At 43.8% G+C, this 1,153,433-nt stretch overlaps 16 protein-coding genes across 52 annotated transcripts in view; 8 read left to right on the top strand and 8 right to left on the bottom strand.

Annotated features, from left to right (window-relative positions):
• Nucleotides 1-8,011, top strand: part of PDE6H (phosphodiesterase 6H) — a 9,133-nt gene extending 1,122 nt beyond the window's left edge. Inside the window, exons 2-4 of the mRNA XM_075934549.2 lie at nucleotides 3,929-4,110; nucleotides 5,814-5,854; nucleotides 7,282-8,011. Of these exons, the coding sequence (XP_075790664.1) occupies nucleotides 3,977-4,110; nucleotides 5,814-5,854; nucleotides 7,282-7,358 (252 nt within the window). The 5' untranslated portion in view covers nucleotides 3,929-3,976 and the 3' untranslated portion in view covers nucleotides 7,359-8,011. The remainder of the gene's footprint in view (nucleotides 1-3,928; nucleotides 4,111-5,813; nucleotides 5,855-7,281) is intronic.
• Nucleotides 8,012-45,293: 37,282 nt separating this feature from the next.
• Nucleotides 45,294-112,514, top strand: AGBL3 (AGBL carboxypeptidase 3). Of its 3 annotated transcripts, XM_075934333.2 has the most exons (23): nucleotides 49,036-50,004; nucleotides 50,087-50,163; nucleotides 50,275-50,370; nucleotides 56,549-56,609; nucleotides 60,144-60,326; nucleotides 69,042-69,149; nucleotides 73,573-73,711; nucleotides 74,400-75,182; nucleotides 78,684-78,846; nucleotides 79,643-79,769; nucleotides 83,306-83,406; nucleotides 83,872-83,993; nucleotides 85,757-85,823; nucleotides 90,971-91,069; nucleotides 92,829-92,897; nucleotides 99,335-99,388; nucleotides 100,576-100,633; nucleotides 101,165-101,236; nucleotides 104,872-105,060; nucleotides 105,708-105,756; nucleotides 106,948-107,111; nucleotides 108,996-109,248; nucleotides 110,217-112,514. In XM_075934333.2, exons 3-23 carry the CDS (start codon nucleotides 50,284-50,286, stop codon nucleotides 110,605-110,607), a joined length of 3,339 nt encoding a protein of 1,112 aa, XP_075790448.2. In that variant the 5' UTR covers nucleotides 49,036-50,004; nucleotides 50,087-50,163; nucleotides 50,275-50,283; the 3' UTR covers nucleotides 110,608-112,514. The 3 variants fall into 3 exon arrangements, with proteins under 3 accessions (XP_006125981.5, XP_075790448.2, XP_075790455.2); XM_006125919.5 differs by lacking the exons at nucleotides 49,036-50,004; nucleotides 50,087-50,163 and adding an exon at nucleotides 45,294-45,671; XM_075934340.2 differs by lacking the exon at nucleotides 50,087-50,163.
• A 2,150-nt stretch (nucleotides 112,515-114,664) lies between these two features.
• On the top strand, nucleotides 114,665-129,673 carry TMEM140 (transmembrane protein 140). 2 transcript variants are annotated; one of them, XM_025186053.3, is made up of 4 exons: nucleotides 114,665-114,919; nucleotides 120,991-121,076; nucleotides 121,786-121,906; nucleotides 125,048-129,673. In XM_025186053.3, the coding sequence occupies exon 4, from the start codon at nucleotides 125,090-125,092 to the stop codon at nucleotides 125,678-125,680; it is 591 nt and encodes a 196-aa protein (XP_025041838.1). In that variant the 5' UTR covers nucleotides 114,665-114,919; nucleotides 120,991-121,076; nucleotides 121,786-121,906; nucleotides 125,048-125,089; the 3' UTR covers nucleotides 125,681-129,673. The 2 variants fall into 2 exon arrangements, with proteins under 2 accessions (XP_025041838.1, XP_006125935.1); XM_006125873.5 differs by having other exon boundaries at nucleotides 114,666-114,919; nucleotides 125,045-129,673.
• Nucleotides 126,887-133,630, bottom strand: CYREN (cell cycle regulator of NHEJ). 4 transcript variants are annotated; one of them, XM_006125871.5, is made up of 5 exons: nucleotides 132,932-133,630; nucleotides 131,383-131,489; nucleotides 130,360-130,489; nucleotides 128,923-128,989; nucleotides 126,887-127,670 (listed from the first exon to the last, which is right to left on the bottom strand). In XM_006125871.5, the coding sequence occupies exons 1-5, from the start codon at nucleotides 133,099-133,101 to the stop codon at nucleotides 127,443-127,445; spliced, it is 702 nt and encodes a 233-aa protein (XP_006125933.3). In that variant the 5' UTR covers nucleotides 133,102-133,630; the 3' UTR covers nucleotides 126,887-127,442. The 4 variants fall into 4 exon arrangements, with proteins under 4 accessions (XP_006125933.3, XP_089636719.1, XP_089636721.1 ...); XM_089780593.1 differs by having other exon boundaries at nucleotides 130,360-130,594; nucleotides 132,932-133,625; XM_089780595.1 differs by lacking the exon at nucleotides 131,383-131,489.
• A 728-nt stretch (nucleotides 133,631-134,358) lies between these two features.
• Nucleotides 134,359-161,706, bottom strand: WDR91 (WD repeat domain 91). Of its 2 annotated transcripts, none has more exons than XM_089780599.1 (15): nucleotides 161,487-161,706; nucleotides 156,464-156,643; nucleotides 154,986-155,193; nucleotides 153,454-153,545; nucleotides 151,794-151,933; nucleotides 147,450-147,627; nucleotides 147,005-147,163; nucleotides 144,874-145,067; nucleotides 144,345-144,495; nucleotides 141,694-141,788; nucleotides 139,853-140,021; nucleotides 138,895-139,003; nucleotides 137,161-137,273; nucleotides 135,688-135,885; nucleotides 134,359-134,937 (listed from the first exon to the last, which is right to left on the bottom strand). In XM_089780599.1, the coding sequence occupies exons 1-15, from the start codon at nucleotides 161,607-161,609 to the stop codon at nucleotides 134,773-134,775; spliced, it is 2,274 nt and encodes a 757-aa protein (XP_089636725.1). In that variant the 5' UTR covers nucleotides 161,610-161,706; the 3' UTR covers nucleotides 134,359-134,772. The 2 variants fall into 2 exon arrangements, with proteins under 2 accessions (XP_089636725.1, XP_075790533.2); XM_075934418.2 differs by having other exon boundaries at nucleotides 153,463-153,545.
• A 1,093-nt stretch (nucleotides 161,707-162,799) lies between these two features.
• STRA8 (stimulated by retinoic acid 8) lies at nucleotides 162,800-188,344 on the top strand. 13 transcript variants are annotated; one of them, XM_025186039.3, is made up of 10 exons: nucleotides 162,811-162,933; nucleotides 164,825-164,899; nucleotides 165,458-165,655; nucleotides 168,489-168,564; nucleotides 170,252-170,336; nucleotides 170,830-170,982; nucleotides 173,822-174,107; nucleotides 176,607-176,686; nucleotides 178,991-179,102; nucleotides 188,199-188,344. In XM_025186039.3, the coding sequence occupies exons 3-10, from the start codon at nucleotides 165,464-165,466 to the stop codon at nucleotides 188,271-188,273; spliced, it is 1,059 nt and encodes a 352-aa protein (XP_025041824.2). In that variant the 5' UTR covers nucleotides 162,811-162,933; nucleotides 164,825-164,899; nucleotides 165,458-165,463; the 3' UTR covers nucleotides 188,274-188,344. The 13 variants fall into 13 exon arrangements, with proteins under 13 accessions (XP_075790536.2, XP_014430461.2, XP_025041833.3 ...); XM_025186035.3 differs by having other exon boundaries at nucleotides 162,873-162,929; XM_075934421.2 differs by lacking the exon at nucleotides 164,825-164,899 and having other exon boundaries at nucleotides 162,800-162,929; nucleotides 168,489-168,543.
• A 14,804-nt stretch (nucleotides 188,345-203,148) lies between these two features.
• On the bottom strand, nucleotides 203,149-237,988 carry LOC102453261 (solute carrier family 23 member 1-like). Of its 4 annotated transcripts, XM_089780556.1 has the most exons (13): nucleotides 237,851-237,988; nucleotides 235,930-236,009; nucleotides 232,904-233,056; nucleotides 230,656-230,813; nucleotides 223,694-223,862; nucleotides 222,365-222,546; nucleotides 218,134-218,254; nucleotides 214,172-214,328; nucleotides 213,662-213,915; nucleotides 208,958-209,122; nucleotides 206,632-206,740; nucleotides 206,283-206,378; nucleotides 203,151-205,394 (listed from the first exon to the last, which is right to left on the bottom strand). In XM_089780556.1, the coding sequence occupies exons 2-13, from the start codon at nucleotides 235,981-235,983 to the stop codon at nucleotides 205,129-205,131; spliced, it is 1,884 nt and encodes a 627-aa protein (XP_089636682.1). In that variant the 5' UTR covers nucleotides 235,984-236,009; nucleotides 237,851-237,988; the 3' UTR covers nucleotides 203,151-205,128. The 4 variants fall into 4 exon arrangements, with proteins under 4 accessions (XP_075790522.2, XP_089636682.1, XP_075790510.2 ...); XM_075934407.2 differs by lacking the exons at nucleotides 213,662-213,915; nucleotides 237,851-237,988 and adding an exon at nucleotides 207,961-208,133 and having other exon boundaries at nucleotides 203,149-205,394; nucleotides 235,930-236,376; XM_075934395.2 differs by lacking the exon at nucleotides 237,851-237,988 and having other exon boundaries at nucleotides 235,930-236,365.
• Nucleotides 237,989-274,566: 36,578 nt separating this feature from the next.
• On the top strand, nucleotides 274,567-293,566 carry LOC149525597 (sushi domain-containing protein 3-like). Its single transcript, XM_089780544.1, has 5 exons — nucleotides 274,567-274,782; nucleotides 279,714-279,902; nucleotides 282,003-282,156; nucleotides 292,343-292,528; nucleotides 293,262-293,566. The coding sequence occupies exons 1-5, from the start codon at nucleotides 274,605-274,607 to the stop codon at nucleotides 293,515-293,517; spliced, it is 963 nt and encodes a 320-aa protein (XP_089636670.1). The 5' UTR covers nucleotides 274,567-274,604; the 3' UTR covers nucleotides 293,518-293,566.
• A 10,668-nt stretch (nucleotides 293,567-304,234) lies between these two features.
• CNOT4 (CCR4-NOT transcription complex subunit 4) lies at nucleotides 304,235-392,812 on the bottom strand. 4 transcript variants are annotated; one of them, XM_075934354.2, is made up of 13 exons: nucleotides 392,581-392,812; nucleotides 361,241-361,508; nucleotides 348,929-349,126; nucleotides 344,207-344,293; nucleotides 343,539-343,640; nucleotides 342,868-342,993; nucleotides 340,380-340,504; nucleotides 336,236-336,391; nucleotides 332,482-332,539; nucleotides 331,896-332,145; nucleotides 329,027-329,524; nucleotides 306,349-306,561; nucleotides 304,235-305,579 (listed from the first exon to the last, which is right to left on the bottom strand). In XM_075934354.2, exons 2-13 carry the CDS (start codon nucleotides 361,412-361,414, stop codon nucleotides 305,278-305,280), a joined length of 2,289 nt encoding a protein of 762 aa, XP_075790469.1. In that variant the 5' UTR covers nucleotides 361,415-361,508; nucleotides 392,581-392,812; the 3' UTR covers nucleotides 304,235-305,277. The 4 variants fall into 4 exon arrangements, with proteins under 4 accessions (XP_075790469.1, XP_075790481.1, XP_075790474.1 ...); XM_075934366.2 differs by lacking the exon at nucleotides 306,349-306,561; XM_075934359.2 differs by lacking the exon at nucleotides 336,236-336,391.
• Nucleotides 392,813-433,042: 40,230 nt separating this feature from the next.
• NUP205 (nucleoporin 205) lies at nucleotides 433,043-520,689 on the top strand. Its single transcript, XM_006125865.5, has 43 exons — nucleotides 433,043-433,204; nucleotides 439,773-439,915; nucleotides 441,672-441,843; nucleotides 443,615-443,759; nucleotides 445,970-446,129; nucleotides 449,211-449,439; nucleotides 450,739-450,903; nucleotides 452,578-452,753; nucleotides 457,323-457,439; nucleotides 461,879-462,016; nucleotides 463,769-463,919; nucleotides 465,250-465,455; nucleotides 467,569-467,751; nucleotides 469,434-469,484; nucleotides 473,432-473,641; nucleotides 474,809-474,908; nucleotides 476,108-476,245; nucleotides 476,533-476,722; nucleotides 479,684-479,804; nucleotides 480,531-480,612; nucleotides 481,068-481,232; nucleotides 483,806-483,930; nucleotides 484,880-484,994; nucleotides 486,658-486,807; nucleotides 487,920-487,994; nucleotides 490,684-490,841; nucleotides 497,683-497,763; nucleotides 498,231-498,422; nucleotides 500,270-500,537; nucleotides 501,537-501,635; nucleotides 503,708-503,856; nucleotides 505,600-505,791; nucleotides 506,088-506,209; nucleotides 508,061-508,199; nucleotides 508,663-508,789; nucleotides 511,257-511,333; nucleotides 512,989-513,117; nucleotides 513,311-513,437; nucleotides 514,927-515,093; nucleotides 515,405-515,528; nucleotides 516,245-516,373; nucleotides 517,125-517,198; nucleotides 520,330-520,689. Exons 1-43 carry the CDS (start codon nucleotides 433,177-433,179, stop codon nucleotides 520,480-520,482), a joined length of 6,042 nt encoding a protein of 2,013 aa, XP_006125927.3. The 5' UTR covers nucleotides 433,043-433,176; the 3' UTR covers nucleotides 520,483-520,689.
• Nucleotides 520,690-531,404: 10,715 nt separating this feature from the next.
• On the top strand, nucleotides 531,405-539,353 carry ARL1 (ARF like GTPase 1). Its single transcript, XM_075934312.2, has 6 exons — nucleotides 531,405-531,556; nucleotides 536,426-536,563; nucleotides 537,016-537,097; nucleotides 537,870-537,981; nucleotides 538,595-538,773; nucleotides 538,979-539,353. Exons 1-6 carry the CDS (start codon nucleotides 531,553-531,555, stop codon nucleotides 539,007-539,009), a joined length of 546 nt encoding a protein of 181 aa, XP_075790427.1. The 5' UTR covers nucleotides 531,405-531,552; the 3' UTR covers nucleotides 539,010-539,353.
• A 333-nt stretch (nucleotides 539,354-539,686) lies between these two features.
• UTP20 (UTP20 small subunit processome component) lies at nucleotides 539,687-624,419 on the bottom strand. Its single transcript, XM_075934286.2, has 62 exons — nucleotides 624,201-624,419; nucleotides 617,445-617,525; nucleotides 616,079-616,145; nucleotides 615,316-615,448; nucleotides 614,240-614,428; nucleotides 614,006-614,087; nucleotides 611,942-612,079; nucleotides 611,326-611,481; nucleotides 610,239-610,385; nucleotides 609,313-609,447; nucleotides 608,143-608,220; nucleotides 606,377-606,555; nucleotides 604,218-604,373; nucleotides 603,630-603,718; nucleotides 602,670-602,775; nucleotides 600,078-600,228; nucleotides 599,754-599,816; nucleotides 599,277-599,435; nucleotides 597,249-597,325; nucleotides 596,102-596,181; nucleotides 595,488-595,731; nucleotides 594,269-594,457; nucleotides 593,226-593,316; nucleotides 590,938-591,023; nucleotides 590,124-590,249; nucleotides 589,255-589,421; nucleotides 588,356-588,564; nucleotides 586,892-587,035; nucleotides 583,413-583,492; nucleotides 581,536-581,768; nucleotides 580,410-580,554; nucleotides 577,711-577,798; nucleotides 576,372-576,515; nucleotides 575,629-575,679; nucleotides 575,382-575,534; nucleotides 574,626-574,781; nucleotides 571,632-571,772; nucleotides 570,235-570,372; nucleotides 568,903-569,042; nucleotides 568,320-568,399; nucleotides 567,544-567,854; nucleotides 566,024-566,163; nucleotides 564,680-564,836; nucleotides 563,642-563,740; nucleotides 562,883-563,050; nucleotides 562,022-562,188; nucleotides 560,162-560,303; nucleotides 559,729-559,845; nucleotides 557,904-558,074; nucleotides 556,827-556,955; nucleotides 555,573-555,683; nucleotides 553,119-553,198; nucleotides 552,042-552,111; nucleotides 551,332-551,514; nucleotides 550,203-550,334; nucleotides 548,250-548,382; nucleotides 546,845-547,041; nucleotides 546,407-546,478; nucleotides 545,415-545,678; nucleotides 543,975-544,101; nucleotides 540,390-540,535; nucleotides 539,687-540,220 (listed from the first exon to the last, which is right to left on the bottom strand). The coding sequence occupies exons 1-62, from the start codon at nucleotides 624,243-624,245 to the stop codon at nucleotides 540,065-540,067; spliced, it is 8,388 nt and encodes a 2,795-aa protein (XP_075790401.2). The 5' UTR covers nucleotides 624,246-624,419; the 3' UTR covers nucleotides 539,687-540,064.
• Nucleotides 624,420-657,572: 33,153 nt separating this feature from the next.
• SLC5A8 (solute carrier family 5 member 8) lies at nucleotides 657,573-701,696 on the top strand. 2 transcript variants are annotated; one of them, XM_006125861.5, is made up of 15 exons: nucleotides 657,573-658,488; nucleotides 666,136-666,201; nucleotides 668,777-668,828; nucleotides 669,396-669,463; nucleotides 669,990-670,144; nucleotides 670,261-670,401; nucleotides 675,509-675,638; nucleotides 676,266-676,354; nucleotides 678,741-678,853; nucleotides 680,559-680,626; nucleotides 680,961-681,047; nucleotides 682,181-682,377; nucleotides 686,485-686,588; nucleotides 689,720-689,805; nucleotides 696,889-701,696. In XM_006125861.5, the coding sequence occupies exons 1-15, from the start codon at nucleotides 658,150-658,152 to the stop codon at nucleotides 697,015-697,017; spliced, it is 1,824 nt and encodes a 607-aa protein (XP_006125923.2). In that variant the 5' UTR covers nucleotides 657,573-658,149; the 3' UTR covers nucleotides 697,018-701,696. The 2 variants fall into 2 exon arrangements, with proteins under 2 accessions (XP_006125923.2, XP_006125924.2); XM_006125862.5 differs by lacking the exon at nucleotides 657,573-658,488 and adding an exon at nucleotides 659,751-660,057.
• A 1,971-nt stretch (nucleotides 701,697-703,667) lies between these two features.
• On the bottom strand, nucleotides 703,668-1,028,492 carry ANO4 (anoctamin 4). Of its 3 annotated transcripts, XM_075934238.2 has the most exons (31): nucleotides 1,027,888-1,028,492; nucleotides 1,005,039-1,005,119; nucleotides 1,003,019-1,003,261; nucleotides 889,781-889,987; nucleotides 851,102-851,212; nucleotides 836,224-836,360; nucleotides 831,751-831,909; nucleotides 809,912-810,012; nucleotides 809,562-809,663; nucleotides 806,217-806,261; nucleotides 795,954-796,085; nucleotides 780,518-780,624; nucleotides 777,590-777,645; nucleotides 775,246-775,367; nucleotides 770,915-771,049; nucleotides 769,872-769,968; nucleotides 769,221-769,281; nucleotides 758,809-758,891; nucleotides 755,490-755,630; nucleotides 747,646-747,810; nucleotides 741,680-741,716; nucleotides 740,068-740,179; nucleotides 738,968-739,025; nucleotides 737,699-737,796; nucleotides 734,535-734,677; nucleotides 731,389-731,541; nucleotides 725,888-726,035; nucleotides 720,460-720,579; nucleotides 711,784-711,889; nucleotides 709,631-709,826; nucleotides 703,668-704,346 (listed from the first exon to the last, which is right to left on the bottom strand). In XM_075934238.2, the coding sequence occupies exons 1-30, from the start codon at nucleotides 1,028,021-1,028,023 to the stop codon at nucleotides 709,635-709,637; spliced, it is 3,588 nt and encodes a 1,195-aa protein (XP_075790353.2). In that variant the 5' UTR covers nucleotides 1,028,024-1,028,492; the 3' UTR covers nucleotides 703,668-704,346; nucleotides 709,631-709,634. The 3 variants fall into 3 exon arrangements, with proteins under 3 accessions (XP_075790353.2, XP_075790359.2, XP_075790365.2); XM_075934244.2 differs by lacking the exon at nucleotides 809,562-809,663; XM_075934250.2 differs by lacking the exon at nucleotides 851,102-851,212.
• Nucleotides 1,028,493-1,040,131: 11,639 nt separating this feature from the next.
• On the bottom strand, nucleotides 1,040,132-1,076,420 carry GAS2L3 (growth arrest specific 2 like 3). Of its 5 annotated transcripts, none has more exons than XM_075934225.2 (10): nucleotides 1,076,273-1,076,420; nucleotides 1,064,279-1,064,326; nucleotides 1,062,012-1,062,180; nucleotides 1,061,170-1,061,288; nucleotides 1,058,220-1,058,361; nucleotides 1,052,950-1,053,013; nucleotides 1,052,060-1,052,198; nucleotides 1,050,448-1,050,555; nucleotides 1,043,046-1,044,402; nucleotides 1,040,132-1,042,344 (listed from the first exon to the last, which is right to left on the bottom strand). In XM_075934225.2, the coding sequence occupies exons 2-10, from the start codon at nucleotides 1,064,300-1,064,302 to the stop codon at nucleotides 1,042,331-1,042,333; spliced, it is 2,136 nt and encodes a 711-aa protein (XP_075790340.2). In that variant the 5' UTR covers nucleotides 1,064,303-1,064,326; nucleotides 1,076,273-1,076,420; the 3' UTR covers nucleotides 1,040,132-1,042,330. The 5 variants fall into 5 exon arrangements, with proteins under 5 accessions (XP_075790340.2, XP_075790347.2, XP_075790327.2 ...); XM_075934232.2 differs by having other exon boundaries at nucleotides 1,040,132-1,042,341; XM_075934212.2 differs by adding an exon at nucleotides 1,073,076-1,073,145 and having other exon boundaries at nucleotides 1,040,132-1,044,402; nucleotides 1,076,273-1,076,399.
• A 3,565-nt stretch (nucleotides 1,076,421-1,079,985) lies between these two features.
• On the bottom strand, nucleotides 1,079,986-1,152,832 carry NR1H4 (nuclear receptor subfamily 1 group H member 4). Of its 5 annotated transcripts, none has more exons than XM_006125854.4 (10): nucleotides 1,152,557-1,152,832; nucleotides 1,147,513-1,147,652; nucleotides 1,127,385-1,127,747; nucleotides 1,119,627-1,119,779; nucleotides 1,116,036-1,116,169; nucleotides 1,113,768-1,113,866; nucleotides 1,111,749-1,111,848; nucleotides 1,104,603-1,104,749; nucleotides 1,083,614-1,083,727; nucleotides 1,079,986-1,080,610 (listed from the first exon to the last, which is right to left on the bottom strand). In XM_006125854.4, exons 2-10 carry the CDS (start codon nucleotides 1,147,595-1,147,597, stop codon nucleotides 1,080,372-1,080,374), a joined length of 1,434 nt encoding a protein of 477 aa, XP_006125916.3. In that variant the 5' UTR covers nucleotides 1,147,598-1,147,652; nucleotides 1,152,557-1,152,832; the 3' UTR covers nucleotides 1,079,986-1,080,371. The 5 variants fall into 5 exon arrangements, with proteins under 5 accessions (XP_006125916.3, XP_006125917.3, XP_089636632.1 ...); XM_006125855.4 differs by having other exon boundaries at nucleotides 1,119,639-1,119,779; nucleotides 1,152,557-1,152,830; XM_089780506.1 differs by lacking the exon at nucleotides 1,152,557-1,152,832 and adding an exon at nucleotides 1,146,111-1,147,056 and having other exon boundaries at nucleotides 1,147,513-1,147,637.
• Nucleotides 1,152,833-1,153,433: the final 601 nt, after the last annotated feature.

The raw sequence follows: 1,153,433 nt of genomic DNA, 5'->3' as shown, positions 1-1,153,433 counted from the left end.
CTGTCATGGTAGATCAAAGCTGGTTAGAGATGTTCTTTGGGTTTTATTTGCACCTTTACATTGCCCTGCCTTTCTAGTGTTCCAGGAGGGAGTCACATCACTGTAACTGTACCCAATTGATTTTTATGGCTTTTGAGAATAGTGCACAATGCAAACCATGCAAACCAGAATACTTAATTTTAATGCTTAAAGTTCTACATTTCTTAGAGCAAAGTGGCAGAGTTTATTTTTTTGTTAATTCTTTAACTAATACGTCATCAAGAAGGAAAGATGATCTTGTAGCTAAGAAAACTCCCTGCTCATCTAAATTAACTTAATTCCATTTACGTCAGCAGATAATTTTGCCCTAAACTGGGATTCAAGAGATCTAGGTATAATTCTTGGCTCAGATACAGATTTACTCTGCGACCTTGGACAAATCACTTAATCTCTGTTTTAGCTTCTCTTCAGTAAAATGTATTGTTACCCCCACTCTACAGGTTGTTGTGAGAATAAATCCATACATTCCTCGGAGATGCTCAGATACTATGTTGACAGGAATCATATAGGTAACAAGACAGATACATAACTAGATTTACTATGACTGTGTTTGTGATCAAACTGAGTGTTTAGCAGGTGTGCCTTGGGAGATTATGGATATACTGCAGGCAAGAGGTCTAGTGTAAATACACTTCAAACTGTTTCTGGCCATAACTACAAACTCTGCTGTCTGTTGTTTCACTTAGAATGACTTTAACCCTACAATCTCTAGTGTACTGAGCTTCTCCTATAGAACACCTTTATTACAAAGCATGTGGTATAGCCACATACATGCACATGTAAAATGGAATTGCTAGGAATAAATTCTCTGCTCCTCAGGCTTTCCCCCCGACCTTTCTAGATTTTGTTTAAAGGAAAGAATTATGGCAACTACAGGCACTGATGGGGCCCAAAGAGCTCTCTCATTCCCTAATTGTCAATGATCTAAAAATAGTTTCAGCTCTTTGGTGGCTTTTATAGGTTGGTGATTAGAAAGATCTCATCTCTGCTGTCTGTAACATCACAGAGGGGGAGGGGAGGGAATGGGGGATTATACAAGAATTACTGTGGTGACATAAAGGGATTTGACATCAGTACTAAGACATGAAGCTAATCCCAGCACTTGTTAGCATGAATGTTGAATAAATGAACCAACAGAAATGCTTTAGGAGAGGAGATTCATAATGCAGTGCAGATAAGGGAAGCATTTGATTTCATGAAAGGTGCACACAGGAGTGGAGTGGAGGGGAGGGTAAAATGAATAAATGAAGTTTCCTCACTTCTGCTTTGGAAAATATGGAATGTATTATACGATTGTTTACCCACTCCTTTTTTAACTACTGTACCACTAAGTGCTCTTGAATAGGGTGCACTAAGCTACATCGGAGTTGATGAAGGGACAGATGATCCCATGGGACACAGGTGTCAGGGATCCATGTGTTGCAAGGTTTAGAATAGGGGTGGGCAATAATTTTTGATGGGGGCCCACTCCAAGATTTTGGAAAGTGGTCAAGGGCCACACTTGCCTGTGGAGGAGATGCAGGGTCTAGAATGGAGGTTGGCTGCAGAAGAGCACATGGAGTAAGGTACTGGGGTGCAGGAGATGGTGTGATGTCTGAGAGGGAGTCTGGGTGAAGGAGGGGGTTGTGACCAGTGCTCCCTCTAATCTGCATGGCAGCACAGCTTCACAGGTGATTAATCAGCCCCGCCCAATCAGAGGCTCAGGGCTCTATGTACTGTGCTGACTGACTGGGCAGCGCTGATTAATCACCTGTGAAGCTGTGCTCCTGCACAGCTTAGAGCATGGGGTTCACAAATTGGGGGGCATGAAGAAATTCCAGGGGAGGCGTGAGGCAATCCAGCCTCTCCTTCTCCCTCCATCAAGTTTTGTTGCCCTGTTCAGTTTCCTTTTTTTTTGCTCAACAAGTTTTGCTACTATTTGGGGGCGGGGCATGAGGGTTTTTCAAAAATCAAAAAGGGAGGCATGATGCTAAAACGTTTGGTAATCACTGGCTTAGAGAGAACACTGGTTGTGACTTGGGGCAGGGGATAGGGGTGTAGGATCGTGGAGGGAGTAGGGGTGCAAGAGAGGATTCTGGCCTGGGAGTGGGGTTCTAGGAGGAGGTACAAAAGGAATTCCTGGAGGGAATTTTGACCTGGGAGAAGAAAAGGGGATGCAGAGGGTTTGGGTGGTGATCTGGGGCAGGGGAATGGGGTGTAGAGTCTTGGAGGGGGTATGAGTGCAGGAGAGGATTCTGGCCTGGGGGAGGAGTAAAGGAGAGGGTTCAGGATCTGGGAGGGAGCTGTGACCTGGGTCGGGGGTGCAAAGGGTTTGGTTGGTGTCCTGGGGCAGGGAGTTGGGGTGCAGGAGGAACAGGGGTGCCAGAGGCAGGCTCTGAGTGGGAGGTGCTTACCTAAGTGTCTCCTGGTCAGCAGCCCTGCAGGACCCCCAAGGCAGGCTACAGCCACAGATGCTTGAAACTGCAGGCTGTTCCCTCCTCTTGGCTCCAGGAGGAGGAAGAGGCTTGTGCTGACCCCATCTCCCAGGCCAATCTCTCAGCTCCTATTGGCTGGCTGTTTCCAGCCAATAGGAGCTGAGGATTGGGCTGGGGGTGAGGAGATCACACAAAGCCTCCCCTTTCCTGCAGAGCAGAGAGTCATGGGGACTGAGCTTTAAACTGCGGCTGCTGTGTGTCTGAAGGACACTGTATTTTGCCCAACTTTAGAACCACAAAACTCGCAGCTAACAATGCAGCAGCTCTACCACTTGAGATAAACTCTCTTTTATGTCCTCTACATGCTAGCAACAGAATTTACATCCTTTTCAGGCTTCCATCCATTAGGGGGGTGACAATGCCCACATGGTTTCTTGGTCACTTTTACAATCTGCTGAGCAGATGTACAGATTTGATGGTGCCCATTTATATTGAGAACCACCTAGTGTTAGTTAGTTAGCTTTGTTCCCAGATTTCCCTTTTTTTACAGTATGGAATTGTGACCTGATCCATATGCAGCAATGGAGTATGCAAAGCCATTGCCCATGACACTTACAATCATCAAAATTGGAGATGGACAATGGCTATTGGGTCAGCTCACCCACTCATGCTCTCCCATATCTTAATTAACGAAGGATTGTTTTCTAAAATATATTCTCCACTGCTTTGCCTTGGTCCCATTTAAAACCTCTTGGGAAAATCTATTTCCCTAGGAGGCTAATATTCCATATTGCCAAAATATTCTGTAATGTTTATAAATATTTTCTTAGAGTGATGTGACACTCAATAGGTATATACTAAATCTGTAATAAAAAATATAGGCTTTACCAGACTAGGACAAATCAGTTATCTAGCTCCATTGGAACTAGACCTTCTGCTTCACTAGAACTGATTATTGGGCCATCTGGTCTAGCAACATTGACCAATAATACATGCTTCAGAAGCAGGTGTGACTATCTTTTTGCAGGTCACAATGCAATATCCTACTAAGGTAGATAAATGCCTGCTTGCCCCCCAGCTGGTGTCCCCATAGCTTAGAACTTGCCATTTTTATCCTACCAAGTGTGACTGCAGATGTAATTCTGTTTCTTATTCTGTATATAAGAACATATGAATATCCATACTGGGTTAGAGCAACAGTCCATGTAGCCCAGTATACTGTCTTCCAACAATGGCCAATGTCAGGTGCTGTCAGAGGCAATGAACAGAAGAGGTAATCATTGAGTGATCCCTCCCCTGACGCCCATTCTCAGCTTCTAGTAGAGATACCATCCCTGCCCATCCTGTCTGTTTAATCCCCTTCTATAGGCTCTGGTCAAAGGTATAGGTTTTTTCTCCCTCCTTTGGCTGATGCTATCTAGAAGTCATAAATTCAGCATGTTCCTTCCATTTCATTATCTGCATTTGTCTTACAGATAGGAAGATTTGAAAGAGGAGTACCTCGTGCGTACAGCAACCCGAGAATGAGCGACACCAACACTCTCAACACCACAGAAACAGCAACTGGTCCCACCACACCACGCAAGGGACCTCCCAAGTTCAAGCAAAGGCAGACAAGACAGTTCAAAAGCAAGCCCCCAAAGAAAGGAGTAAAAGGGTAAGAGCGCGAATGAGAGCTCCATGAAGTGGTACATGTATAAAGTGTGGCGGTGAGGTGATGTGATATACCTTCTCACATCTGGGATCTTTCAGATGATCTTTGCGTAAATAGAACTTCAGAAGGCAGGATACATTCCCATAAGGAAGATATCACGACACATCCCCCCCATGAGTCCCACAAGAGAGTTGCACCAACATCTCCATGGAGCCCATTAGGCCAAACCAGAAAAAAATGAGTATTATACGCTTGTGTCACTCCAGGGTTGGCTTGGAGTCTCCAGGAATTAAAGATTAATCTTCAATTAAAAATTGTCATGTGATGGAAGCTCCAGGAGTCCGTCCAACCTACTCCCCGTGGCAATGAGAAATTCCTTGTTAGCTCTTTCCCTCCTCTGCTGTTGACCTTATGTACTATGTCCCTGTAATACAGGCAGTCCCCGGGTTACGTACAAGATAGGGACTGTAGGTTTGTTCTTAAGTTGAATCTGTATGTAAGTCGGAACTGGCGTCCAGATTCAGACACTGCTGAAACTGACCGCCAGTTCTGACTTACATACAGAATCAACTTAAGAACCCCAGGCGTCCCCAAGTCAGCTGCTGCTGAAACTGATCAGCAGCTGATTCCAGGAAGCCCGGGCCAGAGCAACTCTGCCTGGGGCTTCCTGTACTCAGCGCTGGTCAGTTTCAGCAGAAGCTGACTTGGGGACGCCTGGGGCAGAGCAGCTGGGGTGCTGCTGGGTTGCTCCAGTAGCGCCGCTCCTGGGTGCTACTGGACCAACCTAGCAGTACCCCATCTGCTCTGCCCCAGGCATCCTGATTCAGCCGCTGCTGAAACTGACCAGCAGCGGCTGAATCAGGACCTGGGGCAGAGCAGCTGGGGTGCGGCCGGGTTGGTCCAGTAGTGCCCAGAGCGGGCGCTGCAGGACCAATCGGCAGCGCCCCAGCTGCTCTGCCCCAGAGTCCAAAACAAAAGTCTGGTCTGCTGGGGGGGGGAGGGAGCACACTAGCTGCGCCCCCCCCCCCTCCCCAGCAGACCAGGGACACGGGGAGCAGAGCCTCTGAGGCTTTGCTCTGGCAAAGCCTCAGAGGGAGGGACCCTGCCGCGGCTGCGGCTTCAGTCCGGGAGCCTGTGGTCTGCTGGGGACCGTCCCCAGCAGACCACAGGCTCCCGGACTGAAGCCGCAGCCGCGGGGGGGTCCTGCGCCTCTGAGGCTTTGCCAGAGCAAAGCCTCAGAGGCGCGGGGAACCGCCGCTGCTGCCGCTTCAATCTGGGTGCCTGTGGTCTGCTGGGGACCGTCCCCAGCAGACCACAGGCACCCAGATTGAAGCGGCAGCAGCGGCGGTTCCCCGCGCCTCTGAGGCTTTGCTCTGGCAAAGCCTCAGAAGCGCGGGAACCCGCCCGGTGCCCCTGGTCTGCTGGAGACGGTCTCCAGCAGACCAGGGGCACCGGAGCAGCTTACGAACGGGGCTTTCTCGCCCCGACTTCCGGGGCGAGAAAGCCCCGTTCGTAAGTGCGGATCCGACGTAAGTCGGATCCGCGTAAGTCGGGGACTGCCTGTATAGCAAAATCCTCATTGAGCGATTCCCTTTTGTCAAGTGCTGACCCAATCTCCCTTCCGTTGGGAAAGACCCTGTGTGAAGTGATCCTTCTCTTTTGGTTCTGTTCCAATCTCACCTCTCCTCTGTTGTCCTTTCTCACAGGTTTGGAGATGACATTCCAGGAATGGAAGGACTTGGAACAGGTAAGTCATATGTAATACTGTTCTTGTATTTCTGTTACAAATGCATAGAATCATAGAATTAGGAGGGACAGTAAGGGTGTGTCTACACTGCACCGTTATTTCGAGATAACTAGCGTTATTTTGAAATAACAATGTGAGCGCTACACAGCCATTCCATTATTTTGAAATAATGTCAAAATAATGGATGGCTTATTCCAAAATCTATAAACCTCATTCTACAAGGAATAACGGCTATTCCAAAATGCCTATTTCGAAATAAGGCATGTGTATATGCTCTACTGCTGCTATTTCAAAATAGCCCCTCACCAGGGCCATTTCGAACTGATTTTGAGGCTTCCCTGTAGTGTAGCTGTGCTATTTTGAAATAAGCTATTTCAGAGTATTTCTTCCAGAATAGCTTATTTCAAAATAAGTATGCAGTGTAGACATACCACAAAGGTCATTTAGTCTAACCCCCTGACAAGATGCAAGATTTGTTGTGTCTAAACCATCCAAGACAGCAGAAAAATCAACCTTCATGCTTTGAGGCTTAAGATGATTGCCTGCTATGGTCAGGTATAAGTTTCTTTTTGCCCCCTCCATAATGTAGCACTGCACAAGTGGCAAAGGTGCCTTGTGGGTGTTCTGGCCTCCCTTCCTTGCAATCTTCTATCAGCTGTGGAATTAGGCAAATACTATGATAAAAGGCTATTCATGTCTGTTTGAATTTGTAAAGGGATTCACTTGGGTCTGACAGGGCTCACTTGTGCTTGATTTCTGCAACTATTCTAGCAAATGACTTCATCATCAGGAAGGATCACAGAAACAGTCACTTTAACACCAAGAACACAGGAAAAAACACAGAAAGTTAATTTCAAATTGCTAATTGTTAGCACGTTCACCAGAATCCTGGTTCCAAGAGTTACACATATCCAACCAGTGACCAGAAATGCACCAAATGATCTCTGTCCAAAAGAGCTCAGATTTTAAAAATAAGATACACCTCAATAATCTACACAACAAGAACTGTGTGCCAGGATAACAAAAGTATTCAAGAAAATCACAATCTGGCTATAAAAACAAGTTAATGGGAAGGCAAAAATAATCAAACATTTTTAAATGAGCATAGCTCTAGTTATCAGGTGCTGGAGATGAGATACAAAACTACATGGACTATATGATGCAGCAAAAGGTGAGATGTCACATGAGAACCATTGATCTAGTTCAGTGTAGCAAGGTGCATGAGTTTGCCAACTCTTACACTGACAGGGTGAGAAAATACTGTCCTTCACTTCTCTGCCTAATCTTTTAATAGAGGCCCATTTTCCTTTCCTTTTCACCTAACAGTATTTCTTTAATCAATCAGCCTGCCCATTCCTAAAGAAGATTCAATGGGGCATACTGAACTTGTACAGCACTTATCCAGTTTCTCTTTCTCTCTCTTGCAGATATCACAGTGATCTGTCCATGGGAGGCTTTCAGCCATCTGGAACTGCATGAGCTGGCACAGTTTGGCATCATCTAAGTCACCAGCCTCAGTCCTGGCATCCCTGATATCGTCCAAGGTTCCAGAATGGTCTTCTTCACCATTGACACTTATTTTTGGTCCTTCCATCCAGCTGCTGACATTCTGTTGACCATGTACCAGGTGGCTTCATGAGATTCACCTAGTTCAAAGCAATTCCTTCTCAGATGAACTTGGCAAGAAGCTGTCAGGGACCCTGAATATTCACCTTGCCTCATCTGATGAAACTAATAGAAATGTTTAAACATCTCTGTAAAATGTCCCATATTCTCCCTGGAGTATTCATGTGTGTGAAATCTCACCTATATCTTTTAATGCCTGGGTGATGTATGTATGATTTTTCACCCTCTACCTCCCACTTCCAGTTACTTGAGACATAGTCTGTATGTGCCTATTTGAAGTCTTATCCTGTATTTCTGCCCTCAACCCCATGACATTAACTCTGGATTAAATTCATCCCCCACTCTCAGAACATTTTCCTGCCTTGGCTTTCCATCTATATATGAAGTCCAACAGGTGTGGATAATATTCCCATGATATCTGAGCCAGTAGTCAATTGCTCTGTGCATATTCATAGGAAAAAGTGTCCTGAGAAGCTTCAGGGGGTAGCTGAGTTAGTCTGTACAGGATAAACTTAAAAAACAACAAATAGTCTGGCAGCACTTTATAGACTAACAAAACATGTAGATGGTATTATGAGCTTTCGTGCATGAAAGCTCATGATACCATCTACATGTTTTGTTAGTCTATAAAGTGCTGCCAGACTATTTGTTGTTTTTTAAGTGGCCTGAGAGTCACCTATACAGCCACCATGCCACCGTTCATTAGGAAGGTTATCCTGGAGTCTCATATGAGCTCGAATCTGTCACTAAAATTCACCCTCATAGACCAGAAGGGTTTGGGAATACTATGTGTTCCCTGTATTATCCACTGGTCAGTGGAGCAGTCATTAGATTTCTGTTGCTCCAATAAAGACAGGTGACAGTCTGAATGTGCAATATCACTAGCTAAACCTATCACAGCCCTTACTCCCCTCTGCTTTCCTGAGGGGCTGCCATGCTAATCAAATGACTCTCAGGGTGAGATAAACTTTCATGGTCTACATCTAGAAATCCCTTCCTAGCCCTGCCACCATATGAGCATGAGGAATTGCTTGTCTATGTCAGTGAAGAAAACAGGGAAGCATCGCCATTGTCACCTAGCAGTGACACACAGCACATTAAGGGGATGTTTACAGGACAACGTAGGCCTGTGCTTGAGCCTGGGCTCAAGCCTAACCACCACTTGTGTCTACACTGCTATTACACTAACTCAGGGTATGTCTACACTACCCCGCTAGTTCGAACTAGCGGGGTAATGTAGGCATACCGCACTTGCAAATGAAGCCCGGGATTTGAATTTCCTGGGCTTCATTTGCATAAGCGGGGAGCCGCCATTTTTAAAACCCCGCTGGTTCGAACCCCGTGCAGCGTGGCTACACGGGGCACGAACTAGATAGTTCGAACTAGGCTTCCTAGTTCGAACTACCGTTACTCCTCGTGAAATGAGGAGTAACGGTAGTTCGAACTAGGAAGCCTAGTTCGAACTATCTAGTTCATGCCCTGTGTAGCCGCGCGGCACAGGGTTCGAACCAGCGGGGTTTTAAAAATGGCGGCTCCCCGCTTATGCAAATGAAGCCCGGGAAATTCAAATCCCGGGCTTCATTTGCAAGTGCGGTATGCCTACATTACCCTCCTAGTTCGAACTAGGAGGGTAGTGTAGACATACCCCCAGGGATCAACCCCATGATTCCAGGACCCTGCAGGGCTGGAGGGGTTCTGCTCAAATTAAGAGGAGACCCAAGGTGCCAGTCCTTCGGTTTGCAATGTAGAGACAGCTTCACTTGACTCAGTTCCTGGGAATCAGCTGGAAGTATCCCACAATTCCATGGGGCAACTTTCTTAGTCTTCTCCATACCAACAACCTACTGCCGATTCTAGCGAAAATGGCAAGTGGCCAGTGTCAGGTCAATGTTAATCCTTCCCTTTCTGTTTACTGATCTACAAGTCCACTGCCCTGGGTGTGCAATGGAGAGCTTGGTGATCAGCCTTTTGCAAAGTGACTGGCTTCCTGGTGACATGCAGGACACACAGTAAAGTTTTCCCACCATGCACCATGGTCCTGGGGCTTCAGCAGCTGCCTTTGGGGAAGGGGCATTCCCAGGGATACTGCAATATGCTTACTAAGACTTGGGACAGCACAAGTATGGACACCAGAGCCCTAGGTTCAAGCACGAATGAACTGTAGGTCAGGACCCCAAAGTGGGTCACAACCCTGTTTTAATGGGAGTCATCAGGGCTGGCTTTAGATTTGTTGGGACTCAGGGCCAAAGCCAATGCCTGAGCCCCCACCACTGAGGAGTTGAAGCCCCAGGGCTTCCGCCTTGGGTGATGAGGCTCAGACTACAGGCCTCCACCTGGGCTGAAGCTCTTGGGATTTGGCGGTGCTTAGGAAGGCTTAAGCGTTGGTCCCCCCTCCTAGGGTAGGATGACCAGATGTTCTGCTTTTATAGAGACAGTCCTGATATTTGGGGCTTTTTCTTATATAGGTGTTCATCTGCCACCCTCATCCCAATTGATCACACTTGCTGTCTAGTCAACTTATCCCAGGGTCAAGTAGTAATTTTTGTTGTCAGAAAGGAGTCATGGTGCAATGAAGTTTGATAACTTCCGGTGTAGATGCTCAAGTTCAGGGTTTCCTAGCACAGGCAGCTGACTCAAGTCCCACAAATACTGGGCTAACATCGAGGGTAGACACATCCGAAAGTACTGACTCTGTACCGGCCAGCTTTAAATGGGTCCTTCTAACTCAATGTTGGTTTAGCACAAGTTGGAGTCCTATCTACTTCCTTCTTCCTTGTATTTAGCATACAGTAGCTCTCCCATAGGCACTGACTTCAAGTGATTTTTATTATCAGATACTCATAAAAGATGGGGTCAGTCTTCTAATCATGGTGAGATTCACAGGTTTTTCTATGCTGAAATTTACCTTTCCCTGGTTTACACTGTGTGTCAAATCAATGATTTATATGTCTCCATTTTTACTTTGAAATGTTTAGAAAAAGTGTAAGCCAAAATTTTAATATCACCCTTCACAAAGCCCTGTTACAAATATGTAGCTGCATCATGGTCTCTCTCCAGCTATTCCGATTTAAGGATCTTTAATCTAAACACCCACAATACTCACCACTTTAAGATAAAGGGATATTAGCAGTTGGTAGTACTCCTTTTATTTTCTATAGGCCAGTCACTAGTAGTAGTACACAAACAGGGAATACTATAGAGCAATGTAATCATGACAAGTACAAGTTATGTGGCACCTGGCAAACTACACCATTGGACTACTTGTTAGGCAGATACTTTCTATAACCTTTTTTTTTTTCTATGCACTGTTGTTCCTCATTTCTTGCACCTTTTTTTCTTTTCACAGCTCTTCCTCTTTCTTGACATCTTCTCTGTATAGGTGAGATTTTTATTTAGCTTTTAAATATGAGTGACTTACGCCATTTATCTTGAGTCTTATGTAATAGCCTTTGAAGGTTTTTTTTTTAAATTAAATAAGGATATCTGTTTTCTTGTGCTTCCTTTCACCTTAAATTGCTCTATTTACATGACCCTTATCTCTCCTTCTCACATTCTGTCTCTATTTATTTGGGAAAAGGCCTATTGGTTCCAGTTTCTGGATCACACAAAGAAGTGTGATCATTGCCTCTCTTGCCAGTATACTTAATTAGGAATATATCAAGAGCATTAGAATAGCCCTTGAAGCTGCCATTTTCATCCCATGTTGAGACATAAACCTGTGGCATTGGTACCATTCTCTGCCAGCAAATACTGGAACATTCACACATTTCCCTCTTTCTAAAGGAGTCCAGAGATTGGGACATTCTAGTGAACATCAGAGTTCTTCCTTTGAACACTCTGTTGGTGCATTCCCTACTACCACAAGAGTACTGAAAAATTTCCCCTTCAAAGGAGTTTAAAATCAGTTCATTCCCTGCCAGCTCTCATCTTTGATTGAAAACCTGTTTTGCAAGAGTTTGGAGGCACTTGCTTTTGATCTTAGGTTTTGGGTGATTCTTTTAAGAGGACAGTCGCTCCCTTTCATTTTAAGGAGTTTTAATGTTTATGAAAGGAATTTTAAAATAAGCTCTCTTTTGGTCTTTGACAGAAAGAGAAAAAGAGAGCCCCTACAATGTTAATTGTCAGGAGCAGTGAGAGTTGGCAATGTTGCAAGGAAAAAAGTGTATTTAAAAGCACTATGAAACACTGCAGCATGTACACACGGTGACAGGTTATTCTGTGTTCTTTTACTATTAAAAATAAAAATAAAGAAACAAATATTTTAAAAATCCTGAAGAGAGAGTCTGAAATTACTTTGTGTCTATAGTTAAATGTATTGTTTCATTTTAAGCTTTTTATACTATTTCAAGCTTTTTATACTATTTCTTTCACCTCTGGTCAGATCGAACTGGGAAAGAAGGAGCCTTTTAGAACTACTTCATTGCCTCCCTTGGAAGAAGGCTATTTGTTTTCTGAGCCATTGTTGTCATGTGGCCAATAGGTAAAGCCCTAAAAATCTGAGGATATCCACTTTATATCCGTGAATGCAGATGCAGATATTCACAGCTCATTTTTGCATATATAGATGTGGAAATAAATGTTGTATCTAAAACCCTACAAATCTGCAGATATCCACTTTATGTTATAGACGGCCATATCTGCAGATGTGGATGCAGATACAAACTTTGTATCTGCGCAGAGCTCTACCAATAAGTGACAGAATTCAAATATGACATCATTTGAGAAGCAAATCTACATTCTCCCCTGTTTGTGCTGCTACCAGGGAGATAGTGGTTAGTCATTGACTTCTGCGACAAGCTACTGTCAGTGAAAGGGAAAACTGGCAGGGGTGGAATTTAACCTACATTTTCTGGAATGTAATAGTTTGCGTTTTTTGAAATTTGTGGGACAGGTCTCCAGGTGGAGTAGTTCCATGGATACAGCCTTGAAGCTGTTCACAAACTCTGTTTCCCAATTCACTAACCCCAAATATATTTCAATAGCCCTTTTCCTTCTAAATTCAAGAACTCTGAAAGCCCAGATCTAAGCAATTCCACTATAACAAGTGAGTGTATGAACAACCTAGTGCATATTTAGTCACCCAGCAATGTGGATAGGCCATCTCTCATGCTTGACCCTACAATAATCAGCTTGTGGGGAAGAACATTTGAATAAATAAGCAGAGTTCAGTATTACCAGACCAACTATTCTAAATCATGAGCCAGACCCTCCCCCCAAAAATCACAAAGTTTGCTTAAAAATTAATTTAAAAAACCAATAAATGTTGGATTCTTTTCTTTCTGGTTTGTGCACCTGTAGGGTGCCTTTGCTACATACTTTACACTTTTTTGCCCCAGCCACGAGGGTTGGAAAGTTATCCACACGCATAATTAAATGAAACTGAAATTCTCTAGTAAGCACATGACTCCTGCAGCTTCAAGAAAAATCAGCAAAGGTCACAAAAATTGGCAACACTGATATTTTTCAGACTTTTAATAGTTTAAGCAACAGTAAAAAAAAGGTTTTGAAAATATGAAATATAGTGCCCTCTTTCTGAAGACTGCCTCCTTTCCCAGCTTTGCACCTGCAACTAGGTTCCTGATACACTGATCAGTCACCATCCTCTCAGAACATACTCTCCTCTCCCCACAGTGTCCCTGCTCTAAGCAATAATTGAAAGCTTTCCTCTTAATGGATCTGAGCACACAGATGATGTTATTATTGCCATCCAAGTCCACGCTTCCCCTGCTAAAGGTAAATGAGGTATTTGGTTCTTTGTGTAGGTTAAGGGATACGGCCTATAGCGAATCCCACACAAGCCAGACCAAATCAATAAAGTTGTATCTCACAACAATTTTTCTCAAGAGCAAAGGTTTGTTCACAGGAAATAATTAGAATATGGAAACTGAAGCAAGAAGATTTAGTGACACATCTTAAACACCACTCCCTTGATTAAAAAAACCCAACTGCAAAGCTGTTTTATTAATTATTATTATTATTATTATTATATGAAGGTAGCAGATGTGCTGTAGTGGGGCCGGATGGTGCCAGGACAGCATAACAGCACTTCTGCTCAAAGGAGGGTGCCATTTTGTTCTCAAAATGGTGTCCATTGCACAGCGTGATCTCTCATTCACTGCATGTGTGAGGCCATACCACTGGGAGGACATTCTATGATATCCAAACAAAGCGGTGTCTTCCATGCAGCTGAATGGATGTCTCCATCACAAAGAATAAAACAGCATCCTCTGGGACAGCATGAGCTTGCACCCCAAGTAGGGGGCACAGTATTTATACTATAAATAGCAGGACTTCACCACTGAGTAGCAGCCAGAGGCCCCAACTGAGATGGGCATCTATTGAATTGCTAGGTGCAATTCTGAGCAAGAGGAGGAGATTTTCAATGGACATTCACTATCCTCGTTTACTTTGAACCACTGTTTTTCCCTCCAGTATTTTTCTCGCTGCTCCTTTCTCCTTCACATTCCTGAGGCTGTTGGAGGTGGAGTGGGTGCACATTAAGCTTATCATCCCTCAGAAGACAGCAATCACTGTCAGATGGGAGGAGCAGGTGGAAAAGGCCTTCACTCTCCCGTGGTGCCCAGAGTGCTTTGTTAGGATGGTGGAGAGGATATACACACAAGAGATGCAAATCAGGATGCAGGAGCTCGCCCAAGTCATCCCACTCTGAGGGCAAGAATCAGGACATTATTCAGGAAAGCATCACCACAAGTCAGCTCCAAGAGCAGCTGGTTGTCACAGTAAAAATGGTGAATGACAATGGTGCCGCAGAAAGGCAACCAGGACATTGGGAGAGCGTGTAACAAGGATCTTGTGAAGCCACCTTTCCATGAGCTGGCTATGAAGGCAATGCACACTGCTCTGCTTGTGATGACTGTGTTGAGTGGGGCCTGGCAGAGTGCCCCATAGCAGTCATATACTATGGCTACAGCAGCAAGAGCTCAGTGCATGCCATGGTGATAAAAAATAATCTGCACAGTGCAGCCACTGAAGGAGACTTTTCTCCAACAAGAGGTTTACCAGCAGCTTGGGATGGTGAGATGAAGGCAGAACATCTGTCTGAGAAGGAAAGGTGGATGAACAAATAGCACATGGGGTGTGCAGGTGATGGTCCAGCCAGATCATCATCATTCTGGTCATGTTCCCCAAAGAGTGACAACCAGGAAGACAACTAGGAATATTCCAAACAGTAAAATCTGCAGCTCACAAAGGCCAGAAAAGCCCAATAAGTAGAACTCTGGAAACTAAACTCAGGTCTCTTTCTGCAAAGCATTGAAAACCGCAAAGGATCAAGCTGGAAATCCCCATGTGTGTTAATACAAGATCAAACACATGCAGTTATGACAAGCATTCATATAACACTGTTATCTATTGCGTGCCAGAGAGATGTTTAATGGCTTACAGAGAGCCAACAGACACAGGGTCTCTATAGCTGCTTTGCAGACCTCCTGCAATAAGACACTACAAATATTATTCAAAAATTGATTCAAATTGATTTGATAGTCTCATTGGCTGATGGTCTGTAAATGAAGGAGAATGAATAAAATCAAGGTATCAGGATAGGACAAGGTGTCTAGTGGGGTCCCCCCAAGAATCAGTGTCAGGTCAGGGCTTATTTAACAAGTATCACTGCAGGATCAGTGTCCCAGTTGTGCTAAGCACGGTGTCAAGGTAAACAGCAGTGGCCCGACTTTCAGAAGTGCCTATCATCCAGCAACTCCCATTTTTCTCATTGGGAGCTGTTGAGTTAGGAACACTTATACAAAACAAGTCATTTGTTAATTAAATTTGTGGATGATACTAAGCTAGGAAGTTTTGTGAAAGCCACTGAAAACAGAGATGTAACACCCACGGGTCTGGAGATGTCAGATAAGGGACAGGATATACATAGATATTCAGCATGGAACAAATGCAAGCCGAAACATCTGGAGGTCTCTCTCTCTCTCTCTCTCTCAATGTAATCGTTCTTACGTAAAGCTTGTTTTTGAAGAAATTTGATAGGAACTGGTCCCAGGAGAGTCCCTGGGATGAGAAGGTGCAGGACATTAGCTATGAGATTGCAATGAAATATGGGAACAAAAAAATCCAATGTGATTTTGGGCTGCATATATAGAGGCATTAGTCACCACACAGAATCCTAATACAATATGGCTATGTCTAGACTGCAAGCCTCTTTCGAAAGAGAGCGTCTAGACTGCACGTTGAACTTTCGAAAAAGCGGCTTGCTTTTTCGAAAGAAAGCATCCAGTGAGTCTGGATGCTCTCTTTCGAAGAAGCCCTATTTACATTGAAGAACGCCTTCTTTCGAAAGAGGAACTTTCGAAAGAAGGCGTTCTTCCTCGTGAAATGAGGTTTACCACCATCGAAAGAAAAGCCGCGTTCTTTCAATTTAATTTCGAAAGAACGCGGCTTGAGTCTGGACACAGGGGAAGTTTTTTCGGAAAAAGGCTACTTTTCCCGAAAAAACCCCTGAGTCTGGACACAGCCTATGAGGAGACTAAAAGGAGCCTAACTCTGTTCTTTCCACCTCAAGAAATCTGCACTCATGGGAAAGCATGAATGGAAGAACATGTTACAGAATATAATGAATAACACTAGGAAGCTATGGTATTGAAGTGGTCTGTGGTATTTGAGACACTATTTCAGGAGGCAGGTGTGGGATGAAGAGAGACTAGCATCAGGGTTCTTGTTTGGTGAGGAGGGGCATACTGGTTGGGGTTTTTTTTTCTATTGTGGTTGGTTATTTTTTGATTCGAGGTTAGGAGCAGCTCCTGGCTCGATTTTTGTATTTTTAACTTTTGGCAAAGGTAACAAGGGCTTTGGATAGATGCCTTTAATATTAGAAGAATAAACAAGATAAAGAAAAAGAAGCTATTTGTATCTGTGCTGTGTGAGGGCTCTAAACAAGCCCATTAATGAGATTTCACTGGCCTAAATAGGACCAAAATATACCCTGTGTGTCACCTTGTTGTTTGTTTATAATAGTTGAGATCTCAGAGTCAATACATTAAGAGAGTTAATGTTATAATGTAGGGTACGTCTAGACTACAGGCTTCTGTCGACAGAAGTTTTGTCGACAGATACTGTCGACAAAACTTCTGTCGACAAAGAGCGTCTAGACTACATTGAGTTCTGTCGACAAAGCAAGCTGCTTTGTCGACATGGTAGTGTAGACGCAAAGGACAGTTTACATTCAATAACACCTTCTGTCGACAGAAGGCGTTATGCCTCGTAAAATGAGGTTTACCAGCGTCGACAAAAGTGCTGAGTTCTGTCGACGTTATGTCGACAGAACTCAGCGGTAGTGTAGACGCAGGTATAGTTTTGTCGACAAAAGTCCACTTTTGTCGACAAAACTCTGTAGTCTAGACACACCCGTAGTCTCCAAAGGTCCCCTCCAGTTCAGGCTCCAGCAAGGGAAAGTAACATTTGAAGTCTGAACAGCATAAACAAATAGGGCCTTATACAAATTATGCCATTGGAGTAGGCCTTCATGGAGATAAGACACCATAGAAGAGGATGCCTTCAGGTTTTGAAAACTGTGATTTTGACCTTTTGTTGTCCATGAAGCTGCCTTCTGACTATACCTAATTGCACCTCTCTCAGGCTAGGTCTACACTACAGAGTTTTTGCACAAATACAAGTGTTTTTGCACAAAAACTCACAGAGCATCCACACCTCAAGTGCATTTTTGCACAAGTAAATTGACAGAACAGAGGGGTTTTCCCAGTGTAAGTATTCCTCCTTCTATGAGGAATAATTCCTTTTAACGCAAGAGTTCTTGTGGAAAAAGGTGTATGTGGATGGGCAACAGGGGTTTTTTGTGCAAAAACAGGAAAGAGGAAAAAGCACAGATGCCCTGGTGGCCATTCTGTGGCTAGCTATCAGCACTTTCTTTCAAGAGAGTGTCCATGCAGTGTGGATGGGCTCTTGTGCAAGAAGTTTTTGTGGAAGATCTCTTCTGCAAAAAGCTCCTTGTGTAAGAAGCCTGTAGTGTAGACATAGCCTCAGAAATAAGAGCCACTGTTTCCTCAGAAGGTCTATAGAGAAGTTTACCAAAATTCCAAGAGAATTAGTGGAAAGATGTGTCTGTAAACCAAAACTGAAAGGGAAACTTCACAGAAAGACAAACTCCTAAACTCTGCTTAAATTCACTTATGTGAAGGGAAAATGTAAAACTTGAAGATGACAAACCTGCCTGATGCTTGTTAAACTTTGTCAAGGTTCTGAGTATGTCTTACTGTTTTGTATTAAGGATGAATGCTCCTCTTGATGGCTGTGTTTCTGATCTTTCAGTCACCATAGTTTCATAGAGATGGCTTAATATGCCACCCTTACGTTCTTCTGTTGCATATGTAATGTCATTCTAGCCCAGTGTTTATCCATCTCTTCCTAACTCTTTTTAAATGTCCCACCCAGCTGGACTTATGTTATGTGAGGGTAGTTTACAGACCATTCATTTACTTACTGGCCTTTAACTAACTCAGGGGCTATATCATCCTCTCCATTTTTGCAACTGTAAAACTGAAAGAAAATCTTACATTTTACTAATACTGTGTGAGAAAAGGGAGTTAATTAACATGACACATTTCTCTTTATCTCTCTGGGTATGTCTACACTACAATGTTAGTTCGAACTAACGGATGTTAGTTCGAACTAACATTCATAGCCGCTACACTAGCGCTCCGCTAGTTCGAATTTGAATCGAACTAGCGGAGCGCTTAGTTCGAACTAGGAAAACCTCATTTTACGAGGATTAAGCCTAGTTCGAACTAGCTAGCTCGAATTAAGGGGTGTGTAGCCCCTTAATTCGAACTAGTGGGAGGCTAGCCCTCCCCAGGTTTCCCTGGTGGCCACTCTGGCCAACACCAGGGAAACTCTATGCCCCCCTCCCGGCCCCAGACCGCTTAAAGGGGCACGGGCTGGCTACGGTGCCCGTGCCAGGTGCAAGCCTGCCAGCACCCAGCCAGCAGACCCTGCACCTGGCACGGACCAGAGCCACCCACCCGATGTCCCCCAGCCCACCCCCTCTTCCCGGGACCAGGCTGGCGGCTCCTGGGAGCTTGCCCTGGACCGCAAGAGGCGGGCACCTTCCTGGGCTAGTGCGGACATCGTGGACCTCGTCCACGATCTCCGCACTAGGCACAGGAAAGTGGCCGTCTAGGGCAGGAGAGCTGCCAGCCTGGCCACCCAGGAGCAGATGTGCATGAAAATCAAGGGGGTCCACTGAGACCCCCGACCCTGAGCCCTGAGCTTACAATGGCCGTCCTGGGTCAGACCAAAGGTCCATCTAGCTCAGTAGCCTGTCTGCCGACAGCGGCCAACCCTAGGGACCCTGGAGGGGATGGACCGAAGACAGTGACCAAGCCATTTGTCTCATGCCATCCCTCTCCAGCCTTCCACAAACTTTGGGCAGGGACACCACTCCTACCCCCTGGCTAAGACTACTCCATGGACCCAACCTCCATGACTTGATCTCGCTTCCCTTTAAACTCTGTTCTAGTTCCAGCCTTCACAGCCTCCTGCAGCAAGGAGTTCCACAGGTTAACTCTTTGCTTTGTCAAGAACAACTTTCTCTTACTAGTTTGAAGCCTGCTACCCATTCCTTTCCTTTGGTGTCCTCTAGTCCTTCTTTATGGGAACTCATGAAGAACTTTTCTGAATGCACCCTCTCCACCCAACCCCTGCTTTTAGACACCTCTATCCTGTCCCCGCTCCATCTCCTCTTTTCTAAGCTGAACAGTCCCAGTCTCTGTAGCCTCTCTTCATCTGGGACCTGTTCCCAACCCCTGATCATGTTAGTTGCCCTCCCCTCTCCCAGCCTTTCTCTTCCCCTCTCCCACCTCCTTTTCCCAGTCTCCCCCAGTTTTGTTCAATAAAGACAGAGTCAATGTTGGAAGAAACGTTATCTTTATTTTGTACATCAATAAGAAGGGGGGCTAGGGAAGGGTAAGTGGAAGTAGGTGAGGGAGGAATGGGGTACGAGCCCCCGATGGGGAGGACTGGGCTGGCTCTGCGGGCTTCTGGGGGTGGAAGCGTTCCTGCAGCCCCCCGATTGCCCCCTCTCCCCAGATGGCAGCCTGCGGCAAGTGCAGCCGGGTTGATGGCCGAGTGCTGTGATGCGCCCAGTGTGGGCACTCTGGGCACTCCAAGCCAGGACTGGTTTGCAAGCGGGGCACCCCTGAGAACTGTCTGTCCGGGGTGGGGGTCGGGTCCCTTTAAGCGCAGCCCTCGGCTAGCCTGAGACAGCAGCTCCACGCTCTAAGTCCTCCTCTGATGCCCTGCCGGCACTGCTTCTGGCCATCCTTAAGCCCGGTTCAGGGTCCACTTAATGTGGACTTGCTAGTTTGAATTAGCAAAACGCTAATTCAAACTAGGTTTTAGTTCTAGATTAGTTCGCGTTAGTTCGAATTAGCGCTGTAGTGTAGACGTACCCTCTCTCTTCATTTTACCAAAGCCACTATGAATTTTGGTTTCCATGGGTTCAAGTTAGATGTTATGTGCTGATCAGATCCTTCAACCTCATTCCCTCTCTGCAAACCCATTATGATTTCCCTATGGAAACGTCCTCATCTGCATTATCCACGTTTCACTCTCAATGCTGTAGGCAGGGCCCATAGAACTGTGGTTCCTGGTGCAGGACAAGGATTTTGAATATTGAATGATATAGTCATGCCCTGTGACCATTCTTGGAGGAAGAAACATTTTCTCAAGGTATTCTGTATAGAGAGAGTTTTGGTCTTTTAACTGTTAGTTCTAACACGGATTATTTAATTATAATTTCCTTCCACCTTCTCCAGGACACTTTTCAATTTTCCTTGTCAGCCCCCAACCACAGGGAGCATGTCTTCGAGTCAGCCTGTCTTCTGTAGCCTGTGCTTTGGGGGCGCATTTGCAGAGCTCAGGGACTCTTATGGACTCATTAGGGGGCATTTGTCTGAAAGAAGTAAAGTCATGAGGGGGGCCCTTATTCCCCAAGAGTGTACTCTATGCAATCATTTATCAAACATGTGCCTAAAATCACTCCTGTACAGAATGAAACATTAGGGAAAACAATGGCACCAACAACGGTGAGGGGACAAAGTCTGTTGTGTCCTCCCATCACTACATAGACCTTGTTCTAGTCTCCACTCATGTACCCTTTCCCTCCCATCCCACATGGACCCAGGTGTCCCTCAGCCCGGGAATTTCCACTCTCTCTTAGCCACATAAGCCATTTGCTGGTACTGCTGCAACTCAAATTTTCAGAAGATTCCCCTGATCCCAGGCATACAGGAACAAACTTCCTGTGTGCCAGGTCGCAGCACCAATGGAATAGGTAGAAGGCCCCACTTAGAAGGTCCCCAACTTTGGATGGTTGGGCAAGAAAGGGGGGAGGGGAGGAACAAGATAGGAGGGATGGCAGGCAAGCCAGGGCAGAAGCTCTGGGGCAGAAAAGGGCAAGCCCCAACTCTGCTCCCTGGCTGGCTCACCAGGCACAGCAGGGTAAGCCCCCATGCTCTGATCCCGCTCCCCAACTGGAGCATTGGGTGGGTTCATGGGGCTGGGCCTGGATGCAAAGTGAGTGGTCCATAGCCCACTCAGGCCCAACCACGACCGTGCCTCTGTGCAACATGGTTTTGACCTCATTGCCTCTCCATCTGAAAGAGAACAAATGTCAGTAGCATTGTGACCACACAGCTAGAGCAACCCTTTGGATTGCTCCAGCAGAAACTGTATTAATTTGTTATGGAAATGGGACCTCTGATGGCAAGTGGTCAGGACATACTGCCCAGCTCCATGACCTATGGAACTTTGAGCAAGTGCAAAAATCAAGAGGGAGAGGGGCATATTCATCTTCCCTCCAGTCCTCTTAATTGGTGCTACGGGAACAAAGGTTTTATTTCTTTAAAAGAATGCACTAAAGGCAAAGCAATTTGGATAATAGAAGTAGCCCTCACTGTTCACTAAAACAGTCTTGAAGGTGTTTATGGGATGGCCAGCAATATCCATTCAGGAGTATGTGTGAGAGGGAAGGTGGAGAAACACCTATTTCTTGTGAAATTTCATATGCTGGACCTGTTTGGCTAATCATAGGCACTTCTTGAACTGAGTGGGGATTAAAAAAAAAAAAAAAGACTGCCTGAGATCTGGGAAAGGAATTTTGCCTAATACTGATGTCAATAGTAAAGGATGGCTGAACTGACAGACCGTGTTCCAAAAGATTTGCTGCTTAGATGTCAAGATGTTTGTGCACGCAGCTGAGAAAAAGCCATTAGAGCCCCTGTTTACATACACATCCACACACAAAATTAGACAGAGGGAGACAGAGAGACTATAGTTTGTTCTGAAATTAGCTTTTCAACCCTGTCTGTATTACAGCTGTGACTGAGGTTCCAATGGCTATAACCAGGCTCAAGCCTTGGACTGCTTGTCCAGGGTTCCTTGCATGAAGGCAAGGTTTAGGCCTCCGTATCACCATAACATTTGACACCCCCCTGCTCCTCCCTCCCCCCGACTTGATTATAGATATTGCAGTGAATTTGTAAAAATAAGTTAATCCCAGAAATCAGTTCACACCAATACTATCATCATGGCAATGACAGGGATATCCATTGATAAAAGCAGTTGGATACTGAGTATGCAAGCAAAGCTTGTGGAAATGCATCTCATTTCAACAAGAGTCACAGCAGCCATTGGTCAAATAGACACAATTATTATTTGTATTTCAGCAGCACTCAAAGGCACTAATCAGGGATCAAAGCCCCATTGTACTAGGCACTGTACAGACACTGAACAGAAAGATAGCCTCTGACCCAATTAATTTATAATCCAAATGGTAATGGAATCAGCCAGAGCCGTACAAAACGGTAACAGTTTACAAAGTTTTTCCTTCCATTTCAAATTGTACTGGTCCACTCCACATCTCATTCCTCTCTGAGTTTTGTGCTGGAACAATTCCAAACTTATGACTTTGGAAAGAAACCTTAAAACACCCCGGGTCATCTCAAAACTGGAACAATGCTTATGGACCTTTTGACAAACCCAAGCCAAGCTTACAGTATTAAAAAACAATTTCCCCTTTGTGTTGTTGCAAGTTATTGCTAAAATGTCACACAGCTGTATCCAAGACTTAAAAACAGGAGGCAGCAGAAAAGAAAGCAGCCAAGAATAAAGAAAATTCCTTGAGGTGCTGAGGGAGATTTTTTTTTACATAAGTCAAAGAGTTAGTGGGAAAATATGAACAAAGTACATTCCCATCCCACTAATGATGATATTTATAGAATTCTTTATCCCACAGTAAATATGGGAAGGGGTTTATACAATCATCAAAAGAATGAATGTAATGATAATAGAGATCTTTAAACATTCACTTATTTTGTTACAGGGCTATAGAAATGATATTGGGTATTTTTAGATACCGATCTCCATACAGTCTGAGAATTTCATTATTAAGCTCTTAAAATAAAATTGAAAAAAAGTCTCACTATATTCTTGATCCAAAGATAAAATCCAAAAAATGATTTGTTTTCCTTTTGACTGTACCTTTCAAACAAAGATCAAGAGACTAATTAAAATTGCAAGAAGGACAAAAAATATATAAAAACAAAATTAATAGTGGTTGTTCACGGTATGAATCTTAATAGACTAGCTGAGGAAAGCAAAGTGGCTAAAAAGATCAGGAGTGGAAAACAAAGAAAAATAACTAGATTTAAACAAATGCGTATGACCGAGAACTTCATGAATACTGTAAAGATCCAAAATGATCTGCTGAACTCTTTCAGTGAGATGGTTTTAGTAGCATTTAGGAAAATTATTGATTTTAAGGGCAAGGTAACAAATTAATGAAAAATAATTAGCTAGAATATAAATGCTCAAACAGTTAATTAGTAGGTTAAGTGAAATAATGTACATTTGAAAGGTTTGGGGAAAAAGAAGTTGTATATTTTGGTATCTGTTTTATATTATATATAAATTAAGTCACATGGGACAAAAAAAATATTGGGAGATGAGCATAGGGCATAATGGCTAGACAGTTGTCTTCATTTTGCTGTTTTATCTCCTAGAGCAGGAGTTCCCAACCTTTTTCAGTCCCCATACCTCCTTGGCTTTTAGCAATCCTTCCCGTACCCCCTATTCAATATGAAAGGAAATAAATTCTAGACTCTAGAATCCACAACTTTTTTCACTAACACTACTACTTTTGAAATATTTCAATTAGGATAATCTAGTTATTTACCAAATATTCCCCATGCCCCCTTGACAAGCTTCTCGTACCCCCTGGGGATACGCGTACCGCAGGTTGGGAACCCTGTCCTAGAGATACCTGATTATCCTTAAATCTTTAGTGGGAGGTGAGGGAGTAGTAAAGAGATGTAAGTTAATTTGAGGCATACTGAAATGTCCGTTTAATTTAAGTCCAAATCCTGAGAACATTTGCATTCATGCTTAGCTTTACTACTGTCAGTAGTTTTGTTGAAATCTTTGGGAAAGTTAACCATGTGCTAAAGTTAGCCATGTGCTCTACTGAACCACTGCACATATGTACTTGCCACAATGGAATGACCCAAGCAGTGGGAAATTTCCACTGCCCCCTAGGTCATACAAAGACCATCCCTCCAAGACACCACTTTATATACAGGTACAAACAAATCACACCTCACTTCTGACGTTTCAGGTTGCCACCCTCTGACGTTATCAGGTTACCACCCTCTGACGCTACTTAGTGTGTCGACAAAACTATACCTGCATCTACACTACCGCTGTGTTCCGTCGACGGTAAGTCGACAGCGATTGTCAAGTATGGGTTCTCTTGGCCAGGCCTCGCGCGTATAGCCAAGATCTACCTCAGCAATCTCACCACGTCACATGGATAGCAACAAGGCTTATCTACCAATAAAATGGAGCTTGTCAGAGTCCAGCACTCAACACCATATATGGGCCTCACACCACACCCAGACCATACCCAGACCACTCCCATGCCACTCCCAGAGCACAAACAACACCAAATATGGTAATAGGCAAGAACATAAAAACCTCTTTGCCCTTAGCTCAGAGAGGACTCCGGGATATTGGAAGACAGAACCTGAGTCTGGCTTAGGACTGATCACCCAAAGGCCGCCTCCCACCCACCGAATCTAAAAAGTCTAAAAAGGGGTGTACGAATCTTGAGCGTGCTCCGTTTCCTTGTGTGTTTTTGTGTTGTTGTTGCTGAGTTTGTAAGTATTTAATTTACCTCCACTGTTGTTAAGTTGTTTAAAAGAGACAGGTTAGAAAAAATATTGCTCTGTGGTAACTTTTACCCTTGCTATTGTCAGTGTTAAAGAAACAGGGTTTTTTTTAAGTTTGTATATATTTGACTTAGCTGCAACTTAGGTAGGGTTTAAAAGTTGTTGTATGGTAAATATTAGGTAGTTGTTCATTATATTAGGTAAATGTTAGGTAAATATTAGGAAGTTGTTCAGCTTAATAAATCACTCCTTCTTTAGCAAAATTTGTTGTCTTGCCATCATTCTGCATTTTCACTGGGTATTTGGCCTAAAGCCTCTGGGACTCATGCCATTTTATCGAACCAAGCACCAACATGGCATCATGAATAGGATGTGGTGAGTGTCCCTGGGCAAGCAGGCCCCCGAGTGAAAATCCAGAAGATGTGGTTTGCCATTTAACATATCATAAATTGGAAAGTAATGAAAATAACAATCCCTCGATGATCTTTAATATAAAAGTAGGAAATGGGCAAGCCTCTAAAACATGGGCAGCCCCTCTAACAATGCCATCTTTGAGGTGTTTGCTACAGACACACCATTCTATCATGTTTTATCCAGAGGATGAAACTAAAAGCCCCACCTGTGTAACAACAGGATCAAAAGGAGACGAAACAGACCCGGCGAAACTTTTGACTGCTGCGGAAAAAATCTTGAAGAAATCCGGTGGCCACATGTCAGCCACCCTCCCAACTACCCCCGTTACCCGCGGTAGTCCAGGACACACCCTCTTAACAGAATTAGTCCAAAGATTAGAAGAAACTCAAGAACAAAGGAAATTACAGCCTGATAAATTTAAACCCGAAAGAGTAGCAGAAGTTTTGTGGATCATGTTTAAAAAGACCCTCCGGAAATTAGATTCAAGCCACGCGTGCTTAAGTTTTGCTGCGTGCAGCACTCTGCAGAGGGCCGAGGCTAACAATCCCAGCCCAGATGTAGATGTGACTCTAGAAAAAGAAACTGAACCTCCAGAAAAGGAAGCTGAGCCCCCCCCTTACCCATGGGAAGCTCTTGAAAAATTAAAAGCACCAAGCGCCCCACCCTCAGTGAAAGAACCCGAGGTGGAGGCACTCCCAGTAGCCGTCACAAAAACGACTTATGACGCAGCGACCGGACTTACTAACCAGGTCACGGTCCTACGCACCCGGTCTAAGACCGAATTAAAAGCCCTTTTAGACAAGACGCAGCGTAATACAGGAGAGCCTTCGGTGGTGTGGTTGGGACGTGTAGCCTTAAATAACGGGTCAGAGTTAGTAGATAAAGAAGAAGCACAACACCTAGTGAGAGCCCTGAGTTGGAGTAAAGGAGCAGGCAGTAACTCACTAGTAGCAGGCAATGCGGTATACCCATTGACGGTCCCCGGACTAGTGAGTTTGGTGTTAGGCGGATCACTTCAGTCCATGGCCGCCCCGCAAGGGACCATTATCACCAGGAAAGATTTAATGTATACCTGTGCCAGCTTTAGTATTATGCTTTGGGATGCTCGAGTCATCCCATTAGGACTCACACCTGCACAACAAGCACTACCAAATCCCTTTAGGTTTCTCACAGACCCCAGCCAAATCCCTCTGTTAGGACAGGCCATCCAGGCAGCAGTGGATGGAATGACAAAAAGGGACCCTGGAATTTTGATGTGGCTTCGTACGGTAGAAGGTTATAACCTCCCTCACATATATCAAGTGGCAAGTCAAATAGAAATGCCTGGACCCCAAAAAAGGAAAGCATTTCCAGATGACACAAAACCAAAAAATCAACCACCCATGCGATCCAAATATGAAAGAGCACTGTTTGGCTTTCTATTGGGCCAAGGACTCACAAAAGAAAAGGTTAGAACCATGTCTAAAGAAGAACAAGAAAACATAGCAGTAACATTGGGTTGGAAAACCTGGGCCCCCAGTGATCGCCTTCTAAAAAACGAGTAGAGGCCGAATGTCATCCGGCCAACCAACAATAGAGGACAGGCGCCCATATGTATGTTTAAATATAGTAGGATCACCCCAACCAAAAAGATTTTTAATAGATACAGGTGCCCAGGTCACCATTATTCACCCCTCACTTCCCCATGAGAAAACAAATAAAAAACTTTAGGTTCAGGGCCTACATCATGCCCAACAATTAGAAGTGGTCATTGTAAAAGTACGCAGGGCTGGCAAGGAGCATAAGATCAAGGCACTTTTGGGAAACAAAAACTTATTGGGCATTGACGAAATTAGAAAACTGAGGCTAAAACAGCAGCTAGTAGAAAGTCTCCCAGTAACCGTTACTGTTCCCGTACACGAACCAAAATTAAAAGCCCGTACTAATTGGCCATTTAAACCTATACCCACCTCAGAAGAGGGAACGAAATGTATAACCAACCTTATAGCTCAATTGTTAGACGAAAAGAAAATAGTATGTGCTGGCCCTGGACCATTTTTATCTCCCGGATGGGGAATAAAGAAACCAAAATCCTCCCCTGTTAAACCAGAATATCGCTTGGTTAACGATTATAGGCAAGCCAATGAACGTGTAGAAAAAATCCCTTTTACCGCCCCACTTAGCTTGCCCGAGATTGAAAACTGTCTATAAGACAAGCGTCTTTGTTGGGGCACAACTTTAGACTTAAAGGATATGTTCTATCAGGTGCCAATGCGAGATACTGAAGGCATCCTTAATTTCTCATTTAATGGCCAAATATATTGATGGTGTGTGTGCCCACAAGGCTATTGTAACTCGCCAAGTGTTAGTACTGCCGCTTTAACGACTACCCTGAGCCAAGTTATAGTTCCAACTACTTGTAGACTTCTGTCTTATGTAGATGATATTTGTGTAATAGGAAGTAACCGAGAAGATGTAGCTCAAGTTACACAGCAAGTAGTGAAAGCTTTAAGGGATGATCAGTGGAAAATTAACGAAAAGAAAAGCCAACTGGTCCCAAGTACTACCTTTTCCTTTTTGGGCCTAAAAATAACCCCCAACCAGGCCATCATTGAAAGCCCAGACATCTCAGATCTTGAGAAATGGGTCGCAAAAACAGCAACCTTAAAAAAGGAAGTCCAAAGCATTTTAGGGATTTGAAACTATCAGCGACGATTGTTTCCTCCAGAGGCTGCACACATTTTAGCTGTAATTCAAAAAACCATAAGGGGGAAACGAACAACAGTAAGCTGGGGGAACCTGCAGCATACAGTGTTAAAACAGTTAATAGTTTACATTAAAACCCCCCCGGCCACTGTCCCGTTTTAATCCAACTTTAGATGTTAAGGTAAAACTTAATTGGTCCCCCACATACCTCACAATGGAAGTCCTTCAGGATGACCAATTAGTACACCAAGCCTTAAAATCACTTCAGGGACCTGAAAAGAATTATGGACTATATAGCACCCTATTATTAGCATTACAGTTTGCTGCAATATGGGGGAAAAATCATTGTGGAATCTTAGAAGCCCCACGAGTGGACAGTCTTAAGTGGCTTACCACAACACCCCCTCCATGTTTTAACGGAACGCAGTCCATGTGGGAAAAACTCCTTATTACAGCCACCACCGTATGGTTCCAGTGGGATAAAAAAACATTACCAGCACCTGAACACACTTATCAAAAGAGGCCTAAATTCATAGAATCAAAATTAGAATCCTGGATTTTTACAGATGGCAGTACCAAATTGGGCCACAAGGCAGGCTACTATTGTACAAAATGTGAACAGTTAGCAATAATAAACCTGCCCCCTGATACTGGAGTCCAAAAAGCCGAAGCCATCGCAGCCAGTGAAGGCATCTTACAGGTAGTCACCAGTCATCCTAAAGGCGTAACACCCATTTTGGGAACTGACTCCATGTATAATGTTAAAATCTTAACAGGGACTGGAACGCCTTCAAAACACCCCGAAATTTGGGAACCCACCATAGCTAAGGCAGCCGCGCATATGAAAACATGGTTCGTTACCCATTGTCCATCCCACAAACCCGATACTCATTGGGCACACACGTGGCTAGATCAATGCCTCCAAAGTGAAAACCCCGAAACATGGGAAGCACCCACACCAATAAAATCAGCACAAGTAGATGAGAATATAATACAGTTAGTGACTAGCCCAGCAGTCCCAGCAAATACATCAGCTTTAGCTCAATGGCTACATGCTGAATGGGGACATTGGGGTCCACAAATCAATTATAATGAGTGTAAGCATTATGCCCTAAGTAAAAAGCCCGAGATTTCTCAAAAAACATGGCAACAAGTAAGTCACGACTGTTTACGTTGTCATCAATATAAAGCCGTGAACCGAGCTACACATAATGCAGAGACCTTTCAGGCAGAATACTTTAAACCAGGTCTGACATGGCAGGTTGATCTCCTCGGTCCCCTCCCGGGGGCAAAACAATACCCCAAAGCACTTGTAGTGGTCGATCTTGGTACACGACAGTTGTGGTGCCTACCTATGAGGCGAACCGATGCCTCTGCAGTTGGGTTAGCAATTATTAAATGTATAAGCCATTGGGGAATTCCACACGAAATCCAAACCGATGGAGGCCCACCATTTAATGCAAAGCAGCTAGAACAACTATTTGCAAAATTCAACATCTGTCACCATATTCACTTAAAATACCACCCTGAAAGTAACGGAGTCGTAGAAAGAAAAATTGGTACTTTAAAACAAGGACTCCGATTAGCCAATACAAATCCAGACTTTAAAGGATGGCATCAAGTCCTAGATGAGGTTGTGTTGTGTATTAACCGATCTTTTTCCAGATGGCCTGATATCCAAACGGCCACACCACCTCAGTGGACTCCAAAATACCACCCGAGTGACAAGGTGTGGGTCACGGAGCCCAACGCCAGTGGTACAAAAGACCCCATATCTACTGTCATCAAGCAGGTTGGCCAGTACCCCAACACCTATTGGGTCCAAAACCAAAACAATGGAAATCTAGTTTTAGTTCATCATAACTGGTTAAGTGAACGATCCTAACAGCGACAAAGTCGCATACGTTTTATTTTTCAGGATAACTCATCAACCATCGAGGAATGGATGAAGGTGTACGCAGTCCAAGGAAACGTAACAGACTGTTTAATTTGTTCCCTTCCAGTTCGCCATGCTGGTGAACTCCCATTTTTTGTTACACCCATTTATCTTAATTTTTTAAGCTCATATCCGAATTTGTATGCAAATATGACCCTATTTTCTTTTCCCACTCGAGCAGCCACCCTAAGTTCTCTTTTGTTAACATTACCCTATACCACTAATCTACCACATGCTCAGTTTTGCGTAGATTTGTCAGGGGTACCCCGCGATGTACAGCAAAATGCAAGGTTCCAAATTGGTCCACCTATCGATGTCAGTTTTCAGCACAATTGTGCCTTTTATATGAATATTTCAGGCATTTTTAACTCAACCAATCACAATGTCACTAAGGATAGCACAAATAATGTCTTTGGCTGGAATCTAACTAGCTTTTTGTATTATGATGAGGACCGGGAAATTGATTTAGATGTTACTCCTACCCCTGTCCTCTATCCTCTTTTGTTTATAAATCGAAACTTTCTGTGCCAGGTAGAAACCAATCGCCATAAAAATGGTACCCTACGTATAACCCCCTTTTACTCGCTGCATGGAACTAACATAGCCCTCGTAGATGCCAACGAAGGATCTGATCCCTGGTGCGGTGACTATCCTTACCTCCAGTTGTTATATCCGGGACACTTTTGGCTATGCGGGAATCGAGCCCACTCTCGACTACCCACCAACGCAAAAGGACGTTGTACTTTTGGTTATATAACCATCCAAGCAGGAGGCATTTATGTACAAGGCTCTACTCAACCTCGGTTTGTTGGTCACGATAAGCGCGACGTGAATTCGTTTTGGTCCCCGATAAAAACTTGGTTTGGAAAACTGACAATGGCGACCTTCACCTTTAATCCCATTGATAATCTCTTACTGCATGAACGTTTGGAACTGCAATCCCAGGCCATTGAGCGCCTTGGAAATCAAACAAATAGAGGACTTAAGTTGTTATCAGACAAGGTTGAAGAAATGCGTATATATGTTATGCAAAATAGATTAGCTCTTGATTATCTGTTAGCTAAAGAAAATGGATTTTGTAAATGGTTAGATGAATTACAGTATGGGTCGATGTTCACAGATAAATGCTGTATGGAAATTAAGTCGATAAAGCAAAATGTGAGTGATGTAATCGAAAATATTGAGGAAATTGTGACGGATGTTCAAGAATCACGCACCTTTTTCGGGTTGGGACAGCTAGCCTCTTGGCTTGGTCTTGGAAAGTATAAAGAGATATTTGTGTCCTTCCTCTTCAGCCTAGTTGTAGGTTTGGTTTTGTTGTGCATTTCATGTATGGTGATAAAAGCGTGTATTAACAAAATCATACAACACGCCATGATTGTAGACAGCTCCAAACCATTGCTATCGACAACCGGTGATGATGATGAAGAAGATGAATGTGGTGTCTAGGCTGCTCGGCCATGGCCACGGGGGCATGTCAAGTATGGGTTCTCTTGGCCAGGCCTCGCGCGTATTGCCGAAATCTACCTCAGCAATCTCACCACGTCACATGGATAGCAACAAAGCTTATCTACCAATAAAATGGAGCTTGTCAGAGTCCAGCACTCAACACCATATATGGGCCTCACACCACACCCAGACCACTCCCATGCCACTCCCAGAGCACAAACAACACCAAATATGGTAATAGGCAAGGACATAAAAACCTCTTTGCCCTTAGCTCAGAGAGGACTCCCGGATATTGGAAGACAGAACCTGAGTCTGGCTTAGGACTGATCACCCAAAGGCCGCCTCCCACACACCGAATCTAAAAAGTCTAAAAAGGGGTGTACGAATCTCGAGCGTGCTCCGTTTCCTTGTGTGTTTTTGTGTTGTTGTTGCTGAGTTTGTAAGTATTTAATTTACCCCCACTGTTGTTAAATTGTTTAAAAGAGACAGGTTAGAAAAATATTGCTCTGTGGTAACTTTTACCCTTGCTATTGTCAGTGTTAAAGAAACAGGTTTTTTTAAAGTTTGCATATATTTGACTTAGCTGTAACTTAGGTAGGGTTTAAAAGTTGTTGTATGGTAAATATTAGGTAGTTGTTCATTATATTAGGTAAATGTTAGGTAAATATTAGGAAGTTGTTCAGCTTAATAAATCACTCCTTTAGCAAAATTTGTTGTCTTGCCATCATTCTGCATTTTCACTGGGTATTTGGCCTAAAGCCTCTGGGACTCCTGCCATTTTATTGAACCAAGCACCAACAGCGGTAAACCTCGTTTTACGAGGAATAACTCCTTTGTCAACAGAGTTCTGTCAACAAAAGGTAAGTGTGGAAGCGGGGAAGAATTTATGTCAACAATAAAGGCTTCCAGGAAGAAGCCCTGGTGGACTCTCCTGCCACAGCTTTCAACTCTATTGTTCCTGCCTGTAGCCATCTTTAAAAGGCACAGGGACCCAGGATTAGCATTCTGGCAGCAAGCCATCTCCAGCCAGGACCCTGACTGCACAGCTCTTCCTGGTAGGGGCACTCAGCGCCATGTTCCAGGGACAAGCCCCCCAAGACTCTCTGGCCCTTCTCGGGACACATCCCCACAGGAAACCGGGGCACCAAATGCCGGGCACCCTTCTGGTCTGGGCTCGAGATAAAAGCCCTCTTGGAGCTCTGGTCCGGGGAGGAGGCTCTTCAGGCCGCACAGTCCACACGGAGGAACTCTGACATCTACGCCAGAACACACACAGAGCAGGGCAGGCAGGAGCAAAGTGGATGGTGCAGTGCTGTGACATGTCATGCTGATCACAGCCTGGGGGGGGCACACACATGGCTGACCTCAGGGAGGGCCGTTCTACCCCTGCGCCCGCATGGCTGAGAGGCACCACCTGCTCCTGCAGTCAGTGATGCTAGGTGCAGGCATGGGTTGGGGATGTTGGGAATGCCACACAGCTTCAGGTCTCTCAGCAACCTGCGGGAACCTCAACTGTGGCCTGAGACTTGTCTGTGCTGCTTGGCCATGGGGTGTGTGTGAGGGGGGGCAGGATAGTGGCCTGCACATCTTCTGGGCTCCAGGAAGGCCGTGGCTGCTGGCCAGGCCACACCATGCCTTACTGAGATGCACATGAGCATTCTCTGACCCTAGGACAGGCACTGCCTGCTGAGAAGAAGGAGGGCATGCCCTCTCAGGGAAAGTGTGGGCATGCATGACTGACGACTTTTCCCTCTTGTCCTCCACAGCTGGACCAGCTGACCAGGAGGGGAGCGCCACACCTGCCCCACCACCCAGACGGCTGCAGGGAACCCGTCAGCACTGGCGCATGTATTTTGACCTCGTGCGTCAGCACATCTTGGTCCTACAAGGGATGCAGGATGTAATGAACCAGAGAATGGAGGCAGAGGCAGAGTGGCGCAGGTGCTTGCTGGACGAGTTTGTCCAGCAGCGCACTGAGATTTGCACTGCTATCCGGGAGGCCATGGCCTTCCCCGGTCCTGTGCCTGGTCCTGCTCCTCCTGCTCAGCCTGCCCCCCCCAACCCCTACCATCCCAAACCCAGGTACAGCCCCACTTCCTGCCCAGTCCCCTACTGTCCCAGCCCACATGAGCGGCAGTCTGCAAGAAGGCCTCCGGAGCCAAAGTGCCAGGGGCTCTTCATCAAGGCAGCACCCTCAGCCTTGAGCCTCCCTCCCCGCTTCCAGGTTGACATTCCCCCTTCCCACCTGTGACAGTCACTGAGGGAAACACTTGACTTTGTTTACAAACACTTTATTCTTCTGAATAAAAGAGTATTTTATTTTTTTCAAAAAACAAACAGTGAAATAAACTGTAAACATTTTTTCACCAACACCTGTCTCTGTTGTCAGTGTGTGATGAATGTGTACAATGTGTGAATGTGGGGCCGGGAAGGGTTCTGGGGAGGAATCCACAATTGGAAGGCCCTAGGGAAAATCATTGGGCTCCTTGGGAGAATTGCTCCCTCAGGGCTTCTCGAATGCGCAGTCCTAGCTGGTGGGCTTGCTGGATGGCAGCTGTCAGGGGCTGCTGAAAGTGCCTCCCCTTCACATCAGCCCGTGTCCCCCACTCAGGGAGGAAGGCCTCCTTTTTCCTCTCCACTAGGTTGTGTAGCACACAGCATTCAGCAACCAAATCGGGGAGGTTGTGTTCCCCTATGTCCAGCCAAAGGCACACTCCACCTGGAAGCGAGCCCGATTCAGGCAGGAGTTAAAGAGTTCCCTGCTCCCATCCAGGTGTCCCGTGAATGGCTTCATGAGCCAAGGCATATGGGGGTACGCCATGTCGGCCACGATGCACGTAGGCATCTGCACATCCCCAACTGCATAGTTCCTCTCTGGAAATAATGCCCCAGCCTGCAGCCTGCAGTACAGGTAGGAGTTCCAGAATATGCGGGCATCGTGTGCCTAGCCTGACCACCTGACACAAATGTCTGTGAATTGTCCCTGGTGGTCGACCAGGTCCTGCAGCACTATTGAAAAGTAGCTCTTTCTATTAATATACTGGGCTGCTCGATGAGGTGGTGCGCAGACCAGGATATGAATCCCGTCGAGTGCTCCACTGCAGTTTGGAAAACCCAGCCCCGCAAATCCGGCCAAGATGGTATCCAGGTCTCTGAGGAGGACAGTCCTGTGAAGCAGCTCTGAGTTGATGGCCATCACCACCTGCAGAAAGGGACAAATACAAACACGCATAACAGGACATTAGAGGAGTTGCGTGAGCTGATGAGAGTGCTCCCCCACCCCTCCCCTCCCAGACCCCAAGAACCCCCCCTCCGGTAACCCCCCCATACTATCCACACCACCGCAGGATGAGGCCAGGCAGGCTTCTACCACTCCCACCCTATCCCCCATTCTCTGTGCCCGGTCCTTATCCGCCCACCACAAACCCCATGGACTGTCCCCCAAGAGTGACTTACCTCCATCAAGACGGCCCTGACAGTAGACCTCCCCACTCCAAACTGATGTCCCACAGAGCAGTAGCTGTCGGGGGTGGCCAGCTTCCACAGAGCAATAGCGATGTGTTTCTTCAGGGGGATGGCAGGCTGCAAGTGGGTGTCCTGGTGTTGCAGGGCGGGGGAGAGCCAAGCACAGAGCTCCTGCAAGGTGGACTTCCGCATCCAGAAGTTTCGGAGCCATTGGTCATCATCCCACTGCTGCATAACAAGCTGGTCCTACTAGTCAGAACTGGTGTTCAGCCTCCAAACTCGCCTCTCCAGGAATAAGTTCAGGGACAAGGGCAGTAGGGCTGCAGCCTGAGTGAGGGGCTCAGAGCTGGACTCTGAATCCTGCTCTGCCACAAACGTAATGATGCTCTCATGCAGATGCAGCAGAACATCCAGCATCACAGTGTGGGGCCATCACCTGCCCAGGGGCAGCTCAGGCTCCATGGCCAAAAACACAGTGCAAAGCACAAAACCAAACCTGAAAATAAACTGCTGTGGTGTCCGAGGAAGCAGGGCAACCAGAGCAAAAACTGCAGCAGCTTTGCTTTCCTTCTAGGAGGTAGGCAAGCCAGAAGCAGGAGCAGAGCAATGGCTGTCCAGGAGTATCCCTTTAAGCACGTGTCTCTGCAAAGAGCATGCAGCAGCGCCTGGAATTTAAGGCTGCCCCTGTGACCTCTCAGAAGCACTTCCAGGTGCCTTCTTCTGTCAACAAAGCATCCGACAGTCTGGACGCTCTTTTTTGACAAAGCAGATCGCTTTTTCGATCTGTATTATGCTGTCTAGACGCTCTTTTTTGACAGAGGCTTTGTCGACAGTATCTGTCGACAAAGCCTGTCGAAAAAAGCCTGTAGTCTAGACGTACCCCTAGATACCACCCATCACCCTGTAACTCGTGGTTTGATTAGATCATCTCTATCCATCATGCTGTCATTTTAGACCCTTTCCTGAACCTGGGTCTGTATCTGTGCGGAGTGGGTACCAAGGTCTTTTTTAATGAGCTGATGGTACCATGTGATTTCAACTCATGACCAGTATCAATTATTGTTCTGCGTCTGGGCCTATTACCAATTAGTGTTTTTCACTCTCAGCCCTATTCATGCCAAGTACTGTGAGCTGGGGCCTGCCTCTTGTGCAGAGCTTAGCTTTGCTTTATGTTAGCCATGTTTTGTCCATTGTTAGCTAGGCCTCAGACCAGGCCTGTGCTGCATGGTCTTATGTTTTAGGTCTTCATCTTACTACACATATGAAAAATGAAAATGGGCTATATAAGCCATTTCCAGACTAAGGGTCATGACTACTACTGAGTCATAGAGTGTCAGGCACTAGGTCTCATTGCTGCAGGGTGATCAGTGGGGATGCTAAGGCAGCTTCCTGCCCATCCAGATACCACAGACTATGTTGTGCCCTGAAGCAGCCAGCAGCAGGCCCGGCTCCTGCAGAAGGGGGGAAGAGTACATATGGCTCTGAGTCCTGTCCCTGCCCTGAGCACTAGCTCTGCACTCCCATTGGCTGGTACCTGCTGCTGCCTGCTTCTGGGGTACAGCATGAACTGTGGTGGCAGGAGAGGCAGGAAGCCTGCTTTAGCACCCCCATTGCACCACTGACCAGGAGCCTCTCGAGGTAAGCCCCTCCTACCCCAGCCCTGATCCCCCCCCCCTACACCTCAAAGCTCTCATCCTCAGCCCCATACCAGAGCCTTACACTTCAGTCAAATTATGCTGCATCACAGGCATCAACTATTGTCTTCAACTGGGTCACAAGAAAAAAAGTTTGAAAACCACTGGTCTATATGAAGGGAGCAAGAGTGGAACTAGTGTATTATGAGCCCCATTCAGCAAAATATTTAACCATGAGGGTAGATCCTACTGAATGGAAGTACTTAATGCTTTGCTGAGGCCTACATTAGCACCAAACATCCTTGTTGGCTTTACAGAGGTTTAAGATAAAAAAGGCATTCTGTAAGTTGTATGAGCATGATATGAAATCACCCAATAAAATGTTGCTGTTATTCCCCAGAGGGCTAACACTTAAAGCTATGAAGCAGCAATATTCTACCTTCTTGCAGTCTACAACTTGTCTTCAGTACAAAGTAAATTCCAGTTCTAATTCATATTGCCCCTTACTTTAGTTTCATCCACTCACACAAAAAGGCTTATTATGAGTTCAAAGGCATCTTTACCCCTAGCTAGCTGGCCCAAACAGTCAAAAGCCCAAAGGTAGCTACTACTCACATTTTTAATGACCTTTCTTTTAGCATGCATGCAGGCTAGTGCTACTCAAGTAGCACCATTACTCTAATATCTTCCCATAGTTCCTCCCATGTGCCCAGAAAGAACAGATAAGTTCTCTCAGGAAAAATTTAGAGAGCAGCTCAACTTACAACAGTGCTAAGAACCTTGGCATGAACCCCAGAAGTCCTAGAATAACAAAGTGAGCCCAGTGCCAGCATGGAGGCAGCCAGCAATTTAAGTGTGGCATTCTCACGCAAGAAACATCAGGAAGAGCAACTCAAGTGTAATTAACTGAATTAATTACAGTTAATTAATTTATAGACAGACTGAACACTGCATGCTTTCCCCATGCTCTCCTATATTATTTAACTGAACCCTATTGGACTGCATGGGTTAATGAAAAGCTGAAGACTGAGTCATTATTCTACATTCCTTATCAATTACCACCCCCATGTGGCCATGATGTTTCAAAACTTACAACTGCAAATGCTATTTTTAAAGAAGTTACTCTTTATGTCCTGTTCATTATTTAGTCTCTTTCCCCCCTGGTGTGAGTTGTATTTGTGACATGGTCAGTGAATTATGTCTCCTTTATGAAGAGAAGAAACAACCATAGCACCCTCTGAGATAGTTATACCAGGCTAGAAATATTAACAGAAGAGAAAATATATTGGACACATTTTTCTCAAAGTGTATACAAGAGTCTTAAATAAAGTAACATAATATTCACAATTCTTTACTCATGTGGCAGTGACAAATATAGGTGCTGAAGAGAAAGACCTAAAAGCTAGTGCTTCAACCAGCCCTCTTGTTACTTTTAATCTACTGCAGAAGGCCTAACCAGACAGAGATGTAGCTGATTACTAGTCCAAATTACAAACACAGGAAGGCTAAGAAAGTCTGATAAAGTAAGATCTCATTTCTTCTTTCCTTTCTGGAGATGAGATTACAAACCCAAGATTCAGGATAAAGCAAGGGTACTGGGTGTGCAGTAGTAGCATCCCTACATATGAAGTGATTACCATCATATACATGATCATCTCAACTGAGGGAGTGGGTTTTGCCCATGAAAGCTCATCATATTATATATATAATTTTGTTAGTCTCTAAAGGCATGTCTACACAACAGGCCTAAAGTTGAAATAAGCTGAGCAACCTGAGCTATGTCAATTGCATAGCTTAACTGAAATATCTTATTTTGGCTTTTGGCACTGTCTACATAGCAGGAAGTCTGAGTTAGAGCACTCTTCCTCCAACTTCCCTTACTCCTCATAAAAGGAGGGTTACAGGAGTCAGAGTAAGAAGTCCTCCAGCTCAACATTATTGTGAAAAAACTGCTTGTAGTGTACACACGGACTACATTATTTTGCAATAACATCAGTTATTCCAAAATAACACTGCTGTGCAGATATACTCTAAGGTGCCACATAGGACTACTTGTCATACTATACATCAGGGGTGGCCAACCTGTTACAGATGAAGCCAAAATAGTGGTGGATACAGCGCAATGAGCCGAGGGGGGGAAAAAAAAGGTGGCTATTTTGAAGTCTGCACAGAACACCGCAACTCCGGCTTTGTCTCTTTCAGACAGAAACACGCTGCCCCTTTCAGAGCTGCGAGTGCAGGCGCAGGAGCTGCAATTTTTCCTTTGAAGAGCCGCATGCGGCTAGACCACTTCTGCCATACATGGTTTACAGTTCAATGACTATCAGCACACCCACTATAAAAGTTGTTCAGGGGTGGAGACACCTGTATGTATTGATAGGTTAAAACACTGTACATAAACTACAGTGGGTGCTTATAAGCAAGAAAGCCTCAGTGTTGTGGGGCTGCAGAAGAGAGAGAGGTGCGCTTAGGGTTGCCAGATGGTTTCAGCAAAAGTACCGGACACATTTGACATTACATCACAATCTACATTTCATCTGATTTAGAAAATGCCGGACATTTATATTTTCTCAATTTGTTTCCCAAACAGAAAGCTTAAATACTGGACTGTCCAGTTCAAAACCGGACACCTGGCAACCATAGGCGTGCGCATGGGGTGTGCTGGGTGTGCCCAGGCACACCCTAATGTCTCGGGCTGGCTAGCCCGAGCCATTTTTGTGCCCTGGGCCCTACCCGGCCCAGCAGCACTACGCGGCCCAGCAGCATGGCGCGGCGCCCCTGAGGCAACCTGGGAACATCCCTGCCCAGCATGGCAGCACGGTGTGCTGCCCTTGAGGCACCTGGCAGCGCCCCCACCCAGCACGGCAGTACGGCGTGGTGCCCCTGAGGCACCCCAGGCTAGGGCCCGACCGGTCTGCAGCTTGGGCTGGCTCTGGCTCCAGCCCCGCAAATAGGAAGGCAGAAGCCGAAGGTAAGGTAACGGAGGGGCTGAGAGGGGAAGGGGGAAAAATAAGAGGAAGGGGTGGGAGAGGAAGAGGCTTGTGCTGAGGGGAGGGGGCAGGTCAGGAGAAGAAAGGGGAAGGCACCAAGGGACAGGGTAGAGGAGAGACAAATGCCAGGGGGCCAAGTGGAGACAATGAGGTAAAGGGCAGGAGGGGAGGTGTCAGTGGGAGGGGGGACAGGGTGATGCTGGGAGAGGAGAGGCTAAGGGCATGGGGGCTAGAAGGGAAAGGGAGAGGTGCTGAGAGAAGGCTTGAAAGAAGAGGTGGGCATGAGGAAGGCAGGGATGGAGCAAGGCATGTGTGAGGGCACAGGCATTAGGGGAATGGGGGCAGAGGGTGGTGAGGGGGTGGGCACCAGGGAAAAAGGGGGCAGGGATAGTGAGGGAAGGGGGAGGCACCAGGAGGACTCAGGGCTAAGGGAAGGTGCAGGTGCCAGGGGATTTTGGGGGTGAAGCAGAAGGGCAGACACCTGCAGGGGAGGGACCAGCACCAGAGGAGAGAGGCAGGGCAGGTGTGTAGAGGGAGGTGTTAGGAGAGGGAATGAGGGGGGTATCTCACATGATCAGAGTGGGGCTACTGGAAGAGTGGGCACAGGGGGCAGAGAAGGGCTGATGAAGGGGGCAGGTCTCAGGAGGGCTGAGGGCAGTGAGAAAGGCAGGAGTCAGGACAGCAGAGGCGCGTGAGCGGTTGGGGGGCAGCAGGCACCAGGGGAGCTGATGGAGCAAGCGGAGGAGACATGGCAGCAGAGGGAAAAGGTAGAGGTTTATAAGATATTTATTAATAACTTGGGTGCCACAGTGGCACATGCAAACAAGCCACATGAACTCAGTACTGGTGCACAACACAAAATTCATTCTGCTCATGGGAGGAAACTCTGAGAGAACACTCCCCCCAGCCTCTCTGCCCCCGAGTTAATGTCACACACATTGGGTTAATGCAACTGCAGGATAGTTGCATGAGGGGGGCTTGGTGAGGGCCAAATTAATCCCTGTTGGTAGGAGGATGGTGGGAAAAGTCCTTAGAGGAGGGTCACATGACACCTTTTACTTCTGGTTATGTGCCCATCTTGCCCCCAGAGTGTTACCTCCAGAGGTGTGGCCAATGGGGGTCAGGGGCATGGTTAACAGGGTTTAGGTGGTGTGGCTAATGGGGGTCAAAGTACATTTAAAAAAAATTCTTTGGGTGCACACCCTAATGAAATGTGCTGCGCACGCCTATGCTGGCAACCCTAGGTGTGCTATGCTACCTAGTCCCAACTCATAAGCTCGACTGGGAGTTGTCTGTATCTGTATGAAAGTAAAAACTACTAAAAAGGTCAGGCAGTCTGGTGTTGGCGGAAATACTATAATGACTGGTAGAGCAGTGAAGGGAGATACAGAAGACTCTGCAGACCTGAGAGTCCATTATTGTAGAGAAACAGTTCCTGCTTACTTTGTAGGCAGAGCAACAATAGTGCCTGCAAGAATGTATGAGAGAGTAAGCCCAGCTCCTGCAAAGTTTGGGGAAGCTTGCAGTGAGAGGCAAAAAACCAGAGTCCTCTTCTAGCCTTCTCTCAGTGCTTAATTTGTGCCAGGGCTGATCCCCTAGTATCTCTGGGCTTGCTGTGTCTGTTATGAATATAAAAAAAAAATTGCTTGAGTAGTAACACCTCTTTCAAAACGAATTAATCACTGCCTTATATGTCTCGCCTTCTCTTTACCCCTTCCCAAATTCCCTGCCTTTCTGTTCAGTTTCCCCATTAATGGGCTATTTGGCTTATAAAGGCTGACGATCAGGTACAATTCTGTCCATTTAGGCCAGTGGTTCCCAAACTTTTCAGCATCACGCCCCCTTTTTGATTGTTGAGAAACCCTCACGCCCCGCCCCCCCCCCCCCCTCCCCATAGCAGCAAAATTTGTTGAGCAAAAAAATGGAACTGACCGGGGCCGAAAAACAAAAATAGCAGCGAAACTTAGGGCGGGAGATTGACGGGGGAGGAGGGGCTGGATCGCCTTATGCCCCCCCTGGAATTTCTTCATGCCCCCCAGTTTGGGAACCCATGATTTAGGCCTTCTCTTGGAGAAGCTAGTTACTACTAATGAGCAGACTGCTAGCTCTCAGTGCACTCACTGTTTTTAAACTAATAGTTTCAAATATTTCAAGAATACATACAAATTCTAGAGATCATAGGATTAAACAGTAACATTAGGTATATACTCTGAAATCCATAGTTAATTTAGTCTTAGCATACAGTCTGATGTTTCCTAATCCAAAGCAGAAAGAACATGTAAAACTGGTGAATAACAGTGGCCAAAACATTTTTTTCCAAGCAAGAAAACAACTTACCATGTAACATCTCACAAAAACTCCACCGGTAGGGCCAGTGTAAGTCAGTGGTTAGGACACTGAATGGATTCTATCTGCAGCTCTGCTATTGTGTGAATGTAGGAAAGCCACTTCACCTCTGCATTTCTCCTCCCATATGTTGCCTGGAATTAGCTTTCCAAACCAGCATTTTTCTCAGGTTAAGTGTTTGTACAGCACTCATTAAAGTGGGGTCCTGATCTTGATAATGGCTTCTAAGTACTATAGTAATACAAATAATTAATATTAATAACCATAAAAGCAGCTGTTCCCAACCAGGGTTATAGAGGCCCTGGGTTATGTAGAAGTCTCCCAGGGAGTGCATTAGTTCATCTAGATATTTGCCTCGGTTTACAATTGGCCAGGGGCATGTGTATGGATTTAAATGTGACTGCTTTTGGAGAGGCACTTTAAACATTACCACCTTCCAATCTGCTGCCTCCCCAGGCTCCTCTCAACACTCCCAGTGGGCTCTACTGCCTCCTTCAGCCAGCTTTATCCCAAGTTCCATTCTATACACCCTCAGGCAAGCTCCAAGCACTTATTGGAGGCTGCCGGACCAGTGTGAGATGGGAATCAGCTGGCTTCCTGCTCTCTGGCAGAGCTGAGCTGATAGATGAGCTTCCCTATTCTGGGCACCATTCAGCGGGGCTCAGCAGGAGTGCTTGTTGCAGTGCCTTTCCCAGGCATGTCCCTGCATATGAGCTCAGCCATAGTCCCACCCTGGCTAAAAGGGGAAGGAAGGGCTCAAGGCAGGGAATGCCAGAGTGGGGAACCAGGGCAGAAGCTGGGTGTGGTAACAGAGGTGTTTATAGGGGGCATGTTCTTTTGCCCCCCCTTGCACACATTCCTACAACAGGCTACATAAAAAGTACTTCTAAAGTCAGTACAAATTAACATTTCATACAATTACAAGTTCATTCTACTCTATACTATACACTGAAATGTAAGTACAATATTTATATTCCAATATATTTATTTTATAATTTTATTATCAAATTAGAAAATGAGCAATTTTTCAGTAATAATGTGGCTATGACACTTTTGTATTTTTATGTCTTATTTTGTACGCCAATAATTTTAAGTGAGGTGAAACTTAGGGGTACACAAGACAAATCAGACTCCTGAAAAGGGTACAGTATCTGGAAAAGCAGAGAGCCACTTCATAGAGTTTATGGTTATTTTTTAATCTTTTGCTCCAGGATTAGTTGCTAGTACATATATTGGAAACAACTCTTAATATTAAGAGCTAAATTCTTATAACGTGCTTTTCTTTAGCCGCTCTCAAAGCACTGTATATAGGACAGTCGGTATCATTATCCCAGTGTTATAGATAGGGAAGTTGAGGCACAGAGAGGGCTATGACTTAGCCAGTGTTTCACAGCAGACGAGGGATAAAAGGCAGGCCTCCTGAACCTTGGTTCAGGATACTTTGCATTGGACCACATAGCTGCTAGCCTGAGCCCTCACTTGCATTTGGGACATGACAAGTGATTTTTCTTGAGTGGAGCAGCTGTTCCATATCTGCAGTCACATCTCAGGAGCAGACTTCCTATAGAGAAATAGAAACATTCCCTTCTACAGATGACACTAGAGGGTGTCATATAACTATGGGACATGATTTACAGAAGGGAGAGAAAGAGAGACACTGTGAGGTTCCTGGTTTCATCTCCAGCAGAAAACACTGTAAGGCTAGCATAGTCAATCACCAAACTTATTACTGTCCATTATATATATAGGTAGAGGCCCAGTGTTCCTCCCTGTGAAGCAAACACCAAAGTGCTCATCAATTTTTGGAGAACATTTCAGTCTATTTTCATTACAGCAAACAGTTTTTCAACAGTTAGACCAGCTACTACCATATTTTTCCAAGCCTTTACTGCCAGAGACAAGTTCAGATATAACTAGTGCTCACTATTGAAGCCAATTTCTCTGAATAAGGGTCTGCTGAGCGGGGTCAGCTTGCTGTGCCCCCTCCCAAATGAGAGAGCCCCCAAACCAAGTGACTTTGTGACCTTCTGCATGTGGTGGCAACACTAGTGTTATGACCAAATCACAACAATTAGGCTATGTCTAGACTATGGAGTTTTATTGGAAAAAGGTACACAAATTGCGGAGCACAATTTGCGTACCTTTTTCCAGGAGTTTTGTCGTAAGAGGCTTTTCCAAAATTTGGCCCGTCTACACTGGGCCAAATTTCGGAAAAACCTCCTCTTTTGGAAGATCCCAGGGTATGTCTACACTGCCACCCTAGTTTGAACTAGGGTGGCTAATGTAGGCATTCGAACTTGCAAAGGATGCCCGGGATTTAAATATCTCGGGCTTTATTTGCATATTCCCGGGCACTGACATTTTTAAATGCCCCGTAGTTCGAACTCCTTGCCTGCGGCTACACGCGGCATGGACCAGGTAGTTCGAATTAAAGCTCCTAATTCGAACTACCGTTAAACCTCCTTGCAGGAGGAATCATTTGCAAGTTCGAATGCCTACATTAGCCACCCTAGTTCGAACTAGGGTGGCAGTGTAGACATACCCCTAGAAATAGGATCCAATAAAATGAGGAAGACAGGACTTCCAAAAGAGCACGTCTGCTCTTCCACAAAAAATATTGGAAGAGCAGACGCATTCCCTGGACGCAGCAGAGTTTTTTTGGGATACTGGAGGTATCCTGGAAAAACTCCATAGTCTAGACATAGCCCTAGAGTGGGGAGCTGGTGTCAGCCCAACAGAACAGCAGCTGTAGCTCAGCACAGGGTGACCTGTGGTTGGTTTTTTTTAATTCCTCTCTGACCCTCTGTCTGCATCCTTGTGGGTGTTATATTTTTGGAAGAGCAGAGTGCCTCAGTTTCAGATTTTGTCCCAGGCCTTCAAAATCCTTTAGGTGGCCCTGCTGGGAGTTACTGTTCAGAAGAAAGAGACTGCTTAACCCATTAAACCCCCTTTAGCATTAGCTAGTCCTTGGCAAGTCCTTTGGGTAAGGTTCTGTATTTAACCTTTTCCAGGAAGTGTCATAGCAGTAACTCATAAAAACCATTTCATTACAACTTATGCCATTACAGTAATTTGCTGTGTCCAGTCTAAATTTTCTTTTATTCTGTATACCTCTGCAGACATACCACTGACCTCACTAGTCACTGAAGAGACTATGAATGAGTATTTTTGATCCCTGAGTGCCACTATTGCTGTTCTTTGTATGCAATTTGATCTGACATTAGGCAAGTACAGAAAAATCATAAACTACAAATTTCTGTTCTTATGGTGCATCCTTTGTAGGGCCTCCTCTTCTAAATCCTTTGTCCTAAGAAAGGAAGAGGTCTGACATATTATCTGTGTCTAAATTACCATGTATCTCCACTCAGCAAGTCAAGTTATATGACACTTTGCTGGTACAATGACTCAGCCATGAGAAATAGGATCCTTTGGAAGTCACAAAATAAGTATATTTAAAAGGAATGTAAACTTCCCCTCCGTGATAATTTACATGGCAAGTGTTGTGTTAGACAATTGCTACAGAATAAAAATTAATATCCAGTGCAAACCACACACAGCATCTTTCTGTCTCTCTATAACTTCATCTCTTAGGCTGTTCCATTTCATTAACTTGAAACAATTATTGCTGCATGATATTGCGTCATTTTTCCTGCACTTCTATGTACTTTTCCTAGGGGGGGAGGAGCGAGGTCTCGGTGGACTTCTTCCACTCTTAGTTTATTTGTTTATCTCATTCTTACACCTTCTTTGCTATGATTCTTGACAGTTGCCTGCAATAGCAGACTGCGGATCTCTTTCATGATGTTGCCTTCTTGTTTGCAAGGCAAGAAAACCCACAGAATTCATTATTTATCAAGGTCTCGAAAGTTTACAAAGCACACAGCATAAAAGGAAGGCTACTGTTTTAAGAACATGATTTCTCAGTCTTCCACATACTCAATTTCATACTTCTGTTCTCTAGTCCCTAATTATTAATTCTTCAATAACATCAACATTTCAATGTCATTGTTTAAAAAAACCTCAAGTTTAAGGGAATACTCCAGAGGGAAATCTGCATGTAAGGTAAGTTACTTTTAACCCACTTTAACTGCATGCAAAGCTAAAAAGTGGTGGTGGTGGTGGTGGTGATGGTTAATTAAGATTTATTTGCATGATTTAGGGGCCAGCGTTACTTGATTGTATTTACTTTGAGAGCAATATGTGTTACTCCTTTTATTATACTGTGAACATGAGCTCTTGTGAAGTGTTGGATTTAAAGCCCTTGGAAACTGCTGTCTTTCATATACAACACAGAAGCAGCATAAATAACACTGAAACAAATAAAGTGGTGGACCGCAATTTTGTTGTGGAAACTGCAACTTTCCATTCTCTCTGCAACTTTTTTGCAACATCTCTTGTTTCAATTTGGCCCAGACACCTCCGTCATGTATAGGGGCAGATAGGCCAACTCTGAGTGAGTGACATTCTAGCTTGGCGCTTGTGGGAGAGGCAGACAAGGAGAATGGGACCAGGAATATGTGCAGGTTGAAGAATGGCTCCCTGAAGGACTTGCCATTAGTAATGGAAGCTAAGGGGAAAGGTGGCCCAGACTAGGGCCTCTCAAGTCTGAGCCACCCTGCCACTCACACACAGCTCATCTTAGCAAAACTCTACCTCTGGCTTGGTGGTAGGCCCTCTGGCTACCCAAGAGTAGAATGAGCAGAGATAGTCCCCAGAGCCCAGCAGCAAATGGGGAAGGGAGTCAGAGAGGCCCAGCATGTGTTGTAGGTCAGGGCTACTCAACATGCAGCCCGCAGCCTGTTTGTTTGCGGCCCACCATGCAGTTTGGGTTTACATGGATCTCAACATGCAGCCTGTGGATAGGATCCAAAATAAAAAAGTAGTCACTATAATGGTCTTCTGTTGATGTGCATTTAAGTAGTTAAATTCCTGGACTGTCGTTGCTCATTAAAAGTGCTGTCATATGGATGAAATCTGGTAAATATTACATTTTATTAATATCAGCAGAACTGATTTAAATGGGGCCTGCGTGTTGCGTAGTCTTGAGTTAATCTTTGTATTCATGCCTGTCAGTGTGGAAGAAGCTATTTACATATATTTTCATATATATTTGCATATATATGCAACCACACCTAAGTTGCAGCCCTTGGCATGTGCCATATCAGTGTGGCCCCTGGGGCTTCCAAAGTTGAGTAGCCCTGCTGTAGGCAGTCTGACACTACATCCAGCATGCCAACCCCACCACTGGGCAGCAGTGGTAAGTTTGTCCTTTATTGGTTTGACCAACCCACTTCTTTGGATGACCAGAGTGTGAAGTAGTGGGCTGTGCCCACCCGCAAAAGCTCATGATATCATCTACATCTTTTGTTAGTCTTTAAAGTGCTACCAGACTATTTGTTGTTTTTTAAGTTTATCCTGTAAAGACTAACTCGGCTACCTCTTGAGGCTTTTTAACTCACAGACTGTACAGAGTCTACCAGAACATTTCATAAGGTCCACTGCTTACTTCAACACAATATGCTAACAGACAACTCATTGGATTTTTGGTTGTCATGTTTACATCTTTTTAGTTCTTTCAACTGTGTGAACAGCCAATACTGTACATAGAAACAAGCTATCTACATAGGAAACAAAATGTAAATCAATACAGGTGATTTTATATCTTATGAAAATATGCAGATTCTGTTTGGCCCATGCAAGATTGAGGTTAGGTTTATGTAACCCTACTGTGTGCGTAATAAGGTTGGGCATCACTGAGCTTGGTAAGGTTTGTCCCATCTGGGACTGAGACAAAATTGGATGTGGTTTTGTCTGTTATGTTGGGGGGACGGAGTGACATTCTGAAGAGTCTGTTGATCCACCAGCTTGAGCCCTGTGTGCTGGAATACATCAATAGATGCGGAGCAATATCCTCTTGAAAACTGCATCCCCCATGTGGCAGGACATCACATACATCAGGCAGGCAAAGTCATGTCAACCAAAGGTAGGAATGTAAAATCCCATGTAATTAGTTAGCCAGTTAAATGTGAAGTTTAGCCCTCTCACCCCCCTCTGGCTGGACTAGAACAGGCCACCACCATAAGCAGGGGTTCTACCAGCCTGGAGCAGCCTCTGCCACCCGCTTACCCCGGCCCATGGTGGACAGAGGCTGCTCTGGACACCCGGAACAGCCTCTGTCTGCAATGTACAGAACCCACTGTGAACAGGGACTGATACAGATGCCTTGAATAGGCCACCTGCGGTGGACCCAACAGGGCTGGAACAGCCCCTTGCCCATAGAGGGCTGTTCAAAATCCCTAACGGAGGTTGGACCCACACCATTCTCGGCAGTATCAGGACATCCACCCCAGCTTTGTATCAGTATCCCCACTTCACAGATTAGAAACCTGAGGCTCAGGCAGGCCAAGGGACTTTTTCAGTTACTTGGCAAGCCAGAAGCAAAACCAGAAATAGAGCCCAAGTCTTCTCAATCCCTGTCCAGTGCTCTAGCCATTAGGTAATGCTACAATGCTACTTCCTGCACTGCCTCATCTATATGATCTCAAGTCCTCCTGACCCTACAACTCAAGCTCTGGAGAAAGAAAGAGGAAGTCTCAACAAGCTGATTGTCCAAATGGAAACCCCTAGTGGAAAGAACGTGGTTGATTTTTCTTGGGTTCTATTTCAGTGCCAGTTTTTTCCAAATGCTCAGTAACCCGCTTGGAGCCACGTGAAAATGCTGACCAAGGGCGATGAGCCCCCCCCCGAGGCTATGTCTGCCTGGCCCTGTCGTTTTGTAGTAGACGCGCTGTTTGCAACTCCGCTTTTCCCCGCGGGCGCTGCCGTGCAGCCTGCAGGGATCTCTCAGCATTGCAGGCAGAGCGGCAGCACGCTGGAGCGCTGGCCCGGGTTCCTGAGACGCGGGGGCGGGGATTCTGCGGAAGAGGGCGGGGCCAGGCGCCCTACAGAACGGGAACTCTTCACCCCGCCCACCCGAAAGGTGGACTCTTGCCGCGAGCCTTCGCCGGCGGGGGCGGGGCCGGCGGAGAACGGGCAAAATTCTCGCGAGACTTGCGGGGAACGCGGTAGCCGGGGCAACGGGGCGGGTTCGTGGTTGGGCCTCGGGCGCGCCCAGAGGGGGCGGGGCCCAGGTAGGGCAAGGGCAGTTAGGGGCGTCTGGGAGCTGTATTAGCATAGAGGGGGCGGGGCAAGTGAGAGGGAGGGATACGTGCGTCAGAGAGGATGAGGGATGGTGTGGCGGGGTAGGGGTGTAGGACAGGGTGGGGGTGGGGGCGGGGGGGGCAGAGGGCAGGGGCAGGGGTAGGGGTGTAGGGCAGGGTGTAGGTGTGGCAGGGGTGTGTGGGGGCAGGGGTGTATGGGGGACTTGACTGGGTAAATTGGGGGTGGTATAGAATGGGGTGGGACCTGGACAGGAAGAGGTGGGAATGGGATTTTCAGGAGAAAGGCCCCAGTCCCTGAGAGGGGGTCAGACTTGTCACATGGGACAAGCCAGCCAGCATGTGCCCAGCTGCTGAAGAAAGCCTGTGCCAGGGGCATCTGAGGTGGAAAGACTCAGAGGCACACATTAAGCCTGTTCTCCATTAATGCCGTCCTCCCTGTTAACTTGCTGAGTTTTGTAGGGAGAGTCTGAAAAGCACTCACCCTAGATGCCCCTGGTATCACTGGGGAATCAACTATTAATTTGTTGTGCCTAATTTATTATTTCACTTTGAAAAGTTGAAACTTTTAGCAAAAAGGAAAAAAATCTTATCAAATGTAAACCATAAGCTGCCTTACAGCAGACATATTGCTCCAGGGCCTTCTCTTCTGCTGGTAGCTTTGCCAAACAGCAACCAAGTAAAATAGGGGGGGAAAAAGCCCTTCAGTTTCATACTGCAACAGTGAAAATAACAAGAATTAAGCCAGTTTAAATCTACTGCTGCTTTACAAAATCTGATTTTTTTTCCACAAAGAAAGAGAATCAAATTAAACCGAGGCCTTGATTCAGAGCAACAACCAAGCTGAGTTCTGTACAGTGGGGAGGCAAAAATGGCTCTGTGTCACCAGTTTCTGGAAGCAATCAGGGACTGCTTGAATTTCTCCAGAAAGTCAGAGCAGCCTAGGTCTACTTTGTTGCAGTACTCCCCATTAGGCCAGTAGAATAGTTAGGACACAGTATACTCTGGCATATCTCCCTTTTATAACCATACACTTTCTTTCCCTTTATCAAGGGGTCTGTGAGTTAAAGGCCATAGAGAATACTCTGGTATGGAAATCTGTTGATGCCTATATTCCAGTTTCATCCTCTATTTTTATGTCCCTTGCTATCACACAGATGTTGTACTGGTATTTGTAATATTGGGACATTTTTAGAGAAAAGGCTAATGTAAACACCATTACAAAGATCTTCCAGGAGGTATAGTTATCTGTTCTTTTCCAAAGGATTTCCTTTTATGGCTCTCTAGTATTTGTTTTAATCTTTCTTTGCTTGCACCTAGTGATAGCATTTTTACCATCTCTCTTGGTGGCATAATGCCTGATTGCTTGTCAGTATAAAGAAATATTTTCATAGAAGGTAAAGATTTAAGGAAGAATCCCATCCTTGCTTCCCTTTTCTTTGTGTAGAAATCAATTGTAGAAAGAGCAGTGTAAAATAGGCATTTTTAAATTGTAACATATTTCACAGAGCAATTTAATGTGCACAGTTCTGAAGATTATGTCAGAAGATTCAGACAAGGATAAGCAGCTGATAAATCGCATAATAAGTGAGGAATACAATTCGGTATGTCTCTCTTTGGCCTCCATCTTTTTGTATGTATCTGTTTATTTATTTATAATGTACCCATCAATACAATAACATTATTTGCTTTCAGTACAAACTTTATGACATCTGTTTCTAGGTCCCCATTTTTAAGAAAGCCCTATGATCGTGAAACCTAGCCACTTTGTTAAAAAAAAAAGAGTTAAACATCATTTCAAGTACTACATCTTCCTCTGAGTTTTCCTGTCAACTTGTGTGGGTTTATGACCACATTTCCCATTTTTTAAATATTTTTCTTTCCGCTATTCTGTTAAAAACAGCATTCTGTGTATACTCATTTTCACTATCAAATGCACAAATTTAAAATATAGTTCCCAATGCTACAGCAAATTTTATGCAGGGATTGAGGTATGCACAAGGTTCTGATTGATTTCTGAACTCTGTTCCAATACAGCATTCTTTTGTATTACTTCCATATTGCAAAAATGAAATGATGTCATGGCTAATCAATAATGCCAAGAGATGTATGTGATCATGCTAGTGGTGTTTGCTTCCTCTTCATCTCTGAGGGTGTCTACACAGCAGTGTTATTTCGGAATAACTGACTGGCAAGACAACACCATGTAACTAGCCAGCTTTCCACAGTTATCAATGAGTGCCTTGTGGAACTAAATTGCCAGATACATAGATGAACATAAATTATTAGGAAAGGGTCAATATGTTTTTTGTAAAGGAAAATCATGCCTCACCAGTCCACTAAAATTCTTTGAGGAAGTCAAAAAATGTATGAGCAAGGGGGATCCAGTGGATATAGTATACTTTGATTTCCAGAAAGCCTTTGACAAGGTCCCTCACCAAAGGCTCTTAAGCAAAGTAAGCTGTCATGGTAACTGGTTAAAAGATAGGAAGCAAAGAGTAGTAATAAATGATGGCTGTGTCTACAGAAAAGGGATGCAAATTAGACACATCGCAATTGCAAATGAAGCGGGGATTTAAAATAAAATAAAATAAAGCCTTTTCCGAAAGATCCCTTATTCCTAGACTGGCACTTTTTTCTGGCAAAGCCCCGAGCCGGAAAAAAGCGGCAGCCATGTTTATGCAAATGAAGCGGGGGGATTTAAATCCCCGCTTCATTTGAAATTGCGATGTGTCTAATTTGCATCCCTTTTACGGAAAAGGGATGCAGTCTAGACACAGCCAATCAGTTTTCAGAATAGAAAGAGGTGAATAATGGTATTTCCAGAGGTCTATGTTGGGATCAGTCTTATTCAACATATTCATACATGATCTGGAAAAGGGGCTGAACAGTGAGGAGGCAAAATTTGCAGATAATATAAAACTACTCAAAATAGTTAAGTCCCAAGTAGATTGTAAAGAGTTACAAAAGGATGTCACAAAATTGGGTGACTGGACAACCAAATGGCAGGTGAAATTCAGTGTTGATAAATGCAAAGTACTGTAATGCACATTGGAAAACATAATCCCAACTATACGTATAAAATGATGGGATCTAAATTAGCCCTTACAATTTAAAAAAAAGATATCTTGGAATCAATGTGCAGCAGCTGACATAAAAACAAACAATGTTGGGAATCATTAAGAAAAGGATAGATAATAAGACAGAAAATATCAAATTGCCTCTATATAAATCCAGGCCTTGGAGAAGGGATGGAATGGGGATGGGGCAGGAAGAGGCAGGGTGGGACATGGCCTGGAGCTGAGCCTGGAGTTGTCCTGAGCCTCACACTCCCGTAGGGGATATGATAGAGATCTGTAAAATCATGACTGTTATGAAGAAAATAAATAAAGAAGTGTTATTTACTCCTCATAACATAAGAACTAAATGTCACCAAATGAGATGAATAAGCAGAAGGTTTAAAAGAACCAAAAGGATGTATTTTTTTAGCCAGAATGAAAGTGAGCCACTGCAGCATACTTGGTAAGAACTGACTGCCACACTGGTCCACACACAGTGAACTTTTTGCTCCCCCTTGCCGTTGGTGGCACTGCCCCTGCTGGTAGGGTCTGGCACCCCAGGATAAAAAAGGGGCAGTGAAGTTAAAGTACTACCTTGGCAGAGTTTCTAGACCCTACAACAGGACTGTTAACAGAATTGGAGCAAAAGAGACTGTTGCTCTGAGGCTTGGTGATTTAAAAGGACACAGGGTTCCTGGCTGCTGCAACCCCAGAGCTCCCGGTTGCTGGCCATGAAGAACTGCATAGGAGGAGTCTGCCCCCAGTCTGACACCTTCCTCCTGAGACTCCACCTCTTCTGGGGGCCAGCGCCACACATACCCCATCCATGAAGGATGCTGGGCCCTATGTAGGGTGCACCAGTAAGTCCAAGCATCTATTTTCATCTCTGCACAATGCACAGTAAACCTGTGAAACGCCTTGTCAGAGGATGTTGTGAAGGCCAAGACTATACCAGGGTTCAAAAAAGAACTAGATAAGCACAGAGGATAGGTCTATCAATGGCTATTAGCCAGGATGGGCAGGGATGATGTCCTTAGCCTCTGTTTGCCAGAAGCTGGGAATGGGTGATGGAATAGATCACTTGATAATTCCCTGTTCTGTTCATTCTCTCTGGGACATCTGGGATTGGTCACTATTGGAAGGCAAGATCCTGGGCAAAATGGACCTATGTTCTGAACCAGTATGGCCATTCTTATGCTTGGCTTTCTTGCTCTGCCTTTGAGTCTTGGGGTATGTCTAGACTACAGGTTTGGGTTTTTTTAAAGTGCTCTTTTTTCAAAAAAAACTTCCCCTGCATCTAGACTGCCGCCACGTTCTTTCAAAATTAAATCGAAAGAACGCGGTAGTTTTTTCGACCGTGGTAAACCTCATTTTATGAGGAAGAATGCCTTTTATTGAAAGTGATCTTTTGAAAAAAGGCGTTATTGAATGCAAACAGGGCTTTTTTGAAAGAGAGTATCCAGACAGCCTGGGTGCTCTCTTTCAAAAAAGCGATTTGGTTTTTTGAAAGTACTGGTTGTAGTCTAGGCACTCCTTTTTCAAAATAGGCTTTTTTGAAGGTATCTTTCGAAAAAGCCTCTTTCAAAAGAGGCTTGCATCCTAGATGTAGCCTCAGTTTCTTGTCTGCACTCTGACTTCTTTTTTTCACCAGAGTCACATAAATGCAATAGCTACTGGAATCCTCTGCCCATATGGTGCTGGTTTCTCTGTAAACTCCATTTTGCCTTGTTTTCGCTGAGGTCCCTTATCTGTCCCATACAGATATCTTAAATGAAAGGCATATTCACACTTATTTATTTCAGTGAGGTTTTAACTCAGCCCATAACAATATTTAACTTAGCTCATAACAATATTTAAAATAAATAAATCAGAGGTTTTTGCTGCATTTGTGAAACATTTTGGGAGTTAGAAATGTTCCATCGTATTTCAGAAAGGAAGATGAGGTTTTAATGAATGTGATATTAATAGGAGGGTTGTCATTCACTGTTTCCTGTAAGCAGTGTGCTCGTGAGGCCACTCAGCGGAGATTTCAGTGATGCTCAGCTGATTTGCAGAATAAGCACAGCTAAGTTTGTGTTTCTCCTAATGGTGCACATTCACAAATGCCTAAGTGAATATAACAAAATTTATTCTGCATATGGATGTAAAATATTAGAGGGAACACTGGCCATTCCAGCAGCCCAAAAGACTAAGTAATGTATTAAGTGAAAATGTACAGGACAGGAAACAGCAGCATATACTCCTTCATATTTCAGGAAGGCGGATTTTGATAAGCTCAGAGAGCTGATAGGTAAGGTCCCATGGGAATCAAGCCTGAGGGGAAAAACAACTGAGAAGAGTTGGCAGTTTTTCAAGGGACATTGTTAAGGGCCCAAAAGCAAGCTATTCCACTGTGTCAGAAAGATAGAAAATAGGGCAAAAGACTGCCTTGGCTTAACCACAAGATCTTGCATGATCTAAAAATAAAAAAGGAGTCATATAAAAAATGGAAAGTAGGACAAATTACAAAGGATTAATATAGGCAAACAACACAGGAATGCAGAAGCAAGATAAGAAAGGCAAAGGCACAAAATGAGCTCAAACTAGCTACGGGAATAAAGGGAAACAAGAAGACTTTTTATAAATACATTAGAAGCAAGAGGAAGGCCAAGGACGGGATAGGCCCACTGGTCAGTGAGGAGGGAGAAACGGTAACAAGAAACTTGGAAAAGGCAGAGATGCTTAACGACTTCTTTAAGTCCAGAGAAGAGCAACAAGAATGATTAAATGTCTAGAGAACATGACCTATGAAGGAAGGCTAAAAGAATTGGGTTTGTTTAGTTTAGAAAAGAGAAGATTGAGGGGGGACATGATAGCCATTTTCAGGTATCTAAAAGGGTGTCATAAGGAGGAGGGAGAAAACTTGTTCATCTTGGCCTCTGAGGATAGAACGAAAAGCAATGGGCTTAAACTGCAGCAAGGGAGATTTAGATTGGACATTAGGAAAAAGTTCCTGTCAGGGTAGTCAAACACTGGAATAAATTGCCCAGGGAGGTTGTGGAATCCCCATCTCTGGAGATATTTAAGAATAGGTTAGATAACTGTCTATCAGGGATGGTCTAGACAGTATTTGGTCCTGCCATGAGGGCAGGGGACTGGACTCGATGACCTCTCGAGGTCCCTTCCCATCCTAGTATTCTATGATTCTATGATATTGTCTTGCCAGCGTGTTCCAAACTTGACCTAGCAAAATCATCTTTAAGGTTGTGACAATAATTTGCTTTCCCTGGCTCTTTAAAGCATTGGCCTCTCTACCGAAATTTGCAACAAAGTGCCAAGCATAGAATTGGGAATTTTTGTGATATAGACACTTGTCCAACTTGTTTTGCACAGACCTCTAAATAGCCACTAATAACACCTTTCAGTTACTTCTTCTGTAACTAACTTCAGATTGGCCAACATACAGAGAAGACTAAATATCTCTTTACTGGTCCTCTGAGCCTTTTAGTCTCCCATAGTTTATCTAGCCAGTTAGGCTACGTCTACATTGGCCCCATTTCCGGAAGGGGCATGCTAATTTTTCAGATCGTAATAGGGAAATCCGCGGGGGATTTAAATATCCCCCGCGGCATTTAAATAAAAATGTCCGCCGCTTTTTTCCGGCTTTTAGAAAAGCCGGAAAAGAGCGTCTACACTGGCCCCGATCCGGCCCGATCCTCCGGAAAAAAGCCCTTTTCCGGAGGATCTCTTATTCCTACTTCAAAGTACTTTGAAGTAGGAATAAGAGATCCTCCGGAAAAGGGCTTTTTTCCGGAGGATCGGGCCGGATCGGGGCCAGTGTAGACGCTCTTTTCCGGCTTTTCTAAAAGCCGGAAAAAAGCGGCGGACATTTTTATTTAAATGCCGCGGGGGATATTTAAATCCCCCGCGGATTTCCCTATTACGATCTGAAAAATTAGCATGCCCCTTCCGGAAATGGGGCCAATGTAGACGAGCCCTTAGAGATGGCATCTGCTCTGTTCAAATCTCCTACAAAATATTTCAGTCATACTAATTTGTCAAGGTAATTGGCCAAATGGAAACAAATCAGTTATACAGAGAAATAGTCAGTCCTTCATGTTTACAATGTTTATTGAAACTCATTCCATGAGTGACATGCCCTCTTCTCCCTACCATTATTATGATATGGTGTCATCTTAATAATAATGAACAAGTGAATAACCTCACTGTTCAAAAACATTTATCCTTCTAGAACAGTGGTCCCCAGCGCGGTGCCCGCCGGGGGATTTCTGGGCGCCCGCTAAAGCATCTGGGCTGGCCCCGCCCCCGGCGCGTGGCACATGCATGGTGCCGGCTCCAGGCGCGGGACGCATGGGCGGCCCCTCCCCTGGGCGCGCGGCACATGCACAGGGCCGGCCCAGGGCGCGTGGGCGGCCCCAGCCCCAGGGCACATGTGCGGTGCCGGCCTGGGGCGCGTGGCTTGTGGGCGGCCCCGGGCGCGCGGCCCATGCGCGGTGCCGACCCCAGGCGCATGGCTCGTGGGTGGCCCCACCCCCGGGTGCGCGGCGCATGCGTGGCCCCGCCCCCGTCTGCCCGGCACGGGAGTGGCTCTGCCCCCGGGCACCCGGCAGCCACGCAATGTTGGGGACCACTGTTCTAGAATGTTTACCAGAACAGATGCTTGTTGCTGCTTCTTTTTGGTTCAATAGAAACAAGAGGAGCTATCCTGTTGTCTTATTTTTAGGATGAAGATCCCTTTAACCCATTTGTGGCAGAAGATCTTGAGCAGTGTGCATTTTTCACAGGTTAGAACCTTTCCATTTATTCCTGTACACTTTCATTGCAAGGTCACAAGGGAGGATGAGAAGGGATGTTAGTGCTGATATGAATGAAAGGAGAGCCAATTGCTATATGAGCAAAAGCTTCATACGCTTTCTCACACAGTGAGGAAGGTAGCTCTGTGGTTCTCAACTGGTGGTTTATGGTAACTTTTTCAGTGGTCCACAGGAATATTGTCCAAAGTCACACGGTGTGAGCAGGCACTGCTGTTAGGCTGTTTTATGCCATGTTCACAAGCACACGGCACGTCATTCATAGGGCCACCTAGGACACAACCACGTTGTGTTGCCAGTAACTTCTGTCTGAGGCTCTGAGCGTCAGTGTAGCTGCCGCCATCATGCTGAGTGGTTGCTGTATCGTTTGTTCTGTGCTACATGTGCTGTTTTACAGGTGTGGTGTAGTTTGTTTATAATGGCATCGACAGGAAAAAAGTATTTGGAGGACTAAATCAAATTCAGCTTCACTTGTCAAGAAAAAGAAGGCATGGATTTGCCACAGTGTTATTTGTTTCAAAGTCTTGGGGAATGACTCAGTGAAGCCGGCTAAGCTGAAACTCCATCTTGAAAAGTATCATCCCAACTTGTTGCAAAAGAATGAAGATTATTTTAACTGCCTCAACTCAACAAGTGCATTCTACAATAAGACAAGCAATGCAGTGCGTGCTTCCTACATTGTTGCATACAAAGTTGCACAGGCCAAGAAGCCTCATACCATTGTAGAGCAACTTGTGCTCCCCTGTGCAAAAGAGATGGTGTGGCTTGTTCTTGGCAAGGAAGCAGCAAGGAAGCTGAATGATGTATCTGTCTCTAACAATACAGTATTGAGACGGATAAATGAGATATCACAGAACATCAGTGAACAAGTTGTGGATGAAATAAAGAAGTCTCCATTGTTTGCCATACAATTGGATGAATCGACCGACGTCGCATTATGCTCTCAGCTATTAGTGTTCGCATGGTACATGGTTGAGGGAGACTTCAAAGATGAGTTTCTTTTTTGTAATACTCTTGAAACCACTGCAAAGGCTCAGGATGTGATGGAAATTGTTAACAATTTCTTTGAAGGACATGGTCTGGATTGTGTAAATCTTGTGGGTGTCACCACTGATGGTGCACCTGCCATGCTGGGCTCAAGATCGGGCTTCGAAACGCTGGTGAAACAGCACTCTTCAATGATAACTGGAATTAATTGCTTCATTCATAGGGAAGCTTTGATGTAAAAAACATTTCCTGAGCAACTGAACGCCGTTTTCAAAGGGTTGGTGAAAGTGGTGAATCACATCAAATCATCGGCTCCGAACACCAGGCTGTTCAAAAGATTTTGCCTGGACATGGGTTCTGACTTTGATGTGTTGCTGTTCTGCACTTCTGTACGGTGGTTGTCAGCAGGGAATGTACTCAACAGAGTTTTTCAATTGAGAGAGGAGTTGGATTTATTTCTCCAAGCTCAAGGGAAAGAGGAATTCCGAAATGTGCTGACGCAGTCAGATTTAGAATTTGCGTATCTTGTCGATATTTTTGGAATCTTGAACAAACTGAATCTTCAGCTGCAAGGGAAAGATGCAAATCTGTTCTCTCACCAAAGTATCATCAAGGCTTTTCTTGACAAATTGGAACTTTGGATCGTAAGAATCGAAGGCAATAATTTGGTTCAATTTCCATATGTGGATGCCGTGCTTGGGGAAAAGGAAGCCATTCAGATGCAAATTCTCGATCATTTACGGAAGCTACAAGACGAATTCCAACAATACTTTCTGGAGGTGGACAGGACAAAGGATGGATTATCTTTCATTGGGAATCCATTTACAACAGATGTTAATAGTGTTCCAGAGGAATTCTTGGATCTGAAAAATGATTTTGTGGCTCAAGATGTGTACCAGTAGTCTACCATAGAGAAATTTTGGGCCAGCATGACTGGGAGTTACCCAAATCTGTCTGCATACGCAGTCAGATTTCTTTTGCCATTTGCATCAACTTATATGTGTGAGACTGGATTTTCATGTTTGTTGCACGTTCAGTCCAAACAGAGGAATCGGCTTGAAGTGGAAAGCAATATTCGTTGTGCATTATCAAGTACACCCAAACATTGAAAAGCTTGTCAGTCAGAAGAGAATCCAAAAGTCTGTTAGTAAGAAATACATTTCAAACCAAAATGTTGGTTGCTCTTTTTTATCATGTCTCAAAAAGGAGGTGGTCCATGAAAATTTTTTGATTGGCTTGGTGGTCCATGGACTGAAACAAGTTGAGAACCACTGGTTTAGCTAATGCACCTCAGTCATAATTTGCTGAATTCCTTTGATCAGAAACTACGGATCTTGTCAAATTATGTGCTGGCTTCAAGATGTGAACATTTAGCCACTGTGAATGAAAATGAGCCAGCTAAACTAAGTTTTTTCCACATGCTCTAGACATAATCTAGATTTGAACACAGGTTGCCAGAGATTAACAATTAAGGCATTGCTCCAGTGTCTGTTTGTTGTGCTAAGAAAAAGCAGATCTGGAGAAAGTAGTCATCAAGGACAAATTGAACACTTTGAATAGGTAAAATTCCCTTTTTATGAGAGAGGGACCCATGAGCCCAGGCCCCAACTCACCCTTGACCACAGATGCTACTACAAATTCTTGGAAAAGTTCTTGCCAAACTGCCATTTCTCTTTATAAAGAGGGCCCAGAAATGGAAGGGATGAAGGAGGCAGCATGAGGGCATGGTGGCTTTGTTTTCTGTGTCTGGGGCTTTCTGAAGGTGCTCCCACCTCTGCTCCAGCTAGGTGTGAGAACTTCACTCATTGGTTTTTTCCTGGGTCCTAGACCTGGACCTGGGTGAGTGAGAATAGCTAGAACTCCTCACCTCTCCTCCCCCCACACACACTTTCCCACGCACCCTTCAGCTCCCCATTTCTTAGTATCTTCAACTGCCATCTCCTCATACTACCTCCTTCACCTCTTCTGGGCCCACTCTGTAAGGAGAGATGGCATCTTAGCAAGGACATATATGTGCCTTGCAGCAATATGAAGGTGAGGAATCCTGTACAGAGATGCATGCTTCTCAGAAAATTACCTCTGTTACTTGGCGGGTAACCTTAACCTGGGCTCCCTTCCTTAGAAGAATTCTGACTGTGCCCCTGTTTCCTCTTCATTCAACAAACTAAGATTTGATTCAGTTTACATGAAACAAATCCTTTCTAGCTCTACTAAAAGCTGCTAATTCGTATCTACAAAGACTCAAATGAAATGTCTTGGCTTGAAATAATTTATGCTGTTTATTACTTATAGCAGAGTGCTTCATGTATATTGTGACATATGATCCTTTGTACATTTAGCTCAGTTTTTTAATTCGGTGATTTATAGCTTGCATCCTTGATTTTTTTTTCAGTGAGATAACAGTAATTTCATGAAACCATTCTGGGGTACTGGTATCTATTGGTTTCAGACAAAATGGCTTTGCATGCTATCACTCAAAAGAACAGAAGAGACAAGTGTATTTTTTTCATTTCCCTATAGATTCTATTTGTGATCAGCTTTTCCCACAGACAAAACAGATTGTCTTGGCATATAACTCTGGGAGATGGGTCCCCCGGCTCCGCGAGCCTCGCAGTCTTTATGGTATATCCCCTGCAGGTCACCTGTGCTTAACACGTTGGCCACATCAATGTGAGGTCATCAGGGACAGAATTGAGCACATAGGTAAGTCCTAAATATTGATAATTAATAATATTAATGTTTAACTCTTATAAAATGCTTTTTTCATAATTTTTACAAATGAATCTTTATCAAAGCTATTGGGATACTATTAAAAACTTTCTTTGCCAGTCCCTGTGCTTTACTGATAAAATTTACTGTGATTTGGGAACAATCAGTGAAGATCAGGTGCTTTTCTGAGATGAAATCTCTATGGAATTCTTTAAGGGTCTGAGGAAAGAGTCAACATAACCAGATAATTCTGCTGTAAGTGTGCCAGTGCCTGAGATGATGGGATATCCAGAATTTCCAAGTTTGGGAATCTTGAGTAGCAGATAGAAAACTCCTGATTGGGGATTTTGGGGTGTAAGGGCTTGTATAGATTTGGTCCCAAGTTGTAGCAGGGAGTTTCATGAGCAGATGGTGTTGTTTCTTTTGGTATTCTTTAGTGAGATCAGAGGAAAGACCCCTGTAGGCCTCGCTCCTAAAATACTTTTCCTGCAGAGCTGCAGTGAAGGTACATCCTGGGACTTGGTGCAAGCTGGGACTGAGCCAGGCTGCTGGCCAGCCCCCTAAAAAAGTTATTGGCAGAGGGAGGAGGGGGATGCATATAACCAGTAGCATTTACTGATTAGCATCCGCTTATCGGTTAATCGTTTAATTGGCTATACTATTACATCCCTAGTTCTCACTTGACCCCAAGCTGCTGCAGACACAGAGGGATGGGATAGTCCACTCCCCCTGGGGCAGCCTGCATACTGAACACCTCGCTCCCACCCCAGAACAATGATTCAAACGAAGCATGTTCATTTTCATTTTATTTTCCAAAAACTAATTGAGTTAAGGAGCTGATCAACACGGTATGTATATCATAAAGAAAGAATAAAAGGTGCAAGGCCACTTTTTTCCCTCTCACAGATCACTTTTTAAGGCATGCTAGTAAGGCAGTGTGCCAAAGGTGACACTGTAAATAGGGATTTCCAGTGTCTGTGTAATGCCTCTCACTATACCTATATTAATATGTTAAAAATAAACCTTCTTCATCATGATAATAATATAGCACCATGCCACACAAGTAGAGATGAGGTCATAACATCTTTCAACCTGGTTTTCATTTGACAAGATCAGATTAATGATGATGGCATTCGGCCGTGAGTCACAGGATAGATCTCTGTACTTTTTATTCCCTGCAACCAGTACTGATTAATAATAGCCTGAATTAGAGTGCATTTTAATTTCAGTTACACCATTGTAAATCAAGAGTAATTCCCCTAAAGTCAATTAGGAATGTAAAATCCTGTTTAATTGGCCGACTGGTTAAATATATTTTTTAACCGGTTAACCAATTAAAGGGGAATGAGCGCGAGGGGCTGGAACCACCACCCTCTCTCCTCCTCACACTGCCATAGGCCAGGGGCTGCTACAGCCCAGTCATAGCAGCCCCTGCCTGTGGGGCACCTGGGCCTGTCACAGACAGGGGCTCCACTGGAGCAGACCCTGTCCATGGTGGGTTCCTCGAAGGGCTGGAGCAGCCGGTTAACCTTAACTGGTAAGCCTCACCCTTAATGGGTGAGGCTTACCAATTAATTGGTTAAATCTTTATATCCCTAAAGTCAATAGATTTATAAGGATGAGGAAAATCAGGCCCAAAAAGTTATTTTGCAAGCAGTAGTTTCAATTTATTGTAATTCAGCTGCAGCAAAGAGTTTGTTTAGTGCATCTGAGTCACAGTTGTGCATACTGATGGGAAGAATGGTTGATTATACTCAAAAGGCATTTGAAAATAATATCTATATTGATTTTCACATGAAGAGCTTCTCTTTTAATAGTCATTCAGTATACCCTCTGCTTGTTCTCTCTCGCCTTCATATCCTACCAACCACTTTTTTAATGTACATTACCTGCAGAGAAGGAAAAGGAATTAAATCTAAATCACATTCTTTTTGGAAATTTTTAAAGGGACTGGATCACTCAGAAGATTATTGGTAATATTGGGAATAATGTAGACTTTCACTTCTTGATTACTGGTTAAAGGTGAACTTTTCAGCAAAACATGATTAATGGCCTTTATTGTTTTTGTAATGCTAGTTTACATGCCTTTATTTGTCTTCTCCATAGCAAATAATTTCCTGCTCCCCCTTTCTTGCTATAGCCCCGTATTTGAAATATTAGGAAAATCTGATCATCAGTTTTCTTTGTTTTCCAGAAAAAGCCTGGGCAAAATTTGGAGTCTGTGAATAGTCTCCCACGTGAAGCAGCAAATTGATATAGTCTGTAAACATTAGGAGGGAAAATGTAATGACACTGTAAAATCAGCAGTTCTCAGCCATCCCTTAGGGGAAAGAAAAATATGCAGCTCATATTACAGATATGTAAAATCCCATATAACTCCTGTTTTTGACTTTGTCCTTGACAGAAGAAAATGTGAGAACCTAATATTTAAAATATATAAACACTCTAGCCATTTGCGTATATATAAGCCTCTAGCTATTGCCTTACAAGCTGATTTATGGGCTGAGAACTCTAGTCATGTAATAAGCAAAGAGTGTCAACAACAGTGACATGTATCAATTGGTAAACTTCTGTTTACTAGCATTACCAGGAGTAGTATATGATTATAGAAAAGATTTATCCGAGAATAGCACCCTCTCCAATGTTTGTTTTTTATTTTAAATTGTGAATGAGAATTGTTCCTATGTACTTAAAATACGGTCTAAATTATTGCCATTTAATTTAATCAATTGACTGCCCTGTTCTTTTGTCATAATGTAGGATAAAAAGGAAGGACAGTTACACTTTCAATGTGTCTTTCCTAATTTGAAAACAGGCAGTCCCCGAGTTACGCGGATCCGACTTATGTCAGATCCACAGTTACGAACGGGGTTTGCTGCCCGTCTCCCTGGTCTGCTGGAGACCAGGAGACCAGGGAGACGGGAAGCAAAGCCTCTGAGGACGCCGGCAGCGGGACAGCCGTGGCGCGTCTGGGCTGTCCGCTGCCCGCGTGCTCCGTGGCTTTGCTCCACGTCTCCCCAGACCAGGGAGCCGGGGAGCAAAGCCGGGGAGCACGCAGGCAGCGGACAGCCCGGGCGCGCCGGGGCTGTCCCGCTGCCGGCGTCCTCAGAGGCTTTGCTCTCCGTCTCCCTGGTCTGCTGGTCTCCAGCAGACCAGGGAGACGGGGAGCAAAGATGGGGAGCACGCGGGCAGCGGACAGCCCAGACGCGCCGCAGCTGTCTCGCTGCCAGCGTGTTCTGCGGCTTTGTTCCCCGTCTCCCTGGTCTGCTGGTCTCCAGCAGACCAGGGAGACGCGGAGCAAAGCCGCGGAGGACCCGGGCACCGGGACCGCGGTGCGTCTCCCTGGTCTCCCTGGTCTGTTGGTCTGCTGGTCAGTTTCAGCAGCGGCTGAATCCGGACGCCTGGGACAGAGCAGTTGGGGTGCTGGTGGATTGCTCCAGTAGCGCCGAGGAGCGGCGCTACTGGAGCAACCCAGCAGCACCCCAGCTGCTCTGCCCCAGGCGTCCTGATTTAGCCGCTGCTGAAACTGACCAGCGCTGACTACAGGAAGCCCGAGGCAGAGTTGCTCTGCCCCGGGCTTCCTGGAATCAGCCGCTGATCAGTTTCAGCAGCGGCTGACTTGGGGACGCCTGGGGTTCTTAAGTTGAATCTGTATGTAAGTCAGAACTGGCGTCCAGATTCAGCCTGTTGAAACTGATCAGAGGCTGATTCCAGGAAGCCCGGGGCAGAGCAACTCTGCCTCGGGCTTCCTGTAGTCAGCCGCTGGTCAGTTTCAGCAGCGGCTGAATCTGGACGCCAGTTCCGACTTACATACAGATTCAACTTAAGAACTAACCTACAGTCCCTATCTTGTATGTAACCCGGGGACTGCCTGTACTCCAGTAAAGTCTTGCTGACTTTTTCTTTACAAGTTAAATAATCCTAGCAAATGGTCATCATGTAAATATTTCTCCATACTTCTAATAAGTTGTATGTTTCTCTGGGATAAATTGAATTTCCATTTCTCTTTCTGCAGTACTCCGGTCCTTTGAGTTACAATAGTCACTTTCCTGTTGGTTTTGGTCAGACAGCAATTATGGCCAGTAGAGCTCCCACACTTACGTTTCTTACTCCTTGTCATGACCATGAGGGTTAGCTAGAATCTTGGGGACTAAGATGTTAACTATGTCCCTTACCTAACCAGGTAGCCAGCAGCCAATATAAATGCAGGTAGGATTTTCAAACCGGGACAAAGGAATTTTGGGGTTTTCCCTTCTTTGTCTCTGGGCAGTTTTCTCTCCAGCTACTGAGGGGGACAGACATCATGTCTGTCTCCAAGAAAAGACTCTTCACTATCTGTACGTGGGGTAAAGTTTAGATAAATCCATTCGGTTTTATTGTTTTATGGTTTGGGAGTGGGAATCTGATGTCTGTGCGTATAAAAATGGGTTTTTCTCTCTTTTGTAACTAAGTTTTGGCCCATGGTGAAATTCCCCGTGAGTTTATTAATTGGTGACTTTTCCATCTAGTCACTATGCTTATAAAAGAAGCACTGTGGTGATAATAAAAGTTCTCTCTCGCTCCTTTTTTTTTTTAATTAACCTGGTATTAGTTAATTTTTGTGTTCTGGTTTTTACTTTAGGGCTGAGATTTCGCAAGTGATCTCTTCCCTGGTTTCTAATTATTACTTCGGTGGTGGTGGTGGATTTTTATCCCAAAATCTAGGTTTTAAAGATTTTGGGGGTAAGTTTTATACCAAAGCCTGGAAATATAAGGTTTTGGAGTACTTTTGCGGGACCCCACTTATGCATTTATTGTGCGAGAGTGGGGAAAAAGCCTTGACACTCCTCTTTCCCTGTCCACTCATCTTTAAAAAAAATAACTCACTGTGACACAGATGCCATTTGTGGTTTGTTCTTTGCATCAGCATCTTTTGTCAAACATGACATAAGCTATACCTAACATACTCTTGTCAGAATCTAAAAGGGTCATAGAATCCTAGGGCTGGAAGAGACCTCAGGAAGACATTGAGTCCAGCCCCCTGCCCAAAGCAGGACCAACCCCAACTAAATCATCCCAGCCAGGGCTTTGTCAAGACGAGACTTAAAAACCTCTAGGGATGGAGATTGCACCACCTCCCTAGGTAAACCCTTCCAGTACTACCCCATCCTCCTAGTGAAATGGTTTTTCCTAATATCCAACCTAGACCTCCCCCACTGTAACCACTGCTCCTTGTTCTGCCATCTGTCACTACTGAGAACAGACTCTCTCCACCCTTTTTGGAACCTCCATTTAGGAAGTTGAAGGCTGCTATCAAATCCCCCCTCACTCTTCTCTTCTGCCAACTAAGTACGCTCAGATCCCTCAGCCTCTTCTTGTAGGTTATGTGCTCCAGCTCCAGCCCCTTAATCATATTGGTTGCCCTCCGCTGGACCTGCTCCAATGCATCCACATCCTTTCTGTAGTGAGGAGCCCAGAATTGGATGCAATACTCCAGATGTGGCCTCACCAGTGCCAAATAAAGGGGAATAATAACTTCTCTAGATCTGCTGGCAATGCTTCTCCTCAGGGGCGGCCCGTGGCTATAGGCAGACTTGGCCACTGCCTAGGGCGTCGCCGCCCAGGGCACCCAATGATGATGTCATGGGGTGCCAGGGGTGCCCGCTGATGACGTCAGTCCATTGACGGCCCTGCAGGCGGGGGCGCTGATCGCGCGTTCCGCCTGGGGTGCCAGCTGCCGCAGCCAGCCTCAGGCCACTCCTGCTCCTCCTAATGCACCCTAATATGCCATTAGCCTTCTTGGCTACAAGGGCACACTGTTGACTCATATCCAGCTTCTCATCCACTGTAATCCCCAGGTCCTTTTCTGATGAATTGCTACTTAGCCATTCAGTCCCCAGCCTCTAGCAATGCTTGGAATTCTTCCGTCCCAAGTGCAGGACTCTGTACTTGTCCTTGTTGAACTTCGTCAGATTTCTTTTGGCCCAATCCTCCAATTTGTCTAGGTCACTCTGAACGCTATTCCTGCCCTCCAACATATCTACGTCTCCCCCTAGGTTAGTGTCATCAGCAAACTTGCTGAAGGTGCAATCCATCCCCTCATCCAGATCATTAATAAAGATGTTGAACAAAACCGGCCCTTGAACCTATCCTTGGGGCACATCTTGAATCTGACCATCAGCCAGACATTGAGCTGTTGATTACTACCCATTGGGCCCGACAATCTATCCACCTTACAGTCCATTTATACAATCCATATTTCCTTAACTTGCTGGCAAGAATATCAAAAGCTTTGCTAAAGTCAAGGTATATCACATCCACTGATTTCTCCATATCCACACACCTAGTTACCTCATCATAGAAGCTAATCAGGTTGATTAGGCAAGACTTGCCCTTGGTGAATCCATGTTGACTATTCTGATCACTTTCCCCTCTTCCAAGTGCTTCAAAATGGATTCCTTGGTTTTTCAGGGGACTGAGGTAAGGCTGACCGGTCTGTAGTTCTGTGGGTTGTCCTTCTTCCTTTTTTAAAGATGGGCTCTATATTTGCCTTTTTCCAGTCATCTGGGACCTCTCCCAATCTCCATGAGTTTTCAAAGATAATGGCCAAAGGCTCTGCATTGACAGCTGCCAACTCCCTCAGTACTCTCGGATGTATTAAATCTGGACCCATGGATTTGTGTGTGTCTAGCTTTTCTAAATAGTTCTTAACACGTTCTTTCTCCACTGAGGGCTGCCCACCTCCTTCCCATACTGCATTGCCTAGTGCGGTAGTCTGGGAGCTGACGTTGTTTGTGAAGACAGAGGTAAAAAAAAGCATTGAGTACTTCAGCTTTTCCCACATCATCTATCACTAAGTTACCTCTCTCATCCAGTATGGGTCCCACACCCTCTCTGATCACCCTCTTATTGCTAACATGCCTGTAGAAATCTTGCTTGTTATCCTTCATATCCCTTGCTAGCTGCAATACCAGTTGTGCTTTCGCCTTCCTGATTACTCCCCTGCATTCTTGAGCAATATATTTATACTCCTCTCTAGTCATCTGTCCAAGTTTCCACTTCTTGTAAAGTCTCATTGGAAAACAAATAACTCATTCATCATTCATATTTTTGTGACGTATTTACAAGGTATTTAAAAAGAGTTATGAATATGTGCTAGAATTATGTTCTTAAAATTAGGTTGACAAGCAGTGCATAATCACAATCTGCCTTGGGCAAATGAATACGTATGAGCTGATGATTTGGGAGAAATTTGGAACTGGGAGTGTATTGCTATCACTCTGTAAGTAGTAATCAAGGCTGGTGAAGACAAACTGTTGCTTTGTAGGCCAGCTACTGAGGTCAGAGTGCTGAACCAGAGCTGCCCAGCCCACAGACACTTATGATACTGCATGCTTATCTGCTGGCTATTGGTGTCTGGGGTCTCAGTTGCAACAGCAGAGCATTTAACGCATCTCTAGTTCCAGTTAGGAAGTTACACAACCTTTTACTGATCTAAATTCCCCCAAAACATGACATCCACTAAGGTGATGTTGGTAAAGGCATATTATCCAGGTAAAGAATGAGCTGATAAAACACTTGTATAAACCAATAATATTCCCTCTACTTTTTTCCATCCATGTGCAGAATAAATTGTGTTATGTGTGCTGAAGAATGTGCACCTCCAGTAGCAACTAAGGATGTGAAGGTTTAACCAGTTAACCAGTGGGGCTGGAACAGTTCCCCACTTGCCCTGAGCAGGGGGCTGCTCCAGTTTCATGAGGGATCCACCATGGACACAGGCTGCTCCAGTGCAGCCCCACCCTATGATGTGGCTACTCCAGCATCCCAGCCAATGCAGCCCCTGCCTACAGCAGGGGAAGGGGCATTCCAGCTCCACTTGTCCCACCTTTATTTGGTTAACTTGTTAAATAATATGTTTAACCAATTAGCCAGATAAACGGGATTTTACATCCCTAGTAGAAACACATGCTACCATCTGTGGGCTGCTGTGAGCATGCCGTTAATCAGCTGGGTGACACCTGAATCTTTGCTGGGTGGCCACCCAAGCACTTAACTTACAGGGAACACTAGTGTAAACCTACAAACTCAGATCTTCCAAAAGGCCTGATTCACTTCTTCCTACTACAAACAATTTTGAAGTTGCTACCAGACAAGCAGGAGAAGATTCAAAAAACAGTTTTCAGAGCCTTCATTAGTTATGGACACCCCCTGTCATGGGCAGTTGGTGAAGGGAGGGCTGGTGAAGGCAAACCTCCAACCCCACCTCCAGCCCTGCCCCTTCTGCTGAGGCTTTGCTCTTCCTTGCCCTTCACGGGGAGGCAGGGTAGTGCGCCGCACACACACCTTCCCAACCACACGCACTCGCCCCAGCCTCTCCAGCCCTGGAGTACTGGGGGAGGGAGAAGGGCACACGTCATGGCCCCAGCCTTCCCAGCTCCAGAGCTTTGTGGGAGGGAGGAGAGTGTTCTTCATGACCCACCTTCTCCAGCCCCGGAGCACCAAAGGACAAAGGAGGTCGCACCGCAGAGCCCCAGCCCCAGAGCATGGGGAGGGCGGGCGCTGGAGGCAGCAACACTCCACCCACAGAACTCCTAAAGCAGGCGTTCTGGAATAGAGTGTGGGCAGACCATACCTGGCAGTTTGGAAAGGCAAAGCCTTCCCCCGCTTAGGCTACCAGACGCCCATGCCCTCTGTAATCTGTAGCGCATTCTTTCTCTTCTTTTTCAGACTGGATCCCCCGTAAGCCTGAGCCACTGTACCAACCAACAGGTCTGGAGCTTGAGCCACTGTACCAAGACTCCAGAGAGGGCACAGTGGTTTATTTAGCAGATGAAGGTGGGAGCACATTATGAAATGTTATTACAAAGTGCATATAATTTTGGCACACACTTTCATTGACTAGGTTTCTTTTATTTTTTTATGGGCCTGATTCATAGCCAGTTGAAGTCAATAGGAGTCTCTCCCATGATTTTCATGAGTTTTGCGTAAGCTCCTGTTTCTGAATATACAGAAATAAATTAGAGCTCTGTCTTCTCCATAGGCTCTGCTTATGTTAAGAGGGATGCAATTTAGTCACAGAGGTCAGGGAACGCACGGATTCTGTGACTGTAATGGACAGGAGGCATGCTCACCACCACAGGTGACAAAGGAGTTAAACTCAGGTAGCCAGAAGAACCAATGGGCATTTGGTGCTGATATTTGCCTACTTTTTTTGGCTATGTCTAAATTGCACCCCTCTGTCGGCAGAGGGATGTAAATGAAGCACTTTGAAAGTGCAGATGAAGCAGGGATTTAAAAATCTCATGCTTCATTTGCATAATCACATCATGGCGCTCTCTCGAACAAGCGCCAGTTCGAAACTGAAACCACAGTTTAGATGCTTTTTTTTTTATACTACTGGTCACCTTTTCAACAGGATTTTTCAAAAAGGTGCCCCATTGTCGAAAAAAAACCGCGTCTAAACTGTGGTTTCAGTTTCAAAATGGCACTTGTTAGAAACAGCGCCATGACGTGATTATGCAAATGAAGCATGGGATATTTAAATCCCTGCTTCATTTGCCCTTTCAAAGTGCTTCATTTACATCCCTCTGCCAACAAAGGGGTGTAGTTTAGATGTAGCCTTTGTGTGGGAGAGTTAAACCAGGAGTTGAGAGAGACAGAATGATTTACATCCAGGTAGGACTATCATGCCTCAAAGGAATTTGGAGCATGGAAGTGGACTGAACCAAGAAAAGATTTGGGAGTAAGTAAAGGGAAAGAGAGAATCTAGTTGCAATCAGGGTATTTTCTTTATTTTGTGGTTTGGTTTGAACTGTTCTAGGTGAATCTATGCCTTCCCTCCCTATTTACCACCTAAGCATTGCTCCCAGAGATTTTCTCTGTGTTTTTAATTTGTTTTTCTTAGTTTCTCTGTAGCATCTAGTAACCAAGTATTCTTTATCAAGTTTATCTTTTGTTTTGTAATAAAAATCACTTTTTTTAAGGTGATGATTTGATTCTTATGTCCTGGAAGATATAGGAGGTCTGTCTATGTGTGTCTGCATGCCTCAGACTGAGAGGTCAGCTACAAGAGGCTACGTCTAGACTGCATCCCTCTGTCGACAGAGGGATGTAAATCAAACATTAGAAATTGCTAATAAAGCAGAGATTTAAATATCTCGTGCTTCATTAGTATAAACATGGCTGCCACTTTTTTCTAAACGGAGCTTTTTTGAAAAAAAAAAAAACCAAAATAGGGCAGTCTAGACACAGATCTGTCTAAAATAAACCCTTTTTCAACAGATCCTGTAAACCTCAATTTTTGAGGAATACAGGATCTGTCCAAAAAGGGTTTATTTTCAACAGATACGCGTCTAGTCTGCCGGGTTGTTGGGTTTTTTTCGAAAAAGCTCCGTTTCATAAAAAAGCAGTGGCCATGTTTATGCTAATGAAGTGTGGGATATTTAAATCCCTGCTTCATTAGCAATTTCGATGTGCCTAATCTACATCTCTCTGTCGACAGAGAGGTGTAGTCTAAACACACTCAGAAACTGCAGCTTGTTTTTCTCTTTTTTTTTTCAAGCTCTTTTAGGGAAAAAGAACTTGGGATACCCCTGGGTGTGGGTTCAAGTGTTCACCCCCGGTTTTAGGGATAAAATCACTTGAGGGTGGCAGCAAGCCCACAAAATCTATGTATTGTGATTCTGGGGGAAGTTTTTGTAACCAGTATCTGTAAGGGCAAGGTATATTTTAAAGTCTTTGAGAACCCAGCCTTCTGCACTCGGAATGCCAGAGTAGGGTCAGCCTTGACAGTGACTTTACTAGACTTGCATGACTTTGGATTCTGGTGTCAGCAGTGAAGGGCTTTGCCATGATTTTAGCTAGAGCTGAGGCTATGCACCGCCCTCAGAGCTGCAGAAAGATCCATGACTGTTCTCTTCCAACCTGTGGCTTAATTCGGGGCTGTGTATCCCTTTATCCCCCTTACACCTTTGGCTGAAGCTGGAGTTGTGTGCCTACTTTTGTCTTCTGTTACCTCCTGTGACTTTGGCTGGGGCCAGAGTCACTGCTGTGTTTTCATAATATTTGAGCAAAAAGAGTGTGAAAGTTCGACATTTATTTTCTTCTACAATTGCAAGGATAAAACTGGAGATACGTGTTGGCAGGAGACTTTCAGTATCTTGTTTGCAACTTATGACTTTATACTATGATGGCCTTGTCAACTCGCTTAAGTTAAATGGAGTGATTACTTAATTATAGATAGCTAATTGCTGCTGACTGTGGTAGTTTAGATTCATTTTGGGGTTTTCTGTTTTCTGACTCTCTTCTCAGCCACAATAGTATTAGGGGAACTCTGATGCTGAAAGTACCTGAAACCAGGATCTCAACCAATTATAATCTTTTACCTTTGAATTTTTTATTGTCACATACAAACATGTTACAAAGAGTGTTATTGGTCCTGGGAATTAAGATCTTAAAAACCCATGGCACTTTTCACGAGATATGGGATTTTAACCCCGCTGTCCTGGCCAGATACCCCTTGGATAATTACATTCTGCTTAACTAAAATTCCACATACAGTTTGGAAATTGCATTTATTATTTCCCACCCCACTGACCTAATGTTCTATATGCTATTCAATGTTTTCTGCTTTTTGGTCTGGTCAGAGTTGTGAATGAAGTGATATTGTTTATATATTTTGTATATCAGTACGTGTCTGCAATGTGGTTTGGGTTGACAGGCCATATTTAAATATAAGGCCTTTTCATGATTAATGGATTTTGGTGCATAGCTTTCAATAATAATAAAAGAAGGAGGTAGATGGAATAAAACTTTTAGTGTGTGTAGTGCTTTCCATCAAGGGAAATCAAGCTTGTCATTTGTAAACAGTATACAGGCAGTCCCCGGGTTACGTACAAGATAGGGACTGTAGGTTTGTTCTTAAGTTGAATCTGTATGTAAGTCGGAACTGGTACATATTATAGGGGAAACTCTAGCCAAACATTTCTCCAGAGCTCAGTTTTATTCTCCCACACCTCACTTCCCTCAGTCCTTTACTCTCAAGCTGAGGTGTCTGCTGAGAAAAGCCGCTCCGCGTCTCCCTGGTCTGCTGGGGGGGGGGGGGGCGCTAGCTTCGCGTCTCCATGGTCTGCTGGGGGGAAGCAGCTAGTGCGGGGTTGCCTCACCCCGTTTGTAAGTAGGGATCCAATGTAAGTCGGATCCATGTAACCCGGGGACTGCCTGTACAGTGCTTTATACTGTTTAGCAGGGGTGGGCAACCTCTTTTGGGTCAGAGTCCACTGACCCACAGAAAAATCAGTTGGGAGCCGAACAGAAGTGAGATTTTGTGTGCTCTAGCCCCACAGTATAATGGCAGGGGGAGACCCTGAGCTTTGGGGGACTGGATCCAGGCAAGCCAAGGACTGCATCCAACCCCCAGAACTGAGGGTCCCCCTCCTTCCTCCGCTGTATAGGAATCATTTAATTTGGGCTCCAGTTCAGAGCACTTCAGCATGTGTTATCCATAAAGGTCAATGGGCATTAAGCACATGTTTAAGAACTTTGTTTAATCAGGATTTTAGGACTGAAATATACCCAGCCACCTCTTGGCTGGATATGGTAACTATTATTTTGCCACAAACAGTGCACAATAGGTTTTAGGAGGATAACCAAAGAATAAGTAGTGAGATGAGTTAATGCAGGGTGTTAAAATAGTATAGCATAGATCCTATCTTAATAGAGAAGTTGTCTCATAGACATCATCCCTTATAGCATAGGCCATCTCCTTTCTAGTTCATGATTGTATAACATCCCTTTGTCAACTACAGCAATTGCGTACATACTGAATAATATAAAAAAATGGTTTTTTTTAAATATGATTTAGCAGCTGCAATAAAGGAAGCAAATAAAAACTATGTGAACAGTAAATTCTCCCATGGGTCCCTACAGTTCAGGAACTGGTGGGTTAATGTTTTAAGCTTGTCATTTGTAAACAAGATAAATTTAATGCAGAGACTATTTATAAATAAAAAGGAGATTTACAATAACAGCTACAAATACTAGCTATATAAGTTTTCAAAGCATAACAGTCATTTATCTCTTGAGCAGATTGAAAATCATTGGGAAGAAATAGAAGTGTCTAAAACATTGCACAACTCCTTTGAAAATTTCCCTTAGATATGCCCTGAAAATCAGATTTGTAGTTCCTGTAAAAGGTTTAGGCATTGCTGAAACTTACTCACAATTGAGTAATATGTATGTTCTGCTCCTTTCACTGCAGGTAACAAGGAACCCTGTTTTGTGTATTCTCGAGTAGGGGGTAGCTATCCCTCTAAGCAGATCATCCCTCAAGAGTGGGGCAACACTTTAATCTTTGAAGCACGTTTTGAGAGTGGGAATCTGCAAAAGGTGGTCAAAGTGTAGGTTTATAATCTTTTCTTCTTTGATGAGGTAGCATAGACACCAGTTTCAGTTAAATACACCTTTGTAAGGATCTTGGGTGGTACTGGGGCCTACATCCATAGTTACACTAATAGAATAAGCCCTTAGAATATTTTCATGTGGACTTCAAATGGAACAATCTCATAACCATTCCATGGCATTAAATATTCTCTACGTGTGAAATTCACTTCTGTACAAAGGGCAAGGACTGTGTACCACTAGTGTCATGATGAAGCCTCAAAATGGTGATATATGCCCTCTGCACAACTAATTTCACCCTACATGCACAAATTCACATGCATACCCTCACTTTTTTTTAAGAGTTGACAATGTTTTATTTAGTTTAGTGCAAGAAAATTCACTAGATTTTTTTTTAAATGAGCCTTGATTCTGTCACGCATTTTAATTATTTTAAATAAGCACTAAAAGAATGTGGTGGCTATATTATGGAAGCTTTCCATCCTGTCCCTAGGAGCAACCTATACTTTTGATTGTTTATGTGAAAGTGGAAATCACCTCCAACTTGCATGTAGGTTATTATACAGTACTTTATCATGATGTTGAAGGAATTCCTTCCCCATCTATAGTCACCAACATGATATGAATCTCTAATACTTTTCTGTGGTAACCAGTGCTAAAAACGCTTGTCTTCTTTCTAAACACCAGTAGTGAATTCGAGTACCAGCTGACTCTGCGCACTGATCTCTACACAAATAGACATACCCAATGGTACTACTTTCAAGTAACCAACACTCAAGCAGGAATGCCTTATCGTTTCACCATTGTCAATTTTACCAAGCCCACCAGCCTCTACAACAATGGTATGCGTCCACTCTTGTACTCAGAAGTGGATGCAAAGTTCCATCGAGTTGGCTGGCAAAGGACAGGAGATGAAATCAAGTATTACAAAAACAACCTTGGCCAAGATGGACATCAGTATTTTTCACTCACTTGGACATTCCAGTTTCCATATGATCAAGACACCTGCTACTTTGCCCATTGCTATCCTTATACCTATTCCAACCTTCAGGAGTACCTGGCAGCCATCTCTAGAGATCCAGTAAGGTCAAAGTTTTGCAAGATCCGCATCCTGTGCCATTCCCTAGCAAGAAACATAGTGTATGTTTTAACCATCACTAGTCCCTCTGAAAGTGGCAAGGAGACAAAGCGTAAGGCAGCTGTGATTTTGACTGCGAGGGTACACCCAGGAGAAACAAACAGCTCATGGATAATGAAGGGCTTTCTGGATTACATTCTGGGCAACACACGTGATGCTCGGTTGCTTCGGGACACTTTTGTCTTCAAAGTAGTACCAATGTTGAACCCAGATGGTGTGATCGTGGGAAATTATCGCTGCTCCTTAGCAGGTCAGGACTTAAATCGTAATTACACATCAGACCTGAAGGAATCTTTTCCTTCTGTTTGGTACACTCGGAACATGATCAGAAGGTAACATCATCTCTCCTATTCTTTAACAAAAATCCTTTCTATTCTTAGTGTCTGTTATTTAGTATACAGGCAGTCCCCGACTTACACGGATCCAACTTATGTCGGATCCGCAGTTACAAATGGGGCTGCCCCAGAGTACACGGACTGCAGGACCTCGCGGTCAGGCCGCCCATGTACTCTGGGGCTTTCTCTGCGTCTCCCTGGTCTGCAGACCAGGAAGACACAGAGCAAAGCTGCGTTGGGCTCAGGCAGCGAGGCAGCCCAGGCGCGCCTGGACTGCTCCGCTGCCGGCTTCCCCGCGGCTTTGCAAAGCTGCGGGGGGGCTCGGGCAGCGGGGCACCCCAGGCACGCCTGGGCTGCTCCGCTGCCGGCTTCCCCGAGGCTTTGCAAAGCCGCGGGGGAAGCCGGCAGCGGGATAGCCCAGATGCCCCGCGGCTGTCCCGCTGCCGGCGTCCTCAGAGGCTTTGCTCCCCGTCTCCCTGGTCTGCTGGTCTCCAGCAGACCAGGGAGACGGGGAGCAAAGCCGCGGAGGACCCAGGCGGCGGGACCGCGGTGCGTCTCGGTCCGCCGCCCGTGTCTTCCTGGTCTGCTGGGGGGGGGGGGGGGGGGGCGCAGCTAGTAGCCCCCCCCCCAGCAGATTAGGCTTTTCTCCGGACGCCTGTGGCAGAGCAGCTGGGGTGCTGCCGGTTGGTCCTGCAGCGCCGCTCTGGGCGCTACTGGTCCAACCCAGCAGCACCCCAGCTGCTCTGGTCCCGATTCAGCTGCTGCTGGTCAGTTTCAGCAGCGGCTGAATCAGGACGCCTGGGGCAGAGCAGATGGGGTGCTGCTGGGTTGGTCCAGTAGTGCCGAGGAGCGGCGCTACTGGAGCAACCCAGCAGCGCCCCAGCTGCTCTGCCCCAGGCGTCCTGCTTTAGCCGCTGCTGAAACTGACCAGCGCTGACTACAGGAAGCCCGAGGCAGAGTTGCTCTGCCCCGGCCTTCCTGGAATCAGCTGCTGATCAGTTTCAGCAGCAGCTGACTTGGGGACACTTGGGGTTCTTAAGTTGATTCTGTATGTAAGTCAGAACTGGCGGTCAGTTTCAGCAGCGGCTGAATCTGGATGCCAGTTCCGACTTACGTACAGATTCAACTTAAGAACAAACCTACAGTCCCTATCTTGTACGTAACCCGGGGACTGCCTGTAATCAGTGTTTGCAGTATATTGGCCTCATATGTATTTTATCTAATCTCATATTTATTCCATTTGGTTTGTATTATTTGTTTAAATTCTAAGAGGCTTGAGTTTTCATTGCAGTTTACAGTGCTTTTCTTGTGTTGTACAGCACCCTGTAAAATAGCTTTAATACCGGAAATAGAAAAGATAGCTTGGACAGCAAAGGACAGAACAGAAGGGGATTTTTGTCATAGTCCTTCTTCTCACTGCCCACTATCAAAATTTACAACTTAAGTTCCCAATTCTGCTCCCACTGTAATCAGTGGCAAAATGTCTGCCAACTACATTGGTGCAGGACAAAGCCATAAAGTAGGCCAAGTCCAGAGTGAATCCCAACCTTGTATTTGACCACTAGTTCTGTCACTTTAATTTATATTAGGGATGTGAACAGATAACTGGCTATCTGGTAAGCATCACCTGTGATACTTACCAGGTACCAGTTAACAGGTATGCAGGCCTGACGGCTGCTCCAGCCCCACATGGGGGTCAGCAGCAGCAGCCCCTGCGTGGCCAGAAGGGGGGTCAGCTGGGCAGCAGCAACCCCCATGCAGCTAGGGGTGCAGTGGTAACCCCCACTGGAACCCTGGCTTAATCAGTTAACTTATTAAACCTAGTGTTTAACCAGTTAACTAACTGGGATTTTACCTCCCTACTGTATATTTATATGTAAATGTGTTTAATTTATAATGCTTTACTTCCTTATGCAGTACATGTAATTTCATACTCAGAGTCGCCATTCAGATTTGGCTTATGTAACTGGGTTCTTCTAAAGGCTTTAGCTTTGAAAGGACTCTATCAGTGCTGGTAAAGCTAACGTTTAACATACATTGTCATTTACAGTATGTTTTGATTTTCCAGTACACGTTTGCTGAGAAGCACTTTCCCTTTATGCCTCTCCATTCTTTAAGCAAGAATCCTTCTGTCTAACGTCAGTCTAACCTTTCCACTAGGAAAATATTCAAAGATGTTCAAACAGTGATTCTTTTACTTTTCATTTCCTTTTTGGCCTGTCTACTGACCCTTTCAAGAGTTTTTGTTGACTCTGGGAAAGAACTTTGAAGCCTGCTGGAGAATAAAATAGACTGTTCTCCCATGGGAGATAACTTGTATAGATTTGAGAGAGGAAAGATGTTTTAATGATGATGCAGGCTAGTCTTTTGCAAAGTTTTCTTAACAGAAAAACCCTCTCTTTACCCTGCATCCCAGTTTTCCAATTTAAAGGAAACTGGTATAGACAATATAAAAATAAATGTAATTAGAAAAATGTGCTGAAATTCCCCATTATCCAGACTCACATTTAGCACATTATCAACTAAAAAGGCTATTCTTTCTTTTTTCCCCCTTTCCTTCTTGATCCATCATGAATTGTTAACTACCACACAGAATAATGATCCAGCATGAAGGATTCTGATTGAATCACATTTCCCCCATGAAATCCTGTTGGAACTGGCTTTTTGGAAATGTGCTAAATCCCAGGGTTTTTTTTCAAACTCATTCAGTTTTGCAAAAAAATTAAAAATATTATAGATAAAATACAGCATATTCCACAACTTGCAATATAGCAAAAAATGGTACTTGAAATTGATAGCTCTTTCTCCATTGAGGGCAAAAGAAGTATCTGCTGCATAGTACTATGCTTTATATTTGTGGTTTGTTATACGTCCCAAGATTGTGACACAAGAAGGAACATAAAAGTAGCATTTTGGTGCAATGTCTTATAGTTCTACAAAATGTAATATCCTAAAGTGGCTGAAGATCATTCCTAGACCTGAGGATTGATTGGACTTCAGGGGAAATTGGCAAAGTGAATATATTTGTGGAGATAAATATGGAAATGGAAGGGAAAACCCAGGTAATAATAGTTGAAGAAGGGAAGATCAAGGACAGGAGATCCAAAAAGGAATTCAGTTCAGTTATACACATTTTTTTAAAAAGTGACTCCAGCTTTTTTCATTTATGAAGAATGATTGACTCATTATAACTGTTTTGATAAAATGGATGCACAGTTCTGATGCATAGCCTTGGATCTTGTTACTAAGCCATGGCACACTCTTTTGGTTTGATCCTGCAAGGTGCTGAGCTATTCGCATTGATTTAGCAAAGCATGCAGGTGCATCTTAATTTTAAGCACAAGTCATCCTGTTGAAATCAGTGGGATTACTCATATTCTTAAATATTTAAACACATGCTTAACTTTATTCCTATGAAGATAGCTGCAACCCAGCAGCCTTAATTGATGCAAAAAAAAAAGCATTTATAGTAAAATAGAGTTTTTTCTCTTATCACAGAGTGATGGAGGAACGTGACATTCTCCTGTATTGTGATCTTCATGGTCATAGCGGAAAAGAGAATGTCTTCATGTATGGCTGTGATAATGGGGAGCAAGCAGAGGTGCCATGCTTGCGCCATCGTATCTTTCCTCTCATGATGAGCAAGAACTGCCCAAATAAAGTAAGCAAGTCACTAACATGAAATTGTCCTTTAGTATACCAAATGAAATTTGTGTCAGCCAGTGAGATTTGCTAAAATGTCAGTCATTTGGAAACAAGCTTATTTATAAATATGTTAGGTATCACATGATTGTGCTTTTATTGTTAAAAAATACTTCTGATTGTCTAAAACACACAACAGATCCATTCTCGAAGCCAATCAAATTAAATACAGGTAATAATATAACACACAAACTCTCATCCTACCATTTTTATTATTATAGCATTTGAATTTAATTCTGTTGTCTTCAGAAACCAGTGATGAGGTGATCCAGAGTTCTATGTGGTATATCCATGACAGAAGAGTTATTCATACTTTCACTAAACATGCATATTCCAACACTTTAGTATTAAAAACAGAAATGGATGGCTTGGGGGTTGGCCCAGAAGCCTGATGCTAGTTCACCAATTGAAAAAGGCTCCTTTGGGACTGTATTAAAAGAGGTTACGAGTGTAATGATAACAAGTCCTTGTTAAAATAAAACAAACTTCTGCAATTAACGGGACTTTCATTCCACACACTGCTCTGTTGTGTCAAAATGTTGAAAGATTATTACATACCAAGTATGGCACAATACCTATGCTCTACACAGGGTGAAAGAAGAATGTAGTTAACCTTTAACTATTTTCCTAAATGGGAAGTTTGAAAGTTTTACACACCAGTGACGTTACGATGAAATTGTATTGTCTTCATCACTAACCTAGGGGATAGATGTTCCTTACAAGACAGGGAGCTGACTCTACATCTTTCTTTTAAGTTTTCATTCCCAGACTGCAATTTCAAAGTACAAAAAAGCAAAGAAGGGACAGGTCGCGTAGTGATGTGGAAGATGGGCATCCGCAACAGCTATACTTTGGAAGCTACTTTTTGTGGATCTAAATTAGGTAAGGCCTTTTTACTCTGGGGAGATTGTAGGATGTCAAACAAAATCTGGTTTTGAGTGTTTGTTTTTACAGATGCAATAGGGATCTGTGATGATTTTAGCTACTATGCTCAAAGAATCCTGTGTTACAGAGATAAACAACAAATTGAGTGAAGTGGGGGTGAGCATTTTTAACACAAAGTATGCGTAAGTTAACTTTTAGGCCACACTTATTACTGATGTACTGGAAACTAATACATGATAAATTAGTGGGCCTGCCTACCAAATTAAATCGAATTGATAGAAATAGATATACCAGTAACAATTGTACAAATGAGAGTAGATATTGCTTATTGATGGTACATGGTGAAAGGTGAAGAAAAATGTCATTAGACCCAAGCTAGTTTTGTTCACTTCAGAATAATGTCATATAAAACTCCATTCCTCCAAAACACCCAGACCAGGGACACTGTCTACACTGGCAACACATGGATTTAGAATTTTCTGTTGTTGATGCTCCATCAGTCGCAAAAATAGAGAATCTTTAATGTGGACAAGTCTGAAACATTTTTACCTGTCTGAAGAAGAACTTCCATCAGTGTTGCACCAGTGGAGAAGCACAGGTCCAGTTTTTCTTACTGTAGAAAACGCCATAGTGGCTACAAAGAAGGAGGGTGTTTGCTTTCCCATAGAAAGGAGGCAAGGAGTCCTGTGGCACCTTAGGGTACGCCTACACTACAGCGCTAATTCGAACTAATTTAGTTCAAATTAGTTAATTCGAACTAAGCTAATTCGAACTAACGCGTCTAGAACTAAAAACTAGTTCGAATTAGCGTTTTGCTAATTCGAACTAGCATGTCCACATTAAGTAGACCCTGAACCGGGCTTAAGGATGGCTGGAAGCAGTGCCGGCAGGGCATCAGAGGAGCACTTAGAGCGTGGAGCTGCTGTCTCAGGCTAGCCGAGGGCTGCGCTTAAAGGGTCCCGACCCCCACCCCGGACAGACAGTTCTCAGGGGTGCCCCGCTTGCAAAGCAGTCCTGGCTTGGAATGCCCGGAATACCCACACTGGGCACATCACACCACTCGGCCATCAGCCTGGCTGTACTTGCCGCAGGCTGCCATCTGGGGAAAGGGGGCAATTGGGGGGCTGCAGGAGAGCTTCCACACCCAGAAGCCCGCAGAGCCAGCCCAGTCCTCCCCGTCAGGGGATCATGCCCCATTCCTCCCTCACCTCCTTCCACTTACCCTTCCCTAGCCCCTTTTCTTGATGTACAAAATAAAGGACAATTGTGTTCAAAAATGGAATCTGTCTTTATTGAACAAAACTGGGGGAGACTGGGAAAAGGAGGTGGGAGAGGGGAAAAGAGAGGGTGGGACAGGGGAGGGCAACTACAATGATCAGGGGTTGGGAACAGGTCCCAGATGAAGAGAGGCTAAAGAAACTGGGACTTTTCAGCTTAGAAAAGAGGAGACGGAGGGGGGACAGGATAGAGGTCTCTAAAAGCAGGAGTTGGGTGGAGAGGGTGCATCCAGAAAAGTTCTTCATTAGTTCCCATAAAGAAGGACTAGAGGACACCAAAGGAAAGGAATGGGTAGCAGGCTTCAAACTAGTCACAGAAAGTTGTTCTTCACAAAGCAAAGAGTCAACCTGTGGAACTCCTTGCTGCAGGAGGCTGTGAAGACTAGAACTAGAACAGAGATTAAAGGGACGTGAGATCAAGTCATGGAGGTTGGGTCCATAGAGTGCTATTAGCCAGGGGGTAGGAGAGGTGTCCCTGCCCAAGGTTTGTGGAAGGCTGGAGAGGGATGGCATGAGACAAATGGCTTGGTCACTGTCTTCGGTCCATCCCCCCCAGGGTCCCTAGGGTTGGCCGCTGTTGGCAGACAGGCTACTGGGCTAGATGGACCTTTGGTCTGACCCAGTATGGCCATTGTAAGCTCAGGGCTCAGGGTCGGGGGTCTCAGTGGACCCCCTTGATTTTCATGCACACCTGCTCCTGGGTGGCCAGGCTGGCAGCTCTCGTGCCCTAGCTGGCCACTTTCCTGTGCCTAGTGCGGAGATCGTGGACAAGGTCCACGATGTCCGCACTAGCCCAGGCGGGTGCCCACCTCTTGCGGTCCCGGGCAAGCTGGCGGATCCCGGGAGCCGCCAGCCTGGTCCCGGGAAGAGGGGGAGGGCTGGTGGGCATCGGGTGGGTGGCTCGAGCCGTGCCAGGTGCAGGGTCTGCTGGCTGGGTGCTGGCAGGCTTGCACCTGGCACAGGCACCGTAGCCAGCCCGTGCCCCTTTAAGGGGGCCGGGGCCGGGAGGGGGGCAGACGAGTTTCCCTGGTGTTGGCCAGAGTGGCCACCAGGGAAAGCTGGGGAGGGCTAGCCTCCCACTAGTTCGAATTAAGGGGCTACACAGCCCTTAATTCGAACTAGTAAGTTCGAACTAGGCTTAATCCTCGTGGAATGAGGATTACCTAGTTCGAACTAAGCGCTCCGTTAGTTCGAATTAAGTTCGAACTAACGGAGCGCTAGTGTAGCGCCTATGAAAGTTAGTTCGAACTAACGTCCGTTAGTTCGAACTAACTTTGTAGTGTAGACATACCCTTATAGACTAACTGCAATGTAGGAGCATAAGCTTTCGTGGGCAAAGACCCACTTCATCAGATGCATGTCACGAAATGGGTCTTTGCCCACGAAAGCTTATGCTCCTACACTGTAGTTAGTCTATAAGGTGCCACAGGACTCCTTGCCGCTTTTGCAGATTCAGACTAACACGGCTACCCCTCTGATAAAAAGGAGGAAATCCCACACAGACCAAGTTAGGGTGCTAACTAGACACATAGTTTTGCCAAGTCCAGAATGTCAGAGCTTTGATATAGAAATTATTCACTGACTATTATCCCAACACTTTAGTCTGTCTGACCTAGGTTTTTGTGCATTTGTAGAATGAGTAAGTGTATTCAGTTTAATTTGTAGTTGCATGATTTTTCTTTCTGTTTTCTGTTTTTTGTGCTAAATAAATTGTCCGGGTATGTCTACACTACCCCCCTAGTTCGAACTAGGGGGGTAGTGTAGACATACCCTCCTTTATTTGAGATCATTTGTTTTTATTGACTGTCAGTGTGGAAAATTACTGTGAGTCACTCCTGAAAGGAAGAAAGGAAGCTCTGACCTCTAAGAAGCACTAACTTTCTTATTTGATCAAAGACATGAGAATCAACTGATGCATTCCAAGAGGTTTTGTTCATACTCTAGCTTCAGTCAGATTGGAGCACAAGAAAAATAAGAAAATGTCATAATCATATCATTTGAACTATTATATTGAGATTGTAGAATACTGTTCCAAGATGCCTTGGATAACCAAAGCCTTCAGCAATCACTTTATGTAGGATGACTTTCTGGGAGCTATATTATAAAATTGTGTGGCAGCAACTAGAAATTAGATTTTTCCAGGTTTGAACTAAAGAAATTTGAATTTCCTTTCAACCACCATGCTGAAAATATCACTGCAAGGGGTGAGCAGGACAGTTAGGTTTTCATTTGTGAGTATCCCTGTTGATGTTTCAGGGAATAGACGGGGCACTCACTTCAACACAGAAGACCTAGAGTCAATAGGATACCATTTCTGTGATGCCCTCTTGGATTACTGTGATCCAGACAAAAGTAAGGTAAGGAAAGCCCTTCTTAGAACTCTTGAAATAAAAATATTTCTGTGATTGAAATGTAGTCCTCTTTAAAGGTAATACAGTGAAAAATTGGTTAGCTAGCACTCTGTTAACCAGAAAACTTTGTTAATCAGCATTGCCCTCAGCCATAATATTGTCGTGTCTTCAGGCGCGTGCACCTGATTCCTGCCTCTCCAGCCAGCTATTATGGGCTTCTGACAGTTGGCAGTGATGGCTTATGTCACCAGCAGGTGCCTCCTTTTCCTGCATCAAGCTATCGGGAACTGATTATGCTGGTAGGGGACAGTAAGCTTTATTGTCTGTCATATTCAGTTAACCAGCAACCTTCATTCCATGAGTGCCAAAACAAAACTTTCACTGTAATAACATACACTATATTGGTTTTGATAAATGACTTTTAATAAGGCAGTGGACTTCATTATTAACTAAGTGTATGATCTTCCCTAGTATTATCTGTGTCTGAAAGAATTAGAGGAAATGGTGAAACAGCAAGCTAAGACAAACTCAGAGAATCTTAATTATGACTCAGATGCTTCTGTCACAGGTGCCATGTTAGACAAAGAGTCCAGGTAAATCAAATTATTAAACTATTGAGATTTATCTTATCTCATTATACACTTTGGTAAAGAGAACTGCAATAGGAATTATAATAGTGTGTGTATATAATAATTAGAAATGAAAAGTCTGTCTGCCTCTGTTGGTTTGTGCAAGAACTCCTAAATGATAAGAACTAGTGCCACCAAATTTGGTAAGACGCTTCCTCTTACCCTAACTTAAAGCAAGGTCAGGGTTTGGTTGTGCTAGGAACACAGCAAGGAGGACCATAGATGATTCTGGCCCACAGAGTCCAGGTATAGGGATGATGGGCTGTGAGTCAGGAGTGTAGCTGGTGGTGTCAGCAACTCATCTGGGAGCCCTGTCGGGGGAGGTGGGGGGGTGCTGCAGTGAAGAGATCTTGCCCCAGCAGCTAGGCAGTATCAGGAGGCTGGCAGCAGCCGTGCAACTCCAATCCAGGCAGCAGCAAGAGAGCTCTGGCTGTGGCCGCACAGCTCTGACCCCAGCTACACAGTTCCGGCCCTGTTGTGGTGAGGCAGCGTGCTTCTCCTCTGACTTATCCACCCCTACATGTCAATGGAGAATTAAGTCTCCAAGGCCTAATCAGCCTTTGACCTCACTGCTGAAACTGACAAGTTTTCAAGTGATTAATGAAATCAGTTCGTAGATCTCCAAACTCATTTTGCAAGGAGTAATCTTTTATAACTTTTTCAAAATCTTGATGCTTCTAATTAATACAGGAAATTAAATATCTCTTAGCCCTTTGAGTACATTATTTTCAAAATGCCTATTCAAAATACTGTTTCCATTATGAATTACTAAGAGGCAGTTGCCCCAAAGCTAAAGTCTTCACTTCTCTTGGGGTATGTCTACACTACCCCACTAGTTCGAACTAGCGGGGGTAATGTAGTCATCCGCAGTTGCAAATGAAGCCCGGGATTTGAATTTCCCGAGCTTCATTTGCATGAAGCCGGCCGGCGCTATTTTTTTAAATGCCGGCTAGTTTGAACCCCGTGCCGCGTGGCTACACGCGGCACGGAGTAGCAAGTTCGGATTAGGCTTCTCGCCTAGCTGTACTTCTCGCTTCCTAATCCGAACTAGCTACTCCATGCCGCGTGTAGCCGTGCGTCACGGGGTTCGAACTAGCCGGCATTTAAAAATGGCGCCGCCCGGCTTCATGCAAATGAAACCCGGGAAATTCAAATCCCGGGCTTCATTTGCAACTGAGGATGACTACATTACCCCCGCTAGTTCGAACTAGCGGGGTAGTGTAGACATACCCTTGGTGAATAATAAGCAAATGAAGAGATAAAGTTTTGTTTTTAATACAAACAGTATTAATGACTGCAATACAGTGCAGCTTGTGAGAGAACTAATAAAAAGAAAATAAGATGAAATGTTATTAGATGAAAAGACATAAAATAGAGTGAAAATGCAACATAAAATTATAGTATAGCTTGTCAGTAATAGGAAATGTCATCTGCACACATCAGATTGTACTGAAGAACCAAGGTTCTTTAGAAACCCCATAACTTTCATGATCAAGGTCCCTGCTGTTACATTGCTTAACTTCAGACCTTGCAGCCAATACACTGGAATTATGTTCTTTAGATGAGGGAAGTGTGAAAACCAGAATCTATACAGCATTTCCAGTTGGGCTACTGTGTGTAGGAGGGTGCAGGGCACAGCAATGGCTTCTTACATGGAACAACTCAAAAATATATTTCCAGTCCAAAAATTAGGAAATAAACCAGAACAATGTTCAATTTTTTCACAGTACGCAAGCTTCTGACAGCTCAGACTCCAATGATACAGCTACACACTGCCTAAAACCAGATACTCAGGTACAATATAAACTTCTCTCAGATGCTTTAAACTCTTTATTGAGTGTAGCAAAAGAAATTGTTCCACTGAAAGAACAAGTTTTATGTGCTTAAGCTAAACAGGAGGTGAATGCGTATCATATAATGCTAGTTAATCAAGTATGCCTTTGGAATCACTTCCCTATTAGTGGGTGGAGTACAGTAAATGGACTGTGTTGGTCTACCACGTTTCTGAGCTGTACTGTATTTCCATGAGCAGAACAGATCTGTAATACAGAACAGTAAACAAAATTGAGGTCTTCTCATAATCTTTTGCAACTGCTTTGAGCGGGGGGCTGGACTCGATGACCTCCTAAGGTCTCTTCCAGCCCTATGATTCTATGTTTCTAAATGCGTCATAATCTTCTGTACTAAGTTCTTCAGAGTTTAGTTTTCATTTCGAAAGAAAAACAATTTCTGGCTCTTCTGATTACAAAGAAATATTTTTACTGTTTAAAAGAATAAGCAGGTCTAGGATTATAGTGTGCATAACTGGAATGCATCAGATTCAGCTTTTTATTACAGAAAGTAGATAAAGTGACTAGAGGAGAGGCAATTCTAGGTTTGACTCAGACAAACATGGAAGAATTGATTGAGAAGTTGACGGTGGAAAGCAGCTTAGATGAAAGTGATCATCAAAAGAGCTCTTGAATCTAAGAAATGGTAGGAAGGAAGACAGCAGAATAAATACAGTGGACTTCAAGAAGGCAGATGCTAGCAAACCCAGAATTATTAATTAAGATCCTGTGGGAAGCAAGGCAAAGGGAAAAGAGAGTTCAGGAGAATTGGCAATTTTTGGAGAGATGTTATTAAAGACACAAAAGTAAACTATCCCAAAGCGCAAGAAAGATAGGAAGTATAGTGAGTGACCATTCTGACGTAAACAGGAGATCTTTAATGATTTGAAACTCAAAAAAAGAGTCATACAAAAGTGAAAACTAAGTCAAAATATAAAGGATAACTATAAAAATAATACAAACACGTAGAGACAAAATTAAATGGTCAAGGAAAAATGTTTAAACTAGCTAGGGACATAAAGGACAATAAGAAAACTTTTTACAAATATATGAGAAGCAAAAGTCAACATGAGGACAGGGTAGACTTATTACTGAGTTTGGAGGGAAAGACAAAAAAAATGCAGCAATGGCTGAAGTGTTAAATGTCTTTTTGTGTCACTTTTTTAAACAAAAGTTAGCAGTGATTGGACAACTATCAGTGTAAATGGGATAGGATCTGAGACTAAAATGGGAAAAGAACAAGGTAAGAATTATTTGTACAGGTTAGATGTCTTCAAGTCAGCAGGGCCTCATCAGATACATCGTAGAATACTTAAGGAATTGGCTGAAGAGATTTTTGAGCCATTAGCTATTATGTGTGAGAACCTGTGGAGGATGGGAGATCCCAAAAGTCTTGAAAAGGGCAAATACAATACTCATGAAAAGGAGAATAAGGACAACCCAAGGATTTATAGATCAGACAACTTAACTTTGGTACCCAGAAAGATAATGGTGCAAATAATCAAACAATCGATACAATTTTAGAAAGAAAAGAAAGTGAAAAATAGCAGTCAAAATGGATTTGGCAAGAACAAATCATGTCAAACCAGCCCAGGATCCTTTTTTGACAGTGTAACAAGCTTTGTGGGTGGGGAGAAACTGTGGATGTGATATAGCTCAAATTTTAGTAAGCATTTGAAAGTTTAGTTTTAGTTAGTTAATTAGCTAGTTGGAAGTATAGTCAGTAACAAAGCCTTTCCCTGGCACCAGGAGGTGCCTCAGTCCTCGTGGTTCTTGAACCATGGGTGTCATGCCATAAACCCATGCCAATTAATGACCACACACCAGCTGTCTGAAGTGTCTAGGGTAGGCCCACATGCAGGAGTATTGTAGGGTCTGCAGAGGCTTCAAACCCAGAACAAAAAAGTACAGAGACATAGACATGAGTTCCTCCTCATACAGGCAGTGTTTTGTCCCCCTTCAGAGCCAAGTAATGAGACTTGGCACTGAGCACTTTGACTTTTGTGAGAAGCGCCATTCCATCTGTCTAGTAATGAATAATTACTCTGCACCTATGACCCGGGGTTCCCAACACTGACATGCATCCCTGCTGCCAACAAAGTCTACTACAGCATGGGATCCTAAGCACCACTCTCCATTTCCACAGCTGAGAAAGAATCAGAGAAAGATTTACCAGGAGTGTTCTCCAAACCCAAGGTCTATGGGCCATAGAGACGCCAATAGAATGCAACCCATGCCAGGCCACTCAGAGATTCCAGCAGGGCTTGTGGTACTGTTGATTCCAGCCCAGGGAAGAGCACTGTTGATACGGAAACATTGGGCTCTCCCAGGATTCGACAGCCCTGATACTATCATCTTCACTAGAGAGCAATGGAGTTGTGTCCCTCTTGGTGCTGCCATCCCCAGCCATTGGGAATTGAGAACAGTAGCACTGGAAAGGAAGACCACTGTGACACTGAGGCAGGTGCCATCAAAGGGCAAGCCAGACTTATTGGCATAGCACCACTCTTCTCTCTCCCAGCACCATGCTTTGACATCAGTCAATGTCATTCCACCATGGTTGCAGAGAAGTGGCTCCTCGGACTCCAGTCCCAAAGAGGAGTTCTCCACCTCAAGCGGGAGCAGACACAGCTCTGGTTGGCAATACCCTACAGCTGACATGACCCAGGGTAGGCTGTCAACAGCCTGGCCACCAGTACAATGGCAAATGCCACTACAGTGTAACTAGAGCTATAGTGCCTTCCCATAACTATTATAGGATGCACCTCAGGAGGGCAGCCCAAACGTGGCTATTCAGGTGGAGGAGATCTCTGAATTCTTTCATGCCCTACTGGATATTTTAGCAGCCTCAGGGTCATTGCAGGTAGCCCTGCTATTGAATGATACCATCCTGGGCTACGTCTACACTGGCCCCTTTTCCGGAAGGGGCATGTAAATTTCACGAGTCGTCGTAGGGAAATCCGCGGGGGATTTAAATCTCCCCTGCGGCATTTAAATAAAAATGTCCGCCGCTTTTTTCCGGCTTTTAAAAAAGCCGGAAAAGAGCGTCTAGACTGGCCCTGATCCTCTGGAAAAAGTGCCCTTTTCCGGAGGCTCTTATTCTTACTTTGAAGTAAGAATAAGAGCCTCCGGAAAAGGGCACTTTTTCCGGAGGATCGGGGCCAGTCTAGACGCTCTTTTCCGGCTTTTTTAAAAGCCGGAAAAAAGCGGCGGACATTTTTATTTAAATGCCGCGGGGGATATTTAAATCCCCCGCGGATTTCCCTACGACGACTCGTGAAATTTACATGCCCCTTCCGGAAAAGGGGCCAGTGTAGACGTAGCCCTGGAGTCTTTAAAAGCTCTATGACAGACTCCTGCATGAGAAGTACTTTATATCTCTTAGAAGGCATGAATTTTTGTATACCTGTCTCCCACTGGGCTCGCTGGTTATTTCAGCAACAAATGAAAGAAGAGACAGAAGTCAACAGGGGTTGGCACCTCAGGATGAAGATGCCAAAAACCTCAATCTTTTTGGCAAAAAGGTCACTCAATAGGCAGCTTTCAGCTTAGGATCGCTAAACATCAGTTGTTCCTGGGCTGGTATGATTTCAACTCTGGAGGGCAATAGTGATATTCAGGACGCTTTGGCCAGTGAAGTTCAGGGATAAGTTCTCAGTCCTACTCAAGGAGGAGAAATCAGTGGCTAATGCATAGCTCCGGGCAGATTCTGCAGCTTGTTCCATGGTTTCAGCTGTGATCATGAGGTTAAGCTCATGGCTTCAGTCTTTGGGGTGGCCCTGTAAAGTTCAGCAGATGAACCTGGATCTTCCATTCAAAGGCAAATCGTTCTTCTTGGAGCAGAAAGAGTCGAAGCTGCATAGCTTAAAAGACTGTGAGGCCACCCTTACTTCCCTGGAGCTGCATATACAATACACTGTCAGGAAGCATTACACACCCCCAGGCCCAATAAATGATCTGCTTCTAACTGCCACAAGGGAGACAGGAGTACAGCAGGAGAATGAACAGAGACTATAAAAGGAAGCCTGTATCCCAAACTTCATCTGCCCTAGTGCCTGCTTCCACAAGAGACTCTCAGTGATCTTCAAACAGTATGTTCTGTGTACCGTAAGTTACACCACTAATGCATAAAGAACAAATAGTCTAGTAGCACCTTAAAGACTAACAAACATGTAGATGATATCATGAGCATCTTCTTGGATACCTGGGGGTGCTCCACAGTGGGTGTTGGTGCGTTCCAGCGTCCCCAGGGATACTCATCTTAAAGAACATCAGTTACAAGAAGGTGAGTAATCTCCTCTTTCTTGGGCACAACCCATTTCTTCAGATGACCACTAATGCTGTGTAATTACCATGATTATTTTCTCTCTCATTTTATTAGATTTATTTCTTATCAGAGATTGATCCACCATTTCTCTTATATGGGAATTTATTTGCCATTTCTTCCATGTGTCTCCTGCAGGCCTCCTCAAAGAATTGCCTTCTAACCTCAGTCCAAGAATTATCCATTTATGTATTATAAATCCAGATGTCCAAATATTTAGGACAAACATTTCCAGTTCTGAAGAATTAATATTTACCTGCTAAAACCAGCTGAATAAAAATTTAAAACAGATTCTAGACTTACTAGCAAATACTTTTTATTCATACAAGAATAAAGTGGATTTTTTTTTCTGACATTGTCAAACTCTGCATTCACTCTACCCCACCTCCAACCATCAGGTACATTGTGTATGTGTATCCTAAAGAGTGACACAAGACTAGTAACTGTGGGAAGTAGTAGCCCCCAAGTAGCGTAAGAAATCTTCCTCAAAACCTAAGGTTTTCACTTGATTTACCAAAAACCACTCCTACCTTCCTCCAGCCAGCTGGAACATGCTTACTTAGAGGGGTGGGAGGTGCGTTCGCACCCTTTGTAACCCCCAACCTCCATGTACGGGCCTCTTGAATAACTCTGATTTCAGATAAAAGGGAATTTGCAGTGAAAATAATAGATGTTAGGGGACATGACTCTATTTTTTTCTGGACCCCAGTTACCCAACATGGTAGAACTTCATAGAAATGTAAGGTGTGACTGTTTCTCATCCATATAAATTCTGATTTGTTCACTAGGTAAAATCCAAGAAGAAGTGCATGAAAACAAAGAAAGAGAGGAATTCCTTTCTAGAAACACTGGGAAAGAACCATAGAAAACATACACAAGAGCAAGTGGTAGGACATGAATATTTCAGGAGTTATATATGTGTTAGTGAATTATAGTAGCATTTGTCCATCAGGACTAGGATGATCACTAGAGCTTTACTATTTTGCATTAATAACTTAATTGTGAATGATTGCACTTTACATATTAGTCAGTAAGCAACAAACAGTAAAAAAGTAAGGACATTGCAATACATATTCTGCAAGAAACAGAGTATTTTCTGTGAAAGACTAAAGTCATTGAGTATTCAGGATGCTCAGCTTTTCACAAAATCAGCCTTCTGTTTGGTCAATTTCAGTTCTAATTAGGGATGTTAATAATTATGTATTTGTGTAAATGTGTAACCACTGAAATTTACACGCCATTTACATGAAGGAGGGCAGGCAGGAGTACCCGCAAGCACTAGCTCCTACCTCCCCCCTCTCCCCTCCCCCCACCTCTGATAGAGAGGCAGTGGCACAGGGGGCAGGTAGCTCTATGGGAGCTGCTATGCATGGGACCTAGCTTGAAAGCCAGCTTTCTGCCTGTACTGGCTCCCACCTGTCCCTCTACCTCTCAGTGCTGCAGATGGCTCCATGGGAGCCGGCAAGCCAGAAGAGCCAGATTAAAAGCCGGCTTCCTGTGTATACCGGCTTCTGCCTGACCCCTCCTCCCCCCCGCATTCCCCACACTGCTGCCTCTGATAGAGAGGCAGTAGTGTGGAGCAAGGGGAGGAGAAGGCAGTTCTGTAAGCTCCCAGCTCCCCTCCCTCCCTTGCTACCTCTGATATAGATGCAGCAGGGGCAGGGTGCATGTAACTGTTAGGATTAACAGCCTGGGTTTATTGGTTAATCATGTAAACGATTACACAGAACCATCTTTAGTTTTAACTGCTTACAACCTCACCTCACATTCTGCTAACACATATTTTGTAGTATATATTGATAAAAAATACAATCCTATTCTATTCATGTGAAATTTCACTGTGTTTTTTGCTATTAAATCTTTGCTGAGATGGGGAAAGAAATTAAAATTGTGTTGTGCACATTGTAGATTGTGTAGGATATCATTTCTACCATATGAATAATAGCACGAAGAAATAGTAAACTGTTATGTAAACTATTACTTGGGGAAGATTAATAACTTTTACCAAATCGGTTTGAAAGCATAGTAAATTACCATTTCTGAGGGAAAATATAGCATAATTTGAGTAATTATGCAATATGTTATGCAATGTTCTTCTTCCTCTGAGGATCTGGGTTCTAAAGTTGCTAATTTAAGTGAAGAGATCAGTGATTTTTATCAATATCTGCTCTTGTAGCCTTGAAGAAATGGCAACAGAATTTTATATAATTTATTAAAGCTGTCTGAAGAGAGTTAGGATTTGAATTGCGTGCAATATCCTGAGTCACAATTTAAGTACATTGTCCAGCCCCCCTCCCCTTGGGGAAAGCTTGCATGCAGCCCTCACCCACATTTTGCCTGACCCAGTCTAGAATACTAAAATAGCTCACAAATTTAAAATAAAATATAGTAATAAGTTAACAGTTTTCTATGTGCCTTTGGAGGATGTATGTATACTATGGTGCTGAGCACATTATTGATAGTTCAGATCAGAAATCCCCAATTTATGGAGCATGCTCCATTAGAAGGGCTTGAAAGAACATCAAGAGGACTGAGGCCTGGGTCACCCCCTACGGGGGGGGGGGGGGGGGGAAGAATCACTACCCAGGTGTAATAATTTTCTTTATGTGTATGTGTAAAGATGGTTATTTATTGTTTTCCATTTAGAAAAAAAACAAAACTTCAGAAGAGAATTTTCACAGCATCCCTAGGAACAGAGGAAATGGAAGAAAAAATGTGAGGGCTTTTCAGTACTCTAAACCAGTGTTTCTCAACCAATGGTATGAGTACCCTTCGCAATACTTGAGAGAAGTCTGGGGGGTACATCAACACAGCTGAAATTTGGAGAAAACTGAATTTGTGTTTTAAGTTTTACAGCGCTTTATTATTTTTTTACTTTTTACACCCAAAAATTTCATCACCCACCCAGCTACAATTAAGTTGTTTAAACAAATGTGTTGCAATGGTAGGAAAAAATTGTGTTCCTGAAAACTGTAGGTACTGGGACTACACAGTTAAATAAATAAATAAATAAATATTTTAAAGGGGGACTTTACAAAGAAAGGTTGAGAAAGACAGCTCTAAACTATGGAGGTACCTTCTTTCAGTTTAGGAAGTTGTTCTTTATCTAACCAGAGAATAATATATGGGCAACTTAATTCAGAAGCAGTGAATTTGGACACATTATCGTGATAAAGTAATAATAATTAATCTAAAAAAGATCACTTCTCTTTATTGTTAAATGTGTTTATCTTAGGGCACAGGTTTCCAGCAAAAGGAAGGTATCAGTATCCAGTCTGGGATAGGATGTGAATGACTAGTCGACTATCCAATAAGCAAATGCTTATTGGATAGTGGACATGCCAGTCGACTAGTCGCTAGTTCCCCTTAAAGCCCATAATAATTTTATCATTTTATGGTATAAGTGGCATAGAATTGGACTTCTGGCATATCAATTACAATACCATTACAGTACTAAATGCCCTGATAGCTCTCATCACCGTATTGTTTTGACAGGTGCCCCACCTCTAGCCTCACCACCTCCCATGGCCCGCCCCATGAGCCCTGCCTCTCAGCCCTCCTCTCCCGTGGCCTCTCCCATGACCCAACTAACCCCCTGCCCCTAGCCCTGCCCCAGCCCTCTCCCCAACCTGCACATGACATCCAAGATGACATCCAAGATGGCATTCCAACCAGTGGCAAGAGGGGCATGCTAGCAAGAACATAGACTTTAAAGTCAGAAGGGACCACCATGATCATCTAATCTGACCCCTAATCTAATCTAATCAATGCAGGCCACAGAATCTCACTCACCCACTCCCAGAATAATCCTCTCACCTATATCTCAGATATTGAAGTCCTCAAACGATGGTTTAAAGACCCCAAGATACAGAGAATCCTCCAGCAAGTGATCCGTGCCCCATGCTACAGAGGAAGGCGAAAAACCTCCAGGGCCTCTGCCAATGTGCCCTGGAGGAAAATTCCTTCGTGACCCCAAATATGGCGATCAGCTGAACCCTGAGCATGTAGGCAAGACTCACCAGCTAGACACCCAAGAAAAAGTTCTCGATAGTAACTCCTATCATCCCACCATTGGCCTATTTATCACTGATAGTGAAAGGTCAATTAGTTGCCAAGATCATGTTATCCCATCAAACCATCCCCTTCATAAACCCATCTAACTTAATCTTGAAGCCAGATAGGTATTTTGCCTCCACTACTTCCCTTGGAAGGCTGTTCCAGAACTTCACTCCTCTAATGGTTAGAAACCTTTGTCTAATTTTGAGTCTAAACTTCCTGGTAGCTAGTTTATATCCATTTGTTCTTGTGTCCACATTGATATTGAACTTAAATAATTCTTTTCCCTCCCTGGTATTTATCCCTCTAATATATTTAAAGAGAGCAATCATGTCTCCCCTCAGCCTTCTTTTGGTTAAGGTAAACAAGCCAAGCTCCTTGAGTCTCCTTTCATAAGACAGGTTTTCCATTCCTCGGATCATCCTAGTGGCCCTTCTTTGTACCTGTTCCAGTTTGAATTCATCCTTCTTAAACATGGGAGACCAGAACTGCACACAGTATTCCAAATGAGGTGTCACCAATGCCTTGTATAACGGCACTAACACCTCCTTATCTCTACTGGAAATACCTCGCCTAATGCATCTCAAGACCGTATTAGCGTTTTTCACAGCCATGTCACATTGGCGGCTCATAGTCATCCTGTGATCAACCAGGACTCCTAGGTTCTTCTCCTTTACCATCACTTCCAACTGATGTGTCGCCAGCTTATAACTAAAATTCTTGTTATTAATCCCTAAATGCATAATCTTACACTTCTCACTGTTAAATTTCATCCTATTGATATTACTCCAATTTACAAGATCATCCAGATCTTCCTGTATGCTATCCCAATCCTTTACTGAATTGGCAATACCTCCCAACTTTGTGTCATCCGCAAACTTTATTAGCACACTCCCACTTTTGGTGCCGAGGTCAGTAATAAAAAGATTAAATAAGATTGGTCCCAAAACTGATCCCTGAGGAACCTCCCTCCAATCTGACAGTTCACCTTTCAGTATGACCTGCTGTAGTCTCCCCTTTAACCAGTTGCATATCCACCTCTCAATTTTCATATTGATCTCCATCTTTTCCAATTTAACCAATAATTCCCCATGTGGTACTGTATCAAATGCCTTACTGAAATCAAGGTAGATTAGATCTACTGCATTTCCTTTATGTAAAAAATCTGTTACTTTCTCAAAGAAGGAGATCAGGTTGGTATGGCACGATCTACCTTTTCTAAAACCATGTTGTAATTTGTCAATGTCCCTAACTACTTTCTCCTTCAAAATTTTTTCAAAGACCTTGCATACTACAGATGTCAAACTAACAGGCCTGTAATTACTCGGGTCACTTTTTTTCCCTTTCTTAAAAATAGGAACTATATTAGCAATTCTCCAGTCAAATGGTACAACCCCTGAGTTTAGAGATTCATTAAAAATGTTTGCTAATGGACTTTCAATTTCATGTGCCAGTTCCTTTAATATTCTTGGATGAAGATTATCTGGGCCCCCCGATTTACTCCCATTAAGTTTGGCTTTTACCTTGGATATGGTAATATCTACCTCCATATCCTTATTCCCATTTGTTTTGTTGCCATTATCCCTAAGCTTTTCATTAGCCTCATTAAAGACTGAAGCAAAGTATTTGTTTAGATATTGGGCCATGCCTAGATTATCCTTAACCTCCACTCCATCCTCAGTGATTAGCGGTCCCACTTCTTCATTTTTTGTTTTTTTCCTATTTATATGGCTATAAAACCTTTTACTATTGGTTTTAATTCCCTTTGTAAGGTCCAATTCTACATGCCTTTTAGCCTTTCTCACTTTGTCCCTACATGCTATAGCCTCAATAAGGTAGCTTTCTTTGCTGGTCCCTCCCATCTTTCACTCCTTATATGCTTTCTGCTTTTTCTTAATCACCTCATCCCATGGCCCGCCCGATGGGCCCCGCCCCTCAGCCCTGCCTTTCCTATGGCCCCTCTCATGGCCTGCCCCTCAGCCCTCCCCTCCTATTTCCCCTTCCATGGCCCAACTAACCTCCTCCCCCCAACCTGCACATGGCATCCAAAATGGCATCCAACTGGTGGCAAGAGGGGGCGCACTAGCAAGCATACAAAGACGAAACATCTGACAGTGCAACTGGCTCAGGCAGCAATGTTGATTACAACACAGACAAAGAGTTGAGTGAGGTAAAACGATAACATTTTTTGTGGTGGTAAATGATTTCAACAAAAAATGAAAAAATTCTGTGTCGTAACCAACATTGCCACCAGAGTCAGTTGTGATGTCTGTGACCTGTTATTAAGCACAAGGTTTAACTCCAGTCTTCTATACACATATTTAATTTCTTTCAAATAAATAAAGTTGCTTTTACCTCCTGTTGTTCTTCTGCCTCTGCAACGGGCGCCAGTATACTATGCCCCAGCATTGTGCCCCGCTCAGCCTTGGTGTGGTTATTTGCCCCTCACCCTCCACCAGCTGATTTTCCTTATCACTCGCATTGGCCTGCATCCCAGGGGTCATGTCCTCGTATACATTCTCTTCTTCTTCTTCTTTCTCGGGACCCGCAGCCTCATAAGCGTTCTCTTATTCTACCTCAATTACTTGTAAAAACATAATATCTGTATAACACGCGTGCAATTTTCCACATTTTGCTATAAAATAATACAATCCGCCTTACCGCCATCTTCAGTTCTTCACCCGCCATAGGTGACGTCGGGTTTTTCTGCCCGCTGCTCTTCTTCTCTTTCAGGGGCGGCAGTGCTCCCCACTTTTTCAGTTCTGTCTCTCTAGCATACAATTTATGTCTTGAATAATGGATATGAGACAGCGGGATGACCCTCAGAATGCCGCAGCAGTGTTCAGTTTCCTTGGTGTCTGTACAGGTCTTGAGGCCAGCCATAGAGCTGTATTGCCCAACCTTAAAACCACCCATTGCGAAAAATCAAGCTTTTATACATGAGGACAAACGACCATTGGGTAGCTTTTTTCAAATAAGTCTGTTTCTGAAACAGAAAATTCCGCTCTGTGTCTAATTGGTCCCCACTGGGGTTTGCCCCACTAAATTCTGTTGGTCCTGTCTAAACGGTATAGCTGAAAATCTATTGGATGAGTGTAAAGGGAGGACCGGTTCCCAGGGCTCTCCGCCTCGCCTCCTGTCATTTCTGCTTCCGGCCACTGCTGGGGAAGGATGTTTTGCTCTTTGTGTGCTTGCTAGCACGACCCCTCTTGCCACCGGTTGGATGCCATCTTGGACACCATGTGCAGGTTGGCGGGAGGGCTAGGGGCAGGGCTGGGAGAAGGAAGTTAGTTGGGCCATGGAAAGGGCCATGGAAGGGGCTGTGGGAGGGGTGGGGCCCATGGGGAGGTGCCGTGGGCAGGGCCACAGGAGGAGTGGGATTAGGGGCGATGCACCTTTCAAAACAATATGGTGATGAGAGCTATTGAGGCATTTACTACTCACTACTGAATGATCATAAAATAAACCTTATGTGTAGTCAGTAAATTGAAATTTACAATAATCCTGGTCTTTTAACTACACTACTCACTAATAGAAAAGAAACAATATTCTACTCATGGCTGGAGCAGGCAAACATATCACAATCAGACACAGTTGGTAGCAGGCAGCCCAAAAATGTGACCTAACTTTTGTCACCATAAGTTGTTTCATAACCCAAATGCTGTTGGGCAGAAACAGAGTCAAGTTTAAAAGGGATCCATGTACTCAGGACTTTGTTGTAAATGCAGTGACCTCAGGAGAGGTAGGTATTACTATTATTTATTTATGTCATAAGTAGAAGTGTATAACTGATTATTCTCTTTCAACTTATTCTACCTTGCAAGTCCCATGTGTAAAATTATACCTGTATATGACTGCTTGCAGGACTGGACCATTAGATTGGAAGCCGTAAGGTTTCAGGGGAAGTATTGTGTCTTTCTTTAGGAGTCGTGGGGGAGCAGCAGCTAGTATACTTTAGGCTCTTTCGGAATACAGAAAATAGTAATTAATAATGCACTGTATATCTAAAATTTAATACACTTTTGGTATTGATCAACTGTTATCTCAGGCTTCTCATTTCTAACCATATTGCAGCTTCCATCCTGCCTGTTGATATAAAGGGTGCCTGATGTATCTTCCTGGTTTTTTCCCAGATACATCTTACTCAGAAAGTAAAACTGATGTAGCTACACAGTGAGTGCAGGAAACATGGGAATGAAGTTCTAAAGCAAGAAAGAGAGTCTTGGGTCTCTTGTTACTAGAATAAGGCATAGGCAACAAAATCAGAGTGCTCTCAATGTCTGCCATTTTATTTACACTGCTCTGTTGGTGATCAGTGGGGTTCTGTGCCAACACAAGGGATCATCAGCATAGAATCTCTTACAAGTTCAGGACCTAAGTCTGATATTGAAGTTCAATATGGTATCTCATATGTATGTTTTCTCCCATCCCACTTTAACTTCCTTTTGATACTCTTATGGAGCACACCTCCCCATTCTAGCCCCTTAATTGGGGTCAGATTATCACAAAAATTAAGTATGTATCTTTATTTCCTAGGAGCCAAACTGTTATGAAAATGTGACTCTTATTGTGGGTCTTGGTTGCTGAAAATCTGGCCCTGCAGACAAGATTTTTTTAAAAAAAAATCTTTAAATCGGCCTCTTAAATCTGTGTGTAAATATCTAAATAAAGTGGCCATTTTTTCAAGTGTGCTGAGTGCCAACAGCTTCCATACAGGTCAATAGGAAATTGAATATTCAGCATTTTAAAACTCAGGCCATTTTATTTAGATGCCTAACTCTATGTTCCTAATTAAAAAAAAATCTCATCCCATCTGTGTTCAGAATTGGTTTAGCAAAACCATGTTTAGATTCTGTTTAGAAACTGTTTTCAAACATAATGCTTTTTCTAGTGCAGGTGAATAAAAGCCTGCTTGCCATTTTCCCTTTGTTGGGTCCCATTTATATATAAAATTGTAAAAGATGATTGGAACTATTTAATATCTTTAGTCTACAGAAATGGTAACAATGGTAACATGAAATAGGTTATTGGTTTTCTTGTTTGTGGTGCTGATGGCATCTTTCTGTCATATGATTCATACATTTCTCTTTTCAAAGGATTCAGTCTGTTTCCCCATTAGTTCCAGAAGCAATGATGTCACCAAAGTCCAGGTACTTGTATTTGAACAGAAAGAATTTTGTTCTCTAGGACAGTGGCTGCCCCAGCTGCACCAGACAATCATGGTAACAGAGATTGTATAAAGTATTTGTAAATTTCAGTGTACTGGGGAGCCAAAATAATGTTACAAGTCTTGACAACCCAGCTTGAAGAGACTAGTAGGAAAGATTCTGGTTGACATAGCAGACAGAACTCTTCAGGCAGACTGCTAAATCCTGAGGAATCTAGGAAGTAAAAAAAAAAAGAAAAGAAAAAGCAAATCTCACTGCCACTCAGGCCAATATCTACAGGAAGCCTTGTCAGGGTCCCACAGATGGCCCAGGAACACTAAATATTGTATTTTAAAAGTACTGTGAAATATCGCCTGCTTTAGTAAGCACTGCCACTTGTCAAATACTATACTAGTTGTACAAATGAAGTGATGTGCACAAAGAGACAGATTCTCCACTAGCATAAACCAGCATAACTCCATTGACTTCAATGAAGCAATGGCATTTTACACCAGCTGAGTGTTTGGCTCAAAATCCATTTAAAAGATGCTGGACTGGAATAGTGAGTTTCATCATAAAGATTCTTATAGTCGTGCCTCTCACTGTTGCGCAGTGCTAGAGATATAATTGGACAGAACATAAATAAAATATGTCTCTACTGCCATCGATTAATTTATTTTGTTAGTTCACGGACCTGGTAAAGAGACCCAATCATATTTGTATCTCATGTATTAGCTTTGCTGCCAAAAATTAAGAAACATACAACTGAATTTCTTTGCAAATAAAATTTATATTCCATGAGTCTTCCTACCTGATTTTTTTCTCAGTTTCTATCAGCCCCAAATTAAGAATTCCAGGAGCAAGTTTTATCATGTAACCCAGTGTTTTTAACCAGTCTGCATGTCCCCCATACCTACATCCTGCTCGTTCTCCTGGTCTGTCAATTCCATCCATCCCAACAGCAGCTAACCAGCCAGTTCAGCTTTCTTGAAATCTTTCACCTGTGACCAAATACTCCTCCCCCATTTGAACAAATCACCCAACTCCTACTCATGTTTTCACTCTCTAAGGAAATCATTTAACCAAATTTGCACTCCTTTGAGAGACCAGCAGCAAAATTTCTTTTTCTGTCTCTCTCATGGTTTCATTTAAAGAAGACTAAAAATGCATGTCTCTATCCTCTCTTACAGACTAGCAGCATGGCAACATTACATAAAATACTTAAGGAAATTGACCCCATGATGAAAGGTAAGTCTCATTTTGGAGGAAGAGCAGAGGAATATGAAGATCCTATAATCCAAATATTGTCTCTTAGCACTGTTGAATGATGGGATTTGTAGGACACAGCATTAGACTGCTGCTTCATTGATTAACAATTGTGCAGAAAGACATGACACCCCCCAACTAGCTTCTCACAGAGTCAGGAATCTACAAGTTAGACTATAAGGAAAGTAAAAATACAATTCAGAGTATGAGCCTTCCTTGCTCCCATCTCACTCTGCTCTTAATTTTTGTTTGTACTTGGACATTAGTTATTTATGCTGTTGATAATTAATTATTCCAGAAAGATTCTCCACAGACACAAAATCAGTATTTTTACCTTTACAAAATGTTATAAAATTTCCCTTGCAAAATGTTGCAAAGCCCAAAATATATCTTTGCCCAGCTCTGCCCTTTGGCCTATTTCTGACATGGCTAAGCCACCATGGTGAAATGCTATGCAGATGGAAAGCCTGAAGCTTGTTTTTCTTTAACTGCGGTCTTTATAATATTTTCCAGAAGCTGTGCCAGCCATGCAAGAAAATTATACAGAACAGTATCTCAGTTCTTACTTTCCCGAGCAGGGATCAGGTGAGTAATTGTAACAATGGACATATGTGTATCTGTATTGTTAAGTACAGATATGTGATTGCATATTTTTTCCACCTATAGTTATAGTGAGGATACTGAAAGTTGCCCTTCTGACCTGAACAGCCTCAGTGGGGAGCCTCAGGCTCCCAGCCTCCACGGGCACTGGGAGACACCTGCAATGTCAGGCAGCAGGGACACCTAGCAGTCCCCAGCTGCTCTAGGCAGCTCCTCATCTCTGCAGCTGCCCCCTTGCTCCTCAGGTCCCCATTTTGTCAGGGATAATTTTAGTGAAAGTCAGGGACAGGTCAAGGCTTCCGTGAATGTTTCTGTTTGCCCGTGACCTGTCCATGATTTTTACTAAAAATATCCCTGGCAAAATCTTAGCCTTACTCATGGAGATAAATTTTAGATGGTAGTTTTCCTTTTTTATATGTAAAAATCTTGTATGGTGTGAAGACTTATCGTTTTTTAAAAAAAAATGATATAATTCTGAGGGATAATATTGATGTTGTTTTGTAACAATTTGTTTGAATAGTGATTTTATGCTTTTCATTCATGCTGCTTAAAAACAGGTCTCAGAATCTCTGTTTTTCCTGATATCAATTCAGAGCTGCTATACCTTCTGTTAACATGGGAGCTATCTACTTTTGGTGACTTTTCTCTTGTAGAACTTAATAGGAACAAATATATTTGAAAATATTAGATAAATCATTTTACCTTTCCTTACATTTTATCTCCCTCTCCTTCTTTGGGTTAGGGAATCAAAGATAACAGTTAAGACTTTCAAAAATTCCATACAAAGTTTTGTTGCTGGTTTCCAATTTGCCCATTTTTTAATTAAACAACAATGGAACAGTTTTTATTGTTGAAATATTTTGTATTTCAATAGTAAAGAAACCCACCTATTTATTTAAAGTAAAAGTAGCTTCAGAGAGGTATATGTGTATGTATAATATCTCTATATAGACATAGATAAATTTCACACCTACACACATACTGCGTCAATACATATATCAGATCAGCTATTTTGGAAGGACAGATTTTAAAAAATCGGACCTTTTATTTTTTCCCCTCAGCCTCTAATTGTGGGACCAAATAATTCCAGGTATAATTTACTTCAGTGGGACTGTTCATGTGTTTGAAGTTAGGCACACGCTTAAATGCTTTTCTTCTTCAAGATCTTTCTGCAGAAGAAGAGTTTAACAAGGAACTTGAATATTCCAGGCCTGTATGCAGGAATTTCTGTGGGGAAGCGTTGCTTTTTTTGTAAATGTGGACCACATTTTTTTTAAATATAAAGACATTCAAAATAGACATGCAATGAATTCCATACAAAGGTTAATGAAAAATTTGAGCGGGGAAAAATCAGAGAGTGTGTGTGGGGGGGAAATGTTCTAAATTCTTTGCTCTTTCCCACCCACGTCCAGGATTTTTAACAGGAGATTGAAGATTGATTTACAAATATCTCTTTCCGCCCTGCACTAAAAAGTCCTCATTAATATAGCACTAAGACGTACTGTATATGGGTATGTCTACACTACCCTCCTAATTCGAACTAGGAAGGTAATGTAGGCGTACCGCACTTGCAAATGAAGCCCGGGATTTGAATTTCCCGGGCTTCATTTGCATAAACCGGGTGCCGCCATTTTTAAATCCCGGCTAGTTTGAACCTCGTGCCGCACGGCTACACGCGGCATGGAGTAGCTAGTTCGGATTAGGCTTCCTAATCCGAACTAGCTGTACTCATTCCACGAGGAGTACAGCCAGTTCGGATTAGAAGCCTAATCCGAACTAGCTACTCCATGCCGCGTGTAGCCGCGCGGCACGGGGTTCAAACTAGCCGGGATTTTAAAATGGCAGCGCCCGGTTTATGCAAATGAAGCCCGGGAAATTCAAATCCCGGGCTTCATTTGCAAGTGCGGTATGCCTACATTACACCGCTAGTTCGAACTAGCGGGGTAGTGTAGACATACTCTATGGCAGTGGTCCCCAACCTTTTCAGGTTGTCGGGCGCCAGGGGGCGTGGCCGTTCGCCCGCCGGGCGCCAGGGGGCGGGGACACTTGCCCGCCCGGGGGCAGCCCCTCCCAGCCGCATGCCCGGGGGCGGGGGGGCGGGGGGGCCCCCCCCCCGCCACGCGCCCGGGGCCGGCGCTCCCCCCGTAAGCGCCGCGCGCCCGGGGGCGGGGCCAAGGCCGGGGCCGGCACCGGGGCCAGGGCATGCACGGCGCCACCTGGGGCGGGGCGAAGGCCAGTGCCGGAGCCGGGTAGGGCACGCGCAGTGCCCCCGGGGGTGGGGCCGGGGCCAGGGCATGTACGGCGCCCCCGGGGGCGGGGCCAAGGCCGGCGCCGGGGCCAGGGCACGCACGGCGCCCCCGGGTTGGGGACCACGGCTCCACGGGCGCATGTAAAGAGCCCGGCGGGCGCCATGGTGCCCACGGGCACCAGGTTGGGGACCACGGCTCTATGGGATTTCTCTCCTTAGCACAAATGGTCAGATCATGGCCAGAATATTACATAATGGGACTGTAGAACTGGAATGCCTAACATTTCAGAGAGATCTAAAATATCACAACACAATCCACTGCCATATGAACCATGCACTAAAAAAACAGACTAAACTAACCAACTAAAACAGCCCCTGCAGATAACTGATATTAGGTTATCAGTGAATGTGAAAGTTAAAATCCACATTAAGGTTGAATGTTGCTGCTCCGCTGTTGAACATAAAATTTCCAAACAACAGATATCCAAAGTAGAGGGATTATGGGACAGCTCTTGGACAATGGGACAAAACCCTCCACAAGCTTAAACCTAAAAGGAGCCAGTTCTGGGGCACCTAGTCTCCACCCCTGGAGAGAGGGAGACACACAGCTAGGCCACTCAGCCTGCACACCCCACACATGAAATGGGCAGAGCAGCTCCAACCCCATCCCTGGAGAAGGCAGGAGTAACTGCAGCATGAGAAAGCAGGGTGTTCCCATCCACATCCAGGACTGGGGGATGCACATGGGGAAGGCAGGGATGTCTCACATCTCCACAGGGGGCCTCTGTCAGCAGCCAGGACCCCCTGGCGGTCTCTCCATGGCTCCCCTGGCAGCAGTTGGGTCTGTTCTGCCCTGGCCGCACCACTGCTCTGTACCAGGGGAGAGGAGGTAGAGTAATCCCTTGGTTGCACGGGTGGAGCCGTGGCAGCTAGTGCTCCACTGGACAAACAAGGCACTGCAAGCTGTCCTCCTGCTCACTCCTCCCCCCTCGCTGAGATGGGCAAAGGGAGGAAGGCGTCCAAGAACCTGGCACCCCCAAAAGTCCACAGGAGAGACCAGGACAGGAAACATGGGGGTGGGGGGGTGATCTCACCCTTCACATCCCCCTTCCTCCCTCGCCTCACATATGGGCCTGCATTCATTAGTGCAATAAGATTTCTGAGATTTGGCCTGCAGCCTTTAGAGGAATTATGCACTTTCTCTTTCACATTCCTTAGACGTTGTATCCCAAATTAAAAAATAAACAACTTTATGGAAACATGTAGATTATATTCTGCCAGGGTTTCCTGGAAATGGCACTAGTTAAAGGAAAGAATATAATGCTGCATGACTAAATGCATTTATCTTTGACCTTGATTGTTGTTTTCTTAGACTTCGACTGGACCAATGTGTCCCAACCTCTAAAACATTTCATATCCCAGAGACTTTTTCTCCCTCCTGCCATCCTCAAACAAATGTGCTATGTAGGTGCAACAGCAGAGAATGGGACAATCACAGGGTGTCAGCTTCCCAAGGTGGTGAATAGACCAAAAGTGAAAGAAAAAAAGGTTCAGCGAACAGGTGAGGAGTAGTAGAAACTAGGAGGTAAATCAAAAGGTAAAACATATCTAGAAAATTGAATGCCGTGTTAACATTAGAGCTCATCAGGCAGCTGAGAATTCCCAGAGTAAGACTGTGGGACTTTGGTGGTTTATGTGCTCTCTGTGTACATAGTCTTTAAGGGTATGTCTACACTAGCCACCCTAGTTCGAACTAGGGTGGCTAATGTAGTCATTCGAACTTGCAAATGAAGCCCGGGATTAAAATATCCTGGGCTTTATTTGCATGTTCCCGGGCACCGCCATTTTTAAATGCCCGGTAGTTTGAACTCCGTGCCCACGGCTACACACATCATGGGCTAGGCAGTTCGAATTAAAGCTCCTAATTCGAACTACCATTACTCCTCATTCCAGTTATAGACTAATACAGCTACCCCTCTGAAACTGCCTAAAATTAAGTTACTAAATCAGTACTTAAGCACCTAAATAAATGGCTTGATTTTCTGAGGTCCTCATCACCCACAACTCACAATGACTTAAATTAGTCACCAAAAATGAGAGTAAACTGGTTAAGACAAAAATCAGGCTATTGTACTATGTGATTAACTATTTCCTCTAAATCTGACATGCACATTCATTACAGAATGTTTTCTTTCCCCATTTTTACAGTAAAGCTGCCTATTACAGCCTCCGTCAAGCAGGTGGGAAAGTGCTTCAGGTAAGACAACATTATATTTGACTTCCAGAATTTCTCCTGGAGGATCTGACTTTCTGTTTTTCTGTCATTTTGTCTTGCCATTGTAGATCCCAGGTCTGCAATTTGCTTAACTTTAAACATGTGATTTGCCCCACTGAAGTCAGTGGAACTACTCACATGCTTACAGGTAAGACATAGATACCTGCACTTCCAGGTTTCGGTTGTCTTGACAGTGAATTCTAATGGCTATATTTTCTTATGGATGTGCAGGACTTTTATACCAGTAACACTGATGCTCAGTGTGTTAATATGTACATAAATACCTACACATTGATATGCTGTTAGATCCCTTTGCTTGTTCATTATGCACTGTTCCTGGGTTGACAGTGCCTGGAGGTGGTTATTCAAAAGCAGAATCAGTACTATTATAGCTAGTCAAATTGTAGGATGTAAATAAATACCGCATTTTAAAAAAAAATATTTTATGCTCAAGTTGGCTTGCATGAGTGGCTAATGATAGGGTTGTTGTCTGATTCTTTCAGTGTGCAGCAGAGAAAAAACCTTCACAAGAGCCATACCACAACATGAGAACTCTTGGCTTATATATTACTATTAATATTGTTGTAACACCCAGGAACACCAGTCATGGACTGGAATCCCGGTGTGCTAGGCACTATACAAAGACAGAACCAAAAGCTGGTCCCTGCCCTAAAAAACTTATGAAATAAGGATTACTTTTTTTTTTTTTTTACATTCAGAGTTAATGTAAAACCCACCTCTTCATTCAAGCTTTCCCACAGTAGGACCTTCTTTCTCATACTTTTGTATTAAAAAAAAAAAAGAACGCAGGCCTATCTTTTGGTGGCAGGAAGGGAAAAAATGTCATTGTTCTTGTTTTTTATTCTTGTCATACTCTGCTGACTCTCCAATTCTACTGGGATGGGCACTGATATAAGATCCTGGATGGATGGTGGTACAGTGGCCAAATGTCATTGTCATCAGAATGCATCAATGATCGAGCCTCCATAATTTGTTTCATACTGCTGAAATATGTGGGGAAATGCCTTAGTTTAATTTAACATGAATGTAACAGCAGGAGATCCACCACCTATAACCGTGTCCTTTTCTGTGCAGTTATCTTTTATATATGTCTATATATTGTTGTGAATTCATCTGGAAATAAATTACTGGTGTGAACCCCATTTCTTTCAGCTCTGAGAGACTGACTCAGGGTGAAGAAGATAATATTCTTGAAAAGAACTGTTTGCCCCTGGGGTTAGGAGGAAGAATGTCTCAAGCTACAACCCTACCTAAAAGAGCAAATCTCTCTTCACCGTTCTTCAAGGTGACATCCAGAAGTGTAGAGAAGCACCAAGGTACAAGTGTCACCAGCTGCACAGAAAAGATAGTTTCCTATATGAAAGGTTTTTTATATTTTTTAATTAGAGTGTTTTAAGTGCCAAAAGAGAACAGGATTTGCTTTTGTTTTGTGCATTCCCTAGTCCAGATATCTAAAAACAATGAGATAGAAGATGGAAGTGAAGTTATTATGCTGAAAAATGCAGCAGCCCTTAGGTTTTCAGCAATAGCTTACATGCCACAGAGGATATCAGAACTGATTTCATTGAGTACATCAATGAGGGCACAGGAGATGAATCTGTGTCTTTTCTACTGGACGTTATCTTCTGCCTTAATACTCGGCAGAGATGGGTATTAAGAACCTCTATATAATGTATCCAAATGATGACAAATCTAACATGTCATTATTCCCATCCTGTTACTGGTGGCAAATAGTCCATTCACCATTTCATAGTCTGACATGCCATAAAGAGATGTCTGACATGGCTGTTTGTTCATTGTCAAGAAAATCTTTTAATAAGAGTCAACAAAATAGCCTAGTACTTAAAATAGGTGAAAAAAATTCAATCCCCCCCAACCACTGATTCATGCACTATAGTATAGTCAGGTTGCACCTCGCTGGTTCAGCTCCTTCTGGACCCGAGTGGTCCCGAACAAGGGAATTTGCTAGGCCAGGAGCAGTCAGGCATCTGGGCTCTCCCAAGGTTCCCCCTGGCTGCTACTCCCAGAGAACCCAGAGGCCTGACCTTCTCTGGCCTCCCTGCCTGGCTCTGCTGTCCCCAGCCTGTTCGCAGGGGTGTGCTCCCCGGCGCCGCGAAGGGTGGCAGCTACTCCCAGGATTCTCCGCCCCTGTCCCCGCATTGGGCAGCAGCTGCTCTCAGGGCTCCCTGCTCCCACTTCCTGGCTCTGCATGGGGTGGTATTTGCTCCACGGTTCCCCACCTCTAGCTGCTCCCAGGGCTCCCTGACCCCAGTCTCTTGGAGAGCAACCTCTCTTGGGGCTCCCTGCCTCCATCCCCTATGAGATGGCAGTCTCTCCCAGGATTCTTCTACCTTTAGGTCACTGGCCCTGCAGGGTGCTGCTGACAAAACTGGCTCCGCTCCCAGCTGCTCTCAACCTCTGAGACCCAGGCTCTCTCGTCTAGTAACATCTGTGGTCCTACCAGACCACAGATGTTGCCAGACCAGAGAGTCATGGACGAGAGAGGTTCAACCTGTAATAGGCTCTAAAGCAAGGCTACTCAACTGTAGAACCCCAGGGGTCACAATGATACTCACAATACATGCCAAGGGCCACAATTTAAGTGTGGTTGCATGTACATGCAAATATAAGTGCAAATATATGCAAATAGCTTCTTTCACATTGACAGGCATGAATACAAAGATTAAGGCAAGACTACGCAACACGCAGGCCCCATTTAAGTCAGTTCTGCTTATATTAATAAAATGCAATATTTACCCAATTTCCACCCATATGACAGCACTTTTAATGAGTAATGACAGTCGAAGAATTTAACTACTAAAATGCATATGAACAGAAGTGTATTATATTGACTTGCCATTGTGGAGCGTCTTCCCAGTGGAGGCCATATTCAAAGGATCCCACCTGTGGGCCACATATTGAGCCCCATGTAAACCCAAACCGGACCATGGGCCGCAAACAAATGTGCCGCAGGCCGCATGTGGCCCACGGGCCGCATGTTGAGTAGCCCTGCTGTAAAGCATGCTGTAGATCACTTTGCAAACTGAACATACCCACTGCTACTAGACTTTGAATTTCTTTTAAGTTTACTTTAACTACCAGAGTAGGTTTCCATTTCATTGAAATCACGTATCATCTTAGCTAATAAAGAATTCCCACATGGCTGATGTGGTATAACTTTTTTTTCCTTTTTGGCTCAGATCTGGATCACAATACAAAGAGCAGTGCAAGCGGGGAAGAAGGAAAAGTGAAGGACAGGCCACCACTGAAAAGTCAAAGGTCCTGCCGAAACAGGGCAACAAACCAAGAAGTGAATGTTAGGATGATCAAGCCCTGCCAGCCTCAGGAATCATTGCCACTTTCTTTCCCTATAGTGCCTGGTGCAAAGGGCAGGCAATCCAATGAAAAGTGTCATGAGGGTGAATCACAGCCAAAATCCTTTGGCCAGCACCGGTAGGTATTGAACTTGCCTCTCCAGCCAGTAGTACACTGAATGTCCATTATGGCATGAACAATGAGGGTGTCAGCACTAATAGAAGCAAAAGTTCTTGCTTCATTTCTAAGCTAACTGAGCAACTGAAATTTGGGGGGTCTCACTGCAATCAGCTTACTTCTGAATCTCTCCTGAGTAGACATTTGTATTTGTGCTCTATCAACACTTGTCAGGGATGGTCTAGATGGTGCTTGGTCCTGCCATGAGTGCAGGGGATTGGACTTGATGACCTCTTGAAGTTCCTTCCTGTTCTATGATTGTATATGCTTTTTTTTTTTAACTTTGGCCCAGTGGGAAATGAGCTAAGAACATAGCCCTTATTTTTGTTTAACATCTCAAGATGATCTTGACTCTTGTCCCAGATATATACACTGAGCCACTCAACCTCTCTTTTGGAAGTGACATGTATATCTCTTGATTAGTAATGGGTAAACTGAAAGGTTGTAAGCCTTGTAGAGCTAATTATTATCACCTGTCATCCAGGAGAATCCCAAAGCACTTTATAATCATACAAAAGTATACAACCCAGCATTGAGCAGTTTGACTGAATGTGCCCAGCACTGGATTTAGCCAATAGTAAAATAAATCTTCTTTGGTTGTGTTTCTATACTGCTAGAAAGATTTATTAATATATAGAATTTGTAAAATACCTAAAATGATAGATTGATTAGCTAGATGGAATTAGAGAACCTCTCCATTAGATCAGGGGTCTCAAACTCATGGCCTATGGGTCATCTACGGTCAGAGCATTTTCACAATCTGTCCCAGTGACCTGAGAGAGTGGTATGTCTGTAGCTGTCTCCCAAGCCATGAGTTTGAGACCCCTGAACTAAATGGTATTTTATAGACACATCTATAATACAAGTTAAATAAAATGGACTGAAATACATGTAAGGCACCAATTGACATGTTTTGTTTTCCTGTACAGAGCAGACCTGCCAGCATGTTCAAATATGAAAGGGAATGTACCCAGGCCCAGAGTATCAAGCACAATGATTTTACTTCCTCAACATAACAATAGAGAAACATTCCATCAAGCATCTTTGCTGCGTGCCATGAAGAAGACATCCCCAAAAGGCTTATTGTACAATACTGAGACCAAGGCTTTGGCTAAGAGAAAAACTTCTGGGTCACAGACTCTGTGTACAAAACCTTGCAATCACAACTGGGTGAATTTCCTGTCAGGTCTAGAAATTGATGCAAATGTTGTGAAAAACGGTACCTTACAAGCTAAAATATGCAGCCAACCAGGGTCCATTCAGACAGGACACCAGCACTGGGAAATGAGTGGCTTCACATCAAATACCCTGAGGGATTAAGATTCCAGTCCTGGAGAAAACCTTTGGAAGAGGTGCTCTGAAAATGCAGCAGAAGTATATGGAGTACAAGAAAGTTTAGCCTCACACTGTCCTGAAAGACAGATTCTAGATTTCTGGGACCTGTGAGTGACAGCTAAAGGAGGTGCTGATTTGTTTCTTTTTTAATGTTTTCATTTTTTAATTGTCAGCAAATTTCAGACAAAAAAAGCCAGTTGAATTATCTGAATTCTTCAGAATTAAAGTGATATCTGAACAGAATGGAAAACTAAAGAGGAAGGATTTGTCTTACTCAATTCAGACCTTCCCAGACACTTTAAAAAACAATGCTGATGAAGTCCCAAGGGAATCCCAATCAGTTCTGTACTGAAGGTTGTTAGTCAAAGAGGTATTTTAGGGAAATATAGGATATACACTACAGATCAGGGAGTGGCTATGATGGAGAGTCCTGTGAGGAATTAGAGGGGGATATCGTTCCACTAGGGGGCAAAAGCAAAAATGTAGAAGTTTATTCTAAAATTAAAAAGCTAAAAGTAAGTCAAATGACTAAAAAAAATCACATCTTGCTATGGTTCTGGATCCTAGGTGGGACTAGTATTGCTGTCTTTGTGGATGTCCATCTAATTCGCTTTACTTATGCCAACTGAATATTTGTTCCTTCCCCAAAATGATCTGGGATTAATCCCCAGGACACTAGCTCAGGGTCCGAGAATCTCAGGAGATTTGGCTAAATAGTGAGAAGTGCAGAGATGCTTTTTTCAATACTCAATACCTGTCTCCCCCTCATGTTACCCCAGAAACTCTCTGTGCTCTTAGGGTTTGTTTTGACTAGAATAAAGGTGTGTTGTTCAAATGTGTACCCCTGTGAAGAGCTCAGCGTGTGATACAATGAAGTGATATTTGTTTCTAGTATTATTCCTTGAATGGACATGCAGTGTTCCCCACAAAATAGAAATTATTAGACAGTCTTATTAGTCTGAACAGGAAGTTTACTGGGAACTCCAGGACTAGATTTCCATATCATTCCTAATTGTTTCAGCTGATGATAGGCACCTTAGATAACCGTCAAGTAGAAGGACAGATCTGAGCTGTGACCAAAGTGGTTCGGGATAGCTCCAGAGCAGATTGCAAAGGTGCCGTTTGCACTCTCCTGATCATTGAGCAGCTCAACACCAGGCCAGTGCATCCCATGCAGACTAGATCAGCTTACTTTAATCTGCACTAACTCCAGAGCCTATTCTAGCAGCTGGTGCTCTGAGGCAGGGGGCAACTACCACCTGTGCAGCAGCCAAACACTATCACAAAAGATTCCTGTCTGCAAAGGGAACCTTCAAGCAGCCAAGGAAAATTCCCACACAGCTGACTAAGCTGGTTTGAGGGCAGTTTTTCAGGAAGGTTCAGTGGGAGCACAGAAAGTTTGTGATAAATCCTAGAAATGTGTATCGACTGCCATTGTGAAAAATATCCACACTTGCATGACATGTCGGTCAAGGACTGCAAATAGGGAGGGCAGAGGGGGCAATTGCCTCAGGGCCTGGGGCTCCTAGCTGCTGCTACTGTGGCTGTGGCAGTGGCAGTGTCCGGAGCCCAGGCCCTTTAAATCGCTGCTGGAGCTGCGCGGCACGCTCTGCACAGCTCTAAAGGCTTGAGCAGGGGAACCAGCATGGTAGACTCCAGGTTGCACTTGAGGGGCAAGCTGCTCCCAGCCCTGCCCTTTTCGGGAGCTCAGGGCCCCATCATCACCTTGCCCAGGGGTCTGGCGTGGTCATTCTTTGCCCTGTGGTGTTTTAAAAGCCACAGTAACAAGCAGCATTTAAAGTATATTGAGCTGACTCCGTCCCCTTGTGTACTTTCTCTTATTACTACTTAAATCCTACTGCTTCGACTTAATAAAACCATTTTTATTTTCTATCAAACCCAGTGTAAGCGACTGTTACCTGGGGGGGGGGGGGCAACCAGTGTGCACATTCCTCCTTTCATTGCTTAAAGGGGGCTTATCTAATTCTTTGAGGTTTGATCCCATCTGAGAGTGCTCTCTCAGGAGGCTAGGCCCTAAACTGCACTCTCCTTGGACCTGAAATGGTTCAGTGTCTGTACTGCTTCTCAGTGGAGGCAGGGATTTCAGCTGGGGGCCTTGGCTGGGGGAGACCAGCAGAGCTGGCCCAGCAAGACCGGGCGCTGAGGAGCCCCAGAGAGCAGGAAGGTGAGTGGCAATGGCCGGGTCAGCACCCCGGGAGGCACCCCTGGGAGGTCATCTGTGACTGCACCCTGTCACATAGTCGACTAGTCAATTAACCACATTTTAACATCCTTAGTTCCTGGTGGAGGCCATGTGCAAAGGATCGCACCCAGGGTCCGCATGTTGAGCCCCACATAAACTGAAACCACACCATGGGGCACAAACAAATGGGCCACGTGTTGAGTAGCCCTGTACTAAATACACAATGCTGTGCTTATAAAACCTGATCACACAGGTGGACTCTTCTGAGTTTTGGTGCTTTGTGTCACCACCTTGCAGAGGTTTTTTAACAGCTCTGTTCTTGGGCTGTCTTGAGGGGTGGGGAAGGTAGTTCTTTCAGGTCTTTCCTTATTTTTTCCTTTCTTTTTCCTCCTCCTCTGGTTTCCTTCTAGGACCACAGTTTATATAGGGAAACTTGAGTCCTGCTTAACTATATTTTAACCAATCATTTTACTAATATTTCAAGTAATTATTTGACCAATCCTAACATACTGTGAAATAATTCTTTACACAATCATACCCCACTTTAGTTTATTTAAATCTTGTAAAATTAATTATGCACCAAACAGAAACAAAGAACCAGACAGAACCCATAGAGATAAACAATATAGATTTCACACCCACAATTGTTGAGACATACAGAATGCCATTGAAGTTTTTCTTTAAATATCTTAAAATATTCCTTGCATATCTGGTGAGGGTGGGTGCTATTGGGGGAGCCTTCTTAACAGCCTGATATTGCATTGGTTTGATATAATTTAGAAAGAATGTGAGGATGTGACTTCCTGCTTCTTGGCTTATGGCTGCTGCTCTCCTATGGCTGCAAAAAAAGGCCTCAGAACCTAGAAGGCAAGGTGTCTGGGGACTTCTGCCTCCTGTGATAGAAACAGAAGCCATCCTCCTTAGAATACAAATAATGAACCAAAGCAGGCAGTAAAAGCTACATCCAACAAAAAAATAAGAAAAATGTAATATTTGTAAGTCACCTCCTCTGCTGATCCCATTTGGTTTCTGTGGCTTTTACTGAGCCAAGACCTGCTTTGCTGATGCACCTCAAACCTTACTGCACTGACCAAAAGGGATGTGAATTTGGTAGGGCCCTAAACATTTCCTCCACACAGCACTACAAAAGTTGCCTTCCTAGCAACATAGCTTATACATAGAATTTTTCTGAGAGGTAGTTGGCAGATAGCCATTGGACACAGCCCCTTAGAGCCCTAGAACTTCATAGATAAAAGCTGTGTTTGGAGTGAAGAGCAGTGGCCTCTCATATCCACTATAGCATCAGAAGCTATACTGAAAAATGGGATCTGAAGTGCAGGAGGAAAAGGCAGCTCAATGTGAGTCAGAAAACAGGAATTAGGCCAGGATCTATACTGGAAAAGCTGATATAGTATAGCTATATGTTCAAACCCTCCTACTGTGAACGCAGCTTCTACCCGCAAAAAAGTGGTTTCACTTGTATAGCTTGTATCTGTTCTTCAAGCAAAATAAGGTTCCTCAGCAAAAGCACTTGTAGGCCAGCATAGCTATCTAAACTGGGGCTTTTGCAAGTATAGAAAAGTTGCAAAGGAATCACACCCATAGCTGACAACGCTACTGGCAAAAGTTTATAGCAAAGCCTCACTTCAGTAACGCTCTCCCTGCCCCTTTTTAGAAGCAACTGAAGAAATAAATGCAAATCTGTCTCAGAACTCCAGCTATGTGCCAAATTTGTCATGCTAACCAGTGAAACAACAGGGTGCGGAAACAATAATTTTTTGGCCATTCATGTGACCTAGGATCATGATTGTGTGGTGGGAAGTCCCAGTCAAAATGAAAGTGAAATCTGCTGAGTGACTAGCAAAATATAACCAAGGGACAAAGAGCAGCAGCAGAAGTAAATAACTTTAGAAGGGAGAGCACGGGCACAAGATTTTTCCCGTAACATTATCCTAGAGCTTCTTACTTAAATCAAAAAGACAGGTCTCTTTCCCCCACCCCTTTTCTCCTTCAGTGCATCAGCTGAAGGAGACTTCCAGTGCTGACTCTCCTTGGTGTTTTGAGTTCCGCACACAGCACCATGGTGCTCCTCACGTAAGTACCCTGCTGGTGGGCTACGGGCAATGATGTTTTTTTCTGTGAGATTATACTGTGCATGCAAGCCTGGGGAGTCAAATTCCCTCCTGAGTCTCTTAAAGGGACAGTCAACTAAAAATCTCATTTCTGTCTTAATAGTTTATCTATTGCTGTAATACAAAGTACACCTTAGATCAGTCTAATAGAATGAGATCCAGGAGAACTGTATTTTTTTTCAGTTTGGTGACTTAGTGTGTTTGAGAGCACTGTGGCTATAGTTAGTTTCAGCATAGTTTCCCCTGTTGTTTACTCTGTGAATTTGGCAGTGTTCTCTGTCGCTAGCTTTCATTATTGTTTGCATAGGATTTTAACACAGCAAGGTTGGGGGGAGGAGAGAGAGAGAAAAGCAAACATTTTAAATGAGAAAAAGTGTGACCGAAAAGAATTACTGAAATAGACAATTGGGCACAAGAGTAGGTGAAATCTGAAACAGTTTTCCACTCTATTTACTTGAGGGGGTCAGTTGAATTGATTGAAAAAATAAAAATCAGGTTATATGTGTTTCTGTATTCTATCTACCTGACTTCTGTGTTTGCACACAGTCAGATGTGCCAGGCACTGTTTACATCTCCTGGCCTGATTTTTCTCTTGAGCAACACCAGTGATTTTAGTGGAGTAATATAACCTTAAAAAGACAGAGTAACTGCAAGCAGAATCAGCTCTCATTTTTTAGTTTTCATGTTACAGCTGATCATTAAGATCCAGATCCACAAAGAAGGTTGATTCTGAGGTTTGAGCATCTAAGTCCTACTGTTGGCTTCACTGTGACACAGAAAACCCCACTCAATCCTTTAGGCTTCTAATCTCACACCACATCTATAATTTCAGAGTGATAGTTCTCTCACCTTTATGGTTCTGCTTCTGAACTCAAGAGCTGCTTGCTGCCTCTCTGAATGCTGGGCCTAGGTTCAGAACTTCCCTTATTGCCAGAACGGGAGAAAGGCTTTTAACAGGGGATCTCCCACTGTGGAGAAGTCATTGTGCTGGAGCCAGAGAGAGACTGACTCTAGTCCAGCGCTTCAAGAGCCCACCCCAGAGGCAAGGGACCCCAGCTCCAATAATTTATTCATTATTTCTCCACAGTGAAGCAGCTTCCACAGGAGAGTTTGATGGAGCCCCGACTCCATTGTTCTGTGTTTACAGCCCTCTTCTAAGAGCTGGGGATCAAATCCTTTTTGGCTGTTGACAGAGGAGGGAATTGACCCTGGGATTTCTGCCTCCTAAGCAATTCATTTGGCTGTTTTGCATGGACCTATTGGAGTCTGGGAAGTGGGCTTGCTGCAAGTAGTGGCTTAGGGTGTCCAGGCAGCAGGTTCTTGGCCATGGGTGGCTGGCAGCATTAGGCCTGGATTTAGATGCCTGTCTCAGAGAGCGGGGTTCTTAGCACACCCTTCTCATTAACATCTCACATTGGTGAGCTTTGGTGGCTCCCTCTTTAGCACATTGCCTTTTTGGGGGGCTAATGTTAGGGCACCCATCTCTCCCCCTTCAGTGCATCAGGAGCTGAGGCCCCAATTCAGGCTTTATGGGTTGCAGTATTGTTCCTGAGATTTTCTAGGCAGGTAAAAGATAGGGGCTGTGACATTCAGTGTTACAATGCTTGAGTCCTACCCTTGGATTTAAAGGCTGAGGTTTTCTTCTCTGGTAAAAATGGAACCTCTTTTAATTACCAAGACGATGAATCAATTTATATGAAATTAGCTCGTAGTATGTGGAGTTACGCTGCATCATGTTCTGGAAAATCTTGTGTGATAGCAAAGGAAGTGGAGAAACTAGATTCTGCCTTGTTGTGAAAGGAGAGGCTGATACAGTTTGACATCAGTGGGTTTGGGATCTGGCCCTGTGTGATTGCTATTCCCAATGAAATCAATGGGACAATGTGTGAGAGAAGGAAATACTCACCTCAGCCCCTTTATTTTTATGGTTAGCATTCAGAGACCATGCAGCTGCTGATGCGCAGATCATAGGTAGCTCCCTTCCAGCTGCAGACAAAATCTTCCCCAGATTATATGTGGAATCTCCCTAGGGCATCAGAGATGGAACTGAGCCAGAAAGAACTCAGCTTGCGTTTCAGATCCCAGGATGAGTTCACAGATCTGGCAGCAAGAAAAGAGCAGCTTTCTACTTGTAAACGGTGCACATTTCATTTGAAAATCATTAAGGAGGAAAATCAGATTGCATAATTACAGAGCCCCAAAATGGCCATATGAGAGAGAACTGCACTTTAATGGGATGCTACTATCTAAGTCTAGCTGGAGTACTGATAAAGAGCTTCTAAATCTCAGCTAAGTACTGTAGAAAAATTCTCATCTCCAGTTACAAATTCCCAAGTATCAGCAGTTGACCTTAACACCTATCCATTCCCTTTCCCTGCAGCCATTAAGTATATGACATTTATTTAAACCCACGTTCTTATATGACTGCATACCAGTGCACCCATTGTTACAGATTATCTTCACACTGAAGAAGACACACCTATGCAAGCAGTAAACATACTAGTTGTATTCTAGGTCAGTGGTTCTCAACTAAGGGTACAGGTATCCCTAGGGGTAGGCAGAGGGATACATCGGGGGTACATCTTCCAGGGGGAACATCAACACAACTAGATATGTGCCTAGTTTTACTTGCCAAAGCTATATAAGAAGCACTAGCAACGTCAGTACAAGCTAAAATTTCCTACTAGCCACAATTACTTGTTTATACTGCTTTATGTACTAATCACTGAAACGTACATGCAATATTTATATTCCAATTGAGTTACTTTATAATTATGTGGTAAACCTGAGAAAGTAACCAATTTGTCAGTAATAGTGTGGCTGTGGCAAGTTTGTATTTTTATTTCCCATTTGGTAAGCAAGTAGTTTTTAAGAGAGGTAAAACTGGAGGGTATGCAAGACAAATCTGACTCCTGAAAGGGTTACCTTAGTCTGGAGAGGCTGGGAGACATGGCTCTAGTTATGAGGCCCCCATACAGATTTGTAATTTGAGGATGGGGTTGTAACAAAAGTTATCACCAGTTAGTCCAGGATTCACATCTGTTTGGACCCAAAATGGTTTGGAAAAGTCTAGCAGGGATCAGTAGGTAGGAAATAACACGACAGCTGCCAAGAATGGAATAGGGCCAAAGAGGAAAACAGATGTCAAGGGGTCAAGTTTGAACTCCTGAATGTTTTCAATTTCAAATGGTGGGGGAGGGGACAGTTGTTCTAGTTCATATCTTCCAGAATGACCTGTGCAATATAGAAGCATTTTAGGGTGTGCTCTAGAGATGTTCAAGACAGTGGCAATTACTCTGGAATGCCAAAGGAAACCGGAAACCTTTCCCCTTCCTTCTCCCCCTCTGCTTGTTTGTTTTCATTGTACTTGAGTTCCTCAGAGTACTTATTTTGGGTCAGATGACTTAGTCATTCTGCTATTTCTGCCAAGTCCTGAAGCGGAGAGCAGGCCTTCCCTCTGGGACTGGCAGGGCTGCTGTTCCTCATGGCCTGGATCTTCTTCAGGTTTTTCCCCTCTCATATTTTTATCTTTTCTCTGACGTCTCTTCTGCTCTGATTTTTGTTTCTCCTTCCCCTGTTCCTTTGGTTACCCACCCTCTCTCTGGCTGTCCTTGTCTAAGCCAGAACCAGTGCATAGTTTCAGGTGGGAAAGGGCTGGGCAACCAGTCTTGTTTTTAAGAGCTGCCTGATTTCCTCAGATCCTACTCTCTGAAGTGGGACACCCTCCATGCAAATCAGAGGAATGAAGGAACAAGCAGGTGCAGTAGAAAACAACAAGACCGCCAGGCTCTCCCCATACTGGTGCAAGCAGCAGGGCTGTGGCCTTGGTGATATGTAGGAATGGTCTTTTACCAGGGACAGAGTCTTTTGACGAATTATCACATGGGATCAGGAGAGGAAGAGCTCATCCCTGATAACCGGTCCCAGCAGCAACCCCCTAAAACAGCTGCCAGTGCCATGTATTGACTTAGGTCACTGAAGTGTCTTTGTTGATGTGTCTGTTCCTTTTAACTATCTACTGCCTGCAGGGACAGGCAGCCATTTGGAGAGGCGGAGTCATGACAGACTGTGGGAATGGATGGACGGGTGGGGACATGCTCACATGCAAACCCAGTTCCTTCCTGTGTTTGTTTTTCCCCTGGACATAAGCCTAAATGCCTTTGGCTTGGAAGAACATGTGCACTCTTGGCATGAGAAAGAGAGGTGTCAGTCATAGGCAGGTTTAAATCCCAGTGGGGTCATCTCAGCCTTTTCTCTTCCCAGGAGAGGTACTTTGGGGAGATTTCTGTGCTGCTCGGACTCACTTTGGTTCACCTTTGCTGTCACAATGGGACGTCAAAGCAGTTGTAAGGCTCACCCCCCAGAATGCCCCTGTTCAGGGGGGGCCTGCCAGGCACTGGGCTGGCTGTACACATACCAGTCCATGGGCAGCTGGAGATGGAAATGGTGACTTCACCTAGCCTATGCCTATGCCCAGAGCTGGGCCCTGTGTCAGCACCAATGGGGCTGAATCAGGGCCACTGAATGCCATGGAATTTAGGGGCTGGAGTGCCTCTGTGCTGTGGCATAGCAAAGACCCCGTGGGCTCCACGTGGCAGGGTAGGGCTTTACCCCACTGCCTTGGCCTTCTCTCCATAGTACTGGAGTGCAGGGTGCTGGCTGATGCCCCACCAGCTGCATTTCAGTGCTGCTACCAGAAGGGACTAGCGTGGATTAATGTGGGTCCAGTCTGGGCCAGGGCAGGGCTTTGGGCCATCACATCATGGGTGGGGCCTGGTGGAATCCCAGTCTTATTTTGTGTTCATTTTGACCGTTAACAGCGATTTTTACTTTTAATTTTTTTCTATTTTAATTGATTTTTATTTTTACACTTGTTGGAAACTGGGGAGTGGGGTCCCGGCTGGGGCTAGGCCAGCCCTGACAGCAGGATTCCAGGGGGCTCCTTTGGTGGGGCACAAGGCGCAGGGCAGGCTGTAGGGCGGGGACGAGCTAGTGTGGTCTCCTACTCATTCCCAGAACACCACAATGTTTGCTCCTGCTGGGAAAACTGTGGCCTGGCCCCTGCAGGGTATGTGAGGCACACTGGGGATGGGGGCGCATCTGCCCCCGACAAAAGCAGGTGTGGGTTTATCTCCTTACAGGAGGCGGGGGCGGGGAGGACATTAGCAAAGCATATGTGTCCAGTTTAAAACCAGAGGAATGGCCTGCCTATGACAAGCCTCCAGCCCCTGGAGGCCATCCTGCTGCGGAGCAGTGTCAGCTTGGGGAGAGCTCCTGGCTGGCATGCCAGGAACCAAGGCAGCGACAGCAGAGCTGTAGAGGGCTCTCTGAATGGCCCCCAGGCCAGGGACACCACAGCCCTGCTGGGGTCCTGGCAGGGCTGAGCTGAGCCAGACAAGTCTCCAGCCACAAAAAAAGGTCACCCCACTCCTGATTGGCTCTGTCCTGGGCATGGGTTGTTCAGCACAGAGGTGGCCTCCCCCCAACGCCAGGGGGCTTGTCCTCCTTCTTGTAGTCCTGGCCAAGAGCTGGTGCCACTGGATTACTGCAGGCACAAGCGGCAGGGGGGGGCGGAGCACCTCCCAGCTGATACCAATTTCTGGACTTTGCTTTCAGTGTACCAGGTGAAATCAATGTTACTGTCATCTAGCCTTTTAGTCACAGCCAAGCCTAAGTATTATTTCATAGCTAAACACACACCCTCTTCTGGTCCCATGCTGGCCCTCCCCAGGGCACTAGCCCTGTGCTCTTCCCAGGCCCCACCCCACGACCAGGCCCAGCACCCTGAGTCAGCCAACTAGTTTGGGGTTTTATTTGTTGCTGTGACATCCTCCCCCTGGTCTCATCCCCCTTCGGATGGGGCAGGCTGCCACCAGAAACCAGGCTCTTTTGAGGAAGGCAGGGCATCTTGGGTAGAAATCAATGGGGATTATTCATCTTGTCACTTCTGTACCTGCCCTGTAGTTCTCCCCATGGCTCCAGCTCTGCCATTAAGCCACCTCTGAGCTGTCTGTGTGGTTGTGTTTCTTACAGTGCACTGGACCTCGCTGGCAAGCGCAGGAGCACATTCAGACCTCGCCAGGCCATCACCAAGAAAAACCTTCGGAAGTTGAAGTGAGGTATTGATGGTGAGGGGTGATGCTGGGCTTGTGGGGGTGGGAGACACCCTATGTAGTAAGGGCCAAGCCTTTGTCAAACCACAGGAAGAATCCTGTTAGTTCGCACAGAGACTGGCTCGCTGCCAGGGAGTCACGGGTTCAGATCCCTGTCCGGGGCTCTTGGCACAGAGGCTGGAAGCACTGAAGTTTCCAGGACCCCCCTGTGCTGCTGCACGCCCAGGGCCCTGAGTACAGCACAGGGGTCCGACCCACAGAGCATGGTGTGAGCTTGTGGCTTAGCAGCTTTACCTATATCCGCTCCCCACTCAATGCTGCCTGGCACGTGTCGTGGGTTGCACAGTGGCGACAGCCAGTGGGGTGAGGTTGGCGGGATCCAAATACAGTTCAGTGGAGTCCTTGGCAGAACCGTGGTAACGCCGAAGCAAACGCCTGGGGGGGCTGTTAAATGGAGTGGAAGGGAAGGCTGCCCCACCACTGGGAATACAGGACACACACGGGACTAGGCTTGAGGCAGCCAGTTCCCTCTCTGAAGTGTTCAAAGCCAAGCCTGCGTGGGCGGCCCTCGCTCACTCTCTGACGCTGCTTGATGTCTATATTCAGACCCAACCAGCAAATCACTCTTGAGCATCTGAGGCAGCTGTTTTTGCTGATCCCATTCCCTGTGCAGTCCTGCTGGGACTCTCCTTTTACCTCTGATTTTGTTTTTTAGCCTAACCCGCAAGCCCTAGAATCAGGTGAAAAGAAGCCAAGGAGCAGAGAGAGAAGTGGCCAGGCAAGGCTGCCAAGAAGTCAGGCTGAACTGAGAGAGAACGAGGAAATCACCACTGGAGGTCTGTTCCCACAGCAACTGTCTCCTGGGGGGCTAGGGCTAGATTGTTTGGGTCCCTCCATTGGGATTTACAAGAGGGACTTAAATAGCTAATTGCCACTTTGGGTGACTACTCCAACAATAGAAATCCCGCTCATTGTGTTTGTTTTCCCATGATTCATGCTTCTTTTCACCAGGACCAAAAGCGAAAATGCTTTCCCAGGAAGGTTCTAATCTAGGCATTTCCAATAAATGACATCAAGGTTCTTACCCTATCAAACTTGGCAACTGGGCCCTAACAAACACCTGACTCACAATCCAGCTGAGAAAAAATTTTCTGGAAGGTCCAGTGTTTTCTGTAAGCTGTGCCCTTGTGCAATACTCAGGAGAGAGTCCAGTGCTGCCCAGCTGATTAGCGCAGTGCCCATAGCTAGTTTTTTTGTAGTTCTATTGGTGGTGCACATTCACACATGCCTTGGTGCACATAAAAATGTATTCTGCATATGGGTGGGAAAATTCCACACATGGATGGAAAAGATGAGAGGGAACACTGGGAAGGCCCCACCCTGAGGAGCCCACTTGTGTACATTACTGCTCAAAAAATGACAGATCTTTACACCGAAGCTAGACACATGGATGGGCAAGTGAGGGTGGAACTGGCAGCAAACATCTTGGCAATGCTCATCCCTTTCTTCTCTCCCAAACAGTGCACAGCACCACTTGGCTTCCATGTTACTTCAGTTAGGCTATGTCTAGACTGCCCCCTCTTGCTCAAGAGAATAAGCAAATGAGGCAAAACAGTGAATATCACTGCACCTCATTTGCATACTTAATGAGCAAGGGGCTTTTGCGCAAAAAGGAGCCATCTACACGACTCCTTTTTGCACAAAAGCCCCTTGCACAAAATGGCGGCTCATTAAGTATGCAAATATTCACCACTTTGCCTCATTTGCATAGTCTCCTGCGCAAGAGGGAGCAGTCTAAACAACTTTAGGCTGCGTCTAGACTGGCAAGTTTTTCCGCAAAAGCAGTTGCTTTTGCACAAAAACTTGCCAGCTGTCCACACTGGCCGCTTGATTTTGCGCAAAAGCACTGACGTTCTACTGTCCAAAATCAGTGCTTCTTGCGCAAATGCTTTGATGTTCCCGTTTGGGCAAAAGCCCTTTTCCAGAAATGTTTTTGCGCAAGAGGGCCAGTGTAGACAGCTAAAAACTGTTTTGTGCAAAAAAGCCCCGATGGCAAAAATGTCGATCGGGGCTTTCTTGCGCAAAACCGCATCTAGATTGGCACGGATGCTTTTCCGCAAAAAGTGCTTTTGCAGAAAAGCATCCATGCCAATCTAGACGCTCTTTTCCGCAAATGCTTTTAACGGAAAAACTTTTCCGTTAAAAGCATTTGCGGAAAATCATGCCAGTCTAGACGTAGCCTTAGTGTTTGTTTTCAGATTAAAGCCAGAATAATGTGTCATGGTCATAAGTACCACCCTGTATCAGCTGAAGCATGTAGGTGTGTTTGCCCAGTGAGGCACTTTCACGTTCCCTCTTGGTGAAATTGATTACCTGGCTGCTAAGGCATGAGCTAAGCAGTTATAGACAGGCCATGTTCTTCCTTCTGTGCTCTGCCCCTTCCTTTGCCTGAGTGTCCCACATGCAAAAAGGCAAAACTTGGCCCATTTGCCTTTACTTATCTTGGCAGTGGCTGGAGGAAGCTTGTTCATTATCCCGAGAGCTTCTCTGCTAATGGTAGGTGGTTCTGCTAATTCCCTATGGTCTCCCCTCCCCCCAAATACTGAAGGGGAAGATGAGACACAATTAAATGGGTGTCAGGTTCTAGTGTGGCATCTCCTCCCTGCCCCATAAGGTCCCATATCACTGCCTCTCAGTTCTTTGCACTGGGAAAACTGCAAACTCCCTAAAGAAGCTGAACTGTGCTGTCTCCTCATTACCACCTGCCTTTGTCCCTAAAATGCCAGCCCCCGCAGGGCTAGACAGACAAGTGCCAGGGTCCTCACTTCACAGATTTGTGTGTCTGCCCCTCCTGCTACAGCCCTGTTTGGCCACCAGTGAGCATTGCCCAGCCAGCAGAGCTATGGGAGGGAGCCAGAGCCGCTGATCCCTCTCATGCTTGGTCAACCAAACTCCAGCTGCAGAGTTGTCACTCCTGGCACTGACATGAGAGGAAGGCAGAGCACAGGTGCCATGCGCGGGGATGGCTGGTAGAATGACCATCTCCTGGCATGTCAGCGGCACAAAGTGGTTGTGGGATTGCTGAGGAACCAAAACCCCTCAAGGGCATTTCTAGTCACATTTCAAACCAGAGCCCCACTTCACAGGCAGCTGCAATGCTAACCTTTGTCCCTGCCCAGTGCTGGGGTCAGGAAACCTTGTTTGCTTCTAGTTTAATGTTTAAATGGTCCCCTTGTTAATTTACAGAATTTGTTCATTTCTTTCCTGGCTCATTCCCAGAGGAAGCAAAGTCCCCATTTTCCACATGTAGGAAACTAACAGTGCATGTATCAGCCCCTCATGTGGGCAGGCAGCAGCTCTTTGAACCTGGGCCCTTCAGCCCCATGCTACAGACCTTACCAACAGGAGCAATGGTATGGTAAGATTGCCTGCAATGGCAGGTGGGCCACTGGCAACAATCCCCAAATGGGACACTCGCTGGGCATGGCCCTGAATCACTACAGACTTCTTTACTGGGTGTCAGTCTGGCAGGTCTTGCCACTGCTCACAGTCTAACTGGTCGCCAGATTTGAGGTCGCAAAGGAATTGCCCCCTGGGTTAAGTTCCTAGTGACTCTGGGGAGATTTCGGGCACTGGTCACTTGCAGGTTCAAACTAGTGTAAATGGTGGATGCTCTGTAACTTGGTCTTTAAACCATGATTTGAGGACTACAGTAACTCAGATGGAGGTTGGGGTCTATAACAGGACAGGGTGGGTGAGATTCTGCAATGTGCAGGTCAGACAAGCTGATCGCGATGGTCCTTACTGGCCTTGAGCTCTATGAGCAATAGTAACCTGTTATCCTCTAGTGGACCAGCCATGAGAAGGGGCTGCACCACTCCTGCTGTGCGGGTGTTACCTGGGCCTGGGGGAAAGCAGCGGGATCACTGGTGTGAACATTGAAACTGAGGGCTCTTCCCATTCATATCTTACAGCAGGTCTCGCCAAGGAGGGCGCTACCGTGGGCTTGAGGAGCTACTATGGAAACGAGAATGAGAACTAGGGCAGGCCTGCTGTCCTGGAGTATCCTCTTCCTGGCTGCAGGGTCCATTGTCTTGATGCTGTATGCCCTGATGTGGGAAGCAGGGAACATTATCAACCTTCCCAAAAAAATAATCGGCTTCTACAACTTCTGCCTGTGGAACCAGACAGCTGGAGAGCTCCAGTGCCTGCAATTCAAGGACCTGAAGGAGCTGGGGATTGGCCAGGTTGAGCTAGTGCTGGCAAGGCTCTGTGTATACATGGCCCAGGTCCTCTGTCTCTTCTCCCCCTTTTTTACCCTCCAGACCCAATGTGCCAACAAGAGAGAGAGGGAGGCGTGGGAGGTGACCCTTGTGGTGCTAGGCCTCTCGGCTACATTTCTGGCGGGCGGCCTCAGCTTGTTTCTGTTGCAGACCTGGAGTTGGATCCAACTCTCTGAACTCAGTGGGGGTTTCATGGCTCTTGCAGGGGCTCAGGCCCTGCAGGTGCTCCAGTTTTTTGCTGCTGCTGCATGCCTCCAGTGGCTCCAGGGGGATCCTGCAAAGGACAGCCCATCCCCTGAGAAGCAGCTCCCACCCTTGAAGGTCTGAAGGCAGAGAAGGAGGGAGACACAGCGCTAGCTTGTGGCACTGAAATTCAGTGCCGTGTAGGATCTTACCAATCCAGTTGTTTTAATCATCTGATAGCCTATATAGCCTGCTCTTGTGTATTGATCTCCGGCTAGTCACTGCAAGAAAGATGGGCTGTCATGGTACAGGAAAGGCAAGCTGCAGAGGGTTCTAAGGCCTGGCTAACAGATGTAAGGCAAATCAGGATTAGCTACTAGAGCCAACCCAGCAGAGAAGGGTGACTGCATCTTTGTGGGGGTGCTGGCACATCTGAGCTGAGGTCCATGTTCAAAGCTAACAATTTGGGCATGAGCAGCTCAACTACAGTATCAGTGCCTGGCACAAAGGAATACCAGGAAAGATTCCCAGATCTTTTCTAGCTCTACTAGGCAATTTCAGCTGCTGTGTGCATAATCTGTCCCGTTGTAAAGGAAGTGTTACTAGGTTTGAACTCAAAGAAGAGGCCAAACTATGATGGTTGGAACCCTTTCCCAGCCCAGAAGTGTGCATTCAAGCTTGTCTGCAAAATATTTCAAATGAGCCTAAAATTAGAAGTATTTAACATGGCAGAAAATGCAATTCAAAAGGTTTGGAACCAGGTGCTGAGCCTTCCCCATTGTGCGTATTTAGTCTCTGCAAGTGTGGAATGGCAGTGTCACCACCCTATTGTTCCTGGCTAAAGAGATGCTGGTGACAAAGTTGTCCCCGGGAGAGAAACCATCAATTGGCCTCTCCCCACTACGTGGTAGGCTCAGGACAGGGACTGAGCAGGGCAGAGCTGGAGCACAGAGGTGGAACGTTGGAGGACAACATGCTTGGCTGCTGCCATACTGACTAATGTGTGTGACTCAAAGCATCGTGTATACACACTACTGCAATAATCTTTATACACAATGTGCCTCATGAGCGATCATTTGAAAATGAGTAACTCACTGCCATTCCTGCCCAGCGGAGGCACACAGTGAGTAGTCAGAGTTGTGGGCAGATGCAGAAATTATAACTAAAGTGCATTTAAACCAGGCACAGCATGGGGAGCTAGTGACCCCATCTGCCCTAAACAATGGAACCTGTTTGTTTCTCTGGCCCGCCTGCTATCATGCAAGGCCCATTGCCATATCAGGTAAATAAAGCCATCATGCCAACAAGCAGGGGAGGAGACAGCATAGGTGGAGACGGAGCACATGGATGCTTGGTTAAGAGACATAATTTAATAACCTTTTGAAGTTTACATAACTGATAAAAGGTGCCTCACTGGCTGGCCTGCAGATCAAGGGTTACAAAGCAACTCCTTTGCCTCCTTCCCCCCTCCCTCCTGTGTGCCCTGCCCAGGGAGCTCAGTCCCCAATCTCGCTGCAGAGACTGACAATCAGGAGACCTCTTGGCACCATCGGGTTGGGGCATGGGGAGGAGAGGACAGGTGGCCCACAAGGAACGGGTGGGGAGCCTTAGGGTGGGTGAGAGGCTGTTCCCCCAGATTCAGACATCCTGAGCAAGGCTCTATTTGAACCAGACACAGGCTATTCAGCAGGGGCAGGGTGAGCTCCTCTCAGACTTTCTCTCAGGCCCTGCCCACACCTCTGCTCTGGGCTCACTTTGAATTGGGAGGGCGTTTGGGGCACCTGGACAGCCCCCATGGCTGTATTCTCACCCCCTGGAGCCAGCGCCTGGGTCTGCCCCGCACCCTGCCCACCACCACAGTTCCCTTTGCCATTATTTTTGCACTGGTTTAAAAATCCATAAGACTTCAGCTAAAAAAGATCTCCCTGACGTATTTCAAAGCATCATCCTCTTCGTCCTCCGTGTCCGTCCTGCTAGCACAGCCCAAATCGTCTGGCTGAGCATCAGGTCGGGGGGCGCTGGCCCCGCTGTTGCTTGCTGGGCTCTTCTGAGGCTCGGTTGGCATTTGCTGGCCTTCCTGCTTCCCTTCGGTTTCCGATGGAACACTCCCCTCGGTTTCCTTGTATTTACGATTCTGGCACAGAAACAAACCAGACGTGTCCAGAAAGCGTTTTGTCCCAAGCAAGAGGGAGAAACACCCGTCCCCCCTGGCACCAGGCTCCAATCTGTTTAAATGCAATGGGAGGCTTAACAGCATCTGTATCCCACCCCGCTTCACAGCACACACATGCTGGCTTAGGCCAGGCAGGGAAGACCCCCGCTCTTTGCCACTGAAGCTGCAGGGGAGTTCTGGACAGTCACCTCCACTACAGTTTGGGGAGAGTACTAAAGTTAACATCTGTGCACCTTCAAAGAGCATCACAGGATCATTAATGCTCATGGGGAAGGGGAGACTAAAGGGTGCCCCAAAAGTGAACGGGGGAGCTTTAACAGTTAGGAACAACTAAGGACCTCAGTCCTGCCATCAGAGCTGGATGGACCCATGTGAAGTTCCACCAAGGGCTGGCGGTGTCTCCGAGCTCCCACAGGGCTGGGAAGGAAAGCCCACTGCTTTACCCTCCACACCCACATGTGCACCCACCCTCCCCAGCACAAGAAGCAGGACTGACTGGCTGGAGACTCCCTCAGCCCCAGCAAGGGTCACTGTGATGCAGATGTGGGAAGAGTCAAACATGCTTAGGGGGGCAAGGAGCATAACTGTATTCCAGACAAAAACTTCTCCCCTCTAAATAAATAATTGCTGGGAATCGTGTTACTAAACCCTGTTAACCACGTGTCCTCTTTCTGCACCACCTTCCTGATGGTCAGAAGGGCTTGTGTGTGTGAAAACTTCTCTCCGTGCATTTATTCATGGGCATTCCTCCTCACCACAATCTGCACCTCTCAAATGGTAACCTTCCCAATGCCCTGGCAAAGCTGAGCTGCAGCAGTCTCCGCACTTACTGAGGGGTAAACAAGCAATGTGAGTGGTCATGCAGGAGGTGCGAGACAGAGCATGAAACAGCATGCAGACTTCCCAAGTCTGTGCTTCAACCAAGTCACCCATTCCCTCCTCCTGCCTGACCCACTTGCTGTTGTGGTTTCCACAAGGCTTCTGGGGGACATGTTATAATGTTACACGTGCTGGACCCTGGCATCACTGAAATGGAGGCAGCTGGCTACAAAGGAGAATGCTTCTATTTAGCCTCCCTGCAATGGAATGTCCCCAAGGGAAGTGGTGGAAGCCAGACATTTTAGACTAGACTGGGAAAAAAGCATCAGGACAGGGACATGTTAGGAACCTGCTACATTGGCAGGAAGATGGACTAGCAGGCCTGGGCGCTCACCTCAGCCAGGATGCTCAGGGCCACATCCACCAGCTCCGCTTCATTCATACAATAGACAGTCACAGTCCTGGACAGGCCAAGAGATTAGAAGAGAAAATAAAATCAGGAATTAGCTGGGGAACACTGTCACAGGCAGAAATGAGAATGCTTCCCCCCACAGACACACAATCAGCAGAGGAATGTATTCATGGGGGAATACTGCATCACGGCGCAATGCAGAACTTGTGCGGAAATTAATGGGTTTTGTGCAGAATTTCCTTCCTTCCCTTCTACACTGAAATGGGCTGCATATCTGATGGCCACAACCAGCACTGGAGAGGGCAGAGCCTAGCTTGTAAATAAAAGACATTACAGAGGGGGGGGGGGGGTTCCTGCAGCTGTAGTTCCCAGCATGTCCTGAAGGAAGGAGGCAGCATGCAGAAAATGTCATACAAGCCCAGAACCCAGAAAGAGGCTGTTTCTTTGGGTGCTTAGGCATTGTGGGGAAGGGGATGTGTGTGTCCGGGCTGGGTGGTACTCACAGCTGGGCTCTGGGGGAGTGACTATGGGCTCTGGGGAGAGAAGGCAGAGAGTCAGAAACTGGGTTATTGTAGGGGGTTCCTTAACTCCTTACTCCTGGAGGAATTTGTGTGTATCTTTAATGATATAGACATGGGTATTGTGAAATAAATTACCAAAATAATTGAAACTGGCATGCTTGTGTAGTGCTAGTTTAACAAATAAAAATACAGACTATTGTAGAACTTTAAAAGATTGTGTGCAGAATTTTTAATGTGTTAAATTCCCCCAAGAGCAGGGCATGCTTTTGTTTCTGGAAAGTCCCTGTTTTTCAATAACAGGAAGTCAGAAGCTGGAGTCTGACTGTCTTCCCACACCACTATTACTTTCGTGGAAGTCAGATGATTTGGGCGGAGTTATGTACATCAGCTTAGAGCAGAAATCAGAACCTTTTTGGAACATTCCTGTGTATTTCCATAAGCATCCAGTCCCTTACGATACAAAGTACAACAGTTAGCCCTATCGCCTTTTTAAGGGATCTCAAAGCATTGCACAGGCTGGGGGACCACAGCTCAGGGACAAATGCAGCAGAAGGGATCAAGCACAAGAGGGAGCATAGGGAGGGAAGTGAAGAATAGCATAGCTCTGAGAGAGAGTAAATACCCAAGGGATTTGACCACGATGAGCACCTTAAGCTCTAAACAAACAGCTCTGTGTTTTCCTTCTCTCCTGAGCAAGCAGCTCCACCAGCATAGCACTCTCTGCAGCTCTGACCCAGGGAAGAACACCCTGGCTGAGCCTCCAACCCCACTTTCAGGTGATACTCTTGCTTCTCCTTGGGGGTTTCCTAGCCAAGTATTGACCAGACCCCACAGTGCTTTGCACACAGAAGCCAATGCGATTGCAGCCCCAGCTAGCCCGGTTGCACAATGTGCTTACCTTGCCATGGCTGTCTTCTTCGCTCTCTTGGGTCTTACTGCTGACACAGTCTCTCTTGGCTCCACGTCCCTCGCTACCATCCATGGCGGAAGGACCCTCTTTTTTGCTTTGCACACGGCGGTTTCCATCACTTTGCATTTAAAAAAGGAACTGGCACACAGTCAAGGCTCAGCCGTTTATACGGTTCAGAATTCACCACTGTGCATGACTGTCTGGTGCTGTCCTATGCATCCCCCTTCCCAAAGAGAAGCTTTCATTAATCCACAGCTAATGCATCAGGGAATGTGCTACAAATCCCCATTAACATCTTAAAGGAACACTGCCAAAAATCTTACTATATGTTTTAGAAATGTGTGTCTGTCTGTCCACAAGTCCGTTTGTTCAAGAACTGCTCCAAAGCGGTAAATGCTAGGATCACATTTAGTATGCAGCTTCCCCTTATCAAAACTTAAACATTAAAGCCAGCTTTGGGTTTGGTTGGGCCAGGATAATGAGATATGCCTGGAATCTGATTGTTTTTCATAAAACAGAAAGGGAAGGGTCTGGCAGGAAGGAGTTATACTATAGAACAGTGTTTCCCAGTTTTAGCCACGGAACCCTTTAAAAAGAAAATGCTGGGGGAAACTGGTCGACCCTCCCCTCCCCCCCAAAAAAATGGAAAAACAAAAAACCCTTGAAAATGGGTTACACCGGGCCCCTAAGACCTGCTCGGCGGGTGGGAGGGATTGATCGAGTTCTTGCGGAACCCTTACTTTCACTTTGCAGAACCCTGGGGTTCTGCAGAGCACTATTTGGGAAACACTGCTATAGAATGACCACAGGGGGACAAGCAAGGGGCCAGAGATGAGGACTTGGGCAGCTATAACCCCAGTAAGGGGCAGGGGTGGAGAAATGTAAAGCTATCTACTATACATTTCAGACAGTTTGAGTGTCTCTTCCTGTATCTTTCTGTCCCCCAGCTGGGGACATTCACCCTTCACCCAGCATTGGCTGCTGCAGTAGCCATGGACAGGCACTTCTCACCTGGCCCCACCAGAGCAGGAACTGGCTCCTGCTCCCTGCTCCTGATTTCTGTCTTGTCGCTGGTTCTGTAAGCAGGCCCAGGATTCCTTGTTCTATGGTCATGGGGCCTGGAAATGCGGGACAGAAGAGCAGTGGGCTCTGAGGCTATGTCTACACTTGTGGCTTCTTGCGCAAGTATGGCAGCTCTTGCGCAAGAATCCGCAGAGCGTCCACACGGCCCACCCGCTCTTGCGCAAGGAAATTTACAGTACGGCGTGGTAAGAGGGGGCTTCTTGCGCAAGAGCTACACTTTTAACAAGTTTAAGCCCTCTTGCGCAGGAGCTCTTGCGCAAGAGGGCAGTGTGGACGCTCGGCCAGGGTTTCTTGTGCAAGAAAGCCCTATGGCTAAAATGGCCATCAGAGCTTTCTTGCGCAAGAGAGCGTCCACACTGCCATGGATGCTCTTGCACAAAAGCACAGCTGGCACATGGCAGTGTGGATGTTTTCTTGAGCAAGAGTTCTTGCGCAAGAAGCCGCTAGTGTAGACATAGCCTGAGAGTTTCCTTCCACCTTCTCAGACCCTTATTCTGCTGCTACTGCCTCAGCAGTGGGGTGCTACCGCGTAGTCCCCCGTGATCACTTCACACCCCCAGCAGCCGCGGTAGGGAAAGGAGCATAAAACGCTGGAATCTGGGTAACAGCTTTGTTCCAAGTGGGCCAGGGAGCCTGGCACCAACCCCCACTGGTTTGTGCCCGGCTCTCACGGAGACCTGCCGGCAGAGCTATTGAGCATGCTCAGTGCCCCATAATTCTTCCCAAATTACACAATCTCATAGGTGGCACCTTTCCACATGACGCCGGGCCAGACGGGCGGTGGCGGCCTGTCCAGAGCACGACCAGGACTAAGCGCTGCCAGCATCGAGCCGCGCGCGGAAATGTGTCTGCAGAAAACACGCAGCATCGGAGAGAGACGGGGGAGCTGGCAAAGCTGCAACACCACAACGGCTGCCCCGTCCGACCCCCGGCCCTGGGAGATCAACTGCTGCCTGGCGGCTCAGCCAGTCACCGCCCACAACGTCCTGCCTCCTCCCGCCTGCTTATCCCCAGGAAGCGCCCTAGGCCAGCGGCTGGGCGTGGGGGCGCCCCCGGCTCTCCTGCTCTCCGCAGCGAGGCTGCTTGTGCAGCTGCCCAGCCGCGCGGGGAGCGATCCCGGCCTGGCCCGCTCCCCAGGGGAGGCAGCTGGAAAGAGAAAGCGCCCGAGGCCGGGGGCAATGGCAGCGGCCCCGCCCCAGCGCGCTGCACGGGAAAGCCAGGGGCGAAGCGGCACCCCGCCAGCAGAGCCGCGCCGGGCGGCCAGGGGGCCCCGGCTCGCCTTCCGCACACCCTGCCCCGGGGCTGGCCGGGCCTGCGGAGCCAGGCTCCTCGGGGCAGGCTCGCAAGCCACACGGACCCCAAACTGCCCGGGGCTGCTCCCTAGGCCCGGGAGACACGAGCCCCTGCGGGTGGCGCTCATGGAGGCAACTCCCAAAACTGATACTTCGAAGGAACAAGGTGACGTTTCTGGCCCTACCTCCCCCCTTTCAGCCAGGAAACTGCAGGGTTTGCGCCCTCCTGCTCTGGGAAATGGTGCTCGCTTCTGCTCCCGGGTTTCTCGGAAATCACCATAGGCGGGCACTTGTTTGCTAGTTGGGTCTCCCTCTGCCGGCAGAAGGCCCAGCAGCAGCGGCAACAGTGAGTCATTTAGGAGCCGCTCGTGAGTGCTTTAAACTCGTGACTCTAGGATGGGGATTTGATGCCAGAAAGACCTTTCCTCGTCCCTGGAGTCAAGCGGTTTTGAAAGGTCCCACTGTAGCCGTGGATTGCATAGCAGGGCTCACATAACCTCTTAATATTCATGCTCACTCTCCTAAGAAAAAATGGATGCTTTCTGATTTCCACCCCATACATTTCATAGTATGTTCTTGCTGTCACATAAAAATGTCTTGTGGACATTTTAATTTGGGTGAAATATTTGTGTTACAGATAAAAAGGAACTTTGCTTTTCCTCAGGGGTTAGAGAATAAATTTGAAAAGACCAGTGCTCTTTTTTGCTTCATTTTGAGCAATTTAACAAATAATTGACTTTTCCTTCCTCCCTTACCCCCATCTTGCCTGAGCTTTTTTCTCACTGCCCTTTTAAGGGAACACATTGATCAGAGGTCAGACTGAGACTAACACAGGGACTTTGAATCTTTGTTCTGGTTCAGTGATCTTCCCACAGCTGCACTGGATAAGTGGATTTTCTGCAACATTTCACTTCTGCACTATTTCTCCCTCCCCCCCCCCCCTCCCCCCAAACTTCCAGAGGCTGGGGTGAAGTACATTCTCTGGTCTGGAGATCTGCAAGACTAGATAAGGGAAACTGTTCCCTCTCATCTTTTCCATCCATGTGGAGATAGATTGTATGTGCATTTAGGACTGTGTATGTGCACTGCACACAGAAACACAAACCTACCTGTGGGTGCTCTGCTAATCAGCTGGACAGTAATCCCTCCTGAACTTCCAAAGGTCATTCTGACATCAAAGCCACACCCAGAAAATGTACCCTATCCCTGAGATAAAGGCTGCTCCGGCCAGGCAGGCAGCCTGGCTCTTAGTACACTTAAACTGCAGAGCTGCAAGTGGGGGTAGGTCCCAGACACAGCGCAAGCTGGGACTGGCCTGGGCTGCCTTTCCTAATCAACTAATTAAGTAGTCGATAAAAATTCTATCAACTTCTCAATTAGCCAGTTAACTGCATCTTATCATCCCTAATGCAAGCCTGGGTTTCCTTTTAGAAGATATGCTTTAGTTTCAACCACACATGACTGACCTAAATGCAGGAATCACTGGTTTATTGAATAGCCCATTATGTAGAAAAGGAACCAGACTGATCATGATTTTCCCTTCTGGATTTAAAAAAAAAAAAAAAAAAGAGAGAGAGATGAATCTACTACACCAATAAGTACACAAGTCAAATGCAATGGAACAGTTTCTTTTAAGAAAAAAAATTACATATAGAATACTATGAGTTGCACGCAGGCATTTTCAGTTGGAGCCATTGTGATAAAATGCAATTCAGCATTCAGCTTCTATTTGCATGTAACCTCCCCCTACCACTTAGAGACATGTGGTGCTTGAGGCTCCACAGCTGCCAAAACAGGTAATCTTAGAGTGTTGGTTCTTCAGTGTTGCCACTGTTCCCTGTAACTAAACAGGCTCCTAAACTGCAGCACTTTGCTGTGTGTAAAAAAGGTTTGGTCCTGAAGATAAAAGCTAAAATGAGGGAAGAGTGATTGTAATTTGCCTTCTTCTCTTCCATGTACTTTGTTCTTTTATGGTTAACACTGATTTCATAACACATCTGGCTCTTTCCTATCAGTGCTGCTCAGTTTAAGATTTCTGAGCAAGTAAGGTTGTTAGTTTAATCTTCCCATCCATTGAGGCAGTGAGGCAGGTTCCACAATCCATGGCTGTGCACCAGTCCACAGTGACCACTGGGGCTCTGTGTCCTCCCAGAGAGAGGCAGCTTTCCAGGATCTTCTCATTGCTGTTCAGCTGCAGCAGCGGTGGGGAAGACAGAACACAAGAACTTATTAAAAGCAGGTTTCTGCAGCAGAAGCAGCTTGTTCCAATGAGAATCTAAAGCCTGACATAAGCTCGGAACCCCAACAGGCATGTCGTTCAGTGGTGTGGGCTTTGGGCAGCTGCCAAATGGAGCCCCATGCAGATACAAATTTTGTATCTGCATCTCTACATCCATATTGGCAAAAATGAGCCACGGATATATCCACATCTGTGGATGCAGACACCCGCAGATATAGAACGGATATCTGCAGAGCTCTATAGATACGTAGAGCAGGGAAATGGTCATTTTTCTTCCTTATTTCACTTTAAACAGTAAAAGGAAATCCTTCTACATCCAGTAAACATGTGTACAGCAAAGAGGCAAAATTAGCAGTCAAAATGCAGCTTAGTCTGTGAGTTTGGCACTAAGATATTCTGAGCCTGTAGAAGTCTGTATCCCATCCAACACAGATCAGATTCTTCAAGAAAGGAAAACTATTTAAAATGGGGCTTTTGTAACCCAACAGCTCACCTGCGGTGTATCATTGCTGCTGCATATGCACCTGCAATGTCAGACTTATCAGTAAGCCCAGACTACACAGACAACCTGAACTAGAAGTTGGTGGTGGCCCTTATTAGCTCAAAGTACTAACAAATTCTTTCAGAAGGCTGGAATTTCAGCTCCTGGATAAGGAAGCTGGTTTGTTTCAGCCCAACCTCCCCCATGTCTCTCACACTTACCTTGTAGATGATGCCCCCAGTGGAGGAACAGGTCAGCATGTAGTTTCCCTCAGAGTCAAAAGCAAAAAGCCTTCCTCGCGGAAACTGGACTTGCTTATACCCGCTGTACCCCGAGAGCACGAAGGGGCCTGTGGCATCAGTGGGAAGGGCGTACTCAGACACTTTCATGCCACTTTTGTGAATATTCCACTGAATAAACTAGGACAGCAAAAGAAGGGATAAAAGTCTCCAGTGAAAGAAATTCAGGCTATAGGTTATCTCAGAGCTAAGTACAGTTCAGAGAGTTTAAGACCAGAAGGAACCGTTATGATCTATTCTGATCTGCATGACACAGGACACAGAATCTGAGCCAGTCATCCCTGTATCGAGTCCCTCACTTTTGGCTGAGCTGGAGCAGATCTTGTAAATGATACCCCAGTAAACTGTTCCAACAGGTAATGACCATGACTGGACCCTGCCTGTCTCCTGGGGCTGTGCCACCACAACAGGTGCACTCAGCATTACACAACAGAGGGAGCTGCTAGCAGGGTGCTCTCGGCTCTGGAACTTGCTGTCCCATCGCTCAGACACCCCCCTAATGTGCTGACCCTCAGGGCGTGTTACAAGGCATAGTTTGGGCGGGGGAGTGCTGCTTCGGGCAGGAGTTTGAGGCAGGGTCCATTTTCTCTTTGTTTTAGGTTAAACTAGCCATGGCTATTTCATGGTCCAGGCTACTGCTGGCCTCTTTGCTTATTGGTGGCTTTAAATAACTGGCACACTTAGTTCACGAGGGGCACCTTAGGCCTGGGCAGCCAATATCTTTAGTCTCATAGGGTACGTCTAGACTACATGGCTCTGTCGACGGAGCCATGTAGTCTAGATGTATCCATAAAGCCAAATACAGCAACTAAGTCACTTCCCAGCTTGGGGTCTCCCCTGGGTTAGCCTCCCCTAGGTTAGCCAGGCCATCACTGACCCAATCTCAATGAAAGGAATATTTGGGGAATAGGGGGAGAAGGCGGAAGCGCTCCTCACTGTGGAAGACATTGTGGTTTAGTGTGTGAAGATATCAGAACCAGACTAAGCTCCTCGGGACCGGGACTCTGTGATACCTTGTTACAGCGCTTGGCCCCTTCCATGTCTTCAACAAACTGGGATGAACAACTCTTCACCCACCCCTTCTCTCCAGCTGATCAGCTACTCCCTCTGCATCATGCCATTTATAACCCACCAGGAATTGCTCCCAGTGGGCATCAGAAGTAAGTGCGCCCCTTCCCCTCTCCCCGAACCTCCTTCTCCCTTGTGGACTGGCCTGCCTGCCAAGACAGGGAAAGGGCCCCAGGTGTGGAACTGTCCATGCACAATGGAAGAGCCCATCCACTCTTGCTGCGCAGGAAAGAACAGCGCTCCGTGCAAAGCCAACACAGCTGATGAGCAGGGAGAACAGTCTAGGCTCTGGCCACTGTCTTCCCACTGTGAGAATGCAGAACCTACCTTCCCATCTTCTCCTATGCTGTAAACTGTGTTTTCATCATAGCTGAATTCAACAGAGTAGACCTCCCCATCATGGGCCTTCCAGCTCAGAGCACACTCATGCTGCTGCATATCTGAGGGGAGAGCAATCACTGAACACACACAGGTGGGAATTGGAGAAGAGGCTCGTAAAATTGAAGACAGGGTGTCTCATGCCTTCCCTGTGCCCACCATGCAGCCTCCTAGTCTCCAGCCAGGCCAATTTTCCTTCCAGCCACTCTACCCCCAGTCTTCCAAACATGGATTGTTCTCCTGCTATGCTCTGTCTCCAAACATACTTCCTCTGCCTTCACAGAGTCCATCCGTTGCTCAGAGCCCCACAAGATGAGGGAAGAGGCAGTCAATGGCAGCCCAATGGCTGCTCAAGGCAATCCCCTGTCCAGCAGTACAACATGCCAGGACAGCCTACCCACCAGTGTGTTATTTATGAAGCCAACGCTGCATTTTTCCTGGCAATCTTCTTATATGGGAAGACAGTTTCTAGCACAGAACATAGAGATCTTAAATGACTCCCCTTCAACTAGAACAAGGTCCTACCCTGGAGAACACTGTGGAGAGTGGAGGGGAAGTGGAACATGTAAAAAGCTAGAACTACCTCCTGTGGTGGGGGAGGCACAATGAGGAAAGCTGCAGAGAAGGCTACAACCTACCCCAACAGCCCACCTGGCTGTCTACACAAATGTATCACTAGATTAAAGACACTTGAGAGCATCAGATACAATTTTGCTTTCCTCTTTGAGTCCAGACTCATTAAGAGAGGGAAGCACATACGTCCTGCTTGTTTTAAACCTGCTACTTATTAATTTCATTTTGTGATCCCTGGTTCTTGTGCTACGGGAACAAGTAAATAACTTTTCCTTATTTACTTTCTCCACATCAGTCCTGATTTTATAGACCTCTATCTCCCCTGAGTCTCCTCTTTTCTAAACTGTAATAGAACTGGGACTTTTATCTCCCCTCATAGGGCAGCTGTTCCAAATCCCTAATCTTTTTTTTTTTTTTGCCCTTTTCTGAACTTTTCCCACTGTCAAGATAAAATAGAAGATCGTGTGTGCCAATGGCATGATGAAGAGCCACACTGAGCCAGAGAACAAGTGACCCATCAGAGATAGTAGAGAGCATTCAAAAGACTGGCACTTGCTCCTTTTAAACTGTCATTTTTGTTCTAGGATCCCCACTTCTGCTTAGAACAAGTGATGGCACTTCTCTCAGCATGCTAGTCTGCAGGCTTAGTTAGGCAAGTGCAAGTCCTATGCTTACACAGGAGAGAACTCTGAGCGGGGGGGAAGCGAGCTTCCATTTACAAGTACAGACCAAAGAGTTCAGACAGAGTGAGCAGCAAACAGCCAGCCGGAAGGGGAGAGAACAGCTCAGTTGGCCATATTCAACTTTGGCCCTGCTCCAGAGCCTGGGCTCACACCAGTGTTACCTTGGTGCTGTGTCTGGGGTAACTGCACTGCTGAAAGCGCCGCTCTCCAGATGGGCTATGCTGCGCTTTCGCCTGCTCTAAGGGGGGCAGGAGGGAAAGGAGGATTCCACAGCATTTCAAGGAACAGCCAACTTCTCTCCACTAAATGCTGGTCATCGCACTGCCTTTGTGTCTCTCGTCATGCTGAGGAGCACTCTGGGAACTGTTCAGCTAGGAAAGGTGACACGGGAGCCAACGTGTCATCTGAGAACCCAAAGAATTCTTACCAAAGAGACGAATGATTCCATCTGCTGCTCCAGTGACTAACAGGTTGCCATTGTGGTTAAAGGCCGTGCAGTTTGTGGCAATGGGCTCTGGTTCAAGAGAAAACTGGAGCTAAAAGGTAAAGTCACCATTAGTGGATTTCACTCAGGGCACGTCCCTACAAACCTCTTCCATGGAGTAGGTACCCCCAAGGTCTCCAGTTTGTTCAGCCAGACTTCAGAGTGACCCCCCTATCTGGAATCCCACCCCCTCACTCTCACCCTACAGGTATTCCTGGGACCACCTCTGACTGCATCCCAGCACAACGGCTGCATTCATTAGGATGCTTTAGTTAACAGAGCCAACTGTCCAGCTTGGCTGACTCAGAGCTTTCTAGGTCAAGGCACCAATATCTGCCAGTTGCTAGCTGGGGAATCACCTCTGTCGGAGCATGGGCATAGCCTGCTCCGACTGGTCACAGGGACAGGACATCAGGGCCCATGAAACCCCTCTGAGTCGAAGCCTTCTAATTAGAAGCTAGGAAGCAGATAAGCCAGGAGAGCTATAATCCCTCTGGGAGGCTTCCCTTACCCAAATACATCGATAAAGGCACCCACATGCTACTGTGACAGGCACGCAGAAATAAAAGGAACACCACATGGTACAGTGATCCCTTTGTGTCCAGTGTGACGACTGACCCAGCTGGCCAAGGCTGAGCATTCACAAGACTGGTTTGCTGAGCTCTCTCAGTCTCGATGCTAAGTGGAGAACATGAACCCTGAGCAGGTCCCTCACACCCTACCCACGGGCATAGTGATAGTGGAGCAACCCGCCACCGCTAAATATACCTCAGATTGGGACAACGGAGGCTGGAAAAAGCTACATTCAACCATGTAAGCCCACCCGAGGACTGGGGCGAGGAGAAAAACACTTCCCTGTTCCGAGTGAGCAGATTCAAGGAGTGAAGACATGAGACAATACCTGCTGCTTCATGGTTTTAGTGTCCCACAGAAGCAGCTTCCCTGGAACTTGGCTCACACCTCTGCCTCCAGTCTCAGGGGCTGCGAGGTCCAGCTGGCTGAGCAGGTTTGGCGCTGCAGCTGAGCAGACGAAGGAGGCACCACTTGGGCTGCATGCAAGGGATAGGATCCTGAAATATACAGCACCAGGAGTCAGCTTAGTCCCTCTGGGTAAGAAACCCGCAGAGGGAGACCAGAGTAGCCACCATTCCTAAGTTCTCCCCCTCACCCAGGTAAAAGTCGCTCCTGGAGAAGCCGCTCTGCAAGGCCTTCAGAGCAGCAGCAGCAGGGTTGGGGCCTGTGTCTCTCATGGCAATCTGACATGGCAGCCATACCATTCCCCCAAGCCAAGGCAATTCTTGCTGCTGGCAAAAGCAACCCATGCTGAGGGGGGTTGGTACGGCTAACCAGCATGCACACACCTTCACACGCCTTCCGATTCTGCTCACCCACATTTCAGTGTGGGGCAGAACTCGATACTGTGCATGAAGACCGTGCATTAGAATGCTGTGCACTGGTCACAGCAGAATGGGGTGGCCCTCAGGGATCTGTGCTAGTTAAAGCCTAGAATGAGCTGCCTTATTGGGAGTAGAACAAAAGATGTCTGGATTACACTGACCACTGATGCTCTAGATTACAATAGGCATTCTTGCTCATCTGCTGCTAGATTAGACCACACACAGAATTGACTTGTCACTTCAATTCTGTGTCCATCTTCCCGACAAACATCTATGTGACGGCTCTTAGACAGGCCTGAGCAAAATATGGTTTGTGGGCTGCATCTGGCCCACAAAGCTACCGAATCCAGCCAGCGGAGAGCCCCAAGTAGGCTCTCCAGCTTGCCCCGCGCCCTATGCAGAAATGCGACTGCAGGGCTCTGTTTCTGTTTTAAAACTGGAGGGGAGGGGAGACGTTTTAGGAGCCACTCTGCCCCCAGCACATTCCCATTGGCCGGTATCTGACAGAAACCAGCCAATGGGAGCTGCATGCTAGAATAACAGGCAGCTAAGAAGAATCACGCCCCCTCTCCTGGGCTCAGTTATTCACAAAGCACATAGCCAGGCAAGCAGGCAGGCAGGCAAACATTTTAAGCTCTGTAGGCAGGCAGGCTAGTTTGGCAGCTACTAAGTAAGTCCTGTGGCTGCAGCCTGCTTCTGGCACCCCAGCCCTTTTCTGCCCCAACTCTCTAAACTCCACCCCACTCAACATAACCAAACCCTCTGACCCCCTCTTACACCCATACCTCCTCCCAGATCTGGCACCCCAATCTCCTGCCCCAAATCACAATCCCCTCCTACCCCAGTTCACATCTCAAACCCCTGCACTCCAGTCCCCTGCCCTAGATCACTACCACCTGCTTTATCCCAACTCCCTCCCAGATTCCAGTCTCCCTTCTGCACCCCAGTCCCTTACCCTAAGCTCCCTTCTGCACCCAACCTCCATTCCAGACCCCGCACCTCCTCCATTACTAGCACACAAGAGTGCGGCCCTCAACCACTTTCCAGAAATCTTGGAGTGTCCCCCCTATCAAAAATTATTTCCCACCTCTGCTCTGAAACTTAATAAGCATCCTGAAAAAAAGACACTAGAGAATGAGAAGCAACTTGCTAGAAAAAAATAGCATGTAATAAATTAATCATCAGCATCAACCATTCCTGTTACACAGGGCAGTCGTTCACTCGGGACTGGACACTCCCTTCTGAAATCGGGGTTGGATAACAGAGTCATACGAATGCAGGAGAAACTATGAAAGCCCTTCTATTCTTCTATAGGCAGAGGAATGCATGAGCTTTTCACAGTTACCTGGGCATGTCTTCATCAATGTTAATTTCACAGAGATTCTTCTTGGCTTCGGTATCATAGAGACGAACTGTCCCAACCCCGCTGCCCAGCAATAGCTTGAAAGCAAGCAGAAGAGAAAGAAGCAGAAGGTAAGGAACGGAGAATGAGTGCAGTAGCTCTGTCCCTGAATCACCACATCCCGTGGGAAGCATTCTTTTTAGAACACCCACATCTGACTACATATCAGTCCATCAGAAAGTATCCTATCCCCTTGCGAATGTTCCCAGGGGACTGGCTCTATTCCAAGGCAGTTTACTCTCAGAAAGCCCCTACAGGGTGGCATTTGTGGCCACTTGGAAACAGGACTAGGTCAGGATTCCGAAATGGAACAGGTCATCTTTCAGAAGCAGGACATACACTGCAAGGTGGGGTGTAGGGAAGATGACAAAATGGTATCAGATTAAGAGTAGAGATTTGGTGTTGGGCAAAAGCTGGCATGGAGACAAGCAGCATGAGTAGTCAAGCTTGCTGGATAAGAGCTAGGGAGATAAGGATACCTCTTTTTGTCCTGGGAAAGGAGATGTATCGGTTAAAATGGACCAAGTATATATACACATCAGCAGCATTAAAGGTTCTAGTAAGAAAATAGAACAATCATTTAGCTTTGGACTTTGTCTTTTCATACTGAATCCCACTGGATGCCAACTCATTGCTTAAATTAATTCTCGTAAGACCATAAGAACGGCCATACTGGGTCAGTCCAAAGGTCCATCTAGTCCAGTATCTTTCTCATCCTATTACCCAGCAGAATAAGGAGAACACTATTGCACAAGCCTGTGAAAAAGCTATTAGGCCCAGCCAATGGGGAAAGGGGATATCTGAATTAGCCAAAGCTATACAGCAATTCAGGAAACAGAAGCCAGCACCCAAATTTCCAGTCCTTTGGTCCCCCTACTGATGCAGGCAGTGTTGAACTTCTGCTCAGTTGCTCAGGATGTACACTCCCACTCTGCTCTCTGGCTCAGCTCTTAGAGGTTTCTCACCATCAGCCCCTAAATGGACAACTCCCTTCCACTGCCATAGATTTCAAGACCAGAAGGGATGTTTGTGATTTTCTCTTCTTACCTCCAATATAACTCAGCCAGAGAACTGTCCCCAAGGCAATTCGTAGAGCAGAGCTTTCAGGAGAACATCCAATCTTGATTTAAAAGTTGCCAATGATGGAGACTCCACCATGGAAAATTGCTCCAATGGTTAGTTACTCTCATCATTAAAACTGTACACCATATTGCCAATCTGAATTTGTTTAGCTTCAGTTTCCAGCCATTGGATCATATTATACTTCCCACTGCTATATTGAAGAGCCTATTTTTAAATATTTTTCCCCTGACTAGAGTCCATAATTACAGTAGACTTCTGATAATCTGGCCTTTGGGACCTAGGTGGTGCCGGATTATCAGATATGCCAGAGCATCGGGAGGTTCTCTGGCGGGGGGCTGTGATGGGTCTGCCGGGACCCGCACTGCATCCAGGAGGGTGGGCGTGGAAGAGCACGGCGAGGGGCAAACCCTCCGCCGTTTTGCAGGAAGGCGGAGGAAGCCCCGCACCGCCACTGAGAGTTTCCGGGAGGGGAGCGGGCTCCCCACCCCGCAGACTGCAGTAGTTATCGCCGAGCAGAGGGGTGAGGGGCGGCGCTGCAGGACCAACCCGGCAGCACCCCAGCTGCTCTACTCCTCGCTTGTCCGCTGCTCATCAGTTTCAGCAGCAGCAGCGGACTTGGGGAAGTGTCTGAAACTGACAAGCAGCGGAAAAGCGGTGGAGCAGAGCAGCTGGGGTGCTGCCGGGTTGGTTCTGCAGTGCCACCCCTCACCCCCCTGCTCGGTGATAATTACTGCAATGTGGGGGGTGGGGAGCCCACTCCCCTCCCAGAAACTCTCAGCAGCGGTGCAGGGCTTCCCCCGCCTTCCTGCAAAACGGTGGAGGGTTCGCCCCTCGCCAAGCCATTCCCTGCCAGCAGCTCCAATTGTCCAGCTGGCCGGAGCACTTCCGGGTTCCAGTTGGTGCCGGACTATCGGGACTGCCGGACCACTGGATGCCGGACAGTTGGAGTTTTACTGTACCTACAAGTTACCCTTTAACCTTCTCTTTGTTAAGCTAAATAAACTCAAATTGCACAATCACTTTCACAGCCTCTAATCATTCTTATGGCCCTTCTCTGAACCATCTCCAATTTATCAATAACCTTCTTGAATTGTCGGCATCAGAACTGGACACAGTATTCCAGCTGTGGTCACACCACTGCCACATACAGGGGTGACATAATCTCTTCACTCCTACTTGAGAGTCCCCTGTTTATGCATCCCAGGATCGCATTAGCCTTTTTGGTCACAGTGTCACACTAGGAACTCTCATTCAGCTGATTATTCCACAGCTCCCAAATCTTTTCCAGAGCCACTGCTCCCCAGCATAGAGTCACCAGTCCTATAAGCACGGTCTACATTCCCTGTTCCGACACATCTACATTGACATGTGACATTAGCTGGCTTTAGTTTCAAATTCAGATAGCACAGTGACCATATGATATATAGCAAAACCATTGGCAGGGATGCGTACTCCCTATGTGTTAGGGATCAGTAGCAACTCAATAGTACACAAGTAAATATGCTACTCACCAGCCTGTCCCGTTTGGTTGCCCATTCTAAAGAAAGCAGCGGAGATTTGGAAATGGACGACGCTTTGGTCTGCATCATGGGATTAAAAGACCACACCTTGATGACCCCGTCTACGTCCAAGCTGGCCACCCTCCGCCCAGAGCAATCCACCCTATGCACAGAAGAAAACATCAACGAGCATTCTCCTTACGCTCACGGTTAGAAACGCCTCCCTCCAAACTCAGCTCAGCAGTCTTCCTTCGCTGGTGCAACATGCACCATTTTACTGCAGGTGCTCAGATGCTGGGATATCAGGCGCAGTACAAGGATCTGTACAGAGTTTGGCAGCATGATGCCCGTTTGTGATACTAGCCTGCTTTCCCATAGATTTAATTCTCCTGGGCATCACCGGTATCCCCCTTCCCCCCGTAGCAAAGGCACTGACACTTCACCAGTCACCATGGAATGCTACCTTTGGAGTAGCTTCTGCACCCCTCCCCAGGAGGAAATGACTCATCATATCTCCACCACACAAAAAGCACCCCCCTACCTGCAGTGCATGATGGAGGAATGGTGCTCTCCATACTCCTCTTGGCTCAGGACAATGAACGGCTGCTCCTGTCCTCCAGCCTCGGTGCTGAATGCAGAAGTTTTGGTGAGGCTTTCTGACTGCTCAGTCTGCAGCTCGGGGGAAGGTTCTGCTTCAGTAGCACCCTTCTCCATCTTTTTCTCAACACTCTGGCCCTACAGAGAGGAAAGAAGCCTCAGAAGTACCACTAGGCAGCAGCATTAGGTTAAGTGACTCTCAGCCAACCTGACAAAGGAGAGACCCAAGGAGCTGCACGACGAGAGGCAGAGTGGCTAAAACCCTTTGGCAAAAACGAGGTGGCTCTTTTGGAGAGCACAACATTATCACAGTCACATGCACCCCTTTCCACGACTGCCCTGGGAAACGAGCCCGGCGCGCGTCAGGCAGCTGTTCTAAAAGGTGCTGGAGTCGTAGTTTTAAACAGATTTTTTTCTAGCGAAAGCCTGTCAAAGTTGCAGATTAAGTGAAGTTTAAAATACCACTGCAGATATGTCCCCTCATGTTCCTCTTCGTGTCCAATTCTGTCCTGCTCCATGTTTATTAGTTATCCAGATCACTGGTCTATTATTGTATGCAGGTTTGAATCAAGATTGCAGCCCCATTGTGGGAATGCATAAGCACAATAGCAGCCTATACAGTAAACTGACAGACAGAGGGTAGGAGAAGGAGCATTACACCCATTTTACAGACAGGGAATGGCAGCATGGTGATTAACTGATCCACCTATATTCACACAGAAGGTCTGTGGCAGAGTCAGGAACTGAACAAAGGTATCATCCCACAAGACCATCCTTCCTCTCAGGACAAGAGCTTTAAGCACAAGAAATGGAAAGCAGCAGAGCTGGAGATACCTGGAGACAGCACCGTGGCACTGCATTATCTGGAGAAGTCAAGAGATACAAAAGCAAGAGATACTATTGGCCTGCTTTGTGCAATGGGAGAGAATCAAATCCCATCTGCAGTCACAGGGTTGCAAAGAGCTTGTGAAACCGAAGCCTGAGAACTTTGCCTTACTCATATTAGTTGTTATCCTGGAAGGAAACACAGCTGAATGCCTGTGAAAAGGACGGCATCACCTTTTCTCTCTGCCCAGGCATATCCAGAACACGTTACACCTAAAGCAACAAGCTTCCCGAGAGCTAAACAAAGTCGGGGAAAATAGGAAGGCCAAAGAAAACTTGTTGAGAAGCCAGGGGAGGTCAGTTCTGCCAGCTTCACACTGGGGGCTGGATAATCTGGCCATGCCACTTCACACACCAAAACGATGCCTGGGAGGACTGATAAGCACGGCTGTTCCTACCACATCTTTATAAGGGGCCCTCAAGCCAAAGTCTCTGAGATAAACAAATACAAGAAGCAGCTGCTGTGATGAATGGGAGGGATATTACATCCCAGCCATTTAGCTAACTAAATTGCCTGTAAGGGTTAAAACCATAGACGGTGGGTTCCAGAAAGTCTCAGGGAATGCTAGGGAAGCAGGAGGTGTTGGCAGGAAGCCAGGAGAGCCACTGAAAACAGAGTGTAGGCAACCTGCCCACTCACTGCAAATCCACTCTTCTGGACAACTAACTCTTACATGTGAGGGCGTCAAGCCTCTGCCTTTCTTCCCAGGAAAACCTGTCAAACTGTTCTCCATGGCCCAGGCTGTTACAGTGAAGAAAGAAATGGCACTTGAATTAGAGCTGTTGGCATCTCTGGGACAGCACCACTTTTTAAAGATAGGGATTTTACTTCTGGCTGACAGCTCATACTAAGGTCTTGTCACTAGGTATCACTGTTGATAAAGTGAGATCAAAATGAAACATCATGTAGTTGTAGCTGAAGGGTTGAGGGCCACTGATGATGGCAGAGACAGAGGAAGGGGGAAGAGAGAAGTGACAGACTTCTAACTCCTGCTTAACACCCAGATCCCTCCTCGCTTCTGCAGAAATACTCTAAGAATGAGATTAGCACAATAACTGACCTTTCATACAATGATGGGGCATTAAAATATCAGGTTAGGGATTTTACAGAAACCTGTATCTGCCTTACTAAATTCTACTGCCCAGTGCAACTGAACAATTCCAAGACTATCTGTGATTCTTCCGAATACCTGGGAAGTTACTTTTGATAGAAGCTCCTTTCTTTCTTTCCCATGATCTTGCAGACGCCTCTGACGGTGCTGTACTAAGACAGGCTCATTTGCTGTCAGCCCAGTAAAGTGACTCTTTCCATCTTTGCAGCCTGTTGCTACCTCCTTTCCTTTGGTGCTCTGGAAGGAAATGAGAAAAAAATCTGTAAATCCTGAGTCCTGTTCATACCGGTGTCAAACCTTTGAACAAAGACCAAAATGGGAGGCACAATCCCAGCCACACACAGAGCAATGCAGCTCTGGACTGACTGACTGCCATTCAGTCCCAGGATCCGGATGAGAACAAGATGGTAGTTCCAAGGAGGGCTTTTCTAGGTTCAAGGATAAGCCAAAATAGAGGAGTTGGCACAGGTTAACTCCCTGGCTGTTCAAGCACTGCCTTACAAAAAACCCACTGGGGAACTACCTGATGGTTTGATGGTTCCTTTTTCCCTAGCAGTATTCCGCCAGTCTGTGTTGGGGAGACTCCAGTTGTCATGGTTGGTCTAGAAGGACCCTTCTTACTCTGAGAGAGCAGAGAGGATAGGAAGCCCCCTCGAGACTGAAGAGAGTGTGTGGTGCTCCTCTGGCTGCGTGTCATATCACTGGTTTAAAAAATAAAAATAGTTACTTGGATGGGGTGAAACCAGTGCATCAAACTGGACAGAGATCTAATAACCAACACACATTGACTACACTGCTTCTAGTTTCCAAGACTGAGAGATCTGTTCCCAGGTGGCGGAAGCACCAGGCATTAATATTTGGTTTTTAAAAAACCTTCCATGGAAACATTCTCGACCCATGGGATTTCATTCAGAATTTTGCCAACAAACTAAAGCTGCAATTCAAAGACCCTGGGCCCATGTCAGGCTTCCATGGAAGCGGTCCTAGGGTGGGGGAAAACCTTTCAGAAGATTCCAATCAGGTAGTTAAGAGAGACTCTTGGAAATACTGAAGCTCAAGTTTTCAGAAGTGTCCACTAATCTTGGAACTCCAGACTACATTAGCTCTGTCTGATGTTCAGTAGCTGTGAAACGTAGGCCTCAAATCGGGCACGGAAGGATAAGTGTTCAGGCCTAGTGTTCCAAAGGCCTCCACTCGCACACACCCTTGCCAGAGTCACAGCATTAAAAAGAGGAAGCCCACAATGCTGCTGCACCATTTACAAGTGTCTGACTTCAGAACCTTTGTAACCATAGCAGTGCTTCTAGTTAATCACACAACACTTCCATTCCGGCCATTCAACTCATTGAGCTTGCAGGCAGCAATTTCTGCATTTGGTCTCAACTCATAGTCTGTGTATTTGTTCTCAAGGAAAGACTGACCGTCATTTGAGCAGCGCAGTTAACAACGGCCACAGCTGCTGCCAGTTTTTCCCCATTTAGACACATAAAAGCAACACTGGGAAAATAGAAATGCATCTGACGAAGTGGGTCTTTGCCCACGAAAGCTTATGCTCCTACACTTCAGTTAGTCTATAAGGTGCCACAGGACTCCTCACTGCTTTTGCAGATTCAGACTTTCCCCTTTGATACTGGGAAAATAGTGAAAATGTTTGCCCTTCTCTTTTCTTCAAATACAACTGAACTTTAAAACTTCCCATGTGGATCAGTACTCAATCCTCGGATAAAATTCTCTGGCCTGCATTATGCAGGATGACAGACTATGTGATCGTAATGGTCTCCTATTGTGGTCTCAAAATCTATCAACTTGATAAGCTCCAAAAGGAAGATCTAAGCAGTTGAAAGCTCCTTTTCTGGACATGGACTCAAACCTATACAGGCTTTGTTTAGATCAATGCCAGCAGCATTAGAGATTTGCTCAACGCTGCAGTGCCTCAACTCAAATAAAGTTGTTAGGGAAAGTTCAAGTCCCAATAGTAGTAATAAATAGGTCGCCTGCCTAAATGCATGTTCCTATGACAATCTTTGTAAAATGCAAATCAAGTTTGAAGGCTCCACCTCACAAAAAATAAGAATTTAATTGAATACCCTTCAGTCCACTAGACAATGTTTTGTCATCACTTGCATAGCCATCTTCTCCACTAGGTCTTACTGGTTTCAGATTGGGCAACAGGAACACATTTTAAAATGGGGTTTCTGGAGTCAGCTCATTAATCTGGTGGCTTTGAGTGCCACACAGCACCATGGAAGAGAGCCTTTTGCTCCTGTTAGCAAACACTGGGAGAACTGCAAGGCAGTGAAGTCACCCCCTTGCAACAGTGAAGTGTCTTAAGAACCGCCATACTGAATCACACTAAAAGGTCATCTAGCCCAGTATCCTGTCTTCCAACTGTGGCCAATGCCAGGTGCCCCAGAGGCAATTAACAGAACAGAGAATCATCAAGTGTTCCATCACTGGTTTCCCAGCCCCAGCTTCTGACAAACATATCTGCCCAACCTGGCTAATAACCATCAATGGACTTATCCTCAATGAATGTATCTGGCTTTTTTGAACTATGTTATAGTCTTGTCCTTCGTAACATCCTCTGGCAAGGAGTTCCACAGGTCAACTGTGTGTTGTGCAAAGAAATACTTCCTTTTCTTTGTTTTAAACCTGCTGCCTATTAATTTCATTGGGTGATCACTAGTTCTTGAGTTATGAGAAGGAGAAAATATTACACTTCTTACTCAACAGCAACCTGAGTCTCTCAGGAACAGCATTTTTAGGCAGGTGCCAAAGCTCTCCCCAGCTAATAAGATAGGTAGATGTGAGGCAGGAACTCTACCCCTTAGAGACTGCAGTCATGGTCCAACTAGGGATGTTACATTTAAATTAATAAGCTAATCGAATAGTCAATGCAATTTGCATCAACTATTCAATTAATCTATAAAGGAGCCTCGCCTTGGAGGAATAGCAACAGCAAAAGCAGAGGCAAAAGCAATACAGGGATCAATGGGCCAGTGAGGGACTGATTGAATCCCCCCACTGGCCCCTTGCTCCCCACCGCATTTCAAAGTACCAGCACCACATGGAGCCGGAGGCCAGCTGGGGACACCCCCGCTGACCCCAACTCAATGCGGTGTTGCCACTTTGAAACACCGAGTGGGGCTCCCCACGGCGTTTCAAAGCGGCAGCCGTGTGGAGCCGGAGTCAACGGGGAGTCTCCAGCTGACCCCGGCTCCATGCAGCGCTGCCGCTCTGAAGCCTCCCTTCCTATTCCTCCTTCCCCCCCCCCATTTCTGCCTCTTTCTGATAGAGGCAACAAGGAGGGGGAAGTGACTAGTCGACTAGAGTATCGACTATCCGATAAGCTTTTGCTTATTGAATAGTCAATTACAGGCAGTCCCCGGGTTACGTACAAGATAGGGACTGTAGGTTTGTTCTTAAGTTGAATCTGTATGTAAGTCGGAACTGGCGTCCAGATTCAGCCGCTGCTGAAACTGACGGCCAGTTCCGACTTACATACAGAATCAACTTAAGAATCCCAAGCGTCCCCAAGTCAGCTGCTGCTGAAACTGATCAGCAGCTGATTCCAGGAAGCCCGGGGCAGAGCAACTCTGCCTCGGGCTTCCTGTAGTCAGCGCTGGTCAGTTTCAGCAGTGGCTAAATCAGGACGCCTGGGGCAGAGCAGCTGGGGTGCTGCTGGGTTGCTCCAGTAGCGCGGCTCCTCGGCGCTACTGGAGCAACCCAGCAGCACCCCATCTGCTCTGCCCCAGGCGTCCTGATTCAGCCGCTGCTGAAACTGACCAGCAGCGGCTGAATCAGGACGCCTGGGGCAGAGCAGCTGGGGTGCTGCCGGGGTGGTCCAGTAGCGCCCAGAGCGGCGCTGCGGGACCAACCGGCAGCGCCCCAGCTGCTCTGCCACAGGCGTCCGGAGAAAAGCCTAGTCTGCGGGGGGGGGGGGGGGGGGGGGCGTACTAGCTGCGCCCCACCCCCCCACCCCAGCAGACCAGGAAGACACGGGCAGCGGACCGAGACACACCGCGGTCCCGCCGCCTGGGTCCTCCGCGGCTTTGCTCCCCGTCTCCCTGGTCTGCCAGAGACCAGCAGACCAGGGAGACGGGGAGCAAAGCCTCTGAGGACGCCAGCAGCGGGACAGCCGCGGGGCGTCTGGGCTGTCCCGCTGCCGGCTTCCCCCGAGGCTTTGCAAAGCCGCGGAAAGCCGGCAGCGGAGCAGCCCAGGCGCGCCTGGGCTGCCTCGCTGCCCTAGCCCCCCCGTGGCTTTGCAAAGCCTCGGAGAAGCCGGCAGCGGAGCAGCCCAGGCACGCCTGGGCTGCCTCGCTGCCCGAGCCCCTCCGCGGCTTTGCTCCGCGTCTTCCTGGTCTGCAGACCAGGGAGACGCAGAGAAAGCCCCGGAGTACACGGGCGGCAGGACCGCGAGGTCCCGCAGTCCGTGTCCTCCGGGGCAGCCCCGTTCGTAACTGCGGATCCGACGTAAGTCGGGGACTGCCTGTAGTTGACTAGTCTTTCACATCCCTAGGTCCAACACAGCACAGTACCACTGATGTAAGATATGGTTTTGGACCACTACTATACAAGAGAGTCATTTTTATAATCTATGGGCAGCATGGCTGCTCGAGTGGAAATGTCAAAGCTCTGACAGAGGATAATGAGCTCCCTCCAAAAGGGAAGAACAGCAGAAACAATCCATTGTGTCATACAATTCATTTCTGAGAGATGAAAACCAAACTACAAGGATTTCTATAAAAAAAAAAGTCATCACTCCACACGGTAGGTGCTGAAAGGAGGGAAAGGGGCTCTCATCACAGCACCAAAGCACTAACAGAAGCCATCCTCTGCAGCTGTCTGACCCTACTGAGACACTCACAGCTCAGAGTCCCCCAGTCGGTCCATGTTGGCCACGTAAGCAGGCAATTTGTGGTGGACAACTGACTCTTCCTCCTGCTGCTGCTGCTGCAGCAGCTCCTCTTTCTTCATTCGGTAGGTCTCAGCTTGCAAGGCAAAAAGCTACAACAAGGGAACAGAGTGAGTTAGCTGAGGTTTCACTGGTTCCCCTCTGTGTCAGTGTCACATGACATCAACACCACACGCCACTTCTTAATCCAGCAGCAACACCAGTAGGTTATGGAAAAAAGAGCTGTTCTGACTGGCTCAATGTTGAATTATTCAGCGTGACAGAGAACAATCAGTGGTCTGTGCACATGAAATCACAGTCTGCTAAAACTCCTCACTCTTCTCCACAAGCAGTTGTTCTAGTGCCTTTTATCCCTCTGCGTGCACAAACTTAAAGCAGACTAGCTAGAGTGAAGCTGTACTTCAAGAGGTTTCTGTTTTTTCAGATAGAAGAGGGTCAGATAAAAATCATATTTAATTTCTCACCCATTACTAACATCCTAAGTGCCTGAAAATAAAGGGATTTTAGGAGTCAATTTTTCCTATCATGCTTTCTTATCAAGCACTTCACTCAGCATGGACAGTGAAAACAGTGACCCAGATTCACGGGAGATTTCAAAGAAAAGCTACCATTTACTCAGACCCTGCAAATCAATTCTTAAAAACATGATTTCACAACACATTTCATAGGTAACTGTCTCTTTCTTAATGTGAACTAATACCCCAAACCTGAAAGAAAAGGGTGAAAAGCAGAATATGATTTTACCCGGTACAATTTGAAAGTTGACATTACTTCAAGCTGCAAACCCAATTAACGTGACAAAGATAAGACAGCTTAAGTTTGACTGAAAATAAAATCAAGATTGATATTTTTAAAAATTCATACTAATTGAAAAAGAACATCGTTATCACTCTCCACACATCCTCTTCATAGATTTCTAACAGCAAAGGTTTCCAGCTCTTGTACTGTACTTGCATTTGCCACTGTATATGGCAGATAATTTTTGACACTGCAGTTTAAGATGTTTGGCATCCTGAAAAATCTTAGGCAAACAAACACTGTATATCAGCTTTCAGAAAAAACAGGATAAGCATATCAGGAAGTGAAACATCTGATCATAAAGCTCTTGTGCAGCAGAGGATAAAGTTGGAGTTTAAACTCCTATCTAGTGTTCCTTTAAAAAAAATTATTTACTACATTTGGGGAACCAGATTACACTAAAATCTTGTGACACAAGAAAGGTTCACTGGTTTAACTCAAGATGTGATTTTATATCAATTTTGTTACACTGGTGCAAAAAGCCATGTGGACTCTTATTTCAGTTTAAACTGGGCTTCTTTCAGTTTCACTTAAATAGGCTGCAAATAGGTTTCGGTTAATCCAAAAGAAGGCATTCTTAAACCAACATAACAGTATTTAGATAAGGGCTAGTAATGGATTAACAAAGCACAAAAAATATGTGCAACTTTCTCAGACAAAGCCAAAGTAAATTTTTTGAAAGAGAAAACATTGTCAACAAGAAGCAAAGTTAAACTGAAGTGATGATAAAACGGGAGCAACAAGAGTCCATTATCCCACCTCAAAATAATGCATTCACATATCTGATTTTGACATTTTATTAAATTCAACACACCCCACAGACCTTTTGACGCAAAATTTCATTTTCTTCCTGTATGACAGCACTCCTCTGACATTCGGCATCAAAGTTCAAGATTACTGGGACAGGTGAGGAAGGTTAAAGAGAAACCCAAGACAACAGTATTTGCACATCCTGTTTAGCCAAGCTATTTCCACATAAGTTAATGCATAGAACTCATGTGGCTTTTTTGCCTTTCAGGGCAAGTGGTAGACAGAGCAAATCAGTCTAGTCCTTGGAAGAAGCCATGGGTAGCTAGGAACATAGGTAAAGTCATGACTTGTTAGTGGGCTTGTGGCCTACTGAACTAAACCTACTTCATAGTTATCACTTTGGGGATCTACAAGTGTTTTAACAGACATTAAATTAATCCTCACAAACTCTATGCAAGGTAGAAGTATGATTCCTATTTTTAGGTGAGAAACAGAGACCCACAGAGGGTAAGTGACTTTCACTGGCTCAGACCAGTGTATGACAGCTAGAAACAGAAGCCAGCTCTCCCAACACTGGCACAAGGCAAATCTTGCCATCATCCTGTGAAGGTGGACTGGGAATTAGTAACTTGTGAACTGTATCTACCTTCTCCTCCCTGATGCTTAGCTTTTCTTGACAATATAGAGATGCCAGGCCAAGATCTATCCCAAAAGGCATTTCTAGCTGGGTTATGAGCAAAGAATTAATCTTTGTCCACCTACTCTTTTGTTCAGAGTCTTAATTCTATACCCATGGGCCCCAACATGTTATAAGAATTTCAGTGATCTCTTTCCAGACTCAGGCTGTCTCCTGGAACAATTTAAAGGTAGATATTTGCTTGGAATAGTCTTAAAATGATAGTCAAGAGTGGTTTCTAATTAAACTCCTCAGTCCTGCAGCCTGTTCTCTATCCCTCTACAGAAGTGTTATGAAAAAGACATACTGTTAATGTATAAACTGAAAGGTGACTTACAAGAACAAGTATTTAATATCTCAACTATCATTTTTTATTTCTGTGTTCAACTGCCCTCAGCCTGACCGTGACACAGTCTTCTTCACAAGGAAAAGGAGCAGATGAAATTTTCAAAGAAAACCAAAGTCACATGGGCACTGGGCTGCACCCTTTCCAGTGAGCCATCATGCGTCACCTTGCAGCAGCGTCAGGTGCCGGTGGTCCAGAAAGCAAGGAAAAGGGCTCAAGAACAAAACGTGCATATTACAGTAATTCTGGGGTCACTACACTCCAGATACTAAAACTGGACTCATCTCTGCCCTGACTCAGTTTGGCCCTGTAAGCATAACATCTTCTCATATAAAATCATTTTGGTTATTAAACAATCAATTATCTCACCGACATCCACTGATCACCAAAGATCCAGATTTATTATTGAGCCTCAAGTCTTAGCAACAGTCTTAAGGCAGCACTTAATCTTATTTGATACCATTAGATTCTTGGCAGTGTTGCTGCAGTAAGTAGAACATCACGTGTACCCATTTGAAGGGGTACATGAGACTTAGCTCTATAATGGCAAGTATTCTTTTGAAACAAAGGATATGCATGCACTGAAATAAGACGCTAAGAAAGTTGTGCAGAGACACGATGAACGTGTCTGCCCACTGTCGTGAGAAATACGTGGCAAAGGTGGGGTTTGAATCTGCGTTGGTGAGGAATGGCAGAACAAACCAATCCTTCCACTCCACTTGGTTCTGGAGTTCTGATGCTTGCTTGAGAAAGAACTCCTGAGCCTTGTCATTCCGGCCTGTCTGAAACATACAAAGCAAAGTGTGACCTGAGTTTTACCACTTTCTGTTACAAGAAATCCAAAATATAGTTACCCTGAGTTCAGAATAGAGAGCAAAACAATATACCCAACCCGCCCCATCAAACGGAGTAGCAGAAAAGTGACTTAACACAAATCAAAATGGAAACTGTCATACCTAAAGAATCCCAAATCCATTCACTAAAAAATGCAACATAATGCACTGAATCAAATGTCCTTTGCACAATCCCTAAGGCCTTTCCTACATGTGGCTGGGTTCACACCTGTTTAATTAAATTGCCAATGCAGCTTGTGTGTTTACACACGGTCTAATGCTTTCAGCTCTTGAGGCAAGGAAGAGCATGCCACAAGTTTCTCAGTACCTACAGCTAATGGACTGGAAAGTGACTCCCATTCAGGGCTCCTTCACCTATAGTGAAGGGTGGTGCTATAACATGTATCCAGAGCAAGAGGTTGGAATATGAGAGAAGAGGTCTTCCAAAGAGTTTGCTGATGGTTCTGACATTGCAGCCACCATCCATTTAGCATAATGACAAGGCTCCTCATGCTCAAGTGACAAAGTTCTTGGTGGTGTCGGGTGGAGTCACAGGGGAAGTGTGAAAAAAGCACCCAGATATTATACTGATGGGTGCCACAGAGATGCTTGCAATGAATAAAACCAAACCGTCTACATACTTACTGTCTCATTACTAACTCACTCAACCCCTCCACAATTAGAGCCAAAACACAAAGGCCTCTATGGGTGTGTCTACACAGCGAAGTTATTTTGGAATAACAGCCGTTATTCCAAAATAACGATACTAGAGTCTACACAGCAATTCCATTATTTAGAAATAATTTCGAAATAACAGATGGCTTATTCCGACTTCTGTAGACCTCATTCTACGAAGACTAACGCCTATTCCAAAATAGTTATTTCGGAACAGGGGCTGTATAGATGCTCCACTTCTGCTATTTTGAAATAGAATGACCCTGGTGAAGGGCTAAGTTATTCCTCCTGGGGCTCTAAATTGAGATAGCACATCTCCATTAGGGAAGCCTGCCTCAGCTTAATTTTGAGGCTTCCCTGCAGTGTACATGTGCTATTTCAAAATAAGCTATTTTGGAATAACTATTCCAGAATAGTTTATTCCGAAATAACTGGGCAGTGTAAATGTAGCCTAAATGATGAGGCCAACTATGGTAATTATCCCTTTTATTTGACATGAACACCACGTAAGCAGAGTTTTAAAAACAAACGGAATAATATGTACCTGAACAGTGTAGACGAGGTAGTAGCGGAACAAACTGGTTTTCAGCTTATTCACCGTAGGCCGATACACATCCTCCAAACGACTGAAAAGGCGCCGGTCAAGATAATTCCAGTAATCCCGAAGGGCAGGCAGATCATAACTCTGAATGAACTGCTGCAGCTGTTCCACTATTTTATCCACCTGATAAGGAAATGGGGAACCAAAAAAGTCCAGTTGTTAGTTTCGGTCACATGACAGTTTCACTTACACAAGAATATCCAGAGCTTGATGCTGGAGAGTTAACCACAAAAGTAAAGTTAGAATATTTTCCATATCTATTTAAGTCAGTAAATAAATAAATGGTTTAAATTCTATAGTAATATTTTCCAATCAAGAGAACCTTTCCATTGGCAGTCTCCCTTTTTTTTAAACTCTTCTTCAATCTAAGTTTGGGTCAAACTGACATTTTGTAAACACACGCTTTTCTAAAACCTATGGACCAGCAGAAATGTTCCTACTTTTTTAAAATGTAATTAATAATGTTTTTAAATAAAAATATTACCCTATAGTTTGAAACCCAAACTTGAAAATGAAACTAACTTTATTTAACCAAGATAAGAAAAATGGAAAAGGTTAGCAAAGAGCATCATATCAAGTACAGGCAGTCCCCGACTTACGCGGATCCGACTTATGTCGGATCCGCACTTACGAACGGAGCTTTCTCGCCCCGGAAGTCGGGGCGAGAAAGCCCCATTCGTAAGCTGCTCCGGTGCCCCTGGTCTGCTGGAGACTGTCTCCAGCAGACCAGGGGCACCGGGCGGGTTCCCGCGCTTCTGAGGCTTTGCCAGAGCAAAGCCTCAGAAGCGCGGGAACCGCTGCTGCTGCCCCTTGAGACCCGGTGCCTGTGGTCTGCTGGGGACGGTCCCCAGCAGACCACAGGCACCCGGACTGAAGCCGCAGCCGCGGGGGGGTCCCGCGCCTCTGAGGCTTTGCCAGAGCAAAGCCTCAGAGGCGCGGGGAACCGCCGCTGCTGCCGCTTTGACCCAGACTGGAGCGGTAGCAGCGGCGGTTCCCAGCACGGCTGCGGCTTCAGTCCGGGTGCCTGTGGTCTGCTGGGGGCCATCCCCAGCAGACCACAGGCACCCAGACTGAAGCCGCAGCCGTGGCGGGGTCCCTGCCTCTGAGGCTTTGCCAGAGCAAAGCCTCAGAGGCGCGGCACCCCGCTGCCGCTGCGGCTCTGCTCCCCGTGTCCCTGGTCTGCTGGGGGGGGGGGGGGCGCAGCTAGTGTGCTCCCCCCCCCCCAGCAGACCAGGCTTTTGTTTTGGACTCTGGGGCAGAGCAGCTGGGGCGCTGCCGATTGGTCCTGCAGCGCCCGTGGGCACTACTGGACCAACCCGGCAGCACCCCAGCTGCTCTGCCCCAGGTCCTGATTCAGCCGCTGCTGGTCAGTTTCAGCAGCGGCTGAATCAGGACGTCTGGGGCAGAGCAGATGGGGTGCTGCTGGGTTGGTCCAGTAGCACCCCAGCTGCTCTGCCCCAGGCGTCCCCAAGTCAGCTTCTGCTGAAATTGACCAGCGCTGACTACAGGAAGCCCGAGGCAGAGTTGCTCTGCCCCGGGCTTCCTGGAATCAGCTGCTGATCAGTTTCAGCAGCAGCTGACTTGGGGACGCCTGGGGTTCTTAAGTTGATTCTGTATGTAAGTCAGAACTGGCGGTCAGTTTCAGCAGTGTCTGAATCTGGACGCCAGTTCCGACTTACATACAGATTCAACTTAAGAACAAACCTACAGTCCCTATCTTGTACGTAACCCGGGGACTGCCTGTAAGCCATATTATAACCTTCTTTCACTTTCAAATAATCTAACAGAGGTCTCCAAACTGTGGGGCACACAGCCTGAGGGCAGCCAGTAGGAATGTTCATGGGCTCACAGAAGGAGCACCACCCAGCCCCACTCTATCCCGTTTTGGGTCTTGATCATGGTTCAGCCTCCAGCTCCTGACCCTAGCTCTGCTCCTGGCCCCATTCTAGCTCCTGAACATGACTCCTGGGGAGAGGGAAGGAAGGGCATGGACAGATTCATCCTTTCTTGCCTGTAAGACAAACAGAAAACATTTGTGGACCACTAACTTAGCATATTAGCAACAGATGCACAGAAGCTTATTTGTTTACAGCGCAGGAGCCTTATGTTGACTGTCCCTTTTAAATCGTTTTTGACACTTGAATGGCATGGAACAATGATGTAGAAGCAGGATTTCAGTGTGCCAATTTCTGATGGCCAACATGAGACTCAGAAAAAAAAAAAAGAGATTCTATGCTGGTTACAAAAACAATAAATTGAAACTGCTTAAAATCTTGTTTACTTTTCACCATCAGATATTATCACTTTATTTTTTGCACCTTTTTTGCAAATCAGTGACTTTCTGGGCCTTATGCTTGGATTTCAGATATACTGCAGGAGGTTTTCATTTTATTCAATAAGATTATTATACATGGCTGTGCAGTTGGTGGCAGAGAAAGTTTGCCATCTATAAAATATCTAGATATAGGCTCCGAACAAGGTTACAGTATCATTTATTCCTTGGGCAAACAAAGATGCGCTCACTGGAATTCACAGAAAATGAATCCTGTGGATCATAGTGAGACTGAATCCAATATTTTGTTTTCAGAGATCATAAGTTCTGTATAATTCTATATAAGTATATATAGTGTCTATCTAATGCTTAAAGCTTCCAAATTGTTCATATAAAATAATCTGTTAAAAGCTCATGAACAAGAGTGGCTTAAGTCAAAGTTGTTGATTCCCCTCCAGATCTTTCTGCCCTTACATGATGAGGTTGCCTACAATAGGGACTGGACTCACTGATCCAGGAAGTCCATTCCAATGCTATATCCTTTGTCATATTAATACCATATTCAACTACAGCTCACTTTGAAGCTATGAGCTAGCTAGCAGTTAGTTCATAAACAGATGATAAAGTGACGGGTGGAAGGGGGGCATATATGTACTACCTGCATGCAAATTAAATTATGTAGATTACAAAGCATTTATTAGGAACTGCAGATTTTCTTTCAATTGCAATATAAGGATCATAATAACAACTGCATTTCTTATAGCTGCTTTCACAGAATATTGCATTCTGCATAGGGTTCATGCTCTGCAATACAGACAGACGTCCACAGCTTTCTAGGAAACTCTGCCCTATGTTCATGACAAATGGCAACGGCAATCCATAAATCTTACACCTCTAGTCTAGGTTACTGTAAATTATTGTGTCTCAGAATTAATGTGTCAATAATGAAGAAGCCACAGGAGGGACAAAATGTGGCTGCCCACCTCCTCAGCGAGACAGACAACCACTAGCTTGTAAGTTTCATCCTCTGATCCCACCTCTGGCTCCCAATTCACTCCTGTTGCCGTTCAAAGCCTTGGTCTTTAAAGCTCTGCAAAGGTCGGACCTCGGCACATAAACAACCTTATTTCCTCCACTGACCTGCTAACAGTTGCTCCTCTCTAGAACAAGAGAGTTTACACAACCCCAATTGACACACATGGTAGCTGGAGATAGCATTATCAGATGAGAGAAATAAGCTATGTAGGAATAAGCTTCCAGAGGAAGTAAGGCTAAACTAGAATCCAGCAACTTTCAGGGTACATTGCAATTGCAATACCCTCCTTTTTTAGGGGACTAGAGAGATGGTGTGGGTGATGTACTGTCTGTTACTGGACTAACATATATTGCTTTGTCCACACTTTCAGTGCTGTGTTGCCTCTGTAGTGCTTACAGAAGATGCCAATGGAAGTGCTTCTCCTATCAGCATATGACCTCCACCTCCCTAGAGTAGCTTGTTCACATAGTGCTGTCTACACCGGGATTAGTTTGGTATAATTATGCCACTGAGTGACACAGTTATACCAACATAAATTGGTAGTGAAGACCAAACCAAACAAAAGCTTTTGAGCTTACACAGAGCTCTTCTTCGCCTCTGGGAAACATACTCAGGCTATGTCTGCACTAGCAACCCTGGCAGCACCGCTGTACCAATGCAGCTGCACTCCTGTAAGGTCTCCCATGTAGCCAGTCTATGCCAATGGGAGAGAGCTCTCCCCACAACCTCCAACGAGTGGTGCTAGCTAAGTTGGCAGGAGAGCATCTCTGGCTGACACAGCACTGTCCACACCAGCACTTCTGTTAGTGTAACATGTCATTCAGGGGGTTGTTTTTATCACAACCCTGAGCAACATAAGTTACAGCAACAGAAGTGCTAGTGTACACATACTCAAGAGTGTCACTACTAAATGCATAGCTGGAACAGAATTTAGCATAAGTAATTAACACATATTAATTAACACCGTTAAAGGTGAAGTGGCCTGTTTTGGTCACCCCTCTTTAAGGAAACATTTCCACTACAATCAGCAACACAGTTACAGAAGTTACTCCTTAAACAGAGAGTCTCTCCTACCAAGGAGTAAAGAAAAGTAGAAGACTCCACTAAGTCCACTAGGGATCTCATTAGGCAGCTGTAGCATCTCAGGGAAGCACAAAGATACAGGAACAGATGCTGGAAACTCTAAACAGAGATAATGCCCTCCCAACACTAAAATCCCCAGGTACCTCAATCCCACAACAGCACCAAACAGTCAATAGCCTGGCCCGACTGTTACACAAGGAACTCAGCTGTGCCCATCCCCTCGTCCCTCACATGCCCGCACCCCACACCCATCTCATGTGCTCATTACAGAGCACAAATGACTAAGCCTACAACACTTATTTATTACAAAGCAACTAACCCCACACCAAACCCAGAGGGTCCAGCACAGAGTGTGTTGGGTGTCCCGCATTCAGGAGCTAGGGGCTCTCCCCCTGCCCCCCAGCACATTCCTCCCCCCACTCCATCCCACCCCACTCCCAAGTACCAACACCTTTCCCGTCCCCCACTTCACCCCCCGCCAGCAACCTCATTCCCTCCCTTCCAGCCCCCCACCAGCACCGCACCCCCAGGCACCGGCTTCAGCCTTCCCACCCCGGCCCGCCAGGCGGCCTCACCCGGAAGCCCTTCTCCCTGTCCGCCTTGATCTCCGCATCCAGCTGCTTCAAGGCGCCGGTGAAGCCGCGGAAGAGCAGATACTCCCGCACCAGCTCGTCCGTGCGCTCAGTCGCCGCCGCCATCGGCCCGCGCCCCGGCAGCCAGGCCCGGCGCCCAGGAGCCAGCCCCGCTGCAGCGAGCCGGCGGCCTCGGCCTACGCGGCCCCGCCCCCCCCCCCCGAGAGTGGCCCCGCCCCCGCCCGCTGCGCCCCGCCCCCTAACTCACCCCTGGCTGCCTCCCCCCGCAGGGGGCGCGGGGCGGGACCGGTCCCCTGCCCGCTGCCCTGCGTGGTTGATTCCTGCTGAAATCCGGCCCCGGACACAACCGCGCGCTACATCGGCCCTTGCTCTGCGCCCGTCTCGCCGGGCCGAATTCACACGGTGCTCGGAGCCACTTCGCTGCCTCCAGCAGCGCGGCTCCTGCCTCGTTGACGATAGGAGGATGCCGCTCACTAAAGCGCACCCGCCCCGTGTTCATCGACTCCAGTATCCAAAGCGCAAAGCCAGGCGGGTGCGCTTAGAAACTCGGCACCTGCCGGGCCTTGCGGAACAGAGGATGCAAAATGACAGGAGCTGAGCGGCCTCCTTTTCCAAACTCCTCCCGGCCCTGTCACTAGCAGAGACTACAGCGCCCGGCGTGCCGTGCTCCCCATGGCTCACCGCGGGCTCCCACGCTGCATGCCGGGCTTTGCAGGGCTGTGTTCGCAGACCGCACTGTCTTAAAACACGCTACTCCCTGCTGCGCTCATTGCGAGTTCCGCACCCCGCTCCGGAGCCCAGCAAGATCGCAGTGTGACTGTCAGTGGGAGGGAGCCTGGGCTTCCCCTGGCATCGGCCACACACTTCGGCGGAACACCGGGTCCCTCAGAAAGAAGGGATAAGGCACCAGCCCTTTAATTCTTGGGATGCCCGTGAAAGGCAGAAGGGGGCTTTTGATACCGCACATAGGAGCACGTGGGTGTTCAATCTCCTCGCCCAGTTCACACTCGTACAGCCCTGAGTGCACAAGTGCAGCGATGTGCACCGCCGCATGGAGGGAGGCGCCCCCAGCCCTACAGGGTCACCCCACCGCTCCTCGCTGCCCTGCCCCCGCCCTGCACCTCTTCCTCCTACCACCACCCGGCCCTTTCCCGCGCTTTTGTTGCCTTCTCAGGCAGTGGCTACAGCGCCAACGTTCTCCCGCCCGTCCCCGGCGCTCTCCTATTGGCCTTTGGAGGCTCCCCCTGAGCTGTGATTGGCTCCCTGCCACGTGCGGCGATGTTGCTGGGCGGTGGCGGCAGCACACGCGAGCTGTTTTGGGGGAGCTGCGGCAGGGGCTGGGCCGTGGGAACGGGCGGGCTAGAGCCAGTCGGGCCGGAGGGATGCTCCGCAGAGACGCCAGAGGCCTCCAGCCCCTCGAGGACTGTCTGTAATTGAAGAGAGCTGGATAGAAATGGGGAGCAGAGTTAACAGGGAAGGGGTAGAGCTCCCCAAAAGGGGGCAGCGCCTGTAGCAAGGGGGGCAGAGCTCAAAGGGAAGGGATCGAGCTCCTAGAAAGGGGAGCTACAGAAAAGGGGAACAGAGCTCATCCTGACGGGGTAGCGAGCCCCATAGGAAAGGACTGAGCCACGGGGAAAGGGGGGCAGGTTCATGGAAAGGACCAGAGCCACAGAAATGGGGGGAAAGCCAAAATCTATATACGCAGTGGGGCAGGACTCAGAAAGGAAGGACAAAGGTCATAGAGGAGGGGAGCCAGGGCTCTGAAGGTGCAGAAGTTGCTGCTGATGCCTAACGGGTCTCTTAATCTGTGTTTATATGATTTTAAATAATATGAAAGTCAGACTTTAATGAATTCTTCTATGATTCTTTACAATGTCTCTTTCTGTAGTGATCTGAAGGACGAATTCAGGCTTTTAAAAGTGATAACTCTGTTTGATCTTTTTTTTTTCTCGTTCCATTATAGAACTTCTGGGACCATTAATAATAATAAATAAATATTAATAATCTCTCTCATTTGAGCGATAATAACAAAAATGTCAGCAACATTCTAATTAGTATCTTCATCCAAACATTTCAGTGAAATGTGAGGGCAAGCCAGTTTCCCCTGAATCAATGGAAATTTTAAAATTACAATATACATAATTTGTTTTGCTAGTATTTTAAATTATTGTGAAAGATGGAAGGAGTTTTTTTTAGGAACAGAACATGTAGGGATATGAAAATGTGATGCAGTTGATACTTGACAGTCTGCTCAGAAAGGATGCTATTTATACAGTCTGGCAGTATTTTGAGAGGGAAATCTTCCAGTGACTTCCAATAGTATAGTAGCTTTGCATGTGTAGATTGTGGGATTGAGCCATATGAAATTACCTACTTCATGCTTCTGGGGTATTTTCAGCAAGCTTTTTCAGACTTTTTCTGGAGATAGTGTTATGCCCTCAGTATGCTTATTTGAAGCAAAATACAGGACTATGTAGCACTTTAAAGACTAACAAGATGGTTTATTAGGTGATGAGCTTTGGTGGGCCAGACCCACTTCCTCAGATCAAATAGTGGAAGAAAATAGTCACAACCATATATACCAAAGAATACAATTAAAAAAAATGAACACATATGAAAAGGACAAATCACATTTCAGAACAGGAGGGCGATGCGGGGGGGGGGGGGGGGGGGGAAGGAAGGTAGGTAAGTGTCTGTGAATTACCTTAATTAATTAATTCACAGACACTTACCTTCCTTCCTTCCCCCCCCCCCCCCCCCGCATCGCCCTCCTGTTCTGAAATGTGATTTGTCCTTTTCATATGTGTTCATTTTTTTTAATTGTATCCTTTGGTATATATGGTTGTGACTATTTTCTTCCACTATTTGATCTGAGGAAGTGGGTCTGGCCCACGAAAGCTCATCATCTAATAAACCATCTTGTTAGTCTTTAAAGTGCTACATAGTCCTGTATTTTGCTTCAGCTACACCAGACTAACACGGCTACATTTCTATTACTATGCTTATTTCTGTGTCTAAATCCTCGTGTAAAGGCCATCAATAATGTATGGAAAAGAAATTGTGAAGTTTTAATATTTATTACACGTTCAAATTTTATTTCTCTGGCATTTGCCATTATTGAGAAAGTCATACAGATTTTTACACCACAAATAGTAAATTGATACAGTAAATCATGGATACCGTTCTATAGTACAGTACAAAATCAATATATCTGATATTTATGCCATAGGGAAACCAACAATTACCTTAAAATATAATTTCCTAGGTGTCAGTACTATTTTGACCACCCTAATTCAATTTTAACTATACTATTTTACCAGCATCTGATCTGTTCCAACTCACAATGGGTGTTTTCCCAGTGTATTCAATGGCAGTTTGGGCCCTTAAAAAAGCAGGTAACACTATAAAAAAGTAATTTCTGTTTCTGTTAAATGTAATTTCTGTAAGTATTTTCCTTTTTTCTTCACTACTAGCATTTAACTGAAAAGGGAATTTAGGTGACTTTAGAAGGTCTGCTTCTATTGCTTATTCACCTATCCCCATCTAACATAATTTACTGTGAATTCCCACTTGGCTGAAAATGTCACAAAGAACAGTGCCATCTAGTGATTTCAGTGGGAATTTGGAGCACTCAGCACATTGATTAACCACATCATTGCGCAAGAAATAACTGCCCCATCTGCTTTAATTTCGTGTGTTTCAAACTGCAGTGCACATCTAGCCCACCACTAATAGTAGATCAAGTTATAGTACATATTGTTAGTTTGCTTTCATAGGGAAAACAGAAAGTGATTTAACATTTCCTTCATAACCTGCTGGAAATGAGCTGGATTGTTCTGCTTCAACAGTTGTCTCAATTTTACTTGTTCATCTGCCCATCACGCATACTGTAGACTCACTCTATTTTGAAATGCTATTTATTTGTTTAGTAAAATGTAACCATTCCATTGCAGCTTTTGATGGAGACATCTGGTGACTGTAGCAGCCCATGTGTCAGGGTAACTCCTGGGTTCCTTACACATCTGCAAGATTTGGAGCCCCAGGTGGCAAGAAGACGCTTATCTCAGGCACGACACCGGGCTACACTGGCAGGACTCTTCAACAACCTGCGGGAAACTGTTTATTCTCAGTCCAACAATTCAGCATCAAAGGTATGGAAGAAAAACTGTATTTGTTTTTGGGATATGTGTTTGCAAAGGCAAAGTGTACCTAACCAGATTCATAGTTCTGATCACAATATCTTTTGGAGTTCAAATATGTAATATGTAAGTAATGTAATTTTATCATGTGCAGCTTTCAATGAGTGTCTTTTATTTGCACAAATATTGCCACCAGAACAAGAAGGCTTACGTGCCTTACAGCCATGAGTTTATCATATGACTTTCCTCCAATTTGTAGATTTTGAGCTTCTACAAAATTGCAGAATTTTGGACGCTTGTCAAGGAATGCCTTGTTTAAATTGCATCCTTGACATAAAGCTGTGAAATCAGAACTAGTGGGTTCTTCTAGGGTGGAAGTAATTCATTCAACCTCATGAGTTGACTTATAAAGAGGAGGGGAAGAAAACGGGGAAAGTAAGTAAAAATAAAAAAAAATCAAACAGTAACATTTCCTGAGTTTTAGAAAATGTGTAAGCAAAAGATACTATATAAAAAAGTGAAAAGGGCGCTAATTTGGTATTAAAGTGCTACCAAGGAGAAAGAGTGTTACCTTGGTCCAGAACCAGTAAAGGGTGTCAAGAGTCTTGGGTTCTGTACGTAACTCTGCCACTGATTCCCTCTGATAAATCATGTAGGTTATGTGTGCTTCAGTTTCCTTCTTTGCAAAATGGGGGTGGTAATGCATATCTCACTGAGGTATGTCATTCCAGAGAGCTTTACAATTCTTAGATGGAAGGTGTGCTTAAGAGGTGAAAACATTGTCATTTAAGGATAGTGATAGAGATGTAGCCGTGTTAGTCTGGTGTAGCTGAAACAAAATACAGGACTATGTAGCACTTTAAAGACTAACAAGATCATCTAATAAACCATCTTGTTAGTCTTTAAAGTGCTACATAGTCCTGTATTTTGTTTCATTTAAGGATGTCATCTAATTGGATCCTTTAACTGTAAAATAGCATGAGGCAACAGCTCTGCTTGTTAAGTTCTAACAGAGACACAGCTCAAGCTAAAAATCATGGTGGTCTCAGAAGCCAAATCCCAAACATGACTGTGTGTTTTGTCGAACAAGACTTTAACTTTCATTTACTATTGCTTGGAATGAAGGACTTCTGACACCCTGTTAGAACTTTGGTGAGTCCCATTGAGTTTTCCCAGCTTTACACTGCTATCGTTGGAAGAATCACATCACAGCTATGATCCCTTTGCGTCAAGAAGAACTGGATTTCTTCAAAGGCCTGTGAACTGAGGAAGATCTTTCCTAATTTTTGTCAGTCAGTGATTGACGTATGCCCTGAAGTACTGAATGTACATCTTCTACAAAAAATATCTCTAAAGTAATTATGGATGTTCTCTTTAACAATATAAACATTTAAGCCTTTTGTGTAGCTTCAGTGTGTGTAGTCACAGGTGGACAAATTCTGCTCTCATTTATACTGGTCTAAGCCTGGACTAATTGCATTGGAAACAGTTAAGTTACTCCAGCTTTACATCAATATAACAGATCCAAATTTGGCTAACGAGGTCTTCTCCACAGTTCCCACTGGAAATGATCAGGAAAAAAATGCACCTACAGTCAGAAAATACCAAAAACAGAAAACATCTAATAAGAAGCCATATAGCTTTTAAAATAGTATCAATGGGTATGTCTACCCTACCCCGCTAGTTCGAACTAGCGGGGGTAATGTAGTCATCTGCACTTGCAAATGAAGCCCGGGATTTGAATTTCCCGGGCTTCATTTGCATGAAGCCGGCCGGCGCCATTTTTAAATGCCGGCTAGTTCGGACCCCGTGCCGCGCGGCTACACGCGGCACGGACTAGCTAGTTCGGATTAGGCTTCCTAATCCGAACTTGCTAGTCCGTGCCGCGTGTAGCCGCGCGGCACGGGGTCCGAACTAGCCGGCATTTAAAAATGGCGCCGGCCGGCTTCATGCAAATGAAGCCCGGGAAATTCAAATCCCGGGCTTCATTTGCAAGTGCGGATGACTACATTACCCCCGCTAGTTCGAACTAGCGGGGTAGTGTAGACATACCCAATTATAGTGTATTGTTCATTATTAATTTAGTTATTAATAATAATAATAATACTAATAATATCACATAATTGTTGTACATGATATTTTATAGATTTGTGTCAAAGAGCAAACAATCCCAAAAGGAAGGAATTCCAAAAAGTAATTGCTGACTGTAGAGAATGATCAGAATAAACCCCAAATCTGTATGTGAATAGGTACAGCATGTAAATTAAAATATTCATTTGTATTTGCCCTGATCTCTGGTTTCTTCCCTTTTTTCACAGTCATCAGTGTAGTGGGCCTCTTAGAGGGACATGGAGATAGCTATTTAGCCAAAAGGAAACAATGTAAAAAACACTTTGGCCATGTTAAAATGTCAATCCCATCAGAACTAGGGTTGTAAACTACTAGTCGAGTCACTACTCAACTACTCACTCCCCTCCTTCCCCGCTGCCCCTGTATCAGAGGCAGGAAGGTGGGGGAACAGGAGCCGGTACTGATGGGGAACCGTCTTAAATGCTGGTTCCTCCCAGCACCATCTCCGCTGGCAGGAGTAGGGGAGGCAGAGGCTCAGCAGGGGACCGGCACAAGCAGGGTTCCCTTTCGGCTCTGCCTTTTAAATGTAGTAAGAGGCAGGCTCCTACTACATTTAAACTACAGCGCTGCAGCGGGGGTAGCAAGTGTCACCACTTACTGACTAATCGAGTAGTTGATGGAAATTCCATGGACTACCGGATTAGCTAATTAAACACTACTTAACATTCCTAATCAGAACACAAGGGGATTGGTTCTGTTTTCTCTTTGTTTTTAGTGTCAGGTTTTGCGTAAGGCTAAAAATTATATCCAGGAGCTGGAGCAGACTTTGGGTACGTTGCTGAAGATGAAAGGTACTGTATGGAAATATATACCTGAAATCGTTTTCCTGGGCCTGCCTTTAATGTACTTGTTAAGTAGGGACAGCTAGCCAGGTGACTGAGCCATTATTCAAGGGAAGATGGTGCCTTTAGGCTAAGCAAGAGATAGCGTATATCACCCAGGAATAGCCCAAGGAAGCATTATGCTTCAAAGATACCCCTCTGAATCTCACCAGTTTCCTCCCTGCTTCCTCTTTGATCTGATGGGTTAGAGAGGACAGATTCAAACGTTGCTGGCCTACATCAGCAGCAAATTAAGGCTTTTCCTTCCTTTCCCTCCCATCCCACTCAATTTCTTGCTGGATCATCTGCACTGGTCAGTGTATTGAAGAGCTGTGCCCACTCCTCACCCACATTTTCAGGGACTAGTAGCAACATAGAGACCCTTCTTACTTCTGTGCACCTAAAATACAGGCAGTCCCTGAATTACGAACAGGTTACGTTCCGAACACCTGGTTTTAACTCGATTTGGTCGTAAGTCAGAAATGCCCTTAGACGCACTGCCCGCGCTGTTCGAAAAGCTTGATGTACATGATTCTCAACTCGAAAATATTATAATGGGGTTAATGGGAGGTTGGTCATAAGTACGGATGGTCATACGATGGTGTATTTGTAAGTCGGGGAGTGTCTGTATAGCTTATTAATGAAAGAGTCAAAGGGAGGTTCTTCCCTTATCTCCTCTGCATAGGTGCACAGTTCAACATACAACCTGGTCTTGAGCATACAACTTCTTGATTCACAAACATAGTTGAGCTCCAGGTTTGGACTGGAGGGCACTGAGAGAATTTAGTCTGGGGTAAAAGATAAGGCAAGAGGGGGACAGAAATCCCATTCAGAATTTTCCTACAAACCTGTAGGAAGTGAGAAATTTTAGCTAAGAAGTTACTTCGAAGGAAATGTATGAGACAGTGGTGGATTTATTTGGGTTTTTGTTCTGTTTTCTGTTGGATCCTGCATATGTATTTTTCCATTAGCCTACCCTAACACTTTAAAACAAATACATTCTTTTCTTCTGGATGAAGACAGTGTGATGTGACTCCCTTCAGTACCTGTCACATACCCTTTAATCAGCTGGAGCAGTTGCTATTGAGCAGTGGAGGTACTTCCTCTACTGGGGCAGAACATGCTGCTTCTGCAGTCTCCCCGTCCTATTTCCTTGCCTTTTCACCTGACTGAGGATCTGGGAATCAGAACTAAAAATAAAACACATTCACTGTTTTCAGTGGTAGAGATTTAAACTCCATGATGATGATTTAAAGCCAGTGAACATATTTTTAATGTGTTAAACGGTGTCAGAGAGACTCCCCAAAGCCTGAAATATCAAAACTTCAAAGAAAGAAAATAACTGCAGCATTTTGTATTGACTAGTAGTCATATGGACTTTGGTTCCCTAGCTGTTATTACGGAAAATCAAAGTTACCAGTTCACTGACCCAAGGCCAGCGTTTTGCAGATATCAGTGACTTTGTGTCCTGCACAACCAGTGCCCATAAACTGTTGATATAGTTGGTCATGTTATGGGATGGGAAGAATGTCTATTTTGTCTAATCAAAAACTCTACAAGTCAGTTGTCATCCTTACTCTGTTTGACTGGGACTGACGGTGGTAAATGGGATGCCAAATGCCCCAGTCTCTGATAGTTATCTTTCTGCTGACTACAGAGTCCTTCAATCTGGAGGATGGAAACCCATCCAGCTTGGAGGAAGTCAGGGAGGAATATGTCAAGATGTACTTCAGCGATCACAGGTAAGGACTCAGAGCAAGAAATTATAGTACTTTGCATTTGCATCTGAAGTGACAGTAGTAACTGGAGGTCCCATCAAGGCCTAATTATGCTAGGCACTGTCACCATACGTGTGTATGCATCCACTCCCCCAGCGAGACTGTCTTTCCATCAAAAACACTAGTCTAAATAGAATGGCATTTGTCTATCAAAATACTGCAAATATTACAGCACAGTGACTGTCTGTCCCTGTGAGGGAAGGAAATACACAGATTGAGATGAAGAAGTTTTACCTGGCACTTTCAGACTGAAAAAAATAATTGAAATAAAAAAATTAAACCCTTACATCTTCACTGAGGCACTTTCATTAGCCCCAGCAAAGCAAAACAAAAAACAACAACAACAAAAACACTTGTTCTAAAAGAATCGCTGGGCCTCCAGAATGGTCCTGGCAAGGACAGTTTTAACTTGGTTGGGAAGTCATGCGTTTGGCTTTGTTCCATGTTTTCCTGCCAGTACTGCATCCCCTTCAGATGCCTTGAATGAGAGTAGCTCCACAGTCTGGTATGTGATTCAAGAATTTGAAAAAAACTCAATGGAAGAGGATGGGAAGCCAAGACTTATCCAGTCCCCAGCCACTTCGTCTCCTGAAATGATGGAGTTTGAACGGTAGGAGTATTAAGTGTGTAGTATTGTCATAGTCTTCATGTGTGACAACCCATACAGTTGTTGCATATCATGTAGCTTTCCTGGAGTCTGACGTTGGGTCCCTGGATGCCCAGACCAGCAGAGGCATCAATTTCAGCTCCCACTAGTGGGGGACTGAGTATCTTCCATGACTCTTCAGTAATTCCCTTATGCCTGGCTGTAACTGTGAGCCTGAATACTGGCCATAGAGCAGCTCTCTGCTTCACAGAACTTTGAAAATCTCTGAGGGTTCCCCATCCTCAGGAAAGAGATGTAATGTTCTTTCAGGTATGTCAGTGTGCTAGTGTGAAGCAGGAGGGTTAGGGTCTCTTCAAAGATGTTAACTTTACTTACGATCATTCTTATTATCCGTATAAGTGTCAGCTCCTCTTTGATTCTCTAGCCTTCTGCAATCCTCCCTGCTGTCATGATGTTTTGGGGTCTTTTTGTAAGATTTTCTATTGTTGCTGATAATCTATATGTTTGAGAGAGTCTGTCTATCTGTTCAAGATCTCCTCCTAAACCAGGGGTGTCCAAACTTTTTTCAAAGAGGGCCAGATTTGAAGAAGTGAACATGCGTGAGGGCCGTCCCCGCACTCTCAGCCCCAAGGCGGGGGGTCCGCGGGGTCGGAGGCGGGCGGAGAGCGCAGGGCACGCCGGCCTCACGGGGCTCTAGGACCGCGGAGGCCATGGGCGGCGGCGGCGCGGCCGGAAGCGGCGCGCTGGGCGCGCCAGTTCAAAAGAGCGCCTGGGAGCCAGGAGAGGGGGAGGAAGCGGGGGCCGTATTAAACCGGAACACGGGCCGCAATTGGCCCGCGGGCTGGACTTTGGACATGCCTGTCCTAAATAGTCACCCTCCCCCAGTCTGTGACTACCCCAGCTTCAAGCCTCCCACTGCCTAGGTGACCTTTAGCGAGGGTGAGAGGAGGCTGAAGCACCATTGCTAATTATTCTCTTCGACAGGAAGCGAGGGAATAGTGCAATTTGCTGCACTCCTTGTTCTGGCTGAGATGCAGGAGGGATTTGATAGACAAAGTGCTCACTTTGCTCTCACTCCCTGACAGGTACAAGAAGGGGGAAAGCAAGCAGCCCTGGTACAGATTTTGGGTGGGGTGGTGGGATGGCTTTGCCTCCCCACACCCTCCCCATTCACTTCCATACACACACACACACACCCAATCCCCTGCCCAGAGCCCCTCCTCATCTCCAAACCCTGACTTCTTCAGCCCCTGCACCCTGAGCCTACTGCCCTGACACCATGCTTAAGGACCTGAGCAACACTGGATAAATGTGCTAGTCTGTCTCTATATTTTAGAAAGGTCTGTGAGTCTGTTCAAGAGCTTCTCCAAAACAATAAGAGTTAGGACCACCAAATTTGACATGCAGTTTCCACTTATCGTACATTTAAATCAAAGTCTGGGTTTGTCTGCACCAGAAAAACGGGAAGTGCCAGGAATGAGACTGTTTTCTAGAACATGAAAAAGGAGGGGGCACAGAGAAGGAATGCAAAAGGGAGGGGCATAGAGAGGAGAGACGTGATACCTAGAATGGCCACTGGGGGCAGCGCGCCCACAGGCAAGGGCTATATGCAGAGTGACCACTGGGGGTAGCCTCATCAGCAAGAGAGATGGGCTTACCAGCTTGCCTGCCTTCAGACCAGGTACGTAGCCCCCCCACCCCCAACCTTGGCTGCAACTGGATGGGCCTGAGCCCCTTCTCAGCCCCCCCGTGCTCACTCTCGTGCCCCCCACATACCCAGCCCCCGCCCCAGTCCTTCCTCAATCTCCCTCCTTGAGTCCTGTGCCCAGCCTGCTGCCCTGCCCCCTCCCACATCCCCAAGGCCCTTCCCTGACTCCTGCACACACACACACACACACACCCTAAAGGAGCTGGATGGTGCAGGATAAGTCTTCTAGTAGTTTCCTAAAAATGGGAATGCAGTTGAGCCAGCAGGTGGCAGACTTTTGCCGCTTTCATTCTACAGGCTAAACCTCTCTACTCTGGCACTCTCTCTCGTCCGGCAACATCCGTGGTCTGGCATGATTTTAGTTAGCCAGATGGCCACATCCATGATAAGTGGCTAAGTTACTTTTGGTCCCATAAAGTTTGTTTACAGCCAACAGTCCTGGCTCTCAGTGTTCTGTGCTGCTATTTAGCTCTAATTTACCCTGAGGCTTTGTCTACACTGCCGGTTTTTGCTGGCAGAGAGTATGCAAATGTTGATTAGCATTTTGTCATGCTTCATTTGCACAAGGGGTTTTTGCTCAAAAACAAGCAGTGTGGATATTTCCTTTTTGCGCAAAAACCCCTTTTAGCGTAAGATCCATATTTCTTTCCAGATAGCCACGTTTGGACTTATTTTCACAGATATGGCAAAGGCCAGACCTTGCCAAATTTCACATCCCTGCTGCAAAGCACAGGGGCACTAGAGTTAAGAAGAAAAGAGTTGCTAGCATTTTTTTAATATGGGCCAAACAGCATTGATCTTGGAAACAGATACATTGTTTTGGCTGAAATTTTCCAAAACAATTCAGCTTGGGGCACACACTCAGGATGAAAAATTTCAGTCCAAACTGTTAAAGTTTTGCAAAGCAAGCAGCAACTGAATAAAGAGTCTTATACTAGTGAATGTTGGGCAGGCTTAATAACAAGTGGCACTTCCAGCGCCCCCTGTATTAACTATAGTCTTTGTGCAAGGTCCCACTGTGAGTCAGCAGCATTGGTCAAAGTAGAACCTATTCCCCAGTCGTTCACTGGTCTAACACGAGGCTACTCCACCATGAGCTGTTTGTAAAAGTTGCCTCCCTTCCTCTTGTTACAGGTACCTGTATTTTTATAAACAGACCGTGGACCTGCTGGTTGAGAATGGAATTGTGTGCACTGAAGAGGTCACTCTGCCTGTGGTCTCCACAGCTGTTTCTCACCTGTGGCAGGATCTACCAGAGGAAAGGAGAGACAGCGTCTTGCAGTACTGCAGTCAGAGGCAAAATTTACTCCCTGATCCCAAGGCAGCCTGCCCTGAACCCGCTTGCACTGAAGGCAGCGTGAGGAACAGCAGAGCTAATAGTCAGGAAGCCAGTGGCTCATTGGTATCCACGCCAGAGGAGGTAGGTGACAATTACTATTAGGTTCCTAGTTCAGAAATTCCAAACCTCACAAAAGTTGCTAGCTACATTGAGTGTGCGGCTCTTAAAGGGGAGCACAATACTTTAATTAAACCTTTCCATAAGCAGCAAAAGTGAACATCATTAACAGCATGGCAGTACATTGAATTCTCTTTACTCCTTAGCAGATCCCTAACATTGCTCTCCTGTGGCTGCTAGTCTTTCCTTTTTGCTAAGACTAAGATGTAAGTGCACTGGACTTTCAATGGCAGCAGCACTGCTAATCTGCCGTGAAGAGAGGAGTCTGTTTATAGGAAATGATGAAAGGGAGAGAGGTATCACAGTTCAGGGCAACTGCACCTGTATTCACCCTCTGTCATTTAACAAGAATGCACACTCATGGGCAGTGCATGAACCAACCATTGGGAGAGGCTAGTCCCCTGCTCCACTCCTCCTGCCTGAGGTCCCTCCCCTCTCTTACCAGAGCGCCAGGCTGCCCAAGCATCCCTAGCCCCAGAGTGCCTATTGAGTGGTGCAGCACTAGCACTGAAGCACCAGGCGTGCAGCACTGCCCCACCCCCCAACCCTAGAGTGCTAGGTGGTGTGGGCACAGGCCCCAGCAGCTCCAAGTCCCAGCAGCAGGCCACCCTAGCTCCAGGCAGCAGGAAAAGCAGGAAGCCAGAGCAGATCTGGGGGTGGAGCCACACTGGGCTGTTTGGGGAGGGTTAGCCCTGGCCTGTGGCTTAATGGATAAGGCACCAGCCTCAGGATGGTGGGTTTGAGCCCCACCCACCCACGCACTGTAGCATCCCTGATCCTGAGCCACTTACCTCTCTTGGGTGGAGAGCCACATCTCTCTCCTCCTGGCTGGGGGTGTCCCATGCTGCACAGCTCCCTCCCTGCTCTGTGTTATTCCCACAAAGCCAGACAAACCAAAACCAGGCCAGCATCAGGGCTCAGGTTTCTCTTCAGAGGCTGTAAACAGCGTAATGCCCCATTGCTACGCGTTACCACATGCATCTTTTTCCCGCAAAAACATTGACTCTTAAGTGGAAAGAATTAAAGCAAAATTAATATGAAAACAGTAAACATTTCTATATGCATACTTCAAGCTTTTCTTGTCCTGTAGTGCCTCAGTAGGCCAAAGTCCTTCCAGCCTTCCCAGAAAGAACTGGGGACACACTTGGACCGAAAGTGCTGTGCATTTGCTGGATCGGAGTCAGTTTAAACTTGGCCTGTATATCCAAAAGTCCATTCTTTGGCTGCCTCTGGAGAATCCCCTTAGAACAAGTGTGGGGGGGGGTCTCTGAGTGGTGGTACTTCTCCGGAGGCCTGAGAGAATTTGCCTTATCACCCACACCATTCCTAGTTGGAAAGGCTATGGTCAACCACCCCCATAAAATTATATACAGTCCCTAGCCCACAAAGATACAAAAAATGAATCCCAAAGATCCTGCAGAAAATGTTCATGTCTTTCATAGGGGCATAAAGATAATTGTGACTTTCCCCGCACAAAGTCCTTTTTGGAATACATCTATGCTGAACCTTAAGAGCAGCTCCCAAATCTTCAGGTTTTTCATAGGCCAGCTTCCCCACTCCAGTAATAATCAATTGTGCATCTGAAACTGCTAGTTCAGCGCATGAGAGGTGGGGAGGGGGCTCAGCTGAGATGGGAAGTCAGTGACCATGTGATGGCTGGAATGCCTTTTAGAGAGAGTAAGCAGAAGGTAATTGATTCTAAACATTTGTTGAATTGCTGTTTGAGTGCTGAGCTGCTCACAAAAAGTTTGAGTAAATTTTAGTGGTGGTTTAGAAGTGTTTACCCTTAAAGCATAAGTGCATTACAGCAATAAATCCCGCATTTATTAGGAAGGTAGGCTATTCATGTGACTGGCCTATTTACAAAATTGTATTGAAGGGTTACATGTACCAGGAGTAACAGTGAACATAGCAGGGTGGTTGAATGAACTAACGGGATTCAACAATGCAGTGTTGGAATGTGGAGCAATTCAGGCTTCACGGCAAGCTGGAGCACACAGTTAAATGAGATCGTGTGGGCATTGGCCGATACAACTGAGATCTTTGTCTGAACACATCAGTAACCGTTAGCAAAATAGACTGGGAAGTACTTGTATAATCCTTCCTTTTCACTGAGGTATTTGGAAACCATTGGCCTAAATCCAGTTCAAGGAAACTTAACAGTCCAGATGGAACTGATGGCCACAATGTGTATCAATTAACACTACAACTGGAAGGGACCTCGAGAGGTCATTTTGAGTCCAGTCCCCTGCCCTCATGGCAGGACCCTCTGTGTGTAAATAAAAGTAATTTATTTCTACTTTTACAATATATTAATGGTCCAATGTAACACATAAGCACACCTCTGAAAGGGGAAAAAGGACTTCCTAGATTATAAAGACTTAATCATTGAGAACTATTATAGACTCAGTAACAGTGTTCAGTGGCTGACAGTTTTGAGTTCTAAAATATTTTCTTTGATAGATACTATTTGAAGATGCATTTGATGTTGCTGCTGGTTTCCTTGATGGAAATGAGACTCAACAAACGATGTCCAGTCCAAGGTAATTATAAACACCAGTCTGGTAGCCAGCATCCTCATCTTTTGGTGTACGTTAATAAGGCAGCTTCCATATTTTTGTCCTCATCCCTTAAGCCTGTTGAACACACATATTTGCAGCAATTTTCTCATGATCATACCATTTGTTAAGGTGTAAGAATTGGTAAGCTTGCGATTAAAAGACATTTTACAATGGACTGGAAAGTACCCTCTCTGATAATTTCAACAATGTCCCATTAGTACCATAGTGATAGAAATGTAGCCGTGTTAGTCTGGTAGCTGAAACAAAAAACAGGACTATGTAGCACTTTAAAGACTAACAAGATGGTTTATTAGGTGATGAGCTTTCGTGGGCCAGACCCACTTCCTCAGATCAAATAGTGGAAGAAAATTGTCACAACCATATATACCAAAGGATACAATTTAAAAAAATGAACACATACGAAAAGGACAAATCAAATTTCAGAACAGAAGGGGATGGGGGGAGGTAAATGTCTGTGAGCTAATGATATTAGAGGTGATAATTGGGGAAGCTATCTTTGTAATGGGTAAGATAATTAGCGTCTTTATTCAAACTTGAGTGTAAAGTGTCGAATTTAAGCATGAATGACAGTTCAGAGGATTCTCTTTCAAGTGAAGTCTTAAAAGGCCTTTGAAGCAGGATGCAGGTAATCAAGTCGTTGAGACAACAAACGTCTCAGACACTTCGCCAAAGGATCAATGCCCACAAAGCAGATATCAGACAGGATCACAAAGAAAAAACAGTTTCTTGCCATTTCAACCAGAAAGGACATTGTCTCAATGTCTCAAGCATCCTGCTTCAAAGGCCTTTTAAGACTTCACTTGATCTGAGGAAGTGGGTCTAGCCCATGAAAGCTCATCACCCATTAAACCATCTTGTTAGTCTTTAAAGTGCTACATAGTCCTGTTTTTTGTTCCATTAGTACCAGACATAGAATGTTTTGGCTTTTCTTCATCAGCATTTGTAGTCTTCCTGGCTATCATAACATTGGATTCCTGTTGTTCCCCCTCACAAGGTTTAGAAAGATCAGGTGTTCTCTGGATAAGTTAGCTAATTTTGAACTGTGTTCTCTTTCAGTGGAACAAAAATAGTCTTCTAAGACATACTCTCCTTCACTCTTTTAATTATGTGGGTGACATAACAAATAGCTTACAGAGCAGAAATGTAGTTTCACCTAAATAGCAACATCAGAGACAGGAAAGGCCTATTACATCAAGTTTTTCCTGTGCAAGAGCTGTTTGTAGTCCATCAAGAGAGGACATGTCAGATACAAGAGTGGTCCCAGCCTTAATATTAGCCAGGAGCCCTAGCAAGGACTGTGTTTCTTAATAGGAAATACATGTGAGGACTCAGCTCTAAGTACTCTTCTTGCAGGTTATGTCTTGGGTGGGATTTTCTCTCCTTGCAAGTTAGTAAAGCAATTATCCAAGTTAGAAGGTCCTTTAACATGTGAGGCATGATTCTCATGAAAACTAAAATTGCATTTCACATTGCTTGAACAGTGTAAATAAGAATAGGTCCCTTTAGATTGTTAACCAAAACACACTCGGATATATAATAAAATTGAATTAAGTATGTACCAGTTGAACAAGTAATTGATTTTTTAAAAATTAGGAGACGCATTTAGACACAATGAATTAGTGTCCCATCTACACATGTTGCCTAGCCTGCTCCTATATTAGGGCAATGGACTCTTTATTGCCAGACTATGTCTTCAAGCACCTCTGATCCAGAATAAAAAAGCTATGCTGTGTGCCTTTGCAGAGCTCTGTGGGAGCCCAGAAGAAAGTGAAGGCCTGGAAGCCAGTCCAAGACTGGCAGAACCTGTCAGGGAAGTTGCCTAACACTTGCCCACAGTGTGGCTGCTGATAGTTGATATTCTCGGTCAAGTTTTAGGACCATAGAAAGGTGTCTCATTCACTCAGAAACCTAATATAAGAAATAAAAGGGTTTATTTGGGCAAGGTAATGTTATAAAACTTTCAGGCTGCCAGTTAAATAGAACAATCGCTTTGTATTATAATTGGCATATGTTTTTCTCCTGGAACACTATGATTACATCCACCACATATCTCTTGAGTTTCTTTGCTTTGATCATTGTTTCTTGCATCATGTTTCCCTATTGGTATCATTTATTGTGTAAAGTCTCCCCACCCCCCATTGCTGAGTTATTTTATTCATCTTGAAAATAATGATTAAGGTTTGTAAATAAATCAAAAGGAGAAGAAGTGAGCAGGAGGAGATTCGGGACGGGAAATGTATTTTAACTTCTGTTTCTGTTTTTCAGCTCCGTGTTCACCGGCTGCATCTCAGAAAATGCAGAGGATAACCACCGGCTCTACTTGCAGATCACTGGTTTCCTAAAGGGCCTTTTCTTTGCTAACACACAGGTTCCCCAGGTAGGCCTTGCCAAAGTGCTTGTTATATGTGAGGCAGCATATTCCTCTGAATACCAGATTGGGATTTCCGTTTGATGTACCTTTGCTCATGTTTCCCAGGATCATCCAAACTGGAATCTTAGGCTTCATTATTTTTTTAATTCCATCCATTCCAGAGATTAATGGACTCACCATTTAGCAGGCAAGGTTCAGTTGTTTTATTTTACATACTATAAAAGCCATGGGGGCCAAATTTAACTCTGGAAAACATCACTGTTATAATTGGAGCTGTCTAGCAGGTGGACAGAAAGTCATTCAGGTTGCAGGTTGTTTCTTCCCCCTCGCATTCCAGTAGTAGATAGAAAATTGGGTCAACCCCTGAGCTGTAGAACTTGCATGGGATGTGGAGGCCCAAGGAAATCCAAAGCTAATCCTGTTTGCTTGTGATCAACCTTCGCTGTGCCTCTCTGATAGTAGTTGCTGCAACTTCTGCTTCTTGCTTTCTGTCACTTGTTCATCCATGATCTAAAAGATGAGGAAGGAGGGGACAGAAGAAATAGGTGTGACCAAAATAGGTATTTTCTTTGTTGCATGTAGCTTGTGGGAGAATAAAGAAGCACAGTATTTGTCGTCTTGCATCAGGTGATCACACTGTGCTCTCCCTTGCTATTCCTCAACACAGTGCTATTAGAGCGTGAATGATTTTTGACACAATTCTGTCTCACTGCACCCAGACTGTGGAGGGTGGGAAGAGGTAGTAAAACATTTAGGTCATGAAGAACAAGCAAAATGAGAGAGGCAAAAAGTTTTGTGGCATCAGAGGACGCTATGGATTAACTTGCATGAGGTTGGCTGAAATTTCATAATCCAGCTGGCATACATCTCAAGATAATGCTGGGCAGTTTCATTCCTCAAGAATACCAGGTTGTCAGCTGGCAGATAATTAGAAGGGAAACCAAGGAGAAATCTCAACAGGCAAATTTCCCATGGTATCTGATTTAATGTAGATAATTGCAGCACCGCACCCCTAGGGAATAATTCTACATGGTAAAATACAACCTGCAGGATTCTTGCTTTGAGAGCAGAGATGCAGGTTCACATCCCAGCAGACACAGACACAGACACTCTACCCTGTCCCAAGCATTTGTAGCTCCTGCAAACTCTCCCTTAGCTCAGGAAATTGGACAGTGCTGATGTCACAAAACACCCAGGACAGATGACTAGTGTCCTTAAGGCTCATGGCATGCAACAAAGGCGGGGTGGCAGATATGACTGTAATCAGGAGGCGCAACGTGTAGCTGTCCAAAAAATACAGCCTATGGTCACCTTTACATCTGACTGCGGGACAAGAACTGTACTGTTCAGCTGACTGGTTTTATTGCTGGCCAGTGTAAATGAATTAGTGCTGCTTCCACTCTTCTCTCAAGGGATATACAAATCAAATAATGTATGACTGTGACTATATACACACATCAAATGCAGCTGCTCTTGGCAAGTTTCTGGTCTGGTTCTCCGTCTTGCTCTGCAGTATTCCCTCTAAGCGGCAGCCAGCTCCACAGGCGATTAATCAGCCCCACCCAGTCAGTCAAAGCCCTGCAGGGAGCCCTGAGCCTCTGGGTGGGGCTGATTAATCACCTGTGAAGCTGTGCTGCCACCCTATTTGGAGGGAACCCTGCTGCTATGGCACCTCACCTGAAAAAATGCTTGTGAGAGAAGCAGGCAGAAGAATGGAAAGACCTATGCACACAGTGCAGAAGGGGAGGCCTAAAATGGAGAATGGGAAGGTTTAGATTATGTGGGAGGAAAATATTTCTAACAGGGAGATCAGTTATGCAATTACATAATTTCTCCAGGGGTGCTGGTTTGAGAGTTATAATCAGCAACCCTTATAAGAGTTGCTTAACTGCAGATAAGATAAAACATTATTTTAGATTTTCAAAACTGTGTTAATTGACAGACACCCAATGACTGACCTGCTTAGATACATTTGTAAATTCATTAGAATGCCATGTAAGTGCCTAAATATCTTTCAGCATTTATCCCTTAAGACAAGGTTTCTCAAACTTTGTGATACCACGACCCCCAGTGGGGTCGGGACCCACAGTTTGAGAAACGCGGCCATTAGAGCTTAAGTCACATTGAAAGTAAATGGGATGTAGGAACATAAATGTTTAAGTTACTTTGAAAAATAGGACTTGGGCTCCTAGATATCACTAAGTCAGCTTTAAACATGTTTCCCCTCTCCCAACCCTCTCCCCTCCAGTCCACAGAATCTTGCACTGGTGTGGTAGGAGGAACTAGATCTTCTATGGCTATGTCTCCACCATAGTAGGAGCTGAAGCTCAAGCCGTACCTCCCATCTATCTGCACAGAAATGTGTCTGTTTCAGGCCAGCAAGCCCTCGGGATCCATGGCCTAAGATCTGTGAAGAGGGGTGGGCCCAAGACCTAGCCAGACTGCACCATTGTGTAGCATGGATGCATTTAGGGCCCCAATCCGCCAAACTCACATCCTGGGAATCCGCCAATCCCATGTGCCTAGCCTTTCTATCCCAAGACTAGCCAGTCAACTCCCAGGGAATGGAAGCATTTCCCTGGTTCAGGGTCAGCTGCTCAGCATTTAATCCTTCCATTTTATTCTGATTACTGAAGTACAAAGAGAATGAACCATCTCCTGCATAACTTGTGGCCAGTGAACCAGAAGTACTTTGTCAAGTTGTAACGCTTCCGCCCCTTTTCTTGGGGAGGGGACCATTCTGCTACATTATCTCACGCTTTAATAGTCCTCCGGTACCCTGCCGGGGCGGAGGGGGACCCGGGCCCGCCCTCTCTCCAGGTCCCAGCCCAAGACCCTAAGGGAGTGCGTCTGAGATGCGCTGCCCGACCGGGGGGACTACGGCTGCAACTCACCGGTCCCCGGGGTTTCCGACCCCATCCTGGGCTGCTTTCTCCATATGTCTCAGTCTGGTTCGGCAGGGTGGCCGGGGGGAGGGGGAACTCACCCACTCTGGCTGCGGGGGTTCTCGGTTGCCCATCCTGGGTCTGCTGTCGGTCCGGTCACCTCGTCGCAGTTCCTGTCGGGTGCCTGTTGGTCGTCCCCCCGGAGCTTCCTCTCCCCCCCTTTTTTGTGTCCTGCCCGCCCGGCTTTTAAACCTGGCGCCCTTGATCCGGGACACCGGCGCATGCCCCTGGGGGGGGGGAGTCGCCTGCATCGGCAGCCGCCGCTGGGCTAGTGCCGTAGCGCCATTCGGGCGTCCCGGCGGCCGTTTTCTACGGTGCCCCTGGTACGGGGAGCGGGACTGGGGCTTGCACTCACGGCCACCCGGCCCCCGCCTGCGTCAGCAGCCGCTGCGGAGCAGGCGCAGCAAAGCTGCTCAGGTGTCTCGGCGCCCTAGTGCGGGGTGTGGGGTTGGGGCTCGCTATCCCCGCTGCCCCGTCACACAAGTGCACTGCTATCTGGTCATAGGACCACAGTCAGCTTCTGGTAGCTTTGTGGTATGAGGCCAGCAGGATGTCCCTCCTCAATAAGAACACCAGAAATGATCATATGTACCAAGAAATAAGCAGACAGTGTTGGGATTCAGTGGACTTCAGATGGAAGTGTGGGGAGTGGATCAAATGGCTGACGAGTGACTACCAGAAAGCCAGGGATTCCTGGGAACTCCCCATCATCCTGTCTCTTTAGCGAGGACTTTGACGGGGTACTTGATGGAAGCCTTGACCCCCACATCTCATGTAGCACTGGAGGGGACCAGCAAGTGTCAGATCAAGCTAGCAAAATTACTGGTGGTTGCATCAATCCCTGAGGAGGTTTTGCCTCCAGAGCAGACAGTGCATGTCCTGAGTCCATACTCAGAGAAGCTGTTTGATGACCCTCCCAGAGGAGCAGCAGCCTGCTGCAGAACTGGCAGAAGAGGCAGAATGTAGCCCCAGATCCTGGTAAGTGTTTGGCTGCATGTCTGTTGTTGCTAATATGCCATTAGGAGGGATTTCTGGCTTATAATTCAGTGCAATTTTTATTACAAGCTGTGGGCAACAGTTTCTGCCCACTAATGGTGGAATGCACCCCCACATCTAGGGTATGTCTACACTACCACCCTAGTTCGAACTAGAGTGGTAATGTAGGCAACCGGAGTTGCAAATGAAGCCCGGGATTTGACTTTCCCGGGCTTCATTTGCATCTCGCCGGGCGCCGCCATTTTTAAATGTCTGCTAGTGCGGACCCGCGTTTCACGAGGAGTAACGGTAGTTCGGAATAGGAAGCTAGAAAGGCTTCCTATTCCGAACTACCTGTACTCCTTGTTCCACTAGGGTGGTAGTGTAGACATACCCCTTCAGCTTAACCCCCTCTCCCAGGCTACAGTGGCCTGCATTTTTTTAAATGTACATTACACCTTGCCATTGGGTGTGTGCTCTTTTCACTCTGTGACTGAGGTGTGGCCATGGAACTTCGGGGACCCAAAGCGTGACACCGAGAATGTTTTGGAGCTGAGTTTTACAGTGGGATTAATTGTGGCCTTGATACACGCCACAGGCACTTTTTCTGTGGATACTCTGAATCTTTTCAGAAGTACTGAGGTAAGTGCGCTGTGTGTGGTGGCTGATTTCAGGCCCTTCCACCTCTACCACCCAGCCGCTGTCTAGTAGGCGCCTGGGATTTCGAACAGTCACAAGTGGGAACAGAGGAAGCATTTCCATGAAGAGCTTACAGTGAACATCCTGGATGGGACCAGCAAGCAGCAGCGCTGCCAAAGGGGAAAGAATCCCCGGCAGATGGAAAGGCAGCAACAGATTGCAGAGCACAAGGAGAGGCTTGCAGCACAGTGTGTGGAGCAGGAACAGCGCTTGAGGGAGGAGGAGTGCAGCAGAAAGACCTATGTGAGAAGTTGCTTACACTAATGGCCACAAGACTTCAGGCTCCAATCCTGCCCCACCCACACTGCGTCCTGAGTTCCCTCCCGGGTACCATGTCCTGCAGACCAGGAATGCATTGGATAATACCAGAGTTGGGTGGCCCATGAAGCCAGGACTGAATGCTAGTTGGGCAGGGCAGATGTACCTCCAGCAGTCCTCCACTTCCCTACAGTCCTCCAGCCCAGTGCGGTGGCACCAAGTGCAACTATTCAAGCTAGAAAGAGAAAGGAGAATGGGCAGCCAGAGACAAACAGGAGTAGGGGTTTTATTTCTTTGCACTCGTTTCATTTGTTTGCACTCTTTTCACTGTTCTGCAGTATTCAGTGTGGGTACGTCTACACTACAGCACTAGTTCGAACTAACTTAGTTCGAATTAGTTAATTCGAACTAAGCTAGTTCGAACTACCGCATCTAGAACTAAAAACTAGTTCGAACTAGCGTTTTGCTAGTTCGAACTAGCAAGTCCACATTGAGTGGACTCTGAACAGGGCTTAAGGATGGCCGGAAGCAGTGCCGGCAGGGCATAAAAGGAGGACTTAGAGCATGGAGATGCTGTCTCAGGCTAGCCGAGGGCTGCGCTTAAAGGGTCTCGACCCCCACCCCGGACACACAGTTCTAAGGGGTGCCCCGCTTGCAAAGAAGTTCTGGCTTGGAGTGCCCTGAGTGCCCACACTGGGCACATCACACCACTCGGCCATCAGCCCGGCTGCACTTGCCGCAGGCTGCCCCAGAAGCCCGCAGAGCCAGCCCAGTCCTCCCCATCGGGGGCTCGTACCCCATTCCTCCCTCACCTCCTTCCACTTACCCTTCCTTAGCCCCCCTTCTTATTGATGTACAAAATAAAGATAACGTTTCTTCCAACATTGACTCTGTCTTTATTGAAAAAAAACTGGGGGAGACTGGGAAAAGGAGGTGGGAGAGGGGAAGAGAAAGGCTGGGAGAGGGGAGGGCAACTAACATGATCAGGGGTTGGGAACAGGTCCCAGATGAAGAAAGGCTACAGAGACTGGGACTGTTCAGCTTAGAAAAGAGGAGACGGAGGGGGGACAGGATAGAGGTCTCTAAAAGCAGGGGTTGGGTGGAGAGGGTGCATTCAGAAAAGTTCTTCCTGAGTTCCCATAAAGAAGGACTAGAGGACACCAAAGGAAAGGAATGGGTAGCAGGCTTGAAACTAGTAAGAGAAAGTTGTTCTTGACAAAGCAAATAGTTAACCTGTGGAACTCCTTGCTGCAGGAGGCTGTGAAGGCTACAACTAGAACAGAGTTGAAAGGGAAGTGAGATAAAGTGATGGAGGTTGGGTCCATGGAGTCCTATTAGCCAGAGGGTAGGAGTGGTGTCCATGCCCAAAGTTTGTGGAAGGCTGGAGAGGGATGGCACGAGACAAATGGCTTGGTCATTGTCTTCGGTCCATCCCCTCCAGGGTCCCTAGGGTTGGCCGCTGTTGGCAGACAGGCTACTGGGCTAGATGGACCTTTGGTCTGACCCAGGACGGCCATTGTAAGCTCAGGGCTCAGTGTCGGGGGTCTCAGTGGACCCCCTTGATTTTCATGCACACCTGGTCCTGGGTGGCCAGGCTGGCAGCTCTCCTGCCCTAGACGGCCACTTTCCTGTGCCTAGTGCGGAGATCGTGGACGAGGTCCACGATGTCCGCACTAGCCCAGGAAGGTGCCCGCCTCTTGCGGTCCAGGGCAAGCTCCCGGGAGCCGCCAGCCTGGTCCCGGCAAGAGGGGGTGGGCTGGGGGGCATCGGGTGGGTGGCTCTGTGCCGTGCCAGGTACAGGGTCTGCTAGCTGGGTGCTGGCAGGCTTGCACCTGGCACGGGCACCGTAGCCAGCCCGTGCCCCTTTAAGGGGTCCGGGGCCGGGAGGGGGGCATAGAGTTTCCCTGGTGTTGGCCAGAGTGGCCACCAGGGAAACCTGGGGAGGGCTAGCCTCCCACTAGTTCGAACTAAAGGGCTACACAGCCCTTAGTTCGAACTAGCTAGTTCGAACTAGGCGTTAGTCCTCGTAAAATGAGGTTTACCTAGTTCGAACTAAGCGCTCCGCTAGTTCGATTCAAATTCGAACTAGCGGAGCGCTAGTGTAGCACCTATTAAAGTTAGTTCGAACTAACGTCCGTTAGTTCGAACTAACTTTGTAGTGTAGACATACCCTGTTTGTGTTATGCATTTTTTTATCATCGGATTTGGTGTTGGGTTGTTACAGTGTTGTAATGGTAGCTGGCCTGCCTGACAATAGCTTGCTTTTTTTTAAAAAATACTGCCGTTTTAATGAACACTTTTTATTTTATTTTAAGGTGTATTTTCATCACATCACATATTATGTATTTCAGAGAATAAAGACAAGACATGATATGGTACAACTGAGAAGTTGTGTTCAAACACAATTTCTCACTGCCTTTAGTCAGATCATAATAAAAATCCATAGTTCATGCCACACAAACTGCAGTCGCCTGTCCGCATTATATAAGCAGTTATCTCATCCACAAGTAACAATTCATGACAATCACCCATACGTCCATCCAGAGCATACAGCAACCATACTTTATTTATGGACAGATGGCAGTTCAGAGACAGCAATTTGTACTGTTCTCCCCTTTCCATTGGTCATGCAACCCCACCTTTAGCACTGGCTACTGCCTGAGCACCACTGCCTCACCATGGAGTCTGGACATACAGGCTCCAGAGGAATCCACAAACTGGGAAAAATGGACTTTTGGCTGCCTAAGGCGCCGGCAGGGAGCCGATCTGGAACACAGTTTCTGAGCAAACCTACCAGATAGGCGCCTCAGGCGAGTTCACAGAAAACAGGCAGGGGGAGCACATTGACCATCCTGATGGCAGGGTACTTAATCAGGCTCTGGGAGTCATCTCCGCCCTTTCCACACTCACACTACAGTGAATTTGAATGGGAATTGCCACCTTGCCTGGGATTGCCATAACCACTGCATTTAAACAAAGTGCAACAACTCCAGCAGAAAAGCTTGAGGGAGACCCTCCTCAGACTGTTCCATAGGCTAGCGGCCAATCCCTGTGTAAATCCCTTCTCCCCTCAGGCAGAGCTGGGGTGTGCAGTGGGGCTCTCCCACATCCCTGGTGAGAACCCTAGCCACTAAAAGCTGAAGTCTAGAAGGGAGCAGTTCCTCCTTCCACCCCACTGGGTCCTGCACTGAGGCTGTGTCTACACTGGCGCATTCTTGCGCAAAAGCGGCCACTCTTGCGCAAAAACATGCCACCTGTCTACACTGGCCGCGCATTCTTGCGCAAGTAAACTGACGTTGTACTGTAGAAAATCAGGGCTTCTTGCGCGAGAACTCTGATGCTCCCTCTCAGGAAGAAGCCCTCTTGTGCAAGAGCTCTTCCACAAGAGGCCAGTGTAGACAGGCAACATGAATTTATTGCACAAGAAGCCCCTATGGTTAAAATGGCCATCAGAGTTTTCTTGCACAAGAGAGCGTCTACACTGGCATGGATGCTCTTGCACAAAAGCACATGCCAGTGTAGACGCTCTCTTGTGGAAGAGTTTTTGCACAAGAACTCTTCCGCAAAAGAGTTCTTGCGCAAGAAGCTGCCAGTGTAGACGTAGCCTGAGTGTCTATCTTCCCCCAGTGTAGGGATCACTAGCAGAGCTCCATGGAGCCCAGACTTAGCATCTGTCTTTGAAAGAGGGCCAGGGCTTAGAACTGGTTGGTATCTCCCATTGGCTAGCTTAGGTAGCTTGCATGCTAGCTCTGTCAGTCTCATTCTTAGGTGCCTGTCTCTCCCCATTCAGTGTTTATGAGCCTAGGCACCTAACAGGCATTTGCGGATCACAATGTTGTTCCAGTGATTGCGTAGGCATCTAAACACTAGGCAGGGAGACCGCAAGCGTCACAACACCTAAGTCCCTTTGTGAATCCTGCCCACAGTATCTTGTGGATGTACTCAGCCCCCTACAGATTAAGGATCTAAGAGGTGACCATGCACCCATTGCACTCAGTGACAAATGTCTACATGACATCAGCTGGAACTGGACTAACTCACACTTTCACAGGGAGACTGTCTTAGTTCAGACAGCACACTGACTTCAGCTGACATGTCAATGGCTGCCTCAGAGGGAGGGAGTGTTCACTGTCCCTTTGCCGGGGTATGTAAGGACCAGATCACCAGGTTGCTAATAACCACAATCAGCTTCTGTCTCTCCCGTTACCTTGCTTATGTTTTCCAGGAAGAAGCTCTTCAGTTTGACTATGAGACTGTGATGCTGCGGTGCACGGAGACTTTTGATGATGAAGATTTGTAAATACAGGTGTCTCCTTTAACTAAAGCAATACAGAGCTCTGCTTAACATGCATGGCCCGTGACGAGATGCTGCCCCCGACTCAGTGAGCTGCTTCAGGGGACGGCTGGAGAATCTGTGTTGATGTGATTTGTTACTGGTTTACTGTATATTCCCTCATCAGTGTTTTTGTGCATCAGTTAAGTAATTTATATGTTAAAATGTTTTTAGGTTGCAGATATTTATAAAGTTTTAAAGAAAAGAGATTGTGTTTTGCAGCTGTTTTTATTTGATTGGTTTTGTTTAGGGTTTTGTTTTGTTTTTGTAAAGTGGGTTGTGCGTTTCGTCAGCAATAAGGTTTTTGTCAGAGCGCTCATTTTAACAAACAGAGGATCAACTCCAAAATCAAAAAAGTATTACATGTGTAGAAAAACAGTCATGTTGTGTACAAAAGGAGAGGATTAATTTGTACTGACCTATACTGAATATCAACTTGACCGCTAGTCATTGTCTCTCATATTCATTAATGTTTATGGCAAGAAGGGATTACTCCACTAGATAATCTTGATCTACTGTGTATCACAGACCATTAAATAGCACCCACTTGCCCCTCTTATCACATTTGACTAAAGTATAATTTGTGTTTGGTTGCAAGGCATAAGTTCTAGAAATGCATCCAGTCTTAATATGACAACATCAAGTAATGGAGGAACCACTGGTTCCCATGGTAGTTTGTTCCACTGTTACTTACCCTCGCTTAAAAAAATTGTGCCTCATTTCTAACTTGAATTTTTCTGGCTTCAGCTTCCAGCCCTTAGTTTGAGTTATGTCTTTATAAGATTAAAGAACCATTTAGTACCTGGTACTTTCTTCCTTTGCTTATACTCTATAATCAAGTCATCTCTCAAGCTTCTTTAAAAAAAAAAAACATTGAGCTCTAAGTCTCTCAGAGTAAGGTATTTTCGCCAGCCCTCTTTTTCATTTTTGTGGCTATTTTCTGTACTCTCTGGTTACATCTACGCTGCAGGCTTTTTGCGCAAGAACATTCGTTCTTGTGCAAAAACTTGCAGAGTATCTACACTGCAAGCACGTTCTTGCGCAAGTAAATTTGCAGTACAGAGTCAGAAAACAGGGCTTCTTCCGGAAGAGTTTTTCCTCTCCCCACATGGAATAAGCCCTCTTGCGCAAGAGCTCTTCCACAAGAAGGCAGGGTAGACATACATTTCTTGTGCAAGAAAGCCCAATGGCTAAAATGGCCATCAGAGCTTTTTTGCGCAAGAGAGCATCCACATGGCTTTGGACGCTCTTGCACAAAAGGCCATCTCCTGCGCAAAAGCACATGGCAGTGTGGACGCACTCTTGTGGAAGACCTTTTGCACAAGAACTCTTCCGCAAAACAGTTCTTGTGCAAGAAGCCTACAGTGTAGATGTAGCCCTGATTTTTCAACCCCCTTTTTAAAATGTGAAAACATCTTTTTTTGGAGGGGCAGGGAATGAAGCAGTAAAAATCACTGTAACGAGTGACGATTGGGATAGTGAGCACACACTGCCTTACAGATGAGCTAAAAACAAACAAAAACAAAACACAAAAAAGAGGATTGGCCAGATATGTTCAAAACATCTCCACTGCTCAGTGTATCATTGACAGCCTGTTGCAGGAGGAGGAGGAAAAATAGGGAAGAAGTCATTCTCTTTTGCACTTGCAAAGAGTTATTCAGTCAGAGATCTCAAAGTGCTTTGTGCATATGTGAATTAATCACCATCCATTTCAAACGTAACCGAAGGCCCAGAACAGGTAGGTGACCTTGTGCACAGTAAGTCTATGGCAGAATTGGACATAAAGCACTGTGCACAGCATTGCCCTCTCCTAAGCCCCTGCTCTAACCAAGTGATTATTAGTTCCCAAACTGCAGCCAGTGAACACAAGGCACATCATAACATGGAGACAACCCCCCCACCTTGGCTCCACATATATGTCTCTGTGCCCAGCCACACAACTTGGAGTGGCAGTGGGCCCTGCCCCTTTCTAGAGAAGTAGCAGCACAGGGCCCTTCTTCAAAAGGGACAGTAGCTGTGGTCCGCATCTTTCCTTGATGAGGCCGCAGTAGTAACATGGGGGTACCCCAATACCTTATTAACCAAAGTGCACAGCTGGAGGGAGGGGATGAGCCCGGCCCATTACACATATCTACCACACATCGTCCTGTTGGCAGGAGCACTCCAGAATAGAGGTGTGTTGGAGTTAACATCCTGTTAAGCTAAACTGGGCCAGTCACAGCTCTCAAGCAATTGCTTAAGGCTCTATACAAATTCAGGCAGCTGTCACATAGTTCACATATTTGTATTTTGCTTTGCCACCATGAAGGCTAAAAATTATTTTTTAAAAATACACAAGTTGATAAAGTTTACTCCTGGGGGAGGCTCTGTGTCACTGCAGAAGTGCAGAATTAATGTTCTTCGGGGATGTCCCTGCGGGTGCTCCACTTTGGGTCGCTGGGCTTGCCCCGGCGCCGCAGACGGAAGCTTGTCATGAGCAGTGTTCTGCCGGACCACGCATGTGCTGCTGGCTCGCGGCTTTCGCACTCTTTTTTGTCTCGCGCAGTCCGGCCCCCTGCCAGTTCATCTTCACCGCCTCAGGCTGCAGACGCTTGGACCCACGCTCCTTACCTCACTCACGGAACAAGACTGCTTCTAGTTTCCCCTTGTACATAAAATCCCTTTTTCCTTCCCTTTCCCTTGTTTTTTCTCTTATTAAAAATTTAAAAAAAAAGAGAAGAAAGACAAAAAGAACTATCGGGAGTAAGAACAGAAACCACATACCGGTCTTACCTCCTGCCTCTCAGCTGTTCTCCTGTCAACTCCATTGCATATAGTTGCATTCACCTTAAAAAAAAAAACTGAAAAAAGAGAAAAGGAACAAAGACAGCAGGACAGTCATTACCACCAGGCTATCAACATTGAACAAGTAGCTGTCTCTCTGCAATTTAAAAACAAAAAAAACAGGCTTCTGGCAAAATGTCAGCGACCAGTTTTAAAAAATGCGGCTCCTGCCAGGAGGCAATGCCAGCCTCCGACGGCCATTCAGAGTGCATCCATTGCCTGGGGGAGTCTCTCATCCCCCAGACGTGTCCTCATTGTTCAAGACTCACCTCCAAGGCCAGAAAAGATAGGGAGAGGCGCCTTTGCATGCTCCTCTTTGACACAGCCCTGCAACCACAGCAAGCTGATTCTAATCAGCAGCCACACAAACGCCGGGCTTCCTCCCCCACTACGGGACTTCAAAAGAAGGCAAGTCTGTCCCCAGCAAGATCCCTGCCAGCTGCCTTTAATGTCAGGGAGAACCAGGCAGACACACCTGGGACGTCTGGCAATGTAAAGCCACGTCCCCGTGCCTCAACGGCTTTGAAATCTAAGTGGGCACGGGAGGCTTCCCAAACGCCGGCTCCCCAGGCAGCACCAGCTCAGACGCTTCTCTTTACTCCGGCGCAAAGCACTGAGCTGGCTCCAAGAGCAGCCTCGGACCTGACCATCACGGCACCGGCCCTGGCACAGCCTCTGAGTCACCGCACAGTGCCGGACTACACGGCACCGACCCGTTCTGCTGCCGGCGTAGTACCGATTGCTCCTGCCCTTGTGCACCTGAAGCAGAGCAATCCAGTGGCTAGCGCTTCAGCGCATGCCACCACACAACCACCCCAGAGCCCTGCTGCTCTCCGATCTCCACACCGCAGCTGCTCTCGCTCCCGCTTCCTCTCCCAGACACCGTCCTCTCCTCTGCTGGCACTCCGATCTCCACGCCGGTCCTCTCACCAGTATGGGTCTCCTCATGCCTCTTCAAGACTGCCTTCCCCGTTTCTGGCTGCTGCATCTCCTCATCGCAGGCACCACTACAGGCAACTCTCTGCCTCTCCTACTTCCTCCAGGGCATCACACCTCCGCTCCTGTTCGCCCTGCTCCCCGTACCACTATCGACTGTTCACCGCGACATGGCACATACCATCGCGACGACCACTACTCCCGACATTCTCGTAGCAGGTATTCATGCCGATCACGATCCGCCTTTGACTACGCTTCATGCAGGTGCTCTCCAACTCCGGCTCCCCTTACTCCTCCGCACCATTCACCATCACCATCTCACCACCCATCAGAGCCGGAACATACTCCCTTCGTGCACCAAACTTTGGGGTCTTCCATCCCAGATTCATCCCCTCCAGATGAGGCAGTCACGCCCGGTGACAGCTCTCCACCAGATGACCTCCAAGAATTGTTTAAGCGAGTAGCTATCACACAAGAGATCCCACTGCAGGAACTCAAAGACAAGCAACACAAGCTTTTCAGGAATCTCCAACCGCAGCATAGGTCACTCCTGGCCATTCCTCTGGACGAAGGCATCCTGGAACTGGCTGACGAAGTGTGGCGTGCTCCAGCATCAGCTCTCCCCACCAACAAAAGAGCCAACAAGAAATATTTCGTACCACCAAAGGGCATGGAATTCCTCTTTGCCCATCCACAGGCTAACTCCTTAGTAGTTGACTCAGCTCAACAGAGGTCTACAGCCCCCCACCTCAAACAACAGGGTTCCGATAGGGACGTAAAGAGACTTGACCTCCTGGGCAGGAAGGTATACATTTCAGCAACTCTACTCCTCAGAATTGCCAATTACTCGGCTTATCTCACCAATCATACCTTTGATACGTTTTCACGCCTCACTCCCCTCATGGATCATCTCCCTGATTCAAAAAAATCGATCCTGAGATCAGTAATCCAAGAGGGCTACATATCAGCGAGAAAGTCCCTCCAAATAGCCATGGACGTCGCTGATACCACTGCTAGCTCCACTGCTACTACCATCGTTATGCACAGAGCTTCTTTCCTTCAAGTGGCAGGAGTTCCAAAGGAACTACAGGCCAAAGTCGAGGACTTACCCTTTGACAAGGGGAAGCTCTTTGCAGAGACCACAGACTCAATCTTACAGTCCTCTAAAGACTCCCAAACAACCTTACGAACTCTGGGGATGTATACACCCCCCTTTAAGGGACGCCGGTACTCACCATATCAGCGCAGATATGACTACTCCTACATCAGACATCAGTGGCAGCAACAGCACCAGCAACAGAGGCCCTTTGACAACCAACGCTCTTGCCAGAGGCCTCTGCGATGCCGAAACCCAACTGGCAGAACGAACATGCCTCCCAACAACAAGCAACAGGTTTGATGCGTTGGTCAAGGGCAAGCAGACAGTCACAGGGAGCATCACGAATCGTACGATCCAGCTCTTTCACCACCGGCTGAGGCCCTTTCTACATCAATGGGCAAAAATCACCACGGACAGATGGGTCCTCGAGATTGTTCAGTCTGGCTACCCTATCCCTTTCATAGCCATCCCACCAACCACCCCTCCTATCCCATCCCTCTTCAGGGACCCCTCTCATGAGACCGTCCTCCGACTAGAGGTCGACCGCCTTCTCTCTCTGGGTGCCATAGAGCCAGTCCCAAAGGATTTCAGGAACAGGAGCTTTTACTCACATTATTTCCTCACCCAGAAAAGGTCCGAAGGTTGCCGCCCTATCCTAGACCTCCGCTGTTTGAACAAATATCTCAGGAAACAACGATTCAAAATGACGACTTTAGCTGCCATAATTCCTGCCTTAAATCCACAGGACTGGTTTGCCGCCCTCGACCTCCAGGACGCCTATTTCCACGTCCCTATCTATCCAGCTCACAGGAGGTTCTTGCGCTTTGTCGTGGCAAAGACTACTTTCAATACAAGGTCCTCCCCTTCGGGCTATCCTCAGCCCCCAAGATGTTTTCAAAGGTTCTATCCGTGGTCACGGCCTTCCTCCGACGCCAAGGGGTACTCATCTTCCCTTACCTGGACGACTGCCTACTCAAGGGCCCTTCTGCACACAAGGTCTCCCACATGGTTCACCTCACGAGGCAAGTCTTTCAATCGCTTGGACTCCTCCTCAACGAGCAAAAGTCCATTTTGCACCCCACTCAGGACATCGAGTTCATTGGAGCCCGCCTGGACTCACTTGCCGGCAGAGCATTCCTGCCCTTACAGAGGTTTCAAGCCATCCAAGACCTCATTTGCACCATCACTGGTCAGCCCTACCGTTCCACTCATCACATGCCTCAGACTCATGGGCCATATGGCCGCCACAACGTACGTGGTGAAATACGCCAGACTACATCTGCGTGCCCTTCACTACTGGCTGACTCTCGTATACCACCACACCAGATACGATCTCCACAGGCCGATAACACCGCCACCTGGCGTTCTCCAATCACTCCTATGGTGGACCAGTCACACAAACCTACTGTCAGGTGTACCATTCCATCCGCAGGAGCCACTCCATCAAATCACAACAGATGCCTCCCTACTAGGCTGGGGGGCCCACGGGCTCCCTCTCAGTCCAAGGCCAATGGTCCCCACAAGAAGCAAGGCTACACATAAACCTCTTAGAGCTACGTGCCATTTTCAATGCATGCAAATCCTTCCTCATCTACATTCGGAACACCACGGTGAGGATACTTACGGACAACATCACAGCCATGTATTACGTAAATCGCCAGGGCGGCGCTCGCTCCCGTTCCCTATGCACAGAAGCCATCTGCTTTTGGAACTGGTGCATTCGCCACGGGGTAACTCCTATGGCATCTTACTTACCTGGCACCACAAATGTGATGGCAGATTTCCTGAGCAGACATTTCCATGTGAAACACGAATGGGAAATGCACGACGGCGTTTTACGTGACATCTTCCAATGTTGGGGTACTCCCCGAGTGGACCTCCCGCCAATACAAAATGCCGCAAGTACTGCACCAGGGCAGGCCTGGGCCACGCATCCCTGGAAGACGCCTTCCTTATGACTTGGCGCGGACCCCTCCTTTATGCATTCCCCCCATACCTCTGATTCCCAAAGTCCTTCAGAAGCTGAAGGCGGACAGGGCTACGCTAATCCTCATAGCTCCGGAGTGGCCTAGCCAGCACTGGTTTCCCTTCCTGCACCGTCTCTCTGCGCGGACACTGATCCACCTTCCACGTCTCCACGATCTCCTCACACAAGACCGAGGACGCCTGAAACACCCCAGATACAAATGCTGAACCTAACAGCATGGTTCCTAACTGGCTGACTCCATTCGAATCTCTCTGCTCTGTTCCAGTCCAACACATCCTAGTACACAGTAGGCGACAAACCACAAGAAAAACTTACCTTCACAAGTGGCGCAGATACTTCTCCTGGTGTACCTTGAACCACCACGATCCGATACATCCGTCGATTCCTTCTGTACTGGACTATGCACTGCATCTAACGATCAAGGGTCTTGCGTTAGCCTCCATCATGGTGCACGTTGCAGCAATATCAGCATTCACATCACCGATAGATGGCGTTTCTATCTTCGCCCATCCTACTGCTAAAAGATTTCTCAAGGGCCTTCTCAACATGGCTTCACCGCACGACCCAGTTCCACCTGTGTGGAGCCTGGATGTAGTACACGACGCCCTAATGAGGCCGCCGTTTGAGCCTCTGACAACTGTATCCTTACATTTCCTCACTCTGAAAACCATTTTCCTGCTCTCCATAACATCGGCACGCAGAGTTAGCGAGCTTTCCGCCATGATGGTCACACCACCATATACAGTTTTCCGTAAGGATGGAGTAGTCTTGAGCTTACATCCGAGATTCATACCCAAAATTGTCTCCCATTTCCATGTTAACAAACCAGTCATCCTGCTAACCTTTTTCCCGAAGCCCCATGCCTCACCACGAGAAGTGGCCCTACACTCCTTGGACACCCGCAGGGCCTTAGCATTCTACAGAGATCGCACTAAACCTTTCAGGCTTACGGACCACTTATTCATCTCCTTGGCACACAGGTCAAAGGGTCAACGCCTATCTTCCCAGAGGATTTCCAATCTCGTAACCTCATGCATAGTGCAATCGTATGCAACGAAAGGCTTACTCCTTCCGTCCCAACCACGCGCTCACTCCACTAGAGCCATGGCCACATCTACAGCGTTTCATAGAGGGGTATCTCTCAAGGACATTGGCAGAACGGCGACTTGGTCCTCACATGAGACCTTTGCCAAACACTATTCTATTTCTCTACTCACTCACTCAGATGGGGCAGTGGCAACTGCAGTACTCTCCACAGCAGATAAATAGGGACTCCTTGCCCTCCTTCCGTTTTGGCGACTACTGCTATGCAGTCACCCATAGTGGAGCACCCGAGAGGACATCCCCGAAGGAGAACGTGACGTTACTCACCTCCGGTGCAGTAACTGTCGTTCTTCGAGGTGGTGTCCCCACGGGTGCTCCACTATCCGCCCTCCTCCCCGTTTCGGAGTCCTCTCTCTCTCTGCTCTTGTCTCTTACAGACTCTGAGGCGGTCTCGAGGAACTGGCGGAGGGGCCGGACCCCACGAGACAGAAAAAAGCGCGAAAGCCGCGAGCCCACGGCACATGCGTGGTCCGGCCGAACACTGCTCATGACAAGCTTCTGTCTGCAGCGCCGGGGCAAGCCCAGTGACCCATAGTAGAGCACCCACAGGGACACCACCTCGAAGAACGACAGTTACTGCACTGGAGGTGAGTAACTTCGCTTTCTCCGCTGATTTCTCCTTTCTCTCTCCCTTCAGAATAATTGATTCCGAGGGGGAGGGCAAGGGAAGCTGCACTTACACCTTTTGCCCACTAGGAGCTGTTGTAGTGCCAGAAGAGAGGACAGCTGGCTATGGGCCCAGTCATAGCAATGGAGGGAGCAGGGGCTGCCTTCTTCAGCAGTTTTGTGGCTCATAGCAGAGCCAAAACTGGGACTTAGGCAACTAAACCCCAACTTAAGCACCTCAACGCCTTTGCGAAGCCAGGCCATGATGCCTGTATGTGAATCCCGCACTAGCACTCAGACACGAAACACACGGCATGCGGCTGAATTCTAAGCAAAGCAGCACGAATGAGAACTGCTAGCGTTCTAGTAGCAAGTGGAGACGTTCTGTACCATTTATTTATTACAGAGCAGCTGGCATACATAGCACCACACACTGCTTCACAGGGACAGTACCCATTGTAACACAGGCCTATTGGTAAAGTTTAAACCAAGAATGGGCCTGGGGGAGAGTTGTCAACTTTGAGGAAGGAGACTGGAAACTATAATGGACCCCCAGAGAAAAAGGAAGTGAGTATTTTGTTTCTCCAACGGAATGATTAGCAACTGAGCACCAGTAGTGTGTGGTCTGTATCTAACAAGCAGGCGAGACGGTCCATATCACAGCGCCTACAGGTCAATTCACCACTGTAGCCCCGGGCCCTTTAAATCACCACCAGGCTGCCGTGGTGCAAGGGGCTGGAGCGTGTGCCATGTTCCTGGTAGCACTGAAGGCTACCTAGGGGCTGGTATAGTGCACAGCGGGCGGCACTGAGGGCCCATCCCATGGACCAGCGATCCTGCCCCTTCCAGGAGCACACAGCTGCTCCCCCACATATATACACCTTGCCCAGGGGCCCACGGAGGCTGTTGGCTCCCTTGATGAATAGTTAGGAAAACAAACACTCATATCTGCAGTCTCCAAAGATGACATGGAGCTTATAGAAGCAGTAAATCCTTACAGTACAGTCCTCATGTTTTGCTTCCTGTGTACAGTATTCCAGCAGCAGTGCCATATGTATAACCTCCCTACTTCCTCATGGAGCGTCCCTTGTTTATCTACCCAGTGACATTAGCCCTTTGGGCCACACAGTCTTACATTGGGAACTCATGTTCAGCTGATTCTTTTCCATGAACCCAAGGCTTTTCCAGAGTAACAGCTTCCCAGGATACAAGCCCCCATTTATGGCCTGCATTCCTCACTCCTAAACTAGCCCTGGGTCCCAGTTCTGCAAAGACTTATTCACTTGTTCAACTATATGCTCTGTGAGAAGTCCTAGCGTATATTGCAGTGGTTCTCAACCAGTGGTACGAGGACCCTTAGGGGAACTCGAGAGAAGTCCAGGTGGTACATCAACAAAACTGACATTTGTAGAAATCTGAATTTTTGGTTCACGTTTTACAGCGCTTTATTATTTTTGTACTTTTTACACCCAAAAATGTCATCACCCACCCAGCTACGATTAAGTTGTTTAAACAAATTTGTTTCAATGGTAGCAAAAACTGTAGGTACTAGGCAGGTACATTTTTTTTTAAAGGGGGTACTTTAATAAAAGATTGAGAACCACTGTTATATTGGGACTACTCACAATGTTAGACACTTACGTGCATGTCTTTAGGATCAGGGACTTAGCTAGTCAGGGCCAGGTTTGCCTTCACTTTGCATTTTGTGTAGAGCTGAGTATATAACACTTAAATCTACCATATATTTGAAAGTGTTTGTTTGTGTGTCTGTCTGTTTGTTCATGAACTCCTTCTAAATGGTAATAGCTGGGACCACCAAATTCCTCTTATCATAATTTAAGCCAAGGGAAGGGTTTGGTTGTGCTAGGAAAATCGGATGTGCCTAGAATGGGATTGCTTCTCATAAAACCATGCAGAAAATAGACAGAACCACCAGGCCGGTGAAAGGGGCTGGCTAGGGGCATGCCCCACTGTCCAGGAGCCCTTTGCGGAGGGTGGGGTGGTTAAAGTTCCTATCGCCTGCCCAGATTCCTAAGGGAATATTACTGGCTGTTCCCCCTTTGTCAGGGAGCCAAGGGGAAAAGTGCACAGTTTGCTGCATTCCTCACTCTGGCTGCTGAGCACCGGGGGCAGATGAACCTGGACCTCCCCCAGCCAAGGGACATGTACCCCTCCCCTGGCTGTGCTCATAGGAGCTGCAGCAGCCATGGAGAGGTACTTTTCACCTGGCTCCACACTCTCCATTGAGAGACCTTTGATAGTCCTCTCTCCTGGGCCAGCTTGCAACTGAATACCTCATCCCCAGCCCCGCCCAGAGCAATGATTCAACTGAAGCATGTACATTTTCATTTTATTTTCCAGAAAACAAAATGTAATTGTGTTAAGCACCCAAGTAACACCAGGTAAATCTCTAGTAATGAATAATGACGATATGTATGTGATCCATACCACGGGGCTATGTCTACACTGCAGGCTTCTTGCGCAAGAACGGCCATTCTTGCGCAAAAACTTGCAGCGTGTCTACACTGCATGCACGTTCTTGCGCAAGTAAATTTACAGTAAGACATTGGAACAGAGGGCTTCTTGCACAAGAGTTATTCCTCTCCCCACAAGGAATAAGCCCTCTTGCGCAAGAAGGCAGTGTGGGTGGGCAACACAGGTTTATTGCGCAAGAGAGCGTCCATGCTGCCATGGATGCTCTTGCGCAAAAGCACATGGCAGTGCTCTTGCACAAGAATTTTTGCACAAGAACTCTTGCGCAAAACAGTTCTTGCACAAGAAGCCTGCCTTGTAGATGTAGCCTGGGATTTTCATCAGAACGTGTTCAGAAATCTTTCCCATTCACAGTTTGATCTTTGTATGCTGCTATTAGGCCCTTAATTTATTATTGTCTCTTTTGTCGGCCCACTCTTTTGGATCACCAATTCCAGTACCTCCATAAATTCCCCTAAGTCTTGAGAGTACAAGCACATGTTTAAGTCTTTGCAGGATGGGGGGAGGCAAGATTGGACTCCTAAAAGCACCAACATTTCTCCTCTAAGCAGACCCAAGAGGCAGCTTAAATAATCTGGGTTGCAAAACAAAACCCCTTGTGAGCAGGTAACAAACACTGCCTGAGCAGTGATGGGTGATTTTTTGTTTGTTTATTTTTGTTTTTGCAGATAGCTTTCAAATGTACAACGTAACATACCAGGTGATTCTGTCTCATTGTGTTACCAATGAAATATGAGAGCATCATTGCTTACTGGCAGGCTGTTGTTTATGTACAATGTTGGTTTGAATAGCTATTCTTAATCTCTTGAATTGTGTCATGGAAGTACAGCAGCAGCTGAGTATGCATATTATGGTAAATAATACCTAAAAGCCCCAACTGAGCTGCATTCTGCTAGGCAAGCGTGTGCGTGCACATGCTCACACACACGCTCACACACACACACACACACACACACGATCTCACGGTCTGAAAGGGCACACGTGGTGGTGTGCCCCTGGGGAGGATGAGGAACTGAAGCACTGAGAAATTATGGCTCAGATTTTTAAAGGTATTTAGAAATTGCTCCCATCATTTCTGCAGTGTAAACTGAATAATTAAAATTGACCTAGCTCTGTTGTTTGGGGTGTGGAAACGCACACATACTCCCTGGTGATGCTGCTAGGGAGACAGAACAGTTCTTTTGTTGAACTAGTTGTCTTTTGGAAGGTTGGAAAACCCCTTCTGTCACTGCAGGAAGTGTCTACACAATAGCATTATAGAAGCACAACCGCAGCTGCTATAATATAGACACGTGCACAGGCTCCTGAGAGCCTCTGTCACTTTTGAAAGTGAGACATAGGCAGGTCCGCTGACAAGGGAGGCAAAAGAGGGAGTTGCATTGGGGCTCTGGCTGCTGCTGCCACTGCTGCAGCTGTGAGGGCTGAGGGTTAGAGAAGTGGGTCACAGCCCAGTCTGGGTGGTACTGAGGGCTCACTGCTCCCAGCCCCACCCCTTTTACCTGAGGCTCCACCCCTTCTAGGGGCACAGCGCTGGGCCTCCCACACCCTGCCCCGCTGGACAGAGTCTGTGTACACTGCAATCAGATGTGTGACTGCAGCACAGACAGACGTACTCCAGCTAATTTTGATCTAGCTAGTGTCAACAAAAATAGGAAGCCAGATCACCATGGGGCAGTTCAAAACTTCCCTTGTGACCTAAGTGGCTGGTCCATGCTGTCGTGGCTTCACTGCTATTGTTACTGGCACTAGCTAGATTCATTGCCATTCAGAGTGGCAAGTCATAGTCATTCATAGTTTAGTCCATCACTGGAGCGTGGAAAGAGTAAGAATGGTTCTATCTTGGGAGTTGGGGCATGCACCTGGGAGATGGAGACCCACATTAAAGTCCCAGCTCCAATGATAGGCCCGTGGCTAGAGCCAGCTCCTACAGTACAGGAGACCTTTGTTCAAATTCTACTGCCACCCTCAGGCAAAGGAGAGGAATTGAACTTGAGTCTCCCACAAGCCAAGTGAGGAGTCTCACCACAGGGTTAAAGCTTATAGGGGAGCTGGCGGTAGAACTGGGGTGAGCAAACTTTTGGCCTGAGGACCACATCTGAGTAGTCAAATTGCATGGCAGGCCATAAACACTCATTAGCCTGACCTCTCCCCAGTAGCAGATTAGGCACTGAGCCAAACGAGCACGCCCGGGGTCCCAGCCAATTGGGCCTGTCAATTGGGGAGCCTCAGAAAAAAGGGGCATCCTCGCACCGTCATCTGCCGGGTGTTCCAGACAGGGAAGAGAAGAGAGGCAAACAGAGGGAGTTTCCTTGGGAACCATCCAAGAAGGGCTACAGTGAGTGCTGTATTAGGGGGGCTGTGTTGTGAGCTGGTAGGGTGAATATCCGAGTATCTGTCTGCTGTGACTGTTAGTTTGACTGGAGTTAGTTGCAGGAACAGAGAGAGAGAGAGAGAGAGAACATCTATGTGTGTGTTTGAAAAGTGTGAATTGGAAGAGCTTTGTTCCAGCTGGCCCTTCCGTAGTTTACAGGAGAGAGGGCTTTGAGTTGGGCCAACTGCTTTGAGCAAGCAGCCATATAAAAAAGTAACCAGTTGCTAACTGAGTGAGCAGCAAATGGAGAACAGGCAAACAGAGGGCATCTGCCTGGGGAAGTTCCCACAAAGTTTTTGTGCCTCTCAGGATTCTGTGAGCAGGAAATATAACACCTAAAGAGGCTCCTAGCAGGAAGTCAGTGTGGATAGGGAGCTGTTGTGACCTGCATGGGCTGTGCCTTGTTTGGCTGTGTATACACTACAACGAAAAGTCAGAAAAAGATAGCAAAGCACAATTTGTGTATCTTTTTCCGCTTTTCTTCCGAAAGAGGCTTTTCTGACAATTGGCCCATCTACGTGAGGCCAAATGTTGCAAAAAAAACCTCTTTCAGAACATCCCTTCTTTCTTGTAAAACGATATTTACAGGGATGCCAAAAAACCACATCTGCTTTTCCAAAAATTTTTTGGAAAAGCAAACGTGTTCCTTGCACACAGCAGAACTTTTCCAATACAGGCAGTCCCCGAGTTACGCGGATCCGGCTTATGTTACTTATGCAGTTACTTATGTCGGATCCGCAGTTACGAACAGGCCGTTCCTCTCTCTGGTCTCCAGCAGACCAGGGAGAGGAAGCAAAGCGGCGGAACACGTGGGCAGCGGAAAGGGCTGTCCGCTGCCCACGCGCTCCGAGGCGTGGCTCTGCTTTGCTCTGCTTTCCCCCCCCCTCCCCGTCCCCCTGGTCTGCAGACCAGGGGGACGCAGGGGGGGGGGGCAAAGCAGAGCCAAGCCGCGGAGCACGCTGACAGCTGACAGCCCAGACCGGCGGGGGGGGGGCAAAGCAGAGCCAAGCTGCGGAGCGCGCTGCCAGCTGACAGCCCAGACGTGTCTGGGCTGTCAGCTGACCGCGCGCTCCACGGCTTGGCTCTGCTTGGCTCTGCTTTGCCTCCCCCCCGCCGTCCCCCTGGTCTGCAGACCAGGGGGACGGGGGGGGGGCAAAGCAGAGCCAAGCAGAGCCAAGCCGCGGAGCGCGCGATCAGCTGACAGCCCAGAGCCTGGGCTGTCAGCTGGCCGGGCGCTCCGCGGCTTGGCTCTGCTTTGCCCCCCCACCCCCGTCCCCCTGGTCTGCAGACCAGGGGGACGGGGGGGGGGGGGGGCAAAGCAGAGCCAAGCAGAGCCAAGCCGCGGAGCGCGCGGTCAGCTGACAGCCCAGACGCGTCTGGGCTGTCAGCTGGCAGCGTGCTCCGCGGCTTGACTCTGCTTTGCCCCCCCCTCCTCCTGGTCTGCAGACCAGGGGGGCGGGGGGGGGGGCAAAGCTGCGGAGCAGGTTTATTGTCGAGCAGGTTTATTGTCAAATGCGAAGCTCTACCAGTTGGTAACAGAGATCAGTACAATGTTACACCACTGGGCACTATGGCCCGCGTTGACAAGGTACCAACACCGGGCAGGCCTATTGCCATATATCAGATATGAACAGCAGTTAGTCAAAGTTAAGCTACTGTGCATTCTGTAAGTTTAGGCAATGACACCTGCCGTTCAGGCACCTAGTGCGCCCCCCTCCCCAAGGTTGGCCGGAGAGCACCTTTTGTGGTGTCCTTTTATAGACAGATACAAACAACTTACATCATTTCTTTACGTACCAGGTTACCACCCTCTGTTGCCTAGTTACCACCCCTCACCTTACGGAAGGGGGGGGGCTTACTTATTATCCTTCATGCTGTCAATTCCGACCTGGTCCTGAACCTAGGTCAGTATGTGCATTCGTGTTTAGGGAGTTTTTGTACCAGGACATTCCTTAAGATATTCCGTCACTCCCTTTTGGCTTACAGTCTGTTCTCTGTGCCTCCCTGTGTCCTAACTTACACAATTACACAGTTATGAGTATCTGAGTTACTGAACCAAAGTCTTGCTCACTAGATTGCAGGCCCGTTGCTGTTTTCATGTTACAGGCCTTAGGCCTGCTGACTCCATGTTACTGACCCTCAACTTACTACACTCCTCTATGATTTTATGAGCAGGGTAAGTCCCCAACTACACATCTGATGAAAAGATCCGACAGGTCAGCTGTGGCTGACAGGCCGTAGTTTGCCCAGCCCTGAAGTAGGACCTCCACAGGCCATTTTATGACTCTTTTGCTTTTGTAAAAATGCCTAAAAGTCAAAATGAAAGGTTTCATTTTAGTATCATCCAAACGGTCCACTTATCCACTTGACTTCTCAGTTCACCCCCAAAATTTTGAAAACTGTCCGTTTTGGTTCAACCAAAACAATTCTCTCCTTCTGCCCCAATTTTTTCAAAACTGCTCAAAAATTGAAATGTCTTTTCTTTGGCCAGATCAATTCCAAGGCCAACTTCCTCTGAGCAGTGATTCAGAACGTTTCTGATACCAGAGACCAACCTGCTACCTTCCTAAACTGTGTCAGGGAGATGTCAAGACCTGTGCTGGTTCACAGACTGTTGTTGGCAAACACTGTTCTAAATCACACACACACAAACATACATAAGTGGAGCAAACTGCTTTTTGCTGTTCCTCTCTCCCTTCTTTCATTTCATACAGGAATGTTCTTTCCCATTTCCTTTCTTCTCTTGTTTCTTCCCCATACACAGATACAGCACAGAACAGAGCTCTCCTTCTCCAGGGAGCCCAAGTTAACACCTGACAATCCTGGTTAGGACCCTGGTTAGTATATGCCCTTTTCATGTTGCTCCCAGTAATCTTAACGGTGGTAGAATAGCTGTCATGGGAGAGAGAAAACTGCCATGCATATGCTATTCAGACTCTGATCAAAGCTGTCATGGCTCACAGCGAGAAGGGAAGGAAAACAAAAAACAAAAAGACTTCATAAGTGCTTATGGCTCCTGGCCAGGCTGTCCCTCAATCAGTTTGTTGTTGCTTCATCTGGATAAATGGAGGCAGATGAGGTTAAAAAAAATATATAATGGAGATTGCCTATCTCCTAGGGACCTTGAAAGGTCAGCCTTCTCAGCAGGATGAAGTACCATCCCTGATGAATTTTTGCCCCAAATCCCTAAATGGCCTCCACAAGGATTGAACTTACAACCCTGGGTTTAATCAGGCTAATGCTCAAACCACTGAGCTATCCCTCCCCCCTAAAGTGACTTGCTCAAGGTCACACAAGGAGTCAGTGGCAGAGCTAGGAAAAGCACTCCTCTATCAGGATGTCTGTAAACATGGTTTTTATGGTATGTGCTTTGCAAATGAGAGTCCATCTCCTAACCATGGACTTACATCCTTGTATCAATGTCTATCTCAGGTTCTCTTTCTGAATTTATTTGGAAACTGTTTTCCTGTTTGAGGTTCTTTGGTTCTTCCTTTCTCTTGGTCCCAGAAAGCCTTTGGGGGCAAGTTGGAAGATATTGAGCCCAAGAGAAAGTGCAGAATTTGGTGCCTATCCCAAATGGAAGATTGTAGACTTCCAAAACACGTGCCTCATCACACTCCTCCTGGCTGGTCTCTTTCCATGCTAAGAGTCCTCGCTCTTCTTGGCTTCCTACCAAAGGAAATGAGAGGAAAGTTACTGAGGAACCATTAACCCTGACGTAAGCAAACATACAGTGCAGTTACCTAATGACACACAGTTCTGGTACCATACTACTCCCAGCATAGTCTCTTAGTGCCACATGATAGATACACTTCTGTAGCATTCAAAGCACTCAGCAAACATCAATGAACACGATTAGAAGATACTTTTCTTCCTGATATAACAGCATTGTAAGCAGGGTTCTCCAGTGATTACCATGTGGAGCTATCACACTCCATGGATGTTGACTATAGTTAAAATGATTCTTTTTAAAACTAGCTCGAGTGCACATTTGCTCCCGTCCATCCCAGTTCCTCCCTTTAGATTGCTCAGAACAGAAGCCTTTCTGCTATCTGTAGACACTTGACTACAGCCTACCTTTCCAGAGCTTTGCCAGGGCTTTGTGTACAGTAAGTATGTTCCTAATATCTCCCACTATTCCCGATGTAAACCTCTAGTAGGTGTATGTTACAGGTTCCCCCTCTGCATCAGTGCACAGAGACAAGGAGTTGCTATGGCCTCCTGGCTGTAGAAGCTTAACTCAGCTCATGCTGTAGCAGCTCATGCTTTTAACTCTGTAGTTCTCAAGTGCATGAAGCAAGATGGCAGCCATGATCACACCACCCCAGCTCAATCTCCATGGGAGTGCACACGACATTCCAGGGGCCTGTTGGCACTTTGGCCACCTCTAAATAGTTTTAGAGGACACGGCACTTAAATGCCAGTGGCAATTGGGGCCCTGTCTCTGCTAGCTCTCTCTTATCACCCCCATTGCTCCAACCAGCAGAGTTTACTGGTCAGGAGCTCTGGTTGGAGATTTTAGGGAGTAGAGGACTAAACCGTTACAGCTGACCATACCTGGAATCGTGTTATCAAGGACAAATGCCAGGAATCCACCCACAAACATGCCGGTAGTGAGGAGCACTCGGATCACTTGGTCTAGCTGGAGAATTCCTAAAAGAAAAACAAAGCCTCTGACAGTGACCCAAAGACACATTTGACCAAAAACAGAGCCAATGACTATGGGCCACAAGTGACACGATTGCCAAGGAGACACATGCAGCTCAACAACAGAAATTGCTGCACTTCGTCTTCCAAACCAGGGCATGAGATTTTTCTATTTTACCATTGAAAACAGCTTCATCTGGCAGACTTCCATTTCATACTTGGGAGGATGATTGCAATAAATGAGGATATTCATGTTTACCTGTTTCTAGCACTTGAGAATTTTTGGTTACCCAGCTGGGAATTGCCAGACCCGCATATATAGAAAATCCAAAGATAAACAGGTTTCTTGAGGAGTTCATGTCCACATACTATACAGAGAGATTACACATGTTAATACATACCGCTCAAAACAATGAAAAGCTATAAACTGCCTGGTCCTGCTGGTGAATTCTTGTACCCACTCACACATATGCAGTGACAGTTTCTAGAGGCAAAATTTCATAAGCTTTTGCAGAAACAGCTGTTTAAAGTAGAATTGAAACTAACAACTATGTGCAGAAATACACTGGTACAGGAAACCCTCACCATTCGTGATGGATGCTTTCCTGGCACCTCTGCAAATGGCAAAATTTGCAAATACTGGAAGCTGTGATTTCTGGTCCCCACAATAAGCTCCCCACAGTTCCCAAACTCACTGCTGGGGCTGAGAGCCATGGGGAATGTACCATGGGGGCCAGGAGCTGTGGTGAGTTCCCCATGGCTCCCGGTCTCCACAACCCTCTCCAGGCTGGGACAGGAGACTTCCATGAATATGCAGAACCACAAACAGAAATTCCATAAATCACAAGGATCTCCTGTATACAGAGCCACATTATCAGCTGGCATTCCTTCGTACAGAATCAGAAAGCCAGAAGGGACCTTGGAAAGTCATCAAGTGCAGCCCCCTGTGCTAAGGCAGGACCATGTAAACCTAGAAGATCTCTGACAGGCATTTGTACAACATCTTAAAAACCTTCAGTGATGGTATTCTCTACAATCCATTGGTAACCTATTCCAGTCCTTAACTAACTAGAGTTAGAAAGTTTTTCCTAACACATAACCTGAATGTCTCTTGCAGCAGATTAAGTCCATTACTTCTCCTTCCTTCAGTGGACATGGAGAACAGTTCATAACTATTCTCTTTATAATGACCCTTAATTTATTTGAAGACTGTTATCAGGGCCCCTCAATCTTTCTTCCGCAAAACTAAAGATGTTCACGGTTTTTGTGGGGGGAGGAGTTTGGAGAGGGGGGGAGGAGTTTAGCCCTTCTTAATAAGTAAAGTTTTAAAAATCTTTTAGCATTTTTGGTGCTCTCCTCTAGACTCTCTCCAGTTGGTCTACATCTTTCCTAAAGTGTGGCACTCAGAACTGGATGCAGTGCTCCAACTAAGATCTTGCCTGTGCTGAATAGGGCAGCACAGTTATCTCCCAAGTCTTACTGCTGTGCAGACTATTAGACCTTTTACCAACTACATCTCATTGTTGACTCATAGGATAGTTGTAATATATTGTGATCCCCGATTGTTCTCAGCAGGACCAACACCTACCCAGTTAGTCTTCATTTGGTAGCTGTCCATTTCATTTCTCTTTCCTACGAGAAGTACTTTGCATTTGCCTTTATTTAATTTCACCTTGTTGATTTCAGACCAATTCTCCAATTTGTCTAGGCTGTTTTGAATTCTAATCCTGTCCACCAAAGAGCTTGCCACCCCATTGTCACCTGCAAGTTTTATAAGCACAATCACCATGCCATTATCCAAGTCATTAATGAAAGCACTAACTAATATCGGACACAGGTCTGACCCTTGTGGGACTCCACTGGATACATCCTCCCAATTCAACCATTGATAGCTATTGTTTAAGTATGGTCTTTCAATTGGTGGTGCACCCACTTTATACTAGTTTCATCCATAGTGTATTTCCCTAGTTTGTTTATGAGGATGTCATGTGGGACTGTACCAAAAGCCTTGCTAACATCAGAATATACAGTTCAAGTGGAATTTATGGAGCTACCCTGAAAATAAATACTTAATGACAGGTACAGTCTGGGCTTCCACCTGCACCAATGTGCATCAAATCAGCCAGTCAGGAAAGACTGTCTCGGGTGACAGTAGGGATCACCAGGTAATGTGACCAACCCATTGTAACTCTGATGTCATTGACCTACTAGCAATGCTGCAATCCCACGAGAAGTTAACCAGTAGAGATGTTAAAACAGTTAACTGTTTTAACTCAGGACCTGCCACCCAGTCCCAGTAAAGCTGTTCGGTCCCATCACCTGGCCTGCCGGCCCCTCCATGACCAGAGCTGTTCTGGCCTGGCGCAACTAGCTGCCGCTGGAATTCACTGGCAAGGCTAGTTATCCGATAAGTTGTACTGGTAACCCGGGGACTCAGTTTCTGGTGATCCCACTGCAACTGAGCCTGTCTGGTCCATTCACTGGCCTCGGAGGAAATTGCCAACATGACTGCTACTTAGTGTGAATTACGGTGGTGGAGGATTTGGTCTAGTAAATTAAATCCTTATATCTAAGGAGCCCATTACCTGCAAATTGGAAACCCCTACAGCAGTGATGATTCCAAACATCACAAGGAGCAATCCTCCAATCAGGGGTGTGGGTATGCTGGCGAACACAGCACCGATCTTCCCAAACATGCCTATTACAAGCAACACGCAGCCACCAGCAACGATCACTGTTCGACTCCCTACCTGTGTCAAAAGGGACAGGACAAGATCACTGTACAGAGTACGCAGAATTGGAGGATGGAAGGCTGTAAATATTGCAAGGTCTGGTGGTATCCAGATTTACTAGATTGTTCCATACCATGTTAAATTCTAGACTCAGACCAAGCAGCTTGAGAGCTCTTTACTGACATAACCTCACGGGGACTGGTTGATGAATAACCAACTGTATAATCAACACCTCACCTGGTTGAAGACAATTGTAGATTTATCTTATTGCATGAAATCCTTTCCTCTGGAAATACCTTACCATTGTCAGCCAATTTATCATGTAATATTAATGAACCATTACTGTGCACAAAATGTGTATTAATTAGCTACAGTATTAATTACTTCTGCTAAGGGCTTTGCTATGACACCATTCTAAAAACTCCTGAAGACAGCTGGAAATTATGAGTGACTGTTTATTTGATTATTCTGAGTTTAGTGTCACACAAACTCAGAGCATTGCTTAAGACTTCCTTCCAAACTCGGTGGCCAACTCTCCTCACATTGAAGTTGACGACCAAGTTTGCACTGATTTCCAGACTAGGATCAAGCCTTTTCACAGTCATGTTTGGAAGCTGGAGAGACTCTGTTTCGATCTATCTCTTTCAATGACAGATCGAGCATTTGTTAAAAAATAACTGGCTAGGCACTTTAGTTTGCCTTTACACATCATAACTCAGGTATATGAAGTGAAGCAGCAAGATTTCTCTTACTTTTCACAGGATCAAACAAGGGAACTTTTTTAGTCAGGCAATGCACCAAACACAAGGATCAAGCATAAGAACTTCTCCTTTCACACAAATCTTGCAAAGTATCCGAATAAAAAAGAAACAAACTGCGGAACAAGCTTTTAAGTTGTTCAGGAGAAGTTAACAGCGATGTAAATTAAGGGGGAAAGACAACCAAAACACTTGTTTTGGACCTTCAATTAAAAGCAGTATGTTCCTGCATGGGAAAATGCAGTATATTGCTGCATGTTAAAGAACCCCACTAAGGGATGCAATGTTCATGTTTTAGGAAGATGAATTGTATAATTCTTGTTGACATTTTAAAATTAAATTAATTATTTTAATCCTCCCTTGGTAATATGTGAAACATTTCATCTTTCAGACAAGGGGTTTTGTTTCAGCAAAACCAATTTCATAAGCTATTACTGTTTCTTTTTAAACATCTCTTGGCTTGTGAGATATTAGTGAATCAGCTCTGAGGAGGCAGTGGCACTGTGTTCCAAAATAAAGCAATCCATATGTGTCTGTTAGTTTTTACATCTGCTTTTTCTGTCCCCTGGGTGTAAGGTCTCAGTGTTCTTTCCATTTAACAAATCTGTCTTAGTAAAGACCAAAATAATTATTTATACTAGATTTAACACTGATAGATCATCCATGCCTACCTGTGTATTACCGATTACAACTTAACAGGAGGCATTACAACTGTAATCATGATAATCCATCTACGTATGGGTATCCAAGAAATGTCAGGCTAGCGAGCCCCAGCTTATTCACTTTCTATTGATAAGAACCCAAGGGTAGATGCTAAATGTATTTGTCTGTGTTTACCTAGGTCTGTAGCCTTAAGATCAAAGATGTTCAATACTGCAGGAAACTAATACAGGTTGAAACTCTCTAGTGTGGAACTCTCTCAGCTACATCCATGGTCCAGCATCCTCGGGACCCCATGGATGCTCCAAGGGAAAAATTGTGGCAGTAGGCCCATGAATGTTGCTGGACCAGAGAGCCCTGGTGGGAGCCCTGAGTCCAGCAGGGGAGCTGGCTGAGAGCCTGGCAAGCAGAGGTGCTGGCATCCAGAAGTGGAGGCAAGTCAGTGGCTGAGAGTCTGGTGGCTGGGAGGGGATCCCAGAGGCACAGGGACTGGACACTATGCAGGAATGGAGCCCAGAAGCCAACAACAGAAAGGCCTTCATTGACCTCCACTGGTCTGGGAAACTCTGTTATGATGCTGTGGCCAGATGGGGGCTTGGCCCCAATTGGAGGTTTGTTGACCAGGCTTCATTTTTAAATAAAATACTATTTTAATCACAAAAAGTTTCTGCATTGTCTTTACTTCTGAGAAGGGCAGGGAACCTGTTTTGAGTCATGGGTCACTGACCCACAGAATAGTCAGTTGGGGGAAGGGTGCTAGTGGGTGCTTCGGCAGGGGACAGGGTCCCAGTGGGGACAGAGTTCTGCAGCTGGCTACAGGGGAGAGGGAACAGGGTGCCAGGAGGGCAGGGGATAGGGTGCCAGTGGGGACAGGTTTCTGAGGCTGGGGAGTGGGGAGAGGGAACAGGGGGCCAGTGGGGGCAGGGAGTCCCCTACACCCGCCTCCTCCCAGGATTCTCCCCCCTCCCTGAGTGAAGCTGGCGCGTGCCTCCTCCGGGGCCGACCCCCCCCTCCCGCGGCACAGCCAAACCCCCAAGCGCGCCTGCCCCAGGGCCAAACCTCCCTCCCGCAATGCAGCCAAACCGCCGCGTGCACCTGCCCCAGAGCCAAACCCCAGGGCTGACCCCCACTCCCGCAACGCAGGGAAACCCCTGCTCTCGACTCACCCCTCCTGTGGCACAGGGAAGCCGCCGAGCTCCTCCTCCAGGGCTGATGCCCCCTACCACAGCGCGCCTGGCATGCCACAGAGCTGTGGGAGGGGAGCAGCTAGTGCACTTTCAGAACCCCCAGAAGTGGCGCGAAGATGCAGGCAGGACTTCCGTCCACCCCGCGGGAAGCCAGCACTGCGCTGGGGGTAGGTAGTGGGGCTTCTCAGAGTTGGGGGGAAAATGGGGGGTGGGGGAGCCCGAACACCTCGCGATTGACTGGTCGAGGCCTCGCGATCGACTGGTCGATCGCAATCGACCGGTTGGTGACCACGGCTCTACAAGAATTGCAATATAATAATTCAGAAAATAGTTTAACTGTATAATGATTAAAACTATTAAAATTGCTTAACCTTATGGCTTGACTTTTGTAGTTACCAAAAAGTGTGCCACTTTAGTATCCCTGCCATTGCTTAGTTCCAAGTATCATAAAACATGAGCAGTTTTTAAAGACTATATATTTCTTTTTTTCATTTTTTCTCAATATTTTGTGGAAGTTGGCTCTCAGGGAAGGTCCCAGAGTGAAGGGCTCTCTTTATCTCCAGAAGAGCTGCAGAGCAAATAATCACCATGAATGTGTCTCACGTGCCACCCTAACAACATGCCTTCCCCACACTGGAGCAACCCCTCCCCATAGAAATGGAATGACAGTTCAGGTCACATGGCCCATTTGATCCTGGGTCTCCCTACGAGCCAACTAGAAACCAATGTGGTAATTTTTTTTGTGATGAGGACACGTACTTTTGAGGTGGACTGTGATCACTTCATAGACCCAGCAATATGACATATGGTAAGAGTGTGTAATCTATCTATATATTTTAGAAATGTGCATCTGTCTGTTTGTCTGTGAGTCCATTTGTTCAAGAATTCCTCCTAAATGATAAGAGCTAGGGTCACCACATTTTGTTATACAGCTTCCTCTTAGCCTAATTTAAAGCACGGTCAGGGTTTGGTTGTACTAGGAAAATGGAAAGTCCCTGGAATGGGACTATTTTCCATAATATGGAAAGGGAGAGGCTGCTTGGAGGAGTGTAATATGCAGAGACACCACTGGGGGGCAGTGTATGCAGGGGAGAGCTATACTTCAAAGTGACCACTTGGGGGCAGCTGCACGACCAAGAGAATGAGCAGCTGGGGCTGAGGTTCACTATCTTGCCTGCCACCAGACCAGGTAAGTAGCCCCCTGCCCTACCCCCCAGCTCCCCCCAACGCTTGGACGCAGTGCTAGGCGGGGAGGGAGAAAGCCCTGCTGGATGGGTAGGGGAAAGACCCTGCTGAACGAGGGGGAGGGGGGAAATGCCCCAAGGCCCTGCCCTGACTCCCGCACCCCCCACATCGCCAGCCCCATGCCCTGAAGGACCTGGGCAATGTCGGGTAAGTCTTCTAGTATATTTATAAAAACCCCACGGCTGCGTCTAGACTGGCATGATTTTCCGGAAATGCTTTTAATGGAAAAGTTTTCCGTTAAAAACATTTTCGGAACAGAGCGTCTAGATTGACACGGACGCTTTTCCGCAAAAGCACTTTTTGTGGAAAAGCGTCCGTGGCCAATCTAGACGCGTTTTTCCGCAAAAAAGCCCCGATCGCCATTTTCACGATCGGGGCTTTTTTGCAGAAAACAAATCTGAGCTGTCTACACTGGCCCTTTTGCGCAAAAGGGATTTTTGCTTGAACGGGAGCAGAATAGTATTTCCGCAAGAAGCACTGATTTCAGACAGTAGGAAGTCAGTGCTTTTGCGGAAATTCAAGCGGCCAGTGTAGACAGCTGGCAAGTTTTTCTGGAAAAGCAGCTGATTTTCCGGAAAAACTGGCCAGTCTAGACACAGCTCACAAGTATAGCCAGTCTTTAAAAACTATTGCTCTTTTCCATAGTGGGCAGGGACCTAGCTCAGTAATCCATTGCTGTGGGCTGGTGGCAGTGCAGTAAACCTTACCCGGGTGATTCCCAGTGCTCCAACATTCTCGCTGTAAGAGGTAGTGCCATTCCCTGTTCCCCATGCCCCAGCCAGAAGGCAGCCAATTCCCTCAACTCCAATTCCACGGTTGATAGCATGCTTTGGCGGGGGCGGGGCACCAGACAATCGGGCACAGGCAAAGTAATCGCCTACTGACTCCACCATGGAGGAAATCACTCCAGCTATGATGCCAAATACCCCGGCCAAGCTGATTGTCGGAATTCCCCATTGGCCTGCAAATTAAAAACAAGAGTCAGATCATTGGGGCTAGTTTTGCTGTAAAATCCATTTAAGTAAATCACTAGTGACTTTTCCAAGCATTGGCCCGTGCTTGAAGGCCAGCCCCACCTGAACTTTACCATTTGGGTCCCTCAGTATCTTCTCATTTTCCACTACCATTTTAGACCCATAAAAGCAAAAATCCTACACACAAAACCACAATGGGAGTATGAACAGTAAATAATTTTCAAAACATTCCTACAACTATACCTGGATATGGGAACCGGAACCAAGGTGCTTGGGACAAAACATCACCTTTGATGTCCGTCCGAGCTGGATAGCCATAAACTGCGGGGTCCGAAGGAAAGGCACTGGTAACAGTGAGTACAAAGCATATCAGCCAAGTAATGGCAAGGCCGAGAAGAACCTAGACAGTCACATAAAATGAATTCTGATTAATGCCCATCCTCAGTTCCATTATGGAAGTATGCTGCCTTCTGCAGTACAAACAAACAAAGCCCTCATTGCATTCTGAAAGTGCATTCTCTTTTTTTGTGCCTCCATTTGCTTGTGCATTCAATAAAATGGAGACATACTGTCTGCTTTAGAAGCTTTCCTGAAGCAGTGGCTCATAATCTTTGCAGCCTACTGTACCCCTTTCAGGAATCTGATTTGTATTTTTTTGGCTTCATATTTCACTGCACTTAAAAACTACTTGCTTACAGAATCAGACCTAAAAATATAAAAGCATCACAGCACACTATTACTGTCACATTGCCTACTTTTTATCAGAAAATTATACAATAAATCAACTGGAATACAAACATTGCACTTACATTTCAGTTTATAGTATATAGAGCCGTATAAATAAGGCATTGTATGAAATTTTAGTTTGCATTGAGTTAGCTAGTGCTTTTTATGTAGCCTGTTGTAAAACTAGGCAAATATCTAGATGAGATGATGCCCTCCCTAGAAGACCTTCCCATGCCACAAGGGGTACGTATACCTCTGGTTGAGAACGACTTCACCAGATAACCTGATTTTCCATGTTATCCAGAAAGTTTTGTTGGAAGCAGCTGTGAATACTGACAAGCAATTAATAGCCCTACTTACCATCATCACTTTGGAATAGAGTCCAGACTCTTTAGCTACACTGCAGTGCATTACGGCATTACTCAGTGGTGGTAAGAACATCAGTATTGTGAGCTCAGTCATGGCAATGACCTGCTGCTATTGTTGTAGGAAGAAATAGACGTGCCTTTGGTTTGTAGTACATACTGCCAGGTTCAGTTACTGGAAAGGGCCAGTGTCCTAAGTGGGGTGACCAGATGTCCTGAATCAAGCAGTAGGAAGAACTTATTTTCACTATGCATGGTTGCAAAGTTGGCCTTTTCTGTGTATACTTAAATAGCCAGGATAAAACCACTTGTGTTTTGGAGGATTTCTTCCACAATAATGAGTTTCTGACAGACTAAACTGAATGCAAAACATAGTAGGAACCAAACTGTGAAGCTCTTACTCTCAGGCTGTGTCCAGACTCAGGGTTTTTTTCGAAAAAAGTAGCCTTTTTTCGAAAAAACTTCACCTGCGTCTAGACTGCAGCCGCGTTCTTTCGAAATTAAATCGAAAGAATGCGGCTTTTCTTTCGACGGTGGTAAACCTAATTCCACGAGGAAGAACGCCTTCTTTCGAAAGTGCTCTTTCGAAAGAAGGCGTTCTTGAAAGCAAACAGGCTTTTTAGAAAGAGAGCATCCAGACTCACTAGGTGCTTTCTTTCGAAAAAGCGGCTTGCTTTTTTGAAATTCCGCGTGCAGTCTAGACGCTCTCTTTCGAAAGAGGTTCTTTCGAAAGTATCTTTCGAAAGAGCCTCTTTCGAAAGAGGCTTGCAGTCTAGACATAGCCTCAGTGGGGAACATCTCACTGACTCCAGTGGAAATGAATGGAGGTAGGATTATTTGAGTGTGTATATGTAACCCACACACCTAGGGCGTGTCTAGACTACATGGCTCCATCAACGGAGCCATGTAAACTAGTTTACCCGACATAGTCAATGAAGCGGGGATTTAAATAATCCCTGCTTCATTAAAATAAAAATGGCCACCGCACTGTGCTGACAATCAGCTGATCCGGCACAGCATGGCAGTCTAGACATGGATTGGTCAACAGGGGAACCCTTTGTCGACCACTCCCTTATGCCTCGTGAAACAAGGTTTACAGGAGTGGTCGACAAAGGCATCCCTTGTCGACCAATCCGCGTCTAGACTGGAGCCATGTACAGGCAGTCCCCGGGTTACGTACAAGATAGGGACTGTAGGTTTGTTCTTAAGTTGAATCTGTATGTAAGTCGGAACTGGCGTCCAGATTCAGACACTGCTGAACCTGACCGCCAGTTCTGACTTACATACAGAATCAACTTAAGAACCCCAGGCGTCCCCAAGTCAGCTGCTGCTGAAACTGATCAGCAGCTGATTCCAGGAAGCCCGGGGCAGAGCAACTCTGCCTGGGGCTTCCTGTAGTCAGCGCTGGTCAGTTTCAGCAGAAGCTGACTTGGGGACGCCTGGGGCAGAGCAGCTGGGGTGCTACTGGACCAACCCAGCAGCACCCCATCTGCTCTGCCCCAGACGTCCTGATTCAGCCGCTGCTGAAACTGACCAGCAGCGGCTGAATCAGGACCTGGGGCAGAGCAGCTGGGGTGCTGCCGGGTTGGTCCAGTAGTGCCCACGGGCGCTGCAGGACCAATCGGCAGCGCCCCAGCTGCTCTGCCCCAGAGTCCAAAACAAAAGCCTGGTCTGCTGGGGGGGGGGGAGCACACTAGCTGCGCCCCCTCCCCCCAGCAGACCAGGGACACGGGGAGCAGAGCCGCAGCGGCAGCGGGGTGCCGCGCCTCTGAGGCTTTGCTCTGGCAAAGCCTCTGAGGCGCGGGACCCCCCGCGGCTGCGGCTTCAGTCAGGGTGCCTGTGGTCTGCTGGGGACCATCCCCAGCAGACCACAGGCACCGGGACCCAAGCGGCAGCAGCGGGCGGGTTCCTGCGCTTCTGAGGCTTTGCCAGCAAAGCCTCAGAGGCGCGGGACCCCCCCGCGGCTGCGGCTTCAGTCCGGGTGCCTGTGGTCTGCTGGGGACCGTCCCCAGCAGACCACAGGCACCGGGTCTCATGCGGCAGCAGCGGGGGTTCCCGCGCTTCTGAGGCTTTGCTCTGGCAAAGCCTCAGAAGCGCAGGGCCCCGCCCGCTGCTGCCGCTTGGGTCCCGGTGCCTGTGGTCTGCTGGGGACGGTCCCCAGCAGACCACAGGCACCGGCACCCAAGTGGCAGCAGCAGCGGTTCCCGCGCTTCCGAGGCTTTGCTCTGGCAAAGCCTCAGAAGCGCGGGAACCCGCCCGGTGCCCCTGGTCTGCTGGAGACGGTCTCCAGCAGACCAGGGGCACCGGAGCAGCTTACGAACGGGGCTTTCTCGCCCCGACTTCCGGGGCGAGAAAGCTCCGTTCGTAAGTGCGGATCCGACGTATGTCGGATCCGCGTAAGTCGGGGACTGCCTGTAGTCTAGACACACCCCTAGTGTGGTTATTGAGCAATGCAAGTGGTACCTAGACCACAGTAACAGTTAAGATCAAGAGACCTGTACAGCATGGCCTGGGCACCAACTGGCTTTTAGCTCAGAGGGTAGAGGCTCCTATACTCTGCTTCAGAGGTCCCAGGTTCAAATCTGCCCAATGATGGTTACATAAACAGAACAGCTGCATCTAGAGTGGCATGATTTTGTGCAAATACTTTTAACGGAAAAGTTTTTCCGTTAAAAGTATTTGTGCAAGAGAGCGTCTATACTGGCATGTGCCTTTGCACAAAAGATTTGCTTTTGCGCAAAAGCATCCGTGCCAGTGTAGACGCTCTCTTGCGCAAGAAAGCTCCGATGGCCATTTTAGCCATCAGGCTTTCTTGCGCAACAAATTAACGCTGCTGTCTACACTGGCCCTCTTGCGCAAGAATTCTTGCGCGAGAGGGCTTATCCCTGAGTGGGAGCATCAGAATATTTGCGCAAGAACCACTGATTTTGTACATTACAAAGTCAGTGTTCTTGCGCAAATACTCGCGGCCAGTGTAGACAGGCAGCAAGATTTTGCACAAAAGCAACTGCTTTTGCGCAAAATCATGCCAGTCTAGATGCAGCCAACATGACTAAGTCTAGTTCTAGTAAAAGTGGACATGTGGTCACCTAAGGGGGGGGGGGGTTAACTCACTGGAAAGATCTGGAAGAGGTACACCTTAGAGAAATGGCACTTCCTGGATCCTTGGTAAGATGGAAGTGGCACAGGTACATTTTTCAGGTACTGAGAGAACAGAACTATGAAGAAAATGGCCCTGGAATGAGACAAAAAAGAAAGAAACTGGGCAAAAGAACAACTGCCTTGTTAGCTTTATCACATTTGGAGGACCCGACTGTCAGAAATTCTGAACATCTTCAGCCCCATCTGATTTCAAAGCACTTCCGACAATAAGACCCGAAGTGTATGTCTTCCCTGGAGCTGGAAAGAGTAAATCCCAGTTCAAGGAGACACAGAACCAACTGAGCTAGTGCACTAAAAATGAACGTGTAGCGCTACAGTGGTGTGAGTAGTGGGAGGGGCTAGCTGTCTGAATACATGCGTAGGGTCTAAGACAGAATTGTATGGGAGGTGGCCGGCCTCTCCCACTACCGTAACCCTGGCTACACTTCTTTTTTTGGCATGTGTAGGGCACCTTGAGACGTAATTTGCACCTTCCAGGCCTAGTGTAGATATACTACTAGTGTCATGGAATACCTGTTACTACCAAAATTGAGGTTAAAACAAGCCTCCCATTATAGTTTAAATATAGTTTTGTTGAGGGATTTTTAAATTAGATTTTTTTTTGCCTCAAAACCCAGCCAAACTAGTCATCCTTATCTCTCTCAGAGAGAGAGAGAGAGAGAGAGAGAAAATGCATTTGATTTTTGAAATGCCACATCAATAATAAAAAAATTGCCATTTTTGTGTGATATCTTCAATGTACGCATCCTCTAACAGGCTCACAATATAGCACACACACACAGACAAACTACATGGAAAGAGCATTATTAAGGTTGTAACATCAAACAGTCAGAAGTCAGGAAATGCTAAAATTAAGGTTACTTTAACTCAGCTCCCTTGTTCATATACATTATGAGAGTCTCTAATTATATGATCCTTGTGCATGTGTTGAAATACCAAAGATACTTAGCACAATAGCTTTTAACTTCAAAAAACAGGAGCTACACAAAAATGAGGAAGCTATTTAAAAAGAACTTGGAAAGAGCAGTCATGAATGAAATGGCTGCAAGCTGCATGAAAACTAATTAAACCCACTGTAATAGAGACTCATGCTAAATCAAATAAAAAATTAGTAAGAGCACTATGAAGTGCCATGTCTAAACAGAGTAAAAAAGGCATTTAAAGATTAAAAGACATTATTTAGAATGGGAAGTGAAATCCTAGTGAGGAAAACAGAAAGGTGCAAAAACTGTGGCGAATCTAATAAAAAGTATAATGAGGCAAAACAATAAGTTGAAGAGCAACTAGCAAAAGACAAAAACTAACAACAAAAACTTTTAAGTACATTAGAAGCAGGAAGCCTGCCAAATAATCAATGGGGTTACTGGACAATAGAGTTGTTAAATGAGCATGCAAACAAAACAAAACTGTTGTAAAGAAGCTATATGAATTCTTTGCATCAGTCTTCATTGCAGAGGATGTGAAGAAAAGTCTCATCCTTAAGCCATTCCTTTTAGGTGACAAATCTGAGGACCTGTCTCAGACTGAGGTGTCAAAATAGGAGGTTTTGGACTAAAATTGATAAATGAAATAGCAATAAGTCACCAGGGCTGGATTACATTCATCCAAAAGTTCTGATGGAACTCAAATACAGAACTCCTAGCTGTGGTGTGTAAATACATTGTTTAAATCAGTCACTGTAACTGGAGGGTAGCCAAGGACATGCTGATTTAAAAAAAAATAGAGTTCCAGAGGCAGCCCTGGCAATTATAGCCTGGTAAGTAACTTCCGTACTAGGCAAACTAGTTGAAACTATAGTAAAGAACAGAATTATCAGACACATGGATGAACATAATTTGTTGGGGAAGTCTCAGCACAATCTTTGTAAAGGGAAATCATGCCTCATTAGTCTACTAGAATTCTGTGAAGGTGTCAATAAGTATGTGTGTGGATAATGGTGATCCCATGGAAACAGTGTACTTGAACTTTTCAGAAAATGACAAGTTCCCAAACCAAAGGGGCAAAAGCAAAGTAGGAAATCATGGGATAAGAAGGAAGATCCTTTTTTGATCAGTAACTAGTTAAAAACAGGAAACAAAGGGTAGGAATAAATGGTTAGTTTTCACAGTGGGGAAAGGTAAATTGTGGGGTCCTCCAGGGTTCTGTATAGAACCAGTATTGTTTCACATATTCATAAATGATCTGGAAAAGGTAGTCAACAGGGAGGTTGCAGATTATTAAAAACTGCAGAATCAAGTTCGCAGATGATTCAAAACTGCTCAAGATAGTTAAGTTCAAAGCTGAGTACAAAGAGTTACAAAGGGATTTCAGAAAATTGGGTGACTGGGTTACAAATTGGCAGATGAAATTCAATATTAAATGCAAAGAAATGCACACTGGAAAGCACAACGCTTAATGTACATCAGCAGCCAAAAAAGTTAACAGAGTGTTAGGAAACATTAGGAAAGGGTTAGATAATAAGACCAAACATATCATAATGCTACTGTATTATATATATACTCACTTATATATATTATATTCGAATTGGAAAAAGGAGAGAGAAGGGCAATAGGAATGGTGAGTAACAGCTTTTATATAAGGCAAGATTAGAAAGGCAGAAGCTTCTCATCCTAAAAAAGAGAGAACTAAAGGGGGGAACGTGGTAGAGATCTATTAAAATTATGAATGGTCTTAAGAAAGTGAATATGGAAGTGTTATTTATTCCTTCATATAACACAAAAACCATGGTTCAACTTTTGAAATTAATCATCAGAAGGAAGTACGAGTTGAACCTCTCTAGTCTGGCACCATCCTTGGTCTGGCAAGATTTTAGTTAGCCAGATGTCCACTTATCATGGGTGTGGCCAAGTTTTTCATGGTCCCACAAAGTGGCTACGTCTAGACTGGCATGTTTTTCCGGAAAAGGGACTTTTGCCCGAACGGAAGCAGAATAGTATTTCCGCAAAAAGCACTGATTTCTTACAGTAGGAAGTCAGTGCTTTTGCGGAAATTCAAGCGGCCAGTGTAGACAGCTGGCAAGTTTTTCCAGAAAAGCAGCTGATTTTCCGGAAAAACTGGCCAGTCTAGACACAGCCAGTATGTTTACAGCCGCCAGTCCTGGCTCTCAGTGTTCTGGGCTGTTATTTAGCTCTAATTTACCCCTGAATGTCTTCTCAGAGCCCAGTGAGCAGTGAAAGTGTTGGTAATGCTGCTAGACAATATTGATCTCCCGTGGTTTGTCAAATTCTCTGGTTCAGCACCGGTCAGGATTAGAGAGGTTCAACTTGTAGTTCACACAACGCGGTCAGACTGTGGAACTCGTTGCCAGGGATGTTGTGAAGGCCAAAAGTACAGCTGGGTTAAAAAAAGAATTAGATAAGTTCCTGGAGGACAGGTCCAACCATGGCTATTAGCTAAGATGGATGCAACCTCAATGTCTGCTCTCATTAAACCTCTGACTAACAAAAGCTGGGAGTGGATGTAGGCTCACTCTATAATTGCCCTGTTCTGTTCATTCCCTCTGAAGCCTCTGACACCAGTAACTGTGGTAAGACAATATATTGGGCTAGATGGACCATTGATCTAACTTGGTATGCATGCTCTTATGATCATATAATATTTTTCCCCACATGACCTTGCCTCATTCATTGTATAGGATGAAGTTCATTTAACCAGCAGCTCTTCAATTTTTTGCCATCTTCTCATTGGTCAAAAGTGTAACTCTAGTCTTTCTTTTCTGAACGTTATTCAAGCCCGAATGCAGAAAGACATTTCCGTGGTGCTCATCGCTATAATACCTAAGTGTTTCACAGATACAAATGGGTTTATTTTCACCACACTCCAGGTGGGATGAAGAATTGTTATCCCCATTGAATGGCCAGAGAAATAAGGCCCAGAGAGATCAAATTAAAAAAAAATTACTAAGTCTGGGCTCCCAATTTGAGATACCTTGGATCTGATTTTTCAAAGCATTTGGCATTCTATAGCACAGCAGCCAGAGACTTCATTTGGGGTGGGATTTGTGTTACCATTTGGGTCTTGTGCAACACACAGAACCCTGTCCGCACTGAACTAACAGGGCATTTAGAATCCAGAGGTCATTTTCCCCACCAACTTGTAATACTTGATCTAAGTTACGAGATTTTGAGTATTTATCCCATTAATCTGCCCAGGGCCAAAGTTGCGATGGTAAAGTGTTACTTACATGGCTGATATGCCCCAGTGTGAGCCAGCCTCATCTCCTGCAGAGTTGAAGAGAGGAAGTGCAACCAAGGTTATGGTGGGAGCAATAGTCAAAGGACCGATGAATCGCATCATAAGTCCAATCAGGCCAGAGAATCCAACAAAGATTTGGAAACAAGAAGCAACCATGATGGCTCCCTGCAGCTGACAAATAGAGGGAAAGAGAGCAGAGACTTAAAGGGTTTCATTCTGAATCAGTCCGTTTTAATTGGATGGGATCAAAAACACTTTACAGGCCTGATTCAACTCCCACTGAAGTCAGGGGGAGTCTTCCCATTGATTTCAATGTGAGGTGGCTTCAGCTTTATATGATGGCAATGCTCCCACAGGAATGAAGGCCCATTAACTTGCCACCCTGGCTTACCTCCGATGATTCATCATCACCCACAACCATGGGCTCAACGCCCGTTGCTGTCCAATGCCTCCCTCACTATTTCATTCCGTCTTTCCCTGTCCAAAGTGTGGAGTGGCTTCGTTTTTGTAGACTAGTTCCGCACCAATCTACTATATCATCTACCCATTCTCTGGGGGGTCTGCCTCTCCTATTTGGACCATCCATTGTGCCAAATACCAGGGTCTTAACTTTTCGCTCATCATTAATTCTGCAGATATGCCTGAATAGCTGTAACTTCCATTGTATAACCTTCTGCAGTAGGTTCTCTTTTGGCTGTATCTTCCTATATAATTCCTCGTTGGTTACCTTCTATGTCCCTAATTGCCAGCTGCCCAAGGAGACCTGGTCTGTGAGAAGACCAAGAGCTCTAAACATAATCAAGTCAACCTGGCATCACCCCATCCTTTATTAAAGACTTTGAGTACAGATTAGTGTTCTTTAAAAAAAGGGAAATAAGTGAGATTACACAGAAAGCATAATTCAGTTCTAGGCTGTATAGTCTTTTCTATGCTGAAGAACCCCTTTTACGGAGGGATGGTGTGCAACAAAGCCACATCAGGGGAGGAGCACAGCTATCTTGGAACTCCACTGGGGGGAGGTCCCAAGCATTGATGGCTCTGGGATGGTCACCTGTTACCACAGAAAGAGTTGTGACATGGAATATGTTTTCCCAGGAAATAAAATACTATTACGGCATTTCCTCAGCCTTCAGGATACATTTATGGACAAAGTCTATAAACCATGGAAGTCTGCAGCAGTGCACATTAGAATGAAGCCTCATACTTGCCAGAAAACAGAGCTCTCTCCTCGTTCCTGATGTTCCCTCTCTAATGTGTCACGGCCAATGCGTATAACACTCCTCATGTGTTTATAGCTACTCTTCTAGCAGGAGCTCACCAGATTTACCTCTCGTATCCTTGACTGCCAGACCTCAATGAACTCTGGAGAAGTGGCATTCACCTGACTGGCATTCTGTGTCCACGCAGGGCATTTCCAGTTAGGGAGGGAGAGCATGGCAAGGGAAGGAGTCAGGAATGCAAAAGTCCCTCCTTGGAGAATGGGCAACCTGGAAACAAGCCAGAGAGTAGAATGTTAAGTTAGTTGAACTCTGGGAGTCCCCCACTCCCAGCCCCATGTCAGGATAGGGCAGGAGGAAGATTGTGGTTAGTAGTATTGACATTCTGCAGTGAGCTACACAAAGGCTATTTCAGAGCAATTGACTCGGGTGAACAGAGTGGATCAGTAGCACCTCAGCATGTAGAGTGTCAGTGGAAACCTGGAGGCCTCAGCAGAGACATAACAACAAAAAAGTGTCTTTAAGCCACACAGTTATACTAACATTTCATTTCAAAAGAGGGATTTGGGATTTCTCATGTTTGCCTCTAGTAAGTTCCTTTTCCACACACTGATGATTCTGTGAACCCAGGCACCAACAATATCCAAGAGCAGGTATGTATTTTGACACCATTGTAGTGCCCCACTCATTGGGAAATGCTACTTCTGCATTCAAACTTGGAGTCCCTCATCCCTATTTGTGGCAGTGAGGTAAAATAGTCATCTTAAAGCATGTGTCTTTTGGGTCAGGGCTTTGTGCTACAAGATTGTAAAAGAACAAGAGAAGAAGGAAGAAACCAATGCAAAGGAAGAGTAAAAGTCAGAAGTTTGTGGCTAAGTCTATGTCTACACTACAAGGTTTTTGCGCAAAACCAGCCATTTTTGCACAAAAAACGGTGGAGCGTCCACACCTCAAGCACATTTTTGCACACACAAAAAATACAGTAAATCGACAGGACAGAGAGCTTTTGCTGGTAGAGTTATTCCCCACGAGGAATAACTCCTTTTTGGGCTACAGCTCTTGCACAAAAAGGCATGTGTAGATGCTCCACAGGGGTTTCTTGCGCAAGAAGAGCCTATCCGAAAAAGCACGGGTGCTCTGATGGCCGTGCAGTGTGGACGCGCTCTTGCACAAAAGCACATCGCTTTTGCGATGCACTTTTGAGGTCTGAATGCGTTTTTGCACAAGAAGATTTTGCGGAAGATCTCTTCTGCGAAAAGCTTCCTGCGCAAAAACCCTGCCGTGTAGACAAAGCCTAAGTGAGAGAGAGGGAACAGCAAAAGAGAGGGGAAAGAGACAAAGTCAGAAAATTAAATAAGAGGCCCGATTCGCCCCAAACATGGTAGAAGTAACTCACAGTGAAGCAGTGATAAACCCAAGGGGGTAGGCTAAAGCTTCCTGGTTAAAATTCTGCCACCAAACTGAAGGAATGCCGGGACAATTGCCCCAATGGAGTCATCCCCTCTGAACGGTGTTCGCCACATCTTCAAAGTGCAGACTTCCCCAAGTCCACAATTCTTTGAAAAGGTTTCCAGTGTTGCAACTTCCACCATTGTATTGCAATTCTTGTAATAGCTAGGTTTGTTCTTAAAAGCCCCCTCTCTCGGATCAAAAGACTGCCTGAAATACAGCTTTCATTAAGTTTCTGACCCTCCGAGTTGCAGAGAAGATCATGGAAATGTGCAGCAAGTGAACCATAAAGGCTCTGAAAGCCAGAGGGTAAGTAAATGAACCTTAATTTCGTACTTTTATTAAAAAAAAAACCTTATGATTTTGGCAGGACTGACATGATTGTTGAGTGTGTGGAGCTGGCAATATTGGGTTTCCTAGTGGAAGATACCACTGCTTCACCCAAGAACTCACTACAAAGTCTTCACTGCCACCTAGCATCTAATTAATTCTTCAGCCCTGCAAATCTTCTTCTCTGTAACTCCCATACTACTGTCCCTTTAAGGTTCTCATGTGGCCCCCACTACTGTATTCATCTTCACAACACCCCCACGAGGTAGGGAAGTGCTATCGTTGCAAGGGGAACGGAGACACAGAAAAAAACAAACAGATCATCTTGGATCTCGGAGTCCTAGACTGGAAACTGGACCATTCTCCTTCTCTGTATATGTCTGGACCACAAAGCTTATCAGTAGTTAGAAGTGGAACAGTATTGTGGTATTTGCATATGATCACACAAAAGTCAATGGAAATTATTTGTACCCTGAAGCGGGAGGGGAAGACCCTTTGGCAACTGGCACTAGTTAATTTCAGTAGAAATCATGTGTCATTCCTCTAGTCTTCTCTGAAAATCTCAGCCTCTATGAGGGATGTTATAAGCATACCAATAGCCCAGAAATCGTTTTGAGATTAAATATGCTATATAAATATATAGAACTGCCTCCTTCTCATATAAATCATGTATTTCTGCCTCTGTGGTTACTTGCACACCGTGCAATTAGGTTTATTGAGGGTTTTTTTCCAAACATCGCTAGCAGAAAATCACCAGCTAGCTTTTGTTTAAAGTAAGCCATCCAAGCAGTCATTTATTGTTACCGTACTGAATTGATTTCAGACCTCAGAGGGTTTTCCAGGGAGTGGTTTGGTATTTGTTTAAAGAAGGCCCAATGACAGCTCTGTGGAATAAATACTAGATTTGTTGCTCCTTGGTGTGGGTGATTGCATGGTATTAAAGCTATTTTCATAGCTAGCCCTAGTTTAAGAGGGCTGAGAACAAACTACTGCTGAGGCTATACATGATAATTCACTGAGTTCTTGCCATGTCGCTTGCAAGACAATTGTCTGAAGTTTACAGAGAAGAATTGTTACAACTTGTTTTTCATTAATTATAGAGCATCCAAGCTAGGCTAGATATAACAGGGATAGGCAGGGTCTCTGCCTTTGATCTTGTCTCTTCCATGAGTAATTTTATATATCTTGTACAAAGGTGACAGATCATTTATTTGTGAGCAAACTCCAATTTTGCTAGTTGGAAGAGAGCTAACAGCAGTGGATCCAGCTGGGAAACTGAAGGGGAAGGATGAGTGTTTTCTCTACAGCCTCCTTAGCCCATCCATTCAACCTGATCTCATGGAAACCCATCTGTGGATGCCCTTCCTGGCTTATGTTCTGCATCCCAGGAATATTCCTAGAATACATGGTCTCAACAAGCCACAGTAATGGACAGGCCACTCTCAACCTGCATGGCCCCTACAATCCTTTGCTCATAGAGGAATTATTGGAGAAGAATAGGACTGGGAATCCTGTGGTACTATGAACCTCCTAAGATCAAGGCCTGACACCTTTGATGAGACCATGTGTTTCTTCATTGTCAGGCTTCTGGAAGGGTCAAGGTGTGGGTATATTGATTTGGTATGTTCTTTACATGCAGAGAACGAATGAAGGCTGAGCTGTGGGCCTCCCTGTGGAGTCTGGGTGATTGTCCTGGTAAATCCACATCTCCCCACAAGTTACAGTCCATCAAAGACCTGAAAGTGCACACCATGCTCTCCGCAAGCACCCACGCCACAGGAAGGGAAGCACCCTTTCCAACTCCCGCAAGGCCCTTTCGTTTTCTTCCTGACTGTTCCTTGGTCTGTCCCACAGTTCATCCTTTGAACCTGGGCTGAAGCCATTGCTACAGGGCACTGGTTCTCAACACAGGGGCTGCTTGTGGCGCAGTCAGTGCACAGCTGAGGCTTATGAGGCATCTTGAGGGCCATACAGGCAGTGCCTGTATTTATGTGGGCCATATAACACAGAGAGCTGCATATGCAGCCCACAATGGTTATCAGGTTGAGAATCAGTTCTATAGGGTCTCTGCCATCTCAGGCTCCACACGGCCTTCTGTGTCCCACGCAGCCCCTGCCAGCAAGGATGACTGGCATCCCCGACTCTGCACCCTCCCTGTCAGGCTGTCTAAAAACTTTTGAGCACCACCACCACCACCACCAGATCGGAGCCACTAACACTCCACCAGCTAACTTCTGGGTAAATGAATGGCAACATCTCCAGGGAAGAGGGTTGCCCCACACAGGTGATTCTACCACCTTTATATCCAGGAGGGATAATAATAACCCACCTGCCTCCGTGAGTAACCAGAACCCACTGAACAGTCTCCAGCAGGATCGGTTCCCGGACACTCGCTAACAGAGGGGCTGTTTTTGCAGACAGCCACTACTAGCCAGGTATCTCCAGCTAGTCTGGTACCCTCTCTCTGACAAGGACCAGTGCTTGATACGTCTGACGAAGCAGTAGAAAACTCTGTAGTAGGCAGTAATGGAAGAACCAGTTCACCCACAAGGCATGTTGTCTTCCAAACCTGTGCCTTTTTGTGATCACTATATGCCCTAAAGCACAAGGGATTATACCACAGCTAAATACATTTTTTCTCAGGCTTTGTCTACACTTAAAAGTTCAAAGCACAGCAGCAGCAGCTCCGAGCCAGAAAGTTACAGGGCTGTAAAAGTGCCAGTGTAGATTTAGCCACACTCATGTGAACTATGGGTGATTTTCTCTTCCCCTTAAAAGCCACAAAAAATATAATGGAGATTGCCTATCTCTTAGAACTGGAAGGGACCTTGAAAGGTCATTGAGTCCCAGTCCCCTGCCTTCACAGCAGGACTAAGCACCATCCCTGATGAATTTTTGCCCCAAATGGCCTCCACAAGGATTGAACTCACAACCCTGGGTTTAGCAGGCCCATACTCAAACCACTGAGCTATCCCTCCACCCTTTTCTGTGACAGTGTTTTCTGATGGGGATGGGGACCTGTGGCTGATCTCCGACTCCTTCCTGGCAAAAGAAGAGCCACAGCTAAAGAGCACTGAGCTCTCATTCTCCCCTCTCCTATCAGCTCCTGATATCTTTGCCCTTCAGCTGCACCGGCAGCCACTACAACAATGCTGGGAGCACATCAAAACTTCCACCAAAGTGTTTATCTTTCAGATTAAACAAACGAGGAAGTGGCCACTTGGTACATGAAGACCGATTAACAGATTTCTCTTGGAATCAAAAGGGCCTTTGTGCTGTTGAAAAGCAGCTAAACAAATCCGCTTAAGTAGATCAGGGAGCCTTGCCTGAAACTGAACAAAGGGGATCTCTGTGCCTCTTGGAGTTTCACTTTGATGCTTCAATGCTTTTCAGAATATGATCTGAAGAAGTGGGTCTGCCCCATGACAGTTCATCATCTAATAAACCATCTTGTTAGTCTTTAAAGTGCTACATGACTGCTTTTTTTTTTTATGCTACAGTGTAAGACAAACATTGTCATTTCCTGATACCTGGTGTTTTCCCATACTCCCCTGTGAGACGGGGTGATGCACTGTCCCTGTCTTCTTATGCCTCAGAAACTGCTCAGACTCACTGCCCTTCAAGGTTCAGTGTGCCTCTACCCTTTGCCACCGACACACAAAACCCTCTCATCCGAGTTTAGTGGCACTTTTGGCCCGGGCTAACCACCCTTTCTGTGGCTATCGGCTAAAATACAAACAAGGTTTTCAGCTGGGTGAGTTGCCTGCCCATTTTGCAGTGAGGATGCAGGCTAAATTACCCAACTGCAGCTAATCTTCCAGCTCCTTCCCACAATTCTCCAGAATCTCCATGTTTGCCCAACACCACAGACAAGTTCTGCCACAATTCACTGGGAACTCCCATAGGATTTGGGTGCCTACCTCCTGTTGAGAATGTGGGTCACTGTAACTTGGATTTAGATTTATGGTGTGGCTGCGCAGACCCAAACGAGGCTCAGATTTGGGTGCTAGTCACTTGAGATAACCCCGCAGTGAAAACATACCTAAGGCTGCACTAACCCTTTCCTTTGGTGAAACTCCTGCTGCTCCTCAAAGTGCCTCTGAAGGGATATTTTCCAAGCTGTGACACTGAAGTAGTCACACAAGTGGTGGCCATTAACCAGCCCATTGACCGTGTCTACCCTAGGAAAATTTACTGCTAACAATGAGTGCTGCTAACCCAGCACTGAAAATAGATGGGATAACACAGCACCCAGCGCCATTTTAGCAACTAGTTGGGGCAAGTCTTCTTGAGGCAATGTTGACAATGGTTTTATCTTGTCTACACCATCACCTAAATGTGTGCAGCAATGTCAATTGCTGATAAGCCAGACAGAAGGACAGTTCCTCAGCTGGTGGAAACTGGTGCACTTCCTAGTCAGTGAAACTACACTGACTTATGTCAGTTTACAGTTTGGCCCACAACGGTAATTTGAGTGAAAATTCTCCCCCTCCCACTTCTTCAGGCCTCATTCATCCCCTTGGCCAGCTGCTGTAATTGTGGCATGATTTCCATCCTCCCCTTCCAACCTGCCCAGCATTAGCTTAAGAGGAAGCTGTCGGGGCTTTTAGATGGAGCAAGACGCTTGGATTTGGCAAAGGGCATATCATACCATCCCTCTGCTCTACTCCACTGCCCCTGGTCTTCTGACAAAGCTTTTTGCAGGTGTATCACATAATCACAGGCAGTTCTTTTTTTTTTCTTTCTTTCCTGGGTGCATAGAATGTTTTTCTCTTAATGATTTAATCCTAGAGCTGCTCCTGAATGAAAGTAAATATTCCCAGGTATCATTCCACAACTCAGAGCAGAAAGCATAGTAGCAGGGTTTATCTTTCCACCTGCCACTCGAGACACCATTTTATGAATTGTTGCCCCTTTGGTCTGTGGCAAAAGTATGTCCTTACAGTTCTACATGCTCAGGAAGGCACCCTAAAAGCCATGACTAGCAAATCACTCTTGTTCATTAATATACGTCACAATTAACTAACTGCAACCAGGGGCGGCCCTAGACTAGCTGTCAGCAACTGGCACCCTAGGTGAACCATGCAATCGGCACCCCCACCTCCAAACCCCTCAATGATATTGTGCCACCATTTGGCGCCCCATTTAACTTGGCGCCCAAGACGACCGCCTAGTTCACCTATATGGACGGGCCACCCCTGACTGCAACTGCCCTCTTGTAATTACAGTCTCCACATCACTTTTACCGCTTTTGGATAGGTTATATTGCAAGCATTTTGCCTACCTGACTCCAAAAAAGACTTGAAGGAGTGTACAAATTCCCGAGACAAAGAAGATGGTGCTGATCAGGTGACCCTGGGTCAGGGGGTCGTGCTGCAGGCAAAGCTCTTTGGAGAGGATCAGAGGGATGGCTACAAGCCCGCCCAGAGCTGTGAGGTAGTGCTAAGAACCACAGAGAAAAGAGAGGTGTGAAAAAGGGCTCAGTACCTGGCCTGTCCAGTATAACGATTCTACCATTGTGGGTCCGTGAAAAGCCATTTGTAGCTCAGGGCCCAAATGATGCTAATAACACTAACCCTTGACAATCTTAATTTTCTCTTACAAGTTTTATTTTCTGGTGTGCGTTGTTCTTGGATTTGGGCCTGTCAGAGCTTTAACAACCTGTCCCAACCTTACTTATTTTGTACACCATACCACCACTTGGCATTCTGTAGAAACAACAGTACCTACTTCCCAAGGGGCTGTCCAATGGGAACTAGCACATTTCCAGGATTGGGAGAAAGTTATTTGGGGGGCTCTCTACAGGAAAGGAGGACAGGTTACTGGAGGGAAGTACCAGGTTGGGTTTATGTCAAATGTACTTTTCAAGACACTCCACATCGCTCTAAGGAACCCTCAATCTTCCCAACTTACAATATCCCTAAGGACATTTCTCATGCTTCCTTATGCCAGAAATCCATATTGGGGAAATCAGCAAAATGGGTGCAAAACATCTATCAAATTAGAATGATCCGCTCATTCCCCCTGGTTTTATACTCTGCATAAGTATAAATAGCTACATAAGATGCAAAGAAAAATTAGGGACCTGTTTTTAAATAAACCCAGCATACAGATGTGTGTAAGATCTTCAATTAGTCATCAACACTAAACAAATCTTTAGAATCCTATTGTCTTTTCACTATTAATTCTGATTGTGCAGTTCACCCAGGTTGGACAAAAAAATAGACTAGTGAACATAGCTTTTGTTCCTTGTCAACATCACTGTCTGCTTCCTATGCACTAGAATGGTGCTGCAACGTTTGGGATGCTAACACTTCAGGAAATGTTTACATTCTCCCAAACTAACTGTTGCTTTCATTAGAATCTTTTTAATTTTAAAAAAATGGAAATATTTCCAGTGATCCTTGGTCCCATACAACCTTGTTTTTATAGAGCCCTAAGTCTGAGTATAAACTAAACTGATAAGATCACATTGAGAAATTAACAAACTACAAACTATCTATCAGCGGCCAAAGTCATCACTACTTTAGCTTAATCATTGGTAAGCATATTACCATGTAGATACTGTACTCTAGTAGCTTGCACTGTGTCAACCACATTAGGTTTATTTTTCTCACACAGTCATATAAACTGATGGGCTGTACAGTCTCTTTTCCATGCTATTTCTGCTTTGCTTTTATTGACGTGTAGTCAGAGAGACCCTGGAACCTTGAGATATTTTCCATCACTCTGTAACACAGGTGTTATTCAATGGGCTGTCTATTACTATTTGTACATAGAGCATGAACTCACTGCAACTGGGACTATGTCTGCCAGGCCCACCAACAGCAATTCTGGGCCCCAGGGCAGAACAGGCAGTGGGCCCCCATGCACGTACAAGTTGCACTCGTGCAGATGCAGCCCGCCTGACAGCTGGGTAGGGCTGGCTCTGGGTGGGAGTTTGGGTGCAGGGTGTGGGCTCAGGGGTGGGGCAGAAGGCTCGAGTGCAGGAGGGGTTGAGGGGAGCAGGGCTCACCTTGAGCGGCTCTTGAAAACAAGCAGCACACCCTTCTGGCAGCAGCTCCTATATGTGGAAGTCAGGGGGTTTCCGTGCACTGCTGTCCACAGACTCCACTCCTGCAGCTCTCATTGGTCACAGTTCCTGACCAATGGGAGCTGTGGAATTGGTGCTCTGGGTGGGGGCAGTGCACGAGACAGCCCGCATGGGCAGCCACTTCTGTGAGTGGTGTGGATGGTGGATAGGAAGCCTGCCTTAGCCCTAGTACACTGTAGGTGGCAGCCAGGGTCCCCCCAGAGCCTTGTAAATCATCTAGACCTCTGGACAATTGCCCCTTTTACTCCCCTCTGTCGGTGGGTCTGGTGTCTGCCTTAACAGGGATGAATTGACCTCACCAACAGCCAATCAGAAGATTTCAGGCATGGCCATTAAACATGAGCTATTGCCCAATTCACATTTCATTTCTTAAGTGGGGCTATGAACATCCGAATGAACCTCCACCCATTCGCTTCCACCATGGTCTTGCTAGTCTCACCTGAATCCCTAGCAGGATGCAGAGGTACCATGGTGGAATGTCCGTGACTGAGTACACCAGTGTGCTGTAGCTCTTGCCCTCGTCTTTCTTCTTCTCTTCTGGGCCCTTAGCATCGAGTTCAGACAAGGCTCTGTATGGGTCTCCATCTTCAACCTGTAGGGACCAGGACAGAACATTCCTCAAGCAGAGCCTCATTCAGAGAGGTTCATCACCTGCAACTCTCATTGACTTCAGTGGGATCTGTGCACATCTCTCAGGTTCTTGTCAATGTGTAGGAAGGAGAGTAATTTAATTCACACTAACTCGACAGGGCTGGTGGGGGTGGTGGAGAAGAGGTGCATTTAAAAACAATGTGAAAACCGTGAGTGTGTGTGTGTGAGAGAAAGAGAGAGGATCCAATGAAACCTTCCTCATTTTGGGAGATGCAGTCCTCTGAGTTACCCCGCTTTTCTTCTTTTTGTCCTTCCCCTTCTTCCCAGGCTGCACTGTGTGCTTTTACCCTACACTGTGCAGATTTTCATCAGGGAGAGCAGCATTTCTCAAACTGGGGGGTCCTGAGGGCTTACAAGGTTATTTAAGGGCAGGTCATGGTATTGCCACCCTTACTTCTGTGCTGCCCACAGAGCTGGGTGGCCAGAGAGACACGCTGTTGGCTGGGCACCCAGTTCTGAAGGCAGCAATCCACCAGCAGCAATGCAGAAATAAGGGTGGCAATACCATGCCATGCCACCCTTATTTCTGCACTGCTGCCTTCAAACTGGGTGGTTGGAGAACAACAGCTACTGACTGAGGGCCCTGCTCTGCAGGCAGCAGTGCAGAGGAAAGGGCAGCAATGCCATACTACGCCATTCTTACCTCTTTGTTGCTGCTGCTAGAGACATTTTCTTCACAGCTGGGCTCCCAGCCAGCAGCTGCTGCTCTCCAGCTGCCCCGCTCTGAAGGCAGCACCACTTCTAGCAGCAGTGCAGAAGTATGGGTATCAGTACTGCAAGCCCTCTTCCAATAACCTTGAAACCCACCCATAACTCCTTTTTGGGTCAAGACCCTAGTTACAACATCATGAGATTTCAGATTTAAATAGCTGAAATCATGAAATTTTACAAATTTTTAAATCCTATGACTGTAAAATGGGACCAAAATGGACCATGAATTTGGTAGAGCCCTAGTAATAGCAAAGTAACTAGTACAGTGCATGTATCATTGCAATACTAGCCTCTATCCTGGGAGTTCCAACTGTCAGGTCGACCCCTGTGATTGCCTGGTTCTCAGCATACACTCTGAGCCACCATCATTATTCTGAACACAAATCTTCTTGATAGAATAAAAACAGAACTGCTTGAAACAGAAAGAACGCAGACGATCCGGGTAAGGGAGGAATCAGACTTTAGGGAAGTTAAAAGCTTAAATTGAGCTGGGGCTGGGAGCATTTTAATAATGAAAATAACCCTTTGCATTTCTACAGCACCTTCCACATGAGGATTTCAAAGCACCTTATGTAAGAGGGAGCAAAGTTTTCTTTTCCCTATTTAACAGATGGGGAAACTGAGGCTATGTCTAGAATGCAGAGTTTTTCCAGGATACCAGGTATCTCGGAAAAACTCTGCCACGTCCAGGGAATGCATCCACTTTTTCAGAACAGTTTCTGAAAAAGTGGGAACGTTCTTTCGGCATCCCTATATTCCTCATTTTATGAAGAATAAGGGATCTTCTGAAAGAGGAGATTTTTCCCACATTTGGCCCTGTGTAGATGGGCCAAATGTTGGAAAAGCCTCTTCTGAAAAAGGTACTCAAATTGCATATCTTTTTCCAAAAAAAAAATCCCCTGCTGTGTAGACATAGCCTGAGGCACAGAGCAGTAACTGAGCTGCCCATGGTTTAACACTGTTCAGCTCGGTTGAGCAAACCAATCCTCCTCCCGAGGATCTCAAAGTGCCTGCCTGGGAGGGGGTGAAGTTTTATTTTTCCTACTTAACAGATGGAGAAACTGAGGCACAGAGCAGTAACTGAGTTGCCCATGGTTGAACAAACCAATCTGTGGCAGAGCAGAGCACAGACTAATTCTCAGTCCTCCCACAGGGTCTGAGCAACTCTTCTTGATTGTAATGAAAGTTACTTGTATCCTGAAGGAAAGAACAAAACTCCCCATCTCCTTAGTCCCATCTGCCCAGTCCTGTGCTTTATCCACAAGACCATCGTTCCCCTATCCTTCCTTCTGTGGATTTCCAGCACAGTTACACACTTGCTAGGACCACCACATATAATTTGCTCGTGAATTTGCTACTGTACTGTAAATCCACAGGGCACTGTCTTAGTTCACCTCAAATTCTCTCTATTGACTTCTCCACGAAATTACCCTTCTTAAAATAGACTCATTTAAAAAATAAAGAAAAAACAAATCCTTTGACATTTTTCATTTTCCCTGCCCTTGTCATCCCATAAAGCCCCCAACCCAGGGACACAGCAACAAGCGGCAGGTTTAATCCCTTCCAAAACAGCTAAGTAAACTATAGTAAAATCAGGGTCAGTTCAGCTCCTCTCCTCTTTTCTCTCTTATTTATAGAATACAAGAAAGGGACTCAGGAGACGCAAAACAGCCTGCAAAGTGCTGTTGTACAAGAAGTAGGATTTACTGCAGAAGACACCTGGTCATGTCAGCCTCATCTTTACAAAGTACTCTGGAAAGACCCTTCACTCTGCCTCTTTTTCGCTTCCCTCTTCCTTTCATTCACTCTTTCAAACAAACCCCTTCTCTCTGATGCTGCTGCAGCTTCTCTTTCCCCTTTCCTCTCTTGTTTCTCTTAGCTTTCCTGCTCAGAACTCATATAAATTGTACAGCAGTGCAAGTAACTTAAAATTTCTTACGGGTACTGTCCTATTGCAACCCAGGTCCCTGCCACCTCTTTCAATAGCTCCCTGCTGGCTTTTGCTTCTGCTCAGCCAGCTCTTACCGGAGCTGTGTACCAGAGAGCACCCACTTACTTTCACCTCTGATGCAAGCTATACTTTTCTTAAAACAATAAACTCACCATGAAACTGGGGTTCTCCAGCCCATTGACCCCTTTGACTGCTGAGTGTGTCATTGCTTCCAAGTTTCTTCAGTGTCTCACTTTAAAAGGAAAGAATAGAGGAAGGGAATCTTCGAAAATCTCTTCATGCTCCAATAAATAAAATCCCAAACAAACAACCATTCAGTAGCAGAGGAAACTGAATTCTAGGAGCTCAGACTCAGTCCCAACTATTCATATAAGACATACAGTAATTTTCTTTTACTTGCCCTGTATAAATCATTAATTTTCTTTTATTTGCCCTGTATAAATCATTCACTATCTCCTGTTGATTAGAAATTAAGTGCTTGGCCCATGCGGAGAGACTACTCTTCCCTGAACATATTGCATCAGTAAATGATGACAGAAAATTGTTCCTTGTTAGGTAAAGGATCAGAGTCAGGCAAAACATTTCCTTGTTGGCACAATTGTTAATTCATCTTAGATTTGCATCTTCTCCCGTGGTTGGGTAATCTAAAAAAGCTTTTATTGCTTTTTAATAAATATAGTTTGCAACCGGCTTCTCTTATTCTGCACGATGAACAAGGTGGAACGCATTATTGTATTTTTCAGCTCAGCAACAGCTCAGTCATGCTGTATGTGAATCTTCTTGCAACATGAAGAGAATGTAGAACATAGCTCTACCGAATCTGAGACCACAACCAAAACCTGAGACATCAGAGGAAGATGAAAAAAACTCATAATGCCCTTGATCAATAGTGTATCTTTTTACATGGATGTGGACGCCTGACCACTGACATAGTGGATGCCTTGAAGGATGAGATTTTTTATCTTCTTCTTTATAAGTGAAGCTGATACATATGTTTGTTCATAAATTCTCTCAGCCCCTTAGGAAGCCAGTGAGTTAAATACAGATTTTTAAAGGCTGTAACTACATAGATTGACTGTCCTCTGTAAGAAGCAGAACTCCACCTAAATATACTGGTCACTGGTTTGGAATGTCTCTTTGCTTTTATATTATGAAATTGTGTTTAAAAATGAGGTTTTATCTGACGTTGACTCTAAACCCTTCATAATCATACATTTTCAATCATGTCTCCTCTAACTTGTTTCCTACCTAGGTTAAATAATCCTAGAGCAACATTTTCAACGTTAGCCATTGATTTTGGGTGCCCACCTGAGACACCTTTGGTCTGAATTCCAAAGCTGCTGAGTAACCACACTCTCTACTGACTTCAGACAGAGCTCTGGCTTCTCAGAACCTTTGAAAACCCCGGCCTCTGCACCTTGAGGCACCTGACCTCAGGGGACACTTGTGAAAGAGTCGGTTTTCGTCTTTTCACTCTTATCAAACAAGACTCTCCTCATACCTCTAACCATATGTGCTGCCATTTTCTAAAACTTTTCAGTTTGCAGTTAGAGCATCTATCGTCTGAGACCACCAAAACTGGACCTGACACCCCAGGTCAGCTCCATTTCCTTGTGCACCAAGTCCAAGATCCTGAGAGGTGCCACCATCATTCAAATCCCTCAAAAACACATCCTCTGTGAAGCCAAGCAATGCTAAGCCATCCTAAGAGAGGAGTACACATATGGAGGTGTGGGGGCGGGGAGGCCATGGAAATGACACTGGTTTTGAGAATGGATCATCTCCTATCTATCCAGTGCTCTGAAATATGTTGCCTACTTCTTTTTTCATGCAACATCAGGCACAATAATAGTGCTTAATAAAATAATACCCGTGAGGTTGTATCATTGGTAAGTTATGAGACTCTGATTCATATTTTCCTTTTCTAAAATGCATTCACCCCTCCCTATGTGCTCTTTCATATGTTCTCACGCCCTCAGAAGGTGCCCTCATTATTCTTCTGTGTTGACTCCCTAATATTAACCTCTTTCCATTCAAAGAAGCAACCCTTTGCTGTGATTCAATGTTTCTTACCTCTCTGTATTTTTTTCAGTCCAACACAAGACTTTACTCCTCCAGCAAGTATTAAGTCTCCTTAACATTATTATGAGAAGGCCCTTGTCAAAAATCTTTGGTCTTCTTGGCATCACTCCAGCAGACAGTTGGCTATCTGAACTGAAGAAATCAAAGTCTTGTCACAATAACTTCTCCAACTGACATTTGAACTCTGATCTGCCAAAGTTCTTTTTTAATCCCTTTGCTAATATAACCTTGCTAATATTTTCTTTGATAATAGAACAACACTTAACTCTCCATATACGATTATTACGCAAATTACAGGAACGGGAGCGGGAGAAGACATTTTTAAACTTTTACCATTAGTTACATTTTCAGTCAGAGCAGATTTAAAATGGAGCTGTTCCTGATCACTCCTCCTCATTAAAGACCCCAAATGATATCCTGGTCAAATTGCACCCCGGATAATTCCATATTGTTGAAGTAAATGTCCCCCACAATTCAGAATGGATACAGCAGTTGTCTTCACTGCATGCTCCAAAACGGTTCTGAGCACGCTTCCGTGTTGTGTAGGAGCCAAGACAGAAAAGACTTTGCCACCATGTCCTTCAGCGGAGAGTGAGGAATGTGTAAACTTTGTTATGCACTTTGGAGTGAAAGTGAAGTTATCAATACAGACATTTATGGTTCTCTAAGGGCACACTGGCAAGGCACAAATCCACGACGTATTTAAAGAAACGAGTCCTCACACAACATTTGAGATGAACAGAAATATATTCATAATGGTTCCAATTCAATTAAACCAGTTCAAAAACTGTACACGTAAACCTCACACCTCATCATGGGAAACCAAGCAACACAAGAGTATTGTGCTGATCCCGTGGAACCAAGTGACTGACTATAAACTGACAGTAAAGTCAACTGAGTTAGTATCGGGAACAACTGGGGTTTTTTTAAGTGATACATTCACAAAAATATAGCAGATGTGACAGCAGAGGCTGGTGCTCCTTATGAGATACATGCTCCCCAGTTGTGAAAAAAAATGAATTATAGGGCAGTCAGAGATGAGAAATAAAAGTAATCTGACTTGGAAGTAGAGCTAGTTGGAAAATATGCAACAAAAAATAGGAATAGTTTCATGGAAAATGTTCCCTTAGCTAAGCAATAGACCTGAGTAAATAATTCACAACAAAAAAGTGCCCAAAAATGTAGCCCTGTTTTTTTTACTTACAGAACTTCTGCAATCCGAATTCACCCAGACATACTTCGAGTTAGTACATAATTTATTATTTTATTTATTTTTAAACTATTGCTTGTTCAGAAGTATTTCCAAACAAAGAGGCATTGATCACTTGTGATTTGTCAGTAAACCACATGCTATGTACCTTGACCGGATAAGCACGCACACATTTGCAGTGTGCATAGTTTGTCATGGATATTTTAATTTTTATTTCTGAAAACGTCCATTTGTGAAGCTTTGAAAATAGCTCTCAGTAAACAGAATTGTCACAGAAAGCAAACATGACAAGGAAGGGGCCTGGCCAAAGCAAATCCAGTTAAATGGTCAAGATTCAGAACCTTTGTAATGTTTGACCATTATTACCAATTTTAAAACCACAACGCTGTAGTAAGAGACAGTTCCTCTCCGAAGAGATTTACATAAAAAACACACATGTTCAGATGGGGGACTGAGGGAACAAAGGTGTCTTGGCCAAAAATATGAGGCATAGCAGGGAATCAAACCCAGCCCTCCTTTGGCCCAATCTAGAACTTTCCTCACAAGGGCAACTAGCATGACACCCATTACATGAAATACACAACATCTTCCGCCCTATTAATTTTTCATGTAGGCAACTGCCATAGTTGACATTGCGAGATTGCATGGACTCAAAGAGGAGGTTCACATAACTGGCTAGGTCCAGATGCAACTCAGTGGGCACTGTGCAGGCAGCCTGAGCACAAGCCTATAATTAACCTCACTCTTGATCAGCGGTCAGGGCCAGCCTGAGGTACGTGCAGTTGGTTCCCCGCCCATGGCTCTGCGCTTTATTATTTGCCCCACCAGGCTCTATTCTCAGGTACTGGAGATTTAGACAATTAATTTTATTACATACTAAAATAATAATGATTAAAAGTTCAAATTATATTATATTAAATTATGTAAAAAATACCTATGTACATACATTTGTTTTGCAGAAGTAAAATGTTCCTTATGACATATACAAATGAGGACGAAACAAGTACGTCCATTTTAAACCAAGTGCCATAATGAAGTCCGTAATGCACGCGCTGCAGTGTAAACTATAGAGATATGAGCATGCATCATATGCAGCGGGCTAATAGCCATTTTGACAATTTTGAGTGTGTTAATATCATTAATGTGGTGGAATGAGGTTTTAAAGTTTTATAACGAATCTGTGTTTTGCTTGGTTTTTTTTGCACCACCCAGTGTGTGTGTGTGTGTGTATGTGTATATTTTTATATACCCACACACAAAATTTGGTAGAAGGTAGTCATTGGGTACACAGTTGCGTAGTTTCCTGTTCCCTGAGTGAGCAGGGCAGGCCTGCTGTAGAGCAATTAAGTCAGGCAGGCACCTGAATCCAATTAAGAGTAGCCTGAAGCAAGTGAGAGAGATAGGCTAATCATACACCTGCAGCCCATTAAGGACCAGCAGCAGCTGGTTTAAAAGGCTTCCCTTCAGAAAAGGTGGGGGGAAGCTAAGGGCTGGGAGTGAAGAAGTGCACTGTGGAGAAGCAGGAAGGACTTACTGCTGTACCAGGAATTAGGAGAAGAGATGGAGAAATAGCTCAGGGAAAAGTTGAAGCTCTGGTGGTGGAAGATTTACTATCTGCTGCTACTGATTAGGGTTCCTGGGCTGAAACCCAGAGCAGAGGGTGGGCTGGGGTTCCTCCCAACCATCCCTGCACTGCTATGGAAACCATTCCAGAAGGTGGAATTTCTGCTGCATATATTTGAATTGGGCCCAGCAAGTAATCATGCTGGCCCTGGTTCCAGACCACAAATCTTCTATTGTATTTCCTCCTTCCAGAGTTTCAGGATCACCTCTTCACCATCCCAGAACAGGGATGTCCCCCACTTGTGTGCACACATCTGTCAGTGTACCTCCAGCCTCCTTTGCACCACCACCACCACCAGCTAGTCTGATCATCAGTATCTCACACATTATTGCTACGGATGTTGCTCTGGATCTTCTCATCCAGTGCTTAGCATCTCACCTCATCTGCTGCTCCTCATTCTCCCATGCCTGTTCTTTAAGTCTCCTCTCTGGGCCTCTCTCCTGTCCATTCCCAGGCCTGTTTCAAGTCATGGTTTCCAGAGCATTAAAATTCAAACGCAGGTGGCTGGCGGACAGCAAAGAACTGGGTGGCTTTTTATCCTTATTAATGATGTTTACATACCTGAACACCTCAGTCACTCCTCCTTTTGAAGTTCTTGTTTTTGTGGTGTGGGAGAGAGGTGTTTGATTCCCTTCAACATTGTGCTTTTTGGTACCATAAGAACTGTTTTGCACTGGCACACAAGAACAAATTATAGTTTCTCAAGCCTAGTAACTCTATGTCAAAAACTGATGTGGGAATGGGTGATGTTGGGCATTAAAGCTTTTATCAGATTAAAGAGGCCTCTGATTTGTTGTATGTGGGATGGGCAGATGGAGATAACTCTCTGGTTACCCCATCTGTCTCAAAAAGGAAGCAGGTTGCCCTACTTTCCCAGAAAAGGTATGACTTTGTCCGTCAAGTGTAAACTGCATTTTTGGCTGCAGGAGGAAATTTCAGCTACTAGAGAGGGGGAGCAACATCTATGAGAGAGCATGACCTGGAGGAACATTAGTGTGGGGTGTTAAACAGACATTAGGCTCATGAGAGGAGCAGTAACTGCAGTCTCACCACAGGCTCCAAACTGGATTGCTTACTGTGGAGCAGAGACTGTTGATCGTGTATTTGGAAGACCATGGTGGAGCATTTCTAAGGAGGGGCCATTTGAGAAAGGGCTACAGGCAGTGCCAAATACCCAGGGCTGGATTAAGGGGGGGGCTAGCCGGGCAGCTGCCCGGGGCATCAACCTATGGGGGGTGCCTGATGGCAGTTGTAAGGGGCGCTGTGCAGCTGGCTGCGCGGCGCTCCTTAGAGCTGCCATCAGGCACCTCGTACCCGCTTGCAGCTGTAAGGTGTGCAGCGCACCGGGGGCAGGGCCACGCATGCGCCGTGTGCCTGGGGGCAGAGCCGCACATGAGTCGCGCACCCGCTGCCTGGGGCACAGGAATGGCTCGAGCCGGCCCTGCAAATACACTCACCTGAATCTGAGGAAAAATGAAGAATCTCCCCCAGAGGGGATCCACCCTCTGTTCTCATACACATTCTGAATGCTGGGACTGGAGTATCAATCTCCCCCACCTTAAGCTCATGCAATACTTCCTGCCTCAACCTTATGCTCCAGGTGACTCTTCCCATCCCCACTTTTGCATCATTAGCATGATCTCGCCGGTGCGTTACTCCACTCAACAGCTGCTTCGAAAATGAAAGTGCGCGCCGGGATGCATTAGTTCGAACCAAGGGGTTTGGTTCGAACTAATGCATCCCGGTGTGCACTTTCACTTTTGAAACAGCTGTTCGGCAGAGTAATGCGCCGGCGAGATCATGCTAATGAAGTGCAGGATATTTAAATCCCCGCTTCATTAGCAATTTCAGTCATCTACATTTGCATCCCTAGTTCGAACTAGAGAGCAAGTGTAGACGTACCCTTAGAGACTAACCAAAAAATATACAGATAGTATCATGAGCTTTCATGGGCGCAATCTACTTCTTCAGATGAACTTTTTTCAACCCAGCAGCTCACCATCTCTACTATGAAACTGACCCAAGAACTTTATTCATATCTGTATGTATAGTGATCTTTTATCCACAATACTCTCTCTTCTTTTTTAATACATTTTATTTGGGTAAGGTCCAAAATATTCATTGACCTGCTGGGTAATGTGTCCAAACACTTGGGATTGGTAGAACTTTATAGGCGTTGAACAAGATTTTCAGTATTCCTGATTATAATGGACTGGCTGGCTGGGAGCCCAAGGCTGAGTTGCTATAGGGAGTTGTGTTTTGGTTTTTGGGTAACAGGTAAGGTATTGTAGAAGCTATTTTGTTGCTGGCTTGGTGAATCTAATTATTAGAATAACTACCACAATTTTGCTCCATTGGTTGCAGTTTATGCTCACTGAGCAGTCTCCACATGCCACTCCTTCCTTACAGCAAACAAAAGTCACATCACCCTTTACCTTGTACCTACTGGTTCTATCAAAATATCTCTTTCCATCCTGGCCTTATCTTTACGAAGAGCCACTATGTCCTTGTATCATCTTCAAGGAATGTTATCAAAGTACTACCTATCTGGAATGTGGTTATGTGAAGTCCTGTGTCATGCACTTCTTAGGAGTTGTTTTCTTTCCATTTCTGTGAACTTTCAAGTAAGGCATGTTTTGTAACAGATCTTGACTTTTGTTAACTTTGCTTTGTATCAGCAGGGCCTGATTTTAGTTCAGGCCTTAGACCTTACACCAGGCCTCATGTCACAGGTGCTCTCTTTCCATTACAAGACTCAGAGGGGTAGTTGTATTGTTAGTCTGAATCTGCAAAAGCAATGGGGAGCCCTATGGCACCTTTGGGTGTGTCTATGCCACAGTGTTATTTTGGAATAACAGACATTATTCCGAAATAACAGTGTGCATCTACAGAGCAAATCATTATTTCAAAATAATGTCAAGCTGGAGGAATTCTTACTCCAACTCCTGTAACCCTCATTTCATGAGGAGTAAGGGAAGTTGGAGGAAGCGTGTTCTTCCTTTGACTTCCTGTTGTGTAGTCAGCGCCAAAAGCCGAATTAAATTATTTCCACTTCAGCTACTCAACTGACGTAGCTGAAGTTGCATACTTTAATATTGTGGAAATGTGCCCTTTAAGACTAACAGATTAATTAGGGCATAAGATTTCATGGGTAAAACCCACTTCATCAGATGAATTGGAGTGGAAATTAGAGGCAGGGATACAGTGCTTTTTGTAAGTAAAAAGGTGCTGGTACTCCAGGGCAAAGTTGTTGAGCAATATATATATATATATATATATATATATAGGGAAACTTGTTGAGTAAAAAAAAAAAAAAAAGCCATGTGCTGGGGGATGAAATGCAGTCACGGCCCCTTTAAGAGCCAAAACGCCACGCTGGGAGCCAGGGGGGAAAATAAGCTGCACGTCCCGAGGAGGCTTCCATCAGGAGCCGAGCCACCCCAGGAAAACAGGTGCCAGTATGCACAGGGGAAATGCCATTCCTTTTCTATGTGCTGGGAAAATAGGTGACGGTACGCCGTTCCAGGCCGTACCATCACAAAAAAAGCACTGCAGGGATATACGTATGTACAAATATATCAAAAGAAGGAAATGTAGGATCAATGTTAATGAGGCCAATTCAGTCAGGGTTTATATGGATCACTCCCAGCAGCTGATGGGGAAGTGTGAGCACCAAGAGAGGGAAAATTGCCTTTGTAGTGAGATGTGCCTAGAGCAGTTATCTCACTACAAAGGCAATTTTCCTTCTCTTGGTATTCACCAACCTTGGCCTCAAGCTCATCTCATCTGAAGAACTGGGTTTTGCCCACGAAAGCTCATGATACTATCCATATATTTTTGTTAGTCTCTAAGGATATGTCTACACTACCACCCTAGTTCGAACTAGGGTGGTAATGTAGGCAACCGGAGTTGCAAATGAAGCCCGGGATTTGAATTTCCTGAGCTTCATTTGCATCTTGCCGGGCGCCGCCATTTTTAAGTGTCCGCTAGTGCGGACTCCGTGCCGCGCGGCTACACACAGCACGGACTAGGTAGTTCAGACTAGGCTTCCTATTCCGAACTACCATTACTCCTCATGAAACGGAGTAACGGTAGTTTCACGAGGAGTAACGGTAGTTCGGAATAGGAAGCCTAGTCCGAACTACCTAGTCCGTGCCGCGTGTAGCCGCGCAGCACGGAGTCCGAACTAGCGGACATTTAAAAATGGCAACGCCCGGCAAGATGCAAATGAAGCCCAGGAAATTCAAATCCCAGGCTTCATTTGCAACTCCGGTTGCCTACATTACCACCCTAGTTCGAACTAGGGTGGTAGTGTAGACATACCCTAAGGTGCCACGGGATTTGCTTTCTATTATGGTTACACAAGACCATTTGGTTTCTTTCTCAGAGCGAACATGATCATGACTAAAACCCTGCAGTTATGAAATGGGGGGTCAGAATGGCTGGTATCTGATTGCTGCTAAGCCAGCAGATCCTGTTCTCTATACAGGCCCCTTTCTTTCTGCTTCTCCCAATGGGGGTGGGGGACCAGAAGCAAGGGTCTTTACCCACTCTCCACCCTGTTCTCCATTTGGACTGTGATTGGGTCCTCTTTGTTGGGATACTCCACTCCCACCTTTTACACAGCGCTGCGCCTGGCTGTTAGTATTGGGTCAGGAGACAGCAGCTGGAAGTGGGAGGAGGTCCAGCTTTAAAGTACTGCATTGCACCATATTAAATCTGGGATTTATAAATGAACCCTTTTTCTCTCTTGGGCCCAGAAATAGCTTGTAAGGACTTCAATGAAAGAAAAATCCATGTCATTCTCTAATCGGCATTTTGAACACAAGGTCAATAGGGCTCATTGTGTCTACAGGCTTTAGATGGGTTGACTCACTCTTGGCACATGTGATAAGGCTTATCCCTGCCTGTGCAATGCAGGGCAGATTTGTGACGTGCTTGCTGATCCCGCTACTTAGTGTCAGAAGAGCTCAAATGGGGGAGAGAAGAGACCTTTGAATTGCAGCCAACTTGTGCCAACTGAGGAGCTAGCCTTAATCCTTCCCACGGAGCCACCCGTTCATGCCGGATAATCAGTAACAGGGGGCTGAGTGTTCCCTTGGACTATTCTGACTGGATTGGGTGAGGTGAAGTGACTCATGGAAATCAGGGATTGGTAGCACTAGCTACTACAGAGAAGAGCACAAGTGTGGGGTGAACAAAAGTTTCCCCAGGCTGCCACACCTTCCTGCAGCTCTTCCTCTTCTGCCTTGCTGTCATTCCTGAGCAGAGCTCACCAGGCATGTGGAACTGTGGCATGCATCTGTGATGTGGAGTAGGGACAACAGATGGAGATGCTTCCCAGACTCATTCTCAGGTGTGACCTGGGGCCACCTGAACTCAGATCTCCAGATGGGTGAAAGGCCAGCAAGCTGAACTTTAGGTCATTACTGCTGACATTGGAGTCATGCCCAGCAGCCTCGGTCAGGCTCCATAGTAGGAGACAGTGAGCCCACATATGACCACTAGGGAGCATATAGTGAGAGACAACAGGCAAATTGCCTACAGTAGGAGCATATAATGAGAGACAACAGGCAGAGAAAAACAGTGGGACCATGGGAAGGAGACAAAGACAAAGTAACAGTGAAACGGTCCTAGCTGGTGGAGCAAGCAGCAGTCGCTCCATGCCTGCTGTCGAGCCACATGTCGAGTTGCAGGCTTGGAATGAAGCAAAGTCCCAGGTGGAGTGGAAGAGTATCACACCATGCAGGGGTTGCACGTGCACCTGGCAAGTGTACACACTGAAGGCATGAGCCAGAAGCTGTATTTTTACAATGTCCAGCATCATGGATCATCATCGTGGGCCCTACATTAACTCTGATGATTACTAAGCCTTCACAGTAATGTCCATGCTGCTCCAGGCACTTTCCAGCCATAGAGAGAGAGAGTCCTTCTGTGAGCCACTCAGGCTGTGTCTACAAGGGCCACTTATTCCGGAAAATCAGCCGCTTTTCCGGAATAAGTTGCGAGCTGTCTACACTGGCCCTTGAATTTCCGGAAAAGCAACGATGCTCTACTGTACAAAATCAGCTGTTATCCCGGAAAAAATATTCTGCTCCCGCTCGGGCATAAGTCCTTATTCCGGAACACTGTTCCAGAAAAGGGCCAGTGTAGACAGCCCAGTAGTCTTTTCCGGAAAAAAGCCCCAATCGCGAAAATGACGCTCGGGGCTCTTTTCCGGAAAAGCGCGTCTACATTGGCCATGGACGCTTTTCCGGAAAAAGGGCTTTCCTGGAAAAGCAGCCTGCCAATGTAGACGCTCCTTTTCCGGAAATACTTATAACGAAAACTATTCTGTTTTAAGCATTTCCGGAAATTCATGCCAGTGTAGACACAGCCTCACAGTCTAAGGACCGGCACAGAAAGGAGAGGAGAGGAAAATAGAAACAAAGCTTTTCTATACAGATGATCAAGATTTGTTGCAGGCACAACAAGTGTGTTTTCAAGGGGTGCTAAAAATTAATGGTCAGAGTCAGGGGGTCCTGCATGTGAGCTCAGGGGGTTGGACAGAAAGGGGCATAAAGGGGCTGGAGCTACTGACAAGTGGGCAAAGGCAGGTGATATGCGGGCAGAGCCAAGAGGACAAGGGACAATGGGGAGACTAGCAAGCAATAATAAGTAAAGAAGGGCGGACTTATGCAGCACCATTATAGCATTGTGTAGAATGTAACTACTGCTATACTTAAAATGGAGGAAGTAAGCATACATGGTGGACGCAGGGGGCCCAACAGTCTTGCCAGCCCCTGAGCAAGGTGGCGGGGGGTTGCTCCCTACTCCCAGAAGGAGTGGGGCCTCAGACAGATGGGACGGGGCCTCAGACAGAAGGGCCTCCCATCACCAGTTCTTTAGCACTACCCAAAGGGACTCTGGCAGCGATTTAAAGTGCTGCCCTTTTGAACTCTTCAGGCCTGGGGAAGTTGTCTTCTTTGCCCCCATCGGTGGGCCTGGGCAGACATATATAAAGGAGTGAGGGTACGTCTACACTACAGTGCTAATTCGAACTAACTTAGTTCGAATTAGTTAATTCGAACTAAGCTCATTCGAACTAGCGCATCTAGAACTAAAAACTAGTTCGAATTAGCGTTTTGCTAATTCGAACTAGCGCGTCCACACTGATTGGACGCAGGGGCACATTTAAGGGCAGCTGAAACCGGTTCCGGCAGGGCATCAGGTCAGTAGTTGCTTTGTGTGGCTGCTGTCTGAGGCTATCTGAGGCTCGTGCTTAAAGGGACCCCCCTGGACAGCCGGTTCTCAGTTTTTCCACTTGCTTGCCTACCTCGCCGAGGGACAGCAAAGTGTTTTTCTCTGCACCCGTCTGTGTCGGTGCTTCCCTTCAGGGACGCCGCCGTAGGTGGCAACATGGAGCCAGAGCTCGCCCTGCTCTTTCTGGTGCAGTTTATGGACTTGCTGCTGTAAGCCTGCCAGCAATGGCTGTTGGCTGCCTGGTTCCATCTGGTGCACGTCAGCCCCCTGCCTCTCCGCCTGGCCACCCTGGGGGCCATGGAGCAGCTGCGGTGGTGCCCGGGCGCCGGCGTGCCCCGCCGCATCTGGCGTCTGGACACCAGCAGCGACTGGTGGGACCGCATCGTCCTGGAGCGCTGGGGAGACCAACAGTGGACCCAGAACTTCAGGATGAAGAGGGACACCTTTCTGGAGCTCTGCAAGTGGCTCGCCCCTGCTCTGCGCAGAAGGGACACTCGCATGAGGCCCGCCATCCCCCTTCAGAAGCGTGTGGCCATCGCTCTCTGGAAGCTCTCCACGCTGGACAGCTACCGATCCGTCGGGAACCAGTTCGGTGTGGGGAGATCCACCATCGGAGCGGTGTTCATGCAGGTACGGCACTCGCCGGCCACTGGGCCGGGGGCGAGGGGGGCTGCAAGGAGGGGATGGGCCGCCCCAGGGAAAACAGGGGGTCGGGGGGGGAGGAGGCAAAAGTGCCCCGCACCGGAGGGGCCAGTCTCTCCTGGCCGTACTACACGCCGCCCGGGGGGGTTGCTCCCGGGAGTGGGGCGCGGGGCACTGCCAGGGCACGAGCACTCCCAGCCACCCGGGTGCCCCACTGATTTGCGCTTTGCTGTGTCTCTCCGCAGGTGGTCAAGGCCATCAACTGGGTGCTGCTCTGCAGGGTGGTCCGCCTCGCCGACCCAGACGCCGTTATCCGGGGGTTCGGCGCCCTCGGCTTCCCCAACTGCGGGGGGGCCATCGACGGGACGCACATCCCCATCCATGCCCCGGAACACCAGGCCTCCCAGTACGTGAACCGCAAGGGGTACTTCTCCGTCCTCCTGCAGGCCGTGTGTGACCACTGGGGACAGTTCATGGACATTAATGTGGGCTGGTCTGGCAAGGCACACGACGCCAGGGTGTACCGGAACTCCTCCGTGTGCCAGAGGCTGCACGCCGGGACCTTCTTTCCCGACCGCCACATCAGGGTTGGGGACGTGGACATGCCAGTCTGCCTGGTGGGGGATGCGGCCTACCCCCTACAGCCCTGGCTCATGAAGCCCTACACGGGGCACCTCAACCCCTCCCGCCAGGCCTTCAAGGCGAGGCTGACCAGGGCCCGCATCATCATTGAGGGGGCCTTCGGGTGACTGAAAGCCCGATTTAGGTGCCTCCTCACCCGCCTCGACCTCGCCGAGCACAACATCCCTCCAGTGGTGGCAGCATGTTCTGTGCTGCACAATTTGTGCAAGAGGAAGGGGGAGGCTTTCCTCCCAGCCTGGATGGCTGAGGCAGACCGCATGGCTGGCCAGTATGCTCAGCCCCGCACTGCCGCCATCCGGGAAGTCCAGCGGGGGGCCGTCCGGATCCGGGAAGCCCTGCAGGAGAGCTTCCAGGTGGAGGAGGAGGACTGAACTCTCCCTGCATGCCCCACTGGGGCCTTCTTCCACCCTCCCCCCCTTCCCCTTTCCCCTCCCTAACCTCCCTTCCTAATGTCAAATAAAGACACCTGTTTTGGCAAAAAAAACCTCTCTTTATTTTACATAACTGGGATGGGGGAGGGAGGAGTGAGGGTGGGAGAGGGGAGGAGGAAACCTGGGAGGAGGGAGCTGGAAGGGGGTAGAAGGGGAGGAAGGGAAGGGAAAGCTCAGGCTTGGGGGTCCGGCTGGCTCTCCCGTCTCGCAACACTGCGGGTGCGGGGACCTCGGGGGGAAGCAGGTATGGAGGGTGGGGCAGGAGGGACGGGGGGTGCGGAGGAAGTGGGAGAGGGAGCAGGGGCAGCAGAGGGAGCAGAGGGAGCAGGGGTGGAAGGAGGGGCGAGAGCTGCAGCAGCCGCAGGAGCCGGAGCAGAAGGAGGCAGGAACCGGTCCACCATGGTCTGGAGGTGGCCTCTGAGACCACGGCCCTGCTCCTCCAGCGCATCCACACTCTGCTGGCGCAGCTGAAGGTCCTCCCAGACCCAGTGCTCCTGGTTGCGGAGCAGCTGCTCCATGAACCGGAGGTGCCGCCGCTGGTAGTCCTCCTGGTTTCTGGCACGCCGGCTGGCCTGGGCGCGGGTGGCTGTTGCAGGCGGGGTGGTGCGCCCTGCAGTCCCAGGTGCTGTGGCTGTGGTGAAACAAGAGCAGTGGTCAGTTCTCCCTGGGGACAAGGTGAGTGAAACCCAGCCCCCCTCTGCAAGGCCAAGGCCCCTGCATGACGCCCAGCTGCTGCTCCATGGTGGGCAAGGCCCAGGCGCACGGTCCCTGGGCTCCCTCTCCCCCCCACTCCCCCGTACATATAAGGGGAGCACGATGGTACTCACAGGTGGAGGCCTCCCCGGCCTCGGACGACACAGGAGATGTTGTCTGTGGGGTTCCTTGGGGGTCCTGGATCCTGGGCAGGCTCCTGGCTCATGGCATCCTCCAGCTCCTCCTCCTCGGTGTCCAGGACCGGTCCCTCTGCCCCGGGGTCGATGACCACCTGGGGGCATGGACGGCGTGAGCCCCCAGGATGCAGTCCAGGGACTGAAAGTGGGGGCAGGCCTCCGGGTCGGACCCTGGCAGGCAGGCCCAGGAGTAGGACTGCCACAGGTCCTTTATTTTGCAGCGGACCTGCTCCCGGGTCCACTGGTGGCCTCTGGCGGCCAGGCTGTCAGCCATGCGGCCGTAGACAGCCGCGTTCCTGTGTCTAGTGCGGAGATCATGGACATTGGAAGCTTCCCCCCAAACCTCGATGAGGTCCACGATCTCCGCACTAGACCAAGCGGGCGCCCGCCTCTTGCAGACCCGGGCAGGCTCCTGGGAGCCGCCAGGCTCGTCCCGGGAAGAGGGGGAGGGCTGGGTGGCATCGGGTGGCTGGCTCATCTTGTGGCAGGTGCAGGGTCTGCTGGCTGGGTGCTGGCAGCCTTGCAACTGGCACAAACTGTGTAGCCAGCCCGTGGCCCTTTAAGGGCTCCAGGGCCGGGAGGGGGGCATACGAGTTTCCCTGGTGTTGGCCAGAGTGGCCACCAGGGCAAGCTGGGGAGGGCTAGCCTCCCACTAGTTTGAATTAAGTGGCTACACAGCCCTTAATTCGAACTAGCTAATTCGAACTAGGCAGTCCTCGTACAATGAGGTTTACCTAGTTCGAATTAACTTTGTAGTATAGACATACCCTGAGAGAAAAGAGCTCTCAAGCTAATCCCAGGACTGAAATGGAATCACAGCATGGCCTCGGGCAAGTCCTTAATCTCTGGGCCATCATTTCCACATCAGCAAAATGGAAATGGCATCAACCCTCTTCACTGAGGAGCTGTGAGGCTTAGCTTGTGAAGTGCTCTGAGGACAGAAATGCTAAGTTTTACCTGCATGCTAGAATCATAGCCACATAGGCCTGGAAGGTGCCTCTAGAGGTCTCCTAGTCCAGTCTCCTCCACTCATGGCAGGACCAAACCCCATCTCTAGACCAGGGGTCTCTAACCTTTTTAAACACAAGATCAGGTTTTCAATTTAAGTGCAATGTAAGATCTACCTCAAACCCAAATACTCTTGCCCCGTTTCCTTCCTGCCCCTTCTCTGAGGCCTCACCCTGCTCATTCCATCCCCCTTCCTCTCCAAACCTCTTTCATTTTCACCAGGCTGGGTAGGGGGTTGGTGTGCAGGCTCTGGTCTTGAGCCAAGGGGTTTGGAGTGTGGGAGGGGCTCCGAGCTTAGCCCAGGGTGGGAGATTGGGGTCCAGGAGTAGTTTCAGGGTACAAGCTCTGGGCAGGAGTTTGGGCAGGAGGATTCACATCTGGTGCAGGAGGGGGTTCAGGGCTGGGACAAGGGTTCGGGAAGCAGGCTCTGACTGGGCACCATTTAACTGAAACGGCTTCCAGGTGGTGTAGCAGTGGGGTTAAGACAGGCTTACTGCTGTCCTGGCCCTGCACCACTCCTCAAAGCAGCTGGCATGTACAGCAATGGCTCCATGGCACCATGTGCTGCCCCTCACTGAGGCACTGAGCCTACAGCTTCTACTGGCCACAGTTCCCCATTATTGATCAATGGGAGCTGCACAAGTGGTGTCTACAGACAAGGACGGTATGTGGAGACCCCCTGCTCTGCCTTTCTTTCCACGAGGAGTAACGGTAGTTCGGAATAGGAAGCCTAATCCAAACTACCTAGTTCGTGCCGCGTGTAGCCGCGGGCACGGAGTCCGAACTAGCGGACATTTAAAAATGGCGGCGCCCGGCAATATGCAAATGAAGCCCGGGATATTCAAATCCCAGGCTTCATTTGCAACTCCGGTTGCCTACATTAACCACCCTAGTTCGAACTAGGGTGGTAGTGTAGACATACCCATATAGATTTAAACTGCACAGGGTTAAATTACTGATGGAGCATAGGAAATGGGTACTATTTTTGTGCACCCATTATAGATTTATGTTTTACTGAAAAGAGATTTACTTCTCTTGAGGAAGGTTTTTGTGTTAAAACCCAGTTTTCAAGAAATCCGTACTTTAATAAATATGTTACGGCAAAATATATTGCAACATTACACAGCTCGGTACAGTGTTATTAAAAGTGAGTCAGTGCCATCTGGACAGATAATGTATCTCCATTATCTTGCACAGATTCAGATTCGGACTGAACTTTTGTTATCGTTGGGTCTCTAATCCCAGAGTGATTTCAGTGGGTATCCTTTGGACTCTCACTTCCGTCAAAGGAAGGACGGAGATGTTTCAAAAGCCATCAGGTTTCAGAAAAAAATGGGCCAGTGCCTCCAATATCAAGACTCTCTGTCTATGCTCTGCATCTGAAGCAGGGCTGATGACTATACAATTCAAGGTAGTTGCAAACTGTTAGCCATCCAATCTTTCTCTTAAATTGGTAGCTAAAAAATTTATTTTCAGTCTTTTGGAGCACTTTTAGAAAGATTGTCTTTTAAAAAAAATAATTTTTATATTTTCCATGTGAGAGAGGCCCCAAAACCCGCAATGTCCACAGCTCACATTTATGACGGTGTCATCCACACGTCATCACAAAACAGTAAATGCACAAGCAGGAAATGCAACTGAGGGCATTTTGCTTTTCACCATGTCTGAGAAAAGGAAAAGTGATGCAGAGAGTGGAACATCAACCAAGCAGCCCAGGAAAGCCAAATTTACTTTGGAAATTAAACATGACATTTTGAAGCTTCACGAATTGGGCATGAAAGCGTGCGAACTAAGTAATACATTTAAGCTGTCTCATTCAACTGTGAGTACAATTTTAAAGGACAAGGCTAAATATCTAAAAGAAGTGAAGAGTGCAAGGTCAATGCAAACAGCACTGATTAGAAAACATGATGGGCTCATTCCCGAGATGGAAAAACTTTTAATTCTGTGGATAACTGATCAGATTCAGCGCCTCCATATGCATCTCAATCAAGCAACAATTTCGGCTAAGGCTAAAAGTCTCTTTGAGGTGCTTAAGAATAAGCATGTTGAAACGTCCAAGGACGATTCTTTCAATGCAAGCAAGGGTTGGTTTGACCACTTTAGGAACAGAGCTGGTTGGCATAACATTTGAGTCCAGGGAGAAGCAGCCAGTGCAGACATGAAAGCAGCGAAGGATTTTCCACAGAAGTTAGCCAATATCATTGAAGAGGAAGGCTATTATTCTCGACAGGCGTTCAACGTCAATGAAACCGGACTTTATTGGAAGAAAATGCCATTGAGGACTTACATCGCAAAGGAAAAAAAGTCAACGCCCAGATTCAAAGCAGCTAAAGATCGACTGACTTTGTATTGGGGGCTAATGCTGCATGGGACTGCAAATTGAAACCGATGCTTGTCTACTGTGCTGAGACCCAAGGGCTCTTAAGGGTTTAGTGAAGGGAACCTCTCCAGTCATTTGGAAGTCAAACTCCAAAGCTTGGGTGACTGCATCTCTTTTTGAAGATTGGTTCAACTACAATTTTGTTCTTGAGGTCCAAAAATATGGTGCTGAAAATGCTTCCATTTAAAGCATTGCTCATTTTGGACAATGCTCTAGGCCATCCTAGAATTCATCAACATGCGAATCCAAACATCAAGATTGTTTTCTTGCCCCCTAACACAACTGGATTGCTTCAACCAATGGACAAGGGGGTCATCAGTTCATTCAAGGCTTATTAAGTCATCAGTTCATTCAAGGCGGTTTTCAAATATCTAAAAAGGTGTCACAAGGAGGAAGGAGAAAATTTGTTCCTCTTGGTTTCTGAGGACAGGACAAGGAGTAATGGGCTTAAAGTGCAGCAGGGGAGGTTTAGATTGGACATTAGGAAAAAATTCCTAACTGTCAGGGTGGTCAAATATTGGAATAAATTGCCAAGGGAGGTGGTGGAATCTCCCTCTCTGGAGATATTTAAGAACAGGTTAGATAGACATCTGTCAGGGATGGTGTAGACGGAGCGTGGTCCTGCCTAGAGGGCGGAGGGCTGGACTCGATGACCTCTTGAGGTCCCTTCCAGTCCTATTATTCTATGATTCTATGATTATTTTGGAGGGACTTTCAAGAGGCTGGTAGAAACTGTTGACAAAGAAGGTGGACCAACAATCAAAGAATTCTGGAAGTCTTTCAATGTTTTGGACACTGTGAAAATCATTAAAGAAGCCTGGAATGCAGTCACTGAATCCATCCTCAGGGGAGTTTGGAAGAAACTCTGCCCTGAATTTGTTCAGGATTTTGAGGACTTTCAAGATCCTTTAGCAGAAGTCACTGGAACTGTGGTCGAGATGGCAAATCGCCTAGATCTTGAAGTCTCTCCTGAAGACACGACTGAGTTGTTGGATTCTCATGCTCAGGAGCTCACCAATGAAGATCTTTTGGAAATCGAAGAACAAAGGGTTCTTGAAGAAGAGGTTACCGTCGAGACACCCCCTCCCCTGGCCATTCAAAGGCCTTGAGTCAGCACTGAAAATTTTCAAGACAGATGATCCTAATTTCAAACGCAGTTTGAAGGTCATTTCAACAATTAAGAATGCCTACTCTTGCTACAGGGAGATTCTCTATGAAAAGAAGAAGGCGTCTTCAGTACAAACCTCATTGGATTCCTATTTTAAGAAGCCTCAGGCAATCCAGTCCACTGAAAAAAACCCCCCAGAAACTAACTTTGTCAACCAAGCTCCCCCAATCTAACCCTCCTCCTCTTGCAAGAAGATGAGATTGTGACGATCCAGATGACCCAGATGCCGTCTCAGTCCCCTCCCCTTCTGCTTTTCTCCAATAACCATCTGCCTTCCCAAGTTAAGAAGATGAAGATATTTTCTGTGCTTTATTTTCATATTGAATGTTTGTTTTAAATTAATACATGTTTGTAAAAGCATATATTATTGTTTTATTTACTTTTCCTCCACTTCCATAGTCAATTCTGGCACTTTTAGGGCATGACATGGGGTTCCGGGAACAGAACCCCCATTTTTATCATTGCACCTATGGGAAAAAAGGGTTTGACTTACAATGGTTCTCCAGGAACGGTTCTTAGGTTGTAAGTGCGGGGGTCGCCTGTAGTGGTACTGATCTGTATTTACAACAGAATTCATCAGAGCATGTTGCTACAAAGTAATCATACGCAAAGGGGATCAAATCCTTCCCTCTTCCCCTCACTCTCCTGACATTCCAGGCATCTTCCAGGACCACAGCAGTACCCAAGTGATAGAGATGTAGCCGTGTTAGTCTGGGGTAGTTGAAGCAAAATGCAGGACAATGTAGCACTTTAAAGACTAACAAGATGGTTTATTAGATGATGAGCTTTCGTGGGCCAGACCCACTTCCTCAGATCAAAAAAAGTACCCAAGGCACTCCATCTCGCAGACAGCAGACACGGTGATTGCCACACAAACACACAGCTGCCAGAGCCTTTTTGGTGTACTTCCCTGTTCCCAACCCATTAAAGATCCTTCCCCTGCATGAATGAATGAAGTGTACCTCAGTATTATATCGGAATGTTTGCATGGGTGTGGCATTAAATGTACTTACGGGAAACTCATTTTATCTTGATCATTCATCAACACACGGTAGGTGGCTGTTAACAAAAGCAGTAGGAGCCTGAGAACTGTTCTGGTTAGGCACACACAGCTTTTCTATTATATCTTTTTTGAGACAGAGTGTTCAGAATTGCACACAGTCTTCAAGGTGTGGGTGAACCATGGATTTATATAGTGGCATTTTGATATTTGCACTCTTATTCTCTATGCCTTTCCTAATGGTTCCTAACATTGTCGGCTTTTTTGACAAGTGCTACATATTGAGCAAATGTTTTCAGAGAACTATCCACTGTGACTCCAAGGTCTCATTCTTAAGTGGTAATAGCTAATTTAGACCCTATCATTTTTTATGTATTACCTGGGATTATGTTTTCCAATGCACATTATGTACATTTATCAACACTGAATTTTATCTACAATATTGCTGCCCAGTCACCCAGTTTTCTGAGATCCCTTTGTAACGCTTTGGAGACAGCTTTGGACTTAACTATCCTGAGTAATTTTGTACCATCTGCAAATCTTGTCACTTCAATGTTTACCCCTTTCCCCAGTTTGTTTATGAAATGGTGGTAACGCTCTGACCGTGCCCCGTGGGTCCCACGCTTCTGGTTGATAGTATTTGCCTCAGAGGCTCACTATGACCCTCCACACAGCCTCTTTCTCTTTACTAGAGGCAGTGGGCACAGCCTACTGAGCCATACTCATCACAGGCTAATTCATAGTTTGGGGTAAAAATCCCTTCATAGTCCTGGTCTTCCCTCTCGGGGGGAGACTCTGTAGTGGTATGTGGAGAGCTGGAGGAGGACTCATGCCCACCCATTACTCTGGGTTCTAGCCCAGGGACCTGAGGTAGCAGCAACTGCCAGGGGGGTTTCCCCTAACCCCAATATTGCAACCTTCTCCCTGGGCCACATCGCCAAATGCTTCCCTGGTACCTTCTCCCAGGTACCTGAGTGCATCTTTCCAGCTTCAGCACAAATACTCTTTCCTTTTTGAAGTTATCAGCTCTCCAGTACTGCACTTTCCTCCTCCCAGTCCATCACTCTTCTCCTTCCCCCTCCCCCCTTACCTGGAGGGAAACCTTTTAAAGTAGCCCCACAGGCCTTAATTGGCTGCAGGTTCCTGATTAGGAGCTTCAGGAAAGCTCTTAACCAGCCTGAGATGCCTTCCTGCCTTAATTACATGGCAGCAGTCTCTGGCGGTTTATTCAGGAAAGAGAAAACTATTTACCCAGATCCCTGCATACCTGCCCTCTATAAGGGTATGTCTACACTACAGCACTAATTCAAACTAAGCTAATTCAAACTAATGGATCCAGACTAAAAAACTAGTTTGAATTAGCGTTTTGCTAATTCAAACTAGCATGTCCACATTAAGTGGACCGTGAACCGGGGTTAAGGATGGCCGGAAGCAGTGCCGGCAGGGCATCAGAGGAGGACTTAGAGCGTGGAGCTGATGCCTCAGGCTAGCCGAGGGCTGTGCTTAAAAGGACTCGACCCCCACCCCGGACAGACAGTTCTCAGAGGTTCCCCTCTTGCAAAGCAGTCCTGGCTTGGAGTGCCCTGAGTGCCCACACTGGGCACAGCACAGCACTCGGCCATCAGACCGGCTGCACTTGCAGCAGGCTGCCATCTGGGGAGAGGGGCTAATTGGGGGGCTGCAGGAGAGCTTCCACCCCCAGATGCCCGCAGAGCCAGCCCAGTCCTCCCCATCGGGGGCTCGTACCCCATTCCTCCCTCACCTCCTTCCACTTACCCTTCCCTAGCCCACCTTCCTGATGTACAAAATAAAGAAAACGTGTGGTCAAAAATAGAATCTCTCTTTATTGAACAAAACTCGGGGAGACTGGGAAAAGGAGGTGGGAGAGGGGAAGAGAGAGGGTGGGAGAGGGGAGGGCAACTAAAATGATCAGAGGTTTGGAACAGGTCCCATATTAAGAGAGGCTAAAGAGACTGGGACTTTTCAGTTTAGAAAAGAGGAGACTGAAGGGGGATAGGATAGAGGTCTATAAAAGCATGAGTGGGGTGGAGAGGGTGCATCAAGAAAAGTTCTTCATTAGTTCCCATAATAGAAGCACTAGAGGACACCAAAGGAAAGGAATGGGTAGCAGGCTTCAAACTAGTAACAGAAAGTTGTTCTTCACAAAGCAAATAGTCAACCTGTGGAACTCCTTGCTGCAGGAGGCTGTGAAGGCTACAACTAGAACAGAGTTTAAAGAGAAGTGAGATAAAGTCATGGAGGTTGGGTCCATGGAGTGGTATTAGCCAGGGGGTAGGAGTGGTGTCCCTGCCCGAAGTTTGTGGAAGGCTGGAGACAAATGGCACGAGACAAATGGCTTGGTCACTGTCTTTGGTCCATCCCCTCCAGGGTCCCTAGGCTTGGCTGCTGTTGGCAGACAGGCTATTGGGCTAGATGGACCTTTGGTCTGACCCAGTACGGCCATTGTAAGCTCAGGGCTCAGGGTCGGGGGTCTCAGTGGACCACCTTGATTTTCATGCACACCTGCTCCTGGGTGGCCAGGCTGGCAGCTCTCCTGCCTTAGACGGCCACTTTGCTGTGCCTAGTGTGGAGGTCGTGGACGAGGTCCATGATGTCCGCACTAGACCAGGCGGGTGCCCGCCTCTTGCGGTCCCAGGCAAGCTCCCGGGAGCCGCCAGCCTGGTCTCAGGAAGAGGGGGAGGGCTGGGGGGCATCGGGTGGCTGGCTCGAGCCGTGCCAGGTGCAGGGTCTGCTAGCTGGGTGCTGGCAGGCTTGCACCTGGCACGGGCACCGTAGCCAGCCCGTGCCCCTTTAAGGGCTCCGGGGCTGGGAGGGGGGCAGAAGAGTTTCCCTGGTGGTGCCCAGAGTGGCCACCAGGGAAAGCTGGGGAGGGCTAGCCTCCCACTAGTTCGAATTAAGTGGCTACAGAGCCCTTAATTCGAACTAGCTAATTCGAACTAGGCTTAGTCCTCGTAGAATGAGGTTTACCTAGTTCAAACTAAGCGCTCCGCTAGTTCGAATTAAGTAAACGTCTGTTAGTTCGAATTAACTTTGTAGTGTAGACATACCCTTAGAGTGCAGCAGCCAGCTGGTCTGGGTTTGTGACAATATGTTGAAAAGCACTGGAGACAGAAGCACAGAACCTACAGGGCACCACTGTTTATCTCCCTCCATTCTGAAAACTGGCCATTCATTCCTACTCTTCGTTTCCTGTCTTTTTTTACAGTTACTGCTCCATGAGAGGACCTGTTCTCTTCTCCCAGGACTGCCAGTTTTGCTTTAAAGCCTTTAGTGAGGGACCTTTCAAAGACTTTCTGAAAGTGCAAGTACACTGGATCATGCTTCCCTTCAAAGAGTTCAAACAGATTGGTGAGGTTCATTTATGTGGCTGATCATTCAGTCTTTTACTATATCTTCAACCAATTTGCCTAGTACTGAAGTTAGGCTTACTGGCCTGTAATTGGTGACACATTACTTAGCCCCCAGTTATCGGATATAGAAGCTGATTTAAGCAATAAGTTACAAAGCCCAGTCCTGAAAATCATATTTGAGTTCCTTCAGAACTCTTTGGTGAATCCCATCAGGTGACTTAGTGCTGGTTTAATTCATCAGTTTGTTCCCACACATCCTCTGCACCAATTCAAAGAAGCAATTACATTGCTTTGCAATGGCCTTGCATTCCTTAAGAGTGCTGATAGCACCACAATCACCCAGTGGCTCTTACCCTTATGATAGTGATAGTGACAGATAGCTGCATGGAAGATAGCTTAGCTATTGTGTGTTACATTTCCAGTTCCGTACTTCAGGCAAGATCCAAATGATGTCAATGGAGCTTTGACAGTTTTACACCACTACAGAGCTATCCAAAGTTCTGTTAATCATGGCAGCTTAGAATTTTGTAATGATCTATTTTTTTCATAGTTGATTTATAGCGTTCCTATCAACAGAAAGTTGCTTCATTACTAGGAGCTATTACTTCTGTTGCAGTAATACATAAGGAAGTCAATCAGGGCCCCACTGTACTAGACACTATATGAACAAATAACACAAAGGTAGCTCCTGCCCCAGAGACCTCACAATCCCTGTTACGAGCTGGGTGAAATCTTGTTATGGGTAGTTGAAATCCCATTGATCTTAGCAAATGTGAACTCAGCCTGCAATTAACATAACTGTAAACATAAGCTCCACTTGAGACAGAAGATGCCTGTCAACCTGCTAAGGAATTTTTGCAGAGTATTGCTTTGGGTAGGCACAGGAAGCGAGATCATACAGAAATAAACTAGAACAGTCAGAGTGGAGAGACAGCCAAAGGAACATGGGATTGACCCTGCAAAAAGTCTGGCTTGAAACTCAGGCTGAAAAGTTGGAGCTAAGTGCTGAGAGCAAAAGAAGCTGTTTCCTGCTATTTGAGTCCTTTTGTATTCAGTGACACAAAACTTTGTCTATCTTCTTACTATATATTTTAGAAATGTACATCTAGCTGTCTGTGTGTCTAGTTGTTCAAGAACTCTCCTAAACAGTAAGAGCTAGGACCACCAAATTTGGCATGCAGCTTCCTTTTATCATAACTTAAAAGCAAGGTCAGGGTTTGGCTATGCCAAGACAAAGGGATGTGCCTGGCATTCTATTGTTTCTCATACGTGGAAAGGAATGGTCTAGTAGGAGGAACAGTTATACTGTAGAATAACCTTGGGAGGGCAGCAAGGGGCCAGAGATGGGGCCAGAGACTGCTATAACCCCAGCAAGGGGGTAGGGATGGAGAAAGGGACAGATATATATTATGTATTTCAGAGAGTTTATCTGTTTGTGTGTCTGTTTGTCAGTGTGTCTGTCTGTTCCCCAGCCAGAGGATATGCACCCCTCCCCAGGCCATGGACAGGTGCTTCTCATCTGCTCCAAACTGCTACAATGAGAGAGGGCTGAGATTGGCTTCTCTCCCCGAGGCAGCCTAAATACTGAACCCGTCATCCCAGCCCCACCCCAAAACAATGGTTTAAATACAAATACACACATTTATATTTATATACAAATGCAAGAAGTATGGGGAATAAGCAGGAAGAACTTGAAGTGCTAATAAATGAACACAACTATGACATTGCTGGTATCACAGAGACATGGTGGGATAATACACATGATTGGAATATTGGTATAGATGGGTACAGCTTGCTCAGGAAGAACAGGCAGGGAAAAAAGGGAGGAGGTGTTGCCTTTTATATTAAAAATGTATACACTTGGACTGAGGTGGAGATGGACGTAGAAGACAGACCTCTTGAGAGTCTCTGGTTTAGGTTAAAAGGGATAGAAAACAAGGGTGATGTCATGCTAGGGGTCTACTACAGACAACGTACCCAGGCAGAAGGGGTAGATGAGGCTTTTTTTAAACAACTAACAAAATCATCCAAAGCTCAGGATTTGGTGGTGATGGGGGATTTCAACTATCCAGATATATGTTGGGAAACTAACACTGCAGGGCACAAATTATCCAACAAGCTATTGGACTGCATTGGAGATAATTTTTTATTTCAAAAGGTTGAGAAAGCTACTAGGGGAGGAGCTGTTCTTGATCTTAATAGAGAGGAACTGGTTGAAAATTTGAAAGTGGAAGGCAGCTTAGATGAAAGTGATCAAGAAATCATAGAGTTCATGATTCTAAGGAATGGTAGAAGGGAGAACAGCAAAATAGAGACAATGGATTTCAGGAAGACAGATTTTAGTAAATCTGGAGAGCTGGAAAGTAAGGTCCCATGGGAAGCAAGACAAAGAGGAAAAACAACTGAAAAGAATTGGCAGTTGGATATTATAAAGGTCCCAAAAGCAAACTATTCCACTGCATAGGAAAGATAGAAAGCATAGCAGAAGAACACTTTGGATCAACCAGGATATCTTATATGATCTAAAAATCAAAAGGGAGTCGTATAAAGTGGAAAGAAGAAGTTACTCATCTTGTGCAGTAACGATGGTTCTTCAAGATGCGTGTACTGTGGGTGCGCCACTATTGGTGTCGGGGTTGTCCCAGCGCCGCAGATCGGAGATCTTTTCCAGCCGTAGTCCGTTGGACCGCGCATGCACGAAGTGCAGCTCGTGGCTTTTCGCGCCGTTTGAGTGCACACAATCCAGCCCCCGCCAGTTCCTCCTGCATCTTGATCTGAAAGACATAAAATAGAGAAAACTCCGAAGAGGGGAGGAGGGTGGGTCGTGGAGCACCCATGGGACACGCATCTCGAAGAACCATCATTACTGCACAAGGTGAGTAACTTCTTCTTCAAGCAGTGTCCCGTGGGTGCTCTATTATTGGTGAATGTACAGCAGTAGCTCACAAATGGAAGAGGGTTTGGAGCTAATGTGCCATAACCGTGGATAACACCGCTGACACCACCGCTGAATCTGGTATTAGGAGATTAGGGATGGCGTAATGTGTAGCGAAGGTAAAGTTCAAAGACCATGTGGCGGCCCTACAAATATCTCTTAATGGGACTCCCTTGAGGAAAGCACTGAATGTTGCAACAGCCCGAGTCAAGTGGGCTCTCAATGCCGACGGTAGTGGTTTGTTTCGCAGGTTATAGCAACTCCTTATACATTGCACAATAATGGAGGAGATGCGTTGTGCGGATAATAGACTGCCCTTAGAACATTCCTCTATTGATACTAGTAGTGAGTCCGCCTTTTGGAAAGGTCTAGTTCTTTCGATATAAAAGGCCAGCGCTCATCTCATGTCCAAAGTGTGTAGGCGCGCATGTTCGGGCAAAGGGTGAGGCTTGGGGTAGAAGATAGGCAAGACTATAGGCTCATTGATGTGAAAACGGGAGTTCACCTTGGGAAGAAAACGTGGTTGCGGTCTCAATATCACCCCTTGGTGGGTGAATATCATATAGGGAGGTGAGGCTGATAGAGCAGCTAGCTCGCCAACTCTCTTCGTGGAGGTAATCGCCAGCAAGAAAACGACCTTCATGGATAGGTTATGAAGGTTGCATGTTGCTAAGGGTTTGAAAGGCTTACCCATCAAATCATTGAGGACCATTTCAAGATCTCAAGGGTCCACAGGTTGAGTATGGTGTGGATACAAGTTGGTCATTCCTTTCAAGAATGTTTTCATTAGTGGATGGGAGAATATCGAGTATCCCTCAACAGGTTGGTGAAAGGCAGTTATTGCAGCGATATGTTCTTTAATGGAGGTGCAGGCAATTCCAGAGGCGCTGGAATATTTGAGATGCACCAGGTAGTCTAGGATGCTCTGTATGGGTGCAGAAGTCAGATCCAGACCCATTTGGAAGCACCAGGATGAGAAGCAAGACCACTTTGAAAGTTAAGTAGTTCGCGTGGATGATTTTCTACTGTTTAGCAATATGTGTTTGATGGATTGTGAGCATGCTATTTCTGACTGCTGGAACCAACTAGGTACCAAGCTGTCAGGGCAAGATGACTAATTTGTGGATGAAGCAGGGAGCGGTGATTCTGCGAAAGCAGATCGTGTCGTATCGGTAAAGGATATGGAGGACATATCGACATAGGATGGAGGTAAGGATACCACGTTTGCTGTGGCCAAGAAGGGGCTATTAGGATCACTGTGGCTCCATCCCAAATAATTTCTCCATGACCCTGGATATTAGAGGTGGGGGGGGGGGGGAACGTGTATAATAGGTGACGACTCCAGTTGTAGAGGAAAGCGTTCCCTTTCAAATCTCATCCAATTCCCGCTCTCGAGCAATATTGAGGACACTTCGCATTGCGGTGAGTAACAAATACTGACAGAAATCCCCAGCGGTGAAATATTGCAGAAAGCACATTGGGATTTGCAGAAAGCACGTTGAGAGAAAAATGTCTGCTCAGGGCATCGGCTGTGATGTTGTGCTGGTCCGGGAGATATTCTGCGATTAGAAAAACATTGTGATGGTTGTACCATCTCTGCGCACAAGGAATGGGATCTGGCTCCACCCTGTTTGTTTATATAATAAACGGTCATCATATTGTCCATGAGGATTCGTGTGATTTGTCCTCGAATAATGGGAAGGAAATGTTGGCAGGCATTGTACACTGCCCTGAGTTCCAGAAAGTTGATGTGCCTCAATGATTCGTTGGGAGTCCATAGGCCTTGTACTTGCTCGTGCCCAAGGTGAGCGCCCCATCTGATGAGTGACGCATCGGTTGAAAGCTGTACTGATGGCTGTGGGCAATGAAAAGGTATGCCCGACATTAGATTGTCCGGAACGGTCCACCAAGCTAGTGACGCTTTGACGTGGGTGGGAATTGTTACTGCCGTGTGTACGTCGCGGATGTTTGAGGGGCATACCGTTGCCATCCAGTGTTGAAGGGAGGGAAAACGTAACCTTGCGTATTTGATGATGTACGTCATGGAAGCCATATGTCCCATAAGTTGTAGACACCGTAGTAAGGGAACCATTGGGCTGATTAGCAAAATCTGAATCAAATCCTGTATCGTCTGGAACCTTGCTGTCATCAAAAAAGCTCACTCGCGTGTAGAGTTGAGATGAGCTCCGATGAATTGTATTGATTGGTGCGGTTCCAAGGACGACTTGGGGATATTGAGAATAAGACCCAGCGCTTCGAAGACTATGCGTGTGGTGTCTGTGGCGTGGTGTGCTTCCTCCAATGATTGAGCTTTGATTAGGCAGTCGTTGAGGTACGGAAAAATCATTTCGTGCAGACGATGAAGATAGGCAGTCACTACGGCAAGGGTATTGGAGAAAACCCGTGGAGCCGACGAGAGACCGAACGGCAGGACCTTGTACTGGAAATGGTCTGCGCTGATTTGAAAGCATAAGAATCTCCTGTGTGTCGGATGAATAGCAATGTGAAAATATGCGTCCTGGAGATCGAGGGATGTGAACCAGTCCCCATTATAAAGTGCTGGGATGATTGTAGCCAGGGTAACCATTCGAAATCGTTGTTTTCGAAGGTAACAATTGAGAGCGCAGAGATCCAATATTGGTCTCCATCCCCCTGATTTATTTTCCGTTATGAAATACCGGGAATAAAACCCACTGTTCCTGAATTCATTCAGTACAGGTTCTATCGCCCTGATGGTGAGTAGATGAGTAACCTCTTGCCTGAACAAGGACTCGTGAGATGAGTCCCTGAAAAGGGACAGGGCAGAGGGAGAGGAAGGAGGCAACAATGTGAAAGGAATGGTATAACCGAGCTGAATTGTTTGAAGGACCCATTTGTCATTGGTGATGTAGGCCCATCGATGGAGATATGGTCTCAAGCAATGGTGGAAGATTGCCTTTGTAGCACTCAGACTGGTAATAGTGGGAATGGTTCTCAGTCCCTCGACGGGAGTGTCAAACCTGCTGTCTATTACCCTATTGGGTAGACGCTTTAGGTGGAGGGCGCCTTCATTTTTGGCGTTGTCTACCCCTTTGTTGCTCGTGTGGCCTGTATGGAGGAGGCTGCCGAAGAAGGGGTCTTTGCCTTTGATAAGGATTGTATCATTTGCGGTGGTACAGTGGCATGTACATGCCCAACGTTTTTAAAGTAGTCCTAGAATCTTCTCCCAAGTGGAGGAGTTGATCCGTCTTATTGGAAAAAAAGATTCTGCCTGTTGAACGGTAGATCCTCGACTTTTGACAAAAGATCCTTCGGGGCAGACGACTGTTACAGCCAGGATGCCCTGTGCATCACTACCGATGTTGCTGTCGTGCGCGCTGCAGTGTCAGCCATATCCAGAGCAATATGTAAAGCCGTTCTGGAAATTGTGTATCCTTCCTGTATTACTGCCTTTAAGATGTCCTGTTTGGTGTCTGGTAGGTGTTCAAGTAGTGGCACTAATTTGGCATAATTGTCAAAATTGTGATTCGCCGACAATGCTGAACAGTTGATCATGCGAAGAGTAAGTGTTGCCAAGGAATATATTTTGCGGCCAAATGAGTCAAGGTGCTTATGTTGGGGCATCTTCGCTTTTTGTTGTACAGCATCCACAACCAATGAATTGGGCTGTGGGTAAGTAAAAAGAAACTCCATCCCTTTGGCGAGAACGAAGTACTTTTTAACTGCCTTTTTATTTGTGGGTGGGGCAGAAGCGGGCAGCTGCCAAATATCATCAGCTATCTCCAGAATACCTTCATCCAATGGCAGGGAGATTTTGGCCTGGTGAGACTGCTTGATGTTACGGAGAAGGTGGTGGTGTTTTTGCTGAACATCCCCCACCTGCATCTTTTGGCTCTCTGCCACTCTTTTAAAAAGCTCCTGAAATTGATGGAGATTGTCCGAGGGTGAAGTGTCCCCTTGAAAAACTGTGTCGTCTGGGGACGAGAAGGATTGGTCCGTAGGCGACCTATCGGGTTCAGGCTCTCGAGTGGAAAGAGATTGCTGTATAACCTGGGTGTGCGATGGAGACCCTGAGGGAGTTGGTGGTCTTGAAGATAGGGAAGGGTTAGGGTATTCCCTCATGATAGAGGAGTGGGAGCGTGTATGAGGCGACCGGCAATGTTGTGATGGTGACCTCTGGTGGTGGTATGGTGATGAAGAATGTCGGTATCGTCTGTAATAATCAGCGTGGGTTGAGAGCGTGGGTGATCTTGGAGACCGTGACCTTTCTCTATAGTAGGTGGTATAGCTGGATGACCGGTGATCATGACGGTAGTGAAGTCTTGGTTGTGGAGAAGTATGGCGGTTACTCGAGTATCTGGAGTATGCTGGAGATGGTGATCGTAGCTCAGGCGAGAATTCTGGGCTTGGTGATAGTGATGGCAGTTTCCTGGTCTTATGTTGAGTAGGTAATGCCAACAGCTGCTCCGGTGGAGAGGAAGTTGGAGTGGAGAGTGCTGTATGGGGAAAGAGCTGCACTGGCACTGAGGAGGTCGGTGCCGCGGTGTCCTCTGGTCCCGAGGGGCGTGCCGAAGGGACGACTATTACTGGGGAACGTCTCGGTGCCAGCGTGCATTTAAAGAGAGAGGATCGTCTCAAAGGCAAGGGACGCCTCGGTGCCGGAGAGCATGTTGATGATGAGGAGTGCCTGTGTGTTGGCAATCGGCCTGATGCAGAAGGGCGACTCGGTGCTGGTGAGCTCCTCGACGGGGAGAAGCGTCTCGGTGCCGGTGAATGCCTCGCCAGTGATTGATGCCTCAGTGCCGAGGAATACGAAGGAAGCAAAAGACTCCTTGGTGTGGACGACAGACTCGGCACCGGGAAGGTTTTGGGAGACGAAGGGTGCTCAGACATCTCAGAGTGCTTCTGCGCCGGTGATCTTGGTGCCGGTTGTCTCGGTGCCGGCGATCGTTGAGACTCCAGAGAGTGTCTTAAAAGCGAGGGATGCCTCGGTGCCGCACGTGCTTGGGTTGGAGAGCGACTCTGAGCTGGCGATCATGCTCGTGCCAGCACAGCTGTGAACTGTGCTGAGGAGCGACTCGGTGCCGGGGCCCGTGCCAGGGAATGAGTCGGTGCCGGGGAGCATCTAGCACCGGGAGAGGGTCTCGGGGCCACGGAAGTCCCTGGGAGTGGTTTGAAGACCGAGGGAACGGCTGAGGCTGTCAAGCCGGATATAGAGGGGCTTGGAGCTGACTTACTCCGGCTGATCTTTGGTTCTCCAGCGCCCCGTGTGGCAGGCGCCCCTGAGGTCCCTGGCTTATTCCCAACGCTCACCTGTGAAGGTAGAAGGGATCATGATGGAGACAGTTTCCTCTTCACTTTCTTGGGTTGTTCTGCATGCCCCTTAGGTTGTTGAGTTTGGGGCTGCAGGGCTTTGTCAAATAGCAAGATTTTCAAACGCATGTCCGTATCCCTTCTTGCTCTAGCTGTGAGCTTTGAGCAATGGGAACATTTTGAAGGTATGTGGCCTTCCCCTAGACACCTAATACACAGGGAATGGCCACTGGAGGCAGGCATTGCCTCGCGGCATTCACCGCATTTCTTAAAACCAGACATTGAAACTATTTACAGTAACTATAGAAGGAAAAATGGTTTTGTGGGTTTTTTTTTAAACGACTGGAACTAAATTGGTTAGGAACAGTAACTATAACTATACTATAACTATATACAACTAAATGTAAACTATCTCTCTCTTTCTGACAGGAGTTAAGGAGAGAGCGTTGAGTCTGTCCACGGCCGAGGACGGTCAGGAAGAACTGGCAAGGGCCGGATCGCGTGCACTCAAACGGCGTGAAAAGCCACGAGCCACACTTCGCGCATGCTCAGTCCAGCGAACTACGGCTGGAAAAGATCTCCGATCTGCGGTGCTGGGACCAGCCCGACATCAGTAGTGGAGCACCCACGGGACATTGCTCGAAGGAGAACTAGGTCAAATTACGAAGGAAGAATATAAGGAAACAATACAGGAATGCAGGGGCAAGATTAGAAAGGTGAAGGCACAAAACAAGCTAAATCTAGCTAGAGACATAAAGGGAAACAAGAAGACATTCTATAAATATATTAAATGCAAAAGGAAGACTAAGGGCAGGGTAGGCCCATTGCTCAGTCAAGAGGGAGAAACAATAACAGGAAATTTGGAAATGGCAGAGGTGCTTAATGACTTCTTTGTTTTGTTCTTCAAGTTTGATGATGAAGGGATGCCTAACATAGTGAATGCTAGTGGAAATGGGGTGGGTTTAGAAGTTAAAATAAAAAAACCACGTTAAAAATTACCAAGAAAAAAGTTAAATGTCTTCAAGTCATCAGGGCCTGATGAAATGCATCATAGAATACTAAAGGAGATGATAAAGGAGGTATCCGAACCTTTAGCTATCATCTTTGAAAAATCATGAAAGTTGGGAGAGATTCCAGAAGACGAAAAGGGCAAATAGAGGTCCCACCTATAAAAAGGGAAATGAGAACAACACAGAAAACTACAGACCAGTCAGTTTAACTTCAGAGCCAGGGAAGATAATGGAACAAGCAATTAAGGAATTCATCTGCAAACATCTGGAAGATAATAAAGTGATAGGTAACAGCCAGCATGGATTTGTAAAGAACAAATCATGTCAACCCAATCTGATAGCTTTCTTTGATAGGACATCAAGCCTTGTGGTTAAGGGAGAAGTGGTGGACGTGGTATACCTTGATTTTAGTAAGGCATTTGACACGGTCTTGCATGACCTTCTTATCAATAAACTAGAGAAATACAACTTAGATGGGGCTTGTCATAATGAGGAGTGCTGACCAGCACCTGGTGAGTAAGGGGTTAACTCATGTACCTAGCCAAGGTGTCGGGCAGTCAGCCATTAACAATGCAGGTAGGAATTTCAAACTGGAAAAGGGGGTTTTCTCTCTCTCTTTGTTTGAGATCAGATCAGTTTCTCTCAGATATTGAGGGAGATGGGAGATGCTTCCCTCTCCAAGAATGGACTTCTTAAAATGTGTAAGTAGGAAAAAGTTTAGATAGTCCATCAGGATTTATTGGTTTCCTTGTTTGAGGGGGTTGGAAATTGTTTTTCTTGTCTTTTGTAACTAAGCCTTTAGCCCAGTGGCTTTTCCTGAGTATCTGTATCAAATGGTGGCTCTTTCCATCTAGCCAATTTACTATGCTTGCAACTGTAGTTTTGTTTTGATAATAAAAGATTGTTCCTTTTTTCTAACTAACAGGTAGTGGTTGATTCTTGTGTCCTGGAAGGTCTGTCTGGCTGCGTCTAGACTGGCATGATTTTCCGCAAATGCTTTTAACGGAAAACTTTTCCGTTAAAAGCATTTGCAGAAAAGAGCGTCTAGATTGGCACAGGTGCTTTTGCGCAAAAAATGCTTTTGCGAAAAAACATCCATGGCCAATATAGACGCGATTTTGCACAAGAAAACCCCGATAGCCATTTTTGCCATCGGGGCTTTTTTGCGCAAAACAGTTCTTACCTGTCTACACTGGCCCTCTTGCGCAAAAGCATTTGTGCAAGAAGGTTTTTTCCCGAGTGGGAAAGTCAGCGCAAGAACACTGACAATCATACATTAGATCGTCAGTATTCTTGCACAAATTCAAGCGGCCAGTGTAGACAGCTGGCAAGTTTTTGCGCAAAAGCGGGTCAGGTACCAGAGATTGAGGGGTCAGGAACCAGAGACTGCTTCTTGTTTTTCTCTTCTTTTTCAAGCTCTTTTGGGGAAAAAGAGCTTGGGGTACCCCTGGGGTTGGTTTCAAGAGTCCACCCCTGTTGGTTTTATTTTGGGGTTCAAAGCACTTGATGGTGGCAGCGGGTCCCTCAAAATCTGGGTATTAGGATTTTGTGGGGAGAAGTTTTTGTACCAGAGCCTGTAGAGGCAAGGTTTTGGAGTGCTCTTGCAGGCCCCCAACATCTGCATTCATTGTGCCAGAGTGGGGAACAGCCTTGACAGGGCTACTATAAGGTGGGTGCATAACTGGCTGGATAACGGTTCACAATCATGCTGGAAGGGGTTCCACCAGGGGCTGTTTTGGGACCAACTCTGTTCAATATCTTCATCAACAATGTAGATGATGGCATAGAGAATACAATTATTAAATTTGCAGATGATACCAAGCTAGAGGGGTTGCAAGTGTTTTGGAGGACAAGGGTCATAATTCAAAATGATCTGGACAAACTGAAGAAATGGTCTGAGGTAAATAGGATGAAGTTTAATAAGGACAAATGCAAAGTTCTCCGTTTAGAAAGGAACAATCCATTTCATTCATATAGAATGGGAAGCAATTGTCTAGGAAGGAGTACGGCTGAAAGGGATTTAGAGGTCACAGCGGACCATAGGTTAAACATGAGTCAACAGTGTGACACTGTTGCAAAAAAAGCAAACATGATACTGGGATGTATTAACAGGAGTGTTATGAACAAGACACAAGAAGTCATTCTTTCATTCTATTCTGTGCTGATTGGGTCTCAATTGGAGTGAAACGAGGCTTACAGGATCTGCCGACAAAGGGTTCTAGGGTCGGCAGATCCCCATCTAGACTGCTGTGCTGTGCTGACAAACAGCTGATTGGCACAGTGCGGCGGCCATTTTGATTGAAATTAAGCGGCGATTACTTAAATCGCCCTTCATTTCCCTTTTTTGAGTAAACTAATCAACATGGCTTCGTCAGCGGAGCCATGTAGTTTAGACGTACTCTTACTGTGCTTGCAACAGTAGTTTTGTTCTGATCATAAAAGTGTTTTACTTTTTGTTTTGATTAACCAGTATTGGTTGATTGTTGTGACCTTCAGCCTACGTGCCTAAATTACCCAGGAGGAGCAGAGCCCCATTGTTCTCTGCAGATTCCCTCTGTTTTCCCAGCTCCAAGTAAAGCGGAGGTTGGGGCAGAGGGGAGAGCTTGACCTTAGGGAAGGGATTCCCACGTGATCTCATCCCTAGAAAAAGGTTTATATTGTATATTTTTTAACTCACTTGGGTGGTGGCAGTGACAGATCATCTTCCTTTTGGGTCTCCGGGTAACTAAGACCGGACAAGTTTGTCTCTGGGGAGTTAGAGACAGGTTCTTACAGAGTTTATTCTGCTAGCCAGTCCCCATATCTACTCTCGAAGTGCCAGGTTGGGGCACTGAGCTGTGATAAACCCCCACTCTCCTCAGGACAGACTCAGCAGTGAGGCTGCACACAGCCCTGGCACAGCTCAAGGGCTAGATCTGTACCTGAAACACCTTGTAGCCCTGCCCCTCCATGCCTAGTGCACTAAGATAGAAAGTGTGAGGGCATCTCCAGCCCTGCCCCCTTATCCAGATATGAGGCAAGCAGGCTCAGACTAGCAGGATCCAAGTACAGAGGGGCTTAGTGTAGGGGGGAACTAGCTGTGGGGTGAGAGGTTCTATCTGGGCAATCTGATTGCAGAGATCTTGGAGAGGATTCCAGATGCCGGGGTGGGGGAGGAGAGGGAGATCTGGATGCATTGGAGCTTGTTGGGGGACTGGCATTCTACAGAGTGGCCCAGGTCAAGGTGATTTATGTTTACCAGAAGGGGTCAGAGTATGGAAGCAAGGGGCTCAGTCAGGGAGTCCAGGTGTGGGGGGCTCCCAACACATGGGGGGGTAGACAGGGGAGCAGCTCCCCATATAGTTGCTAAGGTGTGAGGGTGGCAGGAAATTGGGGCGGAAAGTCTGCCAAAGAAGATTTCTGGCGGTGGGTCTGACACGCCACTAGCCAATGTTCCCTCTAATTTTTTCCACCCATGTGCAGAATAAATGTATGTGCACCAAGGCATTTGTGGATGTGCACTACCAGTAGAAAGACATGCTACTCGCTGTAGGTGCTCTGCTAATCAGCTGGGAAGCTTCTGAATCTCTCCTGGACAGTTGCCCAAGAACATAGCTTACAGGGAACACTGATCCTATCTACTCCTTGCAGGGGAAGAAGTCCTGTCTTCTCCTGAGCCCAGCCCATCCAGGACTGGCAGCTGAGCCCAGCACAGTGTATGAGCCACATGCCGGAACCTTCCCATCCCCACTCATCTGTCTAACACATTGATTCACCTCTCCATTGGCTGCTCCCAGCGCACAAAACAATGCGCCTGCCTGCTGAGTAGGGGCACAGGACCGCCCTTGCAGCTTCCCTTTGCTTCCTCCTCAAATTCATTTTTCTGCAGGGAAGCAAAGAAACTTACAGGGAAAATGAATTCTGTACCCACACAATGGTGCAGAATTCCCCAGGAATAAATAAAAGGTGTTACTGTCTCTCTAATAACAATAAGTGGTCCTGTGGCACTTTAGAGACTAACCAAAATATGTAGTGTCATGAGAGTTCATGAGTAAAACCCACTTTATCAGATGATGAGCTGGAATGGAAATAACAGAACCAAGATATTTATAACAGGAGGGGGGGGAGTACTTATCAATTGTAGGACTGTTGCTAATGAGGTTAATTAAATGGGCTGGAAGTGCCCCATTTTTAGCTTTTGATGTAAAAAATGCAGTTGTTAGAGGCAGGGGAGACTGGCTTTATAATGTGACATCCAGTTAATGACTTTGTTCAAGCCCAGGGAAACAGTGTCAGTTTTGTAGATGAATACCAAATGTTCACTCTCGCTCTGTAACTGGCTGGTGAAATTCCTGTAGAAGAATGGCTACTTTAAAATCCATGATTGCGTGCCCAGGCATGTTAAAATATTTCCCTACAGGTTTATATGTGTTACCAATTCTGATGTCTGATTTGTGTCCATTTATCCTTTGTCATAGAGACAGTCTAGACTGGCTAATATACATGGCAGAGGAGCATTGCTGGCACATATCACATTAGAAGATGTGCAATTGTATGAGCCCCTGATGTTATGGCTTATGTTCTTAGGTTCTGTGATGGTGTTGCTTATATAGACATGTGGAGGGAGTTGGCAATGGGGTTTGTTGCAGGGATAGGTTCCTGGGTGAGTTTCTCTCTAATATTCACCGAAATCTTGATGATCTCCAATCTAGTCTATACTATTTATAAAGCATTCAACAGCTGCTAGACTGATTTATAAAAGATGGGGGATGGGAAGGGAGGGGAAGACCTGAGGAGAAAAAGGAAATACACTATGTGAGTCCCCTGTTGGTGATGTTAAATGAAGTATCATTATAAAAACCCCTTGTGATTCAGAGACAGTGCACCCAGCTTTACTGAATTTACAGACAATTAACCCCAAGCTTCAGTGGACAGGGAGGAAAGGGACTTAGGAAAGGAGTCACGGGGAGAAAGGACACCAGGGTACTCCATTCAGTGCACAGGATCAGAACAATTTGATGCAGATTTTTGGAGTGGTTTTTTTTTTCACTTCAGTTCACAGCAGGATGGAGAACCTAAGGCCTGGATGCGCCCCCAGCTTGCCTGGATCCATCCCCCAAGGTTCAGGGCTACCCCCCAGCATTGGGGGAACTCCAGCTTCCCTGCTGCCCCACCGCAGGGCTCTAGCACACACAATTTTCTAGGCTGAGCCCCTCAGGCTCTGGTGTGCAAGGGGAATGTGGGGAGTGTCTTTCTCCTCAGTTGGGGACCTGAGGGCCATGTCAGTGGGGGAGGGAGGTTGTTTTTGCTTCTTACTTGTATGCAGCCCCCAACTGATTTTTCTGTGGGTCAGTGGCCCCCGACCCAAAAAGGGCTCCTCACCCCTGGTTCATGGCCACTGATTTTGGCAGGCCATGGCACGGTGCTGCTAGAAGAGCCAGCAAGGTCACAAGGACTAAATGGGAAGAGCCAGTCATTACAAGAAAAGGCTGGAAATTACACTTCCAACCACTTCTTACTTTTCTCACTGTTCACACAGCTGCTGATTGGCCTGCAGTGGAGACACTGAAGTGGGAAGGGGGAGGCAAAAACCCTGGCTGTTTGGAAGTCTGGTGGAGCAAAGGGCTGCTGGGGAGGAAAGAAATGGACGCATAGCATGATGACTGTGCAGCATTCCCAGTTGTTAGCAAGGAGGGAAGAGGGGCTCAGCACAAGGCTGGTGGCAGAGTAAGTGAGGCAGAGACAATCCTCTGGAGAACAAGCCCCCGCTCGCTCCTGGAGGGAGGCTTAACAAAGTCTTAAGAACCCAGCTGATTCCTCATGAGCCTGCCCTGGAGCGAAGGAAAGACCAGACACAGGCAGTTGGGGTTCTGGGCCGTGTCCAGGATAGTGCCCAGGATGTTGTGTTTCCTGGCAGCATGAAGGGGGACAGGGCTGGGAAATGCCTAGCTCTGTGCATGCTGGCATGGAACTGCCTCCCCTTCGCCTGGAGCGATGCCGTTAATTCTGTGGCCGCCTTCGCTGGAGCTGCAAGCATGGGGAAGGGCTTCCAACGAGACTTTGCCAATAGGACCGACATCCATAGCAACCTGTCAGGTACGGTAGCAAGCCAGCGCCCTGCGGCAGGACAAATGTTGGCAACATGGTGAAGGGATGGTGGGTGAGGGTCTCCTATGCCCCATCGCTGGTTTGCACGAGGGGTTGGTAGGAAAGTGCAGAATATTAGCGCTGTCCTGCACAAGTGCTGGTAGACCTGGTATCGATAAGCGGAGAGTCACTCTGCTTGTACATGCATGTTTATTGCTTAGAGTCATAGCCGCCAACACCACAGCAACGGCCCCGCAGTGTGAGAGCTTTGTAACTGTACAGGTAAAATCTTCAAGGGAGGTGAAAGCTCTGAACCTTTTATTTATAGGGGAGATTCCCCTGTGCCGTCCTCACTTCCCCCTCCACCCTATGCAGACCATCTCCTTAGTCACAGAGGTCTGAATGGCGTATCCTGTAGGGTTTGTTAACTGGGCTACAAGCATCCAGTCACACATGAGCACCAGAAGGTGCTCTGAACTTGAAGGGGAGGTGCATGCTCTCTCCCCAGTGCTCCCAGCCTCTGTCACACTGATAGACTCATCTATTCTTGTCCTACACTTAACCTTTGTTATCAAGGGCTGAAGCTGGACAGTTTTCCCTGTAGGCTGTGTGTTTGGACACCCCCACAGGAGAGATTCACTTGCCTCCCAGTGGATTAGGAGAGCACCCGCAACTGGCAGCATGTGTTGCTGTTGATGCACATTCACACATGCTTTGGTGCACATAACAAAATTTATTCTGCACATGGATGAAAATAATTAGAAGGAACATTGACAGACGCTATGAAAATGAAGTCATGTGTAAAGGGGAACAAGTCAAAGACAATTAAGACTGAGCTGCAAAAAATGGAACACAGATTTTTCTTATCCTTCCCCCACTGCCATACCTTAAATGGGTCAATTTGTCCAGGTGCATTCTGATATGGACTTTAATTACATGACCATAAACTCTGCCCCCCTGCCGCATCCTAGATCCTGGTCTCACAAAGAGGCTGAACTCCGGATGCACAAGCATTCTGGGCAGGAATGTTCAGAGCCGCAGCCCGTAAGCTCCCAGAGGCCCTGGGCTCAGAAGGCTGGTACCTTTGAAGTATATCATCCATGGGAGGGGATGCAGACACTTTGCATGCCAGCAAAGGAATGCTGAGCCTCGGGAATAAAGTGTTCAATGCCAGCCCACGTGCAGGAGAATGTCTGCTGGTCTCAGACCCCTCCACCCCGGTGTTGTGCTCCTGCCTTACGCCTACCCTCTTTTTACTGCTCCCCATCCAGCTTCTGGAAACCCACCGCCCTGCCAGATCACCGCTATCTTCAGTGGCTCCTGCCCCTCCCCCTTGTTCCTGCTTTGTCTCCCCCTCCCTCACTCCTTGCTCCTGTATTCCAGTGTTTCTCAACCTTTTTTTTTATAAAGTACCCCTTTTTCAAAAAAAAATTATAAGTACCCCCAGTACCTATAGTTTTCAGACACACACACATTTTTTCTACCATTGCAACACGTTTGTGTAAATAACTTAATCGTAGCCGGGTAGGCGATTACATTTTTGGGTGTAAAAAGTACAAAAATAATAAAGTGCTCTAAAACCTTAAACACAAATTCAGTTTTTTCCAAATTTCAGTTGTGTTGCTGTACTCCCCAGACTTCTCTCAAGTACCCCTAAGGGTACTCGTACCACTGGTAGAGAAACATTGCTGTACAGTAATTCCTCATTTAACACTATAGATGCATTTCTGAAAATGTTCGTGCTAAGCGAAAACATGTTATGCGGGGTCAATTTTCCCATTAAAAATAATGGAAAAGGTGGGGGTTGTGTTTCAGGTGGTGGTGGCAAAATCAATTTTTTGTTGGTGCTGGGTCATCAACATCAACATTAGATATCTAGCAATGCAAGTCACTGCGGTTTGTCAAAATGCAAAGATAAACATGTGAGTGAGTGGAGAAGCGCTGTGACCACGTGTTTTCATCTACTCATGTGTATTACCACTGTTTTCACCAACTTATACTGCCGCATGAAGCAGTCTGCCTCTTGATTATTTTCATGTTATTTTGGGGACAGTTGTGTTATTCAAAAAACGTTCCCTAAAAAAAAATCGTGCTATTGCAAAAACATGTTAAGCGGGTATGTGTTAAACGAATAATTACTGTATTCCATTCAGGTTGCTTCCTTCTTTGCCTCCTTCATAATACCTGGTCACCAGCAGGGGAAGCACATCACAGTTCCCCCACCCCTGCACTCAGTCCCTGGGCCCAGGGCCACAGTCGCGTTGCCAGGTGTCCGGTTTTCTACCAGACAGTCCAGTTTTGGGCCCTCTGCCCGGTAAAAAAATCCAGAAAATACTGGACATGTGCAATGTCCAGTATTTCCTGGTTTTCCAGCTGGGCGCCGGACGGAAGCCTGGCGGGGGTGGGGGGAGTGACTGGGAGGCGGGGCGCAATTGGCACTGGGAACCCTGGTTGCGTGTGAGGAGGAGGAGGGGCAGCCCAGTCCATGCGTCTGCGCGCTGGTCAAGCGCATGGTGGAGCCACAGCCAGACCAACTCGCGTGGAACGGGAGCACCCTGAGATCTGCACAGCCCGGGTCAGTCCTGCTCCCTGCCGGCTGATTTGCTCCCCTGCCCCCTCCTAGCCATCCGGGTGGTTGATTCTCCCCAACTTCTCCTCCCGGTCTTCCCTGGCCAGTCCCTCCCTGCCGCCAGCTCTGCCTCCGGCTAGTTGGTTCCTGCTCCAGATGCTCCCCGGCTGGCTCCGCTGCACCCCCCTCCAGCCCTGCTTCTGGCAGCCAGTTCTCCCCTCCTCCTCCTCCTGAGCTCCCCCAGCCAGCTCCACCCCCACTGGCTGCTCCCCCCCAATATCCTGCAGCCAGCCCCATTCCGCCTGATCCCCCTCCACCAACCAGCCCTGCTTTCCGTTGCCTCCCCCACATCCCCCGGCCAGCCTCATTGCCCCCCCCCCCCCGTTAGCTCTGTTTCCTGCCCCCCTCCTGGCCAGCCCCGTTGCCCCCCCCTTCCTGGCCAGCACCGCTCCCCTCCTGGCCGGTCCCTCTCCCCCATCCCCCCATGAAGCGTGTCCGGTATTTTTTTTATGACTACCTGGTAACCCTACCCTGGTAAGCAGCCACCAGCAGCTTTTGCAATAAAACCCTGCTTGGCCAGCCCCTATGTCCCTGGGGTAAAGCATGCTCCTTGATCAGCGGACATGGTGTCTATGCAGTCCCAGCTGCACATGGCCGCTGCGAGGGGCTGGTGCATATCGACTGCATCTTCACAGAGATCACTTGTCACATTTTAAACAGACCTCTGCTGAGCATGGGCAGATTTTTCTTGGGTGGCTTATAAACATACATAGCCACATGGGTGACTCAGGGGGAGGGACACAAAGGGGGCATCAGCCCCACCTCCATTTGACTCCTCCCCACACCACCCTAAGCCCCGGACTCACACATTTTCCCCATCCCGTTCTATATTCCCAGGGGCAGGGGGGGTCCTGTCCTGCTGCACTGGACCAGGTGATATCTCCTGTCCCAGGCAGTGTTGCAGAGGCTGCCTGAGAGAGTGCAGCAGCCATGCAGCTTGGCTGGAAGAGCCCTTTGCCCCTGCCCCCACCACAGAATTGGGAGGGGGGGCATATGACCCTTCTTCCACCCTTGCCCCTCCCCATGCATTGCCCTGTTTAGCCAAATGTTCACAGGAACACCAAACGCTGTATTTGACAGCAGGCGGATCCCTGCCCAATGCCCTGTTCCAAACCTGGAGCATCTCAACTAAATGGTTTTAATATTTTTTTTAATAGGGGTAAAACAAATCTGATTTCAGGAAACAGCTGAAGTGATGTAGCTGAAACTTCCCCCTCCTTTGTCCCGCCAAAGCATCAGCCTCTTGCAGATACTTCAGGGGAGGAGGGGGAGAGGGAGTGGGAATTTCAGCCCAAACCATTTAGTTTTTCAAAAGCTTTTATGAACAGCTAAAAGTGTGGTGGTATAATGGAATGTGGGAGGCTACCTGAACTACGGGCAGCAGCAGTAATACGCAGGCAAACCCACACGCATGAAATTCAGATCTCCGTGACTTGGCCTTAAGTACTGTGGCCCTGATTCAAATATCAGGGAAGCCAATGCTTAGCTACTTTCCTCCATCAAGGGCACTATTGCTTCAGGCCAGCTGGTGAAACGACTTCACTGGAAGCAGCACATGGAGCAACTGAGTTGGGAAGAGACTCACTGAATCCATTTTATTGATTCTTTTAAACTCATGTGACTCCAGTGGCTAATTACCATATTGATGAAAGGGAGTTAAAGAGCCATCTCTTTCATTAAAGTTGGAGAGCTCATAATATACATTCCTGAAGCCCCCAATCAGGATCCTCCAGTGAAACACTAATTCTGTTGATTTCTAGGATAAAAACAGGAAAAAAAGGGGGGCGGCGTTTCAGGCCTTTTTAAAAAAATATATCAGAAATAAACTAAAACTTTTTAAAAAAAATGTTGGCAGGTCCCCTTTGACTGTTTCCCCTTCAGTCTAAATGCTTTATGTATTTTTCATGTAAAGCAAACTTCCTTCCTTGGCTCTCCTGCCACATTTTGCCCTCTAAGCATAATGAGAAGCCCTTTCTATTTGGAGTTCTGCTCAAAGTGGTCAGCCCTAAGTTCAGGGGGTGGGGCCAGCTAGAGGTTCAGTGATGACACACTAGTTTTCCCAGAGAAAGTCATTAAAACTGGCTGGCTTCCTTGAGACACTCATCAGAGGGGATAGCCAGAAGCTGGGAAAAGATTGATTAGGACCAACCCAGTTAGTCCAAGCCCAGGCATTTCTTGATTGATCTATGCCTCGTGTCAAGCAGCCTGCTGGAAACACATTGATGACAATTTTGACAGGCAGCTGCAGTTGGATGGGTGGAAACTGCTTGTGCACAATTATCAGCATCGATTTGCTTTTTCTCTCTCCAAGTTCAGTGCCTGACGCTCCTCCCTCCACCTTACGGTTCCTATTACATTGAGAAGGGCACCGGCATCTCTCTGGGCTCAGTCATTGTGTACTGGTGCAGAGAGGGGTATCAACTGGTGGGCAGCGGGAAGCTGGCCTGCCTCCTCCAAGACAGCATCTCCTACTGGAGTCACCCCGCACCTCACTGCGAAGGTAAGGCGAGGCCAGGTGAATCAGTGGCATTACTTCAGCTGGCACGGACTTAACAGCTTCATGGGGTAGCCGAGTTAGTCTGTACAGAAAAAACAACAAATGGTCGGGTAGCACTGAAGCAGTGGGCTGTGCCCAGAAAAGCTCATGATACCATCTACATGTTTCGTTAGTCAATAAAGTGCTACCAGACCATTTGTTGTTATTGACTTAACTGATTGTTAACACTATAACAACTCCTCAAGCCTTAGGCAATCTCAGTCCACTTCCCCATGGACAGGTCACTCCGGCCCTCAACTCACTAGTGGGAGGCTGTAATGCCTACTCCTTGGATAGGTTAGTAGGAATTTCAATAAAAAACAAGCCCAGGGAATTTGAACGGTCTCATCCCTCTCAGAGGTGGGCCCTCTGATATTGGGGAAAGACAAGGGGGGAATAGAGCAACACATGAAAATGACACCAGACTACCCCATCCCTGCCCGCCCCCCCCCGTCCCTCCCCACCTATGCCAGTTTGGTGGCGAGAGCAAGAGGACTTTACATTGCAAGACTAGCAATTGGCTCCACCCCCAAAGTGCTACATTTGTTGAAAGAAAAAAAATGGGGGGGGGGGGGAGAGAAGAGACTCTTAAACACTTCAGGCTCCAGGATACTCAGAACTAAGCACCAACAAGGCTGTGAAAATTATAGCCTTACTCGGTGATTAGGCGGACAAAGGCAACATGTCATGAATCCAACACTATTCCCTTTCTTCCACCAGAGCTGTGTCTACACTGCACCCCTTTTCTGGAAAAGGGATGCAGATTAGACACTTCGGAATTGCAAATCCGTGGGGGATTTAAATATCCCCCGTGGCATTTGCATTTACAGGGCTGCCGCTTTTTTCTGGCTCGGGGTTTTTGCCGGAGAAAAGCACCAGTGTAGACGCGATTTTCCGGAAAATAAGCCCTTTTCCGGAGGATCCCTTATTCCTACTTTCAAGTAGGAATAAGGGATCCTCCGGAAAAGGGCTTATTTTCCGGAAAATTGCATCTAGACCGGCGCTTTTCTCCGGCAAAAACCCCAAGCCGGAAAAAAGCGGCAGCCATGTAAATGCAAATGCCACGGGGGATATTTAAATCCCCCGCGGATTTGCAATTCCGAAGTGTCTAATCTGCATCCCTTTTCTGGAAAAGGGGTGCAGTGTAGACACAGCCCAGGAGTTTATCTTGTCTGTTGAGATGGTGAACTCTTTGGGGCCGGGCCTGTCTCTCTCACACTGTCCATCCAGGCCCCAATACACATGTGCTCCTGTAACTCAGATAAGAAATGGCAGCTAGCTGGAGGCACAAATGGCCAGATGTATGAACTGGTGGGGAGAAGTGCAGCTGCAGGACTGACTGGGTAGAAAGAGTCAATGTATTGCTAACAGGGTAGTTTCATCTCAGGAATGTAGAGCTGTGTCTGCTTCCAGGTGCTCATGTGGATGGGCCAGTGCGGAGGCGCAGCTGCTGGGGACTCAAGTCCCTGCCCCCCATTACAGCCACCATTCTTCCAAGTCTGACACTTTGGTGGAGTTGTTTGCCTGGACAGTAATCCCAGAGGAGGAAGGAAGTGATAGGAACGCAGATGCCAGTCAAACTCATTTCACAGAAGTGTGGCTCAGCCAAATCTCACAGAGGGCCCAGAAAAGCTGCAAGCTCTCACAGCAGGCAGAGAGCTGCAGCAGTAAAGAAGTGGTGTGATAAAGCAGCAGGCGGCTGGGGGAAGATTGCAATGGGGGAGGTTTGAAGAAACAGCCTTCCCTCTGGCTGGGATTGTGGTTCAGTGACCTCACTGGGTTGCCACAACTGGAAACCCAACCCATGGAAGGGTAGCAGGAGAGAAAGGGTTGCTACCCCACATGCTAGAGCCGGACGGCAGTGGTGTGAGGCCTTGGAGATCAGGCCCTGGAGAGAATGGATAGTTTCAGACCCTGGAATGAGAGCTAGTGCCAACCTGACAGCCACTCCCTACAAAGTGCTCTGAGCAGTGGGCTAATTCCCAGCAATTATCCTCAATCTGTCAGAACTAATGTGGCCAGCCCCGAACTCCTTACAGGCATGGTTCATGTTTCTCTCTCCAGCCATCCCAAAGCCTCTTGACCAAGGCTTCCGGGTAGCCGTCATAGCTTCGCTCATCAGCGGTGTGATCATTTTGAGCATGTCTATCTCCTTCGCTGCATGCTGCCTGCGTGACCGGCTGCTGAGAAACCGTGCACGGCTGGAGCGCAGGGAGGAGTAAGTACCTCTGGATTTCAGATAGGATCCCGTCACCTATCATCTTGCCACCATTGCTCATTCTTAATGCACAAAGGCTGATAAGGTGTGATTGGGAGCAGTGAGGCAGGTAGGTTTTTGAATGAAAAAAATGTAGGAGTCTTGGTGGATAGTAGACTGAACGTGAGCCCCTACTGTGATGCTGAGGCAAAAAGCGCTAATTGGATCCTGGGATGAATAAATAGGAGAATCCTGAGCAGGAATAAAGAGGCTATTTTGGCATGAGTACAACCCTGCTACAATAGCATGTCCAGTTTGGTGCCTATAATTCTAGAAGGATGTTGATACATTGGAGAGGGTACAGAGAAGAGCCACAATTATTAAAGGGTTAAAAACCATGCTTTATAGTCATTGAATTCCTTGAGTCTATTCAGCTTAACAAAGAGAGGGGTCGGGGTATTTTGATTAACAGTCTATAAATAGCCACATGGGGAATAAATATTTAATAATTGGATTTTCCATCTAGCAGAGGAAGCTACAACACCGTCCCTTAGCTGAAAGCTGAAAAAGAGATAAAATCAGTCTAAAAATAAGGTGTCAATGTTTAACAGACAATGTAACTCTGGGACAATTTACCGATAGCCCTGGGGATACAGAGGACTTCCAGGGGGCACATCATCTTATATACGTGTTTGTCTAGTTTTCCAACAGATTACATGAAAAGCTCTTGCAAAGTCAGTACAAACTAAAATTTCATACAGACGACTTGTTTGTACTAGGGATGTAAAATCCCATTTAAAATGTTAACCAGTTAAACTACATTTAACCAGGTAACTGGCCCATCGCGTCACACCACAGGCAGAGGGTCAGCCACTAATACTCACTGAAGTGGTGGGAAGCAGAGCTCCCCGGCCCCAATCGACAGCCTTCAGCCCTGAATCATTCAGGGGAGGGGAGCAGGTTGGGGCTGGAACATTCTGCTTCCCACTATCATGAAGCTGAGCAACCCAGCTGGGAGATGGTAGTGGAGCAAAGCAGGTTGCTGGGTTGCTCCATTGTCACTGTACTTCTGGCAGTTTCTGATGCTGCAGTCAGTGTAGGGAGTCCAAGCCCTGCTGCCACCCCATGCCAGGCCCTCAGGAGAGGGCGGTTGGGCACGAGATGAAAGGGAAGTGAGAAGGGGTGGATTACGAGCATGGTGGGGTTGGGATCTGGATGTTGCCCTGAATTCCATGCCTGGACATGGTTTAGTTCTAGTGGTGGGTGGTCTGGGGGTGGGGGTGAGCTTTAGATGCAGAAGCTGAAGTTCTGTAAGGTTCGGCGAGGGACGACTGGGGGTTCTGGATGTACCAGGTAAGGCTTGGCAGGAGTGTCTGGGTCTTGACAGTCCAGCTGCACAGAGAGGATGGGGAGAAGTTTTCCATACAATGACCTCTCCACCCAAAACTGAGGAGCAAATAGAGGAGGAAACAGGGGAGGATGCTGAACTTCACACAGCTGAGGGAGATTGCTGGGGCTGACAGCCTCAGCCACACATTGCAGGGGAAAAGGAAGTCCTGTCCCCTCCTCCCTACAATGCATAAGGGACGAGCAGCTGATTCTGACTCAGGGTAGGAGTCACGGTGATTCATCTCTGCCAGTTGCTCTGGGTGCTTTAAATAACGCGTCCACACTGTTGGGAAATGGTATATAAATGCTCTTGCAGCTCCCCTATCAGTCATTTTCCTGCAGGGAAGCAAAGAAACCTACATGGGACATGAATTCTGTACACATGCATTGACACAAAATTCCCTGAAGTATTTTCCATATTTGTGGAAGTCTCTACTAAATACTGGACTGCTTTGCTGCTTCCAAATGAGTAATCCAGTATTTCAAGCTCATGCACTTCTCTACAGCAGAGAAACATGCCCCAGGACCACTGGGCTCTAGGCAGCTAATCCAGTTGTGCCACTTGGTGAGAAAGCTGAACTGCTCTTAACTGAGGCAAGATGATTATAGGTTTGCAGGTTCCCTCCTGACACACTTCCGTCTGGTCTATATTGCAAAATTAGATCAACTTAGCAACTCCACTCAGATGTGAATACTTTAGCACTCAGAGCATCCAAGTTAGGGCCACCTAACGCCCAATTTAGATATGTCAGCAGCAAAATCCATCAACTGGTAGATTAGCTACATTGATAGAGAAGCCCCTTCCAATGAGATAGGAATACGCTCCACTGCACAGGAGTAGCTGAAGCTGTAATTTTGTAGCACTTGCCATGTAGATGTGGCCTCCAAAAGCTTTCCTTTAGATTGCCAGTTTTATTCTTAAATTTAAATCTCTCCAATAGCAGCAAATCTGAAGGTTCTCAAAAGAGAAGTGTTCATTAAATTGTGGTTTCATTGCTAGGAAACATCTTGGTAAGCATTAGCTCATCAGTGGTGGCTTGGATAATCCTTGGCCCCTCTTTGCTTTTTTCTTACAGCACAAACTCTGGTTTACTGTATGTGCTGCAGAAGTACTGGGTCAACTAGGTGGAAAACAACTCCACACCAAGCTTGTTCCTGAGCCAATTGAAAAGCTAGTAATGCCACCTGCTGGACAAAGAGCTCCACTACTTGGAAATTCACAGATGCTACAATAGTTCCATATGCTCCAGGGCCGCTTGTGCAGAGAGTTTGTGTTTTCCACTGAAACAGTGTGGGAGTTCTAGGTCTGTGTCATGCAGTTCTACCAAACGATTTGCAGGAACTGCTTTGGCTAAGCATGAAAAAAGGGCATTCAGTGTATTATAATAAAACTTAAACCCATTTTTCAAACAAGTCATGCTGGAGAAGTTCCTCTACAGCTGTATTGCTATTAAGAGTGCTAGAACTTTAACAAAGGACTCTTGCAAGCATATCAGTTTTAGCCCAAGCTAAAGCCAATGCCACAGATGTAGAGCTGCACAGGGAGGGGAGCTACGGTATTGAAGGAATCTATTTGTTGTGCTACTTAATGTTCTCTCATAACCAAGGAAGGAGGTAACAGCACAAGGATGCTGAACATACGGAATGCAATTGCTGGAAATGTTTAAATTTTCTGTGTGTTAGACTGAGTTCAGGGAACAGAGCACACTGCTCAACTTCTACAGGCACACGCGACGTTCGGGGTGAAGGGAAGCAAAATATCCTTCTCCAGATTACTGTAATGCGATGTACTGTATTCCAAACAGTTGCTCTTCCAAAATGGTTATGAACTCCAGCAATCAGTCACTCCTGGGAAAGCCAGGAAAAGGGTGATGCAAAAACAGGGAAGTCACTACATGCTCCATTACAGCATGATGGCTGGATTTTAACAAGAGACTTCCCCGAACTCACCTGGCAGACCTCAAAAGCTAAACAGAATTAGAATAAGATGATGGCGTGGGCTAGGATGGGTGTTGGTGATTCAGCAGATGACACTCTTCTCAGGCTGTAAGTCAGGACTGCACTAGTGCCCTCTACAGGGGGCTGGCCATGTTGTGCACATGTCCGATGATCGATTGCCCAAGAAGATGCTCTATGGTGAATTACAACACGGCAAGCGATATCTTGGAGGTCAAAAGAAGAGATTCAAAGACACTCTTAAAGCCTCCCTTAAGAACTGTAACATAGATCTCGGAAATTGGGAGAGTATTGCTGATGATCGTTCCGCCTGGTGCAGATGAATACATGATGGTGCAATAGCCCACGAACAAAAGAGACTGCGTTATGCTGCAGAGAAACGTCTTCTTCGCAAGTCCAGGGCTGGTATCTTCTCTTCCTCCGGTCGGCAGTCCGATCTTTCATGTCCCCACTGTAACCGTCAATTTCGGGCTCGGATTGGACTAATCAGCCATCTCCAAACCCACCCCCAACTAAACTGATGACACTAGGTGGTCCTCATTGACCTTGATGGATGAACAGCAGTGCCCTCTACAAGGTCATGGACACCATGCTCCTGGAAGTGCTCTTCCAAGGGGGATGCAACACTGAGTTCTTGAGCGCTTGTCGTCATTAATCATGTGGCAAAGCAGGTGATTAGATATATTCATTGGTCCTCAAATTCCAGGCTGTGTAATCACATTTTTCTGACATACGTTCCCATTGCAGTTTGTTAGATACCATATTTAACTCTTCTCTCTTTAAAATTGGGATGTGACTGTTTCTAGAGCGCAACAGCTGTTTAACAGCAAAGTGGAAGGCGTGTAGAGAGTCTAAAATTCCTTTCAGGAAGGCAGGGAAAGCCAGAGGTTCGCTACATGATTTGCCTCAGATTGAGAAAGAAAAAGTGAAGCAGCGATGTCTGAAAAATAGTCCAAAGCAGGTGAAAGCACAAACTTAGTCCACCTATGCAAAGGGCTAATTACAAGATTGGGGGTGAGGGCCAATGAGTGTTGAGACTGAGGGTGAAGGTAGGCTGTATGCCACTAGAGTAAAAACTGAAAAAATGTTTCATGGCCTTTACATTTAACTTGTGTTTTAAAATCACAAATTACAGTTAGCTACTCAAACTATGAAGCACAACATCTACATTCTTCTTGGTTTCTTGTCATTTTGCACTACTCTTTGGTGTCTTCTTGGAGTTTCATTATTTCCAGTCCTTCATGATATGCTCATGATTAGGTAGAAGGTGACTTCAGAACACAGATCTCTATTCAATGAGGAAAAAGAATGTTCTACTGTAGCTGTTGTGACTTTCATCACAAGGAAACATAGCACAAAGATTGGGTCGAATCTCTAGGGATTAAAAAGTTGAAGTAAAATCTTCATTTGTTCATCACATGACATTCCAAGTTCTGTTCAAAATTCGCTATTCTGTCCTGATCACATAGCAGCCCCTTTGCTGGTAACGTCTTTGCTTCTTCGAGTACGCTTTCAATGGATCGCTCTGATCGATCCAAGTATAGCTTCTACTGCTGGACACAGATCTCCTAGTGTTGTAGCAGAAGCCTGGGTAACATTGTTTAATGAGCCAGGTGGTTTCAACAGTAGCTCCACAAGAGAGAATGGCAATAGTCCTCTCTGATCTTAGTGACAAAAAATAGTCCACCAGTCTCCCTACTTAGATACTTTCCAAAGCCAGTAATTACAACCAAGAATTGCTCATGAGAAAGCCAGCAGGTTTTCCCATGTTGAACTAATTTGAACTTCAGTCCCAATGTACCTTCTATTTATTTCCAAGATGTTCAGTTCTTTTGGATTCTTGCTGGAATACAAGGCTCTCTCTACACTGGTGGCTTCTTACGCAAGAACATCTTGCAAGGGTTCTTGTGCAAGAAGTCTTGCGTGAGAAAACATCCACACTGCCATGTGTCAGCTGTGCTTTTGTGCAAGAGCACCCATGGCAGTGTGGACGCTCTCTTGCACAAGAAAGCTCTGACGGCCATTTTAGCCATAGGGCTTTCTTGCGCAAAAAATCCCTGCCGAGCATCCACAGTGCCTTCTTGCGCAAGAGCTCCTGCGCAAGGCTTACACCTGATTAAAAAAAGAGCGTAGCGCTTGTGCTAGAAGCCATGTCTTACCATGCTGTACTGTAAATTTCCTTGCGCAAGAGCGGGAGGGCTGTGAAGGCTCTGCAGATTCTTGTGCAAGAGTGGCTGTACTTGTGCAAGAAGCTGAGAGTGTAGACATAGCCCATGAGTATAACAAAACCATTACCTTTATGACTTTTGGTTGTCTTGTGAAGATGCTGCAGCCCATACTAGCTAGCACTAGCTGAAGTAGATGGCCTCTGCAGAGATTAGGGTTACGCTTTTCATTGAGCAAAGCTTGTTCTCCACTATGTCATCCCGAGAAGTTTGTGACTATCAAATGCATCTTCTATAACCTGAACAACTAGAATGCATCTACTGGCTTGCCACACACATCAAGATAATCTACACCATGACTTAATACTTGATGTCTATTTGCATTGGCATATTCATCAGCTATGTATGCACCTTTTTTGAATATGGTGAGAGAGTTCTTCACTTTTTCAACTGCTTAGTCTTCCACTGTTGTCTTGCATGCTTCTAGAGAGAATCAGCTGAGTTTTTAGAAAAACAGCAGGCATTTGCCAGACTTGTTCAGAACCAGTGTTCAGTTTCAGGATTAACAGTCACAATGCATTTAACATTAGCCTCCAGTTTGTAGTGTGTGGTCTCCCCTGCTTAAATAGAAAGTATGATGTAACAGCTACATTGCTTCACAAACTGAATTGTGTCTCCAGCATTCTTAAAAGCCTCATTGAGTTGTTCTAAATTCAGCTTTGACAATGACTGGCTTATAAAGCTTTCCGCTTGTTGATGCAGTCCAGAGGCATGGTGTTTTGCAGCCTTTTCAGATAGGCTGTCAGTACTGGCTTGAATGATGAGCCTGGCAAATCAAGCGCCTCCACTTTTTCTATATAAATCCATGATATGCCCACATCTTGCACCCCATCTCAAAAAAAAATACATTGAAGTTGGAAAAGGTACAGCAAAGGGCAACAAAAATGATTAGGGGTATGGAACAGATTTCATATGAGGCAGGATTAAAAAGAATTGGGCTTTTCAGCTCAGGAAAGAGAGGACTAAGAGGGGCTACGACAAAATCTTGACTGTTGTGGAGGAAATAAATAGGGAAGTGTTATTTACTCTTCACTTAACACAAAAACTAAGCATCACCCAATGAAATTCAGAGGCATTAAGTTTAATACAAAAGGAAGTACTTGTTCACACAATGCACAGTCACTTGTGGAACTTTTTGCCAGGGGTGTTGTTTAGGTCAAAATTAGAACAGAGCAATATTCCCTATAAGCTGTGCACTTGTGCAGTTACTGAGGAAAGATTCGGATGCCACCCATCCAATTAGAAGAGCTCCCACAGCGCTCTGCTGGTGCATATTCATACATGCCTCTGCACAAAATTTTATTGCACAAATAGATGAAAAAAGGTTGCACACGGATAGAAAAGATTAGAGCAGTGTTTCTTAAACTTTAAGACCGAGGAACACCAAATAATTATATATTTAATGGGGAACACCGAAGACTTTTTTGTTGAGCAAAAAAAGGGGGGGAGGCCGGGTAAAAGGTCACCTCCCCCTTTAAGCGTGGCCATTTTTAACTCTGTTCTCCCAGCACACCTCCAACTGCCTCGTGGCACACCGGTGTGCCACAGAACACAGTTTAAGAAACACTGGATTAGAGGGAACATTGGAACTCAAAAAAGGGCTCAAAAAAGAACTAGATATGTTCTTGGAGTTTATGTTCATCAATGGCTATTAGCCAGGATAGTTAGGTCTGGGAGTCCCTAGCCTCCAATCTCCAGAAGATGGGAATAGACAACAGGGGATGGATCACTAAATGATTCCTTGTTTATTCTTTCTGAAGCACCTGGAATAGCCACTGTTGGAAGACCAGATACTGGGGTAGATGGATCATTGGCCTGACCCAGTATGACCATTCTTACATTAAAAATTATAACAAACACTTAGTAGAAAAATTCCCCAAGATAATGACTTCTCAAGATAGCAATGAGGTGAGAACGAACGTTCTTGTTAAATAGTGCATTTTAAAAATCTTGGCCTCCTAGGAAACATTATATACATTTCCCACTCACAATCTAGCACTCCGGAGCAAAGTCAGTAAAACATGGTCCAAGAAACAAATGCTCTGGCGCTGTTGTTTGTCATGCCACCATTCACTCCACTGCTCCATCCCTAATGGCTCTGCGCCATCGCCTTCTGCTACACCCTGCCACTGTGAGCTCTGAGTTAGTCTCTGAAGGTTCCATCCTGCTCTCAGTGATTTCAGGCTGGGGTGTGGCTTACACAGGTGCACTCTCTCATAGCAGATCTAAGCACGTGGACCCAATTATCAGCAATTTGTAAGTCAATCCCAGCCAAAACTGATCATTTGGGCAGCACAACTTTGTCTGCTGCAGGGCCATTCCTAGAAGGGCACAGGGCCTAAGGCAAATCCCCCTGCCCCTGCACTGCCCCCTTATCCCATCCCCCCAGCAATGTGAGCCAGGGATTACTAGGGCGGCCTGGCACGGGGCAGCAGCAAGTCACCTCCCACCCTTGCACTCTTCATGATGGCAGGAAGCAAAGCACCTGCCAAGTTGCTCCAGTTCCCATCACCGTGGGACATATGGCTCTGGTCTGCTGGATACCTAAGCAGAGTAGATGTGCTCCTGTTAATACACTTTGGTCCTGAAGCATTTCCACCCACCACCTGCTCATCACTAGCTGTCGGGGGGGAGGGAGAGGAGGAGAGGGGAAACTCATTCAGACCCTGCTTACAAATCATTTGAAATTATTAGGTTGGCCAAGATAGCTGAAAAGGGCACCAACATTGTCATAAATAACAGCTGTATGAGGAAGCAAGTCTTTGTTTATACTTCTTAAACCCATTATGCTCTCTCGGGTACCAAGTATTTTCTCATATACTGCATATGCTTTTAGAGTATTAATGTTTCAATTTCAACTCCATTTTCCAACCAATGACTAAACTGGCAGCACTGCATGTAACTGGGGTTAGAAGGTTGTGTGGGAAATTCAGGAGGAGGGAGGGTGTAGGGAATTCCCTACTTCATCAAGCCAAAGCGACCAGTCCACACAGAGGGCACTGCTGCTCATAGCAAGGAGTTTTCATTCTATACAGCTGAGAATGTCACATGTATCCAGCAGGCCTCCTAGGTCGTCTGGGACCAGACACCATATGTATACCCAATATCTGGCAGATTCTCTTTGATCAACTTTGTTCCATTCACACAACAGAAAACTCTAGGTGTCCTGGAAGAGCTGGAGTCTTCCCCTTTGTGTCTCAAATCCTTGCACTTATTGACTAGTGAAGAACAGCCAGAAGTAACTAGAACCCTTTTGAATAGGTCAGCTCCTTGTTCTAAGAAACACTGAACAAGGATAAACTGAACTGGCAACAGGAAATACATATTTACATCATGCTTAGTTAAACTTGCGGAACTCACTGCTACAAGAAAGCATTATGGACAAGTGCTTCGTACGATAGAGCAATAGACATAAATGTGCACTATGGGAACATCTACCGTTACATTAGAGAGGATATTTTTAAAGAGCTCTAAAGATCTCATGTTCAAGCTTCAAGCCACCCACTGAGTGATGGGGGTTAGGACACTTTTCCTTGGAGGCAGCTTATTCCATAATTGTGAATGGGATTATTTTTAACCCTCCTTTGAAGCATCTGTTACTGGTCACTATCGGAGATGGGACATTGCACTAAGTAGCACAGTCTAATGTAGTTTAAGAGTTAAACAGAATAAATTTGAGTTGAAATATCTAGTTAATGACCTGTATATAAATATAAAGCCTTGGGAAACAACAGGGGGGAGCACAGCAAGAGTTAACCCATTCACATCTTGCTCTCTCTCACGTTGCAGTGAAAGTCTGAGTAAGTAGGGCTCGATGCCACACACAGACTCCTGCATGTGCAGACTGCCTGGACGAAGGGAGAGTAACTGAAGTCAGCCCCCTTCCCCAGTCACCTTATGCACTGTCTATGCAGCATTTGTATCTCAGGCCATTGCTCCCTGGCATGGTAAAAGGTAGACCTGGTTAATAGTTTTCAAATGAAATTGGGAATTTTTGTTGAGAAATGTTCTATCAAAACCACCATCATTCTCCGTAAATAATCAACTTTGCCAATGTGTTAGTCTGCAAAATGTCTCAGGTGTAGCAAAGAACATAAGAATGGCCATACTGAGTCAGACAAATGGTCCATCTAGCCCAGTATCCTGTCTGCTGATAGTGGCCAATACCAGATGTCCTAGAGAGAGGGAACACAACAGGTAATTCTCATGTGATCCCTCCCGTCACTCATTTCCAGACAAACAGTGGCTAGGGACACCATTCCTACCCATCCTGGCTAATAGCCATTGATGGACCTAACCTCCAATTTATCTAGCTCTTTTTTGAACCCTTTTCAAGTCCTAGCCTTTACCACATCCTCTGGTAAGGAGTTCCAGAGGTTGACTGTGCGCTGAGTGAAGAAAAACTTCCTTTTATTTGTTTTAAACCTACTGCCTATTAAGTCAGCCTGTCTTCTCTTTGAGACACATTTTTCTGCATTCTGATGAAGTGGCTCTGAAAAATACAACTAACTGAGACTGCAACTTATTCTTCAAACCAGCACCCCGGAAAAATCTTTATGCCTTTGATTCTCACCAAAACGTGAGCCCAATGCAACTTTTCTGCTGCACATCTAATTGTTTCTCACTTCACTTTCCAGGCAACAGCTCAGCAGGACGGGCTGGGGGGGAAGGCAAGCCGATACCCCAAACAAGGAAATGGAGAAGCAACAAGGAGCTTTGGGGAAACTGAAGCACCACTGCAGGCTTGATTACCGCATCTCCACCCTCCGTAGTTCTGTGTACCCTGGGGCACTGGCAGGGTGCAGTAACCAGGGATTCCAAAGGTACTGCTGTTGCCATTACAATAGAGACTGCTCACCCACAGAGGTTACATCCAACAATGTTCGTAGGAAGAGCCCCCAAGTCACAGACTGGCTTCTTCACTGGGGGAAGTATTAATTGCAGATCCCTTCCCCTTCTTTGTACATAAGGCATCGAAGGCTTTTATTCCACATCATGGACAGAACATAATATTGAGCTCTCTCCCTCCCCACCCCTGCACAAACACTGCCCTGTCAGAGCAGATTGGGGGATGAGAATTGCTATGATGTTGTAATGCTAAACTGCAGCTGTCCCAGTGCTGGGTTCTGCTAAAGCATCACAATTCTGATTTGTAGCAACCCTTCCTGCAAGACTGGGTCTCTCCCATTTAGGAATTTACTCATTTGTCCTGATTTATCAGCTGCAATTGGTTTGCAAAATAACTAGAACCCTACTAAGGATTAATTCAGAACTCCATTTTCCTTTTGTCCTCCCTGAGCATTGGAAGGCAGATTTGCAGTAGGGAAGAGTTTACCAACTTCCTTATTTCATGCCTGGTCAGCAATGCAGCACATTAAATACAGTATTGCCTGCTGCCTTTTGGAAGGTTGCACCACGCTGCCATAAGCATAGAAATGCTAGCTGCCTACTGTCCTGGTGTATTTCTAATAGAATGGAGCCCAATGGGTTGGGTTGAAACAAAGGGAGACGTGTCCTATTACGAGACTGATTTGTTCTCACTTTTGCCTTTAACAGGAGTCTGGAGAATTCACACCAGCCAACCATGCCAAATTTGTGCTCTGAAATCCATGTCTTCCCAAAAGTGGTTCTGCGACCAGGTATAACATCATCTGCCTCTTCCATGTACATTCATTTGCCCCAGAAGCCAAGCGATATCTCCCTGGCTATCACGCCTTGTCGTGCCAGCTCCCCCAGAGACATACCCACAGCCTACTATAGACGATATGAAGACCATAAGCCAGTATTGATAGAGACCAGCTTGCAGTTTTAAGCCATTACCCAATTCCTTGGAAGTTTGCCGAGCTCAGCCAGGAAAGTCATACGAGCGAATCCCTAGGACTGGATTTTCAAGTGGTCTATTGCAAGCAGGAGGAAAAGGCTGACATTTCCTGTTGAAAGGATATTGAAACCCACTCCTGATTTCTTCTGCACCCAGGCTCTTTACATGCTTGTTTAAATGCAGGCTCGTGTGTGATACATGGACCTTGATTGTTTTCGTGAGGAAGTGTGCAAGGGGAAGTCTCAGCAGCTCCAGATTACAAGACAGCCTGAGCACATGTAGGCATTTCATTTCACACCATTCTGACCAGCTACTCTGTGGGTAAGTTTAAGTCTAAGAGAAGTTAAGATGCCCATCTGTAACAGTACACTGGGCTATGAGCCACCTTGTAACCTCTCTGCCTCCACCCCCGCCATCCTCAGCAAGGAGACTTGCTTGTACTCAATTGGGTGTCAGTTCCTGTGACACCACAAGCCTGTTAGCTACCCACATTCTCTTCTGTGCAATGGCAGCCCTTGCTGTGCCTTGCAGGGTCACAATAAACATACCCCAGGCAGTTGAGCCCCCTCTGAAACATTAACTCTGTAGCTGAACACTCACAAATATCAGCACTGCTGTCCGCAAGGAAACAGGGCACATCCCAGTTTGTATAATTCAACTCAAAAGGATCAGGTCCTTGGATAATACTACAGCACTGAGATATGTTTATTGTGAAAAACAATTGTATTAAAAGGGTTCTGGCTTCAAGAGAATAATGAAGATAATAAGAATAAAAGGGTTACACAGAAAAACAAACAATTTCTAGTGGCTAATCCTAACAGGCTTGCCTCTGACTAAAGTTTCTCACTGCAAATGTCCTTGGCAGAATTTCAGCTTGGTTTAGATCCATTTTCATTAAATTAATTGCACTGCCTGATTACTTCCTAGGTGCAGGATAGAAGGGTGTCCTCATTTTGCCCAAGTTCACAGTCTGTTCTCAGAGACAGTAACCTCCTGCCCATCATTTATTTTCCTGAAGACTGCTTCTTCCCCATGGACTGCACATACCTGTACCAGGGCTTTTGTTATGCTGCTTCACAAAGCCAATCAAGAAATAGTTCTGGAAGAAAATGTGTGTCAACTCACTTGATACAGACTTTAGGACCATATTTTCAGCGTACATCTATAACTCCTTCCTAGTATCTGTAGATACATTTCATTATATTCATGACCATTGGTATCCTGCTGTCATGACATTCTCTGGTGAAACAGAATGCACATATTGGGACCAGGATATTCTTGCAACCCCCTGGCCAGTTGGCACTGAGGGATTGCTGGGTTGCATCAACAATTGCCAACAAAAAGTGTCTAGAGAGGAATACTTTTGGAGCTGGGAGAAGTAACTAGAAACACCCAAATTCTAGTTTAGGCATGTAGTTTGTGACTAAAGAAAACTAAAAGGGGTTTTCATTTTAATATTTTTCTTTATATCTTATCACTTCTGCATAGAGAATCTCAAGGACAAACGTCATATAGCAACAAATGCAAAAGGAAAAATGGGTTGTGTCCTGTTTGGTTTTTCATGAAGGGATCGTAAAAGATTAATTCATATCCCCCAATATTTTTCTTTGTAGACTAGAAAAATCCCACCACATCTAGTCCACCAGACACAATGAGGACAAGCAACATTAACATTTTGATTAAAGAAACCTTTGTTAGTCATTGAAGTTACCCCAATGTTGTAAACAGGCCAGCTAAAGATCCCTTCCTCTCTCACTAGCTCAGATTTTCTGATGGTAGAGTCATAATCTCATTTCTTCAATTAAAGTGAGAGCTAACAATATATTTCTTTGGGCATGTAAGAGCTTCTCCAGTAAAGCCAAACAGACTAGATCTGTTGTAGCTACTATTTCTCAGTTTAAAATATGCAGAGGTAAAAAGAAAAGCAAGCTGAGGAATGCCCACCTTCCAAGTCCCCCTCACACTGAAAAAGGAGCAGAAAAAGGGCTGAAACTCAATTTTAAAAATAATCCTTTGCAGGTCCCCATTTTGTTAAAAAAGTTTAGACACTAATGAGAGTGTGTCCACAGCTGTGCTGTAGGAGAAATTATAAGTCATCCTTCTGAAAGCATTACTGTTTGCTGGGGAAACGACTAGACAAGCTGAACCGGCTACATGCTGCTCTCAACACAGAACTCACTTCACCCCTCAGCCCCTGAGAAACAATCACTGGAACTGCTTGTATCCTCAGTAGCATTGGCCATTCACTACACAAGAATCCCACTCAGAGGCATTCTGCTGACGAGTAGCATGCCTGAAGTGTGTGAAACTGTTCCATTCTTGGCAGAAGACGGCAGAATTTTATACTCTCAGTTGCCAGTATTTAAATGATTCCTGGAAGGTGTAAATCTAGTGAGAGCCAAAGGCATTTTGAGCCAAAGGCATGAAGGATGTTGGTACATGGTGCCTAGATCCCACAGAGATGAGGTTAAGTAAAAGCATAATTGAAACAGATTTGATGGGAATCAACTGGTTCTGCTGTGAAAACTACACTATTAAATTCCTCTGTTACTTAGGTGGAAATTTAAGCCAGACAAAAAATACAAAAGGAGGGAGGAACTCAGCCATAAAAAGATAACATTTTGTGTGTAGGTCCTTTTGGAGGTCAAAGCTAAAAATTGCAACATTTCCCCACCAGTTCTAATGAGAATACCTTCCACCCCTCACACTCAATTGGGTTTTTCAAGTCAAGAGAGTATTTAGGCTGTGCTTTGAACTGGAGACACTGCTAGCCTGGAAGAGCTGGTCAGATCCTAAGTGAAGTTCAAGATCAAGGTTTGGTTTTACTTAAAATTGAGACAAGTAGAAAAAAATCACAAACGAGTGTGTGTGGGGTAGGAGGGGGGAGAAGAAGAGATGTCAGTTCAGAAGCTTCCAAACAAACACTGGCATTTCCCAAACAAAATGTTGACATTCTGAAAGGAATATATGCATTTTAAGCATATTTTCTTTTCAAGCTACCTTTTCAAAACAAAATTTTATTTTCTTGATAGAAAATAGAAGAATTTCATTGGAATTGAGATTTTTCCCTTCGGGATTCTGATTTTGGTGAAGCCACATTTTGGCAAAAAAAAAGACTTGTCCAGATTTTTTTGACCAACTCTAGTTCTAAGAGCAGTGTAACTCAGTGAAGGGGAGCAAGTCTAAACTACCATGAGTCCTAGCATATGGACCACAAAACCTGTAGAGAAGAAAAACACCTGCTTCAAGTAAAAGGAGACAAGTATAAGATTGTTTTGCCACTTGGGGGTTATTTGCTTTAAAAAGAGGAATGGAGGATGACATATTGGAATGCAGGAATTGCAGATTAATCCTTAAGCTATAAAATAAGATGCACTTCAGCCAGCAAACCCTCCACCGCCATCTACGCATGAAGTGGAGTTAAAAACTGATTTGGTTTAAGTTGTATAATTTACAATTTTCCACCTGCCTGTGATTTCTTCCAGCAATGTTTTGGGCCTAGTTTATACCGCCTTGCAAATGACAGCCCAGTGTGAGACAACACCATTTACATAATGGAGACTTCAAAACAATGACATTTCTAACTGCTGTGAAATTTCAATGTGCTCACCTTCAGTAATTTTTTTTTGTTCTTTGGCAAATGCTATATGAAGAGGAGTCACTCAGCACCCTGGAGAGAGACATTTCCCTAACAATGATTTAAGAGGATACAATTTTTAAAAATGCATCACAATTGAAAAATAGCTAAAGAACTGTGGCAATTTCATCTTCTCTGTACCTTTAACTTGCTCTAAGGCAATGTCTACACTGCAGGCTTCTTGCACAAAAACTTCCGGAGTGTCTACACTGCACGTGTGCTCTTGCACAAGTAAATTTACAGTAAGGCGTTGGAACAGAGGGCTTCTTGAGCAAGAGTTATCCCTCTCCCCTCTTGCACAAGAGCTCTTGCACAAGAAGGCAGTGTGGACGGGCAACAGGAGTTTCTTGCGCAAGAAACCCCTATTGCCAGGGCTCGCCAAACCGTGGCAAGCCCCGCTTGCCAGCCACGCTGTCCGGCGATCTGCGCATGCGTAGATTATTCTGCACATGCGCAGATCGCCCGAACCCAGCTCCTCCGGGTTACAATCTACTCGCCATGGGCAAGTAGATTGTATTATTTATCAAGCTCTCCCTATCGCTAAAACGGCCATCAGAGGTTTCTTACACAAGAGAGCATCCACACTGCCATGGATGCTCTTGCGCAAAAGCACATGGCAGTGTGGACGTGCTCGTGCACAAGGCTTTTTGTGCAAGAACTCTTGGGCAAAACAGTTCTTGCACAAGAAGCCTGCAGTGTGGACGTAGCCTAACGTTATCGACCAGATGTTGCTATTTTTTGGGACAAGGAAGAACCTGTGTTGGATTTCTTTTCTCACTCCTCATCTGGACTCTTCTGAGCACACTCCCACGAGTCACATTAGGAGAAGAGGCAGTAGTTTACTCAAGCTCCTCCCTGACTCCCCGGGTAGATAGTTATGGACTAGAAAATTAGCAACCAAAAGTTAGCAAGTTGACAATTATTAGGCTTCAGTTGACAGCAGAATGAAACTACATAGAGCTAGTATCTGGCTGCAGTGAAAGGAAGGCAGCAACTTAACAGCTTCTGCATTCAGGTAGTTTTCTTCACAGGGGGACAGAACTTTAGTTTTCTGAAAGGAAAATTTAAAAATTCTACAGAAATTGATGGGCCAAAAGAAGAGTGCTAGTAAAGCAAATTGCCATCATGTGATCTCAGTTCCCTTTCTGCCACTGAACAGCTGTCATTTCAACCATCTTCTACTTCACATGCACACCACCAACCCACACTTCCTTGGGAGCTTCCACTCCCACCTCACAAACTTACCATCAGAGTTCTGGCTTCCTCTCTCCCTTCCTATAAAAGCCACTTTAATGACTTTGGCTTGCTCTGCTAGAGTGGGACACTAGGGTTTCAAGCAACCCAATCTGTGGCCTTGTCTATCCCACTGAGATGTACACTGAAGCAGGCTAGGGGGGGGGTGGAAGAAATAGGGAAGCTGAAAAATCTCCTGCCATAAAGGTGGTTTTGTGACCAGTACAGACCACGCAAAGGAGATAAGTGTAGTTTCTCCCTGTTAGATTTCTGTCTCCAGCTAGTAAGCATGACCTTTAATATTGACAGATTCCTAAAACCTGGAACCTGGAGTCAGTGGCTTCATTTTCACATGCACTGAGCATCCAACAGCTCCCACTGAGGTCACCAGGAGCTGCTCAGTAGCCAGCATCTTTGAAGCAGTAAGGCCCCTTAGCTGCCCAAATACAAAGTTAAGAACTAATTGTAAGCTCCTAGCTTTGAAAGTCTCAGCTTCCTATGCTAAGTTTGATTTTTTTCCTACGTAATTGTTTTGACCCCAAGTCATGATGCTTGATTAAAAGCAGTTCTATTCTCCTTCAATGCTTTTGGACCATTTGTTGGTATTTGCCACAAGAAATCAGTCCTCTGTGTTTGTCTAATTGAACAGCAGCAGTCAGGATAACAGTGCCACTGCTGCAGGGGGAGGGGAGATCCAGTGGTTTCAAGAGCTAGAAGGTTGGGATTCATCCTGATATCCCTATGGGAACCTGAAATAGAAGTGATTTGACACCTGTGAACCTTTCTAGGGACATCTTAAATTTCACAGTTATGGCTGTAAGTGGAAAGTGAGGAGATAATCTCTAAGTCACACCAGGGCCTTACAAATACTGTCTTGGAACTGACAGGGACTTGCCAGATTTCTCTCAAGGCTGGAGGGGGAGGGGGGAAAAAAACAGAAGTGTGGGTTTCCCAGGACTCCGTGGCAATGAACAATTAATCTGAGACAGAGCATCTCAACATTAACAGATTGCTTGTAAGGACATGCAGCGCCACATCTTTCCTCTCCCACAACACAGTGGTTTAGGCTCCTGTCTAGAACAGATGCCATTCTACATAGCTTTCCTCCATAGTGACAGCTGCTCCTCATTCAAGAAGCTTGCAACTCAAGAAACCCAAATAAGCCATTTGTATTTGGTCTGAGACTGCACCAGCAGCACCTTCTCATGCAACACTCAACCAAGTGAGCAATTGTGGAAGCAACTTTTATTGGATGAATTCCTTTAAGGGGGAGCGCAATCAATGCTTTTTCGTTTCTGGAAAACATCTTGCTCTGTCCCCTTGTTAGGATAAAGATCTTATCTATTCTCAAGCCATGACTCTGTGAAGTCTTACTCCATTAAGTAGCTGCTGTTTTGCTGTGTAAAGCAAATGGTGGTGTACGGTAGGGTTGAAATTAAGGAAGGAAATAGGGCACATGAAAGCAAAGCACTGACCCTGCCAGGCCTCTTCAGCAAACCCCAAGATATGGTTCACAAGCACTGCACTGAGGCAGCTGTGATACTGTCTGCACACCAATACTGTTTGTATGGTCAGGGAGGCAGAATTGAAAGGCTTCCCATATTTCTCCTTAGCACCATATCTTGTATCTGGAGCCCTTGTTTAAACAGACAGGTCCAAATTCAAGGAGACCTACCAGTGTGTAGGATGCCAAGTCACTGTTCTCAGCCAGCAGGGGAGGGATTTCTAAGCTTAGGTATTAATGACCACAGAGGAGTTAGGGAGCAGTTGCATCCACCAAGTCTTGCACACTTAGTTCTAAATACCCCACAAAGTGGCCAGGCTGGTGAAATGCTGGAATATTAAAAGTAACCAAACAGCCTAGCAACATGCAAGTAACAAAAAACCCTACATGTGTCACAATCACATTCCATATGTGGAAACAACAAATGGTCTGGGAGCACTTTATAGACTAACAAAACATGTAGATGATATGAGCTTTCGTGGGCACAGCCCACTTCTTCAGATGACTGGAGAAAGCTCACATGCCCACAAAAGTTCATGATACCATCTACATGTTTTGTTATTCTATAAAGTGCTACCAGACCATTTGTTGTTTAAGTTTATCCTGTACAGACCAACTTGGCTATCCCCTGAAGCATATGCAGAAAATAATTCAAATAGAGTATGAATGGCAAGCAGGGCTCAGTGAAAGTTTATTTGAAAGCACTAAGTTCGCTAACACCCCCTCTATGCTGACCTTCAATAGCTCGCATTATTCCAGTACTCCTGCCTGCCCCATTCCACCATTCTGCCAACCCATCTAATTTCTGAACTATTGCAACCCACTATTCCAGTTCTCGGTCTCTACACAGCAGAGTACCAATCATGCTGCACTGTGTGGTACTCTCATTCAGTGCATCCATGCACACTATAGACTAGGATACGCCTAAGATGCAAGTCAACTGGCACTTGATTAGCATGTGGAAACCCTCCTGTCCTAAGGTAAGTACAACTCCTCCAGTCATGCATCTTTTATACACACTTTCAAATCCACTTGTCAGGTTAAAAAAAAAATCTGTAATCTGCCCCTTTGAGAAAAGTAACAGCTGGCATGACCATGTGGGGTAAACATGGTGAAGCCAAAGAAAGCTCATTGAGAACATGGTCAATTTTTACAGCTTTATCGTGTTATTTTTAAAAGCCCCAAGCTCCTGGAATCATTTGATTACATGAGAACTCAGCTTTCCTGGATTCCCCCCGCCATTACAGTATTTCTAAATCTGACAGCTATGGAGAAAAACTTGAACACATGAACCCTCAGGGCTCAAATTAGAAGCCCTCCCACCCCCCCAAAAGCTAGTTTTAGATCTCAATTTTAAGTCAGTCATGACAGCTGTCCCTTTCTCCAACCCTGCCTGCCCAATTAGGTTATAGCTGTCCCAGTTTCCATCTTTGCCCCTTGCTTCTCCCTTAGGTAATTCAACAGTATAATTCCCTTCTAACAAACCCCTCCCTTTCTATATTGAGAAACAATCCAATTCCAGGCACATCCCATTGTCCTGGCACAATGAAACCCTTATCTTGCTTTAAGTAATAAGAGGAAGCTGCAGGCCAAATTTAGTGGTCCTAGCTCTTATTAGGAGTTCTTGAATAGACTCATGGACAGTTATTTCTAAAATGTATATTAAGATTACCAACTCAACGGTCCATGAAAAAGGCTGTTAAATAGAAAAACTTACTGAACCTGTGTCACCCCAGCGATGGTGCTGACCCATGCTAGCAAAAGCCACTGCAGGTGTTTCAGTCCCTGTCCAAATCAATTTTGTGTAGAGACAGACCTTACTATAATTTGTCTGCTGGTTAAGAATCATTAGGGTACCAGTAGGTCATGAACTTTTCCAGACTTGAGTACTAGAAAGGTCTGCAAACAGTATAAGAAGTTAGCCCCTGAGAACATTATAATAAACAGCAACAAAGCATGCACAGATGTAGATGTAGATATATGCCCAGAACAGACATGAAAATGTAACCTGATTTCAATAAAAAGGACTGGTACGGAGTTTGGTGCAAAAAACAAAGCTATATGGTAATCAGAGCCTCATGATAGCTTAAAAAACCTCTCATAGCTTTTCAGATGCAAGACACAGGCACAGCATAAACACCTTGGACTTATCTCCCAGTGAAGGAATCAAGATGAGAACTACACAGCATTAAGTCCATCTGATGTATTGTCAATTTGCAGCATCATCATGCTGTTAAAATTTGAGAAAGGTTACAAGTAAATACCATACACTGTCAACCTGGATGCAGCAGCATCTTTCCCAAGTTACACTTGGGAGTTTGCTTCTGGGAGCATGGAGGCAAAGCCCTAGGAAGAAAATGAAGCTATAATGGAATCTCTCTAGCTCAGCACACTGATCTGGCAACATTTGTTGTCAGGCATGATTTTAACTAGCCAGATGCCCACTTATGGATGTGGCCAAGTTTTCTGTGGTTCCATAAAGTTTGCTTACAACCACCAGTCCTGGCTCTGTGTTCTGTGCTGTTTTGCTATAATGTACCCCTAAATGTCTTCCAAAAACTCAGTAAGCAGTGGACATGTTAATATTGTCTAGCAGCATTACCAACTTCTCATGGTTCAGCAAATTCTGATTCAGCACCAGTCATGTCCCAAGGATGCCAGTTGAGGGAGGTCCAACCTGTAGCGTGAAACCTCTGAATGATAAGTATGTCATATGGCTAGCACAAGCCATTGTGATATGAGTGAAAAACAAGACAGCTAGAGCCTACATAATGCTAAGCATGAGAATTTGATATGCAGGTTTTTGTTTTAAATGTTCTAAACTGACACTGAATCCAAATACACGGAATTGGTCCAGCTTCATGAATTGGTACATTAAATAGCAGCAACCAACTGCACTAACCTTTAAGAGGGTTATTTATAGGGATTTATGGTCCTTTAATAGAAGTATGCAAATTTTGCCAATATAGAGGCTCTTAGAACTACCACATTCCTCACCATGTCGTCTCAGTGGGGGGGATTAAAGCCAAGCTAGTTAGTTTTCTTCACTTACAATTCACATCCAGCATGCTTGTGAAGCAACTACTTATTATGGAGTAGCAGGGGGCGCTCACATATTTCCATGTACAATACTAACTTAAGTTTCAGAGGGGTAGCCGTGTTAGTCTGAATCTGCAAAAGCGGTGAGGAGTCCTGTGGCACCTTATAGACTAACTGAAGTGTAGGAGCATAAGCTTTCGTGGGCAAAGACCCACTTCGTCAGATCTGACAAAGTGGGTCTTTGCCCACGAAAGCTTATGCTCCTACACTTCAGTTAGTCTATAAGGTGCCACAGGACTCCTCGCAACATTTAAGTTGTATTTTTGCATGAGCACATTGAAAAGCAGTCTGAGCACCCCAAGCACAAGACTTATTGTCAATGACTATCTAGAACCAGTCGCCACATTTCAAATGCTCCTAGGAAAAGCAGTCACTCTGAAACTGCCCTGAAGGGCAATGCAGCATGAGGAAAAGTAACTTTTTAAAAGTCCCCACCACTAGAAAGCTTGCCAAGTTTGCAACTAGCTTAAGGGGCTATTAGAACGAAAAGCTTCCTGCAGAAGACAAGAAGAGTTAGGGCGGTTACCCATCCCTCTGATTGAAAGCATCATTATCCCCTAAATTTTGATAGGATGGGGGGGGGGGGGCGCTGAGATATCATGACTGTCAAGGTTTGGCTCCCCAAGAGCCCACAACAGTGAGCCAGAGGCTGATGACCACAGCTCCAAGACTTGCTGCCACTCGCAGTAGAGAGGCACCCTTAAAGTTCTTTACATACATGAGACACACATGGGCACCTGAAGGGAGGATTGTTGAAACTTTAAACATAGGTATCCCTTCACCAAATCTTCACTAGGCATTGGTAGGTACAGGGATTGAAAAAGAATTTTAAGCAGTAACTAGAAGTCCCTGCTTCCCTCAATAGCTCAACTTTCAGTGTCATGATACTATTTCACGCTAGGGCAGACAAGACTTTAATTTCTCAAATAAAACAAAAAGTAGCGAATAATGCAAGAACCCAATACCTTCCTCTTTGCAAATCACCTCATAATATAAATATCTATACACTATCACAATCCCTTTGGTTTTCCATAGCCTTACACTTATGTGTTCGCAGCCCTGCACTCCAATACAAGAGGCTCAAAGTGTGTTTGGGTCTCCATGATACAATACTTTCATTGTAACAAGTAGTTTCAATTTAAGATGAATGGGAAGTTATTAGGGCAGATGGATTTTCTGTTACTCCATCACAAAACCTCGTGCAGAGTTAAAAACCAAGAAAAAGGAAAACGAAGTCATCATCAAGTTTTCTGTTTTATTTAAGATTTTAGTTTTAATTCTGAAGAAAGAGGTACATTTCCTTGTTTTTAGTTTTAGCGTCAGGTTATAACCATGTTTATCTGTTTCTTTTTCCTGTCTTTTCAATACTGCACAAACGTCCAGAAACTACAGGGTTAAGTAAAAGCTGCAGGCAGAGGAGGTCAAAGGTTGCACTCCTGATGGTGATCATGTGGCCCCAATGCAGTGCTATCCCAGAGTGCCCTAATCAGGTGAATTTTTAAAAAAGAAAGAGAGACTGACAGAGGAGACAGAAAGACTGAAGTAAATATCACTCGTGTTTCAGCTGCTTATATTGTTATATGCTAGGTATTAAATCTGTGAATACTTTTAAAACATTAAAGTTTACTTTAAATCTAAAGCCAAAATTTAAAAAAAATTCCCCTCTTTAAATCATTCTTTAGCAACATGCCAGTTACTTCTACAAGTTTTGTCCTTCGACCCATTTCTCGTCAAATTTCTGACTGAAAGTACCACCTTCCAAAAAAATACATAGATATTTCCCTGTGTAGAGACACACTGAATGCAAAATAACTGAGGCCACTGTTTTCCTCCACATGTTCAGTAATTTTGTTTAAATTAAATAAAATTGTTTTCAGGTTTCTGCAATTGATTCTATATTTTTCCATAACATTTCTTCCCTACTGAAGATTGACTTTTTCCGCTAGGCAGAAATGCTCATCATGTGCAAAAGACATAAAACATTCTTTTTTTAAGCATTGAGATAGCACTTTGATTTCTCTCTCTCTTTTTTCTTACATGTTTAAGGAAATATTTTTCAACAGTGTATTTCAAACACTGGGACAGCAGAAACTTTACAACAAAAAAAATACAGTCATGACCCTGCGATCGCATTGCATTTGGGGGTGGAGGGGAAAATTTGATCAGGAACTAGATTCTTCAGAAAGAAAGATATGAGGAGGGAATGGTGGGTGGGTGTGAAGGGAGGCATGAGGGTGGGGCAACTCCTGCATTTCTAATGTTTTTTCCTCCTCCTCTCCTAATGACGATCCAGCGCTGAGCTCTGTAGTAGATCTGTGGGGGTTTTACTGGGGGGTCTGAAGGCTGTCTGAAAGCCAGGGGGAGGGGAATGGAAACTGGTGGGGTTTGAAGGAGAAGAGTAGGGGTTCCAACTGGCTCTGTGCAGAGGGATCTGTGTGCTGAAGGGATTACTGTGGTGGGTCTGTGATGGAGCTGCACTGGGGCCGTCCATCTCTGTGAGGGCTTGAAGAGATTTTAGCCAATGTGGTGGATTGTCGTCTTGAAGGGAGTCTAAACTGTTTCCTGTGGAGGCTGGGATCCCTGTGAAGAGAAAAAAGAAATGGGAGGAAAACTGGTGAGTAGTGACAGAAACATGTTCAGTTTAAAGGAGGTCAATTTAAATCTAACAGATGACAGTGGTGAGAAAACAATTAGTTTGTGCAGAAAACATGTTTACACAGTTTCTCACCCTTCCCACAAAGATGAACACTTAAATTGAAAAAGTAGAATTTCCCTCCTAGAAACACTTTGTCACCAAGTCCATACTCTTATATCAAGTATTTGCCAAGCCCCCGCAATCACAAGGTTCCTGTCCTTGTCCATTACCAACCCAAACCCAGTAATCCAGTTTTACCACACTACTTCATGCATTTCTTCCTGTTCTCCCTTCTTAAATCATGCTTTTGCTTCTAACGGATACACGCAACCAGACAGCCTTATAAAAAAGAGCTTTATAAACAAGTGGAGTACGTTCATTTTTAAATTAGAAAGTCCAGGCACTGAAGGCATTACAAGACAACCAGCAGTGCATATCCCAGATCTACCATCCAGCAGATAGGATGCCGAAACAAGCCTACAGTTATGCACTGAGCATCCTAAACACCTAAGATGATCCTGGGCATGCACTGGAAAGGGCTAAGTGAGGGTTTATTATACCATTTGTTCCACAAGGATTCCTGGCTCCTTGAGGTTTTGTGGATGGAAGCTGGAAGAGACCACCGCATACAGACTTTTTTCAGATGCCAATTAGTTTGCACCAAATACCCAGCTGATGGTTGTCAGTGGAGCGGAAGGAGTGAGAAATGGTTACCTGTGATGATTGCGGGGTCCATCCAGCTCCCAGGGCTGTCCCAATTCAGGCGGTCGTTGGTGGCAGTGTTGGACGTTGGTACACTGTGGTTGGCGTTGGAGGGGGAAGAAGGATTGGGCAGCCCACCAAAGTTGATGTTAATGTTCGGTAGAAGTGCCCTTAGCCCGTCCTGCCATTCCTTCATATTTAAACTCTCTACAGAACTGCTGTTGTCTGGGAGATTTACCAACAAAAAAAAATGAAAGATAAAAAAATAAAAAGCTGAAGTTAGAAACAGATGTCCTTTTTTGGTGGGAGAAAGGGATCTTCTTTCTCTACTAAGCATTTAATACAGTTTCCCTATCAAGAAACTGAGGTAGGGATTTTGTATGGACTATGAATTAATCAATATGAGGCTGGCATATTTTATTGTTTCACTTTTTTATTGTAATGGTGCAGAAGAAAGATTTAAACTCCTTCCCCACTCATGTCACCATTTATTTAATTTAGAGACCTGAATGGTCAAGGGCACAATGGCTCTCCCTTCATTACCAGTGGGAGAAGACCCACAAGATCTTTTATCAGAGGACCTGCACTGCACATCTAGTCTTCCCACTTCATCTGCTTTATCAACAGACAGCAAATGCTAAAGCCTGCCATTGAGTATGCCTTCCAGTATATTAAGTGAAGAAAGGCTAGGGCTCTGCCATTGAAGTCTAACATGATTAGTCACTTGGGAAGACCAAAGAAGGGGGTTGTTTGATTACAGCTCACTCATTTACTGCACTGCAGGTGCTATTCAAAAAGAAAAGGTAGCAATGTGTGCATTAAGTCAAAAAGAATGTATTTCTCTTTCAGCCTAAGGGCAAAAGAGAAAATTCCTAAAAGACCTTTCAGAATAATTCCCAGCATTGCAATCTGCTCCAGCTGAAACAAGACACCAAACAATGAATACTGAACTCCTTTGCCCTGATGGTTTCAGGGCATCCATTACCAAAGAAGGGCAATGGGATAACAGCTATTGCCACTAGAAGATTATTTTCTATTTAGGTGCTTACACTGTATTCATCGCTGCAGTACCCAAGCGTGTGCAGATTACATTTAATGATTTATGGAACACTACTACAAAAAGAGCAGGAGCTGATACCATGTCAAACAGAACACTCCTTGAGTTTATACAATGTTGCTTCTCCTCTAGGCATACCAAAGCAGTTCACAAAGATTGATGGTACCATGATTGTGCTGGCAAATGCAAAAAGCCCTATTTAGTAATAATTTGTCAGCCAGGATCCCATTTCCTATTTGAGGGAATATTTGCCAGCACACTGTAATTACCTTATTCTTTTAAAATCACTGATGCCAACTTCTACTTTTACAGCAAGAGAGAGAAACAATAAAAGTCGGATGCCATATCTGAAGAGAGTCCTGACCCGGTAGCACTTGTAGGGCAATGCTGTTCCAACACCACTGGAGGAGCTAAGCCCTGGCAGGAAGTTTAAATCACAATCAACTGGACCATGTGGCATTTCATGTCCAATTCCTATCCAACTAGATGAAAAGGGAAAGGATGGGATATGCCCTCGCCTCTAACCAATCATTCTTCAGGAGCATTTGTAAGTCTGAATGCTTAGAGTGAAGAACAGATATCCCCAGAGAGTGCTTCTGCTTAAAGGGACCATTCAGGGTGAAAGTTGTCAGAGCAGACATACCGAACAACACCTCTCCCCTCCCCCCCACAGAGGCTCTCCTGAGAAGAAAACTTTGCATTTCCATATGGACAGAATTTTTGTTCAACACAGACAAGCGATTAAATCTCAAATCCTTCTTTGTGATCTTGAACACATGTCAACACCACCAAGACCAGTTACCATTTTAATGCACTACACTCAGCCAATATGCTGCAATTCTAATGGCAGGGTATTCCTGATATTTCAGATGCCAAAAAAGAGATCCCTAGTATCCTAATCAACCGCTTTATTTGTATGGACATGCCATCCTATATGGCAGCAAGCAGAACCTAGAACATAAGAATGAAGACCTTTGTGCACAGTGAAGTCAGACTAGCTATCTAATGTAGAAAACTAGAAAGCAGACAAAGCCATCAAATTACTTCCAAGATGATTATACAATAACTAAAAGTTATCCACAGCAGTTGGAGGCTAGACACCATATCCCACAGTAAGTAATTTGCAGGATACAGAATTTTTTGCATCAACTGTAATGCTTGCAGTTATTCAATGTTATTTTTGCTCCTTGGCTGAGCCTAGGGAATTGCTCATCCTCCAGAAATTAGCAAACAAACATATGAAGAACAGAAGAAGCAAAACTAAACATCAAGTCTCAACTAGTGAGCAAAGACTAGAAACATAAGGGTCAACAAATCCAACAGCAGGAATAATTAATCCTGCCCACTTAACGCTATCAAACAATCTTACACCATGCTCAACTGTATATGGTAGGCAAGTGCCTAATCAGGCTCTGCACCATATGGTTGTATCAAAGTGATACGTTTTCATAGATTTGTTCTGCACTCAGTGTGAAATAGTGGACCAATTTATAATTAAACTGATTCAATTTATACTTGCTCTAGTCCTGAGTGAATTCTGCAATTGTTGCATTTGGAGCCATAGTAAAATTGCAGAATTCCCCCAGGACTGTTCTCACTGACTTGCAATTTAGTCATTCCTCCTATTTTACGGTAATCTAATTTTGTGCTCTCAAAGTTGTTTATTCCCTGTAATTTCTTTGGAAGGTTGGGCATGTGTTTACAGATTCTTGTTCAGGTAACAGAGGAGAAACTAAATAGCTTCCCAAAAGTCTAGCTGAAGTGAAAGTTAAGTGAACTTGTAGCATGAAAGCAGGTTTGAAAAAAATCAGCTGTAACCCAAGTCACAAGTGTTCCCACTGGGTTTGTTCAAAGGACATTAAGGACTAGTCGCTTCCCACCCCCCATCCTCCTTGCTGCCTCTATCAGACTGAAGAAGCAATGGGGATGGGGGAGAAGAAGGGAGTACTTCAAAGTGGCAACGCGGCACAGAGCCCAGGATCAGCTGTGTAGCACTGCCATTTTGAAACATCGCTGTGGTGTTTCAAAGCAGCAGTGCTGTATGGAGCCCGGGGTCAGCTGGGGACTCCCCAGCAGACCCCAGGCTCTGCACAGTATTTCAAAGTGCATGGAGCCGCAGATCAGCTGGGAAGTACCCAGCTGACCCTGGATTCCACAGAAATGCTGTGCAGAGCCTGGATCAGCTGGGAAGTTCCCTGCTGACTCTAAGCTCCATGTGGGCACTTCAGCTTTGAAATACACAAGAGCCCTTGCTGTGGACTCTGGTACATTTCAAAGCTGGCATGTCGCATGCAGCCCGGAGCCAGTAGGAAGTCCTACTGACTCCAGGCTCCACGTGGGCACTTCCGCGACTACTTGACTAGTATATTAATATTTAACATCCCTAGTTTGTTCCCACAGCCCTCCTATAGAACACCATAAAAATCAAGTTTCTGGATTCAGCTCTCACTACAAGATTCCAATTCATTAACTCATAAATGATTGTGGGAGATTCTCAATGGCATTTACCACTACCTTCAAAGAGCCACAAGTTATAACAGCAGAAGTGGATGTAAGTAACTCAAAGTTACCACCACCTAATTGCATAAGACAGACAAGATACTCTCCAATGACTAATTAGGAGCCCAACACACTGCTTCCACAACACCAGCCAACCTGAAATGTGCAGAAAGATTTTATGACCAGATACTGCTCATTCCCTACTTGACAACAATTAAGAGTTGCATTAAAATATATAAATTAGAGTAGAACAGTGACACTCAGGAAACACAGCATGTGTCAATGCAAAGAGGTCAATGTTCAGCAGTAGTGAAAAAAGTAAGCAAGGTATCAGGACTCCTAATGTCTGAAGAATGGGACAGAAAATACTAAAGATATTTTACTATACGCTACCTAATTAATGGCCTAGCTTGACACGAAATACTATATTTAGCTGTGGTCAACTTGCATTGCTTAAAAAAAAAAAACTCACTGACAAACAGGAGTCCAGAGAGAAGACAAAAACCAATTTTAGTTAAGACTTCAATATAAAGAGATCAAAAAGGCTGAGGTTGTTTGGAAAGAACAGTATAAAGAAGGTAAATTGGGCACGCCTATTTATCCTTGGATAAAAAACAAAAGGGTACATTCAATTAAATTGAAAGGTAAGAAATTTAAAGCTGATGAAAAGTTTTTAAAAACTTAATGCAATTAATTTGAGGCAATGAGGTCCCACAAGGTATTGAGGTCAGGAGCTTAACATCTCAAAAAAAGACCCTTGCCCTCTATGTGGATACTGAGAAAATCCACTGTTACATTACAGGTATCTTGGGATTGTTTGTTTTTTAAAGAATGACATTTTTATGCTTCAAGACGTAAGCCAACCGATGACAGTAAAGTTTATAAAGAGGGACCAGCTGGATTTCCCAGGCAACATGGTTTTCTGGGGCAGGAACAGAGGATACCCATAACACCACTGAGACAATTGGACAGGTCTGCTTAATTGATGAGCTGACTGAGCAATCTACATGCCTGCAAGAGGCTCCAGGTTTGGTTTGCTGGGAGACAACAATTAAGGGGGCAGGCTAACCATAAATGGCCTCTCACCACCTTCACCGACCAATGAAAAATGCGGTAGGGTTTGGAATACAGACTTTGTTAAAGTCTGATTTTAAGTGAGTGGGTTGAATACTAAGAGCATGATCTGAGCATTGAAACTGGGAGGGTAGATGACAGATAAGTCAACTCACTGCCTTCTCCAGTGCTACCAGGACAGATGGCCTTGAGAAATTATTCTGTTCAAGAATTAAAGTTGCAGCTGTTTTGTTAAATGTATGTGTTTTGTTCACTGGCCTTTGCAATTCACAAAGGTTAACGTACAATTTTCCAGTAGGGGTTTCTTGTACCTTTTTCTGAAGCCTTCTTTGTGTGGCTAAAATCATAATGGTTCAGACAACTGTTGTGTCAATTCCTCTGTTCTCTTGCAGTACAGGCAGTCCCCAAGTTACGCGGATCCGACTTACGTCGGATCCGCAGTTACGAACGGGGCCGTCTCCCTGGTCTCCAGCAGACCAGGGAGAGGAAGCAAAGCCGCAGAGCACGCAGGCAGCGGACAGCCCAGACGCGTCTGGGCTGTCCGCTGCCCATGTGCTCTGCGGCTTTGCTTCCACTCCCTGGTCTGCTGGAGACCAGGGAGACGGGGAGCAAAGCAGAGCAAAGCCGCGGAGCCCGCGGGCAGCAGGACAGCCACGGCGCGTCTGGGCTGTCCCGCTTCCCCTGTGCTCCGCGGCTTTGCTCCGGGCGCCTGTGGTACAGCAGCTGGGATGCTGCCGGTTGGTCCCGTAGCACCGCTCTGGGCGCTACTGGACCAACCCAGCAGCACCCCAGCTGCTCTGCCCCAGGCGTCCTGATTCAGCCACTGCTGGTCAGTTTCAGCAGCGGCTGAATCAGGACGCCTGGGGAAGAGCAGCTGGGATGCTGCTGGGTTGCTCCAGTAGCACCGAGGAGCGGCAGCGCTACTGGACCAACCCAGCAGCACCCCAGCTGCTCTGCCCCAGGAGTCCCCAAGTCAGCCGCTGCTGAAACTGACCAGTGGCTGACTACAGGAAGCCCCTGCCCCGGGCTTCCTGGAATCAGCCGCTGATCAGTTTCAGCAGCAGCTGACTTGGGGATGCCTGGGGTTCTTAAGTTGAATTTGTATGCAAGTCAGAACTGGCGGTCAGTTTCAGCAGCGGCTGAATCTGGACGCCAGTTCCGACTTACATACAGATTCAACTTAAGAACAAACCTACAGTCCCTATCTTGTATGTAACCCGGGGACTGCGTGTATTTCTACAGCACTGTATGAAATTTCAGCCCAAATGGTTAAAGTTCAAAGTTACAAGCAACTGAAAACAGTTGTGTATGGAATGCATTGGGCAACCTTTGCTACAGTTGTCCTTACCCACACAGCTTAAATAAAGCTTCTAATATGTTATTTAAGAACATTACTCCAGAAGCAGATTACTGTTGGTCCCAGAGCTACTACTATTTTCTTTGAGGTCCAAATTTTAATCCAAGTTGCATCATAAAGCCACAGTAATATATAAAAAGGATAATGAAAAAAATAATGTAAACCCCAGATGAATCTGTGTCTTTCAAAGTTCCCTAATCACCTCTACCAAATTGGATAGGGGGAAAAAGGCAGAAAGTGGTATAATTCTGAATATTTAGGAGACTGGTTTCAGTTTATCACCATTAAACTGGTAATAGGGAGACCAATACTAATCCTTCCTCATCCTCACAGCTTTTCCATAAAGATATACAAGGAGTGTGTATAGAACAGTGGGAACTCATGTGCCAAGTTTAAAGCCACCAATCACAATATTTCTGGGAAGGTTTTCTATTCTGACCTGAAGGTAACCTGAGAAACAGGTTGGACCGATCTTTGTTTTGTCTCTAGGACAATAGGTTAACTTGGTAGAGCTGCAATGAAAAAGCCAACGCCCATCTAAAAACAAAAACAAAACAGGAGGCTCGGGTAAAACCAAGCATTTCAGTCACAAAGGTCTATTGTTCCCTCAGTGTGTATTTCATAAACTATTAAGTTGTTGGTGGAATCTTGTGTCCCCACTGAGAGGTGATCAGAATCCACAATATGGCACTTCTACTGAAAATGTTCAGTTTCCTGTGTGATACACAAACATGAAATTCAACAGCTGAAATTCAAAAGCTCAAAACCTTTACACATTAGCAACTGTCCTTCCTTATTGTGGATAAAAAGGGAGGTATAGTGATAGAAAAACACTTTAATCAAAACAAGTTCAACCAATTCCCTCACTGTTAATGGTCAAAGTGTATCACCATTTGATATCTGAGCATTAGTCTGTACAGAAAACAGTCTGAATTCCTAGTGGACAAGTTTCCATACTACAAAAAAATCATCCTGTCACAATGACACCTTGGTGAGCAGTCTTACTGCAAATACAAAAGCATTAGAATATACTTGTTTAAAAATTATCCCTCCAAATCAGGTGGGCAGCATATGCAGAATGCATGTCCTAGCTTAGATGAAACCTTGATAATATACTGATAACCACAGTTTTATTAGAGTCCATGTATTTATGGGGAATGTGGAAACAGGCAGCACTCTGAAATTCAATTTTCATGACTTCCCCACTTGGCTTGTTTGACAGAGGTACAGTAGTTTGATAAAGGAGTGTTTTAATTGAGTTACCTCCAAACCTGGGACACTGGAGCAGTTTTGGTTGGAAATTTGAATGTCCATGCTTTTAATACGCACATCTTATCTATGTGTGGCCTCCCTTCTCTCTAATTTAGATGGTGGACAAGGTGCTCACTGGAAATTTTCCAAAATTAGACTAACCAAGTTATCCCCTGAATTTTATGAAGTAGATCTGACCAAATTTTTACAATGAAAACTAATATTCAGTTAGCCAGATTGCCAAGGTTTATAACTGAATTAATACTATATTTTTTGCTATAAATAAGTCAGTCAAATTTAAGTTAGATAACGCAATACTGTAAAAAAAACTGGACTGGATGATATGCATTCAGCCACAAGACAGAATAATATACCCCACAAGACAATGCAGACTAACATGCATTCTGTTTTTGAAAATTTTTAGGTGATCAATAACCCAAGTCTCATTTTGCTCTTGCCTTTATTAAATATGACAAGCTGACATCCCATTAGACTCATCTATTTTAATTATACTTTCCTTAAAATTCTGATTTTTGAATAATCTTTGATTGATTATACAGAAGCAAATACGTTGTGTTATTTTACTAACTTTGTATAATTGACTGTTCTTGACTGATTTTTATAGAATCCTACATTGTCCCACATGAATTTAACCTTTCCCACTGAGGGAGTCTAGAACAGATATGGAAACAGCTTGTCTAATTTAGATCCTATCCTACAAGGAAAAGTGCCTCCTGTGGATCATCTCTTACATTACAACATACTTCAATAATAGTGTCATACAATGAAATACAATAAGTTACTTTATGCCAAAATACTAAATGCAACCTAGTTTTTAATTAAAAAGAAAACATACCCTGTAGTTTTAGATAGATCACTATATAGCCAGGCCCTATCAGAAGGGGGCCAGGAGGGCCGTTTGGCCCAGGTCTCAGAAGAAAAAGGGAACTCAAATGTTGACTTTTTCCACCCAGTCACTTCCATTTATTATACACCTTTCAGTTGTCAGACAACAAAAGAAGCTATATATATATATATATATATACACACACACACACACACACACACACACACACACACACACACACACACACACAAAGAATTTGTTTAAATCATTGTGGGTACTCTGATCATCACCAATTTTTCAGTCACATAAGAGTTCATCTGCATGACTAGAGACTGGCATAGTTTCTGTGATTAGTGATTCTATGTCAAAGTGCGGTTTATAGTCTTTGCATAGTTTAGAAGTTTTGAAAGTCGTAATTAATTGTTACTGTAAAGTGATTGTTTGGCCTGAGGGTGAGTTTAACTTTTAAATTAGACGTTAATCTCTGCATAGGAGATTTCTGTATTGCTGTTTTTTCTTGTGTCTTTATACAATAACCATATCAGGCTCAGCTGTAAGCTACCTCTTTGTCCAGTTTTAAATTAACTTGTAAAGGCTTTTTGTGATAAACTTAATTATAGTTGTTTAATAAACTGGATACTTATTGGCAATCACCCTGTGTTCATATGCATAGTAACTTTCCTGTTATTAAATTCCTCTAACTGATGCATGTTAGCAGACAATTCAAGAATTTATAATAAGGCTATAAGGGCCGTAGTATCACCCGCCCCCTAAACCATTGTTATATAATATTCATTGCAAATTATATACAATTAAAATTTTGTATAACCAATAGCCTTTAGAGGATTAATTTGTGTATTACTATGTTTTCAAAGAACCCCTTTATTAAAAAACAGATTTGGAAGTGGTGCAAGTGAGGGATGGCAAAAGCAACAGAGTGAAGCAGCAGTTAAGAATTTAAAGCCAACAACAGTGACAGTTCGAGTTCTGATTATGAAAACTTTGTGCACAGTGTAGCAGTGGCATCAGAACCTGATAGTGTTGCAGTGTGGATGTAGCCAGCCCGTTATTTCAGGATTGCTATTCCGACATCCCTGCAAACCTCATTCCATAAGGAGTAAGGGATGTTTTGGAATAGTGGGTTATTTTGAAATTTGACACTGGGTAGCCAGCACCAAATTACAAAATAGTAGGGCCTCTAAACTCAAAGTGGCCCAGGAAAGCACTGACTAATATAATAAATATCCACCAAAATCTAGGATAGAGCAATGCTCAACTTGGTAAATATAAATGGAGATACCAAGAAATCATGCTTCTGTATAGCACAGAATGTCAGCACTTTGACCATCCTTTGTGCCAGCTGCTGTTATACTTTAATTGCAGAAGGGCCTATTTTGACAGACACAAAGCTGTCCAGCAGCAAAAACCCTACTTTAATGCAGGCACCTCACTTGTAAGCATTTAAAACACAACAATGATGCTTTAGTATCTGAAATTATGGAACAAACAGATGGAAATATGTTACCTGATAATCTGATTTTTGACAAGTCTCCTGATGCTTAGGACCAGTGTTTCTCAACCAGTGGTATGAGTACCCTTAGGGGTACTCTAGAGAAGTCGGGGGGGGAGGGGGAAGTCAACATCTGAAATTTGGAGAAAACTGAATTTTTGTTTCAAGTTTTACAGTGTTGTTATTTTTGTACTTTTTACAACCAAAGATTTCATCACCTGCCTGGCTACAATTAAGTTGTTTAAACAAATGTATTGCAATGCTAGGAAAAAACCCTGTGTCCCCGAAAACTGTAGGTACTGGGGGTACTTATTCTTTTGGTTTTTTAAAAAGGGATACTTTATAAAAAGGTTGAGAAGCACTGCTTTGGACCATCCAATTCTTGGCCTTCTGCTTTAATTTTTTATTACAAACAAACCTGCACTGTTTTGTGCTGATTGTTACATACATCCCCAAAGCTGGCACCCATGTTGTCAATGCAGCTGAAAGGGACATGTTTGAGATGTACAAACTTGGGAAAATATGGCCACAACTAACAGATGCTATTTCCTACAAGGCTAAGTTTGCATGGGAGATTAAACCCAACTAGAAAGCAAAGCTGCTACATATTATTTGTCCTGCTTATCTGACTAACGTTGTGCTGTCCGTACCTACTGGCTAGAGAAGAAATGAAAGACATTAAGTCTTGCATCATTGCATTCAGGGTCTTTTCAAGCTTCTTTAAGCAAACAAGCTGAAAGCTTTGTTTTACATGGTGCAGAACACTGTCTCAAACTGGTGGATGACTTTGTACTTCAGAACCAGTCACAAACATGTAGACCATGCTAATGCATCTCCTAGACCATGGGTTCCCAAACTGGGGAGCCTGAAGAAATTCCAGGGTGCGTGTGCACGAGCAGCAACCCAGCCTCCCCGCTATCCCTCCCCTCCCCCCCTCAAGATTTGCTGCCCTGGTCAGTTCCTTTTTTCTCCCCTGCTCAACAAGTTTTGCGGGGGGGGGGGGGGGTGTTGAAAAAAATCAAGAAGGGGGCATGATGCCGAAGAGTTTGGGAACTACTGTCCTAAACCTACATCACCCTTAGAATTGCTGTTTTAGAACCAAACTAACTAGACTAGCATATACAAAAATGACTGCCAGATTCTGAGCACCAAGGTAACTTGTTGAAAACCTGGACCACAGACACAGAAGATGCTGGTATTTTCTCTGACTATTGCCAGTATCTGCCAATACTGGTATTTAAAGGATCCTAAAGGATCCTAACAACCAAAATCTCAGCTGACAAGTATAAAAGCTGCACAAGAAACATATGACAAGAAAACCCAGCTGTCTCTGGAAACCCTTCTGATTCCAAAACATGCTAAACTTCTGAACACAAAAATCAGCAAGAAACAGGAGAGGACTGTGGCACAATCAGAACCCTGAAGTGTTTGGGGCCAAAGATTATTTTGGAATGTGATCCAGATATTGTACACTTTCCTCAATGTGAATTTTGCAGCAGATTAGGACTTATGCCAGGGTATTTCAACCATTTAACACTAAAGATTAAATTTCAAATCTGAGGGAAATTTCAGCATGCCTAATCCTGACATCAAACTGGATGTGCTGGCATTTTGTATACTTGGGAAGACATACTTCCCAACTTCAGAAAAGTACCATGGCATGCTTTGAGTACATTTCCTGGATCTATTGTTGCAGAGTGCCTATTTTCAAAATTGGACTTGATATGATATTATGAGTTACACCTAACAGTAGGAGATAAAAGTGGCAGCTCCAGATTTCATTCTGCCACATGGATACAAAGTCAAAGGTCTCACAGGCTTGAACATTAGTTTGATTTCCTCTGCTTGCTTTAGTAGAGCAAATCATTGGCCCAAGAGGATCACGTACATTCAACACATTTGCATGAACAATGGCCACGTTTTCTAAAACTCACTCTTAATCCTACACTTTTATACTTGTACCTCAATAGATCTGAATTCATAAGATGTGGGACAAATCATACTTGCACGAGCCTTTCAAAAAGAGTAAAAATTAACTTAAACGGCTAGAGACAGACAGGAAGCTTAGCAAGCCAGTATTTTTCCCTTGTGGCTACCATGTTGTCCTTAAGAATTTAAACTTATTTTAAAAGTCTAATCAATAAAGTTGCAAAGATAACCTTCAAAATATGAACAAAATCTAAACAGATACAGTAATGTCTGCGTAAGTCTCTAGGCAGCCTGAAACAATGTCCTGAAAAAACAACGTACCTGATTATCTAAATGAAGTGTTACAATTTTAGAATTATAGTCAACATGATGTTACTATGTACCACAGTATGCATGAAAAGAGAAAGCCTGGGATGGCATCCAAATCCCACCAAGGGGGAGTGAAGTAAACATGAAAAAAATAAATGGTACGTTCCAAAGCTCCACCTTTGCATTTTTGAGATGGTGGTACACTCCTTTTACTGTTTATTTTTTCCAGTCTGATTCTTGAAAGCTAAGCTGTAATAAAGCCTGGGATGGCATCCAAGTCTCAGCAAAGGAGAGTGAAGCAGACTTGCATGATTCTATTTTTAAAAAAATCTACAATCCACCATGAAAGTTCTCACTTAGAGCCAAGCGGGTGAAGTCTGACTCAATACCATTACCTTTTTCCAGTTTGACTACTACTTGGACCTCAGGAAGTAAAACTTTACTAATCGAAAAATCCTAATGACCAGCACTCATAGCTAGGGCCCTGCCAAATTCACAACAGTGAAATCTGGTTTCTTCCCCATCCCCCCACATGAAATCCGGTATTTTTCATGTTTTTATCCTATGCCAGGTCAACCACCTTTCTGAAGTGGCATGCCAAGATTTAACCCTCCTGCCCTGGGCTGTGCCACTCCAGGGGAGGGGGGGGAACTCTCTCCATCCTGCACCTTGTGGACCACCTGGGTCAGTGCAGACTCAGTTGCTAATGGAAACTTACTGTTAATTACATAATCACGCTCAAGACATTTTGCCAGTGCTGCAGCTGGGGAGAAGGTTTAATTTAAATCATTGAACAGATCAAGTGTTTTCTACACTTTGTTACTCTCTAACATGCTATAAGACTATTTATTATTCTTTAAGTTTTTCCCATTACAGACTAACATAGCTGCACCTCTAACTCTCTCATGTGCATTTATCAAACTTCATTTTAAATAAAGTAAAATATGTCCAACAAAAGGTTTCAATGTTTTCTTTCTTTATGGCAGGGGTTGGGAACCTTTCTTGAGTCGGGGTCACTGACCCACAAAAAAATCAGTTGGGGACCACAAGTAAAAAAACCTCTTCCAAACCCCCCCCCCCATCTGAGATGCCTCACTCTTCTGGTACTCCAGCCCCCATGGGGTGGGAGAAGGGGCAGGAAGACTGAGGTTCAGAGCTTCCCATAGGTCAGATGTGCTTTTCTGGGGTTCTAAAGTTAGTGGATTTTGTGGACTCCTTAGGTCTGGGGTGGGAACAAAAATGAGGGGTTCAATGTGCAAGACAGGGCTGCCAACAAGTGAGATAGGGATGCAGGATGGGGTGAGGATGGTAGGATCTGGAAGCAAGTTTGGCAGCCGGAGAGGGTGTGGGTATGAGAGGGAGTTCAGGGGCCAGGAGAGGATTGGAGGATTGGGCCACAAGAAATCTGATGAGGTTCAACAAGGACAAGTGTAGAGTCCTGCACTTGGGACGGAAGAATCCCAAGCATAGTTACAAGCTGGGGACCAACCGGTTAAGTAGTAGTTCTGCAGAAAAGGACCTGGGGGTTACAGTGGATGAGAAGCTGGATATGAGTCAACAGTGTGCCCTTGTAGCCAAGAAGGCTAATGGCATATTAGGTTGCATTAAAAGGAGCATTGCCAGCAGATCCAGAGATGTCATCATTCCCCTTTATTTGGCTTTGGTGAGGCCGCATCTGGAATATTGTGTCCAGTTCTGGGCCCTCCACTACAGCCAGGATGTGGACGCATTGGAGAGGGTCCAGCGGAGGGCAACCAAAATGATAGGGGGCTGGAGCATATGACTTATGAGGAGAGGCTGAGGGAGTTGGGTCTGTTTAGTTTGCAGAAGCGAAGAGTGAGGGGGGGGGGATTTGATAGCAGCCTTCAACTTCCTGAAGGGAGGTTCCAAAGAGGATGGAGAGAGGCTGTTCTCAGTGACAGATGGCAGAACAAGGAGCAATGGTCTCAAGCTGTGGTGCGAGAGGTCCAGGTTGAATAATAGGAAAAACTCTTTCACTAGGAGGGTGGTGAAGCACTGGAATGGGTTACCTAGGGAAGTAGTGGAGTCTCCATCCCTAGAGGTGTTTAAGTCTCGGCTTGACAAAGCCCTGGTCGGGTTGATTTAGTTGGAATTGGTCCTGCCTAGAGCAGGGGGCTGGACTTGATGACCTTCTGAGGTCTCTTCCAGCTCTATGATTCTATGAGTGAGAGAATGCAGCCAAATAGTTAACTGGGGAGGGAGGTGAAGTAAAATTGTATCCCCCTCCCCCGTGCTCCCCATAGCCTCATGATCCCCCCAGCCTGACCCCCTGCATCACCCCATGCCCCTCAGTGCAACCCATGTCCCTTCAGTGCAATCCCTGCGCCCTCCCATCCTGCCCCCACATACTCCTTCAACCCCTCATACCCCCACATGCCTGTCCCCCACTGCACTCACCAGAAGGACAGCAGTGCTGGGGTGGGGTGAGGTAGGGCCGGGGGGCAGAGTCTCTTCCTTGCCCAGTCCTTTACCTGGGCTGTGGCTCCAGGACTAGGGCAGACAGAGCCCAGGGATGACTCCACAACCCTGAACACAGCTCACAGAACTGCCCTGTGCCCCAGCCCTGCCCCCTGCCAAGCAGGAAGTCTGTAGTCAGGAGTGGGGGTTAACCCCTTAGCTCATGGGAGCTGCATGCCCCGACTGGGCAGGGGCAACCCCAGGGACATGCACATGTGCCTCTCCTGCTGCCTGTCCCAGGGGGAAGGCTGAGCTGGTACTACAGCGAGCAGCTGCATGGCTGAAGCTGGAGCCACAGCATGAGCGCCTTGCTGAGCGGGAAGGGAGGAGGCAGGGCAGGGCTGAGCTCCCACCCCACATGCCACAGGAAATCAGCTTGTGCGCCACTTGGCCAGGGTTGCCGACCCATCCTATACTATACAGTTTTCATGAGCACACCAGTGTTTCAAAAACTGAGTTGTGGGGAGGTCATGGTATTTCCTGCCTTACTTCTGTGCTTTCCTCAGAGCTGGGCAGCAGAATAGCAGCAACTACTGGCTGAGTGCCCAGCTCTGAAAGCAGCACCCCACCAGCAGCAATGAAAATATGTCATCCTCCTTACTTCGGTACTGCTACTGCTGGTGGTGCTGCTTTCAGAGCTGAGCTCCCAGCCAGCAGCCTCCACTCTCCAGCCACTGAACTCTGAAGGCAGTTTTCTGCCAGCAGCAGCATAGAAGTAAGGGTAGCAGTACCACACGCACTTCCTTTTTGGGTCAGGACCCTACAATTACATAGATTTAAATAGCTGAAATCACAACACTTAAAATTTTACAAATCCTATGACCATGAAATTAACCAAAATGGATTATGAATTTGGTAGGTCCCAACTCATAGCCAACGTGTCTAAGAAAAACAAAGTGTCATCTCAGTGATTTTCACTCTTTGCATACAGATGTATTGGCAAAAGTCAGGTGTTCAAATTTACCATTGGTACAGTTCCTGCTGTGATAGTAATAGCAGCAACTGAAGCGTGGTAAGGGCTCACGTCTTTACAACAGTGTATAATATAGCTACACCCCACACCATACACATTATATTGCAGTTCTGAGCGGAAAATAGGAGAAAAGAACACAGGAAATTGCCTCTGACTAAGTGACCCCAGGCTCCATGTGGCATTTCAAAGTAGAAGCGCCCTCATGGAGCCTGGGGTCAGTGGGGGACTCTGAGCCCCCCCCACTGACCCTGGGCTCCACGAGGGTGTTTCTGCTTTGAAATTCACAAGAGACCCCGCTGGGGACTTTTGTACATTTTAAAGCTGATACCCATGTGCAACCCAGAGTCAGCTGGACTTCCTGCTGGCCCCAGGCTGCATGTGCTGTTCTGCATTCCTCCAGCGGGGGCTCTAGTACATTTCAAAGGAGGAATGTGGACATGCCTATCAACTAGTCATGTAGCTGATGGAAATTCCATTGACTACTCAACTAATAAATGAACCACAATTTAACATCCTTATTCCAGACCCAGCACAAGCCGGAACTGAGCTGGGCTGCCTGCCCATCTGGCTCCCAATACACTTTAAAGGCAGAGCAGCAGCGAGGGTAGGTCCTGAACCTGGCATGAGCCAAGACTGAGCCAGGCTGTTGGCCACCTTGCTAAAAAATTAACTGGCAGGGGAAGTGGGGAAATCCATGTAGTCTATAGCATTAACCAATAAGCAAAAGCTTATAGGTTAATTGGTTAACTGACTATACTATTACGTCCTAGTCTGAACTAGCTCTCTGGGGTCCACAAGAGATGGATTGAGATGTGACAACAGAATTCAACTATATGTACAGACAATAGATTTCCAAAGAGGTCCACAAATTCAAAGATTGAGAACCACTGCTATGGACTAGTGCACTGATTTTTATACAGTGGGTTTTATTAGGAATAGTATCTTTCAAACAACTGTATCTAAAGACCTCAGGGTTAAATACCATTACAAAATTAACAAAGGGAATTTTAAAATGAGATTTTTTAAGAGGTAGAGAAACAATGAAACTGTTCCAGATTGGAGAAGCTGTGTAGAAAAATCTTGAACATACACATGACTTTCAACAGCTTTTTACTTCGTAAATGAGTAGAGGGAGCAGATGAAAAGCAGAGATACAAGGTTCAAGAGGCAGAATTAAAGATGTCTACCTTGCTTGTTTTTTAAAAAATGTCTGTCTGGTCCCTGAAATGAAGTACTTTGCATTTGTCCTATTTACCGCAAACTATTTCTCTGGTTTGTCTAATGATATATAGCGTCTAATCTATAAGTGTACATGGCTGAGGTAAGTAGCGAGTTGACAAGCAGTGTAAGAGAATGTAAGTGAAAGAGCTATGAACTAGCATTGATTCAATGGTGTTCATACAGCTAACACTATGGTTTAAGAAAAGGAAAGCCCAGAAAACTGGCTAAGAGGATTTACTTACTATTTACTATGTAATGTGCTGAACCAACAGTCCAGGACAGCAGCAACCTCTGTCCACAGGGGGTCCAAGTTCCCCGTGGACAGTGGTTGTGCAGGCATCCTGCCTACTTGCCCCTGCACTGCTACCTCTAGTACAAAGCATCAGCATGGGGGAGGGAGGTGACCCCACGAAGCCAGTGCTCATGGAAAGCCGACTTAAGCTGTGAGGCAGCAAGGGGAACATAGATGGCGCCATGAAACCAGCATGTGTGGAGAACCGGTTTTGGCCAATATGATTAGTACGTGTCATTGTGAGACAAAGGCTTACAAAAGGTGGGCAATAGCAAATTTTAGCGAGTTAGGAAAGTAGCAGAAAAAAATGGAATTGTTGATAATGGTAGAAGTGTTGCAAGAAATGCTGCTGAGAAGACAAATGGTAAATAAGTGTGCCAAACAGATAGGAGTTTAAGGAAAACTATGTTAAAAGGGTGACAGAAGGTAAATAAAGCATCTGTGACAGTATTTAAAGTTAGGCCAGATACATTAAGAAAGGGGATGGAAATCCTTTGCCCATGGTCAAGAAAAAGGATGAAAAAGTGGAAATATTGAGGCATTAATTTGAGTGAGGCATTAGAGAAGACTTCCAGAGCGGTCTGTGGGAGTGAGAAACTGCTAAGTCAAGTCATATGGGCATGCAGGGACATTGGATAATACTTCATACATAGTTTTTCCACCATCAATGCACTTTACAACACACTTAATACATCCCTGAAAGGTAGGCAAGTATCCCCATCCCTGAAAGGTAGGCAAGTGTCCCCAACTTACAGAAAAGAAACAGAATCCTCATGAAATTTGGCCAAGGCCACAGAGCATATCAGAAGCTCAAGAGTTCTGAGTCTCAAGATTCAGCTAAAACTATCAACCACACCTTACCCTGTATAGAATCTAGAAAGAATAAATCATGAGACACAAATGACTGGGCCAGAGAGGTAAAGACCAATGAGATAGAGGGATTACTAACTGAAAGGAAGGTTAAGGCTTGGGTTTGAAGGCATTAAGCCAAAGTTTGCAAAATTGCTCCCTTGATGTCAACGCATAAGAAAGACTCAGCATTGACTATAATTGATACACCACCCTCTATGGGAATTCAAGTAAGGAGGTTAGACAGAGGTCAAAGCAGTGATGTTAACAGCACACTCCCTGAAGTATGGTAGCAGGTACGAAGATTTGATATTCAGCAAAATGGATACCTGGCAAAGTATCAAATGTCATGACTCAAATGGTGAGAGAAGGCACCTTTTTAAATGTTATTCAGTACAAGAGAATAAGATAGGTGCAATTGTTTGCTTTGCCCCCTCTAAGTAATTCTGCTTTAGAGACCTAAAGCATAAAGGCAAGGATGACTTTTGTAAGTCATCTTGGTTTTTAAAATAGCAGTCAGTGTGTTTGGATGTAGAAACAGCAATGAAGATAGACCTGTGTGGTGCTTAACATTCTTAAAAACTTAAACCTGTTCAAGAAAGAATCCCCTGCCTCTTAGGAAAATAGAAGCCCGAGTTAACTATTTACAGAGTGCTCCCATCTACCAGGTTGTATGTATGTAAAAGATTTGCTATCAAGCTATGCAAGCTCAGATTCAACTGAAACAATCTCTCAATTACACCTATATTGAAGAAAAAGCCTGAGATGATTCTGGCCTGAGGCTCTGAAGGTGACTGATTATGATCAACACTCCGGAGACAAAGGCTCAAGAAAACACATACCCACCCCCCCAAATCTAGAAGTTTAGCAAAACTGAAGAAAGTGATTTAACGGTCACAATGGTACTGAGACGAACAGGTACATCCATAAGTTTCCTGTATACATAATCATACTGTCATGCTATTTATTAACAAAATTAAAATATGTACAGTAGAATACTCATCTTCCAAATGCTACCAACCCCAGAATAGAAATGTTAATAATCCTACCAAAGTGTGACCACAAAAACCCTTGCAATCAGAAGAAATATATAGAATAGTTAGTTTAGCTACGCTAAAAGTATGTATATTTATGTTTGAATCATTGTAAAGGGCCTGAGAGAAAAGGTAAAGTGGTGTTTTATGGTAGATTTGCGCCCTGTGAACATTCCAGTTACAGATTTCTGTGCATACCAAGGAAGATTATGGCGCTAGCTGCCTGGCAAAGTATCAAATGTTTGTAATTAAAAGTACAGTAGCCTTACAACTACCATGCATTTCCTTCATGAATCACATCAGTACAAGCATATGATCAACACATTTATTTTATCTTCTTAATATGGGTCCTATATACCATTATACCTGCCCTGAGTATCCCTTCATTTATATTAGTGGGCATCACAAACAGCAGTTTTGGAGAATGGCGGGGTGCCTGAGCACAAGCATGCCCCCCTCCCCCAGTGTTGGGGGGAGCCCTGAGCCTCAGGAACCAGATCCAGGCAAGCTTGGGGGCCACATCCAGCCCCCAGGCCTTAGGTTTCCCAACCCTGGATTAAAAGATTGCAAATTATAACAAGCAATTCTGTTCAGGACTAAATGGGAGGTAACATTTACATCATGTTCTAAAGTTAACACTGAAAAATAAAACTATAATGAATACCAGTGTAAAATGTTATTAATTTTAAGGTTTCCTCTCCCTTTAACCTTAATGGTTCCTTTTAAGGTTACAAACAGAACATTTGAATGAGCCACACTATGGCACCAAGAAATCTCTTTATGCAAAATTATAGCACTAACTTTTCAGAAAATTAATTGGCTAAACATCCACAACATTTTGTAGTAAAACTAGCGAATCATGGGACTGAAGAATCTAGCAAACTGTATGCTGATTTCAAGCAGAAGTTTGGGAGGCTCTTCTAATCAGGGTTGTTTAATATACAAATAAAAACCATTGAAAATGGAATGTTAGTGCAAGTGGAATGTTAACTGAATGATGCTTGGAAGGCTCATATCCTCCTTTTAAACACTAATCCAGGATTGTCTAAGTTTTACTCATCCCAAAAGCATTTTGGATCCCTGATCTATGAAAGCGTTCAGTCTACTAGTAGTCCTAGTGTAGACAAAATACCGGCAGTTTCTAATATTTTTAATCACGAGTAAAAATCCTGGATAGTGCAGGAGCACCATATTGAGTACTACGTCTGATGACAGGTGAAAACTTCTCTAGCATGGTAACAGTTTCAATGTTACCTTTTTGCCAAACAAAAAAAACCCACCTTGGTATACTTCTCAGTTCACTATTTATGAACTGCTAAATAAACTTACACCACCATATCAGGCAGGGTACTGTTAGACGATTAGAGCCCGTTAGTGTAAACACAGCCTTAAAGATCTAGTCTACATAGTTTTTAGAATTGGTATAACTATCTGTTAGGGCTGCAATTTTATAGATAATAGTACAATCCCCTACTATTGATGCAAATATTGATATAATGGTGCCTTATATGGATCATTTATTTTTCCCCACATGGAATGTAACAAACAACACTAAGGGGTTGTACCATTTTAACTATCAGTAGCATGTCCATAGATAAGTTTAAAGAAGGGAAATTATCACATGATAATGTAAGAACCATTTTGTAGAAAGCTTATAGAAAGACCTATCTGATATGATCATTCTTCAAGTGAGTGGTGGGAAATAAGAGATATGTTCTAATAGGTCAACAAGCCATGGGAAAACCTAGGAAGTACAATGACACTTCCTTCTATCTTTCAAGAATTATTGTTTTATATTTCAGTAACTCAAGAGCCACCAGTCATTGACCAGGACAGCACTGTGAGGTACCATGCAAACAGAACAAATCCATACAATAAAAATCCATAATCAACAAAACCTCCTTGTACTTCAGTTAAATTTTGGATCAGCGAATAAAAGAATATCCATACAGGCAACAACCCCCTCTGAAGGAGTTTATCAACACCACTATGGATGTGGAGAGCTAACAGACTTGCCAGACTGAACAAGGCAACCAGCAATGCTCTCTTATCAAGAGTTCAAAGTTGGCATGAAGGACAAAGTTGCCAAGAGAGTAACAGATGTTTATTTTGTGTTTTCAGTACTTAGAAATATTTTTTGGAAAATGAATTTGTTCTATTATACACCAAGAGAAAACACTGGTGTTTTAACAATATTATTCTATTACAAACAGGCAGTGAAAAAAGCATAAGTGACAAGCTATATACGAGACATGGACTCAGATCCATGAAGCGCTTCCTGCAAAGTTATACCAAGAATATCCAAATTTTGTGCAGCACAAAAAGGGAAAACAGCACACCAAAAGGTAATTAAATGATGCCATTTTAAAACCAACCATATACACCCATATTGCCAGAATGAAGAACATTACTTATGCAACACCAATAACAACTCCCTCAGCCCTGCCACTAGCCCCTTGGAGGAGCAGCTGTTGCCACTGACCCAGGATAATATAGATCTGGTCACAGAGCCCGGAATAATTTTCAGTGTGAAAGTGCAAATAAATTTGATCTAATTTAGCGAAAATATCTATTTGTATTGTTAGGTTGTAAATGTAAACATCTTAATGAGGTAACAAAAAACTAGGGGCTTTGTTTACCTTTGGGGTTTTTTTATATCCATAGTTAAATCATTTAACTTAGGGAGCCAACTTCATTATAAGACTATTCAGGATAGTCCCGAACATTTGTTCCATGCTATAAATATGTGTTTTACTGTCAGGAAGCCTGGGCAAAAGCATGGGAAATTACTGGGCTCTAGTGAGGATTCATAGGACAAAGCAGAAGGAAAGAAGAAACTTCCAAAACTTCTCCACTTGAGCAGCAAAATATGTAGTAAAAAAAAAAAAAACTTTCTACGTCACTTGTCTTTGGATTTTCCTAGATCAGTAGAACAACAGGATCTGGGTTTAGAAAGGATCACAAGGGTCATCAAGTATAATCTCTCTGCCAAGATGCAGGGTGTGTTATATCTAAATAAATCAAGACAGTTATCCAGCCTCCTTTTATAAGCCTCCAGCGAAGGAGCTTCCACAACCTCTCTAGACCATCTATTCCATTGTCCTAATGTTCCTCAGTGAGGAAATTGCAACTTATTTCTTCAAAATGCGTAAAGGAAATAATAATGGCGATGTCTCAAGGAACATTTTTCCTCAACCCACGACTACAAACAACATAAGAGTCTCTTCCTTAAAATTGTTGGTCATCTTGACTACATAGTTCCATAAGAATATTTTTTCCTGGAACTCCCGTTGAAGCCAAACTATAAAAGAAGGCATGAAGTACAAGATGAACTTCAAATCCCGGAAGAGAACTAGACTAGCGTTCTGCTTATTTCGCCTTTCATTTACAATGTTTGTTGCCATGTCCCACCAATAGAGTCATTGTCCAGTGCCGGCCTGTTTTTTCTTAGGACATCAAGGATTGCATGTAAAACATTACAACTATTTGGAGTACAGAAATCAATAGTGTGTTAAATATACAGTTTATTTGGGTTGCATATGGAAGGGAACAATCTAGCCAAGACAGCTGGCCAATAGATTTATTTGTTGTACTTGCAGAGAATATTTGCATTTTTTTTAAATTTGGGTTAGCGCTTGCATGGTGATACAGGCATCTTCTAGAATTCAAGGCCTACTCTTCCTTTTAAATTTTCATCGAAAGCCGGAGTCTGGCAAGACTGAAGAACTGAAATACCAATCTCTTTTGAAATAAATTGGGTACAAGATACTCCACCTTCCTTATAAAGCTCAATGTTACAAGGCTAAACCGCCAATTAAACCTTCTGAAAAAATGAAAGTGGATCCATTTAAAACAATGTTCTCCCAAAAGAATACCAGGATGACAATTATAGTAGCATTCTAGCACTGGTATCCAACTAGCCCCTCTTCCCACCTCTCTTCCCACCCTGGCTTAGAGAAGCTGAAGGCATGAAACTGGTGATAGGTTCATGGCTGCCTTGATTCACCTACCTGATATAGGGATCCCTCCCAGACCTGTGCTGTGTTGTGGAGGGAGAGTCAAGTCCAAGAAATTACTATTTGAGGTGGGATTTGCTGTGTGGTTCAAGTGCATGATGCTATTGCGAGGGAAGGCCATCCAGGGATAGCGAGCTGCTTGGCCCGGAAAACTGAAGGAGTTGTAAACTGCTCGGTGCTGTGGAAACTGCGGAAACCTCTGTGGCAAGACTGGAAAGGTGCTACTGAGAGAGTTGGCATTTGAGGGCGCAGCAGGATGCAGGAATCCAGACCCTGACCCTTTGGCGGTTGTAGTGTGCGGGGAAGGGTTCTGAAAAGATGTGGGCGAGAGGGAAGGCTGGTCTTGGACTGATAGTTCCTTCTCAATCAGGTCTGCTAAGGCTTTGCGAGTGATATCAAAAGGGTCAAACCCTAAATCATCCTCTTGCTGTTTGGAGGAGCCAAACCCAAATGCCGCTTGCCAGTCTGTAGAGGAGGATACTGGGATGGTTTCTGTAGAAGGGTAAGAGAGATAACATTTAACATTTGAACTGTTCTCACCTCCTTAGTCTCTCAAAAGAAAGTCTTATTGCTGCATAGTTTTCAGATCTGCTACTATTAAATGTCAACATCCAGACAAGACTGATTTCACTGTAGGATGCAGCACAAACAGGTCTAACATGCAATAAAGAAAGCCCTTACCAATTAAATATCAGTATAAACAAAACAGAAATATAGGATGACTAAGGTGCACAAAATATTGGGTTTATACTAGTTTGACTAATGCAAGACTCAGTGAAGGAGTGATAAAGAAAATAATCCCTTAAATAAGTGTTAAATTCAATATTCTACTTTAAATTCTAATGATGTATTTCATGGCTGCTATGTAACAATTTTGTAGGAGAAAAGGCTTGGCCTCTTGTATTTCTGAAAACAAGTACAGATATTTCCCAGGGTTGCTCAGAAGTTATTTTGTAGTGCATAAACAAAACCAAATTATGTAAATGAATAAAATATGCACTTTGATAGACTAAGGAAGTTGAAGAAAAATAGCTGTACTGTAAATTTTAATAAGTACTCGGAAGCACTGTTGTGGACACAAGTAACCAAAACCTTTTCCTTGCATTTTAATTTCCCTTTGTGTATACACGGTTCATCCTACTGTTTATGTAGGTTTTAAAAATACTAAGTTCATAGTCTCTGAACATCAGAAGTGGACAATCAGATTTTGGAGAAAAAGTACAGCAGACAACATGCTGGAGAGATTGAACCAACCAGTCCTCTTGTATAAGGCAATACCACAAATGAGAATTTGCATTGTCTTCTGTTGGGAGGGAGAAGCTGAATCAACTGCTTAGAGGACTACACATCACAGTGTGGTGAATAGAGAAATTATTCAAACTGTTCTGTGCATCATTTTCAAAAGACTAGAATCTCAACTTTCACTTCTGTCCGAGTATAAGAATTATGGAATAAAAAGACACTAGACATGAGGAAGGTAGATCTTCTACATTCCGGCTTTGTCTACACCATTTGTCAGTAAAACTTGTGTCATCGTCTCCCATCCCTGACTGACAAGTTTCACCAGCAAAAGTGCTGGTTTGTACAGGCCAACATAGCTAGTGCCATTCACTGAGGGCTGTTTAATTATGCCAGCAGTAGTTGCTTCCTTCCAGCAAAGAGCAGCTACACAGGAGACCTTACAGCAGCACAGCTATAGTGGTACAGCTGTGTCATATTAGGATCTGTGGTATAAACAACCTAAAACCTAAGTGGCAACACAATCCATAAAGCACCACTGACAGCAGAAGAAACTAGTCGTGTTACTGGGAATTCACCTTTCACTGTTGCTTATTCCTTACATGAAGTCTATCTCCAAGTCAAGAGGGACAGAAGCATCAAAACATGCAATCTACCCAAAAATTTATTTGGTAATACACTGCCTGGTAAATGAAAGATACATCTATGACTCAGAAGTCTAAAATATTCTGTAGTTTCCTATTAAACATGTACATGCCATGAGCCACTAGACATTTGATACCACGACGGGGTATATTTAATTTCATTTGACATACATGATACAGCACAACATTCCTATGAATGGATATTCTAAAAAACCATCTCTGCAATGCCATTATCTTTCAGTGGCTGCAGTTGGTCCTAGTATCTTTGACTATACAATCACTCACTTTAGAAAGTGTCAATCGCTCGCCAAAAATAGAATCACAATACTAAAACTAGAAGGGACCTCGAGAGGTCATCAAGTCCAATCCTTTGCCCTCATGCAAGGACCAAGCACCATCTAGATCATCTCTAACAAATGTATATCTAGCCCGCTCTTAAATATCTCCACTAATGGAGATTCCACACCCTCCATAGAAATTTATTCCAGTGCTTAGCCACCCTGACAATTAACAAGTTTTTCCTAATATCCTACTTAAATCTCTATGGATGCAATTGAAGCCCAGACATACCAAGTTAGCTTGCATCAGCCAAAAACTGTCAAGCCCCTTCACTAAAGATTACAAACCCCTACATGCTGCATTTTCAGATAATATAAATATATACTTTGGTATATACTCATATTACTAAGGTCTACGTTTTGCTATTAAGCAAAAAAGTGAACATTCATTCCACATTAAGATCTGTATTAAACTGTGGTTTTAAACCTACATGAATGCTACTGCACTAGATGCTTTGATGATCTCAACAAGCAACTGGGATGTTGGGAAGACTGACTTCTGGGCAAGAATTACATAATCTTGACTCAAATGTAATTAAAATAACTGAGTAAAAAATAAAGTTCCATGGTCTGCAAATTCCACACTATTTTAGGCATAAACTACAACAGTAAGCAACTGACACCTTAACTAGGTCTTAATACCTGATGTGAAGAGGCTCTGTGGTTCTGGTGCCGTGGGCCAGTCATTGGAAGTCTGTGGAGAGCTGGGGAATGGGGGGAGCCCGCTTGGGATGGGGTTTGGATGTCGGAAGTTGTCCGAGAAGAGCGACTGTGACTCTGTTACTGCTCCTTCAAAAGGAGACCGTGCACTGTGATTGGATGAACTGATGGGTAGGACTGGATTGGGTTTTGATAAACCAGGTGGTGGTGAAGGTGTGTCACTGTTTGATATCTGGTGGCAGTAAAGAAAGAGAACAGAATAAATTAAGATATGTATTTTTAGACTTTAAACAAATGACTAGTAATAGAGAGCATTTTAAAACTCAGTTTAAAGACTACCAAAGTTCAGGTTAAATTAAGATTGACCTTTAAACTGTGTGCTTATAGGACTAAACAAAACCAGCCAAAAGCAGTCCTTTTTTGGAGTAACAGTTAAAAAATAGTTGAAAGTTATCAAAAGAAACTAGATATTTTATAACACTTGTTTCTCAAAATGAAGGTTGCAGTTGCAGCTGAGCTTCAAACAAATACAATTGACATTTACATAATGTTGGCTTTCAGGCCATACCTGTTGTGAGCTGTCACCATTTCCTATACTGAGAGCATCTGAAGGTTTGTCGATCGGGCTAAAGAAGGGGGGGGGGGGGGGGGAGGAAGAAGGAGGAAAAGAAAAAAATATCAAGTAAGATACATGCAACTATCAGAGTAACTGGAGTGAACATCACAAGTTAGTTTATTTTGTAGTACAAATGCCTAGAACAGAAGCTACCCAAAACTAATTTCAAAAGCTTATACAGGGAAGTCCACCTATTGTTTAAAGCAGGCCCAATGACAGGGAATATGTCTACACTACAGGGTTAAATTCGGCCACATCCAGAGAACACGTCTGCTCTACTGCTTTTTTTTTTGGCGGAAGAACAGATGCACTCTTTCGGAAGCCCGGTCTTCTTCCTCCCACAAGGAAGGGCTCTTCCAAAAGAGGCGGCTTCTCCAAAATTTGGCCCAGTGTAGATGGGCCAAATTTCGGAAAAGCACCTTCCAAAAAAAGTATCAGAAAACGGTAAGCAAATTGCAGAGCACAATTTGCATACCTTTTTCCGATAGATCCCTGTTTTGTAGACATAGCCTGGGTAAAAAAGAAGGGGGTAATTGCCCCCAGGGACCTGGAGATTCAGAACAACATGGGGCTCCAGCCGCCACCGCTGCTGAAGGAGAAAGGGAGGCGCACAGTCTCGGTGGCGCTAAGAGCTGATTGGCCTCGGCCCTGCCCCCACCACAGATGCCCCAAGGCCTGCAATGGCTGTCAGCCCCCTGCTGAATCAAGGGCTTCATAAATCAGAAGTGTTCCAATTTTACCATTTACCAACTTTTAGTTTATGGCCATAGAGGTGTATTTCGTACACTCTATTCTGCTTGTGCATTGGTCTATTGAGTAGCCATAGGGAAAAAGTTTAAAGCATACAAGAACCCTGCCCACTAGGACACTTTAAAAATCCATCTGCAATCCCAAATTTGTTATACAACAAGTCTGCCTGCTCCTGTCAGTACAAAAGAATTTAGTATCATGGGTTTGCTACTGAGATGCACAAAGAACTTAGTGTTTACAAGAGGTATGTGAATGACTGCCTTAAAGGCTGATATCCTTCCTTTAGAGAGAAATAAACAAGATACTGGCAATTCAAGTGTCTGAGAATGACTTGTCACTGGTGTTTCTACTTTGACCCAGACAACTACTAAAGTGGAGAAGGAGTTCAGTCTCCAGACTCAGAAAATTTAAGAGGCAAAGTCTAAACACAGATGAGAAATGCAAAGAAAAAATGAAAAACAAAGATAGAAAAGGACAAAAATGCCACCGCAGAATCCTGATCACTAGAACCACACAAATCCTTTTAAAACATCATGGCAGCCATTTTAATTCTGAAAGGCATTTAGAAGCAGTCCATAAGTGCTCTGAATTCCATGCCAATAAGGCTTGTGGCCCTAATGCAAAAGTACCGTAAATTCAGCTTATTTACCCCAAGCACAGAAGAGGCCTATACAAACACGAATGTTTGCCTCTACAGAGATAACGAATATCAAAGTAATATGAAGAACTTTAGATTACATTTTTATTAGAAAGCCAGTTCAAAACAGATCAAATTATAAATATATTTGGTTCAAAAGTAATTATTAATGCTGAGTTATTTTATGTGAGTGCAGCCCTCTAGACCCTAGCCAGCTCTCAATGTCCTGTTACTGCAAAGTCTGTGTACCTATTATTGTACAAGGCCATTTGGCTAGGTAGAAATCTAAGTGATTAGAATTAATTTAAAATTTAATCAGAGAGCACAGGACTGGGGTAAAAGCAATTTCTGTACATAAACACATTGGTTAAATGTATCAGATTAGAATTGGGCCTCAAATACTTTAAATACTTTAGAAGGACAAAAATTACATAGGAACAGATGTATACATTATTCCAAGGCAGTCCACTTTATTTCTTGATCACGTAAGCAAAATCAAGTTCTGTACAAATAACTTTTCCTAGTTAGATTCAACAGATTTATGACAAGGGTTAATACACTTCTATAGCACAAAAATTCTGTGGCAAACTTTTCATAGCTTGTATACACACAGAGACATGCAGAGAATTCTTCCAAATTAACTGAAGGTGTGAATTTGAAGTGGTTTAGTTACATTGCATTAAACCCATGTGAACACCTTCATTCAGAATTAAAGTGGCCTTATTTCACTCTCAATTCAGTTGGAGGTGAATTAAACTAACCAAATTAAGGCCACTAAACATGAACATTATCCACACAGGGATTTAATGTGGTTTTAATGCAAATTTTACAGCTTTAGTAAATTCACATTAACATTCCTTCATGTCCTTGAGTAGGAAAGTATTCAGCACTTGGCAGAAAAAAAATGTTAGTGACACTTCAACCCTACAAAGACATTGACAATAATAGTATTGCTACATCCTGAAGGAAATATATGATCATCATTTGTGACAATCTAATTGATGAGAAGCAAAACATCATACTTGAGAGCTATATAAAGGTTCTTGAAGTGCTGAACAGGTTTTACAAGCTATTGTTACAATCCATCAATAAAATGGATCCCTGTATTTTAAAAATTCCACTTATTTAGTGCATTCCATCTGGAAAAATCCCAGGACACTTTATAATATTCTTGCCCACCACTGAAATTCAGCCACAGCTGCACTGAAACTTAGCAATTGTTTAGCAGCACACAGCAATAAATGACTGGAAGTGAAGAATATCAGAGTTAAGTTAACCTGGAAGGGAAATTATAGAACCTCAGCTACCTAATTGGAATTTGCCTCTGACAGCTCTGTTAACACTCCTACCCTTGAGTGAAGTGCCATATGATTTCTGATCACAAGTGAGGATGACTCCTCTTAGATCTCAAAAGGTGTGACTTTCAATAGTGAAATTCCTTTTATCACCATGCTCAAGTGTGGTTCAATATTGACCCAAAAGCAAGAACAGCTGCTGAATCAGCACCATCACCACTGTGATATTCTATGTTTGTTTTTGTCTTCTCCCATCTAAGATTTGGATTGGCCCAACCCAGTTTAGCCCAAGAGATCTAGTGGAATCAGCCTGTGGTGAGATGATGGCAAGATGAAGCAAAATCTGCCAAACAATGTTTATGATGGAAGCGGATACCAACAGTACTATGAAGAAATTCAGAGATCCCATGTAACAGTATCTAGTGAAACCGTCAAACACATGGATTGAGAATCCTCAGTAAAGGAATTCAGCAAACTGATGCCCTACCATTCCTGCTCGTGTGCAAAAGTAGGAAACTTTGAATACTATGGCTAATTGCCTAGAACACATCAAGGTGAAGAGATAGAAATGAATGTTCAACATTAACTTCTTGGCCATCATAAGCCAACTCTTTTTTAAAAAGAGTCAAATAAAAGCCTCCAAATGCACTAAAAATTATACCTTTCTTGAAGAACTTTTCAAGTTCTTCACAGATGTTGGGGACTTATCTTTGGTTAGGACATGCTTAGTGTAAGAAGCTAATGTAGCAGCTGCCCATAACCGTAGTGCTGCCAATGCATTTCAATCCTTACCTGCCCCATCACCTATTATCTTAGCTTTAGGATTTTCCCAAACTACCACACATGCAGTTATTTTTTTGTTTTTTGACATGGGTGTTGAGGCTAGGCTGAGCCCAAACTAATTTGTGACCTGATCAAGTTTTGAATCCAGCTCTCCAACCAGAGAAGCCGGAGAACCATCCCTCCACACCATTAAGTGAGAGAGAAAGCAAGCTAGCTAGAGTATAAAAGGCAGCACAATTACCCGAAATCTGAGTCTGGACCATCTGGAGTCATGTGTTCTGAGTCTGTGCCATTTTCTAATATAGGAGGCGTTTTCCTGTGTTCCATTGTTAAACCGTTGGCTGATTTACTTGAACTCTGTAATGATGGCCAGGCATCTTTGTTATTACTGTTGGGTCTGGAAAAAGGCAAGAGTAAAAAAAAGAGTTCAAGTTATGAAGAAAGTGTTTTAAAAATGTAAACACTAAGGAAATGAATCCTCATGCCAGACAGTCCATAGGAATGGAATCATCCGGACATATCTTTCAAACAGATTTTAATGCTGATGGGTAAAAAAAGGCTCCTCAAGAGAAAAAGATAGGAGGAAACAGAGTTCTGCCCACTGATTAGATAATTAGATTGCCTACAATGGAGTCCAAATTGTCCAACTGTAAAATATCCATTTAGCTTCAAGTACCAAAACCTGTGGGGGCTTGCTCTCAGTTAAAGCTTCTTCACTGTATCCCAGAAGTATTTAGTAGTTTTATAAACAGTGATCACCTTTTATTTTCTTGAATATCTTTCATATTCCTGAGGATTTTCCCCAGGCTGGCCTGAGAGAACTGCAACTGAATTTGGTTGGCTACTGGATAGTTCATAGCGCCATCACTAGACCATGAGGCCAACCACTCCAGCTTACTTTTAAACAGTCTGTCCTAGTTCAGTTTTTAAATCTAAAACTGTCAATTTCCTCTATAAAACAAAAGCAGAGTTCCCTCCATGGAACGTATCTGATCTGGAAGAATAGCTTTAGAAAAGGTAATCAAAGTGGAGGTTATTTACAGCTGTGAGAAATTACATCTTAAGACAACAATTCAGCCAGTTTCCATGTATCTATAACTATAAGTATATTTCTATGAGTATGTAATCAGCTAAAAACGCAAGACAAAAACCTATTAATGTCTAGTCCCCTTCATTTTCCCCAATGTTTCTTGAATATTCATTAAAAACAGCATCTCGTTTACGGTGATAGTGTACACAGTACAGACGATAAAAGCAACTGAATCTTCCTACATGTCTCCTTTCTCCTTGTAAGTATAACAGACTTATTGCTTGTCCAAGCATTCATTCCACATCTTCAAGTGTATTTAAACCAGTTCTTAATTGGGACCAGAAAGATTTATAGCTAAAAGAGTCATAGTATTTTTTCCCCACATTTCTATTCAGCCTCAATATTTCATCAGCCTGGCTTTCCCCTATGCTTCAGATATTTTAAGGTTTACTATTTTGTCTGTACCTTCTGTCCTTTGTGAATCAACTCCTACACATACCTAAGTTATACATAAATGAACAATTTGACCTAACTCCTCTTAGATCTCTATACCTTTGAAAGAAACATTTGTTTATATTAAATCTTATGTCATGATTTTTTTCTCTTGCCCTTTGCACCATTCTATCCTGATAAGAGACTAATTTCCAGCTGAAAACTTCAAATTAAAATTCTAAACTAGATGCAATTTCAGACTGCAATGGCCATTTCCTGCTCCCTTCCCTCCCCGCTGCCCCTCTCTGCCCGGTCTAATGGGTTAACGGATCCTAAAGTATCCCAACCACAGACTTTTCCAAAGCAAAAAGGTTTTAAAATGCTTGTGAAAGCTAAAGGCTTCCTAAGAGCTTTTCTCTGGCAATAATCCCTCACCTCACGTGCTAGTGGCAAACATTTTTAGTGTTACGGAAAGCATTAATCATTCTGGCCCATTAAAAGCAAGTTTGAGGAAAGAGCCAGGAGAAAAAGAGGGCCAGAAATATTCAAAACAACCCACTGATACTAGCACTATTTAAGTGAATACAACTGTCATTCTTTCTACTGTATAACTATGGAATGCTGTGCCACTAGGTACCTTATGTACACACCCACACAGGCAGAAATCACAGCATGTGTCTTTTACACAAGTGAGGAAAAACATGTGAAAAGGGATTTTCACACTGGAACAAACTTGGAAAAAAGTTTTTGCCCAGTAATTCTATTTTCTCTATTATTACTGCAGGCTTATATTTGAACTATATTTTGTATACAGCTCAACTTCTGCTTGATCACTCTGTGAAATCCTAATACCGCACAGTCATGATAATAATCAGGAAATTGTTGATTCAGATGTAGAATCTAACAGAAGACAGTAGCATAAAGGAATCAGACAAGTGAGAAGCTGATTGTAAGTAGAAAGTTGTGAAGGGGTTAGCAATTTAAATATAAATATAATTAGTCTACAATTTAATTAGCTCAAACTAGATGTGCTCATGTCTGATTAACATCTGAATGGAGACTTCAACAGTGAGGAAGTCGGAAAGGACACTGGCAATTCAGACAATGCTATTCACCAGTCCACATCTGTACTGAAACTAGTTTCTGCATTGTGGTTATGCCGTTCAGATGAAATGCAAGTAAACTGAGCTCCAGTTTGTCAAGTCAAAGTACCTCATGGAATTTTTCACAAGTGCTAGGAAGTTAGTGCTGAGGACTGGCCAGATTCCAATGCTCATAAATGCTTTCCAATGACCTGAGTTCCTGCAGCAGTTTTAGATGGAGCAATTCTTCACTTCCTGTTCTATAACGTCTTGTGTTGCGATCCCACCAGGTTTGAAGTTAAACAGAATTGTATCAGGCCATAAACCATCAACACCTGAATACTGCAAAAGTTAGAGTTGGCTTAAAGTTAGTTACTGCAAAAGTTAGAGTTGCACATTTCCCTGCAAGGTGAGTACTGAACCAAAAGGCAAAAAGCATGACAAGAGGTGTCAGGGCTTCAGATGAAAAAACTGGAGATTCCAATTGCTTGCAATCTTTAAAGATTATGACACTTCCTGTAATAGTAGGGAAAGAATCCTCGTCTCCTAGTCAGAGGACAATTCTGGTAGATAGCCAGGGGAGTTGTAGTCTGTTTCCTTTTGATACAGGTTTTCTTCATTTTCTTTACATAAATTGTTGCAGTGTTGCTGCTAGAATTAGTTTCAGTAGTAGGAACAGGTTTCAGTAGTAGAATTAGTTTCAGTAGTCAACAGGCCCACAAAACTCTTACCCTGAATCAAAAGTGCTATACAAAATGTAAGGCACATTTTAAAAGTTTACCTCCAGTATGAAAGTCCCTTCTTGTATGGAAAATTAATAGCTTCTATTTGTTCATCTTAAATTTAAAATGTTTAGCATATGCACAGGCTAAATGTCTTAACTTTTGATTTCTCTGTATGGATGTAAACTGTTGGAAAGGAGAGCACAACTGAAACAAAATGCCTAGTAACAAGCAGTAAAGGGAAAACAGATGAAAAAAGACAGTTACATTTCAAATATTTAAATCAAAACTACCACGTAAGTCAGCTAGGATGTAGCAAAGAGCATATGCCCATTTCTCACGCAAAGATAAAAGCTAACAGTTAAACTGTTTCGCTTTAACTTCCCAGATTCTGGGGGCCTGAGTACACTTAAAACACAGCTGTAGCACAGCTGCACTACTTGAGCTGTTCTGCTAGAACACTTCAGTGAAGACACTATTTATGCTGACAGGAGGGGTTCTCACTTAAGCATAGGTTCTCCACCTCCCCAAGGGATAACTAGATCAACAGAAAAAAAATCTCTCAACCTACCACTGTCTACATCAGAAGCTAAATCTGTTTCATTGAGTAGCTCAGATAATGGATTTTTCACACCCCTGAAATACCTATTATACCAATCTAACATAGGACAGGCTTAATCTGTGTTCAAACATTAACAAGGAAGTACATTAATACTAAAAAAATTAAATATTCTACCAAAGCAAAAACTGCAAGTTGGCTATAATTACCAAGCATTTGCTGCGCAACAATATTCACTGAATTGCATTATTGTTCTTGCAAAAATTATGCAACTGTTAAACACCTTTCAGATATCTTCTTCAAAACAATGACAGCCTGGTTTGGAGTTAATGTGCATAAATCCACGTGGTACAAGAAGAGGAATCCTTTTATTAAAGATTCAGCACTATGCTGTTGCAACTAGAACAAAGTACCACATAAAGACCCACACATGTGAGCAAAAATTTGAGAACTTTCCACACTTTGCATCTTAAACAGCTTTAGGTGAGGTGGAAAAGGACAAGCCATTTTAAAAGAAAAGCCAAGTCAGCCAGTCTGCCATCAGTATTCACACATCATACCTCTGCAATGCTGTTACTTTGTTCTTGTTCTTGTCAACTGTACCCACGGACAGCTGAAGGAAGTTGGGGTTTAGTTTGTACAATTCCTGCAGTAACTTCTGTTCATATTCCTGGTGTTTACCAGCCTAGGGAAAGAGTTGAAATTTTCAATGCAAACCGAGTTGATGTTCATCGTTCCGTATCCCCAAATCTGAAAGATCTTGGTGTGCAAAGTGGTAACTATGAAGTTTCAGATCCCAATTTTGCAGTCAAAGGTTATTGCAAGGAATCTGAGACTCTCACTTACAGATGCACTCAACCAGCTGAATGTGCCAAACTGCTTGTTTTTTAAAAATATGAAATGCATTTTTTGGTACCTTTTAAACCAGAAAAAAAAATCAATTTTTCTGCAAGCTTCCCAGGACTTACTCTCCAGTTCAAACTGAAATGTTTGCTGTAGTACTGTCCAAATAGAGTAAATTTCCAAGAGAAGTGTGCATTCTACATTTTGCATCTCTCTAATGTATATTACACTGTCCAGAGGGGAGAGAGTCTCTTCATTACAACGGCAAAGAAACTCTTTGAAAACAGTTCTGCATTTCAAGGGTTATTTCAAAAGCATCACAGATATCAACTGAGTAAGCAAAAGCACTTTGGTTAGTGTGACTAGAACCTGTTCAGTACAAAAGTGGATTTCTGTACAGCAAAGAACTGCAGGGAGACAGGCATGCTTCTTTCAGAAATGAAGGAGATTTCTATGCCTCAATGAGCCATACTGCACAGATTACTTTCGGGTGGGGAAAGGAATGAGATTCTTGTAATTCAAGGCTTTCCTTTTGGCATTCCTAGAACATGAGGATGTTTTACTTAAACTTCACTCACTCAAATGCAAAATAGTTATTTGAGAGAGAAGGCACTTAAGCAGGACAGCTGAAATAGGATTAGACTAAATATTAAAACATTTTTCCCGCTCTCTTCCAAGAACAAAAGCTGTCCAAATATGAAGGACTTTTTGGTATTAAAATAACTTGCATGTAATATTACATTGTATTTTAATATTTATAAAACAATTGTAAATTAAATCTAAAGTTGCAAAATGTTAAAACTTTCAGTGATCTGTGCCCAGTGTCCCTCAATGCTATGATAGGCACTTTAGAAAGGTGCAGTAAGACATCCCATAAAACTGGAACCATATCCCGACAGGTATCAAGTCTTTATTACACATTTATCACTGATTTTTGTAAATAGCATTATGAAATGCTGTCTAATAGCATGTCTACACAGTCCAGTAATGAGTACTATGGAGTGTGATTTCTAAATTACTCAAACATGTTGTGCACTAATTAGGTCCATGTAGACCCTGCTGGTGTGCCAAAAATGTTCCCCATAAACACTATTTGAACATAAAATAGTGTTTCAAACAGTACTATGCTGATGTGCACTAGGAAACTCAGCATGCACCAGCAGGTACAACATGTATCAATGTGCATAGCATCTGTGCATATTAGAAGTCACACCCCCATGGTGCACAATGCCATCTCATATACACAGCTCTCAGCCATACCCTCCAGGAATTTTTAAAAAGTGGTCAGATAAATACAATTCAACTATTCATGGCAGCGTCAAGTTAGTCCATAAATACTGTAACATAGTACAACTCAAAGAGTAATCTTTAGCCTTACAATTTTAAAGCAGGAGAAGTATTGTTTCTCATTTTAAACTGTTTCATACAAAACTAAAAAGTACTGGAGAAAAAGCAGTCCTTACTTTACTTACCTAAGGCTCACTCAAACAGTACTGATTATACATCCCACTCAGTAACAGAGGTAATCCAATCAGTCAGATTTTATACACCTCTTCAGTTGCACAAGAGGTTAGAGAAGTCTCCAAACCACACAAAATTAAAAACACTCAATTTATGACACATTCTGATCCATACTCAAAAGGCCATCTTTCAAAGCCCATTCCCTCAGCCATGCAAACCAAGATACTGGATTATGGGAGGAACAGAAACTTGAAAGGCTTCCTTCTAATCCCTGAACAAAAAATACTCCTCTGAGAAGCCCACAACAATCATGAACCTAACATGTGGTTAATGCATCTTAACCTACAGCTCTATTATGCGCTAAGTAGTTACCCTCTAACATCTTAATGCTCTTCCAAATTAAGACACATTTCATGAGATATATTTGAATATATTTCCTATTTATCTGTTTAATATTTCAAAAAACAAACTATACCACAATTGTCTTACAAACCTTTAACTTTCCAATACTTGAAGGACTGACTCCTTTCGAGCCTGTAAAAGGGTCACACTTATTGGAAAATTTAACTTACTTCCTACCACCACAGCTCACTTGGCTAAGTATCTTTTTGGGTAAAAAGATAGTTTTGCCATGAAAAAAATATTCAAAGGCTGGCTACACTACAATATAAAAAAAGACATAGAAAACAAAGGAAGAAAACAAACATTTATACTACAGTTTAGAGTTCTTTTCTTTGCATCTACCTGCATCTCCTCTTTTGTGAAACTGGCTGCTTCATCCCCCAGTTCATGTAGATACATACAGTCAGGTTTTGGACACTGCATGTTCTTTAGGAAATAACTGCAGTATTTTGTTGTACCTAAAGATGCCTGAAGGAGAAAGGGGGGAAAAAAAAAAAGAGGCTGAGTAGCTGAGCTAAGCACAGAAAGAAGCTACATAAGTACAAAAAGATTCCCTCTCAACTTAACAGAGGTCTCAGCAGACAATATTCCTTCATAAAAATTGGAGCTTGTCACAACAAGCTTTTGATAAAGTTTAAATAGTATCTCAGTATTAAGATTGATTCACATCCAGGGTCTGGATAATGAGAACGTGTTTCAAAATCAATCACATACCAAAATAAAAGCAAGCAAGACCAAACTGGGGTAGAGATTTATGTTCATACCTGTAACTTACTCGATGGTATTGTCTGAGTTAATCCCCTATTATTTTCTGGGGTTTCCTATGAAACTCTAGGCACAAGAGCTCAAACTCAGAACACTTGGACTCTTGACTAGCTTTGCTTGTTTATATAAATACCATATGAGATGTTTTTAATTGAGTAATATAGTAACATATGCAACAGATTTTTAGAATCTGCACTAGATGCTAATGTCCTGGCATGTGCAAATCACAGAATGCAAAACAATACTACCTTAAGTGTTCTGCCATCTACCACCACATTATTGACACACTGTATGGCTCTGAGAGCATCTTCTGATCTGATGTAGGTTACATATGCACTCGCACTTGGACCCTAGAGAAAGAATTCCACATTAAAAAAATAATCAGGATGAATTGAACAAAGTTAATTCTGTACTTTTAGTCTGAATTCAAGATTACCCATTTAATGAGGTTTAAAATTACATCAATTAAAAACCAAACAATTCATTTACTTGAAACGTAGTAAGTGTTAAGGCCTAGGAAAAAAAGCACAAAGGTTCTCAGAAGTTTAAGATGTTTAAGCTTATTAAAATATGGTTTATTAAAGTACTTGGTAGCTGAAAATGTAAGGGTTCCACACTTATTCCAGAGAACTTCTCTGAAGATTCTCCATCTCCCAATTTCGTCTCTTGCTTTCCTATCCTACCTCCTTAAATGACATGTTCCTGTGTGTGCAAAGTCATTTAAGGATAGCACTCTACGTACCTAGTTGCTGTAGTATTAGTTCTCCAATCCCCATCCCCATAAGGTGCCATGATAATTACTCTCCACTACATGAGGGAAAACAGGGCTTAGATTTTTCTTGAATTCACAACTCCTGTCAGGAACAATACTAACACAAAGTGACAGAAACCAAAGAGTCTCTACACCATGGCTTACCTGTGAGCCTGCATATGATGTACTGTTGTTGATTACAACTTTATGTATTTTACCAAACTTCCCAAAATATTCTGGCCGTTTCAAAACCTGCACGAAGAACGAGTAAGTTAACAGTAAGTTAACAGACAACAGCTACTAAAGATTTTAAAAAAGACATGGGGAGGGAAGGGGGAGGTAACTACTGAAAATTTTAGTGGTTACACATTTATACATGCACAGGGTGGAGGGAGGGGTGCAGCTCCCCATGAGTCAGGGCTCACCGTGTAACCGTGCAGGTTAGCCAATGATCTCAGGCTCATCGTTAACCATTTAACCATGTACATTGTCACATCCATAACAGCTACCACAGAGAATTACCCCAAGTGTGCACACCACACAGTTATCTAAGAGCTACACCAGAACTTAACTGGAGCTCAAAAAAAAGATAGTTCATTGGTGATCAAGCTGATCTAGTATTTTACTTTGTTTTAAAGATACCCCAGAAATTACAAAACAAATAAGGAAATAGTCATGCGAGTCCTAATTTTAAAATGCAACTTAGGACACACTCATCTATGGAGATGCTGACCATTAATAAAATTGTGAAATTCCTTTTCAACTCCTCCATCAGCTATCCTGTGACATTTTGCACTGCCTGCAAGTTCTGCTACATCACTGTTCACACACTCTTCCAGATCATTTATGAAAATGGTAAACGGCATAGGTTCCAGTATAAGTGCTTGGGAGAACACACAATATACCTCTTTCCCACCCTTTGTTTCCTATCTTTAACCAGTTATTGAACCATGAAAGGATCTTCCCTCTTATCCTATGATGGCATACTTGCTGAAGATCCACTGGAGAGAGATCTCAAAGGGTTTTTGCAAGCCCAAGACCACTATATCCACTGATTCACCCTTGTATCCGTGCTTGCTGGCACCTTTCAAGACTTGTAACAGACGGATGCTTCATTCTGGTACACAAAATCCATGTTGCTTTTCTCCAACATACATTTATCTGATAATTCTGGTCTTTTAAAGTTTCAACTAGTTTGCCTGGTACTGAAAGAAGACCCAGAAGACTGGAAAAGGGCTAATGTAGTGCCCATCTTTAAAAGGGGAGAAGACTATGCCAGGGAACTATAGATCAGCCTGACCTCACTATCTGGGAAGCTACTCGAGTAATATATAAAAAAACATTGAGTTGCAAATACCTGTAAGATGAAGGGGTTACCACTAGCAGCTAGCATGGATTTGCTAAGAATAAGTCATGCCAAACCTACTTGATTTCTTTTTCTGACAAGGTAACTGGTTTGGTGGTTAGAGGGAATGTGGTGAGCATAATGCAAATACATTTTAGCAAGGCTTTCGACACAGTCCCATATAGCATCATCCTGTGTATGCTGGAAAAACGCAGTTTGGTAAAACTATTAAATGGATACAAAACTGGTTAAACAGCCACAAACAGAAAAACTACCAATGTAATAAAGGTCAGACTGAAAGGTGGCCTCAAGTGAGGTTCAAGCGACCGATTATCAAAAGGATGGAATGCAAACCATATGAGCAAAGAGTGAAGGAAATGGGTATTGTTACTCTGGAAAGGAGCGTAAATGGAACATGATCATGGTCCTCAAATACTTGAAAGGCTGCCATAAAAAAGATGAAGAGTTGTTTTGTTGCCACAGAGAGCAGGACAAGAGGCAAAGGGTGCAAACTACTTCATAGAAGACTTAGAACAATGGTCTCCAACCTTTTTACGCCCAAGATCACTTTTTAAATGTCAGAACAAGCCAAAACCTACCACCCCATCCTTCCCCCAAGACCACACCCCATTCTTGAAGCCCCGCTCTCTGCTCTCCTCCTCTCCATCACTTGCTATCCCGAGCCCTTATACACTCTTAGGGTACAGCTATACTGCCACTTTTTTCCAGTTCTTTTGTAGGAAGAGGTTTTTCCAACATTTGGCCTGTCTAGACTAGGCCAAATGTCAGAAAAACTTTTTGGAAACCCCCTTATTCCTCTGGGTTACTGGAAGAGCATTTTAGCGGAACAAATGCATCCCTGGACATGGAAGAGTTTTTCCGTGATACCTCTGGAATCTCGGAAAAACTCTTGTAGTCTAGCCGTACACTCACTGGGTTGAGACAGAATGTGTGGGCTCTGCAGTGGGAATGAGGGATTTGGGCACGGGAAAGGGTGAGAGGTGCAAGCTCTGGGAAGGAATTTGGATGCAGGAGGAGGTGGAGAAGGGGACGCTGGCTCGGGGAGAGGGCTCCAGGCTGGGGAGTGTTGGGGTGCTGAGCAAGCCACAGGCTTGTAGATATGAGGGTGCAGGAGTTTGGATTGGGGTATGTGAGAGGCTCAGGGCAGGAAGGTTGGGAGTAGGATGGGCTCAGGACACAGATCTGCAGTGTGGAAGGTGCACAAATGTTGTGACAGAAGACTGAAGATGTGGGGGTGCAGGAGTTTGGGGATGTGAAAGGCTCAGGACAGGGGGTTCCAGTGTATGATAGGCTCAGATTTGAGGTCGGGGGGCGGTACAGGAGTATTATGATGCTGCAGCCAGATGGGAGCTTGGCCCGGCTTCATTTTTAATTGAAACATCAAACAAAAAGTTTCAGCAGTCTTTATTTATGAGAAGCGTGGGGAACCTGTTTTGAGTCAGGGGTCACTGACCCACAGAAAAGTCAGTTGGTGCCACACAAGTGAGATGCAAACACACACGCTCCTCCACATACCCCTTTCCCCCAAGCCTCACTAATGTGGCCCCAACTGTGCTGGTGGGAGCAGGTGACATGGTACTGGGGAAGGGTGGTGGTGGGTGCTGGGGCAGGGACAGAGTACCAGTGGAGGCAGAGGACAGGGTGCCAGTGAGTTCCTGCCCCCACTCTTCCCAGGACTCCTGCCCTGCCCCCACCCAGGAAGGAGGGAAGCCCCAGTGTACACCTCCTTCCCCCTCCCCCCGCATTCAGGAAGTCCCCGGCATGCCACAGACCTGGGTTGTGGTACTGCGCCAGCTGTTTGGGGAAAGAGTACACTTCCTGAAACCCCAGAAGTGGTGCTCAGCTACAGGATGACTTCCTTCCACCCCTCAGGAAGCCGGAGCTACCGCCATTGTCACTGGAGGTAGGTAGCAGGACTTCAAGGTGAGGGAAAATGGGGGGCCCCCCGAAACAGTTCGTGATTGACTGGTTGAACCCTCCTGATTGACCAGTCGATTGTAATCGACGGGTTGGTGACCACAGACTTAGAACAACATCTCAAGAAAACCTTCCTTACTGTAAAAATAGTACAACAATGAACCAACTGCCTATGGAAGTCGTAGAATCTCCTTCCCTGGAGGTTTTCAAAGAGGCTGAACCACTACCTATCTTGGATAGTTTGGACAACAAATCCTGCATCTCAAAGGGGGTTAGACTAGATGAACTTTAGTGTTTCCTCTACCCTCTATGGTTCTATGAAAGTAGGCTTCCCTGCCTGAAATTTTAGAAAACTGCTCCAGAGGGAATTCTTGCAAACTCCTTCCCCGCCCCCACCCCCCCAGCGATTCTTACAGCAGAATCAATGCATCAATGCTGCCCCACTCTTCATGGAAACACAACATAGGGAGTGCATGCCAGGGAGGTACACTTCTTGTATGCTAAAGAGCCCAGCTGTGTAGTGGTTAGTTACATGTACCATGATGGAGTTTCCAGAGAGAATCACGGTATCAATCCATTGGCCACTACTCTCACCTGGAAGTTCAGAGAGATGAAGCAGCAAGTTACATATCCAGTTTTGATGCTGGATATGCAACTATGGACTGGATCTCAGCCTCTGGAGAACAGCATGAGACGAGTGAAAGGGGGACCCAGCCCAAACTAGAGAGATACTACAGTGCACAGTCTAGTAGCTTGACTGCGTATTAGAAACAAGATTTGGGTAATTCATATCTGAGGGAATTCTCTCCCCTCGGACATTCGCCTGGCACCAACTGTGGCACTAAGCGCCAGGCTAAAGCAACCCTTTTTGCACACGCGTGAAAGAAAAATATTTTAAATAAAATAAATCTGTACTCAAAATGCATCTGTAGTTTCAGGCAGACAACTACATGTGTCTTTTTTGGAAGATTCTTTGGAACAATTAAGGTTATAAACTTAAAAAAATAACACAAAAATGTTACAGAAAGTGAGGGTACCCCTCACTAACCAGAAAGTTTTCTATCCATCTGTAATAAATAGAAGTCAACAGCCTTGCAACTTAGGAAAATCAGTTCTTTTGTCTCCCACTTGACTTGGCTGCTTAGATTCTCCCTTTTTATGTTCTGGATTTTCCCCTCCCCCCTCTCAGATTAGGCTGCCATAAGAAACTGAATGGAGGGAACAGTGAGAAGTAATTCTGTAGTAGTTTTACCAATTTGACCAGTGGAAAAGTAGGGGGATTCCCCAAACCTATCACTTAACTATTTCAATATGAAGATATTAACTATCTGAACTTGCCTCCAGTTGCATATATTTAATTGTATACCATGTACAGCAGTCTGCTGGACCAAATGAGACTAAGAGGGGCACCGACACCACACTAAATGTAGGGGAAAGTCACTTGCAATCGGAAGTGGTGTTTTAGCTGTGGGTCTAGCACAGGTAAAGCTCATATTTCCAAAGCCTTAAACTCACAAGGATATCACTTCAAATGTGTTCTTAAATATTACTGTAACCAGAGTATCTAAAGCTGCAGGAAGATCTGGCACATGTGAACTGTTTACCTCTGGATCTGCTAGGCGCTGTGACAGCCCTACTACAAAGACAAGGTTCTTCTGTACAACCCGTACACTGGCCAGGTGTTTGCGATTCTCTGATATTTTCTGCTTCCTCTCATTTTGCTTCTGTTTCTTTTCATTTTTTATCCTTTGCAGCTCTTCCTGGGAGAGTGGTTTGTACACTGCTGGATCTTCTGGATATGGCTGAAAATAATAAAAAAAACACTACTAAATGCAACCTAGCTAAGGAAACTAAGTATTTCAGAACAATTAACCTCAGTGATTAAATATACAAGGAAATATAACGGATGTTAATGTTATGTAGTTTTCTAGCTGGCATCTCTGTGGAGACAGTGTACTCAGACCCTTAAAGAGAAATCTCACATTACTTTCATACAATCCCCCACTTGCACTTCTTAATATAATCCATGTCAGTTTTAGTAACTGTATGCTTAACCTGTTGGGAAACTACAAATACTGGCAACAAGATAGACAACCCTCCCAAGAAATTTCAATAAGGCAGCACAGTAAGTAAGGGAAAGGGCATGAGCCTATAATCACACATCAAATTTAATTGTGATATGAATGAAGAATGTTTTAAAAGCAGGTTGGTAACGGGACAAAATAATCCATTTGTTCATTGTCGTGAAAGCAAAATGTGTACCTCCGAGTTTTCAAGAGTCCTTTTAGCTCTCCAATCAGAGAATTTTGCTATTGTATGGCTCATTCTTTATCTTCTCTGGGTACAGAGGCAGGTTCCTATAATGACTGCACTGGATAACTTAATAGTATTGTTAAAATGTTTGCCTAGCAATTTCAGACTCAGTCTCCAGTGCACAAAAGACATGTTTACTTCAAGATAGCCATCTCATAGAAGACCAGCACTGTAGGTTTTACCTCAGTGAAGTTAGCTGAAGTAAACCCATGGGGGACGGGAAAGGGGGGGGAGAAGGTTGAGGCTATTACACTTGTATCCTCCAGACCCTGATGGTCACCAAGGCACTCCTGCCCAATTCTCAGTCCTAAAAACAAAACTTTAGTTTTTTATATTATAATTCTTGTTTTCATAACGGTTCGAGGCATGCAGTAAGTTTACATAACACTATATATAAATAAAATGCACTTTTAAGACAAATATTTAAAACTGATGAGAATGATGCTATTTAAGAGACATTAAAGACATAATAGGTGCATGTATTACAAAATTTCCTCTACCGATGACAGTTTAAAACTTGAAAATTACATGGAAAACAAGGAATTCTCCCCCACGTTTTAACACCCAACCAGACTCAACTGGGTAGGTGCATTACAGAATTTAGCCTGACCCTGAAGCTTAAGATATTGCCCAGTGCTAGAGGCAGGATACCAAACGAATTGTCACACTACATTGTCCTGGACAAACAGCTAACTTGAACTACCTGAGCTGGTATGCAAAAAAATATGTATGCTGAAAGTACAGGGGATATATTTTCATTGCCATGCATGGGAATTTAAGTCGGAATACCCCATTAGTGTTGATCAAAAAGGTGTATTCAAGTCCATGCAGAGCAACACCATATTGACTTAATTACCCTTGAATTTTTTTTTTTTTAAATCAAGGAAACGTGGCTCAAATTCAAGATACTGTAGCACAACTGATGAACAAACCCCATGCAATATTCAATCCTTCATGCACATTCCACTTGAGTAACAGTCGGATGACAATCAATAAGACACTTCAGTAAGGTCAAGGAGTTAAGGCTTGGTCATAACGATGCTTACCATAAGTTATGTCTTCAATAGACACTGGTAAATCTTATTAGGAAAAAGCATTAAGTTTATATTGCATTTCACAGAGGCTGGTGCTTTGGGGAACAGAACTTTTTTTTAAAAAGAGTTCATTGTCTGATTATATGGAAATTATTAACGAAGAGAATAAAGAATATTACCTAAAAGTACGTAGCCTTTCTGAGAATGAACTTGGAGGAATGAATATTTGGCATACAAAGAGAAGGCTTTCAGTTATAGGGGTCAATGAGAATTGAGGGATGAGGCTAAGAATGGAAGGAGGCCAATTCAGAATGGAGACCCTGAATATTAAATCACCAAGCATCCCAGGGAACCCAGGAGAGAAAGTGGAACAAATTCTAGCAATACATACAAGAAGTCATAAGATGAGACCAACAGCTGAACTCATGTGTCATGAAAGGCTCTGTTCTCCACGGTGATCAAAGTGCTCAGCACCATGGGCTACCTCAAGCTGCATTTCAGGGGACTGAGTGCTATTATGGGGTCAGGAGCATGATTACAAATGGTGTGAGGGTTGGTTTGATACTTTGGATAAGCAGATGTAACTGCAGAACCAAGTAAGAAAGAGGAAGTTACTCACATCCTTACCGCACAATGTCCTTATGTTCTCTCCATTGTAGCATACCTGTGCCCCAGACCACATATTTTGGTAGCACTGTCTTGTCTTGTCAACCCACACATGCACTCTCCCCCTCCCTCAAGTTCTGCCTTGAGGCTAATTAGCACTGCAAGCATAAACCACTCAGTTGCCTCTCTACTACAGAGCACTTATTGAGAACTCCAAGTAGAGGAGAGGGTGGGTTGTAGGAGCACCCACAGGGGCACACATCTCGAAGAACCATCACCACGGCCCAACACGAGTAACTTCCTCTTCTGATAAATGTAACTCTGGATGCTCTACTGTAGGTGATTCTGGAGCATCATCTCCAGTAGGTGGTCAGACTTTGGAATCTAGTCTATCATGGATGTCAATACTGGGAGGTGAACACATCATAGGAAGCAGACAATCTTGCAGAATATTATGCAATCGCTATAATATGAGTAGATGCCTAAATTACTGCCTTGAAGATGTCTAGCATTGGAACATGTTTAATAAAAGCAATAGAGGTAGAAAACACTCTTGTGGAATGTGTATGGAGTCCAGGTGCAGAAAGAAAATTATGATCACGGTAACAGTAGTTAATAAAGTTCAAGGCCCATTTGGGGAGAGGGTGCTGATATTGCTGCACCTTTGATCTTTTCACAATTGCAGAGGATCGCTTAGGAGATTTCTTAAAGGCTTTGACCTGCCCAAATAAAAAGACACAGCTCTTCTAACAAATATATGTAGTAGAACATCTCTCTTGTCATGGTAAGGTTTTGGGTAAAAGGTAGGAAATTGAATGTTTCATGTGAAAAGTCAAAAGGTGACTAATGAGGATGACCTTTGGGTGCAGCCTTGGAAAGTGATGGTCTTTAAAAGTTGTGAAGGAGTGTGCTCCCTTGAAGCTTCTATTTTCCCTATCCTTCACACAAAGGTGCAAGCTACTAGGAATGCTGTCTTCAACAGTAGATGTCTAAGAACAAGGGGCCATAGGTTGAAAGCGTGGCATAGTTAGGCTCTTTAAAACTAAACTGCAAGAGATTTAATGTTAAGATTGCATATGCTTTTGAGGAATCTGTTGGATAATTGAAAGCAGTATCTCTATCTGCTGGGAGAAAGCCATTATGGCAGCAAGATATACTTTGAGCTGAGAGATAGCCCTGCCCTCTGAGACTGAGTATGTAGGCTAGCACAACAGGGAGGAAGGAAGATACCAGGGGTAACTTGTTTGGAATTATACCAAATCTAGAATCTTTTTCCATTTTGCAGTAGCTGGTATTCTAGATAATACCACTTCTTGTACCTCCTTGGAGCAGCAGCTCTGTGTGTTGGAACCATGAAGGAGCTATGTCTTGAGTCAAAGGATCTGCAGGTTGGAAGTGGAAAGTTTGTCAGTTCTTGCATTTTCTAAGAGAATCTGTAGAGTCTGCCACCTCTTGTGAGATCATGAAGGTGTGTACAAATCATCTGCCATAGATGGCGGAGGGGGCATCATTCCCTTGCCTCATGAGGAGATGGAGATACTGGTTGGCAGCCGTCGTCCCTCTAAGCTGCACAGCAGCAGAGCCTCACAGATGATTAATCATCCACGCCCAGTCAGAGGCTCAGGGCTCCATGCACAGAGCTCACTGATTGGGCCAGGGCTAATTAATTAACTGTGAAGTTATGCCACCATGCAGCTTAGAGAGTTTACACTGCCAACCAGTGTGCCAGGGAATATAAAGCATGGCTGTTTAAACAGGTAACCAATAAGCATGAGCTCATCCATTACCTAAACAGTTACAGGCAGCTCCCAGTCCAGCTTCCAGGGACCAGGCTGCTACCCTGTACTGCCACTTCTGTACCAGGTACTGGTGAGGTCCAGCTACTAGCTAGGGATGTAAAAGAGTAGTCGAGTCAACTACTTCCATTCCCCACCCTCTCTTGCTGCCTCTCTATCAGAAGCCAGTCTCAGTCCCAGCTATCGCTGTGTCCAGGAGCTACCCCTGCTTCAGCTCTGCAGTTTAAATGTAGGAGGAGCTGGGCTGCTTGTGAACCTGGCTCTTACTACATTTAAACCGCAGAGCCACAGAGGGGGTAGCTCCTTCTAAAAGCCTTCCCTTACCAACTAATCATGTAGTTGATACAAATTTTATCAAATACAATATTACTCAATTACTCGCCTCTAACATCCTTACTCCTGGCGCAAACCAGTCCCCAGGGAGCCGACCCACATTGCTACCTCTATCAGAAGCAGCAGTGCGGAATGGGATCCAGTATACATGGGAAGCCAGCTTAAAAGTTGGCTCCAAGTGTGCACTGCCTCCAGGGAAGCTGACTGCCACCCTGTGGTGCAGGTGACATTTTTCAGTCGTTACATGATTAGCCAATTACCCCCATTAACATCCGTAGTGCAAACTCTTTTTGTTGGGCCTCAGGCTCCTCATGTTCTCTTGAGGTTTTGGATGCAGAGGTAGGAGACCATAATCTTATCAATGCTTGCTAGGAGACACCAAATATCTAAGTAGTATGATGCCTATAGGCAGCCCACATTCCCAGTAGGATGGTACCCATGAATGGTCACACCATGGAGGTTGACGTCTGAACTAATGGTATTACTAAGAAGTAGATGTACAGACTGACCATGGAGAGGGTAGTGACAGGCTATTATCCTAATCACTGAGTCCTCGCTGAATGTTGTTAAACAAGGAGACTAGAAGGAGATCATGGATGCCAGCGGTGATTCTGGGGATCAAGATTACTTAGTACTGTGAGCCTGGTATCAAGCAGTGGAGAAACTCTGGAAGGGTCTCAGCTACTATAAGATCACTGGGAAAATGAAACTCCTGTAACACCACTGTGACCAGCACCATCAGGAGTTGTCTGTGCTGACTCACCGATACTGAGAAAGTTGGCAGAGATCTTATATGAGATGATCAAGCCAACTAGAATTGTTTGGAAGTTGTTGGTACCAAGGATGTCCATTTCAGTGCTGCTTTAGCAGAAACAGTATCTCTGCTCATCCCTCACAGACAGTGCCACTGCTTAAGAGCCTGTGCCTTCAAGTTCTTAGGCAAGGTCTGCATCCAAGGATTCATGGATCTTCTGGGTACCACCGTGCTTTGGAGCCACTGGTGCTGGCTGACTGACCATGCCAAAGATCACTACGGATCCGTTTGAGTGCTTGTAGCCCTCTTTTTGAAATGTTTGCAAGAGGAGTCTGAAGACTTCCTTCTTGGCTCTCCCTCCTTAGAAGCAGAAGGCTCTTGGAAACAACCGTCACCACTGAGACTGATAATCAGGGTCAAACACTAGCTTAAGAGCATGTTCCATGAAGAAGAGTTTCAACTTTAACACGTTTTTTTTCAGGATCTAGACTTTCTGCCAGAGAAAGACATTAAAGGCACACTTCTGTAGAATGTAAGCATCTCCTAGGCACCAGACGCAGCAGCAGTTTCATCTGTAACTGGTACTGCCTTGCTGCAGGAGAGAAATTGTTTCAACCCAGGGCAGCTAGGCATGATCCTGACCTAAGTTCACCGTAAGCAGTGCACCTGCTTGGCCGTGCAGCAGTTTTCTGAGTTCTGCTCAGAAATTCAAAGCTCCCATTCAGGCAGAGAGCTCGGCTGTCCAGCGGGGGCAGGAGCATCGTCTCATTAAGAAAGAAGCTAAACAGAGCTGCTACATGCTTGAAACTGAGCAGATCCCAGAGCAGGTAAAAAAGTAAGGAGTAAGTGGCTGGCAGGTTGGAGGAGGGGGGCAAAGGAGGAGGAGGAAGGAGGGATGGAGTAATTGGCTGAGGAGTCAAAGGGGAGTAGAGTTTGGACAGTCCCATCTGGGTGAGGAGAGAGGGACAAACTCAGCACTCAAGCTTCCCGGGTGGGTTGGGGAAAGAAGGGGTGGGTGGGGGCATCTGTGCAGTGAGGTGGAGGTAAGGGGCAGTTTGTTTTGGGGTGTCTGAACTCACTTGATGCAGTCCTATCTAGCTGGATTGTGGAAACAGGCTGCAAGGTATGCGTGTACTAGGACATTTGCATGATTACATTTCAAACAGTTTATATAGGTGTTAATGGCTTAAGAAAAAATATTTTAGCAGAAGTTTTTTTTGGAGTGTTGCAGAAATCAAACTGATCTTGTTTTTTAAAAAATCCTGTGTTATTAATACATACATGGTATATTGTATTGCATTAAGGCCAGATCTTTGCTATGTGGTAGAGTTCTTGCTCCTATGAGTCAGAAGTAGCAAGTACTAGGTGTGATGCTAGTTGTTTTGTAGGATGAAACCTTATTTGCAAGCTCTTTGAAACATGCATCTGTCTACAAACCCTGAAGCCATGTGTTAATTTGTTCTGGGGCTTCTACTCTGAGTTCTGTTAGTCTCTAAGGGACTGCAGGACCATTCGTTGTTTAAGTTTTCAGTTACAGACTAACTACTCCTCTGAGTTCTGTTTTTACAACACAGATACTAAACACTCCACAGAGAAACTGTATAAGCCTTAGCAAATGCCTTTTACTCTTTCCAGTGTCAGTAAATATTGTACAAGTCATGCTCTTCTTGCAAATACTATTTCTAGTTTATTCAGATTTGTTTAGCATCTTAAAGCTGAGCTATATGTGAATAATGTACATTTTGGTGTGTTTACTAGCTTGATTTAGAAAGGATGATACATGTATTCCAAGGGTCTTGTTAATTTTCTTTATTGATTTCATATTAAATGTTGTAAGCATTGCTCCTTGTTAACTATCCCTTGTATTAATATATTTTCTTCCACACATGAACTGTGTGTTATTCGTATTGCGGGTGCACATCCTCACACAACCACCTCAGTACTGGAGTTGCACATAAGAAATTTGAACCTGCCCAAGGATAGAAAATGTTAGAGCAAACACTGACCGACTGGAGGCAATTCCCAGACAGGTGATTAAAAAAGTTTAATAGTTAAAAAAAATCCCGGAAACCCTATAAAAATAAGAAAAATCTAATGGAAACACTAAAAGATAAGAAACGCATCTCAAATTCTGAAGTAGAGAAAGCAGGAGTGCTATTTTCTCTGTCTCATGCCATAGGTGGCCAAGAAGGAATTGGGGGTGGTTTTCCCTACACAGCCCTAGTTAGCCTCAAGGCAGAGTACAATGCAGGGAGAGTGCATTTGCAGGCAAATGACCACTGCTAACAAAATCTCCAACTAGAGGCATAGAGTGGAAGCACTAACTGAATACTTGCACCATTTTGGGAAGTTCCACATCACCTGCATGAGAGCTACATTTGCTGTAGGGGAAAAAAAAAGGGGGGGGGGGAGGAGTTTGTACCAAGAAAGGTTTCTACTCAGGTTAGCCACCAGTCAGTTAGGCATCAGTGGGATGGTAAACCCTCGAATATAATAGAGATTAAGTATTTCAGGTGCATGCAATCAAACTAGCAAACACTTGCAAGATCACTGAGGATTTGAACAGCTGGGTTTCCTGAACAACTAGAGTTTCAGATTAACCCATGTGCACCTGATGAAGCCCAGGAACAAACAAAGAAGTCTACCATGCCATGACAAAAAATTTACAGGATTCTGGTGTATCATTCCTGGATATTTACTGAAGTGGGCAAAGGCAGGCAAAGGGCTCAGTACCAAAATTATTTGAAGACAACTTTTCAGGAATGGGCAGAGGAGCACTTTCTATTTTACAGATTCTCAACAATAGCATATCAACTGATTCAATTAAGCTGTCACATCCACATTTCACAAGCCCAGACAATGGTACAACTACAAAGTGAATGCAGAAAGGTGATCAAGTGTGCCTTTGAAAGGCTGAAAGCAAAGTCTATGTACCTGCTGGAATATAGTGAACAGTGTCATACCACCATCTCCTTTTATTCTGTCCAATATTGCGAAAGCAAAGGAGATGTTGGACAACGGACAGAAGGCAGCAAGAGTCTTGCAGCAAAGAATGAGTGGACAAAGGTGTGCCACCAAAAATGAAACTATTATGAACACTACTTGTAATAGGCATATGAACCAAATCAGAGATGCTTTGTGCTCATATTCTACCATTACAGGAATGCAAGAGGATAGATGCTCTTAATGCCTGAAGGCAGCATACTGAAATGTTAGCAGTTTTAACAGCACTGATTCTAGAGTTGCTAGTGGGTTTGATACCAGGAAGAAACTGGTTCTTAATAGGGATGTTAAAGTGTGTTTAATTATATAACCACTGAAAGTTTCAGCAGTTACATAGTTACACCGCTGTTGGCTTCCTGCACATATCAGCTCCTGCCTTCCCTCCGCATGCTGCTGCCTCTGATACAAAGGCAGCAGCACAGGGGGCTCCTCAGGAGTATGTACACATGGATAACCTTCACATTAACTAATAATTAATCATGTAAGCAGTTACTTTTGAACTAGGGATGTGAAAGTGTATTACTAGCATTTAGATGCTTTTGCACACAGGATATGGGTGTAGTAAAGCAGAGTTGTGTAAGGTAATTCAACTATGTCTGCTGAAATCTTAACTGAGAAATTATGCAAACCAATTTTACTGTAAAACATGGAAGCCACCTTCAAAAAAGAGCAGCTAACAAAACACCAAGCATGGGTGGCCGGTAACTTAGACAAGGGAAGGCACAACCTTCCCAAAACCGTCTACACACCCGATTGCCTAAGGTTTGGCAGCCAGAACACTGGGGAGGGAGAGGGACTGTGGCATGGCAGCCCAGCTCCCCAGCCACAGGGGAGTGTCTGGCTGGGACCACAGCACAGCAGCCCTGGCTCTCCACATAGCCAGGAAGGGAGTGAGCAGGGCTTGGCTCCAGGGGTTGAGCCTCAGACAGAGGAAGGGGAGGGGCTGGGGCTTGCCTTCCCCAGCTGAGCTTTCATCCAATAATCATGACAAGCCAGATTTTGTTTTAGGCTGAAATGTGGGCTAACTGTGCCAACTGCTGTTAGCCCTGCATGTACTCCACCAAAGTTCACAGGGGAACGGTCTTAGTCTCATTCCTTATCATGATGTGCATAGCTCCTCACACATTCTTTGTCCTCTTGCATAACTTTCTCTTGGCTTTTAAAGAGAAGTTGCATTTTCTTTCAAATTTAAAAAGATCCCTTTCCATATTTTTCTGAATGTTGAAAAACAGATCTAGTTTGTTTCTTGCCAAGGGATCTGTCAAGCACTCTGTTTCTTGTATTCCCAAATGCATGGTCACATTCCTGTCATGTACTGGATGTGCTAAATATTTTCCAGCTGTTGCCTCGTTGCAGAAGTGGTCTCTGAAATGAGAAATATGGAGTGAGGCTTATATTCATGAACCACTGCCTGCTGCCTCCCCCTGCCAGAGCCTTTTCCTTCAACAGAGAAAGGCTTTAGGAGAGGGATACTACACTGCTAAAAACAGCAGTACAGACAGGAAGGACATTGCTTGGACACAGACAGCCATACAAGACACATGCCCTTCTGGCACATTTCTTTCCTCTAAGCAATGGCTTACCAGCTACCCAGGTGTTTATACCCATGCTTGTGAAGTGTTTAGTAAAATGTACTGTACACCACATCATATAGTGCAATTAGTCGTATAATGGTCTCATGGCATGGCTCAGCTAGCAGGGTACTCCTGCCCTCTGAACAACTGATCCATGTCAGTGAATGTGGAAACAGTGATAGGTATGTGTGGAACTTACAAAACTACCAATATCAAGAGGATGAGAGAATTGGAGGGCTGATGCACCAGGGAATCCAGAAAAGGCAGGTGGTAACAAAGGACTTCTATCTTCACATGATGCTACATCTTCATCCTGTTTCACACCACTAAGAATGTTCAAGTGAACCCAGAAAACTGCTTCCAAAACCCCAATCATGCAAAAGCCTGGGTTAAAAAAACAAACACAAATACCTTGCGCAGATCTCGTCTCCAACGGTGTCATTTTCAAACCCACATGACCACTTTTGCTACAGCTGTTGTCTCTGGAGTTTTAGACAGATGTTAATGGGATCCTGGCAGAGCCCCTGGCATTCATGGGTTTGGTCCATGCCACTCCACTGGATTCACAGAGCACCATGGGAAGTGGTGTTTTCTTCTCTTCTCTCCAAGTTCCTGAACAGCCCAGGGTGGATGCCATGGTTCTGTCCAGAAGCATATTGTGTTCCAAAGACAGGAGAGTGCCAAGAACATTGTCTGGTTCATTGTAAGGGCAGGTTTTCCTCTTGCCCTGGAATTGCTGTTGGCATCCTCAACTTTATTAATGCTGCATCAGCAGTCCTATTTTCACCCAGCACTATTTTCCTGAGCAAGTTATATCCAGTTCAGCAAGGCATTCAGACCCCAGCCATGAGCCAAAGTGTTCCAAATTACAGCGGTCAGCTATAACAATCACCTTAATCCAGACATTCATGAGTGCCTGGAAGTCTGCTGAGGAATATCTGGCAGCTTCTACTGTGGCTTGAGACATGCTCCAAAGCCAGCTTGGAAGCACACAAGTAAATCACTGAAGAATGAATACCAACAAGTAGTGTGGTACAAGAACATCTCATGGGCATGAAGCAATATTTGTACATGCAAAAAGATTCCAGAAAGCTTGTCCTCAAGCCAGCAGAGTATAGTAGGTAAATCAGACAGGCTCTATAAGCAGTGACCAATACTGTGGGACTGTAGCAGAAGGAATAATCATATCATTGGCATTGTTATAACAGAATGTAATGTCCACAATGACAATGCACTGGTGAAGACAGTGACTGATGACACTGGTTAGTATTCCTCGTAGGAAGTCCAATCCAAACAGTGATAACTTCTGCGCACCACTGATAACACCCATATGTCGACGTGTGGGGCTTTTCAGGCTTGCAAAGAGTCCCAACAGTGGTCAGCATGCCAAATTTCTCTACTGTAGACAAGGCCCAAAGGAACAGAGTAAAGTGACAGAAAGTGTATATGGAAGAGTAAGGCAGCAAGTGCACAGATGCAGGTATAGCAGAATTACTTAGGGCCTAAAAAGGGAGCTAGAATTCATGCCATAAGAGACAAGATGCCAATGAAGGGAGTCAGTGAGAACAGGGACATGCTTAGAATAGAAAAAAAAGGAGGCTTCTGTAGCTGCGTTTAGAGGGAATAAGGTGAGAAGCAAGACGACCAGAGGGGAAGTTATAATAATTAAAGGAGACATTACTGAAGAGGTGAGATAGGTAATGAAGCAACAGAGTTTAGATGAGACTACATGAAGAGAAAAGTCAATGATTCTAAGGTTGTGACCAAGAGAGACTGGAAGGTCAGCAGATTTGAAGACCAGTTTTAAAGAGTTTAAGGGAGACTCAGACAACCAAAATATGTCAGGTAACTGGAGTTATGACTTGGTCCATTCTGTCCAGTCACAAGTAGGATACTCAAAATCCATCTGAGCATTTGGTGACAGAGGTACAAGCCCCATCGAGACTTCTCACCAAGAGCTAATGGCCTGTAAAAGTGGGTGTCAAAAATGCAAAGCTCTGGTTCAAGAGGTACAGCAAAAAGGGATGCTTTATGAATTCCCACACAGCTGTACCACCATATCCTCACTTGCAGCATATCCTGCTTTTTCAATCCTCACTATCCAGTGACACCACAGTGCATCACTATCCTGATTCCCAGATATTCTCTCAAGTTCTCCCTTAACTCTACCCATACATCTCAGTCCTGAACTGCTCCCTTCACTGCTATTCAGCTTCCCGATATATTCCACAGAGACTACTAGTTGAATAATGATTTTGATAGGTACAGATGGGATCCATACAATGAGATGCTCACACCAGATCTACACTATCATTTGAAGCAACAGATCCACAGGGTTGTTGTTCCAGTCCTGCCCACCTCTCCACACCGGAAGCAGCCAAAATAGGCTGCCCAAGAGCTGGCTCAAGCACTCGGAGACAGGATAAGGGGTGCCCATAAGAGTACTAACCAATCAAGACCCTCATGACATATGCAAGCCACGCAGTTATTCCAGGATATTTACCTTTCTGCAAGCAGGACAAAGTCCATTCTCATCAGTGCGGATACGATGCCAACAGAAGCGGCAGATTTGGTAGCCACAGGTGCAAGGGAAGAAGTTGATGTCATCAATCTCCAGGGGCTCCATGCAAAGGGGGCATTCCACAGGATCTTCCTTCACATCAGGGCTGCGAGACATCTTCACGTGTTTGCAGAGCAGCAAAAAAGTTTATAATAACTTAAGGGAGCAGAAAGGTCTGCACTGAAAATTAAAAATGGAGCAACTTGAAGATCTGCAAGAAAGACAGACAAGTGTGTTACTAACTTAGTATTTACGCATTTTTATTTTATTTATTTATTTGTAGGCACACAGAATAACACCAACACTCCGAAGAAAAGATTTAGATTTGAGTGTATCCTTTCAATTATCCATAGGCTCTCTTCTCTCTACCACCAGAGTTTTTCCCACATCTGTTCACTAAGTCAAATTTGGGCTGCTTTTACTTCGAGTCACAAGAACGGTCGAGAAAAATTCAGCTATTGGTGTTGCCCTACCTACCAAGAGCGCATTGCTCTGACTGTTGTGACCAAGTGCCCTTGCTGGACAAATCCTAGGTTTGAGATTTTGCAGATGAACACAAATACCTAAAAGCAATACATGGAGTATATGCAAAGCTTCCTGGATATATTTACGGACTGTGTGACGTCATCTACTGCAACAGAAGGAAGAATCCTGAACTCAGGATTTGGCAATGAAGTGAAAAAATGAACTTAAAGTACTTGAGATTTGGAATCATGTCTGGATCATTGGTTCAAATCCATTCAGTCAATAGGCTAAGAAACCTTTTATAAGCATAGAACTTTAACACAGCAGTGAAAGCTCTTTTCCTCAACTCCTGACCTGAAGCAACTTTATGAGAGGGGATTTCAATTTGTGTCTATTGCATTCTTGGGCACTGCCTAAAGTAGCAAAGGCTGCCCATCAACTGATCATCCCACTGTGAAGACACTAGCCTACTACTATTTTTCTAGTGGCATCACTGTGAATTTGGCACTCCTGAAAAGCTTCATTAACACTGGCAGGTTCTGTCAGCTTATCATTGCATTTGTTGGTAACAGCCAAGTTTTGAAAATACCTTCTACTGTAATATCCATTTGTAGTGCTCTACTTGTTCCAAAAGGATAGCTTTTAGAAAAGGTTTTCAACAACTGTTCTTTACTAAAATGTAAAGTTTGTAAAGCAACAGAAAAATCAATTCAGCTGCTTATGTGCACACAGAGAGGGCTGGAGTAAGTGTTTCTTGCTTTAAAAAAATCATTGTTTCAGTTCTGTGATTAGAAAAAGGTTACTTTTATATTTGAAACTTGGTAGGCAGACATTGAGAACATTGCCTGTGAGGATGTAGAGCAGTGCTCTGTAATCATGGGGCCCACTTCCACTTACATCTTAAATTCTTAAAGCTCATACTTTAGCCAACCACTGGCAAGGGCCAGGAAGATAATTTCCCAATGATTCTGAGAGGTTTTTCCCTCCTCCTGAACAAAGATGGACAGCCACAGCTAGAGACTGCAAACTGTTGGGGTGGGGCTCTACCCATTAACACCTCTCTATGTGAGCAAAAACCAACTAGCCAAGCACCTGATAATCAGGGTCCAATGATAATGGATTGTGGGTCATGAAATAATTTTCCCCCAGGTCAGATTAGCAGTGATGTTAGGGGATGGGGCAGAATTCACATTCCTCTATAGCTATGGTGTTCAACCAGTTCTGAAGCAGTTACCACTATGCTCTAGTGAACAAACCATACTCAACCAGCCAAATAGCCACATGTGGCAAGGGGCTAGCGTGTTGGCCACCACGGCCTTACTGCATCTGAGTACAGATCACATTTGTCTCCTTTAATCATTTCCCAGTCTTGGAAGAGGTTTTGAGCACCATCTAAGGTCACATCTCCACTTGCCATGATGGAGATTGATCTTCTGGCATTCGATTTAGTGGTCTAGTAAAGACCGGCTAAATCAAATGTTTAAGGTACCCTGGTCAGCTTGGATATTCCTTCTTGTCAGCTTCCCTTACTCCTTGTGACTGCAATGTTTGCTCCCATTGACCTCCATGATGAAGACGGTGCCGAGCTCAGCTTAAGGTGTGTGACTCCAGTTGCATCATTTTAAATAGTTGGAGCTGCATACCTTAAACCGATCTTCCAGGTCTAGTATAGACTTGGCCATAGAGAAGTACTGGTCCTCAAGTACATGAAGTCACATGCAGTTCTGGTTTAAAAAAGTGATACTGTATATTTAGATTACCACTATCTTTAGTGCTCACTTAGGCAAATGAGTCCCTCAGCATATTTTTTGCCAAGAAAACTCATAGTGTTGACATAGCCATAATGCTGAGGTTAAAAGCAGCAGACTTCTCAAGGGCAGTACCATTCTAGTTGGCATGCACCAGTAATGCTGAGGTTAAAAGCAGCAGACTTCTCAAGGGCAGTACCATTCTAGTTGGCATGCACCAGTAATGCTGAGGTTAAAAGCAGCAGACTTCTCAAGGGCAGTACCATTCTAGTTGGCATGCACCAGTAATATTTCCTGTGGTTCAGTCCCCCTATCCTATATACAGGCAGTCCCCGACTTACGCGGATCCAACTTATGTCGGATCCGCACTTACGAACGGGGCTCTCTCGCCCCGGAGCTCACAGGCAGCGGTCAGCCACCACGACCTCCGGGGCGAGAAAAGCTGCTCCCGGTGCCCCTGGTCTGCTGGGGACCGTCTCCAGCAGACCAGGGGCATCGGGAGCAAAGCCGCAGCCCTGGCGGGTTTGCTCGCGGTGCCCCTGGTCTGCTGGAGACGGTTCCCAGCAGACCAGGGGAACTGCGAGCAAACCCACAGCAGCGGCAGGTTCCCAGAGCAAAGCCTCAGAAGCGCGGGGACCCTGCCACAGCTGTGGGTTTGCTCCCGGTGCCCCTGGTCTGCTGGGAATCGTCTCCAGCAAACCAGGGGCACCGGGAGCAAAGCGGTCCAGCGCCAGAGCAAAGCCTCAGAGGCGAGGCACCCCCCCGCTGCCGCTTTGTTCCCTGTGTCCCTGGTCTGCTGGGGGGGGGGTGCGCAGCTAGTGTGCCCCCCCCAGCAGACGAGGCTTTTGTTGTGGACCCTGGGGCAGAGCAGCTGGGGCGCTGCCGGTTGGTCCTGCAGCGCCGCTCTGGGCACTACTGGACCAACCCGGCAGCACCCCAGCTGCTCTGCCCCGGCGTCCTGATTCAGCCGCTGCTGGTCAGTTTCAGCAGCAGCTGAATCAGGACTCCTGGGGCAGAGCAGCTGGGGTGCTGCTGGGTTGGTCCAGTAGCGCCGAGGAGCGGTGCTACTGGAGCAACCCAGCAGCACCCCAGCTGCTCTGCCCCAGACGTCCCCAAGTCAGCCGTTGCCGAAACTGACCAGCGCTGACTACAGGAAGCCCGAGGCACAGTTGCTCTGCCCCGGGCTTCCTGGAATCAGCAGCTGATCAGTTTCAGCAGCAGCTGACTTGGGGTTCTTAAGTTGAATCTGTATGTAAGTCAGAACTGGCGGTCAGTTTCAGCAGCAGCTGAATCTGGACGCCAGTTCCGACTTACATACAGATTCAACTGAACAAACCTACAGTCCCTATCTTGTACATAACCCGGGGACTGCCTGTACATCCCTTTCCTTCCTACTTGAGTCCGTTGAAAGGCAAAAAACATAGGAATCAGAATTGTTACAACACAATTCTTTTATTAGTGGCACTATGACGACAGTACCCAGAGAACCTATCATATTCAGGGCTTTTCTGTAGTATGTTCTATACTGAACAATTTGAAAGACAGTACATGTCTTGGAATTTGCGCTTATTTATGTATCTGCCTTGTTTCTCTTGTTTAAAAAGGTACCTTAATACTTTGCTAGTTTTACTGAACAGATGCATGTAATATCAAGTTAATGCTTCCATTAAAACCTTACATTTTACATGTCCTAACACTGCATTTGCAAAAGTTAATACAGTTACTGCACTTATTTAAACTTATCAGTTTTGTCGGAAGTAGATTAACTTGAAGTGGTGCAATTAGTTTTTATCTAGGAAGTGCTGGGAGAATTAAATCAAATCTGAAGAAATGCTATAAGTCTAATCAAATCTAATGTCCAAAATAGTCAGCAAGCAAACAATTCATTCTGTTGAAAGGTCTACTTACTCCATTGCATATTCAGCAAATTTAAGGTTATTGAAAGATGTCTGTCAAGCAATGCCAATGTTAGTGAAAGTATTTTTTTTGAATTACAATTTTAAAAGAATGCCAAAATTTTTAATAATTCAGCTGTGACAAATGAAGTTGCTTTAACAGAGGGTCGAAATAGCAAGTACCGGTTCATGAAAAACTGATGACTTATTAGCCAGTGCCACTGAGACATGCAGACAGACTTTCTAGCAAAACTTCAAAGTGATTAACATTTATGAGCTGTTTAAGTTAACACCAAGAGTTCAGCAGCTGCTGGTAATAAAAACAGTAGATTGCTTCCTAATCTGCCTTAGGCCTGTTTTATATTCCAGCCAAGGGTAAAGAGCAGCTGTGGTTTTGAAACAAAGAGAAAAGCAGTATGTCCTGATGTATTAACACTCCTGGAATCATGATACACTTCAGTGGAATCTCTTTAAATTGCCTTTTCCAGAATAAAGAAACAGTGTGTCATTTCCACAGCTGAACAATGCTCATTTTCCACAATGGAATAGTAAATAGAAGGCAGAACAAAGCAGCATTAGTGAACTTTTCATACAGAAACACTAAAATAGGGATATTAAATCATCAATAAGACCATACTAGTTGATGGGCAATTCACAGTATTTGTATGACTGTTTCCATCTTGGTTTTCCTACTGTATCACATCCCATTTTAATATCTTATCTTGCATTTAATCAAAAGTATCGAGATTTCAAAGTCACATTCCAAAAGAAAGTAAATCAACTACAGGTTGAACCTCTGTTGTCTAGGACTTTCTGGGCCAGCACCATCCATGTCTTCTAGGACCACGGATGTTGCAGGACTAGAGACCCCCCCAGTGGCAGGGGTTGCTAGTGGCTCGGAGCGGAGCCTTTGGAGTCCATAGCCGGGGACCACCACAGCCTGTGAAGCCAAAAGCTCCAGCAAGGGCCACCACAGCTCATGGGGCCAAAAGAGTAGGGAGAAAATTCTTGGGGATTTCCCTGCATGGCTGAAAGGTTTTACCCTATTACAGATTTAGTTCAGGTACAGACCCTGCCACTCCTTTCCCCCTATTTCACTACTAATTAGTGGGACAGTGGAGGTGGTACAGCAGTGGTATGCTATCTTTCATATTTAAGGTTTTCAAGGGACGACCAATCTCACCACAACTCCTTGTTACTCAATCTAAAGGGCACAAGCAAGAGATAGGGTTTGGGATGGAAAAAAAACAAGCCTACATTTGCCAAAAGGGGACAGCACTCTTATTCTGCAGGTGAATGAGTGAAGTTCTTCTAAACATTTTCCTGCAGGAAAGGGGCTAAATCCCCAGACTACTTGGGACTTTTTTTGGCAGGGAGGGGGAGAGAAGAGATAGTGTGCTGGTCTTGCTGCTCCCACTCAAATCTTGGGAAGCAGAGTAACTGATAACTTATCCTCAGTTTCATTTTTGATGGAGTTTACACCACCATCTCTCAGAAGACCTCTGGCCACCAGTGATCTCTAAAATGAGGAAGTCTAGGTGAGTTTCCATTTTTGTTTCACTGAATGCTGTAACATACCAGAAAAGTGAAGTGGGTCAACAAAATTTTCTGCCTAATACTACAGCTACTGTCAGCACAGACTGAAGTGCCCATTTTACTGGAAATCCCCATTTTCACTCAATGGTAAGTTTCAATTATCTTTTAAAGCTTATGGACATAAATAAGCATTTATGTCTAAAAGGCAGCAGACTTGCTAACTCACTGAACTGGTAGGCAAGATCCCATGGGAAGCAAGTCTATAGGAAAAGACTAAGGAGAGTTGGTAGATTATTTCTTTACAGCAAACTATCCCAATGACCAGGAAAGAAAATGCAGAATCAGTCGTGACTCTGCATTTTAAATGTAGAAGTAAAAACTGGGCGGCTCCTACTACATTTAAAATGCAGAGCCGCAGCGGGGATAGCTCCTGGACCGGTGCGAGCTGGGACCGAGTGCTTTCCTTTATCAACTAATTGTGTAGTTGATAAAGGGGCCTTCAAACATCCAGTTTTATTTTCATTTGTTCTGTAGATAAGGCAAGGGGTTTATTTCCTACTTCCTTACTGCTGCCACTCTAGTTAAAGAGTAAATCATATTGGGTATGTCTACACTACAATGTTAGTTCGAACTAACGTCCGTTAGTTCGAACTAACATTCATAGCCGCTACACTAGCGCTCCGCTAGTTCGAATCTGAATCGAACTAGCAGAGCGCTTAGTTCGAACTAGATAAACCTCATTTTATGAGCATTAAGCCTAGTTCAAACTAGCTAGTTCGAATTAAGGGCTGTGTAGCCCCTTAATTCGAACTAGTGGGAGGCTAGCCCTCCCCAGCTTTCCCTGGTGGCCACTCTGGCCAACACCAGGGAAACTCTATGCCCCCCTCCCGGCCCCGGACCCCTTAAAGGGGCACGGGCTGGCTACGGTGCCCGTGCCAGGTGCAAGCCTGCCAGCACCCAGCAAGCAGACCCTGCACCTGGCACGGCACAGAGCCACCCACCCGATGTCCCCCAGCCCACCCCCCTCTTCCCAGGACCAGGCTGGCAGCTCCCGGGAGCTTGCCCTGGACCGCAAGAGGCGGGCACCTTCCTGGGCTAGTGCGGACATCGTGGACCTTGTCCACGATCTCCGCACTAGGCACAGGAAAGTGGCCGTCTAGGGCAGGAGAGCTGCCAGCCTGGCCACCCAGGAGCAGGTGTGCATGAAAATCAAGGGGGTCCACTGAGACCCGAGCCCTGAGCTTACAATGGCCATCCTGGGTCAGACCAAAGGTCCATCTAGCCCAGTAGCTTGTCTGCCAACAGTGGCCAACCCTAGGGACCCTGGAGGGGATGGACCGAAGACAGTGACCAAGCCATTTGTCTCGTGCCATCCCTCTCCAGCCTTCCACAAACCTTGGGCAGGGACACCACTCCTACCCCCTGGCTAAGACTACTCCATGGACCCAACCTCCATGACTTGATCTCGCTTCCCTTTAAACTCTGTTCTAGTTGTAGCCTTCACAGCCTCCTGCAGCAAGGAGTTCTGCAGGTTAACTACTTGCTTTGTGAAGAACAACTTTCTCTTACTAGTTTGAAGCCTGCTATCCATTCCTTTCCTTTGGTGTCCTCTAGTCCTTCGTTATGGGAACTAATGAAGAACTTTTCTGAATGCACCCTCTCCACCCAACCCCTGCTTTTAGAGACCTCTATCCTGTCCCCCCCTCTGTCTCCTCTTTTCTAAGCTGAACAGTCCCAGTCTCTGTAGCCTCTCTTCATCTGGGACCTGTTCCCAACCCCTGATCATGTTAGTTGCCCTCCCCTCTCCCAGCCTTTATCTTCCCCTCTCCCACCTCCTTTTCCCAGTCTCCCCCAGTTTTGTTCAATAAAGACAGAGTCAATGTTGGAAGAAACGTTATCTTTATTTTGTACATCAATAAGAAGGGGGGCTAGGGAAGGGTAAGTGGAAGGTGGTGAGGGAGGAATGGGGTACGAGCCCCCGATGGGGAGGACTGGGCTGGCTCTGCGGGCATCTGGGGGTGGAAGCTCTCCTGCAGCCCCCCGATTGCCCCCTCTCCCCAGATGGCAGCCTGCGGCAAGTGCAGCCGGGCTGATGGCCGAGTGGTGTGATGTGCCCAGTGTGGGTACTCCGGGCACTCCAAGCCAGGACTAGTTTTCAAGCGGGGCACCCCTGAGAACTGTCTGTCCGGGGTGGGGGTCGGGACCCTTTAAGCGCAGCCCTCGGCTAGCCTGAGACAGCATCTCCACGCTCTAAGTCCTCCTCTGATGCCCTGCCGGCACTGCTTCCGGCCAACCTTAAGCCCTGTTCAGAGTCCACTCAATGTGGACTGGCTAGTTCGAATTAGCAAAACGCTAATTCGAACTAGTTTTTAGTTCTAGACGCGTTAGTTCGAATTAGCTTAGTTCGAATTAACTAATTCGAACTAAGTTAGTTCGAACTAGCGCTGTAGTGTAGACATACCCATTGGTAGTTGAAAAGTCCATGCAATTCCTACCCTAAAGTTAGGCAATTTGCTTCTCCCTCAGTACTTGTTCTGGAAGAACCAATTGCTATATTGTGGTCTGCAGTAACAACTTGAACACAATACAACCACTGTGTGAGTGTCAGGAATTGAAGGGTGGACAGAATCGTTTAAGGATAACAATCAAGCAGGCATCTCAATATCCTCCAGTACCAGACAATACCCACTAGGAACATACACTGGCAAAAATTCAAGCCACAAACCAGTCAGCATAATGACCCCCAAAAGAGAGTTCTCTATATAAAGTTTGAGACTAAAGCCATTATACACAGCTAAATAGCACATACCATACATAACGCACATCCTTTGAAATCTGTTCGAGATTATGTATTCTACAGGAAATGATTCAGTGTGCCATAGACTTCCATTAATCTTTACAGGCTAGGAATAGAACCATCCGACCACTTGTCCACAAGCAGCCAAGATTTCAGGTCTTCTCAAACATGGAAACGTGCTTACCCCAGTATCCCAACTATTATTCTCTCAACTGAAGTGATACTATTTTGCAAGTGAAAAGCAATTTCACTGAATTCTGATTGATTTGAACTATACTACTAGTTTTTCATTTTTATTTGTGTTTGTGTTCAAATTAGTTGCTTTACATTTAGTTTCACCACCTTTTATTGGCAACTGAGCAGCATTTTCAATTTAATTGAAAGACAGAAATTAGGTTTATCTTTTAAGATTCAAGTTCAGAAATTCAGTATCTAAACATTATAATGTCCATCTGACTTGAAATCAAGATCTCATCATGCAACACTAGTTTACATCTTCACTAGAGCTGCCCGCTGTCAAGTGGTCACTAGGACAGTGCCACTAAGATGATTGTTGCCAGTCCCCTTTTCAAACCAGTAAATTCTGACAGGGTTGGACCATTGTACTTGGGCCACTCAAACTTATCTTTATGAAGCCCTAGCATATATTTTGCTACATGTGTGCATAGGTTCACCTGGATTGATTTTCCTATGAAAGATGCACATGCCACTACTTCTGGGAGCTGCTTGAAATGCCACTAGGAGCTTCCACCTCTAATCCACTCCCAGCCTCCCCCACCCCAACTCCTTGATCTCAGCCCAGAGCACTCTCCTTAACTTCAAATCCTTTATTCCTGTCTCCATCCCAGAACCCACATCCCAGCTGGTACACTCACCTCCTTTTGCATCCCAACACACTGCCTAAAGCTGAAGCCTCCTCCTGCACTTGGAACCCCTCATCTTCACCCCAGAGCTCATGCCCTCATCCCCTCCTGCATCCCAGCCCTTTCAGCCAGCCCAGTTGAAGTAAGCAAGTAAGTGAGGATGAGGAGAGCAAGTGAGCAGGGCAAAAAAAAATTTTTTTGGCATGGAAGTAGAAAGTTGGCAATTAATTTCCACCAAGAACAATTTATGCTGAAAAGCAGATGGGCATAGTGGTTAACAGCTTTTTAAAAAAATGCACGTGCAGTAATTTGAGAGTTGTAATATTGAATTCTAAAGACTGTCACTGACAGAGGGCACTCAACATCTATTTGAAGTAGTCCAACAGACTGTCAGATTCTGTTTTACCATAATGGACCAATACTTTAGTCATTAAGCTATGACTGCAACAATTTCCATGGAAATTGTGGCCTGGTGATTCTGCCATCCATATGTTCAAAACACATTTTTCTGTACCTTTGCCACTAAAGACTCAAAAAAACATACCTAATTCAAGGGTGCCATCTCTAATAGGGATTTATGGGCCAATATAGTCGGATTGCTTTTAGGGATGTGAAAGTAACAGGGTACATAGGGTTCATAGTTAACTGATGAGCCCAGGCTTATTGGTTAACATTCATGATTGCATACAGGTGCCTGGTACGCATGGAGAACCACTTTAAAAGCCAGCTCCCTGCATGCATTGGCTCCCAAGGAGCTGCCTGCCACCCTGTGCTGCTGCCTCTGGAGAATGAGGCAGGTGAGAGCTGGTTCACATGGGGAGCCAGCTCAAAAGCCAACTCCCTGTGCACACAGGCTCCTGTGAGTAACCACTGAAATTTCAGTGGTTACATGGTTAATTACATGCATTTTAACATCCCTAATTGCTTTGGGTTCCAACCTTGCCCTTTTTTCATTTGTGCAAAGAGTAACAAGATCTCCTTGAAGAGGGGAAACAAACTTCACTCTTAACAGCATTAAGATTATGAAATAGTGTACATGCAAATTTGTTTGCCTTAAGGTCATCCCTGAGGCAGCATCAGTCCCTAAACTCAATTTCTACATATATCCACACACACATTTTAAAGGGCTGAAATTCAAGTAACTTTTTTGCTTTTACCACCATCAGTGTTCTGTCCAGACTAGCAATCAAATTTACATAGTAGATACCTACAATATAGTTTACCACTGTCTCAAATATATCAGCTTCAGAGGGGTAGTCACATTAGTCTGTAACAGGAAAAACGTAAACAAATAGTCTAGTAGCACCTTAAAGACTAACAAAACATGGAAATGGTATAATGAGCATCTACTTTTTTTTAAGTCTTTCAGGTGCTACTAAACTATTGAAGTTTTCAAATACATCAGTAAGCTAGACCAAATTACTTAAGGCCAGTTTTTAATTAGGTTCTTCTCCCTTAATTCTTGCAACCTCCTAATGTTAATCCACACAGTACCAACAGTGTCTCAGATTCCATTTACTGTATATTGTGGAAGTGCAAGTTCTCTTCCCACACAAACCTCATGTACAGTTACTCTTGATCACGTGCAGTCCAATTAGTGGGATCTTCTGCAAGCACAATAAAAAGGAGCTATATACATTTGATACACTTACCTCGGAGATTCTACATCTGCCTCCATCAAGTCTCACTTTGTGAATGGCAATATCATTTGATCAAAGATTAAGGTAATTTTTGATCTGTACCTTGTATTTCAAGATCTCTCAAATGGAAGTCAAGTTTAGTTACTAAAAGGCGTTAAGCAAAATGGAAAATATATAGCTCTCATGTTTCCTTTAGTGGAGCAATTAAACTATAGGAACTTGAATAGTCCTTTCACGTACACATAAGGAATCTGTACTAATATCTTACATGTAGCTATCATTAAGCAGCTGAAGACCTGAGACCACTACTAGTCTCACGTGCCAGGACTATGTCACTTTCTCCATACGCCCCCACTTGTCTGTATCCATCTTTCTTTTATTATATTTAGAGATACCAGGCTCTTTGGAGTATGGAATATTTTGTTCATTGTGCTAGGTGCTGTACAAACAAAAGCCCAAGTCCATGACTTGGACGCGTGTATAAAGCCCGTGGCAACGAGCCACTCAGCCAAGGTCAACAAATTCAGATTAGCCCATCTTGCACTAGTGCTCTAAAAATAGATGTGTAGGCAGCATTTTCCCGTTTTTAGCTCAAGCTCTGAAGCCCAATTCCCTCCCTAGGCTTCAGAGCTCAAGTTGCACCCTCAAAGTGCTATCAACAGACATTGTTACAGCACTAGCACAATCCCAACTCATGAACCTGGGCTAGGAGGCTCACTGCTACAGGCTATGCAGACACAACATACCTTTAGGCAAGGGTGGGCAATATTTTTTGATGGGGGGGGGGGGCCACTCCAAGAATTTGTAAAGTGGCCATGATATTAATGGAGGAGGTGCGGGATCTGGGATAGAGGCTGGGTACAGACAGAGCGTGGGGTCTGGGAGGGAGTTTGGGTGAAGGAGGCAGTTGTAACCTGCAGCATTGGCCTAGGGTGCAGGAGATTGGGCTGTGACCTAGGGCAGGGAACCGTGGTACAGGAGGGGGTGCCAGGGACTGGGTGCAGGAGGGGGGCAGAGGGTTGGGGAAGGGAAAGTTTGTTGTGCCACAGGCAGGCTCTGGCCAACAGACATACCAGACAGCAGTTTCTCAGGCAGGCAAGCAAGGAGCCTACCCCACTCCTGCACAGGGTGCAGTCATGTGCTTTGTGAATAATTACAAGTGAATAACTGAGCCTGAAGAGGAGGGGGCATAGTGCTTCATGGCTGCTTGTTATTTAAACAGGTAGCTCCCATTGGCCAGTTTCTGGCCAGAAACCAGTCAATGGGATTGTGCTGAGGGCAGGAACAGCACTTGAGCCTTCCTCCCTTCCCTCCAGTACTCAGAATTTTTAAAGGGAAACCGCCCTGCAGCCACATTCCTGAGCAGCATGCAGGTGGGTTGAAACAAGTGGGGAACCTGCCTAGGGCTCTCCGCAGCATCCGTGGGCCAGGTCCAGTTTCTTGGTGGGATGGATCCTGCCCACGGGCCATATTTTGCCCAGGCCTGCTTTTAGGACTGCTGAAATAAATATAGGAGGGTTGCCTATATCAAACCTATTCATGCTTTATACAATCAATACAAAACATTTAATCTTTTGACATGAGGCTCAGAAACAGGTACCTTTCTGTAAATTCTGAAAAGAAAATTTTATATCTAAACTTGTCTTAATGTGGGTTTTACACATTTAACCCAGAGCCCTCAATATTCTTGGGTGATTCAGCTGTGTTAATATAAAAAACAAAAGTTGTGCTAGGGACAACATCCACTACACATCTTCTATAGAATTTATGTAGTATGCTAGTTGTCCTCCAACAAATGTCTTCCCCTGTGCTGGCACCATTTCACCACTCAATGACTGTTTTCCAGGTCATTTATAATTTATACTTGCCATAGACTTGAAGTGTAAAGTTAACATGATAGAGGTTAATAGACTGCTAGTCTTGTCACAGATTCGACTACGTAACAAAGCATGAATTTCACAACATTGTACCTAATAGAGCAGGGATGGGAAACCTCAGGACCAATGTGGCTCCTGGCTTGCCTGGTATGGCCCTTGACACTCCTCCCCCCCCCCCCCCCCCCCCCAGGCTGGAACACACAAAAATCTCCTAGCCTGGATTTTCTCTTCCCCTCCCCCCCCCCCCCCCCGGTATGTGAGGGGAATGTGGGTAGTGTCTCTCCTCAGAGGCCACATCAGTGAGGGGAAAGTTTTTTGGGGGATTTTTGCTTTGCTTGCATGCAGCCCCTAACTGATTTTTCTGTAGGTCAGAAGCCCCTGACCCAAAAGAGGTTCCCCACCCCTGCAATAGAGCATCAATTTAACAAGTTAAGTTTTCAGGTACTCTATGAGCAATTCGGATACAGGCTAACTAAAATGATATAACATTTGAAATATTCATATAGGCTGTAACACATGGAAGCATATACTAGGGGTGTTAAAATGCATTTATTTTTGAAAATATGTAACCACTGAATTTTTCAGCAATTACAAGTTCACATGCCAAGGGGAAGATGGGAGCCTGTGCTCAGAAAGCCAACACACAAGTTCCTGCCTTCCACTCTTGCTGCTGCCTCTGCAGCGCAGGGGAGAGGCACAGACATGGGTTCCTGCACTCCCACCACAGCCCTCCCATCCGCAGCAGGTGGCTCTGGGAGATGGGGCTGGCCAAATCACCAGATCTGGCCTAAAAGTCCCCCTTAAGTGCAGCAGCAGCCGCCACTTTAAATGTGGTTGCTCTATTCTGGGAGCAAGAAGGGAGACTTTATGCTTTGTCCTGCCCCTCAGCAAAATCTCCCAGCTTCTACTGGCCAGTTTCCAACCAATAGCAGCTGAGATACTTTGCTGGCAAGAGGGGCAGCCAATGAAGCCTCCTCCCTCCCTCCCGTGCCCGGAGCAGTCATGTCGAGCAGCTTGCAACTGCAGCCTTCTGGTTCCTGAAAGGCTTCTGACTGGGAGCTGCCTAGGTAAGCGCCTTCCAGCTAGAGCTTGCCTCTGGCACTCCCACAACTACCTATCCCAGGCCATCACCCAAACCCTCTGCATCCCCTTCACACAGGTCACAACTAGGGATGTTAAGTACTAGTGAATTATCTGATAAACAGATGCTTATCAATCACTTCATCCTCCCCTTGCAGACATAGGCCCTGTCTAGAGCCCCTTCCTCAGGTCAGAATCTTCTCCTGCACCCAAACCCTCTTCTGGACTTTGCACCCCAGTTGTCTGTCCCTGATCACAACCCCTCCTTCACCCAAACTCCCTCACACTCCACACCCCCTCATCTACCCAGTCTCCCTTCTACACCCAACCTCTGTCCCAGACCCCAAACCCCTTCAGTAGAAATGCAACCCTTTACCACTTGCCAAAATGTTGGAGTGGCCCCCATTAAAAATTATTGCCCACCCCTGCTCTCCAGACACACCAACCTTCCATCTTCCTTAGCTAGTAGAGTTAATTATCGATGGTGTGCAGAAAAGAACATTGGTTCTGTACAATGCTTTTTTTCAAATTCCCTTCGCTAGGTGTTTAGTTAATATGAGGCAAGGAAGAGAAAACTATTGGCTACTTTGATTACTGCTTTGTGGATGGAGATCAAAATAAGGGAAATGGTATATGGTTTGCATATAAAACTTTTACGCTGCACACCTAAGCAAGGAACAGAAAAGTTTAGCAGTGACTAATTTTTAACAAAAGCTTCTGCTAAAATTATCGGTGAAATAGTTAATGCTGACATTTTAAATTAATGATAGAAATGTAGCTGTGTTAGTCTGGTGTAGCGACTATTTTCTTCCACTATTTGATCTGAGGAAGTGGGTCTGGCCCACGAAAGCTCATCATCTAATAAACCATCTTGTTAGTCTTTAAAGTGCTACATAGTCCTGTATTTTATTTTAAGTTAAGCTTCAGTTAATATCCTACTGAAATGAATAAAACCAACTGATACCTCCTATTATGACATCCTTTATATAGTGTGCTGTACCTAAATTCTTCATCTTTTTTTTAATCAAAATTCTACAGAGTTCATATGTATCATGGGGGCTTTTCAGAAGTTCAGTGCCCTAACAGTTACTGATAAATGGATCAGGGTCTTCACCTCTCAGAAGGTAACAGTCTTATCATCTACTTTAGACTTCCCAGAAATCTGGTATAGCTGAAGAGGTTCACACTCTGCTTGATTCATTCATTACCTTGGGAATGTACAGAATTTCTGTTAGAACTAATTATCTAATATCTGGATGCTAGATACTTAACTGAAGAATGACAATTCACAAATTCCTCACATTCCAAGTGAATCCCGGATACTATGGGTAACGACACTGAAAACTTAACTGCTCTACTGTCCTTGAAGATTCATAATAGCGAAGTAGGCAGCATGCTCTTGTTTTCAACCTTTGCCTAACTTTTTAATATCTACTTCTGTCACCCACCTCGTTACAGCAGATTTTTGTAGGTTTATAACAATTACATTTTAGGAATGTCATCCTGCCATAAAACACACGCACCTGCCCTCTGATGTATTTTGCTGATCCTGAGCTTAATAAATTAGCTGTTCTCTGTGGTTATTTGAACTATGTTAAGGGAACCTGCAAATATTTTAGGGAGAAAATTCACCAAATTCTATTAAAGGTAAACAGCTAGCTTAAAAGGATATTCAAACCAAACAACAAAAATTCTAGTTAATGCCATTCTCCATTCTTTCTACAGACAAATGGGTGTTTGATTAATTTTTTTCTTAAGTGTTTCTAAAACCAGGGCACAGACAAATACCAACTTGCACAACCAAATTTATTTCACACTTGTACAGTGCTCAGTTATTTTAAGAACACTCATAAGGGCAGTTTATCGCATCAAGAATGAATCTACAGATATTGAAAAATAATTTGCTCCCAATTTTCTAGTTCTGAATAGAGAAGGTTTACCTAATAAAGCATTTTTCACACTACAGGAAACAAAGGGAACCTATTTTAGTTTCAAACCTAAAATTGGCAACAGTTAGTCAATATAAGATGATATATTAAGTACAGATCATTGAACCCTCCAGTGTACTTACATTTGTCCAATCTGTTATTTGTTGATTTCCAGATACCAGGTTTTTTTATGGTCTGAATATTTTCCTCAAAAAAAATGCCAAAACTCAACTCAGTTTTTGCTCTGTCACCACACACAACGAAGTCAAAAATGGCTAAAGCAAGGGCTCTATCGTGTGGTCTGAACTCAGTCTATATGTCAGCAAGTTATGTAAGTGTCTTTAGGCACAGATAACATCTTTCACATACAAACTTCATAGTTCCAGCTCACTGAACTGTGTAGAACTTGTGAAAAGAATAAAAGCTAGTACAACAAATGTAGTGTCAGGCATGCATAAGAGACTGAAACAACTTCTTAAAGACTAGACAAAGAGACTATCTATTGTCCAATATCCCTGAAGATAACTTTGAGGAGTGCACTGAAGATGTAATCTGGGAAAATGGGTGGAAGCAAAAAGCAAAAGTTGCTTGCAGAAGATGGGAAACAGAGAAAAATCATTCTTAAACTAAGTAGTCTCCACTGCTGAAGCTGCACATTGAATAGCCCAAAGACACCAATAGTGATGAAAGAAATGTATAAGAAAGGAAAAGATGAAGGGCAAAGGGTAAGAGACAATGGTTATGGTCCTAAAGGTGTCTTGCATGATTCTTCTCTATACTGGTTGTGTTGCGAATGCAAAGACGGTACCAATCTAGCCTTTATCTCTGTGTATAATTCTTTATCAAAAGTGACAACTGTGCCAAGCCATTCAGGACCCCTCATTAAGCTAAAATCTCTCAAATTCCCAACAGTGGTTATGAACCAGGGATAAACATTTATACTGAAGACATCTTGTAAGCATTCTTAAGGTGCAGCATAGTTTAGTCAATCCAAGATGACAATCCAAGGTGGCACAAGATTTTTTTTTCGATGCGAGTGACAGGAGGGATTCTCATTTATTGTACATATATATCTTTACTTTTTTTGCAGTTCATTTCAAAGCCACCACAGATATTCTTAAATTCATTCGTCATTGCAGAGATGATAGGGAAAAACTCCACAACAATTTATAGAAAAAAGTTATTCTCATATAACAAAGTTTAGTGTCTAGGCATAACACCTGTGAGGATTACCTTTCAGACATTATCCTGCACAAGTCTTTCCTACCAGTATTACTAAAGTGACACACGTAAAGCAATGCATATTAAGTGAGGTGCATGCTGTTTGCACGCAGCATTGACTATAAGAGCAGTATGCTCCCTATTTATCTAACCAAAGTCCTGTTCTAGTTCAATTCGCACGACAGCATGAAAGTGCAGCTACCAATATTATCCATCTTGAGTGGCCTGCCTTCCTCTCAATGGACTGCAAGTGGCCGTTCACTAGCGCAGGCTGCCCTTCACTGCTTTAATGGGATGTCCAAGTTGCATCACAAAGCATAATACATGCTAGGAACATGCATTGTTAGTTGGACTCCAAACATGAAGCAGTCATAAGAAGCTGCAAGTGCTGTGATCCCATTAAATATAAAAGATGTCGTCTTATACTGGTTTTAATACCCTTTAATCCTAAGTGATTGATTTGTGAAGATGTTACATACTCTTAACCATTTTCTTGTCAATGCTGCATTCCTTCCTTATGTTGCTTGCATTCCAGTCACACTTTTCCAATGCTATCCCATAAATGCGTGGTTACTACTCCCAAACTGCCTTTTGTAAAAAACAGTCTAGAAAGTAGTTTACAGAAGAATTATTGCAAAGCTAATTCTAGAAAGGAATATGCCAATCTACTTGATTTTAAAAACAGCAAGTGCACCATGTTAATCAAAATAATTGAAATATTAGATATGCAAATAAGCCTAAATCAACTCAGCAGCTGCACTCAGAACAATAATCTATGCAAAATCATTGTTTTAATGTTTAGAATTCCATTTCTCTTGGCATAAGGAAGCATATTAATAAGAATCAGGATGGGTTATAGGATCTAATATTTTCAGCATCTATTACATTCATGTTTCCCACACATGATGACTACACTGCAAAAAGTGTTACCTGTAATACCAGATTCCATTTCTCTATGAAAAAAGTCAGTGAACACGGTTTAATTCTCATCTAAACTTTAATACAAATGTCCATTTTCCAAAGTTAGTCTTGAAACTATAGCAGTGCCATTTGAAGTGTTGTATATAGAAGTGAAGAATAAACTAATAGGTCAAACTGGGGATGTTTAGGTATTGTGCAAATGAATAGCCATGTAACTGCTGTCAGTCCCCGCACAAGACAGATGGGAAAGGCCACAGGAACTAGGAATGTAAAATCCTATTTAAAATGTTAACTGGTTAAACGGTATGTTTAACTCATGTGGCCTATCACACCCACCACACCACTGGCAGAGGGTTGCTATGGCCAGGCACTGGTTAACATCACACACTAAGGGTATTGCTCACTGGATAACCAGTTAACCGTTTACATCCCTAACAAGAACCAGAAAGCCTTCAAAGACACAGTCTGGGCAGTGGTAAAGAGAAGAACTCAAGACTGCTGAGGAAAGACTATAGAAGACCAACAGAAAGATATGATCCTCCTTAGAGAAATGTTATGCTGGAAGGAGAGCACTTGTAACCAACCCAACTCTTCCCCATTAGTTGCCCGGGTAGTATGTGTACTTATGAAGAATTCTGTCCATGTGTTCCTCTTATTCAACCCAAGTGAAACTTTCAAGGCCAGGAAACAAGGCTCCATCTCTCCCTCTTCAGAATGTAAACTTTGTACATTCTGGCATTCACCCAAACCAGTGATCTGATGGAGATGTAATATCATTATATGGAAAATTATTAAACTTGTTCATAATTGACTAAATTAAAATGTAACTACACGATAAACCTCTAAAATCCTGGACTGTCTGGTCCAGCAACAGACCACAGATATTGCTGGATCACAGAGCTCCAACTGGCCAGGTTCAGTGACTGGGCTGGCAGTGAGGCCAGCACCCAGGAGACAGCCCTGGCCAAGTGAGCAGAGCTGGGAGCAGCCCTGGTCAAGCCAATACAGTGGGGGAGTGCAACCCTGGCAGGGTCAGACACAGCAATGCCCAACACCCCCAGCGTGGTGGGAAAATTAGTCCCCAGATGGGAGTTCAGCCCCAGAAGAGCTGAGGGCAATGGGGTCGACAGCTGGGAGGGTACCTTAAACCTCCCCATGTCCAGCAAGCTCCAGGGTTCAGGACCACTCAGGTCACCAGGGTACCAAACCAGGGAGGGACCTACCTGTACTTCTGTACAAGGGCCTTTGTTGTTTTGATGACTGTTCTACTCGGACATTCGTGGTCACTGCCATGCTACTGCCAGTGTATCAGCACTTCAAACTACTTCTAAGGTTTTTTACAATCTGTTTTTATTTAAGTTATTCTTATATAGACCATACAGAAAAAGGACTTCTATCTTCTATAGTATTAACCATATGCCAATCCACTTAATTCTTAATGCCCTAAGGAAATATTACCTAGCATGAAGGGCAAACAAGAAATGTAATCTCAACCAAAACAAAAACAAAAACAAAAAAAATCCATGCCACAGTGTGTGTCTAATACACATACCCTCTGTTCCAGCCTCAAAGTGCAGAAGCGATAGGCTGTTGAGTCAGGACTCAAACACCTCTGAGATTTGATCTATTTGCTAAGGGCAGACACATACCTGCAGTACCATGGACAGGGTATGGGAAAGAGGGTTAGCTTCCTACCACTTCTGTGCATTTAATTCTGAATCTTAGATGGTGCATTTCTCAAAGTTGCTGGCCAGACTGTTCTATAAAATGAAGTCTTCTAGTTAGATACAGCCATAGTAATGAAAGATTGTTCTATATCACAAGTGTTTTTCAGCCTTCGCTTAAAGAAGGCTCTCAGGAAGAAAAGGGTTCCCCTCCTTCCCCATTGCCGTTCTATAAGCAGATTCTTCTATGCTAAAGCTACCAATCCATTTCATACATGGTAGGACTAGACATTTTATATGCAGACCAGTCAATAGGCATCAGAACTTCCAAATGGCTACTGAACCAAGCAGATTCACACTCAAATTATGATCAGCTTGGGCCCATATCCTCAAACTATTCAGTCTGAGAATAGACTTACAGAACAATGCTTACTAATCTACTAGGCTACGTCTACACTGGCGGGTCCTTGCGCAAGAACTCTTACGCCAGAACTCTTCCACATTGCCATGTGCTTTTGCGCAACAGCATCTATGGCAGTGTGGACACTCTCTTGCGCAAGAAAGCTCTGATGGCCATTTTAGCCATACGGCTTTCTTCTGCAAGAAACCCCTGCCGCCCGTCCACACTGCCCTCTTGCGCAAGAGAGCTTACGTTTGTTAGAAAAGAGCGTAGCTCTTGTGCAAGAAGCCCTCTCTTCCCGCTCTTTACTGGGAATCTTTTTGCACAAGAGTGGGCGGGTAGTGTGGACGCGTTGCAGAAGAACGGCCATTCTTGCACAGGAACCCGCCAGTATAGACATAGCCCTAGAGTTCTTTGAGGAAGGTCAAACAAACATGTGGACAAGGGGGATCCAGTGGATATAGTATACTTTATATACTTAGATTTCCAGAAAGCCTTTGACAAGGTCCCTAACCAAAAGCTCTTAAGTTACCAGAGATAAGAGGAAAGGTCATTTCATAGATTGATAACTGATTAAAATACAGAAAATGAAGGGTAGGAATAAATGGTAAGTTTTCAGAATGGAGGGAAGGTAACTAGAGGGGTCCCCAAGGGTCTCTCCTGGGGCCAATCCTATTAAATGTATTTATAAATTATCTAGAGAAAAAGGTAAGTAGTGAGTGGCAAAATCTGCAGGTAACACTTCACTGCTCAAGATAATTAAGACCAAAGCAGACTGAAGAGCTTCAAAAACATCTCACCAAACTAAGCAATTGGGCAAAAAAAAAAAAAAAAAAAAATTAAATTTAATGTTGATAAATGTAACAGTGCACATTGTGAAAAATAATCCCAACTATACATACAATATGATGGGGACTAATTTGGCTACAACTACTCAAGAGAGATCTTGGAGTCATTGTGGATGGTTCTCATACAATATATTGTATATTTATTCTTTTATGTAAAAGAATAAATGGACACAAATCAGACACTAGGAATGGCAATATACAAAAACCTGTAGGAGAACACTTCAATCTCGCTGGACACACGCAGATTTAAAGGTAGCCATCCTGCAGCAAAAAATCTTCAAGACCAACCAGACTTCAAAGAGAAACTGCTGAGCTATACTTCATCTGCTAATTTGACACCATCATTTTAGGATTAAACAAAGACTGTGAATGGCTAGCCAACTACAAAAGCAGCTTCACCTCTCGGTGTTCACACCTCCAGATCAGCTGCTAGAAGTGGGCCTCACCCTCCCTGACAATTAACCTTATCTCCAGCCTTATTCTGGCCTGCATATTTATACCTGCCTCTGGAAATTTCCACTACATGCATCTGAGGAAGTGGGTCTTTGCCCATGAAAGCTTATGTAGACAACCACTTAACCTCAGGAAGATTCTTACCAACCACCACAGGACATACCACATTAATACCAACCGTGGAACTTTCCCTTGCAACAAACCCCATTGCCAACTTTGTCCACATATTTATTCTGGTGACACCATCACTGGACCTAACCATGTCAGTTATATGATCAGGAACACATTCCTGTTCATCCAGAAATATAATTTGTGCCAACAGTGGCCTTCTGCTTTGTATATTGGACAGACTTCTCAGACACTTCGCCAAAGAATTTATGCCCACAAATCAGACATCTTCACAAGGAAAACAGTTGCTTTTCATTTCAGCCTCCCTGGACATAGTCTTAACCTTGCTACATGCATATTACTTCAAAGATACTTTAACATCAGATTACAGAGGGAAACTTCAGAACTTTTTCATCCTTAAATTTGACTCTTCATGAATGGGCCTTAAAGATGCTAATTACCTTAACCATTAAAAAGATAGCTTCCCACTTATCACCTCTGATTAGCCTTTCATTGACTCAAATAGCTATTCCCTCCCTTCCTCTCCCTCACTCCACCTTCTGTACTAAATCTGATTTGTCAGTTTAATAATGTGTTCACTTTTTTCGTTGCATTCCTTTGGTATATACTGTCATGCCCAGGGCTCGACAAATAATACAACCTACTCGCCATGGGCGAGTAGGTTGTAACCCAGAAGAGCCAGGTTCGGGAGATCTGCGCATGCGAAGATCACCGGACAGCTCAGCTGGCGAGCCCTGGTCATGCCAATTCTCTTCCAGAATATGATCTGAGGAAGTGGGTCTGGCCCATGAAAGCTCATCACCTATTAAACCATCTTGTTAGTCTTTAAAGTGCTACATAGTTTTTCATTTTGTTTTACCAATACATCTGTTAGTCTATAAAGTGCCACAAGACTACTTGTCAAAAATGAGTAGGGGTCTGGAATAGGTTTCATATGAAGAGAGATTAAAAAGACTTGGACTTTTCAGCTTAGAAAAGAGGAGACCAAGGGGGGATACAATAGAGGTATATAAAATCATGACTGGTGTAGAAAAAGTGTATAAGGAAAAATTATTTGCTTCTTCCCATAAGAACTAGGGGTCACAAAATTAATAGTAGCACGTTTAAAAACAAACAAAAGGAAGTTTTTCTTCACTCAGTGCACAATCAACCTGTGCAACTCCTTGCCAGAGGATGTGGTGAGGACTAGGACATTAACAGGGTTCAAAAAAGAGCAAGATAATTTCATGGAGGTTAAGGCCATCAATGGCTGTTAGCCAGAATGGGTAGGAATGGTGTCTCTAGCCTCTGTTTGTCTAGAAATGGATGACGGAAGAGGGATCATGTGATCATTACCTGCTGTGTTCACTCCCTCTGATATTGGCCACTCTAGGCAGACAGGATAATGGCCTAGATGGACCTTTGGTCTAACCCAGTATGGTTGTTCTTAAGTACCATCAGATTTTACCAGAACTACTGGTCTTTGCTCTGAGTAATTCCCTAGAGACAAAAAGGAGAAAAGCTTATAATGAAACTACATCCAGACTTTCAAAATGGCAGGGTAAAGGAATACAGGTTAGATGTGAAGACAGACATACAGTGAATTGGTTACAAGTAGGGATGCAAGTGACTAGTTCAGTAGCATATGCTTAGCAATTGAGTTACTACTCAACTAGTCACTTCCCCAACCCTGCTACTTCTATCAGAGACAGCAAGGGGAGGGAGCAGAAGCCGGTTCCCCCCAGCACCATCTTCCCGGAGAGGTACAGATGCCCGGTCCCTCATTGAACCAGAAATCAGCTGTCCCTGCACAAGCCCGGTCACAGACGCTGCGCCTCTGCCTTTTAAACGTAGTAAGGGCCACCAGGCTCTTACATTTAAAAGGCAGAGCCACAGTGGTATTAGTTCCTAAGGCCAAGAGCTACAGTTCCCCTCCTTATCGACTACTCGATTAACTTAAAATTTAACATCACTAGTTAAAAGGGCAAAATCTTAAAGTAGTGAGTCAATGTTGGAGGTAATTTTGTTTATTATAGTAAGGAATAGTTATTAGACCATGAGCGAGTCATTTTCAGCACAAAGAAGAATTAAGTGTGAAGTTTTCTGAGAGAAAACCTCTATGTAAAACTGAAAGTTTACTAATGATTAGGACACTAATTCCATGAACAAGTATTAACTTAATATTTAGAAGTGAACAAAGTAAGAGGTCCGATTTAAATCTTAAGTTCAATTTAAATAAAATTGCATAAATAAAAACGTACTCTATACAACCTTCGTTACAATATTCAAGTCACATCATACCTCATCTGGTATTTTTTGGATTCAAGACTCAGTTTCAAGTGCAGATGTTTATATCCACATTATATCCTTAGCAAAAATCATTGGCAGCCTTTTTTGTAAGATGGACAGGCCGGGGGTGGGGGGGGGAGGAAAGGAGAGAATCTATACAGTACATTAGTAATTATACTATAAAGTAAAAGTGTAAGGAATTTACAAAGTCTATGACCAGAGACAGAAATATAAAGTAGCCAGCCAGTCTTCTACTTGTGCAAAGTTCTACCATGGGGAATTTAGCTAATTCTTCATATGGAGGGACTGTTGTGTTATTTGTATTACTCAAGCATTGCTACTGTGGCTGACTATGTAGTTTACAGGCTCCAAGAACAGCATCATGTAGTCCTAGACTAATTATAATGGCTGTTTTACGAGACTTCAAAGAGAGGTGAAGACTGGATGACAGAATCCTGAAAGTTATAACAAAAGACATAAGCTATATCTAGACAAGTCAAATTTTTTTTAAATAACTCGATACAAGAAAGGTGCATTTTAGTATGTTCTTGTTATTCATTTGTCTTTTCACAAAGAGCAACATTTTAGGAAGCCTATTTTAAACTTGGATCAAGATTATAATTCCACTATATACAGCCGGTCCCCAAGTTACAAACAGGTCATGGACCAAACACTTGGCGTAAGTTGGACCCCATTGAGTTACATTGCGACCGCGCTGTTCGTAAGCGCAGGTCACGTTTGTAACTTGGGGACTGCCTTTACAACCGCTTAATGGGAGGTTTGGTCGTAAATGCAAACGGTCATAAATCGACCATTTGTAACTCGGGGACCGGCTGTATTCACATACTTAAGCATTTAATGATGGATCTTGCATTTAATGGTTATGAACCACTGTAGTAACAAACAGGTAAAATTTACAAGGATTGCAGGATGCTTTGGCACCTGTACACCCGAGGGAAACTCAAGCGTGATAGTCTTAAAAAAACATTCACTCAAAACTGTAGGACACAGAACAATGGGAATTACTGTGATCAAATGTCAGCCTCTGGTTCCACTAGTCCCAAAAATACAAATGTTACACCATACAAAACTCAGAAGTTGGGAGTAGAAATGTAGAAGTATAACAGTTTAAATCAGGGATGGGCAAAAGAGCTGCTGTGAGCCAGATCTGGCCCACCAGGTGATACAACCCATGGAAGCCCTGTCACTCCCCCACCCCCAGGCTAGTTAGGGCCTGGGGCAGAAGGTGGAGCGCACAAAGTCTCCTTCCACTGCCAGGGGCATGGACACCTAGGGGGAACACCCACCCCCCAAACCAATCATGGTTTGTGGGGAAGCATCCTGTCCCTGTCCCTTCCAGAGCAGCCCAGGGCCATTTCAAAAGTTTCTAAAGTGGCCTCCCCGCAAAAAATTATTGCCCACCCCTGGTTTAAACAGTTAACTGATAAAAGCATGAGCTTATTAGTTACTGTAATAGTTACAAGCAAGTTCCCGGTCCTGCTCCCAGGGAGCTGGCTGCCGCACCATGCCGCTGACTCTGCAGTATAAAGCTTACATTACAATGCAGCCAGCTCTTTGTGAGTAGACACTAAGAAAGCACCAAAATATTTCTGCTGGTGCTAAATCAGACTAAGGCGAAGGCACCTCTGAAACAGAATACATAACAGAATTAGCTGTCTGAATGCACGTGCACCCTTTCTTTTCCCATACTCCGATGCTTCTACAAACTGGTAATCTGACACTCCCCCGCCCCCCACTATAAACCTCAAACAATGGGATGATGCTGTCAAATGCTAATCAAATTTTCAGTGAAGTTACCTACCAACATTCTCCCAATCAAGACATTTTAAATGCAGTGGAAGCTGTATTAACTGATCACTCAAGAACAGATTAAAAAGGTAGGGCTTTTAATAAAGGACACTAAAAAAGAAAGCTGAAAGGAACCCCACAAAGCAAAATTGTACTTGATTCTGAAACTTGTTTGCAGATCACTTAATATACCAACATTTCAGCCAGCTGAAATGTGTCATGGAGGTTTTAATGTACAGATTTAATGCAACCAATCATCTGCCCATCTATTACCAATTAACTGCTATCTGGTGATTGAAAGTAAACACTGCGTTAGAAGAAAAAAAAAGCAGAAACCCCTACGAACACACTGCACGCAATGTGAACTTCACAGTGAAGTCAAAAGTAGTTGAGCTGTTTCATCCAAAAAGGTAATGCCATGTTTTGAATCAGTTCTAGTTTCTCTAATCACAGAAAGGTATCTTAAACTAGCATTGTACAGTGTTATCTTGGAATCTTTGGTGCTCAACTAGGACAGGTGGTCTGCATGAAGTTTCACTGCGCTATATATTTATATAAACAGTCATTCTAGAGGCTTCAGGTTATACTTCAGGTCTCAGGATGATAGCTATAATATAAATAGATAGAACAGGTCTGCCCTACAGCATAGCTGGATGGCTTCAAATCAGTTTTTAAATGGCAAATTTTAAAACTTGTCAGTAACCTTTGTTACAGTAATGAGCTATTCACAGTTCTAGTAGCAGTAAGCTACCTTTTTTTTTTTGCGCAAATGAAGACTTTTGAAGGTAATTGTAAATCCGGATTGCTTGAATTTCCCAAATTTTGTCTTAAAAGAATAAAGGTTTAACACGTCACCAATGATGAAGCCACATACACAAAAAGTTTCAACTTAACAGATGACTACTGAAAAATTCTTTACTGCTGCTTTCAAGGACAAAAATAAGCTATCATTTGAAAACAAGTCGTCTCAGTTGTAAATGCCCTAATCCTTAGGTTTTATCAAAAGCTGAAAAGAAAGTTTTGTAAAAGGGTCAGGGTCCAAATTAAAGGAAGGACCCTCAATAGAAGTTTTTACAAGATTGGTTGCTTTACAGAAAAGCACTTGCATTGATCCACAAAAGTCACTAGCAAAGCTGGATGGGTTTTATTAGGCTTATTTCTTGTTTTCACTAAGGTTTCTTTACACAATTCTGGCAGTATAAAATAGGGATGTGAAAGGTTAATCGGTAAGCATCACCCATTAAGGGTGATGCTTACCAGTTCGAGTTAACCAGCTCCCGACCCACCATAGACAAGGGGTTGCTCCAGCCCCATGGGGCCTGCCATGTATGGGGCTGATCCAGGCTTCCCCAGAGCATCCCCCTTAATGTTAAACTTAATGTTTAACCAGTTAACCATTTAAATGGGAGTTTACAACCCTAGTAATAAAGAAGCCTTAATGCAAGTGAGATTCAGGCCCATAATATCAATACAACAGGAAACATTTAAACATGTCTCAACTACAAAGCAAGATGACTTAGAATTTTGACCTATTGTTTTCTTACTAGTTATGGGGCTACCAAAAGACTATGATAATATGAATAGATGGTGAAAACTAAGGCCAGGTTGATACTACAGACTTATACTGGTAGAGCTTCTCCCACCAACATTATTACTGCCTCTTGTGGAGCTCTCCCATCAGCATAGTAGCACCAGACATTAAGACAACCCTTCAGTCTACATTTTATTTCAAGCACCACTGAAGAAGAAACAGGAGAAAAATAAGGGGGAAAGGAGGTTTCTACCTATTATTTTAAATCAATGGGTACTCAAATATATTATAATCATAATAAAGCTTCAGATCTTTTACTTTAGCCCTGCACATCAGTTCATCTCTTATTTGTTGCACTGAATAGAAAAAATCTTTAAGTACTCTTTACAGACATTTAGTTTCTACTGTTAAATTCCCTCTCCACCTCTTTTCCGAAGTTGTGGATCTAAATTATACTACAAACCAGAAAACTTAAGTGACAGCCACAATACACTTCCATTTTCTGCTCCAAGCATTCCCTTACACAAAACCCTCACTCACTTGCAACTTTCTAACGAAAGCCACGTAAGATACCTCTATTTTGACACTACCCTTCTGCATTCCAATCCTTAAATTCTGTAAAATGTATTTTAAATTAGAGCAGCTCTCCAAAGTCAAGAAGGTAAGCAAGCAACTGTAGCATTACTAGGCCAGATTCTAATAACGGGAAAAAAATCTCATCTTCATGGAAAGTACAATACAGGCAGTCCCCAGGTTACGTACAAGATAGGGACTGTAGGTTTGTTCTTAAGTTGAATTTGTATGTAAGTCGGAACTGGTACATATTGTAGGGGAAACTCTAGCCAAACATTTCTCCAGAGCTCAGTTTTATTCTCCCACACCTCACTTCCCTCAGTCTTTTATTCTCAAGCTGAGGTGTCTGCTGAGAAAAGCCGCTCTGTGTCTCCCTGGTCTGCTGGGGGGAAGCAACTAGTGCAGGGTTGCCTCACCCCATTTGTAAGTAGGGATCTGATACAAGTCGGATCCATGTAACCCGGGGACTGCCTACAGTTTATACTTTCAGTAGCCTTGACCAATTATCTAACCTAAAATTAATACACACCGCTCAATCTATACTGACAATAGCAAAGTAACTTTTAAAATTACCTTAGTCAGAGATGCAAGTTGCCTTCAACTGATTCCCCACCTGGTGGATATTTTTTGCAGTCAGGTTTCCAATGCAACAGATAAGTGACCACCTTATCACTTTTATAGTATGCCAAGATGGGCTATTAATGATCAGTCTTCTCAGTGTCACTGTTTTACCCTACCAAAAGTTATATCTGCTTTCCTTGGATAGTTACTAGTTTAATGCAGACAAGTATACAGCATGACAAAATTGCTTAGGAGTATTCTTACATTGAGAAGTTAAATTGCCACTTATCACTCCCTCTAACCAACATTAGTCAACAAATTATATCTTGGGCTACAGAAGAGCTAACAAGATTATGGAGCTAATAAGATAGCCTGTAGCCTAATATCCTGAAGTGTGCAAAGCCAACAACTAGGAATAAAATGCTTTTTGGATGCTTATTAAAGTACTTACTTCCAATGCTGTCATGTCTGGGCAATGTTAGCTCTAAGGTTGCTTATTTTAAATCAGGGAAATAATTCACAATGGAAGTTTCTGGTTCCTTAGATAACTGTAGAAAATGTATGTATTACTTTGTTTCACTATCTTTCTGCCAAGTGGTTTATCCTGAAATGATGCAGTTTTAGTTACAGAAGTGCTTTTATTCAATCCACCATCCACCACCAACACTGTCCTTTCATTTCACCTGGAATAAGAATTCCCACAAGGGTGCCCCCAAATCTTGCACTCCCTCCAACACAGCAGAACCACACAAATCCTGACATGGCCCACCTCAGTACTGAGTAAGCAGAGGACCTGAACTCTGTTCCTAGCTCTAAGGATGCCAGATGCACCAGCTTGAACCAATCATTTACTTCTATGCTTCTGATTCCCCATTGGCCAGACAGGAATAATACTTACCTTCCCTTGTAAAGCACTTTGACATCTACAGACGAAAATATTTAAAAACACAGTATTCATCTGGGAATATCTGCATTAGGTTATAAACTGTGGTCAATAGATCAGAAGTAGTTCACAGAGAAGGGCAATACTATAGCTCTGAGTCTTCTTGCTGAGAGAAAAGGACAGAGTGCAGATGTACTGAAAATGAACAGCAGATATATTGAGACTGAACAGCAAAGAATATTATTAATTTTATCAAAAGAAACACTGCAAACTAAAAACTGCTAGAAATATGAATACTTCAAAAAAATCACAAGAAAACAATTGCTTAAGTCATCAGGATGATATACAATTGCAACTAGGATGAAAGGTGGTCCATATAGTCTATTAAGATGTTGCTCAACCTTGTGAAAGAGTGGTCTTGCCATACGTTGAAAATGAACATAATTGCTTAGCAAGATATATTCAATAGATCTCACAGCTTACAAAATAGATTTAGTTGTAGAAGGCCCAGAATACAACTTCAAACTGTCTGCTTATAAAATGTATTTACACTATGTCATCCATCTGAAATAAACAACTTAAAAAAACCCTACAGCCCTAAGCCTCACAAGTATTTGTACATTTTCTGTAACCAAAATATAACTTAACCACACATAACCTAAAAAACTTGTAATGAGAACTTTTTAAAGGAAAATATGCAAGATAGAATAAGAGTGCATTTTATCCGCAGCACCCCTTCCCATACAATAGCAACCCTCTCCTAAAATGAGCTTTCCTTGCCTGTCAGCCAAGTATGACTGCCAAATGTTTCTAAACCCACACATGTGTAAGTCTTGTTTAGGGAATAGTATCTATTACTGGGTCTTAAAACCCTTAAGGAATAATACGCTTCACTTTAGAAGTCAAACAGACTATGTGCTACTTCTCTTATTAATGACAGCACTGAGAAACTAGAAAGATGCTCAAGGTGCATATTTGGGATATTCATGGGCCACCTCAACTTCATCCAACCTCTCAAGTATACTGCTTGTTTGCACTTTTCTTCCTTTTTATAGGCTGTGTTTCTAGATAGAAAAGGTGGAGTGGAAAACAGCGTGATTCTTCCATAGACTTGCCTTTGAGTATTACAGCCTATATTTTAGTCAATATCTGTGATTATGTTCACATCAGTGGTCAGATTTTGACATTACACTTAATCTAGACATTTTAAAACTTAGAATGTAACAGTACCGTAAATAAGCACAGTAAGTATGCTATATGCCAACATAACCCTTATAATATTTTGTTAGAGGTTGGCCAACCTTTCAGGATTTGCACATCCAACTTAAAGAGTAACATATCCTACACAGTATTTGTTGCCCTCCTAATAACTTCACATTCTACATTGTCCCAAGCACATAGGCCAAACCCATATGAATTCTCTGAGCTGTAGCACTGAGTCTAGTAGGATGACTCTCCAGTGCACATCCTCTCTTTATTGTGCACATGAAAGCACCACCAGCTCACATTGAAACTGGCAGGCACAGCGTATGGCAATCAGGGAAACATGTGAGCCTATAGCTTTGTCATTTCCTTCTCCTAACCCACCCTTTGAAAAGGTTTCTGGGACTTGGTATGTTTTATAAGCCATGGAAAGTTAATACAGATTTGCTAGGAGACAAACCTGAGAAGATTAAATGAACTGTCCAAAATAATAGGATAAAAAGAGGCGGCTGCCATTTACCATCTGTCTCCCACAAAAGTGAGAATCAGAATAAATGGAGCCCAGTTTTGGGGAGGGGAAGGGAGAACAGAGGAAATTTCCACCGAGCCATCAGTGAATCCCACCGAAGTAGATAAGCCAAGCCACTGCGGCCTCCCCCAGAGACAGGAGAGGTGGGGTGGGGTGGGGTCAAACGCTCCCGGGCACAGACCCCCTCCTCTCCCACGTCCCACGCCGGCAGCCCCTCGGTGCCCAGCTCACACAGCGGGCTCTGCCTCCCGCCTCCTCTTCCTACTCCGCGAGGAGGCCGAGAAGAGGCGGCCCCTGGGCGAGCCGCGCTGCCGGCCCGACCCCCCTGTTACCCCCACCCCCCCAGCCAGCGGGCCCCTGGGGGCCAAGCCCGGGGAGGGGGTGGGCTGAGGCCTGCGCCGTCCCAGCGAAGCCTCCGCTCTCTCGTAGCCCGGCTCCCCCGGCCGCTGCCGCTCACTCACCCGCCTTCCTGCTCCCTCCCAGCCCGCGCTCTTTCCGGCTTCGCGGCGGGGGCGGCAGCGCTGGCGGGCGGGACCTGTGGCAGCGCCGGGCCTGGCGGGACGGGGCGGAGTGGCGCCGACAACGACCTTTATGGCAGAGACGAGCAATCTGCGGGCTCCGTGCGCTCCGCCGCCAGGCCGGCCACCATCTTACATTAGGGAGACTGCCCTGGACGCCGCCTCCAACGCGCGTGCGCACCAGCCGTCAGGGGGCGGGGGGAGACGTGCCGCCAAGGAGGCGGACGCCCGAGGCACGATGGGACTTGTAGTCTGGCTAGGCAGGACACGGGGCTGGAATGCGTGAACCTCACCCTGCCAGACTGGGGTTGCAGGGTTCTTCCGCTGGCTTCTGTCTGGGGTCTCGGCACCCCCCTTTCCCACCGTGACTCCTCTGCCCTGGATCGCCATGTGTTCACTGTGCCCTGACACCGCTTTCTGCTGCGCCCCCCATCACCGTGGCGTGCTACACTCATCCAGCCTTACCTGTCTCTTTAACCTGCTCCACCTGGTCTTCCCCATCTCCCTCCACCACTTGCCATGAGTTTTAACCTGTTCCACGTCTCAGCCTTGTCTTCTCCTCGTCTTCACCCTCCAGCCTGCCATATAGGCTTTAACCTCCTCCTTTCTCAGCCTCATGCCCGCTCCAACCTACGTTGCCCACCGTTTGCACTTTACACCTGAAAACTGGGCGACCCACTCACATTTATTTAGAAGGCAAAAGAGGAATATTTCTGTAAAGTCAGCTGTTATGCTGAGTTAGAATTTTGGCTTTTGTCTGACTTTGCTTTGTTTCCCCAGCTCAAAACAAGTTGGATCTTTAGTCCATGTAGTTAGATCTCTTTTAAAAATCACATTACCAGATATATTTCAAGGAATAGGATTTAGTTAAGGGAACCTGTTAAATTCTTACAGCAAATAGTTTTGGGCCTGAACCTGATCCCAATGATTTCAGTGGTTTTTATGGGCCTAATCTTCTTTCTGCTGATGTTAGTGGACAGTGTTTGCCATTGACTTAAATGGAAATACATTTCATAGCAACCATTACACATTTAACAGGTATGAGAGAAGAATCTCAGGTGTGTGAGATTATGTTCTCAGTGTTCTGCTACCTTATCAGGGATCACAAATATTTGCACTCTGATCTCCCACTGATAGACAGTCCTGCTGGTCAACCCTGTGATGGTGTATGCTAGGAATGCCTTGTAGTTGTAATCTTATTCTGGATAATGACTACACAAGCCATCTCCTAATGGCTTTATACTCGCTGCTCTGCTATATTTTACTCAGTGCCACAGGTCTCTCCATTTTTATGCCTTCAAATTGGCTGCTATAGTCCGCAGCTGCAGTGGGTCTCCTCCTCATCCACCCCACATTACCTCCCAAACTGGCTCCAAAGGTGTAGAGATTTTTTGGGAATAGAGACTAAGTAGCACTTCCTGATGAACAGGATACCATCTTTATGAGGACAACTTCCTCTGAATCTACACCATTTGATTTCCTCTTCCATCAGTTTTCCAGTTGTCATTCCCACTATCTTCACTGGTCCGCACCTCATGTCCTGGCTCTGGATTTTGCTACATTTCCTGCCACTGCCCTAGTGGCAGTTGTCATTCTGCTACCTTGCCTGACATACTGAGCATTCCTCCAAATTTCATACCCTATTTTTCTGAGCATTTATGTGAGCACAGACTTAATTGTCGTATGGTAACAATCATTTACATATGATTGCTCCTTTCTTGAGCAGTAGTATTTTCTTAGGGCCTTGTAAGTCAGTTTCTCATTTGGAATGGAAATCAGTGACATTGAATGGGTATTTTCTTGGTGTCATTTATTTAACTACAAAATGTGCTCAGGTCCTGTTTTCTTGAACAGGGGTAGTAATAAACTGCACACCACCCTTCATGCAGAAACCTTGCTGTAGGCAGAGGCAGCTGACTGTGCTTTTGTCTCTCTAGGGCCTCACATTAATCTCCCCCACTTTATAAACAATTTCCTCTTCTTGCTACTTTTGAATTTCATTTCCTGTTTGGCCTGACCATGAATGCCCAGGGTCACAAACGAACTCCCACGTAAAGCATACAGGGGATACTGGTTGCTGTGCGGGGAAAGAAAATTGGTGCAGGCAGAACTCCAAAGCAGCAGATGAAACCCTGATATCTATGCCAAAACTGCACAGGACATGGTGGGAAAAGGATATCTCAGAAACACCCAGCAGTGTCACATGAAAATAAAGCTCAGGTAAGCATACCAGAAAACAAAGGAGGCAAATGGCCAGTTTGGGTCAGAGCCTCAGACATGCAGCTTCTATCAGTAGCTGCATGAGATTCAGGGTAGGGGGTACCAACCAAACTCCCAAAACTGTCCATGGATACCTCCCAAGCAACTCTTCAGGCAACCTTTGGCAACTACGAGGAGGACATTGTAGATGAGGAAGAGGAGGAGGAGAATGCTCAGCAAGTGTGACCTTTTTCTACCTTTAGAACCAAGCCCCTCCCAGGATCTATTGTTGCTGGCCTCTGATGGTGGGGAGGGAACTTCTGGTGAGTTCATACCTGTAAACATGCTTCAGTGGTTAGATGTACTTGGGTTTAATTTTTCTGATCTGCCCTGAGCAACTGGGATATTGTGGCAGCCAGCCCACTTGCACAGCAGGAGTCCCCTGCAAGAGTTTGTTAATGTGCCTGGAGATTGTAGAGATGTTCAGGGAGGATTCTTGCTCAAAGTTCTCAATCTAGGTGCTCTTTAATCCTTCTCAGGAGATTTCTGGAGAGGGCTGCCTTATTCCATCCTCCACCGTAGGACACTTTATTATGCAAAGCCAGCAGTAAGTGATCTAGTACCATTGCAATCCAAAGCATAGCAGCATAAGGTCCACATTTCTGGCCACTCTGGCACAGCAGCCACTCCCTATCAGACTCTGTGATTCAGAGAAGACTGATATTGCACATGGTGACCTGGGTAAATGGGTGAAGTTCTTTATTTATAGCACTGAGGCAATCCACTTCTGTTTGCTCATTCTCAACAAATAATGATCCCAAGTTTCCTCCCTTGTTTGTGATGGGCTTAAAGGGATCATCTCATAGAACAGGCATACTGTGCAGGGATGGTGGACCACATGTTGATGATGAGCCCTCCCCCCCCCAGGCATCTGCATTCGCCCCCTTCAGGTCAATGTGGCAAAGGAGAGCTGCAGTCTGCAAAAATGCTGTATGGGAGGGGGATATCTCGTAAACATGGCTTGCCCTTGGCAAATGCAAACATGAATAATGAGTGCTGTAGTCGGCAAAAACCCTTTCCCATGCTTTTAAAGTGAAAGAAAAAGAGCCTTCCTAACATGGGGTTTACCATGTCTGCCAGCAAATCCAGTTCTTACTTGTAGGCACGCCATTTGAAATGTAAAATTTTGCCTTGTACATAACACGTCTTTTGCATTATGCACTGCTTTATTCATTGTGAAAACGTTAAGCTTCTGGTTTTTACAATGTGTCTTCTCTCAAGTTTACCCTTGTTTCCACCATCTTCCCCTCTCCTTCTCCCCCCTCCCCCCCACCATGCAGCTGGAACCATCAGTCTGTTACCTGCCCTCACTCCTCCAGCAGTTAGGCTTTTGCAGATTAGATGGCAAAAACAAACAAACACAAAACCCACCACCATAAATGGGACAAAATGTTTAACAAGCTCATGCAATCCACTGGCACTGATAAGCTACAACTGAATGCATGGAGCTGAACACTGTTAGAGGTCAACCTCACCTGACAGGAGAGCATACAGGGAGCATGAGTTTAAGACACAGGATGAAATGTTGAGGTTCATGGAGGAGCAAACAGAGCTGATGAGGTGCCTGGTAGAGGTGCAGGAAAAGCATCTGGAGCACAGAGCCCCCTGCACCTGCTGATAAACCACCTGCCCTCTTTACCAAGTTCCATATCCTCTTCTCCCAGACACCCTAGAATGCATACGGTGTGGAAGAAAGACCTAGGAAGCTTTAACTTAACTCCCAGAGATGGCTCCTGGAGCAGAACCCTGTTGTTCTCATAGCTTTGATTGCTACAAAGGGTGATTGTAATAAATCTCATTTCCTTATGCTTCCCCACTCCATTATCAGACCCTAACTATACCCACAGTTCCTTTTCTATTCCGTTATGTCTGTTCCCTGTGTTTTTTTAAATAAAAATGTATTATTTCAGAACAGGGTATTCATTGTGCTAACTGCATGGGGAGGGGTTGATTTACAGGGCAGTATCTGTACAACAGAGGGCAGCTTGGTAACAAGCAACACACGTAACTGACACATCATTGTTTGTTCATTCATGACATTCGTTTTCAAAGCCTCTCCTGAAGTTTGAGTTGCTCCTTACTGTTGTCCAGGCTGCCTGTGTACAACGTCATGAGCCAAATTCAACATCTGCAATGGCAATTTCTGGTCTGGAAAAAAAGTTCAATTTTGCAGCTTTTTGGATAGACCAGAGCTCCTAGAGATGTGCATGTCATGCATCCTTCCCAATCATCCCATGTTGATGTCAGTGAAATGGCCCTTGTGATCCACCAGTGCCTGCCACACCATTGAGATGTACCCCTGTTGGCGTATGTGCTCTTTGGCAAGGTGGTCAGGTGCCAAGAAAGGGATATGCTTTCCAGCTTTCCACCACAATTAGGGAACCCCATCACAGCAAAGCCATCCACTATGTCCTGCATGTTCCCCAGGGTCACTATCCTTCCTAGCAGAAGGGTACTGATTGTCTTGGCTACTTGGATCACACCAGCCCTCACTTTAGGTTTACCCACTCTGAACTGGTTCACAACTGACTGATAGCAGTCTGGCATTGCAAGTTTCCACGAGGTTTTCACCACTTGCTTCTCAAGTGTCAGAGCAGGTGCCAAGAAAGGGATTTTGGTATTTTCCATGCTGCACTTTAGGGTGGGGGAAAGTAATTTGCAAAGTTTCGTGAAAGTAGTCTGATGCATGCAAATGTTTTGCAGCTTCTGGTCATTGTCCCATAGCTTCATAACAAAATTGTCCCACTAGTCTGTGCTTGTCTCCCAGGACCAGAATCTGCATTCCATTGTGTCAGCATGCCTGACTGCTGCCAACATGCCAATTGCTCCATTCAGTGAGTTCCTGCACATCTGCGTGTGTGGCCTCCTCACATTCTGTCTTGCGCCATCAGCTCCTGGCTAAGCTCTGGACAAATCACAGCATAATGTGTAAGTTGTTTACAGAGCTTGCCACAGCAGTTTGCAGCTGAGTGGGATCCATGTTTCCCTTGCTATGGCATCTGCATGGATAACCAAGGGGAAAAGCGTGCAAAAATTGTCTGCTATTGTTTTCAAGGGTGGAGACAAGTGCATCATGGGAAGCTCATGACATGTATCCAGAACCACTCATGACAGTGTTTTGTCCCATCAGGCATTGGGACCCTGACCCAGAATTCAAATGAGCATGATGGCTACCCACAGTGTATCACTGCTAGAGTCAATATTACTTGTAGTAGTGATGTACTGCATTCACCACATATACTTAGTGAGGAAATGAGTCTTTGCCTTTATAAAATCAGATGTTAATAGTCAACCTCAATAAATTCAACCTAACTTTTAGTGTAGACATACACTTAGTATATAAGAATGGCCATACTGGGTCAGATCAAGGGTTCCTTTTAGCCCAATACCCAGTAGACAATACCAGATGCTTCAAAGGGAATGAACAGAAAGAAGTAATTACCAAGTAATCATCCCCTGTTATCCAGGCCCAGTTTCTGGATACGTCCTCCAGAGATTTGTAGAATAGTTTTTTAGAATCCAGTAATATTTTGGACTTCGCAATATTTCCTGACAAGTAACACAGGTTGACTGGACATTATGTGAAGAAGTACTTCCTTTGTTTTAAACATGCTGCCTATTAATTTAATTGGGTGACCCTCTAGTTCTTGTATTATGTGAAGGAATAACTAATATTATCTTATTCACTGTCTCCACCTCGTGCATGATTTTATAGACTTCTATCATGTCCCCTCTTATTTGTCTTTTTTCTGAGCAGACCCATCCCAATTATTTTAATCTCTCCTCATATTGATGTGTTCCATATCCCTAATAATTTTTGTTGCTGTTTTCCTTAATACGTTTTCAAGTTCTAATTTTATATATATATATAATTTATTTAGATTTATACGGTGACATTATGATTTTTTTCCATATTATCTATTCCTTTCCTAATGGTTCCTAACATTCTATTAGCTTTATTGACTGCCACTGCACAATGGGCATATGCTTTCAGAGAACTGTCCACAATGACTCCAAGATCTCTTTCTTTTAAGTGATAACGATTAATTTAGATCTAGCCGTTTTGGATGCAGAGTTGGGATTATGTTTTCAAATGTGCATTACTTTGCATTTAGCAGTGTGAATTTTATCTGTTATTTTGTTGCAGTCACACAGTTCTGTGAGATCACTTTGTATCTTTTCAGTATCAGCTTTGGACTTAACTATCCTGAGTAATTTTGTATTATCTGGAAATCTTTGCCACCTAATAGTTCATATCTTTTCCTGGTAATTTATGAATATGTTGAACAATACAGGTTCTAATACAGATCTCACTACATACCCTTTTCCATTATGAAAACTGATATCCTTTTCTTCTTTTAACCAGTTGCAAATCTGTCAGAGGACCTTCCCTCTTATTCCCATTGCATTCTTTGCTTAAGAGCCTTTGATGTTGGAATTTGCTAGAAACTTTCTGAAAGTCCATGTATACTATATCAACTAGATCATCCTTGTTCATAGGCTTGTTGACCCCCTCAAAGAATTCTAATAGAATGGTAAGGCATGATTTCACTTCGCAAAAGCTGTAAAGACTCTTCTCCAACATATTGTGTTAATTCTGTTCTTCACTATAGGTTCAACCAGTACCTCAGTTCAGCTTACCAGTCTGTAATCACCTCTGGAACCTTTTTTAAAAAATTGATGTTATACCAGCTATTCTCTAGTCTGACAGGACCAATTATCTGGTACTGAGTCAGAGTTAAGCAATAGGTTACATACCAGAGTTAGTAGTTCTGCAATTTCAAATTTGAGTTCTGTCCAAGCTCTTGGGTGAATATCATTGGGTCTTGGTGATCTTGGTGTCCACAGGAAGCTGGGCTGGCACTAAGGGAGGGTGCACAGTGCAATGGAACCAACTTCCAGGGGACACTGAACTTGCAATAAGCTTTTTGTTGTGGGTTTCTTTTCGTGGCTGGACTGCTCTGGGGGTATTTTCTGCTCCAGATAGTAAAATGGCTGAGGCTGTTTCTGCCCCAAGAAGGCTGAATTACCTTGTAATTTACATGCCAAAACAGCACTGTCTTTCCCTCAGATCAGCACAAAATGCACTACAAGATAAATTGACTTTTAAACCCAAGGTTGCTGTGTCTACACTGGCACCCTTTTCCGTAAAAGGGATGCTAATGAGACACTTCGGAATTGCAAATGCCGCGGGGGATTTAAATATCCCCCGCGGCATTTGCATGAACATGGCTGCCGCTTTTTTCCGGCTCGGGGTTTTGCCGGAGAAAAGCGCCAGTCTAGACGGGATCTTGCGGAAAATAAGCCCTTTTCCAGAAGATCCCTTATTCCTACTTTCAACTTGAAAGGGATCTTCTGGAAAAGGGCTTATTTCCCGCAAGATCCCATCTAGACTGGCGCTTTTCTCCGGCAAAATCCCGAGCCGGAAAAAAGCGGCAGCCATGTTCATGCAAATGCCGCGGGGGATATTTAAATCCCCCGCGGCATTTGCAATTTCGAAGTGTCTCATTAGCATCCCTTTTACGGAAAAGGGTGCCAGTGTAGACATAGCCAAGGGGTTTACAATGCTGAGGGGCTGATGAAAAATAGCCACAAATATCCTCTGTATGCCTAATCTGGGCAGTTTACCCCACAAAATATAAAAGTAGCTCAAAGTTTAGGGCACTGATCAAAATATAGAAAGAGAAAAAACAATAGAAGTAGCTGTTACAGTAAACATGCTTGCCATGCATTGTGTTTGATTTTTAACCTGTAAATGCTGAGGTCCACTAGGAGAGAAAGGGAGAATTGAACCACACAGGAAGAAGGTGAGAAGGGTGGAATATTTGGCCAAGAGCTATGAGATGCCATTTTGAGTATGCTGATGAATGGGGAGCCAAGCAGGTGACAAATGGCTCATAGCTCATATCCAGCCAAAATGGCAGCCACCAGAACACAGCTGTTTAAATACCCTTATACAATTGTAAGACAGCACATAACACTACTAGTAGTTCTCTCTTTTACAGCATTTTCAGGTTTTGGAGGCCACTTGGATCTCTGGCTTAGCATATGGTGTGCTGAAGGGATATTGGCGGTCTGGAAGAATCTCCTTTTGGTTGAGATTCAAAGTCACATGGATGCCTCAAAGGCCCCCCTTCCTGTACTATCCAGAACCCTATGCCAGAATTCAGTAGTGGCCTCCGCTGCAAAAATCCAGTCCAGCTCATGCTAGTAGGGGGAGATAGTGGGAATATTACAGGAGGGCCTGTTCTTGTGCCTTGTATTCCTACAGTTCTGCTGGGAGCTCCTTTTGATGTGACAATAGTCCATGGCCCAGAAGTACCTTTGCTCTTCCAGCTGCTTGTAGATCTTGGTCTTCTGGTGACTACTGTTTGGGATGGACTTGGACAGGTTCCTCTCACCAAAGGGCAAGGAAGTCCATGACCTCCTGAGAGGTCCACTCAGGAACACAGGGCATGGTTGCAATAATAGGTATGTGATTCTGCATCAGAAAACAGTGCATCTGGCAGTGCACCAGCATTTAAATGGAGAGACTACCTCTGGTCAAGATGATCCTGGAGCATGTCTACACTAGGAAATTATTTCAAAATATAAGTTATTTCAAAATAATAACTCCCAAAATAATAACTCCCAAAATAACTATTTATAAAAAAGTGTGTCCACACTTCAGGGAAGCCTCAAAATTAGTCCAAGGCAGGCTTCCTTAATGTGGACGTGCTACCTCGACTTAGACCCACAGGAAGCACTGCGGGGGAGGTAATGACTTTGAATGACTCTGGAGAATAAGGGTATGGCTAGACTGTGGGGACGGGGATTCGGAATACCAGAGGTATCCCAAAAAAACTCTGCCATGTCCAGGGAATGCATTTGCTTTTCCGCTTTTTTTTGTGGAAGAGCAAACACGCTCTTTTGGAAGCCCCTGTATTCCTCGTTCCACGAGGAAGAAAGGAGCTTTCGAAAGAGGGTTTTTTTCCAAAATTTGGCTCAGTCTAGATGGGCCACATTTAGGAAAAGCCTCTTCCAACAAAAGTATCAGAAAAAGATCCTTGCAGTCTAGATGGACCCTAATTTTTAAATAGCAGGTGTGGAGCATCCACACTCCTGCTATTACAAAATAAGCATTATTCCTTGTAGAAAGCAGGAGTTATTATTTTGAAATAACCAGCCCATTATTTCAAAGTAATAACGGGTTTGGTAGTGTAGACGGCCTGCTTGTTATTTCGAAATAACTCCCTAACATAGACTAGGGGCTGGAGCAGCACAGTGCACACAACCCAGTCCAGTCCAGATAAGAAGCAATGCATTATTGGGAGAACTGCCAGAAGTGGAATTGTTAATCTAAAATGTGACAACTGTCAAATGCATAAACTTTATTCTAGAAAAATGGTATTTCACTTTCACAGTGGATTAATTAATGAGGAATAAGAAGACAGATAATAACCAGTATTTTGCTTGAATTGGTTTTTATGAAAAATCATCTTTTAAAAAAGATTTACAACATGCAAGTATTGTGTAGTATTTTATTAGTTAAGTTCATTATTATTATTGACAAAATTTATTTTTTCTCCACTGCCCCATGTTGGTATTCAACAGCATTTAGTACTTCCTTCATATTTCTAATGTAATAACTTGTATAAATGCTTCAGATGTAAGGGATATGGTGAAGCTAAGTTAAAAGTGCATGATTTGTGTAAATGAAATATTTTGTCCACTGTATTGATTCTATGGCCACTGTGGAAATAGAACTCTTTAGTGCAGGGCTACTCAACTTTGGAAGTTCTTGGAGCCACAGTGATACTCACAGCACATGCCGAGGGCCACAACTTAAGTGTGGTTGCATACAAATGCAAATATGTATACGAATATATGCAAATAGCTTATTTCACACTGACAGGCATGAATACAAAGGTTAAGGCAAGACTATACAACACACAGACCCCCATTTAAGTCAGTTCTGCTGATATTAAGAAAATGCAATATTTACCCAATTTCCACCCATATGACCGCACTTTTAATGAGCAATGGCAATCCAGGAATGTAACTACTAAACCAAATATCAACAGAAGACCATTATATTGACTACTTTTTTATTTTGGCTCCCACCTGCAGGCCACATGTTGAGCCCCGCATAAACCCAAACTGCACCATGGGCCGCAAACAAACAGGCCATGGGCCTCATGTGGCCTGCAGGTCATGTGGTGAGTAGCCCTGCTTTAGTTAAAGGAGAATTTCTATTAACTCTAAACATTAAGGTGTATGTCCTCCACATATAAAGGTCTGACAGTGCATTCTCTAGAGGGTAATGGTGCATGTATACACCAGCAAATACATCACACCACACAAGCTCCAGATATAATTTACACTTTTCCAGGTCTACTCTTCTCTTTGCCAGAGAAATGTTAGATAACACAACTGATTTATGCTTTATGTTTATGATTTATGATGTTTGACAGACAGCCTGACATTAGACAGACTGAATAGGTAAAACAGTAGATAAACAGAATATGAAGATGTTCCTTCAGAATTGGAAGGAACATATTACAATGAGGAAAGATTAGAAAAGCTAGAATAATAAGGTCAGTCTTGCATATAGACAGACCCTTAATCAAAACTCCATGGCATACAAATTTGGTTGCTGTACAAAAGAACCAGAGATTTATATTCTCATATAAACATTTCCTAGTTTTTTCTGCTTGTGTTTGACATGTTGACAGACTGAAGGTTATGCTATGTGCTGTTTTCTGGTCTGTTTTCTTGCTTGATTAAAATCCCTTGAGTGCCATTTGGCATTACAGGAGAAGATTGGCTGCTACTGAAGGTGTTGGCGGGGCATATTTACATAAAGGAACAGATGCCAATGTGGTACCACGATCACCAGGGATTTAAACATTTCTGTTTTAGGGGAGAGTTTTGAAAATGTTAAACAAGCAATATAATTGAATCTATTATGGGAAAGTCTTTAAAATATGTGCTGTGTTATGTGAAATATAATTTAGTGTGGCAGGATCAATTGTAAGTTTAAAATGTTGAATAGGTCTAATTAATATTACTCTAATTTGGATAAAAAGTTGACAAAACCCCTTAATTATTAGTGTTAACTAGCCAATTTTGAATTGTAACAATTTAGTCCACAAGAGGAGGCTGTGTTTTACTCAAGTTTGTAAGTTGGTTATGAAATGTTGGCGATTTTTATTTGTAAAATAAATACAGTTTGTATTTTGTATCAGTGTATATCTTACAGACCAAAATGAAATTATGTGTATAAACACATGTGAAGACTACAAACTGAGTTTTCTTTCCTAGGATTTACCTTGGGTTAATTACTGTGCTGTGAGAACACTTTTTTGATGGCGGGTGGAGGATGGCTAAAGACAACAATCCCTCATTGGCTTTCTTGGGCTTTGGTTTACTTTTCAGGACCTTTAATTTAATTGACTTAAAGTACTGTAGTAAAATATTTTCCTAAAAGATTTGCTCTAGGACTTATTTGGGAAGGGAAAGTTCTGTGACTTGTACTGTTTAGGAGATCAGACTACATAATCAGAATGGGGCCTTCTGGCCTTGGAATCTACGAAGAACAGCTGATACAATTTTGTTTCAGTTTCAGGTTTCCAGTTTGCCACTTGTTTTGATGTTCAGATACTATTGCATCAGGAGAAGCATAAAAACTTCTGCATGAACCTTTTATTTTCACAAAAGGTGGAATACCACCAGACGGGGTTCCTGGTGAGTCATATTATATAAATAGAAGCATTGCAGAGGTAAGGATGTCTCTGTTACACTATTGCACAGAGAAATAGATGGTTTAAAACAGATTTAGTATGCATTATATGATAATTGTTGTTGTAACTTAACAGTCAATTTTTTTTTAAATCTGATTTTATTGAAATGTATTTCTGTAGGAAAATTCATCTTTTATACTGTATGTAGTTTGAGTAGGAACTTTCCATCTTAGCTGACTAAAGCACCAAGACAACATATAACTTACCCAAGCAGGGACATCTTAGGGTTCCTGAAGTTTGATTTTCCACTGATTACATTTGTGTCAACATTTATGATTTGGTTGCATTGTACATCCTGTTTTCAAAAGTTATATGTAACTCTACAAGGTGCGAAGTAACAACAAATCCAATGGCAAAACACTGAAGACACAAAATTGATCAAAACAAACTTTTGAAAACCAGGAAATGCAGAGTTAAGGTTGCCTATGCAAAATTCACTCTGCCCTCTTTCAGCAATGCCCCATTAGTGCACGTACCTTTACTCTGCCAACCCCACAGTTGCAGAAATGTACAAACTCTTCATCTTCTTTTACAGCCCAGTCACCTTCACTCACAGGCTTCTATCTAACACCATTAAAGGACAACAACAAAAAATAGTTCATGCTGTCATAACTGAAGTCAACTGCATGTCAATTTCCTCTCAGTAGTTCAGCAAGAGCCACATCCCTGGGGTTCTGTTCTGTTCTATTCTATTGCAATGCTTCAGGGCTCAGCAATTCAAATGGACTTGGGGCTCCTCCTGTGGTGGCAGAGCAGCAGCTGGAGCCCCAGGCCCTTGAAAAAAAATCACTGCCACAGCCCCACAGCCCCAGCATATTCTTGGCAGCATTGAAGGGCTGGCCAGGCCATCCCTTCCACCTAAGGCCTCACCACTTCTTGGAGTGTGGAGTCCTTCTCCTCCCCTATACCTGGCCCAGAGACCCAGCACTCCTGTCTCTTCCCCACGCACCCATCCCGATCTCCCGGCAGGGGTACCCACACTCAGGCTTCCAGCTCTTGCCTTATGGGTAGAAACATGAACCTCTTTCATTTCTGACCATGGCACTCTCAGACTGGATTGTTCCCAGTGTTTACTATGTCATTCCCAGCATAGAAAGGTTGCCCTGCTTACTTGCATTCCACAGACTGATAACAGTTATAAGTGTCACAGGTAAGTTTACTTTATTCTTATGGTTCAAAGTGTTGTAGAGAAAACATTAAAAAAAACTTATATGCATGCTAATAAACTTATCAAAGTTCATCCCAGTGTTCACATAGGCCCGCCCTGGCAAGTGCGGTCTTTAAATACCCCATCCTTGTAGGAGTTACAAGATCAGATCTTCTGCTTAAACAAGCACCCTCTTAACATGTTCAATTTTCTTTTCATAAGATTCGAGAGTCTTTGAACTGGAGTTTTCAGTCTCAGGGAGTCTCTTACCTTAGGATGTTGCTTCAAAAAGCTGACTTTGGAAGGGAAGAGTGTGTTCCCCTCAAGGCATATCCTAAGGAAATCCACTACACACATATTATTCCAAACAGTTCTTTGAACTCCCTGGTATCTTCCAGAGATTGCTAAAGAACTGCTAAACAGTCTCACAAAAATATATAAACATTTGCATTTGACATAACACATTATGAAATTCATTGTAACTCTAACTCAATAAGGTTTAATTTCATTCAGAAGTTTAACTACATAAGGTTGGTTCAAGATATTACAGGACACAATGGAAACTAGATCCAGTGAGAAAAGATATATACCAACATACAACACAAGTATGTAGGAGCAAAATTAGAAAGGCCAAGGCATTACTTAGGTGAGTAGACTTTAAGGGTATGTCTAGACTATATGCCTCTGCTGACAGAGGCATGTAAATTAGACATACCGACTTAGTCAATGAAGCAGGGATTTAAATATCCCCTGCTTCATTAGAATAAAAATGGCTACTGTGTTGTGCCGGCTCAGCTGTTTGTAGGCATAAACCAGCAGTCAAGACAGGGATCGGTCGACAAGGAAAGCCTTTGCCAATCGATCCTGTAAACCTTGTTGCACGAGGCATAAGGATCCAGGCTGGGGAGACTATACAATGAGAAAGGTTCCTGCTGGTGGACTCTCTCAGGAAGCACGTAGGAGAGCTACAGGGGGAGGTGGCTAGGCTGAGGAGCATTCCATGAGGAATTCCTGGAGCATATCCATGTGGAGACTGCTGAGGCTGAGGAAGCTGTCCCATTACAAAAAACTGCCAACACACCACTGGTGGAGGAGGAGATGTCTCTGACTCCGGGGGGACACTGGCAGCTGGTCACTTCTGGCAACAGGCAGTGCTCCACCCCTGCTCCCAATCCTTCCACCATAGTTCTGGAGAATCATTATGTTGTTCTGGATATGGGAGATAAGGAATCACCCCCTAGAGCAGAAGAGGAAAAACCTTACACCCCTAAGGCTGGGAGGTCTGCAGCCACCACTGCAAGGAAGACACATGGGATAGCGGTGGTTGGAGACTCTCTCCTGAGGGGGACGGAGGCACCCAGATGTCACCCTGACATGTCATCTTGGGAGGTGTGCTGCATGCCAGGGTCCCATATCTGAGACATTACAGAGTCATTGTAGAGGATTATCTGGTCCCCTGGCCACTGTCCCATGCTACTCATCCATGTGAGCACAAATGATACTGCAAGGTGTGACCTTGAGTAGATCAAGAGTGACTACATGGCTCTGGGAGTATGGATGAAGGAGTTTGGAGCACAGGTGGTATTCTCTTCATCCATCCCAAAAAAAAACTAGCGGACAATTAAAAATGGCGGCGCCCGGCAACATGCAAATGAAGCCCGGGAAATTCAAATCCCAGGCTTCATTTGCAATTCCGGTTGACTATATTTCCACCCTAGTTCGAACTAGGGTGGTAGTGTAGACATACCCAGAGGTACTTAGTGACTGCTTTGTTTTGGTTTTCACAAGTGATTGATGCCTAACATAGTGAATGCCAGTGCAAAGGGATAGGTTCAGAAGCCAACATTGGGAAAGAACAAGATAAAATTATTTAGACAAGTTAGCTGTCTTCAAGTCACAAGGGCCTGATGAAATGCATCCTCCCCCTGTCCTAAGCTCTCCAACCCATGCACTGAGCCCCCTCATCCTAAACCCTAAGCCACCCACCCGCTGCCCCATCTCAGTCCTGAACTCTCACTCCAGCCTTCATTTTCAAATAATACAATAATAATTGAAGTGACACATGTATATTTTTCATTTTTTAAAATTACTTCAGTTAAAGATCTGAGCAATGCCAGATACATCGGCTAGTCCTAGAATAGTGAGGGAGTTGAGTGAGGAGATATGAGCCATTAATTATTATCTTTGAGAAGTCATGCACTACAGGAAAAGTTCCAGTAGACTGGAGAAGGGTAAATATAATGCTCATCTATGAAAAGGCAAATATTGTGTCCAGTTCTAGGTGCCACATTTCAGGAAAAATCCAGAGAAAAACAATGACGATTAAAGGTCTAGAAAACATGCATCTGAAGAAAGACTGAAAAAAATGGGTTTATTTAATCTGGAAAAGAGAAGACTGAAAGGGAACAGATGCTAGTTTTCAAGTACATAAAAGGTTGTGACAAGGAGGGGGAAGAAAATTTTTTCTCCTTAATCTTTGAGGATGGATAAGAAGCAATGGTCTTAAATTCCAGCACAGGAGGTTGAGGTGGCACATTAGGAAAAAAACTTCCCAACTGTCAGAGGGTATGTCTACACTACCCCGCTAGTTCGAACTAGCGGGGTAATGTATGCATACCGAACTTGCTAATGAAGCCCGGGATTTGAATTTCCCGGGCTTCATTAGCATAAAGCCGGCGCCGCCATTTTTAAAAGCCGGCTAGTGCGAACCCCGTGCCGCGCGGCTACACGCGGCACGGGCTAGATAGTTCGAACTACGTAGCCATTCCGAACTATCTGTACTCCTCATGGTTCGAACTATCTAGCCCGTGCTGCGTGTAGCCGCGCGGCACGGGGTTCGCACTAGCCGGCTTTTAAAAATGGCGGCGCCGGCTTTATGCTAATGAAGCCCGGGAAATTCAAATCCCGGGCTTCATTAGCAAGTTCGGTATGCCTACATTACCCCGCTAGTTCGAACTAGCGGGGTAGTGTAGACATACCCAGGGTGGTTAAGCACTGGAATAAGTTGCTTAGGGAGGTTGTGGAATCTCCATCATTGGAAATTTTAAGAACAGGTTAGACAAACACCTTGTATTGGGGTTGAGACTCACCACCACGGTGCCTCCTGCTGATCACTCTTGGAAGTAGCTCAGCCCTCAGCAGGGCTCTCCCTTCTGACTGGCATCTCACCTGTCATCACTCTGTCTTTTCTCCACACCGATGACTCTGATCTCTTACCCCATCCAGGGCCATCAACATTCTGTAGTCTCACACCTGCCACTGTGGCCAACTGCAGTCCCCAGTCTAGCTCCTCATCTCAGGGGCAAGCCACAGTCTATAAAGGACACTCTACAATGTGGCTAGGTTCAGTGTAAGGGAAAAGGGGGGACCCAGATCCATCCACTATTCTGGACCCTGACTGAGGGACTCTCTGGCAGAAGCCTTGTTTTGCTCCTCCTCTGTCCACTCTTGTATCCTGTTGTCTAGGCCACTTTCCTAGTGACACTTGCACCTTCCTGGTCCTTGTATTAAGATTGATAGCCTGGGAAGGATTAGGCTGGAGCCTCTCTCCAGCTCCCCTTAGCCTTGCCTTGCCCTGGACTGGACTGGGAGCCACTACTTCAGCCTCAGTGGTGAGTCCCCAACTGCTCTCTGCTCTGCTAAGCAGCTCCTTATAAATAAGGCTGTTCCAGCAAGCCACCCTGTGACTGACTCCTTATAAGTCCTTCCCTGATCATCCAGGACTCTGCACAGGCTCTGTCAGGCCTGCTTTAATCCTTTCTGGCCAGAGTGGGGCAGCCATTCCCCACACACCTGTTAGGGAAAGTCTAGATCAGGGGTCCCAAATTTCCAGCCTCTGAGCCAACCCTGGCTGCAGTCCAGCCTGGGACTCCTGGTGGACCACGCAGCGACTGTCCGTTACTGACTCTCAAGCAGTCTTCCATCTAAAATTTTCCACTCATGAGCGGAGTGAGTTTTGTCTTGTGCACCAGTATTGAGTTCATGGGGCTTGTTCGGATGTGTGTCACTATGGCACCCAAGTTATTAATACATATCTTATAACTCCCTTTTCCCTCTGTCTCCCACTCTCCCCTCGCCTCAACTGCTCCCCTGGTGCCTGCTACTGCCCCCTAACCTTCACCCTCCTCTGCTGTCCTGGCTCCTGCCCTTCTCACTCCTCTCAGCCCTTTGGGGGCCTTCCTCCCACCCTCTTGATCTCTGCACCCACCCTTCTCTTCCCCCTGTGTCTATTCCTCCCCTATCCCACTCTGGTACTCGGTAGCTACCCTTCCCCATCCCCTCTCCTAACACCTCCCTCTACCCATCTGTCCTGCATCTCTCCTCTGGTGCCCATCCCTCCCCCCACATTTCTACCCTTTTGCTTCACCCACACAATACCCTGGCACCTGCACTTTCCCTTATCCCTGCACCTTCCTGGTGCCTCCCCTTCCCCTCACTGCCCCTGCCTTCTTGCCCTCTTTCTCCCTGGTGTCCAACCCCTTACCACCCTCTGCCTCAGATCTCCTCATGCCCGCTGTGCCCTCACACATGATTTGCTCCATCCCCTGCCATCCTTATGCCCACTCCTCCTTTCAGCTCCTCTTCTCATGGCACTCACTCCTCCCTCTCCTCTTCCTCCCTCTTGCCCCCAGTGTCTCTCCTCTCTCCTCTCCCAGCATCACCCTGTCCCCTCCCTTCTTGCACCCCACTGACACTTCCCTCCCCTCATGGTCTCCACTTGGAACACTTGCATTTGTCTATTCTCTACCGTGCCCCTTGGTGCCTTCCTCTTTCTTGTCCTGCCCTGCCGCCCCCCCCTGCCCACAGCACAAGCCCCTTCCTCTCCTCACCTGCCTTCCCCTTAGTTCTCCCCCTGCTCCTTCCCTCACTTTTTACTTTTGACATGGAAAGCAGTTTACAGAGACTGGAGATGAAGTGCTATTTTTAGCACCGTGGTCCTAGCTCCTGAAGCTCCCACAGCCCTGGCCCCAGCTGCTCCCAGGGTGGGACTGCATGCCTGGCTTGGAGTAGAGGCTGCCCATGGTGCTATTTTTAGTACTGCGGTCCTGGTCCCAGTGGGCATCCCCAGCTCCAGCTGGAGTAAAGCAGCAATTGCATGAGGCCCGTTCCATCAGGGGCAGCCTATCCGGGGCAGACTTACCTCATGCACCCTGGCTCCAGATGGAGCAAAAGGGCAACTGACTGTCACTGCCAGTCACCTTCCATTCCAGCAAGAAGGGGAGCAGGGAGTGCTGCTGCATGACTCTTTTTAGCGTGCAGCCATGCAGGTGTGCAGTTTAGAGGGAACACTGCTCCCAAGCCTCACTCCTTCCCACCATCACCCCACTGTCCCCCCCGGCACCCCATTCCCCAAGCACACAGCTGTAGGGATCATCCAGTGTGGGGCCAGTGCTGTGTGGTGGCAGCAGTCATGCCCTTTTTTACTTCCCACAACAACAGGAGTTTTGGGGGAAGTGTAATGAAGCAGAGCTTTTTTAATCCATTTTGAAGCACTTGGAAGAGGGGAAAGTGATCAAGTGATCAAGAATAGTCAATATGGATTCACCAAGGACAAGTCATGCCTGACCAACCTGGTGAGGTGGACATGGGGAAGTCTGTGGCTGTGATATACCTTCAGTTTAGCAAAGGTTTTGATACGGTCTCCTACAATATTCTTACCAGAAAGTTAAGGAAGTGTTGATTGGATAAATGGACTGTAAGGTGGATAGAAAGCTGGCTAGATTGTCCAGCTCAATGGATAGTGATCAAAGGCTCGATGTCTGGCTGATGGTTGGTTTCAAGTGGAGTGCCGGAAGGGTTGGTTCTAGGGCCGGTTTTGTTCAACATCTTTATTAATGACCCAGATAAGGGGATGGATGGCATCCTCAGCAAGTTTCTGGATGACACTAAGCTAGGGGGAAGAGGTAGATACATTGGAAGTTAGGGATAGGGTCCAAAGTGACCTAGACAAATTGGAGGATTGGGCCGAAAGAAATCTCATGAGGTTCAACAAGGACAAGTGCAGAGTCCTGCATTTGGAACGGAAGAATCCCAAGCATTGTTACAGGCTGGGGACCAAATGGCTCAGTAGCAGTTCAGCAGAAAAGGACCTGGTGATTGCAGTGGATGAGAAGCTGGATATGAGTCAACAGTGTGCCCTTGTAGCCAAGAAGGCTAATGGCATATTAGGTTGCATTAGGAGAAGCATTTCCAGCAGATCTAGAGAAGTTATTATTCCCCTTTATTTGGCACTGGTGAGGCCACATCTGGAATATTGTGTCCAGTTCTGGGTCCCCCACTATAGAAAGGATGTGGACGCATTGGAGAGGGTCCAGCTGAGGGCAACCAAAATGATTAAGGGGCTGGAGCACATGACCTATGAGGAGAGACTGAGGGATTTGGGCTTATTTAGTCTGCAGAAGAGAAAAGTGAGGGGGGATTTGATAGCAGCCTAGATCTAAGATGGATGTTAGGAAAAACTATTTCACTAGGAGGGTCGTGAAGCGCTGGAATATGTTGCCTAGTGAGGTGGTAAAATCTCCATCCTTATAAGTTTTTGAGTCCTGGCTTGACAAAGCCCTGGGTGGGATGATTTAGTTGGGATTGGTTCTGCTTTGGGCAGGGGGCTGGACTTGATGACCTCCTGAGGTCTCTTCCAGCCCTAGGATTCTATGATTCTATGGAGTAAGCGCGCCCACCCTATACACTCCATTTCCCTGTGGCTCCTGCCAACACGTGGAGTGCAGGGGTCATAACTTCTGCTGCTGCGTGGCACCAGGCCCTCCAGTGATCCCCAACATCATGTGCTCGGGAGACAACATCATGTGCTCGGGTGCCATGTGTGGGGAGAGAGAGAGCAGGACAATGACGGGAAGATACGGCGTTTGGGGGCCTGTAATGGACAGGCCTGCTGGGTGTCATGGGCCTGACTGAGCAATTATTCCTGCTGGGGTTGGCTCACAGGCCAGGAATATGTGATCCCTGGTCTGGATGGCTCTTGGTCCTGCCATGAGTGCAGGAGACTGGATTTGATGACTTCTCAAGGTTCCTTCCAGTCCTGTGGTTCTAAGCTTGTCAGTCCTTGGTACAAACCACCTTCCTTCAGTTCCCCTGGATTGGGCAGTAGATAATGGGAATTATTTGAATACACACTAGGTTCAGTCAGCATGATGTATGTTCGGTGCACCTGCACTAGTGGTGGAAGCAGTAGTTGGGCCTGCTTGGTAAAGGCTTTTTTGTTGTATGAGGCATATGGGTATGGATTACTTTGAGGTTTGTGAATAGAGCTGTGATTATGATGTGAGAAGGTCTATGTTTTACTCTCAAAAACATCCTGAGGCTAGGCTTTGTGAAGGAGGGATCAGAAGGGCTTCTAATTGGATCCAAGAGTCTGGGGAAAATCTGAGGATCTCACCCCCAGCACCTAAAGTGAACTGTTGGTCCTCCATATGGGGTTAAAGGCAAGGGAGTTTTAAGTGGGAGATTTTTACTAACTAAATTAAAACGTTAAGTGCTTTATCTTGATAGATTTTCTTTGCTATTATGTTTCCTAGTCCCACTGGGTGACAGAGATATTATTAATAGATTTGAGATTCAAAAGTAAGAATACCACCCCTATTAAAATCATAGGCCAGACCAACAGCTACTATTCAAATAAAATCACTAGCAGTGAGCCATGACTGTTTAGTGGGTGACAAATAATATAAGATGTAGCAGGCTAATGGCTGCAGTGTAGTGGCCTGGAGGTAAAGCTTAGTAAGGTATGATACACAGGAGCACAGATAAAAGCCTACATTTTATTTTCTGGCTAACCTGACATGCCTTAAGGATACTGTGACGGGGCGAACCAACCCCGTACTAGCCAAGGGGAGAGTAAACTGGCCTGCTGGGCTGAGAAGGCCCCTCCTGTGGCCTTGCTGGGCATGCTTCAGCTGTGAGCCTGGTATAAAGGCTAGGGAAACAGCTCTGTTGGTGCTGATCTCCGGAGGGGAAGGAGCTCCTGTTGGAGCACCAGAGCAGCCGCCGCCGCCGCCTGAGCCAGACCTGCACACCCAGCTGGCGCTGCAGCCACAGCCACCGCGCCTGCTTCTGCTACCCTGCAAGACACGGCCTGCAGCCGCATCAGCTGCTGCCGCCGCTACCCCAACCACCACTGCCCCAGCCACCGCACCGGATGCTGCTGCTGCGCCAGCCAACACCACTACCGCAGCAGGGTCTGCATGCACAGGTGGGGCCTATGCCAGCCTGAGGAGCGGGGTAGGAAGTAGCCCAAGGCAGGGAGCAGGAGGTAGCCCGGTGGGCTCGGTGCATTTCAGGGGGAACTCCCCACCAAGCCAGTAGTGGGAATCACCCACTACGGATAGGGCCCTGGGCTGGAGAGGGAGGGCTCTGGCCCCCCTAGGTCCTTTACTAGCTCCCAGACTATGAGTTGTGAAACTAGGCCTCTGGGTCTGGCCTTGAGATATTAGGCCTCCGGGCCTGATCCTGAGAGACTAGGCCACTGGGCCTGATGGGAAGAGATTCCCTTTGGGACTAGGCATCCTGCTACAGCTACAAAAAAGATGAGCACCTCTATCACATGATAGGTCAGTATCCATTACTTCTAGTGTCAACTGTTGCACGAGTTATCAGAACTGTATTCTTTAACATGATGTTTAGTGGGGAGAAAAGCTGAGCACTACCAATGGAAAAGATGAGTTAGTCTAGAGAAATGATTCCCCAACCCGTCTGTGGAGCTTTTTCAGTCTGTGTAGCACCAAAAAAAGAAAAAAAAAGTTAGCAAACAAAAACTGGGAAATTGGGTTTTTGGGATGACCCTGCTGTCATAAGGTTGCTCATGGGCAGAAACTCTGGAGAATTCCCAGACTAGAGATCAGAACATTGTAAACATAGAGTGCTGTAACCCCAAAAAAGGCACACACTGAAGTCTTTATTACAAAGAAGTTCAAACCCCCTCTTATAGCTTGGTCTCCCTCTCCACCCTCCGAGTGGCTGCGTGTTTTGAGTGGGCATAAAGCAACCTTCATGCCCAGTGTGTTACAGTGAATCAGTAACTCAAGATTCTCCCAGCTCTACTCCACCCTGACCTTTAAACTGCACACAGCCCTGTTGTACATTTAAATAATGCTAAAACTATGACAGGCAAAAAAGCTATGCAAAGATAGATGTAATAAACGAGATCACGTCACCTAGGGATGCAACAGAGTGATGTTCACTGAGTGCTTAGAAAAGTCACGTCAGGCAACTATTGATTGTGTTCTGTAAAGAGAACAAAGATTTACGATCATCATGTTTCCTGAAGCTCCAGCTATCACAGTATTAAAAGACAATAGGTGTGACGTCTGTGTGCAAACACAGTCCACAGTTAACGTGGGTCACTGTATAATGTGGGTTTTCTCGAGCTCTGAATTTTTATATACAATTTGTTTCTATTATGGACTCCAGTATAACATCCTAGGATAGCCTCCCAAGTAAGTTTAATGCTCCTTTATGCTTCCCCTAAGCTTCAATCTTTATATTTATTATTATTATTATTACTTTATTTTATTTATTATTAGGATTGCAGAAGAGCCTAACAACCCCAGTCAGTGACTGGCTCTCTGTTTTGCTTGTTACTGTACAGACATACATTTTTGTAAAAAAATTTATTTATTTTAATTGTGAAACAAAAATACAGAGGTAAATAACTTGCACCACCGATATGGTAACAAATAATGTACAGGACAGCTAACAATTGTAGCAATTACACAACTTACAACTTGACAAAAATCATGCAATGCAAAAAATCAGACAATTTTGCACAGAAAGAACATATTAGGATAGATGTAGTAATTTTTAAAAAATAATGAAAAAAGTTGCAAACAGTCAAAAGAAAGTAGGAGGAAGCTGGTAGAGGCGTGGCTAAGAAGAGAGTGAAAAAGCAGAGAGGTCAAGTGGAATGGCATTATTTGAGCCATTGCAGCATTCTTTATCCAAATGTATCAAGAAAGGGTCTACATTTCTTCAAAAGCATATAATGAATGAGCCATTCTTTCATTGTTTATTCAGGAATATTCATTTATCACAGAGAATTTAATCTTGCTTAATGGCTGGTGCTCATTTTATTTTAGTGTTCAATGTAGTCAATTGTTTTTCAGCCCCAGATTTTGAAGGCAGAGCCGCATATTTTGATCACCTAACGAGCATTGTTCAAAGGAGGTTTAGGAGTTACAAATGCCAAGCAGCTCAGAAACCTGCACTTTGGAAAAAATATTTTCTCCTGCCCCACTAATATGCAGTTGAACAACTGGGTGAGCATGAACCATAAACATCAACCTTCATCATCCAAGCACATCATGTAGTTTAGTGTTCTCAACATCTAAGATGTCATCTCACTAGAAAATATTGAGCCTGTGGTCTCAATAATAGCCCTATTGTCGCAGAGGTTGCTTCTCACTGTTTTTCCACACACAGACCATGCAACAAGGAAAGAGGGAACTGTAACAGGTACGTGTTTTTCAAGTCTATGCTTCATTAACTGGAATGTGCAGTATTGTTGTGGTCATGTTGCTAACTAGAGGCCAGACACTAGTCAGCTAATAGACTTGTCCAATCAGTGACTAGATTCAGTGCTTGTGTGTCCTTCAAATTATTGCTGCCAAAGCACAAAGACCTTTATGGTTGGTAGACAGCTCCAGTGAAACAAATATGGAGCTTCCCTCTGGCCAGACTAGTAGGCGCTAGGCATCTGAGCAGAAATCTGCTCCTTCCATTTACAGTATTCTACCCTTTTACGGCTTCTGCTGACTGTTCAAACAAAAAAATCTGTTTCAGATTTACTACTGGTATAGGAATGCATGCAGAACACCAAAGAAACTTGCACTTTACAAAATAATGCATGTTACAGCAATATAATTTGTGAAGTATTTAAATCATGGTTCTGCCCTAAAATATGGGGTTCACATGTACTGAGCCTCTCCTATTCCCATAGCAAGCGTGCTTAGTTTGCAAGTATTAAATTGACAGCTCTGCCAATTTAGCATGGGCTCTATCAAGATGATTTCCCCCCTTATCTCCTATTTCCAAAACCGTGTTAAAAACCCTCTAGTTCATCTTGTGACCACAGCTATGCTTTTATATCCCATTACGTTCTGATTATGCCTGGAGGGTATATCTACACTTCATTCCTCTCTCTCTTGAGAAGAATGCAAATGCAAGACACCTGAAATTGCAAATTAAGCGGGAATTTAAATATCCCACGCTTCATTTGCATAATTGCGTTATGGCGCTATTTCGAAATAGCACTATTTCGAGAGAAAAACAGGGTTATTTTCAGATAAAACCCTTCCCTCGAAATAACCCTTACTGCCATCAAGATTGTTCTGAATCTGTGGCCCGTCCTCTTCATTATTTACCGCTCTCCAACTTTTGGGGTCATCTGCACAATTATTTTATGTTTTCCAACGCATTGAAAAAACCTCAGTAAGGATATATTTAAATCCCTGCTTCATTTGCAATTTCAGGTGTCTGCATTTGCATTCTTCTTCTCGAGAGAGGAATGAAGTGTAGATATACCCTCAATAATTAATGTGAAATACCATTATTTCTTGAGGGATCACAAATCCATTTAACCAAATTCATAATCTGGAATCAGTTGAATTACACAAATGTAATCAAGGGCATAATTTAATCTGAAGAGTCTATATAACCAGTGCAAAATAATATGGAGGATAAAAAGAAGCCAGCTCACCTGACTAAACTTCGACTGAGTTTATGGGGCCGTCAGAAAAAAAAATCTATTGCCTTCAGCTTAGATATGGAAATTAGTAAACACAATGATTACCAATGAGGCAGCTTATGTGCTAACACCAAACATAACTTCCAACGCCAGAAGGAACAACTGTGATAATTTAGTCTCCCTGTCCTGACACAGGCCAGAGAAGTTCACTAAAATAATTCCTATAGTATATCTTTTAGAAAAACAATACTATCTTATTTTGATTTAAAAATTGTCAGTGATGGTGAAACACTAACCCTTGGCAAATAGTTCCAATTGTTAATTACTCACTGTTAAAAAGGTACATCTTGTTTCCAGACTGAATATGTCTCGCTTCAACTTCCAGCCGCTGGGTTGTGTTTTACCTTTCTCTGCTATATTGAACAGCCCATTATTAAATATTTGTTTCCCATGCAGATATTTATCTACTGTGATAAAGTCACCCCTTAATTTTCTGTTAACTAGAGTTGGCTCCTTAGTCTATCACTATAAGGCATGCTTTCTAATCCTTTAATCATTCTCATGACTCTTCTCTGAACCTGTCCAATTTAATCAACATCCTTTCTGAATCGTTAACACTAGAACTAGATACAGTTTTCCAGTAGCAGTCACACCAGTGCCAAATACAGAAGCAGAACAACCTCTCTGCTTCTAGTTGAGATTCCTATTTATGCATCCCATATCACATTAGTTCTTTTGGATACTGCATCACATGGAGAGATCATGTTTAATTGCTTATTCACCACAACTCTCCAATCTTTTTCAGAGTCACTGCTTTCTAGGATAGTCCCCCATCTTGTAAGTATGGCCTTACATTATTTGTTCTTAGATGTGTACATTTACCCCAATAAAACACAATATTGTTTACTTATGCCCAGTTTACCAAGCCATCAAGATTGTTCTGAATCTGTGGCCTGTCCTCTTCATTATTTACCGCTCTCCAACTTTTGGGGTCATCTGTACAATTATTTTATGTTTTCCAAGGCATTGATAAAAATGTTAAATAGGGTAGAACCAAAACATGATCCTTGCAAACCTGCTCAATGAAAATCCCCCATTTACAGTTAGAAACAAATCAGTTGGTCAGTTTTAATTCATGTAATGTGTGCCATGCTAATTTTATACTGTTCTAGGTTTAATTAAAGTGTTGTGTAGTACAAAGTCAAACACCTTTCAGAAATCTAAGTATATTACATCAACCCCGTTACCTTTATCAGCCAAATCTGATAACTTTTATCAAAGATAGATTAAAAGTTAGTTTGCTAGGATATATTTTCTTAAACCCAGGTTGATCTGAATTAATGACATTGCCCTCCTTGGCTCTTTTATTTCTTAATTAATCAATACTCATATCAGCTATTCTGTTCTCTTGCTCAGGATGAATGTCAGGCTAGCAGGCCTATAATTACTAAGAGCATATCTAAATGATGCTAGGTATACATAATACCTACAGAAAAACAAGGAAATGGAAATGCAAGGATGAGCTCAGTTTAAGCTCTCTTCTTCAAAGATCCTGAATTATTCATAACGCCTGTAGAAGAAACCAATTAGCTAGCCATTTATAAAAGTTTCTAATCTCTGCTTCCTATTTTAGTTCCAAGAGGACTGTGGAATCATCTATTACAAGGATATTTGCAGTTTGACATTCTAAAAATTTTTACAGAGAATCTTTTCCTTCTACAACACTCAAACCAACTTTAGAGTGTATCTCAAATGGACCAGACAAAGTGGACGAGACAAAGGTGCTGCTTGCAATGTAACACTTTTTTCAAGTGTCTTCACCAGTTCCCATTTGTCAAGGGACCCATAGCCACACTGAGCTCCTGGGCAAGGGGTGTGTGTGTGGTGGGGGGGAGGGGTGGGGAACAGTTATACGGTCCCAGAAGGGGCAGAGACTTAGGTGGAAGGGGCAGGGGTGGGGTAGTCAGTCCTCAGCATCGCTCAGAGCATGCCATGCCAGACTTCCCACAGCCCTCAGCACCACTTGTAGTGCAGTGCACCCCCCATCCCTTAGAGGCACCTGGAGCATGCTGTGCGGCACTCCCGTGTCGATATAAAGGGCCCAGGGCTCTGGGCACTGTTTCTGCCATAGTAGTGGCAGTGGCTGGGAGCCTCAGGCCATTTGGAATTGCTGGGCCCTGGGGTAGTTGCCCTCTTTGCCTCCTGGTTGACACACCTGTCACTTACCTACACTTCCTCTCCTTATCCTGCTTCCCTTCACCCCTCTGCTACCTTATCATCTCCTCCTCTTGGTTGGTCTCGTAATATCTTCTATGTTTCCCTTCCTACAAGGATAAGTCCCCCCTTTTTTTTTCTTGTGCCAAGATTCCCTGTCTTCCTTCTTCAGATCCACTTGAACCCCACTTTCCTCATTTAAGCTGTTTTCTGATGGGTCCATATGCCTATTTATATTTGTGAGAGACAAGGTTGATAAGGCAAAATCTTTTAGTGGACCTACTTCTGTTAGATTCTGTAAAGGTTTTTAATCTAAACAGAGCTCTTCTTCAGGTTTGAGGAAGGAAATAAAGAGTGTCTGAGTTAACTACAAGTTGGAACAGATTGTTAAGCATACCAGGTAACACACTGTAGGAGGCCACTGAGGATCAGATTGTTATGCAAAAGGAGTCTGAAATGAGCAATTAGAGAGCAGGCATTGGGGTGAGTTATTATTGTTGTAATGAGCCATAAAACCAATGCTCATGGTTTTGGGGCTTAGCAGAACTATGAATTTAAGTTCATAAGTTTATATTTTGAAGGTTTTGTGCATGTTTTCTTTGAAGCTGAGTATTGAAAGACCAGATATGGTCTATAACTTTATGAAAAGTAAACTACAAGTAGTCCAGTAGCACCTTAGACTAACAAATTAGATATAGATATAGAATCATGAACTCTTGTGGGCAAAACCCACTTTTTTCTCCATTCATCTGAAGAAGTGGCTTTTGCCCACAAAAGCTCATGTCTGCACACGAGTGTCCATACTACCAAGCCTATTATTTTGAAATAAAGGGCTTATTTTGAAAGAAAAACTCCTGCTTGTGAAGAGCAAAAGCTTATTTCAAAATAGTTATTTTGAGAATTGTTATTATTTCTAAATAACTCCCAAAGGTACACATAGCCTAAGGTGCTGCTGGACTACTTGTGATTTTCTTTTAAAGTTACAGATTAATATGGCTACCCCTCTGAGACTTTATGAAAAGTGTTCATGTTTAATGATATGTCATTTGTCTTTTATTCATTTTTTATGTGAGTTTATTTGAGAACATAGCGACTGTCCAGTTTTACCTACATAGTTGTTGGTGGGGCATTTGATACACTAGATGAGGTACAATGCGTGTTGCAGGACCCATGAATCTTGAAAGGTATGTTGTGGTGGGAATTGATTGTTTTAGCAGTGGAGATTTACCTGCATGTTTTATATCTGCTATTCTGACAGGCTCTGGTGCCTCTTTGAGTTGGTGTGTCCTGGTCTGTGGGGAGTTTGCTTCTGATGATGAGCTTGATGAGGCTGGATGGTGGTTGGAGGCCAGAAAAGGGAGTTTGGGAAAGATTTCTTTCAGGATGGGGTTCCTATCAAGTATGGATTATAATTGTTTGACAAGACCCCCTATATGGGTACCAGTGTGGGTCAACCAAGAACCAATCCTTGAGAGACCCTATTGAAAACATAGCTGCTTGATGAAAATTCCCCAGTTTGAGACCTAACAGTTAGCCAGGTTTTAGTCAATTAATTGTTTACCATGTTATTTACATTGTTCTAATTGTAGTCAAAGTGTTGTATGGTACAGACAGCTAAGTATATTTTGTCAACACTATCACATCTATCAACCAAACTTGAAATCTTGTAAAAAAAAAAAAAAACCAAGCTAGTTTGACAGGAACCATTTTCCAGAATCCTATGTTGATTTACATTAAGTACATTAATCTCCTTTAAGAATCAAGTCCCTTGCCAGACTGTCAAGTACTGGGACCTACTTAATAGGACCTTCTTCTGGCTGGGTCCAGGCTTGCTCCAGCTAAGTTCACTCCCCATGTGTGGAAATTCTGTCTGGAGCCCTTTCAGGCTGTTTCTAGACTATATCCCTCTTTCGACAGAGGGATGTAAATTTGACACTTTGAAATTGCAAATGAAGTAGGGATTTAAATATCCTGCACTTCATTTGCATAATCACATAACGGCGCTCTTTTGAACAAGCGTCATTTCAAAAGTAAAACTGCAGTCTAGCCACAGTTCTGTCAGAAACGACAGGCTTTTTTGAAAGATCCTATATTCCTCATTTTTTGACAGGAACCACAAAAAATGAGGAGTACAGGATCTTTCAAAAAAGCCTGCCGTTTTCGACAGAACCGTGGCTAGACTGTGATTTTACTTTCGAAATGGTGCTTGTTCGAAAGAGCGCCATTACGTGATTATGCAAATAAAGCGTGGGGTATTTAAATCCCCGCTTCATTTGCAATTTTGAAGTGTCTAATTTACATCCCTCTGTCAAAAGAGGGATGTAGTCTAGACACAGCCTCACAGAATCCAGGAAGGATAGTATCCAGCCAGACTAATTGCTGTGGATTTTATTTCCACTTTCTTAATAAAAACAGAACCAAAGCTTCACCACCTCTCCCCTCAGAGTCTGTACGGATTAAATCCTTTACCCTAATGCTGTCCCTCACTACAACCCAAAAGTTCCCAATTCTTACCTCCGAGCCTTTGTGATAACAGGGCTTTCTCCACTCTCCCTTCTATATATCTGTATCCTTTCTCTCCAAAGTTACTCCAGCCTCTGGTAGGTATTGCAATCCCTTCAATTTCCTTCTCTTCTTTTTATGAAGATCAGCCAAGTAAGTCTGGAAGTCTTTTCCCAGGTGCAGTGGGTGGGCTAATTAGCTAGCCAGCCATCTGCAGGCTTTTGACCTAGAGGAATGGCATCCCTTATGCCTTCATACAGATCCTCAATTATCTTGCCCAGGATCAATGTCAGGCTGATAGCCTATAATTACCTGATACTTTGATCTTCGGCTTCATTCTCCTTTTTCTCTGCTTTACCCACCTATTATCCCTTGCAACATGCTAAAATTGCAAATTCTTTGGGGGCACAGACTGTCTTTTTATTCACATACTAGCAAACTTACCCGGCATTGCTTGGGTTCTTCAGGGCAGGGTGCTGGTGGTATGGGGAGTGCAGGATTCAGGGCAGAGCCTTGGGGATGTGTATGGGAGTGCAGGCGGCTGGGGGCAAGGGTTGTGTGAGTGATGGTTCGGGGGCATGGAGGGGCTCAGGGTAGGGGGTCCCACCCAACATGGACTTTTTTCTTTCCCCACAGCCACTAAGGGTCTTTTTTTCTCCAGCCAGCCTCCCCTGGCCACCAGGGGTCTTTTCTCTCTGCCCAATATCCCTAGCTGCCAGGGGCCTTTTTTCTCTCCTTGTCCCCCTCCCCTCCCCTGGCATTGCAGCCAGGGGTTAGGAAAGGAGCAAAAGGTTTGGGGGTAGAGGGACTACTTACTCAATGTGCTGACAGGCAAAATCCCGGAGCCCCAGTTCTGTTGACCACTCCCTTGCTGGTATAGCTGCCACCAGTGGACACTCTGCAGGATAGCTCTCCTCTGTACTCACTGCCCCACTGGCCACCCTCATATCACGTCCCATCGAACAGCAGCTCCTCCCTTTGCATGTTATGGAAAACAGTCCTTTTCCTGGGGCTTCCAGTTGTCTTGACCCAACCAACTCTCACCTTGCTTTATGGTAGGAGAGGAGCCAGAATATCCAATTAGGTGGCCCTAGCTCCTATCATTTAAGAGAAGATCCTGAACAAACAGACTCACAGACAGACAGACAGATGCACTCAAAATTATATATAAATATATAGATAGAGATGTACAGTACCGAGCAAAATGGATCCTCGAGGATCTAGGTACAACTACAATTCAAATTACTAATAGTAATATGGAACTCTATATTGCCATGTTTAGAGTAATTTTTATGGTAGAATTCCAGTTTTGGTACTAACAGGGAATGTTAACTATGTTTTCTTTCATCAGTTACCAGCTGGAAAATTGTCACAATCATCAGATTATTTCTGAAACCTGGGCCCACTTCTTCCAGCCTCAATCCCTTTAGAAGCTAAAATCAGAAGTTATTTCAGAAGGGGGAGCAAAACATATTCTTAACCCCATGCCAGGGAACAAAGATTGACAGATCCAATAGACCAAGCAGCAGGAATTATTTAACTAAAAGTCCATTCCCCACACAAATCATGATGAATCATCTGACCAATAATAATAATTTCATTTTACGACTCTAGTATAAATGATGAGCTGAGAGATCCAGTCCTCGTAGAAGAAAATATTATTGATATTATCAAGCAAATAAATTATTGTTTCAAAAATATGTGACTAGTATCATAATTGCTAATTGTTGCACGCATTGTAAGAGGGTCAATAGATGTCAGTGTTCACCCCCACACAGATTCTGAGGCATATATTCAAAAAATATTGAAATATTTCAACCCTTTTTCTGCATTGGAGCAGAAATAACTCATGTTCTTACTATAATTGAGACCAAGCTAGCAACAACCTAAAAGTATGGTTTTCCTGACTCAGGGGTTTTCAAACTCTAGGTGGCAAAGTAAGGGAAAGCTGCAAGGTGGCCGTGAAACACTGTTTACCTGTGCCTCCGCAGGTACTGGCGATTGCAGCTCCCATTGGCTGCTGATTACTGTTCCTGGCAAATGAGAGCTGTGGGAAGTGATGTGGACCGGGACACTGCTTCCTGCAGCTCCCATTGGCCAGGAATGGAGATACATGGCCAATGGGAGCTGCCATCTCCTATACCTGAGGCAGTACAGGAAAACAAAGCATCTCATGGACAGCTAGTGGCTTGCCCTTACAAGCTGCCACACAGAGTTTGAAACCCCCTGACTAACCTAGGTTCCATGGGAAGTAGCTAAGATGGTAAGCCAGACAGACAGAAGTTGTTTTTTAAAAACCTGTATAACTAAAGGTCTTGTCTATATTAGGGTTCAGAGGTGTGATTAGCACCTTCAAAAACTCTAGTCATGACACAGCAATTGCAATTGCTAAAATGAAGACATTAAAATCGATACTCCTCTCAAAGTGATAGCACAGGTAATATTATCACTGCAAAAAGCTGTGTTTTTTTCATCTACACAATAAAAGTAGGTGGGCATAACTATGTTGGTCAAGGTATGAAACATCCTTACCATCCCAGAGTCATAGTTAAGGTGAATTCCCTACGCAGAAAGTACTAGAACAATAGAAGAATTCTTCTGTCAACCTATCTACTGCCCTTTGGGGAGGTAGTTTACCTGCACCAATGGAAGGACCGCTCCTGTTGACAAGAGTAGTGTCTACGCTAAAGTGCTACAGCAGCACAGCTGTAAGGCTATGTCTATACTGCAGGCATTTTGTGCAAGAACAACTGTTCTTGCACAAAAACTTGTGGAGCGTCTACACTGTATGCGCATTCTTGCGCAAGTAAATTTACAGTAAAGCGTTGGAAAAGAGGTCTTCTTGTGCAAAAGTTATTCTTCTCCCCATGAGGAAATATGCAAATGATGTTGCGACTTATGCTAATTAGTCCCTCATTAGCATATTTTCTGCAGCAAAAATGTGTTGTGTAGACATAGCCTTAGAGCAATGGTCTCCAACCTTTTTACACCCAAGATCACTTTTTAAATGACAGACCAAGCCAAGATCTACCACCCCGTCCTTCCTTGAAGCCCCACACCTTCCTTGAAGCCCCGCACCTTCCTTGAAGCCCTGCCCTCTCTATTCTCCTCCTCTCCATCACTTGCTATCCCCAATCCTTATACTGCTGCTTTAAAAAAAAATTCTTCTGTAGGAAGAGGTTTTTCTAACATTTGGCCTGTGTAGACTGGACCAAATGTCAGAAAAAAAAACCTTCTTTTGGAAGCCACCTTATTCCTTGTGGAAAGAGGAATATAGGGGTGACCAAAAGAGCCTGTTTGCTCTTCCACTAAAAAAGCGGAAGAACAAACGCAACCCTGGATGCAGAAGAGTTTTTCTGGGATATCTCCGGAATCCTGAAAAACTCCTGCAGTCTAGCTGTGTTGAGACAGGATGTGTAGTCTCTGGGGTGGGAATGAGGGATTTGGGTGTGGGAAGGGGTGAGAGGTGCAAGCTCTGGGAGGAAATCTGGATGCAGGAGGAGCTGGAGAAGGGGACACTGGCTTGGGGAGGGGGCTCCAGGCTGGGCAATGTTGGGATATTAAGCAAGGGTATCATGGGGTATAACAGCTGGAGCTAGACGCAGCCTCCCTGGGCTGAGCGCAGGGCAGCCGGGCTGGAGGGAAGAGAAATGGCTGCCTGGCCAGCTGGCCAAGGCACTCAGCCAGGGTGCACCAAACTCCACGTGGGCAGGCGCAGAGGAGAAGCCGCCGATCAGCTGGAGCGCTGGGCAGCCTCTTTCAGCTGAAAGCCACAGTAAGCTGGCTGGGGTGTTTCAACCCTCCCGACCTCCCAGCTCCCACCATTCCTTGCAGCTACTCACCTGTGTTGTTGCTTGGTGAGTAGCTGCTCCTCAAATGAGGAAATCTAATGTAAATGTACTGTGCAGGCGTGCAATTCAGAGAGGGCTCAAGAGCTACTCTTAGAGCCCCTGAGATCTACCGGTAGCTCGCGATCTACTGGTTGGTGACCACGGCCTTAGAGTAAAAATTAAAAGACATTTCAGCATTCTAGCAGACAAAGATGGCTTATAAAAGAGGTACTCCTTTATATGAGTACAGTACATTCTTTAAATAGAGAAATGTACTTGTGCATCCCAGCGTTGACTACTGATCAGAGTAGAAGAATTTCTAAGACCTGTCCCAGCCTAATTGTCCCTCTTGCACAAGAAGGCAGTGTGGACGGGCAACAGGGGTTTTTCACGCAAGAAACCCCTACGGCTAAAATGACCATCAGAGCTTTCTTACGCAAGAGAACATCCACATTGCCATGGATGCTCTTGCACAAAAGCACATGGCAGTGTGGATGCACTTTTGCGCAAGAACTCTTGCACAAAACAGTTCTTGTGCAAGAATCCTGCAGTGCAGACGTAGCCTAAATGTAGACAAACCCTAGTTCACGTAAAACCCTACTAGAGACAAGGCACTGTAGTCTTTACTTCATTATAACTCTATATGTCGAACTGATCTAGTTACACTGAGGTAAACACTACCTATGAGTTGCATCTACTATGATTTTATATTGAGACAGCTTTTTTTCAATGAAGATATAGCTGCAGTCAGCTAACGTGGTTTCAGCTTTGTTAGCCTACATCTTAGCAAATAGCAAGAGGTTTTTTCATGCAACTGAGCTAACCCAATTGAAAAATACACCCTTTATTCTGGTCTAGACAGGGACACAGTCTTTACAATAGTAACCATTGCTCAGCAGTCCAGACCTACTGTGAAATGTTATACCAATTTATTACAGATGAGTAAACTGAGGCTTAATCTACACTTACAAGTTAAGTCTAAATAGCTACATCTGTTATGGGTCTGAAAAAACACACTTGTGTGTGCCAGAGCCATGCCTACCTAACCACCAGTGAACATGCAGATATGGCAATGAGAGAATGCTTCTGTTAAATTACAGGTGTTCAAGGAGTGGCAGTTTAACAGAGACAGAAAAACACAATCTGCTGGTGTAGATTGCGTCTAAACCAGTGGTTCTTAACCTGCAGCTCCTGGTCACATGCGGCCAGATTGGCACATAGCTATGGCCAGCTGTGTGCTAAAAAACATCCAGGTCCTAGCTACCTGGCCCTGTACATGGTGGGGTCTGGGTCCTGGCTGCCTGGCCAAATGCTCAGGGCTTCATTCTTGGCCATGGTCTGTGGAGGGGTGTCTGGGTGGGGTTGTTGAGAATAGGAGTCTGTGAGGAGTTTTAGTGGGGAGTTCTGTGGCCCGTGTAACACATCGTGGGCTACATATGTAGCTCACAATGATAAATAGTTTGAGAACCACTGAGTTGTACAAAGAGGTTATGCTAGCTGGTCCCTGTAGTGGAGATACATTATAGAGACAGAATCAGTGTTAGGCTGGGACAGGTCTTAGAAATTCTTCTGCTCTGATCAGTAGTCAATGCTGGGAGGCACAAGTACATTTCTCTATTTAAAGAATGTACTGTACTCATATAAAGGAGTACCTCTTTTACAAGCCATCTTTGTCTGCTAGAATGCTGAAATGTCTTTTAATTTTTACTCTAAAGCTATGTCTACACTACACATTTTTGCTGCAGAAAATATGCTAATGAGGGACTAAATAGCATAAGTCGTAACATAATTTGCATATTTCCTGCTGTTTCTTTTTGCACAAGGGGTTTTGTGCAAAAAGAAGCAGTGTGGACTTTTTTTGTGTGTGCAAAACCCCCGTTTTGCTCAAGATCCTTATGCCTCTCCTTGGAGGCATAAGGATCTTGCGCAAAACTGGGTTTTTGCGGAAAACGAAAGTGGCTACACTGGTTCTTTTTGTGCAAAAACCCCTTGCGCAAAAAGAAACGGCAGAAAATATACTAATGAGATTGCGGCTTATGCTAATGAGTCCCTCATTAGCATATTTTTTGCCACAAAAATTCACAGTGTAGATGTAGCCATAATAAGTTATGCCTAGGGAAAAAATTATGGTAAACCGAAAAAGATACTAAAATATGCCCACTGCTATAAATGTATGGTTTAGCTAGCAACTATGCATGTATATTACTGTTTTTTTTATTAGCATAGATAGCTCCTAGAAACATCACCTCCCCAAAGAACTAGCTATATTGACAGAAGCTGTGTCTCCATTGGGGATTTTGTTGGCAAAGCTTTGTCAGGGCATGTTTTTTTCACAACCTTAGCTGATGTAGGTATTTTGTTATATAACTTATAAGTGAAGCCTAAGTCACAGTCCACCTTTCTATGATTCTGCCTGGATAATGGGATCATACATTACAAGATAACAAAGTGAAAATAAGCAAAGGATCATGGTTTAAGGGCTTATTTACAGCAAAGGTTGTATTACTTTAGCTATATGGCTACGTCTACACTACATGCTTCTTGCGCAAGAAGCCTTTTGTGCAAGAGTTTTTGCGCAAAAACTTCTTGTGTAAGAGCACGTCCACATCTCAAAGCAAATTTCAAAAGCGATGTGCTTTTGCACAAGAGAGCGTCCACACTGCATGGACGCTCTTGCGCAAGAAAGCTCTGATCGCCATTCATAGAATGGCCATCAAAGCACGTGTGCTTTTTCCCATCTGGAGCGTCTACACTTGCCTTCTTGTGTAATAGCTGTAGCGCTAAAAGCAGTTATGCCTCAGAAAAGGAGGTTTACCTACGGCAGAAAAAGCCCTCTGTTCTGCCGTTTAACTGCCTATTTAATTGTGAAGAGCTCATTTGAGGTTTGGATGCTCCTCAGGTTTTTGCGCAAAAGCAGCTGTTTTTGTGCAAAAAACCTTGTAGTGTAGATGTAGCTTATCAGTATAGTTAAATCAGTACAACCTTCCTAGTGTAGACTGTGCCAGGATAGATGAAGTGGTACAATTTCCCTAATTTGAAGACTACAAAGATTATGCCAATATGCCTTATTTCCATACGTTAAAGGGAATAAGCTATACCGCTGTTAGGCATCACTGTACCAATTATATATTTAGCATGTGCATATTGGGCTACACATTAGTGTTGTCGGTGCCTACTGTGCTGGGATTCATTGAGCTGATGCTCCTGAAATTCAACTTGCTAGTTGCTTCATTAGTTTTCCTGACTACTGTAAGGTTCTGGCAGGTGTCGCAAGAAGAACACTTGAGTTGTACTGATATAACTATTTGGGGTAAAAATCACACCCACACACCAAGTTGAACTAGTATAGACAAGGCCAAACTATATGCTGTTCTCACTAGATTCACTCATCTAAAGACCCCCTCTCGGACCCATTTTTCATTGCATCATGTTGTTGTTATCTAAGCTATTGGCAGAGCAAGTTGTTGAATTATTTGGAAGTTTTAAATGGTAGATGTGTGGGAGTTACAGAGGATCTTCTCTTCCAATGGGATTTTTTAAAAATGCATACAATCTGGAAACATTTTAATGTCAAAAGAAACATGACAACCCTCCCTTCTGCCAAAATAAATCTTTCTCATTTTTGCTTTCTCCTTTATCTTTTTACTTTCAATATCCACCCCTTCCCTCACACACTTTTTCCTACCTGAAATAAGACAGTTTGAATCTCCTGTCACTTCTGTCATTTCCTGACCTTTTAGTGGGCTAGATCCATAACTGACAAATGGCCAGGACCAGAATGAGAAAGAGTTTAGTGGTATAAAATGTCTTTCACTTAAATAAGCAAATTAGTTTCATGTGAGCAATAGCCAAAAGAAAATATATCCTTTTCTCAAATATCTACCCTTCAAACTCTGTGAGAAGAAATTTTTCTGGCAGGATGGGTTTTCTCTTTCTTTCTTCCTTTCTTTTCCTTTGTTTCCATCTCTCCCTTTTTTGGTTGTACTAATCTCCAATGTAATTCCCTTTCTTCTGGCTTTTGTCTTTTTTCCTCCTTTGTCTCTCATTATTTCATCCTTCCTCTCAAGTGTCTCTGCTTTCTCTGAATTGCCTTTTTTCTTTCCCCACCTATCCAATTGTTTTTGTCCGCTCTACTTCTTCAGTATTTGCTGTCTGTTCTATATGTATATAGTTTGAAGGACATGATTTTGCAGGAAAAGTAACTTAATTTTAATAAAGTTCAAGTGTGAAAATGTTAGGTACTGGCCACTGACATGAATGTGTCTCTCGAAGGCATCTCTTATCTCTATGGGAATATACTGAAGAAAAGTTGCAATCAGTATAGTGACTGGGACAGGAAAGCCTTCCAAGAGATATTATTTTGAAACAGAAGGGCAGTAAATAGACCAAAGGGTGTGTCTGAAACTCTGGTGCGCTGGCCAGATACAATTCACCAGGGTTAGTCCCTGGCAAGCACCAGATGCTTCATTTGGCTGCTGTTTGTGGGAGGTGGTGCAGGCCAGGCCACCGCTTTTTGTAGCTGTCATTTGTTGGAGACAGTAAACCGTGGCCAACAGGAGCTGTGAGTGGCCATCCCTGTGAATGCTCAGGTAAACAAAGTATCTGACAGACCGCTAGGGGCTAGCCCAGATGAACTGCGTCTGGTCTGTGGGCTCCAGATTTCCCACCCCTGAAGTAGACAGTCTTCAGATGTAGCACACTTGTTAAATATTAGTACACCTTCCTTAGTTCCAGATATATGTCTAACTGTTTTCTGTGCCTTTTCTTTATTTCTGACAGTTCTTTCCTCAACTTTCTTTTGATAATCTATTTTGCCACAATTTAGAAGTTCTTGGCTCCATGTTGAAGTGCACCGGAGGAGTGTCCACACAACCTTTTTGCACAAAAAGGTTTATTCCTCGTGGGGAGAGGAATAATTCTTGAGCAAAAAACCCTCTCTTATGACGATCTACTGTAAACTTTCTTGTGCAAGAACAGGCTTGTAGTGTGGAGGCTCCGCAAATGTTTCCACAAGAATGGGTGTTCTTGTGCAAGAAGCCTGCACTGTAGACATAGCCTGAGATGGGTAGGTTCCCTGGTGTTCAGGATTAGATGCTTTATTCCATAATCAAAGACCACAAGAAATAGGATTTCAAATCCAATTAACTTGCTTGTAGAATTGGTAAAAAACTTTAGATGTTTTAAAATTAAAATTTGGGTTTGTTTTTTGGTAAATGATTTTTTTTCCAGAAGAAAGGTCCCTTTTCATCACATTTAAAAAAATATTTTCCTTTAAAATTTTTCCTGATTTTTAATGAACAGTTGCAGAAATTGAAGATATTCAGTTTTTGAAAACCTAAAATGTGATAATTGATTTATAGTTTTTAGTTGAAAAACTAAGAAATTTTCTACTGTCTCTGCATTAATTTCACTATTAAGGAATCACACTTTCCTTATAGCACACATTTGAGGAATATTTTTTTCACAGTGATGGCTATAAAGAAAGGGATATAATGGAAGACACTTTGTTCATCAGAATCTGACAAAGGAAGGCAGGAAAAATGGAGAGGGATAAAACATATATATTATGTTCATTATGGGAGATAGGAGTTATGAAACAGAATCTGATTAGAGAGACAAGATAGGTGAGGTAATATCTTTTTTTGGACCTACTTCAGCCCTGAAGAAGAGCTCCACTAGGAAGCTTGTCTTTCTCACTAACAGAAATTGGTCCAAAAATAGGTATTAGCTCATTCACTTTGTATCTGTAATATCCTGGGAACTACACAGTTACAACAGTACTGCATGCATAGAATCTGATTGCCTCATAAAAAAGTCCATTTGTGGTCACATGTACATGTGCCTAGTTTTATTAGTGAGTAGGCCCACTGAAAAATATTTTAATAAAAGTAAAACACAGCAATACAAAGACCATTAATACAAATATATATAATATGAAGGAACCAAGCACAGTAACATTTCCAAATGACTTTTACTATTAAACCTATAATTGTTATAACTCACACTCATACCACAATATAAATTAAATTGCATGATGTCATTATTTGTTTTATTACAATTGTGTCATTTTTGTAAACATGTCTCCTTTGGTTTCCAGTAGCTAAACTAGTAGTCTGGAGACTTGAGGTCAGTTTCTCTGTAGGATATTGATCTATAATATTGATTGATGCAACATTGTGTAAATCAGCCTGCCCTGTCTGTTTTCTCACTTGAAAAGTGTTTTGAGATAATTACATGAAATGTGCAATCTGTTATTTTTACACTGCACTCCAGGTGTTTATTAAAAACAATTTTCTGAAAAAGTTATAAAGGGTCCAAAATGGTTTAAAGTAGGAAAGGCTGGTCGCTGTGACTACTTAAATAGATTATATTAATATAATCTTTGGAAATCTAGTTTTTGAAACTAAGTATATATTTTGTAAACAGGATAGCAAAATAACATTATTTCCCATTCTAGGGTGGGTTCAGCAGATTTTGTCCCCTGGAGTGGTCCTGGTGCTTGTGAATTTTTTCTTGGTTGTGCAAACATGATAATGGGATGTGGTTTTGTGAGCAGAATAAAGCTTCTGCATATCCATCCATCTGGTTTCACTCTGGGTAAAGGGTATGGGAGCAGAGCTGGACTACCTGGGAACTTTAAAAGCTTCAGCGGTGGAAGCCAAGTTTATCTGTAACAGGAAAAACTAAAACCAAAAAACCAGCAAATAGACTAGTAGCACAGTAAAGACTAACCATCTACATATTTTGTTAGTTTTTAAGATGCTACTATATCTGTTGTTTTTTTCCTGGAAACTTTAGTTTAGTAGTTTGCGCCACTTCCCATAATCCATAAATGGACTACAATTCCCGGCATGCATTGCAGCCCACGAAGGCCCCCTCCCACAATTTTCTACAGGCAGCCCTGCCTGTTTCAAAGGGACCCAATACCAGGAGTGGGGTGTATAATTGATTAATGTATTAGGGACCATCCCACTATGGATTTTAGGGGAAGCAGCGTGCCCTGTAGGCGGCGAGGAGAGCGGTATTTCTAGGCAGGCAGCGCTTCAAGCGCCTCCAACTCTTTCTGGGCCTCTCTGAGGCGGCGGCGGCGCCTGTTAGTTGCTTTCCAAGATGGCGGCGCTGTTGGCGGTAAATTCAGGTAAAAGGCTCCCGAGCGCGAGGCCGGTAACAGGGGGCGGCGCCGCGCCGGCTCGTGCTGCCCCTGTCCCCGCCCCGCCCCGCCCCGCCCCGCCCCGCCCGAGGGGAACGGCCGCGGGGGGAGAAGTGCAGCAGCAAGAGGAGGCGGCGGCGCGCGATCTGTGGCCCCCTCGGCTCCGGGCCCGCCCGTGTGTGCCTGGCTGGCAGAGACCGTGCGCCAGCCCCGCCCCGGGAAGCCTCCTACAAGAGCCGGGGTGCGGGGTCCTTTGCCTTTTAGTTTCTGAGCCCGGGGGGGGGGGGTCTAGGGCCGGGCCCCCACTGCTCTCTGCAGCCCCCGTGCCTGGCAACGCGTCTTCGGTCGAGCCAGGACCCCCCCCCCCCCCTCGGGTCTGGCATAATCGCAGGAGCAGGTGCTCCGAGGAGAAACACCCCAGGGGCCCCGCGTCGCCAGATCTCCTCCTGGCAATAGTTAGGCTGCTAGTGCTGCTGACAAGGGATGTGGAAGCGCAAACGTGTGTGCGATTAATGTGAATGGTTACACATAAGTGCCGCCCACGGCGCTGCTGCGTCTGTATCAAAGGGAGCAGTGCAGGGGGCGGGTGGGAGCCGATACGTGGGGAGCTACCTCCCCCCCCGCCCACGTGTAACTGCTGAAATTTTCATCAGTTTCACATTTACATGAATACACGCACCTTGTGTTCCCCATCTCTCATTTCTTGTCTCCCTCATGGATTGTCAAATGCTTGGTGCAGGGACTCTTGCAGAGTATCTGGTGCAATTGGGTCCTGGACAAAGACTAGATTTCCTAGTCACTACGGAAATATAAATGATAAAATTGTGAGACATGGCAACCCAAGTAACGTGAGGGAGATAAAGCTTTAGGGGGCAGTTCTCACTGCCCTTTGGTGCCATTTGGGGTGTTCATGTCCTGCATGATGGGTGCAGGGACTTTCTCTTCAGCCCCTACATTATCAAAATCTGAACCCTAATCTTTTAGGAACAAAAGCTTCAGGCAGTAGCCGAGTTAGTCTGTACAGGATAAACTTAAAAAACAACAAATAGTCTGATAGCACTTTAAAAACTAACAAAACATGTAGGCTATGTCTACACTCGCGGCTTTTTGCGTGGGAAATATGCAAATGAGGTTAAGCGTGGAATATTGCCGAGCCTCATTTGCATACCTAATAAGCTGCCATTTTAGCAGAAGACGCTCTTGCACCAGAAGGAGCTGACTACACTGCCCCTTCTTGCGCAAGAAAAACCCTCTTGTGCAATGCCGTTATTCCTGAAAATAATCAGTTTAGCGGCGTTGCGCAAACAGGTTTTTCTTGTGCAAGAAGGGGCAGTGTAGGCAGCTCCTTCTGGTGCAAGAGCCTCTTCTGCAAAAATGGCAGCTCTTTAGGTATGCAAACGAGGCTCGGCGATATTCCACGCTTAGCCATGTTTTCATATTTCTCATGCAAGAAGCCGTGAGTGTAGATAGCCGTAGACGGTATCATGAGCTTTTGTGGGCACAACCCATTTCTTTAAGTTTATCCTTTTAGAAACAGTACTACTTTTAAATTGAAAATAGCTGAACTAGATTTAGCCCCTGTCCTACAAACATGTGATGCCACTAGTAATACTCTCTCACGTAAAATGAACCTTGTGCATGTTTTAAAGTTTGAGACTGTAGCATGTGGCTTATTCTTCATAAGGAAAAATCTTTGTTGTGGCTTGAAATAAACTACTAGAATGCATTGGAGAGTATGGGAGAGGATGATGGGATTGCAGCAGGGTCTAGAGGCACTCTTGGTAATGGAGTGCTGCATGCTTGTGAACATACACGCAAAACACTATCCTCAATCCAGCTAGGGGGAAGGAACAACATGCTGTGATTCCCACCAGGGTACTGTTTCTGGATCCTGCTAAGGAACTCCATGCTTAGCAAATAAATGGTGGAAATGCAGCCTACTATTTCTTGTCTCATCTTCTAGATGTTGTAGAGTGGAAAGCTGTTCACTCTCCAAAGGTTTTTTGTCCCCCCCCTCTTTTTTGAGCTTCCCTTTTTCCTTTCCCCAGTTTAATTTTTTATCTTCACAAATTTTAGTGGCTTCCTTCAGCTATCATGGCATGAAAGAAGGGGGGGGGGGGACAAAAAACCTTTGGAGAGTGAACAGCTTTCCACTCTACAACATCTAGAAGATGAGACAAGAAATGAGCAGCAGCGTGGAGGGAGGGCAGGGGAGGTTGCCACAAAGCAGCCTCTGCTTGCGGGGGGTCCCAGCTCCCCACCGGGACCCCTGTGGACAGGGGCTGCTAGACCCAGCATGAGCTGGGACTAAGCAAGCCTGGCTCTGTCCCCAGCTTGTGCTGGGTCTGGGACCTACCCCTGCTGCAACTCCCCCGTCGACTTCCCTTACTCCTCACCACTGCAAGGAATACTGTGGTTGACAGACCTGCTAAATCGAACCACAGAATATTGATCACTGGAGCATCAGTCCTCCAGTATTGTGGACAAGGCCTTAGTTTAAAAACTACCCGTGCCTTGTCCCCACCATGAATTTATACTGAGATTGGCTTTGTTTTCACTGCAAAAAAAGTGCAACTATCTCAGTTTTAGTTAAAGTATTTCAACTTTTCTGTGTAAACAAGGCTGTAGATCCGTGGTCACCAACAGGTCGATTGCGAGCTACTGGTTGATCTCGAGGCCTCGACCAGTAGCTCACGAGGTGTCCTGTCCGCCCCGCCCCCATTTCCCTCCCACCCCCCAGAAGCCCCACTACTTACCTCAAGAGGTAGTGTCGGCTTCAGAAGTCCCGTGGCTTAGAGCCACTTCTGGCAATGCCAGAAGTGTGCTAGCTGCTCTGCCGGCTCCCTGCACCGCACAGGAGGGTGAGTCAGCCCTGCAGGAGGCGCGCAGAGGGTTTCCGGCAGGCACGGGGGGTTGGCCCCGGGGCAGGTGTTCGCGCAGGGCTTCCCGGCGCGGTGGGGGGAGGGTTGGCCCCATGGGCAGGCGCGCATGCGGGGCTTTCCTGCACGGGGGCGGGGGGGGGGGGAGTTGGCTCCAAGGCAGGCATGCGCACGCGGGGCTTCCCTGCATGGGAGGAGGGGGCGGTGCTGGCTGCGGGGCAGGCGTGTGCGTGGCTTCCCTGCGTGATGGGAGGGTCGGCTCCCTGGGCAGGCGCACGCGCGGGGGGCTTCCCTTCAGGGGAGGGGAGGGCTGCCCCTGGGCAGGCGCGCGCAGGGCTTCCCTGCACAGGGGGGGTCGGCCCTGGGGCAGGCGCGCGCGCGGGGCTTCCCTGTGCAGGGGGGTGGGAGGGGTTGGTCCTGGGGCAGGCCCGCGCGCGGGGCTTCCCTGTGTGGGGGGGAGGGAGGAGTTGGCCCTGGGGCAGGCGCGCGCTGGTTTCCCTGGGGGAGGAGGGAGTATGCTGGGAGAAGGGAGATGCAGGGGACTGTCTGCGTCCACTGGCACCCCACTTCCCAGCCCGCTCTCCCGAGTCATAGAATGCTGTCCCCACTCCTGTCCCCAGCTACAGAACTCGGTCCCCATTCCTGTCCCCACTCCCCGAACTCTGTCCCCACTGGCACTCTGTCTCCTGCTGCAGAACCTTGTCCCCACTAGCACCCTGTCCTCTGCCCTCCCAGCACCCTGTCCCCTCTCCTCTGCCCCCAGCCGCAGTACTCTGTCCCCACAAAATGTATAATTATAAATGTTTCATTTTAGATTTAAATAGCATGAATACAAAACAGACCATTTATTTCATAACTATAAACACGTGATTTTAATTGTATGTATCACATAATTTAAAAATAAACTGTTGATCAGAGTGTGTAAGTGAGGGCTGGGGATAGCAAGTTATGGACAGGAGGAGAATAGAGAGGGCGGGGCTTCAAGGAAAGGGCGGGGTGGAGCTTCAAGGAAGGGGCGGGGCGGTAGATCTTCGCCTGTTCTGAGATTTAAAAAGTGATCTTGGGTGTAAAAAGGTTGGAGACCACTGCTGTAGATTGAAAGCTTTATAGTGCAGAGGCCATCTTTGTGTTATATGTGTTGTGTAATACCTAGCATAGTGGGGCCATAATTCTTGATTTGGTGGCCTTTAGAAATACTGCAAAACAAATAATACAGTATCAAAGGGGTAGCCATGTTAGTTTGTAATAGAAAAAACTTAAAATACAATGAATAGTCGTGCAGCACCTTACAGACTAACAAAAATGTAGATGGTATCATGAACTTTTGTGGGCACAACCCACGTCTTCATCTGATACCATCTACATTCTTAGTCTCTAAGGTGCTGCAGGACTATTCATTGTTTTTCTATTACAGACTAACACAGCTACCCACCGTTTTGTTTTGAGAAGAATTTGAAAATTGTTTCAGGAACATCAGTGGTATCCAGCAAACAAAATGTTGGCATTTGCATGTTAGACTGGTGGCTGATTATTTGGAGGGTTGTTATTTCTAAACCATCAGAATAGTTGATGATACTCTGTAGACAGGAGTCATTAAACATAGTGCTACAGCGATTCATGCTCTTGTAATGCGCTCTACATGGGGCTGACTTTGAAGAGTCTTCGGAAGCTTCAACTGGTCCAGGATGCGGCTGCTTGAGTTTTCGCTAATACTTGTTATACAGAGCACATTATGCTGGTGCTCCGGCAGCTGCACTGGCTTCCGGTATGTTTCCGGGCAAAATTCAAGGTCTTGGTTATGACACACAAAGCCCTAAATGGGTTGAAATCGGGGTATTTGAAGGACTGTCTCCTCCTATACAACCCGCCTGGGGTCTGAGGATGGCTGAGGAGGCTCTGCTCCGTGTTCCTCCACTTGTGGAGATAAGGTTAACATCTATGCGGATTGGGGCCTTCTCAGCCTTTGCCCCTAGGCTATGGAATTCTCTCCCCAGGGATATTCACCTGGTGCCAGTGCTGCCACTGTTTTGGCACCAGGCTAAGGCCACTCCTTTTACCTGTGCTTTTATTGGTGTTTAATTGTGTGTATTTGTCCTTCCTTTTGAGGTGTTTTAGCAGGTTTTATGCCCCCCCTTTGGGGGGTCCTGTATTTTACTTAAATGTATATTTATTTATTTTGTGTGTTTAAACATTTTGTAAACCGCCTCAAATATTTTAAATAGAGAGGCAGGGTAGAACTATTTTAAATAAATGAATAACATACTATTGCCTTCATACTATTGCCAGTTTTACTATCTAGTTCGAAGAATGATTTCTGCATTATGGTATCATATTTGAATATTAAGGTTGCTGTTGAAAGATGAAATAGGATGCTGTTTTTGTTTTGTCTGTGCTCTTGAAAGAAATTAAACTTTTAGTGTACGCTTCCTAAATTCCTTCCTGTGCATAGAAATTTTGATCCAGAATATCCTTTCTAATGTGGAGCGATCACTCATCCTCAGTGCTAAATTCAGTTGTAGCATTTCCAAGTAAAACTTGTGCCAATGGTACCAGGTAAAGGAAGAGAGTAGGGTCTTAAACTTGGCCTGAATAACAGTCAGTAACACAACACAATAACACAGTTTTTTGGAGGATGGTCTGTCTTCTAAAAATAACCCTGGGGAAAAAATCTCAGTACAAGTTAATGCTGCTTCATTAATCTTTTGTATTATAAAACAAATTCATATTTCTATAACTGACTTTTTTCATTCCTGTAGAATATGAACATGTATTATCTACTCCTAAGGATTTATGTGTAAAATATTAATAGCCAGAATTTATATACTCTGTCAAATGTTTATCAATACAATGCTTTATTTAGTATTCATTGCTTTTGTTTACTCTATTTCTTACTCTTCCGCCATTAGGTGGTATGGCAGCAACAAGTGTGGAAAAATCTCTTAATAGAGTACAATCTGGTGAATCCAAAACACCTTTTAAACTGTACTTTTGTTAAAATTAGAAAACGATTATTGCATTTAAAAAATGTGATTTATTTTTATATATATATATATATATATAAAGCTTAAAATATTCGACGTAGATGTAATTCATCAAGTATGCAGAGCATTGTTATTCACGTACGTTCTCTGATATTGTTGAATTTATTCATTGTGGTCTGTGGTATCGAGCTAAAAGCAGGAAGCTTGCTGTGCTTCATTTGATTCTGGTACAGAATCTACTGTTCAACCCTTACTTATCCCACTAGTCCTACTGAAGTTGATAGAATGCAGGATCAGACCTATATTTGTAACAAATATGTCTGTGTAAAGAAATTTATCAGAGGAAGCACATGGCTCTTATAGTCAATAGTAGTGTGGAATCAGCACAAACCTTACTTCATATGCCCTTGCTTTATGTGCATGTCACTTTATTAATACCAGTAGGGAAAAAACTAAATGGACAGAAACCAGTGGAATCTGAGAATCCTGTCATGGGCAGTGGTAAACAAAATGCCTCCCAGGCCACACGCAGAACCTTGATGGGCTGCACACAGCCCACGGACTGCACGTTGCCTATCACTGCTATACAGTAAATCTAAATAATAACCTGTTTTTAGAATGTACTTTGTGGATAAATAATCTTTCCTCTATAGTTCCTATTTTCAATATGATTTATTTTCAAACTTTTCTTTTTAGCTGCCAGTTTATGGGGTCCATACAAAGACATCTGGCAAACAGTGGTAAATGCTATCTGGAAAAGGCAGCCTGAAGCCATCCATCTCTTGGACCAGATTTTAAAGAAACACAAACCTGACTTTATCTCACTATACAGAAACCCGGTAATTAACATAATGTTTTCTCTTTTGGAATGAGTTGGAGCGAGATTAGTGTGCTTTGTTTGTCTTTTTTCTTACTTACTTACTTACACTCTTCCCCCCCCCCCGGCTCTCTCTCTCTGCAGGACAACAGAGGGACATCATCATGTCACTCTGTGCCCTGCCTGACTCCTCCCACTCTCTCCCGGCTGCCACACCTTGGCTTGGCCCTCCCTGGCAGCCGGGGTATGAACTGAGGCTGCCTACCCCCAGAGACAGGGGTTGGCAAGTGTAACAAGCAGGGAGCACAGCCCCCTAGTTTTTTTGTTTTGTTTAAAGATCATTACTCTTTGAGGTAGAGGCTATTTTATGTTTATCCATACCCAAGAATAAAAATAACTGGAAAGATTCTTATTACAGGATGGACCTCCCTGGTCTGGCATCCTTGGAACCTGACCGGTCCCAAATGATGGAATTTGCTAGACCATGGGAGGTCCCCTGCCACCGGCTCACTAGTCCACTGCTGCTCTACTTCTGGCCTCAGTCAGCCCCAGTCAGCCCCTCCGCCTCCAGCTGGCTGTGCGACTGGACCGCCCTCTGCTGCAGGGCTCCCTATGCTACCAGACCACCCCCTGCTGCGGGGCTTCCAGTTATGCTGCTGGACTGCCTTCTGCCTTAGGGCTCCCTATGCCACTGAACAGCCTCTTGTTGCAGGGCTCCTGGCTGCACTGCTGGCAACCCCTGCTGTGGGGCTACTGGTCTCCTGCCACTGAACCCAGGATGGTGGGGGCAGGGGCTTTGGTCCAGGAACATCTATGATTTGCAAGGACCACAGATGTTGCTGGACCAGAGAATCCCAGGTAACCTGTATTTATCTGGATTCTTTTGCACTTAAATAATTTCATGTTAAGCATAATTTTTCTTCATTGGTTTTCAAACTATTTTCACAATACCCTCTGCTCAGTCAATTAAGCACTGATGGGTTTTTCTACTTAATCCATGCCTCAGAGATGGAGCACGTAATTATTTCTACTTGTGTTTTTTCCATCTTTATAATACAGTTACTTAAGCATTCCATCAAAAGCAAAGCAAAGGAGGTGAACGTTTGAAAATATAAAGCGTAAAGGACGTTCCTTCTGAAGATTGTGGGATGAAATGGAAAAACCCATTTAGCTTTTGACTGGTGGAGGAGTAGACATTTATTTAGAAATAACATTACAGTAAGGAAAAAATACCTATCCTACAACATTTATAGTAGAAGCTTTCATTTTTATTTGTAAACTGATAGATTGAAGGCTTTAACAATGACATACAGTATAGGATCTTGTTTCTCTACATTTTAGCAGTTGACCAACATCCAAAAAAGGAATAATGTATTATTTGTAAAACAATTAATTCTTTAATAGTTTCTCATCAACATTCATGGTATCTTTTTTGTTAGTTAGATCTGTTTCTGATGGGAAAATTCCTGTTGGGAATATATCAACAGCTACTTGAATACTTAAATAATTGTAAGTGAAGTAAGCTCCAGCACTAATGGTATAAGATCATTTTTGCTTTTGCCTAAAAAGAACCCCTGTTCTGTGTAACACTGTGAAAACTCATTTTCTATTTGCGTGTAAAAATGTATGCAATGTTTGTGATGAAAGCCTAATATGTTGCTATAAAGAAGAATTAATGTGACAAGGTTTGGTCTCTTGATTAGCTCTTACAGAAATGAATAATGGTTCAGCATCTTGCTGTATTGGGAACTTCTTTACTTTTTGTTTGTTGTTTACAGCCAAAGAATGTGCAACAGCATGAGAAGATTCAGAAAGCAAGTACTGAAGGGGTTGCCATCCAGGGACAGCAGGGTACCAGACTTTTGCCAGAGCAGCTCATCAGAGAAGCCTTTATCTTGAGTGACCTCTTTGATATTGGAGAGCTTGCAGCTGTTGAACTCCTTCTAGCTGGTAAGGAGTCACTGAACTGAGAGGACAATAGTTTCATTGAACAGTAAATGCTTTCTTAGAATTAGGGAAATTCAGTGTTTATGGCATCTTGCTGTAAGTACTGGTTTACTTAGCTAAGCACATGCTTAAATGCTCTGGATTAGGCTAAAGATGTTCCTAAAAATCTAAAATTATTCCTTGTACTGTAATAATATTTTGAATCTATTCACTTAATGAGTCGTAAAAGGGGAAATAATCTGTAAGGTGCTGGCAATCAGGATTGTTAGTTATTTTGAATAAGTACTTTATCACAAATGATTACTGGATTTGAGAAAGGATATTTTTATTTTTTTTTTTATATTTATTTATATATATACATATATATATATATATATATATATAATGATTGTTTTCTAGAAAAATGAATAATGTATTTAGGGATTAATTTGTGAAGTGTGTATTAGTTATACTCTGAGCCTGTGGCTTTGTGTGTTATAACATAGAAACTGATGCTCAGGATATGAATAATATGATGGCAAGTAATTCGCAGTACCTGACAAGCAGATAAATGATAATGTCTGTGAATTTTCTGTAACTTAAAGGCTTTAAATCTTGGTTTTTAGGGTTCCATAATTGAGCCAGATGTTATGGGTAGAACCCTGTGTGGATATAAAATTTGTATCTGCAGCTATATCCACAAAAATGAGCCACAGATATTGGCTGCAAAGTGGATATCTGCAGATTTTCAGGACTCTATTTAGGGTCCTGTTACTCAAAGGAGTGGGGGAGGTTCTCTGACTTGCAATGCACAGGAGGTCAGACTATTATAGTGCCATCTGACTTCAAGGTATGTTTTTATTTTAAAAAAAAATGGCATTAGGAGTCGTCATTAGGTTGACTCATCAGACTCGTTATCTCTTCAGAGATGAAGCTTTTTTGCTTATTTTTATTAAATGTGGGTATGATCTTGTTGATAGCTTTTACAGGTGTCCACTTTATCATGAAGTCCTGAAACAAGTTAAACAAAGTTGGAAGTTAATGCTTTCTGTCTGAATGAGCACAGAAAAACTGACTGTAAAGTACAGTTAGGGTACGTCTAGACTACATGGCTCTGTCGACGGAGCCATGTCGATTTGTTTGTTCGGCAAAGGGAAATGAAGCCGCAATTTAAATAATCGCGGCTTTATTTAAATTTAAATGGCTGCCGCGCTCTGCCAATCAGCTGTTTGTTGGCAGATGGGGGCAGTCTGGACACTCCCCAGCCGATATGAAAGCCCTTTATCAACCTCCTCGGTAAACCTCATCCTACGAGGCATAACGTGGAGGTCAATAAAGGGCTTTCAGGTCAGCGCGGGAGCGTCCAGACTAGCGCATTGAGCCGACAAACAGCTAATCAGCTGTTTGTTGACTCAGCGCAGCAGCCATTTAAATTTAAATGAAGCTGAGATTATTTAAATCGCGGCTTCATTTCCTTTTGCCGATCAGCCTAATCTACATGGCTCAGTCAATGGAGCCATGTAGTTTAGACACACCCTTAATGTTTTGTTGACCTTTTCTTGTACAGTGTATGAGGTTTTGATGATATTTCTTCTGCTTGTCTAATTTGGGTTTTAAGAGCAAAAGCCTGAAGCATCTGGGACCTATTGGTAGGAGCTGGAACAAACTGAATGATGGTCCATAAAATACAGCTCTGTATTTTGAATTTGAAGTCATTTGTTGGATTTGTAATTTAAAGATAGCTTTTTTTAAATGTTGAGAGTTTTTTGGTGGGTCTATGTTTTTCATTCTGCAGGGGAGCACCAGCAACCTCATTTTCCTGGACTTACAAGGGGTTTAGTGGCTGTTCTTTTGTACTGGGATGGAAAGAGATGCATTGCCAATTCACTGCGAGCCCTCATCCAGTCACGGCGGGGCAAGACATGGACATTGGAGCTCAGGTTTGTTTTTTAGTTCCATTTGGAGCCTTGGATGTGAGGCACATTGAAGAGCTGTCTGTGTTGGCCACTGATGCCTTTGTAGGCTTGTTAGGTTTTGAGGATGTAAGAATTTTCATATTTGTTCATTATAATTTGAGGGTGTTGTTTCATGTCTTTTTCAGCACAGTATTCTTCCATATTTTAAATACATTTTATTTGGCTATCTGGATTTCCCATTTTCTTCTGTTCCTCTATGCCTCTTCACCTTCTGGCTTTGTGTTGTGGTAGGTGTCGCTCCTTGCAGACCAGTTAAGGCTAGGGATGTTAAAGACTAGTCGACTATCCGATAAGTATTTGCTTATCAGATAGTCTTTTGACTAGTCGATATCCCCCTCTTGCTGCCTCTGTGAGATAGAGGCAGCACTTGCAAAGAGACAGCCACTGCGCAGTTGATTCGCAGATCAACTGTGCGGCGGCTGCCCCTTTAAAATGCTGCCTCCGTGTGTTTCAAAGGGGCAGCCGGGGAGCCTGAAGTCAGCTGGGGACTCCCCAGCTGATCCCAGGCTCCCCTCGGCATTTCCCCATTACCCGGGATTATCTGGGGATGTGATGTGAAGTGCTTATGTCCACTGCAGAGACTGAATTCTTTGCCTTTGCAAGGCTCCTAGCTCTTACAGTCTGGGAAACAAAGGAGTTTTAATACCAGTGTATCCATAGGCAATGATTTATGTTGTAACTCCCCTAGAGTATACTATATAAATGGAATTAGCTCCCTTTTGTCTGGGAGTCCTTTGAGTTTCCCATGAGACCTTGTTCAGAAGTACATTTTGAATTGCAACTTAGTTTTCTTATTCAGATAGAACATCTTTCTGATCAAATGGTGTTACGCCTAAATGAGCTGCTATTTGATTAAGAGATAGAAACAGAGATCTTCCTGAAGAGTGGGAAATCTGAATTTTGATCTGTTCATCACAAGCCTGAACAGGAAACTGCCTGCAAGCTATGTATGAGATAGATAGTAAGGAAGTCCTCTTCTTTGATAGCCATGCTTCATCCCTCTCCTCCTTTTAGTTCTATAGCAGAATCCACTGCCTCAAATCTTTCTTCTAAGATGTAATTATAATACACTATAAAAAATATTAGCTGAAAAAATTGCAATCACCTAATATTTGTTAACCTTCTAACATTCTGTAAAAGTGTAATGTCTTCACTTCTAGCCTACCTCTTTCCATATCCTCGCTGTTCACTTGATGCCTGTTCTGGTTTTAACTGAGATTGTAAGTTCTTCTGGAGAAGACTTTTTTGTGAAATGCCTAGTATATCTGTGGTGCTCTACAAGTAAAAATAATGCCCCTTCTCTCAACTTATTGTTATGAATCCCTGTAGACAGGGACCAAAGCCAGTGCTGCTTTCAAGTAGGTAGTACTCCATTAGTGTCACTGTAATTGTGCTTCCTTAACTCAAATTCAGTTTTGGTATAATAAGTGTTTAAGAAGATTGAGTTTTATCACAAAATAATTTGGTTACAGTTGTCTAAATTCTTATTTAAAAGTTTTTAAAATACATATGCAAGTAGTTTTGCATTGTGTATGTTAGGTATATAAAATCCCATTTAATTCGTTAACCGGCTAAATGTTATGTTTTAACTAGTTAAATGATTAAAGGCGCGGGCGAGTGGGGGAATGTGTCCCGTCCCCCCCCCCGGACAAGGACTACCCAGGCTGGTCAAAGCAGCCCCTGCCTGCGATAGGCCCCGCGGGGCTCCAGCCCCTACCAGGCAGACTCACTCATTAAGGGTGAAGCTAACCAGTTAACCATTCATATCCCTAGGATAGGTTGTGTTAATGTATGAATGTTTTTGGTTTTTTTTTTTTTTTTTTTAAATCCATGTCAATTGTGATTTTTTTTTTAAAGCTTTTACGGCCTTTAGGTTACCTGTGCTTTTATTTTTTTGCAAAAATCTTAGCTTAGCTGGTCTATTAACTAATCTCCTCATTTACATGTGATGGAAATTGCATGACCTTGATAATTTATATCCATTCATCATAACACTTTTTGAGAATTCGGCTTACTGGTTAGTTTGCAGTGTTCATTTAGTCAGTCACTGTGCTTAATTTGTTTGTTTTTTCTCTCAGATGTGGAATTTTTGTATATTTGTATAGCAAATTTCTTCTGCTGTGATCAGGAATAGCATTATTTGTTGTTTAATATGTTGTGTCTATTCATGATAGCACAGAGTTGGTGACCATGACAACACGCTTTACAGATGAGCTGATGGAGCAGGGTTTGACCCAGAAGATCCTGACTCTGGTATCTCATATTGATGTGAACAATGAGTTTGAGAAACTACAGAGGGAGCGAGGGCTGGGCAGTGAGAAACATCGAAAGGAGGTAAGAGAATCACTTTGCCAAGTTACTGCACAGATTAAAATATGGTTATAATCCCTGACAAAATATATTATGTGTTCATGTTTGGGATCTTCTCTCTAACAAAATCTTAATGGTAGTTTATTCATTTTTTTTTAAAGACATACTCTGGATTTAGATAATTTTCTCTTAGTTTGCTGCTCATTCCACTTGATTGAGGGAGGGTCGAGAACATTTTGAAGATGAGATAGGGAGCAGAAATGGATCAACCAGACTGTTCTGACTTTTAGAGTGGGACACTACATCAAGTAAAGAATTCAGCTGGAGGGAGCAGAATCTTGTGCCTATAGTTGTATTTGGATGGTTAGAAAAAAATCAAGGAAGGCTGTATGTTGCAGCTTCCAGGAGGAAAAAACCCAAAATTCTGGTTTCTGATAATAGTTTCAATAGTTTTAAAAGTGCTCTCTCAGCTTGCTGCCCCACAGTTGGTGCTGTTTGTTACCTCCTTCCCTTGCTTGTGATTTTGGCCTCTTTCTTTCTATTAGACCTGCTGGTAGTGTGTAATTTACGTCTTTCTCCCATTTTAAAAATTGCCCATGGGATTATTTTTATTTTCCTCCTTTCTGTTTCTGCATCCTTTGCACTGGATGAAGTGTTGTGAATAAATTCGCTTCCCTGGTTCAGCTGTGTGAGTTACTGCATGCTTGTCCTGCTTAGTTCCCAAACTCTTTACTAGAGCAACCCCTCTCTGCCTTCAGCAAAGAAGTAGAAGCAAAGACAACAAAAGACCAAATGAAATACAAAAATGTAACTTAAAATTTAAAACAAAGTAATTTTGATTTTACTTTAAACACTACACACACAAAATAAGGGGATTAAAAACTAAATTTCAAAATAAAATAGGCCAAAATGGGATCCAGTCATTTAAGCACATTTTGCCTAGTCTAGTTATGTTGCATGTCTTATGCCAAGACAGCTCCAATTAATAGTAACTACTAAGGATGTTAGTGTGTAGTCGCTTACATGATTAACCAATAAGCCTGAGTTTATTGGCTAATCCTAATGACAACAGACACCCTCCCCTTGTTACCTTTTATCAAAGGGTAGGTGGGGAGAGTCAGCAGCTGGTGCCTCCCTCCCATCTTGATGCCTCTGATAGCAAGACAGCTATGTGGGTTGAGTGTGGCAAGCAGGAGCCAGTACATGCTGGAAGCTGGCTTTCAAGCTGGCCCCCCGTGCATATCAGCTCTTGCGGAGCTGCCTGTCCCCCCCACTCCTCCCCAGAAGCAGCAGAGGGTGGAGGCAGTGGGAACTTGTGCTCCCTGCAAGCACCAGCTTCCACATTCAAAGCCACCAAACTGATGATATAGGAGGAATATTCCAGACTTAAAATTTCTATCCCCTTTGGCTGATGCACAAAGCTTTTCCAATACAGAATGGACTTTGGAAGAGTGGAAAAGGAGGAAGGAAGAAAATATATTAGCAGATAAAATGCATAAGAACATAAAAAATGACTATACGGAATCAGACTAATAGTCCATCTAGCCGTGGCCAGTTCCAGATGTTTCAGAGGGAATGAACAGAACAAAGTAATTATAGAGTGATCCATCCTCTGTCCAGTTCCAGTTTCTGGTAGTCAGAATTTTGCACAGTTTCAAAATTTTGTGTAGAATTTTCAATTTTTTGATGCAGAATTTTTATTAGTTTGGCACAGAATTCCCCGAGGAGTAAAGGTATAACTTTGTACATGCTTTTGTAGTAACTTTGAGGAAAAACAAAAGAACTGATCCCTGTTGGAGATTAAGTATATTAAAATTTTAATCTAACTAGTACATTTTTTTTGAAAACAATAAAAAACTGAAAATCATGCTGGTAGTATGAAAATGCTGTGTGCAACCTTTATGTATGCCATGCTTCCATATCTAACAATAATACTTAAAAATTGATGCATGACAATTAACAACCATTTTTTATTGCTTGGGTCAGTGAACAATCTTACTTGAGTTTAGTATTAAGACAAATGTGTGAAGAGGGGTATTTTTAGTCTGAGATCTTACCAAGGCTTTGAATATTAATACAGCTTTAGAACATGCTTAGGAAATGTCTGGATGTATTGAAAGAAAAAATGAATAGCATATCTCATTCCATACATTAATGGAGACTCAATAAAAGTACACAGATTTAAATTCCCAGAGTTGTCTATATGCAGGGCTCTACCAAATTCATAGCTGTGAAACGTGTAATGGACCATGAAACTTGATATCTCTTGTGAAATCTGGTGCCCAACTAGGGGCTTCTACCCTGCACGCGAGGTTCCAGCTGCTAGTCCTGGCCAGGGATGGGAAAGGACCAGATTTCCTCTTCCCCTGAAAGGGCTGCTTCAGGGCAGGTTAGACCCACCTTGAGGATCTCCTCCAGCTGCAGGAAGCTTGTCAGTGCCAGCTGTCACCTCCCTGTGTGGGGAGCCCGTGGCACCAGTTAACAACTGCCTACACGGGCAAGAGACTGTTGGGAAAATTGGACATGTGGGAACCCACCCCCCGTAAACTATGATCATCACTTCTGCACTGCTGGTGGTGGTGGTGCTGGCTTTAGAGTTGAGTGCCCAGTCAGCAGCCTTCCTCTCTGGGTGCCCAGCTCTGAAGACAGTGTCTCTATCAGTAGCAGGGCAGAAGTAAGGGTGGCAATCCTATGATTTCCACGCCCCAGTAGTCTTGCAGCCCTCCCACTCTGTCTGCCTTTTGGGTTGGACTTCTGTGAAATTTCAGATGAAAAAAATCTCAAAACAGAATACTAATTTTAAAAGCCCTGGTTGTGAAATTGACCGAAATGGACCATAAATTTGATGGGGTCCTAACTATATACATATCTAAATCTCATTCATGTTAAAAGCTATTGAATGTATATATCAAAGACTAAATCCTAATTGATCAAACCACATTTTAAAGAATAGCAATTGCACAAGTTCATTTGGAATTCCAAATAAGTTTATGTGATTGGGCCCCGTCATATTGACTGATGGACCGATCAAGAGAATCTTGAACAATTTGAAGATAATTATATGAAAATAACTATGAATTTTGCCCTTTTTTTTTAAAAAACTAGGTTTCTGATCTTATCAAAGAGTGCCGACAGTCATTGGCTGAAAGCCTGTTTGTTTGGACTTGCCAGTCTCCACTGAGCAAGGATGATACTTTAATCCTTATTAGTTATCTGGAGAAAGTGACAGTTGAAGCTGATGGCTCATTGGACTGTGTGAATTTGTCCCTTCTCATGGCTCTTCTTTACTGCTTTGATGTCAGTTTTCTGGAGCAGAGCACAGAGGACCGGGAAGGTAATGGTAGAGTTTTCTTCGACTATGGAAATGGATGTTTTATTATTCTACAAAAAGTATTAGTGATAGTAACAATTAAAGCTAATGATTTAATCATTATTTACCACAAAAAGGCATCATACTTGAGTGAGGTTGACATTTTAAGTAGAAAATTTCTTGATATAGTGAAAATACTTCAGTAGGGTAAAGGCTGACTTGAAACCTACTTATGATGCTATACTTGATACTGGGGATGTGAACAACTAGTCAGCTATCCGATAAGTAAATGCTGCTGGCCCTGTACTCCCCGTAGCGTTTTTGCCTTTGAAGTGTAGCAACAGCCCTGGGGCTTGTTGCTACACTTCAAAGGTGGAGGCGCCCTTATCGACTAATTGAATAGTTGATTAATCTAAATTTAACATCCTTACTTGATGCTAAAGGCAAAAAACTGGGTTCATTTATGTGGCTAGGAGAGGAAGGGCCTGATCTGAGTGTGTGGCTGGAGGTTTAATTCTGAATAGTCTGTAATCCTGAATTTTTATACTGATTTCCTCTGTGACTTTGAGTAAATCAATTAAATGATTTATGGCTCAATTTTATCATGTAAAATGTGGCTTAATTCAGTCATGTTTAAAGAATTTTGAAGATGAACAATGCTAATGTTCTATGATACATTATGCTGTTTACATTTATACCTACAAAATTGTAGTTACAGTTGACTCTCAACTTTTCTGACTTGTTCATGTAAATTTTCACCTACTAGTTGAGAAAAGTATCTTTATGGAATTTCTCTCCTTTTTTAAAGAAGGGAGAAGTAAGTGAGTATGTAATTATACATTAATGCATTTATTTCAGTGACAAATTATGCATAGTCCCATTTATAACTTTCAGTTAATTACAAGGCCTGTTGATTTATGAGGGATTCTGCTTGAGGAAGGGAAATTGGAAAAAATCAAGTTTTGTTTTTTGGAAGGGAGTCAGCAGTGGTGGTCTTGTTACATAGCTTTATACATGTATCTAGAAACTGATGTCTGCTTTTTTTTTATGTTGAAAAAAATAGTATAAAATGTATATTGAATCTTAACATTTTTAAAGGAATGCATAGTGTACATTGTTTGGGCTTTAGACTATTTGAATGACTCAACCAATCAGTTTAAAGAGATACAAAAAGTCACAATTTTGTTTTAATAGCTAAGTGGAGAAGGAAGCTATGTTTGTTCTCCAAGGCTATACGTTTCAAGAATTATTCATATTAGTTTTAATGGAAATGAGAATTTACAGTTTCACTTTTTTATATAATGAGTCACTTTGTTTTTCCAGATTTGATGCACCAGCTGCCTCTGTTAACAGAGAGACAGTACATAGCAACAATCCACACTCGCCTTCAGGAATCTCAACCATGGAAACTACCAGGGCTGCAAGCTACTGTTAGGTTAGCATGGGCACTAGCATTGCGAGGAATATCCCAACTGTCTGATGTGACAGGTACATGTCTTCATAGTGGAACTGCTTTCATGTCTTCAGGGCCCCTTAATACTGCAAGTCAGAGCAGCTGATGCCATATGAGGGAACAATAACTGCCTTGCATCGTAGAACTGTACCACTGATAACTTCCATTTGAGAGTCTGACCGACAATTATATTAGTCTGAAAAATATACAGGTTTAGAAATACTATTTCATGATGTAAACTCCTTAAAATCCTTTCATAGCAAATAATATTGTGCTGAAAAAATGTATAGAAATTTCATTTAATAGTAGTTGGTGCCCTGTGCTTATACTCTATCATTAAAAAACAAAAATAGGCTCCAATTTCCTCTAGCTAATCCTCTAGCTCCAAATCCTCTAGCTAACTCATAAATGCTATAATTATGAGTTAGCTAGAGGATTTACTGGGCATTGCTCAGGTCCTTAGCTGAAATAATTTAATTTTTCTTCATTGAACTTACTGTTTTGGAATGGGGTTAGGCAAGAGGGGTTGGGGTTAATGATGCAGGCTGCCGTGGGAAGAGAGGACAATCCCAGCCCTCTCTTACTTCAGCAGCTTGGGGCCAGGTGAGAAGTGCTTGTCCATGGCTGTTTCAACTGCAGCAGGTACAGTTGGGATTGTGGGTGGGGGAGGTGCATATACCCCCCAGCTTGGAGACAGACAGACAAACTCTGAAGTATATAGTAGATAGATGCTCCTTTTTCCACCCCTGCCACCCACTGCCCTACTGGGGTTAAAGCCATCCTGGTCCCCATTTTTGGCCACTTGTTACCCCCTTCCCCCCCCATGGTCACTCTTCAGTATAATTATTCCTGCTAGCAGACTGCTCCCATTTTGTTTTATGAGAAACAATTGCATTCCAGGCACATCCCATTGTACTGGCACAACCCAACCCTTGCTTTGCTTTGTTATGTAAGAGGAAGCTAAATATCAAATTTGGTGATCCTAGCTCTTACCATTTAGGAGGAGTTACTGAACGGATGGACAGACAAGTTTTCTCAGATATATAGTAGAAGGCAGCTCTATTATAGCTGGGGCTTTGTAACACACATTGTCAGCCAGAAAGGATATCCGAGAACAGGGGATAATTTTTTCTAAAATATATAGGCTTGCTATAGGGGAATCAGAATTAGAGCCATTCCAAAGTACAGGCAGCCCCTGACTTGCGACATGAGTGGTTCCTGGGGAAGCGTTGCAAGTCAGGGGCGTCGTAACTCGAACCCTCATTTATGATAGGTGTTGTGCGCCATCATAAATGCAGGCTGAGGATGTAAGTTGGGGGGTGTTGGCCTCTTCGCACTTACAAAAATGGTTGTAACTTGTGGTCACAACTCGGGCAGTCACATCTCGGGGGTTTCCTGTACCTTTTTTGTGAAGTTGTATCATAATTAAATTTCACAGTAAAGGGTAGTTTCTGATTGTTATTTATAACAGGAATTTATAGCCCAGCTAACTGGATTTGGTCATACTTATTCAGAGAACTATGCGGATGATGCACGTTTTTTATCTTTGATCAGAGTTCCAGTACCTGCTGTCCCACTGAATTGGCATAACAGTCCACTGTTCCTTTGAACATCCAAAAGACTTAGGTGGCAAACATTTATATTGATTTTGAAACATGCATACTTTGCTAAGCATTGTTTTTTCCTCTCCCCTTCTTTATTCTTTCTAGCTCTTGCAGAATTCACTGAGGCAGATGAGGCAATGGCAGAGCTAGCAATTGCTGATGATGTCTTCCTGTTCCTTACTGAATCTGTGGTGGCATCTGAAAATTTCTACCAGGAAGAATTTTACATCCGCAAAATTCATAGCCTTATCACAGACTTTCTTGCGCTCATGCCAATGAAGGTAAGTTATATGTATGTAGTGATGAGTATCTTGGATATATAATCCAAATTTCAAATACAAGAGCAGATAGCAATTTTAGATAATATAAAGGTCCAGATAAGGTATCTATCACCATGGTCTTCAGGTACTAGGATTTAGAAAACTGGCAACTAATTATATATTTGATTTATGGAATGAATACAGTTTATGGAATGAATACAGTTTAACTTAAAAATAGCGATGTTCTAAAAATCCAAGTTTTTACATGAATACAGGCAGTCCCCGAGTTACGCGGATCCGACTTATGTCGGATCCGCTTACGAACGGGGCTTTCCTCGCCCTGGAGGACGGGAGCGGCGGGACGCCCAGATGCACCGCGGTCGGCCGCCCCCGTCCTCCGGGGCGAGAAAAGCTGCTCCCCGTCTCCCTGGTCTGCAGGGAGACGGGGAGCAGAGCCTTGGAGCACGCCCACAGTGGGACAGCCGCGGCGCGCCTGGACTGTCCCGCTGCCCGCGTGCTCTGAGGGCTTTGCTCGGCGTCTCCCAGGTCAGCAGACCAGGGAGACGGAGCAAAGCCGTGGAGGACTTGGGCGGTCCCGCCACCCCCGTCTCCCTGGTCTGCTGGGGGGGTGCAGCTAGTGCCCCCCCCCCCCAGCAGACCAGGCTTTTCTTGCCTACCCCTGGGGTAGAGCAGCTGGGGGCTGCCGGGTTGGTCCCACAGCGCCGCTCCGGACCAACCCGGCAGCACCCCAGCTGCTCTGCCCCAGGCGTCCTGATTCAGCCGCTGCTGGTCAGTTTCAGCAGCGGCTGAATCAGGATGCCTGGGGCAGCGCAGCTGGGGTGCTGCTGGGTTGCTCCAGTAGCGCCAAGGAGCCGCGCTACTGGAGCAACCCAGATGCTCTGCCCTAGGCGTCCCCAAGTCAGCCGCTGCTGAAACTGACCAGCGGCTGACTACAGGAAGCCCGAGGCAGAGTTGCTCTGCCCCAGAGTTGCTCTTCCTGGAATCAGCCGCTGATCAGTTTTCAGCAGCAGCTGACTTGGGGACGCCTGGGTTTCTTAAGTTGAATCTGTATGTAAGTGAGAACTGGTGTCCAGATTCAGCCGCGGTTGAAACTGATCAGTTTCAGCAGCGGCTGACACCAGTTCCGACTTACATACAGATTCAACTTAAGAACAAACCTACAGTCCCTATCTTGTACGTAACCCGGGGACTGCCTGTATAGTGAAATCCCGCTGTTCAGGTGATAGCACTTGTAATTTTAGTTAATGCCAGTTTATTTTTCTATAGTGTTTCAGCTGAAATCATTTGTGAATGGGGAAGAAATCAGTGATCCCAACACACTGTCAGTGCTTTTTAATTATTTTGCCACGAACAGACTTTTGGATGTGTGTATTGGAGAGGTGCCCTCCATCATTGCAGCAGAATGTTGTTCCCATGGAGATGATGATTTGATTTATCAGGAATTGAAGCACTTGTGCTGCAAAAATGAAAAGCATGTGTTTGTAGCAGTGTGAACTAGGAATGTGAATGGGTAAACTATCACTGATAAGCATTACTGTGTGATGCTTACCGATTAAGCATTAGCTCTTCGAGGCCAATAGCTGTCAGCCCCGTGGGCAGGGGCTGCTCCAGGCAGGCCTGGCCCTTTGCCCATGGGATCCCTCTTAATCGGTTAACTGATTAAATGATTAACCGATTAAAATGAGATTTTACATCTCTATAGTTAGCTATTTCATTAGTGCAATAACTTGTATCCATACACTGAAAGCAAGAACTTTGAGAAAATGTAATGTCTTTTTAATAATTGGTGAAAGCTTTATTTTGTGTCCATCGAGTCGAAGTTGTGTGTCCATTTGAGTTGCCAAATAATGACTCTGCAATCGTCATTTTGATTCTTTTTTAGGTGCAGACCTTAAAGGTATCTTTGTTCATTTTAGCCTTGTATGAGAACGTCGGGAGGAAAAACAATTTCTTGGGCTTTAACAATCTTTTTGAGTGCATATATAAACATTTTAAACTGTTACATTTAAATTCCCATTTATTTAAAATTCATTGTTTATTATGTTAATTGCTGAACTGATTTAAAGGCTGTTCTTAATTCACAGCAGGTACAACATTGGCAATGACAATGCAAGGATCCTGTGTACATAGTGTTACCTGTGTGCCTCAGCCCACTTCTGTTGGGACCACATACCAACACTTGAGAATAACATGCTGCAATAGGCGTAGGCCTTTCTGCTAAGGCTACAAATAGAGTTCATTTGCCTGATGCAAATGTATCCCTTAGGACAGGTGTAGGCAAATACCAGCCAGCGGGATTAGCCCCTGGCAGGCCCACACCTCTATATTTACCTGCGCCTCCACAGGTACCAGTGGTTGAAGCTCCTGTTGGTCACAGATTGCCATTCCCAGCGTCCCTAGTCTGCGCCACTCCCCACTGCTCCCATTGGCCTGGAATGATGATATTCAGTCAATGGGAACTGCAGTTGCTGGTACCTGCAGAAGCATAGGTAAAAATAGTGTCAGCGGCTCGCCAGGGGTTGACTCTGGTGAACCACTGCTGCTTTATTGCCCACCCCTGCCTTAGGAAATAGGCTAATTTCATGTAATCCATTGAATAGTCACAGTATAGTAATGTCTTTCCATTAGCTACAGCCCTGGACTGGTTTAAAATGACGACCTAGAGTTGTGAAGGGATCCTATTTAAGAACAGAATATTGCCTCATACAGTAGTATCAGAATAGATGGACAGAACACTGTTCTGATATCTTGTTTATGTCAATGGCCAGTAACAGTTGCTTCAGAAGAAAAAAACCTTGTAACATATAGTTAAAGAATATTTGCTTGTAAAATAATCCTTTCCAACCTCCATTAGTTAGTGGTTGAATAAAGGGCTGTATAAGCTTTATTACATTGTAGAACTTTGAATATTCTTATTATCCATATAAAGGCTTAATTTTTTTATAATTCCACTAAGCTTTTTCATACATTTTGGCAGAGAGTTCTGCAGAGTAATTTAGGTGTTGGGATAGTGTGCTGATAACAGTGGTAGTCACTTGTGAGATACTTTGTCAAAGTTAGATGGTTTTCTTTTATCCAGTAATTTGTTGACACATTCAGCAAATTCTAGAAGATTAGTGAGGCACAATTTTCCATTACAGAAGATGTTCTTTTTTCTTTCCTCCATCATACTGCATTCATTTTTAGCACTTCAATTATAGCAAATAATGTTGATATTGAAGCAAGACTGACTGTCATGTAATTCCTTAGTTAACCTCAGAACTCTATCTTTTTAAAGACATTTACCATTCAGTATAGTAGCTGATTCATTAAGGAATTCAGTTCTTCTAAATTCTGTTCATACAAGGCACTGTTCTGAAATACTACCTCTGTTTTCTCTCTGTACATTCCACATATACAAATAGTATAATTATTTTTTAAAATTTTGGTACAGAAGTTAATTTAGTCTAGATTTCCAAATGAACAATGTTAGCAGATATTGCTTTGCAGCCTGATCCAAATCACATTGAAATCAGTGGAAAAACTCCATTGATTTCGATCAGGTTCTTATTGCAGATGCTGAGCGCCTTGAGAGAAAAGAAGCGGTTAAATATTTCTCTTTTGGTTACTGACTCCACAGAAATTATTGGTAATTCTTTAGTTACTTGTCCACATGGATCCCATTCTCAGTGTGCATACTGTCTATGCTGACAAGATGGAATTCTTTTGCCTGGCATTGTCTGTTGAATCATGCCTGAACCAAAGGCTGAACCTTGTACCCTTCACCTGAGGGCATTGTGGGTACGTCTAAACTACATGCCTCCGTCGACGGAGGCATGTAGATTAGTTTATTCGAAAAAGGGAAATGAAGCCGCGATTTAAATAATTGCGGCTTGATTTAAATTTACATGGCTGCCGTGCTGAGCCAACAAACAGCTGATCAGCTGTTTGTCGGCTCAGCACGCTAATCTGGACGCTCCCCAGCTGACACAAAAGCCCTTTATCGACCTCCCCGGTAAACCTCATCCTACGAGGCATAATGGGGAGCTCGATAAAGGGCTTTCAGGTGGGCGTGGGAGCGTCCAGACTAGCGCGCTGAGCCGACAAACAGCTGATCAGCTGTTTGTTGGCTCAGCGTGGCAGCCATGTAAATTTAAATGAAGCAGCGATTATTTAAATCGCCGCTTCATTTCCCTTTGCCTACAACCCTAATCTACATGGCTCCGTCGATGGAGCTATGTAGTCTAGACACAGCCTATAATAGTAGGGAAGGAGGGATTCATGTGGGCATAACATTGTAATGACCATATTATTGATTATTAGTCATTTTCATTACTTGAATCACTAAGAATTTCTTCCTACTATTGGATGATATGGTAACAATTTAAACAGGAAATATAAAATAAAACCCTGCAATTTGATGATGATGATCACTCTATGACTATATCATTTTTTAAATTAAGGATATGCAAAGGAGTGTTAATGTTTTGTAAAAATAGATAAATAATACTATGTTGTTTGTGACCTTTAAGATTATTTTTGTTCACTAAAAATAGACTAATGGTCTCCTCCAATTCATATATTGTATAGGTGAAACAGCTGAGAAACCGTGCAGATGAAGATGCTCGTATGATCCACATGAGTATGCAGATGGGTAATGAGCCACCTATTTCTCTTCGGAGGGATCTGGAACATCTTATGCTTTTAGTAAGTCCTACTTTTTAATTATGTTGGTAAAAAGGGATTGTTTGGGGGTTTTCCTGTTGAAAACTTCTGATACCTTAACACATTATTTAAATAATAAGAACTCATGTGGGGCATACCTTATCTTTTAATTGAGGGTGGAAATCTTCATTTTGGAGGGGTTTTAATTACATGTAGACACTTCAATTATTTGGTCATAGAGTTGACTTAATCTGCTGACACAACTTTCCCCTGCTAATAAATGTCAATTTATATTTGTTCATCATATAAATATTGCACTGTTGCATTTAAAGTACAGTAAAAGCTCTCTTATCTGGCATGTTGGGGAGTAATGCGGGGTGTTGATTAATGGAATATTTTGTTTAACTGAGAGTTATACTTACCAATGGAATATAATTTTTACAGAATTAGAATTCAATAAAATTAGTAAAGTATAAAATAGGACAGGTACTCACCAATGCTGTCGTAGTACTACACTGCAGAGTGGTTGATTTCTTAAGAACTTACGTGTATACAGGTAAAGTTTTCGATACAGTAGGTTATCTTATGACACTTAGGGTGTCACTTAGGGTTCACTTCACTATGGGCAGTGTATGGCCTGTAACCACATATCTAAAATATACTTACTATTAGAACTATGCTCAACATAATTTAATCTTTCTTTGATTTAGAAGGCGCTTCAAGATCTTGCAGTACCTCAGGATCATCATTATCAACATCAATTATCAGTGTAGATGCAGAAGGTGTAGGAGATTGGGCTGAATCTACAATTACCATGTGATGCACCCTGGGAGCTACAGTTTTGAATAAATCCCGGTTATCAGCTTGCTTATTTGTCTTCTCCCTCTTTTGCATAGAAGTACAGTGCAGTATGTACAATGGCATTATGTGCTATACATAAACAAGTCACGGTTACTTGAAACTGAGTGCTGGATAACAGAGCTTTTATTGGTCTTTGGTGCTACAGTTAAGACACCTGAATATCTTTTGACATATGACTGTCCTCATTGTGCAGTATTTTAAATGTAACCCCCCCCATTAACACAACTTTAACATTGAAATTCCAAGTTTTCAAATCTCAGAACTATAGTTCCCGTCTAACAGTATTTCAACTACCTTTGTGCTTATGTTGTGTGTTGTGTTTCTGCACCATCCTAGCAAAATTCTATCTGCTCACCTTGGGTGAATAAAAAATCATTAATTTTTATATGATTGTAAGTCATTATGGCAAGGATGAGTATGTAGATTTTTGCACTTAGTCTTGTAATTTTTCATAACCGTTTTGCAAGGCTGCTATACACAGGGGCTGTGTCTAGCCTGGCAAGTTTTTCTGCAAAATCATATGCTTTTGCGAAAAAGCTTGCCAGCTGTCTACACTGGCCGCTTGAATTTCCACAAAAGCACTGACGATCTCATGTAAGATCGTCAGTGCTTTTCCGGAAATACTATGCTGCTCCCGTTCGGGCAAAAGTCTTTTTCCGAAAGACTTTTGCGCCAAAGGGCCAGTGTAGACAGCACAGTACTGTTTTCCGCAAAAAAGCCCCGATCGTGAAAATGGCGATCAGGGCTTTTTGCGGAAAACCGCGTCTAGATTGGCCACGGACACTTCCGCAAAAAGTGCTTTTGTGGAAAAGCATCCTGCCAATCTAGATGTGCTTTTCCGAAAATGCTTTTAACGGAAAAGTTTTCCTTTAAAAGCATTTTCGGAAAATCATGCCAGTGTAGACGTAGCCATGGGGTGTGTCTAGACTGGCAAGATTTTGTGCAAAAGCGGCTGCTTTTGAGTATAATCTTGCCAGCTGTCTAAACTAGCCGTGAGAATTTGCGCAAGAACACTGACGATCTAATGTAAGTTTGTCAGTGTTCTTGCGCAAGAACTCTGATGCTCCCACTTAGGAAAAAGCCCTCTTGCACAAGTGTTCTTGTGCAAGAGAGCCAATGTTGACGGTGACAGGAATTTTTTGCGTAAGAAAGCCCCGATGGTGAAAATGGCCACCGGAGATTTCTTGCACAAAACTGCGTCTATACTGGACACAGATGCTTTGTGCAAAAGCAAATCTTTTGCGCAAAGGCACTTGCCAATATAGACGCTCTTTTGCGGAAATACTTTAATGGAAAAACTTTTCCGTTAAAAGTATTTCTGCAAAATCATGCCAGTCTAGACGCAGCCATGGTGTTTAGGTAGTAAGTGCAAAAAAAAAGACCAAGTTACATCCGATGTGGGAATTAAAATTAAATTTCCTGTTTCATTAATGTATAATTTCAACCATAATGTTGCCTTTACAGAGGAGTCTTTTTCCATTCTATTTTATTCTTTGTTTTAAAAGAAATAAGATTGGTCTTGTGTATTTATTTCATTTTGTGATTGCTAAAGTTAGATAACATATTTAAATATTGCATGGGAATTATGTACATTTTTTTTTTTTTTTTTTTTTAGTCATTGTTTAGAAATAATATAAGAACTAGGAGACAGCAAATGAAATTAATAGGTAGGAGGTTTAAAAGAAACAAAAGGAAGTTTTTCTTCACACAGCACACAGTCAATCTGTGGAACTCCTTGCCAGAGTGTGTTATGAATACCAGGACTTTAACAGGGTCCAAAAAAGAACTAAATTCATGGAGGTTAGATCCATTAATGGCTATTAGCCAAGATGGATAGGAATGGTGTCCCTAGGCTCTGTTTGTCAGAGGCTGGAATTGAATGACAGGAGAGAGATCACATGATGATTACCTGTTCTGTTCACTCCTTCTGGGGGACCTGGCATTAGCCACTGTTGGCAGACAGGATACTGAGCTAGATGGACCTTTGATCTGACCCAGTATGACCATTCTTATGTAAATGTTAAAATTAGGGATGTTAGATATCCTGCAATTGAATAGTCGTGTAATCGCATGAAATCTTAGTGCTTAAATGGCTATTCGATAAACCCCAGAGGTGAGGCTGGCAGTAAGTGTGCTCCTGGCCCCACTCACAGGGAGCCCTGTGCAACTCTGCGCTGCTGCCTCTGTATTAGAGGCAGAAGCATGGGGTGGCAGGGGAGCAGGTCCGCGAGGGGAGCTAGTTAAAAACCCAGCTCTCTGTGTAAACTGGCTGCCAGCCATCCTGTGCTGCTGCCTCTGATAGAGAGGCAGCCGTGCAGGGTGGCAACAGCTCCTGTCTGCACAGGGTACAAGCTCCCCAAAGACAGAGGCTGCTGCCTCAGAGTAACCTCTGTCCATGGTGGATCCAGGCTTGCTTTGGACAGAGACTGCTATGTGGGATGCTCAGCAGCCTGTGTCTGCGGGAAGTCCGGGTCTGCCGCGTACGGAAGCTCCCCTGTCTCCCTCTCCCCTGCTCTGCTGCCTTGGATAGATGGGTAGCAGGAGGGTGTGGGGGCGAGGGACAGATGGCACCAGGGAGCTGGTACTGCGAGTGGAACCAACTTTTAAGCCAGTTCCTTTCAGCACCGTCACCTGCAGTGGCAGCAAGGGATGGGGCAGGCAGGTCCACGGGAGCTGATACATGCAGGGAGATGGCTTGAAAGCTGGCTCCCCATGTGTATTGGCTCCAGCCTACCCCCCTTGCTCTCTGCGCTGCTGCCTCTGATACAGCCAGCTCCTCAAGGGCACCAGCTCTCTTCCCACCCCACCCCCCAGCTATCTCTGATACAGAAGCAGCAGTAGTGAGGGAGCGTGCATTCAACAAGCTTAACTGTTAACTCAAGGCTTATTGGTTAATTGTGTAGTCATCTACATGCTGACATTGCTAGTTTAAAATAAAAAACTCTGTGAAGTATATAAATTCCTCCTTACTACAGTGTGTATGTGAAGTTTGAAAATTTAAATTCTAATCATGTTAAAGCTTGACACACATTAAAATATTTTGTATCCACAAAAACAATTAGACAGTTTTATAAACCACTTAAAAAGGGGGCTCAGAATGAAAATGCCTTCATAGCCAGCGCTTGTTATACCTCTGGTACAAGGCTATAACAAACCTATAAAACTGAAGAACTTGAAACCTGAAATAATTCTGAAGGAAATTTGAGCAGACAAAGAACAGCTAACAGTTTTTGATCCAAACACTGGCTCATTTAAAGCTAACTGAAGTACAAATACCCAAAGGCTCATTTAAAGGAAATACCAGTATGTTATCACCAAGGGTTTTACAGACAAGAGAGGGAGAACACCATTGAAATTTGCAAATAAAAATTAACAAATTCTGAAAACTTCAGGTTTTGTTGTTGTTGTTTTTTTTTTTAAGATGTGGATTGTTCTGCTATTACTACGTAGAAGTTATCATTTTCAGGAAGAAAATATTAGAATATATGTTAACCATGAGATTATTGTTCTTGTATTTCCAAGTTGTGCTGAAGTAGTTAGTGTTCATTGTTTAAAATCTTGGCCTTTTATTTGCATTGACATTTTTACTCTTTAGAAACTTGTTTTCTGTCCCCCTACAGATTGCTGAGTTGTACAGGAAGGATCCCTTTAATCTGGAACTTGCTCTTGAATATTGGTGTCCTTCTGAACCACTCCAGAGCTCCACCATTATGGGATCTTACCTTGGAGTTGCCCATCAGAGACCTCCTCAGCGCCAGGTTAGCCAAATTCAACTTTTTTCTTCCATTACTTTTTGAAACTTGTATCCTTTCCCTTAGTGTCATGGCATTAAAAGCTGCAGACTGAAACAGCAATAGCGCCTTGAATCAAGAGAAGTAAAGATTTTTTTGAGGAACTGTAAGAGCCACTCGAACATGGTCTTACAGAAATCATTATCCTTTGCCAAGATATTAAAGCCCTGCTCCCACTAGGTATGTCTACACATCAAAGTTATTTTGGGATACCAGAGGAAGAACACCATTGGTATCCTGAAATAGCTACCCTACGTCTTTCTTTTAAATGCGTCTGCTATTCCAAAATATAGCGGACAGGCTATTTTGCTATCCCTGTAAACCTCATTGTATGAGGAATAAAGGATGGCTTGAAATAGCACTTTTTCAAAATTTGGTGCTGTGTAGAGCATATTTTGAAATATACTCGAAATAAGCTGCGCAATTTGCTTAACGCAAATTGCATATCTTATTTAGAGTTTATTGTGCTGTGTAGATGCCCCCACTGTGTGTTATGTGGGCACTGTTGGCATGCTGAAAGCTGCTAATGGGTCACTGTGGTAGGCTCTGTAGCCTGGTAGTTGCTAATGGTCTGCTCCAGTTTGTTTATCTAAAGGCTCTGGTTCGTTGTTTCCAGCCAAGGGGAGTTGCAGGAAGCTTCCTGTGGCTCATCTTGGCTGGAAATTGCGAACTGGAGCCAATAGGAGCTGCGAGGCTCCATGGCAGTGGCATAGCGAGGAGGGGACAGAAGAGGAGGTCAGTTGCCTCCGGGCCCCACACTAGGGGGTGCCAATTTAGTCCCCCTCCGCTCCTCCGGTCATCTCTCGGCTCGCCTGCTCCTCCTCCAACTGCTGCTGCCAGCTAGAGCCTCCTCTTCACCCCAAGCCCAACTCTCCTCCACCTCCGCTGGCAGATTAGTGCGTGCAGGAACCCGGCCACAAATTGGCGGGGGAAGACATGGTACAAGCTACGCCCAGGGTCAGGCTCAACCGTGCATCAGGTTTGGGAACCTGCTGTGTGGCGGGGGCAGAGAGGGGAAGCAAAATTTGCCTTTGCCCCCGGGCGCATAACGCCCTTGCCACGCCTCTGTTCTGTGGCTACAGAGCCTTTAGATCGGGTTGGGAACCTTCAGCCCACATGCTGCATGCATTTCATCAGGGTTAGCTGCTGGCAAGGCTGCAAGATTGTTTGTTTACTGAGTGTCTGCAGCTCCCAGTTCGTGTGGTTCAGTTACAAGAGTGTTGAAATTATCTGAAACCTTAGGATATAAGATTAGGATTAAAAGCAATCCAAATATGTTAAGGTAAGAAATGCATAGGTAAGGCAGCCACACAACCTTATCTGTGCCCTTTAGTAACATATAATTATCATGCAATTTAGAGTTTGTGGTCTCAGATTAGATTTATTTTTAAAGACAGATTATATTGTCTTCATAATTTTCCCCCTTTGGCATCACTGCAAGTAATGTTATGAAAGATTATTGCACCCTTCTTGATTAACATGTGTTCCTTTGCAATATTCTGATTATTTTGTGTATCCCTTTTCTCTTCAAAACGTAGGTATTTTCCGTTCACTGCAACAGAACAAGCAGTTCTGAAGTATATTTATTTTGGAGTAAGGCGGTGGGGTTTGTTTTTAAATCCAAATCAGATTATCCTTTATGGTTTTGATGTCTATCACCCCATAATAAGATCAGATTTCTTTTCTTTTTAAGCACTTAACTTTTTTTTTTTGTTACAGGTTGTTTTGTCAAAATTTGTTAGACAAATGGGAGACCTACTCCCCTCCACAATCTACATCCCATATTTGAAAATGCTGCAGGGATTGGCCAGTGGGCCCCAGTGTGCTCATTATTGCTTCAGTTTGCTGAAGGTCAATGGCAGTAGCCATGGTAAGAAAGGTGTTTGACGGTGGGGTTCACCTCCCAAATTTTTTTCCTGGACAAGGTAGACAAGAATGCAAACCTAGATTAGATGAATTGTAGTTTATTACTTAGCTACTACTAGTCTTACAGTTTTAGTGCAGAAGTAAAACTCATTTTCACTTTCTGTTGTATTCTACATAAAATACTGGTTTAGATATGTTAATTAAATATTTGAGTCCCATGATTATGGGAGTAGCTGAATTCCTAACATGTTTAACTGAAAGCTATAAAATACTTTAAATTCAATGAGAGCTTCAATATATCTCTCTTTGCTCAATGCAGCATATTAGAGAGTCACTTCTTAGCATAAACTAGCCAGGCTGTGTATTTGCAAATACATTATTAAATGATGTCTGGCATTTCTGAGCTTGCTTTTAGAGGCATCCTGAGAAAGTGCCATAATTTGTGACACAGGCAGCATAAGAGGCTAGAATCTGTTTTATTTACATATGAGTTATGGGCGGGGGGGAATTACTAGACTAACATTGTCCTTATACATTCAGCATTTGAAAGGCTCTCATTCATAAACCCCTATGATTGTATGATTAAAACAATAAACCTATTTTACACTTGATTACCATGTTAGTAATGTCATAGCTCTTCAAAATGACTATTGATAAAAATCTGCCTGATTGCTTTGTGCATCTCTCTATATATCTAAAAAACCCTTTTCCTATGGGGTGACAGTGATGTCATCACGTCACTATGCATTGCCCTACCCCACAGCCTGAGCAGAGTCCCCAGAAGGGGAAGCGGCATCCAGGGCTCCCTTCTGGCCTCTGGCTCCCCAGCAGGAGAGCTGAGGGGGAGAGGGGGAAGAGGGAAGTTGTGTGACAACAGCATCTCCTTGCTGCGCTCTGTGTCTCTGATGCTCTGGGACCCAGTGGGGAACCTGCACCTGCCTTGGGCACCTCCCCCTAGTAAACTTTTTATTTTTCTTCCTGGCCATCTTTGAACCTGAACTGAAAGTTCAGATGACTGTATATCTTCTGTTCTGGTGCACCATTGTAGGGTACAAGGGGTTAAGGAGAAGGGCGGAGTGGAGTTTTACAGATGTCAACAGGCACTTTTTTCCTCAGTTCTGTGAGAATATTTTAAATGTTTTGAAAGCAATGTAGTGGGCATTAACATAAATGATAAATAATAATAAAAGCACATAACCTGTCATACATAGTTTTTTTATTACTTGAACTTTCAGAATACTGTGCTGAGTACAAGTTAGAGCAATTAATTTGTTTGACACCCTGTAAAGGAACGAAATTATTTTATAATCAGTTTGAACATTTTTCTTTTCTAGCTGAGAACATCCAGGGAACAGGTGGCAGTCCTGTCTCCTGGGAGCATTTCTTCCGTTCCTTGATGCTGTATCATGAGCACTTAAGGAAGGACTTGCCAAGTGCAGATAGTGTCCAATACCGTCATCTCCCTCTCCGAGGAATCACCCAAAAAGAACAAGATGGATTGATTGCCTTTTTACAGCTCACAACTACTATAGTGAAGTGGGTAGGTAACCCATTTCTTTCTTGTGTCTTGCTAATACATTTCTTTATCTCTTGCAAGATGACATTTGAACAAGGGATTTTAGCTATCGTATAATTGAATAGTTGTGTAACTGCACAAAATATTATCAGTTACGTGACTATTCGATAGTCCCCGGGGTGGGGCTGGCAGCCAGTGTGCTCCCAGCTCCACTCCCGGGGAGCCCCCTGCCACCATGTGCTGCTGCCTTTCTTTCAGAGGCAGCAGTGCGGGGTGGCAGCGGTAGCCAGTCTGCAAGGAGAGTCAGTTTAAAAAACCAGTTCCCCTTGTGGACAGGCTGGCTGCCGCCTCACTCTGCTGCCTCTGATACAGTGGCAGCAGTGTGTGTGTGTGTGGGGGGGGGTCTGAGCTCCCCACGGACAGAGGCTGCTTTAGGAGATGTGGAGCAGCTACTGTCCATTGGGAGTTTGGACCTGCCATGGACAGGGGCTGCCCACCGTGGACATCAGCTGCCCATCTCATGGCAGCTTCACCTCCACCTCCACCACTGCCTCTGATAGAGGCAGCACTGCAGAGCCAGAGTTGGGGGGAGCCAACTTCCCTCCAGCACCAGCTTCTGCTTAAACCCTAGGGGGGGAAATGAGGGTAATCCACAAGATTAACAAGTAATTTTAGGCTTATCAGTTAATCGTCTAGCTGACTACTCATTGACATCCCTAATTTGAACTGCCTTATAGATTTGAGTTTGTACATAATACAGTAATGGTGATCTATGTCACATTTGCCCAAAATGGCAGGCAGGTCAGAGTCAGCTAGCAGTTGCTGTGATTTGATTTCAGGACATCATAAGTACATGTGATAGCAGAAATGATTGATTCGGATAAGCACTCAATAAAGGAAAAAAGGGAAGAGTCTGTTATTGGCACTGCAAATGTTGCTGATTTTTTAACTTTCTTGACTCTTCCTTCCCTGTTGTGGAGATGTCCGTTTCTTTAATAGCTAAGATAAGTTTCAAAGAAGTCAAGTCAATGCTGAAGAACTCTGAGCATTTACATTTAGTATTGGGGCGGGGGGCGGGAGGGGCGTGAAACAAGAAGAAGTAAATTGAGAGAAAATGGGAAGGGAAAACTAACTTACCAGTGAAATTTACTTCCAGGGTGGATTTAATAGATTGGCAGACCTGTAGCTGAAAAGGCACCTTCAGTTAGTGGTGGGATCCCCAAGTAATGGTTACGAAAATTAATGCTTCAGTGCAAGTTATACATAGGTGATACAGGTTTAGTTCCCTTACTGAATACCCACATGAGAAGAGGGTAATTCTGTATTAAGTATTCTTAGAAATATCTAGCTATACTAGAACTGTATGCCAATTGAATAGCTTAGCAAGAGGTCTCAGCTATATTTTAAAAAAGCGTTTATAACTTAACAGGTTTAATTTAAAATTAGTGAATATTAAAAACAGACAATACAAACTTGTAATAGAAATAGTGACGGAGCCCTCATCTACTCTGGTGTGAGGGGCTGTTGAAATACAGGCATTCCAGAGGCAGTTGTAAGAGTGTGTTCCTGAGGAAGTGGGTCTGGCCCACGAAAGCTCATCATCTAATAAACCATCTTGTTAGTCTTTAAAGTGCTACATTGTCCTGCATTTTGCTTCAACTACCCCAGACTAACACGGCTACATTTCTATCACTTTCCTGAACTTCCTCTTTGTTATATATGAGTTTCCAGCATATATTCGCACAGTTTCTTTAATACGTGTTGAAAGAAGGGAAGGGGGGGGGGGGTGTAACACTTGGTAGTGTTGTTCAATTATTTTTAAAAATAAGCTTTTAAATAAAAAATATTTTAAATCAATTACTATGGGGCTGCGCCCTGCTTGCTACGCTCACCAACTCCCCCCTCTGACCACTTTCATGCCTAGAGAGCCTGATGATGTCATTCTGTCGCATGGCAGAAAAATCTTATATATGAGAGAGAGAGAGAGAATGCTTTAAGTTGTTGAGCTAGAAAATGGCATTACTGTTGCTTAGACTTTGCTTCATTTGAGTTAACTTGTTGCAAAACTCCAAAACCTTTCAGAGTGATAGTTTGTACTCCATCCCGTTCACCTCCCTTTTTGTGTACCATTTTGCAGAGTGAGAATGCTCGTTTGGCCCTCTGTGAGCACCCCCAGTGGACTCCAGTGATAGTCATTTTGGGACTCCTGCAGTGTAGCATCCCTCCTATTTTGAAAGCAGAATTATTAGAGACTCTGACTGCCTTTGGAAAATCTCCTGAGATTGCTGCTTCACTCTGGCAATCGCTGGAATATGCACAGGTATTTTAGAATTTTGTATACTGCTTAAAACTGTAGTACCTTAGTTCTGACTGAATTGTAATATATTTTAACAATACACACTGAAATCTTATGGTAATATGATGCACTTTTCCTAAATATTGTTTTAATCACTTATTTCATTGCTGATTTATCAAACTCACATCCTTGCTTGCTGTAGAAAAAGGCTGGTGCACTGATCATAGTGGTGTGTTCTTATTTCTCAAGTAAAGGGAATGGGGAGCAACAGATCCTTTGCTCACATGCTATGGGTGATATAAAGACCTGTGAATCCCTAAGTAATGCACTTGAAGAGATCACAAGATAGTGTTTTACCTCTCTGGACAGTGTAGGAATGACAGAACTGCACTGGAAAGAGTTCTGTCCAGTTCTTGGCTGAAATGAACAAGCAATGTGAGAGAGTCCTGTGAGGGCTGCAGGGTAAAAGTGAATATGGAGGGTTTGTATAGCTGTCAGAGATGTGCAGTCCATTGTTCTGTCAGCAGATGAGATTTTTTTTTTTTTTTTTTTAAAGCTCCTACTGCCTCTGCAAGAAGTGAGGGGCAGGTAATACAATAAGCATTTTTAGTACAACTAGGGGACTGAGCCCCCACTCGCAGTGCTTGCCAACTCCCCTCTTGCGAGATGTAGGCAACCCTGTCTCCCCCCCGCCTTGGCCACCAGGGAGGTCTAGGCTGCAGATGCATGAACCGGGGTCCCTTCTCCCTTCCTCTCCCTCTTCCCCCTCCAGCCTGCGCCCTCCTCTCCTCTCCCCCAATCCTAGCCCCCACCTTCTGCCAGCCATGATGTGTGCCCAGGCCCGGCTCTAACCCGGCGGCTGGGGAGGTGCAGGGGTGTCTGCCCAGCCCGCATGGAGTGCAGCGAGGTGCAGGGAGTGCTGTGTGCACGCAGCACTCCGGGGCACTCCAGCCTGCTTAGGTGGGGAAAGTGGCAGCCTGGGAGGCCACTGTCCTGACTTCTTTCCCATGTAGTCCTGCTTGTGTTGCTCACTGCCCCAGCCCTGACCACAGAGCCCAGTGCCATCTGTCTGCCGGGAGCAGAAGGGAAGGAGTAGACAGGTCAATGCAGGGGCGGCGGCTCCCCCAGGCAGCTCAGGGGTGCTCTGACAGCTGCGGTAAGTGCAGCCACCGGGGAGGGAGTGAGTCTCCACAAGGGCAGCTGGACTCCAGGCTGTTGGATACTACCCTCTGGCTCCCCAACAGCCTGGTGTGTGCGGGGGAAGCCCCCAGGAGCCTGTTGCTGGCACATAAGCCTGGCTGGGAGCCCCGCTCCCAGCGCCTGTCCCTGGGCTGCTGTCCTGATCCCCTTACCCTTCCCCCTCCCCCCCTAGTCTGTCATGGCTGCGATGTGGGGTCTGCGGGCTACTGTACCATGTTTCTTGGCATTGAAAGCCCTGTGGGGTGGGGATGGAGGAAAGGGAGTAGGGGCTTGGTTTAAAATAGCAATTCCAAGTGGTGAGGAGAAGCAGCAAAGTTGGCCTTGAGCTGGGAGAGGGGACCGGGGGGAAGTAAGGAGAAGGCAGGCTGGACGCAAAGTGACATGATGACGTCACTCTGTCATCCCACAGGGTAAAACTTTTTTTAATATATAGAGAAATATAAACATCAGTCATTTCTATCAGTACCTATGTAGAAATTCATTGTTTTCCTTTTCTGTTTTTTAAGATATTACAGACTGTAAGAGCTCCAGGCCAGAGGCAAGCAGCTGGCATTGAGGTGAGGTCCTCCAGGAAGGCCACTCAGGTTTATATACAGATGTGTGCAAGGGGGAAAATGTAGAGGTTGTGCCTGCCATTGAGCCTTGAAATAAAATCTCCCTTTCCAGCTGTTATTCCCATATATGCTCATGGCTCCTAGAAGCTGAATTTTAGCTTGCTTTGTAAATCTGATGGAGTTTTAAAAATTTGTTTGATCGTGCCTTGCAGCTTTCTTCTTGTATGGAACAGATGACTGTGCTCCTTTTTTTTTTTTTTTTTTTTTTTTTTTTCTTTTTTCTTTTTTCATCACCACTTATGTAACTTTTTCTAGGATTCTTAGATTGCTTATTATTTCCTTTATTTCATTTTTTATTCATTCTCACTCAGTTTTAAGTGATGTAAAATCTATTGTGCCATAGCTAGAAAAAGGATACCTATTCATTGTTGCTTATCAATGTGTCTTAGTGCATTGGACTTTTGTAGGTATTCTCATTTGTTTTCAGACATTTCTTCCCCCCTCCTCATTTAAACAAAATATACATACAGGTTACATTATAATCAGGCAGGCAATGCATATCATTATAGTGGGGTGGTAGTACTAGGTTACTAGTGGTTTAAGGGGGTAAGTCTACATTACCCTACTACATTGGCACAGATGCACTGATGCATCTATGTTTCTATAGCCCATCTAGTATAGATACGCTATGCTGACAGGAGCATGCTTTCCCATCAGCATAATTACTTAGCTTCTGCCTTTCACAGAGGCGATGTTCACAGGATAGTGTTTCCCACCACCATAATGCAGCATGGACACTGCTTTAATATCCCCAGATTAATACCACATCAATTTTTTTTTGCAGTTCATAAGTTCTTAACTTATTTTGCACTTGTGATTCTTGTTGTATTTCTGATCCTCTCCAAATTGATCTTGCCCACTCAAATTATTTTTTAGCTACTATCTAACACTCATTTTCCATGTGAGGAAAAATAATAATTAAAATTATTTGGAATTAAACCTGGATTTACAGTGTGACTTGAGCCAAACTGTTAAGCCTCTCCCAGACCTGACAAAGAGCTTTGTGCAGCTTGAAAGCTTTTCTCTCTTACAAAAAGAATTTGGTTCAAAAAATTTTATCTCACTCACTTTTTCTCTCTAAAGTAATTTTTGTGTGTGCAGTAGGACTGGGGCTCTGTTACAAGACAGAGGGTACGTCTAGACTACAGGGTTTTGTCGACAGAAGTTTTGTCGACAGTATCTGTCGACAAAACTTCTGTTGACAAAGAACATCTAGACACGTTCAGTTCTGTCGACAAAGCAAGCTGCTTTGTCGACAAAACCCTGTAGTCTAGACACAACCCTACATGCAATAACACCTTCTGTCGACAGAACTCTGTCGACAGAAGGTGTTATGCCTCGTAAAATGAGGTTTACCAGCGTCGACAAAACTGCTGAGTTCTGTCGATGTTATGGTGACAGAACTCAGCGGTAGTGTAGACGCAGGTATAGTTTTGTCGACAAAAGTCCACTTTTGTCGACAAAACTCTGTAGTCTAGACACACTCAGAATGTAGGCAGCCAGATGTTAGAGTAAATGAGTGACTTAAGGTGATGTGCCATGACTATTCAGCAATGACAGTTACCCACACACATTCATTTTGAATCCTGCCCATGGCAGTTTCTGAGAGTGTGTGTTGTACTCAGCAGTTGCTCTGTCTGTATTCTGCAGGGGCTCCTTCTAGAAGTTTTGTCCCGATAGCAAAGGTTATGACTTCTGAGCCAATCTTTGAGTGCAATCTAAAATACATATGCACACTCATTTTACATTAGAAGTATTGTTGAGGAAATGTCTTCCTCTTCCTTCTATTCAGTTTAAACGTAGTAAGAATAATGTGATTGTGCTGTATACGTCTCATTCCTGAGCAGTGAGAAAAGCAAGGGGTTGTAACTCCTATATCAGCATGATCAAAGGGGTTTCTGAGCATCAGTAAATGCACTTGTAATAGAGAGCCTTATTCTCTGGACTGGCATACAGTTGATATAGACTAATGTGCAGTCAGCAAACTATCATTAGTCAAAAAGTAGCTTATGTTTATTATGAAAAATAAACCTAGAAAACAAATTTCAGTTCTATGCAATTATTCATATGATTTACACAAACCAAAGGGTCATGCCTATTGGTTTTATCTGTCAAAGTATTGCAATTTTTATGTGTAAAAATAAAATTACGGGGAGTCTGAAGGAAATGTTAAACACTAGAAGAGTTACTTGGCCCTTAAAAAGTCACATCAAATGGTATTTTTTTCCTCACATGCTGCTATTAAAAAATCAAGCAGTTAACAAATTGCAGTAAACTTTTAAGAATAATACTCTTTTTTTTTTTTTTATTTTTTTTTTTTTTGCATAAGAATATGTAGATATATTTCACTCCAGTTAAAATGGAAATTCTGGTGCAGCCTTCATGCCATCCACTTACCACCTCACTGTAACAATGCTGGGTTACATTAGTGCTAGGGGCAGAGTTAGTGGTGCAGATGTGGACTCATTTGATTAAGAGAACTCTCAGATACTGCCTTTCCAATAAGTCTTATTTTAATATTCAGATGTCTCTAAAACCACTGATGTGACAGGATTTATTTTAATTGATACTTCACTGCACTGGGGGAGGGAAGAGTACACCCATTGAGATAAAGGGGTCAGTTCACAACTCTGAGTTCTATTGTGTCAGTATGCATTAATTTCCAGGGGCTGATTTAATTCATGTGAGCATTCAGTCCTCCTGTGCTGCAGAGTGTAATGCAGAAACCATTCCCTCTACACTAGCCTTTGTAGAAAAAGTAAAAAAGTATGAGGCTGCCCTTTGCTGCTGCCTCCAGATGGTAGATATGCTCCTCAGAGCTCCTCTGTTACCTCCTTCCTTGCTACTGCTCCTTCAGCCCTATTGGGAGCATAAAGGAGTCAGGAGGAAGGGAGAGCCAGTAGTAGTAGTTCTCAGGCGTTGTACCTTCCTACAGCCACTCCTTAATTGTGCTCCCACACCACCACCACTTCCTCAAACATCCAGGAAAATGTACTGCCCACGAACTTTAATGCAGAGTTAAGGTTAACTGGCGATGTCTCAGGTCCTCCCAAAACATGGAGTCTTTTTTCATATCTGCTTATCAGGCTGATTTGTACTTAAGAGTATATCTCCACTGGTCATTGCCACTTCCAGAGGGCAGAGTAGATGATGTAGGGCTGGACAGTCATGTATCATAATTCTGTATTCTGTATTTCCTGAGTTTCAGAGATTTAAAAATAAGTGCATTTAATATCTTAGAATGGCATGAGGCACTACTAGTCAATCTTAATTCTGCATAAACGATTTTAAGCAATGAATGTGTTGTAAACTATAATCTTCCCCCCCCCCCTCCCACACACACTTTTTTAAAAACACCTAACTGGTGGCAGTTTACCATATGCCTTAAGATAAAATCCTGCATTGTGGTGCATGGAAGAGGGCTTCTGTGCCTCTGCTGAGCTTGCTGAAGTGAATGGGATGTGATGTTGGAACCAGCACATGTGCATCACATTGTAGGATTGGGGCCTAATTTGTTTGTTTGTTCTGGTGGGAAGTGGCAAAGGAAATGGAATTACTATTAAAAAGAATGGTAGATAAAGTAACAGTTGAGTTTAATAAGAGTAATAGCTAATTGGTTTTTAAATAATTGTCAGAGTAGGCGGGCCCAATCCCACTCTCCCTGTGCACACCAACTCCTACTGAAATCACTGAGAATGAAGGCTGAAATGACTGACATTCAGTCAGCATCCGCTTTCCTTTTGTTAGTTGTGTTTCAGCCTGATCATTTTGAGTGTATTTTGATTTTAATTACAAATCTCCAAAGTGAAATCTTGTTACGATCAGTTTCTTCATGGGTATTTCTTAAGTTGAATCCTTGATGGTTTTTTCCCCCCTCTCCTCTTGGGAAGGTTGAACTGAATGAGGTTGAATCTCGGTGTGAGGAGTACCCTTTGACCCGTGCCTTCTGTCGGCTCATCAGCACACTAGTGGAGAGTTCATTCCCTTCCAACTTGGGGGCAGGACTGCGCCCACCAGGCTTTGACCCTTATCTGCAGTTCCTCAGAGACATGGTGTTTCTCCGATTTCGCACCAGAGCTTACCGGAGAGCTGCTGAAAAGGTAACTTTTAGTTGTGATGGTAGTTCTTCTTCTGGGATATGTTAATTTGCATCTGAGCTCCATACTGTTAAATTGAACTGACACTGCAAAAACACATTAGTTCTTGGCCTTGGAAGAGCTGGGAGGTGCAAGTTTGATGAAGCTGTGCGAGCCCTAAATAGTCAGTCTGTGGATTTTTTTTTTAACCAAGGCTGAAGCCAAATTACATCCCCCAGTCCTGAAAAGTCTCGACTGCGTCATAGGTCAAGACTCACTTGATTGTCTGGAGGGGGTTAGAAGCACTGAGCTTCTTGTTACTAGCACATTTTCTGGACAAGATGATAGCCTTTCAGCAATCAGCAAGGTTTGCCGCTAATGTGTTCATGTATACTTTCCACATTCAAAATACGGAGCACAGAATGTAGACTGGAAAGAGCATTTGTAAACACTCCCATTTTCATTGTAAAAAACAGGCTAAAATTAGAAAAAACAGAAATGGGGGGAGTAGAATTGGGTTTCATATTCCTCTAATATGATAAGAACTCTGTTTCTAAAGGCAAAATGTCTAGCCACATGAGAAATACATGCAGCTAGCTAGCTGCAGTTTTCACATGATGATAGTTTATAAATTGCTTTGTTACCATAATTTTAACAGTTTGGCTAATTACTTTAACAGAGCGGAATAATTACAACTTTCATCACTGCCATTTCACAAGACTGTTTAACCAGATAGTATTAATGTAGTATTTTAACTTCTTACAGCATTGAATTTGAGTTTCCCCATATGGTTGTTTTGATGAAAATGCTCTTACATTGAAAGTGTAGTGACCCAAGTTGGGCCAACAATCAGACAAGTTTACCACATATTAGTTTTTTTATACATTTCAGAATATTTTTGCATTTGGTTTTGAATATACATGAAATACACTATCATTAAGTTTGCAGATGATGTTTTAGTTCAAAAAAGCAAATTGGCAATATTTCAGATTCTCTGACTTAGGAATTTCCTAATGCTGTGGAATGTTAATTTTAAAAGCAGACATGTTTCTCTTTTAGTCTTGCCCAATCCATGGTTAAATTGGTTTACTTTTCCTTCTAGTTACGTTGTTTTGTTTTCTAGATTTTGTATTACAGTATTAATAATATCCTGTTTGTGGTTTTTGTGTTATTTTTTGTGGTTGTCCACAGTGGGAGGTAGCTGAGGTGGTTTTGGAGGTTTTTTACAAACTGCTGAGAGACTATGAACCTCAACTTGAAGACTTTGTGGACCAATATGTGGAGTTACAAGGTTAATTTCATTTATTAACTGTCAAACAAGATTATTCCTTTTACTCTGCTTCTGCACCTCTATATTGTGATCCTACCACATTTTACAAGCAAGCTGGGTCAGTGCTTGGAAATATCCAAGGAATTCCAAAGTGCTGCTGATTCAAAAGGCTGCACTCTTTCTGAATCAGTAATGAATTAGTGCCCCAGCATAGGACTATGAAGAGTACAATGTGCTTCTGAAGGTGCTATCTTTAAAGTTGAGATGTAAAATTGACATCATGCAATTTGTGGTCATTTAAAGATTTCACAGCACATTCAGATGATTAGGAGCATCCTGGTCAAAATTGACAGGAAAAATATTATATTTTGTTGGCCAGAACTTGTTCTGCAGTTTCATTTAGATATTGTAGTATGAATGTTCTGTGCTGTTAAACAGCTCTTTCCTTCAACTCTGGATGGTGGGTGAAGTGATGTTTTTGCATATGTATAATTCTGTGAGGCATTTTGCATTTCTTCAGAAAGAAGGTATAATATAAGACATTTGAGCACTTGTTTATTGTTGTGTATTTTCTTCTCTGTTGCCCCCGCACATCACAGCTCTAAATCACTAGCTACCAGGACCCAAGGAGGCAAGTAAACTGTCTATCAACTTTACCACCCACTCACTTACCTCAGTATTTCCTTCTTTTTCTACTCTTTTACATCCCTATTTCGAATATCATATCAACAATAGTTTCCATGTTCTAGTTCATTGCAGCAGATAAATATTCAGTGCCCCTTCAGTTGTTTTATTTTTCCTTACACAAAGTCTTCAGAGGAATCTGAAGTCATGCAACAATTATTTCTGGATATAAAAAAGTTCTGAAGAACCTAGAGTAGGTGATTCTGAGAAGATTGTGACTTGGGCATCCTTCATCGATTTAAATGGAAGGTTGGATATTTTTAGGAAGTATACTTGGCGAAAGCTAAAATTCTGCTTTTAGATTTCAAAGGCTGTCTTTTGGCAGTCACCACCCCTGTTCTTTCATAACTCTTATGAGCTGCTATTTGCGTAAATGGCTTTTGGCTCAAGAGTACGTCAAGTGATTTTCCTGTGTTAATCATATTGCCTTGAGGTGTTGCTTGCTAGAGCAGCTGATGTTTTCTGGTATAGAATGTAGTAAGAGGATGTCTCTGATAAAGAGCATTATTAGTAATTTCCTTCATTTTTTTCTTTAGGAGAAGAAATAATAGCACATAAACCACCTGGATTCAGTCTGATGTATCATTTGTTGAATGAGTCACCAATGCTGGAACTGTCTCTTAGTCTGCTGGAAGAAGGGGTTAAGCAGCTTGATACGTATGCCCCCTTTCCTGGTACGTGCCATTAGTTTATTTTTAAGATGTTAGTGAAGAGTTTACTAACAGCGATGTAACACTGGCATTTCCATATATCTTATCTATACATTGCTCTTGTTTCACAAATACATAAAGTTATGTTTTGGGGGCAGATAATTGAAAACAGGTTATCGGTGTTCATGGTGCTTTTCTGGCAGAGTATTTTGATAATGAGCTTTTCAAATATTTTCTTTTTATAGAATTGCCAGGAATTATGGCGTACTTTGAAACTTGAGCATGTTTGCTTTTTTGCTTATGCTCTCTAGGGAAGACGCATTTGGAGAAAGCAGTGCAATATTGCCTTGCACTTCTTAATTTGACCTTACAAAAGGAGAACCTCTTTATGGACCTCTTACGTGACAGCCACCTTTCCCTGATTGTTTCACCTCTGGAACAGCTGCTGCAAGGAATCAACCCTCGCACTAAAAAGGCAGACAATGTCGTGAACATTGCCAGGTGTGTACAAATTACTTTGGAGGACAGGCAGTTTGGCTGAGTTGGAAAGTGAAGAGAGGCCACTGTGGCTGTGATTCATCAGTTGGATCCAAACAGCAGACTGTTTTGCATGCTCAGAGCTTCACTGAACAGTGAATTCTGCACAGCCTGAAGGGTCCACCTGCATAAGAGTGGAACCTATATTTGTTTTCTGTTCTGAGGAATGGTTTCTCAGTTTCACATACTTTCTATGAAACCCAGAACTTTTAAATTAATTGCTTACCTTTGCATAACCTTCATTTCTCCAAATTGGAGTTTTTCATGATAGCCATAGAATAGGACAGTAAAAGTTCCTTTAAACCAATCTGCCACTCTAGCCTTTTGCAACACTGCTTATTAATTATTCCCATTAAAGGGACACTCTCAACTTGATTTTCAACAGAGAACAATGCAGTTTTAAGTATCACACTTGAATTGAGTCCCTCTGCCATTGTTTGTGGTTACAATTGTATTTTACTTTAGGCAGGCCAATACAAACAACTGGAAAACTGACTACATAGGAGAACCATTATACACACGGCCCTGTAAAAGCAAAGTGTTTTAAATAGTTTTTCTCTCAACCTTTTGTTAACATAATCTCACGTGTTGCATATTGCAAAAGTAAGTATGAAGTTTTCAGCCAAAGTCTTTAAGACCAGAGTCTTTTAATCATCTGTTTCCTCGGGGTGTGTCCAAATGCCTTTTTTAAGGTGGATATTGGGTAAAAGGAACTATTCTAAAAAATTCTGGGAGTGATCTCTTTCATGGTCAGTCTTTATTACTGGTGGTGAGAGAGGCTGTGTCTACACTGCACCACTTTTCCGGAAAAGGGATGCAGATTAGACACTTCGGAATTGCAAATCCGTGGGGGATTTAAATATCCCCCACGGCATTTGCATTTATATGGCTGCTGCTTTTTTCCAGCTTGGGGATAAGCAGGAGAAAAGCGCCAGTCTAGACGCGATTCTCCGGAAAATATGCCCTTTTCCGGAGGATTTCTTATTCCTACTTGAAAGTAGGCACAGCCAGAGAGTTTAGCTGCTGTGTCTTGTAGACAAAAATCTCGCTTTATACTTTTAAAAAATTTGTTTTATACACTAGATCCATGGTCACCAACCCGTCGATTGCGAGTCGTTCCAGGACCCTCATTTCCCCCCACCCCCAAGAAGCCTCACTACCTACATCCAGTGACAATGGAAGTAGTGGCGGCTTCCTGCTGGGTGGACGGAAGTCCTGAGCTACGCATCACTTCCGGGGATTCCGGAAATGCGCTGGTTGCTTCCTTTCCCCAGATCTGTGGCGTGCTGGGAACTTACTGGGGGTGTCCCCAGTGGTGCGTGCTGGGACTTCCCTTCTCTGTTTGAGGGGGGGAGTTGGCCCCAGAGGGGGTGCATGCGCGGGCTTCCCTGCGCCGTGGGAGGCTCACGCCAGCCCCAGAGGAGGCGCGCAACAGGGCTTCCTTCCTCCGCAGGAGGGGGGAGTTGGGCCTGGAGGGGGGGCACAACGGCGCTTCCCTGCTCTGTGGGAGGCACGTGCCGGCTCTGCAGGAGGCGTGCGACAGGGCTTCCCTCCTGGGGGGGGGATGAATGGCGGCGGGAGAGTCCTGGGAGGAGGCGGATGCAGGGGACTCTCTGTCCTCACTGGCACCCTGTCCTCTGCTGCAGAACCCTATCCCCTGCCCTCCTGGCACCCTGTCCCCTCTCCCCTGCCCCCTGCCATAGAACCCTGTCCCCACTGGCACCTTGTCTTCTGCCACAGAACCTTGCCTCCCCAGCACCATGTCCCTTGCTCCAGCACCCACTAGCACCCTTCCCCAGTACCATGTCCCCTGCTCCCACCAGCACAGGTGGGGCCACATGAGTGAGGCTTGAGGGGTTTTGGAGGAGTTATTTTTTTCGTTTCACTTGTGTGGCCCCAGCTGATTTTTTTCTGTGGGTCAGTGACCCCTGACTCAAAATAGGTTCCCTGCCCTTCTCAGAAACAAAGACAATGCAGAAACTTTTTGTGTTTGACACAGTATTTTATTTAAAAATGAAGCCTGGCCAATAAACCCCCAGTTGGGGCCAAGCCCCCATCTGGCCACAGCATCATAACACTCCTGCATCTGCCCTTCCCCCAGACCCTACATCTGAGCCTATCATACACTGGAACCCCTTGCCCTGAGTCCCTCACTTACCCCAACCCAAATTCCTGCACCCTCACATCCACAAGCCTGTGACTTGCTTAGTATTCCAACCCTCCAGCTGAACCCAACACTGCCCGGCCTGGAGCCCCCTCCCCAAGCCAACGTCCCCTTCTCCACCTCTTCCTGCATCCAGATTTCCTCCCAGAGCTTGCATCCCACACCCAAATCCCTCATTCCCACCCCAGAGCCTACACATCCTGTCTCAACCCAGCGAGAGTATGGCTAGACTGCAGGAGTTTTTCAGGATTCCAGAGATATCCCAAAAAAACTCTTCTGCATCCAGGAATGCGTTTTTTTCTTCTGCTTTTTTAGTGGGAGAGCAAACATGCTCTTTTGCTAACCCCTATATTCCTCTTTCCACGAGAAATAAGGGGGCTTCCAAAAGAAGGGTTTTTACTGACATTTGGTTCAATCTAGACAGGCCAAATGTTGGAAAAACCTCTTCTTACAGAAGAATTGGAAAAAAAAAAAGCAGCAGTATAAGGGTTGGGGATAGTAAGTGATGGAGAGGAGAATGGAGAGAGTGGGGCGGGGCTTCAAGGAAGGAGCGGTGTCTTGGAGGAAGGACGCGGTGGTAGATCTTGGCTTGTTCTGTCATTTAAAAAGTGATCTTGGGTGTAAAAAGGTTGGAGACCACTGCACTAGATTATTCAGTTTTTATTTTAAATTGTTTCAGTTTGTAAATATTCTTTTTTTCTCTGGGTACTATTCAGGAATGACCAACAATTTCATTACATTATTCTTGCAATTTTTTAAAGGTATCTTTATCATGGTAACAGCAATCCTGAATTGGCTTTTGAAAGTGCCAAGATCCTCTGTTGCATTTCTTGTAACTCCAACATTCAGATAAAGCTAGTAGGAGATTTCACACATGATCAGGTAACCACCATTGTGTTTAAATTTGGGGAAAGACAATTGATAGGGCAATCTGTATTTTTACTGTTAAAAAAAAATCCAAACCTATACCATATTTGGAAAGCTACAAAGTGTCTTGTTTTTCCAAAGAATAGATTATTTTGTCATAGCACCATCAAGACTTATTCATTACATTTTTAATGAAACAATGCTTTTAACAATGTTTTTAAATAAGAGGACAGTTTTGTATCGCATGCTAACCCTTTTCTTTGATTACATTGTGTTCCCCAGGGGCGGTTAAAGAAATTTATTTTTAACACCCAAGAGTTTAAAATAATTCATAATGTGGTTTAAGAGTTGACCTATTATTAGAACAATTAAGACCCCCAGGGGGAGGGATAGCTCAGTGGTTTGAGCATGGGCCTGCTAAACCCAGGGTTGTGAGTTCAATCCTTGCGGAGGCCATTTAGGGATTTGGGGCAAAAATTTGTCAGGGATGGTACTTGGTCCTGCTGTGAAGGCAGGGGACTGGAATCAATGACCTTTCAAGGTCCCTTCCAGTTCTAGGAGATAGGCAATCTCCATTAATTTAAATTCATGTTCACTAGCTTGGTCAGTTTTGACAGTGAAATTTACACCTGTGCATGAAATGACATAATTTATACTTAAGTCACTATTTTATCATCATCAAACTCCTCTTTTTTTTTTTTTTTTTTTTCCCCAATTGCAACCTTCCATTTCTGAACCCAGAGTATAAGCCAGAAGCTGATGGCTGGATTTGTGGAGTGTTTGGACAATGAAGATGCAGAAGAATTAATTAATTCGGAAGATGGTATGTGAATGGTCACATTTTATTTACATGATTCTCTTTTGTGTAGGTTCAAATTGTAGAAAGTGAGCTAAATAGATATATGCAAGTTTGGTTTCCAAATAACTGAGCAAGTAAACCCTCAGACTGTTATGGTTTTGGCACATTAGTTGCCCAAAGGGACCCATAGTTGTAGGAATAGTATTCTTTGCTTGCTTTAAATTAGATATTGTAAGAACAAACCTATTCAATATTGAACCAGAATTAAGAGAAAATATTATAAATTACTCTGGACAAATTATCTAAGATTATATTCAATAGTTATTTGAATTTAATTCCTGGAAATTTTATAGCATGTTCTAAGTTTCACCTTTAGCTTTCTTTAGTTTGGTTTGTGTGTGATAGCTAGGGAAGGCCATGCAGTATTTACATTATCTTCATTTCAGTTTTCATCTGACATTTTTTCACTTTCTAATAAGAACTGGAATTTGAAAAGAAGCAATCTCGGATCCACCATGAAACAAAAATCCACATTCTGAACCTTCTCATCACCTCTCTTGAGTGCAGTCCACCCAATCTGGCACTGTATTTTCTGGGATTTGAACTGAAGAAACCTGTCAGCACCACAAATCTGCAAGATCCAGGTATGTGGATGAAAAAGGGATTTAGCCTTCATCGAGCTTTTGTACTAGTGTTGAGACAATGTATTGGAAAGCTCAGCAGGAGAATTCCTGGTTCCTTGGTCATGGCATCAAAGGGAATGGCTGTAACTTTTAAGAATTGAATTTAAAAAGCATATCGATATTCAAATACAAAGTGTGAGCTACCACCAGACAAATTCTTTTACACAGTAAGGAGAACCTTGAGATATACAGATGCTTACCTGTTTTGAACTAATTACAGTAAAACTCCAATAGTCCGGCACTCCTGATAGTCCGGCATCAAAATGGCAAGAGCCTAGTGAGTGAGCTTCGGCAAAAAAAGAGTCACAAGGTAACAACGGCAGCAGCTGAACTGAGCAAAAAGGGTAAAAAAGGCTTAAGAAAACTAAAACATTACAGTATACTGTATACAGTATGTACAACAAAAAGAGTTAAGAACACTTTATATACAGTATATAATGTATACAGTGTGTGTGTGTGTGTGTGTGTGTGTGTGTATGTATATATATATATATATATATATATATATATATATATATAAAAAACCTGCTTATAGTACCTCCTGATAGTCCGTCATATTTGATAATCCGGCACCACCTAAGTCCCATAGGTTCCAGATTATCGGAAGTCTACTGTATATCACTTAGGAGTTGGCCTTTCTTTCTTCAGAGTAATCTGTGAAAGAATAAAAGTAAGTTTTTGCCTTATAAGATGTATGAAGAAGGCCCATAAAGTGTGTGTGTTTGCATTGGTGGATTTTCTTTTGCCTTGAAAAAAATAAAAATTGGCAAGTTTCTAATGTTGTTTGAGTTTGCTGGGAAACTCTGTAGGGGAGAGGGTTTGTTCTCAGCTCTTAATTGAAATGGTTGTGAGATATATTATTAGATATTTTATTTCACAGAATGTTTTAGATAAATAGGTGTTAATGAAGGCAACTAAAAACCTTTTTAGAGTTATTTGCAAAGGAGAATACCTATCAAATTGAGAAGTAAGATCTATGCAATAGTAATTAGACCTTTATTTTTATATGGCACTGATTTCTGGGCACTGAGGAAGAGACAGGAACAAATCTTGAATGCAGTGAAAATGTTAAGATAGATTTATTGAAGTTTTAAGGATGATTTATTTATGGAATGAATAATTGGGGGAAGTATTGTGGTACCATTTATAGAAAAAGCTGAAGGGAATTCAAGTTTAAGTGGTTTGGGCATGTAAAAAGAGATTGGAAGAATATATAGGAAATAAAATGTTACCCTCTACTTCTAAGTTTAAAAGAAGTGTTGGAAATCCCAAAACTGCAGCTGGTTGGGGGTGGGCGATGGAATGAGGGTCGTTGGACTGGCCCCAGCCTCCAACTGCCTCCATTCTCTGCAGCTGTTTTGGAGGGGGGGCAGCCTCTGGAGTCTGGCCATGGCATCATCCACATGCCTTCCTTTCCTCCCACCCCCCAACCACCCTGCAGCCTCTCTGGGAGGATGACAACTGAGGTTCCGGGGACTGGCCCTGGTTTGCAGCTGCCCCCTCCAGGCCTGTAACTAGTCAGTGGGGAGGAGATGAGGCTCTAGAGGCTGGCTTGGACCTGAAGCATTACTTCCCCCCAGCCCTGCAGCTGGTCCAGGGAGGGAAGTGAATGTCTGTGGCCCAGTCCCAGCATCCATCTGTCTTCACTCCCTGCAGTGTGTGGGGAGGCTGGGGCCAGGCTCTCGGCTTCCAGCAGCCCTCCCATGGCCTGCAGCCTATCTGGGGCTAGGCCATGGTTCCTGGCCCTGGCCGCCTCCTTCTTGGGGGAGAGAGGAGACAGCGGGGCCTAGTTCCTGGCCTCTCCTTGGGGTGGATTAGATAGGGGGAGGAGATGGTGGTGTGTGTCTTTTACCCACTCTGTTGGTGACATGCAGAGCCCCATCCGCAGCTGGACACTGTCTAACTGGTGCAGCTGTCCTCAGTAGTCCCATTGCATCCCTCCTCTCTGCCCCCTTTTTTTCTGTGTTATGGAAAACAGTCCCATTCCTGACACTTCCTGTTTTCCTGTCACAACCAAATCCTGACCCTGCTTTAAATTAGGATAAGAAGAAGCTGCATACCAAACTTGGTGGCCCTAGCTTTTACTGTTTAGGAGGAGTCCTTGAACAAACGGACTTTCAGACAAACAGGTGGACTTACAGATAGACAGACGGACTCTTATATATAGAAATAGCTAGATGGCTGTTAAGGTGTGTCTACTCAGCAGCGTTATTTCGGAATAACTGACCTTATTCCAAAGTAACAAAGAGTGACTCTACACTGCAAACCATTATTTCGAAATAATGGTGAGTTGGAGGACTGCTTATTTCAGCTCCTGTAACCCTCATTTTACAAGGAGTGAGGGAAGTCAAAAGAAGAGTGTTCTTCCTTCGACTTCTTGCTGTGTAGACAGTGCCAAAAGCCAAATTAAGCTACTTCGATTTCAGCTCAACTGACGTAGCTCAAGTTGTGAAGCTTAATTCGACTTGTGCCCTTAGTGATATTTATGAAAGTCAACCAATGCAAAAAAAAAAAAATTAATCATCTGTTTTCAGGTGTGTTGGGTTGCCCACGAACTTGCCTTCATGCTATTTTGAATATATTGGAGAAAGGTACTGAAACAAGAACAGGCCCTGCAGCAGTGCAAGAATCTCCCCATCTTGCAGAACTGTGTTATCAGGTACTGTCTGCGGAATATTTCCTGTTGGCAGAAGGTGAAACAGATTTTATCACTTCTTGATTAGCAATGAGCACAAAGCTTGTTTTGATTTGATACTGTTTTGTTCAAAAATGCTTATGCTTGACTTTTTTTTAACATACTAGATCTTTTATTCCTTTACCCATCACTATGTAAAAAAATTATTGCTGCATATTTTCAACGAGGAATCTGCAATCATGCCAAAGTTAATAAATTGATATTCTTTATAAAGCAATCTTAGCTTTGCGTTCTGCTACTAGTGTGTGACTAGTTAATTAAAGAAGGTGTGTGTTATCCTTTTTTGCGTCATCGGTTGTTTGCCTAAAGAGTAAAAATAACAATTCTTACTCGTAAAGAACTCTCAAAATCTAGTGTGCAGTGTCTCCCCTCTATGTTGCAGCAATAACAAATAATTGGAAATAAAATTAATTAGGCATATATAAATCATTGATGATGCCAGATGCCTTGCACATAAAACCAAATCAGATAAATATAAGTCAACATGCCATGCTCAATGCCTTTTAAAATAAAAATGACTTCAAATGGAATTCATTCATATTGGTTCTAAAGTCAGGAAGGAAGACATGCTGCAAAAGGAAAGAGACATGGAGTGTATGTCCTTCCTTGGTGGATCCAAGGATTGAGAAACCTCCAAACCTTCCCACCTAAGATGACAGAATGGTGCTTATATGATATCACAGCATATGTTAATAGAAGCTAATAATCTGTCTGTTCATCTAATTCTTCATTGATGTAACAGTCTGGTGTCAGAAGTGATTTATTCAGTCTGGGAGTAAACCAATGGGATGTTTGTTTTAAAACACAGATATAGTATTAGTTAAGTTACATATTTTTGTGCATATCATATTTTTCTTTTGATGTCTTTTTAAAATTTGGATCAGAAATTCATATCTTCTCTTCCATTTATCAGGTGATCTATAAGTTGTGTGCGTGCTCAGATACATCAGGTCCAACTATGAGATATTTGAGGACTAGCCAGGATTTCTTATTCTCTCAGATGCAGCATTTGCCGTTTTCTATCAAAGGTAAAACTTTTTTTAATTTAAAAATTAATGTTCATTTAAAATTGTTTATCCTTTTGATACTGGGAGGAGTCAAGGTGCTAGGTGAATTCTTGACTGAGCTGATATAATCTAGCCTATCTGCTGATTTGTTCACTTATGAAAGTAATCTTGGATTTGCTAGCCTGAAGTCCAAATTGTAGTTTTGAAGCTGTTATAGACCATTATATCAAATTTACAGACTGAGTAGAGGAGAGAGGGGGCATGGACATATTTCAAGATGTACTTTTTCCTCAAAATTTTTAATGTGTTTTGTAACCATCTCTGTTTACTTTGAGAATCCCACAAAAGTCTAGAGAATTTTGTAAATTTCACTTCCATTACAAAGTTATTAGAATCTGTTATGGAATCTTACTTTTTTGAAAAGTGGTGGGGAAGGCTTTGAGATCTGTGTAGAGGGAAGTAAGTGAAGAATTGTTAGTTGCATCATGTCAGGTACAGATGTCATGACTGTTTATATTCTGAAATGTTATGGAGGACTTCCTTGCTGTGAATAATTGAGAGAATTTCTCATGCTGTCATTAATTTTTGAGTGATTAGTAGATGCATTTTAATGTTTCTAATATGTATGTCTCAGCTGTAATAATGAGAATTATCTTAAAAATTAATTGGATATATTGAAGTCTGGTGTAGGTGATGCAGTGTATTCATTTACTAGTATTTTATTATTAGTAAATATGTATATAGAGCCATGATTTTGGATAATCCTATACAAAGATTAAAATCTTTTGAGGTGTACACAGTTTTTTACAGTCCTAAATTAGATTAATTTATTCAATGAAGATTTCTGGAGACTATTCAGGCCTGGTTAAGTTTGACTAGTGCCAGCATGTAGAGTAGAGGTACAATGTCTAGCTACCTGCCACAATGAAAGGTTTCAGCAGCTGGAAAGTTGTGGGAAAAGGCTCCAGCATACCCCATTCTCCTGGCTAGAACCTTTTCCCGCTGCCTTCCTTCTGCTGAAGTCTTTGCCATCTGTTTTCCCCTGTGGTGAAGCCTATCACTGCTGCCAGAGCCTTTCTTGTTGCAGCAAGGAAAGGCTCTGGCAGTCCAAAGGCAGTGGGATACTACAAATGTGGGAGGTACTCCTTGGACTTATAGAGAGTCCAGGTAGGATATATATCTTTTAGGCATGTTAAAATGTGTGTAATTATGTAACCTGGGTACCCACTGAAATGTTTTCAGCGGTTACACGTGGGGCGGTAGTCGGCTCCCCAGGAGCCACTACGCGCTGTTAGTGCTATAGAGACAGCAGTGTGGGGCGGCAAGTGGCTCCCCAGAAGCTCATGTGCATGGAGAGCTGGCTTTTAAACTGGTTTCCCATGCCTACTGGAAGCCTGCATGTAACTGTGAAGGTTAACCGATGAGCCCAGGCTGTAAGTGTAGACTTAGGCTGAGTATATTCTATTTCATCTGAGTGCCTGCTTGATATTCATGCATATAATAAAGATGCCATAATTGATCCAAATTAACTCTCTCTGCTCAGAAAAGGCAGAGTATTGTGCAGTAGGGCTGCAAGAAGATGCACCCTCCAAAAAATCCCCTCTAAACAAAATAAACCTTTTTTCTAATATGGGGCGTTATTTTTACTCTGTTGTATGATTCTTTCTGTACATTGCTTACCTAGAACATGAGATTTCAGCACTAAACCAGATGTCTTGGTTGATGAAGACCGCATCTATAGAACTGCGTGTGACATCACTGAACCGCCAGCGTTCCCACACACAGAGACTCTTGCATCTGCTGCTGGATGACATGCCTGTAAAACCTTACCTAGGTAAAATAGGGTCTGTTTTGGGGGAGGGGGGAGAATAGGGAAACCAAGACTAGAACTAGGGGGTAAGTCTTCTTTCCTTACTTAGATCAGTCTCCTCTTCTATATACGTTATAGTTCTTGTCTAACATTTGAAACCCTTTCTGGTATTTGGTTTGGTATTTGCACTGCAAGAGTGAGGAATATAGACAGCGTGGTATGGAACACAGGATTATACTTTTTCTCCCTTTGACTCTTTTTTGTTTGGCTGTTGGTTAGTTGAAACATCTCTGTTCATTCTTCCGTATCAGCCTAAACATCTGATTTTAGAGGCCAGTAGATGGAATCAGTATGGCTTTTTGGTAAAGTACTGTGAGCCACCACCCATATTAAATTTAGGTGGTGTCTCATAGTACTTGATTGCTTTAATATCGCAGCAGGGAGAATCTTCTTTGCTGGCTTTAGATAAGGTGGTCACCTATGCTGAAAGTCAGACAGTTTGATTCTTTCAGAAATCTTTTGCAGCAGAGTTGAGTCCCATGTTTATTGCAAGCTTTGACGTTCCATTATTATGTGATACTGTACCAGGACACCACTCACTGATGTAATGTTGCAACTCAAAGACATAGCTGTCACCGCATTATCTTTTATTTTGTTCTGCAAGACATGTAAAACGGTGACAGCAGAAAGCTTCATATGAATAAAATAAATAGCATAGTTGAAGAGATGCACAAAAGGGCCACAACCAAACTAAGATTCTCCCCATCTACCTTGACAGGCCTCAACCCTGATCTAGTTTTTGTGATGTGGACGTATGATTATTAGGAACTGCATTGAGATCACCTATTCATTTTACATTGGCCATCAAACACTAATATCAATACTTAGCATTCCCATTTTATTTTAACCCATTAAAATACTCTACAGATGTTTTCTCTCCAACCTGGATGAAATCATTAGCTACTAGTGATCAGATGATGATTTTTTTTCAGTTTTTACCATCCTAGTGTGGATTTGAACCAGTGACCTAAAATTGACCAGTCTGCAGTCATGACATGTCCTTTTGTGCTTGGTCAAATTGTTTACATATTTTCTTGACCTTAATTTTCTAATTAATTGTATTTCAATACCTGTAGCTGATGGTGAAGGAGGAATGGAAGATGAAAGTCGATCAATCAGTGCGTTTCTTCACATTGATACTGCCTCCAAAGGTAAATGCTCTGCAGAGTGTCACTAATTCTTAGGAAGGGCTTCCTGTACAGCAGGCCTGGGCAAAATACGGCCCATGAGCTGGATCTGGCTTGCCAAGCCATTGGATCTGGCCCACAGATGCTGTTGAGAGCCCCAGACAGGTTCCCCCCTTGCTTCGCCCCACCCACCTGCCACTCAGAAACCGGCTGTGGGGTGGGTTCCCTTTAAAAATTCTGAGCCCTGGAGGGGAGGGAGAAGACGTCAAGTGCTGCGCCCAGTGCAATCCCATTCGCCTTTTTCTGGACAGAAACTGGCCTTTGGAAGCTGACCGTTTGAATAACAGGCAGCTGCAAAACACCTCGCCTCCTCCCCTTTGGGCTCAATTATTTACTTGTAGTTATTCACAAAGCACATGGCTGCAACTGGAGGCAGGCTCTCTGCCTGCCTGCCTGTCTGAGAAACTGCTGGCTGGCATGTCTGTTGGCCAGAGCCTGCCTGTGGCACCCCAACCCATCCCTTGCCCAACCTTCTGCCCCCCCCTCCACTCCTGCACCCAAGTTCACAACCCAACCTCCTGCACCCTAGTCCAGTGTCCCAAGTCAGAACTGCCTCCTTCACCCACACTCCCTTCTCCAGCCTCCATCCCAGACCCCCGCACTACCTCCATTATTATCATGGAAGAGTGTGTCCCTTGACCACTTTCCAAAATCGTGGCGTGTCCCCCCCCATCAAAAATGATTGCCCATCCCTGCTCTAGAAGAACTGCTTCTGAATGAAATATGGCAGACATAAGCAACACCAACTACTATAGTATGTAAAATGCTATTATCATGAAACAATGAATTTTAGAAATCAAGTGACAGGTTTGTAATAAGGGAAACATATTGGAATGGGAGAAATGATAAAAGAATAATGCACAAAGGAGGGCAAAAGAAGGGAGGAGGCAATCTATAAGTGAACTGGCACAGAAACTATTTGAGACATACTGTGAAACGCCCCTACATAGTACAGGCAGTCCCTGACTTACGCGGATCCGACTTATGTCGGATCCGCACTTACAAACGGGGCTTTTCTCGCCCCGGAGCTCATGGGCGGCGGGTCACCACCCATGTCCTCCGGGGCGAGAAAAGCTTCTCCCGGTCTCCCTGGTCTGCTGGGGGGGGGGGGGGGGGTCCAGCAAAGCTGCTGGACCCCCCCCAGGCAGACCAGGGACACCCGAGCAAAGCCGCCGCCTGGGCGGCTTTGCTGGTTTGCCCGGGAGCAAAGCCGCCCAGGCAGCGGGACCTTTGCTTTGGTGTCCTGGCAGCGGGACCTTTGCTCTGGGCGGCTTTGCTCTGGTGTCCCTGGTCTGCTGGGGGGGTCCAGCGGCTTTGCTGGACCCCCCCCCCCCCCCACCAGACCAGGGGGACAGGAGCAAAGCCGCGGAGCACACCCGCAGGGGGACAGCCCAAGCCCAAGTCCCTGGTCTTCAGGGAGACGGGGAGCAAGGCCTCGGAGCACACCCGCAGCGGGACAGCCAGGGCACGCTTGGGCTGTCCCACTGCGGGCGTGCTCCAAGGCTTTGCTCTCCGGCTCCCTGGTCTGACCAGCAGACCCGGGAGATGGGGAGCAAAGCGTCGGAGCACGCCAGCAGTGGGACAGACGGAGCAAAGCCGTGGAGGACTTGGACGGTCCCGCCACCCCGTCTCCCTGGTCTGCTGGGGGGCGGGGGGGTGCACCTATTGCTCCCCCCCCCCCCAGCAGACCAGGCTTTTCTTGCCTACCCCTGGGGTAGAGCAGCTGGGGGCTGCTGGGTTGGTCCCGCAGCGCTGCTCCGGACCAACCTGGCAGCACCCCAGCTGCTTTGCCCCAGGCGTCCTGATTCAGCCTCTGCTGGTCAGTTTCAGCAGCGGTTGAATCAGGATGCCTGGGGCAGAGCAGCTGGGGTGCTTCTGGGTTGCTCCAGTAGCGCCGAGGAGCCGCACTACTGGAGCAACCCAGCAGCACCCCAGCTGCTCTGCCCCAGGCGTCCCCAAGTCAGCCGCTGCTGAAACTGACCAGCGGCTGACTACAGGAAGCCCGAGGCAGAGTTGCTCTGCCCCAGGCTTCCTGGAATCAGCCGCTGATCAGTTTTCAGCAGCAGCTGACTTGGGGACGCCTGGGTTTCTTAAGTTGAATCTGTATGTAAGTCAGAACTGGCATCCAGATTCAGCCGCTGTTGAAACTGATCCAGTTTCAGCAGCGGCTGACGCCAGTTCCGACTTACATACAGATTCAACTTAAGAACAAAGCTACAGTCCCTATCTTGTACGTAACCCGGGGACTGCCTGTATCTCATTTCTGTGACTGAAAATATTTGTATTTTAAAAATCTAAAATCTAGGTGACTAAAGTTGGACTCAAATCCCTGTGAGGCACCCAAAAGTAGCTGCAAATTCTCTGCACCTATGAAAATCAGGCTGTTTTTAAGAGCTGAAATTTAGACACCTGGAAATTTTGGCCAATGTGTTGTGTATATAAAATGAGAAATAACATGTTGTAGAAATGAGTTAATACTCTTAAGTTTTATAAAAAACACACCCTCCCCCATTCTGTTAACATAAATTCATGGCCATTGCTGCTCAGAAGCTCTTACTGTGAGACCAGATAAGGTGAAGAGTTGTTTACACAAAGATTAGTTAAGGTTCTTTGGCATTTCTGAATAGGATTATTAGTTCATTTTCTTCCACAGTACGCAGGAAGATCTTGAATATCTTGGATTCAATTGACTTCAGCCAGGATATCCCTGAACCTTTGCAACTGGATTTTTTTGACCGTTCTCAGATTGAACAGGTCATTGCTAACTGTGAACACAAGAATGCACGTGGGCAAGTTACCTGCAATGTCAAGGTAAGCAGTGTTTGAAGTATGCTACCAGCTGTCTTTGGTTTGGTAATTTATAAAAATGTCTGGGGGCACTGGGGTTCTGTTGTTATTGGTCATTTTAAGCACTAATAGGACCCCGACCCGATCATAAGATTCAGATCATTCACATTCAAACTGAAACTATTTTTATTAGTTCAAAGGCTAATCAGTTCAGTAACATTTTATCAGCATACAGCAACTGGGAATTATCAACTGCCCCCTCCTAACTTCCATGAGCCACAATCAATTACAGGTGGGCAAGGAGCAGAGCCCACCACATACATCTTCCAAGTGCTTCTGCTGTCTTGGCTGCCTACAGAAGTTATCCTTTCTTACACAGTAGTAAGTTCCACAGCACTCAGAATTTATTTTAACTGTAACTTGTTTACTACCCTTAGGGCTGTTCCTCCTTCATTAGGTTAAACACAGGTCAAACAAGTTTTGCCTAGCAACTACTTATATCACTGTAATTGTTTTGTTGTTATATTAAGTGCCATTTGGCTTATTTCTTTTTACAGACCCAAACCTGTTATTCCTTCACCCCATTTCTCCATAAGAAGTAGTTCAGCCATTTCACTATATGTCTTGCAATTGCACTTGAACCTCTTTAATCTGGCAACCCTGGGAAACAGGCTATGCAAGACTAAGGAAGTTTTGTGGAACATGCAGGGTTCTGGGGTGGGGTCTGGGAAGGAGAGTTACGTGAAGGGGATGGGATGGGGTGGAGTGATTACTTGGTACCCCGCTCCAGGGGGGGTTCCATGTCCCCCACCATTTCTAGGCACCCCTTTCCCCCCACCAAAAAGATTCAAGTAAAGCACTTAGGCTGCTATTCCCCCAGCTGGGGGGTCAGGAGGAGAGCAGCAGTGCACAGAGTTTTTGTGCAAAGTTTTTCCACTGTAAACTTTTTCCCCTCAAATTTTATTAATGTGACCATGCATTGTCATTTGTTTATATTCATATGTATTGGAGAAGCATGCAAAAGCTGTGGTCACTATCATAGCCCCATTGTGCAAGGTGCTATACAAACATTTAGGAAGACCCATTCTTCTTCGGGTGATGTCCCCGTGAGTGCTCCACGTATGCTGACGGGCATCCCCGGAGCCGCAGATCGGAGCTTTTTCTAAACAGTTGCTAGTTGGGCTGCACATGTGCTGCAGGTGTCTCGTGCTGCCAGCGTTTGACAGTTGAGTGCAGCCCAACCCCTCCCCTCAGTTCCTCTTCTACCACCCTTGGCCGTAGACAGAGTCCTCCTGCCGCTTCAGGCACTTTTTTCCTCATAGATAAAACCTTCAACCTTTTGACCTCAATTCATCTTGGATCCTTGATACTTTATTACCACTTCAAAGGCAAACAGATCAAGCCAGGGAACACTCTGTTCCCTCAGCACTAGCTGCTTCAGCAGCAGCATGCTTTCGGTCAGCTGGCTCAAAAAACAAACAAAACCCCACCCACACCTTCACAAGCTGACACCCTCACAGCAGCAGGGAGTCAGCAGCTTCACTAACCTCTCTCCCGCCCCCGTCCCGCCCTCCAGCCAACCGCCAATGGCTGGAATATGCCTGCTTCACAAAGCTTTAAAAAATGCAGTGACTGCAGCGATCCTGTCCCAGCCTCAGACGGACACAGCTGCTTTGTCAAATGCTTGGGGGAGGCACACAATCCTCAGGAATGCGTCCATTGTAAAACCCTGCCTGAAAGAGCAAGAGAGGACAGAGCTCAAGATTCAAGATCTCTCCCTACACCGGGAGAAACTCACAGGCAGCCTCCGGCACTGAAACAGGCACAGGCATGTGCGGCACCGGATGAAGCAGTGGAGCCGGCTTCAGGGCGGCCTTGCAAACTCTCGGTGCCGGTGCTCAGCTTGGCACTGTCTAGAGAAGCGGTGCCGCCTACACAGTGAACCTGCAAAGCCTCGGTGCCGCCGCTTAGTGCACCCACCTCTCCACTGTCTTCATTACAGCAGAACTTTATCCTGCAGGCTAAGCAGATGGGCTTTGAAACAGATGCAGACTGCACGGGGCTAAGGAGAAACTATACCAAGCACAGGGAACTATATCAAGGAAACAGTCCTCGGCACCGTACCCACCTTACTCACCACCAAAGCAGGGACGGGGGTGCTCAACAGAGATCTATGATGAGAGGAGGGCATTCTCCTCCCAGCAGGCATCCCTTACTTCATCTCTACAGGGGCATCACTACATCCCATGACTGTATCACCCACAGTGGCACCCAAGCTGATATTACCCACAGCCACATTAGCAGCCACAGTGGGCACCTTTGGATTGCTAGACACCACCCAAATACCACTCTACTGCCCCATCCTCAGGAAAAAGGCTACCACCAGTTTCACCATCCCACCCTATGGTAGCCATACCGGACTCAGAGGAAGAAGAAGGCCAATTAGCTGATGATCAGGACGATGCTCAACTGGCACAGTCACAAGACAATCCCACTTCCCCTCCATAGGATTCCATAGTCCCGGATGATGATCACAAGACAGTGGACCTGGAACAATTCCAGGATCTTTTTAAGAGGGTTGTTACATCACAAGAAATAAAATGTCAGGAGGTTAAGCAGAAACAGCCTGATCTCATGAAGAATATCCACCCATTATCACAGGGCAGAATTGCAATGCCCATAGATGAAGCAATTATGGAGGTGTCTGGAGGCATCTGGCAAACACTAGCATTGGCTCAGCTGACCTGCAAAAGGTGGACAAGAAATATCTCGTCCCACCTAAAGATCTAGATTTCCCTTTCTCCCATCCTCGGCCAAACTCACTGGTCGTCACTGCGGCAGGCCAATGGCCCCTCACCTTAGATCAAATAATGGCAACAAGGAGCACAAGAGGCTAGACCAATTCAGAAAGAAGGTCTACTCATCTGCCACCCTGCAGCTTAGGACAGCCAGTTACTCAGCATGACTGGCAAATCACAACTTTGTCAGCTACTTCAAACTAGCAGACCTGATGGAGCATCTGCCTGATACCAAGAAGCCCATACTCAGGGCAATCATATGTGAGGGCCACACAACTGCCCGTACAGCACCACTGTCTGTGATTGACGTGGTGGACACAGCAGCGAAAACAATGGCTACAGCAGTCATGATGAGAAGAACATCATGGCTTCAGGCCATGGGGGTGCCAAAAGAACTGCAGTCAAAGGAAGAAGATCTTCCCTTCGACAAGCACAAGCTTTTTGCTAGCAACATGGATGAGATTCGGCACATCAGCAAAAACACATTCACCACCTTGCGTACTCTGGGAATGCACGCACCACTGTACAGGTACAGGTGCTACACCCCCTACAATAAAAGCAGGGACTTGTACTACAACCGTACTCGATACAAACCATATGAATACAATCACACCTCGCAGCGCACCCAGAGGAACCACAAACAACCACCACATCCCTCTGGTGGCCAGACCCTGAAGAAGCAAATTTGAAACATTGGTCGAGGGCATGCCCAACCTCCCCAACCATCAAGTGCAACAAGACCAGAACCATCTATTTGATCATAGATTACGCTTATTCCTTCATCATGGGCCTTCATAACATCTGACCAGTGGGTCATAGAAATTATCCGTATGGGATATTCGATCCTGTTCAACTCCCTCCATCATAACCTTTCCACTACCCCATCCTTCTTCAGGGACCCATCTTACGAGATACCCCCTCAAACAAGAAACCGACCTGCTTCTTCATCTAGGAGCTATAGAGGAGGTACCTGAACCAAACCAGAGAAGGGGATTCTCTTCCACCTATTTCCTGACCCAGAAGTGTACAGGAGGCTGGAGACCAATCCTAGACCTCCACAGACTAAACAAGTTCCTTTGAAAGCAGAGATTCAAAATGGTTATGCTGGCTACAGTCATACCAGCTCTGGACAGAGGGGACTGGTTCACAGTCCTCATCCTACAAGATGCATATTTTCACATTGCAATACATCCATCACACAGATGTTTCCTTCATTTTACAGCAGGAGGGGACCTTTTTCAATACAAGGTCCTTCCCTTTGGCCTGTCATTTGCCCTGCGAGTATTCCCCAAAGACCTAGCACTCATGGTGGCATACCTCACACAACAGGGGGTAGAGATTTCTCCTTACCTCGATGACTGCTTACTGAGAGGTCGTTCACAAGAGGAAGTGATCGACATAACAAAGACCAAGCGACTGTTCAGCCTGCTGGAGCTCTTAATCAGCGAACAGAAATCAACACTCAGTCCAGTTCAGGACTTAGAATTCATAGCAGCAAGACTAGATGCCATATCAGCCAGGGCATACCCTCTGCAACATGGATTCCAGACCCTTTGAGATTTAGTTCTTTCCCTCATTGCAAACCCATCCACCACAGTCTGTACTTGTCTTCAACTCATAGGGTACATGGCGGCCACCACATGCATGCCTCCATTCCCATGCCTTACATCAATGGCTAGCATTGGTTTACATGCCCTCACGTCATTCATTGCACAAACCCCGGTGCTTGTGCCAGAGCAAGTACTGCAGTCGCTCAAATGATAGACATGTCCACTCAACCTCTTAACTGGAATTCCATTTTTACAGGAGGAGACTGCCATACAAATTACCGCAGACACTTCACTATTGGGTTGGGGTGCGCACTTCCAAAGTAAAACTGCAGAGGGCAAATGGCTACCAAACGAGGCTTTAACGAGGCTCTGTTACACATCAACATTCTGGAGCTCGGTGCCATAAAAAATGCTTACAGGAACTTTGGCCCTTTCATAACCAACTGCGCAGTTCATGTTCTCACAGACAGCACATGGGACCTTAAGCTGGTATTGACTGCTCTCATGAAGCCTGCCTTTGAGACAATGGCTTCGTATACTCTTTCTCTACTTACCATGAAAGTTCTCTTCTCATAGCCATAACATATGCGAGATGAGTCAGTGAAATAGGCGCACTAATAGAGGGCCTGCCTTATACAGTATTTAGTAAGGACAAAGTGACTTTGAGGCCGCACTCAGCATTCCTTCTAAAGGTCGGCACAAGCTTCCACATCAATTAACCTGTTGTCTTGCCTACATTTTCCTAAGGCTTCATGCTTTGCCCGGAAAGGCAACACTGCATTCAAGGGATGTACAAAGAGATTTGGCTTTTTACATTGACAGGACCCGACTCTATCGCAAGACCCCACGACTCTTTGTTGCTACGACTCATCTTGCAGCGAATTTCAAAATTGATAGTGATTTGCATTCTCCGATGCCATTTACTCTCTGGTAAACTGCTGCCAACTCTACTGAGAGCCCATTTTACTCGGGCTATTGCAGCATCCATGGCATTCTCTAAAAATGTGCCTCTATAAGACATTTACTGAGCAGCCATGTGGTCCTCTAACCACACACTGTAAACATTATTCAATAATGCCCCAATTGGCAAACGATACAGCGGTGGCTACAGCAGTTCTGTCTGCTGCCATTAAACAGTAACTCTGAGACCTGCCAACCGCACAGGATACTGGTAGGTAGTCCCCATACGTGGAGCACCCAAGGGGACATCACCCGAAGAAGAAAAGGAAGTTAATGCACAAGGTGAGTAACATCTGTTCTTTGAGGTGTGTGTCCCCGTGGGTGTTTCATGACCCTCCCTTCCTCCCCGCTACTTGGAGTACGTCTGCTCTGCGGTAGACGAGGAACTGAGGGGAGGGGGTTGGGCCGCACTCAACTGTCAAACTGCTGGCAGCACGAGACACCTGCTGCGCATGCGAGGCCCGACTAGCAACTGCTTAGAAAAAGCTCCGATCTGCGGCTCCAGGTATGCCCGTCACCATATGTGGAGCACCCACGGGGGAGGGAGGGGGACACACCTCAAAGAACAGATGTTACTGCACGAGGTGAGTAACTCCCTTATACATGCCTTGAATACTTGAAAGTAAGAGTAGATAAGGGGCCAGAAAAAAGGATACAGCCTATTAATAAGGCTATGATTTTGTCATGGCTATTTTTTGTAAAAGTCAGGGACAGGTCATAGGTAATAAACAAAAAAATCACAGAAGCGGTGACTTGTCCCTGACTTTCATTAAAAATGTACCTGATCAAATGGGGAGGGAAGAGAGTCCAGCTGCCTGCAGTGATTGGGAGGTGCAGGAGCCATAGTGGTTGGGAAAGGTTCCCCCACTCTCATGTAGAACTGGGAACCCATGGTGGCAGGGGAGCTACAGGCAGATCCCTGCCAGTGGTGGCAGCTGGGCAGTTCAGGAGTCTCCAATGTCTTGTCAGTTGTAGGGGCATCCCACCACCTGCAACTGCTGGAGGGTCCCCTACCACATATGGAAGCCAGGCTGCTGTGGAGTCCTCCATCTAGTCAGCTGAGAGGCCCTCAGTGTCACAGAGATTGCTAGAAGTCATGAATTCTGCAACTTGTGTGACTTCTGTGACATTATCTTAGCCTTACATATAAGCAAAGTGATCTGGGTGATGGTAGGAGGATGACATGTTGGTACCAGGTTGTTCCATATCTTTTAAATATAATTGTTTTTTAAAAGGGGATGGATAAAGGAATAGGAAAACCGTTGGGGAAGAAGAAAGAGAGAAGTTAGGAGAGGAGAGTGCAAAGCATGATAAGTGGAGAGGGAAGATGGGTAGTGGAAGGGCTGCATTAATAGGAGAGGGATGGGATAAGGGAGGACATGCAAAATCAAGAAAGTAAGTCTATAGCTGTCTCCTATGTCTACTTCAGGATGCTTTCACTGTGCTGCAAACATTTCCAAACAGCCAGGAGTTCACAGTCTAGAGGCAGCAATATTTAGATAACCCCCCTTTCATTTTATTACTTAGATATTTTCCCCCTTGCTCTTTCAATTCCAGTATCTTCACCGAGTTCTAGTTGCAGAAGTTAATGCACTTCCAGGAATGGCAGCTATAGGACAGAGACCTTTACTTATGGAGGTAAGTCTAATCAAAATAACCTATGGCTTGTCTTGATGGAGGCATCCAGCAATCTAGGATGTAAGTCTACAGCACACTAGATTGCTATGCACTAATTATTCATGTGGAACCTGCAATCATTCCCTAGTGTTCTTCGGCCTACTGCTGTTTGAAATGGGTGAAGGTCATAGCACATGAGGGTACTCTTAATGCCTAGTAGCAGAGTCCATATGGCCAGGCAGTGCACAGCACTCTAGTGCATTGTAGACTTAAACCCTGCTTTCTGTACACTGGTTCTCCATCTAGTGAAGTTCCTAATCCCATTGAATTGAATTAATAATCCTGTTTCTTTTCTGACAAACTGAAGATATTTAAGTGGTTTATTTTTTTTCAAAGATTATGACCAAAAAAGTAAGATAAGTTATCTTGCAGTTTGTCCCCTCATTTTCTTGTGTCTAACTAAAAATTCCTTTTTTGGGGGAGTCCAGGAGATCAACACAATTCTGCAATATGTGGTGGAGCGGAACAAGCTGCTGCAGTGTCTCCATGCAAAGCGGCATGCGCTGGAATCCTGGAGACAGCTGGTGGAAATTATATTGACTGCCTGCCCACAAGACCTCATACAGGCTGAAGACAGACAGCTGATTATCCGGGACCTCTTACAAGATGTGCATGACAAGGTAAAGCTCTTTTGAGCTTCACTGGGCTATGTCTGTGTTCAAATTTTTCTTTGTCACTATGCTAGCAAAAATTGCATGTGCTATGGAGAGAGGGTATCATTCATTAACAGCCATTATGACTAGAGCAACATGTTGACAAATGACAAAGAAGTTACTGTCATTGTGAAAGCTGAAAAGACAGTTGCTGGTGGGAATGTGAGAAAAGGAAACGTAATGTTTTGTGAAAGGAGAATCCTTACGGGACATGGACCCCCAGCAGGTAATAAACATACCTCAGATATTTTTGGATATTCATTCTGTTTGGATGATTAGCTGTATATTCTGTTTTTGATTCCTCAGGGAGAAAAAATATGAGCAACCTGCAAATGCAAATGTTTGATTAGAGAATAGGGAGGGAGTTTTAAAAATGTAGTGAATTGTTTAACTACATTCTCTTGATGTTTTACCACTGAATTGTTGCATTGATTTTAGATAAACTGGACAACTATCTTCTACCATTGCTGTCTGTTGAGGACAAAATGTGATAAGAAATACTGTGATTCTCAGAACACTGAAGCATTAAAAGTTAATTTTTGGTTTTCATGCACAGATCTAATTTCTGACATGTCATACACCAGGGGTACGGAACTTGGGGCCCCTGGCTTGCTTGGATCTGGCCCCTGAGGCTCAGCACTCCCCCTTCCCCTCCCCCCCAGCAAAGGGGAGACAGCACTGGTAGCCAGCCCTCTATCCCCTCCTCCCCCCCGGCCACTATCCCGCCGTGCGGCTGGAGCACACAAAATCTGCTTGCCTGTGGGTCAGTGGACCCCAACTCAAAAAAGATTTCCCCATCCCTGTCATACACAGTCATTTTATTAGGTGCCCTATTTATGGAGAAATGTATAGCATACATTTAATTTTTTTTCTCATTTTTGCCAAGGTAAAAATACAAATTGTCTGATTTCATTACATTTTCTGTCGGTGATCATTTTGTCAGAATTATTTTAAAGAAAAATTGTAGAAGACTTTTTTAAAAATTCCCAATGTGTTTGTTGTAGTAGTGGGAAAAAAAAGGAGGCCTCCCATGGCCAAAGCTCACCGTATTCACTATTATGGAGATTAACAGTTAAACCGTCTGCTGCTTATTTGAAATGTGTACATTATTTGTTGTGTTTGAGTGATTTTTTTTTTTTGCTAAACTTTTTATTAATTTGGCAAATGAATAATTTTTACAAGAGAACAAAGAAATAATTGTGCCAGATAGCTATTGATATGTATAAAAAGACAAGATAGGAAAAGAATGTTGGTGGCAAAGGATATTTTTGAAAATAGATAATTCAGGATGCAATGTTGCCATTGCAAGTGTTCAAATGAAATGAGACAAAAGTAGTACTGACTTTGTCTCCTTCCTTGTGGTTGTTCCTTCCCTGTGGTTGCTCTTAGGTGACAAATTTTTCTAAATTTTGTGTTGCTTTTATAATATTTGTGTTTTATATAGACATCAAAATGCAACATGGTTGAATTGTTCTTTCTCTAACTTATTCATATATTAAGTATTTATAATGTTTCCTTGCCCAAATATAAGTGTCATTATGTTTGGAGTTTGGGAGAATGAGAACCAAAAAGCTAATAGTCTGGTCCAAACCATTATATGATTATAGTCTTTCTGAAAATTAAAAAGACACTCTGCTCAGGTATTGATCTGTTTTGTGTAGAAAATCTTCTATTTCTAATTTTGTAAAATGAAAAGGTTGTAATGTGTTCCTTTTGCTTGCTTGCAGAAATGTATATGGATGTGGGAAGCTTAATAAGTGGTCTAGTATCTCCTGAAATCATACATGTGCTTTTTCCTCCCCTTTTCTCTTAAGATCCTGGATGATGATGCAGCTCAGGAGTTAATGCCAGTGGTGGCTGGGGCTGTGTTCACCCTTACTGCCCACTTGAGCCAGTCTGTGCGCACTGAGCAAAAGCGACCACTGGCTGTTCCTGTACCTGGGCACTCCCAATATGTGATGATGCTAGATGGTTCTTTCACCTCATCCGGTTCAGAGGGCATACCTATGGGTTTCACTTCCATTGGTGATTCTTCCCTCCATATCATTCTAAAAAAGCTACTAGATTTCATTCTGAAAACAGGTATGTTAAAAGCATAAAATAATTGCACTGTCAGTGGATTCTAACAAGCCAAGACTGTATAAATGTACTGTGAACCCCCTTATATCGTCGGATTGAATTTATTTATGTCCTTAATGCAGGTGCCCCTTTCAGAGTTACATTTATAGACATCTTGAAAGTTATATTACTTTCAGGAGGCACTTGATAAGTATGCTATCTTCAAGCTTACAGCTAGTGAGGTAGGGGGTATGTGGTGTGTAAGTATATAAGGGGATTCAATGTTACATACAACTAAGGCTCAGATTTTTGTCATAGATAATTTTAGCAAAAGTCAGGGACAGGTCATGAACAATAATGAAAAATTCACTAATGTCCATAACCTATCCCTGACTTTTACTAAAAATATCCATGACAAAAGGAGATCCTGGGAAGCTGCCAGTGGGCTTGGGACTCCAGGGGCCCTTGCTACTCTTGGGGCTCTGAGCCCCTGGTTCTCCTCTGCTGCCCACAGATGCAAAGAGCTCTGGTATTCCCCCCTGCCTCCCTCAGCACAGGGAAGTGACAGGCAATCCCCCCTGTCATCTGCACTCTGGAGGTTGGTGCTGTAGCATGCAGTTGCTGAGAGATGTTGGGCCCCCTTGCCATCCACGTACCTCACAGCTTCATGCCTCCACGGATAGCAGGGGACCCTGCAGCTCCCAGCTGGTGCTGGTTGAAGTCGTTAAGGTCTTTGGAGGTCACAGATTTCATGACTTCTGTTACTTCCATGACTATATGGCAGCCTTAGTTATAACTTTGTGACAGAACCTTGCTTTGCTCAACTCATTCTCATAACCTGAATTGGTACATCAATGGGCAAGGCTTGCATATAAGAAAACATAATTTTTAATTTGTTTTGCTACTGCCAGCACTAATATTGTGGAGCTAAAATAAGTGAAGGCACAGATGGTATTAATAGAATAATGATTCAACTTATTACCAGTTTGTTTTCTGTTACAAATAATTGTTTCCTATGAGCAGGTGGTGGATTCCAGCGAGTCAGAACACACCTGTATGGGTCATTGCTGTATTACTTACAGATTGCCCAGAGACCCGATGAACCAGACACCTTAGAAGCAGGTAGGATACAATTGTGTTCTGAGAAAAAGAAGACCAATTGGGTATGAAATCTAGTGCTATTTGTTACCCCACTGTGTTACAACTTAGGGTATGTCTAGACTGCGGTGCTATTTTTGGATGCCAGAAGTATCCCGAAATAGCAATGCAGCATCTTTAAATGCACCTGCTATTTCCCGAAATAGCAGGCACGCCATTTGGTCCACAAGGGGTGAGGGATTAGTCGGAATAGTGCTTTGTTTTGAAATTTGATGCTGTCTACACACTGCCAAATTTCAAAATAAGCTCTTTCAACCTATACTTGGAATAAGCTACACAATTTGCATAGCTTATTCCAAGAGAAGGATGCTATCTAGATGCTCCCTTAGTCAGGACACAGTATTGTCAAAGAACATTTCTAAGTGTTCATTCAAAGTGTATTATGAGCCATGAGCTTATGATTTTACACTCCTGCCAGTGCACTCTCTTAGGCTGTGTCTAGACTACATCCCTTTTTTGACAGAGGAATGTAAATTAGACACTTCGAAATTGCAGATGAAGCGGGGATTTAAATATCCCGTGCTTCATTTGCATAGTCGCGTCATGGTACTCTTTCGAAAAAACACCATTTCGAAACTAAAACCGCGGTCTAGATGTGGTTCTTCCGAAAACGGCAGGCTTTTTCGAAAGATCTTGTACTCCTCAAAAAATGAGGCGTACAGGACCTTTTGGAAAAAGCCTGCCATTTTTGGAAGAACAACGTCTAGACTGTGGTTTTACTTTTGAAATGGCGCTTTTTCGAAAGAGTGCCATGACGCGATTATGCAAATGAAGCACAGGATATTTAAATCCCCGCTTCATCTGCAATTTCGACGTGTCTAATTTACATCCCTCTGTCAAAAGAGGGATGTTGTCTAGACACAGCCGTAATGTTTCCTTTGGAACTATAAGAGCCTCTTAATTGACATAGAGGAGCAGTAACAAACTGAAGATGACCGGAATGGAACTCTTTTTCAAAGCCAGTCGAGACAGCCAGCAGGACTACTTGTACAAGCCACACTCTTTGGCTATGTCTACGCTACAAGGTTTTTGCATAAAAACCGGCAGAGCATCCACACCTCAAGTGAGTTTTTGTGCAAGTAAATTGGCAGAACAGAGGGCTTTTGCCAGTAGTTATTCCTCTGCCCACGAGGAATAACTCCTTTTTGCGCTGCAACTCTTGCGCAAAAAGGCAGGCATGGACGCTCCGGAGGGGTTTTTGCGCAAGAAACCCCTATCGGCAAAAGCACAGGTGCTGTGATGGCCATTCACATTTCTTGTGCAAGAGTGTCCATGCAGTATGGACGCTGTCTTGCGCAAAAGCAAATCGCTTTTGTGATGTACTTTGAGGTCTAGACACACTTTTGCACAATAAGTTTTTGTGGAAGATCTCTTCTGCAAAAGGCTTCTTGCACAAAAGCCCTGCAATGTAGACTAAGCCTCTCTGTCTAATGGCTGAATTCTTTGCCTCTTCAGCATTCATAGCCATTTCTGATTTCAGTGCAAGGGATCATTATCAAAAGTCTAACTTGTCTCATGCATGGTCATTCAGACTCCCAAGTGTTGGGAATTGCAGTGTTGAAAAGTGTCAGTAAGATTATTGTAATTCCTTTACAGTTGATTGGTTGCTTTGGACATAACACTTTTCCTTGGATGCATCTTGTTTGCTTCCCTTAAGATTGATTGTTTTGTTTTCAGTGGAAGTTTGTTACATTTAATTGAAAGAGTTTGTATGTGTATGTATTTTATCTTACAGTAAGTTTTTTCTGACAAGACTGTCCAAGAGGAGGGGAGATATGCATACACAGATGCCACTTGGATGTTCTGGCCATAGTAACTGATTTTAGGATAGAATATATTTGTACAGGAACCTTTTTACTTGAACATAAACACACTTCCCCATTACTGAGATTATAGATATATAGATAGGGACTATTTTAACGTCCTGAAAGAAGTGGCTATGGTTTTCCTGTATTTAGGTTGATATTTTGTGGCGTCAAACCATTTAATCCTTCTACATCTCCTTTCATTCTTTTTTTTTTTTCTTGCTTTTTTAGCCAAGAAAACAATGTGGGAACGTCTGACAGCTCCAGAGGATGCATTCAGTAAACTGCAGAGAGAAAACATGGCAATTATTGAAAGCTATGGTGCTGCCCTCATGGAGGTGGTCTGTAGAGATGCCTGTGATGGTCATGAGATAGGCCGGGTAAATGAATCAATTTTTGTAACCTGATTTTTTTTTCTTTTAAAGGATGCTTTTCAACTATTTAGGTCAACATTTGATAATATTTTTTTAAAAAATTCTAATTTAGTGAGTTTTTTACAAATGTCTGCTGAAATAAAAAATATAACTCAACAATTTAGATATCAAAAATATTATTTTGGTATAAACATAGCATGCTCCTTCACATTGCTTTTCTTCTAGCTATGGAGAAGTTGTTAATGCTGTTGCAAAAGTAGCATAATCTAGAGGATAAAGCACTGGAATGATGTAGGGATGTAAGCACTTGCTTGAAGCTCCCCTCCCTCCGCTGCCTGTGTATCAGAGGCAGCGGGGGAGGAGAACCAGGGGTCAGTGCTGAGGGGAGCCAGCTTCAAAGTCGGTTCCCCCCAGCACTGTCTCCACAGTGGGAGGGAGGGAGGGAGGGGAAGGGCAGGGGAGGCAGAGGCGCAACAGTCCAGGACCCGGGAGTAGTCCCGGCTTGTGCTGACTCTGGGAGCTACTCCTGCTGCAGCTCTGCAGCAGCTCTTACTACATTTAAAAATGTAGAGGCGCAGTGGTATGGGACCCAGTGCGAGCCAAGACTGTTCAGTCCTGACTTGCGCTGGGTCCTGGACCTAGCTTTGCTGAGGCTCTATCTCAAGGACGGGCAATAATTTTTTGCCAGGGGCCTTGTCACAAATTTTTGACGTGGCCCCGGGCCGCACTGGAAGGAGCAGGGTCTCAAAAGGAAGAGGGCAGGACCAAGATGCTTCGGGCTTCCCTAGCCACAGACCATGATTGGATCTGGCCCGGGGAGGCCCTTTTGCCAACCCCTGTTCTGTAGTTTAAATATAGTAGCAGCAGGGCTGCCTGTGCACCTGGCTCCTACTACATTTAAACTGCAGAACCACAGCGGGGCCGCTTATTGACTAATCATGTAGTTGATACAATTTTATCAACTACACGATTAGTCAGTTACCCGCCTCTTAAGATCCTTAGCATGGAGGCTAGGAGTTGCTGAGTCCAATATCTGGATCTGATATTGACTTGCTATTTGTTCTTGGGCAAATCCCTTTAATTTCCTTTGTCTGTTTCCATATTTACAAAACGTTTACTAAAATCCTCACAGGGATATCATCATTTTCAAAAACTGTGTTTAAAAATAGTTTCATGTATTTCACTGGTTTAACTTTTGTAATTTATACTATCATATTTTCAGTTTTTTAATGTTTATCTTAGCCCTCTTGCTGTATGAAAGATCCACTCACCCAGGGGAAGGAGTGATATTGACAAGAAGGGTAGTTTTGTCTAATGTGCAAATAAAGTAGAGAGAGAGAATGTTTCCACGTTTTTTTTTTTTTTTTTTTTAAGTTGTATTGAGGTTACATACTACTAGTAACAAGAGTAGATTTTTAGAAAAATCAAATACGGGCATTATTTTCGAGTAGATAAATGCCTCTGTAATGTTTCTAAGTATTTTGAAGATAGAGCAGTAAACAACAAAGGGAGTGAGGTTGGCCTCCTCTATACTAAAACCACTGGAATTAGATGATGCAATAACTTCCAAATAAAAGAACATGTTAGTATGGGGAAAAATATATTTAGTTATGTTAAGAGATTCTTACAAGCAATGGATCAAGGTACACTCTGAATTTGAATGTATAAACATATTGTTTGTTTCTAGACATGTATTGGAAATCCCAGCATTCTGGTTAATTGATTTATTTTTTTTAAAATTATTTTTAGATGCTAGCGCTGGCTTTACTCGATCGCACTGTCTCAGTAGACAAGCAGCAGCAATGGCTCTTGTATCTCTCCAACAGTGGCTACTTGAAGGTGCTTGTAGATAGCCTAGCAGATGATGACCTAACTCTTCAGAGCTTACTCACGCCTCAGCCTCCTTTACTTAAAGCTCTGTATACCTATGAGTCCAAAATGGTAAGAGCTTGCCAGGGATTATTTTCTTCACAAATTAAAGTTTCTTTCCTGAGTTTCACATTCTTGATAGATGTGCATGTTCAGTTAACAGATTACGCATTAAAAACCATATGGGCCTTTCTGTTTCATCACTGTGTTCAGTATATAGTATTTTCAACAATAGCAAAAGTTCTTCTGCAGATAGTAGACATGCTTTGGGATAGTGTTGAAGCAAGGAGGGTGAAAATATCAGTATAAATGAAATCTCACTGTATGTTTGCATGACTGTTTTTCCCCTGTTCTCTCCTATACTCTAGGCATTCTTGACCAGAGTGGCTAAAATTCCACAAGGTGCATTAGAGTTGCTGAGGTCTGGAGTAATTGTGAGGCTTGCACAATGTCAGGTGTATGACATGCGACCAGAGACAGATCATCAGGGGTAGGTGTCCATACAGTTGGTTCTTTAACTGAGTGCTAGACGATAAAATCCATTTATGAAGGAGGCAGAAATCACCAGCTTTTGTAATCTTTCATCCTTATGTAAAAAATATCCACTTGGTTAACTAAATTGAAGCTATAGTGGGTTGGCATGGAAAAATTCTGATTTACCTGGTGTAAAGGGGTAAATTATGGCACTTTCTTTTTGGATCCAGGATATAAACCCACTAGCTTATCTGATTTTTATTTTTTAGAAGTTAGTCCATAATTTTTTAAACGTAAATTAAATTCTACTGGTTTAGAGCTGCAGTTGCTTTGTAGACTTATCTTTTGAGGATTTGGAAGTGCTTTGAAGTAGGGATGTTAAATTTAGTTTAATCAATTAATTGACTAGTCGATTAGTTGATAAGCACGGGAGCCTGGGAGCTAACCCCTCTGCGGCTCTGCAGTTTCCCCCCATAATCTGCTAATCGACTAGTTGATGAAAATTCCATCAACTAGTCGATTAGTTGATTAAACGCAATTTAACATCCGTATTTGAAGGGTGTATAAAACCCGCATTTGATTAATTTTCTTCTCATTCCTTCCTGTAGTACAAGAATGGATGTATAGGATTGACATACATTTAATTTCCAAGTTGTTCCATATATTTGTAATTATATGTGATACAGCAACTCCATGGAGTTGTACAGTGTTGTTGATTAATTGGAGTAACCTAGATACTGCCCAACTTTCCTGGCAGGAGGTTTGTATGTTGCTTGCAACTAAAAGCAGCAGCTCAAATGACCATTATTTGGTGTAGGAACACCATGTGCAACTTTTGTTTGTAAGGTGGCTGGGTGAGGAAAAGGAATAATTTGTGTGATTAGGGAAAAATCACCTTGCCTAATTTCCAACTCTAATTCTCACTTTAGATTGCAAAGGCAATCTTTGCAACAAAAAGGGCTAGAAACTTATAAACAAGGCATTTCAATAAGCATGACATCAGCGGGTATGTCTACACTTGCAGCCTATTTCAGAATACGGCTGCAAATGTATGCATTCAAAATTGCAAATCAAGCCCGGGTTTTAAATATCCCGTGCTTGATTTGCATCTTCCCGGTTGGGCGCCATTTTTTGAAATCTACAAGCCCGGAATAACTGTCCGCGTCTAAGCGTGGCAGTGAAACGGGCGTTCGAAATAAAGCCCTATTTCGAACTACCTGTTATTCTTCCTGCAATGAGATTTAACAGGTAGTTCGAAATAGGGCTTTATTTCGATTGCCTGGCTTGTAAATTTCAAAAAATGGCGCCCGGCCGGGAAGATGCAAATCAAGCGCGGGATATTTAAATCCCGGGCTTGATTTGCAATTCCGAATGCATACATTTGCAGCCATATTCCGAAATAGGCTGCAAGTGTAGACATACCCTAAATGTATCAGTTGGAGTTTACACCCCGGGGGGGAGGGAGGGATGAGGAGGGACTGAGCTTGAGCTGCAAGCCAATAGACTTTCATTGTGCTTGCCACTCAATCATCTTTCATGCCACTTATGGCACATGTGCTGTATGTTGCCGACCCCTGTTGTAGAAGCTACTTGTTTGCATTGAGGACAGTGGAGGAAAACATCTGATTAGTCTGAATGTTTTCAAAGAAACATTGTCTTCTAGCTAGCCAAAGCAGCTTTCTGAGGAAGTTAAAAAGGGTTGTGTGTGTGAAATTGGTCTTGTACTGGAAAGCTAAAAGCCTTAACTAAGAAACTGCTTTTGAGAATTGTGATGTTTTCATGTCCTTTAAGATGCTTATAAGCTGTATGTGTTTGTGGTCTCCAATTTCCATCAGCTATTGATACCTTTCCTCTTAAACCTATTCAGGATGTTTGGAATGAGAGATCCCCCTGTCTTCATTCCCGCTCCTGTGGAGCGCTATCGCCAGATTCTTCTCCCAGCCCTCCAGCTGTGCCAGGTGATCCTCACCTCCAGCATGGCACAACATCTGCAAGCAGCTGGCCAGGTAAGCTAAGGGCCATTGGCTGATGGCACTGTTTGTTGCCGGGTTATGTATAGTACAGGTTGAGCCTCTCTACTCCAGCTCGCTCTGGTCTGGCAACATCTGTGGTCTGGCATGATTTTAGTTAGCTGAATGTTCACTTATCATGGGTGTGGCCACGGTTCCCACGGTGCCATAAAGTTTGTTTACAGCCACCAATCCTGGCTCTCAGTGTTCTGTACCGTTGTTTATCTCTGGTTTATCCCTAAATGTCTTATAAGATCCCAGTAAGTAGAAGTGTTGGTAATGCTGCTAGACAATATTGACTTCCCGTGGTTCAGCAAATTCTCTGGTTCAGCCCCAGTCAAGTCCCCAGGGTGCCGGACTAAAGCGATTCAATTTGTAGCAATAATTCTGATTTTATCTATTAGATTACTGTGCATTTTTTCCATCACTCATGTTTTCTTTCTTCATTTCTGTGGTTCAGGTTTTGCAGTTTCTAATATCCCATTCAGATACTATCCAGGTGATCCTCCGGTGCCAAGATGTCAGTGCAGGATCACTTCAGGAACTAGCCTTCCTGACAGGAATAATCAGCAAAGCAGCTCTGCCTGGTAGGAATATCTCTTAGATTGGAAATACTTCAATTTTGTTACACTTGTCTGACTTGATCACATGAGCTTGATTATTTCTGATATACTGTGAAAGGAATAGGATACACCATTGAAATTCTGTTAAAAATTGTCTCATTAGAATGCGTGGCTTTGAAAAGAGACAAGGGAAATAATAAATAATTATTATTGAGGCAAAGTTTGGCAGTGGATGTGGAATCCACAATAAATATGTTGATGTAGGTTTGACTTGCTGGCTGTATTTGCATAATACCTATTACTTACATAGTGCTTTCAATCCTCTGATATTCATCTTTAAAATGCAAACAGGAGATAGATACAAGGGGATTATTCAGCCAGTCTACTAAACAGTTGTGGAAACTGAGGCACGGGAAATTTGCCTAAAATAGTCTAGTTTAGTTCTTAGTTGATAATATTCAGTGTTTCCTATAATTTTATTTATAAACAGTTTTATATTGTGGGGGGTGTACTGTAGGTTAGTGCACTAACCTCCTCCTCTCTCTGATCTATCTTCATGAAAGTATCTGGTCACTGTTGTCCTGGGTTTGGTAGTCTACTCTAGACCAGTGGTTCCCAACCTTTTTCTTTCTGAGCCCTCCTTCCCCCCAACATGCTATAAAAGCTCCACAGCTCACCTGTTCCACAACAACTATGTTTTTGTAAATAAAAACCAGGTCCAGCATTAAGGGAGAGCAAAGAGGGCAATTGCCTGGGGCCCATGCCACAGGGTGCCCAGCAAAACTAAGGTGCTCAGGCTTCTTCCTCAACATCAGGTGGTGGGACTTGGGCTTTAGCCTTGAGTGGCAGGTTTAAGGCTTTCTGCCCTCGGCCCCAGTGATCTTATCACTGGTTCTGCTTCATGGATCCTCTGAATCCTGCTTGTGGGTCCCATGTGGACCCAAACTAGTTGAGAACCACTGCTCTAGATCATTGTGGAAAGGTTAACTGGTTAACCATTAAGCAGCACCCTAAACAGGTAACGCTTATCGGTTCTGGTTAACCAGTAGGGGCTGGAGCACCTGCTTGCCTGCCTTGGGCAGTGGGCTGCCCCAGCCCCTCGGGGTCCATCGCAGGCAGGGGCTGCTCCAGCCAGCCAGCTGGAGCAGCCTCTGTCCGTGGCCGCCGCCCCCCTCCATTCCCCGCCGCAGATTACATGCTGGCTCCCGGGGAGCCAAATACAGGGTCTATAGCGAAGCCTCCTTGGAAGCAGGGCCAGCAGCTCTTGCCAATCCCCATTCCCAGGGAAGCAACTTCACTGAGGCAGCGAAGCTCCCAGAAAGCTCTTGCTGGCTATGCTCCCCGGGAGGAGGTTTGGTGGCCCAGCTCCCAGGGAGGCTTCACTGTGGGAGTTGAAGTATAAAGCTTATTTAAGCTTTATACTGCAGAGCCCACAGTGTGTAACCGTGGAACCGCCAAGATTTTTAGCACTTACACGGTTAGTTTTTTAAAACACATTTTTACATCCCTATTGTGAACATAGTTGGGCTCCTCCCGAATTCACCATGCTACGTTTTGTCATGATTGGCAGTGTTTCCTCACCAGGAGCAGGGTCTATGACTAGAATAACAAGGGCTGCACAGTGCCCAAGTTTGTTGGTTTAGCTATGTGGAAAGACTTGCACAACAACTGCCAGTAGTTCGCCAGTTTTTCTTAATTACTAAAATTCAGCCTGAAATTTTATTTTAAACAATGCTTATAGTATTATTAATAAATAATGTAATTACATAATCACAAACCTACTGCAGTAGTGGGCAAGACAGTGTCTGTGGACTATATCCGGCCCGCAAAGCCGTTTGATCCAGCCTGCAGCCACCCTGCCATTCCCTTGCCACCATGCCATTTGAGACCTTGGGACGGGAGAGCACACACAGTCTCCTTCCCCTAACTTGGGGAGTTCAGAGCCTAGAGGAAACTGCCAGCTGTTCAGAACTACTGGCGGTTCTCTTTAGGTGCCGCGTGCCCCTGGCAGAGTGAGGTCAGGGGTCAAAGACTGGGGAGCGTGCAAAGTTTCCTCCTGCTGTCAGGGTCACGCAGTGCCTAGAGGGAACTGCCAGCTTGTGGTTCTCTCTAGGCGCCGCACACCCTGGAAGAGTGGGAACAGGGCCAAAGATTTCACATGCTCCCTCACTCTCAGGCCAAACAGGGTCTGTGGGCGGGGAGAGCATGTGAAGTCTCATGACCCTGCTCCTTCTGCCTGAGGCACTGCCCGTTTGGGGCGGCCCACGACCAGTTCTGAAATTTGTGAAGTGGCCCCCTTAAAAAATTATTGCCCTCCCCGTTGTACTAGCTACAGCTAGATTTTCCACATTTTTGTGAAAAATGTGTTAAGATCTGTAAAAATTTCATTTTGATGGAAATGTTTTGATCAGCTATGTTAGATAAATGTAAAATACTAAACCATAAATGTTTTTAACTGAAAAAACCGCAACATATTTGTCTGTTTTGTTAGGTGTATTAGGTGAATTTGACATTGATATTAATGAAGGGACGCAAATGGAGCTACAGGGGCATATAGGACGATTTCAGGTAACTGGGTTTTATGTTTTAGTCCCATGTTAGTTTGAAATTTCACATTTAAATGAGAATTGCATCTTAATTTTGTACCAGTTCTCATAGAACATATATCTGTTACGTTCTAACCAAGAATTGAGAATCTTATTAAAAAAAATTGAAGTCTTTGGCACAAAGTAAGAGGTAAGTTAGGTTAGAGACTTTCATTTTACAGTTGAGCCTGCAGAGATCTATAGAATTCATCTACTAGATGTGAAGAATGGGGAGGAATTTGAGGCCAACACCAAAATGAAGTAATTCTGAACTATTCCATTACCACTTTCACCACAATGACATCCTTAGCTCCACCTGTGGATGTGTCTGGTACATGCAATGTCTTATTTCTTTCCTTGTCCCTTTTAAGGAGAAATCCAATATAGGGTGTAGGGATTCTTGATTAGAATCCATAAGGACAGTTCATGCGCTACTTTCTGCTCTGAAGCCTCGCTGTTGCAATGCTTTCTCCCACTAGTAGGAACTACTTCTTTCTTATGTAATTATATAAAGAGGCTGCCACACCAAATACTTTTAGATGGGAGAGCAAGATAATGTGTTCTCTTGAACCCATTATGGATTGCTACTCCATAGATGAGCCAAAAATGGGTTTGCAAGCAGTAAGCAGCTTCTCTAGTATTTGTGGGACTGAGTATTTGACCTGCATCCCTTAGCATGAGATCCCATGGAAAACCAAAGAAAGGGTTCCTGTTTTGTGCAATGTAATTTCTTTATTCATTTTAAAATTGTGTGGCCCGAATAATATTTTTATAACAAATTGAGTGAAAAGAGAGCAAGTACTGTATTCAGCTCATATGCCACTGTGGTCATAATGGGTACGTCTAGACTACATGCCTCTGTCGCCAGAGGCATGTAGATTAGGCTACCCGGCATAGGAAAATGAAGCGGCGACTTAAATAATCACCGCTTCATTTACATTTAAATGGCTGCCGCGCTGAGCCGATCAGCTGTTTGTCGGCTCAGTGTGGTAGTCTGGACGCTGCACGGTCGACATCAAAGGCAATTGTTGACCTCCCAGGTAAACCTCATCCCAGAAAGCATACCTGGGAGGTCAGCAAATGCCTTTGATGTCGACCACGGAGCATCCAGACTACCACGCTGAGCCGACAAACAGCTGATTGGCTCAGCGCAGCAGCCATTTAAATGTAAATGAAGCGGTGATTATTTAAATCACCGCTTCATTTTCCTATGCCGGGTAGCCTAATCTACATGCCTCTGGCGACAGAGGCATGTAGTCTAGACGTACCCCAAGAAAGAAAGGAGGATTTAATTTATTTTTTGCTCTACACCTTCCTCCCGCCAGAAGTATTTAGCAATAAGTATTTCTAAGGTGTATTTTAACAATTTACATGTGGAAATTATTCAGTGTTTGAGGTATCTTTAGGTGATCATAATAAACCTACTCTAAGAACACGACCATCTTGGTAGGAAGTTATTATTGCTGTCCTGTCAGACCGTGCAATATAAAATGTATTTGACTTGAAACTGGTTTATTTGCTTCAAATGTACATGGGATTATTATTAATGCAAATCTGTCATTTTCCAGCTTGTAAATATCAAAGGAAATTTTTAATTCTTTGGCTGAGACACTAATCAAAGTTTGCTTTGTGTCACAGCGCCAGTGCTTAGGACTTCTAAGTCGGTTTGGTGGTTCAGACAGACTCCGTCAGTTTAAACTGCAAGATGATAATGCCGAGGGAGACCGAGTAAGCAAGAGGGATGAGATTGAGTTGGCCATGCAACAGGTGAGGAAATTGGGGAACGAAGTTATGTCTTCACAGCACTGCTAAAATCCTTAGTTGAGAATTGTGCAATTCCTGGGAAGGCTGATTAGGAGCCATCATACTGATATATGCAATTTGAAGAGTTCTGAAAATGGTGGTAATAATATTTCATCAGTCTTACTTTTATTGACTTGCTGTGATTTTTCTTTTGTAGATCTGTGCAAATGTAATGGAATACTGCCAGTCACTTATGTTACAGTGTGCCCCCACCTTTCAGCACACAGTTTGTCTGTTCACTCCTAGTCTGTCCGAGTCAACTAACCGAGATGGACCCCGTCAAGGTGGGTTTGTGGTTTCTTTGTTTTTTATGTATCCAAGACTGAATTATGAAAGTTGGACCAGTAGCAGGTGACGCACCTCATTCATGACATGAGCAATGTGCCTTTTCTAACTTGCTGTAGGTATTAATTATGCCAAATTGCAACAAACATGGGATGGGATTGGCTGAGATTGCACTACATTTTCACAAGTTATTAAGACAATACACCACCAACCCCAACAGTGCAAATTAAGTTTTTCTTTGTAGTAAATGTTTTGCAAAGCTATTACTAATAAATGTACTGTTACTGATACGTTTTCATTGTGATACAAATGCCTTGATTCAACCAGTGACTTTTATTTTCCGTTTGATTATTTCATATGTGTAAGAACATGGTTTTTCAAGAATTCTCCTTTCCCTGATAGAGCAGCCATCTTAAAAGGTGTAAAATTACTAATACGGTAAATGTTAGCTTTTTGAGACCTTTGAAGCCTGAGTTAGTTCAGCGAAAAATTATAGGTAGAGATCCATGCTGGAAAGCCTGAGTTATACATGGATTGGGTTTATGTGAAGTCATTTGTTTTTTAACCTTTCAGCAGCCTAGAATAATTGTTAGAGGACACTCAGAATTCTAAGGTTCAATAAGCCTGAGCTGTTGTGCAAAACATGGAAGTAATCTTTTGTGGCTGTAACGTGTAGCCCCAGTGCTCCTGCTATGACTGAATAATGAGCTGCAGATGGAATTTCCCCTTGTACAAGTTGGACCTCCCTGATCTGGCACCCTTGGGACCTGGCTGGTCCCAGATGAAGGATATTGCCAGAGGAGGGGAGGACATTTTTTGCCCCCCTGCCTCCAGCCCTTCCCCACCCCGGCCCAACCATCAGCCTCCCGGCAGGTTACCCACCCATCGCTGACTCCTGCTGCCCTGACAGCTCCCCTGCCCGGCTGGGTAGTCCCGCTGCTTCTGTGCACTGGGATTTTGCTGCCACACTGGGCAGTCCTGCTGCCCTACTAGACAGCCCCGCTGCTTCTGTGCATCGGGCTCCCACTGCCCTGCCAGCCTGCGGGGCTCCCAGGTGCTAGCTCTCCACTGGGACTCTCTGATCCTGGAACATCCAGACCAGAGAGTCCCAGCTTGGAGAATTTCAACCTGTATAGCAGTTGGGCACACAGTGGTTAATCTTTTTTGTTGTCACTGATTAAGGAGGAGGGAGACTGGATGTGATTTCTGCACAAAGCAGAAATTATAAAGTTTCATCACAAAAAAAAGATGTGGGGAATTGAATGCTAACAGCTATCTGCTTGCCTGCCATGTGTCAGCAACAGATGAAATCATTGAATTTTCTCCTAGAATCTCATCTATGTAATATATGTGGCCCACACATCAAAAATAAAGTTTACCAGTATTTCCATATCCTTGCACTATGGGAGTGACAAATAGTAGAGCATAAGCAGCATAGCCGTGGGGCTTCAAAGAACTTGTTTTAACTTTGGTGGTGATCTCTCTTAGACACACAACCTCCAGTGGTCCCATATTGGCGCCTGCCTGGCTTGGGCATCATTGCCTATTTGCTGAAACAGAATGCTAATGATTTCTTCAGTTACTATGACAGCCACCGACAGAGTGTTAACAAGCTACAGAATGTGGAGCAGCTCCCACCAGATGAGATAAAGGAGGTAATGGATTCTGTAGACTCTATCATGAACAGTCAGAAATATCTGTGGCCTGTAAATAAACTAAATGTAGAAATGTGTAGTATTGAGCTTTGACAGTCGTATACTTGTGCCTTTTTCCTGTCGGGGAATGGGGTAATGTTGGAGTTTTTTCTAATGACTGCAGCAAGTGAGAGGAAGGAGAAGAACAGAGAGAGACCTTCCACAGAAGACAAAGTTCTACAAAGCAGTTATGGGTATTTTCTTGACTTTTAACACTTTGTTCTGGTTTGCTACAGAGTGTTGAATCATTGCATCTTTTCTTCTTACTATAGCTGTGTCAGTCAGTGATGCCAGCGGGGGTGGACAAAATTTCTACTGCCCAAAAATATGTTTTAGCAAGACGGCGTCTGGTGAAGCTGATAAACAACCGGGCCAAGTTGCTTTCCCTATGTTCCTGTATCCTTTTGGAATTATGACAACTCCAGTGGTGACACTTAGAACATTGGAAAAGTCTGCTTAGAAATAAAATTAAATTTGTTTTATTGCTTAACCATCAATTGGGTTTCAGGCCACTTTAAATAATGCCAATCCTAGGCAAGAAGATAATGGCAATTAAATCAGTTGGTATGTTCCTCTATGCTCAGTATTTAAATATTTATTTTCTAGTTGTGGTACCAGCTCTGAAAGAAAGTCATTAGTACCATAGCATTATCTCTACAGAAGTCAACAACAAATAAAGTTCATTGACATGATTAGGGTGGTGATTCTCCTCCATTGTGGTGAAGTGGAAATACAGCTGAACAACAAAGCACTTAAATCTGGAACCATGTAACAATAAAAAGAATCAAGTGTATAGGTTTACAAAGCATGCTGTCAGTGTATCCAAGCCATGAAAGTAACTAGAACTACTGTTGTGAAAAAATGGAGGGCCATGACAAGTAGGAGCTGCCTATCAGAGTCATTTAGGTCCCCAAGAAACAGACACCTCAATCCTGTCTTGCAAACACATGCTTAACTTTACCCATGTGCGTAGGCCCATTGCAGTCACTACGCACGTGTACAGAGTTAAATATGCATGGAGCTTTTTGCAGGATCAGAGTTTTCTTTTAAGAGGGATACAATCTAAAACCAGCATAAATGAACTGTAGTCTCCTTCACTAGCACATCTACAGATATAATAGAAACATGCCTCTTCATTCTTTGGCGTCACCTGGAATACTATCTACTGCATTGCACCCCTACTGATTCCCAAGATTCGCTGCTTGCTTCCAGGACTTCATTTAAGAGCAGAAGGCTACAAGGTAACATTTCTCAAACCTCAAGGTGCCTTTGCATTTGTTTGTAAATTTAACATTAAAACATCTGGCAATATCAAGGGACTGAATACCAAAATTAAAGTTTTCTAAAATAGATGTTTACAAAACTTAACATTAATAATATTTTACTAATTATTATATAATAGTTTTTTGCTTAAATCCAAACATGTCTGTGGAATATTTGCAGCCCAAATATTGCTACATTGTAGTAGTGGATGAAAAGTAAAAAGTAAGTTTGTCCAGAAACAAGTGAAATTGACTAATCTTGTTTCTGTTGGTCAAACTGAGTGAAGCTGAAAAAGTAAAGTATAAATGGTAAAAATTAGACTGTATATTTAAAAAAATGTTTTCAAATGTAATAATTGAAGATGGTGATAGGAATAGATATAAGGACTTTTGTTTTTTAAAAGCATTTTAACTTGATACAATATTAATTCACCAGTAGATTTGGTGACGAAGAGAAAAAGTCAGGGAAAGAAAGATAGCATTGTGAGACTGTTGTTGCTGACCGGGCCATATTATGTAATCCAGGGCTATTTGAAGTTAATACTCTAATGGTTGAGTGGGAATTCATCAGCAGGTCATGAAAAATCTATTGCGATTTTCTCTTAATCCGTATTTAACTTTCTGTTATGTACAAAATAGGCATTTGGTATGTTAATCTTGCTTCATACCTCCAAATATAGGCTACTAAAGTGGAATGAAGAATTTAAATTTGTGATTTTTTTTTTTCAAGATTCCTTCAGTTCAGAGCCTAACTTGGATTTCAGAAATGGGAAGAATCGAGTGAGCCAGCATGATGTAGATCAGGTGAGATGCGGCAGATAAAATAATTCTTAATTATAGCATGCCTGGTGTGGTGCTACCATGCAGTTACTGTCAACAGTCTGTCTATAGTTTCCATGTTTAGGAGTGATCTGTGATAACTTGTTGCTAAATACTTACTTGAACTACAAATAAGATATACCACAGATTTTCAAAAGGTATTTGGCAGCAATAAAGGTATCAATTGCACTGCTAGACATGTATTTTTAAATTATGCACACAGACATATTAATGCACAAAATCTGGATCATGGCAAATGAAATACCAAGAGCTAAATTACTGGGTTTTTTTCTTATTTTTTTTGTAAATTAAACTAATAAGATGTAGCTGTTAAATAACTTGTTTCTGAAATAAGAAAATATCTGTTGCCCTTGAAGGATAGCTGTTTGGCTACATCTACACTGGCAGCTTCTTGCGCAAGAACTCTTTTGTGGAAGAGGTCTTGTGTAAAAACTCTTCCAGAAGAGAGTGTCTACACTGGCATGTGTTTTTGCACAAGATATGTGCTTTTGCGCAAGAGCATCCATGCCAGTGTAGATGCTCTCTTGCGCATGAAAGCTCTGATGGCCATTTTAACTATAGGGCTTTCTTGCGCAAGAAATTCATGTTGCCTGTCTACAGTGGCCTCTTGCACAAGAGGGCTTATTCCTGAGTGGAAGCATCATAGTTCTTGCACAAGAAGCCTTGATTTTATAAAGTAGAATGTCAGTTTACTTGCGCAAGAACACACGGCCAGTGTAGACAGGCAACAAGTTTTTGCTCAAGAGCGGCCGCTTTGGTACAAGATCACGCCAGTGCAGACACAGCCTTTGTGTATTGAAGACAGAATATCTAATTTTGTGTGGTGCTGCAGCAGTTCATTTTTGGTCAGCTGCAGATGGACTATAGTAAAGAGCAGGGGTAGAAGAATGGCAGCTGGTTATGCTGTAGCTAACAAATTTCCACTGCTTATCAGGAGAGCCAGCAGCCTGTGGTGGGTCCTTAGGCAAAGTATGTGTGTGAGGCAGCTCCATACTCCCAAAGGGGCGGGGACTTGGGCAGAAGAGGCAGAGCCGGGGCAGGGAGCCTGGAGCATTGTGTGGAGCATGCCACATTGTACGTTAACAGTAATTTAAAAGGGCCTGGGACTCTGGCCTTCTCCACCATTAATAACAAAAATTGTTGTTCAATATATGGAGTTTTATGAACCTGTAACAGTGAAATTTTTGCCTACAAGTGCAACTCTGCTATGATTTCTGTATTTTAGAAGTCAAGTCATATAACACTAAGGCTCTAATTTGCCAAACATGCATGTGCTTAAATTGCAGCACACAAGTAGTGGTTTTTAAAGTCAAAGCATATATGTGTTTAAAATGTTAAGTATTTCACCAAAAAACCCTCCATAGAAATACCTTCTAGTGTATGATTTAAACTGATAAACCTAGGGATCTGTTAAATATTTGACAAACTAGATCAGTGGTTTTCAAAGTATGTGTCGTGACCCAGTACTGGATCGTCAAATGTCAGGCAATAGGTCACCTTGGATGTAGGGCAGGGGTCTCAAACTCATGGGCCATCTATGGACTGAGGAGTTCCACGATCCAGCCCATGTGCCACGCCAGCATTCAGTCTCTGCAGCTGGGGGAAGTTTGTCCATAGCCTTCCCCTAAACCCAGTCTCTGCTTCAGCCCTGCAAAATCTTTGCCCCTTCCCCCTGCCCCATTACACTACTTCCTTCAAGTTCCTTCCCCCGAGGGAAACAGCTTCAGGGATTACCGGAGGGCTTGGCACAGAGAGGCAGCAAGGGTTAGCCCCTCCCCACTAAGGATGTTAAGGACTAGCCGACTAGTTGCTCCCCCCGGCTTTGCTGCCTCTATCAGATAGAGCTGACCCTGGGTTCTGTGGAAATGCCACATGGAGTCCTGGATCGTTGGTGGAGTCATGAGCTGATCCGGGCTCTGCGTGGCATTTCAAAGTGGCAGTGCCACATGGAGCCCGGGGTCAGCGGGGCACTCAAAGTCCCCTGCTGACCCCAGGCTCCATGCGGGCACTTGCACTTTGAACTGCATAAGAGCCCCCATGTACATTTCAAAGCTGGCTCGGGGCGTGCAGATCCGAGCTCCACACAAACACTTCCACTTTGAAATGCACACAAGCCGGAGGGCTCTTGTGTATTTCAAAGCACGTGGAGCCTGGAGCCAGCGGAACTTCCCACTGGCTTGGGCTGCATGCGGAATTCCAACTTTGAAATGCACAAGAGCCCCTACTGGGGCTCTTGTACATTTCAAAGTAGGAACTCAGAAGTACCTATTTACTAGTTGAGTAGGCGATGGAAATTCCATCGACTACTTAACTAGTAATTTAACTGATATTTAACATCCTTAATCCCCACTGAGTGGATCAGTAGGAGCCATGGTGAAGCAGAGCAATGCTGCAGTCTCTGTTCTTCTCCACCATAATCTCCCAGGCCAGCCGGATTGTTCCACTTCACCGCTCTGCACACACACATCTCCTGGGCCACAGGGACGTGCTGGCAGTGGCACAGAGCTAGCAGACGGAAGCTGCTCTTCCACAGCTATGCTGATGATGATAGTGGGGGAAACTCCAGGGAAGGCGGATTAAATTACTGTGGGGCAGCAGGCAGTGCCAGGAGATATGCAAAGGGCAAACACGCAGAGGATTCTCTCCCCTGCCTCACCCCAAGCCCTGCCAGAGGGGTTGCCTGCTAGGAGGATCTGAGCATTAGCACTGGCCCTAAAGTAAATTGAGTTTGAAACCCCTGATGTAGGGTGACCCCTGATGTAGGTGATCAGTGGAGGTGCTAAGACAGGCTTCTTGCCTGTCCTGGCACCACAGACTGTACTGTTCCCCTGAAGCAACCACCCCAGAGGCTGCACTCTAGTCAAAAGTTATGTTGGGTCACAGGCATCATCAACTGGGTTGCAAGAAAAAAAGTTTGAAAACCACTGATCTAGAACATCTCTTCCTGCCCCCTCCCAAATATTCTTTTAAGAGTGGGCTTTAAGCAGTTGGAGGAGGTGTGGCATTGGCAAAGGATTGGAGATGATGAAAAAAATCTCTCTCAACGAGAGGACTAGGTACCACTGTCCTTTTCACCAATTTTTTCTTTTGCTCAGCTTCAGATTGAAGCTACCAACAGCTTTGGTGAATCTCTGCAGAAGAAGCTCCTTGATATTGAAGGGTTATACTCGAAAGTCCGGTCACGCTATACTTTCATTCAAGCACTTGTCAGACGTATCCGTGGTCTACTAAGGATATCAAGGACCTAACAGACTCTTCCTCATGCGGCCTGCCCCCCACAAGTAGTGAATCAGGGCAGACTTCCTTAAACTCAGATTTTATAGAACCTACCTTTTCTAAATTATGTCCAAAAATATTTTGTTACCTTTTTTCTTAGCACCAATTAATCAGTGTTGTATATTCTTTTTTGCCTACTGCCATCGTCACAGGGAAAATAAAGGATTTTTTTAAAGTTGCATTATGGTGACTGGAAATACAATGGAAAATTTAAAAAGAATCTCGAGCTTTTTATTTGGGAAATCTGCAGACCTTCATGTGATGATTTGAAATAAATGCAAAACCTCCAGGCTCCAATTATGGTATTCTCTCTGATACTGCATTCACACTGTGGATCACACAATTAATGGAAATGCAGATTTCTTGACCCTGTTTTTGCAGATGAGTGTCTCTTCAAAATGGATTGCATGGTGGAAGATCATTATTCCATCAAATGAATAGCCTGCTTTTCTGTTCCCATCTTGTCTTGTTCCCTTCCAACAGACATGAATTTAGGTGCAATTGTATGATTCTAGGTGCTGAGGAAGTGGTAAAGTATCTAGGAGGTGGGGGAGTCTGACCCATGCTGGGGAAATTTGATCAGTACAGTTGAGCTCTGTTCACTTGCTTCTCCTTCTATGTGACCTGTTCTGTATCTAAGCCTCCTTTTGTGTACATTCCTATTTGCTAGTGTGCCAAGCATTGGGCATAAAGATACATAAGGGACAGAATGAAATTTGTGACAAGAAACACATGAACATTGAGTTTGGCTCCATAAGTGGGGAAAAAAAGAGCTACCAAAATCTTTTACATGGAAGAATAGTAAATCAACTCTAGTATAGATTGCCATATATTATCTTTAATGCAGACTGTTCATATTTGCAGGTGAGTTCTGTCATTTCTAAATTTCCATTGCTTAGTATTTTTTATTCACAGTTCCTCACATTTTGTATTGTACAGTAGTTTGGCATGTTTGACTGAGATTATTTTATGATCCAGTCTTTCAGTTTGTGAATATTAATGGTTTTGAAAGAATAGTGTTAGATACAACACTATTTGTTCTTTAATGAAATTTTGGTGATTCTCAATCATTTTCCCTTCTCTTCCCCAAATAAACATTTATCCTGTCTCCACAAAAGTGGTCAGGGCTCCCTGTGGAGAGAATGCAAAAATATAATTCTGGAAATCTGCTGGATTAATTTACTTTATTGAACCTTAGAATGCTATGATACAGTAATTGATTAGTATTTGTTCAGAACTTCAACTGATTAAGGGAATTCTTTAATTTTTGCCAATAATAATTGGTTAGGACTCCTGAATGCCAAGGAAATTAACTTGGTCTGTATTACACCAACATAAATGGGGCTATTGTAACTTTTCAAATTCTGGTTTATTCTTTGGATAATAAATTTTGTAATAATCTGTCACATTTTTACCATTTTTAAAAATAAACTAGTAGACCCTATTGCCCTAGTACCTATAGTATGCATTATCTGTAACCATTCTTCTTTTTTTCTCTCAATTGAAAAACAGGCATGTACCATTTTTCCTGTTTTACATCTGGCCACTCTGTATTTATCAGGAATATTAAGTATGTGCACTCATAGAATCCTAGGGCTAGAAGAAACTTTAGGAGGTCATCGAGTCCAACACCCTGCCCAAAGTAGGACCAACCCCAACTAAATCATCCCAGCCAGGGCTTTGTCAAGCCAAGACTTTAAAATCTGTAGGGATGAGATTCCATCACTTCCCTAGGTGACCCATTCCAATACTTCACCACCATCCTAGTTAAATAGTTTTTCCTAATATCCAACCTAGACCTCTCCCCACTGTGACTTGAGACTATTGCTACTTGTTCTGCCATCTGTCTCTACTGAGAACAGCCTCTCTCCATCCTCTTTGGAACTTCCCTCACTCTTCTCTTCTGCAGACTATATAAGGCCAGATCTCTCAGCCTCTTCTTGTAGGTGTTGTGCTCCAGCCCCCTGATAATTTTAGTTGCCCTCTGCTGGACCCTCTATAATGCATCCACCTCCTTTCTATAGTGCGGGACCCAGAACTGGACGCAATACTCCAGTTGTGTCCTCACCAATGCCGAATAAAAGGGAATAATAACTACTTCTTCGGGTAGTCCCTGTGGGTGCTCCTCGTCTGGTGTCGGGCTGGTCCCGGCGCCGCAAATCGGAGCTTGCCAGAGCTGTGTGTGGCCGGTCTGCGTGTGTGCAAGCCGGTTTCGCGCCTTTCATCTGCTGCGTGGGGTCGCAGACGGAGCTCTCCCTTTGTCCTTAAGCAGAGGTTCCTCTTTCCCTTCAGTTAGTTATCTGTGGGGAAAGTTAATAAGTTTTAAAAGTTAAAAAGTATGAAAATCGTTGCTTGTTTAGCCCGGGTTGCGGGTTCGTTTAAAAAAAAAGAAAAGAGGAAAAGAAACCTAAAAACCGAAAACGAGCAGTTCTACCTCTATGTAGTGATAGTGTTTTTTTCTGTTAGCTACTGTTTTTACCTCCACTGACTCCTCAATTTAAAAAAAAAAAAAAAAAGAAAGAAAAAGAAGAAGAAAAATAATACCTAGAGAAATCCGAACAAGCAGACCGCGGAGAGACGTGTCTCCCCATTCACTGCTCTCCTCATTATCATTACTGTTTAACTTAATTGTTAAAAAAAAAAAAAAAAAAGAGAACAAAGCCATTGTAATAAAGAAATACAAGCGAAAAGAAAGCCGGGGACACAAAAGTGGCGGCACTTAGGAGGCGTGAATGCTCAGCCCTTTCAGAGTGCAAAAATGCGGGCTCCCCTGGTTTTAAAAAGTGTGCTAGTTGCGCTGAGCCAGTGCCGGTGTCGGACGGGCACTCAGCTTGTATCCGCTGCCTTGGGAAGGCACATATTCCTCCAAAAGTGCACCCACTGTGCCAGCCTGACGACCAGAGCCCGCAAGGAGCGAGAACGTCGTTTAAAAGAGATCCTGTTCAATAAGGCTCTCATGCCTTCCACTGCCTCAGGATCCTCTGCCTCAGACCCCACGGCTGAAAAGCGGAAGGCTCCTTCTGAGGCTGTCTTCACCGAAAAGGAAGAGAGCCTCTCCTGCTCATTACCTGCCAGCTGCTCCGCAATCGCGGGTGATAAGCTGGGTACCTCTCTCTCGAGGGTAACCCGTGCTCCTTCAACAAAGAAGCCAGCCGGCATTTCCCAATCTCGACAGCCCTCGGCGCCGCAGCCGGCACTGGGCCTTCTTAAAGAGCCAGCTACAGCGGCACCAGTCTTATCGGTGCCGAGTGCTGAGATGCCTGCAATCACTGCTCCTCACAGGGAGCTGTCTTCAGCACCGGCAGGGGAGCAGCATACTCCTGCCCAGATGCTTCCTTCTGAGCCTTTAACCCTTCAGTCTCCAGGCTCTGCACAGCCTCCAGCAGCATCAAAATCAAATGCCCAGGGAATCTCCCTGCGTACCTCGCCGGGATTGTATCGGGACCCATCTCCTCACCCTTGTGCTTCTACGCACCATACAAGAGATCACAGGGATTATTATCAGTGAAGTCTCTCATCTCGTCACCATTATTACAGAGAGCGTAGCTGTTCACACCAGAGATGTTCTAGATCTCCTTCTCCTACAAGACACTCACGCTCACCAACTCGTTCACCACGAAGCACCTATTAGGTCAGGTACAGCAGTGCTAGATCTTCTAGACGTTCATCATCTGCAGGGTCTGACCGACGTTATATGCATCATCATAGACCAGACTATGTTGAATCATCTCATCGCAGTCACTCTCGATCTCATCACAGGTCTCCGTGTTCCTGTCAGTCAATTAGCCCACACTCCGTGCATTCAGAGATTCTCAAACATTCTCCGCTACGACGTACGATACCGATCACAAATGTCAGACTTAGAAGAAGGGCAACTCTCGGAAGCTGACCCGGACATGTCTCCTAATACCTTTTCACCGGTGCCTTCTAAGAATGAACCGCTGTCTCTGGGCGAGACGTCACCTCCGGACGATCTTAAAGAATTCCAAGACCTCTTTAAACATGTCGCGCAATCCTAGGAGGTGCAACTTACTGAGTCCCAGGTTAAGCAGCATAAGTTATTTAAGAATTTACACCCTAAACAACAACGAAAGATTGCCCTCCCGATAGATGATGCTATCATGGAGGTAGCACAGGACATCTGGCAGACGCCAACATCAATACTGCCTACCAATAAGAAAATGGATAAAAAGTATTTTGTCTCATCCAAAGGCTTGGATTTTCTTTTTAATCACCTGCAGCCGAATTCCCTGATAGTGGATGCGGTTCGCCATAAGAGCAAGATGCCACAATTTAAGAATTTCCTACCGGATAGGGATACAATGAAATTGGACTATTTTGGTCGAAAAGTTTACTCCTCCTCAACCTTGCTACTGCGGGTTGCCAATTATGCTGCTCTTTTGTCAAACCATAACTTTGACAATTACTCCAAGCTCCCGGAACTTATGCAACATCTCCCTGACAATAAGAGGTCTCTCCTTAAAGCCGTTGTCCAGGAAGGGTTCACTGCATGTAGAACATCGCTTCAGATCACCGCGAACGTCGCCGACACAGCCGCTCGAGTGATGGCAACAAGTATCGCGATGAGAAGAGCTTCCTGGTTATTGTCAGCGGGAGCCCCTAAGGAGTTGCAGTCCAAAGTGGAAGATTTACCCTTTGACTGTCAAAAGCTGTTTGCCTCTACTACCGATGAGGTTCTCCATTCTGGCAAGGACTCTCGTACTACCCTTCGATCTCTAGGGATGTACACGCCACCTTTCAAACGCAGGCGGTACTACCCCTTCCAGAGGAGATATGATTACTTCTCCTATAAGCAGCAACAGCAACGTGGATCTGACCAGCCTAGATTTAGACAGTGCCCTCAACGCAAAGGTCAGCAGCAGAATCGCTCTTCAGCTCGGCCTTCTCATTAGCAGCAGGTTTGACTCCTGTGCTGGGGACTCGAACAAAGCTCCACTGGTCAACACACTAAAGCCTGCCACCACCTTATTCCACCACCGCCTGAGGCCATTTCTTCGTCAATGGGCCACCATTACCTCAGACTGATGGGTCCTAGAGGTCATATCATCAGGCCTAACGATCCTATTTGCGTCAGTCCCCCCTACTACCCCTCCCACCCCCTCCCTTCTCAGGAACCCATCTCGCGGGGCCGCTCTTCGAGTTTTTCACCTGCTCAAGATCGGAGCCGTAGAGAGAGTACCCGACGAATTCCGGGGGAAGGGGTTTTATTCCAGGTTTTACTCCAGGTATTTCCTAGTCCCCAAAAAATCCAGGGGGTGGAGACCCATCCTCAATCTGAGGGGTCTAAATCGTTTAATCCGAAAGCAGCGCTTCAAAATGACCACGCTGGCCAAGATCATGCCAGCACTAAACAAAGGAGACTGGTTCGCAGTCCTAGATTTGCAAGACGCATATTTCCATGTGACAATACACATAGCACGCAGGCGTTTTCTGAGATTCGTAGTGGGTGACGACCATTTTCAATACAGGGTACTGCCTTTTGGCCTCATTTCAGCCCCAAGGGTGTTCTCCAAAACACTGGCGGTAGTGGCTGCCCATCTACACGGGATAGGAGTCTCTATCTTCCCCTACCTCGACGACTGCCTCATCAAGGGACGCACCCAGTCAGAGGCACATCACATGGTAATCGTAACTCGGGATTTGTTTGATTCCCTCGGCCTTATTGTGAACATTCAAAAATCACGTCCTCAACCAACACAAATTTTAAACTTCATAGGAGCGTGTCTCGACTCCCAGTTAGAGGGAGTTCATCTGCCATCAAGCCTTTTCAACTAATACAAGACCTGATAAAAATAGTCTTGCAAGCTCCAACGCTCTCAGTACGCGTATGCCTCCAGCTTCTGGGTCATATGGCTTCGACGACAATCATAGTGCGCCACGCAAGGCTGCACCTCAGCTGTCTGCAGCATTGGCTGAGCATGGTGTACAAGCCTACAAGGCACAGCATCCGCAAGACTGTGATGCTTCCAGCACATGTCAAAGACTCCCTTTTGTGGTGGACCAATCACAACAACATGCTGTCAGGAGTCACCTTCCACACACCGCAACCGTCAGTGAAGATAACCACAGACGCTTCTCTCATCGGCTGGGGTGCCCACATGGGCGCAAAAACAGTTCAAGGTCGTTGGTCCACGATGGAGATGATGCTCCATATCAATCTTCTCGAGCTGCGAGCGGTGTTTCGTGCCTGCAAACACTTCAAGTTACACATAAGAGGTACTGTAACCAGAATTCTGACAGACAATGTAGTGGCGATGTATTATGTGAACAGACAGGGAGGTGCCCGATCCCGTTCACTTTGTGCAGAAGCGATCCGCCTCTGGAAATGGTGCATTCAAAACAACATTTCTATAGTCACATCATACTTACCGGGTGCGAACAATACCATGGCGGATGCGCTGAGCAGACATTTCCCTCAAGACCACGAGTGGGTTATCCGCACGGATGTCCTCTTACCTCTCTTCCATCAGTGGGGCTTTCCGGTGATAGATCTCTTCGCTACACGTGCCAATGTGAAATGCAGAGCTTACTATTCCAGAGTAGGAGTGGGCGGTCACTCTCTGGGAGATGCATTTCTCCTTCATTGGGGCACATCACTCTTGTATGCATTCCCCCCCTGTTGTACTTATTCCCAGAGTACTCGAGAAGATCGTGATGGACAGGGCACGAGTGATACTCATAGCCCCAGCGTGGCCCAGAGAGCCATGGTACTCAACTCTTCTGCAGCTCTCCGTACGAGCACCGCGCCGATTACCTTACCTACCGGACTTGCTGATACAACAGAAAGGATCCCTTCTTCACCCGAAGCTGGATACTCTGCACCTCTCTGCATGGATGATACATGGTTCAGCGAGTCCGAGAATCTTTGTTCGGACCAGGTGAAGCGTGTTCTCTTGCACAGCCAGAGGTATTCCACCAGGAAAACTTACCTGTCCAGGTGGTCTAGATTTGTGCGCTGGTGCGCTCCTAAGCTTCTAGACCCTTTGGTTTCACCACTGCATGTTTTACTGGACTATGTCCTCCAGCTACAGTTGACTGGACTCTCCATCTCATCACTTAAAGTCCATGTAGCGGCGATAGCTGCTTTTCACTACCCCGTTGAACGCAAGTCGGTGTTTTCCCATCCCATGATGACTAGATTTCTCAAAGGATTGGCTAACCTTAACCCACCACATAGGCCGCCGCCACCTGCATGGAGTCTTGACCTGGTGCTTGATGTCCTCACTCGACCACCGTTTGAACCGTTGGCCACGGTACCGGTGTCGATGCTTACAATGAAGGTACTCTTTCTTCTTGCCATAACATCGGCATGTAGGGTGAGCGAATTAGCCGCACTGATGTCAACACCTCCCTATACAGTCTTTAATGCGGAATCAGTGATACTGAGGTCTCATCCAGCCTTTCTACCTAAAGTCTGCACAGATTTTCATATAAATGAACCAATCGTTCTGCCATGTTTCTATCCAAAACCTCATACCTCTCAGCGTGACGCTCTCCTGCATACGCTCGATGTTCGTAGAGCCTTGGCATTCTATATGGACAGAACCCGTACTCTACATAAGACGGATCACCTCTTCATTTCGACATCAGGGCCTTCTACGGGCAAGCCCTTATCGGCCCAGCACATTACTAAACTGGTTGTCTCTTGTATTACGACTTGCTATACTATCTGTAAGAAGCCGCTCACGTCGCAGTCTAGGGCACACTCAACACGAGCAGTTGCTGCATCTGCAGCTTTCGTGAAAGGAGTCCCTCTGCGGGACATCTGCCAGGCGGCGCCTTGGACTTCTACTTCCACCTTTTCAAGGCATTATGCATTTGTTCAGCACTTCGCCTCTGACTCAGCGGTAGCTTTGGCAGTGCTGCCTGCCGCTCAGAATCCCGATTCCGAAGCCCACGTCTAACTGAGATTACTGCTTCAGAGTCACCAGACGTGGAGCACCCACGGGGACTACCCGAAGAAGAAGAGGAAGTTACTCACTTTGTACAGTAACGATCGTTCTTCGTGGTGTGTCCCCGTAGTTACTCCACGACCCACCCTCCTCCCTGCTTCGGAATCTTATCTTTCTGTCTTTCAGATAGGCGGTGAGACGAACTGGCAGGCGCCGGACCCCGCACGGCACATGAAAGGCACAAAACCGGCTTCCACGCACGCGGTACGGACACGGACGGACACACACACGGACACACACACACACAGCTCTGACAAGCTCTGATTTGCGGCACTGGGACCAGCCCGACACCAGACGTGGAGCACCCACGGGGACACACCTCGAAGAACGATCGTTACTGCACAAAGTGAGTAACTTCCTCTTCTCTAGATCTGCTGGCTATGCTCCTCCTAATGCACTCTAATATGCCATTAGCCTTTTTGGCTACAAGGGCACACAGTTGACTCTCATCCTCCTTCTCATCCACTGTAATCACCAGGTCCTTTCTGCTGAACTGCTACTTAGCCAGTCAGTCCCTGAGACTAACAATGCTTGGCATTCTTCCGTCCCAAGTGCAGGACTCTGCACTTGTCCTTGTTGAACCTCATCAGATTTCTTTTGACTCGGTCCTCTAATTTGTGTAGGTCACTCTGGACGCTATCCCTGCCCTCCGATGTATGTAACTATCCCCCAGATTAGTGTCATCCACAAACTTGCTGAGGGTGCATCTCTTCAACCAGGTAAATAATAAAGATGTTGAACAAAACCGGCCTTAGAACCGATCCTTGGGACACTCCACTTGAAACTGATCACCAACCAGACATTGAGCCGTGGATCACTACCCGATGGGCCCAACAATCTAACCAGCTTTCTGTCCATCTTACAGTCCATTTATCCAATCCATACTAAAACTTGCTGGCAAGAATATTGTGGGAGACTGTATCAAAAGCTTTGCTAAAGTCAAGGTATATCACACCCACTGACTTCCCCATGTCCACAGAGCCAGTTACCTCATCATAGAAGCTAATCGGATTGGTCAGGCATGACTTGCCCTTGGTGAATCCATGTTGGCCTTTCCTGACCACTTACCCCTCTTGCAAGTGCTTCAAAATGGATTCCTGGAGGAAACCCTCCATGATTTTTCCAGGCACTGAGGTAAGGCTGATTGGTCTATAGTTCCCTGGATTGTCCTTCTTCCCTTTTAAAAAGATGGGCACTACATTTGCCTTTTTCTGGACATCCTGGACATCTCCCGATTGCTACGCATTTTTTTTACAGATAATGGCCAAAGGCTTTGCAATGACATTTGCCAACTCCCTCAGTACCCACGGATGCATTAAATCCAGACCCATGGAGTTGTGTATGTCTTGTCTAGCTTTTCTAAATAGTTCTTAACCTATTCTTTCTCTAACGGTGGCTGCCCACCTCCTTCCCATACTGCGTTGCCTGGTGCAGTAGTCTGGGAGCTTACCTTGTCTGTGAAAACAGTGAAAAGTACTTCAGCTTTTCCCACATCATCTGTCACTAGGTTACCTCCCTATTACCACACAACTATTATGTTTATGTACCCCATCAATCGTGATTGTTTAGATTAGAAATGTTTTAGGTCAAGGAGCCTTAGCTTTCTAAGTGTCTGTAAAGCACCTAATAAATACTCTGTTAGTGTTGTACAAATATATAGCAGGTTTATCTGAACTGCTAGTCTACTGCTACACTGGCCAATAACAGTGATTTCAGGAATCACCTAAATGAAAATTGAACAGTTCATTTTAACTTGTGTCCATAGTTTTTAATCAAATTAATAAGCTTCTATGCTAACACTGCTGAGACATCTTGAGAAGATATATCATTTTTTAACATCCCACACAGAAAAACAGTGGGTTTTGTTTTACTTTTTGTTTTATTATGCTTTAGTTTTGTCCTGTTAAAAATAGAATGTGAAATAGCTGTGAAAAATACATGGCTTGTATTATCACTTAAGCTTTTCCAAGTTGTTTATTATGCTGTAAATGTATTGTTTTATATATTCCAGTGTAATAAACATTTCATTTTAATTAACTAGAATTCTTGCTGCTAATAAAGGTAACAGGTGTAAGTAGCAGGAAAAGCAAAAGGAAGGTGAATCTATGCTGAGAAATGTTAATCTCATGTGGTAGTGGCCGTCCAAGGGTAGGTCAGTAATGTATGCCCATGACATTAATGAGCTGAAGTCTGGGGAAAATAGGTTCTTTTTAGCTCAGCAGCTGTCCGACATCTACCCTGGAGAGCTACAGCCCTGGCAAGATACAGTAGAATAAATACTGTTGGCAAAACTAGTTTTAGAAAACTCATTCCAAGTTTTTGTTGTACTGGTTAGGGGCGTCCCCCCCCCCCATTCAGAGCGAGTCTTTTGCTGCTTAATGTTTTCTCCTTCAATTGTTCTGGGCCCTGGCTCTGTTATTTTTGACACAGGAGCCTGAAGGGCAGGGCCTTCTCTGTGCAAGGGGGTGGAAGGCGCTGTTCCCTCTGGGCTGTCCTGGGTAACCAGTCAGGACTGAACGCAGGGCTTCTAACGCTCGGAGTGGCTGGCGGCTGCAGGGCAGTTCTCTCCCCTGGCAGACGGGTCCCCAGACCGGCAGCGGAGGGAGCCAATCAGAGCCGGCCCTGGTGATGTCCCTGCACCGCTCCTCCCCTCCGGCAGGGGGCGGCGCCGAGGCGCGGAGCTTTCGCAGGAGGTCGCAGCCAGGCGTGGAAGCACGTGAGGCGTAACGTGGAAATCCCCGCCCCATTTCCAGCCGCGTCACCCCTCTCGCCTCTTCCGCCCTTCGCGCCACCGGCGGCTTCTCAGCTGCTCTAGCGCCCGCAGATTCGTCACTTCGCGTTGGCGGGTAGAAGCCCCTAGGCAGGCGGGGAGCCTCCTCGTCTCGCGGGAGCGGAGAAGCCTGCGCGCGCGCGCGGCCCCTGCACCCGTCAGCAGCGCGGGCCACGCGACCCGGCTCGGTGCCGAAAGTGGGACGCTGCGGGCGGCGCCTCATTTACTTGCTTCCTGAGGCTGAAGCTGCGGAGCCGACGTGGAAGCTGCTCGCGGCGGCCTGGGGCAGCGGCGGCACCATGGGTGAGGCGCGGGGCGGGCAGCGCGAGGCGCGGGCCCCCGATACGGGGCGCGGCGCCGGGCCCCCCAGTTGTGGAGGCGGCGCTGGCGGGTGCCGGCTGGTCGGTGCCATTGTCGCGCGGGGGGCCCGGTGAGCGCGGGGGGGGGGGGGGGCGAAGCGTTGAACGCTGCGGTGTCTTCGCAAAGGCCTTTGAGCGAGCGGGCGGGTGGCGGCTGCACCTGCGTCCAGGAGGCTTCGGGGCGGGTCCAGTCAGGGGGGCGCTGGGCTGGGGCATCTGCACTGCCCAGTGTTGCTGCTAGAAACTGCCCTTTGGCGGCAAAGCAGCGTGTTCCACATGGAGGATGCGCCCTGGTGCTGAGCTATGGCAGAAGCCAGCAGGGAGCTGTTTAAAGAGCTGGCAGGGGGCGGGTTCTAACAGGACACGACCTGTAAGAAATGTTAAAGCTCCTTTCACGGATGTTTGTCAGCAAATGCATCAGTTTAGGTGGCAAAGAACTTAAAGAACCATAGAGCTGGAAGAGCCCTCAGAAGGTCAAGTCCAGCCCCCTGCTCTAGGCGAGAGGGGGCACAATCCTGTGAATTCATTGTTTCATTTACTGGCGTGTGTGTATGTGGGTTATTCTCACAGCAAAACTTCAGGGGCTGTTAGTTTGTTTCAGCAAAAAGGAGGCATCCTGTGGCACCTTAAAGATTAACACATTTAATGGATATAAGCTTTTGTGGGCTGAAACCCACTTTAGAATCGAAGACTCATAGAGCTGGAAGAGACCGCAGGAGGTCATCAAGTCCAGCTCCCTGCCCAAGGCAGGACCAATTCCAACTAAATCAACCCAGCCAGGGCTTTGTCAAGCCGAGACTTAAAAACCTCTAAGGATGGAGATTCCACCACCTCCCTAGATAACCCATTCCAGTACTTCAACACTCTCCTAGTGAAATATTTTTTCCTAATGTTCAACCTAGACCTCTCCCACTGTAACTTGAGACCATTGATCCTTGATCTGCCATCTGTCACTACCAAGAACAGCCATTCTCCGTCCTCTTTGGAACCTCCCTTCAGGAAATTGAAGGCTGCTATCAAATCCTCCCTTCCCCCCACTCTTCGCTTCTGCAGACTAAACAGACCCAACTCCCTCAGCCTCTCCTTGTAGGTCATATGCTCCAGCCCCCTAATCATTTGGGTTGCCCTCTGCTGGATCCTTTCCAATGCATCCACATCCTTTTTGTAGTGGGGGAGGGGCCCAGAACTGGACACAGTACTCCCGATGTAGCCTCACCAGAGCTGAATAAAGGGGAATAATGACATCTCTGCATCTGCTGGCAATGCTCCTCTTAATGCAACCTAATATGCCATTAGCCTTCTTGGCTACAAGGGCACACTATTGACTCATATCCAGCTTCTCATCCACTGTAACCCCTAGGTCCTCTTCTGCAGAACTACTACTTAACTGGTTGTTCCCCAGCCTGTAACAATGCTTGGGATTCTTCCGTCCCAAGTGCAGGACTTTGCACTTGTCCTTATTGAACCTCATCAGATTTCTTGTGGCCCAATCCTCCAAAGTCACTCTGGACCCTATCTCTGCCCTCGAGCGTATCTACCTCTCCGCTAGCTTAGTGTCATCTGCAGACTTGCTGAGGGTGCAATCCATGCCCTCATCCAGGTCATTAATAAAGATATTGAACAAAACCGGTCCTAGAACTGAACCTTAGGGTACTCCGCTAGAAACCGACCGCCATCCTGACATCGAGCCATTGATCACTACCTGCTGGGCCCGGCCTTCTAGCCATCTTTCTATCCCTCTTACCGTCCATTTATCCAATCCACATTCCCTTAACTTGCTGGCAAGAATGTTGTGGGAGACTGTATCAAAAGCTGTGCTAAAGTCAAGGTATATCACATCCACTGACTTTCCCACATCCACAGAGCCAGTTACCTCATCATAGAAGCTAATCAGATTGGTCAGGCACGACTTTCCCTTTGTGAATCCATGCTGACTATTCCTAATCACTGTCCTCTCTTCCAAGTGCCTCAAAATGGATTCCTTAAGGATCCCTTCCCTAATTTTTCCAGGAACCGAGGTATGGCTGACCGGCCTATAGTTCCCTGGATCGTCCTTTTTCCAATCATCTGGGATTTCTCCCGACCTTCACAACTTTTCAAATATAATGGCCAAAGGCTCCTCAATGACATTTGCCAACTCCCTCGGATGCATTAAGTCCGGACCCATGGATTTGTGTATGTTTAGCTTTTCTAAATAGTTCCTAACCTGTTCTTTACCCACCAAGGGATGTCCATCTTCATCCCATCTTGCGTCACTTAGCGCATTAGTCCGGGAGTCCACCTTGTCCGTGAATACAGAGGCAAAGAAAGCATTGAGTACTTCAGCTTTCCACACATCATCTGTCACTAGGTTACCTCCTTCATCCAATAGGGGCCGCACACCCTCTCTGATCACCTTTTTCTTGTTAACATGCCTGTAGAAACCTTTCTTGTTATCCTTCACATCCTTAGCCAGTCACAGTTCCATTTGCGCTTTTGCCTTCCTGATAACCTCCCGGCATTCTCGAGGTATACATTTATATTCCTCCCTGGTCATCTGTCCAAGTTTCCACTTTTTGTAAGCTTCCTTCTTGTCCTTAAGTTCACCAAGGATTTCCCCTGTAAGCCAATCCGGTCTCCTACCATGTTTGCCTGTCTTGCTGTGCATTGGGATGGTTTCTTTCTGTGCCTTCAATAAGGCTTCTTTAAAATACTGCCAGCTGTCCTGGACTCCTTTCCCCTTCATGTTAGCATCCCAGGGGATTCTGCCCATCAGACCTGAGGGAGTCAAAATCTGCTTTTTTGAAGTCCCAAGGTGTGTATTTTACTACTCTCTTTTCTTCCTTTGGTCAGGATCCTGAAAGCGACCATCTCATGGTCACTGCTTCCCAGGTTGTCACCCACCTCTACTTCCCCTATTAGTTCCTCCCTGTTTGAGAGCAGAAGGTCAAGCTGCACATGGCCCCATGTTGGATCCTTCAGCACTTGTACCAAGAAGTTATCCCCAACATTCTCCAAAAACTTCCTCGATTGCCTGTGTACTGCCGTATTGGTTTCCCAACAGATGTCAGGGTGATTAAAGTCCCCCACGAGAACCAGGGCCTGTGATCTGGAAGCTTCGCTCAGGTGTCCGAAGAAAGCCTCATCTACCTCATTCACCTGATTCGGTGGCCTGTAGCAGACACCAACCACAACATCACTGGTGTTGTTTGCACCTCTAAACTTAACCCATAGACTCTCAACGGGAGTCCTATAAGAGTGTCTCTTCTAGTCATAGCTGTTTGATGTAAAGTTTCTAATTAATTTGATTTGGTGGTGTGTCTTATCAAAAAGGTCAAATTTTGAATCTAGCCCAGCTTTTTAAAGCTTTGAATTGAAACTAAGGCCTGACTAGAACATACTCTATCTGGATTAAAAAACGAATCTCCAAAAGAAAACGTTACCAGACTTTCAACTAGTCTGCAGTACTGTGCTGTCTTCCTCCATAGTGGAATCTTAACAATCTGCTGAGCCACCCTATTTCTGTCCCACCCGAGAGGAGCATTTCTGAATAGGGAATGTTAAATATCGGTTAATTGAATAGTCGATTAACCTTATGAATTCTTATTGATTACTCAACTATTCTGTAATACCTGGGGGCAGGGCTGGCAGCCAGTGTGCTCCAGCCCCACTTCTGAGGAGCCCCCTGCCACTCTGTGCTGCTGCCCCTACATTAGAGGCAGCAGCGCAGGGTGCCAGGCAGGAACCCGTTTAAAAAACAGCTCCCCTTGTGGACTAACTGCTTGTCACCCTGTGCTGTTGCTTCTGATAGAGGATGGCAGCAACTCTGTCTGGGTGTGGGACTGACCTCCCAGATCTGGTGTGAGCTGAAACTGAGGCAGGCGGCCTGGCCTGCCCACCTGGCTCCTAATACGCTTTAAATGCAGAGCTGCAGCGGGGGTTGGTCCTGGACCCTGTGAGAGCCAGGACTGAGCCAGGTTTGTTGGCCAGCCTGCTAAAAAATTTACTGGAAGAGGGGAGGAAATGTGTGTAGTCTAAACTATAAGCTTTTGCTTATTGGTTAATTGACTACACTATTACCTCCCTATTTCTGAAGGTGCGTTAGACATTTGCACTGACTATAAATGCATCCAATCTCACTGAAAGCATGACTACACTTAAAACAGTCATGAGAGCTGCTTCGGTAGTTAGCTCTCACCTCTTGTGGAGGTGGATGTGTCCCATGGACAGCTTGCCTTCATCTGTCAAGCTTCTCATCAACATTAGAGCTGTCTGCACCAGGGGTTTAGGCTGCTATAAGTACATTTGTAGGGTGTGGATTTTTCACACCCTTTAGCGATATAGTTTTACCAATGTGAAGTGTATAGCGTAGGCCTGGCCTCAGTTAACATGTCCTCTGTTAAACCAATAAATATATATGTGGGTGGGTGATACTGAAGGAGAACTTAGTTTCCTTTCTAACATTATCAGGTTTTGAAGGTCCCTATGTAATTTAGTGTACCAAAAAATGCAGAGGAAAATAGTAAAAAAAATTAGTTCACTACTGGCTGGTAGAGAAACAAATGCTGACTGCAGGAAAGATTACTTCTGCCACCTGATCTTGCTAAGGTCAAACTTTTAGAGAACAGGAATGGGTAGGTGTGGTTGAGCAACAGGTATGTAACTAATCAACAGCTTGTGCTGTGTTCAGTTCCACTGAAGGGAACAATCCAGTACTTCAGGTTAAAGCAGATACTTCATGCTGTTCAATAGGACACATTTGTCAAACCTCTGACTTCATGTTAATGCCAGTGCAACGTCATACTAAAATTTTGTTTGTGTTCTTTGTTTTTAGGTGGCTTTTTTTCCACTATTTTTTCCAGTTTATTTGGCACTCGGGAGATGAGAATCTTAATCTTGGGACTAGATGGGGCAGGAAAAACAACAATTCTGTACAGGTTACAAGTTGGTGAAGTTGTTACAACCATCCCCAGTAAGTGCTGTAAAGAATAATTGATCCAGTGACGATCTAATATATAGACTTTCTTTGAGATGTGTGCACACACAATGTATAGTTTAATCTGCAGGTTTTAGAAGATGCTGGAAACTCATGCATCCTTGTTTGGGGGTCTCCAGTTACTATAGTGTGCTGTAGAAGTACAAGAAAAGACTTTTAATGTTGCTAACTACACACAAAGTATTTAGCCACACATTTGAATTTTGTTACCATGCATTTGGGGTACTAATATGCACTATTGGATCACAAAAAAAGAAGCCACTAACATTACCTGTGGAGAAATATGGACTTAAAGTCTCCAGAGCTAGTTATTTACACTTATGAGGATTAAAGAGTCTAATTGAAGTTAGAACACATTACAGGTTCTCTCTTGTTGAAATGTCTTCTCTGACAGTAGCACTAACAGTCTCTCTCTATGTATATTTCAGCAATTGGTTTCAATGTTGAGACAGTAACATATAAGAATCTAAAGTTTCAAGTCTGGGACTTAGGAGGACAGACAAGTATCAGGTAAGACTGATATGGCATAACCACACTGGAATGACCAACTGGAGCTTGATATTCACGTGACTATGTAGAATTTTGGTGCTCTGTATTTTTCAACATCAAGCTCATAAAATTGATTTTAGAAGCATTTCAGTTAACATGAGTGGATAGTGGTTGTATGGCATGTTCTTAAGTTTGTGTTGTAAAATTGTCATGTTTCTTTCAAAAATAGACTTTTACAAACTTTAGATGCTAAAGATCAAGTACTGCTTTCCTCAAGTGCAGACCTCACTTTTGATCCTAAATAAAATATGGCAGTAGGTACAGTTATTCTAAAATGAAGGTTAACTATGAACTCAGTTACCAGTCTGTCCACATAATCAAATATTTTTTTGCTTGCCTTATTTTGCTTTAATAGCAAAATCCATGACAGATGCTTTTCTTACTAGTTTTGTGAAACTTTATTAAGCTTTCAGGGTAAAAAATGGGGCTTACAAACAGCTCTTCTGTGTTGCCCTTTCAAAACCATGAAGTTAACGTGGGGACAAGTTGTTTTGGGGAAGCATGAAGATGTACCAAAGTAGCTTTACTCTTTTTTCAAGACTCCTTGTTTGAGCAGTAGTGGGTGGACTGGTCTGTGCCTTTCCCTCCCCCTTTTAAGCCAGTCATGTTGGTGTGGGGGTAACTCTACTCTCCCTGAACCAAGTGGCTTTTTCAAGCACTGGCCATCAATCTGCCATTGGGCTGGGTTCCTTTCACTTAGTAAAACTAAACTAGCCACTACTACTTCTTCTAGGCCATATTGGCGGTGTTACTATTCAAATACGGATGCGGTTATATATGTAGTAGACAGCTGTGATCGAGACAGAATTGGCATCTCAAAATCAGAACTTGTCGCCATGTTGGAGGTAAGAAAACAAGGGCACTATTCTAGATAATTTGAAATACTAATTGCAGATCTTTCCTCTTAGAAAATCTAAAACAAATCAGCATTACTACAATGAACTCTGCAAATATTTCAATAGCAGCTTTAATATGTTACTTCCTTCAGAAGGAAGTAGGACAACTTAATTCCATGCAATCTGTTTAATGCTTTTGTCAGTCTTCCATGTCAGTACAGATAAGCCTTTGTGTGGGTACCAGACTGAATCTAATCTGTTACTAATAGCTTCATAGTGCTTTGTCATTTGGGGCCCATGTCGGCTGGCTTTGAATGTCACTGATTTTAATAGGATGACTTGTGTGCTAAGTAGTTGAATTTAATACACTTTGTATATCTTTATTGGCCCAATGAATGATTCAATTCGATTAAGTATTCTGTACAAGTTTGTTTGAAACTAACTAGGAGCAAACAACTGGCATCAAACTTTAACTAAGGTTTGCCCAGTAAGCCTGGACCTTTCTTTTCTTCATAAGGAGAGACTGAAAACCAATGTTTTCTCTACCTATAGAACGCTGCAGCTTGCTTTAAATTCTCTTGAGGTCAGGAGAAAAATGTTACTTACTTGAATTTTGTTTTAGGAAGAAGAGCTGAAAAAAGCCATCTTAGTGGTGTTTGCAAACAAACAGGACATGGAGCAGGCCATGACTCCCACAGAAATGGCAAACTCACTTGGCCTACCAGCTTTGAAGGACAGAAAGTGGCAGATTTTCAAAACCTCTGCAACTAAAGGCACTGGGCTTGATGAGGCAATGGAATGGTAAATAATTGTTTAATTCAACTCTTGATAACTAATAATGCTGCTCTTCAAAAAGATGTAAACACTTAATATTTTTAGTGCTCATTTTAACTTTCTAAATGTCATAGCTCATGCTTTGTTCATTAGTCCAGTGTGCAATGCACAACCTCTCAGCATAGTAGAAATGGACTGACTTAAGTAAATTTGCTTTTTTTCCCCCCCTTAGGTTGGTGGAGGCTTTGAAGAGTAGGCAGTAAAACAATTTGCCACATGGTATGGTGGTCAAACACATCCAAGCAACCTTTTCTCTTCAGTCAAGCAAGTTAATGCCACACACTGTAAATAGGACTGATGGGAATTGACTCTTGTAAAGGGAGCTGACTTGACTTGATCTGTAAACGTACACTGAATCAACTGAATGTCTATGTATTATATTAAAATACTCCTTCCTTGCTCCTCTTTGTCAAGGTATGTACTTATGTTAATTTGTATGGAGACTTAATTGAAAATAGCCTGAGATGGGTTAGAATAAATCTTATGAATTTTAGTGGCACCAGCTGTTTTATTCATGTAAACACTAATAAATATCTTTGAAGTGTCACCTGTCTAAATATTTCTGTACTGGGTATAATCAGGCCTTCAAAGCCTGACCACTGCTTGTCAATATGGGCTGAAAGATGAGGACATTCCAGTTTTGATGCCAAAGCAGGATTCTTTGTATTTTGCATAGATGCTTTCCCACAAATGCTCTCTAGGTATTTTAATATTCCTTGCAGGCATCACTTTCAAATTAGAGAAGGGTGGAATACTTTCCTTCTCCCCTCTCAGTCTGCAGTTAAATGTGTTTATAGAGTCACATTATAAATCTACCACCTGTTCCGCTTAAGGGACTTGCACAGCTTTTTATGGCAGATTTCATCAAAACCACAACCAGTGTGCTTGCAAGCACATTTAATTAGAAAAACTGAGTACATTAAACTGTACATTCATGTGTTCCATAGTTTATAACAGGTTGACTTGCTGTGTATTAATATTCTCTCTAGGAAGAGAGCAAACAGCTTGATGGTTTTATATGAAATCCTAGGTGACAGACAGGATCTATGCAGACTCTTAAAATAATTACAAATAAATACATTAAAACAGTATCTAAATATTTCCTTTTTTACACAGCTGATGCAGTGGAATATGGAGCTCTTTACCCTGCATTAGACATTGTATCTGAGCAAGTAGAAGCCTCTTGGCCAGCTAGTACTGCACAATTGGGCTTATGCAGCAAATATATACGGATCATATAACTGTTTCCAAGTATGTTTCATTCCACCATTGCTAAGTCTTTTAGCCCGTGACTTCTTGGTTTCTTGGCCTTGTAGCCAGGGCGCAGGAATTCTATTTTTCTCTTCCTTGCTTCTAGCTTTTTATTGTGTTTCTTCAGCTTCTTCCTGGCAGCAATATCAGGGTTTGCTACAGTCTAATAAAAAAGCAGAAGTTTTTTTCTTTTGAAGAACATGGTGATGTTTAAAGAGACTATCAGCTTTAATTAAAGAAAAATTCTTATCAAACACATCTGAAGCAATAGGTCCTGATTAACATTTTTAGTACTATGTGAAAGGGCAATGAAAATGGAGAATCTTTCTTACCTGCAATGCTCTCTGTTTTTTCCTGATCGCTCTCTTTTGAATAGCCTGTTTTTGCACGGAGGCAAAAGCAAGTGAAAAGGTCTCCAAGCCAACTAATTTCTTCAGCAGTTCTATGAGTTCCTGGGATAGGTTCTTCAGTGTTGGATCTGTGAAATAAAGAGAAGAGATGACTTCAAGTCCTCACTCTAAAACAGTCTACTTAGAGGACTGCTTGTATGTGACTGACAGTGCTTTCATGCAAATGGATAAGTCTTAAAAGCAAAGAGCAGCTGTTTCCAGTGCTAATTTTCCACTGGCCAAATCAGCATGCAACTTTGGCATTTACTCAGACAGCATGTTTCCTATAGAAATGGTATGTGCATTAACACCTTCCTTTAGCCATTATCAGTGGGCCACAATGGAGAATAGTCATTGAATGTCATGGGAGGAAGGAAGGAACAAGGATTACCAACTAAGGAACATTTCATATACTACAAGGGCACATACTACCTCCCTCCAGCTTTCAGTGCTTCATACTTGTAACGAGCCTGCCTATTGCCAACTCCTCTTCATGAGCCCTGCACCAACCTTGCCTTTTCTTTGTGGCTACATGCCAATGTGCTTGTGTTTTAGTTGTAGCTCTAGCCAGTGCTTTGCTGATGCTCAGCACAGCAGGACCAGCCATTTGGGATTCCAGGGTTTGCAGCATCCCAGCTGAAATGCTAAATTCCAAGCCAATAGTACTCTGCATGTGTGTTTTAGAGTACAGGCAGTCCCCGGGTTACGTACAAGATAGGGACTGTAGGTTTGTTCTTAAGTTGAATCTGTATGTAAGTCGGAACTGGCGTCCAGATTCAGCCGCTGCTGAAACTGATCAGTTTCAACAGCAGCTGAATCTGGACGCCAGTTCTGACTTACATACAGATTCAACTTAAGAACCCCAGGCGTCCCCAAGTCAGCTGCTGCTGAAACTGATCAGCGGCTGATTACAGGAAGCCCGGGGCAGGGGCTTCCTGTAGTCAGCCACTGGTCAGTTTCAGCAGCAGCTGACTTGGGGACGCCTGGGGCAGAGCAGCTGGGGTGCTGCTGGGTTGGTCCAGTAGCGCCGCCGCTCCTCGGCGCTACTGGACCAACCCAGCAGCACCCAAGCTGCTCTGCCCCAGGCATCCTGATTCAGCCGCTGAATCAGGACGCCTGGGGCAGAACAGCTGGGGTGCTGCCCGGTTGGTCCAGTAGGACCAACTGGCAGCGCCCCAGCTGCTGTACCACAGGTGTCCGGAGCAAAGCCACGGAGCATGGGGGCAGCGGGACAGCCCAGACGCGCCGTGGCTGTCCTGCTGCCCTCGGGCTCCGTGGCTTTGCTCTGCTTTGCTCCCCGTCCCCCTGATATGCAGACCAGGGGGACGGGGAGCAAAGCGGCGGAACATGCGGGCAGCGGACAGCCCAGACGCATCTGGGCTGTCAGCTGACCGCGTGCTCCGCAGCTTTGCTCTGCTTTGCCCCCCCGTCCCCCTGGTCTTCAGACCAGGGGGATGGGGAGGGGGGCAAAGCAGAGCCAAGCTGTGGAGGACGCAGCCAGCTGACCGCGCGCTCCGCGGCTTGGCTCTGCTTTGCCCTCCCCCCTGTCCCTCTGGTCTGCAGACCGGGGGGGGGGCAAAGTAAAGCCAAGCCGCGGAGCGCGCGATCAGCTGACAGCCCAGATGTGTCTGGGCTGTCAGCTGGCCGGGCGCTCCACAGCTTGGCTCTGCTTTGCGCGCCCCCCCCCCGGTCTGCAGACCAGGGGGACAGGGGCGGGGAAAGCAGAGCCAAGCCTTGGAGCGCGTGGGCAGCGGACAGCCCTGTCCGCTGCCCATGTGTTCCGCCGCTTTGCTTCCTCTCCCTGGTCTGCTGGAGACCAGGGAGAGGAACGGCCCCGTTCGTAACTGCGGATCCGACATAAGTCGGATCCGCGTAACTCAGGGACTGCCTGTATTCAAGAACTCCTGGATTAAATTACTCCAATTCAGCATCACTCACTGTAGTGCAGGCCCTCAGCTGACCTGTTTCCAACATAATTAGTTTCTGCCTGTGAATTTTAGAGCTCTGAAAAGACACCTTTAAACAAGTGTGCTAGTAGAGCCTGCCTCTGTCTCTACAGTGCCTTGATATTCTGCTCCATGGAATCAGAGTGAAGTCTAACAAGGACTGCTCACTCTCCCAACTGCCTGGTGAGTACCAGTGACAATATGGCATTTGTGCCTGAGACAGAACTGGGGATTTTGTTGGCCCTTTTGACTTTTTTCTCCTTGTTAACAAGTGAGCAAGGAACAAAGGCACTCTGTGGTGCTTCTGCTGAGCCAGATGAGGTTGTTAGTACAATGAGAAAAGACAAGAAACAGCTGAAGTGATGCTGGTTTTGCCAAATATACGGCTGCATCGATTCCATATCAAGGCAAGATCAAGCAACGGGGCAAGGGGAGGCATAATAAACACTAAAAAGCCAAAGAAACATTGACTGGCCAGAACACAACCTCACTCCATACCTCTCCCATGGGGTACAAAAGAGGAGGCCCCACACTAACCCTCTAGAACAGAACGTGACCGTAATTTGTGGAATCTTTGGTTGTATTAAGCCTGCTAAGGAAGAGGTGGGAAAAAAGGTAACAGGAAAAAGCTTTCCTGGTGTACAGAGCTGTGGATTATGCTTGCTTGGTAACCACAATAAATACTGCAGTGCCTGCGCTTTGGACTCTGCCCACCTGCTTTCTGTGCACAACAAGAACCAGGCGAGGGGGAGCTCTAATAAACATCACTTTGGAACAGATGTTTACACATCCCACTTCCCAACCCCCCCTTTCACAGCCAAGAGCCTTTGCAGCTCCCATAGCCCCTGCAGGCACACAACCCCTCCACTTCACCATGCCTGTTTCCCAACAATGGGGCGAGAGTTGGGGAGTAAATGCTTGCAAGGCCCATGGAATGTGCAGCTGCCGGGGCACAGAGCTATACCTTGGGGATGCATAAACCTAGTGACCCCAATTTTGCACGGGAAGGTGGGGGTCATTAGACCAGCCTATCAATGTCCAGGGCAATCTGATCTTTTAAAAAATCAGTAGCGTTGCATTTTATACACAAACTGCAATGCAACTGTAACAAGATTGGTGCCTTCTGCTGCCCTGTAACACCACAGCCCTGTCATCCAGGATCCTCCTCACCCTAGCCCCTGACACTGATGTGGACCTCCAGTCAACACAACACTCAGCCTTTGGGCCACCTTCCTTGTTGGTCAGGCTGGTTAAACCCCCTTTCCCTCTGCATAAGTCACCAAACTAGGCCCCTTTCCTCCACCACATAATTTTCAAGCTTCACGTTCTTGCCTTCAGAGGCCTGAATCTCTGCCCCTCCTTAGCCGCCCACGTCTCTGTTGGCGTCATTCATTTCCCCTTCTAAATCTCCTTTGCTTCACCACTGAGGAATGATTCATATTTGTCGATTATATTTTAATTAGCAACCACTCCCCAAACAAAGGCATCTGGGGCTGGGGACAATGGGAACGACAGGCGTTTCGACAGGGGGCTGTCTGAGGACAGATTATGCCAAACCCCAGTAAGGGAATGGCACTGTTACCTTGTTCCGCATAGGTGCTGCTCAGCTCCCTGTGCAGAGGGGTGATGATAGTTGGGAGGTATGGCTTGATCTTGTCTTTCCCAAGATCCACTGCTACTGCTCCAAGGAACTTAAAGATGCAGGTTCTCTGAAAAGGAAGACATGCCAGATATGAGAGACTGTAATGGAGGGAAAGGGGGACCCTACAGATCTCTGCCCAAGAGCTGTGTGATGGGGGAATGTAAAGCTTGTGACCCTTGGTAAGGGAGTGTTTGTTCTGGTGCTTCATGGGAGTGGGGAATGGATGTGAGAGAAGGAACTTTTCCCTACATGCCCGTCTGGACGTTCTACAAGCATTTGTCCCGGGACACACCTGGCTCTCAGTGTAGGAACCAGAGGTAAAAGTAAGCTGGTGCATCCCGGTGCTCAGTCAGGAAACTTGCCAGCTGGAACGCTACTTAGCCACAAGGAGGACGGAGGTGGGGGAGGGCTGGGCGCAGCCTAGCAGGGTAGAGGGGCTAGCTGGAGGTAAGCATCTGAAACTGTCCCAGCCCAGAGTCCGCTGCCATTTCAAGAGGTATGGGGGGCTGCAGAGTTTTTTTTTTTTTTCCCCTTTGTGTTGACAAGGGAGCAAGAGCAAAGTTCACAAGCTGCTTTCACTGCTGGCTGCCCCAGGGGAAAGTGGAGGAGGGAAGCTCACAGAACTTTGCCTCGCTCCCTAGGCAACAAAAAGAAAAAAAGGGAAAATGCAGCTGCAGCCCCTTCCCCAGTCCCTGCAATGTCGCGCCTTGCTCCCCTCCCTGCACTCTCTCAGCCCTCCGCCTGAGCCCCCTCTATATACCCCAACCGTGCCTCTTCCAGCCCCAGCCCTAACTCCTGCACCCCCCACATTCTAACCCCCTGCCCTGAGCCCCTCCTACACCCCACCCTTGATTCCTGCATTCCCATCCACAGCCCTTACTCCTGCACCTCCCCCCACCCGAACCCTCTGCCCTGAGCCCACTGCACTCCACCTCACACTTTTAATTTCTTATTGATACTGTTGTATGGCCAACCCCTCCGCCCCCACCGGTAGCCACTCCAACAGAGGGCGGGGTGGGGGGAACAGGGTGTGATAGGACAGTCCCTGTAAGAAATTTAAGTTACTTTCACCCCCAGTAAGAACTAACATTTGTGGTGCATGCGGCCAATTCTCTTCTTTAAAAAACACCAATAAAGGGTGGGAGCCTGGGAATGAAAGGAGCAGGGGAAGGGAAAGGAGGCAGGGCAGAGAAACCGGTTGGGACTCTGGAGCAACAAGCTTCAACATCTCTCATTAATCCGATACTTTTCCTCCTCCACGGCCTTCACCTCCAGCACCTGCCTCCTGGCATGCACCCCAAGCTGGCTCCCTGTGGGCTAAAGGGCACCCCGTGCAGGCGCTCTCACCATGCATGGAGGGAGGCCCAACACAGTTCTTACCTTCACAGGGTTTTTAGGGGAATATGCTGCTTCCCGCTTTGCCATCAGGGAGAGCCTTTTCATTACCCACAGCAACGTGGCTGGTCTGCTTTTCTCTTCTGCTTCGCCATCTCCCTTCTCTTCTTGAGCAGATGCTGCCTTTTCACCTTCATCTTCAGAAACCTCTTCCTGCCCTTCCAATTCAGAATCATTCTTCTCCCCGTCCTCTGAATCTGGGACCAGAAGGTAGAGAACTCTGGCCACAAACAACAAGTTCTTTATAACCTTCAAGAGCAAAAAGAAAAACCAACTGAGCTGCCAGCATGAAGGAGGCAGGTGAGAGGCCTTCAACAAGTCAGAATGCTCACACCCAAGGGAGTGCAATTCACAGACTGCCACATACAGCAAAGCAAGTTCTGCACTTAGAATATGGACTCCTGGGCCCAATCCAAAGTCCATGGGAGTTTTCCATTGGCTTCAGTGGCTCTGGGATCAGGCCCTTGAGAAGAAAGTGTACTAAGGCCAAATAGATCTGGCTGCAGGGAAGATGGCTGCGGCTCCGTGATTTAGAGCTGCCCAGCCCACCACATGAGGGCTTCACAGGACAACCGTGGGAGCTCTCAGGCACCTTATGCCAGTGAAGGATCTGGTATTGCGGAACCCCATTCCAGCACACAGAATCCATTCCCTGCTAGTCCCTCCTGTGCCTCTCACACTAGCTGTGACAGGTCAGCTCCGGTGGGTAGCGGCAGCGCTACCACCACCAGATTCACAACAACACTGTTCCCCTGCACAGACAGACTGTTCCACTGGGCCATTTGTACAAGCGCTGATCTCAGATGACCAGGGAATCTGGGGTTCTGGCTACATTTTAACAACATATTTTCACCTCAACATTCACCATTCCCATACCTGTTTCACTGTCTGGCCAAGAGAATACACACGCACATGCTCTCTCTTTCCCATTGTTTGGTCTAAAGCCCCAGCAGTCTGAAACACACACAGACTCCTACCTGCTCTCCCAGAGACGGATCCAGGAACTTGGACTGCAGTTGGTGGCAGAACGCTAACACAAGTTCCTTCATCTGTGGAGAGAAAAGGGAGTTGGAATTCTTCACACCATGGGGAACAGGCAGGAGGATGGGGTAGCCCACAGGGTTATTTTTCAGTCCTACAGACACATTCCCAATGGCTAAAGGGAAGCCCAAATACTTAGCCAGGGGCTAGGCTTTTTGCTAGGAGATACTGGTCTTCATAGGAGCCACTTGGAGCCATTTTGCTGATGAGGGCAAGGCCTAGGGAGGCAGCTGCAATCCAATGGGAGCAGCCTGCCAACAGTCAGCACAGAGCAGAAAATGGAGAGAGATGCTGCGACAACCAGAAACCCCAGAAAGGTGACAGATGCTGGCATGAGCAATGGTGGTGGGAGAATCAGCCGGAACGTCCTTTACCTTTTTGTCCAACTCCTCTGTGAAGAAGCTGGTCGCTGCTGGCTCCAACGTGGACTTTTTCCTCTTGCCTGCCTTGCTCTCTTTCCATTTGCTAACCAGTTCCTCTGGCTTGTGAGAAGCGAACAACAAGCCAAATATCTGAGCAGCTGTCATCCACACCCAGCTGTGAGGGTACCACAAGTGGGACTGAACATGACCTTCAGGGGAAAGAAAAAGCTTTTTAACCAACATAACCTTTTTCACAGAAGAGGGGGAAGTACCCAGACACCTGAGCAAGGTTGTCCATGTGCCCAGCATATACAGTTTTGGCAAGTGGAGTCATCACTGCTCATTCTCCAACCAGGAGGGGATTACAGTAAACTGTGCCGATTTCTTCAGAGTTTGACTGCAGATTTCCGGGCCACCAGCCAGTCCAATCCAGCCCAGATTGGCAGGAACAAAAACTGTAGCCATCTGAGAATCCCATCCCATGCATAAACACACCACTCCAATAGGCTACAGTGATGCTCACATACCTGACAGCCTACATGAGTCTAAGTGCTGTGGTTTGAACCACTGCTGTTGAGTATTTTTGTCAATAAGAGGCAGTTCCATGACTTTTCCTGTGAGCTGTGAAGGTCTCAGTCCGGTACTCAGTGGACAGGTGACCACATTCTAAAACCCACCACCACTGGCAATCTCGTAGACAAGCTCAGCAAAGCCAGTGATCTGTGTTGCCCTCTCTTCCCTAGAGCGTGTATCTCTAGCTATGAATGGGGAAGTTCACTTTTGCCCATGCTACAGCCCTTCCCTGGATTAATTCAGGGCCTTCAGACAGTCCTGTCAACCTGACACCTGATGGGATTTCTAAAGAGACACTTGGAAGCTTGTTGTTCTTTAAAGACAGAACCAGTCAGATGCAAGCCCTTTGCAGTCATCTGGAGAAGAAATGTACAAAGAAACCACCAACACCACATGCCCGAATGAGTAAGCTTCACATTGCAGTGCATCACTTTTAGCCAATCAATTCAATAAAATTGTTTTGAGATGGACTTTCCAAACAAGCACCCTGTGTAAGAGCTGCTCTGCCACTTGTTCACAGACTGCTATTTGTGATCTCACTGAGAACTGAAAGCTGTAATCTAGGGGGATGTAAATACAGCTGAACAGGCACCAGTTTGCAGGTTTTGGATTATCCAAAATAGTTCCCAGCAACCAGAAACGGAGAGAGATCACTTCCACGCGTGGGCTAACCTCTCCAGTCAGCACCTGTACTCTTCACTAGTCACTGCCAGATATTGCAGATGCCTCTTTAAAGTACAAATCATATTCCCAAATCTTTGTCTGATTGCATTAGACACACTACAGCTACACTAGCTACCATAATCTTACTGCTAAGACAGTAGAAAATATTATTCATACTTACGCCAAATACTACTCAAAATCTCATTATGTTTGGTTAACTGAATAATGTTGCATTCCTTGATTAATTTTGTTATCAGAGTGAGAAAACTGAACAGCAGTCTGTCTGCAGCCTTTTCTTCAGTCTCTTCGGTTATCTAAAAAGAAGTGTAAATCAACAAAGAGACTGTTACCGTGGCTGGCTAGAATGGTACAAAGGGGCTTATTTTATAAGTTTAATATGTAGTTGATGGCTGAAGCCATCTGCATCAGCTCCTAGGCCTGCTTTATATTTGCTCTATGAATTTAGTAAAAGGGAAATGAGTCTATTAAAACTGTTTCACAAGGATTCACAGTTTCTGAGGAAGACTGCCATGTCACTGGTCTCTGTATGCATGTACATGCAGGCATGTGTACACAAATACACTGTGTCACTTATAACTAGGGATATTAAATTTAGATTAATTAATTGATTGAACAGTTGATGGAAATCCCACCCACTATTCAATTAGTCTATAAGGGCGCCTCCACCTTTCAAAAGCGGAAGCCCCACAGGGAGCGTGGAGCTTCCTTTGGAAATGTACAAGAGTCCCTGTAGGACTCTTGTATATTTCAAAAGGAAGCCAGCAGGGCTCTGGTCCTGCTCCCTGCTGAGCCTCAGTCTTTGAAATGTACAAGAGCCGTGGCAGGGCTTTTGTTCATTTCAAAAGCAGACTCTCAGCAGAAGTGGCGAAAGCGGGGAGCTGAAGAAATTGGCTGGGGGTGGGGAGATCACATGAAGCTTCAGTCTCCACTCACACTTTTTGCTGTGCCTCTACCTCCCCTGACGCCCACAAAGGTGGTGCTGGGGGAACCGGCTTTTAAGGAATTGCAGATGTGACAATGAGCAAGGGTGATAAGAGTTGCAAAGAAGCTGGGGCAAGAAGAGCTGGGCGTTTACAGCAACATCATCACTCAGCACACGTGTGTGTACCCTTTGGTGGTTCTCTTAAGGGTCTCACACCCACATACTCAGCCCAACACTCACACAACAAGGTTTTCGTTTACAAAAGAGCTGGGCACAATGCAGCCCGGTTCTGGATCCAGCCCGCGGACCACCATGCCGGGACCCTCAGGCACATAGCTGCCGTGGGTTTAAAGCCCACTCCAGCGGCTCTCTGCTCTGGAGGGAGGGGGAAGCATCATGTGATCTCCCCACCCCCAGCCAATTTCTCAGCTCCTATTGGCTGGAAACAATCAGTCAACAGGAGCTGAGATTGGCCTAGGGAATGGGGGCAGCACAAGCCTCTTCCCCCTCCAGGAGCTGAGTGCCACATGGAGGGAACAGCCTGCAGATCTAAGTGATCTGGAGTTGCAGCAGGCAGGGAGCCCAGCCTGCCTTGGGGGTGCTGGCCAGGAGACATTTAGGTAAGCACCTCATAGCCTCTGGAACCCCAGCCCCTTCCGCACCCCAATTCTCCCCTCTCCCCCGTCATCATCCAAACCCACTGCACTCTCCCTGTCCCAAGTCACAACTCCCTCCCAGAACCTGTATCCCCTCCTATACCCCTCCCCCAGGCCAGAATCCTCTCCTTCACCCGAACTCTCTCTCAGGCCTCACTACGTCTCCTGCACCCCAGTACCTTACCCCATGCACCCTTCTGTACCCAGCCTCCATCCTAAACCCTGCACCTCCTCAACAGAAAAGTGCGGCCCTTGACCGCTTTCCAAAATCTTAGAATGCCCCCCCCCCCAAAAAAAAAACAACTTATTGCCCACCCCTGATTTACAAACACAAGTGTAACTTTTAAGTAGATGGTGTCCCTTTAAGAACCTGTGTACTGGGCATGTCTCAGTCATTCTGGTTAAGTCACAGGCCTGGAAAGTTGAATCTTTCCTGCTTTTATTCTTGCCCCCATTCTCCTTTTTCTCACTTCTTCATTGCAATTTCCCCAGCCAAACCTGTCTCTTTCCTAAAGTCTCTTTCCTAATGACCTACATCTTCAAACTTCTGAGGCTCAATTTCTTTTTCGATCAGTGGGAGAACTGCTCCAAGTTGTCTTTCAAACGTCACTCCCTCGGCTTCGACGAACAAACCACAGGCCTGAGCGGCTAGCCTCTTGTGCGAGCTCTGCCAACAGAGAGGAGGACAGAGCAATCATCATTTCTTGCGTTAATCTGAAAAAGCCACCGCTCTGTAATACAGCCCAGCGAATAAGGCACTGCGTTTTCAAAGTCGCTGGTGATTAGGGCTGCTTCTGTCCTGCACATCCAAACTAGGACAACCTTAAAGGAAAGTGATTTCCAGAGTGTGAGGCAACAATTCATGCTCTGAAAAAAGCAACCCTCTTTGTGGTGTCTCAGGCTGGGAACCTAAGACGTGCAATATCCAAAGCTGTGTGTGAATACACAGGCTCACGTCAAAGCTCAACTTTCAAGAATGCTAATTTTTAGCAAGTTCCCAAAACTACAGTGTACAGAAGCACCACACAAGTTTGCTCGTCAGACCATTTATTTGGTTAGCTTATTATAGACAACAAAGCTCAAATGGAGACACACTTTGCCTATACTGGGGAAAAGTCAACAGAACCACTTAAATCAGGACTAGATCTAGAAGGCCTAAAATTTGCTACATGCCAGTAATAGGATGAACTAAGCATCAGATGAGCAAAAATAGCACCATTGGCCAATTTCTAAACTCAAGTTCAAAGATCAGGATTTTGCTCAAATTTCACTACCAAAATATCTAGCTTTGGGCAAACACGAAACAAGGAGAATTCTTCAAGCCAATGGAGAACTTTCAGAAAGCCATAAGCATGCAGAAACAAGGCAGACAGTAATGGAAAGTATTTTATAACATTAGCTATAGCAGCCACTTCTGCTGGACTAGTCAAGAATGCATCTACATAGCTTTTCCTCTGCTTGCCAGCAAAGACTGTGCAGAACAGTGGAGTTTTAGCGAGCTATTCCTTAGACTGGTTACGCTACAATCTCTTCCCTGCACCACCACAAAAGTTTAACTCAACACCCCAGCTACCCTCAGAGATTAAACATTTATAAACCCCTCCTTTGCTCCAAGTCTGTTTCCCCCAATGAAAAGAGCTGGGGTGCACTGAAAAGATCAATACCTTCTCATCGTTAAACCAGGTGGTGACTAGTGAGAACATCAGATCTCGGTTTGCAGAGTTTACTTTCACAAGCAGAGATTTGTTTGCCATGGCTGCCATTTTCTTGCACTTGGCAGAGTCATCATTTACCATCATCATACAGAGAGGGACAAAGAACAGTCCACAGTATTGATGAAGTAGCCCCTGAAAGGAAACAAAAATCAATCACCTGCCCATCTCCAGGAGGCTTTCCACACTTTTTAAAGTTTGGTTTTACTTACACACACAGGAGGATTCCTGAGACCCAAATCTAGGCTCAAACTGAGGTACTCAAGCAGAGGAATAGCACCCCACACTTTTAGCCAGCCTGGCCCTATTTTAATGAAGTCTTTCTTTCCCAGACTCCAGACAGCACGGAGGACACCATTTTGAAGAGCCCAAGCTTCATTCCACTCACTGCTCTGCCGTAAGCCCAGCTGAGTGCATAGAGCCCCCCATTTTGCATATAAATGAGCAAACCTGACATGGAACTGCAAAGACAATCAACATGAAACTCCAGGTTGTCATTTCAACAGTCACTTTTTAGAGCAGAACCAACACTAATGCTCTGAGAATTGTGCCGCCCTTGTGTGATAGGAAAGGATGTGAACAGCCAAATGCATCCAGTTCTAATAAATCTGCAAACTGAGTTACTGGATGTAACTGAAAAGCCCTGACAGACTGATGCTTACCTGAGGGAACATTTCAAAGAGATAAGCGATCATCTCCAACGCAGACTCCCTTCCTGTCTCATAGTCATAACTGGAATAATTAACAAGATGGAGTGGGTTAGTATTTCCAAAATCGCAAGAAATTCAGAAAGCTACAAACCTTTTGGGGTTCTCCAAATATACGCACCAAGATCTTTGAACAAACAGCTCTTGGTAATCAAAACACAGTGGAGATAAACAATTTGTTCAACTTGCTCAACAGCAGACTAACACATTTGAAGTGAGATAACTAAGAGCCAGCCTTACTTCCCTCGAGAAGTACCTCTCTGCCCTCCCATGGACACTGGGGGGGAAGTGGGGGGTGTACTACTCAGCGGGGACCAGGATTCTATCAGCAGAATTCACAGTACCCAGGAGGATACGCTCATGAAGGTAGCATCAGTGGAGTTCAATGTGTGCATCACCCCATGCCTAGGTCTATGACCATAGCCACAGTCTAGCCCACTGTTATTAGTCAACAGGCAAATCCACTTGCCCATGGCCTCTTCTAGTTCAGCTAGAACAAAATTCAGGCTACGTTTACACTGTGCTGCAGTCCAGACTATGGGGACTTTTGCAGAATGCACCAGAATGGGTTGTAGCTACCCTATGTGGATGTTGCTGCCACAAACTAAAAGATATGTAAGTCTGTTAACTTAATCCCATGAAGAGGGCTATGTTAATGCAAACTTGCAGTATTCATGTGGGGCAGTTAGCACCTAATGCTCTGGTGAGTTCTGCAATTCACTGCCAGAGCGAGGACAACAGTGGTGTGTAGACAAGTTGGCAGTACAGCTGACTACTCATTAATAACAAAGCCACACTTTGGCTATATTGCAATAACAGGCAAAACCAGTATAGAAATTAAGAAAAGATCAGTAGGTATAGTACCTCTTTGCCATACATGTTCTTTAATTTGCTTCTAACAAAGTGACCATTTTACTTTTACAGGTAGGAAAATAAGGCCTGATACTGAGCCCCACTGGAATAAGTGGGATCCTTTTACAAGAAAGGACTTATAAACACAGCCCTTTTTAAAATCAAGGATGACAAACTCACTTAAGCTGAGCAAATATAAACTCCAAGTTGGGTCTCAGCTTCTCACCGAGAGGATAGTCGAGTATGTATTTCAGGTAAATCTGAAAAAACAGATCAGGAAGAATTACCAGAAACAACAGGATAAAGCTTGTAAAAACATAATGATGAGAGCAAAGCTTTTTGCAACAAACTATTAATAAGACCTACCCCTTCCTTTCATGTGTAACGTAAGGGCTCATCCTGCAAAGCACCAAGCCATCTCAACTTCCATGGGCTTGGATGGGAGTTATAAGGCACTCAGCACCAGAATAGTCCCATAAAAATGTAAAATGACATAGCTACAGCATTCAGGGCTGGGAAAAATTTACACCCCTGAGTGCTGTCACTATGCTAACCTAGCCCCTGGTATGGAGGCAATAGATCAATGGAAGAATGCTTCCATCGGCCTCGCTACTGTCACTTAGGGAGATGGAGTTCCTACGAGGACAGCAAATACCCTTCTGCTGCTATAGAACTTATCTACGTTATGGGGTTATGAGGGCATGAAAACAGTGTCACAGCTATACTGCTATTGGCCCTGCAGCATAGGCAGGTCTTGATAATGATTGTGTTGCCAGCACTTACCAACTTCTGATGTCTCTGAAAAATGACTCCACAAAACCTCAATTTAGTTTAAACATGAAACTAAAACTCATTTTAGCTTGATTCCCAATAGTGAGAGCATCAGCAGCTTCCATTATAAATCTGCTCCGTGCATAAAAACAGACTCAGAGCTCTTAATGCCAGAAGGGACAATCACCATGATCACCTAGCTTCACCACCTGCCTAACACAAGCCTTAGACTATCACACGGTAACTCCTGTAGCACCTAGAGCGGGTCTGTTTGAAACTCATCCAGTCTCGATGTAAAGACTTAAGGTGACAGGGGATGCACCGCACCCCATGAACACTGTTCCAAAGGTTAATTACCCTAACAGATAAAAAGGATGCCTCAGCATTCCTTTAAGTTTATGCGGGAGATGTTTTAAGGGCCACAGCAGACATCGCCTCACAGAAAATAAAAATACACAAGCAGTCAGCATGGCTGCACATTATTTCTCAAGAAAACATTTTTATTTCTTGAGAGCCAAATACAATAGGGCAAAAACATCTTCCTAAGTGGCAAATTTCTTTGCTGTGTCCTGATGTGCCAGTATGGGCAGTGGGTATCATAGGCAGGGGAAAGTTGTAGAGTCTACCCTGGTCCTGCCCCCAGGCCAGCGTGCCTCCCACAGGGACTCGGGGTAGTTCGTGCCGGGCCACACTGCCTGCTCTAGTGCTGGCCACCCAAACAGTGGGGCTGGGGGCCACCCGGAGCCCTGGGGCTAGGAGTGAGGCACCCAGATACTGCAGAAAGTCAACCAGTTTGCTCTAAAAGAGGAAGTAGGATTCATCTTGCACTAAGATAACTCAGCTCCTAATTCAGCAAGCATTGGTCTTTACACATGTGAGAAACTACATCCTTGAACTCTTCTTGCTCTTCAGATTAAGCAAGTACTTGAATGTCTAACTGAGTCCAGGCTGTAAAGCTGCCCCTTATCAGATAGTAAATATAATCCTAAATATGAGACGAAGTTCAGAGAAGAGAAACAAAAATAACTGGAAAGACTGGGCTTGTTTCCTGTAGAAAGGAGATAAGCAGGGACATGAATATAAAATAATGAATGGTTTAGAGAAGATACAGGAGGCCCCCACTTTATGACGGCCCGATTTATAACCCCCCGCACTTACGACCTTTTCCATAAGCACAGAAGGGGCCGAAATCCCCCGACATACGTCCTCGGCCCCGCGTTTAAGACAGCTTATGATGCCTGTCATAAATGCGGGCTCGAGTTATGACATCCCCAACTTGTGATGCTATCCCCAGAGCTGATCGCATCGCAAGTCTAGGGCAGCCTGTACACTGGGTGCTTTTGCTCTGCCTGTCTCACACAAGAAAGAGGGGACATGCAGCAAAATTAAATGTGGAAAATAAACAGGAAATATTTTTCATATGTATAATGAGACTGTGGAACTCACAACCACATGAAGTCAGCAAAGCTGAGAACTCAGAAATTCAAAAAGGGACTCAACATTTACAAAAAAGATGTTGCTAAAAGAATGGGAAGAGATATTAAACCTTCTGCTCAGCGGTTATGGCAATCTTGAACTAGCAGAGATCAAATGAGACTTAATGGTGATGGCAGAGGGGCAGATTATCCCACAACTAACTGCTTATAACTTTCTATGAAGAATCTTGTACAAACCATTATTAGAGACAGAATACTACACTAGATAGACTTGGAGTCTGATCGAGTCTGGCAATTCCTATGACAGGAGGTCAGTTCTGGGCTGAGTGCTAGAAGCTGGGCTGTTAATCTCTTTTATGGACAATGCTAAGCATGAACAACAGGTTTTATTAAGGAGAGCTTAAGGAAAGAAACCCCTTCTACTAACCTGCCGGCACTGGACTCGCACTGGCTCACTCTGGCCTGTAATGGCAAACTTGGCAACTTTCTGCATGACGGCATCAATTTCAGGAACAATCAGCTTTCTGGATACAATGGCCTTAAAAAAATTGTGAAAATGCAACCTGAGACATTCCCATTCTGCTTGTGCATTGTCAGATACAGTAAAACTCCAATTGTCCGGTATCCGGTGGTCTGGCACGCCCAATAGTCCGGCACCAACTGGAACCCGGAAGTGCTCCGGCCAGCTGGACAATTGGAGCTGCTCTGTGCCGCTTCCCCAAGTCTGCTGCTGCCGCTGCTGAAACTGACCAACTGTGGACCTGGGGAAGCGGTGTGGAGCAGAGCAGCTGGGGTGCTGCCGGGTTGGTCCCTCAGTGCCGCCCCTTACCCCCCTGCTCAGCACCCAGCAGCACCCCAGATGCTCTGCCCCATGGCTTCCCCAAGTCCCTCACAGCTGAAACTGACCAGCAGCGGACTTGGGGAAGCCCTGGGGCGGAGCAGCTGGGGTGCTGCCGGGTTGGCCCCACAGCGCTGCTCCTCACCAGGACCCGGTTCGCCCCACGCTGTGCCATTCCCCGCCCAACCTCCTTCCCCCTCCCAGACCTGTCACAGCCCCTGATGCTCTGGCATATCCAATAATCCGGCACCCCCTGGGTCCCAAAGGTGCCGGATTATCGGAAGTCTGCTGTATAACAGTACTACCTGGGGGCAAAACAAATTTTTGTGGTATCTTATCATCCGCCTTTGGATTTCTTTATTGCCAGAACAACTCTTTTTAAAAGGTGGTGGCCTGCAAAGTCAGGTCTGTTTTTGCTGGAGGACCTGCGGCATGTTCACTGTGAACTCTCACAGTTCAGCTGAAGGGACAGGGATTGTCAAGTCTTTCACACAGGCATCATTTATCCCAAATGTTTACCCCAAATGTTCATTAAGCATTGAAGTTAAAATGTGTTAACAATAGAATTGTTTCCTGGAGTTACCACCTCCACATTGCCTTACTCTTGTGAGTTCACCATGTCACTAGTTCTTGGGTCATTATAGATCTGTGTAACTTAGAAAGAACCTGAATTTCTAATGTTAAAGTCAAGCAGAAAAACATCATGGCCTTCTTTCAGCAAAGGCACCTTTAACGGACATTCTGGAATCTCTCACCTGATTTGTGCTAACAGGTATAACACATAAGCACTTTCCTTTCTTCAATTCATAAATTGTAAACCAAACACATGGTCTAATGCAGTACCTTTAAAAGGCCAAAGGCAGTGGCTTGACGCGAGGAATCATAAATATCTTCTTCAGCATATCCAAGCAACACTTGGAGCTGTTTCTCTGTTACATGACTGTTCGTATTCCTCACAAGTAGAGTTACACACTACAAATTAAATCAGATATTGCAATGTGAATCAAACGTCATGTTCTTTCACTTCCATATTGTAACTCCCAGTAACTGTTACATTCAGTGACCCACCCTCTTCCTAAAAGGCTGTTGCTATACTTCAAAGGAGAAAGCATTGTGGGGAGCATGGGGCACTTCAAAGCGGCAGGGCCACATGGAGCCTGGGGTTAGCAGGGGAGTCTCCAGCTGAACCCAGGCTCCATGCACCCCTGCCACTTTGAAGTACCCCTTCTTCCCCCGCTGCTTCTATCTGATAAAGGCATCAAGGGGAGGGAGGTAAGGGACTAGTTGTTCACTTCCCTAAACTGAAGTGGGAGAAACACCAACACATTCTACAAAACATCAGCCCCTGAACCCCAAAGGGGCTAGTCACAGAAACAAAAAGGTTTGTGGAATGGGGACTAGATTGAGAGGAAATCCTTGCTCACCTCTGTTTAGTGTAATTTATCCTGTAACTACCCCTAGGATAATGCAACTATAATTCAGTAAAGCATTTTGGAGATAACATTGGTCAGAAGGACACTATACAAACTAAAGATTATTGCTATTCATTACCCTGATTTACACATTTCAGCTGCAGAGGTTTTTTTAAACCTGTTTAAATTAAAATAAACAAGCTGCTCAAACTGAAGTGACATCTATCAAGAGAGACAATGGTAACAAACAGCTGCTATAGTGAAACAAAAGCCACTAGCAAACATGCATCCATAAAAGACTGGGCTAATACAGAGACCTATATTCATTCAGGTGCTTTTAAGAGTTTTTGTAAAGATAAACAATTTATTTCCCTCCCTAGTGACCTGAGCCTATGCCCGAGTGGAATTCCGGGCATACAGAGTTCCACTCAGGCATAGGCTATTGAGGGATCTGTAGTTGGAGTTTTCCATGAAATTAACATTAAACATTCTATTTGGCCCGACTTACTTTGAAACAGTTCACCACCAAATGGAAGTTCTGGCCCTTGGCTGCTCCTGGCTTAGCAAAGTCCTTCAGAAGCAAGAAAAGCTGCCCGGTAAGCTGTTCTACAGTCTTTTCAATAGAAGGCAAAGGGAACTTTAAAATCCACACCAAAGATTGCAGAGCACCGGTGATCACCTAGGAGCAAAAGAACAGCACATGCGATTAACAAGAGTTAAAGAATATTCCCCTCCCCACAAATCTGGAAATACTAGCAGGCTTGGGTGAATATTTAGAGCCGGAAGCTGGAATTAATATGCAAGTTAAACTCTCCCAACCCTTTTATATGATATTAACAAACAAAGGGGAGGGGTGGAGAAGGGAATGAAAGGAAAAGTTTACAAGGAATCTTGTTACATTTTCTCTAAATGCAGGCTTTCCTTTTTTATTATTAAAGTGAATTATAGTCACAAAGGTGTCAGAGTAATTCCACTAGACACAGAAAGTCTTATCTGTAGAAGCCATAGCACAAGATGTGCAGAGTAGGGATGTTAATAATCGTGTATTTGTGTAAACGTGTAACTGCTGAAATTTTTCATGCAGGGAGGCAGGCAGGAGCTGGTGCTCAAGAGGAACCAGCATTTAAGCCGACAACCTGTAAGCTCCCACCAGCTCCCACCTGTGCCCCCATGCTGCTGCCTCTGTCGGAGGCAGCAGTGAGGGGGAGGCAGCTCCGTAGGAGCCTGCATGCTCAGAGTTGGCTTAAAAACTGGCTCCCTACATGTACTGGCTCCTGCATGTCCTCCCCCACCACGCTGCTGCCTCTGTATCAGAGGCAGCAAGGATGTGTGTGAGAGCTTGTAACCATAAGGATTAACCAATAAACCTAGATTTATTGATTAATCCTGTAAACAATTACATGTCAGCAACCCCATTGCAGAGACCATGTCAGCTCCCTAAACTGCCCTTCAATTCTGACCTGAAAGGAACTCTCCTCTGGGAAAAACCAGGCAGATCCTATCTCTAGGCCCATTTGAACCTTCGATTCTGCTAAGCCTTCCCAGCAAGGAGGCTAGTTAAGGTGGGCTACTGTGACAACTGCTAGAACTAGATCAAGAGCAACACTGTATTTCATAGCTGTCTAGCAACACTTGCATGGTCAGAACTGCTCAATGCTAACTTTGGCCATGTATAGACCAGCAATTCCAAGATAAAACATTCAGGCTACGTCTACACTGGCATGATTTTGTGCAAGAACTCTTTTGTGGAACAGTTCTTGTGCAAAAACTCTTCCAGAAGAGAGCGTCTACACTGGCATGTGCCTTTGTGTAAGAGATGTGCTTTTGCGCAAGAGCATTCATGCCAGTGTAGATGCTGTCTTGCGCAAGAAAGCTCCGATGGCCATTTTAACCATAGGGCTTTCTTGCGCAAGAAATTCACGTTGCCTGTCTACACTGGCCTCTTGCGCAAGAACAGTTGCGCAGGAGGGCTTATTTCTGAGCAGGAGTATCACAGTTCTTGCACAAGAAGCACTAATTTCACACATTAGAACATCAGTGTTCTTGCGCAAGAACTCGCGGCCAGTGTAGACAGGCGGCAAGTTTTTGCGCAAAAGCGTCTGCTTTTGTGCAAGATGGCGCCAATGTAGACACAGCCCCTGTAGCTCTTGGATTACAAATCTCTCAAAGTATCAGAGCTCTTAATTATTTGCCGTAACCTCTACAAAATCAAGTTTGGAAGTTTTATAGCTCAAGGACAATGTAGGGAAGTCTTTGGAATCAGTGGTTGGGCCTGTATTCTGAAATGGAGCTGGTGAGAAGAGACAAGAGTATATTGAGTTTAAACCCCCTACCTTTACATCTGTGGACTGCAGACAATCTATAAGGAGCTGAACAAAAGGATCCAACATTTCTAAAACACGCTCCTCTGAGGAATTTACTTTGGATCTCTTCAGGCTCATGTGCAGCAGCTACAGCGTTGAAAACACATTTTTCATTATTCAGAGAGAGAGAAACGGGAAGGGGTTAAAAAAGATTCCCAAAACACAATTTCAGGACACGGAAGAGGCAATGCAATAGCACAGTAAGTCTTTATTAAATGATGTGCTCTTAGCAATTCCCTAGAGCCCTTCATTGGTTGGCTGGCCAGCCAGCCCCCGCCGCCCCCTGATTCAGGGATCATCATTAATATCAGACAGGGACGGAGTTTTTTTTTTTTTTTTTTTTTAAAGTAAAGCAGAACAATTGACCCCACAGCACTTGTCTCACATCTGGACAGATCCTTACCCTAAGTCCCGAATCAACCAAGATATGCATGTTCGTCTTGCTGCTAACCGGTGCTTTTTGCCCTCCTCGAGCCGGGACTGGTGGGAGTAACAAACAGCTTTCTGGCTGCAGACGAGGATTGGGGGGGGCTGGGGCTTTCGTTCTGCAAATTATCATGAGGTGAAAGACACATTTAGACACTGATGCCATTGGAGATTCACTCCTGGCAGTAGAGAGATTTTCATTGCCTCTACTGCTGATAACAGACACTGCACAGAGCACATTCAGGTCCTGGCCATGAAAGAGTCAATGGGGCAAACTGAAGAACATTTTTATAGCTACCAGGACTAACGAGTGTAACACTTTCTACTGGTTTCTCATGTTTATGTGTATTATCGGTAAAAACCCTCTGAAACACATAAAAATCAAATACAGCAAGTGCAATGCAAATTCAAAATTTCTTTTTGGAAACTGTCCAAATTGAAAGGCACTTTATTTTCCAAACCTAATTCACAGTAACTGCATCTTTCATGTCAATTATAAACTCCCCTTCCTTCTACCTGAGACTCTTCTAGGTAAAATGAGAAAACGAAAAGCCTTGAAATAAAAACAAGCAGTGAAACCACCAAAATCAAGCACTGTTCCAACTGGAGAGCAGCACACAGGATAAAGGTACAGACTCCTGACTGAGTCCCGTTTACACCATCTCCTAACCCTTGCACTGTCACTTTGGCAGCCCTGCTTTCAGAGGGTCGCTATAATCTGTCCAAAACAGGGATGAAGTGTAAATGTAAGGGTGTGAGGGAGAAACCCTAACAAGTTTGAGGAAACTCAGAGACTTTAAGGCCAGAAAGGACCATTATGACCATCTAGTCTGACCTCCTGCACATTGCAGGCCCCAGAACCTCACCCACTCACGCCTGTAACAGGACCCTAACCTCTGTCCAAGTTATTAACATTTTCAAATCATGGTTAAGACCAAGTGACAGAGAATCCATAAATTACACTAGTTAATAGCTGCAAGTGAATTGTGACCCATGCTGCAAAGGAAGGCGAATCTCCTCCTCCTCCCTCTCTTCCCCCCACTGCCCAGTCTCTGCTAATCTGATCTGCAGGACAATTCCTTCTTGACTGCAAATATCAAGATCTGTTAGGCCCTGAGCACATGATCAAGACCCACCAGTCACACCCGTGGGAAAAAATTCACTGTAGTAACTCAGAGCCCCCCTTTCCCCAGCTAGTGTCCCATCACTGGCCATTGGAGATTTGCTGCTAACAATCGCAAATCAGCTACATGTCACTGATGGCAGTCTCATCATTCGTCCCTTCCATGGATTTATCAAGCTCAGTCCTGAAGCCAGTTAGGTTTTTTGCCCCCCACTGCTCCCCTTGGAAGGCTGGGCCAGAACTTCTGATGGTTAGAAACCTTTGTCCTATTTCAAACCTAAATTTGTTAATGGCCAGTTTCTGTCCATTTGTCCTTGTCTCCCCATTGGCGCGTATCTTAAATAACTCCACTCCCTCCTTGATGTTTAATCCTCTGACGTATTTACTGAGAGAAATCATAGCTCCCCTCAGACTTCTTTTGGGGTGGCTAGAAAAGCTAAGTGCCTTGAGTCTCTTTTCAGAGGTAGGTTCTCCATTCCTTGGATCACCCTAGAAGCCCTTCCCCTGCACGTGTTTCAGTTTGAATTCATCTTTCCTAAACATGCGAGTCCTCCCTCCAGCCTGCCAGGTCACTTTTTATTATGGCCTGTGGTAGTTTCCCCAGATTTCACAGAGTCACTCCCAGAGCAAAATCTCAAGAAACCCGAACACAGAACTTGCCAACAGCAAAGACAGGTCAATAGCAGGAGGACGGTGTAATTTTCTGTAACTTACTTGGCTTTTTCAGTTAGCAGGGGCAAATTTTCGCTGATCAGGCCGTGGCTGAGCACAAGAATGGACTCTGCGCTCATCTCCGGATTCAGGATCAACCCTGACACGATGCGACGCAGCGTTTCATGCACCTTGCGGGAAGTTTTCAGGCTCATAGTGCTCTCTAAAATCTGGACAGCATAAGAGTCACATTAAAAGTTTTGACACAAGAGAGTTGTTCTCCGTGAGCAGCAGCAGGAAGTTACAAGGAAGGCCAATCCAAATTGCCTCGAGCACCAGCAGTATCCTGCTGCTCACCCTCCTCGCATAGAGAGAAAAGTCCCTTTACCCCCACAGTGATCAACAAATCCCAAGAAACTTAAAAGCAGAGTGGGACTCCAGTGCCCATAAGTGCATGTGAACCCCATTCAAGGCATCAGGGTGCCACATGGGTGGTTATTTCCCCAAGCCTGGAGCCCCTGTAACTTCGCAGGGTTCCAGGCATACATAGGCTTCCAGCCAGGCAGAACTGCTTGCAGGATCAGGGTCTTTACGAGCTCTGGTCTAAATAACATCATCAGAGGCAAATCACACCTGAGAGGTGGAGCAGAAAACATTCATAGTGGATACTTCCTTCACACAGAGTGGGGAGAAGAACAGATAAGTGCCACCCCTTAAAAGAGATATAAATAGCAAATCCCTATTTTATCACCTATGAGAGCACTGATTTCCAGCAGGGAAAAATGAACCACCAGATCCCAGCTGTGCAATTATGCCATGTTATCCCCTCGGTGCGCTCAGATTCCTCTTTCACAACGGCCCATCTGAGCAGGTTCAGTGTTAATGGCAGGGCTCCTACCAAATGCTCTGACTGGATTTGCTTACCTCTTTCAATGGAAGAATGAGCTTCGTCACTTGGTCCTTCCCTATGTACTTGGCAAGGATTTCATACGAATCGTAACTCTTGCTTCTGCGAGCCTCCATGACCTTGGAGACTATTCCCTTAACTTCCTTTTCCTCAGCGATATCCCCAAAGAGCTCCTGATTGAAAATCTTTCGAAATACAGTGGAGGGAAATGAATGAGAACAGCAGAATCACTAGAGACTTGACTCGGGCAGCAACAGCAGAAAATAGTATTTTCTTTGCACCCACAATTAAAACAAAACGTTCTGCCCGCTCAAAGCAGGCCCTGCCCTCCCCTGTTTTGCAGGCACAAGAGACACATCAGGCAAGGTGGGGGAGGGGGCACTGGGAACCCACGTGGATAGTATGTACACCAGTTCCCTGTGGAGCACAGCTCCATGGGTGTTCTCTGCAACCTTTCTGGAGAGTTTGTGGTGCCAAGTGGAAGGGACCTGTGGCTCTGTCCTGGGTGCCAGGCCAGGTTTTCGGTCACAGCGTCACTGGTAGCCATGAGGCTGCAGTAAGAGACACAATCTCCTGTCACCCCCGTTGCGCACACAGCCAGTTACTCGTGCTAAGAACAGGGTTTTGCAGTACACAATCAACGTACACTGAAATCAAACACCCTCCCCCCCCCGCAGAAAGCTGGTGTTGCCAGTGTTGTCTCTTGCAACCCGTCTTTGTATTCAAGCACCTTCCCTTTGACAAGTGTCTTGATTTCCATTGCAAATGGATCCTACCTCAATCATGATGTCTAAGCAGGTGTCCAAATCACCAGGGCTAAGCCTGTTGGCAAGGCCTTTCAGTAACAGGTGCACAGTGAAAGTCAGCACATGGACCTAGAGACAAAACACAGCGTCCCATTTACCATCCCCAGGCAGTGAGTTTTAATGGCAGGATTGTTCTTGAAATGATCAGGCTTCAGCAGCAGAGCTCTCCTGTTTCTTAAACAGTACACTCCCAATTCTCTCAACTGGGAAACTACTAAGAACAGTCCCAAACCCACTGGCAGGAAAGGATCACCTGATCACCCAAAACTCAGCTCTAAAGCAATGAGTCACTTCCTTTACTCATCTCAGCATTTCCCGGCATGCCAGGTTGGCCAACTGGAATAGTACACAAGCACCTCCAAAGCCAGACCAGCACTGCTCTGGGCAGACAGCGATTCAGACAGAGCTCTTCGTGACTCCTCTCTTCCCACAGCTAAGCAGTGCTAAACCAGCACTTTTCATCTGCTAGACTCCAGTAGCAGAAAGCCAGTCTCTCCCCACTGGGATAGCTCATCTGACAAGCCGTTCTCATTGCAGGTTACAGTGAAAGGAAGGATGGGTAAGACAAGGATTGTCTTGTAGTTAAGACAATTCTTGCCCTGGGATTCAGGAGATTGGGTCTCTAGTCCCAGCTCTGTCCCACACTCACTGTGTGACCTTGGGCAAGTCACTGAGGGTGAAAATCCTGTCCTACTGTCGTCAGTGAAAAACTTCAGTTGGATTCACTCTTAACTCTTCTGTAAATTGGGGACAATATCCCACTTCCTGTCTATTAGGATAAACCCTTCCAGGGCTGGACTGCCTTTATCTCTGTGTAGTGTATGTCTAGCACAATGCAGACTGATTCTCATTTGGGGTCTGCTGTCACCATTGTACTACAAATTAATATTAAGTTATTTTTCCACAGCACAAAAAAAACTAAATCCTGATTCTAATTCCCCTTTGCAGTCTACTCCCAACAATTATAAAAGGCTACAGAGAAGAAGAGAGAAAGAATCATGGGATTACCTGGTAGCCATGGACAAGAGTTGACTGCATCTCTCGTAAGATGTACTGCAGGTACCGTGCTCCCAAAGCCTCCATTATTTTGGTGAGGGTGTTCCGGGCGATGTCCCGGATTTCCTGTGCCCGGTTCCGCAGAAGCGAGCAGACTTTCAGGAGAATGCTGGAACCAGAAATTGACAGCTCAGCACAGCAAGAAATCAGCACAGAATCAGCTACCACTGGTTTTCAGAGTGATTTCATGAGCTTTCTCTGACAAAGTAGCAGGGTGCTGATGTAAGAGCACCTAATTAACCCCTGCCCTGTCAGCACCAAACAAGGGGAACAGACTGTGGCTAAGGAAAAGGCCTAAGGCTGGCCTGAGGATGGGCAACACCTGCCAGCCTGATAAACCACGGACTATAAAAGCTGGGAAGGAGCCAAAAGAAGGGGGCAGGCAGTGAGAGAGAGGGAGTTCCTAGCTGTAGACTGACTCTTCCTGTAAGAGGAGAAAACCATGTAAAGACTATATAGTCGAGCACTGGTGGTGGGACAATCTAAGATGAGCACAGACACGGGTGTTGCACAATCCCGAGGTCTCTCCGAGCCTGATTTGGGAGAGAAACCAGCACCCTGGAAAGCTTTACACAGAGTACATTTCATCTATCCCCAAAAGCAGGCAGGGAAGCTCTCATTTTCATGTATGGCCTTAAGACAGAGGTGAGCAAATACCTGCCTGCAGGACAGATGCCACAGTTAGTCCCTGGTGGGCCCCCACACCGCTGTATTTACCTGTGCCTCCGGGGGGGATCCCAGCTCCTGTTGGCCATGGATCACTGTTCCCAGCCAATGGGGACTGTGACTGCCCATACCTGCAGAGGTGCAGGTAAATATAGCAGCAGTGGCGGCCCACCAGGGGCTAACCTCTGTCACTGTTTTATTGCCCACCCCTGCCTTAAGATCAGTGTATATCAAACACAAAGGTATCATCCTCAAATGGTGTTGTTTCACAGAAAGGAAAGGTGGTTAAACTATAGGACCGAGAGAGTCTGGATTCTAACCCCTGCTGTCATCTTTTAATCTCTCAGCGCTTCACCCCACAGTTCTGACTACTACCTAAAGATTTATCAAGCACCTGTCACCTGTAGCTAGGCCCTATACAAGGAAAAAGTGAAGGGCAAAAGGGCATCAACATTACATCCAAACACACTGTGAAAATACTGATTTGTAAAAAAAGCCACAAGGTGTTTTAAGGGCCTTTTCCCTCTAGTCTGGCATTAGCCAGATGCAAAAATACTGGGGTTTTAAACATCTGCCCCTTAATCTTTTAGTGCAATAAATGACACTTGAGGAGTGACTTTGCCCCCCTACCTTGGCAGGTTGGCTTCCATGACCTCTTGTGGGAGACACTGCATCACCTTAACCATGGCAAATGCTAATGGAACCCGAACCACCTCTTCATCTTCCACAACCTTGGATTTCACAAGCTTGTGTTCCTCGTCCCTTTTCACCTGGAACACAGAGCAGACAAATCCTTTTGAACACCACACTGGTGACGTGAATGAACAACTGCTTCAGATTCCTTGTTCTTAGCCCCATGAGGAGCAGGCTGGTGTACTAAGCCAGCTGTCTGCATGTTAACGCAAGTAAACTGGACAGTTCAGTAACTACCTTTAACAAATACAACTGTATAGGTGCCTAACACCTTACATATCCTGAAGGACCTCGGAGGTGTTCATACACTGGCCTATGGAAGCTATTGATCGGGGGAATCTGTTACAGTGACACGCTGCTTCAAGTGGAGTTTCCCTTGCAAACTGATCCAGTGCATTTGAACAAACTTGTTCTCCTTTTACTGTGTTCCCGCTAGGAAGAAGGCTGAGCTTCTCGGCTCTCCCCATGTTACCACATGCAGCCGAGTGGGACAGAAGGCCAATAGGGAGAATACACACACACACACACACACACGGAGAGCCAATGCAGTACAAGCTCCTACTAGATAGCTTCAACTGATTACTTCAGTAAAAACTAGGAGTCTTGTGGCACCTTGGAGACTAGCAGTGACCCACTTCCATCCTGACTTGATAAGCTTCATTAACACAAGCAACTTCTTCCTTGTATATACTCCTGCTTCTATAACTTCTCCAATTCATCTGATGAAGTGGGTTTTCACACAAAGGCTTATGCCCTAATATAACTTTGTTCGTCTCCAAGGTGCCACAAGACTCCTTGTTGTTTTTGCAGATACAGACTCACACGGCTGCTCCTCTGAGACTCTGTACTTCAGTGTTAAACATCACAACCATTTTTTCAATAAAACAGTGTTTAGCTAAACCCATCTCTCTCAGGTTCCTACATGGTCCTCTTTGCCAGCACCTCACGGTGTACAAACCCATCCATGAGGCACGGAACCCCCATTTTCTAGAATTGAGGCACAGAGAAACTAAGTGATTTTCTCAAGGCCACACTAGAAGTCTGGGAGAGTAGGGAACTGAATTCAGGCTAGCACCCTAAGCACCTGTCCATCCTTTTTTCTACATCTCCAATCCCCAAATTAAACTGGGTGTTTATAATCAACCCTGGACCATCAGGGTCCTGTATGAAATAAGTGGTTCCAAACCCATCCATATTAGGCAGGAGAATGGGTCACAAGCAAGGTGAACTGGAGGGGCTAGTCAGGAACCCCAGTGACATGCAAAGGAGAACAAGCTCCCTTACACTTAGAGGCAGTCTTTCTACAGGACAGGGGTAAAGTAATGAGTGGAAGCATTTGCAAGTCTCCTGCCCACGTTGTACCTGTTTCTGGATAGTACCCTTCTGCCTGCCTCAGCAAAAGAGTTACTTTCAGCCATGCGTATTTACAAACAATCTTTCCAATGCTAAACACACACCTTTGCAATAAGACACCTGTGTAATTTGGGCAAGATGTTGCCAGTTACTGTTTCTTGAATGTGCTCAATCAGACACTCCAGCTCCTCCTTATTTCTGGGAAGGGAAGAAATTGATTTTGTGGCTTTCTGGGTCTCCTCAGATTCTCCGGTGCCTGCCTGGTCAAGCTGAGTCAGGGCCGGATCCCTCTGCTTCTCAATGTCCTCAGGCAGTTTCTTGCTCATCTCCCTCTCGGCCTCCTCCTCCCCCTCACTCTGCTCCAATTCCATGGCTTCGTTCTCTGCTACTTGCTCAACATCCATGGTCTCTGTATCTGTCAGGCAAAATCAAATCACAAGCCACATGAAGGCATCACTGTGCGATGTCCACACAAGTTCCAGAAGAGCCCAAAGTCACTAAACAGATAACAACAAATGCGAACATGCCACAGATACAAGCTTCTTCAAGCAGCAGGGGCAGCGTGGAGCACACAGTTCTCTGTCCAATCTCTGGCCAGCAAAGCAGCCCCCGCAAAACAGCTGTTCCAGTCCATGGAACTTAGAGCATCTCTTAGCCCAATCTTAGTTATGCCAGGGCTATTTTGGCCCATGGAAGCAGCAAAAATCAGTGCTAATTACGAAGAAGAAGAGAGCAGTTTAGTCAAAATAGGCCTTCCAGTTAGTACATCTTAAAAACCAGAAACAGGTAACTTGAGGTATCAAGTGAGAGGAAACTTAAAGTATCTAGACGATGAGCAACTTGCATATGAGGTTCCATCATTAGTAATCTGAAAACTCACCTTCATTCTGAACTCTCTCAAGTTGTTTTTCAAGGGTTTCATAGTCAAAATGAAAAGCTTCTAGCACAGTCACTAACAAGCTGTCAAACAACAGAGTGAATAAAAGGTCAGTTCTTTTCATATACAGAAAAAATTTGCATGGACTGATTATGGGCTAGAAAAACTTGAAGTTGTGGTTTTGGGGATTTGTTTTATCTTTTTCCTTCAATTCAAAGAATAGCTACCCCCAAAACAGTGACAATACTAAAATCCTAAAATCATACAGCTTCAACTGGTTACTTCAGTAAAAACTAGGAGTCTTGTGGCACCTTGGAGACTAGCAGTGACCCACTTCCACCCTGACTTGATAAGCTTCATTAACACAAGCAACTTCTTCCTTGTATATACTCCTGCTTCTATAACTTTCACTCCAATTCATCTGATGAAGTGGGTTTTCACACAAAGGCTTATGCCCTAATATAAATCTGTTAGTCTCCAAGGTGCCACAAGACTCCTTGTTGTTTTTGCAGATACAGACTACATCTTTTATTTAAAGCGTTAATATTAAAATGACAGTGAGCATTGAAAACAAGCATTACTGTACCTGACAGCCAGTTTTTGATTGATCTGTCCAGTTTGAAGAACATGTATGAAATGTTTTAAATGGTACATATATGCTGACCAAGAGAGATGCCTGCAGACAGCGCCTACAACTTCAACTGAAGCAGTTATCATATTTTCACGCTGCCAAAACACAAATTAAAAAACAAAAAACACATTATTCACATATGTCTGTATACTGGGGATTTCTTTTTAACTCTTTCAGATTTTCCCAGGTCCCTGAAAATGAATCAGAGAATCACAGAATGGACTAAGAAACTGATTTCTAAGGTGCCAATCCTGCAAATACGTATCCATGTGCTTAATTCCGCCCACACGAGTAATCCCATCAAAGTCAATGGAACCACTTGTGAAAAGATAAAAACACGAGTAAGCATTTTCAGCATCAAGGCCTAAGAGAATTTCTCACACTACAAAAATGATTCCTTGTTGGATCATTTGCTGCTTATCTTTAGAACACTGAAATTGCTCAGGAAATACTGAACAGCTACTAAAAACAACAAATACCAAACAGCTTTCTAAATACCAACCAGACATATTGTCGTGACTATGTAACCCTGCCCCTAAAAGACTTTGTTTAATTTATTTTGTATAAGAAATAATCTTTTAAAACAGAATGACAGACTAGGTATTGTCATACTTCAAAGGTCATCTATTTCAACTACAAAATCACTGACTGACTTTGGAGAATTTGAGTTGTTTGTTATTATCGCTCCCAGCTTTCTCTACACACTCCACACCCAGTGCATATTGTCTCCTTGAGAAACTAATCTAACAGGCTCTCTGCAACAGAGCTTCTGTGAATTTTGGAGACAAAGGGAAAAATTTCCATCCAAGCCACTTTGTAAATGAACCATCCATATGACAAGAAATTAGCTGCACAGAAATCAATGCAGCCGGTCCCCGAGTTACAAACGCATTGATTTACGACCGTTCATAGTTATGACCCACTCCCATTAAGCACATTACAAGCCGGTCCCCGAGTTACGAACACAATCCGCGCTTACGAACAGCGCATCGGCATTTAAATAAATGGGGTCTGACTTACGAACAAATCGAGTTATGACCAAGTGTTTTGTATGTAACTCGTTTGTAAGTCAGGGACTGACTGTAAAGGGACCAAATTCTGTAAGACACAGGAAGTGCTTAGCATCTTACAGGACTGGATCCAAGATGCATCTATACCTTCTTAATCCCCCTTCAAGCCAAAATACTCCACATCTGCCACACTTTTAAGGTGACAAACATTGTAGGTAGAACAATATGACAAAGATGGACACGTTAGTATTAAATTAGCTTTATGTTTAAAACCCACCTTAAGCATTTTCTCATCAAAAATAGTAGTAGTTGCATAAGGCATGATGTAGTTCTGTAGAGATTTGGAGGATAGTACGATTCTGTCTTCAGTCAGCTGTTTAGCTAATTTCATTAGGGCTCGAGCTCTCCTGTGGATCTGGAAAAGATAAGCAAATTAATGTGCATTTAACAACAGAACATTTCTGTTTAATAATTGTTGATACAGCAATTGTAAGTGTGCCCAAAGCTTTTCTAACATTTTCCTCCATTCACCTCTGAAACTTTTCTAGCTTTGCTCCTTTATAAATGTCATGGTCCAGCGTGTTTATTCACTAATGAATCACAAACAGTGGATTATGATATCCAGAAGAAGGTAACTGACTATGATGGGGAAAAAAAATGGATGAGAACTTATGTAAGAGGAAATTTAGAAAATAAAGAGAGCATGTAGCTAGGGATGTAACAAATGCTCTCTTTGAGTACCTCTCTGAAAATTGAAGGAACACTATTTCATGTGTGTTCTGATTATATATTTTAGAAATGTGTGCGTGTCTGTCTGTCTGTCCATCCATGAATCCGTTTAAGAACTCCTACTACACATAAGAGTTAGGATCACCAAATCTGGCATGCAACTTCCTCTTACCATACTTAAAGCAAGGCAAAGGGTTTGGTTGTGCCAGGATAATGAGATGTTCATGGAATTCAATTGTTTCTCATAAAATAGAAAAGGAGGGTCTGGCAGGAGGGAGTTATGCAGAATGACCACAGGGGGGCAGCAAGGGGCCAGAGATGGGGACCGGGACAGCTATAACCCCATTGGGCAGGCAGGAGTGAAGAAAGGGACAGCTATCTACTATATACTTCACAGAGTTTGTCTGTTTGTGTGTCTGTCTATTCCCTAGCTGGGAGACATATACCCCTCCACCAACTATGCCCACTGCAGCAGCCATGGAGCGGTGTATTCAATGCAAATATTCGTGAATAGTGTTTCTACAACAAACCTTATCTATTTTCAATCATACTGCTAAGAATTAAAGCAAGCTACAGACAGGAGTCTGGACTGCCAAGAAATAAGAACATTAGACTTGAATAGATAATAATCTAGGACATTTTACTAATTACTACTGAAGTGATCAGTCCTTTAAGGCAAATGATGGGGAATGAACACACACACACACACACACTAAAGTATGAACAATTATCTGTAAATTATCTGTAATTACAAACTTTACTTAGATTTTAAAGAGAGCGCTGAGATAAAAGTCAATTACCTAAGTAGCTAAGCCACCTCAGTCCCATTTTAGGAAGAAGTTGTGAACCTAAATCCCATTTAGTTCAAAGAGTCTTACGAGCCCAATTTTACTCGTGTCCGAATACTAATGTTTTACAATGGAAAAGGAGCACACTGTTTTTTACCTGGATATGTTTCATGTTCTCAAAGAAATCCATCTCAGGGTCATGCCAGTCAGTTAGTTGGACCAAGTCTTGGAACTCGGGGTGCTTTGGAAATGTTCGAATCAAGCAGGAAAGTAATGAAGTATAGTCTTGTTGAATGCTCTACAAACAGCAAGTGACCCCAGGTTAGTGCTGACACGAAATAAACATGTTAAGACACATTTATGCCTTTTATTTGTTTAGTGCAGATAGTTTTGGTTTAGATTGTTCACTTTTTGCAATGTACAGGAGACCCTCAAAATTCACAAAATTGCTATTTGTGGTTCCGCATATTTGTAGAGTTCTTCTGTCCCAGCTGGGGGGAGGAAGGGCCACGGCTCCTGGCCCCCGCAGTGAGTTCCCCATGGCTCCCAGCTCCTATAGTGAGTTTGGGAGCCGCAGGAAACTCACAGCAAGGACTGGGAGCCACAGCTTCCAATAGTCGCAAATTTTGCTATTCGTGATGGTGCCAGGAACACATCCACCATAAATGGTGAGGGTTTCCTGTACACAAAAATGAAGAAAATCCCTGCCCCAAAGTGATTTTCTACACTAGGGAAAGCTGAGTTATGTAGGGAAATACAAAAGGGAGGATTTGATTTTATTTTTTAAAGATTTCAAGTCCAAAATAATTTTTCTATGCATTAAACCAATGTTTCTCAACCAGTGGTACTAGTACCCTCAGGGGTACTCAAAAGAAGTCCATGGGGTACGTCAACACAACTGAAATTTGGAGAAAGCTGAATTTGTGTTTTAAGTTTTACAGCGCTTTATTATTTTTGTACTTTTTACACCCAAAATTTCATCGCCCGCCCAGCTACTTGCAAGTTATCAATCAACAAACCTCAGTTGAATCCGTGAACTCCTTCAATCCCTCAGCTGTATTACATAGAGTGATATGCGCATCCACCTTACAATTCTTTGCCAGAAGACCATTTTACCATTGTGTTTAGGGCAACACAACCAAGTCTGTTTGTTTACTATATGGTGATGTTTGATGAGTATTTGAATTTTGCGATGTTTAACAGTGGCTCCCTACACTTTCATCGCCTTGGATAATGTTGAGATGTTACGTGTTACACAAAATGTACATAGGCACAGCCATTTTGCTTCTAATAAACACAGGTTTCAAGTAGGTCAAGTAGTTCCGGTAATGGATTTGTATGTAATACAGACGAGGTTAGATGGAGGTACGGAATCGGCTGAGAGGTGACGAGTGGTATGTTATCAGCAAATTTTGTTCATCTTTGGTATGCCTCGCTACTCGGTAGTGTCAGTAACTGCTAGCATTCATAGAGGATGGACGTAAACAGTCGAATATTAGCTTGTTGCTATCTGAAGTAAGTGATAAAATTGCTATTAGTACAATTTTAGTTTAGTTTTTTATAATTACAACTGAAGGGTTTAAAAAGGACCAATTTCTTGTGAAAACAAAGAATAAAACTGTAGATTTGGAAGAAGATAGTACACAGGCAACCAATTCAGAAACATCTGAGGTGGGAAAACCTGTAGTGAAAAAACCATGCACCAGTGGTGGAAGTGGAAATTCTTCTGAGATAAGAAAACACACAGTTACAATTCCGAATATCTTAAGTTCGGGCTTGCTACAAATGGAAGTGTACCCCCTTTGCCACTTTGTGTGATTTGCTGTGAGACTTTATCTTAACATCTCTGTTGAAATGACACCTTAATACAAAGCATACTACATTAAAAGATAAATCAGTTGAGTATTTTACAAGAAAATGTGAAGGTATCAATATATCTAGTGCTGCTATGAAAAAATTACGGTTAGTGAAATAGAAGTTGTCAAAATTAAAAATATCCCACATTCGAATAATACAATAAGAAGAATTGATGAGATGGCAGAAGACATAATAATACAAATTACTGAAAAAATTATTCAGAAGAAACAATTTGCTTTGCAACTTGACAAATCAACAGATAATTCCAATTGCGCACAAGTAATGGTGTTTGTCAAATACATTGACGATGAAGATGAAAAAGGAATAAGTGAGCAAATATATTGCTGTAAAGAATTCGACACAAACAATGGGGGAAGAAATTTTAAACTCGTTAAATGAACAGATTTTGGATTATCATGGGAGTGGTGCATATCTGTGTGTACCACAGCAGCAATGGTAGGTCAACAAAATGGTCTTATTGCTCAATTAAAAACTATAAACTCTTCAATAAAGTGAACTCATTGTATCATTCGCAGAAAAGCATTGGCTTCAAAACAGCTGAATGAGGATTTAAACTCTGTGCTAGAGATTGCAGGGAAGACAGTTAACTCCAAAGTCGCGGGCTCTAAATTCATGGTTTTTTCCTATCGCTATGCTGTGATATGGAATCCAAACATATTACTTCATTCCAATATTTGATGGTTGTCACATGGAAGATTGTTCTACCATCTATTTGAACTCAAGGTTGAAGTTGCAGTTTTTCTCCCAGAAATCAAATCTGAGTTAGTACAATATTTTCAAGACAAATTATGGATTTGCAAATTAGCCGATCTTTATCACATATTTGATAAAAATCAATAAGTTGAACCTACAGTTACAAGGTTTTAATACAAATATCTTAATCTTGTATGATAAAGTACAAACATTCAAGAAAAAATTAGTATTCTGGAAAAATAATGCTTTATCTGGAAATTTTGTGTCATTTCAATATCTTTTGGAATTTTATGTGGAAAATGAAATTATTTTGGATGGGAGATCAGATCCACTTTGGAGTGCCACACTCTACCGCTGAAAGTTCTGGGCTGGACAGCAGCCCAGGAGGTTCCTGGAGCTGGAGAGGCGAGGCTAATCTCTCCCTGCTGTCATGGATACAACAAAAATTTTAAATGTAAACAGCTGAAAACATGAAACTTTCCAATTCTATTCTGAAATTGATCAAAATGGACCATGAATTTGGCAAAGTTCTAACCATCAGGATAACCAGGGGATAATTAGTAAGCTTTCAAGTGCTTACCTCAGTCTTGCTTTTCAGCCCTTTTCTCAAAGAAACCAGGAGAGTGTGTTGGATTATTTCTTTGTATTCATCTTCTGTGTGGTTGATTTCTGCTAGCCGGTGGATAATACTGATCAAACACAGGCTGGCATTGTCACTTAAAGACATCTCCCCTAACTGAGATGATTAAAAGATCATATCACAAGTCTACAAACATCATCACAATATTTCACCATGAGAAACTTCAGAACTAATTACCACTCCCCACCCACACCTGTTTCAGAGAGCTGTAACAGAGAGAAGAGCTACTCTCCATAAGTCTAGACTGGGCAGTACCATTTGAAGTATTATAACAAAGCCCAACAAGGACCCAGCAGTTACACAAAACTTTGTATCCCCTTCCCAGGAGGACCTATGGGCCAGATCCACTGGCCCGTTGAACACAATAGAAAGACTATCACTGGACTTCATGGGGTGTTGGAGTGGGGCCCTCTGAGGGCTCTTCAAGATTCCCAGTATGCTGCCTCTTCAGCTGTGCAGCCCAGATGCTTCACAGAGGTACTCTGCATTCTTTGTGCTGCACCGTGCTTGCATGTCAGAACGTTTATAGAAAATGTGGTGTGGACATTGCTACAAAAAGTCAAATCTTGGCTTTTGTGAAAAGGAAACAATTTTGCAGGCACTATTTCTTGGCACCAAAAGCAGCCAACAGGACTGGAATGTAACATTAATTACACAGACTCACGCAAAACACCAGAGGAGAAACTTTGCACTCACCTGGATGGTGTAGAAACAGTTGTACATAACTGGAATAAGAAAGTTGACATCTACTGTTTGCATTTCTTTGATCTGAGAAGTGATTGCTTGGAAAGCTGAGAGGCGAACATCAAAATTTATATCATCAAGATGCCGTTGGTCAAAGGCATTCAACTAACAGAGACAAACAACAAATCATTCATTAAAAAGGAGGTTTAAAAATGATTCAACAAAATGTTGGATTAAAAAAAGTAGATAAAGTACCTACCTTAACTACCTCAGTAATGTATTTCAATTCACTTTCCATATCAGATAAAGTCTAAATAAAAATAACGAAGAAAGAAAAATCAAAACCAAAACAAGTTAAGTTACATGCCACAAACAAATTACATGGTCCTTAGAGCATCTTCCTGCTACAATTTGGAGCAGAATCAGGCTCTTAAATTTTGATCTCTTGAGAGAACAGGTTAAAAAAATGACATGAGGGGAGCATGAAGGAGAGTAATTGACATGTTGTCATTTTAACACCAATGCCTCTCTCCTCCTCAGATGTCAAAACTGCATGTTTTTAATTTCTGGATCTTGCTGTATCTTTCATAGATTTCCTGATGAAAACAAATATAAGGTGTGCCATTCAAACTTGGCTGATTCCTATCACACTGTGAAGAGGGAGTAAAAAATAAATGTCAGGCAGTTCAAATCCAGCTTTACTCATACATGTTGAGTATTTGTTATGGATAAGGAGTTCTTTGGTTTAAAACACAATAGATCTGAATAGCTTTACACATCACTCAGAATGTAGCAGCAGGCCAAAACAATAAGTTGACAACTGTCTTTCTACTTCACTAACAGCTGTCAGGCACAATTATTTTTAGTATACTAAATAACCTGAGGTAGATTTAAACATCTATAAGTGAAACAACTGCAGATGAATTTGCTTATTATTGTTCCATATCTGTCAGAATTAGAAGGATAAGATAATCACTAAAAAGCACTTAAAAAATGTAATACCTGAAAAACCACACAGAGTGTCTGTCGAGACAATTTGTTCTGAATAACCGAAAACAGTTTTGCCAGAGGCTTAAGGAAGCTTGAGGGATTTAAGCAATGCCTCAGCAAGTTCTGCACCGTCACCAGAATGTCCAACTCTGTATCCTGAAAGAAACACAGATAGTTGCCCATGAATCATAAGAGTATTGGAAGGTCATTTAGTTTCCTAGAGAAGCATCTTGTGCCACAGTGTGATATGAAATTTTGTATTTGATTTATGCACATTACAGATATTCATTGACAGTGACTGGAAGCATAAAAACAATTCTCTCATCATAGATTTCCAGTAAGCACCAGAGAAATAACTATGCTTTAATTTGCTATTAATTACACTGTGTGACGAAGTAAAACTAATCATGTCAGAGTGATTTCTTGTGGATACTTTCTCGAAGGAGTGAAAGGTAAGTAGGACTAACAGAGCTGAGTAATAATTTCTTTGTTAATCTGCTCATCAAACAGCAGCATGGAGTTGTACAATCTTCTTAACGAAACTGTACACATTTTCCTTATAGATATGTGGATTTTCAGGCCAGAAGGACTATTATAAAAATCTAGTCTGACCTCCTATATAGCCGTGGGTTTCAATTTTTTTTTTCTCATGACCAAGTTGAAGAAAATTGGTGATGCCAACGACCCAAAGAGAATTATGTCTTAACTAGAGTACAGGCATTCGGGGGGGTGGAGTGTGGACGGGGCCAGGCTGGCAGTTTGGGAAGACAGAGCCTTCCCCCACCGGATGCCCACGGTTCCTTTCTTTCTCCTCTCACAACATTCTTATGCACTATGGAATGTCAGACCGACCCAAGTGTACGCTTTCATTGCCCTTCAGTGGCTGCAAATGATCATCTCAGAAGCTCTAATACTGTCACAATAAGAAGTGTGAATGTTCCATAGGCTCCTGGGACTTGGGGAATAAGCTATATCTCCGTGGTGAGAATGGTCAAACTATGAGAAGTCACATATGCACTTCTGCAAACCCCAGCTATGTTTCCTCTTGCAAGACAATTACCAAGACTGATTCTATTGGTGACGGCAGCTTAATGTGACACAAGATCATGTTTGGAGAATAGAAGGGAGGATTAAACAGAAGACCTTTCCTGGACAAAAATGGTGTTCCTGTAGTCTTGAACATGGCACAAAGAGTTGCATTCTAGAAATTCCCTATAGATTTTATCATTACAAACGGTTAAAAATGACTGCAATAACTCACAAGTAACTACAAGATTCTTAACTGTATCATAAAAATAATCCCCCTTTCAAAAGAAAACAAATGTGTTTAATAGAAAAAAATAATACCTACCTGCATAATGCTGTTCTGGTGAAGGAAAGGCAGGAGGAGGCTGATAAGTACAGAACTCTGACCTTTGTCCTGTATAAACTTGCTGATCCTACATTATTTAAAAATGAGGTTAATTTGTTAATCTTGTATTTGGTGAGTTTATGGATACAAACAGAACAGGGACTGCAATAAAAGCTGTGAAACTTTGGTGCTGGAACACAAAAATGTGTCTGCACATCAATTCTGAACCAGTATTATAGGGGTTACAAGCTCAGACCCTGATGCTGCTGTTGGATCCATGTGAATGGACCCCTGAACTCACATAGAGCTAATGGCTTCAAAAGGACTCTGTGGACTCGTCTAGACTACACTGAAGTTTCAAAACAGTATATGCAAATTCTATGGGAATTTGCATATCTTCTTCTGATCTCACTTTCGAAAGTGGAGATGTTGAAAGTGAAAGTAGTCAGGACACGGTTTTTTTCGGCAAACCCCTCTTTTTCAAAAAGCTGCGTAAACGTCATTTTTTGAGGAAGAGCGGCTTTTCGAAAAAGGGGGGTTTGCCAAAAAACCGCATCCCGACGGTTGAAGATCGGAAGAAGATATGCATGTCCTCTTTCAAAACTTCAGCATAGTCTAGACATAGCCTGTGTGCATAAGGACCACACACTCAAAGGCCGGATCAAGGCCTCGAACATTCACATTAACACTAGGATGCAATGTAACATGTATGGAATCATCTGAAGAGAAGATTGTTTTAAAGAAAATTTTCATATACAATCAAATCAGGCCATTTTAAATTGCACAAGGGTCAGTTTCAAAACTAATGCCTAGCACGTGACCGAGGACCAAATTCTGCCTTCAGTCACGTGAGAGTTGCCACCAGTGAGAATAAGAGGATAGAATGCATCTCCCATTAAATAGTTTTTAGTATTCTGAATTCTAAAAAGAATAAAAAACTAAAACAATGCAGATATGTTAAATTATTTTCCATAATTTTTTTTCTGACCATTTTAATACATTTAAATAGTACCCTCAACATGCAGTTATGCGACAATCCAGCAGGGTAAGTTATCTCCCTGAATTAAAAAGTCCAAGATTGCCTTGGATAAATTTAAAGTCTGTTTTATAGTCTCACTGGCTTTGCCTTAGTCATTTTTAAGTACATTTAAACCTGAAGTTTTTGAGATACAAATTAGTGAAAGGCAAGAAATTAAAACCTCAGAGGAGTAGCCATGTTAGTCTGCATCCGCTAAAACACTAAGGAGTCCTGTGGCACCTTAAAGACAGGTTTATTGGGGCATAAGCTTTCCTCAGCAAAAACCACTTCCTCAGATGTTGCCACAGAATTCCTCATCGTTTTTGAAGAAATACAAAATCCAGGCTGATATCTGCAATCTCACCGCATAGTTTTGAATTTTCTAAGTCTGGGAATAAAGGTCTTAATCCAACGACTGGGTCCACTCTGTACCTTTGTAGCTAGTTACATCTGTATTTCTCCTTTTTTGGAAACACAGCATAACTGTTCACTCTGTGAATTTATGATTCGTTTCCTAATTTGGTTACAAAGAACACGGTGTACAATTTGCAGTATCCCTGCAAGCCACATTGCTGCAGCCACTTTTGACCACTTCAGTATTTTTACAACCCCAAGGGGAGCAGTCTCAGATTGCTCACCATATTAATATCTAGTACCTGTCAAGGACAGAGTTCCCTCACCTTGGATCCTCACTGCACACAACCCTTGCGCAAAACAGCAGTAAGTTCAATGCCAACTGCTTTATTACAGGGTGCAATACAAGTACCTGCTTGCACAGAACATAAGGTTTTTACATTCTTCCAAGGCACACAGCAAGAGCAGGGAGAGATCTCACTGCTCATGGTATGTCTACACTGCAGTGAGACACCCATGGCTGGCCCATGCCAGGCCCATGCCAGCTGTACTGAGCTCAAGCTAATGGACTATTTCTGTGTAGATGTTTGGGCTCAGGTTGCAGCCTCAGTTCTGTGACCTTCCCATTTCACAGGCTCCAGCCCAAGCCCGAATGTCTACACAGCAATTAAACAGCCCCACAAGCCTGAATAGCTGACGTGGGCCAGTCATGTTTTTTTTTTTTAAACTGCAGTGTAAACCAGTTACCAAGCTCCAGGGCTTCACTGACCCTGCCTTCTTGACCCCCCCTCTCCCTCCTTCTTTCTGTCTCTCTTTTAGCTCTCCTCAGTGGAGGGGCAGATTCGCTTTAATTGGTTAACCCACTATCTCCTCAGCTTGGCCCACATGGGGACACCCGCCAATGCAGAGTGATGACCAGTGTTCAATCTAATCTTTTCCATCCATGTGTGAAATACATTTATGCGCACTGAGGCATGTGCGTGTGTACCACAGGTAGAACCAAAACCTAGCTGTGGGCGCTCTGCTGATCAGCTGGATGGCATTTGAATCTCTCCTGGGCGGTCACATAAGTGCACAGCTTACAGGGCTTACACAGCTTCAGCTACTCACACTGCATCACTGAGCCAGTTTCATTTACGGAGGCTTTTACAATTCAGACAGCACTGATGAGAACTGACCACCAGTGACCTGGAAATCGAGTGATACATAATAAATGGCTTTGAATGTCAATAAGCTGTGACCAAGTAACTGATTCTGTATTTGCAATCCATTCTGAGGGATCATGGTTTCAAAGCTTATCTCTTTTGAACCATGAGGAATCACTTACTTGGAAAGAATGTTGAGCTCTTTGCTGACTTGCGCTCTAAACTTTTTCTTTTTCACCTTTTCCACATTTAACATGGTTTTGCTGAGATACTGAAGTATTGCAGGCACGTGAGGCAGAATTAAGCGTGCACCCAAACTGGGGGACTCTGTAACAGACACAAGGTAGTTACCAGTGTGTGTTATAGCAAAAAGGAGCGATTCGATCCTACACTCGTACAGGGAGACAACAGTGAACCAGGAGGCTGGATGTTCAGAAGTGCTGAACACCTTCTACTTCAAAAGAAGCTGCAAGTGCTCAGTACCTCTGAAAACTGGCCCTATTCTACATGACTGAGGCTGTAATAAAAAAACCAAACAACCAAAACTAAAAAACCCCAACAACCCTTAAGGGTTCTCCTCAGAGTTCACTGATAAATCTGTGGCATGAGGGCTTAGCCACACAGTCTTTTGCAGTGTGGCCCAGTGGACAGCCTAGATTGGGGAGTCTAGAGACTGGGTTTCTAGTCCTGGTTCTGTCACTGACCTGTTGTGTGACCTTGTGCAAATCAGCTCCCCTCTCTGTGCCTCCATTTCCTTCTCCGTATCAAGGAGAGAACAACACCTGCCTTTTTGTCATGACTTTGACAGCAACAGCTGAAAAGGAGCTAATGTTAAAGGAAGTGCAGTCTCCTTCTGCCTTTTCCTGCAGGCTAAGGTAAAGGTGATGAACTGCAGGTCTTTACTGAAGGGAGCTCAAATTAAAATGAATGTTGATTAATGTATGTCTGGGTGAACTTATTTCTCAAGAAAACCATGGACTGGTCCTAATTGCTGCCCAAGCTGTCTTCAGGGTTAGAACTTAAACCAGGCAAGTGTGCAGACAATACAAACACCCATTACTATGAACATTCCACTCCTTCTCTTTAATAGAGAATAAACCTTTCTGGGTATGGTGACTAGCACACAAATCTGGAACTTGTCTGCACAGGGATGAATGAACATGCAAAGGGAAGAAAAGACTTAGCAGAGAATTCTCCTCCCAAAAAAACATTCTTGCCAAAGGCAAAGAATAATCCATCAGGATCCAAAACATCCAGCCAGCCTTACAGCTGAGTTCCTCGTCATTCTGATTACTCTTCACCCCATACCTTCTGTCATTCCATCGGTGGCTGACTCTATACAAACACAGTCAGCCACTGTCAAGCTGGAAACCAGGTCTGTGGGTTCAAAATCTGGATTGTTGAGGAGGTTGTCAGCCACATCCATCACAACACCAGCTGTTGCCTCGCAAAGACTCTTGGCAGACAGCAGAGCAAAGACATTCAAGAGCATATCATATTCTGGGTGCTCTGGTCGCTGCTTGGCCAGCAAAGGGAAATATCTGAGTAACAAGCACAGAAAAAAATTCACAGTTCACTTAAAAAAAAAACAAAAACAAAAAAAACCCACGTTTACAAGCATTTTCTCCATAAAGTCACATACAAAAATACTGGAGGTAGGGAGATGTTCTTCCACATATAGGGGCAGATATCATTAAAAAGGAAATATTTTTATGACCTAAGACCAGTTTTGTACAAGCTGAAAACACATTCTTCATTTCTGACAATGGTAAGTCCTGAGGTAAGCACTGAAGTAGTACGGTGATAGGACCAAATGAGAGTATGCAGAGGAGTTAAAAATCAGGGGTAAAATCCAGGTCCCACTGACTTCAGCAGAGCCAGGATTTCACCCCTGATGTCTACAGGCCAACTCTTTCTGATTTTTTTAAAATTATATAACTGAGTTGTGTCCAAGTCACACACGTTCTTCTGCAAATAAATAGTAAACAGGGATCCAGCACACAATACAGAAGGTTCCAAACTAATATGGTTCAAAGCGGAAAGATAAGATTTTTATTTAAAACTGGATTAGCTATCGGTTTCCAGTAACTCATCCCTCTCCCCTCAAAACCTCAGCCAGATGTTGGCTACAAATCGGCTTGGCTGTCCATGTGTGGAGAAAATGGCCTGATATTATGGAAAATAATCTAAAAACTGGAAAGATCAGGAGTTGCATTTGGATTGTTAGTAGTGATCATTAGAGTTATAGTCTAGGGACAGAGAGGTCTTGACACAACATAACTATAGTTATTTTATACCTTGTTTATTCCTTGGGAGAAAAAACATGGTGCTTGTCCCTGGCTGAGCACTGCAATTGCCCATCATGCAGCCCCAGCAGCAGGGCCGGAGCTGGAACCAGGGACACAGTGAGGATGCCCCAGGAGGAACAGCCTCACTGCAGCCTTGGCTCCAGCTACAGCACAACTGGTTGCCTGCAGGGCCACTCACCCTGCTGCTGTGTGGGGAACCCCAGCAGGTGGGGCTCATTAGCTGCTGGGGCATGGCCTGGCAGTGTGCCGTGGCCTGGCAGTGTGCCGTGGCCTGGCAGGCAGGGGTTCGCAGACTGACGGTTGGGAACTGCTGCTCTAAGGTGCCACAGGACTGTGGGTTGTTTTTAAAGTTCTAGACTAACATGACTACCCCTCTGAAAACATAGCACTGATTTTCTTCATATTTAAAAAAAAAAAAAGTGCAGCTGCTAGGTCCAGTGAATACAGCCCTAGACTGGGGAGCCTGCAGACTTGGATGTTAGTTCTGGTGCTCTCGTTGCATTGTGAAGCCTTGTGCAAATCAATTCCTCCCTCACAGCCTATGTTTCCCTATCTGTTACAAGGAGATAATGGCACTTTTCTTGTTATGGCTTTCTGAACTACGATGGACAGCACTGCTCTGGGGACTATTTTGGGACAGTTCTCTGGCCTGAGTTATGCAGGCAGGCAGAGATGATCACAATGATCCTTTTTGGCCTTAGAAACTATGAAGCGTAGATACTGATGAAAGTACACTCTTGGCAGCCATTTTTTACCCAATAACCAATAACTTCCATCAGCTTGCGAGGAGACATGACTATCTTTCTTTCTGTGTGTGTGTTTACTCACAGCAGACACTAGGCATTTATCTTGCTCCTCCACAAAGTAAAAGTTTACCTGGGATTTTTGCTCCAGATATGAATGAGTTTAAGTAACACAGTAGGAGAATACTGGCTCTCAGACGCAAGCCTGCTGATCTAGAGGACAAACAGAGGATCCATCACAAACCAAAACAGCGTGACCAAGTATAGCTATTTAAAGCATCACATTTAATAAACAAGTTTAAAACATTTATCTGTGAATGATGAATAAACTTTTTTTAAAAAATCATTGCTCGCTTTTCAATCCCTTCGATACTGCCGATAGCTACTAATGGAGCATCTTTTGCTCCACCTTAAAAGCTTGAAAACAAGATTATCCCAGCTACAATTTTTGTCCTCCAATTGGGAGTCAATTTTCCCTGCCTTTGTGCTTTGCAGTGGCAGCCAAAGTCACTGTCTCTCACTTATATTCCTGCCTGCAGCAGGATCACAACATTAGTGTGACAGAACACCTCTATTATGTGGTGGCTGCTACTGAGCAGTCGGGAGATAATCCATGTTCTTTTGGCGCAGTGTTTCTCAACCTTTTATATATATCTATATATCTATCTATATCTATATATATACACACCTGAAAAAGTATATGAAAAAGTACCCCTCTTTAAAAAACCAAAATTATAAGTACCCCCAGTACCTACAGTTTTCAGATACACAATTTTTTTTCTACCATTGCAACACATTTGTTTAAACAACTTACTCGTAGCTGAGCGGGTGATGAAATTTTTGTGTGTAAAAAGTACAAAAATAATAAAGCGCTGTAAAATTTAAAACAAAAATTCAGTTTTCTCCCAATTTCAGTTGTGTTGATGTATCCCCCAGACTGCTCTCAAGTGCCCCTAAGGGTACTCGTATCACTGGTTGAGAAACACTGGCTTAATGCACCAGTATGCCAAACATGGGGTTTAGGGTTGCTCAGTCTGCCCTGAAAACTGGACTGTGAAAAACTGAAATTGAGGCAACATAGGGAACAGATCTAAGTCTTAGAAAGTTTGTTTTGTTGCCCAAAAAGGTCAGGTGTCCCACTGCTCTGTATAAACCAGCACTTTTCTGATCATATCAGAAAAAAGGAATCTTTACAGCAATCGAAGGCTACATCTACATTGGCATGATCTTGTGCAAATACTCTTTAATGTAAGAGTTCTTGTGTTAAAGTATTTGCACAAGAGAGCGTCTACACTTGCATGTGCCTTTGCGCAAGAGCATCCATGCCAGTGTAGACACTGTCTTGCGCAAGAAAGCTCCGATGGCCATTTTAGCCATCGGGCTTTCTTGCGCAAGAAATTCATGTTGCCTGTCTACACTGGCCTCTTGCGCAAGAACAGTTGCACAAGAGGGCTTATTCCTGAGCGGGAGCATCACAGTTCTTGCGCAAGAAGCACTGATTTCACACATTAGAACGTCAGTGTTCTTGCGCAAGAACTCCCCGCCAGTGTAGACAGGCAGCATGTGTTTGCACAAAAGCGGCCGCTTTAGCACAAGATCGTGCCAATGTAGACGCAGCCTTAGGGAAAAGAAGTATGCTAAGCTGACTACAAGTCCCAATTATACATTTTTGTGCAGCGAGCTAACATTAGGAAACTCCAATTCCAAGCACAAAAGGATTAGATTTCTCCCTCCTCCCACATCACCTCAGAAGCCTCATGGTTTCACAGCCTTTAATGCACAAAATGAAATGATTCTTCTGAAAAAAAAAAAAAAAAATCTCCAAGAGAAAATCAATGGCTGAAATTCCTCTAGAGGGAGCTACTGGATTATTTCTGGAGCCAGTATCCTATTGTTTGTACAGCTATCTTCAGCGCTGGGTAACCAGAGAGTGGCAGCTGGTTGGCCCTCTTATGAAAACTCAAGGTTGACTCTTCTCACACACACATTACAAGCAAATGGCATCTAAGTGATTTCTATGCAGTAAATATTTAAATTATCTAGTACATAGATTAAAGAGTTTCTATGCATCTGGGCATAATGCTTACATTATCTAAAAGTATGACATTTAGTTAAAGTCACATGACATATATAGTACACAATCTGTAGTATGTCAAATTAAGGTTAACAATATAGTTTAAATTCGAGTATCTAAATATTGGGATTCATCACTCAAAGTTTTACTAAGAGTAGCTTGTGGAAAGCAAGTACAGGCAGTCCCCGGGTTACGTACAAGATAGGGACTGTAGGTTTGTTCTTAAGTTGAATCTGTATGTAAGTCGGAACTGGCGTTAGCCGCTGCTGAAACTGATCAGTTTCAACCGTGGCTGAATCTGGACGCCAGTTCTGACTTACATACAGATTCAACTTAAGAAACCCAGGCGTCCCCAAGTCAGCTGCTGCTGAAACTGATCAGCGGCTGATTCCAGGAAGCCTGGGGCAGAGCAACTCTGCCTCGGGCTTCCTGTAGTCAGCCGCTGGTCAGTTTCAGCAGCGGCTGACTTGGGGATGCCTGGGGCAGAGCAGCTGGGGTGCTGCTGGGTTGCTCCAGTAGCGTGGCTCCTCGGCGCTACTGGAGGAACCCAGCAGCACCCCAGCTGCTCTGCCCCAGGCATCCTGATTCAGCTGCTGCTGAAACTGACCAGCAGCAGCTGAATCAGGACGCCTGGGGAAGAGCAGCTGGGGTGCTGCCGGGTTGGTCCGGAGCGGCGCTGTGGGACCAACCCGGCAGCCCCCAGCAGCTCTACCCCAGGGGTAGGCAAGAAAAGCCTGGTCTGCTGGGGGATGGGGCACTAGCTGCACCCCCGCAGTAGACCAGGGAGACGGGGGTGGCGAGACCGCCCAAGTCCTCCACGGCTTTGCTCCGTCTCCCTGGTCTGCTGACCTGGGAGACGCGGAGCAAAGCCGCAGAGCACGCGGGCAGCGGGACAGTCCAGGCGCGCCGCGGCTGTCCCACTGCTGGCGTGCTCCGAGACTTTGCTCCCCATCTCCCTGGTCTGCTGGTCAGACCAGGGAGACGGGGAGCAAAGCCTTGGAGCACGCCCGCAGCGGGACAGCCTAGGCGCGCCGCGGCTGTCCCACTGCGAGCGTGCTCCAAGGCTTTGCTCCCCATCTCCCTGGTCTGCTGGTCAGACCAGGGAGACAGGGAGCAAAGCCGCGGAGCACGCCTGCAGGGGGACAGCTCAAGTGCGCCTGGGCTGTCCTGCTGCAGGCGTGCTCCAAGGCTTTGCTCCCCGTCTCTCTGCAGACCAGGGAGACGGGGAGCAGCTCTTCTCGCCCCGGAGGACGGGGGCGGCGGACCGCGGCGCATCTGGGCATCCCGCTGCTCCCGTCCTCTGTGGCGAGAAAAGCCCCGTTCGTAACTGCGGATCCGACATAAGTCGGATCCGCGTAACTCGGGGACTGCCTGTATAGCGCTGAGTGTAGGTTGTGCTTCAGTAACTAAGCATTTAGAACAGGTTGTCCCACATAAGTACAATCCAACAGAGAAGTTATGACTGTTTCTTTCCAGACTTTGTTGATCTTTACATACTAGATAAACCATCATAAAATATATTACTTTGCCAACATTACCTGGGGCCATATCACTGCCTCAAAAACAGCATCAATCTCGTCCACTGTAAAGCTGTAGGTCTCAAAATCAGAAAAAAACTCAGCCACAAGTTTGATCCCAAGACGCCTCAAATTTTTCAGAGGGTTAATAAACCTGAGTTGGATCTGGAAAACAAAGACAAAAATAACTTTTCTTGCTGCAATACATAGCAAACTAGTCACCCTGCAATGAATTACTGTATTTAATCAGTCCTGGATAGGACTGACTCGTGCTTGGATACTGTATGTTTCCTCCTGTTTGCTACTGTGAACAAGTTACCTTTATCTGGTAAAGATGATGAAGTGTAGACAAGGCCTCTAGGTAACACTTTCAAAAGCTCCTAAATGACTTAAGAAACTACTACTTCTTCCTCTTACCCCACCATGCAAACATCTGCCACCTTTGTCTGTGTGAGGCAGATGATAATTTTTATATGCCCAATAAACTAAATCTGATTCCCATTCTATTCAAGCAAGAGGAAGAAGTGAGTTTGTTTCCTCAAGTGACATGCTCTATTTAAGGACATGGACACATTCCATACTGAAAGTGAACAGTAGGAAACAGTAAAACTGTAACTGAGCTCAGAACTACAAAAGTAGATATTTAACTCTTCAGGCAATATCATCTTGCAATAAATGATTATCAACCCACAGGAATTTCTTGCAATAATTATCCAAGATAAACAGATTTCACATCCTTCTCTGCACTCTTAACACCTCACTAGCTAATGAAGTGTTAAATTAAGATTAACAAGTGACAGCATGGTGCTACAAATATCTCTCCAAGAGTTACTCAGTCACAACTGAAGCTGAGAGACGGCATTACCTGAATAACTTTAAAGCACAAAAGTGATTACTCCAGACACAAATAAAATTACTTGGGGGAAAAAAAAAAAACTTCTTTCCTGATGAGAGATATTTGTATGTGAATATAATGCACCACTGTAAATCAGATTATGGACAATAACCATCAGAAAATTACCCCTTCTCTTATTGTTGATTCTGGCTACAGCACTTCAAGTAACATGAGGGAAACCATATTATGAAAAAAAAAGCCCACAATTTTTCTTTACCTGTTCTATTCTAGTCCAGAAAAGACTCTACATGCTCAAAACAAACTCCTAATTTAATGAAATGCAGTGTTCTAATTCTGGTTTGTAGGAATTGTTACACGCACTGTTTTAAAATGCATATTTTACTAAATAAATTCAACACTGACTGAATTACCAACAATTTAACATTTTAAACAACTATTACCAGCAATATACTCTTTCTATATAAACACTGCAGCATTTTAAGACTAACGTTGCTAGCCTCTACTTGTATCCATCTTTCTATTATTTAATGGTTTCTGAAGTTTTACTCCTTTTTGGCACTAGGCAGAATTTGAACCAATGGAGTTGAAAACAAGAGGGACAGACAGAGTGAGACTATCCTGTTCTTTACCTTTTCTCTTTGTTGAAGGATGTGGGATACTCTCGCTGTCATACAAAGTAAAATCTGTAAAATCTCAGGTAAGTACTGACTGATCAGATGGCCCATGTTTTTCAGTACAATCTCAAGACTGTTGAACAGACTGTGCTGGCGGCCTAGAGGCAGGACTTTAGATAAATCCAGTTCTGATATTGTTTGGAGTACGGCAACCCGGCAAGGGCCTACAGAAGGGAGAAGGACAGTGAAAATGTATCAGTTCACCTTTACCGTGGTAAGAAAGGGCTTGATTTCAATGGGCCAAATGTCAATGTCTGAGATTTGTCTCAATGTGAGAAAGGGCGGCAAAAGCTGGCCCTAAATTGCAAGCTCTTTAAATGCCTCCAATTCAACTTCTTAAGTAAAAGCAGCAGCAGCCATCCTGCGCACGAGGCTCCTGGGGAACCCCAGGAGCGGCAGCTGCCCACGGCCTGGGCACTCTGCGAGCAGCTGCCGTCCCATGGCCGTCCCACACACGGGGTCAGGGGAACCCCAGGAGCAGCTGCCGCTCCACACAGGGGCCAGGGCTGGGGAACCCTGGGAGCAGAGCCCTGGGAATGGTCTGGGGGCAGCAGAGCCAGGCAGGTGGGACCAGAGGAGGTCAGGCCTCCAGGTTCTCCCAGGGCAGCAACCAGGAGGGGAGCTCCAGGAGGGCCCAGACTCCTGACCTCCTCTGGCCTGGCAAATTCCCTACTTTGGGACCACTCCGATCCCGAGAGTACTGGACCAGAGAAGTTCAACCTGTAGTACATTGTACAGCAGGGAAGGGAAATGGTGGTCAAGTGCACAGGGGAAACCTTGACTTTTTTTGTCCTCCCCATACCCACGAGGTAAGGAAGAACCATTATCCCCAGTTTCCAATGGAAGAAGCATACCTGAAGCGAAATGCTTCACAGGTTCAAAAAGCAGGTCCAGAAACATTCTAATCTCCTCAGGCAGTGAACCAGCAAGGAACCTCAGAACAATTGACATTCGAGTGCCCGCAGCGGATTTGCCCTGAGTTTTGCTCCCAGTTTTGTTTCTCATCCGTCCATACAAAATTCTTCAAAAGCCAAAAAGAAAGAGCATTAGTGAGTTCTCCATTAGCTGCCTGTTTCTAAAGCATTGCAGGAGAGTCTGGCTGGTTCACAGCCTTTATTTAGAAAGTATATGCCTAAACTACATGGCTTCACCAGGTCACTGGAAATTTTGCGAGTGATGTGAATGGAAGCACAGCATCATGCCAGCATGAAGACAGCACCCCTCAGCTATAACTCTTTCACTGTAAATCGATATTCCATATATTTATCAAACAAATCCAATACCCTGAGGATGAGAACCTCTCAGATTTCTTCTTAAGAGTTTAAAAAGATGAACTTCTCTGGAAAACACAGGCTTTACTCAAGCATTCAACGATACTACAGACAAAAAAGTACGATGGGGAATACCATGTACAACGGGGTGGGAAACCTAAGGCCCGGGGTTCGGATGTGGCACAAAATCTGTTAGCCTGAGCCCTGGTGTGAGAGGGGAATGTGGGGGTGTCTCTCCTTCTCAGTTGGGAGCCATGTCAGTGAGGGTTTGCTTGTGCGACCCCCAGCTGATTTTTCTGTGGGTCAGTGCCCCTCAACCCAAGTAAAGTTCCCCACCCCGATGTACAATAATGAACAAGGAAGTCAAAAACAGTTGTATTTGCATTATGTTTTGTCTATAGCCATCATTTTATTTTAATATGCAAAGGTTATGCAGTGATTCACCCACGTACCTCATCAGAACAGGGACGAGATCTGGTCGGTGTTGCACTTTAACTATAGTGTTCTCCTCAGATATGCTGAAATGGACTATTTCTTCTTTAAAGCTCTTATCTTCCAATAACCTTTGTAAGTTCTCCCTGCAAGTATTAAAGCAAATAAAAACATCTCTATACAATTTATTAAAGTATCAAAAGAGTAAATAAACCAAGTAGTTACTACATAGACCAATACGTTTCATACAAGGTTCTGTAAGGGGTACCTAAGCAAATGCAGTAGTGTTGGGCTGATAGTGTTACCTAATGGTTATAAAGAACTACAAAAATCCTATACTGAACAGAACACAGTTGGCCACTACAGACCATGATGGGTGTGGATGAGGGGAAAAGTTTTAGTTTTTAGAAAGAGTTCATATCTGATAGATAAAAGATTGCAGGTTTTCCATTTCTGAATGAACATGATCTTCCTGCACTCCTCCTCCTCTAAAACAAAATGGTAATTCTCCTTTTTGGGTATCTGCTTTTCAAGTCTATTCCAGGTTACGTTCTGTGACTGTATCTAGATCTCAGTTACAATAACATGGAGATGACAACATCTTTTTCATATTTATAGTCTATAAAAACTTTTTTTTAGTTTCAATATAAATAGGAGAAGCTTTTTAAACTCCATCCATCTCCAAATTCAGATTTGGAACTGAAAAGTTCACTTTTCTTGGGTCCAGAAAGTTGTAGATATTTCTCTTAGAAGCGGATGATGCCAACTATCGAATACATTTATGATAAGATACACAGTAATTCAGCTGCACTGGAAGAATTGTAAATCTCTTACTTGTATGGCAGTAGGTGGGGATGCTTGTAAGTCATGATGCAGTCAAGGGCTATTTTTTGCACATTCTGGTCTTGATGGGACAACAGCTGAAGATAACATGGTATAAGAAAGGAAAATTAGGAGGAAATCCAAATAATACATACTTCTCTTTATATCACCATATCAAGATGATTCACTCAAGGCAGAATTCAGTCCTTAGACTGAGGTGGGGGGAAATAATTATCTAACTCAGGGGTGGGGAATCTTTTTAGGGTCAGGAGCCACTGACCCACAAAAAGAAATAGTCAGGGGCCACACACAAGTGAGAAGCAGGAAGACTGGAGCACCAGTGCAGGTTCCCCAATGCTGGAGGGGGGATCCTGAGCCTCACAGGCCAGTATCAGGCAAGCCAACAGCAGCATACAGCCCCCAGGTCTTAGGTTCCCCACCCCCAGCTACACTAAAGGGATCCACAATAAATGAAACTTAATTTTAGAACGGTCATTTAAGATGACACTCATTAGCAAATATTTCCTATCACTATACATGCAAAATAGATCACTACAGAACAAAGTAGTTGTTTGTTTCTAAAAAAAACACACCACAAAAAATCCAGGACATCATTGCTACCATTTGATGACATAGATGCTGGAACTAAGGATGCTGTGGGTTAGGGATGCAATAGTGTAGTCAATTAACTAATAAGCAAAAGGTTATAGGTTAATGCTATAGACTACATACATTTCCTCCCCCTCCCCACCACCACTTCCAGTAATTTTTTTTAGCAGGCTAGCCAGCAGCCCAGCTCAGTCCTGGCTCATGCTGGGTCCGGGACTTACCCCTGCTGCAGCGCTGCATTTACAGTGTATCAGGAACCAGGCAAGCAGCTTGGCTCAGTTCTGGCTGCTAGAGGCAGAGGCAGCAGTGCAGGGCGACAGACAACTGATCCACGAGGGGAGCTGGTTTTTAAACTGGTTCCCCTCACGGACCAGCTCTCGCCTGGCACCCCACGTTGCTGCCTCTGACACAGACGCAGCAGTGTGGAGTAGTAGGGGGCTCCTTGGGAGTGGGGCTGGAGTGCACCGGCTGCTGGCCTCACCCCCAGGGACTACAGAATAGTCAAGTAACCAATAAGAATTCATGAGGTTAATCGACTATTCAATTAACTGTTATTTAACATCCCTACTGTAGGTGAAGTAGCACCCTCTGGTATGAAGTGATTTCCATCATACACAAGGTTTATAATTTAGTTCAATGGCTCTCAGCACCCCCTAACAGAAATTATTCCAGTTCCCTTGTTTGATGGGAATTAAATAAACAAATCATAAACTTATGCTTTAATAAGTTATTTGTATTGAGAGTCTTTTGCAAGATCACTTTCAGACCAGCATCAGCTCAGGCTTTGTATGTGTGTGTCACTATGTAACACAATGGATTAGCTAAAATCATTCCAAAATGTGCATGTCACATAGAAAAGGCATAGAGAACATCACAGTTGTTAAAAAGAGAAATACAAAGGGGGGAGGGAGGGAATAATCAAAAGCCCATCAGCAACAGTATTAAGGGATGAATGCCCCCAGTGGCCAGACTAAGAGGAATACAGAACACTATCAAAAACCTCACCCAGTTCTTTAGCTTCATGATAAACAGCACATATCAGAATCCCCATATTTAATGTGTTCTGTTCTATGCATTCTAAAGGCATAACAATACAGCAATGTGCTAGAGCACAGAGCTAACAAATAAGAGTAGATAAATGCCTGTTTTGCAATATTCAGTTGTTCTTCAGACTTGCAGTACCACAGAACGAATGACTAACTGGTATATACTGAATGTTTATTCAACAGATACAATCAGACACCCAAGTTCATATCTGATAGGTAATCATTAAACATGTTTTGTTAACGGAGACAAGATGCTGGCGATTCCCTTTGCAGAACACTTTTATAGGGACCTATTTCAACAAAATTCAAGTTGACAAATTCAGTCTGGTTTTCTGAGGGAGCCCTCTTTAAAGAGCGTATCCTAAATTTATACTTAATTTCCCTTACAAATTACTTTTCCACCTTTCTCCTCATTCCCATATATGTTTATAAGGCCCTGTCAGACAAAGTCAAACCACACATGTTCCCAGCTCACAGAAGCTATGGTGAGTTTGGGAGCCACAGGAAGCTCACCATGGGGTCTGGAAGCCTCTGTCCCCAATATTCATGGATTCACCTTTCACAGTGGTGCCAGGAACTCATCCACCGTGAATGGTGAGAGTTTACTGCATATTTGTTTATTAAGCAATGTAAAAGTATTATCACCTGATTGTACAACTCATTTAACTTTGGTTCCAGATACAGTGCACGTGGATTCGAAAACTTGGAGAAAACTTGCAAATGAGCTATTAGCTGCCTGAAACAAAAACAAAACACACCTTTAATAATGAAACAGATACACATCCTGTCTTATTACCAACAGGTAGGGGGATGGTCAATATGTAGGGCTACATTTACCAACAGGCTCAACTGGCAGTGGAAGGATTTGATTAAAATCAGTGAAGAGTAAACTAGAGCTGGGTAAACTAGAGCTGTGACTGAGACTCACCACCCAAGAAAAGCCACATCTCCACTTGCTGGAAAAAGGGAGAGGTGTGTGTGGAAAATTTACTCATTGTGTGGAACACAGATGTCACAATAGCATGTATTTATAGTAAGAAACACCAAAAACATGGGTCCAGAACAAGGACATCAGGGCCAAAATTTTCAAAAACGAATGTCTAAAGCTGTACATGGGGTGCCTAAATCTGTACATGGGGTGCCTACAATGGGTTTCAAAAGGGCTGCACACCCATCAGCCCCCCTGACTTGAAAAGAAAAGCAAAGATAGAAACAGAGGTAACAGTGATTTCCACACCAAATATTAACTTGGGGGGTCCTACTAGGGTTGCCAATCCTCTAGGACTGTCCAGGAGTCTCCAGGAATTAAAGATTGATCTTTTATAAAAGATGTCATGTGACGAAACCTCCATGAATATGTGCAACCAAAACTTACAACTCTAGACCCCGCACCATTTTTGCTTCAAATTATGCAAAGTTATGACCTATCACCCATCTTATGGTAGTGCCCAGAGACTCTGCTGAGGGCCCCCTACTAGTGCCCGGTATTGCAGGGGAACAAGATCCCTACCCTCCAAGAGCTCACCACCTCACAAAAGACTGGATCAGGCGTAAGAAGGGGAAAGGGACGCACATACGCCCAGTGATCTTCACAAAGTCAGTCATCCCATTCCTAAAAACTTTTAAAAACACTGAATGGTTAACATTTCCTTTTCACTTGCTCCCTGCTCAAACAAAGCAAAACTCACTTTGCCGCAGCTCTTCGCGTTTTCTTTTTTTGCAGCCCTTCAACCATTGGTTCTTCCTCTTCCTCCACCTCCTCTTTCTCAGCTTTGTGTGTCTCTTGAGTGGTTTTTTCTTCTTCTACTGCACCTCTGTTTTTCTTTCTAAGATCCTGGGTTGGAGCCAGCAGAGAATCTGCCGGGTAATACTCATTGCTATATTAAAAATAAATCAAAAAATAGAATAGCATCTTCTGGAGTGAGGTTTATTTGAAGCTGTCACAACTGGAAGTTCTGATTATCAACAGAATGGTACCTGGTGACATTGTCCAGTTAAAGATCCCCAAAGGGATCTTTGCCATACCATTTCAGCATGCAGATGGGCATTTCTTTTACAGTGGGTGGCAGAGATACTTAAGGATATGAGCAAATGTAAAGGAAAAAGACGAAAAAGAAAAAACATATAAAGGATGAAGATCAGAAAAATATGGTCAGGAAGATGACTAAGTGAATTGTTATAGGTCTGTAAATACAATGGGAGGGGTTTTATTTCAAGTTGGTGGTGGGGTGTGTGTGTGAAAACGTAAGTTAGGAATCGATGATGGATTACGTATTGGAAGCCCTCTCACATGAAAACAGGTAAAAGCAGTCCAGGCAAATCACTAGGAAATACACTGTAAAAAAGAATCAAGGACTGGCAGGGGAAATAGAGAGGGTGTAACTGAAAGCCCACTGGAGTGAAAAAAAAAAAAAAAAAGACTCCCACTGATTTCAGTGGGAACTGAACCAGGCCCTAGTTACTCAATAAGGTCTTTTCCCATCTCAATCTTTCATAACTCTGAATAAAGATGCACTTTCATTTCATAAATAGGGTAGACCAGGAAGAACCTCATCTTCATGTGCATTTCCAAGACACTGAAACTACACCCTTCATAGCAGCAGCTCCGTAGTAAACCAGGGTTCAACCAGAACTCCTCAGTAAATGGGTGCTCAACACAGCAGCCAAATGACAGCTCACATTCAGATCACTTTTCTCTTTCTCACTCTCTCTAGCATAAGCCCTGTTTTACCAAAAGGAAAGTTCGGCTTCAATATAAAACCATACCATTCTATGGAATCAGGTTTCAGGAAACAAAATCCATTAAAAAAACAACAACAACAACCACCCATCAGTTGTCTTATGAGGATCCTAGTAACTCTTATGACACTTCCAAGCAATGTCTCATCACTGAACATGGTCACTTACCTAATGAATCTCAGGAGAAGAGGGGAAAGCTCCCTTGATCTGGGCTCCACTCTGTCTGGAAACTTGGCCAATGCCTTCCAAAGCAGGAACCGGAAGTTGGCATGATCTATCCGCTCACTGCAATCCGTTCTAAACCTCAGCTGCTCAAGATACAGGCTTCCCACGTTTCCTGCTTGGATCTTTGCACTTTCAACATCTGCAGTGCCTTCCTGCTCTTCGTTCAGCTCATCTTGCAGCTCTTTCTCTATACAAGAAGCAAACCACAAAGATTCTCTAGCAACTAGACACTACTGAAAAGTCTCAGACTCCTATTGTCTCTGACCAGCCTGGGCAGAGCCAGTCTAGACAAAGCAAGCACTGCCCCATATGCTAGGAGGGCACCAATTGTCCCTATTTATCTCATGGCAAGTAGAACAAGAGGGGGAGGCCACAATTCTGATAGACCTCCGCTCTCTTTCTCTCAGGAAATGAGGCCAGAAGGGGAGAAGAAAAATCTTGTCCTGATTTTTCCCTTTTTGACAGTTTGGAGCATACCAGAGAATAAAGCCAGCCTTATTCATGAACCACCCAGACCATAGCTAAGTTAGTAACTTAAGATCTAAAAACATAATTACCAGCATAGACAGCTGCTTTCTCCAAGTGCTCATAATAGACTTTCCAGAACTGTTTATTCTCCATTTCGTTTGCATGAGATCTAACAATAAACAGGACAGTAGAAATTAAGTAAAAAATGCCATTTGATATTAGCCAGCTGAACTGCTAGTATGTTGTCCAGCCCAAGTCACCATGTATGAAGGCAAGATATTTTCTGTGTGAGACTTTATTTCTTTGCTTTCATCTGAAGATCCCAAAGATTCACAGGTAACAGTGAACTACTATTGGAATACACTAGGTCCCACACCATACAAAAATGTTGACTTGTCAAGGGTGTGAAGACTGCATACTCCCTCACATCCCTCTCCCCTCCCAAAAAGTTTAGCAATGGACCATTATCTTTGATTTTGACATCTGAAGAGAGGATGCAAACACCAGGCAGGAAGTTTTTAGAATCTGTATAAAAATACTCTATAAAAGACCTAGTTATCAGAATAGTCTACTTACAGCTTGTGAGTACAATGGACCCTTTGGTACAGATGTTTTGAAGTCTATTGATATTGCCTATGCCAGGGTGGGGAACTGTTGGTCTTTAGGCCACACACAGTTTGTCAAGGTTAGTTGGTGGTGGGCCATGAGAAGGTTTGTTTGCCTGACTGTCCACAGGCACAGAGCCCCACAGCTTCCAATGACTACAATTCACCATTTCCAGCAAATGAGAACATCACCATTAATTTAAGTAGGGTTTTCCATCAGGTCCTTAGTGAGGGCAGGAAGGGAAGAGAGACAGACTTATTTACTATTTCCATAACACTTATAATATGATGGGCACCATAGTATGAGCTAAGGAGCTGGCTATCTTGAATTTAAGTCTGTTGTGTTCCAACCCTTGATAAAATGTAACAATACTTTTGCCCATGAGCTGTCTTTAATATTTGTGCATCATAAAAACAAGTTAAAAAGTAACAAGAGCAAGATTTACCTGACAGATCAGAGGCATTTCTGTGGTACCTCATGTAAATGTCTGTTATGCTTGTGTGTACCTGCCTTTATTTTCAGGGATGTGACACATTTTTATTTCATTTTTTTAAAGAGCCGGGCCCACGGGGGGGAGGGAGCTGAAACAATACAACTGAGGCTCCCACCATCCCACTACCACATACTTACGCTACGAGTTCAACAACAGGATCCCAGAGAGGGCTAAAGTTAATGTAGAACATTCCCAGTAAATACTGAAGAGGCACCTACAGTGGCACAGAAGAAAACTTAGTTTTAAAATGCTAACAATATTAAAAGTAGGCATAAAAACAGCTTCACTGATTGATGAGCTGCAAGTAAAAAGCAAGAGAGTCCAGTTGAAATCTCTCAAAATCAACATCAATAATGAAGACATTTAGATTATTATTTGTACTCTGGTAGCACCAAGACCACATCATGCTAGGCACTACAGAAACATATGCACAAGGGGAGTTTTCTCTGCTCTGAAGAGTTTATGTTGCATTAAACCCAGGTTCCCCCTGAACTGGGGTCCTCACTGAGCTAAGGGTCTGTCTCTGGGTATGTCTACACTGCCACCCTAGTTCGAACTAGGGTGGCTAATGTAGGCATTTGAACTTGCAAATGAAGCCCAGGATTTAAATATCCCCGGCTTCATTTACATGTTCCCGGGCACCGCCATTTTTAAATGCCCCGTAGTTCGAACTACCTGCCCGCGGCTACACACAGCATGGACTAGGTAGTTCGAATTAAAGCTCCTAATTCGAACTACCATTATTCCTCCTGAAAGTTCGAATGCCTACATTAGCCACCCTAGTTTGAACTAGGGTGGCAGTGTAGACATTTTTTTTTCTCTCTCTCACTCACACTCACACAATCCCTGCCCCAAGGAGTTTAAAACTCATGAAGGAAAGTTATAAGAGAACTTAAGTATTAGTAAAAATAAGTTAATATTTAGCTAGTACAGGAAAAATCTTGACTCTAGCAGTTTGGACAGAGTGACACCCACTGCAACATGGTTGGATTCAGTAGCCACAGACAGACGTCTCTACAATATAGAAGGCCTCAATCCTAGAGTGAGCTCCAAGGCAGACCCCTGCGCCCACACAGAACTTCACTGTGGTCCAAACACGGAGTTCATCGCAAGGACAGGGGATAAATTGCTAACAGCTCATCCCAGCCCTCTGCAGCACCTCCATCGGCTTTCCCCTCACTACTCTTACAGTGTTTAGAACATTTATTGAAGTACTATCATTTTTTTTGGTTTCTACTCCTACTAGCTGCTGATGCAAATATACTTTAGTCAGCTTAGGATAAAAAAGAAAAAGAAAAAAAGAAACCCCACTGAGACATGCTGATCACAACCCAGAATCAAGGATATTTCCGAACGTAGCATCAAGCACTGTCCTCTGGAAGAGAAAGGACACTGGGATAGGGAGCTCACTGCTCAGGTAAGAATTTTTAAAGCACCCAAGTCATTGTTTTCTTTTGTATGTCTTAGAAACAACAATTTCTGATGTCCGAGCTTAATCTGGCAATCCAATGAATTGCTTTCAGCAATGTGGACTGGACAGCGGAGATGCCATTAGAATACAATGGTTTGGGGCACTGTTCTATCGTTTGAATAGGACTGTGTCTCAGGGCTCATCTACACATACAGCACTGATGCAACCTATGCTGACAGAAGAGCTTCTCCGCCCCCCGAAAAGTGATAGCTATGGCGATGGGAGATGCCTTGATTCTGACTTGTATGGTCTACAATGGGAGTTAGGCTTGTATAACAATGTAAGTTGATAGCACTCAGTGCCCCTGTATGGAGAAGGCAGGTGCATAAACCATGCAATGTGCAGATTCAAGTGGAGTGTATTTTCTATGGGAGCGAAAAGCCACCCAGTTCGGTGCTTGATGAGGTGTTTGTTCAGAGTGCTGATGTATTTCTATCTTGCTCACCATTGATCTTCAGGGGCAACCCCACATCTTTGAGCTCTGGTGCTAAAAATCAAAGAGAGACGGGAGCATTGTCCCAGTGACTAGCAGTGAGAGTTAAGCTCCTAACTCCCTCATGACGACTGGTTTGTTTCCAGCCTGCATTTACGGAAACCATCACAAGGCACTGAAAACATAGGAAGTAAAATGCAAAAATGTTTTGCCTTATAAAAAGGCAACACTCCTGAATACCTCTTGGCAATAACTTCTCACCTCACATAAAGGTCCATCTGGTACTGTAGACTGCACAACATCGTGCCTCAGTTTCCTTAAATGAAGCAGTTTTTCTCTGTAATCGTTCACACTGGCTGGCACCAGTTCAGCTTGAAGTAATATGGCAAACACAGACTGAAGCTCTCCTGTTCCATCATCCTGCACAAACCAGCAAAATGCCTTTTGTTAGAGGATACCTGTAGTTATCATAATTTACTATACAAAGGCAGAGCCTCAGCTGCTGTAAGCTGGCAGAGCTCCACTGAACTTGGTGGGGCTAGAGAGATTTCCACCAGCTGGGGATTGGGCCATAAAGTTACGGTCTGAAAAACAAGGAATTTTAAAGAAAGTTCCCTTTAGCTAAAGAACAGACTAGCATGTGTAACTGCAAATAAAGTCAGTGTCAAGGAAACACTTATATTACAAATAACTCCCTCCCATGGTTTTGAAAAGTTAAAGCAGCCACAGTAACATTACCTTGATTGATGTAGGAAGCCAAGCCTCAAAATGATTTAAAATCCTTATTGTCAAAAGTCGGACCTATTAAAAGTGAAAGCATGTTTAGGGGCATACTGCAAATGTTGAAAGGCCATTGGAAATTGGCACAATTTTAAAGAAATGAAGGGCATTCATTCTTGCATAAAATTGCCTATTTCACCTTTAGCCCGTCTTTATTTAGCTTATTTGAAATGCCGCAAGGACAACTTGCCACTAGTTAAGAATTCATTTTTCCATTAAAACACAAATTAGCTTGCACATATTGGAAACCATTAGGAGAGAGAGAGAAAAAAAAAAGATTACCTTGGAGATGCTGGAGGAAATATTTGTTTTTAGTTTATCAAACAAATCCATTAAGTTCTCATGGGAAAGAGGATCCTGGCAACCACACAAATCCAGCCTCGTATAATAGAGATCAGCTAGCAGCAAGGCTGATGGGTCTGAAGGGAAGGTCCTGAAACAAAATACTCATTTATTATTGTACAAGGCGAACCACAAGCAGCATGAATTTGAAAAAAAAATTATATAGGGAAAACTCCTACTTCCAAATTAGGATTCAACATGGAAGGTGTTTACAGGCATAGGGCCTAAGTTACACAGGGGAAAATGAGATGTGTGACAGTCTTCCATTTCCCTTTCTGTCTGAAACTGGGCCAGCAGTACTATGGTTAATCACATACAGGCTGAGACCCTGAATGAGCAAGGGTGCTGTGAGGATAAAATCCTTTTGATTGCCAAGCATTCAGACGCAATTGGCGACAGCGGCTTATATGAGTACGCTGACCATACGTCCCAATTTTTCCAGGACAGCACAGCACAGCAGCCTCCCCCCACCCCCAGAAGAGCATGTAGGGCAGTCAGGCCAGCTTCCTGTGGCACGTGGCTTCTCCCTCCCCTCATGGGACCGCCTCTGCCACATGGGTCCTGGCCCAGCAACACTGCCTCTTCCTCCTCCAGGATGCCTTGGAGCCCCGGTAGGGGCACTGCGGGGCAGGGCCTGTTCATGGTCAGGCTCAGCAGGTGCCAGTACTGGAGTGAAGGCCACCCGCGGTGCTATTTTTAGTAGTGTGGTGTGGGTCCCCACGGGTGGCCCCAGCTCCAGCTAGAGTCAAATGGCAGCCGCACGAGGCATGTTCCAGACAGGGCAGCCTAATTGGAATGGGGCTTGTGCAGCTGTCACTTCACTCCAGCTGGAGCCAGGCAGCCTTCCAGGACCGCGGTACTAAAAATAGCACCGGGGCGGCCTCTGCTCCAGTCCCAGCATGCGGTCCCATCCCAGGAGCAGCTGGGGGCTTCTGGGGCTGGACCATGGTACTAAAATAGCACCATGGACCCCGCTCCAGCCCCCGCAAACTGCTTTCTATGTCGAAGGCAGAAGGTGAGGGAAGAGGCAGGAAGAGAAGAGGGCTTGTGCTGAGTGTGGGGGAGGGAGGCAGGGCAGGAGATGAAAGGGGAAAGCACCAAGGGGCATGGTGGAGGAGAGACAAATGCCAGGGAGCCAAGAGGAGACAATGAGGAAAAGGACAAGAGGGGCAACTGGAGGGAAGGTATCAGTAGGTGTGAGAGAATGGAGGAGACAGGGTGATGCTGGGAGAGGGAAGGAACAATGGGGGCAAGAGAGAGGAAGAGGAGGGGGGGGAGTGGGTGCCGGGAGAAGAGCGAAGCGTGAGGGGTGGGGAGCAGCAGGCACCAGGGGAGCAGATGGGGTGAGGGGAGGGTAGGAGACATGGCAGCAGAGGGAAAAGGGAGAGGTTTAGAAGATATTTATTAATAACTTGGGTGCCACGGTGGCAAATCCAAACAAGCCACATGAACTCAATACTGGTGCACAAGACAAAATTCAGTCTGCTCATGGGAGGAAAATCTTAGAGGGAACACTGTCCTCGGCTTCTTTCACCCTTCCCCCCCAAGTTAATGCAATGCAAATTGGTTAATGCAACTTCAGGATAGTTGCATGGGGTTCCTGTGGGGGCCAAACCCATCCCTATTGGTAGGAGGATGGTGGGAGGAATTATTAGAGGGGTCCTACAACACCCTTTGCTTCTGGTCATGTGTCCATGTTGACCCCGGGAGTACTACCTCCAGGGATGGGACTTCTTGTGGCAGTGGGCATGGCTAATGTGTCCCAAATTTTGGTTCAGAAAATATGGTCACCATATATTTAAGTAGCAGACCAACCCGCCCTTCAGGAAATGTTGCATGTCCCACTTGTTTTCTTGAGCTGGATGGGAAGAGGGATGCTGGGAGATCACACAGATCTTAACTCTTCTTCAGCTGTTCAGTTATTGTATATGTTAATTATTATCTTAAGGGGTTAACAGAGTAGTCAGTTTTCATGGGTGCTAATTAAAATGTGGAGTTCCCTCTAATGGAGGAAGTGTACAAAATAATTTTCAAAATCAAAATCATTATCGGGGGGGGGGGGGAGAGCTGGAATCCTCCTAAAACTGCAGATGAACCCTTTAGACCACGACAAGAATTACAATGTAATATTTATATTTGGCAGAGATTATCTTCACTTCACTTTTTTTTGTAGGGGAACCTCCCCCACACACAAGATTCCTGCCTTCTATTCCACAAGATAAAACCAGCAGTGTTTCATTTGCATATTCAACAGCAACAAAGATTAATCTACAGCATTCAAACAATTCAGATGAGCAGACTGTTATTATGGAGATAAGAGCTGTGAACTGTACACCACACACTACGGTAAACTGACAGTGCCTGACAACGTTCCTATCCCAGATGGCTAAAAATCTGAAGAAACATGCTGGTGTGGTACAAGAGGAAACAACCAAAGCAAGTGTTTTTGTTTTGCTCAATAGTTATATAAAAGCATAGTTCTCTCTTCACTACATTAAGTGGAACACCAGAGAGTCATAAGAGTTCACTTACGTCAGCAAGTGCTTCACACGTTCCACAGGGAACAAATGGAGAATTTCAGAGGATTCTGCTAAACTAAGTAGTGTGCTCACAGCTTGGCAGGCCACAAACAAGCCTCCTGGGGGGAAAAAGGGAATAGGAACAAACTGTAGTTCAGCATTCACATTGAATTCATATTTGCAAAGTGCCTTGGGATCCTCAAATGAGAGGAGACACAGAAACATACAGGTTTATAAAATTACATTATACATTTTACACACTAGAGCCAACAAATTATATTTTTATTTCTAAGTGCAATAATTCAACATTTCACGATGGAAGTTTAGAGTGAAATTCTCCTCTGGCCAACACGACAGATCTCCATCTTGAAACACTGCTATCCCTGAATGTGCAGAATGCCCAGTTCATGCCTGACTGTGTGGCATCTTGGTACACGGGGAGAGCACAGCTCTGCCATGTGGATCTCAGAGAATTTTGCTCAACCAATGGTTTTAGAATTATTGTCAAGACCCAGACAGGAAATTCCAGTCCTGGAGCCAAAGATGGTGAACAATGTAGTAAAAAAAACATTATCTTTTTGCTATAAGCTTGTCTTTGATAACCCAGCTTGATTGAGTCTTCATTTCTTGTACTCCCATTTGCTTTCTTTTCTTCACAATCCATCTCTCAAATTTCATCTTTCTAAATATCTTGAAAAGTCTCGGACTTTGAGTCAGTGAGACTTTTGTGGCTCAGGTCCAATCCCTGGCACAACATTTACTTCACCATCCCATTATTCGATGGCATTTGGCATATTTCCTGTATGTTATTTTTTTCCAACTTGCTTTTCATGTTTCATTGAGCAACTTATTAAATCAGGATACAATACAGTTATTGTTCATTGTGATACCTTGTGTCAATAGTATAACTGCCATGTTATGTCTTTTTATGTGACAATAAAAAGTTAATGAACAGGGCATGACTTTAACTGACCTTTGCGGAGCGTTCCTCTGTCAATAGCCAAGAAGAGAGATTCTATAAAACTTGTAACTGGTAACAGGATTTTTTCCTTGTCTATTGGTCTGCCAAAAAATAAAGGTACAAATGTTAATCTTCTTGCTGGAGTCACTAACCTGGATTCTCGCTCATATGTCTCTTACCATAAATATACATTTCAAACAAACTGATTATTAGTACACTACTTTGCTAAGTCAGTTTCGTATCCTAAATCCCATCACCCATAATCACTTTTTAAGTCTTCCTTCCATGAAATGTTATTGCACTGACTGAGCATGCTCTCTCCCTTGAGACTGAAACAACATTCTAAGGACTCAGTTTCATGCCAGCAAATGTGACTTTCTGACCAGGAAAGGGAGGACACCTGCATTTTGTTACCAGCTCTGCCACAGACCGACTGGGCCACCCAGGGCTCTGTGCTGTCATCTCCCTACCTGTACAATGGGGGTAACAATACTTTCCTTGGCAAAGCGTTTTGAGATGTATCTGTAAAAAACATCAGGCATAAACGAAGCAGCATGTTTATCAGATACAAAAGGAACACAGAAGATTTAGCTTCCTTACCTAACATGAGGAAGTACAACAAGGGCAGCCCAGGGATGTGAAAGATCAGTGATGTCTTCATTTTCTGGTAAGCAGATTAGAGACAGAATATGATCCAACACCGGCATGTGTTTCCTTTCTCCATTTCTTTTATTCATCTGCTGTCTCGTATTGGATCTAAAAAATAAAATCAAGTAACCTTTAAAAACAGCAGCTGAACCTTTCTTCCTATGCCATTTAAAACGAAACCAGCTCCTTTTAAAAAAAGGCTAAGCTTCATCTTGACTTGGACAGTAAACCATTTGATGGGATTTTCACAACACAAAGTATTTCACAGTCATTTCTAATGCAGAAGGCAGGAAATGGTCCATAAAAGGTTACACATCAATATTCAGAGGTCAAGCAGAATTTGGAGCTTACTCCTGTGTTGTAAACATGTTGATTCTATTGATTTTCAAGTATTAAAGAATGGTGTCTTTTTTTGCTGCTGTTCTATGTTCATTAAAAGGGATTCCTCCACCTCTCCAACACAGTTGTCAGACCAGCTCTACAGCAAGTGGTTCCCAAGCAAACTCATCGAGTTCCTCAAAACTAAACCAACTTTCCTCCAGAAACAACTGCATATACATCTGAATTTGCAACAGGCTACAAAGCCCTCCAACTCCCAAGATGAAGTTAACTACAGTTTTCCTTTTAATATGTAAGGGCCCTACTACTTGTCCTGATTAGATAGCAGCATGTAGCTATGTTATCCCAGGTGCAGAACTAGGGAAGTGGCTCCTTGCTGCCCAGAGGGAAGTGACTGCAGAAGCTTGTTTTCTGGCATAAATTATTTCCCCCATGTTGCTGGCTCAGCTGCACTGGTTAGTGCATTGGGAAGGGGAGGGGCAGGACCCTTAGTTCCTCCCTCTCCCCACCAATCTGCATTACAGGACTCCCCAATGAGTGGTGCTCTCCTCTTGCCTCCTCTACGGTCAGATGAGATATAGGCAGCCTGTGCAGGGGAGAGTACTCATAAGAAGCCACTGGAGAAAGAGTTCACTAGCACTGTACAATAAGATTTTATGAAATTTCAGTAAAATGAAGCATGGGGGAGAAAAGGAGGAATAATTCCCTCCTCTCTCCAAAGGTAAAAATCAGCACTCCCCTGCAGATATACAGGTTGGACCTTCCTAGTCAGTCACCCTCAGGACCTGACCAGTCCTGGATGATGGATTTTGCCAGACCAGGGGACGTCATTTCTGGACCCCTGCCACCAGCCCCTCCCCAGCCCTGGCCCAGCTGGCAGCCCAACTGCTCCTGGCTCAGGGCAGCAGGCGTGTGGTTGCTTGGCAGCTACCCCAGAGAGCTCCTCCTGTTGGCCCTCTACCGGGACTCTCTAGTCCTGCAACATCCACGCCAGATCACTGATGTTGCCAGGCCAGAGAGTCCCGGTTTAGAGAGGTTCAACCTATATTATGAGAAATGATGAATTATACAAAAATAGCTGCAGAATGGGAAAAACCTGCTTACGCCTAAATGGAAACAAAACACAAATCAACTGTAGGAGCACATGGAATTCAGCCCTACATATTATTTATTATGGCTGCTGCTACAGGTCCTTCATAACCATTTTTGGATATTTATTAGGGCTGTCAAGTGATTTAAAAAATTAATAGCAATTAATCCCGCAATTTAAAAAATTAATCATGATTAATCCCGCTGTTAAATAATAAGATGACTCCAGCTGACCTCGAGCTCTGCATTGCACTGCCCTTTGAAATGCCGCCACGGCGTTTCAAAGAGGCAGTGCTGCGGGAGCCCAAGATCAGCTGGAGTCCCCAGCTGACCCCAGCTCCGCTTTGTGCTGCCCCTTTGAAACACTGCGGCAGCTTTTCAAAGGGGCAGCGCCACGGAAATGCCTGTGATTAACAGGCATTAAAAAATTAATTAATGAAAAGTTAATTCTCCCTGGTATTAATTACAGGAATTAACACGCATTAATTGACAGCCCATATATTTATATTGCAGTGCCACTAAGATATTGAAATCGGGGTTGGGGATCTCCTGTGCTGAATAAAATGTTAAAAGGAGTGACCAGTAGGTGAAGCGGCAGGACTGATACTGTTCTGCTTAGTGACACTACTAAGTTTCCGAAGAGAGTTCCGAGGTAACTACCTGCGGAGTGTGAGGAGACTTACCCTACTGGTGGCGCTCTAAAAACAAGGGGATACTTTTCAAAAGCCATTGAGCCAACAATGGGAGGTTCTGCTTTCTCCAGAATGAGTTTAGCCAAAAGTGCCATGGCCTCATCTCTAGCTGTAGCATCTTCTCCAGAGAAGCAGTCCTCAATGTACTCTAGAAAACGTGGAAGAAAATGCTGAAAGGGAAAAAAAATTGAGAATTGTTCAGCATTGGAGACGTGAGTTCAAGCAAATCAGGAATCCAAGACCCAGGTGCCAGGGAAGCCAAGCTGTCACTGTGTCATGGTTTTCTCCAACACTGATGCATCAGGTCAGCAAGACACTGAGGTCATCAATATCAGGGAGCCTTTGAGGAGCCAATGATTTGACCCAAAGACCCAGGCCTGTCCCAACTCCTGTCTCCCCACACAGCACCTGACAACTTGCAGAGAACCATGCTCCCCACAACTCCATGCCCCTCCTCAGAGTCCTAGTTAACCCCGCTCAGGACACACCTCGCAGACATCCCTGTTCTCCATTTCAGCCTTCACCCGCCCACACAGGAATTCCTCTTCTCCAGCCTCCTCCACACAAATACCAACCTCATATCTACACACTTATTCCTCTCCCCACTTTCCTTCCATGAACACTGAAATTTGCTGCCTCATTGACACCATGAATAAGGAGCCAGAAGCAGAGAGACCAGACCTCAGCTGAGGAAACTGGCCAGCAGCTTTTGGAGGGGCTCTCATTTGTTATGGTAGGAACCCTCTTGTATCCTCCCATTTACTCTGTCTCTTCCATTCATAGAATCATAGAACCATAGAGCTGGAAGAGACCTCAGAAGGTCATCAAGTCCAGCCTCCTGCTCTAGGCAGGACCAATTCCAACTAAATCAACCCGGCCAGGGCTTTGTCAAGCTGAGACTTAAACACCTCTAGGGATGGAGACTCCACTACTTCCCTAGGTAACCCATTCCAGTGCTTCACCACCCTCCTAGTGAAACAGTTTTTCCTAATATCCAACCTGGACCTCTCTCACCACAACTTTCCTCTCATTCAAAGGAGGAACTCGCTTAAAGTACCAAGAACCTCTCTGTACATTCCTTGCAATTTTCCCATCTCTCTGAGTATAAAAAAGGATCTGGAAAGAAGTGACAGACACAACCTAAAGTCCCCAGACTTCTGACACCTCCACTGAGACACCACCTCTGTTAACCAATCTGCCATGAAAGAGTCACAAAGACCACAGAAAAGATATTGGAGAGTGTGTGTTTGGGGTAGAGGCTGAAGGTGTGCAGCCATAATGGGCGTTCAGTTCATTTCAAAAGCAAAAACAGCAACACGACCCTGACTAGAGACTACTGCCATCTCCCTGACTCGGGTACCATGTCTTCCTCTTCATTAACACTGTAGGAATCCTCCAATAAACCTTCTTGTTAGTCTTTAAAGTGCTACATAGTCCTGTTTTTCGTTAAAGAAAAGACATTTCTGAATTGCCATTTTCATTCTACTGGTATTGACTAACAGCCTCTTTCATCCCCATCAGGTCAACGTGAAGACAGAGAAGATGAAGAGTTCAAATATACCTCTCTTCTTTTTAAATGACTCATCTTAGGAAACAGATAGAAACATTATGAATTTGACAAGTGTGATGGCATTCCTATGTTCAGCATTAGAACAGCTCCTTGTCAGACCCATTTTCCCCACCCAAAACACAACTCCACCATTGCTCATCTGACTACAAACTAAATAAATAAATAAGTGAACGAAAACGTCACCTACCTGCTCAAACTGATTAATTGAAAACAGTGTTTTGGAGAAATCCAAAAGGAGGCTCCTTTCAAACCTACTTCCAAATACCTGTTAAATGCAAATGAAGGATTAGAAGGGGCATATAAGCAACAAGTGCTTTATTTGTTCATGAAGGGAATCAAGACATATGGGCTATGTTCCTCCAATGCGTGCATAGTCTTTCTTAGTGCTGAGAGGAGTTACATATAAATACCTATCCGTTCTTGACCCTGACAACACTTTACGCACATAGGGAACTCCAATGCTCATGAGTAACTCCTTCGAGTTCAATGGGATTACTCATATACACAGGAGTATACTCAGGACCTGGTCTTATGGGAAGAACATGGCATATTTGCCAGGTTTGGTAGATAGAGAATTAATCCAACTAAGCCAAAGACTGCACAGTCTTACTAACTCCTCCAGCCTTATTTCATCATTAACGCATTTTTTTGTTTCCCTTTATGTATCCCCATTGCGTCGTTAAACTCTGCAAATCTATGTTTCCTACTGTGCAACTAGTTGCCCATATTAATTACATTATATGTAGGGTAACAAACAAAAATGTAACTGTCCACAATAAATAATGCCATCTCACATAGACCTCAATCAACAAAACAGATTTAAAAATAAGCAAACAATAGCAAAGCAGCAGTATGTTTGGGTCCAGCGGCAGCAGCAAGGATGTTGTAATATATCTCTAATTTGCTTTAGAAAATACTGCGACCATTGCCAAAGGGCCTAATAAAATGGCCACCCACATCAAAGGAGGAAGCACAGTTTAATGGGCAGGTCACCAGATGGGAACCTGGATTTTAATCCCAGCTCTATCACGGACCTGCTGTACAACCTCAGGCAAATTACTTCTCCTCTTTGTTTCCTTCCCTGCTCTTTCCTACTTAGACAGGGACTGTCACTCACGACAGGGCCTGGCATAAGGGCACTTCAATCTCAACTGGTTCCTCTACCCACCACTGTCATACAAATAAACAACAGACTTGGGCTTTGGATCAGTCGCTATGCTGGCCATGTGCATAATTAAGGCAGGGAGTGCCTGGTACCCCCTTCGTGCAAAAAAATTGTGAGTAGCCCTTTGTGCAGTAATCAGCTCGTTCTAGAGACTGGTCAGTGATTCTTCAGTTGCAACAGGCACTGCGTTACCTTCTCAACGGTTTCCTTAGTCACAGCATCTGGCAGGAAAACATTCTCAGCGAGCAGCAAAACAGAAATCACTTTAAGCAGGGTCCTACAGCAAGGGGCTGAGAGATGAGGGGTTTGTAACACAGCTGCTAATGTCTGCAGAATGAGAAAGAGAGGGAGGGCGGGGCAAAGTCACATGCATCCCAGGACAAGGATTCCCTGCAGCAGTGCCCCGGGGAGGAGGTCTCCGGTGGAAGTGCTCTTTCATAGCTGGCCCAGGCTGCTGCCTTCTCTGCAGCAGCACAGCCCCTTCAGCAACCATGGCCTCACAGGGTCCCCCGCAGCAATTTCCATGATTGCTCCTCCCGCCTTTCTCACTGGAGAATTCATTTAGCACAGGACACCCATAAGATCACAATGACAGGGTCAGCATTATATTAGACAGGGGAATTCCCATGGATTTCCTGGGGGGGGGGGGGCTCTGAAAGGCTGCCAAACTGCCCCAACCCAGTTTCTAACCCTCGGTGCACCCACACAACCAGAGGGAGTAGGCGCATGGGTGGCAAGTAACGTAGGCAAGGGAACTGCCTATGATTTCTGCCAGCCACCTAGGAGGGCAGGGGCTGCGATACTGAAACCCAGCTCTCCAGCTGGCCAGGAAGGATTGGGCTGCTGCACAACTGCCTCAGGCTATTTGACCAAATCGGGAAGGGCGGGGCCATGCCACCCACTGGGATGGGGGGACACTAAGAGGACTGGGGGCAGTAACCTTGGGTGGGGGAGATTGTGGAAGGGGCAGGACCTCGGGCGGAAGGGGACAGGCGAGGGTTTGCCTTCCCCAGCTGGGCCTTCACCTACCACCCATGAGTAGGTGAGAGTGTTGCATCTGCTCTGGTTTCCCACCCTCCACCTCTGTGCACAGCAGCCTAAAAGATGGTCTGACCTACCTCACAAACTGCTTCAGGTTGAGCGATTTTGGCCCCACTTGCATGTTCTACTAGGATCAAATACACTTGCAATAGCCTTTCAATCTGTTCTGAGCTTTCACAGCAGTTGGCCTCAGTTATTTTCTCCTGCAACTCTACCACGGATTCCTGCAAGAGAGTTTCACATGACTGATCAGATCCTGTCACAGATAACACTAAGATGAAGCAATTCAGGTAACTTCATGTTTCACTGGCCGGATAAACATTTGCTAGCTTTCTTCTTCTGAACCAACAAATTAATCTTTCACGGAAAAGGCAAATGAAGCCAAATGGTTCCAAATAATCCAATAATTAACATCTCGTATCTCTTGGACCGAAAACAAACGTCTTGCAAGATGAAGTGCTCCTTCACAGAGAGCTTACAGATTGCATAGAAAAAAAAACAGGAGAAGAAACAAATGTGCTTAGCTACACGTGAATGCTTGGAAGTCCATTCAAATCAAAACTGATCTCAGTAACTCCACTGACTCCTGTGGTGAAATTATGGCCCTACTGAAGCCAGTGGGGGCTTTGCAATTGATTTCAATTGGGCCGTGACTTCACCCTTGTTGCATACTTAGTGAGAGACCAGAATCTGATCCAGGGAATGTAAAAGAATGAATTACATAAAACAACTCCTAACAGTGGAAGAGCAAAAAATACTATTATGCTGGTTGGAGTGGGAGGAGAGTATGAAAAGGATTTTCAGTGGCTGCTAAAACCATGGCAGGGAAACAGTGGCGACTTTTCCCAAATCCCATTCCAAACTACACAGAATAACTACATCAGTTCAATAACCATTGGATAAGGGGAGCCCAGAATGTAGGGAGGTTGAGGGGCTTCCCCAGTGGCGTAGCGGACAAGGTACCCGCCTCCAGAACCCCTCCCCCCAGGACAGCCACCACCAGCTTGGTGATGAAAAGCCAGGCTTCCCTCCTTAGTGTGATATTTATTTTAATGTTTCCACCAGAGGCAAAAAATTACACAGCACACACCCTTTCTATAACACACAGAAAACGTTATTCTTGGGGGGGCAGAGGGTTTCAGCTTCTCAGTAATGAAAACTTACTTCCAAACATTTGAAAAGAATCTCAAAATGCTCCTTATGGATATGCATTGCCGCTGATTTTACCATATGCTTGAAAGCTTCTCCAACAATAATCCATGGGAGTTTAGCTTCAATCTCTGTAACTGGACCCAGTTTTAGCAGAATTGATTTTATAGCCTGTGGAAAGAAAAGGCCAGTTGTGTCTTCATGCTTAGAAAACAGATGACTTAGAAAATCCTTTAGCTTTAGAATTTATTCTTAATTGATGATGTGATGATTTTTTTAAATATTCTGAGGATTTGGATTCTTTATAAAAGTGGTGGAGTTTTTTTGCTCAGTACTGAAAATTTAAATCAAAAATTATTTTATAACTTCTAAACCAATGCACAGAAATGCACATCACACACAAATATTGCCCAGGAATGACTAAAAGCAAAAACTTAAAAAGTCACCTTTACAGAGATATCATCACATATATTACAACAATAAACTGAACAATTTACATTCAAAATCTACTGACATGAACAGAAAGACACCTATTGCTTTCAAGGAGTAAAGATTAGGCTTGTGATGTGCTGTATCAGGGACACTAAAACTTTGTCATTTTCCAGTTGGCTTGTATGCTCAGGATGTTTACCTTCTCTGCACAAGAGTGAAACATGTTCCTGACACCCTTGCACATCTCAAAGAGTAATTGTCCCACACCTTCTACTTTTTCTGGGTGCTCTCTCAGGTCAAGAAACATTAAATTGAAGAGCGTATTTTTATCAGAAACCTACAAAACAAAACCCACAGAGAAAAAGTTATCTTCAGTTCTAGTTATCAAATGGAAAGAAATAACATGACGCCTGACAGCACCATCTTATTTCTTTACTCTACCCTCTAACAATTCAAACGTGTTATCGCTGTAATAATGTAATGTTAACTGAATGGAGCGGAAGGGTGAATGGTGTCACTCAGTATATTTCCACTAACAATGCCCATTCAAATCAATGGGACTTATGCACATGCTGAAGGGCTTAGATGAACAAGGATGGGATTACTCACATGCTTAATGTTAAGCACATGCCAACTCTTTGCTGAACTGTGGCCATACTGAGATGTCACATTGAATAAATGGTATTAAACTAGTCATTGGAACACAAAGGACTGTGCTTGGATCTAAGGAAGGGACTGGATCATTGTAGTCAGAATTCAGTAATTAAGTCCTCTGCCTGACAATGCAAACAGACACAAGACCGTTGCTTGAATTTCTGCCCAACATTTTCAAAATCCTGCGTTGGGGTGCCCAAACTGTGGCTCCTTAAAGGGGCTTGAATTTTAGGGATTAGGAATTGACACTTTCTGAAAATCAGGCTTCATTAAGGTGACTTAAGTTGGGCATCCAAAATTCAAGGTGCTAAAATTCTCCACTTTAGAGAACCCTGACTTCTGTACACAATGGTTTAATCAACATCATCAAAACTAGGGATGTAAAATTTCAATTATTTGGCTAATCGAATAGTTGATGCAATTTCCATCAACTAGTCAATAAGGGTGCCTCCACCTCTGAAGGGTGCCTCCGCTCCAGGGCTGTGGCTACACTTCAAAAACGAAAGTGCTGCAGGGAGCACGGGACCAGCAGGGGACTAACAGTTCCCTGTGCTCCCTGCGGTGTTTCAAAGCAACAGCACCGCATGGAGCCTGGGGTCAGCGGGGGACTCTCAGCTGGCCCCAGGCTGCACACAGCATTTCGAAGCGGCAGCAGAGTGTGAAGCCTGGGGTCTGGCCCCAGGCTCCACACAGCGCTGCCACTTGGATGCACTCCTTCCTCTCCCTCCCCCCTTGCTGCCTCTTTCTGATAGAGGTAGCAATGGGGGTGGCGGGGAGTGGGGGAGAAGCAACTAGTCAACTAGCCTGTCAGCTATCCAATAAGAATTTACTTATAACATAGTCAACTAGTCATTCACATCCCTAATCAAAACGATAGCAGTTTAATGTTAATTTGGCTAGAAAAATTATGTACTCAGATTTTCTGCACTCAGATGAAGACGCACAGAAATTGTAAATAATGCAGCAAGCAGTCTCAAACCATTATTTTAAAAAGGCACTGGCTAGGAACCCAATCCTGCTAGGACCAACAGAACTCCCTTCTCCTTATCAGGGATTCTACAGAAATGTGGAAAAGGTGACCATAAGCACTTCAGTTTCACGTCTCTTAAAAAAGTCATCCATATTGCATATTGCCTGACAGTGCTTTTTTGTGATGGTACTGCCGGCACCTCCAGTCAGAGCTCAACAATTTTTCCCCTGGAGTACCAGCACCCTTTTTTTTTTTTTTTAAAACAAAAAGACCCACTATTGCCTAAGCCTGTGAGTTGAGGAACACATTCCATTCCCATCATGCTACATATAAAGTTAAGTCTCCTATAAAACATTTGCCACTGTATAGACCAAACCAAACCCCTCATAATGGACAGAATGCTAGTTCATAGAATCATAGAATCATACAATAATAGGACTGGAAGGGACCTCGAGAGGTCATCGAGTCCAGCCCCCTGCCCTCAAGGCAGGACCAAGCTCCGTCTAGTTTGTGGTTTATTAGCCGCTTAGAGGACAGCCATCCTTATTACGCATAACAGCTCTGTTTAATATTGTTTAACCTGAAGCCAGGGGCTACTGTGGAAAGTTGTTACAGTCATGTTAGTAACACATCACCTACCTTCCTCATTAGAAAGGTGAAGCTTTCTGCAGCAAAATTTCTGATATGTGGTTTGTGGTGTGCCAATAAGGTGCTGTATAAACTACAAATACAAAAGGCAATTAGAACCATTCAACTCCAACTCAGCTAGCAAGAACTCATCAGTAATTACTTTGTTAAAAAGACAATTAATTTTGAAGAGTAAGAGAGACATTTACTTTAAAACATAATCTGACCATAAACCATAAAGCTTACCTATATATACTGGCCATATCCTTCACCATCAGTCTCCACAGGTATTTGTACAGGTAGGAAAGAGCAGTAAAAGCCCATTCTAGCAGCTCTGTGTCCTGGGTATCCAATAAAGTGGTGATGGTCAGAAAAAAGGCTTGAAAATGAGGGTAGAAGTCTGTCTGTAGGTCTCGAGCCAGCTGTACCACTAGGCTAGATTTCAAATAACAAAAGTCAATGTTGGTATGTTCAAAATGCCAAACACCTATATAAGCTATACTGCCTGATTGGGCAACCATGCTGCCGATTAAAATGGCTCTAGTGGGTGAACAGTATGCAGATTTTCTGGAAGAAAAACCGTCTCTGTCTCATATGTGAACATCTTACAAAGTAACAAACTAATCCAGGAACATCTGGGGCATAAACTCTGGCAGGTGGCAGAGGGAGTAGCTCTACGTGCTGCGGCTGCTCCTCCTCTCCCTCAGCTGGGGGAACAGCCCCACAGTGAAGTGCTTCCTCTGAGGCTTTTGGGTGGTGTCTGGGAGAGGCATGGAGCACAGAGCCATGTGTGGCCCCGGGACCGGGATGCCAGGTAAGTCCACATCCCAACCCTCTCACACTCAGACCCCGCAGCACCCTCCCTGGCCCAGCAAATTCTTTACTCTGTTTCCCAGGGTAGGTTGGATTAAAAAGGCTTATGTGTATCTTAAATGAAAGGGGTTTTGGAATGGAAAACTAACCAGCCAACCTCTAAGAATTTTATCTTTAGGTGACATTAAGAGTGAGACTCAAACCCAAGTGCAGTCATGACTGTACCAGTGACACATATGTGCTTACACTAACATGCCTCTTGGATTGTTACAGAGATGTGTTTGGTTATATTCTAGGAGTATTGTTGAAAGTAAGCCCCAGTATTAGAATCCTATTATAAAAGACACAGAACTATCACTGGTATGGCGCTCTCTCAGTAATACGCATGCAATGCAATCCTTTCTTCAAAGATAACAAGTACACGTACGCAATGTTTTGGATGTGATTTACAAGCTTTTCACCCTCTCTCGACAGAAAGGTACTGAATTTATTTTACAATGTGTACTTACTCCAAAAGGGGCTGATACGCAAGACTGTTTTTGACTTGCAGATGAGTCTTCAAGCTCTGCACTATGGCACCCTGATAATACACCAGCTGGTTGAATGACTGACATTTGTTGGCCACTTCTCTGTAGAATTTCACTGTGCAAAATACAAAGGAACACTTAAGAAATGTCCCATAGGTAATGGTAAACATAAAGGACTTGAAAGAAAGTAACACCTCCCCATCCAAAAACCACTGGATTTGATGGAAAGACTCCCGGTGATTTCAATGAGCTTTGAATCAGGACCCTAATACCCGTGTGTTAAGATATAGATATTTTAGGTAAGCAATCTCCTTGAAAAGTATGACCACATTATGCAAAGAGTGCCTGGGACAGGATGCTGGGCAAAGGGTTGCAGATTCAGCCCTCTGTCGTGCCTGCTCTTCATTAGAAGAGCAAATGAGAGTAGGATGGAGATAACCTGGCCCTAATTTAGGAAGCAGGGACAGCTACTGCCTCAATAGCATGGGGCTGCATAAAAGCCCCAGAGGAAAGACGACAAAGGAGGACAGGAAAAAAGGAGAAAGGCAGAGAGTAGAAGCAGGGAGATTGCTCTCTGCTCCCTCATGCTTTCAGACGGCAGTGGGATACATGGTGAAGCATTGGTAGGAAAATGTTTTTAAATAAACTGCAACAAAGGTTACTGAATCCAGGATCTCTGGGTGACTTTCTGGAGCGAGACAGGAACAGAGACAATGAATTATAAACAATTGCTATGAAGAGATACCAAAATGCTGTGTGAGGTTCAGTTCTCTCCATTTCTGCAGTCCTTCATAAAAGTAGGTTTCAACCTCCTGTCAGAAATCAAGATCATGCATTAGCTAAACAGCCTTAAATAAAAACGATGCTTTTAATATAAAATTAGAAAGACGACTCAATAGATGAGGCATTTGATTGTGCTTTAAGTATTCATTTGAGAGATATAGAAATGTTGATGACTTTGCTTCAGAACAGCATCGATTACTAAAACACAATTAATGCTTCAAATATATGGCCAGATGATACAAAACCAAATAAACTCCTGACTGTTTTATTATCCCAGAGAGATCTTTTCAAATTAACACTACTGATAACATACTTTGAGATTCGACTATAATTTCACAATATATTAATTAAATCCCTCACCCTACACAGACTTACACAAGTGCTTATTAGGAATGTTAAATACCATGTATTTTAGTAATCTTGTAGCCGCAATAATTTTTAGCAGTTGCATAGTTACTAAACTACTCCCAAGGGGTAAGGCTGGCAGCCAGTGCACGCTTGGCACCACTCCCAAGGAACCCCCTGCCACCCTGTGCTGCTGCCTCTGTATTAGAAGTAGCAGCCAGGAGTGGCAGGCACAGTCAGTTTACAAGGGGAGCCGGTTAAAAAATCAGCTCCACATGCAGACCAGCTTCTGCCTGCTGCCCCTGTCCATGAGCTCCCCATGGACAGAGGCTGCACTCCCCATGGATATAGGCTGTGCCAGTATCCCACCTGCCCCCGCCCCTCTGCGCTGCTGACTCTATAACAGAGGCAGCAGCACAGGGATGGGGGGCAGGCTGTTCTGCGGGCTCTGGTGCTCATGGGGAGCCAGCTTTTGAGCTCATCCCAAGCACTAGCTCCCACTTGCCCCCTGCAATGCTGCCTCTAACGGAGGCAGCAGGGGGGACAGGTGGCTCCATGGGAGCTGGCTCTCCATGGACACCAGCTCCCACCTCCCCAGCTTTGCTGCCTCTGATACAGAGGCGGAGGAGGGGGTTGTGTGCAGTCAATGGATTAACCATTTAAATGGCTATAAACTAATATCCCTAGTAAACACTGTGCGTTAATCCCATTAAAATCAATGGGGCTATGCACCATGCATAAAGTTAAGCATATGTATATGTCTTTGAGGGATCTGGACCTTACTTGATCCATTATTTTTCTTCCCTAATAAAAGCTCCTAAATGCTTAAGACATTTTTGAAAATGGCACTTAACTATCTAAATAGAGCAATGCCTAAATACCTCTAGAAAATCTGAAATTTGGGGAATATAGATTTCTAAAGTGCTCTGAGGGCTTCGGTCAAAAGATGTTACAGAATTGCCAAATTATTATACTCTTCTCACCTCAGCATAACTCCCCGTCCTGTCAATCCGATGAATAATATCGATATTAACATTGCCTAAGCGTTCAGAGAAGGTGAGAAACTGCAAAACAAAAACTAAAGTCAAATGTTTCCTTTGCTCTGTTTATTTCAGAATTATCCCTTTTAAATTAGTCTCAGTGACGTGCACTATATAACTGAAAACATTGACAATGTTTCCTTTAAAAGCAAACAGTGTATGCTAGAAATTCAGGTTATGTAAATACAACTGTATGTATACACACACACACACACACACACACATATACAACAGAGAGACAGACAGACAAAGTTTTATGTCAATGAAATCAGTCTTTTTGTTTGTTTAATAGGGGAAACTGTTAGAAATATTTGCCTGAGGTGTTTACAGCCAAACAATAAAGTACCTCTTAATAAGGAAACATTTAGGTTTCATTTTCTAAGTGGGGTGGAGCACACTTAAGCAAGCTAAGGCCATAAATGTAGGGTACGGAGGAAGGTAAACATTAGCGGGTTTAAATTAGTACAGTTTCCTGTATAGTGCTGTTCTAAGCAGGGATGTAAGCGTGTCCGGCAACCAGACCTCCGCCTTTGGAACCATTTCTGAATTTACAAATGGACTTTATTCAATTGCTTAAATGTCAATCTTTTAAATAATGTGCTGGTTATTGTTTGCTTGTTTTTGGAACGGGTAGAAGCTTATCCCTGCAGGAAACTTGATGACATCACAGTAGCTAAGAAACTTCTAAATCATTACATCCAATCATGGAAAATATACCTTGTAATCTCCAGTGATAAAGGTACCCACTTTACTGGGCAAATTGTTAAAAAAAAAAAAAAACTGGAAAAGTACTACTCTACCAAACAAGCACTGCACTGTGCACGACACCTGGAGAGCGCAAAAGCAGTAAAAAGATAAAACAGAATTTTAAAGAACAAACTTGCTAAAATATGTAAAAACTCTGGCTTAACATAAATAGTAGCACTTCCAATTGCCCTAATAAGCATAAAAGCCACTCCTAATCAGAAAACTGAACTCAGTCCACATGAAATTGCATGTGGCCAACCTATAAAACTGTTAAGCAGCCCAAACATTAACCTGGCTGATGCCACACTCGTTAAAGGAAGCATAGTCAAGTATTGTCAGGAACTTATAAGGTGTATACAGTCTTATCATTCACAGGTTAAGGACGCCTTCCAGGAGTCCCTGACTAAGCCGTGCCATAAACTACAACCAGGAGACTGGGTTTGCGTAAAAGTTCACAAGCAAAAAACTGCCCTGGAACCCAGGTGGAAGGGTTCCTACCAAGTCCTTCTAACCACCCATACTGCTGTAAAAAGCAAAAAATTGCCCACTTGGATTCACGCCTCTCACTGCAAACTGGTTCCAGCACCTACAAAGGTTGGCCCCAACAAGAAGCACCGCAAACCTGGTACCAAAGACCCAGGTCCAAAAGCAGATAGAAATCACCACAAACCTGGTACCAGAAACCCAGGTCCAAAAGTAAACAAGGATCAGCGTAGGCTTGGTACCGGCAATCCAGGCCCAGAAGCAAACAAGCCTAAAAAACCAAGGCCAAGGTACCAGCTGCGGCCCAAAAGAACCTGCCAGCGATAGGTGAAGCAATCTACAAAGTCCTAAAAAACAGCCAGCATGAGGCTGGACAAACAATTCATGTTAAGCTTATGCTTAGTCTTGTTTTTAATACCTAGCAGTTATAACCTATATGGTTCAAATGTATTTATGCTTTTAATAAACCAAGTTTCCCAAAAATTTAATTCCACAGGTTGCTAAATATGTGCTCACAGTCCTGTACATTCAAAAGAAGGTATCCCAATAATTCCAGTCTCACTAAACAACACTCAAATAAATGGCACACTGTTTAGTAAACTAAGCCAAATAGTACTTGGCAGAATAAAGGGTTTACTAACCCAGGGTATATCCGCCTAGCCTTAACCCCAATTGAAAAGTACTGCTGAACATGTAATGGTTCAGAAGCCAGGGTAAAAAAAAAAAGCCCAAACCAATGGCCCTAAACTATGTCCTAGCTAGTAAGGGCGGGGTTTGTGCCTTAGTAAAAAAAAATGCTGTGTGTATATTTCTAACACCAGCAAAAAAGTAAAAAAAAAAGTCTCAAAAATTAAAAAAAACTGTGAAACGCCTAAGGCAGGGGAAAAACTGAACCCTCTGGAATTGGTTGGAAGGCTGGTTTAAACATGTGGAAACTTAAATTTTGCAAAAAGTAATTTTAGTATTGGCTATATTCTTTTGTGCTTATTGCTGTTTCTTGTTAATCAAATGCTGTATTTCTTGTATTCTGAAAAACACAAAACAGACCCTTACCAAAGGAAATGTAAAACTCATAATGTTAAAATAAAATAAGCAGAGAAAGGAACAAAAAATGTACATAAATACTTTAATGAAAAATAAAGGTATAAAATGGTTTCAAGGTTAGCCTTTAAAAGGCTAAAAGGGGGGAGTTGTAGAAGCTATTTTATGTTTAGCTAGAAGCCATCTTGTATATCAGAAACCATTTCAGCTTTTCTCTCAAGCACGTAAACCAGAGTAAACTTTCTGTCACCCTGTGAGAAGAGGCCTACAGGATAGGCTATTGGTATGTGTTAATTGGGCTGGTTGGGACAGGAGATATACTCCCTTGTACCTGTCCGCCATCTTGTTGATAAGGCTTTGTTTTTCCAAATTTAATTGAGGATTTCTGTAATTGGATGCCCTGACGTCAGACTGTTTGGCTAAGGGTATAAAGATACTAGGATTGATTGTATTAGCAGCCTTACTGGGCCCGGCTCTGCTGTAACCACGTTTGGCTCATGCTGTGCTTTATTAATTAATAAAGCTGTTTGTTAGCTGCCTAAACACAGAGGAGCGTGTTTTTGCTTCGACAGCGTGTAGCCATTTACACAGGCAACTGATAAACTCATGCTGTTATTCAAGTGGTTACACATAGCTCCCAGTCCAGCTCCGGAGAAGGCAGTTCCCAGTGCACACTGACTTCCAGCAAGCTGGTTTCCACCCCATGTGTAACTGCTGAAGCTTTCAGTGGCTACATGGTTATACAATTACATGCATTTCCAAATCCCCTGTTCTAAGATATACCACAAAGCTGGAGGAAGGGGAGAGGGAATGACCAAACCTCAGCTCCAGAGCTACACGCAGCTCTTTTACAGTTGAAGTGCAGCGCATTTAAGACCTCCATTGCCCCTTCACCCGTGACTGGGGAGAGGAAACTTGGGCCTTCTCCCCTGCAGTGAGGCGGTGGTGCTAGAGGCTTCTGCCCAGCAGGGAGGGGGAACTAGGCATTTCAGCCCCACAGTAGGCATCGGCAGGCTTCATCCCTGATATTGCTGAAGCCCCAAACCCCATCAGGCATCTCGCATGGGGCTGAAACCTGTCGTCCCACCATCCTACCGCAGGGAAGACGCTTGGAGCCCTGGCAGGTACACCCAGCTCTTGAACCTCTTCAGATTACTGTATACAGCTGAAGGAGTCAGCATGTTTGGCCACTCTTGCCATAGAGTGTAATCCTTACTGTAAATAATGCCCATCTAGAGCCCCATAGTCTTCAATGGATAGGTAGAGAGAAAGAAAGGGATAGGAGGGGGAAGAGAGGGAGTGTGCATGCAAGTTCCCATTAGCTTGCATGATCTCAATGAAAGGCTGATTATTAACTAGGGATGTGACGGACTAGTCAACTATCCAATAAATAAATGCTTATAAGTCAACTATCTAATAAGTCACTCCCCCCTCTTGCTGCCTCTATCAGAAAGAGGAAGCGGGGTGGAGTGGGGATGAAGAGGAGTGGGTACTTCAAAGCAGCAATATCACCTGGAGGCTGGGGCCAGACCCCAGGCTCCATGGAGCACTGTGGCTCTGAAACACCACATGTAGCCCGGACATAGTTGGGGTGCCCCCAGGCACTGTGTTTCAAAATGGCAGCACTGTGTGGAGTCCCCAGCTGATCCTGGGCTCCATGCGGCACTTTGGGCTGTTGTTTCACTTCAAAGGCGAAAGGTGGAGGCGCCCTATTAAATAGTCGATGCAAAATGCATCGACTATTCGATTAGTCAATTACTCAAAATTTAACATCCCTATTATTAACACAGTATAAGATTTTATTAGTAACACACAAACTTTTTAAAACATGTTCATTAACATGTTCATAATTTTCTTCACTTATCAGAACTGTACTCATCTACATCAGTCTATAAAAACATTAATGGACTAGTTATATTTCAGTGTAAAGAATCTGTCCAAAACAAAGTTACAGCAAGTACAGTATTTTGCATAATTCAACTAAACACTGTTTTAAATAGACACTGTTTTAAAACACAATTTCTGACATTTTTGGTAAATGCCTTCCTAAAATATTTTATTGCGGGTTTTCTCATCCTATTCTGTAAATGGGTTTTCCTGGCTTTTTTTTCAGCAAGAGAAGCACACTGACCAACTTGGGAGACAGTGAAAATGACTATATGTGGAATGTTGTTGAATATAATAAAACTAGAAAATTAGTAGAATTTGGTTTGTTTTGGTATCTCCGCTCAGTTATACCACTGCTAGATATAAAGCTTTCAGACAAAAAATGAGTTGATGCCATCTCTTTAAAGATCAGTTATGTCACTTACAAACACATTTTAGGCTATTTACATTAAAGAGATTATAAGGGATGTTACATGCTGGGGACCCGAGTCACCCCAGACCAGGGAATTTGCCAGACCAGGGGCACTACTGGCTACCTACTGCTGGCTCCTCTCCCTGGTCGGGGTTCCCCATCCTGCTGCTGCCCTGGGAACTCCGGCCTGACAAGGCTCCCTGCCTGCTGCCGCTGGGGATTCTTCAGCCAGGGCCACCTGTCCACCGCAAGCCCCATTCAGCCACTGCAGGCCCTGGTACCTCCAGGGGTTCCTTAGGGTTTCCCGACCTCGAGGCTGCCCAGCCACTGCCTGCCCTGCTGCTGTGGCTTGGTTCTGTTGCCCCCGGGTGGTTCGGCCACCGACCAAATGACCACCACTGGGAGGTTCCCAGGGTTTTCTGCCTGGCACCACCAGGCCAGCCTTCTGTCAACTAGGGACTCCCAGCTGTCACCTGGCCCCGCCACCAGGGTTCCCTGTCTGGAGCTCCTGGGCTGCTGCATGGCCCCACTGCTGCCAGGAGTTCTCAGGGTTCCCTCGCCCGGCTAGTCCCACTGATGCTGGGGGTTTCCCAGCTGGGGCGGAGACTCCTAGATGCCATCTATCCTGGCAAGGTTCCCTTGCTTAGCCACTGCTGGTCCAGCTGGGACTCTGCAGACCCTGCTCTTCCAGGGCTCTGTGGTCCAACAACATCCTTGGCCTTGCCTCCCAGATTTGGGAGGTTCAACCTGTACTCACTTTTCCCTAGTGTAGGCAAAATGGTGCTCACATGAAGAAGCATCCATGAACTCAGAAACAAGGAAGAACCTACTGCTTTTGCTCTCCTATTCTCTAAAAGACCCCCAAGGCAAAATTGCTGCTTTTTGTTCCTTCTACTCCACAAAGTGAGGTGGGGGGAGGAAAAATTCCAATAAAGCCAGTTGTAAATAGCAGAGGGACAAATGAAATGCAGTCTAACAGGAAAAGGGATAGTAATAGAGATGTAGCTGTGTTAGTTTGGTCTTGCTGAAACAAAAGTCAGGACTGTGCAGCACTTTAAAGACTAACAAGATGGTTTATTAGGTGATGAGCTTTCGTGGGCCAGACCCAGTTCTTCAGATCAAATTGTGGAAGAAAATTAGAATGACCATATATCCCAAAGGGATACAATCCCCCCCCCCCCAAAGGGATGTTAGCAGCTAGTCAGATAACTAGCAATTACTTATCAGTTAATAATCCCAGTACCTCACAACATCTTCCTCCCTTGAGTGCTCTGTATTTAAAACGCGTATGGACAGGTTGGCTCAGTTCCTGCTCTCAGGTGGGAGTTTTAAATGAAACGCACAGAGGGGAGCACCCTGTCACCTGGCTCTGCTGCCTCTGTATCAGAGGCAGCAGCACCCGGCAGCAGGCAGGAGCCAATTTGTGCAGGGAGCCAGTTCCGCCTACTGCCCCCATGCTGCTGCCTCTGATACAGAAGCAGCAGTGCGGATGACGGGGGGCCAGGGCGCACTAACTGCCGGCCCCACCCCCTGGGAGGGGAAGTATTTTAGTAACTATGTAACTAAAAATTGGTGCAGTTACGCAATTACTAAAATAAACTATTTCTAACCTCCCTACCTAGGAAATGCCCAGCAGTATTGGGGTAATAAGTGAACAAGAAAATCAGTGCGATTAGATTACAACCTCTTCACAGCTAGGATTGCCAGGTGTCCAGTTTTGAACCGGACAGTCCAGTATTTGAGCTTTCTGTTCTGGACACAAATTGAGAAAATAGAAATGTCCGGTATTTTCTCAATCCGATGGAATGTAGATTGTGATATAATGTTAAGTGTGTCCGGGATTTTTGCTGAAACCATCCGGCAACCCTATAAAATCCCAGCTAGGGCTGCGTCTTCAGGGCCCAGCGCAGCATGCGGGCCTCGCAACAAGCCCCCCAAAGCAATGACGGGGGGAAGGGGCAACAGCTTGGGAAAGACGCGGGTGCCGCGCCCCTCCCGTCCCCTCGCCGGGCGCAGCTCGCTAGCCCGCCCCGTGCTGCACCGCGCCGCCTGCAGCCAGGGCCGCGCTCCGGGGGAGTCTCAGGCCCCGGGCGGTGACCGGGCGCGGCGCTGCCGGGGCGGCCACTCACCCTGTGCGTGTTCTCGGCCTTGTGCGAGGGGCGTTTGGGCTTCATGGCCCCGCGCGGGCGCAGCAGCCGGGACCCCGACACACGTGCGGGCCTAGCACCTGGGCGCCGCCATCTTGCCCGAGCCGAGGGAGGGAGGGAGGCGGGGAAGGGGCGGGCACTGCTGCCGCTGCGGGGCCGGGTGTGGGGAGCCCGCCTGCCGCCCCGCCTCCACCGCGCCAAGCTGCTTCGCCGGCCCGCGGGGCGTCCTGCCCCAGCAGCCCCCGTCCAGCTCGCACCCCCGCTCCCGTGCGCGGTGCTCAGGGCTTCCCCGGCTCCTGCTTGGTCCCTGGCAAGTGCTCTAATAAGAGCTGCCGTGCGAATTGACCACTGAGGCAAGAGCTAGCTCAACAGGATTCTTCAGGCCACCTAGTTGCTTTTACCTCAGGCGGATACGTTGACCTAACTTCAGGGCACATACATTGTTTACAGCCCCGAGCAACGTAGCAGGGTCAAGTGAATGTTTGTACACCAGGCCTTAGCCAAATATAGTGAACCTGATTTACAAACACCAGTGGAGGTTTTTCCTAACTCTGAAATGTTCATACCCCTGAACAAAGCATGATGGTTGCTCTTTCAAAAGTTTACAATTGAACATTGACTTAATACAGCGCGATTGCATATAGTAAACTTACCATGATGAGGAAAAAATGCTCCTTTCCCCCCTTTTAGTAGTTTATGTTTAACACAGTATTGTTTTTATTTCTGGTTCCAAATGAGGTGTGTCTGTTGACTGGCCAGTTTCTAACTCTGGTGTTTGTAACTCTGAGGTTCTATTGTATAGCACAGGCTTACCCTTGGTTATAAAAGGTCTACTTTGTAAATAATAAGTTATAGAAACCTGAGGGTTTTCTGTTTTGTTTTAAATAAAATTAACATACTTACTTGAGATACCTTCATATTCATTTTGGGCAGGTTGGTATTTCAAGCACTGAATGCATACACCATTACTAAACAAGTATTGTTGGGGTAATTAGTTGGTATGCATACCTACTATATTTAGTTTGTAAAATCTTAACTGTAAATTAATTTAGTTTCACTATGTTTATTTCTGTCCATCTTAGGTACTTATAAGGCCCTTATAATTACAAGTATTTTTATACCTCACAATCTTTAACATACTGATCCTTCCAGCATTTCAGTGAAGTGCTATTATCCTAATTTTCCATATGGGGAGCTGAGGAACAGATAGGTTAAAAGTCTCACCCAAGGTTGCAGAGGAAGCCAGTGAGGGAGATTTAAGTTAAGTCCCTCCTCCACAAGACTAATGCCCTCACTACTGGCCCTCTCTATGTAAATATAGTGATTGATTATCTGAAATAACATAATGGCACTGCTAAAAATAGTTCTCCAGTACAAATAGGTGTTTCAATGGAAGACTCTTTGTATGTGCATGTATCCCATGTTTGATACTGTTATTGTGCTATTTGCATAATAGCATTTACATTGCATTTTTGCTTCCCAATAAAGAGCAAAGTTATAGGTATCAAAAGAAAGACCATGCTGAGACACTCCCAGTACATGGCAGCCTGCCACTGAATCAGAAATGTACAATATGCTATTGACGCATTAAATGTTGCATTCCTCCCACACATGCTTTCAGGGTGAAACCTTTTGTAGATCTAGATACTTGGGTGTCAAGTTGGGTTGCACTTGTAAACTGTGCCATGCTACTAAACTTCTGGAAATTGCTGAGGTAGATGTGCTAAATTTTAAAACTCCCCATCTCTCCAAACCTAACAATCCTCCCCCTCCTCCATGCACACACACAATATACTCATTTAGGAAGGCAATTGGGTCCTGCAGATAATGCACTGGAACCTGTATTCTAGTCCCAGTTTGGACATTGGCTTGCTGTGCATCTGTCCAAGTTGTGTTGCCTCTTTGTACAACTGTTTCCTTCTCTTTTTTCTCCAATGGGCCAGAAAAATATCTCGGGCTGGAGATATCTTCTACACTGGAGTGGGAAGACTGACCTAAGATACACAACTCCAGCTATGTTAATTGCATAGCTGGAGTCGATGTATCTTAAATTGCTGTCCACAGAGTGGGAGGTGCTCCTCTAGGCTTCCCTTACTCGTGAGGAGCAGGAGTACTGGCACTGATGGTGACGCCCTCTGAGCTTGCTTTAGAGTGTCTTCACTCGACCTGCTAAATCGAACTTTGGAAGGTCAATTGCAAGTGTGGATCTTCCCGATAGTGTAGTCACACTCTCAGTGAGTTGTTAGACTGTCAGCCTGAGATTTGAAAGATCTGGGGTCCATTCTCACACACTTCCTGTATGCTTTAGACCCAGCATGTAAAGTTAGGTTTATTACTATGAATCATATTTATTACAGTAAAGATTAAGATTGAATGTATATTATGTACCAGGTGTGATTCCTCTGTCTGTCTACACCTACTCACTCTAGCTCTCTTCAAGCTAGCAGGGGTGGGCAATAATTTTTGATGGGGGGGGGACACTCCAAGATTTTGGAAAGTGGTCGAGGTCCGCACTCTTCCATGATATTAATGGAGATGTGGGGTCTGGGATGGAGGTTGGGAGCAGAAGGGAGATTGGAGTAAGAGACTGGGGTGTAGGAGGGAGTCTGGAAGGGAGTTGGGATAAAGCAGGTGGTAGTGACCTAGGGCAGGGGACTAGAGTGCAGGGGTTTTGGATGTGGCCTAGGGTAGGAGGGGATTGTGATTTGGGGCAGGAGATTGGGGTGCCAGATCTGGGAGGAGGTATGAGTGTAAGAGGGGGACAGAGGGTTTGGTTATATTGAGTGTGGGGGGGGGGGGAGCAGAGAGTTGGGGCAGAAAAGGGCTGGGGTGCCAGAAGCAGGCTGCGGCCAAGAGACTTACTTGTCAGCTGCCAAACTAGCCTGCCTGCCTGCAAAGCTTAAAATGTTTCCCAGCCAGCCAGCCTGCTTGCCTGGCCACGTGCTTCATGAATAACTGAGCCCAGGAGAGGGAGGGTGATTCTTCTTAGCTGCTGTTATTCTAACAATGTGCTTGGGGCAAGGCAGCTCCTAAAACTTCCCCCTCCCCTCTATTTTTAAAACAGAAAAAGAGCCTTACAGCTGGGAATGTGTGGCAAGCTGAGGAGCCTGCCTGGGGCTCCCTGCTGCCTCCGTGGGCTGGATCCGGTGGCTTGGCGGGCCATATATGGCCCATGGGCCATATTTAGCCCACGCCTGATCTATAGGATCTATACTGCTATTTAAACTTGTGCTACCACACTGAGAGCTAGAATGAATATGTGTACACCAGCAGGAGAATCACATCCCTAGTTTGTTATATAGACGTACCCTATGGGCCAACCAAAATGGGGCCCACGGTACTAGGCACTGTACAGAGAATCCGTGTCTCAATGAGCATACAATATTGCCCTGTTGTGAGGACAAAGACACTAAGCAAGGGAGCTCAGATACTGTGCTAACAGGGGCTATATAAGTAACTGAGAGAGATATGTAAAAAGCAGATGATTGTATTTACTTGTAAGATCACAATAACTTTTTATTTCTACTTTTTATTTTATTTCTTATTTGAGTCTCTTACTGTGTAATTGGGACTTTTGCTATTTACATTCATTAGGGACCTCCTTGTATAAGGCCCAAATCCTTAAAGGAGTTACATACCTAACTCCAATGAATTTTCTAAAACTCACTTTGTAAACTGAAACTCTGATTCAATATTCCCTCTAATTTTTTCCACCCATGTGTGGAATAAATTTTGTGATGCACATCAAGGCATGTGCAAATGTGTACTACCAATAGAAACACAAAGCTTAGCTGTGGGTGCTCTGCTAATCAGGTGGGTGGCATTTGAATGTCTCCTGAGCGGCCACATAAGCCCACAACTTACAGGGAACACTGCTTTGATTAATGCTAGAGATGATAACTGGGCATCAGTGTTCCCTGTAAGCTGAGCACTTGGAGAGATTCAAATGCTGCCCAGCTGATTAGTAGAGCACATACAGAGTCCAAAGCCAGAAGCATGTGTTTCTACTGGTGGTGTACATCTGTACATGCTTTGGTGCACATGATAAAATTTATTTTGCACATGAGTGGAAAAGCTTATATGGAGCACTGCTGGGCACATGTCAGATATTAACAGGAAAGGGTCATAGACGTTAAGGTCAGAAGGGACCATCAAGATCATCTAGTCTGACCTGCCTATTGCAGACCACAGAACTTTACCCGTCCTGTCCTGTAATAGATCCCTGATCTCTGGCCAAGTTACTGAAGTCCTTAAATTATGATTTAAAGACCTCAAGTTACAGAGAATCCACCATTTACAGTAGTTTAAACCTGCAAGTGACTTTTGCCTCATCTGTAGTAGGCAAAAACAAAGAACAAAAACAAAAAAACACCCACTAGTCTCTATCCATCTAAGCCTGTGGAAATTTCCTTCCTGACCTCAAATATGGCAATCAGTTAGGCTATGTCTAGACTACAAAGATAAATCAGAAAAAGAAACACAATTTGCACTATGGAAATTGCATATCTTTTTCTGATTTACTAATGAAAGAGGCTCTTCCAAAATTTGGCCCGTCTACACAGGGCAAAATTTCAGAAAAAAAACCCTCTTTCAGAACATCCCTTCTTCCTTGTAAAATGAGGTTTACAGGGATGCCAACAAAACACATTCACTTTTCCAACTGTTTTTTTTGGAAAAGTGGACGCAATCCTTCGGTATCCCAGAAAAGCTCTGCAGTCTAGACATACCCTTAGATTCTGAGTATGTGTGTCAACAATGATGTAGTTTCTTTCACAGGAACTCTTTGCTGCAGGTTGCAGACTAACTGAATTTCTGTCCCCTTCCTGAATGTCTCCCACTCAGGTCTTAAGCCTTGTGCATTTACCTCCCCTGAAGTGGAATCATAATATTGCCACACTGGTACACCAAGCCCTGGTGTATAATACCTGTATTTCAACCATGCAGATCCAATTGTATTCAGCACCTGCAAATCTTCCACCAGCAGGCCAACAGCCACTGCATCCCTGAGGCAAGGTGTGTGTGGGGAGGAGGGAGGGACGGCTCCATGCCCCCAGAAGGGGCAGGACCTTAAGTGGAAGGAGCAGGTGCTTTCTGGACTGCAGCACCCCCCTCCTTTCACTCCCAAACCCTCAGAGCTGCACGGAGTGGTGCTCCAGCAGCAATTCAAAGAGGTCCAGAGAACCAGGCCCCTTTAAATTGCTGTGTCCCAGGATAATTGGCCCTTTCTACCCCCCTCCTCTTCCCTTCCCCCCCCCCCCCCCCCCCCCCGGTCAGGGACCTGGTGACCACTGGTAAACACAGTAACCAAACTACCTTCTTAAACCAAACAATTGTTTAATTTTAACAATAGGAACAAAGCACTTCAAAAAGAGGATTTTAAAACAACAGCCTATGGGTATGTCTGTCTCATGTGGAGCCCTACTATCGATGATGGCGGCCCAGGCAGACCCAGTGTCTTCACTGCAGCAAGTCCTGGGTGCAGCCTCAGCAGTGCCCTCAACAATCACCACCTCTTCCTTATTGAGTCATTTTTATCCTGCCTGAGTTCTTTTGTCTTCTGAGTTCTTGCAGTCTTTGGCTCCATTGTCCAAAAACAGTATGTTGGGCTCCGGGAAAAGGCAAGTCAGTCTCCTCAGGGCCAATGGCTCTTACATGGTTCTGTGCGCAAGTGTTTGCTGAAGGGGAAATCTTACCTTGAGTCACTGTTTCATCTTCCCACTTATTTCCCAACACCCCTCTTGATTAACACTTAATCATGCAGTAAAATTCCCAGTGTTACACCAGCATAGTCAACTGCCCTGCTCAGTAACCAGGTCAATGCACAACGTGCAAAAAATTTCAAAGCAGCCCCGCTTCCATCACATAAGCTCCACTTCTGTCACACACTTCCTGTGGCATTCAAAGTTCCTTTGTTGTCTTATTTATTTCATGTTGGTCACTAACACAGTACGTGCTCAAGACATGGTCCCTTCCACAATGTGCTTATAGACTGAAAGACAATCCAATCCAATTAGCGATGTAAAAATACTAGGCCTGTCTATTGACCTGCGTTAATGGCTGAAATTAATGCAGGACAGGAATAATGCGTTAATTTTTTAATGCGTTAATCACAGGCGTCAATGCTGCTCTGCCTCTTTGAAGTGCCGCTCCTAGAACATGAATGCTATGAATCAGATGTCCAAACCACTCTAGAAGCATGGGGGGATGGTAGAGGAGGAGTTAGTCACCTGAGCCATTGGCGCATGAAAGATGTGGGGGGAAAAGGTTAGGGGGAAGGGAGATTGGAACCAGTAGGTGCTCCACACTCACTAAATTTTCCCCAGGGGTGCTCCAGCCTCACTGCCCCTACAGAATCAGCGCCTATGTTTCCCACTACAGCTGAAGGTGGCAGTGAAGGGGTTAAACTACAGCATGTCTATGGTTAGGTTACCCAGGTTCCAGGATGTTATCTTGCTAAGCTATTTCAGCATTCATCTGAAGGTAACTGATTTTTTTCACTTAACACTGGAGAGTCCGTTGGAGACAATTAATATTTTTCTTGCCAGATTCCGGGTCTGAGCATTTAACTGGCTCTTTGCCCTATCTCACAGGTAGAAACCCTGCAAGGTTACAGAGCCATAATGCTCAGTCAAAAAGATTTCTGAAAAACAAAACAGCAAAAGTAGTGGAATCTTCTCCCTGGGATAGCTTTTCTGCTATGCATGGAGTGCAAAGATTCACAAGGCACTCAGCCCACGGATGAAATACAATACTGGCTTGGTTCCTCTTGGTGGGTCTCTCTATTGATGGTGTCTTTCCTAACTGCGGCTAAGGTTTTACATCTTATTGGTAATTTTTGGACACAAACTGGTGTATAGAAGCTCTGGTTTCAGTGGCAAGGAATGCTTTTTCATCTTGGAAATGGTCAGATGATGGTGGGGGGGGGGGTGCTAGTCACAGTAATCTGTCCTTTCATGGCATCTAGGAGGCACTTGTCTAATGTTCTTTATTTGGGGTAATCTTTGAAAACTCATTATGGTAGCATGACTTCTCAGGGCTTTTCCCCATAAGAGCTGGTGCTACAGTAGATGACTGTATGTCCGTGCCAAGATTTTTGTGTGCTTGAAGCTTTTAGTGTTAGTTTATGTGGCAGTGCTCACTCACCCTTAAAGCTCCCTGCCCCCTTTGCACTGCCATGGAATGTGGCTGCTACTTTATCTCTAGTTCCTCTTGTAGGTCCCAGGACCTGTGTGGCTCCAGCCTCTAGTCAAGTCATCTATGTTCAGACCCCTTCCAAGCTATCATAAATGAGTCCCAACTGAACTGACTAACTTTTCTGCTCTCATGGGCTACTGATGTCTTCTTTACATATAACCCCTACATCAGGCTCCCTCCTATGCTTGCTCTGAGTTTCCCTCCATGGGAGGGTCCTGCTTTCCCTGAAGTTTCTCCCTAGAGATCTTATCCCGTTTTCCCCAGGGCCCACCCAGATAGACAGATAGACCGACCGATCAAATGAATGATCAGCTGACCAGTTGGCCACCAAGTGTTTCCTCACCCAGCCTTCCCTCCACTACTGATCTCCTGCAGTCTACCAGCTCCGCCTCCTCTGGCTAAGGGGCAATTAGTTAATCAGCCATCCCCACAGTGCAGACCACAACTAATTGGAGGTGATGGGGGTTGAGCGCCTACAGTATATGACTTCAATAATCTTGGACAATCTGTGAGAGAGGTTGCCTACTGCCCTATTTTCTGGTGGTACTGTTACATTTCAGAGCTACTGCACTTCCCCTTGGTGGTCTAGTATGGGTACCCACTCTCGGATTCCCAGCTCTCTAGCTCTTGCCTCTCTTAGACATGTTCCTTCTAACTGGGGTATTTCCAGACTGGCCAGTCCCCTGCCTTAACTGTGTTTCCCAGCAAACACAGACCTGCTTATTTTCTCTTCAGAGACTGACAACATACTGCTGCAGCTGTAAATACACAGGCCTCCCTAAGTATGTTTCCTTTATTCTGAAAGTACACAAAGCATTTGAGAAAACACATCATAAACAATAAAAGAACCTACTTGCACGCTTACCGGACCCCATCCCAACTCTACCAGGGGTTCTGGCAGGATTAATCATTCCACCTCTTAAGAGAATCTTTAACAACTTCAGTTCAGAACAAGCACACCCATGCCAAGTTCAGTTCACCCTTTAATATACATCAGAAGGTCTTACTGGAGATACCAGAAGCAGGTCTCTCTTGCCTCTGTGTACCCTCAAAAGTTTGGCTTCATAGTGAGAGAATTTGCATTCCCTTCTTCTTAAGGTATTTTCTAAGGAAATCCTGACGGAAGAAAGAAGAAGAAGAAGAAGAAGAAAAGAACTTCCTCATACCTTCCAAAGAGTGCATTGATTTTGACTGCTAGGATACGTCTAGACTGCATCCGGGTTTCAAAAGAAAATATGCCAATTCAGAGAAGTTCCATTCAGGCTCACAATAGTACAGTAACAATTGCATTTGTAACACGATGCATTCCAAAGGTGTTAACCTTAATTCAATAAAGTTTATTTTAATTCCAAAAAGTCTGGGCAGGATATTACAACTTATTGTCAGTCTATCACCGAGCTACTGGAATGACTCTTGAGGCTACTCTCAATTTCCCCCATCTGACTGGTTTATGAGTAGATACAAGACAATCCATGTGCGTAAAAAGCAGCATAAAGCCACTTTTGCCCCACCAAACCTAGTGGTTCCAATTGCAAATTAGCATCACAGGGAATCTGAACCATCAGCTGGGAGATGGGCCCACTTCACTTCTATTTTAGTTTCTATCTCTCTTTTCCTTAGTTTTAATTCTCTATTACATTATTAGTTATTCCCTATTTCACCCCTTTCTTATTTCTCTCTCACTTTATTCTTCTTGCTTTTTCTCTGATTTCTATTGTTTAGCTCTACCTTTCTTAATCTGCTAATCCTTGCTTCTTAATTTTCCTTCTTCCTCCCCTCTCCTTCCCTCTTCTTGCTTACACTTTCCCAACTGCAGTTGACATTATGAAATCACTTCCCATAACTGAATATCTTGGGAGACCATCCTGTGGATTTTTCTTAACTGATGAACAGAACACTAAAGAGAAGCTCCTGGGTCCTAGCTCCTTTGCTTGGACTCCTTTGTGTATGTTGGAAGGAAGGGGCTCTGATTCACCCCTGGACAGCATGGATACACCTAAGTATCTAAAAGATATGCAAATATATAATCACATATGCACCTTCACAAGCAATATGCACCCATGTATGCCAACCAGCAGTGTTCTTGGGAAGGTCGGGGGTTGAGGGAGAGTAGCAGACAGAATGATGAGGATCAAGAATTGGGTTGGAGGAGAGGGAACATAGTCAGTGAGAGTAGATATTTCACTCAAAGGTTTGGGAAATGAAAGGAGGAAGCACTGATGGATTGGGCCAAAAAGACCTATGCCCAGGAGCCCTGGCCAATGGGGTGCTCCCACATCACCTCGCCCACCTGGTGTTTCTGCCAGGGTGTGGGGTCCAGCACAGGAGCTTCCCTCACTCAGTCCCCTTGCCCTGACCTCATTTCCTTAGTAGGAGCACCGACGGCAGAGGGGCAGAGGGACAGCAGATGGAAAGGGTGGCGAGGGGCCCCCACTTGCTCTGGCTCAGGGCCCCTCAAACTCCTAATTTGCCTCTGGATGGAAGGATGGTGGCAGTTAGAAAGGAAAAACATGCTTGAGAAAATGTTTTGTAAGATGGGTGTTGGGAGGAAGTTTATTTAAGCAGAAGGAAAGGAGCCAGAAGCAAGAGAGTAGTTAGTGCCAATTTTATACCCATAGATAAGAGGCAGATTCAGTGACAACTGGCTGGACAGGAGGAGAAAAAGTGGGTAAAATAGAAGAGGAAACCAAGAGCAATGCTGCCTTGAGACTCACTTTTTCATGTATCTTTCTGGTGAACATTTGTCAGCTCTTTCTCGTTCATTAACCTCAAGTTAACACACTGGTTGAATTGTAAATCTGTCTTTATAAAATTAAAAACCTTAAATAAACAAGGGATCCCAAAGCCAAGAGGATAAAGTTCAAACGTGTAACTAATTCATCACTTCAGTGTAAGATAAGAGTGGTGAGGGTGGGCTGCACACTGACCCACTTTTAATTAGACTGTGAGTAACTGAAATAACTATGCATTTTGCCTCCTTATCCATTTGTGAATAGGCCATGAACAAATTGTAAATTTCTCATATTTCGTTATTTTAAATCAATCGCTGATTTCTCCCGTGAATAATTCTTGCATTGCAGATCTTTCATAAAAAGGTCAGTACAAATATTTAATATTCGAGCTGTGTTACTGACCTATGTATATCATGTAGTACTATCTCTGTTCCCTCACTGGATAATTTATTTAATTAACCAACAACAGGGCACATTTTGATTCTAGAATGTGCATTTTTGTTGGCTGTTTATGCAATTTGAAATACGTTTTCTGAGACTATTCAAGCAATTAAGCTTAATGTCCATTTGCTAGCAAAACATATTTGCCAAAATATCTGTGGAAAACAAAACAGAAAAACAAACAAAGTGAATTAATTTAATATTTGATTTCCACTCCCTTTCCTGCAGTATTTCTCAGCTTTAGTGCTAATTTCCCCTTTGTGGTCTTATACAAGTCAATCTGGCCAATATCCATAAAGGTATTTAAGCTCCTAACATGCAGACCTTAGAGATACTTAGCTGCCTATGTCCTAAGAAGCACCATTGCAATCCACAAAACTCTTGCTCTGCAGCTGCCTAACTCCATAGGTTCCTAAACTCACTCCACACCAGTCATTAGGAGACCTCTGTCATCCAGCTAAACCCCAGAGTGGGTCACAAGCTTGGATAGGTAGATATTTGACCACCTAAACTGTCTGGGGAAGCCTGATCTGGTAGGCAGCCTCTGCGCACCTATAATCTTTATCCTCGTGGATACAGTACTCATACAGAACAGGAGGGGGTCTGGTTTAAATCTCCCCACTCCACCACTTCCTGAGGGGAGAAGGGATTTGATCAACTATGGAATATTCCTCATATTTGCCTCATCCAACCTCACCATAAATGTTTTGTATGAACTCATCTGAGGCATTCAAGCCAGTAGCCATGTTCAAGGCCTCCTACAGGATTGGGGTCCTGCCTACAATGTAGGTAGCTGATTACCTATCTTCCCCCAGTTTGTGGGTGGCTAACAGCCAACTGCTAACATACCCACTGCAAACCAAACTTAAATGCTTGTCTCTGAGAGAAAGGCGGAGCTTAGCAGTCATCCATTGGTATCGCCAACCCACTAGCTTACCTTGGCACTCCTTACCTTAATGGAGTGTAGAAATCTGGATACTGTGTTTAGTCATTCCATGAACAGTGTGTGGCCAAACATAGCTAACAGGATAGATCAAAGAAGAACCAAACAACAAATAATGTTCAGGGACACAAAACATGATCATCATTGACCTTCAGGGATCTTCTTGTTCACCTGGTCCTTAACTATGTCAGAATCAGGGTTGCTATCACTTAAGTGTAAGTAAAACTATATAGGAGCCAGATAGTTTGACTCAAGGGGTGTTCCATGATTTCAAAATTTCTTCCATTCCAGAATGGAATAAAAACATATTTTGAAATCTCACATGAACCAAAATTCTGCAGAAAAAATTCAGGCCCAAATGTGTTTTGACAAAAGTAATAATAAAAAAAATTTGTTCTGATTTTGACTATTTTACATAATGCATTTTTTTTTCATTTTATGGTCTATAATATAAAATAAGAAAGTGAAAAGTTGTTTCCAAATGAAAAATCAAACCATGCCATTCTGAAAAGATTTAAATGGAACATTTTGACCTTATCAAATGCTTTTTTACAAATTTCATTTCAAAATGAATTTCCATCCAAGGTGATATATTTCCTCAAAATGTTTCACTTTTGATGAATTGGTATTTTCTAAAACAGAAAAGAACACAGCGAGACTAGCACATTCCCAGTTCAGCATTTGCAGAACTAGCAATTAGAACAAAGGATTCTTTATCTGTGAACTGAGCAAACTTGATCTGGAAATGACAGACACATACTTTTGAGTCATTTTTCAGAACAAAACCCTAACTTAAGTTTTGTTAGCTTCTGATCGGTCAGTGCTAACCATGAATGCTGTCACGTCGCCAGCAAGCTGCACTTCTGTAGTTTCCATTGCTCTCCATTTTGAGGATTTTAAGACAACAGCCTTTGCCAATACCATTTCCACACTCAATAAACTGAGGTATATGTGGAAAGCTGCTCTGATCTAGGAAAAAATATCAAAGAAATAACGTACAATTCAAATAGCTATCAGGCATATAGACAGCAATGCAGAATCTCCTTCAGTCTGATTTGTTTTGTAGCATAAAACTTATGTCACTAATCCAACTGTCAACAACTCATTCACAAGACTAGGGAAAGGGCGGTCTAGCCAATGACTCTTGATACTTATGGCCATCACTGTAGTGTCTGAAGATGGAAGTAAGCCCTGTGGGGATGCAGAACCTGAGGTAGGCATTGAGTTGATTTGTGACCCCAATCCTGCCAAGAGTCAGTTTGGGATCTGGCCCTCAGTAGAACTATCCTGAAGATGGCCTTAACTTGGGCCCAGGGAAATAGATGGAGCATACGACTCAATGCCCTCCTGCCCCTGACCCACTCTGGAATGCCCCCATGCCATGGGCTCTTCAAGATGAGATAGCACAGAGTCAAGTCTCCTATACCAGGTATAGTGGGGAGGGTGTGAAGGGCACCACTGTAGGAGACGCAAAGTGGCCATAAGACGGCTATGAAATGGGTCTCTCTGCTTGACAACCAGTTATGTTTACATGGTAGCAATGAGAAAGTGCAAAAGGATTTGAGCCTCCATTTACATGAGTGTAACTCCAGGACAATACGCTGGAATTTCTGGGGAGAGCGGAGGACTGCTTTTCTGGAAATGTGGACCACAATTTTTTTAAATAAAAGGAGTTCAAAATAGTCATTCAATGAGTGTGTATAAGAGAAGTTAACGAAAAAATTGAGTGGAAACAGTGATTGGTAAAATTATTTTGTTATATCATAATAAAAATGTATATAGTAATAAAGGTTTTTAGAGAAATTACCTTCTGGGAACACGGCGGGCAGCACAGCCACCATGGCGCCCTGCTCCCTCAGCCACCTCTACCTGCTGCTGCTCTATTTGCTCAATGAGGCAAGCCCTGGGTGAGTGCAGGTGGGGCTTCCGGTCAGTCGGGTTGGGCCCGGGCTACTTCTCGCGGGTGGGGGGCACCATTCCCTCAGCCCTGCTGCAGTGCCACCAGTCCCACCTGCCCATCTCCCTACAACACACTGCTCTCCCATTTCTATAACACAGTGGTTCTCAAACTTTTTGGCCTGTGGACCACCTGGCTCAATTCAAACCTTTCCATGGACCACCAGGTGCTAGTGAAAACTCGCTGTTAATTACGAGCCATTTTACGAATGCTGCAGCTAGGGAGAACAGTATAATTTAACCAGCAAGAAAGAAATATTAAATTATTAAACAGATTAAGTGCTTTAATTTTTTCATGTCAGTTTATCAAACTTCATTTTAAATAAAGTAAAATATTAATTTATGTCCAACACAAAACGTTTCAGTTTTCTTTATTTATGGCAGAGGTGGGGAACCTTTTTTGGATTGGGGCTACTGACCCACAAAAATCAGTTGGGGACCCCACAAATGAAAAGCAAAATAAATAAATAAATAAATAAATCATCCAGCCCTCCTCCCCCCTCACTGATGTAGCCTCCAACTGAGACACCTGACTCCTCTGGTGCTCCAGCCCCATGGAGTGAGGGACAGGGAGGACTGAGGTTCAGGGCTTCCCATGGACTGGATTTACTCTTCTTGGGTTTTGGGGTTAGTGGACTTTGTGCACCCACCCCAGGCTCTGGGATGGAGACAAAAACGAGGGGTTCGGCACTCTTCACACGCACACCCCCTGCCTATGGGCCTGAACTTCATTGTCTCCCATGGAGTTCCTCTCGGTTTGCATTGGTCTGTGTGAGAAAAATCAGTGTCATGGAATTGAATAGCACTGCTCGGATTGATTTACTCTGATTCAGGATATTGATAGGATATCCATTTACTGCCAATATTTCACAAAGGCTGAACTAGCCAAGGAAGAAGATTTGTGATTCTCCTTCTGAACCTTTATGATGCTATCTGAAAATCAGCTTGTATGAAACCCTCACAAAAATAAACCACACCTACAACAGTTGAATGTTGTAAGAGATTTCTTCATAGGCCACCTTGAGTTTCACAACAATGGTTTGACTTATAATATTTATGTTGATATGACAGTGTGCAGTAAAGCATAACGAAGTAGATTTATAGCTATGCCTAAATAGGGGACAGCTGGTGCTTTGTTTTTCTGGACTATCATTTGTATGGCTTATAATACGCTAATGAAAGCACGACAAACACAGCAGTATGAACAGGGCACACAGAGGTGCATCTATGAGAAAGATGGTTGTTTATATCCATCCTGAATATTTCCAGGTGATGATGGATCCCCTTGCTCCTGCCCCTTTTTTGCTTCACACAGACCGCTCAGAGGCCAGTGTTTCACGCCACCATATTTTGCATTCAAGTGTAGTCACATATGTGCAATGTCAGCCAGCTTTACTATCTCTTCTCCAGAGGCCAGATGGAATAGAAAGTTGTTTCCTTTAAGGGAACTCCACTTTGTCATTTGGGTGAGGCTGGGGTCTGGGCTAGCTACCACTTTTCCCTCTATCACTTCCTTCCTGTATGCTTCTATCCTCTCTCCTTTTTAATGGGCTAATTTGCTCATTAGCTTCCCAACCCCAATCTGATGTAGTAATCAGGAACTCCTCTCCTTAATCAGGCCCTCCCTTGGGGCCTAATTGGTTAACCGGTGAGTGATCAGAGCTCGGGTTCTGTTGCTAAATCCCAGCTCTCTCTTACAAGATGGTTTGGAAATTTCCAACGCTACATCTAGACTGCAAGCTACTTTTGGAAGAAGCTTTTCTGGAAGATCTCTTCTGGAAAAGCTTATTTCGAAAGAGAGCATCTACACAGCAAAAGCGCAACCAAAACCCAATATGCTTTTTTGAAAGATAGCGTCCACATTGACTGGACGCTATCTCACATTTAAGTTGTGATTAGTCTGGACGGAGTGGCCACCAGGACACCTGTGTTATTTCCTGGAGACCTCTTCTTTCGAAAGGCTTCTTCCTCGTAGAATGTGGTTTACTGCTGTTTGAAAAATCCCTCCATTCTTTTGACTTTGTCAAAAGAACTCAGTGGCAGTGTGGATGCAAGCAAGAGAGACGTCAGAATAGCCTCTAGTCCGGGGGTTAGGGGCTATGGATCTGGTCAGCCTCCCACTCTCACTCACACCTCCTCATCTAGTTGGAGCTGTTCCCACTTTGCATAAATACTTAAATATTCATTGACACCAGTGGTGGAGGGGGAAAGAGAGAAAGAGAGAGAGAGACAGACTCACTCCTTAGCTTGGTGTTTAGGACATCCAATGGGGATATAAGAGACACAGATTCAAGTCCATGCTCTAAATCAGGTAGAACGGGGTCTTGAAAACAGGGCTCTCACACCTCAGTTAAGTGTCTTAATCCATTGGCTATGTGGCTATCTGGTTGCTCCCAGGCTCACTTTTTTAATATAATTCAAAAGATCTGGATTTGTTCCAATGCAAAATGAAAACAATTTTCAAAACCTCACAATTTGTTGCCGAGTGGAACCCTTGTTTTCCATTCAGCTCTAATCCCAAGTTTAGTTGACTTATCTGCAGGCATAGTAGAGCCAATTGCAACCTGACCCCAACCCAATAGAACCAGACTACAAATGTCAGGTTTGGGTGGGGTCAGGTCTGAAAACAACCCAACTTTCTTGGGCAAGGGTTATCTTTGATCACTTCCTTTTGTCCATGGGGTCAGCCTGGCTACATGCCCTGCTTCTGCCAGCTGCTGCCATCTTGCTGCACTCTCTGTGCTGAGGACCAAGCAGGCCAGCACTTCCCAGTACAGGCAGTCCCCGACTTACGCGGATCCAACTTACGTCGGATCCGCACTTACGAACGGGGCTTTCTCACCCCGGAGCTCACAGGCAGCGGTCAGCCACCTTGAACTCCGGGGCGAGAAAAGCTGCTCCCGGTGCCCCTGGTCTGCTGGGGACCATCTCCAGCAGACCAGGGGCATCGGGAGCAAACCCGCAGCAGCGGCGGTTCCTGCGCTTCTGAGGCTTTGCCAGAGCAAAGCCTCAGAAGCGCGGGAACCCGCCGCTGCTGCGGGTTTGCTCGCGGTGCCTCTGGTCTGCTGGGGACCGTCTCCAGCAGACTAGGGACACTGCGAGCAAACCTGCAGCAGGGGTGGGTTCCCGCGCTTCTGAGGCTTTGCTCTGGCAAAGCCTCAGAAGCGCGGGACCCCCCCGCTGCTGCGGGTTTGCTCGTGGTGTCCCTGGTCTGCTGGAGACGGTCCCCAGCAGACCAGGGGCACCGCGAGCAAACCCGCAGCCGCGCGGGGTGTCCCGCGCTTCTGAGGCTTTGCTCTGGCAAAGCCTCAGAAGCGCGGGGACCCCGCCGCGGCTGCGGGTTTGCTCCTGGTGCCCCTGGTCTGCTGGGGACCGTCTCCAGCAAACCAGGGGCACCGGGAGCAAAGCGGTCCGGCCAGAGCAAAGCCTCAGAGGCAAGGCACCCCCCGCTGCCGCTTTGCTCCCTGTGTCCCTGGTCTGCTGGGGGGGGGCGCAGCTAGTGTGCCCCCCCCCAGCAGACCAGGCTTTTGTTGTGGACCCTGGGGCAGAGCAGCTGGGGCGCTGCCGGTTGGTCCCGCAGCGCCGCTCTGGGCACTACTGGACCAACCCGGCAGCACCCCAACTGCTCTGCCCCAGGTGACCTGATTCAGCTGCTGCTGGCCAGTTTCAGCAGTGGCTGAATCAGGACTCCTGAGGCAGAGCAGCTGGGGTGCTGCTGGGTTGGTCCAGTAGCGCCGAGGAGCGGTGCTACTGGAGCAACCCAGCAGCACCCCAGCTGCTCTGCCTCAGACGTCCCCAAGTCAGCCGTTGCTGAAACTGACCAGCGCTGACTACAGGAAGCCCGAGGCAGAGTTGCTCTGCCCCCGGCTTCCTGGAATCAGCTGCTGATCAGTTTCAGCAGCAGCTGACTTGGGGTTCTTAAGTTGAATCTGTATGTAAGTCAGAACTGGCGGTCAGTTTCAGCAGCGGCTGAATCTAGACGCCAGTTCCGACTTACATACAGATTCAACTTAAGAACAAACCTACAGTCCCTATCTTGTATGTAACCCGGGGACTGCCTGTATACAGAGTGCAATCAGACAGCAGCAGCTGCCAGGAGAGGGGCGTGCAGCTACTGCTGCATCAACCACCTGGGCAGGAGGTAGCTGGAGACAGATCAAGGGCACAAGGTGTGGAGAGTTAGAAAACCCCAGCAGGCTGAAACCTCCCCCCCCCCAATTTTTATGAGGAAGGGGGGCAGTGTTAGTTTTGGGACAGATCATTTCTAAAAATGATTAAACATGCTCGGGTTGGGATCAGGTTTGGATTCCACTCATGGAAGTTCATGCCTTAAAATTAGGCCCAAGCAAGATGCTCTAATGCAGTGATGGGCAACCTAGGCTAGGGAATGGCCTTCCTTCATCTCAGTGAGCCACAAAAGTTTGTCATAACCAAGATAAGTTGAAACTTGTGCCAGTAAGAACCATAACAACACTCTGATTGGCTGCAGCAGGAGTACATGACTCTCATACGCCATGTATGAAATCTACATGCACCTCACTTCACATGCTCTTGCTTTAAGAATGTGTCACTTTAGTAATACTGGTAGGAAAAATACAATGCGGACAGAAACTAGTGGGATCTGGCAACCTTGCACATGGGCAACAGTAAACAAAATGAATCATAGGCCACACATAGACCCCTGATGGGCAGTATGTGGCCCTCTGGCTGCAGGTTGTCCACCACTGTGCTAATGCATGCCCTCTGACAGCACTTTGCCTAATGGCATCTCAGTTTAAAATGAATTTATGTGAAAAAAAAGTCTTTTAAAGAGTTGAGGGTTTTTTTTTTAAATAAAACAAAACCCTATTTTTATGGATGGATATTGATATCCCTACACACATGCTCTGAAAGCACTTCCAAAATATCACAAATGCTCAGCAGCCAATGAAAGTTTGTTTGGATTTTAAAAAATCTTGTCTATATGCAGTATTATGTATTCAGGATCTTATCTGGTAGTAAACAGAGAAAAGGTGAAGATTCTGTAACATGATATTGTGCCAGATGTTTGACCAGTCAACATGCTAGTAATCAGATGAGGAGAAATAGTGTAGAGAACTGTATTCAATCAGCCATTTCAGTGTCCTGCAAAAGGAGGATTGGGACTAGAGATGTCAGTATACCACTCAATGCCACGAGTATCAATTTAGCGGGTCTGAGGAAGACACACTAAATCGATGAGAGAGCACTCACCCATGGATTTGTGTACTCCACCACCTTGAGAAGCATAAAGGAAGTATCAACACAGTGCAGTGTAGCCACCACGTTAAGGAGATCTAGCAATGTTGACTTCAGTTACATTATTCATATAACTGAAGTGGTGTAAGTTAGATCAATTTACCGCTGTACTGTAGAGCAATTGTAAGAGGTCTTATGTAAGCTCAAATGTTTGTCTCTCTCACTAACAGAAGCTGTTCCAATAAAAGATATTACCTTCCCCCCTTGTCTTTCTAGAATTCTACAGACTCACTGAAAGTAAACTGAGTCTCATAGGGTACGTCTACACTACAGCGCTAGTTCGAACTAACTTAGTTCGATTTAGTTAATTCGAACTAAGCTAGTTCGAACTAACGTATCTAGAACTAAAAACTAGTTCGAACTAGCGTTTTGCTAGTTCGAACTAGTAAGTCCACATTGAGTGGACTCTGAACAGGGCTTAATGATGGCCGGAAGCAGTGCCGGCAGGGCATAAAAGGAGGACTTAGAGCATGGAGATACTGTCTCAGGCTAGCCGAGGGCTGCGCTTAAAGGGTCCCGACCCCCACCCCGGACACACAGTTCTAAGGGGTGCCCCGCTTGCAAAGAAGTTCTGGCTTGGAGTGCCCTGAGTGCCCACACTGGGCACATCACACCACTCGGCCATCAGCCCGGCTGCACTTGCCGCAGGCTGCCATCTGGGGAGAGGGAGTAATTGGGGGGCTGCAGGAGAGCTTCCACCCCCAGAAGCCCGCAGAGCCATCCCAGTCCTCCCCATCGGGGGCTCGTACCCCATTCCTCCCTCACCTCCTTCCACTTACCCTTCCCTAGCCCCCCTTCTTATTGATGTACAAAATAAAGATAACGTTTCTTCCAACATTGACTCTGTCTTTATTGAACAAAACTGGGGGAGACTGGGAAAAGGAGGTGGGAGAGGGGAAGAGAAAGGCTGGGAGAGAGGAGGGCAACTAACATGATCAGGGGTTGGGAACAGGTCCCAGATGAAGAGAGGCTACAGAGACTGGGACTGTTCAGCTTAGAAAAGAGGAGACGGAGGGGGGACAGGATAGAGGTCTCTAAAAGCAGGGGTTGGGTGGAGAGGGTGCATTCAGAAAAGTTCTTCATGAGTTCCCATAAAGAAGGACTAGAGGACACCAAAGGAAAGGAATGGGTAGCAGGCTTGAAACTAGTAAGAGAAAGTTGTTCTTCTTGACAAAGCAAATAGTTAACCTGTGGAACTCCTTGCTGCAGGAGGCTGTGAAGGCTACAACTAGAACAGAGTTTAAAGGGAAGTGAGATAAAGTGATGGAGGTTGGGTCCATGGAGTCCTATTAGCCAGAGGGTAGGAGTGGTGTCCCTGCCCAAAGTTTGTGGAAGGCTGGAGAGGGATGGCACGAGACAAATGGCTTGGTCATTGTCTTCGGTCCATCCCCTCCAGGGTCCCTAGGGTTGGCCGCTGTTGGCAGACAGGCTACTGGGCTAGATGGACCTTTGGTCTGACCCAGTACGGCCATTGTAAGCTCAGGGCTCAGGGTCGGGGGTCTCAGTGGACCCCCTTGATTTTCATGCACACCTGGTCCTGGGTGGCCAGGCTGGCAGCTCTCCTGCCCTAGACGGCCACTTTCCTGTGCCTAGTGCGGAGATCGTGGACGAGGTCCACGCACTAGCCCAGGAAGGTGCCCGCCTCTTGCGGTCCAGGGCAAGCTCCCGGGAGCCGCCAGCCTGGTCCCGGCAAGAGGGGGTGGGCTGGGGGGCATCGGGTGGGTGGCTCTGTGCCGTGCCAGGTGCAGGGTCTGCTAGCTGGGTGCTGGCAGGCTTGCACCTGGCACGGGCACCGTAGCCAGCCCGTGCCCCTTTAAGGGGTCCGGGGCCGGGAGGGGGGCATAGAGTTTCCCTGGTGTTGGCCAGAGTGGCCACCAGGGAAACCTGGGGAGGGCTAGCCTCCCACTAGTTCGAACTAAAGGGCTACACAGCCCTTAGTTCGAACTAGCTAGTTCGAACTAGGCGTTAGTCCTCGTAAAATGAGGTTTACCTAGTTCGAACTAAGCGCTCCGCTAGTTCGATTCAAATTCGAACTAGCGGAGCGCTAGTGTAGCGCATAGGAAAGTTAGTTCGAACTAACGTCCGTTAGTTCGAACTAACTTTCTAGTGTAGACATACCCATAGGTATTGTTGGAACTGTAACCTGTTGATAATATCTTCTATCAGGGGGTGAAGTAGAAAGCTCTATCTATTGCTAGTGAATCCTTTCCACAAGTGAGACGCTCATTTATTTGAAGACTGCCCGTGCAAACAGTTCAAAGGAATGGACTATTGGCTGACACAATTTTGAACAGTTCAAAGAAATCCTAATGTGCCAATATAAGGAAATCCAGTCCACTGCCAGATAAGCCATTAGAACAGTCAACCAGCCACTTTGGGACTTCATCCACTATATATTTGAGGGCATTTGCCTGTCTGTGTGTGAGTCTGTTTGTTCAAGAACTCCTCCTAAACAGTAAGGATACGTCTAGACTACGTGCCTCTGGTGACAGAGGCATGTAGATTAGGCTACCCAGCATAGGAAAATGAAGCGGCAATTTAAATAATTGCCCCTTCATTTAAATTTAAATGGCTGCCGTGCTGAGCCGATCAGCTGTTTGTCGGCTCAGCGCAGTAGTTTGGATGCTCCACGGTCGACATCAAAGGTGTTTGTAGACCTCCCAGGTAAACCTCATCCCAGGAGGCATACCTGGGAGGTCAACAAATGCCTTTGATGTCGACCGCGGAGCGTCCAGACTACCATGCTGAGCCGACAAACAGCTGATCGGCTCAGCGCGGCAGCCATTTAAATTTAAATGCAGCGGCAATTATTTAAATCGCCGCTTCATTTTCCTATGCCGGGTAGCCTAATCTACATGCCTCTGTCGCCAGAGGCATGTAGTCTAGACGTACCCTAAGAGCTAGGACCACCAAATTTGTTATACAGCTTCCTCTTATTTTAACTTAAACCAAGGTAAATGTTTGGTTGTGCCAGAAAAATGGGATGTGCCCAGAATGGGATTGCTTCTCATAAACCCATACAGAAAAGAGACAGAATCAACAAACAGGTGAAACATCTGGGACTACCGCAGCTCTGAGCCTCCTACCCTCAATCCACCATTTAGGGAGGGCAGAATGGAACTGCAGCTCCCCCACATTGTTAGGGCTGACAGATCTATTCTTTTCATGTGTATATTTTAGGTTTAGCAATATAGTAATATAGTAGTAATGTAGCAATAATATAGAAATATAAGGCATATATATTAACATATATTTAATAGAAGAGAAATTAAGTCCTTTCAGTTGAAGGTCTATTTTCTTTGTTCTGAAGTTTAGTAAATGTCCTAAAGTAGAAAAACAGTTCTGGGTATTGTGGCTATATTAATAAAATCAGAGATTTCTACTAATGTGCAAGGCCAAAGCTTTAATTGCTTGAATTACAATTGCAATCTGTAACCTCTAGTAACATTGCTCATGTGTGTAAAAGGAGTGTGAATGTGTTGAGATAAGATGCAAAGTTATATGGCTTAGAACCAGATGGCCAAAGAAGAGGGTTGAGCGAGCGTGGGCGAAGGCCAGAGGACGGATCAACCTGACTGCAAAGGAGCCATCTATAATCATCGATGCATACCCCCTAATCACAGGACGATTGGATACTTGGCAGATTGACGACCTTAAAGCGGAGCAAGCACCCCGAAAGGACGATTTATTACAGAATAAGCCTTGGAAGATGTTTGGGAACGATTGACATCAACAAGCTAACCTTCCGGTCACAAGCTGACAGAGCGGAATCCATGGATTTCAACAAGAAAAAGGATTATAAAAGCAAGGTGCTTTGCTATGGAACTTTGGGTTCGTCTGCCACTGTCTTGAGAGAAGTATCAGATCGATCGACCGACAAGGCCCTGCTCCCCGCTGTGCTCGATCTAGCTGGCCATTAGATTGACACAGGCTCTGGACTGGTAACTGTATCATCCAGCAGAACTGTGTATCATGATGTTTTGTGTGTGTGTGTGTGTGTGTGTGTGTGATTGAAAAGCATATGCAACTGTTGTATTCTCAATAAATGCAGTGGACTGCCTTTTCCCTATAAAAGATCTTGTGTGCTTTGTTTAAGCATAACATTTTTGGTGGAGAATGCGAAGGGGAATAAGTACACTATAATTATTGACAATATTACTAAAAAGGTGTGCACACCACGGTCAGGAGATACTGGCTAATAAGAAAGAACTAATTGTAATCACTATTGTATGCATTGTTTGCATTATTGGTATACATACCCTTGGTCGCAGCAGGGGTGAGAAATAGGGGAGAGGTTTAGTATCCCTCTCTCCACCCCAGATTGCTGGGGGGAATTTGATTACAGGGGGCTGTCTGCCTAGGAAAATATCCTAAATCAGGTATGTATACCCCCGGTCATAGTAGGGTCAGGCAACAGGAGGAGGACTTAGTGATCCTCATCTCCAAACCGGAGTAACTTTAGATGCATACACGCTCGTTCGTAGTAAGGCTGAGCACAAGAGGAGAACGTAGCGTTTCTCTCTCTGACCCTGGAAGGGATTTACATGTGATTTCGGGAGGCTGTCTGCCTAGGGAAATACCCCGAGTCACCTGGTATACATACCCTTGGTGGTAGCAGTGTTGAGTTATACAGAGGGAATGCGAGATCTTAAAAAGTAAAGGAAAAACACCTTTAACAAGTATGAACAAATGCAGAAGGATAGTTCGGCAGTGGCAATCTCTCTTGCGTAAGCTGCAGCAGGTTAATTTGGGAGCATTTAAACAAAAGTTTGAGATTAAAAAAAGAGTCATCTAAGTGTAGCTGCAGGATGATTGGAGAAAGTGAGGGGGAAACTAAAAAAAAGAAAAATCAAGTTTTACAGGGCACGATTAAAAGATTAACCCTGAAGTAAGGTACAGCCCCTCTGGTTCATAGCCATTGTGATTTAATTATTGAGAACCCACGACAAAAGTTAGAGTTCACCAATAAGCAAGTGGCTGCAGTTGTTTCTGAGGAATGGGACAACATCCTTGAGTGGGAAGGGGATCCAGAGGAGATTTAAAAAGAAATAAAGTGCCATCCCTGTTGTAAACAACAGACTGCAAGCACTTTCAATGTGCCTGAAGAGTGGGGGCAGAAATAGAAAAGGTGGCCATGGCAAATTTAAAAGATTAAATGGGGTCCACTGTATTGCAACCACAATCATATGAGGGGCAAGCCCAAAAGAATTAATGTTAGTGTTTCTGTTCTTCCCTCATATAGAATCTTAAGAATACAAGACAAATAAGATTAAAATTGGTGAAATATTTATTGGTTTACAAGCCCTTAATCTTAGCCAAAAGAAATACTGCTGTTGTTTGGCTGTTATGAAAAACCTGTACTGAGGAGTTTAACATTTATTATTAGCTGATTGTAAAAATGAATGTTTGGATTTACCCAATTAAAGGAACCAGAAGGTCTGGGGCCTAACTGAAAACCCCACCATTCTTACTAAATTAGTAATGGACAAATCTGTGCCCCTGGAAAGGACCATTTAGCAGGAAAAGTGGAATCAGGTACAAACAGATATGAAGGAAAGATATGAAAAGTGGGTTAAAGGTTTTGGAGCCCTGTGTGGGCATAGTAAAAGGAATAAGGGAAAGCAGTAGTGCAGGCATTGAAAGTTAAATTACTGGGAATGAGGAAAGTTTTCATTTGAGGAACAAAGCAAGTAATTAAGGGTATTAAAGGTGAAAAGTTAATTCTGTGGGAGTGTGGAAGGAATTAAGCAATTGCTGTAATGTGTTAAAAGAAAACCTGCTTTAAAAAAGACTTCTTGTGTCGTTGCAGCCTCTTTCCTAAACAATGTGTAAAGAAATAATCTATTTTAAATAGTTGGCTATGGACACTTTTGTTAAATTTGTTAAACGGGAAATAAGGGATTATACTAGAATTTAACTGGTCAAATGCATAACAGGGAATGCATTGTAAATTTGTAAATCTGTTTTGTAGGTTTCAAATAAATTAATTTGGTTTTGTTTTAAATGATGCCCTTTCATTTAAAATTACAAACTAACAAGCAGGTAGCTCAGTGCTTTATAAGTTTCAAAATGTTGTTACAGGCCAAATTGTAATTAATATTTGATACAGCCAAGACCCCCAAAATGAGGATGGATTCTGAATTTCTTACTTTTTGGGTAACAAATCAGACCCAATGTGTTTTGTGTGCTTTAAAAGCAGAACTTAAAAGTGAAAATAATCAAATTTCACTATGTCCCTTTTCAAGACTGAGTCTCTGGATTGCTGGTAACTTTGAATCTGAAAGCAAGCCAGAAAGTTATATGTAAATGCAGGCCTGGCTGTTGTAGAAGAAGTCTGCTATTCACAGATTTTAAGAGAGTATAACACACACTGTCCTCTAAAGTAAATCACTATCCAAATAAAAGGCATGGTATATAACCAGATATTCATAAGCACCTACTTGTAAAAGATTTAATGTCAATGTTACTGTTTAATATAAGAATAAATTTAGTGTTAATAAGTAACCCTGCAACATATATATATCATTCTCTTTCAGAAAAGAAAAATTTTGGGTTTGCTGAAATGGTAATTAGCAAATTCTTAGTGCTAAGTAAAGAAAAATCACTTTAAGAGTAAAACTTCTTAGTTACCACCCATAAATAATTTGAAGCTTTACCAGAAACAAACTATTAAAGACCTACCTGGTCTGCTGTATAAGAGGGAAACAGAGGCATGTTACCCCATTAATTTAATAAATGAGCAGTGGAATAATTTACCTGGAACCTACAGAGAGTGGACATTACTGAGGCTTTTCTGGTTTACAAAACAAAAGCGTAAGTAATTATTGGATAACAGCAGGCTGATAAGAAAATCATCAAGAATACTTGTAATACAGAAAAGCATTTTAAGATAGAATGTGCACCCCCACGGGGGTAGAAAATATTTTCTTTTGTCTTTCAGAACATCAGAAAAGCTGGTGCCAGCTGAAAAGCAGCTGAAGAGCAACTAAAACAACATGGACTTATTGTCATGACAAAAATTGTGTTTTGTGTTTTTGTGTTGTCTTGTGATGTCTGCCTTATCACTAGCATTGTTAATAACTGGCTGTGTCTACATTGGCACCCTTTTCCGTAAAAGGGATGCTAATGAGACACTTCGGAATTGCAAATGCCGCAAGGGATTTAAATATCCCCTGCGGCATTTGCATGAACATGGCTGCCGCTTTTTTCCTGCTCGGGGTTTTGCCAGAGAAAAGCGCCAGTCTAGACGGGATCTTGCGGAAAATAAGCCCTTTTCCGGAAGAGCCCTTATTCCTACTTTCCTTTCATTTTCGCGATCGGGGCTTTTTTGCAGAAAAGCGCGTCTATTGGCACGGACGCTTTTCTGGAAAAAGTGCTTTTCCGGAAAAGCATCCTGCCAACGTAGACGCGCTTTTTCCGGAAATACTTATAACGGAAAACTGTTCAGTTTTAAGCATTTCCGGAAAATCATGCCAGTGTAGACGTAGCCCAGATGTACAGGGATACCTAAAACTGTATAGAAAAGAGACAGAATCACCAGGCAGGTGAAAGTGACTGGCTCAGGGTGCGTCCTCTCTTCAAGCCTGCCTCAGCTCCCAGCCCCCATGCAACCTTTAGGGACATGAAGCCCCCTCCCTAATATTGCTGGTTATTTCCCTTATTCAGGGAGCGAGGGGAAAGTGCACAGTTTGTTGCATTCCTCTCTCTGGCTGGAGAGTGCAGGGGGCAAATAAACCTGGACTTGCCCCAGCTGGGTGACATGCACCCCATCTCAGCTGTGCCCACTGGAGCTGAAGCAGCCAAGATGCTGCAGAGGGAGGGCTAACATAATCCTCTTTCCCCATGGCACCCTGTATACTGAACCCTCATCCCCAGCTCCACCCCAGAACAACGATCGAAATGAGGCATGTACGTTTTCATTTTATTTTCCAAAAAACAAAAATTAAGTGAGCTAAGGTCTTGAACAACACTGGTTAAATCTTCTAGTACCGCTATAAAGAAAGATCCTCATACAATCTGGTCATAGTCCATGCATTAATTTGCAGGACTGCAGTTATTTAACAAGTTTCTCTTCTCTGAAATGTTATACCAATATCTTTAAATGAATATGAAATGCTAGAAAATATCTTGAGAATGAAAATAGCACTGTAGCCGATTAGGGCTTCTGGAGGGGATCCTCCCCCTCCAGGTCAGTGGGTGGCCACTCCGACCACTACTGTGGGCACTCAACAAACCCCCATTTCAGAAGCCCAGGCCCAGGTCTCAGGAGGGGCAATAACAAAGTGAGGCAAATCGGTAGTCCAATAACCCCAGTCTCTGTTTAGAGCAGGGCAACAAGGAAACAGTTCAGAGCCTGGCCTTGGTTCAGGGCGGGGCGACAAGGAAACAGTTCAGAGCCTGGCCTTAGTTCGCAGTGGAGCAATAAGGAAACAGTTCAGAGCCCAGCCTTTGTTCATGGTGGGTGACAGGCATACAGTTCAGAGTCCGGCCGTGGTTCAGCACAGAGCGACAAGGAAACAGTTCGGAGCTGGGCCTTGGTTCATGGAGGGGCAACAGGCGAACAGTTGCGAGTAGTTTGGTCTCCTTGTTCAGGAGAAGTTCAGGTTATTCGCCTGTGGTGGAGAAGAGGGGGAGGCTGCTACCCAGCCAGTGGGTGGCAGGGGGAACGCAGGCCCGCCCACTTCACTGCGTCCCAGCCCAGGGCCCTAACAGCAGCAGAGCGGTCTGCTGCCGGGTCAGCAGGGATCCAGCCCGCAACTCGCTGGCCCGGGTGCACTTAACTGTGGTCGGTGTTCCCTGAGCTATTTCCCTTCTCCCACTCTGCACATACCTGGGCTTCAGGCTGGTCTCTCAGAGGGTGGAGGGCTGACAGGTCCAGCTGGTGTCCGGGTGGTCTATGCCAGTCCTCGGCCCCTTGTAGGTCCAGCAGTCCTGGCCAGCCCTCATATGCAGGCCAGCCCAGGCTGAATAAAACAGGCTCACTACACCAGGCATCCTTAAGGTTCTGGAACGCAGTCTTACACTCGGCACTCCACCTCACCCTTTGTGGGCTATCCTTGGTGAGGAGGGAGATAAGGGGTGCCGCGAGGATTGCGAATTGGGGGACAAAGCAGCGGTAATACCCCGCTAGTCCCAGGAACTGCCACACTTTCCTCTTTGTGGTGGGTACCGTATAATTTTGGATAGCTTCGACCTTCCCCACTAGTGAACAGACCAGGCCCCGTCCTAGATAATAGCCAACGTAAGTGGTGTCCCACTATCCAATCTTATGCTTCTTTGGGTTAGACATAAGGCTGGCGTCCCGAAGGGTCTTCATGACAGCAACTATTTGAAGTAGATGTTCTTCCCAAACCCAAGTATAGATGACCAGCTCATTGAGATAAGCCATGGCATAATCCATATGAGGAGAGAGCAGGCGGTCCATCATCTGCTGAAAGGTTGTGGAAGCTCCATGGAGGCCAAAAGACATTCTAACAAAATGAAACAGTCCCAAGGGGGTAGTAATGGGCATCTTCTCTCATGACTCCAGCGCCAAGGGGATCTGCCATTATCTCTTTGTGAGGTCAAGGGTTGTTATAAAATTTGCCATTTCCAGGCGGTGTAAAAGTTTGTCAGTCCTAGGCATTGGATATGCGTCAAACTTAGAGATGGCATTTACCTTTCTAAAATCAATGCAGACCCGTAGGCTACCATCAGGCTTCAGGACTGGTACCACCGGGCTCTGCCACTTGCTCTTGGACCGTTCCACAACCCCCAACTCCAGCCTGGTTTGGACCTCCTTTTCAACTACCTCCCACATCCAGCGAGGCAGAGGGTGATTACTCTCATGGACTACTTGGCCTGGAGTGGTCCGAATATTATGCGCTATAATGGTAAAGTGGTGAAAATTTTCTGGAAGGCCTCCACGAAGTATCGCGCTTGCTTCTGCTGGTTGAGATCGGGGCAGCAACCACCCCTCCCTCATTTCCCCCCTAATTTGGCGTCCTCCTCCCCTGCTTCTGTCTCCGAGAGGAGGAGCGGTTAGTCTGAGCTCCCCCGCACCCTTACTTCTTCCTTCCACTGACACCCCTTCCCCTTCCTATTGCTTGCGGGGGAGGACCTTTGCCCTATCCTTCCCCACTATCTGTGCCTCCTCCAACCCCACCCGCTGGGATGGAGGAGATCCCTGCCCCTTCTCCAATCCCCATTGACTTCAAGGTTCCCCTGGTGCCACCGATTCCAAAGACAGGTGTGACTGACCTCCCGACACCTGGCCTGGGCTCCGCCGCTGCCATGGCCGACGCTCCCCCCGATTTGGGAGGAGCCTCCACTTCAGCCAGTAAAAAGGGCCAGGGGTAGAAAAAGGGTAAAGGCCCGGCCTGGAAGGCCAAAACCCCCATGGCTGAGACTGCCCTGCCCACTGCGGCCCTGATGCCTGTCACGACCCCTTCTTCCCCTGCTGTTTCTTCCTGCCTCGGAGGCTGCCGCCCTAGAGGTGGTGTAGAGGGGCCTGGTGGTGGAGGGTGTGCACTTGCCCCTCGAGCCACTAGAAGACCCGGGTGTACGGATGGTCCTTATCTCCGTCCCACCCTTCCTTCCTAATGCTGCCCTGTTGCCTGCCCTCTCCACCCTGGGGAAACCGATTTCCACCATCAGCCCTCTTCTATTGGGCTGCAAGGACCCCGTCCTGTGCCACGTCCTGTCCTTCTGCCAGCAAGTACAGCTGCAAATGCCACTGGCAGCACGTGGCAGGGAGGCACTGGAGAGGTCCTTCTGGGTGCCCTATCAGGGGATCCTGTACTGGGTTCACTACTCCTCAGGGAAGACCCAGTGCTTCCTCTGCAGGGTGTTGGGGCATGTCTGGAGGGACTGCCTCCTGGCCAGGATTGAGGAGACATCCAAGTCCCCAGGGGCCCAGGAGAATGCCGGCTCCAACACTGTCGACCCCCTGGTAGTCCAGCCTCTGCAGCTACCCCTCCTCCCACTGGCAATGGCTCTGGTTGGGTGTCGGGGACACCCCATCCAGCATGCCCTAGTGAGCAGGCAGGTCCCATCTCCATCCAACCGGATTTGGCAGGGCCCATGGAGGAGGGGGTGGTGTGGTTGCTGCCGGGTGAGGGAGAGGGATCACCCCAGAGGGAAGTTTCCCTGCCCCCCGTTGTTCCTCCCCTGCCTTCCAGACCCACTCCCCCCCCAAGAACCACTAGCACCCCCCAGGCCCTGTCCCTGCTGACCAGCCCTTCACCTCCACCTCAGAGGGCTGGATGCTCATTCAGGGGAAGCACAGAGCCCGCGGTCCATGGGCTCAATCTCACCCCTCTGATGAGAAGGGCGGGAAAGCCCCCGCAAAATACTAAGGTGGGCCACCGCTGCCGACACTGCCCCCGATGAGCGTCAGCAGGAGGCCATGGCAGCGGGCGGGGGGGGAGGCGCTGTCCCCCTCATGGAGCCTATCCCCGAGGAGGCTTCAGATAGTGCTCCTCTGGCCCCATTACCATCTCGTTGGCACCGGCAATTGCTTCCTCGCTGGCTGGCGGGGAGGACTCTGGGCCCTGGGGATGGACTTCAGCTCCATCTTTGAGGAGATCGAGGCCCTGGGTCTGAACCCGCTTGCCCAGAGGGAGGATGACCCCTTGCCAACGGGCCTCGGTCTGGGCCGCGACTCAGTTGCACCACCCCTTTCTCCTCCTACCTTCCCCATACTCCAGGCAGCCAACTCTGCTCTCACCCTCGGATCGCCCCTAATATTGCTCGACGGCCCGGCCATCATAGATGCCTCATCTGAGTCCACCGAGCCCTTAGGGGTGACAGCCAGTGCCGAGCAACTGCGTCCCGGGCTTGTGGATGCCCCCTCCATCCTTGAGGTGCAGCGGTCATCCTCCCTCCCTGCGGGGAGCCCCGCAACTGAGATTATTGTAACTGACGCCATGGCTTTGGACAAAAGCTCCTCCCAGACATCCAAGCCCAGTGTTGTTGTGGGCCCCCTCCCCACCTCCGTTCCCTCGGTCCCTGACCCTATTCGGGAGGTGCTGCAGCCCGGTGGCCCAGACCTGGAGGACTGTCCCTTGCCCCCATTGCAAGCTTCACTCCCGGTTGAACCGGATCTATTTATCACATTTCCACCTAGCATGGGCCCACTCCTCCAGAGTCTAGCCAGCCCCATTTATGGACCATCATTTGGTGGCCATGAAAGCCTCACTGAGTGCAGAGAGGCTGGGGCTGGACTACTGGCACTTTAAAAGTAGTTTGCTGGAGGACGTGGGCTTCGTGGCGTCCTTCCGGGAGTTCTGGTTGGCCTGGCGGGGGCAGCGGCCCGCCTTTCCCTCGGTGTGGCGATGGTGGGATGTAAGGAAGGTGTGCGCCCAGCTCTTTTGCCAAGATTACTCCCAGGGCACCAGCTGGTGGAGGGATACAGCGATAGAGCAGCTGTAACGGGAGGTTTTGAAGCTTTAGCAGCACCTGGCATCCAACCCAGAGGATCCACCCCTCTGCGAAGCGTACTGGGAGAAGCGGGAGGAGCTCCAGACCCTCAAAGACCACCAGGCCTGGGATGCCTTTGTTCAATATCGCATCTGTCTCCTTTGGGAGATGGATCACAGCTCCTGCGTCTTCTATACCTGGAGAAAAAGTGAGGGGCCAAAAATCACGGTACCTGCCTACTGGCAGAGGATGGCACCCCCTCATGGATCTGGAGGAGATGCGTGGAAGAGTCAGGGCCTTCTACGCCAGTTTATTCTTCCTGGATCCAACCGACACCGACGCCTGCAGGGTGCTCTGGACCAAACTCCTGACGGTCAGCGTGGGCAACCAGGACTGGCTGGAGCTGCCTCTCACTCTGACCGAGTTCTCAGAATCCCTCCGTCTCATGCCCACCAACAAAACCCCAGGCATGGACGGGCTGACTGTGGAGTTCTACCGCATGTTTTGGGACGTCCTTGACCCAGACCTCATCACCGTTTGGGCCAAGTCCTTGGAGAGCGGAGTCCTCCCTCTGTCATGTAGGGGAGTTGTGCTCTCCTTGCTGCCAAAGAAGGGGGACCTGTGCGACCTTTGAAATTGGCATCTCGTCTCGTTCCTCAGCACAGACTACAAAGTATAGCAAAAGCCATCTTGCTGCAACAGCGGTCCATGCTGGCGGACATGGTTCACCCCGACCAGACCTATACCATCCCGGGCCACAGCATCTTTGATAATCTGTATCTGATCCAGGATCTCTTGGAGCTCAGGTGTAGGGATGGTCTGTCATTCACCCTCCTGTCCCTGGACCAGGAGAAGACGTTTGACAGGGTGGACCACAGGTATCTCCTGGGCATTCTGCGGGCCTTTGGCTTTGGGCTCCATTGTGTGGGTTTTCTCCGGGTACTGTACACCTTTGCAGAGCATCTGGTCAGGCTCAACTGGGCCCTGACCAAGCCAGTCAGCTTTGAGCGGGGAGTATGTCAGGGGTGTCCACTGTTAGGCCAGCTGTACGCTCTAGTGATTAAGCCCTTCCTCTGTCTCCTTCATTGGAGGTTGATGGGGTTGGTGCTCCAAGAGCCAGAGCTGCGGCTGGTCCTGTCGTGTACGCCGATGACGTGCTCCTCGTGGTCCAGGACCCGGGTGACCTGGTATGGGTGGAGGCCTGCCATGCCGTCTACTCGGCGGCCTTCTCCTCCTCGGTCAACTGGGTCAAGAGCTCTGGCCTGGTGGTCAGGGACGGGTGGCAGGCAGGCTCCCTCCTACCTGCGCTTCAGGCCATCAGGTGGAGTGTGGGTCCTCTGCTCTATCTCGGCATCTTTCTATCCGCCATTCTTTCTTCTCCACTGGAGAACTGGCAGGGTTTGGAGGCCATGGGGGGGGGGGGGGTGACTGGGGGGAGCAGCTGTGGAGATGGACAGACTCTGCATGTTTTAAGAGATGTAGCAGCAGCAGCAGCAGCCGTCCGGTCCTGCTTCTCTGTCTCAGCACAAGAGCCCCCCCGCTGCCACTCTGCAATTTTAGAGGGACGTAGCTACGTCCCTTTAAACATGCAGAGTGGCAGCAGGGGGAGGGATTGGAGGGTGGGACTCCTGTGCTGAAATAGAGAAGCGGACCTGCAGCTGCCACTTAAAAATGCAGAGTGGCAGGGGAAGGGTTGTCTGAAAGCTGTCGGGGAACCAGAGAATGAGCCGGCATCTTTGCACACCGGCTCCTCTCTGTCCCTTTAAGAGTGTGGGTGGGGGGAGGGGGCAGAGAGTGATTGAGTAGTGGCTAGTGCTACCCGATAAACTCCTGCTTATCGAGTAGTTGACTACTCTACTACTCCTTCACATCCCTAGTGGTAGTGTTGATCATGAGGTTACCAGAGTGCGGGGGGGGGGGGGGGGTAGAAGAGGGAAAGGTCTTTACAGAGGAGGTGTATTAAATGGGATTCTGGCTATGAAGGAGTTTCCCTTGCTGTTGGGAGACAACACCTATGCAGTAGTATTTTTAAAATACAGGCTTATAGGTAATAGGTACATGCTAGAACATGTTTTCTACTTTTTTTTTTTTCATTTGCAGACTCCTAGCAAATTTCAAATGGAGGTGCAAACCCCTTTGGAAATCTTAGACATAGTTTGAGGACCCCCACGGGTCAGGGGACCAGAGATTGAAAACCACCGATCTCTGTATCAGTCCATACCATACTATACCATACAAGTAGCCAGGCAGAATTTCACCAGGCCTTTTGGGTGTCTGGCAGGGGCGGGGAATAAGTCCTGGGAATAAGTCCTGGGAAGTGTTGAGAGGAAGGTGAATGAGTGTTTTAAGGGCAAACTAATTTCCACCCACCAACAAGCTTCTTAATCATAAGGATGGGAGGGATAAGTGTGTTGAAATGAGTGACATTGTGCCACCAGGATAGGGCTAGCACTGTCTAACAGCTCCCTCCCACTTGATAAAGACCAGCCCTAATAATCCTGGTGCAAGAGTTGAGACATTTAACAGCTAATCTCCCTGCCTGGGAGCAGGTGGGTGGATCTTGGCCATGAACCTCCTGCTCCTCTGCTGAGCTGGTTCCCGTCAACCACTCACCCGGGACTTTATTTAGTCACTGCTCTTGGTATTCCCAGCAAAAGCCGTGCCACATGCGCCGAGGGACCAGAACAGAGAAGGGGAGCAAAGAAGATTTCCTGGGACTGAGCTCTCAGCGGGATCTGTGGCACTCAACAGTGCAGGAGAGCAAAAAGTGTGGGGCTCACAGAGCTAAGTATAAGGTGCGCAGAGCTGGTCTGGGGCGCACTGAGAGTAGGGGCGCAGAGCCAGGCACGGGGTGTGTGGGGCAAAGTCCTGCACTGAGTGTGGAGAGCTGGGCTCTCTGGCTGGTGGCCGTAGCCCAGTGTAGCGACCCCCCTCGACTCCCAAAGCTAACCCTCCCCAACACCACTGCGAGCTCCCGTGCGGCTGGACCATGGCCATCGGGCACTTCTCCGTGTGGGACTACGTGGTGTTCGGTGCCATGCTGCTGATCTCCGCGGTCATCGGCGTGTACTACGCCTTCGCGGGCGGTGGCCAGCAGACCTCCAAGGACTTCCTGATGGGCGGCCGCAGCATGAGCGCCCTGCCTGTGGCGCTGTCCCTCACCGCCAGCTTCATGTCGGCGGTCACCGTGCTGGGCACCCCGGCGGAGATCTACCGCTTTGGGGCCATTTTCTGCATCTTCGCCATCACCTACCTCCTGGTGGTGGTGATCAGCGCCGAGGTCTTCCTGCCTGTCTTCTACCGCCTGGGCATCACCAGCACCTACGAGGTAAGTGGGGCTGCCCCCTCTCCTCCCTTTGGGGGCCCCCTAACCCCAGTCAGCAGCCTCTCTGTACCCTCCCCCCCATCCACCCTGTGTCTCCCGCGCGCGCTGCCCCACGTGGCCTTGCCGCTACTAACCCGTCCCTTCCCGGGATATTGCCCCCTACAGAGCCAATAGCAGGTCCCTCCCATGCCCCTACGGCTCCTGTCTCAGTGGACGTGCTGACCGTATGCTGTCATTTTCCTGCCACACTCCCGATTTTTAATGTGCTCTCCCGATGCCCTCGCAGCTCTTAAAAGCCCCGCAGAAAGCTGCTGCGCGCTGCTAACCCCCCCCCCCCGCCCCTCGCCTCGGACGGGGGATAAGGAGCCTGAGGGACGCTCCTGAAGCCTTTCCCTGCTGCTGGAAATCCAGCCAATAGGAGCTGGGGCAGGCGTGTCCTGGGGGAGCCCTGGAAAGCAAGAAAGCAGCGGGGGGAGGGGAAGGCAGGGAGGGCCCCGTCTCCTCGTTCAGCTAAGGTGCCGGGGCTGGGGGAGTGCGATCGGTGCACGGGCCAGCTGGGCGGCGGAGCGGGGGGGGGGGGGTGAAGCAGCGAGCAGGGGGAGTGCAGTCAGCGTGAGGTCCACCTGGCTTGTGCGGGAGGGGAGTAGATTCTGTGGGAAGGCTGGGGATGAGTGAGCGGGCTGAGGGTGCATGTTCTGGGCAGGAGGAGGGGACGGGGGATGGGGGCAATTACCTAGCGCAGATCGGGCTGGGGCTCAGGTGGCTCCACGTAACTATGCGCTTGCAGGCAACTGCCCCTCCCACCCCCATGCTTCCACTCGGGGGCGGCCCGAGACTAGCTGCCAGCAACTGGCGCCCTAGGCGAACCATGCAATCGGCGTCCCCTTCCCCCCCAACCCCAAGGGCAGATATCGACTGAGGGTTTGGGTTCTGTGCTGGGGAGGGGGGGCTGGGAATGGAGTTATGTGGCTGGGGGCCGCGGGCCAGGGGGCTGGGGATGGAGTTGGAGTTCTGGGGGCTGGGAGGTAGGGGCCTAGGGATGGAGTTTGGGGGCTGGTGGCCGGGGAGAGGGAACAGGGTGTCAGTTGGGGTAAAAGTCCCCTGCACCCACCTCCTCCCAAGATCCCACCCCCCCAGAGAGTAGCCAGCATGCGCCTCTCCCGGGGCAACCCCCCATCCCCCCGCATAGGGGAAACCCCTGCATTCCTCCTCCCCTGGGGCTGACCCTCCCCCCTCCCCACCCCCCCTCCCCCCCCCCCTCCACGGCACAGGGGAAACCCTCCTGCATTCCTCCTCCCCTGGGGCCGACCCCACCCCATGGTACAGGGGACCCCCTCTACGGCCGACCCCCGCTCCTGTGGCTCAGGGGAAACCCTCCCGCGTTCCTCCTTCCCCGGGGCCGACCTCCCCTCCGTGGCACAGGGGAAACCCCCCCCCCCCCGCATTCCTCCTCCCCTAGGGCGGACACCCCCTGCCCGTGTTCCTCCTCCCCTGGGGCCGACCCCCTCCCCTCCATGCGCTGCCTCTCCCAGGACTTACCCCCCTCCTGGCTGCAGGGAAGCCATGCTCCAGGTAAGGCACCGGAAAGGGAAGGGGAAATGGAAGGGGCAGGATTTGGAATTTGGCGCCCCATGCAACTTGGCGCCCTAGGCAGCTGCCTAGTTTGCCTATATGCACGGGCTGCCCGTGCTTCCACTGGCTGCAGTTCCTAGCCACTGGAAGCAACTGGAGTGTAGCCTAAAAGTGAATGTAGATATAGCATAGAGTTAGAGATTGCCTGCACTGCTGTTCAAAGAGCCACGGCCTCCACTTGCCAGACAGCACCCAGGGGCTGGCTGCAACCCGTGGCTAACACAGGTCCAGCTCATGAGGCTTAGAGGTGCTCCTCCTCTCTGCACAGCAGGGCACACTGGTGCCACAGTTTGGGGGGGTATGGGTCACAGCGAGCCTTGGCACTCCACCACCCAATGGCTGGAGTACCTGCACTGGCTCACCCCCCTGAAGGGAGGGAGCCCCAAGCATCACAGTTTGCAGCACTCATGCTACAGTAAGGCAGATTCAGTATTTTGGATAGCAATAGAGGACTTTGTACTAGATTTACACTGACTATACGTCCCGATTTTTATGGGACTGTCCTGAATGCAAATGCTCTGTCCTAGTGCCCCATCAAGTAGTGAAATGTCCCGGAAAGCCCGGCTGGACATTTCACTACTTGAGGGGGTCACTGGCATGGTGCAGCAGCCTCCGCCCACCCAGCAGGTTGTGTAGGGTAGTTGGACCAGCTTCCAGTGCTGTGAATCCCCCCTCTCTCCTCCTTGCTTACTCTCTCCCATGGGATTGCCTCTGCCACGCAGGGTCCTGGTCAGGCGGCCCTGCCTCCTTCTCCTTCAGGCTGCATTGGAACCCAGGCAGGAGCCCGGCTGGGGCATTGCGGGGCGGGGTGCACTTGGATTCGGCAAGTGCCGGGACAGGAGCAGAAGATCTTGAGGAGCTAATTTTAATGCCGCAGTCCAGATCCTCACAAGCAGCCCTGGCTCCAATTAGAGTCAAGCAGCAGCCGCGTGAGGCATGTTTCAGCCTGGGCAGCCTCATGCAGTTGCCACTTGACTCCAGCTGGAGCCGGGGCCACCCACGAGGACCCAGACTGTGGCACTAAAAATAGCACCACGGGAGCCTCCGCTCCAGTCCTGGCAAGCGGCTGGGTCCAGACCATGGGCTCCAGCCCGCCAAACTGGAATGCAGAAAGTGAGGGAAGGGGCAGGGAAAGCTGAGAGGAAGAGGCTTGTGCTGAGGGGAGGAAGAGCAGGGCAGGAGAAGAAAGGGGAAGACACCAAAGGGCAGGGGGGAGGAGAGACAAATGCCAGGGGGCCAAGAGGAGACAGTGAGGAAAAGGGCAGGAGGAAGGAGGGGAGGTATCAGTGCGGATGGGAGTGGGAGAGGACAGGGTGATGCTGGGAGAAGAGAGGGGAGGGACAATGGGGACAAGAGGGAGGAAAAGGAGAGGGGAGGAGTGGGTGCCAAGAGAAGAGGGGTTGAAAGGAGGGTGGGCATAAGGAAGGCAGGGGATGGGGCAAGACATGTGTGAGGACACAGAGGACGTGAGGAGAACTTGGGCAGAGGGTGGTGAGGGCACCAGGAAGAAAGAGGGCAAGGAGGGCAGGGGCAGTAAGGAAAGGGGGAGGCACCAGGAAGGTGCAGGGATAAGGGAAGGTGCAGGTGCCTGGGGATTGTAGTGTGAATCAGAAGGGCAGACACATGGGGGGTGGGGTGGACACCAGAGAACAGAGGCAGGGCAGGTGGGTAGAGGGAGATGTTAGGAGAGGGGATGGAGAGGGGTAGCTACAGATGATCAGAGTGGGGCTAGAAGAGAGTGGACACGGGGAAGAGACGAGCTGGTTCAGGGGAGGGGGGTAGGTCCCCAAAGGGCTGAGGGGAGTGAGAAAGGCAGGAGCCAGGACAGCAGAGGTGAGGGGAGGGGGGCAGCAGGCACCAGGGGAGCAGTTGGGGCAAGGGGAGGGTAGGAGACATGGCAGCAGAGGGAAAAGGGAGAAGTTTGTAAGATATTTATTAATAACTTGGTTACCACAGTGGCACACATTCAAACAAGTGCACATGAATTCAATACTGGTGCATAAGACAAAACACACTCTGCTCATGGGAAGAAAATCTTAGAAGGAACACTGTCCTCAGCCTTCCCCCAGAGTTAACGCAATGCAAATTGGGTTAATGCAATTGCAAGATAGTTGCATGGGGGGGGCCTGTTGGGACCAAACTGTCCCCTATTGTTAGAGGACGGTGGGAGGAGTTCTTAGAGGGGTCACACGACACCGTTACTTTTGGTCATGTGTCCATCTTGACCCCAGGAGTACTACCTCCAGGGGTGGGACTTCTTGTGGCAGGGGGCATGGCTAGCTGGGGTCAGGGGGCATGGCTAGCTGGGGTCAGGGGGCTTGGCTAGCTGGGGTCAGGGGGCATGGCTAGCTGGGGTCAGGGGGTGTGGCTGTGTCCCTAATTTTGGTTCAGAAAATATGGTCACCAGCCTTCTGGATTTGTCCTCGAGATTGTCACCCTTTAAGATTTTGAAGTCAAGCTGTGGATTTATTTATGTACAGATTGGTTGATGACTTGGACTAAATATTCAAACACACAGAGAAGCCCGTTAAAATAGAAGCCAAGTTCCCAATTCTGAGTGTCTCAACTGAAATTCCTATAGCCTGATTGAGCATATCATGTGTGTGGTGGGGCGAATCACAGAAATCTCCTTGGGGTTTACACCCCTGTGCTGATCAAGCCATTGATACTCACCTTCCTGCCCTCTGGGGCACCCCACCACCCTGTCCTGCTGGGCCAGAAACTCTGGTCTCCCCCAGCCAATGCACAGAGTTAGGGTTACCACTCCCATTATCAATGAAAGAGATATGCACAGTGGTTGCTTCCCCCTGGTAAACAGTTATTTACAGTAGGCTTGATAATAAACAAAAGTAGGATTTAAATGATTGCAAGTGAAAACAGATGAAAGTACGTTACTAAGTTAAAATAATACTAATATACTCAGAACCTTCTTACATGCAAATTCTTACTCTAACCAGTTGTGAAAATGCTTGAAGGTCTGAAGTTGATCTTTACTGTGGCCTGGGTCTACAGCTTTTTCCCGAGTTCTTTACTTTCAGGTTTCTTCATGTGTATCCTATTAGGGTGGGCCAGGCAGTTCAAAGGCCAGCTAAAGACAAAGACCTGATTGTTTTCCTTGAATAGATTTTCCCCCAAGGCGGGAACCCTTTGTTCAGGCTCCCTATCCCCATGGAAAAATATAAGATTCAAGATGGACTCCAGTACCAGTTGGCATGGTCACATTTATTCCTAAAATATCACTAATGGCCCTCATTAGCACATTATATCTACACTTTATATTTCTAACTTCACATATAAGAACGATACGTACACAAAAAGAGGATATACAGATTCAGCAGATTGTAACTTAAAAATCAATGCTACATAATGCATTTTGCATAAATCATCTTTGAGTTATGCATATTAATATGCCAATTTCATAAATCATGAGGGGGCAGTGGCAATAGTCTTAAAGTCAAGCATATGAGCAGTCCTGTTGATTTCACTGGGCCTTCCTCTTGTTCTTAAAGATAAATATGTCTCTGGATCAGGGCTCTAAATAGCAGGGGCTGGATTTTCCACAGTACTTACAAAATGAGATCTGCAAGTTCTCAGCAAATGTGACATTCAGGCCACTTCTACCCAAGTGCCAGAATATGGCTTTAGAAAATTGGGGCTTGATTTCCACTGCACTCCAGCCAAATGAGGTGAAGCTGCACATGGGGCAATTTTAACAAAGGCCTCTGGAATAAAGTTCCTCCCTGCGGGAACAAGTCTCCATGAGGAACTGGGAGCCTTAATGAAATTGCCCCCTCACTCTTCCCACCTCTTGCCTAGTCTTACATCAAGCAATGAAGTCCTGCGGAGGAGGTGGAAGAACAGCTTCCATTACATTCTCTCCCACATAGGGGAAATTCTCCAGTACAGATCTAACTGTCTCAAGCTAACTTTGCACCATGTAAGTTTGGGCCCTTAATTTTACCTAGAAGCCAACTTCTGAAAAAGACCAGTATAAAAATGCGGCATTATTGAAAGTGCAGCCATTAAATTCATTCCCTGCACTGCTAGTATGACTAGATAACCATAGGGCAAACACTTCTTTTTGTTCATTGCAGAGTTAAACTTTGCCTCTCGCTGTGCATCCATTCAAAATTCAAGTAATGTTTAAACAACTGAAAAGACTCAAAGACAAATGCCTGCTCTATGAAATAATTAGATATTTGAATCTGCTCTGATTGATCAGATTGACAGGTAATGGAGAGTTTCTTTGGTCAGCTGTACATGGATGATTCTCTTAAGTCAAGGGAATGAAATTTCAGGGCAAAAAAAGTCAAATGCAGCCAAGATTAACTGTCACTTGAGGATCTTGAGTCTCAGCTGACACTGTAGGCAGAAAGTTGTGGTTCATGCTGTAGAAAAATCTGGATATTAATTAATTACTAATATTCTATAATCTAGTTAATTATTTTTATCAAAGTCAAAATTTCTTGCTCAAGTTATAGTGAAGAACCAAATTTCAGAAAAAAAAAATACCAATACTAACACTAAGCAGAGGTTGTAAATAAAAAATGTCAGTGTCCGTTCAAAAATCTCAGATGGGTAGCTATGTTCATCTGTAACTTTAAAAACGAGTGGTCATATGACACACTTAGGGTATGTCTACACTACCCTCCTATTTCGAAATAGGAGGGTAATGTAGGCATACCGCACTTGCAAATGAAGCCCGGGATTTGAATTTCCCGGGCTTCATTTGCATAAGCCGGGCACTGCCATTTTTAAATCCCGGCTGGTTCGAACCCCGTGCCGCGCGGCTACACGCGGCACGAACTAGGTAGCCTAGTTCGAACTACCTAGTTCGTGCTGTGTGTAGCCGCGCGGCACGGGGTTCGAACCAGCCGGGATTTAAAAATGGCGGCGCCCGGCTTATGCAAATGAAGCCCGGGAAATTCAAATCCCGGGCTTCATTTGCAAGTGCGGTATGCCTACATTACCCTCCTATTTTGAAATAGGAGGGTAGTGTAGACATACTCTTAGAGACTAACAAAAATATATGGAATCACGAGCTTTTGTGTGCAAAACCCACTTCTTCAGATGAATTGGACTTTATCTGATGAAGTGGGTTTTGCCTATGAAAGCTCATCATTCTCTGTATTTTGGAAAACCTTAAAAAACAATGAATAGTCTTACAGCACCTTAAAGACTAACAAACATGGAACAAGGGTTACAGGGATGCCAAAATAGCATGCCTGTTATTTCGAAATCTATTTCAAAATAATGGGCATGTTTAAAGTCACAGAATAGCTATTTTGGGATACCACAGGTATCCCGAAATAGCTCCACTTTGTAGACGTAGCCACAGTATCTATTTCAAAAGCATCTGGCAATCTGCAGTTCGCTTGTTGACTCCCCCTGTTCTATACCATGCTAGAAGCTGGGTTTATATACAATGCTAACAGACAGTGAATGTTTTCAGGCAAGTGCTGCTCATGGTGCAACAGTAGCAGGAGATCTAGCTTTATATGATTCAGTTAAACTGAAAACCTTCTGTCCATCTCAGGCAGCTGTTCAGGTGCAAATAAAAATCTTGGCAGTTTCCCAAGAAGACAGAGATAACTTTTCCTTTTTCCTCACTATAAAAAAAAAAGTTATATTTACTCCTAATTAGCTAGCATCATAGCTAAAGGCATAACAACTTCTGGATTTTGTTCAATCATAATGCACAACTATTGTCTAAAAACTGCTTTAAGACACTTATGGTAGAAGTTTCTACATATGTATATACATATGACCAAAATCTGTTCTGTGTACTCCATCTTGTATTGACTAGATAAATATTTAGCTTCTCTCAGGTTAAACTAAATGACTGTGATGTCTGCATTAAACAAGTTCAGGGTGACCATGAGAGCTAACAGCCATCCACGTCAATATCAAAACTGTGACTTCTGTACAGTAGTATCTTTTCTTTCAGGCGAGTTCTTAATACTATTTCTCTAAATGTAAAATTTTTACAGAAAAGTTGTTTATTCATCTCTTTTGCAGTATTTAGAGCTTCGATTTAATAAATATCTGCGTCTTTGTGGGACAATCCTCTTCATTATACAAACGGCAAGTAAACCTCAAGCAGGTTCTTTGATCTTTAATAAACTTTTGCTTTACTTAATGTGATGTAACTGGTAGTTGCCTGTAAGTGGTTGCTAAGCTTATTGTGAAATATGAGAAATTAACACGAAAGAAAGAGACAAGGAAATTCTTAATCCTACCTAATAATGAGTTTGAGAACATAAGCTCTCCCGCGCTGCTCTTTGTTCCCTGCCCGGAGGACTCTTGAGTAACCTGAGTATCTAGGGAACATTGAACTAAAACATACATTACAATGCTAGCTGGCCGCTTGCTACTTGGCACTGATACTTGTCCCTCCCTGTAAAGCAATACAAACCCATCAGAGATATAGGGAGAACTAGGAGTATAGTGGAATACTGTATTTTACCATTTTTCTGGCATAATTTTATTGGTCCTATAGCCATCAGTGTGTCATTTTTTCTAGTAACACAATCTAAAGATAATGAAGAAGATGAACAATTAGATCTTGATTCTTTTAATTCATACAAAATTTGGTAATGGATGTGACAAGAACACATTTTGTCTGGGATGCCAAAAAGCAGATGGGAAAACCCTCACTGCTTATTAGAAACCTACTTTTGGATGCTGATTCACTCAAAAAGCTTGCTGTATCATGCCGAGCTCACAGTCAGCCAGGTACTCTACAATTTGTGAAGCCTACAAGTTAGGTGTAGGTTGGTCAGAAAACAGGTGTAGGTGACAAAACAGCACAGCTTGAGCTCTATGAAGCTATATCTTTATCTGTGAGGGGAATACACTCAGCACACCTGAGGAAGAGAGTGGAGGGGAAAGGTGGCTTTAAACTAACTTTGTTTCACCAGTCTGGGAATTGAGTCGGACTCTTAACATGATGTGGAGCAGCCTATACATTAAACATGAATGCCCACAATTTTAAGGGGCCAGTCTGTGCAGAGATGCCCTAGCCAGGCCCCTTTCACCATGGGAAGGGAGGCGTTGATAGAGATGACAGTGGAAAGGAGATGATGTAGGAGTTACTATGGCAGTCCTATGGTTACCAGAAGATTCCCCAACATAGAGTGAATCCTCTACAGCCCTGGCTTAGCTGCGTTTATGGCTTTGTGCTACAGGAACAGTGTGAAGCAGCCTTAGCTTGGCCAAAGATTTGGCCCAAAGTATGCAAAACACTTGAAAATGGCACCAGTTTGGAATTCTGTGGGGGGGAAAAGCACATTCAGCTGATGATGATAAGGTGCTGTCCCCACTGAGATCAATAGGAATATCACCTGAGTAAACCATTGGAAAGCCGGATATATGGTGGTACAAGTTGAAGGAGCAGGGGCATGGCTTTATTTTCCTTGCTTGTTGTGGTGGGGATGGCCAGGGCTCTGAGGTGGCTCTGAGCATTCTCCCTCTCAGGTGCTTGGCTGGCTGGCTCTTGCTTGTCAGATGTGGGGTTGGCAGTGATCTTGATTTTTTTTAAAAAAACTTTCCCCTGCAGCATGTGGGAGCAGGTCACTTGCCAAGAGTCTTGGTAGATCTCACTGATGCAGCTGGGTCCCTCTTAGTCTCTGCCTTTTATACATCACAGTCTAGTTTCTCATGGGCTGAAATACTTTGACCTAATCTCAGTTGCTGGGTTTAGCGTGCAGGTTCTGGGTGATGCCTGCAGGGGAGGGGCGGCAACAGACTTGCCGAGTCCTTGGGAAAGGTAGGGGTGCTTGAGGAAGGAGTGGGGCTGGGGGCAGCTAGCTCTCAGCGCTGCTGGGAGTGCACCATGTTCCTCACCCCTTAGCCTCCTGTCAGCCCTCAGAGCTGCCCAGAGTGATGTGCTCCGCAGGCAATTTAAAGGGCCTGGGGCAGTGTCTGCTGCTACTGCTGAGGTCATGGCAGAGGCGGCTGGGAGCCCTGGGGCAATTGCCCCTTTGCTCCCCACCATCTGTGACTTTAAGGCCAAGTCTGAATTTGCTCCAACAAATTAAAAGGCAAACAGGATTTAAAAAGGAATAAATCAAACAACTATAGGCAGTATCGATACTCGTCGTCACATTTGGATGATAATCATAAGGGAAAAGCTTTGGTAAGGGATGGATAATCAGACCTGCACACAACCCCCTATGTGCGTGTCACTCTCCAATGTAGGCAGCCTACAGTGTCTATAAACCCTAATAAACCAGAATTATTACTGAATATCATAGCTCTAGTTCTGGTTAATCTGAGTTATGTTTGCATATTGAATGCCATCAAGGTAACAAGAGATTTCTTGAAAAAGTACTTGCCAGCCTCAGCATTTTTTCTCTTTCCACGAGTTTCAGCAGCCTGGCATTGTATGGGATTACGGCACTTTTTTAACAATACAATAATTTGATATAAAAGCCAGGAAAAGTCAAAGAGGGCCTGTGTATTTAAGAACCATTGTAGCGTTCATTCTAGGAACAGAATATTCTAGGAATTATTACTTAATACTGCACAGTTCTGGTGATATAGACTCTGTGAATATCTATAGATAAATTTCCCTATGTATACTACAGGTAAATTAATTTAAGAAGGTATAGAACAAGTTGCTTTTCATTTGTCTTAGTGTGTCCTTTATCCATTTTAGATTTTATACACTGGAATTGTTATTTATGCTCCAGCTTTGGCACTGAATCAAGGTAAAAAGAAAAAATCCTAATTATATTACATTTTACAAGGTACTTCATTTATTTTACCACAGCGCGGTGGCCATGTTTATTTTAATGAAGCAGGGATTATTTAAATCCCCACTTCTTTGCCTATTCCGGGTAAACTAGTTTACATGGCTCTGTCAACAGAGCCATGTAGTCTGGACATACCCTTAGTGTCTACCTGCATGAATCCCTTTGTGTTGAAGTCAATGAGATAATTCATGCGCTTAAAAAGTTAGCATATAGTCTTAGCTGTTGAAATTTTAATTAAAGGGAAATTAGTCCTTAGATGCAAAAATATTTCTAATTGCTCAGCAGTTTGTAAAGTCTATCACAATAATGGTTATGAGTCGGTTTTATTCTTTGTCTGTCAAAGTCACTGGGCTTTAGTGCACAAATAATTTCAGTGCTACCATTATTTTCCACTTGTCCATTTAAAATTGTTCTATTTTTTTTCAGACAACCAGACACCCCTTCCCCCAGAAATCTTGTTGGCTGTTAAGAGATTTACTTTATAAACAGTCTTTGCAGTTGTACATTTTCTCTCTTTTTCAGTCACAGGATTTGACTTATGGGGTGCAGTGGTTGCCACTGGAGTTGTCTGTACATTCTATTGCACACTGGTATGTTGACAGTTCATTTTATAGAAACCCTCACCCCTTCCTTTAACAGGTCAGTTAAAATACAGAACAACCTTCCACTAGAAAGTAGCACACAAAGATTGAGTTTAAACTTGAATGAAGGCAGAAGGTCAGGCCATCTTCTCCCCTGCTCCAGACTGCACATGGAAAACATCCTCTGTGGATCTGTGCTCTCCCATAGACCCCTACAAATCTGTGGATATCCACTGTATATCTGTGGGTACCCACATCTTCAGAGGTGCATGTAGATATCCGCGGCTCATTTTGCGGATATAGATGTGGATACAAATTTTGTATGTATGCAGGGCTCTACATAACCACATAGAAAAGGCAGAATCCATCTTGATAGCACTGAGAGCCGAAGAGAGTTAGGCTGAAAGAAACTGATCACCTCACTCTGCCCTTCCCATGCCATTTTCCTGAGGTGGGGATAAGCTGGCCCATACATTTGAATTTCATCTTAATTTCATGCTCCTACTATACATTGAATCTGCTGTTCCTCACACAGGGTGGCCTAAAGGCAGTAGTCTGGACAGATGTTTTCCAGGTTGGAATCATGGTAGCTGGATTTTCATCCGTGATTATACGTGCTGTGGTGGTTCAAGGGGGAATCGGACGCATTCTAAATGATTCCTACCATGGAGGAAGATTAAATTTCTGGGAGTAAGTTTATAAATCCTTAGCTAAAATGTGACCAGCTTCAACAGTCTTGAAGATGTTAAACAGCATCTGCATCTTTGTCCATATTCTGAGTTTGTTATTTTTTTTCTTCCATTTAGCTTTAATCCAAATCCTTTGCAAAGGCATACCTTCTGGACAATTGTCATAGGTGGGACCTTCACCTGGACTGGTATATATGGGGTCAACCAGTCCCAAGTGCAGAGATATATTGCCTGCAAAACCAGGTTCCAAGCAAAACTGTAAGTCTGCATGCAATAAATGTAACTCCTCAGTGCCTGCCTTTAGCCATATCTGTTCTTCATAAAGGGATATTTTCAAACGACTGCTTTAAATGTATATAAAACTTGCTCACAAAAGGTAGCAACAACCTGTACGTTCTGCTTTGTGAACAAGAACAAAAGCAAAGTGGAAGAATAAATGCCAGGATTTATAAATTATGGCACCATTCAGTTTTGTGCCCATCTGTTTTGTGATGCTGGTCCTCGTGTGTACAGATAGCTGTATTAAGTTCATTTGCAACCTAGAAACCAAACTGTATGGTTGTTATTTGTGCAAAGCTTCTATTCACATCAGATCTTGGCTTGGTACTATATTCAACCTGAATCAGTGACTGGGAGTTGTACCAGAATAAACAGTAAAGGATTCGATCATAAAGCCACTGAAATGGATGGTCCAATGATGAAATTGCTGAAGAATCATGTTCAGAATCATTAGTGACCAGTCCTGAAGCTGTAAGCAGCTTGACACTGGTGATCAGTTCTTTTTTCCATGCATTTGGAACTGTAGTTTTTTCTAAATAAAATGGTGGTCCACCTTTACTTCAAGGTCAGAAGTTAGGACTTAAGTAAATCTGTAGAGGAAACTTACAAATTTGCCAGCAATACTTAGGTGAGAAATGTATGAAAGCATCTCTTCCATCGGAAGCTATATTACTTGTTTGCACCTCCTCTGCACTGGGATCCTTTAAAGGCATCCTACAAGCAGTTCAATTGTGGCCAGAGGAGTTTGGGAGTGTGGCACCATTGGAGTCACTTGGCCAGAGCTGCTGTGAACATACAGTGGTTCCCATGTAGAAGGCCTGAGCCTCCCAGGAATCTGTGAGTGAGTCCTGAAACCTCCCCATATTAATGGGGGAGTCTTGCCCTTATTAGGGAGCATTTCTGGAAATCTGCAAGGAAAATCTCAGGTAGATCTCTTATTCAAAGTGCTCTTCAAAGGCACCACATAGTGGTTTGAGTGTTGAAATCTTCTATTCTTATTACAAAAGAAACCCTTCTATCATCTTTCCAGACATAATGCCAGTTTTGCTGAAAAGTATTCCACCCAGCATTATTCATTCAGAATTAGTGAGAACAATTCATTTTAAGTCAGAGGGCGTCACTCTGAAATAATATTTAATCAGGACAAAATCAAATATTGGCATTTGAAACTCTCCCCAACCAGCACCATGGTTTAAAAGCAAGATTTGAAAATGTTGTAGGTTACCTGGGCATGGTCATATTTTTCTGCCATTATTCACTCAATTAACAGCAATTTTGTTTAATTTTTAACTGAAATGGCCTAGGCTAAAACCTGCTATTTGAAGCCATGTCTACCCATGAGAGTTGTACTAATTTAACGAACATACTAAACAAACTCCATCTCCTGCAGAGGGTTAAAGCACAGACAACACGAGCCTGCAGCTACAGAAAAAAAGCTCCCGCTTCAAGTATTAATGCAACCTCTGCTACCTTGTGCGTCCAAAATGCTCAAGCCTTGTTGTCTTCTTCAGCTTTTTTCTCCACGGAGGTGGCACTCCTTTAGATCACTGGAGGTGTCTGGGTACTTCTAGCTCTAGACTGTTCCTAGCTTCATAAAGTTCATTGGCCTCTGCCTAACCCTCCTGCAACCCACACCGCCTACAGGAGCATAGTCTTCAAGGACATGGCTCCTTCTCTGTACTTCTCTAAAATTAATTGTATTCCAACCACCAGTAGCAATTTAATTGCCTGAGGCCCACTGAGTGCCAGTGATGCTCTACAGCTGTGCCAGGCCATCAGTGGTGCACTGGTATCTCCAGTATTTAAGTGTATCAGTTTGTTAAATTTGTTAAATTCTGTATAGCCTTCTTCTGTATGCACATTACACCAGTGCACCCCATTGAAGACCACACTCCTGTGGGCATTGTGGGATATGGTACATCTGAAAGAGCTCCATCTCTGTAGAGAGGGAAGCCAGAGTGGATAGGAAGGTTTGAGCATTTTGAATAGCCAACATTGAATGGAGACCTAGGGTAGCCGAAGTTACATTCATTCTTGAAGCTGGAGCCTTTTGTCTTTAGCTGCAGGCTAGTGCTGCCTGTGCTCTAACCCTCTGCAGAAGATGGCATCAGTTACATTGGTGCCCAAACAGTTCTTAAGTAGTAGCCATACAACATAGTGGCTACTGCTGTAGCAAATTAGCCACACTCAACCGGCCAAATAGCCACACGTGGCTAGTGGCTAGCATGTTGGACACCATGGCTGTGTCTACACTGGCCTCCCTTTCGGAAAAGGGATGCTAATGTAGCACTTTGGAATAGGCAAATCCGCGGGGGATTTAAATATCCCCCGTGGTATTTGCATTAACATGGCTGCTGCTTTTTTCCGGCTTGGAGATAAGCCGGAAAAAAGCACCAGTCTAGATGTGATTCTCCGGAAAATAAAGCCTTTCAAGTAGGAATAAGAGATCCTCCGGAAAAGGCTTTATTTTCCGGAGAATCACGTCTAGACTGGCGCTTTTCTCCGGCTTATCTCCAAGCCAGAAAAAAGCGGCAGCCATGTTAATGCAAATACCGCAGGGGATATTTAAATCCCCCGCGGATTTGCCTATTCCAAAGTGCTACATTAGCATCCCTTTTCCGAAAGGGAGGCCAGTGTAGACACAGCCCACAGGTTTAGTACATTAAGTCTCCAAGATTAACTAGGCACTAAGAAGGGCTGCCTATAGTCTATGGGCAATTAATTTTCTCCTAGAAGCAACAGCTCTAAGGGACTCCATGCCAATAGAAGAGTATTGTACCATGGCAGACTTCAAAGGTGTGTGGTCTTTGTTAGGGGACATTTACAAAGTCCTTCCCCATTTCCTCTCCATGCGGACCCTGACACTATATAAGCACAGCAGAGCTGCACAGTGCAAGACACCAAAGATGTAGGCACTGACTTTTGGTTTTGCTGGTGGATGGTTTTGAAGAGGTGTGAGTGGTTAGGGAGGTACTGTACTCTGCCAGTGCTGAGGGGAAACTATTTGCAGTATATTTATACACTGCTGTATCTTTACTATTTTAATAGTGATTCAGTTGTTCTGAACTACATAATTACATTATCATGAACTACAGTACATTAAAATCATTGCACTCACCTACAAGTTGTCTTCACTAACATTATAGTTTAAAGATATTATGTCTCACTGAAGTTTCTGGATGAAACTGTCAGCAAATCTTATTTACATCTTGGCTCCCTGGTATTATTTTGATGCACGTTAAAGGCACCTACATTATTCAGCTGAGTTTATCCCATTGATGACTGGAGAGAATTTTTAGGTCTTCCAAAGATGGAAAATGATAGAGGTACAGTGAGAAGGATTCTTATGCATTTGCAGTACTCTGGAAACATAGTATTTACAGAGTACTGCAAATGATTCCAAGCCCTCTTTCTTGATGGGTAACTGCTAATTTAGGCACCGTCGTTTTGTGTGTATAGTTGGGTTTATATTATGCCACTTGCATTAACATTGCATTTCATCTTCTTGTTGCCAAGACAGCCAGTTTTGTGAAATCCCTTTGTAATTCATCCCAGTCTGTTTTGGACTAAACTATCTTGAGTAATTTTGTATCAACTGCAGACTTTGCTACCTCCCTTTTGACCCCTTTTTTTCAGATCAGTTATGAACATGTTGCACAGCACGGGTCCTAGACTAGTACAAGCCCCCTCTAGGGACACCGGTATTTACTTCTCTACATTCTGAAAATGGGCCATTTATGCCTACCCTTTGTTTTCTATATTTTAACTAGAGAGCTTGGGAAATCTTTCTGGATTGTCTAATGAGCATTAACTTAATGGCAAGCCTTAAACACGTACCTCTGTTTTCAAACAAACTCTTTGCCCTAAGTGCACATGCTGTTAGCAACACAAAACTCATCACATTTCGCACTGAAGCTCTAGCTTGTGGGTGCTGATCACCCTCTATTCCCCTCCCCCACCCATGGGTGCATGAGCCCTGGAGTTTGTGACCAAAGGTGCAGGAATGCCGCTGCTGAATAAGGGGAGCCCGTACATATTATTATGACTGACTCAAGAGTCCCCATCCCTGAAACTGCCTTTGAGGCCTGAACATACAGGAGAATGTGTGGCTCCCTTCCTGCTAGCTTCCCATGAATGAAGAAAACACAGTGAGACATGCAAAATAACTACAGATGTTACATGACCTCAGGATAGATTCCATTATAGGATGCACCTCTGTGATTATATTGTGGATCCATTGCTAGTGCCAGTTATTCCCATAAACAATCTCATGGGCTGACCATGTGGCTGCTTGTGTGAATAACAGCTCACCAGGTCGGGAAGGGGGGGTCACAGTGTGAGTCCTAGTCTCTAAGGGTATGTCTACACTACCCTCCTAGTTCGAACTAGCGGGGTAATGTAGGCATACCGCACTTGCAAATGAAGCCCGGGATTTGAATTTCCCGGGCTTCATTTCCATAAGCGGGGAGCCGCCATTTTTAAAACCCCGCTGGTTCGAACCCCGTGCAGCGCGGCTACACGGGGCTCGAACTAGGTAGTTCGGACTAGGATTCCTATTCCGAACTACCGGTACACCTCATTCCAGGTGTACCGGTAGTTCGGAATAGGAATCCTAGTCCGAACTACCTAGTTCGAGCCCCGTGTAGCCGCGCTGCACGGGGTTCGAACCAGCGGGGTTTTAAAAATGGCGGCTCCCCGCTTATGCAAATGAAGCCCGGGAAATTCAAATCCCGGGCTTCATTTGCAAGTGCGGTATGCCTACATTACCCCGCTAGTTCGAACTAGGAGGGTAGTGTAGACATACCCTGAGTTACTCTCTGGCTAATCATGGTTTTCAGCAATTCCAGGGGTGTTGAGAGCTTTGCACTGCTCTGGTAGCCAGTCAGATCACAGCGTGTAACTAGACTAAGAAGTGTTCAGTTAACAAGGTTTCTCTTTTCTTTGGCTGCCAACAAGGAAGCAAATGCAGGTACAGTAGGACCTGTTTACCTTTACCAACGTTTCAGTATGATGCTGTTTGATCAAGATTCCAAGAAGAACTATGGCTAACTCATTACTGTTGTTGTTTTCTTTCATGTTTGTGCAGATCTCTCTATATAAATCTTGTAGGACTGTGGGCGATTCTTGTTTGTGCAATGTTTTCTGGATTAGCAATGTACTCGATATACCGTGATTGTGACCCATGGACAGCAAAGCATGTGTCAGCACCAGACCAGGTTTGATACTAAGCATATTGATGGTTTAATAGCTGGGGATGAATTAGGATTGCTGCCTTTAGGGGCTGTTCCTAAAGTGTGAGACTGAGCACACATATCTCCAGAGTCATGGGTGCTCTTAGGATCTGTCCCTTAGGAAAGATACATTAAGGAACAACATTTTGGGACACTTGAAACCAGGGAGTATATTTTATTTGTAATTAAGGAGGACACATGGATAATAAAATAAGGAACCAGAAATCCTCTTATTCCCTAGTGATGCACAGAACAAGGAAGACCAAGGATGACAACCCTCTGTGGGAAACTAATTTTTTTTGGCGGGGGTGCTCCCCTGTGCTACAACCAAAAGGTCCAAAATCTGTGGCTCTTTCTTCCCCCTGAGGTCCACATGGCTTAAGAGAGATGCAGAGTGACATGGGTGGTCTGCATGGAGGCTCTGCGCCTTTGCTTTCTCTGGCTTGGGCCTGAACCCCCATTCAGAGGATGTGCCCCTGTCTAGGAAGGTCGGGGGGAAGCACCTCAGATAGCATCCAGTGAGTTAGGATTACTGAAGCAGGGAGTCACTACAAAGAGGCAGGAAGGGGAGATTTTAATTTTACTATTTCTCAATCTATGCATTTTTTTCAGCTCATGCCATATCTGGTATTGGATATTCTACGAGATTTTCCAGGGGTACCAGGGCTTTTCGTGGCTAGTGCCTACAGTGGAACATTAAGGTAATATAATCATCCTCAGTGGCATTCAGTGGCCATTTTTATGCATGCTTATTAGAGCATAAATTGCAATTATCCCAGATCCTTTGCATTGAATTTCCCTGCATGCATATGTTGCTGTTCTTTAAACAGGGAACAATTAGAAGCTGTTTGATGGGAGCAGCTTAAAAGCTTTTTCAGACTTCACCAGTGGAGCTTCACATTTCCTTGTATTGATGCAATTGGGTCTCCTCTGCTAACAAACTCCACCGACAGGGCTAGTCTTAGCCTTAGCATTATAAGCAAATATCATGAGCAAAAAACAGCACTTTAAAGTGTCAGTGTTGTAGACTAAAACCTAGCAGAGCTTGTAACTGACAACTCCATTCCGGCTAAGTCTACACAGCCACTTTTCTGCGCTGCAACTTTCTCACTCAGGAGTGAAAAACACCCCCCTGAGCTCAGTAAGTTGTAAAGCACCAGTGTAAAGGGGCTTCCACTAAATACCCAACCCTGCGAGCGCAGCACGTTATAGCGCTATAGAGTAAATGGAGTTTATACATGGCATTGGGAGAACCATATGTTCACTTTAAAGTGCTGCCATGGCTGTGCTTTAATTTTAGAAGTGTAGACAAAGCCTCACCTTGCTTCAAAGCTATTGCATTCTGTCCACTTTACTAGCTGCATTTGTAAATTATTGAAGCCATATACGGACACAATGCAGATGCAGTTTAATGGAATGGTCTGTTGCTCATCCTTCCTTTCCAAACCTTCAGAACTGTATTTTAAAGCCATGTCCCTTCCTACATCATAAGAAGCCCATTCTGCTTGTTAAGGACTTTTTACAAACTAGTGTTTGCAGTTTAGAAATACAGGATTTTGAGTCAATCCTGCGAAAATGGTCAGAATATTTTTTTTCAAATGGTGATAAGTTTTTTCTCCAACTCCTGATAATTGAAAACAACTGAAAAGAGTTTTGCTTCAGCTTTGCAAAGCTGTATACTTTTTAGGGGCAACCAACTGTGGAAAATATTAGCCCTTAATATGAATGTTTTGGAAAATCCTGAGTATGCAAAAAATCAGAGGTTAGAATGGGAACTATTAACAACCTCAGCTATGGTAGTCACACCCAGAGCAACTGCTATAATGCTGAGGCTGGATAAGTTTTTGACTCTTATATGTAGCTTTGTAAGTCAACATGATGAAAAAGGCAATACTTTGGGGATTAAGCTGATTGCTTGGTAGAGTAATGTATAAAAATGTCCATCTGTGGATTGTAGGTGATTGGCATGTTGCTAGTCCTGAGAAGCACAGTGGTTGTACCACTGTAAGAGGCCAGATGCTGGACTAGCTGGGGAAAAATAAAATAATACTTTTGCACTTTAATAGATTCCTGTTTGCAAAGTGCTTTAGGATCCTTCAATGGAAGAGGTTGCAGAAATGCAAATTATTATTGTATCTCCAGTGTTGCACTTGAATTCTGTTAATTAGTTCATCTTGTCTGACTTTGACCACTGATGGTACCACCAGAATCTAAAAGAGAAGGGAAAGAGTAGGCAGTGGGGCATGTTTCTCTGTAAGGGAACTATGATACTATTTCATGTGCTCTAGGAAGGTCGTACTTACTCAACAGTAGCTCGATCAGTTCTCAGGAGAGGGGATTGATGTTTTAAGTGTTTTGAACAAATGGTTTTCTCCAGGTCTATTGAATGCTCACTGGAGCTCATAATTAATCATTGAGTGCACAGAGCTGCATATTTTCTGTGTCATGTGATCTGCACCAGGGCATATCATGTTCCAACCACAATAGAAGCATGCCTTTTTTAAGATTTAGGCCAAGATTTGCAGATATAGGTGCCCAAAATTAGACTCCCAAATACATATTTAGGCACTTGGAAAAGTATCTAATTTTCAGAAATGGCAAGTACCTTGCATTTGAAAACCAGCCCACTTCTTTGAATATGGATTTAGATCTCTAGCTTTAGGCATCAATTTTTGGCCTATAGAATGCATCCAAAATAGTCAGTGAAATGCCACACAATGTACATCCATTAGCTTACATGTACCTCACCCAGAGTATGCTAAACATATTAATGAATTCAAAAAAGGTTTTAAAATACTACTCATCTTTTGCACAACATCCTTCTATAGCACTATATATGTGAACTTTCCTTTCACTCATTTAGCTGATTGCTTTTTTCTTAAAACATGCATTATCCTCTGAGAACAACTATTTTAAGCAATCGCAAAATGCAATAGTTCAGTTTCTCAAGTTTATTTCCATTAGTAATAATAATTTCAACCTCTATAGAAGTTACAGCCACATAGGGTGTCTGCCATGATCTCTGTTAAATGTTGGTAAATCTCAGATCCTACCATTCAAAAATGTTTAATATTTTGTCATCTGTAGCACAGTGTCCTCCAGCATCAATGCTTTAGCAGCTGTAACCGTTGAGGATCTCATTAAACCTTACTTCAGCTCCCTCTCTGAAAAGAAACTATCTTGGATTTCCAAGGGGACGAGTAAGTTTGCAAGGGATATTTTCCACTTTCACCATAAAGAAAAATGGCTTGGTTCAGATATCACTTATAAGGGTGTAAATCAGGAGTAATTGAATTAAAGTCAATGGAATTACATCAGTATAAAACCTGTGTGAAATCAGAATCGGGCCAAGAGTTTTCGGATATGGGAGAGAGGGTGAGCAGCTATTTAAAGTGAGCATGGGAAAGGGCATCCTGTTTGATCTTTAGGTACAGGTTGAACCTCTCTCGTCCAGTACCCTCGGGACCTGACCGGTGCTGAACGAGAGAATCTGCCAAATCAGGGAAGGTAATGTTGCTAGACAGTATTGACCAACACTTCCACTGCTTCCTGGGCTCTTAGAAGTCATTTAGGAGTAAATTAAAGCTGAATTATAGCACAGAACTCTGAGAGCCAGAACTGGTGGCTATAAACAAACTTTAAGGAACCACAGGAAACTTGGCCACACTAATGATGAGAGGAGATCCAGCTAACTAAAATTATGCCTGAGCACAGATGTTGCCGGATCAGAGAGTACCCAACTAGAGAGGTTCAACCTGTAGTACAGGTAAAATAATCTGATATTTAAAGATATATATTATATATTGTAGCCTTGTTCAGTCTAGAATCTGAATACAAAATAGGGTTGTAATAGGTGTTATTTTTCATTCCATCAGTCAGAAGGCAGGTGCATGGGATGGAATTTTGTAACAAGTCACTTGAATGTGGAATTATTTGGCAGGGTACATGCGTGGGGAAATGTACCACATTGCACTCTCCTGCTAGAAAACGTGAGGCTTCACTACCACTACCATATTGCCTGAAGCCCTCGATCTCAGAATTTTGGGTTGAACATACAGGGCTAGATCTTCTACTGGTTTAAATCTGTGATGCTCCATCCATTTCTTTGCTGGCTACCTCAGTTGGCATCAGGGGAAAATATGGCCCACAGTGCCCCAGTTAGTTTGCTGGAAAAAAGCTAACACGTCTTTCCTGTAATTAGCTTAGTAAAGGGTAGAAGAATACAGCCATTAATTCGCTGTATCCCGAATGACAGAACATGCTGTGCCAGTGAGCATACCGGTGCAACAATCAGTATTGCAACAGAATGTGGTTTCTTAAGCATTATTAACAACTTTTGATGCCAACTTTTGTTTGCTATGGGAATGGAGGCTCACAGGTCTGAACTCTGATAAATGCCTCACCTTTGGTATTAGAGCTTTGTGGGTGATGGATGTAAATAAAGCAGCAATCCAGCATTAGGGAACCTGGGATGAAGAGACTTCATTTGCTTAGGCTGTCTATCTCCAGGCTGTATGGGATATACTTAGCCATGGCACTCCAATAATCTAAACGTGTTTTCTCTGGTACAAAAGTGGAAAGAAGATCCGCTCTTCAAATAAAAAGTGTTTGTGCAGAGGATAAGAGGAGGAATGTAGATGATTCTTGCTATGTTTATTATTCCCAGTACTAGTCTCAATTTCTTTTTAAGATCTAATCTTCAACTATTCATAATCTCATAGGATTTGTTGTTTCCGTGATGCCCACCTGAGGTAATGGAGAGCCTGGCCTTTTGTTGCTTTGACCATCCTCAGAGACCATCCCAACTGCCATATATTTTTGTATTTACTACTAGTAGTATTGGACTAGAAGGAAACTTTATTGTAGAATTTTAAATGTTTATATTTGTGTGTCTCACCCCTTTAGGTCTTTTTTATGGAGGCATATGCATTGCCATGGCTGCTCTGGCGTCCCTTATGGGTGGCTTGTTACAGGTGCATGTTTAACTGCTTTTCCCCTCTGTTTCAATAACTAGAAGAAATGATTCAAAAGAACAATCATTGGCTACTGCACAGTGATTAATTTTCATCCCTTCATGAGTATTTACCTTGGAAATTCTTAGGACTCAATCCTCAACTGGTGTAATTTGATGTGGAGTTTCACCACCTTACACCATCAAGGATATGGCTCACAGCCAGCTTCCACCCCTGATTGCAAATATTTCATTTCATCCCCTTCTCCCCTCCCCACGTCAGTGGTATCATGTGACACCTTTTGGCTTTGCTGTGTGATACACTACTTGATATACAACTTTATTCTCTTCCTCAGGCAGCTCTCAGTATTTTTGGCATGGTTGGTGGCCCTCTTCTAGGACTGTTTACTTTGGGAATCCTCTCCCCTTTTGCGAACCCCATCGTAAGTACAAGTTGTGAGTCTTGCTGATTGAAAATACACTGGTCATATTAGGGATCATCTCCACCCCCAATAATTTTGTTTTAGACATTAGAGAAGAGGTTTTCCATACCTACCTTCTTTCCCAGTCTACAAACCCTTACCGCAATAGTTAGACAACAAGGCTAGTAGTTTAGTCTGAAAAAGATGGTTTAAAATGGTAAGATTCACTTGTCACTTATTTTCTGCTTGTTTCCTATGACTAACGCCTTGATTTGTCTTTGCACAGTGCTGCAGAATCAGTACTATTGTGCCGTAAACAGCCTAAAAGGAGAAGTATGTTGTTACTTTGTGGCATTACAAAGTTATGGTTGCAAATTTAATTTTCAGTTTTGATTTTGGTCACTCTAATTTAAAACAAACACACAATCTTAGATCTAAGGCCAAAGTATATATTATCTGTGAATCAAACTGAATTGCACAAGACATTCCTAAATTATGACATCCTAAAAACAGATATGTTCTCTAGCGTTCATAAAGTCTAACTTTTTGGTGCTTGTAGCAAGAAGCCTTAAGAGCAGTAGAGAAGTGAAACTTAGTTCTCTTATCAACTCCCAGTTGTTCACAGTCTAATATCAAACATCGTTAACTGTCAGTTAACAGTCTCAGAGGTGTAGCCATGTCAGTCTGTATCTTTAAAAACAACAAGAAGTCCTGTAGCACTAAGAGACTAACAAATGTATTACTTCATGAGCTTTCGTGGTTAAAACCCAATTCATCAGATGAGTTGGAGTAAAAATTACAGAATATAGAGTACATATAAGATATCACAGGACTGCTTTTTGTCTGTTAACAGACAGAATACTGTGTGTGGGGGGGGGGGACGGTGGAAGGACATAAATTGTGAATTTTATGCGTCTGTTCAATGGTATTATAGGCCAAGAATTTCAGACATTTGTGCCTAAAATTGGACTCAAGCTCATATTTAGCCATCTAATTAAGTGGTCTGGTTTTCAAGTGTTGAGCACTTTTCAACAGCCCCCATTGCAGTCAGTTTTGAGAATAGCCTCTCAGTACTGAAAAATCATGGTGTTATTCCTTGTCATCCTTCTTGGAGTTTTTGCTTTATTCAATCCAATATTTACTTTGTTTTACAGGGTGCATTTGTAGGTCTCATTGGGGGCTTTACTGTTTCACTCTGGGTTGGCATTGGGGCTCAGATTTACCCTCCACTCCCCGAGAGAACTATGCCATTAAACCTCTCAACTATGGGCTGTAACACAGGCAGCAATTGGACTGCAACAACTGTAATGCCAACTTTAACAACTGTCATACACCTGCAAGCCGCTGAAAGGTATATAACAAATCAGCCTCATGTTGCATTGTTGCTTGATTTACAGTGATATGGATGCCTGTAGTAGTTGGATTGTTATAAACATCTTCACTATTTTATTTACCTGATGAACTGAAAGGGAGCAGAATGGTGTGGTTTTGCCTACGGGGTCGACTTATTGAAACCCCCTAGAAGTTAGTGGGCTTTAGATCAGTACTGTTGAGTTCTGCAGTCATGTGTGCCATACTGGGAATTAGTTTTGTTTCCATAGTATGGATAGGCAAAGGGGACGTATGTTTATGTCTTACAAACAGGACTGCTGCTGTTTTCCTATCTAAGGGTATGTCTACACTACAGAGTTAGTTCGAACTAACGGACGTTAGTTCGAACTAACTTTAATAGGCGCTACACTAGCGCTCCGCTAGTTCGAATTTAATTAGAACTAGCGGAGCGCTTAGTTCGAACTAGGTAAACCTCATTTTACGAGGATTAAGCCTAGTTCAAACTAGGTAGTTCGAATTAAGGGCTGTGTAGACCCTTAATTCGAACTAGTGGAAGGCTAAGGCTTCCCAGGTTTCCCTGGTGGCCACTCTGGCCAACACCAGGGAAACTCTATGCCCCCCTCCCGGCCCCAGACCCCTTAAAGGGGCACGGGCTGGCTACGGTGCCCGTGCCAGGTGCAAGCCTGCCAGCACCCAGCCAGCAGACCCTGCACCTGGCACGGATCAAGCCAGCCACCCGATGCCCCCCAGCCCTCCCCCTCTTCTCGAGACCAGGCTGGCGGCTCCCGGGAGCTTGCCCAGGACTGCAAGAGGCGGGCACCCGCCTGGACTAGTGTGGACATCGTGGACCTCGTCTAGGGCAGGAGAGCTGCCAGCCTGGCCACCCAGGAGCAGGAGTGCATGAAAATCAAGGTGGTCCACTGAGACCCCCGACCCTGAGCCCTGAGCTTACAATGGCCGTCCTGGGTCAGACCAAAGGTCCATCTAGCCCAGTAGCCTGTCTGCCGACAGCGGCCAACCCTAGGGACCCTGGAGGGGATGGACCGGAGACAGTGACCAAGCCATTTGTCTCGTGCCATCCCTCTCCAGCCTTCCACAAACTTTGGGCAGGGACACCACTCCTACCCCCTGGCTAATACCACTCCATGGACCCAACCTCCATGACTTGATCTCACTTCCCTTTAAACTCTGTTCTAGTTGTAGCCTTCACAGCCTCCTGCAGCAAGGAGTTCCACAGGTTGACTCTGCTTTGTGAAGAACAACTTTCTGTTACTAGTTTGAAGCCTGCTACCCATTCCTTTCCTTTGGTGTCCTCTAGTCCTTCTTCATAGGAACTAATGAAGAACTTTTCTGTATGCACCCTCTGCACCCAACTCCTGCTTTTAGAGACCTCTATCCTGTCCCCCCTCCGTCTCCTCTTTTCTAAGCTGAGAAGTCCCAGTCTCTTTAGCCTCTCTTCATATGGGACCTATTCCCAACCCCTGATCATTTTAGTTGCCCTCCCCTCTCCCAGCCTCTCTCTTCCCCTCTCCCACCTCCTTTTCCCAGTCTCCCCCAGTTTTGTTCAATAAAGACAGATTCCATTTTTGAACACAATTGTCCTTTATTTTGTACATCAAGAAAAGGGGCTAGGGAAGGGTAAGTGGAAGGAGGTGAGGGAGGAATGGGGTACGCGCCCCCGATGGGGAGGACTGGGCTGGCTCTGCGGGCTTCTGGGGGTGGAAGCTCTCCTGCAGCCCCCCGATTGCCCCCTCTCCCCAGATGGCAGCCTGCGGCAAGTGCAGCCGGGCTGATGGCCGAGTGGTGTGATGTGCCCAGTGTGGGCACTCCGGGCACACCAAGCCAGGACTGCTTTGCAAGCGGGGCACCCCTGAGAACTGTCTGTCCGGGGTGGGGGTCGGGACCCTTTAAGCACAGCCCTCGGCTAGCCTGAGACAGCATCTCCACACTCTAAGTCCTCCTCTGATGCCCTGCCGGCACTGCTTCCGGACAGCCTTAAGCCCGGTTCAGGGTCCACTTAATGTGGACATGCTAGTTCGAATTAGCAAAACGCTAATTTGAACTAGTTTTTAGTTCTAGATGCGTTAGTTCGAATTAGCTTATGTGTAGACATACCCTAAGCTAGTTAAACCTTGAGGGTGATCAGGGGTACATCTACACAGCAGCGTTATTTCGGAATAACTGACATTATTTGGAAATAACAAAATGTGCGTCTACACAGCAAGCCATTATCTCAAAGTAATGTTGAGATGGAGGACTTCTTATTCCAACTCCTGTAACAGTCATTGTGAGGAGTAAGGGGAGTCGAAGGAAGAGTGTTCAAAGGAAGAGTGCTCTTCCTTCGACTTCCTGCTGTGTAGACAGTGCCAAAAGCCAAATTAAATTATTTCAACTTCAGCTATGCAATTGATGTAGCTGAAGTTGCATAGCTTAATTCAACTTTTGCCCTTCTGTGAGATGTACCCTAAGTGTATTCAGTGCATTTTCCATCAAGAGTTTATCCAACAACATTAGATCAGTAGATAGCCACATTCTGCAAAACCACAGAATCAAGTACAACTGAGTGAAATGCTGGTTTTTTTTTTCTCTGCGATAGTCATACATCTATCACGTGATACAGGCAAAACCACTCCACTCCAAAGACCAAATAGTGATATCAATAGGAGAATAAGGAGTGGCATCTTGATTAAATTAGATGAAAAGATAATGTTTAGATTAAAAAATCCAAGCGTTGTTAATTCTGATGTCTCCAGATGTAACTGCGTCAGCAGCTTGCTATCTTTAGGTAAAAGTGTAATCTAGGTGGTGAATATTGCATTGTTAAGTGAATTGTGAGATTCTTTAGGCCTTCCTCTGAAGCAGCTGGATCCCTGACTGGATGGATCACTGCTCTGGAGTGCCTGTGTCTACATGCAGTTTCACCAGCATGACAAGTGGGATGTTACGCATAAGATCAAACAACTCTTAAACCCCAAAGCACTTGTGTTTAGTAGGTTCTGCAGGATATCTGTTCTGCTTCAAGTCATTACTTAGCATTAACAGTGGATAATTAGTTACCATTTCTTAAACGAAACCCAAACTTTTAGCAAATTCAAATAGTAATCCGTGTAAAGAGCCAAGTAAATGTAGTCTTGTTTCTGAGGCCAGAATTAATACATACCTGGTTTAAGATGTTGGTCCATGTACTACTCTCTGTGGCATGTTCCAAATGGTCATTTGATGTTTTTTTATGCTGCTTTGTAACATAAAGCCTCAAAAGCAAAGTGAGCTGAAACCTAGTTGACTGGATTCCAGTTAACTGTAGGATTGCCAGATGGTTTAAACAAAAATACTAGACACACTTGACATTATATCACAATCTATATTACATCTTATTTATAAAATACCAGATATTTATATTTTCTCAGTTTGTTTCCCGAACAGAACGCTCAAATACTGGACTGTCCAGTTCAGAACCGGACACCTGGCAACCCTAGTTAACTGAGATTTAATGCACAGCACCACTATTAAAAAGAGATCTGTGGAAGTGATGGCACAGTCTGTGCCTCAAAGACCAGGGAACACCCCACCCCCACAAGAGAGCTGTAGGTCTGGCATTCCCTTGGTGGTGCATGGAGATAACCGAGCAACAATGGCTGTTGGATGTGGCATGCTCTTCTCTGTCATAATCCCCCATTGCAGCTCATTAAGAGGGGTGAAAGGTGCAGACAGTGTGGCAGCATGGCTCCAGGGCTTCCAGTGACTCCCACAGAGAGGCTACCCCCTCTTCACTTCTGCCCAGCATTCCCCAGGGAGCTGTCATGTTCCTTCCCCTGCTTCCTCCTCAATGCTTCACATCATGACAACTGTGCTTTAAGACAAAATGGAGGCACGGGTTCTTTTGGTTTTACTGGCCATGGCCCATTTGCCCATCCTACCGACCTGCCACTGCCAGTTTTACCTCAGAGCTTGAGTGCATATTTTGCCCCAGGTGGATGGCTCTGCAGGAGAGTAGCAGGTGGCTCATTATTTTTTAGCACAGAACATTTCTTACAATATTTACCTTTATTTAATAGTTTTATACATTTTCAGGTTGTCTGAATTTTGAAGTAGACTATAACAGAGTGTTTCCTTCCCTTTTTCTTAGACCTGTCCTGGTCGATTATTGGTATTCCTTGTCATATCTGTACTTCAGCACACTTGGGACCCTGGTCACAATAGTTTTGGGAATGATTGTCAGCCTCCTAACAGGTACCTTTTCCAGAGTTTTGGTTTAACACAAGCGTAAGTTGTTTTCCACATTAATGTCCCTCCTATGAGATATTTCAGTGACTGCTATGGTTGAGCCTGCACTCTAGTTTCATTCACTCACAGCTTTCTAGAACCTTTGTCTTATGGCCTGAAACTTTTCAGACATAGTCTCTGTCCAAGGGGGCCACTGCTTTCTCCTTTGAATTGTGACGTTTTTGAAGCTGATGAGGAGATGGGGTGGTAGGGGAGAGGGAGTCCATTTCCCCATTGAGTTAAACCTCAGCTCCTGCTCAGGTTTAAGAGCTGGCATCCAGCAGGGAGCTAGCCCTGCCTGAAGAGAAGCATCTTTCCTTCTCCCAGAGGTTAATAGCGATTTTGCTTTGAGTGAGTTTAAAGCATTTGATGTGTGCTTACTGAGCCTGTTTTCATGACACTTGCCAAACCATGCACCAATGTAAAGTCACATTAGCGCCCAAGGAAAAGTGCATTGAAATAGATTGCTGCCAATTATTAGTGTCCTCTTAGTAGGCAAGACAGTTGGGATCTGAACTCCAAGAGCCCAACCCAACCCTCTGATTTTGGTACCAGGAAAAATCCAAAATGAGGCTATTATCTCGCTTGGATGCAGTTCATAAAAATAAATAAATAAACAAATACTAATAAAAAAGCACAGACCATCACACAGCATTTTAGAGCAGCTCATAAGGTTTGGGTGCAGTTGGAGCCTAGACCAAATTCAATCTAACTCCTTACCTAAAGCTCATCTAGACCTAAATCCTGCATTCTAAGCTCACCACTGAGGCCACACACTAAACATGGGCTATGTCTACACTGCACGGTTATTTCACAATAAGTTATTCCAGAAGAAATACGCCAAAATAGCTTATTCTGAAATAGCACATCTACACTACAGGGAAGCCTGGAAATTAATTCAAGGCAGGCTCCCCTAATGTGAACACGCTACCTCGATTTAGAACCCCAGGAAGCACTGGGGAGTAATTACTTTGAATGGCCTGGGGAGGAGCTATTTCAAAATAGCAGCAATGGAGCGTCCATGCTACTGCTATTCTGAAATAGCTATTTCAGAGGAGATGTTATTCCTCGTGGAATGAGGTTTACAGATTTCGAAATAAGCCATTGGTTATTTCAAAATTATTTCAAACTAATGGGCTAGCTGTGTAAACGCTCGCATAGTTATTCTGAAATAATGCTGCTGTATAGATGTGCCCACAGTGACCAGGATGGTTTCCATTAGACACTGCATGTAGCAGAGGAGAGCAAGGTGCATTGTCATGGGTTTCTTTACCCTAAAATTCCTCAGTCTCTTTCTGGAACCCCTGGGAGCTCTCCTTTTCCTTCCCCCGCTTCCTCCTCTGTGCTTCACATGATGACACCCGTGCTTTAAGGCACAGCACGTGGGAAGGCTGGACACAACTCCCACCTGAGCCCATCAAGGCTGCTCTTGATTCACTGGCACTAGAAATCACTGCAGCATGACATGAGACAACACCTGCCCAATGGATTGGGGGGCTGCAGTCTGGGAAGCCTAGAACTGAGCCTGAACCTCAAACTCAGATTCTTCACATGGTAGCCCAGTGGATGACTGCTGGGCCCAGATATTGTTAAGGTTGCTTAGAAATAGTCCCCTTTGGATTGGATTGGTTAGCAGCTTGCGTTTCTGCTTCTCTGTGACACCATGTGCACAGAATCAGAGTACGGTCCTAAGAAACAGAAATCCAGGAGAGGGCCAACAAGCCCCAGAGTGCTTCCTTTCGGATGTAGCACTCATATCTGTCATGTACCATTGCATAACTGACATAACCTAGGGAAAACAACATTTGGGCAATTACATGCTGTATATTCTGTAACCCTTTGCTGTCTGACTCTGCACAGGCGGTCTGAACTGGATAGAAGCAGGTAGCTGGAGTCTGATGCACTCTGACCAGTTGGAGTGATAGCAATAGGATGAAATTTAATAGTGAGAAGTGTAAGGTTGTGCATTTAGGGATTAATAACAATAATTTTAGTTATAAGCTTGGGACACATCAGTTGGAAGTAACGGAGGAGGAGAAGGACCTTGGAGTCCTGGTTGATTATAGGATGATTATGAGCTGCCATTGTGACATGGCCGTGAAAAAGGCAAATACGGTCTTGGGATGTATTAGGTGAGGTATTTCCAGTAGGGATAAGGAGGTGTTAGTGCCATTGTACAAGGCATTGGTGAGACCCCATTTGGAATACTGTGTGCAGTTCTGGTCTCCCATGTTTAAGAAGGATGAATTCAAACTGGAACAGGTACAAAGAAGGGCCACTAGGATGATCCGAGGAATTGAAAACCTGTCTTATGAAAGGAGACTCAAGGAGCTTGGCTTGTTTACCTTAACCAAAAGAAGGCTGAGGGGGACATGATTGCTCTCTTTAAATATATTAGAGGGATAAATACCAGGGAGGGAGGGAAGCTTAATACCAATGTGGACACAAGAGCAAGTGGATATAAGCTGGCTAGTAGGAAGTTTAGACTGGAGGTTAGACGAAGGTTTCTAACCATTAGAGGAGTGAAGTTCTGGAATGGCCTTCCAAGGGAAGTAGTGGGGGCAAAAGATCTATCTGGCTTCAAGATTAAACTAGATGGGTTTATGAAGGGGATGGTTTGATGAGATGACATGATCTTGGTAACTAATTGACCATTCATTATCAGTGGTAAATAGGTCAATGGAGGGATGATAGGAGTTACTATAGAGAACTTTCTGGGTGTCTGGCTGGTAAGTCTTGCCCACATGCTCAGGGTTCAGCTGATCGCCATATTTGGGGTCGGGAAGGAATTTTCCTCCAGGGTAGATTGGCAGAGGCCCTGGAGGTTTTTCGCTTTCCTCTGTAGCATGGGGTACAGATCACAGCTGGAGGATTCTCTGCATCTTGGGGTCTTCAAAGTATTTGAAGGCTTCAATATCTGAGATATAGGTGAGAGGATTATTCTAGGAGGGGGTGGGTGAGATTTTGTGGCCTGCATGGTGCAGGGGGTCAGACTAGATGATCATAATGGTCCCTTCTGACCTTAAAGTCTATGAGTCTATGACTAGGATTACCTTGTTAAAAATAAATAAGAATTTAACCCTGTGGACATTTTGCAGGAGGAATGAAGCAGAACATCAGTCGCAGATTTTTGCTGACCAAAGAGGACTTTATGTCCAATTTCTCATTTTCTAAACCCCAGACAGTAAGTATTGTGATGTGAATCATTCTAATTTGCCTCCTTCTGTCCTCATGGGTAACAGAGACAAGGACACTAGGGCAAGGGGTGTTACATTTTCTAAAGAGACTGATTCAGTGTTGATTTGCTCTTTGATCCAGATCCTGTCCTTTTCAGTTTCTTTTCTCTAAAATTCAGTGTAGGTTACTCAAAACCATCACGATAAGTAGCAATACACTCTGATACACCGTACCAGCAAGTTATTTATAGCCAGTATAGCGTGCTGTAATGATACCGGAGAAGTTGCTCTGCACCTCCTCTCTGATGCAGCTCCTCTGTCTACTATACCGCCTCATTCTCCCTCCGTCCTGCTGTACACAGAGATGCAGTTCCATGGAAAGGCAGGGCTGGAAGTTCTGTTCCTTTCCTCACTGCGGTTCCTGGGTAAGCTGGAAGTGCCAGGCTTGCTTGGGAACCGTGGCAGGGAAAGGAGCAGAATACTGGCTTCTCCTCTCTGGTGTGGCCGCGTGGAAGGGTAGAGGGTCACATGCCCCCCATAGTGGGTGCTCCTCCTCCCAGCAGTAAGAAGGATTTTACTTGCACCACTGCTCAAAACATACAAGATGCAAATGAGATCAGGGAATGCTGCAATTGCTCAGTTAAGGCAAATGGCAAAAAATAAGGCAAAATAACCACTAATCCAACAAAACAGCTTCTACAATATCTTACTGGTTACCCAGAAGCCAAAAACACAACTCCCTTAAAGCAACCCAGCCTTGGGCTCCCACTCAGACAGCCCAGTCAAATATTAGGAGGATTACTAAAAATCTTGTTCATCATCTAAAAAAGTTCTGCCAGTCCCAAAGAGTCAGACATATTATCTCACCAAGTTAAACATTTCAAGTCTTACCCAAATACACATTTATAGCCAATTATTAACTAAACTAAGATTTATTTAAAGAAAGAAGAGAGCATTGGTTAAAACATCATTATACATACAGCTATGAAAGGAGTTCTTCTAGGTCAGTTTCACAGTAGATATGGGGAGCTTTCGAGCTGCAAAGAATTCTTTCAGAATTAGTCCATAAGTTCAGTACAATTTGTAATATCAGAGTGACCAGAATGGACAGGAGACAATCTTGTGACTCAAGCTTCCTCAGATGAAGCATAAGCAGATTTGATATGGAAAGGATCAGGTCTCCACTGACCTTTATACAGTTCCTGGGAAAGCCTCTTGACATCATGCAGTCCTTGGGTGACTAGTATCTTTGAAGTAGCCTCCTATTTCCTAAAAGTATCCTGTAACTAGCTACTTGGATTAACATCAGGCATTTGCCTATCTCTAGCCATTTACATGTGACTTATTACAAACGTGTGAGAAATTAAGACCATGATATCACTACAGTTCATTTAAACATTAACTTCTTTTTGATCCTTGAATTAACAATTCAGTGATAGGAATTGTTTCATTACATTGTTAACTTCTAACAGTGTTTATGTAAATACACAAAATGCACAATTGTTATCTACCTATATATCTCTAAGGGCATGTCTACACTTACGAGAAGATTGACACTCTGGAGGCCAATCTTCTAGCGTTCAATTTAGCGGGTCTAAAATAGATGCCCTAAATCGAATGCTGAGGGCAGCCCCTGACAGCGCCCAATACTCCTCCTTCCCTGAGGAGTAAGGGAAGCCAACGGGAGTGTGTGCTCCCGTCGGCCTCCCACAGTGTAGACACCACCATATCTCAGCTTAAGGTAAGTTGACTCCAACTACGTATTTTGCATAGCTGGAGTTGCGTACTGTAAGCCAGCCTGCCTGGCCTACTATAGACCAGGTCTAAAGGTTGAATCTGAGTCAGTCAGTCTGGTAGATGTGCAGTCCTTTCTGGCCTCATGAGGTAATGCACACTCCAATCATGTTCCAGAGTAGGAGTCAAGAAGCAAGTGCTTCCCTCAGGAGGCTCATTTTTTTTCTTTCTCCAACCTATATGAATGGCTGACCCTGTAGGACACAGTAACAGCGTACACTCACCTTGCATGAGTGCCCCCTGGCCAAGTGTATCTGCTTGCACCTGTCTCTAGCATCTCCAGCTGAGCTGCTCACTGTGATAAGGGCAAAGCGAAAAAGCAGAGCGAACCCCTTCTGGGATTTAAGCCTCAGTCAAGTCTCTTGATCTGCAGCCCTATTTTTGGTCTATCTCCTCAATCAGACCAGCAGGGCCTATTACAATACCCTGGTTTGAACTGTCTCAGCCCATTCTGAGATCTCTGAAATTGTCCCTGCTCTTCAAGCAGTGCTGGCTGAGGTATTGGACACACTCCCCAGGGCTCCCTCTCTGGAGACACTTTGCCTTTCTGGACACAGCAGTGCAGCTGGGCCACTAAAAAAGTTCAGTACCCCTTTTGGGGTACAAAATCCAGGCCACTTTCCCAGTGGCTGGTGGGGATACCCAGCTCACCCTCTGTTTTGGGTCCCAGACTATAGATAGAAACTATACTATGTGGGTCCCTTTAAATAAACTGCATTGTTGCTACAATTCCCTGGGCCATATCCTTGTGGTTGCAGTGCATTCTTTACCTTTACCTCAGGGCCTTGTCCTGGTGGAGACCCAGCAGCCAGCCTGGTACACCACTCACCTTCCTCCAGCTCTAGCAAGGAACTAATCCTGGTCCAACAGCAGTTATACTAGCTTGCTGGGCCCTGATTGGTTGCTTCCCAGACAGCCACTCTAGGCAGCCTGGAGGACATTTCTGCTGCCCTTTCCTGGTGTGGGATGTGGCAGGGCCACAAGACAGGTCTCAGGGCCTAGTCCATCCCATTAAAAAGACACTGATGCTTCCTGATGTTACTTCTTCATTCAAGGTAGCAGCTGTGCATGAGGTGGAATTGGGATAAGGCTCATGGTAAATACATGGTAGCTATACATGGCTATAGCAGCGGGTGGTATTGGGCTTCAAGGTAGCAGATTAAAGAGAATACCTGTTCTCAGAAACACATGGTTCTACCAGAACACTCCCTAACTAGTTTTGTAAAAAGATGGCCAAGGGTGCTGTTGAATTCCAACTTTCTTGGTCTGTAAATCTGTTCACTAACTTATTTCTGATAGTGCTCATTAGACCAGCTACCATTTGAAAAGGAAAATTTCCCAGCCTGTGGAGCCACATTGCACACACCTCTTCTTGGGGAGGAAAAAATGAAAGAAAAAAGTACTGAGTAGATTGAAGCCGAAAATACAGCGAGATTAATAAATAACCAACACTTCTTAGAGGAAAAATATAGCTCGTTGGCTGCTGCCCTTGGCAATAGTCCATCCCTGGTGTTAAAATAAACCAGAAAAAGTTTCAGCAGTCAGGGAGCAGCATTCCCTTAATGATGGAGGACCAGATCTACCACAGCACGGTCATAACTCCATTGACTGGAGCGAAACTATACCACAAGCTACAAGCTGAGGATCCAGCCTGGAGCCCTTATCTAATTAGGGCAGGGGTTCCCAAATTTTTTGACATGGACACCAGTAAATCTATTCACGAGCTTTTGGAGGACTGGTAACATTCATTTGCATATTCATTAAGCAAATAATGAATATTCAAATAAGTTGTTTCTGGTCCTCCCAAAGCCCCCAGTGCCAGCGTTAGCAAAGCTTTTGATACGGTCACCCACAATATTCTTGCCAGCAAGATAAAGGAATATGGGTTGGATTAATGGACTGTAAGATGGACAGAAAGCTGGCTAGATCAGGGTTTCCCAAACTTTTTACTTTAGTTGGAACCTGGTTTTTTTTTCAGTACTGTTTTCTGCAGCCCAAGAATATAAACGCATATAAAAAAAATAATTAAAAATGAATACATTTTCAGTGTTTCACCCGTCTGTATCCTCTACCCTGGTTGGGCCAGGGCTTCAGGGACCTGGCACCGCATGAGCATTCCAGGAGGCGGGAGCAGGAGCAGATTGGGGGTAGGGTACCTGGCTAGGAAGGAGGGTGCAAGGAAGGGTATGATTGTCACGTGTCCAGTTTTGTACCGGACAGTCCAGTATTTGAGGGTTTTGTCCGTGAAACAGACTGAGAACATACTGGACATATAAAATATCCGATATTTTCTAAGTAGGTAAGTTTTATTATAATTAGGTGCATCAGTCCGTAGCTGCCAGGCAATTCGCAACTACTCAAAGGAGGGTATTGGAGGGGGGGCAAAATGGAATTTCCAGGGCCGGATTCACTCGTGTGCTCGGGTCTGCATGTGCCCAGGTCAGTCCCGCTTCCCGCCTGCAGATTCGCTCCACTCTGCCCCTGCCCCCCGCTTCTCCTCCCGATCTCCCCCATCCAGCCCTATTGTCCTTGTCCAGCCCTGCTTCCAGCAGCCAGTTCCCCCTGCCCCTCCCCGCTCCCCCCAATGACCCACCCCGACCAGCCCCGCTCCCCATACCCCCTCCCAGCCAGTCTATTCTCCCCCGCTTCTCCTCCCGATCTCCCCCGGACAGCCCTGCTGCCTCCGTCCAGCTTCTGGCAGCCGGTTTTCCCGTCCTCCTCCTCCCGATCTCCCCCGTCCAGTCCCCTCCCCATCCAGCCCTGCTTCCGCCGGCTGGCCTCCCGTTCCCTCTGCCCTCCCGATCTCCACCGGACAGCCCTGATTCCCGGTGGCCGGTTTCCCACAAACAAACACCTCCTCCCAGCCTGCCCCACTCCCCTCCTGGCAGCCATGCTGAGGCCTGGTATTTTTTTCCCGCGGCCTGGTACCGGGACATGGCCCATAGTTTGGGAAACGCTGAATTGGGGGATCATTCACTCCCATGAGTTGTCTCAGTGAAAGTAACTGCTCATCACTGGGAAGAGCAGGCTCATGATATGGCAATTAGCAGTATATTTAAAAAATATGAACTGCAGGTCACCTTTAGAGTCCGTATGTTCAGCACACTCTAAAAAGAATGGCTAAGGCAGTGATTGGATAGTGGGGTGTGCCAGTACTGAGATCTTTTAAAGATGATCCAAGTTGTGGACTCTTCCCCTTATCAAAATCCCTTGTGTTAGTAATTATACACTGTCAAGGTAGGTTTCATTAATACATCACATGCTATTTGTCTATGTAGAAACTGGACCAGCCCCATATCAAGAATAAATCTGCATAACTCTTCTGACTGCAAGAGAGCTCCTCCTCTTTATACCAAATGAGGACATAATGCCATAAACTAAACATGCAAGTACACATGAAAGCAGATACTCACAGACTAGGTGGCCATAGTACTTTCTCCTTGGATCCTTGTTACGGAGCTCAAAAACTGGCTGGAGAGTGGGTGAAATGATTACTATTGATGAACGTCTAATTATTGTGGCAATGTATTGTGGACACCTTCCATTCTGGCTGAGCCAGGTTAGGCACATGGAGATTTCAGTTTTTAAGTGTAGTTAGATGTAAGGAAGATGCATTATCAGAAGCAGGGGTGTCAGTAAATTCTCATTTTCACTGATGAAATGCAGGCAGGCAGCAGGATTAGGAGAACACTAGCTCATGGTGGGGTTGATGATGACAGGAACAAGTGTTAAGTACATTTTTCAATGACAACAACAAAGTATGTGATTAAACCCACACATCCTCCTCATATACCCAGAGAAATTCTGGCTGTTACAATGAATATCAGGTTATTTTTTCCGTTCTATTACATGCATCCATCCACCTGCTCTGTCCTAAAATTCCCAAGTACAGGTTTGATTCTTCTCCCTCTCATACCAGTAAAACTCTCTTAGCTTCAGCGGAGCGACTCCTCATTAACACCAGTGTGTTATAGCAGCAGTTCTCAACTTCCTGTCCACGGACTGATGCCGGGTCATGAACTGATGGCTGCTGGACCACGGCAGCTACCAGAGCTGAAGCTGGCTGTTTGTGGTGGCTGTAGGGGATAGGGCTGGGGTAAACCCTGGCCACCTAAGCTGCTGCACAGCAGCCGGCTTCAGCTCCAGCAGCTGCCACATGGTGAGGTGCTGCCACAGCTGACGCGGGCTGTTTGCAACAGCCCCTTGGTGGACTGGTAACATTTTATTTGCATATTCATTATTTGCATAATGAATATGCAGATATGCAAATAAAATGTTACCAGTCCACCAAAATTTGTGAATGGCTTTGCTGGTCCGTGGTATAAAAAAGGTTGGGAATCACTGTGCTATAGGCCTAATCCAGAGCATCAAAAGATCAATGGAAAGACTCACAGAGACTACAATGGGCATTGGATGGAACAGTCCTTCAGAGGAGAATCAGATTCTCCATTTTCAGTCTCATAACTCAGAAAAAAAAATCTCATCCTGGTATTGCTCTGTGCAAACTTCGTTGGTCAGTATATTTTCTCTTTGCTACAGTCTAAATGTCTCTATTACCCCCTACCAGAAAATTTTAAATCAATATTGAGAAAAATTGATGCTGGTCTTCTGTTTGAATAGTTCCTCTGGTTGCTTTTTAATTGTTGTTTCCTATTTGAAAAGCTTGATAGGAATCTCTCCTTGCTCAGCATTGAGAAAGGATTTGTTTAAATAAATTGAAAATGTTGAAACAGCAGATTTAAAAAAAAAAAGAACGTAGTTACTCTTACCTCCTGTACATTTAAATATGAAATTTACCTCAGGAGTAAGGTCCCGTCAGCATGATGTAAAGAGGCCATAGTGTAAATGGGCAGTATCTTTAAACCAACCTAAGCCCCATTCAAAGTCAATGGGATTTCGGCGCATAATTCATTTGGACAGGTTCGAAAACCTCAGTCACCAAGAATTTGCCCTTACCTATTGTAAATAATTATTTATTTAATCTTGTTTTCCCTCAGAATAAGTGAGAAATATTATAATTTCCTCTCAACTTTTTGCTCCCTTCTCCCCTTCCTTGGGTCTCAGTTTTCCCATTTCCTTTGAAAATATGTAATTGTTTGTCGTGTGAGATATATTTTCATGCCTCCCTCTACTGAGCCTGTGTATAAGTTGCTTGTGAAGCAAGAACATCAGGGAGTGAGAGTTAGCTGTGAGGAAGGATCCAGCAGTAGACAAGAGCAATAGTCCGTGTGTGTAAGTAGGAGCATGAGCATATGCATCTGTGTGATTCCATGCCTCACAATATATACTCTTTTTAGAATAAAAAAGTGGAAGTTTTGAACTGGAAACCTTTCACCATGGCAGATGAAGGAACCGACAATCCTGTTTTCAACCACATGGAAATGAACATCACAGAAAATAAAAAAGACAGCGGTGCCCATATATGACTTAAGAGGACACTGTAGGTATTTTGTTAAAGATATTGCCGGCTTTCCTGTGAAGAGTTAGTTACCCACCCTACCTCTGGCTATATGCAGTAATCCCTACTAAACTTCATGCCATCACCACCTTGGAATGACCTTACCATTAAGATCGATTCCCACAAAGGAATCATAGCATATTGGCCCGAAGGAAAAGGCAGTTAGTGGTTACTTTACAACATATATCTCCACTTATTTTGGGACTCTTGCCAAAAGGCAAGTGTTTGTGACAAAAGTGAACAAGAACCAGGGGCAAGAAGGCTTTAAAGCATACTCAAATCTGGACAACGTTTTGTGTTACCTCTAATGGTTTTACCTACTGAGCGCAGCAAGAAATAAATGGTATTGGCTTGGTAAACGAGCTTTTTTTCTCACCCATTGAATGATACATTCAGTTCTAAGGTATAAAGCCTGATCCTTTTCTCACCAGAAAAATTCCATTGACTGCCATGGAGCTGCTCCTATTTTACATTGATGAAAGTGAAAACAGAATCTGGTCCCTACCATCTATAGGGGACCTATATACAGCACACTAAAGGCAATGTTTCTGTATGACGTTATTCAGTATTGGATTGGTCTATAAAAATATGTATGTTCAAACTCAGTTTTTAGCTTTATTTATTTTTATTTTTTTTTAAAGAGCCATGTCTGAAAACTATATGCTAGTTTTCTTTACAGGTCAATTCCAAATGGTTTCTACTGAGAGGTCAATGTTTTGTACTCTTGCAATGTCAAAAGGTTATTGGGTTTTTATAATGAAAAAGGTATTATCTAGTATAATGTTTCTCTGTAGAAGTGCTGACTCTGAGCTCCTGCTATTTAAGTTTTTATAACATCATCTCTCATGGTGGTATCTAAAGGCATTGGAACAAGGAATTCAACAGTGAATGGATTGGTAACATGCCTATCCTCCAGTTCCTTCTCAGTTCAAAGTCTGACCAGGTAAGATAGAGTTCCTTTGGGAGCTGGGTGGGAAGAACTAGAGCCCCGATAATCTACAGATATCTGCTCTATATCCATGGATATGAACATCCATGGATATGGATGCAGATATTTGTGACTCATTTTAGTGGATACAGATGCAGATACAAATTGTGTATCCGCCCAGGGCTCTACTTATGAGGTCTTGAAGCAGCACCAGAACTGCTTTGCTGCCACTACTGTAGCCTCCACACTCTTCATCCAATCTCTTCTGGTAGCAACAATGGCTGTTTGGTTGAACTAAGTGACATTTTTTCATCCAAACCTATTTTCAATAGAAAGTCAACCAAAAATGAAAGTTTTGTGGATAAAATTGTTTTTGGCTAGGTGATCATGGAACAAGCAAACTCTACTGGGGCTGGACAACATTTTCTGATCAAAACACTTTTTCTGGTGAAAAACATAAATTTGGTGACATGGAAATGTTTTATTAATTCATGTTGATTTTTGTCCCCCTCTCCCCCAAAATAAACATGGTTTGTTTCAGCATTTTGAAGTGAAATATTTTGATTTTTTGGTTCCAATGAATTTTAGCTTCCAAGTTTTCTTTAAATTTATGGAAAAAATCAAGTAAAAAATGAAATGTTTAGATTTTGTAGAAACAAAATTTTTTGTTTGACCCGAAACTAAATTTTTGTGACTTTTTGACTTGCCAAAAATTTCATTTGTGATTTGTTGCATAATGCATTTTTCAGAATTGCCCGTAAACAACATAAAAAAAGCAATTTTTTGCTCAGCTCTACTTTGTACTCCTTTATACTCAAAGGCTGTGTTTACACTGGTGCGATCTTGTGCAAAAGCAGTCACTCTTGTGTAAAAACTTGCTGCCTGTCTACACTGGCAGCGTGTTCTTGTGCAAGTAAACTGATGTTCTAATGTATGAAATCAGGGCTTCTTGCACCAGAACTCTGATGCTCCCACTCAGGAATAAGCCCTTTTGCACAACTGTTCTTGCGCAAGAGGCTAGTGTAGACAGGCAACATGAATTTGTTGCGCAAGAAAGCCCTAGGGTTAAAATGGCCATCAGAGCTTTCTTGTGCAAGAGAGCATCTACACTGGCAAGGATGCTCTTGCGCAAAAGCACATACCAGTGTAGATGCTCTCTTCTGGAAGAGTTTTTGCAGAAGAACTCTCCCGCAAAAGAGTTTTTGTGTGAGAACGCGCCAGTGTAGACATAGCCAGAGATTATGTAGTAGAAGGTTTCAAAAATAGCTGATGATTGCTGTTGGCTGCTGAACTTCTGGGTAAAATGATTGGTCTGAATCTGTCTCTCAGTGTTTTTAGCCATTCAGCTGTTTACACCTACAACATTTGTATTATAGATTAATTTTAAAAATCCTCTTCAGCATCTACATCATTTTGGAAAGTAAGTGTTTGTAGCAAGTCCTCTCTGTATAGCCTATACAAGTGTCTGCAGAGTAGATTGAACTAAAATACTTACTGGAACTTACCTAAAATACTTACTGAAAAATCCCAGTGAAGGCTGAAACAAAAATAGTGAGCATTTGGACCAGATCCTTATAGTCAACATAGTTCCAGCAAAGTTGGATTAGTCTACACATGAATTTAGTCTACACATGAACAGCAGAAAAGGCTTGATAACATGATGATGCTAAATATGGGTATGTCTACACAGCAAAGTTATTTTGAAATAACAGTCGTTATTTCAAAATAACTTTACTAGCATCTACACAGTCAAACTGCTATTTCGAAAACCTCATTCCAAGAGGAATAATGCCAAATTCGAAATAGCTATTTCAAAATAAGTGCTGTGTTCACACTTATATTGAAATAGGGGGCCTCCAGCCTTCCCAGGGTGCTCTGGTGGCCACTCCAGCTTCAACCAAGGACACTCCTCTCCCTCCCTCCTCCCCGGAGCCCTTAAAGGGGTTGACTCTGGACACAGTGCCTGTGCCAGCTCCAGGCCTGCCAACCCAGAGCCAGCAGTCACTGCCCCTGACCAGTGGCCCTAAAACATGAGCCAGCAAGCCACTAGCAGCCAGCCCTCCACTGCTCCCCAGGAGCAGTATGCCAGCTCCCAGGAGCCTGCCAGGGTGCTTTTCTGGTCCAGGGTGGAGATCATGGACCTTATTCAGGTTTGGGGAGGATGTGCCCAACATCCATGATCTCCGCACTAGATGGAGGAACGCAGCCATCTATGGTAGAATAGCTGCCAGCCTGGCCACCAAAGGCCACATGCAAACCCAGGAGCAGGTTTGCATGAAAATCAAGTTGGTCCGGTGAGACCCCCAAACCTGAGCTTCCCTTCCCCCTTCTTCTCCCTTCCAGCTCCCTCCTCCCAGGTTTCCCCCTCCCCTCTTCCACCCTCTCTTCTCCCCTCTCTCACCTCCTTTCCCCAGTATCACCAGAGTTTCATTCCCTCCCCCCCAGTTTTGTTACATAAAGAGAGTTTGTGTTCATGAAAATACATGTATTTTATTTGACATCAGGAAGGGGGGTTAGGGAGGGGTAGGTGGAAGGATGTGAGGGAGGAATGAGGCACAAGCAGTGGGGCAGACCAGGGAGGCTCTTAGTGCTCCTCAGCGTGGAAGCTCTCCCACAGGGCCTCCTGGATACTGACAGCCCCCCGATGGATCTCCCAGATGGCAGCCTGCAGAAAGAGCAGCCTGGCTCTCAGCAATGCATCCCAGAGAAGCACCAGAGTGCCCAGAGGCAGTTCTGGCTCCATGTTGCCGAGTCAGGGCAACCAGAGCACGCAGACACAAAATGCTTTGCTGTCCCTCATTGAGGTAGGCAAGCAAGCAGGAAAACCTGGGAACCGGCTGTCAAGGGGGGGGGGGGGCAATCCCTTTAAGCACAGGCCTCAGATAGCCTCAGGCAGCAGCCACACAAAGTAACTCCTGAACTGATGCCCTGCCAGATCTAGTTCCAGCCGGCATTAAATGCGATTCAGCGTCCACTCAGTGTGGATGCGCTGTATCGAAATAGCAAAACGCTATTTTGAAATGCATTTTTTGTGTAGACACGTTATTTCGAAATAACTTATTTCGAATTAACTATTTCAAAATTAGATATTTCAAAATAATGCTGACGTGTAGACATACCCTAATAGAGGAGCTAGTTCTGCTTCTGCTGTGTCCACTGATCCAAAAAGAAATGCTGCATCTCAGTTTAAAAGCACTGTTGAGGTACTAAATCATAACAATCAAATCTTCAGTGGTACTTGTCACCCATGGAGCTCAACACAGGTAAGTAGCAGGATCCTCGTTTTACAGAGAGACCTGACGCATGATGAAATTAAGTGACATGTTCAAAATCATGTAGCAAATCAGTGGAAGGGCTGGGATCAGATGCTAAGGCTTCTGAACTTGCTTCACTAACCATATTGCTGCACAGTACTGCACATGCTATATAGGAAGTTTGCTGTATTGATAAACTTATATTTGAATGTGTTTCTCAGGCTAGCAGTTTGCAAGTGATTATTACGAAATATCTGTTTGTATGTCATTGTATTTTACTCTAGAGTACTGTGTACATTTTATCTGACACTGGATCAAACTGTTTAGGTTTCCGTTGTCTTCATCCTTTTTTCATCAAACCATATTTAATCAAACCAATGTTTTCCATAATCCTGTATTTAAAAAATTGTAATATCACAGACTTGCCTTTAAATATTGTGAATTAAAGTAATTTATTGGAAATAATCCCATAGTCTGAACATTATTTGAAGTCATTTCTTGGGCTTTAACTTGACCTGCGCCATGAAGTAAGACTTTTGAATGACATGAACCTCTTCCTGTCCACATTTCGGGCCCCTTAGCCCTTATACATCAGCAAGAGGATATATTTGAACATGTTACACATCAAGGGCAACTGTTGACACATGTTCGGAAAGGCAAACAAATAAATTAAGTCGCTTCTTGCTCTGCTGCAATTCCACAGTGAGAAATGATTAGTGGAGAAGTGAGAGCTAAAGTATGGTGAACAGCTACCTAGAGCCAAAGTGAGAAATCTCTTTTCACCAGAGAATAGTAATAGAGATGTAGCCGTGTTAGTCTGGTCTAGCTGAAACAGAAGACAGTACTATGTAGTGTCCAGACGGGATACATGGACACTGTCAGGGGTCTCCTTACAATATGCAGCAGAGTCTTTGGGAGCCCAGTTCTAGCTATTCAAGCAACAAGGGTAATTTTCACAGTGGTAAGTTGCTTGCTCTTTGAATACTAGCTGTCAATGCTGGTCAAATGCTTGAGCTCAATTGGATGTCAACCAACCCACTGTCTCCTTGCGGTTCGATGCCTTGATCTCACAGCACTGCTGTTCCCCCTTGTCTTTTTAGTTGTGTGGTAAAGTGTGCATGGAATATGACAGAATAATAATTCCTCTGCATTAACCCAGACCATTCTTGAGCAATGTACACGTAAGCCTGCTGTCGTCTGTCCTTGTCACCAAACTGCTGTCCATGTCTATGTTAACATATATATTACACTAACCTTGCATTTTATGTGGCAGGATGGCTAATTTATGTGAGCAGGAGGCATTTACTCATTTCGGTTCTTATGTAACTAGTTTGGGAGAGTCCATCTAGGGAGACAAATTAGTAAGGTTAGGCTAGCTATTGGAGGCTAGGGTGTGGAAGTGCTATTACATTATCTCCCCCAATTTGTCTGGGTGGGAGAACAGGGATTGTTATTTAAACCAGAGCAGGCTGAGAAACCCACTAGAGGAGAGGATGGGTGGGCTGGTAGAGAGTCTGTGTCTCTGAGGTGACTGTTAGTATTCTGCTTTGATGCCTTGGCTGTATTTGCTTATAGGCAAACACTCTTGGGACTTTGCAGAGGATGGTGGGGGTCACTGAGTTACTGGGTTCCTTACTAGTTAGATTCAAGGTGTTGCTTCTGATCAATGTAGTGATTCCTGATCCCCTTGCTTTTTTTTGTCTGATTGTTTTAATTACCTGGTCCATCAAATACATTTGTGACTCAGACTAATTTTTTTCTCCAGAATCTTGTCTTGTTCGCTCTTAAGGGTATCCACAGCCAGGGAATTTTGCCTGAAAAATCCCCACTTTTATCTGTTCTGATTTGGGATCAAGGTGCTGAATGCCCTCAACATCTATGAAATCCATGGGAATTGAGTATGCTCAATGCTTTCCAGAGGCCAACCAGCACTTCATGGGATAAGAGTCCTTCTATACAAATGACTGGGGAGAATTTAATTGATCAGCATAAATAAATACGCAGTGGACTTAGAGGCTACGTCTAGACTGCATCCCTCTGCCGACAGAGGGATGCAAGTCAAGCACTTCGGAAGTGCAAATGAGCCCGGGATTTAAATATCCCAGGCTTCATTTGCATACTTATGTTTGGACGCTGTGCTAATCACGCACCCTTTCAAAAGTGAAAGTAAAGTGTAGCCGCAGCTCTGCTGAAAGCGGGGAGCTTTTTTGGCAGATCCTGTACTCATTTTTTGTATGCAAATGAAGCCCGGGATATTTAAATCCCAGGCTCATTTGCACTTCCAAAGTGCTTGATTTGCATCCCTCTGTCAGCAGAGGGATGCAGTCTAGACACAGCCAGAGAGAAAGCATTAAGACAAATTCTTGGTAATTTTGCATTTGTATTTTGTCTCAGGTTTGTCATCCTGTTTAAAATTAGATAAGCACAAAAGCTCAACGGCAAAGATTTCATATGCATAATTTATTTTAAAGTTATTGCATCACATTATACAAGCGTTAAACATGGCTTTATGTTGATGATGTTTTTATAGGTGCGAAAATTTGACATTCTTCTCCATCGGGCTGGTTGGTTTTGTTGTTGCTATTTACAAATAAACAATCTATATACTTTATATATATTATATATATATGGTATATAACATAAGTCCCCTCACAAAGATCTGAAATTAAAAAAAGAACTCATTTGTAAACAGGATTGTAGTTGTATTATTTGGTTTCTTGAAAATTGATGGTATTGTAATACTGGGCATTTTTTTTGTTAGAGCATTTTGTTTTAAATTTATATTTATTATTCTAAGTTGTGTAAAACGCACATGGGACAGAATGCAAAAAACGTACCAAACAGGTTGAAAAAACAGTCCCAGTATACAATTTTTCCTTGGTTTTAAAAATTTGAGAACAACTGCCCATGAAATACATGCTAGCTCTGTTGCAAGTGGTCTATGGATGTCAGTCATATGCTGGATTGCAAAATGATTTCACAGTAAATCCTTTGACGTGCTGTCCTGCTTGTTATGTAAAATGTCTGTGGCATGCATTGAGGTTGCATTTTTCATTCTCTTCAAGGTAGTGCTCTTGTTGAGCTGGGATAAGTAAACAGAACACAGGTCCATCATCTGGAGCCATAAACAAAAACAATAGCAGATCAGAATCACAGTTCAGGTGTGCATTTGCTGCCTAGAAAACTGGACAATTCAGTTTGTCATTAGAATGCTACAATGTTCATTATACCTTTTTCTTTTGAATTAACCTCCTCCACATGAGTGAATGTTTATTTTTATTTTTTGCTTGTTTGAAGCGTTGTATAACAATGAATGACAAAGGGAAACTCTGTTGTGCAGAATGGCAGAGTTCAATCCTATGAGGTGCTGAGTGGACAAATTAATGAAATTGGAGGCAGTTCAGCAATTTTCTGGAAGGTCTCAGGATCTTGCAGGATCAGGTTCAAGGTGAGCCAACTTTGACAACTTCCAATGCTAGCTCATGGTTTCTTTTTCAGCAGACCCAAAGCACTTCTTAGCAATTTAAAGTAATGAAAAAATCAACAAAACGTAGCAGTGTTGAAAACTGGTCTCAAAAGCAATCAGCAGCAGATTGTATCTTTGCTTCCCTTTATTTGTTTTGTCATGTTAAACTGTTGTGGGTTTGCTGTAGTGAAAATCAGATTGTTATACAGCTCAGTTCACAGTTAGGAATGTCTCAACTCTAAATGATCAGAGCAAGCAATAGCTCATTTCAGGAGGTCTGCAAAGCTTAAAACAGACAGGTAAGAGGTCATCTGTGAATTTAAAATAGCTTATGCAGATTGTGCAAACAAATTAATCACCATCTATTTAATCTACTTGCTTATATAAATTTGGCCTTGTGACTGACCCGGCGGGGTCCGCACTGGCCTCGGAGGGAGGGTTACCCCCCCCCCGGACGCGGAAAAGGGCAACGCGGCTGGAAGCGGCGGGGCCGATCCTGACCGGCCGGAGCAAGAGCATGGGGGAGCCCGGACAAGTCCGCGGCGGGGGAGGCAGGGCCTGACCGGCTCACGGGGAAGCGCCGCGGCAGGGGAGGGTGACCCGCGTTAGGGGCGGAGCCCCGGGCACACGCCAGGGAGAGCTGGGAGGAGAACCCGGGGGGGGCGGAGCTAACCCCCCTGACGTCACTCCCCGGGTGCCCTGAAAAATGACCGGACACCAGCAGGGAGGAGGCGGAGAGGTGGCCACACTGGCTTCCAGGGGCACGAAGCCTCCCGCCCCCCAGGCGAAGGAGAGAGACGGCTCCAGTGGACTCTGGATCATGGTCGGACGGACCCGGCGGCTCTGGCGGGGTGAGTGACACAGCGGGCATCCCGCTCGGAAGGCCTGAAGGCGGGGAGTGGAAGGAGCCCGGGGCAGGGCCCTTCTGGAGTCTGTGGGCAAGCGAGTTTAGGGCCACTGCCCCGTCTGCCGTGGAGGGTGGCTCGTTGACACCATACTCCACTTAGGGCCCCGGGCTGGGACCCGGAGGAGGAGGTGGTCCCGGGTCCCTCACTCCCCTCCCCCGCACAAAGCATCCCAAATGACCTAACCCCCCCCCCCCCCCGCGACAAGGGCAGTGTGAGGACAAGGGTCACATCCCAGCCCTACGGACGCACAACCGCCACAGGCCTTAACATGCTTTGCACATGTTTTAATGTCTTCAGATGCAGTGATTTCCATTGCTGTGTAAGTCACATAGTCTGTGAAATGGAGAGTGGGATATATGCAGCCATTCACCATGTGTGTATTTTCTGGCACCTTATATTGCATAAAGAAAGTCACTTACTCGCACAAGAATGGAGTTCTTCAGGATATGTGATCTCTATCTTTAATTCACTTGAGATGTGCATGTGTTCCATGTGCCTGCAAGGTTCATGCTAGCAGTGACCATTAGTCTGCACCTAGTACCCTTCTCTTCCTCATGCTCTAGACCAGTGGTCCCCAACCTTTCTGGGTGGCGGGTGCCACGCGGGGCTGCCAGGCCGCCTGGGGGTGGGGCCACGTATGTGCCACGCTCCCGGAGGCATCACTAGATGGGCGTACATAAATGCCGTGGTGGGCGCCATGGATTCCTTTTAATTAGGAATAACCCTACAATAAGGCTTTTCAGCAAAGGGAAAGGAGGGCAGGTAGTGGAATACAGACAGGGACCACATATTGTAAAGAAAGCCAGTTATCGAAGTGACCTTGCTTCTCTGAGGCTATGTCTACACTGCAGAGTTTTTTTTCAGAAAAATGGCCATTTTTCCAACAAAAGTCACTTATGTCCACACTGCAATCACATTCTTTTGAGAAAAAAAAAAAAATCAAAAGAACAGAGTTTTTCTGATGTTGGTAAACCTCTTTCTATGAGAAAGAAGTCTTTTTCCAAAAGAGCTCTTTCAGAAAAAGACACGTGTGGACGGGGAAGAGGGAGTTCTTTCGAAAGAAGAGGAAAGAGGAAAAAGCACAAGTGCCCTTGTGGCCATTTCGTCCATAGTAATCAGGATGCAGTTTCCTGTTCTCTCTGGTGACGTTGTTTCAGAGAGGAGACAGCTAAATGGATGATCTGGTTTAGATTAAATTCCAAGATTATTTTTAGGATGAATTTGCAGTGTAACCTCAGCAAAGCTTTGTGCTTTTGGAAGATCATATAAGGGCATGTCTATACTTACTAGGAGATGGGCACTGTGGCAATCAATCCCTTGGTGGGAGGTGTCAATTTATCAGGTCTAATAAAGACCTGCTTAATCAACCACCAATCAGTCCTCATCAACTGTGATACTGCATTGGAATGAGAAGTGTAAGGGACTCTGCAGTGGAGACCCCGTGGTAATTCAACCTAAGGTATGTTGACCCATGGCCTGTTCTGTAGAGAGGAAAATTCCATACTGATGGGTGGGTGAGAGAAGATCTCTGTGAGGTCCCATGGTGAACTTCCTTTCCCTGAACTCCCATGCACAGGTGAGGGTGGCCAAGCCCATGACTATTAAAGTGCCAGAGAAGTAACATGTCTGTGCAGCCATCTTCACCGACTTGGTTAATTGTTTCATAGAAAATATTTTAAAGTGTTAATGTAGTGAAACTATTAACTCAAGAGTGTTAAATCAAATTGTTTGACTCATATTCCTATTTTGTTTCTAAGGGAATCCCACCAGGTCTATGTTCACTCTGATCTCTGTGTCCATTTGTATTCAGATAGAGCTGATTTCTGAGTGCCCTGTATCGTGTTTATGTGGATGGTACCACTTTATATTCTTCAGGCATTTCAGTGTTATTACTGAGTGAGACCTAGCAGACTTAACATCTAGCCAACATGCATCATTGTATCTGACACTCTGATTCCCAAGATTTCATCTAATTTGGGTGAGTGACTTCTGAAATGTTTAAAAACAGAAAGCTGAACACTTTGCAAAAGAATTTAGACCTAAATTGTTTATCCCTGAGTCCTTTTAGTCATATCAGTTTTTGGCCAATGTTAATAATAACCAATTCTTTTTCCATTACTTGTCCAGAATCATCACCTTATTAGTCTGTGTGTGGGATTTAACGTAATTTAATATTTTAATGTACCTTTTAAACCACTTAGCACATTTCTGGAGGGATGGCTGCATGAGTAAAGAACAAGAATCAGTAAGGAATTCTTGGATGGAGGCATGCTCCCCCTCTGTTAATTGTATCCACCGGTCATTTCATCTTTTGACTACTAGCTCTTTGGGACATAGACTGTCTGTTTATGATGTGTGTGTGTACACTATCCTCTATCCCACAATGAAGGCCATCAGTATAACCAAATCCAGATTATAGTTCTCCTACAAACTTCCTGTATGTGACTTTAGGTGAGTTATTGTAATGGGGTGGCACTCACTTCTCATGGGCACCCCCTGTGGCCAAGTGCATGTGCCCTCACTCTCCTGTCTGTTCAAGGCTCTTCAACGTCTCAGCTCTCCAGTCAAGTCACACACACCCTGTGTGCAAATCAAACAAATGGCTAACAGGGGCCCATCTTGGTGCCCTCTGTAGTGTCCCTCCAAGTCTGTTCTCCACTCTGGCAGAGAGCAGTGCCTCCAACACTTCCCTGTCTGGAGACAGAATCTTCACCCTTACCTCTGGGTTTTATCTCAGAGTACCATCATAGGCCAGTCTTCAATAAGCTCACCTTAATGAGCTGTCCATGGTGCTGTTGCTCTCTCAGCCAAGCCTCTCACCCAGTCTGAATCCCTTGAGCTCCACACTGCAACTGTTGCTCTGCTTTGCAGCTCCTTTTATAGGGCCTTCCTGGTCCCTGATTGGATGCGTCTCCTGTAGCCACTCTAGCCTCCTGGGAGGACCTCTCTACTGCCTTTTTTTTTTTAAAGTGTATATGGCAGGTCCGCAAGGTAGGGGACCTTAGGGCCTGGTCTACCCCGTCACAGTCAACTAGAGTGAGGTGCTGAATGCTGGTCAACCCTATGTACTTCAATGGGAGCTGCAGCTGTTCAGCACTTCTGAAAATCAGACCACTATTCTGAATAAAGTTTTCAAGCGCACCTATTGCTAAATCCATAATTGGGCCTCTGCCTATTCTTTAGAAAAGAGGCACAATCAACTCCTCCAATGGGCTTTTCATCTTCCCACCCAGTAAAAAAGGTACAACTTTGTTTTGCAAATACACAGCAGTATTGGAAGACTCAATTCAAGAATGTTTGTGAAGCATTTTGAGATACTTGGACAGAAAATGCTACAGAAATATAAATCAATCTATCTTCATGGTGTATATGGCTGCCTATCATATAATATCTCAGTGCCTTCCACATAAAATCAATAGCAATAGTGAAACTTCTAACGGATTTCCTGGAGTCCCTGTTATTTCTCCCTTTTTAGGGTAAAATCTTTGGGTTTTTTTCATGTTATCAATTTTCTCTATTGTTTTTATAGAGTAGGTGGGGGTGTTAATGTTGTATCATTCTTGGTTTGGTGAAAATACTTTTTTTTTTTTTGACTTTGCAGTACTTCCTGAAGATGGCGAGACTCTGGATTCGCCCAGTCTCTGGAAGTATGATCCATAGCTAGACCCCCTTGACTGAGAGTGCTTGCCCCCAGCTCTCACGTGCTTTGTATCATCCCAAATAAACATAACTGTTGAGGTGGTTCATAGATCGAAACTGGGCCTTTAATGTGGCTTCAGCTTGATCTATAAATTGCTTTGAAGGTTAGGACCAAGACTTTACACTGGCCTTGGAAGCCAGTCTGGGGTCCAGTGGAGAGACTTGGGTGATGTGTGTGTTTGGAATAGAAGCATATACATGGCAAGTAATGTAGTTTTAAGTCATTCTTACTCGTTTCTGACTACTTCCAACCCTGTGTGAATACAACTGGATTATTGAATAACTAATTAGCATTAATGGCTTCCACAAAATTACTTCTCTCTCACCCAGTCATGGCCATTCATTGTGATGAGATTTTCCATTTTTCTTCCTCTCCTTCCGTTCTTTCTGCAGACGCTCCAGTTCTGCTTCGTACATCATTTCCTGAATCAAGTACTTTTCTCTCCTCATCCGATCCCTCAGATCTTTTGGAAGGTCTGGGATTAAATATGAAATCAGGTGCTTTATGCAAAAGACAAGGTGCTGTGGAAGCAAAAGGATTTAAGGTGAATGAAAAGTATTCTTCTTTCTACAGTTTCCAGCTTGATTCATTTTTCAAAGGAGAGTATAATCTCCTTGTTAACAAAAAAATATTGATCTAGACTTCAAACGTCTATAAAAACTGAAATATTAAGGAGCCACATCCTGCAGATCCTCTTCAAGCAGAACTCCTGCCAAAACCAGTGGAAGCTTATGCCTGAGAATTGCTAAATTACTGTTTGAGTTGGCTCAACTTCTCTGTAGCAAAATTCAGTATACAAATGAAGGTCCCAAACCTCCTGTGTGATCTTTTAGTTCAGACTCTGGAGTCTGTGGCCTGTACTCAGGTGGACTCTCTCTAGAACTAGGGGGCCAATGCTAGTGGATCATACTGCAGGAACTGGGACAAAGGATCTACTCCTTTTTTTATTTTGGAAAAACTCCCCATAATATCTGACCCGAGTCATTATTCATGGAAAATAATGCTGTTTTCTGATGTTCTGTATCTCTAATTTATAACTCACATTGCAATCTATCTAAAATGTCCCACTTACATATCCAGTGCTTTTATCGATCATTTTGTCCCTAATCACTTAGGCATATTAAAATATAGATTGGTGGGGACAAGGAGAGTTGTTCTACTCGCCTCTTTTTTCCATTTTATTTAATCAAAATGTTTGTTTGGAGTTTTATAAAGTCTGATGAGCAATCTGGGGAATTAGAGCATTGTTCCTTCTCAAGTAAATTATTTACTACAAATTGGAGATGAAAAAAATATTTTCTATTATAGTTTGGGCTCTTATTTTGTGGGTTCAGAATATAAGCTTTTGCATTTTTTCCTGTGAATTTTCTCTTCAGCAGCAGAAAGATGTAATATCTAAATTGATATGTATCACTATGTCTGACGGACCATGATCCTTTAGCCTTGGCACATTGCAAGATGAATAACTTTTTAAAACTTGCTAGTATCTATCTTGTATTTTGAGCTTGATCTATAAGCAAAGTAGCCACACCTTAAACTCTTCTATGTTAACTCTAGATCCAGGTGGCATGCTGTAGTTGCAGTAGTTATTTACATTGATATATATATATATCCAAACTCAATGAGAAAGTTTCCCTCAATTATTTATCTCTTAGCTAAATCTTGTATATTATTTGTTCTTTCTTTCCAGTAGCACCTACAATGTGGTAGGTGTTTTCCAAACAGAAAGAGAGGCTGGGTCCTCTGTCTCCCAGAGCTTGTTTTATGTTAGGCTCTTCCAACCCAGCAAATAATCCAAGAATTCTCATTGGATGCATCTCCACACTTTTTACTTTCCTCTCTGTCTTTTTTGCACCATTTACTTCACCCAAGTCCACAACGTAACCTTCTCACAAACACAGTAGGGAAATAAAACCTAGGTGGAGCTACTGTAAGGTAGGTGCAAAGCTGGCTGGAAAATCATATCCTGTTAGTCCAGATTATTTGGAATTTTAATCCTATCCTCCAAAGCACTTGCAGGTTCTCCCAGCTTGCACTCTTTGCAGACTTTATCTAAGTCATTGATGAAAACATTGAACAGAACCAGATCCAGAACTGATCCCTTTGGGAACTCCCCCCCCCCCCATTATGTCCTTCCAGCATCACTGTGAACCACTGATAACTACTCTCAGAGTGATTTTCCAGCTAGTTATACACCCATCTTATATTAGCTCCATCTAGGTTGTTTTTCCCTAGTTTGTTTCTGAGACGGTCATGTGAGACAGTATCAAAAGACTTACTAAAGTCAAAATATACTACATCTACCACTTCCCAACCGCAAGGCTTGTTGCCCTGTCAAAGGAAACTATGAGGCTGGTTTGACACAATTTCTTCTTGACAAATCCATGCTGTTACTTATCACCTTATTATCTTCTAGTGTTTGCAAACTGATTACTTAATTATTAATTACATCAACTAGTCCTTTATATGAAAACTCACCTCAAATACAATAATAAAAGCCAACCGTGCTGCTAAGACATGCCAGAATTGCAACGTGTAGCCATAGGGCACTGGGGAATGAGGAGGGTCTCGATAGTCTCTGTACCTGAAAACCAAATAGAATGTTGCATTTCATTAGAGATATAAACTGCTACTCTTGACAGAGGCTGTATTAGAATGCTATTCTTTAGCTATATCCTCCTTGCAACAATAGGGCTCTCAAGCAAAAAATAATACATGTTACTAAAATATTTTGATTCTGTGCTCACTTCCATCAATGTTAATCATGAATAGTGCCTCCGAAGAAGATGGGTGAAATCCTGGATGCACAGAAGTCAATGGGAGTTTTGTCACTGTTTTCAATGACAGGATAAAATCAGTAAGAGAGGAGATTCAGGTCTCTTGGTTTAAAAAACTGTCTTCAGAAGAATTAAGCTCTCAATAAAATAACATTCATATGGATTTTGGTTTTATTGTCAAAGAGGTAATTCCACAGAAACTTAATCCAGAAAAATAATATCACAGAAACCTAATGTAAAAGCAAGGGAAAATTTGCCTTATATTACACATGTTTGAAAACGGTGCGAACAATATCTGAACATAACATATTAAGTAATATACTGAAGCTTTCAGCTCTAAACTAATTTAAAAAACAAAAATAATCACAACTCACAGGAGAAAGAAGAAATAAACAAAAACATTTTTTTCTCTGACCAGTAGATCTCTCAGATTAGAGAAGGAGGTATATGCAATGGAATATAATGTGTTTTGGGACTTCAGTCAGCACTGAATTCTTCTTACATTTCAGCATCTTAAGTGAAAATTGTTTTAGCTACTACTTATCCCTTCTGCAGCCAAAACACTGGCTCCCGTGCATGAAATGTTTTACAAAAGAAGAATGTTTGAGGCTGTTTAAGGACTGTAATAGAAGCACTTGGCTGGGAACCTTAGATAGAGAGGGATCTTCTATGGAGTAATCTTGTGATTTTTATACTTGTAATAAACATGGCAGACTAGGAAAGGGGAAAGTCTGACAGATTGTTTCATGTCTCAAATGGAAGGGAAAATATGGGCTCTATATTGGTGAAGATAAATTATTAACAGATCTTGTCTGCATAAACTGTCTGCTTGAAAACTAAAGGACTCCTACACATGACACAATTTACATGTGGAATACATTCCTGTAATGTCTTTGCAGATAAATTATTAAACTAATTTTATTTCCTATCAATATGTGGCTTTAAAGTGCAATGGAAAATACCAAGAAATATCAGTAGAATTCAGGTTGATTAAATATCTTGTAAACAGATTAAAAGAAAGCTAGTCACTCTCTCTCCATTCTCCAGGTAGGGGCATATATGTTTAATAAGTAATGATACTAGCCAAGGAACACAGCTGTAGCTCAGAAGTGGAAGAAGAATCAAAGCGCTAAATCCTGCTTTAGTTGAAGTCAATTAAGGCCAATTAGACACTCTGTAACAAATGCCAGAGACTGAGAAAGAGGTTTAAGACTATCTTCTTTTTAGTGGTATTGGTGAAAGTTTTGTTTAATTGTTGGTCTAAATTGATAGAGTTTCACTCCTTCTCCCTTTTCTTCATGATAGACCAAGTCTTTTCTTGGAAAAAGGGCCTTTGTTACAAGTAAGAGTGAGTTTATTTTTGGATGATGGAGATGAATTTATTATTAATACTGTGGCAGAGCCCATGGCTGTGTCTACACTGGCAAGATTTTGCACAAAAGCGGCCTGTCTACACTGGCTGTGAGTATTTGCGCAAGAACACTGACGTTGTAATGTACGAAATCAGTGCTTCTTGCGCAAATACTCTGATGCTCCTGCTCAGGAATAAGCACTCATGCGCAAGTGTTCTTGCGCAAGAGGCCAGTGTAGACAGGCAGCCAAGACATTTTGCGCAAAAGCAGTCTAAACGGAAAAAAGCCCTAGTGGCCGCTTGGATGCTCCATACCTGCAGGCAACTCCTGGACTTCTTGGTAACCTGAGACCCCTTAAAGGCAGACGCAGCCTGCAGAAGTCACGAGGCAGAAGCCTTTCTGATGCCTCTGCTGAGAGCTATGCCACACGACTCCTGCCATCCCCAAAAGCCACCAGAGCAGGATGGCAGGTCCAGGGGGGAACAGCCACCCACACCCCCAGCGCAGGAGGCCCCAAGGGGCTGAAAATGGAGGGCCCCATCCTGGTCCCTGGGGGAGCTGGAGGCCCTCCTGGACCTCTGGGAGGAACAGGAAGCCCTCCACGACAGCCGCTCCCATCGCCGCAATGCGGATATCTTCAACCGCATGGCCCAGGTGCTCTCCCACCAGGGACATCCAGCCCGGACCCTCGAGCAAGTCCAGGCTAAGGTGAAAGAGCTGCGCCTGGGCTATGTCTGGGCCAGCGAGGGCCAGGAGCAGATACCCGCCCCCACTACTAGCGGCTCAACTGCATCCTAGGCCAGGCACCACCCCAGGGACCGTCCATCCCTGTGGACACCTGGAGGCACCTCCCCATCACCAGGACCAGCGAGGTGGGGGAGGAAGAAAAGACTGCCAGCGGGTCGGAGGACGAGGCCAGCACTGTGACCCTCCATGCAGAGGCCCCCTCCGGCAGCCCTGATGTCTCCCGTGTGTCCTTGGTGGCCGGGGAAGGATCCACCGGTGAGTGTTGCACTTTGCACTCACAAGGGTGGGGGGGAGCCAGGTGCCCAGAGGGGGGAGGAGGAGAGCGTGTCACTCAGGCCGCATGAGCTGCACTGTGTAGCATTAGCAGTATGCAGAACGTGCAACCACGTGCAGCCTGGTGACCGAGTGGCACGTGGCCATGGCAGGCAGCTCCAGGGCACGCCTGTGACCGTGCTGCTCACACACATCCGGCGGGACCAGGGGGAAGGGTGGATGCTGGCTGGAACCAGCCAGGGGCTCAGGTCAGAGCCCGCACCTCCACAAGGGTGCAGCACGCAGAACGGCAACACTGCCCCATGCCTGGCTGTGAGGCACAGCCAGCTGCTCCTGGGAAAACTGCAGTGTCACAGTCCTGTGAGCGTGAGCCCCTCGCCTGCTCCTGGTGCCTTGGCTGGCCCCGAGGGAAGTCCTCACTTTGGTCACACATGTCTCTGGGCTACGTGTGTGAGGGCTAGCGGGGGGGGGAGGGGGGAAGCACTCAGGCCAGCCCTAGGGCCACCTGAGTTTTGCTGCAAGGATGGGACACTCCCCAGTCACTCTCCTGGTTCCGTCCAGGAGACATCCCACGTGATGGGGATCTGAGAGCCCAGACCACGTCTGCTAGATGTGCTCCCAGGCACTGTGTGGGGATTCATCTCGCTCCTTGTCAAACACCATTGATTAGCCCAAAGCCTCACAGCCTCCACCGGCAGGGAGTTCCACAGGTGAACACAACACAAGCGCCCTCCTACCCTCCACGGGGCCAAGACACAGACCGGTGGTTACAATACATGGAGGAGAACCCTACTCCAGGGGCGGTCCTGTATGCAAACATACAACACGGGGGGAGGGGGTAACCAAGTGGCCCAAGCCACACTACTGTGGTGTCACCTGGGCTCAGGGGTGGAGGGCATGAGGTGTGGGGACAATGGCCGGGCTGTCTGACCCATCCTTCTGTTCCCTGCAGCAGGACCAAGCAGAAACGGGGGACCCTCCAGGCCTGCAGCAGCGGCAGCACCCCTAGCTACCCAACCACCAAGGCGGCGGGTCTGGCAGCAGGACCAGCTCCTTCGGTGCCACGTGCAGGCTGTTGAACGAGTGGAGGCAGCCATCACGCGGCGGATGGAGGTGGACCTGCAGTGGCGCCTGGAGGCCTGGGTCCCCTTCCAGGCCCAGTGTATGCGCATGGCGGATGCCATATCCACCCTCATCGCGCACTTTAGCCATGCCATTCCTTATGGAACGGCCTTGCCCCATGCACCCACCATCCCTCCCATAGCAATGCCTCCTGCTCCTGCAATGGCCCCTCCTGCTCCTGCCCCTACCCCTCCTGCAATGGACTCTCCTGCTCCTGCCCCTGCCCCTCCCGCTCCTGCTACTCCTGCAATGGCCCCTCCTGCTCCTCCTGCCCACCTCCCCATGCTGCCTGTCCCAATGTGGCCTCACCCCCATGTGCAGGTCTGCCCCCGCAGAAGCAGTCGCAGAGGCCACCCCTCCCAGCAGTAGCTCCTCCCCCTCCCAGTTAAGAGCCTTCTCCCCCTCCCATCCTACATCTCCCTCCTCCCCATTGTAAATAAAAAGTTCCAACTTTGTGTTAAAAAAACAGCAACTGTTGTTGTTCGTTGGAAGGTAAGGGGATGGGAGGAGGGAAGGGTAGGAGATGGGAGGGAGATGTAAAGGGAGACAGAGGCGACCCTACTATGGGGCCTGGGAGATCATCTCCGTCAGGGCCTCCTGGATGCGCACCCCATCGTGGTGCGCCTGGCAGATGGCAGCTGTGCAGGGCTGTTCATAGGCCTGGCCCTCGCCTGCCATTCATGCCAGGAGGAAGGCCTCCCCCTCCGCTCCATGAGATTGTGGAGCACACAGCACGCGGCCACTACGACCTGGACATTCCGCTCACCCATCTCCAGATGGGTGAGCAAACAACAGAACCGGGCTTTCAGATGCCCGAAGGTGCACTCCACTTGCTTGTGGGCCCGGTTGAGGCAGTCGGCCTGTGTAAGGGAGGGCCGGCCCAAACCCCTGGGTGACCCAGCCTGGAGTCTTGCCTGCCCCTGGGCATGGAGTGCAGCACCCTCCCCCCCACTCCTCCTGGGACTTACCTGCATGACGACGGCACCGACGGTCGATCTGCCCACCCCAAACTGGTGTGCCACCGATTGGCAGCTGTCCGGGGTGGCCAGCTTCCATAGTGCGATGGCGACCCTCTTGTCCACCGGAATGGGTGCCCGCAGCCGGGTGGTGGTTCTCTGGAGCGCAGGGGCGAGTCAGGCACACAGCTCCAGGAACGTCTGCTTTTGCATGCGAAAGTTCCGGAGCCACTGCTGGCTGTCCCATTGCCCCAGGACCAGCCGGTCCCACCAGCCAGTACTGGTGTCCAGTCTCCACAATAGCCTCTCCACGCTGGGGTGGGGATGCCACATGGACGCCATGGCCTCCCTGGTGAGGGAGTCCAGAGTGACCTGCGCCTCAAGGTCCTGAACGAGGACTGCAGCAGCCTGGAGCTTCCAAAAATGGCCGGAAGGGGCCAGAGCAGGCACATGGCCACCCCTGGCTCCATGGCACAAGAAAGAAGCTGAGCTACAAAAATCAGTCAAAGGCATAAGGCAGTGGTGTCCAAAAAGGCAGAGGGCAACCACAAATGGAACTGCTACGGCTGTCAGTCCCTGCAAGAGGTCCTATAGCACGCAGCAGGAGAGAAACAGCTGTCCGGGGAGATCCCTTTAAGCACGTGTCTCAAAGGAGTTCCAGCCCCCACCCCCAGAAAGGGCTGCTGCCCTTTTGCCCTCTTCAAAATGGTTCGGGGCTTCTGCTTTTGTGCAAAGGCGTCCTGCCAATGTAGACATGCTTTTGCGCAAAAGCGCATCGTTCTTACGATGAGTCCCGGACCAGTATAGATGCTCTCTTGCGCAAATACTTTTAACGCTAAAACTCCTGCGTTAAAAGTATTTGCGCAAAATCATGCCAGTGTAGACGCAGCTCTAGAGACTACAATGCAGCAATCCCTATGGCAAGAAAGGGTTAAGCATCTATATTTCATCTATATGAATATGATTATGATAATAACTATCCTACAGATGTTAGTAGCAATGCATTTCCAGGCCAAATTCTGAAGTCTGTATTTAGCGCTTACCCAGAAATCTCCCACTAAAGTCAACAAGAAATCTGACCAGCTAATCCAGAGCTTCAAAACTTGGACCTCTCTGAAGGAGAGTGACATCACTTAATTCTTAGTTCTTTAAGATATCAAAAGCAAACATTATTTTAATCCTCAACCTCATTAACATTAAGTGGTGGATGGTCCAAGATAAGCAGCTTTATACCACAGAATGGGCTATGTACTGGCATAGCCTATTTTAGGGTTATTTCCTGTTAAATGATGCATAGCAAAATATCATAACTGTTTCATCTCCCTAAATGAAAGCATTAACTTCAGAAGAATATAACTCAGTATGCGATCTAATTGCAAGTAATATTATTTTTATCAAACATCAGGAATCTTTTCACTGGACACTGACATGCCGTTGGGCTCTAGAGACCCACCAAATGATATTTTATTGTTTCATATTAGAAAAGAATCTTTGCAATCATTTGAGCTCATGTTCACACACCCATGCTATATTATAAAATAACAACATTACACAGTTGTTCTGCTTGAGTTCTCCCTTGAAACAAAACATTTTAGGTTATTCCAACAAAATGAAAGGAGCGTTTTGATTTAATGGGCGTCAAAAATTATATTTTGGTTAAAAAAAAAATAGTTCCAACATTATCAAAATGACATTGAGTTTCTGTTCTGTGTAAAAAAAAATACTATAGTTCCAACTTTTCATTTGAATATGGAAGGAAAATAAAATGTTGAAATATTGGAATGTCCTGCAATTAGGAAGCCCCCTTAATAATAATACTTAGTGCTTATATGGCACTTTTAATAGAGCTTCAAAACATTAACTAATTAATTCTTCTACTGCTTTTGTGGGGTAACTAAATACTAGCATCACTTAGAGATGGAGAAACAAAAGCAGGGAGGCCAGGAGACTTACTAAAGGACAAAGAGCCGAGTCTTCACAAAGCAAGAAAGGCACTCCAAGTGCACAGCACATATATGCATGCAGCAGGTCTTTGCAACATTGGTTTGATTAAAACAATGTGTGTGCATCCACACAGAGCAGCTCTTCACAGCACTGTTGCACTGATGTTTTCTGGGACTTATTCCCATAGTGCCAATGACAAACACAGTTGCTGGGAGCAGGGAGTAGTGGGGAATTTCTGTACATGGCACACTCAGCTGTGGGGTGGAGTTAGGACTAGTTGAACCAGTGCAGCGGAGAGAAACAATGGAGTTTCTGTTAGTTTATCTTGATTTGAGTGAAAAGCTATCTGAAGTGTTGTAACCAACCATTACAACTGGCTCCTACAGTAGGCGTGTGACAATTACAGTATGTGGACACAACATGTTGTACAAGTAGTGCAAGCACAGAGTGTTCCTTGTAATGTTTTTTCACTTAGGGTGAAATTCATAGAGCCTGTTGGCATCACATAAACCAGGGGTGGGCAATAATTTTTGGTGGGGAGCCACTCTAAGATTTTGGAAAGGGGTCAAGGGCTGCACTTTTCTGTGGAGGAGATGCAGGGTCTAGGATGGAGGTTGGGTGCAGAAGGGCACACGGAGTAAGGGACTGGGGTGCAGGGGATGCTGTGAGGTCTGAGAAGGAGTTTGGGCAAAGGAGGGGGTTGTGACCTGGGTCTGGGGATTGCGGTGTATGGTCAGGTAGGGATTATGGGTGCAAGAGAGGATTCCGGCCTGGGGGAGGGGTTCTAGGAGGAAGTGCAAAGTCTGGGAGGGAATCGTGACCTGGGAGAAGGAGAAAAGGGGGTGCAGACTGCAGAGGGTTTAGGTGGTGACCTGGAGCAGAGGAACGGGGTACAGGGTCTGGGAGGGGGTATGAGTGCAGGAGAGTATTCTGGCCTGGGAAGGGGTGTAGAAAGAGGTACAGATTCTGGGAGGGAGTTGTGACCTGAGTCAGAGGGTACAGAGGGCTTGGATGGTGACCCAGGGGAGGGAGTTGGAGTATGGGAGGGGCTGGGGTTCCAGAGGCAGACTCTGTCTGGGAGGTGCTTACCTAAGTATCCCCTGGCCAGAAGCCCCTCAGCACCCCCAAGGCAGGCTGGGCTCCTTGCCTGCTGAAGCCCCAGATAACTTAGAGCTGCAGGCTGCTCCCTCCACATCGCTGTCAGCTCCAGGAGGGGGAACAGGCTCGCACTGTCCCCATCTCCCAGGCCAATCTCTCAGTTCCTCCAGTTGTTTCCAGCCAATAGGAGCTGAGGATCGGACTGGGGGTGGGGAGATCACACTGATCCTCCCCCCTTTCCTGCAGAGCAGAGAGCCACACGGATTGCGCTTTAAACCATGGCAGCTCTGTGCCTGAGGGTCCTGGCAGGAGGGTGCATGGGCTGGATCTGTTGGCTTAGTGGGCTGGATCCAGCCCCCAGGCCATATTTTGCCCAGCCCTGACATCAGCCATCAAAAGAGGGCTTAGGTGGGGCTTATATGGTGCACAGCCCTATGCAGACTTGCTGCAGAAAGTGGAATTTTACCTTGCATGTACAGTGAGCAAGAAAGTCAGTGTTTAGAACCAAGATCAGACTAAGTCTCCTCCACAATCTGTCAGTGGTTACTGAAGGATAAGTAAATACTGTACTATGCTTGGTGGCATTTCTTTTAGTTCTTTAAAAAAAACCCAAAACTCCAAACTAATTCTATATGCAAATTGCAAGTGTCCTTCAAGCACATGGCTAGTTGCCAGGGCAATTTTCCTTTCTCCAAAGATTTGGAACCTCCCTACTCACAAGCACAGCACAGTGGTGTCCTGTCTTGTTTACTTCTGTCCCATGTACAAATATATTTTTCATCTAATTTTTTAAACTTTGAAAACAAATCCAGAAAGAAACTCTATCATGATTGCTTCCACTGGTGATTTTTTAATGAGAGAAGGATATTTTGGTGAGATTTTTACCTGCAATATTTTAATGGTGAGCCAGAGAATTCACTTCCATTAGATGTTGGTTCCGAACGGTTTTCAAAGTCAGACACCAAAAACACAGATAGACTGGCATTGACATAGCCTACCATACACCTGGAGAACAAGAAACCCTGAAGTTAGCACACTCAGCCCATTCTAGTAATAATCTCAGCTCAGACGATATTTCTCTCTCTGGCTTCCTAAATCTATACTTACACAGTGAAATACAGGCAGTCCCTGGGTTACATGGATCCGACTTACATCGGATCCCTACTTACAAATGGGGTGAGGCAACCCCGCACTAGCTGCTTCCCCCCAGCAGACTAGGGAGATGCGAAGCTAGTGCGCCCCCCAGCAGACCAGGGAGACGTGGAGCAGCTTTTCTCAGTAGACACCTCAGCTTGAGAATAAAGGACTGAGGGAAGTGAGGTGTGGGAGAATAAAACTGAGCTCTGGAGAAATGTTTGGCTAGAGTTTCCCCTACAATATGTACCAGTTCCGACTTACATATAAATTCAACTTAACAAACCTACAGTCCCGATCTTGTACGTAACCCGGGGACTGCCTGTATGTGAAAAGTGTGTGGTGGTAATTTCTCTCGCTCCCAACCCAAATCTGCTCTGTTTCATACATTACTTTTCAAAAAATTGTCAAATTCACAACAAAATCCCCTTCTTGTGCGTTTAAAAATTCAGAGTAGCTGACCCAGAAGGCAGAAGGCAGAGATAAATTTAAGTCTTAGTGTAATTTACACCTTCTCCCTTCCTCCCTCCCCAAACCATGTATATGCTGCACAAAGTTAGATTGCCCATGTATTCACATTAGATTTCTTTAAAGTATTTAGATTTACCCTCTCCCCTACTTGCACTCAGACATTACATCTGAATCTGGAACACAGTGTTCAGTTCTGGTCATCCTATCTAAAAAGTTACGTATGTAACAGAAATAGAAGGGTTCACAGATGGGGAGTAAAAATGATTTGAGGCATTGAAAGGCTTCTGTATTAGGAGAGATTACAAAGATGGAGACTGCTTAGCTTGACAAATAACAAGATGTGACATAACAGAGGCACACAAAATGATGAATGAGATAGGAGCATCCAATTTCTCCCCTATTTAAATTCTCTCATAATACAAGAATAAAAGGACATTCAATGACATTGAAAGGCTATAGATTTAACACTGATAAAGAAAATGCCATTTTACATGCATCATGATTAACCTGTGGAACTCATTGCCACAAAACATCATTGTAGCCAAGAATAGAATTCAAAGAAAGATTAAACATTTGTTGAATAGTGAGAGCAGTCACAGTTATAATAGAAATGATAATACTTTTAACAAGGAATATAAACCCCCATGTTTTCAGGCATAAGTTAACCTCTAGCTGATAGATGTTAGAAAGAAACATCTCCCTGTGGGCAAGTTCTTTCATAACTGTCCATTATGGGTTTCATGCACCTTCCTCTAACGCTGGTCCTGGCCACTTGCAGATACAAGATACCTCTACATGGGCCACTAATTTGAGCCAGTGTGGCAATTCCTGTGTCCCATTATGGCTCAGAGACACGGCTACCTCATTGTTGGTCAATGGTAATGAGGTCTGGGAGATGTCACTTCCCTTGTTCAAATTCACTGGTTTATTAAGGATGAAGCTGGCTAAGGGTGTCAGATCCTGCTCTGCACTGACCACATGTGTAGAAGTCCAGCCACATTATGCAGCATGTGGCAGAGTAACGGTGCCAAAGACAGAGAGACAATCATGGCTGCTCAGAGAATTCTCAGCCATATTTGCATAAATGCTCCCAAATTCAACTTGAAGCGAAAGGAGTGTTGCAACATTGCTGTTCCTCTTCCACAGACTGAAGTACCATGCCTTTTCCATCTCTAACTTCAGTGACACCCAATCAGCATATTTGTTGGATGTTTCTTCAGAGGTAATCAGCAATGAAATAATTAACAATATTGAGACTTTTTTTCTCTCTCTACACTACAAAATGGGTTCTGTTTTGAAATGTTTTTCAGGCACCCATCTAGAAAACTACTCAGGTAGTATTGATGTGTCAGCCAGTGCTGACCTCTGAGGATTAGTCTCAGAGGGGTACTGTGTTAATCTATATCTGCAAAAACAACTAGGGCTATGTCTAGACTGCAAGCCTCTTTCGAAATAGGCTCTTTCAAAAGATACTTTCGAAAGAGCCTCTTTCGAAAGAGAGCGTCTAGACTGCACGTTGAACTTTCGAAAAAGCGGCTTGCTTTTTCGAAAGAAAGCATCCAGTGAGTCTGGATGCTCTCTTTCGAAGAAGCCCTATTTACATTGAAGAACGCCTTCTTTCGAAAGAGGAACTTTCGAAAGAAGGCGTTCTTCCTCGTGAAATGAGGTTTACCACCATCGAAAGAAAAGCCGCGTTCTTTCGATTTAATTTCGAAAGAACGCGGCTGCAGTCTAGACGCAGGTGAGGTTTTTTCGAAAAAAGGCTACTTTTTTCGAAAAAACCCCTGAGTCTGGACACAGTCTAGGAGTCCTGTGGCACCTAAAGAGTAGCAATGGATTGTGTAATGTTTCCTGGGTGGAGGCTTGTAGGTTAGAATAGCGATCAGTAGGTTTTCTCGTAATGGGTGATGTTTATGTAACCATCCTTTATTTGTACTGTACGGTCCAGGAAAAGGTTCTCTTGTGTGGATTGTTCCAGGCTGAGGTTGAAAGTGGGGTGGAAATTGTTGAAATCCCGGTGAATTCTTCAAGGGCTTCCTTCCCATGGTCTCGAAGTCTTAATCCAGGCCTGGACAAAATATCCTCCGTGGGCTGAATCCAGCTTGTCAAGTCCCTAAGTCTGCCTCAGGCAGACTCCCTGCCTGCTCCCCACATGCTGCTGAGAAAAGCTGCTGCAGGACTCTGTCTGAACAGCTGTGAGCCTGGGGGAGGGAGGAGAGGCTTCACACACAGCTTCACACAGTTTCTGGCCAATGGGAGCTGCCTGTTATAAACAGAGAGCTTGCAAAGCACATCTCCCCTCCCCTCAGGCTCAGAGCTGTTAAAAAACCACATGGGCACTGAAGCCAGTGCGGGGGCGAGGTAGGCAGGGAGTCTGCTTGAGAAGGCTGTGCCCCCCCATCAAAAATTATTGCCCATCCCTGTCATAGAAATTACGAGGAAACCTGTGGCACCTTAGCGACTGTGTGGATTAGTCTGTTTAAAACAACCGATGAAAGAAAGCCACTCAAGATTAAGGAACTTAATTCAGTGAACCGAATCCAGTCCAAGTTGACAGAAACCACAAACTGATAGTGGCCATCCAATAGCTAGTCAGTAGCTTGTCTAAAGTGAGTCTGGTGGCCTCCTAGCCTGGCTACCCAGGGCTTGAGAATCTTCTTAAATTGGTTTTCAACCACTGTTTTATGTTCTACTGAAGTTGGCAGGCTGCAGCCAGCACCCTTGTGTAATCTGAACTGTTTTACAAGATTGCTTCCTCCCTTGGAATGTGGCCAATTTCCTAATGTAGGCTGTACCTAAGAGAGATGTGAACTGACTTGTTGGATAATTCTAAACCCTAATAAGAGTGATCTAAGTATTTTTTTGATTGTTTGGCAACAGAGTAAAGAGAGAATTCCACTGATTCTCATTTGTAGGTTTTTCCACAACCAGTAAAACTGGATTTTTTAAAAAAAAAATAAGCTTAAATTGGGTGGGAAACTGTAGGTTCACCAGATTAGTACTTAAATGATGTTCCAGCTGGCTATGGTTCAAGACCTACAGTTAGAGCAGCTACAGAGCAGAAATTAATTGCAATATTTTCTTTTGCACAATTTTTCTGATTTCTCTCCTCCCAAAACTGTTAAAATAGAAAGAATTTAACCAAGTTGGTCTCTTCTGAGGGATTAGCTTTAGTTGCTTATGTGAGTGAGTTGTTTAGCATATTGCTGGAAAACTGTGTGAAAGTTTTTAACACACAACAGTTTAATCTCTTGCATTAAGCCAGGTCAATGTCTCTAAGAAGAAGTAGCTTGAAAGGAAGTACAGGCAGTCCTCGGGTTACATACAAGATAGGGACTGTAGGTTTGTTCTTAAGTTGAATTTGTATGCAAGTCGGAACTGGTACATATTGTAGGGGAAACTCTAGCCAAACGTTTCTCCAGAGCTCAGTTTTATTCTCCCACACCTCACTTCCCTCAGTCCTCTTTCTCAAGCTGAGGTGTCTGCTGAGAAAAGCCGCTCCGCGTCTCCCTGGTCTGCTGGCGGGGGCGCTAGCTTCGCATCTCCCTGGTCTGCTGGGGGGAGCAGCTAGTGCGGGGTTGCCTCACCCCGTTTATAAGTAGGGATCCGATGTAAGTCGGATCCATGTAACCCGGGGACTGCCTGTACACTAAAATATCTTCCTTATAAAATGTCATTTCAAAATACATTTTCTGGGATTGTGGTATGAAATAACTTAATAAAGCAGAAAAAGCTAGTACCACTTAAATTCCCTAAGGGTGAACACAATGGGCATTGTAAAGAGGACACGAGAAATAATTCTGTTCTACTCCACGCTGATTAGGCCTCAACTGGAGTATTGTCTCCAGTTCTGGGCACTGCACATCAGGAAAGACAAATTGGAAAAAGGCCAGAGAAAAGCAACAAAAATGATTAAAGGTTTGGAAAACATGACCAATGACAGAAGATTGAAAGAATTAGGTTTGTTTAGTCTAGAAAAGAGGTGACAGAGGGGACATAACAGTTTTCAAGTTTATAAAATATTGTTATAAATAAGAGGGAGAAAAATTATTCTCTTTAACCTCTGAGGCTAGGACAACAAACAATGGGCTTAAATTGCAGCAAGGAAGGTTTAGTTTGGAAATTAGAAAAACCTTCCTGTCAGGATGATTAAGCACTGGAATGAATTGCCTAGGAAGGTTGTAGAATCTCCATCACTTGGAGAATTTTTTAAGAGCAGGTTAGACAAACACCTTTCAGGGTTGGTCTAGATGGAACTTGGTCGTGCCATGAGTGGATATGATAACCTCTCGAGAGTCCTTCCAGTTCTATGATTCTTTGATTAATACCTGTAAAATCCTCTCTCAGCAGAAAGAGGTTTAGTGAATAAGCTAAATGTGATGGGCCAGCTCTTCAGATGGTGAAAATCAGTATAGCTTCTTTAACTATACATGTCACATGGTGTTCTGGGCCAATATATTGATTATGACAATAGCTTGTGATTGTAGCCCCTGAAGTTTATATAACCAATCCAGAACTTTTCCTCTAAGATAATATACCCTAGCTACTCAAAGACTGTATTGTTGATACCAAAAGTATTACTATGGCAGTGTAATTTGGAGAACATTCTGATTAGTGGAATCCTTCAATATGGAGACAGTAATGCTATTTGTATTTCAAGGAAATAGAGATTTTCATGCACAGTTACACTTTCCTAAAGAAACCTTACTTTTGTCCAGCTTCTCCTTGCCCTGCACAAGGTCCATATTTGTAAGCATAAACAAGTCGAGGGATGAAATCTGAAGTCACAGCTACTACAAATGCATTTGTAATAACAGAGAGAATTCCAATGCCTTCCAGAATTCCATACCAGATTCCTTTCAAAAAAATAAAATGTTGCATTAGTTCCAGGGAAGACAATTAAAGTGACATGTGGGTCTAGCACTAGATAATGCTGGATTATTTCCTGAAGAAGCAATGGTGCTTGTAATGATATGCAGGTTGCCAGTATAAATCCATCTGTCTTTTTGTCTTTATTTATTTAAAATATTTTACCCTGCCTTTCTATTTAAAATATTCGAGGTGGCTTATAACATTTTTTTTAAAAACACAATAAATAAATGTATATAATGTAAAATACAAGACCCCAAAGAGGGGGGAACATTAAACCTGTTAAAACACATCAAGAGGAGGGACACACACATAGACCTAAACACAAAGCATGGGTAAAAAGAGTGGTGTAGGGGTAAACTGAGGCAGTCCATGGTATCTTGCTGAGAACTGAGAACTCAAATCCTAAATCATTGGGCCAGGCCTGGGAAGCATACAGACAGGCAATTACTGTGACCCTGGTTCCCCTGGCAACTATATTGCAAAGGGGCCTCACTCTGATAAGGCCTGGCTGGTACCAGCCAGGCTGCGCAGTTTTTCTCACTGTCTCCTGTAATTTCAGATCAATCAGCTTGGATCCCAAGGACTGTGCCAATGCAAGGAAGTAGTCATCTCGCAGTAGACATATCACAATTTCAGCAAAACAAGTTAAAATCAACATGTCCATTTTGTTTATGTTGGCTCATTTAGCTTGTTAGAAATAATTACCTGTATTAGTGATAACATGTTTAATTGGTAATGGGCGGAGATACCGTGTAACCTTCCTAGTTCATTGGCTTATGTGCTCATCTAATTTCTGCCGCTAGACCTATCAAATCACTTCCCCTCTGCCCAACTGCTGCCTATATAATCTAATGTATGTTTTGATTTAACTAGTGCTCTCCAGGTTAACCCCTGGTTGGTACTCCACCAGCGCTGGTGTTCAATAAATCCTCAGCTTGTTTTCGCCTGCACCCAGTGTATCTGGAATTATTCCCTACAGGTGGCCTTGGCCTGGCACTGAAACAGTGACAACGTTGGTGCCTGGTGAATGTCCTGGGGGAGAGAATTTCATAGCCTAGGGACAAAGGCTGAGAAGGCCCTGCTCCATGTAGATGTCAGCCTTATCTCCATAAGTGGAGTAACAGGTAGCAGAGCCTCCCCAGCTGATTTCAATCCTCAGGCAGGTTCGTATAGGAGGAGACGGTACTTCAAATACCCCGATCCCAACCCATTTAGGGCTTTATAAGTCATAACCAAGACCTTGAATTGTGCCCAGAAACATACCAGAAACCAGTGCAGCTGCTGGAACACCAACATAACGTGCTCCATATAACGAGTGTTAGTTAAAACTCAAGCAGCTGCATTCTGGACCAGCTGAAGCTCCCAAAGACTCTTCAAAGGCACCCCACGTAGAGCGCATTAAAATAAACTGATCAGGATGCCACAAGAGCATGAATCACTGTACCCAAGTCGTTCTTATTCAGGAAGGGTCGCAGCTGGCAGATCAGCCAAAGCTGCCCAAAAGCACTCCTGGCACTAGAGTGAGGTCTTCCAACTGGAGACTAGGCAAAATGCCATCACAACAAATGAGCATGATGATAGCCAGCCAAGACACCATGTTCATTCATCATACTTGGATGGTAAGAGCATGAATCTTAGCCAAGACCATTGACATAGCTGTTCTTTTTGAGTTTCCATGCCTATTACGGAAGAAAGGTGAATTGCTTACATAGGCGCCAACTTCCTCTCTATCCAGAGGGTAATAGACACCTTGCCTGCTGCAGGACTGACAACAGGACATTGGCTTTCCCCAAGCCTCCACCTCATCCCCTTCCCTCCTCTTTCCACTCCCTGCTCCTGCTCCAATCCACCCTTTCCCTAAGGTCCCATCCCTGTCTTCCCTCTTCTCACCCTTGCTCCTTCCCCTCCCTCCCAGCACTTCCTGCATATTGTGGAATAGCTGTTTACACAGTGTGCAGGAGATGCTTGGAGGAAGGGAAAGGACCAAAGGCACTGGGGGGGGGGGGGAGGAGAAGAGAGGGAGCTGACTGCCAGTGGGTGATAAGTTGGTGCCCATTTTTGCTTATCCATCTCTAAAATACTTTTAAGAAGCAGCAAAGCACTCCTACATTGCAAGTTATTTTTAATCTTCTAGAATTGTTTGAAGCTTCATTACTAGAGCTGTGCACATAGTGAAAATCATTAGGAGAACTTCCAAGGAACTTAATAAAGCAAGACTGAAGGTTTCATCATGTTTTTAAAAACGTTTGATCCATTATATTGCAAAAGAAGTGTCTCATCTTTGGGCAGGAGTCCTCATTAAGCTAATTAATACATTATGTGTATGAAAGTTGACCAAGGCTATAAAGTTGGTACAAGAAAGAGGTGGAACAATTTCATTCAGTCCCATTGTTGCTGTTAAGCTGACAGATGGGAATCAAAGAAGAGAAGTGTATAATGTAAGGAGCTGACCTGTGCTTAACACTTATGACTGGTATTTGCTACACCATTTTTTAACTTAGTGATTTTGCATAAAAATCAATAAGTATTTTTAAAAATTAAGGCCATTTAAAAATACTTATTTTATTTAGAAAACATGATTTATTCTATTCCACATTACTCCCCTTATTATGGCAGTATCTGAATGTCTGCTAGAACTGCCTTGGGGTGATCTATCTAACATTAGACATGTCTAGAAAGCCAGGGCTTTTTCTCTGCAGAGAAATCTGACTTTTCTGCAAAAAATTGAAAACATAACATTTCTGCTGGAAATGCTTGGCTTAAAACCAAACACTTCAATTCAGATATGGTGATGACATGTCTCATGGAAGTAGGGTTGCTAGATGGTTTAACCAAAAATACTGAACACCCCGCCCCCCCCCCTCAAAAAAAACACTGGGAAAAAAATTCTGTTGAGAAAAAAAAGGGGGGGAGACCTAAAGTTGTTGGGAAAAAAAAAAGGACCCCAACAGCAGTTAAGAAAAAAAAATCAGCATGGCCCCTTTAAGAAAAGGCTTTTTTGCGAGAGATCATTTTGTTTTTCTGCTCCAGCCACAAGACAAGCCCCTGCGGAACCAAATAAGCGGGGGGCAGGGACGTCTGGGGGCCCCAGTGGGAATCCAGGGGCTGGGCCTGGTTGCTAAGTGTGTCATAGGGTTGCCAGGTGTCTGGTATTTTCGCGGCTTGGCAGGGGAAAAAAAATCCGAAAATACCGGACATTTTAGGTGTCTGGTATTTTCTGAATTTTTTTACTGGACAGAAGGTGACAATACCGGACTGTCCGAGTCAATACCGGACACCTGGCAACCCTACATGGAAGTAGCACTTTTGGTGCTTATGCACCTATTCTCTATGGGATAGGACCTTTGGCTGGACTACATCACCCATGATGTTACAGAGTATCATGGGAAATGTAGTTTGGCTAGGGAACAGAGCTTGAAGCAGCCAGCGGCAGATTTAGGGCAGGGCGAGCGGGGCGGCTGCCCCGGGTCCCGCGCTTCCCGAGGCCCCGCGCATGTGCCTTGGCACCACGGCGCATGCGCTGTGTCAAAGGGGGGGCCCCCCCACGAAATTTTGCTGCCTGGGGCCCCGCGGCACTGCCCTGGGCCCCGCGGCACTCTCATCCGCCCCTGGAAGCAGCCAAACCACAACTACAATGAAGCACTGTCATGCATTTCTTAAACAAAATGTTTTGGTTTTTTGTTTGAAAATTCTTGATTTCAGGAGAAAATGAAAACTAAGGTTTTTGAGTGTTCATTTTTTTTCCTTGAAAAATTGAAATTTGCCAAGTAAAAAGATAGTTAAATTTTTCATGAAAAGTTAGTAAAAAATCCATTTTTCTGGGGTCTCAAAACAGTTTTGATTGAAAAATTTCAACCAGTTTTAACCACAAGCTGTTCAATGTGGTTTGGGCTCTCATCCTCACCACAGAGGGAGAACTGTGTCTGCAATGTAGTGTTCTGGGTTATAGTTTGTGGTGCTTTGTTTTGACTACCATGCCTGGTAGTATGTACAGCATTGCCCCAGGCCCCATAACCTCCTAGGGATGGTCTTGCTGGTGACAGAGTCCTTTGCACAGTCACTTAGAAGAGGTATCACAATTTTTCACACTGAAGATTGAATGCTTAAATAGCCAGAATCCCATACCTTTACCCATGCTGAGTTACATATTACCCTGCTAGCAATCCCACTGAAGCCAACTGCTCACAGAGAAAACAAAGCAAAGCACATGAGCACATGTAAATATTTTATAGAACTGGGACTGGAGAAAGGTGGTATTCACTGTGATTAAGGGGATCAGAATCTGATCCTAAATGGATGTTTCCATCTTCTTAAATCATTCTTCAAATTACATTTTAAAATTATAAACACAATTAAATTATAAAATAGTGAAAAGGTTATTTTTAATTATTTCATTGTTACTTTTTATTATTACCAGCCAGCTAGGCTGTGTCTAGACTGCAGGGTTTTTTCGAAAAAAGTAGCCCTTTTTTCGAAAAAACTTCACCTGCATCTAGACTACAGCTGCGTTCTTTTGAAATTAAATCAAAAGAACTCGGCTTTTCTTTCGACGGCGGTACTCCTCATTTCACGAGGAAGAATGTCTTTTTTCGAAAGTGCTCTTTCGAAAAAAGGCGTGCTTGAATGCAAACAGGGCTTTTTCGAAAGAGAGCATCCAGATTGCCTGGGTGCTCTCTTTCGAAAAAGCGGCTTGCTTTTTTGAAAGTACTGCTTGCAGTCTAGACGCTCTTTTTCGAAAGAGGCTTTTTCGAAAGTATCTTTCGAAAAAGCCTCTTTCGAAAAAGGCTTGCAATCTAGACGCAGCCCTAGAGATTACCCCTCTGAGGAGATAGAACCCAGTAAGTAGAGTTGCCCCTTTTTTAGTCAGCTGTTTAGTTTTCTCAACCAGTCAAAGGTAAACCTACTTTTGGCCGAGTGACTAGAAAATGTGCAAAGCTTCTCAGAGATGGAAATTACTTCAATTTGCATAATTGAAAATGTCTTTAATTTACTTTATATTCAAAAAAATAAGCACGAGATACTAAGAAAGTGCATCCACCAAAGGAAAACCCAGCAGAGAGCACAGAACACTTAGTTTAAAAATCTGGACTGATAATTCATGCACCCAGTCATTAAAACCTATTTTCCAATTTGGATTAGTAGGTAACAAAAATAAACTTACATTGAATATTTACAGCTTTTTTTTAGGAGCCAAAATTGTGTATTATTTTATATAAAGAGGAAGAGGTTAGGAATCAAAGCTTAAGCCAGTAAAGATTTGTAACTTTAATTTAAAATAATTGATTTCATCAAGTGATCAATGCTCTGTCTTTAAAAAGACACACATAAACAGCTCACCTATATCTTTGGCTCTTGAGGCTAATGGCCTCCTCCACTGTGTGACAAATTTGTATGCATCAAGCCGGATTTCTATAATATTGTTAAGTAAGGCCAGCAGTGGTGCCAGTGGAAAAGCTGCCACAAAGATGGTTGTAAATCCAAACTGAAGAACTAGGAGAGGAAATAAAAGGTTAGTGTTTTCAATATTCACTTTCAAGATCTTATCCAAAATGGTAGGCTATTGAGATGTCAAATAGCTAGTAAACTTGCTCCTTATGAAGTACCGTATTATCACTATATACTAGTGCAGTGTTTTTCAAACAAGGGGTTACAACCCAGTACTGGGTCGTGGAATGTCAGGCACTGGGTCTTGTTGCAGTTGAATGATCAGGTGACCAGTGGGGGAGCTAAGGCAGCCACCTGCCTCTCCTGACACCTCAGACTCTGCTGCGCCCCAGAAGCTGCCAGCAGCAGGCCCAGCTCCTAGGTTGAAGGAGGGAGAGCACTGCCCCTGCTCTGAGCACTAGTTCCACACTCCCATTGGCTGGGAACCTGCTACTGATTGCTTCTGGGGTGCAGCATGGTCTGCTGAGGCAGGCAGCCTACCTTAGCACTCCCGCTGCACCACTGACCAGAAGCTGTTCAAGGTAAATTCCTCCTGCCACAGCTCTGACCCTACCCCAAAGCCAGAGCCCCCTCCTACATCCCAAAGCTTTCATCCTCAGCCTCACCCCGGAGCCCACACTCTAGTCAAATTATGTTGGGTCACGGGCATCAACAATTTTCTCAACTGGGGTCATGAAAAAAAAAAGGTTGAAAAAAATCACTGTCCTAGTGGCACCAATGTGTCTATTCTTTTCCCAAAAGGTCAGCACCAGGGTGAGAGAACAAATGCTGGAATTTCCTGAGAGCTTAGACACCCAATCTGTTCTATACGGTGGCAGATGTGGCCTTTAGAACCCTCCCTCCCCCCCCACACCAGCTGAGTGTTTCTGCCAAATAAGAAAGCACCCAAGATGGAGCAAAGAAGGCTGTGCTTCTCCAATACAGAGAAAAGAGAAGACAAGGAGTGGAGAGCAATGGGGCCAACAGCCACCACAAGCCCCAGGACAAGGTATGTGTGCGCGGGGAGGGAAGGGCTGTCTCCATGCTCCTGGAAGGGGCAGGGCCAAGGGCAGAAGAGGGCAGGGCCAAGGGCAATTAGTTCTTAGTGCCACCCAGAGTGCAGTGCAACCTCCCTGAGTCTTCAGAGCCGTGTGAAGGTGCACTTCAGCAGCAATTCAAAGGGGCCAGGGGCAGCTGGGAGCTCTGGACCCCTTTGACTCTCCAGGCCCTGAGGCAACTGCCCCCTTTGCTGCCCCCCAACCTGTTGGTGGGCCTGGTGGAGGGAAACAGAAAAGGCTGGACAGAAAAGAAAATCAGGAGTTTGTCTACTGAGCAGATGAGGAAAGTCATGGAGGAGCAAACAGATGCTGAAATCTTTAATATTGCTGTAGAGTTAACAGATGCATGCCCAGCCATCCCTACAGCACATTCAGAACACTTTTACATGTCTCCCTCCCCTCCCCCTTTTGCCAAACTCTGCCCACACAACTCCTTTAGCTTTCTGGGAATCCTCAGTTTCCCCTTCACTCCATCCCCGTGGACAACTTTCAAAATGATAGCTGGGCACACACATAGCTATGTAAGTCTGCCTTTCCCTGGGACTTCCTTTGCCACCAAGTGTCTCTCTGTGTGTTGTTTCTTGTTTAATAAAAGCAAAGCTTTGCAACAGTAACTCATCTGTTTGTTTGTTTCCTACAGATTCAGATAGCAGACACTACCAGTATATGCACAGGCAGTTTAATCATTTGCTTCCTGGAATGTAAGGCCATAGAGATCACGATCGCTTCCTAGGCAAAACTAGACATAATGTAACATTGCAACACCAACTCACAGAGATACACATTGCTGGTTTTCATTTGCAGTGTTGCCTCAGCACCTCTCTGATTCAAACTGCCTACCTTTGGGCCCCTCGCTTAGCCTTGATATCTGGCTGCTGAAAATTGGCAGCCAAGTGGTCTGCCTCAACTTCCCATCTTGAGAAAACCTTGCATCTTTAGCTTCACAAATATTAAGTACCATAAAACACACAGCTATGACCACGGGAATATTATCTTCACTGAAGTCTAACATGCCCCAAACACGTTGCCAGCACACCTTTCATCTGCCAAAGACACATTCCACTGTCATCTGGCACCTACTCAGCCTGTTGTTGAAATGCTCCTTATTGCAGTGTGGTTTTCTGTGTAAGGTTTCAAGAGTCCCAGCTGTCAGGGGTATGCTGGGTCTTCTGGGATCACTATGGGCATTTCAGTGTCCCACCCCACTGTAATCTTCTATTCTGGAAACCAAGTCCCTGCTTGTAGCTTTCTATACAGGCTGTGTTTCTGGAGACGTGTGTGTTATGCACCTTCCTCCACTACCCCGGGTTGATGTAAATGAAATGCCCAGGATGACACAAGTGCCTGCAAAAGGTGGTCTAATACCAAAATTGGAATAGGTGTGCCAGCTACCGCCCCTCCAGAGTTAGAGAAACCCATTTCTGCACAACTGCATGCTATTTCATGCACGTTTCCCAGAGGCACAGGCCTTTGTAGCACAATGTGATTTACTGCCCTGCACACTGGCATTGAGACAGTCCAAACAATTGATTTCCCGACTCCAAATTGATCTGCAACCAATCAGTACCAGTCTCAAGTCACCAGCAACCACACAGCAATTGCCACACGCTTCACTACAAATAGGGCAGATTTTATCAGAGTTCAGTGGAATTATCTGTGTAAGAAAAATGATATAAGAAACCATGTAGTGTAGGGAGAAAAAATTTTGAGGCTGAAATTTAGGGAATATACCTCTGCTCATGAAAACAACTTATCAGGTAAAAACGTTTCACAAATAGGAGCTTGCTACATCACATTAGAAATATTGCCCTGATTTGGTTCTTAACAATTCACTCCTATTCCTCACCTAACTTTTAATAATGGAAATCGTTCTGCAATCTCTAGTTTCATACAACAGTACTCTAAAGTTTTTAATTTTAACAGTTCAGACCTCTGGTCTTAAAAAAAAGGTAACAACATTAAAATCAAGCATAAAAAAGTAAAGTCAGAACATTTTCATACTCATTTCTAGGTATTCATCAAAGAGTCCATAAGCATTCATAGGCTGAAGATTGTAGTCCTTTTCCCACTGTGGGAAGCTTGCTTTTCTCTGTGTACCATGTTCCTGTCGTAATTTCCTCCTGGTCCACCAGTTCTGAATTAACCTGCATATTTCAAATAAAGTGCAAACACTCATGCATTTGTTATTCAGCATTTTAGACAAGTGTGCATGTATAAACTGCAAGAGGAAGAATCTTACTACAGGTTGGACCTCCCTGGTCCAGCACCATTGGGATCTGACTGGTCCAGGATGAGGGATTTTGCTAGACCAGGGGAGGTCATTCTGCTTCCCCCTGACACTGCCCCTCCAGCATGCTTGGCTGTCAGCCTCCCAGCTGGCTCCCCACTACCTCTGGCCCCTCTGTGCACAGGACCCATGGCCCCACCATGGCAACCTTGCCACCGGACAGTCCCACTGCTGGGATTCTAGCCCTGTGGGGAAGCTGCTGCTGGGGTCCAGCTCTGCTGGGCAGCCCCTGCTGCCTTCTGGCCTTGATGAGTTGTGCCACTGGGCAGCAGCTCCGCTCCTGGCTCCGCTGCCAGGCAGCCCTGTGATTGGGCTTCTGGTTCTGTGGGCCAGCCCCATTGCCTCCTAGTCCTGCTGGGCAGCTGCAAGACTCCCAGCCCTTGCCCCACTGCTGCTGCCTCCCAGTCCCACAGGGCATTTTCGCCGCCACAAGGCAGCCCCACTGTAGGGCTTCCAGCCACAAGCCCTCCACTGGGACTTTGGTCCTGGAACATTCATGGTCCTGCCAGACCACAGATCTTGCCGGACCAGAGAGTCTGATATTATTGGCTACTACTTGCCAGTTAGCAACACAGAGATGTGCGATTCTGAAGACTCCTTTCTCTGTGCCATTCTCTGAGGGTTAGCTGTGTTGGAGGGCTGAGTGGCAAGCTTAGTTTGATTACTTATTAGTCATGAGAAAGAGACTGGGCTGGACTAGACAATGTATTTTGTAAACTGAATGTATCAGTGTGTGGGAGAGCTTGATATTAGTAACAGATGTGGCTGGTAGCACAGAACATTCTCCTTTATTTTCTCTAAGATGGGGGAAAAGTTCCTGAACTGTGCTTCAGATATAGATGTTCTTAACTAAGAAAAGACCATTTCTTATTGAACTTCCTTCCTATTCCCAGCCTAGAATAGCAAATACCTTGAGTCAATCAGAGCTAAGAAGGGAGATGGACGGTTCTCTCTGAATGGAAATGTGATGCACTGAAGCATCACTTGAGCTCCATGCATTGGCCTTACATGTGTGTGTCAAAGCCTATAACCAATACAGCATAGACTGGTTCTCATCCAGCCCCTAGAATTCTGCAGCATGTCAGTGTCACTCTCTGGTGTCTGGCTCCCACAACTGATTTTTTAAAGCTCTCTGGGCATTTTCATAGCAGACATTTCAAAACTCAAGTTAACGTCGCACACCTCAGGTGAGACATGACAGGCTTCTTTTAGGATCCCACTATAAAACTCATATAGAAACAGGAGTCTTTGGACGAGGCCCTGACTCTTTCAGATTCCTACAGAGGCTCTGGGGAGCACATGGTTGGAGGGGGAGCTCTATGGCAGGCTGGTCTAACTTTTCTCATTGCTGACCGCCCCTTGGGGAAGCTTCCACCACCATTGGTCCTAGTACAACGCAATGGCTGCACTGACCAGGGACTACACAGACAGTAGCTGGCCCCTGTACAAAGGCATAATGAAGGTATATTATAAAGGATCCTCCCTGAATCCATTGGACACCCAAGCACATTGCAGTGTTAGCTAGAAGATTAGAAACCTCCTAGCGAGGCTGTTTGGCAGAAAAAGGAGAGGTTCCTGCCTGCTGAGGATTCACAGGCTAAGGGTAGGGAGTCTGAGTGCCTCTGTCCCTGGTACCAGATGCGGTGCAAACTCCTCATTCAGCTTCAGCTTTGTGCTGGAACTCTATAGTGGAGTCCCCATCTTTGTGTGAAACAGACATTACTTCTATTAAATCTCCCATGCTTTACACTGATCTTTTCCTAGCTCCCGTTTAGCTCTTCTTTAATCTCCCTCTCTGCTTTTCATTAGCTTTCAACGTGCTCATTAATGTCTGGCAGAAAGCTGGAACTAGACCGTCAAAAACTGACAGAAGAGGCAAAGCAGCAACAATTTTGCTGCTGCTTTTTCTAATGAATTCCTCAAACTGGAACAGCATGTGACTGCTACAGCATCATGGCATGCTGAGGAGGAGAGACCTGTGAAACAGAAGGAGAGTAGAGCATACTCAACACCTTGCTTGCCTAGCAGGTAGTGATTGGGGCAATTTACTCAAAAGTTTATAACTGTTCAGCAAGAGCTAAAGCAGCTTAACAGAACTGCTGTGATGTGGATACTATAGCTCTGGAGCCTGAAATCTCCTTTCCATGACACTGGCTCTGCTGTGGGTTCTGCAGCAAGGCAAACTGATGTGAACATTGGCCCTCTGCAAGGGTACAAAAATTTACAGTGCTAATTTTTCTTTTACTTGCTCATTTCCCAACTGTGGCTCTCCACTCCATTGATCTGTGTTCCTAATTGCCAATAGCAATCGCCGATAGCAATCCATTAAATATTAATTCCATGAATTGTTAAATGAAATAACAGCAGTCCCTTTTAGCTAGAACAAAGCCTCAAGTTAGTATGTACATTGTCAGTAAATGTGGCCAGGTCAGTAAATGTGCCTGCACATTTTTGACTGCCTACCAGCAGTGCACTTTTTCTGGCTCATACCTTTTAGGTGTCCTATGTCACCCAGCAAGGAGAAATTGAATTAGAACTGATGGGTATAGACTAAAAAGCATGAGTCTAACATATCAGTGTAGTGAAGAGCAGTATGGTACAGAAACTTTTTTTTTTTAAATGGGAAAATACCACAACTTCTGGAAATGAAATATTTTCTAATAAAATATTATTTATATTTGTGTGATTTCATTTCGATAGACTTTGTCTTATGAAAATATCACCATGCATCTGAAAATCTCAGCAGAGTTATCCACTGTGTCTCAGTGTGACACTATAATTACTGTGGTGGTTTTCTCCCATTTAAGAAAATCTGAAGGCAATAAAGAAAATAGTATTTTCTGTTTTCTCTATAAACAAAGGCAGTAGATTTACTTACGGGTAGCCCAGCTCCATGAAATTATTCCAGGTCTGCTTTAGCACCATTATAATACCCATTTGCATACAGAGATCAATAAGGCATCCGCTAGGGTGGCACTGCAGAGTAAAGGAAAAATGAGTGTCTTAAAAAATAATTCTGACTCGTTTAATCCTTTCAGATTTGCAGAAATCAACATATAGCAATTCATAAAACTTTTAAAGAAGCTTTTGTTTTTGCTATTTTAATGTAAGCCCAAAGGAGTACATAAATAAAATCACTAGAACTTTAAATCCACTCTCTAGCATCCTGCCATGGCCAGAAACAGATGCTTAGGATGAAGGCAACTCAGTCTTCACGATAAAAGCAGCTGGTCCACTGTGTAATTCTGCACAGATCTGATGGAAAGCTTATTAACAGAGCCCTGCAAAACTGCAATAACTGTGGGTATCTGCATCCACAGAAGTGGATGCAAATGTCCATGGCTCACTTTTGCAGATACAAATGTGAATATAAAATTTTGTAACTCTGCAGGGCTCTACTTACTAAAGAGAATAGGAGTCTTTCTATGGACTTCAATAGTAGGCTTTGGATCAGGCAGAATGGGGAGAAATTTTTTGCTGACACCTAAGGCAATTAGTTTTTGCCTAAAAAGCAGTATTTCTGTGTGTGCATATATAATGATAATACAACACCATATTATTATTATTTAGTATTTGATTTAATGAAGCCTTGCATTCCTTAAAGTTATGAGTTCCAGAAATAGGTTTAGGAAATAGGTTTAAAACCAGTTCTCTGGAATTGGGGGAATCAAAACTGAATCAAGGACAAAATCATGTGACTTCGGTAACCAAATATTAACACTGGACACTCATTCATTCACAGGCTGACAATTGTTCATTTACAATATCCATCAGTTACTTTTGAATTCTGAATATAATTATAAAAATGAGACTGGCTATTGGGTGAATTGCAAAGTGAGTCCTCCTCACGTGTAACTGTTACATTCTCTAATCCCTGATTACTATTCTACCAGCTCTACTGGGAAGCTTGCTCAGTTTTTTTATTTAGTTTTACATGGATTTTGTTTTCTTTAAAATTTGAGGCTGCAGGTCAGCAATGCAACAAGTAGACCATGTCAGTTTGTGATACAGTCCCTCAGTGATACATTCAACATAATCTAAGCCAGGGGCCAGAGTCTGCCCTTGCTCATATCCTGCGCCAGCCATGGACTTCAATCAGATTGTATTGGATTTTCCCCTGAAAGCTTAAGAGTTACAGAATACTCACCTCTTCCAGTCTCCACCTGTTTATCAGCCTCAAGTAGGCACCAGGGTGTCCAGTAAATCTTCAACATAAGAACAAACATCAGCTATTTCTTACTTATTTATTACTGATCAGAATCTTAAAGAAAAGCTCAACATTTGCCCAAACAGGATTGATTTAAATATCAAAGATGTAATTATGTAGAATGATTTGAAGGATTTCTAATATAATGTATATTAAGAACTAAGCAAATTTTCATCTGTGCTTTAGCTAAATGATTCATTCTAGTACTTGATATTCCATTCTCTGATGTTCAGCAGATAAGGAGAGCATAATGTCAAGACTAAGTAAAACTGTCAAGAGAATTTTATTTCTAAGCTCTGTTATGAACTATTTCAGTATGTGCTATTACTGGCTGGAAAGAGTTCATGAAATGCAAATGCCTACTCCACTTCCTTTTGACATAATGAAAAATTTGGTGTGACAGTTTCTGCAAATCCAGTGAAAACACAAGTTTTCACCAACAGTGCATATTTTTCACAATTATACTGTGTGTGATGCACTCATAAGATTTGCTCAGATATCTCAATTCCAACAATTCATACTAAAAGGTAATTCAAATCTGCTGATTTGATTTCTGCAGGGGGAAAATAGGAACAGATATAAGGTTTTTCTTATTTTCTGCAGAAAAAGCAAATTCCATTGCTTATAATAACTATGAATTTGCTGCAAACTGGCCAAAGTATACATCATGTAAAGCAAAAATGACTTAGATTTCAGGGACTAGAGACGAAATATCAAAACGTTAAGTTCTTCTCTTATCAGTACAAATTACACATATAAAAAGCAAAGTGATTTGTAAATGTCTTATCAGCAGAAAACATCAGTTCTCTGAAGTGGAATTTTTAGGACTTAGCATTAAGGAAATGTCTGAGAATGGGAACTGCATATTCCATTTCTAACTTTTTAGAAGGAAAATCTAAATTTAACCTTTTCTCCTAAATTTAACCTGGACTTCACAATTATGATCATATGGGCCCATTCTGAAGGGCAAACATGATTAATATAATTTTTTCTTTGCTCTCTATCCCAAGCACAAACAGTGAGCAGAAACCAATTCTTACCTTCCCAAGAAGAATGCTATATAAAAGGTAGAGCTGTTCAGATTAACAAACTGAAAAAGAAACATTTTCAAAGTGAAGCTGTTCTCCCACTCAGACTCAGTCCGAGGCTGCTCTGTGAATAAAGAAAACAGAGTTTGAGAGATTTAATTAGGCCTGGTCTACACTACACCCCCACTGGTCAATCTAAGATGTGCTGCCACACAGCTGAAGTCGATGTACTTAGACCTACTTACCACAATAACTTCCATGTGGTAAGGACAGCGACTGATGCTCTCCCATCAACTCCGCCTACTCTTCTATCCTGGTGGAGTACCAGAGTGGATGGGAGAGCACTCAGCAGATGCAATAAATAGATAGCCAGTGGTTTGATTGCTGCAGCATCAATCCACCATGTAGTGCAAACAAGCCCTGAGATCACTAATCTTACTATATTGAGGGACTGCATGCACTTTTTCCAGGCTGGCAAACTTGCCTGCTGGTCTCAAATGATAACACAACCGCAGAATTTGTATAAAAAATATAATTCACAACAAGATGGCTTGTAAACATCTCCTACAAATCTTATTTGATGTTTTAGAGCTGGCTTTTCAAGATCACAGGAAATTATAAGAATTGATTTGCTAGTTTGCTAGAGATAACATTCCATTTCCTTAATTTGGACACAAAATAGATAACTCCTGCATTCTTCCATGTACTTTAAACTCAGCTTCTCTTCTATTGTTCTCATTTCTGCAGTCTACTACAATTAAGTTAGCAGAATGCACACTAGTATGCAGCATAATATATTCTCAACCTGCAGCAGACTTCACACAACTGAAATAAATGCTTTCTTTGTGGATATTTTTCATTATTTCAACTGCTTTTTCAATGTGCTTTTACTGTGTGGACGTTCTCTTTCAAAAGAAGTTTTTCCGGAAGATCTCTTCTGGAAAAGCTTCTTCCGAAAGAAGCCTGCAATCTAGACGTAGCCTCAGAGTAAGAAGTTCTCCAGTTTGACAGTATTTCAACATTATTTTGAAATAACTACCTGCTGTGTAGATATGGATTAAGTTATTTTGAAATAATATTGCTGTGTAGATAAAAAAAATGCCCTAGATAAAAAAAAATAATAGTTAATACTAAAAATGGAGATTTCCCTTTTCCTCTCCCATCTGCAGCATCTCAGATCAGAGCTTCATATCTATAAATGAAAGCTCAGACAGGAATCAGGCAGGAGGCAGGTGAGAGAGGAGAAGGGAGAGAGAGCAGTTTACTTGTTAATAGGCAACAGTCAGGTTTTAAGGTGGGCCTTGTCATTAAATGTTGCTGTATAGACATTACTGCATATTGATAGATATTTTGAAAAAACTATAAAGACTGTTATAATTATAAACACAGTTATAAATGCAGTGCAATATTTTAAACACATACATTCAATTAACCTAAGCAGCATTTTGCAAATATAATGGGGATACTGATTCAGGGAGAAATCCTGTATCTAGTTAAATCAATAGCAAAACTCCGGCTGGCTTTAACAGAACTAAGATTTCACATTCAATATTTAGTTTGAAGTGGCACTCAAATATAAAAAAAATAAATAAAATATCATCTCAGTTTTACATTTATAACTTACCTAAATTTGTCAGAAGAAGAGCAACTTTTTCATACAACTGTAACAAATAAGAAACCACCTCTGAAAAAATGTGACCAACAAAGTTTACCATCATTAACAATATAGATCTGTTTTGTAGGATGAACAAGAATTACTTACATTTTAAAACAGAGATTCTGGTAATCATTCTTTGGTAAAATTTGTTGGCATTGTGATAACAGTAACATAGTTCTTATGTAGTGCTTTTCACCCATAGAAGTGCTTTACAGAGGAGGAGAGTAATCTTTATCCCCCTGTACCGATGTGGTGCAGAAAGCATATGTAATTTGTCCAAGGTCTGTTATGATGACAGAGTCTACAAATTTACCCTTTACTGTCAATTTAACAAATACTGATAGCAAAAGGGTTGAACGTATGAGAGGCAGACTGAACTGGTCTGTGATATTACTCAAGGACTTGGGTAAGATCATACTTTGTAAACAAGAAAAGTGTGCAACCAAAAATCAGTGAACCAAAATTGGTGGGTCAGAAACTAGGCCTCTTTAGTGAACAAAATGACAAGATATTCTTCCCCTGAACCTTCTTTTGGGGTCGTGAAAAAGACATTCACGGCTACTATGTTGCTGGGTTACTGAAAGAAATAAAGAAAGGGAAGGAGCAAGTATCACCATCATGTCTGCCACCCATTCCGTCTCCTGGGATCTCAGGATTCAGTGTGATACCACCGGACCTTTTTCATCCTAACCCTAAGAGATGTCATGACCTGACCTGAGCAGACCAGAGAGAGATCCTGATGACATCACCTCTCTTTGGCTAAATCCAACACTACCTGGGATGAGATTTTGTCAGACACCCATATCTACTCAGTGTGCTCTTTCCCTTCTTTGGCTATGTCTAGACTACACCTCTCTGTAGACAGAGAGATGTAGATTAGGCACTTTGAAATTGCTAATGAAGCAGGGATTTAAATATCCCACACTTCATTAGCATAAACATGGCTGCCGCTTTTTTTTTTTTTTTTTTTTTTAAATGGAGCTTTTTTGAAAAGAAACAGCTCTAGACAGGGATCTTTCGAAAAATAAACCTTTTTTCGGAAGATCCCATATTCCTCAAAAAATGAGGTTTACAGGATTTTTCGAAAAAGGTTTATTTTTCCAAAGATCCCTGTCTAGACTGCCGTTTTTTCAAAAAAGCTTCGTTTAGAAAAAAAGCAACAGCCATGTTTATGCTAATGAAGCACAGGATTTTTAAATCCCTGATTCATTAGGAATTTCGACATGCTTAATCTACATCTCTCTGTTGACAGAGAGGTGTAGTCTAGACGTACCCTTTAACTTATTTCTTCCTTTCCTACCCCTCCCCTTCTACCTTTGGTCTCATAAGGCTTTGGCTTAGCAAGCCAACACTATATATTTTGCAACACTCCTGTGAGCCGGTGACTAGTAATATAGCTAAATGCAATGCCCTAAACAGCCCACATGGACATGAGATTGTAGGTCTTGAAGTGGTGTACAAAACTGTGCCCTGTGCCTGTGTTTTCCCAACACTGAAGCTGCAAGTGAGAGTTAACACCAGAAACATTTTCTACCATTGTTTTCATTTTTCCCCCTGTGTGTGTTTTTCCCATTTGCCTTCTAGGAAACGTGATCCGCAACAGTAACAACAGCTCCAGAGCCTCCAGCCATCTCAACTACCTTCTTCTTTCCCCAGAAGGACCGCTACTCAACTAGCTGCTACTCAACGAACTAACAGTTTGTCAAACAAGTTTTATTTTTCTTCCTTCTAAAGACTCCCTACAGCTAAAGGAAAGAAGGGGTGTTGTTACAATCACAGTTTCACTTAGCACTTTAAATTTCAAAAACTTCTAATAACGGCTTTTCCTTCTTTTACCATATGCTTAGTAAAAGGATTTTAATGGTACATTTCATAGAATCATAGAATCATAGGACTGGAAGGGACCTCGAGAGGTCATCGAGTCCAGCCTCCTGCCCTCAAGGCAGGAACAAGCTCCGTCTACACCATCCCTGACATTTGCCATGGTACTAAGCAGGCAGAAGTCTGTAAACTCCAAACCCCATTTAACACTGTTTAATGTCAGAAAGTAAGAGGGTCTTGGTAATATCTTTGATTCTTTGGGTCCTTTATTCCATCTAAATTAATACGTCACAAACCAGATAATTGGCAGACCCAGGACTAAAACCCAGGTTTCTTCATTCTCAGACCAATGCCATATTCACTGCATCATGGTCTCTCCTACACTTAAGTGAAATCACTAATTTTCCCCTTGAAAGTCTTTACCATTGGAACTGAAAAGTGTGTGGACTTTAATGAAAAATTTAGCACTGTGCTCCATCTGTAAAAAGTCATTTAATTCTGTAAATGCCAGGGAAATTGTGGAAAATTTAACAAGCAAATCAGACCTAATGAAAACAGACTTTGGCTCTCTTTGGGAAAGAGACATCGGAGCTCAAAGAACATTATTTATTAGATCACTGTAACCAAATGTGTTTATTTATAACTACTGGATGTTCTTCTAAATCTTTACTAGCACTTGTCTATGAGAGCAGGATCATGGTTTAAAATTCCTCTCAATGACTCATAACGTATTTAATAGAATAACTTTGACATGAGTTAGTATTTACACAGTGGTGACTATACGTGCACTATGTAAATACACAGTATTTATTTTTATTATAAAATTAAATCACTGTATCCATTTGCTACAAATGGTTATACCCCTTCTAGGAATCTGGGGCCAGATCTTGCAAGGTCTTGAGTGTCCTCAGTTCATGTTGATATTAATGGGAGTCAAAGGGACACAAAATCTCTTTAAAGAGTCACCATCTTTCAGGATTGGGTCCTTAAATTCCAATGTGTGCCCCTCCCAGTTCCTTTTTCTACAATTTATATTACAAACTGCTGCTAAGGTTTAGCGAGTGCTACCCAGGCTACATATTAAACCAGTTGCTTAAGAACTCAAGTAATTTAAAAATTCTATCATAGCTATCAGCAACATTCCTCCTACAGAGCTTTCTGCTTTGTCTGAAATAAACCGTGGTTATTTTAATCCTATTTTTGTTTCAAAGAATATAATTTGAGAAAGTGGTCTCTTGCCAGCTTTAATAGTATCTCCCTATGAAGACAATAATAGCGCTAAATGGTGGTGCAGTTGATACCATGATCCTAGTATGGAGAGTATCTATTTACAGGTCTACAATGACCTGCATGGCTGCATGTGAATATTATGTTTTTTTGTTATTCCTTCTGCACCTGACAGACAGCTTTTGTGATTCTGTTAACGATGCTTGGATCTGTTTTTCTGGAACTGCAGTTCATCACATCAAATCTCAAAGGGTTTCATATAGGATCCTATTTTATTCAGTATTCTGTACTCTTTGGGTGATATTATTGGTATGAACAGGCTTTACTACTCAAGGTGAAGCTAATGATTGCTCTCGGTGCAGAATGCACGATTAACTGGGAGAACGTCAGCTTCAGTGCCATCAAATCTTGTCAGAATGAATAAGTAACTATATTATCCATCCAGTTCTCAAAAGCATCCAACCTAGATGTTGATTGACCCAGAGCGTTCCCTGATGCTTTTTTCAGACAGGTTGTGAAGTAATATTAGAATCTCTGTCTGCAGTCCATGTTATCTTACAGGGATTCCCAGACTGCAATAAACTCCTCTTGTCTCTTCTCACCTCAAGTTCTGGTTTTATTCATTTATCTTGGCTTTCTCCCTGCTATTTTTTCTATTCTCACAGCTTGTGCAGGACTCAACTGTCTGATTGCTCATGGGAGCCAGAATCTGTTAGTATTTTAGATCTTCTCCATCAGTCACCTATTGTAACTCACATTAACTCAGTATGGAAAGCAAAAAGTTAAGTTTGAAACCTCGCCACCTCCTTAAAAGATGTTGCAGATTATGCTTCCTTATACATATGGATCTCATTTCCCCTGGGCCTCACTTTATTGTCCAGTTCACAGACTATTAGTAGCTGTAGGGTTTAAGACATTGTCCTTGCAATACTCAAGGAAATACTCAGAATTGCATTTTCCTTGCAATACTAAAACAGAGCCCTCAAAGCAACTTCTTTATTTTGCATTGGCCTCTATCCCATCCTCCTCCTTCCAATTTCTCAATAAAATCTTCCCTTGCTCTCCCTCAGGAAACACATGGGAAAACAGACATCTTACAGCTTGTTGAAAAGGTCACCAAATGCAGCCTTGAGTGTGCAAAGGAGGAAAAGTGAGTTCCTGGGGTGAGCGTCTCTTACAGCCCCTTTGCTTATAAACCATAGCTGTTAGTCTTACTATCTCACTGACTGCAGATGCTTCATTATCACATATAAGTGAAGTGGTCTCTCAAGTGGGCACATTTATACACATAACGGCTGGAATCAACACCTGATAAGTTACATGGAAACAAACCAAGGAGCCAATGTAGCTCATGGAGCCAAGGAGTAATATGCGTACAGCAAGAAATTCCAGTTACTAAGTGGGACAAGGCATTCTGCATTAGCTGCAATTTCTGCATGGTTTGAAGATGCAACCCTCTGTAAAGTGTTTGCAAAGCCATAATCTCAAGGTGACAAAGACATAGGTAAGTGGCAACATGTGCATCTGAAAGAAAAGGACGCAACCTTCTTGCCAAAAGCAGGGGACAGAAAAGCACATCTGATGATCACTGCTGCATGGACATTCAGAAGCCCCTGGAAAACCAACAGAGCTCCCTCACTTTACAAGAGGGGTAAATTCATTTTCTACCCACCCAACTCATTGTGATCTACCCCACTGGAACTTTAACCACCAAAGAACAGATGGCCTAGGAATCCTTTTATCTCAGGCCCAAAGTCAAACCAGATTCACAAGCCAGATTCAATCCACCCTCACAGAATTTTTTCCTAGAATGCAGTGATTGGCATGATTTTAACCACACCCTCATGAGATTAGAAGTAACTGATGAAATAATTCACTGCCACTCAATGTCACTTCTCTGTGAAGTGTGGAGAAAGAGAGTCTGTAGATATCTGCCACTAAGGGGAAAATTCTGGTGTGAATAAAGTGAGGAGCACCTCTCTATTAAAAAAGAACCCTGAGTCATTTTGTTTAAAAAAAAGCATATTTAAAGAACTGCATGCAATTTGCAAACAAATAGGAGAAATAAGATGTAGGCCAGGCTTGACAATGTCTCTTTAATGTAATATAATTTTTAGACTTTTTCAAACATGTATTGCATTTAAAGAGAATTTTGGAGCCAGTTATAACCAGGTGATGAGACTCCTCAACTCCCATTAAAGTACCTAGCAAATGAGGGCATTCAACACCATGCAGACTGGGACACATATAAAGTGCTTGAATATAGTTTGCTTTAGATCCTCATGCGGGCAGCAGGAGGACCCCCCCCTTCAGGGAGGCTAGCCCCCGCCTCTACTCATTCTACTTGAGACCCTACCCCCTGCCTGCCAGAGGCACAGCTCCTCCTCTCCCCATGGCTAGGGAAGCTCCAACTCTTCCCTTCCCCCATGGCCAGAGGAGCTCTGAGCCTCTGTCACATAGCCAGAGGACCCCCAAGCTGACCCCAGCCAAGCTGTGTCTCTCCTCCCAAAACCCCAAGGGACCTGGTGGGAGAAGGAAAAACTCTTCCCAAAGAACCTGAGCTTTTTATATGTGCCACACAGGTTCAGGGGCAGCAGAAGAGGTGGTATCTGCTATTCAGCTTTCCAGGTTCATCAGTAACCTTTCTGAAGTCCAAGGAGATTGCTGATGAATTGAGAAAGCAGAGTAGCGGATATCACCTCCTCACATGCCCTGCAACCTGCATGATGCATAATAAGCAAAACTTCTTCCATCCAGCAGAAGCCTAGCCTGGTCAAACCACTAAACTCGCAAACCAGCTTCCAGCAGCAGCAGCTTTGGTGGGGAAAGTTTAGCCTCCCCTGGCTTATTTTACTTATTGCTTATGGATCCTTATCTCTACTTACCACATTCAGTAGCATGATGATGCAAAAGTTGATGCACACTGCAGTCCCTGTAGTTGCAACCTGAGAGTTATTCCTGATTAAAGCCCACTTAAAGGCAGCAAAAGTGCTGACAGTCACAACACGGTAAATAACAATGCCAAAAACAGCAGCAATCACCACACAGATCTAAAAGAGAGAAAGAGAGAAAAGCCTGAAATCTCTCAGAATTGGAATTGATTTCTTCCTGAGATTCTCCACTATAAAAATAAACTTATCTTAAATATATATAAAAAAAAAAATCAAGTCCTGAAACACAAATATTTTTTTTCCGGAGAGGGGTTTAATTTGGATTAATATCTAATTTTCTTTCCATTTCCTGTAATATAAAATACACTTGATAGCTAATTAAAATCATAGCTACATTTAATCCATCATTCTCTTGAAAAATACAATTGTTTTCTGTATTCCAGTGTTAGTGAATGGTGCTTGATTTCTAGCCCTGGAAATTCAGGCTACACCTTACTTATGCTGGGAAAAATTCACCACTGTGGAGAGGGTCAGTACATGGTTTATGGACTACACAAGTCATACTTTGAATATTTAAGTGGTGCCTAGCAATGTTTCCTCTCATTTTTCCCATCCATGTATGGAATACATTTTGTTATGTGTACCAAGGAATGTGCAGATGTGTACCACCTGTAGGAACACATGCTGCTGGCTGTGGGAGCTCTGCTAAGCAGTTGGGCAGCATTTGTACCTCTCCTGGTTGGCTGCCCAAGAGCTCAGCTTACAGGGAACACTGGTGCGTAGGCTTTTCTGCAGCCCCTTTGCCTGGGGTGAATTTCAACCTGTGTTAAATACTGCACAGGAAGCAACTGAGAGAGTTTTGCCACACTACCGTAGGGAACATCTACACTGCACCCGTAGGTCGAAATAAGATACACACTCTGAGCTACAAAATAAGATATGCAATTTGAGATCTAATTTCAAAATAGCTTATTTCAAAATTTGGCGTTGTCTACACAACGCCAAATTTTGAAATAAATCGCTATTCCCTTAACTCTCGTGGACAGCGGAATAGTGAGCCCATGATTTTGAAATCTATTTTGAAATAACGGGATGGTTCAAAAGATGCGGAATAGCTATTTCGGGATACTTCCAGTATCCCAAAATAGTGCCGCAGTCTAGAGATACCCTTAGTGAGCTGTTTCATTGTACTACTTTGGAGGGATTATATCTAGGGATGGTAAATTCAATCTCTTTGATTTCATCCCTTGCATCTTGGATGACAATTAATAAAGAAAATTTTGCTTTTGAACTGGGGTCACTAAGCCAGCTGTGACATACCATACAAAACAGTTGGGCGTTAAATAGCAACTGTTTTCAGTCATGACCAACTTGTGTCTCATTTTAGCCAGTCACCCAGTGATCAAACATTTTTTTATTAGCATTGGTGACTCACCTTATTCAGTCTGCATTTTATATTATATCTTAGCTATGTTTATCATGTATTAAATTTTCTTGAATAGAAACCAGTCATGTTTGGTCTATCCACATGTGTTACTATAACCTGGAGTGCATTCTTAGAACCTGACAAAAAATGTGATACGTCATAGCTAATTAGGACAAAAAACCAGTTCAACACTTCCCCTTCTCCCCAGGATTTCTAGTCATTTTCCCATTCTTTTATTTACAGAATGGATTTAACAGAGGTTGGCACAATCCATATGTAGAGAAAGGTGAGAAGGAGAAGATTAAAGTGTTTGTGACCATGTAGGATCAGTTCATCTGATCTGTTAAAGCTACCCTTAGTCACTCTGGAAGCACAAAGCAATCACAAAGTTACTTGATTAGTGAGCTACAGGCTGATTCCGTATGAAGAAGGGGGATCTCTAGGTGGTGTAGAGAGGCCTTAGAAACTTCTACTCTCACCCTTTCTTTTGACCCAGGTGTGTCTAGGAAATCCCTGTCTGTCTTGTCATACCTGTTGGGATGGATAGGCCGTCAGAGTACAATACAGCAGTCCTGAGGCTGCTGTAAATTTTCACTAGGGGGAATGGCTTTATGTTGATCATCTCTGGGTTTAGGGGATAGACTTTCCAACACGTCTTCTTCAGGGCTTCATATTTTAGCATTAATGTTCAGAGAAGCATTTGGTCAGTCATTAATATATGAATGAGAAAATCATTAGTTCGGCAGTAAAACAACTGAGGTGCCCAATAATTTTAAAAATTTAAGTGGAATCTCTTCTATTCTGCTCACATTAAGACACAAGGATTCTGATATGGATACCAGTGTCACAGATACAAATGATTATTTCTGGTTTAGGATTCCCAGTGTTAAATCCAGGCTTTGTAAATTACTTCCAGGGAAGATTGTAACCACATGATATTAAATATGAAGAAATGTGTCTCATGTTCAGAGATTCAGGGATTTAACAATATGAGCCATATTAAAGCTGTTTTAACTTCAAGAATAACCCTTTAGGGCTGGATCAATCACCAATTACTCTAGTACAGCTGTAAGGTGTGCAGTGCGTTGGGGGGGAGGGATGGAGCCACGCATGTGTCACCCACTTGCTGCCCGGGGTGCAGGAATGGCTCAAGCCGGCCCTGCAAAGAGAATGACTCAGGTTTGAGAACCTCTCTCACATCCTTTGCAGTGAAGGCTGATGCAAAAAAGCCATTTAACTTCTCTACAATGGCCTTGTCTTCCTTGCGTGTTCTTTTAGCATCTCAATCATCCAGTGGCCCCCTATTGGCAAACTTTCTGCTTCTAATGCAAAAGTAATAGGGAATTCTAGAACAGCACAACTAAATGTGGCAGCACAACTGAAAGATTTTTATGTCATCCAAACCCCCCCCCCCCATATATACAATCACCTAAGTATTCCCACACAGCTCCCATCCCTAGCATTTTACCTCGAATTATCCAGGATATCTGCTAACACTTTACTATGGAAAACACAATACAATAATCCATATGACTATTTTGAGTCAGCACAAATTTGATTCTATTTTATTTCTGGATTTTAAATTGACTGCCCAGACTTACTTTTGATGTGAAGGAGATATTACTCACTGGAAATCTAACCAGACAATATTTTAAGGAAAAATATAATATGGTCTACGCCAGCAGGTGGGGTGATTAGACAAAACTCTCATTTTAATGCAGTAATGTTCTAAGGATCCCACAGTGTGTTTATAATTGACAGTACTGTTGGTAACAACAGAATGCAGTTGGATTTGCAGGGGGCAGCTCCAAAATACCCATACTGTATTAAGGCATTCAGATATCAAAGTAAATACAATTTCAGGGTGGCAGTTGGAAGGTGGAGAGGGCTACAGTTCCATTAGCTCTGTGGTTCAACTAATTCTTTTTAAGGATGTGAATGAAGGTCCAGGTAGACCCTGGTGGCATCTGGGTTTACTAAAACCAATAGTACTACTTTTACTGTAAGTTTTGCAAAACAACCTTTTCTCTTATGTTAAGCTACCATTTTTCAAGGATATTTCATATGTAAAAATCCATGTATTTCTAACTCAGTGGAAGCCTGTGCTATGCACATAATAACAACATCAATTTTGAAAATAATTTTTGGTTTGTTTCTAAGACTAACAAGGTGGAGGGAGGAAGACTGAAATTGTACAGTCCAGAATTAATTTTAACGAAGCCAAATAATACTTCAGTAAACAGGCTTCCCAATTCTGACTTAAATCTAAACCTCATTATTTTTCAAATCATCTCTGACTTTGGCAAAAGAAGCATCCCAAGTGATAATTTCAAGCACTTTTCACTAAGGTAAAGCATAAGCACTTGGTTCGAAAAAGAGAATAATTAATACACTATAAATGAATTTTTACTGATTATCAATAGTGAAGAAGAAACAAGAAACAGCTGGTGACAAAAACCCTAAAAATGCTGATAATTTTGGATGGGAATTAGTGCAAGTTGGCTCAGAAAGGAGGCAGCAAAGGGATTCTTGGGTTTGTTTAGTTATTTATGCAAGTGCTAAATTCTGAAAATTAGATCAGTAGAAAGATCCTGAATTTGATGATAATATTGCATCTAATTTATTATGGAGAGGTGACAGCCAGCCTCCACTACTCAGTTAGCTTTCCTATAGCTTTGTATTGGAAAACTGATTTAGTTTAACAATTGACAGATTTCTTTTGAAAGCAAAGGAGAATATTTCCTCAAAGTTTTTCTTTAAAATAATGATCTGAGTTTTGAGTTAAAAAAATCATTCTAAAGCTATCCTAATTTGAAAGTTTGACTGGTGTAATTGTTCTTTCCCTTTGGCTCAGCTTTCATTACTCTTTCAGATTTTCCAGATAATAAAAGCTACTTGAAATCCTATGTCAGCAATATCTGAAGACAATACACTGTAATTAAGAAAGCTTAGTGATAGCTTTGGCCCAAATCTGCTAATCTCAAACAAATTCTTTCCAGTAACCAAGCAACACACCTACATCATAATCATCCAGGAACCCACCCCTCCAATCAGCCCTGGCATCAACTCTGTCCACACATTTACACAAGCGATTTCATCACTGGACCTAACCACATCAGCCACTACATCAGGGGCTCATTTAACTGCACTTCCACTAATGTGATCTATGCCAATAAATGCCAGCAATGCCCCACTGCCATGTATATTGGCCAAACTGGACAGACCCAATAGGAAAGAATTAATGGACACAATCAGATATCCGAAAAGGCAACACACAGAAACCTGTTGGAAAACAGTTTATCCTGCTGGGACACTCGTTAATGGACCTCAAAGTCAAGTATTGTTTCAGGCCAATTCCACAAGCCAAAGTCATAACTTTACTTTGTTTACAAGTTTGATTCTTATCAGAGAAGAATGAATAAAGCAATGGGCTGGCTCACAAATTATCTTCCACATCCTAATGACTTAATCGACCAACCAAACAATGGGTGCTTAGAGAGGTGAAAATTGTTCTTATGAGCCCCTTGTAATTTGAACAATCCAATTCACTATTCTCCCCGCCTTTCTTTATTTATTCTTGGAGCTGGACTTCTAATACTCCAGTCATCTGAAGAAGTGAGTTGTACTCATGAAAGCTCATGATACCATCTATATATTTTGTTAGTCTTTAAGATGATGCTAGACTATTTGTTGTTTTTTAAGTTTTTCCAGTTACAGACTAACTCGGCTACACCTCTGAAACTGGTATCACTGGGAATTATGGCCCCATCAATATCAGGGAATGTTTTTGCTACAACCTTAAGTGGAAGTGCAACCAGACATTTTAAAGTGTATTAAGTTAAACAGCTGTGGACACTTTTAGTGTGCAGTAAGGGTGTCAACTGTGGATGTTAGTACAAAAATAGCTAGTATGAAGTAAATGCACGCCCTGGTTTACTGGGCAATAACTTTCCTGTGTAGACAAGCCTTAACTCCAACTACAAATCCAGGTTAATAATATTTATCTAACTTTATAAAATGCATTAACTTCTACATATATAAAAATACTATGTCAATGCAAGGCATTTTATTAGCCACCATGTCAAAATGAGGTGACTAATACACAAACTGAGTCAGTGATTTAGCAAGGGAGGTCTTATTCTGAGTAAGACAGACACAAGTTCCAGAGCCAAGATACTTGGATTCCAACCTTGGGCCTGATACTTGCTACATTTTTGTAGCACTTTTCACCAGCATAAAAATTGTAAAACTAAGTAAATTAATAAAGAGAGAGATTCTCACCCCACAATTCAAGACAGCATCTCAAATAAGGAAGGCCCGTACCTATGTGCTCATCTTTAGGCACATGCTTAAGTACTTTCCTTAAAAAAGGGCCAAATGTTGAATGATAAGTCCAATTAACTATAAGAATTAGTATTTAAATTGTTCAAAATTTCAGAACATTTTCAAATAAAAGACAACATGATGGTTCACTTTGGGTATTTGTGCAAATGTTTATTTATGTTCCTCTATTGGCTATATATAACCCAACTATATCACAAAACTGAAAACATATGTAGAACTCACTAGCCTGAGGCAAGCTTCCTGTTCTGTCTTCTTTTTACTCAATGTACGTACAGAGTTTAGACATGACAGTGATAATCATTTATACACCCTGAAAATTTGAGTCTGGAACCAGTGCTTGGACTTTGTCCCGATCCAGATGGCTAGAAGCACATGGGATCCAAAGCTTGTGTTTGATACAGCAGACAGGTAACCTCCCAGGCTATGTCTCTACTGTGCTGGTTTTGCACAAGAAATATGCAAATGAGGCTAAGTGTGGAATATCCCCAAGTCTCATTTGCATAATTAATGAGCAGCCGCTTTTTGTGCAAGAGGCTTTTGCGCAAAAAGGAGCTGTCTACACAGCTCCTTCTTGCGCAAAACCCCCCTCTTGCACAAGAGCCGTTTCTGAAAAAAAAAAGCGGAAGAACAGCTCTTGCATAAGAGGGGGGTTTTGCGCAAGAAGGAGCCGTGTAGACAGCTCCTTTTTGTGCAAAAGCCTCTTGCGCAGAGTGGCCGCTCATTAATGAGCAAATGAGGCTTGGAGATATTCCACACTCAGCCTTATTTGCACATTTCTTGCGCAAAACTAGCACAGTGTAGACATAGCCCCACAAAGGTAACCATCCTCAGCCACAGCTGTAGCAGACAGCACAATCTTTAAACAAAAGTATAAACTCATTTCCACCCTCTGCATTCATGCTAACAAATTATCTGTTTTCCAGAGTTATTACTCTGCCATTTTTAAACTAAACCTTTCCTTCTTTCTCTCCCTCTCCTACCCAATGACTGCCTATCACTAAGCAATAGTATGTACAATGTTTAGGGGTTATCATCAAAACTATGTGATAATATGCTTTAAAAGAAAGATGCTTGCTTCAGGTCTTTAGGCTTTTTGCAGGCAGTCATCTTGTTTTCTTCGAGCCAGAAGGCAGCTTCTCTGCAGAACCAGGTAAGCAGGGAGATCCGGGGTTGGGAGGGAGGTATCTGGGCCCCGTTGCTGAGTGTGTGAAGGGTTGCCAGGTGTCAGGTATTTTTGCCTCCTGGCAGGGAAAAAACCCAGAAAATATCGGACATTTTAGGTGTCCGGTATTTTCTGAATTTTTTTTTTTTACCGGACAGGAGGCAAAAATATGGGGCTGTCTGGGTCAATACCAGACACCTAGCAAACCTAGGGAGGGGTTTAACTTCCCACATTGCATTAACACTGAGGATAACATTTTTCATGCGCTGTAACAGTGTCTGCAGCAGAATCACCATAAGTCCTAAGAGCACTCAAATCGGGGTCTCTCACAAGGGCTGCCTTTTAGTAAAAACAAGTAAAGCCCTCAGGGTATGTCTATACTAGCTCAGTAGTTCGAGCTAGGTAGGCAAATGAGGGCAGCCGGAGTTGCAAATGAAGCCCAGGATTTAAAAATCCCGGGCTTCATTTGCATCTTCCCGGGCGCCGCCATTTTAAAATCCCCCCTTAGTCCAAATGCCATGCCTGCGGCTACACGCAGCACGGAGTAGGTAGTTCGAATTAGGATCTCTAATTCAAACTACCGGTATACCTCGTTCCACGAATTAGATCCTAATTCAAACTACCTACTCCGTGCCACGTGTAGCTGCGGGCACAGAGTTCGGACTAAGGGGGATTTAAAAATGGCGGCGCCCGGGAAGATGTAAATGAAGCCCGGGACATTTAAATCCCGGGCTTCATTTGCAACTCCGGTTGCCCTCATTTGCCTACCTTGCTCAAACTACCGAGCCAGTGTAGACATACCCTCACATGTGCTAAACTACCACATTCTTTATCTCCACTTTCTCTAAAGAGCGACATGGGATTTTATATTGCGTGCAACTCGTAAAGAAATTAAAGTTCTCAAACCATAAAAAATATTCCAGATGCAGAAACAATAAGTCTGCTGCATTTATCTGCAAATGCTTGATAAGGCTCTGGCTTTCCAGATATGGGATTCATCCGTTCTTTCTTGGAGTACTTGGCTTCAAACTGGGGACGTATTTCTTCCTAAAAAAAACAGATGAGCAATTTTATGTGCAATATAGTTAGGCAAGCTTAAACTTTAGATCATTTTTTTCATAAAATTATTTCTAGCACAACATCAGTGACGTTAAGAGCCAGGCATAAATATTGTAAAAGGTTGGCTGTTGGGAAATCTGCAGGTCTTAAGAAGAAAACAGATCACTGTGAGAAAAAGGCATCTAACTTCACAGAATTACATTCATAAAATTTAACAAACTCCCTAGTCAGTTACCATCATAAACAAGAGTGTTTAAAAATGTGTATCTGTAAACAATATTGTTTCAAAGATGACACCAGGAAATTCTCTATGATTCTGTCAGCAGATGGTAGAAATTCAGCAAAGCAGGAATAAAATTTCACTTGGTCCTTTTCCAGGCTCACTTCTAAATAAAACTGCTTGCTAGATATTTGTGTACTTGCACAATTTTAGCACCATAAAAACCATAAGAACGGCCATACTGGGTCAGACCAAAGGTCCATCCAGCCCAGTATCCTGTCTGCCGACAGTGGCCAATGCCAGGTGCCCCAGAGGGAGTGAACCGAACAGGTAATGACCAAGCGATCTCTCTCCTGCCATCCATTTCCACCCTCTGACAAACAGAGGGTAGGGACACACCATTCCTTATCCATCCTGGCTAATAGCCGTTAATGGACTTAACCTCCATTACTTTATCCAGTTCTCTTCTAAACCCTGTTATAGTCCTAGCCTTCACAACCTCCTCAGGCAAGGAGTTCCACAGGTTGACTGTGAGCTGTGTGAAGAAGAACTTCCTTTTATTTGTTTTAAACCATTTGAGGCCACTCTCACTGTGACAGACCTGCTTTCATTAGTGAGTGACTGGTACGCTCCAGCAGATCCAAGACCTCACTGACTGGTCTGAATGCATGTGGGCACTATCAGTGAAGCACTTCACTGCACTGGAGTCAGTTTTAGGTTTATTACCAGCTCTTTTATACCCTGGGATTCCACAGGGATTCTCCACTTGGCCGAGAGCAGCCATTTGTGTTTTTCACTTATTTCCTCCTTCCCAGCTTATCAGCAGAGAAGCAAGTGCAGCATTGTGTGGCCTCTTCCCAAAGAGAGAAATGCTGTCCCTAGGCTGATGTCTTGTTCTGCATTGGGATAATCTACAGTGGCAGAGGAAAGAATTCTTTCCCACAGACTACAAAATAGCAGCCAAGCCCTAGTGGCCACTACTGCAGCCTGACGACCATTGTAGCCCTCCTACAGTGGAAATGAACCCCTTGCAGGGGAAAGGAATAGATCCCTCTTCCATTCTCTCACTGTGCCCACAAAAAAATCCTGCATGCCAGGAAGAAAGGAAACCTGAGCAGCAATGCTCCAAGCCATGCAGGGGTTCCAGATTCACTTAGCAGGTCCAAAGCATCCTGTCCTTTCCCTGGTTGTGAACGCTCCTGGTGCTATTGCTATCAGAGCCTTCCATGCCTGTGTGACAGGAGGGCTGCAGAAGGGAGACTGTAGCTATTTTTCACTTCTTCTCCTCGTGTATTTTCCTCCATTGGGTTTTGAGTGAATCTAGCCACTTGACTGCAACCCTTTTGGGCAATAATACTATTACCCAATCAGCGTCTGAATAGCCATGTAGCTAAAGTGTAGCCTTATGCAATATAATAAGCATAAGTGTACCTTGCTGGTCCTCCATTCTGACTAGCAGAAAGGAGCAGCTTAGTGCTGTTGGTAAAGATGCATCAAGCAAGCTATTCACATTGTTATTAATGTTAAGGCAGGAACAGACCAGAAGGGTCCTTGTGACTCACCGAGGCCATCCATTAACCCTTAGGATTGTTTTCTTCTTTAATTTAAGAGTGTAAGAATATTTTGTGTATTATGGAAGCATTTATAAGAGTAAGAGTTACATTAATCTTAGAATATTTTGTACTGGATCTGTTTTTATGAAAGTAACTATGTCATTTTTATTAGTGTGAGGGAAGAATGTGTGTGTCTGAAAAGAGATTTGTCTGAAGGCCAGCCCCACATCCAGCTGGTCAGAGGAGGGGCTGGAGATTTGAGGATGCAAAGGAATTCTTGAATGTGTCCATAGTATTTGGTGATAGATGAGGGGTAGATTGGTGACTCTGAAATTAGAAGCAAGCACTCCCAACGGGTGAAGATAACAAATCCCATCAAAACCAGGGTGGGGCAACACCCAGAAAAGCTGTCAAAAGACTGATATTAAACAACAATGAAAACCATCTCCAGATAAACACTTGTTGCAAAGTGGTGATTACAACATGATGCAGCAAAATCCATGAATCGGCATGAGAAGGGATTTCTATAAAAGATGGGTGTCTTGCATGGTTGTTTGGGTTCCATCCTACTAAGATCTGGAGCATTGGTCTGGACTGACAGAGCCCGGCTCCCTTCTTGCACTCAGCCTAAATGGCCACTAAATTGACATGAACAACAGACTGGAAACTATAACAACATTGGTAGGACTTGTGAGTGGGTGAGGCTGTGAATGCATATGCTTTTTACTTCGTATTCTTAACAAACATGGTATATTGCCTTTTCTCCTAAAAAGATTCCATGTGCTTTTTATAAGCATGACAACTGTACATAACGGTGTTACACATACTGTGATGTTAAAACAATGAGCCGCCAGACTGTTGGAAGCCGTGACAAGAATTTTGAGCTTCCCCACTCAGTATTCTTAACAGTTATTTAAAGCAACTCCTAGAAGCTGATCTTGAAGTTCATGGTTGACGTAGAGTTAGTTAAGGGAAACAGGGAGGTTAAACTTTTGCTTTTTTAAATCTGAATTTCTTTTTAGCCAAGTAATTGGTTAAAAAATTAAATAATGATTTATAAATGATTAGTGATAGTTCCACCACAACGGAGGCCAAATTCTGCTCAAACCTAGAAGCATAAACCCAGACAATGCCCAATCACTTCAGTGATGCTAGTTTGTATTTACAGTGTGAAAAATAAGAGGACAATTTAGCCCGCAGCGAGTTTCTTCACAGTTGTAGATGATTCATATTGGGAGAAAATGCTCATTTTTGCCTAAAGATAAATTATGTTTATTTTTCAGCTTCTGATCTGAGATAGAAACTGGTAATAAAACTAAAAGGAAAAAGTGGTTGCTGATTTTTAACCATACTTTTATATGCAAGATTAAATAAGTAAATTATCTGTACAAACCTCTTCTTCTTCCCAGTCTATCAAGTCCCAATCATAAGCAATCACTGCTCGTCGCCTTTTCCAAAATTCCAGAAAAACAGTTGCTGGAGCAAATAGAAAAACAGTTGCTGGAGCAAATAGAAAACAGTTGCTGGAGCAAATAGCCAAGATCATTTTCAAATGAAGAAAATTTGTTAACTAGAAGCATTATTGTTGAATGAAGCTGATACATTATTTTCACATGTTTATATAAATGGACTTATTTGAACAGCAAATCTTTCAGATGATCAAAACTGCATTCACAAGGTATTGCTTTCTACTTTGGCTTGTGTCAGACATGACTGAAGCTTTGGAGATTTCATTTAGTGCTAATTGAACATGTTTAATTTGCAACCAAATGAGCTACAGCTTGAAAAGAATAAAAAGGTTCCTGTGAGTCATCTTAGCTAAATTAGATAGGCCAATGACAAAGACAAAGGTTTCTTGGGGACAATGTAGATAAAAAAAGTAGCTTGTCTTATCACACGATTATTTAAAATATACAGGATTCTGTATCCAGAGGAAGCAAACAAGTTTCTAATCAGATTCTAGTGCACATGTAATTTAATATAGAACTGCTGAGGACACTGGAACTGGAGCCTTGCCTTTCTAATCTAAGGCATTGCCTTTAACATACAGGAACACATATTTCTGGCACTGATAAATGGATTAATTTTTTAATGAAACAATTATATAACTCACTGGAGTATAGCATGAGTATAGTCTCATTGCACTACAATAAGCAGAAAAGTGGTTTTTTGCGCCACAGTGGTTTATATCGGCAAGAAAGATCAATAAATGTTCAGCCAATTGATCATAATTAGGGTTCTACCAAATTCACGACCATGAAAAACATACCATGGACTGTGAAATTTGGCCTCCCCACCATGAAATCTGGCCTTTCACGTACTTTTTTCTGTACTATAGTGATTTCATGGGGGAGACCAGAGAGCAGCAGCTGTTGGCTGGGCACCCAGCTCTGAAGGCAGGACCCTGCCAGAAGTACCATAGCATACCATGCCACACATACTATGGGTACGTCTACACTAGCTCGTTAATTTGAGCTAGGTAGGCAAATGAGGCGACCAGAGTTGCAAATGAAGTCCGGAATTTAAATATCCCGGGCTTTATTTGCATGTTCCTGTCCGGTCGCCATTTTGAAATTTCACTAGCCCAAACTCACTGCCGCGAGGCTACACGCGGAAGTGAAATGTTAATTCGAACTAAGTTTTTAGTTCGAATTAACTGTTACCCCCACTACATCATAGGTAAACATAACAAAATTCATTGTGGCTGAGGGGTTCAGAGTGTGGGAAGATACCCAGGGTTGGGGGGGATGAGGGCTCTGGTTAAGGGTGCAGGCTCTGGAATGGGGCTGGGATGAAGGGGTTTGGAGTGCAGGGCAGGAGGTTGGGTAGGGGTGCAGGGTCTGAGCAGGAGTTAGGGTGCAGGTGAGGGGCTCAGAAGTGTGGGGTCTAGGAGGAACCTAGGATGGTGGAGCAGGCTCAGGGCTGTTGCTGTGGGCTGGGGTGCAAGGTCTGGAAGTGAGTGCAGGAGGTGGCTCAGGGCTGGGGCTCTGGATTGGGGTGTAGGGCGCTTACCTGGGAGAGTTCCTATTTGGTGGCGAGAACAGATGACTTTGCCCCGCCCCATGCTCACCTGGAGGCATCCCTCCCCTCAGGTCCCACTGGCCATGATTCCCAAGTTGCTGCTGTGGCTGGGGGGAGAGATGCATTCCACCGGCCTCAGCTGGGCTCTACTCCAGCAGTGGCAGCTCTGTGCGTGGCAGTGTTGAGTTAAGTGGGGTTCTTAGACAGCTGTGTGGCCATGCAGCTTAGAGGGATGCCTGGTGCTAGTCTTATCAGAGCTAACACAGGTATGTTTCGTTAAGATGGGAACTATGCTCTAGCTCAAAATGTAGAGATACCTTTAGAGACCTCCCCCCATCGGCAAGTTCTCCTGGGCACTGAACGTTGGACTTCATTTGGCTTAGACATTTTTAAAAGCATGCCTCCTTAGGACAGGACCACTATCACACAAGACCTTGTCTCCAACTGGAGACCAATTAACAGAAAATTCCTTCAGTTTACCAAAGAAAGACTGTTACTAAGCCTTTGAACACAGCAATTTGACAAAGATTATCTCGGGCCTATAATCTTCCAGGGTACATGTATATCAGTTTCATTTTTTTTCCCTCGAGAGGTCAGTTACAATACATCAGTTATCCTCACTAGTTAGCCAGTACTTCGCTTAGGAAGGGCAAAAACACAGCAAATGAAATGGAGCAGCTTATGGAAAGTATAGTCCCTGGTACAAAGTGTACTACTTTGCACAACTGTAGCACCTAAAGCCCCCCATGAAGATTGAGATCCCATCGTGTTAGTTGAATAAACACTGGGTCAGACCATCCTTGTCCTGAAGAGTAAAAGTTCTCAGAGCATCTGACAATTAGAATTGTCCTATGGTATGAAACAAAGCCTGATAAAACCAGGACCAAATCATAACTCCAGATCCAAACACCCCAGAATTTTGGGGATCTACATTTTCAGTTTGCTGCTGTCTTTATAATGGTCAAATCAAAATCTCAGATCTAGCTATCCCTAGATTCATATCTTGGTTTAAAGACTCAGGTCCATCTTTCATTCCTGGTAGTGCAACTACATTTAAGACTGACTGTCTGCTTATTGGTGTCCTGTATTAATTTGAGAGATCCATGGTATTCATAGGGTTGCCAGGTGTCCGGTTTTGAACTGGACAGTCCAGTATTTGAGCTCTCTGTTCTGGAAACAAATTGAGAAAATATAAATATCCGGTATTTTCTAAATAAGATGAAATGTAGATTGTGGTGTAATGTCAAGTGTGTCTGGTATTTTTGTTGAAATCATCTGGCAACCCTAGGTATTCATAATCTACTTGTGTATATCTGGCTAGAGTCAAGACTTCATTCAAAACTGTTGTACACCTAAAGGCACAGCTGTTGTATTTTAAATTGATAACCAAAGACTGAACTATGTATCTGACTGTAAAACTATCACCTGAAATGTGAAAGTTTTAGGTAGGAATTTTTGAAGGGAACGAGAGGCACAAATCCCCTAGGCTGCTTCAAAAATCCCAGCCTTAACTGAGTGCCACCCATTTAACTAACCCCAAACATTATGGAAAAAAATGAGATAGATACTAGGCTTCAGAATCCTGGAGCAAGAGCGACTAATGGGGCTGCCAAAATAAGTAGCCCAAAGGAAATAGATACTACAAGTGCAGTTCTCTATCCTGGTCACAGCAGATTAATCATCAACGTGGAGACATCGTTTAGTTCTTTTAATTTACATATAAAAATGAAGTACCCAGTCCTTAGGCTCTGGGAACATTTCCAAAAGTTAAAAATATGCTTACATAAAAAGTTAAAACAGCTGCTTCTTTTCACCTCAAAATTACCCCATAACCAACTAGAAATAAAGTCAAAAGTATCTAATATCTCAGGTCCCCCCACAAATGCCTGCCCTTAATATGCTTCTTCCTCTTTAAATGCCTGGATAAATAAATGGGGCTTGCAGTATGGGTTGAAAGTCAGATTTGGCCTATTTGGGGTATGTTTCAAAAATTGTTAAGGAGACATGTTAGATAGAGGGATTGTGTTCAGAAATCTCCCTATACACATGTGATAATCTTTTAGAGTCGTTTCAGGAAGGGCCAATTCAATTATATAACGGAGTGCATTTTAACCTCTTCTCTACCAGTCAAGAGATTGCACCTCTATGTAGTGTGGCAATCTGAATGGGGTGCTCCAAATGAAAACAGAGCTCTGAGTGCAGATGTAGAGTTCTCAGAGGAAGGCAAATCAGTTGTGCACTGTGAAAGCATTCTTTGAACTTATTTACTGCAGTGTTTGCTCTTGAACTATTGATCTGTGAATGATGGGCATAAGAAAAAAAGCAGCCAGAAGGGGCAAAGCTAGGGACATACCTCCTTATAGTCTGCAGTGAAGAGCTACAAGAAGATTATTAAAGATTCAAGGATACCAAGGCCAGAAGAGACTGCTGATTGGCTGAGCCTTGGTAGGGGGAGGGGCTTTATAAGGCAGTGGGCAAGCAACCAAGGAGCTTGCTAACAGGTGAGTGCTAACAGAGTTTTGAGAGGGAGTTCTCCAGGTAGAGAAGAAGCAGATACAGGACTCTTGAGGGAAGTGTGTTTTGTTATTGGGGCTTTCTTGCTGTGTGCTGAGCTTGTGTTTGTGAGTGAGGGTTGGTGTGTGTTCTTTTGTTTATTTATTTTCCCCTGTGTTTGAGAGTGAGGCTTCCCCCCCCCCCCCCACCTCCCCTCTGCCCTCCCCCTCCCCTTGATGGAGTTTGTGCTGTGACTGGCTGTGATTGGCAGGTGGAAACTGTTGGCTTCTAATTAAAGTTTGAATTCTAGAAGCCTCTGCTGATTGGCTGAGCCTTGGTAGGGGGAGGAGCTTTATAAGGCAGTGCGCAAGCAACCAAGGAGCTTGCGAACAGGTGAGTGCTAACAGAGTTTTGAGAGGGAGTTGGGAAGGGGAGAGGGAAGGGCGGGAGGTTCTCTTGCCTTTATTTTTAAATCCCTTTTCCAGGACAGCAGCGATGGTTGGTGATGGGTCTGCTGTTGCTACCTGCACAGTGTGTGCCATGTTTGTCTTCCTCCCGGAAGAAAGACCGGATTTCATCTGCACCAAGTGCAAGCTGGTCAACATTTTGGAAGAAAAAATTAGAGGACTGGAGGCCCAAGTGTCGACCCTACGCTTGATCAGAGAAGATGAAGACTTCCTCGATAGAATGCAGCATTTAATCCTTCAAGCACGGCAGGCAGAAGAGCCAGAGAGGGCAGTACGTGACCAAGAAGAGAACTGGCAGCATGTAACTTCTAGAAGGGGAAAAAGGCCAGCACGGGAATCCCCCGATGCTATAGAGGTAAGCAATCGCTTTCAAGCTCTCTCCATGGGCTCTGCAGTGCTGAAAGCTCTGGAAGGGACCTCACAAGGAAGAAACCAGAAGGCAACACCATCTACTGGAAGGCATGGGATGCGTAGTCCTACGGATGGGGGTTCCACGGCCACCACCCCCAAAAGAAACGACGGGTGGTGGTGGTCGGGGACTCCCTCCTAAGAGGGACTGAGCCATCCCTCTGCCGTCCGGACCTGGAATCTCGAGAGATGTGCTGCTTACGGGGAGCTCGCATTCAGGATGTCACTGAGAGGCTTACCAAGCTGATCAAACCTTCAGATCGCTACCCCTTCCTGCTTCTCCACGTGGGAACTAATGATACGGCCAAGAATGATCTTGAGCGTGTTCCTAGCACTACATAACCCGCAGTAAGGAGGATCCAAGAATTTGGAGCGCAAGTGGTATTCTCCTCCATCCTCCCTGCTGAAGGGAAAGGACTGGGCAGGGATCGTCGAATTGAGGACGTAAATGCGTGGTTGCACAGATGGTGTTGCAGAGAGGGTTTTGGTTTCATCGACCATGGGACTCTGTTCCGGGTGCAAGGATTGTTAGAAAGAGATGGGACCCACCTAACAGAGAGGAAGGAGCATCTTCACGGGCAGGCTTGCAAACCTAGTGAGGAGGGCTTTAAACTAGGTACGTAGGGGGACGGTGACCAAAACCCTGAGGGGAGTGGGAAAGTCGGATACCGGGAAGAAATGCAGAGAGGAAGGAGCAAGAAAGGAGGACCCATGTTTCGAATGGAGAAGATAGGACGATCAACTGGTTACCTGAAGTGTTTGTACACTAATGCAAGAAGCCTGAGCAACAAACAGAAAGAACTGGAGGCCCTGGCCCAGACCAAGAAATATGATTTAATTGGGATAACAGAGACTTGGTGGGATGACTCACATGACTGGAGCGCAGTCATGGAAGGGTATAGACTGTTCAGGAACAACAGGCAGGGGAGAAAAGGAGGAGGAGTTGCACTATATGTAAGAGCACTACGATTGCTCTGAACTCCAGTATAAAGAGGGAGAAAAACCTGTTGAGAGTCTATGGGTTAAGTTTAAAGGAGCAAACAACAGCATTGATGTTGTGGTTGGTGTTTGATACAGGCCACCGAATCAGGTGGATGAGGTAGTTGAGGCTTTCTTTGGACAACTGAGCGAAGCTTCCAGATCGCAGGCCCTGGTTCTCGCGGGGGACTTTAATCACCCTGACATCTGCTGGGAAACCTATATGGCAGTACACAGGCAATCTAGGAAGTTTTTGGAGAATGTTGGGGATAACTTCTTGACACAGGTGCTGAAGGATCCAACCTTCTGCTCACAAACAGGGAGGAACTAATAGGGGAAGTGGAGGTGGGTGACAACCTGGGAAGCAGTGATCATGAGATGGTAGATTTCAGGATCCTGACCAAAGAAAGAAAAGAGAGTAGTAAAATACACACCTCGGACTTCAAAAAAGCAGATTTTGACTCCCTCCGAGATCTGATGGGCAGAATCCCCTGGGATGTTAACATGAAGGGGAAAGGAGTCCTGGACATCTGGCAGTATTTTAAAGAAGCCTTATTGAAGGCACAGAAAGAAACCATCCTGACGCGTAGCAAGAGAGGCAAACATGGTAGGAGACTGGACTGGCTTACAGGGGAAATCCTTGGTGAACTTAAGCACAAAAAGGAAGCTTACAAAAAGAGTGGAAACTTGGACAAATGACCAGGGAGAAGTTTAAAGGTATAGCTCAAGAATGCCGGGGGGTTATCAGGAAGGCGAAAGCGCAAATGGAATTGCGACTGGCTAAGGATGTGCAGGATAATAAGAAAGGTTTCTACAGGCATGTTAACAAGAAGAAGGTGATCAGAGAGGGTGTGCGGCCCCTAATGGATGAAGGAGGTAACCTAGTTACAGATGATGTGGGGAAAGCTGAAGTACTCAATGCTTTCTTTGCCTCTGTATTCACGGACAAGGTCGGACTTCTGCGCCAACTGACGCAAGCTGGGATGAATATGGACAGCCCATGCTGGGTAAAGAACAGGTTAGGAACTATTTACAAAAGCTAAACATACATAAATCCATGGGTCCGGACTTAGTGCATCCGAGGGTACTGAGGGAGTTGGCAAATGTCATTGTGGAGCCTTTGGCTATTATCTTTGAAAAGTCGTGGAGATCGAGAGAAATCCCGGATGACTGGAAAAAGGCAAATGTAGTGCCCATCTTCAAAAAAGGGAAGAAGGATGATCCAGGGAACTATAGGCCGGTCAGTCTTACCTCGGTTCCTGGAAAAATCATGGAAGAGATCCTTAAGGAATCCATATTGAGGAACTTGGATGAGAGGAAAGTGATTAGGAATAGTCAGCATGGATTCACAAAGGGCAAGTCGTGCCTGACCAATCTGATTAGCTTCTGTGATGAGGTAACTGGCTCTGTGGACATGGGAAAGTCAGTGGATGTTATATACCTTGACTTTAGCAAGGCTTTTGATACGGTCTCCCACAATATTCTTGCCAGCAAGTTAAGGGATTGTGGATTGGATAAATGGACGGTAAGATGGATAGAAAGATGGCTAAAAGGCCGGGCCCAGCAGGTAGTGATCAATGGCTCGATGTCAGGATGGCAGTCGGTTTCTAGCGGAGTACCCCAAGGTTCGGTTCTAGGACCGGTTTTGTTCAATATCTTAATGATCTGGATGAGGGGATGGATTGCACCCTCAACAAGTTTGCGGATGTGTAGAGGGGTGGAATGGCCGCCCTCTGAGCCGGAAGCAGAAGAAACCCTCTGGGAGCCATTTTGGGGCCAGCCTAGCTCCGCCCCCTCACCTGACCGGAAGTCAAAGGGCGGGGCTAGGACTATAAGAAGGCTGCCTGGGAGCTCAGTCAGGAGCCAGCCTCCGAGGGAGCCAGAGGCCTGGCTGGAGCTCCTGCCTGGGGAGGCTAAGACCCGGGGTAGGCCGCCCTCAGCCACCTTCCCAGAGGCGGGCCAGAGACTCCCTGCCCCGGCTACTAAGGCCTGGCCCGGCCCGTCAGCTGAACCACTCGCGGACCCAGAGGACGGGACCGCACCGCTGGACCAGCTGGACCCCTGGTGGGCACGGGAACGCCGGGCTGGACAAGCCCCACGGGACACGACAAAGCTCCGACCTCTTAACCCCTGGATTGGGCCGCCAGCCCCTGCGGAGACGACGTGGGCCTCAACTCCCCGACCGGCCGCTGAGGCTACAGGTACTGGGGAAGGGGGGGGGGAGACGAGGAGAGGCCCAGGGGGTAGCATGGGCTGAGGACAGCCCTAGGCCAGCAAGTTGCGGGCTGGAGCCCCTGCTGAGCCCGTAGCAGCGGAACGGCTGCATCCAGGGCCCCTGGGCCGGGGCGCAGTGGAGTGGGTGGGCCTGCGCCCCCTGCCACCCACTAACCGGGTGGCAGTCTCCCACCCCCCTTGCCACTGCGACAGCTGCACTGCCGGCCCCGCTCTTGAACTAGGAGCTCCTACAGACCTGGGGGTTTGTTTGCGGCCCCGCCTTGCGTTGGGGTCTGGCCAGCAGTTGCTGCCCTGCCCTGCTCGAGGGCCTGGGCATCCGTATAAGGGTTTTGGCACCCGGCCAGCACCCAGACCGGACCTTTTTAAAGGGCCAGGGCTCGGACTACTCTACGGCACGGAAGGGCCATAGGACGGACTAGCCATCCAGTATACCAAGGCGGAGGATCCGCCTCCTAAAGGCCGGCTGGCCTATAACGAACCTTCCCCCGGAAGGGGGGAAAAGCTCAGGCTATTGTGGACATTGCCGGAGGGCAGTGTCCCGAAGAGACCGCGCCACCTGCCGGCAGATATAATTCCCCGAGCAGACGGCAGGGGCGCTGTGGTGGAGCGGAAAGCCCGCTACAGGATGACACTAAGCTGGGGGGAGAGGTAGATAGGGTACAGAATGACTTAGACAAATTGGAGGATTGGGCCACAAGAAATCTGATGAGGTTCAACAAGGACAAGTGTAGAGTCCTGCACTTGGGACGGAAGAATCCCAAGCATTCTTACATGCTGGGGACCAACCGGTTAAGTAGTAGTTCTGCAGAGAAGGACCTGGGGGTTACAGTGGATGAGAAGCTAGATATGAGTCAACAGTGTGCCCTTGTAGCCAAGAAGGCTAATGGCATATTAGGTTGCATTAAGAGGAGCATTGCCAGCAGATCCAGAGATGTCATCATTCCCCTCTATTTGGCTTTGGTGAGGCCGCATCTGGAGTATTGTGTCCAGTTCTGGGCCCCCCACTACAAAAAGGATGTGGACGCATTGGAGAGGGTCCAGTGGAGGGAAACCAAAATGATTAGGGGGCTGGAGCATATGACTTATGAGGAGAGGCTGAGGGACTTGGGTCTGTTTAGTCTGCAGAAGCGAAGAGTGAGGGGGGGGATTTGATAGCAGCCTTCAACTTCCTGAAGGGAGGTTCCAAAGAGGCTGGAGAGAGGCTGTTCTCAGTAGTGACAGATGGCAGAACAAGGAGCAATGGTCTCAAGTTGTGGTGGGAGAGGTCCAGGTTGGATATTAGGAAAAACTATTTCACTAGGAGGGTGGTGAAGCACTGGAATGGGTTACCTAGGGAAGTAGTGGAGTCTCCATCCCTAGAGGTGTTTAAGTCTCAGCTTGACAAAGCCCTGGCCGGGTTGATTTAGTTGGAATTGGTCCTGCCTAGAGCAGGGGGCTGGACTTGATGACCTTCTGAGGTCTCTTCCAGCTCTATGATTCAATGATTATTTATTTTCTTTTTCTACTAATGTTTTATTAATTTTAAGTAGATTTTATATATATATATATATATATATATATATATATATATATATATATATAAAAATAAATAAAAACTTAGCATATATTGATCATTTGCTACCTAACGCGCGCGTGTGTGTGTGTGTGTGTGTGTGTGTATATATATGGGAATGGTTAAAAGAGAAATCATTTGTATTAGAAACAAATTTTGATTGTTAATTGTGTAAGAAAGAATACAATCAAAGGCCAAAAGAGATGGGGAGCGACAAACATGACTAGAGAGGTGGGGGAAGCAAGGGAAGGTCCATGCATTCAATAGGATCATTCACATACTTCCAGGATAGCATTCCATAGTTCTGTGAATTTCTTGGATATAACATGATGTTTCCCCCCAGAAGAGACAAGACCTGAGGAATGACTCTAGAACTCAATGACAACATGTTTCAAAATTCTAGTTTTTTCAACTGATACACAACTATCAAACTGGATACTGCTTATTTGATCCATTTTTAAATTAAAATGTCTAGAAACTGATCATTTAAAAATTTAAATTCTTATCCTTTACCTCCACATTTTCTCTGAACTAGAAAATACTTGATTAGGAAGAGTCAAGCCAATATTCTTCATTTCAGCATCTGAAACAAGGCATTCTGGAGTTCAAAGGGTCCTAGCTCACATCCTACAAATCCATAGAAAAACTTACCCCACACTGCCATGAAAACAGCAAAAAAGACAGTAGCTCCATTGTCAAAAAGGTGAGTTACCTGTAAATGACACCAACAACATGATGCATTCATTATTTGAAGGTTCCATTCACAATTTATTCTGTTTTATTAAAAGATAAAGACAAAAATGATTGGTGCTCATGAAAATCTCCGACTGACTGTCTTGAAGACTAACATCCTCTCTATGAGCCTTACTTTGAATGGTGCTGGACATGAAAGTTATGGTACTCAGCACTGAGTTGGGATCAAGGTCCCAATCAGCTGAACAGATATGTCTTGCATAGATTTATAAGTCCTGGAGTAGGTAGTTCAGACTTTCAGCCTGAGGTAATTTGTTTTGAGAAGTTATGTGCAAAAGATGGTACATAAGTGCTGTTCCAAGTGCTAGGAAAATAATGTTTGTTACTGATAAATGTATCAAGTGCAATTGCACATAAATAAATTCTAAGCACAATTGTAAATTCTAATAAATTCTAACAACCAAATTCATAGTATAAGTGAGTTCCTTGAAGTGAAGGGGCTAAATTTGATACATCACTAGGAATTTTTTATTTAGCCAAGTTTATTAAAGATATTCACAATATACTGAGAAAGGATAAACATTTTCTATGTGCATAGTTTAAATGTACCTTGGCATAAACACAGCTGTCTGACAACCTCATGAAGGGACAGTATTTATCACATATAGGACACATTATAATATCTGTAGCTTGGCAGACTTCTTTACTGGAAAAAGAGAAAAGATAAGGGTTGATACTTTCATATACAACTATCATTCTTAAAATGAACCAATGTATTTCTCTGAAGTCACCACTGGTGAATTAAATTTCTCTTATCATACTTCTGTTTGTGATGTCAATATATTCCCATGGTCTTGAGATACATGCATTATGACTGGGTAGATCTCCTCAGCTTCATAAATGAATAATGCCTTTGTCAAGAAAACACGTGTACTTTGAAATCGATAGATGGCATGGCCTTTTGTTTAAAAAGTAAGTAGCAAAATCCCAAAAGGCTAGAAAATATGTTGTAGAGAACAGTCTTGCAGTGGCTGGAAGAATAAACAGGATGAGTTATTAGATCTTTACTATTTCTAAATTGTCCCTGAGCCAAGAGAGGTCTTTGACAGAAGGAGACAGGAATAGGGTGAGTACAGATTGAAGGAAATTTTGTTAATGTCAAAGGACTCTTTCAGGCACTGTTGCAGGCTGACAATCAGTGTGGAGGTGTGGCACCTGCAGAGGAGTTCCAGATGTGACAACCTCAGAAGATCTGGAGCTTTGGGAAGCACAGCTGCTGAGCCACCCTTAAGGAGAATGACATTTTCTCTCTCCTTTGCCTGCCAGTCCGAAAGCCATGGCTCTATTATCTCCATATCACTGTGAGAAGCTAGATTCGGCAGGTCCACTAGTTTTACGGTACATGCACCCAGGGGACCATATAATATCCAGTCCAGGTGCTGGAGTATAAGACAAGGGAGACTTGATGCATTTTCTCCACTAAGTGGTGAAAGTTGGGCACAATCATGCCCTGTGAGTTTGTTGTTTTTGTTAGAGACTTGATAAGGTATGGTGAATGTTAACATAAGAAATGAAACAGAACCAAATCATGCACAACAACCACAGATATTTACAAACAGGGGTAATGTCACTTATAAAAGTGCTCACTATACCTGACTTGGCAGTGGTTCAACGTTGTGACTCCATATAAAAAGACAAACAATCCAATGAAGGCAGCTGGGAAGAGCATTCCTGTGTACCAGCCTAACCAGGCAAAATACAAGCCAATTTTTTCACCAAAATACCGTCTGTTTAAAACACAACAAAGCCAAGTTACCTGTCAGTTTATGTTGGTGTCATTTAGTATTGTTTGCTTACTGAAAAACTAGATTTAAGTTATACTGGAGGGGAGAAATTGGGGCTAAGATTTTCTAAAACAGGAGCTGAAATCTACACTTAGGTACATGTCTCACCCTCAATAATGCTGCACTGACAACAACTTCCATAGAGGACAGCAGTGGTGGATTTTAAACTTTTTAGAAAATGTGGTAGTTGACAGTATGTCAAGGTTGGGAAGATGGGATCCATACAGAGACCAGCAGAAGTGGTGCTGAGGGACGAGACTCCAGTAAGAAAGATGACACTGGCTTTTCTCACTGAAGCTGCAGCAGTCGGCATCAAGCCAGACCGGGCTGGCTCCGGGAGTTAGCACCTCCTCTAGTTCAGGAGTTTCAACCTAACCTTCCTACCCTTTGTCCTAGGTTTGAAGTCTCTGCAAATCTGGCACTGCTCCTTCACATGTGCTTCCCCTAAGTACTTCTGGCAACTATTGCACAGGTTGCTCACTGGCACACATTTGGAGCAGAAAGCACATGGCTTGAAATCCTGAGCCTGGCACATACGTTGGCCCTGTGAATGGTAAGAGTCCCAAATGGGGAAAACAACAAGTCCAATCTTTTATATAATACATCTAAAACTTACTATCCTAACACTGACAAATAGACTATCTATCGATCTATCTATCGCCACACACCCCATGTTCACCAAGGCTGAGAGAAAGAACTGTTCTGGTATACTATAGTGTTCCAATAACCATCACAGGTGGTAAAAAAAGAACTGAGGGAGATTAGGGCAGCTCTTCCCTTTATTCCTAAATACCGTGGCACCTGGCAGTAAGGGGAGCTTGAACCAGACAACAGGCACCATTTCCAATGGTCGGGTGCTAGATGCATTGACAGCACGAGTGGAATGACATGTGCAATCACTCAAATTCTTCTTTCTCCCAGAGAAGAATTAATGAATCAGAGAACCCTCTTCTACCTCACTTTCATTTTGTTTTGTTTTAAACTTCTCTTACCAGAGTGTCTAGAAAATTTCATCTCACAATTCCAAAATGGCATGAAAGCGTGCCAGGCTCTGATCATGATGTTGGATGCTTTATAAATCACTAAATAATTACAATAATCATAACCAAGAGGCTCTGATATCGCTAGGGAAGTCTGTTCTACAGCCTTCGCTAAGGGCCAGTTAGCTTTTTGTTGAGGCGGTAGAGGCTTTAGTCACTAAGTTCTCAGGTTCAGTTCTGTCTGCGGACAACCCAGGTCTGTTGGTGTTACATAATGATAATGAACAGTTTAAAAAAAATTCTCCAGATTCATTTTAAGGAATGAAGGAACGTAATCACCCTGAACTTCAGAACTTTAGGGTGAATCACAGCTGGGTATCAACACAATTTGTTATGTTAATATTGAAACATTTGACTGCCAAGGTCAAAGAGTGAAACCTACCAGTGTTGTGGCCTTTAGACTACCTGAAAAATATTCGTGGTCATTTTATAGTAAGGAAAAACATATCCAATTGTTTCTTGGGATAGAAGCAGTGGAGGAGAGAGAAAGAGCAAGCAACTTATAGCCTGTAATGGACAAAATCATCAATTTTAAAGTGCGTGTCAAAGAGTTTCCAGCCTGAGCAATCCATTTGTCTGAATTAATTTTATATTTTGTATTTGAAAGGAAGATGAAGATTTAATGACACTGATTATCATCATTGAAACTCGGCTTCACTATACCAAAGGCCAAATATTGTTGTATTGCTTTTATTCCTATGTCATTCAAGAGAACCCACAATTCTTCTGGCCGAAGAGACAGAAACATGATAACAACAGGGCCAGTATTGATAAGGGTAGCAAGTTTAGCTGTACCAAGGCGCACTGACAACAGTTTCAGATGCCTGACTCAGCTGCATGAACCCTGTGGCCCAATTTTTTGGCTGACAATCTGTGTCTGCTCCACTGAGAGAGAAAATTGACATTTTATGAGATTATTTGCATCAGCACCTATTTTTACCAATGTATATAATTCAAAGTAGTGAAGCAAAGTGTTAAAGAAAGTCTTTGGTGGTCAATGGGAGTTGTGTGTCTTATTTTAGTATTCCTCAGGTTATTTGACCAATATTAATCTGTGTGACTGCCAGGAGTTAGGTCACAGGACACTGCTAAGGGACAGACCAACAGGAAATCAGCAATGACAAAGATAAGACTCTATGGGGAAACAATGGGAAAGCCATAAATTAGGGATACCCCCTGCCAGCCACCAGCTAGTCTGGTGAGATGTATTCCTCCCAGTCCAAAATCAAGGCTCAAAGTGGCTCCTAACCCTTAAAGATGCTGGCCTCAGGAAAGAAGAGAGGACTAAGTGAGTTGCCAGCACACAGAGTCTGGCACGCCAAACATGGGGAGTGCAGCAAGGAGGCTGTCCCTCCCAACCCAGAGATGGGAATATGCTGGCCCTACCTGAGCTCTGGATAGAGTAAGCTTACGTAGGAAACATGCAGTTAGGATGCTTTGCTAGGATAACCCCTTTTTCTAAATGCTATGTTTCCTATGGCAATTAAGTACTGACTTTTTTGTGAAGCTGTTTTTGAGTCACTTTCATCAGTTGTGGGTTCACTGAGAAAAAGGGATGACAGGTGCTAAATGCAGTTAGCCTGGTAGGTTAGCATGGTTGGTAAATAGCAGCAAGTTGTGTGGGGGTGAGGGGAGGCGTTTACAGCCCAGAGATCCAAGGTGGGAGTGATTAAACTACGTGGGGGTTCCACCCAGTGAGAGGTGCAGAAGCCAAGCCAGTCACTTGAAGGGTGCAGTTGGTAGGGACCAAAAGAGGTCTAAGGCATGGCTCACTTAGCAACTGTGACCCCTTCATATGAGCTCTCTTGTATTATGCCCCACCCCACAAATGAAAACCATTCCTGACCAACAATGTCTTTTCCCTGCTGGAATCCTTTATGCCTGCCAGTTGCAAAATGGCAGTGCTCCACTTGTGATCTAGGCATCAAGCCAACAGCTTCTTCTGATACGGAGGCTGGTCTCAGTTTTAGTCTGAGCATTACATGGCAGAGAGAAGAGGTGCTGCCACTGACTCTCTCAACTTCCGCAATGTAGGAAGGAAACTGAAGCCACTCGGGAACCGTTATTCTTATGGAGCACACAGTACAGCCATTGTGTCAGTACACACTGATTGAGTGATGGAGAAATGGCATCTTTCTTGTCACACTCCTGTTACACTGTGATAACTCCACATACTGCAATGAAAGCAAGACCAGAATCAGGCCCATGTTTGACATGGGCTGATCCCTAGTTCAGTATTTTCATTCTACAAATGTATCCTAGCAACTAAATCTCTCCATACATCCTGTTGTGACAAGTGCTATGAGAATGTACTTAGTTATCCCAGACCATCAAAATGATCCTTAGGAGGGGCATTATAGCTGGCAATAGTTAAAGCAGCTGTGTCTGTTCTAATTTGCACTGGAGGCTAGTTCGGGCCCTACTCAGTCCCAGGATACAAAGATGACTTAGAGTCACCCTTTTTCTTCCCATCAGCTGCACCTGCACTATGGCACCATGTGGAAGAGGCTTGGTAAGTGGTAGGGAGGAGGCCAAGTGGCCTTTTGCCTTCTACAGCACCCTGGCTGAGAGCTAGTCCAGCAGTGAACTGTATTTATTTACTCTGGGATCCTCCTATGGATGGTACTGGAGCACAGCAGTAGGGCCTAGCCAGTTGCAGCTGGTTCTTATTGAATCCTTGTTCTGTGGGGGAAGGGGAAGTAGTACAATCAATAGCTACCCTTTCACATATCTCCTGCCTTCAGAAATCTGGGAGATCCTTTCTCCAGGACTTAAGGTTGGGAGATATTGTCCTCTTCTAAAATCCCTCCCATTACAGGTTATGTTGTCAGGAAACTCTGCAAGGAAAGCAGTTCTCTTTCCTCCGGTCCCCCTTCTTATAAATCTTTCCACAGACACAAAATAATCTGGGCCTCAACATCCAATTGTGCCCTTAAATGTACTGGTGCCAGCTCCCACTGGCTGGTGAGTGTTTGGGCTCATTTCTCAGAGGAATTAACGGAGCTCTTTATATTCCTGTTAGATTTCCCTACCATCACAGCCCACTCTGTATCCCACTACACACAGGGCAACATTTGAAAAGCACATAAAAAGTTTTACCGAACAAGATCCAAGGGCTGGTATTTATACCACACTCCCCACGAGGCCCAGCATTCATAAAGCAGATGTCTGTGGTTTTCGGCTCCATGGGTTCTTATGGAATTTTTACTTCGGTAGCTTCCCTGAAATACAAATTTAAATATTAAACAAAATATACTCGCTGCTAAGAACTCTCCAATGTGTTTTAATTGAACAGTTTATATAAAATCCTTGCAGAAAAACAGAAAGACAAGTTTAGCATTGGTTTGGTTGAACTAGTTTGCCTTACAGGTTAATTTCTCTTAGACCTGTATTTGGTAACTGGCGCTATTCAGATCAGAGGTTGCAAACAGATGTCAGGTGGTCATGACCATCCTGTCCTTCCGTTCTGGTAATTAGGAGGGTGTTCCCAAAGCAGTCCTGATATGGAAAAGCAGGTTGCAGCTTGCAAAAGGTTAAGAACTAATAAGTCCCACTATCAAATCTTTATTCAAGGGAGGTGCATGCACAGCATAGTGTGTGGTGCAATTAGAACATAAAGGTGGGCTCTCAATGTTTACACTGAAATGAGAAATGTGGTGGCAGTTCAGGTGGGCATAGATTAAAGTTAGCATGGGTTTGAGTACCCAAGCTGCACTCAGATTTCCAATTGCTGTGTAGACACACCCTAAGACTGGAAATCAGGAATCCTTAGTTCCACTGCCTGTATTCTGCCATTAACTCAATAGCATGATCTTGGTCATGTCAACACTTCCATTTATGCCACCCTTGCCTCACACTGGTGTTGTAAGGTATAATCCATTAGTGTGTGTGAAATAACCATCTCCAAAGTGATACTAGCCATAGCTATGAAGGAGGCTGCTCACTTTGAGAGAGGTCTATTTAACATGCTGCTGATAATGGGAGTATTTCAGAAGAAGTAGTTGTGGGGCTATCAAGAGGTGGAGTAAACTCCTGAAGGGAGTAAAGGATTCAGATTGTTGCTTTCTAAAAACAAAAGAGGCTATTTTATTGTCTCATACACAGTTCCAAGGTGACGAGATGCCTCAGTGATGTGAACTAGGGATGTAACAGTATAGTCAATTAACTGATAAACAAAAGCTTTTAGGTTAATGCTATAGACTACACGCACTCCCACCCCCCACCCTCTGCCAGGAATTTTTTTTTTTAGCAGGCTGGCCAGCAGCCCAGCTCAGTCCCGGCTTGTGCCAGGTCCAGGACCTACTCCTGCTGAGGCTCTGCATTTAAAATGTATTAGGAACCAGGCGGTTAGGCAGCCTGGCTCAGATCCGGCTTGTGCCAGGTCCAGGAGCTCAGACTTCCCTCCCGACAGGGAGTGCCCAGGGACTATAGAATAGTTGACTATTCAATTAACTGATATTTAACATCCCAAATGTGGACAATAAAAGAACAAATATGCAATAGGTGAGCTTCTGCACAATTCTGTTTTAATAGATTTTATTAGCTTACAAGGTGGTCTCAAGTGTTCAAAAACAGTTTTGCACTTCAATATACAATGTAAGAGTAACTGTCAAAGTGATTCATTAAACCAGTCGGATTGTGTGTTGTGAAGAGCCAGCTGGTGACCTGATACTGGCTCCTCTTGTTTCTAGGTGCTACACAGTGTTCAAAGGAGTTAAAAAGCACATTAACCTCCCCTCCCCCACTGTTGCTTTTTCATACAAAACAATTTTGGTAGTTGCCACAGGGATTGCTAGTGAAAGAGTGGGAATGAGCTATGTGATTGCAAACGGGAGGGAAGTGGTGCCCTCAGATTCACTCTCTATTTGGATATGGTCCGCACCATGAAAATGTTTGAATACTCCTGTAATACACAAATTGTTACTATCACATTATTCATAGCCACCAAGGGAGGACAGTATGTGAGTGCGAAGCACAAGAATTTTCAGGAAGAGCCATCATTAAATGAAAGAAAGCAAAGAAAATGCTCACACCATGTGTGTAAGTAAGGAGTAACTCTCCACAGAAGCCAGTAGGGATACAATAGTGCAAGGGTGGCCAACTCATTACAGACAAAGAACCAAGGGAAAAAAGTTGAGAAAAAAATCTGCCCCTTTAAGAGCCACATGTGGCCCAAGCGGGCTTCTGTCAGCCACAGCATCAGATCTCGTTGCCCTAAGCGGCACCCTGGCCAGACAAGGAAAAAAGGTCAGAGCAGGGGAAAGCAGAACAGCCGTGAGTGCGGGAGCCGAGCTGAGGGTGCGGGAGCTGCAATTTTTCCTTTGAAGAGCCGCTGGTTGGCCACCCCTGCAATGGTGTAAAACTAGAAAAGGAGGAGATTCAGGTTCACCGACATTGGTATTAAAGTTGAATTAAGAGCCACAAAGAAATGTTAGAAAAGTACCTCATGAAGAGGAAATGCAGCTTCATAGGAGCCATTAGTAAGCAATCGATTCAGACCTAAAAGCCAAAAATATTAAGTTAATTTTAAGCAGGGAGCAGGGGAGGAGGGATAAAATAACTGTAAAATGACGAGGGCAAAATACATTTTCACGAGAAATTGGTAAATGAAGTGCAGTGAAAGGCACAAGTAAAGACTTTTCGTAGGGTTATCCGTGGAGCACATACAAATACAACATTCAGGTACTTGCTACCATATTTCATCTTACTATTCACAACTTGCAACTTGTCGTGCTTTGAATTTAAGGCTTTGACGGGGAGTTTTACTGCAATGAAGCCAAAGGAGCTACACTGGGGCTGACTTTCACCCCAAATATTTTGGTCTAATAATCATATAAGAAAGCCTGTGTGAGGATATATTTGGAACCTTTGTTTAGATGAGATGCCACATTTCTTGGCAGTCTGCACATTTCAGACAAAAGGTTTGAATTTTTGTACCGTAGTGTAACTAACCAATGAAAACCTTGATTGCTATTTGAAAACTATCATTACATATATTTAACTTAATGCTTTGAAAGCTGTTGGATCAATGGCCTAGAGCAGGGGTGGGGAACATATGGTCCCTGGCTTGCCTGGATCCGACCTCTGAGGCTGGGGTCCCCCCCCCCCCCCCACAGCATTGTGGAGTCTGCACTGGCACTCCATCCCCACTATCCCACCATGGAGCTGGAGCACACAAAATCTATTAGCCTGGTGGTCAGCAGCCCCCGACCCAAAAAAAATATTCCCCACCCCTGAGAAGATTGAAGCTATCTATGGACAGCACAGCCACAAGGCAGGTAGTAGCAGCATGAAACCCAACAACATACCCCACTTCTGACCCAAAGGGAATGACAGTTCATTCTCTGTCCATTAAAGCTTTGGCCTCTCAGACAAAACTGACGTGAAGTAGTTGGTGCCAGCTGAGCTTTAGATGACTTTACTTGGAAAGTTACTGAAAGGTCACTACACAGCTATTCGACAGTACAGTATTTGCTGGTAACTTTGGGGATGTTCAAACTAGTGACCCAGAGGCAAAAGACTCCATATCCTATTCATAATCTGCTGAGAAAATCTTATAAGATGACTACAGTGAGAATCATCTGCCAGAGTGGTGTTTACTCATGAAAGCTTATACCCAAATAAATCTGTTAGTCTTTAAGCTGCCACAGGACTCCTTGTTGTTTTTGCAGATACAGACAAACATGTTTACTTCTGAGAGAAGCATTGGTTTACCATAAATATCATTTTTGCTTGTACTGTTTTGCTGATCTCTGCTATGGGTCAGATCTTGGTCCCTGGTGCATCTACAGGCAGTCCACGAGTTACGCGGATCCGACTTATGTCGGATCCGCAGTTACAAACGGGGATTTCTCACCCCAGAGGACTGGAGCGGCAGGACGCCTGGTCCCGCCGCCCGCCTCCTCCGGGGCGAGAAAAGCTGCTCCCTGTCTCCCTGGTCTGCTGGGGGGGGGGGGGGGGACGCAGCTAGTGCCCCCCCAGCAGACCAGGGAGACATGGAGCAAAGCCGGGGGCCTGTAGTAGAGCAGGTGGGGCACTACCGGTTGGTCCTGCAGCACCGCTCCTTGGTGCTACTGGACCAACCCGGCAGCACCCCAGCTGCTCTGCCCCAGGCATCCCCAAGTCAGCCGCTGCTGAAACTGACCAGCAGTTGACTACAGGAAGCCTGAGGCAGAGTTGCTCTGCCCTGGGCTTCCTGGAATCAGCTGCTGATCAGTTTCAGCAGCAGCTGACTTGGGGACGCCTGGGATTCTTAAGTTGAATCTGTATGTAAGTGGAACTGGTGTCCCGATTCAGCCGCTGTTGAAACTGATCAGTTTCAGCAGCGGCTGATGCCAGTTCCGACTTACATACAGATTCAACTTAGGGACTGTAGGTTTGTTCTTATCTTGTACGTAACCCGGGGACTACCTGTACTGTGTGAAGCTCATCAGAGCTGTTTAGCCTGGCTAGGTTCCCACACTTCCAATGCCTACACAGAAGATACTGATACTACAGTGGTGGGGCCATGAATGGAGAGCTAGAAACTGGGATCCTGAGGTAAATAAGAGAACACAGTGGTCCAGGCAGTGACTGCAGGTGGCATTTGCAGCCCCCCAACTCTTCCCATTACTAATGGAGGAGGGATCTGATTCCAACCACAGTGCTGAGGATGGTGTCAGGGAGACAGAGCATGTGTGGTGCTTCCCTAATTCTGGGAACAGGAAGAAAAAGGTTCCTCCCTAGCTTGTTGACAGCTTGGAAACTGAATGGGCTTTGCTACCCCAGCAAGGCTCCCCCAGCTGAGAGTTCGGACACGGCGTGTGCCAGGAGCAGCACAAAGGTCTACAGGAATGAAGAACATTCTTCCTCATGGCAGCCAAAGAAGGGGGGTGGGAAGCAAACCCATACCTGTGTCAAGACACCATTTTATGCTGAGGAAACTGAGTTCTCCACTAATCTTGTCTCCCTCTCCCCCTATGGAAAGGAAGCGGGGAACTGCAATAACCTCCATGACCTCAGTGTGCAAAGGAACAGAACAGGGATTCATGGAGGATTGTTGGAGTCTGAAACTAGGGGCTGCATGAGTTTCCCATCCCTCCTAGCTCCTCCATGCTTTGGTCCAAGGAGAGTGGCAAGTTTTCATTTTGGAATGGGCCTTGCATGTCTCTTGTTTACCTTGTATCAGTCTTTCATGGAAAAGCAGCCCGGCATTTTATTGTCTCATCTTCAAAATGACTGAGCATACCAAGGAAAAGTTACTGCCATGGACATTTCTGAGCTATGTACCAAGAGAAGAGATTTAAAAAAAAAACCCAAAGCTGACCTATGAGCATGCTCAGGCTTTATTGATATTTACACCAAATTAAAAAGCATCTTGTTGAGCACTTACCAATTTTGTTTTTCCCTTCTTCGTATTTCACTCTTTGTAAAATATGATGTACTATTCTACTTCTTGTAGCATTGTTGAAGAAAGTGTCTTTGTTGTGTATGATGAAGCTAAATAAAAAGCAAACAAGATTGGCCCATGAATAAATACAATACTTCAAGTATAAATATAATTTGAAATAAACGTTAAGTTTTATTAATTTTTACAGAACATAAAGAATCTACAGCAAATGAGTGAAGTACAAGGAATACATGATAAAGGAACTGAGACAATGATTCAGTTCAGCACAATAGGAAATTTCTGCTCTTTATGGGGGTTTTAAGACAAGACTAAAGAGAACATGTTTGCAGAAGATCTTGCTACTTAGTCATTTACTTTCACAAGTCTTAAGTTTAAAAATGTTTAAAAATTGCATAATGCAGGCACGCCATTTGCAAAGAAATGAGATTTAAAAGTGCTGCTCTACAAGACACAGATCAGATTAACAAGGAGTCCCGTGGCACTTTAAAGACCAACAGATTTATTTGGGCATAAGCTTTTGTGGGTCAAAACCACTTTGTCAGATGTGGCGTAGTACACCAGCCTGTATCTCTGTTTATAGAAGTTTCCTATGTTTGGCATCAGGTATTTCCCTTTGTGGTGTTTGCTGCCACCTTAACAAAAAAATTCAACACTTTACTTTCAACTTATTTAACAATATACAGTCGATGAAATCCTGGCCCCACTGAAGGCAATTCCTAAACTCACACTGCCTTCAACAGAGGCAGTATTTCACGTAGGATATTCATCAGATCCCATTTAATGCTCTTATAGCATGACTAGACCTGGCTTTTAAAATTATCTTTTTTTCCCTACCCTACCTCATTTGCGTTTCTACCAGCAGTTGAATGTGTATAAGTCCAGCCCCCACATGTGGTGTTTCTGACTTACTTCACTTCATTGATGGGGAGGGAAATCTGTTTGCTTTTTCAGTACTGGAGTGCTATTAACTTTCCCTCAGCTAGCAATCTCACTAATGTGAGATTTGTTTCTGTGGAATTTCTTTAGGCATGACTTAATACTGCCTGCCCTTTTTGCCTTTTACGGAGCTAACAGCAGTTTTTGATATTTTTCCATTCTTCCTTTAATGGTACTCATGCCTCTTCCCCTCTTTTGTATCCTGAGCAAACTGCACTATTCCTTTCTCTCCCACACTGTACAACTACAGCACTAATTTATAGGGATGGGAGAAAATTATCAGAGTACAGAGACTCTCCCTGATCTTTTCTCCTCAAGTTGAATTGAACCAAAATCAAAAGAAGTCTGGTTAATTTTGCCCTCCATTATATTTCATTTTTATTCACTTGTCCTTTTTTACTTTCAGGTTCTGCTTGGGACTGTGATTGGGCCTTCGGTGGCCAGGCAGCCTTGTGGCTAGATCATTGGTTAAGGCAGCGGTGGCCAATAAGTGGCCTGGATGCAGTTCACCAGGGTTAGCCCCTTGCAGGCCGCCCAACACTTTTTTTACCTGCGCAATCACAGGTATGACTGCTCCGAACTCCTGTTTGCTGTTGCCAGCTAATGGGAGCTGTGGGAAATGGCACAGGCTGGGTCACTACGTCCAACAGCTCCCATTGGCCAGAAATAGCAAGCCACAGCCAATGGGAGCTGTGTGTGGCCGTGGACCAGTGGATGTGCAGGCAAATAAAGCATCTGGCGACCCGCCGGTGACTAACTAAGATGAACTGCATCTGACCCACAGGTCATTATTGCCCATCCCCAGGTCAGGGCTGTAATGGAACCTGATCTCTCCTTTTCCCTCAGGTCCTGAGTCTTCCCAGCTGTCAGGGGGCTACAGGAGCTAGTTTGGGGCATAGCCCTGCTAGTCTAGTTTTCCCACAGTTGGGATATGGGGTAGACTAGCTTAACTCACAAGCTTTCTTTAAGCCCTGCTATGCTGGGCAGTAGTCTCTTTGTTCCTTCAATGGGGACCAGAAGCAGAAATGTTAGAACATCATGAAAAAAGCTGGCCTCTCAGTACTGCTTGTCCCAACAAAAACAAAGAGTCCTGAAATCTCCTGAGAAAGCTTGTGTAAGATCTCATTCTGAGAGGTTGGGACACGCAGCTACATTTTTGGGTTCGTATCCAAATGGAACCACCAAAACAAAATTTCCTTTCTATCTTCCACAACATAATGTGATCTAAGAATAGGGAAAGTTCTTACACTGCTCTTTCCACACCATAAGTGCGCACATATCTTCACACAGGTTTTGGAACTGGAAAGGATATGTCTTCGCTACAGAGTTATTTACCCTCAATTTAACTCCTAGCATGAGTGAGCAGGCCAAATGCATTTTAAAACCAGCAGCTGTGAATCTCAGAGCCTGAATCCACAGACCAGTTGGGCTCATAATACAGAGCTAAAAAACAGCTAAAACCTTCAGGCTGGGGCTAGGGATGGGGATGGGCATGAGAGCCAGAGCTCCAGCCTGAGCTGTAACTTCTACAATGCTATTTTTAGTGCTATAGCTCAAACCACAGGAGCAGTGAAGATAAGCAACTCTTATTACAGGGGTAGCCATGTTAGTTTGAATCTGCAAAAGCGACAAGGAGTCCTGTGGCACCTTATAGACTAACAGATTTATTGGAGCATAAGCTTTCGTGGGCAAAGACCTGTAGGAGAACACTTCAATCTTCCTGGACACACAGTAGCAGGTTTACAGGTAGCCATCCTGCAACAAAAAACTTCAAGAACAGACTTCAAAGAGAAACTGCAGAGCTACACTTGATCTGCAAATTTGACACAATCACTTTAGGATTAAACAAAGACTGTGAATGGCTAGACAACTACAAAAGCAGTTTCTCCTCTCTTGGTTTTCACACATCCACATCAGCTGCTAGAAGTGGGCCTCATCCTCCCTGACTGAATTGACCTCATTATCTTTAGCCTTACTCTTGATTGGTACTCTTTTCTTATGCCTGTATATTTATAGCTGCCTCAGAAATTTCCACTACATGCATCTGATGAAGTGGGTCTCTGCCCACGTAAGCTTATGCTCCAATAAATCTGTTAGTCTATAAGGTGCCACAGGATTCCTTGTTGCTTTTGCAGCTCTTATTGTTGAAGTTTACCACTTCCTTGGGTTTGCATTTATTGTCAAATGATCTAAGAAACTTCAGTCTCAACCCAAGATTATTTCTCCTTCCTGACCTCAGATGGCAGCTCTTTCTGCCCCTCTTCTAAGGGATACATAAACCCTTTACAGCCTAGATTGGAGCTAGTGATCCCTACCGGATCTGGCTTCAAGGATAAACCACCATGAGTCAGCAGAATCATTCTGCTTCTGACTGCAGTATCATCCTAAACTCTGGCATCCTGCCACAGCTAACTTGTCATGTTCTATAACAGGCATAAACTCAAAGACATGTATAAAGCAGATTTGGCTTTTAAAAAAATATTTCAGCATTTTTTTTCCAATTCTTTCAGTTGATGTCCACCTGACTTCCCTCCCCAAGGTCTCCCTTTCTGGGTAGCAGTAAATACAAGTGACTCTCACAGCTGCTTTTGAGACATACTCACTCAGCAGCTAACATTCCTTATCTGGGTTCATTCTACCCGTTAACCAGATAAGACAACAAAGAGGTTTGTGCATTTTCCTTGCCTAGGGAACAGTTTTTGTTCAGTACTTCTGTTCCTGAAATTTGGACTATGATTATTAAACAAAAATAATCATTTTTATCTTTAGGAAACCTTTAGGGTATGTTTGGATAAATCTTTGAGTCACTTATTTTAGCAAACTGATTAGCTCATGTATAGTAGAACATGTATATTTAAAAATTAACAGTATGTGTAGTGTGCTAGGCACTTTACAGACATGCCTGGAGCATAAAACAAGGTTTCTTCCCCATAGAGCTTCAATCCATTAGCTTGAGCCTACAACCCATACCATACGCCATGTGCAGTCCTTGCTCATATACAGGCTCCAGCTGATGCTAACAAGACTACCCAGATGAGCAAAGATTCCAGGTTCAGTCCTTAATTATAGCCCATTTTTGAAAATGTCATATAGCTGAAATGTTTTGCTCTTGTGTTTGTTACACTATATGCCACAAAAGAAGGTTAATTGCTTTGAAATGAAGTTGGTAGCTTCCTTAATTAGGCTTCAAACTGGAGAAAAACTATCTTGCCACAGCTAACAAGGCAGAATAAAGGCAATAACACAAACTGTCATCTAAAGAATGATAGCAAACTATGCAAAGGCAATGAAGAACAAAAGACCCGATTAATTCCTTTTGATAAAATCTATCTGGGAAATTTTTCAGGTTGTAAACTTCCATCATACAAATACTTTGGGGCCAAATTCTGCTGTCATATGAGTGTGTTTAACTCTCTCAATAGACGTTCTGTGCCTATGCCTGGGAGCAGATTGTGTCCCTTTTTAGTTTTAAACTTACTTGAGGAAACAAAGGGCAGGAAATCTTCCATTAACAAAGAGACAATTTAAAATTTAATCACCCCATGACCTGGAGGCCGAGTTGTAGTGCTTACATTTGCCAGCTCTTCTTTGGCATGGCACGCCAAGTATCAGGTTGTCAGGGTGCAAGCCCCCTACCATGCATCAGTGCCCCCTGACTGTCCTCATCTAGCCCGTCTCAGGGCAAGTTACAGTCTGTATGGGTTGCTCATCATTGGCATTTTGTCTCAACTGCTCTACTTACTTAGTCAGCCTCATGATCCGCCCGCAAACCAGGGGCTTTGTCTCCAGCCCCTAGCCAGGGGGAGTCTTGGCTGACCCTCTTCCAGCTGTTGCTGGCTGTCCCCAGCTTGTCTCCCTCCAAGAAGCTCCTGCTTCCTCTGCAGTCAGCTCTCCACTGGCCCTCCCTAAGCAAACTGTGCTTCCCTATTTATAGCTGGCAGCTGGGCTCTCACTCGCCCTAATGGCTTCAGCTGGGCTTTTCCAAGCCAACCGGGCTTTTCTGTGTAGCTGACAGCTGGGCTCTCATTAGCCCAACAGCTTCAGCTGGTCCCTCTATTCCCGCCCTGGCTCAGGGCCTGAGTCTTGGTCTTAAAGGGGCCAGTGCAGGGCAAGTGCTCTGTCACACAGGTGTCCAAGTCAAACCACTGATTCTAACAAGAGTGGAATCTAAAACATTCTATTACAGGGGTGGCAAACCCATTTAACAAAGAGAGCCAAAACAGCAGCAGAAAAAATGTGGAGAGCTGCACCAGAATTGTCAAGCAAAAAAAAAAAAAACCAAAAATTGTAAAAAGGAGGCTGCCCCTTTAAGATGACTGCCATCTTGGGTGCCATTTTTAAAACCCCGCGGCTCCAACCTGGTAAGCACAAGGAAACCGGGGGAGGGCAAGAAAATGGGCAAGGGCCATTTGGGGGTGGCGCATGGCTGTTCTATTAGTAGTTAAGGGCTAGAAGTTCTAGTCAGATGGCCTGAACCTAGGAGAAGCTGAACACCCACAGTTCCTGTTAAATGCAATAGAAGTTGCAGATATTCAGCACTTAGGCTGAGAGTTAGTAATCATAAGAGCTATGGAAGCTGTATAGAAAGGGGGCAAGATTTTCCTTATTATGGGGAAAGAGCTTTCCCTCCACTATCCCTGAAAATATACCCCCGACTAACTAGTTTCTTGCAATTACTTTTGGGGTGTGGCAACGGAAGCCCTTACTACTGAACCAGCAGAGGCAGAAATATTATCATCATAAGCAACATAACTCTATAACAGTGGTTCTTAACCTGGCGTGCACGCACCCCTTGGTTGTGCAAGATGCCATTTCTGGGGGTGCGAGACATGCCAGATTTTTATGCTAGAACTTAGGTTTAAAACTGACCTACTTCAATGATTTTTAATAAGGGGTGTGAGAACATATTTTGAGAACCAAAGGGGTGCAGTAAGGTTAAGAACCACTGCTCTATAAGTGTAAAGTGAGAATTTCAATATGCAACGTATTTTCCCATTTCCAAGTGGGTATATCATTGCTTCCATCTATGCATTTCCGTTTTGTGCAGAATATGACATAATAGAGGCTATATACATTTATCTATAAGAAAATGTCCCCTTTGACAACTCCCAGCTGTGGGCAGAATGGGGCTGGATTATTTTTGGGGATCCGTTCATTTCTTTACCTATTTCAAAGCAGGCACATCACTGCAAAGTATCATAGGTGCAGCAGCACATCTTGAAAGTAATAAGGCTCCCTCTCCCTTGTGACTTTAAATTGGTTTGTCCAGGAACATTCACCAGAGATGTGGTTTATCTGTTTTCAGGGAAATCTGCTGCTTCTGTACAGTTTATCAGCTTATTAAAATTGCAAGAACTGGAAAGGATTCAGTGAAATGATTAAGCAGTGTTTACAGCTTCGGGTGCACAAAGATTTTGAACAGGAACATCCCAGGGGGAAATGGGATCAACCTTATAAAAAGCCAGGAGGAAGAAAAGATGGCTGCCCAAACAAATGACAAGAGGGATTTTGAATCCTAGTGCCCTGCTCTCCTCCTATGGTTTAAGCGAGATGGTAGGACAAAGCAATGCACACCATGCCGCACGATTAAAATTTAACACAATTCGGACCCTACAGTGAGAATGTGCCCTATCATCAAATACAAAGGCCTCACCAGATGTAACTACAGAATGCCCACTAACCAAAAAAAGGCAAGGAACTTGTCACAGCAATCAAACATGCTGGAATTAAATGTGAAGTAGTTTCCATCATATATAGACTTTTATAGCAGGGGTGGGTAATCTTTTTTGGCCTTAAGGCTATATCTTGGTATGGAAATTGTATGGAAGGCCATGAACGCTCACAAAATTTGACACTTGGGTACAGGAGGGGTTGAGGGTACCAGCTGAGGATGCAGGCTCTGGGATGGGGCCAGAAAAGAGGAGTCCAAGGTGCAGGAGGGTGCTCCAGGCTGGGACTGAGGAGTTCGGAGGGCAGGAGCAGCTCTTGGCTAGGGTAGGATGCATGTGAGGGTTGAGGGCTCCGATTGGAGGGAGCAGGGGATAAGTGGCTTGAGTTTCAGGAGGGTTCTCCGTGTTGAGAGCAAAGGGTTTGGAGGATCAGAGCTGAGGGCAGTCTGTTGGGACACGGAGGGTGGAGGAAGGAACACGGGTGTAGGATCCAGATGGTGCTTATCTGAAATGACTCTTGGAAGCAACAGCCTGTCCCCCATTTGGCTCCCTCATGGAAGTGGGGCCACATGGCTCTACATGCTACCCCATCTTCAGGCAACCTGTGCAGCTCCTATTGGCCATGGTTCCCAGCGAAGGGGAGCTACAGAGCCAGTTATCTGGGCAGGAGCAGCACACAGAGCTCCCTGGCTGCCCCTGCATCCAGGAGCCATGTGGAGCAGGTCTAGGCAAGCCATGGATCCCATTTCCCAGCTGGAGCATCAGAACAGGCTAAGCGCCTGACCCTGCTTCCCAGCAGGAGATCAAGGACTAGATTAAAAGACCCTATGAGCCAGATGCGGAACACCAGCCATAGTTTGCTCAGCCCTGGTTTACAGTTTGGTTCACTGATTCTCAGCATGCCACGGTACAAATTGTTCCCGTGACCCCCAATAGAAATTCTGTCAAACCACATTCAATTACAGCTCCTGCTGGCATGGGAGGCATTAGTTGTACTGACACCACCAGCTCTGATACACAATATGCAAACACCACTGAACTGTCATCCAGCCAGGTATGAGATAGCTCTGTGAAGCTTGAAGGCTTGTCCCAAACCCTAACAGAAGTTGGTCCAATAAAATATATTACTTCATCTACCTTCTCTCTTTCGTACCTTGGGATCAACATGGCCACAACAACATTGCAAACATCCATGGAAGATACTGAATATTGCTGTTTAAAATGGACACTTCACAACACAAAGAAGGAAGCCAGACTGAACACCAATATCTATTTCCTGATCAAATGCAAGAAACAAAACATCCTCCCCAGAGAATTCACCATTTAGAACCCTCTGTCCTCTACATACGACTCCAATGATGCTGAACAGCTCTGGAAAAGAATCTCTGAAAAGCTGACAACCTCCTGCACCTTATATATTCTAGACCGCCTCAGACAAGAAATCATCATATTCCCTCACACACCGGAAGGAAAAAAAAAATCAGGAAATCTATCTGGCAGAACATGCCAGAAACCCAAAACACTTATCAAAACAAAACAAAGAACCAGCCACTTGCTGACAGTCATCTGACATCAAAACAAAAACTGAATCCAAGTACAACACCTCTACAACCAACAGAATACCATCTCTAGGAGAAGCCATGATACCAGATAGAAGTTACACGGCATCCCAACATCATAATCGATCAAGACTACCCCTAACCAGAACCTCTTCCAGGGACAGTACTGCTGACCCTCCTTAGAACCTGATTCTATATTAACATGGAGAACTAAAATAATCCTTCCACCAACTCCATCTCAAGGAATTATTTCACAACCATCACATTCCCACTGACAGTCATTAAAAAAAAAAAAAAAAAAAAAAAGAATACTCTGACTAGATACATCCCAGCAGATGAAACCACACACAGGACTGTTCCATTAATTTCCTCAGGGGAAAAATTGTGAGATCTTCAATACACATTACATCCACAACAATCCGGGTGCCATCTAGAGGACATCCAGTCTCTGACATCCAGTCATCAGTGTTCAAACAAGCAGACAAACAGGGTACCATCATAGTTCTTAATCATGATGACTACTTCAATAAGACCAAGAGAGCTCTCTGACACCACCTACAATTCAGAATTCAAAAGCCCTCCTCACCACACAGGAATTTTAAAAATACCAACAAATCCTTCCACAAATAACTAAAAGAAAAATTCGACCACCTCAACCCGCACCCCTTTCCATGAACCTATGCCAGTGACCTTCTGCATGCTTCCTAAAATACACAAACAAGGAAACCCAGGCAGACCTATTATGTCTGGACACACACTCTTACTGAAAGAATATTAGGACTCACAGGAACCAGTTTCCTCCAAGATATTTCACAACATTAACTTCCCCTATAACACCATTCCTGCCACCATGGATGTCACCTCTCTGTACACCATCTCTCATTGCGATAGTATTGCTGCCTTCCTCAGTAACCTACAAGATAACATACAGCCTTCAGAAATCTGCCCTAACCACATCCCCAAATTCATCCATTTCATCTTCACCCACAGGCACTCAGCTATCACAGAAGAGAGTGTGTGGGATACACACCCACACACCTTCAGTAAATAAATACACTCCAACTGAGAAATACATAACATCATGAAATGGGTAATCCAGATAGCCTGGGAGAACCTCCTTCTATACAGAAAAAAATCCCACTCAACCCTCCCGCCCCAGCACCCTTAGTTGTTACCTACTAATTCATATTGGAATCCATATGGGGTGTCATCAGACACAACCCAGACTTGATGGGGATCACATCCTGAGATAAATCTTTCCTGAATTCCTGCTTCTGGCCTTCAAACAACCTCCCAACTGCATTGAGCTTATTATAAGGAGCAACCTGTGGTGTACCCCAACCAGTGTATCAAATTCCCCACATTGCCCATGTAGGTGAAACCCAATATCACTATGCATCTGAATGAACTCAGTGCATGCGTCCCCTTCCCAGACCTCAGATCTGCCCGGAGTGCATAGCACAATACTCTGGACAGCAGTTTAAAGGGCCCGGGGCTCAGGCTACTACCGCTGTCAAAGTAGCAGCAGTGGCAGCCGGGAACCTCTGGTCTCTTTGAAACTCCAGGCCCAGGGGAAACTGCCCCCTTTGCCTGCTCCTTCCCCCATCAGCGGGCCCGCACGCAGGTGAATACTTTTCACTCCATATCTGACTTCTCTGTCCTCAAAATAAACCTGCATAGCACCTTCTGAAGATGAGCCTAGGAACTTAAGGTCATAAATATTCCAGACACCAAAATATATGGACTTAACAGTCACTGGTTTTATGGCTTATTGCAACAATTTGTAATACACCCCACTGCCTGCTAATCCTTAATTACATACTTCATTTCAAATAGTCCACAGCATGTGTGACCTCCTTGTGCTTAACTGTCTCTCCCAACTTGTGTTGAGTTAAGACAATCTGGTTATGTTCCCCAAACCTGAAAAAGAGCTTTGTGAAGCCTGAAAACTTCTCTCTTCCACTAATAGAAATTGGTCCAATAAGAGATATTACTACACCTACCTTGTTTCTTTTATATGCTAAGACCTACACCTCTAATACACACTTCAAATAACTAAAATTTTTTAATCTATCCTGACATTGTCCTAGAATAGCCCTCCTCGGCTTGAGGTGGCATGATCGCACATGGGACTATTTTCCATTTACTATCTTAGTGTTTTATTCAATTATATGGTAGCTAAATCTTTAACAAGGAGAAGAATTATTTTTCACGTTTTCCTTTGAAAGAAAGGGAAAGGGAAAACAAATCCTGACACTCAGCTTGAAATCTCTATACACTAATTCAGAGAATTTTCCTAATGAGGAGGTAGAGAGTTAGAAATTCACAGCTAATTACTACAGTTTCCATTCCCAGCTGAGCTGCTGTTCATTTTACAACATAACTAAGATGCAGTGTAATAATGATGAATTACTGATCTCTGAAGGAAAAAGTTGTTTCAGATCTTGTACAGTGAACATTCCTATAAATCGACAGCCTTTAGAAAAATTATTGCCTGTATAAAAAGATCCTTAATGAGCCACAGCCATGGGAGGACAGGAACACCTAGTACTGGTCTAAACTAGGACTTCATTTTGAAATTACCCCCCACCCAGGTCGAATTTGTAAGTGGAACAGTCACACTACTAAGCCCGTTATTTCGAAATAATGGGCCACGGAATTTGAAATCCGTACTCCTGCTTTTTATCAGGAGTAACGCTAATTCCAAAATAATTATTTTGAAATAACAGTAGTGTGGATGTTCCAGTGCTGCTAATTCAAACTAATTACTCCCCAGTCCTTCCTGGGGCTTTAAGTCCAAGATAGCACGTGCACATTAACAGAGCCTGCCTCGGACTAATTTCAAGGCTTCCCTGTAGTGTGGACATGCTAGTTTGAATTTGTTAAATTGGGAGTTAAGTCAAATTTAGTGATTTCAAAATAATTTCCTAATGTAGCATGGCCCTAGTGGCCAGACTATTATTTTCAATAGTTTCCCTTTTCCTTCCCAGACTTCTAAAAAGTGTGTCTGGTGAACTGCCACACTGGGTCTAAATTCTGACAACATTGACAGCTGAAGCATTGCCAGTCTGATATGGAAGGGTATGATATCAGCATGCCACACAATATTCTAATTAAACATTAATGCAGCTTTGATCTGCTTCCTAGGTCATTGCTGACCTCAGAACATATCATTATCAATGTTGTGATGCGTGTGTGTGTGTGTGTGTGTGTGTGTTAAATTTGCCCCTCAACTCGCCAAATCTGTTTTGCTTCTCCCTCCTCAGCTTTGCAGTGCATATTCATGCATTCATAGATTCCAAGACCAGAAAGGACCATTGTGATTGTCTAATCTGACCGCCTCTACAACACAGTCCATAGAACTTCTTCCAAATAATTCCTAGAATGTATCTTTTAGAAAAACATCCAATCTCAATTTAAAAATTGTCAGTGATGGAGAATCCACTGAACTCTAGCTAAACTGCTCCCGTACATCACATAATTAATTCAAGGAGTCATTTGATTCAAACAAACAAAAAGTTTAAAAAGTGGTTTATGGATGAAGTACACCAACAATTGTAGTTCTAGTGCTCAGACTTGAAATTTTGTAAGTAACTTTTGGATTTGCTTTCCTGTGAAAGGTGGGTAATGATCCACATCATTTAAAAGTGAACTGAAATGCTTTCTTTAGAAAATGTCTGATAGCCTAAATACAGAACGTGACTCCACTAAAAAATAATAAACTAATGCATTTACTAGGAAACTGTACATCTTTTTAACTGAAGATATGAATTCAGGGTTCCATGTCTCTCCGGTAGCAGCTGACATCAATGTCCTCATTGTCAAGAACTATTAGTACAGTTCCTTTCCCATTTACACTGCTTTAGGTGTTAATTATATCATCAGTTTTAGCACTGACATCACAGATTCTGGAACCTAGGTATTGGCAGATAAAGAAACCAGCCAAAAATAAACAAGGTAATATTTTTATCTCTTGGGTACCAACAATGAGCTCCCTGCCCGGGAAGTATACAGTTTAGGTGCCTCATGAGACCTAGCAGTGAATGAAATAGACCAATAGGCTGGGATGCGTTGGGAGGATGAAACAATAAAACAGGGTTTAGTGGAATAGCAGAAGTCTTAAGTTGCCAAAAGGTGCACTAAGACTTCCTCTTTACTGCTAAATACTGATTTAATGTTACCTCCTCCCCCAGCACATATGCCCATTTTGTCCTTCTGTTGCATTGCATTCTGACTGGCACCTAGAATGTAAGCTCTCTGGGGCAGAGACTTTCTTCTTTGCCCTTGTGGTTCCCCAGCAAATCCTAGGTGTTACAATCATGATACCTGGAGAAGCCTCAGCACTGTGCTAAACAAAATACTTCCTATCTTATAAGCCAGCTAATTCGGGAACAGCTCCCATTAAGGAGTTACAGCCCACATGCACACCAGCTGGGAATCCTCCTTAAGCTAAACCGGGAGGTGTTGAAACAGTCAGTCTGGAATCTGACACGTTCTTTTCTTTACCCAGTATATCAATTTCACCTCTCCCCTTCCACACATCTCCAGCCTCCTGTGCATCCAGTGGGTGCCATGAGAGGCTCCAACACATTATCAAACAACATATTGCCAGTGTGGACATACGAAAGTGCATTGTTAGGTCATGGGCAGGGGCTTCTAGAAGTACTGGCCAGTGCACAGCCATCTAATGTGTGAGCTAAGTAACTTGGAAAATTTACTGGCATAATATACCAGTATAATTCTAGACCGCTAGTTATATCAGCATAACTCCCCATGTGGACTTTTATTCTGGCATAATTATTCCACTACATTTTCCCATTGAGATTAGATCTAAATCCAGGAAAATCTCCAAAAGCACCATCCTGTGAGAAGCATGTTCTAGTATTACACAGTATTATAGTATTCGCAGTATAGCACTAGCTTATGCCATAATAAAATTATTAGTGTTTAAGCTACCACCAGACTCCTTGCTGCTTTTCCTAAAACAGACTAAAGTGGCTACCTCTGAAACCTGCTATTACACTGTAATTTTTAATCTGACAGCATCTTACACTATTCAATTGTATACAAAGCCTTGTCTTTTAGTTTACACTACTGAGTATTTTCTTTCAGCTTTACACTTCCAATTAGTCAACACTTGTTTTCTACAGCCAATGAGAAAATTATTTAAAAGCATTTAAAACACCTGGTCACCTACATGGCATGAAACTCCCAGAACAATTAAAAAGCCAGCACATGTTTCACCAAGAGAATATTTAATAGTAGCAACTCATCCAATTCCTGGAAGTTCCTAAAGATAGAGAATCGACTTGAACGGCAAAGAAGGTAGAACTAGGGGAAGTGCAAGAATCTCAGGCCACAGCACGCATAGCAGAAAGGGGGACAGGTTGACTCAGTATTACATTGACAACAAGTTAAAACATAAGATTAAATAAAGAGCAAGGGGAAAATATAAAGTCAGGTGTACTGGGAAAAAAGCTTCAAAGCATACAATGATATAAATGTTGTGTCAAGCAACAATGGGCACATTAATGAACCTAAAACAGCATTTGATCAAATGCATACATTAGAAACTCAAAGATGAGCAAGACTTGTGTCAGGGAAGAAAGAATGTGCTTGCTTATACTTCAAATCTCTTCTCTCTCTGACCTCTTACAAAGCTTTCTTTCAGGCCCTGAATTCAAGCAAAGTTACTACAGGTACTAATGTAAGAACAGCTTCCAAATGTAAGAACAACTTCTAGTTTTCATTCTTCATGGAATTTTACATGAGAACATCATGTAGTCCTTGTCTTTCAGGACGTGGTGCAAGGCCAACTTTTTGCCCGGGTGTGTGAAGAGGTGGGGGACTGACTATGGTCACTGTTTATGGGGTAGAAGTTTGGCGGAGAAAGTTCTGCTTTTTTATTTCTATTAAGAGTGAAGTTTTAGCTCAATTTTCCCTGGAGGCTTGTTGCTGCATTTGTTTTTTTGTAGTATGGTCATTTAAAATCATGCAAAAGGCATCCAGTGTAGCAGATGGATCTATTTTACACAGTGATATAAATCTTAATTAATTAATGGTATAGTCATAGTGAGCTATTTAGCAAAGACAATTGGTTAGGCATCTGTCTGCCACAGAAACCCCTAGAATCAGATGTTGCAGGCTCTCAGTCTTAGCTTCAGCATTACAGAGTTACCTTTCTGTTAGTATCTTGCTCTGTATTGCCTATTCTTTGTGTTTTTCCTTCAATTCCTGGGTACTGTCTTCCATACAGAACATATTGAAATTGGCCATGAAGGGCTCTCTTATCCTTCATAATTTGTTTCAGTAACTGTTACTTAAAGCATGATTCAGTTTGAAAAGTGACTGCATAAATATGATATAGTATCAAGTCCACTAAATTGACATGCATAAAAATTGCTGGGTTTCTGTCAGCCCTGAAAATTCAAATGGGCATCTGAAAATCAACCCCTTGGTTCTTTCTTTCTTATACATCATGCATTTGCACTGGTATAACTGATTGGCTGTGGAACTGGAATTTAGCAAATAATTCTATTGCTGGTACATAATGGAAACAAACCAACAAAGAAAACTCAGCTCTCTTCCAGAGCTGTGTTCATTTTGCAGTGATAACAGAAATAAAAAGCAATACAAATGTTTGGGTCACTGATGTAAGCAGCTCTGACTTACAGTCTGTACAGGGAATAGATCTGCTGTGTAAGAAGGGACTATATTCTACAGGGTCACTTTTCAGAGCACAGCTGAACTTTACCCTTTACTTGGCATTAAACAAACAGATGAAAATTGTTTTAATGTTTCCTATGCAAGCTCAGTTACTATAGTCTGTAAGAGATATTTTTGGTACTCTCTGAAGAGGTATAGAAAATTAGGCTGTGTCCATCTTTGAGGGTACGTCTACACTACATGCCTCTGTCGGCAGAGGCATGTAGATTTGTTTGTTCAGCAAAGGTAAATGAAGCCGCAATTTAAATGCCCCCATTAGTGCCTGTAGTTCTGCTCGTCATGAGGAGTAAAGGACATCAACAAGACTGTTTGCTCCCATCAACCTCCAACTATGTGGGCGGCCCCAAACCACAATTTAAGATACGGTGACCTCAGCTACATGGAAGTGCTTATCTTAAATTGACCTTCCCCTTTAGTGTAGGCCAGGCTTTAGTGTGCAGGAATGCAAGGTAGATTTACACCCTTTATCAGGATTAATTTGGTAATAGAGTGTTGTCTTACATTGAAACTAGATCACAAAATACTCACTGATGGATCCTTTGCTGACTGAAAGGGGCAGTGTAGCAGTCATTCTCCTCTAGGTCTGGCAGTGTCTCCTTGTCCAGTCTCATAGGCTTTCTAGGCAACCATCCTCGAAACCTGCTGATATGTCTCTCGATCCTATAGTACAAAAACGGTAACATCAAATGAGACAGAGAACAAGCAGTGATTGCTTATCAATTACATTATAATCAGCCACGGAGAGATTTTACTTACAACAATCCCTTTCTCTCCCCACTACCACACCCACCCACACGGAGACTTCAGAATTAATGGTTACTAAGAAGCCAAATATAACTTTGAGTCAAAGAGTCCTCAGATTATGAATAACCAGAGTTTGTTAGAGCAGCGTCTTCTTATTTGTGTCTAAGAGAACTGCAGAACATAGAGTATATGATGCTGAAAATCTTAGTAAAGCTCTTGGCAACTTTCAGAAAGCTACATTTATATGTGGGAATTAACTGACACACTACATTAAGGACAATTAACATTAGGATTGCAGAGACCATGACAGAAAGCTTTAGTAGCTGAACCCAAGGAAAAGAAAAACACATTCATTGCTATTTACCACAGACGCATAATCATATAGGAGGCTATCAAAACAAACCACTTTATTAATTTGTTTCATTTGCAACATCTTGTGGTACTACACACGTTATCCAGTCTCACAGATCAAAGCACAACGTTTGAGAGCTGACAGCAAAGTAAGTTCTCATATTTAACAATCCCACGTTAGCAGGTGAAAAAAAATGGAGGCCAAGCAGGTTAATAAGAGCATGTTTATTTGCTATGCACTTGTACAAAAATACATAGTGTCAGTCACCCAGGGGACGAATTGCTGATGACTAAGGGTAACATCCTAAAGTAAAGCCAACTCCAAACAAAAATGCTACAGAGAAAACACAGATAAGAAACTTGCTTTGTAAAACATGTTTTGCTTTCTTGAGAGCACTCAGCAACATCATCTACACTATTACCTCCTGTGGATGAAAGACATGGTCCCAGTCCTGCAAAGACTAACCCACATGTCCAGGTTTAAGCATGTGATTAATCCTATTTATGGAACTATTTGTATGCTTCATGTTAAATACTGGTTAAGTCTCTGCAAGACAGGGGCAGAGGACCTGGTCCAACACCAGCTGAAGTCAGCAGGAATCCATCCAGTTGCTTCAGTGAGTGTTGGTTTAAGCCCATAGTTTGGAAATATATCTGCCTCTTCTTCTCTCTTCAAACAGCAGCTAAATAACTTCACAACTCAAACACATTTTATTGAGATTTTTCTTGTGTCATCTGTGGTAAGAAGAGTTTTTGATATTCCTACTGAAGCAGCTGAGGATATGAGAAAATTACTCCAAAATCCCATTTGAAATCTTAAAAAATAGAAATTTTCATCCTCTCCTCTACAATTTAGTAACTGGCTGTTACTTTTGTGTCTTCTCTAAAGGCAGGTAAGTGCTGCAAACTGTTATTCACAAGCACTGGTTCTAATATTGAAACACATTCCCTCTGCCTGTGTTTGTACATCTTGCATGTTCTCTTCCTGTGGATATTCTCATGAACAAGTTATTAGGACTGCTTGCCAAAACAGGAAATTTTAAGTGAACATAGCAGAATAGTCACACAAAATAAATTTTAAATTCTTAGTCATGCCTGTTTGCACAGAAATCTTGAATCTATAATGAATCTGGACGATGTGATTTCCTGCTGGAGCTGTTATGCCCACTTGAGCTCTGACTAAGCTAGACACTAAAAATAAAGGTGTACCTGCAGCAGGAAGAGCAGCGAGATTGGCTGTCCGTCTGAGTACATACCTTTGGTCTCAGCTGGGATCGTACTTGGGACGATAAGAACATACTGCCCTTGTACTGCCATGGTTACATGTCTATTCTTAGTGTGCTAACTTGATCAGAGCTAACACAGACATGTCCACTCGAGCTGAAATTTACACCTTCCAGCTCCAGCATGGGCATACCCCAAGAACTACACTCACCAATGAAGATACAGTAACACTACCATGTGACCTGTGTGACCATTCAAAGAGCTCAGATGGTGAATCTCAAATACTCAAAGCAATACTTGCAGTGACTCATTCATGAACAAAACACAACAACAAAACAGGTGCCAACATGGGTGAACAGAGACTGGCAGCTGCTGGCCAGAGGCCCAGTTCTGAAGGCAGCACCAATGCCAGCAGAAGTGCAGGAGGAAAGCTGGCATGATATTGTATTACTACCCTGACCTCTGCACTGCAGCTTGCAGTGCCACTGCCTTGAGAGCTGGGCGGGTAGAAAGCGGTGGCTGCTGGCCAATAGCCAAGAGGTGCTGGGGCTATAAGCTGCCACGCCTAGAGTTGGCAGGGGTCAGACTTGCCAAGGGCCAGCACAAATTAAGCCTGGAACACAGGCTGAGATACGTTCCTACAAAACTTTCATTGAATAACCTTAAACAAACAAATCAATGTGGGGAAATTAGAATCTGTTTAGACACAAGTTTCGAGAAAGGGATAAATTAAATATTTAAATTGATTTTGAAAATAACATCCCCAGATTTAGTGTAGCCACCAAATTTTAGCAGACTAATTTATCTTTTTTAATCATTCTTCTAAATTGATGGGGTTCGCCTACAGGGATAGTGGTTTTATTCCAACCTAACCCTTATTTAAACCAACCTAACCCTTACTTAGGGTGACCAGTTTTGTTTTGTTTTTTTATTTGCTGACCCAGAATTGAAGTAGAGAAGTATCTGAGTCTTAAACAGGAATTTGTCAGGGATTTTTCAGAGGATATCTTATTTTTCTGTCACTCCCCTCCTTCATGTTGGGTATACATTGGCACCACACTGCCAAGAAGTAGGGTCAGAGCTGTAGGAGCCATATCTCCACTCAGAAGGCCTTGTACTTCATGCACATTATGTGTGAAGTTAGAAGGATATCGTAACAGAACAGCAGAGAAATGCAGTTTTCCCTCACAGGATTTAATCTCCTTTGCCCTGCAGTTTTTCCTGTCAGGGGAAACAGGACCCAATATATATTACTACATTTTGTGTTAGATTGATGACAATGGAGGAGGGTGGGGGAATGTGTGAGAGAAAGAGGACACACACATGACTTCAAACACCCAGTTTCATGCTTAAAAATTGGGTAAAATCATCTGGATTTTCAAGACTACTTAGAAAGCTTATTAATCTGCAATCCTCTCTCCATTCATCTTGTAAGACAATGTGCACATTTGAGATATGTTTGCTGTAGGTTTATCTCAGTACACACAGGGCTAATTTAAGAACAATACATTATTCATGTTAACTTCACACTGAGCACTATTGGAATTTGATTGGTTTGTCATTCTCAGGGTTCCAATTCCTTGGCATGTTCAGTGGACTCATTCCTTGCCTGCTGACACAGAGCTCTCAGGGGGATGCATGCTCCAACAGGTCTAGAATATACAATGCCACAAAATCTCTCTTTCCTCCGACACTCAAAAGAATCAGATGTTTAAAAGATGCCTTTATGCTGCTTTAGCATGGCCACCAGACACCGATGCAGGATTTTACTTCACGCTGCTCTCTCTCCCCCTCAAAAAAGCAGGCAGAGGCAAAGTGTTGACCCCAAAACACTGCTCTTTATTCAACACGCAGACAAGAGGAGTTAAGATGTATTGTGTTTCATTGCTGCTTTGAAGCTAATCTATGGTTCATTATCATTACACATATCAAAGGGGTAGTTCTCACTACATGCCATATAGAACAGCAGGTGACACTGAGAATATAGTAATAATTCTCTCCCAAAATGGGATGCCGAGGCTCTGGAGATTCTAAGGGCGGGGATACACTAGGATTGGAAGGTATTAATTCCTGCTTGAGCCAACACACCCATGCTAGCTCTGGTTGAGCTAATATGCTAATAATAGAAGGGGAAGCATGAGCAATGAAAGGGGCCACCCATCCTGAGTATGATTCCATTCAAGAGCACAGGTACATATTCGAGGTGAGTAGATTATTTCACAGCTCACGTCACTGAAGTTACATGTCTGTTTTTATTGCAGCAAGTGCAGGTATGTCTGCTAATACTGGAATTTATACTTTCCAGCTCTAGTGTAGACATACCATGAGACAGTGGGGAAACTACACATTTAAAACAATACATAAAATTAAATCAGATTTTAGAGGTAGAGAGGGAAGGCATGCAATGGATAAACTCCACCTGAGACTAGCTGTAGTCATGCTAGCATGACCAAAGAAAGGCTCTTTTTGACATATATCTGTCATTGGCAGGGAATAGACTAGATGAAACCATACAGCAGAACTTTGCACACTTCTAATTTCTAGGATTCTTCACCAGAAATCTCTGTTCACTATGGCTTGAGTTTCAGATGTGGGGACACTGAAGGACTGAAGTCCACAGCAAAGGTATAAGCAAACGATTAACTTTAAGTAGATACTTAAGTGCTTTGCTGAAATGAGCCCTAAGTGGACAGCGTTTGGAATGGGAAAACAGAGAGGCATACAAAGCTACTTATGCAGGCAGAATTCATTCTAGCTAGTTAGGTGAGGATTATTGTGCCTTTTAGAGCTATGCAAACCGTAATGAAGAAAGGCAGTGAAAAATCACGTAAGAAAAATAAATTGACAGTGCTCTCCTGAGCTCCTCTCTCAGACACATAGTCACCTGTAAGTCTGCTATCTAAAGCAGGGGTGGGAACCTTTTATGGGTTGGGGGCCACTGACTCACAGAAAAATTAGTCAGGAGCTGCATACAAGTGAGAAGCAAAAAAACAAACCTTCACTGACAGGGCCCCCAACTGAGAATTAGAAAGACATTTCCCACATTCCCCTTGCACATTAGAGCCTAGGAGGTCCCAGGCTAGTCTTATTTTGTGTGCTCCATCCCTGCCGAGGAGCGGGGGGAGAGCAGTGAGGGGGCTGGAGTGTTGGGATCCCTTCACTGGGGTCCTGTAACAATGTGAGTTGTGCCTGTAAGGGCTGAAACACTCAAGCTCTGGCCTGTGTCTGAGGATATGTCTATACTACAGCGTTAATTCAAGTTAACTTAATTCGAAATAGTTAATTCGAATTAAGCGAATTAGAATTAATGCATCTACACACAAAACCTATTTTGAAATAGCGCGTCCACACTGAGTGGACCCTGAACTGAAGTTAAGGCTGGCCAGAACCAGTGCCGGCAGGGCATCAGGTTAGGACTTAGTGTGTGGGTCTGCTGCCTGAGGCTAACTGAGCTCCATGCTTAAAGGGACCCTGCCCCTGCCCCAGACACACAGTTCTCAGGGTTCCCTGCTTGCTTGTCTACCTCGATGAGGGACAGCAAAGCAGTCCTGTCTTGGAGTGCCCTGAGCGCCTACACTTGGGACACCACAGCACTTGGCCTCATGGAGCCAGAGCTGCCCCTGGGCATGCCAGTGTGTCTCATGGGGTCGATGCCATCAGCCCGGCTGCATTTGCTGCAGGCTGCCATCTGGGGGGAGGAGGGTCCATTGGGGGGCTGTCAGAATCCAGGAGGCCCTGCGGGAGAACGTCCACCTCGAGGAGCCCTCAGAGCCACCCCCGTCCTCCCCACCAGGGACTCGTGCCCCATTCCTCCCTCACGTCCTTCCACTTACCCCTCCCTAACCCCCCTTCCTGATGTCAAACAAAAAACATGTATGTTCAAAAATAGAAACTGGGTTTATTGAATGAAACTGGGGGAGAGGGATGAACTTCTGGGGACACTGGGAAAAGGAGGTGGAAGAGGGGAAGAGAGAGGGTGGAAGAGGGGAGGGGGAAACCTGGGAGGAGGGAGCTGGAAGGGGGAAGCAAGGGAAAGAAGGGAGAGGAGAAGCTCAGGGCTGGGGGTCTCACCGGACCAACTTGATTTTCATTAAAACCTGCTCCTGGGTTTACATGCAGCCTTTGGTGTCCAGGCTGGCAGCTATTCTGCCATAGACGGCCACATTCCTCCATCTAGTGTGGAGATCATGGATGCTGGGGGCATCCCCCCCCAAACCTGAATAAGGTCCATGATCTCCACCCTGGACCAGGAAGGTGCCCGCTTTCTCCAGGCCCTGTCAGGCTCCTGGGAGCTGGCAGACTGCTCCTGCGGAGTGGGTGAGGGCTGGCTGCCAGTGGCTTGCTTGCTCATGCTTTGGGGCCACTGGGTCAGGGGCCTCAGTGGCCACTGCTGGCTCTGGGCTGGCAGGCTTGGAGCTGGCACAGGCACTGTGGCCAAGGTCTACCCCTTTAATGGTTCCAGGGCTAGGGGAGAGGAGAGTAAGTTTTCCTGGTTGTGCCCAGAGTGGCTGCCAGGGCTCCCTGGGAAGGACTGGAGGCCCCCTATTTTGAATGAAGTGTCTACACAGCACTTAATTCGAAATAGCTATCTTACCAAATTCGAATTAAGCGCTTTGCTATTTCAAATTAATTTCGAAATAACGGCTGTTATTTCGAATTCACTTTGCAGTGTAGACGTACCTTGAGAGAATTCCACTGAGTAGGATAGGAATGGTTTAAGTGTAGCAGAGCCACAGATACTTTGTGTTTCTTTGGGCATGTCAAAAAATTTCAAACAGAACACTTTCACATTGATTTAGGGGAATGTCAAAATCAACATTTTCTATGGGCATAGATTGATTTTGGCCCAATGTTTACTTGGAAGAATCAAACTGTTTCATTTTGGATTGGCGTTAATCTCAGTATATGTCTGAGCTGCCACAGTGCTTCATGGGAGTTGTAGTTTCAGATCTTTCTTTTTCCTTGTTCTCCTCTACATTTCTCATGATGCACTGCAGTTTCTCCCTGTGGCTGAGCCACCTGGGACTCCCATGATGTTAATGATGTCAAAACAATTCAATAAAAACAAATCCAGAGTTTTCAAATCAAATTTTTGAAACTTTTTGTTCCAAGAAATATCAACATTTTTAATTTCAATTCAGAATGAAAACAAATGGACAAAAATATCAGAATTTCTTGTAGTACAGACATTCCATTTTTTAAAATCATCTCTAAAGTTTATTTTGTGTGATGGTAATGTAACAGACTATAAGAGGGAGAACACTATTTAAAATGCCTGCATGCATCTGCATTTTCCTGAGGAGGAAACTGAGGGCAGGATGATTGTTGTGCCATGCTTCAGGGTGGCCTGCAGCAGACTGCACCCTGAAACACATCCTTTGTCAAAACTGCCTACACTTCAAAAAAGCCTTGTGTTTAGCTCAAGAAATGGAGAAATGTTCAAGTAATTTCACATTTGAACTGCCTCATACCCGAATTGTATATTAACGTGTTATAGAATAGGAAATAAATCTTAACACCATGATATTTGTGCTTGTTTTTCTCTGACATTTATGTTACTTTGGTATTTTTATCCCCAGGAACTATTTGTAGGGCTGAAATTACATGAGAGCTAGATTTAGAGAGGTATTTTTATCATCCAGGAACTTAAATACTATAAAAAGACCAGCTCACGTATTATTCTGGGTTTGAATGGCACACTGATTCATTAAGAAAGCAAATGAAAACAAAAAAATAGGATACATGCCCACACACGAACCCTTGCATGCTCCTATGTAAGCCATTATTTTGGTCAAACCAACTATGTGCCTTTAATTAAAATCCAAAGAAACTCAAAGCCATTCAGTTGCGAAGATTGGGGTGGCAGGAGAGAGATGGAGTGTAATGACCCCATTCAGGCCCTGCGTCAGTTGTGGAGAAGGAATGTTTTCACACTCAGTACAAGTGGTTAGGAAGCTTTAATGGCCCACCCTCTGGGACCCTCAGGCAGGTTCCCTGACTGCCGCAGCTCCTGGCCACTCAAAGTGGCTGCCTACTTCCTTCATATGCCTCTCTGTGTGGCACACCTGTAGGGCAGGAGACTTCATGCATTTCCCCACCCCCAGCACAATCTCTCAGCTCCCATTGGCTGGCTGCAGCCAATGGAAGCTGAGAGATTGTGCTGGGCACAAGGGCAGTGCACGAAACCTCCCCCTACCTCTTCTGCAGTGTGCAGAAAAAAGAGGCATATGAAAGGAGCAGCAGGGAGCCTGCCTGAGGGTGCCACTGGACTTCTGGCTGGGAACCAACTAGGTAAGTGCCTCCTGGCTAGAGGCTTCCTCTGCCACCCTACCACTTCCTGCATCCCACCTCCCTGCCCCTGGTCATCATCCATACCCTCTGCACTCTCCCCCTCCCCAGGTCATACCCCCTTTCCAAACCTGTACCCCGATCCCTGTCCCAGGTCAAAATCTCTTTCTTCACTAAAACTCCCTCTCAGGCCCCACACACTCTTCTGCACCCCAGTCTCCAACCCCAAGCTCCTTTCTGTACCTAACCTCCATCCCAGACTCCACGCCCCCTTCACAGAAAAGTGTGGCCCTTCTCCAGTTACCAAAATCTTGGTGTGTCTCCCCCATCAAAAATTATTGCCCACCCCTCGTCTAACTGAAAAACAATATGTTGCTTCAGGTATGCAATATCTGTCTTTTTTTTTTTTTATAGTGCAGGTGCCTGTGAATGATTTTTTTTAAAGCACTTTGTGGTTGCATTAATCTCTGGTTGATACAACTCACTTATCCTCTCAAACTTGACATTGCCTTAGAAAAAATTGCTGACCTTTTGATATTTTAAAATTACCAAACCCTACAGCACCTATCTGGGGAATTAACAAGCTTTAGAGGCACTCACTGTGTTTATAGCATCTGTCCACAAGCAAAAGGTTTGTATTCCTGGAAAGATCATATGCCGTCTACCAATGAAACCATGTGTGTACTATAATTTAGAACAATGTTGACACCACCATAATATCAGCAGGAAACAATGGGATTTAAAATTGCATAATAAAGTAAAGAGATTGAATTTTTAATAAGTCCCGTCCCATATAAACTTGTCAATCTACAGTAAATTATCAATACCTGGAAAATAGTTACCTTCTATCAAACCTGCACTAAGTACCTATCCCCTTAGAGCAGGAGTTTTCAAAAATGCCCTGGTGTTGGCCTAACAGGCCTAAGTGGTTGGTTTGCCCACACCCAGGTCTAAGCCACCTGCGATTACAAAGCCTGAGTGGAATCAGGTGGACCCCAGAATAAGAGGAAGCAGGAAGCTGTGTGTAGTGAGGAGCTGAGAGAATGACTGAGACTTCAAGAAGCAAGAGAAAGCTCTCTAAATTGGGAGAGATTCTGCCCGAGAAGTGGGAAAGAAACTGAGGCTCAGGGAGGAGGGGGCTGCTGAAGCTGGGGTGAAGACTGAGCCAGTTTGTATTTTGTTCTGAAAGAGTTTGTGTTGGGCTGCTGGGAGAGGGACACTGAACTGGATTTGGGAGTCAGGGAGAGGGTGGGGTCATCCGTGTGCCCCAGACAGCTCCCAGGAGTCCCTTCTGGGGATTGTTTGAATTACTTCATGAACTTGGACTTCTTGAAGGGCCCTGAATAGATGGGTGCCATACAGTGACCTCTGTCCATGAAGGGATGCTTAAGAGGCAACAGGCAGCCATACCAGTGCAATATCAATGGCAGTTTCACTACTGACTTCTGAGGGAGAAGAATATGACCAGTGGGTAGCATTTGTGAAAATCCCACCAATCTCATGCAGAAACTAAACACTTTTACACAGACTGAGCCTTGCTAACCTGGAACATTTCGCTAGGAATTCTGGAGATATTTTTGCTTAGTTAGTCAAGGAAATGCAAAACCGGTGAAAATTATGGTGACTGCAAACCTCTGATTATTTTACAAGGTAAATACAAAGCATTCATCCAACATGTTTTTAAGTGATTTGGCAACTGAACAAGAAGCATTTCAAGGCACAGATTTTGGAAAAGATTATTCTCTCATGTTACTGAATTGATTTCAATGGTGTTACACTAGAGATGGATTTGGTTAGTCTATTACTATAAAGCACTATACACACTGATGGTATAATACATAAATAACACCGGCATCACCACCAGAAAAGAAGGGTGTATTCCTGAAAATGAAAAAACAGATTATAATGATGTTGTTTCCTGCCAGAAATTCCTTGCTGGGCTTATGGGAAGAGAAAGCTACAATTGTTGCACTGAAAAAATCTTCCATTTTAAAGGGCTCCACCATTTCCTTAAAATGGGAAAAACTGATAAAACTGATAATCTCATTGAAATGGCAGAAACTTTGAAGGTTCAATCACTGTATTGGAAGGAATGGTAGACTTGAATATATGTTAATAATAATGAGTTTGACTATTAAGTCTGACCTACCAAAGAAATACACCACTTTTGAGTAATTTACCAACCTGTTCATGAACTTGTGCCGGCGGTGCAGGTAATAGATTTTTCTCCTGGAAGAACAGCAAAAATGAAGCCAGTCGAGAAGAAAACCCATCGTCAGTTACAGTATGAACTAGCAAGGAAGGAAATTGAAGATAGAAGCCTGTAAGAGGTGGAGGAAGAGACTAAAAAGAGAGATTAACAGAACTGTCACTGGAGCCCAAAACAAATTCTGGCACTGTTTGAACTGCAAGAAAGTAATTGTTTTTGTCGTTACTTCCCTCCCTCCCCCCCCCCACTTTTTGCTGTGTATAATGCATGGAGGGCCGGGATTCAGAAGCATTTTGGTTTCAAAAGATTCAGCAAATGAATGTCTGCTTTTTATGATGTAAATACAAGTGTGAATAAATTAATCTATGCTTTTAACATCAATAATTGAATCATTAAATATAGCATTGGATAAATTACATGTTCAAATAGGGGAATGTTAAAAAATCCAGGCAAGTGGAAAACGAAGTATGGCACTAAACTATACCATTACACGTGCGGTATTTATCAGGACAAATGATAGCTCTATGGGAAATAATCCCCCCAAATAGATGACCGTATAGTCTGCACAAACAAAATTTCTATGTACTTGGCACATGCCCCATGTGGAGTCCCTCCCCACACCTCTCATATCAGGCGTAGCTAGTTCCTACTGTAAATGGAATAAGCTTGTGAATGTGTGTATGGGCAGGGGTGGAGGAGAGATACATGCATAGGGGTGAGTGAGGAGTGCACAAGTATAAGCATGATGAACACACCCCCTCACTCCTCTGGCCGAACCCCATGTTGCCTCTTCATGGTGCCTGTCACAGAGGGCCTATAGAGAAACATCCTTATCAGATTGGGGGAAGCCAGAATGAAGTGTCCAGGTTCCATCCCTGCTGCTGGTAGCTGCTCTATCAGTATACTCCTGTGCACAGTGCCTATCAGAATTAGGCCCATTGCTGTCAACATCTTAAAACATTTAAAAAAAGTCAAGGGTAGTTCAAGCGTGGGTGTCTTAATCTTCCTTACTGCAAGATTTGGACGGCTTATTGAACTCCAGGCTCCTGCTTCTTGTGTTGACTTTGTCATCCACTGGAAGTCATTGATAACCCAAGACACTTTCTATATATTCTGAATTGGTCCATCATTTAATGCTAATCTATATCAATTCTGGAAAATGAAGGGTTCACACTGCTTAGCTCATTCTGCATCTTTGGACATATTTTAAAATACCATTGCAATACCCATTAGTGCCTTAGAAGCAATTATGTTTGGCAAGTTTTGAAAATAAAAGCTGTATTGCTGCTTTAAACTATAGGGCTACGTCTAGACTGGCATGATTTTTCACAAATGCTTTTAATGGAAAAGTTTTTCCGTTAAAAGCATTTGCGGACAAGAGCGTCTAGTTTGGCACGGACGCTTTTCCGCAAAAGCCAATCTAATCGCTGTTTTGCGCAAGAAAGCCCCGATCGCCATTTTCACGATCGGGGCTTTTTTGTGCAAAACAATACCGCGTTGTCTACACTGGCCCTCTTGCGCAAAAGCATTTGTGCAAGAGGGCTTTTGCCCGAATGGGAGCAGCATAGCATTTCCGCAAGAACACTGACAATCTTACATGAGATCGTCAGTGTTCTTGCGGAAATTCAAACGGCCAGTGTTCTTGCGGAAATTCAGCTGCTTTTGCGGAAAATGTTGCCAGTCTAGACGCAGCCTAGAGGTTTAGTTATCAATTAGTTATCAATTTTGGTTACTTTCAGCGTTTAGAATTTAAATAATACAAGATATTTTGCAGATCATTAAAGCCTAAATTGTGGAGTAAATGTTCAGAAGCACTCTGTGTTGCCCTAATTCTATCCCTAGTGAAGTCTACGTTAATTCTCCCACTGCATTCAGTGGGAGCACAGTTAAGACAATGCTGAATGTTTTGGAAATGCTGACTAGTCTTGCCCAAAATTTTCAGAAGTGACTATTAATGTTGGATCCCCTGCTTGAGACAAAAGACCTCGTTTACAGAAATGCTGAGACCTAAGTTATGAAGAACACCATGTTCTCAGGGGCTCTGAAAATCATGGCACAGGTGTCTCAAAATAGGCACTCAAAATAAAAACCAAGTCAGCCAAATGTTTGCCTTTGTTTTTACAATATAACAATTATTGTTCAAATACTGAGCATAAAACTTTTAAGCAATAACTTTGTCTAATAAACATTTTTGAAGTAACATTGCAGTCACTTTGTGTTATGGATTACTGGCATGAGACCTTGGCAATGGCTGTACAAAGAATGAAGCCAAGAATGGGGAGCGTATCAAAGAACCACTAACTATCATTTTTCAACTTTAAACAGAATCTAAATATACGTTGCAACCCAAATCAGGAAGGCCGAGGTTCTTGACCCAACATTTTACTATTTGCTGGATTATTCTCCCACCTGACTCACATGAGCTATTATAGTTTAATGGGCCCAATTCATTTCTCTGTTATATGCCAATGACACCAATGGAATTACATTGGATGAAGTTGGCCCACTGTCTTAATATTTATAGGGCCCTTTAAAAAAGTGTACCTATCCCTTGTAGTCATTCGTGATACAATTTACATTGTTTTTCCTTTTTAATGTTAAAAACACACAGAAGGGAAAGTTAAACAAGGTGAAAGAATTCTGAAGTTTGTCTTAAAATGAAAATCCTCCTAAGTGTAGATTGAGCCTGAAAACCTGTCCTTAATTAATCTTATTTCCCTAATAACTAAGAATGTGACAATACAAGAAGATGTAGTGTACATAAAAGGCACATTTTTATTTCAAAATGGGGAAGAGACATCCACAGAAGTTCTGGGGAAGGGGCTTAATCTGGGATCAAACAAGATTTGCAATTCTAGGCTCTCTTCTCTTTCTTGTATCAGAGTAACTCCATTAATAATCTTAATGAAGTGAAAGGAAAAAAAAGAACCTCTGAAGTTTTGGGTTTAGTCCATTTAAGCCAAATGCTTCATGTTATTTTAACACAGTTTTTGTAACCAGTAGAATAAAACAGATTTTCTTAATGTCAAGATTGAAACCCATCATACCAATCATATTTGACAAGAGGGAAAAAATTGGTCTGAATGACCATTTGGAATTGGATTTGGCCATCAGTAGCACAGAATACAATTTCTATTCTTTCAAAGAGAAATTCTAGGTTTCAAAAGACAATCTGTCTGAATTCCAGTCTTATAGAAGATTGAATACTTATATATAGTCTCTATTTCCCCAACTACACACTATACAGACAGACAATTTACAGGTGCCGAACATGCCAGATACGTCCAACAGACATACACCTTCTGTGCTGCCGTACGTACCTGGATCGTCTCGACTGCCCATTGATTTCAATGACATGTCCATTTAAAAAACAGCAGCGCACGAGTATGCAGGGGGCTCCAGCAGTGAAGGGGTTAAAGGGCCTAAGGACAGAATACCCCATGAAAATAGCTGCGCTGCTATAGGTCGCCTTAATTTCAAACTGCTATTGTACTAAAATTGCAGGCAAATTATCAAGAAATATCAATGAATATGGTATCTATGTCACTTATATTTTCTAAAGATGTGAGATATTTCATAGAATAGCTTTTCTTTGTGCATTTCAGTTTTACTCTCTCTCTTTACAGTAAAGCCTGAGCAGAAACGTAGCACAAAATGTAACTAAACCTACCTGAAAGGCATTCTTACATTCATTAGCTCTGCATATCTGCCCAGGACCTCCCATGGTGCATGCAACTTCACAAAGATGATGTCACCGTTTGTTAAAGATGACTGCAAGAGAAAAAAAGAGAAGAGACACCAGGCCCAGTGAGGTCTAAAGATCAAAGAACTTTTAACACTGGTCAATTACCATCCACCCAGAGATATGTCTCCAAATAGTAAAAATTTCCTCTTTCCAGAAATGCACATGGACACACACGTACATGCATATGTACGTACGTACATACATGTATGTACACACACACACACACACACACACACACACACACACACACACACACACACACTTCATCGTTGACATTGCTCTGATGGTTTCCTTCCAATGGGCTGTCTTCCACCAGAAAAGTGTGGCAATTCTAGGGGATGGTGAGGAAGCAATGCAAAAAATACTCAGTGGAACCTCAGGTTAGCGTGCTCTGCTTCACATGCACTTCTAGCTCCTGCCAGAGTGAGAGAGATTGAGGCTGAGTCTTGGATTGGATCCTACCACTGATAGCATACAAGGGACCTGATTTCTCCTTTCCTCTACAAGATACAAAAACCTCCCAACCCAGAGACTCTTTTCCAGGTATGTTATACTGCAGCAGATATTACCATGTGTGCATGAAAGAAAAACAATACATAATGATGTGGTTTTATCAGCATAACCCTGGGCTATCTGCATTCTCCCACCTGGGGAAATTACAGTCTATTGGGGGTGAGAAAACATCCCTCCCACCCCTTGCAATCCCTTTTTCCTTTTCACCCCTCTATGGCATCTGAGGCTTTGTCCAGACTGCTGGCTTCTTTTGGAAGATCTCTTCCGAAGAAACTTCTGAAAGAGCGCACCCACACACAAAAGTGCATTGAAAAAGTGATTTGCTTTTTCGAAAGAGCACGTCCAGACTGATTGGACGCTCTCTCACATAAAAGGCCACCCGGAACCACGTCAGCCAGGGCTTTAGGTCACCAGTTGCTTTTGAGAGCTGGTGCTAGAGCCTCGCAGAGTCAAGTGCTTACAGGGACCCCCCTGGACAGCCGTTTCTCTGCTTCTGCTGCGTGCTTGCCTACCTCTTCGAGGGACAGCAAAGCTCTCACAGTGCCTGCTGTGGTTGCCCCGCTTTTTTTGGATGCCACTGCTTTTCTCTTGGTGCCATGGAGCCGGAGCTGCCCCTGAGCATGTGATGGCCCCACTCAGACATCCTGCAGTTTCTGCAGCACTTTGTGCCGGCTGCCTTCCTGGTCTTGACCAAGCTTGACCCTGAGCTCATTCTTGGGACCTTCTCCCTGGGTGCGGGAGCTACACTCTGGCAACTACATCCCACGGTGGAGAGGCATTTCTGGAGGCTCAGCACCAGTTCGGACTGGTGGGACTGGCTGGTCATGGAGTGGTGGGATGACCAGCAGGGACTCCAAAACTTCCGCATACAGAAGGCCACCTTTTTGGAGCTGTGTGCCTGGCTCACCCCTGCCCTCCAGAGGAGAAGCAGGTCACAATCGCCATCTGGAAGCTCGCCACCCCAGACAGCTACCATTCAGTGGACAACCAGTTTGGCATGGGGAAATCCACCTTTGGGGCCCTCCTCATGGGGGTAAGGCACTCTCGGGCTGCAGTCCCTGCATGGGGGGGGGGGAGAGTCCTGGAAAAGGGGGACCTTCAGGAAAGGGGGGTTGGGAGATGGGATGGTGGAGAGGGGTAGAGGTAAGCCTCATCCCTGGGGGGTTCTGCAGTCCCACCCTCACACAGTCCTGCTGCGAGACAGGAACTATAGAGTTGTGATTAATGTGGATGGAGGGTCCATCAGGGCACCTGTGTTATTTCCTGAAGACCTCTTCTTCCAAAAGAAAACCCTCTTCCCCATCCCCACATACCTTTTTCTGAAAGAGCTCTTTTGGAAAAAGGCTTCTTCCTTGTAGAAAGAGGAGTACCAATGCCAGAAAACCCCCTCTGTTCTTTCAGTTTACTTTCGAAAGAATGCGACTGCAGTATGGACGTAACTCAGGTTGTGTCAGAAAAACGGCCATTTTTCTGACAAAACTCTGTAATGTAGACATAGACTGGCAGTCCCTCTGACTCTCAGGATAACAGAATAATGTACAGTTGTGTATAGGGAAGAGTGAGGGGAGGAATTTAGCTCTGCTGATAGCCCAGTAGGAAAGTGAGGCTCTGGAAACATAAGAGAGGACATTGGAAACATAAGAGGTCTGTGGGACTCTGGGATTGCTGGGGCTCTGCCATTGGGAGGGCATAAAGCTGCCCCTGAATCAACAAGGTTAGTTGTTCACATACTTATTAAAAATCTGTGAAATTGCCACAGGATTACTTGTACTGTAATTTTTGATAGCTAACAGAGGGAGCTGATGTGGCTATCAAAACGCACCAATGCATATCTGCAAACATGACAGGAGTTAAAGGGGGCCTCTTCACTGCCCAGGATGAGGCCGATGATACGGGTGGATGGATATTCCTCAATTATCTGAATTTGATCTCCCAGATGTTAAACATTTCCTTTCACATGGGAGCCTCATAAATGTGGAAGTAGTCAAAATAAATAAAATGTTTCCTTTATCGGATGTGGTTTGTTTCACTAATACCCTGCAATGTGATTGCATCAGTTTTCTATCTGCAGAAAATCTAAACAAAACACATTTGAGAGGGTTTCAAGCTTCTTCTGGGGAAGATGATGAGTGGGAATTGATATAAAATTCATATTCTCACGGTGGTTATGAATAGTTAAAACTCATGACGGAAAATATTAGAAATTCTAAAAAAATGAAAGAAAGGTGGATGTAAAACAAGATTCAACTGGGAAGTAAATGAAATGAAGTTTTCTTTTTTGCTGAAGAGAGAAAATGGGTCCCAAAAATACAGAAAATATTCAGTGAACCATCTTAGTTACAACAATATTTCAATGGACAGCTTCTGTTAATCTTTTCTTCATTAGATTAGTAAAGAAATGCTGTACCTCTGCTACTAAGTGCTTTTTCTGTGCGTCATCTATTTCTTTCTTCTCTAGTATACTATTAGAGAGTAGGTGGAATATATACTTAGAACCATTTTTACACAGTTGCAGAGAAGCAACAAATAATGGTGAACTGCTGTCAATGTAGGTCTCCAATGTTTATGAAAACCCAAAGCATTTATTGATAATTTTCAGGAATAACCCACAGGTCACATCTTTCTGATGACTAAACCTATGAAGCCTTGTACCACAAATACATTTCTTCACACCAAACCTTCTCTGCAATCAAACCTTTCTTTCTGACTGGTCCGGCCAAGTTTACTGAGGATCTGTTTCCAAACCTGGGGTTCTTAACAGGATATCAAAGTCTTGCAACCTGTTGCAAAAACTGACATTTTGACATGTAGAATGGGCATTTACATATCTAAATATTGAAATGTGCATCCAAAATGCAGGATTAGTGTGTCATTTACTAAGGCCCACATTTGAAAGCTGAATTGAGCCACCTGTTGCCCAATTCAATACAGCATGTTAAGAAAGCGTACAGTAGAACATCCAGAAGCAAACCTCAGTCTTCCCTGCAAACCTAACCCTCACATGTACAACTATTGAGAAAGTTTTATAAAAAGTTTGGTGGCACTTTATAGACTAACAAAACATGTAGCTGGTCTCATGAGCTTTCACAAAAGCTCATGATACCAGCTACATGTTTTGTTAGTCTATAAAAATGCTACCAGACCATTTGTTGTTTTTTAAGTTTATGCTGTATGGACTAACTCTGCTACCCCCTGATGCTTCTATATAAAAAGGGAATTTCTAGACTACCATTGGGAGGAAGCAAAAACTCACCCCAGGCTTTCTGAGGTTTTGGCCATGTGGCCCTCGGAAAGAGATGTTTTACACCTACACCTGCATTTTTCGTAAATGTACTGGGCTGGATTCACTTTTACTGTTGCAAAGAGGTGGTAGTTGCACCACCTTGCCTCAGCAAGACCTTCTGCACCTCGGGGGTGGGGAGAGGCAGCCTCCAGGGCAGGGCCGCATTATGACTTTCGTTGGCCCTAGGCACTTTTGCCTTCATGGGCCCCTTCCTCCATAATAATATCAATATCAAAAATTATTTTTGACATAACTTTAAATACTTCAACTTTTTTTTCCTGTTTTGGGCAACATTTAATAGATTTTCAGGGCCCTAAAAGTTTCATTTTTTCCTGATGTGAGAAAAAAATTAAAACATTTTCTTCGACCCTAAAAGTTCATTTTTTTTCTTCTGATTTTAAAAGAAATTAAAACATTTTCGTGGGCCCCTAAAAGTTTCGTGGGCCCTAGGCACTGTGCCTAATGGATAAGTTGGCTCTGCTCCAGGGGGAGAGTTGTGGTTTTCTCTGCCTTCTCCCTCAGGTTTCTGCTGCCTGGAAAGGGCAACTTTTGTTCCCACCAGGACATAATGTCTTGATTCAATGGACTTCCTGGCTGCACTGGTCTCTCAGCCCCAGGCAGTCCCACCCAGTTTTCAGGCCGTGCTGACTCTCCATGTGCTCCCTTTTAAAGGGGAAGAAAGTTGGCAGCTGCTTTTCACAGTGGCCTTTCTATCTCTAGGAGCTGTGTGCCTCAATCATTCCGGTGAAAGCCATGGTAAAGCAAGGTGAACTTAGCCCTTTCCCTTTATTACTGAAAGTAGATTATCTTTATTAGCGTGAAAATGTGAAGTGCTCAAATCACCCCAAACCCAAAATCAAGACTCTTGCAAGCTACTTCTTGCAAGAGCACATTACAACTAGAAACAAAATATTATTAACAAACAAACAAACAAGCAAACAAAAAACAAAAGAAAGAACATTCCCAGCTCTTTCAGCTGACAATTAGGACTTTCCTCATTAAAAAGTTTGCAGCTGGTAAAGTCAAATTTTCAAATTACGTGCTGACAAAAATTATGCAACAGTGCTCCTCTTCGATATAATGAATCCAAATTAGCAAAAGGACCAGTCAGCAGGAAAGTAATGGGAAGACGATGAACAACTACAAACCTGGGAAATGAAACTCAGGGGAATAGGAAAGATATAGGGAGCATATATCACTCGCTTTGATCAATGCATCGGCACTTGAGACTGAAAATTGTCACCAGATGATAACTCTTTAGAGGTCAGTGTTAAAATGAGTTGGCACTCCCAATCCAATCCTTAGAGAAGAGTAAAAACATATTTATCTTTGTACCATTGTTGGCAGTCTTCAGGTGTGCCCAGACTGAGAGACCAGGGGGAATTAGTGAAGTTAGGAGAAGAAAAATGGGCTTTTAATTTAAAAAAAACAACACAAAAATAAAGTCCCCCACAAACAAAAAGCAACCCATGTTTTTGGATGAAAACTCAAAATGTGGGGGGCAACATGTTTTTTTCCATAAACCTCGAAATTTAAGTCGCAAGCATACATTAAATTTTTTCTCACTGATAATCCAATTTTCCATAGAAAAAAGAACTCGCTTAGAACAATCAGATTATTTTATCCTTGAAAGTAAAATTTAGAAAAATGTTTGAAAATAGCCTCACATACTTTCCACAGCATGTGTGGGGCTCTCAATTATTTATTATCAATTTAAGGCTTTTTTTACAGTACGAGCATTTTGCTGGTATAGTTCTACTGGAGGAGTTGAAAAGGCAAAACCCTCTTTAGCAGTCATTCATGTTTAAATTCGACACTTTACACCTCGATCTAAACAAAGACATTAATTATCTTACCCATTACAAAGATAGCTTCCCCAATTATCACCTCTAATATCATTAGCTCACAGACATTTACCTCCCCCCACATCCCCCTTCTATTCTGAAATTTGATTTGCCCTTTTCATATGTGTTCATTTTTTTTGATTGTATCCTTTGGTATATATGGTTGTGCCAATTTTCTTTCACTCTTTGATCTGAGGAAGTGGGTCTGGCCCACGAAAACTCATCACCTTATACACCATCTTGTTAGTCTTTAAAGTGCTACATAGTCCTGTTTTTTGTTTCAGCTACACCAGACTAGCACGGTTACATTTCTATCACAAGCTCCTGATAAGACCATTATGCACTAAGTAAATGTGAAAGGCTATGGCATTTGCTCCCTATGATGTGGCACCCCCATATTCTTTAAGGGTATGTCTACACAGCAGGGCTAAACTTTAAATAAGCTATGCAACTTGTGCTACGCTAATTGCGTAGTTTAAATAAAAATAGCTTATTTTGAATTAGGGCACGTCTACACAGCACTTATTTGGAAATAGAGCACTTTTCCTCCAACTTCCTTTACTCCTCGTGAAATAAGGGTTACAGGAGTCGGAGTCAGCTGTCCTCTGGCTGGACATTATTTCGACATGATGTTGAAATAACTGCTTGTGTGTGGACACACACTTTGTTATTTCAAAGTAACATCAGCTATTCCGAAATGATGGTGCTGTGTAGATGTACTCTATGGAAATAGGCTTTTGAATATGAATATGCCTAACTAGAATATGCTTTATGCAAAATGTGGCACGTAACTTTTCATTGAAAAGCTGCAATCCACTGAATATGCATATTCAATTTTTGTGCAAGTATCATTCCTGTATTTGAAGTTAGAAATATGAAGCATAAACCCATTTATATATATAGATATCTGTTTCAGCTAGACCAGATTAACACAGCTACATCTCTATTGCAGTGATAACAGGCTGTTTAAATTTCATTACAGATTTAATCGATTCTGCATATTATATTTTCAGATTGGCTAGAGAGTTAGAAGGTCCAGAGGTCAACATGCATGAAGAGATCAAGTTACACAGATGCAATTGAAATACAAATAAAATTTTAGCGCATTCTTTAAAGAGGTGAGTCCAGAACTGAGATTCCATCATCAGTGATCTACAACAGGGGTCAGCAAACTTTGGCTCCCAGCCTGTCAGGGTAAACTACTGGCGTACCAGAAGGTTTGTTTACATGAAGCATCTGCAGGTATGCAGCCCCTCAATGCTCAGAGGCTGTGATTCACCATTCCCAGCCAATGGAAGCTGTGGGAAATGGCATGGGCCAAAGGAGACTGCCTCTTCTGCCGCTCCTGTTGGCCAGGAACAGCAAATTGCAGACACTGGGAGCTGCAGGGCTCCAAGTCTGGAGATATTCCAGGTAAACAAAGTGTCCCAATGATGCACCAGCAGCGTATCCTGACAAGCTGGGATCCAAAATTTGCCAAGCGTTGAAATATAGGGTCAGCTTATGAAAGGGTCACAGTGTTTTCCTATATTTACCTATTCATCTGCGGGGCGGGGAAAGGTCAGCTTATAAATTAACAAGCTAATGAGTATACACGGAAAGTAGTACAGTAAGTACAAAATCATTAAGAGCTACAATGTTACATCCACAACATAGAATAATTAATAAGCACTGAAGAGTGGACTACACAAAAAGAAAAACCCTCAAGGAAAACAAGCACTCATATTATATCAACAGAACTGTTCTGCAAATCTGCAGTAAATTCCATAGATGTGATATCCTAAAATTGCAGGAAGGATAACCTAGTGCCAAAATTCTCTAAAATGTTACTGTCCTGTCAACGTGCCTTCAGCTGCAGGCAAAATATTACATTAATATGATAGGCGGATAGATTTCAGAAATTCAAGAAACAATGGACAATGTCTTCTTTAAGACATAGATCACGATAAATATTTTCAATAAATGTACAGGTTTGGAGAGCAAGAGGAATAAGTGTACATTGTCATAGTAATGGCTTTGACTTGTAGGAAAGCTGTACAGAAAAAGAAGTTGTATTAGTATCTGGATAAAGATATAAATAGGATTATTTTAAAAAAAAACATTTTCCAACAAAAGAAATAGGGAGTTATTCATGGAGTAACTTTGAAATAAAGAAATTCAGCCACAACACTACACTGCACAATAATTTACTGAGTGTGTGAAACACTGTTATGAAACAGCGACATAAAGTTGAACTTTACCTTTGTGCAACTTTTCTACCAGTTCAGCTCCAGTGATGTCAGCAACACGAAAAATTATTGCATGGACAGGCTGCTGTCTTTTTGCTAGTATATAAGAAATAAGTCATCTAATCCTTCTTAGTGCAGATCTAATTGACACAGTGCTTAAATATTGTCGATGGCTGACTAACGCACAACATTGCTAACACTAGTGAAAGTATGTTGTTAGCGATTAGGACAGATGTTGAAAACTTGCCCTAGCGTAGATAAAGCTTGAGGTGGATGATTTGAGAAAAATGTTAAGCCAGGTTGTTTGCCCACAAGCAAAGTGTGAATAAGATCTACATACCTAAGTCTAAGTCCAGCAATTCAATTTATAGTATGAAACAAAGGACCAAAAGTTCCTTAGACTCAAGGAACAACAAGAGAGCCCTTTAAATCTGCTTAACATCACTTCAAATGCGCTTGCCATGAAAAAAGTAGAAATTGCAGTGAGATCATTCGGAATTACTATCAATGAAACTGAAACAACATCCTCTGACTGGGATAACACAACACAGAGGCAGATGATGCATAAATAGTCCCATGGGAGAGTTTTGTATGGCTATGGTCTAATTTCAGAGGTTTCAAGAGACACCATAACAGCCGGCATTGAATGAATATGGATTTGATTAATCTGGGACAGAAACCTGCAACAAAATATTTTTTTTCTTCTTGATTTAAATGTTTTTTTATGAGTGTAACAGAGTTACGGTTTCTTCCCAAGTGAAAGGCACTAAAGAAATGTGAAATATTAATTATGTGAAGGTTTACAAAAGCATATGCCTAAAATCCAAATGGACATGAACAAGAGGCTGGCTTTTTACACACTTGCAAATATGTTTACCTGATCAGGACACTTCCTAGGGGTAACCATGGTTGTGCCTCACCATTACCTACCCATAGTGTGAAGTCGTCTTGTCTGTGACGGGTGTGCATCCTGACTCCACCAGCCTTTGGCAACCCAAGCATTGCCTTTTAGGTTTCAATAGGCCTCACTCTCTCTGCACAGGTTGGCAAAGAGAATCTTACATTCCCCGAAATTCCCTTGGCCACCGAACATTCAGAGAATTACCCAGGCCTGCTGTTTATCAAGGGACTAAACATCACAGCTTACTGTATCTTAAAACACAATTCTTCTTAACATTCCGTGCTTAGACAGACGTAGAGTAAAAACAATAACTACTTTATCAAAGAAGAGAGATATTCAAGTGATAGTAAGAATATTGGAAACAAATCGTTACATATAAACCTAAATCATATGTTCTATAGAGTACATTTAACTTCCAAGGCATTCCTCTATCTCCTACAAGATAGCTTACCCCAAGTTCTTTGTCCAGGGCTGTCAATCACTTTCTTCTCATAGGGCCAATTCCATTGACAGTTTGCCATCAGAGATTTAAGGAATCTTCAGGGGTTTATCTACTTCAAATTTACAGTTTCAAAAGTACCTTGCATTATCCCAACAGAATAACTCCTGGGCTGTGTCTAGACTGGCAAGTTTTTCCTCAAAAGCAGCTGCTTTTGTGAAAAAACTTGCCAGCTGTCTACACTGGCCGCTTGAATTTCCGCAAGAACACTGACTTCCTACTGTCTGAAATCAGTGCTTCTTGCGGAGATACTATGCTGCTCCCGTTCGGGCAAAAGTCCTTTTGCGCAAAGCTTTTGCACAAAAGGGCCAGTGTAGACAGCTCAGATTTGTTTTAAGTGAAAATGGCGATTGGAGCTTTTTTGCGCAAAAGCGCGTCTAGATTGGCACGGACGCGTTTCCGCAAAAAGTGCTTTTGCGGAAAAGCATCCGTGCCAATCTAGACGCTCTTTTCTGCAAATGCTTTTAACGGAAAACTAAAGTATTCCACAAGCATTTGTGGAAAATCATGCCAGTCTAGACGTAGCCCTGCTGTTTACCATTTCCTGTTAATTTCTTATCTTTGAAGTGTCCACAATCCTTCATTATCCTTCAGCCCAGACTTCTGAGTAGAATAGGGTTGCCAGATACTTTCACCAAAAATCCCAAACATGGCGGGACATGGTAAAGTCCCCGCCGGCCTTCTGTCCGGTATTTTCTGGGTTTTTTTTAAACTGAACAGAAGACACAATTACTGGATTGTCCAGGCAAAAACCAGACACCTGGCAACTTCAGAGTGGAAGCCCATTATGAACCGTACAATATTTAATTTACATGTAAACAGGCAGATAAGCATTCCTTCTGTGAAAGAGAACTTGTTTTCACCTTTGTTGTTGACTAGGCCCTACACACAAACCTTAAGAACACAATTTTCAGTGTGCACACAACTCCCTATACAATGTTCATACATGCATTTCACAATGATATGGGTGACCAGTGTGACTCTGGCTCTTATTAGAGTGTCTGCTCCTACAACAGTCTGGTAAACTAGAATGTAAATACCAGACACAGGGGATCCCTGTAATCCTTTTACATACCTAATGCCCTCTGCTAGTTGGCATGAGGAGGTCTCTGGGTCCCACTGATATCAAACTACACTGTTGCATATGAGGAAACAATACATGTCAAAACATTAACTTTTCATTTTGTACAGTGGGAGCTGAAAGCATCCAAACCTTATTTAACACTGCTAAGAGCTAAATGTCTCAAGTGCCCTATACTACTTTTAGCACTGCAGACAGGTTTTCTATGGGTGTAGCAGATTTTACCAAAGGACTTTCTCTGTGATATGCAGCAAATGTAGAGAATGAAAACAACTCATCACCATTTCAGACTTATTTCACATTAGTCAGTTTTGAAGGAGGAAATATGCCTAATGAATTGCCTGGTAAATATTCATATTTGCTTTTAGAGGCATTGCAGATGGTATTGAAGAAACACTGCTTTGACATTGAAAAAGGCAATTTATTTTCTCTCCAACAATTATTCTTACAAATTTAACAAAAAACACAAAGATTTCAGACAGAACCATTACAGCTTCAACTTATGACAGAAAGGGATATACCAACAGACAGCAGAAGCTTAGGGTGACAGACAGCTAGCTAGCCAGAGCTCTGCTACTATAGCCTGGCTGAAAAGGCCAATTGCAGCCAGCTGAGCAAGCCCAGGCCTGACGGGCTAATGGAAACTGTGGGCCTCGTTAGCCAGAGGCTTATATAAGGCAGCCAGAGGGGCAGTGAAAGGGGAGGAGTGAGAAGCTAGAGAGTGGCTGTGTGCATGTTCCCCAGGCAGGAGAGTTAGTTGCTGTTGAAAACGAAACTGTAAATAGAAAGTGGTGGGAAATTGGCACTGACAATAAAAAACATGGGTCACTGCCCGGAAAGGGTTTCTGGTAGATCTGTAGACAGAGAAGGAGACCTAGGGCGAGAGGCCTGAGTGAGGGCCTTACTACACTAGTCATTTAAACCTTGATTGTCCAAAGCTGCTTCTCATAGGGAAAACCCCATTAAAGTTAACAGGGCTCTGCATGAGCAAAAGCAACACAAAACAGCTTGCAAGCAGGAACAGATTTACTATGAAACAACAGGGGTACTGCAAAATACAGGCCAAATCTCAACTGACAACCTGCCTCCAACTCCCGTCAGATGGTACCATGGAGCTCAGACGGAAAGGCTGCCGGCTTGCCAAGGCCGTTGGCACCATGCCTCTCCCGGAAGCAGACAGCTGTTGTCATGTTTCTGTGCAACCCTAGCAAGGGGGGGAGGCAGTTCCCCTTGCCGCTCCCCACACCAGGCAGTTCACAAAGACCCATATCTCTTGCTGCCCTCCTCTCCCCAAGGGACAGAGACTTGACAGCATCAGAGCTAAGGCTGCTTCCTGCCTCCCTGCCTGTGTGCTGTGCCGCTCCTAGAAGCATCCAGCCCCTGGGGAGGGTATCTCCACACACTGCCCCCACCCCAAGCACCGACTCTGCAGCTCCTATTGGCTGAGAACTGCAGTCAATGGATGCTGGGGGGACAGCACCACAGGGGTGTGCTAGTCGCATTGGGAGCAGGGCCACTCAAGAGAAGTGTAGTCCCCCAACCCAATCCTGCACACTAACCCCCAGCCCACACCCAAACTTCCTTCCAGAGCCTCCTCCTGCACCCCAACCTTCTGCCCCACTCAAGGCATCTCACTTTATTTTCATTTGCCTCCTATATGATGAGAATGAAGAAAAAAATAGAATGAAAAATGGGGGGAGGGAGGATAAGAGCGAATGTTCTTTTTCTTGGCAGGGTCTCAAGGGGAGGCAACCTGAAAAGGAAGCATGGTGCAGAGAAGGGTAACTACCAAAGAAACACAAGGGCTACGTCTACACTGGCGTGATTTTCTGGAAATGCTTCAAACGGAACAGTTTTCCGTTATAAGTATTTCCAGAAAAAGCGCGTCTACATTGGCACGATGCTTTTCCGGAAAAGCACTTTTTCCGGAAAAGCGTCCGTGCCAATGTAGACGCGCTTTTCCGTAAAAAAGCCCTGATCGTCTTTTTCGCGATCGGGGCTTTTTTGCGGAAAAGAAATCTGTGCTGTCTACACTGGCCCTTTTCCGGAACAGTTTTCTGGAAAAGGACTTTTGCCCGAACGGGAGCAGCATAGTTTTTCCGGAAAAGCACAGATGATTTTACAGTAGATCGTCAGTGTTTTTCTGGAAATTCAAGGGGCCAGTGTAGACAGCTGGCAAGTTATTCCAGAAAAGCGGCTGATTTTCCGGAGTAAGTGGCCAGTGTAGACACAGCCAAGAGGTGGAGCTATGTCTAGACGGGAGGAAAGATGGCTATGAAGAATCCCTTCCACCTACACAGCCACCAACTGTGGTTTGCACAAAGACTCTGCGAGGATGGGTTGGTTGTCTTAAGTGTCTCTTCCTGCCCCCTCCTTTTTTTTTTTTGACTGAGGACTTTTAGCAGCTGTGCTATCCTTGGGATTGCTGGTCCTGGTGATACTCTGAGGAGCTGTCTTTGACAATTACTTTTAAATGGTTTAACTCGCTTTGTTCCAAATCTATCCAAAAACCCTTTCAGTCTTTTGCAGTTGGTAGCCAGCCATTTTCCCTCTCCTCCTCCCTCTCTTCTTCTCCAGGACAGCTGGAATTCACAAAGGTTTTTAGGAACCCAGATCCCATTGATTTCAAGGAGAGTTAGGCACCTTTTGTGAAGTCTACCCAATGGCAACAGCAGGACATGCTTCTTTAAAAAGACTACCACAAGGCTATGTCTACACTGGTGGCTTCTTGCGCAAGAACATCTTGCGCAAGGGTTCTTGTGCAAGAAGTCTTGCGCAAGAACACATCCACACTGCCATGTGCAAGCTGTGCTTTTGTGCAAGAGCGCCCATGGCAGCGTAGACGCTCTCTTGCGCAAGAAAGCTCTGATGGCCATTTTAGCCATAGGGCTTTCTTGCGCAAGAAATCCCTGCCGAGCATCCACACTGCCCTCTTGTGAAAGAGCTTCTGCGCAAGCGGGCTTACACCTGATAAAAAAGAGCGTAGTGCTTGCATAACAAGCCCTCTCTTACCATGCCATACTGTAAATTTCCTTGCGCAAGAGCTGGTGGGCAGTGTGGATGCTCTGCAGATTCTTGCACAAGAACGGCTGTACTTGTGCAAGAAGCTGCAAATGTAGACTTAGCCTAGCAGATTTACAAGCAGCTGTGACACACAGGGTGCTTGAACACAGCAGGGCTTAACTCAAAATAAGCTATGCAAATTGAGCTACATCAATTGCATAGCTTATTTCAGAATAGCTTGTTTCAAAATAGGGAACGTCTACAAAGCACTTATTTCAAAATAGAGCACTCTTCCTCTGACTTCCCTTACTCCTCATACAATGAAGGTTATAGGAGTCAGAGTAAGAAGTCCTCCAGCTTGACGGTATTTCAACATTATTTCAAAATAACTGCCTGCTGTGTAGACATGGCTTAAGTTATTTAGAAATAATGTTGCTGTGTAGAAGTACCCACAGACTACTAATGGCGCCAAACATTTTGATGAATTTCAGGAGTCTATAGACTTGATTGATACAAATCAGGAGAGGAACACTCAGATCCACAGAAGTAAATGGCTTTCTTTGGGAGCACTCAGGATATAGTGAGATGATTCTAAATTAAATGGTAAAAATAGGCGTGACTTATTTGGATGATATCTGATTACAACCGACTGAGGAAAAATTCAGTTATTCCATTGAGAAAGTCTTTCCTTAAATAAAAATAAGTTTAGGAAGGTGATATCAAGGTAAGGTGAAGAAGTCCAGAATATTAGTTTTCTAAAGTGTTTATCTGATTTTTATTTCTTGTTGATATTTTTTGTTCCTCTCATGTATAATGTGATTTTGCTGTCAAAAAATAAATAGAGAAATTAAGAATTTTTAAAACAAAAAAAAAATATTCAGGTCATAGTAGTACAAGTTGAACTTCTGTAAACTGGGACTCACTGGTCCAGAAGGTCCATGGATCTTCCAGGACCAGAGAGTCCAGTGGAGGTCTGGCGTTTGGGCTTCCCACAGCTGGGCTGCCCAGTGGGACCGGGAGCCTGGTGCGTGTCAGCTGGGCTGCCTGGTTTAGCAGGGTATGGAGGAGGAAACTGGCCGGGTAGCAGGGCTGGTGGTAGGATGGCGGAGGCTGGGACCTGGCTGGGATGCCAGTGGCTGGTTCAGGGCTTGGGAGTGCAGCAGGAGGAGGCCAGATATGACACCCTTTGGTGAAGCAAAATCCTTCATCTGAGACCAATCAGGTCCCGAGGGTGCCGGACCAGGGACATCCAACCTGTAATTTGGCAGCGAGTTTTCTATTTAGGGCAGGATATTTTATTATCAATATATGTTTATTACTAGCTAAAGTAGAAGCTGAATCTTATGTTTCAAGAAGTAACTGTTTTTGAAGTCAAATGTACGAAGGCGTGACAAGAAATCCTCTTATTTGAGAAAGCCATCAATTTTTTTCATAAAGGCACAATCCAATTTACCAGGTGGCTGAGTACTGAGGAGTATAATTAGTGTAATAGATTTATGCTTTTGGATGTTGGAATTAAATTGTTATCGTTGCTCCTGAGAACTGCATCTGTTGACGTAATTAGGTAGAATGTGTTCCAACAGGGACACAATGCACTGTTAAAGGTGCATTTGGCATGATTTCCAGAGATAAAATGATCAGGACATATTACTAGGTTTATCGGTTAATCATTTATTGACTACACGCACTCTCCAACTTGCAAGCTCTGGCATGGGGAGAAGTGGGAGCTTATGCCCATGGAGAACTGGCTTTTAAACTAGCTCCCCACAAGCAGTGGATCCCCAGAGCCACCTACCCTCTACACTGATGCGTCTGATGGAGAGGCAGCAGAGTGGAGAGTGAGGGGGGCAGGTGGGAGCTAGTACACGTGGCTAGCTAGCTTTTAAGCCAGCTCCTCATGTGTATCGGGTCACGTGGAGTCACTCCTTCCCCTGCTCTATGAAAGGCAGCAGCATGGGGAGGGGGGTAGGCAGGAGCCAGTACATGTTCCGGCTCTACAGAGCCACCTGCCGCCTCCCCCACCCCCAGCTGCCTCCTACAGATGCAGGGGAGGCCAGCATAGTCTTTGTCCATGGGGAGCTCGGGCCCCCTGTGGTATGGGGCTGCTGCTGTGGAACAGCTTCTGTCTGAGGGGACCCGGGCTTGTGGTGGACAGAGGCTGCTCTAAGGGATGCTGGCACAGTCTCTGTCCATGGGGGGGCTCAACCCCCTTATGCTGCTGCCTCTCTACCAGAGGCAGCAGTTCAAGGTGACAGAGGGCTCTCCTACAGTGGGGCTGGGAGTGCACTGGCTACCGTCCCCGGGGACTATCGAATAGCTGTGTAACCACTAAAATTTGATGAAGTTACACAATTATTCAATTAATTGACATCTGACATTCTGAGTTCTGAGAGATTTGACTTCAAACCTATTTCTGCCAGATTCAAAGTGTTTGTTTTCTAAATACTTGAATGTTTTACTTTCAATTTTAGACATCAGCTATTAAACAGACATAAAATACACAAGGTTCTAGAGGAGAAAGAATTATAACAACTGTATTTCTTAAAAATTTATATGTGGGCATATTTATTCTAATTAAAAATATACCTCGGTACTGTGCTATAGTTAGCATCCTCCAGTTGCAGCACTTCAAAACGTGACATTCGTATATGAAATTCAAGGCAAAGGTCAGCAAGCCAAATTTTAAAACACAAAGGTTCAAAGTCAATAACGGAACCATAAGTCATCAGCTTGTCACACACAGAATTCTCATCGAAACCAGCAGGAATTCTGCACACTGAACTACTGCAGGATCAAGATTCCGAAACTAACAGCTCTCTATTTTAGTCTGTTATCTTTATTTAGCTCTGAAGGCCTTCTTGGTAGACAGTGTCAAATTTTAAACAGGGATAAGAAAAGTAGAGAGATGGTAACTTCAAAAGATAAGTGCAATGTTTTAATATTAGTGCTCAACAATGAATATTTCACAAAGGAGTCAGTGCTGTTCCTTTTACATTGAAAGCTCTATGTAAACTTATTAATACAATTTACAACTGATGTCTGACAGACTTAATAAATATGTGGTTCTAAAATTGCCAAAGGAATGTTACTTTAAACTGTTTTGCCTACAAGGCATACTGAGAGATTATTTGAAAAGCTTTTATGTTTGAATATAAAAGGTTTACATGAGCAGAATGGGGTTTTGTCATTTAGGAAATAGCTTCCATACAAGTACATGTCTAACTGGCTGGCAAAGGATTTCATTCTTTATGGCTCTCTCAGCAGCATGCTTCCCCCAGTTCAGGCTTTGTTAAACCTCATTCACATTGTCACTTCATTGCATCCATGAAAGGGGAAGAATCAAATACAGCTACAAGTGAATATTGTTGCAGGTAACTATGATCACATCCTAGGCCTCACCAGTAAGAGAGTATCTGGTGGTGGGTAAATAACTCCCAAAGGGGGAGACTGTTACTTGCTTTATGCAGGGGAATAAGAGAAAATAAGGCGACCCTTACTCTGTTGCATCATCTGTCTGCACAGGGAATGGAGTAATAGAGGAACCCTATCAGGAGAGTTGTATAGAGGATGATAATTCAATTTTGTGGCAGCTTTTGATATTGGTCTTAGCTTGGCAGTGGAACCAAAACAAACCTTTAGAATGTTTTAGTGAAAAAAAACAGAGGCAGAGTCTTTGCTATTTAATCAAAACTTGAGCTTCTTGAGCACAAGACTCACGTGCTATCGTCTGGTGGTTAAGGGCACTGGGATGTAGAAGAACCATGTTCAAGCCTTTGCTCTGCCTGATTCTGAGTAAAATTTTCCAATCCAGGCCACTCTGAAGAGGGCAGATCAGAAACTTGAACTTGGGACTCACACTCCAACGACCAGACTATAGAGCAGCGGTTCCCAAACTTTTCCAGATGGGGACCCATTTTAACAATTCAGGAAGACTTGGTGACCCAAGGCAATTAAAAAATGGGGGGAAGAGAGGGGGCAGAGCCACCTGTGGCTACACTTGGTGACCCTTTTGAAATGTAATAGCGACCCATATTTGGGTCCCAACCCATAGGTTGGGAAACCCTGCTATACAGGATGAATGTAGCACATTTGATCTCTGCTGACTGGCATGCTCAGGAACCAAAATTCCTTCTCAATGAAAGCCTTGTCAAAAAGTTTTGGCTTCAATGCAATTTGACCAGCTCTCTGAGGCTGCTGCTCCTGCCCACCCACAGGTTCAGAAATACTATAAGAAGGATGCCATTTTCAGAGTGACTCAATGTTAAAGCCTAGAGAATTCAAAGGATTCTAGTAGGCATTTTGCTTGCATTTCCAGGGAGGCTTGCTTTTCTTTAACTAAGGCAATGTTAGAGCTCTGTCCACCAAATCAGCACAACTGTACCGTAAGGGCTCAGTCTTGCAATCCTTGGCCTTTGAAAGCTCTCCCTATGCTCCAAGTAGCATAGGGATTGTTAGACTATTGAGTCTAACAAGTTCATAGAGTCTGCAGTAGACAAATACTCTACTATACAATACACTCAGCCACAAAAAATGTTATGGAATAATTACAATTTCATCCAGGAAATACTAAAATATTACACAAGAAGATCAGGATAACCTTGAAAATGGGAGTATTAGAAACAAGATGCAATAGTATGAAGTCATGTATTTAGAACAACAAGAAATGTTGCTGTAATCTGGGGACATGTCAGTTAGAAATGACAGAAGAAAGACCGGAGTGTATTGGTTGATCACAGAAAGACTATGAGCTGCCAATATTATGTGGCCATGAAAAAGTTTTCTGACAGTACACTACGCCTCTCCTTCTCTCTGCATTTGTGGTTTAACTTTTGCATTTTATGCTATTTGTCTTACTGGTTCAAAAATTGCCTCCACAAGCTTGAGTCATTTGCATTTGTCAGGGTAGCCAGTATCTCATCCTTTCACTGCAGTGTTTCTGGTGAATTTGGTTTCAAAGTTGTAGTCTGAATAGCCTGCAAAGTCTCCTTTTCAATACTTCATCACAAATTAAACAGGTTAAAGCAGACAGGACAAATGTCAAAATCTCAAAGCAACATCTCAAACAGTCAACTAGCCAGATGAAAAACAATCGAGAGCCAAACAGAAAAGTATCGAATAACAAATGTTCACCTTACTCCAAGATGCATAACTGATATATCTGCTGATATTCAGCAGTCAGAACTGGAGACAGCTGTCACACACATCTTCTCCAACTGTAAATTTTGCTCTCTTCCTACTGGAAGAAGGTTCATTATGTAACAGCAATGAGTACCAGACAAAGCTGCTACTTATACACTCCAGCACTGAAACCCAGATTGATTGGGAACTGTCACCAAAGGACAGGCCCATGCAATTGAAACAAGACACAATCTAGGCATAAACCAGTCATTCCACTGAGTTCAAACTTAGATGTTATCTAAAGTTACTGAATTCTACTCATTTCCTCTGATTGCAATTGAATTAAAATTATTATAAAATATGCACCTTAGGGTTTAATTTAAAGTCAAAGTCATATGTTCTACAAGACTACAAATTTAGATGTTAAAAGTATTTACTAAAGCTATATGTAAACCCTCATTTAGATCTTTCTGAGGCTACATCTACATTGTGGGTTTTTTGCGGAAGAGGAAATGCAAATAGATTGCTCATTTGCATATCTTCTTCCAATCCTTTTTGCAGAAGAGGTTTTTGCAATAAAAAGCCCTGTGTAGGCGGAGCCATTTATTGGGAAAAAAACTCCTTTGTGCAAGATCCCTTATTCCTCAAAAAATGAGGTTAACAGGCTATTGTGCAAAAGGGTTCCTTTCCAACAAATGGTCCAGTCTACACAGGGCTTTTTATTGCAAAAACTTCTTCAGCAAAAAAGGATCGGAGGAAGATAAGCAAATGAGAGCGCGAGATATGCAAATGAGTGCTCCATTTGCATTTCCTCTTCCTCAAAAAACCTGCAGTGTAGACATAGCCTGAGTAAAACAAAATTTATAGATGTTCAATTATTAATTCTAGCAAGAAGTCACACTGGGTCAAACAGCATTAATGAGAAATGTATCTTCCTATCAATGGCCTAATGGAGAAATTGAAATGAATAGTGAGATGGCAGAACATTCAGAGAGAAAGTATATGGTAGACAGTAAAGAGCAAATGCCGATGAAGGTACATTGATTTGAAAGAAGACAACTACATAGTCACCAAAAAAAGAACCGCAAAAATAGATACCAAGTATCTTAAAGGCAAATATTTCCAAAGTTTTCCATGCAAAATACTGAATTTAACTTCCATAATATCTAAAAGATGGGGCCTTTGTAGCTTTTACTATTGATTTCAGTACTATAATAAACCAAAAGCCTGTTTCAGACTTCTCAAAATAAAATGTCTTTAAAACAGAATTATTTGACAGACAGCTCAACAGGCAGGATCTATTCCATGTTCATCTTCTGCTTTGATAAAACTTACTAAGCTACAAAAAAGATTTTCTCATGTTTCCTCTTGACTTTATGTCAGGAAAGAAGATCAGATTTTGTGATCTCATCCTGAATAGATGCGTACTCCTAATATTATGAATTAGCTAATAACAAGTATTAGCTAATAGCAAGTTAACATGATTTTGAATTTCTTCTGTGAAACAGGTCATTGCGAGTACAAGCAAGAAACCTATGTAATAAATACACTGTCATTAAACTACTATTGTGACATGAAGGTTATTTCCTGGATACCTTGATGTACCGGCTACTGGTAAATGTTGATGATTTAATGCTAACCACTATACAATATCCATGTTCTATCAGAAAAAAAAGTTAAAAGGAAGACAGCTATGTGTAGCATTTTCTTTCCTTTCAAAGAAAAAGGCCTCACATTTTCCCCCAGTTAGCATTCAGACAGGAAGCGTGCTGTTCAATGGTATGTGCAGATAAACTACTGGGCTGTGTCTACACTGGGCCACTTATTCCGGAAAATCAGCCGCTTTTCCGGAATAAGCTGCGAGCTGTCTACACTGGCCCTTGAATTTCCGGAAAAGCAACGATGCTCTACTGTACAAAATCAGCCGCTATTCCGGAAAAACTATTCTGCTCCCGCTCGGGCATAAGTCCTTATTCCAGAACACTGTTCCGGAAAAGGGCCAGTGTAGACAGCCCAGTAGTCTTTTCCGGAAAAAAGCCCTGATCGCGAAAATGACGATAGGGGCTCTTTTCCGGAAAAGCGCGTCTACATTGGCCACAGATGCTTTTCCGGAAAAAGGGCTTTTCCGGAAAAGCAGCCTGCCAATGTAGACGCTCCTTTTCCAGAAATACTTATAATGAAAACTATTCTGTTTTAAGCATTTCCGGAAATTCATGCCAGTGTAGACACAGCCCTGGTGTGTGGCTGATCACATGTATTTTAAAATCAGCTAGACAGTGTATAAAGACAGACACACGGTAGGTCAAGAAGGCCTTGAATCTACAAATCCTTGCATGGTGAGATATAGTGGGTATTACTTCAATACATGTGAGAGTACATGAGGCACAAGTAAGGTTAAATACTAGTCACAGCCCTCCACATTGACTGGCAGGGAGTCTGAAGCACCCCTTTATGTACACTTTCTTATTCATAAGTGTAAAAATGAGTGGGGGGAGAGAGACATGTTTAAGCATGTTCCTCATGTTATTAAGCCCCTTACCCATGTATGACTTTTATAAGTTTTACCCCTGCTACATAAGGGTCAAAAAGAAATTTGACAGCATATTTCATGTTAGTTTTTTATATTATGGGTCATAGACATCAGAAATATCACTAGTTCAATGACATTTATATTGCCTACTAATCTCAATTCTGGGGTTAGTTGAGGGCTTGATCACTTAGGTGGTAGAGAAAAAAGTATTCCCTCCACCGCAAGAGTCACTGAATGAAATTCTATGGCCTGTGTAATGCCAGAGAGCAGACAAGATGATTTTAGTGATTCATTCCGGCCTTAAAATCTATAGGCCTGATTCTCATTTACACTCGGATCCTCTTACATGGCTCTGTACACTGATGCACACTTTCAGACCCCCGTTCTCTGACAGAGCAATGTAAGGAGGCCTTGAAGCAGTGATACTCTGACCTCAGTGGTTTAAGAGCCAAATTAGAGATCAACATTACCCAAAAGAACCACAGTAGTGTGAAGTCATTGTTTCATTTACTATCTGTGTATTATTCTCACAGCAAAATGATGGACCAAGTATTCTGCAATTAGTTAATAACAGAGGGTTGGTTCTTAATTAAAATCACAGTGTTTTAATATCATATCCTGCAAAAAGTCACAGAAAACACATTAGAGCTACTTTCAGCTCCAATGTCTCATATTGACTCTCACTGCCTTAGAGTAAATCAGAATCAGGCCCTACAAATCTATATAGCACTATTGTAAAATTTTCATCAGAACAGCTCTCTTACCTCTTTCTCCATCTGCACTCCTTCTGCTCTGATATTTCTTTCAAATACCTCCCTCTTCTCTGCTTGTGGGCTAGATTTTCTGTACACCAGAATGTAGTCAATCCGGCTTTTTCCATCCCTAAAATATAGCCCATTGGATTTGTTCTTATCAGGTACTCCCTGTGAAGAGCAAAAACAATTACCAAAGCATATTTGACTGTCACCATGTGAACCAAAGGAGCTACACATTTCAGTGTGTTTCAGTATAAAAGGCTTGATTGGTAAGAAATCAGGAGAAGCGGGCCAAGTCTTTAAATGATTTGTGTGAGATGTTTCATAGAATTGGTAGCTTTGTCTAGCATCCCATACAAATCTTCTGGATTTGATGGACTCTACTTAAGCAAAAAGGGACTGACCTTCCAGACTCAACACTTGGATGCCTGGTTAGGCAAGCTTTAAGCTTGGTAGGAAAGGGAGATTTCATGTCAATCAAAGTTTGGAAGGAACTTTCAACATACACAATTAAGTAGAAGATGGAGTTATTCTGAAACGAAAGTAGAAGACTTAAGAGCTTAATGCACTAAAATTGTTGTCTACAAAGTAAAAAAACTGGAAGCATTTCAAAGTGATGGTGATTATGACCTCCTGTATTAAGTGTAACTAAATGCCAGTGGGCAGGTCCCTTGTGTGGCAGCAGTGGCTTCAGCAGTCCTCACAAATGACAGAGGACACAAGTTTTGTTTCCACCCCAGCACAGTCCCCCAGATTAATTTTAGAACACTTCAGATCTATTGAACAGACCAGCTAATAAGAGGAGATAACTCACAAGCTATCCTTAGTGATGGACAAAGAAAACACAACTTCTCGACTTCTACATGTAAACAATAGACGTGTTCAAGCATTTGCTACCTTTGCAACAAGCAAACAGATTTATCTTTTTTTTCTTTAGTAAACAGAGATCAACTGAGGCTGATTCCTTCCCAAAAATTTAAAGAACTGGCAAACCAGTCCCTTTTAAAGAGTCAGTTGAGCTGTGGAGTTGAAGTATGTCTTTTATTCCTCACCCATTTTGCCAACACCTCTATCTACAACACACACATTCTCTCTCTCTCGTTCTCTTTCCCACCAGCACCACCCCCTATCAACTGGCAGTCTTAGGCTTTTGTGTAAGTGCAGTTTGTTCCTCAATGTGTGGGAATTGTACACTTCAAAGGCTGAGGTGCCGCAGGAAGGGTGGGACCAGTGGTGGTCCCCTTTGGCTCCACTCACCCTGTGGTGCCTGAGCCTTTGAAATGTACAAGAGCCCTGGGTCTTTCAAAAGCAGAAGCCCTGCAGGGAGTGCACCCACTGGCCCTGTGTTTCCTAAGGTCCCTGAGCTTGCACCGCTTCTGCTAAGATTCTGCTTCTGAAATGTACAAGTGCCCCAACTGGGCTCTTGTACATTTCAAAAGGAAGCCCCACAGGGAGCATGGGACCAGCGGGGGCTCTTGTACATTTCAAAAGCAGACTTGCAGCAGAAGTGGTGCAAGCAGAGACTGCTTCAGTCCCCGCTTGCGCCGTTTCTGCTGTGCTTCTACCTTCCCTGGCCCCTGCAGAGACGGTGCTGGGGGGGGAACTGGCTTTTAAGCCAACTCCCCTCAGTAGCGGCTCCTGCTCCTCCCCCTTGCAGCCTCTCTTTGATAGAAGCAGCAAAGAGGGTGGGGAGAAACTAGTCGCATCACTAGTCGACTATCCAATAAACTTCTGCTTATCAGATAGTAGACTAGTTGACTAATTTCTTACATCCCTAGTGCAGAGTTGCTATGGTATGTAAAGTCTGTCAAGTAAGAAAGGAAGGCAAAAACAAAGCTTGAAAGCTTTAGGAAATTATCTGAGAATTTTCATTTATATTGCATATAGTATTATAATTGACATCAGCAATTCCCTAGGGAAAGATTTTGCAAAGCAATAAATATGAAAATAATTCAGAAAAACAGAGTGTCTAACCTCCCCTATAAAACTGCCCTTTTGGGAGAGGAGAGAAAAAAAGTAAAGGGATATTTAAGTAAACAAAGGATAGGGTGAAATCTTTTAAAACAATGGGACTGATTGTCCCCTTTCTGTGTCTATACACAGCCCTTGGGAAACTACTGTAAATTAAAGTAGGGCCTGGAATACAGAGGTCCCACAAGTGACTCAAAGCCACCTTTGTGCCCTTTCCCCTTGGGCTGTGGGTTCTGAGATCTGTGTACCAGCAGCTGCAACACAGGATCTGCCCTGATCTAACACATATTATGATGATGTTGATAGTGACTCCGTAGTACAGACTGAATTCAGATTTGCATTTCAAGCTAAACTGAAGTTCCCTTTGCTTCCCACTGTAAGGACTGAACTGAGTCTCTAACCCAGACATAACGCCTCAGGGTATGTCTGGACTACATGCTCCATCAATGGAGCCATGTAGATGAGTTTACTAGACATAGGGAAATGAAGCGGTGATTTAAATAATCGCCGCTTCATTTACATCAAAATGGCCGCCGCGCTGTGCCGATCAGCTGTTTGGTGGCACCGCGCGGTAGTCTGGACATGCCGTGGTCGACAAGGGAAGACTTTGTTGACCGCCCCGGTAAACCTCATTTCACGAGACATACTCCAGAGCTCGTGTCACTGCACTGCCTAAGCAATGAATATGGAGTTCAAGTCAAAGTCTCTGTTCTGATATTAAACACCCCTCCCTGAGACTGGCCCTAGCTCCCTGAGATATATCTCCTCTCCTTCTGCTATAGGTTAGACCTTCTTGCGCCGGCACCCTCAAAACCTGGCCAGTCCCGAATGAGGAAATTTGCCACACTAGAGAAGTCCCCTGCCACTGGCCTCCCAGCCCACCACCTCTCCTTGCTGCCCGCTCATTGTGGCCCCGCTGCCCCTGAACTAGCCAGAGATCCCTGGCCACACTGCTTACCCCGCCCCCTCCGCCACAGGGCTCCCAGCCCCCCGTGCTACGTTCCCAGCTCCACCACCAAGAGCTGTAACTTCCTATGTGTCTGTACAGAGCCTACCATGCTTTGGTTGTACAGTAGTATAAATAATGGCATGGCTTTTTCTGAATGTTAAAAACTATTTAATCTGCAAAATAAAGCAAAGATTTAGGAAATGCCAAATCTATAGTTGTCTGTGTAACCATAGTGAAATTCTTTTTGTGCTCATTTTGTACATTGAAGAAGACATGGATACTGTGGAAAAAAGTTTCTAATCATGTAATTAAAAATAATGCATATGCATAAGGCAGGGAGTGTGTGTGTCGAAGCAGGTGTGAATTAAAATTGAACGGGCAACCACTAGGAGTTGTAGAGACTTAGATCATTTAAAAGTCAGGCCACTTTTTTCTGATGTCTAAATATGAATGTAAGGATCTAAACTTAGTACTCCCACTTTGAATAATTTTGGCCTTACTTATTCTATGGTTCCTAGTCCACTTAAAATCCAACTAGTCCTCCTCTACTGGCCACAGCAATGCTGGTATGAGTTTAAAAACAGCAAGTAAGACAGTGATGATCCCTGGGAGCAGAGTTGCTCAGCCCAGTGGATTGTGCCCTAATGGACAAACTAACTGATCCTCAGCACTCTTTCTAGTGGACCCCAGCTCTGAGAAGCAAAAGTCACTAAGGCTACGTAACATGTCTACGTAACAGCATTATTTCGGCGTAACTAACATTATTCTGAAATAACATAGTGAATGTCTACACTACAAGCCTTTATTTTGAAATAATGGCAAGCTGGAGGACTTCTTACTCTGACTCCTGTAACTCTCATTTCACAAGGAGTAAGGAGAGTAGAAGGAAGAGTGTTCTTCCATCAACTTCCTTCTGTGTAGACAGTGCCAAAAGCCGAGTTAAGCTATTTTGGCTTCAGCTACGCAATTGATGTAGCTGAAGTTACATCGCTTAATTCAAATTTTGCCCTGCGGTGTAGACATACCCTAAGAGGAAGTTAATGTTGCAAAGTGTGCATGAAGGGGGGGGGGAGACATTGTATGCTGCAAAGTCACAACTCCCATCTCTGTACATATTGCCATCATTTTGTATGATCGCATTTGCTCTTTCACACACTACACAGTGGATGGTGTCATATGTCCTATGCCTGATAGCTAGTGCTGTTTATCACAGATGCATTAGGTCATTCCACTCCATGAGGGTTAATGCAGGGACACACTGATGAGCCAGATGAACCAATAAAACACTGGGACAATCACTGCTTGAATACTGTCTTCCATTCTAGTGTCAGCCATTCACGAAGGATGTTGATGAATTGCAAAGGGTTCACAGAAGAGCCCCAAGAATGGTGAAAGGATTCTGAATCCTAAAGACTTTATATTTCTACTAACTTTATTGCAGAGACCATTTTTAAGAGTCCACACATACCATCACAGCAACAGAGAAGAGCGGGCCTCCACTCAATAAGTCTTTCAAACAAATGCCATTTATTCTCTGTACGGCTTAGTCTATGGGCTCTTACCTCTCGAAGTGTTTCCAATCTGCTGGCATCATCTGAAGTACTGGTCAAATTACCATGGTGAAGCAGAGAGTCATCATCTTTGGAAGGGCTGTTTACTCCTTCTAACTCATCAAAAAAAATGTTCACATCCTTAGCTACTAAAAGCAAAAACAAAACCGAAAATAGAGTTTCAAACTAATGCTGGAAAAAAAGATACTGAATAGAATACATTATAATAACCAAATACTGTAATTTTGCTTGCTCTGAGATAAGCACCTTTTGGTTTAAAATTGAGGTTATCAGCATTTGTATAATAGCACGATGATATCTTCATTAGCAGGAAGCAAAGCGTTAGGAACATTAATACTTTTATGATGCAAATAAAATACAAATTGCATAAAAGACATGCTAGTTAATTTCCTGGCTTCTCTTGGGATAACTGGTTTACAGGCTTGTCTTTGGGATTACAGTGACCTCTGAAAATGTAATATAATAAAAAGAATCTTTTTTTAATATTCCCTGAAGTGTCCTTTTACATGTTGCATAGATTCACATAGGTATCAAAGCCAGAGGGTTCAGAATGGCCATAGTGCAGTCTCTTTCACTGCATATTTAGCTGTGACATGAAGTATGTTGCCCAAACCTAAAAAAAAAGAAGCTCTGTGTCAGCACAAAAGCTTGTCTTGATCAACAAAAGAAGTTGGCCTAATAAAATATATTGTCTCATTCACCTTGTCTCACAATACATTGGTCTGCCTGATGCCACTGAGAAGATTGTGAGAAGCAATGGTTAAAATCCACATGCTATTCTATCCAGTTTGAAGAGATGTCAGGAAGCCATTCTATTTGCATTACTGTGCTGTGTGTCATCAAGACTCTTGCTAAAAATGACTGATTGCACCTCACCCAAAGTAGCAGGGTTGCAAAAATAGCAAACATGATTCTGGGATAGTGTAAGCAAGACACAGGAAGTCATTCTTCTGCTCTACTCTGCATTGATCAGGCCTCAGCTGGATCATTGTGTCCAGTTCTGGGCACCACATTTCAAGAAAGATGTGGAGAAATTGGAGAAGGTCCAAAGAAGAGCAACAAAAATGATTAAAGGTATAGAGAACATGAGCGATGAGGCAAGGCTTAAGGAATAGGACTTATTTAGTTTAGAAAGGAGAAGACTGAGAGCGGGTCATGATAATGGTTTTCAGGTATCTAAAAGGCTGTTACAGGGAGGAGGGAAAAATTGTTCTCCTTGGCCTCTGAGGATAGGACAAGAAGCAATGGGCTTAAACTGAAGTAAGGGAGGTTTAGGTTGGACATTAGGACAAACTTCCTAACTATCAGGGTAGTTACACACTGGAATAAATTGTCTAGGGAGGTTGTGGAATCTCCATCTCTGGTGATATTTAAGAGCAGGTTAGACAGACATCTATCAGGGATGATCTAGACCATGCTTGGTCCTGCAGGGGACTGGACTTCATGATCTTTCGAGGTCCCTTCCAGTTCTATGATTCAATGATTCTAGGGGGGACCTTTTCCAGACTTGGCAGGGGGCATTAGTGCTTTACAGAAGAGGAGGGATGGAGGAGGAGGTGAGAAAGTGCTGCAAAAAGGTGTGTGGTGGTTAGCTTTGCAGTGTTGATGCACTCCCTGGGAATGTGAAGGCAGAAGGCTTTAAGACAGTGGCCTCCAACCTTTTTAACCACAAGATCACTTTTTTAATTTAAGTGAAATGTAAGATCTACCTCAAACCCAAATACTCTTACCCCACTTCCTTCCTGCCCCTTCTTTGAGGCCCCACCCCGTGCCACCCTTCTCCAAGGCCTCACCCTGCTCACTCCATCTCTTTTCCTCCCCCATCCTCACTCACTTTCACCAGGCTGGGGTAAGGGGTTGAGGTGCAGGCTCTGGTCTTGGGCCAAAGAGTTTGGAGTGTGGGAGGGACTCCGAGCTTAGCACAGGATGGGGGATTGGGGTCCAGGGTGCAAGCTCTGGGAAGCAGTTTGGGTGCAGGGGGGCTCACATCTGGGGCAGGAGGTTGGGTGTAGGAGGAGGTTCAGGGCTGGGACAGGGGTTCAGGAAGCAGGCTCTGGCAGGGCACCATTTAATTGAGATGACTTCTAGGTGGTGCAGTAGTGGAGTTAAAACAGGCTTATTCCTGCCCTGGCCCTGCACCACTCCTGAAAGTAGCTGGCATGAACAACAATGGCTCCAGGGTGCCATGTGCTGCCCCTCATCTACAGGCACTAAGCCCCCAGCTTCTGCTGGCTACAGTTCCCCATTATTGATCAATGGGAGCTGCAGGAGTGGTGTCCGCAGGCAAGGACAGCATGTGCTCTGCCTCTCCCAGGGGCTGCAGGGGCAAGCAGAAAAAGAAGTAACAACAACCCCTCGTGTGTGTTGGGGTTGGAGATGAGAGTGAAGCACAGTGTGTGTTTGTGAGAATGACAGACACACACAGTGTGTAAGAGTGACAGAGATTTGCATTGCCAAGCTCCCACTATCCCCTTCTCTCTATGTGGAGATAGGGTACAGAAGTGGGGGGAGGAGGGACACCCTGACATCAGTGCTCCCCCTCTTCTCCCTCCCACTTCCTCCACAGCACACAGGAGGCTCCCAAGGAGCAGCTCAAAGGCAGAGGGCAGGAGCAGCATGACAATGGGTGGAGGGGCAACTGAAGTGCCAATGCTTGATAGCTTCCTGGCCAAACCAGTCAGGATCATCTGTCAGAGGTTCCAACATCTACCAGTAGATCCCAATCTACCAGTTGGTGACCATTACTTTAAGAGGTGTAACCTTTAGAATGGCGTTAGGACTTGTGGTGGGAATTGTGCTAATTGCTCCTTTGTGGTGTGGTAAGGGAAAGAATTTTTTCCCTTACCACCAAATTGGCTAATTGGCTTCCGTGGATTTTGTTTGTTGCCATCCCGACAGTGGGTGTCAGCAAGGAGAAAAGTGGTTAGTTTCTATGTCACATCTTATTTTGTAAGTGTGGGGCAGAGCTTGAGTGCAGGTGATCCATACGGAAAGTATTCAGTGACCTGATAAATGATCTGGTTGGTAATGGACTTGAAAAGGAGATGCTAGTTAATGGAATGGGGTAGGTAATTCTTATGACTCACTTTCATTCTCCTATGAAGTGGGGTGGATGGTAAGGTCAAGCCATGGCTTGGCTGAGGGACCTGGAGGAAAAATGAGGGGGGTGAGGGCTAGTGGAAAACGGGAGTTGTTATGTCAATGAACATTGATTTGCCTGCATTGTACACTTTTATCCACTGGGTAGTTCCAGACACCTAATAATAAAGTTGTGGCCTGATTAAAAATCCATATCAAGTGTCTTCTGTCCTCCTTCTGCTAGCTGGACAACCTCCTACCATGAACCCCACAGTAAATTATACATCACCTACATGCACTTTTCATGATCATCTACGGTAAAACAAGGACAAAGAACTATCTACAGATGTACTAATAAAGGTGAAATATCTTATGCTAGCCAAATCCTAAAAAACAACAAATATTCTAGTAGCACTAAAGACTACCTACTTAAACTTGAAGACTTAAGACTACTTAAAGTTGTGCTGGGTGGTCTTTGGCTGAATGGTTGTGCGAGACTATTGAGCACCAGGTGTCATAAAAGGCACAGCTGGGAAGTGAAGGATAAGAAAGGAGAGGAAGCAAAGTATCCATGTTTATGCTAATCTATATCTAATGGCTTTACATGGATAAGGAGATTTCATTCAAAACCTTCCAAAAGGTTAAAGATTTATGCTCTTTTTTTTTTGCGAGTATAGCATGCGGACAAGTAGGTTTAAAGGATAAATGCTGCATTTCATGCTGTAACACCTTTACATATAAAGCCATTTTTAAAAAATGAAGCCCCACTCCCCCCACCAAAAAATCCCACAATTTTTTCTTCACATCAGAATGAACCTCTATGGAAACTTGAATGATAAACCAAGATAAACTGCTTCATTTTTATTTGAAAAATCTTATCCTTAAAGGTCTTCAACTGCTCTTCCCATTTTAAAGACATAATAATAAAACTTCACAATCAGGAAATTATGGTAGTCTATGCCTGATTGGTAGCTGCAGTCTGGTGAACCAGGATTATGGTTTAACCAATTAGGTAAAATATTGCATTATTCAGCCATACTTCTTATGCTTACCCCACACTGAGCACTTTGTCCTGTAATCCTTTAGTTTTACATAGACCCTCCAACCTGATAGATCCCAAAGACCTTTACCACCTGACCGATGCTGAACCAGAGAATTTGCCAGACCCCATTTTTTAGCAGCATTACCCATACTTCCATTGTTTACTGGGCTCTTTAAAGACACATCTAGACCGCAGGCTTATTTTGGAAGAAACTTCTCCGGAAGAGATCTTATAAAAAACTTCTTCCAAAACAGAACATCCACACTGCAAAAGCGCATTGAAAAAGCAATCTGCTTTTTTGAAAGATCGCGTCCACACTGAATGGATGCTATCTTGCATTTCAGCTGTAATTACTATGGACGGAGTTGCCACCAGGGCACCTGTGCTTTTTCCTCTTCTTTCAAAATAACTCCCTCTTCCCCCACCTCACACGCCTTCTTCCAAAATAACTCTTTTGGAAAAAGGCTTCTTCCTTGTAGAATGAAGATTACCAATGTCAGAAAAACTCCTCTGTTCTTTTGATTTTCTTTCAAAAGAATGTGATTGCAGTGTGGACATAATTGAAGTTTTTTTGAAAGCCAGCCGTTTTTCCGAAAAAAACTCTGTAGTGTAGATATACCCTGAGAGACAGGGCTGGTGGCTGTAAACAAACTTTATGGGACTGCGGGAAACTTGGCCACATCCATGACAAGTAGACATCCAGCTAACTAAAATCATACTGGACCATGGATATTGCTGGATCAGAGAGTAGTAGTCTTACTGAGCTATCTTATTTACCCTCCCTATATATCCTTTTATCACCACTATTCTGAACACCTTACAAAATGAAAACATTTTTACAATCATGCATATTGACAACTTCTCTTCTTTCTCCAAAATAAAAGGAAATGTAAGAAAATATGCATGACTGATTTTGAAGGCGAGCTTCTGGGAGTGTAGCACTCTAGAGAATTTGCTCATGAACTAACTGTTCATCCTTCCATGAAGACTGTTTCTCTAATGCAGAAGAGGTCACTAGGATACTGAATAATCTGCTTCAAAACTGCCAGCAATGTACAGAGTTGCATCTTGGATGGTTTCCAAGCTGGTACACAGTTGGTTGGTTTAGATAGTTAGCTGCTTTTTAAAAAAGACTGGTTTAAAACAGACTGGATGATTCAGAGGACTTGTAATGAAACACAATCCTATCCTGAGGTCACTTTGAAATCTCAACAGTCACAATCAGTGAGCAGTACTTCAGTGACCTGTGGGATATTGGTCTGCAATGTCTTTCAAAAAAGTCTTCAGTAGAATATTCTCTATCACAAAGAAGCAAAAATAACTGGTATCCTGGTTAACAACCTAAGCAAATGGGCTAAACACAGAATAGCTATAAATACTTTGTCTTCTCTAGAGGTGTCTGTCTCTCTCTTCAGGTTAGGGTATAAACCTGCTGACTGAGAGAACATAGAGATCCTTATGCTGCTAATTGCCATAGTGTTTCTATTCTCTGGATTAACTGAGTTTCAGTCTCCAGTGATGAATAAGTGGTTCTAACATTTCTTGCAACATTTTTTCTTAAGTTTTGTAGAAGATGAAAATGGAATTTCTCAAAAGAATGTTTCACAAAAAAGTGGGTTATTTCCTCTCCCGGTTCCTCAATTTTAATAATGTTTGTGGTATTTTAAAGTCTTCTTTTTTACTCTGAGCTCTGCTGATAGTAGTAACTAGTTCATCCATTCCACTGCATCTTTCCTGCACCAACAAACATTCCTCGGGGTACAAACAAGGTCCCATCATTTCTGTTTTTCTTGCACCTCTCTCTTCCTGTCCTCTGTGTTGTGAAGACATGAGTTTTTTGCCTCTAAATACCAAGGCATTCTTTCAGCCAGCCCCTTTCACAGATTCCTCCAGCTGCCCATGGCAGAACTGGCATAGCAGAAATCCTAATTTCATTCTTACCACACATCCCAAATGTTTCCATGTTCTCTTCAGCTGCGTCTAGACTGGCATGATTTTCCAGAAATGCTTTTAATGGAAAAGTTTTCCGTTAAAATCGTTTTTGGAACAGAGCATCTAGATTGGCACGGACGCTATTCCGCAAAAGCACTTTTTGGGGAAAAGCGTCCGTAGCCAATCTAGACGCGCTTTTCCACAAAAAAGCCCCGATCACCATTTTCGTGATCGGTGCTTTTTTGCAGAAAACAAATCTGAGCTGTCTACACTGGCCCTTTTGCGCAAAAGGTACTTTTGCCTGAACGGGAGCAGAATAGTATTTCCGCAAGAAGCACTGATTTCTTACAGTAGGAAGTCAGTTTGCAGAAATTCAAGCAACCAGTGTAGACAGCTGGCAAGTTTTTCCGGAAAAGCAGCTGATTTTCCGGAAAAACTGGCCAGTCTAGACACAGCCTCCTAGTTTAATACCTTAAACAGCTGCTTAGGGTATGTCTACACTAGCTCATTAATTCGAGGTAGGTAGGCAAATGAAGCACCCGGAGTTGCAAATGAAGCCCAGGATTTAAATATCCCAGGCTTTATTTGCATGTTCCCGTCCGGTCGCCATTTTGAAATTTCACTAGCCCGAACTCATTGCCGTGTGGCTACACTCGGCACTGAAACATTAATTCGAACTAAGTCCTTAGTTCGAATTAACTGTTACTCTTTGTGGAATGGAATGAGGAGTAACAGTTAATTCGAACTAACGGCTTAGTTCGAATTAACGTTTCACTGCCGCGTGTAGCCATGAAGCACTGTGTTTGGGCTAGTGAAATTTCAAAATGGCAACTGGACGGGAACATGCAAATAAAGCCCGGGATATTTAAATCCCGGGCTTCATTTGCAACTCCGGTCGCCTCATTTGCCTACCTACCTCAAATTAACGAGCTAGTGTAGACATACCCTTACTGACCAACTAGGCACATGGTTGGTCACACAACATATCCCATCCAAGCTTCAAGTGCCAAACCCTGCACTACACAAAAAAAGCAATAAACCCTCTGTGAGATGCAAGTCAACAGAGTCAATCCTGGGTAGAACCAATCATGGGTACATCCAATGTGACACTTTGGGGTTCAACCCAGCCCACGAAGGGGTTGTGTTATTGCCTGCCCCAAAACTCTGGGTGCTTTAAATGCTATTCTGCTGTGGCTCACATAGCCCTAAGGCCATCAGCCAGCCTACATGCATTTAGGTCACACCCTCACTTCCAGCCCCTTCCTGGAACATTCACAGAGGTTAAGTTTGCTGTTCCTTTTAAAGAAACAGTAAGCAGTAGCGCATTAATTTAACTGAGCTGACAAACACTGTTTTATTCAAAACACTGAATTAGTGTATCATTAAAGGTAGCACTTGTATATTAAACAAAGTCATAGGGCTAAATGATACCAAGTATAAGAAATTAAAGTAGAAAGTGTTATAAGCAAACAAGTGAAATACATGCCTTCTGCTAAGTCTACACTACTGTGGTAAGTTGACCTAAGTGACACAACTCCAGCTACGTGAATTACATAGTTAGAGTCAACGTAGATTGGGTCAACTACCTGCGGTGTCCACACTGTGCTAGGTTGATGGGAGACTCTCGTGGTGACTGAGCTTACTCTTCGCATTTGAAGTAGAGTACTGGCATTGACGGAAGAGTGATCTGTAGTCAATTTGGCAGATCTTCACTAGACCCACTAAATTGACTCCTGGTACACTGATTCCTGAAGCTGTAGCAGTAGTGCAGATATAGCCTAAGACTAAAACCTGGTTTAACAAACTAGATTCTCTCTTGTTCCAAGAAGTGTTTCTCACTAAGATGTCTTTCCAGCATGGCTGACCAGACTCTATGTTCCTTTCACAGATCTCAAAGTGCTCGGTTCCTTCATCCCTTCAGGTGAAGGATGCCAAAATATCTTTCTCCTTATAACTTCCCTTCCTTATAACTTCATTGGCTCTGCTTAAAGTGACAAGAAGGCTTCCTGGGGTGCAGTATCCACTCCCCGTGCAGATTAAGTGGCCATCTTTCCTCACTTGCAGTGATTGGAGCCCACTATTTGGGTGGCCCTGAGGCCAGCCACACTGGCCACTGCAGAAGTCATGAAGATTGCAGAAAGTTCATGATTTCTGTGACCTGCCTGAGAATGGCAAAGACCTATGTATGGATAGAGGAGCGATCAAGAGTTCAATCTTTATTAGTAGAGACCAGATGAATTGTACAAATTCTTCTTACTCTCCAAATTCCATTCCCTGTCCCTCTTTCATCACTATTCTAGTCAAAATCTGAGAGTCACAAAGGAACAAGGACAGAATTGCTAATAATATTCCAAATGTATTGGAATCAAATTCTGAGAAGCTTATGGGTTTCTGAATGAAATGAAAAATTGTAACTAATTGGAAGTAGATCCACTCACTCTTAGTGGTATTCAATTAATAAAATATTGCCCAGACTCCTGGAAATAGATCTGTTCCCATGATTCCTACTGAGGTTAAAGATCTAATATTTATCAACATCTCTAAACAGATTATCTGAGTGTAACTAACAAAGCACATGACCCTGTATAGCAGGGATGGGGAACCTTAGGCCCGGGGGCCAGATGTGGCCACCAGCTTTCCTGGGTCTGGTTCCCAAGGATCAGGCCCCCTCCCGCAGCATTAGGGATCCTGCACTGACACTCCAGACCCCTGCTACCCCACGACGGGACTGGAACACAGAAAATCTACTAGGTTGCTCCTCCCCACCCAGGCTCTGGTGTGGGAGAAGAACATAGGGAATGTCTTTTTTGCTTCTTAGTTAGTTGTCATGTCAGTGAGGGATTTGGGTTTTTTTGGCTTCTCACTTGTGTACAGCCCCTGACTGATTTTTCTGTGGGTCAACAGCCTCTGACTCAAAACTGGTTCCCCACACCTGCTGTACAGCATGATCCAAACTTTCAAACGTGGCCTCTAATTTTGGGTGCCTACAATTTGAGATGGCTAACTTTAGACTAGGAACTGACTTACAGTAGCCCTAAGCATTCAAGCAACTATGACTGACATCAGAGGGCATTCTGGGTGCTCAGCACAACTGAAAATTAGGGTCTAGGAGTGAAATCCTGGCCCCAGTGAAGTTAATGGCAAATCTTCCCCGACTTACACAGAGCTAGGATTTCTCCCTAGGGTTCTGAAGCTAGACACCCAAAACCAAGGCATCAAAAATTAGAGGCTACTTTTGAAAATGGGTATCCTTTTATATACTGGCAAAATGAAAGCATAGCCCTGTCATAACCAGATTTTGTTTCTTCTCATTAATATCCCTTATATTATTAGTTATCTGAGCACAAAATTGAGTGCATTCCAGCTTGAGATATTCTAGGTATCAAAATTCAAATGATTGCTCTTTGGAAGCTGCTAGACATCCTAAATAAGCTGATTTCACCTCCGAAATAATAATTCCTTTAATAGTCTACACGGTGATGCTTACAAAATCTACTACGTTTCTAAGTCTACATATGGCTGTTTCTCTCTTCTTATGCCTATATTAAAAAATCTTATATGCACATACACCGCATTAAAAAAAAAGTGCTTGAAAGAAAATCCCTGGGTATAAATTCTAATTTGTGCCAATTTACCCTAAGCCCCACTGCAAATCAGACAAGTTCAAATATTTGCAGCTAAATCTCTTTGTAGGTCCTGCATTACTACTAGGACATTGTTTGCACTATTGCTAAACTTTTTTGTAGCATCTATGTGGCCTTTCTGAGCAATCACAATATCACCTATTTGTAGTCATTATTTTATTTTACCACAATATTACAACATGGGGATTTTAAAAAACAGCCTTCATAACATACAAGATATTGAAGCATATAAAAGACTAAAGAGAAAGCTACTATCTATAATTTCTGTGAGCCACCCATAAATCTTGACCACATACCAGCTCTGTAGGTCTGGGAAGTCAGGGTTTTTGTTCAATCCTTGGCGGATTTCCTGCATTTTAGGTGCTCAAATGTACTCTATCGCCTTTGACGTTCCTTAACATTCTTTCAGTGCCTAAGTGTGCTGTCTTCTGGACCCCATTTATCAGAATGTTAAGTCCATAGTTGCTACAGAGGCTTTAAAGCAATCTCATTGTGTCTGTTCCTTCATGAATTCTCTCCCAGCTAGGCTGCTGCCAGTGTTCAATACATGCTCCACCAACTTCCTCTTTGGAACATGTTCTGTAATTTGGAGAGCAGCTCTATTGGTCAATTCTGTTTCAAAGGCAATTAAGCCTTAAGGACTGCTTTTTTGCACTCATAATGAAGCCTTCTGTCTCTTTTGAGGCACCCTTCTAAAACCAAAAGTTAATCTTTGATCACTGATGCATTCCATCTCTTTACACCACTATCTGACATCCACTCATTGATTTCTGCATAAATCTTTCTTTGGTGGTTTTACTTCTCCTTTTCTTTATGGGAGCCACCACTTGTTGTTGTGACCAGATGATGATGTTTTACTCCGGCTTATTGTGACTCCTCATAATTTTGTTTGTTACTCATCATTGACAATTATTATTAATTATTTTGTATTTACTTTACCAAAGTATTTAGGAGCCCTACTAAACACTAAGAACCCCATTGTGAAAAGGAAAGATTCAAGCTCTGAACTAGTGTGTTGGATACAATTTTATAATCAGCTTTCTTTAAAAGAGAGCAATCTACAATGTTCACAACCTGGACCAGTTTTTTCATGATTAATTTTCAGTTAAATAATCATCAATTGTGCTGAGTCTAGGCAAGGCTGAGGACATCTAACCAAGGATCCTTAAATTCCTTAGCACCCATCAACCCTTAAACAGGGGGTGGAGGCTTCTCAGGAAGGCCAGGGCTTTAAAAACCCCACTCCTAAGTGACCAGAGGAGGTAGCGAACAGGAGCAGCTAACAGGGGAGTTTTGCAAGGGAGGTGAGAGGGAGAGGGAGAGGAGGGCTAGATTTAGCATTCTTTAAATGTGCAATCCCAAACACCCCCCTGATAAAAACAAAACATTGACAACGGAATGAGCTTCAGAAGTAAAAAGAGAATTGCAGGCTGAAGCCCAGCCACAGGGTGGAAGCTATCCAGTTTATTGCACCCAGTCCAGCATGTATTGCTCTACCATTACCTAACAGTGGCATATCTGTGCCTTTGGTGCAAGGAGCTCCTGGCCCTCAGAAACTATGTATGGACTGAACTGGAGTGGCTGAAGTGGAGGAGTTAACGGAGATAGAGAAGTACATAGATGAGACGTTCTAGAACATAGTAGTTCCCCCTCCAGTCTGACAGCCTTTGTGCTATGAAAGAGGATGGAAGTCTCAGGGAAAAAGAACATCCACTTGGAACAGAAGGAAACAATCCCATAGTTGGGACCCTCTTCCCAGATAATGTTGCGATATCCTCTTGCACTGATGATACCTGTCTGGGGGCAGGAACTCCAGTTATTGGGAAGAGACAGGCATTAGTTATGGGGGATTTGATCATCAGAAACATAGATAGCTGGGTTTAAGATGACCAGGAGAACTACATGGTGACTTGCCTGCTTGGTACAAGGGTTTTAGATCTCTCTCGACATCTAGATAGACTTATGTGTAGTGCATGTCCTAGTATGGAGGAGAGGATGGAAGATGATAAAATATGGGTAGGCTCTGATGAGAAACAGTCAAATAAAAAAGAGTCACATTCAATTATACCATTTAATGGCAAACAGCTAAAAAGTGACACGTTTTTAAAGTGCTTACATACAAACACTAGAAGTCTAAATAAGAAGATGAGTGAACTAGAGTGCCTCATATTAAAGAAGGATATCGATATAATAGGCATCACAGAAACTTGGTGGAATGAGGATAATCAATGGGACACAGTAGTACCAGGGTACAAAATATATTGGAAGGACAGAACAGTCCATGTTGGTAGGGGAGAGGCATTATATGTGAAAAAAGTGTAGAATCAAATGAAGTCAAAATCTTAAATCATCCAAACTACCACAAAATCTCTATGGATAGCAATTCCATGCTCTAATAATAAGAATATAGCAGTAGGGATATATTACTCATCTTCAGACAAGGATGGTGATAGTGACTACGAAATGCTCAAGGAGATTAGAGAGATTATAAAAATAAAAAAATTCAGTAATAATGGGGGATTTCAACTATCACCACATTGACTGGGTACATGTCATTTTAGGACACAATGTAATTCTTAATTTAATCCTAAGTGGAACACAAGATCTGATCCAAGAAATGAATATAACTGGACCGCTTGGTTATAGTGGCCGTAACATAAGTAGGTTTTACATCCCTGTAACTGGGAAAAACACTAGCATTTAATTTCAGAAAGGGGGACTTCACAAAAACTGGGAGGCTATTTAAACAGAAATTAAAAGACACAGGGCCAAAAGAGAAATCCCTGCAAGATGTATGCAGAATTTTTAAAGACACCCTCACAGAGGCTCAGCTCCAATGTAGACCCCAAATTTAAAAAAAAAAAAACATAATAAGAGTAACAAAAAAATGCCACTGTGGCTCAGGGCTCCCCATGGCTCTACTCCAGGTTTCAGCAGGGGAGAGGCATGCCAAGGCTCTGGGCTTTAGTGGAAACCAGCACTCCCCTTGTAGCTAAAGCCCTGAGCCCCAACACCTCTCCCAGGACTGAAGCCAGGAACAGAACCACAGGGCTAAAGCCCCGAGCCCTTGTGTCCTCCACCCCCTTGAGGCTTTTACTAGGAATGCAGCAAAGTGTCTACAGCCCTGAGCCTGGTACTTCCATGGGTCAGAAACCTGGACTCTTCTAACTGTTGTAAGAGAACTTTTAAAAGATATGGATTGTGAGATATCATTAGTACATTCACAGAGCAGAAATCAAGAAAGAAAGATGCACACCTGAAGTAAAATAGTACCTACCTGTTTCCCATGTGATTGCATTAATTACATGCATTTTTGTTATTGTATTGAACAAATACTTAAATGATTCATTTCATGCCATTTTTTACAAAAAAGTCAGCAATAAGCATGGTTACGGGGGCACAGGGATGCTGAAGATGGGATAACTATGGGAAAAGTGTAAATCCAGCCTTGGCTGTATCCTAACTATTTGCTTCTCTCATCTGACAGCACTTAGTTAGAAAATCCTCAGATGTGTTGCCTGCATTTTCACATTGGATTGTATAACAGACAGGTGGCACCAAGAACTGTAGGCCTAGAAACTGAACTATTCTCACTCAGAAGTGAAATGTGATCTCTCTAAAAGATAATTTAAATGTAGTGTTGAGGTGCATGGTGTTGTTCTTTCAACTATTGGAACTAATGAACTAGTCATCAGCTATTGAAGACAAAGTAAATGCGGGTTAGATGCATTCATTATTTACAAATATTTTGTTACTAATGCCCATACCAAACCATCATCTCTTTTCTTAAGGAAAAGGAAAATGTTTTAACAAATTTCTTGGATAACCAACACAGACTATTCAGTGACACTTGGATTGCCCATTGTAAGCACATAACCTCATAAAGCAGTCTTACAAAGTGACACACTACTTCAGGCATATGGGAAAAAGCAATGGACACTTATCAGCACATCTAGTCTCAAAATCCAATTTGTTTTTAAAAAAATGTTTTGCTAAAACTAATTGAAATAGAAAATGCAGGGCTGGCCTTACCATGAAGCGAACTGAGGCGACCGCCTCAGGTGCCAGACTGGGGGGGAGGGGGGCAGAGAGGGAAGGAAGAGGGAGAGGGGGCACTACTAGGACCCAGAGAAGTGAGACCTTTCAAAGTTTTGGCCCCAGCGACGGGGAATGGGGGCGTCATTTGAGCTTCCCGCCTCAGGTATCAAAATGTTGTGGGCCGGCCCTGAGAAAATGTTTGTGATTTTAAAAATACTCATTTGACAAAGCAGGAGCAGTGGAGGAAAGCATTTCCCAGGAACGTTTGCAACACAAACATTTCAGCTTTGTGCTATTTAGTCATTCATATTCAGAACTAAACAGAGCCCTCAGTCGAGGCACTTGTACGAAAAATTAAGATACCGGATACACAGTCAATCAAAAGAGAGACCTGCCTCAACATTCTAATGCTTCCCCCAGAAGTCAGCCTGCAACTGAGTCACTGCATTCTCCAATCCGCCCCTCCCCAAACACACATACAAAAAGGGATTATGTTTACAGCATGTCTTGATAAAGAACATACTGGGGTTGTGATGGACAAAGAGGATAAGAAGCAAGTTCTATAGTGAAGAATTCCTCATGGAAAATGCTCCCTCAGTTCAGAAAGAACACAGCATTCAGTGCAAATCTACAGTGTAGAAAAAGTAAGCAAGAAGATACTGATTTTAATCAAACAACTAACCCTCTCTCAGGTCTCTCCAAGAACTAATGACGCAATCACTCCAATGGAAGATCAGATGCAGGATACCTGGCATGTCTGACCAAACTCAAGAGGAACACAGTTTTTTTAAAACACCTGCTTGTACATCTTGTAGCATTTGAAGATTTAAGGAGCTGTTTTTCCTCAACAGAAAAATGAGAGAAGACAACCAATTTAAAATAAAACCTTGAGTAAGGGTGATAAGGGAGTCAATAAAGCAGCAGGAACATTGGGACATAAGCTTTGATTCTTAGCCATTATAGTTTTCTCTATTTTTGAATTTCAGTTGTCCATTGAACTCTCATAAGTTTCCAATTTATTTACATTATTATTCAGTTCTCCAGGTTTAACCATTTCTTCAAGTATTACCTTATTTGATTAATCTTAGTCATCTCTTGTACAATATAACAATTTTAGATCCAAGTAGTAACTTACTTTCTTGTATTGCATTAAGAATTTCTGAAAAGTCCACGTCTCTCTTCTGGATGTCTGGCTTTGTCCAAATTTGCGCTTCCAACTGGTTACTTTGTAAGTCCTCTGTTCCTTCTGAAGAAATCGAAGAGATTGATGGAATTTGTGACAGTGCAGTAGAAAATCCAGCAGGGGCTTTGAGGAGAAGCAACTGTCACAATGACTAAAGCTAGCTAGTCTTTTTCCCCCCACCCGAGCCAATTTTCCTACAGGCCAGGCAAGCATTGTTATAGAAGTTGGAATCTATTGGCTGTTTCTCTCCTGAGCTAAGACAACACAGAGCATCAACAAAATCCTCTACTATCAACTATCCATTCATACCACTGCGAATTCCTTGGTCATGCAGACACTTCCCATCATTCTGTGTGGTGGATTTCCCTCACCAAAGCAACCACAAAACCAAGTCTACTATGTTAAAACAAAAGGGAGAAGCATATGAGACATAGCTATGACATAACAGCAATTAAGCTTAGGGTGACCAGGTGTCCCATTTTTAAAGGGACATTTCCATATTTAAGTTTTCCTGCAGGTATCCTGACTTTTTAAGAATGGGCAAATTGTCCCATATTTTCTGTCTCCCCTACATCAGCACGTCTGGGTTCTGCTACTGGCTGGATTCCTGGTGGTCAGTCGCAGGCCCACCAGTGGTGACTGCAAGAGTCCAATAGCTAAAGATGCAAGTGAGTATGCAAGGCTCATAGCAAGGCAAAATTGCAGCACACGGGGGCCAACCAGTCCCCTTGCTGGTCCATCAACACAGCCCATGCTGACTGCCAACTTTCAGCTATCAAGGTCCCCCTCTCATCCCATTTCTGGCTGCCATTGGCTACATGCTGTGAGCTTCAGGGGCTGGTGAGTGCAGGCAGCTGCCAGGCAGCAGCCTGTTACATGCTGTATCTACTACCCACCCATCAGCCTGTTAGATGTTTCCCTTCTTACTGTTCTCTCTCTGCTTTGTTTCTTTCTCCTTCATCCCATCCCTGCTGCTCCTCCGTATCCCCGCCGTCGTGTGTGGAGAACCTACCCCTGGTCAGAGCACTGAGCTCACTAACAGGCTCGCTGGCAGGGTCCTTTCTTTCCCCACGGCCTGTGATTGGGCTGGCACCTGAGAAAAGCCCAAGACTAGGCTGGGGCCCTGACCAGGAGGAGCCAAGCCCTGAATATGCCAAAGCCCCAGCTGCTGGCACAGGGAAGCCTCTCTGCCCCTCAGCTAAGCTCTGGAGTGGCAAAGGGGGAATTTCCAGCCTGTTAGTGCCCTGACCCTGCATACTCCACAGCAGCAGCCTAGGTAGAGGCTTAACGTCCTCTTCCTCCTCCCTCCTGTTTGGGTCTCTGGCCCCCTTCTCTGGCCCCAAGGCACCTCGCCTGCTGGGCCCTAGTGCACGCTGCATTCTTAGGGCTTAACCCCTTCCTGCTTTCAGCCAGGGGACCGGAGGCACCTGGGTTATGTCTGTAAGCAGGGCCAGGGGGGTTACATGTCAATGGCCAGCAGCAGCCTGGCAGTGTTAGCTGCCTTTTGACACTGTGCAGGCAGGCAGGGACAAGCTGCTTTCAGCCATAGGAAAGCGGGATGGGGAAAAGGGGAGAATAGGTGACCTCTGTGAAGAACAGGCCAGATCTTCCCTTACCTCTCCCCTCTCTTGCAGCTAGAAGCGGCTGCCATCAGTAATTCCTTCTAAGAGGCACACCTGCATGGCTGCACATGAAAAATTCTCCACCCGCCCACCTCCTTGGCAAAGTTACACAGCAGCATTTACTTTCCTGCTGGAAAGGTGAGTGGCATGGCAGGTGGCTGCTCCAGTGGGTGGGGCCAGGTGAGGTCGCTCGGGGGCTGGCTGAAGCCTCATGGTGGTGGTGGGAGGTGTTCCAGTGGGAAGGGCCTGCTCCAGCAGCTGACTGGGGCCTGCTCCAGCAGGTGGGGCCTGCCGCATGGCAGGGGGTTGGGACCTGCTCTGGCAGCCAGGGCCTGCTGTGGCCATGTTGCGGGGGACAGGAGAGGGGACAGAAGTTGCTCCGGTGGCCACAGCCGTGTGGCGGGGGGGTCAGGACTTGCTCCAGCGGCCAGGGCCCAAAGCTGGAGCTGGGCTGTGGTGCAGATGTGGTCCTGGGGCTTGGGCCCCCTGCATCTCTCTTTCTTCCCTCCCACACATCTCTTTTTCCCCTCAGAGCCCCTCCCCCTGCCCTCTCCTGCTCCCCACGTCACTCCCCCACCCCCAGCACTTCATTCCATGCAAACCTTGGGCGCTGGCAGCAGCTTCCCTGCACGCCAGGTTGGAACTCTCAGCCAGCCCCACAAGGAACAGCCTGGGGCAGTTCCTGCCCGCAACATAGGCTGCCCAGGGAGCAGCGCTCCTGGGGGGGGGGGCACATCTCACCTTCTCCCCATAAGGTGGAGGGGTACTACTTGGGAGAGTCTTTGGGGAGCAGTACCACTGGTGGGTGCCACAGTGACACACAACCTCATTGTTGGCGCACAAGACAAAACTCACTCCGCTCATGAATGGAAAATCTTAGAGGGAACATTGCTCCCATCCTACCCTGCCACACAGCGCCAAAAGACTGCTACTGTCCACATTCTGGTGTGAATCCTGGAAGTAATTCAGGGCAGACACACCAGATACCAAAAGAGGCTGGTCTGTCTTGGAGACCCAACTGGGCATGAAGGACAGAGAGTTCTACACAGAGAAGGTCAGGTCAGTCATCTCTATGTGAGAGGTGTACGGGAATGTGTGTATGTCACCTCTCCCCATATAAACCTTAAAGCCTTAAAGATAAGAAGGTAAATAGATAAGAATCCAACTACTCAATGTTTTTTTAACAAGGGCTCAGTCAATATGATGTTAAATTTGAACATTTGTACTACATAGTTCTGACTGATTGCCATTGAACTAACTTGCTTGAATATGAGTAATTCTTCCAGGTATTCCATATTCAACGTAGGGAAATATGGTCACCCTAGCTAAACTAAAATAAAAGAAGCAAATAAAAAAGCCTACTAAACCAAATAGAATCTCAAGACCACATCAGCAAGGGAAGAGCAAGGACAGCATGCCACTCACATAACACCACAAAACTGCCTACTTCTCAGGCTGACGCAGTCCATCTGCTGAAGTGTTGCAATACTGCCATGCATTTTGAAGAGGTTTGCGTGATTCAGACCTTGAAGTTTTGTGGTGGTCATAGTGTGAATTCTAGTGCATTTCTCACTTCTGCAACACTTTATAGACTGATTCAGGCAAGCGTTCAATTTTTCAAATCCAGTTGGACATGTAAACAGACACAATGTATCCATTTTTCAAGCCAAAATGCCCTTTTGCATGTGCAATTTAGACAGGCAGTTTTGAAAAACTGACCTTCCAATGTACAGTGATACAGCTGTGTTCCAAGAGCAAGGCAAAAGTATTTTGGAGGTTTGATGATGCACTATACATATAGGCCTTGGTCTGCAGACTACTGTAGCTCAGCAAAAGACTTGAGACATGGGTATTGAGCATATAACAGGTTTTCAAAGAAGAGCAGCAGAGAATTACAGATGCACTTGTGACAAGTAAAAGTGATTAACTTGAGTAAGTACAACACATATACCACAGAATTAAAATGATCAGCAAAATATCACTTATCATAGGACTTTGGAATACGCAGTTTGCCATACTGTATCAGACCATTTAATCCAGTACCCTGCTTCCATTAGTGCCAATTATTCATACTTCTTATTGTGATGATTTCCTTCCCCCATTCTTTGTCATGCATCAAGCCACTTATGCACTAGCTGTGAAAATTCTGGAGAAATTCCTCCCTAACCTGTGCAGCAGTGGAGGGGAGGGGAGATGGTTCCTCCATGAGGCATGAGATTCAATTACCCCATCATTCATTATTTTAGTTTGCATAGCAATAAATGTGATTCTTGTTGACCCAAGTTATCCAGCCCCATTTTCAAGAGTGCCATACTCTATTATCTTACTCTTTGGAAATATGAGAGTCAAAGTGAATTAACTTGGTCGTTATTCAATAGGAAAGAAATGATACATCTAAACTATCTCAATATATGCTCTACTTTATTTCTCGTAACATCAGAGGCAGTTTCCTTTGTAGACTCTATAAGGTAATCTGTCATTGTGACACAGGAGACTCCATTTACTGACAAGAATAAAGAGTTTCTAACATAAGACAGCTGATATTTAAAATAACTGCCACCTCATGATAACTGTAGGGGGCCTAAGGGCCAAGCTCTGCCCCAGAAAGGTGAATGGATGACCTACAGGCCAGAGGAATGCATTGCAGTCTTTGAGAGAGATTTATAAATAACTGGGATGGAGAGTAAAGAAGTAAGGATTGACTTAAGTGGTTTTTCTGTCATTGATTTATTTTAGTTGGTGTAACGGGTAAAAAACCCTCAAGTTTGGCAAATTTAAAAAATGTAATATTCTTGTTAATATCCTCAAAACCAGCCTCACCCTTGAGCTAGAACTAACCAACTCTAAAACCAACAAATCAAAAATATTCCACCTTCCTAAGACACCAACTTCCTCACATCATAGTCCTGGTCTATACTAAAGGGGAAGGTCAACTTAAGATCCACAACTCCAGAACATAAATTACGACATATCTTAAATCACCATCCACACAGTGGCAGGACAATGGGAGCTAATGCTCCCATCAGCTTCCCTTACTCCTTGTGAGGAGCAAGAGTACTGACACTGATGGAGAGGCTCTCTCAGTTAGAATTAGCTGGTATTCACTAGACCCGCTAAATCGAAGCCTGGGAGATTGACCGTGGTAGAGTCGATCTTCCACATAGTATAGTCATGGCCATAAAGATCAAGAAAACAGATGAGTTCTACAGCACCCCCAACAAGTTCCAAAGCCCCAAGACCCTTTCAGAGAACATCAAGCCAGCAACCTCCTGTCCCTTCAGAAACAAGAGAGCTCTGGCTGGAGTATGTCTGCTGAACATGACTATAGCAGCGTAATATGGAGAGGGACAGGCACTCTGTTGAACAGACCATTCCCAAGCCATTTAAGGGCACTGCAGGCCTAGAATTTCTTAATCTTGCTCCAAAACCAAAATGCAACCAATGCTTATCTGAAGCACTTGTGTCATACTTCTCAGTGAGACAAGACTTCTAAGATATGGCTAGTGCAAACTGCACTAGCTTTGGTTGCTTAATGGATGCAGACAGTTCATTCCACATTAACCACATAGGAATCACTAAGCAATGAAGAACTACAATTTCCTCCCAGCAGAAGGGACAAATCAGCCTCCCAGAGGAGACAGCTCAATTGGATCAGGAACTCACCAGCCACAACAAATCCTCTAATCAGAACTATGCAGTTTCTTTAGAAAAGACAAAGGAGTTCTTCCATGATTTTTGCACTAATTATCTTCCCTGTATGTTGGATGTTGCAGGTCACCTGCAAACCCAGGTGATCTTTGAGGATGAATCCAACAAAAAGAATTCCTGAGTACTACTCTAAACAGCCCAGATACACAGAAAAATGTGCACCCTTTTCCCAATCTGGCATAGAAAGAGAGAGAGAGGGGTTTTTTAAAAAAAATAAAATGGACCAGGAAGTAAGTATTGAGATCAAAGGTTCATGCAATGAAAGACTGGTACATCCAAGGACCAATATTCTCCCTCAAACTCTGTTAAACTGCAAGGATAAACCATCAAAACAGCTTACTTGGTCCTTCAGAAAAGGTGTTCCCCTATCAGAAAATGTAAAACAATGGTCAGTCTCTACCATGAGCAAAATTTCCAGCTGTCCAGCCTCTAATTTCAACATAGACACTACATTCAGGACTGAACTAACAACCGTTTGGCACAATCTCATGGTCAGGAGGAAAGTCATGCATAGACTCAGAAGACTCATCATCTAAATTGGTTAATGACACTAAAGCATTGCCAGCTTCAGTCCCACTATCACCACCATGGCTTGCAACTTCCTGAGTTCATGAAGGGACTTTCAGAATACCAGGAAAATAAGAACACTAAGGCTGTGTCTAGACTGGCAAGTTTTTCCGCAAAAGCAGGTGCTTTTGCGGAAAAACTTGCCAGCTGTCTACACTAGCCGCTTGAATTTCCGCAAGAACACTGAGGATCTCATGTAAGAAATCAGTGCTTCTTGCGGAAATACTATGCTGCTCCTGTTCAGGCAAAAGTCCTTTTGTGCAAAAGCTTTTGCGCAAAAGGGCCAGTGTAGACAGCTCAGATTCGTTTTGCACAAAAAAGCCTGATCGTGAAAATGGCGATCGGGGCTTTTTTGCGCAAAAGCGCGTCTAGATTGGCACGGACGCTTTTCCACAAAAGTGCTTTTGCGGAAAAGCATGCATGCTAATCTAGATGCTCTTTTCCACAAATGCTTTTAACGGAAAACTTTTCCATTAAAAGCATTTGTGGAAAATCATGCCAGTCTAGACGTAGCCTAAAAGTATCCCCATTTTAATTCCATGTCAGGGTTTGCTTGCTAGCTGGAATCCTGGGCAAAACTGTGGCCCCACTAAAGTCAACAGGAATTTTGCCATTTCTTTCAACCGGGCCAAGATTTCATGACTTGTATTTGATCCATTTTTGGCATGGGAATCTCTCCAAAGTTCAGTCCGTATGCAAACAGTACAGCCACGTCACCACTTCACTTCCTTTCAACTGCCCTAATACCTGGCTAGACGACATGAAAACCAGACCAACAGTATTGTCCAGATAGGTTTCTGTAAGACACACCAAACTGGAGGCCTCATCCTTTGTCAAATCATCTATGATTTAATATATTGTTAACCATAATCTTGCATTCACCAGCACGAATTTAAGAATAAGATTGTATTCATTCCACATTAACAAAACAGGCAAACACACTCGCCTTCCAGGTGAAATGACTAGAAAGCCTTCCTTCTCCCACATCTTTCATGCAGCAGGAAAAAAGAAAAAAGGAGGGGAAAAAGGAAAAAAGAAGTGGAATCTTGGCAGTATCTCTCTCCTAGCCTCTTTCATGGAAGAGGCTTCTGAATATAATTTTTTGAGAGGAAGAATGGCTGAGTTACTAGCCAAATGTGTTTATTCTCCCTTTCCCAGGAGCATAAAGAAACTGAAAGTGGGCACTGGAAGCTTTCATTGTTTGGGAGTTAATAATGAAATTGGTTTGACAGAGCTCCACAGACCATATCTCCCACCTGGTTTGGGTGCTCTAAGGCAATCAAATATGTATGGAGGAACACAATGTTCTTTTTGGCACAACCAACCAGATCTCTTTAGTTGACCATGAGTACGGCTCCCAGTCTGCTACAATGGCAGAATTCTCTAGGCAGCAGTTGAGTATCTTCTCCCTGCCTCCAGAGAGTCTTAGAAGAAATGGTTGCCCGGCTGGCAGATCTCCTTGGCAGACTAGAGATGCTGGTTTCCCACACTCCAAACGAGCTGCATTTCCCCCAGATCATTCCCTATTTGAGGCATCACCAGACTAAGTTTAGTATCTCTACTTTGTGCCAGCTGTTAATTGCTACTCCACTACTGCCAATTGGCAGATCCTCCTATGGGTAACTATAAGGGATTCTTTGTGGGTTGTTAGTAGGGACACAGTCTTCTCTCTGCAACATAAAATAAGTACAAAAAAGCAGAAATGGAGCAAATAGGAAATTAAATTTTAAAATGTGTTTTAAAAGATAAAGCTAAGATTTGTTTTTAGTTCAATTTGATACACTAGTTCAATTTAAGTGAGATAAAAGAGCACAGACTTGGCATTTACACTTAAAATGCAGCCACAGCATTTCTCATCATTGTGGCTGAGTGGGTCTCAAAAAGTACAACAGTACTTCCATTTGTTTGTTCTGAATACAGTATTTTTCTACCCTGAATTAATAAGCAGATTAAAAATTATTTTCATTTTAACATTTAGGTTTGGTATTAAATTAAAATTTTATTTTACAACTGTCTTGCTCAGTCTTTACAGTATTCATAAAATAAACTGAAAACATTAGATCAATATGTTGAAACAAAGTGTTATTTAGGCCCAGTTCCAGGAAAACACCTAAACAGATGTCTACTGCATGATCTCTTAAATTAAGCATCTACTTAACTGTTTTGCTGGATTGGGGCCATGTTGTAAATATCATCTAAACTATCACAAGTAATGCTTAGGAGGTGTGCCATTTAATTCAAAAGCCCACCTTAATGCCACACTGTCATAGTTGGGCCAGATTTTCAAAAGTCTGTGCATTTTTTAATGCTCACAAGCTCTGATGTTCACACCTCTTGATTTGTGTGTGGATAGAGGCATATTAGGGTTTAGGGTACATCTATACTGCAAATTTATTTCAAAATAAGCTATTCTGGAATAGTTATTCTGAAATAGCACATCTACACTGCAGGAAATACTCAAAATTAGTCCAAGGCAGGCTTCCTTAATGTACACGTGTTATCTCGATTTAGAGATCCAGGAGGCACTGGCGAAGAATAACTTGTAATGGCCTTGGTGAGGGGCTATTCTGAAATAGCTGAAGTACACTGTCCACACATGGCTTATTTCGAAATAGCCACTTCAGAATAGGCATTATTCCTCGTAGAATGAGGTTTAAGATTTCAGACCAAGCCGTACTTTATTTCAAAATTATTTCGAATGGCTGTGTAGATGCTCTCGTTATTTCAAAATAATGTTAGTTATCTCAAAATAACAGTGCAATGTATATGCATTCTAGGTGAGCATCTCAGCTCAGGAATACAGAAAAACATGCACACTTTTCACAATCTGCTGCAGAAACAAAGAGAACATTTTTATAAATAGGATCATGAAGTGAGCATTGATATTTCTGAAATCTCAATAATGCATGCAGGAGAACTGAACTGATCTTTGTAAGTCACTGGGCCAGCTAGATTTTTCAAGAACAATATATCTTTTGCTACTTGACTTCTGACCATTGTTTGGAATAGCAAGGTTAGCTATCCTGCTTTCTCTAATTATAGTATTTAGTTGTTAGACTATAGTCTATAGTGAATTAATCCAAATGAAGAAAAGGTTTCCTCTGTACCAGTAAAAGAGGCTTTTGAAGAGAAAAGGTTTATTGCTTTAAAGACTTCTGCCATAGAGGTAGCTGCACAGGGACTTGTATCAGTTCAGTGGTTTAAGTTTCTTTATCAGTTTGGCTTTGAACATGTAATTACGTAATGGTTGATCTCCAAACTTGATATGGATTACGATTAGTGAATGATTGGTATGCTATATAGTAGATGCTTCTTTTAGAGCATCTCTCTCTTTTTAGATGGACAACATTTAGCAAAAATATTGAAAACCCCTACATAGGTAATTATAAAATACCCACTGTAGGTTTAGTTGGAGAATCTGTTCTCTACTTCCCCTCCTATTAGCCCAAATCTGTTGTACATTTTACTGACACACACTAGTTGCTGTGTTTCACCAGAGATGAGTACATTTCAGGACCAAGTAATCTCAGTGCATGCAAAACTTCCTATTACACACAGCTGGGTTGATCACTTGAATACTATAAAGGTGTTGTGTAAAATCCAGATAGTTAGCAAGAGTGGTACCAATATGAAATCAATAACTGTATTTACCTACATGTTGCCATTATTTTTTGTGTGAAAAGAATTAATCCTAAATAGATCCTTCCAGTGTCTGAATTGGTGGACTGGATTAAATGATTTTTAAGAACTTGGATTGAGAACATATTGGCCCACCAATCACGTTAAAAGCAGAAGCCAGAGATTATAATAATGAGGAGTCCTATGCATCTTAGTCTAGGTGTACACTATACCAGGCAGGTCAACTTAAGGTACGCATTTTGTGTGGCTGGATTTGGTTTACTGTAAGCCGAGCTGCCACAACATCTACACTGTGGGAAACTGACAGGAGCACATGCTCCCAAGCAGCTTCTCTTACTCTTCAAAGAATGAGGAATACAGGACGCTGGTGAGAGCTGCCCTCAGCATTAGATTTGGGGGTCTACACTAGACCTGCTAAATAGAATGCTAGAAGATCGACCTCCCTGCGGTTGATCTTCTTGGTATCATAGACATGCCCTTGAAGACTAACAGATTTATTTGGGACTAAGCTTTTGTGGGCAAAAGCCCACTTAATCAGATGCACTGTTTTTGCAAATACAGACTAACACAGCTATCCCGCTGATAGATTATAATGGCTTTGATTTTGTTTGCAAGATAATGCCAGACGGGGTAGCATTTTGCTGAGCTGGCAGTAGTGACAGTGAGTGAAAGCTAATCAGTTGTCCTTACAAAGGGGCTTTAGTGTATTGGGGGAGAAGCAGAGTGAGAGAGAATGCTTCTGCTAGCATGGTTTTTTTTAAAACATAGTTGCTTCTGCAGCTGCTTTGAAAGTGGAAATATACCTGTGAATTGCAAGCTTCACAGCTGTTCTTGTCACTAGAATGCCTGTGCTATAGACTCATTAGTTGTGAACACAGCAGAATTAGATTCCAATGTTCTGTAGCAGATTGTCCGTTTGTTTCTTGTCCCACCAGAGGAAAGTGGGAGCCAGGATTGCTATGGTATAACAATGCACTTAAAGTAGGGTGATTTCATTTTTAACTAATATAAAACTATTTGAACATGAACATGCACATGCATTTGTTAACTTGGTAGCATAACACAGTATATTGTTCCAGTGGGGTAGCTGTGTTAGTCTGTTTCAGCAAAAAACAACAAGGAGTCTGGGGGCACAATTTATGAGATTATAAGCCTTTGTGAGTTGCAACTCATGAAAGCTTATGCCCTAATACATTTGTTAGTCTTGTTTTTTTATAGTGTAAAGTGCTCCAGCATGTAGAACCTGTTCACAACATAGGCTAGTACTATATCATTCAAGTAAGTAAAAAGGAGTAAAACATGGACTGAAAGTTAGAGGAAAAAGCATCCAGAGGTGCATTACATGCGTGGACAGTAACCCTTACAAATATAGGAATTTGCATTTTCTTAGATGGTAGTTAATAAATTCCAAAATTTGAGCACTCTGGGGTCATTCGATTTCATACAGACCAGCTTTAAATTGGTCATAAGATTTCAGCTTCTCTTGGTCATCCTCCTCAGATCATGACCTTTTGCAGGAAAACACAAAGGCTGTGTCTACACTGGCACCCTTTTCCGTAAAAGGGATGCTAATGAGACACTTTGGAATTGCAAATTCCGCAGGGGATTTAAATATCCCCGCGGCATTTGCATGAACATGGCTGCCACTTTTTTCCGGCTCGGGGCTTTGCCGGAGAAAAGCGCCAGTCTAGACGGGATCTTGCGGAAAATAAGCTCTACTTGAAAGTAGGAATAAGGGATCTTCCGGAAAAGGGCTTATTTTCTGCAAGATCCCGTCTAGACTGGCGCTTTTCTCCGGCAAAACCCCGAGCCGGAAAAAAGCGGCAGCCATGTTCATGATATTTAAATCCCAGGCTTCATTTGCAACTCCGGTTGCCCTAATTACCCTACCTAGCTCGAACTAACAAGTTAGTGTAGACATACCCTTACAGACTATGGCCAGGTCTACACTAGACCCAGCAGCTTGGCTTCAGGTATGCAACTCCAGCTACACAGAATACATAGCTAGAGTTGGCTTACCTTAAGCCGAGCATGGTGGTGTCCACACAACGGGAGGCCAATGGAAGCAAAGACTCTTGTCAGCTTCTCTTGTGCCTGTCAAGAACAGGAGTACTGGACACCAGTGGTGGTGCCCCTGAGTTCGATTTAGCAAGCCTTAACTAGACTCCCAAAGATTGATTGTGGCAGCGACAATTATCTGTGGAGTGAAGACCTGGCCTATGAGAGACAAGGTGAATGAGGTATTGAATTAATCTCTTATTGGATGAACTTCTGTTGGTGAGAGACAAACTTTTCTCAAAAGCTTGTCTCTTCTCTTGACAAAATTTGGTCCAATAAGAGATACTTCCTTCACTTTCTCTCTCATAATCTGGGATGAGCATAGTTACAACAACACTTCTTAAGACTAGCCATTGTTTGTCATGGTTCAGAGATAAAAATCAAGGCCTTTGTTCCTATGGAGAACATTACTACTGTTCACAACATCCTCTCTCTGTTTATTGGTTGAGTAGCATCTGTCTGTAATAGAAGTTGTAGAGATTCAACAACTGGTGAAAAAGTACAAAAGTTCCAGGCTGATTTTAACAACATTTCAAAAGTGATTCAAATTGAATACAAGAAGTTATTTAAATTTGAAACAGCAAAGGTATGCTGCCTTCCGGGAGCCCGTATCGGAGACATTACAGAGGCATTGTCGAGGATTATCTGGCCCTCTGACTACTACCCCATGCTACTCATCCATGTGGGCACTAATGGTACTGCAAGGTGTAACACTGAGTGGATCAAAAATGACTACAGGGCTCTGGGAGTACGGGTGAAGGAGTTTGGAGCGCAGGTGGTATTCTCTTCGATCCTTCCTGTCAAAGGTAGGGGCCCAGGCAGAGACAGGTGCTTCCTGGAGGTGAATGCCTGGCTCAAAAATGGTGTCGCCAGAAGGGCTTCAGCTTCCTCAACCATGAGATGCTATTCCAGGAAGGACAGCTAAGCAGGGATGGCATTCACCTTTCGAGGAAGGGGAAGACCATATTTGGATACAGACTGGTTAACCTAGTGAGGAGGGCTTTAAATTATGTTTGATGGGGACAGGTTACCAAAGCCCACGGGTAAGTGAAGAACATAGAGACTGGGAAGATGGGCTATAATAGCAAAGAGAAAGGAGGGACAAGGCAGAACTGGGAGGCAAGATCAAATCCGTATCCTAGATGCCTATCTACAAATGCAAGTATGGGTAATAAGTAGGAAGAACTGAAAGTGCAAATAAATAAATACAACTATGACATTGTTGGCATCACAGAGACTTGGTGGGATAATACACGATTGGAATATTGGCATAGAAGGGTACAGCTTATTCAGGAAGGACGGGTGGGGGGAAAAAGGGAGGTGATGCCTTATATATTAAAAGGGTACACTCTTGGACTGAGGTGGAGATGGACGTAGGAGACGGACATGTTGAGAGTCTCTGGGTTAGGCTAAAAGGGGTAAAAAACAGGGGTGATGTCATGCTAGGGGTCTACTACAGGCCACCTACCCAGGCGGAAGAGGTGGATGAGGCTTTTTTATAAACAAATAACAAAATCATCCAAAGCACAGGATTTGGTGGTGATGGGGGATTTCAACTATCCAGATATATGTTGGGAAACTAACACAGCAGGGCACAAACTATCCAATAAGTTTTTGGACTGCATTTAAGACAACTTTTTATTTCAGAAGGCTGAAAAAGCTACTGGGGGAAGTTGTACTAGATTTGATTTTAACAAAAAGAGAAAGGAACTGGTTGAGAATTTGAAAGTAGAAGGCAGCTTGGATGAAAGTGATAATGAAATCATAGAGTTTGTGATGCTAAGGTATGGTAGAAGAGAGAACAGCAAATTAGAGACAATGGATTTCAGGAAGGCAGATTTTGGTAAGCTCAGAGAGGGTCCCATGGGAGGCAAGAGTGAGGGGAAAAACAACTGAAGAGAGCTAGCAGTTTTTTAAAGGGACATTAGTAAGGGCCCAAAAGCAAGCTATTCTGCTGCGTAGGAAAGATAGAAAACATGGCAAAAGCCTGCCTTGGCTTAACCAGGAGATCTTGCATGATCTAAAAATAAAAAAGGAATCTTATAAAAATAGAAACTAGGACAAATTACAAAGGATGAATATAGGCAAACAATATAGGAATGCAGGGGCAAGATTAGAAAGGCAAAGGCCCAAAACGAGCTCAGACTAGCTACAGGCATAAAGGGAAACAAGAAAACATTCTATAAATATATTAGAAGCAAGAGGAAGACCAAGGACAGGGTAGGCCCATTACTCAGTGAGGAGGGAGAAACAGTAATAGGAAACTTGGAAATGGCAGAGGTGCTTAATGACTTCTTTGTTTCGGTCTTCACTGAGAAGTCTGATGAAGGAATGCCTAACATAGTGAATGCCAGTGGGAAGGGAGTAGGTTTAGAAGATAAAATAAAAAAAGAACAAGTTAAAAATCACTTAGACAGATGTCTGCAAGTCACCAGGGCCTGATGAAATGCATCCTAGAATACTCAAGGAGCTGACAGAGGAGCTATCATGTTTGGAAAATAATGGAAGACAGGAGAGATTCCAGAAGACTGGAAAAGGGGAAATATAGTGCCCATCTATAAAAAGAGAAATAAGAACAATCCGGGAAACTACAGACCAATTAGTTTAACTTCTGTGCCAGGAAAGATAATGGAGCAAGTAATTAAGGAAATCATCTGCAAACACTTGGAAGATAATAAGGTGATGGGGAACAGCCACCATGGATTTGTAAAGAACAAATCATGTCAAACCAATCTTATAGCTTTCTTTGATAGGATAATGAGTCTTGTGGATGGGGAAGAGGTGGTGGATGTAGTATACCTAGACCAGTGGTCTCCAACCTTTACACACCCAAGATCACTTTTTAAATCTCAGAACAGGTGAAGATCTACCACCCCGTCCCTTCCTTGAAGCCCTGCCCTCTCTATTCTCCTCCTCTCCATCACTTGCTATCCCCAGCCCTTACTTACATACTCTGATAAACAGTTTATTTTTAAATTATGCAATATATAAAATTAAAATCATGTGTTTATAGTTATGAAATAAATGGTCTGTTTTTTATTCATGCTATTTAAATCTAAAATGAAGCATTTATAATTATACATTTTGTGGGGACAGAGTTCTGCGGCTGGGGGCAGGGAAGAGGGAACAGGGTGCTGGGAGGGCAGAGGACAGGGTTCTGCGGCAGGGGACAGAGTGCCAATGGGGACAGGTTTCTGCAGCTGGGGACAGGGTGCCAGTGAGGACAGAGTTCAGGGAGTGGGGATGGGAATAGGGACAGAGTTCTGTAGCTGGGAACAGGGGAGTGGAGACAGAATTCTGTAGCTGGGAACAGGGGAGTGGGGACAGAGTTCTCTGGTTGGGAACAGGAGAGCGGGGACAGCGTTCGGGGAGTGGGGAGGGAGTGGGGACAGAGCTCTATAGGTGGGAACAGGAGAGTGGGGACAGAGTTCTGTTGCTGGGGACAGGAGACCGGGGACAGCGTCCTGTGGCTGGGGACAGGAGACCGGGGACAGCGTTCGGAGAGCGGGGACAGCATTCTGTAGCTGGGGACAGGGGAGTGGGGACAGAGTTCTGTGGCAGGAGAGTGGGGTCTGGGGAGCGGGGAGCCAGTGGAGGCAGAGAGTCCCCTGCATCTGCCTCCTCCCAGGATTCCCCGTCCCCCCAAAGGGAAACCACCGCGTGCCTGCCACGGGGCCAATCACCCTGCGCGCACCTCCCCTGGGGCTGACTCATTCCTCCTGTGCGGTGCAGAGAGCCAATGCTCCCTCCTGCAGTACACCCGGCAGAGCAGCTAGCACACTTCCAGAATTGCCGGAAGCAGCGCTAAGCTGCGGGACTTCTGTCTATTCCCGGGAAGCCGACATTACCTCCATTTTCACTTGAGGTAGATAGTGGGGCTTCTCGGGCATGGGAGGGAAATGGGGGCGGGGCAGACAGGAAGCTTCACGATCGACTGGTTGAGGCCTCACGATCGACCTGTTGGTGACCATGGACCTAGACTTTAGTAAGGCATTTGATACAGTCTTGCATGATATTCTTATCAATAAACTGGGCAAATACAACTTAGATGGGGCTACTATAAGGTGGGTTCAAAACTGGCTGGATAACCGTTCGCAGAGAGTAGTTATTAATGGTTCACAATCCTGCTGGAAAGGTATAACAAGTGGGGTTCTGCAGGGGTCTGTTTTGGGACTGGTTCTGTTCAATATCTTCATCAACGATTTAGATATCGGCATAGAAAGTACACTTATTAAGTTTTCAGATGATATCAAGCTGGGAGGGATTGCTACTGCTTTGGAGGACAGAGTCATAATTCAAAATGATCTGGACAAATTGAAGAATTGGTCAGAGGTAAACAGGATGAAGTTTAATAAGGACAAATGCAGAGTGTTCCACTTAGGAAGGAACAATCCGTTTCACACATACAGAATGAGAAGCGACTGTCTAGGAAGGAGTACGGCAGAAAGGAATCTAGGGGTTATAGTGGACTACAAGCTAAATATGAGTCAACAGTGTGATGCTGTTGCAAAAAAAGCAAACATGATTCTGGGATGCATTAACAGGTGTGTTGTGAGCAAGACACAAGAAGTCATTCTTCCACTCTACTCTGCGCTGATTAGGCCTCAGTTGGAGTTCTGTGTCCAGTTCTGGGCACCTCATTTCAAGAAAGATGTGGAGAAATTGGAGAAGGTCCAGAGAAGAGCAACAAAAATAATTAAAGGTCCAGAGAACATGACCTATGAAAGAAGACTGAAAGAATTGGTCTTGTTTAGCTTGGAAAAGAAAAGATTGAAAGGGGACATGATCGCAGTTTTCAGGTATCTAAAAGGGTGTCACAAGGAGGAGGGAGAAAAATTGTTCTTCCTGGCCTCTGAGGATAGAACAAGAAGCAATGGACTTAAAATGCAGCAAGGGATGTGTAGGTTGGACACTAGGAAAAAGTTCCTAACTGTCAGGGTGGTTAAACACTGGAATAAATTGCCTAGAGAGGTTGTAAAATCTCCATCTCTGGAGATATTTAAGTGTAGGTTAGATAAATGTCAAAGATGATCTAGACAGTACTGGGTCCTGCCATGAGGGCAGGGGACTAGACTCGATGACCTCTCAAGGTCCCTTCCAGTCCTAGTATTCTATGATTCTCTACCATTTTTCAATAGAAAAACAAGATTCCAAAGCCAAGTTATTCTGTCTTTTTATAAAAATGACAGCTGTTTCACAAGTGGCTTTTCGTGGAAGGCTAGATCAAGATGTTCAATGCAATAATCATACTAATTATTTTATAAAAGAGCTGTAAAGGTTTTTTTTTGTATCATAACAGACTTTGCTTAAGTTTTCATGTATGATGAATTATTTTACTGTGAAAATAATGAGTAGTTCTGTGGCACTTTACAGACTAAACAATACATAGTATCATGAGCTTTTGAGGATAAAACCCACTTTGTCAGATGTGCTTTACACATGAAAGCTCATGATACTATATATTTTCAATAGTCCCTAAGGCACCACAGGACTACTTGTTGTTTTTAAAGTTACAGACTAACACGACTCCCCCCAAGACAATTTTACTGTGAATAAAGATACTTGTAAACACTATGGGCTCAATCCACCATCACCTCTGAACTCTGCTTGGCCAAGGGGAAGATGAGGCCTGTGAGACAGCTTCATGATGCTTGAATCTGGCATTAATTAAATCAAGTTGAAGAGCTTCTTTTTTATGCCATTAGAATAACATTTTAAGGGATTTTACATCAATGGAGGATTAGCAGGATGGAACTCATTCTTCCACACGTAGTCCTCACCTATCTCTAGAAACCCCCTTATGCTGAGGATTGGGCAGAAGGAAGGGTTAGCAGCTGGTATAGGTGCTGTCTCTGATACCCATATTGGCTTTACACTTGTGAGGAATTACCCTTGGGAAGGAGGATTCTTGCTGATTATTTCTGGCTGTAATCCATCTATGTTGTACCTCCTGAGTAGCACAAAATGAAAAAAATCATACAGGAGACTCTGGGCCTAATTATATTACAGTCTGTTTCTGTTCTCAGTGATACAGATGTAAAACCAGGGAAATGCCAATGAAATAAAGCTTACTCTTTGCAGATGATACCAAACTGGGTGGGGTTGCGACTTCTTTGGAGGATAGGGACATAATTCAAAATGACCTTAGCAAGTTAGAGAAATGGTCAGAGGTAAACAGGATGAGGTTTAATAAAGAGAAATGCAAAGTGCTCCACTTAGGAAGGAAGAATCAGTTCCATACATACAAGATGGGAAGCGACTGTCTAGGAAGGAGCATGGCAGAAAGGGATCTAGGGGTCATAGTGGACCACAAGTTGAATATGAGTCAACAGTGTGATGCTGTTGCAAAAAAAGCAAATATGATTCTAGGTTGTATCAACAGGTGTGTTGTAAGCAAAACTCGTGAAGTCATTCTGCCGCTCTACTCTGCACTAGTTAGGCCTCAGCTGGAGTACTGTGTCCAGTTCTGGGCGCCACATTTCAAGAAAGATGTGGAGAAATTTGAAAGGGTACAGAGAAGAGCGACAAGAATGATTAAAGGTCTAGAGAACATGACCTATGAAGCCAGGCTTCATGAACTGGGCTTGTTTAGTTTGGAAAAAAGAAGATTAAGGGGGGACATGATAGCGGTTTTCAAATATCTAAAAGGGTGTCACAAGGAGGAAGGAGAAAATTTGTTCCTCTTGGTTTCTGAGGACAGGACAAGGAGTAATGGGCTTAAAGTGCAGCAGGGGAGGTTTAGATTGGACATTAGGAAAAAATTCCTAACTGTCAGGGTGGTCAAATATTGGAATAAATTGCCAAGGGAGGTGGTGGAATCTCCCTCTCTGGAGATATTTAAGAACAGGTTAGATAGACATCTGTCAGGGATGGTGTAGACGGAGCTTGGTCCTGCCTTGAGGGCAGGGGGCTGGACTCGATGACCTCTTGAGGTCCCTTCCAGTCCTATTATTCTATGATTCTATGATTCTATGATACTCTGGATTTATGCTGATATAATTAGGGTTGTCTACCCATGTCTTCCCAGCATCATCTCCTTTTTGAGGTAGCTCTTTGGCAAATCTGTAAGAGTGCTCAGTACACACTGCCAGCTGTCCCGTTTTATGGGCTCAGGTTTTTTTTTTTTGGTCCCTCAGTGGTGGCAAGTCTAGATGTAACTGAGTTAAGAAGCTGGTCAATTGTATGTATAATTAATGTATAAAACACACAATTGTTATAATAAATGCAACTTCTAAACAAAGCAAATTTATAGTCTCTTTAAATAGATAAAATAATCCAGTTTCATTTTGAAAAGCATTTGTCTTCCGCTTTCCCAAAAGAATTAAGACAGCATTTCATACATTAAATTCTAGTGACAGTAATTGAGCCATCACAAAAGTACCAACAGAGAAACAGGGAAAAGTGGAGAACTCATCAGCTAGAAAAACCTTTGTGTGGATGCAGAAATAGCTAAGATCATCACGTTTTGGAACAAAGTGAAAGCTCCAATGTACACGTGGGTGTTCACTGCAGAAATGAGCCTTATAAGCGATCGGTTGGATAATGGTGATGCTACATTAACTTTTTAAGCTGAGTGAAAACTTATGGATTGAGATAAAACTTAATTAAGATTGATACATATGAGGGGACCATTTAATGAGCATGACTAAAGCTAAGCCCCCCATGTAGAACAAAGGAGTATGTGAACCCACCCAGATGTTTTTGCTGAGGTGTGTGTAAAAGAGGTGGAGTGTGGGCATGATATACAGAACAGAGGGTATGTCTAGACTGCAAGGCTATTTCAGGATACTGGATATATCCCAAAATAGCTACCCCGCATCCAAGAAACAAATCCGCTATTTCAAAATAATATTCGAAATAATGGACACGCTATTTCGGCATCCCTGTAAACCTCATTCCATGAGAAATAAGAGATGGTGAAATAATGCTTTATTTATGTATAGACGTGCCAAATTTAAAATAGCATATTTTGAAATAAAATCAAAATAAGATACGAAATTGTGAATCTTATTTCAATTTTAGAGTGCAGTCTAGATGTACCCAGAGAGAGGCGGAGGTAAAAGGGCGAGAGCCAAGCAGCTGTCTGCAAGCATAGTGCTTGAAAAGAGCTAAAGAGTTTTTGGGGATGTTAGCTAGAGAGGCTTGGGGCTATAAGCTAAGAAACTTCTCTCTTTGTATGTGGTTCCTCCTGCATTTGGAGAAGCAGAACTTTGTACATTCCTTGTAAACAAACAGGATTTGTTTGTTTTATGCAAAGAACCCCCCTCAGCACCAGACTCCATCCATTTCTATTTCCATCAGGAACATCTTTATTATCTTTGACTAGTTGATTGGGTTGAAAAGGGGCAACAGTGATAGTGTGAGTAACTGTTCAGTTTCCAGTCTTACATGCAATTGGGAAAATCTGGAAGATAGTCCAGAAAATTCAGTCAGTTTCCTCTAACTCTTATTTACATAAAAGTGACAGAAGGATTGATTATGCTTTTGGTTCTGCTTCTTTCTTCTTACATTGTCAGTACACTTGTTAAAGCATATGCAGTCTCCATTTTCTTTAGCTAGCATGTAAGATCAAAAACACATCTGTATTTCATATTGTGACGATTTTTATAAATGAAAGATCAGTGTAGTTGTCATTTTATGTGATAAAATGTCATAAACTGATTGTAGATAAATAAGGACTAGAAGAAGCAAAGATCTGTGGAATAAATTACTCATTCAAAGAGCTTGCTGAGGTCTACTGCTAGCTAGAGGCTGATGGGTGAAGCAGAAATGTTGCCTGCATGAGGAATGAGTAGTGTGACCTAACAGACCTCCCCCAGGCCATGAGTGATTTTATAGAATGTCGCATCAGAGAACCTTAATGAGATTCTGTGCTATCCTTCCAAATGGATTCTAGTGTTACAGGCAATTAAACAAAATACATCTATATAATAGCTTATTATCTCTGACTTCCAGAGACCTCTTTGACTGCAGTCTGCAGTGCCTGGGAGCTGCAAGGTCACCCCTCACATGCATCAGCAGGGAACTGTGGGGTATCCTCATTGCTGTGGGTGGCGGGACCCTGGCCGGTTGGGGCTGCTGCAGTTGGTGGGCGTGCCACAAATATCGGCGCTAACATTGGCAGCAGTGGTGCACTACATCTCCTAGCTGCATATGGCTGGGGATCCCTCAACTCCCAGCTGCAGCTCTGAGCCACAAGCATTGGGGGGACTCTGCAACTCTGAGCTGGGGCCCTCAGGAGTGGTGTGGAGATACCGCAGCTCTCCATTTTGTCTTGCATATTTTTAGTAAAAGTCACAGACAGGTCACAGCCTTCTGTGAATTTTTGCTGTTGTTGCCCATGACCTGTCTGTGACTATTACTAAAAATGTGAGACAAAATTTTAGTTTTGGATAATGATGGCAATAATAAGTAAACACACTAAGTCATCAGCTTCATGCCTACAGCAAATGCTGGTAGTTCAATGGTCCCAGACCACCAAGGGTATGTCTACACTACCCTCCTAATTCGAACTAGGAGGGTAATGTAGGCATACCGCGCTTGCAAATGAAGCCCGGGATTTGAATTTCCCGGGCTTCATTTGCATAAGCCGGGCGCCGCCATTTTTAAATCCCGGCTAGTTCGAACCCCGTGCCGCGCGGCTACACGCGGCACGGAGTAGCTAGTTCGGATTAGGCTTCCTAATCCGAACTAGCTGTACTCCTCGTGGAATGAGGAGTACAGCTAGTTCGGATTAGGAAGCCTAATCCGAACTAGCTACTTCGTGCCGCGTGTAGCCGCGCGGCACGGGGTTCGAACTAGCCGGGATTTAAAAATGGCGGCGCCCGGCTTTTGCAAATGAAGCCCGGGAAATTCAAATTCTGGGCTTCATTTGCAAGTGCGGTATGCCTACATTACCCTCCTAGTTCGAATTAGGAGGTTAGTGTAGACATACCCCAACTCATTAAGGTGAGAGTAATTCTGAACAGGAATTCTGAAAGAATTACACCTCTCCCTCAAATAGTTAAAAGCAGCTATGAACCAAACAATGACAACAGAGATACTGGAATGGGCTGGGTATCAGAATGCACTAGTAACAGATCTGGAGCTCTCCACATCAAAAAGGTGAGTGAGTAGATGTAACCACAGTCTCTGCCCAGTCCCTAGTTGACAGGCTGCCAGACATTAACTGCTCTCATTGCTGGCAGTTTGAGCAATGAAGGAGGAATGAATGGACTGGGAGCCTGAACTCTGTCTTTATCTGGAGAGGTAATGTCTTTCCAGCTCAGAGTTGGTACATATTGCCAAGAAAGTGCATAAAACATGCACTGTTCTGTATCTTTACTGCAGATAAAGAAAACATTTCAGTCTGTATGGCCATCACTTCAGCATTTTTTAGAAAGACGTAGCTCCCCAGTGATAAAACATTTTTATTTGTGACATTTCTCACTGTAATGTGCAAGTTAGTTTCATAAAGGAGATAGAAAGGGTTTGCGTTTGAGTTTCTATAGCACCTCTCCTCATGGACAAACTCTAGATATGCCCTACACAATGGTATTTTTAAAATTAAGACTCCAGTATGGTTGAGTAAATGTAAAAATATTTCTGAGAGTACTAAGATGACTGTTGAGATGAACTAACTTCAGCTCTGCCTCTTGTACAAGTTGCTTCATGGGACTATTTGAGTGATAGTGTTTTACCAGCATGAATACCCAAAGAAACCAAATTTTGAATTCATAGATGCTTAACTTTGCACCAGAAGCACTCTTCCCAACAGGAACACAAATATAATCAGTTTCCAACCAATCACCACTAAGCAACACAGCCTGAATAGTGAATGTTCATGATACAATTTGAATAACTGATAAATCTGAAGAAATCATAACCTGTTAATAGACATTTCATGACTAGAAAAAGGGGTAGGTTTGTGGAATACATTGAAAATTATTAAATACTTGCTCAGCTCTGAATTCCAAGAAGATGTCTACAACTAAAGAAACTTTCAGTTGAGCTGATAAATTAGTTCCTTTTTTAAAACTTTAGTTCCTTACTCCCACAGCTGCAAAAATTGCACATTTTCGGTCTTTGAAATGAATGGTTCTACTATATAATACCATTACATTCCCACCCCTACTTTTTATTTCATGCCTTGTGATTAAGTAAACTAATAAAAGTGAACCATACTCACAAAAGAACAGCTTCTAAAAAAAAATCAGAAAAAGCATGACAAATGTAGCATGCTTCCCCCCCCCTGCAGTTTCTCTAATATGTGGCTCCTACTATTTGTGATATATGGCAAGAGTTTTACAAAAAAGATTCTGTGAATTCTTACAAGCATGCTAGACATCTATTTGAATACAAGAAACTAGTGATTTCAGTAGGGCTACGTCTAGACTGGCATGATTTTCCGCAAATGCTTTTAACGGAAAAGTTTTCCATTAAAAGCATTTGCGGAAAAGAGCGTCTAGATTGGCATGGATGCTTTTTCGCAAAAGCACTTTTTGCGGAAAAGCGTCTGTGCCAATCTAGACATACTTTTGCGCAAAAAAGCCCCGATCGCCATTTTCACGATCAGGGCTTTTTTGCACAAAACAAATCTGAGCTGTCTACTCTGGCCCTTTTGCTCAAAAGCTTTGCGCAAACGGACTTTTGCTCGAACAGGAGCAGCATAGTATTTCCGCAAGAAGCACTGATTTCAGACAGTAGGAAGTCAGTGTTCTTGCGGAAATTCAAGCGGCCAGTGTAGACAGCTGGCAAGTTTTTCCGCCAAAGCAGCTGCTTTGGCGGAAAAACTTGCCAGTCATAGAATCATAGAACCATAGAGCTAGAAGATACCTCAGAAGATCATCACGTCCAGCCCCCTGCTCTAGGCAGGACCAATTCCAACTAAATCAACCCGGCCAGGGCTTTGTCAAGCCGAGACTTAAACACTACTCCCTAGGTAACCCATTCCAGTGCTTCACCACCCTCCTAGTGAAATAGTTTTTCCTAATATCCAACCTGGACCTCTCCCACCACAACTTGAGACCATTGCTCCTTGTTCTGCCATTTGTCACTATTGAGAACAGCTTCTCTCCATCCTCTTTGGAACCTCCCTTCAGTAAGTTGAAGGCTGCTATCGAATCCCCCCTCACTCTTTGCTTCTGCAGACTAAACAGACCCAAGTCCCTCAGCCTCTCCTCATAGGTCTAGACACAGCCTAGGTGTTTCATTGTATTTGAATATAAAGCTTATTTAAATGCTATCATAGAATCATAGGACTGGAAGAGATCTTGAAACATCATCTACTCCTGTTCCCTGCACTCAAGGCAGGTCTAGATGAAGGGTGGGAATTAAAATTGCTGTGGTTTGCCAGAGTTAACCTTTGGTGGGCCACTGCTGCTATATTCATCTGCGCTTCCACGGATACAGATGACTTCCACTCCTATTGGCCGCGGATTGTCGTTCTGGCCAATGGGAGCTGTGGGAAGAGGCACAAACTGGGACACAGCTTCCTGCATCTCTCATTGTCCGGGAATGACAATCTGCAGCCAATGGGACCTGCAATTGCTTGTACCTGTGGGGAGACAGGTAAATACAGCAGTGCTGGCCCTCCAGAGTCTAACCCTGGAAAACTGGATCTGGCCCACAGGCTGGTATTTGTCCACCCCTTACAAATGCAAGCCCTATTTATTCATTGAAAAGACCATTCCCTGGCAGGTGTTTATCATGCTCTTAAAAATCTCCTGTGACGGGGATTCCACATCTTCCTTAGGCAATTTATTCCAGTGCTTAAACTACCCTGATAGGAAGTTTTTTTCCTAAGGTCTAACCTCAACCTTGTTAGAATTGAAGCCCATTGCTTCTTGTCTTGTCATCAGAGTTTAACAAGAACAATTTACCTTCCTCTTTGCAGCAATCTCTTATGTCCTTGAAAACTGTTACGTCCTCCCTCAGTCTTTTTTTCTCCAGACTAAACAAACCCACGTTTTCCAATCTACCCATAAAGGTCATGCTTTCTAGGCCTTTAATCATATGTATTGCTTTTCTCTGGACTTTCTCCAATTTGTCCATGTCTTTCCTGGAATGTGGCACCCAGAACTGGAAACAATGGTCGTGATCCACTATCACCCCCATACCTCATTCTGCAGTACTTCTTCCTAGGCAGTCATTCCCTATTTTGTATGGGTGAAAGTGATTGTTCCTTTCTAAGTAGAGTACTTGCATTTAATTCCATCCTTCAGAGCATCCTGCAATTTGTCCAGACCATTCTGAATTTTATGGGTGTACCCATGCTACCTACTTGGGATATCAAATACATTCCAATCCACAACTTACTTTTCTTTGGGTTTGTAAAGGTTTTCTTATTTTCAAATAATGAACAGGATACTAAGCAAAAAGTGTGCAGAGTATTCTTAGAGAGTCTGTTGGACTAAGGGCTTCTTACCTGTTTACTGGACTCTTATGTACATCCTCAATAAAATACATTTTTCAACAGGCAGATGCAGTACCTGTGGAATGTGTCCCATTAACAGATTGGAAACGCAAGCCCTATTTATTCATTGAAAAGGCTAGAGCATGACCAATAGTAGCGTGAGCGATTTTCCCAAACAATTGCTTTAATCCAGACTTAGAGGCACTACTATGGAATAAAAAGACAATTTAGTCTCTGGGTCTGTTCAGCCCTTGATCCTTCTGTTGAGACAGCTAAATGGGTACTGCTTAGCACCACTGGGATACATTTTCTGCATGTAATATGGCTACAGCAACTAGAAATGAGACTGAGACTATCAGTTCCTTCAACAAATTACTTTTATTTCCTAGAAATACTAGCGGATTTTCCATCTCATGGCAGACAGAGCCACTCCTGCAGTCACTTCATTATCTTGGAACAATTCACTGACCAACAACTTTCCTGAGTGGCACACTCATTTCCCAGACTGTCATTGCTTAAGTAGGCCTGTTGCATAATAGTCTGCGTCTCAGAAGAGACTGAATAAAAGAAAAGCAGCAATGAAATGTGAATACAGAGCTTTGTACGTGACTCTTCAGAAACTCTCTTGACTGCAACTTCTGTGTTTCAGCTGTCCAAAGATAGGATAACTCAGACAGCATAATTTACATTTTTTTTCAGAATTTCAGTGTGTTCCAAGAGAAAGGAAGATAACTTTTCTTTTTAAATGCTGTGTCTTTCAAAGGATCTCTTACAGTTCTTGATGTTTTACAAAACGTTTAAAGATGCAACATCTGATTCAGGAAAAAGAACAAGCCTGAATAAAATTGGAAGACTAGATAACTCTTCTCTCTCTCATATTTCCCCACACTCATTTTCAAGAGCCTCTTCACTACTGAATTCTACATAGGAGAGCAAATAGAAATGTAGTAACACTAAAAGTGGTTACTGACTTTTGCACTGATTAACCCTCTTCCCAAGAAATACCGAAACGCTCTCAGAGAAAATATTCCCAGTTCTGGTTTGTTGGATGTTCATATTAAGTACAGTAATGTTGGATCCATTTCCCCAACTGAATCAGAAGATTTTAGGTCCATCTATCACTAAAAATAAGCTTTGATCATCTGTGTTTCCTACCAATATTTTCTAATATATCTATCTATAAAAAAATGTGGTAACTCTCATTCTGATCTGAAGGATTACTATCTAGTGAAACATCCACAGTTTTTTTGTTTTCCAGAATGATAGGTCCTCACATTTTTCTGAATGTCTTTTGTCCATCTCTTATACTTGATTTAAGTAGGGTAAGAACCAACGAATTAATCGATATTATTTCTTAAATATACAATGACTTCCTGATCCTTGCTCATCATTATAGTGTTCTCAAAACAGAATCTTGAGGAAATATGTATCCCTTCATTTCCACTTAAGACCTCTACACAGAGAGAGACACTTAAATAAGAATGAGAGCAAAAAATGAAAAAGCATCTGAAAGCCATCTGATTTCCAGTTCCCCAAATAACGTGTTATTTAAGTATTGCTCTTTTTTCTTTAGAGTCACATTATACACTGAAAAGCAAAACAGAAAAACCTAGGAACTAATAACACCTAAAAATAGAGACAGAACAAGTGCACAGTTGATGACTAATATAATACTAGAGCCATGGGGAAAGCTCACTGTTCTTAAAGAGTTCCATATTCCTCTTGATACTTGAAAGAAAATGGGTGTTAAAATAACGGAAATATAATTCAAAGTAGATTTGTAATAACCATGTTTATAACTCACTTAGTATTTTTCATAAGTATCAAAACACTTTACAAAGGTACATACAGATTATTTTCATTATTTTGCATATGGAAAAACAGAAGCATAAAATGGTTTAAAACCAACATCACATAGAAAACCAAAAGCAATGTTGGGAATAGAACCCTGGGGGCAGATCTGTAACTATAACAATTTATGCCAGCTGAGAATCTTCCCCCCCATTCCCACGAGGGCTACGTCTACACTGGCATGAATTTCCGAAAACGCTTTTAACAGAAAAGTTTTCCGTTAAAAGCATTTTCGGAAAAGCGCGTCCAGATTGGCAGGATGCTTTTCCGCAAAAGCACTTTTTGCGGAAAAGCTTCGGTGGCCAATCTAGACGCGGTTTTCCGCAAAAAAAAGCCCCGATCGCCTTTTTCACGATCGGGACTTTTTTGCGGAAAACAGTACTATGCTGTCTACACTGGCCCTTTTGCGCAAAAGTCTTTTGGAAAAAGACTTTTGCCGAACGGGAGCAGCATAGTTTTTCCGGAAAAGCACTGATGATTTTACATGAGATCGTCAGTGCTTTTCCGGAAATTCAAGCGGCCAGTGTAGACAGCTGGCAAGTTTTTCCGCAAAAGAAGATGATTTTGCGGAAAAACTTGCCAGTCTAGACACAGCCCATGTGTTCTGATACATAAGGCAATGTCTTATTAACCACAACACTTCCTATAACTGAGAAGTACGTTACTGCAGAATAAAAATGGTGAGGTTTGATTCTGCTAGAAATCAGAACTCCAATCCATCCCAGATTCAGTGTGTGAAAGAAGATTTAGATCAACATGAATGCTCATGATCATTATGATCTAGGGTATTCCCTTTATTTCTTTTTTCAAACAGAGTTTGCTTCTTGAGCTCACATGAAGCCATGCAGTATCATCAGAAGTCATGACTAAGTTTGCATATATAAGTTAAATCTCTCTAGTCCAGCATCCCTGGGACCTGATCGGTGCTGAACCAGAGAATTTGCCAAACCACAGAAGGTCAATATTGTCTACCAGCATTACCAACACACACTGCTTACGAGGCCCTTAGAAGACATTTAGGGGTAAATAAGAGTAAAATAACAGCACGGAACACTGAGAGCCAGGACTGGTGGCCGTAAACACATTTTACGGAACTGCAGGAAACTTGGCCACACCCATGGTAAGTGATCATCCAGCTAACTAAACTCATGTTGGACCACAGATGTTGCCAAATCAGAGTGTGCCAGACTAGAGAGGTTTAACCTGTAGTACTTCGTAGCATGGCTATTCCATTGTTGTTGCTCAGTCTGTACAAACCTACACTCTGAATTTGTTTATATGTATAAATTGCCCCAGTTTAAATAAAGGTGTGGATTTTGCACCAGTTTAAACTGGAGCAACATGATTTCCCTCCTTTAGTTAACCAGAGAAAATGTTTTGTGCAACTCAAGCCACCACTGGGCAGGCTCCTCACTCCTAACTCCAGAGTTTGGGTTTTGCAGCAGGTCTCTGTGGTAGAGAGCCTGGCCACGCCTCCACAGACTCCCTCCGTAGCTGCCTCCACCTAATGCGGTTACAGATTGCTCTCTCAAACTTCTTCCTCTCTGTCTCTCCACCATCGCCCTTCCATCCTCTCATACCCCTCCCCAGCTTCCAATTGCTGAGGCTTTTAAAGGCCCTCAGTCAGCCAGCAGAGAAGTCAGCTGGCCCCAACCTGCCTGAGCCAGCTCCCTCCCAGCTGCATCTAATTGGCCTGCATTTCTCTGCTTCTATTTACAGGGTTTTTTAAACCCTTTTGGGCTGCCTTTTTCCCTCTCTACAGCAGTTCCCTAGCCTGATCCTGCCACACCAAGTCTCTCAGCATTGGCACATGTGGAGGAAGCAAGAACAGAAAAGCCAAGGAACATTGAACCCAACAATGGTCTCCGTTGTCACATCATGTCTCCACATGTGATCAAGAAGAAGCAGAAGCAGAACATGAGAAGAGATCTTGATGACAGCCAGAGAGAGGGAAAGGAAATTTTATACAGAGAATCTCTCAGCTGGAAAGAATGTAATTTTTAATTACAGAAAAGAAACTATTGGGGAGAATTTAGGCTTAAGGGAAATTACTAAAATAATTCATATCCTCAGAAAATCTGCCTCTCTAATTCCAGTTCAGTGCTGAGTTGAAAAATTGCTGTTAGGCTTACAGCTGTTGCAGTAACTGTATTCAGCCTCACACTGGATAAATGGCTTTTTACAAAGCAAGACCTACTACAGAAAACTGTTATGCTGCCACATCAGTGGTGTGGGCAACACACAGAGCAACAGTATAAGCTATCTGTCATGGGTTCAGGTGTGCATGTGGGGAGGGAGAAGCATCAAACATATTGGCCAGGGCCAGAGTCAAGATCCAGGAGTCTGCGCCAACGGTCAGAGATGGAGTTGGAAACCAGGAGCAGAACTGGAACTAACCTAGGACAATGGCACAGTCAGAGCATCAAGCAAAAGTGTTGAGCAGCCTGTGGCCAAGTGCTACTGTTGGGCTTAACAGTAGTCCTGGTAATGCCACTCAGTCAGGCAGGTGATCTGGATAATTAAGAGTTTCAGCTGCTCTTAACTAGCTGGTCCCAGGCCTGGCCACAGGCTCTCGTTCCTGGCACCATCAGATTACAGCTGCAGTACTATCCACTAGCAAATGAAATTGTACATATGGGGAGAGGTGGGGAGAACCAAAAAAGAAGTGCTGTCTGTTAAGGCAGCCACTAGACAACATATACAAATCAGTCACTGCTTTCGCTACAGCTTTAGGTTATTTATTTTGACTAAAGCTGAAAATAAGTGAAAATAATTATTGATAAATCATTAAACAGTCCCATTCTGGGCAGGAAGAGATATGACAAAGATAAACATCTTTGTGTGTAGAAAACAGCAGCAAGACACTGTCAGAGGAAGAAAACGAAATTCCTTTTTGATCTATTGCTTTATAAAAGAGAGTCCGATTTTTACCTCAGCTCTGATTTCTATGATTAATGAGAGTGAGAACCACCATTCTTATAGCCCTATTATAGTTTTCCAGTTTAATCAGAATCTTTTCATGTTCTGAATATTTGTTAGCTGAGCAAGAGAAAATTCAGGCTGAATATAAAGCTAACTTCCCTAATGGTGAGATCTATATGACTGGGTGAATACAGCCGCTCCCCAAGTTACGAACAAGTTACGGACCAACAGGTCCGTAACTCAAAGTGTTCGTAAGTCGGATCCCATTGAGTTATATGACGACCGCGCTGTTCGTAAGTGCGAATCGCCATTCATAACTCAGATCTGCATTTTCGACCACTTTGGTCGTAAGTGCAGATGGTCGTAAGTGGAGGTGGTCATAATTCGGGGAGCGGCTGTATTATCTCTGAAGGGAGCAAGAAAGTCAATTGCTTGAGCTATTTGAAATTAGATTTAATAAATGATTCAAGAAAATAATGTAGATAACAATCCCGCAATGGCAGGGGGATGATCAGAGAACAAAATACTATAAAATCCCATTCTTCAATAACTTTCTATGATTCTCCACCACTGCCCCATTTCTGACCTGTCTTTGAGTAAAGTGAGGGTTAAAAAACAAAACAAAACAGTGTTTAAGTGGTGTTTAAGAACTAAAGACATTAACAGTTAATTTGTCATTCATTATGAATTAATAAAATATTCTTTACATTTAAATTAATCTTCTCTCTAAGGAAGGAATATTTGCTACTGACGATATCCCAGCACAATATGTCTTAGAATTAGGTTGCATGTATGTGGCATTTTTGTTATTTAACTTAGGGAGGGAAACAAACTTTGATTTCTGATATATAATCATATTCAAGGCCCTAAATCACATTTTACTGAAATACCACATGAAGTATGATATTTTAAGATTATATATGATTTCTATTTATATTAGTTAAAGCTGTAACAACAAAACAGTTTAATAATATTGGCCCAATAGCTGCAGCAGAAGTTAATTTCAAATGAAATTTAGGGCACTCAAGAACCAAATGGATTCTGGCCCTACAATTGGGTTATCCCACACAAGCTGTTAATTCTTCTAAAAAGTAACATAAATACAATAAATAAGCAGAGATGAACTAACTCTACATGATTTTATAGGATGCTAACTTTTGCAGAAAATGGTCATCCAAAAACCATTCTGACACCTACAAATGGCTTCAATTCAGGAAAGCATGTGGGAACATGTTTAAATCCATCCCAATTGGAATACTTTCATAAATTGGAGTTAATATTTGTTGGTTTTGTTTTGTATGTATTATTTAGCATTAAGCTATAAACCATATTCATTACTGAATAGAAAGATAATGTGTGTGTCTACAAAATGAATATTGTTACTATAAAATGATGTACATGGTCATGATAATCGTGTACAAACTTGTATTTGACAAAACATGATTTTATATTTTTCAAATGCGGTCAGTTGACATTATACTTCAGGTGGAGGTCATTTTACATTGTTTCAATAGTAAAAAACAGTTATATACCTTCTCATAACTGTTGTTTTTCAAGACGTGTTGTTTATGTCCATTCCAATCAGGTCTATGTTTGCACACGTAGGGTTGGCCTGGATGTTCCTTGGAGTGGCGCTGAAATGGCACCCTACATAGAGTCCTGCCTACTCACCCCCTCCTCAGTTCCTTCTTGCTGGCTACTCCGACAAGAGGGGAAGGAGGGTAGGTATTGGAATGGACATGAACAACACAACTCGAAGAATAGTTACAAGAAGGTATATAACCGTTTTTTCTTCGAGTGCTTGTTCATGTGCACACCAATCAGGTGACTCCAGAGCCCAAGCATAGGAGGTGGGGTTGGAGTCCTTCACTGATTGGAGCACTGCACATCTAAAGGCCGCATCATCTCTAGACTGTTGTGTGATTGCATCGTGTGTAGTAAAGGTATGTATTGAGCACCGGGACGTAGCTCTACAGATCTCCTGAGTGGGGACCTGGGTGAGGAACACTGTGGAGGATGCTTGGACCCTGGTCAAGAGTGTAAGCCATGACAGAGGTATGCCCATGAGACCGTAACATTCAGATATAAGAAACTATCCATGGAGAAATGTGTTGAGAGGAACTAGCTACCTCTTCATTCAGACTGCAACTGCCACAAATAATTGTGGTAACTTCTTAAAAGGCTTTATTTTGTCAATATAGAGAGCTAGCACTCTATGTACATCAAGAGAGTGGAAGCTCTGTTCTCTAGCACTAGAATGTGGCATAGGGTAAAAAACCAGTAGAAAGATGTCTTGATTCATATGGAAACTAGAGGCTACCTTTGGCAAAAAAACTGGATGAGGGTGGAGTTGCACCTTGTTCTTACACAATTTTTTGTAAGGGGACTCCAATGTGAGGGAGCTCAGCTCAGAGACTTTCCCTGCAGAGGTTATCGCTAACAGAAAAAACACCCTATAAGAAAGGTGGAGTAGGAAACATGTGGCCAGTAGTCTGAACAGCGGTCTCATAACTTTGGATAAAACTAAATTAAAGTCCCAGGGAGGCACAGGGTTGCCAGACCTGTGGGTAGGGTCTATTGAGGCCCTTGAGAAACTGGGTAACTAGTGAGTTGTTGAATACAGAATGGCTGAGTGTCCCTATGTGAAACACTGATATGGCTACTAAACTGACCTTTAAAGAGGATACAGACATCCCTTGCTGCTTAAAATGGAGTAAATAGTCCAATATGAAAGATATGGGTGCCACTGTTGGTGACACATTTTGTTGAACTGATCAGATGGAGAACCTCTTCCACTTGGCAAGATATGTGGCTCTCGTGGAGGGCTTCCTGCTGCTGAAAGGTGTAGTGACTGCAGGTCTGGGCGGCAGAGGTGGCTGTGATCTTGCGTCAAAAGGTCTGGTTAGAGGTGTAGGGTTTTTGGGGCCTGTACAGACATAATTGAGGGGTACCAGTGCTGATGAGCCTAGGCCGGTGAGATCAGACTCACGTGGGCCCCGGCCCCTCTTGATTTTTATTCTGAAAAGAGCAGAACTGATGGTATTTCCTGTTGTGCCTTGTGGTGAACAAGTCTAACTGGGGAAAACTCCAACACTGGAAAATTAATTTGACATCTAGATGGAGAGAGACCACTTGTAGCCCCAAAACAATCTGCTGAGGTGATCCGCTGGTTTATTCAGCACTCCGTGGAGATACAAGGCTTGTAGCAGAATCAAATGCTGTACACAAAAGTCCCCAAGGAGGAGGGCTTCCTGCACAGGGAAGAGGAGCGTGCACCCTCATTTGTTGATTATAATAGAAGATTGTGTTTGCGTTGTCAATCATTATGACCACAATGTCCTATTATATCAACAAACGGGTACACACTCCTCTCCCCTGTACAAGATAGGCCCTTAGCTCCCTTGACATTGATATTCAGGGTCACATCTACTGGAAACCAAAGGCCCTGATTCTTGAGGTCCACCAGATGGGTGCCCTATCCAAAGTCTTATGTGTTCTATAACTAGCAACATTGCTAGTTGTAGAATTGTAAAGGGAAATCCCAAGCAAAGCTCCTGAGGGTTTAATCACCATGTCAGGGAATCAAGAACTGGATGAGGCAGGGTCACTAACATGTCTAAAGCATCCCTGGCTGGACAATATACCAATGTGAGCCACGACTGCAGTGGCCTGAGTCTGAGTCTGGCATATTGCACCACGTATGTACATGTGGACTTATGGGCTAGTAGTTTGAGACAGTTCCTTGCTGTGGTAGTGGGGAACTGGTGAAGATTTTGAATAGTATCTCCCAGGATTTTGAACCTTGGGAATTGGAGGAAGGCCCAGGCTTGTGTCAAATCCAGGACTGCCTCTATAAACTCTATTTTCTGAACTGGGAACAGTAGATTTCTCTTCATTCACAAGGAGTCCTAGGTCATCAAATGTGGCCTGATGAATGCCAGCTGAGCCACTAGCTGAGTGCTGGACTGGGCTTTGATCAGCTAGTCAACTACATACAGAAACACTTGTATTGAGGTCTGTGAAGGAAAGCAGCCATCACTGCCATGCATTTGATAAACACAGAGAGCCGCTGACAGGATGAATGGAAGAACTGCAAATTGGTAGTGAATCCAGTTCCCTGCAAACCTCAGGTATTTTCTATGTGACTGATGATTTCTACATGAAAGTAAGCATCCTTTAAATTGAGGGTGGCATACCAGTCCATCAGATCGAGAGAGGGAATAATGGAAGTGAGAGAGACCAGGCAGAACTTGTATTTCTCTATGAATTTGTTGAGCTCCTAGGATGATTCTGAGACCCCACCTCCCCTCTGAGTTTCGTCATTAGGAATACTGAAAGTAAAACCCTTTGCCCCAGTGCTCCCAAGGGAGGTCTTCCACTGCCCCTACTCATGTGTGCAACTGCACCTCCTGAATAAGGAGTTGCTTGTGAGAAGGGACCCTGAAGGAAGACAGGGTAGGGAGGATGGGATGGTGGGAGGGAAGTAACCTGGATGGAATATCTCCTGTCTGCCATATTGAGTGCCCAATACTTCATAGTGATATGGGACCAAGCATGGTAGAAAGGGGATATTTTGGTGGAGAAGATAAGCAGGGTGTATCTGTTGGTTGATATGGTGTGCTGTCCTCTACTATACCTTCAAAAGGCTGGATTAGGCCCTGAAAGTGTGTTAGGGTGGTCCAAGGATTGACCAGAAGGTTGATGAGGCCACCTCCTACTTCTGTGATGTCTCCTCCCAGAGCCATCCTGGCAGCTTTGTTGCGAAAACCATTGCTGAGGCTGTAGGCAAAAGTGCCTTTGCTGGGTAGAAGTGATGTAAAGGCCTAACAACCTTAAATTTGTTCTAGAATCTCTAAGACTGCTAAGCCTTTTGTCTAATTATCCAAGAACAACAAGCTCCCTTCAAAAGGCAGGTCTTGGATAGTCTGTTGTATCTTGCCTGAGACCTGTAAGCAAGAACTCTTTCCATAGTGATCCCTGAAGTCATCACCCATGTGGCCACATCCACAGATCCAACACAGCCTGCAGGCATGTCCTAGAAATAAGCCTCCCTTCTTCAACTAGTGTTGAAAATTTGGCTCTGGAGTCTGATCGAAGAAGCTCCATGTATTTCATGAGGGTCAAATAGGTGTTGTAGACATATCTACTGACCAGGGCTTGCTGAATCACAATATGCAGTTGTAGCCCTCCTGTTGAATAGACTTTTCAACCATATAAGTCTAGGCACTTTGCCTCCTTGCTCATAGGGGAGGTCCCCCCGAAATCCCTGTCTCTTCCTTTGATTGGCCACATCTACCATCAGGGAGTCCAGTTGTGAGTGAATGTAAACCTCAAACCCTTTGCAGGGTGTTATTTCATTTGGCAGTAGACAGCAATGATGGTGGAGTTATGACAAAGACCTTGTGGCAATCTGCAGCTGTCTAATAAGTGACAGAGTGATTCTGCGTGGACATGAGGGCGCTAATATGCTATCAGTTCAGCCTCATCCTCTACGTCCTCACCTCAGATACCCAAGCCCTGGGCTACTCTACACAACAACTTTTGCAGGACCTGAGGATGGATCCTTAAGGGCTGGAGCCACAGATGAGCCCACTATTGGTTTGTCAGATGAAGAAGAGGACAACGCAACAAAAGGAGGGAGTAGCTCCCTCCCATCTCCTCCCACAGGATCTCTATAAAGTAGCAGAACCAGAAGTGAGAAAGGGATCGGTGCCAGAGCAGGTAAGTTGGACAGTGCCAATTAAGACTGCCCAGTCAGCGCGGGAACCTCAGTGCACCAGAAGTCCATTGTTGACATCAGTGCTAATGCCAGTGCTGGTGCCATTTGTGAATCCGATATCGGTGCTGGTGCTGGGGCCAATGCTGGTGTTGTCATTGGGACCAGCACCAGGGTCATCTGAGTTTCTAGGCCCCCAGTAACTGCTGTGGCTGTGACCTACTCTAGTGCTGATGTGGTATGGATCAGTACCATACTTGGTGCTGAGGCCACAGCTTGCAACCACTGCTTTGCTGACTGTGGTGGCACGAAAGTCAAGGACAATGTGGATGCCCCTCTGGACCATGAATCCTGGCTCCTCTCCTGAGCCTAGGGGAAGCCCCAGGGAGATCCAAAAGAGCCACTGCAGGGGATTCTTCCCCTCGGGTGGCCACTGCGTAGGATGAGGCCTCCTTCAGTGCTGGGACAATGACTGCCTGCTGACCAATAGGAGCCCAACTCCAACTCGGAGTACGAAGACCAAGGGGGGCTGTGCTCCTTGATGCAAATCTAATGGAGGCAGGAAACCCGCTGTGGTCTCTGGTCTAACGTGGGGAGGGAGACCTCAGTGGCATCATCACCAGCTTCCCTTAGACTACACTAGAAGTCTTGATGGTGCTGTTGCGGCTGGTGCAGAGTCCTGCTTAGGTGGCGAAAATGGTGCCATGAGACGTATTAAGTCCTGTGTGGCATGAATTACCTCTGGCATTGATGGCATAGTAGGTGCTGTGAGGGCACCAGTGAATGGTGTTGGCCTGGACTCGACTGCCTGGGTTGAGCAGGAGTTAACATGGCCTTCGAATGGATTTTGGCATCCCAGCCTGACTGAGGCACTGGCACTAAGCAGTCAGCGAGTCTCAAGTCTTGGGACCAACCTTGGCCTTTCATCTTCTCTGGCTCAGTGATTGAGGGTGGTGCCAAGAGGTGGCATGTCAATGCCAGTCCCTTCCCACATCCTTCCTAGGCACTGTCTCCTTTGAAACTGGTTCTGGAGCACTCCAGACTGAGGACGAGTTGCTATGAGCATTTCCATGGCACCTGGGTCTGACTGAGAATATAAAGCGGACTTGTTGCTCCTTCTCTCGTATCATCCTCAATTTGAACTCTCTGCAGATTTTGCAGTGAACTTTTTCTTGACCCTCACCGAAGCACTCTTCAGCATGCGCTTAGCACATGGCTGACAAACCTTGAAATCTGGGGAATGAGGAATCCCCATAATGTCTTGGAGAGCATATGAGGAAGAACCCCTAACCCATCCTAACTCAATTAACTGCTAACTAAAAGCTAACTACAATCAAGATAACTGTCTACTACTATACACACTGAGGCTACGTCTAAACTACACCCCTCTGTCGGCAGAAAGATATAAATTAGACGTATCGAAAGTGCAAATGAAGCTAGGATTTAAATATCCCAGGCTTCATTTGCATAATGGTGGCCGCCACTTTTTTTCAAAACGGGGCTTTAAAAAAAAACAAACGGCAAGTTAGACGGGACATTTTCGACAAAAATGCCCCGTTTCAACAGATCTTGTACTCCTCAAAAAATGAGGAGTACAGAATCTGTCAAAATGGGGCATTTCTGTCCAAAATGCCCCATCTAAACCACCAGGTTTTTTTTTTAAAAGTCCCGTTTTGAAAAAAAGTGGCGGCCACCATTATGTAAATGAAGCCTGGGATATTTAAATCCTGGCTTCATTTGCACTTTCGATACGTCTAATTTACATCCCTGTGCCGACAGAAGGGTGTAGTTTAGACGTAGCCTGAATGAAAAAGCTTGTATCTACTTGCAAAGCAAGAGATAAGGAAAGGGAAGTTCCAGCTACCATCAGTTGTGGTAAGAAGGAACTGAAGATGGGGTGGGTCAGCAGGGCCCTATTTTGGGCCTCATTTCAGCACCATTCTAGAGGGGCACCCAGGCAGACCCCATGCTAAGGCAGAAATCTTCTGGCTACTGCACAAATGTATGCACACACTTGATTGGAATGCTACGACATTTTAATGAGCACATTTTTAGTAAGATATGCATAACTTGTGCTGTTGTGAATAATATGGTAATCCAAAATTCGAGCCAATACAACTTGTATAGCAAATCTCAACACATATTTTATATTTAACTTCACTGTAATTTATAAAAAAAATGTAGTGCATTTAGTAAATAATGTGCAAGCTTATATAAATGCAGCATACATAAGATTTGCATGTGGAACTTCCTTATTTCCCACATCAATCCTAAGTATTTATATAGTGCAGTGATGACCTTTTTAAGTGCAGCAAAGCTGAAAGTCCTGTGAGATTCTGCACTGTGTAAGCCACACAATCTAACCACATTATTTCTCAGACATAATCTTAAATTCATTCAGATCTAAAGTTTCATTTGCATTGCAAAAGCATGTTTGAACATGGCATCTCCAAATGTACTCCATTGGAATAAGGAAAAAAATACGTTAGAAGTAGTGCTGAAAATTTGCTTAACAATGAGTGTATTCAAGATGTCAGCTATGTTTTTATGGTGCCTGGGAGACAATGTCCTCTTAAAAAAATAAAAAGGTTAATTTTACTATATAGCTAATCCACACTGTAAATTACTCCTGTGGTCCTGGAGATTTTTCCAATCTGGTACAGGAATCAAACTATAGTCTATACTCTGATTTATGACATGGTCTGATCATTAAATCAAGAAATTGGATGGTTGAGTAACATAATGATACATACAGAATTCAGAGGATTGAATCTAGCTCGTTGTTTTTTAAGTTAGTCCAATATAAAATGCACCTGTATTATAAAAAAATAGTTCTAAGCACTGTAAGTGGCAGTGGCTAGACATTAATATGGAATATTGTAATTGGTTTTTTTCCCAAAAAAAGGACACTTGATTTGTTATTTCCCATTCCCCATGAATGAGCCAGCTGACCTAACTCTTGCTTTCTCTAATAGAACCCACAAGTGCTGTGGAGAAGCATACCAAAAATCAGCAGAATGAACATCAATCTATTGACCCTTGGATCAATCTATTGATTTCCATGCAAGCATGAGCTGATATTATGAATACAAAATTCATAGCATATGCCAGTCTATAGACCAAGCTAAAAAGTGTTGTCAAGCCGTATTTGTTACCTGCATGATGGATTTTTGTTTTTCCATTAGTAACTGCTGGTATATTAGATCCAGAAGATGAAGCTTCCATTTTTATTGACCTTCTGACTTGTGGGAGTGAAGAATGCCTAACCACAGGCAGACGATGTGACAATGGATGACTTCCTGCACTTCTCCTCTGATAGATTTGAACACGCTTTTCAGCCCCATGAATAGATAAACTTATACCTGATGGGAATGAGAAATAGCACTGTTAGATGTAAGAGACCAGCTCATAATCACTAAAACATATATATCATTCAGCACAGTTTAAAATAGAACAGTAACAGCCCTCTTGAGAAAAGTACAAAGGCATGAATTTTGTATTAAAATAAAAAAAGTTAGCCTTTTTACTGTTGCTGTGCGGGTGACGACAGGGCCAGAACAATAATAGGTATTTAAATTAATAGGCAGCCCCAGTCTAATGTATTATTGCCATGCAGGGGAATTAACTGGAGTTCCTACAAAAAGGGGATAAACTTCATGAAGGGCACTAACAATCAGTTATCTACCTTATTAAATAATAAATCAGCTTATCAAATAATACTCCACTCCTGACTAGAACAGCATAAACCATTTTCTTTAAAAGAGGAGTTTTCAAACTTTGGTCACGGACCCACCAGGGAAAGCCCCTGGTGGGCCTGTAATGTTTTGTTTACTCTAAAGCTTTACAGTCACTGAGTTTTTCAACTTCCATTGGTTGCAGTTCGACGTTTCCACCCAAGGGGATCTGCGGGAAGTGGCACAGACCAGGATATCGATTCCCACAGCTTCCCTTGGCTGGAAATGGCAAACCATTAAAAACACAGGACATCACAATCATATATCAAAATATATAAAAGTAAATATCTTTACATCAAATTCTAATAAGTTCTCAAGCAGCATTTTTCTTACTTTACCTGTTTGTAGTTTTTTATTATGATAGTTGGAAATATTTTTGTTGGTTTGCATGCACAGAGAAAACAATGTTTACTAAAATTTACCAAGAAAAATCTAATCCTTCCACACGTAACTACAGCTACGACTCAGCTTTCCAAACTGCTTGTGCAGTCCAGTGATCAATATAAAACACCTAGAAGAGTGATTTCTCTAATAGTATCAAAATTGCACTTCATATACATACATCGTAGGTACCATTCCCATAAACTTATATAGTCTGTGTATAACCTTTTGTTTCTTCTTGCAGGTAAGTTGTACGCTCTGTAGAATATAACTTTCTGACAACAACTTACTCTTTTCATCAGAAATTTCAGATTGTTTCTTGGGAATATGTAAAACCTAATGGTGATGGGTACTGCAGAAATGCCATTGATAGGTTCAATAGATATTGGAACTCACCATAATTTCTTGGGTTTGCACTGCAAATACAGTATTTGTATAAGGCACTTTACTGTACAAGGAACTTAAGTTGCAGTTGAAAATTCATGAGATGTGGCAAAATTGCAATGCCGCAAGACCATACCACTACTACCACAGATAAAGATGAAGGCTTATGCTGCTTGGCTCAGTTTTCTCCAGCTCTAGTGTACCAAGCTACCATAGGAGTTAAAAGTAGGATTTGAACCAACACTCTTCCAGCACTACAGGAAGAGACTACTACTGCTTGGGCAACTGTGTGGCTGGTAGCTTCAGCAAGCTGTTCTCCTCTACTAGAGGACAAGCACTTTGGCATAGGAGTGACACATTTGCCATTGCATTACATTAGCTGTGTTCATGCTAATATTCTCTGAACAATATTTCTGAGACTGTCATCTGCCTGTGAGAATCAGAAATGTAATGTTTTATTTTATGAAATTGCACACAATTTGAACCTTCTAGAACCACATTAGCCTGTAATGGTTTTCCACTCCTGTCCTCGGGGTGGAAAAATTCTCCTTGTTTTCAAAACCCCACATAACTCTATTCTTGCCCGTATCTATGCCCTCGTAGTGCCATTGCTTAAGGAATTGCTCTCTTTACAGCTTTCTTCTCCCACTGCTGTATTGGAGACTTGTTTCCTGCCCCATCCACAGTGAATAATACAGATTCATGTAAGCTAAGCACTTTTCTTCATCCTTAAAAAAAATCCATCTCTGCTATACAGCTCACCAATAAGAAAGTTCAGACTATATGCCGCTCTTAGTTTTCTAAGTGCAGAATACCACTTTGTGTCTTTATATTGTAAGTGTTCCAAGATGGCAATTTCATTCTATGTTTAACATATTTCGTTTCTTTTTAAGTGGCATGCAAACTCACGGTGCTAGACACGTAATCACATTCTGTTGTAAAAACGGCACAAGAGCACATTACGTTTGTACAGTTAAATACTTTAAAGCCAGGATATGACAAAGTTGAAGAAGAAAGGAGGAACTGAATAAAAAAGGAAAATTCCAGTGTTTTCCAAAGGTTTGAAGATCACAGGGTTTTGTGCTGTAATATTTTAGTTAGATGTTCACGTGTTACAATGATGAGGGCAGTAGATGGTAAATCCTTAAATGAGATAGAGCCATAATATAAACCCCCAAAGGAAAAAGTTATGACAGAGCCTGATTATCAGTTATATTAAGGCTTCTTTACTCTGCTTTAGCAGTGAAGAGGGACCTTAACTTGAATACAAATGTTTTTACACTTGAAGCCCCTTTCCAAACAGAGTAAATGGAGGGTTGCTAAGAGGGAGGCGACATAGAGCCATTAGTCAAGAAAAAGGAGAAGATCTTGTAAGGAGGTAGCCAGACTGGAAGAGCTTCCTGTAGTCAAGGCACAAGGATCTGAGGGCCTGAATGAAGACTTGGGCAATATGGGCAAAGAAAAATGGGATTGTTTAAGTATGTCACATGAATGGGTAAATCATACTTCTGGGTGCTGTTGATTTCTAAATGGAAAAAAGTAAAAGCTAAATGGTTTGTTTAGCTTTAAACTCGAAGAGCCAGATTCTCATCTCATGGCAATTGCCAGGCCTCCATTAGTCAATGGTGCTATGCTGATGGCCTCACTTCTCAAACAGTGAGGATAACCTCCCTAGGGAAAAGGCCAATTAGATGAATGTCTTTCATGCTAAATCATTTTCACTACCAATTCGGCAGAGAATGCAGCTAGAATGGTCTATGGACTCTTCTGCTTGCTAGGGCAACAGGATGGGAATGGCTGAACAATAACAACAACAACAACAACAAGCTGTCCCGCTTTCTACAGCCCTGAAAACACTACCGAAAGGCAGTTCTCTTTTTTCACCCCACATCTTACTATGAGAATACAAATGTCTGGAAACCCTATATTTACCTGCACAGATATAGGCAATTGCAGCTCCTATTGGCTGCTGGTCACTGTTCTTGGCCAACGGGAGCTGCAGGAAACAGTGTCCCAGTCTGCACCACTTCCCGCCTCTTCCATTGGCTAGGAACTGTGATCCGTGGCCAAGGGGAGCAGCAATTGCCCATACTTGCAGAAGCGCAGGTAAATCTAGTGGTGGCAGCCCACCGGGGGGCTAACTCTGGGGAACCGCCGCTGTTTTATTGCCCACCCTGACATATATTCAAGGTAACACCTTAGACGTGCTGTTTGCAGGTCATGTCTTAGCTTGGGAGGAGCCATAATAGCCCTAGCACTGGCCCACACTACAGAATTAAGTTAAGTTGATGTAAGCTGCTCGTCGCATCTTCATAAGCATTTACACTAAATTGTTGCTCCCATTGACGTAACTCGTCCCCTAGGTCATTTTATTAACTTCACCTTTGCAAGAGGCACAGTGCTTAGGTCAATGTAATTAGGTTGATGCAGTGACAGCGCTGTCACTGCATTGCTTACATTGACATTTGCTGCCTTTCAGAGGCCATACCACAGTTCCTCAAACTGACTGATAAATCAGCGCAAGTACTTTCAAGTGAGGGCCCACACTGCCAACATGAGGAACATATTGTGGACATGCAAAAGCCATTTAACTTCTGCAGTTGCTATACATCAACATAACTTAAGTCAACCTCATTTTGTAGTGTAAACATATCCCCAGTTTGTTTAACTAGCTGCAAGACATGCTGAAAGGCACACGTTTTCCCTAGCTATGAATGAAGAGAAAGGTTCTCCTGGGATTTTTAAAGATTTCAAGTTTTGTGTTTTGTTTTTTGCTGTTTGTTGGTGTATTATTGTTGGTAGCTGCAGATATATTGATTAACTGTTGAAGGGAGGTTGCAGGAATGACCTTCTGCATGGTCTACGAGCTCCTTCAGCAAGGGATAAATGTATTTTTAATGGATGTGAGTAAAAACCTAAATAAATTAATGGGTTTTTTTTTTCAGGAAGCCCATTCCATGCATTTAAGGCACATGTATTTATCTTCCTGGCTGGCTGTTATAACAGCTCACTATTTTTACCTCTGTTATACACAAAAAGAAAATGGAATACAGAGTACGTTTATGCTGTTCGTTTTGGAAGCCTGTTAAGCGAAAAAGCCTCACAACTTGAGAGTAAAATATGTTCCTTTTCTATACTGTCAGCATGCTGCAATCAATGTCATTTCTTACCATTTCAGATAACTAAATTCTTATCAGGATTGTCTGCCCCCTTTTTAATTTTTTTAATCTACCTTGATGTGCTGATGGTGGCAGCATATTTTGTTTTGTTATTCACCATTTACTATGTCATTTTAACTAGCAAATGTAGTTTGGATTGGTTTTTAATACTAGTAAAACAATATGTATTCTGAATAGTTATTCAAAAGAGAGAGAGAGAGAGAGAGAAGTTCCCTTGTTTGCCATAGAGCAGGAATGGCAATAAGAATGATAACCTGGATACTGCAATCAGCGGATACAGGCAGACTCCTATGATCATGCCGAGTCCCTCTGAAATCAATGGGATTCCAATGGAATGCTGTATGAGGCCCTCTATCTCAGCCCTCTCCTTAGTGGGATAGCATGTGCCTAAAGTTTCCTATTTGTTTGGGGCAATGCCTCCATTTTTCAAGTCATAATTTCCAGATTAAACCTGTTTTTTTAATTATCCAGTATATTCTATGTTATCCAATGATTTGTAGCTATTCTGCAACAAATTATGCTATAATTCAGTGGTTCTCAACCTTTCCAGACTACTGATGATAGAAATGTAGCCGTGTTAGTCTGGTGTAGCTGAAGCAAAATACAGGACTATGTAGCACTTTAAAGACTAACAAGATGGTTTATTAGATGATGAGCTTTCGTGGGCCAGACCCACTTCCTCAGATCAAATAGTGGAAGAAAATAGTCACAACCATATATACCAAAGGATACAATTTAAAAAAAGAACACAAAAGGACAAATCAAATTTCAGAACAGAAGGGGAATGGGGGGGGGGGGGGGAATAAATGTCTGTGACCCCCGCGTAAAGTGTCGAATTTTAGCATGAATAACAGTTCAGAGGATTCCCTTTCAAGTGCAGTTTTAAAAGGCTTTTGAAGCAGGATGCAGATAATTAAGTCGTTGAGACAATGTCCTTTCTGGTTGAAATGGCAAGAAACTGTTTTTTCTTTGTGGTCCTGTCTAATATCTGTTTTGTGGGCATTGATCCTTTCCAGATTACTGTACCCCTTTCAAGAGTCTGATTTGTCTTGGGTACCCCCAAGTTCACCTCATTTAAATGCTTCCTGCTCACAAAAGCAGACATAAAAATACAAGTGTCCCAGCATACTATTACTGAAAAATTGCTCCCTTCTAATGGTTACCATTTAATTATAAAATACATCAAATGGAAGATAAACTCTTTATTTCAATTTCAGTATATGTTATATAGAGCAATATAAACAAGTAATTGTATGAAATTGTAGATTGTACTTTACTCGTGCTTTTTATGTGGCTTCTTGTAAAACTAGGCAAATATCTAGATAATGCTCCCAGAAGACCTCTGCATACCCCTAGTGATACATGTACTCCTTATTGAGAACCACTGCCATAATTCTTGTTGAGAACCACTGCCATAATTCATGTATAATACATTTAAATAATATTTTCCACCTCTTAGTATTCAAAGGTTATTTACTTTTCTGAGTGTTTTGTGAGTATTCAATGATTGATCTGTAATAGATGTAATTATTTACAATATAAATTATTTCTAGAAGAAATACTTTGTACACTAAAGAATAATTTTGAATCCGATGCTTAATGTGGATGCAATAAATATGAGGCAGTCTCGCTATGCAGAGTACTTTAGCTAGGTAAACTAGGTGATTTTTTTTGGTTGTATAGTGAACAAAACAATGATCAGTGGAGCTTTCCATGAGCACAAGACATTTTAAAAGAGCCTTTTTATAATATTATGTGCGCGCGCACACGCACACACATGGCAGAGAAGTGGAGAACCAGGATTTTCACTGCACAGGAATTTCTGTGATTTTCTAGGCTAAGCTTTCAGCTACAAGGTAAATCGCTGAACTTCGATGATATTACACAGTACTGACTTCAAGGCAAATTTCAATGCCAAAATGAAAGAAAGCATCAAGTTAAGTCCTCAATGCCCCCAACTGACCAGGATGTGGTGGGGCATCCAGCACTAAAGTAAGTTTTAACTTTACTTTACTGCCATTGCAGTATAACCAATGCAGCTTCTCAAATTCTTTGAGTCTCATTTCATCTTAAACAAGCTGATATTTTCAATTTCACAGGACAGTGTAATCTTGGATTATCTTCTGTGAACTAGGAAAAAACATGAAATTTCACAGATGGACTGTGACGAAGTGAGGAAGCCCCACACTGAGCGTGCAGGGCCCAGCCAGGGTTACCTGGCTGCAGAGGCCCCTCCCCCGCAGCCCTACTGAGCATGCCCAGGCTGTAGCTCCATTATAAAAGCCTAGGGAAGGACTCAGTCAGGGGTGGCAGCCGGAGGAGAAGGACCTGGGAAGGGAGCTCCCACACAGCTGTCACCAGAGACTCCAGAAGAGGCCGGTGAGGATGTGCAGGTGAGCTGGTGCATCCCAGAGACTGCCCAACGAGGAGATGCCGGCCTGGAGGCCACAGCAAGCTGGACAAGTTCATGGAAAGGAACCCCAGTGAACCAGGTGAGAAGTGGCCCAGGGCAGCAGCTGGAAGCGCCTCTCCTGCCCCGAGAACCTCGGCATGTTTCGGCTGGATTGCCCCACCGAGGGAGTGACCCGCTAGCAACCTTGAACTGTGTTTGGGGACTCAGGCCAGAGGGCCTTGGACTTGCCTTAAAGGGCCAGACTTGAACTGTGTTTCGGACTCAGGCTGGAGGGCCTTGGACTTAAGAGGTCCGGCAGGAGGGCCATGCGGGAGTGGTCCGCCACATGGACATAAAAGAACATAAAAAATGTAAGTTTGAACTTAAGGGCTACTGTACTTGCATAGTGATTGCATTAGCACAGAAACCTTGCTTGCCTCAACTTTCATTTTGCTTTTACTGGGACCATTTGTCAAAAATACTGAGTGGTACTCACACAAATAGTTCCACTGAACATAGGTACTGCTCAGTGTAAAGGTGGCAGAATCAAACCTACATGAGCATTGTCACAGAGAACATAGATAATGATAATAGAAATGGGATCTTGGACACAGACTGGTAAATCCTCAAAGCTAATCACAGTTACAGGAGAAAACAAGTATATATTTCCTCCCTTCTATTTTCTTTTATCTTCACAATGCAACCATTAGAGGCTCTAATTCATAATGGTTTCTGTCCATGGTTTATTTTTCACACCTTTAACTATGTCTAATGATCATTGGAAAACAGAAGCTAAATGATCAAAGTCTTTCTTGCATTTCCCTTATAGAAAAGCCGGACAGGAAGTTATTCTTTACAGTCAGTGAAGTTTACTCAGGTCCCACATTTTAGGTTAAAGTAAAAGTGTCATAGGCTGAATCAAGTTCACTCTAACATGTTAATTCATCCATTAGAACTGCTGCCTGCTGGGAACCCACATTCACTCAGAATTCCTACACTATACAGTTAAATCCCCATTTTTCAGTCTCTTGCATTCAAAATTCTTATGCTCATTTTTTAAGTAATCTGCTGCAACCCAGTCTGCCATGTGGGCAGGGTCCAAAGTCCATGTGTACTAGGATTTTCTTTAGTCCATTACCCAGGTACTATATTATTTTTTCTTGACAGGTAAGTGACAGGTTCAACACAGCATGTGGTGCCACTGCCCATACTTCAGAATGGAAATAAAGTGAGGAGGGACTTCCAGAGGAGATGGCTGTGTTTGTGTAGCTGCTAGCAAAAATCCATACTCATTGGTTACCTAACCTTTTTTGGCAAGAGTCCAGCAAACTGGCAATAACACAGTGGAATCTAAAAGGATAGATCTACTTTCCTTGTCCATGCACAGGAGGATTTCTATGCAGGAGAAACCCAACTGACTCTCCATTCTGAACTTGTGCTTATAAGGTTAAGGGAATAAGTCACAAACCCAATTTAGGACTAAATCATCATCCTGAAAGAAAAATAATAAACTCTAAAAGAAAATAATAGTCTGGTAATGAGTTTTTGATCCATCTGAATTTGGTGAAGTGGTTCATGGAAATGGGGAGAAATATTCTATTGGTTTCTTTCCCTTTATTTCCCCTTGGCAGCAGACTCAAATGCTTGTATGTTCTAGAACAGCATGAAACTTTGGTCACCACAGATTTCAAAACCTTGAATTCTTATTGGTTGGTATTTAACTCAAGGCGAAAAGGTGTCATTAAAATGATATCTGGCCAAAGAACCAAAACTTCTTTAAAATAACTGTCCATGATCAAAGTTATGTTGCATCTACAGTAAATAGTCTCTTTTGTAAGAACGTATGGTAAATTTACTGTCCTAGAGTCCATTCTTTAATCATTCAACTAAAGAACAATGCTGCCTACAACTTTTGTGCAATGGTAGCTCTCTTTGTTCTTTTAAATATTAATATTTCATAAAGGCATTAGTTGTCCAGAGAGGACATACCAAGTGCATAGAAAAAAAACCAATGCTGCATTTTGTCCACCACTCATTTTATATTAGTGCTGGGTAATTAAAGTAAACTTACATTCACTAAATTCTTGCAAATAACTCCTTCCTTATTCTTTTGCTTGTATCTCTGACAAATCTTTTTCCCCTTTCTGATTTTTCCAAGAATAGTTACATAAAAGAAAACCTCATAATATAAATTTAAATAAATATTTATAAACTTTATGTGCAAAATCATTTGCATCCCAAATCTGCTTTGATGGCAATTTGGAAAACTTTTTTTTTAAATAGCACTATATATTACCACAGATCAGAAATAATAATAAAGAAATCAATACAAATCACAATTTATCAGTAGATAAAGCTGAGAAGAAAGAGCTAAATAAATGGTATTTCATCTAGCTCTAATTAACACACAGCAATAAAAGGTATGCAGGTGGCTGCATTCTGTGCCAGTATAATGGTGTCTTCAGCAAAGTGGGAGAGCAGGTGCAGGAGCAGCATTGTGTTCAGAAAGCAACATAAGAACCAAGTCCATTAAGTGGACACTTAATATCGAATATAGCTGAACGGCATCCCCGGTAATGGAATAAGAGTTACAGCAAATCCTCCCTAAGGCAAAGTCCTTTCAAAAAAGCTAACTCTTTCCCTCAGCCTCATGTGAATAGCTGGCAACAGACAATGGCATCTTCTCTCCAGAAAGATCCAACTTCATATTACTGTTAATGCTAGAATTATTAAAAGCTAAGTTTTCAAAGGGTTGTTATTTTGAGATAACTAGCATAATGTGAGTGTCTACACAACCATTCCGTTTATTTTGAAATAATGTATGGCTTATTCTGAAATCGGTAAGCCTCATTCTACGAGGAATAACATCTATTCCAAAACAGCTATTTTGATTTAAGGCATCTGTAGATGCTCCACTGCTGCTATTTCAAAATAGCCCCTCACCAAGGCCATTCTAAGTTATTCCTCCCCAGTGCCTCCTGGGGCTCTAAATCAAGACAGCATGTCTACATTAGGGAAGCCTGCCTTGGACTCATTTTGAGGCTTCCCTGTAGTGTAGACATGCTACTTTGAAATAAGCTATTACAGAATAACTATTCCAGAATAGCTTATTTCAAAATAGCCGTGCAGTGTAGACATACCCCAAGACTCCTGTTAAACCTGAATGCAGGATTGGCCTCATATCCTCCACTGAGAATATACATCCTACCCTAGATGAAAATAAGGACATGCTTACGAGAGGGTACTGATACATCAGCAGGCCCACAATAGGGGGAGGAAGAGGCAAAGATGGCAAGTGTCCCAGGGCCCAGCGATATAAAAGGGCCCAGATCTCTGGGCCACTGCAGCTGCTACTGTGGCAGCAATGGTGGCTGTAACCCCAGAAGAGCCGGTCTTAGGGACAGGCTGCGACTGCATTTTGGTCCAACCTCCCGAATCCTTCCCCCAGGTTTCCCTGGTTACTCCCCAAACCTCCCTCTACCCCCTCTCCCGGGCAGGCTTTCCCCCCCCCCCTTGTCAAATTTTTGCCTGGTAGTTTTAAAAAAAATATCTGGCAACCCTACGGGCGAGTTGGGCAGTTGCCCGGGGCTGCCAGTTGGTTAGAACCAGCCCTGAACACCAGATCCTTTTGCTGGAGTATCATGCCACATGCTCTGGGCAGCAGGGCAGCACTCTCTGGGTGGCGCTGAAGACTAACTATCCCTAGCCTCACCACTTCCATTCTAGAGTCTGCCCCTTCTGGGGGGTGAGGAGCAGGCCACCTCCCCACCCCCGATTTGCCCAGGAGTCCAAGAAGGCTGTCATCACAAAAGCCACAATTACAATTGTACTAGTTGCCTCAGCTAAGGCTAAGGGTTATTTTAAATGGAAACTGAAGTACATTTTTCACTACTGGCAATGGCCCTTTCAAGTCAAGATTGAAACCTGTTGATCTGTGCTTACACTTCTCTATGTAGGTAAATAGTTGACTTCAGTGTATTGCTGATGATCTAATAATGTTCACGATCCATAAATTCCCTTTCAAAAATAGCTAAAACCACTGACATGAAAAGAGAAGGCCACAGAACAATGAAGGAGAGAGAGAAGAAGAAAAGCTCATTTTTTTGTATTTCCTGACTTCTGTACATTGAAATCTCAGTAATCAGCTGGTATTATTAGTGCATTACATTATTTAAAACCTAGTGAAACTAAGGGGTTTTAGGGCCGAGATTCTTCTAGCAATTTCCCAATTTTAGTGATATACATCACCATACAGCCAGACTGAAAGCCATTCTCCTGCTGTGCAGAACTCATACCTTGTGTAGCAACAGTAACCCTCCATACGTACTCATTCTTCCAACTACAGTATTATATGTTTCAACACCTAAAATAACATAACATATACTTAAGTGCATTCTGGAGTGACTAAAATAGGTGAACTGAAACTGTACAAAAGGTTTTACGGTTTGCAAGAAAATGAACAGCAAATGGAGAATATATTTCACATTTGATATTATTTCTTCTTGTTTCACTCTGAGCATTCCATTCCTGTTCAGATTTGATCTGGGATTTTCGGACTACCCAACTGGCAGCTGTACCTGGTGAGAATAAAGTTGAGTCTACATTAGGTATTATTACTAGCACCATTGATCGATAAATCTGTAAAGGATTCAACCACTAGAAGAAAATGACTATTACATGCTCCCTTTTCCCTAAACCACAGCTTCTTTGATTATGCATTTTCCTATCATCCCTGCAATGCACAAAACTTATTCATGGCAGTACATACTTTTATATCTAGCATCTTGCCTGGGCCCTTTCAAAATACAGCCGGTCCCCAAGCTGCGAATGGTCGACTTATGACCGAAACTGTTGTCAATGGCAGACCCCGAGTTACGAAAGCGATCCACGCTTACGAAGAGCGTGGTCGTGTGTAACTCAATGGGGTCCGACTTACGAACAAACCGAGTTACGACCAATTGCTTGGCCCATAACCAGTTCGTAAGTCAGAGAGAGGCTGTAAAACCAAAAATACCACAATCAGAAAGAGGCTCATAAGGAGTCAATAAAAGAGCGGCTTACTGGGATAGCTCTGATACAAGGAGCTGCTCAACAGAGCAAAAGGCAGTTGGGTTCTGATCAGCAACAGTGCAGAACTGATTCCCAGAGAAGGTGTAGCACCTTGGACAGAACAGTGTTGGGCACGCTAGGAGGAGCTAACACGGCTACTCAAATTTGGAAGCCTGGGGGACCACAATGAACTCACAGTACAGGCCGATGGCCCCCAACTTAAGTGTGGTTGCATAGACATGCAAATATATGCAAATAGCTTCTTTCACACTGATGGGCATGAATACAAAGATTAAAGCAAGACTACACAACACGCAGGCCCCATTTAAGTCAGTTTTGCTGATACTAATAAAATGCAATATTTACACAATTTCCAGCCATATGACAGCACTTTTAATGAGCAACGACAGTCCAGGAATTTAACTACTAAAACGCACATCAACAGAAGATCATTATATTGACAACTTTTTGGTTTTGGCTCCCAGGCCGCAAACAAACAGGCTGCGGGCCACACATGGCCCACAAGCCACATGTTGAGTAGCCCTAGAGGAAGGCTCCAGACTGATATCTGCCAGGCTGTGGCCTTGATACAAGGGTGGAGAAGATGATAGGGAAGTGGCCTAGGAAATATTTAGGGCAGTTAAGGGGGGCAAAGGAGGGCAGGACAATGCTGCTGCCACAGGGTCCCTGGGTTAGAACCAACAGTAGTGGGGGAACCTGGGTCCCTTCTTTCCATCTTGCATTTCACCTCGTCGCACTGAAGCGTGTCCTTTATACACTGCAGCTTGCCCCTGAGGCACGAGGCTAGATTTTGGGGTTGCAGTTGGCCACAGTGTCAGGTGTGACTGAGTACTGTTGCCACCACCCAGAACGGGGGAGAATGGAGTCATAAACACTGCAGTCCAGGGCAAGACACGGATCCATGGAGACACGGTGAAGAGCAGAGCGACAATAAGTAAGACACAATCAGAAGGTTGTGCACTCCATAAACTGAGCCAACTCCTCGCATGACCAGCAGGAGATGCTGCAGTGATGAGTCAGCCCCGCTACAGCTTCCTTAATCAAATCACCATGGACAGGTACCTTTTCAAATACAGTGATCATTTTCTTGGACACTAATTTCACATTCAATTTTATGCTGTGCATATACAGCCATAAATGTTAAGTTATGCAAAGTGACAATTTTCATTAACTTCTTGATGTCTGATTTATAGTAAAAATACCTGTGAATGTCAGAAACAGTCCAAGTCTCTTTCTGCACTACATGGCAGACCATCTCTTTCACTTAATTTTATAAATAGCACTGCAATACTTTTACTGCCTTCCCTTAGATACTGCCAAAAAATAATCTTTCTGCTTCTATGGAAGCAAACATCATCCACCATCAAAAGCATGAGAACCAGATTGTGCCTGTATTAGCTTTGCTCCCAGAATCTATTTATTTTGTAAATGGCATATGGTCTGGGTTTTCTTGAATGCGCACTGATGAGATGAAGAGCAGTTCCTCCTAGCAGTAGTGTCTTATCACAGAAAGAGGTGAAGGGTGGGAGGAATGTCTCTGACAGGGAACATAATTTCAACTGTCATGCCAAGTTTTGCAGAATCCAGGGCATGTAAAAATCATAATATTTGCTTCTACTTGAAAGAGCTCTTTCAGCCCATGTTGATGTGATATGACCTGGTGCCAGCATTCTCACAGACACAGCATATGCTTCGATGATGGCACTCTGCAAACGTGCTGCTGATCTGCTTATCAATCAGACAGTGCCTTCACCTTTCAATTTGCTTGGAATTTTAAAATCAAGTTCCTTCACAAAGACAAAAATCCCTGTATTGATTCTACTTTCCAATCTATGGCCTTATTATTAAGGCAAAAAGGTACAGCTAATCTTTTATACTTAACTCCATTCTCATAGCATTTATGTGAAATCAAAATGTCACGGCATTACTACATTGTGGGGGTGCTTTAAAGGAATGCAAGCATTAGATAAGTGTTGCTAACTTTGGACTAAAAGAAAACACTAAAGGTTTCCTAAAGATATTACATAATATGAATGACTTAGTCACAGAGCCTGTTTTAAGTACTTTTTACTTTATAAGTAAAAATAAGTTAAAAGTGTAGAATTTATTATTGTCCCCTTTAAATAACTTCTTAATTAGCTTTGAATGTAAAAATCAAACCTCCCTATCCAAACGTTCCATAACTAAAGGTATTATGCAACCAGTACTGCGTGATAGAAAATTACATCAAGCGACCCACAGGGAATACCAAGGGAATCTGTTGTTTATAATTAGACCCTATTTTTGGAGCTAGGGGAGGTTATTCATTTGGGGGAGAATATTTTTAGCAATTTGAGTTTTATGTAGATGTCCAAAAATCAGGATGTTTGGGGGGTGCTTTCTTTGTATATACTCCAATGAATAATATATACATTATTTGTTACAGGTTGAACCTCCCTGGTCCGGCTTCTTTGGGGCCTGACCATTCCTGGATGAGGGATTTTGCTGGACCAGGGAGGTCATTTCTGGCCTCCCTGCCACCAGCCCGTCAGCCCGGGTCCAACTGCTGGCTTCTCGGACAGCTTTCCCCTTTCTGCTGGCCCCTCCATGGGCAGGCTTCTAGCCCCACGGGCTCCCAGGCACCAGGGCTTTCTGGTCTTGGAACATCCGTGGTCCTACCGGACCACAGATGTTGCCGGACCAGATAGCCCCAGTTTAGAGAGGTTCAGTCTGTATAGTAAATATATAATGTGATGAATAATGTCTTTGTAGTGTTCCCTAATGCATACCAGCAGGGTGAACACAGACCAACAAATGCATGACATGTTCATGCACTTCAGAATTCTCACTGCTGTTGCCTGCATTGTTGTTTAGTGTAGACCCCTTAGATACGGGTAACCATTGCTGGTGTTTATTAGTTTAACACCAATTTAATTTTTTCTTCTCTTCCCCCATAACAGGGGTGTTTAACTTTGAAAACCGAAATCAAAAGCCATATTTATCATTCCAGCAGGGTAAGATGACTTTTCAAATGAGAGCCAACACAATGAAATATAACTGAATTTTAACAATACAGATACTAAACAAAAACTGTAGGTAGACATCCAGTTAGAGCCTAAACACATTGATCTTAGATCTGTATTGTTTCAAATAACTTTAATAATTATACCATGGGATAGCTGAGACACTCATAGGCAAAAGGGCAGACAGGGCTTAAAAAAGTGGGAAGAGAAAACAAGGTTGTGAGAGGAAAGAAGTGTAGTCAAAAGCTCTCAATCTCATGTGACCTGGGAGTTTCTGATGTTAATCAGAGTCCAGAGGTCAAAGCGTAAAGTAAGTTATAACCCAGGCTACTTTGTGAAACTGCCATATTTGTGGATCTAAGAAAGTTGAGAGTAGAAAGAGGTAGACAAGGATATGGGCATTTAGGCAAGTTTTTTGGCTGCTTGTAGGGAAGGAAGCTGGGCCTTACTTTGGGGAAGGAATTTGGTCTCCTACAAATCCTCTTGTGAGTGTATAGTTAATGCAAAATATTTGGAGGTTCAATTCAGCTTCACACATGAATCTGATGTGCTGAATTTTAGAACATAAGAACGGCCATACTGGGTCAGACCAAAGGTCAATCCAGCCCAGAGGTCTGCCGACAGCGGCCAATGCCTGGTGCCCCAGAGGGAGTGAATCGAACAGGTAATGATCAAGTGATATCTCTCCTGCCATCCATCTCCACCCTGTGACAAACAGAGGCTAGGGACACCATTCCTTACCCATACTGGCTAATAGCCATTAATGGACTTAACCTCCATGAATTTACCTAGTTCTCTTTTAAACCCTCTTATAGTCCTACACATCACAACCTCCTCAGGCAAGGAGTTCCACGGATTGACTATGCGCTGTGTGAAGAAAAACTTCCTTTTATTTGTTTTAAACCTGCTGCCCATTAGTTTCATTTGGTGGCCCCTAGTTCTTATATTATGGGAACAAGTAAATAACTTTTCCTTATTCACTTTCTCCACACCACTCGTGATTTTATATATCTCTATCATATCCCCCCTTAGTCTCCTCTTTTCTAAGCTGAAAAGTCTCAGTCTCTTTAATCTCTCCTCATATGGGACCCATTCCAAACCTCTAATCATTTTAGTTGCCTTTTCTAATGCCAGTATATCTTTTTTGAGGTGAGGAGACTACATCTGTATGCAGTATTCAAGATGTGGGCGTACTATGGCTTTATATAAGGGCTATAAGACATTCTCCGTCTTATTCTCTATCCCTTTTTTAATGATTCCTAACATCCTGTTTGCTTTTTTGACTGCCGCTGCACACTGTGTGGACGTCTTCAAAGAACTATCCACAATGATTCCAAGATCTCTTTCCTGATTAAATGTAGCTAAATTAGCCCTCATCATATTATATGTATAGTTGGGGTTATTTTTTTCCAATGTGCGTTACTTCACATTTATCCACATGAAATTTAATTTGCCATTTTGTTGCCCAATCACTTAGTTTTGAGAGATCTTTTTTGAAGTTCTTCACTGTCTGCTTTGGTCTTAACTACCTTGAGCAGTTTAGTATCATCTGCAAACTTTGCCACCTTACTGTTTACCCCTGTCTCCAGATCATTTATGAATAAATTGAATAGGATTGGTCGTAGGAGCACCACTAGTTACCCTTCTCCATTCTGAAAATTTACAATTTATTCCTACCCTTTGTTTCCTGTCTTTTAACCAGTTCTCAGTCCATGAAAGGATCTTCCCTCTTAAACCATGATAACTTAATTTACATAAGAGCCTTTGGTGAGGGACTTTGTCAAAGGCTTTCTGGAAATCTAAGTACACTATATCTACTGGATCCCCCTTGTCCACATGTTTGTTGACCCCTTCAAAGAACTCTAATAGATTAGTAAGACATGATTTCCCTTTACAAAAACCATGTTGATTTTTGCCCAACAAATTATGTTCTTCTATGTGTCTGACAATTTTATTCTTTACCATTGTTTCAACTAATTTGCCCGGTACTGAGCCTAGCCTGTAAACATGTAAATGCTTGCTCATCAAGAACTTGGAGACCACTATCAGTGAATTAATGACATATCTATCACTGATGAGGAACAGCCAATGTTCATGAAAATGGGCCAGTATCTTTTCAAAGCACAACATAGTTTTTGGAAAGCCAGTAAGCCATGGTTTAAAAAAAAAAAAGGCTATACGGGGATATAGGAGTATGCAAAAATGTTGATACTAAAGATGTATACTCATACAAATTACAATAGTTACATGAACAAAATGTCACAGGGAGGAGGCGGGGGGAAAATTTTCTCCTTGGCCTCTGCTGATAGGACAAGAAGCAATGGGGTTTAAACTGCAGCAAGGGGGGGGGGGTTAAGTTGGACATTAGGAAAAACTTCCTAACTGTCAGGGTGGTTAAACACTGGAATAAATTGCGTAAGGAGGTTGTAGAATCTCCATCACTGGAGATATTTAAGAGCAGATTGGATAGACATTTATCAGGGATGATCTAGACAGTGCTTGGTCCTGCTGTGAGGGCAGGTGACTGGACTTGATGATCTCTTGAGGTCCCTTCAAGTTCTAGTCTTCTATGATTCTATGAAAATGATATAGTGGGGAGAGGTGTCCTCTTGTCTTTCCCCTCTGCTAAGTGCTATGGCACAGGCATACGGGTACACATATTCTTAAGGCTGCTTTGGCCTAAAGGGATATTAGGATATTAAAAGGTGCATTAGAGAAGATGGAAGCCAGCAGTAAAGCTTCAGAACCAGCTTCTAAAGCTGTTTCATTAAAACTATGAAAGAATGGACCAGATTCCCTTATTTTTTGACCCTATCGCTTTTTTCCCCCGAGGTAACTGCTGATAAAATGTCAAGCACATAAAAAAGCAGCACTAATAATGAAAAGGACATGATGTTGTAAAAATCGGAGAACTATATATATAAATTGTCACTGTAAATTCAGGAAATGAACTGGCCAGATTATTTGCTGGGAAACTTTACCTAGTCCTTACAGATATAAGTATGTGTGGTAGTTAGGTTAGTTAGCATGCAGTACAGCAAGTTCCAATAATTTTCCCTTATGAAAATCTGGCTACATTTGAAATTCCTCATCTGAAGGCACATCTACATAACAGGGCTAAACTTGAAACAAAGCTATGCAACTTGAGCTACGCTAATCGCATAGCTTAAGTTAAATTCGCTTAGTTCAACTTTTGGCGCTGTCTACACAACACTTATTTCGAAATCGTCTCTTCTTCCGACTTCTCTTACTCCTTGTACAATGAGGATTACAGAAGCTGGAGTCAGCTGTCCTCCAGCTCAACATTCTTTTGACATTATGTTGAAATAACTGCTTGTATGTAAACGTAGACTATGTTTTTTCAGAATAACACCAGTAAAATATGTAAAGACTCGGGAATTCGCTGGTTCTTACAGCATTATTGTAAGCTTTATGAACTCACTTTACTCTTTGATAAGGGTACTTCTCAGAAGCAAATTCTTACATTAGGAAATACACTGTGGAGGTTGCCAGAGTAATTAATTTTCACAACTGATACTTGTTCCCCTTCTTTTTGAAAGAAATGTCTTTTCTATAGCTTTGTAACTTAAGTCTTCATGAATCAAGTGTAATAATGTAAAGCCATTGACTTTAAAGAGGAGTGAGACTGATCCTTATTTATACTAAGGACCATCTTCATCAACAAAGCAAGACTTTAGCAAAAATGGGACTCAAGTCCTGAATATTTCCAAAGTACAAGATATTAAGAAAAATATAGAAGGAAATAGTAAATAACTGGTTTTGGCATGTAAAGGGAGAAAAATATTGGGGGTATGAGAAGGAATATCGCTCTTCTGTGCCAATTAGTCAGACAGTCAAGTTGTAGCAATGTATCAAGCAGCACCATCAAAAAATAGTGAGAGAAAGTAGGAAGGGTGTGACGATGGTGTTTGGAGCACTGCAGCAGCCTGACCAAGCAACAATGCTGTTGGTAGCATTTTAAATAGCACAACCAAATCAGTGGGATGGAGAAGGAGAAAGAGGTGGCCTCATTTAGAAGGTCAGAGAACACCAAAGAATGGCTCTATGCTTAAGACTTTCAGATCTGCTTTTGAGCCACAGGATTTAGTTTCAATTGAATCTCTCTCACTGTGTTAGCTTTCCAAATCTACATCTTTTTATACAATGTTATAAGTTTTCCAAAACCCTAACCCTTGAATTTCCCCATCACTCTTTCTTCTTCCTGCAGCAGATGAAGAGAAAGCTCTGCTCACATATAAGGAACAGAACTTCACCCCTTAAGAGATGTATAATGAATAGCATGAGGTTATCTTCATCACTGTATGTGCTATCTCTGTAGAAATAATAGTAGTTTTTGTGCCCATTAAATAACCCAGCCATTTATTACTTTCCTATTCATATAAAGATCACTAAACTCCAAGACATTTGCATTATTCATCACATATTTAATATTTTAGTTCTCCTGACAGAACTGGTTGTAGATATGTAACTAAATGTTTGACGCAGATCAAATTGATTTTAATACCACCCAGGAAGCTGTTTTTAAGATACTTGTCTCACCGTAAAGCTTCAGGGCCAGATATGCATGCATGGTTTTTAAATGCAAGAAAAAAAATACATTGAAATACCATGCAATGTCAATATTTTTTCAAGATTTTTTTTTTATGTTCATGATTGCCCAGGAAAAGGTTGTGATATTCAAGGCTTTTTATTTTATCTAGTAACCACATTAGCCCAGATAATGGTAAAATACACTATATTATCTAATAGCAAGTATTTGATTATTTAAAGGTAAGCATGCCATGCTAAAAGTATTACATTCCTATAAGTAATAACAGCAATCAACGGAAGCATGAAAATGTGGTTAAAAGTAATTTCTACTGTAACTGTGTTTTCTCCCTTTTTTAAATTAATTTTTCATAAGGCCATATGCAGCGTATTTATACTAAACACTTCTGAGGCAAATCACGTTCCCTGCACAAATCCTGAACAAACTAAAAGGCTACGTATAGACTGACCCCTAATTCCGGAAGACGCATGCAAAGCAGGTAAGTCAGAATAGGGAAATCCGTGGGGGATTTAAATATCCCCCGCAGGATTTAAATAAACATGTCCGCCGCTTTTTTTCCGGCTTGGGGAAAAGCCGGAAAAAAGCATCTAGACTGGCGCGATCCTCTGGAATAAAGCCCTTTTCCGGAGGATCACTTATTCCTACCTGAACGTAGGAATAAGTGATCCTCCGGAAAAGGGCTTTATTCCGGAGGATCGCGCCAGTCTAGACGCTTTTTTCCGGCTTTTCCCCAAGCCGGAAAGAAAAAAGCGGCGGACATGTTTATTTAAATCCCCCGCGGATTTCCCTATTCTGACTTACCTGCTTTGCATGCCTCTTCCGGAATTAGGGGCCAGTCTAGACGTAGCCCAAGAGTCAGATGAGAATAAGATGAAAAAATAGAATTGAGCAGGAGATGGTTTTTTCCATCCCACAAGAGTTTGAGATTTTCTATTTTTTCCTCAGTCTTGAATCAGGATAAAATCATAGAATCGTAGAATACTAGAACTGGAAGGGACCTCAAGGGGTCATCAAGTCCAGTCCTCTGCCCTTATGGCAGGACCAAACATCATCTATATCATCTCTGACAAGATGCCTATCTAGCCTGCTCTTAAATATCTCCAGTGATGGAGATTCCACAAGCTCCCTACACAATTTATTCCAGCATTTAAAGTTCCTGTCAGGAAGGTTTTTCTAATATCAAACCTAAACCTCCCTTGCTGCAATTTAAAACCATTGTTTTTTGGTCAAAATCTTTGAAATTATTGTGAACTGATAATCCAAAATAAATTTCAGATTGAGTAAAGTGTTATATTTTAATAATTTCAATGTTTTATTTCAATATTTAAAGCTTTTAAATGATATGAACTCACTAAAATTTCAAATTAAGTCTTTTTTTAAAAAAAAAAAGTCAATGTGCCATTACCAACAATTTTAAAACTAGTTAAAAATTTTATTAAAATTCAGAGAGTGGTCATAAACTTCTCTGTCCTGCAATGAGTTTCAGTTTTGATTAATGAAAAATGGTTGATTGGAAAGTTTCCAGTCAGCTCTTATGGAAAAAAAGTCCTCTGCTCTGCCCCCAGTCCAGAGCGCTGCAACTCTGTAGCTATTACTTCAGTAGCTCCTGCAGCTGCTGCGCTCTTCTTATGTAGGAGGAAGAGGAGCAGAATCATTAAAAATTCACTGCAATATATTAAGTGCCTCCCACTCAAAAAATTGTCTACTAGTGCACAGGGAGTCCCTACAGGATTGTATGCTGTAGCACACAGGAGTAGTTGATTATGTGTACAAGTTCGGTGCATCCTTAACTCTCCACCCCTGAAACAACACTGCATAGTTAAGACTTGGTACAGAAAGATTGAATAGCCAATTATACTGTGCAAATCAGCCTCCGGCAAAAGGGAAGCAGTCCTTCCCTGAGTTTCTGGGGGAAGTCCCAGTCTAAGAAAGATCAGGTCTAGAAGTCTCCTTTTTAGAGACACTGATGGATTCTGCAATTGTTATGTTTGTGGAAAGAAAACTAGATGTCTACAGAGTCATCTGACAATGGAAAAAGAAACACAGAAGACAAAAGGCTTTTTTTTCCAAATAATGAACAAGAAAGTTAAGTGGAAATAAAAGGGGGAGTAAAATCCCTAGTGCTAGATTTTTTTCTTTGTGTGTTTCACTTCAGAGATTCTGCCTAGAATCATCTCCAAGCCTGGCTTGCTGCTAAAGAAATCATGTACTTAATCTCCAGTTCAGAGAGTGAAGAAATGACAGCAGGGACAAAATGCCATAATAGAGAGCACATACATGCAACAGAAGTGGAACTAGAGACATAAATGGAAAACAACCTCTAATGGGTGCAACCTGCCATGGAGAGATCTGTGAAGACTAAATAAAACTATGAAACATCCATCCCCTTGGGATACCGGGAGGCAATTATTCATCAGCAACCATGCTTTTCAGAAAAAGCACATTGCTCAGCTTTTGGATTTAAGTCTTAATGAAGACCTGATTTGCTGTGAGAGGACTCCCACAGAACAGATTCTGGAAAGATCATCAGAGAAATAAATCCAATACCACACTAATTGTAACTCTGTTTAAAAGCAACGATTCTTGAAAATTATTGTCACTGTTTGGAATGGCTCATGGCAAAGAGTTCCAGCTTCGGGGCAGACTGCAAAAAGCAGAGCAGAGAACCCAAACTGATGGTATGCTCTATACAGACAGTCCTCAAACTTACAAAGCAATAGTCCTGAAAACTACATTGTAAGTCAAAACACTGCAAATCTGAACTGCAATCCACTCCACTGCAGGACCGAGACTGTAAAGTCGAAACCAGCATCATTAGTTGAAGTCCCTTTGGGCATTCCAGTATCTTGCTACCCAGGCAAGCTGGATTTAAATGGTCTACATGGTGATAAATTGTCACTTACACCAAAAATCACAAAACATTCAGGGTACATCTACAATGCAGGCTAAAGTCCAGTTAAGATATGCAACTTCAGCTGCATCAATCTCCAGCTGAAATCGAAGTAGCTTAACTTGGCATTAGGCACTGTCTACACAGCAGGACGTCAAAGGAAGAAGTCTCTTCCTTCGACTTCCTTCACTCCTTGTGAAATGAGGGCTACAGAAATCAGAATAAGCCCATTATTTTGAAATTATTTTGCAATAATGGGCTTGCTGTATAGATCCACACTCTGCTATTTTGAAATAACGTGAGTTATTTCAAATTAAGCATGCAGTGTAGACATAGCCTCATTGTGCTCCCAGTCTCTTACCCCAAATCAAATTGTACCTTAGATCTCACACCAAAGACAATTCTAGCATTCTAAAATTGGTAGCCAATCCTATACTAATCTATGTAAGGATTTATTAACCAGGAAAATAATGATTTATAGGTTAATGCAGGCAGCATTTATACACAAATATATTCAATCTATGGTTCTGAAAAGTAACAGAGGTGTAGTAATCTGTCTGCACTGAATGTCTTCTTAGGGCTAACCCAGTTTGACCTTAGGAGTATATGCTTTTTATTGCCCCAGGGGGTAGCCGAGTTAGTCTGTACAGAAAAAAAACAACAAATGGTCTGGTAGCACTTTCTAGACTAACAAAACATGTAGATGGTATCATGAGCTTTCATGGGCACAGCCCACTTCTTCAGATAACCAGTAATCTGAAGAAGTGGGCTGTGCCCACGAAAGCTCATGATACCATCTACATGTTTTGTTAGTCTAGAAAGTGCTACCAGACCATTTGTATGCTTTTTATTGTTTGTTTGTTTCTTAGCTCCAGTCCTTGTTAGAATCCAGATAGCAAAGGGCTGAAATATCTTCATGCCATCTATCTTCATTTCCCTCTTCCAGAATTCAAGCTGATGGGATGTGCTTTCTGTCACTTAACACCTTTCATGGGTGTACAGGGGCCATTAAACCAGCCTGTGTTGTGATGTTTCAAAATGACCCACTCAGTACTGATAGTTCTTATGAATGGGCAGGCGCAGGGGCACTTTTCCAGCCTAGGTTCACAAGTTCAGAGTAGGTATTTTTACAATTATAAAGCAAAACTTACATGTTGCTATCTAGCACAAGATACTGATATTACAAGTAAGGGTAGGTCTACATTTGAAATGCTATATTGACACAGTTTTACCAATGCAGCTGTGCCACTATAGCGCTTAAGTGAAGATGCTCCTGCTCTGATGGTAGAGCTTCTCCCATTGGCATGGTTAAGTCACCTGCACAGGAAGAAGTAGCTATGTCCATAGGAGAGCCCTAATACTGATATAGTGCTGTCTACACGGTAGGATTAGGTCAGAATAACTATGCAGTAATACCAATATAAAGCCGTAGGGTAAACCTGGCCTAAGAGTATGCATGTAGTAACTTACATGCTTACAAGGGTAGGCAGAAGGGGGGCAGCCAAACAGGGACCTGGGCCCCCACCATGGTTGTCAGAAGCACGAAATTCCTCCAGCCCCAGGGCTGCCATGGCAGACGGAGCAAGCTCCTCCTGGCCTAAGGCCTGTGGGGAAGAAAGTGAGCTTCTGACAGAGCCCAGGCAAAGAGGATACAGAAGGGAAAAGAAAGCTCCTGCTAGCGCTGGGAAGGGGGCACAGAATGCGTCCCCCCCCCCCGAAAGGGGTCGAAGTTAAATTTCTGTGCACACTCCTGCAAACACATCACAGAGTGTAAACACTAAACTCATGTTCACAAGTTCAACACCTGTCTGAGCAATACTGGTTAGAATTTGTCAGTGGTCAGCTGAGGCCTACAGCCTTGACAAGAGCCAACACCCCTAGTTTACCAACGTCACAAATTACCACACTTTGAAAGTTCTGTGTATACCAACCACTCCTCCTCAGTAGGCAATTCCTACAAGCAGGCTGCACACAGAAAGATATTAAAGGATTAAAACTCATATTTTTCATAGATCAGAGCCTAATTATTCAAAACTGCAGAAACTTACCTCAGTGTCCTTTATTTGGTCTTTATTTACACACTGGGAAACTGATATTACAGATGTGAAAAACACTATAGACCTACGATCACTTAAGTTGTTTGAGGCATTAGACCAATATCTTTTTTGTTCAGAAACAAGCAGAATGCTGAATATTACCTCTGGCAATTAAAATGTGCTAATGATAGGAGGGGAAAAGAGGCAGACGTGGCTGGGAACGCTCCACTAATTTTGTGTTCAGAAATAAATACAGGTTGAAACTCTCTTAACTGGGATTCTCTGGTCCGGCAACATCCGTGGTCCGGCATTAATTATTTTAATAGACCTGCTTTCTGGAATTAATTGCCTGATGATAACAGAAGCAGAATTCTTATTTAAAATGTCAACTTCCACTTTCATGATGCCTTATGATGAGGGTTCTCTAGGTTCACTCACTGTAACAGTATTTAAAATTAACCCATCATTCTGAGCTAATAGTACTTTGACATAATTTAAAACCCAGAGGAAAAATAGGTCTTTATATTTAAATAGAGTTTTTAGCTGCCTAATTTCCTGATTGTTCATGGACATTTTATATGCAAAAGTAGCTGATGTGCTTAATTTAGCATTCTGATTATCACTCATTACCTAGAGCAAGTCCAGATGTGAAAATTCTACTGTCGCTAATACACAATGCAATTTGCGTTTAAGTTATCACACATTATAACCTTTGCAAAGCTAATTAATACAGCTAAAACACCAACAAGGTTTTTCTCTCTGGGGTGTACACAAAGTTGACCTGTACTCTGTTAATCCCATTATAGTGGGTTTCAATGAGGTTTTTTTCCCCCATGTTTGTCAAATATTTTTTCCTTCCTACAATGTCAAGTAGCACACTGATGAGTGGGGCAGATACTTCATATTCTGTACAAGTGAATCAAACTCCTTGCCCCAAGACAGTTTAGTAGTGATATTGAGAAAAGGCTGAATTCACATGAGCAACAACAAGTACATTAACCACAATATATAGCCTTCTGTTGGCTTCTGCGCAGATAATACACTAATCCTTGCATCCTGGATGAGTTCTGTCCCTATGACTAACTCTAAACAGCATCCCTGCTGAAGGGAAATCCTCACCTAATCAAGACACACCTTAAAACCCTACTAGGTACGGGAATACCTACTGAAGTCAGAAGTATCTCCTGAAGTCTGAGATGAATTATCTTCCTTGTACCCTGGAAATGGATACTACTGTGACCTCCCTAAGGCCATTAAAATCTGAACATCTTTTGGGTTCTTTCAAGAAATGTTTCCAGAAACAGTTTTTCGTATACAGGCTGTCCTCGCTGTAAGTCCAAGATACGTTACAAAAAACTTGGACTTACAGTGAAACAACTTAAAACAGGAAATTTTTTCCGTGGCTCATTTCCATTTGTGCAAATTGTTTTTGTTCCTGTTTGCAGACTTAAGAGCAGGAAATAGGAGGACTTATAATGCATCAGTTCCTACAAGCGTCAACAACCTTAGTGCAGAACAGATGTATACCGGGGCAGCTTATAACGGTGATGCCCTATAGTAGTATTAGCCACTGTTGGAGACATAATACTGAACAAGAGACTGGACTGGTCTGATCCAATGTAGCAATATCTATGTTTTCATTCATTATACGTCCTAATACATTGTTTGCTTCTTTGATCACCACTGCACATAGAACAAAAGATTGTTCACAATAAATTCTAGAAGCCTCTGCTGATTGGCTGAGCCTTGGTAGGGGGAGGGACTTTCAGGCACTCCAGGGCTTTATAAGGCAGTGGGCAAGAGACCAAGGAGCTTGCAAACAGGTGAGTGCTAACAGGGAGTTTAGAGAGGCAGTTCTCCAGGTAAAGGAGAAGCAGATACAGGACTCTTGAGGGGAGTATGTGTTGTGTTTGGGGCTTTCTTGCTGTGTGCTGAGCTTGTGTTTGAGAGTGTGGGTTGGTGTGTGTTCTTTTTTTGTTTTTGTTTGTTTTTTCCCCTGTGTTTGAGAGTGAGGCTTTTTTTTCCACTTTCCCTTTGCCCTCCCCCTCCCCTTCATGGAGTGTGTGCTGTGATTGGCAGGTGGAAACTGTTGGCTTCTAATTAAAGTTTGAATTCTAGAAGCCTCTGCTGATTGGCTGAGCCTTGGTATGGGGGAGGGACTTTCAGGCACTCCAGGGCTTTATAAGGCAGTGGGCAAGCGACCAAGGAGCTTGCAAACAGGTGAGTGCTAACAGGGAGTTTAGAGAGGGAGTTGGGAAGGGGAGAGGGAAGGGCGGGAGGTTCTCTTGCCTTTCTTTTTAAATCTCTTCTCTGGGACAGCAGCGATGGATGGTGATAGGTCTGCTGTTGTTATCTGCACAGCGTGAGCCATGTTTGTCTTCCTCCCAGAAGAAAGAACGGATTTCATCTGCACTAAGTGCAAGCTGGTCGCCATTTTGGAAGAGAAAATTAGAGGACTGGAGGCCCAAGTGTCGACCCTACGCTCAATCAGAGAGGATGAAGACTTCCTCGATAGAAGGCAGAGTTTAATCCTTCAAGCATGGCAGGAGGAAGAGCCAGAGAGGGCACTACGTGACGAGGAAGAGAACTGGCAGCATGTAACTTCTAGAAGGGGAAAAAGGGCAGCACGGGAATCTCCCAATGCTATAGAGGTAAGTAATCGCTTTCAGGCTCTCTCCATAGGCTCTGCAGTGCTGAATGCTTTGGAAGGGACCTCACAAGGAAGAAACCGGAAGGGAACACCATCTACTGGAAGGCATGGGATGCATAGTCCTACGGATGGGGGTTCCATGGCCACCACCCCCAAAACTAAGCAACGGGTGGTGGTGGTCGGGGACTCCCTCCCATCTCATGGGATGCTAACATGAAGGGGAAAGGAGTCCAGGACAGCTAACAGTATTTTAAAGAAGCCTTATTGAAGGCACAGAAAGAAACCATACCGATGCGTAGCAAGAGAGGCAAACATGGTAGGAGACTGGATTGGCTTACAGGGGAAATCCTTGGTGAACTTAAGCACAAAAAGGAAGCTTACAAAAAGTGGAAACTTGGACAAATGACCAGGGAGGGGTTTAAACGTATAGCTCGAGAATGCCGGGGGGTTATCAGGAAGGCGAAAGCGCGAATGGAATTGCGGCTGGCTAAGGATGTGCAGGATAACAAGAAAGGTTTCTACAGGCATGTTAACAAGAAGAAGGTGATCAGAGAGGGTGTGCGGTCCCTACTGGATGAAGGAGGTAACCTAGTTACAGATGATATGGGGAAAGCTGAAGTACTCAATGCTTTCTTTGCCTCTGCATTCATGGACAAGGTGGGCTCCCGGACTAATGCGCTAAATGACGCAAGATGGGATGAAGATGGACAGCCCTTGGTGGGTAAAGAACAGGTTAGGAACTATTTAGAAAAGCTAATCATACACAAATCCATGGGTCTGGACTTAATGCATCTGAGGATACTGAGGGAGATGGCAAATGTCATTGAGGAGCCTTTGGCCATTATCTTTGAAAAGTCGTGGAGATCGGGAGAGATCCTGGGTGATTGGAAAAAGGCAAATGTGCCCATCTTCAAAAACGGGAAGAAGGATGATCCAGGGAACTATAGGCTGGTCAGTCTTACCTCAGTTCTTGGAAAAATCATGGAAGGGATCCTTAAGGAATCCATTTTGAGGCACTTGGAAGAGAGGAAAGTGATTAGGAATAGTCAGCATGGATTCATAAAGGGCAAGTCATACCTGACCAATCTGATTAGCTTCTGTGATGAGGTAACAGGCTCTGTGGACATGGGAAAGTCAGTGGATGTGATATACCTTGACTTTAGCAAGGCTTTTGATATGGTCTCCCACAATATTCTTGCCAGCAAGTTAAGGGAATGTGAATTGGATAAATGGACGATAAGATGGCTAGAAAGATGGCTAGAAAGCCGGGCCCAGCAGGTAGTGCTCAACGGCTCGATGTCAGGATGGTGGTCGGTTTCTAGCGGAGTGCCTCAAGGTTCAGTTCTAGGACCGGTTTTGTTCAATATCTTTATTAATGATCTGGATGAGGGGATGGATTGCACCCTTAGCAAGTTTGCAGATGACACTAAGCTAGGGGGAGAGGTAGATACACTCGAGGGCAGAGATAGGGTCCAGAGTGACTTAGACAAATTGGAGGATTGGCCCACAAGAAATCTGATGAGGTTCAACAAGGACAAGTGCAGAGTCCTGCACCTGGGACAGAAGAATCCCAAGCGTAGTTACAAGCTGGGGACCAACCAGTTAAGTAGTAGTTCTGCAGAAAAGGACCTGGGGGTTATAGTGGATGAGAAGCTGGATATGAGTCAACAGTGTGCCCTTGTAGCCAAGAAGGCTAATGGCATATTAGGTTGCATTAAGAGGAGCATTGCCAGAAGATCCAGAGATGTCATTATTCCCCTTTATTCGGCTTTGGTGAGGCCACATCTGGAGTATTGTGTCCAGTTCTGGGCCGCCCCCCCCCTCCACTACAAAAAGGATGTGGACGCATTGGAGAGGGTCCAGAGGGGGCTGGAGCATATGACTTATGAGGGGAGGCTGAGGGAGTTGGGTCTGTTTAGTCTGCAGAAGCGAAGAGTGAGGGGGGATTTGATAGCAGCCTTCAACTTCCTGAAGGGAGGTTCCAAAGAGGATGGAGAGAGGCTGTTCTCAGTAGTGACAGATGGCAGAACAAGGAACAATGGTCTCAAGTTGTGGTGGGAGAGGTCCAGGTTGGATATTAGGAAAACCTATTTCACTAGGAGGGTGGTGAAGCACTGGAATGGGTTACCTAGGGAAGTAGTGGAGTCTCCATCCCTGGAGGTGTTTAAGTCTTGGCTTGACAAAGCCCTGGCCAGGTTGATTTAGTTGGAATTGGTCCTGCCTAGAGCAGGGGGCTGGACTTGATGACCTTCTGAGGTCTCTTCCAGCTCTATGGTTCTATGTAATTATAGCTAGTCTCTGAACCAACTATCTGTGAACAATTCAAATTATTTATCCCAAGAGGCATTACCTTTAGATTTATCTATACTGTATTTCATCTGCCATTATGCTGCCCTTTCACATTGCTTTGTTAGGTCCAACTGACTCTCCAATATTTCAATAATTACATGTTGCTGTTTCATTGTTCTCCCCATACTAAGCTCTTCATCATCTTCTCCCAAATGAATCCCTTACACCTTCTTTCATGGTAGGCCTGTGCCTGAAACAGCCCTCAAGTCCAGTACAACTAAATAGACCACATCTCTCTATGGAACTTTTATCTTTCAGTTACCTTTTCACTGCTAACTATGTTCCCTCACTTTCCTTTTTGGAAAAATAATCCTGGAACCACTAGACAAGAACCAAACCTCAATAATGTATCTTTTAATGGATTCAGTCTTATATAAACTCTCTCACATGTGTCTGCCTTGTCTAATTAGGATTTTAAGTTCCTTGGAGCTAAGGCTGTGCCTTCTTGCACCGGTCAATGAACTGCTATGTATGTTTATGGCATTGTAAAAAGAATCATTTAAATATCTTATAACTATTTGAAAGGCTTCATCTTCACTGCTTGCATCGGTGATCTTTAAATCAGATGTTTTAAAATTTGCAAAATTCTAGTATACTCCAAGCAACTCATCACATGTAGCAAGGAACAGTGACAAGCAAATAAATTTGGTATCTTTGGGGGTTTAAGATGATTTTGGCAGATGATTCTGCTAGCCTACCATTACATAGTTACAATACTGAGGTAATTTCACCCTGAACCCTGTAAGAAGTGGAATAGCAAAAGAATCACAGACTAACTGAAAAAGGGACTTGAAACAGGGAGAGTTCTTCAGAAACAAGAGAGATGGAATTATCATGGTACATAGTAAAAAATGTATGTGGCAGGCTGAGGGCTGAAAAGAAAACGGTGTCCTCTACAAAATGTAAGTCTTTGTGTTGGAAGTGAGCTTAAGATGAATCTGTTTAGATGAGTTTTGCTGAGTGTCTAGATTACATTATTCAGACGATTTCTTTTGTTTTGATCAGTTCTCTCTCTTTTCTAAATAAAAGTTACTTTAAAATCATAGCACTTCATTTTAGATTTATTTAGCAATTTCACACAGACTGTCCAGGAGAGAAAAAACTTTCAGTCTGTTAAAGGAGGCAGTGGAAGGATGATATTTGGAGATTTACCCCATCTCAGCACTCTGTCAAAAGAACACAGACTGAAAAATCTTCTCCCATAAATTACGTCACAACAGTGTTCTGCTCCAACAGGGATTCAAGAGATGCCTATTTTTGAGTAGTCAAAAATAGACTCCAATAAGACATAGGCAGTAATGGCCTTGACTACAGGTCATGTAAATGAACATCATCCAATCCACCAAAAGCTATAGTTCAGGGGAGTGTCACTCTATAGGTTTTATTAAATTACTGGTTTTCTCTAAATGTAAACATTTATTTTCTGTTTTTTCTCATGGTCAGTAAGTCACTTGCTATAGAAGATTAAAGAAATCAGCTGCTGTCTGCAGCCAGACAAGAGACTATGATGTTGACTCCAAATGTTTGTTTTCTTTGGCTATGTCTACATGACCCTGTTCTTCCAGAAAAAGCTACACAAATTGCGAACCACAATTTGTGTAGCTTTTTCCGCTTCTTTTTTTGGAAAAGGCTTTTCTGACATTTGGCCCATCTACACAGGGCCAAATGTCAGAAAAAAACCCTTTTTCGGAACATCCCTTCTTCCTCAAAGCAAGGTTTACAGGGATGCCAGAAAAGCACATCTGCTCTTCCGAAAAAAAAAATCAGAAAGGCAAACACATTCCCTGGATGCAGCGGAGTTTTTCTGGGATACCTCTGGTATCCCAAAAAAATTCTGTAGGTTAGACATAGCCTTTGAGGGGGAAGGCAAGGCAGATAGATTATTGAATTTTTGGGGTGGATAATAAATAACTGAAATATACTAACCATTTGCTGCTATTGTATTTTTTCACATTATGAATTTCTCATTCTGCTTTACAGACTTGGAAATGTCTTGTACATTACAAGAGTAAACTGCTTTATCTACAGGAATAGAGGAAAGGGGTATACATACCATTCTGATAAGTGTGAATTTAAAATGTTCCAAGGGTATAGCACAATAATTTAAGACAGCAATTGCTAGTCACAGAGAGTGTCAGTTTCATGGATGCCTGGTTTCCTCATCTCCCTTCTAATTCAGATAGTGAACATAGTTGGTTTATAGTTTATAATCTCATGGATTGTTCTGTTTTGCCCTATGAAAATGGTACTGCATTCTACAGGCAGTCCCCGGGTTACGTACAAGATAGGGACTGTAGGTTTGTTCTTAAGTTGAATCTGTATGTAAGTCGGAACTGGCGTCCAGATTCAGCCGCTGCTGAAACTGACCGCCAGTTCTGACTTACATACAGATTCAACTTAAGAACCCCAAGTCAGCTGCTGCTGAAACTGATCAGCCGCTGATTCCAGGAAGCCCGGGGCAGAGCAACTGTGCCTCGGGCTTCCTGTAGTCAGCGCTGGTCAGTTTCAGCAATGGCTGACTTGGGGACGCCTGGGGCAGAGCAGCTGGGGTGCTGCTGGGTTGCTCCAGTAGCGCCGCTCCTCGGCACTACTGGACCAACCCAGCAGCACCCCAGCTGCTCTGCCCCAGGCGTCCTGATTCAGCCGCTGCTGAAACTGACCAGCAGTGGCTGAATCAGGACGCCTGGGGCAGAGCAGCTGGGGTGCTGCCGGGTTGGTCCAGTAGTGCCCAGAGCGGCGCTGCGGGACCAACCGGCAGCGCCCCAGCTGCTCTGCCCCAGGGTCCACAACAAAAGCCTGGTCTGCTGGGGGGGGGCACACTAGCTGCGCCCCCCCCCCCCCCCAGCAGACCAGGGACACAGGGAGCAAAGCCGCAGCGGCGGGGTGCCTCGCCTCTGAGGCTTTGCTCTGGCGCGGGACCCGCCGCCACTGCGGCTTTGCTCCCGATGCCCCTGGTCTGCTGGAGACAGTCCCCAGCAGACCAGGGGCACCGGGAGCAGCTTTTCTCGCCCCGGAGGTCGAGGTGGCTGACTGCTGCCTGCGAGCTCCGGGGTGAGAAAGCCCTGTTCGTAAGTGCGGATCCGACATAAGTCGGATCTGCGTAAGTCGGGGACTGCCTGTATTTATAGTATATAGCCCCATCAACAAGGGCAGCCATGTGTGGGGAGCATCTGAACACTCCACGACACTGGGTAATTCTTCTTGGGGGAGGCACATGCATTGTAACTTGACTGCATTCAATTAATTTTGACTATGTAATTACAAGCTGTATTGCTTCTAGAAGATTTTTCCCTTTAAAGAAATATGTAATGATGAAGTGTCACTTTGCTACTTATTTTATTTTAAATGTGTTTTAAAACTTCCTTTGGAGACACAATACGAGACAGTTAATAACAGCTATCGATTCATACGGGAGTTGAAGACAGAATGACAAGTGAGCTTACCAGCACAAACTTCACTTTTTTCACAAATTCATTGCATTAGATTTTATTTCATTTGCAGTCTGATGCCTTTAATATCAATTTTTCCCTGTTTTTAAAGCACATGAGTTTTACAAATGGTTTTGCTTAAAGTAATTCAATTTTCTTGAGTATTCACTGTGGTTGTGGTATATAGCTAGAGTCTATTAAAATGAACACTTAATATATGTTCAATCAAAACAATACAAGCTATTTTCAAATACAAAAGAGTCACATTTTGCCCAACCAATGAAGTAGTGTTATAAAATTATTCAGCTGTCCTGGGATCAGCGATCAATAATTCAATTGAGGCCACTCTCTCTTTCTCAAACATCAGATTATAATAAAGTGGGAAGAAATAATTGCAAAGTTTAGATCTATCATCACGCCTTGTAAGAAACAAAGATGAAATGCAAAAAAATGGCAACCATCGTTATATCAAATGAGGATACTTACCAAGAATTGGGGCTCTTTTCATGCATTATGTTGAGAGAGTCATCTTAAATAAGTCTGACATACAGCCATGTAAATCCAAAACATTACAAAGACTTCAAATCTTAAGCCCTCAATGCAGGCACAGAAAATCACCAAGACCATATTTACGTAAGGAGGCACGTTAAATGCACTTCACTTAGATCCTGATGACTCGCTTGGGATAAGTGGACCAGATCTTCAGCTGGTGTAAATCACAAAAACACACTGATTCTGCTTCTTTTATCCTTTCCCTCTCTTCTTTACAGAAGTACCTTTTCCAAGACGACCTCTCCTTTTATCTATATTGCAACCACCATTCTCCCTCTGGCTTCCATGCTGTAGCCCCTTTTAGTTGCTAGTTGCACGAGCACTTTGTGTATTGAATCCCAAAGTTATTTTCCCTGCAACAGTGCTGTCACTTTTCCCTTTCCCAAAGACCCGCTGTTCACCCCCACTTATCTCCAGGGCTCTCTCTCTCACCTTCTGCTGCCCTGTGGCTGCACTCAGAGTGCAAGCAAATCAGGGGTCAGGGAGCAGAGCTAATCCATCTCTCTTGCACACAGTGCTGCATGCATGGGAATGCAGGGGAGGACGGGGAAGAGGAAGTACTATATGGTGCAGTGTTTTTCCCCCATCTGAAGGAAATGCTGGACTCAAAGAAAGAAACAGCAGCAATAATCAACTAGGATGACTACACATGTAAACATGTTGCAGGGAGGGGGGGGGAGAGAAGATGTAGGCAAATGGAGAAGTGGAAAGACAGGGATGAAATCTTAAGCACAAATGCTGACCACTTTCCACATCAGGTAAATAATGGGTTTTATAAGGCAAGGAAGGTATTATCTTAACTCCTCCAATGCAAATGAGTGGATTGCTCTCAGTTAAAAGTCAGAGCCAGTTAGCATGGAAAATTACTGTTTAAACACTGAAGCAACATTTACACAGGTGTCAGAAGTAGGTAGAAGCTGCACAATAAACCCTTGTATTCCATCAATGGTCAGCTTGTTATATATAAAGCCTGGTTGCCAGGGAAGGTTTAAATACTTTGCTCAGGAAGGACAGACAGGGAAAAAAGGGAGGAGGGGTTGCCTTGTATATTAAAAATGTACACACTTGGACTGAAGTGGAGATGAATGTAGGAGATAGCTGTGTAGAGAGTCTCTGGGTTAAGCTAAAAGGGGTAAAAAACGAGGGTGATATCATGCTAGGAGTCTACTACAGGCCACCTATCCAGGTGGAAGAGGTGGATGAGGCCTTTTTTAAACAATTAACAAAACTATCCAAAGCCCAAGATTTGGTGGTGATGGGGGACTTCAACTATCCAGACATATGTTGGGAAACTAACACAGCGAGGCACAGGCTATCCAATAAGTTTCTGGACTGCATTGGAGACAACTTTCTGTTTCAGAAGGTTGAAAAAGCTACCAGAGGAGAAGCTGTTCTGGATTTGGTTTTAACAAATAGGGAGGAACTAGTTGAGAACTTGAAAGTGGAAGACAGTATAGGGGACAGTGATCACGAAATAATAGAGTTCATGATCTTAAGGAAAGGTAGAAGGGAGACCAGCATAATTGAGGTAATGGATTTCAGGAAGGCAGATTTTGATAAGCTCAGAGAACTTGTAGGTAAGGTCCCATGGGAAGCAAGACTGAAGGGAAAAACAACTGAGGAGAGTTGGAAGTATTTCAAAGGGACATTGTTAAGGGCCCAAAAGCAAACAATTCCGCTGTGTAGGAAAGATAGAAAATATGGCAAAAGACCAGCTTGGCTTAACAAGGAGATCTTGCACGATCTCAAAATAAAAAAGGAGTCATATAAAAAATGGAAACTAGGACAACTAACAAAGGATGAATATAGGCAAGCAACACGGGAATGCAGGGGCAAGATTAGAAAGGCAAAGGCACAAAATGAGATCAAACTAGCTACAGGCATAAAGGGAAACAAGAAGACCTTTTATAAATACATTAAAAGCAAGAGGAAGACCAAGGACAGGGTAGGCCCACTGCTTAGTGAGGAGGGAGAAGCAGTAACAGGGAACTTGGAAATGGCGGAGATGCTCAATGACTTCTTTGTTTCGGTCTTCACCAAGAAGTCTGGAGGTGTGCCTAACGTAGTGAATACAAGCAGAGAGAGGGTAAGTTTAGAAGATAGGATACACAAAGAACAAGTTAAAAATCACTTAGGAAAGTTAGATGTCAGCAAGTCACCAGGTCCTGATGAAATGCATCCCAGGATACTCAAGGAGCTGATAGAGGAGGTATCTGAGCCTTTAGCTATGATCTTTGAAAAATCATAGCAGACAGGGGAGATTCCAGAAGACTGGAAAAGGGCAAATATTGTGCCCATCTATAAAAAGGGGAATAAGAACAACCCAGGAAACTACAGACCGATCAGTTTAACGTCTGTCCCAGGGAAGATAATGGAGCAGGTAATTAAGGAAATCATATGCAAACACTTGGAAGGTAATAAAGTGATAGGGAATAGCCAACATGGGTTTGTGAAGAACAAGTCATGCCAAACTAATCTGATAGCTTTCTTTGATAGGATAACGAGCCTTGTGGATAAGGGAGAAGCAGTGGATGTCATATACCTAGACTTTAGTAAGGCATTTGATATGGTCTTGCATGATATTCTTATTGATAAACTAGGCAAATATAACTTAGATAGGGCCACGATAAGGTGGGTGCATAATTGGCTGGATAACCGTAATCAGAGAGTTGTTGTTAACGGTTCTAAATCCTGCTGGAAAGGGATAACAAGTGGAGTTCCTCAAGGGTCTGTTTTGGGACCCGTACTGTTCAATATCTTCATCAATGATGTAGATATTGGGATAGAGAGTACGCTTATTAAGTTTGCAGATGATACCAAACTGGGTGGGGTTGCAACTTCTTTGGAGGATAGGGACATAATTCAAAATGACCTTAGCAAGTTAGAGAAATGGTCAGAGGTAAACAGGATGAGGTTTAATAAAGAGAAATGCAAAGTGCTCCACTTAGGAAGGAACAATCAGTTCCATACATACAAGATGGGAAGCGACTGTCTAGGAAGGAGCATGGTGGAAAGGGATCTAGGGGTCATAGTGGACCACAAGTTGAATATGAGTCAACAGTGTGATGCTGTTGCAAAAAAAGCAAATATGATTCTAGGTTGTATCAACAGGTGTGTTGTAAGCAAAACTCGTGAAGTCATTCTGCCGCTCTACTCTGCGCTAGTTAGGCCTCAGCTGGAGTACTGTGTCCAGTTCTGGGCGCCACATTTCAAGAAAGATGTGGAGAAATTGGAAAGGGTACAGAGAAGAGCGACAAGAATGATTAAAGGTTTAGAGAACATGACCTATGAAGCCAGGCTTCACGAACTGGGCTTGTTTAGTTTGGAAAAAAGAAGATTAAGGGGGGACATGATAGCGGTTTTCAAATATCTAAAAGGGTGTCACAAGGAGGAAGGAGAAAATTTGTTCCTCTTGGTTTCTGAGGACAGGACAAGGAGTAATGGGCTTAAAGTGCAGTAGGGGAGGTTTAGATTGGACATTAGGAAAAAATTCCTAACTGTCAGGGTGGTCAAATATTGGAATAAATTGCCAAGGGAGGTGGTGGAATCTCCCTCTCTGGAGATATTTAAGAACAGGTTAGATAGACATCTGTCAGGGATGGTGTAGACGGAGCTTGATCCTGCCTTGAGGGCGGGGGGCTGGACTCGATGACCTCTCGAGGTCCCTTCCAGTCCTATTATTCTATGATTCTATGAAATGTATCAATTTTAATTAAAAGGAGATTGGCGACCTGGGTTCAGCTTTCCTACACTTCCTAAAAATCATCCTCACTTTGTTCTGCATAAGCTCCACAAACACACAGAGTGAAAGGCTCACTGTAATGTTTACAACATGAGAACACAAAGGGACAGACATTCTACTAGACACCAAGACCAAAAAGAACCATTGTGGTCACCAAGTCTGACCTCCTATATAATACAGGCCACAGAACTTTTCTAAATTAAAGCCTCGAGCAGATCATTTAGAAAATCAACACCTGATTTTGATTTAAAAATTGCTAGTGATGGATAATTGTTCCAATGGTTAATTCCCCCCCCCCCCCCACAAAAGTTTTCATAATAGACATGAGCTAGGATGATTTCTACCAGTTATGGATCTGGACCATAGTGTTAGATCTTCAACCTATTATACTGTGTCGTCATTCATGGTTACTGTGCTCAATTCCATAATCAAAGTTAACAGAAACTCTCCCACACAAGTGAAAGTGTCTGGGTAGCCATTGCAATGACAGGACAGTGATTATTAAAAGGTCAATAAAATTGTGTTTTTAAAAAGGTACTTGAACATCCCATGGATGTTCCTGTGATAATATAGGTACCTCTGACCATATGCATTCCTGTCTATACTGAAAAAACAACAAATGGTCTGGTAGCACTTTATAGACTATACTGAGAGAGTTAAAATTCACTCTGTTCTGGAAGGAAGATGGTGAGCCCAGGCAAAGCATATTTGCATTGGAAGCTGTACAGCTACGGCATGCAGCAGGGGGATTCCTTGCGGCCCTCAATAGACCAATTCAGCACACGACACACAAAAACTAGGATATGCACTCACAGGATGCCACTTGAGAGTCCCAAAACACCAGCACAAAGTAGGTGGATAATCTGCAGTGGTTATTGCAGCCTAGGTACTGAAGGGAGAGCACAGACACCCTGCATATGAGCCCTACTGCCCGTGTAAATGTTATCTACGTCCTCCTCCCCCAATTCCTTTGTACAAACAATTTTACCAAAAGACACAGATGTTTAATGGTAGGTCTGCTAATTACTCATCTAAATGAGTTTTTCATTTATTGAAAATCAAAGATACTGTGCTAGTGTCACTTTACCTGAAGGATGGATTGCACTGGAGCGGTTGTGACTTTTTTTTATTCCTTCATAGAAAAAATATGGGTCTTAAATAACCATAAGAGTATGAGACAGATAAGTAGGAAAATATCAAGGTTATCAGTGAAACACACAAAGCATTAATCCAAGGTTTGACCTGAATTTTCCCAGTAAACACTGGACTGGCTCAGATGCTTTGTGTTAATCTTTTTCATAAAGCGTTTTAATGCTGTGCTCTGGAATCTTCTGGCTTTGCGCAGTTTCTGTACTCCAAATACATCCTTCTTCTCAAACCCATTTTTCTCCTCACTGCACATTAAAACAAACTGCAAAAAGTGCAGTGTTCTCTAGTGTTTTTTAAACTTTTGTACTCGACAGTGATTTAACCAAGAGCCTCTTTGTCTCGCCTTTAAATTAAAGATAAGTTGATATTTATTTCAATTTGTAGTATTTGTGGGAGCAGTTTTGCTTGGTCTACACTACAAAGAAAAGTCGGAAAAAGATACACAAATTGAGAGCCACAATTTGCATATCTTTTTCCACTTTTCTTTTCAAAGAGCCTTTTCTGAAATTTGGTGCATTTACCCGGCACCAAATTTCAGAAAAACTTCCTCTTTCGACACATCCCTTCTTCCTCATAAAACAAGGGTCACAGGGATGGTGAAAGAGTGCAGCTGCTTTTCCAAAAAAAAATTTGGAAAAACGGACATGTTCCTTGGACATGGCATAACTTTTCCGGGATACCTCCAGTATCCCAGAAAAGAGCTGCAGTCTAGACGTAGCCTTTGTGGCTCCTCCTCCATGATACTTATATGCACTATACATTGGTGAAGTTATGTTTAATTGAAACAGAAGTTGCACCTTGTTTTGAAGAGAGGTAGCCAGGTTAGTCTGTTTCAGCAAAAACAATACGGAGTCCGGAAGCACCTTAAAAACTAACACATTTATTTGGGCTAGTGATAGAAATGTAGCCGTGTTAGTCTGGTGTAGCTGAAACAAAATACAGGACTATGTAGCACTTTAAAGACTAACAAGATGGTTTATTAGATGATGAGCTTTCGTGGGCCAGACCCACTTCCTCAGATCAAATAGTGGAAGAAAATAGTCACAACCATATATACCAAAGGATACAATTTTAAAAAATGAACACATATGAAAAGGACAAATCAAATTTCAGAACAGAAGGGGGATGTGGGGGGGGAAGGGATTCCCCAATTATTACCTCTAATACCATTAGCTCACAGACATTTACCTTCCTCCCCCCCCCCCCCCCCCCCCCCCCCCCCCCCCCCCCCGCATCCCCCTTCTGTTCTGAAATTTGATTTGTCCTTTTCATGTGTGTTCATTTTTTTAAATTGTATCCTTTGGTATATATGGTTGTGACTATTTTCTTCCACTATTTGATCTGAGGAAGTGGGTCTGGCCCACCAAAGCTCATCACCTAATAAACCATCTTGTTAGTCTTTAAAGTGCTACATAGTCCTGTATTTATTTGGGCATAAGCTTTTGTAGACTGGAGCCCACTTTGTCAGATGCATGAAGTGATACACCTGACAAAATGGGCTCCAGCCTAAGAAAGCTTATGCTCAAATAAATTTGTTGGTGTTTAAGATGCTACAGGACTCCTTGCTGTTTTTACTATTTACTGTGAATTTGACTTCCCTGACTCTTTGCATGAGCTAGTCATGTATGTAGCATGGTCAACATTAATATTCTATCTCTTTCTAAAGTTCAACCCTCACCTCTGGAGTATAGTACTTCTGTGGGATTTGCTCATACTGTAACTCTCTCATTCTAGTACTGCAGAGATCAGAAGGATGTATGTCGTTTTGCACCAACACCACAAGTTTCAGTGCCCATAAAAGGATTTTGGTGACATTTCAGCAAGGTTTCACAGTGAAACTAATAGGACAATTGTTAAAGCTAGATAATAATCAATAAAAGAATTAGCAAATACATTGAACTTTTAACCATAAATTATCATTACACTTTTTAAAAAAAGATGGTTCTAATGGCCCTGCTCAATATGCAAAATTTGCTACAGTGCATGTATATTCATACACATTATATTCTCAAGCACACTATAATGCACCACCTGCTTATTTGAGAAAATATTTGTAAATTTCAACAGTCCACCAATTATTTGTATACATGATTATTCATCTGTAAATTCATGTTACCACTGGGCTATTCGTTATTTTCATCTATAGAGTTTCAGTTATCCAGTCAGGGACCACAAATAGTTCCATTTCATTTTAGTGATCAAAGACCATGAATGTCAAAATGAATAATAAACAAACAACTCATGGGAAATATTTGTTTGGATCTACTACATTAAGAGATATCAGGATTGGTTCATTAAAAATTATGGATGTAAAAAAGAATTAAATTGTCTAGATAAATTATTGCCAAATAATTCAACCAGAACTAATAGTCCCCTGCAGTTTCTGTAGGACATCCTGTGGGAACACAAATCCCTCATTTCCACTTTACCAAGATTTTTATAAACAAAAAAAATATAAAGTGCTCTCACAGGATAAGGGTAATCTAATGCAATATCCAGGGGGGTTTTTTGTACAAGATCTTCATATAGTAGTGACAATATGACTTTTTTATTAGGTAACTATGTGCATAGTTCAATACATTGGATCACAACATTAATCTTTCCCTAGTACATCATTCAATCAGAGTGGACTAAAACTCAAACAAAAGGGAAAAACTGAATGTTCCTATGAAGTTAATCTTCACAGGTAAATTTGCCGAACAATGGAGAATACTCAAACAATGATTTCTAATTTATGTAATGGCAACAGAGTCAGGGGAGGAAAACCGTGGGTAGAATAAAACTCCATTGTCCCTGTATGTGGAAGAAGTATATGCTGTGAATAGGCTTATAGAACACCTTTGGAAGGAGGTGGAAAGAAAGAACATGGATTTCATTTTATGGAAATGTGATGAACATTATGATAGCTTAGGGTAGAGTATAACTCACATAAGCTCTTTGCGTGTGTTGAGTAAAGAGAGGGAAAAAAAGATCAGTAGAGTGCATACATCTAAACTTCAGTAAAATCCAACTGATAACTTTATAGACTGTTTAAAGTATCTACTAATTTGAAAGCTTGGCTGGCAATTGAATCCAGACTATTTAAACAAGTTAATAGTGTACCCTCAGAACTTACTTAATCACCAAAAAAAGCTTTGATAAATCAAGAAAAAAATTTAAAAGCAGATGGCATTAATGCTAATGCAGCTATCAGCTGCATTAGCCTCCAAAGATTTTCTCGAGATAAACGGAGGTTTCTATTGCATGTCTGGTGCTTAGAGTGGCTGCACCCGAGTGCTAGCCATTCAGGTAATGATTCCTTCAAAGGTTGGAAAGCCCCACTGTATAGCGATCAAAGAGGCTGCTGGGACCTCCCATTTTGAGATAAGAGGAGGAAGAAAAGGGAACATGCCAATCAAGCTTCACTTCTTTCCATTAAAGCATGTCTCTGTTCATGCAACATTAGGACAGGCAGAAAAGCAAGATTTCCATTTTGCAAACAATTTCAAGGTTCTGAAATTTGGCTTCATTCTACATTAGAATGACAATGAGACTTTTAAAACTTTTTAGTAATGAAAATAAAAAAAAACCATGAGAGAAAGAGAGACTAACTATAGGGAATTATGCCCTGAATTCCTTAGAGGTATGGTAGTCCTGCCTGGGTTTAAATCATTCCGTGTCTCTCAACTCCTGGTTTAACTTTTCTCCCACAAAGAAAGCAGGTAAGGAATCATACAATTCAGATTTCATCCCTCTATGTTGATGGGTCCTCCTAGCTCGCTGGCCAACACCTTTGCTACCTACCTGACTTTAACCCCTTAGTCACTGGGTGCTGGTCAGCACTCCTACTATCCATTACAGTCACATTTAGTATAATAAGCAGTGATCACATCTCACTAGCTGCCTAACTCATTGTTTCCTGTCCTCACCAATTTATTACTTATTATTGGCAACTTTGCAAGACAGAACACTATTCAATACTACATTGAATTTCACACAAAAAATATAATTGATCTTCTGATATGATATGATAAGTTTATTCCACATCAAAGCTAGACACCTTTTAAAACTTCTTTGAACAATTATTCTAAAGTCAACCAAGGAAAATTCTAGTTGCAGAGATTTTGTTCATTATATCTAATACCTGCTTCTGCCTAAACTGGAAAATGCCCTGAATTAGGGGCATGAAGATGACAGACAACATGCATTTTTACTCATAACTGATTTCCTACAAACTGCAGCACTGGATTCTGTTCCACTCTTTCATTAAGAATTTTCCGTTCCTCCAATTTCTAGTGATATTCTTTATAGGAGTTCAGAGGATCTTCAATGTCTCTTTCATTCCCTCATTAATTGAAGAACCTGCCTCTGAATTATCTCATCTCACTTGGTGTCTGAACATACTCAGCAAAACTGAAACAGTAACACCACAAAGATGAAAATTGCAAAATGTGGGGAGCATATGGCACCTGTTGGAGTAGAATTCCGTCAATGTGTCACATTGCCAGCTAACAGGAAAACTTTCTTTTCTAGGCTTGCACAGAATTTGACCCTTTCCATATGTATCACAAGTTATAACATAGCAGCTTTCATGGATGAATTAAGAAAGCCTTACCAATGAAATGGTTTCAGCTGAAGGACATGGATGCTATACATGCAAGTTCCATTCTTCAATTTTTTATCACAAAAATGTGCTACTTACACCATATGGGATTACAAAGGATCTAACAGTCTAAACTGAAATGGATTTAAGAAGCATCAAAACCTGAGAACTTCCACTGTGTTAGGATTAAATGGCAGTCTCCCTTGTCTGAGAGTAAGACAGTGATAAAAAGTAACATTACTTCAAATATTTGCTTGATTGCCATATAGATTTATTTTCAAACCTCATTCACACTGAGTCACAACCTAGCAGGATGAATAATATTTAATGACTTAAAAATCAGATTTTTTAACATTTCATTTAGATTCTTTTATTTAAATAAAGGTTAATTTTAAAAAAATAAATCTATTTAAAATTAAATTTGAAATTTAGTTGCTGTGTTAGGGTCCAGACTTAGTATAACTTATTAAAATAATCTATTATATATTTGAGAGGATTTGTCTGTGCATCTGTCTGCTCGTTCAAGAATTCCTCCTAAACAGTAAGGGCTAGGACCACCAAATTTGGTATACAGTTTCCTCTGAGCATAAACTTAAAGCAAGGGAAGGGTTTGGTTGTGCCAGAAAAATGGGATGTGCCTAGAATAGGATTGCTTCTCATAAAACAGAAAAGAGACAGAATCACCAGGCACATGAAAGGGGCTTGCTGGGGGTGCCCCTCCCCTCCTTCTGGAACTGCCCCAGCCCTCATCATCATACCTCCTTTATGGAGGCAAAAAAGCTGAGACTCTCCCTCCCCTCCAATTCATACAGGAACATTACTGGCTGTTCGCCTTTGTCAGGGAGTGAGGGAAAATGCAGTTTGCTGCATTCCTCACTCTGGCTGGGGAGGGCAGGGGGCAGATGAATGTAGACCTGCCCCTTCCAGGAGATATGCACCCCTCTGCGTGCTGTGCCCACTGGATCTGCAGTGGCCATACATATTTGCTGCCAAGTTTTAAATAAAGCCATATCAGTGACTTGATGGAACTCACTACCTAAGCACCAGGAACCAGTTTGTTGAAATGCTAAACCAGCTTTCATAGCAGTAGCCTCTTCTGAAAGTACAAAGACAATATTATCTTCATCTCAGTTCATTCAACTGGTTCAGTTAATGACAAGTGTTAAGACATAAATTGGCAGTTTAAAAAAAAAAAATCAGCAAAGCTTGATTTTCTCTTCCAATCTATTAATTAAAAATTAAGCATGAAAGAATGGCCTCTACTAGTTCTGAGATCTTGAAAAGCATAGTGTCTGGAAGCAATCAAAGCAATTAACTACACATAATAGTTATTTTGTTTAGTAACAGTTAATTTTAAATGTTTGATAAACTTTGATAAACTTTATATATTCAGCACTTTTCAGGTCATTTTATGTAATAATGATAATACATACAATTATTATTAATGTTCTTTTTGTGTATTTTAACTGCACTTTAATTTCCATCCACATGGAAATTACTTGTGATTTTTACTTGACACAAATTACAAGTAAAAAATTAAGCACCCAGTAAATGAGAAATACATCATTCACCATTTTCTAATATAATAAAAATATCAAATATTAAGAATCCAAACAAAGATAAATTAAACCATATAACTGCTTAAATAAATGCCTGTAGATATAATGTATCATCCTAAAGAAGTACCAGGTTTACTTAAAAACATGTTTTTGTTGAGAAGACTCAGATAGGTAGCCATGTTAGTCTGTAACTTAAAAATAATGAGTAGTTCTGTGGCACCTAACAAAAATATATAGTATCATGAGCTTTTGTAGGCAATACCCGCTTCCTCAGATGCACTTGACACACCTTCATCATCTGTAAAGCTCATTTAAAGAAGTAGGTTTTGCCCATGAAAGCTCATAATACTATCTATGTTTTAGTTGCCAATTAATGAGATTCAACTTTTTTTTAAAAAAAAGGAAAGTAACTAAAAAGTACAAACGCAAAATAAGCTTTAAAATTGGTTATTTACCTCAAGGTTTCTTACTTGCTGATTTAAATCAGTGATTTACGTTGCTTTGATTTAAAACAATCCACCCTCTACTGTAGGAATTTCTTTGTTGCCAAATATGGCATTTTTCTTTCTCCTCTTTCTCCTTTATTTGCATTGGCTGTTATTTCCCAAGTGATATTAGAAGATAAAGTAAAAACACATTTCTAGAAGAGTTTGGTTGGATGAGGGGCTAGAATGCAGTTTTATGTCCTTATTGCCATCACCAAAAAATGCCTCCCCTCCCCATTCCAGTGTATGAAAATATTTCACCTGATGGAAGTAAGAGATTTTTCTGAGTAATATTTTATAGGAAATTGTCCATCTCCCTGTCCAGATCTTTATGAAAATACAGTTTCCCAGCAAATCTTCTCTGTGTTGAACAAGTCTCCAAATCTACAATAATGTAGTTTTAATGCACCAAAATACTAAATCCATGTCCTTTTCAGAGCTTAGATATTGACAAGTCACTTAAATCTAGCATTTAAAATCCAATTTCAGCAAAAAAGATTAAATGAAAGATCATTGTTTTATGAAGTTTCAACATACTTAAGGATATTCATCAAGGACTCTAAGCAAGCCTTATAAAATATTACAGAGTGATGCATCAAACCTGCCATATATAATTCTCCCTGCAAGCTTATGAATACAGAAAGCTAAAATTAGATTGATCACTTCAGAACAATATTACCAGCTACTAGGAGAAAATGAATGATGCTTCTGTGTATCTGAATTACTGACAGTATTTATAGTTACAGAAATACTATATATGTGCAGCAAATAAAAACACTGCAAGCAAACCAAAACACAGGTAAAGATGCAAAAATGACACCCTGCCATATTGCGTTAGACAAACAGCAGCATAATTCACACTTAAGGGTGGATTTTCAGAATAGCTGAATGCCCTGACTGATGTACATGTAACCCCCAAGGAGATTGCTTGGATTCCCGGGGCTTTGTCTGCTGGCAGCTCAGGGAGAGGCACTCTGAGTTTGCCTTGGCTCCCCCTCCCTACCAGGGCCAGAGTCTGCCCGGCAACCCACAGGGAGTGAGATGCCCCTCCCAGGGGGAAGGAGAGACCATTGTTGAGGGGAGTCTGGAGCCAGCCAGGAAAAGGGGAGGACTGAGTGTGTGGGAGCTAGTAAGCCCCAGGCCTGCATGCAGGGTTCCCCCTGAGAGCTAGCCTCTAGGGACCTGAAGGCAGGATCCCTCAGCTGGGTTTATGTCTCCACTGTTGATTCCCAGTTGTGGAGTTTGCTGGGAGGCTTCCCCAGCCAGGCGGAGTTGGCTCTCCAGCTCCCTGGGTGAGGGAGTCACTGCATGGTCAGCGGGGCTCTAGCAGCAAGTTCAGGGCTGCTGCCTGCTGTGTGGGTCTGGAGGCTGGCCTGGGAGGCTATAGTTTTGAATTTTGGTGCAGTTGTGTGGTCTGCATCTTGAGCCCTGCACCCCTTCACGGTGAGGGGAAATTCTGGGACCGAAGCAGCCTGGTTCCTGCTTGAAGAGGACCCCTGTGAGAAGAGAGCAGCCCCTTTGCAGTGACTGAGTCATCTCTCAACCTGAGGCTCATTCATGGAGTGTGTGAGTGCACCAATTTTTAGTTAGTAAGTCAGGGAATTTGTTTGGGGATTTTATTACCTGCAGCCTATTAAACTGTGGAGGAATTTGCTGCCTTCTCCCATTTGTGAGTCCTTTGGGCTGTACTGGACCTAGTCAGCCCCACTGCTAAACCTCTGCAGAGAAGGATTGTGTGGTCAACAGTCATCAAGGGCCCCAACAAAGTACGCGTACCAACGGGACACTAACTTCACAGTTGCAGGGCACCGGTGACCCTAAAAATAATGTTTTACCCTGTTCTGTTATAATTGTCTCCTGTTTAATATAATTGTGTTTATTATAGTGTATGTGTTTGTGTTATTTTCTGGGAGTCTCCAACTATCTGGCGAATACTGGGGATTATCCTGGGCTAGAATTTTCCTCCCAAGCTGCCCTGGCAACCCTGCTAGGAAGGAGTGAGGGGGGTGGAGGCACCGCCAAGTACATCAATCAGAAAGAATAAAATTGAGTAGGTGGCGGGATCCAGAAGAACCCAGACCTATCCATCCGAACCTGAAAGGAGATTGGCTCTAAAAGAAGGTAACCAGGTGGAGAGGGGGAGCTACATTGCCAAGTGTCATAGTCATCTTCCCCTACAGGCACAGGTTTAATGCCTGAAAAGAACTTCAGTTTTCTGTAAGGGCCTGATTCATATGCTGTCTTTATGGACTCCCCTATTGCTTTTCCCATAGCAAAAATTATTTGGTCTGTAGAACTGGAAGGAGGCACAGGACTACTTCCCAAAAGAGTCCTTAATTCAGTCATGGTCTTCCCTTCCTGCATAAGGAAGTTCCCCAATTTGGACTGAAAACCATTAGTTTCAGATGGTGGGGCAGATGGGGAGGGAAAACGTGGTTGTGTTTGAATGGTCACCTTCCATCCGTCCTTCTCTCCATCTGGCAGAATTACATGGGGAGTCACTATAGTAGACAGTATAATCTTGCTCTCTACAAGAAGAGATAAAGTAGCTTCCCCTTGTGCTTTCATCTGACTCCGAACCACACAGGTTCCCCATTCTCTGACATTAGCAATCTCATCTTCAATTTGTCTAATTTCCCATTCAGTGGGTACATTAGTGAGCAGAAAGTGGCGTTCAGGGTCAGCTCCCTCCAGCTCACACCAAGCTATAAGCCTCTTCTGATAATCCATACTGGGAATTTACTTAATATCCCAGGAAGACAGCAGGAGTGTATATAAGGTATGAGTTTAAAAGACGGGATCCCAGCGGTGCCTCCAATGTAGCTCCCCCTCTCCACCTGGTTACCTTCTTTTAGAGCCAATCTCCTTTCAGGTTCGGATGGATAGGTCTGGGTTCTTCTGGATCCCGCCACCTACTCAATTTTATTCTTTCTGATTGATGTACTTGGCGGTGCCTCCACCCCCCTCACTCCTTCCTAGCAGGGTTGCCAGGGCAGCTTGGGAGGAAAATTCTAGCCCAGGATAATCCCCACGTATTCGCCAGATAGTTGGAGACTCCCAGAAAATAACACAAACACATACACTATAATAAACACAATTATATTAAACAGGAGACAATTATAACAGAACAGGGTAAAACATTATTTTTAGGGTCACCGGTGCCCTGCAACTGTGAAGTTAGTGTCCCGTTGGTATGCGTACTTTGTTGGGGCCCTTGATGACTGTTGACCACACAATCCTTCTCTGCAGAGGTTTAGCAGTGGGGCTGACTAGGTCCAGTACAGCCCAAAGGACTCACAAATGGGAGAAGGCAGCAAATCCCTCCACAGTTTAATAGGCTGCAGGTAATAAAATCCCCAAACAAATTCCCTGACTTACTAACTAAAAATTGGTGCACTCACACACTCCATGAATGAGCCTCAGGTTGAGAGATGACTCAGTCACTGCAAAGGGGCTGCTCTCTTCTCACAGGGGTCCTCTTCAAGCAGGAACCAGGCTGCTTCGGTCCCAGAATTTCCCCTCACCGTGAAGGGGTGCAGGGCTCAAGATGCAGACCACACAACTGCACCAAAATTCAAAACTATAGCCTCCCAGGCCAGCCTCCAGACCCACACAGCAGGCAGCAGCCCTGAACTTGCTGCTAGAGCCCCGCTGACCATGCAGTGACTCTCTCACCCAGGGAGCTGGAGAGCCAACTCAGCCTGGCTGGGGAAGCCTCCCAGCAAACTCCACAACTGGGAATCAACAGTGGAGACATAAACCCAGCTGAGGGATCCTGCCTTCAGGTCCCTAGAGGCTAGCTCTCAGGGGGAACCCTGCATGCAGGCCTGGGGCTTACTAGCTCCCACACACTCAGTCCTCCCCTTTTCCTGGCTGGCTCCAGACTCCCCTCAACAATGGTCTCTCCTTCCCCCTGGGAGGGGCATCTCACTCCCTGTGGGTTGCCGGGCAGACTCTGGCCCTGGTAGGGAGGGGGAGCCAAGGCAAACTCAGAGTGCCTCTCCCTGAGCTGCCAGCAGACAAAGCCCCGGGAATCCAAGCAATCTCCTTGGGGGTTACATACATGAGAGCAGTGGGTGCTCATAGGGTTGCTAACTTTCTAATCCCACAAAACCAAATACTCTTGCCCCATCCCTGCTCCACCCCTTCCTTGGAGGCACTGCTCCCACTGGCTCCAGTCACCTCCCTCCATTGCTCTCTCTCCCCCCACCCTCACTCACTTTCCCCAGGCTGATGCAGGGATTGAGGTGGGAAGAAGGTGTGAGGGCTCTGGCTGGGGGTGCGAGCTCCAGGCAGGGCTAGAAGTGAGGGGGGTTCGGGCTATGAGAGAAGGCGCTTTGCAGGGTTTTGGAGTACAAGGAGTGAGTGTTCTGGCTTGGAATGTGGGCTCTGGGGTAGGGCTGGAGATGAGGGGTTTGCGGGGTAAGAAGAGGTTCACGGCTGGGATTGGGGTGCAGGAGAGGGTCCCAGTGTCACTTATTTCAGTTGTTGGAAGTGACTGTCAGGCCCATGCAGCCCCTATGTGCCAAGAAGGCTCCACACACTGTCCCCGCACCCAAAGTCACTGCCTCCACAGTTCCCATTGGTTGCACTTCCTGGCCACTGGGAGTTGCAGAACCAGCACTCAGGGCAGAGGCAGTGCAGAGAGACTCTCTGTGCTTAAGGGCCACAGGGACCTGGCAGCTGTTTCAAGAGCTGCATAGGACCATGGCAGGAGACTGCCTTAGCACTGGGCCTGCACTGCACCTCAAACCAGACATTTAACAGCCTGGTTGGCGGTGCTGACTGGAGCTGCCAGGGTCCGTTTTTGACTGGACCTTCCAGTCAAAAACTGAATGCCTGGGAGCACTTAGCACCTCTGTGGTCAAGCCCCATTGTTCTTAACTGTGACTAATCTGCTATTGACAAGGCAAGTTCTACCACAACAAGTGGGTCTGTGCTATAGGTGATTAAGAAACTGATTTGTTGCTGATCATGCTTGCCATAGATGGATCTCCCAAACCAATGTTTGGAAATGCTTTACCCACTAGTGCAGCTGGGACAAAACTGTTACTGGAAGTGGCTTTAAAAATACTTCCTGTACTGATGCTGACATTTTTTTCTTCAGGTTATTTCAGAGATTAAATCACTTTCAGCACCAATCCATGGGGAACTCTTGTCAGTAATGAGTCAATTTGCTAGGTTAGATGGAGCCTAACTCAGCAAAATGTCTAATAAATGTTTTGTGTGAAAGTGATGGGCATTTTCTAGTTTAGCCTAGAGCTGTGAAATCTTAGAGCTGGTACAGCCACCTGTATGTGCAATATACCTGCACTATATTATTTTAATTTGCTCTGCATTTGCAATCCTACGTGGGGAATAATTCAGCACTTTCTAAACATATAGCTTGGACAATGTATACAAACATTTGCAACATAGCACCCTGAAATGCACATACAAACTGCAAAATGTTCTGAAAAATGTATTCAGAAGGCACCAAATCTGGAAAATGAGTATCAAATACTGTAGTTTTTACCCATGCCGTAAGCCATCTTACTGGTGGCTAAAGTTGCCCCCTTGCTATACCCATGTTACTTTCGCTGTAGACAATGGAATCCTGGCATGTATAAGGATAGTAAGTTAGACTGGAGAGTGGTACATAACCTTCCAGGATGGAACGCCACAGAGATAATTTTGACAGGAGACAAGGGGCCACAACTCAATTTTAAAAGGAAAAAAAATAGCCACTTCAGATTTGGAACACTGCAGATCTTAACTCGAAATAAACTACACAAATTGAGCTACATCAATTGTGTATCTTTGAAATAGGGAGTGTCTTAATGGCACTTATCAAAATAGAGCACTCTTCCTCCAACTTCCCTGATGCCTCATACAATGAGGGTTACAGGAGTCGGAGTAAGTCGTCCTCCAGCTTGACAGTATTTTGACACTATTTCGAAATAACTGCTTGCTGTGTAGATGCGAAATAAGTTATTTTGGAATAGCGCTAGTTATTTTGAAATAGTGTTGCCGTGTAGACATACCCTTACTTATAAGGACGCCCAGATGCGCCGCGGTCCACCGCCCCCATCCTCCGAGGCGAGAAAAACTGCTCCCCGTCTCCCTGGTCTGCAGGGAGACGGGGAGCAAAGCCTTGGAGCACGCCCGCAGCGGGACAGCCCAAGTGCGCTTGAGCTGTCCCCCTGCGGGCGTGCTCCGCGGCTTTGCTCCCCGTCTCCCGACCAGCAGACCAGGGAGATGGGGAGCAAAGCCTCGGAGCACGCCAGCAGTGGGACAGCCGCGGCGCGCCTGGACTGTCCCGCTGCCCGCGTGCTCTGCAGCTTTGCTCCGCGTCTCCCAGGTCAGCAGACCAGGGAGACGGAGCAAAGCCGTGGAGGACTTGGGCGGTCCCGCCACCCCCGTCTCCCTGGTCTGCTGGGGGGGGAGGGTGCAGCTAGTGCCCCCCCCCCCCAGCAGACCAGGCTTTTCTTGCCTACCCCTGGGGTAGAGCAGCTGGGGGCTGCCGGGTTGGTCCCGCAGCGCCCCAGCTGTTCTGCCCCAGGCGTCCCCAAGTCAGCCGCTGCTGAAACGGACCAGTGGCTGCCTACAGGAAGCCCAAGGCAGAGTTGCTCTGCCCCAGGCTTCCTGGAATCAGCCGCTGATCAGTTTCAGCAGCAGCTGACTTGGGGATGCCTGGGTTTCTTAAGTTGAATCTGTATGTAAGTCAGAACTGGCATCCAGATTCAGCCGCGGTTGAAACTGATCAAGTTTGGGCAGCGGCTGACGCCAGTTCCGACTTACATACAGATTCAACTTAAGAACAAACCTACAGTCCCTATCTTGTACGTAACCCGGGGACTGCCTGTATCCTGTCTGCTGACAGTGGCCAATGCCAGATGCCCCAGAGGGAGTGAACAGAACAGGGAATCTTCAAGCAATCCCTCTCCAGTCACACATTCCCAGCCTCTGACAGAGGCTAGGGACACCATTCCTAACCATCCTGGCTAATAGCCATTGATGGACCTAACCTCCATGAATCTATCTAGCTCTTTCATTAACCCCGTTAAAGTTCTGGTCTTCACAACCTCCTCTGGCAAGGAGTTTAATGGGCCAACCATGCACTGTATGAAGAAAAATTTCCCTTTGTTTTAAACCTTCTACCTATTAATTTCATTTGGGCTATGTCTAGACTGCAAGCCTCTTTCGAAAGAGGCTCTTTCGAAGATACTTTCGAAAGAGCCTCTTTCGAAAGAGAGCATCTAGACTGCACGCGGAATTTCGAAAAAGCAAGCCGCTTTTTCGCAAGAAAGCACCCAGTGAGTCTGGAAGCTCTCTTTCTAAAAAGCCTGTTTGCTTTCAAGAAAGCCTTCTTTCGAAAGAGCACTTTCGAAAGAAGGCGTTCTTCCTCGTGGAATTAGGTTTACCACCGTCGAAAGAAAAGACGCATTCTTTCGATTTAATTTCGAAAGAACGCGGCTGCAGTCTAGACGCAGGTGAAGTTTTTTCGGAAAAAGGCTACTTTTCCCGAAAAAAACCCTGAGTCTGGACACAGCCTTGGTGACCCCCAGTTCTTATGTCATGGGAACAAGTAAATAATTTTTCTTTATTCACTTTTTCTACACGTGTCATGATTTTATAGACCTCTATCATATCCCTCTCCTTAGTCTCTTCTTTTCTAATCTGAAAAGTCCAAGTCTTTTTAATCTTTCTTCATATGGGAACCGTTCCAACCCCCTAATAATTTTTGTTGCCCTTTTCTGAACCTTTTCCAATGCCAATATATCTTCTTTGAGATGAAGAGACCACATCTGGATACAGTATTCAAGATGTGGGCGTACCATGGTTTTACATAGAGGCAATAAGATGTTTTCTGTCTTATTCGCTATCTGTTTTTAAATTATTCCTAATATTCTGTTTGCTTTTTGGACTGCCACTGCACACTGAGTGGATGTTTTCAGAGAACTATCCACAATGACTCGTAAGAGCTCTCTCTTGAGTATAGGTTACCAGCTGGCTTTCAAAAAAAATACTGCACACACATGATCTCAGAATGGGAGGAGGGGGCACCGGCCAGGAGAGGAGAGGGGCTAGTCAGGAGGGATTCAATGGGAGCAGGGCTGATGGGGGAGGGAACCAGCCAGCAGGAAGCAGGGCTGGCCGGGAGGTGGTTGGAGGAAGCAGGGGGGAACCAGCTGGCAGGGAGCTGCCCGTCCCGTGTACAGTCCCAGCAGGGTGCACGGGCAAGTCTGGCCCCAGGGATTCCATCCCAGCCTGGCCCCACCCTTCTCCTCTCTACTGCGTAGCTGCGTGCTGCCTGGCTGGTAGACACGCTCATGCAGTATGAGCGTGTCTACCAGCCAGGCAATATGCAACTATGTACTGATACTCATGATAACAATAAATCTTAATTAGAAAATACTGGACATTTATGGTCCAGTATTTTCTCAATTTGTTTTCCGGACAGAAAGCTCAAATACCAGACTGTCCGGTTCAAAACTGGACACCTGGCAACCCTACTTGAGTAGTTGTAACCAAATTAGTCCCCATCACATTGTAGGTATAGTTGGGATTATTTTTCCCAATGTTCATTACTTGAAATTTAATGTTAATAAATGTAATTTGCCATTTTGTTGCCCAATCTCTTAGTGCAGCCCTAGTACCTTGAGGCCTTGCTCCAGGCCTTGCAGCCTGGGAGCTCCTCTGGCCAGAGCTTCCTCAGCCCTGCCTGCCTTTCCCCAGCCCTGCTCTAAGTCAGGAAACCCCTAGCTTCCCTGGCAGCCAGGTCCCTTCTGCTCTCCAGCTAGAGCAAGAGTGTCTCTCCTCTTTCCAGGACCCCTTATTTATACATCCCCAGCTGGGCCCTAATTGGAAGTAACATCTACCTCATCTGTGGGGCTTTGCTCTCTCAGCCCTTTCTCTGGGCTGGATTTTATCCTTAAAGGGCCACTGTGGGGCAGACTCCTTGTCATACACCCTTACCCTCCATTCTGGTGCAAGAGAAAATCTGCCTCCGTATTTTAAGTTAGTCACAAGGACTATATATTGATATACCCAATGAAATCAATTTTATATCCTATATAGACAGCTGGGCTCAGTGTGCGCCTTAGCATTAAGGTCCATTCATATAGGGAATGTCGTGCCTAATGTAATCTTCATGCAGTCCCTACAATATTTTTCTCAATAGCTATTGTGCACTGAAGAAGATGACAATGACAGCAGTCCCATACATACAATCAATGTTTGAATGGATTTAAAGAGAACATCTGACATTATAAAATGAAGCTGAAAAGCAAAACCAAACCTGTTTCTACTGGAGGCTCATCAGACTCAAGATATGGTTTAAATCTTATAGATATCCCTGATTCTTTTTCTAAACTGTGTATTGACTCAGCAGTGGATAAAGCCATATAGCTGAATCAACCCCACACTGCTGATATAAAACACATTCTTAATATAGTTTACTGTAGGGAATTTCACATAAACCTGCTGATCTGTAGAACTTACTCTAAAAAAATAATAATCTTGAGCTCAATAAGCTTTTGGTTGAATTGGTATGATAGAGGTGCAGAGATATTTCTCTAATTCACTTTCAAATATAAGTAAAGGGTCTTTGGGAAAAGAAAAAATATCTGCAGTTAGATTTTAAATATTAGGGATTTTAAAATTAACAGTGTTTTAGGATCGACCCTGTTTATTAAACACTGGTTCATCACTACAGTCCCTCTTCTGAACCTCACGCCTACACTTCACCACAAGCAGTTTATTCAAATTAGTTAACCTAATTACATAAAGCCAAGCATACAGCCAGATAATTGAAGTAAATTATTTTACTCAATTTCTATATTGAGAGTAATTTTCACCAGAAATCAAACGTTTTAATCTGCAGAAAACCCATTAAGTGAGCTTAATCTCCTTTGTATACATGAGGAATTTGAGGTAGAGATTTTAAGCCCTGATTTCAGCCATGGCCTGTGGATATCCTCAGCACAGACAAGGAAAGTTGCTCTGGTGCAGCTGCAATGATGGCTGAAATTATAGGCCTTGTCTCTCCATGGGGCATTGGCTAAGTGACTTGTCTGGCAAAGTCAGGATCAGAATTTAGGATCCTTACCTCTAATTGCAATGCTCAGGCCATTGCTCCATATCTCTCTTTCAAGCAAACAGATGATGTTCAAAAGGAGTTAAAATAGTTATAAAACCCACCATCTACTCATTACAGTTTTTAAAACAAATAAATTCCTCTGTTTTTCTTTTGATTTATCTTGCCCTGACTTTCACTGTGATGCCACAGTCAGCTCAAAGAACATTTCCAGCTCATTTTGCTGAAAACGTTTTTTCCCAATCAACAGCATTTTAAAAGAGAATCCTTTTCCATGCTTTGAGACAGATCTGACCACCTGCAGCACTGACTGGAACAGGCACCACTCCACTTTGTTCAGTACAATTGCACTAAGTTATTTCAGCAGTGAATTTAGCACAGACTTAGAAATATCCAGAAGTGGGATGTATTATGGCTAACGTGAGGGCCTAAGTCATTGATTTCTGCAAAGTCCAAGTTTCCATAAAAACATAAATACATTTCTTTATAATGGTAAAGAAAATGATACAAAGGTAAGCTGGCTGTAAACCAACTCAGTACTGTCTTCACTGAGTCTGAAAACAGAAAGCTTCTGTACCTCCGGCAGCTGCTCTTGGCTTTGCCATGCAGCGGCAGAGTGAAGATTTCTGTTCAGCTGTCACTGCAACTATTCAGAGTCCTATAGACAGCAGTGAAACGGACCCAAATCAGATCAATTTCCTGCCACTCACTGTTAGTGCTTGGAAGAAAAACTATGAATAGCAGTAAAGGCCAGATTTGGAATTATTCATGGGAGAAAAGGATTCAGAAACATCCGCCAGCACAAAGATAGAGTAGAAGAGACAGCCTCCATCCCTTGGAAGGTAGAAGAGATTGAAGGCCTTTGTTGTAGCCCTCAGGAGGCACCAGAGAGCAGGGAGAAGAATGAATGTGCTTCTTTTTGTTAAATGAGTGGAAGTAGCTGACACTTCAAGTTTGCCAATAAGCTCCCAAACTAAGGGCTTGATTATTCAATATAGTGCTGCCATGGGATCTTGACTTTTTTTTAAATCAACCTCTGGCTAGTAGGAGCCTGGTTAAATTTTTTCACACTTTGATTGTCTAAATATCACTCTCTAGGATTTTTAATAAACAGTTCAGTGAGGAAACTAGTGTAATTAAAGCATGTGATTCCCTGCTTGAGTATCATTATTGCATTTTGCTGCTCCTTATTAACTGGCAGCCACTGGTCATCACCAAACATTTAGATATATGTATTTATTTTACAATTGAAACGGTGCCTCACTATTTCTTATGGTCCAAGTGAGATGCTTCGGGAGGAAATATAAGATGGGGAGAATGGAAGTACAGGTTGAACCTCTCTAGTCCAGAACTCCAACAATGTTTCTTTCATTAATTCACACGTTTGGGGCCAGTCCTGAGCCTTTGCTTTCATTTCTTTACAATACCTCCTGGTCATGATTTTGTTGTGACTTTTGTGACTTTTGTGACTTTGTGTGGCAGCTGTGATGGTTTTTAAACTTTGCCTTATCTTCTTTCACATTTGGCCCACAGTTTTACTTAATGAAGGCTCTGACTCCCTAGATAGATTTAATAACAACACTTTCCAGCTACTTTGAAGGCTATACTGAGGAACGACCGATGGCTGTTAATCACTCTCCATTCCTATTGGTTGGCATAAATCTTTTACTTTCAAGGCTGACTGAAACAACATTAATAAATAAGGTTTTTTTTTTTTTTACAAAAACAGCTCACCTGGTTATTAAGTGCAAGCCTTGCCGTGAATAATATTTACGCTTTGCCCATGAGAAATAGATCTCAGTAGAATAAAATGTTTCCACATGGACCTTCTGCATTTTACACTGTGCCTATTCAGTGTATGTCCTATTCTAGTCAGTGTCTCAGAAGTGGAAGGATCAAAAGCAATAATAATTATTGAACCGGCCCCCTTGTGTTGGTGTTTTGTTTGTTTGTAATTTCACTAAGACTATAATTTTAGTAAGAATTCTTCGGCAATTTCCTGGTAGTAATCCAGATAGCAAAGATATATTGTAGCTCATTAGTTTAGAAATTACTAAAATTGAGTCCTCAGATAAATTTTGAGTAGCTCTTTGATAGGATTTATTTTGCCCCATGCTAATCCCCTAATAAAAGTTATCACATAAGCTACATGACTCCTGAATCTTATTTGAAATCAGATATCTAATTTTTGGGGGTACTTTATGCCTGTAGATGTATGACCAGCTTTCATTGACAGATTAATCGTTTTATTTGTCCAAGGTCCTTACTCTGGCTCTTAAATATAAATTCTTTAGTACTACAGTACAAGCTTTTCTTTATTATCTCATTACTCAGTAACATTTAAGCATAGTGTTATTAACCTTTAATCATTTATTTGAAGAACAATATAACAATGCAATCTGTATAAGAGCATATACTCCTTTAATGGTGGGGTTTAGACATTGTATTATTCTCAATCTAGATTATGAAAAAGTATGCTCCCTTCAGAGTGAAAATAAGATACATTTAAAAGATCACTGGAGAGATTCATAGCCGTGAATGATGCACATTTCATTGCCCTGGTTATTTTCTCCTCCTGTTCTTTTCTCTGTGATTTTTCCTTGAAGACGCTATGAATAAGATTCCTTGCCCATCCCAATTCATCAAATCACAAATCTCTCTTCATTCAAACTCCTCTTGAAAACTCACTTCTTTCAAAATACCCACAGAAAGGAAATATGTAATTTAAAAAATCACCAGCTCAATCTCCCCGTTTTCTGTATCTTTCAGACCATAAACCCTTCAGTGTGTAGCCTGTCCTTTTGTGCACTGTACAGAACTGAGCTAAAGGCCAGACTGTGTTACATTTACTCCAATTTAGTTGCCCTTTATTCCATTAGTGGCCCCCATTGTCTTCAGTGGGACTATTTATGCAATAAGGCAAGACGTGAAAGAGTATCAGAAAATAGCCTTCATTTACGGTCAGCAGTGATAAATTATCCTTTTAAATAAGGATGAAAGAAAAATATGGAACAATCTGCCTGCCTGCTATGATTTCCTCTAACTAATTATCCAGTCTTGTCCTAAAACACCAGTGAAACCTCACTTCATCAGTGCTGTCTACAACCAGTGAACTGTTGAGCACATTCCAATTTGCTATTACCACTCCTTTACACTTCATCTCATTGTCATTATTCATTTATCCTGCAGTAACAGCTCAAGGACCCAGTCAGGGATCATGGTCCCACTGTGCCTGGCACAATGGTACACCCATAATAAAAAGTCAGTCCCTGCCCCCAAAGAGTGTACAGATTGAGTACAAGACACAGGTGGCTAGAGCAAGTAGAAGAAGGGAGCACAATTATTGTCAGGGCTGTTCCCCACTTCTGCACTAAGAGTGCAGAAGATGGGACCCGCAAACAGATCAAAAGGAAAAAAAACCCACACACAACCTTTGCTTCTCTAGGCACTGGTTAAAAAAACAACCCCACACAACCAAACAAACACACCACATCACACACCTCCTCCCCTGAATCACAACACACAGATTTTGGGGGATCACTGCCATCATCAAGTGATTTTTATCTCTAAAAAACTGGGGGTAAACACTTGGTACCCCAAGCTCTTTCACCCTAAAAGAGCTTGGAAAAAGAAAAGGGGGAAAAGCTGCATTCTCTAGCAGGTGACCTCTCAGTCTGAGGCAGACAGACAGACATCCTGTACCTTCCAGGACACAAGAATCAAATCATCCCCTTAAAAAGGTGATTTTTATTGCAAAACAAAAGATAAACTTGATAAAGCATATTTGGTTGCTAGATGTTACAGAGCAACTAAGGGAAACAAATTAAAAACACAGAGAAAAGTCTCTGGGCACAGAGCTAGATGGTAAATGGGGAGGGGAGACAGATTCACACAGAGCAATTCAAATCAAACCACGAAATAAAGGAATAGAGGCCATAATAGAGGCCTAACAAATGTATACCCCCCAATTATAAAATACAGTAAGAGAACCAAAAAGTGCCACCGTGGCTTAACAATCAGGTAAAAGAAGCAGTGACAGATAAAAAGATATCTGTTAAAAAGTGGAAGTCAAATCCTAGTGAGGAAAATAGAAAGGACCTTAAACTGTGTCAAGTTAAGTGTAAAAATATAATAAGAAAAGCCAAAAAGGAGTTTGAAGAATAGCTATCCAAAAACTCAAAAAGTAATAGTAAGTACTTTAAGTACAATCAGAAGCAGGAAGCCAACTAAACAACCATTGGGTTCCTTGGATGATCGAGATGCTAAAGGAGCACTCAAAGATGATAAAGTCATAGCAGAGAAGCTAAATGAATTCTTTGCTTTGGTCTTCACTGCTGAAGATATTGGGGAGATTCCCAAACCTGAGCCATTCTTTTTAGGTGACAAACCTGAGGAATTGTCCCACATTGAGGTATCATTAGAGGAGGTTCTGGAACAGATTGATAAACTTAATGGTAACAAGTAACTGGGACCAGATGGAATTCAGCCAAGAGTTCTGAAAGAACTCAAATGGGAAATTACAGAACTATTAACTGTGGTTAGTAACCTATCCTTTAAATCAGCTTCTACCTAACAACTGGAAGATAGTGAACGAGATGCCAATATTTAAAAAGGGCTCAAGAGGTGATCCTGGCAATTACAGACAGGTAAGAATAATGACAGGACTGGGAAAATTAATTGAAATTATACTAAAGAATAAAATTGTCAGACACGTGGATGAATATAATTTGTTGGGGGAAGTCAACATGGTTTCAGTAAAGGGAAATCATGCCTTACTAATCTGCTAGAGTTCTTTGAACAAACATGTGGACAAGGGGGATCCAGTGGAGATCGTGTACTTAGATTTCCAGAAAGCCTTTGACAAGGTTTCTCACCAAAGGCTCTTAGGTAAAGTAAGTTGTCACGGATTAAGTGGGAAGGTCCTTTCGTGGATTGATAACTAGTTAAAAGACAGGAAACAAAGGGTAGGAATAAATGGTAAGTTTTCCGAGTGGAGAGAGGTAACTAGTGGGGTCCGCCAAGGGCCTGTACTGGGACCCATCCTATTCAACTTATTTATAAATGATCTAGAGAAAGGGGTAAACAATGAGGTGGCAAAATTTGCAGATGATACCAAACTGCTCAAGATAGTTAAGACCAAAGCAGAATGTGAAGAGCTTAAAAAGATCTCACCAAACTAAGTGATTGGGCAACAAAATGGCAAATAAAATTTAATGTTGATACATGTAAAGTACATTGGAAAAGATAATCCCAACCACATATACATAATATGATGGGGACTAATTTGGTTACAAGTACTCAAGAGAGACATCTTGGACATCTCTGACAACATCCACTCAGTGTGCAGCAGCAGTCAAAAAGGCAAATAGACTGTTAGGAGTCATTAAAAAAGGGATAGAGAATAAGACAGAAAATATCCTATTGCCTCTATATAAAACCATGGCACGCCCACATCTTGAATACTGTGTACAGATGTGGTCACCTCATCTAAAAATATATATATATTGGCATTGGAAAAGGTTCAGAAAAGGGCAACAAAAATTATTAGGTGTTTGGAACGGGTCCCATATGAAGAGAAATTAAAAAGACTTGGACTTTTCAGCTTAGAAAAGAGGAGACTAAGGAGAGATATGATAGAAGTGTATAAAATCATGACTGGTATGGAAAAAGTGAAGAAGGAAAAGTTATTTACTTATTCCCACAATATAAGAACTAGAGGTCACCAAATGAAATTAGTAGGCAGCAGGTTTAAAAATCAACAAAAGGAATTTTTTTTTCCCCACTCAGGACACAGTCAACCTGTAGAACTCCTTGCCAGAGGATGCAGTGAAAGCTAGAACTTTAACAGGGTTCAAAAAAGGGCTAGATAGATTCATGGAGGGTAGGTCCATCAATGACTATTAGCCAGGATGGGTAGGAATGGTGCCACTAGCCTCTGTTTCTCTGGAGGTGCATGACAGGGGAGGGATCACTTGAGTATTACCTGTTGCGATCCCTGCTTCAGGGACATCTGGTATTGGCAACTGTTAGCAGACAAGATACTGGGCTAGATGGATCTTTGGTCTGACCCAGTATGGCCGTTCTTATGAAAAAATATCCTGAACATGACTAGATTCATTTTTCCCCTTTACTTACTTTGGATCTTTTCTTTATTCAGTCTACTTCCATGCCCCAAATTCCTTAGCGGTATGGTAGTCCGGTCTGGGTTTAAATCATTCCGTGTCTCTCAACTCCTGGTTTAACTTTTCCCCCACAAAGAAAGCTGGCAAGGAATCTTATACAATTCAAATCTCATCCCTCTATCTCGATTGGTTCTCCTGGTTCCCTGGCCAACACTTTTGCTAGCTACCTGAGTTTAACCCCTTAGTCACCGGGTGCTGGTCATGTTTAGTATAATAAGCAGTAATAACATCTCACTAGACACCTAACTCATTGTCTCCTGTCCTCACCAATGTATTACTTACTATTGTGCACTTTGCAAGACAGTTACATAATCAACACTATTCAATACTAAATTGAATTTCACACAAAAAATATAATTGATCTTCTGAAGATATGATAAGTTTATTCCACATCAAAGCTAGACACCTTTTTAACTTCTTTGAACAATTATTCTAAGGTCAATTAGGGAGATAGTTTATAGTGTTGAAAATTCTAGTTACAGAGATTTTATTCATTAAATCTAACCTCTACTTCTGCCTAAACTGGAAAATGCCCAGAAGCAGGGGCATGGTGGAGACAACATACATTTTTACTCATAACTGATTTCCTGACAAATTACAGCACTAGATTCTATTCCGCTCTTTCATTAAGAATTTTCCATTACTCCAATTTCTAGTGATATTCTTTATAGGAGATCAGAGGATCTTCAATGTCTCTTTCATTCCCTCATTAATTGAAGAACCTGCCTCTGAATTATCTCATCTTACTTGGTGTCTGAATATACTCAGCAAAACTGAAATACTAACACCACAAAGATGAAAATTGCAAAATGTGGGGAGCATATGGCACCTGTTGGAGTAGAATTCCATCAATGTGTCACATTGCCAGCTAACAGGAAAACTTCCTTTTCTAGGCTTGCACAGAACGTAACCCTTTCCATATGTATCACACGTTATAACATAGAAGTTTTCATGGATGAATTAAGAGTGCCTTACCAATGAAACGGTTTCAGCTGGAGGACATGGATGCTATAAATGCAAGGCCTATTCCTGCTTCAATTGAAAACTCTTCTTTTCTTCAGTGAAACAAGATAAGAAACTCCTACTACCTGATAACGACCAATGTTCAGTAATCTATCCAGCATTCTTGATCAGTGCTCCACACACCATGGCTGCCTCAACGTCTCTGAATTTCTTCAAGAGAGGAGATACTTTTAAACAAAATTACATATACTGGAAAGTATGATTTAAGAGTTTTTATAACAGCTACTTGTGGGGGCTCCCTGTATATTCAGTAATAACCACATCCAGAGCTATGAAATGCCTCCCTGCTTTTGCCTGGAGAGAAATTTTTCTGCTATGCCATTACTAGTTTTCCACAAGACCTTTGTGTCATTGATTGTACAAGATGGAAGCTGTTCAGGGAACAAATCAAGGTCATGCTGTGAAGGAGGCTGCTGTTTGTAGGGTGCATAGATGACTCTTGTTAGCACTCAGAAGTGCACGGCTCCTCTATGCCCCCGCCAAAATGTTAATTGCTAAATTGGTGCCCTCACATGCCCCCTCAGCTCCTCAGGATGGCGCTCTCTTCATATCTTCCAATTGCCCCTGGTAAGGCTCCATCTCATTGGTAGCAGATGATGGAAGGTGTGTTGTGAATGAGATAGGGGATTGTAGGAAAAGAAAAGATAGTCTCAGGGTTGAGGCATTTCAATACTGCCCTGGAGAACTGGAATCAATCACTGACTCCGCCAGAGTTCCTACAGGATTGTGGGCAAACTACAAAAAGCAAACTTTTCAGATGGGGCCACAAATTATGTGTTCCTCATTTTCTGAGTGCCCAATTTGAGACATTACAGGCCAGATTCACAGCAGTGCTGAACACTCACACCTGCTACTAAAGTCAACTCAAGCTCTGCTCCTCTCCTTACAAAAATGCTAGAAAATGTTAAATATCAAAAAAATCAGGTGCTAGAATTTGAAATTCAGCACCCAAAATTAGTGGACCCTTTGAACCTTAATCTCACTAGGCTTCACATCTCCAGCAATAATAAAATACCACAATGAAAAAAGAGAATCAGGACTGCCAAAGGGGCAAGGGCAGTTGCCGCAGAGCCAGAGATTCACAAGGCCATTGCCTGGTGATGTCTGTTGTCAGCCCTGAATGGAATAATAATGCCATCCTACCTTGTAAAGTGTGAAGATAGATTCATTAACATATGACAAGCTCTCAGATACCATAGTGCTGAATACCATAAAAAAAGGCCATGAAGAATATGTAATTATTCAGAGCAGGGGCTGAAAGGTAAGCAGTAAACAAGGACAGACTGAATGATGAAGATAAAAAGAAATATTGAGCAACCCACCCATTCAGGGAGAGCCATCCATCTTGTGCACTGAATGAGGCAGGGATCATATGGAAAACATATTGTATGATCATGAAATTAAAGACTGTATCATAATGGGCATTCATGAGGGGCCCAAATTAAGGCAACCTTAATACTGACATTTCCTAACTCATGAATGTTTGAGTTTGCACCCTTAACATTCTTCCAATGTAATGATTTTTGTATGGAATATATATAAGAATTCAATGTAGTAGTCATGATGGATAAAATTCTCTTGTCGCAGTTATTTCTATAAATCATACTTATAGAATTGTAACACTGGAAAAGACTTCTAGGGGTCATCATATCCAGTCCCTGGCACTCATAGCAAGACCAAGCATCATCTAGACCAGTGGTTCCCAACCTTTTCAAGAATATGGAGCCCTTTTCAATCTATTAAAATTTCACAGAACCCCCCCCCCCCAACAATATAGCTGTTTTCAAACATTCCATTACTTGATAATCATTTGAAATGTATAATAGTTCATGAAGTTCAAGGGTGGAACATTGGGAAGGGAGGGGAGAGGAGGGCAGCAGCCATGCATACTAGGATGTGGCTTACTTTTGATCCTGTTCACCGGATATTAAGGGAGCAAGAGGAAAGTGCTTGCATGCCTCTTACACATCAGCCAGGCATGTTGGGGGGAGGCAGGGAGAAGAAAAGGAAAAGGAAAGTAAGGATCGGGCCCCACCACAATGGCCCCCACAAGTTGGGAACCACTGATCTAGACCATCCATGGCAATAGCTCATCTAACCTGCTCTTACAATTCTCCAATGATGGAGATTCCACAACCTCCCAAGGCAATTTATTTTAGTGCTTAATTACCCTGACTTTTAGGATGTTTTTCCTAATGTCCAATCTAAGCCTCCCTTCCTGCAGTTTAAGCCCATTGCTTACTGTCCTATCCTCAGAGGTTAAGGAGAATAATTTTTCTCCCCCCTCCTTGTAACAACTTTTGGGTTTTGCCCATGAAAGCTCAAGATACTATATATATATTTGTTAGTCTCTAAGACCTGGCCTACACTAGGAGTTATTTCAAAATACACCTGCTCCTCTCCCCCCTCCCGCTTATTTCGAAATAATAAGCAGAGCATCCACACTACCAAGTCTGTTATTTCAATAACAGGCTGATTATTTTGAAAACTGTACTCCTGCTTTCCTTGAGGAATAAGCTTATTTTGAAATACAGCCACTCCCCTATTTATGAACACACCTACTTACAACTATCCGTACTTATGACCAACCTCCCATTAACCCAATTATAATATTTTTGAGTTGAGAACCAGGTATGTCAAGTTTTTCGAACAGCATGAGCAGCGTGTTTAAGGGTATTTCCAACGTACAACCAAATTGAGTTACAACCAGGTGTTCAGAACATAATCTGTTCGTAAGTCAGAGACTGCCTGTAGGGTTTTTTTTGTGAGTTATTATTTCAAAATAACTTATTTTGAAATAATTTCTTAGTGTGGACATGCCACAGAACTACTCATTGCTTTTAGATACTTGAAAGCTGTTATGTTCCTTCTCAGTATTCTCTTTTCCAGACTAAATAAATCCAGTTCTTTCAATCTTCCCTCATAGGTTATGTTTTCTAGACCTTTAATCATTTTTGTTGCTCTTCTCTGGACCTTCTCCAAAACTTTCCTGAAATGTGGTGCTCAGAACTGGACACTATACTCCAACTGAGGCCTAATCAGTGCAGAGAAGAGTGGAAGAATTAATTCTTGTGTCTTGCCTATCACACTCCTACTAATGCATCCCATAATGATGTGTTGGTGTGTTGTTGTGTGGGGTTTTTTTTGTTTGTTTGTTCTAAACAGTGTTACACTGTTGACTCATATTTCGCCTGTGGTCCATTATGACTCCTATATCCTCTTCTGCAATACTTCTTCCTAAGCAGCAATTTCTCATTTCCCATTTTGTATGTGTGTATGCTGCTCAGAAGACTTAAGTTCTAAGCATAGTGCCCTAAGTCCATTGATAAGGTGCCTTGTTTTGCCATAATTAAACAAAACATTCTATTTGAATTCTGATACATTTAGCTCAGCATGCCCTATAGCAGAGTGAAAACAAGAATTTTAGATTGTCTTAAAATCTTAATAGCCTTTTACAGCATGCAATAGAAAAACAAACAGGAAATTTTAAATAAACAGCGGACAGTGATTTTGCAGTATTTTTGATGGCTATGATTGGCTGTCTCCATTAGATTCTACACTGACTCTTGTAAGGTAAATGCTCCCCAAGTAAAGGGGAGCTAAATATCAGCACACAATGGTCCCACTACTTAGCTTTTCCCAACCCTAGGAGTCCATACTTAAGACTTCATTATAGACTTCCCTGCTTTTTAGGACCACAGAGTTATACTAATAGTAATTCATCTACTGTCTAAGGGTATGTCTACACTTGCACCCTAGTTCAAACTAGGGATGCAAACATAGGCATTTGAAATAGTCAATGAAGCGGGGATTTAAATATCCCGTGCTTCATTAGCATGATTTCGCTGGTCCGTTTCACTTTTGAAACAGCTGTTGATCGGAGTAACATGCCGGCAAGATCATGCTAATGAACTGTGGGATATTTAAATCCCCGCTTCATTGACTATTTCGAATGCTTATATTTGCATCCCTAGTTCGAACTAGGGTGCAAGTGTAGAAATACCTTAAGATAGCCTACCTCATGTGACCTTGAAAGAGCCCTACAGTTCAAATGACACCTATTTTATTCCTTGATTCTGTCTTTAAGCCACACAGATTATCCTCCAATATCACGTCTGACCATGGACCACAATTTGTCTGTCAATTCTGGCAAAAGGTATTCCATCCCTTGAACGTCAACCTGCACTTCTTCACAGAATATGACCTCTAAATGGATGGACAATCTTAATGGATGAATTAATTTTGAAGCAGTATCTCCATTATTTTATTAAATTTCCACCAGGAGGACAGATTTTTTTAACAGAATTTGTAACAACTCTGAACGCAAATCCACTGATCAAAGCCCTTTCTTTTCCAATGATAGCTACCACCTCTGATTCCAACCATCCCTATCATCTCTGCTGCCTCTGACCTGGTTAAAAGCCTCTGCCATATTCTGGAGGGACTAAAATTCCAGTTGGATGCGGCACAGTAGAACACTTCACCACCTGTCATCATTCAGCTGCCCCTCCACAGTTACTGTAGAAGACAAAAAAAATCTAGCTTTCCACAGACTATATGGGCACTTCCCAATATTTCTGCAAACTTGACTGCTGGTATCATGGTCCTTTTCTGTTCATGCAACAAATGAACCTGGTCACTTTCTTTCTCTAGTTGCGCCTCCATGATGCAGGTGAACCCTGTGTTTCATGTTTCAGAGGGGTAGGCACGTTAGTCTGTTTTTGCAAAAACAAAGAGTCCTATAGCACCTTTAAGACTAACATGTATTTGGTCATAAGCTTTTGTGCATAAAATACACTGTGTCAGATGCATGGAGTAGAAATCACAGAGGTTATATATCTGGGACTCTCTGGTCCGGCAACTTTCATAGTCCGGCAGGATCATGGATGTTGCTGAACCAGAGAACCTAGGTGCCCAGGAATCCGAGCCAATCAGGGAGCTCTGCAGAGGGGAGCCCCACCTTCAGACTGGTGAGCCCCATCTCCGGAGAGCCCTGACCAGGCAGAGAATAGTGGGACCAGCAAGCCCTGTCCTATGGAGCCCGTCCTGGCACAGTAGCAGGGGGCAGCCATGGAGCCCCATCTCTGGGGAGCCCTGGCCGGGCAGGGCAGTTAGGCAGTCATGGAGCCCTATTCCAGGGGAGCTCTGGCAGGGTGCAGCAGCAGTGGGAGCTCGGTCTCCAGAGAGCCCCAGCAGGTAAGCAGCAGCATGCCAAGCCCAAGCCCTGTAGCAGCAGGGCTGGAGCCCAGTGGCAGCAGGGCTGTAGCGAAGCCAGACACAGGGCACAGGCAGTGTCCTGGGAGGCTGGTGGCAGAAGACTTCCCCTGATCCAGCAAATTCCCTCATTTGGGACCGATGAGGTCCTGAGGGTGCCAGACTAGGTAGGTCCAAACTGTACTAGCATATCAAAAGAAGGGAGTTACTTCTCAAGTATATGACCAGTGTTAATGAGGCTAATTCAGTCAAGGTGGATGTGCTCACTCCCAGCAGTTGATGGGGAGGTGCGAATACCAAGACAGGGAAAAGTGCCTTTGTAGTAAATTCTAAGTCCTTATTCAGTTTATTTCTTTTTGTAGTCTGGTTTTAAAGGTTTTGTTTAATTTTGTTTTGTTTTTTGGTAAAAGGATGGCTACTTTTAAATCTGTTACTGTGTTCAGCGACATTAAAATGTTTTCTGAAAGGTTTTAGAATGTTAACCTTCTTGATATCCAATTTGTGTCCATTTATCCTTTGGCACAGAGACTGTCCGGTTTGGCCAATATACGTGGCAGAAGGGCCGGGCATGTCACAGACAAGGGCTGCTGCAGCTGGGTTGGAGTGCTCCACATTTGTGGAGGGCTCCATGGGATATATCTTTTAGGATATATCTGTGTTTTCCCTTTTACATGGAAGAGAGGCATAATGTCACAACTACTTGTGTTTTCTTAGGACAAAATTCATCCATGTGCCTATGCATCACTCACTGGTGCACAAATCTTTTAGGACTTACACTGCAGACCCTTGAAGAGCATATGTGTTGTGATACTAGAATCCTTTCCACTTGATGAAGAACTATCCATTGAGTCCCAGCTTAAAACTTATAATTTAAAACAACTTGATTTGGATGTTATTTTACATGAGTTAACTATGTAAAGCACTTAATCTAGAATTACCAGAAATGTATCACAAATAAAATTTGCTTGACTTAATTTTGAAGAGCGAAATGGTGCCACTCACGATAAAAGTATTTCTGCATCAATTTAAAAGGGAATGTGACTATTTATATTTCGATAGAGTTTCAAGTTCACAAACCCAAAACAAATATACCTATTAAGAGATTGCTTTAATAGTATGATCTAGCATAACAGGCAGGGGGGCAAATTTTGCTCTGCTTCACCAATATAAATTTGGAGAAACTTCATTGGCTTGAACAGAGTTACTTCATATTTACATAAGTGCAACTGAAACATGAATTTGGTTTGTGGTTGGGTTTGCCTAAGAAATTACAGAGAGTAACTTAAAAGCAAATGAATGCCTGCTACCGGACAGGATCATACGATAGGGAATTTTTTACATCATTAATATAATTGTTTTACATCATTTATATACTGAAATGTTTATGGCTCATAGGAGAGAAAAGACAGTACTGTGTATAACAGAAAAAGGATGTGATTAAATACATAGCAAGAAAATGGAAAAAGTTATATGGAAATCAAGTGATTTATTTGTAAATGAAATTCTTCTGTATGTTAAATATTTGCTATAAATGTTTAGAACTGAGTAGTTGTATAGTCTAATGTGAGTATAAAGCTTTAAAGAAGCTGGTTCCATGGTAAAATCAAATGTACACACACACACACACACACACACACACTTCATCAGACCAATGGGTGGTTTTAGCTCACTAAGGAACAGGTTTGGAGTTTTTTTTCCCCTTCCTGCAGTTGTTTTCTATGCAGACTTCAGACACTCTGCAAAGGAATTAACATGACACCATGCTGTGAGAGAGGGTAGTACTATGTATGCAGCCCCAAATCAGAGTGCTCCTCTTACAGGATTTCTGATCATTCAAAAGCATTCATACCTAAAATGTTATTTTAGCAATTTCCCCTCTTCCTTAGCCCCCATTTTTTCTATCATTATAATTTATGCTCCAATCCTACAGTGGGATTTGCTAGCACAGACTACTGACAAACACACAGTTTGTTGATTTCAGTGGGAGAGAACATAGTTTTCAACTACTTTTCACCGCACTGATAAGACATGGTTTTGTGTCTAGTTTAAGAAATAATAAAAATAACTTTTAGAAGAAATTCATTTTTCAAACTGTGCGCCATTTTTGAGGAAAGGCCTGATTAACTGTTTGCTGGAAGGAGATGTTCTGCAAAGCGGGAAAAATGTGGTTTTGTAATACTCTTTTTTAAAAGTACATATTATATAACATTATTTAATGCTAATTTTTCAAAATTCTCAAATTCAACTGCCTTGAGTCAATTACCCAGACTTGTGTAATAATTTGTAAAAAATGCTTATGTATATATTTTAAATAAAGTTTACAAAAATATTACAGGGAACAAAAGAATGTGTGTGGATATAGTTTTACACACACATGCAAAGGAATTATTTGTTATATTGAATCAGTAATGTATGTCAACAGAGAACTGAATCTAGTCTAGCAAAATGACGTCAGTACTTGCTAACTCTTGCGACAATAGTTCCATTTGTGCATTGGGAAGATTCCTTCTGTTTTCAACAACACAAAGTTACTTCTGCATTTTAATTACATCAGCAATTAATAAAATAGAAAGAAAACAAACCAAATGGCCTCTATTACCCATGTCAGAAAGCACAATAAACCCCATGCATTTGAAAGCACAAAATGTGTTGGGTACCATACAGCACCAAAGCATTTCAGCAATGTTTTGCTTAAACATTGCTAAAAGGACCTAAGATAACAGACATCTTTACCTTCTCACAGATACACCAGCAGGACAGGATTCCAGACCTAGTACTCAGCAGAACTCCAGCACTCAACAGAACTCGAAGGAGGGGGACAAGTAATAGTATTGCCTCCACCAGTGCATCCCACTCTCAAGATGTTACAGGTCTGCAGACTAGGAAGCATGCCCAGACCTCAGCAGTGTGTGTGGTGTCCTCTGCAACACATGCTAACTGTCGGTGCACGTTGCTGTTTCAGAGGAGAAGCAGTGTATCCACTGAGACAATGGTACGTATATGGCTCCATCACCACAGTATCGCAGTGCTTCCTGCAACTACCTAGCAAAAAGCCAGCCCTGCCTAATCCTAGAAATAAAAGCCAGATTGGGCCCAAAGTGTTGAAAAGAGATCCAGGTGATTACATGTAAAGTCTTCACTCACTTTGGAGGAGAAAGTTTAACATCAACAGTTTAACCACAGGCTACATACTAGAAAAGATTTCTTTACTAAGAAATCCATAATGTATTCACATTCAACAATGAAAAACGATTTCTAGGCAGCAGCATCTCTCTAGCTTACATTAATAAAAGAAAATTCCAAGTTAAAAGAAACTATCTTTATTCTGTCTCAGTGAACCAAAAGGGTTGCAGCATATTTATATGTTGCCTTACATGTAGGCAGCTGTGCAAGGCTGAATATCACCCTGTAACAAGCTTGGACTGTAGTTTGCATCCTATCCCATCAGAGGACTCCCAAAGATTTAGCAATGTGTTTACAATTCTTACACTGTATAATGGAAATGCATAAATAATCCACATTATGAAGTACATTTAGACATAAGAAGTATTCATACTATGACTTTGTGAGACCAAATATGCTGTAAAAATGTTCTTTTTAAAAGGTACCAGTTTGCCTTTGTGCTCTAGTCATTTAATTGCTCAGTGGGTCGACCTTATTTTAGAAACAAATACCTACAGGATATATTTTCTGCTATAGACTAAATAACAACCTTCCTATTCTTTATTAAAAAAAGAATCAAAGTTGGTAATATAGCATGAAGCATCAATGAAGCAAGCATATGGTTTCTTTTACTGTAACTTAAAGGCATTTCACTCCCCCCCCCCTTTCCCTGCAGAGTTATAAAATATTTCAAAAAGATGAAGAATTTAGAATCACACAGATGGAAAGACCTGATTGATCATTTAGTCAATTCCCCTTCAGCCCAGCCAGAGTAGGTTTGTAGGATTCAGTTTAGAGTGAATTTTAATGCCCAACTTGCAGATGCCAGAAGAGAAGGGTTTATACTGAAAATAATGAAAGCAAACATCAGAAAAATCCACATGTCAGCACCACACTTAAAGCTGAAGGATTACAGCATTTTCTAGATGGCTTCTCAAGCGTGGGGTTTTTGGTCCTTCCCGCATTGTGGTGGAGACCTTTAGGCATGAGTCACCTGTATCAAACATGTTATTTCATTCAGTTACACATAATGCCTGTAACATTGCTGCTGCTTACAATCATGAACACGTTCCTTGTGTTTCAAGGACAAAGAGATGGGGCTCAGATATCAACCAGTATTTTAAAGCTCTGACTTTCAGGAGAAAAATAAAGAAAAAAAAGTTTGATTTTAATTGACTAAATGTACGACAATGTGAAACGGATGAAAATGAGCATTAAGATTCTGAATGAAGGTCACTAGGTTTAGCTGAGAATACAAGGGGAGGGAGAGAGGGAGAGAGCACTGCAGCAAAGAAGCTATGCTCAGCCAGTGCATGCTGGCACTTACCATAAAAATAGAAAGATCCAAAGAGAATCAGATTTAGGGTTCTTTTTATATATCTTCAATAGAAAGATATCCAAATGAAGCTCTGACCACAGCTGTCCAGACACAGGCAAGTAGTGTGATGATATACATAAAATACTAATACATAAGTGGTAAGTCCTTTCACAGCCTTCCAAACCCTGCAAGCAGTTTGTTCTGTAAAATCTACGGTAAGAAGTCTGAAGAAAATTACTACATAGCTCTGCAGCTCAAACAGACTGTTGTATTTTCTCAGTCACTCAGGCGGCTCTGTTTTCATCTTCATAGTCTTGCAATTACTTGCATCCTAGAGGTGGGATGGGGGTGGGGAAAACAGAATTCTCTTCCAAACGGAAAGGAACCGAGAGACCGCATCAATATTCTTAATCAGTCACTGCAAACAACCAATCAGAAGAGCTTGAGCTGTGTCAGCATGACAGTTGACCAAAGCACTGATAGCAAACCTCACATTCCGCTGCTCATACCAGAACACTCATAGGGTAATCTGCTTTTTTAACCTCATAAGAGTTTTATTTTCACCTACACAAATAAATTACTGAACATGCTGTGGCTTCCCGTCAAAGGATAAAGCATGAAAAGTACCCAAAATGAGGTCTTCACTTTGCTGTTCAGATACACTGGCTTATGTGTTTCTGCAAAAGCCAAACCAAATAACTAACAAACAACAAACAAGAATAACAGATTAACAGTATTGTTAACCCAAAGTCTGCTTACTATGATCTATTAGGTATATGGAGAAGCACTGAAATTTGTCACCTCATCAAAAGATGTATTTTATTTTACACTAAAGAGGAAAGCATACTAAAGACTTAAAAGCAGGAATTTTGTTGCTGGCAATTATTCTTGTGAAAATCAATACTGTTTTCAACATGATATTATTGGACCTACATAGTAGTAGATCCACATGGCATACGTATGCAAAAGTTTCATCAACTAAAATTATTGTTGGATTATATATTTTTGGAGAATATGGTACATATCCTATGACAGAAAGACTAGGAAATTTGTAGTAGAGAGGTACAAGTTTGGAAACATGCACTTTCACGGAATTTATGTAAAAAATTGAGAGCCTACCCTATCTGTGGATGTAAATATTCCATCAGCAAGAGAAACTGCTCCTAATCCTACTGCACAGTTCAGTTCATGCTGTGGGGCTGACTCTTGGATTCTATGTGGACCTGAATGGGAAACATAAATCTGAATACTCCCCAAATAACATAGTTTGTCATTAAAAAATATTCTAGATTTTAATGTCCTTTAAAAATGGTCAAAGATGGATTTTGGTCATGCCATGAATAATTTCAAAGGGTGTTTATGGGTTAAGCACACAGGGTAGTGAGGAAAGGAAAGCCCACACACACACTCTGAGGAAACCAAAATTAATGCAGGTGCAACACACTGTACCCAGAGGCTGTCCTAAAAGAAAGGGACCCATACCTTATTGCTCAGGCGATTCAGTAATTAATCTGACCTCCTGATAGGCTGGAGATGTCAACAGAAACATTAAGCTCTGCAGCAGGTCAGGGTCCCTGGGTGCTCAGCAGCCTTCCACACCAACAGCTGTGTTTTTGGTCCTGCCCTCTGCTTCTCTCAGTCCTTGCTCCTCATTCTCTCTCTCTCACTTCCAGTTCCTGGTTTCAACTCTAACTCTTGCCTTCTGACTCCTGGATCTCACCTCCAGTTTGCTTCCTGGATTTGGTATTTGGTTTCTGACCATGGCTCTGGTCCTTGGTTCCTGATTCCTGTTTTTTGGCTCTGGCTTGCTCCCTGGACTTAATAACTAGGCTTCTGATTTGGGCTCTGGCCAGTAGGCTTAGTCAGTTCTGCTTCAAGCACTAGACCAGCCTTCTGCTTTGACCCTTAAAGTCAAGACCACCTATAGCCCAGACCTTAACAACAATGCAAACCTAATTTATCTGAAGTTCTCCACAGTCTCACAGGAGAAATGCTCACATTCTAAAGTTTTCCATAAGGGAGGCCCGTGAACATAAAGCTGCATTTTCATGTGGAGGCAAAATAAACTGGATTCAGAGTGCAGTGCTGCAGCTACCCAGCAGAGGAAGTGAGAGCTCAGGAGAATGAAAAGGAGGAAACCAAAAGTAAGCCAGGCTATTGCCTTGGGCTGAAAGGAGCAGGATTAAGCTATGAGTTCTTGGCAAAATGAACACTGAAAGCAATCCAGAAGAAGAAAGAAAGACAATAGCTATGTTCCCCTGAAAGCTACATAAACAGTGCTTGGAAATGTTCCTTGCAGCTGGCACTGTCCCGTTATTCTGCACATCGGCTTTGGCATTCCATCAATTGACTGAATGCTGAACCACATGGGAATTTCAGCAAAGCAAACTAGGTTGCTTACACGGAGAAGCTGAAGATAAGATACACCAATCACACCAGGATAAACCATATCTCACCAATCCCAGAAAAATGTCACTATGCTTTATTCACCTTCTTATTAAAGCTGCCACAAAATACATTCCCCACAACTATCGGAAGGTCTATACTACATCTGAGCAGCTGAAGACAAAGGCACTCTTCAATGAATATAAGGAGAGTGGTGATCCAGATGCAGCAAAAGCACAAATAGTTACTGATCTCTGGTGCCTGAAGAAGCAGAACAAGACTGTAGAAGTCTTGACTTCACTCATTCCAGAAGCAAAGCCTGGGCATTTCACCATAAGTCTGGAGCCACACTCGGTAAAACCCAGCAACTGAAAAGTGGCTGCCAGTGCTGTCACCTCATACCTTCTATGTAATCCAAAGATCCAAAACCAACCAGCTGATTAGACAGAATTTTCACAAAGTGCTCTGAATGTTCAAGAAAGCCCTGCCACTTCAATGCTATCCTTCCTATATACTACAGAAGAAATAAATAAGCCCTCGGGGCCACTAAGGATTGAGTAAATCTGCCTTAGTAACCACCTCTGAAGAGAGACCAACTCTTATGAGCAACTGCTTGCAGAGGACATGGAACATTTCCCCCTATAATTTGACTAAAGAAACTGAAGACCAGCCATGTTTTATTACTTCCTTCAGAACTGGATGACCAGACAATAGCTGTCCTCTGTGTTCAGTGGCCGAGTGCTCAGCTCTAAAGGCAGTGCTGCTGCCAAAAACAATGCAAAAGTAAGGGTGACTTGGTATGTTGGCTATTGCCATCTTTACTTCTCCATTGCTGTGCCCCACAGCTCTGCCAAACACTCCCTACATTTCTTTTACCTAATCTAGATACACTGTCATCTTTTCTCCTCTTCCTCTCTTATGAAGCTTTTTCTTTCTTGTATTCTACTTTTTTACTCCCTCCCATTCTGGGATGTTCCCTTGAGGAGAGGGAATGTATGAAAGAGATAGAGACTTGTATTTTATGTTGATATAATTGAGCATTTGCTTATACAATTACTTTCAGAAGGTGTATGTGATCACAGAGATATACATATACAGAGATATAAAGAAGAGATATACAGCATGTGTTTCTGTGCCTCATTTGGACATTCACCGCCCAAATTCACTGCTGGATTTCTTAATACATTTTAAAATCATTGTTTTGTTACTGGTTTAAATAAGTTTAGTTTATTAAAGTCACTTTAAAAATTATATTAATTGATATTACAGTTGTAGAAACCATTTCTTGCTTCAACACAATTTATAAAGTGAATTTACAAAGCAGTTTGATTCTAAGTTGTTTTCATTTCCCCTCCAAGCCAGACTTTTTTAAAAAAACAACGTAGCCTTTTTCAAATTGTGGGATTGTCGGTTTTGGGGCTTGTAGTAAAATGTTCTTAAACATTCTCAGTTACCAAAACAGTTGACAATTATGAAAAGTACTTCCATTTTTTTCAGACCTATTAGGCATCACACAAGAAGGTTTGATTCAGCATGAGACTTAAATAGTCTTTGGACTCCAGACTAGTGAAAATTGAGGTTTTGCCCACTTTTGTGACTTATAGAAATAGTATGTGAAATTGCTGATATATAGTATGTGAAATTGCTGATATATTCTCTTCCTCCAACTTCCCTAACTCCTCATACAATGAGGGTCATAGGAGTCAGAGTAAGAAAGTCCTCCAGCTTGACAGTATTTTGACACGATTTCAAAATAACTGCCTGCTATGTAAACTCAGACTAAGTTATTTCAGAATAGTGCTAATTATTTCAAAAGAGTGTTGAAGTGTAGCTGTACCTTAAGAGGGTGACATGAGTTTGGAATTGTGTATGAGGTAGAGAAAATGGAGAACTGAAAAGATTAGTGGAATTCCAGGAAAAAACATCATATTTAACAATCAAAATTGCCAATTTGTAGCTGCCATCTTGAATTTCTTCCTAAGGAACACTTTATAGCCACTGCTGAAGATCTAAAAAGTAGAAGAGGAGTAAAAGAGTAAGAGGAGATGTAAAAGAGGATTTGGCAATAGACTTTCACTTCTGAGCCCTGGGTTTAAATCCAGTCTAGGCTGGGGGAGCGGGGGCGGAGATCAATAGTAATTAGCAAGAACAATGATGGTAAAACTTGTACTGTTGCTGATTGTGACAAACCTAATTCGGCAGACATTGATCTCCAGTGTCAAACTAGGCTCTTTTCCAAGAACTCAATTCATTCAAAAAAAATCCAAGAGTTAAAAGAAAATGAAAAACTACAAAATACTTACAAAAGAAGATTTTCCAACATATCGCTGGAAAGAAGGTCTTTGTGAGCTATATAAACATAATAGTAGTATCATTTTAAGAAGCTTTTCCAAGAAAAGATGTTTCTAATGGGGGTTGTTCCTATTAGTTCCTGATTTTCTAGGCATGTTCTTTATTTAAGGATGATAATGAGAGGCTTCTTTTGAGAGATGGGGCACAATTTTGCAGCTGCATTTAATTGTGAGCACAACTCCTACTATTTAGGCTTAAAAGTACATTATCTGTAGGGTACATCTTGTTTGGCCCTACAAACATGCCTCTTCCTAAATAACCTATTTCTTGATGTTGGAGTACTTGCCAATGACCACTGATCAAAATGAACATGTCTAAGAAGAGGGTAATTATTCAATTCCAAGAACATTTAGCTGCCAATGATTGATTAGGCTCCAATCCCACACAGCACTGAAGTGTATATATAAGTGATATGCAGGGTTGGGGAAATAGGTTCCAATCTATGTTTCAGTGTTCTTTTGGAGTGAATATTACTCTTGGTTAGGTCATGAATAATCTCCTCAAGGGGTTTTTACTTTAATAGATTATGGTACGTCTACACTGCATCCCTAGCTCAGACTAGGGATGCAAATGGAGATGACAGAAGTAGTTAATGAAGCGGGGATTTAAATATCCCGCGCTTCATAACATGATCTCACCGACGTGCTAGTTTGAATCGCAGCTGATTAGAACCAGGAAGTGCGTGCCGGGACGTGTTAGTTCGGACTAAAGCCCTTAGTCCGAACTAACGTTACTCCTCAAAAAATGTTCAAAAAATGAGGAGTAACGTTAGTTCGGACTAAGGGCTTTAGTCTGAACTAATGCGTCCTGGCGTGCACTTCCTGGTTCGAATCAGCTGTGATTCGAACTAGCACACCAGCGAGATCATGTTAATGAAGCGCGGGATATTTAAATTCCCACTTGATTAACTACTTCGGTCGTCTCCATTTGCATCCCTAGTCTGAACTAGGGATGCAGTGTAGACGTACCCTTAGAGACCAGCAGCCAGTTTAATTAGACTGGACCTCAAAAGTTTTTGAAAAGACTCACCGTGGGTTGTTGCTTCAGCAGCTAAGGTAAATTGCTTGTTTCAGAGATCTGGTCTACACTAGGGGATAAGTTTGAATTAAGATATGCAACTTTAGCTACATTAATTGCATCGCTTAAGTTGAAGTATCTTAACTCTACTTTTGGCACTGTCCTCATTGTGGGAAGTCAAAGGGAGCACACACTCCCTTCGACTTCCCTTACTCCTTGTACAAGCAGGACTACCGGCATTGACGGGAGCACCCTCTCAGTTCAAGTTAGCGTGTCTTCACTAGACTTGCTAATTCAAAGAAAGACTCTGAAAGATTGACTTATGAATCTTATCTGTAGTGTATATGTGGCCAGAGTACTGTCTGGTGGAACTGTTTGCCTGGAAGATAGCAGTCTATGGGTAACTGTTATTCTCTTGGGGTATGTCTATACTTGCACCTTAGTTCGAACTAGGGATGCAAATGTAGGCATTTGAACTAGTCAATGAAGTGGGGATTTAAATATCCGACGCTTCATTAGCATGATCTCGCCGGCACGTTACTCTGATCAACAGCTGTTTCAAAAGTGAAAGTGCGTGTTAGTTCGAACCAAACCCCTTGGCGTGCACTTTCACTTTCGAAACAGCTGTTGATCGGAGTAACGTGCCGGCAAGATCATGCTAATGAAGCGCAGGATATTTAAATCCCCGCTTCATTGACTATTTTGAATGCCTATGTTTGCATCCCTAGTTCGAACTAGGGTGCAAGTGTAGACATACCCTTGCAGTGGTGCAGGTATTCAGTATAGCATAGCTTCACCACATGAAGTATACTGTTCTTAAAAATGTCTTGTTTTAAAAAAAGAAAGAAAAGTAACAACTGGCTAATATAGTCTTAATTGTTTGATTGTAATGGCCATCCAGCTAATGAGTGTCTTGATATATTCAGTTTAAAAAAAATCCCAAAAAGGAAAATGTTTTAAAATTACAGTATTTTAGAAGTTGCCCTTTGTGAACACAGTGTATAAGTTTACACTAATATGTACCTATGTTTGTTATGCACCTTCTTCCAGCCTGCAAAAATATTCCCCTGCATAGGCTGCGTTACAAAATACAACTTTTGTGTTTTAACTCTGTGATGTTAGTAATAAAAAGTAAAGGCAGCCTATGAGTCTACCTAATTTATTTATTTCCTGCTTTGCCTTTGTCTTCACAGACAAGATCAGCTCCCAGACTAATGCACTAGGCAATGCAGTTTTGGAAGGAGGTGGACAGCCCTTGGTGGGGAAAGAACAGGTTAGAAATTATTTAGAAAAGCTGAACATACACAAATCTATGGGTCCAGATTTAATGCATCTGAGGGTACTGAGGGAGTTGGCAAATGTCATTGCAGAGCCATTGGCAGTTACCTTTGAAAACTCATGGAGATTGGGAGAGATCCCGGATGATTGGAAAAAGCCAAATGTAGTGCCCACCTTTTAAAAAGGGAAGAAGGACAATCCGGGGAACTACAGACCAATCAGCCTTAACTCAATCCCCAGAAAAATCATGGAGGGGATCCTCAAGGAATCCATTTTGAAGCACTTGGAAGAGGGGAAGTGATCAAGAATAGTCAATATAACTGGAGCACATGACCTATGAGGAGTGACTGAGGGATTTGGGTTTGTTTAGTCTGCAAAAGGGAAGAGTGAGGGGGGATTTGATAGACTTCAACTTCCTGAAGGGGTTCCAAAGATGATGGAGAAAGGCTGTTCACAGTAGTGACGGATGGTAGAACAAGGAACAATGGTCTCAAGTTTCAGTGAGGGAGGTGTAGGTTGGATATTAGGAAAAACGATTTCACCGGGGGGTGGCAAAGTCCTGGAATGGGTTACCTAGGGAGGTTGTGGAATCTCCATCCCGAGAGATTTTTAAGTCTCGGCTTGACAAAACCCTGGCTGGAATGATTTATTGGGGTTGGTCCTGCCTTGGGCAGGAGGCTGGACTTGACGACCACCTGAGGTCTCTTCCAGCTCTATGATTATGCTTTATTTTTAGTGTAGCAGCAACACAGGACTAGGTTCTTTAATGGTTATGTAGACAAAACTCCCCACAGAGCTTGCCTGCCTTCTAGATAGGCAATGTACAGAAAAAGCAGACAAAAATAACAGAAAAGAGGGCAACTGAAGGATAGGACTTGAGTATGTCTTGTTAGTTCTGTGGGGGGACTTTAAATGGAGTCTTTGAGGGTTGTTGTTTTTTTAAGTAATCTTTGTTAGTAAATTAAGGGATGGCACAAGCAGATCTTTCCACAACTTCTAAAGACTCCATCTTGAGGCTCCTCAAAAAATTCCAAAGTTCAGTTCTATTGAGGATTACCTGCCAGAGGTGGTTCAAAGAATATTACTTGTTTCCAATGAAAAAAACTTGGGCATACAAGATTTGAATAAAATAAAACTTGCAACCTCTAAGGATCAGCCAGTTTCCCCATGATTCAGGTGCTTTAAGGAAACTATATATTGATAATCACACTAGTTTTCAGGAGTGGCATCCCTTTCAGGGTTTACACCATGCTTCACATGTATAGTGCACTTACCACGTCTTATCAAAAATCATTTATTTTGTTTGATCTCTAGCCCTGTACCCTTCATTTCCTATTTGTTTCCATAGCTCAGATTCAATTTTTTGATTGACTTATTACTAAAAATAAAAAAGTCTTAATTTAATATTACACGTTAAATTGGAAAGTTGATCATTAAGATATGACTACACTGAGGGCTAATGTTGAAGATAGATACGCAGGTTCAGCTACGTCAATTGAGTAGCTGAAGTCAAAGTACTTTAACATGGCTTTTGGCGCTGTTTACACTGAAATGAGGATTACAGAAGTCAGAGTAAGAAGCCTGTTATTTGAAATTATTTCACAACAACAGGTTTGGTATGTAGATGCACACTTTGTTATTTTGAAATAACATGAATTTTTTTCAAAATAATGTTGCTGTGTAGACATGCCCTTAGTGACTATTAAGGTTATTTTTTGTGAACCACTGAACTGTCTTGGTTACATATAATGCTATATTAAGAAAGACTTCATTATACAACAAACCGAAGCAAATTATTGCCAACAATACAGGAATACAAATTGTTAGCAATTGCACTTTTTAAAAGATCATCAATTAATGAAACAGAAATTCTACTTTATTCCAAAAACATACCTAATTAAGAGCTTTGCTAATAAAATAAATCCCCTGATAGGCCATAAAATTATTTTCCTACTTGCTTTATAAAGCTGTTATCCTCATATTGGCATTAAACAGGAGATGCACAGGAGACAATCCGTTTTTTTCCTTAAAGACCCAGATTTGTTTTTTACTTTTACTAAATAAGTGCAAACAAATGTTTATTGTGTATTTTTTCAAAGTGAAAAAAGGCCCAACTTTCCCTCATAGTTCAGTTTACAACCAGAAAGTGGCAATTTGCACTGCACAATCAGTCACTGCCAAACATATAGGTGAGTACCTACAGCAGACAGCTGCTGCACTGCAGGGATGCTGTCCTTTTGCTCAGATGTTAAACTGAAGGCTACCCTTTTCTTGAGAAAGTTAAAGACTCCACAATATTTTTCATAACAGAAAATGATAGCTCTCTTAATGGAGCAGGTCATTATGCATAGTCTGAGTAAGCTACTCCTGAACACATAATAGCTGTCACTTTAACTTACCATCACTGAAGTACCAGCAACAGGGACTGATGACATCTAAATGAGGGTAAACAAATTAAACATGCAGTATCACGTAAGGACATCAGGCTTTTAATGACGCGTATCATGAGCCTATTGAATTTACATTGCCTTAGTTAAATGCTAACCCTTTCAAATATGTAACTTTCAAAATGGTTAGATAATTTAAAAGGCAAGGAAAAGAAGACCTCCACAGACTACACAGGTTGACTTAAAGATGGCAATATTGGTGAAAGTTGAAAAATGGAGCAATGTTCATTGTAAAATAGGGGTTGGGGAAGTTATCCTCATCATGGTGCTCAGTAGAAATGTTAAAGGTATAGTCCAAACAAAGAGTCAAAAATTTAGCCTGGCAGAAAGTGAGAACTGCTCAGCACCTATTCGCCAGTAGCATGGACAGAATGTTGATGTTTTATTTGCAGTTCTCTGTCAAGAAGAATGTTTCTTAGCAGCTAGATCATCCCCCAAATGTGAGAATATAAACCCAAAGGCTTTTAGATATTGAATCACTGTGATCAATGCAAAAAGTCGGATTTTTTTTTTGTTAAAAAATATTAAAATTCTAGGCCCTTGTTCTATTTTGTATAATATTCAATTTAAGTTTAGGACAGCCCTAGCAAGAGACTCGTGTTCTGGCCTCTAGCTCCCAGATCAAACTCTGTTGAAATGGACTCCATCTAGTGAAGTTTAATATTGACCAAATTTTTGGCATCTTGCAGAATTGGATTGGCCCCCATTGTCCTATCCTTTTTATTGTTCTTTCAAAATGTATTTTCAAAGCACAACCTAAATGAGTATTACATATACGAGACAAAAATTGTATATAAGGTAAGGATAAAGAGAGTTCAAATGTTTTTCCAAGCAAGGAAAAACATTTCTTTAAATTCATCCTGCTGCTCACTTAATTGAGCTGTTACTTCAGGTCATTCAAAAATATATGACATACAGCCACTTTGAGGATCTCCATTTTTGAAGGTATTTACCTTTCATGCATTAGGAGTACAACAGACAAATATACCAGAACCAAGATTGGTGTGAGAGCCCACAGTAATTTTTTTTTTAAAGAAATGACACTATTACTAATCATTTTGGATTCACACAGTACCATAAACTAAAAAGGATGAAGAAAAATCGAAGTTCCAACATTCTGTGTATAGCTTTACATAGATATTATAATGAATTGTTCTAGGTAACTACCATAAGCAATATCATTTGCCGCCTTGTCTACATTTGGAGCTGTTCCAGATTAACTCCATGTGTTCCAAAGTAAGAGAGTGCCTTGATCCTGTTTAATTTAATACACTAAGATAAACAGGAAGGACACATCTACACAGCAATGTTATTTTGGAATAACTGACATTATTTCAAATTAAAAAAGTGTGCATCTACACAGCAAGCCATTATTTCAAAATAATGTTGGGATGGAGGACTGCTTACTCTGACTCCTGTAACCCTCATTTTGTAACCCTCATTTTGTGAGGAGTAAGGGAAGTTGAAGGAAGAGTGTTCTTACTTTGACTTCCTCCTGTGTAGACAGTGCAAAAAGCCAAATTAAACTTTTTCCGCTTTAGCTATGTAATTGACATAGCAGAATTTGCATATCTTAATTTGACTTTTGCCCTGCTGTGTAGACCAGCCCAAACAGGGCACTCATATTCCAGCATAAGAATGTGCATGTAAGGCCTGGTCTATAATAAAGGGGGAAGTCAACTTAAGATATGCAAATCCAGCAGCATTTATTACGTAGCTGGAGTCAAATTATTTTAAATCATGTTTTCGCACTGTACAAACAATGGGAGGTTGACAGGAGCAAATGCGCCCATCAATTTCCCTTACTCCTTGTGAGAAGCAAGACTACCAGCACTGACAGGAGTGTCCCCTCAGTTCAAATGAGCAGGTCTTCACTAGCGGGTCTTCCACATAGTGTAGACAAACCCTAAGGGGCAGATAAGATACAGTTAATCAGAAAAAGTTGTTAGGGTTTGTCTACACATGTAATTGTTCCTTAACACCGACCATAAGTAAAGCTTGCTTGTAGGAGTTTGCACAGCATTGTGAGAGATCTTTGTGAAAAGAATTCAAATTAATTGTCATGACCTCAAAAGCATTCCTTAGCAGCTAGTGTAGACAAAAATCTCTCTTGTTTATAAGGCTTGGTTTTTTTTTTTTTTTTAATTCTGATCATTTCTTTGTCCATAGCAGATTTTAAGTTATACAAAAAAATGTATCAATATGAAATGTTTGCAGTATTGTTGCAGCTATGTTGGTTCCAAAATATGAGAGAGATCAGGAGGATGAAATAGTATCTTTCATAGGACCAACTTCTATTTGTGAAAGAGACAAGTTTTCAAGCCACATAAAACTTTGAAAAATCATGGCAGACTGGGGAGATTCCAGAAGACTGGAAAAGGGCAAATATTGTGCCCATCTATAAAAAGGGGAATAAGAACAACCCAGGAAACTACAGACCGGTCAGTTTAACGTCTGTCCCAGGGAAGATAATGGAGCAGGTAATTAAGGAAATCATATGCAAACACTTGGAAGGTAATAAAGTGATAGGGAATAGCCAGCATGGGTTTATGAAGAACAAGTCATGCCAAACTAATCTGATAGCTTTCTTTGATAAGATAACGAGCCTTGTGGATAAGGGAGAAGCGGTGGATGTCATATACCTAGACTTTAGTAAGGCATTTGATACGGTCTCGCATGATATTCTTATTGATAAAGTAGGCAAATATAACTTAGATAGGGCCACGATAAGGTGGGTGCATAATTGGCTGGATAACCGTAGTCAGAGAGTTGTTGTTAATGGTTCTAAATCCTGCTGGAAAGGGATAACAAGTGGAGTTCCTCAAGAGTCTGTTTTGGGACCTGTACTGTTCAATATCTTCATCAATGATGTAGATATTGGGATAGAGAGTACGCTTATTAAGTTTGCAGATGATACCAAACTGGGTGGGGTTGCAACTTCTTTGGAGGATAGGGACATAATTCAAAATGACCTTAGCAAGTTAGAGAAATGGTCAGAGGTAAACAGGATGAAGTTTAATAAAGAGAAATGCAAAGTGCTCCACTTAGGAAGGAACAATCAGTTCCATACATACAAGATGGGAAGCGACTGTCTAGGAAGGAGCATGGCGGAAAGGGATCTAGGGGTCATAGTGGACCACAAGTTGAATATGAGCCAACAGTGTGATGCTGTTGCAAAAAAAGCAAATATGATTCTAGGTTGTATCAACAGGTGTGTTATAAGCAAAACTCGTGAAGTCATTCTGCCGCTCTACTCTGCACTAGTTAGGCCTCAGCTGGAGTACTGTGTCCAGTTCTGGGCGCCACATTTCAAGAAAGATGTGGAGAAATTGGAAAGGGTACAGAGAAGAGCGACAAGAATGATTAAAGGTTTAGAGAACATGACCTATGAAGCCAGGCTTCATGAACTGGGCTTGTTTAGTTTGGAAAAAAGAAGATTAAGGGGGGACATGATAGCGGTTTTCAAATATCTAAAAGGGTGTCACAAAGAGGAAGGCGAAAATTTGTTCCTCTTGGTTTCTGAGGACAGGACAAGGAGTAATGGGCTTAAAGTGCAGCAGGGGAGGTTTAGATTGGACATTAGGAAAAAATTCCTAACTGTCAGGGTGGTCAAATATTGGAATAAATTGCCAAGGGAGGTGGTGGAATCTCCCTCTCTGGAGATATTTAAGAACAGGTTAGATAGACATCTGTCAGGGATGGTGTAGACGGAGCTTGATCCTGCCTTGAGGGCGGGGGGCTGGACTCGATGACCTCTCGAGGTCCCTTCCAGTCCTATTATTCTATGATTCTATGATTCTATGAAAACTCTTCAGGTCTACCTAGATTTGAAGAAGAGCTCCAGGTAGAGGGGGAGAGAAAAAAATTTTTTTCTTAAACATTTCTCTACACTTAAGATGCAAAATGCAGATTAGCAGTGATGCTGCAGGGGTCTACAGGATGGAAGTGATAGAAAGTCAGAGTTCACAGCCAGTTCGTCTAGTCTTACCACCTGAATTAGCCCAAAGTATTACAGTCATCAGGAAACTAAACTACAGATTTCATGGGGCAGACCACAGTTTCTCAAATTGCAGGTCCTGACCCACAGCTATTTGTAGGAGATCACAAGAGGAGAAGTAAGGATGCCATGTTTTGGTATTGCCCACCTTGCATCTATACTGCCTTCAGAGCTGGGCAGCCAGAGAAAGGCAGATGCTGACTGAGGCTCGAGCTCTGCAGGCAACAGCATAGAAGTAAAGATGGCAATAGCCTACCATGTCATCATTATGCCTGCATTTCTGCTGCTCTGCCTTCAGATCCTGGGCAACAGCCCCTGTTCTCCAGCTACCCAACCCTGAAGGCAGTACCAGCAGCAGCAGCAGCAGCACAGAAGTAAGGGTACCAGTACGGCAATCCCCCTTCCAACAACCTTGCAACCTGCCCACAACACCCTGAAAATTCAGATTTAAATAGCTGAAAGTCATGACTTATTATTTTTAAAACCCTATGACCCTGAGGCTATAAAAAGGGAGAGCTAATACCTACCTCTGGTGAGAGTGGAAGTTCTATAAATTGCATTCCTGTGACTAGACTGGGTAGGCAACAATAATACTGGAATATTAGATCAGAGGTGTTGAAGACAATGACTGAATGAGACATTGGCCATATCTAGACTAGGAAAACAGGTAATGATTAACATGTTGTGGTCCATCCCAAGTGCCCAACCAAAGCTGATCATGATAAACACACACTTTTAAAAAAAAGTGTTAAATCGGATCAACATTAATATTTAAAAATTTGGTTAAAACACATTAGCTAACTTTTGAAACATGACCTATTTTTTAGCCTAGATTTTCTATAAACCAGCTGAGGCCAATGACTGGTTTTAAAATAATGGATGAAATGTGGGAGGGGAAAAAAAACCTTTTGTGAAATGTGTGTTAGCTTTTTAATAAATACTGAAAGAGGAGAAATGATGCCGTACACCAAGAGGTACAAAGAGGTCACCATCACACACTGTGTGACTCAGTTAATATTCTCCAACTTGGCAGCTCCCAGAAGAGATTTCCCACACGGATATGCCAAAAGGAGTAGAGAGTGTGCATTGCCGGGTCACGGAAAGACATCATCATCTCCCCTCCCTGACAGCCACACCCTATGTCTTACGCTTCTAGGAGTAAAGTCCTTAAACTGTTCCTCCTCACCCAGGCAATTTTTCCAAGGGGAAGCTGGATGTTTGTTTGTTACTTTTCCTCTTGAGACTTTACCGGTGTCTTCAATACTCCATGTAGAGGTGCTGGGTATAGAGGTGCCGCCACACCTCCTGGCTGGAAGTGGTTTCCATCATATCCAAGGTTTTTGGTTTTCATCAATGGCTCTCGGCACTTCCACTATACAAATTAGTCCAGTACACTTGTCTCGAGGGGGAAAAAACCAGATGCAAAAGGTTTCCTTAAGGTGGGGTGGGGAACCTCTTTCGGGTTGGGGGCCACTGCCCCACAGAAAAGTCAGTTGAGGGCCACACACAAAAAAACCCTCACTAATGTGGCACCTAACTGAGAAGGAGAAAGACACTCCCCACATCTCCCTCCCACACCAGAGCCTACGAAGGCCCAAACTAGTAGATTTTGTGTGCTCCAGCACCATGGTGGCGTAGCAGGGTGCCTAGAGTGTCAGCACAGGCTCTTCAATGCAGTGGGGAGACCCTGAGCCTCGGGGGCCAGATCAAGGTAAGCCAGGGGCCACAGGTTCCTCACCCCTGCCTTAAGGGATTAGATTTTCCCTGGCTCTGGTGCACGTATGGGTGGTGACCAGACACACACAACCTTTATTCACTGCATGTCTCTCATAAGCATCAGGAAAAACTGCAGTCCCTGTGCTCCAAGTAAGATAAGAACAGTTTGTGCCATGCATCCTGGCTCCAAGGGAGATAAGGTCAGAGCTGGTTGATTATTAAAAAGGCAGCGTGCTATTCCATCCTAAAGGATGTAATGTACATAGGATGTACTGTGTGGCTCTGTCTAGATTGCATCCCTTTTCCGTAAAAGGGATGCAAATTAGACACATCGCAATTGCAAATGAAGTGGGGATTTAAATCCCCCCCACTTCATTTGCATAAACATGGCTGCCGCTTTTTTCCGGCTCGGAGCTTTGCCGGAAGAAAGCGCCAGTCTAGATGGGGATCTTTCGGAAAATAAACCCTTTTCCGAAAGATCCCTTATTCCTTATTTTAAGAGGAATAGGGATGCAGTCTAGACACAGCCTGTGTGTTTCTGGGGCAGACTGGAAAACATGGGAGAGAGATTATAGCAAGGTTTGGGGATAGGCTCATGTTGTAATAGCACCATAAACGCCCATGCTTCCCCTATCCTTTTTGTGGCTGGGGATACACTTGGTCATCCCACAACATTCAGAGAAGCCTTGCAATTGGAGAGCAAAGGAGAGACCAGCATCCAAAAGTTTTCCACACAGATCAGACAAGCATGTCTCTACAGAACCAATGAGTAGTCCTGTGTGGCACCTTGAACTGGTCTACACTAAAGGGGAAGGTCGATTTAAGATACATAACTACGTTAATTATGTAGCTCAGAGGTGGGCAAGATATGGCCTGTGGGCTACATCCGGCCCACTAAGTGATTTCATGCAGCCTGCAGCCCACCCTGCTAAACTCCTGTCCCCAAGCCAATTGAGACCCAGGAGGCAGAGGAGAGCACAATGTCTCCTGTCCCCACCGGGGGCAGGCAGCACCAGAGGGAACCTCCTGCTATTCAAAACTGCTGGCAGTTTCCCTAGATGTTGCACGCCCTGGCCCCCAGGCAATTCGGGGCTTACAGGTGGGGAAGTGCACAAAGTCTCCTCCCCCCCCCCACATGGTGTCTAAAGGGAACCAGCCCGAGACCACTATCAACACTGGTGAAGTGGCCTCTCAACAAAACTTATTGCCCACCCCGACATAACTGGAGTTGAGGGATCTTAAATTGGCTTTTCACATCATCGACACAACAGGAGACATTTGCTCCCATCAGCTTCTCTTACTTCTCGAGAGGAGCAGGCCTACTGGTGCCAATGAGGGAGCCCTCTCAGTTTGAATTTGTGGGTCTTCACTACACTCACTAATTAGAATCCTGGAAGATCGAGTGCGGCAGCGTTTATCTTCCACGTAGTGTAGACATGGCCTTAGATACTAACAAATATATATTAGTATCATGAGCTTTCGTGGGAAAAACCAAGTAGGTTTTGCCCAAGAAAGCTCATGATACTATACATATTTTTGTTAGTCTCTAAGGTGCCATGGGACTACTCATTGTTTATAAAGTTGCAGACTAACACAGCTACCCCTCTGAGACTTTTACAGGATCAGCTCTCCCTCTGGTTCTTGTACTCCCCTGTTACCATGAGTGGATTAAGTAAGTAAATTGACTAGAATGCATCCTGAGCTCTGAAGCAAAAAATTCAAAAATTAACAGTAAAAAAAAAATTAAATACAACAAAAGCAGGCTGCTTGCCAAACAATCAGAAGGGCCACTACATGATTGAGATGTTAAAGGAGCACTCAAGGAAGACAAGGTCTTTGCATAGAAGCTAAATGAATTATTTGCATCAGCCTTCACTGCAGAGAATGCAAGGGTGATTCCCAAAACTGAGCCATTCATTTAGGTGACAAATCTGAAGGAACAGACCAGATTGAGCTGTTAGTAGAGGATGTTTTGGAACTGGTAAATTAAACAGTAATAAGTTATCAGGACCAAATGGCATTCACCCAAGAGTTCTGAAGAAACTCAAATATGATATTGCAGAGCTACTAACTAAGGGTACATCTACACTTCAAAGCTATTTTGGGAAATAACCTGAAATAGCTATTCCATGTCTGTTAAAGTAGCCTGTTATTCCAGCTTATTCCAGCAGTCCCACCAGGCCAAGAGACAGGGTCTTGCTAACCTGGCAGGCAGAACAGCACAAAAGCTTATAGGACTTTAAAAGAGAGCAGATCAGAGTGCAGGAGCAACTCCTGGAACAAATGGTGAGTTCTGTGATGGGAGAGTGTTGCTTAAAAAAGCCTCCTCCTGAGCTTACTTGATTTATATACATGGATTTTCTGAAACCACCAAACTGTAAGGGCTAAGGTTTTAAACTGCAACTTACTATGATCTTTGTCAAACTTTGTAATCTTTGTAACTCTCAGTCACCTTGCTTGTAACTTTCCCTAAGATGCATTCTCCCCTGAGTGAATGGAGAAAGAGTGTGAGAGTGTGTCTAAGTAGCAGTTCTGCAGAAAAGGACCTGGGGATTACAGTGGATGAGAAGATGGATATGAGTCAAACAGCATGGGTTTGTGAAGAACAAGTCATGCCAAACTAATCTAATAACTTTCTTTGATAGGATAACGAGCCTTGTGGATAAGGGAGAAGCGGTGGATGTCATATACCTAGACTTTAGTAAGGCATTTGATATGGTCTCGCATGATATTCTTATTGATAAACTAGGCAAATATAACTTAGATAGGGCCACGATAAGGTCGGTGCATAACTGGCTGGATAACCGTAGTCAGAGAGTTGTTGTTAACGGTGCTAAATCCTGCTGGAAAGGGATAACAAGTGGAGTTCCGCAAGGGTCTGTTTTGGGACCCGTACTGTTCAATATCTTCATCAATGATGTAGATATTGGGATAGAGAGTACGCTTATTAAGTTTGCAGATGATACCAAACTGGGTGGGGTTGCAACTTCTTTGGAGGACAGGGACACAATTCAAAATGACCGTAGCAAGTTAGAGAAATGGTCAGAGGTAAACAGGATGAGGTTTAATAAAGAGAAATGCAAAGTGCTCCACTTAGGAAGGAACAATCAGTTCCATACATACAAGATGGGAAGCGACTGTCTAGGAAGGAGCATGGCGGAAAGGGATCTAGGAGTCATAGCGGACCACAAGTTGAATATGAGTCAACAGTGTGATGCTGTTGCTAAAAAAGCAAATATGATTCTAGGTTGTATCAACAGGTGTGTTGTAAGCAAAACTCGTGAAGTCATTCTGCCACTCTACTCTGCACTAGTTAGGTCTCAGCTGGAGTACTGTGTCCAGTTCTGGGCGCCACATTTCAAGAAAGATGTGGAGAAATTGGAAAGGGTACAGAGAAGAGCGACAAGAATGATTAAAGGTTTAGAGAACATGACCTATGAAGCCAGGCTTCATGAACTGGGCTTGTTTAGTTTGGAAAAAAGAAGATTAAGGGGGGACATGATAGCGGTTTTCAAATATCTAAAAGGGTGTCACAAGGAGGAAGGAGAAAATTTGTTCCTCTTGGTTTCTGAGGACAGGACAAGGAGTAATGGGCTTAAAGTGCAGCAGGGGAGGTTTAGATTGGACATTAGGAAAAAATTCCTAACTGTCAGGGTGGTCAAATATTGGAATAAATTGCCAAGGGAGGTGGTGGAATCTCCCTCTCTGGAGATATTTAAGAACAGGTTGGATAGACATCTGTCAGGGATGGTGTAGACAGAGCTTGGTCCTGCCTTGAGGGCAGGGGGCTGGACTCGATGACCTCTTGAGGTCCCTTCCAGTCCTATGATTCTATGATCAGCCCAAGCATCCAGAGATTGCTGACACTGCGGAGGTGTTGCCTATGTTCTTGGCAGTGTACGTGGCAGAGCTGGAAGCAAACCCGTGGGTCCAGGTACGCTGGAGGGGGCATGGTGGAAGTAACCATGGGGAACTAGGCAACAGTCTGGTAGATGGTGCATCTGCGTCCAGTGTCAGTGTGTTACAGGCAGATCCCTCCTGGTCCAGTGGTAGACTGCCTCACCACTGATAGAGCCCTGGGTTGGGATGCAGTGGAGTCGTGCAGGGCCATGTTCCCCTCGCACCGCCCACCACCCCAATCCTGCGGTGACAGTACTCCCCCTCTATAAGCCAGGAGAGGCTGCACGATGCTGCATGACCTCTTACCTGAGCAGGTGATATTCATTCACATCAAGATTAAAAGCCAGGAAACTCTGACTGCAACTGATGTTAAGAGCAGAGCCCCCAATAGTCCTGCTTAGAGGCCAGGAGAATACAGCCAAAGTGGCTTTGACTGCCAGAGCAGAGCCTCTGATTGCTAATTACCCTGTCCAGTTTAGAGGCCAGGGAAGCTGGACTGCTACTGAAACTGGCTCTGAGTGGTTGTGAGGACAGAGCCTCTTATCGCTAACTAACCTTCCCCCACCTGAAAGCCTGGGAACCTTCACTTTTAAACTCCCATCCCAGGTGAGATGACTAATTCCCCTTTTGTAGGCCAGATTCCGGAACACTGCAGTGAGGAGGCATAGACCCCTTCAGCCACCATGCTGAGGGGTAGCCATTAGCCCTACAAGTAACCTACATTTGTGTGCTGCCTCATATGACCACTTAAATCCTAGCTTTTATACCTAACAAAATGTTTATTAAGAAACCCAGTGTAACTAATTGTTACCTGGGGGGAAGGAGTCTGTGCATCTGTCTTTATATGGAGAAAGAGGGCGAATTTCAACAGCTTAAACAGTACAGATCTTTATACAGCAGAAGACAGGGTGGGGGGCTGGACTCGATGACCTCTCGAGGTCCCTTCCAGTCCTATTATTCTATGATTCTATGAGTCAACAGTGTGCCCTTGTAGCCAAGAAGGCTAATGGAATATGAGCGTCAACAGTGTGCATTAGGAGGAGCATTGCCAGCAGATCTAGAGAAGTGATTATTCCCCTTTATTTGGCATTGATGAGCCACATCTGGAGTATTGCATCCAATTCTGGGCTCCCCACTACAGCCAGGATGTGGACGCATTGGAGAGGGTCCAGTGGAGGGCAACCAAAATGATTAGGGGGCTGGAGCACATAACCTACGAGGAGAGGCTGAGTGCTTTGGGCTTATTTAGTCTGCAGAAGCGAAGGGTGAGGGGGGATTTGATAGCAGCCTTCAACTTCCTGAAGGGAGGTTCCAAAGAGGATGGAGAGAGGCTGTTCTCAGTAGTGACAGATGGCAGAACAAGTAACAATGGTCGCAAGTTACAGTGGAGGAGGTCTTAGTTGGAAATTAGGAAAACGATTTCACTAGGAGGGTGGTGAAGCACTGGAATGGGTTACCTAGGGAGGTGGTAGACTCTCCATTCCTAGAGGTTTTTAAGTCCAGGCTTGACAAAGCCCTGGCTGGGTTGATTTAGTTGGGATTGGTCCTGCTTTGGGCAGGGGGCTGGACTCTATGACCTCCTGAGGTCTCTTCCAGCCCTAGGATTTTGTGATTCTATGAGAGTGACTTGGGGGAACATGAGGCCCAGAGTGTCCTGCAGAAAGTTAGAATTGGCCTGAACCCCCTATTGGAAGAAAAGGGATAAAAGAGAAGAGATACCCTCTGGGGGCTACAAGTGTGAGGACCTGAGAGTGGCAGCAGAGCTCTGGGGGTATCCGCTCCCTCCACAGGAATACGTTCTGTAGATTGGGGGTGTGTGTGAAGGGACCCTACAGAAATGATTCCAGAGATCCCCCAAAAGAAGGAAAGAGACTCCCCAAGACAAATCCCGCTGGTAGTGGAAAGGACAAGGAAGGACAACCTGGTATTTCATAGGTAGGAAGGTGTGTGGAAGGTGTTGGCTGAGAAATTGAGCCATGGCTCTGTCATACCCACTCCAATCAATGGAAATCGGAGCTGGCTGAGTAACCCCAGGTCTGAGTAGCAAATTGGAAAACAAGGCTGACAGCTGTTCCCGGGGGCTACATAAAAGGTTGGCAGGAAGGAAGCCAGGGGCAGCAGGAAAAAGAGAAGCCAGTGATTTGGTGGGAATGGGAGCTCTTCCCTGCTGGCTGCAGGAGTTCGCAGTCCCTGGGGTTGTGACACTGACGTTGTTCATAGCTAGAAGGCGCTGGGAAAATAAACTGTAAATAAAGACCATTCAGAGGTCTCTGCCTGGTTTGTGTGCACAGCAGGGAAAGAATAGAGGCAGGGCCAGTGATGCCCTGTTACAACACATGTCTAACTCTAGCAAGGACAATAAATGGGGAGACACCAGAGACAGAAAGGGAAAGAAGTAACATAGAGAAGTGGAAAGGGAAAGATAACAGGGCCTGGGAATGGACAGGAAAAGAAATAGGTTGTTGCTTCCATGAGAAAATTAAGGACAAAGCACCCAGAAAAATGTATTTGTCTAGAGTGCCAACATACTAAAGGTTAGTCAGGATTATCATTTAAAATCATCTAAAACATGCAGAAAATAAATTGCACAAGAATGACTGTACGATATGTTACTATAAAAATTCATATAATATTTTGTTTTTATTTTCCTTCCAGTGTCTTCCTCTATAATCTACTTTACTAAACATTAGTGCCTGGGGCTGGGATAGAAAGAAATTTGTTAGACTTTTGTGCAGTAGCACAGCAGGTTCCAAGTCACAGACTTGAAAAAAGATTGGCTAAATTAAAAGTTAGTCAGATCAATGGAAACTTCAAGCGGGATTATAATCAGAAAAGTAACTTTAAATGACAGTTATTCTCAAATACCTGCTGCCTGGTTCTCTTTGAGTCATACCTACTTATCTGACTGATGAAGAAAAGTGTAACCACAGAATTACAACAGTGCAGACTCGACATATACCTATAGGGGAGAAATGGATTCTGTTCTCCCTCAGGCATTTTCAACAAAATTGTCAGCTACAATCCAACTGTAGAATTTGTATTGCACATGGAGGGGAAAAAGTCAGAACACATTCCAAGATGAGTTTGCAGCACCTGTTGTTAGAAAATACTCCTCTGACATGTCAAGTGAGTGAGTTCAATGCAATATGGGAAATCGAGAGAATAAGTTTAACAACCCCCTCCGCAAATTTTTAAGTGTCACATAACGATATTGCATTTTATCAATAAATTGGCAAACCTAATACAGAAGTAGGAGGGGTCCTCAAATGTTGCCATATGTCTTACTGCTTTCAGTAGCCTTCCATGAAAGTCACTATGGAAGAGATTCCTCTTTACATAGTCACTTCCTCACATTTAGCCCCTAAGAGAGATTCCCTCCTTCCCTCAAAAGCAGTGGTACCATTTATTTCTGGAGACAATAAGAGCACTTACTAGAAGAGCGCATGGCCATTTGCCAATAGCACAGCTGTTTATAAACAAACTTCAAAAATGTCAGCGTTCAGGTTCCATTTGGAGGAGAATCTACTGTATTACTGATGTGTTCTTCTCCAGTTAGGGAAACCCTTCCACAATGTTTTTTTTCTTCAGAGGATGAAAAATAGCCTACACTCCTTCTCCAGACTGTTTAATTCTTGGGATGTTCTAAGTGACCCATTCATTTTGTGCCATTACCCATGTGATATAAGTGCAACTCACATACCTTATAGTGCAGCATTTGCTTGGTTTATCCCAATCAGAGTATACGGGGGAGGGATGGATTATAAATCTAGGATTTAAAGACATCCTTGTTGACTGACTGACTGGCATAGACACCAAGGCTGTGTCTAGACTGGCAAGATTTCCCACAATCATCTGCTTTTGTGGAAACACTTGCCAGCTGTCTACACTGGCCGCTTGAATTTCCATAAGAGCATCAACAATTTCATGTAAGATTGTCAGTACTTTTGCAGAAATACTATGCTGCTCCCATTCGGACAAAAGTCTTTTTCCAAAAAACTTTTGCGCAAGAGGGCCAGTGCAGACAGAAGAGATTTGTTTTCAGCAAAAAAGCCCCGATCGCAAAAATGGCGATCGGGGCTTTTTTGCGGAAAAGCGCGTCTAGATTGGCCACGGATGCTTTTCCACAAAAAGTGCTTTTGCGGAAAAGAATCCTGCCAATCTAGACGTGCTTTTCCGAAAATGCTTTTAACGAAAAACTTTTCCGTTAAAAGCATTTCTGGAAAATCATGCCAGTGTAGACGTAGCCCAAGAGATATATCTACTGTGAAGGCTGGGTCCCAATCCCTGACACACTTACACTTATAGTAAGCGTTCAGTGGGGCCTTGATGAGCTGGCACCTGGTCTGCCATCTTCTGAAAAGACTGAATTATGGCCTCAGCTTTGGCAAAAAAAAAAAAAAGTGAAAAGAGGGTGTGGAAAAAGGGAAGTGTCATGGCAAAAAAAAAAAAGTGAAAAGAGGGTGTGGAAAAAGGGAAGTGTCATCATTTACATTATGTGATGATGGCAGACCAGCTACCAGCTCATGCCAAGGCCCCACTGAACACTTACAAATGCATATCTGGAAAGCAGTGTTGCTTACCTGTGTGTTAGCATCATCAAAATAGATATTCAATGTTAAGTTGATAAGAATGTGTTTAGACTTCTTGTAGGATGCTCTATGTATTGATTTTATTTATAAACTCTAGAGCCCATGATGTAAAGTGATATTGAGTGTTTGAGTTACACAATTACAATGCAAAGAGGAAAAGCAGTGTTAATTAAGGTAACAGGCTTGGCCTGCATAGAAGATGGCTCATTGCAGGCAAATGAGGTACTGTGTAGCACCAAAGGAGAGGCCCAGTTGACTGCATTCTTAATCCCCTCAAGGAAGAAGAGATCCACACGGGAACTCATCCCATCAGTTTTGACACTGAAGTGGAGGGATAAAAACCCCGAACCGGAGAAATGGCTCTTTTATGCCGTCTGGACTCTGCAAGGCAAATATTCTTAAACATAAGCAAGTGCTCCCCATGTCCTGAAAGACATTTTGAATTAACAGATTACCACAACTGTCACCTGTTGAATCACAGATCAAAACTCATTTGTGCATAGATGCTTGCTTGCTTTTAACCCATAAATACACTCTGATTTCTTTTTTCCTAGATAGTAAGTTAGTACTTGTGTTTTAATCTCAGAGGACATAGCCATTCCTTTAGCCCTCAATGGCCAAACAAAACAGTTCATGCATTAACCACCATAATCATCCTGAATATATTCAGAGTTCATGGCAGCGACATCACCGTCTGTTCCTTACACCAAATTACTTGCCTTTTTTCAGATGCCCAGCTCACTTGACATCTAATGTGGATCCAACTCCTTTGTTTAGCAAGGACTCATCCAATTTCTTCCTCACTCTCTTGGTGCCTCTATTCAGGAATATTATATAGCTCAGCCTGACAAACAGATTCTTACGATTTTTGATGTCACAGCCTCATTTCCCCACTCACAATTGAAGTCACAGGTACTTTTTGCAATTTTAATCAGGAGTGTTAGTGCAAAGTCTAAAATAGCATCAATGCTAATCACTAGCAAAATTTAATTTTTGCTCCATAGATAGTTAAATAGGCCAAGTATGAGCCAATCCTGACTTGACTAAAGGCTCACTTTAGGATATTGTGAGAATCACAATAATCTGTTCATGCCTCACTTTTCCAATCTATAAAATGGGGGTAATACTTGTGCACTTTTGCAAAGGATCCTGTAAACCTACAGATGAATAGCTGTAGATTATTACAACTTCTGAGTGGAGCAGTAGTTCTACTTCTTGTTAAGGTTGCTTAAGCACTTCCTCTAATACCTTATTTTCAGAATTTCTAGAATTTTCACTTTACCGACTGGAACTTTCCAGACCCAGCCATGATAGTATATTTGGCAGCTAAGAAAGCAAGAAACTGCACTAGAGAAGCATCAAAAAAGTATTAAAATCAATAAAATAATAATAAAGAAAAAATGTTTTTTTGAAGAATTGTGGAGGACTTTCAGTGTTTACCATTTTAAAGGGCAGGTTTTGTCCACGACAGCCACACAATTATTTTTGACATATTTCCAAATTTCTCCTATGCACAGAATAGGAAATAAGTAGGGTAACTGTGAGCTGACCATCACACACTGATGCTGGGATACCTTTTACTATGTTCCTAGAAAAGAAAGGGGTGAAGACCACTTACTGCAGTGCAGTCACAGCAGCACAGGGAATCAGAGTGTGATGGGCCAAAAATACTTTAAATACTTCTTTTCAAAATGCAAAAATATAGTTTGGCATAATGTATTGATTGGGCCTGCACCACTGTGTCTTCTCACACTCTGTTCAGGTCAGAGTTGATATACGCTGATGGGACAGTAGGTAAACTGACACAGCTGTGCCTCTTCTGTGGATAAATACTGAATTTCTGTCAGTCATCAAATCCCACAGTTTGAATGAGCATTAAGCTTATTTAATAAAATATCTCAAGGAAACTAAGAAGGAATACCCAGGAGTGCAATTTGGAAACCCCCTTGGACCATTTGTTCCTAAAGACAATAAAACAAATATTAATATACAAACAATTGAGAATTCAAACCATTCAGGTCTTACTGATAATCATTGCACAATGCTAGTGATAACTATCTAAAATGAGGGATGAATACATAACATACAGTATTAATGACTTATGCCTTCATATTCAGATTGTTAGATTTATAAAACCAAGCAGAGTTGCACATTTTATAAGCAGATGGAGCATTAGTCTGAAGTATTAACTGAGCCAACAGCAAGCAATTGCAAAGGAAAGCTTTTTCTATTCCAGTATAGTACAGTCATATAAATGCAAATAGGATGACTTGCAAGAATCAGCAGTTGCAATAGAATATTTTTTTAATTACTCATATCTGAGAACTGGATAGGTTTACCCTGAGCCCAACTAAATGTCTTTTGAAACCAATGTCCATGTTTCCATTGACTTCACAGGACTTTGGATCAGATCCCATCCGTCAGAGGCAATAGAAGTAGAGCTCTGACACGGACATCTGAAACCAACTACTCAACGTTCTGTGGAATTAAAATATTGCCTGAAGTTTATTAAATTATAACAAATGTTTCTGTTGCCTTCTGGACGAGAAGTATCACATGACCACAGCAAAGTCATGCAAACATTAAAACGGAACACCAGAAATAAGCAGAAGAAAGGGGTAACTAGGTCAGCAAATGCCATATAATCCGCTCACCGGCCTACTATATAAACAATTGGCAAGCTGGCCAGAGAGTAACTCCATCTCAGAGTGGTTCTTCATCTCCAGAGGTTTTGTCTGCTCTCACACATGCTCTCAGGGAGTATGAAAGATTTTCAGGGGATCAACCTGAAGAAAACCACATAAGAACCCCACTTGAGTTTAGAGCAGCACCTCCTTGCAGCAGGGCTTAGAGGCCATAAACAGCTGCAGGAGATGGTGCTCAGCTACTATCCTGGATTAGCCCAGAAACTGAAATAGCTGAAAATAATTTAATTTGGGGGGTTGAAGGAGGAGAGGAAAATTCATAGAAGACCTGGGATAAATGGTTGGGATAGGAGGACTAATAAGTTAAAGGAAATGTTGGGGGGTTAGGGGTAGAGGAAAGAGTGAAGAGATGTGGGGAAGTAATAGTTGTGGTAAAGAACAAAAAAATAAAGTGGGGCAAAGGAAAGAAATAGAAAATAAATAAAAGGAAAGAAGAAATAGGTGGAAAAGGAAACAGCTTTCTGAATTTTAAATTCATCTCAAGCTCTCTCCAAACTTTTTGCACTGGGGTTTTCCTAGTTACAAGGGCCAACAGGCCTTCTTGAAGCTGAGACCTGAAGAGAGAGAACAGTTAAACCAACAGCCTAATTGGGCTATTATGTATCATTTGTTCCCTGTTCATCATATAATCCTTGATCTAGGTCTCAGATGTGCATGACATTATTGCACGTTTCCCTCTTCTTCTCCACCCATCCCTCATCCCACTCTGAGCTATAGATAAATCTTTTTTCCTACCTGCCTCAAAATGAAAAACTGAAAATACTGTAAAATCTCATTGAGTAAGTTTCTCTCTCTCATGTGTATGTGGAGGGGAACTATTTGTTTTTAATTATGTTTCCATAACACATGGCTTCATTGACAAAACCTACTGTGTGAGTTTCTCTTTCAGCCATAAGAATGCCCATATCACTAAAAAAATAAATTATTCCACGGGGATAATAGGCGAGGGGGAAAGCCATACAAAAAGGCAGCAAAACAAAAATCCTCTTTATTCTGTTTAACTACATTAAACAACTCTACTTTCCTGACCATCATCCATTCTCTTTAAATACTGTTATAGGAGATTTATCAGAGGAAATTTAGTGTTGATAAATGTCAAGTAATGCACATTAGAAAAAATAATCCCAACTATACATACAATACAATGGGGACTAATTAAGCTATAACTACTCAAGAGAGAGATCTTGTAGTCATTGTTGATAGCACTCTGAAAACATCCACTCAGTGTGCAGTGGCAGTCAAAAAAGAAAACATATTAGGAATAATTTTAAAAGGGATAGAGAATAAGACAGAGAACATCTTATTGCCTCTAATAAAACATCTTGAATGTTGCGTACAAATGTGGTTGTCTCATCTAAAAAAATACATTGGCATTGGAAAATGTTCAGAGAAGGACAACAAAAATAATTAGGGGTTTGGAACTGGTCCCATACGAAGAGAGATTAAAAAGATTTGGACTTGTCATCTTAGTCTCCTCTTTTCTAAGGGGGGATATGATAGAGGTCTATAAAATCATGAGTGGTGTGGAAAAAGTGAATAAGGAAAAGTTATTTATTTATTCCCACAATATAAGAACTAGGAGTTACCAAATAAAATAAATAGGCAGCAGGTTTAAAACAAAGAAAAGGAAGTTTTTCTTTACTCAGAGCACAGTCAGTCTGTGGAACTCCTTGCCAGATTATGTGGTAAAGACTAGGACTTTAACAGGGTTCAAAAAAGGAGCTAGATAGATTCATGGAGGTTGGGCCCATCAATGCTATTAGTCAGGATGGGTAGGAATGGTGTCCCTAGCCTCTGTTTGTCTGGAAATGGATGACAGGAGAGGGATCACATGACGATTACCTGTTCCCTCTCTCTGGGGCATCTGCTATTGGCCACGGTCAGCAGACAGGATACTGGTCTAGATGGACCTAGTATGGCCATTTTATGTTTTTTAATAAGTCTTTCTACCACGAACATTTTTCTTTCACTTAGGGCACATTTACACAGAGGGCTAAATCCAAAATAAGCTATGAAACTTGAGCTACCTCAACTGCATAGCTTAAGTCAAAATAGCTTATTTTGGCTTTTGGCGCTGTCTACATAGCAGGAAGTCCAAGAAAGAGAACTTTTCCTCCTACTTCCCTTAATCCTCGAAAAAAGAGGGTTACAGGAGTTGGAAGAAGTCGTCCTTCAGTTGGACATTATTTCAATATTATGGCAAAATAACTGCTTGCATTTAGACACGGACTATGTTATTTTGGAATAATATTAGTTATTCCAAAATAATGCTGCTGTAAAGACATAGCCTTAGAGATATCATACTATCAAGATTTTAATCTGATAATATCATTAATGAATAACTAGATTAAAAAAATTAATCTATACCAGGGTGCCTGATGTCTGTAGAAACATTTTGGAGGAGATGTATATTGCAGGTATCCCATTCTTGTTCAATTACTTATCAGAGCTGACGTACATAATTGGATTACTATAGTCTTTTTAGCTATTTTTTCCATTCAGAAAACATTTAACAAAGCTATTAATTAATTCATATATTACAACTTGACTAGTTAATACAAGCCAAAGTAGTAGGGGAATTTTCCATTACATCTCTCAACAGAAATCCCTATCAGATTTAAAAGAAAATAAATCTTGTACCCAGTTTTAAAGATTGCCTTCGTATCTGTTGGTGGTATCAGATCAGTTCCTGGAGGACAAGTGTTCTCATTCCATTAAAAACCCAACCAACCCTACCCACTCCCTTCCAAAAAACCCCACAACCCCCCAAAAAGACAAAAAAGAAAATACCACAGACTTTATTGGCAGTTTCAGCAGGAAAACTAGATTTGACTAGGCCATGAACCAATGGTAGTGGTGCTCTCTGTAGAACAATGTAGGCACATTGGCAGGTTATGATGGGATAGTCTACATTGCCACTGCCCATGCTGAACCTCTTTTACAGAAAACATGATTGATTCATGAATTGCATGTGATGATACCATTTGCAGGTCATGAAACTGGAATGAGACCTCGTCAGACTGAGTTCAGTGTTATTACTCACCTGCTTAAGTGCTTTGCAGGACCACAGCCAGAGCATTCAGCACCTTCTAGTTTGAGCCCATGATGAAGGCACAGAATACAATAGCAAATAATGAGTGTAAGCGGTTTCCTTCCCCCTCATTAAATGTGAAGCTTTTTTGTTGATTGTACATTTTTGATTAAGTAAGCCAAACAGTCTTTGAGTAAACAACATTATCTGCTTATGAGGTGTCCAGAATCCTGAAATTATGAAGGTGCATATAGTCAGCTGTTTAAAGGTATTGACTTAATGGTATTTTATGTCCCAGGAGTCAGCAAAGAAGCTATTAATGACTGAAATAGTCAACAGTCCTTTTAAAATCATTGATTGACTGCCATATGCTTTTTAGCAGTTTCAGGTTGTTTAGATTTAAATACATTTTCTGCAGCATTTTATTCAGGAAAAATGCTCTGTCCGCATTTCAGGAGCAAAACTGTGGTCAGCACTCCAGCCAAGCAACTCTTATACAGAGAGTAATGTCTGTCAGCATTTATGCTGGAGGTAATTAACAGTTGCCATTCACAATGTAAGGACATTCTATGGAAAGGTGGGTGACAGAATTAAAGGGATTGTCTTGTTTTTTCACACTCACTGATTAGAAGTACAGATATCAAAACGCATTAGCAGCAATAGCAGCACAATATTCCTGATTATAGCCATCCTTGGTTGTGAATACTCCTGTTAGAGTTTCCATCATAATGCCATCTTCACAAGGTTCTAACTTCCAAACATTCATTCATTTTGAGCTAGTTTGCCATGCATGTTCTGTGCCTAAAACAGAGAGAATTTTTTTCTTGAAAGTTTCAATAGCTCTTCAGTAGAAGACATATGGGAAATAGTTTTCATTTTGTGAAATGAACACACAAAATAAAACAAAACAAGACTACAGCAAAAATGGCTGGAGTTAGGAAACTAGTATGGACATACTGTAATCATAATCAGGAACCTATTTGACATTAGATCATGTTATTCATCAATGGTGCGGTTCCACATTACTTACAGTTGGACTAAACGGCATGGCACTAAAAGTACTAGCGGTCTTTCTAGAATATAGTTGCTACCACTGATGAGGAATTATGACTCAGAATTTTGTCCATACAAACATTGTCAGAGAAGGGAGAAACCTTGGAGGGACGTTAGAGGAAGAAACTGAATTGCACAGACTGATAAACTCCATTGCACTGTGCAATATAATGCCAGTTCTTTGATTAGATTATGTGGCATTGTCTAAGGGTGAGTCTACACAGCTGGGCTTAACTCAAAATAAGCTATGCAAATTGAGCTACATCAATTGAGTAGCTTATTTCGAAATAGCTTATTTCAAAAATGAGAGCATCTACACAGCACTTATTTTGAAATACAGCACTCTTCTTCTGACTTCCGTTACTCCTCGTATAATGAGAGTCACAGGAGTTGGAGTAAGAAGTCCTCCAGCTTGACAGTATTTCGACATTATTTCAACATAACTGCCTGCTGCAGACTAAGTTATTTCAAAATAACACTAGTTATTTTGAAATCAAGTTGTTGTGTAGATGTAACCTAACAGAGATTTTAAAAGGCACAAAGAAGAATTAGATACCCTATTGCTCTTGACTTTCAATAGGAGTTGGACTCCTAGATGTCTCCTGTGTCTTTGAAAATCTCCCCCAATCAGCTTATTTGGGTTTCTAACTTTTTTTGTTGCTCAGACAGGGCCATCACAAATCTTGTCACTAGTTCCAGACAAACTGCAGTAGTTTAGGTAGGCCCTTTCTTCCACCCTATTTCTTCAGTGTAAGCATCAACTTCAAAGACCAACTGGAATATTTTAAGTACTACTTGAAAGGGACAGGCCTTTTTTCCCCCCCCTCTCCTCTGCCACCTCTAGATTGCTCTGGATCAGTTACAGGCAGGCAGGAAGGTATCACAGGCAGCAGGACTTTTAGAAGCTCTTCACAGTCTGCTTTGGTCTTAACTATCTTGAGCAGTTTGGTATCATCTGCAAATTTTGCCACCTTACTGTTTACCCCTTTCTCTAGATTATTTATAAATAAGTTGAATCACATTAATGCCCATCACTTCAGAATAAGCAACAGTATAATTTTAAAACCACACTGTATTTCTCCTAATGAGGCTTTGTAGCATTAGCTACCAGTGGTTCCCAAACTTTTCGGCATCATGCCCCCTTTTTCATTTTTGAGAAACCCTCATGCCTGCCTCCCCCCCCAAATAGCAGCAAAAGTTGTTGAGAGAAAAAAAAAGGGGGGGGGAGAACTGACCGGGGCCAAAAAGCAACACAACTTGAGCAGATCACCTCGCGCTCCCCGCCCCTAGAATTTCTTCATGCCCCCCAGTTTGGGAACCCATGAGCTACAGGAACAATAAAAGGGTAAATATGTACTAGAGGACAGGAATCGGCAATAATTATGGGAATTCATGTAAATATAAGATGAAATGCAAAAACATACTACAAATTAAATGTGAAGGCTAAGAAATCAAAAATTCAGAAAGTTTAAAGACACGCTTTAAGTGCACTCAACTATTCAACTGATTCCTTCCAGAGCAGAAAGCAAGCCAAGGAGAAAGCATTATTATATACTTGTAACTACAGCAGCATTGAAAGACTAGGTCCCATTGTGGTAGGCCACCCCTGCTCTATACAATGTCTAGCAGAACAGGACCCTAGTCTCTCAATGCTGGAGTGGGCAATAAAATGTAACTCAGCCACAGATATGCACATCTGTGGATGCAGATACCTGTGGATTTAAAGCAGATATCTGCAGATTTTCAGGGCTCTGCAAGTAAGGGCCAGTTTAGGGGCACCCCTCATCCAGGCTAAGTATTGTTTTGCTGCCTTTTACTCATGCAGTAAGGATCCCAAAATTTCTTTACTCAATACTAAAGTGATACGTAAGCCAACATCAGCCAAAATGGATCATTGTGGCAAAGCAGCTGCAGGTGTGCTTATGCAAATATGATTCATTCCTAACGTTTTCTCCCCTTGCTCACTACTAGATGACAGGGGTGAGCTCATTCAGACCCTACTTGCAGAAGGACTGTGAGGTGACTGAGTGCAGTGGAGGCCTTAAGCATGGATTAGCGATGTTGCTCCCCAGCCCACTAACCAGCAAGTTCTTTTAAAAGTCGGATGAATGTTTTACTAAAAAAAAATGAAGCACATGCGCTTTCACTACAGTGTGCAGATTCCCAGAAAAGGTGGGGAAACCTTTATAAAGGCACCATATCAACAAGGATAACAGTTATTATTATTTATTATTTGCATTATCAGGGATCCAGACCCTGTTGTGCTAGGTGCTCTGCAAATGTAACCTACACACCTAGTGTGGTTCACTGTTCCACGTAGTGGCACTCAGGGTATGTCTACACTGCCACCCTAGTTCAAACTAGTGTGGCTAATGTAGGCATTCGAACTTGCAAATGAAGCCCGGGATTTAGATATCCCGTGCTTTATTTGCATGTTCTCGGGCGCCGCTATTTTTAAATGCCCCGTAGTTTGAACTACCTGCCTGCGGCTACACGCGGCATGGGCTAGGTATTTTGAATTAAAGCTCCTAATTCAAACTACTGTTACTCCTCATTACAGGAGGAGTAATGGTAGCTCAAATTAGGAGCTTTAATTTGAACTACCTAGCCTGTGCCGCGAGTAGCCGCAGGCAGGTAGTTCGAACTATGGGGCATATAAAAATGGCAGCGCCCGAGAACATGCAAATAAAGCCCGGGATATCTAAATCCCGGGCTTCATTTACAAGTTCGAATGCCTACATTAGCCACCCTAATTCGAACTAGGGTGGCAGTGTAGACATACCCTTAGAGCAGTGTTTTTCAACCTTTTTTTTTTTTTAATAAAATACCCCTTTTTAAAAAAATTATAAGTACCCCCAGTACCTACAGTTTTCAGACACAGGACATTTTTTTTCTACTATTGCAACACGTTTGCTTAAACAACTTAATCATAGCTGGGTGAGCGATGGAATTTTTGTTTTAAGTTTTACATCGTTTTATTTTTGTACTTTTTACACCCAAAAATTTCGTTTTCTCCAAATTTCAGTTGTGTTCACATACCCCCCCAGATTTCTCACATACCCCCAAAGGGTACTTGTATCTATGGTTGAGAAACACTGACTTAGACCACATACAGTGAGAGATAAGAACAAGGGAGCTCTACAGCCTAAGCTGAAAGCCAGCTGGCTTTATAGCTCAAGGTGTAGAGGCTCCTATGCCAACTCAAGAAATTCCAGGTTGAAATCCGGCTGGTGTCAATTACAAAAACATGGCTCATATACCAAAGAGCTTTTAATCGAGCTATAAAACAGGAAACAGATGGATACAGACAGATTAGTGAGTACAACTTACAGAAACAATGTGACAATATTGGCCAGCCTGACAGATTGATTTGGAATCAATGGGGGAGAACACATGAGAGATGGCTTAGTATCTGGGATTTAAAATGCTGATCTTAATCAGGGAAACAAAAGGAAAATCAATATTGTCCCTAAAATTATTCGGTCTTTGCTTCATAATTTAGCATCTTTTCCAGCCTTCTTTCCATATGGCTTCCTGTTACACATTTAAAAAAACAGGACATATACCGACTGATATCTTCCTTCCCTCTCTACGTAGTGTTTAGTATTAGTACTTAAGTTATAGTTCCAGCTGAGTCTTTTCTTTTCCAGATCTCTGGACTTGACAGGGGTTTGTCTAGATACACTCACGAAAATACATGCAGTCCCCAAGTGTGCTCAGATTTCCAATCCCAATCAAAGAATGTCTTGAGCTAAACTTCCACTGAGCCAGTCATTAGAAGGCATCAGCACCACCTTGTGGTGCTTGACTTACCCAAACATTTATGCAGTTGCCAGCTAACAGTAGTAGACAGAAAGCACAGGTCCTGAGTCGAAATTAGAACACATTAGGGAATCTGAGCCGGGGATTGCATGTATTTTCATGAGTGTAACTGGCCAAAACCCCGGTCAAGGTCAGAGATCTGGACAAGAAGAGAAACTGGTGACTCAAATGCAGATTTTCATCTTACAGGGAACTTAAGAATATTCAGTTAGAGTTTTGTTCATTTAAGATCCAGCATACACATCAGATGACAATATTACTGTGTAAATACATCTTGCAATTTAGTAACAAGTGAAAAAGGTTTGAATTTAAAAAAATCACAGCAACAAAATAAAATAAGTATGAAGCAGAGAACATATGTTAAACAGAAGGCTCTGGTTGTTGCCAAGTTGCAAACAAATTGAAGAGGCACCTAGAAAATTCTTAGATGTAGATCTTATATATTTCTTATTTATTCCTGTGTCATGGGGAACAACCTGTGTCTTGGGAATTCTTTCTTTTCTGCACGCTAAAGCCTGGTCCACACTAGGCCAGGCAGGCTGGCTTAAGAAAATATGTAGCTGTATTGGGCTCACCTTGAGCCAAACTGTCACAGCATCTACACTGCAGGATGCCAATGGGAGCATATGCTCCCATCAACTTTCCTTACTCCTTGCAGAATGAGGAATATCGGACTCCAGCGGGGCTACCCCCAGTGGTTGGTTTGGGGGTCTACACTAGACCCATTAAATCTAACATTAGAAGCTCAGTCTCCAGAGGGTTGATCATTTCCATAGTGTAGACATGCCCCAAGTTTCTAAACAAATCCAAAAGACATTACTATTGGGCTGGATAGCTACTGTTTCATACTCTGCCTTAACATCACAATTCTTTATTTTAAAATTCATATTTCATCACGGGCAGGTGAAGCAGGCAACAAAATGGAAAGAGACATCTGAACAGATGTATAATTTTTCTGAAGTTAAAGTTCATTTGTAAACTGCATAGGACATTTGAAGAGAGGTTTCTTCCCCCTTTTTGAAATTTCTTTTGTCCAAAACACATGTTATTCATATTTGTAGTTGAAGTCAAATAGTAACTTTTGTGTTTATATGTCCCATTCTCTGTAAAATAAGTCATCATGGTTTCATCTTCTTTCTCCCTCAAAGTCAATAGCAAATAAAAAAATTAAGCTTCAGAACTAGAGCTGGGAAGGAAATGATTTACACATTCCATGAACATTTTCAAATGTTTAAACAATTTTCCTGTGTGAAATCAGGACAAAAAAAAAATCAAATTATCAAATATAGTCACAAAATAAAAAGCTCTTTCCCAGGTTTGTTTTATTTAGATGTTGAGCTTTTTTCTTTTTTAAACTTTCCCTACAATCTAATTAGTTTACATTTTGAAACAAAAAGATGTTTCAAACTAGAGAACCAGAATGTTTCATTTTGAAAATGTTGATACAAAATATTTCAACAATTTCACCTCTTTTGACAATTTTTCAAATTGAGAAATTCAACTTGTTCTATGAAGAATTTAACTTTCAACAAATTGGCATTCTTTGACTAAAACGGATTCATCAAAAAATGTCTAGCCAGTTTTACTCAGAACATACCAGTGACCTCGGAGGAGGCGGGGGGAGAGAAGTAACTAGTTAGCTACCAGACGGAGGCAGCTACAAAAGACAGGTCTGGAGTAACAGTCTAGTGAGAACATCTACAAGCCTCAAGCTGCCAGTAGAAAGAACAGGTGGTAGGATTCCTACTAGCCTGCTTTTACTGCACCCTGCTCAGAGACTCAGTCATTCCTATCAGCCTCTGGTTATCAGGAGTTTGATAAAATTGAAACTGTCCTCTCTCTCTCTAGCCACTGGAATGAAAAAAGAGCTTTCCACTCTGTGATGATGGACTGGAGTCCACTACTCTCACCACCTTCTACAGCTTCCCAGCTCCTACAGAAAAATACTAGGGTCTCATGTAATTTACTTTGCATTTTTGAGGGCTCCTCTGCCCCACAATTAGTTAATTCCTGCTTCTTCACCTCCTGTCCCCTGAAGCCCAAATCAAACATTAGTGTATATGCCATTGTATTACTTGGAAAGACTAGACTTTTAAACATTTTTTATGTATTTATATCTCCCAGGTTTTCTGTTCTCTCTCTTCATTTCTTAATTCATTCCACATTCATAGTTCTCTTCTGGCTACGTGTCCCTTTTCCTCAGAATTTAGCTTTTCCCACTTTATCCTGATGAATCTTTTTTCCTCTTTTGCCATCTAAAGCTTCCTTCTTTTGCTTTCCTGACCACCCACAATCATTTTTCCTTCCATTCTCCCCTCTTCCCTCCTCCCATTCACCAACATATCCTTCCCTCATGATAGTGGGAATACAGAGTGGGAAAGGTGCCTGCCAACTCATCATGCATAAAAGCAAAGAGACCTCTCCTCTCCGGTCTTGTTCCATTCTTCCCCTTCATTTCTTCCCATGTCCTCTTCCATTCCCTGTGTCCTTCTCCAACCACCTTCCTTCTGCCTATTCTGTTCTCCTCTGCATTCCCCTTCCCTTCCATCATCCCAGTCCATCAATTACTCCTTTTTGGTTCCTCATCCCAGCCCCTTTCCTCTTCAGAGTTCAAACCATCTCAGTTTTGACCAGGGTTAAAAAAATAAAGAAATGACCTAGATTGTACTGTACCATCACCACATGCCACTCTTGCTGTAATTTATCACACTCAATGGCTACGTCTACACTGGCCCCTTCTTTGGAAGGGGCATGCTAATTTTGAACTTGGGAATAGGGAAATTCGTGGGGGATTTAAATATCCCCCGCGGGATTTAAATAAACATGGCCGCCGCTTTTTTTCCGGCTTGGGGAAAGGCCGGAAAAAAGCGTCTAGACTGGCGCGATCCTCTGGAATAAAGCCCTTTTCTGGAGGATCTCTTATTCCTACTTTGAAGGGCTTTATTCCAGAGGATCGCGCCAGTCTAGATGCTTTTTTCCGGCTTTTCCCCAAGCCGTAAAAAAAGCGGCAGCCATGTTTATTTAAATCCCGCGGGGGATATTTAAATCCCCCCGCGGATTTCCCTATTCCCAAGTTCAAAATTAGCATGCCCCTTCCGAAGAAGGGGCCGGTGTAGACGTAGCCACTAAGTATATTATATGATTCACTACTCTTTATAACCAACTAGGCTAGCTTGCCTACAATGCAAACTATCATTTTTCAGATCTGTTTCCTACTGCTTGCTGAGACTTCTGAAATCAGATTCTGGTTTTTAAAATATAAAGGACAAACTGCAGGGGAGGAGACTTAATCAATCAATCTACAACAAGGCTTGCTTTGCCTACAGCTCACACTTTTTGATGCTATTATATTGAAGGCAATATAGCACACATTCCACAATCTAAAATGCTCGTTTTCTGGCATTGAAATAAGATTATCGGATGTACAGTCTGCAAAAAACAATGCATCTGGACAGTATGAGTAACCTGCAACAGGACATATACCTCATATGTAGCAAGCAATACAGGCAGTCCCCGGGTTACGTACAAGATAGGGACTGTAGGTTTGTTCTTAAGTTGAATCTGTATGTAAGTTGGAACTGGCGTCCAGATTCAGCCGCTGCTGAAACTGATCAGTTTCAACAGCGACTGAATCTGGATGCCAGCTCTGACTTACATACAGATTCAACTTAAGAACCCCAGGCGTCCCCAAGTCAGCTGTTGCTGAAACTGATTCCAGGAAGCCGGGGGCAGAGCAACTCTGCCTCGGGCTTACTGTAGTCAGCCGCTGGTCAGTTTCAAGCAGCGGCTGACCTGGGGACGCCTGTCCCGCTGCGGGCGTCCTCCGAGGCTTTGTTCCCCGTCTCCCTGGTCTGACCAGCAGACCAGGGAGACGGGGAGCAGCTTTTCTCGCCCCGGAGAACGCGGGCGGCGGGATCGCGGCTCATCTGGGCGTCCCACCGCTCCCATCTTCCGGGGCGAGAAAAGCCCCGTTCGTAACTGCGGATCCGACATAAGTCGGATCCGTGTTACTCGGGGACTGCCTGTAATTTAACTGCCTGTTCATTTCAGCTTTTTATTTCGTATTATTCGTTTTTGGCATTTGTATAACTGTAGCATCCAGGACCTGAGGGACAAACCAACACCCTGCGCTGCTAGATGTTATACAAACACAAAACTAAAAAACAGGCAAACTCCAATGTTTAAAGTTATCTTGTAGAGAAACTTAATTTAGATTTAATTCCTCTGGATAATTTGTGTATGCTGCTTCATTACCTAACAAGGCAGACAACATCGCTGGGGATTTCTTAGCCCCTCTGAAGTGCAGAAGAGCAGGGGAAAGCAAGAAGGACTACAGCAAAACCCTGCAATGGAAGGAACACAAGTACAGAGCAAAGGGTGTGAGGAAGGAGGAGGAGCAGGAAGAATGGGAGCAGTGCAGAAAAAAAAGAGGGCTGCAAACGTAAGGTGGAAAGCATCAAGTTGAGGCACTATGGGGAGGCCAGAGAGGAAAAGAGAGAGAGAGTCAGATGGATGTGGGTGGAAGGTTGCTGGAGGGGAGAGATTTGAAGAGATCTGATGTATTGGGGCAGTAGGCAGGATCTGGAAAGACTGCCTAGGGATTATGTTTACTTTACTTCTTTAACCATGGTGAAACCAGAGGTTGTCACAAATGTCTCCATTTTACTGCTGCTGCAAGAGCTTCACAAAAGGAGAGAGTCCAAAGAGCAAGCACCTTTATGTCCTGTGTGAAGGAGGCAATACTCAATTGGACATGAGATCATAACCCGACTCCCTTAAGTTGGAGGGACACCAGTTAGCAGTTGCAGGCACAGTGATATAGTCAACAAATGAAATACCATATTCTTGGGTTCCACTAGTAAGTCACAGGGTTTTCTACTCATGAAATTCTTGCTAAAGATGTAAATATGGTCATTTAGTATGTCGGACACTTTGCTAACACTCATTAGGGGAAGCTGTCATGAGGCACAGAGGCTGATCTGGGACTATGGCCAGGCAGTGTAGAAGAATAGGAGAAGCAGGGCTGGCCTGCCAAGCACTGGAAGAAGAAAGTGCTGCAGTCCTTTAATCAAGAAGAACATGCTGGTGCATCCTTATAAACAAGTCAGATACACAGGTCTAACTAATAAGTTTGTCTAGAGAATATTCATCAGTATCCTTTCATAACACCTATTAATATTTTAGATAGAAATTTTTTTTAAAAAAGTTATTTTCTGTTTGATATTTTCTTGACAAGTGAATGGAAAGTTAACCATTAGCATGGTCAACAACAACAGAGAAGACTAGGAATCTAAGAATCAGTTACAAATACACTTTGAAAGTTAAATGGGGCAAGACTGTCATAATCGAGACCATCTCCCAAAATAGAGTAGCTTGACTAAGTGCACTTGCATACCTGGAATTTTCAGGGTGGCCGACTGAACCATAGCAGTGCTTTGACTGGCCACGGAGGCAGCGCATGGCTCTCAGTCAATGTTGTGTGCAATCAATGTGCACCTGACTTCAGGTACCCTTGCTTTACATATTTCTTAGTTTAATAATACCGGTAGGAAAAAAACCTACATAGATGGAAACCAGCAGACTCTGGCAACCCTGCACAGGGGCAGTGGTAAACAAAATGTCTCATGGGCCATATATAGAAGCCTGATGGATTGCAGGCTGCTCACCACTGCACTGGAATTCAGCACTGGGCCTAGCTACATTTTGAAAATTTAGTTAATTTTATTAGCTAGATGGCAGTATTTTTTTAATTGTTAGAGTAACAATTGGGACTTTTTGACCCATTAGCACAAACAGTTACAGCTAAGCACAAGAATCGCTATTCAATGTCTGGTGAGACGGCTATTTATCTAAGGAGAAGTGGTATTTCTATCACAAAGTAAGGAGTAAGGTGAGCTCTGTCATAAGCTTTTAAGACACAATCACAGAACTCATACATCTAACATGTTGACCTGAGAATGGGGTTTCGCCAAATGTACACTGATATTTGGCATCCGATAAGCAAAACAGCTACTGAAAGTTATGACATTTGCCTTTTGCTAACTGCTTCACTGGTACCTAATCACACTTGATTTGCCACTGTCCTAACTGGAGAATATCAGTCATTAGGAGCAGTGATTGAAAAACTTGAAACTGGAATTTTTCTTTGCAAGAAATAAAATGGTATGACAGTTCAATTAGTTGCAGGAGATTAAATCATTAATGAGAGTTAGAGTATTAGGTTCTAGGGAGGTAATAATGTATGTTTTCTTTGATTTCAGTAATTCCTTGGAATTTCAGTGCACATTATTCATTGACTGCACTTTTTAATATTCCCATAAGTCACTCTAGACATATTGTTAGTTATGTATTATGAGATTAAAACTGAAATAGCGTAACCCAAATAATGGCATAATATATCTGATGTATGTTTATAATAAAGAGACTTATTTCAGTTAATGGTTCAAGACGTGTTAGGACCTTTTAAAAGTAAATAAAAAAATTAATAAGAGCGTCAAGCCTGGGCACACAGTGCTCAGCATTAGTGATGCTTTTCCATATCAATCACTTTTTTGAAACTGGAACCACACTAGTCCCTGCTTCCATCTAACTGGTATCTATCCAGGACCCTCAACTCTCCCATTTAGCAAGCTAGAAAGAACAGAGTGGTTGCAACCTTTTTATGTCTGTTTTCAACCCTCGAGGCTGAGAATCCTTGACTTAGACTAATGCAGACACCAGCTGTTTACCTTGATGTTGTTTTAAATTCAGTGCCCATTATTTTTGATGCATTTAAGTCAATGAAACTACTTGCTGGAATAAAGTCTATGAGATAATAGGCAAGGGTTTCAAAATAAATTCCATATGGCCAAATCCTGCTCCCTGAAGTCAATAGCAGTTTTGGCAATGATTCTGTGACAGCAGGAACAATCCATTAATTTTTACACTCAAACTACTGATTAGACTAGGCCCTGAATAGTGAGCGTCTGAAAAAAAAAAAAAAAATCTTACCTGTGGATTCTTGACTCAGAGTTTCCTGGCTGCTGCTGCTGCTGCTGCAAGAAGGCACTGGAGTGATAGACAGTGAAGCTGGGCAGGATAAAGGAGCTGATAAATCAACTTGTGGTTCAAAAGATCGATATACAGGAATGCCAGCTTCTTCAGAGATGTAGAAAGGAAGATGAGGGCCACCATGTGCATACGGATTTTTCCAGTGAGAGAAACCTATTGCAAATGGTCCAGCAGCAGCGTAACCTGGCAACAGTATTTAGATTTAAAGCATACGGTTTGGTCTGTTTCATAGCAAATAAAATAAAATAAAATAAAAACAAACAAAATCTAAGCCACAGGATTTGTGTTTTGTTATTATTTTTTTAATATTTAACTCTTAAATAACCTCTCCTCTTCTGAGGAAGGGCCACATCAAAAATATTAATGATACTGGGCCAGATTCTCCTGTGGCATAATCAACAGCTATAACACGGACTGATGTATCCTTTCAATACATCTTTTCCTCCTATTCTTACATAAAACACAGTTAAGCCATTCCACAGAGTGAGCCCAGTCAGATGTCCAACATGGAGTCTGCACTCCTCTTTCTTTCTGCATATACTTTTCTAGTCCCATCTACACATTTTAATACCAGTTTAACTATTTGGATTCGGAGTAATTTTTTCCTTTCAAAATCAGTACAACTCTAGTATGGATGAAATTACACTTATATATAGATGCCTTATACCAGGATTGCTTAGTCATCTTTGCTACAGGACCAATTGTACTGATAAAAACAAGTAGTCCTGTGGCACCTTTATATATGATACCATATTTATAGTATCCTGAGCTTTTGTGGGCAAAACCCACTTCTCCAGATGAGCTGGGCTAAAGTGGGGTTTGCCAACGAAAGGGCATGAGGTTGTATATATATTTGTCAGTCTAAGGTGCCACAGGACTACTCGTTTTTAAAGTTACAAACTAACACAGCTACCCCTCAGACTCGCTAATCACAATCCTTACAAAAGCTGCCAAAGTCAATGCTCTCATAATATGGGCTTTTACTTTATTTCACTTTTACTTTTTGAGATCAGGATATTTAATTAGATGGATGTTGTGTTCTGTTTAACTGTAAAGTAACAGATTTGTGAAAATAGGGTTTAATCCTTCATCTGTCGTCATTTTAGATTGTAAAATCAATTTTCCACATGGCTAAAATTTAACTGAGGAACATGAAATGTAATAGAGACAGAGCTGTTTAATATAGTAATTAAGCCATGATCTGAACACTGAGATAGCATCATTTGCCGACAGATTTTTTTTTTTTTTTGGCATAAATCAAGATTACAGAAGACTGAGGTTTCAAAGAGAGACTTAAACAAAACAGGTGCGTGAGGAGCACCATGGGAGATAAAACTCAGTGTTCACGCATCTAGCATAATGCCTACAGAAAGGAATTTGAACTAGTCATATATATTTCTAGGTTCTAAAATGTAGCCACCATAAATGCACAGGGATCCCAGCAAGCAGAGCCATGACCAATAACAAAAGTTTGCTACAAAGTAAATAGTATTATTGCTGTCAGACAGGGTAACAATCAATCCCTCTGTCCTTCCTGAACTCAAGTAAAATGTGAAAGGTGCCTACCAGCCAATGGAAACTAAAATGAAGTCTTAACATCTCACTTACAGGCTACAGAGACACCCACTGTTGCACATCACTCCGCCCAATACCCCCCCTACTTCTCGTGGCGGGGGGTCCTCTATAAATTAATTAGTTTAGCTTCACACCCATCCCATCTTTATCACTCATGATGAGACTACTGATAATTACAACTCAGATTATCCTGGTTCCTCTCCATTGGCAAATGAAGACCACTAAATTCCCTGACCAAACTTGTCAGAAGGTAACAACCTTCAGGTTGAATTTGCACCTAGAGGCATAAAGCTCATTCATCCATATTTCTTGTTATACACAAAACTAATTGTGTCAGATTTATTTTTTTGCACAAAAATAAAAGTGATTTCACATGTCTACTTACCGACTGTGATCTGGCTGACACAACTGTAGTAACTACTTCCAGCTGAAAGACTGTAACTGCCACTTTTAGTCTCTCGGTTTGCTAAAACAGAAGATTCAAAAAGATTAATTATACAATCAACCATTTAAGTAGGCAAGAGTCATCATGAAGGAGAGAGATATTTCTTTTCCTTCATCAAATGGGGAAAAGGTGGAGGGGTTATAGTGGACCACAAGCTGAATATGAGTCAGCAGTGTGATGCTGTTGCAAAAAAAGCAAACATGATTCTGGGATGCATTAACAGGTGTGTTGTGAGCAAGACACGAGAAGTCATTCTACTCTGTGCTGGTTAGGCCTCAGTTGGAGTATTGTGTCCAATTCTGGGCATCGCATTTCAAGAAGGATGTGGAAAAATTGGAGAGGATCCAGAAAAGAGCAACAAGAATGATTAAGAACATGACCTATAAAGGAAGGCTGAAGGAACTGTGTTTGTTTTGTTTAGAAAAGAGAAGATTGAGGTAATAAAGTGATAGGGAATAGCCAGCATGGGTTTGTGAAGAACAAGTCATGCCAAACTAATCTGATAGCTTTCTTTGATAAGATAACGAGCCTTGTGGACAAGGGAGAAGCGGTGGATGTCATATACCTAGACTTTAGTAAGGCATTTGATACGGTCTCGCATGATATTCTTATTGATAAACTAGGCAAATATAACTTAGATAGGGCCACGATAAGGTGGGTGCATAATTGGCTGGATAACCGTAGTCAGAGAGTTGTTGTTAACAGTGCTAAATCCTGCTGGAAAGGGATAACAAGTGGAGTTCCTCAAGGGTCTGTTTTGGGACCCGTACTGTTCAATATCTTCATCAATGATGTAGATATTGGGATAGAGAGTACGCTTATTAAGTTTGCAGATGATACCAAACTGGGTGGGGTTGCAACTTCTTTGGAGGATAGGGAAATAATTCAAAATGACCTTAGCAAGTTAGAGAAATGGTCAGAGGTAAACAGGATGAGGTTTAATAAAGAGAAATGCAAAGTGCTCCACTTAGGAAGGAACAATCAGTTCCATACATACAAGATGGGAAGCAACTGTCTAGGAAGGAGCATGGCGGAAAGAGATCTAGGGGTCATAGTGGACCACAAGTTAAATATGAGTCAACAGTGTGATGCTGTTGCAAAAAAAGCAAATATGATTCTAGGTTGTATCAACAGGTGTGTTGTAAGCAAAACTCGTGAAGTCATTCTGCCACTCTACTCTGCGCTAGTTAGGCCTCAGCTGGAGTACTGTGTCCAGTTCTGGGCGCCACATTTCAAGAAAGATGTGGAGAAATTGGAAAGGGTACAGAGAAGAGCGACAAGAATGATTAAAGGTCTAGAGAACATGACCTATGAAGCCAGGCTTCATGAACTGGGCTTGTTTAGTTTGGAAAAAAGAAGATTAAGGGGGGACATGATAGCGGTTTTCAAATATCTAAAAGGGTGTCACAAGGAGGAAGGAGAAAATTTGTTCCTCTTGGTTTCTGAGGACAGGACAAGGAGTAATGGGCTTAAAGTGCAGCAGGGGAGGTTTAGATTGGACATTAGGAAAAAATTCCTAACTGTCAGGGTGGTCAAATATTGGAATAAATTGCCAAGGGAGGTGGTGGAATCTCCCTCTCTGGAGATATTTAAGAACAGGTTGGATAGACATCTGTCAGGGATGGTGTAGACGGAGCTTGGTCCTGCCTTGAGGGCGGGGGGCTGGACTCGATGACCTCTTGAGGTCCCTTCCAGTCCTATTATTCTATGATTCTATGAGGGGGGACATGATAGCAGTTTTCAGGTATCTAAAAGGGTGTCACAAGGAGGAAGGAGAAAACTTGTTCATCTTGGCCTCTGAGGATAGAACAAGTAGCAATGGGCTTAAACTGCAGCAAGGGAGGTTTAGGTTGGATCTCAGGAAAAAGTTCCTAACTGTCAGGATAGTCAAACACTGGAATAAATTGCCCAGGGAGGTTGTGGAATCCCCATCTGTGGAGATATTTAAGTGTAGGTTAGATAAATGTCTATCAGGGATGGTCTACACAGTATTTGGTCCTGCCACGAAGGCAGGGGATTGGACTCGACCGCTCGAGGTCCCTTCCAGTCCTAGTATTCTATGATTCTATGTTACTACTTCTTTAAAAAGAAATGTCTCTGCTTAGGATGACAGTGATTTGTATTGCCCTCTCCACAAATGTGCACACACATTTCCCTAGCCTAAAGAGCTTACAATCAAAATACAAGATGAGAGACAAGAGATGGGGGAAGACAAGGTGGAGACAGGAGGACAAAATAGTGAAACAATTAGGATTAGCACAATAAGCAACAGCCACAGCACACCATCTATCTACCTGTCAAGCATTTTGTAGACATAACTGTAGAGCCAAATTTCAAAGACCGATTAGAAGAAGAATGATGTAGTGGCCTTAAAAGCGAAGACATGAAGTTTACTTCTGACAGGTGGAAAGAAGGAACTAGCAGAAGAATGCAAAGAGTAGAGGAAATGGTCAGAGTGGCAATAATACTACCATATCTTTATACACTGTACTAGGGGCTGGATTAAGACCTTTAGCAGCCCTAAGCACTGAAAAGATTATGGTGCCCCCCCATACCTAATTCAAAATAAAAACAATACCATACCGTAAAATCTCTTCTTCTTTTTTTTATGCCCCTGATTTGCTGGTGCTCTAAGCACGTGCTTAGTCTGCCTATTGGGTAATCCAGGCCTGACTGTACCGCGTAACTAATTTACTACAGACAAGAAATGGCATACACCACAGATATGAGACAATACATCAAAAGACAAAATTTAAGAGATGAGGAAATTCTGTGTTTCGTATTTGTATATGTATGCATTTTCCTTGTGGAAAAGAGCTATAGGCTCTAATTGGGGTTAAACTAATAATCAGGGGCGGCCCGTGACTAGAGGTGGATTCGGCCGCCGCCTAGGGCGCCACCGCCCGGGGTGCCCAGTGAGGACGTCACAAGGTGCCCGGGGCGCCCAATGATGATGTCAGTCCATTGATGGCCCTGCAGGCGGGGGTGCCAATCGTGTATTCCGCCTGGGGCGCCAGCTGCCGCAGCCGGCCTTGGACCACTCCTGCCAGAAAGTGTTCTAAATAAACTACTCTGAAGGTAATCTATTGAGTTTAAACAGAGAATGAGAATGCCTCTCTGTTTTCTCAACCACCCTATGGAATTTAATAGAAAAATTTTTCTGTTACAGAGTTGGATAAGATGGTTGAAAAATATCTAGAGAAAGGCTATCATTTCCTGTTTGGTTTTATAGAACTTTTCCTTAAAAGGTCAGCAGAGATTACATAAATGGCTAGCATGTAATTATTTGAACATCATCAGTTCTTGCATAAGCAAGAACAGCTATATGGAGCTTTTGCCTCTGATAGATATGACAGTAACATATCTGCAATATCCTGGGCAAACCTTAGGGAATTAAACATTATTGAATTATATTTAATATATTTTGATCCACTGGAAAGGCAAATGTCAGTGTTATTATATTGAACTTGGTTAGAAGGAAGAAAGATTAATGCATTCTCTAGGAGACAGAGTGAACAATATTGTTTATAGTATTGTAGACATGTTGGTCCTAAGATATTAGAAAGACAATATGGGTGAGGAAACGTCCCAGACTGAGGTGTCAGTAGAGCAGGTTTTGGAACAAATTGATAAATTAAACAGTAATATGTCACCAAAACTAGAAAAGTATTGGCCCAAGAACTCTGAATTTACTCTAGTATGAAACTGCAGAACAATTACATAACCTACATCTTAAATCAATATCTATACCAGATGTCTGGAGGATAGCTAACATAACACTGATTATTAAAAAAAAAAAAAAAGCTTGAGAACTGATCTTCACAATTACAGGTTGGTAAGCCTAACTGGTTGAAATTATAGTGAAAAACAGAATTATCAGATACATATATGAACACATTATGTTAGGGAAGAGTCAACACACATTTTGTAAAGGGAAATCATGCCTCTCCAATCTACTGGAATTCTCAGAGGTTGTCAACAAACATGTAGTCAAGGATGATCCAGTGGATATAGAGTACTTGAACTTTCAGAAAGAGTTTAACATAGTTCTTCAGCAAAGGCTCTTAAGCAAAGTAAGCAGTCATGGGATAAAGGAAGGTCCTTTCATAGCTCAGTAGCCAGTTAAAAGAAAAAAAAAAAAGAGAGGTAAAAAGCAGGTTCCCCCCAAAAATGTATACGGACACCAGTGTTGTACGACAAATTCATAAGTTATCTGAAAAAAAGGTAAACAGTGATATGGCAAAGTTTGCAGACAATATAAAGTTATTCAAGATAGTTAGTCCAAAGAAGACTGTAAAGAGTCATGAAGGGATCTCGCAAAACTGGAGAAGAAAATGGCAGATGAAATTCTATGATAAATGCAAAGTAATGTACACTGGAAAACATCATTCATATATATATATATATATATACTCTCTCTCTCTCTAAATAAATAAATAAATAAATATAAATATAAATATAAATATATAAAAAATGATGGGGTCTAAATTAGCTGCTATCAATCAAGAAAAAGATCCTGGAGTCATTGTGAATAGTTCTCTGAAAACACCCACTCATTGTGTAGTAATAGTAAAAAATACTAACAAAGTTAGGAATCATTAGAAGAGGAATAGATAATATGACAGAAAATATAATTGAATATTGTGGGTAGTTCTGGCCAGCCCAACTCCAAAGAGTTATATTAGCATTGGAAAAAGTACAGAGAAGGGCAACAAAAATTATTAATGGTGTGCAACAACTTCCTTATAGGAAGAAATTAAAAATGTAAGGATTATTCAGCTTGGAAGAGACACAGCTGAGGAAGGATATGAGAGAGGTCTATAAAATCATGATTGATGTGGAGAAAATGAATAATGTAATGCTATTTATACCTTCACATTACACACGAATCAAGGGTCCTACAATAAAACTAATAAGCAGCAAGTTGAAAACAAAAAGGAAGTACTTCTTCACACAATGCATAGTCAACCTGTTGAACTTGTTGCTAAAGGATATTGTGAAGGCCTCAGATATAAGTAGTTTCAAAAAAGAAAGAGATTCATTCATAGAGGATAGGACCAGAGATAACTAATAACCAAAATGGTCAGGAAAACTGCATGCTCTGTGTAATCCTATATCTCTAACTTCCTGATGTAAGAGCTAGATGGGAGAGACTGATCACTCAATTGCCCTGTTCCGTTCATTGTCTCTGTAGCATTTGGCACTAATCACTGTCAGAAGACAGGATACCAAGTTAGATGGACCATTGTTCTGACCCAATAGGGCCATTCCTAAATTCTAACATGGTTGTTCTTAAGTTCTAGAAGAGCTCGGTGTAGCTCAAAAGTGTCTCTTTCACCAAAGTTGTTGGTCTAATAAATGATATTAGCTCTGACGCCTTTTCTCTCTAAAATCTAATGTAGCAGAGATGATTGATGTTTCAGACAATGTGCGTTAAATGGGATTACTACAAAGTACTGGGGAGGACAGGATTGCAAACCCCCTCCCCTAATCTACAGACTCTGTTTTGTGTGGAGGAGGGGGTATCTGTTCCTTGCTAATTATCTGTTACCAGAGGACAGTTCAAAGGCCCCACTGGATTCTCCAAGGACCAACAGATAAATAAAGGATTTTGGGACAAATAGCCTGATTGGCTATTTATCCAAACAAGCTCAAAGCCTTTTTCCTGATCCATAAGCAGACAGGACCTCTCATCCACACAAAGTCCATCTCAATCATTAGGGAGGGGTTGGAAGCATTTGGCATATTTTGAAACCCCATAAACCTGGGAGCCAGTTTTGAGCTGAGGCTATTATGAACCTCTGACCACAAGAGATACCCTTTAAGGAAATTTGAAGGACTAACCTGCCAATGCTCCTGCTGGAGACAGGTGAGGGGAATCTCTAGTAAGTTTACTAGTATCTGTGTGTACATTCTTTTACATTTTTTCAAGTTTTCGCCGTAGTATTTATATCCTGAAAATAAATATGCTTGCATAGGAAGTGCTATGTGGGCAGTTTTACCCTGTTGTTAGTCTGAAGAGAAAGCAAACTGGTCTGCTGCCTTCTGGAGGTAGGGAATTGTTCTGCCTGGGAACGAGTCAGGAATGACATACTCTTTTCTCCACCCAAGAAAGGTTCCAGCTGGGAGCTGACACTGGGTGCCCTGCCCTTGCAGAACACTAAGGGAAGATACAGGTACAGTTGCCCTGAACTGACAGTGCCCACTTACACCAGGGCTGAATTAGCAGGATTTGGGAGCTATTTGCAGCACAAATTGAAATGGCAGATTGAACTGGTTTAGAGCTTCTGGTAGCTGTTTCCCCTGCTACAGCACATTCTTCCTACCACAATATGTAAGTTCCACTCAATTATTATACCTACAATGTCAAGTCTTGAAAAGAAGGCTGAGGGGAGACATGATTGCTCTTTTTAAATATATTAGAGGGATAAATACCAGGGAGGGAGAGGAATTATTTAAGCTCAATATCACCGTGGGCACAAGAACAAATGGATATAAACTGGCTATCAGGAAGTTTAGACTCGAAATTAGATGAAGGTTTCTAACCATTAGAGGAGTGAAGCTCTGGAACAGCCTTCCAAGGGAAGTAGTGGGGGGCAAAAGACCTCTCTGGCTTCAAGATTAAGCTAGATGGGTTTATGAAGGAGATGGTTTGATGAGATAACATGATCTTGGCAACTAATTGACCTTTCACTATCAGTGGGAAATAGGCCAACGGTGGGATGATAGGAGTTACTATAGAGAACTTTTTTTCTGGGTGTCTGGCTGGTGAGTCTTGCCCACATGCTCAGGGTTCAGCTGATTGCCATAGCTGGGATCAGGAAGGAATTTTCCTCCAAGGTAGATTGGCTGAAGCCCTGGAGGTTTTTCGCCTTCCTCTGTAGCATGGGGCACTGATCACTTGCTGAAGGATTCTCTGCATCTTGGGGTCTTCAAACCATCATTTGAGGACTTCAGTATCTGAGATTTAGGTGAGAGGATTATTCCAGGAGTGGGTGGGTGAGATTCTGTGGCCTGCATTGTGCAGTGGGTCAGACTAGATGGTCATAATGGTCTGTTCTGACCTTAAAGTCTATGAGTATAAGTCAATGCAAGTTCTGCTATTTTCCCCACTTAAGCCCACTTCTCATTTACAGTTTAAATCATTTGCATGAATACTGACTTAGGCCCAGAGATTTCTGAAGCATTGGCACCCTCTTACTTACAGACTGAATTTGGCTGAATGTATCCTGTGTGGCTAAAGTATCACAAGTGAAGAAAACACTCTACATCAATAACATCTGGGCACACTAGTACATATCATGCTGTTTTCATGTGGATAGTCTTCAGGTAGAGTGAAGAGAGATACACAGAAAGCCAGCCAAACATTTATAAACAGTTTTTTATCTTAGTCTGACTTCATACTTTTCCTTGTGCTTGCTTTCTTCAATACTATTTACAGCTTCCACTTATGTTCTCCTTATTGCCCAACTGGCAGGTTCCTGACAAAATCATAAACATTAGGAATGGAACAAGTCATTAGATTGGTTTACCAGTTCCCTTCCCAATTCAGGTCTGTTCCCAAGATACAGAACACTGACTTCACAGGGAAATTTAACTGAAAGGGATCATGCACAGACTATTTGAAATTGAAAAGTCTTATGTACCACACTGGAAACATAAAATAAGTCAATTGGTCATGCATTACAGAGTTAGCTGCTGTGAAGACAGATCATACAAGACACACAAAAATCATCAGTAATTTATCTTAATAATGAAGCTAATCCTTCAGCTTATGCAATAATATCCACTGGGCCCAATTCTGGCAATGACCTAGCAACATAGAGTTGATTATCTGATAAAAATAATGTTTATGCACTTTTTGTGCATTTTCAGTTGGATACAGTACTATTCCTCTCCTGCATGGTTTTGTACTGTTGCTGAATTTCATAAGTTGGTGAAGTGATTCCTGCAACTACAGAGTTGTAAGGTGCCATGGGCTCCATGGAGATGAAAGACAATATTTAAAACTATTGAATCACAAAGTCACAACAGCAATCAAAATTGAGTTCCAAGGAGTTGTGAGAAACCTTCATGAAAATAGCCTGTATAAACATGCAGTTTATAAAACCTACTAGTAAAGGTTAATTTTAAAATATTGTAAGTGTTCAGAAATAAGACTTGATCTTTCAAACTAAGCACAAGGCTACAGATCATTGCAAATGGCAGGGAACCGCATAACCTTGTGGGAGTAATGGAGGGATACATTCTCCGTAATAATATAAAGCATACACTGATTTTTCTGCTTCACTCTGTCAACAGACAGTAACCCACAGTCCCATTATAAGATGGTGATAGACGTAATGCGTAATTACAGTAAAAAATATGCCACTGACTTTTAAAAATATTTATCTAGATTTGAACAATAATTATAAAAGTCTAGCTACTAATGCAGCTTCTTAACTTCAAGGCAGTGAACAGAGTTGCTGAAAATAACTAGGATATTGCTTTCCAGCCTAGTAAAATTGGTGACTGGAAGCACAGAAGGTTTCATTGTGCTTACAAATTTTCAAGCTATGTTCACACTACAAGTTCGTTCAGAAATATGATTTCAGGTAATAAATATTGTCCTGCTTTAATGCAAGGCAGATAAACACATCCGACATTACAAATAAACAAATAAAATAAAATTGCTAGTGTCATGAGGAATATTTCCCCCACTGAAGATTAACTGTAACAGTCCTGAAAAATGCTGCAATTTTTTTTTTTTTTTTTAGGTGCAGTGTTCCTATATGTAATCCCTAAAACATACTGTCAATCTGTGAAATGGATGCAAGAAATTCTTGTTTCCATCACCTTTTAAGAGCCTCTAACCTTCTTACTGGACAACTGCCTTTGCACCTTACATGGTAAGGATCTGAAACTCTGAGAAGTGCTTTGGCTTGCCTCTGACTTGTTTGGCTCTACTTTGCATAGTAAGAAACTCCCCCATTTGATTCATCCCATAGTTGTGTGAGACAAGAATTCTCAGATGTGCTGAACTATAGTGTCATGTCCTAAAATCCCCGAGCTGCAGGGTCCCTTATCCTACCCCATAGCCCTGAGACAAACAGTGATCACTTACATCAGCCCCTTATGCCCCCCAACAGGGATCCCCAGACATGTTACTTGGTGACGTGCCATCCCTGACTTTACCCCCATCCCCAAAATAGGAGTGTTCTGAAGACACAGTAATCAGAGACTATCCTACCCCAGTAATAAGCAAATACCTTTACCATGTGCAGCCAGGGAAGCCATCCTTCCTCGGTGCTGGGCTGGGCTGCTAGCAGGGCTACAGAAAGCAGCCAGGTCTGTTGCAGTTTTTTGCAGTTCACCCTTATTTGCTGGCTTCTGAGCAGCCCCCATCTTGCAGCACTTTCTCTCCCCAGTGCTTCTACCCAGTTGGAGTCTTCTAGGTGGGCTCCAGCCACAGCCTGCAGCCTGCAAAGTACATGCTGGCCACATGCTACGCACACAATCTCACCACTTAAAGATTTCTACCTAGGAGTCCTCGTCCCCAGCAATAAGATACACCTTGCTCTTCTGACAAATGAGGTAGTGTGTGAGCTGCTTTCCCTTCACGTGGTACAGATGACTGATGCTGCTGCTGCTCCAGAAAGGTTACTCTGTTGTAGATCTCCAGAGGGAATTGAATTTTTGCAAGAGAAGAAAAATCAACTAGCAAAAGTCAATTTGCAAAGGGACAAAATCAAACGTGCATGTTATTCTTCCTCGCAATCCAGAGTGCAAAATCCTCTCACCATGGTCCTCATAATGAGTGACACCGAAAGCAAGGTCATTCAGTGTGAGCCAGGTGCAGCTGTCTAGCTTGGCAAGACAAGGCAGATGTAGGATGTGCAACCTGCACCCTCACAGAAGTCGCTAAGAAAAGGAGTGTGTGTGTTGAGAGATATTCACTTAGTAATAACTTCCCTTACAAATAAAATCTGCATATAGGAAATTTTGCTAAGAGTCTCACTTCCACATAGCCTAATTCGCTCCCCCTTCAGATATTTAGGGTTTAATCAATCCCTGCTCTAAGTCCCTTGACTTCAATGGCATTACAACAGTTTTTAATTTGATCCATTTTACTACCTATCAAAAGCTCTATAATTTGTTCTTGCAAGTAGAAATCTGTTTACCTTACAGTGTTATGGCTTAGGGACTTTCCAATGGATAGCCAGCTCACCAACTGGTCCTTGGGAGAGAGATGGGGGGGGGGGGGGGGGGAGAAGGGAGAGAGAGAGAGAGAAACAAGGAGCCAGGGATTTTTTTCAAGATTTTATACTGCACAAAATCTGCCCTATTTTTCACCCTTTCGAGGCTTTTTGTTTTACTACAAGATAAAGATAAGGTCAACATTAACCACCCTTTCGTGGGCCAGAAAGCTCATCATCTAATAAACCATCTTGTTAGTCTTTAAAGTGCTACATAGTCCTGCATTTTGCTTCAGCTACACCAGACTAACACGGCTACATTTCTATTACTGCTTATCAAGCTCACTCTCAGAACAAGTTTGTTTTTTTTGCTCATTCACCACTGGCATCTCCTCTTGTAAGGTTGTTCCAGAACTTCACTTCTCTGATGGCTAAAAATTTTAATCTTACTTCAAGCCTATACTTGACCCCATGGCCAATTTATTTCTATCTGTTCTTATGCTATCATGGGTCCTTAACCTAAAAACAGCACCTCTCTCCCCCTCATGTTTATTCCTCTGACATATTTAGAGAGAGCAATTATAGCTCCCTCAGCCTTCATTTTGTTCACTAACTAAGCAGAGATCCTTAAGTCTCCTCCTATAAGGCAGTTTCTCTATTCCTCTAATTATCCCAGCAACCTTTCTCTGAACCTGTTCCGGTTTGAAATCACCTTTGTGTAAGCAGGATCTGAAGGAATACTTCCCTGACAGCTAGCTGGAAGTGGGGAGAGACCTGGGGTATATCTATGTAAATAGAGTTTGCTCCTACTTTGCTTAGATTTGTTAGATATTCAGCAGATGGAGTAGTATTTTTCTCATTATAATCAGCTTAATTTGTGAGCCAAGATGAGCTTTGTTTGTATTAAATGCAGGGATAGCTGAAATAGGGTTACCAATGTTTGTAATTTTGTGGGAATACAGAAAAGCAGGACTGTGCTTAATCTGTTCCAAAGAGAAGGGCTCCCATTTAGCAGAAAGAACCTTGTTTCATAGGGGCTTGACTTTCAGAGCTCTATGAGAAGAGAGAGGTGAGGGAAGGTTACTTTAGTTAGGAGGTTATATGACCTAACCTGCCTGGACTGGTTTGACCTTCCACTCCTCCCCCTCTCCCTTCCCCCTCCCACTGTTCAAACAACAAAGCTAAATAGGCATCATTGGGCACGTCTAAACTATATTCCTCTTTCGAAAGAGGAATGTAAATGAAGCCAATTGAAAATTCAAATGAAGTGCCACGCATTCCCGGCAGGGCAGGAGGAAGCTTTGCACGAAGACTCCTTCTACCCTGCCAGGAGTACGTGGCACTTAGAAGTACTGCGTGCTCCTCACAGGGTGAGGCCAGGGCAGAGGAAACTTTTCATGCTCCTCCACCCCCAGACCCGATTGGCCTGGGGGCAGGGGAGTGTGCGAAGTCTCCTCCAGCCCTGCCAGGAGCGCCTGGTGCTTCCAAGCACTGCATGATCCTGGCAGGGTGGAGGAAACTTCACACGCTGCCTCCCTGCCCCCAGGCCCTAATTGCCCTGGGAGCGGGGAAGCGACAGGGCCTCTGCTGGCCAGATCCACCCACTTGGTGGGCCGAATCCAGCCCATGGAGGCCCTTTTGCCCACCCCTGTTCTAGGCTCTTGTGTGTGAAAGGAATGTGCTTTCAGCTTCTCATTCAGGGGCCATGTGAGTGAGGTGGGTTTTTGTTTGCCTTTTCACTTTTGTGCAGCCCCCAACTGATTATTCTGTGGCTCAAACAGAAAAAGATTCCCTGCCCCTGTCTTATAGTTTTGACAACATAAAAACAAACTCTAGGTGACTATGGCAAATTAGCAGCACTGCACAACTAGGGGCTCAGAGGTTGAGTCCAAAGGTTAGCCCCTTTAATATAGCTATCATTAAATTATACAATAAATAAATACATATATAAATACAGCCATAATAGTTGTAGGTGTTTCTACACTTGCTGCTGTAATGTAACATTTTGTTTTTTCTAGATTAGGACTTTTTGAAAATATCAATGGAACAAACTGTTGCTACAGTTAAAGGTGTGGGGTTATCTGTACATGTGACTACTTGTGACGGTGCATCCTCGCCCCGTCCCTTACCCGCGGCCGGGGAAGCCCTGGGCAGCTGCCGCGGCGGGTAGGCTTGCCTGTGCGCCGCCTGCTCCCATGCCACAAAGGCGTCGCTCCGGGATGATGTCAGCGGGGATGACATCAGGGAGACCCCGGGGCGAGCGGAGGGAGCGACTAACGGCCCTGCCCCCCGGGAAGGAGGCGGGGTGCGTAACATCCCGGGACGGGATGTGGGGCGCCTGCGTTGGGCGGGGCCGGAGCAAGCCCTCGAGTCGGCACCGGCCCGTGATAGGCCGGTCAGGGCAGCGGCGGCCATTTAAAAAGGGCACGCCGGTCCAGACCAGGGAGAGAAGGTCCGACCCTGGTAGGAGGGCCTGGACAGGAGCCGAAGCAAGCAGCGCTTGCCCTGAGCCGTTGCGGCTCCACCAGCAATCTTGTCCGCAAAGGGGAAGGTAGGCGCCCATGGCGGAAAGGCCTACTCGGGGGAAGGGAAGTAGCCCAGGGCAGAACCCTGTGTGGTTGGCGGGTCGGTGAGTTTAGGCTACTCGCCCCACTGACCGGACCGGATACTCACAGGGATCCACGTCCTTAGGGCCCTGGGCTGGGGCCCGTGAGCGAGGGCGGGTCTAAGCCCCCCCCCCTTCTCCCTTCCACGGCACCACTCTTGGCGTACCAAGGGGACCACAGTGGCGCCAAAAACAGGGTTTAAGAGGGCAAGGCTGATAGGGAAAAGGGGGAGGTTTAAGGCCGGTGATGAGCTCCCGAGACGGACTGTAAACGGCCCCGCGTGGGACTGAGTGAAGACAGTCGAATAGGGGCACTGAGGCACGGTGTGGGGGAGGCAGTGACAGGGACACCTCCTGACACTACTCTTCTGGCCTCTCAAGAACATCATTTCAAGTGACAAGCCCTACAATTCACTCCTCCCAGGGTGGAAACCACTGATTCTCCCATTCTCAGACTTGGTCAGTGGGCGGTAGCCCCCTGGATTCCAGTCATGTTTCCTCAGCAGGTCCAATTGGGTTTGATCTGCAAGAGATTTCCCTTTGGAAGCTCTGATCAGTAGGTGAATGCAGTGACTCAGAACAAAATACTTATTTATTCAGAGGAACAAAGTATCCAAAGACAAGGGTTAAAACAACAAAAGTGTAAGTACATTTCTTACCTAAGTTTATCATTTCCCCCAAGCTTAGGCAGCGGCCTCATCTTATTCCAGGTTACTCTTGCCTCTGGGTATTAGATTTCACTTTCCTTCCCTGCAAACTACTTCTATGCTCCTGGCCTCTCCTGAGATTGCTTTTTAAAAAACCAGGCAAACCTCTTTGCTCTGCATGTCTACACACTAGTGCCCCATTTCCATTAGTAAAGTTGTCTGGAAAGCCCAGAGAGGATGGAGGTGGACTATTGTTACATGTTGGGGGTGGGCAGATGGAAGGTTGGGTAAAGACATTGCACTCTTTCTCCTGGGATGCGGAAAGAGCTTCGACACTTCCCAATAGACCTTCGCCATGACATTCAAACAGAGTACACGTAGTATTCATAAAAATACAGATTTTCCTTGTGCCTAATAGTTTTAATAGCATTTGTAATAATACAGTAAACTTGCATGAGGCTTTACAGCAGGGGTAGGGAACCTTTTTTGGGTCGGGGCTGCTGACCCACAGAAAAATCAGTTGGGAGCCACACAAAAGTAAGCAGCAAAAAAAGAAAAAACAACTCTCACTAACATGGCCTCCAACTAAGAAGAATAAAGACACTCCCCACATTCCTCTCTCGTACCAGAACCTGGGGTGGGGGGGCGCCAAGCTAGTAGATTTTGTGTGCTCCAGCTTCATGGTGCGGCAGTGAGGGGCTAGAGCACCGGCACTGATTTCCCAATGCTGGCAGTGAGCCATGAGCCTCGGGAGCCAGATCCAGGCAACCTGGGGGCCTCCTCCAGCCCTGGGGCCTTAGGTTCCTCACCCTGCTTTACAGACAAATAAGAGATTATCTCTGTGCTTTAAGGATTTTACAACCAAAATTAAGATAAAATGTACAGATACCAGAGGGATGAAGCAAGTACAGCCAGTCCCCGGGTTACGTACAAGATAAGAACAAACCTACAGTCCCTAAGTTGAATCTGTATGTAAGTCGGAACTGGCGTCCAGATTCAGCCGCTGCTGAAACTGATCAGTTTCAACAGCGGCTGAATCTGGACGCCAGTTCTGACTTACATACAGATTCAACTTAAGAACCCCAGGCATCCCCATGTCAGCTGCTGCTGAAACTGATCAGCAGCTGATTCCAGGAAGCCCAGGGCAGGGGCTTCCTGTAGTCAGCCACTGGTCAGTTTCAGCAGCGGCTGACTTGGGGACGCCTGGGGCAGAGCAGCTGGGGTGCTGCCGGGTTGGTCCAGTAGCACCGCCGCTCCTCGGCGCTACTGGACCAACCCAGCAGCACCCAAGCTGCTCTGCCCCAGGCGTCCTGATTCAGCCGCTGCTGAAACTGACCAGCAGTGGCTGAATCAGGACGCCTGGGGCAGAGCAGCTGGGGTGCTGCCGGGTTGGTCCAGTAGCGCCCAGAGCGGCGCTACGGGACCAACTGGCAGCGCCCCAGCTGCTGTACCATAGGCGTCCGGAGCAAAGCTGCGGAGCACGGGGGCAGCAGGACAGCCCAGACGCGCCATGGCTGTCCTGCTGCCCTCGGGCTCCATGGCTTTGCTCTGCTTTGCTCGCCGTCCCCCTGGTCTGCAAAGCAGACGGGGAGCAAAGCAGACGGGGAGCACGCGGGCAGCGGACAGCCCAGACACGTCTGGGCTGCCCGCTGCCCGTGTGTTCCGCCGCTTTGCTTCCTCTCCCTGGTCTGCTGGAGACCAGGGAGAGGGAGGGCCCCGTTCGTAACTGCGGATCCAACATAAGTCGGATCCGCGTAACTCGGGGACTGCCTGTACTGTATATCGGCTACAGCAATAAGATTATGAAATTGTGGATTCATGCATCAAAAAGGTTGACTTTGATTGTTCTCTTTCTTTCTCTGGTGTACTTTCCTGCACACAAGTAAACACACATGTCCAGGAACAGGCAAAGAAAAATTAAGATTGTTTTGGGTATTTGCTTTTATGTTGTGAGGAGAATCATCAAGAAAACATGGTACTGTATTTCCACATTTTAATTTTGTAAGGTCTCCTAAAGAAATGCATTATTTTAGAAGAAGCAGATGGTAGATAACCTGAATACAAAGAGCTAATTAGTTTTACCTGGAGTACTTTTCAAGCAGGACAATAAGATTAATTTTGTTTGCTTCTCCACTGTCATATGTTCTTATTGCATCTTCTACATTCTCACTGTTGGACAAATACATTTTGGGAATAGATGACCTACAGGTGCACAGTGCCATACAAAATGTAACAACAAATTGCACTCACAGCCTGTTACTGGGCAAGAAAAAGCTGAAATCTACATCAGCTCTTTTTAATCCTACAAACACCTGCTAGGTGTGTACATGCATGTTTATATATATTTATTCAAACAATCATAAATAGAATTGATAGAGATTCTGCTCTTACACAGCATGATTTTCTTTCATAACTGCAGAATATTGAAATTATGTGCTCCTAGCTTTTTTTTAACATCCAGATTGAATAGGAATCCAGTTTTCACCATAGCACTATTTGTACATGTATTTGCTCAGGCTTTTGTAATCTCTCTCCTCCTGACATCCAAATCCTGATATTAGTCACTGAGAATTTGACATCAAAGGTGATGTAAAGCTAATTTGACCATCTGGTCTTTGATGGAAGAGAGGTTCAATTCAGTCATTTATTTTCCATCTTTGGCAATCAATGTGTTCCTCCTCTCCAATTTATGTGGGAAGTGTGCCATAACTTTCAGCCGTGTCTTAATAAGAAGGATGCCCCACTGAATAGTCAGATGTTCTTCACACAATATGAATTTGATAATCCCCTGGTTTATCATTATTTGCCTCACACATGGATTAGTCATGAACTGAAGTTACAGAAATGTTTGGTAAATAAATCTCATAGCATTTTACTTTTCCTGCATTAACCACTTCTATGCATCACTGAGGGCCATCTCTTCATAAATCAGGTTTGGGAGATTAAGAGGTACAACTATGAAGTGTGCTCTTACCTTAGGACAGTGTTTCTCAAAGAGGTCTGTGGACCCACTCCGAGAAAGGGGCTACTGGGCTGCTCTGGTTTGTTTACTTACTGGCTCCGCAGCCACAGAGCCTTGTGGCTCCCATTGACTGCAGTTCACCATTTGCAACCAAGGGGAGCCGTGGGAAGCATCAAACAATGAACCGCAGCCGACGGGAGCTGCGAGGTTCTGTGGCTGCAGAGCCGGTAAGTAAACAAACCAGAGCAGCCTAGTAGCAGCTCTCTCAGAGTGGTTCTGGGGACCACTGAGAAACACTACCTTAGGAGAAGTCACAGGGGACACATTCTGAAACTCCTATTAGTAGCAATACAAACTTTTTAATCATCATAAATAATTAAAACTAAACTATGGAATGTGAACAAAGTGTCTGCTCTAAGGCAAGTCCCTTGCTAGATTATTTCACACAAGGGCCCAAGATCTCTGCAAGCAGTTCTCTCACTCCTGCATGAAAGAGTGGTGCCAGTCTCCTCTATAGTATTTTTAATTCCTCACCCACAGTGCTCCAAGAGGGGAAGTGGGTGGACCATAAATGGAGGAAGGAGGATGCATAGCATTCCCATGGAGCTCAAAAGTGCAAAGTAACACAGTCTAAGGATGCTTGACTTTTCCAGTGGTGTCTTGCATAGTGACAGGATTGAATCCCTGGCAATGTAATTTTATTAGAGCTATACTGCCAGTGGACAGGATCAGAGTATCTGCCACCTCTCCCACAAAAAAGTCTCCTCCTTCCCAATAAGCATTTGGTGACCTTACCACCTGTCCTAGGGAGAAAAAGAGAGAGAACAGTTCAGCAGAAACGTCTGGGACAAATCTACACAAGGAAAACCTCCTCATGGGTGTTGGGTAGAGCTGGTACTGATAGCAAGACAGCCTGGGACATGGGGATAAATTAATTTCTATTCTTTTTGTTTTTGCTGGAGTATTTTATTTGATCTGGAGGAATTCATGGGTCTGTTTATTTCAGTGTAATTTAACAGACAGTCAAGGGTGCCCAGTGCATTAGAGGTGCATGTGATGGGGCATTCTGTATTCTTTATGGGAATATGCTGAATATGAATATGACATAACTTGAATATGCTTTAGGCAAGATACTTCCTGTGAGCTATCATTGGAAAGTTTGTGAACTACTGAATATGATTAGCCTATTTGTATGCAGATATCATTTCTGTATCTAAAGTTGGAAATATTGATTGTAGATTTATTATCAGAATGTTCATGTTGGGAAAAGCCTATTACCAGACAATCAGGTACAACAATGAAGAATCCAGAACCAGAGCTAATGTCCCCTTAGCAAGAGGCAATGGGGTTTAAGCTTCCTGCCAATATGTGGGTCAGCCCGTGAAGTATGGACACTGATCTGGGGGAAGGACTGGGCCAGGCTGGAAGGCTTTCCAGCCTGTGATAGAAGCTCTTTAGAACAACTTTGAGGGTGAGATATTACATGCAACTACAGGTTGAACCTCTCTAGTGTGGCACTCTCTCATCTTGCAACATCCATGTTCCAGCATGATTTTATTTAGCTGGATGTCCACTTATCATGGAGTTGGCCGCATTTCCTGTGATCCTATGAAGTTTTACATACACTAGTCCTGACTCTCGGGGTATGTCTAGACTACAGAGTTGTCAGAAAAACGTTAGTTTTTCTGACATAACTTGAGTTACACTCACACTGCAAGCATGTGCTTTCACAAGTAAATCGAAAGAACAGAGGGCTTTTTCTGCAATTGGTAATCCTCATTCTACAAGGAAGAATGCCTTTTTGCAAAAGAGCTCTTTCACAAAAAGGGGTGTGTGGACAGGGAAAGGGGGGGGAGCAGGGAGAGGAAAAAGCACAGGTGCCCTAGTGGCCATTCTGTCCATAGCAATCACTGCTTACATGTGAGATAGCGTCCAGGCAGTCTGGACACTATCTTTCGGAAAAGCGCATCACTTTTTTGATGCGCTTTTGCAGTGTGGACGCTCTCTTTCGCAAGAAGTTTTTGGGGGAAGATTTCTTCCAAAAAAAAGCTTCTTGTGCAAGAAGCCTGTAATCTAGATGCAGCCTCAGTGTTCTGTGAAATTATTTAGCTCTAATTCACCCCTAAATGCCTTCTAAGAGCCCAGTAAGCAATGGAAGTGTTGGTAATGCTGCCAGACAACACTGATCTCTCACAGTCTAGCAAATTCTCTGGTTTGGCAATAGTCAGGTTCCGAGGGTGCCAGACTAGAGAGGGTCAACCTGTAATTTCCTAACGTATTAAACTTATCTTGCACGTTGTTGTTGTTTTATAAATAGTGTAATATGGAGGCATGGCCTTCCTCAGCCACAGATACTAGGGAGATGCCCCAAGCCACCTGGTGGATTGATCTGATTGTGGAGCAGGGCTCCACCTCCAAAGTGAAAGGCAGAACAAGAAGGGGAAGCATAAAAGGCTTCCCTAGCTGGGGGGTGGGGAGAAGTGGCTGGAGGCAATCTCCAGGGAGAGCCACTATTACCCCAGAGATCAGCCCAAGCAGCCAGATTGCTGACACTGCGGAGGTGTTGCCTATGCTCTTGGCAGTGTACGTGGCGGAGCTGGAAGCAAACCCGTGGGTCCAGGTACGCTGGAGGGGGCATGGTGGAAGTAACCATGGGGAACTAGGCAACAGTCTGGTAGATGGTGCATCTGAGTCCAGTGTCAGTGTGTTACAGGCAGATCCCTCCTGGTCCAGTGGTAGCCTGCCTCACCACTGATAGAGCCCTGGGTTGGGATGCAGTGGAGTCGTGCAGGGCCATGTTCCCCTCGCACCGCCCACCACCCCAATCCTGCGGTGACAGTACTCCCCCTCTATAAGCCAGGAGAGACTGCACTATGCTGCATGACCTCTTACCTGAGCAGGTGATATTCATTCACATCAAGATTAAAAGCCAGGAAACCCTGACTGCAACTGATGTTAAGAGCAGAGCCCCCAATAGTCCTGCTTAGAGGCCAGGAGAATACAGCCAAAGTGGCTTTGACTGCCAGAGCAGAGCCTCTGATTGCTAATTACCCTGTCCAGTTTAGAGGCCAGGGAAACTGGACTGCTACTGAAACTGGCTCTGGGTGGTTGTGAGGACAGAGCCTCTTATCGCTAACTAACCTTCCCCCACCTGAAAGCCTGGGAACCTTCACTTTTAAACTCCCACCCCAGGTGAGATGACTAATTCCCCTTTTGTAGGCCAGATTCCGGAACACTGCAGTGAGGAGGCATAGACCCCTTCAGCCACCATGCTGAGGGGTGGCCATTAGCCCTACAAGTAACCTACATTTGTGTGCTGCCTCATATGACCACTTAAATCCTAGCTTTTATACCTAACAAAATGTTTATTAAGAAACCCAGTGTAACTAATTGTTACCTGGGGGCAAGGAGTCTGTGCATCTCTCTTTATATGGAGAAAGAGGGCGAATTTCAGCAGCTTAAACAGTACAGATCTTTATACAGCAGAAGACAGATTTATCTAGGGTTCAGCCCCCAGAGGGTTTGAGTATTTGAGTGCTGGAGATAGGTATCTCACTGTGCTGTTTTTAATTAAGGCCTTCAGCTTTTGGGGCATGACCTGGACCCTGCAGCAGGCTAGTGTACCAAACTGAACAAGACAGGGCACTGGAGTCCAAACAGGGACAACAGGTTCAATGGGGTCTCAGCCACAACAGTAGTAACAATCCCAAAGGGGTCCTGACCCATCACAGTGTACTTAACAGGGCTTTGTAGAAACCTGTGCTGTCCCATTGATATGGTCACACCACTGCAACTCTCTGATATAGACATATTACACTGGTGTGAACTGTGATTTGCATTGGGGTAAGCTGTACCAGTGCAAAACTCTGCTGACACCAGTACATCATTGAAAAAAGCTCTGTGTAGCTATGTAACTACCAATGTATAAATGGCCTAGGAGAAAAAACAATACATCCCTTCTCAGGAGATTCAGTCCACACCTTTATAGTATTCTTTCCCCACTCCCTTATATGTAGGTGGGGATAACATAGCACCCCCTCAGTGAAACAAAAAACAACAACAACAAAACATTGAACCCCTTAGAATGGTCAATGCCTACTAATGAGGTGCAGTTTCAGGCAAATGCTGTTAACTCAGTAATGATCCCCTTCATCTCTGACTCAGTATGCTGCATGATGAATCTATCCCCTGACTTCAACTCCTGCTCATATTAACCCTCCATGACTGATGTCTTTAGTTATTTATGTAAACTCCAGGAATTCTGGTGAAGCCTGAACAGAGGCACAGCTGTTTAGTTCTTAAATTTTGTTTCAGGGACATCTCCAGTTGCAGTTACCTTGCCTTTTCAGCTATTTAAACAGCAAAATAGATTTTTCAATTCTCTTTAATTTGTGTCCTTGTATAGGATAACGTATTTGCTCTATGATGCATTTAAATCAAGCCAGGAACATGAACTCAAAACTCTACTGGGAAAAAAGCTGATTCTGTACAAACCAAAATGTATTGTTTTGAAATGCCCTACTTCCTAGTATCAGTTTACAAACTTCTCTTCAGTTATCCACATCTTTTTTTTAAAAAAGCAAATACTTTGGGAGGCATCATGACCCAGTGGAGCAGTGAAATGGTATTTAGGAGACCAGAGTTCTACTTCTGGCTTGCCTGCTGGGTAACCTTGAGCAAGTCAATTCAATCAATATATAAGAGCTAGGATTATTTATTAATGGAACTAGTAACACACCACCAAAATTTGAGCATAAATGAGAAGCATAAGAAAAAAGGCTACTGAAAATAATACTGACCCAACAGGACAGTCAACTGTACAATATATAGGCAGCAATTTTTAGTTGCTATAGAGTCTTGCAGAACTAAAAGCTAACAGATTAACAGCTGAAGTAACTTGCACAAAGCACTATGAATCTGTGGCAAACTTACACCTGCTGAACTTTATGCATCTAAGTAGGTGTGAGTAACTACTGCCCTAGTTTAAGTTATGCACATTCATTAATGTTTGCAATATCAGGGCCAAAAATGGCTGCTCTTCCCCCCACATACTGCCACAGGAGATTCCCTGTGTGTTTCCCCTAATCCAGTCCCTCTCACCTTGTGTTGGAACTGGGTGGTTATTGTGCACAAAAGAAACTGGCCTCTCAGTGTCTGTCTCTCTATGCAAATCACAAAAGCTAAAGCAATTTTCTTCTGAAAAATCTTTGTTTTCCCAATTTGAGGTGGTGGGGGAGGGGAGAAGAATGGGATTAGTCCAGATATTGATAAAGACAACATGGAGTTGTTTATTCCTTCACCCTTGACTCTTAAATAAAAAAAAAAACTAGAAAGACTTACAAGAACACACAGAAGCTTCTTTACCTTGGCCACAAAGCACCAATGATAAGTTCTATAGTGCAGATATTTTCAATAAACTGAGAACTGAATTAAACTACTCTACAAAAGGAGAACTGCATTCATAAGGTAGGCATTGGAATTTTGTTTCATAAGCTACATCTAGACTGCAAGCTTCTTTCGGAGTCTAGCACAACAACAAAGCTATGTGCTTTTTCGAAAGATAGCGTCTACATTAATTGGACACTATCTCACATTTAAGTTGCAATTAGTCTGGACAGAGTGGCCACTACAGCACCTGTATTATTTCCTAGAGGCCTCTTCTGCCTCCACACATGCCTTTTCCTGAAAAAGCTTTTTTGGAAAAAGGCTTCTTCCTTGTAGAATGAGATTTACTGCTGCAAGAATAACCCTTCTGTTCTTTCAACTTTCTGTCGGAAGAACTCAATGGCAGTGTTGACACAAGTATTGTTTTTCTGGAAAAATGCTGCAGTGTAGATACACCCATAATGACTAATGATAGAGCTCAGCTAGTCTGGATTTTGATTGCAAGGACACCCTTTTAGGTCCCACTTGTAGTTTTGCACTGCAAGTCTTTCTGACAGGGTGCTGGTTATTTTTCTGACACAGCTTAATACCTATTCCTAATGTATAGCAATATGCACACTTAGAATATCATATGTACTATGTTTTCAAACAATACAACACAAGTAGAACCTCCATTGTCCAGCAACATCCGTGGTCCAGCATGATTTCCAGATGTCCACTTGTGTGGCCAAGTTTCTCACATTCCCTTAATGTTTGTTTACAGCCACTAGTCCTGGCTCTCAGTGTTCTGTGCTGTTATTTAGCTCTAATTTACCGCTACATGTCTTCTAAGAGCCCAGTAAGACATAGAAGTGCTGGTAATGCTGCTAAACAATATTGATCTCACGTGGTTCAGCAAATTCTCTGGTTCAGCACCAGTCAGGTCCCAAGGGTGCCAGACTAGAAATTCAACTTGTAGTTTATATCAATATTTCATAATCAGATTTTAATTAAACTTTAAAAAAAAATAACTTACCAGGTTCTTTTACTTTTGTTTTTCCTTCTTTCCCTTCCTTAGTCCCCTTCTTTTCTTCTCTCGTGTGTTCCAATAGCTGTTTGTTTGTTCTTGCTTGTTTCTCCTGTTTCCTTACTTTTATTTTAGTTGTGTTCATTCCCTCACGTTGCTAGTCTCTGTATTATTATCCCCAGAAATTTAAAGACTGGGTTAAACGCATGATTTTTAAATTATATATTGTGACAGACTGCTGGCTAAGCCAGAGCTCTGCCACTGTACCCTGGCTGAAAAGGCTGATGGCAAACAGCTGAGCAAGCCCAAGCCTGAAGGGCTATTAGAAGCAGCTGTGGGCCTCATTAACCAGAGGCCTATATAAGGCAGCCAGAGGGCATGTTAAAGGAGTGAGGAGCCAGCATGTGCTCTCCAGGCAGAAGTAAAGGCTGGCTGAGTTTGTGGCAATCTACAACTCTGTAACTAGATGGTGGTGGGAAATTGACAATAAAAGGCATGGGTGACTGCACCAGAAGGAGTCTCCAGCTAATTCATGAACCAGAAGTTGTCTCAGGGCAAGGGGCCTGAGCAAGGACCTTGTTACAATATGTTACATATATGTCCTGGGAGATTGTTTTTAAAGAGGAAATTTTAAAAAGGAAATTTTAAAAACAATTTCCTTCTGTCTTGAATCTCGAGGGAAATAATCCACCCCTATTTTGTTTGATATTTCAGTTTCAAATGTTAACCTTAAGTGCACAGTCAAAAAACATGTCTCCTCTTGGCTTCCTGAACATGGACTCTGTGATGTTATTGGATTTTTTTTGTGAACATGCAGAACACTGTTGCATTTACTCTTGTATGTTTGCCCCAAATTTTGTACAAAGTGGGCCAATTGAGGTGTCTATTAAAATCTTATGCTTTGCTGATTCTGTTTATACTAGTCATATCCATGTATGATTTTTGTATTTAAAGTAATTAGTGGCTACGTAGTGGTATTCAAAGTATTTTCTTTTAGTAGTTAACAGGCTTTGCTCATCCAGGCTGCAGCTAGACTGGCAAGATTTTGCGTAAAAGCAACTGCTTTTGCGCAAAATCTTGCTGCCTGTCTACACTGGCCGCGAGTATTTGTGCAAGAACACTGACTTTGTACTGTACAAAATCAGGGGTTTTTGGGCAAATACTCTGACGCTCCCGCTCAGGGATAAGCCCTCTTGTGTAAGTATTCTTGTGCAAGAGGGCCAGTGTAGACAGCCAAGTTAATTTCTTGCGCAAGAAAGCCTGATGGCTAAAATGGCCATCGGAGCTTTCTTGCGCAAGAGAGCATCTACAGCACGGCTGCTTTTGCGCAAAAGACATCTTTTGCGCAAAAGCATCCGTGCCAGTGTAGCTGTGCTGGGTGATGGCTGCCTCTATTCGCTCGATGGCTTGCACATGCTGCCGAAGCAGGTGATCCCGCTGCCGGACCCGCCAGCTTGGGGCCTGGGTGGTTGGGGGTGCTGCCGCTGCCACAGGGCTGGAGGGTCCCCCACTCCTGCTCCGTTCCGCTGCAGTCAGGCAACCCGGCCACCATCACCGCACCCCATGCCCTCCGCCCAAAGCCAGGTGACACCACGGTACTGTGGCTTGGACTCACTCGTCCTTCCCACCGCCCCCCGTGCTGTATGTTTGCATACAGCACTGCCCCCTGAGAAGGGTGCGCCTCCATGTATTGTAATCACAGGTCTATGTCCTGGCCCCTTGGGCGGTGGGAGGGCACGTGTGTTGGGTTAACCTGTGGAACTCCCTGCCGGGGAGGCTGTGAGGCTTTGGGCTAATCAATGGTGTTTGACAGGAAGCAAGATGAATCCCCACACAGTGCCCTGGGAGCACATATGGCAGATGTGGTCTGGGCTCTCAGATCCCCTATCACGTGGCTGTCTCCTGGACGGAACCAGGGGTGACTGGGGAGCGTACCATCCTTGCAGCAAAACTCAGGTGGCCCTAGGGCCAGCCCTCCCCCTCCCGCTAGCCGTCAATACGGCAGCCCAGGGACATGTGTGGCCACAGTGGGGACTTCCCTTGGGGTGCCAGCCAAGGCACCAGGAGCAAGCAAGGGACTCAGTGGGGGCCACAGTCACAGGGCTGTGACACTGCGGTTTTCCCAGCAGCAGCTTGTCCCATGCCTCGCAGTGAGGCACAGCCGTGTGCCATTCTGTGTGCTGCACCCTTGCGGCTGTGAGCTGTAGCCTGAGCCCCTGGGGCTCTGGCTGGTTCCAGCTGGCATCCACCCTTCCCCCCTGGTCTGGACGTGAGTGAGCAGCACGGTCCCAGGCGTGCTCTGGAGCTGCCTACCGCAGCCACGTGCCGCTCGGTCACGTGGCTGCATACTGCTAATGCTACACAGCGTGCAGCTCACGCTGCCTGAGTGATGCTCCCTCCCCCTCGTGCCCCACCCCCCCAGGCGCCTGGCTCCCCCCTGACCTTGTGAGGACAAAGTGCAATACTCACCACTGGATCCTTCCCCGGCCTCCGAGGACACATAGGAGACGTCGAGGTGGCAGGAAAGGACCTCCATTTGCAGGGAGACAGTGCTGCCCTCGTCCTCCAACCTGCTGGCTGGCTTGTCTTTCTCCCCCGCCTCGCTGGTCCTGGTGACGGGGTGGGGGGGGGGAGGAGGGAAGAGGGCGCGCCTGCAGGTGTCCACGGGCACTGATGGGCCATGCGGTGCTGCCTGGCCCAAGATGTGGTGGAATCGCTGGTAGTGGGGGCAGCTGTCGGCTCCTGCCCCCTGGCCTGGACATAGCCCAGGCGCAGCTTTTTCACCTTAGCCCAAACCTGCTTGAGGGTCTGGGCTGGATGTCCCTGGTGCAAGAGCGCCTGGGCCATGCGGCGGAAGATCTCCGCATTGTGGTGACGGGTGCCCCGGGTGTTGTGGAGGGCCTCCTCCTCCCACAGGTCCAGGAGGGCCTCGAGCTCCCCTGGGGACCAGGATGGGACTCTTCGCTTTCTGCCCCTTGGGGGCCCCTGCGCTGGGGGTGCGGGTGGCTGTTCCCCCCCCAGAGTGGCCATCCTGGTCTGGTGGCTGTTGGGGAAGGCAGCAGAGCCGCGTGGCAGAGCTCTGGGCAGAGGCAGCAGAAAGGCTTCTGCCTCGTGGCCTCTGCAGGCTGCGTCTGCCTTTAAGGGGGCTCGGGTTATTGGGAAGTCCGGATGCTGCCTGCAGGTACGGAGCGTCCAAGCGGCCACTAGGGCTTTTTTCCGTTGAGACTGTTTTTGCACAAAATGTCTTGGCTGCCTGTCTACACTGGCCTCTTGCGCAAGAGGGCTTATTCCTGAGCGGGAGTGTCATAGTTCTTGCGCAAGCAGCACTGATTTCTTACATTAGAACGTCAGTGCTCTTGCGCAAGAACTCACGGCCAGTGTAGACAGGCGGCAAGTTTCTGCGCAAAAGCAACTGCTTTTGCACAAAATCTTGCCAATTTAGACACAGCCTTAGGCTATGTCTACTTGCGGCTTCTTGTGAAGAAATATGCAAAGGAGGCTAAGCGTGGAATATCGCCAAGCCTCATTTGCATATCCAATGAGCTGCCATTTTTGCAGAAGAGACTCTTGCACCAGAAGGTGCTGTCTACACCGCCCCTTGCGCAAGAAAAACCCTCTTGCGCAAAGCCGTTACGCCAATTATTTTCAGGAATAACAGCATTGCTGAAGAGGGTTTTTCTTGCAGAAGGGGCAGTGTAGACAGCTCCTTCTGGCGCAAGAGCCTCTTCTGCAAAAAAAAGGTGGCTTATTAGGTATGCAAATTAGGCTTGGCGATATTCATGATTAGCCTCATTTGCGTATTTCTAATGCAAGCCGCCACAAGCATAGACATAGCCTTAGTATCCCATTCTGTGTCCACCTTCTATATTCTTACCCCTATATTTACATCCCTTTCCTTTCACAGTATCCTACCCCTCAAATCTTCCTAGTCTGCTGCACCTCTTCAGTCCCCCGGCTGGTCAGCACGTCTTCGCATGATCATCACATATCTTTGCAATCTCCTCAACCTCCTCCTTCCTATACATTTCCCTTTTGGCTCTTCCACGTTCACACATTCTCAAGTCTCCCTCCTAGTCCCACAAGTTTCAGTGAATACTCTGGCATCGTGCACTCTGGTTTAACAGCCACAACAGTGAAGGAACTGCTAAAAATGTGAAGGTATATACAAAGGGTGGAGCTGAAAGAAGATGAAACTGTATGCAAAAGTACAGATTAATCAGACCTGCATAGCATCAAAGCTTAAATGAATATTAGAAAATTTGAGGAAAACAAGGAAATATGAGTTTTATACAGGAAGCCCGATACTAACATTTATGTTAAACCAACCAGGGAACAGAATAAAATCTTATGATTTCTCTGCCCAAACAAAACTAACTACTGCTCAAATACTATTAAATTATTAAAATGAATTGCTTGAATGATCTGCAGATAAAGAATCATCCATCTAGTTTTGGCAAATAAGCTTTAAAAAGCTAAACTGCTCACTAACAATTAGTTAATGGAAACTACATTCATCCAGTAAAATAGTTTGCTATGAATTATTCACTCAGCTCTAAATCATATAATAGATTATAGTGCTCAAATGACTTCCTGTATAACAGAACCCATAGGGCTCCACTGACATCTTATAATACATGAAGGAATCATTTCAGCCACTATAGGATGAAAGGCAGAAAAAGTTTAGCAGTACAAAAGCATACTTACAGTAATTTAAGGAGAAAAATTAAAAAGTTTGTAGAGCTGAAAATACAGTGGACATTTAAATCAACAGATTTTCATTTCTCTGAAGTCATTCTATATGGTGTGGTAGGAGGTCACGCCAGCAGAAGAGGATATAAAAAGGCTCTCAGTACAACAGCAGCATTTAGATGTGAAGCAGCAACAGGAATAGTGTGTGCATTTACAAGGCGTCGGACAAGATTTTTGTTTAGTCAGAACAGTATGATGGGAAATTTTGTCAGGTGCGAAACTAGGTAGAGGTTTCAAAAGTATCTCACATCTACACACAAGAAAAAGCTAACATGATAAAATACATCTAATATATGTTAGAATTTATATCTTTTGTTGACTAGCATAGATAAGTCCGGTGACAGAGGTGCACAAGTCCCTTTGGGTACATCTACACAGCAGCGTTATTTTGGAATAACTAATGTTATTCCAAAGTAACAGACTTTATTTCAAAATAATGTCAAGCTGGAGGACTTCTTACCCGACTCATGGTAACCTTCATTTAATAAGGAGTAAGGGAAGTCAAAGGAAGTGTGTTCTTCTTTCGACTTCCTGCTGTGTAGACAGCACCAAAAGCTGAATTGAGCTCTTTTGACTTTAGCAACACGATTGACGTAGCTGAAGTTGTGTAGCTTAATTCAACGTTAGCCCTGCTATGTGGATGTACCCTTTGAAAGCCAGTGCTTTTTCAACAAGAACTTGCATAAACTGATAAATATTGAAAAGTAAAGCACTGTTTAGAACAGATTGCCTTATAACCCGTATCTACTACACCATAAAATATTTCTTCTCTTATAGTTTTTATTCAGAAAACCACAGAAGTGTAAGCCTGCAAGGAACCTCAAAATGTCATCTAATTCAGTCCCTTGCCCGCAAGTCAGGACTAAATAAAAATTATAGCTGGGTATCTTGCTATGGCTAAGGATGCACAAGAACACAGATCACACATCTTTGCTATTGCTAACAATGTACCAAAAGACAAATCGCTCATCTTTGCATTCACACAGGACTACTGGTTTAGATATTTTAAACAAGCTTATATCCAAGAGATTATAATAGGTTCTGAATATTTATGGAATTTGTTTGTTTTAAACAAACTTACTCTGCTCATCTTAGTTTTTAAAGCAGTAATAAATACCTTCAAGGGACTGCCAGGGTCACTGCAGCAGTGTGTGCACAATACAAATAATTTATTATGATCCTATTTCACAGATGTCCATAGAATACTATACTCAGCAAATAAATTGGTGCTAATAGACATATTGTACATCAAGATGACGCACTATGGTAATTATCTGTTCTTTTGGGACCACAGGTGCCAGTACAGGAAGGTCTCTGTTCCAGCAGTTACATCATACTTAAAAAAAAAAGTTTATCTGGAGCATGGGGTGAAAGGTGTGAGGGGACAGCGAATTACATAAAATCAAAACCTGAATTGCTATTACATTTAATTTTCAAATAATTGTAAGGTAGGTTTGCAAACTTTCTAAACAAACACCCTAGCCCTGCCCCTGCTTCATCTTTTCCCTGAGGCTCAACCTTCTGTCCCCCCTCTTCTCTGAGGCACCCCACACTGCTCACTCCATTTTCCCTCCTTCTGTCCCTCGCCCTTCCTCACTTTCACTGGGCCATGGCAGGAGGTTGTGGTGTGGGATGGAGTGAGGGCTCAGTCTGGGAGTATGGACTCCAGGGTAGGGCAGAAAATGAGTTCGGGGTGGGAGTGGGTGAGTGCTTTGACTGGGCGGTGCAGCTCTGGGGTGGGGCCAGGCCTGAGGGGTTTGCAGTGCAGGAAGGGGCTATGGGCTGGGACTGTCGAAGTCAGAGTGTGGGAGAGGGCTTAGGTGTTGGGTTAGGGTATGGGAGGCAGTGAGGGCTCTGGCTAAGGGTGCAGGCTCTGAGGTGGAACTGGAGATGAAGGGGCTCAGGGTTGGGGTAGGGGTGCAGGGAGTGAGCTTGGGGCAGAGAGTTGGAGTGTGGGAGGGAGCTGAGGAAGGGGGTTGGGGTGTGGGTGAGTGTGGGGGCTCTGGGAGGGAATTCTGATTTATGAGGACAGAGGTTGGGGTGTGGAAGGGGGTCTGGATTACAGGCCTCAGTTGGGTGGCACTTACCTTAAGTGGCTCCCAGGCAGTGGCCCAGCAGGGCTAAGGCAGGCTTCCTGCCTATTCTGGCTCTGTACAGATCCTAGCATGTCCTGCTTGGAGATGCAGGGGTTGGGGATGCTGAGAGCTGTCTGCACTCACAAGGTGCCACCCCTGCAGTTCCACCAGGCATAGTGCCCAGTCATCCAACCAGCTTTTATTGGTAGAGCATAAATCCATCTCTTTGATCAGTTTTTCATCCACAGTGTATCCATCACTCTTTGGTCTGTATTCTGCACCTATAACCGGTCTTGTAGCTCAGCTACAAGTCAAGGGGAAGCACAGAAAGTGTAAGATCCATTGTGTGGACTAAGCCTCTCAGGTGTTACTTTTTAAAAAAAAAGGGACTTAGCAAATTTATGTGGAATGTAAATAACTTGGGGACAAAAATATGTTCTCTCCCCTTTTAGTATTTACATCAAAATATTTATGAAGTGGACTTATATAAAGTTAGTTTTACTAAATGAAGGAATCCCACAGCTTTTTAGGTTTCTGGAATCATTTTGTGACTTCCTCACACCCTACATTGGGCATGAGCCATTTAAAAGGTACAGCATGGATCCAAGATGAAAATTTTGTCCATTGAGTTTTACAATAAGAAAGGGTTACTAGTAGCTTTGATGTAATTATAAACTGGGTAGCTACTAGCAGTTTTGTTAGCCACTAGAGGTCCCCATAATACTCTTTGACCAGCAGAGTTTCATTTTTGTTCCAAAACATGAACGTTCTCCTCCCCCTGAAAATAAAGTTTGTTATTGTCTGTTCTGTAACAGTCCTTTTGAAACAATTTGAACAGAAAACTGCTCTATCATTTCATCAGATTTTTAAAGAGAAGGAACAAGCCTTTAATTTTCCATTCATTATGCAAAAAAGTAACCAGTTCAGGAATTGTGTGCGTGACTGGTGCCCGTTCCATACTTGAGAAAAATCATGGCAGGTGCCATTCAAACCCAACAAAAAATCCCATCACGTGTCATCAACTTCCCCCACAAAGCCATTAACATTTACCTTACTGATAGTTCAGTGAATCACAAGGGGAAGGTGGTAGTGGTATAAAGGAAAGAACACTACCAACATTGGCATCCTGTTCCTAAGTATAGATGCAGAAATGATAAATATATGAATAATCACTAGAATAAAGAAGGAACATGTTTTCTTAAAGTTACATCAGGAAAATACTACATCTAACTATTCAGGATTTATGTTTAAGGACATTGGTTTTGCATGCCAATTGTAATAGGTTATAATTTGAATCTGTAGATTTTTTTTCTGACAAACAAAACTGTAACAACACTGGAGGGAATATTTTTCTTAGAACAACTCCATGAATGGAATGTTCATGTTGGCATTTAAATCTAGGAATAGTCGGATACCCAGAGAATCTGCTCAGCATTCTTTCCTTTCTTTTGTCCCCACAGTCTAATCAGCCTTTATCCCACCTTGCTTTGAATGTCAGCCTTTCCTTTGCCCCTGGTCATATATGGCTTCTGAGGGCACATGGAGAAATAGAAAGAAGTTACCCGAATGCTTTCTGAAAGGGGTATTTATCTATCTACACTGTTGTGGCTCAAGCTTTGGTTTCAGCCATTATAAAACCAATTCTGCAGCAATGGATTCACAATTAATAGTTTCTTCATGAGGCAGCACACACATTTTAGTAAGTAGCCTGAGCAATCTCATTGCCATTTCCTTTTTCATAAAGCCAACTATACTACATGTCTATTATCAGGTGGATATACACACAGGCTTGTGGAAAAACTTGCCAGTCTAGACGCAAAGCGGCCACTTTTGCGGAAAAGCTTGCCAGCTGTCTACACTGGCTGCTTGATTTTGCACAAAAGCACGGACGGTTCTACTGTCCAAAATCAGTGCTTCTTGTACAAATGCTTTGACTTCCCGTTCAGGCAAAAGCCCTTTTCCGGAAATGCTTTTGCGCAAAAGAGCCAGTGTAGCCAGCTGAAAACTGTTTTGTGCAAAAAAGCCCCAATGGCGAAAATGGCGATCGGGGCTGTCTTGTGCAAAACCGCGTCTAGATAGGCAAGGACGCTTTTCTGCAAAAAGTGCTTTTGTGCAAAAGTGTCTGTGCCAATCTAGACGCTCTTTTCTGCAAATGCTTTTAACGGAAAAACGTTTCCGTTAAAGCATTTGCGGAAAATCATGCCAGTCTAGACGTAGCCACAGAGTTATCTGTCAGTCTCTCTGGAATACTCAAATTTCCTTTTCTACCTGACTGACTACAGCTTTTTATCCCCTGTATGACTTTATAGATGGTACATTATAATGTGAATTTCAGCATATTTATATGTATGAGATTCCTTATTCTTGACCACTTTCTGTTGTCTTTAGCCTATTGGTGTGTACAGAATACTTTTCAGTAGTCATTTCTAAACATTGGAGACATATCCTCCCAGCAAATGATGGGAGATAAATCACAGACTAGTGCGAATTTAATTATATGTGGAATTTTTGAGCCTTTGGATTACTTCACTGCTCCGAAATTGGGATCTGCTGCAGCTGTGCATCACATTTGTTAGACAAACGAATCTCACGATAAAAATAAAGGTTATCTGGAGCAGAGAAGCTTTTTAATGTAAATGCAAATCCAAATATTCCAGGTTTAACACATGGGCAAAGTCTGCATTACTGCTACATCGGTGGAGCTATACAAATGCAGCTGCACTGCTGCGTCAAGGCTGGTGAAGATACATTATGCCAATAGGAGTGCTTGTCTATTAGCATAAATCTTCCACCACTCATGTAGGTTGAAGATATGTATTGTCAGGAAAGCATCTCCAGCCAACATAGTGTAGTGTAGATAAATTCATGCAACTGATCTTGCTTAGGGAGGGCAGCTTTTTCATCCCGCTGAGCGCCATAAATTACATTGACATGAGTAGGAGTGTAGACAAGCCCTTAGTAAAAAGAAAACCATGAGACAGAAAAGATATTCCTTTCCAAAGGGGAATAGCCAATATTCACATGCATGGGTACGTCTACACTACCACACTATTTTGAAATAACTTAGTCTGCGTCTATAAAGTAGGTAGTTATTTTGAAATAGTGTCAAAATACTGTCAAGCTGGAGGACTTTTTATTCCAACTCCTGTAACCCTCATTGCATGAGGAGTAAGGGAAGGCGGAGGAAGAGTGCTCTGTTTTGAAATAAGTGCTGTGTAGACGTTCCCCGTTTTGAAATAAGCTATTTCAAAATAAGTTACGCAATTGCTGTAGCTCAATTTGCTTAGTTTATTTTGAGTTAAGCCCTGCAGTGTAGACACAGCCATGTAGGGCACTAATGCTTGAGTAAATTTGTCTAGACAGACACTTGTCCACATGTTTATAATGCATGGCTACACCTACCCAGCTTCCCTCTTCCACAAAAGCCTATGCAAATGAAGTGCAGATTAGCAAATTGCCATGCTTCATTTGCATAATTAATTTGGAGCTGGTTTTGCGCAAACGTTTTTTGTGCAAAAAAGTGCCATCTACACAGTGCCTTTTTGTGCAACCCCCCCCGAGCAAGAGCCATTCTTCCTCGTTTAAGAAAGAACAGCTCTTGTGCAAAAACCTCTTGCGCAAAAACATCTAATTATGCAAATGAAGCACAGCCATATCTAATCTATGCGTCATTTGCATAGGCTTTTGCATAAAAAGGAAGCTGTTGAGACGTAGCCCATATGTCTCAACAATTTTTAGCACTTAATTGTAAGTCGATTTGAACCAATTTTCTTCCTGCATTTGCTTATAATTATAAGGCTCCTACACTAGCCAGCAAGGATGGCAGCTGTCTCAATAGCTTCAGCAGGACCAACACTAGCAGTCTCCTTTTTATTATAAACACATTCACAGAGCGGGGAAAGATTGTAAATTTACAAAATTCCATTCAGTTGCCATTTTAAGTGTCTTGCAACATTTCCCTCCTTCTACCCAACACCAATACTTGCATTTCTTGAACTCAGGGGAGATGAATGATGCTTGCCAGGCTTGAATGTGGCTCATTATAGTATAAAGCTGGGATCTGATTGACTTAATTGCAAACCTGCAACTACTGTGTTAATGTGCACATCTCATTCTTCCATGTATATAATCCATTAATTTGAATGATGAAGGAAAGTGTCACTGAGTTTGATTTAAAAAAAAATTAAACTGTTCTGCCAATATCCATTTTATCAATGAGGAAGGAAAGGTTTTGCCTCTATGTAACACTAATAATATTTCAGCAATTTATTCACACCAGTAACTTTTTACTATTTTGTACAGATTTAATATATTTTACTGTAACCTCTGCAGAAGATTGTAGTGGGGAGGTATCATAACAAGGAAAATAAACTACTTGACAAGATAGCTGCCCTTTTCTTAATAAATATGTTGTATTGTGAGGAATCACAATACAAGTAATCTCATGTTTGAACAGCAACCCCTTAATGATACCTCAATCCAAAAATAGGACTTGAGGACTTCTATAGTAAAATGGCTCATTATTAAACATTATTAAGTTATATACACACAGGTAATGAGGTCTACATACTCTCCCCCCAATAAAAATACAGACCGTCAGAGGTTGAAAATCCATCCTTCCTTCAGACAGCAAAATGAGCCCCTGTCCCTCCCCTGCATGCATCTGTGAGAAGTGTCACTGATGAAGAGCTCACATCAGCTGTCTCTCAGGCTCCTGGAGTACAAGTGATTAATTTAAAGGAAGCTGGAAATAAAAGTACTGTGAACCAAGAGCTTTGGGACTCATTTGAAGTGCAAAAAGATGTGACTAGTCTAAAAATCAGATCTCTGTGCTGTGATTAGCCTCACTGAAATGAACTCATGGAATTAAAATTTTGGAATCTAATCCAAAGCAAGTAGGTTGGGCACAGATCTTTGTATCTTAGTGTTGGCTTGACAGAATTTTCTTCATGTTTTGTCCTACAATGGCAATGGACAACCCAGGCTAGCGAATGGAGCCACATGAATGGCCCTCCATCTCAGTGGGTCACAAGATTGTCAGAACCAATATGGTTTCCCGGGATAGGGTATTCTACTAACTGTGCTTACCTACCTAGAATTTGCAGGAGGTGTTGATTGAACTGTAGCAGTGCTTTGATGGAATGCAAAAGGAGTACACCACTCTCACGGTCAATATTGCATGCAACCAGCATGCACCTCAGTGCACATGCATGTCACACTAGTAATTATGGTAGTAAACAAAATATTTTGTGGGCCACACTGAGAACCCTGATGGGCTGCTTGCTGCCCACAGGCCTCAGGTTGCCCACCACTGTCCTACAATAGCATAAACCTTTAAGACAAATCCATCTTTTGAAGTGCAATATTGTATACACCAAAATGCAAAACAAGTTTGTGCATTTTAAATCAATCACTGACTAAAATCAGAGTGTGGTATAAAAAGTTTATTTAAAATAACCGGTATTAGTACAGAAAAGGGGTCAAGAATGCAGTGACTTGCTTCAACTTCTTTCACACAAAACTGGTACCAGCAGGAGATTAGACATACCTTTTGCCAATGTAAACATTGCAAAAATTTACAGATTTCCCATCAGAGTCCTTCAGAATGACAAGAGCGGTTTTGTTAAATCTGACAACTGCTATCCTTTTTGAGTTCACTCCATGCCAAGTTACAGGATGTAAGCCTTAATCAAGTTATGCAACTTGTGTTAAAGATTGAATGTAGGTCAACATTTTATAACTATTACATTTGTTCAACGCAACACTCAGGTTGATCTCTGTAAATTCAGAAGGAACATAATGTGCATTGCTTAACCTTTTAAGAGCTTATTGCACTGATTTCAGATATAAGGCATATTTTATCCCCTGCAGTGCCATACTTTCCCAGCTCAGAAGTTTGTTAGAATCACAAAGTAAAGCTTGAATTTTAATCTCCTTTAAAACATGAACTTTTACAAGTCAAAGATGAAATCATCCAATTTCCTCCTCTTTGAAACCATGATGTTATATTTCAAAATATGACAGACTTAGTATGTACTTAGAGAAATTATTTCATAGCAATTTAAAAGAACTTTAAAAACATAAATAGTTCATAACAAAGAAACCCAAGAGTTCTGCCATTAGTCTACCCAAGCAGATGTACTGAATCATAACTACAGGATATTTGGAAGTCTACTTTTAAGCAGTTCTCTCATTGTGAAGATGAATTTTTCAGTTCATGAGTCAGCACTCCAAATTCATTACTAGCATGAGATTCATTCAACTGCAGCCACTAGAGTTTTCCCATTTACACTAGGCCAAACTCACCATTGTGTAGGCAAAGCAGTTTAGCAACAGACTTTTTCTACCTGAATTTTGTAGCTAAACAAGCTTCTTGGACATGTTGTATCAGTTATCATAGTTGGTGTATTTAATATTCCAAAGTATTAGCTAATAGACTGGTTACAGTACGCTATATTCACTTTCAGCAGACTAACATACTCTACAGTACGTATGCATACTTTATAGCCATAAATAACAGAGAATTAACAAGGTGCTAATAATGGCACATCTATGAGGCTGCTGCTGCCGCCAATTAAAAAACATGATTAATTTATAAACTGCTGTTTGACTCCAGTTCTGAGAAGAAAAACATTAGACTATAATATATCCCTTCCATATGCCCCTAGGTAAATTCCTTAAGAGGAGAAAAACATTCTCTTAGTTTATAAATCATGCAATCATAGTCCATTTATGAAATTTAAGGCAAGATTCCTTTAAAATGCTTGCACTGCTGTTCCTTAAACTTGTAAAATATCCTGACTTCAGATAACACTGACCCAGAGGTGGTAATTAGTGCAAGTGACCATTGTTTTAGTTCATTCAGGGAATTTCATACTTGTGTAAAGGTTGAGGCACCATACTAGTTCTTCTAAACCCTATTTTAAGGGTTTAAGTGTTCTGCAAGTAGTACAGAAGCCTCATGGAGCCCTCTGCAGAGTTGAACACTTAGCACTTTGGAAAACAGTTTCTTGGCTCCAAAATGGAATGACTATGTAAAGTTACTATAGCAGATCTAAACAAAACAACATTGCCTGGGGGGAAGGGGAAGAGACACTTTAAAAACACAAATGGCAACTTAATAAAATTGTCAACAGCACCATCCTCTTTCCTTTGAATGCATCTTGTCATAACAATAATAATAGAACAGTGACATTCAACCATGAGGTTCAGAGTGTGCATTACTAAGCACTCAACATACTCAAGGCACGAAAAATAGATGAACGCCAAAAATCAAGATTTTCAAAAGTGACTTATGCCCAGCTTGAGATACCTTAGGAGGACAGATTGTCAGAGTATGGATGCTTAGAATGTTCTGAAATATCAGGCCACTCTATTGCATCTCACAGCGGGGACCCAAAAATTCAGCCATTATCTTGGCCTAAAGTCCTAATTCCTCTTCTATGGATCAACTATCCATTCAAAATCTGATTCATTATCCTAATTCAGCAAACTCATGTAAGTGTTAATCCTATTATTTGTGTTGTAATAAATTGACTTTTACAGATATCAATAATACATGTACAGCATACGTAACATAACTAGAGTCAGCAGGTACTTGACACCGACGTACCAGAGCGTTCTGAATATCATCTGGATCCTGCTTGGGAGAAATATCTAGAATAAGCTAAAATCATTTTAAGAGCAGCAACAGTTCTCCTCTCCAAAACAGCCTTAAAGCATCATGCCAGCAACAAGCAGGCATACTCTGTTAATACTATATGTTGAATAGCAAGTAAATGTAGTTTTCATGTGTCATAAAAGTGAAAAGATATTTAACTACAAAGTATGGGCAGAATACACAGGAGACCCTCGCAATTTGTGAAATTGCTATCTGCAGTTCTGCATGTTCACAGATTGCCTGGCTTTGGGGGTGGGTAACAAGGGGCTGGGAGTGTGTGTGTGTGTGTGTGGGGGGGGGGGTCAATCAAGAGTTCCCTGTGTCTCCTGGAAGCTACAGTAAATTCCACATGGCTGCCAGCCCCTGCAGTGAGTTTGGGAACTCACTGGGCAGGGGGGAGGAACGGGCCAGGAGCCACAGCTTGTAGTATTTACAAATTTAGCCATTGGCAGAAGATGTAGGAACACATCCACTGCGAATGGCAAGGGTTCCCTATATAGGAAATAATCCTCATTTTAAAAAACACACACAACACACGTCTGAGACATAGTGTTACCACTGTGATTAGTGTTACATAAGTGGAAAGCACCATATTTATGCTTACTTTCTGGGTTTCTTACTGCCTGTCATAACAAAATAGTGATCATCTTGTTTAGACTTCAAAATAGGATCTTTCAACATACCAGGGGTCTCTTTGCGATATGCAGTTGTAGTCTTTCCTTTTGAGATGGGCTTCTTAGCTGTTGAAGCCAGGGTTTCACCACTTTTTTGGGAGGTTTTGATTAGAGATTGACTTGCTGCGGAAGGCTGTACAGTCTTCTTTGTCATTTGTGTTTTGGCCGATGTTTGAGGAAGTCGTACGACAGATAAGGGTGTGCGTTCAGGATGTTTTGATAAATTGGATTCTATCTGTTGGTTTCTACTGCTATCATGTCCCTGTACGCATTTTACTGCGGGTCGTTTATTTGTAACTGAAGATATATTCTTGCTTGGAGAGACCAGTGGAGGCATTAACCCTGATGTTTTGCCAACCGCAAGTGAGGATGCAGAATCTGACTGTTTTATGACTGGAGTGGTTCTGAGGTTCCTCCCTGGGCCAAGCCCTGTTTGTGGCAGTCTTCTGGGAGGCTGGGACCCTATTCCTGATGCTTCATCATTACTTTCAGAAGTGGGTTTTGCTACTTTTGCAAGAGACTGATAAGAATGCATAGGCTTAGAAACAACAGACAGATTTTCCTTAGGTGGCTTAGCAGCAGACTTTGAGGAGGATTTTGAAGCAACTGAATTAGGTTTGGTCGTGGAGTTAGATACAGTTTTGCATTTAGAAGGAGCATATTTTTGTTTCAAAGCCATCATTTCTCTTGTCCCAGGTAACTCTGAAAGCTGACTTGTAGAGTAAGAGAGGGCAGGATGTAAAATTGCTACTGGAGAATTCTGGGATGGAGCAAGTTTGACATTAGGAGCATCAGGGGACCGGATGCGTTTGCGCAGTGGCCCTGAACAACCAGGAGCAGTACTTAATACAGTGGAAGAACTTTTGTTTACAGGTTGTGCAAGTTTTGAAATAGCGGAAGTTGGTACGTTACGCGCAGAAGAATCCAATTTCTTTGAAGCACCTGTTAAGGCTCTGAAAGGAGATTGGGCACCCTTTGCTGGAGATCCCGGTAATCTGGAATGAGCAGATATGGACTTGGTTGCTGCTTTTGGGGATGACAGGCCAGGTGATTGCAGATGTTTAGATAATGCCTGCTTGCCACTGGCCACCTGGGCAGCTTTTCGAACTGTAACAGGAGTGGGTGGTTTTGAATTTTGTTTCTGAAACATATTAACAGCTGATATGGGACTCATGAAAGGAGGCTGCAGAGTTCTTGATGATGAATCGGGGATGACTTCATTGGGGCCACCTTTCTGAAATGCCAGGATTTTTTGCTCCAGAGTTGCAAACTGCAACACTCGACATGGATCATATTTGAGCAGAAAACCTTGAAGAGTGTCCCACCCTCCACCAACACGTACCATCACATGTTTTCCATGCAGCATCTGAGAAGAGGGAAGAAACCGATAACAGAACGCTACATTCATATCTATGTTAATACACAATTTATTACTAGTTGTAACATAGGAAATGTAAGGCACTATCAATCTGAATGTATTGAAACACACTCTTTCATACATTAGCCTGAATTTCCCCTTGTTTTAAATAGGAAAGAATTTCAGGGTTTTTCTGCTCCCCTTCTGACATTAATAAGGTTCCCCTCCTGGAACTGAGACACTGACTGACTACGTAGGGGCAACAGTCTAAGTGTCTATGGGCTACAAGGTGTTATACAAATAATATTATAAGAAAAAAATACAAACAGTACAGTGGTCTGGGGGACACCTGAAACTGTCAGATAACTGGGTATTAGAATAAAACAAACAATTATTAACTAACATAGGGTGCCGGAGAAGAGGAAAACTGGATTTGGAGAAGTAAGATTTGCAGAAAAAGGAAACAGATAACTGGAATTATACTGTAATAACACAAGTATATGTATGTATCAGATTGTTGCATGCAATGCTGCTGTAGCCAGGGTACTTTTCCCAGACCTGAAGAGCTCTATGTAACTCAAAAGTTCATCTGTCTCACCAACAGAAATTGGTCATAAAAATGTAACAATGGCCTGACCCACCATGGCCAAAGATCCATTCAGTATCTTGTCTTCTGAGAGCAGCCAAAGTCAGATGTCCCAAAGGGAATGAAAAGAACAGGAAATTATCAAGTGATCCATCCTCTGCTACCCACTCCCAGGCTCTGACAGACAGAGGCTAGGGACATAATCCCTGCCCATTTTGGCTAATAGTCATTGATGAATTTATCCTCCATGAATTTATCTAGTTCTCTATTGAACCCCGGTAAGGTACATCTACACAGCAGAGTTATTTTGGAATAACATCCGTTATTCCAAAATAACGTTACGCGCTTATTGCACATGAATCCCATTATTTCAAAATTAACTTGAAATAACGGGCTTCTTACTCTGACATCCTGTAAACCTCATTGCACGAGGATTAAAGTCCTCTGGCAAGGAGCTCTGGCAAGGTTGACTGTAAGTTGTGGGAAGAAATACTTCCTTCTGTTTGTTTTAAACCTGTTGCCTATTAATTTCATTTGGTGACACCCTAATTTCTGTGTTGGGAGAAGGAGTAAATAACTTTTCCTTATTTACTTTCTCCCTACCAGACATGATTTTATAAGCTTTACTCATATCCTACCTTAGTCATCTCTTTCCTAGATGAGAAATCCCAGTCTTATTAATCACACCCTGTATAGAAACTGCTTCATACCCAAAGTCATTTTTGTTGCCCTTTTCTAACTCCTTTTTGTAACTTACCTTTTTGTAAGATGGGGCAAACACATCTTCACGCTGTTTTCAAAATGTGGCAATACCATAGATTTACATAGAATCAATATTATCTTTTTGGTCTTATCTTGTCCTTTTTTAATGATTCCCAATGCTTTGTTAGCTTTTTTGACTCCCTCTACATATTAAGTGGATGTTTCAGAGAACTATCCACAAGGACTCTAAGATCTCTTTCTTGAGTGGTAATAGCTAATTTAGTCCCCATCATTGTATATGCATAGTTGGGACTATGTTTTCCAGTGTGCATTACTTTTCATTTATCAACACTGAATTTCATCTGCCATTTTGTAGCCCAGTCTTGTGACACTTCTCTAACTCTTTGCGGTCTGCTTTTGGATTTTACTATCTTGAGTAGTTTGTATATCATCTGCAAATTTTGCCACCTCACTGTTTTATTCTTTTTTAGAGATCATTTATGAATATGTTCAATAGGACTGGTCCCTGTATAGACCCATGAGGGCCACCACTACTTGCCTTTCTCCATTCTGAAAAACTGATCATTGATTTCTACCCTTTGTTTCTATCTTTTAATCAACGAGAGGGTCTTCCCTCTCATTCCATGACGACGTACTTTGCTTAGAACCTGCAGTTAGGGACTTTGACAAAGACTTTCTGAAAATCTAAATACTCTGTATTTCCTAGATCACCTATGTCCAATGCTTGTTGATAGCCTCAAAGAATTGTAATGGATTGGTGTGGCATGATTTCCCTTTACAAAAATTGTGCGGACTCTTCCAATGTATTATGTTCATTTGTCTGACTATTCTGTTCTTTACTATTGTTTCAACCAGTTTGCCTGGTACTGACATTAGGCTTACCAACGTGTTCTTCAAATGCTTTTTTGGCCTTCCTAATTATATCTTTACCCTTCATTTGCCAGAGTTTATGCTCTATTTTCGTCACTAAGATTTTACTTCCACTTTTTAAAGATACTTTGTCTCACTGCTTCTTTTATTTTGTTGCTTAGCCACAGTGGCTCTTGTTTGATTCTCTTATTGTATTTTTGAATTTGGGGTATACATTTAAGTTGAGCCACTTTAAAAAGTTTCCATGCAGCTTGCAGGGATTTTACTTTTGGCACTGTACCTTTTAATTTGGGTATACCTACACAGCTGTGTTATTCTGAAATAATATAGTTTGCATCTATAGTCAAGAAGTTATTTCAACATAAATGTTGAAATAATGTGCAGTCAGAGGATTTCTTACTCCGACTCCTATAACCCTCATTTTACAAGGATTAAGGGAAGTCAGAGGAAGAGCGCTCTCTCAACTTCCTGCTATACAGACAGCAACAAAAGCCAAAATAAGCTTTCAACTTAACTACGCAATTGACATAGCTCAAGTTGCATAGCTTATTTCAGATTTCTGAATTTCAGATTTAGCTCTGCTGTGTAGACATGCCGTTTCTGTTTAACTAACTTTCTCATTTTGTGTAGTTCCCATTTCCAAAATTATATGCTATCATGTTGGGCTGTGATGTGTTCTCCGCCACAGCATCCTAATTACATCCCCATACAAAGTAAGATATTATCTTATCCACCTTTTTTCCAAATTGTGACTTTCAGTTGACTCTAATTGCCATTTTAAAGAATTTGACCTACCTTTTGGGTATGTAGCAGGAACTCCCCACAGCTGTCATAGACAGATGCAGGGCAGCTTATTGTAATGCCTGACATCTCCCTGAAGAGACCAAAATTGGAACTATCAACCATGATTGTTTTCCAACCAAAGGAGTCCAACTTACAGAGTGTGACCAGGTAGAAGAAAACTGGATTTCCCAATTTAGACTTGGAGGCTATGTCTACACTGCCCCCTCTTGCGCAAAAAATATGCAAATGAGGGGAAGCATGGAATATCGCTGTTCCTCATTTGCATAATTAATTAGGCTCCATTTTTGGCGCAAAAACCTGCCCCTCTTGCACAAGAGCTGTTCTTACTGGAAAAAAAATGGCTCTTGTGCAAGAGGGGGGTTTTGTGCAAAAAGCATCCTCATTAATTATGCAACTGAGGCGTGGCAATATTCCACACTTCGCCTCATTTGCATACTTTTTGCACAAGAGGGGGCAGTGTAGACACAGCCCAAGGGTATAGCTACACAGCAGGCTCATGTCGAGTTAAGATACGCAACTTCAGCTATGTTCATTGTGTAGCTGAAGTCGAAGTAGCGTAACTCAACTCTTGGTGCTGCTTGCACAGCCGAAAGTCAAAGGAAGAACACTCTTCCTTGGACTTCCCTTACTCCTCATGAAATGAGGGTTACAGAAGTCAGAGTAAGAAGTCTGCCATCTTGAAATAATGGACTTGCTGTGTAGACACGCACTCTGTTACTTTAAACAACATGAGTTACTTCAAAATAAGCATGCAGTGTAGACATTGGTTCCTTGGGCTATCCCACAACCACCAAACTGTGGTTCTGAAGCTGATTGGATGGTCATCTGACAAACAGAAATCTTATTTAAGGGCAGAATATGTTCACCTCTCTCACCAACCATCCATCACCAGATAGCAGGAGGGCAGAATGCTCACTTGACTTACTGACTGGTCTAGGACTCTCAAGATGGGTCAACATACACTCATTGAAAAGGGTATATGAGCTTTTGTTATTTTTCCCAGGGATCTATAGCTCTTGTATTCCTTGAGTGTAAGAGATACCGAGATTAGTGATTTCCTGTGTTCCCGGCTTTGCTCACAAATGCTTATTTATATTTATGGTAGGTAATGCTCAAATCAATCTGTTTGGGTGTGTCTAGGGTTTGGTTGTGTACAGGGTTTTGTCAATGTTTACACTGCCGCTGAGTTCTGTCGACATAATTCAGCGGTTTTGTCGCTGGCTGTAAACCTCATTCTACGAGGAATAACGCCTTTTGTCGACAGAGTTCTGTCGACAGAAGGCGTTATTGCATCTACACTGTCCTTTGCGTCTACATTGTCATGTCGACAAAGTGGCTTGCTTTGTCGACAGAACCGGATGTAATCTAGATGCGCTTTGTCGACAGTATCTGTCGACAAAACTTCTATGGACAAAAGCCTGTAGTCTAGACGTACCTTTAGTCTTTAAAGTACCACAGGACTCCTTTTGGATTTTACAGATACAGACTAGAATGACTACTCTCTGAGACTTGTCACCTCTTTAGAGAGCTTCTTTATGAAACACAAAAATTTTATACAAATTTAATATGAAAGTCATGAATATATAAAGATCGGTTTCTGTGTAGTGACTATTTCATGACTTCAGGGCTTGTTTCCTTGTTAAATAATATTTTCAAATTAGTATGTACAGACCAAAGCACCAACAGCCAGGACTTAGGAAAAAAAAAAAAAAAAGAACTAGACACCCAGACAATAGAAGATTAAGCCTATTAGTTAGAAAATAAGTTGTCTGTCTCTGCTTTCTGTCCTTTACAACACAAGAACGGCCATACTGGATCAGACCAAAGGTCCATTTAGCCCAGCATCCTGTCTTATCAGTGGCCAATGCCAGATGCCCCAGTGGGAGTGAACAGAACAGGGAATCTTCAAGCAATCCCTCTCCAGTCACACATTCCCAGCCTCTGACAGAGGCTAGGAATGCCATTCCTAACCATCCAGCTTATAGCTTAGGTTGATGGACATAACCTCCATGAATTTATCTAGTTCTTTCTTGAATCCTGTTAATATCCTGATCTTCACAACCTCCTCTGGCAAGGAGTTCCACAGGCTGCCTGTGCACGGTGTGAAGAAAAACTTCCTTTTGTTTTAAATCTGCTACGCGTTAATTTCATTTGGTGACTCCTAGTTCTTATGTCATGGGAACACGTAAATAGTGAATAAGGAAAAGTTTTTTCCCACTCCAGTCATGATTTTATAGACCTCTATCATATCCGACCTCAATATCTGCAGTGTTCTGGTAAGAATTCCAGGTATTCACAGCTACTGAAGAACAAGATGCTGATGGTTCAAACAAGATGCTTTTGGCCATACAGTATTATATCTAAAGCTCCAACCACCCTTTACTATTAGATGGTAAAAAAAAAAAATGTTTTTTGCCTCTCTCTGCTTACTCCAAAGTGTCGTGGCTGCCACACACACTATACGATCAACGGTCAAGTACAGAGGTCGCTGTAATGCTCCCACCCAATCTCTCCACACATCAGCTTCTAAGCCAGGTTTAATAAAATTAAAAAAAAAAAAATCTTGCCTCGTGACCAAACTAAAGTCCCTGCTGGTTCTGCTTCTCACAACTTTATTTGCAGAGTGAGCCCAATTACCACCCCTTCCAAGCTGAGGTCAAAGCCATTCTGTCAGCCTGGTAGTGAGTAGATTTTGATGGACCATCCTTGAATTTTGGTCCTTTTAAAGGTTTTAAAGATATAAAATGATCATGATTTCAGACAGGTGTATGGATATTCTAATAGGCCATTACAATAATCTACTAGCCTTGACTTTCAGTATGCGTGTGTCTAAATTTTATTCCCTCCCTGTTATGTTCCTAAGTCACTACAGTTTACCCAAGGGAAAGACGACTGGAGGCCACTGCCAATGGTCCAGGGATGAATCCAGACACAAGACATGTGCAGATTGTGCATTCCTATTGGGTTCATATGTCTATACAGCACAAGTGAAAAAGCTCAGACCACATGCCAGATAGGACAGACGGAAAGCTAACAGATAAGGTGAGGAAACATTGAAGAACTGCACTTACTCGTATGAAGAGTATTTTATCTCCCAATCTGTAACGTCCTTCAGATAAGTATTCAATTGAAAATCTATGGGAACAGCTACAGGGAGGATCTTCTGCTATGTGCTTAACCTAGATTTCAAAAAGGAAAGTAACTATTAAAAAAGTGAAAGGATTTTTTTTTTTTTTTTTTTTAAGATTACATGTGTAATATTTTTGTTTTGGTGGATTAACCATTCATAGGTCATTTAATCATGACAAAAGTTTAAATATATCCCTGTCAAAATACTTTCCCTCCTTACAAGACTGACAGATAAAACTCCTAGATGGAATATAAAAAAATGTCGTAAAAAGGCACACACGAGCACATATGCACACACACAAGATTAATTTATGGAGTAGCTCACATCTGGTTCTTCTAATTTCTCATTTTAATAAAACACTTTTTTCTACTTAAATTCCCTTCCTTTTCTTTACCAGATGACTAGGCCTTTCTTGAATTCTTGAAATGGTTTTAGTAGGCCTAGTCTGACCTATTTCATCAGATGAACAAATTGGTGAAGAATCTGTACTGGCTTCAAAAGCACTAGTATTCTCCAAGACAGATGGAAATCTTTTGTAATCTTACAAAGGAAAAACATATCTGAAAAGAGACCAAAAGAGAAACAGCCTAGACAATAAAAAAGGTAAGTTGCAGGTGGCTTCCCTTAGAATTGAAGAATAATATTCATTTTAAAAAGTAGAGAAAGGGATTCAAAGAATGGGTGCAAAATAGAAATGCAACAATGCTGCTGAGCTACAGAATTACTCACCCTTCAATAGAGAAAGACAGAGTTGGAGCATTCCAGAGAAGCAAAATTGAACAAAGTCAAAATGAGATGCAGGTGTGATTTGTTTATTATTATTTTCACAACTTGAAGTGCATGTCACGATGGATTTTGTCATACTATGAAGTCACAGACCACAAAGGAAGTTATTTTTAAAACATTAGGCTTAAATACTCCTTTTAAAGTAATTTAGAGAAGCTGTGTATCAGTCCCTTATGGCCTGTTCACAAGCTAAGTGATTCATTTCCTTTCTGCATGAAAGTCTGTTTCCTTAAGAGTCCAACTGCAGAAATTTGTTCCCAGATTGCACCAAGATATTTTAGCATATGTGTTTCATCAGCAAGTTTTCATATAAAAACCTTTTGTTTTGTAATGTATGTTTAAAAGAGCCTATTCTTTTCATATTAGATAGTTTGGTCAAACATCATTAAATAATACCAGTTAAGACTTACCCATCTAATATGCTACACTGAGTTTCCAATTTATTTATTTATTTATTTTTTTAACTGGTGAGTATTTTCCTGTCTTCCATCAGTATAGGAAAGAAGGATGGAGAGATTTCAGTACAAGCTTTCCCTATGCTGAGAGATCTGTTCTGTACTCAGGTAACATAACCACTTATACATAAAAAGACGTATTATGTACATTACGTCCATTGGAGGAGGCATATTGTTGCCTTTTCAGTGCAAGAGGGTACACATATGCTACAAAGAAAATCCTTGTATTTAATGATCTAAATAGCACATATGCAAAATTAGGAGCTAGAGTAATTCAAAGCCAACACCGTATGACATATGCAGAATACTTACTGCTTCATGCAGTTCCCCATGGTGGCAACATGACTGTGGGGTGCTGACAGATGTCACAGGCCCAGATGTCATTAACAATGTCTCTTCTAACTCAATTTCATTCTCCAGTTTTACTAGCACAGGAGGTTCAACTCCATATCTGAACATAAATACAAAAGATGCGAATGAGGTAAGAGGAGACCTTATGAAACTAAACAAAAACAAAGGAGTCAAAGAAAATGCATGCAAAGTGCTGAATAAGTGAACAGAGAAAAGGCAATTCAGATAAGAAAAGCCTGATCTGTCAGAGGATTAGTGATCTAACAAGTCAAATAACATTAAGGTTAGAATTTCTCTCAGATATGCTTTAAATTGGATAGAATCATTTTGTTGCTGTCTGGGTCCAGTTATTGTTCTTATTACCAATGGAAAAAAAAACCCAGGAGACTGAGAAGCCTTAGAGGGTTTCAAAGTTAAATTGCTGCAACAATTGAGGCATTTTTCAAACTTAAGTTTTAAGAACAAAATTTAAAGTTCTTCTTTTGAGGCCACTTAGGTTTCCCATACATGACCACGCCACCTTACAAATGTAGACAACTTGTTCATAACTATGTGCTTGATTGTGACATTCAGGCACAGCCCATATTAAGAAGCATTGTGAAGCTGTACCTCTCCAGAAAACATTCATTCAGGCAGGTATGAGCAATAATGGGAAAGTTTTGAAGAGTACACTATGGACAGGCTGTACATAACAGCAGGGCTGTCAATCTCTGAACCAAAACAGAATCTATTTTCATTGTATTAAAAGATGGCAATTTGCAAAATACTGTACGCAACTCAACACTAAAACTTATGTTTAACACAATACAATTTTTAGCTTCTCATTGGAAAAAAATACATGGAATGCATACCTTGATACGATGCGACCAATTTCCAATAGACAGAGATACACCTGTCTTGGATCCTTGTGCAAAACTACAGAGGAAAAAATAAGTCAGGCTTCAGATCTGGAAAGCTTTACCAGATAAGGGAGTGAATTGTGAACTAAGTACAGAAACAGAAGGTGGTCAAGGTTCTCATCCATTCCCTAAGAGCAGGGATGGGCAAAAGGGCCTCCGTGGGCCAGATCCAGCCCACCAAGCGAGTAGATCCAGCCCGCGGAGACCCTGCTGCTCCCCCACCCCCAGGCCAATTAAGCATGTGGTGCTTTGAAGCCGCGGGGGCAGAGCGGAGAAGGCTTCAGGCACTCCCCAGGCACTAACTGGCCTGGGGGCGGGGGAGCGCGCGAAGCCTCCTCCTATCCTGCAAGGAGGATGTGGCACTTTGAAACACCTCACGCTGCTCGCAGGGTGGGGAGGGGAGCGAAGGAAGCTTCACGCAGCTCCCCCACCCCCAGGCCCTGATTGGCCTGGGGGCAGGGGAGCACATGAAGCCTCCTCCGCTCTCCCTTCCGCCCTGCACGCAGTGCTTCAAAGCGTCACATGCTCCTCACAGGGCAGGAGGCGGCTTCGCGCACTCCCCCGCCCCCAAGCCCTGATTGGCCTGGAGGTGAAGGAGCATGCCAAGCCTCTTCCAGGGCATGGGTGCCTATTTGGAAGGGGGGGGCAAAGGGGCACCCCTAACACCAGACCAATCATCGTCTGGGGGTGAGGCAGCCCCACCCCTTCCCGTTTAGGTCCCATGGCAAAAATTAATGCCCATCCCTGCCTAAGAGTCATCTTTCTATATCTTGTTTTCAGGGTGTAAATACACAAGACAAAGTTTTCAAGTGGGATATTACAAAACACTTTCAACAAGACAGAAGGTGCCTGCCTGACAATTTAACAGGTGGGTGATGGAATCTGACAAAGAACCAATCAGAGTTGGGAGCAGACATCTCAATAGTGAACGAGAGAAGATGGGTAGGGTGGGATAGGCTGTGAAGACGAGCAGCTTTATGCCTAGATCACAAACAGAAGTCTCAAGTCTATAGATGGCGCTCACCTGCAATCAAGATTTTTGGCTTGGTATCAGAGTGGGTTAGACGGACAAAGCAAGTAGAAGCAGACTACTGCCCATGTGAATGCTATTCTGGGGTCATTTAGGGTATGTCTACACTGCAATGCTATTTCAGGATACCAGAGTATCCTGAAATGCTATCTCGGGTCTCCACAGCAAGCCCATTATTTCGAAATATAATGGGATCACTATTCCGACATCCCTGTAAACCTCATTCCAGGAGGAGTAAGGGACATTTTGGACTAGTGGGTTATTTCAAAATTTGGCACTGTGTACACAACACCAAATTACCAAATAAGCTATTTCAAAATAAGTTCTAAATAAGATACACAATTCATATAGCTCAAATTGCGTATCTTATTTCGAGCTACTGTGCAGTGTAGATGCACCCTCAGTTTGCTACTTCTATAACCTCCCGTCTATTTTAAAAGTTGTTGCTAATGCACATCTCTTCTACAGGAACAAGTAACTGCCAAATCAGAAAAGCATTCCCATTCCACCCTTTAACAAGAGCTTGAAAGCTTGCCTGGGCAGGAAGGGAACTGGGGCGAGATTTGCAGTCTCTTTAAAGAGACTCATTGCCAAAGTACCACAAAGTTGGCATTTATGCCACGAAGCCAGTTTCTGAAAATAGCAATAAACAGACTTCAAAATACTTGTAGCTACAAACAAAACAATACAGAATTAGGGAATCCTGACTGCTGATCCCAAGGAAGTTAAATATATTTTAAGTACTTGTGTCAGAGTGCAGTTAATGAGTTCAAGCTCTTCAGTTTATACAGAGGGAACCAAGGATATATACAATCTAACTCCATTAGAGCATTTGTTTCCTTCTACTTACAATAAATTTATGACTATGAAGTTAAATTATATATATATATATATAAATGGGATTTCTAGCTATTTCATTCTAATTTAGTAGAAAAACAGTCTAGGAATGAATTAAAATAAGCCATTAATATAAGCAAGCAGTGACAGATGCCATTAAAGTGTCATAAGCATTAGCAGTGTGTAATAAAAGGGTTGTTTTTTTAAATTAAATATGTAAAATCTTTTATTCCTTTACTGTATTTGCAAACTACATTTCTGGTCACTATTGAAAGTTTTGATGCACACTGCAGATATAGGTAATTTTTTCATGTTCTTTTGACAAGTAAATAACTTTGCAATATTTAAAGAATACTTGAATTGCTCCAGAAAGGCTAATGCTTGTTTGTCTCCATATAAAAGTAAGTGATGCAAAAACATTTAATTAATTATCTTACAATAAATATACAACATTTCTTAAGGAGCAGTAACAGATTTCATGCCATCTGGAAGATCAGTCCAGCAGCTGCTGGTTACCAGGTACAAGCTGAACACTAGAGGCATAAACTCACTTGACAATCTTGGTTTTCATAACCATCTAGTTAGAGGAGGAAAAGTAAGGCATTGAGTCATATAGGGTAGATCTGGAGGTAAATATTAATTACAGGCAGTCCCCGGGTTACGTACAAGATAGGGACTGTAGATTTGTTCTTAAGTTGAATCTGTATGTAAGTCGGAACTGGCGTCCAGATTCAGCCGCTGCTGAAACTGACCGCCAGTTCTGACTTACATACAGATTCAACTTAAGAACCCCAAGTGTCCCCAAGTCAGCTGCTGCTGAAATTGATCAGCGGCTGATTCCAGGAAGCCCGGGGCAGAGCAACTCTGCCTCGGGCTTCCTGTAGTCAGCGCTGGTCAGTTTCAGCAGCGGCTAAATCAGGACGCCTGGGGCAGAGCAGCTGGGGTGCTGCTGGTTTGCTCCAGTAGCGCTGCTCCTCTGCACTACTAGACCAACCCAGCAGCACCCCAGCTGCTCTGCCCCAGGCGCCCTGATTCAGCCACTGCTGAAACTGACCAGCAGCGGCTGAATCAGGACCAGAGCAGCTGGGGTGCTGCTGGGTTGGACCAGTAGTGCCCAGAGCGGCGCTGCGGGACCAACCAGCAGCACCCCAGCTGCTCTGCCACAGGCGTCCGGAGAAAAGCCTAGTCTGCTTGGGGGGGTGGGGGGGAAGAGGCATACTAGCTGCGCCCCCCCACCCCAGCAGACCAGGAAGACACGGGCGGCGGACCGAGACGCACCGCGGTCCCGCCGCCTGGGTCCTCCGCGGCTTTGCTCCCCGTCTCCCTGGTCTGCTGGAGACCAGCAGACCAGGGAGACCGGGAGCAAAGCCTCTGAGGATGCCAGCAGCGGGACAGCCTCAGGGCGTCTGGGCTGTCCCGCTGCCGGCTTCCCCGCGGCTTTGCAAAGCCGCCGGAGGAGGGGGGGGGGCTCGGGCAGCCCAGGCGCCCTTGGGCTGCCCGAGCCCCTCCGCGGCTTTGCTCTGCGTCTTCCTGGTCTGCAGACCAGGGAGACGCAGAGAAAGCCCCAGAGTACACGGGCGGCAGGACCGCGAGGTCCCGCAGTCTGTGTACTCTGGGGCAGCCCCGTTCGTAACTGCGGATCCGACATAAGTCGGATCCGCGTAAGTCGGGGACTGCCTGTACTAAGAGTCTGTTGTAACTTCAGGCACAATCTCTCAACGTAGCTCTCTAATGTAGCCATCACGTGTGTGCTATTCTGAGCCCTTTATACAGTAAGAAAGCTTTCTAATACTGAGCAAAGGATGTGTGTGTGTGTTTTAACAATGTCCAGGCAGTATCTTGCCACTTAAAACCCCACACATCTGTCTTTCAATCAGTTTGAATTTGGGAAGGGACAGGATTATGCAGAAAATTTGACATTTCATGGCACTATTTTTAATTTTTTCCCTCCCACAGCGCAACTTTTCAGAGGCTTCAAAAGCACTATTCAGTCAGAGAACTCAATGCAGCCATAAGCAACTGACCCTCCAAAGGTTCTCTCACATGAACAGTCTATCAATCAAAGTCCCTATCACTACTTATACGATTATTCCTGTCGTTCAAGTATGGCTTTAAAAGCCCATCAGGCTTGACAAGCTCACTACACCTAACACACTATGTTCATAGTATTTATCCAAAAGTATCTTGTGAGGTATCAAATGAATGCTAGTGACATATTGATCATGATGATTATAAATGGATGTATGAAGATTATATGAGAAATGATGTATATGTACAGATATAATGCTTTGAAGTCTGTAACCAAAGGGAGAACATGGTTTATTCCAAACACGAGGGAAGATAATTCTCTCTGTGAAATGCAGGGGAGTCAACAGCCACATCAGGCTCCTGGTGAAGGTGCAGGGGGCCAGGTTCTGGGCTGGCAGACAGAGTGAGGCAGAGAGCCTTCCCAGGCAGCCCGAAGAGTTGCCCGGAGCATGCTGCACAGTTCTCCGTCAGCAATTTAAAGGGCTCAATGCCCCTTTGAATCACCAAGCTCTGGGGTGACTGTCCCTTTTGCCCCACCCCTTGTGGGGCCTAGTGAAATGTAAATTAAGCACGGTAAAGTCAATACAAAGGCACTCCATTTTACATGTCAAGTGAAGAGGAACAATAGGTTGATGGGAGATGTGAACACAACATGGTATCAGCATGTCAGAGAAATCTTATCTGGGGATGCACTTCAGAAGACGACATTTCAAAGCATGTAGGAATAAAATCTAAGTCCCGGTTAGAATGGAAAACCAGCAAGCCATGTAGAAAGTCTTAGGTGAGGGATGGTTTTGGAGAAGGATTATAGCCTGCTAGACTTTACTCTCCAGGAAATGTGTTACATTTGTAACTATTAGTTTTTATTAGTCTTACTCACTACGCTTTTGAATCTGTGAATCTCTGTTCTTGGTTAATAAACTTAGTCATTTTCACCATAAACCGATTGCAATTCAGCATTATTATAGAGGACCTGATCCTGAGGTGTAACCTTCCAGCTATGGAGACAGCAAATGTTGGTAATTACTATGAGTGTCCTATGCCAGGGGCTGCATGCTACAGGGGGATGCTTTTGCCAAGGTCAGGCATGGGGGTACATTAAACATTAGCCTGCAAGGCAAAAATAAGTCCTATGGCATGCATTTGGGTGGCTATCTGTATGTCAGGAAACTGGCACAGTTTCACACCAGTAAGACTTCTCTGTAGCTGAGGAAGAGGGAAGAGTCACAATCCTGGGCACCCTAAGAAAATGTCACAGTAAGCTAAAGAGTGGGCCCATACAGAGTTCTATGCCCCCAGAATAACTTTACAAAAAGGGATAAATTACCTAAACCTTCAGATTCAAAGAGATAAGTCTCATCAACTCCAATGCATTTACACCAGTTAAGGAAGTTGGCTGTATTATCTCTTGCAAAGAAGGATCCTGACGGTGCATTCTTCTTACATGGGACACGTCTCATAGGAAAATTCTGACAAAAAATGTAAAATAAAAAAAATAATGTACATATGCTGTGCACAGATAAGTGACATTTTGAAACACATTTCCATAAGATGAAATAAGAAGGTGACATTTAAAATACAACATTGATGGCTGGCTAATAACTATTGTATTAGTTTTTATAGCTGATGTAACCTATATGCATATCCGGAATGCAAACAAAGATTTTCCCCCTTTGCTGTCAGATGGGGAAAAGTCATGTCAGATATAGGCCTACAAGGGGCAAGTCATCATTCTTGTACACAGATTAAAAAGGTAGTTTATGTATGAACAACGAGGAGTCCTCTGGTGCTTGAGACTAACACGTTTATTTGGATATAAGATTGTGTGGGCTGGAACCCACTTCACCAGATGCCTGAACTGCAAACTTCAGTTTGGCAGGGATATACACATATGTAAAGGTGGGAGTGTTCTATTACTATTCGGAGGACCAGTGCTAACGAGGTCAATTCCATCAGCGTGGATGTGGGCCACTTCCAATAGTTGATGAAAAGGTTGATGAGAATACAGAACTGAGGAGAATTAAAAATGCTATGACCATGAAATTTACTAAAATGATCAGTGAATTCAGTAGGCCCTTAGCTTATAAATACAATATGGTGTGCTGTGGAAATTGCCCCCTTTTTACTATCAAACAACTCTTTCGCAAAGAATGCTAGCAGTTAGTTATGGATTTTTAGCCTTACTATATTTAGCTACAGTGAACCCTCGCTACTTCGCGGTTCGACTATCGCGGATTCACGACTTCGCGGACTTTTTTCATTACATTATGTATATACGTGAATCCGCGATGGTCGAACCGCGAAGTAGCGGTTACCAAAACTTTAAAAAGCCTCCGGGGAAGCCGGCGGGGGGGCATCCCAGGCGCGCCTGGGCTGCTCCCCCGCCGGAGCCCCTCCGCGGCTTTCAAAGCCTCGGGGGAAGCCGGCGGGGGGGCATCCCAGGCGCGCCTGGGCTGCTCCCCCGCCGGAGCCCCTCCGCGGCTTTCAAAGCCTCCGGGGAAGCCGGCGGGGGGGCATCCCAGGCGCGCCTGGGCTGCTCCCCCGCCGGAGCCCCCCCGCCGGCTTCCCCCGAGGCTTTGAAAGCCGCGGAGGGGCTCCGGCGGGGGAGCAGCCCAGGCGCGCCTGGGATGCCCCCCCGCCGGCTTCCCCCGAGGCTTTGAAAGCCGCGGAGGGGCTCCGGCGGGGGAGCAGCCCAGGCGCGCCTGGGATGCCCCCCCGCCGGCTTCCCCCGAGGCTTTGAAAGCCGCGGAGGGGCTCCGGCGGGGGAGCAGCCCAGGCGCGCCTGGGATGCCCCCCCCGCCGGCTTCCCCCGAGGCTTTGAGGATCCTACTTCTACTTCGCGGATTTTCATCTATCGCGGTCGGGTTTGGAACCTATCTACCGCGATAAACGAGGGTTCACTGTATTTTAAAAAATAATGGTCTCCCTTTCAGCTTCTACAACACAGAGTAATAATCTAAAAAAAGAAAGTGAGTTTGGATAAAGGGAACAGTAGTGTAAGTGTTTTCTATCAACTGGTAGATGCTAACTGTTGCTGCCATCACATGATTACTTTGCATCTATAAAAAAAACACCCAACAACACTGACTCCTATTTTTACGTACAGTACTTCTAGCAAAAACAGCTCTAGGGCTATCTGGATTACAACAGATCCTTTATGTTGGAGGTTATTCTTTATTCTAATTCCTTCCAAGTTATTTCTTTTATACCCATTTTTCTGCCAGGGCTGGACATTGATATCAGGAGTTGTTGTTGTTAGTTATGGAATACACTTGAACCTCCATCCTCTCAGGGTCCCTAATCCGAGTGCATCCTTGTTATGGAAGATGAAGCCGTCCTGTGCGCTGCCAGTCTCCCTTCTCCAAACTGGGGGAATGGCAGCACGTAGAGCTGCTTCTCCTGAGGCTTTTTTCCTGTCACTCCCACAGCAGCAAGGGGCGGTGCCTGAGAGTGGCAGGGAGTGTAGAGCGATCTGCGCCTCCGTTAGCAAGGCAGAAGGTAAACGCCCCACCCCCGCACACCCAGACCACCCTCCCTGGAGCAGCAAAATCTTTAATCCAGTATACCCTGTTTCCTAGGGTTGCCAGATTAAGGAGGTCAAGAGCACATGAAAGGTGTAGCCCAAGGTTCTTGTGGTGCAGCCACCCACCCCATGAAAAAATTAACTTGTGGAATCAGTGATTCAGCATATTTATGATACATTGAAAGCACTATTCTATCTTTTGTACATCTCAATCACACATTGCATGTGTGAATGTTTGCACATGTGGGTCAGGGTGCAGTTATATCATAAAGACTTCAATCTTCTAGTTTATATAAATTGTGAGTTTCATCCATTTCTGCCACATGTCTTTATTACCTAAAGTGGTACCTGAACAAGTCTCCCATACACATTTTATTTTAGGTATTAGTGGCTCTAGCCTGGTGATCAATGTTGATACAAAATTTGCATAAAGTGTCAACAGTTTTGGTTTCCCCTATCCTGTTAGCCCTCCCATGCCCACAATAGGAATCAGAGCATTGAGAGGGCAGTTCCTAAGGTCTTTAAGTCAGACCTTCCACCAGCATACCTCTTATTGAAGTGATGATAGTAGGATTTCTCCCCCAATGAATAGCCAACATCTCAACTGTAGCTAGTTATTTGATCTATCAAGATTTCATGTTTCTTATTTCCAGGTACAATTCATGCAGAGTACCATTTCGTTAAATTCAGTTAAAGGGGGATTACACACAACGCAATGACATTTATAAATTACTGTAATAGTCAGACGATATACCCGTAAGTCCTTTGAGCTACAGCATTTTTTAATTGTGGTTTGAAGGACACCAATCAACTGACAGAGTAGTACGCCATTATCAAGCTCTTCTAGCAACTGTTCTGCTGCAACTTCTACCCCTGAAAATAAAAATGTGGAAAAATATTAAATTTATTCCAGAGAAAGGGAAGCTAACAAACTATATGCAGACAACTCAGATATGGCACTCCATCATTAAAAAAAAAAAAAAAAAGACAAAGTTAAGCTGTAGTCTACAACAGAAGTGAGATCACCAGTAGTTTGAGCACAATTTTTTTTTGTATTCAACTAAAAACGATGACTGGTGTAAACTTTAACGTTTCTGCTATCTTACTTGTTCACCATGGAAATCTGCCACTGTAATAATAAAGTGTAAGTTTTTATTGGTTACAGAAAACAGAAATACAACTCTAAATCAGTATTTGTACCATGTTTCCCCTTTCTTGACATGCATTGTTTCAGCCTGTTTTAGTTATACCCTATAGCTTTAGATTCTAAAAAAAGAATGAGCATACATTAATAGGTTTATTTATAAAAACTGCTTCTATTAAAACTCAGATAAAAAAATCAAATAAAATAGTCATTTAATTAGACTAGAGAGAGTAGTTATTGAACAGGAAATATAAATGAGAGGTATTAAGACAGCATAGACAGTTGTCAGCTCATAAAATCTGAAACAAGAACATGCATTTTTATGCGACTTTCATTACACAAGCCTAGCCACATTCATGAAAATGCTCCAAGTGAGTGAATATGAAAGGACAACATTGACCAGAATAATGGATCTTTCAAATTCATTACACAACAACATATTTTAGCATTACCCAGCAGTCCAGATAGCCAAATGGACAGATCTTCCTGCATAGGCACCAGAGTTGCTTCATGCCGCACAGATATCCACTGATCGTACAGGAAAACATCTGCCAAGCCTGGGCCATGTCTGGGAGTCAGAGGACTTCGTGGAGTTAGAGGACTATCATCTCCAAACCACACCTAAAAGAAGATTTCAGTAAGTGAAAACATGTGGCTCTAGCAGCTGCAACCTCCAGTAATGGAAGCTGATAATTTCCTCACTAATAGTAATCAGGAAATGATAGAAAGTATCTAATTTTTAAGCCACTTTTCACTCCTACAAAGATCTATTGCAGCTTTCAGTCTTGATTCTTAGGTTCAGACACTACAACATCACTACTTGATTTACAGTTATCCCTAAATTACATAAAAACATTCTCTAAAAAAGTCTATTTTAACTGCTTTATCAATCAAGGATTAATTTGTAAAACTTGTAAGAAAGTTAGTACTGGGCAAAATCAGGGCTGGATTAAGGCATGGGCTAGCCGGGCAGCTGCCCGGGGTGCCAACCTATGGGGGGGTGCCTGATGGCAGCTTTAATGGGCATGCAGCACCCCTTATAGCTGCCATCAGGCACCGCGCGCCTGGCTCGCGGGCTGCAGCAGCTCCCATTGGCCACCCTGCAGCAGCCGCGTTAACCCCCACAGCACTAGCTAGCAGCGCCCTTCCCACCGCGGCCGCGGGGCCCTGCACGGCCAGGCTCAGCCGGCCCCAGGCTGCGTGCCAGCGGCGGTAGCCGGGCTGAGCCGGGCCGAGCCGGGCCGGGCATGTGCGTCCTGCTGCTGCCAGCTCCACGCACCCTCCCCCAACCTGGGGTGCAATTAAACTATCTGCCCAGAGCGCCGGAATGGCTCGGTCCAGACCTGGGCAAAATCCACAATATAAAAAGAAAAATCTGCAGCCTAAAACTAAATTCTCTCTGACCAAAGAATTCACAAGAAGCTTTTATTTTTGAGGGGGGAGGAGGGAGGGACGTTCACATTATGATGCAACGGTAGAAAAATTCTGCTGTTCAGACTTGCTTCATACAAGAACATACACTTTTTAAGACAGTAGTCTTCACTTCTTGCATTCAAGCATTCTAAAGCAATGTGCAGTGATACTGAAAGCGTCTCTCGCTTTGCATCAGGAAAGACTACTTCATTTGAAAAGAATATCGATCCCAGTTTTAGACCTCATTTTTCCCTGTGTCAACACCTGTTTCATGTTAGCAAAGAATATAAAACTCTGATGTGAACCATAACAATTAGCCTTGCAAAAACTCTACATGGAACTCCACTGTGCCATGTGGCTGGCAGGAAAAAACAAAACAGAAAAGAGAATCAGGAGCAGATGAAAATTTGTTCTAAATTGTATCCATCTGTACCTTAAGATGCAAATTCTAATCACCATGACAGATAGAACTCCACTGTTTTCAATGGAGTTCCACTGGCATACCCAAGAGGAAAATGTTACCTTGGACTGCAAATTCCTTGGGAGTGGACAAGAGTGAGGAACAGTTAGGAAGGGCTTGCCCACAAAGTAAAGCAGAAAACAAAGGCTGAAGAATAGGAGACTATGAGAAGAAACTTTCAAAGGCAAGAGTGGGGAACCTAAGGCCCGGGGCTGGATATGGCCCCTGGATTGCCTGGGATCTGGCCCCTGAGACTCAGGGTTCCCCCTTCCCCCAACATTGGGGAACCCGTGCTGGAGCTCCAGCTCCCCTGCTGCCCCACTGTGGAGTTGTAGCACACAAAATCTATTAGCCTGGGCTCTCCTAGGCTCTGATGTTCGAGGGGAATGTGGGGAGTGTCTTTCTGCTTCTCATTTGGGGGCCCCATGTCAGTGAGGATTTGTTTTTCTTTTTTTGCTTCTCACTTGTGGGCAGCCCCCAACTGATTTTTTCCGTCGGTCAGCGGCCCCCAACCAGAAAAGGTTCCCCACCTCTGTTCTAAAGTAACAACACGTAAGAAGAGTAGTGATCGAGCAGTTGAAACAGAAGGCTGGGCTTCAGTACCTCTGGGTTACATTAGTCCTGCCACTGATTCCCTGTGTGAACCTAAGACAACTCATTTAGCCTGTGATGAAGTTTGTCCATTTGTAAAATGGGGATGGTAAATCTCTCATAGGGGCAATTGCCTTGCAGTAATTTTTTTTTTGTGGGGGGGGGGGGGGGGGGGAGGGGAATGCTCTGTGATCCTCGCCGAAAGAAAAGATGCCATATACAATTTCATAAATTTTTATTCTTATTGTGACTTACCCGAACTGCATGCTGCATGGTCATCTGTATTTACATGAGAGTCTTTCCCTGGAAAGATGGGAAGAAAGAGAAAACAGGGAATTATTTTTAATGGAATCACTCCTAATATCATGCAAAAGTTTAAAAAAAAAAAAAAAATGAGTGAAAAGTGTCAGATTATAACTGTCACAAAAGTCAGTTTTGACATGCTATTTTACTGTTCTATACTATAAGAAAATTGTAAATGTTATAGGACAAAATGGCAAGTTTCTTCACTTCTATTTAGCTACAGTCAGCGTTTAACAAGAATTCACATGTCACTTCCAAGGAGACATTTATCTTCCATAGTTTGTCAAATCAATGACTCTGGAGTAAATGCCACATGTTAGGAAAAGACTTCTCTCAAACATTTATTTGAAAAAGTTAAAAAAAAAAAAAAAAGGGAAGACCTGCGTGATGACAACAGGAAAAAAATTATATAGTATCACACAGTCACAGTGGGATTAAAACACATTTGTGAAATTTTGACAGAGATCGAGAGAGGGAGGGCATACTAGGAGAAACGATTTGAACAAAACAAACTTCTTTACCCATCTATATTCCCCACTCAGCTGGTCTTGGCATTTCACATACTGCAACAACCTTTACAATACTTACCTTAAGACCATGTAGGTACTTTACAATCAGTTTATTCACAGACAGGAGCCTTTTCTTTGTACGAAACTTGCTCATGCTGATTTAAAAAAAAAAAAAAAAAAAAAAAAAAAGGTACCATAGATGCCCGGAGTTGGTTATAGCTAGACATGCAAGAACTACATCTCTTTTTTATTTGCAGGAAAACAAAATAAATAGTGGGATTGTCTTACCCCTGAAGTCATTTTCCTTCCTACGCATTAGGGGAAAAGGGCAAAGTACATAGCAGGCATTACAAACGAGCATGTTATGGCTTCCCACGAGTTCATCCAAGAGAATATATTTTCCTTTAGCATAAAAAATCCTTTGTCCCAAGAAAGCCCCAGTAAGAGGCTTCACTGACGCTTTTTTTTTAAAATATGGATAGAATAGCCAGTAGAGAAGCTGCTCTCATTAAACTAAGGAGTCCCACATAATCAAACAAGAGCCTTAACATGGTAACTGTCAATACACGAACAAAAGGCGGCCTAATTCACAGGGAATGCTCAAAACACGAACACAGTAAAATATTCACAGAGCAGCCATTACAAGAATGTTCAGCATCTGCACTTTTGGAGAAGCCCTAACAAAACTGGTCTTTTAAAAAGAATAAATAAAAAGGACTGTGACACTTGAACTTCATGCATTTCTTTTTACACAAGTTATTTTGCAATCTTAGCTATAAGGGAAGGAATCCCTAAGAAACTAAAGCTCTGCATTTATACAGTAAACATTGACAAATCAGAGCAAGGACAAATTCTTATGAACTCAGATTCGGATTACTGGCTGCTAACCTAAGTTCTTTTTTAAACTACGAGTTACAGGCAGATCGCAAGTTCATACTGCAGAGAAATATACGTTACAACAACCAGTCCATGTACAGCAGTTATGGTAAAAGACAGGTAGTGGCCTGTGTCAGGGGAATTGTCCTTTGGTCCAATATAGGGAAGGTAAATGAGGGGATTGGATCATATCACCCCTAATGGGTTGGTGAGTATGGAACTGGGTTTCCAGTGATCTGTGTGTAGAGATATGTGAGATTCTACAGCCCAGAGAGGGTTTGATTCATAAACTAGTATGTAGGTTAACAAACAAGTCTTCTCCCCCACTGGGATAATGGAGTTCTTTGGAATACGAGATGGGTGAATGTCAGAATTAAAGATGGTGCTGGAATCGTGTTCATTTCCAGATGTACAAGTTTCTCAAAATAAAATTGTTTTGCTGGAGTGTTTGGTTTAAAGTTTAACTGATTGTTGTTAAGTGCGGTCTTAACTATCACACAATCAGAGCTTGAAAAATCTAATCCCTTGGGGCAGATAGGAACCTATGCGAACAGGAACAGCTAACAGGAGAGTTTGGAGAGGGAGTTCTCCAGGTAAAAGAGGGAGTAAAAATGGGACCCTTGTGGAGCTTCTAAAAGGTTTGAAACCTAGAAGCATCTGTTAATTGGCTGAGCCTCAGTCAGGGGGAGGGGCTACCAGAGCTATATAAGCTGGTGACTCAGCGACCAGGGAGAGTGCGACCAGGAACAGCTAACAGGAGAGTTTGGAGAGGGAGTTTAGAGGGTACTAGTGACTTCGGACCTTCTTTAAAACATAACTCTTAGAATAATCTATATTCCCGAGATTTAAAAAGAATCCCATTTACACCTAAACTTATTCATTAGAAAAATGCAGACAGAAGCCCAGCAGCAGAGTGGGGGCTATCCTGTTTATTGTGTCGAGTGTAACATGTATGATTACCTGCCCTGTGGGCGGGTGGCGTATGTGTGCACTCGTTGCAAGGAGCTCCTGACCCTCAGAGACCGAGTTCGGGCTTTGGAGGCCAGGGTGGCTGAACTGGAGGAGCTAAGGGAGGTAGAGATCTATGTTGATGAGTCTTTCCGGGACACTGTAGTACTGTCCCACCTCCAGTCTGAGAGCCCCAGTGCTCTTAAGGAGGATGAAAGCCTCAAGGGAACAGGGCATTCAATAGGAGCAGAGGGAAACCATCCCATAGTTGGGACCCTCCTCCCAGAAGATGTTGCGGTATCCCCTCGCACTGAGGATACCTCTGAGGGGGAGGGAATGCCAGTTAGGAAGAGGCAGGTGTTAGTTGTGGGTGATTTGATTGTTAGAAACAGATAGTTGGATTTGTGATGACCAGGAGAACCGTATGGTCACTTGCCTGCCTGGTGCGAAGGTTGTAGATCTCTTGAGGCATCTAGATAGACTTATGTGTAGTGCTGGGGAGGAGCCGGTGGTTGTGGTATATGTCGGTACCAACGACATAGGGAAGGGTAGGGGAGAGGTCCTGGAGGCCAAATTTAAACTGCTAGGAAAGAGACTGAAATCCAGGACCTCTATGGTGGCATTCTCGGAAATGCTTCCAGTTCCACGCGCAGGGCCAGGTAGGCAGGCAGAGCTTCAGAGTCTCAATGCGTGGATGAGACGATGGTGTAGGGAAGAGGGGTTTAGATTTATTAGGAACTGGGGACACTTCTGGGAGAAGGGGAGCCTATACAGGAAGGATGGGCTCCCCCTAAACCAGGGTGGAACCAGACTGCTGGCACTAAACATTAAAAAGGCCGTAGAGCAGTTTTTAAACTAAGAGATGGGGGAAAGCCGATTGGTGCGGTGGAGATGCACATAAATCGGAGGGAGACTTCTCTTAGAGAGTCTCTATCAATGGATTCTCCTCTAAGCTGTAGTCAGAAAGAGAGGAGGAGAGAGGACAAACCATGGGCCAGAGCAGACAAACAACTGCATTCAAAGGAATCCAATGCATCAGGGAAGGGCAGACAAATAACCAGTGGCAAATTTTTAAAGTGCTTCTACACAAATGCTAGGAGTCAGACTAATAAAATGGGTGAACTGGAGTACCTCGTATTAAATGAGATTGACATAATAGGCATCACTGAAACCTGGTGGAATGAGGAAAATCTGTGGGACACAATCATACTGGGATACAAAATATATCGAAAGGATAGAGCAGGCAGGGTGGGTGGCGGAGTGGCACTGTATGTGAAAGATAATGTAGAATCAAATGAAATAAAAATATTAAATGGATCAACATGTTCCATAGAATCGCTATGGATAGAAATTCCATGCTCCAATAATAAGAAATTAGCAGTAGGGATATATTACCGGCCACCTGACCAGGACAGCGATACTGACATTGAAATGCTGAGGGAGATTAGAGAGGCTACCAAAATAGAAAACTATAATAATGGGGGATTTTAATTACCCCCATATTGACTGGATACATGTCACCTCAGGAAGAGAAGCGGAGATAAAATTTCGCAATGGCTTAAATGACTGCTTCTTGGAGCAGCTGGTACAGGAACCCACGAGGGGAGAGGAAATTCTCAATTTAGTCCTGAGTGGAGTGCAGGATCAGGTCCAGGAAATAACTGTTACAGGACCGCTTGGGAATAGTGACCATAATATAATAACATTCAACATTCCTGTTGTGAGAAGAACACCTCAGCAGTCCAGCACCCTGGCATTTAATTTCAAAAAGGGGAATTACACAAAAATGAGGAGGTTAGTTAAACAGAAATTAAAGGCACAGTGACTAGAGCCAAATCCCTGAAAGCTGCATGGAAACTTTTTTTAAAGACACCATAATAGAGGCCCAACTTAAATGTATACCCCAAATTAAAAAACATAGCAAGAGACCTAAAATAGTGTCACCGTGGCTTAACCGCCATGTAAAAGAAGCAGTGAGGGACAAAAAGGTATCTTTTAAGAAGTGGAAGTCCAATCCTAGTGAGATAAATAGAAAGGAACATAACCACTGTCAAATCAAGTGTAAAAATGTAGTAAGAAAAGCAAAAAAAGATTGAGGAACAGCTAGCCAAAAACTCAAAAAGAAATAGCAAAATGTTTTTTTAGTACATTAGAAGCAGGAAGCCTGCTAAAAAACCTGTGGGTCCCCTAGATGATCGAGCTATAAAAGGAGCAATCAAGGACGATAAAGCCATTGCGGAGAAACTAAATTATTTCTTTGCTGCAATCTTCACTGCTGAGGACGTTGGGAAGATTCCCAAATCTGCACCGTCCTTTGTGGGTGATGAATCTGAGGAACTGTCCCGGATTGAAGTGTCATTAGAGGAGGTTTTGGAACAAATAGAAAAACTTAATGTTAACAAATCTCTGGGACCGGATGGCATTCATCCAAGGGTTCTAAAAGAGCTCAAATGGGAAATCGCTGAGCTATTATCTGTAGTTTGTAACCTATCCTTTAAATCGGCTTCCGTACCTAATGACTGGAAGGTAGCCAAAGTGACACCAATATTTAAAAAGGGCTCTAGAGGCGATCCTGGCAATTACAGACCGGTAAGTCTAACTTCAGTACCGGGCAAATTAGTCGAAACAATAGTAAAGAATAATATTGTGAAGCCTGTAGAAGAACATAATTTGTTGGACAAAAGTCAACATGGTTTCTGTAAAGGGAAATCCTGTCTTGCTAATCTATTAGAGTTCTTTGAAGGGGTTAACAAGCATGCGGATAAGGGGGATCCAGTAGATGATGTATACTTGGATTTTCAGAAAGCCTTTGACAAGGTCCCTCACCAAAGGCTCTTGTGTAAATTACATGGCCATGGGATAAGAGGGAAGGTCCTTTCTTGGATTGAGAACTGGTTAAAAGACAGGAAACAAGGGGTAGGAATAAATGGTAAATTTTCAGATTGGAGAGGGGTAACTAGTGGTGTCCCCCAACGGTCAGTCCTGGGACCAACCCTTTTCAACTCATTCATAAGTGATCTGGAGAAAGGGGTAAACAGTGAGGTAGTAAAGTTTGCGGATGATACCAAACTGTTTAGGATAGTCAAGACAGAAGCAGACTGTGAGGGACTCCAAGATCTCACCAAACTCAGTGATTGGGCAGCAAAATGGCAAATGAAATTTAATGTGGATAAGTGTAAAGTAATGCACATCGGAAAAAATAACCCCAACTATACGTACAGTATGATGGGGGCTAATTTGGCTACGACAAATCAGGAAAGATCTTGGCGTTATCGTGGACAGTTCTCTGAAAGCTTCCACGCAGTGTGCAGCGGCAGTCAAAAAGGCAAATAGAATGCTAGGAATTATTAGGAAAGGGATAGAAAATAAGACCCAGAATATCTTACTGCCCCTGTATAAAACTACGGTACACCCACATCTGGAATACTGTGTACAGATGTGGTCTCCTCACCTCAAAAAAGATATTTTGGCCTTGGAAAGGGTTCAGTAAAGGGCAACTAAAATGATTAGGGGTTTGGAACGGGTCCCATATGAGGAGAGGCTAAAGAGACTGGGACTTTTCAGTTTAGAAAAGAGGAGACTGAGAGGGGATATGATAGAGGTCTATAAAATCATGAGTGGTGTGGAGAGGGCCGATAAAGAAAAGTTATTTATTAGTTCCCTAAATAGAAGAACTAGAGGACACCAAATGAAATTAATGGGTAGCAGGTTTAAAACTAATAAAAGAAAGTTCTTCTTCACACAGCGTGTGACCTGTGGAACTCCTTGCCAGAGGAGGCTGTGAAGGCTAGGACTATAATAGAGTTTAAAGAAAAGCTAGATAATTTCATGGAGGTTAGGTCCATAAAAGGCTATTAGCCAGGGGATAAAATGGTGTCCTTGGCCTCTGTTTGTCAGAGGCTGGAGAGAGATGGCAGGAGACAAATCGCTTGATCATTGTCTTCGGTCCACCCTCTCTGGGACACCTGATGCTGGCCGCTGTCGGTAGACAGGATACTGGGCTAGAAGGACCCTTGGTCTGACCCAGTATGGCCGTTCTTATGATGGACAACTGCCATTTTCCATTCTAAACAAGTTGCCTTTAAATTAAAAAAAAAGAAGTCTCTAGTGCTATTTTTTTTTTTTTTTAAAGCAGAAACCTTCAGAACCCTGTAACCAAGGCAGTCAATAAATCTACAGAAGTGGCTCCAGCCCGGCCACTCTGGATCACATGATGCGTCAGCTGCCTCTAGTAAGAGTACAGTGCTTTGCAGGGCTGCATTCTTCCTTCATCCCCTGAAGGCGAGAGCAGTGGCAAGGTTCCATCCTCTCCCCCAAAGCATGAGGCACAACAGGCCAAGCTCTGCATGTATGGGGACTCTTGCCACCATCAAGGCGGGAGAACTGTGTGTGCATTTGGGGGGTGGGAAGGGGGAGGGGAAGCGGGGAAGAAAGGAAGAGAGGAACAGTGGATTTCTGTCACCACTTAGGATGTTAAAGACTAGTCGACTATCCGATAAGCTTTTACTTATTGGATAGCCAGTCAAGTTATCGGATAGTCAGTCAACTAGTTGATTCCTACCCAGAGCCAGCCCAAGGTACGAGCCGACCGGGCTACTGCCCAGGGCGCCCCACTGTAGGCGATGCCACGCGGGGCTGCCAGGCCGGGTGGGGGCAGGGCTGTGCATGCGCTCGTCGAATTTCTGGGGGCGGAGCTGCACATGCACCCGTTGCACTCCCAGGGCGCGTGAATGGCTCAGGCTGGCCTTGTTCCCACCTCTATCTGATAGAGGCAGCAAACGGGGAGAAGAGAGGGTATTTCAAAGAGCAGCACCACATAGCTGATCCTGGGATCAGACTGTGCAGCGCTGCCCCTTTGAACACTGCCTCAGCGTTTCGAAGAGGCAGCACTTACAGCTGATCCCACCTGGAGCCCGGGGTCAGCTGGGCCAAGTGACCTTTCCCTCCCCCACACACACTTTCACCACACCCTTTTCATTCCCTCTCCACTCCCCACAGTGCTACCATCTGATGCACAGCGGATCCAGGGAAACAGAACCTGAGATGCTGCATTCCCACGGCATTATGAACTCCAGTTAGCCACACTCCACCTTCCACCCACCCTTTTGCCAGGCCAACAAACTACAGCTAGACCATCACTTCACACGAAGAAATCTCTAACTCAAGTTGGCAGGAGCTAGGGAAAAAACCTCAAGATACAGCTCAAGCTAACAATGCAGTGAAGACAAGTTAGGAGTGTATTGTTTCAAAGATAACTAGATGCATTAATTAAGATAGGTAGTTTATACTCATTAGCCCTTTAAGTCACTATTTGGCAATAGATGTAACATTAGATACAAGCTATTCTGTAATACGAGTTTCCAAGTCAGTCCAAAGTTACACATGCTGTAATTAGAGTGACCCATAAACAGTTCAGACATTTAGCAATACAACTGAAAAGTAATCTCAACAAATATAAAGGCAGTAACAACTAATTTAAATGAAGCTAGAACCCAAACACATTTATCAACTCAAAATGTTTGTATACAAGACTTTGTATCTCTAACTATAGGTTGAAGATTTAAATATAAAACATGCTGGGTGTGATGATTGCAACCTCCAACACAGTCACAAACCAAACATTCTGAAATGGATAAAAGTTGTATACTAGTTCTGATAGTACTGTTGGAACCCACATCTGTGAAAAAACAGTTGTATTTTTAAATAAAACACACAGATTTTCTTTTTTTTTATGTCAACTGGTGCAGATTTAATATACCAGCAAGCATACTGACCATTTTGTTAGATTCTTAAATGTATCAGAACAGATATGATGTCTAGAGAGTGCTATTTCATATTCCACTACAGTAACTACTGTATGGCCCTCCAGTTACATCATAAAACACAAGCCTTGTACTTATTTTCAAAGTGTTTTCCGAGGGTAGGGGGCCTCAAAGGCATGGAATAAACAACCATATTAGTCACCAGGGCTCAAACACCTAGAAACCACCTCTCTTTCCATCAGGGTGCATAGCAACCATGGAGCACTAAATAATGGATTATACAACACCCTACAATTCCCCACTTTAATACAAAGGTGAAGCTCTTGAATTCATAAAGTCTCTGCATGACACAGAAGTTCACTCAAGGAGCATTCATCTCAGCAAGCCACAGAGGTGTAGATGGTTCATTTGGTAAGAATGGGTGTCATCTGGGGATCCTTATCTATAAAGCAGTCAGAGCCAGCTAACAGGGTTTCAGATATTTTAAGCCTGGACTTCATTACTAAATATGGAGGGGGAAACCTCAGGCTTACTACCGCACATGGGCTAGCCTGAAGTTTAGAAAAAACAAACCAAAAAAACCCACCCACTTCTATTTTACCGTTAACTTAACATTTCTATAGACCATCCATTAGTTGACCTCAGGGTATTTACCTTGCTACAGAACTCAAGTGCCTGGTCTTCACTGGTGTTTCACCTCAGAATGCTCATGCACATCAGTTACCTTGAGGTAAAAGAGGCACCTTTTTTAAAACGAGGAAAAGGCACTGCAACAGCACATCTCAACAGTGCTTTTAAATCACTATGATGTAACGAACACAAACACTGTTTTTACCCAGCAAGGCAGGAACTGGGAACTAGGGACGTGATGAGCAATGGTTAACCAGTTCCCCAGAAGCAGCCCCCCATCTGCAGCCTGCTACAGGTGAAGGGCTGCGCCAGCCCCAGCAGCCAGCCCCACACAGCTGATGGCTCGGACCAGGAGCCAACAGCCAGCCGCAGGAGCCAGCAGCCAGCCTCAGGCCCACTGCAGGTGCTGATAGCCAGTAGCCAGCCCCACGTCCATCACGAGGGCCATGAGCCGGGAGCCAGACCCCAGAACCAGGCCCAGCTTGGGGGCCAGAGTCAGGAGCTGGCAGCCAGCTCCAGCGTGGGGTTCAAAGGGCAATAAGGAACAACTAGGAAGAGGAGGGAAAATAAAACAGTAAATATCATAATGCTACTATAGAAATCTGTGGCAGGCCTACACCTATGAATACTGAATATAGTTCTGGTCTCCCATCTCAGAACAGATTTTATATTAGCAAAAGTACAGAAAGGAAACAAGATGACTAGGGATATGAAACAGCTCCATGCAAAGAGAGTTAAAAAAAAAAGATTAGGACTGTTCATCTTAGAAAAGAGATGACTAAAGGAAGGATATAAATCTATAAAAAAGATATAACATATAGAAAACAAATAAGGAAGTATTATTTACCCCTGCATATAAACACATAAACCAAGGTTCACCCAATGACATTATTAGGCAACAGGTTTAAAACAAACAAAAGGAATATTTCTTTACACAGGGCAGAGTCAACCTGTGGAACTCATTGCCAGGGGATGTTGTGAAGGCCAAAAGTAAAAGTGGATTAAAAACAGAATTAGATAAATTCACGGCGGTCCATCAATGATTAATAGCTAAGACACTCAGGGACACAATCCTATGCTCTGGGGGGTGTCTGATTACCAGCGAATGAATCACTAAAAAGTGGCCCTGTTCTGGCCATTCCCTCTTGATTATGTGGTCCCAGCCACTGTCAGAAGATAGGATACTGGGCTAGATGGACCACTAGTCTAACCCAATACAGCTGTTTCTTTGATTAAGCCAAGTTATCAGTCTTCACTGCACCTCAGATCCACATGTTATTTAAGTTTTGTAGATACTAGGAATGTTACCATATAGTTGTTTAGATGATTAACCAATAATTGGTTAATCCTAACTACACACACACACACACACACACACACCCCTTGCTTCCCCGTATCAGAGGAAGCAAGGAGGGGGGAGATGGGAGCCAGTGCCTGTGAGGAACTGGCTTTTAAGCCAGCTCCCCAAGTGTGTCAGCTCCCACAGACCCACCTTCCCCTCTGCTATCTCCCATAGAGGAAGCAGCACTGAGGGGCAGGTGGGAGCTGGTGCTTGGTGGGGAGCCAGTTTAAAAGCCAGCTCCTTGTGAGCACCAGATGATCCCATGGAGCCGCCTGTCCCCCCTCGTGCTACTGCCTCTCAGATGCAGCAACGCAGGGGGTGAGGAGAACAGTCAGGAAACGGTACACATGGCAATCCGACTTTCAGCCTGGCTCCCCGCGTGTATCAGCTCCTACGGAACTACATGCACGCGCGCGCACACACACACACACACACACGCTGCTGCTTCTCTATTAGAGGCAGCATTGTGAGGGGGGGTGGTGTGGCAGGTGGGAGCCAACATTTGAGCCAGCTCGCCATGCGTGCTGGTTCCATAGAGCCACCTCCCACAGAGGCAGCGGGGGGAGGTGGGTACAGGTGGGAGCCGGTGCTCAGAGGCAGCAATGCAGGGAGTAGGGGGCAGGTGACCCTGCTTTCAGGCTGGCTCCCCACATCTGCCTGCCCCCTGTGCTGCTTCCTCTTTCTCAGGGGCAGCAGAGGAAGGGCAAGAAGGAGCCAATGCTCGCAGGGAGTTGCCTACCCCGTGCATGTACACATGTAATGGCTAATAGTTCAAGTTGTTACACGTTTACACAAAAACATGTTAGTTAGCATCCCCAGACTAGTTACATTGTATGGTGCTATCATTTCATTCTGCGTTCCATAGTTTTACATATCTTCAGAGAGAGACTAGTGTTTTATAATCTGCCTCTCTGAACAAACCTATAACATACAAAGATATTAATAAAACATTAAAATTGTAATTTTAAACATTCAAAAATCAAGAAATGGAAAAGAGTTCATGGTAATTTCCTCTCAGACAGATACAACTGAAAAAAAAATTGTAGAGAATAGTTATGCTATTTAACATACATCCGAACATGCAATATGGTTAAAATAGGCAAGTTAGAGCTAAAATGATTCCCCTAGCTTTTCCTTTGCCTGACTTTCAAGCACTTGATTAATAAAACAACAGTCAGCCCTAAAGTTCACTTCATCTTGTGTAGTTTTTTTTATACTGTGCTTCAAGCACTGTAGATCTCTTTCCACTACGAGAGGGCGGGGCAAAGATTTCTAGCAACAGGAACTGTAGAGTGTATTGATCGAATCAATAATGCTTAAAGACTCTCGGCTGGAACAGGTTCCAAGTCACATTATCTCCATATCTGGAACACAGTAATCATCGTTACTGTTAGTAGCACTTGTTTTAGTTGGAAGATTCGTTTTGTTTCCAATGACAGGAAAACTCCTCGTGGGAAGAAGACCTGTTCACTACGAGCTGTCATGAGATCCTGCTGCTGGGGTTATCTATGCATCTGAAACTCACTCGTCAAACGCATCCTTCCTGCTTTTTCACGCACTAAAATAAATCTTCCCCCCGGTTTGCCATGGAAAGAGACGCGTATACACAGAGCTTTACAAATCGCCCTTCTTTCCCTCCTCCCTACCCCTGAGGGGGGAGGGGCATGTGTAAGGTGACCAGCTGTTATCTCCATTTTAGAGACAGTCCCAGTATTCGGAGCCTTTTCTCATTCTAGGTACCTAGAACATCTCCCGCCCCACGTGTCTGGGTTGCTACGGGCTCACTCTGGGGGCGTGCGGGGGCTACAGCTGACTGCCCTGCGGGCTGCCTAGGTCACAGCGCGGCTCCCGCGTGCCGGGCTGGGGGTAAGATACTCACAGGCAGCGGCTGCAGGACGCCCGCTCCCCGGAGCACGCTGCGGACTCAGGCAGAGCCCTTCCAGCTGGGGCATCCCGGCCGGCGGCTCCCTGCCCTGATTCATTCGCCTCCGCCCGCCCGCACCGTTCGAAAGGCCCAATCAGGGGCAGTGAGGCGGGGCCGGGCAGGCAGCCCTGGGGGCCGGGCTCGCATCTCGCAGCCAGCCCCGCCCCTCTGCCGGCTCTGTCTCCTACTCTTTCCAAGTGTCAAAGTCCCAACTCAGTCACTCCAGCCTCCTGCTTCCCTCTGCTACCTTTACAGTGCAGCTCGGCAGTGTTAAAAAGATTAATCATAATCAAGAATAAAAATGTAAAGACACTATAAAATAAGTTGAATATAAAAGTGAGATAGGAATCCTGTAGTGATCATTTGCAAATTTGCTACAAACCTGAGTTTTTGAATTCTGCTGAAGCAGTAGCAGAATCTATTGCCCTGGAGTACCAAAGAATACAGGGGTCTTGCTGAAAGTTTAAGTCATAGACAGTTACTTTGGAGTAAACTGTGGCTTTGCTTACAGTCTCTTTCCACCATTAGGGTGGGCAAAAAAATTCTGTGTGCACTATGCAAACTCTAGTAACTATAAAATAGGGGAATTTTGCCGTGGATTTTACTTTCATTGCCCAAAAACATTTCCCAGCCTTATTTGTTATAACTGGTAAGATAAGAGAATTAATTAATAGTATTTAATAAATACTAGTATATGCATATTGGATGGTATTAGCCCATTATTCAATGGAAATGCTAAAACTATCCATATTCAGAAAAAGCAGAAGCATTAAATAGTTGTTTCATTACTCTTTTGGGTCACATCCAAATGATGTAGTCATATCATATGATTATGATGAAACACTTCCTATTCTAACATTAACTCAGAAAGATGTTACAAATGGGAACTAAAATGAGATATTTTTAAATGAACAGGTCCTGGTGACTTACTTCCAAGAGTTTTAAAAGAGCTGGCTCAGGTGCTCACTGGAATGTTAATGTTGATTTTCAATAAGTCTTGGAACACTGAGGAAGTTCCAGAAGATTGAAGGAAAGCTAATGTTGTGCTAATATTTTAGAACAGGGGACTGGGTGCAGTCTCTGGCTTGTCTGGCTCTAGCCCCTGAGGCTTGTGACTCTCCCCAAGTGTTAGAGAGCCCATGCTGGCGCTCCAGCCTCCTTGCAGTCCCCCCAAGGGGCTGGAGCACACAAAATGTACTATCTTTCCCCCTGCTAAGCTCTGATGTGTCAGGAGGATGTGGGGAGTGTCATTCTTCTTCTCAGTCAGGGGCCACATCAATGAGGGTGAGGTTTTTTTTTATTCTCACCTTTGTGCAGCCCCAGACTGCTTTTTCTGCTGTGGGTCAGTGACCCCTCCCCCCCAGCCCAAAAAAGGTTCCTCACCCCTGTTTTAGAAGGATAAACAGGATGACTTGGGTAATTATAGGCCTGATATCAATATTGGGCAAAATAATGGAACAATTCATATAGAGCTCACTTAATAAAGCATTAAAGGAGGAAAACATCAATAATGGCAATTAACATTATGGAAAATAGATACCATCAGAGTAACCTGATAATTTTTAATGAAATTGCAAACTCGGTTGATAAAGGTAACAACATTGATGTAATAGACTTAGATTTCCATAAGGTATTTGACTTGGTGCTACATGATATTTTGATTTAAAAAACTAGAACAATAAAAATGAACATGGCACACATTAAATGGAGTAAAAACTGACCAACAGGTCTCCAAATGTAATTCTACAGGGAGAATCCCCTAATCTGGGAGGCTAGAAATGCTTATATAAATTTAAAAAACCTGTACCAGCAAAAGAATGTAACTTGCTAAAATTAAATTTTAGCCAGAAGTTTTGTTTTGTTTATAGTCATACCAGTCCTCTTTTGTTCCTGTTTTGTATCACTTAAGTCTCTGGTCTTTGATAATAAATGTATTCTTGATTTATGATAAAACCATCTCAACACTGTATTAAAGTGAAGCAAACCTAACATGCTGTGAAGCTGGTGTGCGCTCTGTCTCCTCAGAAGCAGCAAATTCAATAATTTTTGGCAGCACCACAGTAAGAGGAACTGAATATTGCCAGGAGACATCTTTGGGAACTTGAGAACTGTGATTCACTGACTGCTACCACAAGGCAAGGTTTAGACTGGCAGATCTGAAGCCGTTTGCTGGTAAGGCTGCTGGGCTGACGCACAGTTTAGCAGCAACAAAGCTGCTGAGACAATGTGGTAAAGTGACGACTTAAAATTCTGGGTGAGCTGAGCAGAATGTCACAGCCTTATAATCTAAGATTCAAATTATGTTTGAAAGCAATGCTTGTTCCCTAGGCTAGTAGCAACTGATTTTGCCATATGTTTTCCAAGTAGGATACCCACTGTACAGTGTTTAAGGGAAATACCGGTGCAGTCAAATATTTACATTTCAGAAGATTTCCTTTTACATTCTACCCTAGTCTACACTAGGACTTTATTTTTAAATACCCCCCCAGTCAAATGTATAAGCAGAACATCCACCCCACCAGGCCCATTATTTTGAAATCTGTACTCCGGCTTTCCTTGGGGAATAACGCTAATTTAGAAATAGTTATTTTAAAATAACGTTGGTGTGGATACTCTGGTGCTGCTATTTCAAAATAACTGCTACCCAGTAATTTTAAGTAATTACTCCCCAATGCTTCCTGGAGGTCTAAGACAAGGTAGTGCATCCACATTAATGGAGGCTGCCTCAGACTAATTTCAAGGTTTTCCGTAGTGGGGACATGTTATTTCGATTTTGGAAAATCAGAAGTTAAGTCAAATTTAGTTTGAAATAATTTCATAGTGTAGACATGGCCTCGGAGTCATGGTGAGAAGTAATTAGAGACAGTGTCTCCCATATTTCTTCCTCTTTCACCATTGCAGGCTCCTTACCTGCTTGGCTCCATGCTGTCCCAGAAGTGCTTCCCAGGTTTCTGTGGCCCCTAGGAGCTGGGTGGCCGGGAATGGAGAGGGAGGGTCTGCATGCTGGATCCATGACAATAGGAGTTGTAGGGGGCAGCACCTGCATCCACGAGGACAGCATGTGGAGCTTTCCTGGCCACCACCATGTGCCTAGAGGCTGCAGGGACCTGGCAACTGCTTCTTTGGAGCCATAGTATGCACCTCAGGGACCCCACATGCTCCCGCACTCTGTCCCAGCTCTGAGTCCTCTCCTGCACCTCAAAGCCTCACCCCCAGCACTATCAGAGCCCACACCCCTGCCCACTCTCTGAACCCTTCAACCCCAAGTTGGAGCCCCTTCTTGCACTTCAAACCCCTCAACTCCAGCCCCACCCCAGAGCTGGCACCCCTAGCCAGAGCCCTCACCCCCCCTCCACACACACATCTTAACCATCTTGTTAGTCTTTATAGTGCTACATAGTCCTGTTTTTTTATTGTAAAATAGGATAGTCTGTGATGGAATTCCACAAAATGTATGTTATCTCAGTTTTACTTGTGACTATTGATAATGCAAACAGAACAAGAAGTTACATATTTATGGCATGAAAGAAATAATTGGATAGCCTGTTTTAAAGCTCTTTCCATTTGCTAGAGCCAACTGGCTGTTCACCATTTGATCAAATTAGAGGTTGGATATCTCAAATTAACACATTTCATGGTTAAAAGATAAAAGCATATTGTGGCATAAATCATTTCCATTGGTTTATTATAGTAAATATTTGAGCAATGTCCTTTAATACAAAAAGTCAAGATAATAGTACTGTGATGAACAAATGCATCATCCATTTGAAAAGAAAGAACTGAAACATATAATCATTTATTTCAGAAGGAACTAAGAGGGTATCTCAACGATAAGCTGTAGATAATCCTTTTGATCTGAAAGTATAAATATAGGGAAAGTTGTTCTATATTCACATCAGAAAGGCGATAGTTATACAACATTCAATACATTATGAACAAAGTTTCTGTACGAAATCCTTTGTGTTTTCTTTAAAAAAAATGAAGAAAAGTTAAAGAAATAATTGTTGAATAGTCCTATGAAAATAAATGCTACTTGGTCCTTTAAAAATATTTATCACTGCACATCCCAGATTTCACAGAGAAGAGGAGTAAATTTATGATCATTCACTCTCCAGGACATCAGCATCTCTGCATGATTATGGTTAAATGTCCGTAATTCTGTAAGACGGCCCAGAAGACATGCAAAATGTTGAGGGTTATCAGTGTGGTGAAGCTTGCAGAGTTTTTGTAGAACTTCAAGCAGTGGTTCTTGAAGCCTTTCTACAGACTCCCTGTCCTTTATGTATTGTCGATCTGATTTGTTTTGAAAAAAGGAAAAAATAATTAGCAAGTGTGCATTTTTGTAGATTGCAAGCACTTATCCGGATCACTTGAGAGAAATGGATTGACTGCATACTACTGCGTGTAGTCTTAAACTACTGCAAAAAGAATGTTTTAAGGCAAAATGAAGCATAAGGACCACAGGACTTGTATATATTATGCATACATTCTCAGCATGGGTGTGGATTCTAGTATGTATTATTACTGTGTCATGCACTAATTGTCCCTGTGGATCCTACTGTTGCACAATAAAGTTCATCAGTGTGTGTTGTAGTCTAGAATTTACACCCCAACTGGTGTACACTAATGCAGTATGCAGGCAAGCCCTAATGTTTGCAATTATAATTGAGACTTCTTTTTTAAATACATACTCCCTACTTGCAACCAATCATTAACTAGCCAAAAAATATTTTTTTAGGAAGAAGCGTCTCATGCTAATGATTGGTCATTTTGGAACAATAATTTGGCCTCTTTTTAGTTTGCTTCTTTTCATGACAGGAAAATACATATGCAAATGAAATAATGAAACAAAGCTGATCCTTCACTTTTACTCATTTAGTATGAAATACACCCCAATACAGAGTACCTGCACAAAGCTCTAAGTAAGGATGGTCAAAATTTTTCCATCAAAACTGTTTTTCTGGCTAAAATGGGGTTTTTCACTAAACCAATAAAGAATCATAGAATACTAGGACTGGGAGGAACCTCGAGAGGTCATCAAGTCCAGTCCCCTGCACTTATGGCAGGACCAAGCACCATTTAGACCATCCCTGCTAGGTGTTTGTCTAACCTGCATTCACATATACCCAGTGATTAACATGTAACTTGACATAACTCCATTGAATTCAGATGATGCAGCATTTGTAACTGTATTGGTCTCAGGATATTATACACAAGGTGGGTGAGGTAATATCTTTATTGGATCAATAAATTATCTTTTTTTGTGCATGACATGTTTCTGTGCATCATTTTGACTTCAAACACTAAAAACTTTGTATTAGAAAATGTTGTCAATGTACCTCCAGCGTATTGTCACTAAGGTGTCTTGTTTTCCTCCGTGGGCTGAGCTCCCCACCTGGACTACATCTCTCATGATTCATTGTGATGGTTCACCAAGAAGGGAAGAAGTCGTGTATCACGAGAGATGTAGGCCAACCAGGTAAACTAGCCCCATAGAAGAGAATGAGGGCGTGAATCACTCAAACTACAATACTTCATGCGGCAATATAGCGGTGATTTACAAGTCAAGATTTTTGGTTTTCAGCTAAAAGATTTCGATCAAAATTTGATGGTTTTTCAATTGTTTTTCTTTTTCTATTTATTTGTGGGGGAAAGAAGGACTCTTTTCCTGGCTGTCTTCTGCCACTACCACGGGTGGCACAGGAAGCTTCCACTCTGGGAATCTAGCTCCCTATTCTGCCTCTTCTCCCCATGGCTCCACCTACATTTTACCCTCACTCCACTGCAGTCCATGCCCCTGCTCTGCCCCAGGCCCTGCCCCTTGCCCTTCTGGACACCTTCCCTACTTGCCATGGGTGTCCCTCCTCTCCTCTCTCTACAGTCCAGGATTCTGGCAGCAGGACCAGTGGTGGCTGCACCAGGAGAGGCCTAGGTTTTCTTGGCTTATCATAACTGCTGCACATGGGCACCACTAAGTACTCTACTTAGAGCTTGGTTTTTGCCATATTGAATGTTGGAATAGGAGTGACTGTCAAGTTATATGAATAAACAAGTGGTCCTTATTTCAGCCATCTTATGATCTCTAGGACTTGTCCCAGAATTCTCCTGTACCACTCCTGTGATGGAAGGCCTTTGGGATCATACAACTTCTTTGTATATATTATTGAAAGCTGAAATAGGAACTCCTACTAATAATAGCAAATATGTTGTGGTATTGGGATTGGGCATGTAAAGGGTTCACCCTCTCGAGTGCCCCCTTCTGGCTGAAGACATGTGCCCACAAGCTTCCACTCCTCTGACTGCCTCTGGGAGTGGAAATTATCCCAGATACCCTTTCTTCTCAGTTGCCTGGGTCCAGGATTATTTCCTGCCCCCTACTGGAGGATTGCAGAGCACCCAAACCCACCCACTCCTCTGGGTTCCAGCCCAGGGACCCTGTAAATAGCAGGTGCTCACTAAGAGTCAGTCCTTACTGTCCACTGCTATATGCTCCCTAGGCTACTTCCCCAAGAATCTGCTCCATCCTTGCCCTATCTCTGGGCTTTGTCTCAAAGTCCTCGCAGCACGCTGTCCAGAGTTCGGCAATTTGCCTTAGCCCACCACACTTGGTCTTCAGCTGTCAGATCTGGGTGTCAGCTGGGCCTGCGATCCACCCTTCCCCCTCTATCAGTTCCTGGGTCCACCTGGCCCTGGCCCAGCAGCTTCTTTATACAGGTGTGTTGAACCCTAATTGGCTGTAGCAAAAGCAGCCACTCTAACTTGCCTGGAGGACTTCTCCTCTGTTCTTTTCCCTGGGGCGGGGTGTGGCAAGGCCATAAGCCTCCAGTAGGGGCTTTGGGCCTAGTCCACCCTGTCAAAGGGCATCATTTTGCTGGTGCTATAAAAACATAGAAAAAAGAAAATCTTGGTCCTGATGGGGTTTACAACATAAAAAAATACTGCTTTTCCTTCCCCTGCTATCGTCTGCAGGTTTTCTACCGTGTGCTTATGAGATGCCAGCCAGAGTTTGCTCACGGCTTAATGCCTTTGCTGCTGGTTCTTTAGCACAGTATGCATGATTAGGCAGCTTCCTCTCAAAGTTCTGATGTTCCACTGAATTCACCAAGAAATGTTAGGACATATTTTCTACTGTATATCAGCAACATTTAGGAGTTTCTCATACAACAGGAAAGAAAACCCCTTTCTAATAAGCAACAGTATCTTACATTTTATTCGATTGCTACAGGAAAGTCATTTTTATGATTTCCTGTAGGTAAAAAATTATTGTTTATTTTTAAATTCAGAAATAGGAATTACCTGGAGATAGGATAACTATTGCTGTAAGGAGAGCATACTCTTCTTCTGTCATCTTCAGTTCTCCAATGCTTTTATAAAAACTAAACATGGGGGTTATGAAGTCATCAGATATACCTATTTAAAAATAAAGTGATATAATCAAAGACTTTTTAAAAATATACTAAAATAAAAAAGTTGTATTCACTGTTCTTTTAGCCAAATACAGTATTTGGGCCTTTGCCAGTTTGTTTCAATTAAAGGAGAGACTGGTGATAGTATTTCTTTAGTACAATCCTGTTGACTCCCAAAGAATGTACACAAAGTCCTGTTTCTGTGAACACAGGTGAAACAAACAAGAGACAGTTTCTTGCTCATGGTTTCTAAGTCTGCCTTTCCAGTGAGTCCTATGCCCCCAACAGCTCTGTCCCACTACTCTCTGTTAGGGCCACACTCCTGACTGCCTATGTCTCTGTCTGCTGGCTTTCTGCATCCAATACACACAGTTGCCAAGTAATCCCTTGGCCCCTGCATTTGCAATCACAATGCAATAAAAACCCTATAGTTGGCTTATGTCAGAAGACTTGGGCTCAGGATAAGGGACTATTTAATTGTGGTATAGACACTCAGGCTGGAATCCTGGTTCTAGGATCCTAGAACAAGGGAGGATCCCAGAACCCAGGTTTCAGCCTGAGCTTGAACATCTCCACTGCAATTTATACCCCACAGCCCAAAGCTGTTCGTCTGAGTTAGCTGACACAGGCCATCAATGGGTGTTCTATTGCAGTGTAGACATACCCTGAGATTACCCTTGGGGTCAGAGCCAAAAGCATTTTGCAATGTGATACTTACATCTGTAAGGGACTGGGATCAAGGAAAAATGATATTTTCTGTCTCTTTGATAATTATTTGGGCCAAACAGGAGAATCCTGGACAGTCGGGGGAAAGAGGGCGATGTAGGTGCTGTTAGCTTTTCAAACCCCTTGGAAATTTTTGGCTGTGCCAAATTCCACTGGTTCATCAATCTAAGAGTCTGATGTTCTCCCAGGGGAAAAAAAATAGAATTCCACACTCTATTCCTGCCTCTTCTTTTAACGCAAGCATGGTATGTTTGAATATGACTCTTGGATCTAGAGACCATGGGCTTGATTCTTATTTATGCTCAGAACCCGTTACAGCAGCAACGGGCAATCTAGGCTAGTGAGTGGGTCACACAAGTGGTCTTCCTTCATCTCACTGGGTCACAAGATTATAATAACCGAGGCAGTCTCCCAGGATAGGGTTGTTTTGCTAATCACACTTGTGTACCCAGAATTTGCGGGTTGTGCTGATTGAACCGTAGCCACCATTTGGATGCAGAGAGAGCACATAGCTCTCACAGTCAATGTTGTGTGCAATCAGCAAATACCTCACTTGGTGTGTGTGTGTCACTTTAGTTATACCAGTAAGAAAAAAATGATGTGGATGGAAACCAGTGGAACCTGGCAACCCTGCATATAAACAACAGTAAACAAAATGTCTCACAGGCCACACATAGAACCCCGATGGGCCACATGCAGCCACTGGGACGCAGATTGCCCACCATTGCTTTAAAGTATTCTGGCCTTAAATTACATTCACACCCACTTTATCTCCTTTACACTGATCCAATGAATTCATGCCTTTATTTAAAAATAGAAGAGTGAGGTACATTATAACATTCATATTAAAATAGGTCTGTTTCAAGAAGGCTTAATACAGCAGCCTGAAGCTGTCTGATGGTGCACTTCTGGGGTGTGTTTAGGATGTGTGCAGTGAACTTCTGGGGTGTGCAGTAGTAATGCCAGGGCTGTTCACCCCATAGGTTTGAAGGACAGAACCCTATTCGTAAGTGCAAGCTTTGTGACTTGATATTTAATTATCCCAACCCCCAAGAGGAAACCTATTTCTGAGTTTTAAGCTAATCTTGGCTAAAAGTTACGGTTTTGAGTGGAGACCACAGTGGTTTTGCATGATTTACATAAAAAAGAAGCTAAACTTGGTAGTTTTAGTCACATTTTGCTTTGAGGTTTGGCAACTGTTCAGTCCAGAAAACTCAAAGTGAAACTCAATGGATGCAAATCTACAGGAAGCAAAATAGAAAAACCGAGAGGTCACTTTAGTAAACTATGATTAGTCACTTTCTGCTGCTATAGAAGTAAACATTTCTACTGTTTGGAAAAAAACTAGCAAAAGCAAACACTCTCTTTGGAGAGTAAATCTAGCCCATGTTGGACACTGTAATTAAATATAACATTAAGCACCTGTGTTAATTTCAGGTTACAAACAGCAATACTGGAGCTCTTCTCACAAATTTTCACATAATCAGGCCCTTTGGAGAAGGGTCAGAATCAATTAAGCAGAAATGTATGATGAGCGTCCACTTGTCATATGTTAGTTAATTGTGCTCTTGGGGCTTCAAAAACAATGAACAGAGCCAGAGCCTCTAATTTTCCACTGTGATTTTTCTTGTAATTATCAGAGTTAACTATTTAGAATGTTGAACAGCTGTTTTCTCTAAGCTTTCAGGCCGATCTATTCCTTTAGAAATAGAAGACTTTTTAAAAGTACCACTATGGTTAAATATCACAAAGTTAAATGCCAAAGTTCATTTGAAAACTGAAAAATGTAAAAAATCTGTACAATTTATCGTTGGAGTTTGCCAGAAAGAACTCCACATTGGAAATGAATGACACAGAAATGACTGCATGAAGGACTAGGAGTAAAGAAAATATGTCCATTGGATTACTAGCATCTTCTTGCTTGAAAGCATGGAAAATAGGAAAGGAATGGGAAAATCTTAGCAAGACTCCCTCCTTCCTACTCCTGGCTTATTCCTCTCCCTCACTTTCCATTGTTTTACTTCTCCTGATCATCATATGACATTTGGTTCTTCGGGCCCTGCAGTCTAGTGATTACACCAGAATCCCAACTTTTTTCCCAAAAAAGTTTCTAGCCCTTATGGTTGTAGAGCAAAGCTTGAAAGCATGACCGGGGGTACCCCAATGTCTCAAAAGTTAGAATGCAAACAAAAGGAACCCGAAATGTATTTTATTGTAAAATCTCATGATTTTATAGCCAGTCGCATGTTTTTTGGGGTGCTGACTTGAACTTTGAATGGTTGGCATTGGCAGAGATAAGTTGCTGCACTGTTTTCTTCAGCTTATCTGATACACAGTGTTCCCCTCACAAAGTAAAAATGATATTGGAAGTCCCAATTCTGGGGAAGTATGTAGTCAGTTGGTACCATGCCAGCAGTGGAATCTGGCTCTAAAGCCGGGATAGACAGCCATGGCAGTATCATCCTATGGCAGAGAGATTGTTCAGTGGCTCTATGGCTGGGATTTTCCTGCACTTTCTCTGATCCATGGCTGCCTCATCTGTCCTTGCCTGCCACTGACAGTTTAGGTATGATGAAGAGAAGCAGGAGACCAGTCATACATATAATAACCCAGATCTATGGTAGCCCAAGAGTCACCTTTGTTTAACCCCTTCCTCATCTCTGGTGCTGTGCTGTACACTCCTTCGACTCATTTCCCTTTCGCCCACCACGATGTGTAGTCATTTATAACAGTGCAAAGTGGATAGACAATACAGGCAGTCCCCGGGTTACGTACAAGATAGGGACTGTAGGTTTGTTCTTAAGTTGAATCTGTATATAAGTCGGAACTGGCGTCAGCTGCTGCTGAAACTGATCAGTTTCAGCCGCAGCTGAATCTGGATGCCAGTTCTGACTTACATACAGATTCAACTTAAGAAACCCAGGCGTCCCCAAGTGAGCTGCTGCTGAAACTGATCAGCGGCTGATTCCAGGAAGCCTGGGGCAGAGCAACTCTGCCTCGGGCTTCCTGTAGTCAGCCGCTGGTCAGTTTCAGCAGCGGCTGACTTGGGGACGCCTGGGGCAGAGCAGCTGGGGTGCTGCTGGGTTGCTCCAGTAGCGCGGCTCCTCAGCGCTACTGGAGCAACCCAGCAGCACCCCAGCTGCTCTGCCCCAGGCGTCCTGATTCAGCCGCTGCTGAAACTGACCAGCAGCGGCTGAATCAGGACGCCTGGGGCAGAGCAGCTGGGGTGCTGCCGGGTTGGTCCGGAGCGGCGCTGCGGGACCAACCCGGCAGTCCCCAGCTGCTCTACCCCAGGGGTAGGCAAGAAAAGCCTGGTCTGCTGGGGGGGGGGGGCACTAGCTGCACCCCCCCCAGCAGACCAGGGGGACAGGAGCAAAGCCGCGGAGCACGCCCGCAGCGGGACAGCCCAAGCGCGCCCGGGCTGTCCCGCTGTGGGCGTGCTCCAAGGCTTTGCTCCCCGTCGCCCTGCAGACCAGGGAGACGGGGAGCAAAGCCGCTGAGTACGCCTGCAGCGGGACAGCCCGGGCGCGCTTGGGCTGTCCCCCTGCGGGCGTGCTCCGCGGCTTTGCTCCTGTCCCCCTGGTCTGCTGGGGGGGTCCAGCAAAACCGCTGGACCCCCACAGCAGACCAGGGACAGCAGAGGAAAGCCGCCGCCTGGGTGGCTTTGCTCGTTTGCCCGGGAGCAAAGCCGCCCAGGCGGCGGCTTTCCTCTGCTGTCCCTGGTCTGCTGGGGGGGTCCAGCGGCTTTGCTGGACCCCCCCCAGCAGACCAGGGGGACAGGAGCAAAGCCGCCCAGGCGGCGGGAGTCCCGCTGCCTGGGCGGCTTTGCTCCAGGGCAAACGAGCAAAGCCGCCCAGGCGGCGGGACTCCCGCCGCCTGGGTGGCTTTGCTCGGGTGTCCCTGGTCTGCTGGGGGGGGTCCAGCGGTTTTGCTGGACCACCCCCCCCAGCAGACCAGGGAGACCGGGAGAAGCTTTTCTCGCCCCGGAGGACACGGGTGGCGACCCGTCGCCCGTGAGCTCCGGGGCGAGAAAAGCCCCGTTCGTAAGTGCGGATCCGATATAAGTCGGATCCGCGTAAGTCGGGGACTGCCTGTACCACCATTCAGATCTGATAGCGTTAGGAAAGAATGAAGAGTGTTAGAGAGTTTGCATGCATTGATACCAACAAGAATACAATTGTGAAGTATTTCAATAGTCAATGAAGCAAGAGGTTTTTGTAAGCTAAAAAAATGTAACATGCTAAGCCCCAGCGGGAGAGGCTTTTCTGCTTTTGTTCTATTCATCTCTCTACAGACCTATTCTGCACTATTTCATTATGTACTAACTGCTGTTTCATCACAAGAGGGAGCTGTTTTCTTGATTGACTGAAAATATTTCAGTTTGAACTCAATAAACCACACCAGAAAAAAAAGAGAGAGAAATGTTTAAAATGCCTGATTAAGGTTTTTAAATTAATATTATGAAATATGTAGAGGTGATCTCATGTTCCTTTAGGTGCTTAAGAAGCAGAATAAAAATGGCTTTTGGGTAGTAACTAGGGGGTGTTATGGGACATTGTTCAAAATCACTGCTGCAGTTTGCAGTTTAGAAGTGGCCCAAGGCAATTTTTTGAAGTTTTTAAAGGCTTTTTGAGTTGTTTTTAAGCTGTTTTAGTTACAGACTAACATGGCTACCCCTCTGAGATGCCAAGACAATTGTGTTTGTACTTTTATCCTAAATTTTTAATTTGACTTTTAGAAGTCTTTCTGGCCTCACTGAGAAGAGAAAAAATAAGCTAGTTATTACTTTTGTTTATTTTTAAAAACTCTATACAATGAGATGTATAATAGATGCCTACTACATGTTGTCCCATAGATAGGGTTGCCAGGTGTCTGGTTTTGAAACAGACAGTCCAGTATTTGAGTTTTGTGTTCGGGAAACAAATTGAGAAAATATAAATGAGAAAATATAAATGTCCGGTATTTTCTCAATCAGATGTAATGTAGTTTGTGATGTAATGTCAAGTGTATCCAATATTTTTGTTGAAACCATCTGGCAACCCTACCCATAGATATATCTTTCTGATTAATATTCACCAGCCACCCTTTCTTCCCTCTTTCAAAAATCTTCTGTTAGTTCCATTTGTTCCATGAACCATTCCAGCTACAAAGAATATGTGCCACTCTGTGTGCTGTTTTTTAACGTCATGTATCATACTGGGCCTACAAGGGCTGATCCATCTTCTGTAGAATCATTTCTTTGACTTCAGAATATGAGTAAAATGTTCTAAACAAATAAGAATCTCTGCCCTGAGGAGTTTAATGACTTGATGATATTTCCAGAGGAGTCAATGGGAGATATTCATGAAAGCTCTTCAAAGCAGAGGCTCTTTATTGGTCCAGCTCATTTTATCTATTGTACAACTTCTTTAATATTTATGGTTTCATATGTATGATTTTTTTATCTTGCTTTTTAAGAGTTTAGTTTTGCAATTCTTGCATTGGCAAACCATTCCTTGAAGGCAATGCAAATGAAGGACATACAGGGTCTGCAGCTTCAGGCCTTAAGTAGTTAGCCTGTTAAAAGATACAGACAGTCAGTATTTATCACTGTTGTTGAAGCAACATTTCCTGAATGTGTCTATTTCAGTTGCCTCTTTTCAATAACAGAAATTAAACAGACCTGCCTGAAGGTGAGCTTAAGAGAAAGGTTTATGACATGTAGGTTTTTTTTTTTTTAAACTTCTACCAGGAGAATATTTTGTGCTAATTAACAATGAACAAGACTATGTTCTTAATATGGATGAAAAGATCTTTCATCTGGATAAGTATAAACATGCCAGTGGATATTAATTGTAGCCATAAATGACTGTTGTTTTATGGAAAACAAAATGTATTAATTACTCACTAAATTATAACTTATCTTTCATCTATCAAAATTGTTTTCCAGACTCAGAAGCATTCATTAGCAACTTTGACTTTTATTTTATTTGAATGTTCACAGATGTCATCATGACACAACTTTATAATCACTGGGCCACAGGTACTCAGGGTCTCTGCTGATATAGACGTTGGCACGGCATAGTTGATTTAGTAGACAGGTTGCAGCACCAGGAAAGTGGACACATGACCTCTCTTCCGTCAGATGATTGCTGGGCTCTTTAGCTCCTTCCTCCCAGCAGCATCACTTCAACATCCCCCCTTCCACTGTTGAGGCCACAGCTGCTCATGAGGCCTGGAAGGGTGATCCCATCCTGGATGGGAGTACGGTGGTGGCATAGTCTGGCCACACTATCCTGATGGTTGGGGGGCAAGCCAGGAGATGGAGTCTCAACAGTGGCTAGCTTGGGGCAAGGATAATGGGGAGGCGGGCAGGTTTGCTCTGCTCAGTCAGCTCCAGCCCAGGCTGCCACTGCTGCTTCCTGTCCAGCCAGTGAGCAGAAGGAGCAGCACTGATAACATGCAGATTAGGAGTCCTAGCCCAGGCAGCCCCTCCCCACAGCAGCCCTGGAGAGACAACACTGTGCCAGCTGGCAAGGAGCTAGGAAAGGTCTGGGGAGGGGAAAATCAAAGTTGGGGAGAAGCAGCTGTTCCCTCCATTCAATAAATAATGATGCCCCTTGGGCAATGGGACCTGTGGAGTGGGCGCTTGTGATGGGAGCAGCAGGTGTTAAGGGAGATGTCACCACTTCCTTTGAGTTGAACAGAGCCAGATAAGAAACCTGACAGCCCCGCACTAACCAGATGCTTGGCAACTCTACCACAGCAGGACAAATGGCATCCCAATCGTGCATTGGTTGGGATGCAGGGCAAAGAGCTAAATATCAGGGCAGTTCCGATCTTATCAGGACATCTAGTCTCCCTAGTCTTGTTTTACAACCCATCCCAGTTAGTGCTACCCCAGCAGAAAATCCTGAAAGAAAGAGATTGTGGAAATATCATACCACCTTTGTGGGATTACCTGCAGGTAGGGAAGAAAGCCTGGTTGATAGAGAGGTATAATTTACACCTCTCAAATGCTACGTCTAGACTGCAGGCTTCTTTCAGAAGAATTTTTTTTTGGAAGAGATCTTCCGAAAAAGCTTCTTGCGAAAGAGAGCATCCATGCACAAAAGCGAATCAAAAAAGCGATTTGCTTTTTTGAAAGAGAGTGTCCAGACTGATTGGATGCTTTCTCGCATAAAAGGCCACCTGAAACCACTTCAGCCAGGGCTTTAGATCAGCAGTTGGTTCTGGGTGCTGTTGCCTAAGGCTATCTCAGACACGATTCTGGAGGCTGGACACCAGTTCCGACTGGTGGGACCTGCTGGTGATGGAGCAGAGGGACGACCAGCAGTAGATCAACAACTTCAGGATGAGGAAGGCCACCTTTATAGAGCTATGTGTCTGGCTCGCCCCTGCCCTCCAACGACGACACCCACCTGTGGCCTGCCATCCTCCTGGAGAAGTGGGTTGCCATCGCCGTCTGAAAGCTCGCCACCCCAGACAGCTGCCAGTCGGTGGGGACAACCAGTTCAGCGTGGAATTCCACTCTCAGGGCCCACCTCATTGAGGTATGGCATTCTCAGTGTGCAGTCCCTGTAGGGGAGGGAAGTACTAGAAAAGGGGGACCGTAGTGAAAAGGGAGGGTGTAGGGTGTGGGGGGTTGGCCTGGAGGGGGGGAAGCCCATCCCCAGGGGGTTGTGCTGTCTCACCCTCACACAGCCCTGCTGGTGGTGGTGGGGGCAGCCTCATAGGGAGTGGCTCCTAGGGTGTTTGAGGGGAGGAGGGAAGGGGGGGCGGCCAGCTGCCAAGGGCTCAGGCACTCTCTCTCATTCTCTGTTTTGTTTGTATCTTTGTCTCCTTCTGCAGGGCCATCAACTCCATCATGCTACGCAGGGTCATCCACCTTGGAGACCTGGACCCCATCATTGCAGGATTCACCTCCATGGGGTTCCCCAACTGCGGGGGAGCGACTGATGGAAACCACATCCCAATCCGTGCACCACATCATCGAGCAGCCCAATACATCAACAGGAAGGGCTATTTCTCCATGGTGCTGCAGGCCCTGCTCGACCACTGTGGACAGTTTTTGGACATTTTCATCATGTGGTTGGGCAGGGTACACGATGCTCACATATTCCGAAACTCCAGCCTCTATCACAAACTGAAAGCTGACACATTCTTCCCCCAGCGGGACTTTCGCGTAGGGAATTTCCAGATGCCACCATGCATCATCGGGGACACGGCCCACCCACTCATACTGTGGCTCATGAAGCCCTACACTGGCCACCTGGACCTCAGCAGGCAACAATTCAATGTGCACCTCAACTGGGCCTACATGAAGATGTGCCTTTGGGAATGTGCCTTTGGGTGACTAAAGGTGCGGTTCAGGTGCCTCCTGACCTGCCACAACATGGGGGAGCACAGCATCCCTAAGGAGGTCATGGCGTGCTGTGTTCTCCACAACATTGTGGAGAGCAAGGGGGAGGCCTTCCTCCTGGAGTGGGAGGCAGAGGCCGGCCGTGAAGGGAGGGCTTTCAAGCAGCCTTGGAGGGCTGCCATCTGCCAGGCACATCAGGCCAGGGTACACATCTGGGAGACCATGAGGAAGAGTCTCTCTGAAAGACCCCAGTAACTCTCCCCAGGGCCTCCCCACTTGGGGCCTCTGCCTTGCCTCCCTATACCTTTCCAACCACTACCCCTCCCTTCTCCCCTTCCCTGTACTCCCAATAAACACACCAGTTTTGAGTGGAAGCACAAACATTTTGTATTTTTTGTAAAATAACAGTAACTGGGAGGGGGGAGGGCGTCTGAAAACCTGGAAGGGGGAGGGAGGAGGGGGCAGAGAACCTGGAGGGGGGAAGGGGGTTCAGAGCTGGGTGTGGCATGTAGGGTGGCTGGTGGAGCCACCTCAGATCCAGGGACCTTGGCAAACTTGTGGGTGGCTGGGGCCTGGGACCACAGGGCGATGGGCAGGAGGGGGGGCTGGAGTGGGATCAGGGATGCCTGGGGGGGCGGATATAGCCATGGCAAGGGGAGCTGGAGTGGTGACAGGGGCGGGATTGGGGCCAGGGGCCAGTGTGCCATCATTTCCCAGATGGTGGCACAATCTGGTCTCACATTCGGTTGCGTCATTCAGCATCATCCTGGATCTTTTGGACCAGGGTTCATTGCATGTCACGCAGGATGGCCATATGCTCCCTCATGAGATCCTCATGGACCCTCCTATGCTTGCGGCTCCCCCGGGGTCAGGCGGCTGCCTCTGATGGTGTGGACCGCCCCTCAGCGAAGGCTGGTCCGGCTGTGGAGGAAAAGAGGGAAAGGAGGTCAGTCATCCATGCAGACACTGTGCATGAGGCCGTGCTCTCCTGTGTGAGCAGCGACCAACAGTCCCCGGGCCAGAGGACAGTGATGTCTCGTAAGCTAGGCCATGTGTGGCCTGCACAGCAGGACCTGCCTCACAGAGGCCCCGAGGTGCCCAGGGGACCATTCTTCCCGCTTCTCCCCACCCCTGTCCCACAGACAAACAGGCAAGGGTAGTGTCTGGCCACAGTGGGATCCCATGAGTGGGACAAGGGCCTGGAACAGCCTGGCCTTCCATGGGGGCTGCACACACACCTGCACCTGGCAGTGCTGTCCACAAGAGCAGGTGGTTCCTCGAGCGTGCAGGCATGGCCGTGAGCTGTGTGCAGCACTCCTCGGAGAGCTTGGGGTCATGCGTGCGCCCTTGTGCCCAGCCTACTTCCAGCGGTGTCTGGTGGTGGGAGGGCATCCCCCCAGGGGTCATACATGTGTGGGGCTGTGAGCACGAGCCCATGGGTGCTCCAGGACTAGCTCCTGAGGCCACGTAGTGCACACTGCTGCTACACATGCTTGCACGTGCACGGAGTGCAGCACGCTGTCCAGGCCAAGCAGGCCGAGTGATGATCACTCCCTGTCCCCTCTGCACCCACCTCCCCTGCCCTGTGTGTGTGTGTGGAAAATTGACATCACTCACCTGATGATCCCTCCCCAGTGTCAGAGGATGCCTGGGAGATGTCCAGGGCCTGGGGTACTGGCTCCAGGGTGAGGGTAACCGTACTGGCCATGTCCTTCTCCTTCTGCAGCTGCTGTTTGTCCTCCTCCTCATCATCATCAAGGAGCTCCGGCTGGGCGACCACGGGTGTCTCGAGTCCCGAGTCCACTGTTATGGGTGGGGAAAGGGCTTCACCACCCCGCAGGATTCTGTGCAGCTCCTCGTAATATGGGCACAAGTTTGGTCCTGCCCCGGAGCGAGAGCTGCACTCCCTGGCCCTGGCGTATCCTTGGCACAGCTCCTTGACCTTGCTCCTGACTTGGTCCGAGGTGCGGGGATGGTGTCCCCTCTCGGCTAGAGCCTCGTCCAACAAGCCATAAATGTCAGCATTCCGCCTCTGGGAGCGGGGATCCTTCAGGGTGGCCTCCTCTCCCGACAGCTCCAAGAGGGACAGGATCTCCACCCTGGACCAGGAGGGTGCACGGCGTTTGCTGCCCCTGAATCGTTCCTGGGGCTGCTCCCTGTGAAGGTCAGGCGGGTCTCGGGGGGCTTGTTGCTTGGCCACAACTCCGAGTTGTGTGGCAGGGAGAGCCTCGTGGTCAGGTGCAGCTCTCTGGGCCAGCTTCCTGCCACAAGGCTTGTCCTGGGTGCCTGCAGATTTAAGAGCTGGCAAGAGACAGTACTATAGAGTTGTGATTAGTGTGGATGGAGTGTCCACCAGGGCATCTGTGTTATTTCCTGGAGGCCTCTTCTTTTGAAAGAAAACCCTCCTCCCCGTCCACACACACCTTTTTCTGAAAGAGCTCTTTCAAAAAAGGCATTCTTCCTCATAGAAAGAGGAGCACCACTGTCAGTAAGACCTCTCTGTTCTTTCAATTTACTTTTGAAAGAATGTGATTGCAGTGTGGACGTCACAAGTTTTGTCAGAAAAACAGCCGTTTTTCTGACAAAACTCTGTAGTATAGACATACCCTTATAGTTTTGGTGTCTTTTGTCTATTTATATAAACACAGAGTAATAGTCAGTTTGGGAAATATATTTATATAGACATTGTGTTCTAGTCTCATCTCAATGTGCAAATACAGTAGAAATTCCCTGCATATTGTAATGAAGATGCTGTATTCCCTGCCTCTACAGACATGAATTAAACACTCACCATGCAGGGATATCGAATTGGCTACTTCGTGTGGCAGATGGCTCTGAAATATTCATAAACACAATTTTCCCATGTGGTATATACTCATGGCTGTGTGTATTACAATGCAGAAAAATATTACTGAAGATGGTAAATCATCCTATTTTAAAAGGGTTTTGTTTATTTACTTGCTTTTCTCTTCTTTTTCAGTAATTTCAATTTGAATGTGTTTTAAAAATTGTATCACTGTAGACACCATCACCATCCTATCTGATACTCAGGACTATAAGTTGAATATCTTCTGCTTAGAACTCAATTCTAAATCCTTATTTCCAGGCTATATCTAAGTCTTTCTTGAAAACACCTCTGAGACTACTTCTAGACTACAGGCTTCCTTCAGAAGAAGTGTTTTTGGAAGAGATCTTCCAAAAAAACTTCTACCAAAATTGCAAAAGTGCATCGAAAAAGCGATCTGCTTTTCCAAAAGAGAGTGTCCAGACTGAATGGATGGTCTCTTGCATATAAGCTGTGATTGCTATGGACAGAATGGCCACCAGGGCACCTGTACTTTTTCCTCTTTCCTCTTCTGAAAGAACTTCCTCTTCCTCATCCACACGTGCCTTTTTGTGAAAGAGCTCTTTCACAAAAAGGCTTCTTCCTCATTGAATGAGGATTACCAATGCTGGAAAAAACCCTCTGTTCTTTTGATTTTCTTGCAGAAGAACACAATCGCAGTGTGGACATTCCTCAAGTTTTGTCGGGAAAACAGCTGTTTCTCCGACAAAACTCTGTAGTGTAGACATACCCTGAGATACAACTTTTCTTAGCCATCCATATTGCTAACTCTCTCATCCTGGCTCTCATCTCATGTCTCAATTATTGCAACACCCTGTGTTCTCACCTTGACAAATACAATCTTGCCCCCTTTGTATCTATTTAGAACACTACTGCAAAGATCATTTTCCTAGCCCATCACTTTGATCATTTCACTCCTTCTTGGGATCCCTGCACAGGTTTCTCCTTCCTTATCTCATCAGACTTAAGCTGTCAGTCTTCACTTTCACAGCTCTATTCCTTCCTATCCTCTCACATTCACTAGCAAGATGTCAGATCTCATCTCCGATTGGCCCACGATGCCAGCCTCCATTGACTACTTGGTAGGCAGGTGCTGGTTGGAAAATATAACTGTTCCATGCTGCCCCTCCCACCTGCATGCAGCGCCTCATAAACACCTGCAAAACTAAGTCCTTAGCTCCCTTCAGATCCTTCATTAAAACTCTCCTTTACTATGATGCTTACAAAAATCTTGACAGTGAGTAGGCTGCTGCTATGTTGAAACCACAGCATGTCCTGCTGACCAAAATCACCTCATTGTTTCCTTGTACTCCCCTAGCTGTTGTCTCTTGTCTGAAACTAAGATTGTAAACTCTTGGGAGCTGGGACTGTCTTCTTGTCCTGTGCCTTATAGCACTGGACATGATTAGCACTATTACATACTACCATAATGAAAATAAATAAAGAATAATAATGATAATAATGGATATTATTATATACTATTTCTGAGCCAAATTTTGCTTTTGGGTGCACATGTGGCTCTCTCATTGTATCCCTTAGCAATATTTTAGATCTGTGGTTACTTCCCTTCTTGAATATATCTGATTGCACTTTAGCACATAAAACCCATCCATGAAGACAATAATGCATTTCACACTAACTTAAGTATTTTATTCACCGAACATATACAGCCAGATTTTACTGCACTTACGGATGCAAAGTAGAATTTTATTTCGTAATGTTGATTTTGATAGAATTATTTGTGGAATGATATGATAGAGTAAAAATAGCAGAATCTGGCCCTTCACGACTGCCAGAAGAATAGTTACAACGTATAAATACTGAGAAAATATTTAGCACTTTCTAAATGTTTTAGTAATATTGCACTATCAATAAGTAGAATCTTCAAATCACCTTTATAAATTACAGAAGTAAATTGTGTGTATTACTGAGATGTTAGCCTTTTACAGAATTAACCAGTTAATTGCAATGTGATATACATTCTGAAGCATCAATTAACATTAAAAAAGGGATAGGCTCTCTTTAATGTTACATAGGTTTCACTGGTAGCTCATGTAGGAGAGGAATTCAGTTTCAGCAACATTTAAAGAAAAAACTTTTGTATTATGTAAACTGTAAAAGGTCCCGAGGGCACAAACAAAGCAGCTGGTGAGATGTGCTGCTATTTAGCCAGAATAGTCACACTGATAAATAAAAATGTACTGCCTCTGCATAAGAATCAAATGAAAGCTGCTAATGCTGAAAGGTCATCACCACCAGATCTCTATGGTTTCTTTATCAGAACAATTTTAAATTCAATACAATTGGAGAGGGGGAAAAGCATAAATATTAATAGATGAAAGCCATTTTAAGAGAATATCATGGCAGATAACAAAACATTGGACAGCTTGCGACTTTTAGGCATTTTTTCCCCATTTTCATGGGTACATATATCAAAGCCTGACAATAGGACCTAGCTGACACTCTGCTGACATCTAAGAAATATCTTATATGGATATAAACTCTGACTAAAGATTAAATTCAACAATATACTTTTTTTAAAAAAGAGGGCCATTCTTTGGTGCTTTTCTGAATATTCCTGATACATTACTGTTTCCCTCTGCTCTCATCCATACCCTGTCATACGATATGCTTTCCTGCTTTGAATTTTGCTCAGCTATATTTGTGTTTCCTCCGTGGTTCTCTTTTCAGTTTGTGTTTTTTCTTTTGTCTTACATGCTTGTTTGCTGCTTGTTTTGCACTGTTCTTCCCTCTGCATTATATCTTCACTGCTCTTGGATTTTGCCTTTTTGCCTAGGTTAGTTTTAATTTCTTTGCTGAATTATTTGTTTAGCATTTTTGCAACACAAAATAATGGCTGAAGCTTTTAGTGGAGTAGAACTCCAGACAGCAGTAGAGTCTGGGACCACTGGGGTAGAGTGGAGCCCTGGGCTCCAGTTTTGATCTCCACTGGCCCAGCAAATTCCCTGGTTTGGGACCAGTCAGGTCCAGAGGATACTGGGCAAGGGAGGTGCAACCTATACTTATTTAAAATGTCATTTCTTGTGTGTGCTGCAGCTAGATTACTTTCCAATATGGATCTATTTATCTGTCACTAATGATTCATTTTAAACAAACAACCCAAACAAACATGTAAAATGTTGTGCTGTAGTGAGTTTCAGAACAAGCATTTTTACTCAAAAGTTGGTTGGTAAACTAACAAACTGCTTGGCATGCTAGAATAGTTCATGTATCCATACCTTCGTCTTCAAAACTCATCTTTTCTATTCCTTCACATATTATTATGTTAATTTTGTTGGCTCTGGATTACATATTCAATTACATTCCTACAATATTTTAAGATTCTAGAAGCATCATGTAACAAAGTCTGTGGCAGATGGTGTATGAAAGAAATATTTGTTGAGCTAAACAAAGTGCATTTGTGTGATAGACAAAGGTATCCTTTTGCATTTCATAATAACTGTGCCTCTCTAAAGCAGAGAAAATTTGCAGCCAAACTTTGCAGATGTGAAGCTTTCTAGGTAACTGGTATAAGTTCAACAAAATACAGAGGAAGTTAAGTATTCTTTGCATATTTGCATATTGAACTGTATGTTCAAGCCCAATGTTTAGAATTTTTTTGAGGTGAGAATTGTACTGATGATGCTTTTTTGTTCTTTATACTAACTTATACATTGAAAATATTCAAGGGCCTGATCTTGATACCCCCTCATGCATAATAGTACCCAAGTCCATGAGTAATCTGATTAATTTCAAAATCACTGAGACTACTCACCGAGCAAGGTGCTATTCAACATTAGTAAAAGTATCAGCCACAAAATGACGACTGTTTTGGCTTTATTTTGGTCAGAGTGCAAGCCTCGTCCTACAAACACAAACTTTTAACCCCAACACTGGGCAGAAAAATATGGGGAGGCAAGACTACAGATAGTGAAAGCAGGAGAGAAATGGAAGGTTATTTTGCCCTTCATTTTGGAGGCCCTGGGTACTCAAGACATTTGCTAATAGACATATTTTAGGAATTTTTAATAGCATAAAAAAGAGGTAAACTGGCACTCTCTGGCTTGTATTTTAAGCCTATTTTAGTGGTAGTTTGAATCATTACCACTGCTGCAATTTGGGGAATGTAGGAAAGCACAGAAAGATAAAAATATAATGCAAAAAATATTGATATAAAAAGAATTAGGGGAATGTAGCAAAGGCCAGGCCTGACCTAGGTAATTAATACCTGGAGGAGGCTTCATTTTTGAAAATAAGGTTAGGGGAGAACATAAATTATGAAGTAGAAAAATAAAAATGTTGGTATTAAGTCAAATGGGTAAATATGCTAGCCCACTATTTACCCATTCGACAGTCTGTTTAAGCCAACTAATATAAGGGTATGTCTACACTGCCACCCTAGTTCGAACTAGAGTGGCTAATGTAGGCATTTGAATTTGCAAATGAAGCAAGGAGGTTTAACAGTAGTTCAAATTAGGAGCTTTAATTCGAACTATCTAGTCCGTGCCGCGTGTAGCCGCGGGCAGGTAGTTCGAACTACGGGGCATTTAAAAATGGCGGCACCCAGAAACATGCAAATGAAGCCAGGGATATTTAAATCCCGGGCTTCATTTGCAAGTTCGAATACCTACATCAGCCACCCTAGTTCGAACTAGGGTGGCAGTGTAGACATACCCTTAGGGAGGGGAAACAGTTAGGCTATGTCTACACTGCAGGCTTCTTGCGCAAGAACTGTTTTGCGCAAGAGTTTCTGCTCAAAAATTCTTGCGCAAGGGAGCATCCACACTGCCCTTTGCTTTTGCGCAAGAGATGTGCTTTTATGTAAGTGTATCCAGGGCAGTGTAGACGCTCTCTTGCGCAAGAAAGCTCTGATGGCCATTTTAGCCATAGGTGTTTCTTGCGCAAGAAACTCCTGTTGCCCATCCACACTGCCTTCTTGCACAAGAGGGCTTATTCTTCCTGGGGAAAGGAATAATTCTTGCACAAGAAACCCTCTGTTCTGACGCCTTACTGTAAATTTACTTGTGCAAGAACGCACGTGCAGTGTAGACACTCCGTAAGTTTTTGCGCAAGAATGGCCGTTCTTGCGCAAAAAGCCTGCAGTGTGGACTTAGCCTTAAAGAACTATTTATTATAAATCAGATGGTAAAAGACAAAGCATGTAGAGACAAAGTAAAGAGTAAGTCAAATTATGGTCAATGTGTGGACGTACAGTGAAGACAATGAAACAAGTATGAAAGAAAAGGTTACTCATAGACTCATAGACTTTAAGGTCAGAAGGGACCATTATGATCATCTAGTCTGACCCCCTGCACAGTGCAGGCCACAAAATCTCACCCACCCCTCCTAGAATAATCCTCTCACCTATATCTCAGATATTGAAGCCTTCAAATACTTTGAAGACCCCAAGATGCAGAGAATCCTCCAGCTGTGATCTGTACCCCATGCTACAGAGGAAGGCGAAAAACCTCCAGGGCCTCACCTTAGCAATATCTCCTTAGCAAACATAACAGTTACAAAACCTCACTGTCAAAAGTTGGTACTGCCATTATATAAGGGCTGGTAACATTGAATAAATCTTTCTGATGTCCCCAGACTCTGCATGGCCAGAATGAAAAGGGATATGGGGAACAATTGGCACTTGGGTTGAAGTCCTCAAGAGCATAAATGAGCAGGTAATAGAAAATAAAATGAATGCAGTAGAGTAACACCTAAAGGATTTCACAATGCCCTAAGGGTACCCTTCGATCAGCTAAGCTCCATACAGGATAGTGTGGCATAGGTCTTAGAGGAGTGCGTCCTTTTTTGGGATTATTCAATTTCCACCTCTTGCAAGCTCTTGGTGTCCTCCAGACCAAAGATTCTTTTGCTTTGGCATGCATGCAAATGTGAATCGTTGATACAGTAAAGGATATGATTCAAGATGGCATGAGTAGATTCTCTCATTAGAGGTTAGGAACATTATTTGGAAAAAGTCTACCCAGACTGAGGCTATTTCTACACTACAGGGCTTTATCGGGAAAAGGTACACAAATTGCGCTCCACAATTTTGGAAAAAAAAAACCCCTCTTTTGGAAGAGCCCTTCTTTCTCGTGGGAGGAGGAAGACAGGGCTTCCGAAACAGCACATCTGCTCTTCCACAAAAAAAAGCAGAAGAGCAGACGCGTTCCCTGGATGTGGCGGAGCCCCCATAGTCTAGACATAACCTGACAAAGAGTTGCAGGCCTGGTGGAAAATGGTAAATTTTACTTAATAACAAGAATCTGGAGAAATCACTGTATTTTGTTGTTGTTTATGTCAGAAGCAGGAATCCCAAGGAGTTTCACTACTGAGACTTTGCACCTGAACATTAACCAATAATGGAGCTCTGGATCACAATGTACAGGCAGTCCCTGGGTTACGTACAAGATAGGGACTGTAGGTTTGTTCTTAAGTTAAATTTGTATGTAAGTCGGAACTGGTACATATTGTAGGGGAAACTCTAGCCAAACATTTCTCCAGAGCTCAGTTTTATTCTCCCACACCTCACTTCCCTCAATCCTTTATTCTCAAGCTGAGGTGTCTGCTGAGAAAAGCCGCTCCGCGTCTCCCTGGTCTGCTGGGGAGGGGGCGTTAGCTTTGCGTCTCCCTGGTCTGCTGGGGGGAAGCAGCTAGTGCGGGGTTGCCTCACCCCGTTTGTAAGTAGGGATCCGATGTAAGTCGGATCCATGTAACCCAGGGACTGCCTTTAAGTGTAATGAGAGATCAAGGATTGGAAGACGTTAGAATTAGGGGCTTGCTTAGATGAATCTGGGATTGGATCTGAATTCAATAAGAATGTGTTACACCAGTGGTGAACAACTAATGGCTCATTAGGGTAAACCACTGGCAGGCTGTCGGAAAGGGTGTGTCTACACAGCAGGACTTAACTCGAAATAAGCTATGCAAATTGAATTATGTCACTTGCATAGCTTATTTTGAAACTGGGAGTGTCTACATCAGAGGTGGGCAAAAAGTTGCCAGCAGGTCAGACCTGGCCTGCCAACCCATTGGATTCAGCCCTCAGCTGCCTCTCTGGGACTCTTAAGCAAAGCACAGCAGCAGCCTCTTTGAATGTGGCTGCTCAATTCCAGGAGCAAGGAAGGAGGCTTTGCTCTGCCCCGCCCCCATCAGAATCTCTCAGCTCCCATTGGCCAGTTTCTGACCAATAGCAGCTGAGATATTTTACTGATGGCAGAGGCAGCCAGTGAAGCCTCCTCCCTCCTTCCCCCCTACCCTTCACTCTGCCAGAGCAGAGCCATGTGGAGCAGTTTCCTGTAGGGCAGCTGTTTGGGAGTGGCCTAGCTAAGCTCCTCCCAGCCAGAGCCTGCCTCTGGCATCCCCACCCTCTCTCCCCCACTCAACTACCTTCCCCAGACCACCACCCAAACTCTCTGTACTCCTTTCCCCCAGGTCACAATTCCCTCTCTGACCCTGCACCCCCTTCTAGAATCCTTCCCCCAGGCCAAAATCCTCTCCTGCACCCATACCTTCTCCCTGATCCCGCACCCCATTCCGCTGTCCCAAGTCATCACCCAAACCCTCTTCACCCCCTTCACCCAGGTCACAACTCCGTCCCAGACCCTGCACCACCTCCTAGAGCTCCTCCCTCAGGATAGATTCCTCTCCTGTATCCATACTCCCTCCTGAACTCAGCACCGCAAGCCTCTGCCCCAGATCACAACCCCCTCCTTCACTCAAACTCCCTCACAGACTCCACACCCTTTCCTGCACCCAGTCTCCTACCACAAGCTTCCTTGTGCACCCAACCTCTGTCCCAGATCCCAAAACTCCTTGATAGCAATGCGGCCTCTGACCACTTGTCAAAATTTTGGAGTGGCCCCCCATTACAAATTATTATCCACTCCTGGTCAACACAGCACTTATTTCAAAATAGAGCACTCTTCCTCCAACTTCCCTTACTTCTTGTACAAGGAGGGTTGCAGAAGTTGGAGTAAGAAGTCCTCCAGCTTGACAACAGTTCAACATTATTTCAAAATAACTGCCTGCTGTATAGACGCAGACTAAGTTATTTCAAAATAACACTAGTTATTTCAAAATAATGTTGCTGTGTAGACATACCCAAAAGGTAGCTTACCTTGCTTCTGCAGGTACGGCCATCTGCAGCTCCCATTGGCCATGGTTCATTGTTCCTGGCCAATGGGAGCTGTGGGACACAGACTTGCACTGCTTCCTGCAGCTCCCATTGGCCGGGAACAGCCAACAGACAACATAAAAAGCACTAGTGAAGTCACTACAAACTAAAATTTCATACAGACAATAACTTTATACTTTTCTATGTACTATCACTGAAATGTGAGTACAGTGAGCTGACACAATAAAGAAATTTTCCTAGTCTACAATAACTCCCTAATCTGTGTTCAGTGCCTGTTCAGCTGTTGTTGAACCGTTGTTCTCAATTGTTGAGAACTGTGTTCGACACTGTAAAACTCCATCATGCAGACCTTTGAGAGCCCTTACGAAGCTGAATATGTACTGAAAATATACTACAACAATCTTTGTTCGGTGCTCTTTATTCTTTGTGATCCTTCTTACCAAATGACCCAGAGAGAGAAGCATTTTTCCCTTTCTGTCACTCACAATAATAACGTATAATTGTTATAATAGTAATGACATTTATGAACATATAAACTGATACTTTATTTAAATAACATGATAGAATGGCATTTTATTGTCACAGTTCTTTTATACTCACCCTTGAAGAAATATATTAGGTTTCTTTGATATAGCTTAATGCATAATGTTTACAATGAAATTATGATTAAACATTTACCTTATGACCTTTGTACTAGAGGCTGACTGAGAAAAATAGCATTCAGATAACTATTTCATTACCAATTACAAGCTTTCTGTACTAATATATCAAGGGCAAATGCTGACCAAATGCTGACGAAAGCTAGTCTTTTCTCCACTAAATAAAGCACTTACCACTTCTGCGAATTCTTTCTTCTAAGAGATCAGCATGTCCCGAAGGAAGTTTCTTATTAAAGATCTCAGCTGAACGAAGGAACATGGCTTCTACTGCTGAACCCTTCAGCAAAGCAATTTGATCTTCATGATCGAGAGTTTGAAAGCCTGGAAGGATATTAGACATAAGAAACTGGCAATTGACATAAAAGCCCATCAATATTTTCGATCCTTGAGTTCTTGACCATCAGATCTCATTTGTTTTATTTAGATTTTGCACATTCTCTGAGCCAACCCACAGTGCTCTTAGTGGCCAAGTGGCACTCACAGAACCCACAAGTGAATATGGTTAGCAGGCATGGCATGTGTCTGTGTAAGAGCTAATTGCATCCTTCTCCAGACTACTGAATCTTATGTATATTTAAACCTGGATTCAGCAAATCACGTAAACACATTCTAGATTCCCATTTATTTCCATTGAATATAAGCAGTCACTTATTTGCTTTGCTAAATTCTGAGCTTTAAATGTGAACTACAAACTATGTGGGCATTTCTCTAATCCCACACAACTCTTCAGTATTTTCTACCTTGTTCTCAATAGTGTTCGATATATAACTGCTCATATTCTGCTCTTCAGATGAATACAGCACAACTAATGCCTTCTCTGGTTTCCACTAATTTAAGTGGTAAAAGCTCTAAGGTTGAACTGATAATGAGTTTTTGGTTCAGGAAAAGGTTAAGTAATAACTAAGACAACGATTTTATATAGTAACTGTGTTTAAATAAAACAGACATCCTGAGGACTATTTATGGGTGTCTTTATTTTATTACAAACTAAAGTTCTATTGAATTAGTTCATCTATTCATCAAATAGATTACTAGAGAAATGATTACAAATTCACTTATTACAATAATAAAGGTTCATTTTGCTGTGAGAATATATAGATTTAATCAAGGTGTAAATGATTTATTTTAAATCATTTTGCTTTCATTCAGTCTGAAGTTATAACACCAGTCACATAAGTTATGTCCACATGTACATTGCTGCAGCAACTTCAGCGCATATGGTAAAGACACTGTATGTCAACCCGAGAGATCTGTCAGCATAAAGAAAGCACCCCTGTGAGCAGCATAAGTGATATCAGTGGGAGAAATTCACCTTCCAACATAGCACTGTGCACTCTAACCTTTATGTTCATGTAACTAGGTCACTCAGGAGAACGGAATATTCAGATACGTTTTGCTGACATAGTCAGCAGTGTAGACATAGCTTTAGATTTTTAGAGCTGAGACCTAATGAACAGCAGGCATTATAGTTTCAGAGAAAGAAGGGTCATTCATTATTGGATAATGTTTTTTAAAAAGTATAATAACTAGACAGCACCCCTGGTGATGTGACTCAAGAACCAATTTTCACATCAGATCGCTCAAATCCTCCTGCATCCATGACACCTTGGTTTGCTTTCCTCCCACCTGACATTGGTGTAGTATTTTGCAGGCTCTTCTCCTCCCTATTAGTGTGTCTACACTGCAATTAAGAATCCACAGCTGGAACCCACATGCTAGGAGCCCGGCCAAGTGGAAAATGTCTATGCTGCAATTATACAACCCCACAAGCCCATGTCCTGCAAGCTGGGGTCTGCTGGCATGGGCCAGCCAGGGGTGTATAATTGTAATGTAGACATACCCTAAGAGGATTTTACATATGTCAATATAGTAGAACCTCAATGTTAGAGACACCTTGGGATTAGACATTGTCCATAATTCTGAGATAAGGAAATAGGAAGGAAGATCAGTGTAGATGGGATCGAACTACAGAACACAGAGAAGTTCACCTATCTGGGAAGCAACATGATGTATGAGACTGTAAGAAGGAATTAGCGACTAGAATAGCAAAAGCAAGAGCGAGTCTGAAGGCAATGGATAAGATCTGGAAAAGTAAAGCAATTAGCTTAGAAACGAAGTGGAGCATCTTGAAAACATGTGTATTTAGTAGCATGTTGTATGGATGTGAGACATGGGTGATAACGAAAGATTCAAAGAGAAGGATATTGGCATTCAAGAAGAGTTGTTATAGAAAGATCCTGAGAATAGGATGGATGCAGAAGTTCACCAATGAGGAATTATATAGGAAGATACCGTCGAAGAGAATCTACTGCAGAAGGTTATTCAACGGAAGTTACATCTATTCGGGCATATCTGCAGAATGAACAATGAGTGAAAAGTTAAGACCCTGGTATTTGGCATAATGGATGGTCCAAATAAGAGAGGCAGACCCCACAGAGAATGGGTAGATGATATAGTAGATTGGTGCGGAGCTAGTCTGCAGAAACTAAGCCACTCAGCACTGGATAGGGAAAGATGAAAGGAAATAGTGAGGGAGGCATCGGACGACAACAGGCGTTGAGCCCATGGTTGTTGATGATGATGATGATCATTCTGAAATGAGCCGTAATTCTGAACAAGATGTAATGGACTTTAGCTATGGGGGAGATGGGGCTGCAGCCATGGACTGGGGGAGTCTGGGCTGTGGGCAGGTAGACCCTAGGGGCCACCAGAGCTCTCAGTGGAGTGTGTGTGTGTGTGGGGGGGGTCTACGGGGGCAATGGGAGGGCACTCAGGGCTTCTATCTTCCGGGAGCACCAGGACTCAGGACTTTAGACCTGGGTGGGGTCTCTGGGACTTGATGCTTTAATCCTGTGGATCCATTCCCAGCTTCAGCTGCAGCAGCTAGAACCCTGGGCCCCTTTAAATTGCCACTGAAGCACCGTTCAGTGTACTCTGCATGACTCTGAGGGCTAGGGGGAAGGAGGTCCAGAACCGTGGTCCAGGCAGTGCTGAAGGCTGGTTGCCTTGGCCCTGGCTCTTCCACCTGAGGCCTTGCCCCTTCTAGGGGTGCAGAGCCAGGACCCCCAACACATCTTGCCTAGGGGTCCATGGAAGCTGTCGGCACTCCTGCTTCATACACATACACATACACACCCATGGCTAACACTGTGAGCCCTGGTGCTAAAGGCCCAAGGCAGTATAGTATTTGCTGGGTTTTTTCTCCACGGCTACCTGACTGATAACATCCTGTTTCACAGGATGTCCAGTTGGCTGGTAAGTCTGTAACTCCAGTGTTCATATCTTTGAGGTTCTGCTGTATAGGGATATGTGAAAAGAAGGGACTGGTAATCAAAAGTCATGCCTACCAGTCACAATTTTTAAGCTTTGTTATTTCGAATAGAGATTTCCCCCTGTATATTGGATAGGAATTTATCCTTTGGGTCTGGGCTCTTCCCCCATTGAAGTAAATTGTCAAATTCCCACATACATCAATGAGTGCAGTATGGAGCTTTGAGAAGAGAGCGGGACTGAGGGTTATGAAAAGCCCAGTTCATGCTGCCTGCCACTACAATTAGCCCATAGCCAGTCCATGAAGCAGCACACAAGCAAGGAAAGATAATGCAGAGAATGAAATAAAGTCACACATTTAAAGTCACAATAGTCACAAACTGTGCTAAATCTCCATTACTTTAAATTTTCAAAGACCAGTTTTATTTAATCTAGAAGCCCCTCTCCCCTTCTTCCTCAGTAAACATTGATTAACATAACTCAGAAAAGAGCTTTTTTTCTGCAGTTCCACCTCAAACTTATTTTAATCTAATAAAACTCCAATCTCAATATTTTCAAGAGAATCCACTAATTTCAGGAGCCCAGGAGTTCAGGGGAAGTCTTTTGCCTGATTTTCTTAGATGCTGAGGATCCATCCACCCCTCCAGTTGAAATCAGCCAGAGCCACAGGTTCTCAGCAACTGTGAAAATCAGGCTCAAGTTGGGTGTGCAAAATGAAGCAACCAAAATTAGTGGAAGGCTACGTCTACACTGGCCCCTTTTCCGGAAGGGGCATGTAAATTTCACTAGTCGTCGTAGGGAAATCCGCCGGGGATTTAAATATCCCCCGCGGCATTTAAATAAAAATGTTCGCCGCTTTTTTCCGGCGTTTAGAAAAGCCGGAAAAGAGCGTCTAGACTGGCCCCGATCCTCCGGAAAAGGGCGCTTTTTCCGGAGGCTCTTATTCCTACTTTAAAGGAATTTCCTACTTTAAAGTAGGAATAAGAGCCTCCAGAAAAGGGCACTTTTTCCGGAGGATCGGGGCCAGTCTAGACGCTCTTTTCCGGCTTTTTTAAAAGCCGGAAAAAAGCGGCGGACATTTTTATTTAAATGCCGCGGGGGATATTTAAATCCCCCGCGGATTTCCCTACGACGACTAGTGAAATTTACATGCCCCTTCCGGAAAAGGGGCCAGTGTAGACGTAGCCGAAATGTTTGAAGATTTGGGCCTCTTAGTTTGTTCTTGACTTGAGACCAACAGACCATCTGTATTACAGAAATCTGGTTAGTTTTACCCCCATTTCTTTTTTCAAACTGCCAAGCAAACATCCTTCCAAGTCTCTCTCCTCCAGCCCCTCTCTCTCACTCACACATGTACGTGTATGTAATCTTGTTCTGGATCAGGTAAGAGTGCCTTCAACTTGATTAGCATATAACAAATTAAATTCCTGCTTTAGTGTTAATAAAGAATTGGTAGCATTATCATCTTTCAGTGCTGAACCGAATCCATTCCAAACTCATTCACTATATTTTTTCATTTATTTCCTGTGAACCTGTGCCCATTGGTTTGCAAAACAAAACACAATTGGAATTGGAATAGAGGCTTTAAAACAATCCCCTAACAGAGGGAGGAAAAGGGCAATGCTAGAAAAAAATGAAAATTTAACACATTTGTATACAAAACATATGTGTGCATTATGAAGGTGACATGTAGTATGGTCTACTGCAGTGGTTCTCAACCAGGGTGTATCTAAACTACACCTCTCTGTCGGCAGAGGGATGTAAATTAGACACATTGAAAGTGCAAAGGAAGCGGGGATTTAAATATCCTGCACTTCATTTGCATAATAGCTTTCTGGCGCAGTTTCGAACAAGTGCCATTTCGAAATTGAACCTGCGGTTTAGGGGCGATTTTTCAAAACAGCGCCAGAACGCCATTATGCAAATGAGGCTCAGGATATTTAAAACCCCTCTTCATTTGCACTTTTGAAACGTCTAATTTACATCGCTCTGCCAACAGAGGGGTGTAGTTTAGACGTAGCCCCACGGTCCGCAGCCCACTGGTGGGCCACAAGCTGATTTCAAGAGATCCATGAACATAACCCCGGTGTCCCACTGCAGAGAAATCCCAAGTGCTTAGGCAGAGTTCCCTCACCCCAAAAACTTTAGTGCCTTAACCAGAGTGGGGCAGGTCCAGACAGTTCCACACATTCCCGGCTGCTCACTTCTTCCTCTTCCCTATCACACCTAGGCCATGCCCCTAGAAGAGACAGGAAGCCCAAGCCGGGTAATAAAGGGCAGCTCCTCTGGCTGGTGCTCCCGGAACCCTGTGCTACCTCCCTTCTGCCCCCGCACACAACTCTTAGCTACCTCTCCCTGCCTCTTTAGCTACCCCCAGAGATGACTGGTGACAGGGGAAGGATGGGAGCACCGGCCATATGCCCCCCCCACCCCCCACCCCACCCCACCCAGCCTGGAAAAGGGCCACTCCCTGGAAGCGGAAGTGGTACAACCAGAGATGCCTTCCTCTGCCTTCCCTGCTGCCACTATTGATAAGTGCAGGGGGTAGGGAAGCAGCCTTCTGCTACTGATACAGCCCCTGTAATCCCCCTACAAGTCCGTGCTGCGCTCCCACCCCACACTCCCCAGCAGCGGTGGTGGGAAGGAGCAGAAAGGCATCTCCAGCTGTGCCATTTCTACTTCCAGGGAGTGCTGGGACAGAGTAGCACCTCTCCCAGAGTGGTGTGGCTGGAGCTGCCTTCCTGTGCCTTCCCCACCACAGCTGCCAGCGAGTGTAGGAGGGCACAATGGGACTCCTGCTGCTCTCACTGGCCCTCTGGCCACTAGCACCCCTGCCACATATCTTCTATACTACCAGCTCTCTGTGCACAGCCTCCAGCTACCTTCTGCCTACACCCTGAATAATTTTCATATTTTTGAGCTGACCTTTCCCTTGGAGTTATAGTTGTTGGTTGCCCCCACAATCCTGGTCTGCTGAAGTGAGTGAGGGGTTGGAGATGGTTCTCCCTCCCTGGGCCCTGCTGTGCAAAGTTGGCCCAAGACCTGCCCATCTCTATCTCCTCAAATATAGAAGTCCAACTTTTATGCGAGTCCCCTCGCCTGGCCCAGAACCCTTCCATTTCTGCCCTAACACTGGGCTGGGGGAGGTTTTATAACTTGTAGGGAGGGGCCTCAGAAAGAAAAAGGTTGAGAACCCCTGGTCTTGTGGAGGGGCACCGAACTTAGGGCTCAAGAAACCACTGTAACAGGATCAATGACCCACCGTACCTCCACTCTTCTTAACACCAAGCCACACTGCACAGGAAGGTGTGGCACGACTCACATAGAGACGGGTTCCATGAGACATGAGTAGAGATGGTTGCCCTGCACATACTCTGCATCCTTCCTCCCCAAGGAGAAAAGCTCTGCCTATTGTACTATGCCTGAAGTCCCATAGGATGGGGCAGGATGTGCTCCAGAAAGAACCTAGTAGAGCTGTGACATGTTTGGCCTCTTGAGGTAGGATGATGACAAATTTGTATAATGCCTTTTCCACTTGTGAGTTTGAAAACTCAAATCTCATTTTCTGTGATTCATTATTCAAGGAGTCTAAACAACCATGAACAAACATCCCACCCACACTTAAAGCCAATGCGCAAAGCACACAGACTTCAGTGGATGACACTGACCCAAAGGGCTTTCACAAAAAAGGGGGCACAGGGAATAAAATGTAGTTTCTAAAGTGTTAGAGTCAATTCTAAAGAGAAATATTTTGCATTGCAAGGTGATTTTTAAATAACAAACCATCAAAGACTAAAAAACCCAGCACATTTTGTCCTTGAGTAGATGTAAAGAAAGTCTGAAACTTTCAAAGCAGTCTCCTGGACTACAAAGCTTCATTTTTTAAAAACAGCATTTGAGATATGTGTGTATTGGCAGGGACAATGGAATGTACTTTTATACTTCCTCTCATCTATATATACTTAAAGATATAATTAAGCTGCAACTGAAATCAGTTGGAGGTTTGCCATTAATTTCCACAGAAGCAAAATTTGACCCATTGGGACATACCTGGTAACTTTTTGGTGAATTCCACAAGAACCTGAACGTGACTAGTAGCCATTTCTGTCAAGATGAGGAAATTTTCTTCAGCACTGAATTCCTCTTGTAACTAGCATTAAAAATTTTAGAAAACAATGGTTAATAATAGCTGACTCTTTGGACTTCTGTCATTACTTTTGTGAGAATATCTCAAAACACAATATAAATATTTACTAATTAATCCTCACAACATTTCTATAATAAACAATAAAACTGGAGTTTGGGGGGTTTAGAAGTTTAGGTGGATTGCAGCAGTTGCTTACAAAGCAACGTTAACCAGTGGTTTAGATTAAGGAGTGAGGAAAGACACCGTATTCAGTTGCAACTTCACGGGAATTTAGAAAGGCAGAATATTATCTCCATATTAGTATTTGGGCAAGTCATCTGTATTAACAGTCCTACACTTATGAAAAGTGCATAAAACCTTTACTGTCCCCATGCGGTCAGAACCTTGCTTTTACATCTCAGGTGTGAAACAGCATCTCAGGCAGTACTGTATTGGAATACTCGTTCATATTGATTGAAGGTGAAAGATGCCAACTACTCAAGCAACATCACTGCCTGAAGCACCCACAATGTTCACTGAAGATCACCCATCTGAGTATTAACTTGGCCCAACCCTAAGTGCTGGTAAGATCTGATGGAATTGCAGCAAAAGATAGCATAGCATAACTTCAGGCCCATTATTACCCTAATTCACTACGACCACTGGAAAAAAAATGCCATTAAAAATAATTGCTCCAGCAATGAAAAGGGACAGTCGAGCTAGTAACTAGACAAATTATGTGGTTATAATACCTGAGTAACATACAGCTGGTTTAGCCAGCTTGCCACTCATGTCACATAAATCCCCTGTGCAGTAGAAAGTTAAGGGGATTGAGCCCTGAGGAGAGCTGGACAAATTTGTTGTTCAAAACGCCTTTGTTACGGTTGTTTTGTTTATTGACATTTTCCATTTTTTTTTCACAGAAAAAACACAGTTGAAATTTTTTAGTTTCCAAAACTGGAAACCAAAATATATTTCCCCCCCTTTATTTCCATCTCTTTATTTTTTTCTGGCTGGAGGCTGTACTTTATTCACACAAATTCAGGTTCTACTAGCAAATGTAGATTTCAGTTAAGAAATGATCATAGAATCACATTACACTGCTTATTTGAAACTCTTCCATGAATGATCAGATTTGAGTGTGTTAGTCACTTTTCCCAAGATATACATTTCTCCTCAATATTTGGGTTCAATGAACAAATAAATGATCGGATTGTAATGACAAAAGAATGATTGCACACTTTCAGGTTGTAAATTCTTCTTTTAGGCTATAAGCTCTTTGGGGCAAGGAGTCCTTGCAGCCAAGAACTGCAATTTACTATAGGTCTATACAGTACTATCATAATCATTATCCAACTTACTGAGAGCTCTAAGTGCTATTTCCATATAAATGTTATGTTCACAGCATACACCCAGAAATATTAGATAAAAACATAAATACCATTGTGGGAAGCTGCTTTATTGCTTAGAATTCAAAATGTTTATAAACAAAAACAGAGAGAGACAAAACTTACCTGAATTTGCTTTAAGTGAGCTCTGTCCATACTAATTGCTGCTCCCTGGGTATGTCTACACTAGGAAATTATTTCAAAATACCTAAATTTGAAATAATAACTCCCAAAATAAGTATTTTGAAATAAGTTTATTCCCCGGGGAAATCAGGAATACAGATTTCAAAATAACCAGCCCATTATTTTTGCTTATTTTTTCGAAATAGGGGGGATTATTTTTAAATAACTCCCTAGTGTAGACCAGGGCCCAGAGGTAACAGAGCCCCTAACTTGCAAACAGGATGAGGAAACCCTCCCACTCTTAAAGTGATATCTAGGCCTCAGTACCCAACATTAACTAACGTTAATAATAATAATAATAATTTAGCTCTATAGTCTCTTCATACAACCTAAATGGTAGCTTTCAAAAGACTAATTCATTTGTGTACTTACAAGTTTTTTTGATACCTCTTGAGGAATTCGATGCTTACTGTATGAATCCATGATGTAATGAAGAAGGTTCTGCTGCTCTGGGGTAAGTTCTACTTTCTCCTATACTGGCAGAAAAAGACCCCTACATTTCAGTAACAGGAAGTGATCTAGCAATTCACATTTCAGTCAGAGTGTATAGATCCACATCTTTCATTTGGATGTCAACAAGATGTCTGACTTATCCCTTGGAGACTGCAGAGATATACAAATGATCCATGATTAATGTTTCACCAGCATGAGTTTGGGGTGGAAGTATTACCAAGTAAACCCTTTTTCGACAGATCCTGTAAACCTCATTTTTTGAGGAATATTTAAATCCCTGCTTCATTAGCAATTTCGATGTGCTTGATTTGCATCCCTCTGTTGACAGAGGGATGCAGTCTAGACGTAGCCTTAGAGACTAACAAAAATATATGCATAGTATCATGAGCTTTCATGGGCAAAGCCCACTTCTTCAGATGAGACAATCTCGAGTGGAAAAAATGGGGACAGGTTTGTGGGTTTTGCCCATGAAATCTCATGATACTATACATATATTTTTGTTAGTTTCTAAGGTGCAATAGGACTCCTTGTTTTTTTAAAAGTTGTTTTGTATCTCATAATTACTGTGTCCCCCCACCTGGGTAGGCTCAAAAGAAGCACTGCAAGATTCTAAAGTAACTCAATATTGCTTATCTATACCTAAGAATATCATTATTTTTAAGTTCTAATATCTCAGCACATTCCAGATCTAGAAGCAATGTTGGCAGATTGGAATTTCACATTTGGGGAGAAAAAACAAGATTTCCATCTATGAGACTGTTTTTTTTATGGTAACCATTTGCAGGTACTTACAGATTTGGCATATTAATAGTAATCCTGAGGGAAGTGAATTCATGACAGCATGAGGATGAGTGGTCAAAGGTGCACAAAAATTTATAAAACCTTAATTTAGGAGTTTCAAACTCCTGGCCACGGCCCATTCAGAACTGGAGCCATTGCGGAGTCCTCGCAGGCCGGGGTGAAGGGGAGAAGCTGTCTGTTCCCCGAGCTCTACCCCTTCCTGCCACGCTACCATCCTATCCCTGTTTTCTGAGAATGTGGCTTCAGGAATTATGGGGGTCCTGGTGCAGGGTGGCAGCAGTGGTCAGAGCTCCACCCGCTGTCCCTGCAGTGGCAGGAGGTGCAGGGAAGCAGAGCGCACTTGGCGAGCACGGTCATTCCGCTTCCCCATGACTCCTGCTGCCCCCCTGCCAGGTCCCTCTGGTAATCCCTGAAGCCACATCCTGGGGTGCCATGGGGGGAGAGTGGTGTGGTGGTGGGAAGGGGCAAAGCTTAGGGAACAGTGATGGACAGGTTCCCATGGCCTGCCAGGACTTTGTGGCTGGATTGCATGACTGCTCCAGCCTGGGATGGCCTGCAGGCCAGGCATCTGAGACCCCTGCATTCATTCAATATACACATCCCATACAGAAATTAGATCTGTAAATGTGTATTGTAAAAATATCCAGGGATAATTTTCACGGCCATGTGATAAATCTTACTTCATACGTAATTCATCACGTGCCTGTCTCTGCAGTTTATCCCATCGATATTTCCACCACGTATATCTAATCTCTGTGTGGACTGGATATGCTAATATGTGTATGTTTGCACCTGAACACACATCCATAAATAATGTGTTAGGGGGAAGACCCCCAGCCATAAGAGAAGTTAATGTTTTACATGTTATTGATGTAGACTGATGCCTTAGATTATGGGTTTCCAAACTGGGCGGCATGCCCCCCTATGGGGGCATGAAGAAATTCCAGGGGGGCGCGAGGCAACCCAACTCCCCCCCCATCAAGTTTTGCTGTCCTTTTTTTTTTTTTTTTTTTGCTGTTGGGCGGGGGGGTGAGGGTTTTTCAAAAATCAAAAAGGGGGCATAATGCTGAAAAGTTTGGGAACCACTGCCTTAGATCATTAAATAAAGTTATCTCATTTATTATAGGAAAACACTACAAATATTGAGAGAAATATGTCTGACTGACTTAAGCAATTCTCTAGATTTCTTAATTGTAACCATTGTATACTGTAAAAACTTAAAAACAATGAATGGTTCTGCAACACACCTTAGAGACTGACAAAAAATGTAGATAGTGTCATGAGCTTTCCTGGGCACAACCCGCTGCTTCGTTGTATACTGTGTTCGTTGCATGTAGCTCAAACATCCTAATTATTGTACAAACTATTTTACATCAATTTTATTACCCTATATATTTTGGTTGTAGATGTCACTTGCTTGAGGTCCGTTCCCTCAGTATCCTCATTGGCTGGCTGATCAGGCATCTGTTTCACGTTTTTTCTTAGACGTTTTGACTTGCATTGTATTTCTGTTAACAAACCTGCCGCATAGCAAATAACATGTTCATAAGATTTGCACACCAAAAGACAATTTAGTGTAGGTTAATTCTCACAAACCCATGTGGAATAAAGTAAGAACAGAAGCACGCCCACCAACTGCCCTAGAACTCCGGTAAACTACTTACCAGCGGATGACATTCTCTGAAGGCAGCATTCTCTTTAGATACAAGTACCTAGGCCACTCAGATCCATAGATGAAAGGCTGTGGATGTTTTGATAGCATCTTTAGGCTATTCTGACTTCTACTAGTGCAGCCCAGGGTGCAGCTCCCCTTGCAAACATCCATTTAGACAGGGCACTGGCATCTGCTTGGCCACTCTGCCAACAGATCTAATGTTGCTGGTACAACCCAACAGCAAATGTTGCTCGTACAACCCACACAAGAAGAAGATATGGCCAGAGTGTCTGGGAGATGCACTGATCTGATCAACTTCCACAATATGTACCTTCTTGCACTAGCAGGTTGAATCAAGCTCAGGGTTCGTTATTGTTTAAAGTCTAATATGTTTTTAAATCAAACATTTGTCTCTTTATGTATTTATTCATATAGACTGTAAACCATTTGGAGCGGGGGGCTACCTTTCTGTTCAATATGTACAACAACCAACACACTGTCTGTGCTTAACAAATACTAACTAATAACAATTAACAGAAACAATCCCTCCCACCCCTGCCTTCCCAAAAAAGAGAGAGAGAGAGAGAGAGAGAGAGAGAGAGAGAACCCCAGCAAACAGACCAACAGGCAAGCAGGTGTATATGGATCTAAGAATATAATCATCACAGAACTTCAATTTAGAGTTTCTTTCAAGGAGTCTGTCTGGCTTTCCAATCTTGAAAATGCAGAGTAGGAAAAGAGACTCATTCAGAAGGTATATGATGGTGGGGGAAGATATCATGAAAATACCGAATTCAGTTGTGAATAGTTTTAATTTCCTGTTTAAGCACTATATAAAATAACCTATCTGCACCACTGAGAAAAGAGGACATTTACATGATTAAAATAAGACCTACATATGGTACCTCAAAATAAGAACATTAATGACAGAAATGTGGCAGAGCATTATTGACATCAAGGTATGTGATTGTGCTGCCTCATTTTTACAATATACTAGTTTATTTTTCTAAAGAATACAAGTAAAGCATAAAACCACTGGGCCAGATCCTTAGCTGATGTAAACTGGTGCAGTCAGTGGATTTACACTGATTCATACCAGGTAAGGATCTGGCCTACTACTTTTGTGGGGAAAATTCAGTTTGCATTGTGTCTTGTATGCTAAGGCGAGATTCTGCTATCCTTATTTATAATGAGTAACGCTTGGAGGGTGAAATTCTAGCCCCACTGAGATAATCACAAACCTCCTATTGACTTCAATGCAGCCAGCATTTTACTCTAATTCCATAAATAGCTCCATTTGGATGAAATTGGAAGTAATACTTAGCCTGAATAAGAGTGGCAGAATTTGGCCTTTAATTAGATACACAATTCAGGCTAAAGCACTGCAACTGTAAGTACAAAAATATATTTGAAGCTCATGGTTAAATAATTTGACCATGTCTGTAGTTTATGTGCAAAGGATATGGGAATGTTTAGTGAGCAGGGCCATAAATGTTTACAAGACTCTACATCACTTTTTGCTATGGCAAAATTGAAACAAAGTTCAAGGTAACCTTTTATTTCAAAGGAACTTCTTCAGCTTAACCCTATGACCAAATAGAAGCTTTAAGTTTTACCACCCTGTCAAGCCTTGATCTAAAAACAACTGTATACATTTCAGTTTTCCTTTGAAACTTGTTAAATGGTGGCTTACAAAATATCCTCACTGAAGTGCACTAGAACGTATGTTTAAATTATGAGTAACATGAGATACCCAGTAACAAAGTAAGTGTTTCCATTGCAGAGAAAGATTCAAATGGCAGCACCTATTGTCAGTCTTTGTTTCACAGACACCAACTTGAGAAAATGATCAGCTAGTTTAAAAGTTTCATGTATCCTCAGTCGGTATTATTTACACTAACCTATTTTTTCTGTGATAGCAAGAGAAAAAACAGCATATGAGTCAGGCAGGGTATCCTGAACTCTTGAATTTGTGGAACAATGAATCTGAGTCCATCTGCATGGGGTTTTTATTTTTCTATGACACTTACTGACTCACTGAGTGCTATCATCACTTGGTAGCATTTGTTTGTGCATTTATGCATTGTACAAGAATATGTCATATCTCAGGATCTTTGTAGGCTGTTCAATTTACAGAATGAAATATTAATTATATTATATTTGCATGAATTCCAAAAGTCGATGGAGGTTATTGTTTCTCACAAAGCCAACAGTTAATATAGCATCTCATGATCAGATTAAAAGAGAGAAGTATATTAAAAACTCAGAGTAGATTAATTTCCTGTATGAACCTAAATTGGTTTAACACTGTCGTGTGTTTAAATTGGAGCCATCAAAAAACCAGAATAAATTGCAGCCCTATTCACTGAAGGCAGCATGTGCAAAAGTGTGCATTGAATTTCTAGGCGTGAGCCTTCAAATATGGTATGACTATTACTGCTGCAGTTAAAGTTCTACCAGAAATTCAATTTCAATTCTTCATTTTGGAGTATAGTTCTGAGTCACAGATGTTTAAAGTACATTGGCCTGGAGCTTGGTAACGTGTCTATCAGCTAAATTCAGGGGGGTTTTGTTTTAATATAAACCCCTTATATAAAACTATAAGCCAAGTTCCTTGGAGGTGATTCTATTTATAGCTCATCTCTCCATTAGCAGAACTAATTAGACTATTGAGAAAAGGGCTGGCCCTTTTGCAAGGGGTGGACACATGGCACCCTCCAACCAATGGTAGCTCTCCTATTTTAGAAGCTTTGCCATTGATTGCCAGCACTTCATACAAGCATTAGCATTGGCTGGCAAGCACAGGGAGGCAGTCTATTAAAAGGAGGGTGTGGACAGGTTTAGGTTTGTTCCTTCTCTGTCCTGCATAGCACTGAAAATTCTCAACTTCTTTGTATTCCTCTTCTATTCCGACTGATATCTTTCTCCACCTGCACCCTTCTCCCATAGCCTGTGGAGTGGCTTTTCCTCATACATGCGCAGCCCCTTTGACTCTCGCCTTTCACTATGTCAGCACACTCCAGAAAGGATAGTCCTTTCCTCACCACCAGATCATCACGCATGTGATGCTCTGGTGTCCCCTGTCATTAACCAAATCTCACCATTCACGGGTAGGTCCGGCCTGTTCAGAAAGATTTGTTGATCACAGACTGCAATGCCCTTAATGCTACAGTGCAGGCCCTCAGATTTGTTTGGCTAGATCTTTGATAGTTTCATCCATCTTTGTATAAGTAGGGAGGCTTCAGCATATTAGACCCAGTCCAGTTAGACAAATGTAGGGTTTAATATATTTTCAAAGGACTTTGATTGCCTGATGCAAATACCTGTATACATACATTCAGCCAACATCCCCATTTGTTTGCATTTCCGCAGGCGGCACTCCTGGCACTTTCTTCTCATGTACATGTCCATCTCACAATTGCCTCCATTTTTACACTTGTAGACAGCGTTTTTAGTGATACTTCTTCTGAAGAAGCCTGTGCAAACAACAGTGACATGCATAAGAAGGCTCTACACAGTGAGAAACTGATTAGCTTGAAAAGAGATGGCTTACCTGCTTAACAAATGCTGCAAGATCTCAAGTTTCTTTTGGTACCTGAACATAGTGATGGCTACATTATCTGCTACATTAAAAGTTACTTACGCCTAAGTAATCTACGCAATGTCATTTAGAACCAGTTAGTATAGAATGTGGTATATACAATAGACATTGGCCTGAACATAGGCCCACATCCAAATATCTGGGATCCCTGAGAAGGTTCACATCCAAACTTCGAACCTACAACTGTGGTTCAAATAACAAGATTAAATACTTTAATAATAGCCAGTGAATGCCTATGAGGTTGCAATTTAGTTGAAGGACTCTGAAGACAGGACAGTCCATGGGAGTGCAGGCAGCAAACCAATTTGAGTGAATTCCCATTATCTCAGTTACCAAAAATTAGACTACCTTCAAACACATATAAGTAGGGTCACATCGGCTACCTGCCCTTCCAGAACAAAGCTGCTGAACTCTATTTATTTTTATCTTCCCTGTTAAAATTAGAGGATTCCTCCCTCATTTGCAACAACCCACTGCCTTCTTCATTAAACTCTGACCATCTGGCATACTGAGGTCCTGATTCAGCAAGGTACCTATGCACTTTTCTAACTTTAATCACACAAGCAGTTTCACTGAAGTCAAGATTCATGGAATTTAGTTTTCCTGGATTCTTTCCAGGTTTATTCTGGGGTAAAGAACTGCAAAGAGAAATTGGCCCAAATAAAATTATGGATCCCCAAACCCAGGGCCAGATTAACTCTTCTGGGGACATGGGGCTATTAGATTTTGTGGGGCCTTCTAGGTTCGAAGGTAGGATAAACAATGAGGAATTCAGAGTATAGGACAGGACTGTGGGTTGAGGCAGAAGGGTGGAGGCAGGAGGGTGTGAGGGCTCCAGCTGAGTGTGCCAGATCTCAGGTGGGGCTGGAGATGAAGTGTTTGGAATGCAGGAGGGGGCTCCAGGTTGGGGCCAAGGCATTTGGAGTGCAAGAGGGGGCTCAAGGCAGGAGGTTGGGGTGGGGATGCAAGGTTTGGTTGGGAGTAAAAGTGCAGGAGGGGGTTTAGGGCAGGAGGCTGGGCTGGAGCGCAGTGTCTGGGAGGAAGTTAGGATGTGGGAGGGGGCTCAGGATTGAGGTAGGAGCTTAGGGTGCAAGGCACCTACCTAAGGCAGCTCCCCTTTGGTAGCACAGGCTCTGAGGATGGAAGAGGTCGGGTGTCTTAATGTGCTTCCTTGTGATTGCCTGTAGCAGTCAATGGGAGCTGTGGGAGTGGAGCGTGAAGGTAAAGGAATTGCATGCAGGGAGCTTCCGGGTGCTTGCAGCTACAGCCCAGGGGGGAGGGCAGCAGTGTGAGGAGCTGTGTCCTCCCCTTAGTCCCCCAGACATGGCCAGAATACAGGGGCTTTAGTGGCTGCAGTTCAAGGCCCTGGGCTTAGTGGACCATGCTAAAAGATTTGCACTCTGGGGGCCCAGAGATCTTTTTGTAGGGCTCCCCTTAGCCTGGAGCCCTGGGTTGCAGCCCCTAATGCTCCTTTCTTAATCCAGTCCTAACCAGACCCCTTTCTAGTTCAGTACAAACCCCTTCCTCATTCACTGTCCCACCTGTACTCCAAGGATATGTCTAGACTGCAGAGGTTTTTTGGGACACCTCCGGTATCCCAGAAAAACTCTGCCATGTCTGGGGAATGCGCTTCTTCAGAAAAGTTTCCGAAAAACTGGGCGCTTTCTTTCAGCATCCCTGTATTCCTTATTTTATGAAGAATAAGAGACCTTCCAAAAGAGAAAGTAACCGTATTTCCCATATTTGGCCCTGTGTAGATGGGCCAAATATCGGAAAAGCCTCTTCCGAAAAAACAAGCGGAAAAAGGTTCGCAAATTGCATATCTTTTTCCAGAAAAAAAAAACACAGTGTAGATGTAGCCTGAGTGAGCTCCTGTGGAAAAGACAGTATGGGTGCATGTAATGAAATTCTATTCAATGAAATACTGTCATAATACCACTCACGGGGGACAAAAATTAAGTTGTGCAGGCAGCCTTTGCTTTAACATTTTCTGAACTTATAGTGCTTCACTTTCCAAGCATACCTTTTTTCTAATTCAGGGTTTTATACGGGTTTGATATGGGATGATTTAGCATAATTCAAAGAGGGAGTAAACTCTGTCAGGCATGGGAAATAACCTCAACTCTTTCATCACGTTGGTGGCAGAATTTTAAAAAGGGATTCCTGGAAGTCCTGCTGGCACATGGCTGATTTGCTATTGAGGCTAACCCTCATCTCAGCTCTAGTAGTATTCTACCAGACACTTCTATTCACTAAAAGTGATATTGAACAAAAACACAGTCACCCCACACTCAACTTTCGGGGACGTTCAGATCTGGCTCTCTACTTCCTTTTCTCTCTGAAGGAGGCATTGGATTAGGGCCCACATGCCACCAGGCATCCCTGAATTTTGGATAAGTTAACTGTGAATTCAAATTACAATGTCATGACTCAGGCCCATCTTTAATTTAAATAATCCATCCCAGTCCTAAAATTTGTTACAAAAATAATAAAATTCTATTTAGCAACAAGAAACCTGATACTTCTCTGAGTCCTGTCTCCTGTGTGTTGTGAATAGTTTTCTTTTTCCATTCAAATGTACTTGACTGACACTAACCTCTTTTGAAATGCAGATTATTTGGAACTTTCAGTCAGACCCAGACATTATTTTTCTTTGCCATTCACATGGAGTATAATACATTTCCATATACTGGTCAGGGAAGGAAGAAAAGGTCTAGGTTTAAGCTGTAGATTTTCAATGCAAGTAAAATGGCATTTGCATTTGTTTCAGATCATATTCCAATGTTATTTTAAATAACTCATTTAAAGGCTGCAATTCATGAAGAAAATAATTTATTATAGTTATATTCAAAAGCTACATGTAAATATGTTTATGACAATTATAAGTCAGATTGCTGTTATTATGGCTAGAATAAACAAATTCCAGGCAATACTTTATTAGCTATTATTTGTATGTAAATAATTGCAAAAGCGTTAGCAAATGCATCTCATCTTGTAAACATGTGGTGATGCCAAATCAGTGAGATTTATATACCCATAAAACTTAGAACTGTGAGTTTCCTATTGAAACAAACCATTTTTAAAAGCCAAAAAAATTTTCTGCTCTGAGAAAGCATAATTTTCAACCTTACTCTCATTCCATTTTTATTATGGAGTGATGACAGTGTCATCAATTTCTTTCTAGATAGTCTTCTCCCTAGCAATATCAACATTAGTTCTCTATTATAAACCCCTTTTTGGACACATATTTCTTAATAATAACTCCAGAGTAAAATCTAACCTATGGAAATGGCATATGTCTGATCTTTTCCTAAGGGAGAATTTTTTGGGACAATCTGAGGCAAATCAGAGAAAGGATTTGAGGAGACGGTGTCTGAGGGGGTTAAAAATAAGGTGGTTTTTACATTTTGATATTGCTCAACTCTAGCTGGTCTTGCAAAATCTCAACAACTGGCTTCAGTTAGAAACTACGACTGTGTTTGTTCTGTTAGCCTCAACAGCGTGTAGGCATAGAACTCCCTTTCTCAGGCTCCCAGCCTGAAAGTTGTTCTGCGTGGGCAGAACATCACAGACTTTAACTGGCCTTTATACAGATACATTGAACAATCTGCAGTACTGGGACGTTGCTTTTCTGACCTGTTCTCTGTTGAAGTGTTTAGTTTTGCATCAGGTAGAGGGCATCTGGTGCATGAAAATGAACAAGCACAAGTTGGTGGTCAATCTCTCTCCTACAAAATTAATTTGAAAGGAAATTGACTAGCTCTATAGTCTCCAAATGCTGAATTGTATGTTTCAGATACTGTATAAGACATTAAAGAAAAAGGAGAATTGTCTCTTCAACTGAAAAGGACACAGTCTGATTCTCGCTCTTCCTCTTATGAAAAGTGCACTATTATGGAATCGACCAAAAGGGTATGTTTACTATACCAGCACAGTTCCATAGAGTTCAGAACCATGAGAGCTGAACAAAGCCAAGTCAGGTCACGAAGAGAATGCCTGCTGAGAACTGGTGATAAGACACAATGAGCTAAACTGCACCTTGATGTAACTCCATTTACTTGACTATTCCTAATCAAGTCATCTAAATGCTATCCAATGAACAAGCAATGCCTGACTAATTTGAATTGTCAGACTATTGACACTTCAAAGAACAATAAATGAACATGATGCTATAGCCTGCCCCACTCAGTTCATGTGACTTGTATACCACTCCTTTCTGGGGGGGTCTCTAGATTACAGTTAGGGCCCAAATGTGTTCTAATGCCACCTCACAGGGTATAGACTGCAATTAGACATCTGCAGTTGGCCCGTGCCTACTCACTGGGGCTCTTGGGCTCAGGCTAAGAGGCTGTTTAACTGTGGTGCAGATGTTCAAGCTCAAGTAATCCTAGACCAAGCTCGCAGGATTCTAGAGCCTGGTCTCCAGCCTACGTCTACATTGCAATTAAGCAGCCCCTCAGCCCAAACCCAAATCAGTTGGAATAGACCAGCTGCCAATTTTCAATTGCAGAGTAGACATACCCACGGAAGGAGTTATAGTGCCTAATCAGGACAGGTGTTACAATGGAATAGACTATAGAAAATATTGTAATATATAATGCTTCAAATATTGTAATAAAACATATAAACTGTTTTGTTACTTATGGACCATTATGCCATTATTGTAGAACGATATAATATTTTATAACTTTACAAATAGGGATGAGAGATGTCCCACAGAAATTTTCTATTTTTAAAGTATTTTTAAAAAAATCTAGCATAAGCCTAGATCTAAGAGGTGTGCATCCTGTTTAGTTGCCTTTTGATTGATATTTTGGGAAAGGAATGAGTAAAAAATTAGATTTTAAACATTTTTTTCTTGCTAAGTGAGGAGCAATATTCACATGTATTTGCATGTGGATAATAATATAATCACAGAAAAACTAAATGTACACACAGCTCCTGAATATAAATCTCTTGCAAACCAATAAAACATGTATTTTCCTCACAAAAAAAGGATAGAGAGCAACCTTTTCAGTTTATAAGTAAACCACTCAAGGGTCAGAAAATTCTCTTCTAAATTTTGAATATAAATATATTGATTTGTATTCAGATATCACAGATATATTTAATAGGCTCTATCACACTTAGCACTGGCTCTCTACTCAAATGCTAGATTAATGTTGATAATAATGTTTTTCTTTTATAAGGAGCCTTTCATCTTCAATTAGCCCAAAGTTTCCAACACCATACAGTTAACATCACTGAAATGCAGCCATCTCTGGGGTGAAGGACACCAGACAGGTAGAAGACCATTACAACTTCCTATCAAACTTTTCAAATAGAATTGTTCTCGTGTTCCCCTCAACACAACATCTTACTATTGCTTTAAGCCACTCTAAGGTTTATTACAGAAACATAATACATCAACTTTAAATTCAAGTTTTACGATTTTGATCAAGGGTTGTGAAAAAACAAAATGAATTATCCCAATAAAACAGTAATATAATAGAATATAAAACAGTAAGTTAAATGAACAAGGAAACCTATGCTGTCACCACTGAACCTAACATTTACATGGGAGCTGAACTTGCTTTCATCAGGAATGACTTTGGTCCAAAATGTTTTTAGTTTTTACCATGGTGTTTCCAAAATCTCTAGTTATAGCTGCTTTTAAAAGAAGTATAAATGTAATGTCATAAAAGCCATTTAATAGTGAGGGCAATTAACCCCTGGAACAGCTTACAAAGGGAAGTGGTAAACTTATCATCACTTAGAATCTTTAAATCAAGACTGAATATTTTTCTGAATTATACATATATTTCGATCTACAAGTTATTGGACTCAAGACTGTTGACTTAGGTAGAGGGAAGAATAATTCCCTTATTTGATGCAATTACCTACTAAGGTGCCCTAGAAGAGCTACTTCTTGGAATAAGAGCTGCTTTGTCCTTGTCCTCTCTGTTGACACTAACAACTTGATTGCTAATAATGGGGAGGGTTTTGGTTTTGGGTTGTGGTTTTGGTTGGGTTTTTTTGGGGGGAGGGGTTCCCATGTTCGGCCACTGTTCACTGGAAACCAGTCTAATACAGTAGGAACAGTTAAAATGTTAATTCTAATTTTACAGATATTGTTAATTTAGAGGTATTCCTTATAAAATAATATTCAAATGGTGACTGTTATTAGTCCTGGTCAAAACTCTAACACAAGAAAGAATTTTTTAATAGTACCCATGCATTTTCCATAGGCCACCAACAAGCCATCAGATGGTGACCACTTTCAGTCACTACCTACTTGGATTAGATGCTGAACTCATAACTTAGAAGTGAAAAGCTCTTCTGCTATTACCAGTCCATTCCACTGCTCATTGTACCCTCATGCTGACTTCTTAAGAAAGACATGAAATGTAATACTCTACAGGTGGAACTTTTTGTGGGAATGGAGATTTTAAAGAATATTTGCTGATCAGAACTCATAAATTCTGTAGAGTTGACCAGGAATAGTGCTTATTTTAAATCAGCTGTTTGTAATGATGATGAGGAAGAGGAAGACAAACACTTCTGATGGACAAACATTTTTGCTTTAAGTTTGACAGTCAACACTGCTTCAAGGCAATATATATTCTATATTCACAAAGGAATGAAACTACCACTGTGTCCCAGAAAAAACAGTCATAGAATCATAGAAATATACAACTCAAAAGAGACCTTGAGAGGTCCTCAAGTCCAATCCCTTGTGCTGAGGCAGAGCCAAATAAACCTAGACTGTCCCCGACAAGTATTTATTTAAACTGTTCTTAAAAACCTCCAGTTATAGGGAGTCCACAGCCTCCTTTGAAAGCCTATTCCAGAGCTTAACTATCTTTGTAGTTAGAGAGATTTTCCTATTTAACTTAAATCTCCCTTGCTGCAGATTACACCCATTTTTGTCCTATTTTCAGTGGATGTGGACAATCACCCACTTCCCACCCCCGTCCTCTTTATAATAGCTGTTAACATATTTGAAGGTTATTATCTGATCTCCCCTGAGTCTTCTTTTCTCAAGATTAAACATGCTTAATTTTTAACCTTTTCTCATAGGTCAAGTTTTCTAATTTTTTGTTTATTTTGTTACTCTCCTCTGTGCTCTGCCCACATCTTTCCTGAAGCATGGTGCCCTAGAACCAGACACATTTCTCCAGCTGAGGTCTCCCCAATGCCAAGTAGAGTGTACTGTTACCACCTGTGTCTTACCCACAACACTCCTGCTAAAACCAACCAGAATGATATTGCTCTTTTTAGCAAAGCCATCACATTGGTGACCCCCTATGCAATGTCTGAGACCTCCCAGATGCTTTTCAACAGTTCTACTACCTAGCCACTTACATTGGAGCCAAATGCAAAGATCTACAAAGGGTAAGCATTTGAATGAGCTCTTCAAATGAAGACAAAATAAAATTTCAGAAATATTCATTTCCCCCCAATCTCATTTTGTGACAGATAAATTCATGTTTTGCCCTACCTTTGCATCCCTCACAAGTAAGAGCATTATAGTGGTATCCGGAGGCTTTGTCACCACAGACGACACACAGCTCTTCTCCTTTCACTCTTCCTGTGGAGTGGCCCATTCTAGACTTCTTGGCTACAGGTATATCCCCTAGTTCTGTCTCTCTTGTGAAAAAATTCTCACAGGGGATCCTCCTGAGTTCATACATTCCAGGGGAATACCATTCTTCAGGCTGCTGGGGGTAAAAGCCAAGGTTGGAATAATAAGGTGGTGATGAAATCTGAGGTTGAACTGGTGGGAATGGCATATTGCTGTACTGTGTATAAGGTGACACATCTGGTTCTTGCACTGGAGAACTCATTGCCTCTGTAAGAACACCTACATAATAATGCAGAAACAATATACATTAGTACCAGCAAATCACAGTCATTGGAATAGTTTCCATTCCTAAATATATCAGTCTCAGCTACTGGAAAGAATTTTTTTACTAATCCTAGATCTTATATTGACTAAACCTAAAAGACTCTAAAATATTCTCTTGACAGCCCCAGACACAGTACCCCCATATACATATAAGTCTGTTCCTAGAAAGACATTCTCAGGATAAATTAACATTCTTCGCTACTTTATTAGAATCAATGAAATATTTTTCGTTGCTATTTCCTTGGAAAATCTTGAAAGATCATCATTTCTACAGAACTAAAAATGTTCATGATGTTCTAATGGACAATTAAAGGAAAATAATCCATACTACAAAGAAGATGTCAGTCTGAATTAGTCCCAAAAATACAGCAAAGAAATCCAAACAGAAGGCAAGGGGTCTATGGGAAGGATGAAGGCTACAGTATTAAGATGGGGATATGCATCTTGTTCATTTCTATTCTATTTGGAATTTGAATGTCACAGAATGAGGGAACGCAGCTTGGGGACAAGACAAAGGTGGGGCTTAGCAAGAGTTGGAAGGGTAACCAAAATAAATGAGTCCTCAGGAGTGGTCTGAAGGGGGAGAGAGAAGTTACAAGACACACAGGATCAGGGAAGCCATTCCAGACATACAAGGTGATGTGAGATACAGGAGTGGTCCCCAGACTGTAGGTTACAGCTCAAAGGTGGGCTGCAACACAATCCTGGGTGGTCGGTCCAGTGGCACAGCCACAGTATGGGAGGTGTATTGTAAAGTGGACAGTGATAGAGTAGCAGGCGGCAATGGCCCCCAAGGGGCAGGTGAACCCAGTGCTCCCAGCAGGAAGAGGGCAAAGAGAAGAGTCCAGCTCCCTGATATGGCAGCTCTCAGGACAGCTGATGGAGGCTAGAGAGTTTACAGCTGTTCCCACTGTGAGCCACTGCACCCTGTGATTCATGGCTGCTGGCCCCTCTGAATATCAGCCCCATGCCCCCACATTCAACAACTAAGGCTCGATGCTGCTGCTCTGTTTCCTTCTGGATAACGCCATGATCAGGACTGTTGTAGGAAATGGCCAGGCCCAGCCTGAGAACCTGCCTCTGCCCAGCACTGGCGACCCCCAAGCCCATTCCTCAGTCCTGAGCAAGGGGTGCTTATGAGGCACACTGGGGTGCTGTGTGGGTCACTGGGACAGGGCTGCCAGGAGACAAGCTGAAAACACTCAGGGGGCTGCTGAAGTGGATGGTGTTGGTGGGGGTTGGGTGTGAAACGTGCTGGTCCCTTCACTCTCTTGCTGGCCTGGTCTCTGTTGAGGTGAGGGGTTGCATATGCCCTGCAATGTCCCTTCCATGAAGGACCCATGGAGGCCTAACAAAGCCAGGCTGAGTGCTTGGCAGCCCTTTGCCTGATTTCCCATTTGATCAGCCTGAGGGAACAATGACTTGCCTACCCAGTAGAAAAGGTGGGAGGGGACACTATCAAACTGGGTATACACTGCTGGGGAGGGCATAATTTAAAAGTTCATCCACCCCTACGCCCAGAAAACTTCAAGTCATGGCAGCTCTCGCCTCCCTTACCCTCACTTTCCCCTGCCAGAAAGCGGTGTGAAGTATTAATAGTGGGCCACGGTGCTTATTGCATCTAGTAGGCCTCAGGGGAAAAAGTCTGGGAACCAATATCATAAAGTACAGATTAAGGGCTAGATTTGGTGAATGCCTATTTAAGACAAGGAAGTTTTTTTCCCAAATAAGGATTGCAGCATTCACCTCTTAAGCTAATAACAAGTTATGGCACCAGCTAACCAAATATGATTAAGAATCGGAGCAGTTATGGTAAAAGTAGCATACAACAATGAAGTCCTAGAGATAAATACAGACAACAAAAGGCTCCCTTAGCCTTGTACCTTATGTACTTGTTAAAACTGTATTACTCACTTTCAAACTGAAAAGAAAGTGAAATGAAATCTCACTATTATAAATTATAACCAATTCAGCAATATTCAGTATTCCCTACGTAGTTTAAATTGAGAAACATATCAGTAAGTAGGACAGCAAAGCGGAAATAGATTTACAAATTACAATACACTTTCTTTTCAAGAAAGGCCAGATCCTGGTGCTATTGAAGGGAGTGGCAAAATTCCCATTGACCCTCTGAAAAGTAACAGTATTTACAAGAAGCTAATCAATCCAGCATCAGATAGCTCCTTTTCTCTCTGTGTTTAATGTTGGTTGGGCTTGGAGGAAAGCTTGAGATCTCAGTAAAGTCTGCAAAGTCCACTATATCATAATGACAATTGGCAGCTCAGTTTTAGACATGTCTGCAATAAGGAAACACCATTAATCCATTATCACACGAGGCATTTTGTGCAACAAATTGTGTGTATCAAGGTCCCAACGCTGTGGCACAAAACCAAAGGAGGATAATGGTGCTATTGACTGTTAATAATTATTTAAATTACAGTAGCACGTAGCGGTCCCAAATAATATCAGGATACTTATATACAGTAAGGGTGTGTCTAAACTACATGATGGAGCCATGTAGATTAGGCTGATCGGCAAAGGGAAATGAAGCGGCGATTTAAATAATCGCGGCTTCATTAAATTTAAATGGCTGCTGCGCTGAGCCGAGAAACAGCTGATCAGCTGTTTGTCGGCTCAGCGCGCTAGTCTGGACGCTCCTGCGCCTACCTGAAAGCCCTTTATCGACCTCCCCGTTATGCCTCATATGATGAGGTTTACCGGGGAGGTCGATAATGGGCTTTCATGTCAGCAGGGGAGTGTCCAGACTAGCGCGCTGAGCCGACAAAGAACTGATCAGCTGTTTGTCGGCTCAGTGCGGCAGCCATTTAAGTTTAAATGAAGCCGCAATTATTTAAATCGCGGCTTCATTTCCCTTTGCCGAACAAACAAATCTACATGGCTCTGTCGACAGAGCCATGTAGTTTAGACACACCCTAATAGATGATCCCTGCTCTGGAAAGCTTCCACCCTAAATAGACTAGAACAAAGGGACAAGTATTTATCCCCTTCTTACCAATGGAGAACCAAGGCAAAACTTCGTGACTTGTCTGAGATTCAAGGAGGCTAACAGAATTGCCAGGCCCTTGAGCAAGGCGGGGAGAGGTAAGCTCTGCAGTTCCAGAAGGGGCAGAGACTTGGAAAGAAAGGGTAGGACTGGAAGCAGGCAGCCCTCACTGCTGACTGGACTGCATCGCCTGCCCAGCCAGCCCTCAGCGCTGCCTGCAGTATGCCCTCCTGTGGCTCCAATGGCTATTTAAAGGGAACAGGGCTCCACTGCCACAATTGCAGTGGTGGTGGTCAGAAGCACTCAGCCCTTTTGAATTGCTGGGCCCCAGGGCTCCCTTTGCCCCTCCTCCACTGGAAAGCTTGCTGAGGTCACACAAGAAGTACAATGAAAGCTTTGCTATCCAGTACTCACGGTGACTGGAGGCTGCCAGTTAATTGAATGTGCCAGATATCAAAGCTTATTTCTCTGTTCCCACCCCATACTGGCAGATCAAGCTCCTAGCAGCTTGATGCAGGCTAAGGGGAAGGAGATACCTACTGGTGACATCAGCCAGCACTGCCACCCGACAGAAAACCCACAGCAGCCAGCTGGGCAAGTGGGAGTCGGGCGCATGTGCCTGAAGACACAACAGTATTGAAGTTGGGGGCAATGCCAGTTAACAAAGATTTATACTTATCAGCATGCCAGATAACAAAACTTTCGCTGTACTTGGAAAAGCTTAAAATTGAACCAAGGTCTCCTAATCTCCATAAGACTAAAATGATGTCCTGGGTAATTGTGGGCACACTGCTCATAAATATTTGGCCTACATCTGTTAATTATATTATGTCTGCAGGGATAGCTCAGTGGTTTGCCATTTGGGGCAAAAATTCATCAGGGATGGTACTTGGTCCTGCTGTGAAGGCAGGGGACTGGACTCGATGACCTTGCAAGGTCCCTTCCAGTTCTAGGAGATAGGCAATCTCCATTATATATAAATAAATATTTTCAATTTATTGTACTGTTATACATTAAGATAAGTCAAAATTCTATGTGTAGAAAAACAAGGGTTATTTTTGTTTCCAACTATACAGCCATTACGCACATTTTTAGTATCTCTTTTGAACATAGGAACAGACATACTGTGTCAGACCAAAGGTCCATCTAGCCCAGTACGTCTTCCGACAGTGGCCAATGCGTAGCACCCCAGAGGGAATAAACAGAACAGGCAATTATCAAGGGATCCATCACCTGTTGTCCATTCTCAACAGAAGATAGGGACAACTTTTGTGGAGACAGCTTTTAATTATGGGCATATAACGTGCCATTTGCTAATTTTAATGAATTATTGATTTTTACCTTTAGGTAATTTCCAAGAAATGAAAGAGAAGCTTTTCATAGTTATTAGAGCTGTACATTTGTTTTCAGAAGAAACCAAATGTATTCGGCTAACTCTGAATAGCCTATACAGCTTTAATTCTCTGAACTAGTAGCCTTCCCACAATAACACCCCATTAAAAAATTATTAATTACATATAGTCTCTGCTCATTGAGGAGAAGGGGGTGAGAGAGAGCAAGAGAGAGAGAGAGAGACAGAGCTTGACGTCTACACTTTAAAGTGCTTGTAGGCACTCAAGATATTTCTACACTGCAATTAGACTCCTGCAGCTGGTCCATGCCGGCTGATTCAGGCTCACAAGGCTCAGGCTAAGAGGCTATTTAATTGTTATATAGATATTCTGGCTCAGGTTGCAACCTACGGTTTGGGAGCCTCTCGTCTTGCAAGATTCATCTGAAAAAAATTTATCCCATAGCAGCTGTTTTCTTTGGAGTAATATGGCCCTCGCTGCTTTCTGAGTTGTGCAGGCCTGGCTAAACAGTTTTTAGCGCAAGTTAGCTGGCACAGGCTAGCACATTGGTGGGCGACCCTGTGGCCAACGGCCTATCAAGGTAATCCATTGGCGAGCCATGAGGCATTTTGCTTTAGTTGACCATCAACAAGCATGTCCCCCTCAGCTTCCAGTAGCCAGGCTTCACAATTTTCAGCCAATGGGAGCTGTGGGAAGCAGCTCCTGCAGGCAAAGGGACTGCAGGGACATGCTGGCCACTGCTTTCCACAGCTGCCATTGGCTGGGAATAGTGAACTGTGACTACTGGGAATTGCAGCAGAGGCATGCTTGCAGATGATCAACATCAGCGAAATGTTTCATGGCTCCTCAGCAAATTACCCTGCAATGTAGAGATACACCAAGACATCACAGTGATGGGGACCTGCATTAATTGTCAAGGAAACTTATCATAGGTCTTGATTACATAAAAAAGTTGCCCAAGTTCAATTTATGGCATAGTTTAAATCTGATTTAGTTAAAATGGTACACATGGCTGTGTAGATACTTCTGGTTTGCTTTAAGTCAAGCTTATTTTGGTTTAATTTAAGGCCATCAGAAGTCAATTTAATTAAACTACACTGAAATCAGAGGGTCCACATAGGCTTGCATTGATTTAGCAAAATCGTCTTAAATATTATTTAAGTCAGAGCTACTCAACTTTCTTTCACACTGACAGGCATAAATACAAAGATTAAGGCAAGACTACACAACACGCAGGCCCCATTTAAATCAGTTCTGCGGATATTAATAAAATGCAATATTTACGCGATTTCCACCCATATGACAGCACTTTTAATGAGCAATGATAGTCCAGGAATTTAACTACTAAAACACACATCAACAGAAGACCAAATATTGACTACTTTTTTGTTTTGGCTCCCACCCATGGACCGCAAACAAATGGGCTGCGGGCCGCATAAGGCCCACGGGCTGCGTGTTGATTAGCCCTGATTTAAGTCAAGTAGTGCAACTTTCTTTTATACCCAGGTAATTTGTTAGGAAGTTTCCAGTTAAATATATTTTTGTGCGAAAATGTCAGGGTTTTTTTAAACCAAAACTTCTCATGAGAAAATTAGAATTTTTTTAAAAGTTTCCAAATATAAAAATGTCCTCTTTTAACACTTTTCAAATGAAAAATTAAATTTCTTAGTTCAAACTTAATTTTATTTCAACATTTTATTTAACTTATACTTAAAAAAGTAAATATTTTAAAAAGCTGTAATCAAAATGAAATGTTTAGAAATTGTCAAAACAAAATAGCCCGATTGACCCAACCTGAATTTTTTGAATGATCGGTTTGTGAAAATTATCAGGATTTTTATTTTATTGGGGAAGGGGTCCCTTTTCGTGACTGGAAAAATGTCAACATTTCAAAAACTCTCATGGAATAGGTAAGCCATTTCTCACTCGGTTCTATATGTAAGGCCTTCTCGAAGAGGCTTACTAGAACAATTAGCTTCTAATAATACAAGACAATTTATCTTATCTTGCCATCTGGAAGGTGAATAGGATTTTATTAATGTATTCATGGAAAATACAGACCAGATTCTGACATTGCTTACAATACTGTAAAGCAAGAGTTACTCTACTGACATCAATGGAGTAACAGCAGTGTTAATCTGTGTAAGTGAGATCAGAAATAGGCTCATTGTCTCCAGTAATGTATTATGTTCATATGTTCTTGCTGTTCCACTACACTATCAGAAACACACATGCAGTCATTTTTGAAGTATAATTGAAATAAATATTAATGAGGCCCCAAAACTTGTGCATTACACTTTGCAAAAAGTTGCAATTAGAACATTTCACAAAATGTCTCAAATTTTACTAAAGTTGTTAGAGTGAAATTTTATTTCTAGAATCTGGGCATCATTTTGTGTATACGTTTGCATTATGTAACTGGTGGCTGAGGTTTGTTAATGTTTTTCTTCTGATTTTACATGTGAATATTTTGGGTGGGATTTGAGTAGGATGCTCAGCATTTGCTCAAGTGAACTTCCATCGAGCACAAAGGGAGTTTTACCAACAGAGTTCAGCTATCACTGAGTGCATTTTAAAATCTTATCCTTTATTCTCAGTATTACACTTGAAATCATATATAGGCTGAAGAATTTGCATCCAAAATATTGCAGAAGTTACAGTGGTAGCAGATTGAGCACAACAAATATTGACAATCTAGAAAAAGAACAGTAAACAATCAAAAACTTAAGGGCCTGAGCTTGCTCATAAAGTTAATGAGACATAAAAGTCACACAGCAAAGAACCTTAAACCAAAAAGAAGAAAGTGCATGTCCTATGATTCAAGATAAACTACAAATGGAAATATAAACTAATCACTTGGTTTAAATCCTGGGGGAAAACTATTATCAGGTGTCTAAGGGCCTGGGTTAAACAACCTCTGCCATCAAGCTGATTAGTCAAATTTAACAGATATATTGTATAATGTAATAAATCAAACATGCACTTCAGCAATATCTTACCTTTAGCAGCCTTCATTCCAACCATTTCCATGACAATTTCTGAAAAACTGGAGTTATTTAATGTGTTGTTCTTTTTACTTTTTCTAGTCAGTACTTATCAGCTACTCTTCCTTAGTACTGCTTCCTTAACATCTTGTTGCTTTATTCACAACTGAAAACTAGAACTTCCTTTAAGACTAGCTAAGGAATGATACAGGCCAGAGGTTGTATAGTTTACTGATTAACTACAGTACAGTGAAACCTATTTATAAATGCTTGAGACAATAGCTATGCCAAATTACAGCTTAAATGTCCTTTTCTAAAATCTGGATATCTTTCTCTGGGTTAGTGGATTCAAGAGGGCTCTTCCAAATAGCTCCTCCATTGCAGTTTTGTAAATTTTGGTTTCATTCACATTAGTATTTTGTATAAATAAAAATCTACCACTTTTTTAGATGACTATTCTTAATACATGAACTTTTAAAAAATCATTTTTGACAGGCTGATATAGTATGTGTTTCATAGACACAGAGAAAACTATGCTATTTTAAAAGGTCCAAATTTGGTCATCTTTACCCAGATAAGATTCATGAGTTCTAGAAAATTCTTGGCCAATAAAATTGCCCAGGAAAGTATCCATGATACTTGGTAGTAAGTCTGTGTAGAATCAAGCCCCAGAGGAACATCATTCCCTTTATTATTTCACAAGATATGCAGCTTTGAAAGTTAAAAACCTGCATAAGAAGATCTGAGCATACAAGTGAATCTCTGTTGTCCTGTCCTATCAAATGAACTTGTGCCACAAAGCTCTATTTATTTATCTCCTTCAGATTTAGTTAAGATATTTTTCATTATTTTAGAACATCTTTCAAGTTACTTCTGCTCCACTGGGTCATTTGTTGTCTCTAATTATTACATATACATACATTTCTGTTTTTGTTTTTGCTGCTTAGTGTCTCTTTGACTTGGAGGTTGACCACTTGCTTATTTATCATCTCTGCTATGATGATAATGCCAGATGTTACACCATCTGCCAGATGGTGTTGGATACAAATAGTTAGCTACTTCATCTTATGATCTTTTGGTTGTTAAATAGTTTCTGACAGTTGATTTTAGAGTTTAAAAAAACAAAAAACAAACACAAGCTATCAAATGGATCCAGTCTCTTCAATTCATTATGGTGCCATGTCACAGCTATTATATAGAATTTCCTTTTGAGTGTTTTTTTTAATTTTCTGGTCATTAAGGGATGCCTAAATACATTGCTTTGTTTTTTGCTTCTTCCACTAATTTATTCTTGTTTTCACTATCTACTCAATGGGATCTTTTAATTAACTCCATAAAAAATACTAATCCCATCCAAAATATTAGTAATCTTTTTTTCCCATTCTCCCTCAACTTGTCACATTTACAATCACATTTACAATGAGTTTAACATATTCAGTTATTTCCCACATTGATTTGTGTTACATTTTGGGGAGATATTGCTGGAAATCAGCACCAACTCTTGGACTTTAACGCCAGCAGAGACCATTGTGAACATCTAGTCGGACTGCCTACACATCATAGGCAATTTTGGGGTTTCTGTGCCTCTTGTTCCACTCATCTGAAGAAGTTGACTGTGCCCACAAAAGCCCATGATGCTATACAGGCAGTCCCCGGGTTACGTACAAGATAGGGACCATAGGTTTGTTCTTAAGTTGAATTTGTACGTAACTTGGAACTAGCTCCAGATTCAGCCGCTGCTGCTGAAACTGACCAGGGGCTGACTACAGGAAGCCCGAGGCAGAGTTGCTCTGCCCCCAGCTTCCTGGAATCAGCCACTGATCAGTTTCAACAGCGGCTGAATCTGGAGCCTGGGACAGAACAGCTGGAGCGCTGCCAGGTAGGTCCCCCCAGGACCAACCCAGCAGCACCCCAGCTGCTCTACCCCAGGCGTCCCCAGCAAAAGCCTGGTATTCTGGGGGGGGCGCACTAGCTGCGCCCCCCCCCCCAGCAGACCAGGGAGACCCGGAGCAAAGCCACGGAGGCAGCGGGGTCCCGCGCCTCCAAGGCTTTGCTCCGGGTGTCCATGGTCCGCTGGGGGGGGGGGTCCCCAGCAGACCAGGGACACCCCGAGCAAAGCCGCAGAGGTGGCGGGGTCCCGCGCCTCCAAAGCTTTGCTCCGGGTGTCCCTGGTCTGCTCGGGGTGTCCCTGGTCTGCTGGGGACTCCCCCAGAAGACCAGGGACACCCGGAGCAGCTTTTCTCACCCCGGAGGACGCGGTGGCGGGACCACTGCACGTCTGAGTGGTCCCGCCGCCCGCGAGTTCCGGGGCGAGAAAAGCCCTGTTCGTAAGTGCAGATCTGACATAAGTCAGATCCGCGTAACTCGGGGACTGCCTGTATATATTTTTTTGTTAGTCTCTAAGACCATGTCTACAGTAGGAAACTATTTCAAAATTACTAAATTTGACTTAAAAACTCCCTATTTAACAAATTCGAACTAGCATGTCCTCATTATGGGGAAGCATTGAATGTAGTCCGAGGCATGCTCCATTAATATAGACATGCTACCTCAGACTTAGAGCCCCAGGAAGCACTCTGGGGAGCTGTGGGAGGCCTCCCAGAGGCCAAAAAGTTCAAATTAGCAGCACCGAAGCATCCTCTTTTTAATAGATACAAAAAAGGGGGGAAAAGTGAAAAGTACAGTATTTTCAAAAGGCTTCCATTTTAACACTATCCTTCATTCCTTTTCTCTTTAGCTGGAGACAGTTATTGGAAGGAAAACATACACTTGTTTGTCAGTACCTTAGATTGTATTGAAGATGGTAATACAGGCAGTCCCCGGGTTACGTACAAGATAGGGACTGTAGGTTTGTTCTTAAGTTGAATCTGTATGTAAGTCGGAACTGGCATCCAGATTCAGCCGCTGCTGAAACTGATCAGTTTCAACAGCGGCTGAATCTGGATGCCAGTTCTGACTTACATACAGATTCAACTTAAGAACCCCAGGCGTCCCCAAGTCAGCTGCTGCTGAAACTGATCAGCGGCTGATTCCAGGAAGCCGGGGGCAGAGCAACTCTGCCTCGGGCTTACTGTAGTCATCCACTGGTCAGTTTCAGCAGCGGCTGACTTGGGGACGCCTGGGGCAGAGGAGCTGGAGTGCTGCTGGGTTGGTCCCGCAGCACCGCTCCTTGGCGCTACTGGAGCAACCCAGCAGCACCCCAGCTGCTCTGCCCCAGGCGTCCTGATTCAGCCGCTGCTGAAACTGACCAGCAGTGGCTGAATCAGGACGCCTGGGGCAGAGCAGCTGGGGCGCTGCTGGGTTGGTCCAGTAGCGCCGAGAAGCGGCGCTGCGGGACCAACCCAGCAGCGCCCCAGCTGCTCTACCCCAGGTGTTGTGGGCAGAAAAGCCTGGTCTGCTCGGGGGGAGGGGGCACTAGCTGCACCCCTCCTCCCCCAGCAGACCAGGGAGACGCGGAGCAAAGCCACAGAGGATGCCCGCAGCGGGACAACCGCGGCGCGCCTGGGCTGTCCCGCTGCGGGCGGTCTCCGCAGCTTTGCTCCGTGTCTCCCTGATCTGACTAGCAGACCAAGGAGACGGAGAGCAGCTTTTCTCGCCCTGGAGAATGTGGGCGGCGGGACCGCAGCTCATCTGGGCATCCCTCCGCTCCCGTCCTCTGGGGCGAGAAAAGCCCCGTTCGTAACTGCAGATCCGACATAAGTCGGATCCGCGTAACTCGGGGACTGCCTGTAATTGTCTTTTTGGTGTGTGTGGGGAGGATGAAGAGGTTAGCTGAGATCCACTGGACCTGTCAGTATTGCTGGTTGTTTTTAAAGTCCAATCCCACTTTCTAGATGACTAAAGAAGACAAACATAGACAAAGGAAAAGAAAAGTACAGCAAAGATAGAAAATCCAGCTTCTGTTTCTCGTGCTGAGTCTCTCTCGCACCCTGATTTCTGAAGAAACACAAGTACAACACATCCTGTCAGCCACCCTGAGATCCAACAATCTTTTACCAGCATTGGGCTATGTAGGGAACTGAATTTAGATGCCTCTTTCTGGTTAGAGGCTTACAGCAGTATTGCAAAATATACAATCTTGGCCAGTTTATCCAGATTCTGATTAGGCAAAAGACAAAAGGAGAGGGATAGGAAAGAGAAGAAATAAGGTGTGGAGAGAAGAGGCCTGTGATGTAGTGTCAGTACCTTGCCGGTTGCTGTGCTTGGGCTGTGGGCTATGGGTGATCCCTACTGGCCTCTGTCTGTAAACACTACCCAGCGGGGGGCATCTGAGGGCCCCCATGACAGTGACCAAACCGGTTCTACTGGTTAAGGGAAGGGATGGAACAAAGGAAGTGAGTGTTGGGGGAAGGGTCAGTTTCTGGCTAGAATCATGAAGGAAATAGACTAAGGATGGGGGCTAGGAGTCTAAGGGCCGAGGCAACCCATCTCAAGGGGTCTGAGGCATCCTGGCCCAGACTCCTGAAGCCATGTCACATCTGTGCTGTGCTGTAACCTGGAGAAGTAATAAACCCTCTCTATTCTACTGGCCGTCTGGAGTCTGTTCTTGCTGCTACGGGGCTGCATGATCAGGGGGAACCCCGACCCACCGTCACACGACCACATGTGAGGAAGGGAAATGGAGTCTCACATCCCAGGTGATGTACAGGATTCAGAGTCAGTAGAAGTGGCAATGTCATTGGCCCCAATCAGATCAGGACTTCTTTCAGGATTAGGGGGACAAAGGCCTGTCATCTCAGGAGACAGCAGGGGTAGCAGCCATAATGGCGAAACTCAGTCCACTATTTATTTCTCCCCCAAACTCTCTCTTTAAGGACCAGAAAGAAGAGTGATGGGCAAAGTAGCTCATCCTCTCATTATTTTGCATTCTGATCTATGGTTCCACACTTGTCTTGTTTCTCAACATGACCTTCATACAACCCTTGAATTGTATCAGCAGGCCTTCTTGTTAGTAGTAATTCAGTGTGTCTTTCCTACTTTTTCCCACCAACATTTGATACAGGAACTTCCACTCACTTTTTACCACTGAACTCGTAATTAGGGTAAATTTGAAGGCCCAATTATTAGAACAGTCCTAAGGTGAGATAATTTTATTATCTAAATTAAATCTAATACCAACTGCAATTTAGCAATGGACCTCGAAATCTTTTGATTAAAATTTCCACTGAAAAATCAACAGTCTTGAGCCTGTGTATGAGATATAGCACTTTGCTTACACTGGAGGAATATCTGATGATGGGAATACTGATGATGGAAATACCTATACAAATTGGGGGGGAAAGTTTCGAAATATGATTTTGTTTTTATTAAATTCACTAACAAATGGTTTAATGCTGTCAAGCCCACATAGCCATTCTCTATTTGTTGTCTATTTAATAAATCATAATAAATCTATATATATTTTTAGAGTCCATCTGTGTGTTTGTGCATCTGTGAGTCGGTTTGTTCAAGAACTCTTCCTAAATTGTAAGAGCTAGGACCTCCAAATTTGGTATGCAGCTTCCTCTTACCCTAACTTAAACCAAGGTCAGAGTTTGGTTGTGCCTGGAAAAAGCAAAGTGCCAGAATGGGATTGTGTTCCATAACATGGAAAGGGACGGGGCAAAGAGGGAGGAGCATGAAAGGGAGGAGTACAGACAGGAGGGACCTGACACTGACTGGCCCTTGGAGGCTGCTGCAGCACCAAGAGAGTGGCCAGAAGAGGCGGTGTGCCTGTGCCATCTTGCCCACTAGCGCATCAGTAAGGATCCTGCTGGCCCCAAACCTGGAGCCTGCCCCCCTGCCTTAGAGAGCCTTCGGGTTGTGTGCGGGATGCTGGAGGGGGGGCAGCCCTCAGAGCCTGCCCTCCCGTGGAGAGTCGCAGTAGTAGGGGGCAGCCCCCAGATGCTTCCCCACCCCCCAGACATCCTGCAAGCTGCAATGGGACAGCTGGAGGCCAGGATCAGCCCCCCGAGTTTCACCCCTACAAGCTGTCACTTGTAGGCCAGGGGGGCCCTGAAGAAGGGGCAGTCCCTAAAGCCTGGTTCCCCCCCATACATCCTGCAGGCTGCAAGGGGTCACTGGAGGCCAAGGTCAGCCCCCAGAGCCTCATCCCTCCCCAGATAGCCTGCAGATCGTGGAGGGCAACTTTGGGGAGGCCTGCTGGCAGGGGAGTGAAGGAGTCACTGCCAGAGCATCGCCACCTTCACCACTATGGGCAGCCCCAGTAAGTCCTCCCCACATCCCAGGCCCCTGTTCTGAGTCCTGCACCTCCTACTTGCCTTGACTTATGCACCCTCTCCCCCTACCCTGAGCCCCCCATCCCCTGCCTTGAGCTCCCCCAAATCCTGTGCCCTAAGCCACCACCCCACCTCACCCCCAAACTCTCACTCCAGCCTTCATTTTCCTTCATTTTAAAAAAATATATTCGTTGACATAAAAGCGTGTACATTTTTCATTTCTTTTTCCAAAAAAAATTTTTTTTTGAATTACTTTGGTTAAAAACCCAAGCAATGCCTAGATCATCTGCTAGTAGTTCATAAATAACTGAATTTCCTTGATATTTCCAAGTAATATTTACACTAATAAGAACCATCCAAGAAATCACTGGACTCAGCCAACCATTACTCATGTTGAATAGTACGTTGCTCCTCAAGCAAAACTAATGATCTCATGATTTCAATTACCATTATTTCAATGTGTGTATTCCAGAAGAAGAGTTTTACTCAGTATGAGTAAGCATAAACATAGTGAAATCCTGACCCTATCAAATGAATTATCAAAACTCCCATTGATTTCACTAAAGCCAGGACTTCACCCATGAGATAAAAGAAGTTTGAAAACTTAGTTAAAAGTTAAAGTTAAAAGAATTTGAAAACTTAGTTTGGCAGGTTGTGTTCTGTTGCTGTTCAACAGGCTCAAGGTGTGATACTGGGCCATATCCTGGTTCTTTTACACAACTGGTCCCCATTCAGTTTAATGGAACTTTGTTGTGTAGATAAAATAAATTGCATTTGGCCAGTGAGCACATAATGAAACTATCTAAAGACAGTAGTGAGAGAAAAGGCTAGGATCCTAATTCAGTTCATTTTTAACTCCAGTTTGAAAGGCTTTCCCTTTTTTCTCTCATTTATATTTACCTATAAAAATGAGCAAAACAGGAAACAAGGATAAAAAAACAAAACACGGGAAACAGAAGATCTGGCCAGGAAAAAACGGATCACATTTTCAACAAGTATTTTTGAGAAAAAATTGACCCTATTTTTATTGAAATGTTTGTAATTTGGAAATTTCTCAGTAAGCTCTACAGCACACAAGCGTGATCAAGTGGTGCAAGCCATCTTGTATGAGGAACCTAACTGCCATTACTAATGGTGCCTACCACATTTTACCCTCATCAGAATCAAAAGAGGAGTGGTTGAGCCCTTGCTGGGTCTCCCAAAATTTTGCCACATAAAAAAAAATCCCAGCTGTATTTACATCCAATTTCATATGTTTTTATAAGAAAATAAGCTCTGTCCTTTTTAAAAGATACATCTTCCAGCAGCTTCAAGGCACGGGCTAGCTGACTGACTTTTATTGTCTAGCTTTATTTTTTATTGTCACCGGGACTGAAGCGGCAGCAGCAGCGGGTTCCTGCGCTTCTGAGGCTTTGCTCTGGCAAAGCCTCAGAAGCGCGGGGACCGCCGCTGCTGCCGCTTCAGTCTGGGTGCCTGTGGTCTGCTGGGGACCGTCCCCAGCAGACCACAGGCACCGGGACTGAAGCTGCAGCCACGGCGGGGTCCCGCGCCTCTGAGACTTTGCCAGAGCAAAGCCTCAGAGGCGCGGCACCCCCTGCCGCTGCGGCTCTGCTCCCCGTGTCCCTGGTCTGCTGGGGGGGGGGGAACGCAGCTAGTGTGCTCCCCCCCCCCCCAGCAGACCAGGCTTTTGTATTGGACCCTGGGGCAGAGCAGCTGGGGCGCTGCCGATTGGTCCTGCAGCGCCGCTCTGGGCACTACTGGACCAACCCGGCAGCACCCCAGCTGCTCTGCCCCAGGTCCTGATTCAGCCGCTGCTGGTCAGTTTCAGCAGCGGCTGAATCAGGATGCCTGGGGCAGAGCAAATGGGGTGCTGCTGGGTTGGTCCAGTAGCACCGAGGAGCGGCGCTACTGGAGCAACCCAGCAGCACCCCAGCTGCTCTGCTCCAGGCGTCCCCAAGTCAGCTTCTGCTGAAACTGACCAGCGCTGACTACAGGAAGCCCCAGGCAGAGTTGCTCTGCCCCGGGCTTCCTGGAATCAGCTGCTGATCAGTTTCAGCAGCAGCTGACTTGGGGACGCCTGGGGTTCTTAAGTTGATTCTATATGTAAGTCAGAACTGGCGGTCAGTTTCAGCAGCAGCTGAATCTGGACGCCAGTTCCGACTTACATACAGATTCAACTTAAGAACAAACCTACAGTCCCTATCTTGTACGTAACCCGGGGACTGCCTGTAATCCTCTGGAGTCCCTCCTCAGAGGCAGATCTTTTTCCCTTACTTGGGGACAGTTCTTACAGCAGTGAATGAATGAGGGCGGAGGGAAGAAGAGGTACTTTCTCTCCATAGGAGGTACCCATTCTCCTTAAAATAACGTGGTATAGATGGGCAGTTCAGTGTATTTGTTTGGCTTCTTCAAAATAAGAGGTGCTTTCTGTGCAGATATATTAGACATCTGCTTTGCTTCAAACCATCACAATGCAAGGTAGATGAATGGAGCTTGTTTTTTTTTCCAGTTAGAGAAGACACAACAATAAAGAAATGTTTACATTTTAATGACTCTCACATGGGCCACTCTAGTTAAGTCACTTTTTCATTTCCAAAGGGAGAACCTCTTTTCGGGAGTTCATAACTCCACAAACAAATGTCAGTCAAAAACTGAGAGACTTAATAGACATTAACTACAATAAATACGTTACCCTAGGAATATATTGTTAAAACAGCAATTTTCAGTCTCCCGCCATCAAAAGTGAAAAAGTTTAGCCTGAAAGACACACTGAACTTCTTGAAACCATAAATCTTGAGCGCTGCTAAAACTTGAGAGCTATCTTAGGATTACCATGGTGACCAGCTTCACAGTGTAAACATTCACGACAGCATGATTTTACTAAATTAATAGACCCCCGAACACTCAGAGCTACGCATTCAAAGGGACACTTAGACATACACTCATAGTTCTAACAATGCCTTCCTGGAAGTTTTAGCCTGAATGAACTACAAAGCAAAGCCAATCCTTTAAAGCAAAATAATAGAAAAATGTGTTTAGATCTTTGAAAAAGTGGAGGATATTTTGTAGTGCAATCAATTTTGACAGCCTAAAGGCCTCACCTGTTATATCAAAGCCATAATATGTGAGACATTGCATGAAAAATGTAATCATTCTAAGTGTCTTAAAAATATAAAATTCCCCTAGTACTTTTGTGTATGAGTCTCAATCTCCCAAGGCTCAAATCTGAAACAGAATGTGTCACAGAGTCCAAACTGAGGGACACAAAGAGGTATTCATGCACAACATTTTAAAAACACTCAGTAATTTCCTTAGTATAAATAATGCTTTCTCATCTTGGTTTCATGATTCTGTATTTCTGATGCAAATAAATTTTAACAATAAAAGTGTTGGGATGCCAAATTTAAATGAAACAGAGTACCTTTGGAACTAAATTGAGTGACAACCTTTCAAAAGAGAGACAGTTGAAAGTCGTGCATAACTGAAATATGCCCTTCCTAATGTAAAGCCTAATTCAATTCCGCTCTACATTAATTATTTATATTACAGTAATACCACAACTTAGAGCAAGGTTCCATTTTGCTGGGCACTGCACATACATAATCTCTCACTCTTACAGCACCTTACAAAAGAGGTAAGTGTCATAATCCCATTTTACACATGGAGAAACTGAACCACAGAGAGATGAAATGATTTCCCTAAGGTCTCTTAGTAGGTCACTAGCAGACCCAGGACTAGAACTTGGGTCTCCTAAATCCCTGTATCAGTTTCTGGCCACTATGTCATTATTTATTGCAGTGTTACTCAAAGCGGGCTTTGGGCCCACTTTGAGAAAGCTGCTAATGGGCCATTCCAGTTTGTTTACTTAACAGCTCTGCAGCCATAAAGCCTCGTGGCTTTCATTGGCCGTGGTTCGCTGTTAAGTAAACAAACCGGAGTGACCTGGTAGCAGCTTTCTCAAAGTGGGCCCACTTTGAGAAATACGGATTTATTGCCTCATGCATATCCTACTAGATAGTATAAGCCTTGCCCCCAAAGAACTGACAATTTTAACATGATATAAAGAGGAAAAATAGTTTTGTTGTGAAGGCACTATCCTGCCACTGAGCAGATCTGGATTCAACGCCTGGCCCTTCCACAGATTTTCTGTGTGACTTTGGGTAAGTTTCCCAGCTATACAAGAGGGACAGTAATAATAATCTTAATCTCCCCATTGTCAGTCTTGTCTGTTTTTCTAGGCCTGAATTTGTTCATGCACAGGCAGACTTCTGTGCCTGCAGAGTCCCACTAACTTCAGTGGGTCTGCACACAGGCATAGCGGTTCCTCCACATGCAGCAAACTGCAGTACCAGGGCTTGTAACTGCTAGCTTTCCAGGGCGGGGATGGTACAGTGAATACAGCAATGGAGTCCTTATCTAGTTTGTGTCTTCTAAACAGTCAATGTAATGCAAATAAATAACAGCAACAATAATTAATACAGCAAATGGATCAGATCACCAAGATGGCCCTTTGCAATTTTTGTCAGGCCAGGTGTCATCAAGTGACATGTTACACATAGTCCAACAAAAATATTTTCTTTAGTACATAAGCAAGTTTTGACTTTTTGGCTAGGTCTACACTATAGACATCTGCTGGCAAAGCGGGTGTGCTCTCTGAGTCCTACACTACTCTGCTCCCTCTCTCTCCCCATCAATCTAAGAGATGCAATTTCAGCTACACAAATAGCACAGCTGAAATCAATGTACTTAGACCAACTTACCACAGTGCGTTCCATGCAGTAAGGTCTGCAGCTGATGCTCTCCCATCAACAGCCTACTCTTCTCGTCCTAGTGTAGTATCGGAGTCAACGGGAGAACACTCAGAGGTCAATTCACCGTGTCTAAGCAGATGCACTAAATCAACCATGGGTGGATAGATCACTGAAATCTACCATGTAGTGGAGACAAGCCCTGACTGACACAGTGCTGCTGGCAGAAGTCCAGGGTGTAGATAAAATTATACTCCTAAAGCTGTTCTTGTACCAGTATAGTTTGTTTTTCTTATGAGGGAAGGTTTTACAATACTGGTACCAAGCATAGCTTTGCCAGGATAGCTGTACCCACACTAGAAGCACTTTGTCAGTGCAGTATACTGGTATTCCTATAGCAGCAAAACACGCCTAATGTAGACATAGCATTGGAAGACATGCTGTGTTGTGGTTAGTTTGGGGTCATGCAAAGTTTTAGATAGAGACTGCTGTGGGAGAAAGAAAGTTATGTGAACAGCAAGAGTTTGCTTTCTGCCTTGGACTCAGATTAGTTAATTCTTGTGGCAGAGTTTCTCTAACAAACCAGATGTTGGTGTTGGGTTGAGATTCCTGGAATATGCTGTTTGACCATTACATTTTAGAGTGGATGCAGATGTATAAATAAAAGCATGCTATACAGAGAGTACTATTTTTTCCTCCTCTGGGAAGCCAATGCGCAGGGCCACAGACACATGCTCAGAAGAGGAGTAACAGTGGTGTCAGAAGAAAGGGCAGCAATCTTTAATTATTTTCTTATTTCCCAGTAACTCATATAGTAGAAGACAGCTTTCCTGTACTCATAAAATATTGTCAGAGCATTCTTCATCCACCAACAAGCCCATGTTTCACAATGGAAATATGCAGTGGAGTCTCAGCTATGTAGAATTTTGCAGCCTTCATTGTAACTTGTATTATCCACCTACGATAATAGCACAGGCCACAGTGATCATTTTAATTATCTCTATAAAATATAGTAATGGTTTTAATACCAATGAAATAATTTTCAAAAATGTATATAAGAAGGCAACATATATATTTTATAGTACTGTTCAGTTACAAAATATTTTGGTCAATTTATATCTGCTCTGCTTGACATAAATGACTAACCTGAAGATCATTTCCTTTCTATCTATAATAGACTATCCTTCATAAATGACTTATGGCAGCAGAATAGTGCTATACTAGTACTACAAGCTAGACTCTGGTACATTACAGATAACTGTGCCTTATTTTGTCACTCATTTAAATAGGGAGTTCTGCATAAAAACTGATTATACACTATGGACTGACCGTAGAACTTCAATATTTTGACTCCAGGCTATTGGTTCAGTTATCATATGCTGCAGAGATATTTTAATCTATTCTAATAACTTACCAAATAAATGAGGACTTTCAGGAAGTGAAAATCCATCAGCACTAGGTAGCTGGGAATGTCCTATTAGATTCATTTCAGATCCCATCTAGTCTTTAATTGAAGAACAACGTGACAGTCAGGGCACAGGCTGAAAGAAAACCCTGAAAGATAAAGAAACAAGGATATCTAAAACAAGATAACTCAATTTTGTGTACTTATTACAGGCCAGAATTCTGAAGGTTGTTTCAATATTTACAATAACAAACCTGAAGTGAAGTTGTAAAAAAAAAAAAAAAAAATCCTGCACCTACTCTTTTTCCTTGCAGTGACATATTGTATATGTGATCATTCTGCTTTCCACCAAAACTGATGGGGATTATGTTGTCACATGATTCTTTCATAGTTTTCTAAATAAGTGGCCTGAATTTTTTAATGTGTCGCACATACAGTATTGGGTTTCAGTAGGAACTGTTGTGTGCTCACCATATCTGAAAATCTACCACTTGCCTAAAAATAAAAAGCCTAAATTTAGAAAATCCTGTCCTTAAAAATCTTGGCCTTTCCATATATTGAAAAAGGTAACAAAGTTCTCAAAACAAATATATTCCCAGTTTTATTCACAAATTCAAGATTACAGTTTTCACTACAGAGTATCATGGCTCAAGCAAAAAGGCAATGTGCATTAGGAATCAATATACATGCTGCCTTTTAATACACATGGAGCTTTTTGATTAAACAGAGAGAAAGACTATGACAAAACCAATCATATTAACAAGGGAGGCCATTTGCATGTGTGCATGGTTTTCCTCTTTGTAAAAAGTGTTTCCTTAATTCAAGCAATTTAAAACTGAACAATAATCTAATTGCTGAATTGTCACTGAGCACACGTAAAAACCATGATTTTTTTGCTTTGTCTTATCTGTTCTGTTTATTATTATGACCCAGTTTTCAAAGTTTTTTATTAATTGAAGCATTCCTTTATTTGGAAATTATAGTGTAGGTTTCAGGCTTCCTGTGGTAAATGGAGTCAATGATTAACATTTCAAAAGCACCTAATTTATTTTCATTGGACTTAGTTGCTTTTAAAAATTGAACCCAGTATTTGTAAACTAATAAAGACTATAGAAAGCTTCCATACCCAAAGTGGAAGAGTCTGATGAAGTCATAGTGTATCAAGAAACCTCAGAGCTGAGTCAACTGGCAAGCAATTAATGTTAGGAGCAAGTACAATAAGTGTATACATATATTTTTCAGATTTGTACATAGAGATCTATTAAGCTCTTGCCTAATATAAACCAAGGTCCTCTAATTAGAAGGGTGCTTTTTTAAATTGGGCATTCAGCGATAAACAGTTTACACAGAAATGTCAGATAGCGCTTGTATCATAGACCAGACAGTGTTTCTGTGGCAAACATGTAAGCCAATCACCAGCAGAGACTCATGATTCACGACTGCCTCTTGGTACCTTGGAATGGGAGTAGTAAGCCCATCCTCTGCTGCTCAGCATGGTCATCTCCAAGCCCCTCCCCACTCTGCTCCCTGACTGTGATGCATATCAGTGTGGGGTGCTATCGGGGAAAGCAGTGGCCTTCCCATGTCCCAGTAAAAGGGGCAGCTGGGAAGGGACAGAATGGGCTGAGCTGTCAAAATAAATTTCCTATCATAGAATCCTAGGGCTGGAGGAGACCTCAGGCAGTCATTCTGCCCAAAGCAGGACCAATCCCAACTAAATCATCCCAGCCAGGGCTTTGTCAAGCTGGCACTTAAAAACCTCTAAGGATGGAGATTTCACCACCTCCTTAGGTAACCCATTCCAGTGCTTCACCACCTTTCTAGTAAAATTGATTCTCCCCCACTGTGACAGTTTCCCCCGCCTCAGGCAAAGCATGGAATTATAGACAAGCAGCTTTCTCATGAACTCCCTCAAGTCCCCTGCTAATCTCCAGTTGTAGGCCTTCCTGACTGTGCTTCTGAACTCTCCTCCAGCAGCCTCTCTGCTGTAGCTGCGGCTGCTCTGGGGTGATACGAAACTCCATTGTTCAGGGCATCTGGGGAGGTCTTCTACACCTTGCTCGTGGAGAACTACTGTAGGAGCACCTTTTCACCTCTGCAAATTTGACTCCACAGTCCCCAAGACATATACAGGACTAAGGGCTTGCCACCCATCTGAATTTCATGAAACTGAACTGGCAATTAGGAGCTATAAATATTTAGTTCTTTTCATATTTCCTTTTTAGTGATAAGCATAATAGTTTACCATTGAATAGCTCACACGGCAAGGTCTTTAGGACAGGGACTGTCCATGTGACTATGCAGTGCCTAGCACACAAAGGGCTGATCCTGGTGCTTCTACAATGCATATTCAAATATTAACAATGGTCAAAAACAAAGTCATCTTTGAGTTGGCATTTAACTACCTTTTCACTGGCTAGCATATTAATTTATAAAATATGTATGCTGTCTGCATCTGTCCTGTGCTGCAAACAAAGTAGCAGGTTCAGGGAAAAGCACTTTTTAAACTGTAGTATTACAATTCATCTGATGAAGTGGGTTTTTCCCATAAAAGCTCATGATTCTATATGTTTTAATTAGTCTCTAAGGTGCCACAGGCCCACACATTGGTTTTAAAGTTACAAACTAACATAACTAGCCCTCTGAGATAGTCTAAAACTACAATTATAATTTTACAATCTTTTCAGACCTTGTAGAGACTTCTTTCATGTTCCTTTGAGTCTTTCCCATTTATCAATGTGTCACACATATATCAACTACCACGGTTTCACCCCTGAAGTATCTGATCCATTATGAAATGCTGCAGGTGAATTGACTATCATCTTGTAAACTTGTTATACCTAAATAGTCTTTTGTTCATAGTAGGGAATCTGGTTGAATTTTTCTGTAATGCCACCTCTCAATATGCTGGGAACATATCTGCTTACACCTCTCCTACCATTTAGTTTTAAAGATTAGGAGACAGATACTGACCGACTTACAAACAAGTTAAAATTTTGCGATGACTTTTCGGTCTCTACATATTCTAATGGTGGTGTAGATGGTTCTCTGAACTCTACAACAAACTTGATGAATTACTCAAAAAAATCTAGGTGTGGCATTTTCTACCTCAAGCAGCATTGCTGTTATACTTTTTACTAGAGCCTCACCTCCCACCCTTCAGGCCTGCATTTAATACAGTTTTATACTTTGCTTTGAGTCCTTCCCTGGATTCAGCTCCACTCCACCCCAATTTAAGTGGCTCAATTAACTTAAAAAATGCTTTAAAAAAATCATAGGCTTGATGGGGCTTTAGGGGGCAGAAGAAAGCGGGCAGCTGCCCTAGGGCATGGTGATTTAAAAGGGCCCAGCTTTATCATATATTCCTTATTAGAAGTCTACTTCTTGCCCCACTAGACTTAAAGCCACCAAAACTGCTTTTGGCTTCAGTTTAAGCAAGTCTAGGCCTCTGTTAAAGCAATTAATTTCAAAAGTATCTAGGTTTATTGAAAGGCAAAAGCACCATAACCACATATTTTCAGATAAAGTAGCAATATAAATTTGATGATCATAAAAGCTCCATGAAAATCTAGTAATATTTGTTATCTTAGTCTAGTAATATCTGTTATCTTATTTAGTGAGAGAAGAAAAAGATACCAAACAACTGGCAGAATTTGTCATACAAAAAGATTAGTAAGCTATATTTTTCCAAAAGACAAAATGAGTGTTCCCTTTGTCACATACCTGAACTACAAAATACCTCATACCTGAACTACAAAATACCTCATAAGAAATTTTAATAACATAGATTTACAGCCTGACCCAAATGCTACTGAAATCAGCAGAAGTATCCCCCTAGAGTTCAATGGGCTTTGAATCAGGCTCTTACATCTCTTCTGGGATGATTAATGTAGTACCTTAATTTTTTTAAAGTATTTTTTCTTAAATTCTTTAAAAATATGTGAGAAACATCAACAAGTTTGGAGATTTTTATTTCCAGCCTATGTCACCAGGTAATTTTGAGTTGCATGGCATGGTGGTAAACAATACAATATATAACATAAAGCAATGAAAGCAACCTTTCAGTTGTGGTTGTGCGGTTCAGTGGAAGTAGCACCAGAATTTGACTCGGGAGACCTGGGTGCTAATCCTGACTGTATTAGTACATGACCTCTCAGCTAATCATTTCACGTCTCTTTCCCTCTCTAATACTCTGTTAATGTCTTGACTATTTAGACTATCAATGCTGGAGCAGGGGCTGTTTCTTATGTGTTTATATAGAGCCTAACACACTGAAATCCAAATGGTTGGAGCCTCAGAGGGCTACTGAAATGCATATAATAATAATAATAAACAATAGATTCAGAGCAAGAGTGTCTGACCTAGGATATTTTTAACATAAGTATTTAGTAGAACAAATCAGGACAAACTGATATTTTTCTAAAAGCTGTGAATGGCATTCGTCAGTAGATGCTTCCAGCGCAGTGCTGTGTAACGTTACTTATGATTATATGAAACAAGTGTTAAAAGTGCTGAACTTTAAAAGACGCTTTATTTTGACACACTACTGCCTGTACTTGAAACTTTCAAACAAAAGAGAAGTACATAAAACAATAGTAATTTTTTCCTGAAGAACAATCTACTTCTCTCTCATTAAACACATTTAAAATGCACTCAGTTTCTAAGATGCCTTCTGCTGCTATAAAGATGATCCCTCCAAATTAAGTAAGCAGAATTGGCCACTTATTATAGTTATGCCATATTTGCCAATGAAAAAATAAATACTCTAATGGACATTACTTTTTCATCAATTCAATTTTCTCAAAGAAAATACTTGTTGTCACACAAACTATAATAAATGATGAAATTACATTTAATTTTATCATATAGAATATGTTATACTTTTCCTTCACTGCATTAACATTTAGAGATCTTGGCCTCCAGACCATTGATTTTTCTAACTCCTCAAGATGCATTTATGTTAATTAAATAACATATGTGAGAAAAAAATTTACTCCATGACTAAATATGGCCAAACAGCAAGCTTTATAACCACTAAGCAATTGTTACTTACTGTCCTTTTCCAGAGTCTTGAGAATGGCTGAGCGTGGAGAGGCTCTGCACGCAGTTAAAAATCCTAATACGTTTCAAACAGGAACATTTTTGTTTTGCTTTTTTAGGTTTAACAGAAGCCTGTAGTGATAACCGGCTGACTCTGGGTTTAGACTCAGACTCATCTCTTCATTGGCTCAGTGCCCTAATGGATAAAGATTACTTATTAACAATTCTTTCTTTGCTAACCTATCTAAACATATATTTCTAGTATTAAAACTTTGTAAACCCAGAAAGTCAGCCAAAGCAGAATGTTTGGATGATTAGGGCACTCTGGGAGTGGCCTAGCTCTAAACCAGCATGCACATTGGGGCAGCTGTGAAAAAAAGCATGGTGTGGAGGTAGACCATTTCACAGTTCTCCTACACATAAATAGGGGTGTGTCTAGACTACATGCCTCCTTCGACGGAGGCATGTAGATTAGCCAGATCGGAAGAGGGAAATGAAGCCGCGATTAAAATAATCGCGGCTTCATTTAAATTTAAATGGCTGCCCCGATCTGCCGATCAGCTGTTTGTCGGTAGATCGGGGCAGTCTGGACGCGACGCGCCGACAAAGAAGCCTTTCTTCATCGGCACAGGTAAACCTGGTTTCACGAGGCTTACCTGTGCCGATGAAGAAAGGCTTCTTTGTCGGCGCGTCGCGTCCAGACTGCCCCGATCTGCCGACAAACAGCTGATCGGCAGATCGGGGCAGCCATTTAAATTTAAATGAAGCCGCGATTATTTTAATCGCGGCTTCATTTCCCTCTTCCGATCTGGCTAATCTACATGCCTCCGTCGAAGGAGGCATGTAGTCTAGACACACCCTAGGAGTCCAAACACATTGGCCTTACATAG

The sequence above is a fragment of the Pelodiscus sinensis genome, chromosome 1 (assembly GCF_052426305.1).
Source record: "Pelodiscus sinensis isolate ZL-2025 chromosome 1, ASM5242630v1, whole genome shotgun sequence".
Lineage (NCBI taxonomy): Eukaryota > Metazoa > Chordata > Testudines > Trionychidae > Pelodiscus > Pelodiscus sinensis.
Note: the sequence above shows the minus strand (reverse complement) of the source record. Positions and strands in the feature narration are given on the sequence as shown.

What these genes read in the sequence shown, in the direction of transcription:
- AGBL3 (XM_006125919.5), top strand. Translation starts at nt 45,609, where the DNA reads ATGTCATTGTTTAAAAAAACCTCAAGTTTAAGGGAATACTCCAGAGGG. An exon ending in GCAAGAACTGCCCAAATAAA is followed by an intron (nt 78,847 to 79,642) that starts GTAAGCAAGTCA and finishes CTTTCTTTTAAG; the next exon opens with TTTTCATTCCCAGACTGCAA. An exon ending in CAGGTGGGAAAGTGCTTCAG is followed by an intron (nt 105,757 to 106,947) that starts GTAAGACAACAT and finishes CATTTCTTTCAG; the next exon opens with CTCTGAGAGACTGACTCAGG.
- TMEM140 (XM_025186053.3), top strand. Translation starts at nt 125,090, where the DNA reads ATGGAAACGAGAATGAGAACTAGGGCAGGCCTGCTGTCCTGGAGTATC.
- CYREN (XM_006125871.5), bottom strand. Translation starts at nt 133,101, where the DNA reads ATGACTCACTGTTGCCGCTGCTGCTGGGCCTTCTGCCGGCAGAGGGAG. An exon ending in TCCTGGCTGAAAGGGGGGAG is followed by an intron (nt 131,490 to 132,931) that starts GTAGGGCCAGAA and finishes CCGCATTTCCAG; the next exon opens with GCCCCATGACCATAGAACAA. An exon ending in CCCTGAGCATCCTGGCTGAG is followed by an intron (nt 127,671 to 128,922) that starts GTGAGCGCCCAG and finishes TTTCTGTGCCAG; the next exon opens with AATCGTAAATACAAGGAAAC.
- WDR91 (XM_089780599.1), bottom strand. Translation starts at nt 161,609, where the DNA reads ATGGCGGCGGCGACTGAGCGCACGGACGAGCTGGTGCGGGAGTATCTG. An exon ending in ACAGGGAGAAGGGCTTCCGG is followed by an intron (nt 156,644 to 161,486) that starts GTGAGGCCGCCT and finishes TTTCCTTATCAG; the next exon opens with GTGGATAAAATAGTGGAACA. An exon ending in CAACCAAACGGGACAGGCTG is followed by an intron (nt 141,789 to 144,344) that starts GTGAGTAGCATA and finishes CTTGCTTTCAAG; the next exon opens with CTATTGCTGGGCAGCGGGGT.
- STRA8 (XM_014574975.4), top strand. Translation starts at nt 165,464, where the DNA reads ATGGAGACATCTGGTGACTGTAGCAGCCCATGTGTCAGGGTAACTCCT. An exon ending in GAAATGATGGAGTTTGAACG is followed by an intron (nt 170,983 to 173,821) that starts GTAGGAGTATTA and finishes CTCTTGTTACAG; the next exon opens with GTACCTGTATTTTTATAAAC. An exon ending in TGGTATCCACGCCAGAGGAG is followed by an intron (nt 174,108 to 176,606) that starts GTAGGTGACAAT and finishes TTTCTTTGATAG; the next exon opens with ATACTATTTGAAGATGCATT.
- LOC102453261 (XM_089780556.1), bottom strand. Translation starts at nt 235,983, where the DNA reads ATGACACACTCAGCAGTCAAAGGGGTCAATGGGCTGGAGAACCCCAGT. An exon ending in GGATACGAGAGGTAAATCTG is followed by an intron (nt 222,547 to 223,693) that starts GTGAGCTCCTGC and finishes TCTATTTGTCAG; the next exon opens with CTGCAGGGAGCCATCATGGT. An exon ending in TTCTCAAGTGCTAGAAACAG is followed by an intron (nt 206,379 to 206,631) that starts GTAAACATGAAT and finishes TTTTTCTTTTAG; the next exon opens with GAATTCTCCAGCTAGACCAA.
- LOC149525597 (XM_089780544.1), top strand. Translation starts at nt 274,605, where the DNA reads ATGAAGGGGGACAGGGCTGGGAAATGCCTAGCTCTGTGCATGCTGGCA. An exon ending in CATCCATAGCAACCTGTCAG is followed by an intron (nt 274,783 to 279,713) that starts GTACGGTAGCAA and finishes TCTCTCTCCAAG; the next exon opens with TTCAGTGCCTGACGCTCCTC. An exon ending in CCCCGCACCTCACTGCGAAG is followed by an intron (nt 279,903 to 282,002) that starts GTAAGGCGAGGC and finishes TTCTCTCTCCAG; the next exon opens with CCATCCCAAAGCCTCTTGAC.
- CNOT4 (XM_075934354.2), bottom strand. Translation starts at nt 361,414, where the DNA reads ATGTCTCGCAGCCCTGATGTGAAGGAAGATCCTGTGGAATGCCCCCTT. An exon ending in TTTGTCCTGCTTGCAGAAAG is followed by an intron (nt 349,127 to 361,240) that starts GTAAATATCCTG and finishes TATTATTTTCAG; the next exon opens with CCATATCCAGAAGATCCAGC. An exon ending in GGACCCCGCAATCATCACAG is followed by an intron (nt 305,580 to 306,348) that starts GTAACCATTTCT and finishes TTCTCTTCACAG; the next exon opens with GGATCCCAGCCTCCACAGGA.
- NUP205 (XM_006125865.5), top strand. Translation starts at nt 433,177, where the DNA reads ATGGCGGCGCTGTTGGCGGTAAATTCAG. An exon ending in TTGCGCTCATGCCAATGAAG is followed by an intron (nt 452,754 to 457,322) that starts GTAAGTTATATG and finishes TATATTGTATAG; the next exon opens with GTGAAACAGCTGAGAAACCG. An exon ending in CACCAGATGAGATAAAGGAG is followed by an intron (nt 515,094 to 515,404) that starts GTAATGGATTCT and finishes TTCTTACTATAG; the next exon opens with CTGTGTCAGTCAGTGATGCC.
- ARL1 (XM_075934312.2), top strand. An exon ending in AGTTGTTACAACCATCCCCA is followed by an intron (nt 536,564 to 537,015) that starts GTAAGTGCTGTA and finishes TGTATATTTCAG; the next exon opens with CAATTGGTTTCAATGTTGAG. An exon ending in CTTGATGAGGCAATGGAATG is followed by an intron (nt 538,774 to 538,978) that starts GTAAATAATTGT and finishes TCCCCCCCTTAG; the next exon opens with GTTGGTGGAGGCTTTGAAGA.
- UTP20 (XM_075934286.2), bottom strand. Translation starts at nt 624,245, where the DNA reads ATGAAGCCCAAACGCCCCTCGCACAAGGCCGAGAACACGCACAGG. An exon ending in CTTCTCCTGAGATTCATTAG is followed by an intron (nt 594,458 to 595,487) that starts GTAAGTGACCAT and finishes TTTTTAATATAG; the next exon opens with CAATGAGTATTACCCGGCAG. An exon ending in TGCAGTCCACAGATGTAAAG is followed by an intron (nt 558,075 to 559,728) that starts GTAGGGGGTTTA and finishes TTTTGCTCCTAG; the next exon opens with GTGATCACCGGTGCTCTGCA.
- SLC5A8 (XM_006125861.5), top strand. Translation starts at nt 658,150, where the DNA reads ATGGCCATCGGGCACTTCTCCGTGTGGGACTACGTGGTGTTCGGTGCC. An exon ending in GCCTACAGTGGAACATTAAG is followed by an intron (nt 676,355 to 678,740) that starts GTAATATAATCA and finishes TGTCATCTGTAG; the next exon opens with CACAGTGTCCTCCAGCATCA. An exon ending in CACCTGCAAGCCGCTGAAAG is followed by an intron (nt 682,378 to 686,484) that starts GTATATAACAAA and finishes CCTTTTTCTTAG; the next exon opens with ACCTGTCCTGGTCGATTATT.
- ANO4 (XM_075934238.2), bottom strand. Translation starts at nt 1,028,023, where the DNA reads ATGAACACAACTAAAATAAAAGTAAGGAAACAGGAGAAACAAGCAAGA. An exon ending in CTGCATTTCCTCTTCATGAG is followed by an intron (nt 775,368 to 777,589) that starts GTACTTTTCTAA and finishes TTTGTATTTCAG; the next exon opens with GGAAGCTACCGAAGTAAAAA. An exon ending in TCTTCTTCTGACAAATTTAG is followed by an intron (nt 740,180 to 741,679) that starts GTAAGTTATAAA and finishes CTTTATTCACAG; the next exon opens with AGCAGCCTCGGACTGAGTCT.
- GAS2L3 (XM_075934208.2), bottom strand. Translation starts at nt 1,064,302, where the DNA reads ATGACCATGCAGCATGCAGTTCGG. An exon ending in TTGGCTATCTGGACTGCTGG is followed by an intron (nt 1,061,289 to 1,062,011) that starts GTAATGCTAAAA and finishes TTTTATTTTCAG; the next exon opens with GGGTAGAAGTTGCAGCAGAA. An exon ending in ATTGGTCGCATCGTATCAAG is followed by an intron (nt 1,052,199 to 1,052,949) that starts GTATGCATTCCA and finishes ATTTATGTTCAG; the next exon opens with ATATGGAGTTGAACCTCCTG.
- NR1H4 (XM_006125854.4), bottom strand. Translation starts at nt 1,147,597, where the DNA reads ATGGGATCTGAAATGAATCTAATAGGACATTCCCAGCTACCTAGTGCT. An exon ending in TGAAAGTCCTCATTTATTTG is followed by an intron (nt 1,127,748 to 1,147,512) that starts GTAAGTTATTAG and finishes ATTATTATGTAG; the next exon opens with GTGTTCTTACAGAGGCAATG. An exon ending in GGCTGAATGTATGTATACAG is followed by an intron (nt 1,116,170 to 1,119,626) that starts GTATTTGCATCA and finishes GCTATGCGGCAG; the next exon opens with GTTTGTTAACAGAAATACAA.